A 1,153,433-nucleotide genomic window follows, 5' to 3' on the forward strand; every position below is an offset into this window, starting at 1 on the left:
TTTGCTATGGCAGAGTGAATGTGGGTGTGCCTGCATCCCGAGAGAGAAGAAACAAACATGTAAATCAAATACCTTTTGGGGGATGGGTATACCAAAATCTACAGGCATGCCTATTTTTACCTGGGTTGTGAGGAACAGAGGGGGGAGGTGTATATGCTCAGGGAAGAGGAAACTGGAATTGGAAGTGAGAGAGAACTGCCTTGTGGGTGGGGATTCTTGCTCCTTTGTTAGTGAATTTGTGTGTGAATATGTGCTTTTTGGAGAGTGGGACACATGCTGGGACAGAGCATGGGAAAACAAATCAGGAAAAAAGGAAGAAGGGGAAAGTGGTGGAAAGTGAAGCTTGGGTACTGGTTATGTCTGTAAGAACTGCCCATGGAAGAAGCACACTGGCCAGTGCGATCACGAGGTGCCCAAGGGACCAGGTATAAGGCATCATGCAAAAAAAAAAAGATATAAGTGTGTGTATGTATGTGTATATATGTGTATATGTATATATGTATGTGTATATATGTATATATATATCATATCAAATGAAGGGGGAAGTGCAGAGTGGAGACCCAAGGCCCAAGTGTCGGCCAATGGAGATCCCCTCATAGAGGGGTTTAGGAGAGGAGATGGGTTAATTAGGGTGTGAGGTAGTATCGATGAAGAACACAGCTTTCCCCCAGATCCTGGATGCTTCCTCCCCCCAACTACCATGATCCGAATTCTACCTTGCAGGGCTGGATATGACAGAGGCTGTACACTGGTACATATGAGGGTTGGAGGTACAGGGAATCCAGGGTGGATGATACCTTCAGGACCAAGGGTGTGAGGGACGATGCTGGGAGAGTGGAGGGTGAGTGGGTTGGAAAGGGGGAACTGATTACAAGGATCCACATGTGACCTCTTCCCTGGGAGAGGGACAGCAGAGAAGGGGGGAAGGGAGATTCCGGATAGGGCAAGATATGACAAAATAACGATGTATAAATTACCAAGGGCATATGAGGGAGGGGGGAATGGGGAGGGAGGGGGAGGGAAAAAGAGGACCTGATGCAAGGGGCTTAAGTGGAGAGCAAATTCCTTGAGAATGATTGGGGCAGGGAATGTATGGATGTGCTTTATACAATTGATGTATGTATATGTATGGATTGTGGTAAGAGTTGTATGAGTCCCTAATAAAATGTAAAAGAAGAAAAGAGAAAAAAAATGATTAGGGCAAAGACTGTACAGATGTGCTTTATACAATTGATGTATGTATATGTATGAACTGTGAAAAGAATTGTATCAGCCCCAATAAATTGTTAAAATAAATAAATTAATTAATTTAAAAAATAAATAAATAAAAATAAAACCAAAAAAAAAAAGAACTGCCCATGCAATCTGCTCTCTGCAAGCACCTCTAGAGGCCAGCAAGGTAAGACATTTGGCAGGTTGGGTAGCCCCAGGGGCTGGAAGAACAACTGCTGTGCTGGAGAGGAGAGGGACTCACCGAAGTGACATGCACAACTGGTCAATGATAAAAGGAAGTCTATCAGCAGGCAATTATGTGCTCCCACTTTAAGAAACGGGTGTATTAGCTATTAAATTGAATTTCTCAGTGCCACAAATTCAAGATAGTCCTCCTAGTGGACCTGCTAGTTTCTGAGGAGATATTCCTATAATCTGGCAGACATATTTCCTTGTCTCTTTGATTCTTGCTATGGCAAAATATTTTGCATACTGGCCATTTTGGATATTATGTTATGATCCCTCTGAAGAGTATTTAGTTTTATGTTTCATCAGAACTTTTTTTTAATAACAGAGAAAAAGGAGAGGGGTAACACTTTATTACTACAAGTTGGGGTAGAATTAATAGTCTTTATTTGACCGTGTGGCACCATCAGTGATCAGTTAACCACAAGTTCAGTGGTTCAAACCCATCAGTACTTCCTAGGCAGAACAATGAAGCTATTTGCTCCTCTAAAGATTAAAAGCCTCAAAAAATCATCATAGAGATGCTATGAATTAGAACTGATTTATGGGCAGGGAATTTGGTTAGGATTATTAGGCCTTCACTGAATTTAGAGTTTTGCCCACATAAATGAAAATTTATTTTTGTCACCTCTTTTGAAATGACTCTCCTGACATCAGTAAACAGAGCTCTACTTGAACCATTATCTATTGTCATAAAAATTCTACTTTTTGAAAACTAATTTGAAAGACAGCAATCTATACATTTAAATCCTCACAGTACACCATGAATATAACTAAACTTTATACTTAAAATATTTAAATTGATATGTAGTATAAATATCTCTAGACATAAAAGTTAAATATAGATGAGTGACTTTTAATCAATAAAAATACAATATATAACATGTAAAAATGCTAAAAGGATAAAATTCAACTTTAAATTTAATTTTTAAATTCTAAGTCCCAATAAAGTGATGTCAGGAAGGTTTTACTCCAAATAAGCAATATAGAGTTATATTTTAATTAATATTGCTAATAAATAAAATAGAAGTGATCTAATTAAAATTATATAAAATATATGAGTATAATATTTCAAAGGATTTGTTTTAACGGTGATACATTTGTTTATTTTTTTTAATTACCATGATTCAGTCTTTTAAAATTTTATATAGACATTATTTTCTTTGTTCTTGTTTTTGTTAGTTGCCATTGAGTACATTATGACTCATGGTGACCCCGTGTGTGTGAACTAGAACTACCCATAAAATTTTCAAGACAGTGACTTTACACAATTTCTTCCTAGGAACTTGTGAGTGGATTTAGAAAGCATATAACTCTTTCTACCCCTCTTTTGATCCATCAAAAATATTCTCTTAAATGCAGGTAATCCATCCCTGGATTATGAACAGGATTTGTACCTATCTGTGTCTTTGAAAATTTATAGGTCATTTGGAAGAGGTATATATTGTTTTTACTTAATCCACTTAACTGAAGGAAGCTTCTTAAATGATTTTCATTCATTTGAAAGCTACATGTACAGCAAGTGAAAAGTTTGGGGTGAATGGTTTAGTGCAAGTAGTGTCTGACTGAATGATTTCAAAAGTAAGCCAAGTTGACATAACATTATGGCAAAGGATCCAAGAGAGTGGCCTTCCATGATACTCTGAATGTGATTGGTTCTCTGGTACAACCCAAAATCAAACCCATTGCTGAAAAACTATTCTGATCCATAAAAACACTGTAGTAACCAAGGACTGTACCTCATTATGGCACTGATAGCCTTATTTGTCTCCCCTGGAGAAGATGGTTGGTTTGAACAACGAAACTTGTGCTTAACAGCCCAATGCTAATACCACAAATTTCTGTCAAAAATCCAGTCTCACATATCTAGTTCCTGAAAGGGCTTCATCCTACACATGTTCTGAGTTTTCTAGTCCAGTGATTCCAACCATAATTATCCCATTTCTGTTACCATGATGAAGCACACAACATTTGTAAGAACTAGTCTATTTCTATTTTGCGTTATAGGCCATGACAAAACCCATTTGAATCCCTATGTGTTAGTCTGGGTAGAGTAGAGAAAAAGATCCACAGAAACTCATTATGTATATGAGAGAGTTTTATATATAGGGTAAGTGGACATTCAGAAAGCATCACAACCCAGTCCAGTCCAAGCCCATAAGTTCGACATTAGCCCATATGTCTAACATGGAGCTACAATGTCCTCCTCCAAGCACAGCTCCTGCTTTCTCTTTATCCTTGTGGTCAGTAGTCCTAATGTAGTCTGTTTGGCTCTTCGACGAAAGGTTACTGCCCTGGAGTAGACTCCTCTCAAACAAGTTTCTCTTGGCCTGTTTCCTGTCTCCTGGGTCACTCTCGTCTTGGCTGTTCAGTGCCACTGGTATCTTGAAAACACTCTCAGCAGCCCACAGGCAGCTCCGTTGTTCCCACCTTTCTCTGTGGCTCAGCTGCACCTTAGGTGGCTCAGTAGCCGCCCTCCCCAGCAGATTTCTCAGCTACTGCAGAGTGCTCTTTTAGCTTCCTCTGGCCTCCCTCTGGTGGAGGGTGCTCTCTGTGGCACGCCAGAGCCCAGCCTGTTTTCCTGTGCTTTCTCTAACTCAGCACAACCCCTGAAGCTCCAGCTCTGCCCCACGCTTCCCTCACAGTGAGTGTGCAGCCACAGGAGTGTTTGCTGAAGCTGACTGCAGCCTGCAAAGCACTGGCAGCAGCCAGCTGAAAAGTCTGCCCACCTGTGTTAGTCTTGGTAGACTAGAGAAACAAAATCATAGATACTCATATGTGTATAGGAAAGAGCTTTATATAAAAGTAATTGTATATTAAGAAAATAGCCCAGTCCAGATCAAGTCCATAAATCTAATATTAGCCCAAAAGTCCAATACTAGTCTATAAATTCCACTTTAGACTCACACAGCCATGCAATCAAGCCGAATGCAGGAAGATCACAGTCCAGTGGGTGGAAAATCTTGTGGCTCCAGTGGTGGTGGAAGCATCTCAGCACTGACAGGGGTCTCCATGTGGCTCCTACACCTCCCAGGGTTCTGGCTGCATCAGCACAGCTCGATGTGCTTGTCTCGGGAATGTCTCTCAGGTTAGTAAGCATGTGTCTGGCCTCCAATGAGTTATTTATCTCCTTAGTGCCTCCAAATGAGGTCACCATGCTGCAACCTGATTGACAAGATAAACTCTACCCCTTTGTTCTTAAATCTCAACTAGACAATAGATTATGTAACCACCCTACTGAAGCCCATCTTTCTAGCCCTATTTGTATATTTCCTGTACTCTCTGTTAGAGGATTTAAAGTGGTACCTGGGTTCACCAATTCATTCAGGCAACAATTTATTTTCCTTCTCATGGGAACTTCTCCTTCAAGAGACCTTCCTTAAATTCATGCTGCACAAAATCAATTTTTATTTCTTGTGCAGTTTTTTGTTTAAATTAAGGGAACTACCCATTTTGCTCCACACACTTGCCTGGAGTATCTGATTAAAAATTTCTCAAAGCCTACACTACTGACTATGGAGTAAAGTTCTCCCCAGCCATGTCCACACTCTGTGATACAAAGTGCCAGCATTCCATGTTGGCTGGCCGCCAAACAGTTCTAACCCCTTTTCTGTTGCTCACATTTAAGCCATTGTCACAATTAACCCTGGTCACCCTGATCATCCCTTATGGTAATCTATAGCTTGTCCTTGCTGAGTTACCCCTTCCTGGTTAAGAAGCTGTTTTGCTTCCTCTGCTGAAACGCAAGTTCTTTCATCCTGGACTCGCTGCATGTTTCTAAAACAAAGTGACAGTTCTCCCTAAGTCAGTTAATGAAGATCTACCCCATCCTTGCCTCCTTCGTATATTGCCTCCCCCTTTCAAGTACTCCACCTCCCCCAATTTCTTCTTAAACCCCGACAGTCTACCTGTGCAGCTCCTTCAGCTCTGTAGGGGCACTAGCAAGGAAAGGACCCTCTCCCCCTTGGTCTCCTGCCTTCTGTCCCATGGAACATGAACATCCAGAGTGCCCCTGATCTAAGACTCTCCTCCAGTTTCCTCACCCAGTCCTTCCTCTACAGAATTGGCCCTCCTGATAATTTTGCAGGCTGCCCTTTCCCTGTCTGTGTTCCCTTCTCTGTCTCCATCTTCTGTAACTGAAAGCACTCCCCACCCAGGCTTTTTAAATGAAAAACCCCAGGTCTTAACATCCCTCACTGAGTCTGTTTTTCTATAGTTCCACCTCCAGGGGTGGAGGGCCCTGGACATTGACCACCGGTCTATTCTCATAAGCATAAAAGCCCACCAATTTATAAGGAATGTTCACTCATCTTGATCCCTTGGTCCCTCAAAATGCCTGTGCAGTCGATCGAGCTTTTGTTCTGCATTCTGTGCCTAACATCCAAAAAACTGCAAAATTTAAATGGCTCTGCTAGAGGTAAGTTTGCTTCTAAACCTGTCTCTATCCTCACCTTAACCACTCAAAACACTGAATAAGAAGGTCAGGGCTCTATCTTACTATGCCCCCAAGAGCCCATGGTCACTACAAATATAGGGAGCCAATCTGTGCCCTTTCTAGTAAATACTGAAGTAGAACTTTCTGTTCTTAAACAACTGTATAGACCCCTCTCTGACAACATTGTGAAGATTCAAGTAATCACTGGCCAAGTTAAATTCTGCTCTTTCTCTACCGCGAGGGCTGTTAGCAAGGACATCAAACTGCTTCTCACTCATATTTGTAGTTCCAGACAGCTCCTATTCCCTGTTATATCCAGACCTTCTGCAGAAGCTCCATGCTCTTGTCTCCTTCTGGGACCCATCTATAGTGAAATGCTTCATGCAGCCATGCAAATCTCCATCTAACCCTCTTTCCCTCCCTGTCTGGAAACCTAGGATTGATGATTACTGCCTGGTCCAGGACTCAAGAAAAGTCAATGCAGTGGTAAAGACCCTTCACCCATAGTGCCTAGCCCATATATCTTGTTGAGCTTTCTGCCTCTTGGTCGTATCTTTCTCACTGTATTAGCCCTCAGCGATGCCTTTTTCTCTTTACTGTTTGCCAGCCAACTCACTTTTGCCTTTGAGTGGACTGACCCCAAAACTAAGGTGACCTCCCAGTAAACCTGAGATCGACTCCCTCAGGACTTCAAAATGTTCCCTATCTTCTTTGGAGATATCCTCAGCATAGATTTAAAAACCTTTTGTTTCTGCATACCCCGTTCTGCAATATGTAGATAACTAGCTTTCTATTCACTAGTTCTTTGGCTAGCTGCCTGCAAGTTTGTTGTAGTTGCTACAGAAGAAATGGTAAAAATCTCAGGTAAGAAGGTCTACCTTTGCTGTCTTACAGGCTACCTTTCTTGGATAGAAATGCAAGACTGATGCAAGGTAAGCGTGAGCTAACCTTGACAAAACAGCCAATCTGCAAATCCTCCATGCACAGACAAAAACGTAGCTCAGGAAATTTCTAGGAGCAATAGGATATTGCAAATGATGAATCTCTGGGTTTGCAGATACTGCACAGCCCCTTTCTCAGGCCGCCCTGGGACAGAAGCACAGCAAAACGCATCTCAGTCAGTAAAGGGTCCCTGTCATGGCCATGACGCTTGCATTCCAGGATGTACGTATGCCGTTCCATCTGTTTGTGCAGGGGCATAATAAAGTGGCAGGAGGGGTCCATAACCACACATTGATTTCCAGGGAAACAGTAGGTTGCCTACCTGTCAAAGAGGCTTGACCCAGGGCCCTCTGGATGGCCTGCATGCCTCTGAGCATGTCAAGGAAGCTGGTAAGTTAACACTCATCCAAGCCTTATGTATAACAGATCGCCACACTGGTTAGTCCTTAATGCAAAGATGGGGAACCCAGTGGAAATCAAATGCCAGACTAACACAATCCTAAAGCCTGTTGCTAAATCACCTGCAGGTTGTCTTCACAGCCACACAATGTACCAACTCTGCGACACTACTTGCAAATGGCAACCCTGAGGCACCCCTGCATGACTGGGGGAAGCTGTTCAAAGTGGCCCTGTCCTTACAACCAGACTCAGCAGACCAGCCCCTGCTGCAGGTAGCTGCCACCTCTTTACAGATGGAAGCAGCTTTCTGGATGAGGGACAAAGAGAATCTGGAACTGCAATCACCACTCCAAACTCTATCAGTGTTTCCTCAAAAGTAAATGCCCCCCCACTCCCACCACTCACACAGTGCACATACATGCAGCAATTGGCAAGAAAAAGGGTCCTCTTGCTTCGGATGGAAAGCAATTTTAAAACAAAGGAGACATGCTGGCCCTCCTAGAAAATATTTGACAACCTGCTAAAGTAGTTGTCATCCATTGCAGAGGCCACAGCTCTTCCTGTCTGCCTACCAGCCCTGGCACCGCCAACCTCTCCCACTTATTCGGCAGAGAGACTTCAGCTAGCTCAGCAACTGCAGGTCCTCCGGGAAGAAGGAGCCGTGCTTCTGCTGAAAGTCATAGCCTGTCTGAGAGTAAAGCAATTCCAGAGCACGATGCACCTATGAGCTGCTCCTTGCTCCATCTCTTCAACATACTGTGCACCTCACCTCTGGCACTTAATTGTGCCAGAGACCCAAAGTGGGTGCCGTATGCCCAAGTAAATGCCTGGCAAGGTCCGGACACCTCTCAGGAAACCTACCTTTATGGAACAGGCATTGTGAACATTGGAAACCAAGCCACCAGCTCTTAGGTGCAAGTATTTCTGACTGTTTCTGGATACCTTCTCTGGACGCGCTGAAACCTTCCTCGCCAGAAACAAAAGAAACATAAACACTGCCTCAGTGATTACTAAATTTGTTTTAAATGAAAGGATCCATAGGTACGGACTCCCGCTGGCCTTGGGATCTGCGAGTGGGTCTGCGTTTTCCTTCCAGGTCTCTAAAAGTCGAACAGTCACTTAATATCAAGGGAAAGCTTCGCTGTGCCTTCGAACTCCGAGCTCTGGGCGATTGAAACACATGAATAGGACCATTAAATCCACACCAGCTCACATAATTCTAGAGATGGGGAGAAATGGCCAGAGCTCCTCCCCATTGCCCTTCTGCCGGCAGTGTGTACCCCCTATAAAAACAAACTCACCCCTTTTAAATAATGTCTGGGTAGCCATGACTCTGTTGCCTCAACTTATCAGCCACGCCCTCACTAAGGTAACTAACCAATCCCTACTTAGGCATCTCCAGTCTCGCCAGCAGGTGAACTCAAAGATGTGGCTTCAAGTCCAACCCAGACTCCTCCTTCCTGTCTCTGTCTACATCACAAAGTTGAAAAAGAAAGGATTGAAACCCGCTTGGCAGAGACCCTGCACCGCCAGTCGTCTTGACTACTCCGGCAGCCTTAAAGGTCACGGGCCAGCCTTCGCCCTCCACAAGATGGAAAGCAGTGTTGTCTGCTGACCCCTGGAAGCTAAAGCTCCAGCGAAAATAGGCTCCTTCCGCCCATTAAGTTTGCTCAATGTCTGCCACTTCGTGCCAGGCCAGGCCAGTGTTTCTTTACCTTAACCTTTTTTAAAACAGGACTTCACGTTCAAAAGCTCTCCTAGACAAAGGGCCAGCCTACTTGGATCCGAACAGATTTGTGTGCACTTTTTCAATAACGTTGCCAAAACCTCAAAATGCACTGCTGTCCCGTTTAGGCCCCGTGGACACTCCGGTTTAGCGTTTGCAACTTCACTAAAATCTCACTGCCATGAAAATGCAGGGTGGTGAACTTTTCCGGGGAGAAAACCCTTCAGTGTTATGCTTTTTGCTTATGTCCCCGAAACAGAAATGGTCACTTGGGCTGCAATGACTTAAAGGGTTTCTGTGTGCCTTTCTTGGAGTTGTTTAGACATAGGAACCTAAAAGGCGGTCCCAACGACACACAACTCCTCTCTGCCTAGGAAGAAAGGCCCTGTCCACCTGCTCCCCAGGAAGCTACAACCCATTTTGCTTCATTTCCCCAACCCTGCAGCAGCGTCCTAGTTTCCCAGAAAAACTGGGGCCTTCATTTCTAGAAGCCAGGATGGAGACTTAGAGTGTTGCTTACTATGCAACAACTGTTTGTAAGGTCCATTCGGCGCCCCCGGCCCATTGGTCCTATTGCGGAGCTGCAAGGCACTGTTTCCTCCCCATCTGCCCTTGCCCATCCCTCGACGTTGTGCCCCGGTTAAGCCATGGATCCCGCGCCCTGAAAAAATGTTGCCCCCACTCTTGGTGATAACCAACGTGCATTCTGTTGTCCTCAATTTGACTCACCCTCAGCCAGCAGCCAACTGTTGGCTGTGCTTACATACACGAGTCCCACAGTGTATAGAATGGGGAGTTGTAGCCCACCCCATTACTGATGTAATTCCCAAAAAATACTCCACCCCCCACTTTAAGGCTAGGAAATATTTGTGGGAATGCTTCATGTGTTACCACCTCAATTTACAATGTATCTGATTCTACATTTATGTTTGTGTATTTTAAGTTATTTGTGATAAGTCTCTTAGCAACTGTGCTCCCAAGTGCACTGGATTAGCTAGCACCACCAGGATCACCAAATGTATTGGACCCTCCCTTTTTCAGAATGAACCCATTTTGTGCTTGGTTCTCCACACATTGTCCAAATGTATGTCTCTAGTGGCCTTGACATGTTAAGCTTAACCCTCCCCACCCCCTCCGGGGCTGGTATATGAAAGTTAAAGTCACCCTGAATGCGGTACCTGTGCTTGTAGGCTTAGGTGGGGCTGGCACATCAGCACTTTGACAGCTGCATTGATAGAAGGAGATGCTAGTCTAACCCTGTCCCATCACGTTGATAGAGGAATTGGTACCTTGCAATACACCATTAACTTCCACCATAAGGAAGTTGGGTCTCTAGTTGAGGTAATCCTTCAAAATCATAAAGGCTTAGATTTATAGTTTCTCTCTCAGGGCTGGTTATGTGCTCCTCTAGGGGAGATTTGTTGCTTTTATGTTAACTGACATTAATTGAAAACTCTGCAAAAAAGAATTGAAAAACAAACTGATTAGACCAGTGCAAAAGAGAAAGGGAATTAAAAAAATCATGGTTCCATAGAATGTTCATTTGGAAACCTTACTAACCTCCCTGTTAGCCAGCATTTCCAGTTCCTTAGCTTTAATACTTTTAGCGTTGCTTCGAGGTCCGTGCCTCATAAACTGACTTGGATACTTTATCCAATATCCTATCCAAGTCCTCCGCCTCATGACCCTCTCAACACAGGGTAGCTCATTTGCTCAGGAATCTGAGTCCATGCTCTGACGCCCTCAGTAAAAGAAGTGGGGGATGTAGTAACCCAGCGTGGAGTAAGAATCTCCATTTTGTTTGAAACTGCCTTCAAGCCCTGCTAGCAGCTACTCAGTCCCCTCTTCCCCCTCTTCACACTGCCTGCTTTCCTGACAGACCTTGACTCACTGCACTTGTCTTCGATTCTGCCTGCCCAATTAGCAAAAAATGAAAAAGTTCCTGTTAGTCCTTGAATTCTTACCTGCACTGTGCTGCTCCTGCCAGCCCCCCTTTACCCTGCCAGCCCAATGAAAATGAAATTGCTTGAATATCCCTCTCCTTAAGTCAGCCCATGACTTTGAGCTATAAAAATCCTGTACTTTCTTTGTCCTGGGCCGAGACTGTTTTCAGGATGATAGACCTCTCTTGAACCAGCTGTTAATAAAGGCTTTAATTATTAATAAGTGCTGTGGATTGATCAGGAAAAAGCTAGTGAAAGCAAAGCATAGTTCTTTGCCCTCAGGCAAATAAAATGTATTGGGAAAATACACAAGAACTGACTCTATTTCAAGATGAGAGCTGCTGTTGAGATAGCCACAGTTCTTAGGTTCATCAAGAGAGCATCTATGAAGGACATTTGTGTCAGTTTGTGGAGAGGCAAGGAAGAGGCCATTATCAGGAGGAAGTAATATTTGAATTGAATCTTCAAACCATATGTAGATGCTATTGAGGAGACAAGAGTTGAAAAACCACTGGCCAATGTGGCGGCAGAAGTGAATATAGAGGACTCAAAGTTGATGACTTGTTTCAGAATTTACACTCCTATGTAATTTATTTTAGCTGAAAAGCATGTGGCAAATATTTTTAAAGGAAAGCAACTAAGAGTATAAAGGTTGCAAACTTGACCCTCTGAAGTAATGAACAGTGGGTGGTGAATTTGAAACAAGGATAAATCAAAATTTTAGTTTGATAAGAATGATGAATTGAAGCAATGTATGGATTCAAGTATGGTTGCCTATAAGATCACTATCCCACAACCTATTTACATACAATTTCATGTAAATTCTGCATCCAAGAAGAATTCGTATAGCCTAAACTCTCTTAATGAGAATACTTTTTATAAACTACACTTACTGGATTAAGCCTATATTCCTTGATAAAATCTCCCAGATTGTTTTTTGAAGTTAAGAAAACACATCAACCTTTGAAGAGGCAGCCCATCATTGATAAATAAATTTTCAAAATGAAGAAGTTTTTCTCTTCAAGTGTGTTAGCTTTTTTATCGATTTATATTTGGAAAAAAGTTCCAAATTCTTGAGCAAATGTTCAAGGTTAATTGAATTTTTTATAAATATGTGCTTTTCCCCCTTACATATATTACATAGTTGTTTAATCATATTGAAAATGTGATGAAAAACTGCTTTGAGTCCCTAAAAGTGCTTCCATTATTTGAAAAATGTTAGAAATAAAATAATCTTGTACTTTTATTAACTGTGTGATGGTTTAATAATTTCATGTTAATTTGAAGATATATAAAAGTGGTATTCAACCTACTAATTAGGCCACAGCCTGAGGGTGCCTCCTTGTGGGTATGGCCTTCTCATAAGGAGGCTCCTGGGACCACCCCTTCCCTCTGTCTGCTCTCACCTTCCTGCTGGCTGCACGGGATTGCTGCCAGAGTCCTGTGTTGTGACCACCGCCATTGGATGCACATAACTTGCGCCCATTGGCCTGTGATCTCCTGAAACTGTTAACGTGATTCTTCTAGTCTTTCTGGAAGAAATCGCAGAGCTGTAGTTTTACTAAAAGGCTCTTAACGGCTGCACCGTTGACTTTCAGTGCTGGAATCTAAAGGGCCTCTGGACTCGTATGGACTTATGGACTTGAGTTGGGCTGAGCTGGGATATTTTCTTGATATATAACTAATTCTTGATACAATGCTCTTTCTTACACATATTTATCTGTCACTGGATTTGTTTCTCTACTCAAACCAGCTTAAAATAGTCTCTATTTGATAATGAAAGAAAAAAAGTCAATGCGCTCTTTCTCACTGCTAAAATAAAGCGAGAGAGAAAAACAAGTAGCTGCTTTTCTTATTTTTAAAATGGTCTAAGTGCATTAAAGTTGATTCAAATAGTACATTACGCTTATAGTGCTTCAAATATCAGTAAATGTTACATCATTAAGAGCCTTTTAGTAAAATTACAACTGTGATTTCTTCCAGAAAGACTAGAATAATCACTTTAACAGTTTCAGTAAATGTATGATGGCTGCAAAATCTTGAAAGTATATTTCAACTTTAAAGAATGAATTTAGTGCCTGTGTGTGTACCATATATTTACTAAAGATAAAGAATTGCGAGCAGTTAGAACTGAAATATTTAAAAATTAATTATTTATTAATTCTTATTTAACCATTATTTACTTCACTCATCTTAGGATCCTTTCTGATACTTCTACACATTGCAAGTACCCTAAGAAGAAATTTAACAAAATAACAACCAATCATCCTTTAAAAAGATAATTTCCATAGTTTTCACGAACTTTAACGCATTTAAAATCTTTCTCTCCATAAGTACAATGATTAAAATAGAGTTAATTAAGAGTAGAAGTGTTCAAGTTCTTTAAGCATATTATTCTAAATTAGTATAACAACAGAATAAAAATGTTGTTTTAAAATATATATTGTCATTCTAGAGACCAAATTGAGAAGCACCCGCAGGCATGGCTGAGAAGAGGTGCTGTGGACCAATATAGTTTTCTAATCTTATGTTGTAAGCCTTAACTCCCTTACTAATCCCCACAATTGTGAGTCTTATCTGTGGGTTCTGTATGACCGATGAATTAGCAAACACAGAAGAGAAATTGTGAGTGCTTTGGGAGAGATGATCGGTGTCAGATTTGGTAAAAGTAATAAGAGGACGTAAGCATTTATGAGCTGTGCTTCTTAAAAAAATGTTAATGATGATTTTCCATCTAAATCCTTGAGAAGTTCCATAGGATTAGACACAAATTCCAAGCTATTCTTGCAAATGCAATGTGGAATCTTCATCAGGAAGGGTCTCAAACTCTCTTCATGTTCAGCAAACAAAGTTGTCATCTGCTTTGTTTCGGTTGTTAATGACCCTCCATCTAACCTTGTTGCCACCCTCTTTTTCATACAGAAGGGTTTATAGGATTACTTTTTCAGTACATAGATTACAAAACTATGATAGAAAAAGTATGGGCACAACCCGGGAATATACCTTGTATGAGTTTAAACCATGAAGTATTCCCTTAGCCTGTTCAAACTACTGCCTCTCGGTGTATGTACAGATTCTGTATGAACACAATTAAGTGTTCTGGAAATCCCTTTCTTTTCAATGTTATTCATAATTGATTGTGATCTACACAGTTGATGTCTTTGCATAGTCAATAATACATAGGTAGATCTTGCTAGTATTCTTTTCTTTTAGCCTCTATCCATCTGATATCAACAATATTCTTCTTTCAATTTTATCTTCTGAATTAGGCTTGAATCCCTGAGTTTCCTGTTGTTTGTTTATTGGTTTTTAAAGATCATCAGTAATTTTTTCCAGAATGTTGTTTGATCATATACAGGTTCTGTATGGTTATTTTTGCTGGACTGACACAGATATAGATCTCTTCCAGTCACGTGGCAAGGTAGCTCTCTCCCAAATTCTTGAGTACTGAGCAATGAGTACACCCTCTGTTGCATCTGATTGTTCATGGATCTCAGTTGGCATTCCTTCAATATCCGGAGACATTTTCTTTCTTTCTTTTTTTGTTAGAGTTGAAATTATTTGTCACAAAAGACTATTGTTCAGAAAGAGGGCATTCTGAGCAGAGACCCCAAACCTATCTGTACACATGTGAGTCAAGTAGGGTGAAATATAGCACTGATGAAACACTCAATATACCTCTGGTTCTTTGAGGCTCCCTCGTCCCCCATTATCATGACCCCAACCCTGCCTTTCACTGAGGATTAGGACCGAGCTTGTAAACAGATACAGATAAGAACTCAGAACACATGGAATCCAGGTCAAATAAACCCCTCAGTAACAGAAATGAGAGTTGTAGTACCAGGAGGATAGGGGAAAGGTGAGGAGTGGAGGGAGTACGAAACTGCAGGGGAAAGGAGACAGTGATCAATGTAAGATATGAAAATAATAATAATAATTTATAATTTATCAAAGGGTCATGAGGATGGGCGTGGGGGAGGGAGGGTAAAAATAGGAGTTGATACTAAAGGCTCAAACAGAATGTAGATGTTTAGAAAATAATGATAGCAACATATGTACAAATATGTCTGATACAAATGATACATAAATTGTTTTAAGAGCTGTAAAAATCCCAAACAAAATTATCTGTATTTTAAAAAAGACTCGAAGTCCATTTCAATTTTACTTTTCCTCCTCTTTTTTTTAGGCCACTCAAATTACTATTTAGATTTGAAGGATAAGGAATCTGGAGAACTTTTTTGTTTGCTTTTAAAGAAACATGGTATATATATATACACACATATATCACAACCCTCTCAAGAAATTAAATTAATAATTATTCTGTTAAAACCTACATTTTTCTTTTCTTTATATTAGTCCTTTTTTTCATCAATTCCTCCCATATAGATTAGACTTCTTTCAATATCTTTGGTTTCTAATCATATGCTACCTGCTGAAATGGCTGAGAATCAAACAGTTTGTTTTGTATGGTGGCTCTTTGTATTCTTTCCACATTATGTTGATGCTCTCTGAGTGCTGTAATATATTGCCCTAAACTTCTTCAATATTTCAACTTGATATTTTTTCTTTCAGTTCTTTACCTTGAGAACACCAAACACAGGTTTCCCTTTAAGTTTTCTAACTCCAAGTATATGCATATTTTATTATAGTAATTTACCTTGTATTCTCATTGCCTTTGAAAATTTCTGTTCTGTTCTTCTACTTCCATTCTGTTTAGCTATTGCAAGGTAAGAAGTAAATTTTCAGAGTCTCGTTTCTAGTTACCTTTTGCTGACTTCCCGTCTGATGCCATCTCCCAACTAGCCTAGTCCGTCATTCGGATCCACGTGTCCTTTCTCTTCTTGGGAATTTTTCTAGTTCAAGTAGAATATACTCAAGCTCTTACTTTAATCATAGATGTTCAGGTTTTCCTATTTTCAAGATGAACGTGCTCAAATCCTCTTCAAATTTTTATACCTGGAGTGGTAGAATATATAACTGTTTTATTTAAAATTGTTATTTTGGACTTTAGGATTATGTTTATGTTTATTTGTTTATTTCTCTTTCTGTTTTCTCCCCCTTTCTTCCTTTTGCTTCACTTTGCCCTGTAACCACCAAACCACTTTTAATGAGAAAATCATTTTTCTTAACCCTTTTCTTTTATAGTAGTGGTGTTATATAGTATTTGTTTTTATGAGCTTTACTAACTGATTAACTGTGCTGAGCTTAATGTCATCTGAGTTTATCCATGTCATGAGGTGTTTGCCGGTTTCATCATTGCTCTTTATGCATCAACAGCATCCCATTGAGTGCATGTACCAGTCCATATATCCATTTCCCCACAGATGGACATCAGGTTGTTTCCTTTTCTTTCGTTCTTTCCTATTTAAGATAGCTCTGCAATAAATATAGGTGTGTCTATATCTGTTCGTGTTTTATTTTCTTTCTTTGGGGTATATTCTGATCAGAGAGACTAATGGGCTATGCAGTATTTCTCTTTGTGATATTTTTTATGGAAGTGTTATACTATTGTCCTTAGTAGTTGTATAATTTTGCAATCCCTCTAGGAGTGTACGAGGGACTCAGCATCTAGAAATCATTTCCAATTCCTATCAGTGTCTGTATGAGAGGGTATTTCATCATTTGAGATGGAGTTCCTACACTAACAGATCAGGTCCACGATAGTAAGGAAGCAGAGTACTGTCCTATCCAGGGCCCTTTGTTATTAACACAATTAGACCAATCTGGTCTTCTTTCCCTATATTATATGATGGGTTCATAAGTCACTCTGACAGATTACTGGATATACTCTCCACCTACCCCACCCACCACTATACCCAAGACCCCTGCTCCTCCTTTCTCAATTAAACACACTGTCACATACACTAACAAGTACTAACACAACTCCTAAAATTCCCTTCTCCAATTTATGAAAGATATTTCATAAATATATTTAACCAGAAGGCCCCTTCTGAATAAAACCATCAATTAAATCATCTCTTATGTTTATAGCTCCTTTTCTTGCCAACCACCCAAATCTCTCACCGTTTCCTCATCTCCACATAATATTATTTCTAGCCCCTATCTGATCTTCTCCCTATAACTAAAAGAGTCAACACCCCCCCCTCTCTCTCTCTCACACACACACACACACACACACACACACACACCAGAACCCTATCCACGAACTACAACTGGACCACTATGCCTTGCAAACAACAGCCAACAGAAATTTTTAATATCAAGATAAACAAAAGTTAACAATTGAAGATTACTCAAACCCAATGGAATATACAGAAAAAGAACCTGGGAACTACCAGGAAGATAATATAAGAATAAGTACAGAACATTGCACAGAAATCATGCAAAATAGAAGAAAATGGAGCAACATATACCAAACTTTGAAAGACAATGATTACCAAGCAAAAATCCTATATCCAGCAAAGCTATCTATTAATTATAAAGAGGGGAAAAGTATACTCAATCAAGTAAATATTTTAAATGTTTGTGAAAACAAACCAGCACTACAGAAAACATTAGCCAAATCCCTGTAGTCAGAAAATAAAGAATTGTAGCACAAAAAATGAGGCCACCACAGTGTGTAACACCACCCCCAAGTCAACACACTGAAAACAGCACCTCAAACAATAATGATCGATAGGGGAAATGAAGATATAAATAAAATCCTCGCCTCCAATCAAAAAAGAAGAAAAGTACCAAACATCAATAAAACAATATGACAGCAACTAACTTACATTTAGAGCTAATAATACTGAATGTCAGTGAACTAAATGTGTCAATCAAAAGACAAAACATGGCAGCCTGGATAAGGTAACTAGATCCATCTATCTCCTGCATACAAGACACATACCACAAACTCACAGGCAATAATTTTAGGATATAAATAACAATGGAACACTATGTGTCCATACACAAAAGTGATGGAACGATGAAGCACATCATGGCATGGAGAGATATGGAAACCATTATGCTGAGTGAAATTGGTCAATCATAAAAGAGCAGATACAGTATGAGTATGAGTCCACTGCTATAGGCATGAATACCAGGATGGGAGCAGGTTCAGGCTTCAGACCATCCAGTCTGCTTGCCTGTTGGTCATGTTGTGTGTGTGTGTGTGTGTTAGAGAGAGAGTTTGTTTCCATTGTATTTTGTCATTGTTGGTAGCTTTCTTGGTGCTCTGCTATGTGTTTTTTCCATGTTTTTGGCGTATCAACCCCAAGAGAGGTGAATCTATAGAGACCATAACTAGAGTAAAGGCTCCTGTGGGGTTCCAAGGAGGAGTTTGAGGGTGAGTGTTAAGGAGGAGTTGATATCAAGTTCAACAAGGGAGAAAATGTTCTGAAAATGATTGTGGTAGTGATTGTACAATACTGCTTGATATACTTGCTATGCGGAGAGTTATGATGTCTCGATTAACTCCTAATAAATTTATTTTAAAAAAAGAAAGAAAATGAGTCCTCCACCCCACCCAGCTTTTTTTTTTAATTTCATATGGGATGTTGGGAAAATTGATAGTTAATGGCAATGAGTACAAGAAAGAAAAAAATTGTTCTAAAATTGACTATTGGAATGATTGTATAGCTGTTTTTAATATATTTGAACTATGAAATTGTATGTGAATTATAGGTCAATAAAATGGTTACAATATAATCAGGTGTCAATAGGTCCTTCATTTTATTTCTGGGTTCTTTATCCTGACCTACATATGTATGATTTTACCAGCACCAAGTAGTTTTGAATACCATGGCTATGTAATAGCTTTTGAAATCAGCGAATGAGATACTTCCTATTTTTGTTTTTGTTTTTTCAGAAGCGTGTTGCTTATCCTAGGTTTCTTTCCTTTCTATATAAAAGTGATTAGTTTGTTCCATTTCTTTGAAAAATGGTGCTGGATGTGGATAGATTCACATATTTATGTATTGCTTTAGGTATAGGATATGGCATGTGTGGAATAATCCAGATTGAAAAATTAGGTGCTGGATGGAGGTAGAGAAAATTTACATAATTGTGATTAGTTGATGGAGTAACTGAAGTTGGTTAAGTTTATGGGTTTAATTTAACTTTTGATAACTTCCAAATTTTCTAGATTCAAACTCACCATATTTCTGTTAATGGATGTTTTTGTTTGCACTCATTTTGAGTCATGTGATATCAATGAATGAAGGCTCTCAAAGCTTTCCTTTATCCACATCACTGAGGCTGACTCTACGTTGATGCAGCAGCACTCACCTAGACCTATTTTGATTGTCTTGCAACATGGGGGTCTCATCTTCCATAATTATATCAGATTATGTTCTAATGATCATCGTAAGATTATAATTGGCTAATTATTTTACAAGTAGACTGCAAGTCCTTCCCCCTAGTCTGTCTTAGTCTGGAAGTTTTTCTGAAACCTACCATGTGTGCACTTGCAGAATTTGTCCCCAGCATCACAGCAACCTGCAAGCCACCATAGTATGATAAACTGGCAGACAACTGGTGAATAAAAACACTTATGTATATATCTCCTTATACATGCACATATGGATAAATATATATATATATGTATACATACATGTGTATGCATACATATATGAAGTATATGAAAACAGATCAATAAACTCATTAAACAAAAAATGATCAGTCTCTACTGTGACCTTCCTTCATTTAATAATTTTAGGTACTCCTTCAGCTGTTTGCCATTTTGTAAATTCATTCTACCTCCATCCAACACTTCATTTATCAAGTTGGATTCCTCTGCAGATGCCTAGAAGAGTTTCAAGGAAAAGGGAGTTGTGGTACATTTGCTGCATCACAGTCCCTGGTTTTTCATATCTGTGTCCTGTGGGAGTGACTTCCCACACTGGTTCTGGACTATATTCTGTAATTTGCCTTAGGAAAATTAATGGTTACTAGATTTTCTCAAACAGTGGCTTCCAAAGGTAATTTTGAACATCCATTGTCTTTCTCAAAAACCTACTATTGCCATGAAGACATATGGAAGAAAAACAAAGTGTGCAAAAAGATTTTCATAAGCCAGTCAATAAGAGACAACTGAGCTAATCTAGCAGAGCCAGGCAGAATGTTTCAGAATAATTGCTAATGTGTGCCATAGCATACTAATTATTTTGATCTCCATGCTAAGAGGAAGTTCCAGGCACTATTGCTCCTTTTGGTTTTAAATGCCTGTAATGCTGTGCGTGCTGTGCTTTTTGACCCTCCTGACGTTCTCTGTAGCTGAAGTGTTTGGTTTATATCACAAGCAAACAAAACAGAACACTTTGTATGGAAAGGCAAAAGAAAACAGGATAAAGAAGACCAGAAAGAAACATAGACTTCTCTGAATATACCTCTAGAGTTTATTTTTGTTAAAAAATGACCAGAAATCAGCAAAATGTTAATGTAAGATTTATTCTGATCAGTTATTCTATGTGCATTTAGGGACACCATTTCATTTCAGAAGAAGTGAGTGACTCAGAGAAGTTAGGTTCAATGAGGATTATAAAGAAAAGAGGAGGGATGGATATAATAGATCAACCATTGTCTAATGTAAACATGATTAATTGAGCTCTGCCTACCTCTTTAATTAAAGTCAATGGGTATTAGTGCACAAGATGACTCACAATCCAACTAAATTTTTTAAAATTCAAATTCAGGATGCATAATGTCTAATAGGAAGTAAATAATTTGCACCTTCAAGTGATATAAAAATAGTTAATAGGATTAATTTTAGATATAAATCTCTTTAGTGAAGTGTCAATATGATTTTATGAGTAAGAAAATTACAAATTTAAAGTAACATGTCTGTTACTAATCTCTTTTTAACACTTTGGAATATGTAAATATTTCATAAATATACAGCTTAACTGTTTTTTAAAGAGAAATCCATTAAAATGTAAAACAACCTGGTAACTAGGTAAACTGATTAAAGTCCTATTTCAAGTTATAGTAAACAATATGATTGAATATTCCTGTGGACTAAAACATGCATGGCATGGGAACATTGTGAGATACTGATGGCCTAGTGACTAGAAGCAGAACATTGCCAGAGATGGTGCTATGAGATGAAGCCTGCAGGCTAGAAAGCACACAAAATACGAATGAGGAAGAGCCTCCTTCTCAAAATAAAGTCAACTGAAATAATCTAAATAAAGACTGTAGGAATAAAGTATTCAGTGTTTTCATTTGCTGTTATGCACAAATCAAAGTAAGAATAAATAGCTTCAAAAATCTTTGCATAATCAGAATTTGAAATGTTGGAGGTACAAATGTAAGAAAATCGGATATCATAAGAAATGAAATTGAAAGTATAAATATTGATGTTTTAGGTGTTAGTGAACTGAGATGGACTGATACTAGGCATTTTGAATGAGAAGGTCATATGAATTCCAATGTTGAGGATGACATAGATGCACTCATCTTCAAAAAATGGCATTTCCAGATCTATCTTTAAGTAAAATATTGACTGTGATAGGATTGTGTGCACCCATACTCAAGGAAATCCAATCAATATACTAGTGTTAAATTTTATGCACACATTATGCAAGTAATGCATATATTGAAAAATTCTACCATCTTCAGTCTGAATCTAATAAAAAAAGTTGATCAAAATTCATTGGTAATTATTAGCAATTGGAATGTTGCAAGACCACTTACTTATTAATAGCAAATGCCTTTCTTCAGCAACACAAAAGGACTTCTCCAGCTGGAATATACAAAAATAAAATAGCCTACATCTGGGGGAGAAGATTATGGACAAGCTCAATAATAGCAGCTAAAACCAGACAAGCAGCAGATTGTGGAAAAGACCAATAATTGCTCATATGTAAATTCAGGTTAAAGCTGAAGAAAATTAAAACAAGTCCAGGAGAGCAAAATGCAACCTTGAGTCTATCCCACCTGAATTTGGAGACAATGTCAAAGAAGATATTTGCTGAACTGAACACTAATGAGTGAAGACCACAAGAGCAGTGGGAGCATATCAAGAACATCATTCATGAAGAAAGCAAAAGGTCATTGAAAAGATAGGAAAGAAAGAAATAACAATAAGAATGGCAAAAGAGACCCGAACTAGTTCTCAACTATGGTATAACCAAAGCAAATGGAAGCAATGATCAAGTCAAGGAAATGGTCAGAAAATTTTCAATGGGCAGTGTGAGAAGAAAAAGTTAAAATATTATAAGGAAACTTTCTTAGCCCTAATGTTATAAAATCAAAAAGTAAAAGTACACTCATCACATCCTACACTGAAAGAACTCAAGAAAAAAATCAAGCCTTGATTTGCGATCATGAAACATTCTATAGACAAATATTGAACACTGCGGGAAGCATGGAACAGCGATGGAAAGACTACAGAGTAACTGTTTCTAAAAGAACTTGTTGACATTCCTCCATTTCAGGAGGCACCAGATGAGTAAGAACCAATGATCCTGAAGGAATAAGTTTAAGCTGCACTTAAGACATGAGCCAAAACCAAGGCTCTAGGGATTTATGAAATACCAGTGAAAATGTTTCAACCAACTGATGAGGCACTGGCAGCAATCCCTGGTCTATGCCAGGAAATTTGGAAGAGAACCTCTTGGCCAACTGACTACAAAAAAACCCCCTCATATTTGTTCCATTACAAAGATAGGCAACCTGAGAATGGTCAAATTATAGAACAATATCGCATGCAAGTAAAATTTTCCTGAAGATCATCCAACAGTTGTTATAATGGTGCAGATGACAGATGTGAAAGATTCCTGCCAGATTCAGAAGAGGAGACGGAACAAGGGAAATCATAACTGCTGTCAGATAGATCTTTGCTGAAAGCGGAGATTACCAGAAAGATGTTTACGTGTGTTCTATTGACTATGTTTAGGCATTAGACTCTGCGGATCCTAACGAGCTATGGATCACTTTGGGAAGAATAGGAATTTCAGGAAACTTCATTGAGTTCGTGTAGAACTTGTACATTAATCAAGAGGCAATTGTGGCATTAGAACAAGGACATACTACATATTATAAGATCAGCAAAGGTATGTGTCAGGTTTTCATCCATACTTACTCAAGCTATAAGCTGAGCAACTAATCAGAGAAGCTGGCTTTTATGAAGAAGAATGTGACATCAGGACTGGAGGAAGACTTATGATCAACTAGAAATATGCAGATGGCACAAACTTGCTTGCTGAACATGAGAATTTGAAGCACTTGCTGATTAAGATTATGGATGGCAGCCATCTGTATGTATTATAACTCATGTAAAGACCAAAAAACTTCACAATTGGACCATTAGATAACATCAGATAAATGGAGAAACGATAGAAGTTGTCAAGAGATTCATTTTGTTTGGATTCATAATCGATGCTCAGGGAAGCAGTAATCAAAAGCTCAAAGATGGGTTTCATTTGGGTGAGTCGGCTGCAGAAGACCTCGTTAGACTATTGGAAAGCAAGGCTATGACTTTGAGGACCCAGGTGTCCCGTCCCAGGGTCATGGATTCTTCAATTACCGGATAGACTTATGAAAGTTTAGCATTGAATAAAAAAGACTAAAGAGGAAATATGGTGCTGACAAAAAAAGAATGGAAAGTCCCATGGACTGCTCAAAAACAAAGAAAACTTCTTGGAAAAATTAGTGAAAATGCTCTATAGAGGCAAGGATGGTGAGAATTAGTCTAATATTCTTTGGACGTGTTGTCTGTAGAAATCAGTCCCTAGAGAAGAATATTATGCTTGGGAAAGATGTGGTGCAGGAAAAAGAGGAAGGAACTTTTATTGATTGGCATAGTGGCTGCATAATGGGCTCAAATATAAAAGCAATTGTGAGCATCTGAAGATGTCACCGGATGGTGTAGAATTTGTGTTGTTCATAGGGGTCACTCAGAGCCCATACTGATTGATGGCACCTAATAACAACAAAATGGAATAAAATCATAAGATAAAAACACTGCAATATATTTTTGTTATTTACATCCTAGATCAAACCTACAGACAACAAATCAATTCCAACTCACAGAACCCCTATAAGAAAAACTAGAACTGTACAGTTGTCTTACCAAGCACGTAAGCATGCAATTACGGGAGCATACAATTTCACCTTTCCCCTACAAAGCAACTGGCATGTTGAAGACACCAACCTTAGGGTTGATTAGCCTAATATGCAGCCCGCTATGTCAAGATGGCTCTTTATAATGGTAGGTTAAAGCATTGAAGTGCTCTACTATTCCAGTTTGGAATAACTACTGAAGCACTGGTAATTCCAGTTTCAGATAACAACAGTAACACGGTAGGTTGTGATGAAGCAAATGAGTTATGCAGTGATACCAGAGAAATTCATAAATTTTAAGTATGAAAATGGAAATACAAATGTAAGGTCCATCTAGTTAAATATATATTAATTATCAGATATAATTACATATATTATTATAATTTCACATTATATTCTTTATTTTTAAAAATATTTTTCTGGCTCTCTCCTCTGAAAAACTATGAAAAAGGGGTCCAATCTAGCATTTATTTCTACCCACAGTAACAAACTTATCATGTTTACTTCCTATTTTTTGCCTAAAAGAACTCAAAAGTACTCTCCGTGGGGAAAAAGAGTCTGGCAACAAATGTACAAAAGGATGAATAACAATTTTCTGCTAGTTTAAAAATCAAACTATCAAGACAGCTGGCATGTAAAATAAGAGAAGCTTAATTGAAGTGTTTAAGAAAAAATGATTAATGAGGAATGAAAAGAGCACTACAATGAGTAAAAATTATCAAACTTAACTAATGAATCCACAATGGTGATGAAAACATAAGAAAAATTTAATATTTTAATTTTCCTTTCCTTAAAGCAGCATACTAAATATATATAATTTTAAAGAGACATTTCTGGCAATTGCATCAAAATAAATGGAGGAATTACTGAATGGGAGTATAGCTACATAATAATAACTTGTTAATTAATAATTATTGACTGGTATATGCTAGTTTTTCCCCAAACAATTTTATTAGGACATCATAATCCAGACATCATACCATTCAATAGTTCAGTGATATCAAGAAATGTGGTACAATCACTACTATAATCAGTTTCAAAACCTTTTCTTTCTTCTTTTACTGCTTGATATTAGCTCCCCTTCCATACCCTCCAAGAACCCTTAATCTTGTTATTTTCTCTAGCTTTACCCATTCTGGGTTTCATATACCAAAAAAAACCCAGAAAAATATATAACAGAGAGACAAGAGGGCTACCAACACTAACAAAATAAAACAGAGATAAACCCCAGTTTCTTAAAAAAAACAAGAAACAGAAAATATTAATAACCATACAAAGCACAGTGTGTCAAAAGGGATATCAAATGATAAAGTTTTAAACATTTGAGTCAGATTTTTCATTTTAATCTACAATCTCCAGGTGCAGCAAATTAACTTTAAACCATAGTATTGTAAACTCTATAATGATCAATTTATAAAGATATACAATAAAAATTATTGATTCATAAAAACACCTGAAGACCTGCAACTAGTCATTCATTTATTGGATATTTGTGAAGAATATTAAATGTTTTATCAGGAAACTGTCATTTAAGTCACTCTATTTTACATGATATATAGAGAAAGGATTGTCAAATTTAAATACTATTTAATTTATGCATATTTTAAAATACTCTTGCCATTTAGTTACTATCGTATACAGAGAGATACGGAGCTCTTGACAGTGCAATTCTCCCTTTAAAAAGTATATGAGGGGGTACCCTAAAATAACCAGAATATTTTTTCAGAGCTATATATAATTTTTTTTAATACAACAACCTTTATCACCTTCCACTTAATACATTTGTGAAATCTGTGATTCCATTCTTGGAAACATTTTTAAAACTGATCTGTTTGGATGGCTGACAGCACCTCCCTTATTTTTTCTTCACTTCTACGTCTTCAAATCTCTATCCTTTCGTGTCCGTCTGCATTTGCAGAAACAAAAAGAAATTGCATGGAGTGAGGTCAGTGAGTCAGGTGTGTGGGACAAGAGAGGCATGCTGTATTTTTGTAAAAAACTGGCACACTGAGATGGCTGCATGACCAGATGTGTTGTCATGGTGACAAAGCCAGTCCCCTATCTGCCACAAATCAGGTCTTTTATGGTATACACTCTTATGTGATCTTTTCAGAACTTCTAAATAGAAAGCTTGATTAACAATCTGACATGGCAGAATGAACATCAAATGCAGTACAAGTCAACATTTTCGTCTGTTTGGGAAGTTGGTGGATGTCCTGAATGAGGTTTGTCATCAATCGAAATTTCACCTCTTTTGAAGTGAGAAAACCACTCATACACTTGAGTTTTTCCCATAGCGCTGTCCTCGTAAAGTTGTGTTCAACATCACAAGAGTCTGTTGCATTTTTCCGGGAATGAAACAAAATTTCATAGCCACACATGGTTCTCTTTAATCAGCCATCACAAAAAACAAGGTTTGAGCGAAACTGCTTTTACAAAAATAATCACTGCAAAGAGAAAGAACCTTCCCAGGAGATGTCAAAGTGTGCACTCAGAGTGAGTTGCTGGATGCTCATCTGGGGAAAAATGTGTACTACAAAGGCTCTGCTCTACCCAGAGCAAATTCTCATGTCATCAACGTCACTGTCCAAACTTAGAACAATTCTGTCTAAAAGGTCCCTTATGCATCATCCTACTTAATTCCAGCATCATACTCACAAACAGATATTATTCTGATTATGTTACTTTAATGTAACTTTTTCTGATATGCAATGATGGTATATGTGGCAGTTACATAAGCTGTCAACTGGTGAAGAGGTGGAGTCTAGCCTGCCAATCAGGTCATAACCAATGAGGCCTCTATGTGGCCTTGGCCTTCTCCAAAAGGACATTGGAACTCCAGTCTTCCTCCCTGGAGGTGGGACACAGTCTCTTCCTGTGAGACATTCCTGTTGACAAGCTACATGAGCTAAACTGATGGAATCAGAGCCCTGGAGCTGCAGGAGCCAAGCGCTGAGATGCTTCCACCACCACTGGATCCACAAGATTTTCTACCTACTGGCCTGTGACCTTCTTGCATTCAGCATCATTGCGTGGCTGCGTGAGTGTAAAGATGAAATTATAGACTGGTATTGAACATATGGGCTAAGATCATACTTATGGATTTGATCTGGACTGGCCTGGGTTGTTTTCTCAATATATGATTTCTCTTTTATATAAAGCTCTTTTCTATATACATGAGTGTCTATGAATGTGGTTCTCAAGTCTACCCAGATTGAATATGAAATGTTAATAATATTTTCTGGGATGAAGTAACAAAAATGCAATGTTATATGACATTTTAAATCAGAAGGATAATTAAATTACCATTTTGATTTTATAATATTCAAGCACCCCTATTTTTTAACCAGTGTCATTGTTAAAATACTTCATCAGGAAAGAATTACTTTTACTGTCATCCTCTTCCCATTGGCAGGACATCGTTCCAAATTAGATACGTCTGTAATTTCAAGCACTTAAAAGAAATATCTTTTTGTCTAAATAATTTCACTTCATATATTTGAAAAATGTATGTTATTTATATATTAATACTCCATTCCATTTCATGACTGAGTAAATTTACATTATTTAGCAAGGCAAACATTATTTATCCATTCTTAGATCATGAATTTGGGTTAGTTTCAGTTTGTGAATATTAAAAACTTAGTGGTTTTGTAAAGTATTGTAAAGTGTCTTTGTACAGAAAGAGGTTTAACTTCTTGAAAGTGCCTAATAATTTTCTAATTGGGTTTAAATGGTTTATTTATCTATTCTTTCTAAAATTTCATTTTATCTATCAGCATTATTAGAACCATTTTATTGCATTTTTATTTTTCCTTTTATTATTTTATTTTGTATTTTCTTTGTGACTCAATGGTATCTGGCCTTTTTATGCATTTATTGAAAACTCTTATTACTTTGTATTATGTATGTTCAAGCCTTTAGTTATGTTTTTCATACATAATTGTTTCTCTGTGAAATTGAATTATAGGATTTATCCCTTTTTTATTGAATTTCATTGTTATATAAATGTACTGCAAATATTTTCTCAAACAGTGTGTCTTTAGAATTCATTTTAATATCTTTGAAAACTAACTTTCTGATATTAATATAATTCAATTTACCAATTTTTAAAATATAGATAAGTATCTTGGTAAGGAAATATTTGCTGATTTCAAAGTTAACAAAAATATTCTTCCATGCTTTGCTTTAAATAATTTTAATTTCAGATTTTAGTTTTAGATTTGTGATCTATCTAAAAGGATGTGTGCCTGTGTGGTGGAAGGGAATGTCAGCATTTATTCTTTTTGATACTAATATTCAGTTATCCTGCATAATTTTAAAAAATGGCATCCCTGTTTAAATTGAAGTTCTCTGGAAATTTTGTCAAAGTTTAAAATGACCATATAAGCAAGAGTAAAATTTTAGAGGCTATTGTATGTCATTGATTCATTATGCCAATATGCAGTGTTTTAATTATATTGAATCTGAAAATCAGATATTAATCTCCAAAATCTCCAACTTTGCTCTGCTATTTGAAAATTTTCTTCGGTATCCTAGGCCTCTTGTATTGCTTTTTAAATTTTAGACTCTTTTAGAAATTACTATTATAAAATTGTGTATAAAAAAAGACAAAAACTATAGTGCTATTTTTCAATTTTAGTTCTTTGTTTAAATATGGTATTTTAATTTTTATTAACCTTTGGGACATTATTTTTATAATCATTATGTGATTACATGACCATTGTCTTCTAAGGATATAAAACGCATGAAAGCAATTCTCTTATTTTTATCATTATTATTACAAGTACTTTTTTTCCTTTATGTGCATCTAAGTTATATCTCATATAATCTTATATCCATTTTGTCCTGTTTTTAAATTCTCTGGTCCTTACTTCTCCATATTTTATATCCACAGTTAAGGTTAACTTTATGTATACAATTTTTCATTTCAGGTGTTATATTATTTTCATACTGTGTTACTAGTCCAGGTTGACTACAGAAACAAATCTGGGGACACTCACACATATGTAAGAGAGAGCTTTATATGAAAAAGTTATTGTATACAAAGAAAACAGCCCAGTCCAATCCAGATCAAGTCCATAAGTCTGATATTAGCCCGTAAATCCAATACTCATCCAAAAATCCTTTTTCAGACTCACCCAGTCACATGCGATGATGCAAAATGTTGGAAGATCACAGGCCAGTGGGTGCAACATTGTGTGGATCAAATGGCAGAGAAAGCATGTAGGGCTGGCAGGTTTCAGCCGAACAGGAAGATGGAGCAGGGAGCTAGTGCGCAGCCTGCCTCCAGGAAAAAGATAGGAAATACCGCTATGAGAAGGCCACACCCACAAGGCTGTTACCTGATTGACAGAGTAGACTTTACCCTTAGACCTATTTATCGAGTTGACATGAAATTATGTAACTACCACAGTTACGATGTCTCTACTGTAATCTCTGATCTGCTTTTTCATAATGTTAACATTTTAAAAAAATGTTTGAACAACAAAAAAGCTATGTCATTGCCTCCGTCTATGATTATATTCACTGATTTTTCTCTGGCCTTTTGGTTTATAATTTTCTGATTATTTTGCATAATCACTGTTGATATGCTATGATCATCATTGTCAATGCTATTGGTTTTAGTTTCTAGATGACTTTATTTTTCTTTTCAGAATGTTGATTATATCTTGTCAGGAAGTTCATTTACTTATAAATCATCTTGATTTATACATCATGCTTTATGCTTTGTAATGGGAGATCTAGTTGTAGTTCTTATTCTTGAGATAGAATACCTATCCACATGTAAGAAATCATCAATCAACAGGCTCAACAGACTATACAAAACACTAATAATGTTTTTCCATTTTAGCTACAGGGTCCCATTATGACATTTAGTTGGGTGACCTCTAAAATCTCAAATCAATTCCAAACTCCCCATTAATTGTGGTCTATCATTCTCAATGCAGTTTTATCTTGCACATGCTTTGTTTGGGAGTTGGCCAAGAGTTGAGGACATTGGGCCTCTATTCATTATACCCTCAACACAAGAACACTTTGTCCCAATAACCTGGAATTCTGTGATGCTCACCTTCCTGACAAGATCACTGGAGATAAAATGGGTGCATAAGCTAAAGTTGTGATGAAAACTGATCATGCTCAGTATTAAAGATATAACGTCTGGGGTTTTAAAGACTTGAAGAAAAATCAGTGACCATCTAGCTGGAAAGCAACAAAGGCCACATGGAAGAAGCACCCTAGCCTGTGTGATCATGAGGTGTCGACAGGATCAGGTATTAAGCATCAGAAAACCCCAAACAAAAAAATATATATCAATGTGAATGAGGGTGGGTAGAGTGGCAGCCCAAAGCCCATCTGTAGACAATTGAACATTCCTTTACAGAAGGATCACTCGAGACAGGATGAACCAACCAGGGTGCAGTATAGCACCAACAAAACATACAAGATTCCTCTAGTTCTTTAATGATTCCCCCATGACCACCACTATCATGGCCCAAGTTCTACCTTAGAAATCTGGCTAGATCAGAGCACGTACACTGGTACACATAAGAGCTTTTGTCATACAGAATCCAGGAAAGATAGCCCCCTTGAAATAAGTGTGAGTAGCAATATCATGAGGGTAGGGGGAAGGTGGAGAGAGTAAGGGGGAACTGATTACAATGATTGACATTTAAGCCCCCCACCCCACCCCCAACACCCAGGGTGAGGAACCAAGGTGAAAGAAGACAGCAGATGGTGTAAGATATGAAAATAACAATAATTTTTAACCTATCAAGAGTTCAAAAAAAATGAAGAGCTGATACCAAGGGCTCAAGTAGAAAGAACATGTTTTGTAAAGGATGTTGTCAACATATGTACAAATGTGCTTCACGCATGGATATAAAAATTGTTATAAGAGCTGTAAGAACCCCAATAAAATGAGGAAAAATCAATTAATTAATTAATTAATTAAAAATGCAATAGCCTCAGTGCCATTGAGCCAATGCTGACTCATAGCGACCCCCTGTGTGTTTCCTAAACTGTAACTATTTTTGGAAGTAGAAAGCCGTGTTTCTCGTTTCTCCCGAGAACCTGCTGGTGGTTTTGAGCTGGAGGCTGTCTGGATCACAGCCCAACATGCAACCACTATAACGTCAGGGCTGCATAATGTGCTTAGAGGAGGAAGCTAAAACGCAAGTCAACAGATTTCCTTAATAGTGACAATTTAATGTCTTTACCACTATGCTTTTTTCTCTAATTGAAATATACTGTGTAATGGAAAATTTGAAGACCTAGAAAAAAACTTTAAAGAAGGAGTCTTCTTCTTCCTTTCTTGATAATCACCCTTTTTTTAGAAGGGCCAGAATTATTCTCTTGATGAAACATTTCAAACTGATTACTTAGAGATTTATCATGACCTAAAAAGAACCAGAATGTACATGGTTTTCTGAAAACCCATGTATCTTGAGCTATCCTTGAGCTGTTTTTCATTTTCATAGAAAGCTAATAAGTAGGTAATATTTGGAAGCCTTAGTACAAATTATAGCTAAATGTTTAAGAGGAATCTACAACAAAGTTTTATTAATATGTACATATAAACAGAAAAATATATATTACAAATATAAACATTGAAGTATATTTAAACCGGGGAATGGTATGGTCAGTTTTTTAATTAGCCTGGCTATTTTTTCTGTGTACAATGTCTGTGGGAGATAGATGAGATTTTCTATGACTTCCATAAACAGTTACAGTCTCAGAAACCACCGGGAGCTTCTATCCTGCCCTATAGGATCATGATAAGTCAGTATTGACTCAATGACAATGCATTTGGGTTTTGAGTTATAATTTATGTACAGTTAGATGAATTCCCCAGATTAAAAGTTCCCCACATTACATAATTGTACCAACCAAATAAGAATAATGATCTTTACGGTGGTAATATAATGGAATGTTGCAATACTAGCAAAAAGGGTTACAATTAAAGTCCTCTAGAAAAATCCAAATGTTCCTCATGATGAATTACTCAAGAAAATGACAGCGTGGGCCACTGGACTTATTGGGCTATTTGGCCCACCAGCTGCACTGCAGCATAAAGATGGCGCTTTCTACTTTTGTAAAGATGTACAGTCCTGGTGCAATTGAAAGGTTGTGGCTCACTTCCTATATAAGGTATTGTGGAAATTGTGCTTGCTTCTTGCTGGGTCTTGATCTTACATCTGATTCTGGTTCTTTGGACTTGAAGCAAGGGTCTGCCATCTGACCTGTCATCTGACCGACTCACATAACTGAATTCACTTACCTCTCCAAACACAGGCCTGACGTGCTGATCTTGGATTCATCTGCCTCTCCAGCCTGTTGTGTTTCTGCCAATCTAAGGTTCATTAGACTTCAAAGGTACACATCTGAGCCAAGGACATGAAACTGGACAGGAATCTCCTGCCTCTACAACTATGTGAGTCATTTTCTTAATCTAAATTTCTCTCTCTCTCTGCAGAGATACATACATATATACCAACACATATATATTATAGACCACCGTATACAGAAGCTTCTATTTCTTTATGTAGAAGGAAAACTAGTTGTATATCTACATAGAGAGAGATGCAAAACTAGTTATGTGTTTATATGGAAACAAAACTATACATATAACTAGTGTGCAAATATATCTCTCTAAATATATCTAGTTTTGCTTCTCTACGGGACTCAGCGTTTAACACACATTTCTAAGAAAGATTTTCTTACAGTATTTTTGTATTACAGTGTTTTAAAATCATTTTATTGGGGACTTATACAACTCTAATCATAAAATATACATACATACATATATTGTGTCACTATTTACATCTTAAAGGACATGTTACATGAGTAGAGGCTGCAGTCTCTCTTCTCCATTACTCTTTTACTCGCACCCCTCTCTTTTTGTTCTTTTTAAATACTTTTATTGGGGGCTCTTACATATCTTATCACAATCCATATAGTCATCCACTGTGTCAAGCACATGTGTACATACGGTGCCATCATCATTTTCAAAGCATTCTCTTCCCACTTGAGCCCTTGATATCAGTTCCCCATTTCTTTCCCTTCCCTCCCCCGCCCTCCTTCCCTCACGAACTCTTGAGAAGTTGTAGATTTTTATTTTCATGTCTTCATTGTCCTCCATAACCTCTCACCCATTTTTCCATAGTTTATCCTGGTTTAGGTTGATCCTTGTGATTGTGTCCCCTTTCTCCCCACATCCTCCCCTAATCCTTCTAATACTTCTACTCTCCTTGTTGACCCTGAGGGGTTTATCTGTCCTGGATTCCCTGTGTTGCAGGTTCTTATCTGTAGCAGTATGCATGTTCTGATCGAATCCACTTTGTAAAGTAGAATTGAGGCCATAATAGTTGGGGGAAGGAAGCACCAAAGAACTTGAGGAATGTTGTGTGTTTCATCTGTGCTATACTGCACCCTGACTAGTTCATCTCTTCCCTATGATCCCTCTGTGAGGGGATGTCCAACTGTCTAAAGATGGACTTTGGGTCTCCACTTCAAGCCTCCCACCATTCACCTTCTATATGATTTTGTTCTGGGTCTTAGATGCCTGACACCTGATCCCATCGACACCTCATGATCATAGAGGCTGGTATGCTTCTTCCATGTGGGCTGTGTTGCTTCTCAGCTAGATGGTTGCTTGTTTATCTTCAAACCTTTAAGACCCCATATGCGGTATCTTTTGATAGCCAGCTTTCTTCTCCGCATTTTCTTATGCACCCATTTTGTCTTCAGTGATCGTGTGGGGAAGGTGAGCATCACAGAATGCCAGATTTTTGTTGTGTTGAGGGAGTACTCGAGGTGGACATTTTTTAATCTTGAGAATTTGATACAATAAAATTATCTCTAAGTTATAAATTCACTTTAAAAAGACCCATTCATCCCAATAATGTATAAATTAAAAATTATTTTGTAACTTCCTATGCCTGTCTCAGAACCCTGGTTGTGCAGTTAAGCTCCTTCAGCTGCTAATTGAAGGCCATGATACCAAGCTGCCAGGTGCTGTGTAGAAGAAAGACACGTTAGTTTATTTTAATAAAGATTTACAGCCTTAGAAATCCTATGGGACAATTTTATTCTGTTGTGTAAGGTCGATATGTGCTGGAATCCACTAGATGACAATGGGTCTTCGATTTTAGGCTCAATGCAGTGGTAGATAGCCTGTATCACTCTAATCCCAATGATGCATGTATTTGCAATGCTTCCACCCCCCCAATTTCTTGGATGTTTTATATTTGTATCATTAAACAGTATTTTATAAAGTATTAATTTCTTTTAAATATTTCCTATCAGATTTGTGTACCTGATATTTAATAATAATCCCTGGTGGTGCTGTCAGGTAAGCACTGCAAGCCACATGGTTGGTAGTTCAACCCTTGCTATTTATGCTATTTGCTATTTGATGAGGCTAGCTGCTCTCATAAGAATGCATAGCCTTCAGAACCCAATAGATGGTTGCCATGAGTCAAAAGCAACAGCACGACAGTGGGTCTTATTCTGTTGATTTATTACAAAACTATACTAGTATTTATTTTCCACTCAGCTCTCCATGAATAAGAGTTTTGTCAATCATCCAACTATTTAAGACAGGGTTCTTTAGAGAAAAATAACACAGGACACTGATGATTTTATATATATTTAGATAGATAGATAACATAAGAAATAAACACTTAATTAATATATAAAGCAGTAAAAATGGCTAAGTGCAACTCACTTCCATGAGACAGCTAATACACTGGCAGTCCTTCATGTCTTGAGGGCCGTCGGGTAGTCCTCTGTGGAGCAATTCAGGCTGTCTGGCCACAGGCAGCAAACATCGAGGCAGATCACCAATAGTCACCTAGATGACAGAGTTTGACAGCCCCAGCTCAAGAGATGTATAGTCCAGTAGCATGGCTAAGCAGGTCTTGAAGGAACCTCAAACTACAGGGACACAGTTCACGGGTTAGGTGTCCTACAGGTAGTGTAGCTTGCAAATTGAGACACAGAAGTTAAGGCAGCCAAACACTGATCTGATCATCAAAAAGCAGAAGGCAAGAAAGGCAAGGCTCGCTGAGCTATTTATCTCTCTGCCCTTCAATTAATCTCACATGTGTTCATTGGCCATGTTGGCACAATAAACCTACCTACCACACCAACATGAACAATAATACTTAAAAGTTTTTTTAAAATATTCCAACTAATACAAGTGTAAACATATTGATACTGCTCCTAAATTTCAAAACGATTAACTTCAGCATTATTAAACTATTTCCATATTTATTATTGTTATTACATATAGTTAATTGACAATTTCCAGTTTATTTATTTTTTTAATTTGATGGGTTCAACAAAATATCTCAAAACACACTTTTTAATTTATTCTTTTCTGATGATTTGCTTGTCTGAATTGTCCATTCATGTCTTTCAATTTTTAAAATTAGAATTTCAAAAAATTGATTTGGGAGCATTTTTTATATTTTATGCATACTAAGCCTTTATTGATTGTACATGCAACAATTATTTTCTCCAAGATTGTTTTAAGCGATGAAGTATGTACTGCTTATGAAAACTCCTTATGTATCTCACAATTAGCTAGATTTTATAACACTAGTATATATTTACCTTTGGATGACTCACCCACTGCCATTGAGTCAATGCTGACTCATAACGACCCCACTGTGGGTCTCCTACACTGTTACTGTTTCTGGGAATAGAACGTCCATTCTTTCTTCCACGGAGCATCTGGTTGTTTCCAACCTACAGACCACAAAGATCTCAATCCAATATGTAACTAATACAACAATAGGGCTCCCATTTGATATATATTTATTCTAGGAGATTAACAGCAGCGGTTATAGTAGCTGTTCATGCATCAATAGCCTACTCCATATGTTAAATAAATTAATGAGCTAAACCCAGAACCTGCATCTTCAAATGAGGATGAACAGTAAATACATTATGCTTACTATGTTAACATTAAAGTAGAACATACATAAAAGCATTTTGTAAATTATCATTTGTGCCCTTTTTGTAAGTGTCTTCTTGCCTTTTTATCAATTTCTCATTGAATTCTGCATATGCCAAATCTGAGAGATTTAATAAAAACACACAATTAGAGAGCTTCCAGAAACACTGGAGAGATAGATCCAAGTCTGCTTTGCTTCATGAATCCAATATGGTTACAGAACCAGTGTAAGGGGCATTACTTGTTTTTGGCTACCGAGCATCTTCCTCTGATTTGGTAACTTTCTTTGAAAGGACCGTTATTATTATCCTTCAGTCTACAGAATTCTGGCAGAATATGTTCCTATTTCCTTTCCAAGTAAGAGGAGGCTTTCAAGTGAATATCTTATAAATATAGACAAATAATACTTACAAATCAATGATATAATACCAACACCATTTTGCAGTTTCTGTGCAGAATTTCAGTAGCACTAATGGTGTAGTGGTTACAGGTTAGCTGCAAACTTCAAAGTCAGCAGTTACAAATGAGCATCTGCTCCACTGGAGAAAAGACATTAAAAGTCTCCAACTCTCAGAAGCAGTTCTATCCTGTCCTAGCGGGTCGCTATGAGTCGGCAGTGAGATTGATTTTCTTGGTTTGTTGCTTGTTGTGCTTTATAGTTGACAATTTTGTTTAAAGAATTAGGCCACTGTTTTGGAGCCCAAGTAGCGAGTTTTATTATGCTTAAACATATAATACAAACTATGTGACAGATAATCCTGTGATCCAAACATAACTTAAGCTATCCAAAAAATTTTCAAAACCTTTCTTATAAAAAAATCCAGTATATTGTAGCAGAATTGAGGAAGAAATAAACATGACATGATTGAATATACAGTGATAAGATTCCACAATACCACAATAAGCAAAAATAATAATAACCATCAAACTCATCCCCACTCCTAGCTAGCTGTTGTATATAGGACTTTCACTACTATAACTGTTTATGGGAGCAGACAATATTATCTTTGTTAAGTGGCAGGAATGGGGAGTTGGAACTACCAACATTGTGATAGCCACCCAACACCATAACCCACAGTGCCACCAGGCATCCTAGCGACACAGAATTTGACTCACACTACTTAACTCCCAAACTCACAATAGTTGACTTCTCAGTTCCTTATTTTATATGCATTAGTATAAAAAAGTAGATATTTCCATTGAACCTACAGAAGCAACTTCTATTATGTGCCTTTGTGAGAAAAGAAGGTAGATCATATTATTTTGGGCAGAATGTTCATATATATATATATATATATTTATGCATATTTTCATTATCACTGAGGAGAAAATACCACCTTAAAATCTTAGGATATTTAATTTTTTTTCAATTATTAAAAATTTGGTTTTCAGTTCAATATTCTGGTAATTACTCAACTACTTAGTTTACTTTATCTCTGTATTACATATATTTATAGTATGACAAATATGTATATATATCATAAACATGGTCATGCATTTACATAATATGTGATGAGATAAAATGCCATATGTCTCTATTTGTTTTAACCTGCTAGAAATTCAAAAAATTAATTCAGACCAAATATCATGAACTTTTCAGGTACAAATGTGTGATATAGATGATATTTCAAATCACAGCTCAATATTCTTCATTAACCACTTAACTTACCTTTGGTCATCATATTAATTATCTGAACTTTTGTACCCAGTGAAAGAAAATTGCAACTAACTTGCTTGGGTGATTCATAACTGTGATTGTTGGTCCCATGCCTTGCACTTGCTCCTGGTTTCAGTTAATAATGGCTTTTCTTTCTGTTTGTAGGTCAGAGAGACTTAAAACATCATTTTCTTTTATCTTCCCTGCTGAATAGTTTCCTACCACGCTTTACCCCTGTGTCGGTAATGTGAAAAACATCCGTCCTACCTAAATTACCATTCAAGTGTAATACCCTTTTTATTTAACCCTGAGTGCATGACTGCTCCCTTTAATCCTACTCAATCTACCCTGAACAGGGGAATATCTAAAGGAGAATTTATGGCCCCAAGTTTCAAACATTATTTCTCAGTGTACTTGGGAATGGTTTCAAAATTGATGTTCACTGAAAATTTAGATCAAAAATTGAGCATAGATAAAACCAAGGTCACGACTAGTCAGCTCACAATTATTTCTGTAAAAGCTTACCTAGATGGAGTAACCCTGCTGTGCCTTGAATCCCAAATGATGAATTAACACGAGGAGCTAAATCAAAATATTATGGATTTGGGGCCCATGATATGCCCCCAAATATTCAGGCATGACCTCACTAATGAAGCCACCAAAGTGAAGTGACAGATAGGTCAGATAGGGTTAAAGAGTGTCTAGAACAAATCACAGTTGGGCTCAGGTGAACATGCACAGAGTGAATGACAGATTCGAGCACTAATTTATGCATTTCAGAATAAAGTCAAACTATTTGCATGGGCTCTCTAGAAAAGCTCTGAGCAATTATACTCCTTGACACCAGAATACTTTTCCTTTCATGGATATCTGATTAGCCTTTACTATTCATTTTCCTCCCCAATATACAATTGTCAATACTTGCGATACAGATTTGATGTTTGGATTTTTTTTATGTTATCTGTGGGAGAAAAGAAGATATTTTCTCTTAACTGTGGGCTCGTATAAAAAGCTTAGTAAATAATCAGGGCCCAAATACTTTCTGTATAGAGTGTGTTGCTTGCATTTTCACAAAGTTAAGTTAATACCTCTACCTACCTATCCATTCATATCTCTTTATCTAACTCTAAGGCCCACATTTAACTATACCATATAATAATATAATATGTGTTTAAGGTTTCAAATAATAAGTTGTGGGAATAAGAGAAATTAGAATACTAGTATAGAACTGCTTTTTTAATTCCTGTGTTCTTTCACATTTTAAAATCATAATTGTAGGAAAATAACAATAATGTCATTCAAACTTACAACATTGGGTCAGTTTTCTTTGCCATTCCCCAGCTTTCTTAAATGTGTGTGTGCTTTTTTTTTTTTTGACTCATTGTGAAAATTCATCCTGCACCTATCTGTCTGTTCCGTGAACTGTGAAAAAATTATTTCTGACATTTTAAGCCAAGGTTTGAGATACGGATCAAGCAGGGGCAAGATATAGGCAAGTGTATAAGCACAGCGGTGAGAAGCTTGAGCAGCAGAACCAAAAGGAGCAAATGAGCACATCAAAAGCAGACTTACACTTATTGTGTTCTTTTGCATCAGATCTGTTCACATTAAATTGAGGGAGACTACAAAAGCAAATTACTAACAAGCCCAGTGTAAGAGTGACATTGTTGAAGTAAGCTTAATTACCAAATAGCATGTACTAAACATTTTCTGGATGTTGAGAAAATTATTTCTTTTTATAATTATGTTAACTCTCTCAGCCCACCCACTTGCCCCCTCAGTAGAAGTAAATGAGGCATTGGAAAGGCGGATTCCAATCTGTACATTGCAGAATTCTATAAATGAAGTGGTAAGCATAAAAACATCTTGAAATCTATAAACATTACTGCAAGTTATTTACACAAATTTCACTGCTTTTCTTTTCAACTGAAGAATAAATACAATTAGCCAATCCAATATGTTTTGATGAATTGGCCTTGCCTAAATATGAGAATCTAATCAAACTCGAAGACACCCAAGTATGCTGCAAATATTCAGGGACCCTTGCTGCCTACAGGAAACCTTCCAAACTCTCCACTCATCTCCTCAAGTAACTCTGGTGCACTTTTCACATCTATTATTCACATCCCTGCAGCTGTTTTAGATTTTACCACCCAGGTTTTCTAAGTTGCCCACTCCTGCCAGAAGATGCCAGAATAGCCAGCAATATTGTCCAATGACTCCAGCCGTATCTTGAATATCTGTGAACCCTCATGCTTACCTCACAGCTACCTTTTCATTAACACGCTCTTAACCATGCAGAGGGGGTTCTTACTGTTAGCTCTCTGGACGTCAGATTCTCCTCATGTAGAACCTAAGCACAACAGAACAAAATGATGCTTAGTCCTTATACCATTACCCAATGATCATTGTAGATTGGACTGTTGTGATTCATTTGCTTTTTTGTAGCTGAATTTTATAAATAGGCCACCAGGTTATTCTTCTTACTCTACCTTAGCCTGGAATTTCTACTGAAATCAGTTCAGGTCATAGCAATATACAAGCCTCCATTAACAGATGGGAGGTATCTGTATATGACATGCATCAGCCATAAATCAATCATAGGTCTCCTGCATGGAAGATAAGATTTCTATCACTGCTATTTCCTCATGCAGGTCTTTGCTTCTATCTGTACATACTCTAACATTAAACAAAAGTATGACTGAAGTATACTCAATTAATATGGCCTTTCTAGCCAAACACTGGCTCTGGCCATAGTCTCATTTTGGAGGTGGATGTAGACTTAGTAGGGAACCCTGGTTGCATAGTGATCACTGGGTAGACTGTGAACCATAAGGTCAGCAGTTTGAAACTACCAGCTGCTTCTCAGGAAAAAGACAGACTTCAGAACTCAGAAGAGTAGTTTTCCTCTGTCCTATAGGTTACTATCAGTAAATATAAACTCAGTGACAATGAGTTTGAATTTTTATCCTTAATAGATAAAACTTTACTAGAAGATTTGACTTAAGTCAATAGCCTTTGTTTTCCTTGGTGGTATGCTGAAAGAGAAAATCTCCAACTCAGTGGAAGTCACCTCTCTGTGTATGGGCCATCTCAAAAGCAGGGACAAGCAGAGAGAAATACCTGGAAGTAGAGCAGGCTTACGATCTCTCTCTCTCTCTCTCTCTCTCTCTCTCTCTCTCTCTCTCTCTCTCTCTCTCTCTCTCTCTCTCTCTCTTTCGGCAGAGAGGCCAAAACCAGATGCACCAAAGCAGAGACCAAAGCAAGGAAACCCATAAGACATAGTAGAACAGCAGATGATTATGATTCTGTGAGTCAGAGCAGCAGACAGACAGACAGACAGACTTCCTAGCCATGGAGGCAGAAAGCAAGGGACCAGTGCCTGGGAGGCTGAGCACAAAAGAAAGATACTTGGCTACTGTGATAGGTAGGTTTATTGTGCCAACCTGGTCAATAAACACATACAGAATTCATAAGATCACAGTTTAATTGAAAGGAAAAGAGATAAATGGCTCACTTTTCTGTCTCTTGTTCTCTGATGATGGGACCAGTGTGCAGCTGCCTTAGCCAGTTCTCTGCCTCAACTTACGAGCTACTCTACCTGTGGGACACCCAACCCATGGACTGTGTCACTATAGATTGAGGTGTCTTTGAGACCTGCTTCGCCGCACTGCTGGTGTATACATCATTTGACCTGGGGACTATTGGACCCTGTCTTCTGACTGACTGTTTGTGACCTGCCCTGCTGTTTGCTGCCCCTGGCCAGACTGCCTCTATTGCACTTCAGAAGTCTCAGCTGTCTGCTTCCTTAACTTGGACCCAGCAGCCCTCATGAGTTGAAGGACTGTTAGGATATTAACTGTCTCACAGAAGTAAGTTGAACTGAGCCCTCAGTACTGCTCTGTGGACTAATTAGCTGTCTATTTCTTCATGTTGTATATATCTATCCATATATGTATATATCTATCCATATATATATACACAATCATAAGTGTCCTGATTTTGTTTTTTGTTTCTCTAGAGAACACTAGCACAGCTACAGACTGGGTTAAGGTGTTGCTTGGGAACAATGACTATAAATTCATTTTACTGATCCTAATTTGTGGTAACCTGTAACTTCTCTATTTCTCTGAAAACCCCCATATTTTTGTGTGTTTTGTGTGGTCATTGCAATGAATTATTGAACTCAGCATAGAAAGAGAGCATCCTACTGCAAGAATAGTCGGTGTCAGAATAGGTGATGAAGTATTGAAGATGGAAGCATTTAGAACCCTCACTAGTGGTCAGAAAGCCAGGGGAGAGCAGATACGCCACTTCATTCTGCTTTTCATGGCGATACTTTAGGCTGGACTGGTTACTGTGTCTACTTTTATTTACTTGACTAATCCCTGTGACCAGATTTTCTCTCAGAAAACTTTCTACTCCTACTATATAAAACATCCCTGACACACAGCTATTTTTGGAATAGACTAAATATATGCTCTCTTTCCTTTAAGAAAATAACATTTTTTCTCTTCACTGTACTAAAAGTACAAGAACATCACTATGTAAACACTGTATGCAAGAAATGCTCTAGTGAATAAAAAGAAAACTGAATGAGTATCTGATACCTACACAAAACTATTGCTGAGAGGGATATGCTTTGATTTCAAGGGACATAAAATTTAGAAAACTAGCTACTATGCAATCCTCCAAAATGCAACAGAAAATAACCATTGTATATAAAGCTATTTGGAAAATATAGGTACCAGATATATTACCAGCTTAGGGACAAATGTTTGCTCCGCTAGCACTGAGATGACATTTAAGCACCAAATTTACTTTTGTGCTCCTATATTGCATTTGCTATAGTTTGGAACAATCTCCTACATGCCTTAAAATGCCCAAGTAATATTATATAAATAATTTACTAGGTAATGTCAAGATAGTGAAACTTTAGGACTACTGAAACCAAATGAGTAACAACACATTTTAGAAGAATTAAATCAGACAACCCTATATCATGGGATGTAATATCAGAAGAAACAAGTTGACAAACAAGGCAAGTACAGATACACATGATAACAACACTGAATTAGGGCTGGAAACACAGCACTGACCATGAGTTGAAAAATTAGAGAGAAATGAGAGCTAACATAGATATGGATGAGTCTGAAAATTTGAGCCTGAATAACCATAAGAATTATAAGGCAAATAAAGAAAATCAATGAAAATAAGATGTTTTGAAAAGTAAATGATGTACTCAAACTGTTATAGCCTAAAAGATGATACAGTAAAAAACAAAGCCAAAAAATTTTGAAGGAATTTCCATTTCATTAAAAATCATCTGCCAAATAAGGGGGGTATAGTAATGAGTTTTCAAGCTAAGCCTTAAAGACTCAGTATAAAAGCACCACATCCCTAAGGAGGCGTTATCTGGATGTGACCTGATTGATAGACCCCAACCCTACATTTTCATAAAAATTCAAGTTGACATAAAATCATCTAACTATAACAGCAATGATTAAAATATTATCTCAAAACTATAAACATTTTCATTGTAATGTAAATGATAAATTCACTGTGAAGGCAGTTTGTGTTGGATGAACAATTAAAACAAAACAACGAAGGGGAAATTTAGTACTTTTTATTCATTGGCATCAATTAAAATTAGATTTTGCACTTGGTTTATTTAGTAGTATAGATTTATTTTCATATTGATATGGTAAAATTTAGAAAACTTCAGTAGGCCAAGCTATTAAATTTTCTAGAGCATCAGCCAGTAATAGTCTTTTTGTATTAATTCAACTTATTTGATCATTATCTTCAGACTGAAAAGATTATTCAAGGATATATTTTCTTTAAACTTTTATCCCTTATTGTATGTTTCTTAGCTTCATACTGGTAAGAAATAAGTGAAAATAGTAAACTGATTTGCATGTAGTTTAAATATTCTATTTTAACACTAAAATGTATTGAAAACATTGCTTTGTATCAGAATATAAATATATATTTAAATATGATCATACATGAGTGTAAGAGTGAAGTATTTTTCTTTCATGAGAAAAATATTTTATGAGATTTATTTAAAAACCAAAAACGTGTATCTTTCAGAGAAGACCTTGTTCCTACAGACCCAAGCTCTGATTTTGCCTAATTCTATTGACTACATGGCTAAAAGTTACACAGCATTGTAGAGATTCATTTGAATCTTAATAAAATATGTGATTTCCAGTGATCATAATTTCTGATAATTGTTTTTGGATGATACTAATATTATCCTTAAAAATAACAAATGATATGCATTTATGCCATACAAAGATACATAAGTCTTAAATATTTTAAAGATTCACATCTTCATTGGAAACTGTACATAGGGAGGTTCTGAGTTGGAATCCACTCAGTGGAATTGGGTTTGGGGGATTTAGACCAACTGTTTGACATTCAATTCTAGTGATAACAGGAATTATGTCAACTAGACACTCCTAGGCAAGGGTAGGGGCAGGGCCCAACCTAATAATTGAGTTACCGTGCTTTGACACGTCCTTGGTGTCACAAGCCTGTTCATATAAAAGTGAGAGACACTGGAAACTCTCTCTGTGTCTTTGCCTTCCTGCTTACTGAGGCTCTGCTTGCCTCTAAGGGTGGTCCCACGTGGGCAACCCAACCCTGATATCCCTTGGCTCCCTGCCATGTCTTCAATAACTTTGAATCCACCAACCTTCGAGTCATGTGTCTCTACACCCATCAGCCAATGATCTTCCTGCATCCTGTGTCGCCTTTCTGCATCTGCCTACAGCTACATCAGTCTGAAGAGGGCCTCATCCAGCATCCGACTGATGGACTTGAGTTGAACTGTCCTGAGGTATCATTTTAATATAAATATCTTTCTTATACATATAGGAGTGTCACAGGATTTGTTTCTCTAGACAATGTGGCCTAACACAGTACTATAAAACTTGGCCAGCTTAGCATGTACCCTTTTTCTGACATCAAATCCCTAACAAGTATATCATTCCTCATATCTAGTGCATTCTCATGGTTTCTATTTTTGAATACTTTTGGAGGCAACAGACGGCTACACCTGTACTAGAGCTATTGTTTTCCACTCTCTTATGAAGACTAGATATCTTTTTCTCTAACTACTTAGTACAGACCGAAAGCAAGCGATCTGTTGAATAGATACTGCCAAAATCTACTAATTGCCTACTTGATTTAACAAATCTGAAGCTACAGCTTACGACTGGATTACTTATAGCAATCCCTTGTCAGAATATGTATTACCTTTTATTGTAGCTCCTATGTTGTCATATCCATAAAATGCCTATTAGACTTTATGTTTTCCCATCCCTGGCTATTCTTCACCTTAAAAATTTCAGGGAACTGTATTTCTCTTTCTACTCCTTAGGATAAAATCAGTCAATTTATTGTTAGTTAATCTATTGTCAGTTTTTGATGGCTTCGAGTGTTCTGTGAAGTACATTGACTAATACATAGTGATAGGTCATGACAAAACTGTGATAAAAAATAAAAATATTTAACCATGACCTTCCACATTTTAGGCAAAGATGCAAAATCATGATTCCCCGAAAAAAACACAATGCCCTGCCTTGTTTCCACCGATGTGGATTCATATGACTGAGCACCCAAAGTACTATGACCTTCAGAAATTAGATTTTAAAAGTGGAGAATCATCAGATATGTAAAATAAAGGGGTTTAATTAACATTTACTAAGATTTTTTAAAGAGTTCCAAAATTTAAGACATTTTATCAAAGTATACTTGAAGAATTCTTACAGGACCAGTCAGGCAAACATACCCATCAGTGGTCCAGCAGCAGTTATTAATGATGCAATCTGCTGTGAAAGCATAACTGGGGCTAAAAATGCAGCTAAAATTAATGAAACCCACAGCAAAGGAAACAGAGCAGCAAGACATGGCGCTATGTTTATAACCTATCAGCAGTTTTACCTCTAGGTATGTGAAAAAACAAACTAACACACATACTACCTACCAGATACCAAGATTGGAGGAATAGAGGTACACAGATCTCTATTACATTTTACATTTTCATTCTTGTACAATTTTGTTAGATTTATTTCCAGATGTAAGCTTGTTTTGTTGCGTTCATTTAAAGTGTGTTCCCTACTACGTTTTAACTGACAAACGCTGTTGTGGAGAAACCATATTGATTGTGGATGTTGACAGCGTGTTGGAACCTCCTGAACTCTCTTATTAATTCCAATAGTGTCTATGGAGTTGTTTATGCTTAGTGTTCCAACAGGTCATGCTGAAATCCTAAATCGATATACTAAATTGGTCCTCGACAGTGTTACATCTAATTTTTAATGAACTCAGAGTGAAAAGGTATTGGAAGCTTATATGATCGGCACAAGCTCAGCAGATTTTGACTTATTTTTATGTTTTTCAATTTCTTTCCAATTTTTTTCATGTCATAGGTGTTTAGTGAGCAAATGGTTCAAGTCTATTCTTGAAATGTTCTTGAAATTCAGGTGGAATATACTCAAGGTCATATTTTGATTCTTGTGCTCTTGTTTTAATTTTCTATAACATCAACCTGAACTTACATCTGAGCAGTGAATAGTCTTTCTACAGGAAGCCCATAGCCTTATTTGGGCAGACAATATTTAAGCTTTCCCATTGCCCCCCTTCCTGCAGATGGACTCACTTTGGTTCCTATGTAATTAATTTGAGGAAGACCACATGTATAGTCACCATCTATGTTGTTGAAGAAAGGTATTTGCAATGAAAAAGTGTTTGATCATTCACTTATATCCTGTTATCTCCAGCTATTTCTATCATTGACCTCATATTTTCCAACTACTGTCCTTTCCTTTTTATTTCCAATCTTAGAATTTCAATTGCCAATAATTATCACTGAATTTTAATTGTATGTTTAATCAATTTCAGACTGAAGGAGTTGGTAGAGATTTTCAATTTCTTTATTGTTTACTTTAGTTATTGGTACATAAATTAGAATCATTATTGTATTAAACTAATTTCATTGTATGCACATAGAGACAGTATTGTATTTTTAGATAGATCTTGAATTGTTTTAAACAGTTTTATTGACACCTCATCATATAGTATGCAATTCAATAGTTTAATCAATCAAGAAGAGTTTTGCAATCATTGCAAAATCAATTTTCAAACATTTTATTCTTCCTTGTACTCTTTGTTATTAGTGTAATTGTTATTATTATTTTAACTGTGGCATAAATATACACAACAAAATATTCTCCAATTCAACAATGTCTACAAATTCATTGTCATTGATTTTACTCTTCATTGTCATACAACCATTGTTGATAGCCTTTTCCAAATTATTCCACCACCATTTCCATAAACTCAATGCTACCTAAGGAATTAATTTCCTCCTTTACCCATGGTAAGATTTGGTCAACTTTGATATTTTTTTCTTCTTAAATAGTTTTCTTGAGATAAAATTCGCATATACTTCTATAATTAATTTGTGTTTTTTAAAAGTTGTATGTACATCATCACAATTAGTTCTAATGGTGCCACCTCCTCCCTTATTCATTGTTTGCTCCCCAATTCCTCTCATCTCCACACACCCCACTCACTATAAACCTTTGCATCAATTATTGTTTCTATGCATGCACTCCTTCTGTTTCATAAACTGGTAAACCTAATAGAAACAATAAAAACAAGACCAAATAGAAATAATACTAATTATATAAATATAAAAATAAAGTGTAAGAAAGAAAAGACCACTATCAATATTTTTCCAAAAGGCAGAAAAGAAATTTCTGTTGTGGAACAAGTGGGAAATATTTAAGGCTAGAGTAAATTCAGGTTGAGTCAAGAGGGAGGTCAACTTAATAAGTATAATATTATACTGTGATTCAATCCATAATAATCAAATTTACAATAATCTCTGTTAGGTAGCAAAGCTGTTAGCTTGTCCCTCACTGTAACCAGAGGGTATCTGCCAGAGACTTAATCTGACTAGATACTGCAGATGAATTTTAGGGTCTCATTTCCCTCCATAGCCATCTACAACTTTCACCTGCATAATATTTGGATTTTGTTATTGTCATCTTTAGATTATACAGGCTGATGTGTTTCTTCAATGAGGACTTATTGGATGCCTCACATAATTGGCTGCTTGTTTGAATTCAAGCCTTTAAGAGCCCAGACACTATTCCAATTGATAGACGATCACCATCTCCTTTCTTCATCACACTTTGCTGTAGTACCCATATCTTCAGCGATTTCTTCATGAAGGCACTTTTCAGGCACAGCCATGTTATGATAAATAGCTCTTCTTGGATTGGAGCTAGAGTTAAGTGGGAGCCCAGAATGCATCTGCTTGCCCATTATTTATAAACAACTCTGGTTTACTTTGGGGGTCAAAGTATGACAAAAATAAAACAAAACCACCACCAACAACAACAAATACAAACAAAAGAGAAAAACATTATCCATCATCCCTCTGGCATGTAAGGCGATTGCATTAATAACAATAATTTATCTAATGCTATAGAACTTAGGGCAATGTCTATATGATGTGTTTATGTGGGTTTAGTCCAACTGCAAGTTGCACTCCATAAATTATTTTGCTTTGTACATATTGATTTCTTATTAGATTGGCTTTATTAACATTGAACATGGGGGTGGGTACTAAGGGAAAATTTCCTGTAACATTTTTTACAAGGACAAATCTTTGTCTATCAGATTAATATCTGTCATTTGAATACAAGGGAAGCATTGGAAAACTAAATATATGGAGTTTCTGGGTTTCGTTTCATTGCACCACTGTGTTATGCTGTATTGACTAGAGAAACAAATCCAGAGATATTCCTATGTGTGTAAGAGAGAGCTTTATATTAAAGAGCAATTGTACATTAAGCAAACATCCCAACCCAGTCTAGATAACATCCATAAATCTGATATTAGTCCATATTTCCACAAATTCCTCTTTAGACTCATAAAACACATGCAATGATTTCAAATGCAGGAAAATCACGGGTGGTGGGTAAAAAGTCGTGTGGATCCGTGCTGGTGGGACCATTTCAGTGCTGGTTCCTCCAGGTCTTTGAATGCCTCCTCCACAGAAAGATGAAGCAGAGAGAAAGTCTTGCTAATCTCCAGAAAGAAAGAGAGGAAGATCCCAAAATCCTCATGAGAAGGCCATGCCCACAAGGAGGCTTCATCAGCCTTTTAATGATTGACAGGCTAGACTCCATCTCTAGATCTATTTATCAAATTGACATGAAATTATGTACCTACCACAGATACCCACTGAACCAGGGGTCCTACCAGCAGTTCCACAGTCTTGGAGAAACCCTCCTTTGCTTCTATTTCCACTAGGGAAATGTAGTGATATATCCAAGGGCTACAGGTAGGGCTCAATTCATTCTGTCTGGCTTCCATGTCCAGTCCTGGTGTGGCCCTTGGGAGGCCATATTTCCTGTAAGGCCAGCTTCTTAGGTCACTGTAGTGCTTAGGTAATGGCATAGTTCCTTGAAGTACTCGTTTTGATAATGAATGGGGTGACATACTTCTTGAATTTGTCTTTCGGCATGAAAAACTACATGATCATCTGACTATAGATGGCCAGTATAAGTCCACTGCAGTTCATTAATGCCTAGGATATTGAGCTTTATGTATTCCACATCATTTTTGATGACATTCTGCTTTCTTAGATTCATACCTCACTTATTTCATGGTCTAATCATTAATAGATGTTTTCAGCATTTTTCTTCTCATTTTTAAATGACCTAACAAACTATAAAAACCCATCAAAACATCATACGTGAAGAAATTAAAGGTCATTTAAAAGTCAAGAAAGAAAGAAAAGATCATATAGGATGTTAGGGGAAACTTCATCTTTGTTGTAGATTAGTGATAGGAAATGGAGGAAACGAAGAAATAAAGGAGCCGAACAGAATATTTTAAGGGGTAGCTCCAGTAGACAAAATAAAGTATTATAATGAAATGTACAAAGATCTGGAGTTAGAAAAACAAAAAGGAAGAATATGTTCAACATACATAAACCTGAAAGAAATAAGGGGAAAACTTCAAGGCTTGAGCTTTAATAGTGACAACATCTGTCATATGTACATAACACAACTTTGCCTACTGAATGTGAGGAGGACTTGAGGCACTTGCTGATTAAGATCAAAGATTGAAGTCTTCAGGATGAATCCTCATAATTGAACCAATAGCCAATTGATTGGTGGAGATAAATACTTTTATGTATTCCAAAGAAAGGTGACCCAACAGAATATGGGAATTATTGAATAATATCATTAATATCACATGCAATAAAAATTTTGTTAAACATCATTCAACAACAGTCACAGCAGTACATCAATGAAGAGCTACCCAAAATTCAAGCCAAATACAGAAGAGGACATGGAACAAGGTATATTATTACTAATGTAATAGAAATCTTGCCTTAAGGCAAAGAATATCAGAAAAATGTTCTATGTATTTTATTGACCGTGTAAAGACATTTGGCTGTGTGGATTACAAGAAACGGGGACAGCACAGGAAACAATCGGAATTCCAGATCACTTCATAGTGCTCATTTGGAACCTGCTCATTAACCAAAAGGCTATCCTCCAAACAGAAAAAGAGAATAACGCATGGTTTAAAATCAGGTAAGGTGAGTATCAGAGTTATATCCTTTCAGCATACTTATTCAATCTGTATGCTTAGCAGACACTATGAAGCTGGACTATATTAAGAACTCGGCAACAGGATTGGAGAAAGGTTTATTAACAACCTCTGATATGCAAATTACACAACCTTACATGGTGAAAGCAAGGGAAATTTGACAACCTTGAAGAAGATCAAAGGCTGCAGCTTTAATATAAATTGCAACTCAATGTAAAGAAAATAAAAATCCTCAAAATTGCATCAATGGTTAATACCATGACGAATGGAAAAAGATGGATGTGCTCAAGAATTTCATCTTGCTTAGACCCACAATCAATATCTATAGAAGCAACAGACAATAAATCAAGTAACATTGCATTGGATAAATCTGTTGCCCGACATATCTTTAAAATGATGATAAGCAAGGATGCCACTCTGAGGACCAAGGTGTGCTTGACCAAAGCCATGGTGCAATCAATTGCTTCAGAAGTCCAGACCCGGGTGAAAGGTATCATGGTTGGTAAAGTAGAGGGTGAGCAAAAAGAAGACCCTTGGCATGATGGAATAACATAGTGGATACAACAGTTGGCTCAAACTTCATAAGAATTATGAAGATATTGCTGGACAAGCCAGTGTTTAATTCTATGGTGAATGGAGTACCTATTAGTCAGAAAGAACTTGATAATACTCAACAACAATATGTTTTTTGTGTAAGCCTAATCCCCATGCTTCCAAAAGGGACCCGTAGAGCACAGAAAAAAATGAAATAAAACCTCATGGTTTATTTTTGCCAGACATGATTTTTCCCAGTTCACTGTCCTTCTCTCATCATTTAACTGGTATTCTATTTAGCACCAACCACTTCTCTGCAGTTTGTCATACCGTGGTGATTTGTGTGCTGCTAGCATGCTGGAAGCCAGATCCCGGTGGTGGGCAATTAAATTTGTTACTTCCTGGAGTCTTCTGACCCTTCCCTCCTGCCAGCCTCAGGGCAGCGACCAAAGCTTGGGCTTGCCAGTTAGCCTTCTGGCTAACGCGGGATTCATATGCAGCTTCTGCTTGCTCCTCTTGGGCGTTAAAAACTTTAAATGCCATGCTCACAAGATCACGGATACAGGTGTGAGGGCCATCCTCAGCCTTTTTTAGTTTCTTTTTAATGTCATGGGCTGACGGTCTTATGAAGTGGGTGGCTGACACGGTTGCTCCTGCCCGGGAGTTAGAATCTAGCCTAGTGTATTGGGTCAACGCTTCAGTCAAGTGGGTAAGATAAGCAGCTGGGTTTACACCTGGGTGCTGTGTGATTTCCTGCAGCTTATCAAAATGTACTGTCTTATGGGAAAGACCCTGCAAGCCTGCCAGCAAGCATTGTACTATGCTGTCCCTGTGAGCCCTGCCTTCCCATCCTGCGGGAGTGTCGATCTGGTGGGTCCAGCCTGGTTCCTCCGTTGGGACAGCCTGAGAGCCCACTGGCATGGTAGCATCACTCAAATGGACCTGATCTGAGTATTGTTGAGCGGATGTTAGGACATAATCCCGCTCATCTGGGGTAAAGGTAGAAACCAACACTACATTGATATCATGTCAAATGAGGTCATAAGGCAGAGTAAAGTATCAGAACTTTTTAATAAAGGTGGTAGGGTCCTATGAGAAACATCCAGTTGCTTCTATATCTTAGAGGGGTCCATCGGTGAGAACAGTGCATGGAGTCTAACCAGCCCCTTTTCCCATGCAAACTTGTGGAGGGAACAGATAAGGGTGTGGTGGGAACGGGTGTGGCTGGCAATGGGCAATAACAAAGGGATGGGTGACATTGATTGTGGGGTTTGGAAGGCTACAGACATTGCCTCAGAGGAGACTGAGTAAGGAGGGGGCCTAGAAGCAGGAAGCGAGAGAGACTCCAGGGTGCGCGAAGGGTCTGACTCCAGGGAAGGGACAAACGTTGGAGGTGCAGTCGCCTCGGTCTTTGGGAGTGGGAGTGCTAGGGATTGAGCCAAGAGCACTTGCACGGGTTGGTAAAAGGTGCAGAGAGAGGGGCAGGAGCGGAGGAAAAAGAAACCCTGAACATATGGGACCTCGGACCACTTGTGAGTTTGCCAGCAGGAATTCTCGAGATCTCAGAGGATACTGAAAGTGAAAGTGCCATTTTCTGGCCAGTGTGAGTCATTGTCCAATTGGTATTGAGGCCAAACTGGATTACAGAAAAAGACCAGGTCTTTAGGATGGGGTCAGTGGCCAAACCCAATTTGGAGAGATTTGCCAGCAAACACCCCAAAAGACTGTACTTATTGGACTTGGATTATTGGTTTCCCATTGCCCCTCAAATTGTGGAAGTACAGATACAGAAGTATGGCGTCCCCAAGTTCTCTATCCACACCTAGAGTGTCAGGGAGTGTCTGACAGAAAACAGAGACGCAGGAAGGGTCCTGAACTTTCAGAGCTGGGAAGGTTCCCTGGTGCAAATCTGCAACTTGGTCAGCAGACAGGGACCTGGGAACAGAGAGAGGCACAATGGAGGTCAAGGAAGGAATCCTGGCCTGTGGCTGATAAAATAGAGGGTTGGTCACAGGCCTTTGTTCAGGATAAGAAAAGGGAGAAATAGAAAATTTTAGATAAGGCACTGCAGAGCTGCCAACACAAAGCACAGGAACAAATAGAAAAGGCTCAGAAATGACTTCTGCAACCTAGTGCAGTCTGTAGGTGCATTGACTGCCAAACTCAGGACCAGCAGTCCTGTTAGCTGCAGGAACCCTAGGAAGTAAACACAGAGACAAAGGGCTGGGGGCCACATGGGAGGGGGACCACACTCACAGGCACTAGAAACTGTCCTTATGGTCACACCCCTTTTGGGGAAAGAGAGCTATTTCCAGCTCCTCTTAGTACTAATGGAAGTATAAACCCCCATGGTTCCCCTTTTGGGGACCCTATTTTCCCATATGAGTTTGCTGGTCTTCTGTGCCTGGAGTAGATCTGCCGCAGCCAGGGTGAGACAAGACACAGATACAAGACACAGACAGAGCAGACTACTAACCAGAGTCTTGGCGAGCCAGTACTTGATAACAGAGTTTAGGGAGGAGAGAATGTCTGGAATATGGGGCAATTAGCAGCTGGGGACTGGCCACTCTGAGAATTATTTGTAGACTTCTTGCGGCTTCCTTTTTACTCAGCACATCTGGTCTCACTTCCTGGTCCAGTTATCTTATCTTGCGCCTTTTGTTCTGGCTTGCTTTTGGTTTTGTGGGGGAGTTCAGCCCTTGCTTTTCCACTCCCACCCAGACACAGTCCATCAATTGTTCATATGTAAATTCAGGTTAAAGAAAATTAAAACATGTCTATTCATTAAGAGTAAGACTAAAGAAAGCTGAATTTTTGAAGAGTTCTTAAAGCAAAGCACATTTTATTACATTTCAAGTTATGTTTGCAAAAAAAGATATGCTTGTGTTTAATTTCATTTTATCTTTACTATAAAAATCCCATTAAAGCATGAAACACAAAAGAATATATTTATTTAAATGGAAACAGAAATTGTAAGAATATGCCTAATGATGCATAGGTTTCCTTTCTAAGCTTTTTATCTTTCCTAAGGATTCTGATGGAAAATCTGTGCTGAAGGAAATAAGTTAAAGGAAGAGTGGCAAGATAATACTAAGTATAAGGTTAATCTAAATTTTGTAAGGTATTCATTTATAGTCTAAATTAATTGTCTATCTTGTTATATTAATTATTTAATAATGTTGCCACCAAGTTGATATTTAGATGAAGGCTAAATAATGAACTTGATGAGTGTAACCAAAGAAAGTAAATAACGTACATTTGGGTTTTATTACTCTTTTCTTGGTAACCTTTTGATAATGCTAATTCTTAATAAAGAGATTAACTAATCAATTATTGTATACATCTTGTAGGTAACCATATAATTCTTGATTAGAGGCTGGCTATTGGAGAGGTTTATTTACTATTAAAAGATGGTCAATGTTCAAACTCTATATGGGGTAGTGTGTGAGTCTGGGTACTTTAGAGAAACAACTCCACAGAAACTCATATGTATAAGAGAGCCTTTTATTAAGGTTAAGTGCACATCAAGAAAACATCCCAACCCAGTGCTGCCCAAGCCCGCAAGTCCAATATTAACCCATTAACCCATATGTCTGACACCAATCCATAAAGTCCTCCTCTATCTCAGAAAACAGTGAATGTGTAAGCATCTCAATGCTGACTGGGATCTCCACATGGCTGCTCCAGCACCCAGGGCTGCATTGGGGTAGGTCCATGCGGCTTCTCCTTGGAGATGCCTTGCAGAAAGTGATCATTTCCAGCTGAAGTAGGGAACTGGCAAAGCAGCTGCACCCTGGTCCAACCATCACAAAGCAAGAGACCCAAGAACGAGAAAGGCGAGGCTCATGGAGCCATTTATCTTCTGCCCTTCAATTAACCCCATATGTGTTTATTGGGTAGATTGAATAGCATTGAAGGAAGAAAGCCAAGTTACATTGAAACCATTAGCCAAAAACCAGGGTCCAGCAATTGACAGAATACCAATTGAAATGTTTCATGTTAATGAATGCAGGAACCACTCACTAGTTTATGCCTGGACAACCAAATGGAAGGTATTTGTAATTGTACCCCTTAGGTGACTCAAAGGAATGTAGAAAGTACTCAATAATAACATTAATATTTCATTCAAATAAAGCTTTGCTGAAGGCCATTCAAGAACTGTTGTAGCAGTACATGCATAGGGAACTGCTGGAAATTTCTACTGGGTTCAGAGAAGGACATGGCATGAAGGATATCATCACTGATACCACATGAATCTTGGTTAAAAACAGAAATTATAATGATCAGAACTATGTTTACTTGTGTTTCATTGACTATGCAATGGCACTTGATTGTGTGGTTCATAAAAGCCGCAGCTATTATTGAGAATTCCAGAATAGTGGAGATAATAATAATGGGAATTCCAGAATCGTTCATTGTGCTCATGGAGAACATATACATGGACAGTAATTAAATTGAAAAAAAGGAAATACTCATGATTTAAGAACAGGAAAGATATGTTTCAGGCTTGTATTCTTATACCATACTTATTCTTGTATGCTGAGCAAATATTCCATAAATCAGACTATGTATTAGGCTAGAGAAAAAAATTCAGTCTTCCAACAGCTCTCAAGGCAAGTCTCTTCAAATGCAAATATCCAGAACCTTCCAGGCACTGGATAGGGCTTACCTTTTCTAAGCATTCTTTGAAGGCATTTTCTATACTCATTTAACAGAGAGGAACTAATAACTGAAGGCTGTGGGCTTACAAACTCCCTATTCATACTTCCCAATTTTCATTTCTATCACGCATTATATCAATAACAATATCTAGAAGAAATCAATATAATCCTAGTACAGCCAGATCCTATACACAATTCTTAAAATCATCAAATCCAATCTTTTCTTACTTAAACTATCCCATTCATATGCAATATGGCCAGGAACTGACTTTCTGTTAGCCATTTTTACTAAGCACCATGGCCTCAGAGAAGTTCAAGGGATGATTTTTCATCCCCTCCCCCCACCGAGCTCAAAATACAAATCTATCATATTCATTTTCACCATTTCAGTTAGGAATAACCAAAGACAACTTCTAGAAATCAAAAACTTCACTTCCCATGCCCTTTCTAAAAAGGAAGCTAATAAGCTGCAGAGCCGTATCTGACCTCCAGCAAGCCAAATAAGAAAAACTGTGATAAGACAAAGGTCAAAGGAACCTCCACTCTCCATCTTCATGATTTTTTTTCTCTAGTACCCTCCTCCTTAGGTACCATAATGTGTTATGTCGGGTTGACTAGAGAAAAAACCCAGAGACACTAATTTATGTGTAAGAAAAAGCTTCATATCAAGAAGTACTTAAATATCAAGACACTGCCCAGGTCCAGTCCAAGTCAAGTCCATAAGTCTGATAATAATCCAGAAGTCCTTCTGTAGACTCACACAACCACATGCAATGACACTGAGTGCAAAGTCACGTGGATCCAATGACAGTAGCAGGGCTCTGGCAGCAATCAGGGTCAGCCAGGAGGAAGATGAAGGCAGAGAGAGAAGGGGAGGTTCCCAGGGCCTTTCTTATGAGAAGGCCACACCCACAAAGAGACACCATGAGGCTATGACATGATTGATAGGTTGAATACCACCCCTACACTTTCGTATATCTTCAAGTTGACCTGAAATTGTGTAACTACCACAATTGAGGAATAATATAGCATCAAACTTGGATAAATGCCAATTTATTAACTGTGTTTTGTAGAAGACACATATTACGTAGTGAAAGAAAACAGGACTTTTGGCACTTTCTGACAAAGATCAGGAAATGCTGCATCAATATGGAACTGGATCGCAACCCAATGTAACCCCCCACATCCTCCCAAGTGGACCATGACAAAGGGAGAAAGAGGGAAGGTGTCCGGGATTTTATCTTGCCTGAACCCACAATCAGCATTCATGGAAGCAGCAGCCACAAAATCAAATGATACATTGCACTGAGAAAATGTGCTCTACAAGTCCTCTTGAAAGAGTTAAGAAGCAAATATGTCACTTGGAGTTCAAAGATGCACCTGATCCAAGTCATTGTGGTTTCAACTGCCAAATGTATATGTGGAAGATGGACAATGAGTAAGAAAGACAACAGAAGAATTGGTGCATTTGAATTATGAGCTGGCAAAGAATATTGAAAGTTCAATGCACTGCCAGAAGAACACATACATCTTTCTTAGAGAATGTGCAACCAGAGTGCTCTCAAAACAATGGTGTAACTCTGTGTCCCACATTTGGACATGTTTTCAGTAAAGGTCAGTCTCTGGAAAAGGGAGTGGGTGTTCTTTTAATGCAGATTTGTTCACTCTTCTTTTGTTTTTCAATTATCTTCATCAGCAGCCTAATTCAAATGAATCATGTGTGTTTTGCTTCCTTGTTTATCGCGCAGTTTCCATATACATGAGACTATTCAAAACAGCATGACTGGGGTTAGACACAAAATATGACTCAAATTGACTTTTTTTAGTTAACATTTTAAGAAGGGCTATTGCAGCAGACTTGCCCAATGAAACCGGTCATTTGATTTCTGGATTGCTGCTTCCATTAACCTTTAATCATGGAATATGTGACACAGAATCATTGACAAAGAAACTATTTTCTTAATTCATCATGATACTTCATATTGTACTATTTATGAAATTTTTTGCATTTGCATATAATCTTAACTTGTAGTTTTAATATTCAGCAGTGTTTCATAACTTATTCATTTTAGTAAACAAGGTTATGTCTAGCATACATTTTTTCAAAATGTTTAGAATTATATTAACTTTATTAGAGCAAAGACAAAAATAATATTCCTTCTTCCAAGGCTAGGTTTGAGATTCTTAGTTGGTATTTATTCTTGGGAACTGCCAGCGCAGTGAATTATTTAATATGACTCTTCTAACCAATGTCTCTAACTTTCATCAAATGATCTTCCCCAGCATTGGGTCTGCTAAGTAGGTAATGGGAAAATACTGATAGGATTAACTTGTGAGTAAATGCAAATAGAATTCCTGGATTGCCATCATGTTATGTATAAAATGAGTCTTCTGAAAAGCAGGAGTAGGGATTTCATTACCAGTAAGATCCAGAGGTGGGGATCACGTGCAGTGAATCTCCTGGGTCCAGAAGACAGCTACATCAGTGGAGCAGCAACAGAACCAGGAACCAGAGTATTGAACAGTGTTCAGTGGGGCAAGCAAAAATGAATGTTTTGTGCAGGAGGCTGATTTGTAGGGTGACGTGCCTCTGGGAACTTAATTCAGGGAGCTGGATTTACTAACCAACAGAGCTTAAACCAAATGCCTTTGAGTTTAGGTTTATAGAAGAGCGATATGCCCTTTGGACACGTATACGCACATTTGAGAGAACTTTGTAACGTGTCCTGATAAACCAATCCTGTGCATTTCTCACTGGTTTTACAATTGTTAATTTCATTAAGGAAACCTTTAAACATTAATTTTGTCTGTGAGTTCTGTGTAGTCATTGCAATATTAGAATCCTGAGGAATATATATAGAATAGTAATTAAGACGACATAGAGACATACTGAAAGTGAGGAATACTTGAAGCACTTGCCGATGAAGACCTAGGTTTGCAGCCTTCAATATGGATTATAACTCAATTTAAAGAAAACCAAAATCCTCACAAGTGGACCACTATGTAACATCATGGTAAATGGAGAAAGTGTTGAAGTTGTCAACGATTTTGTCTTGCTTGGATCCACAACCTTTTCTCCTGGACTCAGCAGTCAAGAGGCCAAGAGACTGCTGCAATGGGTAAATGTGGTCAGAGTGCTGAAAAGCAAGGATGTGACTTTGAGGACTAAAGTGTGCCTGACCAATGTCATGGTATTTTCAATTGCCTTATATGCATGTGAAAGTTTATCATTGAATAAAGATTGAAGAAGAATCGAAGCATTTGAATTATGGTGCTAGAGAAGAATATGAAAAGAAACATGAAACTGCTGAAAGGAAAAACCAATGTGTCTTGGAAGAAATACAGGCAGAGTGTCCCTTAGAAGCAAGGATTAGGAGACTTCATCGTGCGTTCTTTGGACAGCAGGAGAGATTGGTCACTGGGAAAGACATCATGTTAGGTAGGCTACAGGGGTAATGAAGAGATGGACTGACACTGTGGCTACAACAATTGGTGAAGGAGAGGAACAAATGGGAGGATGGGGCAGAAGAGCAAACATAAGGTTGCTATGGGTTGGAACAGACTCAGTGGTACCCAACAACAGCAACAAGGGACACACTGACTCCTGGTCTTAAGAAGTTGATCCTAATTCCAGTGCAACTCCTAGGTGTTAGCTGCAAAGTCATGGTTTATTATTCACATAGCCTCAGATTGCCCATTTAGAATATTTAGCTGATCTGTAAACTATGGAAATCACAGTTTGGTCCTCTTTATTCCTTTTCATCTGTTAATAACTTACATGCTGTATAAAAATATATCCTCAAATTCTGTTCCACTTAAAATAATTTATTTCTTAATTTTAATAAATAATTGTTTGGGGAGCTCTTACAGCTCTTATAACAATCCATAAATAAATGGTATCTAGCACATTTGTACATATGTTGCCATCATTCCAAAACATGTTCTTTCTACTTTCTACCTTGGTATCAGCACTAATTTTTTTCTCCTCTCTCCCTCCCCCACCATCTCACTCTCATGAAACTGTGAAATGTATGTTATTTTTATTCAGATTTCACACCATCTGGTGTCTTTCTTCACTTATATTTCTGTTGTTTGTCCCCCTGGTGGGTGGGGGTGGGGGCAGCAGTTGTATGTTGTAATCTGTTCCCCCTTTCTCGCCATACTGCCCCACCTTTCCCCTACCCTCATTGTCTCCCTACTCCCTTTATTGGTCCTAAGGGGTTTATCTGTCCTATATTCTGTGTGTTGAGAGCTCTCATTTGTGCCGGTGTACATGTTCTGGTCTAGCCACATTTGTAGAATAAAACTGGGTAATGACAGAGAGGGGGAGGAAGCATTAAATAGAGGAATGTTGTGTGTTTCGTCAGTGCTATACTGCACCCTCACTGACTCGTCCCTTCCTTGTGACTCTTCTGTGAGGGGATGTCCTAATGTCTACATGGACTTTCGTTCTCCATTCCTATCCCCCTCATTCACATCTAAATGTCTGTTTGCTTTGGGTTTTCTGATGCCTGATAACTGTTCTCATTGACACCTCATGAGCACATGGGTTAGTGTGCTTCTTCCATGTGTACTTTGTTGCTTCCCAGCTAGATGACTGCTTGTTTATCATTAGGCCTTTAAGGCCCCAGATGATGTATCTTATAATAGCCGGACACCATCAACTTTCTTCAACACATTACCTTATGCACCCATTTTGTCTTTAGCGACCTTGTTGGAAAGGTAAACATCACAGAATGCCAGGTTATTAGAACAGAGTGTTCTTTGTTGAGAGAGTAGTTGATTAGAGGTCCAATGTCCATCTGCTACCTTAATACTTAATATGTAAATATATGTGCATAGACTTATATCCCTATCATACTATATTAATATATTTACATATGTACATGCCTATGTTTACACTTTTATAAATGTCTTTTGCCTCCTAGATCTTTCATCTATTTTTTTTTAATTTCCTCCTGTCCCCCTGTGATGTTCAACCATCATTCTGCTCTCTGTGCTTTTTCTCAGCTACAGTGTACTGGATCAACCCCTAGCAGGCGTTCTATGCCCTTCTTATCATCAATTTTAGATCTCTTGTTGTTCCCCTGTTCCTGGACTTGTTGGCTCCCTGCTTCGTTTCCCCCACCTCCTCCTCCCCCATGTTTCCAAGAGTGGCCCATATTTCTCCCATCTTGCGGGTGGACTTGACATAGCGACTGCTTTCTAATGATTACGGTTAAGCAGAAGTGATATTGCACAGCTGAGGCCATAAAAAGGCACGGAGGCTACCATCTTGATTTGTCTGTTTTATTAGATCAATCACTTCAAGTAAAAGGAATAGACTGAGGTCTCGAGCCCCAAATCTTCAAACGGAAAGCTGTCAGCGAACCACATGTGCTGGCTTAGAAATATATCCGGCAGATTACAACTGTGCCTTGACAGACTGCAACCTGAGCATCAGCTAGAACTACTTTAGTAAACTCCGTCCAGATACTTAGCACTTTAACTCTGAGATAGTAAATAATTTCTGTTTTAAGGTGCATTCGGGGACATAAACTGCATGTACCAATAGGTAATTAATACATTGACATTCATGTTAATAAATACTTGCTGTGATTGTTCTGGCCAATACAATACATAGTCATTTATGACTTTTGTCTACATCCTCCTCTTCTCATGGTTTACCTTTAAATAACACAACATAGTATCATCTTATAGTTTATATGATGTGAAATACTATATAATCACCTTATTCTATGTATTAATAAGAAGCCTTGGTACAAAGGTAGTTAAAGCACTTAGCTAAAACAGAAAAAACCTGGCCATTTGGCCCCACTAACCATTCTGTAAGAAAAAGGTGTGGCAGTTTGCTTTCAAAATTTGACTTTATTAGGCAGTTGTACTCTGTGTTACAGGGTAACTTTTAGCAAGAATCTACTCAATGGCAACCATTTTGATTTTTATATATTATGTGATTTTAGTACATATTCTAGATTTCATTTAATATAAACTGCTTTTTGCACATTGACTTTTAGCGCGCTCATATTATTTATTCATGATTTTAATAAACTCACTATTCTATTTATCTAAGTTATCATTGTTAGTTTAAACCAAATTTAATAACTTTATATTCCATAAAAATTGACCCTAAAATTTAAGTTTGTGACAATAATTTTAGGGAAATTTAAGTTTATAGAGTTATGCCACTATCATCACAATCCAACTTTAGAATATTTCCATCATTGTCAAAAGATTCTTATGCCCTTTTGACTTTCTTTCTCATCCCATTTACACCCTTAGCCCCAGGAAACCCCAATTCTGCCATCAAAATTAGGAAGTGCAAATATTTGAACTGTTGATCTTTTCTAAAATGGCTTGCTATTCATGATCCTTTGCATTTCTTTACATATTTTAGGATCAACTTGCCAGGATCTGTAAAGAAAAAAAAAACACTTCTAGGAATTTTGATGGAGATTTTTTGAAATCTAGAGATCAAATTGGGTGACTTGCCATTTTACAAATATTAAACATTTCAGTACATGAATATAGAATATCTTTTCACTTATGTGGACATTCTTGAGTTTTCTTCAACAAGGCTGTGTAGGCTTTCATGTGCAAGTAGTGCACTTGTATAAAGTTATTTATAATTATTTCATTTTTAATATCATTGTAAAGATTATCTGATTTTATTTTTGGATTTTTCACTGCTAATATATAGAAATGAAATAAAAACTTGCATTTTATAAGCTGTGACATTACATATTTTTTGTTATCATTATATATGTAAAATTCATTTACATTAATTGCATTCAAAACATTGTGCAATCATTACCATTATTTATTTCTGAAACAGTTTCATAATCCTCAACAGAAAAAGCATACCCTCCAAGTACTCCTCTCCTCACAGACCCTGATAACCACCAATATATTTTGGCCTCTGTGCATTTGCCTATTCTAAGTATTTAATATAGTGGGATCATACAATATTTATCCTTTCATGTCTGGTTTATTTTACTTAGCATAACGTTTTACAAGATTCATTTATATTATAACATATATCAGGCTATCACTTCACTATATGGCTAAATATTATTCAATTATATACCCACACCTCATTTTGTTTATTCACTTCTGCTAATGGACGTTGGATTGTTTCTACCTTTCCAAAATTTTGAGTAGCGCTGCATTGTACATTAGCACAATCATTTTTCTCTCCTTGATGACCAAATAATTTACCCCATGGTCAAGGAGCAGCTGTCATTTTTGGTCTTTCAATAACAACTGGGACATCTTACATGGCTTGATTGCTTTCTGGAGTGAATTCATCAAATATTATAATTGCAGAATGTTTCATACATATTCTAACTTTGGTATGTTACATATTTCTGAAAGCTGTATGGATCTTTATTTTCCTCTCGCCCAGTTAAAGCTCTGCTTCCTCGTTTTCACTCTCAGTCATCTTATCAGTTGCCTTTGTACAAAAGGTTTCCTTAGCTATACTATCTGAAATGACCCACATCGTTTTCTATTCATACCCCTTATAAGATTTATCATGAATGAGACTACATTATGTAAATTACCTAACCTTTTGTGTGCCTGTTTTACATGGTGAGGATACATTTTCTTTGTAATTTAATCTATAAGTATTAGTCATGTTTTCCCAAAATAAGTTTTATATTAAAATTAAAGAGCAAGTTCTTCTTATTTTCTTACTAAAGTTGTCAAAAAACAAAGTAGATAATAATGTTAGCACCTTGACTAAGTGCAATATTTACTTATGTTACTTGAAAATTAAGAGAATTCTGAGTTATTTTACAAAACCCCAAATATACTGAACATAACAATATTGTAATTTTTTAATAATAACTGTGTCTTTGATAGTGCTATGTACTTTATATGTGACATCTTATTTAATCCTTGAGATGCCCCCATGAGGTTGCCACCAGCATTATCTTTATTTTATACTGAAGCCATAAAAGCAGAGAAAGGCTTAGCAAGTAGGCCATGGTTACAAAGCCTGGATTGATTCCAGAATCTGGTACAGCACTGTGATGTCTGAATCCGCTACCTTGAACTCTATGCTATAATAGTGCTGTGCCATCTAGTATTTGGAAAAATACTTCATTTGTGTGACATAAAATTCTCAGATATGTATAGACAGAAATATTAATAAATTATTGATTGTATTAATACCTGATTTATTCACCTAGAAATAAACCATATATATACATATTTCAAATAAACAGAAAGCTTTAAATTTCAGCTATGCAGAAAGTATATAAGACCCCAAAACAACTTTAATTTTTTCCCTAAAGTAGAATAATACTGGTGGGAAAAGTGACAATTGACTAATTTTTATTATTATAATTTTTACTTTTTTACTGCAATTTTCTTATATTAACATGAAAGGGTAGTTGTGGTACGTATATATATGTATGTGTATATATGCATATTTATTTTTCATCTATATCTTTTAAAAGTAAATTTATTTGTCCAGCTCACGTATTTTTTCACATTTTCTAAAAATTATCAGCTGCAGAAGATGAACTACATGCATGTGATATCTGTAATTTTATATATATTGTCAGTATCAATATTGCAGCCCAGAAATACTAATTAGGTGATAGGGAACATTATCAGTGACTCTAATACTGCCTCTTAACAAGCATAATTTTCATCCCATTTTAGGGTTAGTAGCCTTTTTGGGTGATACTTTTAAATCCTTGTGAAAATCTACATTGACCTTGAAAGCCTATTTGGTTTGTTCTCACAGAAAATCACTCTAAATTTTAGATAGCTTATAAACTATTTTTCATGTTAGTGTTATCATCTATTGACATATCTACAAAAGAGAATTACAGTGAAGGTTGGTTTAAAAATTCATATTTAACTACTTTATTTAACATATCTTTTTTCAGTTTTTTGAGCCCTGGTATAGCAATGCTTAAAACACACAGCTATTTGCCAAAAGATCAGAGATTTGAAGCCATCAGAGACTGCAGGAGAAGCAAGGGCAGCGTGCTTCTGCAAAGACCGCAGCCTTGAAGACCCTAGGAGGGCGTTTCAATTCTGCACTACTGTCTGTGAACTGGCGTCGAGCCACAGTAGTGCACTTGGTTCTGTTCAGTCTTTTTACTCTTCCCAGAAGTAGCAAATTCATTCGGAAGTAGTTTGATAGGAAGACAACACTTTAAAATTATATCTTTGAAAGTCAAAACCCCCCAAAATGAATAATTCAGTGAAACATTCACATGTCTTGAACTGAAGACATCTTGTTGTTTATATTTACTTGGCCTTAGTTAAGTCATCCTCTAACAAGCTTCAAAAAGATTCATAAAGGGAAGAAACACAGCTTATCTTATGCTCATGCCTAGCTCTGACTCTCATATACATAAGCAAACACACTTTTTCTGTTACTTTCTCTGTCTGGCTTTCGTTTTCTTTCTCCCGTTTCTTCCTCCTTCCCTCACTGTGTCTCTCCCTCACTCTTCTGCTTTTTTCCTTTCTTCCGCCCTTATTTTTTTAAGGATACGGCTTCCCATAAATGGAAGAAACTGATAATTTCTTTTTGATTATCTTAAGGTATCAAAAGGAAATTGTTAAACAGAGTGAAATAAAAATAACTTGTAGATAAAGTCCCATTACATTTGCACATTTTAAAAGTTTAATTTTAATTTGTTTTTAATACTATGGTAGGTTTTCAAAGCCTACTTTTCTCCTACATCCCAAGGGAAGAATCAAAATACAAAATTATTTTGAGTTTTTATATTCTCTCAATTGTCTTTCTCATGCCTATAATAACATTGTTTGAAAATACTCAAACTTTGCATAAATCCCATTTTCAGAAATAAAATAGGTTTTCCTTCCTAGTCTGTGTAACTCTGGAAACTTGTCCAGCACAGCTGATCCTACTGGTATTTAAAATCTGGTGGCATTCCAGCATCTTGGCAATATCATAACTATGCAAGTCACCATAGTATGACAAACTGACAGATAAATGGCACTCTAATTATTGATGACATTTTAACCTTTGTCTATACAAGGGCATTTTCAAGACAAGTAACCTCTCATCATGTCAGCTTCCATAAAGAAAAAACAAACAAATAAACAAACCAATTTCCAACTAAGGAGGTGGACAAAAGACCTGAACAGAGTTTTACAAGGGCAGAAATCAGAATGGCCAGTAAAAATATGAAAAAATATTCCTGATCATAAGTCACAAGGGAAAAGCAAATTAAAACAACTGTGAGATACCACCCAATACCCTCAAAAATAGCCCAATATAAAAAATCAAAAAGTAACAAATGTTAGAGGGGCTGTTGTGAGATAGGAACTCTCATCTACTGCTGGTGGGCCTGTAGGTATGTATAGCAACCACAGAAATCAATTTTACTATATCTCAAACAGATGGAAATTGAGCTACCATATGACCCAGCAATTCCCCTACTTGGCATATACCCCGAAGAGGCAAGAAACAAACCACGGCCAGACATTTGTACTTCAATATTTATTGTGGCACAGTTCACAATCATAAGGAGTTGGATACAACCCAAATTTCCATCAACAGATGAATGGATTAAAAAACTGTGGTACATACATATAATGGAGTACTACACATCCCTAAAAATCAGTGATGAATGCATGAAGCACATCACCACATGGCAAGAACTGGAGGAAATTACGCTAAGTGAAATAAGCCAAGCACAAAAGGACAAATGCAATATGAGTCTGCTGAGGTAAGCTTAAAAATTCAAAAGGGGATAGGGAAAAAGCTACTGTATACATATATTCCTGGGGTGGGGTCCAGGTAGTAGGTCAGGGGCCAGACTCAATCCAGGGATATATATGGCAGCCAACTAAAAAAAGGGGGGGGGGGGAAGAAATGGGTAGCAGGGGAACAGAGTACTAACCCAACCAAGGGGAGGGTATTGTTTCTATCTCCACAGGATAGCGAGAGAGGGACTAGACTTCAACCCGGTGCACCAAGATGTGAACGCAACATAGAGGCATGAAGCAGGGAACCTGTAGAGAGATCTGTGGGATCGGCTCCAATCCCAACTATGTGGGCACGCCCCCACCCCCAACACACACACAAAACCTCACAGAATTCACTTTAGAGGACAGCACTGAAGCCACAGTTCAGAGAGAGGGTGTGTCTGATCAGAGCACACAGGAGTAAATGAAGAAGGAAGGAAACAGAGTGGAACACAATCTGCCCCACCAAGCCCTGAGGACAATATTTCTGCTCAGAACAGGCAATGCACAAAGAGGACCATAGGGCTGGCCCCATCAGAAGACATGCCATTCCTCACAGACTCATAGTGTTTCAGGAACAATACTGTGGGCACAGTGTGGGAATTGTGCCTGATCTGACCCCACCACACTGGTGCAAAATGCTAAGGGTGTAACAGAGCAGCAAGGGGAGCAAAGCAATGAAGTCCCTGGGGAATACCAAAAATAGATTTTGGGGCCAGGGTGTGGCATCCCATCAGACTCAACCAGAAAACACGCCTAAAGATCCAAAAACAAACTTGGAAATATTTTTGGCTTTTATTTTTTGTTGTTGTTTTATTTTGCTCTGTCTTGCTTTTGTGATTATTATTGTCTCTGTAACTCTATCTAGATAAGATAGGTGGGATAAACAATCCAGAGAAGAAAACAATTGGACCGATGGTTCCAGGGAACACAGGAAAGGAGGAGATAGGGTAAAGGAAGTGGGTGTTAACAAACCCAGGGACAGGGAACAATAAGTGATCTAAAATCGGTGACAAGGAGGGTGTAGGAAGCCTAGTGGGAGTTGATCAAGGGAAATGTAACCAAGAGGAATTACAGAAACCCAAGTGAAGGCTGAACATGATAATGGGAAAAGAGGAAAGTAAAAGGCATGTACATATATAAATATATTTATATAAATATAGGAAAATAGATCTATTTATATTTATATGATAAGTATTAAGACAGCAGACGGACATTGGGCCTGTACCCAAGCACTCTCTCAATGCAAGATCACTTTGTTCTAATTATGTGACATTCTGTGATGCTTAGCTTCCTGACGTGATCACTGAAGACAAAACAGGTATATAAGCAAATGTGGTGAAGAAACCTGATGATTCCCAACTACCTAAAGATACAGCATCTGAGATCTTAAAGGCTTGAAGACAAACAAGTGGCCATCTTGATGAGAAGCAACAAAGTCCACATGGAAGATGCATACCAGCCTGTGTGATCAAAATCTGTTGATGGGATCAGGTATCAAGGCATTAAAGACCTAGAATAAAAAATCATATCATGTATATATATATCATATTAAATGAAGGGAGAAGTGCAGAGTGGAGACCCAAGGCCCAAGTGTTGGCCAATGGAGATCCCCTCATAGAGGGGTTTAGGAGAGGAGATGGGTTAATTAGGGTGTGAGGTAGTATCGATGAAGAACACAGCTTTCCCCCAGATCCTGGATGCTTCCTCCCCCCAACTACCATGATCCGAATTCTACCTTGCAGGCCTGGATAGGACAGAGGCTGTACACTGGTACATATGAGGGCTGGAGGTACAGGGAATCCAGGGTGGATGATACCTTCAGGACCAAGGGTGTGAGGGATGATGCTGGGAGAGTGGAGGGTGAGTGGGTTGGAAAGGGGGAACTGATTGCAAGGATCCACATGTGACCTCTTCCCTGGGAGAGGGACAGCAGAGAAGGGGGGAAGGGAGACTCCGGATAGGGCAAGATGTGACAAAATAACGATGTATAAATTACCAAGGGCACATGAGGGAGGGGGGAATGGGGAGGGAGGGGGGGGGAAAGAGGACCTGATGCAAGGGGCTTAAGTGGAGAGCAAATGCCTTGAGAATGATTGGGGCAGGGAATTATGGATGTGCTTTATACAATTGATGTATGTATATGTATGGATTGTGGTAAGAGTTGTTTGAGTCCCTAATAAAATGTAAAAGAAGAAAAGAGAAAAAAATGATTAGGGCAAAGACTGTACAGATGTGCTTTATACAATTGATGTATGTATATGTATGGATTGTGGTAAGAGTTGTTGAGTCCCTAATAAAATGTAAAAGAAGAAAAGAGAAAAAAAAATCATATCAATGTGAATGAGGTAGAGTGTGGAGTGGAGACCCAAAGCCCATCTGTAGGTAATTGGACATCCTCTTTTAGAAGGATCACAAGGAAGAGACAAACCAATAAGGGTTCAGCAGTATATCACTGATGAAACATACAAAACTTCTTTAGTTTTTAATGCTTCCTCTCCACCCACTATCAAGAACCCAATTCACCTTATAAATCTGGCTAGACTTGAGCATATACATGGGTACAGATATGAACTGGACACATAGGGAATCCAGGACAGATAAACCCCTCTGGACCAACAATGAGAGTAGCAATAACAGGAAGATAAAGGGGAAGGCAGTGGGAAAAGGAGAAACTGATCACAAATATCTACATATAATCTCCTCCCAGGAAGATGGACAACAGAAAAGTTGGTGAAGGGAGACATCGGTCAATGTAAGACATGAAAAAATAATAATAATTTATAAATTATCAAGGGTTCCTGAGGGAAAGATGGTGGGAGAGGGAGGGGAAAAATGAGGAGCTGATAGCAACAGCTAAAGTAGAAAGAAAATATTTTCAAAATGATAGTGACAGCACATGTAAAAATGAGTTTGACACAATGGATGTATGTATGGATTGTGATAAGAGCTGTATGAGCCCCCAATAAAATTACTTTTTAAAAAAAAAAAACAAAGGCTCATCACTTTCTAGTACCTTTTACATTTTGTGCCCATGTTTTACTTTTCCCAATAGATGTATAAGGGAGAGCAGAAATAATTTTCTATTTATCATTGAATCTCCCACAGGGTACAGTGAAAAATCTTGAACAGAGTATACGAACAATAATCATTTCTCTTTTTTAATTAATTAACTATATCCTGAGATAGATCATTCAAAATAAGAGAATTAAAACTAAGAGATGAAATTTACTTTGTGAATCCACAAATATAGTTGCAGCTGCAAGTGCATATGATTTCTACCAAATCTCTTTTATATGGTAAAAATATCCGATTCATGGATTTTCCAATTTCATAATTTTGTGGAGGCTTTAAATGTTTCAAAACAACTTCAAGAAAGGAAATCATAAAGTGATTGAATAAATGTATCTCTTTTAAGACAGTGTTTTTAAAATTTTATTTTCCTTTTACATTATCCTCTGAGAAAATAAATTACTAGTAAAATCAAATGGATATTCAGCTTTCTCTGTTTTGTGTGAATTGGATGATTCATTTACTAACTCCTGAAATAAACTTTAATTGAACATTATTTATCTTTTAAAATAAGATACTGTATATACTCGTGTATAAGCCAAGTTTTTCAGCACATGTTTTATGCTGAAAAAGTCCCTCTCGGCTTACACTTGAGTGAGGATCCCACTTCCCTGTTCTCCGGGGTGGGTGCGGGTGTTCTCCGGGCTCTCCCACTCATCTGCAGGTGCCTGCAGTCTCTGTGGGTGGTCGATGACTGCTGATATTACCGCTCTTCTTTTCTGCACGCGGGCAGCCTCTGAGTTGTCAGTGCAGCATTGACCATGAACCTGCCCGCTTCTGTGTGCTAGAACCTGGGGCACACCGCATCCTTGTCAGATGAAGGTCAGAGGTGGCCGCTCTTCTCAATGATGTAGCCTTTACAGTCTTACCCATGCTTGCTCAAGCCCCCTTGCTCCTCCCAAGCATTACCGGTATATCTCTGGTCTTGGTAATACAGTCCATTTATTTACAGTACTTATTCTGCTATATTTAATTTTTATTTTCTTATTAACCCCTATCTGGACCCAGTGTTGACTATGCTTGCATAGAACAACCCTTGGTAGGGCTCATAATATACATGCTGCCTTGTGTACACACTGTGTTAATCCATGTGTTGCATTAGCACTTCCCATACATATGTGGTAACGCTGCGTGTGCAGTAATGCAGTGCGTACACAACGCAGTGTGTATATTATGAGCCCAAACACAGGCTTCTCTATGCACAGTCATGCCATCGCATTCTGAAATATCATCAGCCTACATTAGGCCTCAACTATTCAATCTGCGTTGTGTACATGCGGTAAGCCAGTGTATGTAGTAATGCAGTGCATGCAGTAACAAAGCATGGATAGTATGAATTCTAACACAGGCTGCTCTATGCAAACATAGTCATGTCATCACATTCTGGAATATTATCATACCATACTCTCCAAACCTTGAATTACTGTCAGCTCCCTCCGTGATCCAGCATGTTTTGGGTCTCTTGTGTTGTCTTTTGAGTATGATTCTTTTGGGGGCTGTTTTCCGTGGTGAAGTCTGTCTGTCTTGCTGCATTTTATTGCCAATTGATTTTACTTGTTTAAATTTATGCTGGTAGTTAGTTGGATTCCAGCTTTTTTACTGTAAATTGACCTCTTTTAAGAACTATAACTAGGGTTTATTTTTGGAGTAGGTCGTACAGTATATTTTGAGAATCCAATCCCTATGGTATAGCATTCTTTTTCAAAGTCTTTTTTTTTTTAATCCTGTTAGAAATGGATCCCAATACTGTTAATCCTGGGCTAAAACAAAAACAGAGGTCATGCGAAGCTGGTTTCAAACTTAAGTTGTGTCAAAGCAGAAGAAAGCAGTAACAGTATTGCAAGTAGGGAATTTTGTGTTGAAAAACACGTTAGGGAATGGTGGAAAATGAAAGTTGACTTGGAAAAGACTCCAAAGGCAAAAAAAGCAGGATGTGATTTAATGACTTCATATGGGGATCTACAGACTGAATTGCATAAATGGGTTATGGAGTGTTGCCAAAATGGTAACACACATGGGAATTCGCTTATGTGACCTTGAAATGGCTAAAGCTGATGAATTAAAAGCACCAGACATTGAACATGTTGTTGCGTCAGTAGGATGGTGAACACACTTCATGAATAGGTTTGCCCTATGTTTGTGATAGCAAAGAACAAAGATTCCATAGAAGTTTCCAAAAGAGCTTGATGAAAAAGGTTGTCATTCCATTCATTCATCTTAAAACAAAGAAGAACCCATAACTATGATCTGGGAGATATTTGGAATATGAATGAAACACCTATGATAAGCAACAGAACTGTGGCAGGTTTGGGAGACAAAACTACTATTTTACTCAGAGCCACAAGAAATGAGAAAAAAATTCAGTCGCTCTGTTATGGTTGGCTAATGGAACTAAGCTGCGGTCTGTCATTACTTTTAAAAGAAAGACCTTGCCTAAAACGGTCAAATTCCCATCACGAATTACAATGCGTGCACATATTAAAGGCTGGGTGGATGAAGACTGAGCCCACATATCTGATGACATAAAACAATTGGCAAAGTCTTCTCAAGTTACTTTGGCTATCATTCCAGGTTGGCTTACATCTGTATTTCAGCCCCTAGATGTGTGTTTAAATAAACCTTTCAAAGACTGTTCGTGAAGATGTGGCATGAATGGATGTCATCTGGTCAAGTCCGACAGACAAAATTTGGAAATCTGATGAAGCCCGAGGTAGACTTGATAGCAAAGTGGGTTCATGATGCATGGGAAGAGATTCTAGAGGACATGGTACAATGTACCTCTAAGAAATGTACCATTAGTAATGCTGTGGACGGCAGTGAAGACAGTGCTTTGCAATGAGAACAGCAGCAGTGATGGCGATGACGGTGAACTCAGTGATGATGACAATGTCTATGCTGATAACCAGCTCAAAGTGAGAGTCTGTTTGGACAGACAAATGAGGAGGAGGAATTCAGTTTTGAAGGATTTTCAATCTTGTGTTTTAGGTTGGTTTCTGATTGAGCCAAGGTGTTCTAAAGTTATTGTTGATACCATATTGTTTTTGTGGACTTTCTTTTCCACTTACAGAGCTACTCATAGTTTACTGTTTTTCTTTGAAATAAATATTCAAAAATATTTAACCTACTGATTTCTCAATTAATGTAATTATCTTGGTGTCTATTTTTATTTTGAAATTTACCAGTAGTTGCTGCATTTCACACCCTAGGCTTATACTCGAGTCAATACATTTTCCCATTTTTGTTTTTTGGGGCTTTTTTTGTGGTGCTATGCCTTATATTTGGATCAGTTTATACTCCAGTATACATGGTAATTCAATCTTAAATTTAGTTAAAATTAGAAAATATATTTAAAATTCAGTCAATTTATGAGAGCTAGGAAAATAAACATAATACTGTCTATGCAATTTGACTGTTTTCACTTAGATTTTGCATTTCTTTGGAATTTGAAATTGGTAATAAAAATATGGATTAATGTCTGTCACTTTAAAATACAGAGGTTAATATCTTGCTAGACAAACAGCCTTGCATTGAAGAGATATCTTGTGCTCTTTTTAAGTGATGTCACATTGGTAAAAAAAAAAAAAAGTATTATATCTCCTAGAGGAGCCCCAGTGTCATAGTGGTTACACATTGTATTGCAATTGACAAAGTCCACCTTTCTAAACCATCAGCTTCTTAGAGAGAAAAAAGTGGGCTTTTCTACTCCAATCACAGTCTCAGAAACTCACAGCGGCATTTTTACCCTGTTCTTTAGCATCAGTATGAGTCAGCATAGACTGGGTGTCAGTGAGTGGTATCTCCTAATTTGACTAAAGTTTAAATTTCTTTATATGGATCTATAGAATAAGTATTTTGTCTCTTATTTCAAGATATAGTTAAAAACTCTATTTTGACTCATAATTAGGCCAAAAAAGAATAATTTTGACAAGTATTTTTCAACTTATAATATCTAGTTTGAACAGTAACTAATGATTACATCTGTGGGAAGAGATGATGAAGACACTCAATATCAGCAGCCCAAACCAGGCCAGGTACTGACTGTGGAATAGCCCATCCATTGCTCAGATACAAGTTCAGGTACAAGATGAAGACATTTTTAAAAGTCCACAAGAGTTAAAACATGACCTTGAGTCTATCCCACTTGAGTTTTAAGACTGTCTTGAGAACAAATTTGATGCATTGAACATTAATGACCGAAGACTTGTTGAGCTGTGGTTGGATATCACGACCATCATTTAAAAGGAAAACAAAAAGTCATTTAAAAACAAGAAAGAAAGAAAAGATGAAAGTATCAGAAGAGACTGAAACTTGCTTTTAATCGTAGAATAACTAAGGCAAATGGAAGAAATGTTGAAGTCAGAGTTGAAAAGAAAAGAAAATTTCAAAGGGCAGCTTGAGAAGATAATGTCAAAAATTACTTTTTTAAAAAGATGCAAATATCTAGTAGTAGAAAACCAAAAAGAATACTCTAACACACCTCAAATTGAAAGATATAAAGAAAAATTTAAAAACCTAAGTTGCAATGTTAAAATATTCTATGGGAAAAGTATTGAGCAATTGACTAATCATAAGAAGAAGATGGAAAGAATATACGCAGCCACTGTACCAAAAAGCACTGGTCAACATTCCATTATTTCAGGAGGTAGCATACAAGAAAGATCCAATAGAGCTGAAGGAAGAAATAAAGATTTCACTGAAAGGATTAGCCAAATACAAGGCTTCAGGAACTGATGGAATACTAATTGAAATATTTCAACAAGGTGATGAAGCATTGGAAGCACTTATTCAACTAAAACAAAAAATCTGAAAGACAGCGGTGTCACCAACTGACTGGAGGAGATCCATATTAGCACCCATTCAAAAGAAAAGTGACCAAATAGATTGCTCAAATTATAGGACAATACTGTCAATATCACATGCAATGTGTTAGTCCAAGTTGACTAGAGAAACATCCATAGAAACTCAGATGTATATAAGAAAGAGTTTTATATAAAGAGTAATTGCATATTAAGGAAACATCCCAGCCCCAGTCCATATCAAGTCAATAAGTCTGATAATAGCTGAGATAGTTAAAGTTTATTGTGCCAACCTGGCCAATGAAAGGCCAGAGGTTAATTGAAAGGTGGAGTGATAAGTGGCTCAGCGAGCCTCACCTTTCTAGTTCTTGGGTCTCTTTCTTCCTGATGGTGGAACCAGGGTATAGCTGCCTTAGCCAGTTCCCTGCTTTAGCTAGCAAGGCTCACTTCCTGCAAGACATCCCTGAGGGCCTACTGTCAGAGTACCTGCCTTAACACATCATCAAGGGTCAGGTAGGTGCAATTGCAATAAGTAAAGAATATAGTAGAGTCATAGCATGAGAGATAGACGTGAGAGAGAAATAATGGAGTCAGACATATTTCATGGTAGCAGTGCTCACCTCAGCCTCACTTGGTGGTGCAGGTGGAGGGAGAGAGATGAGAGAGAGAGAGAGAGAGAGAGAGAGAGAGAGAGAGAGAGAGAGAGAGAGAGAGAGAGATTGATTTAATGCTAACCAACCAAGGCTTTTAACATTCTCTGGAGACATGCAAGCCCAGAAGGCATAGTCACAGGAAGGGATTGTGCTATAGGTGATACAGTAATGGGAGGGGGGTGATCTAGGGCTATCTACGCAATAGGAAGAAGAGGGATTGAGGTACACATGTGGGAAGATGGGCAGATCATAGATAGAGTATGGCAGCCTAACTTTGGATATCACAAAGCCAGTTTGACCTGTTCCCTGGCTCAAATGACAGAGACCATTTTCAGTAGGGTGTGAACTCCACCTAGAGGAACCAAGCTAATGGTCACAAGCCTCAGGGAAAAGTAGCCCATTGTCCCTGGCAGCAGGGAGCAGGCCTACCCATGGTGGGAGGCAACAGCAATCTGGAAACTGATTGCCTCAAGGGAAGTAACTTTTACCATTAGCTGCAAGCAGTGTCCTAAATCTAACATGTTTGGGGGAGATGACTTGGGAGAAATATTTCTGTTTCTCACAGCCTACCCTGATGCAGCCTGGGTGTTGGAGTAGCCATGTGGAGACCTCTGCCAGCGCTGAGGTGCTTACACTCTCACAGATTCGGCTTTCCTCCTGCAGTTGGCGTCATTGGGTGTCTTTTGTGAGATGGAGGAGAGCTTTGTGGATTCGTGTCCGACATATAGGCTAATGTTGGACTTGTGAGCTTGAGCAGCACTGGGTTGGAATGTTTTCTTGATATGCACTTATTCTTTATATAAAACTCTCTCTTATACATGAGGTTCTGTGGATTTGTTTCTCTAATTTACCCAGATTAACACATTAACCATATGTCTGATACCAGTCTGCTAGAAGGACAAACTGATCTGTTTTAGAAGAACTATGGCCAAGAATGCTCCTTAGAGGTAACAATGGCAAGACTTCTCACAACTTTGGATTTGTCAGGAGAGACTAGTCCATGGAGAAAGACATCAGGCTTAGTGAAGCAGAGTGGCAGTAAAATGAGAGGAAGACCTGCAACCTAATGGATTTGTTAGGTAGCTTAGCCTCGGGAATTGGGAAGTCCACTTACGCATGCCCAGGAGAGCCAGCAAAAGACAAAAGCTGGATTTTCCCGCCGGTGGGCTTGGATGGGCGTTACACCTGGAGCAGCCCACCTGGGCCAGGTGATTGCAATTCAGCCAATGGGATCCACCTGGGGTCGTTCACCACACCTCCCCCGGAACCCTTGAAAAGGCAGGGACCAGAAGGGAGAGTGTCTCTTGGGTGCCTGGTCTCTTGGTCTTGTCTTGCTTGGGCGGTCTGGTGGTCTTTGTGGGAGGAGAGAGATCCTTGTGTGTCCCGGAGCAGTCTCTGCCATGCCGCATGGTCAAAGGAATCCTATGGGTGCTGCGTAAAACCTGATGCTTCTTTGAACTTTCATTAAATTCACTTGGATCACGAGCCCGTCTTCGGCATGAAATCTTTCTCACGTGGAGCCAAGGACCAAGGCTGAGATTTAGGCCGGAGAGAGAAACCTAACATAAGAGAGAGAAACCTAACATAAGAGAGAGAAACCTAACAGATTGACACAGTAGCTGTAATAATGTGCTCAGACACAGGAACAATTGTGAGGACAGTGCAGGAGCAGGCCATGCTTCCTTCCAATTTTCATAAAGTGACCAGAAGTTTGAACCCACTGAATGACAACTAACAGCAAACACATCACTCCAACTTTAAGAGACTTCAACACAAAGCAATACCAAAAAACACATGTGGCCTTAAAGTTTAATGGAAAAACCCCCCTGTCTTTTAATTTCCATTTTCCACAAAGTTTTGAAGCCTCTCTTTTTGTACTTTTCATATTCTCTATGGTTCGTGGAATCGGAGGAACAAGTTGGTTTATTCATATAATTAGGAAGTTGGTTCTTGCTATTAATGGGAGACTTCAGTTGTAATCCAAGTGTACCTTTGTACTATGTTTTTGCAATATTTTATTACATGGAATATTTTCTAGATACAGATCAAGAGAGTAAGATTGGTGATTAAATTTACATGCTTTATAACCGAGTATCACTAGTCCTATAATTTTTCCTCCACTATATATGTGTTTGGGCACCTAAGTTAACCTGTACTCATTTGGGAGGTGTTAATACGAGAGCATAAGTACCAGAAGGTGACACTAGTCACTGCCATTTTGAAGCTAATTATCATATTTTAAATATATTTATTTTATGAGTTGGTACCCCAAAAAACCTGGAATTTTTTTCAGATCTATGTATTTATTATTTTTAAAAAAATAACTTTATCACCTTCAGTATACTCTCTGTTAGATTTAATATATTTGTCAAATCTCTGATTCCATTCTTGGAAAAATTTTTCAAACTCATCTAGTTGGATGGCTGACAGAGCCTCCCTCATTTTTTTCTTCACTTCTTTTACACCATCAAATTAGAATGAGGTCAGATGAGTAAAGCGCATGGGGCAAGAAAGGCATACCATTTGGGGCCAAAAACTGGTGTACTGATATTTGTGTGTGAGCAGATACATTGTGGTATTGGCAAAATCAGTTCCCCATCTTTCACAAATCAGGCCTTTTTGTCACAGAGTGATATACAATCTTTTCAGAATCACTAAATATAAAGCTTGATTAACAGTTGGACCTGGTGGAATGCACTCCAAATGCACTATCCCCCTCACATAAAAAACAAAAAACAAATGAGCATCGTCTTGGTCTTTGATTTCACTTGAGCTTTGGGTGGACGGGTGGCAAGGCGATGATGGCATTTTCCACCGGCTTGATTGATGTTTGCTTTAGAGGATGTACGAATAGCAGTATGACTTGTCTGGGTTTCTTCAGAGCTGTTCTTTCTAGCATGTTTCCAGATGACTCTCTTTTTGCTGGTCAGTCAGAATCTGGGACATAATTTTTGCAGAGACCCTTCTCATTCCCAAATCTTCCATTAAAATTCACTGAACCCAGCTCCAAGACAGTCCAGATAACTTCCCCATCTCTTCAATGGTTCGTCGTCAGTCTTCAACCAAAACTGCATGGATTTTGTTGACATTTTCATTCCTTTAGGAAGTTGAAGGACAAACGAAATGTCATCAATCGACATTTCACCTTTTTTGAAATGAGAAAGCCACTCGTTTCTCATGCTTGTTTTTCCCAGAGCACTGTCCTTTTAAGTTGTATTCAGCATTACAACAGGTTCTGAAGCATTTTTCCTGATCAAGAAACAAAATTTCACAGCTGCCCACTTTTCTTTTAAATCTGCCATCACCAAAATTGAGGTTTGAGTGAAATGCTTTACGAAAAAATTCACTGTGACCACAGAGAATGTTCCCAGGTGATGCTACCGAGTGCACTAATTTAGAGTGAGTCGCTCAATGTTTGCATAGGTGAGGGTGGGGGTGGGGGCGGGTTGGGGAGAATGTGCATTACAGAAGTTCCACCTGAAGGAGCTTTATCTGATTTCCTTTATGTACTCCCTTGTAAAGCTATTTAACATTTTATAAATTGAGTAGTATAGACTAGATTGTGGGTCAGTAAAACTTTTTTTCTGTAAAAGACAGATTAAGTTTTTAATATTATACAATCTCTGTTTTAACTATTCAGTTGGATTTAGTACAATATACAAATAGATGGGCATGGCTGTATTCCAATAGTTAAAGCAGAGTACTGTAGATTTTAGTAATAAAGCCTTTGTCTGATGTGTCATTGATAAAGATGTTTTCCCAGTCTGTGGGCTCTCTCATTATTCTCTTGTTGAATTTTTTTGATATATACAAATGTTTTATCTTCATTATGTCCCACTTGTCAATGTGTGCCTCATCGCTATTTGTGTCCTTCCCTATTTCCGAAGTCTATGTATTCCCTGTGCCAAAATTCTCAGGTTTGTCCCAATTCCTGCATTGATGGCCCTAATAGTTTAGGGTTTTACCTCAAGGTCTGTGATCCACCTTGAGTTTATTCTTGTGCATGGAGTGAAGTAAGAGTCTTGCTTCATTTTACTGCAGGTAGATATCCATTTTCTCTAGCACCCCTAGTTGAAGAGGGCACCCGCTTTCCATTTCATATTTTTTGGTCCTTATTGATTATCAGTTTTCTCTATGCTGATGATTTTATTTCTGGGTTGTTGTTTTTTTTTTCAGTTCTTTTCCATTGGTCTGATTATCTATCATTATACCAATATCACACTGTTTTGACCACTGTGGCTGTATAATAGGTGCTAAAGTCAGGTAAAGCAAGCCCACCCAGTCTGACCTTATTCTTGAGGAATTCTCTGTTAATTCTGGACTTCTTTCCTGTCCATATGAAGTTGGTAATCAGTTTTTCCATTCTTTGAAGAAATATGATGGTATTTGTATTGGGCTAGCATTAAACTTATATAATGCCTTGGCCAGAACTGACATCTTTACTATATTTAGCATTTCTAACCACGAGCATGGGATATTCCATTTGTTTAAGCCGCTCTTGGTTCCTTGTAAAAGTGTTCTGTAGTTTTCCTCGTACAAATCTTTTTTTTTTTTAAGTCAGGTATATCCCTAGATATTTCCATTTGTGCTTGGCTATTGTGAAGAGTACTACTTTCTTGATCCCCTTTCTTTCTGTGGTCTTATCCGATGTCTACAGCAGTCTGATAGACTTCTGTTTGTTGATCTTGTATCCTGCTACTCTGCCACATTCTTCTAATGCTTCCGGTACTCCTGCTGTGGAACATTTGGGATTTTCTATATTATAAAATCATATCATCTGCAAATAATGATAGTTTCACCTCTTCCTTCCCTAGTGGTGAGCCTTTCAGGATCTATAAACTAAATCCCATCAGAGCACAAATGGAAAAATAAGTAAACTAGTTGGTGAGGGAGAGAAAAGACATATAGAGAAAAATGCCATTGCACCTTTAAGTTAGTTAGGGGCTTGAAAACCTGAAGCTGAGGAGATGGAGATGTGTGAGACTATGAAACCCTATAGGAAAAATCATACACAAATGCATTTTAGAAATAAAACTTAATTTACAAAATGAAAATTTATTCAATACATATCACATAACCTGTTGAACTATTATCCAGAAAAGTCCTGGTGTTTCTTTCATTTTAGAGTTCATAATCCTATGTTCTTTATATAAGATACAGAAGCTTCGTTTTATATAATTTAAAGAAAATTAATATATTTCATAGATGTGTGAGAATATGAAAAATATTAGCTGTATGCTCCATTCTAGAATGTGTTATAAAAATAACTTAAAGGTATATTTTAATATTTCCTTACTTAACATCATATCTCCTCTAAAGTCAATATGTGTTGGATTTGATTCAATCCCACTTGATTTGGTCTTGACACTATATCTCTCTTTAGCATCCAACCTTTTTCTCAGCTCCTCTGGTTGTTTTTATTTATTGTCCCTATTTCATATATTAGCATTCAATCATACTTTCTTGCTATAAAGTGATGGAAATAGTAATAGTGTCACAACCTGTCTAAATTCAGGGAGGGAGTAATAACCAAAATCAGGCCAAAGCATATTCCCATGAAATGGCGATAATGTCTACCTTCACTCTTCATACATTTAACCAATTATAACATTGGTTATCTTTATTAGGGCATTCTTTACTTCTGGGTTCAATAGTCCATTACAATGAACACTCAAACTTCTCAGACTATACTTAAAGTTAAGTGGCAGTTAAGTGACATATTAAGAAAACGAGGGAGTTCGTTGCCTCAACCTATGAGCTACACCACCTGTGAGCCAAGCCAACCCGTGGATCCTGTTGCCAGAGCTTGAGACTCCAAGACCTGCACGTGGAGGGGACTCATGGGCCTCACCTGAACATGAGGACCTCCCATTGCAGTCCTCCCATGCCCCCCCCCCCCCCCGCCCGTCTCCCAGCGGCTCGGCCCCTTGGAGGCAGCACTTGGCAGGCAGTTCAGGGCCCTTCCCCAGAGATCGCCATCTTTACCGCTGCTCTTCCAGCTCATATCACTGTCCCGTCACTTGGCTGACATAGCCGAGGCTCCAGTGGAGTTAGGGCGGAGGAGGCAGTTGGCCAACAAATGTAGACGTCCGGAATTATCCGAGCAGAGTACGGCACGCTCCCTAGCCGCTCTTGGAGCTAGGTGAGACCAACACGCTAAGTGGGGATGGCACAGACCACTATGCACCGGGCCCAACCTCTTCACCTCTTCTCGCCGCACCTGCCAGCGAGGGCAGAGCCACAAGGTGGAAGGAGCCTGACTCCTGAGAGGGCGGAGAGCAGAGCCACAGCAGGACTGCGTGACGGGATCAAGCTCCCAAGTGGAGACAGACTAGGGAGAAAGGCCTGGTGATCTCCTCCCAAAAGTGAGTCCTTAGCAGCCTTAAGGATCATAAGAGCGCTGTCCGACTTGGTTGCTCTTGAGAGCCTCTGAAGGTTAAGGATGCGGCCAAGAGCCAGGCAGGCAGGTGGCTTCCAGCAGCTGGGGTAAGAGAAGGAAAGCAATTCTCTCCCAGAGTCTCCCGCACCACGGCTCTGCCAACACCTCACTTCCTGTCGTCACACCCATGTCCGATCTCTGATCTTCCGGACGGTAAGCTAGCACCTGTGCCGTTACAGGCGGCTCCACCTGGGCTAATTTGTTGCGGCAGCAGCAGCAGGGAGCTAACAGCGCAATCATTTACACAGTCACGAGTTCACGGAACAAGGACTTGCTGTCAAAGGCCCTCCGTTAGTCCCACCCCACAGCAGCCCCACGCGCAGTTCAAGGGAACGCTGCCCAGACCACTACGCTCCACGAGACTTTCACCGGTGGGTTGGTGGAAGCAGATTGCCAGGACTGTCTGAAGCTCTGCTCAAACAGCAAGATGGGAGCCTCCGCTAACAGGTGGTGGCGGTGCTGGAGGCGCCTGGCCGGGAATCGGACCCACGTCTCCCGCAACATCCCTGAGCATCTGGTGCACGCCAAGCACGCAGGCACGTCCTGCTCTTCACCCTCTGCCGAGACGGATAAGATGTCCCGGCACCGAACTGATTTCTGGCGGCCCCCTTACAAGGAGTCCTGGTGGCATGGCGGTGCAAGTGCTGACTTTGCACTCCCAGGCCGGCGAAAGGTGCAGCGGTTTCCTCCGCAAAGATGGCAGCCTTGCAAGTCCCACAGGCCGCTCTCCTGTCAGGCCGGTTGGAGGAGTGGGAATTGACTCAGTAGCAGTGAGTGTGGTACATCTTTCAAATAATACATTTATTTTCTAACCAAAACCACCATCAAGTTGATGCCGGCTCATGATGAGCTGATAGGACGCTGTAAAACTGCCTGTGAATTTCTGAGAAGACAACTCTTCATGGGAGTAGAAAGCCTTGTCTTTCTGCGAAGAGTGGCTGGTGATTTCGAACTGCTGGCCTTGTGGACCGCAGTCTAATTCATAACCACTCCACCACCAGGGCTCCCAGCACCAAGACAGAGGAAGGAATGTAGGGAAGCAACAACATGCAAAGATCCGAGAGAGAACCCTGTGTGTCGTGAGTAAGGATGTGTTTAAAACCAATTAAGCTACATTGAATTAAAGGCCTACGAAGCTCCAGCCTGTTCCTATCTGGTCGGGTTGTGGGGCCAACGTGGTGAAATGAACCAGCAGAAATCTGGATTTTACCCCAAATCTTCTAAATCTTTCTGTGCTGCAATTAACTCAGATAGTTTTTCAAATGCCGCAGGCCAAACCAAACAGATCATAGCGCCTCTCTGCAAGCTCCGATTTAAAAAAAAAAAGAAAAAGGGGAAGACACCTCGGGGGACAGCTCTGTGCAGGTGTGTTCTGGCTGGCCTCCTGCCCAGAGTCTCCTCTTCGCTCCGGGGGACTCCACCCCAGCCCCGCTGCTCTCTCTGGGAAGGGAGGCTCCAGTAGGTTGAGCCTCCCGCTCCACCCAGCTGGCAGGGTCACACCACCCTCTTCCTTGCCCGGGCCTGGTGCACAGGAGGGGTCAGTAAGCACGACATCGCCCAGAGCTTCACCTCTCCTGGAAGGGGCAGGGACCGGACTTGGAGGCGGGCTCACCAGGTACGTCTGCAGTGCTAGGACAGATGGTTCCCAGGTGGCCCCATTGACCGGGTTCCATCCCAATGACTGCTCCATCATACGGGAGCTTTCCACCCTTCCTTGCTGTGGCGACACTGTCGCGGGTTAGATGTGGTTGAGTCCGTTCCAGCTCATAGGGACCGCCCAGTCCTGCGCCCTCCTCACAACTATTCTTATCAGCCACTGTGTTAACCCATCCTGCCCAAGGCCTTTCTCTTTTTCACTGTCCTGCTTTCCCAAGCTTGATGTCCTTCTCCAGGGGCTGATCTCTCTTGACGACATGACCAAATTACATGAGATAAAGTGTCACCCTCCTTACCGCTAAAAAAAAAAAAAGAAGAAAACTAGGTATAACTTACGATCATGATCAAGAGGCTAAAAAGACAAATATAAATCAGAGGGCATGTGGTCAGTCTCCCTTTAGTGCAGGATAGTTACTCAATGCCTCTTGGCCATGCAAGACCCTTCTCAGCTCCCTGAGGACAAAGTCCTTTTGGCTCTGCCATTTGTCATTACCTGCTGTAACACTGGGATCCTTTCAAGCCTCTTACCACTAATGCTTCTGCTGCATCCTCTCTGGCTACGCTATTGCACCCCATCTGTAGCTCTCACTTTCTTCAGGTTACAGCTCATGACCAAGTTGTCAGTGTTTGAGAAAATCCTTTGCTTCATCTCTGCTTTCCTCCTCGTGCTCTTTACTACATCCTTCTGCTTGAAAAACCTTTGTACAAACACAAACGTACACGAAACTCTCTATCAATTTTAATATGTTTCTTACCCCTCACTCTCAAGCAATCCCCATTCAGTAAACCACACAAATTCATTTACGCAGTAGGCCATAATAATTGCATTTGCATAGTTTATTTATTTGAATAGTTTTATCAGGCAATCCCTTAAAGTTACACATTAATCACAGAGCATGCTTCAGGGGAAGGGTAGACAAATAGACCTATTGTTTACAGTTTACCCAGACAATGTCAATCACTGTGGGCGTAAGTAAAACATCCTCTGAAGTAGAAATGAGGACAAAAGTAACTCCTTGGAGTTTTGGGGATGGGGTGAGGTGGGGTGAAATATCTCAAATTTTTATCTGGTTTGGTTTGGTTAAAGGACCAAGCCCAAAAGCCAAAAGAACAAAATTAATTTCATCACACTTGCCCATCACTGCCCTAGAACCATTCTTACCAAAGACACCAGTAATTTGGATGTTCTATGGGTAATGCTCAATCCTTAACCCTTTTGTCCTTATTCAGCTACTGCTTTCTCCATTTGTTTACTTGCTTGGCTGTCATTCTTTGATGGGGTTCCTCTTCATTATTGTCCTTTCCACCTTAAGCATCATGGAGGCATGTGTCTCTCCTTCTACTGCAGTGCACTTGGGCTGCACACTACAGGTTCTTCTCTACTCCTCATTCTTACAGTTTTTAAAATGCTCTGATGGTTATAACCGCCATCGATACACTGATTCCTCTAAAATTTGTCTATATGTCTGAATGATCTCTGAATAAAATTTCATAGGGTAATTGCTTTGCCAGCTGCTAAGTCAAAGTGATTCATATTCATAGTGAACCCATTACACCAAAAAGAAACACTGTCCAGTTCTACCCCATTCTTACAATTGTTATGTTTGAGGTCATTGTTACAGGCTCTGTATCAATTCTCTCTCTCTCTCTCTCTCTCTCTCTCTCTCTCTCTCTCTCTCTCTCTCTCTTTGGCTGATTTATTTTTCCTAAGTAGACTGTCCTCTTTTTCCAGCAATTGTTGCCTCTTTATAGCCTATCCAAAATGCATGAGATAAAATCTTACCATCCTTGAATCTAAGAAGCATTCTGGTTGTTCTTTAGAAAAGCAAAACAAAACAGATATTTGTTTATTCTACTGGCAATCTATGGCAAATCTAATATCCTTCTCCAGCATAATAATTCAAATGCACCATATTTTTGTCTTTTTACTCAATTTTCAGTATTAGCATGTATATAGATAATTAAAAATGATGGGTTAGATATGACAATGACAACAACAAAAATATTGGGGGGGGGTACGTGGAGGTGGGAGGGCATAAATGGGAACTGATATCAAGGAGTTCAATGTAAAAGAAAATGTTTTGAAAACGAATGTTGTAGCAAATGTACAATACTGCTTGAAGTGATGGACCTATGGAATGCTACAATATCTGTAAGAACCCCCAATAAAAGGATTACTTTTTAAAAATGCTATGGTCAGGTCAAGCCCACCTTCATCCATTCCTGGCTAGCCCAGGTTTCTACATACTGCCGTTTATGCCAACCCCCCCAACAGGAAGATGAAAAGAAGAAGGTCTACTTGTAGCAGCTAGGCAAGTGACAGGACTAAGATGTTGTGAAAAATGCTGACGCTCAGCGCAACAAACCTATCAAGTAAAGGGCTTGTTTTGCTTAGAGGTAGTTTACGAACAAGAGTCTTGCAAAATGAGTAGAATAAAGGAAACCTAGGCAGACACTGTCTCCACAACAATGGTGGCATTTCATAGGAGGACGCACAGCTTTCTTTCTTTGCTTTTATTTCATAAAGTTTTATAAAGAAAAGAGAAGAACGCATGTCTTCATGTGAAAAGCTTAAGAATTCAGGGAAAGTATGAATAAGTGACTTTTTTCCCCCCTCAGGATTAAGCTGGGGGTTAATGATGAATGATCATGAAGGCATTTCCAACATTTTTAATGGCATTAGAATTTTAACACATTAAAGAAGTCTGTGAAACAGATTTGCCCAGTGCACTGTGATGGCTGCTTTCATAGCATTGTTTGTAGATACAAAATAATTATATCTTTGATAAAGCCAACGTTTTCTTTGTTTACCGTGATGTTTCTTATTCTTTCAGCTGGGAGGATTTTTGTTCCTTTATGTTGACATGCAATTCATGCTGAAGGCTCTCCAAATGTTGACTTGCAGCAGTAAGTACTTAAAATAGTCTTTGATTTGAGCAAGAAAGGTTGTGCCACCTGCATATGCAGTTGTTAATTAGCCTTCCTCTTATCTCGATGCTGTGTTTTTAGTTTTCTTTAATATATTCTAGTTTCTCAGATTATTTTTTTAACTTCCAAAGTGAATAAGTGTGATGACAGACTGAAATCCTGATATACCCCATTCTTGATTTCACATCATTCAGTATCTCCTATTCTGTTCAAATTTTCTCTTGCTCTACATGTGTTACACATGAGCACAATTAAATGGTGTGGAACTTCCATTATTCCCAATATTTTCCACAAATTGATTGCAGTTGTGTCATAGTCAGTAATAGGTAAATCTCTTTCTCATATTAGCTACTTTAATCCAAGATCTATCTGACATTAACAATGATATCTTTCATTTTACATTCTCTTTTTCATTGAGCTAGGGTCTCTTTCAATTACAGTTCGTGTATTATTGCAAGTTTTAAAAATGATCTCCAACAGAATTTATTTGTGTGTCATATTGATGATAGTGTTCAATAGTTCCCATATGGTGTTGAATAATCTTTCTTTTATTTGGTCTGTTAGATAGCTATGTTGCAAATTTGTTCACATAGATAAGTGAGCAACTTCGTGATGCATTCATTTGCTGAAGCATTCCAATTGTTATTCTGTGAATTCTTATTACCCTGTTTTTCACCAAGCTTTCAGTACAGCTAAGTCATCTTCTTTCAATACTATAGATTGTGATGATATGTTACTTCCTGAAATAGTTGAATATCAACCAGTTATGTTTTATACAGTGATTTATGTATTCCTTCCTTTTTTGATGCTTACTACATCATTTCATTTTTGCTCATAGAATCCTTGAATAGTTAGACTCAAAGCTTGAATTTTTCTTCAGCTCTTTCCATTCTAGAAATGTCAAGTATTCTCTTTTGACTTTCCAGGCCAAAGTTTTGTACATTCCATTATCTTGCTTCAACTTTGTTAGCTGCCCTTTGAAATCTTTAGTTCACCCATTTCACGTTATTATTTTTTGCACTATTTGTAGCTACTCTGAATACTGAAGCAAGTTAAGAATCTCTTCTAGCATCTGTTTGGTCTTTTCTATTTATTTTCAATATTATTTTACTTTCCTATTTTTTTGTGTGTCCGTGAAGTTATCCCATACCTTTTCTAGTCTTTTGTCATTAATGTTAAATATGTCAGATCTGTTCTGGAAATAGTCTCTAAATTTAAGTTGTGTGTCCTTTAATTTGGATGTTTACTTTCATGGACTTTTTGTAATGTTTTATTTTTTCAGCATCAAATTGAATTTGAACATAGCAATTTATAATCTTTCTACAGTTGGCCCATGATCTTATTCTGACTTATAGTATCAAATGTATCCATTATTTTTAAAGTATTTTTAAAATATGGTCAAAGTGCTTAAGAATACAGCAATGGATTCTCTATATCTTGAGATTATTATTAACTAAAATAAGCATGTGAGAATTTGAGTATAATGTGTGGCTAGATTGAAATCTTGATAGAATTGGAACAATTTTAAAAAGAAATAGGACATGTGTATTAAATATATCCTTGGATTAGGTGATAGAGTCACTTAATCAGTCGATAAAATGAAAAATAACCTTCCACTTTTTAAATTAAAATATGAATTTGATAATTTAAATACTATATTCCCCTTTATCTAGAAGAATATTGCAAATAGATATTTCTTTCCAAATAGACAATAACTAGGGCAAAGACCCAAATTACTTAGGGAATAATAACAAACAAACACCTACTTCAGATTTTCTGTGTTAATAGAAGTAACCATCAAACTAAATACTCAAATCTAACTGACATTTTTATTGAAGCAAATATATTGAATACCATTTTATGAAATATGTGTTTGTTGTATGCAAAACTTCATCTCTAGTGATGCTAATTAAATGCATACTTTGTGTTTCTTGATCTAATAAGGTCTTCACAATAATATAATCCCATTACTACATGAAAAAAATATGTATTTTCAACTTTTAATTTCATATAACTTTATGTCACCAAAGTACTAATCAGCACCTGCTAATTAGCCTATGGCTATGGGAAATTGAACAGGAATTAATCTTTAAATTTTTAGTTTGGAAGTTTCAAGAATTAAGGTTCCAATTAAATTGAAAATACATTGCATTAAATAATTTCACGTGGGCTATATTTTACACTGCCGGTATGATTTAGCAAAGCAGTAACCAATATCTACGTCAGAATACCAAAGTGACAGACTCAGTGAGGGGAAAAGCATATGAATGATAAAGAGAAAAGTTCATTAAATTTGAAAGCACAAATCAAACTAACTTATCGACTCTGCAAAGGCATATTATACTAAACTATGGACAGCAATGAGAAGAATAAGAATTCCAAAGCACTTCATTGTGCTCAGGTGGAACTTGTATATGGAACAAGAGGTAGTGTTGTGAAGAGAACCAATAAATACTGTGTGGTTTGAAATCAGGAAAGGGATGCATACCATTCAATCGTATGCTCAGCAGATAAACATGAGGATGAAAAGGAATGGGGCATCAGAATTGGAGGAAGATTTATTAACAGCCTTGGCCATGCAGATGACCCAACTTCATTTGCTGAAGATGAAGGGGCAGTGAAGCACTTATATATGAGGATTAATGATGGCAGCCATTCTGTGTGAACCAATGCAAAGAAAACAAAAATACAACCGGATCAATAGGGAACATAACAATAAATGGAGAAACAATTAAATATGTCAAGTATTTTTATCTTGCCTTGATCTACAATTAGTTCTCTTAAAAGTAGAAAGTGGTAGTCAAGGAATCAAACAATGCATTGAATTGAGTAAATCTGCTGTACAAGACATCTTTAAAGTGATGAAGAGCAGACTGCCAGCCACAGGACTAAGGGGACCCCAACTCAAGCCATGCTCTTCTCATTCACCTCATATGAACTCAAAAGTTGGATATTGAATAAGGAAGACCCAAGCGGAATGGATATATTTGAATTATAGTGTTGACAAAGAGTATTATAAATACTAAGGGCTACCAGAATAATAAACAATCTTGTCTTGGAAGAAATACAGCCAGTATGCTCATTAGAAGTGTTAGGAGTATGTAGAAACTTCGACCTAACTATTTTGGATGTTTTATTAGGAATGACTAGTTCTGGGGTTGGGAGGGGACAAACAAAACACATCATGCTTGGTCAAGTAGATGATCAGTAAAAAAAAGAGAAAACTTTCTAGGATATGGATTACCGCAATGGCTTTAACAATGGACTCAAGAAAAACAGCAATTGTGAGAATGATGCAGGGCAAGGAAGGGTCTGTTGTGCACAGTCACTGTGAGTTGAACTGGCAGTAAGTGGGCAATCAATGTCCTGTATGCTATAAAAATACTATATATATATATATATATATATATATATATATATATATATAATATTCAGGAAAACCTGTGACTGACATTCTCAATGAACAATATTTTAAAATTTCCCTGACAAACAACCCCCACTGTTTGTGTAAATAATGCCCCAAAAGGATTGTTTCTGTACAAGGGAATAATTCAGGTGTTGTGATATTGAGTTAGCCTATAAGGGCCCAATATTCTTCTCTCAACAGTGTTTAAAAAATATTAACAGAAGATTTTTATGCTCCAGGGAGATGCTCAATAACACTCTCTACCATAAATTAACAAGGAGGACTCTAAAGAGAGCCAAAGGAAGATTAAAGAAAACATCCAGGAACGGGATTAGGGATTCCATTAAATCTTAGCTCAAATTTAAGAACAATTAGTTCTTTAATCATGGGCCTGCTTGATATTGACTCTCAGGATGGAAACACAGAAGATATGGGTGCTGGAGAAATTGGATGGTGCCTGCCTATAAGATAAAATAGCTTTTGAGATCTTAAAGATTTGTTTCCAAACAGCCATATAGTGAGATGTCAACTAAATCCGCATGGAAGAAGCACATGAAGATCAGTGACCAAAGGAATGTAAATTATATACTCTGAACCAGAGGTAGGAACAGTATCAGAGTCTAAAATTGTGAGAGGCTTGTTTACAGAGGCTGGAAGCCCAAGATACATTTCTGTTTATCTACACAGTACACAGGAAATAAGCCTCCGGTGATTTCCCTCTATTCATAACAGAAGGATGGGGAGAAACTGGTTACCAGAGTGAATTGGAGAGATGATTCTAGGAGATCAAAATGACAAGCCTGACTTGATGCATATTGGGCTTGACTTGGTTTTCAAGATTTTCTGTGGGTTTTTGTTTTGTTTTCATATTGGGTTTTATCGCAGGTGTATTATAACCCTCTTGAATTTTTGTTATATGTTTCCTGGTTTTTGGTACATGAAATCCAGAATTGATGAAACTATAGAGACAGCAAGTAGAATAACGGTTCCAGTGGGGTACAGCGAGGGAGGGGTGGGTAGTAGGGAGCTGATAATCACAGAGCAAGAAGAAAGAGAATGTTTTGAAACTGATTGTGGTAGCAATTGCACAATACTGCTTGATTTGCATGAACTATGGAATTATATGATATCTATATTAGTTCTCAGTAAAATGGTTTGGGGAAAAATATGTAGTTTTTTCTTTCTTTTAACCAGAGTAGAGATTAGGGAGGACAGTAAATTCCTTCAATATAGACTCGTTGAAAGAGTATCTATAAATTATTGCTAAGAAAATAGTGATTGGATGCTTTTCAGAGGTCAGAGTGAATATCCTTAAGTGTCCCTTCAGGAAACCTTGTAAAACAAGATTAAAGTAGAGCCTGAATCCATTGTGTGAATAAATGAAATCATTTGTTTGCATAGGCATTTCATGCAGTAATATGTAAAGATGAAATCAAAAGCAAATAATCCTGATGAGAAAATTCTCAAAGATGAGAATTTTTTTGTTTTGTTTTTTAAAACCTTTTATTAGGGACTCATACAACTCTTATCATAATCCATACATGTACATAAATCATTGTATAAAGCACATCTGTACATTCTTTTCCCTAATCATTTTCAAAGCATTTGCTCTTCACTTAAGCCCTTTGCATCAAGTCCTCTTTTTTCCCCTCCCTCCTCCCTCATGAGCCCTTGATAATTTATAAATTGTTATTTTGTCATATCTTGCCCTATCCGGCGTCTCCCTTCACTCTCTTTTCTGTTGTCCATGCCCCAGGGAGGAGGTCACATGTAGATCCTTGTAATCGGTTCCCCCTTTCCAACCCACTCACCATCTACCCTTCCAGTATAGCCCCTTACACTCCTTGTCCTGAAGGTGTCATCCACTCTGGATTCCCTGTGCCTCCAGCTCTTATCTGCACCAGTGTACATCCTCTGCTCTATCCAGACTTGCAAGGTAGAATTTAGATCATGATAGTGGGGGTGGGGTGGTGGTGGTGAGGAAGCATTTAGGAACTGGAGGAAAGCTGTATTCTTCATCGGTGCTACATTACACCCTGACTGACTCATCTCTTCCTCTAGACCCCTCTGTGAGGGGAAATCCAGTGGCCAACAAATGGGCTTTGGGACTCCACTCTGCACTTCTCCCTTCATTCACGATGGTAAGATTTTTTTTTTTTGATGATGCCTTATACCTGATCCCTTTGACACCTCATGATTGCACAGGCTGGTGTGCTTCTTCCATGTGGGCTTTGTTGCTTCTGAGCTAGATGGCCGCTTGTTCACCTTCAAGCCTTTAAGATCCCTGACACTATCTCTTTTGATAGCTGGGCACCATCAGCTTTCTTCGCTACATTTGCTTATGTACCCATTTGTCCTCAGCGATTGTATCATGGAGGTGTGCACACAATGATATGATTTTTTGTTCTTTGATGCCTGATAACCAATCCCTTCGGAACCACGTGATCACACAGGCTGGTGTGTTCTTCCATGTGGGCTTTGTTGCTTCTGAGCTAGATGGCCGCTTGTTTATCTTCAAGCCTTTAAGACCCCAGACACTATCTCTTTTGATAGCAGGGCACCATCAGCTTTCTTCACCACATTTGCTTGTTCACCCGCTTTGGCTTCAGTGGTTGTGTGAGGAGGGTGAGCAGCATAGAATGCCAATTTAATAGAAGAAAGTGTTCATGCATTGAGGGAGTGCTTGAGTAGAGGCCCAAGGTCCTTCTGCCACCTTAATACCAAACCTATAAATATAGGCACATAGATCTATTTCCCTATCCTCATATTTATATTTGCATGTACATGTCTTTGTCTAGACTTCTATAAGTGCCCTTTGCCTCCTAGCTCTTTCCTGTATTTCCCTGGACTTTCCTCCTGCTCCACCATCATGCTCTGTCCCCACCTGGGTTACAGCTATACCTCTTCGTTACGTTACCTTAGCCTTGATCATTCCCTACCAGGCCTGCCACTCCCATCTCACCACCAATTTGGATCCCATGTTCTTCCTTTGTCCCTGGGTTTGTTAACACCACTTCCTTACCCCCCACCTCCTCCTATCCCAAGTCCCCCCGGAGCTGTCGGTCCTGTTGTTTTTCCTCCAGATAGTTCATCCAGCCTATCTTATTTAGACAGACCTGTGGAGATAATAACATGCACAAAAACAAGACACAGGAAAACAAAGCAATAGTATACAACAAAACAACAACAACAAACCACTGACAGAAAAAAACAAAGCACATCAATAAAGAAAAGCTTGTAGTTAGTTCAAGGATCATTTGTTGGCCTTTAGGAGTGTTTTCCAGTCCAGTCTGTTGGGGCACCACGCCCTGGCCCCAAAGTCCACTTTCAGCATTCCCTGGGGACCTTGCCACTCCATTTTCTTGCTGTTCTGCTGCACTCCCCCAGTGCTTTGCCTTGGTGTGGTGGGATCAGGTGAGGCGCAATTCCCACACTGTGTCTCAGGTGCTGTGCCCCATAGTGCCATGGGTCAGTGACGGGCATCCAGTCTCATAGTGGGGCCAGCCATGTTGTCCTCTCTGTGGACTGACTGCTCTAATCAGAAACATCATCCTCATGGCCTGGTGGGCCAGGCTCTGCTCCACTCTCTCCTCCTCCCTCTTCCTCTGCTCCCGTGTGCTCTGATCAGATATGTCCCTCTCCCAGAGCTACAGAATCAATGTTGCCCTTTGAAACAAATTCTTCTGGGGGGAGGGGCAGGCATCCACTTAATCTTTGGTGCTGGGGCCAGCCTTCCAGACCTCTCCACTGGTTCCCTACTCCATGTCGGAATGTTGCATTCACACCTTGAGGAACTGGGTTGAAGTCTGGTCCCACTTTCCCTGTGGAGATATAAACAATGCCCTCCCTTTGGGTGGGTTTGTGCCCCATGCCCCCACTCCCCTTTTCTTCCTTATACTCATCCTTTATTTTCCTCCCCCCCCCCCTCCACCATTGTCTACCATGTGCATCCCTGGGCTCGATCTGCTCTCTGCCATACTACACAGTGCTCACCCCAAAAATGTTTGTATACAGTAGCTTTTTCCCTACGCCCCTTTTGCATTTTTTTTAATACTTACCTCAATGGGCTCATGTTGTACTTGTCCTTTTGTGCCTGACTTACCTCACTTAGCATGATTTCCTCCAGTTCTTCCCATGCCGCTATGTGCTTCACACGTTCATCACTGCTTTTTAGTGATGCGCAATACTCCATTGTATGTATATACCACAGTTTTTTAATCCAATTGTCAGTTGATGGAAATTTGGGTTGCTTCCAGCTCCTTGCAATTGTGAACTGTGCTGCAATGAGCATAGGAGCACAAATGTCTGGCCTTAGTTTGTTTCTTGCCTCTTCTGGGTATATGCCCAGTACGGGATTGCTGGGTCATATGGTAACTCTACTTCCATCTGTTTTAGATATTGCCAGATTGATTTCCATAGTGGCTGTACATATTTACAGGTCAACCAGTGAATGAGAGTTCCTGTCTCCCCACAGCCCCTGCAACACTTGTTGCTTTCTGATTTTTTGAATTGGGCTACATTTGAGGGTGTCAGGTGGCACCTCATTGTTGTTATAATTTGCATTTCTCTAATGACTAAAGATCGGGAACATTTTCTCATATGTTTGTTGGCCATTTGATTTCTGCCCCTGTGAAACTTCTGTTCAAGTCCTTTGCCCACCTCTCAAGTGGGCTATTAGTTTTTTTTCTTTTTCTTTTTGGAAGCTAGAAGAGTATTGTAGATTTTAGTAATGAGGCCTTTGTTTGATGTGTCATTGTTAAAGATGTTTTCCCAGTCTGTGGACTCTCTTACTACTCTCTTGGTGAATTCTTTAGATGTAGACAAGTGTTTTATCTTCAGTATATCCCATTTGTCGATTTGTGCCTCCTCTGTGTTTGTGTCCTTCCCTATTTCTGATAGCCTGTGTATTCCCTGCGCCAAAGTTCTCAAGTTGGTCCTAATTCCCTCATTGATGGCTCTAATAGTTTGGGGTTTAACTTCAAGGTCTGTGATCAAACCTTGAGTTTATTCTTGTGCATGGAGTGACATAAGGGTCTTCCCTCATTTTTCTGCAGGTAAATATTCATTTTTCCAGCACCACTTGTTAAAGTGGGCATCTGCTTCCCATTTGATATTTTTGAGGCCCTGAGAATTTTTAAAGTTCTTAAGTATAAAATACAGAGGGTATAATATTAGGTAAATTTTACTTAATCTCTTCTTGTTCCCTCTTAAGATTAATTTAAAAAAGAAATATTCCCCTTCAGTGCACTTTTTCTACTGATAAGCAACTGAAATTTCCATCTTGTACTATGTATTTTACAAAAGATATAGTTCCATATTATCGTACAGTCAATTATCCAAAAACATTGGAGAAGAAATGTCCCTTATGATAAATAATTGCCATTACCATGTGCAATAAATGGAAGTATTTCCATACATTTCTATTTTTAGGTGTGTTATTCTGGGTTGACTAGAGAAGCAAATTCATAGATACTTGTGTGTGTGCAAGAGAAAGTTTTATATGAAAGAGTAATTGTATATTAAGAAAGCATCCCATCCCAGTCCAAGTTAAGTTTACAAGTTTGATATTATCTCATATGTCCAATACCAGTTTATAAATTCCTCTTCAGACTCACACAGCATGTGCAATGCCACCAAATCCAGGAAGGTCACGGGTCAGTGGGTGGAAAGTCTTGTGGATCCAGTGACAGCAGAAGCATCTCAGTGCTAGCAGGGGTTTTTAAGTAGCTCCTCCAGCTCCAGAGCTCTTGTGTGGCTCCATGTGTCTTGTTACCAAGAGGAGTAAGCAGAGATTCTGTGTGTATCTGGCTTCCAGTGAGCTATTTATCTTCATGGCACCTCCAAATTAGGTCATTAAGGCTGTGATTGGATACCCCTTCCTCACACCCTACCTTCCCCTTACCCTACGGGTATTGCTACTATTATTATTTGTCCTGAAGGGTTTATCTGTTCTGGATTCTCTATGTTACCAGCTCTTATCTGTACCCATGTACATGCCCTAGTCTGGCCAAATTTGTAAAGTAGAACTGGGGTCATGATAGCGGGTGGGAGGAAGCATTAAGGAACTAGAGGAAAGTTGTATGTTTCATCAGTGCTATACTACACCCTGACTGGCTTGTCTCTTCCTTGCAATCCTTCTGTAAGGGGATGTCCAATTGTATACAGATAGGCTTTTGGTCTCCACTCTGCACTCCTCTTCATTCACACTGATATGATTTTTTTGTTCTGCGTCTTTGATGCGTGATACCTGATCTCATCACCACCTCATGATCACACAGGCTGATGTGCTTCTTCCATGTGAACTTTGTTGCTATTCAGCCAGATGTCTGCTTGTTTATCTTCAAGCCTTTAAGACCCTAGAGAAAGCAATGAGACCTATGATTCTGGAGGGACAAAGAAGCTGGGGATGCTGGGGAAAGGAAGTGGGTGTTAACAAGCACAGGTACAAGAGAAAAACAAGTGATCTAAAATCAATGGTGCGGAGGGTATAGGATGCCTGGTAGGGCTTGATCAAGGGCAATGTAACCAAGAGGAATTATTGAAATCTGAATAAAGATTGAAGGTGATAGTGGGACAAGAGGAAAGTACAAAGAAATAGAAGAAAGAACTAAGAGGCAAATGGGCATTTATAGAGATCTAAATACAGGCATGTACATATGCAAATATATTTTATTTAACTATAGGGAAATAGCTCTATGTCCATGTAATTTATATGTTAAGCAGTAAGGCAACAGATAGACATTGGGCCTCTGTTCAAGTACTCCCTCAACACAAGAACATTTATTCTACTAACCTAACATTCTGTGATGCTCACCTTCCGGACACGATCATTGAAGACAAAATGGGTGCATAAGCAAATGTGGTGAAGAAAGCTGACTATCTGGAGTATTTGGCTTATCTTAATCCTTATCTAAACTACTCCATTGATTAAAAAATATAGCATTAGGCCTTTGACTGCATCAAGCCAGAACCAGGCTGTCTGTCAGCCATTTTGACTTTCTGTCAGCCATTTTCACTAAGCAGAATGGTCTCTGAGACAAACTCAAGGGGAAATTTCTGTCCCTGAGCTCAAAATATATATTAACAACATTCATTTTTGCCATTTCAAACAGGAGTAACCAAGGACAGCAACCAAAGAAAATGATCAAACGTTTATCTTCCCATATTCTTTCCAGAAAACAACACAGTAAACCACATGGACATATCTGACCGCAGGCTAGCCAAAGAATAAGAACTATCATGAGGCAGATGTCAAATAAGTATCCATTGTCCATCTTTTATGACACCAGAGTATGTAATTACCACATCAAGTATAATAAGGAAGTCAACTAACAAATAATTGGAACACTGAAATAACGATCCTAAATTCAACAGGATGTTAAGGAACAACTTTTAGGGACACTTATAGAATTTCTATTTCTATAAACTTTTTTAAAAGTGACCCTACATGGTGAAAATCTAAGGGATTTTTTTTATGTGACCATTTATTAGGTTATTTTTCCCACACAATTTCAAAAAGAAATTCTAGAAATACACCCTTTAATGTTTCTCCAAAATCATTTATGTTTTTCCAGTGGACTGGTAGGATCAGAAAAAAATAAAAGCATATCTTAAAGAAACCCAAGTATGAGATCTATTCCGTGTATTGAACAAAGTGAGTTAGATTTTGAAGGGAACAATGACTTTAAAGAGGAAAGCTATTGGCAAGGCTTCATTTTTTTGCACAACTTGTTTTAAAATTGAACACCTTCAGCATATCATATTTTAATATGTTCTCTATACTGCAAGATTAGTTTGAGTAATAATCATGTAAATCAAATTCTAATATGAAATAGTTACAGAAAAATTTACATAGGGAAATATTTCATTCATTGAAATATGTATATGGTTTAACAAACTATTAAGCATACTGTAGTAAAAGGGTACAAAAATAATGTATTGATAGATATTAACTTTATTGATGCATTTTTACAATGGGAAGAAGATATTGGAGGTATTTTTTGAATATGAATTAAATGCTTGTTCTAGCTCTGAGAATGATTTAGACATAAAATGACAATAGAGGTAACTCAATTTTTATTTCTACTCATTTATAACCATGGTGTTTTTATAATTTAGTTCCCATTTAGTGTTTAAACATTGGAATACCTAATTATAGCTGGGTTTAAAATAATAAAGGAACTCTGTAGCTTTATTAGTTAATGTGCTTGGCTTCTAACTGAAAGATCAACAGTTTGGGCCAATCAGCTGCTCTTGTGGCTGAAGGATGGAACAGTTGGCTTCCATAAATATGCAGACAGAGAAACCCTGTGGTGCATGGAACAGATTCAATGACAGAGTAATTGGTTTGATTTGGCTTTGATTTGTGTATAAGAATGCTACCCAATGTGTTTTGGTCAATTCTGAACTAGTGCAAACTTACCCCTGAAACTGTTTTAGTGGGGTTTAACTGTCAACTTATCCTTAGAATTAACTTCTGAGTTGAATACTAAATATGTTTTAAAAAAATGATAGTTTGATAACTGCATAGATGTTACCTAATTACAACTCAACAGTAAACTTAGAAATTATATGAAGCATTGCAAAAATGAGGCATATTTTAAAAATATTATAACTGATACTTTTTAGACTTGTTTCTGCTCTTTAGCCATTTATTAGGTTATGGCAACATTTTTTGGCAGATGTCTTTTGATATTCGGGTCTGGGGTCTTAAAGGATTGCAGGTAAACAAGCAGCCATCTAGCTTAGAAGCAACAAAGCCCACCTTAAAGAAGCACACCAGCCTGTGTGACCACAACCTGTAGAAGAGACCAGGTATCAGGCATCAAAAAACAAAACAAAAATGATTTCATTGTGTGTTCACCTTCCCAAAATGATCACTGTGTGCATAAGGAAATGTGAAGAAAGTTGATTCAGACTTTCAATGACCCTACAGAACAACTTCCCTGGAGGATTCCTAGATGGTAACTGTGGGAGGGAAAAGCCTTTCTCCCAAGAGTACAGCAATGGGAAAAAAAATAGATAAAAATCATAACAAGAACCCTGCCCTCACATAAATTTTTGCTGTGCTTGTAGATGTTAATCAAGAGTAGTCTTCACATTTAGTGCTACATTTGATGTACAGTTTGATCTCAGCATTTCATCTTAATTATAAAAGGCATGGAAAATATAGACTTTTTCCCCTTGTTGCTGTTGTTTCAACTCATAGCAACCTTAGACATGGAAGAGCATCACACACTGTCTGGTCGTGTGCAATCCTCACAATTGTTCTCAGGTCCGGGCCTATTGTTGGAACAATGGGCTCAGATCCTTCTCACTATAAATATTTTAGGTGTTTCCCATCAGGCACTACGAAAGGCTTGAGATTACACCCTCTTTGAAAGTGAAACACTGCACAGTTTCGTAGGTGTTGGGGGAAAACATGAAGAGCCTTGGACAGAGACAAAGAGCTTTATTACCTTGGCTGTGCAGGCAGCTTCAGCTTCATGGTTACAAAGCCTATGGGTCAATGCATTGGCAGGTCAGCATGGGCGTTGTTCACTGGAGTTTTTATGCTACAACTGAGAAACCCCGAGTTTGGGAAACCACCAATTTTCTACAAATCTGCTCATAAATCTGCCCAACCTTTAATCTGGAGGAAGACACACTACTTACTGTATTGCTTGGTAAAGAAATACTTCCCTCCTCGAAGGAAGATCAGAATTGCTAAATGGTCAACTGTGAAAACAGCTGTTGAAGAAGTATAGAATTATTATCATTGCTGGCTTCATCCCGTTGATTCCAGCTCACAAGTCCACGTGTGCAGAGAAGAACTGGTTCAGAGGAGTTTCAAGGTTTTGATTGTGGGAAAGTGCAACACCAGCTCTGGCTTCCAAGCTGCCTCTAGGTGGATTTGAACCACCATATTTTGGGGTAATGGTCAAGTATTTATTAAAAAATATTTTAGAACAATATTTCAAGAGTTTTTACATATTTTAAAGGAGTTTTAGATGTTTAAAATATATCATAGAGTCTAATATCAATTGTAATTTTTAGCCACCACTGTTCCTTCTCCTTTCACTGAATTCATGTTTCCCATTATACTTCCAACAGCATATTCAGGTAATATATACTTTTATCTTTTATTCTTATCCTATTATAGACTGTGCTAGACTATGTAAGAAAATATATAATTATCTTATTTGTCAATATCCTTAAGGAATCCTTGAATATTCATTGCAATTATTAGCCCAATTTTTATAAATTTAAATTATATTATAAATTTTAGATAAATCATTAACAAATATGTAACCTTACTCAAATTGTATTTCTCAATAATATCCAGTTCCAAACATGCAAATATATCCATTAATGTATATTATATATTAATTGAATAAAGTCAGTCAGCAAAAATTGTGTTTATTTTAAAATTAAAACAAGTCCAAGAAAGCCAAAATAAATATTTTCATTTTAAGTACTAAATGTAATATGTTTATATAAATTTAAATACTAAATGTAATAATGTTTATATAAACAATTAGATGAGGATGTATTAACTTTGCCAGGTAAGTGCCACTCAAATATTTTAATTTATTTTGAGATACATGTCAATCCCTTGCACACGCATTCTCTCTCTCTCTCTCTCCCAAACACACACACACACACAAACACACACACACACCACTGCCTCTAGTAGATTCTGAGTCATAGAGACCCACAAAGTTTCCAAAGTTATAGTCTTTAGAAAAGCAGACTAACTCATCTGTCTCATCTTTGAATTGATAGCCCGATGTTAAGAGGTCGTCTAAAAGTTGCATGGTGATTAATATTAAATTTATATTTATTACTAATTGATTGCTAAAATTAAATAAGATCTTCCAGCTTTTTAAAATTAAACATCTTACAATCAACTGACATGTAAAACAAATTTTCTATGCAATCCTCCCTGTTCCCACTTAATGGGGATTGCATAAAAAATACTTTTAAAGATTAATCAAATGATAATGACATATTATTTTCATTTAAAAAATATGTATTCTTCTATACTCAGAATGGTTTTTATATATAAAAGTTGGAAAATGTTTTATTCTACTTAGCATTGTTAGACAATAATTCTTGATAATGATTTACAAAGGCAATCTTCATTGTCAAATTATTTATTCAAGTCATTCTTGGTTTATGTGAGATCCAAAATGTGCCTTTATTGTAAAATTTAAATAAAATGTTTATACCAATTTGGGCCTATGAAAACTATGGAGAAAACTAATTGACCAGGAGCACACATTATACTGAATTATTTGCTTTAAAGGGAGGAAAATATTTAACATTTAATAAAATGGTATTTGACCCTTGTAATTAATGTGTCGTGTCAAGCATGGATGTACTATATACTACATACATTTCAAAAGAATGTTTGTCAGGCTTTTTTGGTGAGGCTCCTTATATATTTAGTTCTTGGATGCATGCACTATATTTTTCAGATCTTTCATATCCATGGTTCTGTGTGTATTAGATATAAATATTTCTGTTATATATAGTAGTTTCATTAGCTTTTCCACCTGGAGTTGCTGAAGTACACATTTCTTGTTTTAATTCTTTCAGTTAGTCAATATAATTAGTTTGTGTTATTTCATGGGAATATGTTTAAATTAGGCATAGTTTCTAGTTCCATTCTTTGTTAGATGTTGTCCAGTTAGTTCCAACTCATCAAGGCTCTGTAAACTACAAAACAAAACACTACCTGTGAATATATTGATAGGCTCTTTAAAAACTCTTTGCTTTCCATTGAGTCCTATATTAGTATTACTGTATCTGCTTTCCTTTGATGCGGCCAGTGCCATTGGATCACCATGACTGTGTACCCATCAGCCTATGTTCCTCCTGCATTTGCTTCCTCACATGTGGCTGCTTGAGTCTGAAGAGGGATTTATGGACTGCTTCTTGATTCATGTACAGGCTCCACATGGGCAATATGAAGTGTTCTGAAACTCTCATTCTTCTCAAGGCAGTCCATAGTTTGCTATGATCCACGCTGTCAAGCGGCCTGATATAATCAATGAAGTTCAAGAAAACATCTTTCTGTTGTTCTCTACTTTCCACCACAGTCCATACAACCTCAGCAATGGTATTCCTTGTTTCACGCTCTCTTCTGAATCTGGCCTCTTCTGAATTTCTGGCAGCTTCCGGTCAAAGTACTGCTGCCACCGTCCTTGAATTATTTTTAGCAAACCTTTCATTGTTGCTCTATTATTTTCACATTTTGCTGGGTCACCTGTCTTTGAAATGGGTTCAAATATGGATCACTTGCAGACAGTTAATCAAGTAGTTGTCTTCCAGATTTCTTGGCATAGGTGAATGCATTCTTCCCGTGATTCATCAGCTTGTTGAAGCACTTCCGTGGGTATTCCATCAATTCACAAGGCCTTGTTTTCGGCTAATGCCTTCAGTACCGCATGTCTATGTCATTTCCATTGGTTCGTGATCACATCTTGCCTTTTGAAATACTTGAATTTCAACTACTATTTTTTGTGCAGAAGCTATGTGTTCTTTCCATCTTCTTTTGGTAATTCTTGCATCATTCAGCATGTTGCCCATAGAGTCTTTTAATATGGCCATTCAAGGCCAAGATTTTTTTTTCACAAATCTTTCGGGTTAAGATCTAGATCTAGGTTTCTGCACATTTCAGTATAAGAATTACTTTGTATTCTTGAGTGACCCTTTGAAAATGTCTGCTCAACTCTTTTACTTAATCACTTCTTCAACTTGCTTTAGCTACTCTGATTAAGAGCAAATTTCAGCCTCTTCTGACATCACCAGTTTTATTTCTCTCACCAAGGCCTTGTTTTCTAAATACTTTTCCTTCCTCTTTGTTGTCAATTTTTACATTCAAATACCAATAATTGTCACTGTATCTTGATTGCATATTATGATTTCAAACTGATAAAATGGGTACGTTTCTTAAATTTCTTTATCATCAGCTTTAAAGTCGCTGCATAAATTTGAATAAATGGGTACTGATTGGGTTTCCTTGAGAGTTGATAGATATAATCCTATGACAGACAGCACTGTACTTCAAGACAGATCTTGACATGTCCTTTTGACAACGCATGGGAAACCCTTCCTCTGGAGTTTGTCATTTCTAGCATAGTAAGCGACATGATTTTCTGATTCAAAATGATCCATGTGAGTCCATTTCAGCTCTCAAATGGATAGAATATTAAACTTCATACATTCTATTTCTCCCTGTTATGGTCCTGTACCCCTTTGCAATTATCAATCCAACTGTCTCTATAGATCAGTGGTCCTCAACCTTCCTCATGCCATGACCCTTTAATACAGTTCCTCCTGTTGTGGTGACCCCCAACCATAAATTTTTTTCATTGCTACTTCATAACTGTAATTTTGCTACTTTTATGAATTGTCATATACACATCTGATATGCAGGATATATTTTCATTGTTACAAATTTAACATAATTAAAGAAAAACAATATGTAATTATGTATTGTGAAATATTTATGTGTTTTCTGATCATCTTAAGTGAGCCCTGTGAAAGGGTTTTTCGGCCCCCAAAGGGGTCGCAACCCACAGGTTGAGAACCACTGTTATTGATTTATCTAGTCTGGATTTTACATATAGAAAATCATATAAAACACAGATAGGAATCAAGCAAACAAACAAGCAACAATGACTGAGCAAACATAGAAATTTCTCAATCCCAAAGAAAGCAGAGGAAACTAAGAAGTGAAGCAACTTTAGAATGGGTCAAAAGAGAGATCAAATGGTAAGGTATTAAATTTTACCTAACTCCTCTGCCTTAATCGACTTTTCATTGCTCTCTACCTGCCATGAAGGCTATCCACAACCCTTGACCGTGGTCTCAGGTAATTCTCCAGAGAATTCTTTGTGGTGACCCTGAAAATGGATTTTGGGATTCCACTGTCATACGTAGCCTTCTGCAAGCTAGTTTTTCACAATCTAACCTCTGATACCATTTCATCCTTCAGATTTACATTTTATTTACAATGCTTGGCTTACATAGGCTGGTATGCGTCTTCCATGTGGATTATTTGGTACTTCACTTAGATGGCTGCTTGTTTTAAACTAAGTCTTTTAGACTCCAGATGCTATTCTTTCTGTCAGTCGGGCACCACATGGTTTCTTCACCATACTTTGCTATATAACCCATATTTTCAATGATCTCTTTTTGAGCCTGACCATTGAAGCAGAGCCATGTCATAAGAACTAATTGTGCTTTGATTGGAGTTACAATTAACTGCAAGCCAAAACCCATTTGTGTATCTATGGTTTACATAGGTCTCTGGTTTAATTTAGAGATAATGCTATTATTATAAACCATTATCTAAGGCCCAAAGTAATTCTAGTGAGAGTTTTATTAATTTAGCCAGTTATACGGAGTTCAAAACACTGTTGAGAACAGGATATCATGTCGTGTAGTCCGGGTTCAGACAGCAACCAAGTGCATTGTTTACTACCACAGATTAAACTATTGAGTGACTGGAGATTATTTACACAAGCAACTCAGATTGGGGACAGGACAAAAGTTTTAATAGCATTTGTTTAAAAAGGCAGAACCATGGCAACTGGATTACTATGTCAGGAAAAAGACAATGGGGGCATTGAAATAGTAGCTATATGGTAGCTCTGTGTGACCATTCTTAGGGCATCCACAAAACAAGAGCTCTAAACCAAAAGACCAATGACCTCCAATTCCATGACCTTGGGATGGCAGACATTTGCTTCTTCTCACACTGAGACATATCAGCCTGAAGTCCAAGGGAGTATGTTGGTTTCTTCCATCCACTACAGGTGAAATAAACCATATTTTTGATAAATTACACTAAAGCATGTTTTTATTGTTTCGTCACAGCAAAGTACCTGATCCTTCTTTGAGGGCAGCTAAGATAGCCGATGCAATCTTCTTTGAGAAGCTTTATGCTATTATCCTATGGCCTAGCTCTTGTCCCTTCAGAATTCTCTATTGCTTCTCAAATGTAAACAACATTGAAAAAGAACACAACTTGAGTCCCCTGAGAATATCATAACTGCTGTTTTTATATGGTACAAATTGAAGACCTCAGAATTCTTTGGGGATGTTTGTAGATGTATATGTGGGATATGTTGAGACAAAGTAGCTCCGTATTTTAAAATTTTTCTTTAGAAAAGATTTCTATGATTTTATAGAAATACCTTTTGATTCTACTTTCTATAGTACATAAATTCTTTTTCTTTAAATCCATATAGAAGCATATTATATTTCTTTTCCAGTCATTTTCCTTCATAATCGATCTTGTTTGTTGTCCTTTTATTGTTTTTGTTTAAGAAATTATGCTCTTAATTATTTCTGTTTTTATCTATGTGTCTGTACTACACTGGAAAAATTATTCAGTTAGCCATTAGAGGAGCGTTAGAATGTGCCTTTCTCAGTTAAGCAGGAGAAAGGGCACTGGCCCCAGAGTGACTGATTGCAGCTGCCTTAGAAGTGATGTGATCACTCCCCCTCCTCTCTTATGCATCCTGCCAAAGCAAGTTACCTCTCTGGTCTTGGTTTCACCATAGTATGTTTGAGGAACAACCACATTTTTAACTGTACCCTACTGAGAGTGAGAAGGAAGAAGAAAGAGTTAAAGAATAAAGCCTCCAAAAAGACTGGCCAGTGGACACCTTCAAGATCAAATCTAGGAGAGTTTCACACCACCCTAACATTATCCTGTGGCTACCACTACCAATTGTTGCTGATTTCTTCAGGAGAGGGGCCGGCAATCATTGTTCCTGTGCGTTGTAGGGAGTAAAAGCAAAGCAATCTTTTAAGCGATTTCCTCCAAAGTAACCTCTCATGCTGTAGTCAGCTGCTCTCTGATCTGCACTGTACCCTGGCATCTTCGACAATTACCAGTTGGAGGCTTCAGTCCCCACCTTCTTCTCGGGGTATAATTTTTGTTGTTGTTAACCTTTCTTACATCGGATTTCCTTTCTTTTTTCTCTCAAAGTTGATATTGTGTACAAAAAAAAACCATTTCAAGTTACATCTTCTAAAACTAATAAGAAGCAACATTTTCTGAAATTTCTATTTCAAAAAGTAGATCCTAGAACACCATATGTGTATATTTACAGAGATATATACATACACACTCATACAAAGTAATAGCTACAGAGTAAGAACATTTTAGATAAATTTGAAGATGGACAAAATAGCAAATGAATGTATAATGTATAATGTATCTATTAAAGAGAGCACAATAACAAGGCCGTGAATAAAACAAACATACTTGTCATGAAAGTGACAGAGAAGCACAGGTAAGCAAAGCAAGGTGTATCGGACTGAATATTACATCAAAGTGAAGATCAACATTCTTTATGTCCATTTAGCCTATACATTAAAATGTGCAACTTTAATGTTTACATCATCATATAATGCAGGTTAATGTGAATTAACCTTCAGATTTTGCACACTTAATAATTCTATACTCTTACTAATATTGCAAGATACTTGATTGCTTACCTAGAAAACTCTGTTTCTAAAATAATACTTATTTTCATCTTGACTGATAGAACAGTGAGCTTTGTAAACATTATTGTTTTCATTTTAATGTTCTGTGTACAAGCTGATGCAAATAGTACAATAAGAACATAATTCAAACAAGGATAAATCAATTAATGTTTAATTTTTTCAGTCATTTGTTATATTCCTGTGGCAGACTCGAGAAGCAAAAATATTTCTGTGTTATGCTTTGGTGAAACTTTCAATACCCATCTAGTGTTCTACTTGGTAAATTGTTCCAGAGAATTCAAAATATTTGCCTGGTCTTCCTGATGAAAATTCCAACAATGAAATTTGTATAATAATGCTAAATTGACTTAAAAGAGTTACAGCATAAGTAATTATAGAAATTGTATTTCTTCAGCCATCTGCTCTATTTACAATATCATAGTTCAGCCTCTTCCCCAGTCTGTGCTTGACACTCTACACAGTGCTTAGAGTATGCATTGCATCTGAATTGTCACCTAATTAGAAAAATATTCCTAAAAAAAATAAGCCTGAGGTGGCTTTGTAGAATTAATTTCTTCTTTCTTTGAAGAGGTTGCTGCCTCTGGAGCTGAAATGATTCAATGACTTAGCTTATGTTTTGGGTGATGTTTGTGCGGAGGCTATTTTACTTTAGGGTTAGTGACTAAAGTGGGAGCCCTTTCAGCTTTAAACATGCATCAGACTAAATGTATTGAATAAACAATTTGAGCATAGAAATGTACCTGCAATCTAAAGAGTTACACTACCATTCAGAAACATTCCACCACAAAAAAAAATAGTCTCTGAATTACAGACTTAAATTTTTATAATCTTTGTGTGTGCTGCAACATCTGTACTTGAAGTGACTTTCCATCAAAGTTTTAAATTCTATCATTTTTAATTAGTTGAGAATCTTTTATTATTGATTTTTGTTGTTGTTGCTGTTTCGCTTATTTATTTTCTAGAGTGTGGAGGATCTTTTTTTCTGAAAGCACACTGAAAGTCAAAATTGCCTCTAGGAAAATAAATACATGCACTCTAAAAGTACAAAATAATATTTCAAACATCAACTTTTCTCTAATCTCTTCAGTGGAACAGATCTCCTAACACGTTGTACTAATGCAAAACAAACTCTCCCGGTGGGCGTTGGCTCTTAACATTATGGTGGGGAGCTGAGTTCTCCTAGAGGCTCTGTAGCTTAATTCAGTTTTATTTTTCCACATTCATCCCTTCATACCATCACCCTCTAACTTTCTGTAGATATTGAGGTGGCAAATTATTCATGGATCTTGCCTTTAAGAAATAAGAAGTACAAACTTGATGAATAAAAGTGTCGGATATAATTCTGTGTTGAGTTCTGGTTTCTTTCAAAGCAAAAACTGATCTTCAAATAATGATAAACTGAGGAACATTTTGAGCTCATTAGCACTCAAAATCATTGACATAGTTTATTGATTTTATTGAATATTTAAAAATATGTACATCAGCTTAAGGACAATCATCATGTATTAATATATTTTAAGAGTATGACACATGTGTATACATAGACTCTGTTGACATTAGTGAATACATAACCATATAACATTAACACATTATATCATTTAAGTAATATTTCGACTATGTGTTATATTTTTAATATATTTGATTATTCATATTACCCTGAACTCAAACATATGGTTTCTGGGAGCAAATTAAAATTTTATTTATTTTTGCCAACAACTGTTTTATATCTATAACTTTTACATTACGTTTATAAAATAATTTAGTTTTTGTACTGGCAATTAGCCTACAAATTTTGGACATTCCCCAGTGATAGTAAATGTTCTTATTGAAGATCTCAGGTCACACTTTTCCAGGTAAGAAAGATTCACAAATGACATCAACCTCATAATTATCTCACATTACTATGCAATCTGAAAGGACTGGAACCAGAATATGGGTTACATAATGAAACCCCTAATATAATACGTGGACATGGAGCTCCATGGACTTCCCAGTTGTTGAAAGATTTCACTGCACCTGGGAAGGTGACCCTTTGAAAGCTTCCTCAGAAAGTGTCTACTGGGACCCTTCCAAGCGATTATTTATGTAATGTTTCTCTGATCAAGTTGAAATCCTAAATACCGCTAGTGTAATACACTCACAGTTGAGCTCCATGATAGTCCTGGAAAACCATGAGGCTGGGAACCCAATGACTGCAATGATTTCTCCATAAATATCCTATCCGCTCAATTACAGCATGAGCATTAATATACAAAGTAGCTGTTGGTACTTAACAAGAAGCAGAAAGGATTCTAAAACAAATGCAGATTCATTTTTGAGACAAGCTCTTGATTAAAAAAAGACTATGTGGGCAGAGGCTTATTCTTCATAGCATGTAACTGTCTAGCTAGGGCTGATTGGATCCAATGTACATTGTGGCACAGTTCACAATTGCAAGGAGTTGGAAACAACCCAAATTCCCATCAAAAGATGAATGAAATAAAAAACTGTGGTACATACATACAATGGAGTACAATGCATCACTAAAACGCAGTGATGACCGCATAAAGCATACCGCTGCATGAGAATAACTGGAGGAAATTATGTTAAGTGAAGTAAGCCAGGCATAAAAGGACAAGTATAACATGAGTCCACTGAAGTAAGCTTTTATATATATATATATATATATATATATATATATATATATATATATATATATATAACAAAGAGGGATCAGAAAGGTAAGTGCAAAAGGGGCAAAGGGAAAAAGCTACTGTATTCAAACACTCCAGGGGTGGGGTCCAGGTAGTATGGCAGGGGCCAGACCAAATGCAGAGATAGATATGGTAGACAACTAAAAAAGGGGTGGAGGAAGGAAAGGGGAAAGAAAAAAAAAAGATATGTGATGGGGGAATAGGGCACTGACTCAGCAAAGGGGAGGGTATTGTTTGCGTCTTCACAGGGAAAGAGGGGTCAGATATAAAGCCAGTGCCAGACAAATACAGTGTGCCAGCAAGGAGTGGGGAGCCGGTTGAGGGATCTGAGGGCTCAGCCCCCATACCAGCTATGTGGACAACTGCCCCTCACCCCAGAAGAATTTACTTGAGAGGACGGCACTGAAGTTGTAGCTAGGGCATATTTGATCAGAGTAAATGGAAGCAAATGAAGGGGGAGGAAGAGAGAGTGGAGCACATCCTGGCCCATCAGGCCTGGAGGACAATATCCCAACTCTGAACAGCCAATGGACAGAGTGGACAATATGGCTGATCCCACTATGAGACAGACTGTCCCTTGATGCCCTAGGACCCTAAGGGGGACAACACTGGAGACTCAGTGTCGGGACTAGCCCAGACTGACCCTGTGACACTGAGGCAAACCACTAAAAGTGTGCGGCAGAGCAACCATGGGAGCAGAGCAGGGAGCCCCTGAGGGAGTACAAAGGACAGACCGTGGGACAAAGCATGGTGCCCCATGGGACCTGACTGAAGGACATGCCTACAGATCAAAACTCAGACCTTGATCTATTTACAGGTTTTTCTTTCTTTCTAGTTTTTTTCCTTTTAATTAATTTATTCTTATATGGGTAATTGGTTTCCTTTTTTGTTGTCATCGCTGTATTCTCACCCATTGTCTATCTTACTATGACTTAATATTTGGTGCATATTATTATCTCTGTAGATCTATCCAGATAAGATAGACTGGATGAAAAGTCGGGAGGAGAAAACAACCGGACCAATGGTTCCAGGGTACACGGGAGAGGGGGAGGAGTGGATAAGGAGGTGGTGCTGACCAACCCAGGGTCAGGGAAGCAACAAGTGATCCAAAATCAGTGGCCAGAAGGGTTTGAGAGGGCTGGTAGGGATTCAGCAAGGGCAAGGTAACCAAGAGAAATTACTGAAACCCAAATGAAGGCTGAACATGAGAGTGGAACAAGAGGAAAGTATAAGGAAATAGAGGAAAGAACTAGGTGACAAAGAGTATTTATAGGGCTCTAAAGACTGGTATATACATATGTAAACATATTTATATGAGAGTGTGGAGAAACAGATCTATGTGCATTTATTTATAGGTTTATTATTAAGGCAGCAGATGGATATTGGGCCTCCACTCATGCACTTACTCAATGCAAGAACACGTTGTTCTATTAAATAGGCATTTCAGGATGCACACCTTCTCGACACAATTGCTGAAGAAAAATGTGTCATAAGCAAATGTGGTGAAGAAAGCTGATGGTGCCTGGCTATCAAAAGATATAGTGTCTGGTGTCTTAAAGGCTTGAAGATAAATAAGCGGCCATCTAACTGAGAAGCATCAAAGCGCACATGGAAGAAGCACACCAGCCTGTCTGACCACAAGGTATACAAGGGACCAGTTGTCAGATATCAAAGAACTAAAAATCATATCAGTGGGTGATCACCTTCCTGATATGATCAATGAAGACAAACATGTGCATAATCAAATGTGGTGAAGAAAGCTGATGGTTCCTGGCTATCAAAAGATATACCTCTGGGGTCTTGGAGGCTCAAAGATAAACAAGCGGCCATCTAGTTCAGAAGCAGCAAAGCCCACATGGAAGAAACACACCAGTCTGTGTGACCACGAGCTGTCGAAGGGACCAGGTATTAAGCATCAAGGAACAAAAAAATCATATCATTGGTAATGTGTGAGTGCAGTGTGGAGTCTCAAAGCCCATTTGCAGCCAACCAGATATCCTCTTACTGAAGGCTTGTGGGGAGGAGATGAGCCTGTCCGGGTACAAGGTAGCAATGAAGAAACATATAACTTTTCTCTAGTTCTTAAATACTTTCTTCCTCTCTCCCCACTATCATGATCCCAATTCTACCTTACAAATCTGGCTAGACCAGAGGATGTATATTGGTACAGATAGCAACTGGAAACACAGGGAGTCCAGGACAGATTGTTCCTTCAGGACCAGTGGTGAGAGTGGCGATACCTGGAGGGTGGAGGGGACGTGGGATAGAAAGGGAGAACTGATTGCAAGAATCTACGAATAGCCTCCACCCTGGGGGATGGACAGAAGTGAAGAGGTCAGGGGGAGACGTCAGACAATGTAACATATGACAAAATAATAACAATTTATGAATTATGAAGAGTTCATGAGGTAGGCGGGAGTGGGGAGGGAGGGAAAAATGAGCAACCAATATTAAGGGCTCAAGTGGAAGGCAGACGTTTTGAGAATTATGATGGCAACAAATGTACATATGCACTTTACACAGTGGATGTATGTATGAATAGCAATATGAATTATATGAGCCCTGAATAAAATGATTTTTTTAAAAAGATCCTTTCAGTTACTTATAGTGTAGTATGGAATGAGGAGTAAGTCCTTCATTTAGACAACATTGGCTTTCTCTCTTCCTTTCCTTGCTGGCCTACAGAGAACCCCCAACCCTAGCCCACCCTGACTGGAGCAGGGTCAAAATGACACAAGTTGGAGTTAACTACCTCCCCCTTATTAAGAAGTAAGAAAAACATGTTCCCATTCGAATGTGTGTTAAACCTACTACCAAAAAGTTGATTCCAACTCAGGATAGGGTTGTCTAGACTATAAATATGTATAGAAGCAGACAGCTTCATCTTTTTCTTATAGACGTAAACTGCTAACCCTTTTGTTAGCAGCCCAAGTGTTATAAAAGACACAGTTGAAGGCATACAATAGAAAGGAGAGACACTTTTCTATTCTTTTCAGCTGTGGTACAGGTAGATTGAGTTTACAATCTACCAACATAGACCTGCTGGAAGTAAGAAGGGTCCTATTTGCGCCCATCACCCATGACATAAAGTATGCCAGGAAGGGTCAAATCTGCCCATACACCTTCCAAGGGGATACTGCTAATGATGAGACTCTTCTGGTTATATGCTATTTGAATATATAAGTAATAAAAGCTACTCTCCATGTGCTAAACTGTGTTTATGCTTTAATAAGAAAAAATTAATGTCTGGAGCAATCACTATTAGTTATTGATGTATTTTGCCTAATGACCAGCTGGGTACCTAGACATTGGATGCACCCTGAGAACACCACAGATTTGGAGTGTTTTCTTGAAGGTTTGGAAACAGGTGTTATCCTGCATGATAGGTGAGGGACTCTTAAATTCTTCCACCAAACATTTCTTATCTCATAGAGGCTAAGCCAGATTGGGAAAATCTGCTGTCACATACTAAGAAGCAAAATATATCACTCTAAGACTAAAGTGTCTCTGACCCATGTTTGTTCAATTATTTCTTATACAAAGTGTGTGGATAAGGGAGATCAAAGAAAAATTGATCATTTGAATGATGGGGCTGGCAAAGACTACTCAATATATCATAAACTGGAAAAATACCCGACAAATTTGTCTTAAAAGAAGGAAAGGCACAGTGCTCCTGAGAAATAAGTAAGGGTGGTGAGAATTCATCTTATCTGCGTGTGCTTTGGACACGTTATCAGGAGAGAGCAGTTTCCAGAAAGCATAGCATTTGGGAGTAGTAGAGGAGCAACAGAAAAGACAAAGAACCTTGACGAGATGGATTGACACACTAGCCAGAAGCATGGACCGACACAGAGCTATGATGGAGAGGATGGTGCTGGGCTTTGTTCTGTTGATTATAGAGTTGCTATGAGTCGGAATAGACTTGGTGCACCTAACAAAAATGATAACTCCCAAGAAAGACCTGTATGCTCCCATAAAGATTTACAGTATTGCAATCCCTAAGAAGCAGTTCATTCTTTATTAATATAGAAGTAACTCAATAAGCAGGGGGCTTGCTGTAACTTTCCTTTGAGCCTACACGACTTGTTACCTAGGGCACAATGCAGATTTTCCTACCTGACCACACAAAGTGGGGACTATCTAGACTACACTTTTTGTGTCGCTTTAGCCTTCCTGTTTATTTAGACAAATGATTGGACTAACTGAGGTGGGGTAAGTTGATGGGGAGCAATTTTCCCCAGACCTAAATATACTAGCAAGAGGAGGAATAGGAAAAAAGACATGATTGCAGGTCAGGTCTGAAAAACTGTCTCCTCACAGTGTGTCCCTGGACTCTGTGAGTTCTTCCAGAGAAGTACAGAAAGTACTGAGCAATAGGAGCCAACAAGTTAGAAATGAAGAGAGTGGGAATCCCTTAGATTTCAGCTGGTGAAGGAATTCAGGGAACCCTTGAATTGATAGCTAGCAGGGCAGAGTGGATGTGTTATGAGTACTTTTGCACTCTTATGTTGTCTGGAAGACTACATCCTTTAACTTGTAATATGTGACCTAGCTCTGGGTGGTTAAGGTTAAAATTGTTAGTAGATTGCAAGTGATTTTTATAGTTTGGTGTCCCCATTAATAACCATACCCTAAATTCTTCTTCTGTGATGTCATAAAGAGAGTTGTTCAGTGTTGACTACACACATGAGAGTTTTGTTCTATAGGAAAATGTACCAAATAAACCTCACTGCCACATATTTGATTCTGATTCATAACCATCCTATGTAGGATTTTCAAGACTGTAAATCTGTGTGTGTGTGTGTGTGTGTTTGTAAACATTTTCTTTCCCCTTGAACTCTTTGATACCAGGTCTATCCCTTCCTTACTCCATTCTACCCCACAGGAACCCTAATTATTGTTTACATATGTTGTTATTATTATTATTATTTGCTGTATTTTACACCATCCAAAGTGTCTTTTCTCCTGAAATTATGTTATTTGTTCCCCTGGAGTGAGGTTATACAGTCATCATTGGTATCAGTTTCCCCTTCCCCCAACCCTTACCCTCAGGGAATCATTACTCCCTTTACTGTCTCAGAAGGGTCATCTATCTTTGCTTTCTTGCATTGAATGCTCTTAATAGTACAGGTGAACACATGCAGGTTTCTCGAGATCAAGGTAAATCAGACCATAACAGCAAGGAGGGAAACATTAAAGAACTAGAAGACACTTACGTGTTTCATCAGTACTGTACCACTACCTAGATTTATCATCCCTTCCATGCAACCCTTCTATGAGGGACTTCACCATTATCTTGCAGGAGGGTGTTGGGTCTCCATTTTGTCCACACTCCTTCCCGTCTATTTGATTGCTTGTTTTTGAACCTATATCCCCTTGTCACCTGATAATCACACAGGTTGGTTTGCTTCTTCTAGGTGGGCTTTGTTACTTCCCTAATAGCTGGCTGCTTGTTTAACGTCAAGCTTTTAAGACCCCAGACGCTATATATTTTAATAGTAGGGCATAATGAACTTCACCACGTTTGCTTATGCACCCATTTTGTCTTCATCAATCATATCAGGAATGTGAATATCATACATTATCACATTACTAGAACAAATTGTTCTTGTACTTAAGTAAGATTTAAGTAGAGACCCAAAGTCCATCTGATTACTTATTAAGTTTACATATATATACATACATAGACAAATACTCAGGGAGACACTAGACCATTCCATCCCAGACTGCAGGAAAAGCAATGGGGATTTGTAAGAGACACGCCTTTTGGTTATAAATGCTGAGGTCTAAAATGCTATACGTGCTGTTAGGTATGCAGGTCCTGGGATGTGTAAAACTGAAAGAAAAGGGGATTGGACTAATGGATTAAAACAGGTCCTGCTCACTATTGAAAAGAGGTATACCCATCTTCTCGGGCTTAGAGTATCAGTTAGACTTGGAACTGTTTGTATGGTCTTTCTTTCTTATTTTTGATTATTTTCATTTCTTTTTCTTTTTTGGTGTCTATATGTGTTAGTCTGGGTAGACAGAGAAAAATTCATAGGCACTCACATATGTATAGGAAAGAGGATGTGCACTGGTAAAGATAGGAACAGGAAACAGAGGGAATACAGGATAGATGAATCCTTTAGGACCGGTGGTTAAAATAGTGATACTGGGAGGGTGGAGGGAAGATGGGGTAAAATGGGGGAACTGATTACAAGGATCTACACATAACTCCCTCCCTGGGGGATGGGCGACAGAAAAGTGGGTGAAGGGAGACATCGGACAGTGTAAGACATAACATAATAATAATAATTTATAATGTATCAAGGGTTCATGAGAGAGGGGGGTGGGGAGGGAGGGGGAAAATGAGGAGCTGATATCAAGGGCTCAAGTAGAAAGCAAATGTTTTGAGGATGATGAGGGCAACAAACGTACAAAAGTGCTTGACACAATGGATGGATGGATGGATTGTGATGAGTTTTATGAACTCTCAATAAATGATTAAAAATTATAAATGATTTTCGCAAGAAAAAAGAAAGTTCTTTATATACAAGAAAAATTGAATTTTGAGCAAACATCCCAGCCCAGTCCAGATTAAGTCCATAAATCCTGTATTAGCCCATATGTCCAATACCAACTATAAAGTCCTCTTCAGACTCACAAAATACATGCAGTGACGTTGAATGCAGGAAGATCACAGGCCAGTAGGTTGTAAGTCCTGTGGATACAGTGGCATTGTAAGCATCTCAGCACTGGCAGGAGTCTCGATGTGGTTCCTTCAGCTCAGAAACTGCTGGCTCAGGGTAGCTTCATGCGGCTTCTCCTCAGGAATGTTTCACAGTGAGTGAGCAGAGAGAGAGTGAGAGAGAGAGAGAGAGAGAGAGAGAGAGAGAGAGAGAGAGAGAGAGAGAGACTCCCCTGTCCAAGGAGGAAAACAGAAGTTCCCAGAATCCTCAGGAGAAGGCCATGCCCACACAGAGGCCTTATCGGCTATGACCTGATTGGTAGCCTAGACTCCAACCCCTTCACTCTGAATCCTCAAAAGGACACCAAATTATATAACTACCACACGATCTATATAAGACAGGCAGGATAGGCCATCCCAAGGAGACAGTAACTGGACCAATTGGAGGGGTAGTAGGGGTGGGCGGGGAGGTGGATGGTGGGGAAGAGGTGAGTCATGAGCCAACAATGGCAGGGACAGAGTAATAGCAAGGTTCCTAAAATTGAGGGTGAGGTGTGAGCAGCATTCTTTGTCATGGTCAGTCAATTGAAATGTTTACAAGAGGAATTACTGAGAGGAGAATGATGGGTAAACATAATGGTGGAGCTAGAGGAAAGAAAAAAAGAAAAAGAGCAAAGAAGTAAAAATCATATATGGAGGTATAAATATAGATATATATATATGTAAAGATATAGATATAGGACCATAAATCATTTTTTAAAAGATAATTGTATTGAGGGCTCTCACAACTCATAACAATCCACGCATCAATTGTATCAAGCATATTTGTTCATATGTTGCCCTCATTATTTTTTAAACATTTCCTTTTTTATTTGAGCCCTTGGCATCAACTTCTCCTTTTCCCCACCCCCCCCAACCCTCGTGGCCCCTTGATAAATTATAAATTATTATTATTTTTATATCTTACATCAACCGCTCTCTCAGCTTCACCATGGTTATTGTTGTTCCTCCTCCTGGTGTGGTGTGGTTATGTGTCAATCTTAGTGATCTCTACTCCTTCCCTATCTCCCCACCTTCCCCCTACCCTCCTGATATAGCTATTTGCATTTCTGTTCCTTAGGGGGTTATCTGTAAATCTTTACAGGAGCAAACAGTCTCATATTCTCCCATGGAGCAGCTATGGATTTGAACTGTCAACTTAAAGGCTAGAGGACTTAGGTGTAACCCAGAATGCACAAGAATATAGGATTGTACAGGAAAAGGTCAGCAGTCCTCTCCATTCTCCCTGGCATATCAAAGTTAATAGAATAATAATAAGCAGAAATATAAAAACAGACTTCTTGCCATGTAGTCGATGCTGATTTAAAGCAAACTACAGCACGGGGTAGAAGGGTCCTTGTGAGTTTCCAAGCCCTGTCATTTTCTCTCTGGAAGTGGCTGGTGGTTTTGTAAGATTCGGGAATGGAATGCAAGCTCACCTTGAGCGCACAGAAGAATTTTGACCAGTTGAGATGCAAACACGGCAAAAGGAGTTTATTTTTTTTCTAGCTCGAGCTAGGTCTTCCCTCCCTCCACTGCCCAGCGCAGCGGGGACCCAGTGTTCAAAAGGGGATCAACCTTGAGTTCTTTGTTCCCTGGGCTTTTATCGGGCCAGGTACTGGGGGAAGTCCAGTGTTGCGGTTCTTTAAATTTATTGGAGAAAACTTCTGGCATCAGCATTTTCCAGTGGTGGTTGGCGAGTAGTTCTGCACGTATTCTCTTGATTGGTCAATTGGGGTGGCGGTCGCTGCTCCCTACTGGTCAGTCTGGGACAGGTGATGCCTTCTCTGACAGAATTACCTCAGTGTCCAGGAATCTGAAATTAGAGCTTAAGTCTGCCGCAGACTTTGGTTTTATACAGCCTGTCATGGTGCTGGTGCTGGTGCTGGCAGTTGTAAACCAGGATCCCACATCTTCAGAACTACTGACCTTGTAGTTATCAGCCCAATGCATAATCACTATGCCAGATCAGCCCAATGCATAATCACTATGCCAGCCAAGCTCCCCCACTGAGAGAGAGATCAAGCTCAGCCTTTGTTTCCTAATGTAAACCAATTCTCTTTGGTAACAAAAGACCCTAGGTTTATAACTTTTGGAATGCAAATATGTTTCTAAAAGTGAAGATAAGATTAATATTGCCATGTTTCTGAAACAAGTCAAAATCTCTATGGTCTTGGATCTCATGTCCCTTGAAATGTAAATGGTTACCTCTGGGGAGGCGAATCTCTACAGTTCTCTTTCTAAATAGTCTTACTTTAACTTCCAAGACTTCTCTTTTAGTCTAGGCACTAAGTTTCAGCTAAAATTTACACAGAAAGTTCTAACTGTGCAGAAACATAAATTGTATTTGCTCTATGATGTTGTACTGAATTTCACATCGTAAATATCTTAATGGAACTGGGGTACATATTTTACCATTATATTCACAAGTATAGAAAACATTTGAGATAACAACATGGGAAAGAAAAAAGCATGATAACAAATAAATCTCAAAGCACACGTATTTTAGAATTAATTATAAAGTCATTTTAAAATTGTTTGGAAGGAGTTTCATAACTAAATCATAACGTGGTGCTTGGGTGGAAAGAGAATGTTTTGAAAATAATCATGGCAGTAGATGTACAAGTGTGCTTGATACAGTGGATGGATGCATGGATTGTGATAAGAGCTGTACGAGCCCCCAATGAAATGATTCAAAACAACAACAACAACAAAACAAATAAACTGTCATATGCTTTTGTTTCACTCACAGCATTGGAAACTCTTCTAAAATATAATACTGTTTTTGCCTTAAATATTTTATTTTTGTGCCCCACAGTCATAAAGGATCACACAGTCTCCCATTACTTTGTCTGAATTAGAGTTTTTGCTCTTTTGATATGATCATTTATAGATAAAATATCTTGTTGCTATAGGAAAGAATATCCCTAAGAAGCAATGTAACGTTAACGTACATCACTTTTGTGGGAGTATTAAGTATATTAAAATCATAACCTATATATCTTTGTATCACAAAATAATCTTTAGCTAAGACTATTGATATTACTTAACAAATAATTGGCCATTGACAAAATAGTTTTCTAAGACTTAAAGAATATCTTTTGAAAAATAAACTTTAAAAGTTTAAATAATGTCATGAAACAGAAAGAAAGGTGTTGGGGGGGGGGGATACTTGTTTTGCATAAAACCAATACATTTTTTTGTTTGTCTTTTACATTATCCTAACATTCTAATATATTGTTGTCCTCAGTCAACCTTCAGGCAATGGAATCTTCCCAATAAGATAATAATAAATTGCATTTTTATTCATCCAAGAAAAGTATTTGAATAACTTTCATAACAAGAGGCGATCATTTTTAAAACATATATGGTTTTAAGTCTGTTAGAGAATTTGAATGAAAATATAAACAAGAAAAAATTGAATCTCATACAATATTGCTCAGTACAAGTAACTAAACTTCAAATCGTACTATGTTATTGTATTTATATTATAGTTGATTTTAATTTGTTAAGGATTTCAGTCTGCACAACTTGCTGTTGCTGAATGTATGAATATCAGTATTCATGTATTCCTTGTGAGCGATGAACATTAACATACTGAGGAGTTAGCATCTCAATCCCCGAAATAGAATATTGCTGGAAATGTTAGTAAGCTAACTTGATTGTCTTTTTATGTTTTTAATGTGTTAGCTTGAATAGCTTCATAATGTCAATAGTCATTTAGAAAATGATGTTTGGAGAGAATGGTGATCACCCCTTCCATATCGGCATCTTCAGGCCAGACTTCTGCAGCCAAAGTGATGAAAACCTACGAGGCCATTAACCACAAATGTGAAGTCAATCTCCTCACATTTTTCCTCAGAGTTGGAATAACTCCACTAACCCGATTGGGCAAATAGTGACGAAGGCCAAAATAGAGGCAATGGTTCCCAAGAAAGAGTTGTAAAATATTGTGCAAACACTCCAGAGCAGAGGCCAAAGAAGAATCCCCAATGAACGTTTTGTGTGATGATATGAAAGTTTTATTCTTTTTGTTACTTGTAATGTTATCAAGAAATTCATTTTAACACAATCCTTTAGTATGCATATTGTTTATTATTTATTAAAAACTAAAGCCTTTGCTCCTATCAAGATGGATGTTTTTGTTTATTTTTACACAAGTACATTTTGATGGATTATTTGATACTGCAGGACATAAAGGATCTTCGATTCTTTTTCAGAATTGATCAGTATTTTACTTAATATGTCAGTATTTGTAAATGTTGCTCATGCATTTTGTCTGTTCACCATAAGCTCTGTTCAAATATCTGAAGAATCACTCACTGCCTTCAAGTGAATTCTGACTCACAGTGACCCTATAGGGGAGAGTCGATGTGCCCCTTTTCGATTTCTGTGACTATATATTTTTATCAAGATCACTTTATCGGTGGGTCTTATGGGTCTTTTAATAATTCCTACATCAATCGTATCAAGCATATTTGCATACATGTCGCCATCATCATTTTCTAAATATTTACTTTCTTTTTTCTCTTTTTAAAAATCATTTTATTAGGGGCTCATACAACTCTTATCACAATCATACATACATCAATTGTGTAAAGCACATTTGTGCATTCATTGCCCTCATAATTCTCAAAACATTTGCTCTCCACTTAAGCCCCTGGCATCAACACCTCATTTTCCCCCATCTCTCCCCGTTTCCCCTCTATCATGAACCCTTGACTCTTTGTAAATTATTATTTTGTCATACATTGCCCTGTCCGACGTCTCCCTTCACCCACTTTTCTGTTGTCTGTCCCCCAGGGAGGAGGTCACATGTAGATCTTTGTAATTGGTTCTCCCTTTCCAACCCACCCTCCCTCTATCCTTCCAGTATCGCCACTTATACCACTGGTCCTGAAGGGATCATCCGTCGGGATTCCCTGTGTTTCCAGTTCCTATCTATACCAGTGTACATCCTCTGGTCTAGCTAGACATGAAAGTTGTATGTTTCAATGTTGCTATATTGACTATATTGCACACTGACTGACTAGTCTCCTCCCCGAGACCCTTCTGCAAGGGGATGTCCAGTGGCCTACAAATGGGTTTTGGGTCTACACTCCGTAATCCCCCCCTCATTCACTGTGATAAGATTTTTTGTTCTGATGATGCCTGATACCTGATCCCTTCATCACCTCCTGGTCACACAGGCTGGTATGCTTTTACCTTGTAGGCTTTGCTGCTTCTGAGCTAGATGGCCACTTGTTTACCTTCAAGCCTTTAAGACCCCAGACACTATATATTTTGATAGCCGGGCACCATCAGCTTTCTTCACTACATTTGCTTATTCACCTACTTTGTCTTCACCGATTGTGTTGGGAAGGTAAGCATCATAGAATGCCAATTTAATAGAAGAAAGTATTCTTGTATTGAGGGAGTGCTTGAGTGGAGGCCCAATGTCCTTCTGCTACCTTAATACTATATGTACATAAATCTATTTCCTCATCCTCATATAAATATATTTGCATATGTACATGCCTTTATCTAGACCTCTATAAATGCTCTTTGCCTCCCAGCTCTTTCCTCTATTTCCTTTGACTTTCCTCCTGTCCCACTATCATGCTCAGTCCCCACCTGGGTTTCAGCAATTCCTCTTGGTTATATTACCCTTGATCAAGCCCTACCAGGCCTCCAACACCTTCCTCACCACCGATTTGGATCACTTGTTGTTCCCTTGTCCCTGGGTTTATTAACACCACTACCTCCCACGCCCCTGCCACCTCCCCCTCTCCCATGTCCTCCTGGGACTGTTGGTCCCATTGTTTTCTCCTCCAGATGGTTCATCCAGCCTATCTTATTTAGACAGACCTGTGGAGATAATAATATGCACAAAAACAAGACAGAGCAAAAGCGATCAACGATATTCAACAAAACCACAACAACAAAAAAAACCAATGACAGCAAAACAAAACACAAGAAAGAAAAGCTTGTAGTTAGTTCAAGGATTGTTTGTTGGCCTTTAGGAGTATTTTCCAGTCAAGTCTGTTTGGGCACCACACCCTGGCCCCAAAGTCCACCTTCAGCATTCCCTGGGGACCTCGCTGCTCCATTATCTTACTGTTCTGTTGCACCCCCTTATTTTTTTTTTTTGCCTTGGTTTGGCAGGATCAAATCAGGCACAATATCCACACTTTATGTCCAGTCTTCTCCATTCTAGGGATATCGGGAGGGCTATCTCATAGTGGGGCTGGCCAGATGGTCCTCTCTTGACTGGCTGCTATAATTGGGAACATCATCCTTACGGCCCGGTAGGCCAGGATGTGCTCCACTCGCTGCTCCTCCCCCTTCATCTGCTCACTTGTGCTCTGATCAGATATGTCCCTCTTCAGGAGCTGCAGATTCAATACCGTTCTTTGAAATAAATTCTTCCGGGAGGGAGGTCCAGGTGTCCCTGTAGTAGTTGGGATAGGGCCTGGCCCCTCAGACCTCTCCACTGGTTCCCTACTCCATGCTGGCATGTTGCATTCACACCTTGGAGCACTAGGTTGAAGTCTGGTCCCTTTTTCCCTGTGGAGGTAAAAAAATACCCTCCCCTTGGGTGGTTAGTACCCCGTGCCCCCACTACCCATTACTTTTATTATTTTTTTTTTCCTTTCTAGACCTCCTTTTTAGTTGTCTACCATGTGTATCCCTGTATTTGGTGTGGTCCCTGCCATATTACCTTGTCCTCACACCAGGAATGTTTGTATACAGTAGCTTTTTCCCTATTGCATTTGTTTAAGTTTACCTCAGCCGACTCATGTTGTACTTGTCCTTTTATGCTTGACTTATTTTGCTTAGCACGATTTCCTCCAGTTCTTCCCTTGCAGCGATGTGCTTCATACATTCATCACTGCTTTTCAGTGATGCGTAGTATTCCATTGTATGTATCTACCACAATTTTTTAATCCAGTCGTCAGTTGATGTAATTTTGTGTTTCCAAATCCTTGCAATTGTTACCTGGGCCGCAATGAACATTGGAGCCCAGCTATCTGGCCTTGATTTGTTTCCGGCTATATGTCCAGTAGGGGATTGATGAGTCGTATGGTAACTCAGTTTCCATCTGTTTTAGATATCGCCAGATCAATTTCCATAGTGACTGTTCATACTTATACAGTCCCACCAGCAGTGGATGAGAGTTCCTGTCTCCCCATAGCCCCTCCAACACTTGTTGCTTTCGGATTTTTTTATTTGGGTTATCTTTGAGGGGGTTAGGTGGTACCCCATTGTTGCTTTAATTTGTATTTCTCTTATGGCAAAAGACCGGGAACATTTTCTTATTTGTTTGTTGGCCATTCTGATTTCTGCCCCTGTGAATCTTCTGTTCAGGTCCTTTGTCCACCTCTCAAGTGGGCAATTCATTTTTTCTTTTTCTTTTTGGAAGCTAGCAGTGTATTGTAGATTTTAGTAATAAGGACTTTGTCTGATGTGTAATTGCTAAAGATCTTTTCACAGTCTGTACACTCTCAGTACTCTCTTAGTGAATTCTTTCGATGTACAAATGTGTTTTATCTTCAGTTTAGCCCATGTGTCAATTTGTGCCTCTTCTGTGTTTGTGTCCTTCCCTATTCCTGATAGCCTATGTATTCCCTGTGCCAAAGTTCTCAACTTGGTTCTAATTCTCTCATTGATGGCCCTAATGGTTTGGGGTATAACTTGAAGGTCTGTGATCCACCTTGAGTTTATTCTTGTGCATGGAGTGAGGTAAGGTTCTTGCTTCATTTTTCTGCAGGTAAATATCTATTTTTCCAGCACCACTTGTTATAGAGGGCATCTGCTTCCTATTGAATATTTTTGGGGCCCTTATCAAAGATCAGTTGTCTGTATGCTGATGATTTTATTTCTGTGTTTTCAGTTCTTTTCTATTTATCTGAGTTTCTGTCATTGTACCAATACCATGTGGTTTTGACAACTGTGGCTGTGTAGTATGTGCTAAAGTCAAGTAAAGCTTGCCCTCCCATTGTGTTCCTCTTCCTGAGGAGTTCTCTGCTAATTCTGGACTTTTTCCCTCTCCATATGAAGTTGGTAATCAGTTTTTCAATTTCTTTGAAGAAAGATGAGGGTTATTGTATCAGGATTGCATTACATTTATATAGGGCCTTTCACAGAACTGAAATTTTGACTATATTGAGCCGTTCAATCCATGAGGATGGGGCACTCTTCGATTTGTTGAGGTGGCCCTTGGTTTCTTGTAATAGTGTTCTGTAGTTTTCACTGTATAGATCTTTTGTTCTTTTTGTCAGGTATATCCCTAGATATTTCAATTTGTGTTTGGCTATTGTACAGGGTACCGCCTTTTTGATCTCCTCTTCTGTGGTCTTATCCGATGTGTATAACATTCTGATGGACTTCTGTTTGTTGGTCTTGTATCCTGCCACTCTGCCAAACTCCTCTATTGCTTCTAGTACTCCCCTTGTGGAACTTTTGGAATTTTCCATATATAAAATCATATCATCTGCAAATAATAATAGTTTGATATCTTGCTTCCCCAGGCAAATACCTTTGATGTCTTTTCTTTGCCTTATGATGCTAGCTAAAACCTCCAGCACGATATTAAATAAGAGTGGGCACCAGGGGCTTCCTTGTCTGGTCCCCTTTTTCAGTGGGATTGTGTTAGTCTTTTCTCCATTGACTACCACATTGACTATTGGTTTTTTATATATACCTTGTATTATCTTGAGATATTTTCCTTCCACTCCTATCTTCTTGAGTGTCTTAAACAGGAATTGCAGTTGGATATTGTCGAAGACTTTTTCTGCAGGTGTCCATATTATCATGTGGTTCTTATAGTTTTTCATGTCAATGTGATGAATAATACTAATGGTCTTTCATATCTTGAACCATCCCTGTATCCCTGGGATGAATCCCACTTGGTCATGATGAATTATTTCTTTTATTTACTTTTGTATTCTGTTGGCTAGTATTTTGTTAAGGGTTTATGCATCATGGTTCATTAAAGATATTGGTCTGTAGTTCTCAATTCTTGTGGGATCCTTGCCCATTTTGGGTATCACAGTTATACTGTCTTCTTAGAAGGAGTTCGGGAGTTTGCTCTCATTTTCTATGTTCCCAAAGAGTTTGTGTAGGATTGGTGTTAGTTCTTCCCTAAATGTTTCATAGAATTCTCCAGTGAAGCCTTCTGGTTCAGGATATTTTTTGTTGGTTATCCCATAATAACTTTGTCTGTTTCTTCTATTGTTATGGATCTGCTGAGATTCTTGACGTCCATCAAGGATATTCTAGGGAGGGATTGTTTTTCTGAGAATTTCTCCATGTCTTCCAAATTGTTGAAGTCATTGGATGGAGTACAATCCTTCGTAGTACTGTGTAATTATCCTTTTGATTTCATTAGGGTTTTCTTGTAATGTCCCTTCATTCATCCCTTATTCTGCTATTGAAATGTGTTCCCTCCTTTCTTTGGTTAGGTTTGCCAGTGGTTTGTCGATTCTGTTTATTCTTTAAAAGACGGACTTTTAGCAGCATTATTTTTTTCCATGGTTTTCCTATTTTCCCTTTCCTGAATCTCAGCTGTGATTTTTATTATTTCTCTTATTTTGCTTTTAGTAGTGTTGTCCTGCTGACTCCGCTCTAGTTGTAAATTTTGTGCAAAAATATCAAACATGAGTCTCTCTTCCTTTCTCAGGTGTGCATGTATTGTTATGAATCTTCCTCTGTTAGCTGCCTTGCTGTATCCCATAAGTTTTGGTATATCGTGTGCTCATTCTCAGTTTCTAGAAAGTTTCTAATTTCAATTATGATCTGTGCCTGTATGACCTCCTTTTGTAGTAGAGAGTTATTCATCCTCCAAATATTTGCTCTTCTTTTCTTTATCTCCCTTCTCTTGATTTCCAGCCTTATGACACAGTGGTCAGAGAGAGAGGTCTGTATGATATCAATGTGCCTAAATTTATGTACATTGACCTTCTGCCCCAGCATGTGGTCTACCTTCGGAAATGTGCCATGCGATCTTGAGAAGACTGTGGATCTTTTTTTTTGTAATTGGATTAAAGGCTTTGCATATATCAATCAGGTCAAATTGTCTAATTGTGGTGTTTAGATCTCTAGCCTCCTGTTGATTTTTTCCACCGTGATCTATCTTTCTCAGAGAGCGGTATATTCATTTCACCCCTATAATTATTGAGCCTGTGATTTCTTTTTTCATCTTTTGGAGTGTTTGGTTGACGTATTCAGTGGATCTCTCATTCAGGAAAAAAAAAATATATATATATATATTAAGTTAGTAGTTGTTTGTATAGCATTTAATTTAGCATTATATAGTGTCCCTCCTTATCTTTTTATGGTTTGCACTTTGAGGTCAATTTTATCTGAGATTAGGATTACAACCCCTGTTTTTTCTTGAATTGCTGTTTGCTTGGTATACCTTTCTCCAGCCTTGATTCTCTGCCTATTTTTTGTCTGTAATATTGATCTGGGACTCCTGTAGGCAGCAGATTGATAGGTTGTGTTTTATAAGCCAGTCTGCTAGTCACACTCTTTTAAAGCCTGAGTTCATGCCATTTATATTCAAGGTTATTATCTCCAACTGCAACTGTGATTTCATCTTATACCTTTTGTATTGGGTGTTTTCCTACTTTTCTTTCTCATCAGTGCGTTATACATGTATGTATGTGTATCATTCTAGACTGCCTTCCATCCTTAAACTAATGCTATCTTGGGATCTGTTTTCTCTTTGTTGCCCTCTGGGTGAGGTTGTTCTATGTGGCAGTCTCTTATTTATGCTTGAGTGTTGTTCTTCTGTCCATAGTGGGACAGCAAGGATCTTTTGGAGAGCTGGGTTTCTTCTAACATATTCTTTGAGTTTTTCCTTGTCTGGGAAGACTCTTACTTCTCCATCTATCTTGATCAAATATTTGGCTGGGTAGAGTATTCTTGGGTTTGCATTGTTTCCCTTCAATTTTTGGAATATGTTACTCTTCTCTCTCCTCTTCATATTTTCTGCTGGTATGTCTGAGCATATTCTTATTTGGGAAAATTTATATATGATTGCTTATTTTTCGCTAACTGCTCTCATGATTTTCTCCTTTTCCTCAAAGTTGGATAGTTTAACAATTATGTGTCTTTGTGACATCTTCTTGGGATTCAGTCTAGCTGGTGTTCTTTCGGCCTCCTGAATCTTTGCCTGGTTTTCTTCATTCATTAAGCTGTGGAAGTTTTCCTCCAAGAATTCTCTCAGTATTGTTGCAGATGACTTCTTTGTTGTGTCTTCTTCCAGTAAGCCACTAATTCTAATGTTCTTCCCCTTTATAGTATCAGACATAGCTCTTAGGTTTTCTTCATCTTCTCTGATGATCTTATTAGATTTTTGTTATTATTTGTTTAAGCCAGCTTGGCTGTCCGACAAGTCACTGATGCGGTTCTCTACTTCCTCCAGTCGATTCTCCAGGTCCGTGTTTCTGCTACTGGTTTTTGTTATCTTCTCCCTAAGATCCCGTTTTTCCCTTTGGTGTGTGGCCTTAATCTCCTCTATCATTTCATCCTTTTCCTGAATTGTTTCCCTCATATCCTGTATGACTCTAAGCAGCATTCTGAAAATTTATTTCCTTGGTAGCTCAGTATCTGCTTCTTCTATTCATGTTGTTATGTTCGGGTTCTGCCATTGCCTTTGTTTCTCTTGTTGTTTTTTTGTTTTGTTTTGTTTTTTTCATTGAGGTTGTTGGCATTCATGGCTGTTTGCATTGTGCTGTGTTAGTGGAGCCAGGTGCCATTTTCCATGGAGCCAAAGAGCACTGGGTCTCTTGAAGAGACTTGTAGGAATGTTTCTTAAAGTTCCCTACAGGTAATTTCACTATGGAATTAACCTACCACTTTATCCTCCGGTGGCTCCACTCTCAGGAAAGTGATCCAGAAGGCTGATGGGTTGCCTGCTTTGGTGTGGTGGAGGTTGGGCAGAAATTCTTGCAGTAACTTGGAACATTGATGAGTGTTGGTCAAGCTTCCTTAGGCCCCCAGGCACACAGGCAGGATCCCCGGTAAGAAGTTGGGCAGAGTATCCCATGTTGTGGGTCAGCAGGGTTTTCCTCAGCCTTGGGCTAGCTGTATTGGGTGGAGTTCACCTAGCTGGGTGTCACGCAGGCATAAATGTCCTAGGCGAAGGGGAGTGGTCTGGAGGTCAGCGGTTGAGTGTGAGAGAACAGGAAAGAGACAAAGAGGAGAAAAAGTATTAAAAAGTAAGCCCACTGAGACTGTGGGGCTTAAAAGAAAAGAGGGAAATAAAAGTAGCAATTCAGCTGAGTCCTGATCTTGTCCATGGAGCTGCAAGGGTTTAGTCCCTTCTGAGGCAGGTGGCGGTAACTGTGGCTGTGTTGAAATTAAGCCTGCTTACAGGCTCGAAATGGTCCCGGCTCCAACAGAGACAGTGGCAGGGCTAAGGTCAAGTCCTAGCTGGCCTCCACTGTGGTAAGCCAAAAGCCCCCAGCCCCTCAAAACTTTGTGGGCCTGCTTATCTTTATGATGGTCCTCCTGCAGTCTAGCAGTGTTGAATTTCCCTCTAAGCAACTCTCCTGGGCTGAATTCTGTGGATTCCCTCTGGTATGTGTTTCTCCGATGCCATGTTCCTGGAAGTCCCTTTATCATTTTTTCCTCTTGATATCATCCCACTGTTAGTGAGATTTTCTGTCATTTATGTTCAAGTGTGTCAAAAATCTTCTTGGAATGTTTTTGAAATTCAGGTGGAATACATTTGAAGTCTTATGTTGGTTCTCATGTACTCATTTACATTTTCTTTGACTTCAATCTGCACTTACATATAAGCAATTGTTGATCTGTTAGACAGTCAACTTCTTGCCTAGTTTTGGTTGGGTTAAAATTAAGCTGTTCCACTCCATTGTATCTTCCCTATGATGTAGTCAATTCCGTTCTTTTGCATTCTGTCGGTGAGTTCAATTGTATAATAACAGTTTTTTTTTTGGTGTGAAATAATTGGTCTTACACTATATTATCATGTAATATCCAGTTTTTTTTCTTTACCCATGCCCATTTTTACTACTATTTTACTCTTTGTTTTAATTTTTGAATTCTACCCCAGTAAATGTCCATGCATCTTAGTTGCTTCTTCATAATTTTCAGACTAAAAATCTTAGTAAAATTCTTAAATTTTCATCACTTGTTTTTGTCTTTGGTGCATACATTTGAATAATTGTTGTATTAACTGAACTTCCATGTAGGCATATAGATTGTCATACAACAGTTGTTCAAATATTGTTTTTGAAAATGAATGGAAGACCCTTTCTCTTGAATTTGTTATTTCCAACATAAAACATTTGATTGTCCTATTCACAATGGTCAGTATCAGTCCACTTCAGCTCACAAATGCCTAAGATACAGATTTTCACTTGGGCCATTTCATTTTTGATGGCTTTAAATTTCCTAGGTTAATACTTTGTGTATTTGGATTAATGGATTTCCTCTCTCTCTCTCTCTCTCTCCCTCCCCCTTCTCCCTCTCCCTCTCTCATCATGTCTTATAAGCAAATGAAAGTCCCATAAGGTTTGCTTCATTCATATTATGTGACCAACTCTTTGAGAATGCAGCTCTTCCCCCGTCATTTTTTATGTGTCTTGCAATCTCAGGAACTGTGGATCATCTGCCAGTACTATAACTGATATTGTTTTGTTGCTACTCATACAATTTTTGTTGGCTAATCTCTCAGAAGTGAACAGGTTATTCATTGTTCATTGCTCTTCTTAGTCAGGAACCTTTGCTAAAATTATATACCTTAGTTGACCTTGCCTGTATTTAAAATATTGGTGATGTAGTTTCCAGAACCACAGCAACATGCAAGTCCACATGATATGACAAACTGAAAGAGATAAGTGACAAACTGACAGGCAAAATGTTATATTTAATGTCGTTGAAATTCCTTAGATTTATCATTTTCCTAGAGCTATATATTTATATATTCTTTCTAATAATTAATAGATTTTACATTAATTTATTCTCATTTTGAACCATTTCCCATCAGAAAATACAGGTCCTAGAGTCTTTGCTCCATCCATGTCATTAAGGTTGACTCTACGTTTAGGAGATGGCTGCTCCCAATTGCACTTTGAGTGCCCTTCAACCTGAAGAGTTCAACTTCAAGCACTGTTTCTAACAATATTCCTCTGCTAATCATAGGGTTTTCTGTGCATAATGTCTCAATAATGGACTGTTAATTACTTATTCCTTCATATTCCCCTGTCTGGACACTCTACTGAAACCTGTTCCCCCTTGGAGATCCTGCTTGTATTTAAAATGTCAAGGGTTTGTTTCCAGTACAATACAAAACAGCTAATCAAATCAGTAAACAAACAGACAAAAGAATGGTGGAAAGAAATCATTTATCATATTTAGCTAATTCCGTTCTACCATATAACTATCCTCTACTTCCCCGGTTCTATATCTCCCAAGCAGTGACCTGTTTTAACATAGTAAATCTAACAAGAACCAATATTCTATCTTAAGATCAAAGTTTACTTTGAAGTTCTATAGTTGATAGAAGTAAAATATTCCATTAGGATGATCTTTGAAAGCCTCAGAAATCTATTGTTATTATTATTATTGCAATATTTTGTAAAAGCACACAGGAATTTAAAGTTTTTAAATACCCCATATTCATTAATAGTTCTCAATTTACCATGTCATGTACTTCATTTTCTCCTAAGCAGGCACATACGTCCCCAAAGCCATGCATATAACCAAATCTTCATTTCATACTTAAAGATTCTGCTGGTCAAGTGTCATACTTAATACTGTATGGCTTTATAAAGTATTTTATCCTATCCATTCTAGGAGGCCAATTCCATATTCTTCCCAATGTCTGGTGACTACTTCCAGCATACACTTAGGATATAAGTTTCTATCAGTAGGAAAAACAAACTAGTTGACTGCAATTGATGAAGAAGTATTACAGAAATTTGGTTTCATCACTGTTTCTTAGGGAAGCATAGTTGTCCATTGTTCATGTATACCAGAAGGTTTTTGTTTTGTTTTGTTTTTTTAAATTCAATCTTCTACTGATGGGAAATAAGCTGTTTCCAACTTCTTGCTATTGTGTAATATGCTGCAATGAACATGTGGGAGCATACATCTTTTCGTGATCTGTTTCTTATTTATTTGGAGTATATGCCAATATGGAGGGATCTGAAAGGCATTATGCTGAGTGAAGTTAATCACAAAAGTAAAAATATAGTATGAGTCCCTTTCTGTCATTTCCTCCTTTTTCTGTATTGTTTCCCTTATTTCCTTATGACTGCATGCAACATTCTGAAAATCTCTTCTGTGGCAGCTCAATATCTGTTTCTTCTGTGCATGTCATTTTGTTCGGGACATCTTCTGCCATTGTCTTTTACTTCTCCTGTGTTTTTCCTTGAGGTCATTGGGGCTGATGGCTGTTTGTGTTGCGTTGTTTTAGAGGAGCCAGGTGGAATTTTCCAGGGAGCCGAAGAGCACTTGTTCTCTCTGGGAGACTTGTAGGAATGCGCCTTCAAACTGCCTAAAGTTAATTTCATGATGGAATTAACCTACCAGTTTATCTTCCTGTGGCTTCCCTCTCATGTGAGTGCCCCAGAAGGCTGGTGGGTTGCCTGCTTTGGTGTTGCAGAGGTTGGGCAGAGGTTTCTGCAGTATCTTGGAATGTTGAGAAGTGTTGGCCAAGCTGCCTTAGGCCCCCGGGCACACAGACAGGAATTCCCTGGTAAGAAGTTGGGCAGAGTATCTCCTGTTGGGGATTGGCCGGTCTTTCTCCAGCCTTGGGCTAGCTGCACAGGGTGAAGCTCACCTAGCTGTGTGTGGCACGGGCATAAATACCATGGACTAAGAGGAGTGGTCTGGAGGTCATCAAAGGAGTGTGAGAGAACAGGAAAGAGACAAAGAGGAGAAAAAATATTAGAAGTAAGCTCTCTGAGAAAGTGCGGGGATATAGAGAAGAGATGGGTGGGGAAAGCAACAATGTAGCTGAGTCCTGATTCCCTCCCAAAGAGCTGCAAGGGTTTAGTTCCTGCCAGAGGAGGTTGTGGCAGCAAGTTGTGGGTCTGTGCCTACTCATCTTTATGATGCTCCTTTTGCATTCCTGTAGCATTGAATTTGCCTCTAAGCAACTCTCATGGGCTGAATTCTGTGGAGTCCCTCTGGTATTTGTCACTCTGTCGTCATTTTCCCCCCGAAGTCTAACCAACTATAAATCTTTATAGAAGCAGAATGCTCCAACTTTTTCCCTCAGAGAGGCTGGCTTATTAAATGGCTAACCTTGAGTTTAGCAGTCTGTATGGCAGGAGGACACTTTTTCTAAGATTAGTAATTCAAATCTAAATTAAACATGAACTGTTCCACAAAATAATCCGTACAATTTAGTCAAATAATATAAATACAAAAATCATATGGTATTTCCTAAACTTTATTAATGATCCTTCTTTGTGTTTAGATATATACTACACAGTTTTTAAACTTGTTATTTATGGGTAACTTTTACAAGAGTTAGCTCTACGTGTTTGTTTGTTTTTTTAAATTTTTCACCAGTATGGGAAAATTTGTGATTTAATGGGAATTTAGACAATATCTATAGCAACCCTCCCTGGATCTGACTTTATGAAAGATAATTTATAGCTCAGTAAATAAATCAGAGCAAAATGTAATAATTGTTATCTATATATGAAGGCAAACCAGAAAATATTGCTATAAAACCATAAAATCATTTATTAAACAAAAATATTAAAATTCACTGTTGTGTTCACTTGATATATCCTCCATCAAGATCTATAACTTCTGAAAGTATTTTCTTCCCTTTTTAAATTAGCTTTTTGTTCCCACTGGCTCTATTTCTATCTTTCACTGAATACCCACTACTTAGTGATCCATATTTTATGCAGCTAAGTTCCCTAGATCTGCCATAATTAGAATAAATATCCATTCCAAGATTTTATTAATCTCACACACTTGAACACTATTATGTAAAACTATACAAATTGCCATCATCATCAAATCTCTTGTACATGTTAAAATGTACAAGCAATAAGGAACAGAGATGAAAAATATTGTATATTAAAGTTGTGCTGTTTGTGAATATTGAATACACCCTGGCTTGCCACAAGAATGAAGAAATCATTCTCAGAAGAAATACAGCTAGAACATCACACAGAAGTAAGGATGTCAAAATTTTAGTTCATTTACTTTGAATATTTCATCAATAAAGGACAATTGCTTTATAACAGTGGTTGTCCAACTTCCTAATGCCGTGACCCTTTAATACAGTTCCTCATGTTGGGGTAACACTCCAACCATAAAATTATTTTTGTTGCTACTTTATAACTCTAAATTTGCTATTGTTATCAATTGGGTGACCCCTGTGAAAGGGTCATTCGACCCCCAAAGGGACCATGACCCACAGGTTGAGAACCACTGCTATATAAGGATATTCATCTTTTGTAAAGCAATGATAACTGAATCAAGGGAAACCACAGTGAGACTGATTGACGCAGTAGCAAGAACAATGGACTCCAACAATGGAACATGTAATATAATCGATGTTTCAATAAATGACAAGAAAACATCACATCATTTCATTAATTATCTGCTACATGCAGGTTAGGATCCCTGAGGCACATAGATTAAGTGCTGAATTGCTATCATAACTAATTTTCTTTCAAATTTACCCAATAATTTTTTTGGAACGAGATCTGTTGATTTCTGAAGATTTCAGCCTCTGCGATCGTATGGGACAGTTCTGCTCTGTCATATTAAGTTGTTATAGTTAAAAAATCAAGAATAATAGAGCAAACTTCTTTAGTGCACCTATGAGATATGCTAGTTATTAAGTTATTCAGATAAATAAAATAGTCCTATAGGCTATACATTTCAAAATAAACAGCATAACAAACACTTTCAGAGGTGAAACTGTATCACACTCAAAGTTAAATCCATGCCAGAGTTGATTCTCATTCATAGTGCCCAACACACACTCTCTCTCACTGCTTTGAGTCAATGCTGACTCATAGTGAACTCCTGTGGGTTTTCCAAACTTCAACTGTTTACTGGAGTGGAAAACACAGTCTTTTGCTGGCAAGGCAGTTGGTGGTTTAAAATTACCATTGCACTCCCAGGGATCCTTAGTGACCTACAGAGAAACTTAAAATAGAATTAAATAAAGATATTGTAAACAATCAGGAGGAAAATAATAAATATAAACTGTCAGAAAATCCCAGGAAAAGCTTTTGAGGAAAATGATGTTATCATCTATTTTAATTGTATGCAATTCTTTGCCTTCAATTTTTCTATGCAGTTTATATATAAATAATAATAATAAATGGGACAGAGGAAAATAATTTTCTACATAGTAGTAGCTTTAGCTTCTTGTTGTTTTTCTTTTATATTCATGAATGAATATGTTTTTATATAATTGAATTATATAAGGAGGTGAAATACTATTGAGTGCTTTTAGCTTCTCTCATATAGTATTAACAATTATAATATTGACTCAAATACATCTATATTTAATTAATGTATATGAATCACATTCTCCAATAATTGTAGCAATATGTGCTTAGGCGAATCATACATAATAGGTAATTATAACAATGTACTAAAATTTGTGCCACACATTTTTCTACATTAAAAATTGAATTCTTTAAATAATTATTATTCTCGATGCTATTGTCTTCCAGTAGTATATATACCTGCATTTTCCTAATTCTGTAATATTTGTGGCACTTTTTTTATTTGCACAAATGACAAAAGAGTCTTTGTGAAATGCTACTGGCAGAAACCACAACTGGAAATATCTCCCTGTATGAGCACACTATACTGAGCTCCCCTTGCTTGTGTTCTCACTCTCGCTTTCTTTTAAACACACACACACACACACACACACACACACACACACACACACACACACACCTTAATGGACTTTGCCCCAGGGAGATTGCTCCTGGAAGGAACTGCCAAAATTGCATCCTCATCCTTTGACTCAAATGTCTTGGAAAAATTGTAAACCCCACAGAGCTCCCAAGAAAAGTATCCATGGGGTTGGGCAATTTTCTTATTTTTAGTTTTCTTTTCCTTTGTTATATACTTTTAAAGATGAAAATCTGTTGTAGATTTTAAGTGCAAAGAGAAAGGACTTCAAAGGAAAGCAAAATACATGTGAAATGATAAATGTTATGTTTATATCTTCTTAGTGAGCTTCTTGAAAGTGCTTGCAGCTTTGAGGTAAAGAATATCGAGTACATAATATTCCCTGTGGAGTGGAAGTTGTGCGTAGAGAAATTTCATGCAGAGAAACTTAGAAAGCCTACATCACATGAAATGCTTTTCAGCAGGGAACACTCTCTCTGAACTTACAGATAGGTCAGAATAGCAAGAAATGTTTCTTTATTAATAATGACATAAGTTTAAATAACTTTCAGGTGATGTCTGTACAAAAACTATAAATTGAATCATAATCTAAAGTTTCAATTCAGTCTAGTAATCTTACTTAGAGAACTGAGCACAATTCTGATGTGATAAATCAAAGTGGAATGCAGAGTTGACACAGTTTCCTGATGAAATATTGAATTTTTCTCAGAGTACTCTTGTGTATAGATAGAGGAGGGGAAATGCATTTAATAAAAATCATTCGTGAAGTATGTGTTCCATTCCTACTTGTGAAGGAACCATTCTAGATGCTGGGAATATAAAACTGAAAAAGGCTTACCTAATACCTGCTCTGATTTAGCATGTTTTAAAATGTTCTTTTATTAATAAATCATTTTATTGGGGGATTTTATAACAATCCATACATCAATTGTATCAAACACATTTGTATCTATGTGCCCATCATCATTTTCAAAACTGGTTCTTTCTGCTTCAGCCCTTGGTATCAGCTCTTCTTTTCCTCTCCCTTTCCCACACTCTCACTCTCATGTGCCCTGATAAATTATACATTTTATTATTTTTGTATTTTATACCATCCGCTGTCTCCCTTCACCCACATTTCTGTTGTTTGTTCCCCTGGGGGGGGGGGCCGTTAATACGTTGATCACTGTAGTGAGTTCCCCTTTTCTCCCTCCACCTTCCCCCTACTCTTGTGGTATCACTACTCACATGATTGTTCCTGAGGGGATTATCTGTCCTGAGTTCTATGTCTATGTGTCCAGAGCTCTTATCTGTACCAGTATACATGCTCCGGTCTACCTGGATGTGTAAGGTAGAACTGGGGCATGATAGAGGTGGGGAGGAAGCATTAAAGAACTAGAGGAATGTTATGTGTTCATTGGTACTATGCTGCACTCTGTCTGCCTTTGTCTTTCCTTGTGTCCCTTCTGTGATGGAATGTCTAATTGTCTACAGAGGGGCTTTGGGTCTCCACTGTGACCCCATCATTTGCATCAGGATATTTGTTTTTTGGGGTCTTCTGATGCCTGATACCACAACCCTCTGCACCTAGTAATAACATAAGCTGATGTGCTTCTTTCATGTGGGCTTTATTGCTTTTGTACTAGAAGGCCACTTGTTTAACTTCAAGCCTTTAAGACCCCAGACACTGTATCTTTTAATATCCTGAAACCATCAGCTTTCTTCACCACATTTGCTTATGTAAACATTTTGACTTCAGCAATCATGTTGGGAAGATGAGCATCACAGAACGCTAGGTTATTATAACAAAGTGTTCTTGCATTGAGGGAGTACTTGAGTAGAGACCCAATGCCTGCTGGCTACCTTAATGCATAACATTTAAATATATGTACTTGGACCTATATCCCTATCATTATACATTAAAATATTTAAATATATGCATACCTATATTTATACCTCTATAAATGCCTTTTGCCTCCTAGTTCTTTCCTCGATTTCTTTTTACGTTCCTCCTGTCCAACTATCATATTGGACCTTCATTAGACTCTTAGCACTTTTTATGGCTATATTGAATTTATCAAATCCCATCACGCATTCTATGTCCTCTTCACCATCGATTTTAGATCTTTTATTGTTCCCTTGCCTCTGGGTTTGTTGGCTCCCCACTCCCTTTCTCTCAACTCCACTTCTCCCATGTTGCCCCCACCACACCCCCTGGTGCTATTGGACCTGTTGTTTTTTCCACAGGATTGTTTATCCTGCCAATCTTACATGCATAGACATGAGGAGGGAGAGAGAGACACACACACACACACACACAGAGAAAGAGAGACAGACAGAGAGAGAGAGAGAGAGAGAGAGGCCTATAAGTAGTTGCAGGCCTTTCTGCTGACCCTTCTGAATATTTTCAAATCAGATCTGGTGAAGTGTCACACCCTGTCCACCTATTCTGAAGTCTATTTTCAGGATTCCTCAGGGACTCCGTTGCTTCGCTCCCTTTGCTGCTCTGTAATGCTCCCTTTATGTTGTGCTCCAGTGTGTGTGTGTGGGGAGGGCAGGGGTCAGACTCTGCAAAATTCTCACACTTTGTCTCCAGTCCCCATAGCACAGTGGGTCAGGGAGGGGATTTCATGTCTCATGGAAGGGCTAGCCCCAAATTATCTCTGTGTATTGGATGCTTGGGATAGCATTAAATTCTTATATTGTCTTAGGCAGGACTGACATAGTTACTATATTAAGTCTTCCAGTCCACGAACATGGGATATTCTTCCATTTGTGGAGGTCACCCTTGGTTTCTTGTAATAGTGTCCTGCAGTTCTCCTTGCACAATTTTTTTTAATGTACATCCATAGATATTTCATTTGTGCTTGGCTATTGTGAAAGTACTATGCCTTTTTGCCTTTTTGATCTCCTCTTCCGTGGACTTGTCCAATGTATATAGCAGTGCAATAGATTTCTGTTTGTTAATCTTGTATCCTGCCCTCTGCCATATTCCTCGATTATTCCAGCACTTTTTGTATATCTTTTCCATATATAAAATCATATATGCAGATAAAAATAATTTTACTTCTTCTTCCCCCAGACGAATACCTTTGATGTCTTCCCTTTGCCTTATTTTTTTGGCTAGGACCTCCAGTGCAATGTGAAATAGAAGTGCAGACAAGGAGCATCATTGTCTGATACCCTTTTTCAATGGGATTGTTTTCATCTTTTCCCCATTGAATACCACATTGACTGTTGGCTTTTCATATATAGATTGTATTATATTGAGGAATTTTCCTTCTATTCCTATCTTCTTCAGTGTTTTTAAAAGAAATGGGTGTTAGATGTTACCCACTATGATTTTTACCCACTCATCCTGTAATTTTTTTAATACATTGGAGCATTTAATTGACAGATTTCACAGGTCTCTCATTGGGTACATAAATGTTTATTATGCTCACTGGTTCTTGTTCTACTGATCCCTTGAATATCATATAGTGCCCCTTCTTATCTCTTTTTATGGCTTGCACCTTGAGATCAATTTTGTCATTTTAGGATTTCAACTGCTGCTTTTTTAAAATTTCAATTTGCCTAGCCTATTATTGTCCAGCCTTTGAGTCTCAGTCTATTTCTGTCTGTAAAATTGAGATGTGTCTCTTTTAGGGAGCAGGTCATGGCTTGTGTTTCCTAAGCCAGTCCACTAGTCCCTGTTTTTAATAGGTGAGTTCAATCCAATGATATTCAGAGTTATAACATCAATCAGTGGACTCTGCAATGTCATCTCATAACTTTTGTTTGAGTGTTTTCCTACCTCCCTTCTCATCAGTGAATTTTTTGGGAATAAGTGTATGGTTCATTTTTGCCTTCTTTTCACCATTGAGCCAATGTTATCTTTGGGGTTGTTTTCAATATGTTGACCTCTTGGTCGAGTTGCCCTATGTGGTGGTCTCCTACTTGTACTTGGGGAGTGTTGTTCTTCTGACCACACTGGGTCAGCAAGGACTTTTTGTAGAGTTGGGTTTCTTTTAGCATATTCTTTGAGGTTTAGCATATTCTTTGTGTTTTGTCTTGTCCAAGAAGACTCTTACTTCTCGGTGTATCTTGATAAAATAATTTGGCTGCATACAGGATTCTTGGGTTCACTTTGTTTACTTTCAACTTTCAGGTGTTACTCCATTCTCTCATTTTTTTCATGGTGTCTGCTGATGATTCTTATCATATTCTTATTTGAGTACTTTTATAGATTGTTGCCTCTTTTTTGCTAGCTGCTCTCATGATTTTCTCCTTTTCCTCAAAGTTGGAGAGTTTAACCATTATATACCTTGGCAAATTCTTCCTTGGATTCGGTCTAGCACGTGTCCTCTCTGTTTCTTGGATGATTGCCTGATTCTCATTCATTTAGCTGGGGAATCCCCATGCTATTTTTCCTGTTGGCTTATTTGTTGTGTCTTGTTCTGGTAGTCCAATTATTCTAATGCTGCACCTCTTCATAGCATCCATCATTGTTCTCAGATTTTCTTCAGCTTCTTTGATGATCTTGTTTGACTGTGTTTCCCATTTGTTGAAGTCTGCCTGGTTATCCTCAAGGTCACTGATACAATTCTCAGCTTTTTCTAGTTTGTTGTCAAAGCCTGTTAATTTGCTACATTCTCCCTTAATGCTTGTATTTCCCTTTGGTGCAAGGTCTTTATCTCCTCTATCATTTTTCTGTAGTGCTTCCCTTATATTCTATATGGCACCAAGCAGCATTCTGATTTCATTCTCTGGTAGCTCAAATTCTGCTTGTTTTATGCACATCACTAAATTCAGTACTCCTCTGACAATGTGTTTTTCCCCATTTGTTGTTGTTGTTGTTGTTGAGGTTGCTGTGCATGGTTGCTGTATGTGCGTCATTTTGGAGGAGCTTGGTGCCATTTTCCAGGGAGTCAAAGCGCCCCGGGCTCTCTCCTTGTGAGGCTGGTAGGGATGCTTCTGCATGATACCTATAGCCAACTGTGTTGGGGTTTCAGGCAGCTTCTTTATCTCATGAGGGATTTACTTTCCTTAGACAGCCAGGATTCCCTATTTGGAGGGCAGGTCTTATGGCCCCCTCAGGGATCCAACATCAGGGCACTTTCAGGCAGTGAGTGTAGCTCTGCGTGTGGGGGTGCTTGACAAGAGTGTCAGAAACCCTGTTGCTATGGGAGGAGGTGACTGGAGAAGGCAGGGAAAGCCCCACTGATGCTGGTGGAGGTGCTGGGCTTCCATGCAAAAGACCTCTTTGTCACCGGTGGAGGTGCTGGGAAAAGCAGAAAGGCCAGCTGCCATGGGAGTGGCTGTCAGGCGAAAGGAGGAAAATCCCTGCAGGTTGGAAGTGGTGGAAGGTCACTTCCTAGACTGAAGAAGTACTCCAGGTTGTTGCAGGGGACTTTTCAGTTACCAGAATCCCCCTGCATCCTCCTGGACACCAGCTTAACTGATAGCCACGGAGCTCACGATATGGCCTGCTTACCTGGGCGCCATCTTGCCCAAACCCTTACTTAGTACATTCTTATGGAGAAGCTGATCATAAATATAAAAAGAGATACATAATACATTTTAGAAGAGTGATAAGTCTTATGAGAAAAAATATTATTGTTATTGGCTGCTATTGAATAGATTCTGGCTCTTGGTACACAATTACAAAATGTAGCCCAGTTCTACATTATCCTCACCATATGAGCATATTTTAGTCTATTGTTGTGGTTGTAGTGTGAATCCATTTTACTCTTATTGTCTCTCTAATTCACCAAACATGATATCCTTTTCTAACAATTGATCCTGCATTTGTGTCCAGATCAAATGAGCTAATGTTAATGTGGTAATTTACATGATTTTCCTTAGTTAACTCTATGAAGTAGATCTCTAGGTCTTTTTAGTGTAAACTCCACTGAAATCGGCCTATTTTTGGAGACCCTACTATATGCACAGCTTCCAGTATCATAACAACATTTAAGCCACCAACATATGGCAAACTGCTAGGCAATTGGTAGATGAAGAAAATAAGAGTAGTTAAGTACAAGAACGAATAGTAAGAATTTTTTTTTATTTAGACTCTATTGATTAATGTGCTGATAGTATCTGTGTGGAGTTAGACATGGAGCAAACTCTCATGTCACAGTCTTATGATACCTCCTTAAGAGTGTGGTCTTTTTATGACAGCCACTGAGAACTGCTCGCTCTCTCTTTGCTTTCCTGCTTGACTAAGTCCTGTGTCTAACATTTGAGCCTGGTGGGCCATGGTGTATGCTGAACCTGGAAGGTGTCAGCAGTCTGCCATATTCCTTATAACCTTGGATTCACATACCTGTGCACCCACCAGCCATGATGTCCAAGCATCCTGCTTCACCTTTCTGCTTAACCCACTGGCAGCTGTGAGCCTGAAAATATCTGCTAGTATCTGACCTGTGGATTTGAGTTTCACTGGGATGAGATGCTGTCTAGATATAAAAAGCTTTCTTTTTTTCGCTAGAAAGAACTGGTTTTGTTTCTCTAGAAAATTCAGCTTACCAGGGGTAGGGAACAAAACTTTGAATGGTAAGAAAGATATAAGCATGTGAAGATTTAGGAGAGGAGCATTTATGTGGCTAAAATAAGATATGTAAATATTCTGAGATTAGAACTAGTTTCAATATTTTGCAGGTGAAAACAAGTTTAGAATAGTTGAGCATTGCAAATCACAAAAAAGTAAAACATGAGATTAGAGTGACTTTGGCAGATATAAGCCAAACTGCTCAATATTCAATTGTTGTTTTCAGGTGCCATAGAGTCAGCTTTGACTCATTGTGACCTTGTGTACAAAAGAATGGAGCTCCACCAAGTCCCGCACCGTCCTCACCATCGTCAATTGTCTTTATGTTTGAGCTCATTGTGGCAGCCATTATATCAGTCTATGTCTTCAAAGACCTTCCTCGATTTAGCTGTCCCATCACTTTACCAAGTGTGATATTCTGCCACAGGGAAGGATCTTTCCTGACAACATGACCAAAGTACATGACATATGTCTTTTCATCCTTGCCTTTAAGGAACATTTTTGCTATAATTCTTACAAGACAGATTTGTTTGCAATTTGAGTAGTAATTGGTACTTTCAATATTTTTCAGCAGACCATAATTCAAATGCATCTATATTAATCCGATCTTCTTTATTCAATGTCCAATTTTCACAAACATTTGAGGTAAATGAAAATACCACGGCTTGGGTCAGGAGTACTTTTTCCTCAAAGTAACATTCTTCCTTTTCAACACTTTTGAAGAGGTTCTGTCTAGTATATTTACTAAGTGCACTGCTTTGTTTGATCTCCTGTCTGCTGCTTCCATGAGCATTGATTATGGATCCAAGCAAGATGAAATCCTTGACAACTTCAGTATTTTCTCAGTTTCTCATGATATTACCTATTGACCCAATTATCAAGATGTTTGTTTTCTTTATATTAAGTTGTAATTCACATTGAAGGTTGAAATCCCCAACCTTCATTTTCAAGTGCTTCAAGTCTTCACTTTCAACAAATAAGGTTCTGTCATCTGTATATTGAAGATAATTCATAAGCTTCTTCCACTCCTATACAGAATTCTTCAGATAATCCAGCTTCTCTGAAGATTTGCTCAGCACACAGCTTGAATAAATATAGTGAGAGGATACAATGTTGACACGCACCTTTCTGACACACACCTTTCCTGAATTAACACCTTGCATCATTCCCTTGTTCAATTCACATAATCGCCTCTTGAGTCATGTACAGATTCTGCACGTGTACAATTTATTGTTCTGGAATATTCTTTCTTTTCCATATTATCCATAGTTTGTTATGATTCTCAAAGTTGAGTGCTTTGCACATTCAATAAAACAAAGTGAACATCACAATACACAAATAAACATCTGTATGGTATTCAGACCAGATCCATCTGACATCAGCAGTGGTATCTCTTATTTCACGTCCTCTTCTGAATCAGCTCTGAAGCTCTGGCAGCTCCCTGCCAATGGGCTGCTGCAAGCATTGCTGGATGATCCTTCAACATTTTTTACTTGTATGCAATATCAATGATTTTGGTCTATAATTTGAATGTTCTGCAGGGTCACCTTTATTTGGAATGGTACAAATACGAAACTCTTCTAGTCAGTTGACCAAGTAACTATCTTCCAAAATTCCTGGCATAGACCAGGGAGTGCTTCCAGTGCTTCATAGGTATGTTGAAGCATTTCCATTTGTATTCCATCAATTTCTGGAGCCTTGTTTTTGGTTGATGCTTTAACTGCCCCTTGGAGTTCTTTCTGCATTTCTAGTGGTTCTTGCTCTGATACTATCTCTTGAAGTGGTTGGATGTAGACTAGCTCTTTTAGTGGCGGTGACGCTGAGTACTTTGTTCATTGTCTTTTGATGCTTCCTGCATGATTCAATATTTTACACAGAGACTCTTTGAACATTGCTCAGGAGACTTGAACTTTTTCCTTGAATTCTATCACTTTAAGATATGCTGCGTGTGTTATTCCTTTTTGGTTTTCTAACCTAGAGATAGGAAATCTAGCATGCACATTTCATTTTAATATTTCCTTTGTCTTCTTGATCTCCCCTTTGAAATTTTCTATTCATCACCTTGACTTCAGCATTTCTTCTATTTTCCTTAGCTCTCTACAAGAGCAAGATCCAGTCTCTTCTAACTTTCACTTGGATATTTTCTTTCTTCCCTCTCTTTTTAATAATCTTTTGTTTTCTTAGTAAAGGATGTTTTTGATGTCTGCATCATCAGGTCTTCTTTGATAGGTGTTAAATGTATCAATTCTTGATATGTTCTCAAAATTCAAGTGGGATACGTTCAATGTTTATTTTGGCTTTCATGGACTTGTTTTAATTTTCTTTAACTTCAACCTGAACTTACAGCTGCACAATTGATGGTTTTTTCCACAGTTAACCCTTTACCTGGTTTTAGCTGCTGATATTGAACTTATTAATTGTCTCTTCCCATAGATGTAGTCAGTTTGATATCTGTGAATTCCATATGGAAATTTTTTGGTGTATAGTTGCATTTTCTGCTTCTGGAAAAAAGAAAAGGTGCTTTCTATGAACAAGTTGTTGGTCCTGTAAAATTCTATCATGTGATCTCCAGTTTCATTTCTATCACTGCGGCCATATTTTCTAAATATTGCTCCTTCTTATTTGTTTCCAACTTTGCATTCCCATAGTTTGTTTTCAAATTTGCTTGTCATTAATTAACAATGCATCTTGATTGCATGGTTGATCGATTTTAGACTGAAGAGATTGGAAGAATTCTTCAGTTTTTACATCGTTAGCTCTTGTGTTGGTGAATACATTTGAATAATAGTAGCATTCCCTAGATTTCATCTTATTCAAACAGACATTATCTTATCAAAGACAGCATTCTACTTCCAGACAGATCTTGAAATGCCCTTTTGATGAGGAATGTAATGCATTTTCTTGTGATTGTGTTGTTTCTGACATAGTAAACCATATGATTTTTCTGATTCAAGGGGGCTTGTATCAGTCCATTTCAGTACACTAATCCCTCAAATATTGATTTGTATGCAATCCACTTTAATTTTTATGACTTTCATCTTTCTGTGATTCATACTTTGTACATTCCAAGTTCTGATTATTAATTGATGTTTGTAACTTGTTCTTCCTATTTTGAGTCATGCCCATCAACACCTGGAGAGTCTAATGGATTTATTCCCATAGATTTTACTCTCCATGTCTTATGGGAGACTGTACTTTGAGAATGCAACTCTTCTTCAGTCATAGTTTGAATGCCTTTCAACCTGCGGGGCTCATCACCTGGCACCACCTCTGACACTGTTCTAGTTCTGTTCTCTAGGTCTCAGTAACTGACAATGTTTTAATGCTATCCATAAGAATTTCAGTGGCTAATTCCTGAGATGCAGGCAGCCTATTCATTCTTCTGACACTTACTGTTCTTAGACTTGACGGTTCTGCTGAACCCTGTTCATTTACCCAATACAACGCATCTTTTGATTTCTTGCCGGCTGGCTTTGTGAGCATTGATTGTGGATCCTAGCAGGACAAACATCATTGATCACTCTATGGATAAGGTATAAAAGATACAGAATGAGTTGCCTCACTAAAAGAAGATGAGTAGAATGAGAAGATAAAAGAGCCCTGGACAAACTCATAGAAAGCACCTAAATTTAAGGTACAGATGAGGAAGTGAAGCCAGCAAAGAAATTCTTAATATGGGGAAGAGATGAGCCATGACTCAGAGAATCGAGCCCTGGTAAAGTTAATTCTCAAGTCCTTATGTCACTTACTCCTTAGAATTATGAACTTGCCCTGTGGACTTGATGCTTGATAGTCTTTCACTATGCTAATTTATGGAGATCCTCTCCTCCAGTCACCTCTTGGACATCAGCTATTCTGAGAGAAACTGATCCATACCATCTTTAGAGAGGCCACCATTTGTGGCTGAAATTCCTGACAGATTTACCCCAGGAACAGGGCCTAGGTTGAAACAGATTAATTGTGTGGTAAGTGACATTAAGAAATAATTTTCTCATAATCATTATTATGACTATAATAATTATAATCATTATTACTGAAACAAAACCAAGGGTAGATATAACAAATAAGAGTTGGGAACAGAATTGCAAACACTGAAAAACTAGCTCAATGAAGAAATCAAAAGTGACAGTTTAACAAAAACGATTTGAAGTTAAGTAGAATTAAATATCAAACATATTGAAATGCAGACTACATAAGATCTAAAACATCATGTACTGAAATATCATAGTTGTCAAATGTTATACCTCAGAAATTTCATATTTCATCAGGGAAAAATTGGGAGAATGAAAGAGAAATCATGAAAAATAATGGCAAAATGAATTTATATAAAAGCTAAGGAAGAAATGATGAGGAAATATAATATTTTGCAAAGACATATGGTGGACTATCACCCTGACATATCCTTTTGTAAGCCTCTGGTGAATTTGCCTCTGACCATAGATCAGGAATTTGAATGTGTTTGCTCTCATGGAAAACACATTTGGGGGTGGATGGCTGCAGGTTCAAAAATGTACAGAGACAGTAACTGGAGTGATGTCTACTTGCTGCCATGGCAGGGAAGATTGGAGGGAAGTGGGTAGCTGGTGACAATGACGTAAGAATAAAGAAAAGCTTCTAAATCCGATTATGGTGATGCATGTACAACTGCTCTATATGTGACTGAACTGTTGAATTATATGTTATATGAATTATATATGAATAAGACTATCTTTAGAAAAGGTAAAATGAAACAAAACAAAAAATGGTTCATTTTGGATGAACCTTGCTGGTGTTTGCAATGACAGTGACAAAAATTTCCGCATCAGAGCACCACACAGGCCACCACAGTACAACAGACTGACAGACAACATTCAGATGGCACTTAAGAAACTGTCAAGCATGCATATGGAACCTAATAAAATAAATAAAATGATAGAATATACCTTTACACAGGATAATGGTGGTTACCAAATTTGCCATCTTTTCAGAAAATAGCATATTTACATCAAAATTGGTTAATGGAAACTTCTTCAGTGTGTTTTACCTCTATGTAAATAAATGTCAAGAGGCAAGAGAGTCTGCTCAGAATGCCCATAAGTAAAGAGAGACATATAAAAACTAAGTCAAATAAGAAAATGCAGTCAAGCAAAAATACAAAAAATATGTTATATTTTAGAACGTGATCAAAATATAGAAAAATATTCAAGTTCATTGAAAGAAGAGAAGAACTATTCTTTAACTAGGCTAAAGAGGATTACTTGTACAGAAAAATACTTTATAATATTGGGTACCTCCAAAGTTTAATAAAACATTTATTAAAAAATAATCTAATGGTTATAGTGTGTGAGCACTAGAATATTAACCAGAGTGTAAGGGGTTCAAACCCTCCAGGCATTCTGTAGGATAAAGACGTGCTAGTATGGTTCTCTAAAGATTTCATGCCTTGAGGGCTCCATGGGTCAGTTCCACTCTTTCTTCTAGGGTCGCTCTGCGTGTGAATTGACACTGTGGCAGTGAGTAACTGTGCTGTGTTAAAAGTGAACTCAATGAAAGAGACTATTAATTGCTGCATTTTGTGCCATTTCATTTGCAATGAATTACCAAAGCCAGTTCAAGGCGGAAGACACTTTTTCCTTGAAAGCAGCTGGTCATGGAGAAGTATTGCTCCCTCAAGAACCATACAAGTCTCCCATTTGACAGCCAAGCAGGGAAGGTGAGAGCAAAATAAACAGCACGGCTAACGGGAGCTGTCACCGTGATGAATGCTGAGGAGCAGTAATTAATGTGGATTCTCTTACGGAGGCCCAGAGGTCTGAGTTGATGCCCACTGGCTTAGTGATAGGATGGCAAGGAAAATGACCAAAGAATGAAGAAGCCAAGGGAAATATTGCTTTTTTCTCCTCTTAATCATGAAACAAGAATACAAAGGCTCTGTGAATGCCTGACCCTTTTGCATTATTTTAGCTCTTGCAGGTTATTTAATTCTGAAGTCAGTGTATAATTAGATATTACCTATAGAATTTCTCCTTATCTTTATTAGCTTGATCACAAATAAAGTTATTCTTTTATTGTTTGACAAGAACTTATTGACCATCATTTTTAAATATTTTGGAAGATTATTTCTTTTCTTTATTATACTATATAGTTTTTTTCATACTTGAAAGTTGCCATTTCAAATTTACATTAAGCTATTTGTGTAAAATTCTGAAGAAAGATTGTCATGTTAAAAATGAATAAGAGGTTGTATCTGAGTAGGACTACTATTACATAAATATTTTTATCTCTATATCACCCAATGTCAAATCATAGAAATAGGCTTTACCATGCATATCAAGAAATTATTCAGGCCATGTATCTTCAGAACAATTTTTCCCCATGAAAAAAATTATAAATTCTCTATATTCAGGCACTAATTTATGTATTTAATTCTTGGCATTATATTGATTAATCATAGATGTACAGGTGTGTGTGATGCAGTTAGGGTACCAGTGTCCACAGACACAGATGGAGAACACTTTCTAGTGATATTTTACAGGCATTTTTTCTCAGCTTCTCAAAGCAGCAGTCTGTGTCTTCCTTCTAACGTCTGAGGCACCTGAAGGGCATTCTCAGCAATCACCTCTTTCAGAGCTTAGAACAGTGTCAGCAGAAAAGCACATTTATGATGAAGAGTCTTTGCAGTGTTGAGGCAACTGCCTATACACCGAGAGCAAGCAATGTTTTACTTGGAACTATAAGGCCCAGTTTTCCTAGTTCTAGTTTTTATGGGGGAATTCACATTATCTGTCCTTTCCAGCTTAACCTTCTTTTATTCTTAAGTTAATTCTCTGTAAAGACAGATTGCATGATTAGCTTTGAAGAACTGTTACATTCTTGGTTTCCCATTTTCAGTGTTGTTAATCTTTATCATTCTTTGGCCCAAAGTTCAATTTCAAAATTCTAGGAAGGAAAGAGTGCTTTGAAACAGAGGAGTAAGAAAGGGATGAGGCGTTTGAGCTTGCAGTCACAGATACGCAATGCCACCAGTCTAGACAGCCTCCTGCCAGCAGAGTCCAGGCTTTGAGCACCGGCTTGATCGGTAAATTACCCTTAGTGATTTAGCTTTAGCAAATCCCTATTGGGTTATTGCAAGTCTAAAGGAGAAAGCTGAGCCATAAACTCTTCAACAAAATTGCTCATTCCTTCGAGAGCTCTTTGCCCAGATCTCCTGGCCATGTACATATGTGTGGGCATTTGTTTAATGTAGATTTGCTATTTTTATCCTTTGTGTGTGAGAATACCTTGTTCCTTTCTTTTTACAGTTTTTAAATTTTATGTGGTAATTTTCCCGATATTTCTCATTAAACAAATATTGCCAAAGGGTAATAATATACACAACAACAAATGAACAAAGTCAACATTTTTTATGCTTAAATGTTATCTATATTTTCCAAAGGACTATGTTTTGTTTTTGCAACATTTAAATATTGTAGTAATGCTAATGCTATTTAAAAGGAATTTGGTATCTTTTAGACAGTCAAGTATAAAACACTCTTTGGATTGCATGCTATAATAATAGAAATTAACTTATCCTTTGAATTTTATCTACACGTATTTTTCATTGATTTTATGAATGTATTTTTTGTTTTAAATATATGATAGTGGAAAATGTACTTTTTTATGTGGTGTTCTCTTATTTGCATACTCTTGATGCAACACCCCGAAAAATAAGTGGATGTCTTTATGAAGAAGAAATTTAAATTTATTAACACAGTTTTTGCTGGAAGTTGCTGGACGTCTGAATTCAGGGAGTAGCTGAAGATGGAAGCCATTCCTTGTCAGTTGTCCCATTAGGTCGTTGGCATTCCTTACTGTTTGTCTTCCTCTGTGTGTGTCTCTGTTCATTCTGGTCTTTTATAATTCAGAAATAATTGAGTTTTGAATGCACTCTAACTTGATATGTCCCTATTAGCATAATAAAAAGCTGGTTCTTATTCACAGGTGCAGGCATTAGAATTCCAGTACATGTTTTAGGGGACACCAATTCATAACAGATTTGAAAATATTTTGATTTACTTGATAATCATTAAACTATGGATTATCATTTATTTTTCTTATATAATTATAATATGTTATTAAAAATCTACACATAGGTATGTACTTATGCCATATACTTTTTAAGTAGTGTTTAGAATTTTGTGTATATACATTTTTCTTACTTTTTTTATTCAGTATCTTTCCAAAGTATTTTTTCAAAAATCACTTCATAATTGCATTGATTATTATCTTGTCCTTTGTTTATCATGATCTCGTTTCATGAATTGACTTGTGTTGATATGCATCTAATTTGCTGGTTGGTGTAGATGCTTTTTCTATTATGGTAAGAAGATTGTTTTGTGCTTAACTTGCTAACAGGTTTTTTTAAGTTGGAAATTCATCCTGTGCTTCAACAGAATAAAACCTAATTTCCTGCTGTTTGGATATACTTATATAAGTGCTCTTTTGATTAATATCTTGAAAGAAAACACTTCTTTTTGTTTGGGGTAAAACCTACTTAACTCTATCCAGTCAGTGTATTATAAAAACTTATTTCATTATCTTTCTTCACCAAGGAAGTATTTTTCTGTACAGAGAAATGTATATTTCTCTATTATGTAAGTAAAATTAAGCTGCCTTCAAAAATAAATCGATGTTTCCACATCTATTTTTTCGAGTTTATGCAGTTTAGTGAGGAAGTGAAGGGCACGGTGGCGTTCTGTTCTGTTGATCCAGGGAGTCCCTGTGAGTCAGAGCTGGCTCTCAGTCACCTACCAACCCAGCAACATGCCATTTTGGAGCATGTCCTTCGCATGACTTCCTCCGTTGCCTTTTATACCGTTATTTCAACATTTTATTGTTATATGAGTGAAAATGTAGGGAGCACATAGTTTTCCCGTTCACTTATTCATGCACTTTGGTTTTGTGAGGCTGGTGGTCATTCCCACGATGTAAAAATATCCTCCTCACTTCTTTTCTCTATTTATGCTTTCCATTTGTCCTTTCCTATCCCTGACTGCCTTTTGAACTGTATCCCTGGGCAAATGCTATCCTTTTCATCTATAATGAATGATTATTAGAAGGAACGGATACATTTCTGGTGTAATCCTTCATTATATCGACTTGTTTATTGATCGACTGAAGGCTGAGCCTAGAGGTGAGTGGGACCAGTTCCAGAGTGACTGAGGTCTTGTGGTTTCACCACTCTCCATGAAACCAATATGCTACTTATGTATTTATTGATTATTATTTTTGAAAGTTTTGATCCACTTTCTCCACCAACTTCAAGGAAAATTATTGTGATTCCTTTCAGAGGAGTCTGTAGTGGTAACTGGGCAAGCTGCAGTTCAGCAGTTCACAACCTGTTGGCGGTGACCTCTTTAGGGGTCGAACAACCCTTTTACATAGCAATAGCAAAATTATAGTTATGAAGTAGCAACGAAAATAATGTTATGGTTGGGGGGTCACCACCACATAAGGAACTGTATTAAAGGGTTGCAGCATTAGGAAGATTGAGAACCACTGGCCTAGTTCTTCTGGTCTGCATTATGGAAACAGCAATTCGTGTGGTCTACTAGCACTTGGAAATGATTGCTTGCATATGTCTTTGATTTTCTGTATGCTTTGCACGGAATGAAAAAAATACCAATAATTGGATTTAGATGGCTACTCACAAGCTTTCATACCCCAGTCTGTACTTTCCCAAATTGGATCTAGAATATTATTTTTCTTGACTGTGTTATACCAACTGACCATTATGTCACTACGACTGTGCTTATAAGTTTCCACAGCCAGCAACTCCTCTCTTACAAAGTTTATGTGTGGCTAAGAAATTTAGATACCTTTGCCTCCTGTTGCTCTAGTATATAACCAAACACAACAACAACAACAACCAAAGTTGCTGTCATTAAATCCAATGCGACTCATGTCAACCCTATGAAGCAGAGCAGCACTGCCTTTATTGGTTTCTGAGGGTGGGACTCTTTATGGGCATAGAAACCTCACCTTTCCCAGCAGGGCAGCTGGTGGTTTTCAGCCGCTGACTTTGAGGTTAGTAGCCTGAAAGGTAACCACTAGGGCTCCTCATGGATCCATGTAGTGCATATACAAATAAGTATTTAGAAATATCATTTGCCAAACCTATATATGGTAATGGGTATAGCCCCTTCACATATGCATACATGTTTGTTTTACCAGAGTTTCTGTAGATTCAAGTTTGTTATTACTGATAATGCAGGATCATGTGTGTGATTTGATTTAGCTTCATTATCTGCATTGCTTTTCCACAATTGTGTTTTTATTTTCTTTCCAGTGATATTGTACGGATCACCCCTGTATTGTTTATTTCCACATTTTTCATCTAGATGAAAAAAATGTAACTATTATCTAGTTAATATTTACTTTCTCAATCTGTTCATGCCAGTAATAATCAAATGTTTTTTTGTTTGTATTCTATTTGTAAACTCTGCTCCTTTAAGTTATGAAAGAACATATGATTCAATATAGGTGAGTATTGAGTGACACCTGTGTTTCAAAAGAGAACTATATAGCATATTCATTCCCCTCCATAAGTGTTGCACTTTTGCAAATTTTATTCATATTTTCTTCGTAGTCTTAAAATTATTCAACAAATTAGGATTAATTTTTCAGGCACAACCACTCTTACAGGTACTGGGACCAGAACAGTGAACAAAACAAAGGTCCCTGCTCTTATGAATATTGTATTATATCAGAGACAGGTAACAAATACTATAAATGAATAAAACATGAAAAAGTTTAGAGAGTGTTAAGTATTGAGGAGGAAAAACTAAAGCAAAAAAAAGGCTATGAAATATCTGTATGATGGGAAAATGAGAGCTGCACTAGTAAGATTAAAGAGATAGATAAGAGAGTTCACTCACAAGTTAATTACTGATTAAAGACCTTGAAAAAATTATACAGTCAGCCAGGTAGGTATTGGAAAACAATATCACTTAAGGGAACATAAAGAGTAAGTACAGTCCCCGAGGTGTGAAGATAACTAGATTGATGAATAAAGGCTTAATAGCTGCAGTGGAGATGTCACAAGGTCAGGGAATACAGGATTTTATGAGTAAGTACCACCACTTGTCTGTCATTTTGTCAGACTGTGCTGGCCCAAGTGTTACTGGGATGCTGGAAGGCATGTCACTGATATTTCAAATACCAGGAGGGTCACCCAAAGTGAACAGGTTTCAGTGGAAATTACAGAATCAGTAAAGTCAAAAAGGAAGGACTCAGCTCCCTACTTCAGAAGAAAGAGCCACTGAAAACCTTATGTATAGCTCCCATAAACTGTCAGATACTCATGAATGGAAGTAGTACATTGTCAGAGACTGTGTTCAAGGACGGGCCCCTGAGGTTGAAGGGCTCTTGGAATATGCATGAGGAGGAGCTGATCTCATGGAGGGAAGTCCACCATGATGACATGAACCGATGAAAGCCTATAGAGTAGAGCCTTTGGGATCTTCACTTGCTGATGGGACATGACTCAATGTAAAGGAAAACAATGGCAAAACATGCTAATGATAGGAAGTTGGAATGCGTGAAGTATGAACTTAGGAAAATTGGAAGTGGTAAAATGAAATGGAACTCATAAAGATATCCTTGGCATTTGTTAGGTGAAATGAGCTGGAATTGGCCATTTTGATTGTGAAAATCATATGATTTATAATGCAGGAAATAACACAATTAAGAGAAATGGCATGGCACTAATATTCAAAAGAACACTGAAAAATCAATCATGAAGTACAACGCTGTCTAAGAGCGGATTGTCTCTATCTGCCTTCAAGAAATGCCAATGAATACAACTATCACTCAAATTTATGACAAACCATCAAAGCTAGTGAGGAAGAAATTGAAGACTTCTACCAATGACCGCAGTCAGAAATTGATCAAACATTCAGTGATGTTTTACTGTGTGGACTATAATAAACCACGAATAACCTTGAGAAATATGGGAATTCCAGAACACATAATTGTGCTCTTGAGGAACTTGTACATGAACCAAGGGCCAGTTGTGGGAACAGAACACGAAAATGCTGCATTGTTTAAAATCAGGAAAGGTGTGTGAGAGGGTTGTATTTTCTCACCATACCTGTTCAATCTGTGTGCTAAGCAAATCAGAGAAGTTAGATTAAATGAAGACGAATGTGGCATCAGGATAGAGGAAGGCTTATTGACAGATGATAGGTACAACCTCGCTTGCTAAAAGCGAGGAATAATTGAAGCACTTGCTGATGAAGATCAAAGGTTGTAGACTTCGGTATGTATTATAACCCCATGGAAAGAAGATCAGAAACCTCATAACTGGGCCAATAATAACATTATGCTAAATGGAGACAAGGTTGAAGTTGTCAAGGATTTTGTCTTACCAATGCTTATGGAAGCAATGATCAAGAAATCAAAAGATGTGTTGTGTTTTTAAAATATGCTACACAAGATCTCTCTAGAGTATTGAAAAGCAAGAATTTACTTTGAAGAGTAAGGTGTGACTGACTCAAGCCATGGTATTACCTATTGCCCCACATGCATGAAAAAGTTGGACATTGAGTAAGGAAAATGGAAGAAAAATTGGTGAATTTGAATTCCAGCATTATATTAGCCAATGTCCCACTAGTATTCATAGGATTTCTGTCACTAATCCCTTAGAAGTATTGCATTAATTTGGAAGCTTAGTTGAAGCCTGTCCACGCTGGGCAATTCTGCTGGGATTTGGACCATTGATGGCACAGCTAGAGTATCACAGTCGTCGGGAAGCCATGACTGCATGCAAGTGAATAAACGAGTGGTAGACAATCATTGTCATTGATCAATTATTTTAGAAAAATGGTACTTGATAGTTTGCTCATGATTTTCAAAATATTTACATAAAAATTTGCTTTGGTTTTACCTGTTTTGAAATTTCCAATACTGTAGTTAAACTCTCTCATCATTCTTAATTTAATCCACTTTATGTTTATTACTTTTTCTGAAACAGTATTTCAGATATATTTTGCATGCAAGAAGCATGCATTCAAAAGAATGTTTTTATGAATGCATCAATGTTGCCATTGTTTTTCTTCTGAGATAATTTACATTTGTTCTTTTCTAACTTATTGAAGTGTATTATTATTGAAAAGCTAACCAGTTTTTGTTTCATTTTCACTGTATTTACTAAGATTTTCACAATTATATGTTGTTTAACATCAAGAATATATTTTATAAAATAGAATTATTATGTGATTTTGAAGTTGTGTGAATACTTAAGTTAATGAGGCACAAGGCTTCTAGATATATTGTGTGGCCCATATGCTGAGGAGGTCTGGCTTCAAAATCCCGAGTGAGTGCTCAGCCAAGTCTTCTATGTTATCACTACCAACTCTGACAAGTCAGTTGCAGGAAGGTCAGTTCATCCATTAGAAGCTGCCTGGGCCACAGACTTTGAGGGCTAAATGGGATAAAGGCACCTGAGTCGTGTTGGAATTGGAGTTCCATGATTTCACATCAGACAGACATAAGAATGAGACTTGTCCATTCTCTGGAGCCTAAAGGGGTAGGGATTCAGAGTATAGGTTGGGGCTTCTGTTATTGATGATTCAGAGGATTGAAGACTGTGTCCATTATCCAGAAAGAGGTAGAACTAAGAACTCCATGTGGTGGAACTCAGACATCTCTTCCCCAGGTCGCAGGTATATTTCAGTTGGATGTTGTCCAAACATTTCATAAGGCCTGCCTGAACATTAATCTTTATGGATTTTTCTTCCTTTTTATTTCGTCATTCCTTTGTTTTGTTTTGCTTTTTAATTGTTGTTTTGAAATAATATATACTGTAATTTAAAAAATCAACTCAGAAACTCTCTTAAATGGGCCAAGTTTATACACTTATATATTTTATTATGTATAATTTTATATTATATTATATATTATATTAGGTATAATTTATACATGCTATCTTGCTATATTATATTATATCATGCTATATTATATTATATTATGTATAATTTATACATGCTATCTTGTTTTATGTTTTCTGCTTTTGTACTTTCTGTAGTTATACTCCCAGGAGACCCGATTGCATAGTGATTATCCATTGGACATCTAACTGCAAAGTGAGAAGTTCGAAACCACCAGCCTCTCCATGGGAAAAAGACCAGGATTTCTACTCCTGTGTTAGTGTTGAAGTCCACAGGTGCAGTTTTACCCTGTCCTCTGGTGTCACTTAGAGTCAAAACCAGCTCAATGGCAGTGAGTTTGTCCCTTTATTCGGGGGTTTTGGTGTATGCTTGTGTTTAACCTGAATGACTGTTTGCCTGGTGGTCTGTTGGAGCACAGGGTACAGTGTCTGATAAGCTTGGATTGCTAACTCCTAGGCTGGCAGTTCAAACTCAGTGGCTACTCCAATGGAGAGATTTCAGGCTCTCTGCTCCTGTAAATGTTTACAGCCTTAGAAATCATTTTTAGGATTGCTGTGTGTTAGAAATTATTTAATGCCAGTGAGTTTTAGTTTTGGTTATAATCTTATGCTTGTATCTTCTGATTTATCATTCAGCATGACTTATATTAAATAACATTGGTTTGTTAAGTGCTAGTGAATGCTAAAAATATCTTCAAATAATGTGAAATTAAATAAGTATTATTCTAGCCAAAGTTTTCAATATACTTACAGTGTACTATTGATATTCAAGACAAAGCTTTATTTCTTATAAGGCTTGTTCCTTTCCATCACTATCCAATTTTAAAAAACATTTTGTCTTTGGGATGCAAAATTTTGCTACTATGCAGTTCACCTTATTTCATAATTTTACTTGAGCTTTGTAGGTTTCTTCTTTCTCAGATGTGAATAGATCCCTCTGATTTGGGTCTAATGTTGGACGACTACTTCCAGTGGGGCTCAGGTCGTATCCTTTTTAGCTAGCAGTTCAATGTTATTAACTTTTCTACTAAATTACATTGGGGGTATGGAAAATGAATATGAAAAATGAAATAAACTCAACGCGTCTATCCTTCTTAACCAATACAGCGTCCTCAAAGTTAGCTATTACGGGCTGTTCCTCACTTAACAGTTGTTTAGTTTGAAAATTAAGCTAATGCTTTTTGTATGGTTGCATCTGGGGTAAATGCCTAGTAATATTATTACTTATTTTAAAATTATTTTTAGCTATTTAAAAATACTCTATGTTCTTATCTTGCCCTACTTCCTTTTTTGAGTCCGGTTTTGTAGTTTTATTGGCATATAATTTTCATCATATAGTCTAATAGTTAAATCATATTAAGAAGTGTGCAATCATCACCAGAATCAATTTCAGAACATTTTCTTCTTTCTCATACTAATTGTTGTTAACTCCCCATTTTCCCACAGCCTCCCCTGTCATCCCCTTTAGTAATTATTAATCTAGTTACTGTCTCTGTAGATTTACCTATCATGGATTTCACAGTCAGAAAATCATACCAAACAAGATACAACAAAAACACGAAAAGTCCAACAATGACAAATAAAACATAAAAATCTCAATAGAAACTAAAGTAGGAAATATTAAAAATGGAAACAACTTTAAGATGGGTCAAAAGGAAGGTCAAATGATAAAGTGCTATATTTTAACTTGACTGCTTCTGCCATAGTCGTCCTCACAACATGCTCTGCCTGGACTGTGGTGAGAGTGATATCCTGTGGGCTTCACCTATGTGGGGACTCTGCTACAGGATTTTGGGCTTCCACCATCATCCATGGCCTTTTGTAAACTGGATGTTCAGAATTAAGCTTTCGTACCACTCCCTCCTCCAGATTTGGATTGTATTTACAAACCTTGGATCACATAGGCTGGTGTGCTTTATCCATGTGGACTTAGTTGAAACATCACTTAGATGACTGCTGGTTTTAAGAAACGCCTTTAAGACCCCAGATGCTAGTAATTCTGAGTGCTGACTGTCATCTGAATCCTAAACCACACTTGGCTATATCATCAGTGACCTTTTCATGAGGGAAACCATTCAGGAGGGCTATACCATATGAACTAATTGTTCTTAGATTAGGGCTGTGATTAAGTTGTGAGCCCCAAATCCATTCATATGTCTATGGCATATACGGGTCTCGGGTTCACTGTAGACACATTATTATCATTTGATAATATGGAACTTTAACTCAGGGATCTTCTTTATATTTGTTTTATTCTTTTGTCTCACACAAACCATTTTCTCTCAATTTTATTATGAAAATCAGATACTTCCAAATGTTCAATATATGTTTCAATATATTTATTTCAAAATATAACTGTTGTGCATTGGTAACGTTAAAGTTCTTTGCTTGATGTTTTTGGATCATTACATAATAACCATTCTTTTTAGTTTTGTCATTTTCCTTGTTTATTCATTTGTGAATAATGAGAGCGAGAGATTCAGACTTGGTGTTTTCAGTAAACAGGTCAATGGGTTATATTCAGTTTGGAAGCACACTCCTGATTTAAGAAGCCTCTTTACAAATAGATTTTCTAGTATATTTACAGATTACTATTTTGTATATGGAACTCCTGGTGGATGTGGTTATGAGTTGGGATGTGACCTGCAAGATTGGCCATTCAAAACCACCAGTTGCCCCATCAGAGAAAGGTGGGTCTTTTTATGTCCATAAACACTTACGGTCTAGGTAACCCACAGGGCAGTTGTACCCTGTCCTATAGAGTTGCTATGAGTTGCCATCAACTTATGGCAGTGAAGGTGAGTGGCTTTGTATATGGATCTTCTCTCCTGCAGAGGAATATATTGTTTCCTCACTCCAAATGGTCACAATTGTATTTAATTCCTGAGTAATCTGAAGTGATCTGTAGTTCTGTTTCTCTGTTTTTGTTTTTAATTTTAAAAAGGTATATGGAAATTAAAAATCTAAGCTTTTGCTGTTAGTATAAGATATTGTGTTTCAACCCCATTTCAATGTGGCATTCCAAACAAGAAGCACACATCTTTAAATATAAGCTCCAATTTATTGCTGGAAATGGACTCCTTGATAATTTACCAGGATGCAATGATTCTGTTGCACCAACAAACAACTCAGTGTACACTATTGGAAAAAAAAGGAAGTAGAGGAAGCCGATGAATGTTGAATATCTAAAGGTCACAGAAATAAAAGGGAATTGTTCTAACAGAGTACTATTATTTCTTTCAAATCAAATATGCATCCATTTACTGTTTTCCTCAGAATGCCTATAAAGCCCCATGGGACTCAGAAACTCATAAAGACAATGTAGACTGAGTGAATTTTCCAGTAAGGTGACCATTTTTCTAGTAGTGTGGATTGTTGAAGGAATTATTTTACCCCCTTGTTCCCTAGTTTCAGAGGAGCCTTGGTTGGCAGTGGTTACACATTGGGCAGCCATCTGCAAGGTCAGCAGTATGACTCTACAGTGTCCGCGAGAGAAAGACAGGGTTTGTTATTCCTATGAAGAGTTATAGCCTCAGCGAGTCAATCGGACGGTTCTAATCTGCCCTGTACAGAGTTGTCAGTAAGGGCTTTTTTTTTAAGCGGTGGTGGTGGTCAGAGTGGGGGGAGTGTTGGTAGTTTCACTCTCAATAAAATGGAGTTGTTAAATTTCCTAAGCTTTTAAATTTAAGAAAAGTTTGAATATTAAATAACCTAATATTTGTAAAATGTTTAGAGGGATACTTTACAAATAACAATTTATGAGTGATTTGAACATTTGTTTAGTCTATATAAACAAATATCCATCATTCCTATATCAATGGCTTTGTTACTGAGATGATAAGAAACATTAAATCAGATTAGCCTTTTTTTCCCTACTGCTTTTTAAAAACAAACATGTCCAGGCACTTATTAAGACTTGATTTTAAGACTATGTATCTCAAAATTTATTTTGGCAGTTATCATTTTTAACGTGAAGATTTGGGGGATAAAGAAAAACTCTATGCATTTATACCTATATTTAGATTTACATAAATAATCCAGCTACTTATCTAATTATATACTTTTTTAAAGTGCCTGAAAAACTTAACCGTTGGTATTTTAGATCCCTTTTAAAATTAAAGTCTATAAAGCTACCATTGTAACGTTCAAATTCATTTTATATATTTATATTCTTTCCTTTTGCTATTCTTTGTAGTTATTATTCCAAGAAGAAAATTATATCAAGTGAAGCAAACAAAAAGGGGCTACCTGTAGAGAACTGTAAATAGAATGCAAAGAATCTAAAACTGTCCTGCTTAAATTTTCCCGTAAATATTCCAGAACGAGCTTTTCCAGCTGTCCATAATAGCAATCAAAAATCACTTGATAAAGTGATTATTTGTCACTCTATTTTTCAAACATTAACATAAAATATGTTTTGTTCCTCACTGACACCTAATTCCTTATATACCTAACTCTTTATTTTAATGTAGAAAATGTCTGTGTATGTGATACTACTTTTAACTCTTTAGAAAACAGCTTTAAAGTAACATTTCTTAAAACCAATATGGAGTAGCTGCCCTGCTTAATCTTCAAGCCTTCTCTAAAGCAAATGTTTCAAACTGATTTTTGGTTTATTTCTTCTTTCTCTTTTAAAAATCTATTGTTTTTAATAAAGTTAATAAAGCAGAATGGTTTCCCAATCAGCCATTTCTACACACATTTCTCCATGTCATGGGTTACAATCCTCAAAATATGCAGTGTGCTCCCTATTTCTACCTGTTTCTTCTTTTCTAATTCCCATCATGCCTTCCAAGCTTAGGGAAATGCTGACCTCTTGTCTTGGTTTATAGTTCCTTGCTTTGAGGAGCATTGTTCTCATTGTTCACTTTATGTTGCTGGTGCTGTTCGCTGCCGCTGAGATCAGATCTGACCCACATGGCTTCTGTGTAGAACAGAACGGAAAGTTGCACGGTCCCGTGCGATCCTCAGAATTATTCTTATGCCCGAGCCCACTGCTGCAGCCACGTTATCAGTCCGTCTCAGTGAGGGCCTTTTTCACTGCCCCTCCTCTTTACCAAGCAAGAAAAAACCTTCTTCAGGAACTGGTCTCTCCTGAATATAAGCCCAAAGCGTGTAAGCCCAAGTCTTGCCATCCTTGCCTCTAAGGAGCACTCTGGTTGTATTTCTTGCAAGACAGATTTGTTTGTCCTTTTGGCAGATCATGGCACTTTAACTGTTTTCACTTTGTCGACCTGCATTTTATATGACTGAAAGGTGGTCCTTGTAAGAAGAGCCAGCATTGTGGGGGTTTCAACATTCTTTTTCCGACCTTTAAGTTTGGTCTATTTTACAAATTTGAATTATGTTCCAATTGCTAACTCTCTGTCTGCCCTCCACCCCCAGTTTATCTAGTACTTTCTATCATAAACACCATGTGTCTTTCTTGGTTTAATCTGAGCTCTCTTTCATCTCTTTCAGTATCCAGGATCGCATAGAGCATTTTGTTTGTTTACCCCTTACTGAGTAGCTCCATTACCATATTTCCTTATGAAGATTTTATGAACCTTCTTTCAGGTCACTCCTTGAGCCATCTTATCTACTTTCTTCATGTGATTTGATATTATCTTTTCTAGCTGAGGCATGAAGGTGTTTATTTATTTATTATATGCTTGATTGTTATGTCCTGATTTTTTGTCTTATTGTGTTTTGACATTCCCTATGTACTTGAATATAAGCCGACCTGAATATCAATGGAGACACCTAATTTTACCTGAAAAACTGCATTAAAAATGTGCTGAAAAATGGCTTATACACGAGTATATATGGTATCTGGGCACACAGCGCTGGAGATCTTATATTTGTCTTCATCTAAAGGGGCAATGATACTGTGAGTAACATGTCTTTCTGGGTGTGTGACATAGCTGAAAGTAGGTTGTGCTGACACTGACCGCCATCCTGCAAGGAGTAGGTGCTAACATTCATTCATCCTGCAAGGGGGTATGGGAGCACATGCAATAAAACACTAGCTCTCCATGGGGTAGGCAGCGGAATGGAAGGCCTAGGGATCTGGAGATCTTGCCTACCACTGAGAGAATGGTAGATTGGCAAGTAAGGTTTCCAGTGTAACCTTGTGATGCTGGAAGGGTGGTGGAGTGGGGAATCTAATAGAGCATTACTGTGTGTTTGGGGCTGTGTGGGTGAATGGTGAGTCAGGGATGAGGGTCATCAAGTAGTCAGGACCACTAAAATCCATTACTTTGGATGACATATGTGGCCAGGTCATGAGAAAAAAAAATGTGCTGGTCAGTAGTTGAATGGGGAGAAAGTATTGGGTAAGTTTGGGGTTTGGTAGTTTTTATCACAAGAACTGTTCTCCCCCATATGTGATGGTTGGGGTTCAGGGTCACATAATTGGAGTCACTGATGCAGTTCCATACCACATGCCACTAGGCAAAGGGAGGTGTCCGGGTCACTGGAATGGTCCCATGCTGCTTAGATAAAAAAGTCATCCAATCAGGGATAGATATGATAATATGGGTAAGAAAACCACCTCTGTTGTCAATCAAAGGATGCGCAGGAGGGAAATAGAAAATAGGATTTGATGGGAGAGTCCTCAATAGCTGAGTTGCTCCAATAGTGGGTTCTTTCCTGTCATGATTGAGTGTGTGCCTTAGGTCATAGGGGGAAGTAATCTGAGAAATTTCCACTGACTGAAGTTTGGAATCAGGACCTGGCTGCCCTCATGTTTATTTGGAAGGGTGATATATTGCTTCATGCTTGTCACCCAATCTCATGGTCAAAGAGTTACCTGGGTACTGGGTCCTGACTCCCTCTCTACAGCATAGACATAATAATTCCTAACAGTGTCACCATCCTTTCTATGCTTTTCGTCCTAAAATCTATTTTACATTTTGTTCACCTTACAGCCTCCCAAGTAGGTCTACTTAGATTCTGTTTCTCTTGGGATGCTGTGATGTTGACTTGCTCTGCTCCTCGTCTGGCATGGGGACTGGTTCTAACTCAAGAAATTACAGTGAGCGGGGCAGCTGGCAGAGTTCTCTCACTCTTTCAGTTCCCCTTCAGGATATTCGTTCAAATTTTCATTCCAGTCAGCATTCAATTCAAATTATTTTTCTTTTCTTCTGATGTGCCTGGCTCCAGGATTGGCATAGCATCTATTTCTCTTGGTTTTTCTGCTCTTTGCAGTAGAACGGTGGAAGCACTGTCCGAGTGAAGCTTAGACTAAGTTACCATCTCAGCTTCTCCGCCATTTCTCTGACTATTAATAAAACTGCTCTTTAGAGTTTTCTTTCATTAGTTGTGTAAATCTTGTTAAATGCATATTGTGCTTCTATGATTATTTAAATGAGCTCTGTTCAGTTTAATTTAAAAATTAGAAATACATTCCAATATTAATTTTGTCTGTGGATTCAAATCTGTTCTAACTGTTCTGATGCATTTGCTTATTACTAACCTGCTGCTAAATGTGTGCTCAGTACAGGACAGTAAAGCATTTTGTGGAGGGAAAAACCAAGAGACTTTTTTTCCATTTTGTGTACATGATCATTTTGATTTTGATAAATTTAGGTATCACTTTCATTTTCCATATTCTTACTTTTGTCAACAAGGACCAGTTAGATCTCTTTAAAAGTAGACTGAGAGAATAAATTGATCACTAATCAGTCACATCAGCCAATCCAGGAGGTGCCAGTAGCAATAATGTACAAATGACTTTCCATCAATTGTACAACACAAAATTATCCCTCTTAAAATTGGAACTTTTTTAAAAAGGAAAATTTTGAGAAAAGCAACATGTTGCTATAGGAAGTTGTGATGAATGTGAGGAGGTATTCCAGAATATAATTGTTGGATTGAGCAGTATCTAGACCCAATAGACTACTTCCTGGATCCACACAATCTACCTTGTTGGAACTTCAGATTGATTAGATCCAGGGCAATTGACCTAGAATTAAATTAATTGAATAATAGACAAATTAGAGGATCAATATAACTGGAAATGATAACTTTTAGGAAATTCAACCTTGAAGTATTTGGCAAGCTCTTCATTGTTTAAAAAAAAGGAAGGAAAACTCTCAACAAGAACTCAGTAATTATCTGCTTAATGACAGCCACTGGGTTAACAACAGTAAAACAAACAAACAAATGAAACAAAAAACGTGTTCTCTACTCTCAAGGAGATTTCAAACTGACAGAGATGGATGTTGGAAGAAATACAGGGTGACAAGACAAAAATAAGCTCTAAAATTTAAGCTTTAATATCAATGAGCTAGAAAAACCAGTTCGTTTTGTTTGTGAGTTTGGTTGTTACCAGGATTTACTATTTTGATGATTTCTAGTGAGTGAGGTGAGGTAACTGATTTATGATGTCTAATACATTATGTTTACGTTTAAACCATCAATACCTACCATTCTGTCCTGTGCTATCAGTGTTTCTGGTGTTCCTAAGTGTCTTCAAATCCATTTAGACTGCTCGTGACCCACGGGGCAGAGAACACCTATTCTACGCTTTTCTAGGAGTAAATTGTCAAGTCTTTCTCCCGTGCATCTTGGCGGTGGGCTCAGCCTTCCATGCTTTCAGTTAGTAGCTGAATGCTGAATCACTGCGCCGCAGGGTCCTTGTCCTTTCACTAAATCAAAGCGCATCGTTGATCCTGCTCCTGAGTGTCCAGTTCAGGCTGGCAATATTTGGATACAAAGGATATAAAAAGCTGATGATATTGGCAATATTAAAAAGTCTTTTATGTTTAAATCTCCACGGTTTTTAATAAATGTTTTTACTTGCTCTTTCTTGAAGCCCCCTCAAATCCCCACCACCACCACCATCCCATTCCCATCTGCAGGCTGAAATGAAGGCCATAGTGATTTAGAAGAACCATAGAAAGAACACTATCCTGACTGGAAATCTCTCAGGCCCTTGTCCATCCGTAGTGCACCTGAAATCTCCCTGCTCTTTCCTTTTCCCCGGTGGCTGCTCTCTTTTGCATACAGTGATAGTAGACTTGTGCTACGAGTGCTAAGGGCTGTTCTGGAGTCAGGACAGTCATGGATTTCTGTGGAATAAACCTTAGCCTGAGATTCCTTCTATGCCCTCCACTTCTTAAACCTCAAGTGATTTGGAATATTTATAACAAACATATTTCAATGCATAAAATGACTGATCACCTTTAGATTGACTTTTGGATTTCTGATCAGATTCACTATGTTGGTAACTCTTAAGTTACACACATTTCTTTTCTACTTCTCATTGCCTGCAGGTTGTTTCAGTCACAAATATTGGTGAATATAATTTGAGATTTATTGTAAAATTTCATCATATAATTGCTATATTATATTCTTAAAACATTGCAATGTGGTTAGTGCCGTCTCATGATGATCCTGTGTAAAACTACAAACTACCACCCATTCTCATAGGAGTTTCTGTGTTTGAGCCCTTTATTGCAGCCACCATGTCAGTCCATCTCAGGAGTAGTCTCTTTCTCCTGACCCTCTACTTTACATGCATGAGGTTCATCTGTTAGGACTAGTTTCTCCAGATAATATGTCTAAAGTTAGCAAGACAAAGTGTTGCTATCGTCATTTCTAATTAGCGTCCTGACTTTACTTCTCCTGAGACATTTGCTGATTCTTCAAGCAGCCCATGGTATGTTCAATATTCACTGCCAACACTGAAATCCAAAAGCATCAGGTTTTCGTCTGTGTGTGCTCGTCGTGGCCTGGCTTTTTGTGTATCTGAAATGAGTGAAAATAGCACAGTTTGATTTAGGTATACCACACTCCTCAAAGTGGCATCTTTGTTTTTAAATCTTTGTGCTTAATGGTGTCTTTTGCAGCAGGTTTGACCAACACATCATTTGGTTTCCAAATTGTTGCTTCCATGATCACTGATTGATTTTCATTGCAGTAAATTGAAAGAAATGCTTGACCACTTTAGTAGCTTCTCAATGCATCATAATGTTGTTTATTGGTCCACTTGTGAGAATTTGAATTCTTTCTTGTTGTTGAGGTGTATTCTATACTGAAGAATGAGTTCCTTTTCTTTATTTGTAAATACTTCAATTTATTTCTGCAAGCAGTTTTGTCATCTGCCTATCATAGAGTATTTATATAGTCTTTTAACTCTAATGATCCATTTCTCCAACAGTTAAATTTCTCAGATAATTTTGTTAAGCATTCAAATGGGATAAATATTGCGAAAGGATACAACCCCGAAGCATGTGTTCCTGATTTTAAATTATACAATATTCCCCTGCCCTGTTTGGTCTGTGCAGTATCCCCATGGACACAATCAAGTGTACTGCAATTCCCAATTTTCACAATGTTATTCATTGTTTCTCGTGATCCATGTAGTTGAATGCCATTACATAATCAATAAAGCACAAGATAAACATTTCAGATAGATTTTGCTTTCAGCCAATATCCTTCTAACATCAACAATAATATCGCTCATTCCAGTTCCCCTCCTCTGAATCTGGTTTGCATTCCCTGCTGATGTAATGGCAAAGTCATAGGGATATTTTATTTGTTTGTGATAACATTTTCATATTGTTTAGTAATTTCCACCTTTTGTAAGATCACCTACAATGAACATAAACAGGGATCTTTTTCAGCCAGTTGGCTAGGTAGTGGCTTCCAAAAGTCTCGTCATAGACGAATGATTCTATTAGCTATTGTTGTTGTTGGTAGGTGCCGTTGAGGCATCTCTGACCATAATGAATCTGTACACAGCACAACAGAATGCCGCATGGCCCTGCGCTAGCCTCACAATTGTCCCTATGCCTCTGCCCATGGATACAGCCACTGCGGCAATCCGTGTCATCAAGGGCCTTTCTCTATTTTGCTGACCCTCCACTTTGCCAAGCATGATGTCCTTCTCTAGGGACTGGTCTCTCCTGAAAATATATCCAAAGTATGTAAGATGCAGTCTTGCCATCCTTGCCTTTTAGGGGCACTCCGGCTTTACTTATTCCAATGCAGGTCATTGTGTCCTTTTGGCAGTCCATGGTAATTTCAGCAATTCAAATGCATTCATTCTTCAGACTTCTTATTCAATGTCCAACTTTCACATGCATATCATGCAACGGAGGATACCATGGTTTGGGTTTGGTGTACCTTGATCCTCAAAATTACAGCCTCCTCCTCTGTATTCTAAAGAGGTCTTGTACAGCAGATTTATTTGCAATATATTTTTCAAGCTCTTGATTTCTGCTTCCATGAATATTGAATGTGGATCCAAGTAAGACAAATCCTTGACAACTTCAACCTTTTCCCTATTTATCATGATATTATCTATTGGGCCAGTTATAAAGATTTTAGTCTCCCTTACATTGAGTTGTAATCCAAACTAAAGCCTAGAGTCCTTGATCTTCATCAGTAAATGCTTCTGTCCCTCCTCACTTTCACCAACCAAGGTTTGTCATTTATATGCCATAGGTGGTTACGCTCTTCTTCACATAATCCAGTTTCTCTGAAGATTTGTTCATAGAAACTGAACAAGTATGGTGAGAGGATACAACCTTGATGCACACCTTTCCTGATTTAAAACCAGGCAATAGTCCTTTGTTCTCTTTGCACAATTTTCTTCTGATCCATGGACAAGTTCCCTATGTGCACAGTGAAATGTTTCAGAATTCCAATTCCTCCAACCTTATCCACAATTTATTATGCTCCCAATAATCTAATGCCTTTGCATAGCCAAAGAAACACAAATAAACACCTTTCGGGTATTCTCTGCTTTGAGCCAGGATTCATTTGACATCAGCAATGATATCCATGTCTTCTTATGAATGTCACCTGAACTTCTGGCAGATCCCTGTCAATGTACTGCTGCAACTGGTTTTGGATTATCTAAAGCAAAAATTTTCTTGTGTGTGATATGACATCATTCTATAGCTCGAGCATTCTATTGGCCACCTTTCTTTGAATGGGCGCAGAAATGGATCTCTCTCAGTCAGTTGTCTTCCAAATTTCCTGGCACAAGTGAGTGAGTGCTTTCAGTACTTTCTCAAACATTTCAGTGGGTTTGTTAGCAATTTCTGGTGCCTAGTTTTTGGCTGACACATTCACTGCAGTTTGAAATGCTTCCTTTAGCACTATTGGTTCTTGCTCATGTGCCACCTCCCGGAGTGGTGGCACTGTGAGCTAGTTCTTTTTGGTATAGTGATTCTGGGGATTCTTTCCACCTACTCTTGATCAATACTTGGCTCTGTCTTCTAGAGCGGTCCTTTGAAATGCTCGATTCAGCTCCTTGACTATATCCTTTCTTCCATTTGCTTTAGCTATGCAATCAGTAGCAAGTTTAAGAACCTCTTCTGATACCCACGTTCAGCTTTTCTTTATTTCCTGTCTTTTAAATGACCTTTTGCTTACTTTATGAATCATGGTCCTAATGTCCCCGCACAGCTCTTCTGGTCTTCGGTCTTAGTGTCATTCAATGTTGTTCATAAAGTCCTTAAATATTGCAACATGAATCTTGAAGTTTTCTCCAGTTCTTTTAAAAAAATCATTTTATTGGGGGCTTGTACAACTCTTATTGCAATCCATACATGCATTCATCGTGCCTAGCACATTTGTACATTTGTTACCGTGATCATTCTGAAAACATTTGCTTTCTACTTGGTATCAGCTACTCATTTTTCCCTCCCTGTCTGTTCACTCCTCCCTCATGAACCCTTGATGATTTAGAAATTATTATTACTTTGTCATATCTTACACTGTCCGATGTCTCTCTTCACCCACTTTTCTGTTGTCTGTCCCCAGGGAGGAGGTTATATTTATATCCCTGTAATAGGTTCCCCTTTCCCACCCCACCCTCTCTCCACTCTTCAGTTCTTTCCACTTGAAAATGCCAGACATGTTCTTCCTTTCTGGTTTTGTAACTTCAGAACTTTGTACATTTCATTATGATATATTAGCTTGTGAACCTCTTTTTGAGATCTTCTTTACAATTCTTCGTTTATCTTGCATTCATACTGTTTATTCAATGACAACTTTCATTTTCTTCTTATACCAATTTTGGCCCATTTTTCTTTCCTCTCCTCGGATTTAATGACATTTTATTTTTTCTTGTAAGATGTTTTTGATTTTTCCCTACAATTTTTATATTCTTTAGTCATTAGTGTTCAATGTGTCAAATCTGTTCTTGAGTTGGTCTCTTAATTCAGGTGGGATATATTCAAAGTGGTCCCTTAACTATCGAGTGCTTGGATTCCACTAGAAATAGTATGGGTTCTTAAGGAGTAGGTTTAGTCGACTAGCTCCAATAGCACCTGGCTCTTGTCAAGTACAACTGCTTGGTTCCTCAGTCTTTGCTTATGGATGTTTCTTGCCATGATGTTCCCATAGCTTGTTCTTTCACAAAGTTTAGATCCAGAATATATGTCTGTGCTGCAGACATATCTTTATCCACCAATAAACAAATACCTTTCTTTCTCTTTACACTGCCTCTACCTTACTTATATATAGTACCAAAATCTTATACTCAATTTATAAAACCTGTATACTGTCTAGATTTTCAAGTAAAATGCAAACCTTAAGAAAGCATTTTTCTATATATTGTTCCTATTATTTTCACAGCATCAAAATATTTTCAGACAACTAATACTTGATAAATTTTGATGGACAAATTAATGAATACATGATAAATGGATGAATACATAAATGTATAAATATATAAAAGAGTTTTATCCAATATTCTTTCTTCCTAAGATTGACATTTGTCTTATCATATAAGAAAGTCAATGATATATAATTTTCTTAAGTACTAAAGTGCTTTATATAAGAATTTCTATAGATTACTAAACCTTGTGCAAAAATTATAAATAATAACTGAAGGATTGAAGATTAGCATAGGAATTTAGGTATTTATTGATCAGTGCTGTCCATTTGCTTCAGCTCATAGTAACTATGCATACTAGAACAAACGACTGCCCAGAACTGCTCCATCCTCACAATTGTCATTATGTTTGAACCCATTGTTGCAGCCTCTGTGTCAATCCATCTCATTTTATCCAACTCCTTTTTTACTATCTACCTTAACCAGCATTATGTTCTTTTCCTGGGGTCTGATTTCTCACAATAAAATAATGAGATGTTATGGTAGTTACATAATCTAGTGTCAATTTGAGAACTAAGAGCGAAGGGGTTAAATCTAGTCTGTCAATCGGGTCATAGACAATGAGGTCTCTGCGTGGTGCGCATGGCCTTTTTCTGAGAATTCTAGGAACTCTGGGATTTCCTCCTTGCAGATGGGAAACAGTCTCTCTCCACTCACTCCTTTGAAGACACTCTACTGACAAGCTACATGGCGCTACGTCCTGGGAGCTGGAGAAGCCCTATAGAGAACCCTGCCAGTGCTGAGAAGCTTACAGTGCCACTGGGTCCACAAGACTTCCAACCTACTGACCTGTGATCTTCCTGCATTCAGTGTCATATCATGTGTTTCGTGAGTCTGAAGAGGATTTTATAGATTGGTATCAGACATATGAGCTAATATTGGACTTATGGACTTGATCTGGACTGGGCTGGGATGTTCTTAATATTCAATTGCTCTTGCATCTAAACCTCTTTCTCACTTACATACAAATGTCTATCACTTTTTTTTTTATCTAGTCTACCCAGACTAACACAGATATCTTGCCATATTGTCTTTTAAGGAGCTTCTTGATTATATTTCCCCCAACTCTGACCTGGTTGTTCTGGCAGTCAATGGTAATTTAAATGTTCTTTGCCAAAACTAAAAGCTAAATCTATCCACTATTCTGTGGTATTCCTTATTAATTATCCAGTTTTCATGAGCATATGAAGCCATTGGAAATAGCATGACGCTGGTGTGGTCTACTGTGTTAGGTACACAATCTGTTGTCAATTTGAGACTTAAGACTGAAGGAGTGAAGTTTGGCCTGTCAATCAGGTCGCAGCTTGATGACCTCATTTAGAGGCACCAAAGAGATAAATAACTCATTAGAGACGGAACTCATGCTCACTCCCTGTGAGACATTACTGATGACAACTCTGATGGGGCTATGCTGAATCAGCCAGAGCCCTGGGTGCTGAAGGAGTCACCTGGAGCCCCTATCAGCACCTCGGTGCTTCTACTGCTGCTGGATGCATAAGACTTTCCATCCACCAGCCTGTGATCTTCCTGCATTTAGCATTATTGCATAGCTGCATACGTTTATAGAGGAATTTGTGGACTAGTATTGGACATAGGGACTAAAATCAGACTTATGGACTTGATCTGGATTGGGCTGGGATGTTTTCTCAGTATTCAATTGCACTTTTATATAGAGCTCTTTCTTATATTCATATGAGTGTCTATGAATTTTTTCTGTAGTCTACCCAGACTAACACACATACCTTAGTTGTCATAGTGACATCTTTGTTCTTAACACTGTAAATATGTCTTGTGTAGCAACTTTACCCAATGCAGTAAGTCCTTTGACTTCTTGATGGCCTTTTCATGAATGTAGATCAGCAGTTCTCAACCTGTGGGTCACAACCGCTTTGGGAGTTGAATGACCCCTTCACAGGGGTTGCCTAAGACCGTTGGAAAACACATATTTCTTATGGTTTCAGCAACCGAGACACTGCTCCTCTGTCTCCAGGCAGGTCTTCCCACATGCAGATATGACCACATATGAGTACCCAGCATAATGACATCATTACTTCAACCACAGCACATACACCCCATACAAATACAGTTGCAAGTGATAGGGTTGGCACCATAATGTAGTTATGTGGACAAGTCACACATGTGTAGAGAACAGCTACTCTGTAGAGAGCATTCACTATGTAGAAGACAGCTGCTATGTTGAAATCAACTACTGTGTTGAAAGTAGCAGTATTGGATGTAAAACGACATTTCATAAATTATAATTACTGGGTAAATGTAAGATCATCAACTACTGATATATATATCATATATATGTATATATAATGAGACTTAATCAGAATGATGATCGGTCTTTTTATTTTCAGCGGTGCTTGATATGAATACCACCCCCTTGTGATAGTAGCAGGTATGCAAAAAAAAAAAAACAGCACAGAGAATGGCAAATAATAGAAAACTTTAATGAACTGTATTGACTGAACTATGCCATGTATCGTCTTTTGTATTTTTAAAGCTATTTTATATATTATTTTCATTAGCAAACCATGCCATGACAATGGATCATGTAGAAAAGAATATTAAGAAAAGAAAATATAGTATTTTTTTAAACATTCTATTAGGGGCTCATACAACTCATCACAATCCACACATATACCTACATCAATTTTATAAAGCACATCTGTACATTCTTTGCCCTAATCATTTTCAAAGCATTTGTTCTCCACTTAAGCCCTTTGCATCAGGTTCTCTTTTTCCCCCTCCCGTCCCACTCCCCCCTCCTTCATAAGCCCTTGATAATTTATAGATTATTATTTTGTCATATCTTGCCCTATCCATTGTCTCTCTTCACCCACTTCTCTGTTGTCTGTCCCCCAGGGAGGAAGTCACATGTAGATCCTTGTAATTGGTTCCCCCTTTCCAACCCACTCACCCTCTACTATCCCAGTATCGCCCCTCACACGCCTGTTCCTGAAGGTATCATCCATCCTGGATTCCCTGTGCCTCCAGCTCCAGTGTACAACCTCTGTTCTTTCCAGTCTTGCAAGGTAGAATTCGGATCATGGTATTTGGGGGTGGGGGTGGGGGGAGGAAGCATCCAGGATCTGGGAGAAAGCTATATTCTTCATCGGTACTACATCGCACCCTGACTGACTCATCTCCTCCCCTAGACCCTTCTGTGAGGGGATCTCCAGTGGCCGACAAATGGGCTTTGGGTCTCCAGTCTGTGCTTCCCCCTTCCTTCACTATGGTAAGATTTTTTTTTTTTTCTGATAATGCCGTATACCTGATCCCTTTGGCACCTCGTGATCGCACAGGCTGGTGTGCTTCTTCCATGTGGGCTTTGTTGCTTCTGAGCTAGATTGCCACTTGTTCACCTTCAAGCCTTTAAGACCCCAGACACTATCTCTTTCGGTAGCCGGGCACCATCAGCTTTCTTCACCACATTTACTTGTTCACCCGCTTTGGCTTCAGCAGTTGTGTCGGGAGGGTGAGCATTGTAGAGTGCCAATTTAATATAAGAAAGTATTCGTGCATTGAGGGAGTGCTTGAGTAGAGGCCCAAGGTCCTTCTGCCACCTTAATACTAAACTTATAAATATAGACACATAGATCTGAAAGTGGACTTTGGGTCCAGGGCATGGTTCCCCAACGGACTGTACTGGAAAACACTCCTAAGGGCCAACAAATGATCCTTGAACTAACTATAAGCTTTTCTTTCTTGAAGTGTTTTGTTTAGTTCTTTGTCAGTGGTTTGTTGTTGTTGTTTAGTTGTCTGGTTGTATACTGTTGCTTTGTTTTCCTCTGTCTAGTTTTCGTGAATGTTATTACCTCCACAGGTCTGTCTAAATAAGACAGGCTGGATGAACTATCTGGAGGAAAAACAATGGGACTGACAGTTCTGGGGGGATTTGGGATAGGGGGAGGTGGGGGAGGTAAGGAAGAGTTGTTAACAAACCCAGGGACAAGGGAACAACATGGGACCCAAATTGGTGGTGAGGGGGGAGTGGCAGGCCTGGTAGGGAATGATTAAGGGTAAGGTTGCGTAGAAAAGAGGTATAGCTGTAACCCAGGTGGTGACGGAGCATGGTAGTGGGGCAGGAGGAAAGTCAAGGGAGATGGAGGAAAGAGCTAGGAGTCAAAGGGAATTTATAGAGGTCTAGACAAAGACATGTTCACACAAATATATATATGAGGATGGGAAAATACAGTATTTTTTACAGTATGGTTTTACCTCAATTATTACAGCAGGAATTGAGAAACTGCAATGTGTTATTTTTTGTGAAGTCTATCAGCCAAATCTATGAAGCTGAACAAACTAAAACACCATTTTGATAGCAAGCATCTGAGCTTTGCCAGCAAGGATACCAACTATTTTAGAAACAAAGCTGATGGACTCAAAGCTAGACTTGACACTGGTGGCAAGTACCACAAACAAAATGTAGCAGTTGTTGAAGTTTCATATTTGGTGGCACTCCGAATCACCAAAACTATGAAACCTCGCACCATTGCTGAAGATTTGCTGTTGCCAGCAGCCAAAGACATTGTTAGAGTTATGATTGGAGAATTTGTTATGAAATTGAGTGCAAATGTCTTACCTAATGACACTGTCTAAGGAAGAATAGATGGCATGTCTGCTGATATTCTTGATCAGGTAATCCAGGAAATTAAATCTGCTCCACTTCCAATAATTAGCATCCAGCTTGATGACTCTACAGATGTTGCAAACTGTTCACAGTTACTGGCTTACATGAGGTATTTTAATGATGGCAACTTTAAAGATGAGTTTCTTTTTTGCAAACCTCTTGAAGTGACAACTATTGCATGTGATATATTTGACACAGTTGGTTCATTTTTGAAAGAGCATAAGATATCTTGGGAAAAGGTTTGCAGTGTTTGCACAGATGGTGCTCCAGCTATGCTAGGATGTCTATCTGGATTTCAACGTTTGGTACTGAATGAGTCATCAAAAGTCATCGGAACTCTCTGTAAGATTCATCAGCAAATATTAGCAATGAAGATGTTGCCACAAGAGTTACAAGAAGTAATGAAAAACGTCATAAGTTCTATCAATTTTTTAAGGTGAGCATTTTAAACAGTTGACTGTTTTAGCAACTGTGAAACAAATTGGATGCACCGAATAATACTCTGCTATTTCACACTGAAGTGAAATGATTGTAAAAAGGAAAAGTTTTAAAATGTGTTTTTGAACTTTTAGATGAACTCAAGACATTGTTTAATCAGAAAGCAAGACCACAGTTCAAAACATTTTTCAGCAATAAGTGAACTGCAGAAAATAGCTAACAAAGTTGCCATCTTTGCCATCTTGAATGAGTTAAATTTATTACTGCAAGGACAAAATCCAACATGCATCCATTTGTCTGAAAAGATCAGATCATTCCAAATGAAACTTCAGCTTTGGCAAAAAAAAAAAAAGGATGAAAATAAAATTTACATGTTGCTTACCTTATCTGATTTCTTTGAGGAATATGACATTGAACCAGACAAAAGTATTACCATAATTCCTGTGAAAGAACACTTGCACATGCTTGAAGATGAAATTTCCTCTTAATTTCCAAATCTACCTGAATACCATTTGCACTTGCCAGAAGCCCATTCACAGTCAGAGTTGAAGATGTTCCTGAGACAGCACAAGAGGAGTTCATGGAACTTATTAACAGTGATGCAGTGAGAACTGATTTCGCTACAATGTCACTTACAAAATTCTGGGTCAAGTGTTTGCAGTCATATCCTGTTCTGTCTGAGACCATGTTGTGCCTTCTTCCATATCCAACAACATATCTTTGTGAAACAGGGTTTTCCAACTTGTTGGCTATCAAGTCTAAATACAGAATTAGACTTGTTGTGGAAGATGATCTTCATTGTGCTCTTGCAGAGACTTCCCTGAGAATTTCTGATATGCTGAAAGAAGCTATCTCAACCTTCGCACTGACGTTGGCTTTGTACCCATACTTTGGCAAAATATAGCAATGTAGTTTACTCTTGTTATAGTAAGACTATTACCCATGCTACACATGCTTCAAGACAAAATTTCATTTATTTATAATTAGAAAAAGATATTTCACAATAGATAATTACATATTGTTTTTGTGATTAATCACTATGCCTTAATTATGTTCAATTTGTAACAGTGAAAATACATCCTGCATATCAGATATTTACATTATAATTCATAACAGTAACAAAATTGCAGCTATGAAATAGCAATGAAAATAATTTTATGGTTGGGGGTCACCACAACATGAGGAACTGTATGAAGGGTCGTGACTTTAGGAAGGTTGAGAACCACTGATGTACATGGAATCCTTGAGAAGTTCAAACTTCATTTATCATAATGTTGTCTATTGGTCTAGTTATGGCGATTTTGTCTTCTTTACATTCAGTTGTAATCCACACTTCATCACTAAGTATTTCAAGTCCTCTTTGCATTCAGCAAGGAAAATTGTTTAATCTATTTTGCATATTATGAATGAACCTCAGACCAGTATATATTGTGATTTAGCTATACTCTGAGAATGGTTCGGCTATTTTAATAACCAATACATCAAAATGTCATTAATTTTTATTATATTCAAAATATGAGTCATTTACACGATGGGGAAAGCTCTAGTAGCCATTGATTTTACAGAAACATAGCACCTGGTGTGTGTCTAAAACAAATTTGGACCAGTTATTTCAACAGATCTCTTAGTTGTAAAATATGGCAGTCTATGTATAGATAAGGTTTATTCCAACAGAATGATAAGTGCTAAATTTTCAAAATCTCCTATTAAATTAGATTTAAAGGCAATTTAAAACTATGTGAAGTTGTTGAGGCAGTTTCTATAAGGGAATATAGTATTGTGGTCCATACCTTGAAAATGGTAATATTTTAAAATATTTTACGTTTAATAATATATGTTTCATTTCTAACCTTAGCAAGTTTATGAAGTAGTAAAGTAATCTATTGTATCTTAATTTCAAGCTATAGTAATCATCACTCTTGTATAGTTTGCTGGTATAAAATAGCAGGTAATTAAGCAAGTTTACTTTGTTATTCTCTTTCAGCAATGAATACTTGAAAATTATCAAGTTCCACAAAATTTCAATCTGATTATAGAATGAACTCTATGTGTATATGTGTAGTATATTCACATGCTGAATATAGCTTTCATGTCTAACTAAAAGTAAAACATTTCTATGAAATCTTTCTTAAGTAGAAATCAAGGGAAGTAAAGAAGCAATTACTATTAGTCTATATGAGAAAATATTTGGAGCATCCCTAGACCCTCAAAATAAACTACCCAATCATAGCAAACAACACATAGAAGCCGCATGACACTAACATATAGTGTTCATGGGAAAGTCAAAAATGTTAGCAGCTTCGTACTGAGATGCTGAATGTAGGACTCAGGAGGGAAGCTTGGCAATGCCACTCTCGCTGCTTAGCTGCTGGGGTGTTTGCTGCCTCTTTAAGGACTTTCTGGGGAGAAACATCCCGAGCACTAGTTCAGCTTTTCCCTCATTTCTAAAGAGCAAAAATAGCCTCATGATTTATTTTAGTTAGAGAAAACAGGTACTGCTAAATCACCTTTAGATTAACTTGTTAGCAAAAATAGAATCAGCTGTAGGTTTTTCTTTATAGTGAAGTAACATAAAGCATGCTTTCTAAAAGCATGTGATTCTTGTGTGTGTGTGTTTCTATACGTGTATGTACCTTACATTAAATAGTTGTTGCAACATATTGGTTCCTTAAGGAAGCCTTGTGGAGAAGTGGTAATGGGCGAGGTTGCCTCCTGGCACTGAGGTGTCAGCAGAGGAGGATCTGGTAATCTGCTAGCAGAAGATCAGAGCCTAGCAAGGCCTGTGCTTCACTGTGAGTCCTGCCAGCTTGATGACATGCACCAGCTATAACACTGATCTGATCTCTTCCAAATTATCCTATAATTATATAGAGAGAATTGTGATAATAAGCTCTTTTTTGGGTAATCACTAGACCTCAAAATCTAGCATTCTATATATCAAGCAGGCTCTTTCTGAAACTATTGAATATTATTGTTATATTGTCAATATTGTGAAGCAGCTACAATTATTTCTACTTGCAAGCTAACAATTTCTCACATATCAGTTTCTGAGATTCTGTTAGAAGACAGGAGGCTGTAGTGAAGGACAAAGGGTAAGTGCATACTTAAACCAATGACTGCAGGAAGAGTATTCTCATTTTACTGAGCTGTATCTCAAGTCCAACTTTCATAAGAAATTTGTCAAAAGGCCAGGCACACCTTGAACACACTAAAGATTCTGGTAATGGGAAAATATCCTGAATTTAGGGAATTGAAATAGTGTATAATTGGCAGGAAGCCTGCCTAACTTTGTCTTGAGGGAAAAAAATATTACTAAACCGAGAACAAACTGACCTCTGCTCTGGAATAAGACACTGTTTTTTGTCTTCCAAACTGCTATAACAATATCCTTGGAAAAACAGTCAGGATCCAAAATACCTTTGTTCACAAGATGGACAGAAGTGCTAGATATCTTAAAAGCTTCTCTCTCAACTATTGCAAGGTGGCATTGAATTCACCTATGTATTCAGGTGATTTGGACTGGTTGTGTCAATCTGTTATGAGTGCAGTGATATGGTGTTCTAGTAGCTACATTATTCCATGTCTGAAAATACCTCATTTCTTGTTCATATGTCTGCAAGTCAATTGTTGCTTTTTAAATGATCTAGGTTGGGTTTGCCTGGATCATTCTGCTGCATGCCATGAATCAATTGAACTCCCTCTAGGGTGGTAAAGATTGACATTAAATGTCTCAGTAAAGATACCCAACTAAAGTAATAGCAGTCACCAGGAAAATGTTGGTTTCTTAGCCGATGAACAATAGAACAGCTAAATCACGAATGCACACTTAGATATTTTGCTCATATCATGTTTGCTTTCATGCTATTACCCAACAAGTCACATGGCCAAGTCCAGAGTAAGGTGCTCAGGAATGTATGCTCAGTCCCCAAAGGAAATAAGAGTTGGAATAATAGTTGTTAACTAATACTCCATTCAATTCTAAATTTTCAAGTTTAGTTAATATAATTTCACTTTTAATTTGCTACATATGACAAAAATATGGTTTTAGTGCTGTTGAATTTGCTACCATTCATAGCGATCAGATGTCTAGTAGAACGAAACACTTCCTGGTCCTGTACCAGTCTCACAATTGTTATGTTTGAGCCCATCATTACAGCCACGATGTCAGTCCGTCTCCTTGACTAGCTTCCTCATTTGTGCGACCCCCTAGACTTTACTGGAATGATGCATTTTTCCATGACTAGTCTTTCTTGGTAATATGTCTAAAGCACATGAGACAAACTCTCACTGCTTGATTCTAAGGAGAATTCTGACTGTCTTTTCTCCAAGATATTTTGGTTTTCTGGCAGTCCCTGACACTTGCAATCTTCTTTACCAATATCACAATTCCACGGTATCAGTCATTCTCTACTTTTCCTTATTCCTTATTCAGTAACATGTTGAGTGCCTTCCAACTTCAAAGGGTTTATCTTTTATCACCATATCAGACAAGGTAGGCATTGCTGTTATTTGTAAATTGTTTAATTTTTCAGCAGTAGACTGATTCTTCCTTCCTTCTAGTCTGTCCTGTGACAGAGAACTCTGCTGAAATGTGTTGGGGGATTCTGCTAGTGTATGAAACACTGGTGACTGACTCTCAGCATCACAGCAATGACTGTACGGCAAAATGACTGAAGAGTGTGGAAGATTCCAATAGAAAGTTATAAAAAGATGAAGGTTGACACCGTTTGCTGATCCCCTGACTTAAGAGCCATGAAGTTGTGAATAATTTTATAAGAGAGCAGTGTAATCATATTTTAGTGCCTACCCAATTAAAAAGATATGTATTCTAGAAGCAATAAATAAAATATAATTGTTTGAAAGACATCACATAGATATGTTTACATGTAGAACTGGTGAAATGTAATATGAATACTAGATTTAATAGACTAAATTATATTAATTATTTTTCACTTTAAAAATATTTCTATATATTTTATATGATATTAAAATATTGCCAGGGATCTTATATTTAGTCCTCACATTTTCAGTGAGGTGGGACTCCAGCATTTGAATTTTTTCCCTGCTCACATTGGTAAGTAGTGTCACGCCTGGACTAAAGCACTCTTCAGAAATAAAAAGATAAATTATCATTAGAAATATAGCAGCACTTGCTAATTTTAGCCTTTATCTTGCATGAAAGCCCCACATTCAACTCCATGGCCAGTCTCTGAGTTGTTGATTGAGGACCAGTCCTTCTTTTAAAAATAAGTTATTATTAAAATACGTTAGAGTTTCATGCTCCTTTTACAAAGATTTATTAGCATTTCATATGTTTAATGACTTTAGGAGCATTTTACCTTCATTTTCACTCTCTACTAAATGTATTTATTTATTTAAATGTGGTACTGAAGCTCTAGTTCATAATTTAAATCTAATAGAAATGCTTCGTAGAAAAAGGTTATGTGGAAATGTGAAGTTCAGAACAGTGGAAGCGATTGGATTTTAAGCTCCAACTAATGTCAGTTGCCTTGAGCTTACCCTTCGTTCTGCAAGATCCTAAAATCCCTAATGTCCCTTCATGTGTAAGTATATTGGACTTCAAACATCGTTTTGGCTTCAATACATCAGAAAATAGCCATGTGCAGTGTAGTTTTGAGCCACAGGACCATTACACGTTGGCAGCACCATGACCTGCCCACTTATCCGTGCACGTGGAATTAAAGTTGTGTTACAGATCTAGGTTCTCCTAATTAAGAATGAAAACAGAACATGACACTATTTGCCAAGTAAACATCCAATGTCCTTGAAATGGTTTTTTTGAATTATTTTATTGGGGACTCGTACAGTTCTTATCACAATCCATGTATGCATCCATTGTGTCAAGCACATTTGTACATTTGTTGCCATCATCATTCTCAAAACATTTGTCTTCTACTTGAGCCCTTAATACCATCTCATTTCCCCCCTCCCTACCCACTCCTGTCTCCCTCATGAACCCTTCATAATTCATAAATTATTATTATTTTGTCATATATTACACTGCCCAACGTCTCACTTCACCCATTTTTCTGTTGTCCATCCCCTAGGGAGGAGGTTATATCCTTGTAATCAGTTCCACCTTTCTACCCCACCTTCCCTCCATCCTCCAGGTATCACCTCTCACTACTGGTCCTGAAGGCGTCATCTGACCTGGATTCCCTGTATTTCCAGTTCCTGTCTCTACCAATGTACATCATCTGTTCTAGCCAGATTTGTAAGATTGAATTGGGATAATGATAGTGGAGGGAGGAAGCTTTTTAGATCAAGAATAATGTTGTATGCTTCATCATTGCTACCACCCTGACTGGCTCATCTCTTCCCCGCAATCCTTCAGGAAGGGGGTGTCCAGTTGCCTACAGATGGGTTTTGGGGCTCCACTTTGCACTCACCCTCATTTAACTATATAATTTTTTTTTCTTTGATGTCTGATACCTGGTCCCTTATACAGCTCGTAATCACAGAGGCTGGTGTGCTTCTTCCATGTAGGCTTTGATACTTCTGAGATGGATGGCTGCTTGTTTTTCTACAAGCCTTTATCTTTTGAAAGCCAGCCACTATCCGGTTTCTTCACCACATTTGCTTATGCACCCATTTGTCTTCAGTGATCGTTTTGGGAAGGTGTGCATCATGGAATGCCAATAGAACAAAGTGTTCTTACATTGAGTAAGTACTTCAGTGGAGGTCCAATGTCCATCTGCTGTCTTAATACTAAACCTATAAATATATGTACGTAGCTCTATTTCCCCACCATCCTACAGAAATGTATTTGCATATGTGCATACCTGTATTTAGACCTCTATAAATGCCCTTTGCGCCTAGTTCTTTCCTGTACTTCCTTTTCCTTTCCTCCTGTTCTACTATCATGCTCACCCTTCATTTGGGTTTCAGTAATTTCTCTCAGTTACATTGCCCTTGCTGAATCCCTACCAGACCTCTCACACCCTCCATGCCACCAATTTTGGATCACTTGTTGCTCCCCTATCCCTGGGTTGGTCAGCACCATCTCCTTTCTCCCACCTCCCCCTCTCCCATGTCCCGCCCCCCTGCCCCCGGATCCATGGGTCCCATTGTTTTCTCTTCCAGACTGTTCATCCAGTCTATCTTATCTGGATAGATCTGTAGAGATAATAATATGCACCCCCCCCCAAAAAAAAGGCATAGCAAGACAAAGCGACAAAAGAGAACACAAGATGACAACAAAAAAGAAAAACAATGACTCATAAAATAATGAATTGATTAAAAGGAAAAAAATTAAGAAAGAAAGAAAACCCTGTAACTACATCCAGGTCTGATTTTTGACCTCTGGGCATGCCCTGCAGTCAAGTCTGATAGGGGTGCCACTCTCTGGCCTGAGTCCATCCTTTGCACTCCCTTGGGAGCTCCCTGCTCTGCTCTTCCCGTTGCTCTGTCACAGGCCTTCTAGTGTTTTGCCTCAGGGTCCTAGGGTCAATCTGGGCCATTCCCGACACTGAGTCCCCAGTGTCGTCTCCTGTAGGGCCCTGGGTCAGCGAGGGACGTTGTGCCTCATAGTGGGATCAACCTTATGGTCTACTCAGTGCATTGTCTGCTTGGAGCGGCGATATCGTCCTCCAGGCCTGATGGACCTGGATGTGCTCCACTCTCTCTTCCTCCCCCTTAATTTGCTCCCTTGTGCTCTGATCAGACATGTCCCTCTTCCCTAGCTGTAGCTTCAATGCCATCCTCTAAAGTAAATTATTCTGGGGGTAGGGGCAGTTGTCTAAGTAGTTGGTATGGGGACCAAACCTTCAGGCCGCTCCACTGATGCCCATCTCCAGCCAGGCACTCTGCATTTGCGTCCCAGAACACTGGATTTAAGTCTGGTTCCTCTTTCTCTGTGGAGACACAAACAATACCCTCCCCTTGTGTGGGTCAGTGCCCTATTCCCCTGTCACACATCTCTCCCCCATCCTTTCCTCCCATCCCCCTTTTTTAACTTGACCCCTTGGATTTGGTCTGACCCCTGATGTACTACCACCTCACCCCTGGAGTGTTTGTATACAGTAGCTTTTTCCCTGTGCCCCTTTTGCATTTTTCTTTTTCTTTTCTTTCTGTCTTTCCTTCTTTCTCTCTTAATAAACTACCTCAGTGGACTCATGTTGCACTTCTCCTTTTGAGCGTGGCTTACTTCACTTAGCAAAATTTCCTCCAGTTCTTCCCATGTGGTGATGTGCTTCATGCGTTCATCACTGCTTTTTAGTGATGCATAGCACTCCATTGTACGTATATACCACAGTTTTTTAATCCATTCATCCTTGCGATTGTGAGCTGTGCCGCAATGAACATTGGAGCACAGATGTCTGGCCTTGGTTTGTTTCTTCGCTCTTCTGGGTATATGCCCAGTAGGGGGAGTGCTTGGTCGTATGGTAGCTCAGTTTCCATGTTTTAGAAATCACCAAATCAATTTCTGCTTTAAATGTTTTATAATCTGTCCAGGTCTCTTACTCCACATTATTTTTGGTCAGTAGAAATACGCCAGACTTTTCTTTCTGTTTGTATTGCTTTTTAAAGTGCTCCATTGTGTTTAAAGATGTTTCATTAAGTTTTATTACACTCATTAGGCTGAAAGAATAAAAAGTGGCACTTTGCAAACAAACAAGACTTCAATGGAAGAGGAAGAAAGAAAGAAAAAAACACCTATTATTACTTTCTATGAAAGATTTTTTTGTATTTTTTATCTTTGTTTTCTTTGAATATTAAAGGAGAATTTTAAATAGAAATATTCAGTCCATAACATAGTTTGTGAAAATGTTTCTTTATTCAATTTGTTCAAGTGCATTTATATTTGGGATGTTGCCACAAGCAAATGATTTGCACTCTTTCCCACGTCTTTTTCTTTTTGGTTAGCCATTGGAATATTTAAAGAACAATTTTCAATAATTTTCTATTGCTTTGAACATGACAGTCTCCCAAACCATCAAAATGTATAATTTTCTGAATTTTCATATAGCAGAGTGAAACCATATTTAACTTCTAATCCTATGATTTGGTTCAATGCCTCTTTTTTGAAGATTTTTATATATCTGCTTGAGATCAAAGTACCATGTCATATTAACAAAAAAAATTTTTGGTCTCTCTATCTAGGAATGACCGTAAAGCTAATAATACTTATGAGATACTATTAATTCAACACTTAATAGGAATACCTTCCTAGATAAGATCCAAACTATGAATTCACAGCCATGGAGTAGATCCTTACACACATGGATCTCCACAGCAGAGTAGAACCAGCTTTGTGGGTCTCCAAGGTTGTACATCTTGAAGGGAGCAGAAAACGTCACCTTTCCCGGGGAATAGCAGTGATTTTCAAATGCAGACCTTACCAATCCCACGACACCACCAGAGTTGCTGTGATAAATAAAATTCTACAGATACATGAGCTTATTCTCTGGAAGATACCACAAGAGATCAGAATTTTTGTCAATGAATATTTCTAAAAGTCCAATTAATTTGGACAATGGTAGTAACTAAACTGCAAGTAATTCGACAATAATAAGGTGCCATTTTTAAATTTGGGATTATACAAGAATCCAGGAATTTTCAGGGCTGGTTCTTGCTTTGTTCCATAACTTACTACATAAATATTTGGTTTGAATCAAATAATAATTGGTAAATTAATGAAATAAATATGAAGAAATCACAGATTGTTGATTCTTGGTCTTTGTTTGAGCTTTTCATCAATGCAGTAAAACATGTAAACTCATAAGAAATTTATTTTCTAATCACTGAAGGTGCAAAGCCAAACAAAGAGTCTCTTCTATAAAAACTGACCAGCTCTTATAGCATGTATGTATGGCTTAAGTAAAATATTTCTTTTTAGTGGAAGAATAGCTATAACATAGTCAATCTCTTGTGGTAACAACTAATCTGCCAGGTGCAACTTAAGTTTCATAAAATATTAATTGAATTTTTTACATATTTTGAATTCTTCTGTTACCAACTAAGCATAGCAATGTACATACATACAGGATGATTGGGCTCCAGCTCATAGTGAATTGAGACCATCTCTGGGGAAACTATTCTTGCAATCATGTTTTTCTTTCTTCACTATGTCATTTCTAACATAATCACTCTATTATTTCTAGAAATTATTTAAATAATTATGGCAGACATTTTTATAATAGCTTCTTAGTGGTTAAGTCTATTTATATTAACCCATCTGAGTGGGATCAGTCCTCCTGAGAAAAAATAAGGTTAGGAAAATGAATCAGGGAAGAGAGATACCAAATTTATTATACAAGCAGGATTATTCCCAGAGAACACTTTAGTGCAAATGTCTGCCTTATTTTCTGGGGTTATCTTCCATTCTAGCAGGTTATCAAGTAGAAGGTGTTTTACATTGATGGCATCATATCATAAAATTATTTCATATTTATACTAATTAAATCAAATATATATTTTCTGATGTAATACAATGGCTTTATAATAAGTGCTACTTAACCATATGTGCACTTCCAAACGTTTTATCTCCCTGTGAAAATTAGTCAACCTTAGTATTTCTCTAAACATTTTCTTTGAATTAGTAATATTGCCACTACATCATCTGAAGTAAATTATAATTTTGGAATAACTGCATGCATAAGTTCACAAAATCTCATATTAAATATTGCAATGAAGCTACTGTAGTCCACCCAAATCATGGAGAGAGCACCTGGCTAACTTAGACCAAGACGGTCCAGTTCATTCTGAGAGAACCCTAAGTAGTCTCAGGCAGATTTGAATGGCCTCAATTTGGAGTGTCTCTAGGAGTAACACAAACAAACATAAAAGATAAATACTGCTTCTAGGGGTTGAGTCCATGCATGTATGAGTTCATGCCACACTACACGCATTTAAATATGTCTCTGATACATGCCTGATTTGCAGACAAGTTCTCTCAGCAATAGTCTCCATCTATATAGCGATAGGATATAGGTCTATGCACATATATTTAGAGGTTAAAAATTAAGGTAGCAAGAACAGTTTGTTCTTATAACCTGTCATTCTGTGATGCTGATCTTCCTGACATGATCAATGAAGTCAAAATGGGTGTATAAGCTAATGTGGTGAAGAAAACCAATATATATTAGAAGATAGAATGTCTTGGGTCTTAAAGGCTCAAGTTTAAAAAGTGACTATGTAGCAGGGAAGCAACAAATCCATATGGAAGAAGCACACCAACCCATGTGATCCTGAGGTGTCAACAGGTTCAGGTATCAGGCATCAGAAGACCCAAAACAAACAATCATATCGATGCAAACAAGTGGGGTCAGAAGTGGAGCCATCTATAGACAATTGGATATCTCCTCACAGAAAAGTCCCCAAAGAGGGACTAGTCAGCCAGGTGTACATGGTAGAGCACTGACAAAACACACAACAGTCCTCTAGTTTTTTAATGCTTCCTCTCCACCACTACCATGAACCCTGTTCTACCTTACAAATCTGGGTAAAGCAGAACACGTACACTGCTACAGATTTTGACACATGGAACCCAGGACAGATGAATCCCTCAGGTCCAATAATGAGAGTAATTATAGCATGAGGGTGGGGGAAGGTTGGAGGAAAAGTGAAGATGGGGGAACTGATCACAATGATTGAAGTAAAACCCCCACCCCACCTCCTGGGGATGGACAAGAGAAATGTGGGTGAAAGGAGACAGTGGACCATGTAAAATATGAAAATAAAAAATAACACATATTTTCAAGGGTTGATGAGGGTGAGAGGGATAAAAGGAAAGCTGATACCACGGGCTCAAGAAAGAAAATGTTTTTGAAATGATGATAACAACATATGCACAAATGTACTCGATAAAATTGATGTGTGGATTGTTATAAGAGCTGTAAGAGCTCAGTAAAATGATTTATTGATTTTTTTAAGTGAAAACTGGTTTCTAAGCAGATTTTCTGGGGTGCTTAAATTGAAGGCAGAGAGGACAGGGTAAAAATAGCATGCCACCCATTTTCCCAAAGGAAATCATGATTGACTTTCTCAAAGGTGACAGGACAACTGCAAGGATTTATGATGAATAAGTTTAAGAACATGAAAAACTGTATTGGTGAGAAAAACTCCAAGAAAATTGTGACTAATAATTTTATTACTCCTCAGCCGTTGAGGGTAATAAAAATTTTCCGTTGAAAAATTCATTGGAAAGCCTTACTTCATCCACCTTAGAATCCTGATCTTGAGAATACTTTTTGTTCCTGATAGCTTGAGACTATTTCAAAGGAGCATTATTTTAGATCCTTGCAGATTCCAAAATCTTATTTTTGCAAGCGATAGATCCAAGTTCACAGCAATCTTCAGGGAAGAGTTAGGGAGCTGGAAACATCGCCTTCTGAAATATGCAGACCTATATGGAGGGTTTGTTGAGAAATAATCGCTTTTTATTTAATAAATGTGTCTATGATGTTGTAGCAATGCTGTACTATGAGCCCTTATATCTCCTACTTCTAAGATCCAAGTGGTTTGACAGTCTAGTGAAATCTGCAAAAATTCAGTACTTTCTAGCAAGAGCTCTCCTTTTGAGAATATGTTATTACTATAAAACCAGAGTTTTTCAGTCCAAATCTTTGGTCCAAAAAATGTTTATTGATCCTGGTCCTTGTTAGAAGCAAGACACAATTGTTTTACTAGCAGCATATCCAAATTTTGTCACAATGTAATATACTTTTTCTTACTTTAAATATTTAGTAAATTTTAAATAGGTAGATGTGAAACTAAAATAAATATCTCCAGTTTCCATCTTAGATTACATTGGGTCCTATTTTTACATTCTCAACCTTTTTTAATCTTCCATGAATTATTTCAAAATGGTAGGATATATCTCAAAAACCATTCCCAACTATAAATGTTTAAAATAATTGAATCTTTAAAGGAGATCAGCTATACAGGGAGTTTTTGTAGTTTGTAGGAAATTCTCATTTATCTCTAAATTCCTTTTTTTCATGAACTTTTAAAAGTTCCTCATATTTCCTTTTACCATCAATACATAGAATTTATATATGTATAATATGCACATTTTAATACTATGTATAAATTCTAATATATATATGTGTGTGTGTGTGTGTGTATAAATTTGACATAGGCAATTTTCTATGCCCTTCCAATTTACCAGGAATTGACACAGTGGCTGCAATAAATTAGTTCAAACATACGAATCATGAGGATGTAACAGGAGAAGGCAGTATTTCCTTCTGTTGTTCACAGAGTCATTATGAGTTGGAACCTCATGGAAGGCACTGAACAATAACATCTATACAAGTAGCAAAATTAATTAAACATAACAAACACATAATCTTGTCTAGTTATTTATCTTTCATACAAATAAGCAAAATGCATTCTTTGGGTAGGACTAAGGTATAAGAACAATCTAATGGCCACACTTTCAAAATATTTAAGACAGAATTAAAGTGAGTTATGTACTGCAAGTTTATGATGATAGATCATACTTACTTACAGGTTGTCATAGTGTATTTTTGGTAAGTATGGCTGTTTGTTAGTCTGGAAAGACTAGAGAAACAAATTCATAGAGACTTACATGTGTATAGGAAAGAGCTTTATATACAAAAGCAGTTGAATATTGAGAAAACATCCAAGCCCAATCCAGATCAAGTCCATAACTCTCACATTAGCCCATATGTTCAATACCATTCTATAAAGTCCTCTTCAGACTCACGAAACACATGCAAGGACGCCGAATGCAGGAAGATCACAGGACAGTGGGTGCAAAATCTTGTGGATCCATTGGTGGTAGAAGCATCTCAGTGCTGGCAGGGGTCTCCACGTGGCTTCTCCAGCACCCAGTGGTGTATCAGGGTAGGTCCAGGTCCATGTGGCTTCTGCACAGGGATGTCTCAGAGGGAGCCAGCTTTATCAGTAGAATGTCTCCAAGGGAGTGAGCAGAGAGAGAGAAGTCTTTCATCTCTAAGGTGGAAGAACCAGATTTCCCAGAACTTTCATAAAAAAGCCATGCCTTTATAGAGGCCACTCTGGCTCTGATCCAATTGACAGACTAGACTGCACCACTTCACTCTCAAGTCTAAATTTGACACCAGATTATGTCACTATCACAGGCTGGATAGAAGCAAGAAATACTACTTATTTCTCCATAGAAAAGGGGGTCCAAAATATGTGTGAGAAAAGAGAACTGTAAGATAATGGAATTTTTCTACGAACCTTTTGAAACTAACTCTGGATCCTTGTTGGCATAATAGTTTTGTGTCAGGTAGTGATCCACAAGGGTAGCAGTTCGAAACCACTAGCCTCTCAGCAGGAAGAAAACGGGGCTTTTAAGTTCCACAAACACTTATAGTCGTGGAAAATCACAGGGACTGTTCTACCCTGTCCTATCCAGTCACTCTGAGTCAGCAACCACTCAATGCCAGTGAGTTTCGAGGGAATGCTGATTGGGTTTTATGTCAGCTTGAGGGGGCCAAGGTTGTTCTAAATATCGTCCAACGTAGTGTGGTACGCTCCATGATGTGCTCTTCTGTGAAGCAGTCAAGCAGTTTCGGGAACAATAGGACAGATTTGTTGTTGTTGTTAGGTACCATCAAATGGGTTCCAATTGCTATGTTGTGCATGGCGATTCTATGCACAACAGAAGAAAACACTGCATACCTGTTCTATCCTCATAATTGTTCCTATGCTTGAGCCCATTGTTGCAGCCAATATATCAATCAATTTCTTCGAGAGCCTTCCTCTTTTTCACTCAGCCTTTATGTTAGCAAGCATGATACCTTCTCCTGGGACCAGTCTCCCCTACGAACATGACTAAGTAGGTAAGACCAAGTCTCACTATACTTTCCTCTAGAAGAGTGGTTCTCAACCTTCCTAATGTCGTGACCCTTTCATACAGTTCCTCAAGTTGTGGTGACCCCCAACCATAACATTATTTTTTTTTGCTATTCCATCACCGTAATTTTGCTACTGTTTTGAATCGTAATGTAAATCTCTGATATGCAGGATATATTTTCATTGTTACAAATTGAACATCATTAAAGTGTAGTGACTAATCACAAAAACAAAATGCAATTATATATTGTGAAATATTTATTTCTAATTATAAATAAAGGAAATTTTGTCTTGAAGCATTGGTGTAGCATGGGAAACAGTCTTCAAGTTGGGTGCTTCGTTTGTAGGTGTATCTGCATGTGGGTGGATCCACCTAGAGATAGAAAGAGGTGTTTTCCGTTGGTCTTAGAGGACCCCTGTGAAAGGGTCATATAACTCCCAAAGGGGTCATGACCCACAGGTTGAGAACTGGTGATCTAGAAGCAATCTGGTCTTATTTTTCCAAAGGTTTCTTTGTCCATAGGCACTATATGATATTTTGAATATTCTTTGCCATCAATTCTTTCTCTGTCTTGCTTGTTCAATGTCCAATTTTCACATACATATGAGACAATTAAAAGCAAAATTTCTTGTGTCAGGTGTGCCTTAATCCTCAAAGTAGCTTTGCTTTTCAATACTCTGAAGAGGTCTTGTACAGCGTCCAATGCAATGAGTCTTTTAATCTTTTGACTGCTGTTTCTATAAGCCTTGTTTGTAGATTTTAGCAAGTTGAAATTCTTGACAACTTAAATCTTTTCTTTTGTGAGAGTTGCGAGGATTTTGATCTTTTTAACACTGAGTTGTAATCCATACTGAAGGCTGCAAATCTTGATCTTTATTGGGAAGTGATTCAGGTCCTCCTTACTTTCAGCAAGCAAGGTTGGGTCATCTGCACATCACAGGTTGTTAGCAAACCTCCAATCCTACTCTCCCGTTCTTTCCCATGTAATCTGCCTCTCTGATGATTTGTTCAGCATACATGTTGAATAAGAGTGACGAGAGGATACAATCATGTGGCACAAGTTTCCTGATATTACACCGTGTTGTATTCTCTTGTTCTGTTCAAGCAGCTACTCTTGATTCATGTACAAATTCCTCATGAGCACAATGAAGTCTTATGGGATTCCAATTCTTGTCAGGATTATCCAATTTGTTAGGATCCACAGAGTCAAATAGTTAATGAAAAATACATAAACATATTTCTTCTGTTTTCTGCTTTGAGCCATGATCTATCTGACATTAGCAATACCTCTTGTTCCATACCCTCTTCTGAATCCTGTCTGAACCTCTGTACTGCTCTATGATTCTCAGAAACATTTTACTTGCATGGGATATCAATGATCTAGTGTTGTGTCATCTTTCTTTAAAATGGAGTTAATATGGATTTTTTTTTCTGTCAGTTTATGAATAACTATATTCCAAATTTCCTGGCATAGGCCAGTGAGTGTTGCTAGTGCTTCCTCCAATTTTTTTTAACATTTCCATCTGTATTCCATCAATTCTTGGAGCTTTGTTTTCAGTTAATGCTTTCAGTGCACTTTGAACTTCTTCAAAACCATTGGTTCTTGTTCCTATGCTACCACCTGAAGTCATGGAATGTCAGTAGTTCTTTTTGCTCCGGAAGTGCATATTCTTTGCATCTTCTTTTGATGCTTTTTGCATCTTTCAATATTTTGCTCTTAGAAACTTTGAAAAAATACTGCAACTTGAGGCCTGATTTTTTCTTCAGTTCTTTCAGTTTAAGATATGCTAAGCATATTCTTAATTTTGTTTTAGCTTCTGATATTGAGTTCCTCCATTGTCTCTACAGATGTAGTTAAACTGGTTTCTGAGCATTCCTTTTGGAGAATTCTAGGTGTATAATTGCCATTTGGTTGTTAAAAAAGGTATTTGTTATGAACAAGTAGTTCACCTTGCAAAATGTTCTCATGTGTTCTCTCTATCACCCACACAATATTATCCAACCTTAGATTCTTCTTCTTTTTTCCCACTGTTTGCATTGCAATCCCCCATAATTATCAAAGCATCTTCTTTGCATGACTGCTCAATTTGTGACTGAAGAGGGTGGTACAATTCTTGAGTTTCATCAAAGTTTTGGTGAATAGATTTGAATAATAATTATATCGATTTGATTTCATTGAAGGTAGATACATAGCATTCTATTACAGACAGAACTGTACTTCAAGGTAAATCTTGAAAGTTCCTTTCTGACAATGAAAGCAATGCCACAACTCTTGACCGTGCCATTTCAGGCATATGGTTTTCTAACTTAAAGTGGCCAATCCCAGTCCATTTTAGCTTATTATCATCTAGCATGTCAATCTTTATGCATTCTATTTGATTTTGAGTACTTCCAATTTTCCTAATTAAATAACATCTTATATTCCAAGTTTGTAATATTAGTGAGTTTTGCAGCTGTTTCTTCTTATGATTGGTTGAGCCCCATTAGCAAATGATGATCCGGAAGGCTCTACCCCACAGGCTTTACTTCATTCGTGTCACCATGGTCAATTCTTCTTTGAGAAATCAGCTGCTTCTCAGTCACAATTCCAGTGCCTTCCGGCCTGAAAAGCCAGTCATCTGGCACTATTTTTGACAAAGTTCTACTTCTACTCATCGGCCCTTCAGGATCTGACAATGTTTTGAAACTGTACATAAAGTTTCACAGGTTACTTCCTCCAATGTGAGCAGCCAATTCCTTCTTTGTAGTCTGTTCTCGGTCTGTAAGCTCTGATGGAGCCTGTTCACTCTGAAGATGCCACTGGAATTACAAATGCTCTTCACATAGCTGCCAGCTTCCCACACCACACAAGTCACCACAGTGTGACACACTGACAGACAATCAGTGTTGTGTAAGGTGTACCACCTCCTTAATTTGGCCAGAGTCATTTTGGGGTTTTAGTTTGTTGAAACCATTTAATTGGGGGCTCTTATCACCAATCCATATATACATCCACTGTGTCAAGCACATTTGTACATATGTTGCCATCATCATTTTCAAAACATTTTCTTCCTACTTGAACCCTTGGTAGCAACTCATTTCCCCCCTCTGCCACCCTCCATCCCTCAATTAACCCTTGATAATTTATAGATTATTATTTTTTTATGTCTTAAAGAGTCTTGGTGCAGCTAAATGAGATTTCTGTTTGTTTTGGTTTTGTGGTGGACTAATCTTATTATCAATTGACAAAGTGTAGAAACTAGCTGACTTCTATGGCTGGATCTGTATCCTACATCCAATTTGTTGTCATTCAGTTCAATCTCCTGCAGATTCCAGGGGTCATCAGTGGGCTTTCAATCTTCGACTCGTTTGGTGGCCCTCAGATTCATTCAGCCTGGGGTCTTCCTGCTTTATCTTGCTGCTTTCTGCTAGCCAACTCGTACATATGCAGGAGTCAGGAGAACACTCCAGTTTACACCTACCTGTTGCACTTGAACCAGCCTGGACTTACCCACTTCCACCCTGTGTGATCCTTTCTGTGAAATGGATCCTTATAGGCACACACACACTTTTCACTGATTTTGCTTCTCCAGAAAGCCCAGCCTAACATCCCCTACCCCGCATATATATAGAAAGGCTGGATAGAATCTATAACTATACTTGTCCAAACTTCAATATAGTCAAGATAGATATCATTTTGAATATCAAGCATAATAGCTAGACAACCGTCAAAATGATTGTCATCAGTTGTCACAGTTCAGCTTAATGGAGCCAAACGGTCCTGCACAATTCAAGAAGACAGAAAATGGGCTCAGGAGACTCAACTCCATACTTGGGCCCAATCTCAGGAGAAAGGAGAAAAGGGAGAAGAGGCTTGATTTTATTCAGCTGTGGGTTTTTGTAGCTCTTGAGGCATGAAAGCCTCTTGTTATCCACACACATCAAACAAATGGGCAAGACACGAATCTTAAATACCCCACTTTCTCAAGGGGAATACTTCAAAGGGAGCCCCAAGCATGCATGAGACAAGAAATGCAAATGCTCCTTAAGATAAGTGAACCCGAAGCAAGTGCTCATATGGTAAGCATAGGTGAAGTCAGGCAGTCTGTAGGAGATAGCTTTATGTGAGCATGTATGTGGTTAGATAGGCTGTGGAGAAACAACCTTCTTGAAATATTGAGGCGCTTTCTCATCCTTCAGACTGCGGAGGGTGCCTCAAGTCGGGGGCGTGGGGGGTGGGGATCAGTTGTCAAACCCTGTTGTCATGATTGCTGGAAGCAGGCAACATATACTTCTTCAAAGTCTTCAGTTTCCCATAATTGGTAGAAAGGACATCAGAGAAAAAAGGCATGTCACAAATTGGAGAATGATTCTGAATTAATGTTAAATGAAACAATAATAACAAAACATTTCTAAGACTTATAATAGCTTTTAATAAGTGTATGGGCAAATATTACATATTGGATAGAACAACAAAAATGTGTATTTAATTCATGTCTAAGAATGTGGCGAATACTGGTCTTGAACTATCATTTTGAAATCATATCCATAGCAAACTGCTGTTATTTTTAATGAACTAGAGGCAAATTACTATGTGGATTTAAAGACCATATTCAAACATCTCTTGACATAATTTCATGTGTGAAATACCATAAAAATTATTCCAAAGAGATTTATTAACCTTTCAATTGTCCACTATATCAAATTATCAGTTGTTTTCAGAAGAAAAGAAAAAGCGCCACTGTTTTCTTGGCTTGAGACAGATGTTCACTCAGGCTGTCAGCTAGAACAGAAATAATAAGAAATCAAGTTTGACTGTGAAAATCCACTTTCAGCTTGGTTAGGGTATCCTTTACTTCATGTGTAAGTCAGAGGTTTCATTTGACTTTTGAAATGTCATAAAAATATTAATTTCAAGGAAATGCAACTCCTTGGTGTTTATCAAACAACCCAGTTCTCAGGCATGACTGTTTCCTCAGTAGTCCCTAACTACTCCCTGCAATGTTATTAAAAATCCAATCATCTATACAGTGATCATATCAAAATGCTCTATATAATGTCATTTAAAAAATGTATGCTTCTCTTGTATTCATTCTTCATTTAAATTAAAAATAACAACTAATAGCACCAAGAGTCTGATATAAATTTCACTGACAACAAATTGAAAATATGTGTGGTTTCCAATTTTATACACATATACATACAGATACACATTATTCACAATATTCAGGCAAATTAGACTTCATATATGTTCAGGCATATCTGAGGTTGGAGACCAAATTTTCATAGCTGTTTCATATGACTGGGAATCCACTAGTCTGTGGTAATATCCTGGCCAATAGTCCTACCCCACATCCTCGGTGCCCATGACTCAGTGAGTACAGGATCAGACTTCATCAGCGTGCTTCCATAGAGCACCAGGTCCACCCTGTGGCAGGGCGCTCTCAGCCCCTCGGGTAGTACTATCCTCCTGAAGGCAGCTTCTCAGTAGTCCCAGTGTGATGCATTCACAGAGGGAGCTGTTTTGGAATCAGGTAGGAACCAGTCAGATGCTCAACTTGTCAAATGTCACCAGAGGGGTTCCACCGCATAGTGACCCCGTGTACAATGGAACTGAACAGTCCCCAGTGCTGCGCTGCCCTTACAGTGGGGTTATGTTTGAGTCACTGTGTCCAGGGTCGACATCATTTTATGAGCCGCTACATTATCGAGCATGACTAAGAATCCTTGTCATCTGCCTTAATTTCCTCGTTCAAGCATCACTATCATTAACAGAATTAGCATCTTTAAGTGGATGTGTACTAGGACATGGCGCCACTTTGAAAATAAAGAACAAAGATTTTATATTCTTCTCCCAAACTTAGATGAATTGAACAAGTGAGAAGGAGAGGGAGGATAGACAGAAATTAGATGGGAAGATATTAACATAAATAAGGGAGGAAGGAGGCAGGGAAGGAACAGAAAAAAATCCAGGAACTGAATGATATGCAGGTGAATGTTGTGAAAGCTTCTCAATATACTGAAAATGGTGGCATCAAAACTGGTATGTGAGCTTAGAACAAGCTTACAAAAGAGAGAGCAAGAAAGAGAACCAGTTTTAAATGAATTGAAATAAGATAGGTGCAATGTAAAAGCAGAATTTAATGCTAGAAAATAATAAAACTTATCAACTCTAGTTAAATAAGAACATTTCCATACATGAAACATAATCATAGTTCTCTCTGCAGTAAAAACCAACATAATTTTGTAAGTGAATATCAATTTTAAAAAATTAAATTTACAATTATATTATACTTATAACTTGGGAGTAGAACAGGTGGTAGGGGTATTTTAAAAAATATGTATTTTCTATAATAATAGGAAATCATTTTATAGAAAAGTGGTACCATGATTATAAACTTGCAAACTAATACTGGCTAGCAAAGTTGCAACATAATACATTGTTTTAGGCAGTGTTTTCTAAAGAAACAAAACCAGGACACTTAATAGATACGGATAGGTTTATATAGCAAGAAGTAATATAACAGCTACTTAGTCCACACAGTAGGAGGGAGGACTGAGTTCAACTCACTTTGGTGGAAGAATTAATATACTGAAGGTCCTTCAATTCATGCAGGCTACTGGTCCAAGGTCAAGGAAGCAGGCAGAGATGTCTGCTCCCAGGCAAGTCAAGCAGGTTGAGGTAGCAATAGCGGAAGCAGTCCTGATGGGTCTTCAAGAAGCATGGGGAAGGAGGTCTTAGATGAACCTGAAGCTCTAGCCATGCACACACAACAAGGCCACATGATCCAAAGGTTGACTTGGCCCACTATTGTGTAGAACATGATTGAGCAAAGAACTAGGTCAGGTATCAGATCACTCGTCTGATCATCAGGGAGAAAGGGTAATTTCCCAGAATCCTCATGAGAAAGCAACACCAACAAGGATGCATCATGAGGCTGTGACCTGATTGACAGGCTAGACTCCACCCAATACTTATCTATCAAGTTGACATGCAATTATGTAACTACCACATACATCTAGAGAAGGATAGAGCAGAGGAGTATTTAAGCTTGCCTCTCAGGGTCAGAGTTCTACTCCATTTATTAATTTTGTATCTAAATAAAATGAATAGTGCTTAAAATTTATCATGAAAGAGGATGAGAAAAGGAGATATGCATTCTAAGCAGCTGAAATCTATATGTACCACACAGGAACCCCATATATTCTGTAAAATCAAACATCATCCTAACAAGTTAATAGTTTATTACTATGAATTTCTTGTGAAATAAGTCTCTTTTAATAATTTCATATGTGAAAATAGAATTCTTCCCATTTGATATAAACTGACATATAATTTAGTGGTCATTTCTGAACAAATCAATATCAAATACAAATTAGAGCAATTAGAAAAATCAGTGACTTAGAGAAAGAGAATCTAGACCAAAAAGCACTATAGACACATAATTTTATATTAGTGAAAACCATATAGCATTGCAATTGATTTGAACTATGTGTGGATACGTTTTCTCAAGGGTAGTTTTCAAGCCAGATTTTAAATTAAATAACATTATTTCAACAATTTCAAAATAATTTAGCTGTCCTAAAAATCCATGTAATAACTTATTTTTCACTGTACAGTAATATCTAAGTGTATTTCACATTTAGCTTAATTCAAGGCGACATTTAAATAAATATATATTTGTTCTGCATTAGTGTATTGAGGGTGATGCCATTCAAGCAAAAAACATTTCTGGTTTGTTTAATAAACTGATTTTGAATTTTGATTTATGTCTTCATCTAAGTAAGCACTTATTCTTGTTGTTTAGTGCTGCCCAACCAGTTGCAGTTTACAGAATGGACCATTGCCTAGTGCCATCCCGTCCACACCGTGGCTGTGTCAATCCATCTCATTGAAGGGCTTCCTCTTTTTCAGTGACCCCTTACTTTACCATGCATTATGTCCTTTCCTCATCACATATGCAAGGTTGTGAGACAAAGTCTCACCAGTCTAACTTCTACAGAGCATTCTGGCTATCCTACACTCAGGGGAGATTCAGTTGTTCTTCTGGTAGTCCATGAGACTTTCAATATTCTTCAGCAGTACCGTAATTAAACCATCTCAACTCATTTGCAGTCTACCTTATTCATTGCACAGCTTCCACATGCGTAGCAGTGATTTAAAATATGATTTAGCTCAGACACATCTTAGTCCTCAATGTTAAGATTTTGTTCTTTGATACTTTAAAGTACAGTGAATTTGCCCAATATAATATGGTCATTTGATTTCTTAATTACTGCTTCCATTTATCGTTATGTAGTTTGTCGGTCCAGTAGTTAGTATTTTGCTTCTCTTTATATTGAATCCAAACTGAAGACTGCAATTATTTATTTATTACCAGAAAATACCAGTACTTCAATGTCCATCACTTAAGCAAGCAAGTTTGTGTCTTCTGTCTATCAAAGGTTTTTAATGGGTCTTATTCCAATCCTGGTGCCAATTTCATCATATAGTCTAAATTCTTGTATTATTTGCTCAACATGCATATTGAATAACTATAGTGAAAGGATATAACTCTGACACCCACATTTCCTGATGTTTTGCCATGCTGTATTCTACTGTTTTGTTTGCACAATTGTCTCTTGGTCTATAGGTAGGTACCACATGAGCACAATCATTTGTTCTGGAATTTCTATTCTTAGAATAGATTTTTGTGCCTCACGCACCTAAATGCCTTTACATAGTCAATAAATAATAAGTAAACAACTTTCATCTAAGAAAATTCTTAGATTTCAACCGAGATACATGTGATGTCAAGAATGATATACCCTACCCATGTCCTCTTGACAGGCTTGATTTTCTGTCAGCTCCCTTTCAAAATACCAATGCAAATATTTTAATGATGTTCTGCAAAAATTCTACTTGCATTTGATATTGATCATTTGATAATTCCCACATTAAATTTGAACACTTTGTTTTTGAATCGACACAAAGATGGATTCCTTCCAGTGAGTTGGCTAGGTAGCTATCTTATAATTTTCTGGATACAGACTAGGAAGTTCTTCCAATTCTTTATCTGCTTGTTGAAACATTGCGATTACTACTATTCCACCCTTTCCTGGGACCTTGTGTTTCATTCATGCCTTCAGTAGAGCTTGCCTTCTCCCTCCGTATAAAGGGTTCTTGATTGTAGGCTACATCTGGAAATGGTTGAATATTGACTTTTTTTAATCCAATAACTTTGCATTCCTTTCACCTTCTCCTGATGGTTCCTGAATCATTCCATATTTTTTCCTGATGAGCCTTTAATATTTTATATTCAGGCTTGAGTGTTTTTCTTCTGTGATTTCATCTTGATATATTGCTCAGTGTGCTATTCCCTTTGGCTTTTTAACTCCTAGACTGTACACATATCATTGTAAAACTTTTCTTTGTCTTCTCAACCTGCCCTTTGAAATGTTCTGCTCACATGTTTTACTTCATCAAATCTTCCGTTTGCTTTGGCTATTCTACAATCAAGTCATTCTCAGCTTCTTCTCTATTCTGTTATTTTCTTTCTGTTCTGTACCTTAACTTAACTTAGCATAACCTTTTATTTTAAAAGAATTCATTGGCACATAATCCACACATCATACAATAGTTCAATCATATCAAGAAGAGTTGCACAAATATTACCATATTCCATTTTAGAACACTTTCTTCTGCCTTGTGCTTATATTTATTAACATCCCACTTCCCCTCAACATTCCCTGCCATGTCCCCAAGAAATTATTAGTCCTTTAATATCTCTTTATATGTACACTGGATTTCATATATAGGATAGCACAAATAAATAGAAAGATAGATAAATAATAAATAAACAACAAGAAAATTAACAATAATAACAAAGTAATATGGAAATTCTTTAATTGGAAAAAGTAGAAGATATTTAAAACTAGAAAAAAATTAAAAATGGGGATCAAATAATATGGTGTTAAATTTTAACCTAACTATCCCTGTGATAATCCTCTATACAATCCACTGCTCATGATAGCAATCACATTCCTGGTCTGTGGTTAGAGGGGATTCACCAGAGGCTGAATCCTAGTGTGTCCTCCCCCCTTTTTTTTATAACTGATATAACTTTTAAATGGGTCAAAAAGAGACCAAATGATAAGTTATTGCATTTTACCGTAACCATATCTGCCATAATCAACATTAAAATCTTTTCTGTCTGATAATAAGACTATTCACATACTTCTACTTTGGTCAGGGGATTTGTCCGAGGCCTAATGTGTGTGTGGAGCCTGCAAATGGATTTTGAGCTTCTGCTGTTGTCCCTACCCTCCTTAAAACCAGGTGTTCCCAATTTAATCTCTGCCACCACTCCCTTTTTCAGATTGGTATCACATTAATTACTATATTTGGATCACACAGGCTAGTGTGCTTCTTTCTTGTGGGTTTAGTTGATCTCTCCTTAAATGCCTGCTCCCTTAGTTGGCTGATTATTTGAGAACAAGCCTTTAAGACACAGGTGCAATTCTTTCTGATAGCCAGGTACCGTCTTGTTTATTCAGCACCCATATCTATAATGATCTCCTTATGAAAGTGAGTGTTTATGCTCCTGATGTCTTCCACCAACTTATCAGGTCTATTTTTATAAGTGTTCTATGTATCAAATCTGCTTGGGAAGTATGAAAATAGAGTGCTTGTAATCCCACTTACCTTCAGCCATTAAAATTGGATACTTAAATGAGTTTGGGCCACTCCTGAAAAAGAAGGCTTTGAAAAGATAAATCCCACCCAGTGTCTTGGGTGCTCAAGACATTTGAAGGTGAAGAGACTTGCCTAGGGGTCTGTTGAAGGAAAAAGGAGCTCAATTTATTTTTGAATTTTGAACTAGTGGATTTTGTCAGAAGATGGACACAAATCTGGAACCATGAAGAAAGCTCCTCTCTAGGAATCAATGTTAAAGGGAGCCTGTGGGTCGTTTGAAATGCTTGCTCGGTGACCACCTGGATCCACTTGTTGAAGGGAAAGTGGGAGAAATGCATCAATTAAAGATAGATTGGGTCTGGCCACTGACACCCATGGACCTGATTCACTGGGACTAGAGGAGAAGACAAGAGTGGGTTGACTGGTCTGAAGTTCATGACCTAGCACAAGGGCGCAACAGTTGTTGAGAATTTGTGATGGGGCTCATGGTCAAAAGGCAAGGCAGCCAATGGAAACCCTGGTGATGCTAAGTGAGTCAGTCCACACTGAGGTGACAAGAACCTGACCAGATGAAGAGAAGATATTTGAGCCTGTGAACTGGTGCATGTTGCTCCAATATTATGGATGGACTGTCCTAATCTGACTTTGCTTGCATATGCAGACTCACAAGGTTCCAACATGAATGAAGTTTCTTCACATCAAAGAATATTAATTTATCCTCAGAACACTGGGATGATGTAAGTGGACAGTACAGACATTAGATAACCAAGATTGAGAGAGCAAAGGCATGAAGTGGCTGGCTTACAAACACTCATAGGTAGGGAAATGCATCCATAGGATTATAGGATTATGGCATAGGCATTCACTTAATTGAAATTGTTGAGAATAGAATATTTTTGTTCTGTTCACTTGTAGACTATTACGTTTAAAAGAGGCTGGCACAGTTTGCATCGCTTGTATTTTAGTTTTATCCTGTTAGGTACAGATATGATTTTCTTATTGCTTGTAAATTATATATGGCTAAAGACTTGACAAGGGGTGGTCAGTGGTAGATACATAATCTGGTGCCAACATGAGACTATAAAGAATGAATGGGATGGAGTTTAACCTGTCAGTCAGGTCACTGCTGGATTACCTCATTTGGAGGCACGATGGAGATAAATAGCCTGCTGGAGGCAGGATACATGCTTACTGCCGGCGAGACATTCCTGTTGATAGGCCACATGGAGCTATGCTTGAGCCCTGGAGATGGAGGAGCCATGTGGAGGAGACCCACACTAGCACTGAGTTATTTACCCACTGGACCCAGAGACTTTCCACTCATCGACTTGTGATTTTCCTGAGAAACAAATACATAAGACACTCATATATGTATAAGAAAGATCATTTTATACAAGAGCAATTAAATATTGAGAAAACATCCCTGTCCAGTCCAAATCAAGTCCAAAAGTCTGATATTAGCCCAAATTCCCAATACCAATCTATAAATTCCTCTTCAGACTCAAGCAACACATGCAAGGATGCTGAATGCAGGAAGATCACAGGCCAGTGGGTGGAAAGGAAAGTCTTGTGGATCCTGTGACACTTGAGAGATCTCAGTGCTGGCAGGGGTCTCCAAGTGGCTCCTTCAGCTCCAAGGTTCTAGTGTAGCTCTATGTGTCTTGTCAGCAAGCATATCTCAGAGGGAGTGAGCATATGTCCCGCTTCCAAATGAAGTTATCAAGCTGTGACCTGATTGAGAGGCCAAACTCCACCCCTTTACTCTTAAGTCACAAATTGATCACAGATTGTGTAACTACCACACCAGACTAACACAATGTTCTATGTATCAAATCTGCTCATGAGACATTTTCTAATTCAGGTGGCATGCGTTGAAGATTTTATTCAAATTCATGGAGAGTTGGTTCATTTTTATTCAACCTTAACATGAACTTACATGTGATTATCTGGTGATGCTCACATGTCCCTCTTTGTGTTGCTAAAAAAAAAGGTACTTGCAATGAAGAAATGGTCGGTCTTGCAAAATTCTTTCATGCTTTTCTCAGTTTCATTGATCTAACTGAGGCCAAGGTTTCCAACTACAGACCTTTCCTCTTTGTTTCCAACTTTCAAATTTAGATCACTAATAATTATCAACACATTGTGTTTGCTTTTGGTCAATTATAAACTGAAGAACTTGGTAGAATGTTTTAGTGATTGATTTGTAAATTTGAATAATAGTTATATTAATTGTATTTCCTGTCAGATGATAGATATTATTCTGTTACAGACACCATAATACTTCATGCGAGACCTTGAAATTCTCTTTTTGACCATGAATGGAACTCAATTTCTCTTAAATTTGTTATGCTTGGCTTAGGAAGCCTTATGTTGTCTCTCTCAAAATGGCCAACGTAAATCCATTTCAGCTCACTAATGTCAGGATATAGATCTTTATGAATCACATTTTATTTTTGATGACTTCCAATGTTCCTAGATTCATACAATACACATTCAACTTTATGATTATTGAGTTGCTTGAACTGTTTCCTCTTATTATGCATCAGTAAATGACGGTCTGCAAGGCATTTCTTTATCCACGTTTTTAGGCATGATGAGGAACCAGGAATTTCTTAGTCATTTTCTGAGTGTTTTCCAACCTGAGATGGTCATTTCACAGCACTATCTCAAACCATGCTCCACTAGCATTCACACAGTTTTCAGCGGCTAATTTCTTAGAGTTGGTCTGTCTATTCATTCTTTCCAAACTCTTCTTAGTTTGGAAACTACACTGAAATCTATCCAACACGATGAACAACTGATATTTGAAATACTGGTATAATAGTTTCCAGTATTTGGTGACAGTATGGTAACAGTAGACAGGAGGAAGACTCAGTTCAATTAATCTGATCATGTAGGAAACAATGTTTGGAGCTATTGATTTTCCCTAATTTAATTTAATTTTTATTATACTCATATTTTAATGTTTTGAAATACTTTTCTGTCTTAGGTAATGTATGTTATCTTTATTGGACTTTGAAAACTGGGTTTTACAATTAGCAGTCAATTTTCTTTAGATAAAACAAACACTCATAGTGATGTCCACTCAAGTTCTCTATCTACAGAGTCTCCCCAGTCCATATGAAAAAAAAAATCTCTGGCTGGATATATTGACTTTTATTCTTTCCTTATCTATGGCTTTTCTCAAATAGTCATTTCAGAGTTAATTACTACTGGATAACCCAGTGTTATCCAGGTATGTTGAAAACGCCAATGACTATAGTTAGTACACTATTTTGCATGCTGTTTCACATATTCCCTGATGAATAACTATATGTTCTCCAAAAATGTTCAGTGCCCCTCATAGCTAATCCCTCTTCCAGAACCCTAGGTAACACCACGTTTCTACAGGTAAAATTTTAATCTGGCCTACAGAAGGCTTCCACGACGTTGTTCCATTGGTCCTGTTATATCAGGAGTTGTAGCACTGATTTTAGCAAGATCTACATGTCACACAAATGATTCCTTGGATATTTTAGGTTACCAGTTGGCCATGAATTGAAAGGATAGAAGTTTGAAACCATCAACCTTTTCACTGGAGAAAGAGGAGGCTTCCTACTTGTGTTAGAATGGGTACATCAGAGAAACAAATTCATAGACACATATATAAAATAGAAATAGCTTTATATAAACAATAATTTTATTCAGAAAACATCCCAAGCCAGTCCAGATCAAGTCCATAAGTCTGATATTAGTCTGATACCAATATATACATTCCTTTTCAGACTCACGCAACACATGCAATGATGCCGAATGAAGGAAGACCAGTGGGTAGAAAGTCTTATGGAACCCGTAGCACTGTAAGCCTCTCAGCACTAGAAGGGGTCTCCACGTGACTCCTCCAGCTCAGGGCACTAGAGTAACTCTTTGTGTCTTGTCATCTGCAATGTCTCCCAGGGAGTGAGTCTGTGCTCACCTCCACTGAGCTATATATCTCCTTAGTGTCTCCAAGTAGGGTCATCAATCTATGACCTGACTGACGGGCTAAACTCCACTTCTTCACTCTTAATCCTCTCAAATTAGCATCAGATTACATAACTACCACACTACTCCTATAAAGAGTTACAGAAACACAAAGGTGCATTTCTAGCCTGTCCTATGGGGTTGCTATTAGAAATCTACTCAGTGGCAGTGAGTGTGAGTTTAGATACATATGCCATAAGACTGAAACATATTTAATATCACTCAAGTATCAATAAAATAAGTTTTAAACATGATAGATGAAATTCAAGAGCTTCACATAGTATTTGTTACTTATACTACTATTCCTCCTGCCTTTTTATATAAATACTGAAATTCTTAGTTCAAGACTATTTAGTTAACTAAATAAACCGGAAACATTGCTCATTTGAGTGAGCATGAAGAAAGGTTTGGAATTTTAAACATTGTCATAGCTCTTCAAATCCTGGGATAAGCATTGGACTATTAACCCAAAATTCAACAGTTCAAATCCCAAATGAAGTGATGAATGCCTTAGCTGGGGACCCAGATAAGGAAGGTGCTTTGATTTTCCACTCTCCCTTTTGCTTTTCCTTGAGTAAGTGACTAGCAATGTTGTTTATTTGGTAGCCACATCTTCCCAAAGAAACCATGAGCTCAGAGATGGCTGACCTCACACTGACCTCTGGAGGTAAACCTGGCTGGTCTAAGACTCTTCCACACCCTTATTAGTGATTGATTGAGGAGGAGCTACTTAACTATGTGTAGAGAATGTGTTACAGTTGTACCAAGTTGTTTACTTAGTCAACTCATTTGGTGTTTTACATGACATGGTATAATCACAACTCCAAGGTCTACTGCTTCTGGCTATGAGCTGCCTTATCCTCAACTCCATTGGACTGAACATGTGTTTTCATTTATATGTCTGTATTTTAAGATGAAAATAATTCAGGAAAATGAAAACTCATAATGTGATAACAGTTGCGAATACACTTTTTCCTAGTGAGAGATTCAGGAATGACTTACTGTAGGCATTTTTAGGTAGAATTATGAGGATGAAATTTCTTTAATTTTTATAATTGTCAGAGGATAGGCTAACATAGTAAAGGGTGATTTAATTTGCTTTAATTATTTTACTAATCATCGGAGGATAGGCTGCCACACTAAGATGTGCTTTATGGGTAGGGGGTGGGTTATAGGAAAATGGAGTCAAAGTACTCGATTAATATTTCCCTAACATTCCTACTGCATTATAATTTCTAATAACTGAACCAGAAAATGGACTTATTATTTGAAACAGTTGTGTTTGTTCTAATTCCTTATACCTTTTATAATTCTAATATTGGTATGGCATGGCAATGGGATTTCCAAGTATTAAAATATGATTTTAGTAGTTCAAAGTATTATACTTATGATAATTATGCTTTCTATGAGGGTAAATACAGATGGATACAAAAATAACCTATCAGCAGGTTGCCATAGCACACTTAGTCTGAAAGGAAAAAAGTATGTTTAAGTGCATTAATATTAGGGTCAAGGACACGGGTTACAGTATAGCTTTATTTACTTGTTTCATGTCTTTCTCTGTGGATGTTATGAGGATTAAATAAGATAATTCCGGGAGTGTTTGAACATCTTCTGTTTTATAATATGTTCTCAATAATTAGCATCTCTTTGTTTGACTAAGATTTAGGATGTGTTTGTTTTAAGAGTATCATAAAATAGAAACTGAACACTCAGCATATTCTCATAAACAATTTTATATATTCAGGTATGCTCTAGTGCACCCACAAAAATGTACATATCCTGTTTTGAAAAGGCATAGTTCAGTATGCTTCCTACAGAGTTCACTGTCCACATCCATTAGCAGGACATGCTGCAGTAGATACCAAGGCTTGGAAACAATCCTCTTCTGCAGGACCATCTGGCAATACGTAATGCCTCTGGAGTCTAGACATTGATCCTGTCCTCTGTACTCTAATTGGACACACACTCTCTTGACTCTGTGTAAAGGTTCATCAATCCTTACTTTCCACACCTTTCAAAATGTCAACTAATTCCTTTGGTCCTGGGAAGCCCTGTTTTTCTCACCTACTGGGTTGCTTTTTCCCCTTAGTTCAGGGAAGTCGCTTGTTCTCCAAGTGAAGCAATTACCCAGTCTTCTGAAAGCAAGAAGTGGAGGTCATGTAGGTAGTATTGTTGGGCTCTGAACTGTTCCTGGAATCAATCTTTTCTTTCCTTATAGGACAACACAGGTGCAGAGAAGTTATCCCATCTCCCATCCCTTGCCTGTGGAAGCCTAGAAAAGCAACAGCTTCACCTCAGTCTGCCTGTGGCACCTTCCCTCGACTGTTGAGATGGTTGATCGGAGCCCAACCTCACGAGTCTCATCACTTTAGCAACTGGTTGATTAGCCATCCCACTGGTGTCCTCTCAAGAATATGTTTTCTTAAGTTTGATCATAAACATTTCCAAGTCTTTAAGTTCAGGTTTCTTTTTGCTTAATATTGCATTGAATTTGTATGTGCCCTTTTGCCTTTTACTACACACAGTAAGAGAAACCAAACTACATTCCATGAAAAGCATTCTGATATAATTCAACCAAATTGTTCATTATTTTATGACAAGACATACCTTTCCTCTAGACTCTAATAACTTGTTTGACATTATTATATCTTAACAGAAGCTCATTTAAACACTATCTTTTGAGCAAAATTTTATCCATGACAACAAAAATTTCCTCAAAGCTCTTCTCATTTCTTTCTGATTCCTCATGAGTCACCCTTAATATCAACAATTCTTCCAGCTGTTTCTTCAGGAAATATAGACTGATCATCAAGTATCTCAAAATTACTCTAGCTTCTCCTGATTACCAAATTCAAAACCCCTTTAGCCTCATTAAGCATGGGCTATGCCAGCACCTCATTTTGTAACATCAAATTCTCACTTAGTTTCCTACAACTGATATAGCAAAAATAAGCAAAGTGTGTGGCTGTAATTACAAAAATGAATATTCTCACACTCCTATAAGACAGATATAAGAATTCAAGTGTGAGCAAAAACTGTGCCTTTTCTCATTCAGGTGTAGGAGAAGAGCTTTAGTTGTCTCAGTTAGCTTGGAGCAGGTCTGGGCATTTATTACTCCTTGACTTGTACACTGATCATCGTGTAAATAGTCATCTTCTTAAAAAAAGCATAACTCAGAGGATTAGAATAAGAATCCACCCTAATTCAATTTAACTTCATTGATTATAACATCTGCAAAGAAAAACTTTATTTCTACAAGTATTTTAACATATTCTTGGGAGGTACTCGGTTTAATTTATACCAAGAAGTATTTTGAGTTGCAAATGTATTTTGTTTCAATCAAAATACCAACTAAAATAAACAGCTATGTTTGTCATATAATTTTAAAATTTTTAAATATTACATATTAGATTACAATTATCTTAAATTTATTCCATTTACAATCTCTAGAAATTCTTTACAAAGTACCTGATATTTTGAATTTGCTATAGAGACAAGATCACCTATCTACAAAGTGAAATTTAGTTCTACTTATTTGTTTCATTATTTCAACCAATATCAATTTCCATTTAATTTACCCTAACTCTATTTTCTCTCATTCCAATTAGGACTCCTTTGAAGTTCCCTGGCCACTGAAAGATAGCCCCAGGTTTTACCCTCTAGTATATAGCCCATAGTGATTCATATGTCGATGCTGCCGGCTGTGAAACACCAGCGTTCCATTAGCTTGAAGTAGGTGATTTATTTAGCATGCTTGCAAGACACTTTGAGCATTTAATAGCCTGGCAAATATGTGGAAATAGGCTAATGTTACTCTCCACACCCTGAACCTTTTAAACATTTTAGATGCAGTGTTCAGAGAGAACATCCTAACATCATATTTCAAGCTTTATATGAAGTGCTGGTATGAGAAGATCACAGAGAGGGTATAAGAATAATTATCTATTGTCTATTTTTAGAGTCTTTACTATCTTTGGTCTCTGAGTGTTTATATATAAATTAATTCATGCTTGCCAATAGATTGTCATCATTTTGATAGAATAATATTCAGCTTGGCTTAAATTATAACAACCAATATGTGCCAGATAAACATGGGTAACCTACTTTCTGGGACTTCTCTCTATAGCCATGTTTTTTGGTAATTGAAATTTTAAAATCACTGAAATTATGAAACACAGAACTAGTAAGTCAATAAATTACATGTATTTCCATATCTTTTCAAGATGGGATATGTGCTTAATTAAGAATCTGTAGTTTTTATATCACTTGTGCAGACAGAGATACATATATTAATGATGCCTCTGGAAAAGTAAATTCAGCTGTTGTGGAACCAAATTATTTCTTTTGAAAATCTGAAGTCAGCAGCCTATGCTGCTTCTCAGGGTTGGCAGGACACATGTCAGGCCATTGATAATTTCTAGAGTTGGCAGGACATGACAGCTGTGGGACCAGGCCACCAAGACGAAATGAAACTCTCAACAGTGTCTACTTTCATATCAAGTAGGCCACATCCATAAGGTGATATTATCAGCGCTATGACCTGAATAACACCTTCACTCACAGCAAACCCTTTAGGGGGTTGATTATCTTACACTAGATGATGTTACGCGGGAGGCTGCAACTTCCAAACTGCTGGGAATTATGATCCAGCCAAGTTGACATAAAACCTAAGTACCACAGTCATGTGTGCCCTAATTGTAATCACATGTGTATTTATAAGAGAGATATGAAGATAGATTATGACACTGAGAACTCAATATGAAAGCAAAGGCAGTCTTTAATGATATAGCCACAGTCAGCAGCAACTTGTGGTGGTTAGGTGTCATTTTTTCCTACCCATAGTGATCCTAGGCACAAAAGAAAAAGCACTGCCCAGCCATGGACCATCACAAGAAACAATTGTTATGCTTGATCCCATTGTTGTAGCCTCTGTGTCAACCAAAATGCCTAAGGGCCTTTCTCTTTTTCACTGACCCTCCACTTTATCCAGCATCATATCTTTCTCCAGGGACATATCTCTCCTGACAACATGCCCAATATATGTAAGACAAGGTCTGTCCTTGCCTCCAAGAAACACCGTGCCCTACTTCTTTCCAGACAGATCAGTTAGTATAGTCTTTCAAGCAGTCCAAAAATGCTTTCACCATTCTTCTCCAGCATCACAATTCACATGCATCAATTCTTCTTCAGTCCTCTGTACTTAATGTCCACCTTTCACACACATATGAGGCAATTGAAAATATCATGACTTGGGTCGGGTACACCACAATTCTCAAAATCACATCCTTGTTTTCAATATTAACAACAGAGCTTGTATAGGAGATTTACCCAATACAATATGGTTTTTGATCTCTTGACTGCTGTCTTAATGACCATTGATTTGTTGAATTAACAAGCCAAAATCCTTGACAATTTCAATCTTTACTCCATTTATAATGATCTTATCTAGTGGCCTAGTTGTGAGGACTTTGGTCTTCTTCACATTGAATTGTAATCCATTCTGACAGCTACAATCATTGATCTTCATCAGGTGTTTCAAGTCATCCTCACTTTCAGCAAGCAAGGTTGTATCATCTGCATCTTGCAGGTGTTAACGGACCTTCCTTCAGTGCTGTTTCAGAATTCCTTTCATTGATTTTCATTCCAGTTCCTCTGATGATTGACTCAGCAGACAGATTGAATAAATATGTTGAGAGAATATAACCCTGGGGCACACCTTTCCTAATCTAAAATCATGTAGTAATCCTTTGTCCTGTTTCCTTAACTGCCTCTTGATCCATGTACAAGATCCAAAGGAACACAATTCTTCTCAAGGCTATCCTTTGTTTTAATTCACAATGATTATGTCTTGGCATAATCATTAAAACAGAAGCAAACATCTCTTAGGCAGATAGGCAGGGATGGGGTGTCCATTGACGCATGCCCAGGAGAGCCAAGCATAGAACAAAGGCCTAGGTTTTCCCGCCAGTGGACAGGGGTGGGCACTAATCCTGGATCGGCCCACCTGGGCCAGGTGAATTCAATCCAGCCAATGGGGTCGATCTGGGGTCGTCCACCACGCCTCCCCCTGGAATCCTTGAAAAGGCAGGAGCCAGCGGGAGAGAAGAAGAAACTGGAGGAAATGGGGAGAAGAACTGGGGAGAGAACTTGAGAAACAACTTGAGATAGTCTTTTTTGGGAAGACAACTTGGGAGAGAGATCTTTGCGTGACCCTGAGCAGTCTCTGCCAGGCTGCATGGTCGAAAGGAATCCTATGGGTGCCGCGAAAAACCTGAAGCTTCTTTTAAATCTCATTAAATTCAGTTGGATCATGAGCCAGGCTTCAGCGTGAATTCTTTCTCGTGAGGAGCCAAGGACCAAGGTGTAACTCTAGCCCAGAGAGAGAGATCTTACACATCTTTCTGGAATTCCTTGTTTTCAGCCAAGATCCATCAGACATCAGCAATGATATCCTTTGTTCCATGTTCTTTTCTGAATCCTGCTTGAACCTCTGGCAGCTCCTTGTACTGATGCAACTGTTTTGGGATGATCTTCAGCAAAATTTTACTTGCCTGTGATATCAGTGATTTTGTCCTGTGATTTGGGGATTCAGTTTTCTTTGGAATGGCTATAAATATGGATCTCTTCCAGTCAGTTAGCCTATTAGCTGTCTTTCAAAGTTCCCGGCATAGAGGAATCAGTTCCTCATTAGTTTATTGAAACATTTCAATTGGTATTCCATCATTCTTGGAGCCTTGATTTTGGCTAATACTTTCAGAGAAGCTTCAACTTCTTCCTACAGCACCTTTGTTTCTTTTTTCATCGGCTACCTCCTAAAATGATGAAATATTGACTAATTCATTTTGGTAAAGTTACACTGTAATCTTTATATCTTCTTTTGATGCTCCCTGCACTGTTCAATACATATAACCTTTTAAGATTGTAACTCAAGGATTTAATTTTCTCCTGCATTCTTTCAGTTTAAAATATGCTGAGCTTGTTCTTATTTTTTGGTTTTAAAATGTTAGACCTTTGCACATTTCATTATATATATTTTTTACCTTATGTTCTAGTCAATTTTTTGACTTCAATATTTTTTCCATTTGCTAAAGTTACTCTATAATTGAGGAAGTTCCAGATTCTCTTCTGACATCCAATTTGTTCTCTGTCACTATCGTCTTTCTTATGATTTTTTGCTTTCTTTATAAATGATGGTCTTGCAAGCCAGAGATCTGGAGAACGCCGGAGATATGGAACAGGCTGGAGATCTGGTGCTGAAATCTTGCCTTCATTTGGCTGTGGATACCAAGCTAAGTCAATTTATGAGGCCATCCTCAGCCTATGGCAGCAAAATACTCAATCCGCTTGCCTTCACATCCCCTTCCAACCTCAAACATCAAATATACAACCAATGTGACCCCTAACAACAACAGCAAAATTATGTACAAACTGTTTATAATTTCTCTGTACTGATACTCAAAATAATGAATAAAATACCAGTTATAAATAAATAATAATTAAATGAAATTAAATAGAAAACATATTTTATAATCAACATTAAAAAATTAAAAATTATAAAATAAATGATGGTTTTGATGTCCTCCCACAGCTCATCAGGTCTTCTGTCATTACTGTTGAGTCCAGCAAATCTGTTCTTGAGATGTTCTCAAAATAAGGTCAAGGTCATATTGTGGCTCTTGTGGGCTTGTTTTAATTTCCTTTAAATTTTACAAATGAGCAATTGATGGTCTGTGCCATAGTAATCTCCAAAGTAAGTGTAGATGCTGATATTGAGCTTCTCCATCATCTTTTCCTACAGATGTCATCACTTTGTTTCCATGTCTTCCATCTGGAGAAGTTCATCTGCATAGTTACTTTAAGGGTTGTTGAAAAATGAATTTACTATAAACAAGTCTATGTTTATACAAAATTCTATCATGGAATCTCAAGTTTTGTTTCTATCACTAAGGCCATATTTTCCAACTACTGTTCCTTCCACTTTGTTTTTAGGTTTTGCATTCCAATCACCAGTAATTATCAATGCATTGTTATTTCGTGTGTGATGAATTTCTGACAACACTTTGGTAGATTTCTTCAATTTGTTTATTTTTAGTTTTTGTGATTCTCCATAAATTTGCATAATAATTGTATTGAATGGATTTCCTTGAAGACAATTAGATATATTTCTATCACAGGGAGCATTATATTTAAAAATTTATTTTGAAATGCCCTTTTTGATGATGACTTCAATGGCATTCCTCTTGATTATGTCAACCCCAGTAGAGTGAATCACATGAGTTTTTGATTAAAAATGGTCAATACCAGTCCATTTCAGTTCACTAATATCTAAGATACTGATATTTATGTGTTCCATTTTACTTTTCATGACTTCCAATTTTCCTCGATTCATACTACGTACATTTCAAGTTCCTGTGATTAGATTTTTCAAGTCACCGTGAAACGAACTTCATCAGCCACAGAAGATCCCCTCACACAGGCATCATAGCAGACAAGTCACCCTGGTTGACTCAACTTTGAGAAGGCAGCTCTTCCTCAGTCACATGTAAAGGCCTCCTGAGTCAGGGGGCTCATTCTCTGCCACCATTTCTGACAATGTTTCATTTCCAGTCACATAGCACTTGTTTTCTGATAATTGTTCAAAGCTATGCATAATGCTTTCAGCTGATTGTTTCTTCATAGTCTGTTCTTAGTCTGAAAGCTCTGACACCTCTTCCCTGTGGGTGACCCTGTTGCCAGTTGATAAAGCAATTACAAAACTTCCAGCATCAAGCAAGACACCAGCCACCACAGTATGACAAATTGACAGACAGCAGGAAGGAGAACCTGGAAAAGCAACAAATGAATGATCTCCTCCGGATGTCTTTCTAACACCCTGATTTCAGCTCAGGGATAGAGTTAAAATTTAGCACTTAATTGATAAATGAAATATCGCTGGTCTGAAGCCACCGCACACCATAGAATGACTGGATGCTGATGTGCAGCTTCCTAGATGATTGCGGAATTGCACAGTTGAATTTTCTAGGCTAGCATCTTCACTGGAGAAGCTTGCCAATCCTGATAGCAAGTCTAAAGTATGTAAGATAAAGTCTACTCTCTTGTTTTTAAGAACATTCTGGATGTTCCTCCAAGATAGACTGTTGTTCTGGCAGTCCATGATGTTTCTAAGATTGTTCTCCAACACCATAATTCAAATATATTGATTTACTGATATTCTTAATGTGTTCTTCAGACTTCACAGGCATATCAGGCAATTGAATATACCATTGTTCTCTCTCTCTCTCTTTCTCTCTCTCTCTCTCACCATTGTTGCTATTGTTGCTGGGTGCCATCTAGTCAGTTATGACTCAGTGACACCAGGCACAACAGAATGAAACACTGTTTGAGTCCATGCTTGCAGTTGTGTCCATTCGTCTTGTCCAGTGCCTTCCTTCTTCCTTGCCTCTCCACCTTACGGAGTAAGACATCCTTTTCCAGGAACTGCTCCTTCATGATAGTGTATCCAGAGTGTGAATGGCAATGCCCTTCCATTCTCACTTCTCAGAGATATTCTGGCTGTACTTCTTCCAAGACAAATTAATTTGTTCTTTTGGCATTTCATGGCACTTTGGATTTTCTTCACCAGCATCATAATTCCAATGAACCAGTTCATCAGTCTTCTTTATTTGATGTCCAACACTCACATGCATATGAAATAATTGATAATGCCATGGGTTAGATAAGGTTCATCTTAGTCCTCAAATTGAGATCCTTGCTTTTTAACCATTTAAAGATATCTTATGCTTCAGATTAATGAAATGCAATTCATCATTTGATCTTTTGATTATTGCTTAAATGAGTATGGATTATGGATCCAAGAAATACAAAATCCTTTACAACTTTAATCTTTTGTCTTAATTATGATCTTCTCTATTGGGACAGGTAGGAGGGTTTTGGTCTTCTTTATTTTTATCTGTAATCGATTCTGAAGGCTGCAATTGTTCATCTTCATTAGCAAATGCTTTTTGTCCTCAGTTTCAGCAGGCAAGATTGTATCTTCTTTACATCACAGGTTGCTAGTAAGCTTTCTCAAATTCTGGTGCTATATAGTTGTTCATGTAGTCCAGCTTCTCTGGTGATTGACTCAGCAGACAGATTGAATAAATATGGTGAGAGGATACAACCAAGATGTGCATCTTCCCTGATTTTTAACCATGAAGTGTTCTCTAGTTCTATTCTCATAACTGCCTCTTGATCCATCTAGAGGTTCTGCATGAGCACAATGAAGAGTTCCCAACTCCCATCCTGTCCAAGCCTGTTTAAAGTTGGTTATGATCCACAGAGCCTAATGAGTTAATGTCTTTGCATAGTCAATAAAACACAAGTAGACATCTTTCTTGTCCTCTCTGTTGGATTTCTCCTTTTCATTTTCATGTTCCTCTTTTACATTCAAGATCCATCAGACTTCAATGATATTTCTTGATCTAAGTTCTCTTCTGAATCTAACCTGAACCTGTGGCAACTCCCTGCCAATGTACTGCTGTGCTAAAGGCATTAACCAAAAAGAAGCTCCAGGAATTGACAAAGTACCAATTAAAATATATCAACAATTTAATGAAGCACTGGAAGCACTCACTCATCTATGCCAGGAAATCAGAAGACAACTACCTGGCCAACTATGCAATATATCTATATGTTTACCCATTTAAAAGAAAGGTGACCCAAAAGAAATTACCATTACAGTGGTGCAGATAAATATTGTCATGAGGTAATTATGAGATAATGGCAATAATGGTTCTTATTAAAAAGAACAATAGGAAAAACAAAAACTCAAGAACAATATATTCTGGTGGGCCAGTTGGGAGACTAGAACACTTTGATATTGCCTGTGAGGCTTACGAGTGATACAAGCACTGGAGGAAAGGGTCTGGATTTCTATTTTTAAAAACAAGAAGAAAGAAGACCCCTCCAAAATACTGCATTAACCAGCAACCTCATTCCTACACATGCATCTTAGAGAAATATGTATGCAGATTTTCATTGCAGCATTATTCACAGTGGCAAAAGGATGGAAACAATCTACTGTACATTTACATAAGGAAGTTCTTATGTAAACCAATTGTGATCCATAAGCACATACATACAAGCATATATACAATTTAGGAGAAGCCAATATGACATCATTGAGGTACAGGATGACAATGGGAAATTGAAGAATAAAGGGCATCTTTGGTTACTGCTATATCATAATGGTGCAATGATATTAATAAAAAATAATTTATGAATACATACATAGGTAAATATGTATTATAAAAATGTTAAGGTGATGTAGGAAGTACACCTATGTAGATAGATAGGTATGATTGTGGAAAATTTTGCCTAAATATTTGTTAAGGTTGCATGCATATCATATGTATAGCAGGGTACATAGGGATCATAGGTATAGAAACTACTTAGATATTGGAATTGAGCTTCCGGATTTGAAAACTAAGGATACATTCTTGGTGGGTAGCTAGGTCAATTGACAAAACATGGGTCATAAAGGTAATGTTCTACATCTTGGTGAGTCGCACCCAGGGTCTTGAGTGCTTAAAATCCATGAAGAAGCTATTGGTTTCCTCCCAGTTGGAACAAAGGAAATTGAAGAAAATTTAAGACTTAAGGAAGCAGTTAGATCAAAGCACTAATGGCCTATATTAATCATAAACTCTTCTAACTTGAGGTCAGAACCAGATGTTACCAGGTTACCACCATCACCCACACTGACCATGACCACAGTAATTCCAGTTATAATGGGTACACATGTGGAATCACCACAACAAAACAAATTTACTGGTCTAAAAGAGATTGTAGGAACATTAGAATAGTCCTAAAATAATCTTTTCAGTCAAAATTCAAGGGACTCTCAAAGACCTGTTAAGTAATAGATGGGCCTATACGATAAACAGGAGCCCTGGTGGCATAGTGGTTGCGTGTTGAGTACATAAGTGTTGAGTACATAATTGTGGCGAAGAAACCAGATGGTCCCTGGCTATTAAAATATATAGTGTCTGGGGCCTTAAAAGCTTGAGGTGAAACAAATGGTCATTCATCAGAAACAACAAGCCCACATGGAAGAAGCACAGCAACCTGTGCAATCATGAGGTGTCATTGGGACCAGGTAACAGGCATCAGAAGATTCTTAACAACCAGCAAAACAAGCAAAACCATATGGTTGAGAACAAAGGAGCTCATAGCAGAGACCCAAAGCCCATCTGTAGACAATGGAAAATCCCCCACAGAGGGGTCACAGGAAGGGATGTGTCAACCAGAGTGCAATAAAACACAGATGAAATACACAATATTCCTCTGGTTATTTGAGGCTTCCGCACCACCCACCACCAGGACACCACTGATGTCTCTCACTTCAGACTAGACCAGAGCACATATAAAAATGTAGATAAGAAATAAGAGCTCACAACACACATAACCAGAAGCAGGAATGGGAATAGTGATACCAAATGAGTAGGGAGAAGGGTGGGGAGGAGGGGGATTAGGGGGAACCGATCATAATGATTGGCACATACACCCCTTCAGGGGGAAGAAGAATGGAAACAATTGAGGAAAGGAGATAGTGGTCTATATGAGATATGAAAATAATAATAATTTACAATCTATCAAGAGGTCATGAGGGTGGGGATGGAAGGGGTAAAAAAGAGGAGCTGATATCAAGGGCTCAATAGAAAGTAATTGTCTAGAAAAGGATGATAGCAACATATGTACAAATATGACTGATACCATGGATGTCTGGATTCTAATAAGAATTGTAAGAGTCTTTAATAAAATGATAAAAAACAACAATAACCCACAAACCCCCAAACAAAAAATGTGATTGAATAGCTTGCTAATAATGTAAATAAAATACATGGTATGCTTATGGGGTGGTACTATGCACATAAAGAACATGGGACATTAATGAGGGGATTGCTAATTTTTGTTATTCTAGTTTTAAAAGGAACCATGGTCAGGGTGTGAAGAGAGTGGGAAGGCATAGGGGTAAGGAAATCCCATTCCTATCAAGAAAGCGAACCAATAACTGAATGCAGCCCTGACATCGCTGTGATGGCCCTTCTCAGTCCAGAGACAGAGAGGTCTGACACCAGAGAAACAGTGGCAGCAGAGGCGGCAGGGCATGGGCTTCCTGGGCCAGGATCAGGAGGACTGTGTACCTTTGACCCGGAGGATTGCTGGAGGATTGGTTTACTCCTGAGTATTTAACAGGGGAATTAGAATTGATGACTCATGGAACTTTTGCTGAGCACACCTTCAAGCCTAGTGGCAAAGTGGGCAATTATCAGCGAAGTAAAAAGAGCTTTGTAACCCTCATCTGAACAATGCATTGGACCAGGCCAAGGGACTTTGTAGCTGAGCAGTTTGAAAGGAAGGTGTCTTCACTGAAGAACAGAACAGTGAACATTCATCATCCTGAATTATAGCCAGTTACTTCCCTAATAAACCTCAGACTCATCAGTGTTGTCTTTGATTTTGTATGGCCACTGGGGTGAGCTATACTACCCAGCAGAGAAGTAGAGAGTGTGTGGGAAGGAACATGAGGGTCTCAATTGAAAAAAAAAAAAAAAGCTTAAAGGGTAGAGGCATGTTTGACTTCCATTTCAGAAAGATAGGCCTTCCTCTCCGTTAGCAGCTACAATGTCAGAAAACTGCACAGGGGCAGTTTTATCACCTTTTTAAGGGTGGCTGTGAGCCCTTATCACTAGATGGCAGCAGCCAAGTTAGTCATATGAATGGAATTTGGCTGCTGAATTTTAGACTCCTCCTTTGTGATGATAAAGGAAACCAGATATAGCCACCAAGTGATTTTTACAATGTACAAATGTACACAGTACATAGTTTTATTCATTTTATTTCTTTTACTTAATTTTAAAATGGGAGCTCTTATTTCAATTGGATCAAGCATAATTCTACAAATGCTACCACCATGTGTTTCAATGCATTTTCTTTCTTCTTGAATTCTTTGATATCAGCTCTCCTTTATCCCTTCCCTCCCTGACCCCTATTAATATATTTATTATTATTATTTGCCATATCTTAAATCATCTCACCTGAAATTCTGCTATTCATTCCCCTTGAATGGGGTTGTACAGTATTCATTGATATCAGCTCCTTGTTCCCCCCAGCCCCCTAGACGCCTCTTCCCATACCCTCATGGAATCATTACTCCTATTACTATCTGAAGGGTTATCTATACTGGCTTTCATGCATGGAACACTCTTAATTATACCAATAATTATGCACAGGTCTAAGCAGATTAAACAAAAACCATTAATAGTAAGGGGAGGAAATGCTTAGCATTTTGTCCATTTTCAAAGTTACTTAAAGTATAATGCTTAAGACTACAAGTCTGGAACCATAGCTGCTGCTTTTGTTGTCAGGGGATATCCTGTCGATTCTGACTCAGGTAAAAGGACCAAGCACTGCAGCCCTTTGCCATCCTCACAATTGGTCTTCTGTTTGAGCCTATTTTTGCAGCCAATCTGTCAATCCATCTCGTCAAGGTCCCTCTTTTTCACTGCCCCTCTACATTACCAAGCATGGCGTCCTTCTCCAGGGACTGCTAGCTCATGAAAACATGAGCCCCACTGTCTCAATTTAAGTCGTATTTCCAAAAATGGGCAATAAGGCCCTCTGGGTTGGTGGGTGGTGGGGGCTGGAAAGATTAAGAGGGACTTTAACAACAGGTATCTATATTTTATTGTGAATTATGGGCTAAGTATAAAAGTTTATAATTACTAGCAGGGCATTAATTTTTGTTTTGTTTTTAATGGGGGGGGGCGCTGAATAATTTGGGAAACATGCAGTTAGCATTCAGGTCCTACTAAAGCACTGGGCTACTAAGCAGGAGCTCACCAGGCTGAGGCCACCAGCCACTGCCTTCTTAAGGGAAATCAGATTTGAATATGTGCTCTTGTACCGATTTCAGCCTAGACTATCCAACAGGGCCGTTCTACTCTGTCCTATCGGACACTATCTATTAGAATCTACTCAATGGCACAAAACAACATTATTAACCAGTTATGTGGATTTGTTAATTTATTTCACCTATCTGTGTTTCAGTTTATTTGGTTTGTAAGCTGGTAATAAAAACGGATTTCACTTGACTGCAGAGAGTTGAAATTAATAGACCACTTAAACATTGTCAAGCATTTACTGCTGTAAAACTGTCTGCTAATAAATAAACAAGGAAATATTTCAGTAACCTTGTATCAATTGAGGGACAAACTATATTTTTAAATTATCAGACTAGTCATTTTAAGCAGTTTTATCACTTAAAACACATACACAATTATTTTGGGAAACTAAAGAAAAATAACAACTGCTACCATAATACTCTTTTTACTGGGAGCAATAGGTACCCTATTTTCAAAAATTAAAATAAATAAATACATAAAAGGGGAAATAGGCTGAGCAGGACATGCATCCTTCCAAATGGTACGGGAATATTACAGATTAATTGTGATCCCTCTTTTGTTAACATTGAAGCAGGCACATTTTGGTTGTTTGAATCTCTCCTACTTTGAAAGATTACAATGAAAGTGTAAATAGTATAGTGTTCTTTTATACTGAACTATTTTGCTAACTTTTGTTCCTTCTTTAATGGAGACATCTAAATAGACAGTAGAATCCACTATGTGTTGTTTTTATTGATTATCTTTTTCAACATTATCTTTTCTATACATTTTATGAATGCTTCTCTCTAATCCCTATTTTCAAAAAGACTAACATAAATGGTTAAGCATACAATTTATTTTATAAAGTGAGCTTACCAAATGAATCGTTAACCCAGTCTTCTTTCTTTTCCATCTGACCCATCATTCCTCATGCAACAATACACATTATGTTTTTAGCAATTGCTCTTTGGGCAAATTGAATTGGGGCTTTTTTACTGCAAATGCCAAATATATCTGATTGTGTACAGGAACATTTGCCAATGGAAAGTAGCATTAATTTTTAAATCTTTCTGACAACTGAGTAAATCATTGTGTTCAGCAGTGTTTAAAATAAATGTTTACTCATCTAGAATAAAACTCTTTGGATAGAAAGTGGGAATTGAACATCCACTTAATGCGAAACACATAAATTTATAGTTAACTGGACATGAATTTGTATACCCAAATTATACGTTGTTCACTTTTTCTGAAATATTCTCTTCTGCCATCCAATTTTACTAAGTTTTAACTCATATTTCAAGGCTCAGTTAGCACATCTCATAACATCAGTATTTCCCAACAACCCTCCTATAGAAAGAGCCCTTGTCTATACATATTATTTGAATCATTGTGAATATAAATCATGTAAACTTTAGAGCTAGAGGAGAACTGAAAGCACAACTCGATCAGGCACAGAGTGTTAAATGGGCCCAAGTCACAGAGAGTGGCCTGGCTTCCCATGATGATAATGCCGACTAACAGAATACGTGGGAGTGCAAATCAGAATCCTCACTGTTAGTTATCTAGTCAATCCAGTAGGATTTAGCTTGTATATTTTCATGGGTCCGTAGACATTGGTAAAACGTCGCCCAAGAGGTTAAGGTGCTGTTGAATGTCCATTACTTGGGGTTGTCACATGTACTTCACCTTGATTTTAACCAGAATTCAGAGATAATTTCACTTGTTTGTGTTACATGGATTTTAGTTGAAAGAAAATATTGTTCAATTAAGCAAAACAAACTAAAAATGCTACATTTAAACTTTGTTCTTTTTGGCATTTTTTTTGCATTGCATTTACTCTCCTTTACCTCTTCATGTATCCAGTCATTTATTTATCTAACCCAAATCAAGCTCACTGCTATCAAGTAGATTCTAACTCATGGGGACTGAATCAGACAGAATAGAATTGCTTCCTTGAGTTTTCAGAGACTCTCTGCTGTCTCTTACGGAAGTCTGGCTGGGAGGTTAAAACCGCTGGTGCCTTGTTAGCAGCCCAACCTGCAGCACTCGTCACCACGCTCACTGTTTTACCAAATCTATTCCAACTCCCAGGCTCCTCACAGGGTGTGCTGAAACTGCGTTGGCGGTTCCTGAGACTTACGGGACTGTAATTATCTACATCTGTAGAAAACCTTATTTTTACTAGTAGGGCTTCCTTTTATGTTTATAAAACACACAAATGAATGAGTAAAATCATGAATATTCCCTGTTAAAGGATTTTGATTTTATTGTCCTTAAAAAAGGTGACAATGCCTTATTTAATCTCCAACAGCTTATTATCTAGTGCTATGAATAAACTGTGTATTTCATATAATGTCTAATATTAGTATTGATGAAAACAATGAAATCACAGAAGCATATACAGGTTTTAGAATTATATATGTGTTAACAGTTTGAAAATGGACATCGATACTAATTTTTAAAAGTAACATAATTTAACAAACCAAATTCTATAAACCAAAGTGTAATGAAAAGATTAGAAAGACTAATGAGAAAGAAGCAAGGCATGGTCCAATTTTGTAGGATTAGCTACTAACGACTTTCTGACTAGCAATAGAACACTGTCTAATGTAGTTGAAGAAGACGATCTCCATTGTTAAGGCACACAAGTTAATACTGAGAAGAGCTGCTTCCTCAATATATACTCAACCCTAATGATGTCATAAAATAATATGTTTAGAGCCTTCCTTTGCTGCTGGGTTATGATTCAAAATGAGAATAAACAACTGCAAATATCCATTACTAATTAGAGCATGGAATGTGTGAATTATAGACCTGGGAAAATTGGAAGTTGCCAAAAATGAAAGAAACTCATGAAAGTAGATACGCTAGTCATTAGTGAGCTAAGTGGATTGGTTTTTGGTCATGTTTAACCTAACATGTAGCAGTTCATAGAAAACTATACTGAGCATGACAAATTCAAGAGGAATGGCTCTGTAGTCAATGAAAATAAATAGTTCCATTTTGAAGCACAATGCATCTATGATAGGATAATATCTATGTGCTTAAAATGAAGACAAGTTAATAATATTAGTATTCAAATGTATGCACCAACCAAGTAATTGATTAAGAAATTGACAAATTCTATCACCTTCATTAGTCTGAAATTGAGCAAACTTGCTATCAGCATGCATTGGAAATTATTGGTAATTGGAATAAAAAAGGTTAAAATCAAGAATAAGGATGAGGATTAGAAAATATGATCTTGGTTATAGAAATAAAACTGCGGATGACATGACAGAATTTGGCAAGATCGATGGCCACAGCATACATGCATGCCTACACAGTGACTATCCACGAGGACCTTGCCAGCTGCAGAGAGCGGGTGTTAAGTATGTCTTGTGGGAGAAACAATGGAGAAGCAATAGCACCAGTCAGAAAAAGGACAGAGGACAATAATAGAACACACTAACAGTAGGTAATATTCTAAACGGAGCATCATACATAAATAAAGCAAAAGTATTTAAAGAGACAGGACAGAGAGACAAGACCAAAGTAGATATCAGATGCTGAACCTTACTCTTGGCCGTGGAGCATCTAATGCAAAATGAATAAACAATGAAGCAAAAGAGCTGATCAGTAAATGGCACAGAGTAGCTGATGGAGAGATAGCGTGAGGACATGTGTTATGATCTGTAGATAGAAAACCAAAGGGTAGAAAACACACAGCACATCTCAAGTTGAAAGAAACGAGAAACTCAAGCCTCAGCAAAAAAGCCTGGAGGAGTCTGTGAAAAATATTGAATGATGTCCTCACTCAACTCTCTACCATTAATGTAATTCTGACTCCCAGTGGAATTATAACACACAGTAACACTACCCTTGCAGGTTTCTAAGTCGTAAATCTTTACAAAAATAGAAAGCTTCATCTTTCCCCCATGAAGTGGTGGATGGTTTGAAAATACTGATCTCATGGTTAACAGCCCAATGCAGAGAGCACCAGAAGACAGACTGCACGGCATCAAACACTGTGGGGACCAGTCATGGTACTGCATGATCAAGGACTGATGCAGGTAATGCCCCAAACAGAACTCCTGGAATTGTTGGAATGACAATTGAAATGTTTCAATTTGCTAATGTAACACTGCGAGTGATTACTCTTCAATACAAGTCATTTGGAAGCTAACAAATCTGAAGAGATGTATATTTGTGTCCGCACAAAGGAAGGTGAACCAGTAGAATGTGTAAATTATCAAACAACATAATATACAAGTAAAATATTTTCTGAATACAATTTAGGAACCATTCCAGCAATTCATTGACTGGGAAATACCAAAAATTCATGCCAGATTCAGAAGAGGACGGGGATAAAAGTTGTTACTGCTGATGGATCTTGACTGCAAACAGAGATGACCAGAAAGATGTTTACTTGTGTTTTAATGACATGTCAACTCACATTGTGGATTTCACTTGTGAATCATAACAAATAATGGGTAACACTGAGAAGAATAGGGGTCCCAAAGAGCCTGTAGCTATAGATGTAATTGTTCAAACGGAATATTGAATCCTGCCACAATTCAGGTGTACAAGTATATGAGGAACGAGCTACAGGATTAGGACTCGAAACATGCATACTTATGAAGAATATGCTGATCCGACTTCATGGAATTTTCACTTCATCATGCCAAATGCAATAAAATAGCTTTCTTCTACTTCGTTGAATGCCGTTGTCACTGATCTAAATTTGAAACTGTTTCTGAGTAAAGGGTGTCCATTTTCATTTAGCATTGATTCCTGAGAGAATGACCCCGACACACATTCCTCCTTTTCCCCTCTTACTGGACAGAACTTGAACTGCAACTTGTCACAGATAGGCCGAGGCCCGCAATACACATGGTGTCAGTGCCAGCCAAGCATCAGGAGTTCTGGCAGTGAATGGGGGCATGAATATTGGATGCCTGACAGTCTCAGCCACCGTGCCAGTGTTTTCCATTATTGTAGCACCAGAATCTAGAATTTTGACAAGCACATGGTTGGTGCTCAGTATATATTTGCAAGGTAGTCTTTTTCAATGATCCCATTTCACTCAAAACTCACTGCTGGAAAGGTGATGCCGACTCTAAGCCACGCCTGTAGGCCAGAGCAGAAATGCCCCTATGGGTTTCTGAGCCTGGGGCTCTTCAAAGGAGTAGAAAGCCTCATTTTTCTTTCAAAGGGTTGCTGTTGGTTTCAAATCATTTATCTTGTCGTTAGCCGCCTAATGCATAACCCATTGCACCATCAGTGCTCCTGAGCCCACGGACTCAGCTCATTCTCTGGTGAAGGGTCCAGCTACTGAGTCTTTTCCATTCCACACTCGTGAACCCACAGTTATTGTCTCGGCAACGTCCTCTGACTCCTTTGTGGTTGCTGTTTTTGTTAGGTGTAGTAAAGTTGATTCCTGATGATAGCAAACCTGTTGTAGTGGTTGCACATCGGGCTGTCATCAGCATAGCCTGCAGTTTGAAACCACCAGCAGCTCCGAAGGAGAAAGACTGGAGCTTCTACTCTTGTTAACAGTTAAATTCTCAGAAGCCCACAGTGGGGTCACGGTCAGTCAGCACTGACTCGATGGTAGTGGGTTTGGCTCAGCTTTGATATGTACAACAAAACGAAACACTGTCCAATTTATTCCATCCTCACAATTTTTTTTTCCGGTTTGGGTATATTGTCTCACCCACTCTAACAACCCACCGCATTGAAGGTCTTTCTCCCTGTCACTGACTCCCTCCAGAATGCTGCGCTCTAGGAGCTGGTGCTTCCGAGAAACTCGGCCAGTGCAGGGAGACGAGCGCTCCCTGCGCTCGCTGCCCAGGGGAAGAAGTCTGGCTGTGCGTCCTCTTAGATACATCTGCTCATTCTTTGGGAAGTTCCTTGTACAGCCAACCTTCTTCACGAACACCATAATCCAAATGCAGTCACCGATGACGACTTAGTTATACTAATGCAATTAATCTTATTGATGAGGGAAGACATGTTTTTAGACATGCATTCATCACAAGACTTCTATATTACTTGAGTTTGAACACAGCTTGGTGACAGGATTGTCAGGTCAGGAACCACTGAGGAAAGAACCCTATTTTCTTACGCTTTTTCCTTGATTTTATGAAATCTGAGGTATAAAATCATAGACCTCTTAGTCCTAGGACCTTTTGCCTTCAACATGGCATTGGGGTTTGGGTGAGCATAGGAGATGTTCTGTGCTTGTTCATCTTGGGGTAGAGGATGAGGGAGGTGGATCCCACCATATACCATACTATATAGAGTGACTGCTAACCTCTATGTAAGTAAATAAAGCTTGTGGACTGCTTAATATCATTTAAATAGAAAATTTACAAAGTGCTATGGATCTATTTTTATTGCAAATCACGGCAGTACAGCTTTGTTAAAAATTAAATGTATGGCTTAAATAGTGAGTGAAAAATTAAACTATTTATATATATCATATTTTAAATAAACAACATCAGATCAATGTCAGATAAGATTTTATTGACCACATCAATAAACATTTAAAAGTATATATATGTATTTCCAAAGGTAAGTAAATAATTCCAAATTCCTTGGCCCATAATAGGAAAAAACAGGCAAGTAGTACATCTGTGGAATTTAATTTTCAAAAATATAAATTGTAATTTGTGAAGCTTTGTTACATTAGTAGAAACATCTCACAGGCTTCTAGTAAAAGTCACTTCTGATAAAAAAAAATGTTAACTCACTTACTGTTGTTTTGGTGTTATAACTTTCTTCCCCCATTGTAACTTTAATTCCTTTGTTGTTGTTGTTGCTAAGTGTCTTACAGTTGTTTCTGACCCGCAATGACCTTATGTAAAATAGAAAAAAACATTGCCTAGTTATATGCCATCTTTGCAATCAGTGCTATTTGGATGATTTGTTGAAGTTGCTAAGGAATTCATCTCACTAACCTCTTCCTAGTCACTGGCCTTTATGGTACCAACCATGGGCACTGGTCCCTCCTGTTAATAAATCCAAAGTCTTTTGATCTGCTCGTATAGAGATCATTCTGTTGTAATCTCTTCCAAGACTGGTGTGCTCATTTTTGATAGTCTGTGATATATTTAATAATCTTCACCAATACCATATTTTTGAGGCGTCAGTTTTCTCCAGTCATCCTTATTCATGGTGTAGATTTCACACACATGCAAGACAATTAAACATGTCATGGGTTAGGAACACTTGAGGCTTTGCAATGACACCATTGCTTTTTTAAAATAAAGAGGTCTTTTGTAAACGATTTAATCAAGTTGACACATCCTTTTTCCCCCTGATTGCTGTTTCCGTAAGTATTGATTGCAACTCCAAATAAAAGGAACTTCTAGACAGCTTCAATCCTTCTCTGTCGTGGGTTCAAACAATTATATATGAAACTAGCCTGTGCAAAGCACATAAACACCAACATTAGTACAACGAGGAGCCATTTTGTATAGAGCAAAATGAGCTTATATGCAAAAAGAATAATTATATTTTCAGTTTTAACAGTAGCTTAATGTAACTGATGGTAATTATGACTACTTAGTACCCTGGTGTAAGAACTTTTGAAAACGTTATAAGTTGAATTATAGGAAAACAAGTTTAGGTATAAAGTTTGCATTTCTCAAAAATAGTCTTATACAACACTCATTAGTCCTTACTGAGTGATTGACTAAATGAAGTATTTCTGTGATTTTTAAATGATAAATTTTTACTCATTACTATAAAACCACATTAAAGTAGTTAGCTATTCAATTGGAGAATGCATTAGAGAAAAAGTAATGCATAGAACACACTACTCTTTGTATTAGTTAGAATGTAGGCTGAATAAATACAGAAATTCAATTGCTGAAAAACAAGATGGACTATTTTCACTCTCATGCAAATATGCAGAACAGGAACTAGGAATATTTTCAGACTAGTCATTTTTGGAATAACAGGGGCTTTTCCATTCACGATTCATGATATCCAAGGGTCTTTATTTATGATTATTCACAGACAAGGAAAAGAGTGAGAAGTTAATAACAAGCCAAGTTCATTTAAAACATGTTAAATGGGACTTGCCAATGTCATATTCATGGAAATATTTTTAAAAATTTATTTATGTCACCATATTTACCTAAAAGTGAACCCAGGAGTTTGTACCTAGGCAACAATGATTTGGAAGGGACAGACAGGATTCCATCAAGTATTTGTGTGTGGTCGCAATAGTGCTTTTAAGAGTGTATTAATTAAGGTTTACAGTGCTGCCTACAATTGCTTTGTACTTATACAATTTCTAATAACACGCTGACGATCCTCTCAATGGGAGCCCTAGGGATGCCAAGCAAGCAGTTCAAAGCCACCAGCTCCTCTCCAGGAGAAAGGGGAAGCTTTCTGTCTCCACAGCTCCTGTCTCCGAAACTGACAGGGCAGCTCCACTCTGTCCTGTGGAGAAGGAACTGTCTCCCTGGCAGGCAGGTTGGGGTGCTTTGAGTCCTGGCACATTGTGAGGTTTAAAAAAAAATAGAGTAGATTTAGATTGACAGGGAATTCTGAATAGGACAGATCATTTCTATTTGCTCTGGACTCAGCTTTCCTTCTATTATGCTATATTAACATTTTGCATCTATCATAATTAATGAATGATTGATATAATATTAATAATTAACATCATGTCAATAAAACCCGATATACAGTCTATTAGTGGCCACCTAATATTATTTGCTTATTGATAGTGTAGGAAATAATTAACTTCTTATTAATAATATTGTATCCCTGCTATCCCAGTTGAAAGGACCTAAAAATGACACACTATAGAAACAGGCACACCAAGCACCCGTCTTGTTATATAATATCTTACTTCAATTAAAGAAACCAGAACTTTCTTTAGAAAGGGCTGATGCTGCGAATAGTTGGGAAAATGTACACTGCACACTGGAGCATCTTGTAGTGGCAGAATGTAAGAACGTGCTTAAGAAAATGAAATGGAATTAAAAACTTGACGACAATGAGATACAGGAAACAGCTAATTATTATTCATTATTAAAGTAGGACAAACTTTGAGCACAAAATAAGTAATGCACTGAATCTTAACCAAAAGTGTAAAGTTATTATGATTCCACATCTTTATAAATGGAGTACTGAATAAAAATATGAGATAAAAACCAGAGCATCTATGAATAATATTTCAATTTCTGATTTTTCAAAAGAATACAGAGCATAATTCCTTAATCCTTAAGTGTAATTCCTTAATACTTAAATGTGGGCATCAATTCTTTTCTTTCAAAAATCAGAGTGTGGAAATGCGAAGCAGATTAAGTTTACAGTGGAAAAACCTTGTGAGTCCATCAGCCAGGTGATCAAGATAAACTTACATGCTGACAGTATTTACCCTTGTTGTGATGCTAGTGAAGTAGCATTCTGTGGTCTCCTGTGAGCACCAAGATTCAATCTAATCATGAAATAGCATGCATCCTATTGTGGTTGAATGAAATATTATATAAAAATCAAGTTGAATAATAGAGCACTTCAGACTGACTATATTATCCCTGAATTTCTTCCTGCTTGCTCTCACTTACAGAGAGATATTGTTGAATTCTCTAAGAGCAATAGTAGATTGATACATTTATGTCATTAGGTTATTTTACATCATATTTTTGCCTTGTTTGTTCTGTGTAAACACTTTAAGATTAGTTAATTGACTTGGAGAATTGATTCATTTTTAATTATATAATACCTCCTTCATTTTCCCTGATAATTTTCCTTTTTTTCCTGCCAAATTTATATTACTTGATAATTTATATTACCTGATAATAAAATATAACTACTCATTTTCTTTTGATTTTGATGTTAGAATGACGTGGATAACATTCACATCCCTTTACTTTCAAACTGTCTGAAATTTTATACTGAGAGTGGAGTTCTTCTAATTTTAAAGTTTGATTCCACTTGTTCGTTTGCTTTAATATGGTCTCCTAATCTCTGGTGATTTATTAGTGTACTTAAAATGTTTACAATTAAGTTGCTTGCCAATGGATTTGAAGTACATCTATCATGTTTGTATTTGTTTTCTGTTCCTTGCATTGTCTTTTGTTTCTGTTTTACTCGCTTTCTGTTTCTACCTTTATTCATTTGCTTAAATATTTTATAATTTCATATTTCCTTTCAGCATATACATTTTATGCAAAATTATTTTATTGGTGCTTATTGATTTTGTAATACATAGTTTTGATTAATTTAGGTCCACCTGTAAAAGTCACTTTACTGCTTCATGTTAGTGCAGACCATTTATTAGGATTTTTCCAAAATCTTCATTCCAATTTCTTATAGCATTGCTGTCCTTTATTTAATTTATGCACCTGCTATAACCCACCATCATTTCATTACAATTAATAGTTTAAATAATCAACCTTTAAATCAATTGAAAATGAAAGTTCACTGCCATCAAGTTGAATTCATTTCATAGCAAATCTAGAGAACAGAGTAATACTTCCTTGGTGGTTTCTGAGACTGTCACTCTGTGAAAATAGAAATCTTCTACTTTCTTTCACAGAGCAGCTGGTAGTTTCAAACTGTTGACTTTTTGGTCAGCAACCCAATGCATAAACCAGTAGGCCACATGGGTTTCTAGCTTCCTAAGGACAGGAAAAAGAAAGAACTGAGAGAGAGGGGGAAGATGGCCGACAGGGACACCCGCATACTCTGAGAGCTCCTCCAAACAAAGCGGGATTGGCGACCAGGTAGCTGAATAGTAAGAGTCTGGTGAGTGAAATATCCCCCTGGGACAGCACCCCAGTCCTACCTCACGTATTTGTCCGGAGCAGGGGTCTAGGTCAATGAGGACCGGACTAGTGGGACATCTCTGGCCACTAAGCTGACGTGAGCTCACTGGCGACCGGCTTAGGCTCCATCCCCAAACGGACGCCAGCCCAGAGCCACTTGCCTGCCCTGCCTACTCCAGCGGCCCACTCCCCACTCCCCATACGCGGATCTCCACTGGGAGAGAAGCTTTCCTCTCCCGCAGTTCCCCTCTCCCCGCAGGGCAGCGATCTGCCCTCGGGCCCACGTCCCTCCCTCCATTCATCCAAGCTCAGGGGAGCGGACCCGCGGGTTGTCTGGCGACCCCCACGGGGGACCATCCACCCGCACCGCTGCCGCGGACCTCTCCACCTGCCCTCCGTGCGCTGGCCTCCCACCCCCGCCCGCCCCCGCCAGCCCCTGGCAGCCTAGCGCCAGCTCCACTCCTGGCCGGGACCCTGCGCTGAGCACTTCCCGCCAACAGGAGCCATAGCCCAACCCGCGCCTGTCCCGGACCCTGAGCTTCCGCGGAGCGCCGCGCCCCGCGCTGCTGAGTCTGCCCACCAAGGGCCCCCCCCCTGCGCAAGGCACAAGAGTAGGTGCCCTCCCCAGGGTGCTGCAGGGACCCCGGCGGCCGCGACTCTGAGCCTGAGCAGAGGAAGGGTGCCATTGCCCCCTGCGGTTTCGCGCCAAGCCTCCTTTGCCGGCGCCATTACCCCCTGCGGTTTCGCGCCAAAAGGGCGGAGAGCGAACACCATTGTTCCCTGCAGTGTCCAGCCCGGGCAGATCAAACACTCCACCTGCAGTCTAGGCTTTGCAGTCCCTGAGGAGCCCTCAGTGAGCTCCAGCCAGCTCTCACCACCTGGGGCCCTGTTGGGTCCCCAGTGCCAGCCCTAAGCCTGCCGCAGCCCGCCCCAGCCACCCCAGGAGACGGCACAGTGGCCTGAGCCTCCACACAATAAGGTTACTCCTGTCTCCCAGAAGCATGGGGCCTATTAAAGGATCAAGGAAAAATCAACAGACCACATCACTCCCAACAAAAAAATCAGAAAAACGAGGCACTTTAACAGACCTAACGTCACTCATAGAAGAAACAGATATAGATCAGCCACAAAAGGAAATCTTCAGAACTCTGCTTGCAGTAATACAGGAGCTAAGAGAAGAAAACCAAAATAAGGATGCAACGATAGAAGGGATGAAATGCACAATAGAGGGGATGAAGTCCACAATAGAGGGGATGAATACTATCCACCAAAAGGAACTGCAGAAACTAACAGAGGAGGTAGCAGAGGCCACACAAAAGGTCACAGAAGCTATATCTAGGCTTGAGGAGGCTGAGAACCGTATCAGTGAACTCGAGGACGCTCAAAACAAACGAAGCAAGCGAGAAAAACAATCAGATAGGAAAATTAAAGAAACAGAAGACAGCCTGAGATCAATGACAGATGCTATGAAGAGGAAAAATATTCGAATAATTGGTCTACCGGAACACAACATAACACACAAATCGACCGCCAAGATAGCAAAGGAATTCCTGGAAGAAAATTTCCCCAACCTAACAAAGGAGAATCCGACTCTCATACAGGAAGCAGAGAGGACGCCGGCTAAGCTAAACACCAAGAAGAACACGCCAAGGCATATAATTGTAAAATTATCCAATTTAGAGGAAAAAGAGAAAATTCTACGAGCATCAAGAGAAAGGAAGACAGTCACATACAAAGGAGCGCAGGTAAGGGTATGCTCAGACTTATCAGCTGAAACCATGAAGAGGAGGAGAGAATGGAGCAGCATCTTCCAAATTCTGAAAGATAAAAATGCCTCCCCCAGAATCCTATACCCTGCCAAGTTATCCATTAAGATAGAGGGTAAGATAAGGGTCTTCCAGGACAAGGAAGAACTCAAAAAATATACTGCAAGTCACCCGACCCTGCAGAACATACTGGCTGACTCACTATGGCCAGAAGATCAAGCTCCAACTAGAACCTCCAGGAGACCACCATATATCCCATCTCCATCTAGAAGCCAACATGCCAGCAACACGTACCAGGACAACACGGTCTCAGATGGAAAAGAGGACAGGATAGAAACCCTCCACTCAAACGCAGTACACTGATATGAAGGAAGATAGGCAAAGACCCAAAACACAAAACAGAATATGGCAACCATGAAGCCAGAGATTGTAATAATCACTTTGAATACAAATGGGCTCAATTCATATGTTAAAAGAAAGAGGCTGGAGGATTGGATTAGAAAACATAACCCATCAATCTGCTGCCTGCAAGAGACACACCTTAAGCAAGCAGACAAGCATATGCTGAGAATAAAGGGCTGGCAGAAAGTTTACCAAGCAAATGGTAACTCCAAGAAGGCAGGAGTGGCTATCTTAATCTCCGACAAAATGGATCTCAAGATCCAAAACATAAAAAGAGACAAAGAGGGACATTACATAATGCTCAAAGGCTCAGTAAACCAGGAAGCAATAAGCATACTGAATATTTACGCACCTAATAATGGTGCGGCAAATTTCGTCAAACAAACTATTAAAAAAATGACAGAAGAAATCACGGAAACAACAATAATAGTGGGGGACTTCAACACTCCACTATCAGAGAAAGACAGGTCACAGGGAAAGAAGCTCAGCAAAGAGGCCAGAGAGCTAAACAATGTAATTAGGCAACAGGGCCTGATAGACATCTATAGAGCCTTTCATCCCAAAGCAAAAGGTTTCACATTCTTCTCCAATCCACACGGATCTTTCTCAAGAATAGATCACATGCTGGGGCACAAGGCCAGCCTGAGTAAATTCAAACACATAGATATTATCCAGACGTCTTTCTCAGACCACCATGCCATAAAGCTGGAGATTAATAGAAGGGCACCCAGAAAAGCAAGGGCCACCAATTGGAGAATAAACAACGATCTCCTGCGACATGAATGGGTTAAGGTCCAGATCAGAGAGGATATCAGGAAATTTCTAGAAACTAATGAGAACGAGCATACAACATATCAAAACTTATGGGACACTGCAAAGGCAGTTATCAGAGGTAGCTTGATATCACTGAATGCATACATGAAAAAAGAAGAAAGGCGTATGACAGATATGTTAACACAAAACCTCCAACAACTAGAACAGAGTCAACAGAACTACCCCTCCAATAGCAAGAGAAAAGAAATAATAAAAATCAGGGCGGAGTTAAACCAGTGGGAAGACAAAAGAACAATGCAAAGGATTAACGCAACTAGAAGCTGGTTTTATGAACGAATTAATAAAATTGACACTCCCCTGGCAAAGCTTACCAAAGATAGAAAGGAACAATCATCAATAGCCAGGATGAGGGATGAATCGGGGGCAATAACAACAGACCCCAATGAGATAAAAAGGATAATCACAAAGTACTATGAAGGTTTGTATTCTAATGAATTCAGAAACCTGGAAGACATGGATAAATATTTAGAAAAACAATCTATCCCTAGATTATCTGAGACAGAGATCAAGAACCTCAACAAACCCATAGCGAAGGAAGAAATAGAGAGTGTCATCAAAAACCTACCAAGGAAAAAGGCCCCAGGGCCAGATGGCTACACAGCAGAATTTTACCAAACATTCAGGGAAGAGCTGACACCGATCCTCCACAAAGTATTCCATAACATAGAAAAGAACGGCAAGCTCCCAAACTCATTTTACGAAGCCAGCATTACTTTGATACCCAAACAGGGAAAAGACCCCACAAGCGTAGAGAATTATAGACCAATATCTCTAATGAACATAGATGCAAAAATCCTTAACAAAATATTGGCCAATAGAATACAAAGGAACATCAAGCATATCATTCACCACGACCAAGTAGGATTCATCCCAGTGATGCAGGGATGGTTTAACATCCGAAAATCCATCAATATCATTCACCACATCGAGAAGAAAAAGGATAAAAACCATATGATAATATCCATAGATGCAGAAAAAGCATTTGACAACATCCAGCATCCATTCCTAATCAAAACACTCATGAAGATAGGATTGGAAGGTAAGTTCCTCAAGCTCATACAAGCTATCTATGAAAGACCAACAGCCAACATCATAGTCAATGGAGAAAAGACAAGAACAATACCACTGAAAAAGGGTACAAGACAAGGATGCCCCCTGTCCCCTCTTCTATTCAATATCGTTTTGGAGGTTCTGGCTAACAACATAAGACAGCGGAAGGACATCAAAGGGATCCAGTTGGGAGAAGAGGAGGTGAAACTATCGTTATTTGCAGATGACATGATCCTATACATTGAAGACCCCCAAAACTCCACAGTTGGAATACTTACAGCAATAGAGGAATACGGAAGAGTAGCAGGATACAAGATCAATAAACAGAAGTCGGTAGGGTTTCTATACACATCGGACAGGGCCATGGAAGAGGCGATTAAGAGGGAAGTACCCTTCACAGTAGCCAAGAACAAACTGAAATACCTAGGAATATACTTAACAAAAAATACTAAAGACCTATATAAGCATAATTATAAAACCCTATTACAGGAAACCAAAAGTGACCTTCACAAATGGATGAAGCTCCCCTGCTCATGGTTAGGTAGGCTGAACATAGTAAAGATGACAGTTCTTCCTAAAGCACTCTACAAGTTCAATGCTATACCAATCCAATTACCATCAACCTTCTTCAAAGAATTGGAAAAACTGACCACCAACTTCATATGGAGAGGGAAGAAACCCAGAATTAGCAGAGAACTCCTCAAGAAGAAGGACACAATTGGAGGACTCGCCCTACCTGATTTTAATGCCTACTACACAGCTACAGTGGTCAAAACAGCATGGTACTGGCACAATGATAGACACTCAGACCAGTGGAAAAGAATAGAAAGCCCAGGAGTAAAATCATCAGCATATAGACAACTGATCTTCGACAAGGGCCCCAAAAACGTCAAGTGGGAAGCAGATGCCCTCTTTAATAAGTGGTGCTGGAAACAATGGATATCCACATGTAGAAAGTTGAAACAAGACGTCTACCTCACCCCATGCACAAGAATACACTCAAGGTGGATCACAGATCTAGAAGTCAAACCCCAAACCATCAGGACCATTAAGGAAGGAATTGGGACTAATCTCAGAGCACTGGCCCAGGGAGCACATAGGCTCACTGCAACAGGGAAGGGGACACACACAGGTGATCTGGAAATCGACAAATGGGATCTAATAAGAATAAAACACCTGTGCACCTCGAAAGACTTTGCCAAGAGGGTGACAAGGCAACCCACAGACTGGGAGAAGATTTTTAGTAATGACACGTCAGACAAAGGGCTCATTACTAAAATCTACAACACCATCATGACCTGCAAAAAGAGGAAAACAGTTAACCCCCTAAGGAAGTGGGCAAAAGAAATGAGAAGAACTTTCACTAGAGAGGAGATCAATATGGCCAATAAATATATGAGAAAGTGCTCGAAGTCCCTTGCCATAAGAGAAATGCAAATCAAAACAACCATGAGATACCACCTAACACCCCTGAGGCTAGCCCAGATCAGTAAATCAGAGAGCAACAAGTGTTGGAGGGGCTGTGGTGAAATAGGAACCCTCCTCCACTGCTGGTGGTCGTGCAGATTTGTACAGACACTGTGGAAAGCAATCTGGCGATACCTAAAGAAAATGGAAATCGATCTACCTTACGACCCAGCCATCCCTCTACTGGGCATATACCCGGTTGAAGCAGCAAATAAAACACGACCAGTCATATGCGCTCCAATGTTTATTGCGGCACAATTCACAATAGCAAAGACTTGGAAACAGCCTAAGTTTCCATCGATAGACGAGTGGATTAGCAAACTTTGGCACATACACACAATGGAGTATTATGCAGCATTGAAAAGCACCGATGAGCACATGAAACACGTTATTTCATGGGAAGAGCTGGAAGGAATTATGCTAAGCGAGGTAAGCCAGTCCCAAAGGGACAGGTACAACATGAGTCCCCTGAGGTAAGTACAATCAGCATGACAGAAATGGGGCATTAATCCACCCAAGGGGAGGGTATTGTTTATATCTCCACAGGGAAAGTGGGACCAGACTTCAACCCAGTGTCGCAAGGTGTGAATGCATTATCCCGGCGTGGAGGACGGAACCGGTGGAGAGGTCTGGGAGGCAGGCCCCAGCACCATAAATTAAGTGGATTCCTGCCCCTCCCCCGAAAAGAACTTGTTCCAAAGGACGACATTGACCCTGCAGCTATGGGAGATGGTCATATTTGACCAGAGCACACGGGAGCAGATGAAGGGGCAGGAGGAGAGAGTGGAGCACAGCCTGGCCCACCAGGCCGTGATGATGATGTTCCTGAGTAGAGCAGCCAGTCCACAGAGAGAACAACATGGCTGGCCCTACTATGAGACATGATGCCCCTCAGTGACTAAGGGCGATACAGGGGACAGCACCGGAGACACAGTGTGGGAATTGCACCTGACCTGATCCCACCACACCGAGGCAATGCACTGGGGGAGTGCAGCGGAACAGCAAGGGAATGGAGTGGCAAGGTCCCCAGGGAATGCTGAAAGTGGACTTTGGGGCCAGGGCGTGGTGCCCCAACAGACTGGACTGGAAAACGCTCCTAAGGGCCAGCAAAGATCCCTGAACTAACTACAAGCTTTTCTCTTGTGAACTGTTTTGTTCTGTTCTTTTTCAGTGGTTTGTCTTGGTTGTTTTGTTGTCCGGTTATATACTGTTGCTTTGTGTTCCTCTGTCTAGTTTTCGTGCATGTTAGTGACTCCACAGGTCTGTCTGAATAGGACAGGCTGGATGAACTATCGGGAGGAAAAACAACGGGACCGACAGTTCCGGGGGGACTTGGGGTGGGGGGTAGGGGGGGTAAGGAAGTGGTGTTAACAAACCCAGGGACAAGGGAAAAACATGGGACCCCAAAGGGTAGAGAAGGGGGAGTGGCAGGCCTGGTGGGAAATGATCAAGGGTAAGGTTGATTAGAGAAGAGGTATACTCTAGCCCAGGTGGCAATGAAGCATGGTAGTAGGGCAGGAGGAAGGTCAAGGGAGATGGAGGAAAGAGCTAGGAGTCAAAGGGCATTCATGGAGGTCTAGACAAAGACATGTACATGCAAATATATATAGGAGGTTGGGGAAATAGATCTTTGTGTCTATATTTATAGATCAAGTATTAAGGTGGCGGAAGGACCTTGGGCCTCTACTCAAACACTCCCTCTATGCATGAATACCTTCTTTTATTAAATAGGAACTCTATGATGCTCACTCTCCCGACACAACAGCTGGAGCCTACATGGGTGAACAAGTAAATGTGGTGAAGAAAGCTGATGGTGCCCGGCTATCAAAAGAGATAGTGACTGGGGTCTTAAAGGCTTGAAGGTAAACAAGCGGCCATCTAGCTCAGAAGCAACAAAGTCCACATGGAAGAACACACCAGCCTGTGTGATCGAGTGGTCCCAAAGGGATCAGTTACCAGGCATCAAAGAACAAAAAATCATATCATTGACTGCACACCTCCATGATAGGATCGCTGAAGACAAATGGGTGCATAAGCAAATGTGGTGAAGAAAGCTGATGGTGCCCGGCTATCAAAAGAGATAGTGTCTGGGGTCTTAAAGGCTTGAAGGTGAACAAGCGGCCATCTCGCTCAGAAACAAATAAGCCCACATGGAAGAAGCACACCGGCCAGTGCGATCACGAGGTGCCCAAGGGACCAGATATAAGGCATCATGCAAAAAAAAAAAATATGTGTGTGTATGTATGTGTATTTATGTGTATATGTATATATGTATGTGTATATATATATTATATTAAATGAAGGGGGAAGTGCAGAGTGGAGACCCAAGGCCCAAGTGTCAGCCAATGGAGATCCCCTCATAGAGGGGCTTAGGAGAGGAGATGGGTTAATTAGGGTGTGAGGTAGTATCGATGAAGAACACAGCTTTCCCCCAGATCCTGGATGCTTCCTCCCCCCAACTACCATGATCCGAATTCTACCTTGCAGGGCTGGATAGGACAGAGGCTGTACACTGGTACATAGGAGGGTTGGAGATACAGGGAATCCAGGGTGGATGATACCTCCAGGACCAAGGGAGTGAGGGACGATGCTGGGAGAGTGGAGGGTGAGTGGGTTGGAAAGGGGAAACTGATTACAAGGAGCCACATGTGACCTCTTCCCTGGGAGAGGGACAGCAGAGAAGGGGGGAAGGGAGACCCCGAATAGGGCAAGATATGACAAAATAACGAGTTATAAATTACCAAGGGCATATGTGGGAGGGGGGAAAAGGGAGGGAGGGGGGGAAAAAAAGGAGGACCTGATGCAAGGGGCTTAGGTGAAGAGCAAATGCCTTGAGAGTGATTGGGACAGGGAGTGTATGGGTGTGCTTTGTACAATTGATGTATGTATATGTATGGATTGTGGTAAGAGTTGTTGGAGTCCCTAATAAAATGTAAAAGAAAAAAAAAAAAAAAAGAAAATGATTAGGGCAAAATATGTACAGATGTGCTTTATACAATTGATGTATGTCTATGTATGGATTGTGATAAGTGTTGTATGAGCCCCTAATAAAATGTTTAAAAAAAAAAAAAAAAAAAAAAAAAAAAGAAAGAACTGACATTTATTTAAACTCATTTTCTTCAACACTCATACTTTTTTGCTTAGTTCCAAGACCTATATCTTACCATTTTCATTGCTGAATGTATTTTAAATTTTGTGGTGTATGTTTGTAAACATTTGGTTCATTTGGCAATGCATTTTCTCAACTATTTTTATGTGAGAAAACATTTTTTCTCTTTTAATGTAAAGAATAATTTAAATATAAAATAGCTCTTTTTCTACAAATTGAATATTTTACTTTTGTCTTTTGTGAATTTTGTTGTTTCTATTTAGAAAATCAAAAAGCAAACTAACTTCCATGAAGTCAATCCCAACTCATTGAAATCTATAGGACTTACTCAATGTGAAATGGGGGTGGGGTGGGGCATGCAGTGGAGACCCAATGCCCATCTGTAGATAATTGGGCATCCCCTTACAGAGGGTCACAGGGAAGAGATGAGTCAGTCAGGGTGAAGTATAGCACCGATTAAACACACAACTTTCCTCTAGCTCTTTAGTGTTTCCTTCGCCCCACCATCATGACCTCAATTCTACCTTACAAATCGGATTAGACCAGAGCATGCACACTGCTACAGATAGGAGCCTGCAACACAGGGAATCCAGGATAGATAAACTCCTCAAGGACAACGAGAGTAGAGATACCAGAATTAGGTTAGGGTGGGGGGAGAAAGGTGAAATCAATCACAGGGATCGACCTAGAACCTCCTTCCAGGGGACAGATAATAGAAAAGTGGGTGAAGGGGGACGGAGGATGATGTAAGATATGGAAATAATAATTGATAACTTCTCAAGGGTTCCTGAGAGAGGGAGGGGGAAAATGGGGAGCTGATATCAGGGTCTCAAGCGGGAAGAGAACGCCTTGAAAATGGTGATGGCGGCACATGATGAGTAGAAAGCCTGATTTTTCCTCTGAGAAGACAGATGTAATTCTGGTCCGTTTCCCCTCTCATTTAAGGTGTTTATTTTGTTTGGCACCCCGCAAGATCATTGATGTTCTGTCATTTGAAAACAATTAAAACTTAAAAAAAAAAACAAAGCAAAAGCAAACCCATTGTCACCAGCACATTCTTATTCATGTTGTTGACGTATTGAGTTGTTGTCATTGCATCACCTGTGCTACATAAAACCTTTGCACACCAGAGTGAAACACTTCCTGGTTTTACACTCTACTCACCATTGTCATGATATTCGAGTCCGTTGTAGGAACGGTGCCAATTTACCTTGTCAAGGGGCTTTCTCTCTTTTACTTCCCCTCTATTTGACCAAGTATAATGACAACTTTTCCATGGACTTGTCTCTCCTGGTAATATGTCAGAAAGTACATGAGAAGCCTAAAATCCTCACCTCAAGACACATTCTGGGTATACTTCTTCTCAGACAGATTTGTTTGTTCTTTTGGCAATCAATGATAGTTTCAATATTCTTCTTCTTATTATTATTTATCACTTTATTGGGGGCTTATACAACTCTTATCACCATCCATCCATCCATCGTGTCAAGCACATTTGTACATTTGTTGCCATCATCATTTTCAAAGCATTTTCTTTCTACTTGAATCCTTGCTATAAGCTCCTCATTTCCCCCCTCCCTCCACCATCCTGCCTTCCTCATGAATAGTTGAAAATTTATAAATTATTATTATTTTTCATGTCTTACGCTGACCGATGCCTCCCTTCACCCACTTTTCTGTTTTCCATCTCCCTGGGAGGGGGTTATATGTAGATCATTGTGATCAGTTCCCCATATCTCCCCACTCCTTCCCCTTAACCTCCTGGTATCCTAGCTCTCAATATCAGTTCTGAGGGCTTCATCTGTTCTGGATTCCCTGTGTTTCCAGCTCTTATCTATACCCATGTGCATGCTCTGGTCTAGCTAGATTTGTTAGGTAGAATTGGGGTTATGATAGTGGGGAGAGGAAGCACTGAAAACTAGAGGAAAGTTGGATCTTTCAATAGTACTATACTGCACCCTGACAGGCGTGTCGCTTCCTTGTGACCCTTCTGTAAGCGGCTGTCCAATTGTCTACAGATGGGCTTTGGGACTCCCCTCTGCTTTCCCCCTCATTCACAATGATATGATTTTTTCAATATTCTTCTTTTACCAGCATCATTTGTATAAATGCATAAATTCTTCTTTGGTTTTCCTTACACAGTATTTAATTTTCACATGCATATGAGGCATTTGAAAATCCAATCATTTGAATCAAGCACACCTAAGTCCTCAAAGTAACACCCTCACTTTCAACTTGCTAATGACATCATATGCAGTAGATTTCCCCAATGTAATGTGACTCTTGATCTCTTGATTGCTGTTTCCATGAGAATTGGTTGTAGATTCAAGAAAAATGATATCCTAGACAACTACAATCTTTTCTCCTTTTATGGTGTTAACTATCCAGTTGTTAGTATTTTCGTTTTCCTTACAGTAAGTTGTAATTCATGTTGTAGACTGCAATCCTTGATATTCATCAGCAAGTGCTTCAAGTCTTCTTCACTTTCAGTAAGGTCCAATTCTGATGCTTCCTTCTTCACACAAGCCAGCTTCTCTGACTATTTGCTCAGCATACGGATTAAATAAGAATGGTGACAAGAGACAACCCCGACACACAGCCCTCTTGATTCTGAAACATGCAGTATTCCCTTGTTCTGTTTGAACTATTCTCGATGCACATACTAGTTCCACATAAGCACAATGAAGTATTCTGGAATTCCAATCCTTTTTCAAGGCTATTCATAGTTGTTTAAGATCCACACAGTCAAATGCCTTTGTATAGCCAATAAAATGTATGTAAACATTGCTCTGGTATTCTCTGTTTTAACAAGATATTTAAAAATGATATACCTTTGTTCCACATGCTCTTCTAAACCCAGCCCGAATCTCTGGCAGCTTCCTTTTAATGAACTTCTGCAACAATTGTTCATTAATCTTCAGCAAAATTTTACTTGCATCTAATATTATTGATATTGCTCTATATTTTGTGCATTCTGTTGGGTCATTTGTCATCAGAATGGGTACAAATATGGATCCCTTCCATTTAGTTGGTCAGTTAACTATCTTCCAAATTTCTTGGCATAGATGGGTAAGTGCCTCGGTGCTTGAAATATTTCAATTAGTATTCCATAAATTCTTGGAGCCTAGATTTTGGTTAATCCGTTTAGTGACATTTGGACTTATTCCTTCAGTATCATTGGTTTAGGTTCATAGTCAACCACTGAGTAGGGTTTCATATTGGCCAGTTCTCTTGAATACAGTGATTCGGTGTGTCTTTCCATCTTTCTTTGATGCTTCCTGTCTTATTCAATATTTTTCCCATAGAATTTTTCATTATTGCAACTAAGCCTTTGATTTTTAAAAATGCTTTCAAGTTATGATATGGTGAGCACATTCATCCTTTTGGGTTTTCTAACTCTAGATCTTTGCACATTTTATTAAAATCTTTACTTTGTCTTAATTTGCCTTTAAAATTTTCGGAACAACTCTTTGACTTCATTTCTTTTATTTACCTTTGCTGCTCTATTATTACTAGTAAGTTACAGTCTCTTCTGGCATCCCCTTCGATCTTTTCTTTCTTGTCCATCTTTCTAATGACCTTTAGCGTTCTTCATGTATGATGTGCTTGATGTCCTCCCACAGCTAATCATGTCTTTGATCTTAAAATTTGGGTGGGATGCACTCAAGGTGCCATTTGGTTCTTGTGGAGTTGTTTCAATGTTCTTCAGTTTCTACCTGATGTGTTCCACAGTGGAACTCTGACCTTGTTTTAGTTGCTGATATTTAGTTTCTCAATTGGTTCTTCCCACAGTCAATTTGATTTATGTGTATTCTACATGAAGAAGTCTATGTATATTGTAGTCATTTGTATTGTTGAAAAATGGAATTTATGATAAAGAAGTTATTGATCTTGAAAACCCTATCATACTATTTCCACTTTTGTTTTTGTTATCAAGGTCATATTTTCCAACGACTATTTCTACCTTTTGGTTTTGAGCTTGCCCATTCTAATCACCAATAATTATAATGCAACTTGATTTCATGTTATATCAATTTAAGACTGAAGATGCTAGCAAGATTGTTCAGTTTCTTCATAACTAGATTTAGTGGCTTGCACATAAATTTGAATAACAGTTGTATTTACTGGATTCCTTAGATGCAGACACAGTTAGTCCTATCACAAACAAGATTGTACTTCTAGATAGATCTTGAATTGTTCTTTTCGATGATGAATTTTGACACTATTCTTCTTGAACTTGTCATTAGCATACAATATGAGTGTCTCGTTCGGAATGGGCAATACCTATCCATTTTAGGTCCCTAATGCCTGGTATATTGATCTTTATGTGTTTCATTTTGTTTTTGATGACTTCCAATTTTCTTAGGTTCAGAATTCTTACATACCAAATTCCAATTATTGAGATATTTGAAGATGCTTCTTCTCATTTGGAGAAATTCCACATCAACAAATTAAGGTCCTGGAGACTCTTCTCTATTCACATCATTGTGATTCTACTCTGAGAAGGCAGCTCTTCCTCAGTCACATTTTGAGCATCTTCCCATCCAGTGGGCTCATCCTCTGGCAATATATTTGACAATATTCAAAATGCATGCTCCTATCCTGGGAGCATTTTGACTGCACTTCTTTTACGACATGTGTTTGCTCTTCTGGCAGTCCATGGTATTTTCAATATTCTCCACCAGGACCATAACTTAAATGCATTGATTCTTGGTCTCTTCTCCTTAATCAATGTCAAATTTATGCATGCATGTGAGACAATTGAAAAAACTATGGGTCAGGCATGTCTTGTTACCAATAAAGTCCCTAGTTTAAAAAATTATTTGAAAAAGCCCCTTTTCTTGTATACTGTTAAAAATAACATTAACCGACCACAATATCATTAGCTTTTTTCTTCCTTTCCACAAAATATTTCACTTTAGTCTTTTCTGGATTTCAACAGAAGCCATATGTAATTCTTATTTTTTTGGCAGTCTTTTAAAAGATTAAAAAATGTTTGCTTTCAAGACTTTCTGTCTTTGGTGTCTAAAAGAGATTTTATGTGATATAAAATTAACAAAAACCATGACCAACAACAAAACAATCCTAGAGCCATCAGGTAAATTCTACTTCATTTCAACTCTAAACGATATACGGTAGTAGAAATTTTCATAGAATTTCTGAGGCTGCATCAAAGGGATGCTTTTGAGAATGTCAAAAGAGCAGACTGTGTTTTTTTCTATGATCATGATCAGGTAGAACTGAACGGATGGCCTCTGACTCACACATACAACTCTGTTCATGGATATGAACTTCCACATCTTTCTCCCATAAAACAATTGGTGGGTTGGAACCATAGACCTTTCTGTTAGCAGCCAAACTTTAATCAGTGTGCCACCTAGGTCTTGAACTGATGAACTTAGGTATAATCTATCAAGAGAACTTGTTGAGCTTTCTGAGGGCTAGCTGGTTCCTTTGAGATCTAGCCAGGCATTCATTGATTCTTCCATGTCATCATTATTTCAATTAATCCCTCCACTCGCTGGCACCGCACCCCCCCCCCCCTCCGCCCCAGGGAAATAGCTATTTGTCTGTTGAGTTTGAATATTGCTTACAAGGGCCACACAGAGCTCACAGACCATACTCATAATGATATGGTATCAGGAAAGGTACAGGGTGCAACTCAAGTTCAGAATCATCTTGAAATGAACAGTCTATAAATTAGCATTAGGAGCATGTAGGCAAGATTGAAAAGCCTTCCCAGAGGTGAAGAATGACTACTTTCATTCTTCATCATGGCCAGTTCCGTTAGCTCTTCTAGGCCATGAAAACAGGCCAGTCCCTAAGCTTTGCAAAAAGGTGTATCCTCCTTTTAGCCATGCACATTTCTCTGTCTTCAGTTCCCCTGATGCTGACCTCTACTCTGCTAACTGGCTCCATTCATAGTCGATATAGCCCTCATAGCATGATTTTCTGCCACCATTTCTGACTGCTATTGGGCTTCTCCTAGACCTCTAATTATCTGCACGGTTCCAGCCCTTCACTTTATTACATCTGTTTCAGCGAGTTCCGAGCCTTCTCACAATGAACTTCTCTCAATGAGCCCTGGTGGTGTAGTGGATTCGACGTTGGGCTGCTACTGCAAGGTCAGGAGTCTGAAACCATCAGCCACGCCACAGGAGAAAATGGAGGCTTTCTGCATGCATACAGACTTACAGTCTTGGAAACCCAGAGTCAGTTCTACCCTGTCCTATCGGGTCACCATGGGAAGGCATGAAGGCAATGGCGGTGAGTAAGCACCTTCTCTTTCTACGTGTTTTCTCCCTTATCTCTAAAACTCTCCTCAGCGTTTACTGCTTCTTTAGGGAATCTCTTTGTCAATTTTAAGACAGAACCTTCCCAGTAGGACAAGAAAACAATCAGTCCCTGCAAATCACCTAATCCTATGGGGTGCTGTTTCAAGCCTCTATTTGCATAGTAAATAAGTCAATCACGGGGGAAACTTCATTCCAGGACCAAACAAAAAAGGATCAAGCCATCCCATGTTTTATAGCTTTCCCAGGAATTATGATTACACTTGATGAATCCCTGAAAACAAATTCTGAGGAAAAAACAACCTGAAATTCCTCTTCTGACACAGTCCCCTAGTTGTTTCTTCAAAGAAGTAGGGCAAAAGTGAATAATTTGGGAGTTACTAGCACAGTTCATAGGACGGTTCATGCCACTTAAAATGAAGGATTATTGCATAAATGAATAAGTGATTAATTGAAAGATGATAGAAATTGATTACTTAAACAACAAAAGTATTGTGCAATAATCAGCGGAGTAATCAAGGGCTTGATATTTGATATTAGGCTAAAATTAATTATAAATAAATCAATAAATTTTTTAATAAAGAAAATATGCTAGAATTTTTTTTACTATTAGATGAAAGTAATACACTATTTTAGAATTTTTAACTAAACATATTGTATTAAATTTTGTGCCACAATATTTCTAGAAAAATTTTCCCAAATGATATTGAGATAAATTTGACAAGACACCTGGTGTGTGTTCCTTTTTTCTATTTTTATTTGTTTCCCTTCTATTCTAATATAATGTAGTCCTTGAAGTGTTGTGAGACATACATTGGGCTCCTAAATGCTAGGTCAGCAGCTCAAAAGCACCAGCTGCCCTATGGACAGATAAGACTGTCTGCTCCTGTTAAGAGTTACAGTCTGGGAAAACAACATGAACTCATTTATTCCTACGGATTTGCTCTGAGTCCAAATTGACTCAATATCAGTGAAATTGGGTTTTTTTTTAGTCTATCAGTGAACAATACTTGTAGTAACAAAAATAATGAAGCAAAAGTTGGATACACTAGTTCAATGTTCTTCTTCAACCTATTTCTATTATCTCATATATTTTAAATCCAAACAGTCCTAGAAAGTATTTGTGATTAGTACATACAAGCTAGATTTTTTAAGTTCCAAGACAAAAATAATGATTACATATAAAGCCAGATGATGAAGTTTTAATTAGAGAGAAGACTTTATTAAGTTGTTAGTGAAATTTAATTTAAAAGCCTGTCCTGTAAAATTATTTTTCTGGTGACAGAATAGTAAAACACGTTTTTACATAGAATCCATTATGAACTCTAAATGTATTCTATAAATTATCTGTATATTTTAAGTATAGGGCCAAATAAACATAAACATATAACATACTAAACTGCTAAGTTCTTCAAATCAAGAGATCACAGTAGAGTTTTGTTACCTATAAGGGAGAGAACATTTTACACACTTTCAACATTTCTCCATAAGTAAAATACTTTTGAAGTGTTTTAATTTTTCTCACACATATTTCACAGTAATAAACTTCTTCCTTTTACTCACTTGAGCAGATTAATTTTCATTCCTGTTAATATTTGTAAAGATTTTTACAAATAGATTTCTCCCTTTTCTGAAGGTATGCAGTAACTAACCATCATGTACATTTTAGAGTCTGGAAGTCCTGAAAGTTATTTGAAATGGCTAAACTTTACTTCTAAAAAATCAAGATGTGCTATTATATTTTATAAAATTTTGATGCGTCTTTCCTGTTTTTTAACCTTGAATGTCTCAAATTTGAGTTCTATGAAAATAATTAATATCCACCGCTTGCTTTAAAATACTTCTATTATAATTTTCAATAATTAAAACAACTATTATGGTGATTGTACTTTTCTACATTAAACGCTCATATTAAAATATTAAAGCCATTAATTTTATTGTATGAAACGCAAATAAATAAATTTATTGAAATCGATATTTTGTTCCATTATTTGTCAATTGATGTATTAAGGTATCGCTAAGGGAGCAGCACCTAGATTGGTATTTGAACAATAAGCTTCTATCATCCATTTTAAATGTTCAAAGAAGGAGCAGTGTTTCAGGTGAGTGATGCCTGAGAAATGGAAATAGCCCTGTGCTGCTGATATAACCAGTGAGTGATGTTTAAGTGATTGGAGATCATGATTAAATATGAAGGGGCGGTAGCACTCATTTTACAGAGTTTGCCATTATCTGTGTTGATTTATACTTCATTGCAATTGAAGAATGTACCAGGTTTTTACCAAAAAATCACCTCTACAAACGTTTCTATAGAATCTTGAAATTCAGGACCACTTCATACAACATTCATTCACGGAAGCACCATTTCGTGTGAGTTGCAATTCATAGCGTGAACTAGAACCCTCAATTTATGTTCAATCATTTACTGTGTATATTAAGGTCTTAAGAATAATTAGAATATGTGTGGTATCTGCATTCTAGAATACTATAGAAGCTTGTAAAGCATTTATATTTTAAAATACTATGGATACAATGCAATAGATGTAATTATTTTTTAAATGAAGTATGATGAAAATAAAAACAATCTCATTAGGATTTTGACCTTGGGGCAATGGAGGTGCAAAGTAGGGAGAACAGTACATTTTACTAAGGGGAAGATAAAAACTGAATTCAAATGTGACATCATTCTTGAAGGAAAATTAATTCTTTAAAAGTCAATCAAGGACAAGCGAGGAAAGGGTCCTCCACCCAAATGGCAATCTGAAGGTCAAAGGACTTTTCCACATTCAAGTCACAGAAAGCAGTTTCACATTTCCATGTTATAACTGGGGGGATAGGGAGCTACAACTGTAGTCGCCATAGTTTGACCTGGAGCACACACTCACGCCCTGCTTCTCGGGACAAAAAGGCAAGGCTGTCTGCTCCAAGAAAGATGGACAGTCTCGGGAACGCAAAGGGGCTGTGCTACTCTGTCCTGCATGATCGCTCAGTTGAATTGACTCAACGGCAGTGGCTGGGTTACACCTTGAGGTGAAATCAATGCAGTGCAAAAACTTACAGGCAGTTCCAATTTATAATGGCGTGCTATTCGAAAGACTCCACCCTATGTCTGTGATCAATCAAGTGTCAAATACTCTCTCATTTATTTATTTTTAAGGTTTTCATTGTTACTGCATTTTATTATCAGTACCATTATAAATTGATATTGGGGGATTTGTAACATCTGCAAGTGACATCTAAGTATAATAACATCACAGATTGCACACTGCAACATTGTATGTAGTACATATTAATAATGTTTCTCTCCCTATAAGTTGTTTCAAATGGATATTTTCTAAGGAATACATTTTATGTTTGTGCACAAAGAAGAAAAAAAGCAATATGTATAGTAAAGGAAATAAAAGGCAGAGTGTCATTTAAGGGCCACGCAGGGAAACACTTGGTCTGGTCTATTTTAAAATGGAGTTTCATATTTTAACAATTAAAAAAATGAACAAAGAGGAGAAAATGGATTGTCCTGCATTTATTTAAATCTAGGTAGAGAGGACTGCCAGCCATTTCAGCACTTTCATTTTATTGTTGAGAGTGACCACTGCATATTCGTTTAACTGCTGTAAGCAGATTTGACATTTCCAGGATACCAACTCAGGTAATACTATGATACTTGTCAAAATACTTCAAGCAGTAATGTATGTTCCTGAAGAGAATATGTTCTTAATAAATTTTTATTTAAAGAATTTTAAACTTTATTGAATTATTGAATTCACGATAAATTTAAAGACCTGAACTAGGTATATCAAAAGGCCAAGTGAAATACCCTGTTTTACTCTAAATAAAAGTTTGACAGTTAAGTTATATTTATTAAAATTTTCAAATTTATAAAAAATTATGAGCAGTTATGTTTTATGTAGGCCATGTCAGATAAAATGGAAACACATAGATTGTATTTCCTCATACAAAATAAAGAAATCTTTGGTAAACACAGATTGTGTTGATTTAGATAATTTTTAGTCCATTGCTTAGAGGATGTGACATAACATATGATGAGATAGGATAAATAGAAGCACGGAGATAATATATTGATTTATATCTTTAAATTTGTATAACATTTTGGAGTTTGTTTAGTAAGGCTACTTACACAGAATTCATGCTGTCTTTGCCAAACAGCTGGAGGAAGGGGTTCCTATGAGCCTGTACCTTCAGGGCGGAACTAGACACGGAGATGCAAAGAACTCACTCAGTGTTACCAAGAGAACTGGGGATTAAATAGTGCTATTCTAAGCCAGGCACAAGTAGTCCAAGCATAAACGCTTAGGTATGCTCTTAACTTTAGTATTAGAAACATTTCCATCATAAGCCATTGCAGTCAGTGTGCAATAAGTAAATTAACATTGCTGACAATTCCTTTAAGTACTAGAGAACTGCTGTTCAGAGCAGGAAGTGTAGACTGTATGTTGCTTAAGAGATGTGTGGGTTCTGAGAACCTTTGGACATCTGAGCTTCCGCTGCTCAGACATTGGTAGAAAGGGGACTGGTAGCAACTGTGAGGGCTAAATTAAAAAAGTGTATATATTTGATAGACCTGATCACTGCCTAAGATTGATTTTAGAGGATAAAATGATAGTTTAATTAAAATGTTTTCAGGTAATGCGCAGGTATGTGTTTCATCATCCTGGTTGATTTATACTTCAATTTTTGAAGTGGTCCCTATTCCACCAATGGTGTAATGAAAAAGAGGACAGATTTATTCCAGAAAAATCTGTACTAAAATCTTGATCTTTCAGTTTGACAAAACCACTCTGAGCCTTGTTTTTGTTGGGTTATTTTTTCACCTAGAAAATGGAGTTGACAGCCCAAAATTTACTCTGGCAAGTTATGAATGATTAGAATTAATGAAAAAGATGGCAGGTAAGACACCGAAAGATAATGAATGCTTAACAACTGTGTGTATTTACTCACGAAAACCTACAACAGCAGAAAGTAAAGTTTGGAAGAAAAATCCACTTTAAATGTATCTAGCACTTTAGAGTACAAAGTAAGACATTCAGCTACCCAGATACTAGGTAGCAGAGCAATATTTTGCATGTGGTAGTTATCCAGTAACTGTCTGTTTTCTGAAAAGTCTGCTTGTCCTTATACTGCTTTGCAATCAAAACAAATATTTCAGAGTCCAAGACGACTATGCAATCGTTTAGTCACCTGTCTGATTCTTCCCAGCCATGTCATTATTTCCTGCCTCCGTCCTCTGAAAAATTCCTTCACAACCTCAACAGGAAAGCCAGTCTGGGCAACACATTTGCTTAAATGACAAGGAAATATTTATAAAATATTCAGACAATAGTTGTGTGATAAATATTACAAACACACTTTACAGATACATTTATATATCTAAACAAAAATACAATTTAAATTCATAGAAAAAGTACTAATTATACATCTAATATTATACCCCGATAATATGAGATCTCAATGTCACCTTCAAATGAAAAATTGGAACTGAAGTCAGTTTTATATTTAAATAGTTTGCTCCTCAAAATATCTTTCAACAATAGTGTCTCAGAAAGAAAAATAAATATGCCTATTCACATTTGAATTTAATTCTTTGAGCATGTATTTTACTCCAATGCATTACAATTTGTGGATTCTCAAAATGTTATTTTGTTGACATGGGCAAAATGCAAGAATAACTAAGTTTTTAGTGCTTGAAGTGAAAATGATTTCTCAGAGTGTGCTGATTATTGGTTATCAGGATGCAGAATAAAGAGTGACATGACAAGGTGCTAAGGAAATTAAGGGTTTGCTTCTTCATGATATGCTTATAAGCTCACAGATTTTTCAGTATGTCTGCTGGAGTGTTCTGAATTTGATTTGTGAAATAGTTTGCCTGACTATTTAAATGATGATGCTGTCACTAGAAATGACTTATAAACCAATGCCATTATACTTTTAATGAAACAAATAAAAACCAAAACTGAATATTGAGCATTCTCCCTAATTGGGATTTCAATATAGATTGTTGAAAGGGACCTTCCACTGTTCCCATTAAGAAAAGAAAAGAATCTTAGTGAAAAATCACCATGGTTTTAGAAACTATATCAAAATAGAACTTATTTCATGGGGTAGGGGTAAGGAATCCCACAGCACTTCTTTTTAATAACTGTTCAGCTACAAAAATTTTATTGGTATCATTTTATGTTCCCTCTAGAGGATATAATGCACAAAAGCATTGCCACGGAACATATAAAATTACAAATGAAATTTATTGTAAAAAGTAGAAGGTCTTCTAGACTGGTGTCAGTATTTATTTCATTCATAAACCCAAACTGCAGTATAATATATTCATTGTCAGAAAGTTCATGTGTGTAAATTGCCATCCAATGCTATTGACTGATATAAGACATATATTGAAAAGACAATTTAAATGTACTCTTCCAAACATAAACTGTTCCACAAAAGCACTGTAGAAACTCATCCGAGGTTTGGGGTTGTGCTTGACATTTATGGTTAACTACATAATTTGGTAGTGTCATAATCCACTGTGTTTGGCAATTTGGCATTAAACGCCTTCAAAGCAGACTGAATTCTTACTACCTCACTAGTAGACAGCTTGAGTCTATGACGAAGCAAGCAAGAGAAAAGATCTAGAAGACGCTGACCAGGTGGCGAGAGTTTATTTACACGGTCTCTTATCTCTAAGAGTTGCAAAAGTGCGGAGTCCTGGGATCCCTGAGTATAGGGGTAATCCAGCTGCAAAATCAAGTCTCGAATTGCTTCAGGGTCAAAGTGCATGCTGTAGCCAAACACCTGAATGTTATTGATTTTCATATAGCCCAGGTTCCGAGAAGGATCAATAAATTCCAAAGGTTCATAGTAAATGCTCTCATTGCCATTTGGACCATTTGACTTGATGCGACTCCTCAGGTAGATGTGCACTGTCTCAAAAAACGTCTTCCACTTGTTCCCCAGAGTCAGTGTCCAGTTATAGCACTGCAGAGGGAGGTCCAGTTTAGTCCGCTCCCAGTCCGGAAAGCTGTTTTCATTCACAGGCATAAACCAGCTCTCAGAATGGCTGCCTCCGAAGGGGTTGACGTACACCGCTAACACTGGCTCCAAGGTGCTGTTCTTGGTTAAGCAGATTTGTAAAGAGAGACCTAAGATCATGTGGACCAGACTCGACTTGTACTTGTTACTCTTCAAGGTGAGGAGCATCCGCTTGCGCCAAGAGGGGTCAAACCAGCTATTGAGACGCATATCGTTGCTAATAAAAATGGCATGGACTTCTATCCTCCTGTCTGTTTTCTGCAACAGGTATTTCATCTCCAAGTCTTGGAGATCAGTCTCAAAGCCAATGTAGTGATCTGTGGACTCTGCTACTTCAGGCTTGCAGAGACCTTGGCTCAACATGTAGCCGGTGTTGCAAGAGCCGCATCGAGTACGGTTATCTGGCGCGCAGGTCAGGCAAGCTGAGGCATCGCCCACGGTGCAGGGCAGGAAGGAGGTGCAGACCACCTGGTCATTGGGACACGTGCAGGAGTGTGTCTCTTCTGAAAAGCTGCCCAGGAGGCCGTTCTCATTGCAGTAGAGAAATGATTGGATGCGAGAGAGCCAGTAGGTTGAGGTTCTAGAAATGCAAAACAAAACAAATTCATATAAATACAAAGACATCTTTTTGTTTTTGTTTTGTTTTTTGGTACAGTAATAAAGTAAACCTTAGAGCTGAAAGCTGCACTATCATTTCTTCAGATTCTCCGCAGTTAGCTATCAAGAGAGCTAAAAGATTGATATGGTTTATAAGGGAAAAATCATATAATATCGTTCAGCAGCATGCAATACAAGATGCAAATACCATGTTTGATTCAAACTAGAATACAGACCTTCTGAACAATTTCTGCAGAAATTAGAGTTCTATTTGGAAATTGACTGTGAATATATTTGAGTCAGTTATTGTTTTGACATGATTATATTAACCGTAAAAAATAAATGTAGTTTTTCCATGGAATATTCAGGATAGAACTAGAGACTATAAACAATGATTATTTATTCAGTAAGAATCATTCCCATGAAGCACTTCTAGAGCAGGTAACCTGAACAGAAATGAAAAGAGAAAGACAAATGAGCAACTCTAAATTCTAGGGTTTTAGCAACATTGCAAAATAAATAACATCTGAGGGGAAAAATATTAAAACACTTCTGATTTTATTCTCCCCGGCTACTCCAGAAATAATTAAAATAGTCTCGTTAAAGCCAACTGCACGTTAAGTTGAAAAGACCCAAGTACATTATGTTAACGTGTTTGCTTTGCATTATTAGCACGTTTCTTATTTACTCCCAGAAATTGAGCTCATCTTGATGCAATTGGAACTTCTTCCTTTCCCTATTTTCTCTTTTTATTCTTTTGCTTTTAGTTTTTGTTGATGTTGTGTTTTTTAATACTATCTAATATTAAAGTTACAAAATATAAGTGTAAGTACTAGGTCATGGGAAAAGTTGCATATTCTCTTTAGGGCTCAGGTTTGCAAAATTGTAAAGGAAAGGATGGAGATGTGAAGCAAAGTGCAGTTATAGGCAAGGAAACCGTTCTGCATGACTCTGTAATGGTGACCACATGACATTTTGCATTTGTCAAATCTCTGGCACTGTACAACACAAGAATACATCTTCATGTCAAGTATGCACTTAGTTAACTATAATGTCTCACAACTGGGAAATGTACCATACTGTGGCCAGATGTTAATAAATAGAACAAAAAAAACAATGGGTATGGGCGAGTGGAGGTATATCTAAACTGGTTTTTGTTTTTAACAAAAGTAATATCTCCCATATTGTGTTTTTGTTAGAGGTAAATGATATGAAAACTATGTATCCAGAATATTTCATAATATCTGATTTGTACTCCACATGACAACCATTGTTATAGAGTTAGTTCTGATTCACAGGCACCCTACATAGTGTTTCCAAGAATCTGAATCTCTATGGGAGCAGACAGCTTCATCTTTCTCCCAAGGAGTGGCTGGTGGATTTGAACTGAGACCTTCTAGACAGAAGAACAATACTGATTTATTACACTGTCTGCCATCTGCCCTGAGGCATACATTAAGAGGAAAATGTGATTCTTATACAGTCTTGATGTTCTTGATTTGAGACTGATGAAAAACATAGTTAAACTTTTAGACTTTCTACACCATTGTAGTTTTGAAATATTTAGGCGAAACTGTATATGTTAGATTGTTAATATAATTCAGGTATTAAAATTGTACAGTTAGTAAAAACATGATTAGTATATTTAGAACTACATGTGAGTTATTTATATGCAAAATGTATATAATCAGAATATTGGGTTTATCTTAATGCCATTGTAAATTCTCATGTTTTTTGTTTAAAAAAATAAATGTATATTTTACCTCTTATTACAATTTTAGTTGATTGAAGTTTTGTGTGTGTATGGGGGGGGGCGATTCTGAGTTCTGTTACCCTGGGGGGATAGCCTGGGTGCAACAACTATGAGTAAGCTTTACCTGCGTAACTGTTTACATTTTCTAAGAACTTGGTGCAGACTCTGAGTGAGAAGGAGACTCCTTGCTGGAGACAAAAATAAGTCCATCAGTTCAAAATATGCAGGCAAGTGTGTGAAGGGAGACGCTGGACAGTGTAAGATAAGATAAAATAATAATTTGTAAGTTATTAAGAGTTCATGAGGGAGGCAGGAGCAGGGAGGGAGAGGGAGGAATAAAGGAAAATGAGCTGATTCTAGCAGAAGGAGAATTTTGAGAATGACGAGGGCAACGAATGTCTAAGGGTGCTTTACTCAATTGATGTATGTATGGATTATGATAAGAGTTGTATGAGCCCCAATAAAATGATTAAAAACAAAAAAATTTAAAAATATGCAGGCATACAAAAATGTTTGTTAATCATATTAGAATGTTTGTTAGTTATATGAGAATATTTGCTAGTCCAAGGATGTTTGCTAATCATGCATCATGAAAACATCTTGTGCCTGAAGTCACGGTTCCCTATTACTCTCCCTGCATTTGAACCTGGTAAACTTTCTTCTTTGGCTTGAAAATTGGTGAGTGGAGAAGCTTCATAGGGTCTTCTCTCTCTTGTATCCCTCACCTCTCCCTCATGACTCGATTCTGAGTCTTGAGTAGTTCCTCCACCTGTCTCAGGCAGCTCCTAGCTGGTTGGAGTGCTACAAATGATGGGCACCCTCCAACATGATGTCACAAGTTACCCCGACATGATACCAATAGTTTTATATTATGCTGACTTCCTATTTCACCCAGCAGTTTTAACATATAATTCATATACATCTCATACAATCCATCAGTTCAATCATATTAAGAAGGTACAATTATTACCATAATCAGTTTAAGAACATACTCTTCAATCTTGTAATCATAATTATTAGATCTCCATATCCCCTCCCCGCAAACTTTCTCTGCCACATTTCCAACGTACTAGTAATTCAGTTACTGTCTCTATAGATTTACATATCCTGGATTCCAAATACAGAAAAATGGTAGAAAACAAGCAAAAACTAAAAAACTAACAGGAAGATCACAGTAAAACAGATAAAAACTGCAATCAAAGAGAAGGCAGAAAATACTGAAAACTAAAACAAATGTAAATGGATCCTAAAGAAAATCAAATGCTTGGGTTCTAAATTCTAACCTAACTGCATCTGCATTCTAATGTATTCTTCATGCTAGCAAGGCTGTTCCCATCCCTGGCCCATGAGCAAAAGTTAGAACTGGAACTAGCTATTTTTTTCCCTTTTGTTTTATTTTCTGTTTTTGTTTGTTTGTTTTTCCTATGTCTATCTATATAACATAGGCAAGGCAAACAATCCTGAGGAGAAAACAATAGGACTGGCAGTTCGGGGGAGCGGGGCATGGGAGAGGAGGGGAAGTGGGAAGCCACCAAATCAGGGATAAGGGAACAACAAAGAACTAAAGTTGATGGCAAGGAGGGTGTATAATGCCTGGAGGGGTTTAATCAAGTACAGGGTTTCTAGAGGAATTACTGAGAGCTGATAGGAGGGTGAGCATGATAGCAGGCAAAAGCTATTTATAGAGGTATAGCTATGGGCATGTATATATGTACATATGCTAATTTCTAATGAAAAGGATAGAGGCCAATGTACATATATTTATATGTTAATTATTAAAATAGCAGACAGACTTTAGACCTCTACTCAAGGCCTCCCTGAACACAAGAACACTTTGTTCTAATAACTGGGTACTCTTTGATACTCACCTTCCCAACACAATCACTGAAGACAAAATGGGTGCACAGGCAAATGTGAATAGAGCAGATGGTGTCCAACTATCAAAAGATATAATGTCTGGGGTCTTGAAAGCTTGAGGTTAGACAAGGAGCCATTTAGCAGGGAAGCAAATAAGCCCACATGGAAGAAGCATACCAGCTTGTGTGATTATGAGGATCAGGTATCAAAAGATCCAAACAACTATACTGATGTGAACGAGGAGGTTTGGAATGGATACCCACAGCCCCACACAGAAGGAAACAAAACGTTCTTGTACTTTATTGAGTTGTAAAGAAGTGTCAAGAAGGGTTGATTCAGCCAAGGTGCAGTATAACACCAATGAACCCCATCAATCCTCTAGTTCCTGAATACTCCCCCCCCCACCCCCCTACTCCTATGACCCAGTTCTAGTCCACAAACCTGGTGAATTTGGAGAACACACATTGGTACAGATAAGAGCTTTCACCACATAGAATTCAGGACAGATAAACCCCTCAAGAGCAGTAGTAGGAGTAGCAATATCATGAGGGGAAGAAAATGGTCGAGGAGGGGGAAGGGGAAAATGAGGAAACTCGTCACAAGGATGGCTACATATTCCCCAAAAAGGGAACAAGTAACAGAAATGTGGGTAAAGAAAGACAACAGGCAGTATAAGAAATGAAACAATAATAACAGTATATAGTTGATCAAGGATTCATGAGGGTGGAAGGATGAGGGAGGGAAAGGAAAAAAGAGGAGCTTATACCAAGGGCTCAAGTAGAAAATGTTTTGGAAGTGATGATGGCAACATATGTACAAATATGCTTGATACAATTGATGTATTGAATGTTATGAGAGCTGTAAGAGCCCCCAATAAAATGATTTTTTAAAAAAAGGCATTCCCTCCTATTCTTACTTCCTCACATTTTTTTTCTGTTTACTATTTGCTTTCAGGGTTTTTGGGGGGAGGGGTGGGGGTGGTGTCTCTGCTCATCCTCCTGCTATAGGGGAGGGAAGAGGACCCAAGATTAAATATAAATAATAGAGTTACATTTATCAAGTCTTAAGTGAAGTCAAATCATTCTAAAAAAAGAAAACCATCAGGACAGAACCATATTGGTGCCCAAGGATTCATATAAACACAGCCACATATATAGGACATGAAGAACAAAGGAAATGCACAAAATTATGAATGGCAGCTGAGTAAGTCATCACAATTTCAGATAAGACTACAGAATGAAGAAAAGGGATCATATTGGGACTTTTGCACTACTTCAGATTAGGAAAATTTATAAGATCTGTTAAGGTTCTCTGACCAAGTCTTTCAAGGTAGGACTCATCCCTGTACTACCCTGTTGCTGTACCAGCCTGTTGTGATTGTGAAGAGCTATGCCCAACTTATAGCTCACCACGCACAACTGAAGGAAATGCCATCCTGCCTCGCACTCCCTCACAAGCACTCCAGCCACTGGGTCAATACAGTTTGCCGAGGGTCTTACTCTTTGTCGCTGCCCCTCTAGTTGAGCAAGCATATTGTCCTTTCCTAGCCACTGATCTCTCCTGATAACATGCCCAAAGTGGGTGAAAGGACATCTCAAAATCCCCATCTCACGAAGAATTCTGGCTGTACTTCTTCACAGGTGTATTTGTTACTTCTTTTGGAAGCCTGTGCGCAGTTTCAGTATGCTTCACCAGCCACCAAACTTCACATGCATGGATTATTTTCTGTTCTTCCTTCTTCAGGGTCCAATGTTCATATGAATATGAGGCCATTGAAAATACCATGACTTGAATCAAGCTTACCTTAGACCTTAAAGTATATCCTTGCTCTGCAACACTTTAAAGATTGATATTTTAGGCACTGGTGAGTGAAATAGATTGGTATTGGCTATTTTGAATCAGGCAGTCATATGGTTTACTATGACAGGATTTCTACACCAGCAGACCAATTTTCAAGGGCACAGCCAAGCAAGTCCTGAGGGCTAGCCTTTCTCTGGGCTGCCTAATGGAGGATGAGGCATCCACTCTGAAACACACTTTATCCAAAGGCATAGCTTTTTACATTGCTCATCAGTAATGTTCAGAAAAAAGTCAATGGAGGCTGAATATTTTTGAAGACTCAAAAATGAATTTCAGACTCTCACTTAAATCACGGGCTTCCCAAAACGTAGTCCTCAAATTTTAAGCTTTAAAACACTCTTCAGCACATTTTTTAAACGTTACTGAGGTTAGTTTATTGTGCCAACATGGCCGATAAACACATGTGGGGTTAGTTGAAGGGAATAGAGATAACTGGCTTGGTGAGCCTCGCCTTTCAAGGTTCTTAGGTCTCTTGCTTTCTGATGGTCGGAATAGGGTGCAGCTGCCTTAGCCAGTTCCCTACTTCAGCCGGCAAGGCTCACTTCCTGCAAGACATCACAAGGAGAAGCCGCATGGACCTACCCTTATGCAGCCCTGGGTGCTGGACCAGCCATGTGGAGACCTCTGCCAGCGCTGAGATGCTTTCATGTTCACTGATCCAAGTTTCCTCCTGCAGTCGGTGACATAATGTGTGTTTTGTGACATGGAGGAGGACTTTGTGGATTGGTGTCAGACATATGGGTCAATGTTGGACTTGTGCGCTTGGGCAGCACTGGGTTGGGATGTTATCTTGATGTGCATTTAACCATTATATAAAACTCTCTCTTATACATGATTTCCTGTGGATTTGTTTCTCTAAAGTACCCAGACTAATACAGTTACTTTTCCCTATGTCCCTGCATAAATGATCTCCTTTAACATCTCTAATAACATTGATTTTGATTTATAAGATTAGTCTCCACTTAAAAATGTATATTCTGCATGATTGTTTATACTTGTCTTTTTATTACATATAATATCCAGATTGCTAGAACCCTGTTTTTGCTTGGAATTCCATATCCAGTACCTCATAGAGTTCCCAGGAGATAATAAGCCTTCAATATTTGTTGAATATTTTTTAAAAAGCATAAGAAGAGTAAAGTACATGGATAAATCTAATAAAAATCCCCAGTAACTGCATTTGTAAGGCACAATTTAAAGCTCTAACCCAGTGTTTCTCAAAGTGGGTGATACTGCCCACCCCCCGGGGGCGGGGGCTGTTGCTGAAACCGTCCAGGGGGGCTGTGAAAGCATTTATCTATGGACCCTATGATAAATGTGTAACCTACTATGGAAGATCTAGCTCAAAAATATCAGGAAGAACAATACTAAATTGTAATATGACTCAGTAAAGTACAAGAGCCTTCGGTTTCCAGCTTTCTTAAATTCAACTGTTTTCTGTAAACACAGAAGAATGAACAAAATTAAGCCCACTTCCTTTTTACTTCTCACATGGAGAAACACGGTCTATAAACGTACCAAACAACCACTGCCACTGAGTAGATGCCAACTCACGGGGTCCTATGCAGGCGGAAGCCAGCCTCAAACCCTAGCATATTTAGGTCATGTCTAGATTGCTTAAAGGTACGTTTTCCAGAAATCCCCAGGGAAATGCCATGCTCTTTGGCACCCCATGAGCTACTCATCTGTAGATGAGTCTCTATCTCTTCCCCTTCTTTTCCCCCCTCATTCTTCCACCAGGAATATATATATATATGATATAGAAATATCATTTGTGTATATATATATATATATATATATATACACAAATGATATTTCTATATCTTTTTAAACAACATTAATAATTATTTCTTTATTCAGTCACAGAATAGGAATTCATATTGCTCACCTGTAGTAACCATCATATTCCATTCCATTCATTCCTTGTTCTTAATTTTTTTCTTCCTGCTCGTCTCTCTTTCTTTCTATTTTTAGGTCTATTTGTGTGTGTGTGTGTGTGTGTGTGTGTGTTTGTGTGTGTGTGCGTGCGTGCGTGTGTGTGTTCTGGACTGAAATTATATTTTCTTCCCTGAAACCAGAGCATAATTCTCCGAGCCAACTCATCTTTCACTGTAAGCTCTAATCATATTTCCAAATCATGAGAACAAAACAAAAAATGAAATAGTAGACCTACGGCTAAAGGAAGCGCTCACAAAACTAGGGCACTATAAAAAGATCACGGGGACATTCTGGAAAAGCAATGGCCTTTTCCAGCTTTCCGTCTTTTTCAATCCTTTTCACAGCCGCAGATGCAGCACTGGAGGAATGCGTCTCGGCAATGCGGTCTCAGCTCGTCATGAAGGATATTGATAGTTGGGCACACTTCACTGTCAAAGCTCAGTTACCCTGGGACAGAGCAGCCAGCATGCAGTTCTCTCCCTCGCTGCTTCCTGTCCTTTCTCCCCTACTATTTACCTTTCACCTGTTTTACTGTACTTCAAAAGGAAGGACTAGTTTTTCAAAGAAGAAGAAATTCAATAAACTGTCTTTTGTTCACTCCTTGCAAAAGCTCTCTGAGAGCAACCATTGAGAATATAGCAGGTTTCAGGATTGTGTAAGAGATTTTTCCTGTACCTAAATGATCACTCGAATTTCTTATAGATAAAATTTAGCACCTCCACTTTACTTTACTTTATTATGTTAAAATTTATCTTGAAGATATATGTCTTAGAATTCAAAATTACTTTGACGTTGTATAGGTCAGACACCAAGCAGGTTTGACTCTTTTCTTATTTCTAAAAATAGCTCTGGGAAATCTGGAGAATACAAAGAACCCATTTGTTTTCTTAAATAACTCAGCAACTCTTAAATAAACGGAAATGAGTAGTGGCTGCGCAGGCTCCATCCAGGTAGCAAGCTTCAGAGAAGGTGGAATCAATCATATGTATTCGTTACTTCCTATATACGTAACAGCTTTCAGCCGTGCATCTACATGAAGGGCTAAATGACTTATAAGGGCCCCTGGAGCTCAGAGCTCTTGCTTTGGGGTCTTCTGCGGAGCCCTGGTGGCACAGTGGGCATGAATTAGGCTCCTAATCACAAAGGCAGCCGTTAAAATCGACCAACTACCCCAAGGAAGAAAGATGAGGTTTTCAATTCCGCAGTCTCAAAAGCCCACAGGAGCAGTTCTGCCCTGTCCTATATGGTCACAAGGAATCATAATTGACTTCAAAGCAGGGAGATTACGGAAGGCAGAGAAGCCTTGGTGGCGCAAGTCACACTGGGATTTCTAACCAAAAGGTCAGGGGTTCAAACCCACCAGCAGCTTCGAGAAAGAAAGTTGAGCGTATCTACTCCTGAGAAGATTTCTAGCCTTGGGAATCCTGTATAGATTCTCTTGGTGTAGGAATCTATCCAATGGCAGTATGGAAAGAGTGGTGAGAACATCAGTGCACCAGAGAGGGTGGTAAGTTGCTGGCACAACAAAAAGACTTGTGGTGTCAGGACCTCTCCTAAACCTTGCCTTGTGCTACTTGTATCACATCTGGTTATACTAAATGAGTAATAATAAGTTATGTGAATCATTTTAATGTGTTAGTACACTTAGGAGAAGCAGTGAGAGGCAGAAGAGTGAGAGTAGGTTGTGTTTGCCTCTGTGGCAGAATCTGGAAAGGCAACATTCTAACTTTTACAGGCTGAAACTCTGGGTAGTTATGGACCGAGAGAGGACATGCTGATGTTAACCAAGCATGTGGCATTATTCCTGACATTTATATAGTACCTCTTTGAGATATATATATTAAAGGAAAGAAGAAAGGGAGAGCAAATAAACATAAATAAATGAAAGGGCTGAAGAAGGAATAACAAAAGAAAGTCAGGGAGGACTGGCTCTTTAAAAAGCAATTAACATTCAGTAAATTAAATTATACGGACCTCTACTGCCCCAGAGCCTCAACTGCCCCTGAGACCTGAACAAGATGGTGCCTGCCTACCATCACCGAATATTTTGATTAAAAATAATTTAGAGGAATCCCTATCAAGGGAAGGAGAAAAGCAGAAAAAAGTTTCAAGTGCTCATGAAATTTAACCATAGAGACTAGATGAATTCCTGATTCTACTACCTCAAGATAATTTTTACACCTTAAACGTTAAGACAAAAATATTTATAGCTATGTCAACTCAGTGCACAGTATTCTCACGCTATCATCAGTCACCACAGGAATGTACATCATATAATCAGAAGTTGAAGGTGGCTATGATATCTGGCCCTACGTTGTGAGAATTTGGTTTTCAGAAGGCTGTGGGCGACAGTGGGAGCCTAAGATACATCTCTGGAACCTTCATAGGAAATAAGACTCTGATGATCTCCCTCTCCACAATTCAGAGATGGGAGGAAAGTGGTTATTAAATAGAGTGCATGGGAGAACTACCATATATACTTGAGTATAAACTGACCCGAATATCAGTTTAGGTACCTAGTTTTACCACCAAAAAATGCATTAAAAATGTGCTGAAAAACTCAACTTATACACGAGTATATATGGTAAATATAAAAGATCAAAGGGATAAACGTGACTTGAACTGGCAAGACCTTGTCAGTTGGCACCCCCTCTGATGCACACTGCACATTTTCTGCATTGTGTTTGTCTGATTTGTGTTCACATTATGGTTTATCTCAGCAGTGTGATGTCATTGGGGGGTCACGCTCTTGAGTTTGTGTTATATGAGGAGTAACACCCCCCCCATACACTCACACAATGGAACATTTTTTCCCAAAGCTATATCATGAAATACTTATACAAAACAAATTCATCACTATCAAAGTATTCTTCATTACACTTAATGCATTTGTCAAATCTGTGATGCCATTTTTGGAAACGTTTTTCAAACTCATTGTTTGGATAGGTGACAGCACCTCCCTCATGTTTTATCAACCTCTTCTATGTCGCCCAATTTCTCTCCTTTCATGTCCCGCTGCATTCACAGAAACAAAAAGTTTTCACAGAGCAAGGTCAGGTGAGTAAAGCGCATGAGGCAAGAGAGGCATGCTGCATTTTTTGCCAAAAACTGGTGCCCGGAGATGGCTGCTGAGCAGGTGCATGCCATGGTGCCTAAACCAGCCTTTGTCTGCCATTTTGTCACACACTGTTATGCAATCTTTTCCGAACCTCTAAAGAGAAAACTTGATTAACCTGGTAGAACAAATTCCAAATGAACCATGAGTCAACAGTTTTTGTCTTTTCAGGAAGTGATGGATGTCCAGAAGGGAGTTTGCCATCAATTACCAATACACCTCTTTTGAAATGAGAAAACCACTTATACACTTCAGTTTTTACTTTAACACTGTCCTTGAAAGCTGTGTTCAACCTCACAACAGTTTCTGTGGCATTTTTCCAGAGCAGGAAACAAAATTTCACAGGCTCATACTATTCTCTTAAATTGGCCATCACAAAAAAACAAAACAAAACAACAAAAATGAGGTTTGAGCAAAAATGCTTTAATGGAAAAATTCTCGTGACCAGAAAAAGCTCACTTCTCAAGTGAGGCCACTGAGTGCACTAACTCAGTTTCTCGATGCGCGCCTAGTGGCGAGATGTGCATTATAAAAGCTCAGTCATGCCCAGAGCTATTCTGCAGTTTTCAGACCACCCTCTCATCAGCTTTTCTGTTTTTTGGTAGATGAAGCCCAGAATTTATGAACCTATCAACTCTATAGAGACAGCATGTAGAATAAGTTTTTTTGGAGGGAAGGGCATACTGTGTTAGTATTGGCGGGAAAATAAATGGGAGAGGATGTCAAGGAGTCCAGGAAGGAATAGAATGTTTGGAAACTAATCGTGCTAGCAATTGTAATTGTACACTACTGTTTGATGCGATTGAACTATTGAATTATGTGATATTGTATTAACCCCCAATTAAAAATAATTCTTTTAAAAACTAAAGCCTTCAAAACAAACAAGAGCCTCACTTAATTTGTGAAGAAGTCTTTCTGGAGCATCAGGCTCTATTAACGAACCATTCAACTGGAGGAAATGGAAACAATCCAAAAAATTAGACAGGAGACAGTCATTTTTTGTTAACAGGAAGTATAATCATTTAAGAAAGAGTGGGAATGATTGCACAATTTGAAAAACATAATGCCACTGAATTCTACATGTAGATATGGCTGAATTGGTGCATGATCATAAAGATGTCATAGATCAATGTAAGGAATATGGGAATTTATTATCTAACAGCAAACACGTTTACCATTTGGAAACAATTCTTTAAAAGGTTTTAGGGTATAGAAGTATTCTAAAAATGGTATTACAGTGGGAGTATCTGACCTACTGCAACTTCCTAAGTGAGAAAGAAAATCACTATCATCCAATGAGTTGGCAGTGAAGTGTTACCATTGAGCTACCAAGGCTCCTTTCATATATGGTGGCTGCTCATCATGAAACATCAATGCGATCCATATCTCTTAAAATACTGCTGTTGCTAATAGCAGTTATCTTTCCCACCAGCCTTGAATGATATTGAGTATAAGTGACCCAGATTCTTGGCTCCACCCTAAACATTCTGAGAATTTTGTGAAAGAAGACCCAGAAATCTCACTTTAAAATCTCCATCCCCAGAGGATAGTCATATGCACAGACAAAGTCTGTAGGGATATAAATGAGAAATCTGAAAGTTATTAGATGTCATTAAAGACCAGTTGGTGGCACTGCTGGGTAAGCGTTGGGAAGGTAACTGCCACGTCCTTGGTTAAAACCCACCAATTTCTCCCTGAATCCCATGAAGATGTACAAAGTCTCAGAAACTACATAGGTGTAGGAACTGACTCAATGGCAGTGGGTTTGGGAGTTTTATTTTTATTAATTTGAAGTGTCAGTTAACCATTAGTATGAAAGAAAATGTCCAGAATACAAATATAGCCATAGAAGATTTTGAGTTTGGGGTTTTTTTGGGGGGATTTAAAGATTATGTATAATTTTAAATATTGCATTAGGAATTTTGGCACTATAATAAACCAATCCTAAAGCCTAACTTAATAAGAACAGTGTACCATGTTCCACTAATACCAATTAAGTATTGAGTGACTATTTCTCATGAGAAATGCAAGCCAGTTTGTACTAATATTTTCATTTCTTTAAAGCAGCTTGTACTAGATAACCCCATTTTGAGCTATAACGCACACACACACACACACACACACACACGTAAAAACGTCACAGGCTCAAAAGCACCGATTTACTCAGTTACTGCTCTACTACCCATTAGCAAGACTCCTCAAACTCAGAGAAATAAATTAATTTATTTAAAAATGCACATCGATTGAAAGTTCTATTCTATAGAATCATGAGCCAAGCTCTTCAGTGGATCAAGCTCTGGTGGTGGGGAGGAGTTTATTGTCATGATGTAATGAACAAAGAACACATAACTCTTTTCATTTTTATTGACATTTTAGGATCTTTAGAGAAGGTACCCGATACGGCTTATGAAGCACTTTTTATGAGTTGGGCTATGATCCCTGAAGTTGGCAGCTTGAGATCATCAGCCATTCCTTGGGAGAAAGACAGGGCTTTCAAATCCCCTAAAGAATTATAATCTCAGAAACTCACCCAGGGAAGTTCTACCTACTCCTACCGGGTCGCTATGGGTCCAATGGACTCAACGTCAGTGTGTGTGTGTGATCTTAGGAGTTCATTTGTCAAATCTCAGTCTTTCCCCAGTACTTACTCTTTCTTATACCTCTGCTTCAATTACCACAGCTGTAGAATGGGAATAAAATATTATTATAAAAATTAGAATCCGACAGCAAGTAAAGCATGAAAGGATTGCGGAAACACTTGAAAACCAGTTAAGAAGTGTAAAGTTTTATTTCTCTTATTTTAGTTACCTCCTAGTATTACCTTATAAAGTAATGCCGGTGTGAGCAATTATTTTATCACAGCTGCTTACGCATCTTAAATCTAGAACATGGCTCGTAAAATGTGTGGATTGAAAGCATAAGTTATTGTTATCTCAGCATGTCACCATTATCAAAATAGAGTTACTGATAACCTGATTTATAAGAAAAAACTCACTGCTATCGAGTAATTCCTCTGCGGGTGTCTGAGACTCTAACGCTCCCAGGAGCGGCTGGTGATTTCAATCTGCTGACCTCGTGGATGGCGACCCAATGCCCGACCACTGCGCTACCAGTGTTCCTAAAACTACCGAGAGGGCATGTGTGGCTTCGTTGAGGCTGTTTGGAAACCCTCAAAAAGTGCCAAAATTCAGAGTGTCGCTGTGTCATCTGCATGTTTCATATTCATAACAGTGTGTGCTGAGGTCTTTGAACATATATTGACACAAAAGCAGTAACATTCTCTAACAGGTAAATCGCCGTTGAGCACTAATAATCTCATTTCAAAAGTCTCTTATTCCAGCCTCCTAATCCTTTACTGCTCTGTAGATCTGTGTAATGTGGGTTCAAATTTTAAAATTTAAGCAATGTGATTTCAGTATCTCTTAGAAGTTAAATATTACTCTTTTAGGTAAGCCATTTCATTTCAGCCTTCATTGATTCCTCTGTCTCAGATTCTAATGCTTTAAACTAAATCTAAATTTAGGATTAAACAACTGAAGCCATTTAAACAACCATAAGCTGATTATTAGTTCCATCTCAGATAAAACCAAAATAATAGTCTGTCTTGCTCCCTCCTCCAGCTCTGTTTCTCTGGCCATTCGGCCTTGCTGCTGCCTGGGGCTGCTGCTGGCACTCCTGACCCAGAGCACTTTCACTCTGGGAACGGGCTTGTGTTTTGAGGGGAAAAAATCTTATTCAAAGGTCGTTCTATGTTTCTCATGGAAATGTATGAATGTACACACACATGCTCACACACTCACACACACACACACACACACACACACACATATATTTTGACTTGTGAACCTGAGTTTGAGTGTCCACCACACTTTTTGTCCGTGAGGCAAACAATGCATAGAGAGGCACGTGTGCTAGAGATATTCTTTCTTATTTTAAAGATAGGAAGGTCACCTTAATGAGGTGCATCAGGGCCACAGTACATTCCTGAGCACTGTTTCATTTAATCTTCATTTTTCTCATTATTCTTTGATGTAGCAATATATTGACCTAAATTTATAAATAGAAAATGCATAATTAAAAGCTCAAATAACTCAAGGTTTCCTAATGTCAAATGCCTAGTAAATGACAGAGCTAAAAGCTTAGTCCTGATTCATATGACTACAAAATCAAATCTTCTAATCATGTCTTAATTCAAATAATGTGTTAGAAGATTTAATGGAGGGGTATGAACAGAGAAAATGGTTTACTTTTGGAAGAGCTTCCAAAACTTTATTATCCTCATCTGTGCAATATTTGGTGCTACAGTTCAGTAAAAATAACTTATCTTTTTCAACTTAAAACTTAAGTATGCAAAGAAATAGATCAGCATTTAGGGTGAGAAACCTGTGACACACTCAATAAAACAAGCTATTTTTTGACAGGTCAAGAGAAGATATTACCCCAAATCAGAAATAATTCCCCAATTACAGTCAATATTAAGTTTTTTTCTAACAATACCAAAAATTTAAATATACTGTCAATTAAATCACATAACATATTGATGTAAAGAGCTTACAAATGATTTATATTACAACCCTCAGTTGTTATATGGTCAGTGTAGTTGGGACTGTGAGCATGAAAAGCAATTCTTTTGCACATATGTGTGTTAGGACTCTCTCTGTGTTTTCATAATAGCCTGATTTGAAACATCAGAACAGCTATTATGTCACGAGTAGCATATCATCCGTATCTCTCATTACAGTGTGTATGCCATTTTATCTGAATGCATTGCTTACATTGCTTACTAATGCCTTCATTATATCCTTCTAAACTTTTGTTGTTTTTCTATGTATTATGGATCCTTAAATAACCTAATTGTAGTTTCACATAAAATATTATTTTCAAAGATGCCATTTCATTTCACCCCTTGCAAATTAATTTATGATAATCCTTACTATTTCAAATTAAATATAAATTAAAATGAATTGAGTAATTAATGACTGAGATAAAGAGGAATTTAGAAGAGTAATGGCTTAAACTACAAGTATCTTTTATTTTAAAACTATTTAAGAAAAATATTTTGTGGAGTTTCATGCTTGAGGATAGCAGGGAGTTCTGCATGTCGGGGCCAGGCTCTCTGGATGGGAACACTCAGTGTGGACGCCACATGCGCTCGTACCCTTTATTTGGCTAACACAAGACCGACAAATGTTTCCATGGTCACCTCTGGGATACAAGAAAATCATTGAAAATGTCATTGAGATATAAAAATGCCTGAGGTGCTTCCATAGATTTTTGTTCCTCTGAATTCTCTGCAATCAGGTGGCAAATATGTTTCCCCCAAAATATATGTTGTAAATCTCAGGCCCTTTGCATAAGGATTTTTTTTTTTTAGGTACAGTGTACTTTATTGATGGTGCATAACAAGGTCGGGCTCTCTAAACCCCTCCCCTTCCTTCAGGGGGTTCCGATGTTATATTCTCAGTATGTTAAGGGATTGAATTGGGGGCAAAGACTCCCCAGCAACTGAGAGCCTCTCTTCCTCTAGTGCTGTTGCTGGGGCTGCTGGTCCAGGGGGGCTCTTACTCCTTGGAGGCCATGTGGACCATGAGGTCCACCACCCTGTTGCTGTAGCCAAATTCATTGTCATAACAGGAAATGAGCTTGACAAAGTGGTCATTGAGGGCAATGCCAGCCCCAGCATCAAAGGTGGAAGAGTGGGTGTCACTGTTGAAGTCACAGGAGACCACCTGGTCCTCGGTGTAGCCCAGGATGCCCTTTAGGGGACCATCGGACGCCTGCTTCACCACCTTCTTGATGTCATCGTACTTGGCAGCTTTCTCCAGACGGCAGGTGAGATCCACGACAGACACATTGGGGGTGGGGACACGGAAGGCCATGCCAGTCAGTTTCCCATTCAGCTCCGGGATAACCTTGCCCACAGCCTTGGCAGCGCTAGTAGATGCAGGGATGATGTTCTGGGCAGCCCCACGGCCATCGCGCCAGAGTTTCCCAGAGGGGCCGTCCACGGTCTTTTGGGTGGCAGTGATGGCATGGACTGTGGTCATGAGTCCTTCCACGATGCCAAAATTGTCATGGATGACCTTGGCCAGGGGGGCTAAGCAGTTGGTGGTGCAGGAGGCATTGCTGACAATCTTGAGGGAGTTGTCATACTTCTCGTGGTTCACGCCCATCACAAACATGGGGGCATCGGCAGAAGGGGCAGAGATGATCACCCTCTTGGCACCGCCCTTCAGGTGAGCCCCGGCCTTCTCCATGGTGGTGAAGACACCGGTGGACTCCACGACATACTCGGCACCGGCCTCGCCCCACTTGATGTTGGCGGGATCTCGCTCCTGGAAGATGGAGATGGCCTTCCCATTGACAACAAGCTTCCCATTCTCAGCCTTGACGGTGCCCTTGAACTTGCCGTGGGTGGAATCATACTGGAACATGTAGACCATGTAGTTCAGATCAATGAAGGGGTCATTGATGGCAACAATGTCCACTTTGCCAGACAGGAAAGCAGCCCTGGTGACCAGGCGCCCAATGCGGCCGAATCCGTTCACTCCGACCTTCACCATCGGGTCTCGGGGATGCGGCTGGGACTGCACGGGAACGGGAGAGGCGGCTGTCTGTTGCACGAGGAGGAGCAGAGTTGCATAAGGATTTAACTTCATTTGGGAATGGGTTGTTCTTCGAAAGTTAAAGACACTTATCAGTGCAGAGGATTGTAAACTAATCACCTTTGAGATATTAAAGAAAAGATTGGGCACAGATGAGGGGAGATAGATGCCATGCCGCATTAACTCATCAAGCAATGGAGGAACAGAAGTTAGAGAGAGAAAGAGAGATTGGCAGAAAGAAACTTGTCTAAAGTTGGTGTCCTGGATTTAAATTTCTAGTCTTTGAAACTGAGATAATATAAATTTACATTTTCTAAAATCTCCCAAATAAATCATATAGCTACCTTGATATATATGAAATAATGTGTGTCAAGAAAATTAAATTATTTCCATAATATCTGTTTTTCCTTTCAAATATCTCTTACAACTGTAAGTCACATAAATTTAGAGAATACAATGTGGTCAAAATTGAAAAAAATTAAACTTTATCATTTACATTCTTTAATTTTAATTTATGTCTAAGACTGGTAGTTGGGCCTTATATTTTAAAAATTAAATGAAATATGTTTGCCCAGATATAACTATGAAAGCCTTTATGCTTGGAACTGTCAATGTGCTTACCTTTGTATAATATGCATCTCTCTAAACTGAATGCCTCTGAACTTAGCACTTTCTCCTCCCTTTATGCAACCACTACCATTGTCATCTATGGTAGAGATCAATTCATTGTTATGTACTTAAATCTGGTTTATGCAGGCTAATGTGTATTTGTTTATTTTACTCACCTTGTATACTGTTAAGCTAAATTGAAAAAGAAAGCATTCCTAATTCTATGACTTCCCAATAACTATTCTGATTCACTTTTTACATTTTTATTACCTGATACTGCCTGTCTTATGGTTCTGAGTAGCACATCCACTTTCTTAAGCATGTCCCTGTTAACTTTTCACACATAAACTCAATTTCTACTGTATTCAGTTTTCTTTTTTTTTAACCATTTTATTGGGGGCTCGTACAACTCTTATCACAATCCATACATCCATCCATCCATTATGTCAAGCACATTTGTACATTTGTTGCCCTCATCATGAATATATCTTTTTTCCCCAAGCACATTTGTACATCTATTGCCCTCATCATTTTCAAAACATTGGCTTTCTACATGAGCCCTTGGTATAAGCTCCTCAATTTTTTCCCTCCCTCCCCGCATCCCCTTCCTTTCAGGATGTACTCGAGTGGACAACCAATGTGCATCTGCTACCTTAATAGTAAACTTATAAATATATGCACATAAATATATTTCCCCATCCTCATCTATAAATATATTTACATATGTACATGCTTGTATTTAGGCCTCTATGAATGCCCTTTGCCTCCTAGTTCTTTCCTCTATTTCCTTTGACTTTCCTCTTATACCACTATCATGCTCAAGACTTCATTTGGCTTTCAGTAATTCCTCTTGAATATGTTGCCCTTGATTAAGCCCTCCCAGGCCTCCTACACCCTCCTCACCACAAGTTTGGGTCACTTGTTGTTCCCTTATGCCTGGGTTCATTACCACCACTTCTTTTCCCCCACCTCTCCCTCTCCTATGTCAACCCCCTGGGAACCATCAGTCCTGTTATTTTCTCCTCCAGATTGTTTACCCTCTCTATCTTATCTAGATAGACCTGTGAAACAATAATATTCAGAAAAATAAGACACCACAAGACAAAGCAATGAAAGAAAACAACAGGTTTTCTTGTTTTTTAATTACGTCATCTTTCTCATCTGCTTAACTAGTTCCTATTCATACTGAGCCATTGTTGCTGTAAATGGTCCTTCAAAGCACTATAATTCCAATGATTTAATTCTTGTATATATGACATGATATATTATCTTACTCATAATTAGACCACTAATTGCAATTTTATTATGTATTCTTATCTTATAATGTATACTAAAATTTAACAATTATGAAACTATAATTATCAAAATGTTACTCCTTCTTATTAGAATATAAGCACCTCAGAAATAAAACAAAATGCTATTATTTCATTTGAATTGCTAAAGATTCCTAAAATGCCCTCTCATCTAACTCCTTCTAAAAAAATCGATATATAAAAATTGAATTATGCATTTTTGTGAAGAAATGAAAAACAATAGTGTGAATCCTCTTAAAATTTCCATAACCAAAAAAATAAGGCAATTCTGGCAATACTGTTAACTAAGTTATGACTATACTTATGAGCTTAAAAACAAAACAAAACAAAAAAATGGCTCAAACTATTGAACTTGAAACTGAAGAAAAAAGGAACATTAATTGGTCCTGGTAGTCTAGTGGTTAAGCCTTAGGATTGGTAAACCCAACATCAGCAGTTCAAAACCACTACCTCCACAAGAACGACAGGGTTTGCCACTCCTATGAGTTAGCATTGGATGTATGGCAGTGAGTTTTTTTGTTTGCTTTGTTTTTATGAAAGAGTATGTGGGTATACCAGATCAAGAGGTTTTGATGACTTTACAGGGCATGTAAGAGAAAACAATGACCAAGACTGAAGTGAAGCAAGAGGTTGGTATTGCAGCTCAAATACACAAGTAGGAGGATAGGCATTACAGTCTTAATGAAAGAGTCAGGTTCTTTAAAGTTTTCTGCAAAGAGAAAGAGAAAATGAGAGTATATACCCTAATCTACTATTTAATGGTTGGAAAATATATAAATCTAAACTAAATATTCATAAAAACAAAAACAATTGTTTATTTTAAAATTGTCCAAAGGGATCTGATGGAAATATTAGACATACATATTATTTAGAGGATAAATAATCTGTGAAAAGAGTGAAACAATGTTTCTTTTTGTAGATGAGCTCACCACTGCACATAAAAAACAAACAAAACACGTGGAATACCAAAATATCAAAAGTAACCGAAAGCCAACGCCAAGCCCACGGCCATCAAGTTGATTCTGACAAACAGCGAAAAGGCACCGAATTTTTCATTTAAAATTTTTAGGAGCCAGAGCCTCATCTTTCTCTTAGGAAGGGGCTGGTAAATTTGAACTGAAGACCTTGAGGTTAGTAGCCATTACCTAAGCCACCGTGCCACGAGGACTCCAAGATCAACTAAAAACCAGAATCAGAACCTCATCATCTATAGAAGGTGCAACTATATGATAGCTAAAGTAAATAAGATGGAACATATTACATGATTGTGAGATATAGAAAGGTACAAGAGATGATATAAAGATTTTTTTAATTGAAAGAAATAACATTAATAAAATGATGGTAACTATAGCTCAAGAGTCAAAGGTGAGTAAAATTACAGGCTGGCAAAGCTGTGCAGTAAACTGATGCTTATTATTTCAGTAGAATTCCTAAAGATCACCAAACTGGCCTGTCATCTAGCCCCTTCCAAGAAAATTGAATTATGCACTTATTTTGTGAAAAAAATGAAAAACAATAGTGTGAATCCTCTTAAATTATCCACAATCAAAAAATATAAGGTAATTCTGGCAATAATGTTAACTAAGTTATGACTATACTTACGAACTTGCAAAGCAAAGGAAAATATGGCTCAAACTATAGAGTTTGCAACTGAAGAAAAATGGAACATGAATTGGTCCTGGAGGCCCAGTGGTTAACCTCAACATCAGCAGCTCAAAACCACTGGCTCCATAAGGATGACAGGGTTTTCCACGAGAAGATATCAATGAGGGCAATGAATGTACAATGAAGGCAATGAATGTACAATGAGGGCAATTAATGTAAAGATGTGCTTTACACAATTGGTGGATGTATGGATTGTGATAAGGGTTGTATAAGCCGCTCATAAGGTGATTAAAATTAATTAATTATTTTTTAAAAAGAAACATGTGAAAGAACAACAAAATTTCTAAGGTAAAAAAAAAGAAATAGAATATATTATAGGATGACATTTTTGTGTTTCTTTCATAAATAACTCACAATCAATATGGGTATGAGTTTTTTTAAATCACAACTCTCCTGTTCCTAAAATTTTATGATAAAGGATTTTAAGTGATATGTTTCCATGAACAAGAACAACAACAACAAAAAGAACATATGTTGCAGGTAGACAACGAAAATGGAAATATTAGTGATAAAAAAGTGAAATAATATTAGAAGAACTTCCAACTATCTAATTGACATTTCAGTGGTAGAGATTACAGAAAATGGGTAAGGGTTAATATTAAAAATACTCATTTGGTGTTATGCGGTTTTAAGTGTTATGGTTCATAGTGACTGCACAATAGAAAGACACACTGTCCTGTCTCGCACCATCCTTACCATTGTGATTGTGTTCAAATTCATTGTTCAACTTATGTGTGAATCCATGTTGTTGAGGGTCGTCCTCTGTTTCACAGTTCGATTTCCTCTGTTACCAAGCTCGATGTCCTTTTCCAGGGATTGGTCTTTGCTAAGAACATGTCCAAAAATGAGATGACACCTCACCATTGTTAATTTTAAGGAACATTCTGGCTGTACTTATAAGACAGATTCCTTAGTTCTTCTGGAAGTCTACAGTATTTTCAATATTCTTTACAAACACCATAATTCAAGTGCATCATTTATTCTGTGGAATTCCTCATCATTCACCATAGAAATTTCACAGGTATAGGAGGCTATGGAAAAAACCATGGCTTGCCAGAAGAACAAATCAATGTGTCTTGAAAGACGTACAAGAAGAATGTTACTTAGAAGTGAGGATGGTGAAATATCATGACATATACTTTGGACGTGTTATCAGGAGAGATAATCTCCTATAAAAGGATATTATGCTTGTTCAGAGACAAAGAGAAAGACTTTGAACGATATGTATTCAGATATTGGCAACAGCAATAGACTCAAGTGTAACAACAATTGTGACGATGGAGCAGAACTAGGCAGTGTTTTGTTCTGTTGTCCAAGAATTGCCATTGGTTGGAACCAACTTGATGGCAGCAAACACCAATACCAACAAACTGCAAGAGAAGAGATGTCCACTTGTGGAAGTCATCCACTTCTGGTACTCTGTTAAAGAAGCAGAAGATACTACATGCATCGTTTAAAAAGAGCAGTCCATTGAACATCAACGCAACCTAAGAATGAAATTTTTCAAAACAATGAAAACTATAATGATGAGAAAATGTGCATAAATATCTATATTAGGCAATACAGGATTCAAAGCAAGGAATATTACCAGATATAAGAAGAAAAAAATCCTATTTTCAATGAAAATGTATTTCAGGAAGGCTAGATATACTTATTGATAGGACCCTTCTCACCATACTCTTCCATGTTGTAATGTCTAGCCTCTCTATAGAGGCCATAACCCCATTTTGGAGAGACTTGTATGTTATGCTCATGAGACAGGATTAAATAGGGTCTATTTTGAGTCTCCATCTTACTGGAGGTTGTGATTCAAGCCACCACCCTAGCTTCCCTCAGTGCCATGGTCTACAGAAGGTCAAAACCACATCTGCCGCAAAGCCCTCTGTGTGAAGTTCCCTATAGAGCTGAGCACGCAGAGTAAACGAGGGCTGACTCACTGGTGATGAACAGCAATCACACACCTGTTAGCACAATGAAAGACTGCTGGCCCAGGATCACATGAGTTTTGCTCTGTATGTGCAAGCAAGGCTTAATTTCCCTCTGGGATGCTTCCTTTTCTCCCTCTGGCTATTGCATTGACTCGCCTCTGCCTAACCTCCAGTACTTGGGATTTGAGTTGCAGCTTAGTACCTGAACTAGTCACCAGTTTTCATAGCCTTATGGAGGAGAAGAATCACCAAAAAAAACTTCTGAATTTCAGATTTGGGATTTGCCATTCTCGACAACTATGTTCTTAATCATATGTGAGGTGTTTCAGGAAACTGCACAATGTTGGGATATGAGGGGTGGTGGTAAAACATTTCACATTGAAGACAACTTTACTATCCATCTTTTGGGGTCTAGTCATGTTAATCTTTCTAAAAGAAATTATTTTTACAATAGCCAAATAATTCTGTGTAATACCACTAAGAAAATAATTTCAATAACACAAAGAAAAATAAAATCCTGAAAGAACTATGTGGCAAAATAAAAATTATACAAAATATTTGCAGATTCTAACACTAATCTTAATGCTGGGAGATGAATTATTCAAAAGTGAGTAAAGATATGTAAGTTTTGAGAAACACTATTATCCATCATGCATCATAGGCTGCTACTAGAAAAAAACAGCAGAAAAATGTACAAGTGTACTACAGCATGTGTGCACATAAAATATTTGCCAAGGCAGATGAAATGCTGAGCTGCATTTGTATAAAGTAAGTCTCTGTAGGCTTTAAATTATTTAAGCCTACATAGTATATTTTGGATCCAATGGAACTGAAGCAGGTATCCAGGTATCAACAATTGAAGATTTATCTGAAAATCTTATATATTTCATAACTAATAATCACCACTCATAAATAATCCATAGTTCATAAAACACTAAATTATAAAATATTAAAAATGAATGCTAATAGATAATGAGATTCAGAAACAATTAAATTTTAGTCTGCTATATCAATGAAATTTTATTACATAACTTTGTGGGGAATTAACAGATTTAAAAACTTATTTTAGAAAAGAAAAATGGTTTAAAATTGATGACACCACAGAAATAGCATTTCTTATATCTCATCTCCCTAGATGCTTTAAACTAGTCTTCTTTGTTAGAGTGGCAACCACTTTTTGATTTACAATGTTTTGATTTGCTGAGGGTCATGTCCTCCAACTCATCTGCTTCTATCAGCATGCATTAGCTAAGTGAATGGATCTAGGCTCAGTATTTGAAAATTGAATAAAAATGCATATTCATAATGCTTAAATTGATATATTCAGGCTAAATCTAGTCCCTGTCATCATGACTAATAGAGACAGTATTTATATTTGGTATTGAATATCCAAAACAGAACTCTCCTTTCCAGTCACCTAAGCATGATCCCCTATTTCTTATCTCAGTGTAAACACTCACAGGCTTCTTCCACTTTAAGTGGTTAAAATCGGAACCTTAATCTAGCTTTTTTTCTTACATCTTTGAAATGTGACCAAATTGGGAAAAGCATGATCAATTAGGAGGTCACTTAATAGTGCAGGTGTTAGATAAAAGCTTGTTTGAATTAGGGCGGTAGTTTTGAATTTAAGATTGACAGAAAGGAGTAATCGGGGTGGGGGTGAGGTATGAGCTTTTTATCCATAAGCCAGAATTCAATGCCTTCACTGTGACTTCATTCCCAGAATCATGTTGACAAAATTTTGAAAAAGAGCCAGTTATACGCTCTATTTCAATGGCAGTATTTGCATTTGCATGCAAATGTCAAGAAGTATCTCAAATGATAAATTATAAGGCATTATAAATTATGTTCCACCTCCACATATCCAAAAGTAATTAGATTCCTAAATATCAAACAAATAATTTCTAAAAAAAATTTATCACTTTTTCCATTGGTCAATAAAAAGAAAATTCCTTGTTATGTATTAATTTATTACTTCTGTGATGTTTTCTACTATTACATATTCAGAAATATTGAAGTCCTGTCTTGTGGCACTTCTTTATGAAATCAATAAAATGTTAAGTGACAAACACATTTATCTACATGTATTTTTTCAGATAGAAAGTAAAATACTAGGCTCTTTGTTTTTATACGGAATGACCCTGAACTTGCTATATATAATCCTAATGATGATGCGATAGCAATGAGCCTCTTTCTTCACATAAAAATTGTGATCGTTTAATCCTATCTTCGCTTTTTCACACTCTTAACTGAATTATCAAAATTAAGTAAAATGATAAGCTACTGTTGTGTTTACCCTTTCACGTTGGCACACGCACAGTGGAGGGAAATGCTGCTGGGGCCTGTACCATACGCAGGATCAATTGTTGTAGATCAATAGGTTTTGAACTCGTTTTTCCACCTTTCCCAAATTTACTTTTGGGAAAGTAAATTTTGGGGAAAGCTGGGCCCCCAACAGTTAAATGGGTCATTAAGAGTGACCTTGCAATAATGGAAAATAATAAAGACAGATAGACAGTGGGACACAGGGGCTTCTTGCCCCTGTCAGGACCAAGAGAGGGAACGTATTTTCCGATGGGTATACATATTTGTGGAGCTTACAAATATTTCAAAAGACATACACGTAATTCAGCAAACAGGTATCATAGTGAATATGTAATATGAAAAGAGAGTGGCATAATAAACAGAAAATGAAGTAAATCATCATTTTGATCTACTGCTAGTTGACCTCAGACCCCCGAGTCCTCCCCAGGGGAGCAATCTGTCATCAGCATCAGCAAGAGAGGTCAGAAGAGGGTCTGCTACATTTTACTGTGTGTTGGGCTACAGAACCTGATAACCCTCATTTACAGATAACCTTCACGTGTAGTGAATAGCCAGATGCAGGAATGATTCATCTCTTATGGGAGCGACTTTATGACAGTTCCTTTATGGAGGGTTATTGGAGGGACTGGGTTCAGTCATGAGAACAAGGATTAAGATTTATTTATATCTAATTAACCATGAGGCCTTCCCCCACCAGCCTCAGGTTCCCAGATCCATAATTAGGAGTACAGAGGATTTAGCTGCATTACATTCTCACCCAGTCCCTCAGGTGAGCGCATACGCAGTATGACTTTTTCTCAAACCGTGTGAGTCTCGAAGGTCTGTTTCCAGCATTGCAGCCACTGTCGAGCCCCACTGTCTGAGGAGCTGTGACGGTGCTCGGAATGGGACCTGGGTTTCCTGCACCTAAGGCAAGATGCAACCCGAGGGTTGGACAACTTTTCACCACCCTAATAGAGCAACTTTACCCTTGCCAATTATTACCTTAGCCGCTACTTAATCTCTAAGCCTTTAAATCACCCTTTCCTCCCTCCCCCCTGTCCATTTTCCACACAATCCTTGTAAAGATATTCTTCAACCTACAAAAGTGCCGTGGTTCCATTTGGCTTAAGGTAATAATAGAATGCAGGCATGGCATGTGCGGTCCTTTATGATCAGTTCAATTCCTCTCCTTCTACGAATAATTCCTTACTGTTGCCCAAGCATACTTTATTCCACCATTCCTAGCACCAGACTAATTAGATAGCTGAGATATTTTCCGAGTCTATGTGGTTTTTTCCCTCTTAAAATGGTCTCATACATATTATTGGTGACACCTGATAATCCCAAGTTCAGTGAACATGGTATCTGGGATTTTCCTTTGTTATATTACTTAATTTTTTCAAAATATGAGTTAATCTCCCTGATTATAAGGAAAAGTACTAAGGAATTCCAGTCTCCATTTTTTTCCCTGAACACTGGGAATTAATCATGATCTTATTAGCCAGACAGAACCAGCTAAAGGGGGGAAGCAGGTGACCATGAAAGGATTCATGAAACCAAAGGGCAGTGAAAACACATGTGCCCAAATCCTCCCCTGCCCAAAGACAGGTAAGGCACAGAGAAGATGCATGGTTTTACCAAAGGAGGGAATACTGACCGCGTGTGGGTAAGGATGTTCCCACTTTGCCCACAATGACTGAATTGACCTTTGGTTTTGAGACCAGGGGTAAAGGACACAACATGGATTCTTGGATCCAGGAGTACACAAACCTAAAAGGGGAGTGAAACTTCAGAAATCCAAGCACTCATGGAAAGTCCACCATCAGTAAGATTAAAAGTCTGACTATTCAGCCTCTGCAGTCCTTGCAAGTAGCAGAGGCCCCTTAAATGGTCCAAGCTGAAGAAACATATTTGTTTCATTTAAATAGGTTTTTGCTGCCTCTGCTCTGAATGGTTGTGCTCCAGTGAATTCTAGGGAGGAAGCTTGCCACTTTCAGTAGCATCCTGGTAACATCCTCCTTCTATGTGCTGGCAGTGCTCTGTGCAAAGCATAATGCATTATAATTTTCTGTTTCTCCTTTCCTTTTTTTCCAAAAACAGGGGGATTTAAAGACAAGAGGTATATCTTATACAGTACTTACCATAGACTAACTATCAAAGTATGTAGAGATAGCTATAGATGACAAAGACATAGACACAGACATAGATGCCATAAATGATATAGAAAAGTGAAATCATGGGTTTGGGGGCTGTTGTTGTTGTTATTGCTCTTTTTGTAGCCATAAGAAAATATAATATCTTGAAAAGCAGTAAATAATTAGTAGGAATCAACAATAGGTATATTAGGTAAACAATATCAGTGTTAGGTATAATAACAATTGTTGAAGATGACATAGGACTGGTCAGTGTTTACTTCTAGCTACTTTTATGTTTATAGGGTCATTGTGAATCAGAGCATACCTAACAATGACCAGGTAGATTACTTATGTCCATTGTTGTGGATTGATTTGTGTCCCCCAGATCTCTGTGTTATAAATACTGACCTCTATGACTCTGGTTATAATTCCATTAGGACCAGATTGTTTTTGCTACATAAAGGAACGTGACTAGTGCAGGGTATGAGTAAATCTTTTACAATGTAAGAGGAACACATTAAGTAAGTAAAGATGAGGACTACAGAGATTAAGCCTTACACCAAGAAGCTGAAAGCAAGGACTTTCCTCCAGAGCCCACAGAAGAACGACAGCTCCGAGAGTTGGAGCTGTGCCTTCGGCCTCCTGGCAACCCGTACTGCAGGAAAATAAAATCTGTGTTTGTGCGAGCCATCACCTCTACCCTTTGTGCGTGGCAGCACAAGGAAGCTAAGATACCTCAAATCATTTTTACAACTGAAGATAAAATAAAACTTACATTTTTTAGGCTATGAATAGCCATGCTAAAATAGCAGCTTTTCAATATTTTTATTGAATTTCATGTGAGTGATCAGTGTGGTAGTGCTCATGAACACTTTCCAAGCGGTTGTTTGCATCCTAAATCATTATTATATAAATGAAATACCTCTGAAGTCCTTTAGAAGAAGAAAATAAGGGGGTGTTTTCTTATTTAGAAATTAAAACAAGAGCGATGCCAATTAATGACATTAACAAATTAAAAATATATATATAAATAAAGAGAATAGAGACATAACTGAGTGGGAAACCACATAATAATATTTAATATTGTTTATTTAGCATCATCCCAGACTGATGTTGCCCTGATACAATTATTACATGAGAACAGGTTTTTTGTTTGTTTTATGATAAGTTTATATTCGTGATAACCAGGAACATATCTAGACATGAAAATGTAATGTTATTTGGAATGAAAGGCAGTCAATTAAAACACTTACAGTTCTAATTCCATGATCAATATGTAATCACATGATAATAAGTAGATTTATCATATAACTCTTCTATAAGTACATTCTAACTGACCAAACTGTTTAAAACTGCACCTGCTTTGACAAGCTAATGGTCTGTCATTCTGGACTATAGATTAGTTTTCAAGATTTGGTTGACTGTATTCTAATTCTAAACTGGTGATCGTTAATATCCAATCAACCAACCAACTCCTATCTCTAGTCTCTTCAGACTCATAGTGACCCTCTATAGACTTTCCAAGACTGCACATCCGTAGAGGAACTGACAGCCTCATCATTCTCCCAGGGAGCTGACCTTGCAGGTAGCAACCCAACGCTTACTCTATTCAAAGCTGGGGCATCTTTAATATGTTTTCATAAATGGTAATCTTGGAACTTCATAGTTGTCAGAAACTGAATTGTCAGATTAAAAAAATTCTCAAAAGTTACACCTCAAGGCAAAGGTATTACATCAAGATCAACTAGTGCTGTAAATTAAGTCTTGTAATGAGAATCATAAATGTAATTAGTGATTCTGCCACAAATACATGAGAAATGGATAGGCATCTCTGGACTATGGAGCTGTTGCTTTGCATAGGAACAAATATTGTAGTGTGTTCGCTGTGGATGTGTGCATTTGTGCATTTCTTCTGTGCCATCTTTACTAGTGCAAATTTTTGTACAAGCATTTTAGGAACAAAATTCACAGCTGTACAAGTTAACTCATTTAGTATACTAGGCAAACCAACCGCTGGCCTCATTTCACATGTCTTATGTTTTGCTTAGTTTTGTTTCCATCAGGAGGAAAGGGCAGTATTTTCTTCTGTTTTTTTAAACGTGTAGAAATAAAGAGTCAGAATGTGCCGAATGACTGTTCAAAGGTAGAAATAATCCAGTCTGTCTAGTGTACTTTGGTCTTATTATTCTCCAGACGAGACAACTGAAAATGATGAATGAGCTTCAATGACCTTCCCACATCCATTCAGAAAACAGATAGCAGTGCCAACACTGTGATCCTTAGATCCTCGGTCAGACTTCCATAATGCAGAGCGTCCCTTCTCTTCTGCTCACACAGAGTTCCATTAGACACAATATCATCTCGATGCTATCGGCAGTGACACAAGGAAAATGGGCCTTTAAAATGGACTGCTCTCCCTTCCGTGCAGGATAAGCACAGTACAAATGGGAGCCTCTTATCAGTTGGCAGAAAGATTGAGAGAATCGCGTGTCTCTTCAAAGGCTCAATAGATTCCACCTGCTGTAGGGAGGGAGTTGGTTAGTGTATTCCTTAATGCTGTCAGTAGAAGTTTAACTTTTGAATAGTGCTACACTGCTAATTGGAAGATTAGGAGTTGGAACCCACTCGCTTGCTCTATTGGAGAGAGACCTGGCTATCATCGGCTCCTGTCAATATTATAACCCAGAAAACTGTAATATCTTCTACTCTGTCACATAGTGTTGTAGTTGCTATGAATGGAAATAGAGTACATGATGTGTATAACCAGGGGCCATTAAATATTTTAATACACTAGTTCTTGCAGCTGGGGAAAATGAGGCTTTCTACTCATACAAAAAGTATAAAGTAACATTCTCAGGAAACCCACAGGGGCAGTCTGCCCTGCCCTAGGACTGTTATGAGTCAGAATGGATTCTGCGGCAGTGAGTGAAACCTTACAAAGAAAATTCTGTGAATTAAGTGTTATCATTATTTCCATTTATGTGTGAAGACAAAGGTATGAAGGATTGTGCTGATAACACCCTCAGTAGGTCTACAGCTCTGCCTATTGAAACAAAGCCGAGTCCAGCCTCTTACTCCACTCTCTTGTTTATGTTTTTGACTGGCCCAAGAAAAACCCATGGAGGAAAATACTGAGAAAAAATGTTTTCAATATGATTATAATTTCAGACTATATTTTAAGGTGACAGATATTTGAACTTTTTTAGGAAGATAAGCTTTTTGGAGGAAAAATTTAAGCTATTATAGTGTCCATGGATGAAGCAACACAAAGTAAAATAAGGACATAATTCACTCTGGCATCTTAACATCATAATGGTATTTGATAATCTTGCTATAGTTCACCCAAGGCATTTTACCAAATCCCATGTATCAAGTATTATGCTAAGATCAGGAGACACAGAGAATCATATGGAATTAATTAGATTCTGAGTGAGCAAAGATCAGATAGTTTCTGTTTGAAAGAAAGATTGCAATATACTTTTATCATCTAGGAATGCGTGTGCGGAGGTGGGTAGAGGTGGTGTGTATACCTAGGCACAGGGCTAAGGACTAAATACAGTTTACGTTTGATTCCAGAGATTAAATTATTATTATACCAACGTTTTAATTATGTTTCCTTATTCTTTCATGAGAGCAAAAACAACTACTCAACATAGTGTCACTAACTAGCATACACAGTTTTCCTTAAAAGCTTGAGAATCAATGAAGGAAATTACATTGGACTTGATACAATAAATATATTTTTCTTTAAGTTTAGTAGTGTGTTAAAAATGATTTGTATTGTATTTTTTAAATTTTATGTCACCTTAAATACATTAAGTAAGATTGATATTGTCAACTGTCATTCAGATGATTTCTATTCATAGCAATTTAGTGGAGCAGAGTAGAAATTCCTTTTAAGTATTTTTCCCACCTATAATCTGACTGTGCTAAAAAATGTGAGAGCAACATTAATATTATTATTAGGTGATAATTATAGGCACTTATTTATATGATGTATAAAGGAAGGCTGAAGCAGTAAATGAAAAATACCCACCTGTAATGATATTTAAAATTAATGCTATGCATGGATGAAATCTCCATGAATTCCCTCTGGTTATCGATCCGGGGTGTGAACAGCCTTGCTGTCACACAGAAACATTGTAAAGTAATCACCACAATGACGGTATGTTCCTATTAACATCTTATCTTTTGATCTTCTGTTTGACCCATTTGATAGAGGTTTCAGTTTTTAATATTTTATTCTTTCTTTTCAATTGGGATTTATCTCTGTTTGTTTTGTTATTGTTGGGTTTTGTTGTTGTTGCCTGCTTCCTGCTTATGACATATTAATTCTGTGTATGAAATCCAGGATAGGTAAACCTATAGAGATTAAATGGATTAATAATTACCTATGGTCATGGGAGGAGAGTGTGGAGCAAACTGGGGAACTAACAACAATGAGTACAAGAGAGAAAAAATGCTCTAAATTTGATTGTGGTGATGATTGCACAATTCTTAATGTGGTTGAACTATTAGAGTGTGTGATATGTGAATTATATGCAAATAACTATTTAAATAAATAATTGTTGTTATGTATTGCATTATGCTCCTTCCAAAATAATGTATTTAAAGTCCTAACTTCCGTCACGTGGCTTTATTTGTAAATAAGGTCTTTGGAGATGCTATTAATTAACATCTGATCATATCGGAGTAGGCCAAAACTAAAAGGACACAGAGAAATAGAAGGTCTCAATCTGTGGACCACAAGAATTAATGGAAACAACATGAAAAGAAAAATAAATAGAAGGAATGACTAAAGAGAGAGACAGAGGAAGGAAGACATATTTTATGTTTTTAGATTTTTATTAGTCAAGTTTTGTTTCATGTGGTAGAAAGCAAAACACGGCAAATGAGAGTGTCTGACACTCATCCAACTTTTGAAATGAAGATGTCACTTTATCTTGCCCTAAACAGTGCATCAGAATTTTCTAGAAATGCAGAGAGGTGAAAGAAAAGCGATGCATAATATATTTAGTTTTATGTAGAATATTGCAATAAATAGCACACAGTTAGAAACTTTAAAAATGAAAGTAGTCAGAATAGGAGTGGCATCGATGGCTTTCAGCGGCTAATATTTTAGAAGTAGATAGTCAAGCTTTTCTTCGGAGATGCCTCGAGATGGATCCAAACTTACCTGAATTACTGGAAGATTCAGAAAAAGAAAAAGATGGTTGCTAACTGAAAATTTGGAAGTTGGGACATTCAATCCCATTTCCAAGAAAATCAGTCATTGGAAAAAAAATTATAGAGTACAGCTCTACTATGATACATATGGGATTGCCATCAGTTGAAATAAACTTGGTGGTAACTTATTAAAAATTGAATTAAAAAAACAACTCTTGGACCTTGTATACAATAAAATATACATAGAGATGAACAGTCTGAAGCAAAAAATTCTGCCAATTAGCCAAGTAAACTGGTGATTTTTACTTGAATAAGAATGAAAAATATTTATTTTAAAACAATATATCAATAAAAGTAACACCAACTTGAGAATGAAGGTATTCAAGTATTAGTGGATACATATAGAAGTTTCACAGCTTGTTTAAAATAAAACTTAAGGCATATATATATATATACATATATATATATATATATATTCTTAAGACTAAAAAATTAGGAATGGATTTTTAACCTCAGCTAACCATAGCTCCCAAATTCTGAAAACAATACAAAATTAAAATAGAAAATATGTGCCTTTTTTGTACATGAGTACATGCATATTCTAATTTTGATAGAATTAAAACTCGCTGCCCTAGATTCAATGCTACTTATAGCCTCCCTTTTGGACAGCGTGGGACAGTTCTGCTGGGTTTCTGAGACTGTAAACCTTTACAGAAGTAGACACACACACACACACACACACACACACACACACACACACACACACACCTGGCCTCTTCCTGTGGCCTGAGTGGTTTCCAGCCTGTCCGGTTAGCAGCCCGAGTGGAAGCACTATGACCTCAGCGTGCCCGGAAGAGTTGCACTGGAACGCTAATACAATTACTGAGCCTTTTTGATACATCCGGATTACGAATTCCTTGATACCAAATAAGCCAAAGAACCTCTTACATATTTCCCAAAGATTTTCGGCTTTTGCACCCAAAAGTTTGGTAAGTCAATTTTGAATATTGTTTTAGTTGTCTGTTTTTTTTATAGCAGAAATAGGATAGGTGATAGCTTTAACTAGAAGAACGGCATTTTCGCAAGCGTAGGAGGCTAAAGGTTTGAATTCAGAGTGCCAGCTGGGGCAGGTTGTCTCTCTCCATCAGTCCTCCAGGAAGTTCCTTGACTCTTGAATTTCTGCTGATGTTCATGAGCCTAATGATCTCTCTTCCCTCATGTCTGTTTCTTTCCCTGTCTTCACTTCATTCACATCTCTAAAGTGATTCATGTAAAGCACATTTAACACAAACCCTTTCTCATAAACACAATAAAGTCAGCAAATCCCCAAACAGTATTAAAGCCCACTTCAGGCATTCTAAACCCAGCAAGTCCATTCTAACTCACGATACATCTTTATTGGAACAAACATCATGAACTTTCTCAGAATTGTTAGGAGCTTTGTTCTGCTGACCAACACAACTGAGGTTCCCATGAGCACAGCCCCGAAATAGACAGATAAACACTCACTCGCTCACTCACTCACTCACTCACTCACTCACTCACTCACTCACTCAATCACTGCCTTGGAGTTGATTCTGACCCTTGGGACTGGGTAGAACAGTCCTTGTGGGTTTCTGTGACTGTAACTCTTTGGGGAGTATTGAGCCTCACCTTGCTCCTACAGAGCAGCCAGTGGTTTCAACATTCTGAGCTTGCAGTGAGCAGACCAGCATGAATCAGAGCCACAGAGGTGGGGTGAGTCAGCACATATTTGGGCTAGTATAAAATTCAGTCCATCAGAGTGAAACAAAAGTTAGGAAATAGGATTCAATGAATGCGGCGCTGTGAGTCAGAGCGCATGCGATGGCGGTGAGCTGTCTTGTTTGTGCTTCTATCATCCAGTGGATGTAGAGCTTTTCTCTTTTTTCCATTTTCCTAACAGCATTTGCAATTTTACCAAAAAAAATGCTATATTTGTTTCTTCTCGGTTTAATCTTACAGATTGTTCCTGTAAATGACTCAAAGTAAATCACCTTCTATTTCTCTAAATCAAATGCACCGTACACCATACATCAATGCCTTAAGCTCTTCTGGTTAGAATTATGTTGAAACAATACATTCCCTAGGAATTAGATCAAACCTCAACTTTCAATCAGTGTTCAAAGCATTGGTCATTATATTGAAAGAGGATTACGTGCCATTTTTTTCTTCATAAAAACTGTAGTGACTAATTTATAAATATTTTGCTGTTTATTTTATCATCTCTGAGCAATTATGCAAAGTAGCTTCGATTATATTATCTTTATCTTGAAAGACTTTAGGTTAAAATAATACAGAGTGAGATTAACAGAGTGTGCCCATGAGTTGAAAGTTCTAAAAGAAACTCCAGACCATTTAAAAATATATAGAAACAAAATAAACCAAATTTCTCTGACAATATTTTGCAAATTAATGAGATTTTAGTTTTAAACCAAGCAAATATTTTACTTTTAAGGGAAAATCTTTTAGTACGTTTGTACACATTAACCCTTTAGTGCAGCCAGAGGTTCTCAACCTGTGTGGTGCGACCACTTTGGGGGTCAAACGACCCCTTTATAGGGGTCACCCAATTCATAACAGGAACAATATTACAGTTTGAAGTAGCAATAAACCATAGCAAATGTTATGGTTTGGGAGGGGGTCACCACAACCGGAGGAGCTGTATTAAAGGGACACGGCATGAGGAAGGTGGAGAACCACTGCTTTAGTGAATGCCAATCTAAACTCGCTGGTGCGGAACCATTCCAAAGCACAGCGACCCTCCACAGAGTTTACAAGACTGCAAATCCTTCTGGAAGCAAACAGCTTCATCTCGTCCGTAGAGAAGCTTGTGGTTCGCTGCCCCATGACAAACCTACAGCGTACCCAGGGTTGCTTATTAGCCCACTTTAGAAAATAAGCCTCCAAAACAATCAAGTCATGTCAGAATTAAGTAGAGGAACTTTCTCATTCATAAATGATAGAACAACCATTTCTTCATTAATTAGTAGCAAGAATAAATCAGGGTGCATATCTTTGTTATATGGGTAATATGATGAAACATGGCTGCTTTAGAATAAAAAGGGGGTACACACACAAAATGGAATCTCATTTTCAAAGCTATGTATTTAACTTATTTTTCAAAACAACTGTATCACCTTCAAAGTACTCTCCATTGCACTTAATACATTGCCAAATCTGTGATTTCATTCTCGGAAACATTTTCCAAACTCCTCTGCTTGACTGGCTGACAGCACACCTCTAGTTTTTTTCTTCTTCTTAGTTCTACTTCTACCTTTTCTACTTTGTCAAGTCAGTGTCCTTTCATGTCCCTCTTCATTTACGGAAACAAAAAGGAGTCACACGGAGTGAGGTTGGGTGAGTAAGGCACATGTGGCAAGAGAGGCATGCTGTGTTTTGCCAAAAACTGGTGCCCTGAGATGGCTGCTGAGGGGGTGCAATGTCATGGTGGCAAAACCAGTCACCCTTCTGCCACACATCAGGCATTTTTTGTCATATACTGTTAAACACAATCATTTCAGAACCTCAGAATAGAAAGCTTGATTAACAGTCTGACCTGGTGGAATAAACTCCAAATGTACTACCAGTCGACATTTTTGTCCATTTGGGAAGTTGACAGATGTCCAGAACAAGAGTTGTCATCAATTGACAATTTGTTCTCTTAAATTGGCCCTCACAAAAAAACAAGGTTTGAGTGAAACTGCTTTTAGGAACAAAATCACCGTGACCAGAGAGAACCTTCCCAGTGAATGCCACTGGGTGCACTGACTCAGAGTGAGTTGCTACCTGCTGGCCTAACTGGAAAATGAATACTATGAACGATCTGCCTAGAGGAGCTTTTTGCTGTTTTATCTAGGCCCTGATGTGGTGACTTAAACGCTATGTGATTTGGAATATTCTTTTTTCTTTTAGTTTCTCATGTATAAAATGAGCAGCTGTGCTAAGCTATCTTTATGACTTTCAAGGTTTACCATCCTATATTTTACCCAAAGGTTATAAGTCTAGCTTTTTGTTTGTTTATTTTTTTTAACATGAACCCATATGTACTGCTATTAAGTAGATTCCCACTTATCCAACTTACAGCCACCATATAGTGCAAAGTCAGGGACCTTAATGTTGAAGTGAGTTGCTAACCTGGTCAGCAGTTTGAAACCACAAACTGCTCAGAAAAAAAAAGATGAGGCTTTCTATTCCTGTAAAGATTTATTGTCTTGGAAACCCACAGTGGCAGGTCTACTCTGTGCTTTAGGGACACCATGAAGCAGCATGAATTCAATGGCAGTTTGTATTTGGTAGAGAGCAAAGTACAACTGCTCCCTTGAGTTTTTATTTTTTAATCATTTTATTGGGGGTTCTTGCAACTCTTATCACAATCCATACATACACCCATTGTGTCAATACCATTTGTACATATGTTGTCATCATAATTTCCTAACTTCTTGCTACTTGAGCCTTTTGTATTAGCTCACTTATCCCCTCCCTTCCTCATGTACACTTAATAACTTACAAATTATTATTTTTTCATGACTTTAACTGATGCTGTCTCCATTCTCCCACCCTTCTATTGTTCATTCCCCTGGGGTTGGTTATATGTCAATCATTTGGTAAGGAAACCTAATGGTGCCCGGCTATAAAATGATATAGCATTTTGGGTCTTAAAGGTTTTAAGATAAACAAGCAGCCATCTAGCTGAGAAGCAACAAATCCCACATGGAAGAGGCATGGCAGCCTGTGTGACCATCAGGTGTCAATGGGAACAGGTATCAGGCATCAAAGACCCAGAACAAAATATCATATGGTTTTGAATGAGAGAGAGGGTGGAGTGGAGACCCAAAGCCCATTGTGGACAGTTGGGCATCCCCTCACAGAAGGCTCACAGGGAGAAGATCAGCCGGTCAGGGTTCAATATAGTACCGATGAAATATTCAACTTTCCTCTAGTTCTTTAATGCTTCCCCTACCCCCACTATCATGACTCCAAATTCAACCTCACAAATGGGGCTACACTAGAGCATGTACACTGGCACAGATAAGAGCTCACAACACAGGGGATCCAGGACAGATAGAGCCCTCAGGGCCAATAATGAGAGTAGTGAAAGCTCCATTGAGGTTCAAAGTCTGTAAATTATTTCGAAGGATACACAAGTTCACTCTTCTCCACCGAAATGCCTAGTGTTTTCACATTAACACCACTCATATAATATTCATGAAAATCCAGTACTTATTAACTAGTTAATACACCCAAAATCCAAATCAATGATATAGAAATCCAAAAGTTTCTGCCCCATAGGACAGCGTAGAGAAGTCCCTTTGGGTTTCTGAAGCTGTAAATCGTTATAGGAATAGACTGTCTCATCTTTCTCCTGAGTAGTGGCAGACACACTTGAAATTGTGACCTTGTGGTTCAGCAACTGAACCCATAGCCCACTTTGCTGTCTGCTTTCCACAATTAGGTTATAGTAGGACTTTTTCTTTAAATCTTGTAAGGCCTTTATAAATGAATAAAATAAATCTTTTCTCCATGTTCTCTATTTTTTAACATATGGACAAGAAGAACCCTGGGGCATAGTGGGGAAAACCAAAAGGTTGGAGGTTCAAATCCCCAAGAGCACCTCAAAAGAAAGATATGGCAGTCTGCTTCTGTAAAGACGCACAGCCTTGAAAAGCAGGAGGGCACTTTCTACTCTGCTAGAGTTAGCACAGAGTCCACAGCAGTGGTACTGTTTCATGTGGACAAGAGGAACTATTTCAGTCACGTAAAGCTGATATAACAGAAATACCACATGTAGATAACTTTAAAAACCAGGAATTTATTATCTCATCGCTTAGGAGGTTGGAAAAGCAAATTAAGGGTGTTGGCTCTGGGGGAAAACTTTCTCTTTTATCTGTAGGGAAAAAGGGCTGTGGCTCTGTTCGCTATCTGTCCAACCTGCATTCCTTAGAGAACTCCATGTGTTGTGAAATAAAAGTTGTTGCAGTTCGCATCCCAAAGAAACTCTCCTTACATTGGATCAGGACTGTGGCCGAGTGGGGGTTCCTCATTCTGGCTTTAATTCTCTTACCACTGATTGGATTATTGCATCAAATCATGTCTTGGGGTGATTACATAACTTCCACATGGAGTCACTACAGATTTTCCAGGAAAGAATATTGGATTCTGGGGGCCATTGTTGTCCACTGAGTCTTAGATAAAGATGATGGAAAGCTTTATTTTACTTATCAAAAATATAAATAATTTAAGCAAGTGTTAAAGATAAGAATTTAGAAATTCATTCCCCTGTCCTATCTCCCTCAACTCTATTGCTCTTTTGTAGCAAGGAACAGGAAGATGCCTGCTGATGATTCATCCTAAAATAATAGCACAAAAGTCCCTGGGTTCCACCAGTGGTCCAATACTTTGCGATTGACTGTGAAGTATCCATTTAAGTCCACTTAGAGGCTCCTCTGAGAAAGACCGGGCAATATGGATTGGATAAATTGAGAAATGAGAACCCTAGGGAGCCCAGTGTTTTTGTGACAAACATGGGGACACCATGGGTTGGAACTGACATCATTGTCATAGGTGGTGGTAGAATCGATCCTTCCTCATGGTAACGCCTTATGTATCAGAGTACAATTGTGTTTTAAAGGATTTTCTATGGCTGATTGTTCTTTTTTGTTTTTGTTTTTGATCATCAATGCTTTCGTCGGATACAGAGCTACGTGAATGCAAACCTCTAAATGTGGGGATAACCGCTGAGCATATTAACTCTTTCACCACACGGAGACTTCTTAGACAAGAAAGAGGGGATCTTTGATGATGGCTATGGGAAAAATGGCAATAGAACATTCCTTTCCAGAGATTTGCAGGACTCTTTATTATCTGTTTATTTCAGAATAGTTTATTTAATGACTCTGAAGACCAATGAGTATGGTATATAAAATTGATTCCATGAAAATGTTCTTTAATGTGTTTTAGGTGCTTTCTTTGAAATAACATCACTAGGCATATGAAATTTCAGTAAATGCTTCTATCTCTCTGAGAAAGAAAGCAACTATATTACCTTAAAACTTGGCAGCTATTTTTGGGGGGTTGGGGAGTTGGTATGCTTCTTTCCTTTGCTAATTCATTCCCTATACAGAAAGCCTAGTCATTTCATAAAACTGTTTATGTTTCTTATATAGTGTAAAAGCAAATAAAAAGGAAGTTGCTTCCAAACAGTGTGTGTCATACTGATCTGAGTTGGTAATTTGTAGCTGGGTGATGTGATGCTAGAGTGGATTCTGGCAGCCTTAAATTTCTCCTCTGAATAATTGTCATGTTGCTCCTAAAAAAATTCTAATTGAAAGTATCTGCCTTTCACAAATGTAGTTAAAAGCTACCATTAATAGCTGAAAATTGATTGAAGTAGACAAAATCTGTTTTGAGAACGACGACTCTAACAAATAACGTGTGATTCTGGCAAGTGGGAATACACACATTTCAGCGATGCTGTGGCATGTCACACACACAAGAAAATTAGCTCTTGAAATGGTATGTCAACATTAATTTTCATAGTGTTGTAATATCTCTAATCATAACCAATGGGGTTAGACAAAAACACCTGCTGTCCTTTCTGTTATTTGTTTGATAAATTGCATTCAAAGTAGCATGACTGCTATATAACAGGACAGCCACCCTGGGCTAAAGTGTCCTCAGGTTTCTTGCAATGTCAGTGGTTGGTAGAAACAAATTTCTAAAAGGACTAAGCACAATGTCAAGTCAACAGATACGTATTACTTTTCTTAAGAGATTTTTTTGACTCAAAATAATCAAATGAGTTAAATATGAATTTTATTTATGGAATAGTTACCTGAGAATAAATTGAAGAGTATGTTAAAGTTACAAAATAGTTCACATATGAAGTGCTGAAACTTTTCTCCTTCTGTCTAATGAATCTGAGTAGCCGCTGCTTCTTGAAAGTACCCTGGTGGCAAGGTGGATAAAGCACTTGGCTGCTACCCATCGCCATGAAGATCACTGCGACTCACAGAATAGATCAGAACAGATCCACAGGACTTCCCATGCTGTAAATGCATTTGGAAGCTGAACGGCCACATCCTTCTTCCCAGAAGGACAAGTGAGCTTGGACTGACAAGCATTAGATTAGCCTCTGAGCACTTTAAGCATTGCACCAGCTGGACAACTCCATGGGGATTACAGATTACCACTATCACTGTGAAAATCAAATCAACTGAGCGGCAACAACAATTTTCTCATAATTTCTGTGCACAAAGATTTATTCCAATTTCTGCACATTCCTGTAAAAATTATGCTCTCAGTAACTCTAAAAACTCTTTGCCATACAGTCTATTCTGACTCATATAATGACGCTATATAGCTCTGGGGGTTTCTAAGACTGTAAATATTTACAGAGTAGAAGGTCTCACCTTTTAGGAACCCCATAATTTCCCCAGTGATTAAAGTTTTAACATATTTTACTTGTTATGTCAAAGTATATTTAATAAAAAAGGAACAATTATCACTATTTTTAATATTGGATGCCTATTTTGGGAAACATCCTACAAGATCTCTATTAATACTTTTGAAGAACATAGAAATAAAATATGTATATTGCTTTCCAATCCAATATTGCCATGTTACAGCTAACTAGCTCCATGTTATTTGTAAATTAAACTAAGATTTTACAGTTGTGGCATCATTTTAAACTGGTATCTATATTGAATAACTTTCACAATCTATATTGCTTCTATGAAAGCTAAAATATGTACTTTAAAATAGCTACACTTTATGAAACAAAAGGCACAAACTCACTACCATCTAGTCAATGCTGACTCTGGTATTCTATAGGACAGGGGAGAACTGCCCTGCGTGTTTCCAAGATGGTGACTCTTTATGGGATAGAAACCCTGTCTTCCTCCTGCACACTTAAGGAGGACTCACTCAATCCTCCTTGGTATAAATATAGTTTTAGATACTGTTAAGACCTAATGGCTATCCTTTATGAAGCTACATTGAAGATTTATTAATTAAAATATTTCCCTGTAAAAAATTCAAACATCCACAACAGTAGAATTCCAACTGAGCATCAATGTATTAATTTTCCAGTCTGCTCCACAACCACCACTGTATTGTTGGACATGCCTTTTTTCTCCAATCGATTTTTTTCCCCTTTTTGTGAAACATGAGATCGTTTAAATCCTAGATCCCATTTTATTTTACATTTTAAAATTCTGCATATTCAAAAATTATGATGATATTCAGTAACAATTATAATTGCTATTTATTTTATACAAATAAGAATAACTAATTGATGGTGACTAATATGTAGGTCCTAGTGGCATAGTGGTTAACCATCAAAGTACTTGCTAACCTAAATGTTGACATTTCAAATCTATCAGTCACTCCATATAATAAATATGTTTCCATCTACCTCAGTAACTATCACATTCATAGAAACCATGTGGGACATTTCTACATCAACCTACACAGTTGCTATGAATAAAAATTTCTTCCATGGCAAGCACCCCCTGCCCAATATCCTAGCTATCGTTAAGTTTCCCTGATCTTTATTAAAATTTATGATCAAAATTATTGATATTTATTTGATTAGATAGATGTGTTTATACTTCATGTCTCATTGAGTCTCCCTTTCATTTCTGCTATGCCATTGATTTTTGAAGAAATGAGGATATTTCTGTAAAATGTGCCACTTCTCACAATTGACAGGTAATACTGTAGACCTTGTAATGCCATTTGCTCGCTCCCTTGTGCCTAATTAATTTTCTATAGAAAGTTGCTTATGCTGCAGGTATGGTCAGATTCAGGTGCATTTGGTGGGAGGGAAAGGTACCAAGAAACATAAATCATATATATATATGGTGCTAAATCTTTATTTTTCTGTGGTTAAAATAATATTCCCAGTGGCAAAAATGGTTTTTGTTCAACTACTAATGTAAAAGTTGCTGGTTTGAACCAACCCGACTGCACTACAGAAAGAAGGGATTTAAATCTATCTCCATAAAGATGACAGCCAATAAAATCCTGAAGATCAATTCTACTATAAAGCACATGGAGCTGTCATGAGTAATTATGTATGTGTTTATACATACATACATACATATATATATATATATTAGTATATATATTTGTTTTTTATATATCCAGAAGAAAAAAGCAAACAAAGTCGATTGCCAGATCCCAGAGCAATTCAATGTCCAAGGCATATCTTTAGGAGTATAGAGAGCCTCATCTTTCTCTTACAGAGTATCTGTTAGATTTGAACAGATTAACTTTAATCCATAGTACTAGGGTGTGAGAGGACTGTATCACTGTCTCTTTATTTTATATTAGTATAAAGAATATCACATATTTTATGATATATTTATACATTACATATTCTATAATAGATATGGTATATGATATACAATAATATATTTATGTTATACAATAATAAATAATATAATGTAATGATACATTATTTTGGTAGCACTAATTTTATTAGTAATAACAATGATATATTATTCTAGAATTTAATATATGTTACAATAATATTTCTAATATATTAAAATTTTAATATTATATATGCAAGATTAGTTACTCTTCCCTTATCAAGATATATCTTGGATCACTGAATCAGAATCAGCATCATGGAAATATTTGTTCATTTTTCACATATATACATATGTTCATTTTTCATATATATACACATGTTTGTCAAAAGTATACACGCATATCCTCAGTTGTACAAACATGTACACACACAGAGTCACATACACACAAATATGTATGTCAACTCCTGTAAAAACTCTAGTGAGTTCAAAATGCAATAAATAGACACTCCTGATTTCAAGACAACTTTTGTGATTGCCTAAAATGTTTTATAAAGTGTCCTTGTGGCTTGGTGGTTACATGTTGGGCTCTGAGCCGCAGGATTCACAGTTTGAAACCACTAGCCTATCCTAGCCAGAAAGGCGGAACTTTCTGCTTCCTTACCCACTTACAATCTTGGAAAGTTACAGTGGTAGGTCTACCCTGTCCTGAAGGGTTGATGTGTTTGCATTGACTCCATGGCCCTGAGGGAATTATAATTCAAATAGTGGTAAAACAAAAGAATGCATAGACTACCAACTTAAACTGGTAACAAATATTGAGGTTTCCTTTAATTTTACACCTAACATAATTACCTTTGTGTATAAACTAGAATATTGACTAAGTCATTGGGGCTTACATTTGAACTTTTAATAGGTATTTTGATGAAGATCTAATTGTAGCATTCAAGCTCTGGTTGTGCAGTGGCTATACTTTAGGTGGTTAACTACAAGATCACCTGTCAGAAACCACCAGTTGCTCCATGGGAGACAGACAAACCTTCCTACATAGTTACAGTCTCAGAAACTCACAGGGCATAGTTCTACCCTGCCCTGCTATTAGGTGCCATGGATTTGACTCCGCCCCGTAGAGGGCCTAAGCCCTACAAAAGGAACACTCCACAGCCCTGCACCACCCTCACAATTGTCCCTGTGCCTGGGAATCAATTGATGCAGCCACCGTGTCCATCCGTCTCATGGAGGGCCTTTCTCGTTTTAATCACCCTTTCACTTGGTCAAATATGATGTCCTTCTCCAGGGCCGGGTCTTCCCTGATAATATGTTCAAAGTATGTAAGAGCTTCATCATGCCACCCTTGCTTCCCAGGAGCACTCTGATCTTACATTTCCTAATACATATCGGTTTGTCTTTTTTAATAGTCATGGTTCTTTCAATATCCTTCTCCAGCACAATTCAAATCAATCAATTCTTCTATAGTCTTCCGTATTCAATGTCCAGCTTTCACACACAGATGAGGCAATGAAAACTGCCAGGCCCTGAGTGAGGCATGCATTAGGAGTAGGTACAGACTCAGTGGCATTGAGCATGCCTGAATTGTACCGTGTTGTTGTTAGTTAGCATACAGATGATTTCAACTGAAGGTGGCCCCATGTGTATGCAGAACTGCTTTTAAAGGTTGTGATCTTTCAAAAATAGATCAACAGTTTTGTCTTCCAATGTGCCTCTGAAGGTTTAAACCAGCAGTTCTCAACCTGTGGGTCGCAACCCCTTTGGGGGTCGAATGATCCTTTCACAGGAGTCACCTAAGACCATTGGAAAACACATATTTCCGATGGTCTTAGGAACAGAGACACCGCTCCTCTATCCGTCTCCAGGCGGGTCTGACCACATGCAGCAGATACACCCACATACGAGTACCCGGTGTGAAGACTGTTACCCATGCTACATCATACCTCAAGACAAAATTTCATTTATTTGTAATTGGAAATAAATATTTCACAATATATAATTCCATATTGTTTTTGTGATGTATCACTATGCTTTAATGGTGTTCAATTTGTAACAATGAAAATACATCTTGCATATCAGATATTTCCAATATGATTCATAACAGTAGCAAGATTACAGTTATGAAGTTGCAATGAAAATAATGTTGTGGTTGGGGATCACCACAGCATGGGGAACTGTATGAAAGGGTTGCAGCATTAGGAAGTTTGAGAACTGCTGGATTAAATTATCAATCTTTCCACTAATGATCAAGTGTTTAACAATGCGCATCACTTAAATGATTCCACAATAGTACTATTTGTGTTGTTAGGTGGCACCAATTCATAGATCCCGATTCATAGAAACTCCATGTACCATCGAACAAAACACTGCCTAGTTCTGTGACATCGGCACATGTTCCTACACTAAGGCCAGTGTTCTGGCAACTGCTTCAAACCTATCTTGATGCGGTTCTTCCTCCTTTGCACTGACTCTCTCCCAAGCAGGACGTCCTTCTCCACGAACTGGTCCCTCCTGAGAATGTGTACCAGAGTCTCCCTAGCCTTGCTTTGAGGGGGCTTTCGGGCTTCTCCTCTCCTAAAACAGAGCTGTTTAATCTTCTGGTAGTCCCTGGTATAGTCAAACTCCATAGGATTGCCATCATTCAAGTACATGGAGTCCCACATTCACATGCAAATGAGGTGACTGGGAATTCCGCAAATGAGGTGACTTGCAACTTAGTCTTAAAAATGACAACCATGTATTTCAGTATTTTGAAATAGTTCTTTTTCAGCAGATTTCACAAATATAATACATTGTTTGGTTCCTTACTGCTATTTCCTAAAAGGTTGATTGTGGATCCAAGTAAAATGAAATCCTGGCAACTTCAATCTTTTCTGCATTTATCTTGATATTGTCTATTGACCAGTTGCGATGATTTTTGTTTGCTGATGTGCTGAATATTCAGTAATTTATAATTTATATATAATATAAAATAGCTTTTTAAAACTTTTTATTGCCATTAATTCCACGTATACAGAGCAATTATATATTATATATACTATTTAATATATAAAATGCTATTATATTTTAATAGCAAATATTGCTGTTTTAGAGCTTTATTACAGAATGTTACTGAATAAAATGATGTGAAGTACAGTAAAAGAGGAAGTGGTCACAATTACAATGTGTTTGAATTTGTTAGTGTCTTATGAATATTTTGGAAGATTTAAATATTTCAACTTTTTATTCTTGTTTAATTAAGGTGGGAGTTTATATTTCATTTCAGGTATTGTAATTTAGGTGGGGGGTTGACATTTGCATTTCAGGTGGTCAATTGTGTATTCCACAGTCTGAACTCTACGTCAAATCCTCAAAGGGTTTACTTCTCCCATGTTCCTTGATTTCCCTTCTACCTCCTGTGGATTGCCAGCCCCCACTACACTCAAGTCGACCTGTTAAACAGCTAGCTCATTGCATGAATACCCAGGAACTAAATTCACTACATCAAAGATATTGTCAGCTATGCATAATTCAGATGGGAACTCTCAGCGGGCATGTCAGTGCCGCCATGTGCTATGATCACTTGGACTCAGAAAGCAGCGCTCTGGTTTCTTTTAGCTTTTTGCAATTAGCATTGAGTTTATTTGTTACTGATAACAAGTAAACATAGTAACAGTTGAGAGGATTTTCAGGCAGAATGGCTTAGTAAGTAGGTATCTTATTATTGCTTCTATCTTATTATTGCATCTGTCTCTATTTTTCGTTCAAGCTCCAAGAAGAGAGTCATTATATCCATTTGTCAATTCACACACATACACAGGAGAAGCTCTTAACCACTTATATTTATATATATGCTTTATTTATAAGTTATATTTCAGAAAATATAAAGATTAATAAAAAACGAATGCTACTGCCTTTTAACAACATAGCATTTTAGTCTCCATTCAATCTTATCTTTCCTCTGATTTCTGGCTAAAAAAGTAACCTTTTTTTTTTCATTTCAGTCAAGTTACAATAAAGTAATAAAATTTAATAATAAAATTATACTGTCTTATGAAAAAGAACTAGAAAATACGTTGTTGTATGAGTAGTTACTTTTGTGCTATGGAGTTAATTTCAACTAAAATGACTAACTACAGGACAAAATGTAGGAAAACATCGTCCTGCTTCAAGATTGTTTGGGTGTAGGCTGTACACTGGTACATATGAGGGTTGGAGGTACAGGGAATCCAGGGTGGATGATACCTTCAGGACCAAGGGTGTGAGGGACGATGCTGGGAGAGTGGAGGGTGAGTGGGTTGGAAAGGGTGAACTGATTACAAGGATCCACATGTGACCTCTTCCCTGGGAGAGGGACAGCAGAGAAGGGGGGAAGGGAGACTCCGGATAGGGCAAGATATGACAAAATAACGAGGTATAAATTACCAAGGGCATATGAGGGAGGGGGGAATGGGGAGGGATTGGGGGGAAAAAAAGAGGACCTGATGCAAGGGGCTTAAGTGGAGAGCAAATGCCTTGAGAATGATTGGGGCAGGGAATGTATGGATGTGCTTTATACAATTGATGTATGTATATGTATGGATTGTGGTAAGAGTTGTTTGAGTCCCTAATAAAATGTAAAAGAAGAAAAGAGAAAAAAATGATTAGGGCAAAGACTGTACAGATGTGCTTTATACAATTGATGTATGTATATGTATGAACTGTGAAAAGAATTGTATGAGCCCCAATAAATTGTTAAAAAAAAGATATGAAAATAATAATTTATAATTTATCAAGGGGTCATGAGGGTGGTGGGGGAGGGTGGGAAAAAAAGGAGCTGATACTAAGGGCTCAATAGAAATCAAATGTTTAGAAAATAATGATGGCAACATATGTGCAGATATGCTTGATACAGTTGATGTATGCATTGTTGTAAGAGCTGTAAGAGCCCCCACTAAGATGATCTTTTAATAAAAAAAGAAGAAGAAGAAAAGAAAAAGATTGTTTGGGTGCAAAGACGATGAGTACGCTATGGGTGTGTAACTATGGGTGTGTAACTTTCCATGTTCTGGAAAGTTGGCACAAACACTGAATAAGTAGATTCCTTGCTGCAGACAGCAAGACTTCCTATGGTAAAAATGTGCTCTCATCTGAGATGTTTGTTAAGTATACAAGAAAGTTTATTAGTTAGAGGAGAACTTTTGTTGATTATGAATCAAGAAAACACCTTGAGACTGAAGTCATTGTGACCAAGAATTGCCCCTGCTTTTGATTTTTTGTAAATGTTCTCCTTTGGAGAAGTCTGAAAGGATCTCCTCTAGCTTGAGTTCCTCTCCCCCTGTGTGACAGAATCTCCTGTCCTGGGTAGTTATTCTCTGTGTCTCAGGGAGCCCCGGCTGGCTGCAGTGCTATAAAAGAATAGCACTGTCCCATGGGGTTCTAAGACTGTACTCTTTACCAGACTGGAATAGGTATGGCAGTTTGTTGACATAAAGATGTACAGCCTTACACACCTATAGGTTCCATTCAGCTCACTGAGTCATTGTGAGTCAGAATTGACTCTGGAGAGCCATGGGTTTTATTTTGAGTTTGATTTGCATGGTAGCAAATCTCCAATACTCTTCTGTGTAGCTGGCTAAAATGTCAATCCTTCATTTTACAGCTTCCGGTTGAACTATTGAACCACAAAGATTTCTTAATTTGTTATATGCATGATCACACTTTAAAATATGGCATATAAATAAATGAAAATACTTTGTAGATTCACCTAAGGGACAAGTGAAGGTTGGTTATAACTAGTTTGTTTATAGTGGCACATTAAATATTAGAGATGAAAAATTCCTTAAAACTGATTTTTGAGAACAAAAGATTGAACTCTTAAATATAGAATTAGAAATAAACCAATGCTCACAGATAATAAACCTCTTGGTCTCTAGACAAAAATTATATTACATTAAATTATGACATGTCCTATAAAAAGAAATTAAATGAGTAAATATGCGCTATCATTTAATATAATATATCATGTTGTCAATCTGGGCAAACATCTCAAGAAAGAAATTATATGTAATTCTTAAGTGGATCAGAAAAATTTTCCAAACAGTAAAAATCTTTATAGTTTGAAAGACAACCTCCTACTTCATGTTGCACACAATGTACCGAAGCTGTATCTTCTTTTGTCGCTAGATTGATACTAGTAAAATCATTACCAAGAATGCTGGAAACATGTCTTTCATCACTTGAGAGTGCGAAGAGAATGATAATGGGAACATATTATGGATGGAACAAAAAACAACTTAAAAAATAACAGTAGTATAGAACAAAGCACACCACAAATCTCATAATTCAGAGGAAAAACACCCCCTGAAGGAGTCTGAAAACAAAGACCATGTCTGGTTTTAGGAATCAAAATTGGATGAATATTAACTGCTATTTAGAGTAAAATTTCACAGAAGATGCTGTTGAGTCTATGTCTTCATATACACTTACAATTGTATATTTACATAAATAATGGCTAAAATTTTTATTACTTCATGGACCACTATGTTGAACTGAAAAAATGTACACACAAAATAAAATATTTTACTGATGGAAAACTTGTATAATCATAAATATGACATTTTAAACAGCAAGTATTTATTGAGGTCTAATTATATGCTTAAATCACGTAGGATTATAGTCAGTGGAGGAAAGTTAGAGAGACAGAATTACAAAATAAAGAAATTCTCTTCGTTAATTTTAAGTGCCTATTACACTGGAAATACATGAACATTTGTGATAATTATATGATGTAAAATAAAAAGTAAATTATAGGTTGTGCTAATAAGTGTAACGCAAGTTTTGAAAAATGACAACCATGTGAGCTAAAATAGCCAAAAAGAAATGCAGCATGAATCAAAGCATCGCAAGTGGATTTCATTAACAAGGGAAAGTGCGAGCATCTACTACAGGAGCAGGGTGATGCAGAGTGATATGATCCGTAATATAGTAAGCCATAGAGCTACAACATTCGCGATTCAGTTGTGTTTTTAATATCTTGTGGTTTCTTTTGTACCAAAAAGCCTCATCTTCAACCTAAACTCAACAAAGGTAAGTTTGATTTCCCTCTGACATTCAAATTGGAAGCGTTATCTTGGGAGAATCCACCCATCTTGGGTGCTGAAACGCCCAGCGTGCATGGGGCTGCACGGCTGTGGGTCCCTGACATTGAGGAGGGTGTGTGAGTGCGAAAAGAGGCAGTTCATGAGGTCAAGGCACCCACTGCCTGATGGCGACTACTGGTTTTCACGTTCCAGAGGGAGGAATGGTGACTTTTGTACCACTTAATAGAATGGTTGCTGCTTCCTTCAAGTGCTGGGCTCTTCATCCTGAGTTTCTCCTCGCTGTAGTGAAAATCCATTGAATAGAGAGCATGCGTCTGAGCCAACACACATTGACCCTGAGAAATTGGGTTGGGGTGGGGGAACCCATTTGAATATGCTCACAACATGTATTAGGAATAAAGTCCTCTGCTGTGAACCTAGGAGTCTCAGCTCTTCTTCAGCATCTGTGCAATCCAACAGGTTAATATACTTCCCGGGAAGCAGCGTGATGGCTCCAAACTTGAACATTGTGTGATACTTCCTCCTATGCAGATAATTATTAAACTCTATTATTTTAAAATCCCTTATCCATAGGCACAAACTTGTCTAATCTATTAATTTGAATATAATAGGCATAGTTTTTAAAAATTTAAAATAATAAGTATTCATGTAACCAAGAAGGAAGGAAAAAGGAAAATCAAAATCAGATTTAAATCTCCACCACCGTGTCCAATATGATATTGAAGACCTTCAAAATACGATCTTATGTATTGTCTTAAATTTGAATTTTAGTATACTTATCTAGACACATCTCACTGATAGCTAAGTATGGTTACCTATACATTTATGTTTAACTCATTTCCCTGATTTAGATATCTTTCTTTCACTGTGATTAGTTACATCTTACCATTATTTTCATAAATAAACCAGACACCAAAAAGCAAGTCTATCACCTTTGAGTCAATTAGAACTATCTCATATGTTCAGCCCTGAAATAATTTAAAGAATCTAAAATGACTATGTGTATGTTGTGCCTGACCAAACTTCAGACTTTGCTCAGCCAAATCCCTGAACCTGGGCTGTGCATTGCACCCAGATTCTAAGCTGTCAGTTTTGACACAAGAGGGAGAGTCCAGAAAGAAGGGGCATTTAAGAAGAGTAGGCATGCCACTGTGGCCCACAAAATTCTTGCCACCCATGCTACTGGCAACATAAGTGTATTCATAATAGCAACAAGGCATGATTCTGTAATATAATGTCAGCACATCATTACTATTACTATACTGTTTTAATGTATCTGGAAGTGATTATTTCTTTAGTATAGAAAGGTATACTATATAATATGTAATAAGACAAACATTTGACCGAATGGTTTTATATAAAAACCATCGAGGATAAATTTTTTTTAAAAGCACTGCTACCAGGGCTCCAGCTCATGCATGCACAGATTTGGTCCAAATAAAAACACATTAAACACATCTAGTGATTGCTTTCTCAGTAATAAGTGTGTCTCAGTCTTGTTGGAGAGCCTACAGAAAAAAGATCTGATCAAAACAGTCGCTTCAGGGGGATCTGCTGGGTTGGTTACACTCAAAACAAAGTGGTAAGCTCAGAAGATGATGGTGGCTATTTTCAGGGATCCAAGAGTGGCAAAATTTATGGATTTTTTTCAAACCTCATGTGACAATCCCAGGGATTTATCATAAAGGATTGCACTCGTGAGAAAAATGGCCAACAAAATTTTTCCAAGGATTTTTTTCCACCACAACAATGTACCTTTCATATCCTATCCACACTGTAGAACTGATCTTGCCCCTTCAGATCCATTAAATTCCCAAAGTTCAAAAATAACAGTGTTTAAGAACTCTGATGTGAATCCATCTGTGGTGCAGAAATGATCACTTTGAAGTGGCATAAATAAAAAAGCACAGAATTCCTTGAGAAAGACTAACTACCACCCCCTCACTCACTGCCTTCAAGTCTATTCTTGGTCATAGCCACCATCTAGATGGCGTCTAGGGCTAGTATCGCGCGACAGGAGCAGGAAGCCTCAATTTTCTCACACAGAACACTTGCTTGACTTGAACTACCCATCTCACAGGCCAGTGCTTATCTGACAGTACCCCTGGGGCTCTACAGAGAAAGGCTAGAGGGATGAAAGCACCATCTTCAGAAGTCTACAGGTTTATGGGGATGGTATTTTGAGGACCGATAGCTCCACCTTTTTAAGTTGAGTTGAATAAATTTTTCTATGACATTTACCAATTTTTTGTTTACCCTTATACCTACCTTCTCTGAATTATGTATACAGTTGACGTAAAGCTACATTTAACTGGATTCTTTTCTAATCTAGGGATTGCATTTATGACATAATTCTATTGTTCGTTACTGGAGAAAGGTGTAAATAAGTGGTTCATAAAGAAGAACAATAAACGCAAAGGAGTACTTTTCCCATGAAAGTGATGATAAACTCAGCTACACTGAACCTTTTAGGAAAGATAAACAGTGCTTCTATTTAACCAAAATCTTTACAAATATAGGAATCAAATTCTTAGCAGCTGTGAGGAAAGATATGCCATAGATTACTGTGAAGGTGACTAAGAAAATTAATTAGATCAGTATTCACAAAGTACCATGAGTCAGAGAATCATAGAAATTGGAGCAGACAGGAGATGACCTCGTTCAACACCTTCACTGGGCAGAGGAGGAAGCAGAAACCAGTTTAGTCAGGAGAAGTTCTCAAGGTCACACAGGTAATTAGTAACAGAACAAGGCATAGAACTTAAGTAGTCAAACTCCCAATTTAGGATCTTTTCCACTGAATAAAGGTCATGATATCCCAAAATGTAAAATAAATAAATGAAAAAGTTGTTTCATTTATTCCATTCTAGTTTCATTAATACATTTTGAGGCTCTCAAGGACAAAATTTAGAATAGGTTGTTCAATAGTATTGTGTTAATTATGGTATTTTAGCATTTATGTAAATTATAAATACATATATTCATGTTCACTCACTCACACATTAATACATATTACACACACAGAATTCATTTGATTATATTAAGACATTTACTATATTTCCAAAAATGAATCAAACACTGAACTCATAATGGGATGGCATGGCAGAAGCTGCAACTTGTTAATATTCATTGGTCTTTTCTTTGCATAGTGACAATCATTTTAGCTGAACACACACACACTTGGCCACATGACACAGCCATGACTTATCTGGCAGTTCATGTGAAATAATGTTTTTATCAAAGACAGTTATACATGCACAATGTTTAAAAAACAGGAAAAAATAGGCCTTCTCTGGATTACTAATTATAGCAGTTCTTACAACCTCTATAAGCATGGTCCTAATGATCCATATGCAGAAACACTGAGTTTTAAAAACACAGCTTTATTTTGTACTTTCAATTTGCTCAACTTGATTTTAGAGAGTTGGCTGCTAGATAACTCAATTTTGTACATCACCCTCCACTCTAGCCTGCTATTATTGCCTCACCTCTGTATTTCCCCAACACCCTGTCATAGGACTTATGACTGTGTTATAACTGTTTATTTACTCATCTCTACTTTCCAGTGGATTTTGAGGTCATTGAGGGCAGAATTGCTTAGTGTTGTGTTTTGTAATTCCTAGGGCTTAGCTCAAGGGTGATTTTCAGCGTCAATGCACGTGCTATTTCCTTTTCCCCATCTATATAGCCAGTTCCTAATGGTTCATCATAACTTAGCAAAATTCTTAGCTTTCAATTATCATGCAAGTCTTATCATATTCCAACTGCTTCTACCCTAGATATTTCTAGTACTTTGCATATTTGATTATTATTTTCTGTCTGTCTTCCTTCCAACAGTCTAGATTCCGAGGGACGTTGACAGCACAATGGTTAAGCGCTCAACTACTAGTTTAAAGGTTGAGACTCTGAACCAACAAAGTGCTTTGAAATAAAAATCTACTCCTATAAAGACAATCAAAATCACACCATTGCCAATAAGTAATGCACAACCAAATAGAGTTTCTGAAACTATACATTTTTATTGTGCCAGACAGTTCCCACAAAGCTGTCACTAAGATTGAACCATAGACTTTCTGGTTAGCAACCCGACTTAAAACCCAGAGCACGATCAGGTCACCTTCCTGTAACCATTCCAGCCTAAGAAGCACTAAGGACAGTTTTCTCTGTCCCATGGGGTCTTCATATGTCAGATTGGACTCAAGGTCCCACAACAACAGCTAATCAGTAGAATACCAGTGATATAAATTGAAGGGAAACTGAGTGAAGCAAACTTGAAGGTGGTGTTGTTTCTGTCTTCGTGGAGTATACAGACAGGTTAAATTAATAACATTTAGCAAATAAAATTGAATGGATCATTAACAAGAGTGTACAACTATTAAACTCAAAATACTAAATTTAATCAGAAACAGTGTTCATTTAATCTGTTAAAATATGAGTCACACACTGAATCTCAGTCCTGAATATAATATAAATTAAAGTTGCAAATGTGAATAAATGAGCAACTTACAATATGATGATACTTTTCTTATAAGCTAAATTTGTTAAACTTTGTAGCCTTTGTTATGATTTTGTTTGTTGCTTTAATTGGTAATAATATATTTGAACAATATCGTCTAAGTTTTGTCCTCGAAATCCTCAAATTGGAATAATGTAAATGATACTTAGCTGGCTAAAGAATTCCACTTTTAAAATTATATATTCATCAATCATTTAGTTAGAAATGTCAAGACTATTTAAATGTTAAGAATACAAGAATATTTTCAGTAAAATACATAAATTGCAGCATAGTGTGGCTTTTACAAAATTTTAGAAAATATCAGTATTTTTCCAAGGAATTTAATCTAGTGTCAATTTCCCCAAGATGCACATATTTTTTAACTTGTCTTCTTTCCATTTACAAGTCGCAACCCTCCAGTATTCTAGACATTAAATGATATTTTGTTTCTCCAAAGTTTTTGACCTCTTCCCTTTCTTCTTATCCCTGAGATCCCTTTAGACAATTGAGGGCAAAAGTCTGTTTCAGTCTTCTCTTCCTGCAGACAAACAATAACATATCTAATGCCAAAATAGCACTTGTGTTCCTGACCTTAGTTAGACCTGTGTTTTCCCAATTTAAAGATTTAGAGTGAAAGAAAATATTAATAATATATCATACTTTGAATTAATTTGAGTAGCTGAACTTTAATGTATCACAAGTCTCTGGGGGGAAAATCACATATCTCCAACATAAATCTTAAAATATTCCCTATTCTCATTTGTTGATATAGCTAAATCATGTAAACACTCCCCCACCTCAGAATGACAATTGATTGGCACATTCTCTAAAACAAATGAAAAATGATATTTGGGCACTTGAAATAAAATGTAATATTATACATAAGCATCTTTTGAGTCATCTATTAAAAAGTTGCTTTCTGACAATTCTGGACTGAGCACTGTTCAGACTGACAAAATGAGTGATGTCCTTAGCTCTCTGGATCTCACATTCTGATGGGGAGGAAGACAATAGAAACAGAACCTTGGATGACATGTGTAACATATCAGATGGTGTGAATCTCATAAGGAAAAACAGAATAAGGGAAATTGATAATGCCAGCCTGAGAGGGGGATGAGGGAGGGCAAGCCATTTCATGAAGCTAGGCAAGAAAAACTTCACTGTAAAGGTGGCATTGGGTTCATAATCTCAACACAGGAAGGGGTATGAGTTCAGGTTGTTATGTTGGGAATTCATCAGGAAATAATTTTGGAAGCATATCCAGATATCAGTTCCACTTCTGCTACCATGTGGAATTCTATGAGTTGAGAATAGCAAGTCTGAAGTCCTGGAAGAGGACCTGATGGACGTGTGTCAGTTACTTCAAGAAGGCCGGTGTTACTGTAGGCAAGCAAATGAGAGATTGCCAAGTAAACAGACCACAAATGTGGTGGGGAATCTCTGTCAGTTGGGAACTTGTAGACCTCTGATAATTCAATGATTTGATGATTTTAAATGAGGAGTGGTAAAATCTGCCAGATATATAAGGCTCATTCATTATGACATTGAGAAGACAATAATAATGGGAAGACAGAAGACATTATATGACTATTGCTAAAATCCAGGTAAAAGTTCATGGTGTCTTTTACTAGGGTTACCATGAATTTAAGAAGTGGGTGAGGGTAAAGCCTAGAGATTGCTCCTTATTTCTTGACTGACTATTGCAGTATGTGAAAGAACAAGCTGACACTTTGGGTCTTAATAAATAGAGCCCACAGTATTGTAAGGGCATTACAATGATTCTTCACGAGACTGTTATGGTTTCATGACCCTATGCATTTGTCAAGGTCTATAGGCTTGCATGGAGGACTGCTGGTCACACCGTGGCTGTGCAATCAGCTTCTAAGTGCAAGACACCACCAGACCTTCAAGGGAGAGAAAGGCAAGGCTTTCTAGTCTCCTGAAGAGTCTCAACAACCGACAGGTGCAATTTGACCCTGCTTTATAGGGCAGGTCCGATGGCAGAGAGTTTGTTTTCAATTTTAATAGGAATGTAGAACACAAAAGTGAATCCAAATGTAATCTAGGAACCTAAGTTGAGATTAATATAACCACATTTACTCAGCAGTTGTAACAAACATAGTGAAGCTGCTAATACAGGGAGGCACTGTGACAGAATTGACTTGATGGTAAAGGGGTTTTCTGGATGTACAGGAAGAAGAAAGGACATTTCAGCTCTCTGAGAGTTTTCTACACTCCCAAACTGCTCTAAACTATAAATCTATTTTAAAAAGAAGAAAATAAAATAGCTAGAATATGACATTGGGATCACAGTTCCCACTACCAAATATTATTTCAGACAAAAACCAATCCAAATATTTAGGGGTTAGCTCAATTTTTCAAAACCAGCTCTTGTTAATCATTAAAAAAGTAAGCTGCAGTAAAATTTAAAGAACTTCCTAATTAGGAAGATGCACATAAGCTGTAGGTTAAAGAGACATTTTAATATAGCTACGCGTGAGGACTAAGTGGCAGTGAGTTTGATGATTAGCAAAGGAATCTTGAGTCATGCAAACAGCAATATGCTCCATTCCTAACAGAAAGGATAGCAATTCACATTCAACCAAAACCAGTTTGGAAGACAGTCGTGGGGATCTGTTTTCAAAATATCATCACAGCCTTGAACACACTACAGTGCAGTTCTACATTTGAGAGTCGAGATAAAATCCATTTAAATCTTGTTTCCAACTACAAGCGCTTCAAACATCTTTTCTGAGTCCAAGTATTTATCAAAATGAATCAATCTATTTAAATGAATGAATTTAAAGTATCATCGGGGGCAGGTTGGAAAAAAAAGGGGAAAAAATTAAAAAAATAAAGTATCATCAATGGTATGACAAAAGTATAATCTACAAAAGAAAATTTTTTAAAATTTCTGAAATAGTTTATGAATGTTGTTTCAGAAGAATAAGTATTTTGAGAATCCTGATTTGATTGGATAAATCTGCTATCTATACAGAACAGTCAGAATATTCATAGAATTTTCTGGAGGATTAGAGTTATATGTTTCTCAATTTCTGTCAAAACATAAATAAATAAACTTTGGTTTCAATGTTGCTTGGAATCTCATTTACACAAACACACTATGTGTATCCTGTAAGTAGGGATCAAGAATAGGGACAGAAGTGTCAGGAGGCTGAAAACAAATTGTCCTCTTCCAGTCTATTCATTCTTACAGATCACTTCTACTCCGTTAAACCAAGTCCACAATTTATCCTACTCCACCGGTAATGAAAAACCAACATATTTTTCAAAGTGAAACAGTGATTTCATTGTCTACCGGATAAAAAGTACAGGAAGAGACATATTTTGGTCATCTGCATGCAAATAAGCTTTGAACTATAATTTTAGTGTGTAGTGATGTATTATTTACTAGTTCTGGAAATATTTATAATTCATGCAGTAAAAAATCACAGCATTATGTTCTTTTAAATGCCATTAACAAAGAACAGGTGCAGCTTCTGAGCATGAAGGACAATAAGCAATCTGAGTTGAAAGCAGCTTGCCTGTAAGAAGAATGAGAATGCTATTGACATGCCGCAGACTTTTACACTGTAGATGATGTTAGCAAACAAAAGGTTGCTTTTAACTGCCTAGTTAGCAGCCTTTTTTATTCCACTAGCATTTTTCTCCCCAAACCCACAGAGAATTTATAGAAAAACAGTTGCATTAATTCCATATTCTGTAATGAATACCACAGAGAATGCTATTTGCACCGAGTACTTCCGAAATCAAGATAGAACTGAAGTAAATAATGTTGGTAAGCATGAGACTAAGACAGCCAGCCCTAATTTTAACACAACGTGGCAAACAAATACCTATTCTTTAGAGAAAAATACTTTAAGAAATGTATCTATTTTGGAGGTATGAATTTATCTCCTTAGTTTCTGAATATATATTGCAACGTGGCTGTGTTTAAAAATAGGAGTTTGCCAGGCAAGGAAAAATGGTGCAGAAGCGAAGTTTATCATCAGGAAAGAATGCTGGAGGCATGCCCACGTACACACACACACACATCTCACTTTAGATGGGTTCATCTCTCTAGTTTGCAGGTTTTTCCGGACAAATAAGAATGTTGAGTCAGGTATTTGAGAAGTCTGATCGTCTACATGGCTTCCTCATGCGTTCTCATGAACTAAGCTTCCTTCAACCCCTGCCTTTGCTGCCGCTTGCCTGCCTGCAGACCTTTCCTTCCTGGAGAGTTTGTCCCTGGAGCAACTGTTTTACTTGTTGCTTGTTTCTTTTACCCAATTGAAGTCTTCCAGCAAGCAATCTCTTTTTGCTCCGTAGGCAATACTGTTAGATCAATAACTCGTGTTAGAGAATAAACCTTTTTAACTGCTTTTGCTAAATGTAAACATTATCGGAATCATCTCAAAGGGCAAATATCCTGCTGTCTGCGGTGTTGTCAAATGAGCTTTGCCCGCTAACCTCGAGATCAGTGTTCAAACACACCAGCCACGCCATGAAAGGAAGGTGAGGCTATCTACACTCATAAAGGTTTACAGAACCAGAAACCGTACACAGGGAAACCGTGAGCCAGAGCGGACCCAGTGTCAGTGGATCTGCATTTGTTTGTTCGTTCAGTGAAAGTTCGGAACAAGTCAGAGAAAGGGCACCACTGCCTAGTGCCAACAGGATTTCTCTCCCTATTGATTGGACATTTCGTATATTCTAGATTCAGTTCTAGGAGTCCTCAGTAGGAGCTTATGCACTGGGCTACTAGCCTCAAGGTAGGTGGTTCTAATCAACCTGGGAGAAGATTAAGCTTTCTGCTCTGTGAAGTTTCCCAACCTTGGAATCCCACAAGAGCAGTTCTATTCTTTCTTGTAGGATCCTGATTAATCAAAATTGACTTGACAGAAATGCTGTTTTATTTTGCAGAATTTTGTTCTGAGACCATGGTATGCATCATTTAACTTTCTTAACATTAATAGTTAGTGAGGCACAGATATATCCCCCTCCTCTGCATTTTGCAGGTGTTAAAAGGAAGCAGCTGTTCAAACAGGAATTCTGTTAGTTAAAATTGCAGCCCCATTTAGCCATGTGGCAAATTCTTGTCAACAAACTTAAAGTAGAAGAGTTAACTACTAGCCTGGAACCTTGAGAGGCAAGCTCTGTTCCTGCACACTGCTGCGTCTTTGACTGGTGCTCAGATTGAGCTTGGTAGCCGGGCCGTGAAAGTGCAAAGCCTCCATTTAACTAGAGCCCTGAATGAGTACTTCCAGCAGGATTCAAGTGGTAATTTACACCAGTATAACTTCACACCCAATTCCCTACAAATCTGGAGCCCTTTTTAGTAAAGGAATACAGCCGTCGTGTTTGTTCATGATCTAATTCGAGTATTTATTACCATTAGCACGATGCCTACATGAGATAAACGTCTTGTTATGCAGTTCAGTCTGATTCACAGAGATTCGCTGTGTCACACAGCAGTGTGTGCTTTTGGTTTCAACAGAAGCAGAGCACCAGGCCCTTTTCCAAAAATTTCCATGCTCCAGAAATTCTATTTTCTCCAGGAACATTTGTACCCCTTGTATTATGTGTTTGTATACTTAAAAATAGAACAATATCTCTGTCTGCATATCCAGATAGTACATGTGACTATACTATATATAATGATATTATATAAATATCTCTCTATATTTTATATCCATATATTTATTCATCCATAACTTCTCTATCTCTAGCACTATCTATATTTATATGCTTTATATGTGATATACAAACTGAACTGATGTGTTATAATTAAATCAAAACTCTACCAACAGGGCATAAAAGACAAACTGGACTCACAAAAGACTTAAAATTAAGACATATAACAAAATAAAACCTAAAAGATAATTATATTTGGTGGGTTATGAATAGTTTATTGTTGTTGTTCGGTGTCAGAATCTGTTCAGTAACCGTGTACAACATAACAAAGCGCTGCCTGGTGCTGCATCATCCTCCCGACAGTTGTTAGGGTTAAGCCCATGGTCACAGCCATGGTATCCGTGCATCTCCAAAGTCTTACCTCTCTTGAGCAACCCTGATACATTACCAAGTATGATGTCCTTCTCAAAGGGCTGGTCTCTCCTGAGATCATGTACAAGTCTCTACATCTTGACTCTAAGGGGCATTATAGCTGTCCTTCTTCCAAGACATGTTTCTTTGTTCTTTGGCAGCCCATGGAACTTTCAATATTCTGCAGCTTCAGCAGAACCATAGTCCAAATGCACAGATTTTTCTTTTGGCAATGGATGATTTATTTGATCTCTTCATGACTGTTTCCATGAGGACTCATTGTGGATTCAGAAAATATAAAACCATTGACAATTTTGATCCTTTCTACATTTATCACAATGCTCCGTACTGGTCCAATTGTAATCTCTCTCTCTCTTTCTCTCTCTCTCTCCTCTCTCTCTCTCTCTCTCTCTCTCTCTCTCTCTCTCTCTCTCTCTCTCTCTCTCTCTCTCTCTCTCTCTTTCTCTCTCTCATAATCCACACTGAAGGCCAGAATCCATGATTTTCATCAGTAAGTGCTGCAAATTCTACTCAATTTCAATTAGCAAGGCTGTATATCACTGCTTGTTTATAAACCTTCCTCTAATCCTGAAGCCACATTCTTCTTCATGTAATCTAGTTTCTCTGATGTTCAGTGTATAAATTAAATAATGTGATGATATGATATATATCCCTATTGCATGCCTTTCCTGATTTTAAACCATGTAGTTTTCCATTGTTATATTCATATAACTGCCTCTCTATTCATGGACATGTTCCAAAGAAGCACAATGAAATGTTCTGGAATTCCCAATTTTCTCAAGTTTATCCATAGTTTTCAATGGAAAACAGAGTTGCATTTCTTGTCAAAGTCAAGAAAATGCAGGGAGGCATCTTTCTGGTGTACTCTGCCTGAGTCTTTATCCATCGGCCATCAGGAATGATACCTCCAATTCCTGGTTCTCCTGAATAAGACAGAACTTCTGGCAGCTCACTGTCAATGGACTGCTACAACCGTTGTTGGATGATCTTCAGCAAAATTTTGCTGGTGTGACATTAATGACATTGTTCTATAATTTGTGCATTCTGTTGAGGCACATTTCTTTGGAACGGGTATAAATATGGGTCTCATACAGGCAGGGGTCCAAGTACCTGTCTTCTTGATCTCCTGGCATGGAAGAGTGTTTGTGATCCTTTTTCCGTTTGCTGAATCATTTCAAGTGGTATTCCATCACTTCCTGTAGTTTTATTTTTGACTGTAGCTTTCTGTGCAACTTGAACGTCTTCCTGTAGTACCATTTGTTTTTGCTTCTATGCTATCTCCTGAAATGGGTGAATGGCAGGCTGTTCAGCTTAGTATAGAGATTGTATTTTACTCCCACCTTCTTTTGATGTTTCTTTTATCATTCTATAATTTTCCCATCAAGCCTTTCAAGGCTGCAACACAAGACTTTAATTTTTACGTTAGTTCTTTCCATTTCGGATATGCTGAGCATGTTGTTACTTTTTCGTTTTCTAACTCTATGATTACGCACATTTCACTATAGTACTTTATGTTGTCTTTTTGAGTTGCCCTTTGAAATTGTCCGTTCAGGTCTTCGGCTTCATCTTTTCTTCCCTTTGTCTTAGCTCCTTTATGATTAAGAGCAAGCTTCAGTCTCTTCTGACATAAATTTTGATCTTTTCTTTGTTTTTCATCTTTTCGATAACTTTTTGCTTTTTTCGTGAAGGATTGTCTTGATGTCAACTCGTCCGTCTTCAGGCCTTACTGCCACTGCATCAACCATGTTCTTCAGCTATTCTTGATATTCAGATGGGAAATATTCAAGGTTGTAGTTGGCTTTCATGGACTTTTGATTTTAATATTTTTCAGTTTCAACCTGAACTTACATGTGAACAATTGCTGGTCTGGTCCACAAGTGGCCCTCCCCTAGTTTTAACTACTGTTCTTCAACTTCTCCATCATCTCTTCCCAAAGATACAATCAACCTGATTTCTGTGTTTTCAATCCGGAGAAGCCCATGTGTGTAGTTGCTGTTTGTATTGTTGAAAAAAGGCATATCCTATGAAGAAGTCATTGTTCTTGTAACATTCTGTCATGTGATTGCCAATTCCAATTCTATCACTACAAGCGTATTCTCCAATTATGGTTCCTTCCTATTTGTTTCCAATTTTTGCATTCAAATAAGCAACAATTTGCAAGACATCTCGATGGCATGTTTGATCAATTTCAGACTGGTGATGTTGGGAGAATTTTCCAATTCTGCATCACTAGCTTTAATGGTTGGTGTGTAAATTTGAGAAATAGTTTTATTATTTTATTGTTGTATTATGTTGTATTAATTGCATTATGATCGGATTTCCTTGTACTTTGACAGATATTGTCCTACAATGAACAGCATTAGACTTCAAGATATATCTTGAATTTTCCATTATAATTATGAATGCAACATCAATTCTTTTGCCTATCATTCCTGGCATAGTAAACCATATTGTTTTCTGATTCAAAATAATTAATACCAGTCCATTTCAGCTCACTAACACCCACTATATCAATCTTTATGTGTTTTATTTTATTGTTGATAACTTCCTAGGTTCCTAGATCCAGATTCGTACCTTTCAAATTCCCGTTATTAATTGTTGCTTTCAGGTATTTCTTCTCATTTTGAATCATTGCCCACCAGCAAATGGCTGTTCCAAACACTCTACTCTTGCAAGAGGTACCTCATTCACATTATTATGCTTGACTCTACTTTGGGATGGCGGATTTTCCTCAATCACATTTCCTGCCGTGAATTCATTTCAATGAGCAGACAGAACTCACAGAAGTAACTCATAATTGTGGGGTTGTTAACAGGTTATACTTTTGGTGAGAATAGGTCAGAATACACTTGTTCAATCAAGTAGTCTCTTTTCTGCCTTGCAAGCAGGCAAGCTTCTCTTATGCTCTCAGCCTCTTGGCCTGGCATCTGCCCAATTAAGGCAGGATTACAAGATTCTTTTAGAACTACCTACGTAAATACTCAAAAGGCATGTCAGGTCACCCTATGGCTCATTCAACTTACCTCCTCCACCTAAGTGCCAGGAGCCAGCCCACTCCATAATAGAGCCTCCTGCTGCACATCCTCCGTTTGACCTGTTCTGTGGGCTCAGAAGTGCACTACTTGATCTCATGTTCTGGCTACTTGTTCTCCTGTGGCTGCTCCTCCACCATTAGAGTTGCCTCTAGGCTCTTAGTGTCCAAAGGGCATTCTTCACTCCTCATTTTCCCAGAATGGCACCAATCACAATTAACTCTCTTAATAATCACTCAAAACGGACACGGACACACTTAGGTAATTGAAAGTTAACGATAAATAAGAAGCAAAATATTAACTTGAGTTTTGTTAACCTGAACAGAGTTATCGATAAGCTCATAATTCCTAGATATTTATTTCTCCATGACTGCTTGCGAGGTAAAGGAACTATGATTTGAGATTATAGGCTTTCATTTTCAAGCTTTGGCTTCTTGGGAACTCTGCATCTTACCACGCCTTGAACACCGGAAAGGATTTTTATGGTTCCTTTCTTCACTTGTCAGTGAACACTAATAACACTTGTAACTATGAGAATTATCCAATTCAAAGTAGAAAAATAATTCTTCACAATGCTTGGGACAACAAAATCAATGAATTAAAAACTGTTAGGAATGAAAACAATTATTTTCTCTTTCTCATGTTTCTTCTAAATGAAACTGCTACAAAGAGAAACTTCTCTTTTCCAGGAAGTATGGCAAACTTTTATAATAAAATACTGATCAAACTAATACATGATCCTTACCAGCTGTCTATGGAAATTAAACAAAGTGCTATCTGCTCTCCATGGTCTGAGTGTGGACAGCCTTAGACTCCAGGGTGAAGCAAACCAAGTGTGCTAAACTATGTACTTCAACTTTATACCGGAAAGAGAGAAAAGTATTTTTCCTAAGGATTTTCAATCTGGGTGGTAACAAAAATAGATGACCTGATTTTAAGCGACTCATAATATATATGATAGTATATATATTTAACTCATGACTGTAAACAGAGATGTTTAATTTAAATATCATTGACAAATTACATACATGAATAATGATAGTGAGGCATTTTTTGGATAACTGGTCCAGGAGGCTGGAATGAGTCTTTAGGAAAGGAGAGCAATTTTCTGGAGGATTCTGTGAACAAGCCAAACCTTGTAAGGGAAACATACATCCTTTGCTTCAGGTTTAATGGCCCAGATCAACTTGTTTAATAAACATCAAATCTGGGGAAGATTTGACGTCTAGAGTAATCAATGTATAGACTTCAATTAACATTACAAGTGACTGCAGTGCCTATCTCATAAGACATGGTCCTTGCTTGAAGTTAAAGCTTTCAAAAATACCAATCTGTGATCTCTTGACTGAAGCCCCATGAAGAAGTAGAACATTTACCATTACAAATGAGTGTTTCTGTTGCTATTAGATGTCATAAAGTCAGCTATTCATAGTGATAACATGAGCCCCATACTGAAAGACTGCCCGGTTATGACCGATAACTGAGACAACATATGTGAAAAAGTAATCCTCCTTTGAGTTTTTCAGACACGTTTACTGAGTAGCTTAAAACCAGGATGCATATGGGAATTGCTTTTTTCAGAGATGCAGTCTTTGCTATCCTGCTTTGCTGTAACAGAGACAAGTGAGTGACTTTGTTGAACAGGAACCATCTTTTCACACTTTAAAACAAAAACTCACTGCCATCAACTTAATTCCAATTCATAGTGGCCCTTTGGGGGCAGGGTCGAACTGCCACTGTGTTTCCAAGACTGTGTATCATTACAGGAGCAGGAAGGCTCCTCGTACCACTGCAAACTGGCAGGGAGGTTTGGACTACTGACCATGTATAAAGTTAGTAGTTCAACTCCTAACCTACCACACCAGAAGGACAGCCTCTAGACTCTAGGGAAAGGCTTTCTCTGTGTTAGCTCTTGAGAAAGGACCTTGTCTCTCTGAGCTTCTGCTCCTGGGTGATTTTCCTGCGGCATGGTATATCTCTTCCACCATCTCTGCTTCCCACCTTGTTTGTTTGATCATTTTATACCTCAATAGAGATTCACTTGAGACACAACCTTTGCTAATCTTGCTTTCTTAACAAAGAGAACCCATTCCAAAATGGGATTATAACCATAGACATCAAATTAGGATTTACAACACATAGATTTAGGAGCATAATTTAATCTATAACAAATGTTATAATTATTCCTAATTTTAACGGAGAAGAGATAATGCTACAATAATAGATTCAAATGGTATACATTTTGTTAAAATATCTCCAGAAAACACTTATGAAAATAGGAATGAGAATTTTCTGCTTTTGCTTATGCTCAGATGCTTTTCCATTTGTAAATAGAATTTAGAATTAATTAGTTTTACTATTGCTTTTAATGAATTTTGATACTCTGTTTATTAAAATGATAAATTATTCTTGCATTTGACTCTAATTTTAGATTGTACAAGTCATAAGAGTACACATCTATCTATGTCATCTCATGCTTTTTGAAGGATACAATTATAAACTATAAAGAAATGAATAACACTCTACTTCAGTTTATACTCTTCCTAATGTGAAAATATGAGTTTGTTTTTTGTAATTTCTTATAATTTCAAATTATAAGTGAGACGTGAGGACAGAGAACTATATACTACTACACATTAATGTTAAAATATATTATCTATAGTCTATTTAATAAGATAAAATACATGAATTATTATATTAGTTTCTGGTGCAACAATTTTTTATCAGTATTATAAGTTTTTAGTCATCGTCTGGGTGGACTAGAGAAAAAATTCCATAGAGTATAAGAAAGAGATTTATATACAAGAGCAATTGAATATTGAGAAAACATCCCAGTCCAGTCCACATCAAGTCCATAAGTCCGATATTAGCCCATATGTCTGATACCAATAACGTGCTCTTCAGATTCACAAAATACATGCAATGACACCAAATGTAGGAAAACCACAGCCCAGTGTATGGGAAGTCTTGTGGATCCAGAGGTGTTATAAGCATCTCAGCGCTGGCAGGGGCCACCACATGGCTTCTCCAGACCCTAGGGTTCTGGCTGCATTAGGGTAGGTCCATGTGACTTCTCCTCAGGGATGTCTCACAGGGAGTGAGCAGAGAGAGTGTGTGTCTCCCACCTCCAGGGAGGAAATACAGGAGTTTTCAGAATTCTCAGGAGAAGGCCATGCCCACACAGAGGTCTCATTGGCTATGACCAAATTGACAGACTAGATTTCACCCCTATACTCTTAGTCCGCTCAAGTCCCAAATTGATGCCAGATTATGTAACTACTGCATGTTTATTTTGTATTTTTGTGTTCTAAGGAATTTCTTAACATTAAGTCTAGAAATAATGAGATAATTCGGATTATAGTGGACCTCCTTATTGATTGCATAACAATTCCCTGTTTATTGACACTTTAGTATTTAAAAATATAACCACCACAATATATTACAATGCACTGTTCTTAAGACATAAGTGTGTCCAAAAAATTCACAATCTTGATATTTCCAGTGTTCTACAGCTTTCATTTTATAAAATAGAGGCACACTGCCAATATAACTCACTTTTGTTTCAAAAATTGACTAATTCAGCATTATATTCAGAGGTTCAACAAGCATTGCTTACCGAAGTAAATATCTTGATGATCCAAGTGTATTCAGTCAACGCAACCTATGAATTTATTTCATATCAGATGAGATCTCTCTTTTCTATCCTATGGAAAATTCACTAGTTGCAGTCTAAACACATAGGACAATACATGTATAGAATTTTTTTTTGCCTTCCCTCCGTGTATAATCCAATTCGCCAATTCAGTTCCTCAATATGTATCTGCTGAAATCAATAAAATTATAATTAGCATGAAATTAAAGTTTCAAATTATTGAGATATTTCTCTATTTAGTCATCTAATTTGTTTATCTTCTAATATTATGTATTTTGTACATAATCCACAAAAAACACAGTGATTTTAGGGACATGATTCTTCTCATATCTGGTTTTATTAACAAGTAAATTTGAAAGAGATTTATTTAAAATACTAGTCAAAGACCATTTAGGACTAGAATAATAATATAAAAATGGAATATTGGAGAACTATAGTCACCAGTTATGTAGTACACACTACATTATTAGATATATATTCAATTTTTAAGTCCAGCAGTTCATTACACTGACTATAATAAAGTGCACATATAAGGATGCTTCAAAAATACATGAAAAAATTTCATTTTACTATTATTTTATTTTACACAAAAGCTGAAAAACCCATGTGTAAAATATAAAATATGACAATACTCAGTAAATGAGGATGTGGAAATAGATCTATGTGCACACATGTTTAGATTTAGTGTTAAAGTAGCAGATGGTCATTGGGCCTCCACTCAATTACTCCCTCAAAGCAAGAGTACTTTATTCTATTAAACTGGCTCACCTTCTCAACACAATCGCTGAAGACAAAGTGGGTGCATAAGTAAATGTGGTGGAGAAAGCTGATAGTGCCTGGCTATCAAAAGATATAGTGTCTTAAAGGCTTGAAGGTGACTAAGTGGCCATCTAGCTCAGAAGCAACAAAGTCCACATGGAAGAAGCACACCAGCATGTGTGACCACTAGGTGTCAAAAGGATCAGGTATCAGGCATCAAAGAACAAAAGATCATATCATTGTGTGCTCACCTCCCTGAAATGATCAATGAAGAAGAATGGGTGCATAAACAAAATGTGGCAAAGAAAGCTGATGGTGCTCCGCTATCTAGCATCTGGAGTGTTAAAGGCTTGAAGGTAAATAACCGGACATCTAGTCCAGAAGCAACAAAGCCCACATGGAAGAAGCACACAATCAGGTATCAGGCATCATCACAACAAAAAATCATATCATTGTGAATGAGGGGGAGTGCAGCGTGGAGACCCAAAGTCAATCTGTAGGCAACTGGACACCCCCTTTATAGAAGGGTCACCGGGAGGAGACAAGCCAGTCAAGGTGCAGTGTAGTAACCCGGTCCCCACTATCATGATCCCACTTCTACCTTGCAAGCCTGGGTAGATGAGAGGATGTACACTGGTACATATAGGAACTGGAAAAACAGCGAATCCAGGGCAGATGATCCCTTCAGGACCAGTGGTGAGAGTGGTGGTACTGGGATGGTGGAGGGGTGGGAGGTGGAAAGGGGGAGCCAATTACAAGGATCTACATATAACCTCCTCACTGGGGGATGGACAACAGAAAATTGGGTGAAGGGAGGTGTCGGACAGTGCAAGATAGGGCAAAATAATAATTTATAAATTATCCATGGTTCACGAGGGAGAGAAGAACGGGTAGGGAGGGGAAAATGAGGAGCTGATGCCAGGGGCTTAAATGGAGAGCGAATATTTTGAGAATGATGAGAGCAATGAAAGTACAAATGTGCTTTACACAATTTATGTATGTATGGAGTGTGCTGAGTTGTATGAGTCCCTAATAAAATGATTAATAAATAAATAAACCAGCAATGAGCTGGGACAAAAAAGGTTCTCAAAATGGGTGAATATTATTTTCCCAACTTGCAGGTAATTAAGACGCTATGGTGGTACGATGCGTCAAGCAGGAGGCGACTAAACAAACGGCAGGGGTTTGAGCACATTGCTCTGTGCTCCTCAGGAGGAAGGTGAGTCAGTCTGCTTCCATGGAGAGTTACAGTCTCTGAAGCCCTGTGCTGCACTTCTCCACTGGGATCAAGTACAACACAAGAATCAGAGGCAATTTGAAGGCAGTAGGATTTGCTTAGTTTTGTATAGTGGTAAATAAACTGAGATAAAGGTTTACCTTTATGTGTCTTGCCCCACCATCATAGAAGGGGTTTTGGTACTTTAGTTATAGAGTAGGCTTTTGATGGATCAATTGGTATTATGCTTTATGATGTTGAATTAAGAAATTATGTGATTTTAGGATCACTGGATATACAATGATTTACAAAATAAATGTTCATTTTACATAAAAAAGAATAATCACAAGAACATAGCTTGAATTCAAGAATTTTAAAGCAAATACATCTGTTTTGATCTTTAGGCTACATCTTTGAGGTGAGTTTGGAGAGAAAGCAGGAATACATTGTGAGAGATTTTTGTTGTTGTTTTGTTTTTTAAAGCAGTGCAATTTTGCAGATGGGAAAATTGTGAGTAAGGATGCCACATAGTCAGGTGTTTATTTTTGGAAAAAGTATTCTTCTTGCTATGTAAAGGACACCTTAAAGATATCTTATGCTGGAGACCGGTATACATGTCAGAATTGGGCTGGTAGGTTTTTCTTCTTTCGCGCGTGAACTCTGAACTTGAATATAGAGACAGAGGTCAGGGGAAGGATGTAGAGTGCGGGGCAGTAGAATGAGCAGCACAAGACTATCAGAAGAAAGTGAGATCCTCCTGGTTAAATGGGAAGGGAATTCCAAGAAATCAAAGAAGCAATTTTTTCTTAAATGAAAACTTCCAGTTTGGCGAGGACTAATGAGTCCTTAAATCTGGTAACTTGCTGGCTGTGGTTTTAAAATGGAAATGGTGGAGTGTAACTGCTACAATGTTTACAAGACTGGATGAGAAGTGCTGAAAGGAGTTTGTTACTCTTAAGAAGAAGGCCAAAAGAGAGTGACTAGCTTAATTTTGTAAAATATGAATCATCTTTAAAACAAAAACAAACGCACTGTCATAAAGTCTGTGACCCTAGAGGGTATAGTAATCCTGCCTCTGCATTCCCAGAGACTGTAACCCTTTTTTTTAATTTAATCATTTTATTGGGGGCTCATACAACTCTTATCACAATGCACACATCTATCCATTATGTCAGGCACATTTGTACATTTGTTGTCATCATCATTCTCAAAACATTTGCTTTCTGCTTGAGCCCTTGGTATCATCTCCTCGTTTGATCCCTCTCTCTCTGCTCCTCCATCCTTCATGAACCCTTGATAATTTATAATTTATTATTATTTTGTCATTTCTTCCACTGTCCAATGTCTCCCTTCACCAACTTTTCTGTTGTTTTCCCCCAGGGAGGAGGTTATATGTAGATCCTTGTAATCAGTTCCCCTTTTCCACCACCACCCCTCCACCCTCCAGGTATCACCACTCTCAGCACTGGTCCTGAAGGGATTATCTGTCCTGGATTCCTTGTGTTTCTGGTTCCTATCTGTACCAATGGACATCCTCTGGTCTAGCCAAATTTGTAAGGTAGAATTGGAATCATGATAGAGTGGGGAGTGCGAGGAAGCATTTAGGAACTAGAGGAAAGTTGTAAGTTTCATCATTGCTACACTGCACCCAGAATGGCTTGCCTCCTCTCATGACCCTTCTGTAAGGAGATTTCCAGTTGCCTACAGATGCATCTTGGGTCCCCAATCTGCACTCTTCCTCATTTAAAATGATTTATTTTTTTTGTTCTTTGATGCCTGATACTGATACCTTCTACACCCCGTGATCACACAGGCTGGTGTGCTTCTTCCTTGTGGGCTTTGTTGCTTCTGAGCTAGATGTTCGCTTGTGTACCCTCAAGCCTTTAAGACCCCAGATGCTATATCTTTTTATGGCTGGGCACCATCAGCCACTTTGCTTATGCTCCTATTTTTCATCAGCAATCATGTTGGGAAAGGTGAGCATCATGGAATTCCAGTTTAATAGAAAAAAGTATTCTTGAATTGAGGGAGTACTTGCAGGGAGGCCCAATATCCAACTACTACCTTAAGACTAAACCTATAAATATATGTGCATAGATCTATTGCACCATGCTCATATATAAATTTATTTACATATGTACATGACTGCATTTAGACCTCTATAAATGCCCTTTGCCTCCTAGGTCTTTTATTTTCTTCCTTTCCCACTACTACAAAATGTGGTGTATTACATTTCCGCATGGGATAAAATGAATGCAGTCAATAGATTATATCATGGGGAAATACCTTTTTTACCCTTGAATGTTATGCTTTCATTCATTCAAGGTTAAATAATAATATTTTTCTCATGATACAATCTTTTGATTTTCATTCATCTATTCTATCCCATGCTGAAATAGAATATGAACACTTTAAAGTATTTTGTCTCTAAATCATAAATCTGATCTAGATTTTCATTGTGTCCGCTCATAAAATATCATCTCTGAGTCCGGTAGTCTAGTGGTTACATGTTGGGTTGATGATCACCAAGTTAACCGTACAAAAGCACCAGCTGCTCAGAGAAAGAGAGAGAGAGAGAGAGAGAGAGAGAGAGAGAGAGAGAGAGAGAGAGAGAGGAAGCGTTCTACTCTCATCAAAAGTTAGCTTCTCCCGGGTTTCAGTCATCCAAAAGAAAGAAAAATTAGTCCTAGAAACATTTCTAGTTTTTCTTGTAGAGTCACTCTGAGTCACAAATGACTTGATGTCGGTGAGTTTTGAGTGATAGTTTTCAAAATCACACTGATTAGGTTTTAATCTTTTTATACCATTGATATTTTTAATGTGAAGTGATTCCTAAGTAATTTTCTCATAGTAACCTGCATCAAAATAAAAGATGGGTAGAGAAACTTGAAAAAATTGTAAATGCTTGCAAGGGTCACTGTGAGAAAATAAGAGACAATACTTGTTGTCTACTTACTGAACATATGGCATACCCCTATAAAATATGTCACCTGTGTTACATACCCTTCTCATACTTACAGAGTCAGTATTACATCGGTTATAAATACATCAAGACTGCCCACTTTATTATGTTTTAAGATTACAAAATGAGTAAAATGCAAGCCTTACCTCAGAGGGGTTCCCTATCTATTTTAAAAGAGATATATTTTAGCAGATAAATAAAATTAAAATGTGTAAAAGCCTTTCGAAGGAATGTAGAGGATAAAAAGAGCATTTTTAATTTTTGTTGGAGATAAGGCATAAAACTGTTCAGGAAATAAAGTAATATTTAAACTAACGCCTAAAAGTAAGTGTTTAACGTTAGCCATCCTATAAGCCAAGGAAATAGGATGAAGACATTATGCAATCGCTCAGCTCTATGCAATATGAGTGAGTTTTGCTTGCTGGTTTTATATCACCATACAAATCACTCGTTTTAATATTTTACTGCTTCTTTCACTAATATTCAAATCCATCTTGAATTTTATTTTTCAAATTTCCCTGGATTGTACCACCACGAAAACATAGATTATTATGCAGATAAGACAATATAAAATCTTTACCCATATATGAGGTTATAATCAGTATCATATGTATTGCCAGTCCTTTTAAATGATTTCAAAATTTTATAAAATAAACAGGGATGCTGTTCACTTAACTAGGCTGAATTAAAAAGTGCTAGACTGTACTCTTTATGACAATAATTGTATCATTAATTATGGATCACATCTTAAATCTAAAATGAACTTTAAATTAAATATAATTTTAATTTGATTTATAAAAAACAGAAATCCCAAGGATTCACATCTGTAACATTTTCACCAGATCAAAACAAACCTTTTTATAAATTAAATGCTGAAACTAAAGTGAAAGAATATGTTTCCAAACTTGTCAAGAGGAAGTGAACTGTATTAGAAACCACAAACCCTTCGACATTGAGCAAGTCACACGATTGAAGCCTAACAAATTAGCATTCCAAGGCGTCCCTTGTCAGAAATGCTGGCGCCCTCTTCACTCATGCACTACAACGCTATTCATACCAGCAGCCCAATACGTTAGAATTTGCCAAGTTTCACAGGTGCCTCCAGCAGAAACTGTCCCTATAGCCTGCCACTCCTCCCTTTAAAACACTCATCTCCATTCACAGGGAGAACAACTTGCTAACAGAGAGGCTTTAAAGAAACTCTGTGAAGCCAATTTAATTTGGAACTTGATCAGTTGTACCTCTCTTATCAACAGGTGCAGAATGACACACTGACTCTCTTATAAGAGTCATTGAAAGGATTCTTTTGCTTCAGTATTTTAATGCCATGTTTCTTTAAATGAGGCCTGAAATTCGTGGGTCTCACAGTTTTAATGTGTCCACTCTTCCACACTGCATAATTCATTTCGCTAATGAAAAGATCAAATGCAAATAAATTGGTTGGGGTGTGTATGTGTGTTTGTTTATTGTTTTTAAAAACATTTTGTCATTTTAGGGGGAGAATCCCAGCTCTTCATTTACATATATTTATCATTTATTGTGAATATTAGTACTGATGATAATGCTATCCCAGTGATTAAAAACCACACCTTCTTGATTGATTTACAAATGTGCAGCGACAGAGTTGCCTGCAGCTCAGTCTGGAGGAAAGTGCACTGCTGGAGATGGATTCTGGACTCTCATCATCATATACTAGCTCTGTGTGACTTTGTATTTTGGAAAATGAATTAATATTTTGATCTTCATGGGTCCTTTGTGAATAACAGAATTATAAAGCCTGTATGCTACCGCTCAAATGGTCATTCAATGTGAGATACAAATAGTATGATAATTTGAGGAAAATGTGAAGGGAAGAATAAGTATGAAATGTAAATGTAATGAATGAGTATATAAAGCAACTATAAAAATATCTTATCTCTGATGAAAATATGAATTTGGCAAGCTTGGATTTGGCGAAGATTTCCTTCTAATTCAAAAGCACTGACAACAAAATAATACATTTTACAAATTCGACTTCATGAAAATGATACATCTGGTATCATAGGGACACCATTTACAAAACAAAATGATAAGCCACACAAGAGACCATATTTGAAGTTCATCTATTTGAAAAAAGTACTTTTATCAAAATACATAAGAAAGGACTAAAGCTTAAATAGTAAGAATACACACAGATTTGATAATGGTATACAAATGACCAATAAGTATCTGAAATAATGCTCAACATCATTAGGTATGGGAAAAGGAAATATGAATAACATTCCAATCAGAGATTGCATAGATGCTGAGAAAGTAGATGTGCCTATTAACATCTGCTTAAACTTCAAGTTGATAGTTGGAATATATCATCTTTACATACATGCCTCTGGGGGAGGATGGAGATAGACTTGTAGTATTTCGTGTGATTTAGTGTGTGTGTGTGTGTGTGTGTGTGTTTGCTTTTACAGAAGAAATTATCTGGACTGCTGTGACCTTCAATGCTAATCTTGTTCTTGTAATAGTGCTAAGAGGATTGCTTTTCAGAAATAATTTCATGCTTAAGAAAAAGGTAATTTCCAAAACTCACTGCCATCAAATCAATGCTGACACATAGCCACCCCCTGTGGGTCTCGGAGAATATTAACTGTTTACAGGAGTAGAACGCTCATTCTTTCTCCAGCAGAGCTGCTGGTGGTTTCAAACTGTGGACCATGCGACCATTACGCCACAATTTAAAATTACAAAATTGATGTATTCTTGAGACAATTTAAAACCATTTCATTTTTTTAGGATTATTACTTTTTATTTTTAAAAAATTACCTGGTGAGATCCGAGATAAATAAAAAGACTAAAAATACACCTAGAGAATTGTTATGATAAAAGATAGCCTAATAGATTTTAAAATCTTCGTTTGATTTCTGAGTAAAAAATAAAACAAGGGAAAAGAAGGAGGATGCCACTTTCCTTTCTGTAACATAGACAATGTTTTTTTTTTTTTATTCTCAGTTAAACATGGTTCCAAATTGGTGAAAATGCCGAAGGAGCCTGCATCAGCAGGTAGTGGCAGAAGACAAAAGACTGGGCTGACTACTCAGGTTATCACTATCAGTACCTTTTGCTATTGGAACACAGCATGGGTCACAGCCCCAAGCCACCTCCTCTACCTCATTTCCATTGGGTTCAGCTTATTTGAGCCATAAGAGAAGTTAAGAGAGAAGCAGTCAGACTAATAAACTGTGATGTTCCCAATTCCTAGATGAAAAAAGCAAGCTGAGTCCCTTATGAAGCAACTGGAAAACAAAGTCTCCCAGCTAATCATAAGAAAACAAACAAAAAGCAACTCACTTCCATAGGGCTGATGCTGACTCATAGCAAGAAACCAGCTAAGCCTTTGTCCAAGAGAGATTGAGGGAGAAGCTAATTTTTCTTGGTTGTTTACCCATGCTGAACAGAAGTCTCTCTCTGTGTGTGTGTGTGTGTGTGTGTGTGTGTAAATAACAGTAAAATGGCAGAAGGGTGGTGTTCCAACAAGTGATATCCGTAACACTAAACATTTTATCTGACCTAATGTATGGATGCAATAGGGTTGATTATAAAAAATATCTAATGGAAAGCATTTCATGCCATTGACCAATCAAAATACAGTCAATACATCAGAAGGGACATTAACTACTGTGCCAAGTTTGTGTTCTATTTGTGGCTGAATATTTGTACTAAGAAATACCTTGATTATATTTACATCTGCTTAAACTTCAAGTTGATAGTTGGGATATATCTCTTTATTCAGTTCTAAGTGCACTGAAACAATTGGCAGCTCTACTCTGTGGAGGTGAGTTGTATTGCTGGTGAAACAGAAGGGTGATTCGTTGATTTGTCATCTTTTTCTTTTCTTTAAATCATTTTCCTGGGGGCTCTTACAGTTCTTATATGATTCCATACATCAATTATAGTGAGCATATTTATACATATTTGTCCATCATTATTTCCAAAACATTTTCTACTGGAGCCCTCTTTTTCACCCAACCCACCTTACCCTCCCACCCATGTGTATCTTTGATCAATTATCTATTGTTATTAGAATTATGCATCTAACACTGTCCACTGTCTTCCTTCACCCACATTTCTATTATTTGTGTATTTCTCAAAGTGTACAACACCGGACCCTGGGATGTATTAGATAGATCCAGAGGAGGTGCAAAATTAGGTACTTAAACTTTATCCTGGGTTAAGGGTCCAAAGTTTTTCATTGTCACGAGGCACTGAATTGTCTTTTTTTTAAGGCAGCTAAGTAAGTTTGAGAAACTGTTTTAAACAAGTAGGTTATCTGAAGTCTTTACTTTCTTAGAAATCCCAATGTCACATAGTCACATTCTAAAATTAACCACAGAAAATCATATGTAAGTTATTAGTCTCAGAGTCTCAAAAGTTGACACAAAAAACATGATGAAAAGTAAGCTTTCAGAGACCTAGTGTTCATTAATACAGTCATTTTAATAACAAAAATATTTTTAAACATCCACTATTTATTATATATGATTCTTTAATAGATGATAGGCAAATATAAAATAATTAAGTACAAGTTTCTACAAAAAGCTTACTGACATGGCATCAATTCCAGCATAAAAACATATAAACTAGTTTAATTTTCATAACAATTTTATGTGGAAAGCACCTTTTTTCACAAATTCTAGTTAGGAATATGATGGGGAAAAGAAGGGAAATTCCATGCTTCTCAACAGTGTAGCCAGACGACTTCCATACCAATCTATTTCTCTGGAGTACATTTTAATACTTGGTGATATTAGTATACTATTGTAATTCCTCTTCAAACATTACTGATTACCTTGGTCTACTTTAATTATCCTTGTAAATGTAGACTACTAACTTCTATAATATTAATTTTTCAGATAATTGATATCTTTATAAGATTTTTTCATTCACAAATATGATTATACTTTTCATTTTTAAAAAAATATTTATTTTAATAATCTGAGTCTTTTAAAATTTTGTCTTTTTAAATATATACTTTGATGTGCACATGAATAAAGTCTCTTAATTATATTTCGTTACTAGTTTTTGCTCATCTATTAGTAGACTACTTCAATTAATTAATTAATTAATTAGTAATTTTGCCATTCACCTCCACCCATCATTCTGTGGGATCTTCAAAGCAAAATAAGCATTGTTGTCTACTACTAATATACATTTATTTTGGATATTAATATCTTTATTTTCCTAATTTTAATATCTTTTTAATTGACAGTGTCATAAAAAGATTATATCATAACAAACAATTGTAGTAACCATATACCATTTATTATTATTATCCTATGAGTCTGCAGATTTAATAACTAATGTTTTCAGAAGAAATATTTGGACATTATTATATCTAAGGCAGTGCATAATTAACAGTATGTGTTTGGTTTATTGCTAAAGATAATTTTACTTAGCATAAATTCTTTTATTTTACATTTTATTAGGGGCTCATACAACTCTTATCACAATCCATACATATACATACATCAATTGTATAAAGCACATCCGTACATTCTTTGCCCTGATCATTTTCAAAGCTTCAGCCCTTTGCATCAGGTCCTCTTTTTTTCCCCCACCCTCTCGGCTCCCCTCTCCCTCATGAGCCCTTGATAATTTATAGATTGTTATTTTGTCATATCTTGCCCTATCCGGAGTCTCCCTTCCCCCCCTTTTCTGCTGTCCATCTCCCAGGGAGAAGGTCACCTGTGGATCCTTGTAATCAGTTCCCCCTTTCCAACCCACTCACCCTCCACTCTCCCAGCATTGCCCCTCACACCCCTGGTCCTGAAGGTATCATCCACCCTGGATTCCCTGTGCCTCCAGCTCCCATATGCACCAGTGTACAACCTCTGCCCTATCCAGTCCTGCAAGGTAGAATTTGGATCATGGTAGTTGGCGGGAGGAAGCTTCCAGGATCTGGGGGAAAGCTGTGTTCTTCATCGGTACTACCTCGCACCCTGACTGACCCATCTCCTCTCCTAAACCCCTCTATGAGGGGATCTCCAGTGGCCGACAAATGGGCCTTGAGTCTCCACTCTGCACTTCCCCCTTCATTCACTATGGTATATAAATATATATATATATATATATTTGCATGATATATATATATATTTGCATGATACCTTCTACCTGCTCCCTTTGGCAACTTGTGATCGCACAGGCTCGTGTGCTTCTTCCCTGTGGGCTTTATTGCTTCTGAGCTAGATGGCCACTTGTTCACCTTCAAGCCTTTAAGACCCCAGACACAAATATCAGCATCATTTGTCAAAGCAATGGAAAAACTGACTACCAACTTCATATGGAAAGGGAAGAAGTCCAGAATCTGAAAAGAACTCTTCAAGAAGAAGAATAAAGTGGCTTTACTACCTGACCAGAGTGCTTGCAGTACCTCACCCGGGTGGTCAAAACAGCATGGTACTGGTATAATGTTAGATACATAGACCAATATATAGGAACAGAAAATCCAGAAATAAAATTAGCAGCATACAGACAGCTGATCTTCAAAAAGACTCCGCCGAAACATCAAATGGGAAGTGGATGCCATGTTTAACAAATGGTGCTGGATAAATTGAATAGCTACCTGCAGAAAAATAAAGCAAGATCCTTTACTCATACCATATGCTAGACTAAATTCAAGGTGGACCAGAGACCTGAGGTTTAAAACCCCAATTCAAGATCACCAATGAGAGAATTTGGACAAACCTAAGAACCTTGACGCAGGCAATATATGGGCTTTCAGAAATGACAAATGGTATAAAAACAAAGGAATTTAAAATAGACAATTGGACATGCTAAAGATAAAACACTTGTGTATATTGAAAGACTTCATGAAGAGAGTAATAGGAGAGTCCACAGACTGGAAAGAGACATCTATTAGTGACATACCAGACAACGGGCTTATTATTAAAATCTACAGAACAATGCAAGCCTCCAATTAGAGAAAAAATGAATTGCCCTCTGAAGAGGTGAGCAAAATACCTGAATTGAAGATTCACGAGGGAGGAAACCTGAATGCCCAATAAACATATAAGAAAATGTTCCTGATAACTAGCCATCCAGAAGATTCAGATACAAAATAAAAACAAACTGTAATTAAAACCTAACACCATCAAAGGTAGTCCATTTCAAAAAATCAGACAGCAACAAATGCTGGAGGGGGTATGGTGAGATAGGAACTCTCATGACTGCAGTAGTCTTCTGCTATATACAGCCACTGTGGAACGTGATTAGGCAATACCTAAAAAAGATGGAAATCGAGTTACCCTGCGACCCAGCAATCTCTCCAGGCATGTACCCAGAAGAAATAAGAAAGAGACCACAACCAGAAATCTGTGCTTCATTCTTCATCGTGGAGCAGTTCCCAATAGCAAAGAATTGGAAAAAGCCTAAATTTCCATCAATAGATGGATGGTTTAAAAACAACAGTAACAACAACACTCTGGTATATACACACAATGGAGCATTATGTATCTGTTAACAGCAAAAGTGAAAAGAGCATCTCATCTCATGGAAATAGTTGGAGGATATTATGCTGAGTGAAGTTAGGTAAGCACAAAAGGGCAAGTACAACCTGAGTCCATTGAGGTGAACTTAAACAGCAGAAGGGGCATAGAGAAAAATGCACATAACATACAGTCCCCGGGCTAAGGTTCAGATGCTTTGAATGAGTCAGACCAAACAACATGACGCATATGGCATAAAATATATAAAAAGAAGAAATAAAACAGATGAAGACAGCACCTATGCTGAGCGAAATCTTGCCCACCCCCTTCTTGTCTGCCTTTAAGGCCCACAGAGGGATATGGGGAGTAAAAAGATGGGAAAATGACCCAGGGCACTCATCCACTCCTGGATAGGGTATTGTTTATGATTGCACCGGAAAGGGAGAGAGAGTGTGGTAATTCTGGAGTGCACATTCTGGTCCACCAAGCCTGGAGGGCGATGTTTCTACATGGAGTAGCTCATTTCCAGGGCTGGAGACATGACTTCCCTTCCCTAAATGATAGCGCTGCAGAGGACAGCACTGAAGACGTGGTGCAGGGACAGCAGCAGGTCTGACCCACCCAAACGGGAACAGACTAAGAGGGGTGAGCAATGGGAGCAAAGCCTTGACACCCCTGAAGAATCCCGATTGCTGACTTCTGACTGGGGTACAACATCTTAACTGGTGGAGGATTACTCATAAGGAGTCACGCTGAAAGTCAAAAGGTGGAATGGGGTCCTGGGGAGAGGGTGTAGTAGACCACTCCATTCCTGATGTCGGGAAGAGCAATGGAGATTTCTAGGAGACGTGCCTTTCGACCACAGACGTGGAGTGCTGAAAGAACAGGGGTGTCCTGGCATATGGAACTCCGAGAGAAACGTGGGCTGCACAGATGGGTTACAGCAAGTCCTTCCCTCCACGTAACTACGAGATACTCATCTACTCTGGGTCGGGATAGCAACTAGATACGAAGTGATTTATGTGGCCTGTCTTTTTAAATTAATTTTCTATCTTTAAATTTTTTCATCTTCTTTTGTTTGGGTTTTTTTTTTTTGGTGTGTGTATGTGTATGTGCGTGTGTGTGTATCTACTTAAGATAGGCAGGATAAGCAAGAACAAGGCGACTGTGATGGGACCAATGATTATTGGGGGGGCTGGGAGGGGATGACGTGGGGGGAGGGAAGTGGTAAGCCAACAATGACAGGAACACGGGAGAACCAAGGGCACTAAAATAAATGGTGAAGAGGGTGAAACATTCCTGGGTGTGTTTGATCAAATAAAACGTATCCAAGGGGAATTACTGAGAGGTGAACGATGGGTAATCATGATGGGGGGACAGATGGAAAGAAAAAAGAAAAAGAGGAAGGAAGAAGAAAGAAAAAATTGTATGTATAGGCTTAAATATAGATATGTACATATTTAAATACAGGTGTGTTTGTCCAAATATGTACGTATATATATACACACATACATACATGTATATGTATATATATACATACAAGCGTGCACACACACAAAACAAGGATGCAGATGGACTGTGGGGCTCTACGGAAAGCTTACCTCAATAATGCAGCATAGTACAAAACTCACCTTCCTGGCAGGACTGCTGAAGACAAAATGCGTGCAAAAGGAAATGTGGTGAAGAAAGCTGATGGTGACTGACTATTGAAAAATATAATGTCAAAAAACCAAGATATGGTGTCTGGGGTCTTGTAGCTAAACAAGCAGCCATCTGGCAGGGAAGCAACCAAGCTCACATGGAGAAAGAAGTCCACTGCCTGTGTGATTATGAGGTGTTGACGGGAAAAGGTATCAGAAGTTCAAAAACAAGCAAACATCAGTTTGAAGGGGAGTGATTGTAGCAGAGACCCAAAACCCACCTGTAAGCCAACTGGGCGGTTCCTCACAGAAAGGCTATATGGAAGGGATGTTAAGTCCAGGGTACGGCATAGCACTGATGACACACACAACTATCCTCTAGGTCTTTAATGTTTCCTCCCCTAACTATTACGGTTCTTGTTTAACCTAATAATCTTGTTAGAAATGAGAATGTTAATGTGTGTAAGTAAGATCATTTGATGCATGAAAGCTGAGATCAATAGCCTCTCAGAAGCACTAATGGGAGTAATGATCCCTGGGGGCACAGAGAGAGCAGTGGGGGAGGGGTGGGGTGGCTGATAGCAATGGTGACTGTACAATTCAACTAACTGGAGGGGAGCAAATAACTGAATTGTTGGTGCACAGATACATTGGATGGTGTAAGACATGGAAAACAATAATAATAATAATAATATATGACACAGCAATAAGAGCTCCTGCAGGGTAGGGTGGTGGGGGGAAGGGATATAGGGGAGCTGTTCTCAAGGAGTTAAAGAAGAAAGAAAATGGTGGCAGCAATTATACAATTATGCTTGATCTAGCTGATCCATGAATTGTAACATCTATAAAAGCTCCCAATAAAATGATTAAGGAAAAAAAGACAGGAAAGAACGATGAATTTGGATGCCAGATTAGGTTCTGAAATTTGCTCTTGATCATATTCAAAGTGTCACAAGTGAAGTAAAAGAGTCAAGCAGAAAAATTCAAAGGGTAGCTAGAGAAGACATAGTATTACAATGAAATCTATAAAGAACTAGAATTAGAAAAACAAAAAAAGGATGAACATGCTCAGCATATCTTAAACTGAAAGAACCAAAGAAAAAACTCAAATACAGCATTATAATACTTAACACTACGAAGGTAAAATATGGAATGAGCAGGAAGCATCAAATCTCCAAATGGAAGAAGCTCTCCAGCCTATGTGATTCAAGGATTGTAAATAATAAGATCCAAGCCCAAAGTTGGGAATGATATCAGAGGATTTCACATTTTTTGGATATGTTATGAGAAGATACCAGTCCCTTAAGAAAGCACATCTGTTCAAATGGAAGGGGGGTAGGGGAAACATAAAGACCCTCAATGATGTATTGATGCACATGGCCAAGCATAACAGCCATTGTGAGGATGGTCCAGGACCAGGCAGTGTTGTCCCTGTTGTATGGGGTTGCTGTGAGCACGGATAGCTGAACTGCACCCAACCAGTATACATTGAGCTTTTCTAATATACAAGATTGCATTCTTTATTTATGGTAATTGCTTTCATTCTAATACATAAATTCAGTTTTGGCTAAAATATAATAGTTATATATATATATATATATACATAAACATATACATATGTATACACACATACATTTATGAATGTACACATGCAATCACCCAAACAATCTATTTTAGTTTCAGATTCTTCCACTTTATAAATGCATGCTAAGGCTACATAAATTTAAATCTTTACAAGTTTCTGAGAATTAAATGTTTAGTAGGATCTTTGGTTGGGGTTTCTTGCCTAACAATTTTGGTAAATATGATAAGCACTGTGTTATCGAGTGAAAATTATAGTTCAGTAGCCAGATCACCTCAGTTAGATCCTGGTTCTATAAGCACTGGGAGACTAATACTGTAGAAATTGTCTAGGTTAGCTGAACTCCCCTTTTCTTATTTGTAAACTGAAAACAGGATAATGCTCTACCTGAAGATATTGCAGGAAAGCAAGTAAATCACTTAGACTTGTGTGACGCATGGTTGATGCTTAATAAATAATAAAGCTAACCAAACAGCTCTAATTGAAAGGTCAAGTGTAGGCATGACTCCCTTTATCATTTATGACTGGGGTTCTGCAATTGGGGATATGGCTGGAATTGCTTGAAAATTTCGTCTCTCTGCTACTTCACTGAATATTTTACTTGCATGGAACAAATTGTAAATCAATCAACTCTATCCTGCAGTATATGTTTAAAAATGATTCCATAAAAAATGATTCCATATTCCCAACTGTGGATTGCATGATTCCATAATTTCAAAAAATGTGTTTTCATTTCAATGAGAATTTTGATGACAATATGAAGCAAAATAATCATGTTTCAATCACAACCATGCATTGTACTACTGTTTTACTATTAAGATATATATATATATATATATATATTATATATATTATATATGTTTATCATATGTGAGTTGAGTATAAGTTGTATAATACTGAGAACAGATATTTGTGTGTGCGTGTGTGTTTGTATATAGATATGCAGCTCTTAAAATTGGTCGCCTCCTGCATTGTTTTCATAGCTAACTTTGCTACTCATGTGAACCAATTTTATTCAGCTCAATAAAAGATATTGCTTCATACTTGATCTTTCTTGCTTCCTTTGAGAAATCTCCATGAAGTCTTCCTGCTGGGTGTAAGCAAACAACCACAACATTCTGGCCTTCCTTTCCCCCTGTGTTCTTTTGTCACATCAATGTTCTTTTGTGCGATTCTATTTGTTGCTCTCTGAAGTGCATCTAGATTGTGAGACAGGGATTTTGATTTCAACTGGCACTGATTTTTGAAATTTAATCACTCACTTTTAGCTTCTACTCTCAGCCTCAAATGAAGTGCTTCAAGATTCCCCTTTCTTCACTTTTAGGAGGTTTGAGGTGGTGTATCTTGGTAATATTTGGTTTTCCCTTGTTAATTCATAAAGCCATTTGCATTCAGACAATAGTGTCTTAGTTTAATTCCCAGGAAAAATAAACCTGGATTTTAAGTCACATGCATCTTAAAGGGCACATTTTTATATACATATAAACTGTAGTATATGAGGAAACCGTAAGATGCATAGAACTTAGGTTTATTTCTCTTCTGGATTAGAATCATAAAACATTCTATAAAGTTTTCTGATTGAATACTGCATACAAAGTGTTAACAAATTTAGTATTGGGCTAAATTGATCATTTAATGATCAAATTATATTCTACCCACACCAAGATGACATAAATTATGTTTGGTTAGAAAAAGAGCAATATTAATTAAGATCCATCTGATTTTTTTAAATCATTTATTGGTGTTCTTACAGCCCTTATCACAATCCATATATCCATCTATTGTGTCAATTACATTTGTACATTTGTTGTCCTCATCATTCTCAAAACATTTTCTTTCTTCTTGAGCCCTTGGTATCAGTTCATTTTCCCCACACCTGCACTCTCCCTCCCTCATGAGCCCTTGGTAATTTATAAATTATTATTTTTATGTCTTACACCTACCACTGTCTCCCTTCACTCACTTTTCTGTTGCCCATCCCCTGGGAGGGGTTTATATGTAGATCATTGACATTGATTCCTCCTTTGCCCCCCTATCTTCCCTTTACCCTCGGGTATCGCTACTCTCATTATTGGTCCTGAGGGGTTTATCTGTCCTCGATTCCTGTGTTGCCAGCTCTTATCTGTACCAGTGTATGTGTTCAGGTCAAGCTGGATATGTATGGTAGAGCTGGAGTCATGATAGTGGAGGCGGGGCGTGAGGAGAGGAAGCAGTGAAGAAGTAGAGGAAAGTTATATGTTTCATCGATGCTGTACTGCATCCTGATGGGAACTTCTCTTCCTTGTGACCCTTTTGTAAGGGAATGTCCCATTGTCTACAGATGGGCTTTGAGTCTCTACTCCACTCATCCAAATTGAAAATATTTTTTGTTCTGGGTCTTTGATGCCTGATAACTAATCCCACTGATCCCTCATGATCACGCAGGCTGGTGCTCTTTATTCACTGATGTTTTACCTTTAGTTAAACATCAAGTATATTGCAGTGGGTGGAGCAACTATATTACAATTGAGTATAATTCTATAAAATATAAAACAAAATAAAAAGTCATGAGACAAGATCCACCATGTAAATTATTTGGGGTGTTAGCTAGAAATTAGAATTTATGTTCTGAAAATCCTTGCTTAAACAAAGCCAGCCAGCAGGAAATTATAGTCTATTGAATATGCATATATGCATTAGAGTTTCAAGAAGAAATTGCAGTAATCAATAGTTTCTAACTTTACCTTCATAAAAATATGTATATTATGCATTTGTTTTAGAAAATAATTAATAGCTTACAAGAAGCAAGTCGTTTTGTGGAACACAATGGAGGATTATCAGTTTTCAAACATTAACTCTGATAATATGCACTTTGGTTACTGCTTGTGGATGAACCTGTGTTCAGAGTCAAATAAGGACCTGCTGCTGATTGTTTACACTAATTGACGCTCACTGGGAATAATGCTGGGAACAACGAGCTTCTGAATACTAGGGGTTATAGTTATGAGTTCAAGATTTCCAAGAATGACAGCCTGCTTTTACTTCAGGTAAGTTAGCATAATATTAAGTATACTAGTAGAATTCTTTGTGTGTTGCCTGCTTTCAGATGTGATTGATTTGGTCAGCAGCTCTATTGTTATGAGAATAGGGACAAAAGTATTGAAAGTGTCACTCTTAATGTTCCTTAGTAGATTGTTCTTAAAATTAGCTGAAATTAAGCAGGAAGGAAAATGGTAAGCACTGGAATGCAATTTGCATACTTAACCATCTTTTGCTGGAAGTCAACTCTGACTCATGGCAGCCCCATGTGCCTCAAAGTCAAACTGTGCTCCGTAGCGTTTGTAGCAGCTATGATCTTTGGGAAATTGATCACTAGGCCCTTTTTTTTGTTTGAGTTGCCTCTAGGTACACATGAACTTTCAACATTTTTGTGAGCAGTCAAGTATAGTAATTGTTTATAATACCCTAGTTTCTATGTTCAAAAAGAGAGCGAAGTACATCATGAAGAAAAGAGAAATAAAATGTATTACATGGAAATATTTATAATATAGTAGGAGATAGATAAGAGGAAAACCTATTATATGGTAAATACATACTCTGCACTGTTTGATGGCTCTTCGTATTATTCTCACACGGGAGAGCAACAACTTTCAAAGAGGTTAAGACAGCAATGTGGGAGTTTACTTGGAATGCAGGTGACAAGTCATTTTCCATTTTGTTCACACTTAAACACTGTATATGCCCTTAAATTCATAAAAATGCCCAAAGAATCAAGGTTCTTTGGCTCTCTTAATATCATTTTAAAAAATTACTACTTATAAACTAGTGCTTCTGTTAGATTCTGGCTGGATCTATCTCTGTTATAAATTGTAAATTGCACCCAAAAAAAATAGTCCAAGTTCTTTGATTGTTCTGCATGATTTTACAGACACTGTCCTATAATCTCACAGATTTTTTTCTTTCTCTTTTCTTTCCCTTCATTCATTTCTTGTATCTCTGGCTAAAATACAATTCCAATAGGTATAAAGGAGAAATTGATTCAATATAACCTAGTAACAACAGGAAAAATCCCTCTAATTGGAAAATGTTTTGGATAGTGGATCATCTATTTGGCAGGCCAAGTATGTTTTATACATAAATATAAGTTAAATAAATAAGAATATATTTAACTGACAAATATAAATGACTAACAAGCACAGGAACAATGACCAAGATTATTAATTACTACTAAAATACAAATCAAAACCACAATGGAATATCACTTCATCCCAATCAAGGAGGCTTTGATTTAAAAACTGAAGGGAGAAAAAGATATTAGTGATGATGTGGTAAGATCTGAACCTTCATCTATTGTTTGTGAGATTGTAAAATTGTATAGTTTCTGTGAAAAACAGGTTGATGTATCCAAAAAATTTTTAACATGGTATTAGCACATGATCATAAAATTCCACTAGTAGGTGTGTGTGCATGTGTGTGTGTGTTTAAGGAAAATGATTGAAAATAGACTCAAACAGATATATGTATAGAATGGAAAGAACCTGAATGACTATCAATTGATATAGATGAATGAATAAACAATATGTGGCACTTGCATGTAATAGCGACAAAGAGAAAGGGAATTCTGACGCACAATTCTTCAGGGAAGAACTTTGACAGCATCACACCGAGCGCAATAGTTCAGTCACTAAAGGGCAGATATTCTATGATATCAGTAGTGTAAAGTATCTAGAATAAGAAAAATTACAACACTGAAGTCTATTAGTGGTGACTAAGGACATGGAGAGGGGAGGAGTAATTGCTTAGGGGACACAGAACTGTGAAATAAATGTTTGAAACACATAGTCATGGCAGTTTTACAGCATGTCAAATGTAGTTAATGTGATTAAATTGTGCATGTAAAATGTTGAAAAGCCGTATGTGTGTGTGTGTGTATATATATATATATTTTGAGTATGAAGCACATGAAAATACATTTTGTGCAAAAATGATATGGTGGGAACTATAATACAGATTTTCATTGGAAATGGAATAAAAATAAAATAGTATATACACATCTTCTTATTCCTGGGTTCATTATAATTACTGTATCTTTTAAATTCATCAATAGCTGGAAATATCTATATTTAATGTATTATACTTACTGCTTCATTATTACTAAGTATATATCTGATGTGTTATTATTAATTGGTTGCATCTCGAAAAACAATAAAACACATTTTTAAACATAGACATATAGCATAAATATATATTATTTTTCTCTATGGTGTTGTATAATATTGCATTCAGCAAAGCACCTTGTTTTAAGATAAAATGCCATTTTAATTAAATCACAGAATATTAAAAGATTTGGTTCATTCAATAAATTCCATTTATTAGTTTGAATGCAAGCTTGTCTGCAGTAACAAATGTCAAATGATACTATTTTAGACAAGACAGAAGTTAAAAAGAAATGTCTTTTACAAAAAATTATAAACTTAAACAGCAAGGGCTGATATCGTGGCTCTGAGGACTGGTTCTTCCCTTCCTTAGTTTTCTCTGACTTCTCATCCCAGGCATCGCATCTGTCTTTAAGTGAGTGGCAAGAAGAGAACAGAGGCATATATTGTCTTCTTTTAAAAATCCAATTCTGAATTTTATAATGGTTATGAGTTGAGCCACTTAACTGCAAGGTCCACAGTCTAAAACCAACTGTTCTGAGGGAGACAGATAGGACTTTCAACTCTTGGACAGAGTTACATCTTGGAAACTCACAAGGGTAGCTCTTCCTGTCCTGCCGGGTTGCTGTGAGTCTCAATGACTCAACGGCCATGCGTTTTTGTTTTTGGTTTATAGCCCTTTGGACAAAATTAGCCATGTATCCGAACCAGCTTCAAGGGGAGCCTGAGAGGTGAGGTACAGCTGTGTGCTCAGCCAAAACCAGGAGTTGCATTAGTACGGAAAAGAAGTAAAGTAAACAGAAAATAATATCTCTCTTAGTTCCAAAATAATATAATTGGGTTACTGGACCTTTTGGTGAAAATTAAGTTGGTCAAGATAATCTGTCTCAGAGTAGATCTCAGAGCTCATGCAGGAAGCTCAAATACTATCTGGGAAATCCAACTATTTTTTTTTACAAAAATATGAACATTTTTGTTTTCAAATGTGTTGAGATTTTCACTGATAGCGCCCCAACCGATGATGGTTGACGTGTTGGAGACAGCACAGATCTAGGCAGTGGCCCAAACAGCTAAGCAGACAGGCAAATGTTCGCTCTGTTGCTGAAGAACAACATCAACAAAGATCCAGTTTAAGACATTTATGTATAAAAAATTTTTATGAATTAATTTATGGAGTTTCAATTGTAGGTACATATCTATATATCAACATGGGATCTATATAAAGCCCTCCTCCAACACCCTTAACTTTATCATGCTTATCTTAAAGCAGAACACTTTTGCAATCGTTCCCAGTAATTTCACATAAAATAATTTTATTTGAAAAATGATGCACTAACATATTCTTTTGAGTGTGTGTTTGGCAGTTATGTTTTAAAATGAGTTATATGTACTTGCCAGTTCAAAAATAATTTCTGTATTTTATGTCAATAATCAAATTCTAGCACTCAAGCCAAAATATAAAATTTAGAAAACATTTCTGTCACTATGAGAATTATAGTTTTCAATATTTAAAAGACTATACTTAGTAATTTAATGATGATACTAATGGATGCAATTTTTGTGGTTGTGTAATGAAATATGCCAATGCTTGGAAGATGTTCATAACTAATTGGATCATTTCCTGAATGGCCAGCACATGTTTTTTTATGAATGGGTAAAAGATCTGATCAAAGTACAAAATAGATCAAATATTTAATGGGACAGATTTCCAACTCACAATCATATGATTTTATATTCCATATTATAACTTTAGTTTAAGCAGCTACCACATTTTGAAAGGATGTGTAACTAGCTACATTCATAGATAAATGGATAGATAGATAGATATAATATCTAGAAATATATAAGTGGGCATATCACAAAACTTACTATCCCCAAATGGGGAGCTCTTAAAGATATTATAACAATCCATAATTCAATTTGGTCAAGCAAAATCATAAAATTGCTTTCATCATCATTTTCAAAACATTTTCATTCTTCTTGAAGTCTTTGATATCAGCGCCCTTCTACCCCTCCCTAACCAGCCTTGCCTCCCAGGAACCCTTATTATTATTGTTTTAATATATTTTTAAACACTTTAAAAATAATTCTCTTGGTATATGATTCACCTATCACAAAATGTAATAGTTCCGTCATGTAAAGAAGCATTGTGAAACCATCACCAAGATCAGTCTTGGAACATTTTCTTCATTCTTGTGCTTATCATTATTATCTCACCATTACCTCCTTGGAGGAACCAATAATCCAATTACTGTCTTTATAGATTTACCTATTCAGGATTTCATACGCAGAAAATTGTTTTAAAAATAAACTTAGAATAATAAAGAGGGAAACAGATAAAAGCCATCAATCAAAGAGAAAGCAGAATATATTAAAAACCAGAACAAATTTAAAATGGATCAAAAAGCAGATCAAATGACAAAGTGCCAACTGTTTACCCACCTGCTCCTGCGACAGTCCACCACCTGTCCCGACGCATTCCATGTGACAGCCCGCAAGGCCAGCCATACCCCTCGTCTGCGGTCAGAGGGGATTTACCAGAGGTTTCAGCCACATGGATTTCCCCTGCACTTTTTTTAAAACTAAGACAGCTTTGAAATGGGTCAAAAGGGAGTTTGAATGATAAGATACTACATTTCAAACTAATATGTGTGTCATAACCAATCCCCAAATTCTCTCTGTCTGATAGCATTACCATTTACCTCTTAAAATAGACTCATAGAGGAAATAGACTCATAGACTTAAAATAGACTCATAGACTCACGTATTCAAGATGTGGGGAAAGGGGGAAGATCTTTCAGTTGTTGCCACGCAAAATTGTGACCCTTCCATCAGAATGATAAGGAGATTTTATTAGAAATTCAAGTCAAGATGGTGGGTAAGGGACATGTATGTCTCAGAGAAGGCAGTTACATTTCCGTTGGTAAAGAAAAAGGGAGGGGCAACTTCTCATTGATAAAATAAAAACACAATACACTTAGCAATACTTTCATAAAACCCAAGAGGAAAATATGCCCGTACACTTTTGACTTTAGTTTCTAGGAAGCCCTGGGTGACTCAGTCCATCTACTACAGACTAATGGGACTTCAGATGCTGGGGTTTTAAGATGCGCAGCAACCTTCATAAGCCACACCAAAAGGCCTCCATGTGGAAACCCCCTCTATACTTTACTTCAAACTCACCTGTAGCCCTTAGAATTAAGGCTAAAACTCCTATTGGGGCAGGGAATGTGTGGATGTGCTTTATACAATTGATGTATGTATATGTATGGATTGTGATAAGTGTTGTATGAGCCCCTAATAAAATGGAAAAAAAGAAAAGGAATAAAAAGAAAATGATTAGGGCAAAGAATGTACAGATGTGCTTTATACAATTGATGTATGTATATGTTTGGGTTGTGATAAGAGTTGTAAGAGCCCCTAGTAAAATGTTTGAAAAAAAAAACAAAACTCCTAGTGTGAGAAGAAGCAGATGACTTCCAGTCCCATAGGTTATGCCCTTTGGATTTCAGTTCTGATCTCTTGCCTTGAAACTGACAGCGAATGGTGGCTCAGAAACACCATATATTCTATTTTAATGTCCTCTTTGCTTCCTCATGACATGTATTAATCTAAAAGGGTGGCTCTGCCATTGTGAATGAATGTTGTAGAAATGTTTGCCTTATCACCACTCCCATTGCTTGTATAAATAGTGTCCAGTAATTTATGGGTTTAATCTGCACAAATTAACAATTCATGTATTGTGGCTCAGATTTGGCCTGCATTCGTATACTTTCCTTTTTTCAACAGGGTTTAAAATTCTATAGCATTCGCTCAAATTAATGGCACTATTAATGCATGTGGTTACACGTGGGGCTGCTAACCACAAGGTCAGCCATTAGAAAAATGAGGCTTTCTATTCATGTAGAGCTTTAAAGTCTAAGATTTTTAAAAAAAGATTTCCTTAATATACTTCAGTGCAAACTACAAAAGACAAAAAATGAATACAAAAACTGATTTACGTCAATTAAACTCTATTCTCTTAAGCCAGATATTAAGATCTGCAAATTTAAACTTAAATGTTGTGTATATTTCCATGTAATGGCCTTAATATTATTACTTTTTTGTACCAATAAATACATAGTTTAAAATTTTATGTTTTCATTTTAGTTATATATATGTATACACAGTGAAACATATTTATAGGTAATATATTATTCTATATTACATACACAAAATCATATTAGGGTTTCTCAATCATTTCAAATAATATGAAGATTTTCTGAGATCACAATATTTGAGATGTGCAGGTCAAGTTAAACGCAACACAAGATTTGTGCAAGACAATTGACTACTAAGATACACGAAAGTGACACTGAAAGTGTATAATGTGGTAGAATATTGTGTGCATGAGCCATTTCGATATGACATTTCATATTAGCAAAGCTGAAACCATTGACCGCTCAAGTTTTCATCCCTTTTCTTAAAGACAAAGGGTAACAAGTTCAGGATAAAGATGTGAAAATTAAAACAAAAGTGTTCCTCGAAAATTTGTATAGCTATTTTTATTCTTATTTTCAGTATCAATAATTTGAGAGGGCATTGTTGAATGCAGTAAGTCAATGTTGTCTCCTAGAAGCAGGCTGTTGATTTCAAACTAGTGAGCTTGCTCTTTGTAGCCCAGTGAGTGAGAAACCTTATCTGCAAACATCCACCGATCCGAAAGACTCATTTAAGCACTCTCTCCTTTGAATAACTACATACATGTATGAGCTAGAACTCCTGTAACAATATATGCTCCTATAGTTTTCTGTCAAGAATATGTTTTATTAACACAGGATAAGAAATATGATTCCTATTCACATTCATTGAATGCATGAAATTGCATTCAAAATCCTCTGGTAGTGACTTAAAAGTCGTCCTATCTCTCTATTAATTCTGTGTAATTAGGAAATTGCAATTTATTACTGCAAATTTACATTCTATTGATATGCTGAAATATAGGATATTTTTCCAATATATAACTATATTTGCCTTACATTGATTCTTTCACTGTTTTAGATTTACTTCTTTATTGACTTATGCAATTAATTACTTAGGCTTAGCAACAATCTGTGTTTTCTTGTTTTGGTCCCAGTGCTCTAGCCAAATATATATATATATATATATATATATATATATATATATATATATATTTTTTTTTTTTTTTCCCCAAGAAAGCTTTATCTACCTTGGGCAATAGTATTGTAGTTATCTAGGTACTCAAGTATATAGGCCTTTTCAAATTATATGCTGAAATATTTAAAATACTTAAACATGAATACTATATGAAAAAAAATGTGTGGAGGTCACATCTGACTTTCTCTGGCTACAAAAGAGAGAAAAAAAGAATCCATCCCCACAAAGCCCAAGGCCAACTGGCACAGGAAGCGGTTAAACATACCTCGATCCATCGGATGCTCAATTTTTCGGGAGTGTTTGACAGCTCATTGCTGTGGCCACTAGAACTCACAGACAACATTCTCATTTATGGGGGCTTATTAGGGAAGCTGACAGGTTGCCAAAAGCCAGAATCAGGAAGCATTTGAGATGCAGTCATTTTTCCATACCAGCCAGCAGTCAAGTCTTTATCTCTGGTCCTCAGCATTTCAGCCACTTGGTTTCTTGGCTTAGGACTTACATTTGGGCCAGGAAACCCACCACTACTCTACAGAAAGCCTCATGATCTCTAGTCACAGCACTGTGGCTCCTCTCCTCAGAGGCTCGGGAATTAACATGACATAGTCTCTGTTGTCTCTGTACTTTAGGCAGGAATCTCAAAAGAACCTACTTTACTGATGGCCTTTGTTTCTTGATAATGCCAGGAATTATCTCTTCCTGCCTCTGGTATGCTCTCTCTTATAGCAAGGGCAATAGGAAAACTGACCAAACCCCTAGTCAGAGTCCTCTACAGTGTATTCGCATGGTTCTACCCAATCATTTGGTAGGAGTTATAGAGAAATAGATAGAAGTGCTTAAGGAATGAAGGTTACTTCACCGCACTATATCAGACATTGACGGTCTGTTTTTATTTCTATGAAAAGAATGTCTATTGACACAAGTTTAAAAAATGTACTTCCATTTATTCTGCCTTTAACATTCAAAAGAATCCTGAATCTGTTTCCATAAAAATGACAAGCTATAAAATATTCTATGTCATTTTACTATGCCACATGTGGTCACCGTGAGTGGAAACAATAGTACCAACCATAGGACAAATAAAAATAGATTGTGTTGTTGTCAGCCTTTATTTCCCCTTGAAATTTTTCTTTTTATTGTAATTAAAGAAAACCAACTAAAATAATCTAAGAGGAAATTATTAGTAGGATATTAAGAAGTCCTGGTGTCACTCAGCCAAGCTAAGCACTCCACTGCTAGAGTAAAGAATGGCCCACCCTCAGGCTCTCTGAGAGGAGGATCTCATGATCTGCTCCTTAGAAATGGTATGCTAGGAAACCACATGAGCAAGGCTGACTTTTTGTGTGGGGTTGGTATGAGTAGAAAATTGACTCCATTGACTTTTACAATGATATAAACAAAACATTATATCATAGATTTGAAGTTTAAAAAATTGAAGGAAAATATGTATTTTATAATTCATTGAAAAGATAAGGCGGAAGGCACTATTAAAAACAAACAAACAAAATAATGCATGAGAAGTTGTAAGGAAACCCAAGAGATCCAAATCACTTCTTAAGCAAATAAGAAAGGTTCATCGATATGTTTCAATGGTTAAAGGAGGAAGACTTTAATAAGCAAAGACAGAAATGTTATGCAATGGTTCTGGGGGACTAATGCAAATAAGGATCTGAATGTTACCACAATCCTTTCCCCTGGATTTTCCCACAGGCCGGCTTTACTGGTACCCCTCATAGATGGGGCTGAACTCTTGTTCAATGTCAAAGGCCCAGTGAGCAAACCTTCCCACGTCACATCTCAAGATCTTACTGATAGAGATGACCTCTGTTGACCCAGGTTCCTCTGAAAACTAATTTGGAAGATAATTCTTATTTTCTAAAATGAGGTCTTGTCCATTTTGTAATAATTAACTATACGTTATATGAGAGGCCTTCAAAAATTTGTGGGAAAATGGATTTTTCACACAATGATTTTAAAACCAACGCATATATTTGGCCATAAAAATCCAACCAAACAAACCCAAATCGTGGCCCGATGCAAGGGTTCCAGACTGTAAATGTCAGTAGGAGCAAATAGCCTCAGCTTCCCCCAGTAATGGCTGGTGCGTTGGAACTGCTCCCTCTGGTTAGCAGCCCAACAGCTCACCCACAGCACACCAGCACTCTTATTTGGTCGCTGACTCCCTGACACCGAGTCAATTCCAAACCATAGCAACCTAAGCGACCTCGTGGTGCAGTGCCTGAGGCTGTGAGTCTTCGTGAGAGCAGAAAGCCTCCTCATTTCTCTCTTCAACAACCGGTGGATTCAAACTGCTCACCTGGTGGTTAGTAACCATTGCATAACTACTACATCACCTGGCTTTCTTTATTTCAATGATCAGGGAATGGGAATCCACTCACTTAAGGGAGAAACAACACAGAGCCTAAAGCATGACATGCATCATTAAAATATTGAAGGAGAAACATTTTGCATAATGTAATAACTCCTTGTGATTGCATACCTGTAGAAGTCGAAACACATGCACTAAGAAAAACATTAAAATGTTGATCAACTATTTATTGAGAACTTGTTATCTCTAAATTTGAGGCTTTCGCAGAAACCTCAATCCATAACAGAACATTCCATTTCTCTACAAGCGCTGCCTGATTACGTCTCTCAGAGCTCTTCAGAGGGCCAAGCCTTTCGACAGTCATAGTTCTGCCCAGCATTCCCAGACTCCCCTGCAACTCTCCCCTCCCAGACAGAATTCATTGATTCAAATGCGCTTTCTTCAAGTGTTCATTTTTGTTGTTCTCCTTTTACTGTGGACCAAAACATAATTTTTAATTGTACTAGAATTAGAGAGTTCAGGATTGGAAAGAAGAGAAAAACAGGGAAAATGTATGACTTCTTGAGAGTTATCAATTCTATATTTGGTAGCAATTTTAAATGACTTTTGATTGAAAGTGAATTTGATATGCCTCATTGCTTTGTTATTGATATGGCTACTTTTTAAAAGTCAGTGTTATCCAAAAAAGAAGGTTAATCATCTAAGATCACAAAGTAGAAGGTGACTACATCATTACATAGCTGCCAAATCACTGAGAATGATAGAATAAGATGACACATACCATTATCCAGCCAGCTTCATTCTCACCTCATTGCCTCAGCAACGGCTACATCAGACTAGTCATCAGTGCGCAAAACAGTCATATAGTAGATTTTTATTATTTATCTATTTTCGAATGGTCATATAAAAACCAAAACACTAAGATTGATAGATTTATTGATCAGTATCTGCAAGTTATTGCTTCCAGGATATAGACAGATACTAAGACTGGTGGATGCTAAGACTGGTGATATGAAATGGCACTGTTTATGCCTAGAACTCACGTTCAGCCATGTGTGCACTTTTAATCATGTATATTATCTACCTATTTACCCTTTAAAACATGGCTTTGACTACTTGATTTTTAATTTTTTAAATAGTTTTCTCTCCAAGGTTGGTTGAACATACAGATGCAGAGCCTGTAATTATGGAAGTCTAACTGCACACACAGAGATGATGAATCTTTCTGGTTCAAATTGTCATTTGTCCATTAGATGAACCCCCAATGCAGACATACATAGATACAGATGCACATATATGACTCGAGCGGTGCTTACAATAAGTAAAGGAGGAAGAGGTTTTGCTTAGGGAACATTGAATTTATGCTAATTGCAGTGAAATAATTTGGAAAAAAAGGTATCACTCATTGCTGTACAACAGGAAGAGTATAAACAGTGACACTGAATTATACACATATAAGTTGTTGGGCTATGTAAATTTTTGCTGCAATTTAAAAACTTACATGAATAACAATGAGTATAAGGAAGAAGAAAGTGCATTAGAATCGATCGTGGTGATGACAGTAAAACTCTTCTTGATAGGACTGGACTCGGAATTGTGTGCTCTGGGGATGAATAAAGCTGCTAAGAGCAAATGCATAATTATACATACATAAGCATATGTAGGGAAACATATATAGGGATATAGTAGAATATTTGTTGTTATTCATTATCACTTAATGAATATTCACAGTTAAAGTTTCAAAAGGATTAAAACAACCTTGTTGAGAATCATATTCTGCATGTCATTGAAATAAGTGCATTATTCTGTCTTTAACATACAATATAGTTATAATTAAAATACATAAACACAATACTTTAAACGACTTAGATGCTTATTTTAAAGAATGTATATTTATTAATTTCTAGCATGACTTAGCATAGTTTGTGATAAAGGAAGCAAAGCTTTACCTCTGTATGTATTGAATTTTACTCCAAAAATTTTTTTCTGAAGTATATCTTTTTAAATATCCATTTGATAACACCTTGATAAATATTTTCACTACTGGAGTAAATCACTTATTACAAACTAAGTAGTAAGATCTTCAACTTACCAGTGCAATAGAGTTAATTACTTAATATGGTCCTTCTCACAATAGTGCTCCACTCCAAGATACATTGTAAATCCTACCTTAAGTATTAGATTATAGTGTGTGTTAAAACAAGTACTTGTTTTAAGCTCTTCCCTTAGCAGGGAAACTGTCACCTTCCTGTTTAATTGAGAAAAACAGAGGCTGAGGTCATGGGCCTGGCTGAAAGTAGGCCTGTCCACCTGCATGTGCACTAGTGCTCAGTTAGTCCTCTCGCTGTCTTTTGTCATCACTGGGTAAAGCAAACCCCCAGCAAAGCCCCACACGTGGTCATGCCACCATCTTTGTAGCCTCCCCGCTGACTGAGCATGTGAAGGAAACAAATGTTGAATTGAATACCAATCAAATGCAGTTACAGACTTTAAAGACTGCTGGCCCATGATCTGGATAGCCTTGCCTTTCCCTGATCTCTTTTTTTGTGTGTGTGACTTAAGCCTGTACCCTATTACCTAAAATATTTGCCAGTTTCCTTAATACTAATTTGGTGTGAATGAGGAAGTTCCCCCAAAGGGGTTCAGAACTTCACATTTGGGACTTGTCAGATTTCATTACCAGGGGACTCATTTTCTCAATAGTTTACGAGTTCTGGGAAATGTTACAGCTGATGGAGGACCCTAGGAGAGGAGGAACAAAACTGAGGAGAAGAGCAGAAGTCCACACGAGAGATAAAGGAGCGGCTTAGTATTTCGAAAAGGGTTAGACATTTCCACATCTTTAATCTCCAGCTCATTGAGACCAGTCTTTCCTTGATCTGTCTCAAAGAAATTCTTCTTGCACACATTGTTTTTCTTGAATCAATTATTGAGAGTTGTTGGAAAAATGAAAATTAGCACTATAGTAATTAAAAACAAGTTACCGTAATTGTTGGCATATAATTCACATACCATAAAATTCAATGGTTTAAATGTGTTAAAAAGAATTGTACACGCATTACCATAGTCAACTTTAGAACATTTTCTTCATTCTTCTATTATTATTATCACCCCACTTCTCCCCAACCTTCGCTACCCAAACTCTACAGAGATACTAATCTAGTTATTATCACTATGAGTAACCTATCATGGATTTCATATAAAAAATCATACAAATGTCCCCAAGAATGGTGACAAAATAAAACACAGAAAAACATAAATACAAAAGAAAGTGGAATTTAATAAGGAATAGAAAAACATTAAAATAGGTCAAAATGGAATACAAATGATACTATGTTAAATTTTTAATGTAAATATATCTGCTTTAATTCACTTTCCAACGCACTCTGTCTTAGAGCAAGACTACTCACATCCTACTCAATCATCTGAGAAAGTTCAATGAAGGCTGACTCTTACCGGGGACTAAACATATGAATTTTGGATTTTTACTTCAGCAACCAGGTACTCAAATTTAAGCTGTAATACAATTCCCTCCTCTGAACTTGGTTTCTATCATTTACAAACCTTGGATCATACTGGTTGGTGTGGAATTAACTGACACCTCACTTGGATAGCTACTTCAGACACATCTTTAAGCTCTCAGAGACTATTCTTTCTGATCGTCACGGACAATCTGATTTCTTCACAATATTTTGCTATGGCACACATATCTTCAGAGATCACTTCAACATTATCATTTTTTCTTACATAGTAACTTTTAATTTATTGACAATTCCAATTTTAATGGAAATTAATTTGGGTGATTTTTAAATTATTATATTCTAAATACTTAGTCTAAATGATTCGAATACATTATTTTTTTACAGTTGGAAAAACTATAGTACTGTTATAAATAACATATGTGCTGTCAAAAAGTAATTCCAAAAGTACAATGAGTGTGTTTTGAGTGATCTTTAATCATGCTATCTCTACCCCTTATCTCATTTTGTGACCTAAGATGAGATTTGGAAAAATACTTCTTTTTGAGTGTTTTAATGGAGGTTGCATGTGAGCATGAACAATGCTCGATCCTTCTCTGCCAAGTTCACGTCCTTAGTTAACACTGCCCTTACGAAAGTTATACTCACATATATACTTTTTATCTAATGAAACATTGATTATGGGGAATGAATGAATGATTAATGTGAAACATCAAAAACATAAAGGGGAACCTCCTCAAAAAATGTGGAAAAGTACTGCTGGGCAGAGCTTTTGTAGTACACACTTTTCCCATTAGGTGACCAGTAAGCACTTTCTCTGGTTAGTGCACCCAGTGGCGTTGCCTGGGAAGGTTCTCTCTGGTAACTGTGAATTTTTGGTAAAAGCAGTTTCCCTTGAACCACATTTTTTGTGATGGCTGATTTAGGAGAACAGCATGCAGCTGTGAAATGTTTCCTTCTTGTTAAAAATGCTGCATAAACTGTTGTGATGTTGAAGACAACTTACAGTGACAGCACTAAGGGGGGAACTAAAATGTAAGAGCGGGTTTCTCTTTTCAAGCAAGTTGAAATGTCATACTTCATTGTAGATATCAGCCAACTTCCTAAAAAATGAAATGTTGACAAATGTTGAGAAAATGTGTGCACTTGTGCTTGAAAATTAATGATAGACCACTGAAGAGGTGGAGAAGTTATCAGGATTCTTGGAGCTGGGTTCAGCAAATTTTAACTAAATTTTGGAAATGAGAGTTATCACTGTGAAATTTGTGGCTTATTTTTCTGACTGACCAGGAAAAAGAACGTCCCTTGGAAACATGCCATGCTTGAAAGAACAGCTCTGAGCGACCCAGACATTTTTCCCACAGTCATTACTGAAGACAAGACATGGTGCTATTCTTAAGACCCCAAATGTTTTTGAGAATGATTAGAGTAGTGAACATACAGGTGTGTTTTATACAGTTGATGTCCATATGGATTGTGATAACAGTTGTATGAGCCCCCAATAAAATGACGAAAACAAAACAGAAAAACCCGAAAAGCAAACATCAATCAAGCCATGGAAGACATCATTGTTGCCTTGCCCGCAAAAGCTCATCAAGTGAAATCAAAGATCAAGATGACATTCATTTGTTTTTTTGCTGTGAATGAGATAGTGCAATTGGAGTTTGTTTCACCTGGTCAGACTGTTATTCAACTTTCTATTAAGAGGTTCTGAAAGGATTGCACAGCAGTGTGCAACAAAAAATGGAAATTAATTTGCATGTGGCAGATGCGGTACTGGTTTTGCCACAACAAGGCACCTGCTCCTGCAGCCATCTCAGAGCACCAGCTTTTGGGGAAAAAAACAACAGCATGCTTCTCCTGCCCCACACACCTTATTCACTTGACCAAACTACATGCACCTTCTCTTTGTTTCCATGAATGAAGAGGAACATGAAAGGACAGCAATTTTATGACATAGAAGCAGTGAAGAAAAATAATGAGGGATGAGTTTGAAAAATGTTTCAAAGAATGGTATCGCAGATTTGACAAATATATTCGGTGTACTGGAGAGTACTTTGAAGGTGATAAGGTATTTTTGTAAAATAAATAAATACAAAAGTTTGAAAAAAAATTCCCGTTTGTTTGAGTACCCCTCCTACACTTGAACCTTGAGATTCAGCAACAAATTTAGTGTAAAATTTAGCCCCATAAATTTGGAAGAGCTCCATGAGCTAGAAAAGAGTTATATCAAATCATGTCAAAAAAATCAGAACATAATACTTTTACATTTCAATTTCATAAGACCCAATTAATAGTAAAACATTAATTGTGCAAATGCTTTTGTCAGATATATCCAATTGCATATATTTGATAGTTCTTCAGTGGAACAACATAAATAATAAAATATATTTTAATTTTTCAGATTCCAGAACATTATGTTTTGAGACATCTTTAATTGCATGGCATGGTTTTGTTTTTTTTTTTGTAGCAGAAAACTACAGTTCATTATGGGTGTGGTATGCAGGTGATCATTATTTAAGGTAAAGAATACACTTTCCCGTGATTTCAGCTCATAATATTCTTAATAAAAATTATATTTCAGTATACAATTTAAAATATATATATACTCACAGGTCATTTTGTGGTTATAAAAGACTGGAACCATGTGTTACTAGCAAAGGTATTATTACTCAGATAATATATTCACATAAATTTTCTGGACACATTGATCAAAAGCTAGTGGTAGGATGAATCTTTCATACCCCACCCATGTACAACAGCAAACTTTCAATATATTATCAAACATTTCATTTTTTTTATATGTGAAAAATATCAGAACCACAATGTTATTTCCAGTTTTAGTCATTAAAACAAAGTAGTTAAGTTTTCAAAGTAGTTTTTAACTTATGATTGAGTTTTGAGCATGATTTTTATATATTTTTCTCGCAGCGTTGATGATCTATTTTACATTTTTACCTCCAGCTTATAATTATTTATTCATGTATCTTCTAGGATATATTATAACCCCCTGGCTTCGTTGGTATGTTCTGTTTCCCTTCCCACTGCTTAAATATAGTCTCAAATTCTGCCTATATAATTCTCCTGGTATTATCTTTCAGAACTCATGATTTCATGTGAACCAGTGATTGCCACCCACTTGCACAAATCTTCCCTGAGCTTCAGATGTCTGTGTTCATCTCCTGCTGAACTTGCTAACAAGCTCCTTAAAACAAATAGCTACAAATTCGCAGTAATCAATTTGCCTCTCAAGGCAGCTCAAGTCTTTCCTCTCAATTTTGGTTTTATTTTTACTACCATCTACTTCTTAATGGTACAGCTGTTTTAATCACACATAAGAAGAATAAAATTAAGTATGACCAGTAGTAGATGACCATTCCCCTTAGCCATAATTCACTATTAGGGATTATCAATGGAATCATGAGTAGAAGCATACAGCTGTACCATTTGGGTAGAGGGAAAAATGATTAATAAACTTATAATCTGATAATGTAATATTAATGCTGCTTCCCAGATGTAAATGTCTTCTCATTGAAACGTTTCTCTTGTTTGTAGGCTGTTCTTGTGTCATTGGGTGAGATTTAATCAGTCCCAAATCACTACAACCACATGTGCAACATAATGGAACTGCCTCTCCTCACAACTGTTATGTTTAAGTCCATTTTGCAGCTGCAATCTCACCCATCTCATTGAGATTTTTCTTATTTTTCTCTGCCCTTTTTTTGTTACCAAGCAGGATGTCCTTGTCCTGATAACATATCCAAAGAACGTGGCACCGAGTCTCACCATCCTTGCACCCAAAGGGCATTTTTATTTAACTTTGCCCAAGACAGATTTTTTTGGGTTTGGCTGGCAATCCACAGCACTTCCAATTTTCTTCACCAGAATTATAATTCAAATGCATCGGTTATTCTTTGGGACTCTTTCTCAAGTTACAACTTTCACGTGACAATAAGCAACTAAAGATGCCATGCCTGGGGTCAGGCGTGCTGTAGTTCTCAAAGTGATATCACTTGCTCTTCAATAATTAAAGCGAACATGTGAAGCAGATTTGCTAATTGGAAAGTCTTTTGATCTCTTGACTGTGTTTCCTTAGCATTGATTGTGGATCCAAGAAAGATGAAATCCTGAACAACCTCAATCTTTTCACATTTATTATGATGTGACCTACTGTCCCACTGTGAGGATTGGTGTTGTTGAGTTGGAACTCATTTTGAAGGCTACAATCCTTGCTCTTCAGCAAGTGTTTCAAATCCTCCTCAGTTTCAGCAAGCAGGAGTGTGTCTTCTGTTGATGCTGGCTTTATCAAGTCTCCTCCAATCCAGAGGCTGAGTTCTTATTCACATAATTCAGTTTCTCTGATGATTTGCTCAGCATACAGATTGAATGAGTCCAGTGAAAGAATACAAACCTGATGCCCACCTTTTCTGATTTTCAGACATTCATTATATGAATGACACCCTCTTGCTCCATGGACAGGTTCTCCATGAAGAGATTGAAGTGTTCTAGGTGCTGCTGCCCAGTCCCCGATCTAAAGTTCACAGGGAAGGAAGCTAACTGTGGCAGCCAGAGCCAGAAGCTAAAAATGTCACCAAATCACAGCAAATCGACTTGTCTCTACTGAAATACAGTCAGGAATTTAGATATGGCTTTCCTGGGGAGATTACGTACATTAGAACTGCACAGGTCTAATAGTACATATGCAAGGACATCTTTCAGTCACATTCTCTCTCCAGTAGAGTAAAAGACGACCCCAAAGAAACTGAGCTTGTGTTTGGTTTGTAACTTCTACGAAAGTGGAGTTTTAAAGATGGCCTCTAAGAAAAAGGTGTGGCTTAGTTCACATCATCTCCTGTCATCAAGCTTTAATCCTGTCAGCATAGAAAATGCCCTTCACTTCACAACCTTTTGGCTAAGATCAAGTGCGTAATAGAAAATGTCCTCCAAAATGGGACTATAAATAGAGAGTTTAGAGGTACATATCCCATAAGGAATTATGGCTATAAGTGCTATACTAACTGAGTGTAATACATGCAATCTCCATGCCTTGTTATCAAGGTGGTTGTACTATACAACAAAGCAAACATTCTAGTGTGTGTGTGTGTGTGTGTGTGTGTGTGTGTGTGTGTGTGTGTGTAGTCCCTTCTCTATATAGAGAGCTGCAATGAGTCAGCATCCACTCAAGGGCAGTGAGGTCTTTGTTTTGGTATCTTTGCTAACCTCCTCCACACACTGTTTGAGTTCCGATAATGGCTTTGTCTTCCTTGGTGTAGTATAAGAAAGACAGCCTCCTAACTACTCATAGTGACCTTTGTCCTTGTTTTCCTCAATAAAACATTAACATGGTGTGTGGTTCTCTTTATCTGAATCACCCCAATTCCATATTTCCAGTATTATTTTCTATCGCTTTGATGTTTGACTTCCTACAGATAGCATTTTCTAAATTTGTCCCTCTGTTTTAATTTGTTAGTGGACTTTAATAATCCTTGATCTGTGTATCAATATTTCCCCCAAATACAGAAATTCTTGAAAGTAGTCATTGTTTCAATTGTGTTTATCATAACCCAGGCTTCAAAACAGTTTCTTGGATCATAGTAAATATGGTTAATTTTAGGTAAAAATGAAATTAGTAAAAATTACTTGATTCATCTTTGTAGTGAATGGGTGTATGTTGTAAATTTGTTTTCCTTAAATTTGTCCTACACATAATGTACTCAGGAGGCAGATAAATGCTTTTAGTGTAATTGTCTCTTTCTTTGTTCTGAGTTTAATAGTATGAGTACATAATTGAATTGCCATTGGAAGCTCAGCACAAAACTGTTAAAGACACATGGGAGAAAGTAAAAGGAAATCATACTTGAGTATTTTCATGTCACTTGTGAGCGATATTTCAATGTATCAGTTCAACTGCACCTTCACCTAAAGAATAGAACTTACTGTTCCTATTTCGTTGTTGTTGCTGCTGTTAGGCACCATACAATCAGGTACAACTAATCTTAACCTCTCTGTCAACAGAACAAAATGCTGCCGGGCCCTGGGCCGCCTTCACAGTCATTGCTACCTTTGAGAACTAGTTCCTTCTGAGAACACGCCCCTCATCATTAGCCAAAACCTCACAATCCTTGCTTCAAATGAGTCTATTGGCTATATTTTTTTCCATAACATGTCTCTGTTCTCTGGAAGGCCCTGGTACAGCAGATCTTCTGTGGTCTTCCTAACATACTGTCCAGCTCCGCATAAAAATGAAACTATTAAAAATACCATGACCTGGGTCAGGTACATATTAGTCAACAAAATGACACTTCTTCTTTTGCAGCAAATTGTTCATCCATCGATTTCCCTCACTTTATGATGACAGGGCTCTGAATAAGGCCTTTTAGTCATGTAACACGTGCTTCACGGAAAATTTGCTGAATTCCACACACAATGCTTTTAAAAAATATATCAAACTAATATCAAGGGAAACAATACACACACCATTTTTCAAAGGGCCAACAATACAAGAAGCAATTAATTATAGGTCATAAGTAAAAAGCAAGTTGACTATAGGACAACACAGGTTTATGTACTATGTAGCTTGAGATATTCAGAAGAAATGACAGAAAATCATTGGGAGTAGTTGATATATAGAGAAAATAGAATGGAAAGCAAAACAAAAGGGAGAATATATGTAATGCTGAAAAGAGCAAAATATTGACACACAGCAACACATGAAAAAAAGAAAGCATAATAAAATAGGTTGGGCATATATTCTTCTATAGACCTATTTTTATGGAGCCAGAGTGCTCCGTAGAAGACAGGGTGGCTGAACTTCATCTCATGTATTTTGGACATGATATTAGCAGATGACTATCTCTGGAAGAGGCTACCATGCCTGGTCCAGTAGGTAAGTGTAAAGAAGCCCCACAGTGTGATGGGCTGACTCAGTGGCTGCAGCAATGGGCCAAATATAAGGGCACTTTTGAATATGAGGCAGGCCTGGGCAGTGTTTCTTTCTGTTGCACACAGGGTAACTATATGTCAGGACCCAGGCCATAGCGCCTTCACAATAACAAAATATGAAATCCATACAGAAGAGATTTTATAGAATGGTTTCTGGGATAATAGCACTTGGAAGGGTAAGAGAAAAGGATAAAAGAAGAAAAAATACAAGAAACGTACAAGAAACATGAAGTCATTGGATATATACAATTTTTTATACATAAAGATAACATTGAATTAATAGTACTTCAAGAGTGATGAAGTCAGAGGGCTAAATACACCACTTTCCTATCCCAAAAAAAAGCCATTTAAGTGGGAAATTTATAAGTAAAAATCAATCATTTAAACTCTCTCTAATTTCACCCGAGGGCATATACTAAATGGGAAAATATTTAATCTTGAAAATAAACTAAATGTTAATAAGAATACAAAGTCTTTGATTATGAATTATGATGTGACGCTTGCCTTCCTCCCTTCCCTACTCCAGCTTATAGAAACAATTCTCATTTTACTACCCTGGACATGGGTAGCTAGGTCACATGGTTTCCCCTGCTTCTTAGTTCCAAGTTTAGGACTGGAGACCCAGTCTGGTTTATCTTTCTCTGTGTCGTCTATGCTTATTTTCTGACAAGCTCGCTAGTCCTCTGCCCTGTCCTCACTTACCAGCTCTCCTCCAGGTATAGCTGTCCTTAGATACCAAGACCTCAAATGCCACTCTAACTCAATAAATAATAAACATGAGGTGGGGCAAACCAGGAAACTAGAGGCTACATTCCATCCTCCAGCACCCACTGTAGAAGGTCAAACCAGGAGCGCTAACTAACTCCATTGCCTATGCAATGTCCGGGAGTCATTCTTAACACTTGTGTTTGATGTGATTGGCATTACATAGAACAAAGTATTTTTTTAATTCCATGAATAATTGCTGTAAACAATGGAGCTACTCAAAAACAAAAACAAAAAAAAAACATGGGTCTTCATAGTCCCACATACCAGCAGTATTTATGAGAGGGAACAGAGAAACTGACACTTAAACACTGGAAACAGAATAGAGCAGTCCACTCGATGAGGTCGCAGTCAACCCTGGGTTCAGGAATGGCATCTGAAAGTGCTATGCTTACTCAAATGAAATTTTGATAAAAGAGGGATGGATTTTAAAGCATCCTTTGTGTTATGTAGAGCTTCATTAACAAATGGGTAATTGTTACCATTGTTGCTGGAGGCATAAGTACTCCTCTTGAATAAAACAACGTCTTAACAATAACTTACTGTGACCCAGGGCAAACTTTTCAGGGCATGAGACTTAAAGGTAAAACCACACATTCTGGATGCCTGCTGCTTACCAAAGCTGCAGTCTCTAGCTGCTAGCAGAAAGGAAGAGAGGCAAATGGGGAGTTCCTTTTAAAATGAGATGAAATGATAAGCTCCGTGAACTCTGATTATAGCCCCCAAATCTCTCTCTCTCTCACACACACACACACACGCACACACACACACATTTTAACAAGTAGTAGGGCTTGCTTAGGCGCCCTGGTGGCTTAGTGGTTACACATTGAGTTATTAACTTCAGTTTTGATAGTTCACATTCACCTGTTGCTCTGAGGGGGTAAAAAGATGAAGCTTTCTTCTCCCTAGAGTGTCAGTCTCAAAAGCCTACAGGGACAGTTCTAGCCTGCCCTATAGAGTCTTTGCAGGCCACCAATGACTCAGTGGCAGTGAGGGAGAGAGAAACCTTATTTGTAACATTGGGACAATCAAAGGGGTATACTTACACACAGTGAATGCCCCTATCTAGGCAATATTAAATATCTAAACAGCAACAACAACATAAACTGAATAGAAGACGCACAGCAATGGGCAGTGCAGAGGAAACACACTCAACAATAAACAGGTGGCCATACAAGTAACGGCAGCTGTATCCGTCTCCAAGAGAGATGGATAGTCAGCAAGCAGACGTGCTGCATTATATCACATACAGTGCAAGGGAGAAACAATCCAAACATCTTTCAAATTCTAAGCAAGGAAAGTCATATATCTATATGAAAGAATAACATTTAGCAATAAAAAAATGAATTTCTGAAACTTAGATGAAACTTGAAGATATTGGAAGTGAAAGAAGCTAGTCTAGTCACAAGCGACCACATGTTGTGTGAATCTTGTTGTCTATCTAGAAGAGACAACTTTGTAGGTGTAAAATATGGATTGTTTTTGCCTTTAGTTGAGTGTGGAAGATGAGAAATGACTGGTAACGGGTAGTGTATTTTCTTTTAGAGCTAGTGACTAATGTACTAAACCTTTACTGTTGGAATTGGTCAAATAAATCTATGAAAATACCAAATGCAGATGAAATATAAAAACATTAAGAAATGCTCATGAACCATTTTAAAATAAAGTTTTTAAAAAGGTATTATGATTTCAGTGCACTTTTTTCGTTAATTAAAGGAAAAAGCCAAAAGTTAAACTTTTAATCACAGAGATACTAATGCAAATATTTGTTGTCTTATGTGGATCTATTGCAATTTTAAATTCATCGCAAATAAATAATTATAAGTTAATTACAATGGCCAATCTGTTACATTTTAAAGTAAAAACTTAAAAATGTTACTTCAAAAATCAGTTGTAAATATTTTCATTGTAACCCAAGCTTCACATTAATGATAGAAACAATTTTCAGAGAGCTTAAAGAAAGTTGTTCATGGTTTGGTAAACATAAGAGAAGGAAAATAAATCTTGGATTTTTTTCTGTTTAGAAAATTACATATTTATAAACTTCGCTTTATGACCCTCACTTCTTCCTATGCTTATGATAGAAATCTGGGGTCCTAGATTATTTTGGAACAATTATTATAGAAATGCCATGCGGAATGTTAGAATAGTTTCTTGATAATGAAAAAATGCAACAAAAAAGGTGTTAGCGTATGTGGTTCCCCATAGTAATATGACTTTGAATAATAGCTCAATTGTATTATTTTCAGACTTTCAAGTTAGGTCTACTAAAAACACCATTGTGCTATGCTTATTACCATGGCTGCATTAAAGAACCCACCAGTTCATTGTCAAATCCATAGCCTCATCTTTTCTGATCCCACCAATGCTTACCTTTGTCTTGGTAAGCTGATGAGGGGTTGCTTATGGCATCTCTTGCTGAGACTAAAGAGCTTGTGCACAATCTTCTGAGCCTTCAGGACAAGTTGCTTCATGCTGCTCTCCAGTTGCTCATAACGGCGCTGAAAATTGGAATCCATTGTCCACAAATGCATTATCGCAGAGGTGTTGAGGAAATAATTCATGGGTAGCCTTTTCATAAAGAACTTGAATTCATCTGAAAAATGTTAAAATTCAACAATTTAATTGTGAATCAATTAATTATTCCCCTTTACCCAAGCACATGTAATATTTAACTTAATAATAAATACAAAATTATATTTTAGGGTAGCAAATTAATAGAAATATATACTTTTCATGCTTAAGACATCTTATGTGTACAATCAAGCATCCAGGGTAGAAGAAAATTAAAATCACTTGTGCTAATGTAAGCAATTTGGGGAAAATATTTTAGTACAATTAAATTCACCCTTGTTCTCCTGTAGAAGACATCTAAATGAATGCCAGTATATACTTTTAAATTTCCCCCATGTATTTTAACCTGTAATTTAATCTGTTTGATGTTAGCATTAATAATGCTGAAACTTTTAAATAACTGATAAGCCAGTTAAGGAATATAAATGATAGTATAGTATAATGAAAAAGAATCTAAAATGTATACTTTTATCCAAATAAAAATTATAATTTGCCTTCCTTTCCAACTCTTTCTTTATAAATTACTATTTTGCATTGGAATTTAGAGTATATATTTGTACTGCTTTCAATGCTTGCTTAAACTATTTATATCTTTAGGGATATCATGTTGCATCAATTTCCATTTAATATGCTAATGAGATTCCTCTACCTATACACAAACATACATACACAGAATCATATGAACATCACCAACACTTCAAAATTTGGAAAGGATTTTCAAGGATTAACAAATATCAATGAAAACTTTAATACAAATTAATTTTAATATCTGGTATGCAAATAAAAAACTATTATAAACTTCAGTATTTCTGTGACTTAATTTCCTCTTCTGTAAATGATATTATTCTGTATATAATATAACACAATAAAATATAATTTGTGTTAAAATCATATGATGTCATCAGAGTGGCACTCAGACACCACACATACATTTTGGAGCCATTAATTTATATTTATTTATACATTAAGCATATTTCAAAATTAATTAAGTCTACTTCAAAATTTAGGACCAAAATATTTTAATAAAATATTTAAAAACAAAACATTTAAATAATTTAGAGTAAATTACATTAATGTGTATTGGAGTTTCTAGTTATTACTAGAACCAATAAATATAGAGCACTTAATATTCTCTGGATATGAAGAGTACCTACAAAATTGACCAGAATAAGAAGGAGAAATAAGACCAAAGATAATAAGGTTTATTTTATTTTTATCAAAAAAATGGGAAAATATTTTAGGTTACATATCCACTTCATAAGCTTCAAACATATTTTTAAGTAAGCAGCCTATAAATAATACATGGATTTTAAAATTGCAATTTGATAGTATCCTACATTCTATTTTGTCCCATATGTCTCTTTTGAGAACTTTTCTCCTTGGAATAAAGTTTCTGAGGCATGAACACTGGAAAGAATCCCTTGGATTATACACACAGCAAATGTCCTACTATGAAAACTGAGAATTCCTTTAACTGTCATCCTGCATTAGAGCACTTTTGATAAGCCTTGATTGTTGTCTGAGTATGCATATTTATTTATTTCTAAAATACTGTGGAAAACTTGCTGAATCTGTAAACCTTATTGAAGTTAAAGAACATTTTAAAATGGAGCGTATTTACTTAAGTACTTGTATGCTATATATATATATATATATACATCTATAGTAGTAGTGAAATTGAAGTAAAGACTGTCAGTATGTACTTTCTCAGAAATAGTTTTAACATGACATTTGAATAATTGCTTCATTATGAAGTCATTAAAAGTCACTACTGACAGTTGTCCAAAACATTTATTGAACACCTGTTGTGCAGAAAGCATACAGATGTTTCAGTCTATGACAACAGTATGAAAAAAATCTCTCATTGAAAAATGACTAGCTAATCTCATGCAATGTTTTCAAAAGCTAAATAACAACTTTATGATTTGAAATCTGTTTTACTTAGAAGTTAACAGAATCAACAGATATATTCCTATGGATCGATTTTAATTTACTTTTGGCCTTTGGTAAAATTCATATATGTATATATAATATAAATAAAATAAAAATGACAAATCCAGAAATATTACACATAAAATGATTTGTATAATTCCAAAGAGAAACTATACAAGGTAAGTTCAAAAAGGCAATAAAAAACCCACATGATTTTTAATCCTGCTTTTCCCCCACAAATATGTTTTAAAGACCCCTTATATTAATTCAAACTCTGAATCGAGCCACTGTCACTGAGTTGATTCTGACTCACAGTGACCTTCTATCAGGTTTCTGAGACTGTAAATCTTAGTGGACTTGGACAGACTCAGACTTCTCACCTCCAGCCCAAAGTGTTTTGTAATACTTTTCAGAACTATGCAAGAAACATTTTTTCTTTCGAAATATAAACAAACAATGACTAACTGTATTTTTTAGATGAATATATTTCAGAGGAAAGCAAATCAGCATGTTAAAATCACGGAGGCAAAATGAATGTAGAGTCTAGGTTGTTCAAATCAAACCAAAGTCATTGCAGCTGAGTTGATCCTGGGTCATAAACACCCTGTGGCAACACTACAGGGCAGAGTAGAACTGAACGTGTGGGTTTCCCAGGTTTCCGCACTGCCAGTTGGCAGAGGGCCTACGGCTGATACATTAGGAGTGCTAAACTTTTAGGGATGCATTCTGAGCCCACTGTGCCACTAGACTTATTAGATAGATATTAAATGGAATATAACTATTCATTAAATGTGTATCAATTGGGTATGTTGCTCTGCATTGTTGGGAAAATAAAATAGCAACAAACAGTAACGATGATATTAAACATTGTCTATTTAGAAAGTAATTTATAGTCAGAAATAGTTTAACAAAATAAATTTATCTGAAACAAAAGATCATCCAGAAGGAAATGTATGGCGTTAATAAATTATGGAGAGGCAAAGAGAATTAGGTTAGGTGACAACTATCAGATAAATAATAGATGCCTTGCTAGACAAATTATTGACTGCGATAAGCCAGATAACTCTCCGGACTACAATTATTTCTCCATGAAAATCTATTTTACTTTACCACTCAAACTAGTCTTCCTTCTCTTGTTCATTTGGTTTGCTGGGTTTGTTTTTGCTATTATTTATCATTTTCCCTCATAGAATCTGTAGTTAACACTTGGTGTCTAATCAGCTAAATTTGAAACCAGTGATCCCAAATTCTCTGTGTCCCTGTCCCCTCAAACAGACGTGTTCTCATTCGGGCCGGTGTTTTTAAAGTGCTTCAAATATTAGCTTAATTAACCATTCCAATAATTCCTCAGGTACTGTTGGAGACATTCTGTATGCAGAATGACTGGAATCCTTAATCACATAAATACATTATCACCAAAACATGTTTTATTAACCTTTTGTATCTTCATATTGATTTCATCTGTTACTTGTGTTAGGCTACTTTCTTTATTATTCTTCAAAGATGAGTGAAATAGATGAGGGTGAGAACCTGAAAATGTCTAGGTCTGAAAGGACCACATATATAAACATATGATCCCGACTAGCAGCTCTCCTTATATTGAGAGGCATTACAAATATTGACAAGTATAATTGTTTATAGATTTTAAATATGACTGACTGGTATTGAATTATTTAAGGAATGTTTTAAAATATGTTGTAAAGCTTCCTGCATATTCTATTATTAAGAACATATGAATTACTTTTGAAAAATATAGAAAATGAACCAAAATGGCAACTAGTTTATATGTGAATGAGAGATCCACAAAATGAATAGAAAACAAAAGCCCTGGTCAATGTAAAACAGATATATAGGGGGAAGGCATGGGCAAAGGGTGGGTGGGAAATGGTACTTTGCTATTTCTCTAAATACATATATATATATATATATATACATTAATTAGAATGACACCTACAAAAATAGAGTGAATAATTATAAAACACAACAATATATGATTTAGCAATAAAAATTCGTCTTATATTTCAGGCATTTGAAAAAATGGAATTATTTAATTAATTTCTAAAGGTAAACCTAAAAGTCTAATGATTCACTGTTTAAATCATTTTCGGAATTAAATGTTTCATTGGAACAAATATAAATTTCTCATTAAATTAATCGTTATTTGGATTATACGGTTTATTATTATTAAGTGCTGATATTAAAATAGCAAAGTATAAGTTTATTGTATTAAATATGCAAAGAACATGAAAACAGAGCATCTTCAAAAAGAAAGAAAAATTAGCACATGAACATGTGTTTTATAAATATAAGAAGAAATCCTGAAATCCTCATTTTAATGTAAAGGTTGACCATTGAAGATTTTATGATATAATGAGTATGATTGCTTTCAAATAATAACATTTGGTGAAGTTTGTGAAGAGAGATTTTTCTGAAATAAATACATACAAATAACACCATTGTACTACAAACTTCTTAAAGTATATCTAAAGGACAATTTGAAAGATTGCTGTCAGTTATAATTTTTCCACCTTCTACAACAAATCACAGATACAACTTCAAGTGGACACATCCCAATGAAAATCTATTCAGAGCCATGTGCATCGAGTTTGTACTGAAATAGACAGGATACTCTATAATGCAACATAAAGTAAATAGCAAGTTGGTACAGTAATGTGTGAACTCTCTACTTTTATGAGGTCACAAAGTAATATCTACACAAAAGCATATAACAGAAACAAATCTTAATTCTTTAATAGCTTTCTGAAGGACAGAAACATCTATTCCTTGTTTACTCTTTATGAAACATACATTATGCTTGAATAACTTAAAGCAAGTATGATAATATGTCCCTCACTACACTTTCCTACTTATTAATTCGCTTCAAAAGGTTTAAAATTCTCTTAAGCAGAATTTTATTTCTAATTATAGAGGCTGGTAATGCCAAGGATTTACTTGTCTTGTTTTCTTATAGGTACAGAGTAGGCTACCTTTGTAAATTGATAATTAATTGTATTTTGAACCTAGAGGAAATTTTCCACTAAATAGTAATGATCATCATCATAGTGTAACATCCATACAGTGTTCATTGAAAGTAACCAGTTTAGGTGAGATTGCTGGTACAATCGCATAGCATATTGCCAGTCTTCCACGTACTACCTTTCCTTTTTTATTTCTCATTTCATTTCAAAACACTTCTCATCTCGCTTTGTTTATTTGTTTCTTTTCAAAACTCTTTTACTGAGAGTTAATAGAAATAGCATATCATTCCATAGTTCAACCATATCAAGCACTATTGTAAAATTGCTACCAGTCAGTTTCCAAACATACTTCTCCTTCCTGAGCTCCTTGACATGAGCTCCCTTTTACATACTCCCACCCCGGCACCCTGCCTCACCACCAGTGTATCCCCTATAGACCCTTATTCTATTTGCTGTACTAATAGGTTCATCAATCCTGAGTTTCATACACTGGAAAACAGAGAAACATAACGAAAATTCAAGAGGGTAACCACCAATGACACAATGCACCTGAGATAAACTGTAAAATGAACAAACAAAAGACAAAAAATTATAGAAAATCTTGAAAACCTGATCAGGCCTAACTTGCACCAAAGTCAGGAATCAATTGACAAGGTTTTAACTATTCAGTTCAGGTGTATCCTTTTGATCATCTACGGTCGTCTCTCCAGTGCACTGTAGTATTGATTATGTATAGAGGGAAATAACTGGAAGCTTATTTCCTAAATATATCTTACAAATGTATCTCATGCTGCTCTGTCATCTGCAGCCCTCTTCAACCTGGATTATCACAATGCAGGCTCTGATACTAATCTCTCCTTCAATTTTAGATGATATGATTTACAATCCTTTGGTGACTGATGATGGTGTGCTTCTTCCATAAGGACTTAGTTGATATCTCACTTAGATGGTTGCTTGTTTGGAGAAAAGCCTTTAATATGCCAGACACTATTTTATCTGATAGCTGGGCATCATCAAATTTCTTCACCATGCTTTGCCATAGCACATGTATCTTTGGTGTTCCCTTCCTGGCAGCGAGTATCGAGTAGGGCCATTATGTAAGGACTAATTATTGTTAAATTGAAGCTAGGATTTAGTGCCAACCCAGAACCCATTGCTGGATCTATGGTTTTGATTTTTTTAAAATATGCTTTTGGCTCCCTTTCAAAAGCTTCTTGCTAATTTATGTTATTAAGTTTTATCAATTATCTCCATGGGGAATAATAACCTTCTATTAAAATTGTCTTTGATAGCCACTGGTATTAATTTTTAAAGCCCTGTTGAGAGAAGGATATTGGGCCAATATTAGCTAATTCCATATCACAGTACCTGAATTATTCACTTGTATAGAATCAATCATTTTGTGGCTGAATGCTATTTACACCAACAATGGGGGCAAATTTCAAGAGAAATTTTACAATAATAATCATGGAGAATATCAGTCACAGGTTTTTCAGAATAATCTATATCTTAATACAGCATATCCGACATTTGTGAGGCAAGACCAGGCTTGTCCACTTAGGAAGAGATCAACAATCGTGCGACAGCTGTGGATTTTCCTTCTTCAGTCCTCAGGTTACAAGTGTGTCCAAGGTAGAATCAAGTTCATCCAGTGGATTTTCCACATTGATTCTTAATGGTACAACCTCTGGAGCATGCCACATGCCTTGAAGATCCAGGATTCAACGCACAGCATTCTGTGGCCCTTGGCCTGGTCCCCAGGATGCACTCAGAACCCTGGGTCAATGTGGCTCATTAAGTGCATACCAGCAGGGATACTTCCCACTTAGGGTCTCCTATATCATTTTCAGCAATTCGTCCGCCACATGTGGAGGTCAGTCCTTTCACTTTTCCTACCTCATCCCTCTGAAAGGACTGTCTACCTCTCTCAGGGGACCTCTCATAGCTCAGTATGGCAGCCACTCAGTAGACTAGCTCCCTTTTCCCTCCCATGACAATTTGACCCCAGTGGCCAATGGCCAAGTGGCCTTCAAGATACACACCTGGGAGGATGGTGTATGGTGCATTGGCACCACTCAGGGTCTCTATCAGACTGTCTGGCCACCCTGGCCAGCTGACTGGATGCCCTGCAAGCCTAAGCTTGTGCCCATAGGCTGCTTGTTCCTTCAGGAGGGGACTCATACTGTATTTGTCTTTTTGTGATTAACTTCACTCAGCAAAATGCTTTCCAGATCCCTCCATATTGGCATATACCCCCAATAAATAAGAAACAGATCACGAAAAGATGTATGCTCCCACATGTTCATTGCAGCACATTTCACAATAGCAGAAGTTGGAAACAGCTTAACTCCCATCAGTAGATGATTGGATTTAAAAAAAACCCTCTGATATATATGCACAATGGACAACTATGCTTCCCTTAGAAACAGTGATGAAACCAAGTTTCTATAATACATCTTCATCAATTGCAGTCAACTAGTTTGTTTTTCCTATGAGCAAAATAACCTGGACTGCTATCAGTACTGGTAGAAACTCGTATTCTAAGTGTTTGCTGTAAGTAGTCACCAGACAGTGGGAAGAATATGGAAATGGCCTCCTAGAATGGCTAGGATAAAATACATTATAAATCCATACAGTTTTAAGGATGGCACTTGACCAGCAGAATCTTCAAATATGATTATGAAATGAAGATTTTGTTGTAGGCATGGCTTTGGGGACTTATGTACCTGCTTAGGAAGCAATGAAGTACGTGAAACAGGGTAAATTGAGACTTATTCATGAATATGGGATATTTAAAAGCTTCAAATTCCTGTGTGCTTTTACAAAATATTGTAGTAATAATAATAATAATAGATGTCAAGGCTTTCAAAGGCCATACTAATGGAATATTTTACTTCTATCAACTATAGAACTTCAAAGCAAACATTATTCTTAAGATAGAATATGGATTCTTGTCTGATTTCCTATGTCATAACAGGGCACTAGTTGGGAGATATGGAACCTGGGAAGTAGAAGATAGCTATTTGGCAGAATGGAATTAGTTAAATATGATAAAGCATGGATCTATGATTTCTTTCCACCATTCTTTTGTCAGTTTGTTTACTGGTTTGACTAGCTGTTTGGTATTGTACTGGAAACAAGCCCTTGGCATTTTAAATACAAGCAGGATCTCCAAATGTGAACAGGTTTCAGTGGAGTTTCCAGACTGGGATTATGTAAGAATAAGAAGATAACAGTCCATTATTGAGACATTATGCACATAAAACCCTATGAGTAACAGAGGAATATTGTCAGAAATAGTGCTTGAAGGTGAACTCTTCAGGCTGAAGGGCACTCAAAGTGCTATTGGGAGCAGCCTCCTCCTAAATGTAGAGTCAACCTTAATGACATGGATGGAGCAAAGACTCTGGGACCTGTATTTTCTGATGGAGAATGGCTCAAAATGTGAATAAATGAATGTAAACTCTATTAACAATCAGAAAGAATATATAGATATATAGCTCTAGGAAAATGATAAATCTAAGGAATTTCAAAGTCATTAAAAACAATATTTTGTCTGTCAGTTTGTCACTTATCTTTTTCAGTTTGTCATATCACGAGGACTTGCATGTTGCTGTGATACTGGAAACTGCATCACAACTATTTTAAATATAGGCAAGGTCAACTAAGGTATATAATTTTAGCAAAGGTTCCTAACTAAGAAGAGGCAATAAACAATGAATAATCTGTTCAACTTTGAGAGATTAGCCAATGAAAATTTTATGAGTAGCAGCAAAATATTGTCAGTTATAGTACTGGAAGATGAGCCACAGCCCCTGAGATTGGAAGGCACATAAAATATGAGTGGGAAGAGCTGAATTCTCAAAGAGTTGGTCACATAATATGAATGAACTAAATCTTGTGGGACTTTCATTTGCTTATAAGACGTGATGAGAGAGGGAGAAGGAGAAAGAGAGAGAAGGAGAGAGGGAGAGAGAGGAAATCCATTAATCTAAACAGTAAATATACAAAGTATCAACATCGGAAAATTGGAAGCCATCAGAAATGAAATGGCCCAAGTGAAAATCTGTATCTTAGGAATTTGTGAACTGAAGTGGACGGATATTGCCCATTGTGAACAGGACAGTCAAATTGTTTATGTTGGCAATGACAAATTCAAGAGAAAAGGTTCTCCATTCATTTTCAAAAACAGTATTTGAACACCTGTGGTATGACAATCTATGTGCCTACATGGGAGTTCAGCTAATACAACAATTATTTAAATGTACGCACCCAAAACAAAAATAATTGATGAAAAGTTAAGAATATTACTAAGATTTTTAGTCTGGAAAATTATGAAGAAGCAATTAAGATGCATGGACATTTATTGGGGTGGAATTCAAAAGTTAAAACAAAGAATATGATAGTAGCAAGAAAATTGGCCTGGGTAACAGAAACAAATTGGATATTACATGATAGTCTATTGTAAGACAAATTATTTCATCATGGTACATAATTTTACACCAAAATAAACTGTTACTCTACAATTGAACTCACTGACAGAATGCAAAAGAATGGAATGGACTACATCCAAGGGAAGATACAATGGCGTGGAGCAGCCCAATTTTTACCCAACCAAAACAAGGCCAGAAGATGACTGTCTAACAGATCAACAATTGCTTATATGTAAGAACAGATTGGAGTCAAAGTCAATTTAAATGAGTCCAGGAGAACCAAAATAAGACTTCAAACATATGCCACCTGAATTTCAAGAAAATTCCAAGATTTTTGACACACTGAACATTAATGACAGAAAACCTCACTAACAGTGGGATGACAAGAGGAAAAAAATGATAAAGGGACTTCCAGGAAGATGGCAATGGAGTATCACATACCAGAGGGAATCCGAAGAATTCAGCACAGGAGAGTTGCTTAGAGGGAAATTTAACACTGCTGGAACACAGGAAGACCATCACAAAGATAAGTAAATACTGGCCCATGCTTTTGAGGGGCTGGGGGCTTTTGGCTTACCATAGTGGAGGCCGGCTAGGGATTGACTTTAGCCCAGACATTGTCTCTGCCAGAGCTGGGACAATTTGGAGTCTGTAAACAGGCTTAATCTCAACACAGTTTGCCGCCCCAACCTCAGGGCAGAGACTACAACCTTGCTGTTCCACAGGCAGTGATTGGGACTCAGCTGCATTGTTACTTTTGTTTCCCTCTCTTCTGTATATCCCCACACAGTCTCAGTGGGCTTACTTTTTACTTTTTTTTTTCTCTTTGTCTCTTTCCTGTTCTCTGACACTCCACTGCTGACCTCAAGGCCACTACCCTTACATAGAGCATGTATGCCTGCGTCACACCCAGCAAGGTGAACTCCACCCTGTCCCACTAGCCCAAGGTTGGGGAAAACCCTGTTTACCTCCACCAGGGGATACTCTATTCAACTTTATACCAGGGAATTTCTGTCTGTGTGCCTGGGTGCCTAAGACAGCTTGGCCAACACTCATCAACATTCCAAGCTGCTGCAGGAACCTCTGCCCAACCTCTGAACCACCAAAGCAGGCAACCCACCAGGCTTCTGGGGTACTCCCTTGAGAGGGAAGCCACAGGAGGATAAAATGGTAGGTTAATGCCATAGTGAAATTAGCTATACACAGTTTGAAGAAGCATTCTTAAAAGTCCCCCAGAGAGAGCCAGTGCTCTTTGACTACCTGGAAAATGGCACTTGGCTCCTCTAAAACAACGCAGCGCAAACAGCCATCAACCCCAGTGACCCCAATGAAAGCATAGGAGAAACAAAATACAATGGTGGAAGATTCCCGAACATAACAATATGAATAGAAGAAGCAGACATTGAGCTACCACAGAAAGAAATTTTCAGAATGCTGCTTGGAATCCTCCAGGATATGATGGAAACAATTCAGGAAAAGAATGAAATGATGGAGGAGATCAAAGCCATACACCAAAGGGAAATACAGGAGTTTAGGGAGGAGATAACAAAAACCAGTAGCAGAAACACGGACCTCGAGAATAGACAGGAGGAAGCAGAGAACCGTATCAAGGACTTGGAGGACAGCTAAGCAGGCTTAAACAAATGGGAACAAAAATCTAAAAAGGTCACCAGAGAAGCTGAAGAAAGCCTAAGAGTTATATCTGATTCTATGAAGGCGAAAAAACATTAGAATTAGTGGCTTACCAGAGGAAGACACAACAAAGACGTCATTGGCAATAGTGAGAGAATTCTTGGAGGAAAACTCCCCCAGTGTAATGAATTAAAACCAGGCAACCATTCAAGACGCCAAAAGAACACCAGCGAGAGTGAATTCCAAGAAGTCACAAAGGCACATAATTGTTAAACTATTCAACTTTGAGGAAAAGGAGAAAATCATGAGAGCATTTAGCGAAAAATAAGCAATCACATACAAAATTTCTCAAATAAGAATATGCTCAGACATATCAGCAGAAACTATGAAGAGGAGAGAGAAGAGTAACATATTCCAAAAATGGAAGGAAACCACGCAAACCCAAGAATATTCTACCCAGCCAAATATTTGATCAAGATAGATGGAGAAGTAAGAGTCTTCCCAGATAAGGAAAAAAATCAAAGAATACGTTAGAAGAAACACAGCCCTTAAAAGATCCTTGCTGTCCCAGTTTGGACAGAAGAACAACACTGAAGCACAAATAAGAGACTGCCACATAGAACAACCTCACCCAGAGGGCAACAAAGAGAAAACAGATCCCAAGGTAGCATTGGCTTAAGGATGAAAAACAGCCTAGAATGGCACACACACACACACACACACACACACACACACACACTGACATGCACAACACACTGATGAGAAAGAAAAGTAGGAAAACATCCAACACAAAAGGTATAAAATGAAATTACAGAGTCTGCAGTTGGAGATAATAACCTTGGATATAAATGGCTTGAACTCAGGTTTTAAAAGATTGAGACTAGCAGACTGGCTTAGAAAACACAACCTATCAATCTGCTGCCTACAGGAGTCCCAGCTCAATGCTACAGACAGAAAATAGTCTGAGAATCAAGGCTGGATAAAGGTATACCAAGCAAACAGCAATTCAAAAAAAAAAAAAAAAAAGCAGGGGTTGCAATCCTATTCTTGGATAAAATTGACCTCAAAGTGCAAACCATAAAAAGATAAGGAGGGACACCATATAATGCTAAATTAAATGGTTTACAAAGTACTACTAAGCCTTGCAAACATATATTGCCCGAATGAGAGATCCACTGAATACGTCAACCAAACACTCCAAAAGATGAAAAAAAAAATCACAGTCTCAACAATTATAGTGAGTGAAATCAATACACCGCTCTCTGAGAAAGACAGATCACAGGAAATAAAACCTCCACAAGGAGGCTAGAGATCTAAACACCACAATAAGACAATTTGACCTGATGGATATATACAGAGCCTTTAATCCAATTTAAAAAAACACACAGTCTTCTCAAGATCACGTGGCACATATTCGAAGGTAGACCACATACTGGGGCAGAAGGTGAATCTACATAAATTTAAGCACATTAATATCATACAGACCTCTCCCTCTGACCACTGTGGCATAAGGCTGGTAATCAAGAGAAGGAAGACAAAGAAAACAAGAGCAAATAATTGGAGGATGAATAATACTCTACTGCAAAAGGAGGGCATACAGGCACAGATCAGAACTGAAATTAGAAACTTTCTAGAAACTGAGAATGAGCACATGCCATACCAAAACTTATGGGACACAGCAAGGCAGTTATCAGAGGAAGTTTCATAGCAATACATGCACACCTGAGAAAGGAAGGGAGACTCCAGATTGATACGCCTGCACAGAATTTACAACAACTAGAGTGGAGTCAGCAGGACAACACTACTAATAGCAAAAGAAGAGAAATAATAAAAATCAGGGCTGAGATTCAGGAAAGGGAAAATAAGAAAACCTTGAAAAAAATTAATGCTGCTAAAATTCTGTCTTTGAAAGAATGAACAGAATCGACAGACCACTGGCAAACCTAACCAAAGAAAGGAGGGAACACATTTCAATAGCAAGAATAAGGGATGAAATGGGGGACTTTACAACAGACCCTAATGAAATCAAAAGAATAATTACACAATCCTATGAAGGATTGTACTCCATGCAATGAATTCAACAATCTGGAAGACATGGACAAATTCTCGGAAAAAACAATCCCTCCCTAGACTATCCTTGATGGACGTCAAGAATCTGAACAGACCCATAGCAATAGAACAAACTGAAAAGGTTATCATGGGATTACCAACAAAAAATCTTTTGGACCAGATGGCTACACTGGAGAATTCTTCCAAGCATTTAGGGAAGAACTAACATAAATCCTACACAAACACTTCCAGATCATAGGAAAAGATGGCAAACTCCCGAACAAAGGCACTATATAAATTCAGTGCAATCCCAATACAATTACCCTTATCTTTTTTCAAAGAAATGGAAAAACTGATTACCAACTTCACATGGAGAGTGAAGATGTGCAGAATTAGCAGAGAGCTCCTCAAGAAGAAGGACACCGTGGGAGGGCTTGCATTACCTGACTTTGGCACATACTATACAGCCACAGTTGTCAAAACTGCATGGTATTGGTACAATGACAGATACTCAGACCAATGGAAAAGAACTGATAACCCAGGCATAAAATCATCAGTATACAGACAACTGATCTTTGATTATGGCCCCCAAAATATCCAATGGGAAGCAGGTGACCTCTTTAACAAATGGTGCTGGAAAAAAAAACAGATATTTCCCTGCAGAAAAATGAAGCAAGACCCTTATCTCATTCCATGCACAAGAATAAATTCAAGGTAGATCACAGACCTTGAAGTTAAACCTCAAACTATTACAGCCATCAAAGAGGGAATTAGGACCAACTTGAGAACTTTGGCACAGGGAATACACAGGCTATCAGAAATAGGGAAGGACACAAACATAGAGGAGGCACAAATTGACAAATGTGATATACCGAAGATAAAACACCTGTGTACATAGAAAGAATTCACCAAGAGAGTAATAAGAGTCCATGGATTGGGAAAACGTCTTTAGCAATGACACATCAGACAAAAGCCTTATTACTAAAATTTACAATACACTGCTAGTTTCTAAATAGAAAAAAAAAAACTAATTGCCCACTGAGGAGGTGTGCAAAGCACCTGAACAGAGGTTTCACAGAAGCACAAATCCAAATGGCTAAGAAACATATGAGAAAATGTTCCCGATCTTTAGCCATAAGAGAAATGCAAAGAAAAACAACAATGAAGTACCACCTAATACCCTCAAAGATAGCCCAATTCAAAAAATCAACTGTTGGAGGGGTTGTGAGGAGACAGGAGCTCTCATCCACTGCTGGTGAACCTGTAAGTATGTACAACCACTATGGAAATTGATCTGGCAATATCTAAAACAGATGGAAATTGAGTTACCATACTACCCAGCACTCCCCCTACTGGGCATATACCCTGAAGAGGCAAGAAACAAACCACGGCCAGATGTCTGTGCTCCAATGTTCATTGCGGCACAGTTCACAATTGCAAGGAGTTAGAGACAACCCAAATTTCCATCAACTGACAATTGGAATAAAAAGCTGTGGTATATACATACAATGGAGTAATACACATTGCTAAAAAAGGAGTGATGAACGTATGAAGCACATCACTGCATGGGAAGAACTGGAGGAAATCCAGTTAAGCAACGTAAGTCAAACACAAAAGGACAAGTGTAACATGAGTCTGCTGAGGTAAGTTATAAAAAAAAATGCAATAGGGGCATAAGGAAAAAGCTACTATATACAAACATTCCTGGTGTGAGGACCATGTAATATGGCAGGGACCAGACCAAGTATAGGGATACATATGGTAGACAACTAAAAAGGAGGTCTAGAAAGGAAAAAAAACCATAATTAAAGTAGTGGGTAGTGGGGGCACGGGGTATTAATCCACCCAAGGGGAGGGTACTTTTTTTTATCTCCACAGGGAAAAAGGAACCATACTTCAACCCAGTGCTCCAAGATGTGAATGCAACATGCCGGCGTGGAGTAGGGAAACCCGTGGAAAGGTCTTTGGGGCCGGCTCTAATCACAACTACTATGTAAACACTTGCCCCTCTCCCCAAAAGAATTTATTTCAAAGGATGGGATTGAATCTGCAGCTCCTGAAGAGGGACATATCTGATCAGAGCACAAGGGAGCAGATGAAGAGGGATGAACAGAGTGGAGCACATCCTGGCCCATCAGGCTGTGAGGACGATGTTCCCAATTAGAGCAGCCAGTCCACTGAGAGAACCACCTGGCCAGCCCCACTATGAGATAGCCCTACTGAAAATCCTAAAGGGGAGAAGACTGGAGACATAGTGTGGGAATTGCACCTGATCTGATCCCGCCAAACCGAGGCAAAAAAATAAAAGGGGGGGTGCAACAGAACAGTAAGATAATGGAGCAGCAAGGTCCCCAGGGAATGCTGAAGGTGGACTTTGGGTTCGGGGTGTGGTGCCTCAACAGACTTGACTGGAAAATACTCCTAAAGGCCAACAAACAATCCTTGGACTAACTACAAGCTTTTCTTTCTTGTGTTTTGTTTTGTTGTCATTGGTTTGTTTTTGTTGTGGTTTTGTTGAATATTGTTGCTTGCTTTTGCTCTGTCTTGTTTTTGTGCATATGATTATCTCCACAGGTCTGTCTAAATAAGATAGGCTGGATGAACAATCTGGAGGAGAAAACAACGGGACCAACAGTCCCGGGGGGACATGGGAGAGGGGGAAGTGGCAGGGGGGTGGGAGGTAGTGTTGTTAACAAACCCAGGGACAAGGGAACATCAAGTGATCCAAATCGGTGTTGAGGAAGGTGTTGGAGGCCTGGTAGGGCTTGATCAAGGGTAATATAACCAAGAGGAATTGCTGAAACCCAGGAGGGGACTGAGCATGATAGTGGGACAGGAGGAAAGTCAAAGGAAATAGAGGAAAGAGCTGGGAGGCAAAGAGCATTTATAGAGGTCTAGATAAAGGCATGTACATATGCAAATATATGTATATATGAGGATGGGGAAATAGATCTATAGGTTTAGTAGTAAGTTAGCAGAAGGACATTGGGCCTCCACTCAAGTACTCTCTCAATGTGTACATAAGTAAGTGTTATGAAGAAGGCTGATGGTGCCCAGCTATTGAGAGATATAGCATCTGGGTATTAATGGCTTGAAAGTAAACAAGTGGCTATCTAGCCCAGAAGCAAGAAAGCCCACATGGAAGCAACACACCAACATGTGTGATCATTAAAAGTCAAGGGGACTAAGTTTCATGCACCAATGGCGAGGGGGAAAAATCATATCATCGTGAATGAAAGAGGCACGTGATGGGGACCCAATGCCCTTCTGTAGACAACTGGACATCCCTTGCAGAGGGGTAGTGGAAAGGAGATGAGTCACTCAGAGTTCAGTGTAGCAATAATGAAACTCACAACCATCCTGTGGTTCTTAAATGCTTCATCCCCCCAACTATCAGTATCCTAATTCTACCTTGCAAACCTGCTTAGTTCAGAGGATGTACAGTGGTACTCATGGGAACTGGAGACACAGGGAACCCATGACAGATGAGCCCCTCAAGACCAGTGGGGAGAGGGACAATACCGAGAGGGAAGGAGTGATAGAAAGGGGGAACCTATCGCAAGGATCTACATATAACCTCCTCTCTGTGGGATGGGCAACAGAAAAGTGGGTGAAGGGAGATGCTGGGCAGTGTAAGATAAGATAAAATAATAATTTTTAAATTATTAAGGGTTCATGAGGGGTGGGGAGTGGCGAGGGAGGGGAAAATGAGGAGCTGATGCCAGGGGCTTAGGTGGAGAGAAAATGTTTTGAAAATTATGAGGACAATGAATGTACAAATGTTTGTACACAATTGATGTATGTATGGATTGTGATAAGAGCTGTATAAGCCCCCCAAAATTATTTTAAAAAGAACATTAAACATGAAGGAAGCAAAGGGTCATTAAAAAGATAGGAAATAATGAAAGACAAAAGTGGATGTTGAAACTTGCTTTTGCTCATAAAGTAGCTAGAGTACATGGAAGAAAAAATGAAGTGAAAGAGTTCAGCAGGACATTAAAAAAGTTAGCTTGAGAAGATAAATTAAAATAATAAAATAAAATGTGTAAAGATCTAGAGTTAGAAACCCAAAAAGGAAGAACACACTCAGATGATCTTAAACAGAAAGAAGTAAAGAAAAACTTCAAGTCTCAGTTTGAGAGATTCTATGAACAAAATATTGAATAATGCAGGAGGCATCAAAAGAAGGTGGAACGAACACAGAGTCCCTCTAGAACAAACAACTAGTTGCTATTTCACCATTTCAAGGTGTAGCCCATGAATAAGAAGCAATGATGCTAAAGGAAGACATGCAAGTGGCACTGAGAGCATTACAATAAAACGGATCCAGGAATTGATGGAATGCCAATTGAAATGTTTCAACAAGTTCATGAAGATATATAAACATTCACTAATGTATGCCAAGATTTTGAAGACAGCTTCCTGGGCAAATAACTGTCAGAGGTTCATAGTTGTACTAATTCTAGACAAGATGATGTTGCAGAAGGTGGAAATGATAAAACAATGTCATTAATATCATATGCAAGTAAAATTTTATTGATGATTATTTGACAACAGTTGTATCAGTACATTTACAGGGAGCTGCCAGAAATTCAAGCCCTGTTCAGAAGAGAATATTGAATAAAGAGTGTTATTGTTGATGCCACATATTCTTGGCAAACAACAACAAACCAAGGAAACCAGAAGATGTTTACCTGTGTATATTGATTCCAACTGTATACTGCACAAATAATCTGAGAAACTGGGCTACATGAAGAAGGTAGTATCAAGATTAGAGGAAGGCTTATTAACCACCTGAAGCAATATGCAGATGAGATAACCATGTTTTCTTAGAGATGGGAGGTTTTGAAACACTTGATGAAAACCAAGATTTCAGTGTTCAGTGTAGTTTCCATTCATTGTAATGAAAACCCAAATCCTCACATAGAGAAAACCCAAAGTTGTATGGAATTTCATTTTACTGAAATCCCTGGAAATAGCAATCACATAGTTTTACATTGTTCAAATGTGCTACCAGAGACTTCTTAAAGATGCTAAGGAAGGAATAGTTTAATTTGAGAGCTATAGTTTGCTACCTTATTTTCAATAGGCTCACATGCCCCTAAAAGATGAGTAAAGAAGAAGGAAGCTGAGGAATAATTGATTCATTTGAATTAATGTGCTGGTGAATTCTACTGAGGGCACTGTGCTGATAGAGTGGGGTATGCTGTGGTTGCTAATTGCAACATCAGGACCCTATTTTTATCACCCTGCAGCCTCTTCATCCTTCAAATCCACTAGTCAATCCTCAGGAGAAATAAGAGGTTTACTTCTGTAAAGATTTACAACCTCAGAAACCCAAAGGTGACCATTCTACATTGCCCAGAGAGTCAATATGAGTAAGCATCTGCATGATGGCACTGCGTTGGAGGAGTGTATACAAAGACTTTAAGATGTGACTAATTTCCCAACAGATTGTAAAGAATCAACAAATTGCTTACTGGACAAAAGAATACTAAATGAATTTGTGGAAAAAAAAAACAACAACCAGCATCATTGATTCCGCCTCATAGTAGGACCAGTGGGACCCTATTTATCCCAAGGTTACTTTTCTATAGCTGTTTTAAGAATTAGAATAGAAGCACATTGAGTCCTTAATCTACTAAAATGTGATAAATTAGGAAGAGCAAAGAGGAATATTTCCTTTCTACTTAAAATAATAAGAAGAAGAACAGAAAAACTAAAAAACAAAACAAAATCAAACTAAGACACACACCCAAAGTACTGATGATTGCTTTTCATGTTCTGGACAATTGAATGATTTTAGGATCCATCCAAACCTTGAACATTGTAAACGTACTCGCATTTCATCTCCTCCTTTGACTGTATTTTATCACAGAGAAGCTCTAATTAAGACTGCTCTTTCAGATGGAGTATCTTTAATGTGGACTGGCTTCTTATATTGAGTTTAGAGATTCTTACCTGATAAAAAGGTTTTCTCTGTCAAAGTAAACAGAGCATTCTGGAAGCAGTTTCTTTCATGTGGCTGTCATGAGTGTTAACCATATGGGTGTTATTGGTGAGTTTAATTTTTCTGTCTCAGATAACCTTTCCAGAGTCTTAGATCATTTCACTCTACTGTTTTATTTATTTTATTGTGATAATCTTGTTAATAACAATATATGGAAAACATATGGCAAGCTATTATAGAAAATATCCAAGAGGTGACCCATTTCCTAGCTGTTCAATAGGAATTCTAATAAATGGACTACTAATAATGGAGGAGCCTGAAAATTGGGTGAAATTTCTGAAAGCATCTTTGCATATGCCCTCTAAAATGAAGATTATGTAACTATACTTTCTGCTCCCCTTTAAAAGATGTACAGCCCTTGAGAGTTCATCAAATGAAATCTCCGGTGACAGTCTGGATAGTGATGATCTCAGTGAACTGTACAGAGGTCAGATGTGCCAGCTGCAGAATCACACACTCCTTTATGTCCTCAAGGAATCGCTCCTGCCATGTGACTTGTGGATTATTCTGGACATGGCCTCTGAGCCAGAATCTCCAGCTGATTCTACGACCTAGCCAATGTCTTTAGATAAATGCACTTTTCTGCTGTAGTCAGATTCTACCACTAGCAAGACTACTGACTGACACAGCTAATTGAGACCTCCAGGATAATTATAGTCTACAGATCAACAAAGGTTTAACAAATATTTATTGAATGTCTATTTTGTGCCAATAAATGTGCTAGTTAAAACTATAATAATAATAATTATAACTCTAGTAATAATAATACTTTCTTTAGGTTCTATGTGTAGACTAAGTGAGATAATTGCTTTAAAGTTTAATGTAATGCATTTAACACAATTAGCAATAAATAATGTGACCTATTATTCTTTTAATACTTTATTCAGTGTTGCTTTGTGTACTGTGATGTGCGTTTTACTTGGATTGCTACATTTAATTCTGAGAATAATTTCTTGAACATTATTGCAATTCAAATATTATGGATGCTATTTTGCAAGGTTCAGGAAATTATTCAAACAGCCTGACTCTCAATTAGAGTCCTGAAAATCCACATGTCCTACCTTAAGAAACATCTACGGTAGAGCACTAGCAGAGAAAGAAAGCCATTCTCTTTGTATTGAAGAGGTGCGTTTGCTTGGCAGCTCTTCACAGACATCATCACATCTGATCCCATAACTGCGCTGGTGCTGATTTTACTGGGAGGTGGTTTGAAATTAATTTGAATTGATGGGGTCATTGCACAGAAAACAAGAGAAAAACAATAAACTAAAAAAAAATTAAGGGGGAAGAAATTGTGTATGTCTCTAAGCACCACAACAATGCTGCATTTTTCGTCATACTTTCACTTCCTCATCCTAACAAGCAAATTGCACACAATAGAAATATATATATTTCTTACATGACTCAAGTAACTGACAACAACCAGAAAGAATGGGGTGAACTTGAATGCAAACGTATACTGAGGAACTCATTTGGAGGGTTAGAATTTCAGTTTTGTCATATAATATTTGAACCCACAGGTGACCCATAAGGAAAAAGGAAGTTGATATACAAATGTTTGCTTTAGTTCTATGAATTAAAAATCATGATGAAAACATGGAATTCAGGTTGAAAAGAACACTGAAAGTGAATTAATTGGCTTACTTTTATTAACTGGCTTGCTTTCCTTAAGTGTTTATATATTTCGGGGAAGATAATGAGGAGTGCTCTTATTTGAGTCCTCTATTTTAGTATACTACTTTATATTTAATTAAAACAAAAAAAGGCTTTCTTTTTATTTCTCTCTAATTTTTCCTATTGCCTAAGATGGTCAGGAAATGAAATTATTTGAATTAAAACAATATAGGATGATTATAATTGTTTGTGCTTACTCCACTTAAGCCGTATTATGTCAACTGGTGGTAGGTACTCTTTGTTATGATTAGGTGTCTACAAGTGTGCTCTTCCGCATAGTAAGCAACCTTACGCACAGCAGGACGAACACTGCCTGGTACTGGACCACCTTCACAGTTGTTGTTTGAGGCCATTGTTGGAGCACCTGGGTCAATCCATCTTGTTGACGATCGTCCTCTTCTTTGTTGACACTCTACTAATAAATGTCCTTTTCCAGTGAGTGCTTTCTCCTTATCTGTCCTAAATATTTCAGATGAAGTCTTGTCCTACTTTATTCTAAGGAACAGCTTGGTTGCAAATACTTCAAATCAGATTTCTTTTCTTTTTTTTTCTTTCTTCTTTTTCCTCCCTGAAGCACGTATTAAATTTCACTGTCAAAGTTTCTAGCATCATGATAACACACAAGCCGTTTTGCTATGACAAACTGACAGATGAATGGTGGGTATACGTTGGGAGTTGTGCTAACATGTTTACTAGAAACATGGCACCATTTACCAGTCTGAAACCGATACTCTGTCCTAAAATGCTCTTCTATGGATAGACCATGTTAGTGTTTGCCTGTAGGAGATTCTCATGTGAGATGTGACACATGAAAATGAAATACAAGTCATTATTAGAAAGTGTTGGTATCAGACATATGACTGTCAAATATCGTCCACCATCAAACACAGTGACACCAGATGCCTTCCACAGGTGAGCAGCTTCCATAGAAACCACTGCTTATGCAGGCACCGCAAATTCCAAGTACTGGTCCAGAAACTCCCACGCACGCGGGAATATCCTTAGACCTCTCAACTCACACCTCATAGAATCAAAAGGCCAAGAGCTTCATGAATCTCTCAGAGCTCAGGAATTTCCAACCATATTAGTGACTTATGACTCAGCGAGTTCTGGATGTTAATATATGAGCGGGTACCGTCCCCCACCCCCCCAAAAAACAAAACACCCAGAAAACAGCTCCGCTGGTAGGAGCTTTCAAAGTGTGCATTTCTCGAACAGCTCACTGAGATAATGCACCCAGGGGAGTGGCCTGGGGTGGCCCTGGGTGGTTCTTTCTGGTCACAGTTAGTTTTTTTCCACAAAAGCAGCTTGCCTTGACGTACTTTTTTGTGATCGCTGATTTAAATGAACTGTGTGTGACTGTGGAATTTTGTTTCCCTCTCGGGAAAATGCCGCAGAAACTGTTGTGATGTTGAACACAGCTTATAAGGACAGCGCTATGGGAAAAACTCAGGAGTACGAGACATTTTCGTTTGAAAAAAGAAATGTCGACTGATAACAAACCTCATTCTGGACATCCGTCAACCTCCTAACGAATGAAAATGTCCACAAAACCCTTGCACTTGTGCTTGAAGACCCATGACAGACCATTGAAGAGATGGTGAAGTTATCGGTTCAACGAATTTAAACAGAAGATTTGGAAATTAGAGAGGTTGCTTCGAACTCTGTGCCTTGGTTTCTGACTGACCAGGAAAAAGAACAAGTCCTACCTTGTCGTGCTTTGTAAGGACAGCTCTGAAGCGACCAAGATGCACATTCTCGGTGACGAGACAAGGTGCTATTCTTAAGATTTCGAAAATAAATGTCAGTCAAGCCAATGTAAGGTTCCATTGTCACCTTGACCCCCAAAAGCTCAAGTGAAATCAAAGATTAAGAAGATGGTCATGTGTTTATCTTGATGTGAGGATAGTGCTTTGGGAGTTTGTTCCACCAGTTTAGACTATTAATCAAGATTTCTATTTAGAGCTTCTTTAAAGATTGTATGACTATGTGAGACAATAGAAGGCCTGTTTTTTTGGCAGACGGGGTGGGTGGCAAAAATGCGCCATATTTGGCAAAACCAGCATGTCTCTATGCACCTTACTCGCCTGACCTCACTCCAGTGTGACATTTTTTTGTTGTTGGTTTGAAGAGGGACATGAAAGGACAGTGATTTGATGACATAGAAGAGGTGAAGGAAAAAAAAAAAACAAGGGAGGTGCTATTGGCCATCCAAATAGATAAATTTGAAAAAAAATGTTTCCAAGAATGGAATCATAGATTTGCCAAATGCACTAAATGTAATGGAGAGTACTTTGAAAGCATTACAGTTATTTTGTAAAAAATATATAAATAAATATTTAGCCTGAGAAAAAAATCAATTTGGGAATCAATTGCTGTATAAGAGCTAGTGTTAGTGGGTCCTTGCTGGAGTGGGAGAAAATTGCGGAACAAAACTCAAAATCATTAAATAAACAGGATTACTGGTGTTTAGAGACTAGTGGTACCCCTAAGCACATGGCCCTTAGTCACCCTTAATGTCTGGAAAGGAACCCATTCCATGGCGCAATTTTCAACCCAACTCTGGATGGCTCCCTGTAGAAGGAACAATAAGCGTAGGCAATAACAATAACAACTAGAATAAAAGCATTTGAGTTCAAAAGGGCAGATGAAGTACATAGGGTTAAGGAAGGGTAAATGGAAGCAGATAACACAAGGAGGGAGGGGATAATCTTAGTACAGTGTTGGGACTGCAATCAATGAAACAAAGGTATAAGAATTGCTGAAAGTAAAACGGACCTGATTTGTAAACCATCAAATTCACAATTAAAAGTTATATAAAGATTTAACAAATATTGTTAAAGGCTTTATTTTCTGTGTATTCTCCTATGAAGACAGCAGGTGAGAGCTGCCGCTCATTTCTCACTCCACCAATTCTTCCTTTAGCATTCCTAAGAAACCCTGGATTTACTGGGGAAAAAGTGTTTCTAAATGTAAAGGAATGTGCAGATATCCAAATCCTATGTGGCAACATTCTGCCTGATTAGACACATGCAGAAATCTGTGGCAGGACTTCTGGTCAAGGTTTGCTTTTTAGATGATGGGATGGGCCCTGGTTCCTTCTCAGAGTAGACGCAGGGCAGCCCTTTGTAACCATGAGAGAAGAGTCTCACAGACATGAACATACTTTCATCTTCAACTCCTGAAACCCTTGAAATAGCACCTTCACTACCACCTCATGTCTCTTAGACTCTCATAGTTAAAAGCGGCAAAGAAAGAATTAGGATCAGAAATTATTAAAGCAAGGAGTCTCAAATTTATCTCTAGAGTTCTTTTAAGTTCATATAAATAATTCAGATCCCCAAAATTTTTATTCATGTAAGATATTATAAATAAGCACTTATCAATTAACTTTAAATCACAATTAGAAACCCTTCAAATATAACATTTATTGAACAAAAAGTATAATATCCCTATAAATATATAAATTCAGTTAAAGGATGGCATTTTTCACATATTTACAAACCTAGCCAATACCTGACTTAAAAAAATATAAGGATTCTCTAAACTTCTTCTGAATTCATCACTTTTAACAAATTATCATGGCGAAGGCAGTCCTTCCATGGATGGCAGCCATATCTTCCTGGATCCTTACCCTGCTAACGTCTTTGGGCTTCAGAGATGCACCACTGATCCTGCCTCTCCAAAACCTTCGGAGTGGCTTAAATTCTAGCAGGATCAGTGATACAGTCTTAGACTTTGTGCCAAGGTCAGATCTCTCCACTCATACGGTGGACAGGCTGGAAAAGTACATTGTGGTACCTGTCATGGGTCACAAAAATTCCAGTTATGGGAACCTTGAGGTATTTTTTTAAAGCCAAGAAAGAGACCTCATGGTTCCTCAGTTACAGCGATAGCTGGAAGTACATGTGGCATGCATATCTAGGCCACCTATACAGGCCTATCTTGTTAGGGATGGAGGGGGTCCCTGTTTGAGTCACTACTCTAAGTTTCTTAGTGGAAGGCATGTATAGGAGAGTTCTCTGTGCCCAACATGAGAAGCTAAAGGAAGCCAGCCTGTCCTATGACTATCCCTTTTTGAGTGTCTCAATTATGAAGCATCACAGAATGCAAGCAATTTTCCATCTCTTCCCAACCACCTTTGTGCTATAAGGTTCTGTCAATCCATTGTATGCAGTCTGTTTCTTTTTATAAGTAATAAAAGTTACTTTTCACTTGCTAATGCATGTTCAGGCAATGATCAAAAGGACATGGCATTAATGAAATAACACATTAGTCATTCATTCACTTCCCTCCCACCTTATGGCATCTTGACTATTGAAAAATCAGGGACAATTTCTGAATCCCTTGCAGTCCGGCTGACTTATTACCAGTCTTGTTTAAAATGGAATGGAAGTGGACAATGGCTTATGACAACTCACTGTTGCTCCAAGAGATCTGCATTGTGAACTGCTTGTGCTAGCTTAGGTAGCACTTAGGTTTTCCTGACTACATTTGAGAATTTTTACTATAACGATAATATCAATAATATAAAGAGCACAGTTTATTTTTCTTTGCAATGCATTCTACAATTTACACTCTACAATAATTTATATCAATTACTATACTCATTGGTCTTCTAATGTAAATAAGAGTAGCTCAGTATGGTGAAATGATTTTTTTAACATATGGCTCTTCTTTCATGTCTTTGTAACTCCCACCAAAAGATTTGGTGGGCTCATGCAAATAGAGTATAGATGAAACAAATAGCGGGATCAGTTGCGTGCCATTGCTCTGGGCATGTGAGATCCATCTCAGAATCGGGAAGAGGTATTTCTGTGAGGGCTAAGAAAGAAGAACCACCAAGAAAGCATCTGTAAATCCTTGCTTAAAGTGGCAGAGGCCTCACAGGTGCAGAGGGGAACATATGGAGCCGGAGACAGAGCAGCCGAGCAGTCCACCTGCTGTAGCCATGAGGAAGGAGGCAGCACTGCAAACAAACCTCTTGGACCTCAGAAATAGCGGCCAAGGTGCCTGTGCCTGGGGGGCTAAGGATCAGAGAGACCTTGGTTGAGTGGGAAGAGGAGCAGCTGTGTACAAAAGATGGTATCCTGTCTAAATTTTTTGATCCTGAGTTGTAGAAACCTGCTTACTTCTCCAGTAAACCCTTAATCATGAGTAGTGTCCATGAGTTATATATAGCTATGGAAAAGGATAATCGAATCCAGCAGAAAATTGGGGTGATTGCTGTTGGAAGAACAGTTGTTTGATGGCAGAATAGGTTCAAAAGAGATGAGGTTGTAGTTACATCGCACCTCTGCCTTATGGAAATATTCTTGGGCTGGTGTGGAATTGGATTCTCTTCCCTATTGCGGCCAGGGCAGGTCAGATGTAGCGCCTATGCCATCTTCACCCTGCGTCTTGTTGTCTTCCTTTGATAGCTGAGGAAAATTAAGTTCCAAGTGGTAACTTGTTTCCTCTAAATCACATTATAAATACCTTCCTGGTCATTAAAATATGAATTATTTCCACCCTGCAACAGCAATTGCATTTTGTAGGTCATATCAGAGGGATACATAGAATAGATTTAAGGATTAAGAATTTCATTCGTGTGTGCATGTACATATGTGTATACATGTATGTATGTATAATGATCATTTTCATTACCCAGACAATTTCTGATCAATAATATCTCTGCATACATTGAATTATTGATTACAGTGTTAGCATTGTTGAATCTCAGCGAGCTGCAAATTAATATGAAAGTTCCACAATTACTTTTGGCAAATAAGAGAATTCACTAATACTGAATATGTACTTAAAAATAAACCATGTATGTCTATATATATAAAACACATACAAACTATGTATGAGAATATATACATGAATATGCACATGTATCTTCTTAGAAAAAATGGCTGTGTATAAATAAAGTATGTGTATATATAGATATGTGTGTATATATGTATACCCTCTGCCATATATATATATAAATACTTAGTATGTATATAACAATAGAAGCTGTAAAATTAGATATTAAGTAGCAGATACATATATACTAAATATAAATTGATGTACATATAATCTAGATTAACTAATGTGATAAGAATATAATAGCAAACAGGAACAATATCATTATGAAGCAATGTCACATTTTATTTGCTTATCAAGAGCAGATGGTTTTCTCCTTATTTGGCAAGGAAACAAAGAGGCTCCATTTTCAAATCTTCTAAACATTTTCAAATCTTCTAAACATAATAACCAAGGAGAAAATCAAATAAATACATGTTATATTTAATCTCGTTTGCGTCTTTCAACAAGCTTGCATTTCTCATAATTGATATCCACACTGTGATAGTTGTACTTTTTCCTTCTTTCCTGAACCATGTTGCCAGATTCCAACACTGAAGCAACCTGTTTATTTTATCGGTAGCAGTGCTGAGCTGCTCTGACCATAGCTCGGGAAATCACCTCTGCTATTCTTAGTGGAAAACTCTGAGAGGCAGTCATAAAAGATATAAATGATGCCATATGACCTGGGAGCCTGATGCTTTTGTGGAGTTCTGGTATGGTGGATAAGAAAAGTGGCCTAATAATAAAATCATGGCAATATTACTTCTTTTCCACAACAATATTTCCAATAGTAATCTAAGCAATAAAAGTAATAGCAGGTCGAACACCACTGGCAATATTAAATTGAAATAGCAAATTGAAAAGGTAGTAAAATTGCTATAAGAGGGATTGATCTACAATAGAACCAATATTTCAAGCTCCAAAACAAATGTTCGATAAAATGATGCTTCATATTGTGCAAGCATTATGGTAGTGATTTACTAAAGATATATTACTCAAAATGCCTACCATCTTTTAGCTGCTGGGGCAAAACAGAAAGAATTAAATGAAAAAACATTTATTTTTATGTTCCAATGAATTTTAGTGGTTCACAATGCATTCCTTAACTCATCCTAAAACACTATTCTCTCAGTTTCAAGGAATACTTATCTTTACATGAACTTAAGCAACTATTATGTTTAGACAGAAATGCTGTGGCTAGCGTGTACAAAGAAATATCATAAATCTAATTGTTGAAGAAGGTGTAGAAGTGATTATATATGTATTACAAATAAGCTGTAGTTTTCCTTATTGTATATTATTGTGCTTGTCCAGGTAGACTAGAAAACAAATCCATAGAAACTATACACTAGAAATTGAAATTGAGAAAATGTCCTAGCCCAGTCCAGATCAAGTCCATAATTAGTCCATATGTCTTATACCAATCTATAAAGTCCTCTTCAGACTCATGAAATCCATGCAATGATACCAATTGCAGGAGGACCATAGGTCAGTGGGTAGAAAGTTGTTGGGTCCAGTGGCGTTGTAAACATCTCAGCACTAGCACGGGTCACTACATGGCTTCTCTATGTCTATGGTTCTGGCTGCATCAGGGTAGGTCCGTGTGACTTCTCCTCAGGGATTTCTCACAGGGAGTCAGCCTGGTGTCTTCTCAGTAGAGCATCTCCAAGGGAGTGAGCTGAGAGAAAGAAGTCTTCTGCCTCCAAGGAGGAAAAACAGGATTTTCCAGAATTCTCAGGAGAAGACTATGCTCACACAGAGGCTTCACTGGCTATGATCTGATTGACAGTCTGGACTCCACCCCTACACTCTCAATCCACAAACTGACAAACGGTTTTATAACGACCACAAATTATAAACATAAAAGGGCATCTATTTATCTATGTCTATCTACCTCCACTCATCCATCCATTAATTTATCTATACTCCCCATATTGCCTTTATCCTTAATATGTCATAATTATTGTAACTTCTACATTTGTAAGAAGGCTTTGAAATACAAAGAAAGCTAATGTAATACTTGAACTTTTCTGGCTGCTAGTCTGCACTTCTTCCTGCTCCTATCTCCCCCAAAAGACATGACTCAAATGTCCCATCTCTGTAGCAAAGCGAAAGCCAGAATCTCCAAAAGGTAGGGTTTGTCTGTAAATTAAATATAGATGTGAAAACCCTGCTTCACACGTCTTTAACTAAAAGAAGAGTTGTTTGCCTCTCACAGCAATCCCCGTGGTGTGTGGGAACAGAGGGACTCCAGTCAACGCGGCATTCATGAAGGGTAGGAATGAGACACAATCGTCTCCTTGTAGCAGTCCTGACATCCTGCCTGGCCTGCAGTGTGAGGGCTCCTAACCTCACTGATGCTCCTTGCTTCGGCCCTGGTTTTACTTTCAGGGAGGCTATTTCTTTTAATTGTCTCTTGTGACAGAATACCAGTAAATACACCCACAGTTCTTTTTAGAAATACTTCTCAGATCTGCTATGTTGCTCACTGTTTTGACTGTACCCTTCTTTTAGATTTAGAGGACTGCAGACTTTAAGGCTCTCCAGATAGTAGAGAATGGCCACGCGTTATTCTGATCTTTTCTTAAATATATGCTCCTTGGGTTTCTCATTCTTACACTTTGATGTTTGGGGACAAACAGCAATTTGATATTCTAACTCTGAGGCCCCGCATTTTCAGACTTTGTCCTTTTAAAGTAGGAAACAAAGTCTGTTCTTATCTTTCAAGCTGAGCAAGCAGAGCTGATCGTTAATCAGGACCCACCAGGAAGGTTTATTAAGACTTTCCCCAAGAGCTGCAGGTTCCAGAATACTACATTGCAAGCAAATGCAGATAAAAGAGTTACCAAAGGGTTATTTGATCTGACACATTTCCTTGATATGCAACAATTAACAGCTAGGCTAAATGATCTATTTTGTTGTTCTTCTGGAAGCACCTCCTTTTATGTACTACTGTTCAATTTCTATGATGGTCAGACAAGAAAAAGCTACGTGGTGATGTGAAACCCAGACATAAAATAATCTATGTGATCTTTAAAATGATTTGAGGACTCAATGTAAAACGATTTCTTTGAAAAAAAATCCCTGCTTCTGAAATAGTTAATTTTAATAAGACTATTAAAACTTCTTGTTCAAATAGCTGATAAAAAGAAAACAAATAGTAAGTTTGTGTACTAAAATTAGAAATCTCCTGTTTGAAATATTAAAATCAAAAGAGTTCTGAAGACTGAACTTGATTTTATTACAAATTAGGCAATCAATTATGTCATCTGACCTAAACAGGTTTTTTTTTTTGAAAAATCTGCACCTCAAGCAACATGAGGCTATTATATTGCCCTAGACCATATTTCTATCATATTGCCATTCTAAAATCAGAAATGTTTTATAATTTGAAGTATGCTTGTCCCAATAATTTTACATGTAATAGTACAGGTCTGTAATCATTAAATCATGCAGAAAATGTGTGATGCATAATTTTGTAGCATTTTGTCAGCTTGATGATATATGTGTGCAGGTTGGGGTAGAGTCCAACCTATTTACCAGGTTATAGCCTGATGATGCCTGTTGGGAGATGCAACCTTCTTGTAAGTGAGAAACGGGAAACATCTCTCTCGCACTTTCACCCATTCAGCTTCTTGCATGCTTGGTGCTGCCCGTGCCTCTGGGGGAAGCTGATGTTTCTTACCTTCCCTGGGAGCCATGGGTTCCCTGGCATGTTGCTGATACATCTGCCTGCAGCCTCGTCAGTCTGAGAAAGTCTCTGGCTAGCATCAGACTCAGGACCTGAATTGGGCTTTCTGGGTCACATTCTTCATGTAAAGTGCTTTCACACATATATGTAGCTGTCACTGGTTCTGTTTCTCTAGAAAATTCAGCCTAACATAATTCTTTACATTTTTATTATATTTGCATTGTAAATTATAATTTTCAATATATTAATTTTATTTGGTCTATATGAATTTTATTATTAATTTTGTAACCAATTTTGTTTTAAAGACACTTATCCAATGATTAGCTTTTCTCTAATAAACTAAAAACAAATTCTAAGGCCACATTTTCAACCCATCCAGCTATTTCAATACGTAATTAAAAAAACGTTCAATCATCATTATAGTACGCTCAGTGGAATAAAGTAGATGCACACGGTCTAGTGTGCAGTGTCAGCGTGAACAACACACGGATCTGCTAACTGCCTGGCAAGCAGTTGGAAGCCGCCAACCCCTCCATGGGAGCACATTGAGGCGATGTCCTCCCATAAAGAGTAATCTTGCAAATCCAAAGGAGACATTCTGTTACGTACTATAGGTTTACTATGTCTCAGAATTGATTTGATGAGAGTGAGTTTGGAAGCTTTTTTGAAAGAAAAGTAGAGAAACATATCTAAAGTGAAAGGGATAGATCAATATAAAAAATCTGAACATTGGTTTTGTATCCTCAATGCTAGATAGTGAAAGTTAGCAACACCTCCAAATACTGTCAGTATGGATTACAACTCAATGTAAAGAAGACCACCGTTCTCACATCTGGACCAACAGGTAACTTCATGATAAGTGGAGAAGAGGCTGAAGTTGTCAAGGTTTTTGTCTTTCTAGGACCCACAATAGTGTTCAGGAAGGAACATTCAAGAGTTCACAGTGATGTATTGGATTAGGTCAACCAGCTGCACAAGACCGCTTTGGAGTATTGAAGAGGAAGCACATCACTCTGAGGGCTGAAGAGTGCCTGACCTGAGCGAGGGCATTCTCTATGGCATCATCCACATGCGAAAGTGGGACACGGAATAAGAAAGGCCATAGAAAAGCTCAGGCATTTGAATTGTGCTGCTTGTGAATATGGAAATGACCATGGGCGCTTAAAAGACAAGCCAATCTGTATTGGAAGAAGTAAGGCTAAAATGCTCCTTAGAGACAAGGATGGCAAGACTTCACCTAACATACTTTGAACTTAATGTCAGGAGCGAGCAATCCGTGGAGAAGGATACCGTGTTTGGTAAAGTGGAAGGGTGGCGACAACGAGGAAGGTCATCTATTAGATTGACATGGTGGCTACATCAATGGGCTCAGGCACAGCAACGATTGTGGTGATGGCTCAGTTGCACTCTGCTGTGCATACGGCTGCTGTGGGTCAGAGCTGATGGCACCTAACAGCAACAGTAAACAACAGAGTGGCTATCATTGTTTGGGGAGCCCAGTGATATAAATTGAATTACATATTTGTCAAAACCTCTGTGTATAAGTTACATAAGGTTTTCTATAGGCAAGCACTGTAGGGATGAAATAAAACTACTTTAAAAAAAGGAATATTGATGACAATGAATGGATTATGCGATTAATAATACATAAATAATAAAAACAGCAAGGAAAACAGTAAAACTATTAGGGAGGTAATAAATTTAGATTCAGTAGGTTGTTCTAGGGACAAAATTACTTGAAATGTTTCCAGGAAATAAATTTGGTTACCAACTTTGAGGGAATAACAGTATACATGGAACTGAGAAGATATCAGTGGAATTAGATCATGCCCACTTTTCTCAGTTCTTTTATCACAATGTCAGCATAATTTTTAAAATGTCTCAGCAAACTCTTCCCTTCATAACTTTGATAACTAGATTTGCCAGGTGTGACACTAGCAGGAGGCATATAATGTGTTTAAGCTTGAAAATGAGGCAATTAGGTTTCAAAGTTCTGATTTGCTACATTTTAATTTCAGAACTATGCAAAGAACTGATTTAGCTAGTAGCTTTCTGGAGAAAACTCATACGCTCGCACCTGTTTATTTTATTAAAACAGAAACACCTTGGCAGGGGTGAGAGGAGAGCATCGGTCACAGAAGCCGTGACAACTTGGTCCCTCTGCTCTTAGTATTGATTATCTTTCTTGACAAGCACACAGGAAGTTAATTACTGGTACACCATGAACACCTTGGCAAAATAATAAAGAAAACATAATTATATTGAGGATTCCCTGAAACTGCTTGTGAACCTAAATGCGATAGTCCCAGATCGCTTTGCATAGCGATGGCAACCCAGGTCTTAGCATTCCTTCTTGTTGACACTCCTCAGCCCAGTCCCTGTCCCCTGACGAAAAGCAATAATTATGAATGCTCTATTTCTTGGCTTTAAATGATTTTAAATGATCTTAAATTTTCACCCATCTCATTAAAAATTCTCTAAGGAATCTCTCAATTGAACAAGATATAATTTGCTTATATATAAAGCCAATCATCTTTCTGGTAAAATGGGTCTGTTGGGAGAAACCCTTGGAAAAAACATATCCAATGCTGGTGTGTGAACTTGTTAATACTTTTCCTCCCTTTTCTATTATATGATAGAAATCCTGGTGGCACAGTGGATTAAGTGTTGGGCTGTTCACCAATCGAAGGGCTGGCAGGTCAAAACCACCAGCTTCTCGTCAGAAGAAAAACGTGGCAATGTACTTCCACAAAGATCTACAGCTTGAGAAATTCTATGGAGCAGCTCTGTTCTGTCCAATAGGGTCACTATGAATCCAAATCTAGTTTACAGTAAGGCATTTTTAAATGCATTTTGAGAAAGTGGGTAAATCAATAGATGATAGCACTATTTAGATTTCCTCTCTATCTATCACCAAGACTTTTTGTGCTTTTGAGAAATCAATCTTGTTTTAATGAAAGACATATGTGTGAGTAACTGTTCTGTTTTTTGAAATGGAATATCTTTGAGTTTATTGTATCCATCATTATTAATCTTATGCTGGATGTGAACTAAAATTATTTGGATCAGAGTTAAGTGTTGCATTCAGTTCCTGTGAACTGATGGGCTTAGCTAAAAGCAAGGCTCCAGAAATCGACAGAAAAGCAATTGAAATGGTTCAACAAAGTAATGAAGTAATAGATACACTCACTTGTTTATGCCAAGAAATTGGAAAACAGCTAGCTAGCCAGTCAATGAGGAGAGAATCATATTTGTGTCCCTTGCAAAGAAAGGTGGCCTAAATGAATGTGGAAACTATCAATATCATTGGCATAACATAATTAAATTTTGCTGAATATCACTCAATAATAGTTGTGGGAATACCTTGACAGGGAGCTGTCAGAAATTCAAGCTGGATTCAGATGGGTCTATGGAACAAGGGATATGATTGCTGATGTCAGATGGATGCTATATAAAAGCAGAGAATAGCAAAAAATGTGTACTTTATTTTTATTGACTATTCAAAGGCATTTGATTGTGTGGATCATAACAAACTATGTCTAACACTGAAAATAATGAGATTTCTGGAATACTTCATTGCTCTTCTGAGAGAAATGTGTACATGGGGCAACAGGTAGTCATTTGCATAGAACATGCATATGCAGCATGGACAAAATATCACTTCATAAATTATTTGGCCTACTACCCATTTTCAGAAAAAAAGTTTAATCAGTGTTCTCCACCCCCACCCCACAATGGTCTGCCATTAAAAACCTCAGTATGTAGACCATCATCCAGGGAAAAGTGTCGATTTTGTATTTGAAGCCCCTGCCCCACCCCAGGTCATCTCAGGGAATGCTATCCACCACTGAGAAACAGAGGTTTAAAAGCAGAAGGGTGTGCATTAGGATTGTATCTTTTCATCATACTTCTTCAAATTGCATGCTGCACAAATAATCTGATCATCTAAAGTACATGCAGAAGAACTTGACATCAAGATTGAACGAAGGCTTAACAACCTGTGATATGCAGATGACAAGCTTTTTTGTTAAAAGTCTGAAGAGGACTTGAAGGATTTTCTGATGAAGATCTAGTACTGAAGACTTCAGTAAATCAAGGTAAAGAAAACAAAATCTTCACTAACGAACCATGAGACATCATAATGAAACATTAATAAAATATTGACATTCCCAAGAATTTCATTTTGCTTGCATGTAGAATCATAGCTCATGGAATCAGCGATCAATAAACTAAATGATGCATTGCATTGTACATATGGACCTCTGTAAAGTGTTGAAGAACAAAGATGTCTTTATAGTGTTAAAGAACATTAAGGACTTTGACGACTGAAGTATGCTTGACCCAAGTCATATCTTGGGATTTAATTGCATCATACATTGTATAAGTTCTATAAGTTGGATGATAAAAATGAACATCAAAGAATGTCAGTTTCTGAATTATGGTGTTGTCTAAGAATATTGAAGGTATACGGACAGCGAGGAGAACAAACTAATCCATCTTGAAAGGAACACAGCCAGAATTCTCCTTGAGGTGAAGAAGCCAAGATTGTATCTCACATAATTTGGACATTTACTAGGAGAGACCATTTTCTGGAAAATTCTATCATATTTAGTAAAGCAGAAAGTCAGTGAAAAAGAGGGTCATCAAGAAGATGGATTGACACAGTCTGAAACAGTGATCTCAACCATAGTAATGATTGTGAGGATGGTTTGGGACTGAATTTTGTTTCCTTCTCTTATACATAGGGTTGCCATGAGGAAAACCAATATACAGTCTCTAACAGAAATAACAGCACCTCAGAGCTAATACTAATATGTATATTCTTTTGCAATACCCTAGACTTTATCCTTGAGTGGTGTAAAGAGAATCATGGTAGAGTGTTCCTCACCCCCCCTTTATTTATAAATAAACAAACAGAAGTGCTTACAAAGGGGAGAGTGGCAACTGTCCCTCTCATGTGAAAGAGTTTTTTTGGAAATAAAGTGCTTAAATCTTAACTTTGATTCGTTGTTTTGTAAACACAATCTCATCAGAAGTCAGCCCCAAGGTCTTATCTTTCACAGTCCAGAGATCCCTCCTTGAACTACGCCTCCCAACTCTCATCCCTCCTTGAACTGCACATTCTTAAGGAGATAGCTTCCCAGTTTTTCTGGCACTATGTAGTATAACATATGAGCTAGTTAGTCTGTAGCCATCAGGCTCCCTTGGAAAGATAAAATACATTTCATTATCCTTTCAGATGAGAACAAGTAGCTCTAGCATTAGGAAAACAAACGGGATAGATCAAATTATTCTTGTATCACTAAGAAATCCAGTGAAACTGTAAATTCTCGTAAGTACTATAGCACTCAACCAAAAGGATTTGTGATGTCTAAATGAATTAATAAATGAAATTCCTCAGTTAGTGTTACTTATAATTAGCTTTTTAAATTACTAACACTGAGAAAACTAACACCAAGTGTTTCTTCAATAAATTTAGAAGTTAGAAAATAGCTATGCTGTTTAAATAGAAGATAAATATTATAAAATGTGGTTTAGTGCTAAGTCCTTTCTTCTAAGCCTTTTAATAATAATAAATAAATTCACTGTCATCACATTGATTTCAACTCATAGTAACCATTTCTAGTGCTTCGGAGGTTGTAAATCTTCACAGGGGCAGAGTGCCTCATCTTCCTCTCACAGAGCTGCCGATGTTGAGTTTGAATGACTGACCTTCCAATTAGAAGTCTAATGTTTGCCTAAGAGTTCCACCAGGGCTCAAGTCCACGATCTCAAAATGGTGAAGTAGGCACTTTCAAGGTCCCACTTTTCCATAGCAATATCAAAAACAAAACAAATGTGGTTGAATCAATGTTGTCAGATAGTAAAAGATTTACACAAACTAGAGAATGGAACACTTAAGGAACAGGGTGGACAAAAGCTCAGACTTGCAGGGCAGCCAGTCTGCTGTCCAGAGTGGCCAGGCAGACTGAGAGAGAGCTCTCTGGTGTCAATCAACCATACAGCCTCCTCCTAGGTATGCATCTTGAAGGTCACTTTGATGGAGGGTTCCTTATGTCTGCTGGGATCAAGCTGTCAAGGGTGGGGGAGGGGGTGTTAACTACTTAACAGCTGTCATGCAGAGTTAAGAGTAGGTCCACTCCACTCACTCCAGACAGGTAGAGGAATGAAGGTTGGTGATAGAAAAGTCAGGAGAGGGGAAAGGGATCACACACTTCTGGGAGAACACAAGTGCCTGTCTGTTGGGAGAAAATAATTTGGCTCACTATCCTTCTTTCAACTCTGTTTGAAAAATTACTTCCAGGGGCTAATCAATGAGAACAATAGCAGAAGATATTTATACTCTTGGGAGAAGATCTATAAGACTCTATGAATAATCATAAAGGAGGTCTCTAAGGGAGCCAAAGGCAGACTTCAAAAAAAGGCATAGATCCAGGAATGAGTTTTGGGCCCCCACTTAATTTTACATTCAATGTAAGAACAATTTGTTCTTACATCATGAGCCTGCTCTATACTAATCCTAAGGAAGAAAACACAGAAGATATAGGTGTGATAGCAAAGTGTGGTGAAGGAATTTTATGGTGTCCAGTTATCAATGAAATAGTATCTGGGATCATAAAGGCTGTTTGCCAAACAAGCAATCATGAAACTGTGATTTCAACTAAGTCCATGTAGAAGAAGCACAGCAGCATCAGTGACAAAGGACTGCAAATTATATATCAAAAAAGGAAATCGTATCAGACACCAAATTAGGAGATTCCGGTTTGCAGAAGGTTATGCATAAGAGCATGAGCCCAAGATACATTTGTGAGATCTTTATAGGAAGCAAGCCTCCAGTGGTTTCCCCTACACATAATAGAGGGATAGAAATGAACTGGTTCCAAAACAGAGTACGGTGGAGAAGGGACTATAGGACTCATAGTAGGTCAAAACAATAAACCTGACTTCAACAGTTAAAGTCTGGTCCGTTGGGCCTGATCTGGTTTTCAGTGTCCTTGTGTTTGTCCTTTTCTTTTTCCCTACTCTTTGTTCATGTTGGGATTTAGCGCTGATGCATTTTGTCATTGGGGTTAGCTCTCTTTAATTTTTGTTGCATGTTTTTCTGTATATGAGATTCAGGATTTGTGCATCCATAGAGACTGCAAGTCGAATAAGGGTTCCTGGCATGTACGGTTGTGGGAAGGGGGAGGGGAAGGCAAAGGGGAGCTACTATCAAGGAGTTTAAGGAGAAAGAGAGGGTTTTGAAACTGACTGTGGTAGCAATTGTGCAATCCTGCTTGATGTGACTGAACTATGGAATATGATATCTGTATTACCTCCCCATAGAAAAGATTTTGGGGAAAAAAAGACAACTTAAGCATGTCTCTGATGTTCAAGGTAATTTCTGTCAGAATATTAGCTGCGCACATGCTAAAGAAACAGAAATGTTAGTGACAAGGCTAGTCACAGCTAGCATTCTTTGAATATATTAATTTGGGAAGGTTAATAATGAGATTGATAATTACCATCCCCAGCGATCAAAATTTGACAAATCCAGTGAAAAGAGAGAGGGGGGATTATTTTAGAGCTTCTAAATTATAATATTCAAAAGTCTCCTCTTCACTTTAAAAAATCACATCGCACAAGTAGAAAGGAGAATGTGGCCTAAGAAAGAATATTAATGACAATATCTATGCCTGAGGCTACCTAAAGATTGGACTTGCCAGACAATGGGTTTAATATAACTGTTTTACATATATTCAAACAGCTCAAGAAACCCAAGGCAAAGAAATAAAAGCAATGAGAAAAATGATGTGTAGAGAAATGAAAATATCAACAAAATAGCCAAACAGAAATTTGAAGCTGAAAACTACAACAGGTGATTTTTTTCCCCTAGAAGGGAGCAAAAGCATTGTTGGGCAAGCAAATTAAAATATCAGCAATCATACAGAGAGGACCATTGAAAGCATTGAGTTAGACAGCAAAAAGAAAAACAAAAGAATTAAGGAAAGTGGATGTATGAGAACCTGTGGAGTAACAATATGAATTCTGTGGAATTTGATCAAATGGACTGACATGCGCTGTAAAGGTTGCATGCAGTGCTATGAATATTTGAATAAATAATAAGGGTATTTTCCAAATTGGACAAAACTGCCATATATGTACATATAGTTTATATTGTGTTTCTATATACTTAGAATGAGGAAGCCAAAAATTAAAACTCACACAATTCTATTTATAATAATATTTAAAGTACTTTATCTACTAATACATTTAATCAAGGAGATGAAGAACTTACTGTGAAAATTACAGAAGTATGCTGAAGGAAATTAAATAATACCTAATTAAATGAAAAGGCATTTGTGTTCATGGATTGAAGTAATTAATAGTGTTACAATGTCATTATGGCCAACAGTAATCTATAGATTCTATAAAACTTGTATACACATTTTGACAGCTTTTTTTCCTCCAGAAATGGGAAGGTTGATCTTCAACTGATTACAAAAGAGGATTCTTAGAGTTGTAAGTAACCAAAATAGCCTTCAAAAAGAAAAACAAAGTTGGAGACTTATTTGTTCCAGACTTCAAATTTTATTAAAAATCTACAATAATTTAATGATACAGTACTGACATAGGAAATAAATACCAAACAGTGAAATAAATTTGAAAGTCCATTCTTCAGTCCATATATCGATGACCAACTCATTGTGGATAAGTGGGTCAAGTCCTTCAAGTGGTCTCTTCAATAACAGTCTCTTTAATAAATGATGCTCTGAATGGATCTCTACATATGCAAAATATTAAAATTAACCAGACTCCATAGTTTCTGATGACACATAGTCACGTGTTTGCTCCTGAAGTTTAGAGATCATGTTTCTGCTTATTGCTTCAAAAGGATTTTTGTTGTTGTTGTTTTCAGAAGTTTGTCTTTGGAAAATCTTAATCTCTTTTTCTTTGTGTTTCCCAAGTTTGGGCTTCCATTTTGAACCTGTGAAGTTCTATCTTTTGGAAAATTTAGGAAACTTTCAGTCAGAATTGCCTTCCATAATTTTCATCCTTCCTTCTTTCACTTACCCTGGTGGAACTGTGGGTCTTTTATTACAGTGTCACAGATCTCTGAAGCTGTTTTATTTGCCTGCTCGCCAGTGTATTCCCTTTCTGTTAAAAAGTGTGGGTAATTTTTTATTATTTTATCTTCCAATAAGGAATGACATTTTCAATCTCCTCCGGTGCATGTGAAAGCTAGGCAATAAATTAGAAAACAATTGATGCATTTGAAAATGGTGAAGCACATTTTGTTAGTCTGGATAGACTAGAGAAACACATTCATAGATGCTCATATGAGTATAGGAAAGGGCTTTATATCCAAGATCAGTTGAATATTGAGAAAACATCCCAGTCCATTTCAAGTCCATAATCCCAATATTAGCCCATCTCTGATACCAATCTATATATTCCTCTTCAGACTCACGAAACATATGCAGTAATGGAGAATGCAGGATGATCACCGGCCAGTGTGTGAGCAGTCTTGTGGATCCAGTGGCATTGTAAGCATCTCAGGATTATCAGGGCTCTCCACATGGCTTCTCCATCTGCCAGGGCAGGGTGGTTTCATGTGGATTCTGGTCAGAAATATCTCGCAGGGAGTGAGTATGTGTCCCACCTCAAGTGAGCTATTTATCTCCTAGTGCCTCCAAAGAGGTCATCAAGCTACCACCTGATTGACAGGCTAAACTTCACCCCTTTACTCTTAAAATGACAACAAATTATGTAACTACCACAGATACTGAAAGTACCATGGAATACCAGAAGAACAAACCAATTTTTTTAGAGGAAGTGTAGCTAGAATGCTTCTTATAAGTCAGGATGGTGAGACTTCCTCTCACATACTTAGGGTGTGTGTTCAAGAGACATTCACTGGGAGAGGATAGAGGAACCTCCTCGATGACATGGGAGATGTAATGACATGTTGGATCCTACAGGGGATTCCTAACACAAGATCGTGCAGGACTGGGCAGTGCTTTATTTGATTGTACATAGGGTCAGTATGTATCAAAGTCAACTCCAAGAAATCTAATAGCAACAACTATCTTATAGTTTTCTTTCATTAAAAATATAATTTAATTGGGGGCTTGTACAACTCTTATCACAATCCATACATACATCTATCATGTCAGTCACTTTTGTACATTTATTTTCCTCATTATTCTCAAAACATTTGCTTTCTACTTGAGCCCTTGGTATCATCTCCTCATTTTCCCCCTTCACTTCCTGCTTCCTCCTCCCCCCATGAACCCTTGATAGCTTATAAATTATTATTATTTTGTCATATCTTACATGGTTCGATGTCTCCCTTCACCCACTTCTCCACTGTCCATCCCTCAGGGAGGAGTTATAAATTGATCCTTGTAATCTGTTACTCCTTTCTCCCTCACCTTCCCTTAACCCTCCTGGTATCGCCACTCTCAGCACTGGTCATTGAGAGGTTCATCTGTCCTGGATTCCCTGTTTCCAGTTCCTATATGTACCAGTGTAGATCCTCCGGTTCAGCCAGATTTATAAGGTAGAAATTGGGATCATGATAGTGGGGGGTAGGAAACATTCAAGAACTAGAAGAAAATTTTATGTTTCATCACTTGTACACTGCACCTGTCAGTCAGCTGGCTCGTGTTCTAACAATGCGACTGTCTGAGATTCACACCTTCCTGGCATGATCTCTGAAGACAATTGGTGCACAAGCAAATGTGGTGAAGAAAGCTGATGGTGCCTGGCTATCAAAAGAAATAGCATCTGGAATCTTAAAGGCTTGAAGATAAACAGGTGGCCATCTAGCTGAGAAACAACGAAGCCCACATGGAAGAAGCACACCAGCCTATCATTACATGGTCACTGAGGACAAAGCAGATGCATAAGCAAATGTGGTAAAGAAAGCTGATGGTGCCCGGTATCAGAAGATATAGAGTCTGGGGTCTTAGAGGCTTGAAGATAAACCAATGGCCATCTGACTTAGAAACAACAATGCCCACAGGGAAGAAGCACACCAGTCTGTGAGATCATGAGGTATAGAAGGGGTCAGGTATCAGGCATCAAAGACCAAAATATACATAGCACTGTGAATAAGGGGGATTGTGGAATGGGGACCCAGGGACCATCTGTGGTCAATTGGACATACCCTAGTTTTCTTTCTTACCTATATTGTGTTGAGCAAGGTTTGTTTTAGCTATTATATTTTTCTAGTCGATGATTTCAATTTAGCCTCCTTTCATAGGTTTTATTTCTTTTGTTGAAGAAATATTTTTATTAATAAAAGTTAGTAAAATATTAAATACAAAAATACTCAAAAGGATCATCATTTCTCACAGGAGTTTTATGATAGTTGCTTCAAAAGCCTTATAGATAAACCTAACATCTCAGTGTTGGATGTACCGATGGTGATTTCTTTTTAAAGTTGTTATTATCCTAGCTATTTGCAGGGCAAGCTGATTCAAGAGAAAAACTGAACGTTTTGGGTGTTATGTTAGACAACAGCGAGTCTTATTTAAATTTAACAGGTACCCTGTAACACTAGCATAACAAGGAAAAAGGATACCACCTTGTTAATACCAAACTCACTGCCACTGAATCAGTGCTGACATGTAGTGACTCTGTAGAAGAGAGTGGAACTGCTCCCGTGGGTTTCCGTGGCTGCAAGTCTTTACAGGAGTAGAATGCCTCATCTTTCTCCCACAGAGTAGCTGGTGGTTTCTGACTGCTGACTCTTCAGCTATCAACCAGATTTGTGACCAGTATGTCACTGTGGTTCCTACTGCACTAATGCAAGGCAGAAACAAACTACTAGGCTGCTCATTGGTCCTCTTATGGACTATGACGAAGAAGAAACCCATAATGGGCTTCGACAGCCATTTTCTCACTGAGTGTCTGCATGTGTAACGTTACATGGCAGGCGAGGATGGAACTCGGCACGACTGCCTACACACTGATACTGCAGGCATTTGGCCTCGTTAACCTCCTGATGGCAGAAGTCCTGCCTTGCCACTTGGCTTCCTCCGATGCCACACGGAGGAAGGGAATGGCTGTCACCAAACTCGAGTGGAAGTCTAAGCCTTTAATCGGACGTTTATGACATGATGATGGTGGAAAATTGGATTAATCCCATTATAGCCTGTCATCCTGCTGGACCTTTGCTGAAAGACCTTGGGTCGGGTTGCCTGTAATGTTTGGGTATGGTATGGTAGCTTGTTATGATTTAATTATTACATATATACTTGCTGTTCTTCTTAAAGTATTTTACCTGATAGGCTTTTTTGGAGGCCTTTCCTATCTGTTCCCGTTTGTTATCAGACACCCCTGCATGCAGTCTGTGTAATATAAAACCAAGAATAAAACAAAACCAATCAAAAACTGAAACGTAAAAGCAAATACACTGCCATGTTCTTCATATCCTGCAGTCCCGATTCAATCTGCCTTTCTCTCCACCTTTTAGAAGCATCATTATTTTTAATATTTAATGTCCATGCCTTTTATATTAACTCAGTGGGAGAAAAAGGTAATAGTATCACTAAACACTTTAGCATTACTCTTCATTTATTATTGCCAGTGTACTTTAAAAAACAATAAACAGACTCTCTAAGAAATTACCTTATTTATATATTTTACATTGCCCAGAATTTAGTGGAGCTGGCATAAGAATCAATTTAGCTAATTCTAAGAGTTTCTAAATACAGGGCTTCTGAAGGCACAAAATAATAAGACAGACACCACTGTTACCTTGTACTTTGTACTATCTTCAATCTTATCTGCCAGCACTAAGGTACTAGCTTTATATACTGGATTTACATAATGACGTATGTAAAATTATAATGATAAAACCTAAATAATTGAACAAAAGTGTTATTGGGAAAATATATAAAGATAATTGAGTTACCCAATCAGGAACTTATGATGGTTATAACATAAATACCTGGTGAATAAGACAAGGAACAGCATTTAAAAGCACATTAAAAAGTCTGATTATTTTACCAGCACCTAATCAAGGACAGTATTAATGGAAGATCTTTATGCCCCTTGGAGATGATCAATAAGACTCTATCCTATAAATCAACAAGGAGGTCTCTAAAGGAAACCAAAGGCAGATTTTAAAAATAAATTTAAAAGATCCAGGAATGGGTTTCTGTTTGCACTAAATGCTATGTCCAATTTAGGAACAATTAGATCCCACTCATGGCCCTTTTCAGTACTTGTTCTCAGGAAGGGAACACAGAAGATATGGGTGCTATAGCGAAGGGCGTGGGAGAAATTAGATGGTGCCCACCTATCAGATAAAATAGAAGATCGCTTCTTAAAAGCTTGTTTCCAAGCAAGCAGTCATCTAAATGAGATGTAAACTAAGTCCACAAGGAAGAAGCTCTCCAACATCAGTCACTGAAGGATTGTAAATCACATAATCCAAAGCTGAAGGAGGGAGAAATATCAGAGCCCAGACTGTGTGATTCTGGTTTTCAGTAGCCTATGGATGACAGCGGGACCCCCAGATATGTGGGCCTCTAGTGATTGCCCTCTATGCAAAACAGAGGTATGGAAGAAACTGAGTACCAAACAGAGAGCATTGGAGAAGTTACGGTAGGAGATCAAAATGATAAACTTGACTTGAACAGTGAAAACATTCTAAGTTGATCTCCAGCCAAGTCACACACTTTCAGCCCGATCTGGATTTCAATATTTTCAGTATTTTTATTCTTTGTTTTTGTGTTTCATATTAGTGTTTATTTCAGATGTATTTTTGTCATTAGAGGCAACCCTCTTGAACTTTTTTTATGCTTTTCTGTGTTTCAGTATATGCGACAACAAGTCCATTAATGGGTCCTGGGGGCTCCAATGGAAGCTGAGCAATCAACGAGTTCAGAAAGGACGCAAATGTTGGGAAACTGACTGTGTTAGCAATGTACAACACTGCTTGATGTGATTGAAATACGGAATGATACGATATTTTTATTAGCTGCCGTTATAATGATTTGGGGGAAAATATGTAAGTATTTCAAATGCATCTGCAGAATATCTACTCTTCTCGGCCATAGGCACAGAAATATGTCAGGAGTTCAAAATACTAGTATGTAGTCCACATCTCTCCAATGAGTGGATAACTAATTCTTGAAGCCACTGGCTAAAAGTTTGGCACTACGTTTTTACATGAAATTTCATAGCATTCAATCATTTACATGAATCATATTTACCTCAGATGTATTCTGTAGTGCCTCCTAGCTCCATGATTAAATTAAGCAAGCAAAATTGGCTTGTTTGTTTTTTAATTTTTTTTTATTTTAACAATTTATTGGGGCTGATACAATTCTTTTCACAGTTCATACATATACATACATCAATTGTATAAAGCACATTTGTACAGTCTTTGCCCTAATCATTTTTTTCTCTTTTCTTCTTTTACATTTTATTAGGGACTCCAACAACTCTTACCACAATCCATACATATACATAAATCAATTGTATAAAGCACATCCATACATTCCCTGCCCCAATCATTCTCAAGGCATTTGCTCTCCACTTAAGCCCCTTGCATCAGGTCCTCTTTCCCCCCCCCTCCCTCCCCATTCCCCCCTCCCTCATATGCCCTTGGTAATTTATACCTCGTTATTTTGTCATATCTTGCCCTATCCGGAGTCTCCCTTCCCCCCTTCTCTGCTGTCCCTCTCCCAGGGAAGAGGTCACATGTGGATCCTTGTAATCAGTTCCCCCTTTCCAACCCACTCACCCTCCACTCTCCCAGCATCGTCCCTCACACCCTTGGTCCTGAAGGTATCATCCACCCTGGATTCCCTGTACCTCCAACCCTCATATGTACCAGTGTACAGCCTCTGTCCTATCCAGCCCTGCAAGGTAGAATTCAGATCATGGTAGTTGGGGGGAGGAAGCATCCAGGATCTGGGGGAAAGCTGTGTTCTTCATCGATACTACCTCACACCCTAATTAACCCATCTCCTCTCCTAAACCCCTCTATGAGGGGATCTCCATTGGCCGACACTTGGGCCTTGGGTCTCCACTCTGCACTTCCCCCTTCATTTAATATGATATATATATACATATATACACATACATATATACATATACACATATATACACATACATACACACACTTATATCTTTTTTTTTTTTTGCATGATGCCTTATACCTGGTCCCTTGGGCACCTCATGATCGCACTGGCCAGTGTGCTTCTTCCATGTGGGCTGATTTGCTTCTGAGCTAGATGGCCGCTTGTTCACCTTCAAGCCTTTAAGACCCCAGACACTATCTCTTTTGATAGCCGGGCACCATCAGCTTTCTTCACCACATTTGCTTATGCACCCATTTGTCTTCAGCGATCCTATCATGGAGGTGTGCAGTCAATGATATGATTTTTTGTTCTTTGATGCCTGGTAACTGATCCCTTTGGGACCACTCGATCACACAGGCTGGTGTGTTCTTCCATGTGGACTTTGTTGCTTCTGAGCTAGATGGCCGCTTGTTTATCTTCAAGCCTTTAAGACCCTAGTCACTATCTCTTTTGATAGCCGGGCACCATCAGCTTTCTTCACCACATTTACTTGTTCACCCACTTTGGCTTCAGCCGTTGTGTCGGGAGAGTGAGCATCATAGAGTTCCAATTTAATAAAAGAAGGTATTCATGCATTGAGGGAGTGTTTGAGTAGAGGACCAAGGTCCTTCCGCCACCTTAATACTTGACCTATAAATATAGACACATAGATCTATTTCCCCATCCTCCTATATATATTTGCATGTACATGTCTTTGTCTAGACCTCCATGAATGCCCTTTGACTCCTAGCTCTTTCCTCCATCTCCCTTGACCTTCCTCCTGCCCTACTACCATGCTTCATCGCCACCTGGGCTAGAGTATACCTCTTCTCTAAGCAACCTTACCCTTGATCATTTCCCACCAGGCCTGCCACTCCCCCTTCTCTACCATTTGGGGTCCCATGTTTTTCCCTTATCCCTGGGTTTGTTAACACCACTTCCTTACTCCCCCTACCCCCCACCCCAATTCCCCCCGGAACTGTCGGTCCCGTTGTTTTTCATCCAGATAGTTCATCCAGCCTGTCCTAGTCAGACAGACCTGTGGAGTCACTAACATGCACGAAAACTAGACAGAGGAAAACAAAGCAACAGTATACAACCAGACAACAAAACAACCAAAGCAAACCACTGAAAAAGAACAGAACAAAACAGTTCACAAGAGAAAAGCTTGTAGTTAGTTCAGGGATCGTTTGCTGGCCCTTAGGAGCGTTTTCCAGTCCAGTCTGTTGGGGCACCACGCCCTGGCCCCAAAGTCCACTTTCAGCATTCCCTGGGGACCTTGCCACTCCATTCCCTTGCTGTTCCGCTGCATTCCCCCAGTGATTTGCCTCGGTGTGGTGGGATCAGGTCAGGTGCAATTCCCACACTGTGTCTCCGGTGCTGTCCCCTGTATCGCCCTTAGTCACTGAGGGGCATCATGTCTCATAGTAGGGCCAGCCATGTTGTTCTCTCTGTGGACTGGCTGCTCTACTCAGGAACATCATCATCACGTCCTGGTGGGCCAGGCTGTGCTCCACTCTCTCCTCCTGCCCCTTCATCTGCTCCCGTGTGCTCTGATCAAATATGTCCATCTCCCATAGCTGCAGAGTCAATGTCGTCCTTTGGAACAAATTCTTTTCGGGGGAGGGGCAGGAATCCACTTAATTTATATTCCTGTACAATGTGTCCCATTATATTAATAGTAGTGTTTTCATAATTTCAGTGGGAAAATAATTTTGTCTCATTTAGGTCTGTTTTTGGATTTGGTATGCAATTAGTTTTGTTGGGTAGAAAGTAAGGTAAATTTTTTTAAAAACCACAATATTACCTTTAAAAATGAAAATCCTCACTTTTAGAGTTTTTTAGTTCCAGAGACTTGAGATTTTTGTACATTTTGAAGTATTGTTGGTTTAATAAAGAAGTCACATGACATGTGAAATTTATGTCAAGACTATAAAATGGAATTAGGGTTTTTACTGTAGACAAAAGCCTTTCATAAACAGAGAGTTTTAGAAGGAAGGTAGAAAGCAAACACATGGGATTGCAACTAAATTACTGAAAAATTGTTAATTTGAACAAGAACAATTACCAAAAAATCCTGATATTTGCAATTTCTGAATGACAACTTCATTCAATTAAAATCTTACTACATATTGTATAGATTACATAATATAAAGATTGCTTGTCAAATATAGGATCAATGTTTAAGAATAAACAGATATCATTTTGAAATAAGAATGTAAAATAAAATTGCAAGATCTCGGATAAAATTATGCAGATGATACCAGTTTCCAAATTTTGCTGCATTGTGCTGTTGTTTTAATAACCCTCAAGTGGAGATTAATTCATCGTGAATTCAAGTGTGCACAGTAGAACTGCTTCATAGGATCATGGATTGGAGTCTTCAGCATGGGTTACAATTCAACGTAAATTATAACAACATCCTCACAACTGGGTCAATAGGTAACATCATGATAACTGGAGAGAAAAGACTGAAGTTGTTGAAGAATTTGTCTTGTTTGGATCCACTGTCAACGCTCATGGAAGCAGCAGTCAAGAGATTTGAACATGTGTTATTGCATTAAGTCCAGTCTGCTGCAAAAAACCTCTTTAGAGTATTGAAGGTCAAAGATTTACTTTGAGGACTACAGTGTGTCTGACCAGCCATTACCTCAGATGCATGTAAAAGTTGCCATTGAATAAGGAAGACTGAAGGAGAATTGGTGCATTCGGATTGTGATGCTGGAGAAGAATATTCAAAGCACCGTGAATTACTGAAAGAACGAACAGGTCTGTGTTGGAAGGACTTATGAGCTGCTTGTTCTTTAGAGGCAAGGATGACAAGAATCCCTCTAACATATTTCGGACATGTTGTCAGGAGAGACCGTTCCTTGGAGAAGGACATCGTGCTTGGTCAAGTGAAGGGGCAGGAAGGAGGGACAGTCCCTCAATGATTGGACTGATACAGTGACTGCACCACTGAGTTCCGGTGTAAGAATAATTGTGAGATTGGCACAGGACTGTGCAGTGTATTATTCAGTTGTGTGTAGGGTCAATATGTGTCAGACGACTTAATGCCATGTAACAGCAACAACAACTCAACAACACAAAAACAGCCTCCTTTGATTCCTTCACACCATTTTAACCACCAGCTTGGAAAGCTTTGCCCTCGGGCACAGTGTTTTAGAGAGTGGATTTTGGGCCACTCCTTTGGTCAGTCTAGGGAGAAGCTGTGGAATCCTTAGGGACTTACCCAGATGTGTGAGATGTGGAAATGTAGACACTAGGGTAAATGGTCAGGCATCATGCTTACACTGTCCGGGTCAGAAAGCCCTAAACCAATCTTGCAAAGTTGTCTGTCTAATAAAATGTATGCGTCCAATTCTTGGATCCTTTCTAGCTTCTGTAGCCCCTCTTGTAATTGTGATGCATAGATCTGCCATCAATCATGCTTTTGTGAAAATTTCTTTTGCTCTCTCATGTTTTTTAAAAGATTCTGGATGTCTTAAAATCCTGAATGCCATAATGAACTCATGATAATTATGTCCCTCAGCTAAATGATGTGTTTTGTCTTTATCTTGTCTTTTCCTGTTTAATACTTAAACTTTTCCAACTTATATCATTCATGAGATGTGGGGTCTCTTTTGTACACTAAAACGGATTCTGTTGTTGAAGGAAAAAATTGGGGTCCTGCTTACTGTGACTCAGATTCTTGGGAACAAAAGCCATGCTGTGATCATCAGCTAAACAAAAAGTCAAACCCAGAATTAATCCTATAGCCTGTGTTTTCTTGCACACTAATATAAGTATGTCCACCATGGTTGTTCCCACTTCCGTAGTCCTGCCTTGCAACAGGGGTGAATTGCACTGCTATGCTAACTTGCTTCTTTCTCTATCACATAGAACGAACTGCAGGAGTGTAACTCAGTAATTTAACTGGCTTCTGTGCTTTAGAAATGCTAATACATTTCCCTCATCCAGATGCCTCTCTTTGTCCTGTTCAACTGTTCAATGCTTAATAAAAGGGTCTTCAAAGAACATACCTGAATCTGTTGCCTTTTGCCACTAAAAGAGTTATGATCGTGTTCTGTAGATGAAATCTAAGAATGTGAACTCTTAAACATGTCCTTATTTCATATCCAATCACAAACGTACAAGAAACAGTTTAAAGCAAGTTTTGTCTCAGTGCTTGAGAATGAAGGCTTAACTTCAGATTGCTCAACTGCATTTTAAACTGAATTTAAAAGGAAGATAAACCTTAAACTGTCATGCTTCAAGTTTGATTTCAAAAGACAGTTTTAGAATGAATGTCTTTAACGCATTTTTAAAATAATGTAAATGCTGCTGGTTAGTGCATGAAATCACTATGAATGACATAGTGAAATAAGGAACATTAAAATAATACTCTTCAAACACACTTGAATTGTTCAAAGGAAACTGTTTTCTCTCTGAATCAGCAAGTGTCAGTATGCTCCAGGTTGAATCCGTGTGCCAGGGGTTGGACCTGCTGGTGGAGATTTGCAGTTCACATCAGCAGAAGGAAGTCTTGTTCGTGGCAGTGAAGGTGGACTCTACAGAGCACTGTGAACACTGCTGGAGGTTTTGTAGCACACTCATGGATGAGGAGTAAAGTGCCCGACAAGAAAAGCAAACGTAAACCACGGGGAGAAAGTTAAGTAACTATCCAGCTATGGAACCCAGGATCAACAACGAGACTGGGTTTTGGGAAAGTAGAAGAAAGGTTGTTACAACAGCAGAAACCCAGTAGCTTAAATGCCTATTATAATAATTATGGATTACATTTATTTTGTTGAATATAGTAGTTTCAACTTTTTACTTGGTGAATTTTTGGACCCCTTAAATGTGTGCCCTATGCTGAAGCAAATTCTATTTTAATTCTACTAATTCATTGATTGCACAATTTCATATTTGCATAAAATATGAATAACTCCTGGATAGTTCAATGCTTCCATTTTAATGTACTTGAAATTTAAATTATTTTAAAACCATAATACTCTTTTACTTGGTAGGCCTTTTTGAGCTGATCTATGAATAGCGTGGGTGACTTAAACCTCCTATGAAGGAAACAATCAATATGGACAGGAAAATTGGGATGGCTTTTTATATTGTCCAAATAAATTAATAACATACATATTATATAGTTATTTTCTTTCTTACAAAATAAAAAACATTTAGCTGCCATGCCAGAGACCATATAGTACTCGAATATCCATTTGTATTAGTAATGGTGGGAGGGCAGAGTTCAATCAATTGCGGAAGACTAGCCCACGAATGATCTCTTCTGCTCTTTTTATAACTGTCTTTGTAACTTGACTACTTCAAGTCCTGTGCTCTTTGGAGGAGGGGAGGAGGGCGTGAGTGAGGTGGATCAACCTCCTCTGTCTACATAGATACAAGATGGAATAGCATCTCAGAATAAATCTAGGTGTCCTTATTTTTGAGATTTGGTGATTTTGATTATTCATGAAATGTTGAAGAATACCTGTAAATATTTTGAAGAAGGGTCCCTTGGTGGTGCCAACACACAGGATGCTAACTAAAAGAGTGGAGGACAGACAGGGCAATCTACAACTGAAAGACCAATTACTGAAAACAGTATGTCATTTTTTTTCAAGCTCACATGGGATCTCTTTACATGACAATAGGCAGAAAAGTGAGATTTGACTGGTTGTTCTTAAAAAAGTACAAAAGGATGCTTGTTAAGGGACAAGAGGTAATATGTCAGGCCTAGCAGGGATTTCTGAAATTCATCATTTAGAGAGAGACGCAAGCTGTTGCGAAGAGTGTTATGAGCGCTGAGACAGCACTTTCACTCACGTCTGAGTTACCAAGTTTGTTTTAGAGCCCCGCATTTATGGAGTTTCAGTGTTATTTAGTATTTCGTGATTGTGGTGAGGTAAAAAAGTCCCTGTTATACACACACACACACACACACACACACACACACACACACATTACCTTATGGGGAAAAAAGTATTTGCAGGTGTGATTAAATTAAGGATTTTGAGATAAAGAGATTATCCTGGAATATCCTGATGGGCCCTAAATGGCATCTCAAGTGTGCTTGAAATGTTGAGGATAGTGTTGTTTAGAGTTGTTGCTGACATTCATGCGGAGACCCGTGTGGACAATTTGGAACAGCTGCAGAGATTTTTCAAGGCTGTGCCTCTTTGGAAACGGATCACTTCCACGGTCGCTGTGTGGGCTTGAAGTGCTAGCCTTGCCGCTAGCTGCCTGTGTCTAATCACTCTGCCACCTAGGATCCAAGAGGGAGATTACATACACAGAAAAGAGGAGACGATGTGACCACAGTACAGCGATTGAAGTGATGGTACCACATGTCAAAGAATGGTAGCTACTACTGGAAGATGGAAGAGGCAAGGGCGGGTATCTGCCCTCTATTTGAAGGGGCACAGAGTGGCAGTAGAACATCGTCTCCCCTCGCACACTGATTTCTACCGTCATTGCAGTGGTCAGACACTGAGACCGAGGAGACAATACACCAATGTGGTTTTGAGTCATCAAGGCGATGTTAATTGATTATAGCAGTGATCACTAGTGAGTGATCTGCATACATGTTCAAATATAGTCTAAAACATTCAGATCTAAGCATCTGTAACATTATAAATTATTTTAGAGTAGGATCACTCTTCATACAGGGCAGCACCACGAGACTACCATATGTTGGTAACTGTGCATTGTTTTTCCTAACAAAAACCGTAGTAAATGAAGCAATCATACTATTTTCTTTTAGCAAAAAATGTGTTGCTGTTGTTTTCTTAAGTACTATTGTTAAAATGATCGAATTGGGATGGGCTACTTAAGCACCTGTTTTTAAGGAGAATGCTATTGAGATAATTCAACTAAGGCCTAGGAGACACTAATGAAATTCACCAATTTAGGATAAACGCTTTCAGTATGGATTTTTGATAAGAAAACATCTGCTCACCTAGAAGTAGTAGTAGCTAAAGTCTGAAGGCCGTGAGATTTGTCTGTTCTGGAAGATATGATAAGTAAGGAACAGATGGCTAGCATAAATAATTCAAAATAGCGCTCCAGTCACTTCCTTGGGTGAAAACAATATGTGAACTATGTTTACAAGGTTACTTAGAACTTTAGGCATAGACTATTTCTATTTCCTTTTCATCCTTAAGATGATTAAAAACAAAAGCTGCTATTGTCTCACTGTTAGTTCTTTCTCAATTCTTTAAAACCAACTGAGCCAAGAACACATACATCACATAACAGCATAGTATGTGTATCATATATGAAATCACAATTGAAATTTTTAGGCCTCCAATATATATTTCATACAGGGAACATGAATGTTAATTTATCTCACATACCGATTCAGTTATATCCAGAGACAAATATGTTTGGCAGAAATAATATGCATAGAACTAAAAGTAAGTCTTGCATAGCATGCTATGTGCACCTCTTCCCCTACATACCTTACCTCATTTCATTTTACAAGTAATATTTTCAGGTCATTCCTTAAGTGAAGAAACTACAATCTAGCCCAGTAATTTTCTAGCCCTCATACGCTATAGCAAAGTTTTCACGTATCCTAATTAAATAAACTATTTTTTATTCCTCCTCCTGGAAAACATTTTGCAAATGGCAAATTTCTATCCTTTCCTTCATTAATGCCCCTATGCAAATATACAGCATTCCTTTAGATAGATACATATCCAGCTACTTATATATGAATGTTTATTCATAACCCTGAAAGCATATGATTCATAAATCTCTTCTTTTTCTCCCCTACATCTTTGGTTTGGAAATATATCTATAGAGTTTTCTAATCAAGTAATAATCTTTATTGGACTATGCTTGTTATAAGCACTTTATTTCTACTTGCTTATTCCCTATCTCAAGTGTCTGGTTACCCATCACTGATACTCTTGTGCTTGGCATGTCTTCATGGTTCTAAATATTTAATATTACGAAAATATTGGCAGATGCATGGAAGATTTAGGAAGTCAAAGTTTTGGTGCCCTGAATTCCATTAGGGCTCTGATATCTAATCTGACGAATCTCCTGTATGATTCTTGAAACCAATATGTATATATGTTATCCTCTCTATTTCTGGATAGCAGATGTTGCCCTTATTCATTAAGATTATGTCAACCCTAACCTCCGCATTGCAGGTATGTTTACTTCACAAGTAAAGTTCCTTCCATCAAGCTCCTTAATAGCCCACTCATTTACCAATGACACTCTTTCTTCTGCTGCTTGCAATGATCCTTATGTCTATCACCAGTTTAGATTTTTTAGAGACTATAAATCAGATGGTCAAATTCTTTGCCAACCACCAATAGCTGCTCTGCCATTGTGAAATTCAGAGTTTTTCAGAGTTTGTAATGGTTTTGATGTGCCGTTGGAATTGCAATATAAATTTTGCTCCCTTTTGTGTCATATACATTTCTTATTGCAAAAATATTTCAAAGTTCATTTGCTGTTTCAAAGAGAGCAGTTTTGATAACAGTTTCCTGATCCAATAATCCAACAGATGTTGAGACATTAAAAAGAAGTCAGAAATGAAGAACCAGGAATCTCAGTATTTTTGGTGGTCGTTGTTTCATGTTCCCAGAGTGATTTCATCAGTGTGAATACTTGAATTATTTGTGTCTGTTCTAAAAATGATTAAACTTCAACAATTTTTTTACAAAAGAAAACACCACCTCATATTTCAGAATCAATATCTGATTCTGTTCTATGTAGAAACCACTTAGACTCATTAGAAAACAAACGGTCATTCCAGGAATAGATCGTAAGCAATCTTTTAGAGACTGCCCTAGGCAAACTTAACCTTGTAATTTCTCATTCAAACAAACAAAAGCAATAACTAGCCCTAAATAAATCTATATTCACAAAAAAGAAAATTCGGGACTAGATATTACCAATAGGGATATCTTTGTCCCTATTTTATATCTATATTTCATTGTACTTGGAGGGCCAGTGCAGTGGAGAAGAATCTTGGGATTTGCCTTTACCACAAATGTCTCCTGACTTCATCTGTTTGAAAAGTATTATTAGTGCCAAGGTTAAAATCCATCTCGCCTATTACAATCAGTACTGTTTATCTCACTATTACAAATAGCCTTTGCAATAATTTCCTCCAGTAGAAATCTCTTAATTTTGCCTGTGCTGATTTCCTCTTCCCCTATTTTGATAGTGGGGCAATGGTTTTCCAAGGCGACCTGACTCCTCTCAGTTTGCGTGTTTGGAGTTTGGATCTGAAGAGAAAAAACACCTGGCATGGAACCAGTAAAAACGAACATTCCAACTGGTCTTCTCCATCATTGGTCATAATCATTATTGAAGATTTATGCACCTATTTAACACCAGATGAATAAGGATCAACCTATATAGTTTCTAAAATATTGGAGATGATACTCCCTATATTTAGAGTAAGCAGATATCTTTTATTTGGGGGTTTGGTTCATCTTCACGGAAGCTGGATAAACTACCTAAGATGAAAACCATCACATAAGAAATCAGAAGCTATAATAAAGTGAAAATATCCTAATATTTGCAGTTTTTTCTTCGGCAAAATGCATGTTCTCTTAAAATAAAAAGTTAATTATATCTCTTGCTTTCAAACTTCTATATTTAAAATAAAACATACGAAAAAACATTCAAATGACTTATTTTTATCATGTAATAATTTCCTGATGCAACAATAAGCTTCTCTAATACTATCCCTCTTTTTATAGTCATATACTCATTACACTTTGCATAATACGCTTCCGCAAAGATCCCGGCCTAGAAAACCCAGTGGGCAGCTCTTGGCTGTTACAGGGGTCCCTGTGAGGGAATTCTGACCCAACAGCACTGGCAGCGAGGCCCTGTAATCCTGCCGAGGCTGCATGCACAGTCGTCGTCCTGAAAAATGCTCACTTGTTTTAGACATAAATCAAGTGCTCACTTCTGTAGGAAAGCTCTCCTTTCTTGCTTATGACCACACTCAGTCTTTTTCCTTTCAGGTATCAATATCCACCATAGTTCATTTATGTTGGAATCATATGTTAAAATATCTTTACACAGACAGAACATGAATTAATCAAGGCACAGCCTTAATCATTTTATAATCCTATGGCTACTGAGTGAAAGGTTACTCAATAAACATCTCATATTATGATGTCTGCAAATTTCGCCTGATGCCCTGTGTCTGATTCCAAACATCATTCAGCACAGCAGGGATGACTAGAGTTTCAATGAATTTAGAGTGTGAAGTGAAAGGGAAATTACAACACATAAATTTAGCAATTATAAATTCACATTGTACTTATCAGGGTAAACATAGTCCACAAATGGGGGAATGAATATTGACTTGCCTCCTCAGGTATGTGGACTTTAACAAAATGCTTAGTATTATAATAAATCTTAACTAATTGGGTATGTTTGCTAAGATTGCCTTAGACCACACATTCGAGAAGTCTCTAGTCTTGTCTCATTTAGCTGACAGGAAAAAGGGTGAGACAGAGAAGGAGGAGGAGGAGGAAGGAGGAGGTCACGGAGGTGAAAGAGGAAGAGGAAGAAGAAGAAAAGGGGGAGGAAGATGGAAGGGAAGAATGGATGGAAGAAGGGAGGAAGGAAGGAAGGGCAATTAAATACGAGAGGTATTTTATCCAGCAAACAGTATCACATGCTGAACAAATGAGCAGGCCCACTACACTTCTGCTTAAAGTTATTAAAACAGCTTTAAGTTTTATAACTCACCTTCAAATGGTATTTATTATTCTAGAAAATGTGCTGTTTTATTTTATCTTCACTGAGTTCTGGAACATTTTAGCAGTCAAATTTATATATCAATTTTTCTAGCCAAATTATTATGCTTCATAGTTTTACTGATATGAGATAAGACATGTTACACATTATAGCACTTTAAATGTTATTGAATTCACTAAAGAAAAATATGCTTATTTAATATTGGTTTGTCTTAAATGTGTGCATGATTCTATAATGAGCAGGAGGTGGAATTCATAAGAAAAGAGAACAAAGAGCATTTTCAAAGGACACAATTACAAGTGCAGCTCACTTTAAAAATCTATTTCTTACAAACCCAACCAACTAGATTCCTCTACAAGCCTTCACCCTCTTGGGAAGGGTTTTCACATCCTAGAATGCTATTAGTAAAGCTGGTTTATAATTCAAAAATGCTGAGAATTTCAAGCATTGTCTTAAAGATTGTTGAACAGATGTAAATTCTCCTAGGAGACTTCTTTGATAATAAATACCTTGTATTTCATCTGAGAACTTAAACATTATAACTCTGCATTTTACCAGAATGGAAGAATGGAAAAAATATCAGAGAGAAAACTAAAGGCATGCTGTCGACCGCTGCTACCTAGTTTTTTGTCCTTCTCTTTGCTTGCTTTCTTATTTCATTATTGGGAATATATTTCAAACTGAAACAATGGTAAACATTTTCACAGAATTAAGAATACTCCCTCCAAAATAGCATAAATATTGCAGATTAGCATGAATAATATGCACAGGGTTGAAGAATATTTAAATGTAATTGCTAATGATATTATATGATGCCAATCCTTTTTTAACAATTCAAGAGGTAAAATGGTTGGAGGTAGTGACATAATTCAGATTGGGAATTAGTTTGAAACAAAAATCGAACTAACACAAACAAAATGATTCGGAATGGAAGGCAGATGAATGAAGCCCTAAGGGAGATTCCCTCCAGGCCTAGGTGTCATGAAACAGTTCCTAGACTGGTAACGAGAAACTAAGTGTGTGCCATTTTTGTGCAGAGGAGGATATAGTGGGAGGCTCTGTAAAACAAAATTTAAGAGGAAAATTAAAAATGAACATTGAGCAGGGCAATGTTGAAATGTGAAATCATGCAGTAGAAAAAATGATAGTAACAAGATAGAGGCTAGCAGAAAGGAGTCTATAGAATGAAATTATCTCACTTCAAACACTATAAAGATGAAATGAAAGATACACTAAATTTCTTATTTGTAACACTGGATGTCAGAATTGACATGATAAAGCCCAAATTTTATATATTGGTCGCATTTAAGAAAAATGCTATCTAAAAAGTCACTGCCTGAAGGGAGTGTGAGTAACTTGATCACCAGAGGAAGTTCACCCATCCATGGGCAGATTGCTGTACAAGAAGCATTACAGTAATTAATGGGGAGGACAGACTTCCATTTCTAATATATTTTTTCACATTTGCAAAATAACCTAGGATGCCATCGTTCACACAGCCTCAGTATTTCAATGCACTAATTTATATAATCTAAAATGTCAATTATTAGAGATTCACTGAGAGATTCACTAAGTACCCTCCTTAAAAAAAAGAATTATCACGATGATAAAAATTTTTTAAAAATCAGCCATGTCACATTAAGCAGGGATTGAGTCAAGCCAGTGTTTTTGTTCCTTGAACACTGAAAGCACTTGGATTGAATAGATGGATGCTTTCTTTTATAAGAAGGGTGATGCATTTGATCTCAGTTTTCCTTATCTCTGTCACGCCGCTCCCGACGGGAGAATGAACTTGCTCACCCTTTAGATGTGTGTACAGCCACAAACATGCTTGAAAATGATGTGCGCTACTCCTGAGAATAAGCCGTAGCACCAGTAGAAATCTCATGAAGGTTTCTTTCCCACCCCTGTCAACAATGGAAATGTCCCTTCTCTGGAAGAGAATCCCCTTGCCAAACAAACAAGACAAGACAAAACAAAACAAAAAACACTGCCATTAAGTAAATTCTAAGCTGTAAACACCTAATAGGATAGAGTAGAACGTGGTGAAGAGTTTTCTGATATCCAATATTTAAAGCAGTGGTTCTCCACCTTCCTAATGCCATGACCCTTTAATGCAGTTCCTCATGTTGTGGTGACCACCCAACCTAAAATTATTTTCATTGCTACTTCATAACTGTACTTTTGCTAGTTATGAATCGGGCGACCCCTGTGAAAGAGTCGTTTGACCCACAAAGGGGTCGCAACCCACAATTTGAGAAATGCTGATTTAAAGGATTAAAGATTCTCATCTTTCTCCCTGGGAAAGACTACAGATTTGAACACCAGACTGTACAGTCAGTGGTTCAATATATATCCCAATGCCAACAGAGATAAGAAAATAAAAATGGTATGCCAACCATACTTCTAAATATATTTAAAGTCAGACTTAAAGTCAAGAAAAGTATAAATTGGGACCTATGTTCTACATCCGTTCTTTCTTTCAAAGCATCATGCATTTTGCTTTCTGACAAATTCTGCATGCAAACCCAGCACTAAACTTACTAACACCACTATTAATACCTGTATTGTGAGTTTCAGACATCTCAAAATTATAAGAAAGAAAAAAGGTTAAGATAGTTTTAAAGATTTTCTTTCTTGTAGGAATATTTTTTTTTGCAAATTAGATAATTACCTAGCATAAAATAAAAAAAATGACGAACAATTTTAGTCTAACATGATATCCTGATATATTTGCTGGAAGGTGGACAAGTCTAATAGAGTGCTCAGAATAATGCTATGCATACGTCCATATCCTGGCAAGTAGGTGTTACTTCAGTTAAGATAGCGCTATGTTCTTTGACTTTATAGCCTATACACAGTAACATAGAGTCAATGGAACATTGACTTCTGTACATGAAAAATAAAGACTAAAAGAACAAAACAAACAACTAAAAATAAAATGGAATTCTTTTCAAATGCCAAATTCCAAGACAACTGAACTGTAGTTTATTCCCAGAGCCCTTCAATTTATCCTATTTTGTTAAAAAAACATTTGAAAACAAGATACATAAACAAGAAAACACTGCCAAGGATTATGGCGATACCGGGAGGGTGGAGGGAAGGTGGGGTGGAGAGGGGGAATAGATTACAAGGAATGGACAACAGAAAAGTCGGAGAGTGTAATATATGCCAAAATGGTGATCATTTATAAATTATCAAGGGGTCATGGTGGTGGGGAGTGGGGAAGTAGGGGGAAAATGAGTAGCTGATGCCAAGGTTTCAAGTAGAAAGCAAGTATTTTGAGAATGATGATGGCAACAAATGTATACATGTGCTTGACATAATGAATGGATGTATGGATTGTGATAAGAGTTTTATGAAGCCCTCCAAAATCATTTAAAAAGAAAAGGAAAAATCATAAAATTAATTTTAGTTTATGATAGAATCTATATAAATAGAGCGCAGGTATGTAATAATGGATCAGATGAAGTTCAAAATGTTAAAAAATGCAGCATTCAGCTAAAATATACACAAGGATTCAAATATTCGTAAAATATTTTATTGTCTTTTAATTAATCTTTTCTATGAACTTTTGAATATATATGGGGTAAGTTCTCTATATATATCATATATACTGAAATATATATTATATACCAGATTACAAAGTTTATATAAAATATTTAACAGTTTCTACTCAGATTCTGTTATGTACGTACAGTGTAACAAAATAATTAGAGTTAAAGAAATTTCAGCCTGCATCATGTCCAAAAAAAGACATCATTATTTGATTGCATGTAATGCTAACTAAACCACATTTCACACTGTGTAAAATAAAACATAATAACAAAAATGGGGCATTAACTTTAAAAGAAAAAAAAAGCACGAGGGTATAAAGAGTTGAAGAATACTGTATGACAGAGATATTATAATATTCTGTGCAACTTCAGGTAGAAGGCTTAAAACTTTGGGCAGAAATTAAAATTGCATTATTTCAGCCGAATGCAATGTTATTTCAATTTTTGGAAAATTGACATATAAGCAACAATTTGATTATAAACTAATGACTAATCTTCTAATTAGATCTGTTCAAACTCACTCTTGTTTTGTGATGTAGCTTCCCAAGAGCAAAATGCGTAGTTAAATAAGTAACACCCAGGTGTGTGAGGTGGAGGGTAGCATTTCAGCTTCAGGAGTCCACACTGACTTTATGTTCAGTGATGTTCTGGGTGCTATCTTGCATAGACAGAGTGACAAATTTGGTCAATCGTCCTAGGATGACACTTGTTCAGAGTTCACACCACATAGCTACCTGACAACCTGATATAACACCACACATTTGTTTTCCTGCCAATTACCTTCCAGTTCTTTCCATGAACACTTTGTCAATTCCTTAAAGGAAGAACTGACTTTTGCCAACAGGAGCGTTATTTCTTCTTCAAGGCCCGCTGTTAAAGATCATAGTAGCAAGATACCGAAAATTAAATGGGACTGTCAGTGACAGGCCATTTAGTCCCATGGCAGGTAGGATGCACTTGCTATCCCGGTGTCACTATAGAGAATGAAAGCAGTTGAAGGTGCGTGGGTCCAAGTCAAAGAAAAGATGCCTTTCACAGACAGATTTAATGATTGCTGCAAGGCATCTTTTCATGCCTCACAGACTTTGTTTACTGACATATATAAATTCTTGACTTATAATCATAATAATGAATAAATTTTAAATAAATATTTTAGAAAAGTCAGGAATATAGATAGGGTATTGCTAGAAGTAGTGCTTCAGTCTATGTTACCATTTTAAAAAATAATGTAAAACTTCACTGTTAAGTAGACAATATATATTAATAGCACCTGAAGGTATATTATGTGGAGGTTGATTCACTCTAAATATAACCAGATAATCAAATTAAAAAGATTATATATATATATATATATATAGTAGTTAGTTCAAGGATCATTTGTTGGCCTTTAGGAGTGTTTTCCAGTCCAGTCTGGTCTGTTGGGGCACCACGCCCTGGCCCTAAAATCCACCTTCACCATTCCCTGGGGACTTGCTGCTCCATTCCTTTGCTTTTACCTTGACTTTGTACCCATTTTTCATGCTAAACCATAAAAATCTATATGTATTCACCCAAAACTTTATGTTAAATTATGCACACTACTGTCCTCATGTATTAATGAGGCAATGAAGAAAGCAGTTCATGTAAAACAGATCAATGTTAATACTGCACCTATATAAATAGCTCACACATCTATGTTAGAAGAGTGATAATATTATTAGAGAAAAGATGACATTTTTCAGAAAATGAATGGATAGAACTATTTGTCATTATAAGAGGAGAGTACTAAAATTTAAATTACTATATTTCAATAGTTAAAATACAAACTATAGAGTATAATATAGTAGAAGATTTTAACGAAGTGTGTATGACCAATATGAGGTTATTGTAGAAGATATTTTAATGTGTTCATACTGATAACCTTTTTGTGGTTTCTACAAATATATGATAAACACACAGTAACTCTTATCAAAATCACCGAAGTAGAAGCATAAATGGCACATAGTCTAGAAAACATCATATATATGATAGTCAGTAGGGGAAAAAAGTCATCATGCATATATAATAGCCAGTAGGAAAACAATTACATTACAGTATTATATATAAGCTTCTCTTTTTCATAAACTTCTCTATATGAGAAAGTAAGCAAAACAATAATTAAGTATGCCTTTGTATTTATGTTGTTGAATAAAAGCCTCGAATAATTTGTTTACAAGTAAACTGGGCATTTGATTGAACTAATCCTATATCATGGCATGTAATAAATATAGAGTATGTCAGGTTTAAAAGCAAATAAACATTTATAATGACAGATTATATGTAAATTTTATATAGTAAATTATAGCATTAAAATCGCAGTTATAAATAAATCATAATAAAATATTTAAACTTGGGAAAGAATAATTTTATTTCTGTTCTAGTACATCTATATATTCTATCATCTTTTGTGAAAGCACAATGTAAACAGTTATTCATGATTTTATTCTGAATTTAGTAACATAAAATTTAAAATGCATCATAAACTGTCTATGCAAAAAATTACAACAAAACTGAAGCACTTATCTTTTGGAATAAGTTCATTGAAAAGATTGCTTGTGTTACAGCTACTGTGATATTTGATTTGATATTGAATAAATATATCAAACTAAATTCATTAACAATGTCCAGCTATGTTTATATTTTTGCTGTCTTGTACATCAGTCCACAAATATCATGCTAATACTGTGTCTCTAGTCTATATACCACACAGAACTAACTTTGTGAAATGATACAAAGAAATAAGATTCTTTCTGCTCTCATCATATCTTAAAGTTTTTTCTGATAGTTGAGATGATGGTTTGTTTTAGCCATGAAAATGTATCTTGCCAACTGGAACAGGTAGAATAACTTGACAGAAAGCCTGTTGGGATCTAAATTAGGATCTGCAATATAAAACACCTGCATGGCACTCGATAGCCATCTTATTTCAGATGATGTGGAAATATTAAATTAGGTTCAGAATAAAGTTGGCAAAGGCAAAGGTGATATTCCTAATATATTAAGTAATGGAATAGCCACGACTGGTGAATCAGAGTAGAAACCTGATCAAGCAAAACAGGCAGCAGCATAAGCCAAATTATCTTTGCCATATCAATCTGAAAGTTAAATCTCATTCATAGGAAGGGTTGTGGTATTGTTAGGTTCCAGCTTCTGGCCAGAAGGGGTGGTACACAGGTGGGAGTTACACCTGGATTGGCTAATATAAGTCAGGAGAATTTGATTCAGCCAATGGGGTCAACCAGTATCATCGACCACGCCTCCCAACGGGGCCCCTGAAAAGGCCAGAAGTTCTCTCTCTGGCTCTCTCCCAAGACTGATGATGCATAACTCAGCATGCCCTGACTACACAACCCAATGCCTTTGTGCTGCATCTCACCAACCACGCTTCAGATTCTGTTTGGCTTATGTTCCATTTACTGTAAAACCTCAAACTGTTTGTAATTTTAATAAAACTCACTTGAATCCTTGCTACACTGTACCCTGACTGCCTCATCTCCTCCCTGAACCCATCTATAAAAGGATGCCCAGTTGTCTACACATGGGCTTTGGGTCCTCAATCTGCACTCCCCCTCATTCAAAATGATATGATTTTTTTGTTCTTTGATGCCTGATACCTAATCCCTTTGATACCTTGTGATCACGCAGGCTGCTGTGCTTCTACCATGTGGGCTTTGTTGCTTCCAAGCTAGATAGCCGCTTGTTTACCTTCAAGCCTTTAAGACCTCAGATGCTATAGCTTTTGATAGCTGGGCACCATCAGCTTTCTTCACTGCATTTGCTTACATGCCCATTTGTCTCAAGAAGGTGAGCATATGGAATGCCAGTTTAATAGAAGAAAGAGTTCTTGCATTGAGGGAGTACTTGAGTGGAGGCCCAATGTCCATCTGCTACCTTAATATTAAACCTATAAATATATGTACATAGATCTATTTCCACATCATCATATATAAATATGTTTGCATATCTTTGCTCTAGTTCTTAAATGCTTCTTCCCCCCACATCCCATCATGATCATAATTTTCCTTTATAAATCTAGCTAGACCAGAGGATGTACCCTGGTACAGATAGGAACTGGAAACACAGGGAATCCAGGACAGATGATCCCTTCAGTTCCAGTGGGAAGAGTGGCACTATAGGGAGGGTTGAGGGAAGGTGGGGTAGAAAGGGGGAAGTGATTACAAGGATCTACATATAACATCCTCTCTGGGGGACAGACAACAGAAAAGTAGGTGAAGGCAGACGTAGGACAGTGTCAAATATGACAAAGTAATAATAATTCATAAATTATCAAGGGTTCATGAGGAATGGGGGAGTGGGGAGTGAAGGAGAAAAATGAGGAGCTGATACCAAGGGCTCAAGTAGAAAGCAAATGTTTTGAGAATGATGAGGGCAACAAATGTACCAGTGTGCTTTACACAATAGATGGATGTATGGATTGTGTTAAGAATTGTATGAGCCCAATAAAATGATTAAATAAAAAAACTCTCTTGGATCACAAACCAGGCTTCGGTGTGAATTATTTGTCACGCGAAGCCAAGGACCAAGGTATAGCTCTCCCCTGAGAGAGAGATCTAGCAGTTTAGGTTGTTGATAGTTGGCAGTGAAAGGAATGTAACTGCTAAAGACCGTGTGTACAACAGAATGAAACAGTGCCGGGTGCAGAGCTTTCCTCACCTTTTTCACGTTTGGGTCCACTGGGCGAATTGAGTAGCTGCAGTAACGGTGTCAGTGCATGTCTTTGAGGGATTTCATCTTTCTCACGTACCCTCTACTGTAATTCGCATGCTGTGCGTTTCCAAGAGTGGGTCTCTCTTAATAACATGCCCCAAATATATATGTGAGACTAAATCAAGTCATCCTTGATTCCAAGGAGCATTTCTGTTCTATTGCCTCCAAAAAGGACTCCTTTCTTCTGCTGGCCACACATGGGCTTTTCTGTATGCTTCAGCAACAACAAACTTCAAATGCACCAATTCTTCCTCTGTTTCCTTTTTCATTGTCCATCTTCCACGTGTATATGAGATGACTGACAATTCTATTGCTTGAATCCCCTGCATTTTAGTATTCAAAATGATGTATTTGCTCTTCAACACTTTAAAGTGGGCTTGTGCAGCAGATTTGCCTAATGGAGCACATTGTTTTATTTCTCCACTGTGGCTTCCATTCGCATTGATTATGGAACCAAGTAAAACAAAGTCCCTGATGTGGTAGTTACATACGCCGGTGTCAACTGGAGGATTCAGAGTGAAGGGGTGGAGTCTAGCCTGTCCATCAGGTCGCAGCTTGATGACCTCATTTGGAGGCACTAAAGAGATAAATAGCTTACCGGAGGCAAGGCGCATGCTCACTCCCTGTGAGACATCCCTGTGGAGCAGACATATGGAGAGAGGCTGATGGAATCAGACCTCTGGAGCCAGTGAAGCCACGTGGAGACCCCTGCCAGCACTGAGATGCTTATATTGGCACTGGATCCAGCCACAAGACTTCACACTCACTGGCCTATGATCTTCTTGCATTCGGCATCATTACATGTGTTTCATGAGTCTGAAGAGGACTTTATAGATTGGTATCGGACATATGGGCCAATATCAGATGTATGGACTTGATCTGGGCTAGGCTGGGGTGATTTCTCAACATTCAACTGCTCTTGTCCATAAAACTCTTTCGTATAAACATCTGAGTGTCTCTGGATTTGTTTCTCTCGTCTGCCTGGACTAACACACTTACATTTGCAATCTTTTCTCCATTTATCATGATGTTGTACATTGGTGCATTTGCGAGGCTTTTGGTTTCCTTTCAATTTAGCTGTAATTCATAATGAAGGTCGCAGTCTTTGATTCATACCAGTTCGTGTTTCAAGTTCTCTGGCATTCAGCAAGCCAGGTTTGTCATCTGTACATCGCAAGTTGCTAATGACCTTTCCTCCAATCCAAATGCTTCATTCTTCTTCACATAGTCTTGATTTTAGAATTATTTGCTCATCATGCAGCTTGAAGAAGTACGGATTAAATGATACAACTCTGACACATATCCAATTTTAAACCATGAAATACCCCCCCCCCTTCTGTTTGTATGACTGCCTCCTGCTTATGTGCAGGTTCTGCAGGAGCACAATGAAGTGTTATGGAATTCCCATTTTACACAAGTAAAGATCAATCAAGATCCATCTAGGCAACAGTGATATACCTCATCCTAAGCCCTTGTCTGTACCTCACTTGCATTTCTTGTATCTCTCTGCTGATGTCTACCTGCAACTATATTGGCATTATCAGCAGCAGCAATTTACTTGCATGTGATATTAACAATATCATACTATAATTTTCACATTTTGTTAGGTTGTCTTTCTTTTGATTGGACATAAATATAGATTTCTTCCAATTGAATGGCAAGCTATCTATCTTCCAATTTTTTAACAGAGATTAGCGAGTGCTTCCAGCATGACATCAGTTTGTTGTAACATGTTAATTAGTATTCTGTCAATTCATGGAACCTTGGGTTTTTTAAAAATAATTTTTGAGTGCATATTGGATGCTTTCCTTGAGTACAATTAGTTCTTAATCATATGCTACTTCTTGGAATGGTTAAATGCCAAGCAATCGTTTTGTTGCAATGGTATGGTTCTATATATTCTTTTTATCTTTTGATGTAGGAAACATAGTATAGTGAATGAGAAGATTATCATAATTAAGAATATATTGGTATTGTGCAAAATAATATTTAAAAGTATGAAAGAATATTTTATTTAATATTATTTTCCAGTTACAAATTATGTTAAAAGTGTTGCATTATATACACAAATGCATGTTTGTCAATACAACTTTTGATGGCACAACCTTTGTAACTGAAAGAGGAATGGACTTAGAAAACCTACTACTACAAATCCAGTACTTTAGATGTTAACACTAATTACACCTCAACATAGAAGATTACCTTATCTGGACCAATAAGTAATATCATGAAAAATAGAGAAAATATCGAAGCGATCAAAGTGTTCATTTTATTTAGATCCACAATCAATGGCCATAAAATCTGCAGTCAAGATTTCAAATAGAATATTATATTTGACAAATTTGCTGAAAATGACTCTTTGAAATTATTTAAAAATAAAGATCTAACTTTGAGGACTAAGCTGTCCTTACTCCAAGTAATGGTTTTTTTAATTGCCTCCAAACTGAAGAGTTAATGACTTTGAATTACAGTGTTAGCCAACACTGTTGTATACACAATAGCCTATCAGAAACATGATCACTTCCCCAGGCCTCCACTTCTTATTTTACATGTAGCAAGTAACAGTAATGGAATAGAAAGAATTATATATATATATACCTATATATATATATATAGCTTGGGTTTGTGTAAAACAATGGAGACGGGTGCTATTCACAGAGAGAATACTGATGACTTCATCAATCTGTCTTGAGAGAAATACAGCCAGACAGACTTGTCAAATCAAAGATGGTGGGATTTCATCCCATGCACTTGGACAGTAAGAAGACTCAACGTGATACAGGGGCAGAGTGGCTGCAACAGTGGGTTTGGGCACAATGACACTTGTGAGGAAGGAGGTATGGCATCCAGCATCAGCATCATTGACCACAGTGCTCATTTATATGGTTTTGAGCTTTGGTTGAAATTATAGGTAAATTGCTCTGAATGTGTCAAAGTTCCTTAATGACATATACCTCCTTTTCCTGATAATTTACAAGACAGTAACCATTCAGAGAGCAAGGGTTAACCTTTTTATTGTTATTAGTTTGTTTGCTTATATGATATAGATGATTATGTTTTCTGTAACTTGTATTTGCAAAAACAATTTTTACTAGTATTTTGGCTAACTCCACATATCTGAATGTTCCTTTCTTCTAGGCACATGATAAAATGACATCCACTTTTCAATAACTTTTTAAGTTAGATTTGGGCATAATGCGTGATTGAAGATCATTTATATTGATTCCTGTATAAAGAGTAAGAGCAGATGTTTTGACAAGTGAACACGTCCTTCCCGTTGCCTCCATAAGAAACACCCTCCAGCTGGTGACGTTTTCTTTCGCCCGAGTTCTGGAGTTAGAAAGATGAAGGGCACAGAGTCCTGCCATCCCGTGACGAGGATGCAGTACGGATCCAGTATCTTCACCTGAGATTCGGGGAGACTGACAGCAAACCTGTCAAGACCGTGCTTACTTATACACCCAGCGGAGCTGGAAGCAGAAAGGAAGGGCGATGGTGAATAAAAGCAAACTCTAAAGTCGTGGCACTGACTCACCCATTTCAAGGACACTTTTTCAAAGACTCAAATGAGAATGATCCACATTAAACGTGCAGAAAATAACTGGTAAAACCTGCTTGTGATAATTGGGGAAGATGATCATGTATCAAATACATACAGAGTGCCAGTGAAGTGGTGGGAAATAAACGATTATGTGACTGTCCACTGTTTCCAGCAATGTATGACAAGGTATGATTACCTGTTACTACAGTGACACATTGCTGCGGATTGTAGCTGTTCTGTTATGCCGAGTGCCCATGAGGAGAGGTAAAAAGAACCCAGAGCCAACTCCCAGTGACCAAATGGTTTGAGAAAAAGAAATGCTAATGTCAGAATCCTAAGGGAATTTGGGATTGTGCAGGTAGCAGACCTCTTATCTACACCTACACCTCCTGTCTAATGCATAATTTCAAGCATAAAAAGAGATTCATAAGGCCGTTTGTGATGACAAAAGAATAGCAGGATTAAGCTTAGTCCTTGATGAATTAAATTAGTATTTTACTAGCCCACCTGCCTGCCTGAGGCTCACTGTTTAGCTATAGAGACACCTTAGAGCTCTCACAAGTACTGCTTATATGGCTATTTTTTAAATTATTAATCATTTTATTGAGGGGCTCTTACAAATAATTTTTCAATCATTTTAATACAGCTCTTATTGTAACATTCCATACATAAATTGTATCAGACATACTTATACATATATTGCCATCAGCATTTTCTTTTTCTTTAAATCTTTTTTTATTAGGGGCTCCTACAGCCCTTACTACAATCCATAGATAAATCCATTGTGTGAAGCACATTTGTACATTTGTGGCCATCATTTTCAAAAGATTTTCTTTCTACTTGAGCCCTTGGTATTGGCTCCTCATTTTCCCCTCTTTCCTCAACCACCCTCCTTTATGAACCCTTGATAATTTATAAATTATTATTTTTTCATATCTTACACTGTCCAGTGTCTCCCTTCACCCACTTTCCTATTATCCCCTTCCCTGGGAGGGGGTTTATGTCGATCATTGTGATCAGTTCCTCCTTTCTCCCCCCCCAACTTCCCCTTCCCCTCTCCTTATCGGTACTCTCATTATAGTTCCTGAGAGGTTTATCTGTCCTGGATTCCCTGTTTCCAGCTTCTATCTGTACCCAAGTCCATGCTCTGGTCTAGCCAGATTTGTAAGGCAGAATTTGGGTCATGATAGTGCAGGGCAAGGAGGAACCATTACAGAACTAGATAGAGGTTGTAGGTTTCGTCAGTGCTGAACTGCACCCTGACTCTTCTCATCCTTGTGACCCTTCTGTAAGGGATGTTCAATTGTCTACAGATGGTCTCCACTCCACACTCCTCCTCATTCCCATTGATATGATTTTTTGTGGGGCTTTTACAAATCTTACAACAATACATCATTCAGTTGTATTAAGCATACGTGTACATGTGTTGCCATCAACGTTTCCAAAACATTTTCTTCCTACCTAAGCCCTTAGTATCAGCTCCTCTTCCCCCCCTCTTCTACCCTCCCACCCTCATGAATCCTTGATCAGTTATATATTATTATTGTTATTTCGTGCCTTACACTGTCTGGTGTCTTTTTCACCAACATTTCTGTTATCCGTCCCCCTGGGCTCTGGGCTATATAGTCAACCTTGGGATAGTTTCCCCCTTTTTAAAGGCTCACAAAAATAAGACTCACTGCATTCTGTTTCTGAATCATAATAAATTAAAATGTAAGCGGAATTCATCCTGTGAGTTTCTGATACTGTAATTCTTTAAAGAATTAGAAAACGTCATCATTCTTCAGAGAAGCAGCTGGTAGTTTAGAACCTTGCAAGTAGCAGTTCAATGTGTACATGTGTAAACAACTATACCGCTGAGGCTCAGGTTAAATGCTAGATGCCAAAAAACAATGAAGTAAAGTCTCCCTGTGGTCAAGCCAAGATGTAAAAGAAGTACAGTCTGCAGAAGAAATCTTTACACCGATTTCTGTTATACAAAATGGGCCTGAAAAATATTTCTCCATGACAAAAGTATATTAGCAAAATTGTTTGAAAGCATTTAGAGTTAGCCTTACCTAAAGTTTCCCAGACAAAGGATTTTTTGTTTTTATAAGCAATTTCAGATAAATGTGGTCCTAGTATCAAGATAGGTTTCACAAATTCCTGGAATATCAGGGTAAAACGGTTTAAACACACATTAGTGATGATATGATCCTACCTGAATGCTGTGATTATGATTTAAAATCTCTGTAATTAGTTTCAGAAATCATTAATTGTGAGTCATTAATCAATTATTTAATAAGAAGCCCATTCCCTCCCTCTAAATCACCCTTCTTGGCACCTCAATCAAAATCTAAATAGTAAATGACTTTCTTAGCATTATTAGCATTTCTTTCTTCCCTGAGCTATATCTATCTTTGTTAGAAGTGTGTTTTTGTTGAAGGCATCATTTCTCACTCCATGAGGTTGACATCTTTCTGCTTTCAGGTGCTTCTTTCTCCCCTCTCCCCCCACACTTTCCTGAATAGATACAATTAATCTTATTTCTGAGAATGAGTGGTCTGGTTGTTTGTTTGTTTTTCCAACACAAGCTTAGAAAATGAATGGTTACATTCAAAATAATAATAATAAATAGAGAAGGCATGACTCAGGTCTGATAGAATGAAATAATTTCTTTTTAACTCTCAATATTTAAATTATTAAAATAAAAGACTTGGGTACAATTAAAACCCATCTTGTAGCAAGTATTAAATTCTAGTGTGTGGATTCCTTGGTATTTCATAACATCACTGACTAGATTAATATATTTTAGGGAGTTTATCTAAGAAAAAAATACAAGAAAATCTTAGCATTCAAATGTCAGAGGGTAGAAAAAAATAAAAGATAAAAAGCTGAAAATGCATATATACCACTAAAACTAACAAATACACAAAATAATAACTCCCTCTAGGCCCTCTAGGTGTGCTGCTGCTGAATGGAAATGATTGGATGTAAAGAGTTAAGATGACAAGTAGATGTTTGACTTGTACTGCTAAAGGAGCTATGATTCTAGGTTAAAAAGCCTGCAAAGTTTAAGATTTAGGACCACCTACATCTCATAGTCAGTAAAGATGAATAATGGAACAGAATGAATTACTCATCTATTGGAGTTTGCATTCATAAAAAAAATCAAAAGAGAAGAGAAATACTCCCAGAAACAAAACTGAAGAATGAAATCACAAATCTGTTTGCGCAATGATTAAACATTCTTATGCCGACCAAAGGTTGTTAGTTCAAATCCACCAATGTCTCTATGAGGAGATATCTGGGAACCAGCTCCCATAGATTAAAGTTGAAGACACCCTATTACTGTTGTTGTTAGGTACCGTCTACTGAATTCCAGTGCATAGCAATCCCAGGTACATCAACTGCTAAGCATATACAGATGTGCTTTATACAATTGATGTATGTATGGATTGTGATAAGAGTTGTATGAGCACCTAATAAAATGTTAAAAAAAGATAAGAAACTACAATTTAATTGATGTCTGTCTACACACTGGGAGAGGGAGACATGTAATAGAACCCATAAGCAGTACTTAATAAACTAAAGAGGAAGAAAAAAAATTGCTATCATAATACAAACATAGTTTTGTGGGTTTTTTTTTGTTTGTTTGTTCGTTTGTTTTTGTCACTGAGGCTTTACCTAGATTGTCTTGAATGATATACCATTTTGAACTGGCCAATTAGTGAAGGATATATATTGACTCCCTAATAAAATTTCTAGAATTAAAGTTCAATTGCCTAAGACAATATTCAACAACACAAAGATATAACCAAAAGGCATATTTTTTGTAGTTATTTTTTATAAATCTTTTTAGTGGGGCTCATACAACTCTTATCACAATCCATACGTACATCAGTTGAGTAAAGCACCCTTATACATTCGTTGCCCTCATCATTCTCAAAATTTGTCTTCCACTTGGGTTCCTGGAATCAGCTCGGTTTCCTTTTTTCCCTCCCCCTCACTTCCTGCTTCCCCCTTACCTCTGAACCCTTAATAGTTTATAAATAATTATTTTACCTTATCTTACACTGCCCGGCGTCTCCCCTCACCCACCTTCCCATTTCCCATCTCCCAGAGAAGAGGTTACACATAGATCCACAAGATCGGTTTTCCCCCAAAGACATATTTTTATCTTGCATAATCCAATAAACTTTTGTGATTGTAAGATAACTCTTTAGTGAGCTTATGACAATGCTTTCCTTTCAAATCCTAGAAGAAAAGTAAATGTTTCTCTTTAGCTTTTGTAGAAAAATAAGGATTCATCTCCATGTTTCCCTCAAAATACTCTTACAAAATACTTTCTTTCGTCTTATTAATGCAAAGTTTCAAGTCTCCCAAACTGATGTATTTAACCATGGGAGCAGTCTCCTTAGATCAGTTCCTACAAACACAATACCCTGTAGTTTAAGTGTGAAGCTTGGCAATGGGAATGCCTCAAAGAAACCCTAGGCTATGTTTCTATCATGGGATGAGAAGGTACATTGAACAGCAACCATTAGACTGTATTAAAATACTGTGTCATGTAGAGTACTATTTTAGTTACAATTGAAATGTTTCATTTATATATACTTATTTTTCATTTTTCCCTGTAAATTAAGGATGATGCATCAGCTAGAGAAGAAACTATTTTTGAGAGAATTAAAAATTGTTTACCTACTCTTTCAGAAAAAAAAATCAATATCCCCTGACCAAAAAAAAAAGTTGTACTCTAGTCTATAATCCTGGATAAATGTAGATATTTGCATTTCTGTCCTCTCATCCCCCTTCCGGGTCATCCCAGCACCCATTTCAAATATCTCTCACTTTTGGAAAAATTGGTCTACATATTTATGTGGAAATAGAGCATTAATTTTTTTTAATATTTTTTAGAAAATGGAGAGGGGGTGTCACAAATGATCTCAGAGTTCACAAGGCATAGGTCGGCCGTGGCTTTCTACTCCGTCCGTCTTCACCCTGTTCTGACACCGACTCCCTCAGCTTCTCTGCTGGGCTTAATGAGTTGTTTCAGTGGCCACAAGACCTCACATGCAATGCTCATGATTACGAGGGTTATTGGCAAACCTAACAGGTAACATAATATTAAGTAGGCAGTTCTTTGGATCACAACACCTCTTCTCTGATCCTTGGTTCTCAAATTTGATTCCTAGACATCTGCTCCCTTGTATGAGCCAAGGCACCCACCACTCTTCCTCATGGTGACAGTGCAACTGGGCTTCGTGCCGTGACTTTTGGTGCCTCTGTTGCCTCATCATTTTAGGGAGGGAACTCTCATGCATTTCAATGATAATTCTTTTTTAATGTCCACCAGGTTCTCCCCGCCCCCCCGCCTCACTCTCTCTCTCTCAGCTTGAGTTGGCTTAATTTTATGCTCAGTGGCCTAGCAAAACTTTCCAATCCTGGAGTGAGAGTCCTCGAACCGAGTTAATATGTTTCCACTCATTTACCGAGTAGGGGTTACAAATGCTATGGATAGAATAGATGTGTTAAAGCAATTTCACTTCATCACAATTGTAAATCAAATACATCTATGTCCTTTATAATACTATTACACTCAAGCATTGTAACTTAACAGTTTGTGAAATGTATCGATTTTCAGATGAATGATCAAATGGAGAATATTTTCTAAAAGTATTATTTCAAGAATTCTTGTTCTCAAAGAGCCTCCAGCTGCAATTCTTAGATCACCAAGTAAATATCCTTCCATTCACCAAGACATGAGCCTAATAATGATAAGTGATGATAGGCTATAAAATGCATCCGATTAAGTGATAACTTTTTCAAATAAAAATGTCTTATTTTAAATCTTCTACATTATTTTAGTTTTATATATGCCAAAATCTCTATTTATATCTTAAAAACTGGTATTGCAAGCATATAATCATATTTCATAGTTATAACTTAAATAATTAAGCATCTCATTCATCCAGGAAAAGTTAAAAATAACATAGTAATGTATGTGGGGGAAATAAAACATGTATTACCAATTATTTCCTGCTCCTACGTTATTTCTGGTAATTTTGGTAAATCTTTGCTTAATTAAAAAATGGCATTAGTAGTAATCATGTAATTATATCCGTAAAACTGAAAGGGCTTATATTTTTTAATAAAATAAGATTATTTGATCCATCAATTTGTTGAGGTTCTCATTAACTGGCAACAACATTGGTTATTTGTATCAAAGTATTGTAATTTTTTTTAATTGTGCTGCTGCTTGGGGAGAGGATCCGGCAGCCCAGCGGGTTAAGAGTGGGTTAAGCCTAACTGAAAGGGTGCAGTTCAAACACACCAGCCACTCCAAGGCAGGAAGATGAGGTGGTCGACTTCCTCACTGATTTGAAGCTCAGAAGCCCTGTGGCATAGTTCCACTCCGCCCTATTATAAGCCAGAACCAACTCTATAGCAGTGGGGTTGGGTTTTCTGTTTTCTATTATGAAAGTGTTCATGAGTTTTCTTTTTCTGCTTTTAGACTGTCCTGTGTGGAGCCCTGCAGGTGTTGTGGGCCACACATAGATCTGTGCTATCATAAAGATCTACAATCCTGGAGACATTTGCATGCATGCTATGAATAGCAATTTATTGGGTGGCAGTGGGGTTTTTTTTTGCTACATATTTATAATATATTTTTCCCCTTCACTTAAATCAGTGTTACAGTTAATCCATTATGGTATTATGTTAAGAGCATGCATTTTTATTTAACAATATAAAAGTTGGGAAGGAATAAGCAAACTCACTGCCAGGAGTTGCATCTAATTCCTTAGGAGCCTGTAGACAGAACAGAACTACCCCTGTGGGGTTTTGAGACTATCTCTGTCTCTGGGAGGAGAGTCTCATCTTTTGCCCACGGAGTGGTGGTGGGAGCAGACTGTTGACTTCAGCCCAACACATAATCACCGCACCACTTGGCTACTTTAGGGAAGGATAGATACGTTTAAATAGCATTTTAACTGCAGGTATTTTTTTTTCTGGCTGCAAAATATTAAAACATAAATGGATTCTATTTTGAAATTATTTCAAACTCTCCTTTACTAATTTCTTTTGTGCATTTTGTAACAGGTGTATTCCACAAGTCTTGTCTATCATAGGACAAATAAATCAAATGTAAATATAAAAATTAGTAATTCTACCCTACTGTGATCCATTGATTAATTTATATTTTGTGAAAACAGAAAACACAGAAAAGAAATATATTGACAAAAAGTTATCCTTACTTAATAGAATTTATAATAACTTATTTTTCATTTGTATGCGGTGACACTTTTGCATTCAGTATTGCTGCTGTATGCATTTAGATACTGTTTGTGTTATTTATTGTTAAGGAAGAATGTCCTATATTCAAGGGAATAATGACTTTTTGAACAAAATAATTTCTTAGTTTCAAAAAAATTTTTAATAAGTCAGGGTTTTGCTATTATTATTATTTTTAAACACCAACAGTTAAATTGAATTAAACACATGAATGCAGCCAAAAATATCATTCTATCTCCACCTATTTTGTTCCAAGTCCAAGTAGATTTAGATTTCTGGCATATAGATAAAAATTATCACATTACTCTCTACTGTACATCAAATTTAGGAACTCCTATCAGAAACCTTTAAGAAGGACACGTATACATGGCGCGTCTGTTTTGTCAGTCTGACATAAATAAAATAAGCTAGTGTTTTACCCTTCATTCAAAATACTGAGAATTAAGGTAACTGACAGCCATAAGCCAGTTCTACAATAAAAAGGAGACAGGCCATGCTTGTGGAAAACTTTTAAGCCTCCAAATGCAATCATTTCAATCTACAGTAAATATGAAAACATACTCTGCTTTTTCTGTCCTAGAGATGTTACAATGCATTATGTGTTTGGACTGCTAACTCAAGGAGAAGCATTCCAACACTTAAATCTCTCTACTGCTCTAAGTATGTACAGTCTCCTCTGCCCAAGAGGTCACTGTGGGTTAGCCTGAATGCAATGACAACATGTCAGAGGAGCAGTGTCTTCAGGGGACAGCTGACTAGTCGGGATCTGTGCCTTCAGAAGGAAACTGCACTGGCAAGGTCAGCATGAATGAGAGATATCTGCAGCCAGATCAAGTACCGCTCTTGCCCAAACATTCAAAGATGCTGAGGATGCCTCCAGACCAGACAATGCTGTGTGTTGTTGTGTTTTAGATAGGGCCGTTATGATTCAAGACTGACTCAAAGGCTCCTAGCAACAATCCTAGATTCTCAGCCATTATCTCCGCCTTGAATTAATAGGTTGCCCCCAGAAAAACAGCTGTGGAAACATAATGTTAATTCTTCATTCCCTCTAGGGTTCTTCACATGTTCCTGTTTCATTTAAAGTCTCTCCCCCTGGTGGATGTTTATTTCCTAAGCATGGAAAATATGGGATAAACTTCATTACACTTTCAAAATGTTTTGACCTACATCTTTAGCATAGCACAACTTAGAATTCAGTTAATTAGGTGTGTTAGAAAAATCTTGCTTAGGTTTACTGAGTTTAAATTTTCTACATTGCCAGATGGTCCAACCACTAAATATGTGGCTCGATTTTTCTTTTTACCAACCACACTCTGACTGGATAAATGACAGTGCCCAGCAAACCGAGATTTGTCAATGTGCTACAAAACAAAAAGCCACTAAAATTACAAATTTCCCAAATCCCCAGCAGAATCTTCTACCAAGAATTATTGTCAATTTGCATTTTGTTACTTCCATGCTTTATGTATCTTTTAAAAATCATATATATTATGTATACACATCTATGCATACACATTTCTGTGTGTACATTTGTGTGCTATGTCAGTTATATGTATCTTATATACATATATAGCTAAAAGCAGCATACACCAGAAAGATGTCCGCTTGTGTTTTATTGACAATACAAAGGCATTTTGGACTGTGAGCACCACAACAAATAGTGGACAACCTTGAGAAGAATGGGAATTCCAGAACACTTCATTGTGCATGTTTGGGACTTGTGCATGCATTAAGAGGCAGTGGTGCAAACAGAGCAAAGAAATGCTGCATGGTTTAAAATCAGGAAAGGTTTTTGTCAGGATTGGATCCTCTCACCATACTTGTTCAAACTGCATGCCGAGCAAATCACCAGAGAAGCTGGATTATATGAAGAAAGGTGTGGCACCAAGTTTGGAGAAAGACTTATTAACCATCTGCAGTGTGCAGATGACACAACTTTGCTTGCTGAAAGTGAGGAGAAATTGAAAGCACTTTGTGTCAGCCTGGGTACTTTAGAGAAACAAATCCACAGAAACTCACATGTATAAGAGAGATTTTTATATAAAGTGTAAGTGCACATCAAGAAAACATCCAAACCCAGTGCTTCCCAAGCCCACATGTCCAACATTAGCCCATATGTCTGACACCAATCCACAAAGTTCTCCTCCATCTCACAAAACACACACGATGATGCCAACTGCAGGAGGAAAGTCGAATCAGTAATGTGTGTAAGCATCTCAGCACTGGCAGGGGTCTCCACATGGTTGCTCCAGCACCCAGGGCTGCATAGAGGTTGGTCCATGCAGCTTCTCCTTGGGGGTGTCTTGCAGGAGGTGAGCCTTGCCAGCTGAAGAGGGAAATGGCTAAAGCAGCTGCACTGTGGTCTGACCATCAGAAAGCAAGAGACCCGAGAACTAGAAAGGTGAAGCTCATGGAGCCATTATCTCTCAGTCCTTCAATTAAGCTCACATGTGTTTATTGGCCTGGTGGCACAATAAACTTTATCTCACACTTGCTGATGAATATCAAGCCGTCAGTATGGATTACAATTCAATAAAAGGATATCAAAATCCTCACAACTGGACCAATAGGTAACATCATAATAAATGGAGAAAATTTTGAAGTTGTCAAGACTTTTGACTTCCTTGAATACACAATCAATGTTTATGGAAGCAGCAGCAGTCAAGAGATCAAAAGACACTTTGTGCTAGATAAATCTGCTGCAGAAGACCTCTTTAGAGTATTGAAGACCAAAGATTTTCACTTTGAGGAAGAAAGTGCACCTGATCCAAACCATGGTATTCTCCATTGCATCGTTTGCATGTGAAAGTTGGACATTGATTAAAGACTACCATAGAAGAATTGAGGCATTGCAATTTCGGTGCTAGAGAAGAATATTGAAAGTCCATGAACTGCTAAAAGGATCAACTGATAAATATTGGAAGAAATAAGGCCAGAGTGCACCTTTGAGGCAAGGATGGCAAGACTTCATCTTACAATTTTTTTAATATATTGCCAGGAGAGACCAGTTCTTGGAAAGGACATCATGTTTGGTAAAATGGAGGCTGGCTGAAAAGAAGAAGGACCTCTGTGAGATGGACTGACACAGTGGCTGCATCAGTGGTGCCAGGCCTAGAAACAACTGTGAGGATGGCGCAGGGGCATGCAGTGCTCACTCCTGCTGCGTATAAGGCCACTATGGGCTGGAGCCTACTGGATGGCACCTAACAGCAACAGCACGTGTGTGTGTGTGTGTGTGTGTGTGTTCACAATGAATATATAGTCACAATGAACATATATCCTTGTAACTGTTAATCACATGTTTCTGCTACTTAATTCATCCTTCCTGGCAACAAAATCCCAGATGTTCTTTCAGTTGATATTTTTCTTGCAAAAATAAAACAACAACCTATTTAAGAAGGTTCCCCAAATTTGGAATTAGGATTCATTGATAGAACCAATTAATCATACATTGTGATATTGGCTTGTTTAAGTTGAGGCTGAGAAAATTACAAAATTTTGATATTTGTCTAAAATACAACATACCATCATATTTTTAAATAGCAGATGATTCTTTATGAACAGCACATATCAGATGATTTAATATTAACAGTTAATACATAATTTCTGATAATTAAATTGTGAAATATCTAACAGAAGAGCCTATGAATAAAATTTCATGAGATTTTCTAACAATGTCAAAGTGATAGAGCTTCTGATCCTAGACATGCTTTCCCAATTTAGATATATATAAATTTAGTGATATATATATATATATATATATATATATATATATATATATAAATTACTAAAATTGAAATCTATTATTTACTATCATTGAAGGATCCTTGATTGAACAGCAATCAAAGCATTGGCTGCTAATTTAAATGTATGGTTTGGATTCACCAAGCCAAGAAAGGATAAAGATGTGGAAGCATTTGAAACCATATGCGTTCTACTCAGTCTATAAAATTGCTATCATTTGGATCAACTTAATGTCAATAGATTTGTTCTGGGTATTTTGATCAAAATATATCTTAACAAACTCTAAATCTATTATCTCTTATTAAATTCAATTATTTACGTTTATTTACTTTTAGCCTATAATTTGGTGATTCTACCCATCAAAATTATGATGATTTATTAAAATATAAATGGTAACTTATGAAAAAGCATATAGTACCATATACTATGTCCATTTTTAAATGTGTTTAGGTAAGTTAGTCCCTAGAAGAATCATACTATGATTTCTTTGTAGCTAAAATCTTTTACCGATGTGAAAATTAGACATATATAACCCTTTTGATTCAAGATTACATGAGTAAATTCTATCCAATCTAGAGACTTTTATTATTCTTTGATGATGAGTCTGATTTTACATGTACACATGAATGCACATATATAAATATCAACATGTATACATGTATATGCCTGTCATATTTTTATCTTAAGTTCAAAGTTTTATCAAATTCAGTCTCTTACGGTTTTTGTAATTAATCAGAAACACTACTGATAACACAGCAGTGGTCATACCAATTCAGAAATACCCAACAGCAAAAACCACTGAGCAGTGTTAGATTGAAATATATCTAATGTGATTATAAAATCAGTTGTGATTAACAATCTTGACACTACTCATTGTAAATAACACAGGCAAAAATATCTTTCTGCATTTTCTCTCACAAGTGACACTCAAGGACCGTTAGAAAAATCCAGAATATTTCAGAGGTCTCAGATGGTCTTAAACGGTGCTTGTATTGAAAAAGCACAATCTTTTTTCTTTTATATAAATGACTAATATAAATGCTCAAAAGTGGCCCATATTCTAATGCCTTAAGCACCCCAAAATACACAATGCAGCATATATGCACAGAGGAAAGTGCTGAATAACCAGTAATAAAAAAATGTGAAGGCTGATTTAAAATGTAAATGATGCATTGGAAAACATTGCTTATTTGTTTCCCCACAAAGGTAAAACAGTTTTTCCAATACAAGTCAAAACTTAAATGTCTTACCTGAATCTTCAAAGTCACTGTTATAAGCTTTCCAAGTTTCCGTTATTCGAAGAAGATTTTCTTCCATGGCTTGAATATCCATGGAGGGGCAGTTGCACTCTGGAAACCGGGGCCCACAGTGACACCAGCAGTCATTGTCCTTGCAGATAAACTCTCCTTCAGAGTTGCAAGCAATGTAGCTTAAAGCTGCTTGTACAAAACGCTCCTGTAGATAGTCTGGAAGGAGTACCTGAAGCCCTTAGAGAGCAAAGAAAGGGAGCAATTAGTTTATCTTTCAAGAAAAAACGTTACATACTTATTAACCATAATAAAATGGTTAATTTTAATAATATTTAAACATGAACATGTGCATATTTTTAAATTATCATTAGAAAACCATCTAAGTTTGAAAACAATTGCAAATCTATTTTTAAGTATATGCTGACTCTATGGACTATATGCATTATATAAAGTTACTATGTCTTAAGATGACTATTAAAATGAAAAGAAAATACAGTATTAAAATGATATTTGGAGAGTTTGCATTTCAGCATTTCAAAGTATGTCCAAAAAATAAAAGGGAAAGAAGTGGCTCCTACGGACTCAGTTTTGAATCATAGCGAACATCTGGGTCACACCCCAGGTTGCTCCTTGTGGATTCCCAGGCTGTAATCTTTATGGGAGCAAAAAGCTTGATTTTCTCACACACATCAAGTCAATTTGATGACAGAGTCACACTGCTCACCCTGAAAATTCCACTTAAAGTAAATTCAATTTTCAAATTTTTGACAACGTATTTTCCCAAATAAAAATTAAACTTTTCAATTATTATTTGTGAAATCAGCTAAAGAAAAAAAATATTTAGGAAGGTATACAAGTTTCTTTGCAAGAATCTTACAAATTAAACTATATATCCCATTCTTTCCCCCAAAAGTCCCCAAAATATTGTTAGCCAGCATAGATGGAGTTTTATTAATATTTCATTTCAAGTAAAATATAAATATTTATCAAATCTTTCATTTGACAGAGAATAACTACTTATTATGCAAGATATAAAGTAAACAAAAGCGTATTTCTTGTTCTTACGGTACTTGCACGATGTATACATAGCCTCCCCCCCACAAAAAAACCCAACAAACCCAAATCAAACTGCCAGGGCATCAGTGCTGACTTATAGTGACCCACTCTGGATTTCAGTGACTGTTTGTAACTGTTCATAGGAGTAGAAGGTCCAGTCTTTCTCTTGAGGAACTGTTGGTGGTTTTGAACTGCCGACCAGGCAGATTGCAGCCCAATGCTTAACCACTACACAGGCAGGGCTGTGTGTGTGTGTGTGTGTGTGTGTGTGTGTGTGTGTGTGTGTGTGTGTGTGTGTGTTTGAAATTAAAGAAGTAATATTGTTAACTATACTTAATAACTTGCACGGTATGCAAAATTCTCAAAGTATATGGCTGAGCTGAGATGAAAAATAGAGCATTGAACACTGTTTGACACAGAGAAAATTTTCAACTTAAAAAACTGTTCATACAAAAATCATAGATTAATAAAATTACACACAAATAAAGTGTTGGATATGTTGGAAAACTAGTGACTAGTAGTATTGTTTCTAGGTGTGTAGGCTAAATGCATGCAATTGTTGAGATGGTTAGAAAAGAAATAATTTTACAAATAAGATACATGAGCCCTAGTGTTGTAGTGTTTACATGTTGGAAACTTAAACACAAATTCAGCAGTTCGAAACCACCAGCTTCTCTGAGTAGAAAGACAAGCTTTCTACTCCTGTAAAGAGCTAGAGTCTTAGAAACGCACAAAGGAAATTCTACCTTGTCCTGTAGGGTCATCCTGGGCAACAATTAGCTTGAGGGCAGTGAGTTTGAACAAGGTTTTAGAAAACAGCCAAACTCACAGGTCTCAGGAGGGAGGACCTCATGGCCATCACAAAAAAGAGAGACCGCACAGAGAATGCCCTTGGGTCCCTGTGATGAAGCCGCCTGCATCCAGAGTCTGAGAGCTGTAACACTGGAGAGCTGCCACATGAAAGCATGGTCACACAGGAGGCGGCTGTGGCAAAGACGGCATGGCACGCACAGCAGCAACACAGGCAGCAGAGACACAGGACCTGCACCGAGTCCCCTGTCCCTGGGCTAGACGGCAAGTACCTCCAGGGTTCCAAGTGGAGGGACACATTTCTGCACTTGTTTGCAAACTAAAGAGCTGTAACACTTGCCAAAGCAAGGCAGAAACCAGAACGCAGCAGAGGTCTGTCTGTGGACTCACACAAGAACTGTCCTGATGGAAGAATGGCATCCTGAGTCATTACTGTTACTTCTCAGTTAACCTCACAGTGATGAAAACATTGGAGTAATGTGATTGGATGTCCTATATTTGTTAATTATATGAAAATAAGTTACCAAAATTAAAAAATGATGGCTTTAATGTATGCATGAGTATTAAGACAAAATCATAGAAATCTTTATTAAACAAACAAAACCAATGAGAAACTATTGTTTCTCTACTATCTTCCTACTAGGTCTACATCTTTATGATGGCGGTATTTTCCTATCACTAAATCACCCCACAGAATTTTATACTCTTTGATTAACATCATTTTAAAGTGGCAGTTTGGGTTTCTTGGAGTTTTAAAAACAAAAAGGACTATGAAGGGGCATAATCAGGGATCTAGGGGAGAAAAGGTAAGTTTTCCCAATGACATTCTCATATGCCCTACCCTGCCACTTGACCAGCAGGAGCAAGCTCGTTATCATGGCAGGAAGACTCCTGCAGTGCAACCTTCCTGATCTTTTTCTAGCAACTGGTGTTTTCAACTTTCTTAAAATTTCTTTATAATTAGCCCCAATGATCATCCTGTGTGGTCAAGAAAACATATCAAGGTTACACCTTTGAAATCCTAAAAGACAAAACAAAACACTGAGCTGGTCTTCCTGCTTTGAGTATAACTGATCAAGCAGCTATCCCTTTGGAAGCCACTGTTTTGAATTGGACATTGCTGTCTCTGTCAAGTTTGTACATTCAAGACTTATCAGTCAATACAATTCATTTCAAAGACTTATCTTCATTAGCTTTGATCTTGCTAAAAGGACTGATGGAAAGATTAGCTCTTTGCGCTGGAGGATCTGCATGAAATGATTTTGGTAACTATCAAGCCAAAACCTTTCTGAAGCTAGAATGCTAGCTCAGGTTTAACACATGGACCAAAGATAGATCCGAATTCCTCAATCTTCTCAATCAAGTCTTGATGGGATTCACCTGTGAGTCATTGTGAACAGGATTCCCTGGAATACCATCCTGCTGTGTATAAAAGGATTCCTCTGAGGAGCAGGATTTATCTCATTACCAGCCATAGCCAGTAGTGGAGCATATCATCTGGGTTGGAGATACCTGTCCAATGAGCTTCCTGGATACAGAAGACAGCTTTAACATCAGAGGAGCATCAGGAGAACCAGGAGCCAGAGCATGGAACTGAGTGATGGACTGCCCCACCCATGAAGCAGGTGCATCTCAATGTGTTTATTTGTTCAGGTGGCTGGCTTGCAGAGCAGGGTGCGATGGATCAGGGGAGTTGGGCTTACTGACTCACAGAAGTGGAGCTAACTGCCTTTGGACTGAAGCTTACTGGAGTGAGGTGTCTCTGGTCAGCTCATTCAGGGAGCTGGCTATGCTGACCCACAGAATTTGAGCTGAATGTCAATAAGGTGGTTAGAATTAAAGACATATTTGCAAGAAGGAAATTATTAGAGGCTGCAACAAACAGTGGACCTAATTTTTTCCTTCAGGATTTTTCCAGATAAACAGGAAGTGTTGAAGTTTCTAACAAGCTATGGTGTAGATATGCAAGGAGGAAAATACAAACAAACAAGAAAATAAATACAATAAGCCCGCAACAACTAAAACAACTAACTACACTTTGCCTTCACAAGTTCTGAAAGCTGATTTCACAATTTTTTTCAAAATACCCTCACTTCCTAATACAGCCAAAGGAAAACAGGCAGTGAGGAAAGATAACATCATCATGAATTAAATTATCCCACACTGCACCTAGAATTCATTAAACAAACTGAGCATATAAAAAACTAATAAAATACATAATAATTCAGCCACTGGTTGTTCAGATATAACCACTGCCTTTGAATTGACTCGTAGTGACCTTATAGGACAGAATAGAACTACCCCATTGGGATTCCAGTACTGTAAATCTTGACAGGACTAGGCAGCCTTATCTTTTTTTCAATCAAAGTTCTCTGTGCTTAATTGGCTTGTTGGTTTGGATTGCTACATTTTTGGTTAGCATGCCAGCACATAACCCACTAGGGCTCCTTTATTAAGATACAGAGGTTATCAAACTGTTAGCATACATTAATTTCAAAGATATGATAAAAAAATTAAGCGAAACATTGCATTGAACTGGAAAATTTTTTTAAAACTTCAAAATGGATAATCTACAAATATAAAAAACAAATTGTTAATACATGTTGACATATTTTCGGTTGCTTCAGAGAATTCATGAACATTTTTCATTATGTGTCTTTAAATTTCACTTCCCCACTAACTAGTAGACTAGACTCAGATAGAGTGATAATTAGTAAATTGAAGTGTTAAAAAATATTAACACTGGAAAATGAAAAGACAACAGGATGTAAAGATATAAGTAAAGAGGGAAAAGTTGAAAATGCATTTCATAAGGACTTCAGAATAAGAATAATGAATTTATGAAATTGATGAGAAACATCCAGAAAATTATTGAGCAATTTTAATGAAATGCAAAAAAGGTTGTAGCAAGAAAACAATATTCAATTGTAATACTTAAGTGACTGACTAGACCACTTCACAGCTATTTTGCTTACCAACACCTATTTTTATGACCTTTTAATGTGCTCATTTTATTTTTAGTGAATTCTAGGTGCAGTGTAGGTTTAATTTCTAAAATAATTTGTTGGGGAAACTAAGCACTCCTCTGAATACCACATGGTTGTCAACTAATTTTTCCCCACTATATAAAAATATACTTAATGTAGAAAACTGATATATTAATGTTAATTTAAAAAATGTTTATTTAAATAAAAGTATTGAATCACATTTGTAGGTGCTAAATAGATTATAAAGTGATTAGGCATGTAATTTAATCTTCTAAAAGTCGTGCATAAAGAACTAAAGTTCTTCTTTAACATTCTATGTGTGTATGAGAATAAAAGAAGTCTTGCTTCCTTAATGGGTTAGATTTTGGCTGCCGATCACTGGGACTTGTTTCAAACACACCGGAGCCACAAGGACCCAAGCTGATGAAGCTGTCTGCTCTAGCAGCTTTGAAAACCCCGGCAGTTCTGCCCTGTCCTTTAGGATTGCTATGGACTGACTGCAGTGGGTCTTAGGTTATGCGTATGTATGTCCTCCTTAAAGCCAGACTTTCATTCTACTCCCCTTACATATTTTATAGTTTTTAAAATAAAACATATTTTATTCATACCTTTCCTTCATCATAGATAGTATGTGCAAAAATAAATAAATTGACATATTTATATATAAGATGCTTCAAAAATTTCATTAAAAAGTTTCAATATTTTTACTTCGTATTTCCATGAACTTTGGAAAATCCTTTAGTATTTCTCCTAATGTATATAAATTTAAGGATATAAATAATATAAACTCTAAGGAAATGAAATTTATATAAAGCTTAAAAGTAAATTATATTTGAATTTAAATATTAGTATTTTGCGAATAAACCACCTAAATAATTAAATTTTTATTATGTACATTGACAAATTACTTTTAAAGACAAAAGTAATCTGTTTATTGAAAACATATGGGTTTTTTGAATATCTTGCTTTTTTAATCTCTAATTAGTTTCTACCTCTCTTTTTTGTTAGGACACTTGGGAAAGCATGGATTATTTTCCTATTTTTTGTTTGCATATCTGCAAACACTGAGGAATTATGTTCCAATAAGTTGATACATGGAAATGAAAATAGTTTTATTAAGAATATTACTAAATTTTGCACAATGACCCAGCATTCATAATATTAAATCATTTATCAAATAAATACCCTGTGTCTTATTAAGTTTACTGAAATAAAACACTAAGAATTGTCTTATTTGAAAACAATGTGTTTGTCTTAAGACTTATTCACGTTCTCAGTTTCTGGGGATTTCTTCCTCTCCCCATGGCCCTTCATCCCTGCCTCCAACGCACGAACAAGGATCAGTACGCAGTTGTGTTAGGTGACGTGCAGAACCTCTGCTGCACTTCTACTTAGAGGTACCTTGTTTGACATGCCACATGCAGAGCACATGTGAACAAACAAGCGTTAATTTCAAAGCAGAACCAAACAAATTCCAATGGAAAAGAGTTGTTTCCAACACGTGGAAACCTTATACATGGTTGACAGGATATGCGTTTTTAGAGGGGCCGTTAACTTCGTCTTTTTCCACCGAGCAGCTGGAGGCTTCTCTGCCAACTTTCCAGTTAACACCCCAGGGTTAAAACAGATGCGACACGTAAGCCACGACTCCACTACGAATCCTTCACTTCCCACATACTTGTTTGCAATATTGCTATAGTGTTGGTTATACCTCTTAACTACATTTTTGTCAAGAATTTGAAATTATGTTTATGGCTCATCAATTTTTAAATTAAAAAATCTACTTATAATCTACTTGACAAATGTAGGTTTCAGAGCAAAATAAGCAGCTAAATCAGCTTTACTTCCTGCTAGAAAACACTTAATTTCATTTATTTTACATCCAAACTCAGATATTCTTTGCTTCACTTTTCTGAATGTTGATTTTCATGTAGAGAGGTGAACACCATGGAGTCCTCTCAAGGGGCTCTTCATGTTGTCATTCCCAATGCTTCTTAACAATGCCCTCTTTGCTTTCCTCGGACACAAATCTAGTTCAGCATCAACTACCCATTCCTTTCTCCCACTACTCAACACAAGTAGTGAGCCGGAAAATCAAATTTTTACTGGAAGAGTGTTGTGATTTCAGCCAGCCCCTCTTTATTGCATGCACACACATACATGTGAAGTTAGATGCACACATACATGGGTTTACATAGAAGTTTGTGTTGCTATACTTTGTTTTGTTATTAACCACAATTGAAGTATTAGATTCTGAGATTTGTCCTATTTTGGAATCTATATATGGAATACATAGATATAGAATTCTATACAGAATATATACACACACATTATACATATATACTATACATACATATATAAACTCCTGATGAATGCCTGGGAATCTAAGTACATAAAATTAGATAGATGATATATAGATATATAGATATATATATAGATAGATAGATCATTCTCAAGTAGGACAACCCCTGCTTCTAAAACTTCATACTGTGATTTAAAAAAACAGAATTACAAAAATAATTCCTATATGCTTATATGTATGCATACATGCATCTGTCTATCTTCCTGTCAACCAACTAAGCAACGAATCAATTCTCTAGCTACCTAACTGTAAAAGACAATATCTTGTGTGGACCAGTTATCTTACAATATCACTACCACATATGTCGACCTCAACTTCTTAATGCTTCCAAGGTAATGTGTTATGGTGATATTTATTCAGAATCGGTGAATAGTTTGCATAGTTTCAAAAAATAAAGAATTGCTAGGAAGGTAGATCTTATGTCAACTTGACGCAGCAGTGTAAAGGTGAGCTCGAATCTCTCATTCAGGACACAGCCTGATTATACCTCCAGGAGACTGTGACTTTTTTTGTGAAAGTTGCTTAGAGAACTTTTCTTTCTCCTGTACCTTTTTGACTTCCTGCTTGTTTGCATTCTGCATCTGGAGGTTGACCAGGTGGCCCGCTGTCCCTGGGAGTTGGTGCACTGTCATGGGCTCTTAGACCTAAGATGCTTGCATCTCTGCACCTATTTGCCTGTGATCACCCGGTTTCGGCTCCACTATGTGGCTTCATTGGTGGACAGTGGTGTGAGTCTGGATGGGGCACTGAGACTTGATTTGGACTGGGCTGGGACACTTCCTGGATGTGTCTATTTCTTTATATGAAGTTCTTTCTTGCAGACATATGTGTGTACTAGGTTTTGTTTCTCTAGAAAATGCAACATAACACAAATATTATAACAGGTGAAGAGCCAAGATGCTTCGAGATGATGGCTGAACTGTATGTGTAGATAAGAGTGAAGGAAGAGTCGATACAAAAGTTGAAGATCTTAAAATTCATTGTAAAAAACAATGCTTTTCTTCAGATAAAAATAAAATTGCAATCGACAATTGAAAGTCCATACGTAGAAAGTAGGAAAAGGGTGAGATAAAGGTGCAAGCTTCTGAATTAGTCAAAATTTAGAGAAGTGTAAATTATACAACTAGAAATGATAATTATGTAAAGGAGTGTGTTTTCATTTATTTTTCAAATGTATTATTAATTTGGAGTCAATACCTATATTATACCATTCCATAGTTCAATCACATCAAGCAGTGTTGTACAACTGCTACCACAATCAGTTTCCAAACACTCTTTTTTGATCTGACTGCAAGGCATCTTCTCCCTTTTAGCCTCCCGCCCACCACCAGTCAGCAATACTGCAGCCCCTTCCCGATACTCTTATTCTCCTTGCTGTTCCTCTACAATGTGAGAGTGGTTTCTTCCAAGAATTTTTGTTCTTTTAATATCAGCCTGAAAACTTAAAATAATTCTTCCCACACAGTGACCATTAGGAAATCTTCAAATAAGTGAATTTTGATAATAGAACAATTGAAATCCAAATGTGTGCACAATATTTTTTCTTTTTAATCAAAGTTAATGTTCTGATGTATAGGTGATGCATGCATATAAAAAAGAATAAACCAGAAAATGGCAAGACATTTTGGTAGACCAAATTTCCACTTAAATTGTAGAAATCTCTTTGAGTAATGGCAAATTTATTGTTGATGCATTGAATACTCTTTGAAGTGTTTAACTCTATAAAGTAATTCATTCATACTTTTATATCATTCAAAGTACATGACAGTCATGGAATATTTAGGATACATCAAAGTAACCCAATGTAAACATTGTTCCAAATTTAAAAGTTAAGATCAAATAGAATATTTTTAAATTTTTATTTGTCTATAGAAAAAAATAATCTAAATGAAACTAACTTATATTGTTTAAAAATATAGACTGGGCAAGAACTACTCAAAATTTCTCTATAATCAAACTACTACTATAATTTTCAAGTTTAATAATAAGAATATAAGTTTTGTTAAAATATTCCCAAGTTTTTTCTACTTATCAGAAGGTATATAAAGCCTTGGTTATCATATTTTCTAATTGTGTCATCAGTTCATATTGCAATTTCCATTAATATGATCACTAATTTTACAAAAACCTATTAAACAAAAAGCAACGCTCAGGCAGACCCATGGCACAACTGCTGATTGAAACAATGGCTACTATATTTAAGTTAAGTATTATTGAAATATTTTTATCAACCTATATCATTTACAGAAGAGTAAATTTTCATTTTTGTAGGTCATCTATAATATTTTAAAACGTAAAAACTAGGACATGATCTTTTATAGGAATTATCACAACCCAGCAATGTACATTCTGATTATTTATATACCTTTAAAATCTTAAAAAATTAACCATGATTGGATAAATGTAAGGTAATGAAATTTTATCAACATACCTTGCAATTGAATCTTATTCTCGGGACTCTGAACCAGAACAGAACTGACAGAATCTAGGTTGTCATAATTACTGCAGCCAAGAGGGCCAGTCCGTGTTTCAGTTACCTGAGGAACAAAATATAAATTTTATTATGTAAATGCACTCGAATCAATGTAGTTTTCATACACTAATAAACATTTGGCAGTGAACATCATGGAACCCTGAGAGCTGAGAAACATCAGCCATGCATACTGTAGCACAGGGAAGAGCCCTGTGCTCTTTGTGTTTTCCATCTCATTCTCTTCCTACCAGCCAAGGGAAAATCTTCAGGGAAAATAACGGAAACCTTCTTTGGTCAAAGTGTTACTCAGAGAAAGTCACAGCTTCTACCTCAGATAGAGCAAGGACATGCTCCTTAAGGTATGGAGCAAGGCGGGACTGATAGACAAAGTTTTTGTTTACTTTCGTCAAGGTAACAGAGTTATTTATTTTCCAGGCTCCTCTGGCTGAAATTTTTTTTTTTCGCTTCTTAGACATCCACAAATTCTACTTCTTTACAGTGGCATCAAAGTCTGATTTTTAAAAAAAGTTATTTTGCTTCTTCCCAGCAGGCAGGTTATTTCACTAGGTAGTTACACATGTTTGATTCTATGCCTCTGGTTATCTTTTAAAAAAATCTTTTTATTGGGGCTCATACAACTCATCACAACCCACACATGCATCAATTGTGTAAAGCACACTTATACATTTGTTGCCCTCATCATTCTCAAAACTCTCATTTTCCGCTTGGCCTCCCGGAATCAGCTCCTCATGTCCCTCCCTCCTGCTCCCCACCTGGTTATCTTTACACCTGATTCACTTGATTTAAAAAGCTTCATTTTTTCCTCTTTGATTAATGTATGTTACCTGTCCTCAAGGTAATCTCCTGAACAAAGACCCAAACAAAGTATCTCTCGATGACTTCTACCTGCTCCATTTTGCTTTTTTCTATACACATATGTGTGCAATACACAAGGATAGCCACTTAGTTGTATTATTTCATATTAAAGTGATATTTTGTTCCCTCTCCTTGAGTGTCTGGGGTACATAATAGCAGGGGATAAGGAGGCTAAGGTTGGACATTTTTCTTGTGGGTGATTAACAATGAAAACAGAATATTTAAAGTCACAGCAGTCTATCTGTTATATTTATGTTTTTTTTAATATTCTCTTCACGGCAAACACAATGATCTTTACAAAATACAATTTAGATCATGTAACCCCATTGATTTTTATCCCTACAATGGTTTTCATTTCAGCCAGGATAAAAACAGAGTCATGTTTAAGACTAAAAAGACACCTTAATATCCAGCCCACAATTATTATCTCAAAAAATGTAAAATGTCACTAATCAGTCCACTATTAAAATGTAAATGCACAATGATCCATTTAGTAGTATTGTTTTTAAAACTTTCCACACCCAACCTCATAATCAAGGTTATAAGACCATAATACTTTTTCTGATCCCAGAGATGCGATGATGTTTTTATCTTTAGACAGAGATGAAGTAACTGAATTTTAGATCATCTCAGTTCAAACTTGCCTTTGAATGAGACTCTAAACAAATTTTGCTTGAGATTACATTTATGAGAAGATAAAACGCAGCATAGTAGCAATGTTCCGCATAGTGACTAAATTTTAAGTGATGGTACCCAAAACAAGCAGCTCACTGACATGTTGTTCTTATTAACTTCTGTCCAGTTGGTTCCTCCTCATACGTACAAGAGCACGAAACACCACCCAGTTCTACACGAGCCTCACAATTGGCATGTTTGACCCACTACTGCAGTCACTATGTCAATCCATCTCCTCTAGGACATTATCCTTTGTCACTGCCTCTCCACTTTACCAAGCACGAAGCCCTTCTCCAGGAACTGGTCTCTCCTGACAACATGTGCAAAGAATGTGAGAGGGAGTCTTTCCATCCTTGTTTCTAAGGAGAACTCTGGTCTGCTTCTTCCAAGAGATTTTGGTTTGTCTTATTAGAAGTCCATGGAACTTTCCCTATTGTTTGCCAGCACCACAGTTCAAATGCATCAATTCTTCTTTGGTTGTCCTATTCAGCATCCAACTTTCATAAACATATAAGACAAATGAAATAGTGTGGCTGGATTCAGCATATCTTAGTCCTCGATGAAACATCTTTAGTTTTCAATAATTTAAAGAAGGTTTGTGAAAAAAAAGAGAGAGAGAGAAAGAGAGTGACCTTGTGCAGTGGATTTACCCATGTGGTGTGTGGTTTAGAATAGAGACATCAATAACAACAAGAAAGAAACCAGGTTAAAAAATATAGTGCATCTGCCTGCTGTAGAGGAAAATAAAGCAATATACAAGGGAGAAGTATGAATATATAAGAAAACATCTGGCACTGTCAGGTAAACACTGAATTTATAATCTCAAAATGCATTCAAATCCACCAATTGCTCTCCAGTAAAAAGATGAAATCATGCATCCCTATAAAAATGTAAAGTCTCAGAAAGCCAGGTTCGGATTGCTATGAGACAGACTTGACTCAGTGGTGGTGGAAAATAGACCTCATTTGTAAAAGAGTATGTCTTTTGTAGCCTAGGGGCTTCATTTTAGGGTTCAATGTTCTTTTCTGAAGATTTATGAGTCACACAAATCACTACAAAAATAATTTCAACATTTAAGAAAAGACTTTTCCAATTCAATGTTGTAGAATGGGAAATCCATATGTAATGGTTGAAACCCTTGACAATTTTTATCATTATTTTCATCCAGGAAAAATGCAACGCCTGTAACTAACTATTTTCTTTAAGTTTTTGCATGATTTTCCCACAAGACCTCACAAATTCTATTATTTGAGGGTCCATTTCAAATGGCCTTATTCCACAAACAAAATTAAAAAAATCAACAAAAAGCTTCCTATCCTTTAACTGTATACAATACATTTAAATGTTTGATAAAACTATAAATGAGAAGATCTTAAACACATTTTGCTCATATTGTATTATCAATGTTTTGGAAAATCTTCAAAATGTTTCTAGAGAGCTGATATTTATCTGTTATAAATGCAGAGTAAAAGATATGTTGTTCTAACAATTTTCCTCATAAGTTTGTGGATTTTAGGATCTTTCTGTTTAGTAAAAATATTTGTTGATATATAATAATCCATATATCTAATTAATTAGATACCAGATTATATAAACATACATATTTCAGGACTGGAATAAACTTGACCCAAAGGATGATATTTTCAATCCCCTCATATGCAGGTGAGAGCAGCACCATGAATAAGAAAGATGAGAGATGAATTGATGTATTTGAATTATGATGTTTACAAAACTATTGAATGTACTGTAGCGATTCAGAGGAACTAGTAGATCTGTATTTGAGGAAATACCGCCCGAATTCTTTCTTAGAAGCCAAGATGGTGGAACTTTGTCTCAAGTGCTTGGCCATGTTCTCAGCAGGGACCTCTCCCTGGAGAAGGAACTCATATTGTGTGAAGTAGAGTCAACAACAACAACAACGGGGAATCCTCTCAAGAATGCTTTTACACAGAGGCTACGACCCAACCACGGTGAAGGTGGCAAGTGACTGGGTAGTATTGGATTCTGTTGTAACTGTGCTCTCTATGAGTTAGAAGTGATTCAAGGGCACACGGGCCTGTGCCATCATGAGTTGTCGATGGAATCAGGTAACAGGCACCAGAAGACCCAAAACACACCGAAAAAACATATTGTTGAGAAAGAGGGGAGATATAAGCAGAGACCCAAAATTCATTGGTAGACAATAGCACAGCCCCTGACAGAAGAGTCCCAAGGAAGGGTTTCATCAAGCAGGGTGCAGTAAAGCGCGGATGAAACACACAATATGCCTCTGGTTATTTAAGGCTTCCTCACCCCCCACTATCGTGACCCCAGTCCTGCCATTCAGTCCTGCTAGACCAGAGCATGTACACCAGTACACATAAGAGCTCACGGCACACGGAATTGAGGTCAGATAACGCCTCAGGAACAGAAATGGGAGTCGCGAGGTTAAGAAGGGTAGGAGGAACGGGAAAGCTGTCACAAGGATCGATGCATAACCACACACTCCTTCCTCTAGGGCTACAAACAGCAGAAATCAATGCAGAAGCGGGATAGTGGTTGGTGTAAGATATGAAAATAATAATAATTTATAATTTATCAAGTGGTCATGAGGGTGGGAGGGGTGGGAGGAGGGTAAAAAGAGGAGCTGATACCAAGGGCTCAAATAAAAAGTAAATGTCTAAAAAAATGATGATGGCCACCTATGTACAAATGTGCTTGATGCAATTGATGTATGGAATATCCTAAGAGCTGTATGAGACCCAACAAAATGATTTTTTTAAAAAGAAAAACAAAGACACTTAGCAACATAACAATAACAATATGTTCTAATGATAATTTACTCCAGATTTCTTTTGGTTGTTAGATTTAAAGTGCTTGAAAAAAACATTAATAATGTGTGATTATTTAACTAAAACTTTAATATTCAAATCCAAACCCTTAAGCTGTGGAGAAATAAAAGTCTAGTTAGAAATATTATTTTAAAATGAATTTTAGATATATTAGAAACAGTATTTTCCAAAGTTAGAAACATTTTTGAGGCAGTAAATATAATTAGGAAATAAAAGGCCAAAAGATCATTTAATATCTATGTCCTTTATATTGCCAAAAATTGTTTATATTTTATGGAAAAAATACATTTAGGAACTTGTTTACATTATCTCTTTACTTTTTTAACTGTAAAATCTATTCACATTCATAGATAATACATAGAAGATTATAGGTATTCCACAATTGTAAACAAGTTCATGCATACTCAGTGAACTTGAGTTAATTACAACTCTTAATTACCTTGTAGGACTTAATAATACTGACCCATAAGCTTTCCAAAAATGTAAATCTTTATAGAGGCAGTCTGCCACATCTTCCTCCCATGAAGCGGCTAATGGATTTAAGTCACTATTTTTTCACTTATTTTTAATTAAAGGTGAGCACTTAACCACTGGGTCACTAGCGGGTCTTAATTGATTGGTAAATATTTTATTTTTAGTTGGAAATCTTCATTACAAAAATTACTTTAGTTAATTTATGTAACTCTTTTGAGAAACGCTTGGAAAAAATGCAACAGTACCATAAATAAAATTTTAGAGCCATCAAGAATATTAGAAGGCATCTAGTCTCGCTACCTAATTATATAGATGATGTAACTGGAGCCCCGGGAGGTAATCAAGCTACCTTGGTGTCATGTAAGAAAAATAAAAACTGAAACAAAAAAACTGGAACTTTTGTCTTATAAATCAAATACCCATTTCAGGCATATTATACTGACTTCCCCAAGCTCTATCGTTAACAATATTTTGAAACTTTGCTTGGCTCTATCAATCTAATTCACTTTTGCTGTCTCTCTTGAAGAAAAGTTATAATAAAGCACAACTTAATTGATGTGGGTTCATGTGCAAGTCAATTAGAATTGTGTAGTGTCTTGGGTCATTCTTATGAACAATAAATATTGTTATGAATGTGCTGGTTAATATAAGTTTGATAGAGTGCCAAATGAATATGATTTTATTCTAAGTGTTAATTTATTTATGCTTTGAAATATAACTGTCTGAATATGCTTATATTCTTATTCTACTCCAGAATTTTAAAAAGCTAAATACATGTGTTGATCAGTTTCTATTATGTCATAAAACACAATTCTTTCTTCTATTAACATGATATGGAGGTCTTTTAAAATTTACACATTGGTAGACCTATCATTTTTAATCGAGTCATATGCATACTAAATACGGATGACTGGAGAAGAATTGATGTATTTGAATTATGGTGTTGGCGAAGAATATTGAAAGAGATAGAGCTGCAGTGTTGCTTGGATGTAACAATGAGGAGAGTTTCTCTCAATACCTTTGGAAATGTTATCTGTAAAACTAGTGTCTGAAAAGCACATGGCGCTCTGTAAAGTAGAGGGGCATTAAAAGAGAGAGAGAGAGAGAGAGAGAGAGAGAGAGAGAGAGAGACTTCCAACAAGACAGATTGGCACATGGGTATAACAGTGGGCTCAAATACAATAAAAATTGGGAGGATGGTCCGGAATCTGGAAGTGTTTCCTTTTTTTTCCTCTAGGGGTGCTTTGAGTCAGAACTGACAGCCACACTCAACAACCATATACCTATCAAACTAACATGAAGCTCTAGAAAGATTGATTTAGCACACACACACACAACCTATATTTAGTATATAAGGTATATAAATATCCACTATCAATATGTTCTATAGTTCTTTTTTCAAGTGTACATATACATACAAGAAGATTCCAAAGTTTGTGACAAAATGGAAATGAAGGATAATAGTATTTTCCACAAACTTTCTTTTATCCCCTCATATGATAGTGCCTTGTGACAGTTTTCATTTCTCTCAACTGTATTGAATTTTATAATTTAAGGGTTTTTTTGTTATTCACTACCTCTTATTTCACTATTTTTCTATATATCATGAGTCTAAGTCAATTTGAATGTATCATTAGACTTTATTGCATTATTCTTGAATGTCATTTTACAGTAGCAAAAATTTAAGAACATTATTAGTTGCAAAAAAAGCTTTAAAAATAATCTTGTGCTGGAAAACACACTTCACTAGCAAATACTTCCTCAATTTATAAAATTAGTAAATTTTATGTAGAAAGTGAACATATTACCGATTGAAATATATGAGATTATATCCATGTAAAGTTTTCTTGTATCTCCACATATAGTAACATTTAGTGAACTACACGCAATCAATATAGTGCTATGAAGTATACTTCGCCTTGCCAATTTTCTCTTGAACATGCTCCAACCAATTAATGGCAGTTAAAAATAGTAAATGATGTATAATCAATACTCTAAGAGTCTCAAATCTTTATACAACAACATAAAAAGAAATCAATGCAAATTCAATGGAAATTAACTATATCATTGTCGATTAATTATCAATGGAAATGACTTTATGTCATTAACTATTTCCCCTAATCCAAGTACCCATAACTTCAGTAAAGGACGTCTTTTAATATATTAGAATCAATCATCTAAAGATCCCATTTAAGAGAATACCTACTTAGAGGTTATACTTTAGGAGATTTAACTTTTGGAAAATGAAGACAAATATGTGATTCAAGAACAATGCTAAGTAATAGCGAATCAACTCACCACCACATAGTCAATGCTCACTCAGAGTGCCCATATTCAACAAGGTCGAATTGCCACCTGTAAGTTTCTAAGACATCAACAGTTTATGCAGGCTGAAAACCAGGATTTACTCCTGCAAAGCTGCTCTTGGTTTCTAAATGCTGTTCAATGCGTAGACACTGCCACTAGAGCACCCAGGAGGACCCTGTATTAAATAATACACATGCACTTACATGTCCCTCTTTGGGGAATGATTACGTGCTGGGCTGTAACTGAAGAGTTGGCCATTGGAAACCGCTAGCAGTTCCAGGGGAGGACACCTATGACTGTCTATTCTATACTGACTCAGAGTCACCCTGTAGGGCCGAGAGGCACTGCTTCATATTGGCCAGTTCTTATATATATATATATTAGCATGTAGATATTAGCCATCACTATTTTCCAAAATTCTTTAGAATGTTGTAAATCTTTACAGAAGCAGATTGCCTTTTTTTTCCTTCTCCTGTGAATAGGTTGGTAAGTTTTCAAACTGACTGTTCAGTCTGGCAGCTAATCGTGTGTAACCACTGCAGCAAAAGGCCTCTTCGTGAGGGGTCCTTATGAGATAGAATCAACTTAAGTCATCCAGGAACAACAAAAACATACCTATAAAAATTCACAACAGATCAATACAAATGTGGATTATAAAATGCAATAAAATGAGAAACAAAGCAGTTCCAACATGTATTTCCACAAGGAAAACTATTAAGGATTGAGGAGAGTCACACGCAAAATAATGCACACATTTTAGTTGCATGTTAAACAGAAGAGCAAATGCTTCAGTTCGGTTTCACTTACCTTTCACCATAAGTCCATATATGACTGTGATGATTGGCCTATTTTTTATACCTCAAAAATTGTCAGTCATCAAAATAAAACATTTACACACGAACAGTGAACACATGTAAAGTTGCAGAGAGAATCTGTGAGATTGTGTTTCAGAGCAGAGGCTAAACTACAAAATTATACGCAGGGCTAAAACAGAATTTTCTGTCTCTTAAAATATCTATTTAGTTTTAAATGGAATAAGGTAACTGGACAAAGTCTGTCAATTAGAATTAGTCCTCGTTTGTGCTTAAACACTGCTACCATAAGATGTAATTGTGTCACACTCTATCCTGGAGAAGCCAAGAATATAAACTCACTCCTACAGTTGCTATTTTGATTCATATTTTAAAATGCCATCAAAATCACGGCAATCACAGGAATGATTTACAAAAACAACTTTAATTAGGTTCCTAACATGAACATACATCTAGGAAACTGAAACTTCTTCTATTATCTATATTTGTACCCTCACCACATACTGCTGTATAAATGATGACCATGTGTTTTATTCAGTGAGGAATCAAGGGAGATTAGATTATCATGATGCCACAACGGTTTTGGAGATTTCTGATACTTTCCATTTTAATCATAAAAAATAATAAAACCTCATGGTCCCAGGGAAATTACAAACAGGAGAAACAGATTGTCACCTGGTCTGGCCATGTATACTCGTTGCATTTTGTAAAGAGTTATTAGGTGACCACTACAATTGTCACTGCCACTGTTTAGGTTTGAATGCCACATCTTCTTGAACAAAAAAAATACAGAATTTTATGGAACTCAGGTGCCAGAGGTTCTTTATTGTTTGAGACAAAAAATAAACATTATTCAGAGCTGTATATAGTAGGTTCATTTTAGAAATGAAAGCAAACCAAAGAAGCAAATCATTACATGGTTTCATTTTCTTTACTCTTCTTCCTAAAATTCCAGTGTGTTTTTTTTTTTTTTGGTTACTGAAGTGACTAAAATGAAATCAAAATTTAAAATACCAATAAAAATAGGAAATATTTCCCTAACCAACTTCAGGATGCAAATATTAGTTTCTTGATAGTTCATCACATAAAGGATTAGTATTTTATTACCATTTTAACACTCAATAATCCCAAGTAAACAAAAATACAAAACTTTACATAAAAATGTAAACAATATAACAGCCATTCACCACCAACAACAGAGTGAGGTTTTTCTTAAACAACAACAGAAAAATGAGATTTTCAAAAAGCCTCAGTAAATTTCTTCAGCCTAGATTACCTCTTTGAGATGCTGATCCCTAATTGCATGGACTGCTTCCTGTGTGTTTATTGTTTTTCAAAATGCTTTAATTCCTTCTAGACCAATGCCAAACTCTTGCTCTACTTCAATGTGCCCCCACTCTTTTTTTGATGAAATAAATAAGAAAGGAGTCAGACTGAACATACCAGAATGTTCTCACTCACTAAGAGAAGCCCCACTAAAACCACAAGCTCAGTCTCTTGCCAAGATTAATGGGCAAAAGGATACATGACAGAGCCTCGTCCATAAGAAGCCCAGGGCTGTACTCCTAATTTATTTCAACAGTAGATTTCTAAATACCCCAATCTGCCCAATCCTTAATCATCAGGAGTCTCAGACAAGCAGTGAACTAAGAGCTGATGTTCCACATGATATAAAAATCTTTATTGCTGAATTGTCTATTTTGCTGCCTAGACAGAACACTGAAAATGTGCAAATGCCAATATGTGGTGCTAGGGGGAAAGCACCTTTTACCACCGAAGAGGACGACAGCAGCAGAACCAAGGATGTCACCAGTCCATCACAGCCAGCAGTGCACACAGAGCTCACCAGGAGACAATCTGTCACTGTTCAAATGCCAGCCCATGCTTTCTATACAAAATGATGTGCCATAATGGAGATACTCAAGCAGAAGCCATATCAGAAATAGACTTATTTTGTGTCTATTGTTTGATAAAATGATTTTATTATTATTTATAACACTTTTAATTCTTTATCTTACGGTGTCATTTCCATTAAACTATTTTTATCCAAAATATTACATCACCCAATTGAATATTCTATATTTAGTATTACTAATCTGAAATATTTATTAAGCTGTTCTTACAGCTTTATGCTAAAAGTAATAGGAGTTCATTATAGCCTTTTGACATTTCAGCAGTAAGGTATATATCAGAATTCTTAAGCATATCCGAAGCGTCTGACGTCAGTTATCTTTTTGATAGTAGGACAACTAACGCCTGTGCACAGACTAGCTCAATCCTCCTACTGAGGCTGTCATATACTTCTATTTGTCACCCAATTAAACAAGTGCCTGAGAGACCTGAGAAGCACAGCACACAAGAAATTCCACAGACTTGGAAGGGTAGAAAGGCAGAGTGGATTTCTTGTTTAAAATGGTCATTATAAAGAGAATTCTGCTTCCATCTTGTTTTTAAAAATGAAATAAATTGGCTATGCTCACAAAATAAACAAAAACGTTAAGCTAAAGTTCTTTAGCAAAGGATTGCCACTAAATTCTAGAGTAAACTGAATACACACACACACACAAGTAAGTAAAACAGCATTGCTATCAGGATTTCAGCTCATATTGCACAGGTTTATTTCAAACACAATGTCTGCATCAGTAAGTTCTCTCAGCAGTATGCTTGTCTTAGTCTCATTAAGAAAATTGAAAACTACATTGGTTAAAAAAGAAGAAGAAGAAGAAGAACAAAACTACATTGGTGAGAAAAAGTCCAGGAAAATTGCCCTGAAGAATTTTTTTTTCTGACATGTCAATATACTTGGCCATTTTTTAAGGACCACCTAATGACCTACCTCCCTCTACTCTACATCCCTGATCTTGCACCTTCTGTCTTTTTGCTTATGAGGCATGGGGTTATCTAAGTCAGCGTCAACTTGAAGGCACCTCACTATAATGACAGATCCACACTTGCTTTCTTGCTTTCTCCAGACATTTTTATAACTACCTTGAAGTAATTTCACAATCAATAAACTGGTGCCAAAAGTGTTTTTATTTTATTTATTCTTAGTGGTCTTTGGGTCAGCTTCTGATTGCCCACAAGAGGCTGACTTTGCTCTCAGGCGCTAATCTAGGCAATGGGCTCAAGAATGATCTACCCAGGAGTAAAGTTTCTGACACATCAATACTAAAAGCATAAGGGAAAAACAAGAAGTTCAAGCACATAAACAAATTTCAATATTTTTTGGGTTATTGACTGAATTTATGTGCTTCTGCACAAGGAGCAGAAATATGCAAACACTCAAATATCATGGCAGACTTGAAAGCTTGGCAAAGGATATGATTAAAGGCAGAAATGAATAATTTAATTAGAAAACAAATTCACATAACCTCATTATAAATGCTGTGAACACGACTTCCCAAAAACCAGCCAAAGCAGTTGGCCAGACACCCTGCAGTCCCCACACGCCCAAACAGGCTCTCTCACACATGGAAGCCTTTCCCAATGCTTGTCTTCTGCCTGGTTTTCTCTCCATGTTGCCATCCTGCAGTGCATCTTTAAAAAACAAGTTACTATTTTTCTGATCACCCTTTAAAACTCCTATAAATATGTATCAATCAGTGTTCTTATTGTAAATTGAATTGTGCCATACTCTATTTCTCTGATTAGATATCTGTCCCATCAGGCTAAAGAATTTGAAAATGTACAAATGTGCTTCACACAAGGGATATATGTATGCACTGTGATAAGAGTTGAATAAGCCCCCCACAAAATGATTTAAAAAAATGTCCAGGATGAAAGTTAAGTCATTTTCATTTATGTAGGACTAGCACAAACTATATGAGATACTAAATAAATACATACTAAATAAACAAATTAATTGTGTAGGCCTAAATTAAAGCACTGAACAAGTTAAAGGATCTTATGTATATATTTTACTTTCATTTCAAAATTTAATAATTCAACTTAGAAATTGTTTTCTAATGTGATTAAATAAATTTCTTTTATTCATAGGGCTTTTTATCAGAAAAAAAGGAGATTTTGGGGGAATTAATATGATGGTAACAGTTCTTAAGCATAGTAATAGTATCTTGATTGTGTGGGGAAATGCTCTTATTCTGAGACAGAGTGAATTATCTTTGGATAAACTATCAGGATGTCAGTAACTTAACAGGTCAGCCAAAATACGAGTAGATGTACATATTCAGAGAAAAGGCACCAATACAAAATAATTAGTAATCTATGTGAAAATATATGGGTATCTTATGGTACTAATCTTTTTTAAAAAAGCACTTGATTGGGGCTCTTACAACTCTTATCACAATCCATACACACATCAATTGTGTAAAGCACACTTATCATATATAAGTAATTAAATAAAATTTAAAATAACAATGATGTGCTTCACATTTTAAAGGCAGAAAATTATTTTTATCTTAATAAGCACCACAGAAAATATTACTCATATTATCCATTTTAAAAAGTTGAAAGCAATTGACAATTATCTTCTTTTTAGATGATAACTTTCTATGGCCATAATTTGATTTTAGAAGTTTAGCTCAGACCAAAGGTAAAGTTGTTTGAGAGTTTGAACTACATGTCTCTAGCCATTTAAGTTATGTGACGGTAAGAGTACATTTTTCATACACCTAACTAAAATAGGCTCTAACCTTTTCCACTTACATAAGTCACAAATGACTAATGCTATATATTTTAAAGTTGACAGATTCATTATACTTCTCAGAGAAACTTCTACACTTAAAAGAAAATATCCAACCATCTTTAAGACGACACAATTTTCCAATTGTGAGTCAGAAAGTTGCTAATATTGGACTTCAGTTTAAAAGTAAAGAAAATACAATTTAGGTCAAATCAGAGTTCTGTCTAAGCTAGAGAGAAAATGGATAAAGGGCAAAGTATCAAGTTAGTGCACCATTTTAGGGAATGCATGTTAGTAAGTTGACTTATTTTAAAATGCACATTAGACTTAAAAGTAAATTAATGTAACCTTCTATGATCCAGCTAGAATAAAAGACAGCAGGTTGAAATATATCAACTATGCCCAGCACATTATCTAGGGAGTTTTGATAAGTTAAACTTACTTTCTGCTTAAGAGTTCGTCTTATGATGCAGACAATATCCATTATCAAGGTACATAAAATAAGTCAATATTATATATTACTTTAAAATAGTTATAAAATTTAGGTTATTCTTCCTTAATTATCTTGTCAAAAGTATTCATATTTTAAGGTGCAGATATAAACTGATGATTATTTAGAATAATGAAAAAGAGATGTCTTCTCTTTGAATTTCTGTCAATTATACGTTATATTTTATTTTATTCTTTTAAATATTTTATCAGGAGCTCTTACGGTTCATAATATCCCATAGTTCAATGATTGCATAACTCCACTCAATGGGATTGAAGAACAGAATTGTATGTGAATGGATATACTGGATTGTGTAAGACATGGAAAAAAAAACCCCAAAAAGCTATTTTAAGGGAAAAATGGAAAACAATATTGGGAGAAAAAAGATTCCTAGGGGGCCTGGTGGGGGACCGAGGGGACAAATGGGAGATGCTATCAAGGAGTTCAAGAAAAAAGAGAATGTTTTGGAACTGATTGTGGTAGCAATTGTACCGTACTGCTTGAGGTGGTTGAAACACAAGTTGTATTTTAAATGTCAGTTTTATCCATTTATTGAAATGGTTCTGAATCTTTCTTTACTTACCTTTCTATTCTCTATCAATCATTACCTTTCTAGTGTCTATCTATCATTACTCAACTTAATGATCGATAGGCTGAAGAGGAAAGGGTCGTGAGCATTGTCTCACTCAATTCTAGAAAATTATTGTTTGTAGGACAATACTTATTATAGGAAACTGGAAACTGTCCAAGTGTTCATAAGTTCTGTTGCATGGTTTAAAAATGTATGCAGAGGTTTCATTTTGGCACGGGAAAATCATTAAGAAGCTATGTTATAGGAATTGTTTCAATGAGGTTCCTATCAGGAATACAGAAAAAAAATATGGAAATCAGAGTTATGATAAGACTTATAAAAGTTCAGGGGGGAAATTCTATTATTTTTCAGTGTAATGTTTCCATGAACTTTTTGAAGACCTCTTGTATTTGCACAACTCACTGAGTAAGATTAGGTATATAAAATAAAAGGAAGGGAAAATAATATGCAAAACATTAATTCCTATGCATCTAAAATGTGAAATTATTGTAATAAACCCTGGAAGGAAGGCTCCGTTGCAGTTCATTAATATGGCCCTTCTAGCCGTGATTCTTTATGTGATATATTAGAATTCGGTGGCTGTGTCTCATTTTGGAGGCTGACTGTAGTGGAGGGTGTAAAGCATATCACCCTTTGTTGCCTCGGGGGAATCTTTAGAACTACTTTAGTAGAGTATGACTTAAGATGCCAACCTCTGTTTTCCTTGGGGGCGGGGGCGGGGGGCGGGGAGACAAACCAAACCTTCATTAGCGCCATTCTTTTCAGTATATAAAAACAAAAAAACTACCAGGAGAGCAAAGAAAATGTTCAGCACATTGGAAGAGCACATCCAAGATGTGACCAGATGCAATCGAGACTGTGGCATGGAGACTCAAGAGCAGCCCCTCGCCTACAGGATGCCTCCTCCACATCTGACCTAGACTATAGGACCCCAGGCCTGCGGGGCGAAGCAACCGAGGGCTGCTTTCCTGGACCACGCAGGACCACGTGGCTGAGCGGATGAAGATCACTGAGGCACGTGGCTGCTCGCTGAGGAGAGGTCGTCCTGTGGACTAAGAACCTCATACTTACTGGTGACTTATTGTAATTTGTGATAATTATTAACTTCTCTCTAACACACTCCTTTAATTGTAAGTATCGTGTATGATTTTGTGTGGCTGTTGCAATGAACGGTCTACCCCAGCATTGAAGCAGAGTGCCACGCGAGCACTGGCTGCTCTCAGAATAGGGTAAAGAAGGTGGTGGGCTGTCTCACCTCTGCCTCATGGCAATAAACTAGCCAGAGAAGGTAAGATGTAGCCAGTCGCCTTAATGATAATTTTTGAAAACATACTTTTAAGTTTACTGAAAATATTAGAGACAAGCTTGTGCTTGAAAGTGGAAATACAAAGAGCCCCTAATTTGTGAAGAATTTTGGTTAAGGATGGTTTTTATTTTGATGTGGCTTATTGTTAATAATATGTATTGCATCCAATGTTGGCACACATGCTTTCCTCATGTTATCATTCAAAGACATATAAAGATCAGCTTTATAAAGATACTAATAAATAGCAATAATAATGACACCTTTATTATATAGCAATAATAAAGGTACGAATAAATAGCAATAATAATGACACCTGAAAAAATTAGTTTATCTCTTAGCTCAAAACCAGCTTACCACTAAGGGACAGAAGCCTATTGAGTTGAAGATGATCTATGTAAGGATGGATTCAGGAGTGGTCAACGTAGAATTGATGGTTGATAAAATATGCAACATATATTAAAAACATGTTCTTTTTTGAGTAAATAGTATTGTTGTTAGGTGCCTTTGGCAGTCCGATTTTATGTCAGCTTAAACACATATGTGAAAATGTGTGGATATAACTTAACCTAAATATCAGGTCACATTCTGATGATGCCTCTTTGAGGATGGGGCCTCCTGATAAAAGAAAATGAGAATCCCCCACCTCTGGCCCATAGGCCTCTCTATTTTCTGGGACCCAGTATCTGCCTCGAGGGGCAACCCCAAGTGGGATGCTGAGCCTAGGAACCATTCGCTGAGCTGTCAGTCCCCTGCCATATTCCCACCAGCATTACATCCAGGAGACTCTGCACCCAATGGCCTGTCATCTCCCTGAACCCAACTTAATCATCCCGTACCTTTAGCCTTCAGATACTGGAGTCTGAAGAGGGCTCTGGCTAGCATCACACCCATGGACTTGAGTTACACTGGGCTGGGATGCTGTCTTGGTATAAAATCACTTCTTGACATTATTTATAAAGTTATTCCTTAGACATAATGAGTGTTTCTCTCGACAACCTCGCCTAACACAGTGTCATTAATTTCTTTCAACCTCATGTGGCAGTGTTGTTGTTAAGTGCTCCCTATAGTCTTCTCCATACTAACCCTACGCATAAGAGAATGAAACACTGCGCAGTCTGCGCCCTCCTCACAAGAGTCTTATGACTGAAACTATTGACACAGAGGCCGTCCTCCTTTTAGCCCCTCCCTCCACTGGACCAAACAGGATGTCCTTCTCCAGGGACTATTCTCTACTGACAATCTGTCCAAAATATATAAGGTGAAATCATGCTGTCCCTGCCTCGAAGTTCTGCTCAGGCCTCACATCTTCCAACACAGATTCATCTGGCTTTTAGCAGTCTGTGGTGTTTTCAATCTTCTTCTCTAGCCCCACAATTCAAACGAACTGACTCTGCATTAGTCTGTTTAGTCAATGCCCAGTTTCTACGTCCATTTGATGCAATAGAGAACACGAGGCACTCCTCAAGCCCCAAAGAAACATCTTGCTCTTCGATGAGCTAAAAAGACCTTCTTCAGCAGATTAAACCAATGTAATATGTCTTGATCTCTTGACTGCTGTATCCATGAGCATGGATTGTGGATCCAAAGAAGATGAAAACCTTGACAATTTCAACCTTTCCTCAATGTATTATATGATGTTACTTACTGGTCCAAATGTGAGGGTTCAGGTCTTCCTTACATTGAACTGTAATCCATACTGAAGGCCCCAAGCGTGATCTTCATAAGTAAATGTTTCCATTCCTCCTCATTTCCATCAAGCGAGGTTGTATTATTTGCATACATAGGTGTTAATACGCCTCCAATCCAGATGTCCCACTCTTCTTCATATCATCCGGTGTCTCTGATCATGTACTCACATATAGATTGAACAAGTATGGTGAGAGAATACAAAACTAGCACACACCTTTCCTGTTTCTAACCCAAGCAGGACTCCTTGTTCTGTTCGCCCAACTGCCTCGTGATCCATGTCCAAGTTCAGAATAAGCACAATAAAGTGTTCTGGAAAACCCATTCAATTCAAGGTTATTCACAATTTATTATGGTCCACACAGCTGACTGCTAGTCAATGAAAAACTAGTAAACACATTTCTGGTATCCTCTGCTTTAAGCCAAGATCCATCTTATATCAGCAATGATATTCCTTGTTCCACTTCCTCTTCTGAGTCCAGCTTGAACTTCTGGCAACTTCCTATCAATGTGCTGCTGTAACCATTTATGGATGATCTTAAGGAAAATCTTACTTGTGTGTGATATAAATAGTTTTGTTTTATAGTTCAAACACTTTGTTCGGTCACTTTTCTTTGGAATAGGCATAAATATGGATTTTTTTCCAGTCAGTGACCAAGAAGCTCTCTTCAAATTTTGTGGCGTAGATGAGCGAGTGCTGTCAGTGCTTCATCAGCTTGTTGAAATGTTTCAATCGGCATTCTATCAGTTCCTGGAGCCTTGTTTTTGGTAAATTCATTCAGTGCTGTTTGAACTTCCTACTTCAGCACCATTGGTCCTTGTGCATTCACCACCTGGTTCAAACATTAGAATGGTCCTGAAATGGTGGAAGGTCCAGTCGTTCTTTTTGGTACAGTGATTATTTTGGTATCGTGTTTTCTTTCCATCTTCTCTTGATGCTTCCTGAGTCATCTAATATTTTGTCCATAGAATTTTTTCAGATTGCGACTGGAGGTATGATTTTTGTCTTGAGTTCTCTCCGGTTCTGAAGTGCTGAACATGTTCTCCTAATTTTAGGATGTACACATTTCATTGTAATACTTGGCTTTGTCTTCATGAGCTACCATTTGGGATGGTCTGTTCAGCTCTTTGACTTAATCTGTTTTCCATTTCTTTAAGCGTCTCTATGATTAATAACGAGTTTCAGAGTCCCTTCTGACACACACGTTCATATTTTCTTTCTTCCCTGTCTTTTTACTGGTCTTTTTCTGTCTTCATGAATGACGGTCTTCATTTCTTCATTCTGTCATCAGTGTTCAATTGGGCTAATCTGTTCTTGAGATATTCTCGATATTCAGGTGAGTTAGACTCAGGCCGTGGTCTCTAGCGTTCCATGTACTTTTAAGGTTTTTCTGCAGCCTATGCTGAAATTACGTAAAGGAATTGATGGCCTGTTCCACATTCAGCTCCTGCTCTTGTCTGAGCTGCTGATACTGAGCTTCTGTATCATGTCTTCGCACAGATGTTATCAACCCAATTTTTGTGGATTCTACTTGCTTTTATTTCATTTTGGATGACTTCCAATTTTCATAGATTCATACTTCACACATTCCAAGTTTTGATCATTAGCAGATTTTTACAGCGCTTCCCCCTTGCCTGTGTCATGCCCCATTCGCAAATAAAGATCCTGACGGCACCACTTCCACGAGCTTCACCTGATTCACTTCACCATGTTTGATTGATTCCACTCTGAGAAATCAGCAATTCCTCAGTCACAGTTCAAGTGCCCTCAGACTTAGGGACCCATTCTCAGGCAATATCTGTGACAGTGTTCTGTTTCCTTTTCCTAGGCTTCAATCTCCCACATTGCTTTGAAGCAATGCATATGCTTTTTAGTGGCTTCTTGGGAACTTAGCTTAAACCTGTTCACGTAGGGTGATCCTGTTTTGTTGTGGAATGCCAGTGACGTAGTTCCCAGCATCTCAACAAGCTACCACAGTAGAACAAACTGACAGACAACTGATGGTTTCAAATGTTAGTGGGGTCATATTTACATAGATCCTGAGAAGTTTAAATTTGAAAAAATGCATGTAGTACATTTATATCCTTTCACCTTATTTATTCAATCTGTATGTTGAGAAAAAATTCTGAGAAGTTGCATAAGATCAGGCATTTTTGTCAAAAGCCAAGAAGACTTACAGAATATGCCAGTGAATATGGAAGACTACAGCCTTCACAATGGATATCACTGGAATATGAGGAAAAAAACAAATCCTCACAAATAGATTGATAGACAACATCATAGTAAATGATGAAGACATTGGCCTTGTAAAGGACTCCATCTGCTTGGAGCAACATTCTACAAACATGGAACAAGTACTCAAGAAATTAAACAACATGTTACATAGTTTGAAGTCATAGGCCTTGATGCACGCTGACAAAGAGCTTTCAAAGGGTTATATTCATCACTTTGCCAACAGCAGAGCGTGCAAGCACCCTTTTCATCAAAATCAACAAGAGGTACGCTGATGTTAAAAACTTTACATATTTTATAAAATGATAACTGGCTACTTTCCCAATTCTCACAACTTTATTGAGAGTCTGCCAAGCCTTGAGCATTGCTATGCTTCAAGAAACACAAATAACCCTCAGCCTTCAAGCACTCTAATGTGTAAAAAGTGACATAAAAAAAACATTTTATTAGGGGCTCATACATACATCACTTGTGTCAAGCACATTCATACATATGTTGCCATAATCATTCTCAAACACCTAGTTTCTACTTGAGCCCTTGGTATCAGCTCCTCATTTTTTGCCTCCCTCCCCAGCCCCCTTTTCCCCCCTGAACCCTTGGTAATTTATAAATTATGGTTATTTTGTCATATCTTACACCTTCCAATGTCTCCATTTCTCTGCTGTCTATCCTCCAGGGAGGAGGTTAAATGTAGACCTTGTAGTTTGGTTATATGTAGACCTTCTTTATCCCTCACCGTCCCTCCACCCTCCCGATATCACCACTCTCACCACTGGTCCTGAGGGGTTCATCTGTCCTGGATTCCCTATATTTCCAGTTCCTATCTGTGCCAGTGTACATCCTATGGTCCAGCCAGATAGTAAGGTAGAATTGGTATCATGATAGTGGGGTGGGAGGAAGCATTCAAGAACTAGAGGAAAATTGTATATGTCATCATTGCTACGCTGCACCCTGACTGGCTCATCTCCTCCCCACAGCCTTTCTGCAAGAGGATGTCCAATTTCCCACAGATGGGCCCTGGGTCCCCACTCCACACTCCCCTTCCCCTCATTCAGAGTGCTATGATTCACAATGCTATGATTTTTTTTTAAGTTAACTATATTTAAAAAAAAAGAAAAAGCAAGGATGTCAATTTGCCGGCTTGGGGGAATCTGACCAAAGCCATGATATTTTTAATTCCCTCATATACATTCAAAAGTTGAACAACAGTTTTAAAAATAGAAACATTGTTTTGCATTTGAATATTCAGTATGTAATAAACTCCCAGAGAAGAAGCAAATATGTCTTAGAGGAAGAATACCAGAATGCTCCTTTAAAAATAAGGAATGTAAGACTTCATCTCAATTTTATCAAAGTTTCACGAAAGATCAATCACTAGAAGAGCTTATCACACTTAGTAAAGCAGCGGATCAGAAAAAGAGAATCCAACCCTCAACAGGATGTATTGACACAATAGCTCCAAATGACTCAAACATCAGCCCTTATGAGGCTAGCATAGGTCCCTGCAATGTTTCACTCTGTTAGACATCATGATGCTCAGAGTTCTAGCTAACTAGATGTTAACAAAGAACATAAATCACATGATTTTCCATAAACTTGCATATATTTAAGTCGCTAAAATATTTCTTTTGAAGACAAGACTTTATGAGCCCTCACATTATCCCAAAGATAAAATGTCATCCAAAATCTCTCTCTACCATCTATCTATCTATCAATCAATTGATCGATGTATCTATCTATCTAAACATCTATCACTATATTTTTTTTCTTGAGTAGGAAGAGACTGGAGATTCATACTTTTACAAACATCCTTTAATTAAAAAAGAAAAATACACGTTATAATAACAATTTAGGTAAAACTAAAGTTGGTTATCAATTCATAGAAATGTAAAATGTTTTGATGCCTGAGAAATACCTTAGTAATCTACTAACTAATTTTCATAATGGTTACATGTACATAGTTGACAGCAGAAATCCCAGTCTCTATGTCAAGTGCAGGGAGATTGCATTAGTTCTTATACATATGTTATTATAATAATAGCTTAGTTCTAATAACCTCTCTTCCCCATACCTTCTTTGGTTCTTTAAATTATGCTCAAATTTCTTTGGAGAAGGAAAGGGTGCCTAAATTATACTTACTCACTTCCCAATGTTTTTCCTTCTTATTCTGGATTACCGCCAGTTACTGAGTCAACTTCAACTTGTAGTTATAATTATAGATATAATCAACAAAATTCATATTTATATGGCACTTCATATGCCAGACACTGTTCTAAGCACTTTAAATTTATTAACTATTTTTATCTTTATGACAACCCAATACCCAGAGTGCTATTTTTATGACCTTTTGTAGGCAATGAATCTGATACATAGAGAAGTTAATTCATCTGTACAAGATGAAAAATGATGGATATTGGAATTTGAACACTAACTCAGGTGCATGTGGCTTCAGAATCACATTCTAGAATATTCTGTTCTGTTGTCTCTTTTCAACATTCTGCAAGTTGTGGAAACTGATATTATACACAAATCTTTGGGAAGAAGGAAGTAGAGGACCATTTCTATTATTTTGTTTAATTAATTCAACTTTGAACTTTTTAATCAAGTACTTGTCTGCTGAATAATTAAATTGAATGTATTGAAATCATGTTATGTCTAATGTTAGATTATCATCTTTAGACGCTTAGGTTAATGCATTTAAGGACAATGTGGGTGTGGTAAATGTGAATTGTTTTTCTTTCATTGACTTTAATATGATTTTTAACAACGGTGATATTTAGATGACTTTATGTCAACTAGACACTCCTGGTTAGGGGTGGAATTAAACCTGAGGCTGTGTTCTTGAGGATGTGACTTTCTGTAAGGAGGACACCTCTGTCTCTTCTCCTTCCTGTCCTGCTGGCTGGGGTCCTGCCAATGAGCATGAGAGTTGCTGGAGTCCTGCCATATTTCCACTAACCTTGGGTCTACAGAACTCTGCACCCAAAAGCCTTGACCTTCCTGCTTTCTTCATTATTGCCTGTGAATGCATGCATCTGAAGAAAGAATTATGGACTAGTGTTGGACTTGCCAACTTGAGTTGGACTGCACTGGGATGTTTTCTTGATATTTCTTCCATTCTTTTTAAAAATTATTTCTTGATATTCAGCTATTTCTTATGCATATGAGTAGCCCTGTATTTGTTTCTCTAGTCAACCCAGCCTAACACAACAATATATTTATATATTTTTATGTTTTAATCATGAAAAACTATAGTTTATAATGCATGCTTCTATATCCCATTCTTAGCACTTTTGTATGTTACTTCCCAGAGCTCATACAAAATGTAAGAAATGTAAAAGTTCCTATGAACTGTCTTTTCTATATTCAGACACTGATGATTAATAAAAAGATAACTTAGAAAAAATAGAATTTTGATTAATTCAAGAAATGAGAGAATACAAGTCAATCTACAAAAGGGTTGTCAGATAAATTGTAAAACTCTTTCAGTAAAAAGTTGATTTGTACATGGTTTAAGAAGATAGTTTATTCCTCCCAAGGAGATTTATTACTAGAATTGACATTTCAAAAATTCAACAGAATAAGCAGATCTATTTGAAATAGCATCATGCAATATGTTCTATAAGTAGTAGTGTAGGTGATCCAAAAACTAGTGAGATTCTCTAAATTGCTTTACACATGATTTCCTGTATTAGCTTTGCTGTGAACTTGGTACTTTGGAAAGAAGGAGCAAAATATACAGAATTATTATACAAAGAACAAATGCTTGTTTGTAGTAAAGTAAATTATATCCAAAGGATTGTGGTCAGCTCTTTTCCTATTTGTCAAAAGCGCTGTAAGGTCTTCCCTGCTGAGGAGGAGGCATCCAGGATGAACTACAAACCCGGTGGGAATTCCTGGGAAAGCTCAGAGCTGTTTCAGCATCCGTGCTATCGCTGCAACCGCTTACCTAATTTTAGCAATATGAAACTCTGGTAATGCTGCAGTGTCTGGTTGCCATACCATCATCAATTCTGCTCATGCTGAGTTAGGTTCATTTAATTTCAATTAGTAGTTATTGAGTTCCTATCTTGTACCAAATTCTGAGTGCAGAGAGATCAGAAGACACATAAGCCACTACTTGGAATATATAGGTACACACAAACTGTCTTTCATAATAGCAAACACTTTATAGCACTTTCATGTGTTAGATATTGTTCTAAGAGTTTGTCATATATTAACTGATTTGATAAACATTACAAATCTATATCAGCCCAGGCTGGATGAAGAATTTAAGGCAAGAAACTGAGTTTTTTAATCAGTTCAAATAGCATAGCTAATAACTGGTGGAACTAGGATTTCTATATACCGGTAGCTATTTTAGTCTAAGATCCATGTTGCTAACTATTAGAATGAACAGTTAAGTGAGGGGAAAGCACATTAATAGACACATTTTTTGAATAAAGGAAAGATACCAAATTTTAAAGATAACTTTAAAATCCTAGTACAATGTAAGTAGTATGAAATTCTCCCAATTATTATTAGTGAACAGGGTATAGAATTCTGCTATGTGATAAGTACATTTTAACCAGGAAATCAGTCTACTTAAGTTCTGTTATTTTTCTAAATATTATAAATAAAACTAAAATTTCATGTGACATGTCATGCAAATTACAAGTTTTATCTAAGTGCCTGACAAAAGGTGTAGGTTTTCTATACATTCATTATGAGTGTAATTTGTACACAGGATGATCTTGCTGGTTTGATTTTGTGCTGCCCTCTTTGTATTAGGCAGGTTTCTATAGAGGAATGAAACCAGGACACGTGATTAGATAGATGGTAGATAGATAGATAGATAGATAGATAGATAGATAGATAGATAGATAGATAGATAGATAGATAGATGATAGATAGATTTACACAGTAAGATGGAATATAACAGCGAATTAGTCCGCACAGCAGTACAGAGGGTTAAGTTCAACTCACTTCCATGGAACAGCTAATATTTTGGAAGTCCTGCAACTCCTGTGAGAAGCAGTGTCCAAGGTCAAGGTAGCAGACAGCTGAGTCCTCCCAAAGGCAAGACAAGCAGCATCTGCCCACAGGCAGCAAGCAACAGGTTGGACCACCTACATTCAGTAGCTCAGGAGCTTAGCTAGGCAGGCCCAGGTGGGATAGCGAATGCAAGCATGGCAAGGAGACAGGATCCACCAGCGTCTTGTTCCAGCAATATACACACCAGCAACGTGATGAAGCACGTCTCAAAGGAACCTCACTCTCCAGCAACACTATCCATGGGTTGGCCTGACTCACAGTTAGTGCAGTTCACAGGCTGAGGCAGAGAACTAGCTACAATAACAGCACACATGCTCCAGCTCACACAGATCACCAGAGAGCAAGAGGGAGGGACATGAGTCTTGGAAGTCATTTATTTATTTGCCCTCCAATCAAACTATGACCTAATTAAGGCCACATTTTCTTATTGACCAGGTTGGCAAATAAACCTAATGACCATACTCTTTTTATTCTTTCTTTTGGCATTCATATTTTACTGATGTTTTAAATATAAGAAATTGATGTTTTACTGATGATTCTCCAAGTGTGTCTAGATGTTTCCCTGTAGTGCAATGAATGACTTAATTTGTTTCTGGAGCTCTCCAATTGGTGATGTGAGTTCTAGCCTCTATGCTTATAGTTATGATCCCATTTTGGAGTGCTTTGTCTGTTAGGTTAATGAAGCAGGATTGACGTGATTTTAAGAGCAACATCTTGAGACCTCAACTTACTAAAAGGGAATGACTCATGTAAATACCTTCGTTTATGTGGTGGTATGTCTGGATAATTAGCTGTCACCATCGTCTTAAACAAAGTTTAAACACCATATCTGTGTTTAAACAAAAAAAAAATCCTATTTAAAGTTGTTCTCTTAAAAGGCAAATCACCAGCTTCCTACTTGATCAAGAAAAGCAGAACCTGAAGGCTGATTGAGACAAGATCTATCCTGCCTGGCATACATAGTGATGCCTAACATCCTCACTCTGACCTTCTAGAGCACATCAATGCCCTGGGGACAGCAGATACCATCATTGTGATACCCTTTTCCAATTGAACACTTGCAGAAGATTAATGTTTGTGCTAAATAAACTGACAAATAGCAATCTGCTGCCAGTCACCACCTTAAAGATTCTGGGCCCAGGACTTGGTGAGTTATCTTGGTGACATGAATCCTGGCATACTCCTTTCCTTGGCCAACCAAGTAAGATCCCATGCCTTCCTCCCTCTTTATAGCTGATGTGCCTCTCCCTCTTTACAGCTGATGTGCCTGTCTTTAACGTCTCTGAACAAAACTACTACAAAGCTTGTTCACTTGCTCTGGATTCTGCCTCTGGCTTCTCTCCATCTGACCTTCAATTCTGAGGACTTGAACTGGCAGCTTATTGCGTGACCTGGTTCATCATCTACCTCAGTCATGTGAGACAAAAGCCTGTCATTTGGCCTGTTGATTTTGCATTAGGAGAATTATCCAGGTTGACATCTAAATTGAATTTGGGACTATCCTGCTTCCACAATTGTGCAAGTCATTTCCTCGACAGTTTGTGTGCTCTATAAAATGTTTCATGGCATTAAGGAGCCCTAGAATGTGAAAAAAATACTAGCAGAGGACCAGTATTTTATATAGGAAATGATGGAATGTATGCCATTTTGCTAAATTTGGACATTTGGTACATATCAAACTCCACTTCAGATGGATAAGTCTTGCCTATTCGTTAGAAAAGAAATTATTCACCGATACTCTAGTATCAAGACCTAGAAAAAACATTTCTAACCATGTGGTCGAATGTCTTCAAGACGGTAAAGCTTAAAGATTGTTAAAAATAGCTGACTCTGAGCATAATGGTTTCCCTGAAACAAGCAGTAGTAATGATTTTTTGATCCTCATAGGTCCCCTCCAAACATAATATCTCTTTTTGAAGAATTCAGGAACCATAATTATAAAGCTAATAAATATTATCAAAGTTATTTCTTCTGTTAACCCATATGCCTGTCGATCTGTATTTTATACCTGCCTCGAGCAAATCTTACTTTTAATATATGTGCTAAAGTTAATGGATACAGAAATCAGAATTCTATCACAGTAAATATACATATTTTAAAATAAATATTTTGTGAAAAATCTATCCCTTTCTCTTGTCTGCATTATGAACTCTCCCTCTTTTGCTCAGTGGAATAGAATCTGAAAGGCCCTAAATATGTGCCTCCACACCTTTTCTTTCCACTGTACAAATTCATTCCCGTGGACAGCAGCACCACAGGCCAGAGTAAAAAGGCTTCACTACTTTTTTGAGGCTATAAATCTTACTAGAGAAGGCAACCTAAGCATTAATTTGCCAAGAGCCTGGTGGCTTGGACCAATGACTATCGTTAGCAGACCAAGGTTTAACCCACTGGGAAGCCACTGCTTTAAATGAACCTGTGAGGTATGGTAGTAGATGATTGAGAATAAATTACAAAGATTATGTTTGTGAAAATTATGAAATAATGTTAAAATCTACATAATTATTTTATGTCTTACTTTGAGTTGTTAGAATTACTAGTCCAATATAGCAGTTACTAAAGTTTTTATACTCATCATTGAGTATAAATTGTAAGATCACCTCTTCATATTCTATTTCTTCTTTACAGTCTTTCCTCTTATTTCTCCCACTTTAGTGATATTTAAATTTTTGTGCATTTTAAATAAAACAGGAAACAACTGTGGGAGGGTGAACTAATATATATATATATAAAATGTTTGAAAAAATATATTTTTGTATATGCTTATTTATCTTTGCTACAAATACACCATGGACATAGTGGAGCACAGAGTGGATAAAGTTGTGGAAGCACTGTAGACATAACCCACATTAAGAGAGTAAGCAATTGGGCTGGGGTCAATGATGGTCATCTTAGGTTATAGCAAAGTAAATTGGCATAACATATTTCACAAATAAATTTCTACATTCTGATTTTTTGAGACTAGGGTGTTAAAATCTCATCAAATGTGCAAGTATTGTTCTTTCCAAGTGTGAAGAAAAGAAGAGTGATTAAAATTTAAAGATATATTAAAACAATTAATCCAATGGAATAATGGATAAGTATAAATGTCAGTATCCATAACCCCGAGAACAGAATAAATAGGTAATGCCCAGATCCAAACAACTGTTCTATAAGGGGAGGGGGTGTTACTTTAGAAAGTCCTAGATAGAATCAAAGAAAAAATATGTACAAAACTCAAAATCACTAAAAACAGACCAGGGGTGTGTTGGTCAGATGGACTTGTGCTACCCACAGAACTATGGCATATTATCACCCCGAAGATCTGGAACAAAAACCATCCCAGGTTAGAACAATTAACCAATTCAGTTCAAAAGGGCGTCATTAGCCCAGGGCCATGGTTATGATCGGCGTTTGGTGTCCTGCGGGAGCTCATCAGGGATTCTGGCATTACTGTTAAATGTGCCATGTCTGTTCTTGAGATGTTCTCAAAACTGAGGTGGAACAGAGTCAAGGTCCTGGTTTGGCTCTCAGACACTTGTTTTAATTTTTGTTCCATTTTATCTTGAATTTACATATGGGAGGAAATCACAAATACCATTCATGAAGCAAACAAAGGAATATTAAAAAAAACAGGAAAGAAAAAAGAGAAAAGTGGATGTGATAAAAAAACTCTTAAATTTGCTTTCAATTGGAGAGTAGCTAAAGCAAATAGACATAAAGGATGAAGTCAAAGAGCTAAATAGGAAATTTCAGAGGACTGCTCTGGAAGACAAAGACGAATATAATTAAATGTGCGAACACATAGAATTAGAAAACTCAAAAGGATGAAAGAACAGAATCAGCAGATCTTAAACTGAAAGAACACAAGAGAAAAAAAATCAAGGCTCCAGTTGCAATATTGAGATATACTATGGGCAAAATACATTTTAGAATCATTTTATTAGGGGCTCATACAACTCCTATCACAATCCATACATACATCAATTGTGTAAAGCACATTTGTACATTCATTGCCCTCATCATTCTCAAAACATTTGCTCTCCACCCAAGCCCCTGCCAACAGGTCCTAATTTTTTCTCCTCTCTCCCCACTCCCCTCTCACTCATGAACCTTGGATAATTTATAAATTATTCTGTCTTATCTTGTTTTATCCCATGTTTCCTTTCCCCCACTTTTCTGTTGTATGTCCCCCAGGGAAGAGATCACATGTAGATCCTTGAAATCTGTTCCACCTTTCCACCCCACCCTCTCTATGCACTCCCAGTATCGCCACTCACACCGCTGGTCTTGAAGGGATCATCCACCCTGGATTCCCTGTGCTTCCAATTACCATCTGTACCAGTGTACATCCTCTGGTCTAGCCAGACTTGCAAGGTAGGATTCGGATCAAGACAGTGGGGGCGGGGTGGGTGGGTGGGATAGAGGAAGCATTTAGGAACTAGAGGAAAGTTGTGTTTTTCATCATTGCTAAATCGCACCCTGACTGGCTCATCTCCTCCCCAAGACCCTTATGTAAGGGATGTCCAGTGGCCTACAAATGGGCTTTGGGTCTCCACTCCGCACTCCCCCACTCATTCACTATGGTAAGATATTTTGTTCTGATGATGCCTGATACCTGATTCCTTGACACCTTGTGATCGCACAGGCTGGTGTGCTTTTCCATGTGGGCTTTGTTGTTTCTGAGCTAGATGGCTGCTTGTTTACTTTCAAGCCTTTAAGACCCCAGACACTATCTCTTTTGATAGCCAGGCACCATCAGCTTTTTTCGCCACATTTGCTTATGCACCCATTTGTCTTCAGCTGTCATATCAGGAGGTGAGCACACAATGATAAGATTTTTTTGTTCTTTGATGTCTGATAACTGATCCCTTCAGCACCTCGTGGTCACACAGGCTGTTGTGCTTTTTCCATGTGGGCTTTATTGCTTCTGAGCCAGATGGAAGCTTGTTTACCTTCAAGTCTTTAAGAACCCAGATGCTATATCTTTTGATAGCTGGGCACCATCAGCTTTCTTCAGCACATTTAGTTGTCCACCCTCTTTGCCCTCAAAGGTTGTGTCGGGAAGGTGAGCATCATAGAATTATGGGCAAAATATTGAATGATGCAGAAAACATCAAGAGAAGATGGAAAGAATCCAGAATACAAATGAACCAAAAATACTTAGTCTACACTCCACCATTTTAGGATGCAGCATATGAGCACACAACAATGGTGCTGAAGGGGAAAGTTCAAACTGCATGGAAAGCATTAGCCAAAAACAAGTCTACAGGAATTGATGGGAAGTCAATTGAAATATTTCAACAAGCTTATGGGGTAGTTACATAATCTCATGTTACCGTGAGGATATTAAGAGTGAATGGGGTTGCGTCTAGCATGTCAATTAGGTCACAGCCGATGATGCCTCCTTGTGGGCATGGCTTTCTCATAAGGATTCTGGGAAATTCCTTGACCTTGATTCTGCTATCAGGAGAGGTGGGCCGCTTTCTCTCTCTGCTTCACCCTCCTGTTGCTGAGTCACTCAGAGAGTTGGCGGAGCCACATGGAGTCCTGCAGCAGCACTGGGATGCCTCCACCAGCACTGGATCCATGAGATCCTCTGGCCTGTGATCTTCTCATGTGCTACATGAGTCTGAAGAGAAATGTATGGACCAGTATTGGACTTATGGGTTAATTTGGGATAAAAAAATGGTAGAGGGAAGGGGGAAGACATGGGGAGAGAGGCGGGCAGGGGCGCCCCGATTGCAATAAATGGCACATAACAGCACACTCCTAGTCAGGGGGAAGAACAACAGAAACCAGAGGGGGCCATGAGGGTTGGGAGTTAGGGGGAAAGGAGGAGCTGATCCCAAGAGCTCAATGGAAAGTTACTGTCTAGAAAAGAGCAATGGAATATATGTACGAATATGTTGGATACAATTGATGTATGGCTTGTAATAAGAGTTGTAAAAGCACCCAAAAAATGATATTTAAAAAAATGACTTATGGACTAGATCTGGATTGGGCTAGGAGTGTTCTCAATATACAATTGCTCTTACATATAAAGCTCTTTCTTACACACATATGAGTGTAGCTGGATTTGTTTCTCTAAACAACCTGACCTAACACACATTGGAAGCATTAACTCCTCTATACCAGGAAATTTGGAAGACAGCTACTTGGCCAACTTTCTGGAAGAAATCCCTATATACCTATTCCAAATAAAGGTGACCCAAAAGAATACTTACAATATAGAACAATATCATTGATATTACATGCAAGTAAATTTTTTCTGACAATCATTCAAAAACATTATAGCAATACATTGACAGGGTGCAGCCAGAAGTCAGGCCAGAGTCACAAGAGGACATGAAACAAGAGATGTCATTGCTGGTATCAGATGGATCTTGACTCAAAGCAAAGAACACCAAACAGATGTTTGTTTGTGTTTCATTGGTTATGCGAAGGCATTCAACTGTGTGGGTCATAGCAAACTATAGATAACCTTGAGAATGGGAATTCCAGAATATTTCATTGTGCTCATGCAGAACCTGTTGATGGATTAAGAAGCAATTGTGGGAACAGAACAAGGGAGTCCTGTATTATTTAGAATCCAAATATGTGTGTGTAAGGGTTATATCTTCTTACCATACTTATCCAAACTGTAATTAGAGAAAGTCATCAGAAAAGCTGGATTATATGAAGAAGAATGTGGCATCAGGATTGGAGGAAGGCTTTTTAACAACTTGCACTTCGAAGATAACACATATTTCTCACTGAAATTGAAGAGGAGTTGAGGCATTTTCTGAGGAAGATCGAGGATGGCAGTCTTCAGGATGGATTACAACTCAATGGAGAAAAAAGCACGATCCTCACAAACAGACCAATATGTAACATCACAATGATTGACAATTGAAGTTATTGAGAATTTTGTCTTGCCTGGAGCCACAATAAATACTCATGAGAGTAGAGATCAAGAGATAAAATGATGAGTTGCATTAGGTGAATCTGCTGCATCAGACCTCTTTAGAGTATTGAAAAGCAAGCATGTTACTTTGAGGACTATAGTGAATCTGACACAAGCCAGAGGTGTTTTCAATTACCTCCTACGCATATGAAAGTTTGGCATTGAATAAAGGAGACTGAAGAAGTATTACTATATTTGAATTATGGTGCTGGGCAAATACTGAAAATCTCACGGTTTATAAAATTGACAAACCAAACGGTCTTGGAAGAAGTACTGCCAGAGTGCTCCTTAGAGGCAAGGAAGGAGATGCTTAATTTTAGACACTTTGGATAAATTGCCAGGAGACACCACTCCCTGGAGAAGGACATCAGGTTTGGTAAAGGAGTGTGAGGAAGATCCTCAATGAGATGCATTGACACAGTGGGTGCAACAATGGGCTCAGGAACAGGAACAATTGTGAGGATGGTGCAGGACTGGACCGTGTGTGTTCTGTTGTTCATAAGATCACTGTGGGTGGATACCGACCCGATGGAATATAACAATAATCCCAACTTATCAGAGGCATAGGAAAGGAGGAATAGAAACAGGAAATACTGGTCGGAAGTGGAATATGGACTATTACATTGAGGGACTGCAATGGATGACTTGAAGCAGGAGGTGAATGAACTGATGAATACAAAACTAACGATCTACTCTTCAAGCCTCCGCCCAAGTCACAAGAAAAATTTTAAAAGGTTATAATGAAACAAGGAAATTTTGTCTAATATGATTCAAGTTCATGTTTTACTTTTCACCATGTTCACATAGAAAAGTGTATATATTGTAAGGGTACAACTCAGTTCCGTTTCATAACCTGAAAATATAATGAGAATCCAGATTAAGGAACAGAACATAAAGTGCTCCAGAACTCTGTACTCTTTCATCAATAATATCCCCAAAGTACAATCAGCATCATTATTTCTAATAGAATGATTTATTTTTCTTTATGTTATACTTTCTATGACTTGAATAATGCTGTATATTTTGTTTGGCTTATAGCTCATATCTTTCCATATTGTATTTATTAAATCTATGGACTGCATCCATACTCTTTTCCGTAGTTCTAGATCATTCATTTATAAACCTGTATAATATACTCTTATGCAAATGTATGAGAGGACTTCAGAATATTCACAGAAAAAGGTAATTAAAAGATAATGGAAATGTTACACAAACTTCAAACCTTCCTTGAAATATAATATTTATCCAAACCAAGGTTGGAAAATTTAAAGAGTTTCTACCTTGAGGATTTCATGAATATTACAATACAAATATTGTGCTTTGTACTCACTGAAAAAATATATCCCATTATGTTGGATATACACATAAATATGGAGGTTATTAATCAGAGAGAACTTGTGTATTAAATAGATAGTAACTATTGAATCAACCCCAACGTACAGCCTTGGAAACCTTTTGCACAGCAGAACAAAACTGTGTCTAGTGCTGCAGCATGTTCAACATCACTGGCACATCCAAGTCCATGCATCCAAAACATAAAACACATCATTTGTATATCAAAGGAAAATAATGTATGCAATTAATTTAACTATACATTTTATCTAGTTGACATATCATTTAAAATTTAGAACAGAGACATGGTTGGAAACAGGCTTAGAAAGTATTATCAGTGTCTTCTTGGGAAGATTCTTCTAATAATATGGACAATAGTTCATGTTCATGTCAGTGTCAATATATCAATGTCAACATATAATAACTAGATATTAAGTTTACAGAACATAGCTCATTGTGAGATAAATTTGTATACTCATCTCAAAATACTGGGTTCTCCATTTTATTTAAAAATGTACATTAAGGAAGTCATTTCGCCTATCTAAACAAAATATGAAGGAAAAAGTCCGAATTCCAAAATATTTTATTTAGAGACTGGTTTATAGATAGTTTATTATCCCCTTCCTCGATATATAAGTCCCCAGCTGGTAATGTAAAGGTTTGTTTGTTTGAACTAACCAACCATTCTACCATTCTATGACAATTAGATGTGTCCGTCTGTTTCCATAAAGATGATAGCCGTAGAAATTCTGAGGGACATGTCTACTCTGTTCCATAAGTCAGCACCCATTCAAGAGCTTTAAGTTTTTAGTTTTTCCTCATTGTGTTGGCAGAACTGAACCTATGGTAACGAAATCAGAAACTAAGAAGATGAATTTACGTTCTTTTAATTCTTTCAGAGATGCTATCAGGGGAAAACACGCATACATATATATGATTATTTGTGCCAACTTGAATAGGTTATCACACCTACTTCTTTGATAAACACTGCTCTCGGTGTAGCTATGGAGGTTTTTTTTTTTTGTTTAAATGAAGCACATTTACAATCATGTCACTCAAAATAAAGCAGACAACCCTCAATGATACGGATGGGCCTGTTGAGATATTTTGAAAACCTATGAGTAAGACTTTAGGTTTCTAAGAGGAAAATTTTAGCATCAATATTGTAATAAAAATATCCTGCCAGTTTTGAGTCTGCAGATTTGGGACTTATAACTGTTAACTGGCTTAGGAATTTTTGTCTTGTCAATTACCAAATCATGTGACCAAATCACATGATCACATGAACCAATTCCTTACAAAATCTCTCTCTATATATTTCTCTTTCTCTTTCCTCCTCCTCCCCCTTCTCCCTCTCCCTCTATCTCCTCTTTCTTCCTCTCCCTGTTTCTTTCTAAAACTTAAAAATTTTTATTTTATAACAGTCTTATTGGTACTTAATCCAGATATCACACAACTCAGTAGTACAATAAAACCAAGAAGAGTCAGACAGCCATTAACACAATCAAGTTTAGAACATGTTCTGCCCCAGCCTCCCATAGTTAAATAATTTGTGAAATGAATTGTGTGATCACCATTAGTTCTCGTGTTCCCTTCCCCCTCCTAAATGCATCACACGCTTCTGCAGAAAGTGTTGTGATGTTGGACACAGCTCACAAGGACAGTGCTGCAGGAAAAGCTTATGGGCATGACTGTTTTCTCATTTCAAAAGAGGTGCAATGTCAATTGATGACAAGCCTCGCTCTTGATATCCATCAACTTCAAGAACAGATAAAAATGTCATTCCACCAAATCAGACAGTTAATCAAGCTTTCTATTTAGAGGTTCTGAAAAGATTGCATAACAGGGTACGAAGAAAAAGGCCTGATTTGTGCCAGACAGGGGACTGGTTTTGCCACCACAACAATGCACCTGCTCAGGCAGCCATCTCAGTGTGCCAACTTGGAGCAAAGAACAGCATGTCTCTCTTGCACCATGCACCTGACTCAAGTGACCTCACACTGTGACTTTGTTTCGTGAAGGAAGAGGGACATGAAAGGACAGTAACTGACAACAGAGATGGATTTGAAAAATGTTTGCAAAACTGGAATTGCAGATTGGACACATGTATTAAGCATAATGGAGATAATTTTGAAGGTGATCAGGTTGTTTTGTAAAGAGATTAAATGCATAACTGAAAAATTTCCCATTTTTTGTAGGAGTACCCCTCATATATGTATGTACCCAGTTGCTTCTGGGACTTCTAGTATATGTGAATTTACAGTGGTAGAATGTTAAGGACACATTTTCTTAATTTGCTTTTTTTATTCTTAATTGGATCTAAAATCAAAGTAAGTTTAAAGGGCAGTAAGGTTTTATTTATAGTAATAATGTGGGCACTGGTAGTCTATGGCTTATTTAACAATTGAGATATGCAAAATAAGACATTTGTATGGGCATATTTGTTGATTATCATAGATTTTGATATCTGAGAATATTTTTTCAAACTGACATGTATAATGACATTTGCCTCTACTTTGGGCTGGACAGAGTGGATAATGAAAACAATGAGCTCAGGGATACAAATATCTACCTTCAGTGATAACTGAATAACTGTAAAGTTTTGAAGATCATCCTGAAAGATAACCATGTTCTCTGGGCAGAAAATTGAAATTGTTGAAGCCAAATTCAGTGTCATCTTACTAGCAGTTCAACTACAAGACACAACATTTCCAAGCTTGCAGGATGTCTCATGTTAAAAAGAAGTCATCAGTTGAGAAAAACACAGAATCCTGAAAATTACAATGGGGTCTGTGTGCAGATCTTGATGATGTTCAGGACATTGAGTCCATAAGAATTTCTGACTTTTGCCAGTAGAAGCAAATATAATTTTAGTAGAAGCTAATATAATATAATTTTAGTAGTAAATTATAGTGGCTTTCCCAGAGGTAGTTCTTTGTAAAACACTGCTGATTCTCCTCAGGAACTGGACGCACCGCTTTGGCTTTGCTTTTTGTTTCTACTCCTTTAACACCAATCAAGTTCCAGGAGGTTCTGAACAATCATAAGTTTGAACTGTGAGTAGTGGCACTCTAAAAGAAACAGATTATTACAAACAGACACTAAGCCTGTTTATGCATATAAAAAGAGTGGTCCAAAAGCAGTCGTACATTTCTAGAGGAAGTGCAAGGGTTAATGCCCCCGTTGAGAAACGGGCTTTATGTGGTAGTGGTTTTCTGCACCTGTTCCATTCATCTATTTGGCCTGTTCAGACACAGTTCATTTTAAGAAAATCAAAGTGAATTAACCTAAATTTACCTAGTAAGTGTGAAACTGAACTGTTAGTCCAGATTTTGTTTCCCTGCTTGAGGGAATTAGCAGTCCTCTGATACATGATATAATGCTGTAGATTTGCCAATTGTCATTGGTTTCTCAATATCTATTTTTCATGAAAATCAGAAGCTATTTTCTTTCTTTTTCCAATGCTGGAAACCTATCTTCCTCGTCCTACCTCAAGGTATATTAACTCTCTAAAACAATGTCATAATTTAGTAAGTGGAGTCCTTAACCAACTATTGGAAGTGATTGCACTTGTTCCATTATATTGATGGTAAAATTCTGAGTGGATCTAGTAAGAAAAAATAGCAACCACTGTACAGTCATGGGCACTTTATTAATGTCGTAGGGGAGAAATAAATCCAGCAAAATTGATAAGTCTAAACCTCAGTAAAATTTGTGGAACTTCAGTGATGTGAATTGTGTCAAGAGATCTTTTCTAAGGAAAAAAGATTAATTTGCTGCATTTGGTCCTTTCTACAAGTGAAGAGGAGATACAAAGTTTAGTGAGTTTCTTTGCATTTGGGAGAGAATGCATTTCTTATTTTGAGGTACTTTTCTGATCCATTTACTACATAACCTGCAAAGTCGCTGCAAAGCACCCCAGTGGTTGGGCAAGCTGTGCTGCCACGTGAGCCATATAAACCCACAATCAGTGGTGCTCAAACAGTCCATGGAATGTGAAGACGCTTTTGAGCTATTGTCAGGGCCTTACAGCAAATCATAATATAGTTCCCTGTGATCTGGGATGAATAAAACGTTGTATCCCTTAAGAAAAAAACTGGTTTCTTTTGAAAAACATCTTTTGGTTTACATGTCACCATGGGAAGCTGAATGTGACCTGAATCACATTTCTAGAAGTAGCTATTTTTGCCCAATCCACCTATAAAGGTGGGTATGCATAACCACATTTTATCATCAAATGGAGGTAGTGTGTAGGGGGTCAGTCTGGAAAATATATTGAAGGCAAAATGGAACTGCATGAGGAAGTAGTCCAAATGCCTGTGATCTAAACTCCTGTCACATTACTTTGTCTATCTTTCAGCCTACAGCTGTGAACTAATGGAGGATTCCTTACGATCAAGTCATTGAGGAAGATAAAAACAGGACTGGTCTGTAGGTCATACCATATGAAATACGGATATCATCTGAAAGTAGATATTAGTAGAAATACCAGTACTTTCTGAGAAATCCAGGAAGAACACTGGTGAAAATAAATTATTCCAGGAGACATATTTAGAGTAGTTCAACAAGACATTCTATTTTCTTTTAAAGCCAAATGGTCAACTTCTCTAAAAGTATGTTGGCTGTTCCCAATGGTTTCAACTGGGCTTAAGATTTTGGGAATAACATAAATGGGCAATTATAAGGAATTCTGAGAAAAAGTTTGTGAGTAGATATCTCTAAATATATTTTAAAGCGATGATATTTGTATAGCATGCAAATGTGTACCCTATGATGACTTCATTAGAGGAAGATGTTAATAAATTGATATGTTTACTTTTTGTGTATTTTCCAGTTAACATCTTCCTCCCCAGCCACTCCTTCATTGCCCAATGAGCTCATGAACACATGGTGTCATGCCTCTTTGGGTGAAGAGAAAGGTTAGCACTAAGCCACTGATATAGTTAAAGTTTATTGTGCCAACCTGGCTGATAACACATGTGGGGTTAATTGACGGGCTCAGGGATAAATGGTTCTGTGAGCCTTGCCTTTCCAGTTATCAGGTCTCTTTCTTTGGGTTTGTTGGACCAGGGTGCAGCCAGTTTTCTGCTTCAGCTGACAAGGCTCACTTCCTGCATGACGTCCCTGAGGAAAAGTCACATGGACCTACCCAGATGCAGCCCTGGGTGCTGGAGACCCCTGCCAGTGCTGAGATGCTTACACGTTCACTGATTCGACTTTCCTCCTGCAGTCGGTGTCATTGTGTGTGTTTTGTGTGATGGAGGAGGACTTTGTGGATTGGTGTTGGACATATGGGTTAATGTTGGACTTGTGGGCTTGAGCAGCACTGGGTTGGGATGTTCTCTTGATGTGCACTTAACTTTTTTATAAAACTCTCTTATACATGTGAGTTTCTGTGGTTTTGTTTCTCTAATATACCCAGACGTACACAACCACATTGACTTGTCAAGATTGATATGGCCAAGACTCATGACTGCTTAGTTCTCAATCAATCAGCAGCTAAGACGAACACTGAGGATCCTCCAGTACACCATTTCCCAGGGTGATCAGTCAGATATTCACTGACAGGTCACTTACATGGAGCCTCTTCAATAATATGAGATCACAGTTAGCTCGTAGTGAAATGGAGGATTATTCTGGATACAGATGCTACTTCCCTGCTTGTAACACTTGTATTAAAACTATAACAAGGATTTTTTATAAAACATCATGTCCATCATCATGGTATCTCACACACAATCGCCTTGGGTCAAGAAACCCACTTCATGGAAAATACGGTGTGATTTTTAAACCATATTCATAGATTTCTCTAGTTTTACCATGTTCTCCATCATCTTATTGGAGTAGTTTATAAAACAGGAGGGAGGCCTTTTGAAGGTTCAATTATAGGACGTACTTATTGGTAATGCCATGCAGGATAATTTTCCAGGAGAATTTAAATCAGTGTTAAATATATGATTCTATTTCTCCAATAACTCATTTAAGGATTCAGGAATAATAGAATAAATTGAGTGACATCATTCTTCCTAGTATCACTATCATTCCTAGTAACCACTAGTACTTTTTGGCTTCCAATTCTTAAAATATTATGCTTTATTGATCTAGAGGTCTTAATTCTAAAGGAGTGAGTGTTTTACTTTGATGTTTTTGTCTATTTATTTGTTTTATAATGAAACATAGTAATGATTAATTTGAAGGTGAGAGCAAGACTGTCACCCACGTATTTTGTGTTCCTTATGACTCAGAATCAGTAGAATAGGTGGGAGTCACACTACTGCTGGGTGTGATTACCAAGGTGAAATTGGTCTGTCATTATTACATGATGGAAGTAAGGAAGAGTATGTCTAGAATACAGAGTATTCCTTAGGGCATCTTTTAGGGCATCTATTATTCCCAGTTAATAAAGGTAATGGAAATCTGTAATAACACAATTCAGATAGGAATACTAATGGCCCAGATATTTTAAAAATAACATTTTTGATTCAACCACCAGGCAAAGAATCACTATGGTCTAAGGTACATGCTGAGAAAAAGGAACTTTTAAATGTAGAGCATAAGTAGGCATTGTAAATACTAATTGGTGACCAACTATACAAAGAAAGATTAATTGTTGCTAGTATATTTTCTTTAAAATATGTTTCAGCATAAATGGATAATATGTCATGTTTGCTTCAATCTATTTTAATAATATAATATAATATATAATATATTAATAATATAATATAAACAAGCAAATTGCTATTCTTTTCTCCTATGGAGATATTAGTGGATTCAAATCCCAACCTTATACTTTTGAATTCTATTACACATTTTTCCCCAACTCAATTCAGTTCCTTCTAATCTGGTAGCTGTACACTATCTAGTTTTAGTGGTTTATGGGTCATGGAAACCGAGGCTCATGTGGCCCATTCATCCATTTCACTATTATTCCCTTTTGTCTTAACAAACATTTCTTTACTTAAGAGAATCATATAGCTGTACCATAGATGGCTAATCATAAGCTTTTAAGATCTCAAGTGTTATAAAATTAGGATTTCAAATATTGTCTTTTTGGACTAAATTATTCCATTTGATATCAGTGTCCCCCAAAATTATATCCAAGAGCTCCCAGGCTAAATGACCTATTTACTCATGGTGTTTGATAATGGCTAAGACATTTTCATAACTTTGCCTATTTATGTTTTGATATATTCATGGATATATTAACAGTAAACACTTAAGGGGAAACATGCTCTATAAAATATTTTATATATATTTGTGAGTACGAGCACACTTATTTATTTATTTTTTTGTTTGTTTTAAACGTTTTATTAGGGGCTCATACAACTCTTATCACAGTCCATACATATACATACATCAATTGTATAAAGCACATCTGTACATTCTTTGCCCTAATCATTTTCTTTTCTTTCTTTCTTTTGTTTTTCCTTTTCTTTTTTTATATTTTATTAGGGACTCATACAACTCTTATCACAATCCATACATATACATACATCAATTGTATAAAGCATATCCATACATTCCCCGCCCCAATCATTCTCTAAGCATTTGCTCTCCACTTAAGCCCTTTGCATCAGGTCCTCTTTTTTTCCTCCCTCCCTTCGCGCTCCCCCTTCCCTCGTGTGCCCTTTGTAATTTATACATCATTAGTTTGTCATATCTTGCTCTATCCGAAGTCTCCCTTCCCCCCCTTCTCTGCCGTCCCTCTCCCAGGGAGGAGGTCACATGTGGATCCCTGTAATCAGTTCCCCCTTTCCAACCCACTCACCCTACACTCACCCAGCATCGCCCCTCACACCCTTGGTCCTGAAGGTATCATTCACCCTGGATTCCCTGTGTCTCCAGCCCTCATATGTACCAGTGTACAACCTCTGCCCTATCCAGCCCTGCAAGGTAGAATTCGGATCATGGTAGTTGGGGGGAGGAAGCCTCCAGGATCTGGGGGAAAGCTGAGCACACTTATTTTTGTTTCAATATTCTTGCACAGTTTGATAAAATAAGCCATCTTCATTGTTGGTGCAGAGCCTGAAATTTAGATTTTCTGTTGATTTTCCACAGATAGCTTAATAAATATTTCCTGTCAACTCATATATCATGCATGCACCTATGAGTGTCTACCCCAAAAACCCTGGGATTGAATTGATCTGGGTGGAGATTATCCCCTCATATACTCAAAACATAAATATTGGTATTCACATAGGAAAGTATGCACAATGGCTCGCATAAGCGGTAATGGTAACATGGAGTTAGGCCAGGGGATGGGGCACAGAAAATCTCAAAGATATGCATGTCCCAATGTTTTTAGACAATTTGGAAAACTTTTCTTTTGTCTCTCTGCCCATATCTTAAAGAATGATCAGTTTAGCACATGACATATGAGAATCCATACAAAGTAGCGAAACAGACGAAACTCTAATGAGTGTTATTACTTGACATACATTTTAGTCTTTGAGAAATAGAAAGTTTAAGTTAAATGGTAGATAAATTAAGTTCAATAATTTAGTGATTCAAAATATGGCTGATGAATGTCCTGTTCTAGATTCCTGTTGAAAGTAAACCAACTCAGAGTTCTAATAGTTAGACTGGGCCTCTGACATCTTCATTGAGTTTACCTCCAGTGGCTAAAGAAAGAGTAAAGTTGTCCCAATATTTGTGTAATTTAGACATTCAATGAATATGGAAGTTTGAAAGAGAATTGATGGACTTGGTGATGGTGTTGGTGAAGAATATTGACTATCCCATGGTCTACTCAATGAATGAAAATCTGTCTTGAAAGAAGTACAGCAGAAAACTCTTAAAACATAAGGCTGATGAAACTGTTTCAACTTTAGACATGCTTTCAGGATGAAGCAGCCTCTGGGGAAGGAAATAATGCTTGGCAAATAGAAGGTCTACAATAAAGAGGATTACCCGCAATAATGGGGATTGTTGTGGAGGGGGTAGCATTGGGCTCAAACCTAACAGTGTGAGTTATAGATGAGCAGTAGTTTGCGCTGTTTTACATAAGGTCATTATAAATTGGAATAAGACTATGGCATGTAACAAAATGATAATATAATATTGATAAGATAGCTACAGTGTCAAAAAGAATAATAGTAGCGCTAGAAAACACACACACACATAGTCCACAACAACAAAAACACCAACAAACCATACACATTATTTTTGCCTGTTTTAAGGCACAGTAATTTGAGATGGACACTTTTTGTTACAAACATTTTCATTAATATTTTTCCTGGGATTATAATGTGCTAGTGAAATAAACTGGGTTACTTAGATTAGATTTAAATTATGTGAATTGTGTCAACATTTGAATATCTAGAGGTGCTGACAACATTCAAGCTAAATGGAAAGTGGTCTGGGAACTATTGAAGGAGCCCTGCTGGCCTACTGGTTATGCTCTGGTCTGCAATCTGAAAAGCCAGCTGTTGAAACATCCAGCCTCTTTGCAGGATAAAGATGAGGCTTTCTAAGCCTGTACCGTGTTATGGTCTCAGAAACTTACAGGGGAACTTCTATTCTGTCCTACAGACTCTCTACGAGGCAGCATGGAGTTGATGGCAGTAAGTTATGGGTGTGATTAGAAGAGAGAGGCATTTCCCATTGGTAAATATTCCCTTAATTGGTCTTCTGTTGAAGTAACTCTGCAGCCCACCCTCTTTCGTTGAACGTTCTCCCATGATTTACTTTACATCGTTACCCAAAGAACTTGCCTGAGTGGTGACACTAGAGGAAGGGATTGTGCCTCTGAAACACCGCTTGGTTGTTCCATCAGAGAAAGGGCAGTATCTTTTATTTCATGTGTGAGCATCCAGGATCTGGCTTTTACCTCTACAGAAAAGTTCTAGTTATCTTAGTTTTGAGAGAAACGTTTGGGAACCTGCTGTGATGAACTTCTACATGCTGTCCTACAACCCATGTTGGATTTGAAATAAGGCTTTTATTATTATCTCTGCGATTCCACAATTCCTTCTCAATAGGCTATAAAGTCTCCAGAAGAATATAAAACTGTCTACATAGGAAATGTTAGAAAAATTGTGAATATGAAAATCCAAAGTGACTCAAGGTCAACAGGATGATTATATGACCATATCTTTAAAACAAGCTAATGTATTGTGTTTTGAACAAATACATATGCAATTATTATGGGCTAGAGAGAAATAGGAACAGTGTCTTTGTGCAAGGACTACCAATTCTAGTTAGGATGTGGCTATTTCACAAGATACTGCCCCACTTTCATCGTTTCATTGAAAACAAGACAGATAAAATAATTTCAGTTTCCTTTTTCAATCTATTAGTGAGCAGCTCATGTTGTAATCACATAAAATTCAGAACATGATTCTAGGAGAAACTGTGCACAAGTTGGCTTTCACTGTGGCAGACAGGAAGTAGTAAGCTAATGTACCACTGATAGAGTAAGCTGAAAGGAGTCAAATTATTGGTGCTGTTTGGTGTGACATAATACTAGTTTTGCATTTGCTATCAAGCTCATTCCAACTATTGTCAACTTACAATCCTCACTGACGAAGTCTTTAGAAACAGATGATCAGACCTTTATTCCCAAATATCCAGAAATGACTAAGTAGTTAAAAAATTAGGAATGAATTTTAAAATGAAAAAGTAAGCATGTTAGTTAGCATAGCATAAAGGTGTACGATAGGACGGCGAGTACAATATGTTCCTACTAGAATCCCAGTTTACGCATGGACACGTGTATTCCAAAGAAAACCCAAGTATGGCTCTGTGCTCAAGGAGTGGAGGTATAAAAGGTTGCTAGTGAGACATTTGTTTACTAATTAAGGTACTTATATATATATAATGTCAACTGAAAGACAATTGTGTGGAGAAACAAGTCCAGTGACATCCACCTATATATAAAAATAGCTTTATATATAAGGTTCAGAGGTTCAAGGTTCAGAGGTTGATAATCTGGGTGAAGGAGGAGAAAAACGGGCTAATACCAAGGGCTCAGGTAGAAAGAAAATGCTTTGGAAACGACAATGGCAACCAATGTACTAATGTGCTTGATACAATTGAGGTATGGATTGTAAGAAGAGGTGTAAGAGCCCATACAAAAAAAATGATTCGTTAAAATAAATAAATATTATTAACTGATAAAAATCTACTACGGGTCAGACATTGTTTGTGCAAAGTCTGAATCTGGAAAAATTGGAAGTCATCAAACATGGAAAAGGATGCAAGAAAGCAATGCCCTCAGCATTCGGGAGCTGAAATAGCCTGTTATTTGCTATTTTAAAACAGAACTTCATATGTTTTGTACTAGACAAGGTATGACAAAATGAAGGAATGCTGTTGCATTCATGTCAGAAAAAACATTTAAAAGTCAATCCTGGAATACAATCCTGTGTAATAGGACTGTATCTGTACAAGTTCAAGGAATTCCAATAAATATTATGAATATGTATGTTCCAAACACAGCAGTTAATGTTGAAGAAGAAATTGAAGAAATTGAAGAATTCTACCAACTCCTACAGTCAGAAATTGATCAAATATGTCATCAAGATGTAGTGATAATAATTGGAAGTTGTAAAATATGGTCTTGGTGATAAAACAAAGTTGAATGTCTCATTATAGAATTCTGCAAACACAACACTCGTTCATAGTAAATACATTTTAAACAACATAAATGGCACAGAAAGCGGCATATCCAGATGTAACACACATAAATGAAATGAACATCTGGGGGAAGAGAAGACGCAGAAGCTCAGTATCAGCAGCTTCTGTGAGGTCAGGAGCTAACTGTGGAGCAGACCATCAATTGCTCAGCTCCAAACTCAGGTTAATGCTGAAGAAAATTAAAACAAGTTCACAAGCGCCAGAAGACATTGTGCAATCATAGAGTCTATTGTAGCTGAGAATCTCAATAGCAGAATAGAATCTCCCAATATTGCAACTGGAGGCGTGACTTTGTTTCCTTCTTGTGGGTTAAGGTATGCTGAGCGGGCTCGTTCTGCCTTTCTAACTCTAGGTGTTTGCACAGTTCATTATAATACTTTACTCTTTTTCGTCAACCTTCCCTTTGAAACTTTGCTTTCCAGCTTTTGACTCCATCATTTCTTTCGTGTGGCTTAACTCCTCTATGATCATGAGCAAGTTTCAGAGTCTTTCTGACCTACACTTTGATCTTTTCTTTATTTCCTGATTTTGCTTCATTATGTATGATATTCTTGATGTTATCCTACAGCTCATCATGTCTCTGCCATTAGTGTTCAATGCAGCAAATCAGTTATCCAGGTAGTCTTGATTTTCAGGTAGAAGAGACTCCTATTTTGCTTCTCTTAGACTTGTTTTAATTTTCTTCAGCTTTGATCTGAACTTAAATATGAGTAACTGATGGTCTGTTCCACAGTCAGTCCCCAGCCTGGTTTTAGCTGCCGACAGTGAGCTTCTTCACTGTTTCTTTCCACAGTCAATTTGATTTCCGCGTACTCTGTCTGGAGAAGTCCACGTGTATAGTCACCTTTTGGGTTGTTGAAAAAAGATATTTCCAATGAAATGGTCAGTCTTACGAAATTCTGTGATATGATCCCCAGCTCCTCTCATCCCCTAGGTCATGTTTTCCAACCACTGTTTATTTCTCTTTGTTTCCAACTTTTGCATTTTCATAGCAGTCATTATCAACGCATTCTGATTTCAGTTTTGATAAATAGCAGATTGAATACGTTGGTAGAATTGGCATATGTTTAAATAATGGTTGAAATGATTGGATTTCCTTGAAAGTAGATAGATATAATACTATCCCAGACAGCACTGTATTTCAAACCAGGGTTGCAAACATGCGTTTTGACAACAAATGCACTGCCATTCCTCTTGATTGTGCATTTCAAGCACAGTACACCAGGGGATGTTCTCATTCAAAGTGGACAATACCATTTCATTTGTGTTCTATTTCATTTTTTTTCAACTTCTAATTTTCATAGATTCATACTTCCTACATGTGTTTCAATTATTAATTGGTGTTTGCAGCTATTAATTCTCAGTTAGAACCTCACCCCATCAGCAAATGTAATTCCCAGAGGCTTTACTCCAACTGTTTATTCCATTCATATAATTAAAGTTGATGGCACTTGGAGAAGACAGTTCTTGCTCAGTCATATTTTGAGTGCCTTTAGACTTAAGACTCATCTTCTGGAATTCCCTCTGATGGTGCTCTGATTCTTTTCAGGAGGTTTTCAGTGTCTGACCACGTTTGGATTTTTATCATAGATTTTCAGTGGCAATTTCCTCAGAAGTGGAAAGCCTATTCCTTCTTTGTGGTCTGTTTCTAGTCTGGAAGCGCTGGTGCAACCTGTTCACTTTGGGTGACCCTGCTGGCATCTGAAAGACCAATGACACCGCTGTACATAGACAAAGAGGCAGTCAATAGGTGATAAAATAGGGATGCTATGATATTCAAAAAAAGAAAGTTGAGTTAATAGGGTTGTAGCCTTTTGTCATATTTAAGTAATAGGAATGTGGATCACATTATGCACGGAGTTGAACTACATGAAGATGAATGAAGCATCCCCATTGGAGGGTGACTCGCTCATCAACAACCTGGGATCTGCTGATGGTATCAGGTTGGGTGCTGTATGTGAAGGGAACTTGAACCTTTACTGGTGACAGTTAGAGAATACCACTTTCAGTATGAATTATAATTTTATACAAAGCAAACAAGTTTCCTCACAACTAGATCTGTAAGCAACTATAGGGTAAAAAGAGAACATATTATGTTGTCAAACATTTTATCTTACTTGGTTCTACAATTAAAGGGCATGTATGTACCAGTCAAAAGAAAAGGGAAACTGCTTTTGGTAAATTGGGTGTAAAATGTCTCTTCAAATGGATCAAACATGTCACTTGGAGGATTTTCAATAGTGTGAGAAAGCTGGATAAGGAACTCTAAAAATAATTCATGCATTTGAGTTATAGTTTAGTAAAGAATGTTGGATGTATCCTACACTGCCAGAAGAATAAACAAATATCTTGGAAGAAATAGAGCCAGAATGCTACTTAGAAGCAAAGTTGACCAGACTATCTGTCACACACTTTGGGTATGCTATCGGGGGGCCGAATCCCTAGAGAAGATGCCACACTTGTAAAAGTGATGGGTCGGTGCATAAAGGGAGAACCTAAATAACACGGATTGGCACCGTGGCTGCACCAGTGGCCTCCAGCATAGCATTTCTTATAAGGATTCTGCAGAGCCAACTACAGAATCAGGCAAGGAAGATATGCAATTATGTCTACCATATGTTAATAAAAACTCGCTGCCCCCGCTGTTTCTGACTCATAGTGACCCTATATGTCTATTATATGTTATATTATATGTTATATTAGATGATAATACCTTTCTTTCTAAAACCCCCTCATTGTATCTAAAGACACATTACAGCACACAAGAAACAGTGTCTTTGCAAAAACAATTGCAGAAATTGACAATCACATGAGCTTGAAAACGGGAAACAAAACTCATGTAAGTACCTAACTGGTGAAAATTGCAATTACATATATGTAGTGGAATTGCCTAAGCTATGCCTGAGATCCTGGTTCAGAAACACACACACACACACACACACAGCTCACACAAAACACACAAAAATGGGTTTTATTTTAAGCCACTGACTCATGATAATGCTGTTGCACAGTAATTGGCAATTGATATATTGCTTCCCCCTATGTCCTCTGTGGACTCCAAGTAATTCCACAGCTTAACGATGCTTTGTTCTTTTCTATTGAAATTTCCCAGTTTTAGTTTGTTAGGTAGTTTTGATACATGTTTTATTTTACTATTCCTTTTTCATTCATGTTTACTCTGATATTAATTTTAGCCAATGAGCTTTGAACATTAAATCTCAAATATTTCAGTTTTATCTCAGTGAGTATAATTAGCATATTCTAATATTGTTATGTCTATTTAAAATATTAAATACAGTTTTAACAGGCATATTAATGTCAATGTCTACAAATTCTAATATTGTATCAATTCTAAGTTCATTTTGATAGGTGGAATATACTCATTATGAATTATATTGTACTGCTGGTTGCTTGCTATTTTTGACTGCTTATGGCACATCATAAACTTAATCTTGTTCTGTGTTGAAAATGTTTGTGGCTATAGGGACACTCGTGTACTTTGTTGTGGGGTGCAATCACAACTGACAGGATCGATATTCTACTTTTGGTTGTGCTTTCATAATTTCTTTAAAGTGTCCAGATAAATGCCCTATCTTGGACTAATTATTCCCCACTTCTGAAGCAACATCAAATAACATCTTCTAAAGTATCTGTCTAATAAGATTTTTTATTCTGCTTGATGTGGACATGATTTTTGACTCTGGGTTAGTTCTGTTAGCTAGTCCAGTAGAATTTTTAAAAACTCCCTCATGTGTATGAGTATGTACTGATTAGTTCTCAGCTAAATTCCTACTCAGCTAATGACCTGCTGTGACTCCCTCCATAGCACTCTCCTCTATCCTTCTGTTAGCCTTCTAGATTTCACCTAACTTTCATCTCAGCCTCCTTCATCGTTGAAGTCTCCTTGACACGGCATAAATTCTTTCTTACTGCACTGCTTCTTGGAAACTGTATACTGGAAGAATCAGAGTTCACCTTAGTCATTTACTATCTCTTGGAGATCACTATCATTCATAGCTTGCTGTTGTATTTTAAAACCAAAATTAAAACATATAGTTCATTAGGCTTTACATTTTCCAGGTGTACCACCCACAACAATGACTGTATACTGTAGAATGTGTCATTAAAATCTACACCTTTGTGGCACATGCATCTCTCATGAGAGAAAAGAAGTATATAAAAATACCTCCTACATTGTGACATGATTGTTACATGGATTTTCTTACTTGGTATCAGTGAAATATTCTATTGTATAATTCTAGTTGGTGCTCAACAAAGGAAGTCAATAGCCATATAACAAACACTTACAACAATCTTGTCTTCTACTAGGAAACACAATTTGATTTAAGTTAATGCTTACATTATTAAAATTGATTTCCTAAAAAGTCTATTTTTCATTAGCAACCTCCAGCTAAATATTTCTAGCAACATCTTACATTACTTTTAAATTAACTAAAACATCTATATTGTGTTGGCTATATTTTGATCTATACAGAATAAATTGTATTTATATATTTCATTACTCAACATAGCATAAGCTCTACATGTCAGAAGAAGATTAACTATAATTGTATAATTTGCATTGTTCAAAGTATTTTTCCCAACCATAGCTACTAACAATATTGAAGTGGTGTTTGCTGAGATTTTGCAGTAATGTTTGTTTAACCTTTAAGATAGAAATTATTACATATCACTTCTTATTCTCTCTATACATCTCAAACCAAAAACATTTGGGGGGGTAATCATTTTTAGCATTGTGAAAATAATATTGAAGTAGAACGTGCTTACTGACACAATAACACACATAAGTTTAGTCTCACAAAGCAATACAATGCTAAATGTAATGACTTCTTTTTTAAATCAAGTATGAAATGGTATATTTGAAATACGCAAAATTCTCTGATTTTCAGTTTGGTTTTATTAACTTAATCAAAGACCACACTGTGCTGACTCTTTGCTCTGTGGATTTTGCAATGGCATTTGGCCAAACACAATAACATGTTGACCTGACCTATCTGAGAAATATGTGTTTTCGATTGCTTTGAGATTATGGTTTCCTTATTTCTTGGGAGAAAATAAAGCTCCAATATTCTTCCATATTTTCAAATCTCAGAAAATCAACATTAGTATAACGAAATGCAAAAGATTTTAAGTGAGTGTGTGGAGTTAATCCACTAATTCTAGATTATGGGTTTTCTTGATTCCCAGAACGCTAACTAAGCATTTATACTTTTTAATTTGATCTTAAAATGTTCAGAGAACACAAAATTCTCCCTAAACTAGGACTTCTTAGTGATTTTTATGTCAGGGACAACTTTGAAACCAAAAAATCCTTCAAAAGATAATCTTTTTAAATGCATAGTTAAAATTGCATTATAATTATATTTTTTTATTAAAACAATCTTATTTAAGCACACTTTTGAAAGAGTCTATTCACCTCATGTTAAAGTTGTATAATTCAGTGTATTTCAATTTACACTTGTCCATGAAAAATACTGGACCAGCTAAGAAGCGAAAACAAACAAACAAAGATATATATAGGGATACGATTGGAAGCTGAGCATGTAAACCAAAAGTAATGGCAATGTTAAAATAATGTTATAAACATACAGTTTAAACCACTGAGGTGTGCACTATAGAGAAATGCATTTTAGAAGTTGGAACAAAATAAAGCAATCATGTTAGAGGAAACACCTTCATACCTTTATGGCAGTGGATGCAATTTGAATGTGGTGAAGTCTCCGGAGGGTGCTGTCCCTGTCGATGAAGTAGGACGCAGCCAGCTGGTGCAGCGTTTCCAGAGTGACCGAGGAGCTATTGCTGCTGGACTCGCTTCCTTCCGACCGTTTGCTCAGCTTCCGCTTGTCCACAAAAATTGTGAGCGACTCCTCTCCTGCAGCAACAATATTTCAAATTATGCTATTTTCCACTTACAAGAAAATTTTAATTATCTTCAGGTAGAAATGCCTGGATTAGGGTCACAGTGAAAAGGGGGAGGATACGCTTTGAATGTTTTTCTGCTCACATATGTTTTCTCAATTGCCTACAAAAGGCCTGAGATAGCTATCTTGTGAACCTCGAATAGCTAGTTTGATTTAGCCAGCTTTCAATGATGTCCTCATATAGTTTAGCTTTCATACAGTGGGATTCATAATATGAAGCTACACTTATTTATCATATTTAATTTTTCCCCGTGAAGACACTATAGGAAAATGAGAACATGACACAGCATATTATTATTATTATTAGCAGTATTTAACTGTACCTTAAGATGAAAAGTGTATGGCTCTATATGTATACCTTGCATCTTAAAGATATATAAAAAATAAATCCAGTTTTTATAGTGTATAATAAACTTAAGAGAGTAGACAATAGTACATTAATGAAGACTTGTAGAGTCTGATTAACATACACATGTTTTTAATAGGGCTGGGTGTGACAGCATACTGAGAAGGATTCTTATCCGAAGTTCACACATCGGAGCTGCTTGTGATAGTAAGTGAGGATGCTCCACTTATGCAAAGCAGTTTTGATTGAGTTGTCAGCACTGGGAAAGAGTGAAATCTGAGTTTCTCTCTGGCTTCTCCTCTGTCTGATTCTCATAAATCATTTCATAATCCTGTATTACTAGATAAAATTGTATTTGACAATAGAAGCATGCAGATACAATTAACTAAACATTTAAAAATATTTCTATCTTATAACTTCTTAGATTTCCTTTTTATATGCAAATAAGCAAGGTTTGTTTAGGTTTTATTTGCAGGTGCTACCCAATACAGGTTCTTTTACATAAACTGAAAAGGTAATTTTAAAAATCCAGATTTTTCTATTGAAAAACCAGCTGAAAATGAAATTAATGACCAAGCAAAAACATTTAACATTATTCATTTTCTCTATTAGTAAAAATTCAGATGTTCCCAATATACTCATCGTTTGTTAAAACATAGTCAATAGAGAAGATCATGGGGGACACTAACCTCCAAGGAAAATGGCAAAGGATTCCCAAAGGCAAATCTTAAACATATAAAAAACTAAGCTATGATTTTCAATATTCAAATGCCGACAAATATGCCATTGTAACTTCAGTTGCATATGGACCCGACATCCTCAGACTTCCACAGCCTTGGATGTTCGACAAGCACATAAGTGTCACACTTGACGCTTGTTCTGGTTCTTTGGGGAGCCCATCTGTTCCAGTGGCGTTGTGCCCACCTACAAGCTGAGAAGCCAGCTTTAGAAAAGGCCAAATGTGATTTTCTCATAGAAATAGTGCACATCTGGTTTACACCTTAGGCATAGTGCTAACTTAAAAATAAAATAAGACATTTCTATGGCTATTCCAAATATTCAATTGTAAATAAATGTCACATATTTCTTCAAGTTATCAGTTCTACTGATGCATTTGTAAAGTGTCAACAACTATTATTTCCTAAAATCATATGCGCAGCTTGTATTTGGATCACAACATGTATACTGTGAGTCAAGCCAATTAACTAAGATTACTAAAGGAAAAACTTTGTAAGAATGAGAGCGAGCGGTTCAAATTATCAGCAGTGTTAGGGAACGTGCTTGGTCAACATCTTTGTAGAGGGTGTGCCTGAATGTGAAAAGAGATTACACAATTGACATTCAATGAAAACAAAACGAATAAACAAAAACTGCCCAATAGTCATTTACTCACAGGAGAACCCTGTGTGAAAATTTGTGTGTATACAACTTAAAATGGTTAATAAAGCTGAGAAACTCACACATATTCCAAATTGTGAGCGAGCACACAAAAACAAACCAACATACAAAATCAGTAAGATAACCTCAGAAATCCGAGTTTTCATGTATGTTCTACGAATAACCTCTGTCTTGAATGCAGAGCATCTCTTCTGAGAGGTAATAAAAAATACTGGATGTTTAAGTCAAATTAAACATGAACTCTGGACTACAAAAAAATAATAAAGTTCAGGAAGTTATAGAAAAGTGCCCAAAGAGGGAGACACTGCTAGTTTTCAGTAAATTAGGCAACAGTGAATGCCTAGGATTCAGTGGATAATGTTAGAGTTCTCTGGTGGTTTGATTAAGCACTCATGGGCTAAATGCAAAGTCAGCAATTTGAATCCACAACCGCTTCCATGGGGTATTCGCATCATTAAAAGAGAAAAAGTTAAAGCAATAGGAGTAACTCACTGCCATGGAGTCAATTCCAACTCATTAAGACCCTATAGGACAGGGTAGAACTGACCCTATTGTTGACTGGGACTACGTATTTAAGGAAATAGAAAGCCTCATCTTTCTACCAGGATTGGGTTGGCGGATTTGAACTGCAGAACTTGTAGTTAGCAGTCCAATACATAACCCATTCCAGCACCGAGAATCCTCTTTGAAGATAATATGACTATATGTTTGAAAAATATTAGAAAATCAATATGCAAACTGGTGCAGACAGTAATAGAACATAGTAAACTAACTAACAGAATAATAAAAACCTTATTGAATCAGTGGATTAAAAGCATTATATACAAATATCAGCTAATTAAAATTATGATTGGAATAATCCATTTAAAATAGCAAGGTGAACTCAAAATCTCTACACAGAAATATAAACCATTACTAAAAGTCATAAAATGGATACTAAACATTGGAATGATATAGTTTTTGAACAGGTATATTCTACATTTAAATTTTTAAGTTATAAATTTATTTAATTCAATTAATTTAATTTAATTCAATTTCAATTATATTGGCATATTTTCTGTTATTTTTCTAAAATTAGGTTTGAGAATGATACATTTTGTATGCAAACCCAATCACATGGAAAGCACCAGACATGTACAAAGGCGCAAACAACTATGCATTGTTACATATGAACGCATATTTGAATCCTGCACAATCGAAGTATATTGTTATAAAACCAGAACTATACTAGTGTGGTAGTGTCTTTCTTGTTGTCATGATGATCGAAAATATGCATTTGTATTTTAAATACTAGTAGACTCATCCATGGCCAAAACATTTTAACAGAGCTTCCCAGTGAAGAAGGGAATAGGGAGGGGGGCTGTGGTCTTCACTTCTGAGAGATTAGCCACTGAAAAGCTTGTGAATATATTTGGAATATTATCTAATATAATGCCAGAAGGTGAGCTCCTCAACTTGGAAGTCATTCAAAGCATTATTTGGGAAGTTCTGCCTCTTCAGTTTAGTCAGCCTTATTACTAACTGGAATATGGGATGTATGAAGTAGGAAATGAGTAAAATTGGAAGTCATCAAAAATAAAATGAAACACATACAAATTGATATGCGAGCCATTAGTGAGCTGAGCTAGACTGATAGAAGCTATTTTGAAACAGAAAATCAAATTGTTTACTAGGCCTGGAGTGACAAATCCATGATGAATGGTGGCACATTCACAGCCAAAAAAATCATTAAGAACAATGCTTTCTGTAATAGGATAATATCTATATGCCTACAAGGAAGATATGTTAATAAAACTATTATTCCAATTTATGAATAAAAACTAAAGCTGGTGAGGAAGACAATAAAAATTTTAACAACTTCTTTAGTCTGAAATCTATCAAATATACAATAAAGATGCTTTGGTAGCTAATGGCGAATGGAATGAAAAAGCGTGCAACCAAGAGGAAGGATCGTTAGTTGGAAAAGATGGCCTAAGTGATGGAAATGAAGCCAGAGATCCCAGGGTAAGATTTGTTAAGTCCTTCATGCTTTTACTGAGCATTCCTTTCAAGAACATATATGACAGCAACTGCCCATGTAGACCCCCCCTATAAAACACACAATAACCACATTGATGACATCTGTGGTAGGAGACAATGAAAAGGCATAATATCATTAGCCAAAGCAAGATCAGGGGCCAACTGTCAATCAGAGCATCAATTGCTCAGATATAAGTTAATATTCAAGCTGAAGAAAATTAAAACATGTCCACAAGAGCTGGAATAAGATCTTTTTATATATCCCACTTGAATTTAGAGAACATCTCAAGAACAGACCTGATCCAATAAACACTACTGGCAGAAGCACTGACAAATCACGAGATGACATCTTGCGAGAAAGGCATGAAAGAAAGAAAAGACCAAAGTGAATCTCAGGAAAGAATCTTAGCCTTGTTCTTAAACGTACAATAGCTAAAGAAAACGAAGGAAATGATGAAGTAAAAGAACTGAGCAGAAAGTTTCAAAGGGCAGAGAGAGAAGCTGAAGTAAAGCATACAAGTTGAGGAAATTTACAAAAACTTACAATTTGGAAGTCTAGTTGGAAACATATACAAAATGTATCTCAAGCTGAAAGAAATGAAGGAATAAATTCAAGACTTAATTTGAAATATTAATGGATACTATGAGCAGGATATTTAATAATAAAACATCATTTTAAAAAGATAAAGAAATGGACAAATAATTACCTGGCCAACTGACTGATATGGAAGAAATCCATATCTGTGCTCATTACAAAAATAAAAAAAAGTGTTGCTACAAAAAGCAGGTATCATTGAAGAAAATCAATAACATCACATGCAAGAAAAATGTGTTGAAAATAATTATTAAGTGGCTTAACGCACACTAAAGAGGAGCTGCTGAAACTCGAGCTGGATTCAGAAGAGACCATGAACTAGATCTGTCATTTCTGACAGCAGATGGATCTTGACTGAGAGATGAGAAAACCAGACAATATGCATTTGCATTTAATGAGTACACAAAGCCATTTGACTATTAATCTTAACACATTACATATAGCATTGTGAACATTCAATTATGCTCATGACAAATCAGAGACTGAGTGACATTCATACAAAACTAACATGGACTAGTTTATAGTTTAAATTCAGAAAAGGAGTGAGTCAGGGTTGTATATTTTCATTATACTTATTCTATGTGCTGAGAAAATAATCTGAGAAGTTGGATAATATAAAGAAGAACAGGGCATGAGAATTGGAAAAGGTTAATTAACAATCTGTGATATGCAGATGAACCGACTTTGCTTGCTAAAAGTGAGGAGGACTTGAGGATATTGCTGACGACGATCAGCCTACCGCTTCTCCTTGGATTGTAATTCATTGTAAAGGAAGCCAACATCCTCACAGCAGGACCAATCAACAAGATTGTTATAAAGGAAGAAAAGATTGACGTTGTTAAGGATTTCATTTTACATGTATCTACAATCAACATGGATGGAAGCAAGAATCAAATGCTTAAAATTCATGTGAAAGCTACCGGATAATGAGTATAGACATAAGCAAACTTAGCCCCACCTCACCTGAAAGAGAATTGATCCTGAAGAATAAATAGTTAACTTTATATTAGCAGGCAAGCTTAAAATGTCCAGGCCCCTCAATGACATTTTAAAATCTGCCTACTGAGTATTTTGTAATTGAGACCATGACAAAAAAGAGAAACCCCAAGAAAAAGAAAAGAAAGGACAAAAGGTAAGCTTCAATGACAAAGGCCCTACAGAGAGCAGACTACCTCATAGGCTGGCACCAACCCACACTAAGGACTGTCACGCTTACAGGAAGCCCAGCCACTGGAAAAGCGAGTGTCCCAGTAAGCCAGTGTTTCCCAGGATGAGCAAAACCACCACTCTAGGGTGCTAGACCCATGAGTAAGGGAGGGAAAGGTGTGTTAAAAGAGATACCTACACCTTATCAGGGTCGTGGGTTATAGTAGTAACGTTTATAATTGACAGAGCAGGCACTGATTGCTTTTTTTTTTCTCTGCAAAGGGGGCATTAACATGGATGGAAGCATGCATATTTAGGAACCCATAAACGAAGAATATTAAAAGTGCAATGAGCTACCAGAAGAACAAACAAATCATTCTTGGAGTACGTACAGTTGTAAGGCCTCTTAGAAATCAGAATGCCCAGGCTTCATCTCCCATATTTGGACATGTTAGGAGAATTGGTCCATGGTAAAGACTATCAGACTTGGTAATGCAGCAGGGCAAGGGAAAAGAGTAGACCCTGGAAGAGATGGGATGATGCAAGGGCTGCAAAGATGGAGTCAGACAGAACAACTGCACGGATGGCTGAGGACCCGACTAGGTTTCCTTCTATTATATTGTTCAATTACAGGGAGAGTATGGCTCAGGACCAACTGGATGGCCAATAACAGTAACAACAAATAATACAACAATAATAACAGTGTTGTAAAATGTGTACAATTAAGTTTGATGGATGAATAGATGATTGTCACAGCATAAAACTTCAAAAATATTATATGGAAATTTAATGCTTGATAAAAATGATATACTAATTTAATGTAGAATCATGAACTTCAAAAAATGAAATGTTGATATGTGATCATACATTTGGAAAATAAAGAATATTATTTAATTCCAGGACAAATTCCATATGTATCAATGTAACATTAAATTAACTTAAATTAGACCACATGAAATCATTATTTTTTTTTCTGGCATCAAACAGCATCCGTAAGAACAACTTTTTCTTGGATTAATATGCTAAGAAGAGATATTTGCAAGCTATAGGATGCACAAAAGCCTAAAATTATAATATCCCAAGAGTGTATAAAATCCCAGGAAAAGTCCCAGTCAATGTAGAAAAATAGATAAAATATAACAGATTTTACATAAGCTACAATTATAATTGCCTTTATACACTTAAGATATCTTATTAAAGAGTGAGGTAAGCAAACTAAAATTGTATTTGTATAACTCTGTGATGTGCAGAAAAAGTTTGACCTTTTTGTTCTAGGGACTTGGGAGATGTGCTATATATGAATCCTTGGTTAAGAAATGGAGCTTACACCTTCCCGACAAAGCCACTGAAGACAAAGTGGGTTAATAAGCAAATGCGGTGAAAACACCAGCCTGTGTGATCATGAGGTGCCAAAGGGATCAGTTATCAGGCATCAAAGAACAAAAGAATCATATCATTGGGTGCATACCTCCACGATATGATCACTAAGGATAAATGAGTGCATAAGCAAATATGGTAAAGAAAGCTTATAGTGCCTGGCTATCAAAAGATATAGCATCTGGGGTTGTAAAGGCTTGAAGATAAACAAGCGGCCATCTAGCTCAGAAGCAACAAATCCCACATGGAAGAAGCACACCAGCCTGTGCAATTACGAGATGTCTAAGGGATCAGGTATAAGGCATCATCAGAACAAAAAAAATCTTACCATAGTGAATGTGAGGGTGGGGGGAGTGCAGAGTGGAGACCCAAAGCCCATTTGTAGCCCACTGGAGAGCCCCTTGCAGAGGGGTCTAGGGGAGGAGACGAGCCAGTCAGGGTGCGTTGTATCAAAGATGAAAAATACAACTTTCCTCTAGTTCCTAAATGCTCCCCCTCCTGCCACCGCCCACTATCATGAGCCGAATTCTACATCGCAAGTCTGGTTAGACCAGAGGATGTATACTGGTACAGATAGCAACTGGAAACACAGGGAATCCAGGGTGGATGATACCTTCAGGACCAGGGGTGTCAGTGGTCATACTGGGAGGGTAGTAGGAGAATGGGTTGGAAAGAGGGAACCGATTACAAGGATCTACATGTGACCTCCCTTGGGGACATACAACAGAAAAGGGGATGAAGGGAGATGTCATACAGGACAAGATATGACAAAATAATAATTTATAAATTATCAAGGGCTCATGAAGGAAGGGGGAATGGGGAGGGGGGGGGAAATGAGGACCTGATGCCAAGGGCTTAAGTGGAGAGCAAGTGTTTTGAGAATAATGAGGGCAATGAATGTACAGGTGTGCTTTACACAATTGATGCATGCATGGATTGTGATAAGAGTTGTATGAGCACCTAATAAAATGATTTTAAAAAATGATGATCTGAATCATAAAAAAAGAAATAAATGGGGCCTGATGCTGACAGAAGCTCAGGTGGTATGGTATAAACTCATAGTTTGCCAACTTGATTGATCATTGGAATCAAATGGCGATCTGGTGAAACTTCAGATCCCTGAGATCCTCCCCCTAGAATTGTTTATGCATCAAGTAACAAATGTAGTCCAGAACTCTGTAGTGTCTACAGATCTCCATGTGATTTCACTGACCAGCCAAGTTTGGTAACGTCAGATGTAGTCGACCAGGGCCATCTGGTGAGATCAATGGAGTCTCTGAGCCCAAGTCCCAGTGGAAATGTCTGATTAGTCTTTCCTTACTTTTGTTTATATGAATTTGGAGGTGTCCTGGTGATATATTGGGCTCTGCTATTAACCTCAAAAGCAGAAGTTCCAACCCATCTACTGCTCTGCAGGAGAAATATGAGGCTGTATCCTCCAGCAAAAATTAAAGTCTAAAAAATCCCAAAGGGCAGTTAAATTCTACATTTTGGGGTTGCTATGGGTCTGAGTCAACCCAATGCGAGTGAGAAAAGGATATGCTCTCTATGAAATTGGGGAATTAATCCAAAAAACTATACAACCTAAAGAATAGTGGTGCTGTGGAAAATGAATAGACCCCTGGTGTTACAGTGGTTACATGTTGAGCTATAGTTGTGTAGTTGGGAGTTCAAAACCACCAGCAGCTCCACAGGAAAAAAAACCGGTCTGTTTTTCCTAAACAATTAGAGTCTCAGTAACTCACGGGGCGTCACTATGAGCCAGCCTTGGCTTAGTGGCTGTGATTGGTTAGTGAAAATATTGAAGGGACCATGGATTGACAAAAGAACAAACAGAAAGAACCATGGAAGACAGAATAGATGCCTAGGATGTACTAACATTTAAACACTTATGCACATCAAAACCCTTCAGTAAGAGAGTAAAACAAGAGCCCACAGATTGGTTCAAAACAAAGAAAAAGTTAAGCAATGACACAATGGGTCTAATGACCAAAGTATACAGTACTCTATAATAATAACAAATGACCCAATAAGAAAGTGAGCAAAAGATGAAAACAGGCAGGTTACCAAAAATGACACCTGAAAATATGCTAAAGATCACCACCCAGCCAGAAGAAGCAAATTAAAACAATGAAGAGATATAATCTGGTACCCATAATGTTAGCCCAACTAAAACAAACAAACAGGAAAAAAAATACTGCTGAAGATGTGGACCAATTGGAAATCTTATATACTTTTGGTGGACTTGTAATCATGGCAATCCACTATGGAAAACAATATGATGCTACCTAAAATAACTGGGAATGGAAATCCCATATGATCCAGTGACACCATTTGGGCATTTACTCCAAAGAAGTAAGAGACAGAACACACACACACACACACACACTATATATATATATATATTCTTCATTTTTATTTTATCACAGTTCATACTAGCAAGAAGCTGGAAACATCCCAAACGCCCATCAGTAGAAAAATAGATAAATTATGACACACGCACACACTCACACACACAACGGAATAGTATGCATCCCTAAAAACAGTGATGAAAGTCTGAAACACTTCAGGACATGAATGGAATTGGAAAGTATTATGCTGAGTGAATTAGCCAATGCGAAAGGACAAATCGTGTGAATCCACAAGTACGAGGAGAAACATCAAGATGAAGGCAGGGTTTTGCTCTCATCACGTAAACTTGGACTCTAGTCTCTCAAACACAGTAGTAGAGATCCTGCCTGGTGTCCATATGTCACCCCATTATATAAGCCACACTCATCAACCAGTCAAATTGTGCCCATAGTGGCTTTACAGGACAGGTAAACTGTCCCAGTGAGTTTCCAAGACTGTAACTCTTCATGGGAGTAAAAGGCCCCATCTTTCCCTCAAGGAACTGGCTGGTGGTTTCTGACCTTGAACTTACGAGCCTGATGCATAATTGCTAAGATACCAGGGCTCTCCCCGACTATGTGGACATCTTAAAAACCACTTTGAGAGAGGAGACCTCACCTCAGCTGCGGGTCACTCCTTCAAAAAGGAAGATAAGGGAGAAGACCATTCATTACATTGTAATGAGGTCACCCCAAATCGATAGACAGTCCTGTAAGAGTGATTAGAGAACCTTGACTCAAGTCAAGAAGAGAGGAGAGCACTTAAACTTCTGATAAATTGCTGCTGATACTCCACAATGATACATCATGTGGTGAAGATATTGACAATATGTACTAATATTTGACTCATCAGGGATTTTAATCAAATAATCTATCCCAAAACACCATGACTAAAATATTTTTCAATTTTCATTTGGAATATAGTGTTCAGAACATATATTCATTTTGTTTTTTTTCAATTATTTGCATTCAACACAAGTGCCTATCAGTAGAAATAGATAAAAAAGGGTACAATAGTGTGTAGTCTTAAATATAACATTTAGAATGATTTATACTTGCTGATAGGATAAAAGCAAAGTGGAAAAATTTGGATCACATATGGTGTTTTTTCAAATAAGATATGGAAAAATACAAAATGCAAACAATGAAAGGCAGACAATAGAAAGAATAAACCAAAGAAATTTACATCATTGTAAAAACCTTTAAAGAATGTGGGATGAGAAGGAAGAGGGTAAGGGGTGCCGCTTTGTAAGTAAGAATTCTCAGACTGTATCTTGCATCTAGAGTTTTTATATGCTGAGTAGTATTGTGTAAAATAAGCACTAGAGACAAATAAACAAAGACATTTATTTGCTATAGAAAAAAAACATGTTATTATAGAACACATGCATCTCTAAAAATTCTAAAGAGAGCTCAATATTCCTAATGCATTTCTCCTTTGTAAAAATCACCATTTTAAATGACTTTAAAACATGGTTTTAGAACAAATATTTTCTTTGGAATGTATTGAAAATCCCAAGGAAGTACAAGAAACCCAATGAACAATGTTGTATCCTTAAGTGTTTGTAGTATTTTTATATATAGCATATAGGTAGAATTTAATATGATGTGCATTGTACTACTGTTCCTAATTTAGGAAATATCTGACAATTTTAATTCAAGAAAAAAATAGCATGCATGGTTACTTTTCTATTTCTAAAGCCTACTAATTTATAATAAAGTTTTGTTGATTATTGAATCCGTGACATTTATATTATAGCTATAAAAAACGTTGGTCATTCAGAAAATACATCTAAAATTTTAAAATAAAATCTCCAAGTTCAAACTTATGCATCCGCCATGTCATTGTAGAGCCTTATGTTTGGAAGCTAGCTTAACATTGTGTTTTTCTTTATATTTCTTTTTTCTTTTTTACCTTTCTCTATGAATTCACAGTATTTCATTTGCACAATTCAATGAAAATTATTATAACAATCCTGTCGCATAATGACCACCATGGCTTAATGCCAAATTTTCCATTCTCCTAAAAAAACTGTGCATTTCCTAACCAAAGATTTTCCTACCTATACCAGTGGTGTTCAACTGCTCATAACCAGTAATATTACACCTGTAATATCCAACTACTGGTAACCAGTAACACTACATCCCTAGTATCCAACTACTGGTTACCAGTAACACTACACTTGTAGTGTCCAACTACTGGTAACCAGTAACACTTACACCCCTAGTATCCAATAGTGGTCACCAGTAACACTACACCCGTAGTATCCAACTACTGGAACCAGTAACACTACACCCGTAGGGCCCAACTACTGGTAACCAGTAACAAACTTATACATCTTTGTCAATTATAGGTATTTCATGTAAGTGAAATAACACAATATTTATATATATTTTAACATTTTTATTAGGGACTCATACAACTCATCAAAATCCATACATACATCAATTGTATAAAGCACATCTGTACATTCTTTTTTCTGACCACTTTCACAGCATTTGCTCTCCACTTAAGCCCTTTGCATCAAGTCCTCTTTTTCCCCCCTCCCTCCCTGCTCCCCCTCCCTCGTGATACCTTGATAATTTATAAATTAGCATTTTGTCATATCTTGCCCTGTCTGACCCTTCACCCACTTTTCTGTTGTCCATCCCCCAGGGAGGAGGTCACATGTACATCCTTGTAATCGGTTCCCTCTTTCCAACCCACTCACTCTCTACCCTCCCAGTATCGCCCCTCACACCCCTGGTCCTGGAGGTATCATCCGCCCTGGATTCCCTGTGCCTCCAGTTCCTATCTGCACCAGTGTACATCCTCTGCTCTATCCAGTCTTGCAAGGTAGATTTCGGATCATGGTAGATGGGGGTGGGGGGCAGGGGAAGGAAACATTTAGGAACTGGAGAAAAGCTGCATTCTTCATCGGTGCTACATCACACCCTGACTGACTCATCTCCTCCCCTAGACCCCTCTGTGAGGGACTCTCCAGTGGCGGACGAATGGGCTTTGAGTCTCCACTCGGTACTTCCCCCTTCATTCACTATGGTAAGATTTTCTTTTTCTTGATGATGCCTCATACCTGATCCCTTTGACCCCTCGCGATGTCACAGGCGGGTGTGCTTCTTCCATGTGGGCTTTGTTGCTTCTGAGCTAGATGGCCGCTTGTTCACCTTCAAGCTTTTAAGACCCCAGACACTATCTCTTTTGATAGCCAGGCACCATCAGCTTTCTTCGCCACATTTGCTTATGCACCCGTCTCTCCTTGACGATTGTATCATGGAGGTTTGCAAACAATGATGTGATTTTTTTGTTCTTTGATGCCTGTTAACTGATCCCTTCGGAGCCATGTGATCACACAGGCTGGTCTTTTCTTCCATTTGGGCTTTTTTGCTTCTGAGCTAGATGGCCGCTTGTTTATCTTCAAGCCTTTAAGACCCCAGACGCTATCTCTTTTGATAGCCAGGCACCATCAGCTTTCTTCACCACGTTTGCTTGTTCACCCGCTTTGGCTTCAGGGGTTGTGTTGGGATGGTGAGCATCATAGAATGCCAATTTAATAGAAGAAAGTATTCATGCATTGAGGGAGTGCTTGAGTAGAGGCCCAAGGTCCTTCTGCCACCTTAATACTAAACCTATAAATATAGGCACATAGATCTACTTCCATATGCATATGTACATGTCTTTGTCTAGACCTCTATAAATTCCCTTTGCCCCCCTAGCTCTTTCCTCTATTTCCCCTGACTTTCCTCCTGCTCGCTATCATGCTCCATCCCCACCTGGGTTACAGCTATACTTCTTCATTATGTTACCTTACCCTTGATCATTCCCTACCAGGCCTGTCACTCCCACCTCACCACCAATTTGGATCCCATGTTGTTCCCTTGTCCCTGGGTTTGTTAACACCACTTCCTACTCCCCACCTCCCCCTAATCTAAGTCCCCCCAGAACTGTTGGTTCCGTTGATTTTCCTCCAGATAGTTCATCCAGCCTATCTTATTTAGACAGAATTGTGGAGATAATAACATGCACAGAAACAAGACAGAGGAAAACAAAGCAACAGTATATAACAAAACAACAACTAACCACTGACAAAGAACAAAATAACACACATCAAGAAGGAAAAGCTTGTAGTTAGTTCAAGGATCATTTGTTGGCCTTTAGGAATGTTTTCCAGTCCAGTCTGTTGGGGCAGCATGCTCTGGCCATTGAAATCTAATACTTTTTTCTTTCACTAATATATTAAAGTCAGAACATTGGTTTGATCAATATTTACTGAACACTAATTTTGCCTTCTTAAGGCATATAAATACACCTATTTGAATATGAGAGTAGAGTCAACTTCACTACACTTCCTTTCATAGTAATCGATTTTCCTATGCCAGGATGTGTTCAAACATTCATCATCAGGAATAAGAGAAGCTTTCATTCTGTGTTTAATGGATGAGGAAAATATATTTGACTTTGTTTATTAAAGTGCCCATATTTGTTTCTATGTGATAGATAAATATGTTTCCCTAATTTTACCCTGAAAAATAGATATATTTGCAGGCAACCAGGAATCCCCTGCAAAATGTAGCTTTTATTATATGTTTACTATTAGTCCTGCTATTTATATTCAAATTGCATTGGCTCAAAGATTTATGGAAGTTATATTATATAACCATGGAAAATAAAACAGGATTTTGGTAACAAGTATGTGTGAAGACAAACCCCAATAGTCCAGATTCCCTCTATTTGAACATTATGGGACTTTGGCTAAGTTCCACAGATTCTGAGCACTCCCACTTCTGAAACAGAAACACTATATTTTTTCTCCAATGTTTGGGAAGATTAAGCAATATGATTTTTATATAGTATATGGCTAAGCATATATCATGTTTATGATAAATGCTGGTTTTCTCTCTTTTTCTCTTTTCAACAAGCTTTAATCAATTAGGAGGTTTTTGATGTTTCTAAGCTAGGAGTCACAGGTCATGAATTTCACCAGAAGAGTTGGACTTTGAGTCCTGATCACCTACTTGGGTTTGCACTGGACTGCAAGCCACAAGGTCAGCAGTTTCAAGCATGAGCTTCCCCGGGGAGAAAATGGAAGCTGCCTGCTTTCATGCAGATTCACCCTCAGAAACCCAATGGAGCAGTTTGACTCTCACTGTAGGGTGATGAGTTGGATTCAACCCCATAAGAATATGTTTTGGGGCTTTAATGGAATTTTTAATCATGATGCATGGAATTATTAATGATAGCAGCATGCTATCCTAAGTCATAATGAAATAGAGAAAACAATTTATAAATTGGTCATAATTCATTTCTACAGTGGAACATTAATCCTAGTACACAAAGGTTTTCCTCTCAATGAAACTTGAAAAGAATTAAATATATTTTAACATTTAATTTACCATAATGGGTTTTCCTTTAATTTTCTTTTTGCTTTTTATCTAGTGAATCATTTGTTTTAAACCCTTACTGACAATAAACAGGATAATTGTTTGATGTTGCCTGGCTAACTATTGCTCAATGTCTGGTTTTATAAATCATGGATTATTAAACATATACTAGATTTGGAAAGGGCCACTAAAGTTATATGGAGAAGATGCCAATTTTGAGATGTTTTCCCTCTAAATTCTGCACGACTTCCAGACTTGATAATATTCATGGTCTTCACATGCTTTGGGGTTTTTATAACTAAAGAAAAAAAAACATATTCTCAAATTTTATTGTAAATAATTCTCAAGTAAACAATAATGAAAGTATATCAAAATTCTATGAAAATGGAAGTATTCAGAATTCAGATTTGAAAACTGAGATGGTATTATTCAATCGACTTTAAAAAATCTGTGTTCAAGTGTCATTTTTATTCATATTTTTAAACCAGCTGTAGCTCATAAACGTGGCATGAGTTCTAAGGGCAGTCCCACATTCTATAAAAACTGAGAGTGATTTTGAAAATGATTCCACATTATGACTCTGTTAAATGTGAAAAGGATTAATGACTATGATATAAAAAGATGTGGTAATTTCACATAGAATTCATGCAGCTGTGTCTTTTACAATTAAAACACCGTGGTGGTTTATGAACATTAAATGCACACATTGAAGAAAGCTTTCATAGAGAATGAGAAAGAGTGGCAATTCAAAAAGTCATTATTTTAATGCAATTCCATGACTGGATCAAAGAATCTTGGTCGCATACTGGTTAAACTCTGGGCTCATCATCCAGAGTGGCAGTTTGAACCACTCATCACATGGGAAGAGAAAGATGTCAGATCTGCTTCTAAAAATAGTGTAGTCACTATCAATCAGAACCCACTTATTGGCACACACAGCACCATCATGATTGGAATTTAGGATTAGATACCTACGATGTGCTATGACTCAAATTATGTATTTATTTTCATGATATTAGAGTTATCTATTAAAGTCAATGTGTGTCATGGTTAGTTTTAGGTGTCAGGTTAACAGTCAGATAATAAGACACTCATCTCCTATACCTCAGATTAGAGGTCTGGTAATCTAGACAAAGAAGCCCTGGAAAACTGTGTGGAGCACAGTTACATTCTGACATATACAGAGCTCCCATGAGTCAGATGAAACCCTTTTTCAGCTGTTTTGCTATTGTCAATGAATTCTGTAGATGGGGTTAGCACCTACAATCAGTTGAATTGAAGTATAAAATGTTGTCCTCAATAATGCGAGTGGGCCATATTCCATAACTGTTAAAGCCTTTAAAAATATAACCTGAGGTTTTCAAGAGAAGTTATTCTGCCTCAAGTTCAGTGTTAACACCTGCAGTTTTTGACCAATTTCCTGTTACAAATTTCAGACATGTCAGCCATCATTACTTCATGAGCCAATTCCTTAGAACAAATCCTCTATTGGTTCTGTTTCTCTGTAGAAGCCCAATTGACACAATGAAAAAGACTAATGTGAGATTGTTCTACTACTCACTGATCATTTGAATGTTCTAAATTCACCTTATTACTGTTAAAGTTATTAAGAGAAAACACACATACACACAAAATGGGAAGGAGAATGAATAAAATGACTGGTTATTAAAGCAATAATGATAATGTGGTACATTGTATAATTCTTTGCGATGGCTTATGGATGTACTCGTTGGGGATAAAAACTCACATATGCAACTATGGATTTATTATGAAACACAAGTTATCTTTATCTTGTTATTGGTGAGTAGAAAGCTGTGATCAATAGAATATGAATGAACTAGATATGTGCCTGAAACCAGTGTAAGTTTTTAAAGATATTATTAAGTTCTACCCGTGCTCTTGTTCCCACCTATCAGAAGAATAGGTTGTTGGACAGAAAGTCTTCTCCTTTCACTGAATTCGCAAATTGAGAAGAAGCACGTATCAGAATAGCAGGCCCTCCCAGCTACTACATAGTGATGTTAGCCAGGGAAAAAAATTATAATGCATTGAATTTTGAGAACCCTTTACTATTTTTTAATTGTAATAAAGGTGACTTATGGGTGATTGCCATAAAATTGATTGCAACTCATGTTGTGCTATTGACTCAGAGTGATTTTATGCAGAGTGGAACAAAACACTGCTTTGTCTGAGTCTGATGCAGCTACTGTGCTAATCCAGCTTGCTGAGCATCTTCTTTTCATTGACATCTACTGTAAGAAGCATGATGTCCTTTTCCAGGACGTGGTCCTCTAATAACATTTCAGAAGTATGTGAGACTTCTGGAAGGCATGGCCCCTTCCATATTGTTTGTCAGCGCGGTAATGCAAGTGCACCAATTCCCCTGGAGCCTTCCTTATCCACCGACTAGCATTCCCATTCAGAGGAGTTGACTGAAATACAGTGGCTCCGGTCAAATGTACCATACTTCCCACAGTGATACCTTTGTTCTTTAACAGTTCAGATAGGTCCTATTCAATAAATTTGCCCTTGATAATGCATTCTTTGATTTTATTTTAAACTACTGTTTCTATGAGCATGAACTTCATATCCAAATAAAAGTAAATCCCTAAGAACTTTAATATATATGCAATTTTTTTCCATTTTCAATGATATAGTTCAGTGGAATAGCTATGAAGAGTCTTTTGTTCCTGATTGAGTTGCAATCCACACTGGAGTCTGCAGTATTTTATCTTCATTAGCAAGTGCTTCAAGTCCTCCTCCCTTTCAGAAGCTAATTGTCAGCTTTTCCTGTCACATGTCCTTGATACGCCTTCCTCCCTTCCTGGTGCTGCTTCCCAATTCATATAGTCCACGTGCCGGGGCACTTTACTCAACACTCAAAGTGAATACGCATTATAAAGGGATGTAAGACTGACCCACACATTTCCTGATATTAAACCAAGCAGTATTCGCTTCACTGTTAAGTGATATCTAGTCAGGTCAGCTTTATAGGGAGTCTACGTACAACAAAATAAAGCTGTGCCAACCCACCACATTGCCATTCTCATGCTGATTGTTACAGTGAGTCCCTTGTTGCAGTGACTGGAGTCATAATCCAACTTCTTGTCTTCTTAAGCGTCTTCCTCTTTTCACCGATTCTCTGCTGTACCAAGTACAATGCCCTTTTTCAGGGATTGAAAATGTCTCTTGTCAACATGTCCCAATTGCATGAGAAAACTCATAGTGATATTTTATTTATTTGTGTTATTACCACCAGACTTGAATTAGTCTCCTGACTTAAAATGCATACACTACATGCAGGGGGAAAATGTGTCTCTGACCAGGCAGCTATTTTCTGCTCATTTCTCTTCCTAATGCGTTGCTGCAAGCTTATTGAATTAAAGCAGCTACTTGGAAAAGATTTCTCAGAGAATACCCATTTCAAACATGACTTTAATGCAGCTGTTCAAAAGATTTACTTTTGACGCAACTTGTTAACATAAAAAAATGTTACCTTTTGGAGATGACAGGCCACGCTATTCTTCCCGTTACTGTCTCACAATCAGTGGTCATTGATGTCCTTTGGAAGCTAGATTTCAGTTTGCCTCATCTTTATGAAATTCTCCCGCCCATGCCCATTATGCCTTAGTTTAGCACATTAAATGCTACCCATCCTGATGGTACCTATCTCCCCTCAAATAGAGTTTTTTGTATGAGCTTATGTTGGGGGGCTGCTTTAGAAACAGATGTGGCTATAACAATAACACCAAACAACCAAATAACAACAATAACCTCCCCCCAAAAATAATTAAAGAGGTATCTACCAAATTAACGATATAAAACAATTAGAAATTGGGACACTCTTAAAATCAATTAGCAGCAGTAGGGAATCATAGAAAGAAATTAGCTAGTTATATATAGTTTTGACAAATATACACACATAGGAAGATAAACCACATACTCAAATATATGTATGTTTTCGAAAACACTTAGAAAGAAATCAATTGATCTCAAAATAACTAGCAGTTACTACCAGAAAAAGAATTAAATATATATGTGTGTATATATATATTTATATATATACATACACATAATTACCTAGAACACCAAATGGCACAAAAGGAACTGAAAATAAATAGCTCCAAGTTTGGTGGCATTGAGCCTATGCCAAGAGAAATATAATTAAGTTGCTTTTAATTGTGAAGCTATTGACAAACGATACTATAATGAGAATTCATTTTATGTATCCTTACAAACTGCTATTATCTTTGTAAGACTGATTCTCAGAAGTGAAATTTCCAGAGCAGTTAAGTGCACTGTAAATTTATATAGATACTTTAAACAGTGTTGTTCAAATTTAATGTGCAAATAAATCACCTAAAGACCTTCTTACAATTTAGATTCTGATACATTCATCTGGGATGGAATCTGCAAGCTCCAAGGTGAAGCTGGTTTGGCTGGTCCATGGGGTACACCCTAGGAATGAAGCTCCACACTACAATGACATGTAACGATCAAGGCAAATGTCTGCATTTATCAATGATCCTGACTGGTCCCTAAGGAAAGGACTTGGATCTTTGCACTCTAACTATATATGTGGAGCTCTGTATGTCAAACACACAGACTAATGATTTATATTCCATGTGAATGTGCTATATAAGCTATCAGACAATACTGTAAAATTTCTGCCATTTTACAACTTGACATTTATCATTTGCCTTTGTTGCCAGGGAACACGATGATTAAGAACACTGACATAACAATCTTTACTTTAAAAAAATCCATTTATATTTATGTAATTTATTTAAAGTAATTGTAGTACATAATTGACTTGGGAATTGAGAGGTTGGAGATGGAGAGACATTGCAGAGGCAGAATTTAGCCAGGAATGTGAAGTTGAGAAAGATTTTATTAAGGCAGGAAAAGAACTCCCAGGAGGGAAGGAGAGGAAAGAAAGGGATGGACAGGCCATCTTGAGCCCCCACACAGGTTCCAAGACACAATGAGTTAGGTCAGGGAAATCTCGCCTGGCAGTGAGGCAGTAGGACATCTATAGGGCTTGAGCCAAGGATGTATGTGCTGATAAAGGGAAGGAGGCCTTCTGGTGCTGCAGTTGCAGGGTCTGAGTCAGGATGGGCTCTGTGAGTAAATCCTCCTGGAACCTGAGGGAAAATGCTGTACTGACCCAGCCTGCAGAGATAAGCTCCTTGGAATGCTGGAGGCAGGGACTGCACAGTCCAGCTCTGACCTTGAGAGGCGGGGGGAAGGGGCCACACACTCCAGCAGGCTATCTTTCACGAGAGCTGGGGGAAGTGGCTGCATGGTCCGGACCGGGCCCAAACAGGAATCATTCAATTATACAGAAATATTGCTTTCATGTCAGCTATATAAACGAAGAAATATGACTAAAACAGATTATCCAGATAGATAAATATATGGATATATAGATGAAGTAATATAATTTATAATTAGTAGAAATATATTTATTTTGGAATTATAATATGATAGTTCTTATTCTTCTCAGTACTATTTATTTAATAAATCCCTTGTGTTTGATGTTATCAAAAATATTATTTTATTTTAGTTCTATTTCTTAAAACAGAATATCTATTCTCATCATGAAACATAGTTCCAGGAATTTTGAATGTTCAAGTGAGTATTCATATTCTATTAAGAAATAAATCACACATATTTAAAGAAGTTTTACTTTCTTAATTATGCAAAGTTAAACCAAAATAAAAGTAATTTGTTTGTCCTAAGAAAAGACCAAGTGAAAATGAGAAAGGCAGCTGTTAATCGATTTTCAAGGAAGGTGGTAGATGGCATAGATTTATATACTATCTGTAGATACTTTATACAGAACATAATTCACACAAAGAGTGAGAATTGATTATTTCTCAAATTAAGTGAGGATATTCACGATTCCTTGTACTTATAATAATGCAAGAAAATGAAAAAAATACAATGAAACAAATTGATATTCTATCCAAATTTTGTGCCCTTGCCCGACTTCTGATTTATTTTTCTGAAAGAGCTATATACAGAGGAACAATCAAATAAACCAAACTAACAAACACAATGTATTTTAATGCCTTCAAGCTAAATGAGCTTTGCAAGGATTGAAATGTATATAACGGGTGATAATAGAGACAGAATTTATTTTTAAGAGAAATGAGTATTCTAATACATTAACAGGTTCTGGATATCACTCATCAATTGTGACTTAAAAAAACAAAAACTCATTCTATATTAATAGATGTGTATTACATATATATGATGTAAGGCATAAAATAAATATTTTCATTGAGAAACATGGCAACAAAGAGATACAGTCTCATATAAACACCTTCAGAAAATGTTTTAAGAAGACATACAAATGGAAAACAGTAGGTATATCTGTTGAAATTTAATTATAACTTTTTAAGTCTTTGTTCATCTAAGAACCCTTGTCAAGTGATTTATTTTCTGTTCCTCAGAATGAAAACCATGTTTGAGTTAAGTTGTTATGAGTTAATGAATATTAATGTTATTTACTTGTAAAATAATTTTGGTACAAGTTTTACAGAATATTTTTCTCTTTACTCTTCTGAATAGGTAGGCAATTTATTTCAACACCCCTCATTGTCCATCCACTCCTAACTTGTCCATGGAGTTTCAGTGAGAAGGATATGGGAAAGGGATGGGCATGATTCAATCTGTATCCTACTCCACTTTTGAATTTGCTTGTCCTGAGAGAGCCCATATGTTCATCTGTTTGTCACCGTAGGAAGCTGTTAAGTAGAGACCTGCTTCTTTCCAGTGATATTCCTAGATAGTCTGTACAATTCCAGTGCACCTTTCAAGTTGCTGTCAATATTTTTATATAGTTTTTATAATGCTTGTCGTGAATACTGTGTTCATCTTCCTCCTTGCATGTTCTTTATCTTCTTAGTTCTTTGTTCAATGGAGTCAGAAGCAAGATTTGATACTCTACAGTATAAACCCTTTTCCACAATAAACCAATAGTTTAAAATTATATTTTCTATTCAGTCAATTTTCCTCTATTCAGTAACCACATATACTTTTTTAGTGTTCATCATATACTGTATTATAATGAAATATATTCCAAAACCAGCAATGAAATACATTCCATAGCTAAAAATCAATATACCTAGGAGTACAATCTTGTTCATGATTGATTCTTCAAATTGAGTGGCTTATTCTAGATATTTAGACAGTGATGGAGTTTATTTTCCAAAGTAGAAGCTAGCCAAACTGTTATATTGATAGTCTAGAATCTATAAAGTGAAATAAATGGAGAAAATGATATATATTGAAAAGTTTTTTAATATAATTTACTTTCAAGATAGGTAGATAATTCAATCTCTGACTTTATCTATCATAAAATATCCTATTAAAGATTTTAAGTATGCTATCCAAAGTTTTATGTCAGAGCCAATAGTATGATGTACTCAATAACTATTGGAGGGAAAAGTTGTTCTTTATTTGCTTTTTATCAATGTAGCTCTGTGAGTGGATGTTTTATAGTCAAATTTTTTGTAAATGTGTTAATTTAATAAGAAATCTAGTTATTTAGAAAACATATTACAAATTTACTTTTTTTTCTTAACTTATATTCACTGATATCTTCCATGTGCTTTTATTACGGCATTGCTTGGTCCTAGTCAATTAAGCTAGAGAGAATCAGTTCAAGTTAAATACCATAAGATTCAAAGAAAAACAAATAGCTGAATATAATTTCACATTCAGTCAGGTGAAGTACTAAGCTGAAAGTATACACTCAGCTCAACAAAGAAGCTTTATTGTAATTACAGCAGCGGTAATTTAAAATTTGCCTGAAATCATCTTTGGTGCATATTTTAATTATAACTAGTTCATATCCTGAAGCTACTTAAACAATTCCATGCAATTTAGCTGAATTATTAACATTGCCAAATAGATTCCTAAATAAAAATATAAGTAACCTTCCAAGAGAAAAAAAAGAGACGGTAAATGCAAGGACGATTCAGAGATGAGAAAGTGAGTGAGAGTGGAAATCAGACGTAACTCTTAGATAGGAAGCAAATCTCTGTATAGGCCTCTAGGAGAACAGGTATCAACTGTTCATTTGTGTGCAGACATGTAGCTCCCTTTGATGAAATGATAGAACCAGGTTTTAAGTGGTAACAGTAAAGCTATTTTGAAACTCCATATTGGCACCATTGGAATAATGAACACAAAGTAGAAATTCAACCCTAGAAATTGTTTGAACCATTCTTTATAAGGAAACACAACAACAAGAAAAACTCAAGTGTTGTCGAATCAATTCTGAGTCACAAGGGCTATTTTCTGAGACAGTAACTCATTGCAGGAAACAAAGCCTCCTCTCTCTCCCGCAGAGCTGCTGGTGGTTTACAAAGGATGACCTACCTAGTGGTTGATGCCCAGCTCTGGACCACGAGGCCACCAGGGCTCCAGCAAGCACAATATAGAGACCGTGATGAATCTCGGGTACAGTGTGGTGACTACAATATCAAGCTAGTAAAATGTTACATAAAAAAATCTGGAGAAACTTTGTTACTAAGTATCAAAATGGCATCAGTACTTTTAATGCTCATTAGTATTGATATAATTATAGTGAACCCTAATAAATACTTCCAAACTACTGGCCTTTTTAGAGAAGATTTTACAGAAAAATCTAATTTTCACCTTTGCTTCACATTTTATGGTATTAATAATTAAATTAATAAGGCAAATAAACACAGCTTTCATAGTTCTCTCAATTACTGTGATAGTTCCTTTTATCCTTATCTATATTACTATAATAGCAAGAGTACTTTTAAAAAGTTGCATATGTAAATGATATGTATATCATGCCAATGGCATTGTCCTACATGAACCATCCTTATTTCATGATGCTAACACATAGGTGATAAATCACTCTTTTATACTGTTAAGAAAAATACAATTATTCATATAAGTTACTGAAATATTTTTAAACTTTCATAGATTGTTAAAAAGGTTAAGGGTTTAAAATGAAGCTAATCTCATCTCTTGGCCACAGTAGTTTACTTCATGTTGATTACTTCATTAATACAGGGAATGGAGGAGTATTGCCTGCTCAGTCTCTAGAATTTCCTGCTCTCCTGGCCCAGGTATGCTCTCCCTAAATAACCCCTTGAAGTTACCTAAAAAGTTTAAATGGCAAAAAATCTCAGGAACCTACTCATTTCCCAGCTTCTACCACATTTGTTTACAATGTTTTTGTTTTCTTCCTGATTCTCCCTATTTCTGATTTTTTTCTGGGATATTGACTTGTTTCAGTTTTCCTATTTGTATCTCTTTTCCAAATTTGCCTCAATTATTTTCTATTTATGTCATAAATTTTTGATATCAAGTGAATTAACTTGAGCCTCTGAGTAAAGGGTCATTTCACTTGTTTGTTTATTTATTATTTTTAAATATTGAATTGCTTTATTGGAGGTTCTTAATAGTAGTATAACAATCCACAAATCAGTTATATCAAGCAAACTTGTACATATGTTAGTATCATAATTTTCAAAACATTATCTTTCTACTTAATCCCTAAAATATCAGCTTCTCTTTTTTCCATTGAATCCTCTCCTTCACATCAATATAATTATTTGGTTTTGGTCTTCTGATACCTGATCCCATCAACACCTTGTGATCACATAGGCTGGTGTGCTTCTTCCATGTGGGCTTTGTTGCTTCCTTGCTAGATGGGCCCTTGTTTAACTTCAAACCTTTAAGGTCCCAGAGGCAATATATTTTAAAGCTGGGCAACATCAGCTGTCTTCACCACATTTGCTTATCCCATTTTGTCTTCAACAATCACGAGTATCACACAGTGCCGGGTTATTAGAACAAAGTGTTCGAGTGTTGGAGGAAGACTTAAGTAGAGGCCCAAAGTCCATCTGCTACCTCAATACTTTGACATAAATCCATGTACTTAGACCAATAACCCTATATTTATATATTAATATATTTACATGTACACATATCTATGTTTATACCTCTCTCTATAGCTTGTGCCTCCTAGTTCTTACCTCTATTTCCTATCACTTTTCTCCTGCCCCACTATAATGGTCACCCCTTTCAACTCTCAGTAATTCCTCTTGGCTACATTACAATTAAGCAACCATCACTGGGCACTCTGCACCCTCCTCACTGTTGATTTTAGATTCCTTGCTGTTCCCCTGTCCCTGAGTTTTTTGGCTCCCAGTTCCCTTCGCAAAAACTTCTCTTCTCCCATGCCCCACACCCCTAAAATTATGGGCTCTATTGCCTTTTCCTCGGATCCTTTATCCTGCTGATCTTATATAGATAGAAATATATATTTTTAAAAGGTTGGGGAGGGGGTTGTAGAGACCTATAAATAGTTCCCAGTCTATCTGCTGACTTTTGTGACTATCCCCCAACCTGTACTGGTGAGGTACCAAGTACTACTCCCCGACTCAGAAGTCTATTTTGGGGATTCTTTAGGGACCTCATGACTTTGCTAATTTAACAAAGTTGAGAATTTACTGAGCATGAATTACTATTGCAATCACTGGAGTGAAGGCGTAAAACACAGGCAAAGTTCTTGTTTTCAAGAAATTATGCCTAAGTGACTGATAATAATGAAACATTAGACAAAATAACTTCACATCACAATAAAGATATGAAATATTCCAAATATGATCATACAATGATAGAGAGTAATGGGGATTATTTGGGACTATTGCTGATAGGATGAGGAAGGAGAAGTCTAAGAAAGTAATATTTTCATTTTTAAAAGTGTGAAAGCTACTGGGGTTGAAAAATAAAGAATGAAAATGAGAGATAACATAAGGTCTGAATGTACGCTAGGGTAAGGTCATTTCTGGAAGGCTATATAAAACAGTGAAATGTTTGGGTTCTATTTGGAGTGGCCCATTCGAGGGTTGGATTAAAAAAGAGAGTGGTATTATCTGACGTAAATTTGTTAAAACATTCCAAGTGAAGGATAGACTGGAGTAATTGAAGTGGGGGAAATAAAATGAATAAAATGGTGATTTAGTTCAGGGAATTTGGTGTAGTCCCAAGAAAAAAATTATTTGGGATATATTCTGAAAGAATATGCTCATATGTTTTATCTACAGGCAGGAATGACTGAAAAAGGAACGTGCCCTTCTTCTAAGACCAGGAACATGAAGAACAGCTGGTCTTTCATGTGCCACCTCCCACTCTTCACTCGACTCAGGGTGCCCTAATTTGGGCTTTGGTAAATGTACAGAGAGACTGACAGTGAAGCAGGGATTCACCTTGATTGTTTTTGTGACTTTTCCACCTAATATTATTAAAAGCTCTTTACTACTTTATAAAAACAAACAAAAAATCAAATGTCATCAAGTCGATTCACATTAAAAGTGATCCTGTAGGATGATCATAAGTGCCCCATATTATTTCCAAGTCTATACTTCCTTACAAAAGCAAACTGCCACTGACCTTTTAGTTAGCAACTGAGCTTGTGAACCCCTTGACTACCAGGGTTTCTTGTTCTTAATTGTAGAGTAGTGGACTATCTAGCTCTAATTGTAATGGTTATATTTGTTTTTAATCCACACCTAAAATTAATTGCATAGAATTATATTTTAAATATTAAGAAAAAGACGTCCTTTGTCCCTTACACAAATAGCTCCTCAAGCATAATTCACTTATATTCAAATTGATGAATCCTATACCGCCCACCATAGTAGACATCATTACTACTTTAATTTTATAAATCCAAAGTTAATTAAGGAATAGCATGACTGACCTCTCTGCTCTCACATTATGCATCACAGTGTACACTTATTTATCACTCTTCAGAATGCAAACCCAGAGCAATCAGAAACACAACAGTGGAATGGAGAATGTGCATGTGGAACTTTGCTGTTCACCCGAGGAGCTCAGTCCTACTCTCCATGTCCAGAATCAATGACTGAACTGTTATCTCTTATAAGCTGTTGTTTTTTTCATTTGAACACAATGAAAAAGCTCAACTATAAAATATGTATATTATTAGACTATACATTGCTCTTAAGGACAAGGGTACATGATATTCACCTACCTCATGGTAGTGAATAAGGTGTTTAATAGTTACTCAGGAAATGCCTTGATATATGAATAGAAAGGCCATTTCAACTGCTGCTATTTCAATGAATCTACACTTTTATTTTGATATACAGTTTGATATACAAATACACATAAGGATAATTGGTTTAAAGGGTCATACCTCCCAAAGTAGCAGATAGCAAGAAATGTGTCCCATATTTCTTGATAAGGTTTTCTGTGATTTGCTGAAGGGTAGGTCGACGTCCCAAAAGTCTTATGTTGCGGAAGAATTCAGGGGCCAGTGGTAGAGGGGAGCCAAGGAAGTTTCTTCTCTCGACTGCAAGATTATTTACTTTCCAGCGACCAAACTCCCTGAAAGACAAATTTATTTTCATTGATAAGTGTATAATCTCCAAATGATCTGACTTGAAAATATTACTAGTTAGATTAACTGGGTACACTGCTTTACAATGATTTCTGCTCCTGGTAATTTGTCCTGTATTATATAAAAGAGGGGAATCCTTTATAATTTATTTAATTAGACCTGGGTTTTATGAGAGAGGGGCACCCTTTATAATTTATTTCATTAGAGTTAATAGTCTCACCCAACTCACATAATGGAAAATTGAGTCCTTCATATTGAACAGTTTTTACTGACTATTCACTAAAAGAAAATTAGCCATAAAAGGACTTTGATATGCATAGAATATAAACGTATAATGGCTCAAAACAAGGAGAAAATAATGGTAATATTCTGTCCTTTTCTAAAGGGAAAAATTTTAACTAATTAATTTCAGTTTTATCTAAGTATTCTGCCTCTCTATTCACTTTAGAAGATAAACTTATGAAACCTCAGAGATACAATGTAGATGTGAAGAACTTCAAAGATGTATCATATGGAAAAATATATTTTCACAGTGAAACTTGGAGTAACATGAACAGTGTACTTCAAGAAATATAAGGCAATCCTCCTGACAGGGCACTGAGTAAATATTTTGCACACATGGTGCACACTTGGTGACAAAATACAATCCATTTTTTGGAAACAAATTATGAAATTCTATTATTTGGAAACAAGTCATGAAATCCTATTTTTGAAAACAAATGTTGTCATCAGATTCAGTAAGGAAGCATGGAAAAAGTTTGGCCTCACCAGGAAGTGACTTCGTACTCCCTTATTGTGAAACCCATCTTGCCTCCTGTCCTAATTGGTCCAATTAATGAAAGTTTGACTAATACTGATTTCACAATTGTTCACAATCTTTAGCTTCTATTTAGAATCTTCAGGCAACAACACCACAAAGTTTCAGGTGAGAAAGAAATGTGATCAGCATAAATCATCAAACAATAACTTGCAGGTAAACTTTTACTAAAGATAATTTAACCATGGTTGCAGAAGTATATTGACAAGGAGTTATCAGAAAATTTAAGCAGGATTCACACCAGGACATGGGACATCATTGGCAAAGATATCATTGCTAGCATCAGATGGATAATGACTCACACAGAGACTACCAGAAAGACGTTTACTTGTGTCTTATTAACTATGCAAATACATCTGACTGTGTGGATCATAACAAACTATGGAGGACTTTGAGAAGAATGGAAATACTCTATTGCAGTCTTGTGTAAGCTGTACACGCACCAAGAGACAGTTATGGAATGGAGCAAGCTAATATTGCAGGGTTTAACATCAGGAAGAGTGTGTGCCAAGGCAGTATCCTTTGATTATTCTTATCCAATCTGCATGCTGAGTAGATAATATGAGAAACTAGAATATGTGAAGAAAACGTGGTATCCAGATTGGAGGAAGACTCATTAACAACCAGTGGTATGCAGATGACACAACATTGTTTGCCCATAGGGAAAAAAAAAAGACTTGAAGCACTTGCTGATGAAGATCAATGACTGCTTCCTTCAGGAGGGAAGAAAACTCAAAATCCTCGCTACAAGACAAATAGATGACATCGTGTACATGGACAAAAGATTGAAATTGTCAGGGTTTGCATCTTGCTTGGATCCAGAATCAATGTTCATGGAAGCAGCAGTCAAGAAATCAATGCATTACGTTAGGCAAATCTGCTACACAGATTTGTGATGGTCAAAATTAAGGTGTGCCTGACCAAAACTTTGTATTTTCAATCACCTCTTATGCATATGTTAAGTTAGCCATTGAATACGGAAGACAAAAGAAGGATTAATACATTTGAATAATTGGTGGCAAATAATTTTGAAAATACCATCAATTTCCCGAAGAATAAACAAATCAGTCTTGGAAGAAGTATAAGCAGAATACTGCTTGGAAGAGGGAAGGCTTTGGTTCACATAAGTCAGACACATCATCAGGAGACACCAGTCCCTGGAGAAGAATGTCATGCGTGGTAAAGCGGAAGGACAGTGAAAAAGAGGAAGACTCTGCAAAAGATGGATTGAAACAGTGACTACACCTGGCGTGGGCATGGGTAACTGCTACATTGAAACTCACTTGAGAACACATAAAATAACAACAACAATATGTGTTGTTGAAGAAAACAGAAAACTGTTGTAGTTATACAAAATGTTGGGAGTTGCTAAGTAAATCAGATTTTAAATAATCAAGAAAATTGGTCCAATGGTGATAGAATACCCCAATGGCGGGATTTCATGTGCAGTATAAACTAAATCCCTGCTTTGTTTTATGACTAAGAGAAAGTACGAATTAGAGGAGCGCAACTCTAGATTTCTTTATTTTATTTTTACAATTTGGAAATAGACGATTAGAAAAGTGGGACCTCTTTTGGCCTTACGCATTTACAACATTCCTTATTTTGCACTTAATTGTTGCAAGGAACACATATTGCATGAAAGATACAACAAATTTATTATGTCATATTTGTCATCAATTTATAACATTTATCAATTTATAAAGTTGCAGAACCAACTTTCCCTTGAAAATTCTTATATACTACTTGATAATAATCTTCTATTACTAAAGATCTTACTAGATGTCATCAATAAAGATAATTATAAGAGAATTTCTGACCTCAAGTTTTCAAAGTTTATATTGGGGTTGACAAAATGTGAATATTTATATTGCAATTAAAGGACTTTAAAATTTATATGTGAAAAACTATAAGTATAAAAAAGTGCAAGTTCTCTAACAATCCTTCAGCAGTTCATTATGATTATTTGGCATTAATTCTCCTGTTCTAACTCAGTTTCTATGTATTTTCTCTTTGCTTAGATCAGTGGTTCTCAACCTTCCTGATATCGCGACCCTTTAAACAGTTCATGTTGTGGTGACCCCAAGCATAAAATCATTTTCATTGCTATTTTATAGCTGTAATTTTGCTACTATTATGAATCATAATGTAAATAGTTGATATGCAGGCTGTATTTTCACTGTTACAAATTGAACATAATTAAAGCATAGTGATTAATCACAAAACAAAATGTAATTATGAATTGTGAAATATTTATGTGGTTTCCGATGGTCTTAGGCGACCCTGTGAAAGGGTCGTTTGACTCCAAAGGTGTTGCGACCCACAGTTTGAGAACTACTGCCTTAGATTCATACACTTTGTTAGAACTTCCTCAGACCATAAACAATTTTCCAGGTACTTTCTGTGAACTACTAATCAGTTCTGTTTGTTTTTTGTTTAATCTTCATAATACTAAAAATAAAGTTTATTTCCTAGAGTCACTATGAGTCCAAATGGATTTGATAACAATGAGTTTTGAGTTTATTCACCTTCTAACATTTCAGTTAGGCAGAATATACTATTATTGCACCTTATTGATTGCTCTTTTCTTTAATGAAGTAACAAAAAGGAACACGCAAACCCTGGGGACATCACCAAGCTAAAATGAAAGAGTAGCTAACTAAATTGACAAATGAACCCAGTGGCATTAGTAATGATAGAAAAATATTTGCTTAAATTCAATACTTGTAGCTAAACATATTTTCTATATTATAAATATATATAAATAATTCATGAAAGCATTACACTTTATTTTGTGTATATCCAAGTCCAGTAGTTTATGTTGTAAAAATAAATACTGAAAAAATAATAATAAATACTGTATTGATATCTAAGAAATATTTTACTCAAGACTCTTGATTTATAACTTAATCATGTATGACTTCTGTTATAATCTTTATACATTTTTGGCAAAAACCTATCAAGGAAGTACTAAAATCACCCTGACTCGTGGTGATAAGAATACTTTAAGGAAATTAATTTTGTGAGTTTGCATATATTTGGGATGGATGTAAATAATAAATATCTCTTTAAGATCAGTGTGATCATGTATCTCTCTTGATCAGCATGCTTGAGCCTCTTTGGTCAGACTGGTTGATTGGTATGTAATGTTCATGAACATTCATGATTGATAACAGATTTCTCTCATTCCACCCCTATGGCTTACAAGATGAAAAAAAAATGTATGAAATAGAAATACAATTCCCTGTTACACTACCTAGATTATGGGTTGTTATTCAGTTTGTTGTTTATTTGCTAGCAATAAAGTCTAATGCATGATGATTTAGTATTTCAATTTTTGTTACCTTGGTAAGCCAATAAGGAAATGGGCATTTTAAGAGTATCTCCCCCCTTTGTTCCTTTGTTTTCCTTTTTGATTATTATTAATTGAGAATTTATATATATATATATATATATATATATATATATATATATATATATATATATACCATATCATTCATATATCATTCCATAGTTCAAACATGTCCATTTGAGACCACAATCAATTTTCAATAATTGCATATCCACACAGACTCCTTGACATCACCTCCTCTTACCCCCATCGCCACCAATGCACCCCCCACCCTGAATCTGTGTTCTTTTCATGAGACTGAGGATCCAGGAGGACCATGCTGTAAGAACTTATGCTTCTCAAGTTGGAGGTAGGATCTATTGTGAGCACCAAACCCATTCCTGCATCTATGATTTTTGTTGTTCTTGATATTTATTTTACATGGGTGCTAACACAAATGTCATGTTATTGCATCGTTCAATCACATGAAGCAGAATTTTATCATCACTTCCATAATCAGTTTCCAAACATATGATTTCTTCCTGGGTTACCTCAGTTGTGCCTGGACTGTGTATCCATTGCAATGAGAGAGAAGAAAGCCATGGAGCGCTGTGCTCAACGAAGGCCGTTGGGTCTGATTGTCATAATGAGAACAGTTCACTAACGGCATCTCAGGGTTTCATCCAGATTCTTTATATTTTTATTAAATAAGAACATTAATGTGTCAAACTAAATGCTGCATTCTACTGGCAGCCTTTAGGACAACATAAGCATCCGCCTATCATACCCTTTGGGAGACTTAAGATGAAATGGGTACCCTCATCAGAACTGAATGTAACTCAGCCCCTTCAGTGCAGCCACTTTTTCGGTGAAGCACACAAATGAGCTATGAACATTTCAGCCAGGACATTACTTTGAAAATGTGTTTGTTGGCCCTAAGAGCCTCTATTAGTTGATTAGTTGTGTTTGTCTGCTAAAAATATCTGACTTCCAAGCATTTTATACTATATATGTATCCATCTAACGTTTAATTTTGTACATTACCTAATGCCATTTTACCGCTACCTACATCATTAAAAGGATGAAAAACAAAAAGGGCATTATCAAATTCCATCTAAACAGTGGCCATATCATTGTCTCTTTACCACTGTCCTCTCTTATGATCACTCCGTATCTATAAAGAATAAATAAATTCACTCAATGCATTTGAAATACATTAACTGCTAAAATTCTTTAAAATTGCACATGTATTTGATTCCCTCAAAATATCGAATCTGCTACTGTTGAAACTTGAAGTTTCGGATTCAAGACACAGAGAACGCTTTATGAAAAATAATAAAATTACAAAATCAGACGACACTTTTGTGAAAAGATGACTTATGTCCAGCTACTCATTTACACTAAATAATTTGCTTGCCAATGTCTCTAACAACTATTATTACATCATTTCCATATTATTACATTTATTGGTATATAATTTTAATCCTATCCAACAGAAAATTAAAATGAAATATATTAGCCAAGTTCTAATGCACTGTGAACAAAATGCAACATGAAAGCCATAGCCTGACTTGCCAATCACTATTAGTAATAATCTTCAAATTACATCTGTAAAATTATACTAATCTTAAGAAATTCCACTAATAATCAATAGTAGTTTCCCTTAATTCCTCTATGTTAAATGTAAAATTGGCTCTTTTATCACTGTTTCTGCATAGCTTCCATGTCTCACAAATGATGCTGTTTTCCATTTGGCACGTAAAAGGGAACATTCCTAATGGCTTGGATGACTGCAGTTACGAAGCCCGGGTTTTTAAAGCAGCTGCAGGCTAAGCAATTGGCAAAGAACCAAAGGACAGAGGATCCTTTCCCTTTTGCCTCTCTGCCCTTTAACACCCCCATATTCTTTATTTGCTCTTGTTGTTTTCACTGATGTTCTGAACAGTAGTGAAAAATGTTTAATCATGGAAAATATTATTCGATGAAGTTTGGCTGAATAAAACTATACAAATAAAACAATGAAAGGAAAACACAAAGCAAAATATTTACAGGCAGGATTTCTGAGGAACACCAAATAATGCTGACAGTAATTTGAGTGAATTGTCAAGCTCAGGGGAGACTAGAGGAGACAATGCCTGACGATCCCAGTAAAGCACTAGGGACTAAACTTACTAGAGCCTCTTGATTGTATCACTGAAAGAACAAGATAGCTCTAGGTTATAGAGAATTTTAAATAATAATCTGCTTCGGGTCTGGTGATATGTTTCTAATTCTAAAAATATGTTTAATGGTTGGGGCCATGCAGTTACTGAGAATAATTTAAATTTGTTACTGGTACTCTCTGAAGTTTAATAATTAGTTTTGTACAATCAATAAGGAAAGAATACCACAGAATTCACTGATTAAAATCAGTGCCATTATTCTCACTTAATATGCGTGAAACTGTATTATATACCCTCTCAGAGCTATAGATGATAATAAAAGAATCAAAGCACAAAGCCCACTGTCAGAGTCAATCGTGACTCATGGTGACTCTGCAGGGTTTCTGAGGCAGACAGCCTCTTCTTCTGCAGAGCAGCTCATGGGTTTACGCAATCAGTCTCCTGGTTAGCAGCCAACACTTATAACTAACCCACCAGGTCTCTGGTATAAATATATAACTTGCTTAGCTATCTTTTTTTTATATGTCGTACTTAGCTATCTTTATAGTAAACCAGTTAAAGCAGATATAAGAGAACTTTTAAGAAGAAAAGTACCCCTGCTATCAGTTAAAGACTTTCTCTGTTGAAGAACAAGAGCCACACAAGCTTCTCTATGTACATGTGAAACTTAATTTAACATGGTTAGCAATTATTAAATAATGCATTATACTTTTTTCCTTGGTTATAGTATTATAGTTCTACATATTATAACTCCTTGATCAATGTAGATGAGTCAAAAGCATAAGCATAAGTGAACTAAAATAAAGTTCTACTAGGATTTTCTCTGAAAGATGCAATTACCATATGAACACCTTTATCTTTATAATAATAATAGAAATTCTTTATTTCTGTTGGAAAGTGAAAACTTCTTACAAATCATGCATGCACTTAAATAGTTTAGGAAAGTGATCATTGTTTTTTTGTTTGTTTGTTTATTTCAAGTGGGAGAAGGGATTTGGGGTAGAGTCAAACCTCTCCTTCCTCTCCTCATCACTTAATAACTTTATAAATTCTGGCCAGTACTTAACCTCACCGAGTAAGTCCTCCTAACCTATAAGTCTAGTTTAATAATACTGGGTTTAGAATTCTTGGAAAAGATAAATTCTAGGAAGATCTATTAGAATAATATGAGGAATTTTACTTAACTGAATAGTAAATTTTGCTTTGTCTGTATTAAAACTCAGAGATTACATGACCCATTCTGAGTCTCTGTGTAATCAAATGTGTGAAGCTATCAAGTCAACAGCTACATTAAAATAAACACAGAGTAAAATGAGGAATGCGGTTTCTGTCTAGTGAACATACACCCTGCCTATAAGTCACAGACTTTCAAGCTCCATGAGGGATTCATTTTTTAATTATCCTATTTAATTGCTCAAGTGAAAGAGGAATGTCAGGACTTAGCCATTGTTTTAAAGTGAAAATCAATGAGTCTCTAGTTAGTAACCTACTACCCCTAGTCTCCCAAACGTAGATTTGAGTGCTGCTGATTGTATTGCACTTGTCTCAGTACCAGTAAGTGTAGCGTGGGGTGTTGGAGGCACCATTGTTTTAGGTACTTTGTGTATAAGTGTGTGCTGGCGATGGAGATTACTCCTCTTTTTTAACAAAGACCTTTATTTCTCATACCTGTGTCAGCCACAAGGATGGGAAAGGAAATTTATTTGCATAAACTTAGTTCCCATTTCAGCAGGGTACAGAAACTACGTAATATATACTTTCATGAGATTTCTTCCCAAGACTTGAAAGGTAATGTTTTTATTCAAAAATGAACAATTAATATAATGATGACATTTAGTAGACCAAATATGTTTATCATAATTGAAATGTTCATGGTTTCTTTTACTTCAGCATTGATTGGAAATGATAAACCATGAAGTAGTATTTAGAGACCATCAACTTTCGCAAAAGGAGTTGCTCGCCTAGCCAGATTCAAGATGGGAAGTTTATCAGGACATTCTTACAGGACTTGTTTGATATGAGTATTCTAGGCAAACATTTAGGGAAAGAACAAATCGATGACTTGGTTGCCTTTTATTTATAAAACAATTTTAGGCACCACAGAAAAACTTATTTAGTAAATTATTTTGTATTCTAACACAATATTTAATCAGTTTTAATATATTAAAATAAACTATTATAATTTTTTATTTTAAGATAATGGTAGTTCTCACAAAATTGTAAAAATATTGCAAAGAGATCTGTAATATTCTATACTTCATTTCCCGCCATTGGAAATGATTATTTTTCTTCAAAATGTACACTCATTTTTTCAAAATAAATTTTTATCAATAATCTATAGGCATATGCCTTTGCACCTCTATGATGTCATTGCCATCACGTCAATGCTGATTCAAAGCATCAGGTTTCTGAGACTGTAACTGTTTGCAGGAGTAGAAAGAAAACCCAGTCTTTATCCCACTGTGCTGCTACTGGTTTGAACTGCTGACCATGTGGATTGCAGCCTAATGCATAACCCTACCCCAGGGTTCCCAAACGTCTATGCTAGTTCTCTCCAGGAGGACACACTCCAGAGTGTCCAAAGGGCCACTCTCATGTTAATTGTGGAAGCTATGACAGCTGCAGCTCAGCTGTCACCATAATTCCACCCAGGGGCTGCAAGAAGGCCCAGGCTGAAGGGCCTGCACACAGTGCCTTGACCGGAGGGCTGCAACTGGATCCCGGACTGTAGGCCAGTCTGCCAGGCTTGGAATCCGAGCCCCAGCTGGCGTGGGTGGCAGTGCACATTAATGCCACCGTCCTTCTGACACCCGTCCAAGCAAGGCACTCCAACTAATAACAGAACGCATCGCCAAAAGGATCCTTTCTGCTGTACTTCGGCGTCTACAGTTCCCTTCCTTTCTTCTTTCCAAAGGAGTTCTGGAAAGGAGGCCTAGCGTTCCAGTGGGTTATATTGTTGAGCTGCTAAAGATAAGGTCAGAGATTGAAACCCACTATCATTTCATAGGAGGAATGAGAGACTGCGTGCTCTCATAAAAAGGAAACGTCTCTGGAAATGCCAGGATTGGGAGTTTCCTTGCTGCTGTGTGTTCTTGAAGGAAGCCAGGTGGTGCTTTCAAGTTGGAGTTCACTCCAATCCCAAAGGAAGGCGGCCCAATAAAAAGAGGGGAATGTCTACACACATCACTAATATCAGATGCAATTAATGGTTGCTCTAGAGAATCATAAAATGGTGGCAAGAGTAGATTGGCAGCGAGGTGCCAGAAACAAGCGAGATTCAGAAGAGGATATGGAAGAGGGGCGATCATTGCTCTTCTCAAATAGATGTTGATTTCCAAAAGAGTCTGTCCTTGTTATCTGTTGACTGTGCAAAGATGTGGTCATTGTGTATCTTCACAGACAATGGATAGAATGGGGAAGATAGGAATTATGGAATGCTTACTTTTGCTCGTGCTAAACCTGGTCATAGACCAAGAGTCATTTGCTCAAGCAAACAAAATGGGAGAGTTGATGATTTTCCATCAGGAAAGGCATACATCCCATTGTTCCCTTTCACTACAATCCAGTCATTAGCTGAGAAAGCACTCTGCTTGAGAAGCTTGGCTATGTGACAAATGCAGCACTGGAATCGGAGGACAGGTCCACTCTTGTTAGGCGGTCCACTCTTGTTAGGGAGATGACATACCCTTGGTTGCTGGAAGCAAATAGGAATTGCAGCCCCAGTCATTTATTCCATTTACTTCATTCTGAAAATATATGTATGTATATCTAAGTATTCTAGCAAGTGACCTTTTTCTGGGTTGAGAATGAGTATCGAAAGAACTAGGTCAATTGTAAGTAAAGTCAGAAGTCCAGATGGCGCTGAGTTCACCCAAATAAAGCTCATTCTTATTATTCAGTTACTCATGAGATATATGTGAAAACATAACAAATTGGAAAATGACCAGTAATTTGTCCCATCAGTGGAAGATCACTCATTTCTCCAAATTACAGACTTGGACACAATAGTATCTTCAAATCCCTCCCAAACTTAGAACCACTCACTAATAAGAAAAAATAGCAATTAAAAGAAAGATCAAAGATAATTTTGGTTTTCCAAGTACTATTAATTTAAATAATCATTCATATAACTAACAAGTTATATTTTAATGAAGTAAAAACACTATATATGAAACAAAACAATCCCTTATATTTTTTAAAAATGGAAACCAGAAAAGAAGAAAATTTCTATCCTGATACAGTTCTGACACTCACTTGTTTTATGACCTTAGTTATGATGCGTAGTTTCTTAATTTTCCATGGTAAAAATTCTAGCACTTGGACTAAAAATAATTCAATTTTTTTTCCAGATTTCCTATCTAATACACCTCTATAGAAGAACTTTACACATGCACAGTTCTCAAAATTAAAAATATCTCTAGTGTTTTCTAAGGGCTTACAAGTAGTTTATATCATAATAATATCTATGTACTTGCAACAATAAGATGTATTTTGATCTTTTGTTTTTAAATAGCCATCATATACACTTTAAAATTAATAATCACAATAAATTATAACTACATTTATTCTGTCAATGAAAACCATAATAAACCTGTACAGTATTTATAATTAGCTTTATTTATAGATCATGAAACTAAAACATAGTCAAATTAAGTTATTTGCCCTCTCAAAAACAATATGCACTATGCAATATAAATAATATATAAACCACAATAAAGCACGTGTGTACTTATAATTTTGTAATACTATAAAAGCCAAAATTGAAGTAGGTGAGATTATTTTAATAATGTATTTTATTTTGCTAAACATATCTAAATTTATCCCATGAAATCATTTTAATAAAGTATCAATAAGATATTTAGCAATATATTCAGTTAGTGTACAATATTGTAGAGCATCATTCAATAGTGTAGGTGGGTTTTGAGTCAAGACAGTATAAATTCAGAATTTGTAGGATTAATAAGTATATATCCAAATTTAAAACTTTTAATGCTTCTTTAGATTTATATGTAATTTTAAAAATATGCTTTATGGAGAAATTCATACTTCAAGAGAAATACATATTACCATGTGTGCAAAAGAGCTTTAGAAGCCAGTGGAAGCTGAAAAACCCATTTTCAAGGTCCCCATGTGAATGAGCCTCCAGTAATTCTCTCTGAACATAGTGGAGGGATGTGAGTAACCTTGTTTTCGGACAGAAAGCATTGTAAAATGGACTATGGCAGATGGAGTCAGGTTACCATATATTACTGGATTTCCTTTTTGACCCATTGCTTTTGTGTTTAATATGCCTTCTTTTGGAATTAGTTTTTTCTGTGTTTTGTCTAGTCATTAGTTGTTTGTTCGATTGGTGTCATTTGATTCCTGTTTGTATTACATATGATTATTAATTTATGAAGCTCAGGACAGGTAGATCTATATAAAGAGTAACTGGATTGATTATTGTCCTGGGGCCTGGCGGCGGGGGGAGGGAGGGAGGGGGAGGAAATTAGGAGCCAAGAACAATGAGCATAAGAATCAAGTGTTCTGAAATTGAATGTGGTGCTGATTGCCCAAGTCTTCTTAATATAATTGAATGATTAAATTGTATGATATATGAAGTATGCTCAAATAAAAATAGTTATAGAAAGAAATTTAAAAAGACTTTCTATTAATCCATATGTACCTTTAAAAATCAAACCAAATCCACTACTGTGAAGTCAATTTCAACTCATGGTGATCCTGTAGGACAAAGTAGAAACCCCACCACCCCACCACTCCCCTTGTTAAGTTTTCCAAACCTGCACATCTTTCTTGAGGTTTTATACTTGCTGAGTGGTTGGTCAGTTTAAACTGCTGACCTTTCCATAGCAATAAACATGGACCAACTGTCACAGCATTCCAGGGGCCCCTGTAAGCGCTCTGTATCTGTACATTTCATTTTTCAGAACAGTTCATTGCGATGTGAATTAGATCAATGAATTGTGAACAAAGCTGGGAGTGAGCTTGGCACTGTTAGCTAGGTCTTGGTATTCTGTTAAACATAACCAATTTCACAGAACATCAACACCAGACAAAGCTACTCTGTAAGGGTGATGGACCAAACTAAAACAGGATTTTCAGTAATCATGTCTGAAACACTGACAAAAAATATTAACCAAAAAAAACCCCCAAATGATGAAACTTCTCTTTGTCTAAATGAATATAATGGATACTGATTATTTATCAACCACAGTTTTATACTCACACCTTTTATCTTGATTTATAAATTAAAGTTAACATATCTACTTATACGCTTAATTGTTGATTCTTAAGAGAACCTAATTGAGATCCAAGTTCCCGCTTCTTAGAATCTTCCAACAAATCAGTCATAATAAATCCAAATCATACAATAACCTATTTGCAATATCCCCCTTTGCTAATGCCCTCCTTCCTTTCCCCAGGAGCCCTGGAAGCACAGTGATCACCTTATTAGACTAGTAACCACAAGGTCAAGAGTTTGAAACTACCAGCTACACTGTGGGAGAGCAAATGAGGCTTTGGGCTCCCATAACAATTTAGAGCTTTGAACACGTGCAAGGGAAAGTCTGTCCTATGGGGTGTGTATGAGTCACAATTGATTTGAGGAAGAGTTTTTCACCATGGATATTTTTCCATCATTGTTACAGCTAGTCAATCAATCCACCTTCTTCGGGGTGGGAAGGTAAGGACAATTATACTGTTTAAGTCATTACATATGTCTGCAGATTGTATCATGTGTGCGTAATTGCTGCTGCTGTCAAGGACTATCAAGTCAATTCTCCCTTCCAGTCACGCTTATAGGACAGAGTAGAACTGCCCTCAGGGTTCCCAAGGCTGTAATTTTTACAGAAGCAAATTGTCATTCTTTCTCACACAACACCGGGAGTGGGTTAGAAGGGTGGGCTTCTCCACCAACAGCTAAAATCTTTTGTAAATAATTAACCCAAAAACTAAGGTCACTGCCATCAAATTTATTCAATTGTATGGCGAATTTAGTGACCTCAGAGAACAGAGTAGACATGCCCTGTGTGGGTCTCTGAGATCTGCATGGTGAAGGGAGTAGAGTAGACTGGGAAGATTCATCTTCCTCCCAGGGATGATGGCTTCAAACCGCCTTCTTGGAAGGCAGCAGTGGGGGGAGTGACCTCCATACCATCAGCTCTCACGATTACAGGTTAGAACGTCAATACACAGTCTGCTTTGTAAGTGGATTTTTAAAACTCAGGGTGGTTTGACATGAGGATTAATTATATATATTCTCCTCTTCCTTTGAGATGAGCAAAAGTGATGTCCACACATTAACATTGTAACCAATGACTATTATCACCACAAATAGGCTCGCAAGACTTTTTTATATATATACAAACTTGTATCTAAGTGATACATAATGCTCATTATAATAATATTATCTAACAGAATGTTTTTAGGAATATTATAGAATCTGAAAAAATGAGTATTTTAAAATTATAATTTCATATACCAATAATTCCCTCTTCTGCATTTTCAATGGTAATGTTGTTTTTTAAAGAAACTTATTGAATTAAAAATAACTAGGATTTATTGATAGCTCTTCACAAATATTTAAGAAGTTCTTGATACAGGTATTCATCAAATAATCCATGTAAACAGAAAAATAATTCAACACAAATTTGTGTTCTTTAATAAAATAATAAAAATGTATAGTTACAGTTTGATTAGTTTTCTTGTAATTGCTGATAAAATCCATATGTCTCATGTATAAACAGAGGGATTTTTTTCTAGCTCATGGATTAATTTGTTTTCCTTCAAAATATGCATTGAATTCTGGACTCTTTACCAATGGATGGTTTTCTATTTTAAAATAAGACTTTCTTTTGTTATAATAATGTGGTCACACCTATGTCGGATGGATTTTACTAATCACTTCTGAAATATATATATATATATATATACATATATATATATACAAATACAAATGCATATATAATAAGAACAAATAGACACACAGAGAGAAGACAGATAGCAAAGTGTATAGCCACATGTGGATATAGAAATGACCTGTAAGGACCTCTTTTTGGATCCACTCGATGATTTTGAGCTTCTAGCCTTTTGCAGTCTGAGAAATTTCTGATATTTAAAGTCATCCCCTCATTGATAGGTAATTAAAAAGTCATTCACAACAGCACTAGGTAATTAAAGTACTGTTGGAAAGTACATTATATGCTCAGATATGAAGGGAAATGAATTTGATTATGCAGATATTGGGACATGAGTGAGTATGAAGATGGAAATCTGCTCAGTAAAATGGATGGCACAAGTCAATGACTGAAGTGGAAAGATAGATTACTATTAAAAATACTCCACACAGCTTGTGAGAGGACAGGGTTTGGCCATGGTATCATCAGTAGAGGAATTACAGATAGTTCAACGTCTTACCTGCTGGGGATAAATGGGTTTCATTCAGTGGATGAAGAGAAAGTATTAACAGTACATCAGCAGGACGGTGAGATGACCATAGTGATGTGAAAAGAAAGGTATGGTGTTGGCAATGGGATACGAAAGGGTGCTTTGAATTTCAATAAACCTTTTGTAGGTCGCTGAAACATCGAGTTGTGATAAGAGTGGAGAGACTGGAAGCGAAAGGAGCGAAGACATGATTCAGAGTGTGTATGGAGGTATACATGTGTATGGTTTTAATATTACTTTAAAAAGTATCTCGGGAAATCACCAAAGCCAGTGCCATGGAAACAATTCCTATGCATATTAGCCCCGTTTTGGATTTCCAGGATTATGATTCTTTAAAGAAGCAGACAGTCCGTCTATTTTCTCTGGACTGTCTGCTGAGTTTGAACCGCAGATCTTGGAGTTAGCAGCTCGCACCTAACGTACAGTAGCAGCAGAGCTCCAGGTGTCCATTGCCCAGTGGAAGCCACAGTTAATGCATGCTCCCCCATGCGTGCAGAAAAGGAAACAAACTCTCCTGGCCACCAAATGATGAGACACGAGATTAGCATAAATTGACTTCGCTTAATTGTTTAACTTAAGGCTTCCCCTTTTTAGGCATGAAATTACTATCTTAGATTAAATCATCATAAATCTCTTTAAAACTTTAAATGTATACTAAAAAACAACAAGGGAATTAATCATTTAAATCAAACTATCCATAAAACAATGTAAAATAAATATTTCATTTTTTTCAGTGTATTTTTTAAAAGGTGAAAGCAAGTCTATATTAGCTGAAATATAACCTTGAACATAAAAATCTTTCAGGAATAAATCTTATGCACTGAAAATTAATAATCAAAGACCAGATAAATTGTTGGATTACATCAAGGGCATCATCTATGAAAAAAGTAAAACAAAAAAAAGTAATCTAAAACACAAGAAGGAATAGACGACCATGAATATCAGAAACTTTTCTTGATTGTATAGTAGCTAGAGCAGCTAGAGCAGATGATGAAGTAAAACAGCTGAAAAGAAGATTTCAAAGCATGACTGGAAAGATTAAATACAGTATTATATGAAATGTGTAGAGGCATGGAGTTAAAAAAACTATTGTGTTGGCAATTCTCAAGTTAAAAGAACTGAAGAAAACTTCAAGCCTCAAGTTGAAATATTAAAGGATTCAACAGGCAAAATATTGAAATATATGAGAGCATAAAATGAATGGAATACAGTGTCGTTATGCACAAATAAAGAAAAAACGCTTAGTCGACATTCAACAATTTCAAGAAATAGAATTTGAATAAGAGTAAATCGTACTGAAGGAAGAAGTCCAAGTTTCACTGAAAACATTAGCACACACACACATCACCACCACGACCAATAACAACAGCAGGAATAGACTGAAAAACAGCTGAGATGTCTCAGTAAACAGATGGAATGCTGGACAAACTCACTCACGCACACCCACACAAACACACACACAAATTGAAAATGAGATAGTTGGTCAATTATGCTTAAAATGTCCATTTTTGTACTTATTCCCATAAAAGATGATCCAAGGGAATATGGAATTTATCAAATAACATCCTTAATATCACAAAAAGTAAAACATTTTTGTGGCATATAATTAAAAAGTGAGCGCCTCAATACATCAACAGAGAACTGACAGAAATTAAAGCCAGATTTAGACGAGGGTATGGAATGAGGGATATTATGACTAGCTTTGGGTGGATTTGGGCTGGAAGCAGAGAATGCTAGAAAGTTGCATAACTGAGCTTCATTGAATGTGCAAAGGAATGTTAGTGTGCAGAACGTCAAAAATTATGGATACTATTTGGAAGAATGGGAATTTCAGCACACTTAATTGCATTCATGTGAGATCTACACATAATCTATACAGTCATTCAAAAAAGCAAGGGAATAGCGTGTGGCTCAAAATCATGATCATTACAAATCTTGAATGTACTTTTTAGACTATTCAATCTCTATGCTTAACAAACAATCCAAGAAATGGGGCGAGATGAGGATCAGCGTCAGTCACAGAGGCATCCTCAAGCTGCCGATGACCCAGCTTTCAGCAAGGGAGACAATGCACTTACCGAAGAAGATCAAAGAACAGATCCTTGAACATAGATTAAACCGCAACATAAAGAGAATGAAACATATCACAATTGGACCAATAAGCATCATCATGATAAATGGAGAAAATATTCACACTATCAAGAATTTTATTTATGCATTTACTTTTTTATTTCTTCAGGCCCACAATCAGTGCCAATGGGTGTGATAAAAAAGAAATTAAACTAGATATTTTTATTTGGAAAATCTACTGCAAAAGACGTAAAATGTTTAAATGAAACAATGTCATTTCAAAGAATAAGGTGTATCTCATGCAAGCCTTGCTAAAATCATGCAAAAATTGAACAATAAATAAGAAAAAACAAGGAATAATTGATGCACTGAAGTGTGGTATTGGAAAACAATCCTGAAGAACTGCAATCAGAATGCTTCTTAAATGTGGGGATTGGGAGGGTTTGTCTCACATTCTTCATTTATTAAGTTGGACCAAAGTATTATTAAGATGGACCAAAGTAGGAGGTCATGTTTGGCAAACTAGAGAGTCAGAGTCAGCATAAAAGACAAACGACTTCCACAAGATTCATTAACATGCAGTCAGTAACAATGGGCTGAAACACAGCAGCGATTATGAACAACCAACTGTGTTTTCTTTTTTTTTTTTCACATGGTGTCCCTATTTGTTGGAAACTACTAGTCAACCCCTAACAACAGTACCAACGTCATACGTGGTCTGCGGAAACTTCTGTTACACTTACAAAGGTGAGGAATAGAAGAAAACATGTGTGATCTTTTCTCTTCCAGGTAATAAGATAGTTGTTATTATAAGGCCAAAACTGAAAGTGGAGAAAAGGGTCCTCCTTTGAGTAAAATGACTGAGCCCTTGACCTAGCTTTAAGAGTCAAATGTACAACATAATAACTTCAGATATCTGTTCCCTTTGATGGAGCTCACCTATTGAGCACAGATATTCAAGATTCAATATACAACCAGCTACAGGTAGACACAAGCAGGAAAGTAAAGAATGTAAGGCTGAATACATGGAGTACATAAATATTGCATTTCAAGTGTAGATGAAATATTTTTTAGGCATGAAGTCCATAAAGTATTTATTAGGATGTTTGAAATAAAGGATACTATTGTAAAGTATTTATATCACCTCAAGCCATATGATGGCTCAAATTTTATATTCTTAGTTAACAGTAAACATTACAAGTCACAGAAATAAGTTTCCCTTAAACAAACTGTTTTTCTGAAATGATTTCCCTGAAAACAATTAAATGAATGTGTAGTCCTAAGACAATAACTGAAAGCCAGCAAATCATTTCCACTGAGTCCATTCTCACCCATAGTAATCCATTAGAAAAGCACAGCTGTTCAATATGGTTTCCAAGACTGTAAATCATATGGGAACAGATAGCCTCATGTCTATCCTGTGAACAGCTTAGGGGTTTAAACAAATGACATCACGGTTTGCAGTCCAATCCAGAGCCCTCTGCACCTTAGCCATGATTTCATTAACTTTTACGGAATGTAAACTATTTTATGTTTTGTTTAGTATATTATGCAAAACAGAAAGGAGGACCATATATGATCTTCTCTGCCTTCCTTATTGTCATGAAGCAGAGGTCAGACATGCCTCCACCTTTCATGTTTCCGTGGACCTTGGATCCACAAACCTCTGCCCCCACGAGCCTGTAATCTTGCTTCGCTTGGTGACATCATCAACCTGCAGCTATGAGTCTGCAGAGGAACTTATGGGCTAGTATTAGACTTACAATCTTGAGTTGTAATGGCCTGGGATGCTTTCTTGCTATAAATCTTTGTCTTACACATAGAGCGCCTCTGGATTTGTTTCTCGAGGCCACCCAGCCCAACACAGGTGTCCTTTACAGGGTCACAATGAATAAGTACTTACTTGACGGAAGATAATTTATACATTTAGTGTTTTGAAAGCACCTATTTATTAAAAGCACTTTTCAATTGTTACTTAAAATGGAAATAATGTTTCATATAAATGTAGGAAGAGAAATCTGGTTGCCCCACAGTTGATAAAGGTAGATGTTATGTTGTCATGCATTCACATAAACAAGTTTTTGAATAGTATCCATGATCCATTCTGAGAATTAGACCATCATGTGATTGGGATGTGACATCAACATCATGTCACAGTCTGGTCCTGCCTTTCCATAGCAGTGACCAGCAATATTCTGGGAAGATTTGCTTTTGTGCTTAGACTTCAATTCACATCATTTCTCGATATCTGATATAGTGCAAGATCACCTTTTCCTTTTCATCAAACTTTTATATTTCAGTAGAGCTGATCCTGTAACAATGTGGAGCTTTGGCCTTAGTTTTTAAGGGAGCTGATTTTCAGTTATTTTATGTCATTCCAAAATCATAAAAAAAACATTAATTGATTTTCCACCAAAGTTGCTTACTTTTCTGCTTTACTTCTATTTCTTCTTTGCCTCTAATTGCTTCTATCACTATCATGGTTCTTGCTACTTTTGGAATGATAATGCATGTCAAAAAATATTTTTAATCATTTTATTGGGTCTCATACAACTCTTATCACAATCCACACATACATCAATTGTGTAAAGCACCCTTATACATTTGTTGCCCTCATCATTCTCCAAACTTGCTTTCCGCTTGGATTCCTGGGATCAGCTCCTCATTTTCCTTTTCCCCCTCCCACCCCCAAGGAAAAATAAAAATAAAGCAACAACACTCAAGAGATATTTAATACATAACATTGCATGATGCTACCTATGAGTTTAAGAATACACTGTTATCCATCAAACTTTATAAATAAAAAGTAAAGCAAAATACCTAGGCTATCCAATAGCATTTCAATAATAAAGACATATATTATAGGTTATATGAGGGTAAGTAAAATGTAATATTATTAGGATTCTGTTCATATACATGAGTTTATTCAAAACAAAACATGCTTAACAGGGGATGGCTATATAGAAACTCTCTCAGTAATATGTTTTCCCAGTCTTTAAGGTGCCTTCAATAATGGTGAGGCTTATGACTCCTGGGTAAGAGTCAGGTGAAATCCAGCCTATCACTTGGGCTGCATCCTGATGACACCTCCTTGATGCATTGATGTATAAGAGAGAGAGAGAGAGAGAGAGAGAGAGAGAGAGAGAGAGAGAGAGAGAGAGAGAGAGAGCAAAGTCACATCCTCTTTGGTCCTTCCCCCTCATCGGAAGCTGGACTTGATCTGTTACATCACCTGCCAGCCCAGGAGCTATCAGTAGATTACCGTTAGTGCATTTATGTGCCTGACATAGAACCTCTGAGCGCACTAGTCTGTGCCACCTGCTGTCTCTGCTTTGCTATCCTGTTTAGGTCATCAAGTCTGCCTTGAACCGGACTGGGCTTAACCATTTCAAAGACTGTGCAAGCTATTTCTTGTGTGAATGTATTGCTGTCTACAATGCATAGAAGTGTCTCTAGAGAACCCATCCTAACATATCGCTATCAAGAGCGGTTCCAGAGAAACAAAATCATACTGATACATTTTGTAAGTTAGTTCTCAGCTCCATTGAATTCTAAAAGCATTGAGAACTCCACCTCTGTAAGTATGGGTGCCTGTCACTATTAGCAAAGAGGGTACTGTCAATCTGTGGTAGGACTTGTCAACAATAATAACCAATAGATGAAGTGCTTGTGCAAAGAGAGGTTCTGAGTGATCCCATGTTTGATACCTTTCTCTAATTTAGTCAGCATAGGAAGTATAAGGACGCTGGTTGGTTGCTCCTACTTACAATTAACAAACGATAAAGGAAAGAGATGAATCAATAGCTTTGGAAGTCAGGTTCAAATGCTGCATAAATGACTTAAAACTTGTACATGTGCTACGAAAGAACACCTTCTCTATTCTTGTAACAGAATGCATATTGCTGAAAACCAACCCCGGCGTCTAATCATATGAATAGGTGAATCACAATACCAGCTTAATTCTCAACTTACAAAGGGGTCTGCTATTAAATTGAGAGCACTGATTGGAAAGAAATGGGATCTCGAAACTTTGGTTTGGGACACACAGGCTGATAATCCAGAAGATGGAGACACTGAGTCCGGGATTCCATTGAACAACTCTAGCCCCCAGCACCAACCCCACATGTGAAGAAAGTATCAAGTCTCAGGAAAATCATTACCCATCCCCCCGCCGCCCACCGCCCCCCGCCCCCCACACAGCCCACACGTGAGGAGATGAGCCCAATCATGCACGCTGCGATGTCCTTGGTGCTGTCTCTGCAGCATTGTTTGAAACACATGCTTTGCAGGATAATGCTTTGGGGTCCCAGGAAACTAGACTTAAATCAAAGACAGCTCCTAAAAGAGAAGCCCAGATGGTGTGATATCCTCCTAAAGAGCTGCGAGAGTTTTCTAATATGTATAGACAGACATCTGGAGAAAATGTGTGGAAATGGTTATTATGGTTATGGATCCTAAGGTAAGGAAAATAAACTTGGACCAGTCTCAGTTTAGTCCCACTAAGTACTGATTATTCATTCATTATTTCGGCTAGAGAGGTTCAGAAAATATCTTATAATTTGACTTAGAGAATGTCTCATGAACCAACATAGTACCCCACATAGCATCACCTCAGATCAAGGTTCTAACTTCACAGCAAATGAAGTACAAAAATGGACCCATTTCATCGAATTTTCTGGTCTTACCCTACTCCCAATCATCATCTGGAAGCAGTTAGCTGGATAGAATGATGTAATGGCTTTCTAAAGACACAATTATGGTATCTAACGACACAATTATTAAGACACCTTTCATGGTTGGGCAATATTCTCCAGGAGGCTGTATATGTGCTAAACCAGTATCCAGTAGACAGGTCTGTTTCTACAATAGCCAGGATTCACAGATCCAGGTGCCAATTGTGTGGAAATACTCCCAGTGACTCATTCATCACATTTTGGTTTCCTGTTCCTGCAACCCTTTTCTCTTCTGGTCTTTGTTCCAAAGGGTGGAATGCTTCCAACTGGAAACACAGCACTGACCCTATTGAACTAATAGAAATGCTTCCTGGCCATTTTGGACTTCTCATGCCTCAGGATCTACAGGCAAAGAAGGTTACCACTGTATTGACTATAGTGATGGATTCTGATTACCAAGGAAAATTGGATTAATATTACATAATGGTGGTAAAGAATATATCTGGGATCCAGGAAATACAATTGGTCCTCAATTAGTGTGATGCCTTGTCATTAAGGTGAATGTTAATTTACAGCAGTCCAATTCTGACATGAATTCTAATAGTCCAGATTTTCTGAGAATGAAAGTTTGTCTCATTCTACCAGGTGAAAAACTATGAATAGCCAAGGTACTCCCTCACAGTCAAAGGGATAGGAAATCGTAGTGGAAGAAGGTAATTCTACATGCCAGCTGCAATGCCATGGCCAGCTGCAAAAATGAGGACTGTAATTGATATGAGTAATTCCTCTTTATATGTGTACACCAAATATTTATGTTTTACACAATTATAAAACATGAAATGAAAAAAATGAAATATAAAATGAAAATGGAGTTAGCACATTTTCAGTTGTACACATAATAAGTGTATCATGTTAGATGCAATTCTGATTTTATAATTGTCTTTTTAGTGATTATGAATGGTTAAAGAGTTATGTACAGTTAGCAAGATGACAAGGTGGGGTCTACAATGGTTAGGGATTACAGCAACTAGGGATTATGTAAGGGAGCGATAGAGACTAATCTAGCAATTGGATTGCAGACGGGTGACACCTCCTTTGTGTCATAAACCACTGTGAATAAGAGAGAGGTAGAGACTGAGCAGAGTCACATTCCCTTTGGCCTTTTAGCTTTGGGGGAGCTGAACCTTGCTTCTTGTTTCTTAATCTCTTGATGCATTGCCTGCTTATCTCAGGAGCCATCAGCAGACGACCAGTGTCAGATTCACTTGATTAAATTTGAACCTCTGCATCCATGAGTCTGTGTCCCAGACGGTCTTTGCTGCATCATCTGGCCCCTTCCTGTTTGTCAACTTTCATGAGTCAAGAGAAGCCTGACGTGAACTGGTCTGGACTTACTTATTTTGAAAACTGTATAAACCATTTCATGATGTAAATATATCTCTATTTACAACACATTAAGCATAACTGATTTTCCTTCTCTAGAGAACCCAATCTAAGACAAGTTCCAATCAATTTCCAATTGTTCTGTCAAGAGGAAGGTAGGGTAATCAATGCAGAAGGTTACTATTTTGGAGAATTCCAACATGATTATTTGAAGAGTTTCTTGAAAGGCACCCTCACAGCCTTAGTGCAGGGATGTGTTCAGGAAATGGAAAACTACATTGGTAAGAAATAGGCCAGGAAAGGTGCACCGAAGGATCTTCATGTTATGTCCTGACAGGGCAGCTGCTGGTTCTTTGAGGGTAGTAAAGTATGCGCTATGAGAATTTCACTGGAAAGCTTTACCCATTCTCACTCCAGCTTGTTTCAGTCCTTTCACACTTCCTTTTGTTTCCTGAACTCAAAGCACTTTTATTTATTTTTTTTTTCCTTTTGGAATTTCTTTTTTTTTTTTAATTTTAACAATTTATTGGGGCTCATACAATTCTTTTCACAGTTCATATATATACATACATCAATTGTATAAAGCACATCTGTACAGTTTTGCCCTAATCATTTTTTTCTCTTTTCTTCTTTTACATTTTATTAGGGACTCATACAACTCTTACCACAATCCATACATATACATACATCAATTGTATAAAGCACATCCATACATTCCCTGCCCCAATCATTCTCAAGGCATTTGCTCTCCACTTAAGCCCCTTGCATCAGGTCCTCTTTTTTTTCCCCTCCTCCCTCCCCATTCCCCCTCCCTCATATGCCCTTGGTAATTTATACATGGTTGTTTTGTCATATCTTGCCCTATCCGGAGTCTCCCTTCCCCCCTTCTCTGCTGTCCCTCTCCCAGGGAAGAGGTCACATGTGGATCCTTGTAATCAGTTCCCCCTTTCCAACCCACTCACCCTCCACTCTCCCAGCATCGTCCCTCACACCCTTGGTCCTGAAGGTATCATCCACCCTGGATTCCCTGTACCTCCAACCCTCATATGCACCAGTGTACAGCCTCTGTCCTATCCAGCCCTGCAAGGTAGAATTCAGATCATGGTAGTTGGGGGGAGGAAGCATCCAGGATCCGGGGGAAAGCTGTGTTCTTCATCGATACTACCTCACACCCTAATTAACCCATCTCCTCTCCTAAACCCCTCTATGAGGGGATCTCCAATGGTCGACACTTGGGCCTTGGGTCTCCACTCTGCACTTCCCCCTTCATTTAATATGATATATATATACATATATATACATACATATATACATATACATATATACACATACATACACACACTTATATCTTTTTTTTTTTTTTGCATGATGCCTTATACCTGGTCCCTTGGGCACCTCATGATCGCACTGGCCGGTGTGCTTCTTCCATGTGGGCTTATTTGCTTCTGAGCTAGATGGCCGCCTGTTCACCCCCAAGCCTTTAAGACCCCAGACACTATCTCTTTTGATAGCCGGGCCCCATCAGCTTTCTTCACCACATTTGCTTATGCACCCATTTGTCTTCAGCGATCCTATCATGGAGGTGTGCAGTCAATGATATGATTTTTTGTTCTTTGATGCCTGGTAACTGATCCCTTTGGGACCACTCGCTCACTCAGGCTGGTGTGTTCTTCCATGTGGACTTTGTTGCTTCTGAGCTAGATGGCCGCTTGTTTATCTTCAAGCCTTTAAGACCCCAGTCACTATCTCTTTTGATAGCCGGGCACCATCAGCTTTCTTCACCACATTTACTTGTTCACCCGCTTTGGCTCCAGCCGTTGTGTCGGGAGAGTGAACATCATAGAGTTCCAATTTAATAAAAGAAGGTATTCATGCATTGAGGGAGTGTTTGAGTAGAGGCCCAAGGTCCTTCCGCCACCTTAATACTTGACCTATAAATATAGACACATAGATCTATTTCCCCATCCTCCTATATATATTTGCATGTACATGTCTTTGTCTAGACCTCCATGAATGCCCTTTGACTCCTAGCTCTTTCCTCCATCTCCCTTGACTTTCCTCCTGCCCTACTACCATGCTTCTATATTTGACAAGCAATCTTTATATTATGTAATCTATACAATATGTAGTAAGATTTTAATTGAATGAAGTTGTCATTCAGAAATTGCAAATATCAGGATTTTTTGGTAATTGTTTTTGTTCATATTAACAATTTTTCACTAATTTAGTTGCAATCCCATGTGTTTGCTTTCTACCTTCCTTCTAAAACTCTCTGTTTATGAAAGGCTTTTGTCTATAGTAAAAACACTAATTCCATTTTTGAGTCTTGACATAAATTTCACGTCATGTGACTTCTTTATTAAACCAACAATACTTCAAAATGTACAAAAATCTCAAGTCTCTGGAACTAAAAAACTCTAAAAGTGAGGATTTTCATTTTTAAAGGTAATATTGTGGTTTTTAAAAAAATTTTACCTTACTTTCTACCCAACAAAACTAATTGCATACCAAATCCAAAAACAGACCTAAATGAGACAAAATTTTTTTCCCACTGAAATTATGAAAACACTACTATTAATATAATGGGACACATTGTACAGGAATATAAATTAAGTGGATTCCTGCCCCTCCCCCGAAAAGAATTTGTTCCAAAGGACGACATTGACTCTGCAGCTATGGGAGATGGACATATTTGATCAGAGCACACGGGAGCAGATGAAGGGGCAGGAGGAGAGAGTGGAGCACAGCCTGGCCCACCAGGACGTGATGATGATATTCCTGAGTAGAGCAGCCAGTCCACAGAGAGAACAACATGGCTGGCCCTACTATGAGACATGATGCCCCTCAGTGACTAAGGGCGATACAGGGGACAGCACCGGAGACACAGTGTGGGAATTGCACCTGACCTGATCCCACCACACCGAGGCAAATCACTGCAGTGTGTTGCTCTGACCCTTCCTGGGCGCCCTAACGAGCTCTGCACTTGCTGTGGGCGTCACTTCACAGGGCGGTTGGAGATCCCCCAATGAACTCCAATTTTACAATGTATATGCGCTATGCCATAATATGTCTCACAACTCAATCCGTTGGTATCCAAGAGGCATGAGATACATATGTTGCTTGAGAGAAACTTGTGTTTGCTATGTACCATTCTCCTGGTGTGATCAGGATTGCTGAACTCTGTTATAATATTATGTGACCATGGACATAACTGCAGTCAGACAATGCTAGCAGGAATATTTTGCAGACTAAACCCAAATCAAATAGTTCCCAGTGCCCACAATTTGATTCTAACCCTACATAGAGTTTCCAAGGCTGCATATGTTTATGGGATGAAATAAAATCAACTGGCTTATGGATTTGAACTGCCGATCTTGAAGTTAGGAGTGCACTGCTTTCCTGACACTGCCTCAGGATTCCTTTTCATACATATGAATTTGCAAACATCTCAAGAAATGGTAGTACTTACAAAGAAACACCACACTTTCCTTCCAACCTGGTTATTATAGTACTATGATGATCATTGTTTCTGTAATTCAAATTATTTTTCTTTTATGGAACTAAATATGCTTTTCAAAGTGTAAGTTTTACTTATCAATAATGGTAATTACTGCTTAATGCTTAAAAATGTTAAAATGCTTCTAAATTTACAAATAGTTTCCCATCCCCCATTTCATATTTGTGTTTTGAAATAGCAAAAAATAATAGATAAAAAGATATATAAAAATACTTTCTAATTAAAGTAGGATATTTAACTATCTCTACTATGAAACTAATTAAATATTCTGCATTAAAATATGTCAAAACTGCAAAGAGAGTTAAGAATTTTTCATAAACATATCTTGAATTTAGAATACAGAAAATTTCTATTGAATTACAAACTTATGGGTAAATGTGGTAGCTACATAATCTGGTGTCAATATGAGGATCAATAGTGTAAGGGTGGAGTCTAGTCTGTCAAACCGGAGATAGTTAATAAAACCTTTGTGTGGGCATGGCCTTTTCCTAAGAATTCTGAGAACTATTAGTTTTCCTCCTTTGAGACACCCTCTCTCTCTGTGGACTCCCTGGAAGACCTTGCAGCTGACAAGACACATGGAACTACATTAGTGCCCAGAGCTGTAGAAGCCACATGGACCTACCCTGATGCAGCCTTGGGTGCTGGAGAAGCCACGTGGAGACCCCTGCCAGCACTGAGATGCTTTTCCCATCACTGGACCCAGAAGACTCCTATCCCACTGGCCTGTGATCTTCCTGATTCCGGCATCATTGCATGTGTTTCATGAGTCAAAAGAGGACATTACAGATTGGTATCAGACATATGGGTTAATATCGGACTTGTGGGCTTGGACTGGACTGGGTTGGGATGCTTTCTTAATGTACAATTACCCTTTTATATAAAATTATTTCTTATACACATATGCATGTTTATGAATTTATTTCTCTAGGCTACCCAGACTGACACAGTAAATGTAAAGGCAATGACATTGTATGAAAAACATTTAATTCTCAAACAATAAAACAGAACAAAATTTCATCTATGCTATAGCCTACAATTCTGAGGAGAAACTGGATTTAAACAGTTTTAAGATCCTTATGTTTCTCAAAAGGAAATATGGGTAAAAGTTAAACTGTATTACCGTATGTGTTAAAAAGTTATTATAAGATGTCAGCTAAAACTTAGAATAATAACTTGTAAAATTATGAAATGAAGTGAGTGAAAAACAAAGCGAGGAAGCATATGTAAAACAAACTACTGAAAATCAAATGTATAAATGATTGTGACTATAAATGTTAAATATTTCACTTCAATAAAATAAATATACATTCACTGAGCAAACAGTCAATCAAAAATTTTCAATAAAAGGATCAGAGGCAAGAGAGCATCCTGGGAACATACTCCGCCCAATCCAGGGAAACACACACTTTAGAATTTTGGAACACAAAGTCTTAAATGAGAGGATGAAGAAGAATACTCAACACTATTGATAAAGCAAACAGAATGACAACAGTGAATGAGAAGAGAGAGGGAGATGGGCCTTAGGATGCATCCAACTATCCTGAGATCGAGAGACGCACACACGGACGAGGAGAAGCCAACTTAATTGAATTCCTACTGGGACAAAGATAAAGAGTAGAGAGATGCTGAATGAAACATTGTGAGCGGAATAGGAGCTGGGTCAGAGAGGGGATAGTACCGTGGAGGAGATAAGAAAAGCGGTGGCAGTGGAGAGCTCAGAACAAGGAAGAAGCCAATGGTCGATAGGGCAGTAAATCATTCACTAGCAGTCATTTGGGATGAGGCTCATGCAGAGAGGAAAGCCAACGGGAAGATGGTTGGTGATGCTTGACACTAAATGGGGCATCACTCAGCAGCCCCAGCTTTGTGACCTCGCCACTGATTGGCACGGAACAGAAACAGGATGTCTGCGTCTGCACCTGCTCAGAAGTGTACTAACCCAGACCATAAATGTAACTAGAGAAGTGCTCTTTTCTCCTGGCTTCCCCAATGTGCCTTCCTGGTGAAGGAGGTGTTTACCAGTCCCTCCTGGTGAAGAAGGGTAAGGGAGGGGGCTACCAGTCCCTCGCCTCCATCCCCACTATAGAAAATCTATGTATACCTCTCTGGCACCATACCCCACAATTCCCCTGGACCACCAGCAACCACCCAATGAACCCAATCCCAAACTGAGCCTTATGTCTGCAATACTCAAGTGGTTGATAAGGCATCACCAAAAGATCTCCAGATTAGCATTCTTGGCCACTGCAATCTAAAGTGCACACATGTGTGGACAATGTGCCAGGCTTTTGTCCAAGTCACAGGTACAAACTCCCTCAAAGCACAAAGTAGGTAGCCTGAATGCAAACATCTGTTACCGCTAATTTCAGCTGCTATTCTCAAGGAGCAAACCTATACCCACACTTCTTCAGGGACAGGTAAGGAGCATGCCTACATTGCCTGCCTGGATATGTCTTCCGAAGTGTCTTACAAAACACAGCAAAAAATTAGAGTGTAGCAAATCAACACATGATCAACAAATAATTACAACCTGAAAATGTTTAAAATCAATTAAAGCCCTGGGGGATGGACAACAGAAAAGGGGGTAAAGCGAGATATCAGACAGTGTAAGATATGACAAAATAATAATAATTTATAAATTATTAAGGGTTCAAGAGGGAGAGGGGAGCAGGGATGGAGGGGATAATGAGGAGCTGATACCAAGGGCTCAAGTAAAAAGAAAATGTTTTGCGAATGATGATGGCAACAAAAGTACAATTGTGCTTGACACAATGGATAGATGTATGGATTGTGATAACAGTTGTATGAGCCCCAGTAAAATGATTTTTTAAAAATCAATAAAAGAAAAATGACAAGGTGGTATAAATAAGTGTCCGAAATAAATTATCTGGTAATCTAGAGAAAAAAAATGGGTAATAAAATTACCTGATAAAGAATTAAAAATATATATAATTACATTCTCAGCAAAGATATTAATTCTGAATCACGTGGAAAGCCTAATCTCTCTCTGTCAGAATAGCTGGTTGAATCTTTACTTGCTAACCTCAGAGTTAGTGAGTTAGCAGTACAATGAATAACCCAAATGACCCACTATGCCACCAACACACATACATTTTACTGAATTCTTCTCCACAGGCCTTCCAAGAGCTCAAGAAAACCAGATTGCTCCCCTGAATGACTTAAAAAAAAGAGTAATCACAGACAATATCAGAGAAGAATTCAGTAAAATAATACATTAGCTAAAGGAAAAAAATAAATTGAAAATGAGAAAACACTTGGAAATCTAGAAGATTAACACTAAGTTTCAGAGACAGAATCACAAAAAGCAAAATCAAATGAACTGAAGCAAATAGTAGATGCTTGAATTAGAAGACAAATAACTTGAAACCAATTTATCTGAGGGGAAAAATGAATAAATAGAATGAAGCAATGCTATGAATTATATGGAACAGGGACAAGAGGAATAATTTATGTGTCATCAGAATTCCAGAATATGAGAGGTCAAAAACAAAGAAATAACAATAAAAACAAAAACATAGAGATTTGCTTGTAGATTTCCTAGTAAAATGTTCCCAGAATAAGATGAAACACAAAGATATTCATCCACAAGAAACTCAATGAACCCCATCTAGAATATATCTCAAAAAGTCACTAAAAATGTCACTAAAATATGTCATAACCAAGATTTTCAAAGCCAGAGATAAAGAAGCAATCATGGAAGCCCATGGTGAAAACGATTTCTTACAAAGAGTAGCTAATGAGATGGAGTTCTGGTTTCATGGAAGAAATAATGCTGACAAGAAGGCAATGGTATAATATATCTAAAACATTGAAAAAATACCAAGTAAGAACTATACAAGCAACAGGACTTCTCCCAAATAGGAAGGCACAACTAGAATATTTTCTGATAAGAAATTGCAAACACAAACCAAACTTACAGAAAGTTCTACAGGATGTCCTTCTGCTATTAAACTATGTCAGATAACAAAGTGAGATTTAGACAGACAGAATATCATCTATAAATAACCCCAGAAAGAGTATTATTTAAAATAAAGTGAATTAACAAGACTGAAAATAGAAAGAACTTTGACCAACATCCTAATTCAAATGCATCAATTTTTCTGTTGTCTTCCTTATTCATTGCCCACCTCTCACGTGCATTGGAGGCTATTGAACAGATCCTAGCTTGATTCAAGTATGATTCAGTGCTCAGAGTGAGAACTTTGCTCTTTAACACTTCAAATAGATATTTTATAGCAGATTTGTCAAACATATGGATTGTTCAATTCCTCGACTGTTGCTTCCAAGAGTGTTGATTGTGGATTCAAGAAAAATTAAATACTTGACAACTTTAAACCTCTCGATTTATCATGATGATATCTATTAGTCCAAGATTTTTGCTTTGTACACATAAATTTTAATCCATAATGAAATCTGAATTATTTGATCATCATCTGTATTACTGTCTGGATCACAAAATAAGATTGTCAGAAATAATATGTGTTGTAGTATATAGTAATTTTAACATAAACATGACCTGTCAAACAAGACAGTATTACATCATTAGTATGCATACTTTTTTCTGGTATTTTTAATGATAAAATATATTAGTCTGAACCTTAAAATAATTGAAGTACCATTCTGAAAATTACTTTCTGTCCAAAATCCCATTTTGGAAACAAATGTTACACAAAATGCACAGCACCTCATTTATATTCGATTATTAAGTGGAATCCTTAAGAGCCAAGAGACTCAGTTATGCCTAATTTTAAACAAAATGATGTGTTGGTCAAATCTCGTTTTCCTAGCTTTCTCATTTTGTTTCAGTGTCTTGGGTCTTCCTTTATTTCCTCGCCTTTTGTAGGGCATTATATGTACCATCATGGACAGGCATTAATTGAAAAGTGCAAAGGCCCCACCTTCTCACTCCTAAAAGCTCGGATTGCTCTGCTTTCTTTCAGATCAAAGAATATGTAGCCTGTTTGGCTTTCCTCTACAGGTTACAGAATGCACAAGACGAGACTGATATATTATCCTAGGACACACAGCAAAACGGCTACTTAATTTTCAGCACAGACCATACATTTGAAGTCACTAAACAATCAATGAATAGTTTCCAGGTTAAAGCAGCGTGTTTAATCCTGGTAGAAGATGTCCTAACCACTGTTAATTTCCCTTACATCTCAATATTCACTTGTTAAATCAATTTTTAAGTCCAGAGGTGTTTTTTTTATATTTCAATACAATACCCCAAGTATTTTCCATTATCTTTTACATTTTCCTTAATTCTAATGAAAGGCCTAGTAATCTACTTCCTTTAAAAAGCTGTCAGTAACACTCCATAAATCACCGTTCTGTTCTGATGCCCATCAGGATTCTCTTTCGTCAGGATGTGTTGGACAGCCACTAAGTTATGGTCTGAATCAGAATTCAAGCAAAGGAGTCATGGACTAAAACAGCAAATGGAAAATCTCACACACTACTTTCACAAATTCCAGGAATTTGAAGAAGCAGATCATTTGTTTTAATGTGACTTATCAGGGAAGGCTTCATGGAAGACATAGTATTTTAAATGTTGCCTTGAGACTGACAGGAGTGTTCAGATGTGAGAAATGTGAGCGAAGACTCAAGGCTGAGAGAAAGGCCTGAGAGCTGACCTGGATAAATGAAAGTGGAGAGAATGTTGATGGAATGAAGATTAATGCTAGGTTACTGAAATGTGGAATATGAAGAGGTACAAAATAAAAATTAAAAAACACTGTGCTTGAAAGCAACTGTTAAGAAAGAATTTAGTTTATTACCAAAAAGATAAAATAGAAATACTGTTTGTTTTGAGGATTCAAAGAATAATATTACAATCTGTTTAGTTTTGAGTATTGTCTGTGAGTTCTGCGTGGCCACTGCAACAGATTATTGAACTCAGCATTGACGTGGAGGGCTGTGGGAAGTATGGCTGGCAATACAATGTGGTAAACCGGTATGTAGTAGAGTTTAATTATGAGCTCCAGGATTGTAGAAAGCAGGTGACAATGATAGCCCCCATCCATTTGCAGAGTCCAAGTACACGCGTCCCAATCTCGGTCCAGCTTCTACTTCCTTCCTCGAACATTGATGCACTAATCTTCTGCCAATCATGCTTCTTTGATAATTACCTTTACACCCCCCATTGTCCATTTTATAGTTTCCAAATCTCTGCAAACATTTGGATTCCACTATCCCACATGTTCATGGTCTCTCTGATCCAGATGATGGGTTTTTGTCCTGTTGAAACTTAATAAACACTCTCTTTAAATTATATTTGGGATTTGGCATCAATTTTGCATCCTAAAGCAGATGAAACAAGTGAAGAGGCCTTTCCCACAGACCAAAAGAATCAGTGAATTCCGAACACTATTCATATGGACGGTGACACTAGAAAAACTGCACACGTGCCAACAGGCAGGTTGGTCACATTTTTCAGAAGAAAAAAAATTAAACTTGAATATTGCTCATTAGCTAAATATTTAAATTAATAAATTGGATATCTAAATTAAATTCTAAGAAAAACTTGGTTGAATGTTAGCCATATTTCAAAGATCATATTTAAATGAAAATACTTAGTAATGAAAGCATTTTTATGTTTAAGTATTTAACCACATTTGCAGTGATGCCAAAGCTTAACAGAAAATGATGATCTTTTATAAGTTGTTTTATTTTAAAGTTGAATTAACAATGACTACTTATTTAAAAATGAACTATAATTCAGAAATACTAAATTATAGTTCACAATGAACTTGTGAATATACAAGAAATTTAAGGAGAAAAAATAAATCTTGGAATAGTATCAAAGCATAAAGAGAAAAATATAGGCTTTCTCACAATAAATTTATAACTTCCTTATAGGATTTTAAAGAAAATACAAAACTTACATTTTTATTCTTAATTATTTCCTAAATATATATTATCTGGGAGTGTTGAAATGAATCAAGCTGCTTTTCCTACGTGTTCAGAGTACCTTATTTATGGATCTGTTTATGTTATATTTTTTCATTTCTAAAGTAGGAAATGAAATCGACCTAAAATATATTTTCAATATTATTTTCAGGCTTTCTTCTGAAAAGGTTCTTCCTAAAGTAATGAGCGTTCTAAAACATGATAGAGACAAAGATTTTGAAAAAAGAGTGAGATAAAATGTCTTAAATTAAAGCCCTGAAATACTTCCCTCAAATCTTAAATTAAATCTCATTTTGTATCATCAGATAACAGCAGATAGCTATGGATATGGGTGCTATTTTCTGGGAAAGGTCACGTCACATGTGATGGCTACGTCTTTCATAGTCTACAACACTTCATTGGAAACCTTTGCCAAGCTGTGTTATAATAATCTATTCTGAGAGCATGCTGCTTACTGCTGACACAGGATTTTCATTCTATTTGATATAAGTTTAACATGTGATAATTAACAATATTCTTCAAATATTTTAGCTCTTGTTAATTTAAAGTGTTTAGAAATAAAAAGAAGAAATGATACTTTATATAGTTTGTAGATAAGGAAAGAGAGACTTGAGAAATTATCTGACTTCTAACCATATTTTGTGAGTGATAAGGCTCAGATTTGATCTATTTCTTTAAATTCAAATCCATGCTTAGCATATGAACCCATCAATTTCATGTATTTATTAAGAAACTACTATGTACATAGAAACATAATAGTAAGACAGGTACAGTCTCTGATGTCATGCAGTTCACATCCTAACTGTCCACTCGCTCACTGCCATGGTGCGAGTCAATCCCAAATCACAGCTAGCCTAAAGGACAGACAGAACTGCCCTTTGTGTTTCTATGACTGTGACCATAGGAGCAGCAGCAGAACTAGGAGGCAGAGCATGGAAGAGAAACATGGACTTCCCCACCCACAGAGCAATCTAAGCTGGGAGTTTTGGGGAAGAAGGCTGGTTTTCAGAGTGGGGAGCATTGGGGCACTTAACAGAGGAAGGTGGATTTGCTGATCCACTGATGTGGAACTGCGTGCCTTTGGGCTGAGGATCATTGGAGTGGGGCATCTCTAGGCACTTACTTCAGGGAATAGGGCTTGTTGACCCACAAACTTAAGCTGAATGTTTCAGGTTGAGGCTTAGAACAGAGTGGAATTATGGGTATTTATTAGCAGACTTGACAGAAATTTATAATATGTCTTGATATATGAGTCAACTGAACATTTCTCATTAGCATTACACATTGCTAATTTGCTTAATAAACACTTCAATTATGAATTTTACTCTGAGTTTTTTGATGGATGTGAAGTAGTCTACTTTTTGAACTAGTAGGAGAGGGCCATTGCCTTCCACAGTTGAGGCAAAGCCCATGGAAAGGTTCCCCATGGTTGAAGCAAGGCCCCATCTGAATGTGGTGACAGCTTCATTCAAGCTGCCAGTGTACTGGATGGTCTGATTTTTGCCTGAGATAAAGTAGACAGTCCTCCTCTATTTCCCTGGGAAATGGCTGAAGCATACTATCCTGTAAGACATCAGCTCTACTCCCTGTTCCTGGTGTCATCTTCCCCTTGAGCTTGTGATAAAATTCCTTAGGCTGTTTCTTACATAAACAAGCACACTGCAGTTGCTGGGGAGTCTTCACCCTCATCAGGGGAAAAGTCTCCACAGGGCATCAGCTTTCTGTCTTGTGTCTTGTCTTTTGCATTTCTTCCCCACCATCCTCCCACCAGAGCTCAGTGAGCTGCACAGCTTGCAACATTCTGTGCAGCCACTGCCAAAGATATTAGAAACCGGAGCGATAAAAGAGGCATGAGACAGATCTTAATTAAGATATTAATTCAGACAGTGTAATTGTGGATTCCTGTGACCTTTTGGTCAGCAGCCCAAAGTGAAACCACTACCCGAACAGGACTGGATTTTAGTGTGTAGTGTGGAATTCATTAAGGGGATGGCACACGATAGGGTGTGTTTGGTTCTGTTGTACATTATAAGTTGGAACTGATTTTACAACAACTAAAAACATCCTGCAGCAGCAACCTCCTTGGGAACACAAATGAGGGATACTGATGTAGACTGTGGAAAACAGTCAAGCTTCTGGGAGAAACAAACGCTGTATAGACAGAACATGCTCCTTTCCCAAACAAATATATGCAGTGTAATCACTGAAACCTGTGAATGTGTTCAATAACAAGATGGCAGAGAATTACGATTGCCGTTCAAATGGAGTTTGCTAACCAATTTTCTTTAAACTAGGGACATTTGTCGGGATTATCCAGATGGAATCAATATATATAAAGGATCCTTAAAAGTAAAGGTAGAAGTCAAACAGAGAAAAAGCAATTGAACTGTAAAAAAAAAAATGTCTGACATAGGCATTTCTGGATTTAAAATAGAGATACAGGACATACATCAGTGACACAGTAACTTTTAGAAAGTTGAAATGGGAAGGAATTATATTCTCACCTACGAAAGGTCAACAGTATTCCTGTCAGCTTGATGTTGATCCAATAAGACTACTTTTGGTCTTGTGACATTACAAACTTTAAGGTAATACATTTCTATTGTTTTCAGTCAGTGAACTTTGTGATAATTTGCTATATTTTCAATAGAATACTAAAAGAAATGTATGAACTAATACATTAAATATATACATGAGAATTATTAAAAATAGGAAAAAAAATCCTATTAGTAAGAAATGCATACACAAAAACAAGAAATGAGAGTATATTAGTTTTCAACTTTGTGCTATTTTTATTATTGATATAAGTTAGAATATAAAACAAAATATATTTGGAAAAATAGACTGGAACATAAAAAAGCAAGATGTGGAAGAAAGGTATTTTTATTTTTAAAAAGACAAGGAAGACAGTTCCTGCAGACTTGTAACCCAGACAGATGGACTTCTTCACAATTTCACTGTAGATGAATTTATAAGGTACATGACGAGGTACCCCTCCAAAATACCGAAAAAGTCCCAGAGAATGGACCTTTTGTTATCCGAATTTTTCCCGCTAGGTGAGCACAGAGCAGCTCTGAGTTAGTCAACCCGTGGCATCGCCTGCGAAGGTTACCTCTGTCACTGTGAAGGTTTTTGTAAAAGCAATTCCCCGCAAACCTCCCTTTTTGCGATGGTCGATTGAAGAGAACAGCATGAGGCTGTGACATTTTGTTTCCTGCTTGGCAAAAATGCCGTCGAAAGTTTTGTGATGTTGAACACAGCTTGCAATGACAGCGCTATTGGGGAAAAAACGTCAAGTGTATGAGTGGTTTTCTCATTCCAAAAAAGGCGAAATGTCCATTGATGACAAGGCTCATTCTAAATGTCCCAAACGGATGAAAATGGCAAAAAACATTGTGAACTTGTGCTCGAAGACCAACAGCAGGCCACTGAAGAGATGGGAAAGTTATCTGGACATTTTGGTGCTCAGTTCCATGAATTTTAATGGAAGACTTGGGAATGAAAAGGGTCGCTGAGAAATGTGTGCCTCGAGTTCCAATTGACCAAGAAAACGAACATCGAGTGGAAACATGCCGTGCTTTGCAAAAACAGCTCCCAAGCAACTTTCCCAGGTGATTACTGGGCATGCGCCCCGTGCTATTCCCATGACCCTCGAGGAAACGTCAATCAAGACAGTGGACCTCGCTATCATCACCTCGTCCCCAAAAGCTCATCAAGTGAAATCAAAGATCAAGACGATGGTTTGATATGAGTGGGATAATGCATATGGAGCTCCATCGCGTCAGACTATTCATCAAGAATATGGACATTAAGCTTAATATAAGGATGATATGTGAACAAATATTTTTGAAGAACAATGGAATAATATTGAAAAAAGATGAAGTGATGGAACATGAAAACTAAGTCATATAAAAAGGAAAGAGAAGAGAAGAAAGAAAATATATGTATAAGACTTCAGTGGACATTTTATGAAAAATTTTAAAAGAACCATAGAAAGTGCGAACTGCTAGATGATTATTTTCACAGACCAAATAAAGGATAATAAATCACAGAAGAAACAAAACAGGGAAATCAGTATGACAGTCAATAAAGTATTTTTATCTGTCAGATTCAGCAACTGTAACCATAAGGTAAGGAGGACTGAATTATAGAAACATATACTGAGATGAAATTGGGAAGATGGTGGTGCTAATATAAGGAAATGCAAAATAAAGAGTGCATTTCTGAATACAATGTATTCAACTTTTAATATGCTAAGCTTGAAGTGCATGGGGGGGGCATTCCAGAAGAAGTGAGCTCACTACCAAATAATCTAGAGTTTTATTCTAGTACACAAGCAAAGTTTAAGGTTTAGCAGCATTCTTTAGAATTATCAGCAAGGAAATTAAGTTTCAATGATGTGAGCTCTATGATTAACTACGAAGAGATGTCTGTTGTATAGTTGTTAGGTTTCATAGGAACAATGTGGATGTGCGACCATTCTTGCTCAGATTCTTTACTGAAGTGCATCCACAGGTGTTTCTCTTGTAGAGTCACCAAATGTTTTCAAGCTACCAACCTTTCTTGTATCACCAAGTTCCTTAAAGAAAGAAGGTAACCAATAACAAAATAAGAAAAATTTCACTTAAAGTATAGGCAGATAAAAAGGACAGACAAGAAAACGATAAGGTGTTCACATTAAAATTAAAAATAATAAAAATTTTGAAATAAAAATATTAACCTTGGTCAAATACAACAAAGCAGAATAACAATTCTAAACATATAAACTTTGTGCCTAGTTTGAAGTATGATAGATATTTTAACTCAATCTTAGTGGTAGGCAGTATTAGTTGCTAAAAAAATTATCCCTTTATATCCTGCCACACACAGACACCATTTCCATATCTCCATAGTACAGTAGTGAGTGTGGCTGTATAATTCAACTCTAACTAATGAATGAGAATAGAATTGACCTGTGCTGCATTCAGGTTTAAACAGCCAAATCTCATGCAGGGATCACCAGGCTACATCATTGTCTATTTCTGTTAAAGGCATCCTCAAGATTACTCAGTGAGGATCGGAAAGAGAAAGCCATGGGGCAAGAAGGTCGAGACATTGAAAAAGAGGTGAGAATTATCGTTCCAGGAGAAAGCACTGAATTGGATTCTGTGGCAGTGGATGCAGATTAATATATGCATACAAAGGCTTTGTGGAATCGGTATTGAGAAATCAAAACAAAACAACAACAAAAACACTGTAAGTCTAGATCAAACAGGGCAAAACAAATATAACAACAACAAAAATCAGGTAGTTTGTTTTTTATAATAATATCACCTTAACACAGATATTCTAAAATTGCAATTATTATCCCATTTTAGATATGAGAAGACTAAATAAAATAACAAGAGCCTATAACTATTTGAGCCTTAAAATAACACATGGGGCCTAATATAGGCTGCAGAAGCCAAGATGTGTCCACAAGAGTAACTCTACCTATTGTTCCTTGTTGATATGGACACAGAAATGCATTTGGGAAAATTTTTTTAAGAAAACTGAGAGTCAAGAATGAGTAAACCACAGAAAGTGAATTTACTCCAGAATGCATAAAAACAAAATAAAACAATGTACTGCCTTCAAGTTGATTTCATAGTGGCCATATAGGACCCAGTAGAACTGACCCTGTGGGTTTCTTTATGGGAGTGGGAAGCCTCTTCTTTCTCCTAGAGCATGACTAGTGGTGTTAAACTGCTAAACTTACACTTAAGAGCCCAATGTGTAACCACTGCACCACCAGACCCCTGAGAAGTGAGCCTAAATCGAATCCAAATATTTCTTCTATCCTGAGATTAAGAAACCTTCAGCATATCCAAAAGGAGGATTGCATAATGTCTATTGACCAATAATCATTACATGGCTTTTGTTTTGCCCTATTCTCAATGATAGCTTTCATTATGGCTATCCTGCCTCCTAGCCAGAGAATTTATCTCTTTGGTTAATCGGCTGTCCTACCATATGGAGTGAATCCAGACCTCACAGAAAGAATTCTGTTATATTAGTAATTATGGATGGAATGTTAACTTATTTCCTTTGGGATGTGTTCACTACATACAACAATAAAAGCAAATATACATTTTACCCTGTTTCCCCAAAAGTAAGACATCCCCTGAAAATAAGACCTACTTACAGTTTTGCCTCTTGCTGAAAATATAAGGCACCCCCCAAAATAAGACCCCCCGGAAAATAAGGTCCCCGGAAGCTAACGTAAATCTGGACTGTAGCGGCAGGGGTGACCGTGCAATTCACTGTTGGCCGCAGCACAGCCAGAGCAGACAGGAAGTGCGAGGTCTCTTTTAATAAAACAATAAACAATAAATGTGTACCGTATTCTTCTTCATAGAAAAGTAAGACATCCCCTGAACTTAAGACCTAGCGCATCTTTGGGAGCAAAAATTAATAAAGGACACTGTCTTATTTTCAGGGAAGCAGGGTGTATATATAGAATGTTCACCAATTCTGTTTCTTCTTTGTCTTTAACACAAAACCAAATTATATTCCCAGTCTCTCATAAAAACCAGTGTGTCTTTATGGTTGCTCAGTTCTAGTCAAAAGACACATGAAGTGATGAGAACTCTTTCCAAGGCAGGTCCCTTACATCTTGTCATCATTGTTCCTCATGCTCTTACTAATCACCAAATGGACTCTATTTCATTTGAAGATGACAGAGAGGTCAGAAAACTTGGCCTCTAAATGAGGTGTTTAGAGATTCATAGTTCCCGCCTCCACACACTAGACATATGAATATTAGTTGTTACATGAATATCTCAGAAACAGTTTAGTCACTGAAATGGCATTTTATTCATCACAGCAGGGAATATTCACTCATCAGAGGCATTTTACTAATCCTATGAGGCAACTGCAATTATTAACTCTTTCAGAGATGAGAAGATTCTGAGAATAAAAGTTACTTCTCCAAAGTTGCAACTTTAAGATTGGGCTCAGGTTCTGTCGTCTGTTTCTTAATTGTTATTGTATGAGACAATACTTTTGGGTTTCACTGAAGTCGCTGATAACTCGGACAGAATGATTTCAAGTTGTCCCTGGAGTAAGCGGGGGTTTTAGACAGAGGATACAGTAACCGAAAATATACACTAAACGGATGTTTTTCAAAAATCCTGACAGCCTCAAAGCTTTATCACTGATGATCTGCTGCTCATAAACCAAAAAGAAACAAAGAAAATTCACAGCTATCAACTCAATTATAACTCATAAAAATGGCATTGGACAGTGTAGAACTGCCCCTGTGGGGTCTGAGACTGTAAAACTTTATGGAAGCAGAAAGCCACGCCATTCCTTGACTGGGTAGCTGGTGGTCTCAGCAGTCCAATGTGTAACCCACAATGCCCCTGGGTTTCCTTTCCACTGCTCACGGTCTGCCAAATACAAAGCCTATTGTATTTCTAGACACAAATGATCAATTTAATACTCACCTCTCAAAGAATTGCTGAGCTTACACCAAATGGAATTTGAATTCGCCAAGTTAAGCATTTCTTTATATCCATGGGCGAGTATGAAGAAATTCTGTTGTAATGGTTTTTGTCATGGTTTGAGTGTTTTGTTATGCTAATGTGTGCCTAAAATGCACCACCTTTCAGAAAGCCATTGTTCTCAGCCGCAGCACTTCTAAGTTCTTCCCAAAGAGGAAGGACCTTTAGATGTCAATAAACATTGGGTTTCAACAATTCATAGGTAGTTAAAACATTGCTCTGAGCCCAGACATCCCCAGGGACAGTTGTTTCAACTTTTGATTAACCTCCTTTAACTTCCACTGGCTTCACACCTTACCCATCGATGGCCTTTCCTCCAAGGTCATGATGGAAATGGCAAGCATTAGGGAGAAAGTATGTGACAGTCCCTTGTCTGTAATAGCTCCCGTGCGCTATTCGTCCTGCCTGCACACCCTTTACTTTCTGCACTGTGATGGGACACAAGTCCTCGATTCACCTTCTTGCCCTTTGCTGTATTAGTGATTCTTTTTCTCTTGAATTTTCAGTTTTGCTCTTTTTCAATTTCTCTAACACATTAAAGAACTCCAGATCTCATGAAAGTCACATTAAGAATAATGACACTGAACCACTGCTCTTTCCCAAATATTACATGTTCCACTTTCATACAGCCATACTAGTACCCATGGTGTCAATCTTGCCTGAAATTCCAGTAACTTAGTCCTGCTTGTTTAATCCCAATACTTGTTCATGTTTTGACCTTGAATCTTTTGAGACAACAATCTTACTGATCCCAGTGTGCAGAATTAATCACCCTGTTTGGGGCTACAAGGACCCCTGGGAACATCGTGAGTTAAGTTTTGAGTTGCTAATTGCAAAGTCTGAAGCCAAAGCCATCAGCTGCTCCTCAAGAGATAGAGGAGGCTGTTTTCTCTCATAAAGATTTACAGCCTGAGAAACACAAAAGGGTGTTTCTACTCTGTATACATTGGGTCACTGCTAGTCAAAACTGACTCCGTGACATTGAGTTTGGAGCTTGAGGTTACGTGTTCTTGCACTACATTATTCATATCACTCTTTATGTTACTTCTGTTTGCAAATTGTTTGTTATGTGCTAGTGCCCCTCCTGGACTGAAGGTATATAGTTCCTGTATAAGCACTATTTGTACTAAGCATGTAGTTCACTGACATGTTCAAGTTTAGTATATATTTGAATGAACGAAGAAATTAAACGTGATTAACTTTAGAAACTATATATATATACTGCTCCTGCTTCTTCATCTTAGCAAAAAGCTAGACAGGGTAACAATGATGAAACATATAACTTTACTCTAGTTCTTAAATACTTCCTCCCCCCACTATCATGATCCCAATACTACCTTGCAAATCTGGCTAGACCAGAGGGTGTACATTGGTACAGATAGCAATTGGAAACACAGGGAATCCAGGACAGATGACTCCTCCAGAATCAATGATGAGAGCGGCGATGCCTGGAGGATAGAGAGAATGTGGGGTAGAAAGGGGGAACTGATTACAAGAATCTATGTATAGCCTCCTCCCTGGGGGAGAGACAGCAGAGAAGAAGGCAGGGGGAGACATCAGACAGTGTAATATATGACAAAATAATAATAATATATGGATGATGAAGGGTTCACGAGGTGGGGGGGGTGGAGAGGGAGGGGGAAAGTGAGCAGCAGATATTAAGGGCTCAAGTAGAAGGCAAATGTTTTGAGAATGATGATGGCACCAAATGTACCTATGTTCTTGACACAATGGATGTATGTATGGATTGTGATAAGAATTGTATGAGCCCCCAATAAAATGATTTTTAAAAATAGAGGTAAAATTGGGATTTTTGTAAATAGATAACTAAACTGCTACTACAATTTTAAATAAATTTATTTGAATAGAAAAAAAAGTTAGACAAGAGGACAAAATTGCAACTCAATATTTGAATGCTAGTCAAATTATCCACACATGTTGAGTTATATAATCAATAACTTGCTTTCTCTCTCTTTCCAGGAGTTACCTTTTATGCTTCATCTTTTATTTTCACTTCATCTAATATTTTCAATACTTTTGCATATTTAACAAGAATGCCATTTTACTGGTGTCTTGCTTTCATTTCTGGAAAGATCTTAATTCAGACTCACCATTGGACTGTTTTCCAACTTACTTTTATTTGCTTAGAGGACAGAAGGAAAATAGTTCATCTCCTTTTTTCCCTAGTAACTTAAAGCAAAACTAATCTCACTGCCAGTGAGTTGATTCTGGCACAGCCCTGGGGTGCAGTGAGTTACACATTGGGCTACAAACAGCAAGGTCAGCAGTCAGACCACCAGATGCTCATAGAGAGAAAGACGAGGCTTTTAAAGCCTGTAAAAGTTACAGTCCCAGGAATCCACAGTGGCAGTTCTACGCTGCCCTAGAGCTTCACTATGACTCCCTAATCCTTTGTTGTTGTTGTTGTTAGGAGCATTGAGAAGGTTCCAACTCGTAGCAGCTCTATGTGCAATATAAGGAACGCTCACAATCAGTGTCCTGTCTGAGATCATTGTTGCAGCTACCTTGTTAATCCATCTCACCAAGGATCTTTCTATTGTCTTTGGCCCTCCACTTTGCCAAACATGGTGTCCTTTTCCAGGCATTGGTCTCTCGTGATAACATGTCCAAAGTAGGAGAGATAAAGTCTCACCATTCTTCCTTCTAAAATGCATTTTGCCGTATTTAATCCAAGATAGATTCGTTCATTCTTTTGGCAGTCAATATTTTGGTGCTTTCACTATTCTTCACCAGCACCACAATTCAAATGTAGATTCTTCTTCAGGCTTTGGCATTCAGTGACCAACTTTCACATGCATATGAAGCCACTGAAAATATTATAACCTGGGTAGGGCACACACTAACTAGCAAAGCGATATCCTTACTTTCCAACACTTTAAAGGGCCCTTGTGCATCCTTTAGGTTCTTACTGGTGTGTTAAGTGCTTACTAATCGGCATCAACTACCTATGGAAAGCCATCCTCCAATGTTAGGACATCGATGCCCTTATGGGCTCCAATGTCCTTTTATGTCTAGTGATAAATGTGAGATTAGTGACTATCTGTTATTACACTGGGCACCCATTTTCATACACTTGTTTAAAAGAGAAAAATATTAAATAAGGATTTAATCTTCTGCATTGAACCAAGTAATTTGCAAAATATAAAACTAGATCATGTCCCTGAGTTTCTCTCCCCTAAAATTGCTAGATCAGATAGTAAGTCATGTTTCCTACTGACTGATTTACTCTGTCATTCAAGTAATTAGGTAGACAATTTTAATGACTCTTACTGTTACATAAGTTAAAGGTTTATAACAGAACAGCAAGAAGATATAAACATTCTTCCAATAATAACAGCTAAATTGTTTCTTTTGTTTGTTTGCTTGTTCTGTGGCTCTGTTCTTGCCTTTCCATCTTAATGTATCAAGTTGTCCAATCACAAAAAGGAAGAAAAGAAAAGAGAAAGGCTTCATGACAATCCTTGTACGAGACTTCCTCAAATATAGCAACCAAGCCCCACCCTTTGAGGCCTAAGTCTAGTCCATCATCTTCACGTCATTTTCAGGAGGCTCGAAACAACATTCCCTCTTTTCCTGGGTATCTAATTTTTCGCTGGCATATCTTCCTCCCTCTAGCAGCCCCATAGAGTCTGAAAAGTGTTACCACCACCATGTGCATTCTGGTGACCTAGCTGCCACTGGCTTATTTACACAATTTTCACTTTGCTGCTCGCCCAATAGAGAGTGATAGTGCTAGGTTATATTTACTGCTTGATACTTTGTATCTATCACTTAGTCACATATGTAGAACTCTTGAAAATAAACTAATAACCAAAGAACAAAGGTATTTAACAATAAAAATATGGTAAAAATGATTTAGAGAAATAGAAATCCCATGGATTATGATTTAAATATTGTTTCTTTGTGATGTCTTCATTTAGTTACATATTTTATTAACAGATTTAAAGTTGACTTTCATAATAAATAATCTATTAAGATAAAAGAAAAACATGTTAAAAATAAATTATTTTAATTTATTTCTGCTGTATTGAGACCATACCAGAGTACTTAGTTAGACAAAGCAACCCTACCATCTAGTGGTCAAAATATTGAAGAATAGAGTTGGATCAGCTGTCAAGGAAGAATAAATCAATGCTAACATTGGTCATATAGACTCAATGTGCAATAAAACCATCAGAAGAGGAAAAAATCACTACCACAATATGATCAAAATATAATTGCGTTTTCAATGAGGTGAAAAAGTAAACCTCTCAAAAAAGTATCTATTTATATTTCTGGCTTTAACATCAACCATGTACAGATAAGATATATAATTTAGCTAAGTAGAAATTAGACACTTGTAGACTTTCATAAGCTTACACAATGGTAGACCATGTGTATTAAGCATCATTTAAATATTAACTAAAGCAAGTCTCTTTTGATTAAAACTCAATAAAACTTGTCCAACTGGTTTTGCACATGGAATGACTAAATATATTAGAATATTATTTACTTACTATCACTGTTCATAAATTTGTACTTCATTGTCTTTGCCTTGGGAACAAAATACAAAGATTTCCTTTAATGGACTTTTATTACAAAATAATTTTAATGTATGTTTTCAACTAAAGTCACCATAAGTAACCAATTTGGGGATTAGGTGTTGTTGAGTTAATTCTGCTGTATGTTGACCCATGTGGCGGAGTGGAACTGACCCCAGGCTTTCTACATTGCAACCTTCATGCGAGCAGAACACCCGCTCGTTCTCCAATGGAGACTCTACGTTACTGCAACCTAGGTGAGAAGTCTGAGCCGACCCCTGTGCCACTCTTCCAATTCTTTGCTTGAGGAGTGCGGTGTATTTGAACTTTGTTTTTATATTGATATTATTATCCAACTGTGTGAATAAAATAATAACACATTCTTTAATATTTAGTAGCTAGCATATAAGTATGTACTTCACAGGAATAAGGATGATTCACAAGAGATTTTTACTCATTTGCATTATGACTGCTTATTTAACTGTTCAGTGTGGTTGAATATTATAACTTGTGTCAATGAGATTACACAAGAAAGCAAGACAAACATGACAAGCATGGCAGAATCATGAGACAGCTGCATAATTACTGCAAATGAAAAGCCTTCAGTTACATGTAAAAAGAACATCGGGGACAATCACTCTGCAGCTCACAGCGTGACTGCACAAGCCTGCTGAGTAATACAGTCTTAGTCACATTGAAAGAAATAGCTACATTGTATAACCTGAATGCAAAAAAAAAAATAATAAGTGTTTTTAAAAGAAGCCAAATATAACCTGGAAGAACATACTTCTAAAATTATAGATAGGAACGCTACATAAACAAAGATCAAAATTAAATGATGATTTCATGACGATTCACAGAGAAAAATAATTGGAACTTCTTTCATTCTGGTGTCAAAGAGCAAAAATTGCTAAATCTAGTCAAATTGCATTCTTGATTATAATAGTAACATGATTTGATGAGCAGCAGGAAGAAAGGGATCCTTTTATAAGACCTACAGTGATGGAATTTATATATCTCAAAAGGAAGGGCAGAATGGGAACTAGGATTTTAAAAGATATCCACAATATAAATAAAGAAAAAAAGTAATATGGTAGCAGTCCAGTAGACCATATTATAATTTTGGAGGTTGAGATCCTATATGTCCATCTTAACAAGAAAAAAATTCAAACTCACTGCCATGTAGTTAATTCTAACTCATAGTTACCCTACAATTCAGGGTAGAACTGTCCCTGTGGATTTGGGAGATGGTAACTTCTTATGGGAGTAGAGAGCCTCTTCTTCCCTCTGAACTGCTGGTGGTTTTCAAATGATCATCCTGGAGTTAGCAGCCCAACGTCTAACCACTCTGCCCCCAGAACTCCTCTCTCTCTGATACATACTAATTAAATTATACCAGGGGGTACCCAAAAAGGAACTGGACTTTTTTTTCAAAATTACGTATTTCTTTTTTTTTCAACAACCTTATCACCTTCAAAGTACTGTCCATTACACTTAATATATTTGTCAAATCTGCGATTCCATTCTTAGAAACACTTTTGAAACTCATCTGTCTGGATGGCTGACACCGAGGCCCTGCCTCACTTTTTCCTTTGCCTCTTCTACGCTGTCAGATCGCTGTCCTTTCATGTCCCTCTTCATTCGTGGGAGCACAGGCAGGCCAGGTGAGTAAGACCGTGGGCACTCTTCCATGGTGTTTTCTGCCCAAAACTGGTGCACTGAGATGGCTGCATGAACAGGAGCATTGGTGTGGTGTCAAAACCAGTCCCCTTTCTGCCACAAATAAGACCTTTATTGTCACATACTGTTATGCTATCTTTTCAGAACTTCTTGATAGAAAGCTTGATTAACAGTCTGACTTGGTGGAATGAACTCCAAATGCACTACCCCCATCTAATCAAAAAAATAAATGAGCATCATTTTTGGAGTTCCCCATCATATAAGAGACCCAGTAACTTTACGTTGGGTCACAGAACACAGCCACTTTCCCCTGAAAGTTCACAAACACTATTAGCAATAGTTATAAAAATGATATATTGGGGAAAATAGTCCAGCATATCATATCCATTGTCATTTGGTAAATTCTGACTCATAACAACTGTATAAAAGAGAATTGGCCTGGTCCGCAGACTTTTCTAGGCTATACATCTTATGGAAGCAGAGTAGCATATCTTTCCCTGTGGGGTGAATGGTGGCTTCAAACTACTGACCTTCTGGGCAGCTGAGCAGTTAACCACCATGCCACCAGGGAAGTCTTAACTTTTGAGAAATCACTGAAAAATTAAGCAGCTCATTTTATTTTCACAATATGGTGAAAATTATTGCTATGAAATATTTGCCAAAATTTGAAATAATTTATCTTGAATTACTTTGGGAAAAAAAGGTTAGATTCATTAACAATAATGTTTGTTGAAAGCAATTATGGACTAGTATTTTAAAACTATTATTTATAATATTATAAAAACATGTAAATATGCAATAAAATATGTGGTCAGGGTAAAAGAAAAAAGCCAGGTTCATAGCTATGTAAAAATTTCAGTATATTGTAATCAGTAAGGTCCTCAAGAAGGAATAAGACTCAGGAACAAGTAGAGCTGAATAAACACAAATATAATACACTGTTTTGATGACAAAAAGTAAATTGCATACATTAATAAATGTATTCCCTTATGCATGTGCTTTAAAAATAAAATGTTTCAGTAAGGTCTATACCACCAGAACAGATGCAAGAATGCTACTAGCATTCAGCAATGATATTTTAACAATTGACACCTAAGAGGGGGTGTATATCAAATGCTAACTTGAACTAAAGTCATCCTAAAATTATGTATTGTGTAGGGAAAGAGACTAGCAGTTTTCTGAGAACATTTTTTCCCTTTTGTTACAACTTCTTTTGAAAAAAGAGAGTAGGGTGTGGAGAATCATTCAAATAAATGATTTTTCCTTAATTGGAGATGACTCACAAAACTATAATAAAGAAAGATTTAACTAGATCTGTATTATAACTGCCTACTCTACTGGTAAATTGACTAACAGCATGATCTAACCAAAGCAAATGAACTGAGGAATAATGGAGGTGAGAGAAGGTAACAAAATGTTAAGAAGAAAGATATCTTAACCTTTAGAGCTAGGGGAAAAGACAGGAATTAGATCATGAAAATTTTCCAGTGAGGAGGTTAATGTCCAGTCTATGTAGTTTATAAATCAGAATTATAATGTGAGGGTCTATGATAAAGGATAAAAAGAGTATTTATCATTAACTGACACAGTTTGCTTGAGTTATAAGATCAAAAATCGAAGAAGCGATCTCATTGGATTCATGGCACTTCCTGTGTCACAGAGTAGAACTGCTCAATGGGGCCTCTGGGCTACAGCTTACATATAAGAAGTTCACCTTTCTCCTGAGAAGTATGGGATAAGTGTGAACCACTTACCTTTAGCTGATCACAGACACTTCTCAGTATACCCAAACAGTAATGTACATATCTATTCAAAAGTCAGCATTGTAATAAGCCTCTATAACTTACAGACTCCCATAAGAATTAAGTGGATATCATTACCTACCTCCAAACAGATCTTACGTGTGTGTGATTTCATCATGCATATCAAAATCCTAATGTAGAAATTATCATTTTCATATATTCAGGGATATTATATCCACTTAGATAAATGGGCAAAATATTGAGCTATATAGAAAGCATCAAAGGAGATATAAAGAATACACAGAGTCACCATATCAAAAGACTTGATTAATGTTCAATTATTTCAAGAGGTAGCATATGATCAACAATTGATATTGAAGGAGGAAGTTCAAGCTGCACTGAAGACTCTGGAGAAAAACCTGGCTCGAGGAATTTACTAAAATCCAACTGAAATGTCTCAACAAGTTGATGCAACACTGGAAGCATTCACTCATCTATGACAAGAAACTTGGAAGGCAACTATCTGGACAACCGACTAGAAGAAATCCATATTTTTCACTTATCCCAAAGAAAGGTGATTCAACACAATGTGAAAACTATCAAAAAATAATATTAACATCACACGAGTAAAATGTTACTGACGATATTACAAAAAATGTTTATAGCAGTGCATCAACTGGGAGCTGCCAGGGAAATTCAAATTGGATACAGAGGACAATGTGAATTTAAGAATTTCATGGCTGAAACCAGAGGATCTTGACTGTAAGCAAAGAATTGATTATAAAAACAGTCAACAGCGTGGATCATAAAAACTATGGACAACATTGTTGTGCTAGGATGAGCTGTCTCAAGAAACAAAACCATTGATGTACAGATAAGTTTAAAGAAAGAGCTTTATATCAAGAAGCCATCCAGCTCAGGTCAACTTTAGTCTTTGGGGCCATTGCTAGAAGGAGTCCTCTTCAGAGCTGCAGCCCAATGACAGCAAAGATGGATGCTGGAAGATCATCGGTCAGAGGATGCAGAGTCTCATGAATCTACGATCTGTAGAAACATGGCAGGGCACCGACAGCTTTCAGAGGCAGGCAGTACACATGGAGCCACCCCTGGAGGCAGGAATCGAATCCTAGCAAGCAGGAGGGCAGAGGGAGAGAAAGAAAGGGGAGGGATTCTAGTGTGTCTTTGATAAAAAGGATATACCTCCCAAGAGTTACAACACACTGTCACTTGATTGACAGCTAGGACTCCATCCCTACAGAAGTACAAGTTTACATGAAATCTGGCTGCCATAACTGTGAAGAATGGGAATCCATAACACTACATCGTCTTCATGTGGAACCAGTGCACACACCAGGAGGCATTCATTTGAACATCACAAGGGAATACTACATGTTTTAAAATCAGGAAAGGTGAGTGTCCGGGTTGTTTCCTTTCACCATACTTATTTAGCCTATGTCCTGAACAAATCATCTGAGAAGCAAGACGACATGAATAACAGAGCACCAAGAGTGGGAGAAGACTTACTAACAGTCTATGATATACAGATGATACAATCTTGCTTTCTGAAAGTCAAAATAATTTTTATTTTATTTGTTGATAAGAATAAAGACTGTAGTCTTTAGTATGGATTGAAAATCAATGTAATTAAAACAAAAAGCTTTACAGTTGGATCAATAGTACACATGATGATAAATGGGGAAAATTTTGAATTTGTCAAGAAGCTGGTTTTAATTGGATCCACAATCAATGCTTATGAAAACATCAATCAAGAAAGCAAATGATGTATTGCACAAACCATGCATTTTCTTTTTTTTTTGATCACCCACAAACCATGCATTTTCAATAATCACATATGTATAATATAAGCTGGACAATTAATAAGAAAGACTGGAGAATAATTGATCCATTTTAATAACAATATTGGTAAAGAGTACTGATTATGCCTGAACATACCATAGCCTACTAGAATAATAAACAAATCTTTCTTGGAAGTAGTCAGAATGCTTCTTAAGAGTGGTGAATGGTAAGATTTTGAATACTTTAGACATGTTATCAGGAGAGACCACTCCCTGGGTTTACATGATTGATAAAGTAGAGGGTCAGTGAAAAGGGGGTATCTCAATAAGATAAATGGTGACAACAGTGGCTACAAACTGGGCTCAAACATAAAAGTTGTATCATGTACAGGAAAATGCAGTGTTTTGTTCTGTTGTATATACAATAAATACACATCCAAGCCCACCTGATAATACTTCATAATAACACAGCAATTTTGTTACTAAATTTTATATATATATGAATTAAGTAAGAAAAATTGAGGAACTTTGTAAGAACATCAAAGTAGTTATTATAAAATATACAAGCAAAACAGACTCTCCTTTGATCAAATAATAAACAATCCCATGAACTATCTAGGATATATGTCAATACCAGAGGTAAAACATCTTAACTCAGTTATGGAACTTATTATTTTCTAGAATTCATAAACTTAAACCTAATTTGGTACAACAATATCATAAGGAATTCTTTTTCTTATATTAAGTGTTTGAGTGCTCAGTGTGTGGCTGAATTTATTAAATACACAAAGACACACACAAAGACACACACACTCTTTCTGGGCTTTCTTGGCACACTCTCAGTCTATCTGCAGTCAGAGTTGGTCGTGTAATAGATTTATGTTAATTACTTATGAGTGGAAATGATGTTTATGCTTTCATACCTGGCCTGTGAAAATCTGCCATCTGACATCCTCATGATTTCTTCCTCTGCCAGATTGTTCAAATGAAGATAAACGTGGGCAGAAATGGAAATCATATAAGGAAGACCAAACAAAGTGCACAGCATTCAATTATGTGTGATGGCTTCATTTTGTCAACTTAGCTCAGTCAAGATACTCGGTGCTTTGGCATTTATATCTGGTGATCCTCCCTTTGGGACTTAAAGCTGAATAAACTTCATGACTGCATCTCTCTGAGCAACCAAGCAATTGTTAGAAGATTAAGGTAAAGCGCACTAAAGGGAAGTTTCCTCAGTGTTGTGACCTACTCCTATATGTATGTAGTTATTATGGAAAATGTATTTGGTTTTTGCTTATTTGGATCCTACGACTGGATCATATCTACAGTACATTAGACTTGAATCAACAGTCATCATGTTGCCTGCTGACCTAGCGAGTCAACAGAAGCTCTCATCTGACCTGCTGACCTTGAATTTATCTGTCTCTGTATCCCCCGACATGGTCTTCCTGGTTTGTCTACCTGCCTCCTCTTTTGCTTCCTGGTTCAACAGCTACACAAGTTCCTAAAAGTCTCCAGCTTAACATTTGACCCACAGAGTTGAACAGGACTAAACTTACCTGTTTCTACAACTGTGAGCCATGTTCCTCAGAGATCTCCCTGGTTTTGTGTCTCAATCTCACACATTTGGTACTGAGTGGTTATAGAGGAACAAAATCATAAGGATTAATAGTCTAAATTAATTCCCGAGTCTAATTAATCCTCAAGGCACTAATATTTAAAAACTTCCTGTGGGGGAAACATGAGTTCAATTTCCCATAATGGAGAGTCTGGTCTACATAGTATTTTCTTTGAGAGTCTGGTCTACATAGTGTTTTCTTTCTAAAATATATTTTTCTTATTCTAACCGTAATTTATTGATCCCTGGTCTTCCTCTGAGGTGAGCATGGTTACCACAATGCACAGCAGTTAAAGAAGGAATCAGAATATCCTTTTTTTAAAAAACTTACTTCATCGGCTACTAGAAGTAAAATAGATGTGACACAACATATTCACTAAAGGGATAACTCTAGGTCTTCCTTGAATTGCCTAAGCAGAGTGCCAAGGCCTCTCAATGAAACCCCAGACATAGTTATTAGACTCAAACTCCTTAAATTAAGGAAACACTGGATCCCTTTGAGGAAGGACTCTCTTATATCCACCAAAAGTTTATACTCAGTTTTTTTCCAACCTTCCTCAAATGGGTTTATGACCTTTAACAAGAGAGCCTGTTCATTAGGGCAAAAGCAATTAGCACACTTTTCAAGGAGAGCTGGACACTGGCTCTAGTCTGCATGGACATTTACTCCAGGAAAACCCAACCTTTTGAAAGCACATCTCTCAGAACAGAGAGGTATGAAGGTCAAGTCATTAATGGAGACTTAGCTCAAGTTCATCTCATAGTGAGTTCACTGGTTCCCTGAACCCATCTTGTAGCAATTTCCCAAGTTCCAGAATGTGTATGAGGAATAAACATAGCAACTGGTATAATGTGTGGAAAAAGGATTATTGTGGTAGGAAAATCCAAGTGGAAGCCAGTAGACGTGTCTCTGCCTGGTAAACTAGGAAAGGAAAATAACATTACATTCCTGTAACGATTCACAGAGATGGCTGTCCATTCTAATCCTCTGCCCTTGTTCCAAAAGTCATTTGTGATTGTTCCATTTGCCTTTGCTGAAGCTCGCCACAGGAAAGAGTTGCCTCGCTCATTACTGTCAGCTACCGTCTGACATAATGCCGCCAGGTAGACACTACCTGGAGTCACAGGCATCATTCTAGTGCTTTTTCTCCTTTACCATTGTTCAAATTTCCTTTCTGGCAATCTTTAAATAGCTAGAACTCAAGTCATATTTTTACATATGTCAATGCAAGCCATTATTTTCATTTTGCTTGAATTAGACTGCAAAACTTTTTCTAATGGCAATTCATGACAATTAATTTGCTGATTTTTTTCTTAAAATATACTCTCCTAATAAAAATAGATGAGGAACACAGTGGAATATATATGACTTAATCCAGTGAGATATTTTAAGACTATCTTAAATCGGTTTAGAGTTTAGAATTGAAATAATCTTGTTATTCATTTTTGTTCAGGATTTAGACATGTACTTATGCATCCAATTTTTATTACATTTTATTAGGGGCTCATACAACTCTTATCACAATCCATACATATACATACATCAATTGTATAAAGCACATCCGTACATTCTTTGCCCTAATCATTTTCAAAGCATTTGCTTTCCACTTAAGCCCTTTGCATCAGGTCCTCTTTTTTTTCCCTGCCTCCCCGCTTCCCCCTCCCTCATGAGCCCTTGATAATTTATAGATTGTTATTTTGTCATATCTTGCCCTATCTGGAGTCTCCCTTCCCCCCCTTCTCTGCCTTCCATCTCCCAGGGAGAAGGTCACATGTGGATCCTTGTAATCAGTTCGCCCTTTCCAACCCACTCACTCTCTTCTCTCCCAGTATTGCCCCTCACACCCCTGGTCCTGAAGGTTTCATCCACCCTGGATTCCCTGTGCCTCCAGCTCCCATATGCACCAGTGTACAACCTCTGCCCTATCCAGACCTGCAAGGTAGAATTCAGATCATGGTAGTTGGGGGGAGGGAGCATTCAGGATCTGGGGGAAAACTGTGTTCTTCATCAGTACTACATTGCACCCTGACTGACCCATCTCCTCTCCTAAACCCCTCTATGAGGGGATCTCCAGTGGCCGACAAATTGGCTTTGGGTCTCCACTCTGCACTTCCCCCTTCATTCACTATGGTATATATATATATATATATATTTGCATGAATGCTTCCAATTTTTAAAGAAACATGTATTTCACAGGTTCTTTGCATATATAAAATTCACAAAAGTCAGGATATTAGAAAAACACTGTTGTATCTTTAATGAACTTCTAATGTAATTATTGGCAGTAATGATACTATTACCAGATCTTAATATCCATCCTTTGAATGCTCTCTATAAGTTTAATCCCATGTTACCTGATTTGCATAATCAGATTGTTTTCTAATTAGATTTGTTAATAACAATTAGGAATTAGTTTCTCCTGATAGATCACATGTCTAATGTGAGTGAGATGAAGACTAGTTATTTTCACAAGGTTATTCTCCTGAAGCTAACGTGATCGATTCATGAAGTTAATTATGACTGTATTGAGAAGGAGACCTGCTGTGTTGGTGTCCTAGGCTATGACCTTTCTAAGAATGGACTGCCAACTCTTATATTCTCTAGAACCCCTGGTGGGTCTCAAATAATTGTACTTCAGTTAACAGAAAGACAATGTGATAGAACGAAGATAAAGATAAAAGTAATAGAATGAATATGCCAGGAGCTCATCTTAGTAGAGAAGCTTGTGCTGTTACCCTTGTTAGGTCAAGTTCATTCCAATTTATAGAAGCACTATGTACAACAGAACCAAACACTGATCCGCCCTGCACCATCCTCACAATTGTTGTTCCAACCATTATGCCCATCTTTCTTGCTATGAGTATTCCTCTTTTAAGCAGATTTTCTACTTTACCAGACATAATGGCCTTCCTCAAGAATTGGTTTCTACTGAAAACAGGTCCAAAGTAAATGAGATGAAGGTTTGCTATCCTCCCTTACAAGGAGCATTCTATTTGTATTTGTTTCAAGAAAGTGTTATTTGATCTTCTGGAATTCCACAGTGTCTTCAATATTCTTTATAATATCATAATTTGAATGCATTAACTCTTCTACTTCTTTATTTATTACCCAGTTTTCAATGTATATGAGATGATTGGAAATGATGATAACCATATTCTAAAGTAGTAAAATGTTTTATAAAATATGTGCAAGATTTAGAGTGATTTTAATGTTATATCATCAAAATCATCCCCAATGCAACAGTTACTATCCAAATTTAAACACTTCCTGTAAAAGGGGGTTCAATTTCCCATAATAGTGTCAAATCCATCTGTGTGATCTCTCAAATCTATTCCTATTCCGGCTAACTGCAACTAATTGATCCCAGGTCTGTCCTCTGAGAAAAGGGAATTAATTTACTTAGTGATTTCTTTTGAACTAGTGACCATTCAGTCAATCCCAAGTCATCATGACTCCATATCTTACAGAATAAAGCTTCTGGATCAGATTTTCTTGACTATAATTTTTTGAAGCAGAAAAAATGGCCCCTTTTTAAAATTATATCATAAGGTAGGTTTGAACCTCCGACCTCTGTGCTTTCAGTATATCGCAAACCTTTTTTTGAGATGCAGGAATTGAGAGCCTTTCTGATATTTACAAAACAAGTAAGTTCTGGTAATCAATTCCGATGCATAGCTACCCCATGTGCACCCAGTAGAGCTGCGTTGTATGGAACTTTCAAGGCTGAGCCTTTGGGAACAGTTGTTGCTTCGATGTGGCTCTTCTAGCCAAAGTCTCTTACTCCCTCCCACTGAGGAGCAGTTCTTACATGGGTCTGGGTAATAAGGTGGAGGAAGATTGTAATAGGGATAACTTGGGATTAAATGTAAACAGGATAATCGGAATTCCACCCTGCTGGGTATAAAATAAGTCCTCTGAGAATCAGGAGATGGAATCTCACTCCCAATAAGAACCAACAGTGAAGTTCATTCTCTGGACCTTAGATCCCTACACAGGGAACCTACTGAATCCAGAATAGAACTATAACTTCCGAGGAATCACAGCAGAACCAGAAGGCAGAGCATGAAATAGAATCATGGACTCCCTAACCTACAGAACAAGTAGAGCAGGCTGCTGGCGTACAGAGTGAGGTACCTCTGAATACTTTATTGGGGAAGCTGGAGCTAAGTACCTTTGGGTTGAGGCTTACTGGAGAGGGTGCTTTGAGTCTTTAATTCAGGGAGCTATATTTGCTGACCCCCAAAGCTTGACTTGAATGCCTTTGAATTGATGCCCACAGTGGAGTGACATGCCCTTTGGACATTTATTAGCAGCCTTGAAAGGACTCTAACAAGCCTGGATGAACAACTGTGTCTGGCACATTTGTCACTTGCATTGTAACCTGTTAACATCTCTAATAATCCCTTTAATGATGCTATTATTAGACAAACATTACAACCAATATATAGAAGTAAATCATAGTGTCTGAGTGAGAACATGCAGAGCCTATCAAAAGCAGACCACAAAGCATTTCTTTCATGTGCCCTCTGTGCAGGCTCGAACTGCCAATTTGGGGTTATTAGTCAAGCTGAGATGTGGTCGGTTAATGTAGCTTTTAAGCCATCATTCCTTATGTGATGTATTATAATTCTGATCTCTATGCCTGTGGATATAATGCTATTCAGGAGGGAGTTGTATGCTATACTAACGGACAAGATAAAAGTGGGGTTCAGTTGTGACATTAGTAGAGGGTGTGAATCAAGTCACACCCTTTCTTTCCTGGGAGTATGTCTGCTAAAGACGAAGACCACATCTTCATTTTAGCTAATTTACTGTGTGGAAGAGCCATCTCAGACACCGTGATAAAAACCTGAGATCATAAGAAGAGTATGTTCCAGGTCTCTGTCTGAAGTGGCACAGGCTAAGGCAAGAAGCACCAGAGACTGTGGCAAGAGAAGCATTGCTGAGCCGATGAGGGGGTGAGACAGAAAGAAAGGTGGGTTTCCAGATCCAGGAGGACAGAGGCCAAGGCACCACATGGCTGGGAGGGTGAGGAGCAGAGAGAGACCTAATTTCCCAATGAGGAGAGGTACTTCTGTGAACCAATGTTTGAATCCTCACTATATATTGATACCAATTTTTGTTAACCTGTTAACTCCCCTAATTAGCCCCCTTAATCATGAGTATTCTCTGTGAGTTGTGTTTGGCTATTGCAAGGATTTGTTTTAATCATTTTATTGGGGGCTTTTACAACTCTTATCATAATCCATACATCCATCCTTTGTGTCAAGCACATTTGTACATATGTTGCCATCATCATTCACAAAACATTTGCTCTCCACTTGAGCCTGTGGCATCAGATCCTCATTTTTCCCCCTCCCTTCCCGCTCCACCCTTCCCCATGAACACTTTATAATTTATAAATTATTATTATTTTGTCATATCTTACATCATCCGATGTCTCCCTTCACCCACTTCTCTACTGTTCATCCCCAAGGGAGGAGGTTATAGACCTTGTAATTTGTTCCCCCTTTCTACCCCACCATCCCTCCACCCTCCCGATATCGCCACTCTCACCACGGGTCCTGAGGGGTTCATCTGTCCTGGATTCCCTGTATTTCCAGTTCGTATCTATACACATGTACATCCTCTGGACCAGCCAGATTTGTAAATAGAATTGGGATCATGAGAGTGGGGATTTATAGAACACAGCACAGATGTAGAGTGGTGTAGGAGGGACTGGTCATGATGGAAGAGTTAAAGAAGAATGGGCCATGTAGGCATATCTGACCCCTGTTTCTTGGAAATAGACAAGTCTGAGGAGGTCAGATATGGCTCCCATGTAGTTTATTCCACAAACACTTAATCATCTATGGATTCCAAGGGTATTGATCAATCTATATAATGACCCCGGAGTCCTGGTGGCACAGTTTGGCTGGTAACCACATGGTTGACAGTTTGAAAGCACCAGCGCCCTTTGGGAGAATGACGAGGCTTTATACTACCATAAGGAGTCCTGGAACTGCACCAAGGAAGTTCTTCTCTGTCCCCTGGAGTCACTATGACTAGGAATTTAATCAATAGTAGTGAATGTTTGGGATTTGTTTTGTTGTTGTTGTTTATTTCTTTGTTTAATTTTATAAAGACTCCAAGCTCTGGTGACACTGCTGTCAGGTAAATATTGACCTGATAGCCACAGGTCAGTCATTCAAGGTAACCAATGATGCCTCAGGAGAAAAACAAAGCTGTCTGCTCCCCAAAGATATGAGTCACAGGGACCCAGCTAGCATCACTATGGACCACGGGGAACCAGTTAGTGTCACTATGGACCACGGGGACCCAACTAGCATCACTACGGACCACTGGGACCCAGCTAGTGTCACTATGGACCACGGGGACCCAGCTAGCATCACGACAGACCATGATCGACTAAGTGGCAATGGATGTGGTTTTCCAGTGTGTAATGTTTTTTGGTTTTCGTTTCTAGTGATGGGTTCTTAATTTTTGATGTAGTGTATGATAGATTTACAGAACTCTCATTAATCACCATAGTATTGTAAGGGTGCACCACTGCCCCCACCACACACACACTTTCCCTACCCTCTGCATATCTAAGGAGGTCCAGGTCTTTATTTGAAATTAGTAACACTTTCTGATTGAAGAAAAAGAAAAACAACAACAACAAATCAAATAATACCAGGTTAAACCCAGGGAAGGTGACTCTATTGCTCGGTGACGTCGTGGAACCGCCTGATTTTGTCCTGTGTTCTTCCCTCCCACACCACACCCTTTAAACCTTGCTTTTAAAAGTTTCTGTCCACAGACAATATTTCTTTGGGTTTCTTTTATCACAACTGAATATAGTTAGGACATTTTCAAATTTTCTGTAAATATTCATGGATGAAAATGGAGAACTCAATCTGGGAAATACAATGCACTTCTCAAATTTGGAAATGTGTATGAAATCACACTGCCAGAATTCAAAGAATATTTTATGTCTTTACACCTAACTATAAATTTGAATTGAAATTTCAGCTTATTTCTAAATAAAAGTCAAGATATTCTACAAATACTTTTTATCTGAGGAAGGTCTTCGTTATCCTGTGTCCTTAACCTTGTCTAGTTCACCTGTCATGTGCTTTGATGGTTGAATGCTTTATCTTTGATATTTGATTAAAAACAAACAAACAAAAAGCACTGCAAGGATAGCAGAACCCGAATCCCTCTTCCCCCTCATTTACAGCATCTGGTTGTAAACACCTTTTTGGAGATCCCTGGAAGAACAAGGACAATGTAATAATGCTACAGTAAACATATTTCAAATCATTATCAGTAGGGAGTAAGGCTCCCAATCTGTTAGAATCTGGACATAGTTTCTATTAAGGGAAGTAGTCTAAATTCTATTTCTCATCATGAAAGTGAAATGATTACAATAACTGACTATTAGGATGTTTTTCAAAAAACAGCATATACTTTTTCCATAATTATTCTACCTATTCCTTAAATTTTAGCAACTGCTGTGGTTCAAAAAATACAACAGTTCCCTAGAACACTAGATATGCAATGCTGTCCTTTGGGTAAAATCCTTAATATGCAGATCTATGTGGTGAATTAAGTATGCTTCAGATAAGGTTAAATGAAGGATTGGATATTTACTTTATCTGAGAAATGAAATAGTTGCTTAATATGTGAAATGCAGGCACTTCAAAGCCACTCAATGGCTCTAGAAGAGAATGGATGTGATGATCTGCTCTGTGTAAACTAGAGAGGATTATGGGAGCGTTCTACTCCATCACAGATAGGGTCATGTGAGTTGTAATCAGCTAAGATATATACAAAAGTGACAAAATGCATTTCTAGTGACATTGCTAATTTAGGAAAAGCATGTACTGTGTTTTTCTTACAAAGTGGACAGTTTAAAGGAGGACCACTTCCTGAAAATGAGTAAATTAAAGCTGATACAGACCAAAAAAAATATAAAAATTTTAGAAAACATGTCTTAGTACCATATCATCAAAGGATACCATCAATAATTGATTAATTTACTTTAAAATGTAATGAAGCTCACAGAATCCATTACTTGCAATTCAAATAACACCATCAGAAATCTTGGAAGGAGCAAAGGGATCCAATGACTAATCAATCTCCATTGATCCACACTTAATGTTGGAGACAGGGTAGGGACAGAAGCACAAGCTGTATAACGCAAGGAAGGCAGCCCTGGCTCCGGCCCTGCCCCTGCCCCTGCCCCAACCACCACCATGGAGAAAAGGGAATTATTTGAAATATTTTAGTAACCTCCACTTTCCTAGGCTGTGGGAATTTGTTAACTTTTATTGCATTGGGATTTGCACATAACCTTGGACACTATCACAGACTAAATTCAGAGTTTGAAAATCATATATATTTTATTATGTTATTACATTAATATCTACTGCCGGTTATGCTTCCACATTAAATAGGCTCTGCCAACTGATAAAAAGAGGTATTTTCCTAGATTTTGTTGCTTTTCTTCTGTTTTTGTACTGATAGTTCCAAGTAGAATAACAATTTCATCATGTTATACACCCTTAGTTCAGCATTGCAAAGATAAACTCTGAGAAACTTGAGTTAATGTTTAAGAAAATGATTGTAAAAGCTGAATCTGACATTTTGGTGATTTAAACAATTTATGTAGCATCCAGGGAATCAACTCAAACCTCTCAGAATACAGTAGGAGCAAACTTCATTTTTTTTTGTTTCAGTGCATGTGTAAGTGTAATATGACTTGACTCAATTAGAAATATGAGTAGACTATAAAAGGTTATCTGCAGAAGCAACATATTTTTCCAACATTTTATTGGCACAAAATTTACATATCACACAATTGAATATTTCAATTGTTAAATCATGTCAAAGGGAATTGTACACTCAGCACCACATCCATCTTGGAGCATTCCCCAACCCCCACAGTTAAATCACCTTTAAAATGTGTTGTGCAATCAATCACAATCAGTTCTAAGGTTCCTTCCTGGCCTCCCACCTTCATTATGTAATCCTGAAATCCCTGTTCCCCTATAACCCATCCCCCACTCCTGAATTCCCTATAACCCATGGTATCCGTTATTATCATTGTACCTCCACTCCTCCTGTGCTTGACAGCTGGGAAACCCAACAGTAAACAATGACAAATAAACTGTACTAAGGTGGTAAGGATAAAACCTTAATAGTATAAAGACAAAAATACAAACAATGTGGATGCTTGCACCCAGACAGACTCAGGCTGTGTTTCTGGTGAGGTCAACTGGACAAGTATCAAGTTTGATCCAGCATATTCAAGAATTCAATAATCTCTGCTCCATAGTAAGAGTGCTCAGGACTTTTGCCTTTGGCCAGATTGGATCTACCAACAGCTCTGTTTGGCTGAATACTCTGCAGGTGAATTTTGAGCTCCCTCTGTCCTCCATAGCTTTCTACAAATTGGATATTTATAATTTTAGCTCTGATGCTTTTCTCTTCACAATATTCATGCTTTAGAGTTGATCGCACATGCTAATCACACATGCTGATGTGCTTCTACTGTGTGAACTTAGTTGACTCCTCACTTAGATGGCTGCTTGTTTGAATTCAAGCCTTTAAGATCTCAGACGCTATTTTGATCAATTGCCGGGCACCATCTACTCTCTGTGCCACACTTTGCTGTAGCACCCTTACCTTCGATGATCATTTCATGAAAGTGAATTTCAAACCAGGCCACAATGCAAGAACCAATATTTCTTAAGTTGAAACTAGGATTCAGTGTGAGCCACAAATCATTCCTGGAGCAACATATTATTTGATTTGATTTTAATTGCAGTAAAAATTACTAAGGGAGACCTGGTGGTTTAGTGGTTACACATTGGGCTGCGAGCCACATGGTTGGCAGTTTGAAAACACCAGCAGCTCTGCTGCAGGAAGACTGGACTTTTACTCCTGTAAACATTCATAGTATCAGAAAGTTCAGGTAGTGGCTATGAGTCAGCAATTACTCAAAGGCAATAAGAGTGAGAAAGATTACTAAGGGATTAAAAGTCCTTTATACCTTGAATATTTAGATACATTTAAATTTTATATGTGTCTGAATACAGTAGGTTGAAGTTACAAATGCTAAGAAGGCGAATTAGTAGTTGTTATTAAGTGCTCTCCACTGGGTTCCATCTAATGCACAGCCCAGTGAACAACAGAACAAAACACTGTCCAGTTCCATGAAATACTTGCAAGTTTTCTTATGTTTGAGCCCTGTGGTAGATATAGAATCTGGTGTCCATTCGAGGATTAAGGGCTCGAGTCTAGTCTGTCAATCAGGAGATAATCAATGAGGCCTCTGTGTGGGCATGGCCTGCTGAGGATTTTGGGAAATCCTCTGTTTCCTCCTTGGAGGCAGGAGACACTCTTTCTCTCTGCTCACTCCCTTCGAGACATTTCTGACTAGAAGCTACATGAATCTACCCTGATGGCAGTCAGAGCCTCAGAGGTGAAAGAACCAAATGGAGATCCCTGCCAGTGCTGAGATGCTTACACCACTGGATCCACAAGACTTCCCACCCACTGGCCTGTGATCTTCCTGCATTTGATGTCATTACATGTGTTTCGTGAGTCCGAAGTGGACTTTATAGATTGGCATTGGACATACGGGCTAATATAGGACTATGGACTTCATCTGGACTAGGTTGGGTTGTTTTTGCAATATTCTCAATATTCAATTGCTCTTGTATATATAACTCTTTCCTATATACATATGGATGTCTATGGATTTGTTTCTGTACTCTACCCAGACTAACATAAGCCCATTGTTGCAGCCACTTTGTCAATCCATTTTTTCTCAGGATTTTTTCTTCTTCTTCATCATTCTTTCTCTCAGCAAGCACAATGTCCTTTTCCAGAGAGTAGTTTCTCCACACCACACATCCAATGAACTTGAGAAGAAATCTTGTCTTCCTTGCTTCTAAGGAGCAGTCTTGCTGTACTTCTTCCAAGACAGATTGGTTTTGTCAGTCCATGTTACTTTCAATATTTTCCACTAAAACCATAATGCAAAGCATCTATACTTCTTCAGTCTTTTTATTCAATATTCAATTTTCTGCATATGAGGCAATTGAAAATAGCAAGACTTAGCTCAGGCATATCTTAGTCCCTAAAGTAACACCCTAGAGGGTTCATATAAGTCAGGGTAGAATCGATGGCAGTGAGTTTAATTAGTTATTAGTTTCTGTCAATTCATATTCATGGTTTCTCGATATATCAGACTATAATTTCTCTTTAAAGTTTTCAAGTGTGTGACCTCACAGAAACAGATCATTAGATTTTTCTTCCAGAAGACCCTGGGTGGGTTGAACAGTTTACACTGCACAAGAACTCCTCAATGGGAAGCTGAATCCTACTTACTCTTTAATCTTTAAATGTGTGGACAAAAAAATAAAGTATTTGTGTCAGTATTTCTACTGATTTTTAAAATAAGTGCAATATTTTATTAACAAATATCCGTGGAGTTGGGTATGTGGAGATAACAAAAGGCATGTCAAAATAATTTATTATAATTTTTTAAAAATTTTAAATCATACTTAGATTTACCTATTATTACTTATAGTTTATTTGCACTGATATTGTTTCTTTCTTCTCAGTTTGGTCTGCGGACCCTGTATTATCCTACAGGTACTCTCCAGAACCTCTATGGAAATAATGACATTTCAGACATTTCTAATTAAAAGTTGGCAGTGAAATTTAGCTAAGAGGAGCTTCATTGCCTTCTACCTTTTATCAAAAAATGGATAAAACAAAATTAGCACTATATTTTCATCAATTGCAGGGAAAATGGTTCATATGCATAAGTTAAGTTTTGATAGCTGATTAAAATTAATGAATTAGTCTGTATAAACAGTTATATATTAGTAAGTTCATTTCACTGTTTTTATTTTGTGATGAAATATTTCAATTTTTGAATGAATTAAAAAAAAATCTTTCTCCGGTCTTCAGTGTAGAACTAGGCAGAATGAGTATTTGAAAGAATGTTCAGCAACAAGCCAATTTGCTTCACTCTTTTTGGACATTGACCTTTCAAGAACTTCACGAAAATAGTTAATCTGCTTTGTTCCTGCTGCTCTCAAAGCCTCACAGGACACTCTGTGAAGTAGCAGCTGCAGGGCAGATAGCTTTAAAACTTCATTAAAGTAGAGAAGATCTTTGGAAAAAGAACATAATCCTAGAATGAAAAACCAAAAGCAAATGCTTCACTTTTTGCCTGGTAGAAACTCTGATAACACTGAGGACTCTCACCCTTCTCTCAATGATATTTGTACAAGTTACTGTAGAATCATCTCTCAATTCACTGTGCTGCTGATCTATGAAAACATAGCAGGTGGCTCAGAAATAAACTCTTAAATAAGTTTTTTTTCTAAGTCAGGCAAATAAACGAACACTGGCAGTAGTAAATAAAAATCTGTGAAGAGTAACTCCTCATTTATTGCCAACAAAATTGGAAATATGCCATTTTAATGACGTATTTTGCCTTGAGTCATTAATCCAGAGTTAAATATTCATATTGATGCTGTCTTCCAAGTAGAAAAATCAAAATTTCATTTCCCTCCTATCAGTTTTCAATATTTTTAAAACATAAAATTAAACAAACGTCTCTAAATTTGTAATTAAATATTTGCTCTAGGAAAGGAGAAGGCTCCCTTTTAGAAGATGCCTCCTGTCTGATGCTGGAACACATCAATTGTATTTCATCCTCCATTTCCAATGGTGCAGGTGTGTCTCTCTCATTGATTGGCAGTCAGTCAAATCAGAATCAGATCTGCCTCACTGACAAACCCTGTTGTTTCACATTAGGCTTCCATTGCTTTACCAAGAGGCGTTTGCATCTTAATCTTAAACTGCTACACAGAACCCCCCTGCCACACCACCTTGAAATTAATATGATTGTTTTTCTTAGTCTTGACTCCTCTCTGGGGTTTCCCTTCAGCCATGGCGAGCCCTGGAACCTCCTCAGCTGTCGCTCCACAGAAGAGGTACCAGGTCAGCACTGAAGGAGCACACAAGCAACACCGGGAGTGGAAGAAGTTTATAACAATCCTTTGAGATTTCTACAGGCATGACTAATTACCTGCTACTGAGTTTTAAAATAAGTAATTAAATATATGTGTTTTTATAGCGGATCTACAAACTGTACATAAAAATTATTCCATATAATAATTCTTTATAATGTTTAGGAACACAAATCAAAAATTAACTTAAAGGAAAAAATTCAAACCTTTTCATATAAGAAAAAAAATTTAAATCCTTCAATCTACTATGGAAGTTCTAGGTGACCCCTGGGTCATGTAGTTCCTGATAACAAATGGGTAGGCAATTAATTGACTAGAAAAGTAATCAATGACTGGAAGAGTAGAGGAGAGTTCCAAAGAGAACCTTATGAAGCCAGTGGAGGGCTGTTGGACAAGATCTCCCTTCCCAGAAGCAAAACTTTGAGGATCCTGCCCCAGTACAGATTCATTCATTCATTCACTGCTTTTAGTCTAGCTCAAAGTGTACTCTTATTTTGTATTGTCTCTAAATATATTAATTACATGTGCTTGGAAGACTCAATAGGAGAGAATCTAATGGTTCTGGAATTATTATTTTAATAAATACTCCATTTTTTCTAATATATCAGTTTGATCAATAAAAACTAAGTCTACTACAGCATACCTTCACTGGGCCATAGTGCTACAAGGGACAACACTGGAAACACAATGCAGGAATTGTGCCTGATCTCACCCCAGCACTCTGGGGAGAAACACAAAGGGAGTCCAACAGAGCAGCAAAGGGAGCAAAACAATTAATTCCCGAGGAATCCCAAAAATAGACTTCAGGGGTAGGGCTTAGCACTTCATCAGACTCAATCAGAAAATGTTCATAAATGTCAACAGACAGACCGGGAACTATTTATAGGCTTTTCTTTTCTTTGCTTGTTTGTTTTTTCATGTCTATTTATATAAGACAGGCAGGATAAACATTCAGAGGAGAAAACAATGGGAACGAAGGTTTGTGGGGGAGGGGGAGGAGAGGAGAAGGCAGAAGAAAGGAAGGAAGGTGTCAACAAACCCAGGGACAAGGGATCAATAAGTGATCTAAAATCAACGACGAGGAGGGTGTAGAATGCCTGCTGGGATCTGATAGGTAGGTTTATTGTGCCAACCTGGCTAATAGGAACATGTGCGATTAATAAGATTGCAGTTTCATTGGAGGGAAAAGAAATGAATGGCTTGGCAAGGCCCGCTCCTCCCTCTTTTTTTTTTGGATGATTGGTCCAGTGGATGGCTGCTTTGGCTAGTTTTACATCAACTTGTGAGCTATACTGCCTGTGGGATCGTGTCACTAGAGTTTGAGGTTCCTTCAAGACCTGCTTCACCATGCTGCTGGAGTGTACATCACTTGAGCTTGAGGCTGATGGATCTGTCATCTTGAATTGCTTGAGTTCAATATTCCATCTAGGCCTGCTCCTCCAAGCTCCTGAGCTGCTGACTGTTGGTGACCTGCCCTGCTGTTTACTGCCTGTGGGCAGACTGCCTGCATTGCCCAAGGGAAGACCCAGTTGTCTGCTTTCTTGACCTTGGATCTAGCAGCCAAGAAGTGAGTTGAATTGAGCCCTCTGTACTGCTGTGTGTACTAATTAGCTGTTATATTCCTTTGTGCTGTATAATCTATAAGTGCCCTGGTTTTGTTTCTCTAGAGAACCTCGCCTAATACAATTGGTACCTGGAGTGGTTCTAGAGAAACAAGGCCACAAATATAGGCTTCTAAATTGGGCTCTCCAACCTGTTTAGGCTTAACAGTACTGATAATGCTGTCTCTACCCCTAAAGGCATGGATAAGGCTGCCACTCTTACTAGAGTGGGTGGTGTTAATCCATGGTGTAAGTCACACAACTAATATCCGCAATATCACCACCAATTGATGAAGTTCTGGGGAGAGGAGAGGGTCTGGGTGATCCTGTGTTTGATATTTTCCAGCAGTTTTGTAGGATGAGAAGTCTAGGGAAGCTGGTTGACTAGTCATCTTTACAATAGAAAATGTGATCAAAGAAAGAGATAACCTCAGAACCTCAGAAGCATGTCTCAATTGCCGAATAACAGACCTAAAAGCTTCTGCATATTCCACAGAGGAGAGTCTTCTCTCCTCTCATAATAGAGCTGAGGTTTCCAAAAACCAAATCCAGTTTCATCATACAAGTAGCTGAATTACAGCGTCAGATGAGTTGCTGATCTAGAATAGTGTCTGATATTAAAGTAAGGGCATTAATCAGAAAAAAATTGGGACCCTAAAACATGCAATGGGAACATATGGGCAGATGATCCAGAAGAGGAATACATTGAGCCCCTAGAGTCAATTGAGCCACCCCAGTCAATATATCCACCACTCCCACTCAAGGGGATCAATCCACTATCAGTAAAACAACTCACACTTGAGCAGATTAACCAAACTGCTCAAACTGAAATGCCAGGTGCAGCTCCATCAATAGCATTTCCTGGAGGAGATGCCTTACAATATATTGCTGAGAGTCCCCAAGAAACACCCCAACCACCCATTATTTCCTCTAGACCTGTAACTAGAATTAAATTTCAGAAAGTGCCTAAAAGTGAGGTTGAGATGATTACTGAGGAAGAAGTGTGCTATAGGTGAGTTTTCTAATGTGTATAAGCAGAAGCCTGGGGAATATCCCTGGGAATGGTTACTAAGGATGTTGGACAGTGGTAAAAAGAATGTAACATTAGACTAGTCTGTGTTTCTTGATGTGGGGTCCCTAAACACATATTCTTCCTTCAATGTCTCAGCAAAGAGGTTAAGAGGGGATTTAATTGCTTATTTGGTTGGTTCATTGAAGCTTGGGCTGCCAGATGGCCTGGATTAGACCAACTTGAGATGCCTAAGATACTTTGGTACACTGGAGAAGGCATCCAAAAGCTTAGGGAAATTGGCATGTTGGAATAGATCTATCAGAATAATCCTATAGTCCCAAAGAGGGAGTGCCCATGGACCTACCTTTCACCACAACCATAAGGAACAAGTTTGTGAAGTGGACCCCAGCATCTCTGAAAACTCCTGTGATTTCTATTTTATGTATACCAGGAATAATAGTGGGAACTGACATACGTGAACTGCATTTGCCTACAATGGGACTGACTGGTCCCCGTGGTAGCAGAGGGCAGGTGTCAGCACTGAATCAATAGAGACAGGGTGGGCGTGGTTATCATAATGGACAGTGAGGTTTCCGTAGTAATCAAACCAACCTGTCTCATGTGGACTTATGGCATTGGCTACTTAGCCATGGTTTCCCTAGGAGTGAAACACATGGAAAACCTACTAAATAATTACATGATCTATACAAGCAGAGGAATGCTAGATCAGGTCCACAGCAGACTAGAGAGTCATGACCACTCAATCAATCCCCAGACCTGAGCCAGTTACAGACCCACAACCCCTTGAATAAAGGGGAGATCGGGTCCCTTAGAAGAAAGACTCTGCTATATCACTGTAGGTCTTTACTGTTAGTCTTTCTTCTAGCCTTCCCAAAAGGGCCTGTGGCCATTCATAAGAGTGACTGTTCATTGAGGGAAAGGGAATAATCAAACTTTTGGGGGATTATTGGACACTGGCTCTGAACTGACACTAATTCCAGGAGGTCCAAGATGTTTCAAAGGCCCACTAGTCAGAACTGGGGCTTATGGAGGTCAAATGATAGATGAAGTTTTAGTTCAGTTACGCCTCACCATGGGTCCAGCAGACTCCTGAACCCATCCTGTTATTCTTTTCCCAGTTCCAGAATGCATCATTAGGATACACATACTTAGTAACTGGAAGAAACACCATTTTGAATTCCTGAAATGTGGAATAAGAGCTATTATGATAAGACGGTCAAGTGGACACCATTAGAACTCCCATTGGCGAGGCAGTAAACTAAAAGCAATCCTGGAGGGATTGCAGAGATCCATGTCACCATCAAAGACTTGAAAGATGCAGGGGTTGTGATTCCTACTACATCCCATTTAACTCACCTATTTGGCCTGTAAAAAGAAACAAACAAAAATAGATGTATCTGGAGGACCGTGGATTTTCGTAAACTTAACCAGGTGGTAACTCCAATTGCAGCTGCTTTTCCAAATGTGATTTCATTGCTTGAGCAATTTAATACTTTTTCCTGGTGCTTTGTAAGCAGCTATTGATCTGGCCAATGCCTTCTTCTCAATACCAGTCTCAAAGGACCACCAGAAGCAGTTTGCCTTCACCTGGCAGAGAAAACAATACACTTTGAAAACTTGGTCCCACAGGGACATCAACTCTTCCACCATGTGCCATAATTTAGTCCAAAGGGACCTTGATTGCCTGTCTCTTCTGAAAAAATTCGCACGAGTCCATTATATCAATGGCATTATGTTGAATGGACCCACTAAGTAGGATGTATCAAGGAATCTTGATTCATTGGTTTGACATATGCATGCAAAAGGTTTGGAAATCAAACCAGTGAACACTCAGGCACCCTTTACCTTAGTAAAATTTCTAGGAGTCGAGGAGTGTGGGGCATGTCGAGACATTTCTACTAAATTGAACAATAACCTAGTGTATCTGGTCACCCAAAAAATTAAACAGGAAGCATAATGCCTAGTGGGCCTCTTTGGATTTTGGAGGCAATATATCCCTCATTTGGGTGTTCTACTTCAAGCTGTTTATTAAATGACATCAAGGACCACCAATATTGAGTGCAACCCAGAACAAGAAAAGGCTCTGCATCAGGTTCAGGCTGCCATGCAAGCTTCTTTGTCACTAGGACAATCTGATCCAGATGACCCAATGGTGCTGGAGGTGTCAGTCATAGAGATGCAGTGTGGAGTCTTTGGTAGGCCACTATTGGTGAATCACACTTAGACTCTTGGGATTTGGGAGTAAATTCCTGGCATCCTCTGCAGACTATACTCCTCTTTTGAAAAACAGTTGTTGGCCTGTTATTGGGCATTAGTGGAGACTGAATGTTTCACCATGGTCCTCCAAGTCACCATGAGGCCTGAACTACTCATCATGAACTAGGGATTGTCTGACCCACAGAGTCATAAAGTTGGATGTGCACAGCAACAGTCCATTGTTAAATGGAAGTGGTCTATGCAAGATTGGACTAGAGCAGGACCTAGAGGTACAAATAAGCTACATGAAGTAGTTGCCCAAGTGCCCAGGGTCCCCACTCCTGTCTCAGTACCTTCTTTCTCCCAGTCTGCACCTATGACCTCCTGAGAAGTTCTTTATGATAAGTTAACTAAAGAACAGAAAATGCATGCTTGGTTTATGGATGGCTCTGCACGGTATGTGGGGGCCACTCGTAAGTGGACAGTAGTAGTACTACCACCCCTTTCTGGGATCTCCCTGAAGGACAGTGGTGAAGGGAAATCCTCCCAATGGACAGACTTTTGAGCAGTGTACCTGGCTGTTCCATTTGCCTGGAAGGAGAAATGGCCAAATGTGAGATTGTATACTAATTCATGCACTGTGGTTAATGGCTTGGCTGGATGGTCACAGAATTGGGAGATATATGATTGGAAAATTGGTGACAAGGAGGTATGGGGAATATGTATTTGGACAGAACTCTCTGAATGGGCCAAGAAAGTAAAGGTAATTGTATCTCACGTGAACACTCACCAAAGGATTACCTCTGAAAAGGAGGACTTTAATAATCAAGTGGATAAGATGACACGCACTGTAGAGACTGGTTCTCCTCTTTCCTCTGCCACCCTGTTATCGCCCAATGGGCACATGACCAAAGTGGACATGGTGGCATGGATGGAAGTTATGCATGGGCCCAGCAACATGGACTTTCACTCCCCAAGGCCGACTGGGCCACTGGCACTGCTGAGTGCCCCATTTGCCAGCAGCAGAAGCCAAAATTGAGTCCAAGATATCGGCCCATTCCTCAGGAAGATCAACTGGTAACCTGGTGGTAAGTTGTTCACATAGGACCATTTCCATCATGGAGGGGGCAGCATTTTGTTCTTATTGGAATAGACACTCTGGATATGAATTCGCCTTCCCTTCGTGGAATGTTTCTGCCAAAACTACCATCCATGGGCTGACAGAATGAATATCCACCAGCATGGCATCCTACATAACATTGCTTCAGATCAAGGAACTCACTTCACAGTATATGAAGTGCGGCAATGGACCCGTGTCCATGGAATACAATGGTTGCATCATGTTCCTCATCATCCTGAAGCAGCTGGCTTGATAGGAATGGCCTCCTAAAGACACAACTATTGTGTCACAATTATTTGCAGGGCTGGAGCAACGTTCTCCAGGAAGTTGTATACGCTCTCAACCTGTGGCCAATATATGTATGTAGTTTAGCATTGTCCTGTGTCCTGTTTTGCCTGTGCAACACTTATGAGCTCAGCTGAGAAAAAGAGTGCCATCGAGGGATGGCTACAAGCAGAGAGGAGAAAGAAGGATGGAGGATGGAGGCAATTCCTGTAGACATTGGGCTGGTGTAGAGTGGATTCTCTTTCCCTTTTTGTAGATGAAGATTAGAATGGTGACCCCCAACCATGAAATGATTTTTGTTGCTACTTCGTAACTGTAATTTTGCTACTGTTATGAATTGGGCGACCCCTGTGAAAAGGTCATTCAACCCCCAAAGGGGTCGTGGCCCACAGGTAGAGAATGGCTGCCCTGCAGAGTTGGGCTCCAGCAAATACAAGACACAATCTGAGCTCTATGCATGTGCAGTGCAGAAGATCAACTGCTATCACAGGCTACAGAGAAGTCAGCAGCCATTGTAATCTATCATTTGGTTTTCTCATTAGTTAGTTGTAAAGAAGTATTCCTATTCTGTTTTATGTTTACCCATGGACGAGACTTGTGTATGGTTTGCAGACAGTTTACACACATAGTGAAACTTATTAGGAGAGATTAAGTATCATATTTGGTTCACATGAAATATCTAATCTCCTTTATATCCTATGGTAGCCTATAATATTTTATACTATTTATGCACCTATCTTAATTAATTTGCAACGGATCCTTGACATGCCTTTTTCTTTAAAGGCATGGTTCCTGGAAAAAAACCACCCTAAAGAACAATGTTTTGTTGAATGTATAACAAATGCTGTCCAGTTCTTAATTACAGAAAACAAATATTATTAATATTATTAAACAGCACAAACCGAGAAAAGAATAAATACTTATGAAATGAGGGCAATAAACAAGGCCAATTCATCCTGCAGTAAAATATATATAGCTGCTGATACATCAAGGTCAGATGTGATCTGTGAATGACGAGCATATGTGTTCGCTGGGAAGAATTACCATGCTCAATATGGAAGACGTGCCTGAGAACCTGGCATTGGAAGACGCTTTTATTTTGAGGTGGTGGTAGAGATGAAACTAAGACAGGAAAGCTAGCAAAGGGAAAGAGTTGAAAGAAAATCGAACAAATACACCCAAGCAAATACACAGATATTAACACATGAATATACGGGGCATTATTGGACAACAATATTAAGATGTTTATGTTTCTGCATTGCACTAAATTCCTATATTTCTGTGGCAAAATGACAGAAAATCTGAAGTTTCAAGTGACAAGATTTTATTATCTTCTTGTTCTGTGGGTTACAGAGAGTCTGAGTTTCACGAGGCTTCAGTTTGTATGTCAGTAAGGTTCTGTTCGTCTGAGAGATTCCAGAGGGGCCTGAATTTTACTGCATCTTTATTATAGAATATATTTCGTAGTAATGACAACAAATAATCACCTTTTTTGTTTTGTTATTTGTCATTCCTCTGTTAAAAGCTCTATGCAGAGTTTATCACATAGAGTTTTAGTGCAGACTTTACGCAGTTGCTGTCATGTAAATATGACAGATGAAAGAAGGCATTTAGAATAATTAAGCCTGAGAAAGAATGGCATTTTTTTCATTTCTTTAAGCATCATTAAAATTCTACATGGAAACATATGTTATAGAATCTATCAAATAAATTATCAAGGGTATATATTAGAAATTATTTTGATTCGACATCTGAATTAGGCAGTTATTTCCCCTTGACTCCTTCTTTTAAATCCATAGTAACCCTTTTGAAAAGGAATGTTAGTACCTGAAATTGTCTTCTCCCTGATTTTCAAATCACTCGACACTCACTTCCATTAAATGGATTACAACATATACAATTTCTAAGTAGGGTTGTGCTCCTTAGAAGCTGGGATGGCGAGATTTCGTCTCACGTACTGTGGACATGTTATCAGGAGAGACGAATGGCAGGAAAAGGTAAAATGAAAAAGAGGAGGATCCTCGACCAGATGGATTGACATAGTGGCTGTGACAGTGTATACTGAACTCGTGTATAGTAACAATTGTGCGGAGGGTACAAGAACTAGGCAGGGTTTGGTTCTGTTGTACATAGGGCCACTTTAAGCTTAGCAACACTAGCAACAACATTTTACAGCAATAAATATAGTCCCCATCCTTTGACTGTAACTGCTTTCACTGCCAAGGAGCAAGATCAGGTTAAGACCTACTAATGGCGCCATCCCTCTAGTTCTCTTTATTTTGGCCTCAACTCTTCTATACAGAAAGATTCTTCTGATTACTCCACCTGCATAATGAAGGTTTATTTCCTCATTTAAGATAACTGAATTAGCATCTCTAATTCCATCTGCAGTCTCATTTCACTTTTATCACATGACCTAAGGTATTAGGAAGTGGACATCTTTGGAGATCTTTATTCTGCCTAATGTGTGCACTGTTGGGGTTTCCTTTGCAAAGGATGTTCTATAAAGATACTGAATTTTTAACCACCTAGGACCTTAGCTTCTCACATTCAAAGGCTCTTCACTCTGCACCCATTTGCACCTTTTCAAACAGTATGTGTTTGTATGCCCCCGAGTCCACTGGACTCATACAGAATTTGTGTGACTGAGTAGGACTACCCATATGAATTTTTTAAAACATTTTTGTTCTTGTTGAGAACACACAGAAAAAATACATTTATGCCCAGCCCTTTCTGGTTGTACAGAAAGTCTAGAATCCATGAAATTTGAAATTATATTCTACATTTGCAACAAATTCTTCTTTCTAATCTTTGATCAAAATATTATGTAACAGTAGCTGAACTATTTTTGCTGACTCATGCATTCTATATTTCATCCTATTCCAAACTTCCCCTTTTCAGATGGTCTAGGCAAATAGAGACCAACTGCAGTGTCTTGGAAGACTGCTTGTAAGGCCTCAGGATTAGAAGGTAGAAGTGAAGGACTCTACACATTAACTGGGGCATCCCAATAAACCATGATCCTAAACCTCCAAACTCAGGAACCAAATCCCATAACGTGAACCCAGAAACCTCAGCAGCTACATTTTTTTGGTCATTGTTTTAAATACATATATCACAAAATGTTTGCCAATTCACATTTTACACATATACAATTAATTGACAATTGCAACATTTGATTAGGCAACACTTCCTTTAATAAACACAAATTTTTATTACAACTACCCTCCATTCCTTCACCTTACTCCCATTTCTAGTAACTAGTAATAAACTTTAACAAACAAACAACCACAACAACAAACTCACTGCCAGCGGGTCCAGGCTGACTCACAGTGACCCTGGTGGGCTTCCAAGACTGTCGCTCTGTATGGGAGTAGATAACCCAGTTTTTCTACCTAGAATTTTCTGGTGGTTTCAAATTTCAAACTGCTGACATAACCATTATGCAACCAAGGTAATAAACTTGGGCCTCAACTAATTTGTCTTTTAAAAAATCTTTTCTATAAGTTAAATCTTACAATATTTATCCTAATGTGATTTTCTTATTTCACAAAACACAATGTCTACAAGCTCCATTCATATTGTAGGCTGTATTCAGACTTTGTTCTTCTATTTATTCATCCTTCTACTGAATGTATTCCACTGTATGTGTGACTATATTTTTATCCATATTTTGTTTATCTATTGATGGGCATTTAATGTCTTTACACCTTTTGCCTATTGGGAATATTATGGCATTCAATGCACTGTACACATCTCTGTGAATCTCTGCATTCAAGAGTTTTGATATATACCTAGGAGAGGAATGATTGAGTTCTATGCCAGCTTTGTTGAAGTGCTGTTTGGAATTTTGTGTGCAGCTCTTTACTTCAATTATTCTATTTGCTTTAGATATGCTGTATTCAAGAGCACGTTTCAGAGTCTCTTGTAACAGCACTTCGGTCTTTTCCTCTTTTCATATCTTTTAAATGACCTTTACCTTTCTTCATGTATGGTGCTGTTGATGTCATCTTCATAGTTCACCGGTCATTATTGTTCAATGTGTCAAAATTATTATGGAAATAGACACTAAATTCAAGAAAGATATACTCAACATCTTTTTCGGTTCTCCTAGACTTGTTTTAATTTCCCTCAACTTCAAATTGAACTTGTTTATGAATAATCTGTCCCACAGGTGACCCTGATCTGGCTAATAAAATTGAGGTTTCCCATCCCTAAGCTCACCCCATCCCCATTCTGTAGTCAACTAATTCCTGCGTATTCCATCCAGTAAGGTCCACCTGGATAGCCACCTGCTATGTTGTGAGGGGGGAAAAAAAAGGATTTGAAATGAAGAAATTGTTAGTTCAGCAAAATTCTATCATATGATCTCCAGCATCATTTCTATGACCAAGATCATAGATTCCAACTATTGATATTTTTATTGCTTCTAAATTTCACACTCCAGTCACAAATAATTATCATTACATCTTGAACATATGTTTGAGACTAATTCAGATTGCTGAAGAAATATGTTAACTTGTGCTTTATTAAAGTCATTGACTGAAAAATTAAGATGACTTGAATTTGAGGAGGTAAACATTTAAATGGAATATTACAGATGAGATGAATAAAAAAATCCTGCTTTGTACAGTGGAAAGATGTTATCTAAACTCGCTAAACCTAGTTTGAATATTAATTCTGCTGCTAATAATTATTAAAAATTAACTTTTGAACATCACTTAACTTCTTCAAATTTCAAATTACTCAACTGTAAAAGGTAATTATCACAAGGTAAATATGACATAAGATAAAATACTTAATTGACTGCATCAAATATAGTGTTTGTTTTAAAATTATTTCTACTTTCACTGTTATCAATGCATTACTACTCCCTACTACGGTTAGGAGTGTTCTCGTCCTCCTCCTCATGTTCTTCCTTTTATTATTATAATGATATTAACATTAACAATGTCAATGATAATACTTCTCCCTCCTACTTTTCTTCTTACTTTTATCATTATATTTAATATTCAACTTATTAGATGTGAAAAAGTCAAGAAAACAGAAGAAATTAATACGAGAAAGCACTACAGTTGATAAAATGGTTGCATGTGTCCTTTAAGTTCCCTATGCATCCAAGAGATAACACAATGAAATTATTTCCACTCCAATTAAATGAGAAGCATCACCCTAAGATTTCAAATGGAAGGCATAGTTTTGGTACAATTTTCCAAACTATAGGCTATTCCCTGAGATTTGTTTATAAATTAATATTACCTAATGTGGTAGTTACATAATCTGTTGTCAATTTGAGAGGATTAAGAGTAAAGGGGTGGAGTTTAACCTGTCAATCAGGTCGCAGCCTGATGACCTCATTTGGAGACACTGAGGAGATAAATAGCTCTCTGGAGGCAGGACACACACACACTCTCTGCAAGACATTGCAGCTGACAAGACATATGGAGCTATGCTAGATCCCTGAGCTGAAGAAGCCATGTGGAGACCCTTGCCAACTGTGAGATGCTTACAATGCCACTGGATCCATAAGACTTTGAACCCACTGGCCTGTGATCTTCCTTCATTCAGCATCATTGCATGCGTTTCATGAGTCTGAAGAGGACTTTATAGATTGGTATCAGACATATGGGCTAATATAGGACTTATGGACTTGATCTGGACTGGGCTGGGATGTTTTCTCAATATTTAACTGCTATTATTTATAAAGGTCTCTCTTACACACATATAATTGTCTGTGGATTTGTTTCTCTAGTCAACCCAGACGAACACACCTAGTATATTGTCCCTCCAGGTATTTTATAGCAATTATTTGATCAATATCAAAGAACAAATTATACACAGTACACTATATAATTGGTATATATTTTTCTCATGCTCAAATATAGATATAATAAACATCTGTGAAAAACTGAATGAAAAATATATGGGAAAACACACTGTAACAAGATAAATTAAAGTATAATTTAATCTTACTTGCAAACAAGATTTAGCCACTGCTGAAAATGAGAGAACTCTTCTCTTAAAAATAGCACGAGATGGTAATTATTTTTTTGGTAGAAAGATCTATATGATTCCATATGAAAGTCTGTTTTCTGTGCATTTAATAATTTTCCTGATAATTGGGCTTTTTCATATGCTCAGTTTGAGCTGAGCAAAACTGACACAAAAGCAAGATAATACATTCTCCAATGTCCATATTTATAAAATCCCTAATTTGATAAGTACCTAGGTAGTGTGGCACTAAAGAGGTTATGTCAAAAACACTGTTGTTAAATTATGTTCTACAGGACCATCTTAAAATTTTGAGTGCAAAATATCACTGAAAGTAGCAAAGATTTGATTGTCTACTACTATATCCAATTCATTTGTGCATATTTTTATCAATACACTTTAAATCCATTAGTAAGTAGTGAATATAATTATTATAATGTACTTAGATAACTCATTTCCAGATGCTAATGACCCATTAATCTTAAAATTATGATGAGAATCAGATCACAAAGGAAAGAATATGCACAAAATGAAATGTTCACAAGTAATCAATCACATAGCTATGAAGTAGTAGGAAAGTTTAATATAATAAGTAATATATAGCTCAACAATGATAGTAATGGACATAGTAGTGAATTATTGCTAGTCATAGGAGAAAGTTCAAATATTTGACAAATTAGCATTATTTTAACCTATATGTCATCAGTACCTTCAAAGTAGAAATTACAAAAAAACTATTATCACAGAATGAAAATGATCGCTAATACAAAATGGAAGCAGTGAACACTGCAGGTGCTATATACTTGTCTTTTATTTAATTGTATTGGGTGTACATTACATACATTGTCATGATAATGGCCACAAATGACTAATGATCTTCTCAATTTTGGCATGGTTTTCAGATAATTTCACTAATTCCATTAACCCACACAATATGTTAGCCAGGATCTTTGTTCATTTTGAAATAACACTCAATGTCAGATCCACTTCAAAAGTTGTAATATTGGGACTCCCGGGTGTGACAGGGACCTCAACAAGGCTGATGTGTCTCTCTGCCTTTCTCTGAACTGGTCTGCCCTTAAGCCATTCTTGTAAGAGAGATCTAGATTTTCTGTGATAAATTTATTCCAGAATCCAAAATTAAGTTCACTTTTACTTTAAAAATCCTAAATATGTCAAGTTACCCATGAATGAAGTAAATTCTCACAACTCAGAATGGAAATAAAACACAAAATTGGAGTCAGAAAAATACGATTTAAAAAACAAATCACCTGAACAAAGCAAGGTGGTGGGGGCAAAAGCGAACAAACAAACAAACAAAGCTAAACCAAACCAACTACATGAAGCAGAAATCCTACTTCTATTGAGTCAATTCAGAATGAAAGCAATTATGAGTGTAATCATAGATTGATTCTCTTTCCTAGTCCCTTCTTCCTATTAGTATTTTAATTCCTCTTCATTTGTAAAACTTCCCTAGGTAGCTCAAAGAGTTAAATGATTGGCTACTAATGTGGAGGTTGGCATGGCATCCACACAGACATGTTAGGTGATGGGACAAACTTGTTATTGAAAATCCGATGGAAAAAAAAGAAAATCCGATGGTGCACACTTCTACCCTCACACATATGGTGTCACCATGGATACAGAAACTCAGGGCAGAATCAACTCTATGGCAACTGATTTCTGTCTAGTATAATATTGTGGAGTGACTTCTACAAGTCCTTCTAATGGGCAATCCTTTTCCCCTCCAAATTTGCAGTTGACATCAGAATGAGCAGAGAGCTTTTGTGATTTTTAAACTTCCAAATTGTTTCACTCATGACCCCATGTCTACATAAGTATCAGGTAAGATAATACAGGGAATGGTGATATTACAGAGTATCAGATATTAGAACCATTCAATAGTTGAGAAAAATGTCTCTCTTCTATTAGGTCTATGATCTTAATTCACACATCGGGGAGAATAACCGTCAGCTGTATAGAAATGCTTCCATATAGTTAGTCTTGTTTTTGTTTTTCTCAGCGCTGCCAGAAGGACTGCTGAATCAGCAGAGCAGCTCTGTAAGCCTCTGAGAGAAGAAAGATGAGGAGATCTCACCTAAAGACTTACAGCCTTCCTAGTTTTTCATATTTTCTGTTTCTTTCTGATTGAGGTTTTTATCTCTTTTTCTTTCTTCTTGTTAGTTTTTTTAGTTTTAAATTGCTTTTTTTAATTAAAAATATGAAATCCAGGATCTCAATGCTCCTAGTCAACGGTGCCTCAAAGTGACCTCGTGTGCATTTCCAAGACGGTAGCTGTGTGCTGATCCATCACAGCCCAACACATGACCAGTGCACTCAAGGACTCCAGGAACTTTAGGGTACATAAACCTAGGGACACAGTAATGGATTAATAATCCCTGAGGGCATGGCTCGGGAGGTAGGGGTCAGAGGGGGAGCTGAGAGCAATGAGTACCAGAATGAAGAAAATGCTGTGATGCCAATTGTGATGGTTGCACAATTACTCTTGATGTAATGGAAATGTCTAATTATATGGTATGTGAATTATATACCAATAAAACTGTTGAAAAAATTTAAATAAAGTTATCAAAACAAAACCAAGGACCGAAATGAGTCTGAATCAACTTGATGACATTGAGTTTGTTTGGGAGGAAATGGAAATACTGGGGGAGTAAGTGGAGGGGTGAATGGCTCCGAGGGGTTTGGAAAAACCACTGCTTTAGTTAAGTGCTGGTAGGATGCTGACAAAGTAATAATAATAATAGTATAAAATGATATGCAACCCTATTCAAATGCAAGAAGAGAGCTATAATAGAAACATACTGGGAGCATCCCAAAACTGTGATCATGAGTGAAAACCGCATTGATATCCTGTGTTCTGCTGCGGTTTTCGTTGATTACACACAACAAATCCTAAAACATTTTTCCTCTTCAAATAATAATATGCTTTACTTTTAGAACCTGATAGCGTAGTGGTTGCGTGTTGGGCTGCTAAGCGCAGAGTTGGCAGTTGGAAACTCTCAGCAACTCCGTGGGCAAGGACTGGGCCTTTTCCTTCCTTAAAGGAAGCTCGCAGTGGCTCTTCTGCTCTGTCCTTGAGCGTGTCTGTGAGACGGGATCAGCTCGACAGCAATACGTCGTTCTTGTTTGTTTACCGCCAGCCATATTAACCATCAACCTCAAAGCAACTCTCACCGTTTGAAAGCATAGGGGTTCCCATGCTTATTCATAGCCAAATCAATGCATTACATTTCAAGATGTAACAGATGTTGGAACTGAAATGAAAATTTTAACAAATCTCTCTAACCTCAGGGCTACTTGTTACAAGCTGCTTGTCTGTCTGGATACTCACCTCCTATGTCCCCTGTTAAAACTGGCACACTCCCCTTCATTCTTCTGGGTTCACTTTAGGTTTCAGGTTCTCCGATGACCATTTATAGGGAGCCCTGGTGGCCTTAGCGGGTTACAAGTTGGGCTGCCAGCCATAAGGTCATCGGTTTGAATTCAGCCGCACCACAGGAAGCAGGAGACTTCAGCGACCATCACGACGACGCACATCCCTTGAAACCCCATGAGGGCCACGTGAGCTCTGTCCTGTGGCGCTGCTGAGTCACGACGGACTCAACAGCTGTGCAGTGGATGAGCAGTCATTGCTGAAAGCCCAAAGCTCAAGACTTCTCCACACACCTACAACTTAGTCCAACTTGTTTACCACTTAGTCAGACTGCTTATCACAGAGTGCTTTGATTTTCAATTGGTTTGGAAATCTTTCCCCAAAGAACATAAATACTTTGAGGTTAGAAACTGCCTCTGTTTTTAGTCTTCTCAGTAATTAGCATACAGAAGACTCATAATCAATATTAATGACTCATTAAATATTTAAAAACAATCTATTAACCAGGGTTGCATAGGGAAGAAAGGAAGAAAATATTTATTTTCAGCCCTTCTTCACAGTTTGTTAGTGAAAATTGTTATGATGATAGATACTATTGAAGTGCTTGCTACGTAGCCAAACTACAAATATTATAGATTTAATCTGCGCAATTAAATTTAAATTATCATGTAAATTTTTCATTTGTATTTGAAGATTTCAAAAGCTTGGTTGGCACTTTAGATAGGATCTTAAATCCAGACTATCTGATGTTGTCTCTTAACCACTATGTAATATTCCTTTGACGTCCTACCTGCTTAGTATTTCCATCTAGTTCATTATTCAAATGTAATTATAGAATGCCCATTCTGAACATGCAACCGAATCTAAAATTACAAGTTTGCCCATGTCATGTGGACATGGTGAGGAGAAATAAATAAATGACAGAGAAGGTATGACATGATCCTGAAAATAGGGTCCAGTTTTGGAAACATCTGCACTGTAATTGTTAAGGTGGCTGCAGTTAATGCTACACTTTCAAACAACAAAATATTATACGCAGAAAATTAACATCCCAAGGGTGGATGAAAATAATTTCCCACATGGTGTGATTCTCTCCCAATTTGTATTTTCGTATTTCATAGGACTCTTAGATGTGCATCTTTTTAAAGCTCTTTGAGCAAATTCTAATGAGAGTTGAATATTAAATTCATTATTTTACAAAGTATGAAAATCTGCTTATAGAAGTACATTAAAGTAGTCTTTGCATTAGCATACATTTAATTTAAAAATGTAATTAACGCAGAGAGGGCACTTTCTTCTCAGGCATTTTAAGCCTCTGCATTACACAAATTTAAGCTTTTTACAAGCTTATATAAGAAGCTCTGGTGACATGCTCGTTAAACATTTGGCTACTAACCAAAGGTCAGTGGTTCAACTCCACCAGCCCCACCACTGGGACAATGAGAAGGCAGTCTGCTTCTGGAAGTACTTACAGCCTTGGAAACCTATGGGGAAGTTGGATTCTGCCCACAATGGTGGCCATGAGTCGAATGGACTTGAAAATAGTAGGGTTTCTTTTTTACATTACAAAACTTGACCACCCACGTATTCTCAAATTTACAACCCACCCATTCTTCTGTCTCCATGAAAAAGAAGCAAAATACCAACCAATATCAACAGATAGGGGAAAATGCCTTCAGATAAAATTGAATGATAACTTGCCATTAAAAGTACGATTGAAATTTGTTCATATCTATTTGTGTCCTATTTTTTGTTGCTATTTTTAGATCCATCGAGTTGGTTCCTAACCATAGTTATCCTAAGCATAACAGAATAACTGCCCAGTTCTAAGTCATGAGATGAACAAATTGTCACTTGTCTGCCTTTTAATTTTATTGTCAGCCTGGGCAACAATAGGCTCCAATAAACACTTGCATAAGAACAGGGGAGCACATGTTTGTCCAAAATTGACTATTTCTGGAAATTGACAAAGTAAGGATAAATTTTCATAGTACTTCAAGATTCTTTCAATTTATCTCCTTATTTATTTCCCAAGTGACCTTAAGTTCTATTGAAGCTTTGTGTGTATGAACTGTAAGAAATAGCTTAATTTATTTCTGATTGCTTATTGATTTCCAGTTACCAATACAACGAATTTCCTGTTGGTATAGTGGTTATGCATTGGGTTGTGATCACATGGTCAGTTCAAAACCAGCAGCATCTCCATGGGATGAAGACTGGGCTTTCTACTCCCACAGACAGATACAGGTTTAGAAGCCCACAGAGGATCGCTATGAATCACATTGACTCAATGCCAGTGAGTATAGAGTATAAAACAACTAATATAAATTGGGGATGTGTCCCCTTTGTTTTTTATTGCATAAGGCAAAGTAGTCAAATGATATAGGGAGTGAAAAATAAGTTCAAGCATTGAACTCTTTTCATAAAAGATCCCAATGCAATCATACATTAGAATAACGGTGTGTTGACAAATAATTTAGTTGATGGTTGCCTAAAGCAGGAGACACAAGTGGATATCCAGAGATTGGAGAATGAACTGGTCTACAGGTCTATTTCCATGAACTCTTTACTGCCTTCTTTGCCATGAGACAAGAACTGGGATGAGCAAGGAATGCCAATGAAGCTGATAAAAGAGTGTGGGGGTGTGATGGAACAGAACTTCAATTGTTTTAAAATGGAATCCAGATGAGCTAGACATACTGAGACTGAAGGACACCCAAATCTATTTCTCTGAGAAAAATCTTCAAACCAAAACCAAACTTTTTCTATGAATGCATCATTAAGCTGTAGTAAAGAATGTTCACCATGGGCATTGTTCTTAAATAAGTATCCATATAACATCATATTGACAGCAATAAAATAAAGCATATATTAATGTTTTGCAGTGGTGATTCTAAGTCGATGTTGGTGAAACAATATTGGCAGGTATTAGAAGTTATTAGATACAGAAATTTGTAGATATTAGAAGTTCCTGAATCCAGACTCAATCTGTGCATAGTGTATTTCCTGTCTCAGTCTCCGTTGCTGTACAGGGAATCCTGAGAGCCTTCGTCCTAATTGTTCCACAGATAAATATTTTTCAGTGAACCAAGTATCTCTAATTGCTCTATGTTTTTAGGATTGATCTAACTGACCCTGGCAACATACTAAAATGAAAATAGAGAAAACTCATTGTCATCAAGTCGATTTCCACCCATAGCAATATCACTGGGCGGAGTAGACCTGGTCCTTTGACGTTCTGAGCCTTTAAGTTTTCACAGGATTCCATAGTTTTCTCTTGCTCCTGCTGAGAAGCTAGTGAGTTTCAACCACAGACCTTTCAGTTAGCAGTTCAATCCATAGACCGCTATGTCACCAAGACTCTTGACAATATACTAAGGATGATAAAGTATCTGAAATAATGTATTTTTAGTTAGAACAACACAGGCATGCTACCTGCTCATAGATCAATATTTAGCCTCTGAACACAAATCCTACAGGATTTGTCTATTTCTGTCTGACCAAGAGTAACAGTCAAACCACATTGGAGTTCACTTCTCCTTATCCACCTAACACACTTATTTAGAGTGAACAACATTTCAGTCCTAGTTTAGCACTCCTTCACACTAACCTTAGAAGATGAAAGGCTTATTTTACAACAGGTCACAATGTGTCCATCAAAGGTAAAAACATCTTACTGCTTTTTTCTGTGGTATGCATTGCATAGCAATTAAACAAATTGTGAAGTATTCATATGTTCTTATCATAAAACAGCTGGGTTATCTAAATTTTATTTTTCTACTATGTGGCATTGTAGTAATCACCTACTCTGGTGTCAATTTAAGGATTAAGAGTGTAGGGGTGGAGTCTTGGCTGTCAATCTGGAGACAGCCAATGAGAATTCTGTGTGGGCACATTCTTCTCCTGAGAATTCTGGAAAATCTGGGACTTCCTCTCTGGAGGTGGAAGACACTTCTCTCTCTCTCTCTGACAAACCCTGGGAGACAGAGTAGCTGACAAGACATGTGGACCCACGCTGATGCAGAGACCCCTGTCAAGGCTGAGATGCTTCCAACGCCACTGGATCCAATGATTTCTACCTACTGGCCTGTGATCTATATTCAGTGTCATTGCATGTGTTTCATGAGTCTGAAGAGGACTTGACAGATTTGTTTTGGACAGATGGGCTAATATCGGATTTTTGGACTTGATCTGAACTGGGCTGGGATGTTTTCTCAATGTTCAATTGCTCTTGTATATAAATATCTTTCTTACACGCGTAAGTGTGTCCATGACTTGTTTCTCTAGTTCACCCGGACTGACACGGGCATTAAATAGGCCAGTTCAACTACAATCTTAGATGGTAAGAAACAGGTTTTGGACAGGGGCCAACCAAGCCCAGTCAGTTGATAATGACTTTCATCTTGGTCTGGGTTTTAGCATGTTCAAATTTATCCATTTTTTTAATTGCACAAGAAAATAGTATTCTTTCCTATTGTTCTCATAAGCAAGTTAATTTTATCTATTTTTATACATAATCTGCTTTGTTTTATTATTATTGGGAATATGCACTTCAGAAAAGAGAATTTCAAAAAAATTGTGGGAAAATAGAAGAGATAAAATTTCAAAACTATAAATTTTATTTTCCAGCATAAGTTCAATAAAGGTCGAGATATGCTTTAAATGATGATAGTAGCCATTTAGCCCATTCTTAAAAATCTGAGAATCCTGGGAATTTAGCCAAATTAATGTAGTTAATTATTATTATTATTAATGAGTAATGACAATGGATGGCATTTAAATATTTTCTTAAGCTTAATAAACAAAGATAATAATCCATGGGAATGAGTTAAGTGCTATCACTCGGTACATCTTGCTCAGAGTTGATTTTCTCTTAGAAGGTGTGATAGTGGGACAGTCCAAAGACAAGCTGCGTTAGGCAGGTCTAGTTCTGGTGTGCTGCAATTAGATTGTTATTCCGAAAAGAAGGAAAATGCAAGGAAATGGCAGAGGCCAGGCTTAGTATGAGAGTTTGCTTTAGAAGCCAGAAGATTAAGTGAAGTAGGAAGAGGAAAAAATAGCAAAAATAGAGCAGCACTCTTAATTATAGCATTGTGTCCATCAATCATTAAACCTTTACACAGATAGAATTATTAATTATACTAAACATCCCATAGAGCGTCTTAGATACAGAACAGCAACTATATTCTAAATGCAACTTGTTCAGTGAAATGTGTATTTCTTACTTATGTAAATATTGGTAAGCTGGACTCACAGAAAGTCTACTGAAAATTACAAGAAACTGGCAAAAGACCAACTTGTGTTCTGTACTGCCTTATTTCTGTTAACGGGAAAGCTATTATTACTGACGCCAGAGCTTCGGTAGCAAACAAGGACAATAAGTGTAAATCAAGCACTAGAATGGTACAGTTAAAGGATGAGAACCATCTAGGTCCCTATAAACTTGCCTATGCCGAGAAGGCACAGCTATGTTCAGAGAGAGAGTAAAATGAACTACCAGGTGTTCAAACTATGTTGAAGTTGAGTTTTCTCTGGAACATTAATGTATTTTGGTCGATTCCATGAAGTTGGAGCCAACTCAGAGAAATGTTATGCACAACAGAGAGACTGTCTAATTTTGTATCATTCTCTCAACCTGTTGTAGTCATAGAATTGTCAGTTTGAAGATTAAACGTGTAGGGGTGGAGTCTAGCCTGTCAATCAATGAGGCTTCTATATGGGCACAGCCGTCCCCTAAGGATACATGGGAATTCCGGTATTTTCCTCTTTGGAGGTGTGAGATTCTCTATTCACACCAGGGAGACATAGCAGCTGAAAAGACACATGGAGCCACCCTGATGGTGCCCTGGGTACTGGAGAAGCCATGCAGACATGCCTGCCAGTGCTGAGATGTTTCCAGTGTTACTGGATTCAAAGATTTTTCTACCCACTGGCCTGTGATCTTCTACATTCAGCATCACTGCATGTGGTTCATCAGTCTGAAGAGGACTTTATGGATTGGTATTGGACATATGGGCTAATGTCGGGCTTTATTTAGACTGGGCTGGGATGTTTGCTCAATGTTCAATTGCTCTTGTATATATCTCTCTCTTATACACATATGCATGTCCATGGATTTTTCTCTAGTCTACCCAGACTAACACACAACCAATGCTATGTTTAAGTCTATTGTTGCCGCCACTGGATCATCACATCTCACTGGAGGTGTGTGTCTTTTTTGCTGGCTCTCTACCAAGCACACATTCCTTTTACAGGGTTGTTATGGCAGTTTCTCCTGATCACATGTCCAACGTATGTGAGTCAAAATCTCACTATCTTCACTTCCAGGGAGCATGCTGATTTTAATTTCCTCCAAGACATTCTTGTTTGTTTCAGGCAGTCTATGATCCATTTAATATTATTTTCCAACACTGTGATTCAAAGATATTAATTCTTTTCAACCATTGGGCAACTTCACATTATATGAGGGGATTGATGCCTTGAGTTAAGTACACCTTAGTCCTGTAAGTGATTTTTTGTTTGTTTGTTTGCCTTTAAAGTTTTTGCAAAGTTATTCAAAGTAGATTTTGCCAATGCAATACATTGGACTTGATTATTGTTTCTATTGAACACTTCAATAGCTTCTCCATGTATTCTGATATTACTTATTGATCTACCTATAAGTATTTTTGTTTTCTTTATTTTGAGGTATAATCTATATTTCTTGAATTAAATATGACATAGTGTACTACTGATTGGGCTGGTAACTGCAAGGTCAGTAGTTCAAAACTACCAGCCACTAACAGAAGGAAATTCATATCCTTAGGAACCCATAGGTCACAGTTATACTCTTGTGAGGAGGGTGCTGTGATGGGCATGTACTGGGCAGGGTTTTGTTCTGTTGTGCATGAGATTGCTAAGAGTCAGAACTGATCTGATGCAACCTAACAGCAGCAACAAAAGATTCATAGCCTTTGAAACTGAGGGAAAAGTTTAAGTTGCCCTACACAGTTTTATTCTATCACACTGGGTTGCTATAAGTAGAAATCAATCTGACAGCAGTGGGTTTGGGTTTGGAATTGAAATAAATTACTTGTTTTTCTTTACAGTTTTGAGTATACGTGAACATTCAGATCCAAAATCTCAAGTCACAGGGTGACGTGAGATCCCAGTGACTATGTGCCAACACTCACCATGTTCCTTAAAATCCGTCGGAGGTGTTTCTTTAGCCAGAAACAGACACGTGGAGGCTTGCTCCCTTGCATATTTAGCGTGTTCTACATGCTCTTTCAAATGTCCAAATAGATTTTAAAAATGCTATTTAGTGAATGCAGATTTTCTTATTTTAGACATTCTTCATTCTGTTAGATTTTTTCCCTTTTTCTGTTGTTTTGTTTTTAAGTCCATTACTCGTTAACTTTCAGATTAACAATTCAAAAAATGACACCAGTAAGAGCAAGTTATTTGCTTATCCTTTGAACTGTTTGGGGTTTCAAAAGTTTCATGGAAAAGTGGAGTCAAAAGATAAAAGAATTTTTAATTATTGAAGTCCCTTAATTTTACCAATGAATGCTCTCAATAATTATGAATAATAAGTTTATGCTTAGAAGAAATTCTGACAAGACAAAATTTAGAGAAGAGACATTTTAATAATATAAATGTACTATTTGCAAAAATCTTCATATAATAGACAACAATAAAATATACTATCAAACTAAAAAAATGTGCAAATTTGCAAGAAAATTCTGCTGTTTGCTTTATCAAATTAGCACTATCAACTTTTTCATTCTGTTACTTTTCTTATTACAAAAAATAAGAAATAAAGTATTGTGAAATAAAAAAGCTCTTAAAAAACCTTTTGTTATTAAGCAATAGAATATAGTCAATAATAAATATTTTATTTTGCCATATCACATGATTATTTGCTAGGTTGTTAACCAAAAATTTATAAGTATGATATTTGTGTATTATATATTTGTGTACACATATATGCATCCATACATACTATAATACATAAAAGTCTGTTTGGTGAGATAATTTAGAGCATTTATATAATTTCTTTCATTTTATCTGAAGAAAATAATTTTTAGAACTTCATTGGAATCTTTCATCAGGACTAGTAAAACTTTATCTTCTTGAGTGTTACTGCTTCACTACAGAAAGCTTAGCATTATATAATAGTATTTTTGAAAAACAAATGTAGAAGGGTAAATAAGGAAGCCTACAGGACAGAGGAGAATCCCCTGTTTAACTTTCCAAGGCTGTACATCTTTTTTTTCCTGATGTCTTTTATTTTTATTTATTATTATTATTTATTTTTAAACCATTTTATTGGGGGCTCATACAATTCTTATCACAATCCATACACACATAGTGTCAAGCACATTGGTACATTTGCTGCCATCATCATTCTCAAAAACATTTGATTTCTACTTGCGTCCTCGGTATCAGATCCTCATTTTTTCCCCTCCCTCCCCGTTACCCACTCCCTCATGAACCCTTGATAATTTATCAATTATTATTATTTTGTCGTATCTTACACTGTCAGATGTCTCCCTTCACCCACTTTTCTGTTGTCCACTCCCTAGGGAGGTGGTTATATGTAGATACTTGTACTCTGTTCCCTCTCTCCACCCCACCCTCCCTCCACCCTTCCAGTATCGCCACCACTCTCGGCACTGGTCTCGAAGGGATCATCTGTCCTGGATTCCCTGTGTTTCCAGTTCCGATCTGTACCAGTGTACATCCTCTGGTCTAGCCAGATTTGTAAAATAGATAGAATTAGGAGAGAGAGGGTGGGGGGGAGGCATTCAAGAACTAGAGGAAAGTTGCATGTTTCATTGTTGCTACCCTGCACCCTGACTGGCTCATCTCCTAAGGCTGTATATAGGCTTTGTGAGGCAGACAGCCCTGTTTCTCTGGCAGAGTGGCTGGTGTGTTCAAGCTGCTCTCTGAGAAATATTCTAATCCAAAGAAATGTTTTCCATAAAGCATCCAGAATGCCTCTTTGGAAACAAATAACCAAACAAACAACCAAAAAGTAGTTATCTGTTTCTTGCACTGACAATGATCAATGATTACATTCAATGATTTAAACATTTATATTAAAGCTTTTACTCTAAAACTCAAAACGCATCCTTTATCTTCCCTATTCACAGTAAAAGGAAATTTAGTAGTATTTTTAAAGACAAAATGAACATTTTTGCAATGTCACCAATCATTTTATTCTAATGTGTTCTGTTACCTTGTTTTCTCCTGATCTCTTTCCTTTCAATCCACTCCTACCTCATCCCACCAGAATAAATACCCCTTCATTAAATTATGGAAATACATAAAGTTTTCAAGGTTTTCTGTAAATGGTTGTTTGCCATATATCACTTATATTTTTTGCTCTCTTTTATACATAGTATACACAGTTCGCCCCAGAGAACATGCTTTGCTTTAAATCCACTGCACAGTTTATGTATTGCTTGGCTTTTTATAATAAAATGACTTAGTCAAATAAAGAAATTCGGCCATGTAAGAACAAAAATTGCCCATAATTACCAATAGAAAATTCACAAAATAAAAGGTTTAAAGGTAACTTTCTCAGTAATATTCCTCAGTATAACAAAAAACAGGGGGATAATAGTTTAATCGAAAAATTCATTACTAATTCTACTCTGATTAGTTAAGTAAAATAGAGTCTTTTTTCTCCTTTGAGATGATGACGGAAATATGTCAGGTATATCGTTTCACATTAAATGATACAGTTTGATTTGATTAAATTTTTACTCTGACTGGTATAGTTAAATACAAATTATTTGCTTTTAAGTAGCTATGCTTAAAATATTAATATTAACAAAATAATTGCTAATGATCTCCCAGTAAGTTTAAGGAACCTATGCAGGGCCACTTGCCAGCCTTGCCAGGTTAATGATTGCTTTTGCTTTAAAAATTCATGTTGGGAGCCCGAGATTCGTTTGTGGAACTACATAGGAACCCAGCCTCCAGGGCAGTCTCCCGATGTAAAATGGAGGGATGGAGGGTGGTGGTCTCTAAACAGAGTGTGTGGGAGAGAGGAGTCCAGAAGATAAAGGCATCAATGTGATCTGAGCGGTTAAAAGTTTATAAGTAGATCTGCCCCCCTTGTGATGTAGGCTGGACATGGTTTGGTTTCCAGAAATGTCCATATTGTTGGTATGGATCATTTGATTTATTCATAGTAGAGTGTATTTGAGAGGTGGTAGGTCAACAGGGCCACCCTCTTGAAGCAGTGTTATATGCTATTCCGTTTTGCAGTATTGATGAAACCCAGGATTGATGAACCTAAAGGGATAGAAAGTAGAACAAGTGCTTCTGGGAAGGGGGTACAGTGTGGGGGGGGGGTGTTAAAGGGGAGACAATGCCAAGGAGTCCATGTAGAAAAAGAATGGTTGGAAACTGATTGAAGTAGCATTTGTATAATTCTACTGATGTGATTGAAATATGGAATGATGTTATATGCATTAAATCCCAACTCATTAAAAAATTCTGTCTTGGGATATATCTGGTAGGAGTATCTCTTGATTGACAGCTAGATAGCTAGATAACTAGATAGATAGATAGATAGATACATAGATAGATAGATAGATGATAGACATAATTTTTATAGAACTAACTCACTTTTAGCAGTAGACATTACCACATCATACAACAGAAAGCAGTTTAAAACCTCCAGCTGCTCGGAGGGACTTTCTAATCCCATAAAGTGCTACAGTCTCAGAAAATGACAGGGAGGATCTATTCTGTTTTATAAAGTTGCTGTGAGTCAGCTTCAACCTGATGGCAGCAAGTATGTAATCACCATAGATTTAAATATGACACTGGATATTTAAATGAGTATATACACAGACATATATTCACAATATAGAATTACGTATTTAGTTATGTGGTTACCGATCATCCTAGAAAAGCTCATTGGGTGGTAATCACAATACATGGGCCAGCAAGGATGACTTCTATTCAATCTTAAATTTTCATAAACAAAAGCTTATTTTTATATCCTACTTATAAATTGAACTAAAAGTAAATATGAACAATTGTTACATTATTTACCTCTAGAACTTGACAACATGGGTATGTATATTTGTTAATGAATTTGTGCTGAATTCCTCATCCTTTTCTTAAAATTCTGGGTCTGATAGATCATTAACTGCCATACAGTCAGTTCTATCTCATAGCAATCCTTTATCACAGTCAAACTGTCTCATTGGGCTTTCAGTAGCATAAATATTTATGGAAGTAAGAGAAATCTAATATTGACATTTTCTGCCTACAACCTGATGAGGAGAGTTTGAGTTTTGCAGAAGATGACACCAAATAATAGATCTTTCATGCAGACTCCTTGGGTATACTTTGAAAAGGCAGATGGACACTGAGATAGTTAAGTTTATTGTGCCAGCCTGGCTGATAAACACATGTGGGGTTAATTGAAGGGCAGAGAGATAAATGGCTTTGCTAGCCTTGCCTTTCTAGTTCTCTTGTCTCTTGTTCTCTCATGGTCGGACCAGTGTGCAGCTGCCTTAGCTAGTCCCTGCTTCAGCTGGCAAGGCTCACTTCCTGTAAGACATCCCTGAGGAGAAGCCACATGGACCTACCCCAATTCCGCCCTGGGTGTTGGAGCAGCCATGTGGAGACCCCTGCCAGTGCAGAGATGCTTACACATTCACTGATTCGGCTTTCCTCCTGCAATCAGCATCATTGTGTGTGTTTTGTGAGATGGAGGAGCATTTTGTGGATCAGTGTCGGACATATGGGCTAATGTTGTACTTATGGCCTTGGGTAGCACTGGGTTGAGATGTTTTCTTGATGTGCCGTTACCCTTTATATAAAACTCTGTCTTATACATATGAGTTTCTGTGGATTTGTTGTACCCAGACGAACACAATTGTTATGATGGAAAATTATTTTAAAATTGGAGGCTACAACAACACACACAATGGGACCAAAATTATTTTGGAAAAAAGTGGAATTAAAAGATAATGGAATTTTCCCACAAACTTTTTGAAGCTACATCCTATGAGAAATAATAGTCATGATGTAAATCTATACATGCACACCCATGTTCACCATGAAGCAGCAGAAAATGGGAACATTAAATGCTCATCAGTGGAAGAATGGATAAACTATGCTTCCCACACAGAATGGGAAGGAGGTCAGATCCTGCATATAAATGGCAAATCAACCACAAACGAAAATGATAGCAGTGGAGCCAGGTGGCTACAAATGAGGCCTCACAGTATAGATAACTTACTTTATACTAGGCCTTACATATCCAGTAATGAATGCAAAATCTAAAAAACACATTGAAGGTAGTGGAGCAAAAGACACCGTGCCAATTGGGGTCACCAGGTTCTATTTCCGCGGAGCAAGGAACACGCTGGTCAAGAACCTTCACCCAAATGAAACACCACGCTGCGCAACATCATCAGGGCAATGGTTTGATCGAAAATCGAGGTGGGCAATGAAATATTTGTTACCTAAAGTGGAGGGAGATGAAGGCACTGGAAACTGGCTTATGCATCTTCAGGTGTGTGTGCTTACTCTGAACATGAAGGTGGGGAGGGGATTGGTTGATGCCTACATGTCTCAAGAGGATCTGGAGAATAGAAACGAAAGAAATACAGTTCTTCCTTATATAATCTGAAATAATACTTTCTCTTGCTGGATGCCATGAAGCCAGGAGCAGGGTGATTTTTCAGAAAGAAACTGTGACTATACCCTTGTATCCATATGTCGGAATTCCTAAAGAACTGATGGGATCAACTGTGTCTTCTCATCATCTGGCAAAATTAGAGTTCACTGTGAATAATGTAGCAGAGCCCACTGGTCGAGATAGTCACTAGTGATGTATCTATGTGACCCATCCAGTACGAATGGGAGCGATTGAAAGAGAAGTGCTTCCTGGCCTTGCAACCAACCATGCGGATGGCACGATAGCACATTATGTGATTTAGTTATTTTAAGAAAACTAAACTACATATACCACATATTTGATGCACAGATATCAAAGGAACCCCTTCCAAAGCTACTACGCCTTTCCAGCAGTTCCTAGAGCCTCAGGTTTTGCAAACGTATACCTGAAATTATCTACTTTTGGTGTTTTTAGGTCTCTAACCTACCACCAGGACTGGTGCATATTGAAAGCACTGACTCGGGGTTTCTGGTCAAGGCTGTCTAGAAACCATAAGAGCAGCAGCTCGAAGCTCAACTCTGCGCATGTGCTGCAAATTGCACCAACGTTTAGGAAAGACAAATCAGCGTGGCTGTTTATGATTCATCAAACTCAACACTGACTTCACGTCCTGGAACCCTCCCAAGCAAGCCCCTCCTCCCCACTCCATTGACATGGATGTGGCCATAGTTTTCCCGAATGCCTGCTACATAGCACGTAACTGTATATGTAGAGAACATAAAATAAAGAATAAGATGAATAACTTATAATTAATTCTCGAGTCTATCTAAAATTGAACTTCAAATTTTCAGAAAGCATTACAAATGGATTCTTACCTTAGCTTTCATTGTTTGAGGATTATGAAAATTATAGCTTTCTCTAAGGATCGTATTTTGCATGTGTAACAGAAATATTAAATAGATTACAGTTGTAAATGGTCAAAAGGCAATGGCATTCATATTAGAAACAGGGGACATGGATTTTCACCTAGCCCCTATTTCAGAAACAAGACAGTGTGTAAAGCACAGCAGCTATAAAAGAAAAATTAATGGTAGTTCATTTACAGTACTTGAAATTGAGAGAAATAAAAAAGTAAGTAAAGAGACCATTTTAAATTAATGTGGGAAATGTTATGTATCTACACAATATTAAAGATGCATTTTTAAAAAGGCATAACAAATTTGCTAGAAGAATTAAAGCAAGTGACAAAATGCTTGAAATATATTAATTCAATAGTAGGAAAGATACAGAAAATATTTTAAGAATGGAGAACAATGTGTGAAAATCTTTTAAAGCATGAGGCAAAATGTTCAGAGGGTAAAGAACATCTCCATTTGACTCAAGCCTAGAATTCATAGTTGAATGACAGAGACAACAAGAAACTGACATAGGTGGCCAAGGAGGCAACAAAGCCCCCATGGATGTGTCGATGGGAAAAGGTATCCAAAGTTCAAAAACAAGCAAACAAACTGACATGAAGTAACGAGGCAAGGTGGAGATCCAAAGCCCATCTGTAAGACAGTTGGACAGTCCATCACAGAAGGGCCATGCAGAAGGGAGGATATAGCCAGGGTGCAGGACAGCACTGATGAAACATGGAACTATTCTCTAGTTCTTTGATCTCCCCTCCTCCTAGTCCTATGCCCCTAGCTTTACCTCACTAATCTTGCAAGCCTGTATAGATACGTGGGTACAACCAAGATCTTTGATGCATGAAATTCAAGATAAATTATCCGTTCAGAAACAGTAAAGGGATTACTGACTACCTGAGGGTATGGGAAGAGAGCGGGGGAAGGAGACAGGCGGAACAGATGTCTATGATGACTGGATAACCCCACTTGAAGGAAACGAGCATCAGAATTTAAGAAGAATGGATACATGGGTCATCTAAGTTAAGACAAATAATAATATTTAATATAAAATATACTGAGGGTTCGGGGGTGTGGTAGGGTGGGGGAAGGGATGGACTTAGGGGAGCTGATATCAAGAAGTTCAAGAAAATAAAATGTATGTTTCATTGTTCCTACATTACACTCTGACTGGCTCGTCTCCTCCCTGCAACCCTTCCGTAAGGGGATGTTTAGTTGTCTATAGATGGGCTTTGGGTCTCCAATCTGCACTCCCCCTCATTTACAATGATATGATTTTTGGTTCTTTGATTCCTGATACCTGATCCCTTCAACACCTGGTGGTCACACAGGCTGGTGTGTTTCTTCCATGCGGCTTTGTTGCTTATGTGCTAGATGGCCACTTGTTTACCTTCAAGCCTTTAAGACGCTAGATGCTATAGCTTTGGATAGCCGGGCACCATCAGTTTTCTTCACATTTGCTTATGCACCCATTTGTCCTCAACAGTGTAGCTACAATCAAACATACAACTTTCCTCTAGTTCCTAAATGCTTCCTCACCCCCCACCCTTAACTATCATGATCCCAATTCTACCCTACGAATCCAATCTGGCTAGAACAGAGGGTGCATATTGGTACAGATAGGAACTGGAAACATGGAATCCAGGAGAGATGATTCCTTCAGGACCAGTGTTGAGAGTGGCAACACCGGGAGGGTGGAGGCAAGGTGAAGTAGAAAGGGGAAACTGATGATAAGGATCTATATGCAACCTCCTCCCTGGGGGATGGACAACAGAAAAGTGGGTGAAGAGAGACATCTGACAGTGTAAGATATGACAAAATAATTTAAAATTTTAAATTATCAAGGGTTCATGATGGAGGGGGAAGCATGAAGGGATGGGGAAATGAGGGCTCAAATAGAAAGAAAATATTTTGAGAATGATGATGGCAACAAATGTACAAATGTGCTTGACATACAATGGATGGATGTATGGATTGTGATAACAGTTGTTTGAGCCCCCAATAAAATGATTTTTTTAAAGAAAAATTTTTGAAAATTGTGAGGACAGTAAATGTAGAGTTATGCATGATCTAATGGAACTATGGATTGTAATAATATCTGTAAGGGCTCCTAAAATTGTTTTTAAAAATGCCTCAAAATGGAGCATATACATTATACCTCAATAAAATTGCTAATTTTTAAAGGGAATTGGCATAGAGAGTACAGTAAACAGAGCCTCTGCCTCAGACTGAGGGTACAGAGTCAGCACAGACTTTCTGTTAGAGAATGCCGTTAGATCAAGTAGTATGTAGGTGAGACATTGCCAACACAATTCCAACAGGTGGGATCCTGGAGTTGGAATGTTATGTCATGGGGCAAATTAGAAAGGATATATAAAGTTAAGATCAGATGTAAGGAATGTTCAGAACTAAAACCAATAGGTCTCTGAATACATTTGATGTTAATGTTATGCAAAGATCTAAGCATTTACAAACCACCATTGATATGTATTTTGAAATATTAGTATAACTTTTTATTTCTGAAATCTTGTTCTAACATGAATATTAGCCAGATTAGGAAGAGTTCCTAGAAAATGGAAGTGAATGGTCTGGAGGAATGTTTGCCATTTTTCACTTCTCCCACAGGTGCCCCATGGGCTTGGGCATAGAAGAGATGATAGAGGGGGGGTATCAGTAATTTCTGATTTCTGGCATGAGTCTAGTCAGACAGACCCTAGGTGAACAATCAAGAGGGAAGTACATCAGGTGAATCAGGATTCAATATGTTCGAGGTGGTGGGAGCTCCTCGTTTGCATCCATTGAGGTCTGGTCAGTAGCCATGCTGACTGTCCATACTCATGGTGATTCCGGGGCTACTACAGGGTTCTCAATGGCTGACTTTATAGAAGATATCCAGGATTTTCTTCTGAAGTGTCTCTGTGTGGAACTGAAACTCCAACATTTCACTTAGAAGTCCAATGTATTAATTTTTTACCATTCATAAAATATAGTAAGTTACAATCCAAGATTGTGTTTGGTAGCAATATTAGCCATGGAAATGGGTTTTGTGAGGAATGCTTTAGAGATGAAGGCAGATTTACACAAAGCAAAAACCTTAAAATGATCAATATTTAAAGAAAAAAAAAGATGAATGGAAATCAAGCCAAGAGTTCTCAACCAAATAAAAAGAAATATAATAAATGAATGTACTATTAAAAAGGACAAGATAATAGATAATTTTCAAGAAGATAAAATGATGGAAACTATTGAAAATACACTAAATCAAATCAATTAATGCCCCCCCAAGTACCTGATTTCATTTAGATAATAAAAGGCTAGTTTTGACTTTAACCAAAGTTTAGGAAAGAAGTGCAAGCACAAACTATACTCTAAATTTAGGAGTAATGGGAGGTGAAAAAGAATGATGAATTCTAATTTTACAATAAATGTGATGGTAAAGCAGTCTAAGGAAGACCTCTGCTTCTACTTACATTGTTAATTTACTCAACATTCAAAACCTGCTTACTGAGCACCCGTAGGTGCTGAATCCTCGGTGTTCTTTATGAAGGTGATCTCGTGATGTGCAACACCTGCTTCAAGGTGTATGCACTGCACTCCTTGTAGGGTTAGAGAGGAATTCAGGAAACTGACATATATTGGGAATAAGAGAAAGGGGTAATCCATGGGCCAAGCGTTGGAAGAAATAGGACTAAAACACAAAAGACAGCGTTGGAGAGCAGTGATATTATCCTCTTCTGAATCTTTTGAAAGTAGTAAGTATAAAGTAGGCTAGAAGCAATTTATGAATAATCGGTAACAACCCATTTGCCTATTTCCTTCTGCTCATGATTCTAAATCCAATTTCTAGCATACTGGGCACTCAATATATGTTGTCTAAATGTGTGAGTTCATATTTATGTTTGATAATTTCTATTTTGATCCCCAAATAAAGCAATATACGATGCCTGTGTTTGCTGAGCTTATAAACATTACTATTGGTGAGTAAACATTCATGCACACATATTTATTTAAAATTGAGATATTTAATCTAGGAGTGGAGGAACAAGTCAATTCACATATCATCACTTATTCTGTTTTTGTTCCTAGTCCTGTTGAGATAATATAAGTAAGAAATTGTTTTTCATGTCAAAGGAAGTAGTAGCTTAAATAACCCACTGGGTTGCCAGCAAGTAATTAAGCTGCCTCTTTAGTTAGGAGTGAAAGGAGACGCGCAGGCAATGTAGCTCACTCTGTTGTTGTCAAGCACTTCTGACTTGAATACATCTCATAGAGCCCTTACGCCTGACAGAACAAAACATTTCCCAGTCCTGATAATCCTCAAATTCGCTGCTAGGTTTGAGCCTGTTGTATTCATCGTGTTGTTCAAACTCAAGGAGCCTCTCTTTCTTGTTTTTGATTGACAATTTAAAAAGTATGATGTATTTCTCCAGTGATTGGTCCCTCCCTGTGAGATGTTTAAAGTAGCAAGAACAGTCCTAGATTTGCTCTGAAGGAACATTCTGGCTAGCCTTCCTTCAGGACACAATCATTCCTTCTTCTGTTAGTCCATGGTTTATTCAATATTCCCCGCAAATAAAATGCATCCATTATTCCCCAATCTTCCTTTTTCACTCACCAGCTTTTGAATGCGTTCCAATGGGTGCCTAAGAGGATTAGGTAATGAATGACAATAAAATGTGCAAGGCCCTGAAGTTGGAAGACTAAAAGGCAAGAACACAATTGGCATATTTTTAACTGAAAGAGAAAATTCAAATTGATTGCTGCAAAAAGCAGGAAAAGAAAAAGTACACAGAGACACTACTGAAAAGAATTAGTCCATGTTCAATGATTTCAGGAAATAGGCTCTACTAACGGATCTCTGGAACTAAAAAAGGAGGGTGAGCTGAACTGAAGGCATTTATAAGAAACAAGGCTCTGGGGATTAACGGATTTTATATCAAGGAGTCTGGATCACAACTACCTGGGTAAGGGAAGAGTTCATATTTGTGCCAATTCTTTAGAAAGGTGAGGAACAGAATGCAGAAGTTATGAAGCAATTTCATGAATATCACACACTAGCAAATTTTTGTTGAACTTGATTCAAAAGTGGCTGCAGATACTCAGTTGAAGCAGAATACAGAGGAGGACATGGCACAAAGAATATCAGTGCTGATATTAAATAGGTCTTGGATAAAAGCAGAGGACTCCAGATGTTTACAAGATGTTTATCTGTGTTTTCATTAATTATCTAAAGTCAATTAAATGTGTGAATAATAAATTAGAAAATGAGTGTACCAGAATACATAATTGAGTTCATATGATATCTGTAGAGGGAATAGAGGTAAAAATCTGAACAGAATGTAGAAATACTTAATTTTTTTAATTGGAAAAGGTGTGCAGGGGACTGTATTCTACTATATTTATGCAATCTATAAGCTGAACAAATAATCTGAGAAGCTAACTATATGAAGAAGAATGTGGCGCCAGGATTGCAGGAACACTCATTAGTAACCTGAAATATGCAAATAGCACAACTTAGTATGTTTACGGTGAAAATACCATGAAATATTTGCTGCTTGTTATGCACTGAATTATGTCCCCCTAAAACATGTGTCCTTGGTGAGAGCATAAGTCTCAGTGTTATAGAATTATCCTCCATTTTTTGAGATCTGATTTATTTATCTTATGTCTTAACCTGTTTGATATTAATGAGGCAGAATTAGCAGCAGCTTTGTATATGAGGCAGGCTACAATCTACTGTATTAAATCATATGTGATACCTTGAGTCAATATTATTTGAAAAATAAGAGATTAAAACAAGTATCAGAAGCAAGAGGGACCAACTATCAAGAAAGCAGAATCAAGGGCAGAGAAAGTCATATGGACCTCAGATTCTTGCACATCAAAGCTTTTATTCAAGGGCAGGTCTCAGGGAACTCTTCAAAGTACACATACTATTTATCTTTTTGGTAGATGCTCTCTAACATTATAATTTTAAAAAACATGTATATACCTCAATGTTCCCATGCCTCTTTTAGCACCTGGGGGTAAGTTAGTTTAATAAATATTTATTTTATATAATTAGGAAATGAACCAATATTATCAGAGTTAAATTTGGTTAATTGAATTTCATAGAATTATATAAGCAAGATTTAAGCGTGCAAATTTGAAAAAGAGGACCAATTTGAAGAATATGGTTTAAAAGTACATCAAAATAGAACCAATAGGAATTGGCAACTGAATAAATATACCAGTAAGTAGTTGAGAGAGAGAAAAAGAAAATGTGATGAATTTAGGCTTGTACAGTCAGCTCCAAGTATTATGGCACGACTCTCGTGTGTTGAACACTCCCAGGCACTAGTGTTCCAAAGATGAAGAAGTCATCATCCTTGTCCTTGGGATATAACACCATAAATATAGTTAAGAAAATAGGATTTTTATTAGGGGACATCCATAATAGCATGTTATATCAGCATATAAAAGGGAAGATAGGAAGGTCCTAAGGAATTCAGGGAAAGCATGTATTATTTCAACTTCTCACCACCACCACCCCCCACCACCAAATCACTGCTCATTGCTGTGGAGTTTATTTTAACACAACAGGGCAGAGTAGAACTCCAAGATGGGATTTCCAAAGCCATGAATCTTTACTTATCCACATACCCACATTCTTCTCCCACCGAATGTCTAGTTCATTCAAACTTTTAGCCTTTTGGTTAGCCGTGGAACATTTGAGTTACTGTGTTGCCGAGTCTCCTATTATATAGTATGTATATATATATTCTATAATTATATATATATATATATATATATATATATATATATATATATATATATATATATTATTCAGGACTGTTGTCAAACATTCAATTCACACAACCACATGCTACAGAGAACTGCTCTATGAGATTTATTTGGTTATAATCTTTACAAAAGAAAATTTCCAGGTCTTTTTTGCATATCCCAGGGTACTAGGACTAGGTGAAATTTCAAGTGATGAGAACTAATCAGGAAGCAAAAGATTTAAAGAGGTTTCAGGCAGAATAAATCAGAAAGTAAATGTATGGGTGTTCAGAAAAAAATCCAACCTATTTGTCATAGAAAGGATTCTAAAAGGATCCTCAAGGCCATTCAATCCCTCCAACTCCTAACTTGGATCATCTATCCCATTGTGTACAAGAGAACTGTAAACATAATTGTATATCATTATCAACAGGAGTCTTAATGTTGTACTGGATTAACATTGGGAAAATTCAGAAATTGGAACCCGTAAGTGGTTCCATGGGAGAAAGCTGAAGCTTTCTGCGCCAATGAAAGTTTTAGAAAACAGAAGTCTCAGAGAGAACAGGAAGATTCTATAGGGTAGCCAAGAGTCAGAAGTCACACAAAGGCATTGAGTTTCAGTTTTGGATCATTATCAAGATTAGATAATTAGATTAGTTTCTTAATCTAATCAAACTAATCTAATTAGATTTGATTAGATTATTAATCAATCCCCCTTAGTCAATTAAGCAAAATGCTGCTTCCCTTAGCCCACTTGGGAAGCTTAACAGGTTCTGAGTCATCCTGGAGGACGAGAGGGTGAAGGTAAGACAAAGCCAACAGACAGAGACAATCATACGGAGTGGAAGTATGAGGGGCTTAAAAGCAACAGGTCCTCATCAATATTTAAAAAGAGAATACAGACCTTGGTTCTATAATCACAAGGAAAATAATTCTGCTGAAAAAATCCCATGAACTTGAAAGGGGACCAGTCAACCTGGTGATAACTGAGCAGAGGGTAACGTTCAGCCATGCTTAAGTGCAAGACCCATTGCTTTGTGTGTTGCCACTAAGCAGGCTGTGACTCATAGGAAGAGTTCTGAATGAGTAACCTAAGGGGATACAGCCTCGCCCTGTGCCATCTTCATGGTCAATATTATATCTCAAAGCCATTGCTGTCGTTATTGTTTTAATTCATGCCACTGACGATTTCCTTTATTTCTACTGATCTATTTGAAAAGAAAATGCATTATGTCCTTTGTACCAATTGGCCATTCCTGATGACTTGTGCAGTTACCCAAAGTTTTCACCATTCTTATTTCTAAGGAATATTCTATACTTAATCATACATAATACATTTTTATTTTGCTAACGTTGTGGTATGTTGTTATAGAGCGATGCGAACCTAACGCAGGATTATAGAAAATGAAAAGGCAAGAGATGGAAGAGTTAGATCGGAGTTTCATTAAGATATCTTTAAATAAGTTTAGACAATAATATGTGAATTATAAGAGATCCTCTGAGTTATTGTAAGAAAGAGCATAACTGATCATATTACATTTGTTTGGACGCCTCTGGCAACTGTTTGGGGGCTAGATAAGAAGAGTTAATCCTTGATTATATAAGAGCCAACTAATTAATGTCAATAGATGAGGACAGTCTTGATTAGACAGGCAGTAATAAAAATGGAGGCACATGAGTTCAGTAAACAAAATTGAAGGTAAAATTAATGTGTGTGGAGATTGCTTGAATATAGAGGATGAAGACTACAAAGTCATCAGGAATGACTCCTGAATTTTTACTTCAAATATCCAAGTACATGGTGTTCTATAATCTTAAGAAAGAATCCAGATATGGATTGGTGAATGGGATATCACAGTAAATTATTTTAAAAGATAGTACTGTTGTTGACCATAGAAAAAATTATGAAAAAAAAGTGTCCTGATTTGGATGTACAATTTAACAGGAGATATAATTCTCATCCTTATTCTAAGAAAGTAGCATTTCTGATACAATGTTCAAGCAATTTTAAGACAAACTTTTAGTGAGATTCCAACTGCTTCTGGTAAATGACTGCTCCTCCCACTTCGCTGTCAGTTCAGAATCCTAGGACCTAGGTGGTATTTTTTTTCCTGTCTTAATTTTGTATGCTCAGCTCATGACTTTTTTCCTGATAGATGTCTCTAGCAAGCATAAATCTGAACACTTGTTACACAATTCTTCTTTACCTCAAGTTTCAAATAAAATTAAGATTTATGTCTCTACCTAACTCTTCTGAACATCTGGTTTTATACAGTAATGAAAACGAATCTGCTGAGTAACAAGTTCAGTATCATCTTCATTTCATGAACTGGAATGGACTATGAGAGTGATTGGAAATCGGGATGGAGACAGGAATGTGACAATCAAAATATTAGGAACCAAAGAGAGATAGAATATTCCTTCTGAGGTAATATGATCAAATCTAATGGCTACTGCCTGTGACTGTTATGATGCTAAATTATAGTAAGTCTAGTAAGTTATTATTCTAGTAGAGATCTGGTAGCTGTAAGACATCTGGAGTAATCATAAACAAAGTATGATATAGTGTAGTGAAATTATAAAACAAAAATATAATAATGCTTTCAAAATTATCCTTGCAAGTACTTTTATAATACAAATTAAATTCAAAATGAAAGCGAGTTTTAAAAACTAATTTGGGAAGTGAAGAATTATTTTGTCTTTGTATGTAGAAATGGAAAGGCTGAGGCTCAATGGACAGAGAACAATCAAATTGACCTTGATACCGGTTAACCAACAGAACATTCACTTTAGTACAATCAGAGGGAATATTGAAAAATGGGGTTGTTTATATATTTCAACAAAATAAAATTTGCCTGTGGGATATTAATTAACTAAAATATCCAAACTGTGAAATAAAATTAGTTCTGATTTTTCCAGTTATCATCTTAAGCACATAACAATTTTTCAAGAAATTCTGAAACAAAAAGACACCTCTCTGACTTCTGAGAATGAAGTAACCCCACGTGACGATGACCTCTTTGAAAGAGATTTTGAAAAATCTGTGAAGAGCCTGTGTATTCATCCCCCCATTCATTCATCCATCCATTCACTCATTCTTTCATTTATTCTCCCACTCACTTAAGCATTGATTACATTGTCATCTGTGTCTTCACTTTACTGGGAGCTAGAGGTTTGATAGCTGTATGATGTGCTGACAGACACAAGGTGTAGAGTTCACTAATCTTACATGTTTTCCAAGGGAAACAGATCTAAAAGAATATTTTAAATATTGTAAAACTAAAATTCTAAAAAAAATATCATAACTTCCACACAAGGAACTGAGAGAGACAGAGGGCCCAATGTCTTGAGCCAAATATCTGTGCATTGGACCTGCTAAAATTTGGAGAGATCAATGATAACTTCTTTGGATAAAAAACAAAACAGGAGTTGACCTGTAAAAGGAATCTATGTGCAAAAGGATGCCCTGCGTGGTATTTGCACTCAACTACTCATCTCAAGTTTGATTTTGGGGTTCACTCAAAGACACCTTGGGCGAAAGGCCACATGATCCCCTCACAAAAAGTCATCCATTGAAAACTCGATGGAGCACAGTTCTATTGGACACCTGCGTCACCATGAGTCATAGCCCCTTCGTCACTCAACAATGCTGAGTGTTAAGCTACTTTTGGAGTCCCAATACTTGGCTGCTTGAACGACCTAAAGAGAAAGTGTTGCATTCCCATGAAAGGTTATATGTAATGGCTCTTGGGAAGAAAGGACCATGGCTACTCTGTCTACATCAAGTAGGCACACTCAAAAATAGCTCTCTGGATAAGCTGCAGGTAGATAGGAAAGAACCAGAAAATAACAGGAGATTTTTAAGCTTTGGGTCTTTTGCGTAAAGTCAACTTTACTTATAGAAATATTGAATATTTATACTACTGTTAAAGAGGACCTGTCTTGCACTTAGACAAATGATAACTGTGCTATAAAGTTTTCAAAGCTATCAATATGTGCAGAGGCAGGCTGCCACATCTTTTTCCTACATAACAGTAACTGCTAGGTTCCAACCACTGACCATTCTGTTAACAGCTGAGTGCTTAAACATTGTGGCTCCAGGGTTGTGAGTGATGAATCTACTGAGATTTAAACACTTTTTTTTTGCTGCAATGGGGCCTCCAGTATTATAGGGACATCTCCATAGCATATTATACAATTAATGATAACATTATTATTATGCTCGAAATAGCCATGACCAACTAAGTGATAATATTAGGAATACCATGTGAAATAAGTTTACTCAATGTTCAAACTTTAATTTGTAAGATCAAAATTAATATGCTTATACATTATTAACTTAAAGAAAGTATAAATCCATACCAAATTCACTGTAATTCAGTCAATTCTGACTCTCATATTGACTCTATCTATTAGAAGGATGGAACTTCTCTTGTGATTCAATGAGACTGTAAATCTATACAGGAGCAAAAAGCGTCATCTTTCTCCCTTAAAGGAGTATACAGGTTTGTAATGCAGGTAGTGACTGAGGCTAAAAGAAGTCAATTAAGACATTTCTACTAAGATGTTAAAGTTTCAACAATGTCAACAGTCGTGTGTAATTAATATCAGATGTACATAATCTGAGGGGCTAATAACAAAGCTGTACAAAGAAGTAAAGATTTGTTGCCAAAAAGAAGATTTGCTTTTGAAAATACTTTCAAGTCAACCATGCTAACTTACAAAAAGCAAAACAAACAAGCAAAAATATATAAAAGTGTGTGTTCAGTGGAATTTGCTGTATCTATAGACCTTTCTACTTACAGAAAGTTTCTGAAAGGGAGATATGAATTTAGAGCCTCATGATATGTCTCTGCCTCCTGGCAGAGCATGGAAACTAGCCATGGGCCTTCACAGCTACTCTGAATTTTATAGCAAGGATAAGTTTGGAGCTCAATATATTTGCCTGGGTACTTTAGAAAAACAAATCCAGAGAAATTCATGTATAAGAGAGAGTTTTATATAAAGATTAAGTGCACATCAGGAAAACATCACAACCCACTGCTGCCTACGCCCACAAGTACAACATTAACCCACATTTCTGACACCAATCCACAAAGTCCTCCACCATCTCACAAAACACACGCAATAACGCTGACTGCAGGAGAGAAGCTGAATCAGTGAACATGTAAGCATCTCAGCACTGGCAGGGGTCTCCACATGGCTGCTGCAGCACCCAGGGCTGCATCAGGGTAGGTCCATGTGGCTTCTCCTCGGGGAGGAAGTGAGCCTTGCCAACTGAAGCAGGGAACTGGCTAAGGCAACTGCATCCTGGTCTGACCATCAGAAAGCAAGAGATCTGAGAACTAGAAATGTGAGACTCACTGAGCCATTTATCTCTCCACCCTTCAATTAAACCCACATGTGTTTATCAGGCAGGTTGGCACAATAAACTAACTACCTCTCACACTTTGTGTGCTCATGCTGACTGCCCCAGAACCTCTACATCCTTAAGTGTAATCACATGGATGAACATGGCAATATGCACTAGTGTCTCTCCCAGGACCCCATGTGGATTTCTGAAATCCTGAAAACTGGAGTTAAGGCAGAAACTTCAGGAGGTATTAGTTCTTCATTATTCCAGAACTAGAGTATGGCATAGTGATTTACTTATTTAATACTCAGAATGAATAAATGAGTTATTGTAGTCCCTTGGGACATACCAGAAGTCCTGTCCCAACAGACATTTTGGAATCACTGAATCTAAAAGTTTGAAAGCAACCTCAGAAGTTAGATGATGCAGCATCTTTCACTCATGCATTTACTACATCTTTCACCACACCCTCCACTAAATCTCAAAACAAGCTGCTAGTCCCACTGATGGAGAATGGTGATGCTACAACCTGTGTGGAGATCTCTGTGTCGAAAAGTTCTTCTTTATGTTGTCAGGGTATCCCTTGATCCAGAAAGTGATTACCAACTGATTGGCTAGAAGCACAGGACAGATCTGTCATGCTTAGCCTGCAGTTATATTTAGGTCCAGAAAACATTGACTGTCATGAGATCAAGATCTGTACCGGATATAAAACACACAAGAAAGACCCTCTTGAACAAAAAGTGAGTACAAGCATCTATGTCAATGGACTTTCTCTTCAACTGTAATCATTGACTGTTAAATCCCTAAATGAGAAAAAAAGTGTGTGTGTGAACCAGTGTGGTTGCCACAAAATACAGTCATCAGCCCTGTATTTGCTAATTGTTTTCTGAGGCAGCTTGAGTTTCTGAAACATGAATTATGATGAAACAAACTGTTTTAAAGAACAGATGCTTTTCCATGCCATTTAAAGTACTCTAGACATAGATTTACTTCCAAATTATTTTTTCACTGTAGCAAGTACAAATTATTAGAAAACATCAACTAATATTGTACAAGATAAAGTAAAACATAACAAACTCCATTGTAAATAGTAATGAACAGAGTAAAATATTAGAAAATAAATTTCAGGACTTCATTCAAAAATAATATATTATGACTCACATTCATTATTATTGAGTCAATTCTTACTGATAATCATCCTAGAAAACCGAGTAGCATGCCCCTGTGGGGTTCCAAGACTGTAAATCTTCTTGAAGCAAAAAGCCTCATTATCCTCTCAAAAAAGGGCCAATAGATTTGAACCTCTGGCCTTGTGGTTTACAGCCCAACATGTAACACACTGTGCCATCAGAGTTCTTTATATCAACTAAGAAGTGCATAGAAAACATAGAAGTAGATGCAATATTAGAAAACTTTTTAATAATTCAAAATATTGGCATATCTGAGAATAAAAATTAAATAATTTCCTTGAACATTTAAAGGGGATAAGGCAAAATTTAACACTAGTATTTGGTTCAAAATTGAATACAATAGAAATAGACTGATAATGTCCTACAATGGGGCAGATAGATAGATAATAGATTCCTGCTCCCAAATATGCCTTGTCGGTGCTGATGAATACTACAAACTGGCACATAGAAGTACTATGTAATCACCAAGAACATAAAAATACTATGTGATCATTAAGATTCTGAGTCAGCTTGTCTGCATGAGGATTTTCAATAGTTTACCAGATAAAACCTAGCAATCCTCTCTGATGAGATCTCGGAGAGGAGACCTATTTCAGGGGAAACATTAAAGTGATGTCAAGATGTGTCTCATCATTTATCAACTTGGCTAAAATTTGACCTTACTTTTCATGGCTCAGAGCGACCTGCACACTTACGAGATGATGAAGGAGCAATGTTTCATCTCGCCGCATGATTTGCAATGGCAAAATACTGAAAACACTTGTGTTTCCACCACTGGATTTCACTTGCTTTGGGCTGATCTTGACTCCTAGCAATGGCATACACTGAGTAGGATTGGGTGTGTTCCATAGGATTTTAGGGATCTACTCTGACAGTTGTTAATTATTTGGTCTCTTTTCTGAGGAGCATCATGCTGGATTTGAAGTGCTAAATGCATAGTAGCCTATCATCTAACCATTTCTGCCATTTTTGTTGTTTAGACTGTATATGTATCAATATATACACGGGTGGCCTTGTTACACAGCCTGTTTTATTTTTCCACGCAGACTTTTTGCACTTGCGTTTGCAAAGCCCAATGTGAAAAGGCAGTCTTCCAGACAAGTGGCTACTTGTCCCTGCTTTCCCCCTCTCTGGAGTCTTTACAGTTTGGAACAAACCATAGTAGTCCCTCCCCTCCCACTCACTTCCTAATTCCTTAATGGATCTCAATATCATCAGGGTGAAATAAATACTTCTACACTAATTGACTACCAACCCTCCCAAAGGGCTGGTTGAAAGGAAATTGGTTATGTAGGTTTGGGGATAAAAATTCTGAAAAATGGTTGGAGGAAGAATTCAGTAGGTGGCCTTATGTTGAGGTGAGTAGTAGCACAGTTCAGAGTCCACCTACGTCAGCGCATCTGACCAGAAGGGACTGGCTAGAGGAAGGTTCCACTTCACATTCTTCTTGCATTTTAAACATGTATGGAAATTCTCCATCTCCACATGGACTTCACATGAGCCAGTGTGCATTGTTTATATGCTTTATGCAGTTTACTTATTTTTCTAGGGAATAAATGTAATTTTCCAAGGACTAACAGGCATTCAGTCTTTGAATGGAAGAACATGATGTCCATAGATGGACCACGTATAAGGATTGGTTTTCTATTTCCAGTGGCTGCTTGTCAAGGGTGTGAGGGGCGATGCTGGGAGAGTGGAGGGTGAGTGGGTGGGAAAGGGGGAACTGATTACAAGGATCCACATGTGACCTCCTCCCTGGGAGATGGACAGCAGAGAAGGGGGAAGGGGAGACTGCAGATAGGGCAAGATATGACAAAATAACAATGCATAAATTACCAAGAGCACATGAGGGAGGGGAGAGCGGGGATGGAGGGGGGGGGAGGAAGAGGACCTGATGCAAAGGGCTTAAGTGGAGAGCAAATGCTTTGAGAATGATTGGGGCAGGGAATGTGCAGATGTGCTTTATACAATTGATGTATGTATATGTATGGATTGTGATAAGAGTTGTATGAGCCCCAATAAAAAGATTTATTAATAAAAAAGAGAAAAGAAAAAATATCTGGAGCAAGAATAAAAACTAAAGCTTATATACTGTGTATCTACAAAATGAACACAAACTTAGGTAAAATAAGTTAGATTATTTTATCTTGACAAAAAATAATGTAACAGTTTAAAAGGTCAGGTTTGATTTAGAAATCTCAGATTTCTCAAAATTTTATGCTGAACTGACACAGGTGTAAAAAGCCAGAGAAAGAGTACCTCTTCCCACTTCTGCAGGATGTACTACAATGGAGTCAACTGTATATTATACACACACACACACACACACACACACACATTTTTAAAAGTCTGATGTCTTCATCAAAAGATCTCCTATTCCAAGGAAAAAAGATAAGTGGTAGAAAATGTTAATACAGAAAAATATAAAGGATGCCTGCTGGCAAGGGAAAATGAGAAATAATTGCTTTTATCTGCATAAATGCTTGAATGTAATACAAGAAAATAAATAAGCTACCTAATAACCTCTTCAAAGTTTAATTCATTTCCTTATCCTTTAAATAGTGTTTCCTGAATAGTGAAGTAAATTTAAGAAGGCATGTTCTGTTTGTTGCAACATAGATATGTGAACTTCTTTATAATGACAACAGGATGATTCTGAAGAGGCAAGTTGACTGTTACAGCATCAGGAGCAGAAGACTGTTACAGCATCAGGAGCAGAAGATCCATTTTTGCAAGCTCAGGGAAAGGAACGCAAAGAGGAATGTAATGGTATCTGAGGAGTTGCGACCCTGCCTGCCGGTAGGACAAAGTGCCATTGGATAGTATGTGTTATACAAAGTATTCATCAACTCTTAGAGCTGACTTGTAGCCAAAGAATATTTGTTGTTCATCTAAATGCATTGTTCATGTACTGCGGAATGGTATGATTCTGGATTTGCTCCTAATAAGAGGGTTTGGAAAAATAAATAAATAATAGTGACTTAAATAATGAAAACTATATATCTAAAAAGTAAAATACAAACTTTAAAATGTGTTCGCATTTCCTTGCCAAAATGATCAATTCAAAAATCTAAATTAACAAATCAATGTGTTTCCCTGGAGTCCATTTCAATTCCTCCTAACCCTAAATGACAGAATGAATGCCCCCAGGATGTTCTGAATTGGTAAATCTTTACAGAAGCAGACTGCCACATCTTCTTCTCTAGAGCTGCTGTTAGATTAAAAGCCCAGCACTTAACCTTTGAACCACAGACTCTTTTCATTCAGAAAGACTGTGTAAAATATAAGAAAGTATGAAACATTTCCAGTTTGAGAGCATAAAGATATATAACTATGTTAGTGATTCTCTTTCAATTTCTCTAATAAAATGTTTACTTTACTTTTATGGCATCCTTAGTATTAATTGTATAAGTTCTCTATCATAAGTAAAACAGGATTTCATCAGGCACAATGTTTATTTTAAGCTTTTCTAATGGCAAATATATATTTTCAACTTAATCAAAAATGGCATTTATTAAAAGTGTTTGCGCAGCCAATTGTTGTAATCATTGTGAATGTGCTGTACATCTATAAAATGTTGAATCAGCAAAAGTTGTGGGATATGTGCATTTACATGAAAAGTGTAGTGGCTGAGGCTACTTATGCACAACCAAAACCTTATGGTATTTGTCGGCTATAGGTAACTTATATGGATGGCCCTTATAGCCTTAATTTCTTATGTGCGCTGTTACATGCTGTCGCTATCGTATCATTTGGAAAGGCATTCTGAACTAATGGAGAGGAATCAGCGGGATTGGAGGCCACAGAGGGAGCGAATCAACCCTTTGTTTCCTTGCTGACATCTTTAAGACCCTCCCTTAGTACAGACTGCAGACCTAGAAACAGGCTCTGTGTTCCTTGGGCATGTAGAGAGCAGGTCAATGAAAGGAGTCCTGGGCATCCTACGTAACCAGTTACCTTTGCATGTTCTGAGGCTCTTCCCTTCAGTCATTGTTTTGATTAGCTAATGTCTAGCAATAGCATCATATCGAGAATATGCAGCACACACAAAGGAATGCACAGTTGGCAGATCCCACATTACTCAGAATTAGCAGCAGGAAAGACTAAATTAGGGCTGCACCACGAAAACAATTTCACCATTTTTCTCTCTGCCCATCCATCTGTTGCTGATTTTCTTGCATATCTCTTCGTGACTCAGTATTTTAAGGGTGCGAGACACTGCATTATAAACTCTGTTCCTATCATTCTCAAAACAATCTGTCAAACTTTTATACATGGTTTTATATATGAAGAAGCAGAGTTGAAATATTCACAACTCTATTTTGTGCTAGAATATAAATATGAAGTTTGGAATTATAGCTAATTTCTTCAACATGATTTCTCCCTTATAAAACAGTCATAATATTCATCTATAAGGGGATATAATTTTGTTGAACTTTTGACATAAAATAGCATATAACATGTATCAGTATTCACTGATTCAAATAAGGTATATTACAAAATTATTTTCTTGTTTAAAAGGTTAAACTTTGCTTGTGTTACAATTTGTTTTCTCTTTATTAACCAGGAGATAAGAAGAAAGACAGAATAAGAATATAAGCAGACACTAGCGCAATGCTTTTCAACATTATTTTCTAGAATTATGAAATTATTCTATATATGTATTAGCATGTCAAGATGTAATTTTAAAAATTTAATTAGTTTGAAAGAGCCATATGTGAATGGCAGCAGCGGTATTTCCACAAAATAGATCTGAAGTGCATGTCTTAGCACTGGTATGTAAGCTCTGGAATTGAGTGACTCTGTACTCAAACTCTAACTCGGCCCGCTTTTTTTATCTCTTCTCAAAGCACCGTAGTAACAAACGTGAATTCTAACAGACACACACCTGCATCTACCGCCCACAGTCCATCATCCTGACAGTAATTAGCAGGAAGTTCAAGCAAACAAATGTATTGAAACATATAGTTTTCCCAATATTCTCCAAAATATTTTCCAGAATATTCTCCAAAATATTTTCAGGATTTTAAAATAAAATCAAATTCCTTACTTTGGCTATCAAGCCCCTATGTGTTTGGGTCACAAGCTCCCTTTCCAACCTCAAGTCCTAGGTGGCTTCGAACTCTGGAAACCATCAAGCTCTCGAACCTTCACACCAGTTTTTCTATCTGCCTAAAAATACTTCACATAAAAATTTCAATAAACAAAATGAATGGATATTTGCTATTTCTATACATTCAAATCCCTGCAGCTGAGATGGTGATTACATAGTTTCATAGTTAAAAGCATGGATTCTGGCATTAGAATAATGAAGTTCAAATCCATATTCCTTCTTAAATAATCAGGAAGATCTGATGGAACAATAAATGCTTAAGCACTTCGAATCCAACCAAGTGCATGGCAGTTGGATCCACCCAGACACAGCATGAGAAAAATAATTGGTGATTTGTTCCCTTAAAGTTTATCAAAAACCAAACCAAACTCTCTGCCATCACGTCAAGTCTAGAGAACATTACATGGCAGCTCTATTACTCATTCTACGTTTCTGTAAATTAAAAATCAACTTCAGGGTGCCCAGAAGAAAAACACAATGATAACAACGACAACAAGTACCAAATGAGATCTTTGGGACAAATGGGGATATGAACTAAAAAATGACTAAATAAAATAACTAATGTAATTTAAATCCCTGCTGTTTTTGGTTGTCTTCAATTTGACTCCTACTTACAGAGCATGAGACTGTACCAGCTTTTGTGTCGTCCTCACAATCACAAACACAGTTGAGTCTATTACCACCGTTATTGCATGCATCCATCTCACTGACAGTGTTTTCAACCTTGTTAGCCCTTCACCTCATGGTTTTCTCCTTTCGTGTTGGTTCCTCCTGATAAAATTCCCAACGAAACCAAGTGAGACACTATTCTGTTGAAATATATAGGATTTCTATTGAATAATTTGCAGGAGATCTTCAGTTCATCTTCCTAAGAGTGACATCTGGTCTTTGAAATATGGCTAGCATAGAACCTAGAGTCACAGCAACATTTTTATCAGCACAGTTATGCAAACAGGTGGAACAGTGATGGAATAGAAGTCCTTAGGCTACATCTAATACATGGAAATTCAATGTAAGTATTTATTATTATTACTCAATAGTTCTTTTACCCTATGCCTCCTCGTTGCTTGCCTCCTTCTTTCTCAGTAGAAAGTTAGTGGTATACTTAATAAAAAGTAACATACTCATAGAAGGTAGTCCCTATTCCAGTCCAAGTGAGGTCAGTCAGCCATAGTAATTCCTTTCCTCGCAAACGCGTGATTGCATTCTGCCCAAGACATCTAATTGAACAGTTTCCTGAAAGCTCTCTAGGAAAAAAATTCATTAAAGATATTGGAGGTATAGATGGCTCATATTTCTCTTATTCTGCCTACTTGTGTTGGTGGAGTGATGTGAACACATGATGTTTGGAGCTGCAGAAGCCACCTTGCAACATGAGCACACTGGGAGACATTCTCAACAGTGTTTCTGACTCTCTTATCACACTGATTTGTTTTTTAATCTAACTCTTCATGATTGCTTGCATGGAATCTAGAGATAGTGTTTCCCTCAATAGCAGATGTGTTTCCTACAGCCGAGTTTGTTAGCAGAATTTTTAAGACTGGGACATTTCTAAGAATGTCGCTACTTAACTGACTCTGCCAACTTACCATAACATCGGAGCTGCTCCACACAGCCACAGTAGAAATAGAGAAAATGAAAAACAGTGCAAATATGAAACATATACTGCTTGCTGTACAGTGCTTAATAATGGCCCTTTTATTAAAGAGACTCATCTCTTTTACCAGCATCTACACAACTGTGACAGGTGAACTGCTTGTTTTACAAGCAGAGCAGAATCTCAAACCCTGCACAGTTCCTGACAAAATCAAGTTTAATTATAAACTTTTTACTTGCCAAAAATAGTAGAGTAACAGACAGGAAATTCTCATTGATCTATTATAATAAACCTGGAAAGCCTACTTCCAGATGTCCTGTTATATGAAGAAAAATTAAACCACTTTTATTACACTATCCAGCTGATATTTGCATTCTATTAACCAGGGAAGTCAATCTTTGGGTCATTTAGCAAATAAAATGCTTTGAACCTTATAAAGTATGCTTCATTCCTTTTACAAAACCAAGGAGAGATTGGAGTGACTGGAATATAATAAAGGGGCTGGGATGCATAGTGGAAGAAAAACTTCTTCATGAAGAATTTTTTGTTATAAATTGATTTTTTATTTCATTTAATTTTGAAAAAGCATTGCTAGGACTTAAGTGTGATGTGGTATTTTTTATCTATTGTGATCATTCAACAAAAAACCCAACTCACACTGAATGAAGAAAGCAGAACAATATGAAGAAACATGTAAGTTGCTCCATAAGTATTAGAGGAAACAGTTCAAACTTCACTGAAGGCATTAATGAAAAAGAACACACTGGGAGTTAACACATTCCATTGAAATATTCAACAAACTCATGCATCAATGAAAGTACTCAGTGGATTATGCTTAAAAATTTGGGAAATAATTACCTGGATAACTAACTATAAGATTCACATTTGTGACCCAGCAGAGTGTGGGAAAAATAAAACAATACCATTCAGATCACATGTAGTTAAAGTTTTGGCAAAGACAACTGAAAAATACATGTGGAAGTATGTTAACAGTATGTGGTCACAAATCCAAGCTAGATTCATAAAAGGATGTGGAATGAGAGATGCCATTGCTGACATGAGATGGATCTTGGCTGAAAAGAGAATTCCAGAAAGCTATCTACCGGCGTTTTATTGACTATGCAAAGGCATCTGGCCATGTGGATCATAACAAACTTTGGAAAACCCTAGGAAGAATGGGAATTTCACAACACTTCATATGCTTATGCTGAACCTACACATGTATCAAAAGCAGTTTTGGGAACTATAAAATGCTATGAAAAGTCTTAAACTCAGGAAAGGGGTGCAACAGAGTTGGGTCCTATAATCATACTTAGTAATTCTGTATACAGAACAAAGAATCCAAGAAACATTACTATGTGAAGTTGTATGTGACTGAAGGATTGAAGAAATGGGATGACACACTTGCTAAAGTAGAGGACTTGTCATATAGCCTAATGAAGATCTCCAGCCTGCAGTATCAATTACAGCTCATTATAAATAAACAAAACAAAAATCCTCACAAATGGAACAATAGACAATATCAATGGTAATCTGAGAAAAGAGTGACATTGTCAAGGATTTGATTTTACAATCAATACTCAATAAATCAAATGATGTGTTGTATTGGACAAATTTGCGGCTCAAGACCTCTTTGATGATATTATAAGGAGCAAAAATGTCACTTTGAGAGCTGAAGTGCACCTGACTATGATGTTTTCAATCTCATTTATATGTGAAAGTGGGACAATGAATTAGGACAGTGGCTGAAGAATCAATGCATTTTAATTTAAATTTGTGGTTGGCGAAGAACATTGAAGGTACCATGAGTTGTCCGAAGAACAAACATGCATCTTGGAGGAAATCGAACCAGATGCTCCTTAGAAGTGAGAATGGCAAGACTTCATCTCATTTTCATTGGATATGTGACCAAAAGGAGTCAGTCTCTGATACACAACCTTGTGCTGGGGGAAGTAGAGGGCCAGTGAGAGAGAGGAAGGTCGTCCCGGAGGTGTGTTCACAGGCATGTCAGTGATGGTTCAAACATATCAGCTCGGGTAACAGTGCAGGACTGGTCAAGCGTTACGCTATCGGTCATAGGGCCCCAGGAAGCTGGACAGACTCCAGGACACCTAACAGGAACACAGTTTAGGAGAGGATTGGAGATTTTATGGTGACAAACTGTAAACAGGCTGTCTGGTTTACCGATATTAGTGCTAAATTATAATAGAGAATAAGTGACTTGCTTACTGACACAATACTGATGAAAAGTCTAGGCTTTTTCATTTACACCATTCTACCCCTCTTAAGTGATGCATTTTATTCCTCTCCATTTATTACAAACTGATTAAGTTTTGAAGATAAATCCAGTTAGCCAATGGTTTTATAAATGAGGGGGAAAAAGAGACTCAAAAAATCTGATAACCTATTTGGTACCATGGTGACTGAGTCAGGGCAAGATAAAAAGTTTCAATACATTTCTCTGTGTCAGATTTCTGAAGTTGTGTGTGTGTGTGTGTTTTCTTTCTTTCTTTTACAAATCATTTTATTGGGGACTCTTATAGCTCTTATCACAATCCATACATACATATTGTGTCTAGCACAGTTGTTCATATGTTGTCATCATCATTTTTGAGACCTTGGTATTAGCTAATTTATCCCCCTAGCTCCCTCAAGAATCCTTGATAATTTATAATTGTCATTATTTTCATATCTTACACTGACAGGTGTCTCCCTTCTCCCATTTTTCTGTTGTCTGTCCCCTGGGAGGGGGTATATGTAGACCATTGTGATTTGTTCACCCTTCCTCCCCTACCTTCCCCTTATCCTCCTAGTATCGCTTCTCTCATTATTAGCCCTGAGGGGTTTAACCATCCTGAATTTCTTGTGCTGTGAGCTCTTATCTGTATCAGTGTACATGCTCTAGTCTAGCTGGATTTGTAAGGTAGAATTGGGGTCATGATAGTCGGGGGGGGGGGACAGTGAGGAAGCATTAAAGAGCTAGAAGAAAGTTGGATGTTTCACCTGCGCTATACTGTACCCTATACTGGCTAGTCTTTTCCTTGTGACCCTTCTATAAGGGGATATCCAATTGTCTACACATAGGCTTTGGGTCTCCCCTCCACCCTCCCCCTCATTCAAATCAATGTGCTTTTTTGTTCTGGATCTTTGATGCCTGACACCTGATCCCACTGACATCTCATGATCACACAGACTGATGTGGTTCTTCCATGTGGGCTTTGTTGTTTCTCGGCTAAAAGGCCTTGTGTTTAACTTCAAGTCTTTAAGACCCCAGATGCTACATCTTTTGATAGTCGAGCACCATCAGCTTTCTTCACATTTTCTTGTGTACCCATTTGGCTTCAGTGATCTTGCTGGAGGGTGAGCATCACAGAATGCTTCCATTATTCGAACAAAGTTTTCTTGTGTTGAGGGAGTACTTGAGTACTCCCAATGTCTGTCTGCTGCCTTAACGCTTGACATATAACTATGTGTACATAGATCCATTTTTCTATCATCAGATATAAATATATTTACATATGTACATGCCTGTATTTAGACCTCTATAAATGTCCTTTAAGTGTTGGTATAAATTTTCAGTTGGAGTGAAAAAATGTCTCTGTGAGCTCTTCATCTATCAAAAATATCCAAAAGGCATTGGTGAAATACAGAAAGATCACAGTTTCTATCGAGGTGCAGCATTCCGTGTCCATAAATCCAGAACTATTTATAATTATGAACCAAGCCAGCAGTGAGTTTAGGAGCAGAAGTCCCATTTTTAAAAAATAGCTAGTTTTTAATTTGGAATTAATACATAAATCATATCATTCCATACTTCAATCATATCAAATATTATTATATAATTGTGATCACAGTTTTCAAACATCTATTTTTTCCTGGACTCATTAATATTGTCTCCCTTTATTATCTCATTATATTTATTATTATGTTTATTTCTCATTAATGTTTTAAAAGACAATAAAGTTAAAGAAAATGTACACTGATATTAATGTCTTAATTCATTTTTAGATATGGACATCTTAACTGTACTAGGCAGTGTTATTATTTTAATGAGTCATAAATATATACGCAAATGCCCTTCAATTTTCTTTCAGCCAGCCATCTTTCTGAAAATTATTTTAAAATATTCATAAACTTCTACCAGAGATTCATTAAATATCAAATAAAAATGATGTAAATGAATGGCAATGATTAGCAATTTTTTTTCATTACATCCATTGGCTAATTCTCACTTATGTTATAACCCAATTTCATTCAAAGCACACTGATATCTTGCAGGTCCTAGGTATATAGGTCAGTACTTATTTCCAAGACTATTTCAATATCCTTTTCAGACAGATAATTTGTAGAAATTAAGTTCTTCATATTTTACATGAAAATTTCTATATTAGAAAGTTTTATATTAAGCTTGAATTCTCTGCATAAAATTTAAGGTATATAACTTTCTGGACAAACACTCAAATAATTACATAGCAACAAAATTATAAGTACTCATAAAAACATATATATGTATTTTAATATATATTTCATTATGAATTTATTCCTTGCACAATGCATGCATGAAAATACATTACTCTTTGTATATTATCTATTTTATTTTAAATTATTTTATAATATAATATTTTACTAATTCTGGGAATCCAAAATGTGCATTACAATGAATCTTCTATTTCTACTTGCTCTTTTCAAAGACTTGAAATATGAGGAGGGAACAAAACAAATAATAACTACTGATATGCAAATTAACATTTCTGAAGAGACTTAAGTTTATTATTATTCTCTAAACTTTTCCTAATTCTTTCATAATTAGAAATCCAATCATGTCTTTCTTAGACTGAAAAACAAGACAGAACAAAAAGAAACACTGGAATTTTAATTTTCAAATGCTTTCAAATATCAAGAATTTCTTTTCACTGTACATCTCCTCTCCCAATAGGAACTGTCACAGAATGGGCCAAAGCACACCCCAAGTGGGTCTTTCCAAGGTAAAAGATCCGAACAGGTGTGCCTAATAGTGGGCCTTGAGGACTCCACCCGCAGGAGCCACAACCCATCCAGAGAAAGCACGTGCGGCTGCTGTTTCAATGCACTGCGGTCTTGTCGTCCCCCATACTACAGTCCCTGAAGCACTGTCACCATTTCAGTCTGGCAAATATATCAAGGTAATCATTTCAGGAGTGGGGAAGTCTCTATAACCTCAGAAAATCTACATTTAATGAAAATTTTAAAAATCTGCTCTACATTTTCTCCTTTTTGTTCATTATTATTTTACAGATTGCTTGAGCAAAATGTTTAGTAATGTTGCTGGGCAGCATCCAGTTATTCCTGTCTCATTCCAAGCGAGATCATATTTTCATGGAGGTAATTAGCTATATGTTCATTTTCTCCTCCTATTTCTGACTTTTCTTCTTTCCCTATCGCCCCGTATATATAGAAACCAATTGTTGTACCTTAGATGGCTATTTGCAAGCTTTTAGACATAGGGCACAGCAAAAGGAAGTAATAGATAGAAGAGCTACATATTAGAGCATCTCATAGGATATCCTAATGAAACCATGGAATATCTGTGATATCTAATGAAATCATGACCCCAAATTTCCAAACCAGGAAACCAAATACAAGGAGATATTTGATTATACATAAAGTCTTGGTAGCTATTCTTGTTGCTTTTGTTTTTGATGGAAATATGTCTATGATTCTGAATTTGCTAATTCAAATTTTATATGGGTAGTGCAATTTTAATTGTAGATATAGAATACTAGTTGTTATTGTTGCTTCTGTCCTTGACATTAATTAAGGACAAGAAGTTTATTCCTTTCAAAGTATAAAATAAATTTGTAAAAAATATTATTTGCACATTGCAAATATTAAAATTACTTGTTGACAGAATTGAGTTGAATTCTGAGAAGCATTTTATATGGTATGTTAACACTAGAAAATATCAAGATATCTCTTTTCTTAAATATATGACAAAATCCCTAAATGGTTAAATTATGTATGAGAAAAGAATCTGTGGATAATACTGTCCATCTACAGTGAAACAAGTAAAATGGCAGCACTGAGCTAACACACTTTTATAGGGAAATGTATTTCTTCTGCTTCATACTGGGAAGTTTCTGGGCAGAAGGTCACTTACTCTTCGCTTTAAAGTGATGGTTCTCAATCTTCCTAAAGCTGGCGCCCTTTAATGCACTTCCTCATGTTGTGGTGACTCCAGCCATAAAATTATTTTCATTGCTACTCCATAACTGTAATTTTGCTGCTATTATGAATCATAATGTAAATATCTGATCTGCAGGATGTATTTTCATTGTTACAACTTGAACATAATTAAAGCATAGTGATTAATCACAAAACAATATGTAATTATATATTGTGAAATATTTATATATTTATGATGGTCCTAGGCTACCCCTTTTAAAAGGTTGTTCGACACCCAAGAGGATTGCGACCCACATGTTGTGAACTGCTGCTTTAAAGTAATGCATTGGCCATTCTAAAACTTTCCCTTACTGGTATGCCAACCTCGAATATTCTAGTAAATTAAATTCTTGGTTCTCATTAACTCCATCATACAACTCTTTGTGGAGAACTCTGGAGTGTTCATATCCCTAACTACTTTATGGGGATGTATGGATTAAGAGCTCTTCAAAAACCTGCATAGTATTTTAAGAGCACCTTTTTTTGTGTGTGGAAAGATGGAAATTTGTTATCACTCTACATTATTTTATTGATGGGAAAATTTTATTCAAGTTTCTCTTGTATTTCTTTACAAGTATTTTCTCTATTTCTGAGAATTTTATCAGGATAGGATCATATATGTAAACATCAAAACTTTAATGCAAACCTGCTCTTTTCAGTTAAATATGAAAAAAAATTAAGACAATATCATTTTTGCAAACCTTAGGGTATAAATGGATTACAAATCTCCTTTAGGAAATTCAATTTAAAAAAAAATAAAATTGTTTAAGCTGTAAAATTGCTAATTCTTATAATTATAGGTAGTTACTCCTTTTTCTTGCTAATTTAATGAAATCTAGTGAAATATTTCTAGATCAAAATGTGGAGTATATATTAAAATATATAACATTGTAAAATTTCATTTCAAAGGGCTCATTCTACTACAATAATGGAACTGTTTTATAAATAAAAGCATACAAAGTAGCTGTAATGATCTTCTAGGCCGCTCTGTAATCTTTTTGCTATAACTCCCTTATTTTGTTTGCACCTTGTTTATTTAGCTGTGGCCAGTATAACCTTACAATTAATTGTGAAGTCTCTGAAGGTGCCTTGGCAGCTCTTGCCTGTGTGGTCAGGTCATGAGGACCCTGTGTCAACTGCACAGCATTGCTTGAGGGAGCATTCCTTGGTAAAATCATTCCTATTTTTTAAAGTGAAACATATTTGGACAATCTATTTTTATGTTTAAAATGCTTTACAAGCAATAATAATACAGTAATGAAAATGTTCTTTTAATGATAGCATGAGGAGTCAGTGTTAACATGGAGAGAGATTTCTAATAGTTATATCCTCATCTATTCTGATCACTGGTATTAATTAATTTCAGAACACAATTACTGTATATTTATCTGGTATGGATGTGACATTAAATTAAAATGGTAATTAGTTTATTTGATAGTTGAAACAAGAATTAGAGTACATTTAAAAGCTAATAATAATTAAACCTCATTTATGACATTTAATAAGGATTAAAGTAGATTGCTAAATATAATTTCTGAAAATCTATATAAACGTAAAATAATGGAGAAAACTTGGCTCGAAAACCGTGATGGGCCAAAGATCTGGAATTTTTCAGTTACTCATAGAAGATCATATGACAAACTAATGGAAGTTTATTTAAATCTAGCCAGCATTAATAGAATTAGACGGCACTTGTAATCACCTGAACCCTACACTGTCACAATGAATTTGAAACATTGTTTTATTTGGGATATTGACCGTTAGGTAAGGCAAAGAAAAGTAGAGGTCATCATAAGGAGGTTAATTATGAGGGAGGATATATCCCTTTAACTGTATAAGAATTGCTGGAGGATATATAAATGTTTAGGTTGAGTTGGCTTCTAGGTAGCTAAACTCGACTAACATTTTTACTCCTTTTAGGGGCCATCCAGTTGGCTGACTCACAGAGACCCTATGCAGGAGATAACACAACACTACATGGTCCTGAGCCACCCTCGGCCTTCCCTATGCCCAAGCCCATCCATGTCAATCCATCTCATTGAGAGCCCTGCTTTCACTTGACTAAATGTGACGTCCTCCAGGATTGGTCTCTCCTACACAGAGCTACAATATGTGAGACCAAGTCTTGACATCCTTGCCTCTAAAAAGCATTCCAATACAGATCACTTTGTCTTTTTAGCCGTCCATGGCACTTTCAATATTCTTCAGCATCACAATTCAAATGTTTCCATTTTTCCTCCATTAATGCCAAACTTTCATATGCATATAAGGCAGTGGTTCTCAACCTTCCTAATGCCACAGCCCTTTAATGCAGTTCCTCATGTTGTGGGGACCCCCAACCATAAAAGTATTTTTGTTGCTACTTCAGAACTGTAAGTTTGCTACTGTTGTGAATTGTAATGTAAATATCTGATATGCAGGATGTATTAGGCGACCCCTGTGAAAGGTTGTTCGACCCCCAAAGGGGTCACTACCCACAGATGTAAGACAATAAAGAATACCATGGCTTGGGTCAGGCACACCTTAGTCCTCAAAGCAATAGTCTTGCTCTTCAGTACTCTAAAGATCTTGTGCATCAGATTTATCTAAGCCATATTATCTTTTGATCTCCTGACTGCTCTTTTCACGGATATTCATTGTGGATCTAAGAAAGATAAAGTCCTTGGCAACTCCAATCAGTTTAGTGCTATATTTATTTGCATGACCATGATTTGATATGTTAAAATATTAGACAATCCTCACAGAAAATGATATATGAATAAAAAGATATCTGTAGTGATCACACACCAGCATCCATTCTCTGTATGTCTCCATGTATTCTCTCACACAAAGCCTTATTTTTTAATTAAATAATTTTTGGGGGAATTTGTACAACTCTTATGACAATCTACACATAAATCCATTGTGGCAACCAATCCTGTACACTTGTTTCCCTCATCATTCTCAAAACATTTGCTTTCCACTTGAGGCCCTGGTGTCTGCTCCTGATTTTTTCCCCTCCATCCCCACTCCCCACTCCCCCATGAACCCTTGATATTTTATAAATGATTATTATTTTGTCATATCTTACAACATCTGAAATCCCCCTGGCTTCCACCCACTTCTCTACTGTCCATCCCCCAGGAAGGAAGTTATGTGTAGATCCTTAAAATCTGTTCTCCCATTTTCTCAACCTTCCTGGTATGACCATGTTCACCACTGGTCCTGAGGAGTTCATCTGTCCTGGATTCCCTGTGTTTCCAGTTTCTATCTGTACCAGCGTACATCCTCTGGTTCAGCCAGATTTGTAATGTAGAATTGGGATCATGATAGTGGGCTGGGTGGCGGGGGGGTGGGGTAGGAAGGGGAGGGAGGAGGCATTTAAGAACTAGAGGAAAGTTGTATGTTTCATCATTGCTACACTGCACCCTGACTGGCCCTTCCTTCTTCCCCATGACCCCTCTGTAGGAGGATGTCCAGTTGCCTACAGGTGGCTTTGGGTCTCCACTCTGCACTCCACTTCATTCACAATGATATTATATTTTTGTTCTTTGATGCTAGATACCTTATCTCTCAGGCACCCCATGATCATGCCAGCTAGTGTGCCTTTCTGTGTGGGCTTTTTTGCTTCTGAGCTAGATGGCTGCCTATTCATCTTCAAGCCTTTAAGACCCCAGACACTATATCTTTTGATAGCCAGGCACCATCAGCCTTCTTCACCACATTTGCTTTTGTACCCTAATCCTAATTTTGATCAGATGTTCAACCTTACACACCAGGACTTATAAATTTCAAAAACAACAACAACAAAATATTATTAGTTGTGATAGATTTATTGTGCCAACTAGGCCAATAGGAAAATGTGGGTGGAGTATGGTTAGATTGCAGCTTGATGGGAATGGGACCAAAATAAATTAAGATAGCCAGCATCCCATATTTCTCCTGCTCTCTGGTGATTGGACCAATATGCTGCTGCTTTTGCTAGTTCTCAGTCTCTACCTGTGTGGTACAGCACCTGTGGGCCAAATCAACCCACAAATCTTGTCACTAGAGCTTGAGACTCCTTTCAGACCTGTTCCCTTACTACTAACTATTGCTGACCCATCCTGATGTCTACTGCCTTTGGGCAAACTCTACCTGTCTTGCCTGAAGGAAGACTCCATGATTTGCTTCCTTAACCTTACACCCAGCAACCCACATGAATTGAAGGACTTCCAGTATATTAACTCTTCTATGAAACTGAGCCTGCTACACTTCTGTGTAGACTAATTACCTGTTATATTCCTTCTAGCTGTTTAATTTTATCCTCTTATATATATGTAATCATAAGTGCCCTGGTTTTGTTTCTTTAGAGAACCCTGCCTAACACACTAGTCTTTCAACTCCAAAAATAAATCTGATGAATTGAAGTCCTTCTGTCCACCTTGCAAATAATTGGTTTAGAAACCAATGCTTAAGCTAATAGACAACATGTTCCCACGACTCCTATAAAAGTAAATGCATAATTTGACCCAACAATATTGAAGTGAATAAGGTGATTCATGAGTAAGCAAAGGTATTTTTCTTTCTTCATTTTCTTTTTACTTATGTAGGGAGAAGAGAGCATAAACTTCAGGCACGTCACTTGGCATAATTAACAATTCCTTTATTTTTTTGAAGAATTAATAAAGTCTCAGTAAATGATAAAAAACTATTGCTAAATGTTAAGTAAGTCAAGTGCTCTCTAATTTTTGCACCACGAAGATTATTGTTGGCCTTGTTAAGAACAAAATGGTTTGTTGAGATAAACATTTAATCGTTGTAAATGCCCAAGAAAATATCTTTGCAGTTTACTGTACAAAATATCTGAGGAATTCATGGTACTTAGACAAAGATACAATAGCAGCAATAGTAGCATGTCTGTACCCCTTTGGGATGAAAATAATTATTAATACAGAAGAGGGAGAGGAAAGTAACTTTGTGAATGTTATGAGAATTAAGAGGACAATTGGAAAAGGTGGACTTGGGGAAAGTCTATTCTAATTGTGTGTGTGTGTGTGTGTGTGTGTGCTTTCCCACATGGGATAAACTGGCCATCATATGATAAAAATAATATAAATAGGGAGACTTTGGGGACATGGGTGAGAGGAGGCATTGAACTCTAGATTTGAAGGAACTCTTGATTTGGCAGATTAAAGGTAAACTACTTGAAATTGAAATTATGAGGCAATTACAGCAAGTGATAATGACAATATTAAAGAAATTATTATAGTGTGGATTATTGGGTAGGTAGAACCGTGATATTGGTCATTGGATTGATTAGAATGAAAGAGATGTCAAAGAATTGAGAGATTTGTGTACTAGAAGAATTATGTATATGAAATTGTAAATCAAATGAAAAAGGAAAAAATGTGGCAGCATCATTGTGAAGGAGCAACTAAAATCTTTTAGGAATAATGACAGTGGCCTAGGAAACCGGATTGTGATCATGTAAATTTCTAATCTGAAGAACGTTTCCGTAGGAAGGCGGAAGGAGCATGAAGGCCATCCAGCCCACGAGTGGTCCAAGGGTGTTATAATAGAGGCCTGGGCTCTGTCAAAGAGAAAGCCTCGCGTGGATGAGGGCCACAAGGAAAGCAGTGCATTCAGGGCAGAACCAGCTCACTGCTGCAAGAGAAAAATGGCATTCCAAGATGAGGAGTGGATCAGAATGATGTAGAATGATTTTGACATTGAGTTCCAGCATCCCAGTGAAGGAAGCTTTCGTACTTAGAGATAGGAGATAGTGCTCTGTGTTCTGTAGCAATGAATGCAAACAGAGAAAAGAGACACTGAAAGTAATCCATAGAAAGAATTTTCCAAGGCTAAGTCATGGTAACGCTGTAACCATTGTTCAGGAAAGACTAGGTGTGCAGGATCATAGACGTGCCACCTTCAAGCAGGGGTCACTGTAAAAAACGTTTCAGGGCAGAAGGAACTTCATGGTACTGTGAATGGTTGTTGATGAATTGGTGGAGAAGCATCAGCAATGTTTGGTCTCCCTCTTCTCTAGATCATCAATTGCTCATCAAACCCTATTTCTCTCCTGCTTTGCAATACGTGGACGCAAAGAAAAGGCTGTTGTATACAGAGAATGTTTTCTGAATAGAAGGGCTCATGGATTATTCACTTCTAACATGTCATTGTTTCTCAGGGGGTTACCTCATAGTATGAACCAGATAAAATAGGCATTGAATTCCATTTTCTGATATGTAAATTCTTCATATCTTTAGCATTTGGATTCAAAAAGTAAAGAGTGCTTGTAATATAGCAAGTGATTTTAATAGCATATTCTACATTATTATAGATATCTAGACTTATCAATCAACAAACCAAGCAAAAAAATCTGTCATATATAACAATAGAGTTTTAAATGGCTCTTTCAAAACAGTTTCTTGAAAAGATCTGATTAAAATATTTAGAAATGGATAGTCTTTTTAGGGCATGTGTGATATAAAGTGTTTTCTTTAGTCACTTTTTGCCTAGAAACTAGGGTTTACTTTGGTTATATATAGAGAGAGAAAATTATTGAGTTCTAACTGAATAATGAAGTAAATTGATTCAACTAATGTGAAGCACAAATTGTTAGTTTATGTTAGAGATAAAAAAACACGTATCTCATTTCTCATAACATAAAAGACAGTCATCTTTATTAATTTAAATTCAATGTCTAATGTGAGAAAGATAGTTTTAATTAATTTTCAAAAGTATTCATCTTCACTCCCACATAATTTTACTGGAAATGTTAATGTGTGCATAATGCTAATCTTCAACACATTACCATTTTACTTATTCAGTGCAGCAGATGTATGAAGCTAAAAAGAAAAAGAAATAACTTTATCAAACACCTTAAACTACAATTAAGGTTTTTCCTGGAGATTTTTAAAAATATTTTGGTGCCAGATGATTGATATTCCCTTTAAAATGGGCTTAAATTGTGATCCAAAAATGTTTTCATACTATACACATAATAGTATAGTAATAAAAGTCAATAAATGTTGCTACAGTCCTGATAATTACAATTATATAGAAAATAATAGTAACAGTATCACATAAAATTATTAATTTCCTTCCTGTGAACCCAAAGACTAAGCTTTATATCTGCATATATTACCACACTTTATCCTGATGACACTGAAATAGGCAATATTAATATGTCTAATTTGTTGATGGGAAAACAAACAAACAAACAAAACTACTCTTAAGAAAAGGGAAGTAACTAACCTAAGAACCTAGTACTAGTTACTATAAGGTCAATTCTGACTGGCAAAGCCAGGTGTGTCGGAATAGAACTGTGCCATAGGGTTCATGGTGACTGATTTCACAGAAGTAGGCTGTCAAACCTTTCCAAAGAGAGTGCTCCTGGGTGGACTGACTGACAGTGTGTCTGACTGTGCTCATTCTAGGTTGACAGAGCTTGTTAGCCATTTGCACTACTCAGAAACTGAATTTAACAAAGAAACTCAACTAAAATGTCATGTAATTGGGAGTTGTTTCTCTCTTAACCATGTTAGTCTTTATTGCAGTCTATTGTATCTGCAAGAGTTTTGTGAAAAGGTCATTTTCAAAAATTCTTCTCAATATAAAATAACTTTAAAAGAAAATGACAATACCCCCAACTTCTCATTGTTCCCCTTTCTTTTTCAGTTTCACATTTTCTGTATTACCTTTGGTGAAATTCTATCAGGGATGCTAAGTTCAGCCTAGATACGATGAGTAAGAGAGCCTTTTGTGGGAAGGAGAAATAATGCAACAGCACATATTTATTAGCATGCAATTTTTACTCTTTTAGAATTCAGCAGCAAAATTTTCAGATATCTCAATATAATTTTCCTAACATACAAATACAGAATTTCTGATACAGGAGACATAATCATAAGTCATTGTCATCAGTCAATCCTAAGTAATATCAGCCCTATAAGAGCTACTAAGGCCTTTACAGGAATCAGACAGCTTCATCTTTCTCCAGTGAAGCAGCTAGTGGGTATGACCCTTGGATCCTGCAGTTAGAACTCCAATGTTTACCTGATAGCTCCACCAGGGATTCACAAGGAAACCACATATATGATACATATAGGAGCAATACATAAAAACAGGTGGATACTGATAGTAGATCAGTAAAGATAAATAGATAGATAATAGATAAATAGACACAGATAAGTAGGTATAGAAATAGAGAAAGAGATGCTTAATGGGAGAATGGAAAATATTCAAAATATTCATTTTGAATTACTTTTCTTATGTGTAGCTGCCATTCAGAACTATTATATATAAGAGAATGTTAAAAACCTTGAGTGCATGTCTACTCTGAAAATGGTCACCCACTGGATGCTGGTCACGTGGTCACTCAAGCAGCCACTGGGCGATGGTTCCTGAAGCTGGCACTAGTTGATGTTATGGCAACATGAATGTTACGGCAAGCTTGGTGCCCTCATGCACGAATTCGGTTTTAAACAAAGCTACTTTCATGTACCTACATTCCCTAAAGCTAAGCTAAGGGAATTAAAAATAAGCTGAAAATAAGTAATTTATGCATTTTATTTTAAAATTTGCCTTGGCACTAAAACTATTTTGCCTTAGAAATAACTAAATGGCAAGTCTTTCTTTTTAAATCAAGCTTAACGCATACAAAATATTTAACATCAATTTTGTTGTATTTTGAATTTATTAGTTGGATAAGTGAAGTATTATAGGTAAATTGCTCATAATAATTAATTTAGTGCTTCATTCAAGAGAAAATACATGATTTTTAAGTGTCTAGTTTTCTTTATGTAACATTTTATAATACTTTAAAATATTTCTCTCTGTCTTTACTTACTATGATTTAGTCTCCTTACTATGGAGTGTTTAATGAGTCCTCAAAAGAAAATATAATTTCCTTTTTTAATAAAAATGGAATTATTAAACAGAGTAGTACAATTAAAATGTCATCATTTCCAATAACTCTGATTTCAGCTAGTAATGGTTTCATTGCACTGTTCTTCAAATTACTTTTCCATAAAGAATATGCATGTGCATATGCCAAAAAGAGAAAATTCTCTAAAAGTACATTAATGTCAATTATGAATTTATCATACTCCAAAAATGCAATCAGCATAGGCCAAGTTGTAATAGGAGGAACCCTGTCTTCCTTTCAAGACAATAGTTAAAGATATGATGTTTTATACTGTAGGGAAATATTGTAAGTCTACGTTATAGAAATGAAAATCACAAAGCAAAATGTAAAGAAGTATAATTGGCTGTCCTTATTTTCATTATCAAATAGTATGTATTGTCTTAGTTGTTATGTACCATTTTTCATATAAGCTATAATTATTGAAGTACAACTTTTATACAAAGAATCATATCATATACTTAAAAGTATATTCCAAGGACCCTCTCCAATCGAGTCTACTTCAATTCTGAGAGAGTGTGCTTCAAAGAGTAGAATTCACCCAGATAAAAAACAACCCACAGCCACAGAGTCAGTGCCTACGCATAGTGCCTATAGGAGAGGCTAGAACTTCCCTGGTGGGTTTCCAAGATGGTCATTCTTTCCCAGAGTAGAAGGCCCCATCTTTCTCCCAGAACCTTGATTAGGAATGGGAGTAGTTGTGCCTTCAAATAGAGTGCATGGAAAGTAGATTATTGCAGAGACAATTACATTAAAATTTAATATATTATTTATTTTCCCTTCGAACCATTTTTAATTTGTTGTAATTTAAATTATCTTCTGTTTTCTTTTAGATTGAGGGTTTTCTGTGTTTTATTATTATTGTTATTGATGTTCTTCTGTGTGATTTTCTTTCTATGAAATCCAGGACAGTTAATCCATAGAGACAATAACTTGATCATTACTCTCTTTGGGTTAAGGCAGGGGAAGCTAGGGGTTATTGGGAGTTAATCATAATGGGTATAAGAATGGGGAAAAAGACTCTAAAATTGATTATGGTTACAATTGTATTCCTCTTTCATTATTTTTAAACCACTGAATTGTGCAGTAGGTTAATAATATGCCAATTCATCTGTTTTACAAAGTAGTGAATAGGCTCTTACAGAATCTAAACATTTTTCTGATAAAAATATATATTGAATATTATTTGCAATTATTTATGCTTCTCGTATGATTTTGACTAATATTATTACCTGTTGCTATGATTGAAGGTTAATCAAAAGTACATTTGAATTACTCATTTAAATATATGATTTTACTGGATGATAACTAAGAACGAAGTTTGTTTTTATAAATCAAATTGCTTAATTTAAAGAAAAGCATGTATTGGATAGTTGTTACTTGTCATGCATTAATGGCTGAAAATAGCTAAGTAACATCAGTAACAGCAGGACAAACTAGAATTTTAACAGAGAGAAAAAAATTATTTCCCATTTAATTGAAGAGAATGTCTTCTATGGTAAATGTTAAAAGATTAAATGGACTATTTTATATGTCTATTTTTAGCACATTTGACACCAATTTACCTGTTTCTTTCTTCCCTGTACTTTTTCCTCCTTAAATCAGACTTAACCCATGAGACCATGTAAGGGTATCAATTAATGAAAAATTGTAGAAAATCAGCGTCAACTCTCACTATATGTTTCTGAATTTGCCACTGTTTTATGTGTTTTCAAAATTGTAATCAAATATGTCTCATACACTAAGTACGGAGCTACACATAAAATGATAAATGTGAGGTCTTTAGGTCTAACTCAAGACCATCTATGAAGTCTAGATTCTATCCTACTATGCTATTGACCTTCATCTGTGAAACACACGATGCTGGAGATTTATTTCTTTCCTGTTGGATGCAGCATTTAGGCTAAAAAGGAAACTGGCACATATTCCGTGTAAGCTTTTCTCTAAGAAGGGCCCATTGAACACTTACACCAAATACCTCTGGAGTACTGAATTATGGACTAAGAATCAGATTATCTATTGCATTTAATAAAGTATAAAATCAGGACCTTCAGGTCCAGAATCTCCACTATTATAAACAAGTAACTACTACATTAACTGGAATTTGAGAACATCCTTTTCATAAAAGGATTTTAGGATATTGATTCATCTTTCATTTGCCTCAAAATTTTCACTCATTGAGTTCATAATCCTATTTTTAAATAACCATAAGTGATCCAATATTTCTTAAAAAATAGCCTGACTGATTAGAGTCATTTAGATAAAATAGAATTTTCTCCAATCATAAAATATACATTTCAGGAGATTATATAAAAATATATTAACAATATCATGTGTATTGAGCAATGAAGACAGCACTTAAATTTTTAATTTTAACTTCACTACAGTTAGGAAGTAGGTTATAATTATAAAAATTATAACAATACTCTCAGTTTGCCATATTGTAGTGGCTTAAATGTTTCTATGATGTCAGAAACGATGCCACTGGTATTACAAATACCAGACAAACTACTCAGGATGGGCACATTTCAGCAGAGCTTCTAGGTAAACACACACCAAGGCCTTGAAATGTTTTGGATAAATAGTTAATGAATACTATGATCAAATAATATTGTCTAAGACTTGGACTGACTGACTTTAAGCATACCATTGGAGGAAGGACATCCTGTTTGATAAAGTGAAGTGCCATCAAAGGCAAGGTTTGGACAAGGGCTGTAACTGTGAGCACAGACACATCAACCATCAGGAAGACGACTCGGGACTCTGGTGCATTGTAGCCTGGTTTTCCTAAAGCCACGATGAGGCAGAGCTGACACAATGGCATTGAGCAACAACAGGTGAGGAGACGGAAATGTTAGGAGAGCGAGAATGTTATTTCCCTCTGTCTGCTGGGTCTCTGCTACCAATCCTTCAGACTTTTATTTATCTGAAAAAATACTCCTCTTAATAAACTGAAGGATTCTTGGTCCATTTCTGACCACTGGCTCTCCTCTATTAGACCTCTTCCCTCACAGCAGAAAGAGTTGGTTTGTCTATTCCCGGGCAGGTCACATGGTTAATATCGTTTCTTAGTAGTTCCCTCTGAAGGTTATGATTTTTGTGTGAACAGGATTGGTCTTATATTATTTACTGTTTCCTTGGGCTCTTAAAAGAAAAAAAATACTTTCTAAATATATGTTTAGAATTCATGTGCATTTTTGTTTGAAAATATTTGAGATTACAATAATTCTGAAACCACCTACAATTTTGCTAGAATGTGTGACTTAAGATGATTTTAATATTGAAAATAAACACTCCCATAGAAAACAAATATCTACTCCCTAAAACAAGCAAACAACAAGTAATAATAACCCAAGGATGGAAAGAAAGAATAATAAGCCCTCTCCAAAAAAGTATGATTCTTTTTTGTTTTAAAAGTTACTAAAATCCCTGGCTAAATATATAGAAAATCTTCCCAGGGGAGCTAATTTGTGATCCTCTGTGTCTTTTCATCAAGTTACACTGGCTTTAAGCTAAAAATGAAAGTAACACTACTTGGGCATGAAATTGAAGTATATCATTAGATAGTACAAAAAAAATAGCTCTCGTTTAGGATTTCCCAGGGGGTTTAGAAAAAATTAATGGGTATGTGGTACTCCTCTGAGCACAACTTGTATCCTGGTACAAATAGGTACAAGTGGAAAATATAAAGAAGCGCATGCACTTGGCTACTTAAAAATTCATTTAACAGAAACTAGGAAAGAGCCTGTATTCCACTTAATTTGGTCTGTTGTCTGTAATATTAATGTCATGTCAACTCCATGGGTGTGTGAATAAACTCTGCTCCACAGGATTTTCTGTGGCTGATTTTTGGAAGTGGATCTCCAATTGTCTTTTCAAAGGCACTGCTGAGTGGACTCTGATCACAATACTTAGGTTAGCATGGTGGTTCCCAACCTGTGGGTCATGACCCCTTTGAGGGTGGAATGACCCTTTCACAGGGTGGCATAAGTCCATTGGAAAACCCATGCATATTTCACGATATATAATTACATATTGTTTTGTGATTAATCACTATGCTTTATGTTTAATTATGTTCAATTTATACATCCTGCATATCAGACATTTACATTAAGATTCATAACAGCAGCAAAATTACAGTTATGAAGTAGCAATGAAAATAATCTTATGGTTGGGGGGTCACCACAACATGAGTAACTGTATTAAAGGGTCACGGCTTTAGGAAGGTTAAGAACCACTAAATTAGCAGCTGAAGTCATTAATAGTTTGCAACACCAAGAATCTCCCCATCTCCTGGTCTATCCACCTAATTCAAAATTTACTCTCTTAGAATTTCTGGAATCATAAATTGACAACCATAATAAAGATTATTCTCTGCTAGGCCTGTAAATCATCTTTTTTCATCTACATTCTGCTTCTTTTGCCTTACAGATGGCCATATTGGGGTTCAAAGATAAGTAGAGAGAAACAATTCATATAGCCTACTGACAGTAGCTAGATGACCCCCAATATGCTGCTTATGATACCATGCTACCATATCTGCTTCTAAGCTTTCTTCAATATGCCTTCTTTGACTCATTGAACAACAACATCCTGGGCCTGACAAACCCGCAAAGGTAAAACACAACAAAAATTAAGACATCTCAAATCCATGTGCATATTTGTTTGAAAATATTTGATGTGACCAAAAATTGAGAGCTAAAATGAAGTTTCTCTCTCTTTGAGTTTACAGTAGACTTCAGATTCCATCAGGCACTGCAGATTCCTACATCTTTGCATCTGGAGGAAGAGATCCTAGAGCAGCAGTTTTCAACCTGTGAGTCACGACCCTTTGGGGGGAGGCCAAATGACCCTTTCCCAGGGGTCGCCTAAGGCCATCAGAAACCACATATTTCCGATGGTCTTAGAAACTGAGACACTGCCCCTCTATCCATCTCCGGGTGGGTCTGCCCACATGCAGCTAAGCCCACATACGAATACCGGCTTGAAGAGTATTACCGTGCTGCACCATGCTTCAAGACAAGAGTTCATTGATTTGTCATTAGAAATAATTATTTCACAATATATAATTACATATTGCTTTGTGATTAATCAGTATGCTTTAATGATGTTCAATTTCACATCCTGCATATCAGATAATTACATTACAATTCATAACAGTAGCAAAATTACAGTTATGAAGTAGCAATGAAAACAATTTTATGGTTGGGGTCGCCACAACATGAAGAACTGTATTAAAGGGTCACGGCATTAGGAAGGTTGAGAATCATTCTCCTAGAGACTAGATATTCTTTCATGAAACTGAGTCAAAAACAATAGGTCATATAAATGGAACTCAAAGTACAAATAAGGCTTAAAATGTTACTTTGAAAGAGTACATGGGACTCTAATGAATATCTTAGGTTTTCCAAAAAAAAAAAAAAAAAAAGGATCGAGGTTCTATTTCCTAGTTAATGTACTAAAGAGAGTAACACTGAGTGCTTTGTATGACGCACAACTGTCACCATGGACAGGAAACTGAATTCAATGAAAACTCTAGTTACTGGGGGACAACAACAGAAAAGTGGGTGAAGGGAGACATCAGGCAGTGTAAGACATGACACAATAATAATGATTTATAAATTATGAAGAGTTCATGAGGGAGGGGGGAGCAGGGAGGAAAGGGGGAAAATGAGGAGCTGATACCAAGGGCTTAAGTGGAGGGCAAATGTTTTGAGAATGATGAGGGCAACAAATGTACACATGTGCTTTATACAATTTATGTATGGATGGATTGTGATAAGATTTGTATAAGCCCTAAATTTTAAAAAAAGTAAATTCTAGTTATTTAATAACTGTGTAGTCAAGGAGTTAACAATCACTTTGATATCATGGGTGCTTGTTTTTCCCCTCAATACTCATCAATCAGTTTGTGCATGAACACATCAGTTAATACTACATATTCCGAAAATGGTGAAGGAATATTTTCTAGTGTTTGTTCAGCAGCAAATATATATCATTTCAATGGAACGCTGATTTTATTTGGTTGTCTAGCCCATCTAACTCAGCCCAAGTAATGCAGAGAAGACAGATCATACCCATAGCTCAATAGATGACTCTAAGTAATCTAAACCATTCAAGTGTTTGGGGAAGTGTTTTTCTTTTGTTTTCAGTCAAGGAATTCATAATTCTTTGTCAGTACTATTGCTTCAAGAGTCCAGATTTTAGCCGGGCAGAACTTGGAATTCCCTAGAAACTCATTTGTTCAGCATTCAGAGCATGTTCTCTATTGAGATAATCCAGCCTTTAAAAATATATTATATTTCATGGATCAAGGCAAATGTTGTCTCTCTTGCTACAAATCTTTCTGCCCCAGTTGCTCCTTTTGAGCATCTTCTGGCCCGGAGGGAAGCCTGTCTGAAGGCATTTCGGCACGTTTCTGTGGAGCACAGAGTAGAGAAAGACCCAGGGGGAAACAAAACTAAACTAAGCTAAACCTGGGCACTAGCTGTATCCTGGAGCCGGTCTACTTTTCTGTTTGCTCTGTTGATAGTAAGCTTTTCTACTTAACATGGATTTTCCAAAGTGTAGACAGTTCCTCAATGACACAGTTGTTCCCATGATTGGCTGCTTTCCAGCAGGGCAGGGGTTCTTACTCACCCCACCCCACCCCACCCCTTTCTTCAGAAGAAAGATCCGCACCTTTGCTCTGCTTCCATAAAGAGTGTAACCTGGGAAGCTTCTACAGCAGTTCTGCTCTGTCTCATGGGGTTTCTGTAAGTTAGAATCTGTTCGATGACAGTGAGTTTATGGGCTCTCAGAGAGCAGTCTCAGCACCAGCAAGGACTTTACAGGAATGAAAATCTGGGCCTCATTCCAGATCTATGGAGAAGTGATGTCTATGGATTGATGTGTGATGAGCATGGTTTCTAGCACCTTCTTAAACATATCAAAGAATGAAAAATATTAATATGAATTAGGATTTTTCTTAATTATACCCAGATATACCATAATTAATTTAAAGGCCTAATATTTCCTTCAAATTAAACGCACATGTTGTATATATATACATACCTATATATAAAACAGATAACATTGCCCAAGACAGGGGTCCTCAAACTTTTTAAAAGGGGGCCCAGTTTACTGTCCCTCAGACCTCTTGGAGGGCTGGACTATAGTTTTAAAAAAAAAAAAACTATGAACAAATCCTATGCAGACTGCACATATCTTATTTTAAAGTAAAAAAAACAAGTGGAGCAAAAACACCTGGGGGGCTGGATAAATGTCCTCCATGGGCCACATGTGGCCCGTGGGCCAGACTTTGAAGACGCCTGGTCCAAGACAACATTATATATATATATTTTTAATTTTCTTTTATAAAAATTTTTGTTTGTAATGCAGGCCTATAAGTTATCAATTTGGTGTTCTTCCACACCACCAATATTTTAAAAACACTCATTTTCTATTTTAATAATATTCTCTTTTGTTTACCCCACCATTTAGGTTCCCATTCAACAATTTCTACACAAAATAATCAGTAATATTGGTTACACTTTTTTTTCTCACTGTGTGAGCATTCTCATTATTTCCTTTCTGATTGTTCCATTTCTTATATCCAAATTACCATGCCCTAGTACATCCCGATCATTATTTTTAAATAATTGCTACCCACAGAGGATATTCTTTATTTTTGAGTTAATATGTTTTTTCAGCTTAAAGGCTGACTCAAGGGTAAGTTTCCGGAGCATCTCAGGGAATATCTCTTGGTAATAGTCTCAGGGAGTTTTCCAGTCTCAATCTGTTCAGCTTTGTTTTTCTTTCCTTTTTCTAGAAATTTCAGATTCTGCTCCACATTTTTTGATCATTCTATCTGGATTTATGTATTATTGCTTCATATTTTTATCTTCTATGAACAAGAAGTAATAAACATGTACTATAATCACAATATTCTATAGGTAGATTTTTGTTCCTTCAAAAAGATACATTCAGATCTTAACCCTCCTATGTGTAAATATGACCGTACATGGAAAGTCTGCTGCAGATATAATTAGTTAAGACAACATGAGGCAATTGTGGGCCTCACTCCTTAGTGGTGTGCTTATTGCAAGAAAAAACAAGACAGAGATATATGCACAATGATATAATGGCTATGTCTAGGTCATATAGAGGTCAATTATGGTGTCATAAGAAAAGCAATCTTGGGAGTCCTAAAGGCTGGAGAAAGTAAGAAAGAATCTTTTTCCAGAACCCTTACAAAGAGTTTAATATTGCCCAAACTCTGAATTTTAAGCTTAATTCAGAACCCAGTGGAAAAGTTTCCATTTTAAACCACCTACTTTGAATTACTTAATTATGGAATATCTAGGAAGCTGGTAGATCATTTAGTTATAGTGGGCAAGATTCCTAGTATAGTATGTATAACCAAAACCTTTAATTAATAGTTAAAAAGTCATTATCACAACCATCATGAGAAAAATAAAGGCACATTTTAAATACGAAAATGAATCTATATGAGATGTTGTAAAGGTTCTGGATCTCAATAAAGATAACAATAAAGATTAATATATATGATAATATTTAGTTGCTTTTCTCATTCAAAAAATAGCTTAAGTTAAAGACATTAAAGCAACATGTGTTTATTTTTAAGTAAGACTAAACAGCTGACTCCAACTTCGTTTGTGAAATTTTAAGACATTTTCAAAGTTATAATTATACATGAAATTCATATCTATGAACTGGTATGAGATAGTTAAGGTTTACTGTGCCAACCTGCCTGATAAACACATGTGAGATTAATTGAAGGGCGAAGAGATTAATGGCTCAGTGAGCCTCGCCTTTCTAGTCTCTTGCTTTCTGATGGTCGGACGAGGGTGCAGCTGCCTTAGCCAGTTCCCTGCTCCAGCTAGCAAGGCTCACTTCCTGCCAGACACCCCTGAGGAGAAGCCACATGGACCTACCCAGATGCAGGCCTGGGTGCTGGAGCAGCCATGTGAAGACCCCAGCCAGCGCTGACATGATTACACGCTCAGTGATTCACCTTTCCTCTTGCAGTCAGCATCATTTGCATGTGTTTTGTAAGCCAGAGGAGGACTTTGTAAATTGGTGTCGGACAAATGGATTAATGTTGGATTTATGGGTTTGGACAGTACTGGATTGGGATGCTTTCTTACTGTACACTTACTTTTCTTACTGTGCACTTACCCTTTATATAAAACTCTCTATTATACATAAGAGTTTCTGAGGCTTTGTTTCCCTAGTTTACCCAGACTAACACATGGCAGATATTTAGACGAATGGATATTCAATTTTTAATGGTCTTTTATATCTCCTTCTTACAGTAAACTAAAATCAATTACATCATTTTATTATTTAATAGCAATTCTCAATTTTATAATCCAATTTTTTTAAAACCTCTGGCTCTACATTAGAATAACATCTCTTTGAAAACTACTCCAGAGGGAGATCTTTTCTCCTTAAAACCACCCATCCTATTCACAGAAAAGCTGGAAAAATGTCCTAGGTTCATATACTGATGGTGAACTTATTGAAAACATAGTCAAACCATATACTCAATATAATATATATGTATTTCAATATCAAAGTTTCATGATTCTATAAAATAGGCCAAATGAAAAATATGAACTCTATCCATTTTTTGAAGCACTATATTTTCAAGGTAGCAAGATGAACTTTTCTGCCATAACATTTTAAAAGTGTGTTTATAAGGGAGAGATACACAGGAAGGGGAAGTCATGTGGTAGACAGTAGACAATAGGGTGAACAGTTGAGTAACGCACACTATGAGAGCAAATGGGCAAACACGAGAGAGACAGGGGCAGACACTCAGAGGCTGCTTATAAGAGTAACAGGAGCAAAGGCAAGTAGTTACATGTGCAGTCCTGCAATAGTGGAGATCTATGAACACATGCTTGGGCTTTTACCTAATAGGTAGGAGAGAGAGAACAGGATTCTATCAATGAATATATATATATATATATTGACAGAACATTTCTGTATATGTGTTTATTACTTTTGCAAATATACTCATGCATGCTAGGGAACATATAACATATAAGTAATGAAACCTGCTTAGACATAACCATGCACTTTGAGATCTTGGAATATACGAAGGCCAATTGTTCATAAAGGCATTGTTCTGCATCGTAAATCAACAAGTTGCAGCTGGGGTCTTAAAAGCTCATGAGCCGCCATCAGAGTAGCAAACATCACTCTCAGTAGCCCTGAAACTAGCTGAACTAGTGGGGTCTGACTACCACCATCTCCTGCGCTGAAAAGATCACATTGGAAAACACCGGCTGTAGTAGGAGAAAAACGTAGAACAGAACATAGACCAACAGTAGAGTCCGGCTTACTGGGTAGACACAAAGTGGCTCAGACCTTTCACTTCTAGAAAAGAACGCAGCCACGTTTGAATAATCGATGATTTAAGATAAAGTCAGCATTTGCACACAGGAAAATTTCAGAGAGTCAGGAGAAAAAGGATACATGGAAAAAGGAAACACAGGGAGGAATTGGGATAAGATATATTTTTTAAAAAGATGCTTGCATTTAGTTATTTTTAATACTAGTTATTTCTTTATGATTAAGACATATTTCACATTGTCCCATAGAACAAAATATTCTCAATCAAGATATTATACATTCAAAATATATTTGAAACCTGTTTAATATTGTATTGACATTAAAAAACTGGATCCTAAAGCAGCCAGATGAATATCCTAATAAACTAATTTTGCATTCGGTTATGACACTGACTTTAATGGGAAAGATGAATTAATTGTGTGTTCAGTTAACCCATGAATTTCTGATGCAATAATCACATGTTCTAAAGGCAAGTCCACGGAAACTGCACAGCACTACTTCTGATTCCAATTGTCTGAGATTGCATATAGAATGAATGAAACTAATTTCCCTGAAAAAACCTTGTGAAGAGGAGGCAACATCATGTTGCCTACAGTAAAATAAATACTTAGAAGTGCATTTATTCCCTTTTTGACCTAGCACAAAACATGACCTGCTTAGTTACCATGGCCACAGAATATGAATGATTCAATGTCTGCACGGAAAAGTAATCAACATAGCAGTGAATCAACATATGAATAAGAATGCACTTTCTACAGGTCTCTGAGAACGAAAGGGAGATGCTCTGGATGAATCCAGAAGTATGGAACACTGCGCATTGTGGACATTTTAGGGTTTGCTTTTCTCAAGGTAACTAGATACATGATGCTAATTTTCTTTTATTTAATTGTTCTCATCATAACCTATAATTATTGTGGAATCACTTCTTGGTACTTTTTGGTAACAATATATTTTCCTAAGCCAAAGTAGGAATAGTTAGGAAACGTCCTTGGCTAAAGAAGCAAGGTATATTTTTTTAAAGCGTTCTTGAGATAATGTACTTACATTATCTAATTTAAAACTCCAGAATGTCCTGTGAGATCATGACAATTACTCTATGTAATTTTATAGATGACTAAACATCAGGGGATAAAGCATGCAAATTTTTACTTAACCCTAGAATAATGACCTCCAAGTCTATGCTCTTTAATTTAAACTATTGTTTATTTGTGACTATGACTTGTAAACTAAAATAATAATTCTAATGCAAAACATTTTAGCCCATTGAAAATCAAAATACCAATTTTATACTGTAGTACAATTGTACCCATTTGAAAAGTTATTACCAAAGGAAGGAGACTGAATCTGCTAAAGAAATCTTATAAGCCAAGGCTGAAATTCAATAAAATGATGTACCGCACTTCTAGAATAATTTGTTCTAATGGACAAATGGATCTATTATCATTAGGTTTCTTTTAAAAATATATTGCATACCCCCACAACTTTATAAAGCAATACATTTTTATTATCATGCTTGTTTCTATTTGCTTAGAGAATTATGATTACCAAAAAACTAATATTTTCATAGCAACGGAGACAAAAATATAGCTAAATGTGAAGTACATAACATTTACTAAAAGTCGTTAATAATCATACCACTTTACATTCAGAAAGCACTTTATAGTTTTCAAGGCTCTTTTCTTAGGCATTATGTCATTTAGCCCTTCTAAAGCCTGCAAGAATGCCAGGGAAGATATATTATAAGCCTGATTTTACAGGTGAGCAAATTAACTCTTAGAAAGATTAAGTATCTTCCCTAATAATACATGTAGTTTTATGGCGGCATGTATATGTTATTAAATACAAGTTTCTTTCTGGATTTCTGGTATTGTTTTGCAGCAACACTTTTATTGCATAATATAGCATTTTATATATTATGGCTCTTTTTCCAAAATAGTTCTAATCTAGAAATCATAACTAAAAGGTAGCCTTGAAGTATACTGCCATTTTTTTTGCCGGGGTTAATTGTGAGAAATTCAGATTCTATAAATTGTTTATACAGAATTCCAAATACAAAAACAAATGAATCCAGAAAGCAGAAACTGTTCTTCCATTTATTAAGTGAATAGAAAGCACATCCACATCCTGCATTGCTAGTTCTTGATTGTTAGGATGAGTAACAGTACATTTCTTCATTCGTAATGATAAGAAATATTTTCAAAGAGCCATGGAAATGTCACATTTTGGGTCAGGAACAATGATGAGCATTTGGACGCTAATGATGCTGTGCAGTTGCAGAGAACGCTGCCTGGTGCTTACCATGTAAATTAGTGCAGCATCGTATTAGCAAGCAAGACACAGTCAGGAGAAATGAACTCAAATGGGAGGAACAGAATTGGCAGATACAATATTCGGAAATAAAGCAAAAATGTGCAATAATATTGCTTTACACTTCAGCTTAAGCTCTCTGGATTCCAAAGCTGGATTTGGGGATTTCATTTGCAATCATCTTTTGTCATGCAAGACATGGTGCAGTAACTTGCAAAAAGGACAGGCATGTAACAAAATTAATCCAAATATTTTCAGGTAATAAGACTCAAGATTATTCAGTCCGATCGACGTGCCCTTTTCATCCACCTACTTAGACTGGGATTGGCTGCACAGAACACACAGGTCGGGCCACTTTATTTTCTCCATTTCTTTAGTTAGATAATTGCAGCCTGATTCCCAAATTATTTTATATTAGAAAGAGTCAGGGCTCTCTTCAGACGAACTAGATTAGTCCTGACCTGGATTTTAGGAAGTCCATATTACAGATCAATATCATGTAAAGCTGCAAAAATAAAAGCAGAGAAATAGTTTCAGGGTAATAATTTTTTATTCTATTGCTAATTATTCATAATGGTAGATCTGGCCACTTTGATCTTACTAAGAAATCAGCAAAGAACAATATGAAAAGTTTCACAATAAGACATTTATCATCATCCTACTCAGGGCTATGAACCATGTTTTATGAGCATTGACACAAATCACATTACAGTGGTGCTTCTGATGAATCCAAGCAATCGGGCTACGTCGTCTGACAGATCAGATTTCAATCTCAAGGGATGTAAAACAGAATGCATTTTAGTTTGGCTTTCCCCTTTTTATTTTCAAGAACTTGATGCCGCTTTAGATGAATGGGGACACAGAAAGCCCTGCTCCGACATCTAGGCAGGTATTTAGAACAGGCAAGCATTCTCCCAGAAGAGAGTTCTATTATCAGAAGCCGGGAGATTCTTCAAAAACATTTTTGATATTGTTGTAAAATTTTGGGAAGGAAAAAAAGGAAATGTGTCCCATGTGAACTCATAAATCTAAAATAACTGATTCCAGCAGATGTTTAACTACTGTTCAAATATAAAACATTTAGATATTTTCTAAAGTCCAGATGACTGAAATCACCGCACTGCATTCACTGCCAATTACAAAATTACTACCACGATCAATTTCCAAAGTTTTAACTGTTCAAGTCAGATTTACTCCTTTGATCTCCTATACCCATCTCAGGGAAGGTCGCTATTTAGTAACCACGTTTCTCTCATCCCTTTATTGTTGGAGGAGAGAGTTCTCTGGGGACATCTTTCTATACAGTTCTGCAGATGAATGCTGCCCCCTCCCCCCCTCCCCCCCGCAGTCAGTCTTAGCCTTCTGTACACTGGCTTCTAGCCATTTAGGCTCTGATACTGTCCTTCCACTGACTGCAGATTATGTGGTTTCCCATCCTTTGGTGACTGATGATGGTGTGCTTCTATCATGTGGACTTGTTTGACATTTCACTTATATGGCTGCTTGTTTGGGAAGAAGCAATTAAGGCCCCAGATGCTGTTTGATCAGCTAGCTGGGCACCATCAGTGTTCTTCGCCACATTTTGCTTGAGCACTCATGTCTACTGTGTTTCTTCCTGAGGGCAGGTATAGAAAAGCGCCAGGATGTAAGAACTAATTGATCTTTAAACTGGAGCAAGGATTTAGTGTGAGCCAAAAACCCATTTCTGGATCTATGGAGTTTGGATTTTTTTTTCTTTTCCTTTTAATTAGTTATTACTTAGAGCTTAATATATATGTCATATCATTCCATAGTTCAATCTCATCTAACATAATTTCATGATTGCTTCCATAATCAGTTTCCCAGCATACCTTTGCTTCCTGGTGTCCTTGATATTGTCTCCCTTTTACTACTCCCACCCTCCTAAACTCTCCTTGTACTCTGCCCCCCACCCGCAGGCACCAGCATCACTCATACCCTTGTTCCATTTGCTGTCCCTATAGACACATCAATCCTAGCTTTCATTTACCAAAAAAACAGAAATAACAAGTAACACAACTTTCATAGGGTGACCACCAGTGACACTGCACCTCTGAGATACACCCTAATATGAACAAGCATAAACAAAATCAAGCAGAATGTCAGTCTTCCGTTTGCCTAAATGATACGTGTCTTAATACAGCATACAGGGTGTCGCTGAAGCAGGACTTTGATTGTTGCCTACCCACAGTTCACCGCTTACAGTAAAGCTGTCTTCTACTTCCTCAGACACCATGTATTTTCTCACTTAATTATAGAAAATCTGATTTAATGCAGAAAAAAGGAAAAGTGTTCAATTCAAAGTCTAAGACTTCACATGAGCATAATCGAGATTCTTCCTTGGTCACATTTAGAATCCACATTACAATTGATCTTAAAAAATCTATTTTGCTTTAAGATATTAGCAATGTTTCTTGATCTGAATTCTCTGATCATCATAAAAGCAAGTATATTTGCAGCAGTTAAGCAATTTTCAGAGGAACATTACACACTAGTTGAATATGCCCAGGTAAACAGGGGAAACACCACACATGAGGAGATGTAATCTTCCCGTTTAGACATCAGAATACTTCTAATTTCCCATCTTGTATAGTATATTATCTAACCTATCTGTGGTATTTCTATTATCAAAAATAATTTAAATATCCATATGGTTACTTGATTATATTAACACTGCAAACTCTTCAAAGCGTTTAAACTTGAAGAAGCTGTTGTCAACTAATTCTTTGTCAAATCCAGGTAGAAAAAGTGGTAACTAAAGAGGCTAAATAAATATATTAATACATTTATGCCCATAAAGAATTTAATCCCTAAATGATATAAAGGTTGGAAGTTATAAAGGAATTTATGAACTTCATGAATTTCACTTCTTAAAAAGGGTAATGTTATTAAGCCAGACCTTTAACTTTTACTCAAAACAAACACTGCAAGCTAAACTAAAGAAAGTATGCAACAAATATCCATCAGAATCTGTTCATAACAACAGAGCAGACCTCACATCACTATCTGGTATACTTTAATAGGATTAGAAATTATTACTTTTAGAAATGTCCAAACTAAATGTTTATTTACAAGGATTAATTTAGCCCTTTAAATAGGATTGCCCCCTGTAAGATATGTGTGTTTTTTTTCTGCCTATGTTTTTTAATTTATAGGAATCATGCTGCCACAGTACTAAGATCACTCAGTAGCTAACCTGAAGATTGGTGGTTTGAACTCACCAGTAGCTACGGAGGACGAATGGTAGCAGTCTCCCGTCTGGAAAGATTTACAGTCTTAGAGACCCTATGACGCAGCTCTACTCTATCTTATAGGTTAAGTATGAATTGGAATAGATATGATAACAATGGGTTTTATGAGGTTTGTAATTTTTTAAAATGTGTTGTCTGTTAAAAATCTAGTTAAGCTTTCTTTACAAGTACACTGTATGTTCATTTAAAATGTTCTTTATTTAACTTTGAATAACATTTAACAAATTGTGCTGTTATTATTTCAGTTCAAAACTTTAAAAATAAGAGAGTTAAACTAGTCTTTATGTCATCTTTAAGGAAACTTTGGAAGTGTGAAGTTATGATTAGAAAACATAAGTATTACAGTTCTGGCTAGATCAGAGCATGGACACTGGTACAGAGAAGAGCGGGAAACAGAGAATCCAGGACAGCTACACCTCTCAGGACCAATGATGAGAGCAGTGATACCAGGAAGGTAAGGGGAAGGTGGGGAAAAAAGGGGGAACTGATCACACTGATCTACATATGGCTCCCTCCCAGTGGGATGGTGAACAGAAAAGTGGGTGAAGGGAGACCTCGGTCAGTATAAGACATGAAAAAATAATAATTTATAAATTATCAAGGGTTCATGAGGGAAGGAGGCTGGGGGAAGGAGAGGAAAATGAGGAGCTGATATGAAGGGCTCAAGTAGAAAGAAAATGTTTTGAGAATGATGATGGCAACAAGTGTACAAATGTGCTTGACAGATTGGATGGATGGGTGGATTGTGATAAGAGCTGTATGCGCCCCAATAATATAATTTTTAAAGGGAAAGAAAAAATAAGTATAACTCATGAATTTTAAGTACATGGATCAGTTATGCTTGCTTACTTTTACCTTTTTTGCTTTATTTTTCAGAATAATATATTTAAAAGTCATTCACTCTTACATATACCACCATCAGTTTTCTTACTGATCATAATCTTGTCCTCCAAAAGTTATTTGACAGTGTCTGAAGATATTTTGGTACCAAATAGTCTTGTTAAACTATCAGACTCTCCAAGATAATTATATAGAACAGAATGGCCCAGTGCCCTTACTACAGAGGGCCAGAGGAACAATTTAGCTTAAACCTTTCAATCTAAAAGAAAAAGGAGGCTTTAACCCTCCAGGCAGCATTTGGCAAGGCCCAGAGAAATGCTTGTTTGAAACAGAAATATGTCCAGGGAGCTTTGCTATTGATATCGGATGTGCAGACGGTGAGGATGCCACCCAAAACTCACAATGCCGAGTATAACGCTCGCAGCAAAAACGTATGGAGTTAGAACTACCCAAACTCAAGTCATATTGAAGTTCAAAAATTCTGTCTTAAATGGAAAAAAAAGCCTTAATTTATTCTATTTCAAGCAAAATAAATATTAATAAGATGAATTTAATTTTAAAATGTTTACTACTAAATAGTTCTCTGAATTTTTGGTTAGTTATTTAAGTTCCTTTATTCTTATCTAATAGCTAAATATATTTTACGTGTTTAAATTTTTTAAATCCTTAAAGTAAAATAAAAAATCTGATAATTCTTTAGCAAAAGAGGTTGCGAGCTATTCCTGTTAATTATATTCTAGAGAAAATGTAGGTGAATATTTCACTTTAGATAATAGCTTTTTCCAGAGTAATGTGAAAGTGGACTATGTGACAGACTGGAGAAGTGAAGAGGGAAAAATATTTCCACAGTGGCCTAAAAAAAAATGGAAACTCTACATTTCCAAGAATGCTCCCATCTCTGGGGTATACATCAATGAGTGAAAGAGTGTAAGAGGGGTAGGCAGGAGCTGAATTACATAAAGTTTGATGTTCAAGCTATTATAAACTATTAGAATAGCTTAATCAGAAATATGTCAAGAACTCATGACTGTGTGTATTTTCTTTCAGGAGGTATAAATTGGAATGCTGTCAGCATATAAAAGAAAAAAAGATGGGATTTTAATTGAACGAAACTGCTCCGTAAATGCATAAGGATATAAAAAGAGGGGGAAATCAGAGCTTCAAGACCTTTGTAGTTTGAGAGGTCTAGTGAGAATTAGGAGTTATAAAATGCTACCCAGTACATTTTAGCAGGGAAAGCAATAGAATATGTTGTGATAAAAAACAAGTGAATAGATTATATTAACAAAATGCCCAAAATCTCTCCACAATTGCAGTATATAGCCAAATAAATATATGTACATAGGTCAATACCTCTATTTTTATGCATTACTGTATTCAAATATGTACACACTTATGCTTATATCTCTAGCCATAGCTTTGCTTCCTGGATTGATCCGATTTCCTTTTGCCTTACTCCTGCCCCACCATCATGTTTTACCTACGCTCACCTCTTAGTACTTCCTCTCAGCTAGACTGCTGTTGCTCCAACACCCCCAGGAACTCTACATCCTTCTTGTTGTTTGTTTTAATACCCTAGTTGTTCCCCTGACTATCGTGTTGTTTGCTCACCACACCATTCCCCAAGACCCTCCGGACTGTAGGCCCCTTTGCTTTCTCGCAGAGCTTGCTTCCCATTGCTGTCTTATGTAAGTAGGCAAACCAACAATGACATAGACCAGACAATAAGAAAACAAAAGAGTGAAAAACAAAAGAAAAACAAACAAAAACAGTGAGAAAGGATGTACTTTGGAACTCAGCTCATACTCTCCCTCCATACAGGAACACGTTGTTCTAACAAACTAGCATTTTGTGATGCTCACACACCACCCTTCCCACCCTGGCACAATTGCTGAAGACAAAATGGGGGCATAAGCAAATGTGGTGAAGAAAGTGATGGTGCCCGGCTATTGTCTGGGGTCTTAAAGGTTGGATGTTAAACAAGCAGCATTCCAGCAGTGTAGCAACAAGTCCACATGGAAGAAGGACACCAGCCAGTGCGATCATGAGATGACATCAGGACCTGGGAACAGGCATCAGAAGATCCACACGAAGGAAACAGAGATAGGTTGTTGATAATGAGGTGGTGCAGAGCAGAAAGCCAAAGAACATAAAGAATTCAAACAACTGCAAGTAAAATGGGTTAAAAATGTTTGTATATAATTTACAAAAGAGGAAAAAAGACATTCAAATATATAAGCAATACAAAGGAAAAGAAATATTTTCTCCACTAGATGGATAATATTATATTAAAAAGTAATACTATCCACTTCTTAATGCATTTATAGCTCCTAAAAGCCTTTTTGGAAAATCTAATATTATATTTCTTGGAATTTAGCATATAAATACAAATTAATCTGAGAAAAAGGATGTAGTTGGATGCTTGTGTTAATGTTGTTCAAAAATATTTTATAAGATGCCTATTCAAGGAACTGAAAGACTAAAGTATTTTATTTACAGATGCAATGTCATGCAACTATTTTAAATACAGAATTACAAACTAGATTCAGAAGAGGACGTGGAAAGACAGATGACATTGCTGACATACGATGAACCTTGGATGAACAGAGAGAATGCCAGAAAGAGGTTTACCTGTGACATTGACTATGCAAATGTCCGGTGTGTGTCGATCATAAAATATTGTGGATAAAAATGAAAAGAATGAGACTTGCAGAACACTCATTTGTGAAAGAAACATTAGTCTGTCTGCTCCTATAAAGATTTTCACTCTCCAAAACACTAAGAAGCAGTTCAACTCTTTTTCATAGTCATTACGAGTCAGAATCAACTTGATGGCCGTGGATTTGGGTTTCGTTATGGTTTAAAATTGAGTTCCTGAAGAAATTGTACAGAGACCAAAAGTCAGTTTTCCAGCATGGTTTGAAATTAGAAAAGCATGCATGCTGGCCATTCTTCTTGAATCTGCACGCTGAGAAAACAATGTGAAAGGTGAATTACATGAAGAAAATGTGACATCATGATTGGAGGAAGATGCGTTCATAACCTGCCCCACGCAGCTGATACAAACTTGCTAAAAGTGAAGACACGTGAAGCACCATTAAAGATCAATCCAGGTTATACCTGAAACAAAACTTCATAAAACTGGACCATAATAAATGGAGAAGAGATTGAATTGCCAAGGGTTCCCTTTCACTGGGATTACAGTAAATATCTGTGGAAGAAGCAGCCAGAAAAATAAAATGTCCTATTGCGTTAGACAAATCTGATGCAAAAGAGTATTTAAAGTGTGAACAAGCAAAGATCACTATGAAAACCTTAAACTGATCCAAGTCACATGGTATTTTTAATTGTCTCATACACAAAGGAAAGCTACACAATGAAAAAGGAAGGCCAAAGGAATATTGATGTATTTGAGTTAGAGTGTTGTCAAACATGAAATATGCAGACTACAAGAAGTAAGAAGAACTGTGTCTTCAAAGAAGTATAGCCGGGATGCTCCTTAGAAGGGAAGATGATTAAGAATCTTTCCCCAAATAGTTTACTTGTCATCATGATGTGCCGGTTTCCAGAGATCAATATTGTGTTTGATGAAATAGAATGTCACGCAAAATGGAAAAGCACAGTCTGGATCGACACAATGGCTGAAACAATGGGCCCAAATATAGACTGGCCTGTTAGGAATGATTCATAACCAAGTGGATGACTAACAACAATAAATATTGATACAACCTTTAGTACATGTATTAGGAAATGGCTACACCATCAATGTAATTGATAAGGAAAAAATGGCCATCTTAGATTGTGCTTTGACAAAGTCAACTTATATATAATACCTTCTTAAAACCCATTTTAAAAAGACAGAAAAAGTACATTAACAGAAGTTATATATACAGGATATACATTGGTAATATCCATTTTTTAACATTTTTTTTAAATAAGGGAAACCTATACAATGATTACACATTGCTTATAGTCAGTATTTTAAAATAGTATTTTTGTTTTTAAACAATGATATGTTTAATAATTTGTTTCTTAAGACTGCAAAATATTCCTCTGCCTTCCCAACTTAGATAAATTATAATAGGATATTAAATTGTTCTGTACCGAATGGTACTGAGCCTACTCAAATAGTAAGCCTAATCTGGTGTAATTTCATTACTTTCATAATTAATATGCTTTAAGATTGATTGAATACCTGTATTTGTCTCCGGTGTCAAAAATTACATTTAACTTCTAATAACAATCTATAAATTAAATGATTTCAATATGATACAGGCTTATTTCCTCTCATGCCAAATTTAAGTACAAAATAGAACATTCAGGCTTGGTTTGGCAACTCTAGAGTCACCAGATACATAGAAGCCTTCTGTCTTTTAATGCTAACATTCTTATTGTATGGCTTCCATTTCAAGGGCATTAGATAATCACAAGATGTAAGGTCCAGCCTTACAACCAATATTGTCCTGAAGAGCAGTCATGCTGTTGAAGAAACATAATAAGACAGACAAAGCATGCAGGCTGATCACCTTTCCTGAAGCCAAGATCGAGAGAGAGCAAATGTATTCTCCAACAGGCTGATATAGTCCTGGGGCTAGCATTCCCTGGTAAGCACGTAAGTACCAAGGTGAGCATTCGCAGGAGTTAAGATGGCACCTTGGCCTTGGATACCCTTGAGCTGGCTCAGCCTTGGATGTCCCTGAGTTCTCCCCAGAAGGAACAATCTGTGATTTGTGTCTAAAGGGAGTTGGTTGCACTTTGAGAGGAGCAGACAGTAGAGTCTGATTGTTTGTAATGACCGTGTGTATAGGAAGCAGCAATGTGCTTGTAAGCATCATAGAGGCAGCATCAGCACGTGGGGGAGGGTTAGGGAGGGGGATGCTGTGGGGATGTTTTTAACCTGGAGAATGTCACCGGGATTCATCACCATCCCACATATGTGCAGGCCTTCCGCTACCAGAACCGGCCTCCTAGAATCTTAATTACGAGATTAGAGAATTTGGTCGCATACATTATCTTCCCAGTCCTCAATTCCCCACACACACAAAAATTGTAACAGTTGGACAAAGATTTGAGGAAAATGAGAAGGAGAAAGGAAGAGACATTTCTACACGAGTCATTGTCTTCTTTTAAGTGCTGGCAGTTGACGGAGTGAGTTATCTGTTGGGCTGCTAATCAGAGTCAACAGTATGAACCCATAAGCCACACCTTGGTAGGAAAATGAGGCTTTTTGCTCCCATATTTGCAGACCCAAAACCCCAAAGGCAAGTTCTTTTCCTTCCTTTTGGGTTATTATAAATCAGAATTGACTCAACAAGTGAGTGTTTTGTTTGTTTGTTTTGGTATAGTAATCAATATCCACTTTATCTCTTTCCATTTGCCAACAGGCAGGGATGTATAATCACATAGGTGGACACACTGTTATTAAGGAAAAGGGAAGAATGAGTATTGGCTTGAGAGCTATTAGACTCCGCTCTGATGGGACAGAGGATGGTACCCAGAGGCAGTCAAATCTATTCCACAAGGGGGCCCTCTAATGGCATTCATCGCCAATCATATCTCTAATAAGGAAGGCCAAGTACAAGGTAAAATTGTTCTGATTTTTTCATTTATTTGAATTTATTTCATTATTTTAAGTAAACTCATTCCTTATTTTAAGTATTGTTTGAAAGTGAATGTTATGCGACTGACTGTTAATTTTTAAGTCTATAATTTTTCAATTATATAAATTGATGATTAATATATAATTCAATCAAGAATGACAAAACAAAATAAAAAGACAAAAAAGTACAAATATGCACTTAACAGTAAAATTACTGAATGATTCTACCTATTAAACCTTTTACTTTTAATGGTTATTCAACAAATAATTATGAGTATAAAATACTGGGAATCTAAATGTAATAGCATTTAGTGTCAGAATACATATTTAAAGAATGTTCCCTTTTACCTATGTTATCTATGCTTATTTTGCAAGTCTTAATCTATTGTAATTCAGCTACAATCAAAATGTTACTAAACATAAGCCCAATTTTAGTCTTCCTCAAATGCACTTTAAGTTGCCTTTTATAGCACATGGTATATTTCAAATGTTTGATTAAGCAATGATAAACTCAATACACAAACCCATTAGGTTGTCTCAGGAACTATAGAACCTCTTCAAAGATTTATTTCATTGAATGTTTTCTTTCATTTCCGCCACATCCATATTAGTTACATATTCATAAAGCTAGGGCACAGTTCTTAGCCTGTAGCTAATGTGTATACATTACTTTCTTTGTATTTTTAAATTGCTAACTTTTCAATCCGTTACCTGATCAATAAATGTCCACTATATGCTGATACTGCAGAATACTCCTGCTTTCACCTTGCCCAGAAACTCCATGAGAGAAGACATTTTCACTTATTCCAAACACCTAGGAGAGTACTTGGCACTTATGCGTGCTCAAGAAATAGCCATGCAACTGAATTGATGAGGTAAATTTCAAAAAACAAAAAGAGACCAAAACTCAGTACAGCCAAGCAAAGCAAAAGGCTTCTGTAACAAAGTGGAGGCCCAGAGATCAGACCTATAACATTGTTAAATATTTAAATTAAACTTTAAAATTTAAATTTAAACATTGTTAAATTGTAAAATATTGCAATTATGTTTACATGCAATCCAAAAAATGCTGTTGTTTTTTCATCATTCTCCAAAAAAGATAACTGCAGCTTAAACATTTTCCAGGTTTTGATCATCTAATACCAGAATAGGAGTCTTTAGCCACAGTAATAACTTGTACTTGTGATCAGGATACCTCAATAAGTAGAGACAATTGTCTGTAGTTATCAAAAACACTCACTGCCATCTAGTCAATTCCAAGTCATAGGAACCTTATAGGACAGAGTAGAACTGGTCTTTTAGATTTCTGAGACATTAAAGATTTACAGAAGTAGACAGCCTCATGTTTTGCCTACAGAGAAGCTAGTGGGCTTGAACTGCTAACCTTGTAATTAGAAGTGTGATGTGTAACCCTCTATGCCACCAGAGTCCCAGAGTTATACCTAAATTAGAGGTAGTTAGATGTAGGGGATGAAGTATCAGGGGTATATGATATACTTACTTTACAAACTAAAATTTGTTTTGTGATGCAGCCCATTTTCTTTTGTTAAGAAACTAACACGTTTTCAATAACCTTAAATAAAATTGAAAAATAAAAACATTTTCCGGAAACATAGTAAAATTTTATTAAAATGAAATCACAAAATCATTTAAAATAATGTACTATTAAAATTAAATATTAAATATCATCTATTTTGGTATAAAAGAATGGCCTATGCCATTATGCTCAATTCTTCTTAGAAAATACCACGTTCCAAAATAAATTGTGTGTTTGTGCTTCTGTAAGTGTGTATTAAGGGCTCTTGCTCTGACTATATTTGATTAGCAGGTGACTCTGCCTGTTAATATTTAAATAACTCAATCCAACAATATATAGAGATTTAAATATCAACATTACTTCTTGTTATTAGGTATGTTGACTATGATTCATAGCAACTTTAAGTATAACAGCAAAAAGCTCCTAATAATGAAATAATGAGTGCATTAGTAAATAAATAATAAAACAAAGTAAAATGAAATGTATTTACTCTTAGTGAGAATTCAATAATTCTCAGAATGTTATTTGTCAAAGTTTAATTATCTTACTTTTTAAAATAATATATCGGCCTTTCTGTAAAATAGTTTTGATGTTACAAGATAGACCTTTTTTTAAATGAGTAAAGAAATCTGAATTAGCAAGTAGTACAAACACATGGAATATTCAAAAATGGTAATTTGGTCTATTATAGGTATGGTCTTCATTTTATTAGATTGTAAGAAAAATATGATACAGTGGATGATAAGGTAAGTAGGACAAATTAAAAAGTAAGGGCTATTCCTTATAATAATCTAGAAAGCTTGTCAACTTCCAGAGTGCAAGACGATGGAACTTGCTTCTGATTCGCTGCAATATAGCCAGATAACAAATTATATAAATATACAAGAGGTGCATTCTATTAATTAAAAAAATTAGTTATTAAGGAAGGTGAATATGGGAGAAAATGGAACTGCAGTAAGTCCCTCCATTGTGTGTCAATCTCCTAGGGTGAATGTATTTAATTCCTGAAAATGTTCAGCAAAGTGACTCACCAGATTAATTCTCATTTTTCTTCATCTAGCAAGGCCTACCATGCTGTTGACCACCTAAATAAAAATCTCTATTTCAATATGATTCTTAACCTGGAAATTTCATTTTGCCTGTGCCTATTGTATCCCCTTCAGCCGCCCCCCCCAATAAAAGAGTCTCTGAAATGGACATCTCCCATTGAGAATAACCATTCAGTGCCTACTTGACTTTCAACATTCACTTTGCATCACATAATTGTAAAACACTATTAATTATGTAATGTGCTTCAATAAAAGAAATATATGTGCATTTTTATAAGTTCCTTAACAGAATGTGAATTTGAAGTAGGACTTCAAGAGAAACTAATAAATCAGTCTTGTTGGTAATGAAATTGTTTACTGTAAAATGATATATCTTTTAAATAGTGCATGTGTTATTAAGAAATAATCTGAAAAGAATATCAAAAATATATTGGTAATAGCACAATACCATGTAATCTTTCATAACTTTAAATTTAACACATTCTCACATTATATTTAAAACTCTTTTTCCTTGTATCTTTAAATTTGGTCTTCCCTAAAGTTTTTCATTCTCTCTGCGTATACTCATAAATATCTGCACCCGTTCTAAATATTGGCATCTACACCTCATTATAAAACAACCTCAAAATGAGTAAAGGTAGGCAATTAAAAATGGTTAAAATATTTTTATATATACTTAATTCTATACTTAAATATGTGTTTATTTTTGACATGAACATGAGCAAAGTAGAAATGCCAAATAGCAACACAAAGTAGGTTTTAGTCAGAGAATCCTGTGCATTTTTTGTCAGGAGCCAATTTGAAGGGGGTTGTAGAAGGTACAGAAAAGAAAACCCAAGATTAATTCAATGTATAAGTAGAAACTTTAAAAGCTCATTGACAAAAAGGAATTATAAGAAAATGGAATTTTTCTATAAATTTGTTGAAGCCATCTCTTTCTTTCAAAAAGAGGCAAGGCCCAGTGTAGGCTCCCAAAAATCATTTTACTGCCTTCTACACATCACATAGTGTTGTGCTGTTATAATTTGTGAACCACAAATCAGATACAGGTTAGTCTCTTTGTTACCCTTCATATTCTGTGACTTCACAAACAGTTTTAACTACAAAGAAAAAGAGTACTCTTTTTTTCTAAGATAAAATCTTATTAATTATTTTGACATACAAAATATTTATTCTAAGTGCTAAGTCCTTTAAATTAAAAATTATTACAGAATACATTTAGCTTGTCTACAAAACAGAAAAACCAAAAAAAATCAATATCCATCTTTAGTTAAATTTCAAAAAGGAAACCCTCTAATTACAAGAGCTCATTTATAATCAAAAGGAAAATTGTAAGAAAAAATATGCTTGCCAGCCTCAGAAACACTGGGGAACAATTCTCCCACCCATGGGGCCTCCATGAGAAAGAATGAACTCTACTACAACTCCTGACAAAAATACACTGAAACAAATCTAAAACTGTTGGGCCATAGTAAAATATTATCGATAACATTATATTCAAAATGTGTTTATACCAAGTTGTGATATCTGATGCTTAGTGAACATAAACTGAGAACCCGAAAACCTTATCTTCCCCACCCTAGGTTCTAGCTTTTCTCAAGAGATATCACTTCACAGTGACACTTTTGGAAAAATGCAATAACACAGAAAATGACAAATGTCACAGAGGAGAGATCGATGGAGCTCAGGATTATGCTACCATTATGGAAATCAATATATGACTTCCTTAGACAAATGCAAATCCAAGTAAGTTATGATCCAGAAATTTCTTTACTGGGTATATACCCTAATTATAGCATGAACATACATATGTGCGACTATGTGTATTGCAGCAATTTCCATAATAGCAAAACCAGGGGACAACCAAAAGCTCCAACTATAGAGGATGGATAAATAAACTCTGCTACATTCATACTATGGAAATTTATGCATCTATGAAAAACATTGATAACTCTCTTAAACACCAGGGGTAAAAAATGGGTAAAACTAGAGAATAATATGTTTAGCAGACTCAGTCATTCTTACAAAGATAGTTAATGTCGCCACCAAAATAAGGAAGAGCAAAGTAGGAGAATGTAGTCTCTGCAAGGATGAGGAAGAAAGCAGGGACAAGGAAGGAACAGGGAGAGGAGAGGGGTTGCAGAGACAAAAGCAAGTATGGGTTTTGACAGGGTAATTAAATAATAATTTTTTTAATTTCCATAAGGGAAAAAAAAGAAAACATCCACATTCCTTACCCTCCAGATCTAAATGCTGGTCTGAGTAGCTAAAAAGGGCGGAAAACTAAAGCTGAAGTAGACTTGGAGTCTTTGGTGACAAATGAGTTCATTGTCAAACAGAATATTTTTCACCGTAAGGTTTCTCCATTTTAAAGGAACACAACACACACACATTAAGTATGTAGGTAGGTAAATTATAAATAAATGATAGCTAATGTGGTAGATATATATAATCATTTGTCAATTTGAGGATTGAGTATAGGGGCGAGTCTAGCTTGTCAATCAGATCATAGCCAATGAGGCCTCTGTGTGGGCATGGCTTTCTCCTGAGATTTCTGGGAGGCGGGAGACATTTCTCTCTCTGCCACTCCCTGGAAGACATTTGCAGCTGACATGACACATGGAATTACTCTAGTGCCCTGAGCCAGACAAGTCACATGGACCTGATGCAAGGAGACCTCTGAAGTCTGAGAAGCCACGTAGAGACCCCTGCCAGCGCGGAAATGCTTAAATACCACTGGATTCAAAGACTTTTTACCCACTGGCCAGTGATCATCCTGCATTTGGCATCATTGCATGTATTTCCTGAGTCTGAAGAGGACTTTATTGATTGGTATCGGAAACATGGGCTAGAGAGGTAGTTTATTGTGCCAACCTGGCCGATAAACATTTGTGGGGTTAACTGAAGGGTCGGAGGGATAAATGGCTCAGTGAGCCTCACCTTTTGAGTTCTCTGGTCTCTTGCTTTCTTATTGTCGGACCAGGGTGCAACTGCCTTAGCCAGTTCCCTGCTTCAGCTGGCAAGGCTCACTTCCTGCAAGACATCCCTGAAGAGAAGCCACATGGACCTACCCTGATGCATCACTGGGTGATGGAGCAGCCATGTGGAGACCCCTGCCAGTGCTGAGATGTTTACACATTCACTGACTTGGCTTTCCTCCTGTATTTGACATCATTACATCTGTTTTGTGAGATGGAGGAGGATTTTGTGGATTGGTGCTGGACATAAGGGTTAATGTTGGACTTGTGGGCTTGGGCAGCACTGGGTTGGGATGTTTTCTTGATGCTCCCTTAACCTTTATATAAAACTCTCTCTTGTACATCAGTGTCTGTGGATTTGTTTCTCTAAAGTACCCAGACCAACTAAGCTAGTATCAGACTTATGGACTTGGACTGGACTGGGTTGGAATGCTTTCTCAATGTTCAATTCCTCTTGTATATAAAACTCTTTCTCATACATATGTGTGTTTATTAATTTGTTTCTCTAACTTCCCAGACTAACACAGATAGATAGATAGATGGGTAGATAGATTTATAAATTAAGAAGAGAACAATAGACAATGAAAATTTATGCAGAAATATTGGTACATGAGTTAATGCCAGCTAGATGAAGAAAAAAATTACATTAGACAAAAATATGTACAAGTCACTACAGAAACACCATTTGAAAATATTCTTCCTTTAGAAATTATTTCTTTAGAGAGGTTATACAAATATCAGCTGTGTTGGTATAGTATGTTTGCAAGCTAATCCAATTGGGTACCAAAGCAGATTTTTAAAATAATGCTGTATGTGAACTTGAAGTAAGATTTCATAGGCAAACAGATGGTTTTGCAGGTGGCCTTGAACCGATTCAAGAAGGAGCATGTGTTAGTGTCTTGAAGCAACAGTGGACACAGTACTTCTGAGAAATCTTCACTCTATCCAGCTGACATCTTCTGCCACATCAGGTCACTATAAGTCCCCACTGTCCCAAATGCCCCACTTACTGAACTACCTTTCTGTTACCGTTACTGATTATTATGAAGTGGTGAACAAGATATGTGCTCAAAAAGTTAGAGATTATTTGAGTTTGAGGAGATGCAATGATTAATTTCGATGGAAAAAAAATATTTGGTTCTGGAAGGATATTCAGCTTGATCAAATTCCCCAGCTTTGTTGTGAGAGCAGGGTAAAATTAAACAGGTAGGAATTACTCAGTCTTTAGCCCCATGTTCACTGGACCATGCCTTTCACATTTTATAAATATAATCATAATCTCAGCATCAGGTCATTTCTGATTAAAGTATGTGTTAATGTCCACATAACTTCTGTAAAGCACTACATTTTTGACAAAATTTCTGGTTAGAAAAATGGAAACTTCAATCCTCTGATTATAGAATTCATTATCAAACCATCAATCTTATCATAAATCTTAATTAACAACAAAAAAGGAAAACATCACATATCCGATCAGTTATGCAGTAACTCTAGCTGCTTCATTCAACGCTCCAGTAAAGACAGTGGAGAATTTGTAGATTGCTGAGCTTCAATGAGGATGGTAGCAAAAGATGATGTCTCCACGGGGATTTACACACTCACACCATGTAAAAGTTTCTATTTCAGTGACCAGAGAGATCGCAACAACCTTGTTGGGGAATGCCCTTGAGCCCAGAATGTTAGTTTTTGGCCCTATGACTTAACAAATTCAATAGTTAGTGTTTCTCGCTTACTATGAAAGAATGACACAAATAACATCTTGGTGCTAGCTCTTCTCTGACAACTGCCTAAACCTTTGACCTAACACTAAGTACAATCAGACTCAAATTGCTCCTGTTGCAATCCAATAAGTTGCTAATTGCTAGAGTCTGCATACTTATTCCCCAAATTGAAGTCCTCTTTCTTATCACAAATGTCTCCTTTTACTAATTTTATTTTTAAATTGAGAGTTAATGTATACTCATATATCATACCATTCCATAGTTCAATCACTCTGAGCAGTATTGTACAATTGTTACCACAACCCATTTCTAAACATCATTTTCTTTCCTGGACTCCTTGACATCCTCTTCCTTGTACCCACCCCACCACCACACTGCACACACCACTCCAACACTTATTCTACTTACAGTAACTATAGGTTCATTGAACCTGGGTTTCAGAAACAAAAAAAGCTATAACACAAAAACAGAAAAACACATATAACACAATTCAAGAGGGTGCCCCCCCATGACATGACACATCCGAGATAAACCCTAACATGAACAAACAAACAAACAAACAAACAAAAACAGAAAATTTTGAAAACCATATCAGGACCTCCATGCATCCGAGAGGGGATTAACTGACAAGGCTTTAACAGTTAAAATCAAGCATGTCCCTTTGATCTTCTTTACCCATCTCTCTAATGCACCTATTTAGTAACAATTTTCCTCCTATCTCTCTATTTTAAATAGAGGGAGATCACTGGAGGGTTACTTCCTTTGTAGCTCTGACAAATGTATCTTGGGTTCCCACTGTCATCATACCCTTCTTCTGCAAACCAGATTCTCATAATTTAGCTTCTAATAATCATTCCTTCGATTTTGGATTATATGATTTAAAATACTTCAGTAAGTGATAATGGTGTGCTTGTTCCACATGCACTTAATTGACATCTCATTTAGATGGCTGCCTCCTTTTAAGTACTTTCTGAAATTGAAAAGTTAGAATAATAAGTGAACTATTTATAATACTATTATATACATGATATATAAATGAACATATAAATAAGATTGTCTATGGAACCCTGGTGCTTTAGTGGTTACATGTTTAACTGAGATCCACCTGGTCAGCAGTTCAAAACTACCAACAGCTCTGTGGAAGAAAGACTGGGTTTTTTACTCCCTTAAACAGTTACAGTCTCAGACACCCACAGAGGGTCACTGTGAGTCAGCATTGACTTTATGGTTGTGAATGATGAGTTTAGAAGAGGGTACATCAAAAATATTTTGTGTTTTTTATTGCTATTTCTATTATAATATACAACCAGACTACTAGAAAAACCACATATTTGTAGTAGTTTCCTTAGTACATGTTTGACAGAGTAATTCTTGAAGATGAAATATTACTGAAAATCAATGTACTTACTTTATTTAGTCTTATGTAGAAACCTACCCTCCTGTATAAGAAAAAATAAATATAGATATAAAAGAAAGAAATGTCATTTGACATGACAGAGAAGGTGAGCAAGAGATGTTTATAGAAACTAATTGACATGAATCTCAGCACCATTTCTTGGATTCTGTGTCATGTGAACTTTTAAATAAATATCACTCTGTTTGATTTAAGTTATGCTCAAAATACAGAACATGGTCTAATAATCTAGTCTTTTTGAGGCTGGAAATCATAGGCTCATCTTCTGCAATCTTTGTAAAATTTTTTTCTTGAAAAGTGTTCATATTCTCCATGGATCAACCAATGAAAAGGTTTTGTATCCCCTTCATTATTTTTATTGATTGTCTGCACTATTTGATGTTTACTTACACGGATTTGAAACCACAAGCTGCTCCACAGGAGAAAGATAATGCTCTCTGCTCCCAGAAAGAGTTACTCTCTCAGAAACCCACCAAGGCAGTTCGGCCCTGACCTATATGATCACCATGAGTCAGAATTGACTCAATGGCATTGAGTTTGGTTTGGGGAGTTTACATGGGATAGGAGTAGCCCTCGTGAGACTGTGGGCTATGCACTGAGCTGTGAACCTCAAAGTTAGTGGTTCAAACTAATTAGGTATCCTCAAATTCAGGCCATCTTCTAGAGATTTAAGAGGGGGTATCCCCCTAAAAACAAAGGAAAAAGCTCCACTGGGCCAAGCTTTCATAGTATGTATTTTTCTTTCTAGGCAAGCATTAAGCAACTTGCTTTGAGTGAGTGCACCCACTGATGTCACTTTGAAAGGTTCTCTCTGGTCAATGTGAATTTTTTTGTAAAAGCTATTTCACTGGAACCTCGTTTTTCTGTGATAGCCAGTTTAAGAGAACAGCATGCAGCTGTGAAATGTTCTATCCTAAAGGGCAAAAACGATACAGAAACTGTTGTGATATTGAACCCAGCTTAGAAGGACAGCACTATGTGAAAAACTCAAGTGTATGAGAGGTTTTATCATTTCATAAAAGATGAAGTGACGTTCTGGACATCTGTCAACTTCCCAAATGGAAGAAAATGTCGACTCAGTGCATTGGGGATTCATTACACCTAGTCAGGATGTTAATCAAGCTTTCTATTTAGAGATTCTGAAAATATATTGTAACACTGTGTGGCAAAAAAGAGGCCCAATTTGTGGTAGACAGGGCACTGTTTTGCCACCATGACAATGCACCTGTTCATGCTCCCATCTCAGTGAGCCATTTTTTTTTTTTTTTTGGAGCAAAATACAGCTTGCCTCCCTTGCCCTATCTATATACCTTACTCACCTGACCTCATTCCATGCACCTTCTTTTTGTTTCCTTGAATGAAGAGGGACATAAAAGGCAGTGATCTGACAATGTAGAAGAGGTGATGATAAACAGGGGGGGTTCTGTCAGCCATCCAAACAGATGAGTTTGAAAAAATTGTTCCCAAGAATGAAATTACAGATTTGACAAATGTATTTAGGGTAATGGAGAGTACCTTTGAAGGTGATATGGTTATTTTACAAAAAATAAAAAATTAATATATAGCTTTGAAAATTTTCACTCTTTTTAGGGGTATCGTAGTCTAGAAAACCCTATAAAGAGCTGCAATGGATTGGAATCCAGTTGATTACTGTGGGTTTGTGTTTGTTTGTTTAATTTAGATGTTCCTAATAAGGCCACGTAGAAAATATTACAAGTAGAAAATATCAAGAAACAGAAACATGATTCATACCATATCACTGAGTATTATGCCAACATTCTGATGTATAGATATATTTATTCAGGTTTAAAAGAATTTTTGTCATGTGTTTGAAATAGACTTGTTTGTCACTAAAGACACCAAATCCATTTCAAATTTATTTTCCTTCTTTTTGGTTAAGTGTCTCAGACCAATATTTAGTCTAAGGTTTAAGGAATCTAGAAGGGAAATTTATTTTTTTATTTTAATTTTGGTATTTAAAGAAACACACAGTATGAAGTTGCACATTCCATCTAAACAGCTAAAATCAATACAATATTTCATTAAATCCCCCATAAATGGGGTTTCCTTTCCCCTTCATAACTTCCTCCAATGCTATAAATATTGCTTAAATAATCTTAAAATATATTTGAAATCCAGTCATTTCAGCAGTATTCTATTGTGCTCATTTCTCTTTATATTATGCCATGGGAGCCCCACTGGCATAATGGCTTCCATGTTGGGAGGTGAACCGCAAGATCAATATTGCAAACCCTCCAGCGGCTCCAAGCAGAAAGAGAAAGTGCTCAAAGTTGTACTGTCATGGAAACTGAAAGGATCAGTTCTGCCCTGTCCTGTAGAATCACTCAGAATCATAAACTCATTATTTCAAATGCAATTAGCTTTATGGTTTTCAGTCTCTTGTCATTAGTAAGTCCACTAAAAACTCTGCATTTTCATTGATTCATATTCTTCATATGTTTGAACAAGTGTGGTTTGTTTTGAATGGTTGCAGTTTTCAAACTTTAACAATTTATCAAAGTCTTTGATCAATATTTCTGAATATATTTTTACAACTCCTACTATATGTCAGGCACTGAGCTGGGCTCATAGTAAAACTAAACAGAATTGGGACGGCCATACAGTCCTGGGACACATTTTCTAATGAGCAGAACAGTGAAAGCAATGAAAATGGATAGTATGATTATTAATACCCAAAGCAGAAGGTCAGTAGATCATAACTGGGGGCCCATATTAAGCAGTTAGTTTAATTACTAATTTTATGATTATGGTGAAAAAACACAATATACACAGATATTGACTTACATTAGCTACATTTTTAATATATTATATACATTTTACATAACTTATTATTTGCTATTTTAAAACTTAAGGAGCAAGTGTAATGTGTGAATTATTAGTACTTTCAGATTGTACATAATATTTTTCAAGTGATTAGGTCAGGAAATGTCAAGAATCAATGGAATTCATGGTAGCAATCATTAAAATGCTTTCTATTCATAAGAATTATAAGAAATATTTTCAGTGTCAACAATTTTAATATTCAATTTGTTTATCATTTTACATACATGATTATTTTCTTATCAAAAATGACTTTTTAGAATATTTATTAAATGACATTAAAAACTAATTTAAAATTTAAATATTTTTAAATGATGTGAACATTTTAAGACTTATGTGCTTTTGATATTTCAAGTACGTAATCTAAAAAACACAAAAATAAATAACTAAAATCATAGCATAAAAACTAATTTTAGGGAAATATATATTTTAATGCCAGAATTGATCTTAAATCATCTGTTTTTATATTCCTATATATATGATTTAATAGCACATCAAAGTTTTGAACACATCTAGTTATGAATTTGTGTGTGTGTGTGAATCTAATGAATGTAAAATGTATTAATATATACCTAATTTTTCCCCTTGTTCTGGATTTTACATACAGAGTTATAGAGATAATTTTCAATTTTCATGAATGGGAAACAATTAAAATTCTAAACATCTGGTTTTGTAATATATTCAGTTTTTTTAATTATGACATACACATGTGTATCTATCATTAATCTGTCAGTTTGTTGTACTATGGTGGTTTGCACAATGCTCTAATGTTGAAAGCTATACCATAGGTATTTTTAATATCAGTAGGATAATCCATACTCAATATATTTCAGCAGAGTTAAAAGGACTGACACTCAAGAAGAAAGGAGAAGCTATTTAATTCTGAGGAATTAGCCCCTGTAAATCTTATGAATAATAGCAGAGCTCTGTCTGATACAGTGCCATAGAGTTGTTCCCTCAGGTTGGAAGACATTCAAAATAAGACTTGGAAAGAGTTGCCTCCACAAAGTAGATGAGGCAGTTAGGTTATTGTGCCAACCTGGCTTTTTATTGTGCCAACCTGGCTGATAAACACATGTGGGGTTAACTGAAGGGCAGAGAAATAAATGGTTCAGTGAGCCTTGCCTTTCTAGTTCTCAGTTCTTATGCTTTCTGATGGTCAGACCAGGGTGCAGCTGCCTTAGACAGTTTCCTGCTTCAGCTTGCAAGGTTCACTTCCTGCAAGACATCCCCAAGGAGAGGCTGCATGGACCTACCCTGTTGCATCCTGGGGTACTGGAGCAGCTGTGTGGAGACCCCTGCCAACCTTGAGATGCTTACACATTCACTGACTCGGCTTTTCTCCTGCAGCTGGCATCATTGCATGTGTTTTGTGAGATGGAGATGGATTTTGTGGATCAGTGTTGGACATATGGCTAATGTTGGACTTGTGGGTTTGGGCAGCACTGGGTTGGGATGTTTTCTTGATGTGCACGTACCTTTTATATAAAGTTCTCTCTTATACATGAGTTTCTGTGGATTTGCTTCTCTAAAGTATGCAGACTAACACATCATGTCTGTAAATTTTTGCTCAAAATCATTCAACAATGGTTGCAGCAGTACATTAACAGGGAGCTGCTGGAGGCTCAGGCTGGATTCAGAAGAGGATGTGGAACAAGGGATGTCATTGCTGATATCAGATGAATGTTGGCTCAAAGCAAAGACTACCAGAAAGGTATTTACTTACCTTTTATTGACTATGCAAAAGAATTCAACAGTAGGGATCATAGTAAACAATGGAGAATTCTGAGAAGAATGGTCATGCCAGAACACTTCTTTGTGTTTATGGGGAACTTCTACATGGATCTACTGTTCTGTAATCGTACAAACAGAACAAGAGAATACTGTGGTTTAATAGCCAGAAAGGTGTGAATCAGGACTGTATCCTCTCACCATACTTGTTCAATCTATATGCTGACCAAAAAATCAGAGAAGCTGGATTATATAAAGAAGAATGGGGAAAGGCTTATTGACACCCTTTGATATGCTGAGGACACAATCTTGTTTGCTGAAAATGAAGAGGACTTGAAGCACTTGCTGATGAAAATCAATGATTGTAGACTCCAGTACATATTGCAACTCAATGTAAAGAAGACCAAAGTCCTCACAACTGGACTGATAGCTAACATCATGATGAATAGAAAACAGATTGAAGTTGTCAAGATTTTTGTCTTCTTTGGATCCACAATCAATGCTTGTGGAAGCAGAAGTCAAGAGATTTAAAGATATGTTGCATTGGATGAATCAGCTGCATGAGACTTCTTTAGAGTCCTGAAAAGCAAGGATGTTACTTTGAGTAGTATGGTGTGCCTGACCCAAGCCATGTTATTTTCAATTGTCCCATATGCATGTGGAAGTTGGACTTTGAATATGGAAGAATGAAGAAGAATTGATGCTTTTGATTTGTGGTACTGGAGAATATTGAAAGTACCATCGACTGCTAGAAGGGCAAACTGTACAGCCAAAATCCTCCGTAGAAGCAAGGATGGCTAAACTTTTTTGTGTGTGCTTTGAACATGCTGTCCGAAGAGACCAATCCCAGGATATTACACTTGGTAAAGTGGAGGGGCATTGAAAGAGAGGAAGGTCCTCGGGGGGATGGATTAACACAGTAGCTATAACAATGGGCCCAAGCACAGAATCAAGGGTGAGGATGGTGTAGAACTGGGCAGTGTTTCATTCTGTTGCACATCGGGTCACTTTGTGTTGGAACCCACTTTTTGGCACCTACTAGCAACAACAAATGTTGGAATAACAATTTTAATAGGAGTGATATCACATCCACCACCACCATTTCAAAGTCTACCTTGAAGTACAATGTTATATTTGATATATAATATCAATATATCTAAAGAAAGATAAATTAATAAACTGTTATTCAAATTTATGCACCAACTGCTAACGCAACAACCATGGAAGCAAATGTGTTGCTTTTGGTAATTCTGCTACAAAATATTAAATGGAGTACTATGAACAAAAAACCAAGAGCAGTACAAACTTGAGACCAACATACAAGATTATGGCTCACAAAACTAACACACTGAAAACATAATCCCAAACACCAAAATACACACATATATGCATACATACATACTTACATAAATATATACGTACAGGAAGAACAAAGAAACTATTCACAACACACTCAAGCACAACATAAAATGACAGGAAAGTGCTAAAGATAAAAGATTTAGCTTTGAAGACAAACTTTAATAATCTTCCAATATGCTTGTGAAAGCTAGCAATGAATAAGGAATTCGCAAAAAAAACCAACAAACTCTGACACATTTGTTTTATGTCATTTGAAATACCATGTACTGCCAGAATAATACACCCATTTTGGAGGAAATATAGGTAGAAAATTCCTTAGAAATGAGGATCGTGAAACTTTGTCCCAAACACTAGAATACTCCTGGTAGGGCATGGTCAAGGGTAATGTAACAAAGAGGTATTGCTGAAACCAAGGTGGGGATGGGGCATGATAGAGGAAAGTCAAGGGAAATAGAACAAAGAGCTGGGAGGCAAAGGATATTTATAGAGGTCTAGAAGACATGTACATATGCAAATATATTTATATATGAGGATGGGGAAATAGATCTATGTGCCTATATTTATAGGTTTAGTATTAAGGTAACAGAAGGACATTGAGCCTCCACTCAAGTACTCTCTCAATGCAAGAATACGATCTTCTATGAACTTGGAATTCTATGATGCTCACCTTCCCAACACAACTGCTGAAGACAAAGCAAGTGAATAAGCAAATATGTTGAAGAAAGCTGATGTGCCCAGCTATCAAGAGATATAGCATCTGGGGTCTTAAAGGATTGAAGATAAACAGGCAGCCATCTAGCTCAGAAGCAACAAAGTCCACATGGAAGAACACACCAGCCTGTGTGATCACGAGGTGCCAAAGGATTCAGTTACCAGGCATCAAAGAACAAAAAATCGTATCATTGTGTGCTCACCTCCATGATACAATGGGTATCATATGGGTACATAAGCAAATGTGGAGAAAAAGCAGATTTGCCCGGCTATCAAAAGAGATAATGTGTGCGGTCTTAAAGGCTTGAAGGTAAACAAGTGGCCATCTAGCTCAGAAGCAACAAAGCCAACATGGAAGAAGCATATCAGCCTGTGTGATCATGAGGTGTCGAAGAGATCAGGTATAAGGCATCATCAGAACAAAAAAATCTAACCAGGGTGAATGAAGGGGGAAGTGCAGAGTGGAGACCCAAAGCCCATTTGTCAGCCACTGGAGATCTTCTTGCAGAGAGGTCTTGGGGAGGAGACAAGCCAGGCAAGGTGTGATGTAGCACCGATGAAAAAGACAACTTTCCCCCTGTTTCTAAATGCTCCCTCCCCCTATCACTATCATGATCCGAATTCTACCTTGCAAGTCTGGCTAGACCAGAGGATGTACACTGCTACAGATAAGAACTGGAAACACAGGGAATCCATAGCGGATGATCCCTTCAGGATCAGGGGTGTGACTGGCAATACTGGGAGGGTAGAGTGAGAGTAGGTTGGAAAGAGGGAACAGATTACAAGGATCTACATGTGACCTCCTCCCTGGGGACAGACAACAGAAAAGTAGGTGAAGGGAGATGTCAGATAGGTCAAGATATGACAAAATAATAATTTATAAATGTTCAAGGGCTCAAGAGGGAGCAGAGAGTGGGGAGGGAGGAGGGAAATGAGCACCTGATGCCAGGGGCTTAAGTGGAGAGGAAATGTTTTGAGAATGATGAGGGCAATGAATGTATGGATGTGCTTTACACAGTTGATGTATGTGTGGATTGTGATAAGAGTTGTCTGAGCCCCTAATAAAATGATTTAAAAATAAATAAATAAAAGCCAAAAATAAAAAGCCCTCAGGAAGTAGTGATACCAGGAGGGTAAAGGGGAAGGTCAGAGGAGAGAGGAGGAACTGATCACAATGATCTACATATAACCCCTTCCCAAGGGTTACGGACAATAGAAAAGTAGGTGAAAGGAGACATCAATCAGTGTAAGACATGAAAAAATTATAATTTATAAATTATTAAGGGTTCATGAGGGAAGCAGGGTGGGCAGGGGGGAGGGAAAAATGAGGAGCTGATATCAAGGGCTCAAGTAGAAAGAAATTGTTTTGAAAATGATGATGGCAACAAAGGTACAAATGTGCTTGACACAATGGATGGATGGATGGATTGTGATAAGAGCTGTATGAGCCCCAATAAAATGATTTTTAAAAATTAAAATAAAAAGAAGTGAGGATGGTGAGACTTTGTCCCAAATACTTTGGAATGTTGTAAGGAGACACCAGTCCCTAAAGAAAAATATCATGCTGGATAAAATAGAGCTTCAATGAAAAGAGGAAGCTTCTAAAAAAGAGAGAAGTTTCAACATTACACTCATATATAACAATTATGATGATGGTGCAGAACAGGGAAATGTTTTATTTTGTTGTACCCCGGGTCTCTAAGAGTTAAAATAAATTCAATAACAAATGACAACAAAATATACATATTAAAAATAAGAATTGCAATTTCAATATGCTTCATAAGTATAATTAACTGATATTGTGTTCATACTGTGCCAAAATATTCAAAGTTATAATGAGCTCCAAATTAGGTATAATTAGTGAATGAAGTTAAATAGATAATTTGACTTCTTCAATAGGTATAATAATATTACAGATTTAACACACATTTAACACTGACACCCTGTGCCACAGAGTCAATTCTGACTCAAAGAGACTTTAAGAAATAGATGGGAACTCCTCCATTGTGTTTCCAAGACTGTAAATATTTTTAAATTGTTTTATTGGGGCTCGTACAACTCTTATCACAATTAAAACATACATCCTTTATGTCAAACATATTTGTACATTTGTTGCCATCATCATTCTCAAAACATTTTCTTTCTATTTGAGTCCTTGGCATGGGCTCCTCATTTTTACCCCCTCCCATTCCCACCCACCCACCCTCATGAACCCTTGATAATTTATAATTTTATTTTTCATGTCTTACTGACTGATGTCTCCTTTCACCCACTTTTCTGTTGTCCGTGCCCCTGGGAGGTGGTTATATGTAGATCATTGTGATCTGTTCCCCCTTTCTACCCCACCTTACCTTTACCCTCCTAGTATCACTACTCTCATTATTGATCCTGAGAGGTTTATCTGTCCTGGATTCCCTGTGTTTCCATCTGTTATCTCCACCTGTGTACATTCTCTGGTCTAGCCAATTTGTAAGATAGAATTGGAGAGTGGGCAGGGAGCATTAAAGAACTAGAGAAGCAGTTCTCAGCCTGTGGGTCATGACCTCTTTGGGGGTCAAACAACCCTTTCACAGGGGTCACCTCATTCATAAGAGTAGCAAAATTACAGCAACTAAAATGTTATGGTTGGGGGTCACCACAAAATGCGGAACTGTATTAAAGGGTTATGGCTTTCAGAAGGTTGAGAACCACTGAACTAGAGGAAGGTTGCATGTTTCCTTGGTGCTGTACTGCACCCTGACGGGCTCATTTCCTCCTTGTGACCCTTATGTAAAGGCATGTCGAATTGTCTACAGATGGGCTTTGCATCTCCACTCCGCACTATCAAGACTGTAAATTTTTAAGGAAGCATACAACCTCTTTGTGCTACAATTTCAACCTCACATCTTGCAGTTAGCAACTCCAAATGTATCCAATAGGACCACTAGGCATCCATATTAGATGTATCTAATTTTTAAATAGCATAAAATATGTAATTTTATTAAAAGACAAGTACCATTGTCATTAAAGTGGAAATGACACTATTTTAAAGAACAGAATAGTTAAAACATTCTAAGGTTTCTGTGAAACTAAAATAAATAGTTAAAAGGCATTCATGTATACATTTTCCAAGATTCATTGAAAACTCAATAGTTTTCCTTAAACTGAATCTTTAACTACAAACGTGATTAAAATTATTTCCAAGTAAAAGAGAAGTCACTATGATTAAAGATACTAACTCAAGATCAAAAGTCCCAAACCTTAGCAAGCAAGCATAAATTATAAAGCATTTAAATCTAAGACTTGTTTAACAAAAACCCAAAATAACTATTTTGCACATTATAAAGAAAACGTGTCATAGTGGTATTAGAAGGGTTATAGAAGACATCTCGTTGGTAATATAGTATCTGGGTTTGATTCCATAGAATAACATTCTCTTACTCTGTCAACCTGGGCAAATTGTTGAACGGCATTGAGCTGTGTGCCCATATCTAAAAAACAAAGGAGCTACTGTTTTTGAGAGAATTAAATGGAGTCGAGTGTGAAATACTTGGCACAGTGCCCAAAGTCTGGATCACACATACTACTTTCACTACTGCTTTAGTTATTGATTGATTGATTTTCCTTATATTTCCCTCATTTTTTCATATTTTACAGTTAATTGTATTCTTTATCTTTTTAGAGATATTCAATGAAATGCTTGTCCAGCACATATTTCTAGAAAAGTTTCATCTTTTTGAGTATGTCTCACCAAGTTGAGCCAGAAATCTTAAGTTTTGGCCCAGCTCTTAAACAGTGAACACATTAGGATGGATGATTGAAATTCTCTGAAATTTGTTCCCTAATTCTTATAATGGAAAGTATCATGAGTGGTTCCATAGCTAAGGTATAATTTGATAACTTAATAAATAAATGTATAAAGTGTTTATAATTTGCCAGCCACATTTACTAATGAGTAATGTGTTACTCATGCTTGGGTACACTTACTTCTTTTAGAATCTGATAAGTTGGTTTACACATAAAAATGGGTGACAAATTTTGTATATATGGATACTCTAGAATTAGGAGGTACAGAGCATTCTATTGAACTATGAAAACTTAGAAAAGACTAGAAATATACATGAAATTATTTAAGCCTTCAAAAAGAATAAGTGCAACAGTCAACAAAAATGACATTCTAGGGAACCATCAAAGGAGACTGACATAAGCAGGACAAATGCCACAAATTCATTATAAACTTTCTCTGATGTGATAAGTAATTGGGAACATATGAAGCACCAAAGCACCTCCAAGATTTTTAGAATATGTGTTAATTTTGAACAAACAATCCATAATCAGGCTTTCAATGCATAGTTTCCTGCTATCAGAGATAGGTGCAAATTTCTAGAGATGAGGTGGAGGGTGTGTGTGAATTAAAAAATTAATGACATTCCAAACAAAAAAAATAGTTTTGAGTCATTTGTGTTAAGCACTTATTTTAGGTTTTCAATATTTAATTAAATAAAATAACTTCTCCACATTACTATCTTCTTTTGACATACACTGTTTGCAAACTCCAGTAACTTTTATATAAGAATCTAAAATGTGTTTTTACTAATATTTAAAATTATTTCTATATACCAAGAACAATCTTTGAGGAGCTAGATGTTTTGTTTTGACTTGGTTTGGGTGTGTACATTTGTTTCTGCCTCGGGTAGAGAGCAGACTTCAATCATCTCAGCCAGTTGAGGAGAGGGGAGGAATTTTGTGAACCACCAAAACTCCACATTGCTTTTAAAGAGTCAGTTCTATTTCCTTTTAGAAAGGGTTTTGAAATATTTATGAGAATAAGTAAAAAGAGTTTTCTACCAAATCATATAACCTATTATTAACAAAACATATCAAACTGAGTTTTTGCTTCTTGATTATCCTTCCACTTTAATTAGACACTTTGGGAGGTAATGTTTCCATCACTCTGATCCCTCCCTAATCAATTATCTGCTCTTTGATTAACTCCATGTCAAAGCGATAGTTTTGGCATCCCTGAGGGGTTCAAATAGTAATTTTTTAAATGTCCTTTGAATTTAGAAAAACATAAAGAATTCCAAAGTGGAAGATGGAATAGGATTTTCCAAGAAAAAAAATCCTAGGATCTTCTGAGCTGATCTCTCTGCCTCTGCATTCATCCTTGACAGTTTTCCAGCCTTCCTTAAAATGCGCGATCCACTGAAAAGCTGTTGGTTTATGTTGGGGAAATTCTACAAAACTTGTTAGCGAGCTTAAATAATTTAGGAAGCTGCCCACTTGAATTTTGTTTTAAAAAATGTTATTAACCTTGATTCAAAATCATTTTTCATGTCACACAATGAATCCTAATCCTTTTTTGGAAGTCACTGTATGGAGATTTATATTGTTAAGAGAACTTTCCTACATTCATCTACTAACCAGAAACCGGCTGAAACATGTATTTTTTGGAATAAAGCTGAGGTTCTCATGCATTTAAATGGACTGAATAATTCCTTTTCAAAATTATGTTTCCAAAATTGTAGGTAGGCAAACATTTGGAGTGGTTGAATCACTGTATATGGGACTGAAAGACACCAATATTGCACAACATCATCTGCAAAGACCATGTTCTACATCCCACTTGGGTTCTAAGAGCCATCAGCTGTTGTCAGTCCCCATTTGGAGAAAAGAAACATAAATAAATTGGTAAATCTATAGAGACAGTGGCTGAATTGATAGTTTCTTGGGTAGATGGCAAGAGAAGATGGACTGAAACAGGAAGCTAATGGCAGTGAACACAAGGACTAAAATAATGTTCTAAGATTAATTGTGGTGATGATTGTGCAGCTCTTCTTAATATGATTGAACTAGTGAATTGCACGATATATGAATTGCATGCTGCTAAAATTTAATTTGGAAATAAAGATATTGAAGGTTCATGGGAACAACTATTCCCGTGGGGAACAAAAGGCTCACAAAACAAAAGTTTCTTGACACAGACCAGGAGAACTAGATCCTGCCCAGGCAAAACTCCCAATTGCTCTGAAATAAGTCATATTAGAATGTACTGGGTAGAGTGGAAGAAAAAAATTGGAACTCAAAGTCACAAAAGAAACCAGGCTTATTAGTCTAATGGCGACAAGTGGAATCCTTAGCTTATTGCAAGCAATCTCACTGCAGGTGTGGAACTGAACTCCTGCACTTAATCTTCAGGGAAACAACAATTCAAGGGATAATCAATCATTTGGAATCAAAAGTGAATAATTTGCCCATGGACAAAGTTCAGGAGGGTTCCTAAGACTGAAAAATGAAAATAGGAAACAAATGTCATGTGTATGAATTATTGAATTAAAAAATTGATGAATTGTTAATAGAAAACTTTCAAGCAATTCACAACAAGTTAAAACAAGTTAATAAATAAAAAATAGACAGAGACTTAGAAGGAGAATATAGAGAGACAATAACTTCAAGTGTTGGTAATTTTGCTTATTAGATGTGTCTATGATTTTGTAGCAATAGCAAACAATAAAACTTAGTTTCTGATTTTTCTTGCAAAAAAAGTTATCCTGCATTTTTTTTTACTGTGGGAAAATAGATATTCTTTGTAAGGCAGTCCAGACCACTATATAGATTTTAATTCTATTTAATTTTCAACATAAACTTCCAGAAATAAAAATATTTTTAAATGCATTCATATAACAGTATATATTTTTTAAAATAAAGATGGTGGTAAAAAATAAGAAAAATATAAATAAAGATGGTGACACAGAAGTACATATGGGTCAATCACTCTTGCCATGCTAGAAGCTATTGGGCCTTAAATTACTTGGCAATTTGACTAAAAAGAAAATAACCTCCCATTTCTCCAGCCTCGCCTGCCATGAAAGGCAGGATTGGGTCATGATAGCTGGGGGTGAGGGAGACTTGAGGCACAGAGGGATATTGTGTGTTTCATCAGTGCTATACTTCAACCTGGTTGACTTATCCCTTCCTTGTGACCCTTCTGTGAGTGGATGACCCATTGTCTACAGATTGGTTTGAGGTCTCTGCTCTGAACTCCTTTCTTTCTCAACAATGTATTTTTTTGTTTGCTTGTTTTGGGTCTTCTGATGCCTGTTATCTGATCTCGTCAATATCTCATGTTCACTCAGGCTGGTGTGCTTCTTCTACGTAGGCTTGTTGCTTCTCTACTAGATGGTTGCTTGCTTAACTTCAAGCCTTTAAGACCCCAGACACTATGTATTTTGATATCCTTGCACCACAGCGTTCTTCACCACATTTGCTTGTGCACCCATTATGTCTTCAATGATCGTCCCATGAGGGTGTGCATCACAGAATGCCAAGTTGATAGAACAAAGGGTTCTTGCCTTGAGGAAGAGCTTGAGCAGAGGCCCAAAGTCCATCTGCTTCTTCAATGTGTTGCCATATAAACATATAAGCCTATGCCAATATGTCTATTTTAATAAATTAATATATTTACATAAGTGCACACTTATGTTTGTACCTCTATATATAGCTTTGTTTCCTAGATATTTCCTGTTTCCTTTCACCTTCCTTCTTTCCCACGATTGCACTTGCCTTTCTTCTGCCTCTTAGTAATTCCTTTCAGCTAGACTGCTGTGTTTCCAATACCCCTAAGATCTCTACGTTCTCCTCATTGTTGATTTTTATATTATTATTAAAAGATCATTTCATTGGGGTCTCTTACAACACATATAAAAATCCATATATCAATTGTATCGAGCATATGTGTACATGTTGCCACTATTCTTTTCTAGACATTTACTTCTATTGAGTCCTTGGTATCTGTTTTCTTTTTTCCCTTTCTCTCCTGATGACTCCGTAATAAATTATAAATTATTATTATTTTCATATCATACACAGACCACTCGCTCATTCTCCCATGATTTTTGTTGTTCATCCCCATGGTGGGAGTGTATGTGGTTATGTGTCTATCATTGTGATTGAGTCCCCCTTTCCTCCCCTCCTCTCCCCACCTTCCCCTACCCTTCACGTATTCCTATTCCCATTCCTGTTCTTGGATTCTGTGTGTCATGAGCTCTAATCTCTTATGTGTCCATGCTCCAGTCTAGCTCACAGTGAAAGACAGCACTGGTGTCATGATAGTGGAGGGTGAGGAAGCCTCAAAGAACCAGAGGAACCTTATGTGTTTCATCAGTGCTTTATTTATTGTTGATTTTAATTCCCTACTTGTTCCCAATCTATGATGTTATTTGCTAATTGCTCCCTTCTCTGCCTCCTCTTTCCCTTAAGACCATCCAAAGCCTTTGGTCTCATTGCTTTCTCCTCGGACTTGCTTCCCATGCCTATCTTCTATAGGTAGGCAAACCATAAGTGGGAGTAGCAATACCGTGAGGGAAGAGGGAGAGTGGGGAGAGGAGGAGTAAAAAACCATAGGGAAAGGGAGACAGCAGTTGGTATAAGGTATGAAAATAATAATAATTTATAATTTTTCAAGGTGTCACAAGGAGGGGATGTGGGGAGAGAGAGTAAAAAGAGGAGCTGATATCAAGGGATCAAATAGACTGTAAATGCTTAGGGAAGAATGATGACAACATATGTACAAATATGCTTGATACAATTGATGTATGGATTGTTATGAGTTGTAAGAGCCCCCAATAAAATAATCTTTTTTTAAAATAAAAGCATTGCTAATCCTTTCCATTTAATTTTTGCTTATACTATATAGTATCCTAATGTATTCAATGTGTCATAATTAAAGTTTTAAAAGAATAAATGGTTACAAAGATTAAATGGCAAAAATGAAATGGCATTTGATATTTTCTTATTTACATATGAATTTATCAAACTTTGGACTGTATACATTCCTTTCAAGTCCTTTATCCTCTAAGTAATGCACACTCACCTCCCAACACTGGTAATAGAAAAAGATTATTGATATTTTATTACTGTTATTATAGCATGTATTCTATATTATTTGTTATTTTATAAGGAATTTAAAAATTCATATTATTTTAGACCAATTTTGAATAATTTCAAGTAAAGTTAATACATTCATCTACTCACAACTGGTACTTTTATAAGTTTTATATTATTTTTTAAAAATCATTTTACTGGGGGCTTGTACAACTCTTATCACAATCCATATATACATCAATTGTGTCAAGAACATTTGTACATTTGTTGCCATCATCATTCTCAAAACATTTGCTTTCTGCTTGAGCCCTTGGTATTAGATACTCATTTTTTTCACTCTCCCTCCCTGCTACCGGTTTTACATTCTTGATTACTAAATATATTTCACTTTTTAGTTGGTGAAATTTTGCATGCAGTTTTTCTGTTTATATTGTTGTTTTTTGTTGTTGTTGCTGGTGGTGCTCGTTTAAGAAGGTGTATTTTTTTTTATCTAGTTGCTCCAACTTATTACGGAGCCACTTGTAAACAATGACATGCCCTTTCCAGGAAAAATAACTTATCCATGTGTGCAAGTTTTGTCTCTTAACCTCTATATTAACATTACTTAACTGCTTTGGGAATGTTTAAAATGCTGAATCCAAAATAAAAGTACTGAATCATTGCTGCTTTTCTTTCCATTTCATTCTGTATCTCTTCAGAAGTATCAATTCTCAAAAAATAACATTTTTCAGTCAGGAAAATATTTGAGATCAACATTGTTAGTAATACCTTATTAGAGGGATATGTAGATATTCATTTATCTTTTAAACGCAGATGATAAAGGTACCCCTAGTAGTTTAGCATAATATCCCTCATCCAGATCACTGGAGAATTATCGGACAGAAGCTTAGATCTAGAAAGTCTGCCCATTAATACACTTTCCTGCAGTAAAGTGAGAAGGGAGTAGAATATAGCAAGCACCCTAAATGTATCCCTTTTGCAAATCCAGCATCTTTTTAGAGCTTCAAAATTAGATAAAGTGAATGAATTCAATGCCTCTAAACAATACCCCAAATGACAAATAATTAATTTCATTCATCTCAAGGATTTCACCTTTAGAAAGGATGTTCCTTTCACAATCAGAAAGAACTTTGAGAGCTATGTCAATAAAAAACCAAAGAAGTATGTAAGATGATGTTTCCTCTTTAAAACAGAATGCCATGGGGCATGAGGTGAGCCGGGGAGAGAGGGGGGGACTTGATAAAAGGGAAGATGGATGAGATGAGGTAGCATTTCAAGGAAGCTAAAAGTGCAACAATAAAATAAAACTTAGATTGAAGGCAGAACACAAAAGGAACTGACACTTCAAATAACTGAGCCAGGACATGGGGAACACATTGAGAAAGTGCCGAAGACAGTAAAAGATAATGGCAGACAGAGAATAAGATGATTGTGAATTAGAAGTGTTAAGAAATTTATTTTGATAGAAAATAATTAAAGGCTTAGAAAAAGGAACACTTAGATGAATTGAAATGAGAGCGACTGCTTCAGTCTAAACTGATTCAACAATTTCCAGGCAAGGCTCTGAAAGCCCAAGAGACAAATGCTGGCAAACCCCAGAATGAAAATGACACACCTCTTGATAATGAATGAACGATGCTTTCACATGTTCAATCACATCCAACGACCAATTCATTTCAACAACTGAGAAACTGACAGCAGGCTAAAATTAAGAAAGTGAGTGCTGAATTGCTCATTTAACAAAAAAGTCAGATAATTTTACTTCAGTGACGGCAATCCCTACTTCAGTGACTCAGCAGGCACATTTTTAACAAGGAAATAGCACATATTTTGACAAAGCCTTTCCATTTATCCCTTGTACTGGAAGCATTTAACTTTATACCAAATAAAGTAGACCAGATACTGTGAAGAGAGGCCTGGGCAATGTGTGATGCTGTACAACGACTTGGTTGGCAAAGCCTTTGCTTGACCTCAGAGAACTCCACTTGTTAGAATGATTTCTAAATCAATAACCATTAGACCCAAATGATGTTGATTTGTGCTTTTGTGAAAGGTAAATGGCTCACACAAAATCACTGCAATGAAATCTCCCTCTCAGACGGTATGCCTTTCAACAGGAAGCCAATGAATCTGACCGTCATGAAAAGCCAATAAATAATGAAAAGCCAGCACTTTATTTTTAATCAGCAAAATTTTAAATGCATTGGCATATAAAATGTCAGTGTTGCAAGTAACTTCTCCAATTATATATTGATATGTATAACATGCTTCTTAAAAAATGTAGATGCCCACAATTTTTCAATATTACAATATAATCTGAAGGTTGTAAAAGTTTATATTCACCCTTTAATTTGGAAATATATAATTACATTTTATATCTAAGACCAAAGGTTAATTTTCAAGATTATTTTTCAGAGAAGCTAAAAGATGTCCAATCTCATTTTATATCCCCATACTTATCATAAAAAAGAAAAGGTGCAACTGACAAACTTAAGTATATACTTTAATTCATGCATTTCACTTCATATTGTATAGTTTTTGATCACCTATCTTCTCATTCCTTATAGTATAGACTTATTAAATTGCATGTGTTTATTAAATATGGTGGCTATAAAGAATATAATAAAAGGACAATTTTATATTATAACTTTTAGAGGGAATTAAAAATATATATTTAATTATGTAAAACATATTTGTAAAATAGTATCAGAAACAAATACACTAAAAGTTAAATTTGGTTGTCTCTGAGTGATGGCATTGCAGAACTAGTATGATGTAATTATATGTACCAAATTCTGCTAAAAATAATTTATTTGCTCATAAATTTTATTAATTCACAAGTTCATATAATATGAATCACTAGATAAGTTTTAAAAGAGAGACCTGCATTTTGGGAATATAATTTTGAATTATGAATTAACATAGTAGTATTATTTTGGTACTAAATAATTATTTGGGGAATTACTATAAGAATTTAAATTATTTCTGAATATAAAACAGCTAATATACTAGAATGTAATATGTCATCATATGTACACATGATGTTTCTGCCTTTCCACTGTCTCTCTTACCTTTAATCTTGAGCTAGGCATTTGCCCACATTCTGTCTAACTTTAGAATGTTATATCCTTGAAGTCAAAATCTATTTTTCTAATATCTAAGATAAAATTACCAGATGAGCTATGAAAATACTCCTATCCATAAATTAATATGGATATGGGGCATAAAACATGGTTCTAAATTCTCAGTTCATTTAAAATTGTGTTCTCTATTCTTCAAGATTACATGTATGTATATATGAAGAAATAAATGATATAAGAAAAAGCAATTTTGAACGGTCTTTCAAGCAAGAACCATCCTTTATGATAAAATAGTTGAATTAGTCCACATAAGTAAAATAATTGAGTTATTTTAAATATACAAGAAAATTGCTTCTAAAAATTCTAATTATAAATTACTGCTGAAGGTAATAATCATTCTTCAATTATTGTTTTCAAAAACTGCTTGAAAAATAATTCACAATATATATATGTATTCATAATAAGCATTACTTCAGTAAGCTTTTAAAAATTAGAATCAATTATAAATTATTATACTGAATAATATTAATGAGTTAGAATCATAGGGAACCATTCATATTATTCTATCTTGAAAAGCAATATCCTAGATTTCTTTTTTATTCTTCCTGTTTTTAAAATTAATGTGAGCAATATATTCGCATGGAGCAACTCTTACAGCTTCAAGGATTTCCTAATGTTTTTAATGCCTGAAATTTTAACGCAAGTCTATAAAAGAAAGCAGTGTTTTAAAAATTGATCCCTTCTACTCCAAATTTTCAGAAAGCAATTATGGAAAGCACATGGGATTTCCAAGAGATTGACACTCACAAATGGCAGAACTGCTCAACTAAAAATGTAATTGCAGAAATAAAATTAAAACTTACATTAACATTTAGACTATATCACTAAAGTTTCCTGCAAGACCTGTTTTAATTTCGGTATCTATATAGGAAACTTGAATTAAAAGTGTAACAGACATGCCAATGTCCCTTCAGCATTATTTTTTAAAAACATGAAAATGAATCTTTGTTATAATTATTTCAAATAATTGAAATTTATATTGATTATGTTTACTGGGTTCCTGCTAAATTTTAATTTAATTCAATTCCTGCTATAATTTAATTCCATTTTAATTGAATGAGTAATTAAAAGTATCAATGGATATTGAGGAGAAATCCCTTGACCTTTGTCCAAGTGTTACAGCTTGCTTTGGGCTTATTCATATTCTGACTCTGTATATCGATCAAGAGGCATTCTTTGAAAAAGAACTGGGCAACTGTGTGGTTTAAATTTGGGGAATCTGTATTAGGTTTGTTTCCTTTCCTTATATATATTTAATCTGTATGATGAACATGTACTTTGTGAAGTTGGGCTACATGTAGGGGAACACAGCATCAGGGCTAAAGGAGAGATTCATTAACAGACGGCGATAGGCAGATGACAAGCTCTGCCTACGGACTATGAAGAAAAGTTGGAGTTGAACTAACTAGGATAGTCGGAGACTATAGCCTTCAGTGTGTATTAAACTTAAATGTAATGGAAAACAACCCGCACCTGGACCACTATGCAGTGTCATGAAAAATGGAGAAAATATTGAAGTTGTCAAGAAATTCACTCTTCTTGTATCAGCCATCAACAGCCATGAAAGCAGCATTCAAGAAACAAATTACATTGGACTTTAAAGATTTCTGAAATGTTCCTGGCCCCAGACAAGGTCTCTTCAACTGTGTGAAAGTTGGCAATCATAAAAAGAAAAGACATCATATATTTGAATCATAGCCCTGGCAAAGAATAAAGAGTGCACATGGACTGCAAGAACAAAGACATGCAACCGGAAGGATCCTCAGATGTGTCCATGAATCAGAACCTATTAGATCAAATTTAATAATAATGACCACCACCACACAGCCACTGGAAACAATGGTTCCATTTCTCCATCTATAACAATTTCTGTTCAGATATCTCTTTATGCTTATTTTTTAAGATCAGGCTAATCATTCCTTATTATTCTTCAAAATTGTAAATTAATATAAAACACTGAATATTATCATGTGGTCATTTCAACTTCACATTTGAGAATTTCATTTCCCTATTGTCTTTCCCACTGTGCAGGGATGTTCCTCATGGGCCTTTTCTTTATGTTATTCCGTGATGACCTGTTCATCATCACAGGACACTTTCAAGAGCCTAAATTGAGTAGGCAGCGGTGGCGGTGGTGTGCTATACTTTGGGCTGCTAACCACCAGGTCAGAGGTTGAAAACCACCAGCTGCTCTAAGCGAAATGGTGAGGCTTCCTCTGCCTGTAGAGATTACCATCTTGGAAACCCACGGTAGCAAGTTAATTCTGGAGTAGAATTGATCTGATGGCAATGAGAAGTTACTAGCACATCAGGACACATACAAAGATTGGTTGAATGAGTATTTTGAATGAGCAGAATTTGACATCCAGGCTCTTACTTTATTTTCATATACAAATTCCTCACCTAGCAACATGTTTCTCCCTTTTCCCCTAAGGCGTGTTCATTACCTGGCTTAAAACAATTTTCCCCGAAGTAGCTGTATATAGATCATTTTTAAAATTATGGATAGCATTGTGAAGAACAGGAATTCTAGAACATCTCATCGTGCTGATGTAGAACATGCACACAAACAAAGAAGCAGTTGCTTGAGGGGAGGGAGCATGGTTTAAAATCGTGAAGAGCTTGCCATACATCTTCAGTCTGTAAACTGAGAAAATAATCTGAGAAGTGAGATTATATGGAGAAAAATGTGGTGTCAGTTCTTGAGGGAGCTTTATTAACAACCACCCACTTACAAATAACATAAAGCTGCTATTGAAAGTAAAGATAATTTGGACCCTTTTCACGAAGAAGGCGCCATAGGCGAAGAAGGAAGCTCCGGCCCCTCCCAAAACGGAAGCCAAAGCAAAGGCTTGAAAAGCCAGGAAGGTCATGCTGAAAGGCGTCCACAGCCACACACAAAAAAAGAAGATCCGCATGTCACCCACCTTCTGGCGGCCCAAGACCTTAAGACTCAGAAGGCAGCTCAAATACCCTTGGAAGAGCGCCCCCAGGAGAAATGAGCTGACCATTATGGCATCATCAAGTTCCCCTTGACCACAGAGTCTGCTGTGAAGAAGATTGAAGATACCAACACACTTGTGTTCATTGTGGACGTCAAGGCCAACAAACACCAGACCAAACAGGCTATGAAGAAGCTCTATGACATTGACATAGCCAAGGTCAAGACCTTGATCAGGCCTGACGGGGAGAAGAAGGCTTATGTTCAACTGGCTCCTGACTATGACGCTTTAGATGTTGCCAACAAAATTGGAATCATCTAAAGTGAGCCCAGCTGGCTAATGCTAAATATAAACTTTATATATATAAAAGATAATTTGTAGTGGTTACTGATGAGGTTCAAAACTAGTCTTCACGATGGATTAGTCTTCAACAAAAAGGAAGGAAAAATCCTCTCAACCATAATAAGAAGCATCATGGAAAGGAGAAATTATTGAAATTTGAAACATTTAATTTAATTGGATCCAGAATCAAAGCTTATAGAAGAATTGATCATGAATCAATGGGTAAATACTTGGCAAATACCATTTTTAAGGTGTTAAAAAGCAAATATTTCACACTAAGGATGTTGTTGTACTTAACCAAGTCATTGTATTTTGAAATGCCTAATGTATATGTGAGGCTGAATCATGATTAAGAAAGACCAATGAAGAACTGAATCATTTGAATTATGGTGATCCCAAGATGTGCTAGTCTGGGTAGACTAGAGAAACAAATTCATGGGCACACATATGTGTATAAGGAAGAGATTTATATATAAGAGCAATTGTACCTTAAGAAAACATACCAGCCCAGTCCAGTCCAAGGCCATAAATCTGATACTAGCCCACATGTCTGATACCAATCTATAAAGTCCTCTTCAGACTCAGAAACACATGCAATGAAGCCAAACACAGGACGATCATAGGCCGGTGGGTAGAAAGTCTTTGGATCCAGTGGCGTTGTAAGCACCTCAGCGCTGGCAGTGGTCTCTCTTCTTGTCAGCTGCAATGTCTCCCAGGGAGTGAAGTAGTGAAAGGGAGGTGTCTCCCACCTCCAAGGAGGAAGAACCAGACTTCCCAGAATTCTCGTGAAAAGGTCATGCACACAGAGAAGCCTCAATGGCTATGATCTGGTTGACAAGCTAGAGTCCACCCCTACATGCTTAGTCCTTAAATTGACAATTAAATAGCTACCACACAAGGAATATTTAATATACCATGCCAAAGAATATTTAAGAACCAACAGCTCTAGCTTGGAAGAAGTACAACCAGAATGTTCCTTATATGAATGGGGAGCAAATCTTGTCACATTCTTTGAGGACATGTTACCAGGAAACAAGTTTTAGAGTAGAACATTGTGTTTGGTAAAATAGAGAGAAGAAAAGGGACAGACCCTCAGTGAGATGGTTGACTAAGTGCTCGCAACAATAGACTCAAATATAACAATTGTTAAGGATGGTATTATTCATAACATGACTATGAGTTGGAATCAACTGATAGCACTTCTCAACAGCAAAACAAAATCACTTCAGTTGTGAGAAGTGTTTCTGATAAAAGCATATTTAAAGTGCAACATGTCTATAGTCATCTTCCGCTATAGTACATCTCCAAGCTTTTACTGAGTAATTGAAATGGCGAGTTGATTAGAATCAAGAAAGGAGAGTAAGGAAGCCAGGAAGTGAAGAGGAGAGGAGAAGAAACATATTCACAACGGGACATAATTAAATATCTACTATATGATATTTTCAGGGAGTTAAATCAGCAAACAACGAAAAAAAGAAAAGTAAAGTAACAGTAGTCGAATACCGCCCATAGGAAAAGAAAGATGAAACCAAACGACTTAAAAACTATAAAACCATTAGGCCTCTGTCCCGCAGTTGGATGTTTGCTCTGACCGTATGATCCAAAGTTTCACATGCTACTTTACATTTCATCGACACTGAAGGAATATATACATTTCTGTTGAAAACAATTTCATAGCAATAGAGAAACATATTTACACCTCAAGGAAACGTTCCAGTAGTGATTATGTATATATTTTTCAAAGTGTTATTCTCATTCTCACATCTTCAAATTATTTCCAGGTCCTCTCATCATCTGACCCAAATTATGTCAGTCAGTATCTCTGCTTTTCACTCTTTCTCAAATCCCAGTCTTGAGATTATATAAATACCTGCAGTCTACCTACTGCCTTGTTGTTACCTCAAAGTATAAATATACCTAAAACACAAATTCTCAAGACATTGCGTATATTTCATCTTCACTATTTCTTTTAATAAGCCAGAACCACACTAGTCTAATTCCTTCCTTTCCTTCCTCCAAAATAAAGGGTGTCAATTCTACTTCTGAAAGAGCTCTTATCTCTGATGCTTTCTTCACATTGCTTTGTCACTGCCTTAAAGCAACATGTTGGTAGTTCCTTTCTCAATTTTTATGATAAAAATCGGTTTCCCTGAATTAAGACCCTCTTTTTAGAATTTTAATCCTTTACAGATAAATTGTTTTGAAGTACAGCTTAAAGCATTTTATTAGATCCCTGATGTACTAGTATAAATGTGAAATCAAAGGTCATAAAGATGCAAAACCATAGGAAACTATTCAGAATAATAAATGGAAACATTTTAAATTCTTACAGTTTATCTTGAATAACTGAGCTTAAATAACTGAAAGCTAAAATTCTGAACAGCCCATTTGAAGGAGCCTTTGAATGGCTGTAAAATCTAATATCCATTTGTAAAATCTTCATGTAGATTAAGCCTTTGTTGAATTTCTCTTGATAATTAACCAAGAATGTAGATAATCTTGCCCTCAGGAAGAGTGCTTTGGAAAGTGGATTACCTACACCCTTCTCCAAGCAGCACAGAAAGAGGAAGTCTCTCCTAGGGGTTCTGCACCACCAGTCTTGCCTTGACAGCCTGGCCTGAAGTCCCTAGACCAATCTTGTAAGTCCTCCTTATAACAAAATGCAATGTCCAATTGTGGCTCTGTTTCAGCTTTTTTGGTCTCATGAATAATTTGATGAATTGATCTCCCATCAATCACAACTTTGTGATTTTCTTTGTTCCTTTCTTTATTTAACTAGCATCTTGACTGAAGATCCTCAGTCAGTCAAGACTTCATGGAGAACATGCAAAGTCTCCCTCAAGCAATAAGAAATGGAGTAAGAGAGCTTCTGGGAAGCAGTAACCTAGAAACAGCCACTGGACATACTCTGTACATCTAAGATATCAGAAAGAAAGAACATGTGGAGGGGAAACCAAGAGCTCTGAATCTCGGAGGAATGAGTGTTTGAGTGAGCTAAATGCACTGATGGGGAGATTGGAGTGTGGAGTCTAAATGCGAACATTGAACAGATCTGCAAATTCACAGCTGGCTACTAACATGTGCATGCTCAGCTCAACAATCAGAAGCAGGAACCCAGTATCCTCCACTATCCCACAAGAACCAATGAGCTCAACTCACAGTGCAGAGCAATCTCCAGTGGCCCAGTGGCCAAGTCAAGACTGGTGCGCTACCTTCAAGCTTCCAACACACCCAGGCGAGTGAAGACGTGAACGTCACCCAATCTAGTGCACTCTGCAGCTGATTGTGCCCCTCCCTTCAAAACACTGAGGCTTTGAGATCAGTAAGAAGGACAAGGGGACCAGGCAGGACTATCAAATAGCACAAGAGGTTAACAAAAGGGATACTGGGTAAACTTGCCCCCCGGCCCAGAACTCCCGGTGACCAGAAAGGATGCTAGCTCACACAGTCATGCACCAGGAGGAAACTGATCATGTTATCACCAAACCAGTTCTAGAAATCAGCTCCTACAGAAGCTTGTGTCACCTGGAAGGTTTGGGGGGAAAAGGATGTGAAGAATGGGTGAAACTTTTTCTCTGTCCGCCTCCCACCTTATTTCTCTGGTTTTAATAAACTGCCAGGACAACTGTGGGCCCCATCCTAATAGCCATATGCCTAATAGGCATAATGTCCACAGATGTCAGCAGTAGGACTGGACTCTGTATTTTATTTTTGTTTGTTTGTTTTCTTGGGGCTATCTTCTTTTGTTATATTTATAAGCCACTACAATTCTTCACCTCTTAGACATATAAAAAATTCTTCAGCAACACAATATTCATTATTCTTTCAGCACATAGAGAACATTCTTCAGAATATATCACATGTTAGGACACAAAGCCACCCTTAATAATGTTTTAAAATATTGAGATATTACAAACCATTTCCTCAGACAAAAGTGCAATTAAATTAAAAATATCAAGGGATATTTCTATCCATGATAGAAATATCAAGGGGGATAGTGGAGTTAGTAAATGTACTTAAATTAATGAACAGCTTGATTGGAACGAGTGGGTAACTGGAGAAATTGAAATTATATTTAGTAATTCTTTGAAATAAATAAGAATAAAAATAAAACATACAAATACCTTAGGGACAGAGCAAAAACAGCACCTACAGGGAAAATTATGATAAACACACACATCAAAGAAAAAGAAATACCAAATATCCAAAAATTTTAGCTCAGCATCTTCAACAATTCAAGCAAGAGCAGTAATTTGAACCTTCAGCTAAGAGAACATGAAATAATGACGAGAGCAGAAATAAATGACTAATAAACAGAAAAACAAAAGAAAGTATCAACAAGACAAGAAGTCCGTTCTTTGAAAGAACTAGCAAATTTGTAAATTTTAACAAAGGAAAATAAGGATAAATGCAAATATCATGAATAAGGAACCAAATTTGTGACATCACCACATACCCAACTGAAAATTTAAAATATGATAACACATGCTACAAAGTACTCACCTCCAACAAATTTGAAAACTTAGAAGGAATGGACACATTTCTAAAAATAAATTACCTACCAAAACTAACAAAGACTGATTTAAAAAGCCTCAACAGATCCATAACAAAATAAAATAAAGAGAGAGATCAGGAAATTAAGAAGCTCCCAACAACAAAAATAAATGTGCAGGACGAGATGGCTTTGCTGAGGGAATTCTAACAAACTTTCTGAGAGGTGTTGGCACCAAGTCTACTGAAAGTATTAATAATATATAAGACAAAAAACATATGAATTAATTCTATGATGTATAACTCTGATAGCAAAAGCAGGCAGATATTACTAGACGAGAAATTATAGACCAATAATCACTTGCGAACATAGTTGCAATAAATCCCAACCAAATCCTAGCCAAAGGAATACAAAATGAACAAAAATATCATTATTTGGGATTCATATCCAGCATGCAAGAACGGTTCAACATTAGAAAAACAACCTATATAATGAAAATCATACAATAAAATAAAGAGAAAAAACTATATGATCATATCAATTGATGCCAAGGTGGCATTTCACAAAATCCAACATACATTCCTGATAAAATACTTAACAAATAGCAGTCTAAGGGGAATTTCTCAAAAAACAAAAGTCATCCTCTTGTTCAATGGGAAGCATTCCCCTGTGAGTAAACAGACAGGAATCCATGTTATTACCACTCTTATTAACTATTGTGTTGGAAGTCTTAGCCAAAACTATTAGACAACAAAAAGGCACTCATAGACCCTCCAATGCATGGGGAAGTATGATTCTCTCTGTTTACAGATGGCGTGAGTCTACATGGAGATAATCCAAAAACCAGGGAGGAAAGTAGTTGGAAATACTTGGAAAGTACAAGATCAACATACAAAAATCAATCCAACTGCTTTATCCAAATGAAGAGGGTTCAGAAAATGAAATAAACAATAAAACATTTACAACGGCTGCAAAGAAAGTGAAATACCAAGGAATAAAACTAACCAGACATACAAAGATTTGTACAAAAAAACCCTACAAAATATTACTGGAAGAGACCTGCAAATGGGAGAAGATACTATGATCATGGATAAAATCTCCATAAAACCAACTCACTGACAACTCAGTGACCTTACAGGACCAGGTCAGATCACCTTTGGGGCTTCCAAGATTGGAACTCTTTATGGGAGTAGAAAGCCTCATCTCTCTCCTGCAGAGCAGCTAGTGGTTTCAATCTACTAACCTTGTGATTAGCAGCCCAATGCCACTGTGCCACCTGGGCTGCTAAGAAGACTTAAGCATATGAATATGTCAATACTATCCAAAGCAATCTATAAATTTGCTACTCCCATATAAATCCCAGTCTTATTCTTTAAAGAGTGGACAAACTAACCGTTCACTTTAAATGATTAGGGAAGAGATCCAGGAGAAACAAAGAGCTGCCGTAGAAGGAAAACAAAGTATGAGTACTCTTATCCCATTGCCTCAAAACCTACTACACAGTCACAATAATCAAAATCGTCTGGTACTGGTACAGCAAGTGATACGTGGACGAATGGAACAGAAGAGAGAACCCATAAATAAACCAATTCACCTACACACAACTGATTTTAGACAAGGGCAAAGACACACTAAATGGAGAGGCAATAATGACTTCAACAAATGCTGCTGTCAAAGCATTATTTACATTTGTAAAAGAACGAGAAAAGATTCACACATCACCCTGTTTCGGGTTCAGATAAAAGAAAACCACGACAAGGTACAATTAGAATCATGTGAAGTCTTTATTGTCAGGCTAGTTGGGACTGCAATGGAAAATGTTCAAAAGAAACTTTCTCACCAGGCTGCCATGTCTCTCTTCCCTGGCCAAGCCTCTTTGATATTATTCAGGGAGGGTAGAGTACAAAAAGAAGAAAAAGCAAGTTAAAATGCATATATCACTAAGTGGTATTGGCAGAATAAAACAAAATTATATTTAGGTAAAGTTTCAGGCGACTTGTTTCATGATCCCATTCCTGGATTTCCTCTGTAGCTTGCCCTCCTAGCAGGGCTGGGGAATGAACATGTCTGTCCCAGAGAGAAAGACTGACAGCATGTCTTGATAGGGAGAGAGGGGAAATGGAAACCAGAAATGCTCTGAGGGTACTTAGAGACCTGCATTCCCTTGTGATATTAAACAGATTAGCTCAGACCATGCAGACTGTCCTAAGCACGGGTCAGAAGTTGCCCTCAAGGAAAAGTGTTCTTGTGACAGTTCTGCTTAAATTTGGTGATCATGAGCTTGTCTATTTCACACCCCATATACAAAAATGAACTCAAAATGGATCAAATAATTAAATGTAAATTCTAGAACTGTGAAGACACCAATGGGGAAAAAAAGAGCACCAACTTCGAGGCCTTTGTACATGGCAAAAACACACAAAAACACACGCAGCAGTAGTTGGGTCAGTCAGGGTGCGAGGTAGTACCGATGAAGAACACAGCTTTCCCTCAGATCCTGGATGCTTCCTCCCTCCAACTACCATGATCCGAATTCCACCTTGCAGGACTGGATAGGGCAGAGGTTGTACACTGGTACATATGAGGGCTGGAGGCACAGGGAATCCAGGGTGGATGATACCTTCAGGACCAAGGGAGTGAGGGGCGATGCTGGGAGAGTGGAGGGTGAGTGGGTTGGAAATGAGGAACTGATTACAAGGATCCACATGTGACCTCCTCCCTGGGAGATGGACGGCAGAGAAGGGGGGAAGGGAGACTCCGGATAGTGCAAGATATGACAAAAATAACACTGTATAAATTACCAAGGGCACATGAGGAAGGGGGGAGCGGGGCGGGAGGGCAAAAAAAAAGAGGACCTGATGCAAAGGGCTTCAGTGGAGAGCAAATTCTTTGAGAATGATTGGGGCAGGGAATGTGCGGATGTGCTTTATACAATTTATGCATGTATATGTATGGATTGTGATAAGAGTTGTATGAGCCCCTAATAAAATGTAAACAAAGAAGAAGAAGAAAAAGTAAGACTTCGAAAGACTTTATCCAAAGAGTGAAAACAGAGCTACAGACTGGAAAGGGCAAGGGATGGCAAGAATATGCTAGACAAGGGACCATCTCTAAAATGTATTTTAAAAACACTTCAACACCTCAACAAGAAGAAAAAATATAATTCAATGAAAAACCAGGTAGAAGATGTGAACAGTTTACAAGAAGACTTCCTGGTGGCTAGGAATCACAGGAAGAAATACTTATGATCATTAGTCTTTCAAGAAATGCAAATCAAATCAAGCATGAGATAACTCCTCACTCCAGCATTGATTGCAAATTTCAACAGAACATAAAATAAATGCTGGAGAAAATGAGAAAATATTGAAACCCTCAAATACTATTTATGGGAGTGTAGAACAGTACAAATACTGTGAAAATCGGCATGGTGCTGCTTCAGAACCATTTGGGGTAGAAATGTGATTCAGAACTATGAGGCATCAATCCCTCTACTACTTACCAACCTTCAATAATAAGGAACAAGCATGAACATAGGTATGCACACCAATGTTCATTGTAGCCCTATTCACAATAGCTAGAAAATGGAAACACATAAATGCTCATCAGCGGAAGAATAAATAAATAAATGATGGTACAAACACACAATAGAATACTGTGAATTATCAAAGAATTATGATGGAATTGTCAAACATCTCAAGACATAGATGAATTTGGAAGACATTATGCTGAGTGAAGTTAATCACAAAAGGGCAAATACAAGAACAGTGTTATAAAAATCATGATAAAGGTTTTCATATTAAAAGTAACAGGTTTTGCTGGTTACTAAAAAGGTGTTAACTTGCATGAAGGAGAAGAAAAGATACAACAGAGAAAGGAGCACAAAAGTGGTGGGGGGAGAAGGTGGAGGAGGAAGAGAAAAGATAAGCCATTTGGAAATTTAACAACTTCTGTAATTACTTGAAAGCAATAATGATGATATGACAAGTAAACCTCCATCTAATTCACAATAACAATTTTAAAATGAAAAATGGATCAACCACAGTCAAACGATGTTTTTAAAAAAAGAACAAAAGGAAGGAAAACAATAAAATGCCAGATGAGAAAGCATTCTAGGCCAAGAGTTTTACAAGAAATAGACGGAGGTCTTGGGAAAAAAGAAAGTTTTATGTGATTCTAGAAAAGTTTGAGAGGCCAAGGTGGCTGGAGTTCAGTAAGTGAGAGTGAATCATGAGAGAGGTGATGAAGGAACAGATAATTTCATCCCATTTTATAGGTTTCAAAATTTAGTAGGCTTACTGCCTCTTTTTTAGGAAAAAAAATTACTCAGTGACCACGCCCACGCCCTTGGAAATTAAAAGCTTTTGTACTATAGCCCATAATCCAAGATATATGTAGGTATCTATTTTGCAGTCCCATTTCTTCTCCCCCATAGGGGGAAGTATATCCTACTTTGAGAAAAAAAACCTTTCTACATTAAAATGATTTGCTTTTTTATTGTAAGGGAGAGGAGAAAACTTTGGAGACATTGAAACAACTGAATGGACTAATTGTCCTTATATACTAATAGAATCATTCTGGATTGCAAGCCAAAAAAACATTGAACATAGGCCAAGTAGGGAAACAGCAAAAACAATATAAAAGCATTATTGAACTAATTTGGATGTTAAATAATTGTCACCAAAGTAGTGTATCTACATATATTGTATAAAATATAATGTCACATTTTAAAATTTTCTTTTCAAAATTTGGTTCTGTTTTCTTTAGAGTTTATTAACTTTGTATTACAAAAATTCTATTTATTGATGTCTTCATATAGATTAGTTGTATGAGTATCATATGACATCACACAATTTATATTGCAATAAATGTCCGTGGAGGGCCATGTCTCACTTCCTAAGACTTCCCTATTGCACTAGGCGGGGTTCAGATAAGCCTCCATGTCCATTCCTTTTTACCTATTTTGACACCAACTGTTCCCACCCACACCCCTCTCATCTAAGCTGGGATCAGTAATTGATTGGAACGGTCACATAGAACGCAGAGGCAATACTCACAATTAAAGGGGTTTATTGATAGAGGAATTAATAGGTTGCTGTAAATTAAGATCAACTAACAGTAAGAATACAATCCTTGGTCTCCTGAGCCAATAGTGAAGTCTTTCTCCAGTTCTCGAATTTGCCGCCATGTATTTTCTTGGCTTTTGACTCCATAGCCAGGAAGCCAGCCTGCATGACACTCTGTCTCACAGTTCTGTAGGCACCCCTCGTCTGGAGGTGGCCCCTCTGAGTCTCCAGGCCTCTCTGATGCATCTACTCCCAGGGGCCCGTGCCACTTCAGAGACAGAGGTTGAATAAATTCCTCCAACCACATCCGGTTTCCCTTTCTTCTTCTGCTTCGAAGACGATGCAGCATTACAGCCAGGAGGATGGTTAGGAAAACTGGCCAATCCGCTCCACTAGTGGTGCACACATCGTGTTTGCATAATCCCACCCAGTCAAAGACGAGTAGAAGAGCCATATTAAGAAATTTCACATACCATTGGCAGCATGAACATCAGGTAGCATGGAGGTAATGTTTCTGTGAAGGAGCGTCTAGATGGGTTTCTTCAAATTATCAACAAGGTGCCAATTAAAAATTAAAAGTCACATGAAGACACAAATGACCGTATGAAATATATTTGTAGAGTCCTGTTTGATATACATTCCTCAGTTCCAGTTTCCTCGGACACTGCTTTCCAGAAAGATAAACTTACCTGTATTAAAGAATATGAACATTTTAAATGCCATCATCCAAACCCGTGATTCTTAACTTCAATTTTGATGATCCTTCTCCACAATATCACTCTGAAAATTAACTTGGAGATAGTTCACGGAAGATTTCAATATTAAATTTGCTGGCAAAGTAAAACTATTGTAATCACATTGTCAAAAGCGAGTTTTAACAATCCTGTAAATACAATCATTATCTTTATTTTTACACAATGATACTAATGACTAGAAAGGTTAAGTGAGTTGTCCAAAGTGAGAAGTTTCAGAATTGGCAAGACAATAATTCATGCCGGCGTAGAAGGTGACTCAGGGGGCCGCTTGTTCTAAAGCACCAGCCGCTCCATGGGAGAAGACGAAGCTTTTACTCCTGGAAAGACTGACAGATCCGAAACCCACAGTGCCATTCCAGTCTCTCCTAGAGTTGGGTCACTGAGAGTTGGACAGTGGGTTTTGGAAGTCAAACTTAAGTGCTGTGCTATTTAGCTGCTGTCACGCTGTCAAAAACAAAGCAAAACCACCTTCCAAACCAAACCCAAGCCGTCTGTCAATGCAGAACCATATGGACTCTATAGGTCAGGGAACAATTGTCCCTGTGAGTTTCCAAGGGTGTAATTCTGTTCAGGAGTAGAAAAGAAAGCCCCATCTCCTTCCTCTCAAGTGGCTGTTGGTTTAGAACTGCACACCTTATGGTTAGCAACCCACCAGAGAACCCTATGTCACCACGGCTCTTTAAAATACAGGTTAACCCTCCCAAAAAAGAAAGAGAAGAAGAAGAAGAAGAAGAAGGGGAGACAACTGGATTTGTTAATTAAATAAATGATGCATTAAAGGCTATGAGTGAGAGGATAAAATACCAAATGTATTAATCTCTGTAAACATTTTCTTTAAATACATACTTTCCACAATTTTCATTTGATAATGTTAACTTGTATTTTAAGCTATTGTATTGAAAATATTATTGTAAATTTTAGCGCAATCATCTGTATTTTTATAGTAAAAAGTCATTTAAAAGTTCATAGTAAAAGAACAAAAGCTATTATAATTTGGAACTTCACTCCTAAGGGCAGATAACTGGTACAGTAGTAGCAGATAGGCACAAATTACAGAGGTTGATAGAGGTTAATAAATATTTTAGCAAGATTGTGAACAAATTGAAGTCTAAATTGCTAAAATCCTTTAAAGGGCCACCCAACAATATAATACATTGTGGTTTCTATAGACAGTAGACACCATGTAACCACGATATGCATTGACTTTCATGAAATAAAACCTGAGACCTGCTGTCGAGAATAGGAAGGAGACTCATTTTAACCTTGGTTCCTTTTAGCACTCCGCCTCTTTAAAAGTTTGCCTGGGAAATTCTGTGAAGCATTTGTACAGCCCTACAGGTGCCTACAAAATGCCCAGGGGGGTTCAAATCTGTGAGTTTTGCTCTTCACTAACCATTGCCCCAGCAATGAAAGAGAGACAGAGATAGACAAAGAGAGGATCAATGCTTCAGTTTCCAACTAAAAAGAGAAGACCATTGCAAAACCTATTGTCAGATTACTACTTAGTGTTGGTAATAAAGTAGGATTCCAGGGGCAAACAAGATAGAATCTCAGTTATCAGAATGGAGGGATTAATTTCAAGTTGGACTAGCAAGTATTGTGGAGAAGGGATAGATTGGTTCTCTAATGTTGAGCTATCAACATTTAAACTCTTGTGAAGAGATGTCAGATTTAAGCAGTGGCCTAAGCTTGTCGACAAAGTTCACGGTACCAGACGTCATGAAAGAGGAGGAATAAAGTCCTCTTTCATGACATCTGGTACCAGTATTATGAGTGTGGATTTCATTCATCTAAACTTTGCAGTTTCAACCATTATCAGGGAAATCTTTCCATTTTTAAAGACATTTAGAAATTATCAAAGGCAAAATTAGTGATAGGCTATCATACAGTCTTCTTAATTTGGAATGTTCAAGTACTGATAAAAAGACAAACTTTTATTCTATGAAGCAAAGAATTAAATTGCCATGACTCTAACAGAAAATCTGTGAAATATAACAATTCAACATCATTCTATAACTTATAAGAAATCAAATTAATGATGCTATAAACTATTCGGATATGTTTATGCTGGTCAAATCATTGCATGATATTTCTTTGTTCTCATAAAGTTTATTACTCAGTAATATAATGTTTCATAGAACTATATGATAATGTGATAATTTCTGCACTATCTCAGAGAATAAAGAATTTATAACAAAGTATATATTATTCCTGTACCTAAAATGCTAAGTGAGAGCCCCAGAACATTATTATTTTAAATGACAATAATTTTAATGGAAATTCTAATGAAATTAAAGTAAAATGATGATCATTTACTTAATGAGTTTTTAAAGTGTTGGTATTTTTAAACAATATTTATTTTATTTTCTAATCATTTTATTAGGGGCTCATACAACTCTTATCACAATCCATACATACATCAATTGTGTAAAGCACATTTGTACATTCATTGGCCCCATCATTCTCAAAACATTTGCTCTCCACTTAAGACCCTGGCATCAGGTCCTCATTTTTTCCCGTCTCTCCCTGCTCCCCGCTCCCTCATGAACCCTTAATAATTTATAAATTATTAATTTGTCATATCTTGCCCTGTCCAATTTCTCTCTTCACCCACTTTTCTGTTGTCTGTCCACCAGTGAGGAGGTCACATGTAGATCCTTGAAATCAGTTTCCCCTTTCCAACCCACCCTCTGTTTACCTTCCCAGTATTGCCACTCACACTGCTGGTCTAGAAGGGATCATCTGTCCTGGATTCCCTGTGTTTCCAGTTCCTATCTGTACCAGTGTACATCCTCTGGTCTAGCCAGACTTGCAAGGTAGAATTGGGATCATGATAGTGGGGTAGGGGAGAGTGTTAGTGTTTGTTTGGTTTTTTTTTCCTTTTAAACACAGAAATTGCACTCCACTAAATTATTTTATATGATTAAAAGGGAATATTTTATTTTATAAAATGACTGCTTCTTATTTAAATTGAAAATGCTTTAGTAAATTACCAAACTGAAAAAAAGACAAGGCTTTTTCCTCTATTGAAAACAATCTCAGGGGAAAATTAATACATGCATCCTCATAAACTTTACAAGCAAAGCACAGCTTTTTTCAAGAATTTCCCACTCCATAACAGTATTTGTTTTCTTTTCCTGCCAGATAAATGCAAATTAAAAGAATATGAATCTGCAATAATGTGCATTTTCTTATGAAACATCATTCAAAAGCTTATCTGCATTGCTGAAAGAACTGAAAGAAAAGAAAAACTAATTTTCTCATTAACCCATGAGCCCGAAGGGACATTCATTTTCAGTATGAAATAAGAGCCAAGGAACACGATTATGAAGCTTTACTGAAGATAAAGCGGCTCTGGTGGTATGGCTATAATGAGACATTTAGTGGGGGAAGGGATAGGCTGCTAGTCACAAACTCAAGTGTTCAAACCCACCAGTTACTCCATAGGAGAAAATTAATCTATCAGCTGCCTAAATGATTTCCAGTCTCAGAAACCAAAAGAATCAACTTTTATCTGTCCTACAGTGTCTCTATGTAGTGGAATAGTTTTCATGGCAGTAGGTTTTGCTTTTGTTTTCTGTTGTTGATTTGGCTACAAATCACATAGTAACAATATACATTTATAAATACAAACATATGAATAGGAAGAAAGATCGCTGTAAATATTCAAAATTGCATATTCACAAAAATTGTTAAATCCTAAGCAATTTCTATAGAGCCGCAAGCCTTATTTTTTGCTTATCTTTACACAGGCATCAAATTGCACCTAAATACACATAGCTTTCATGCTTAAAATCTGAAATCACATAGTATTAAAGACAACACAAACTTGTACTGAAAATTTTAAATGTGTGATTTAGAGGCACATTTATTATAATACCAGAATAAGAAACTTGAGGACCCAGTGCAGCTGACAGTCTATTGATTCCAATATTCTGTTCAACTTGTCACTCATTCAGCACTGATGATATTCAAAAGCCATTTCACATAAACAAACAGTGAGAACCATTTATTTTAATTTATAAAACTTTGACATATAACCCATCTTCCAGGGCAGAAGGAATACATATTTTCAGGGCTAGCCAGCCCTTTTTTGCTACCGGTTATAAACTTGTGCTTTTGTTTACAATTCTATGATGATTTTTAAAAGGAGCTTTGGAAGTGATTAAAGTATCTGTTTCTACAGAACTGAAAGAGGGCACAGCATGGTTAGACTCTGAGCCAGTTGATGCGCCCGTGTGAAGTTATGGAGGAAGTGCACTGTCTCCTTGGACTATGACATTTTTATGACATGTACTGTGTAGGACGCTCTCCCTTTCCTCTCTCTCTCATGCTGGACTGCTCCTGTGTCTCGTGTCTGAGGCTACCAGACCATATGGCCTACTGGCCTTGGGAGCTAGGAGGACCCTGCCATGTTCCTGTAGACTTTGAATCCACTCAACCCTGCATCTACTGCCCTGGGATCTTCCAGCTTCCGGTTTCATCTTCCTGTTAATTCTGCCTGCAGCTGCAGAAGTCTGGAATTCCTCCAGCGAGAACCTGGCCCATGGACTTGAGTTGGATTGGGCTGGGACACTTCCTTGATATAAAGTTCTTTCTTAATCATGTATCAATGTTATTGATAGAAAACTCAGTCTGACACGAGAAATAAATCTATATTTGCAACTATTAACTGAAGTTTATTCTAATCCATTTGTGAACATTTAAATAATGTTCATGAGAAAAAAGACAAACAGTGTGTTGATCTCATTTTTTCACTCACCTTCCAGAATCTTAAACTTCACCAAAGGTTTACAGATAGTTACAACTTCCTATGTTTAGACTTGTAGAAAAGAAAGTATTGCTTATCTTAAAAATTAATATAGTGCAGAAATACAAACTTTTTGTTTTTAATTTTTTTAAATGCCAAAGACTCATACATGATCAGTATAAAACATAGATTAATAAGAAAATCAAACTCCATTAACAGGAGGAAAAACACAAAAATGTTTTTAAAGATATGTTCTCTTGTGGACTGGATAAATCCTAGTGAGTTGAGAGGCTCGGATTATGTTTCAAATTAGAATAAGGAAAGAGAGAACATATTCTGTCACTATCTCTGTCTGTATCATCATCTTCTCTTCATTAGATTACTAGAACTTTCATAGCAGTAATATTTTTCTACTGTTATTTGCTCTCCAATTAAATTCCTTCCCAGTGCCAAGACTGACCTTTCAAAAAGTAAATCAAATCAACCCACCGTTCTATGATTATAAACCTTCAATTTTATGATCATTAATTTATAATAATAGCCCAGTTTTGACCTTCAAAAGTCCTGTTACCTAGTTCCCATGTTTCTCACCTCATCTAAAAGTACATTTATGCTCTTCCTTCGACTCCTAGAAAAGCCATGATCCTTCTGCCATGAGCTCTACTGTAATAAACCCCTGTCAGAAATGTTCATCTTGGGGGATTTGTGGTGTAGCGATATTGTTTGGTATGAATCTTCCATAGACAACCTTTTACAATTCCCACCCGATTACTGATTAGGAATATGCAAATCAGGTGTATAAGCTCAACTCCTTGCCATTGAACTGATTCCACAGCATAATGACCCTATACGGGACTCTGACTCGGGGGTTGGTTAGTTTTGCCATTCCTCTGACCTCGGGACTCAGTGGATCTTTAATATTTTCTGATCCTGATTTGCGGCAACCTGTTTACTTCCCTAAGAAACTCCCATAACAGTGACTATTGTCTGTGACTTCCGTGGGCTCCTTGCAATGGGTTGCCTAGAAGGCGAGTGTCATGGGAAGAACAGATGGTGTTGGAATACGATAAAGAAGGCTGCAGGTTGGAGAGGCATCTGACAAGCTCCTTGGGATTAGTGCACAGTTTAACTTTCTTTCTCCCCTGTATAGCTAGAGTCTAACTTGTCTCCACACCCACTTTTTCACTCAGGCTTGTTTTCAGATCTCAGTTTCAGAAATACATTTTCAGAGATGACACGTTCCTCAATATTATCCGTCTCACTTCACTTTTCGTAATGCATCATCATGATTCTTCTCATGTATTTCTCTTACAGCAATTGTCACAATATGAAATGTGCCTAAACTATCTATCTATAGTATAGATCTATCTATCTACCATCTATCTATCTATATCCACTCATGGGCTTCTGATCTTCAATGATTCTAAATAGTACATAGTCTTCATTTTTCTAATTGCATGCTTACATATTTTTACGTTTCTTTTTATCTGTTTGCTATACATATATTTTGAATGCGTGGTGACACTGATGTTTAGGCTTTGGTCAGTGGTTCAAATCTATCAGCCACTCCCTGGTTGACAAAAATAAGGCTGCCTGTTGCCTTAAAGATTTACAGACTAAGAAATCATAAAAAGTGTTGTTGCAAGCATATTTAATGATTATGTTTTATGTCATGTTTTTGCCACTTAAAAAAGTTGAGAGAGGAAAACTAATGCTGCAAAAATGTTATGCCATAGATGCACGTCTACAGTTTGCGAAGTTGCATGACTTAGGTGTTCATCTGCCACAATGCTTGATCCAGCACAAAGTTTGCACATAACTTCATCCTTGCTTTCTGTGACCTAGAAGCTAGTTACTTCGCTTATATGATGGGGACCCAAAGCCCATCTGTAGACAGCTGGACATCCCCTCCAAAGGGGTAGTGGGGAGGAGATGAGTCACTCAGGGTTCAGTGTAGCAACAATGAAACTAAAAACCTTCCTCTATTAAATGAAGGGGGAAGTGCAGAGTGGAGACCCAAGGCCCAAGTGTCGGCCAATGGAGATCCCCTCATAGAGGGGTTTAGGAGAATAGATGGGTTAATTAGGGTGCGAGGTAGTACCGATGAAGAACACAGCTTTCCCCCAGATCCTGGATGCTTCCTCCCCCCAACCACCATGATCTGAATTCTAGCTTGCAGGGCTGGATAGGACAGAGGCTGTACACTGGTACATATGAGGTCTGGAGGCACAGGGAATCCAGGGTGGATGATACCTTCAGGACCAAGGGTGTGAGGGGCGATGCTGGGAGAGTGGAGGGTGAGTGGGTTGGAAAGGGGGAACTGATTACAAGGATCCACATGTGACCTCTTCCCTGGGAGAGGGACAGCAGAGAAGGGGGGAAGGGAGACTCCGGATAGGGCAAGATATGACAAAATAACGATGTATAAATTACCAAGGGCACATGAGGGAGGGGGTTAAAGGGAGGGAGGGGAAAAAAAAAGAGAACCTGATGCAAGGGGCTTAAGTGCAGAGCAAAGGCCTTGAGAATGATTGGGGCAGGGAATGTATGGATGTGCTTTATACAATTGATGTATGTATATGTATGGATTGTAATAAGAGTTCTGAGTCCCTAATAAAATGTAAAAAAAGAAAAGAGGAGAAAAAAATGATTAGGGCAAAGATTGTACAGATGTGCTTTATACAATTGATGTATGTATATGTATGAACTGTGATAAGAATTGTATGAGCCCCAATAAATTGTTAAAAAAAAGATATGACAAAATAATAATTTATAAATTATCAAGGGTTCATGAGGGAGGGGACAGGGGAGAGGTAGGTGGCAAATGAGTAGCTGATGCCAGGGGCTTAAGTGGAGAGCATATATTTTGAGAATGATGAGGGAAATGAATGTACAAATGTGCTCTATACAATGAAGGGATTATGGATTGTTATGAGTTGTATGAACCCCCAATAAAATGATTTAAAAAAAACAAACAAAAAATAAAACCTTCCTCTAGTTCCTGAACGCTTCCTCCCCTCCCAAGTATCATGACCCCAATTCTACCTTGCGGACCTGGTTAGACCAGAGGACGTACAGTGGTGCAGTAGGGATCTGGAAACACAGGGAATCTAGGACAAACGAACCCCTCAACACCAGCGGTGGGAGGAGCGACACCAGGAGGGAAGGGGGTGTAGAAGGGGAGAACCGATCACGGAGATCTATGTGTAACCTCCTCTCTGGGAGATGGGCAATGGGGAGGCAGGTGAGAGGAGTGTAAGATAAGATATAATAATTATTTATAAACTATCAAGGGACCAGAGGTGGGATCAGGGAGGAAGGGGGACGGGGGAAAAAAAGGGAAACCGAGCTGATTCCAGGAACCCAAGTGAAAGGTGAATTATGAGAATGACGAGTGCAACGAATGTATAAGGGTGCTTTGCTCAATTGATGTATGTACAGACTGTGATAAGAGCCTTATGAGCCCCAATAAAAAGATTTTTTAAAAAGAGAAAACAAAACAAACAAAAAAGAACCTTCAAAATTGGAGGGAGAAGGGGGAGAAAGGGGATACTGAACGCCCGCCGTGATCTATGTAGAGAAGTGTGGGTGAAGGGAGACAGCAGATGGTGAAAGATATAATAAAAATTTATAATTTGTCAAGGGTTCATGAAGGTAGGAGGATATGAAAGGGAGGGAAAAAAGAGGAACTGATACCAAATGTTCAAGGAGAAAGAAAAGTTTTGAAAATGATGACAATATATGTACAAATGTGCTTGATAAAGATGATGTATGGAGTATTAGAAGAGTTGTAAGAGTCATCAATAAAATGATCTATAAAAAGCAAAAAAATAAAAATACTACCACTGCTTTTAAGAAAAAGTTTCAATAGGGACTCCAATAGGCCCATGGTGACAAAGAAACAAAACTACACATACTGTTATTAAAACATAGGCCCTCATTTGTTCTTGTTCCTGTGTAGTTGTTTATTAACTTATTCTTTGTTAATTTTTTGAATGAAATTTTCTAACATTCTTGAGATATATGGAGGTCCCCAAAGAGCTGTTTTCTCTTTGGGTTATACTAATAAGTATTTAAAGTACAAGATACTAAATTTCAATTTTTAAAGTACCTGTTTAAATATTAATTTATGATAGAAAGATTAATGTATTTAATGAAACTATAAACAGCATCGTATGAGGAAATTACCATTGAAATAATAGATGCCCTGAGATTTGACATAAAAGAGATTATTAATTCCATAATTTAGAGCAACATTTATAAAGTGGCATCGTGGTTATGCATTGGTCGGCTAACCACACGGCTGTCAGCTGGAAACCACCAGCCCTGTCTGTGGAGAAAGAGGAGGCTTTCTACCCCCGTGAAGAATTACAATCTCAGAATCCACAGGGCCAGTTCTTTCCAGTCCTATTAATCACTAATTCCCTGCCATTGAGTCATGCCAACTCATGGAGACCTTAAGAACAGGGCGCAACTGTCCCTGTCAGCTCTGGGATTGTCACCCTTTATGCGAGTAGGAAACTCCGTAGCGAGACTGGTGGGTTCAAAATGCGATTAGCAGCCCAAGCAGTAACCACTAAGTCACCAGAGCAGCTACCTGTGTCACAAGTTAGCATCCACTTGATGGGAGTGACTTTGATTTGGGTTTTGTAATTGGCAACAATGAATGTTAGGAAATATCTGTCAGTGTTTGCAAGGTTTACTCAAGTCGGTGCGTTTGTGTTGCATTGGCTGATCGATTACTGCCTTTGCCTGTTTTATAAAAGGACATTCTCTACTTTCCATGGATCCTGTTGAGATATCAGACTTCTAGTGTTCCATCAGAGTATGCTTCTGCTTTAGGTAGAATTTGCCAAACCCTTAAAGGCACTTGATGTTCTACTGAGGAAACCGCTTAGCTGCTAACAAAACTCATTCGCCCTTCAAAGGAAGGACACAGTGGGCCGCTTCCCTGAAGAAGCACAGCCTTAGGAACTCTGGGCCACCTCTGTGTTATCCTGTAAGACCACTGAGTCCGTCAGAAATAAAATCAAATACTGAATTTCTTATTTTGTTTTTATTTCTAAAGTGTCTTTATTATTTGCACACCATAAAATATTCGCAACTTAATTTTTCATAATATGAGCCCTCAACAGAACTTTCCCATATGAATAATCAATAAAAAAGGACAAATATTTTATGTCTCTGCCATCAATAGATAGTTGTTTTGTCTTACTCAGATACATTCCTGAAGATTCTATAAACTTCGAATCAGAGTACATGGTCTTTCATAAGAAGCTGTCTCAGAGGCCTATAGAACAGATTGATTCAGATATTCAACCTTGACATTTATTTAAGGTATCTGAGGAGGCATGACTAAGACAACTTTGAGCCCTTATCTGTGAACTATGTCAGGATGTTCAGAATTTTACTTCTCCCCCAATTAAGAAGCAGATAGCCTCTGAGAAAGCTAATCTGACATTGTAGAATTAAAATAAATAAATAGGACTGCAGGAACTAATGCGAGACTTTTTCTTAATGCTTACTTGTTTAGAATTATGTTTTAATATTCAATTTTCTGCACACAAAATACAGACATTACAGAATGTTCCTTAAGCGATCAAACCCATAACTGTTCCTGTAAGATAAAATGAAATGCTTAAAATTATATCTGGTTCTCACAGCTGACCCAGAATTAAGAAATTCAGCAATATATGTACTTGTATAAATTTGATAAAAATTTACCTTCTTTCTAAAAGTTAATTGAGAAAAGCAATTGTAAAGTTAGGACTTAAGATGAATATTTCCTTTGAGAGATTTGTTGTTCAGAAATCAAAGGTTGGCTTTACTAATGGAGCCATTTTCTACAAGATCATCTTAAAAGCACCCTGATACTTATTTTCCAAAGCACAAACCTCATAGGTAGAAAGGGGGGTCTTTTCCTGACAAGATAAAAGCTACGAAATGTCTTGTATATGGTGATATAGTTTCAGCTGTTAAAACTCAAATTCAAAATTTATTACAAAAAAATCACAGAGAAATTTGTGACTTTAATGATTGCTCAATACTTCATGGTTGTTCACTTGCAAAGCAAATATATGAATGTCTGTTTGGAAAATTAACATCTGTGCTGTACCTATTTAACAAATCAGATCCTAGCAAGACTAAAGGATAGCCTTTATGAATGAGGAATAATCTCTTATTATGAGCTTTATAATCCTAGAGGGGTAACGAGAGAAAAAGACTACAGGAACTAGTGCAAACAACTCTATTGTTATATCTATATCTATATCTACATCTACATCTATATCTATCTATACAGATATTACTGAGTCTCTTCAGTTGAAAATATGGTACTGTACAAGCACAATTTTCTGGGTTATCCGGTTACATGGAAACTGTGTGCTTAGTAGAATGCTTAATTTTATTAAAACTATACAATTTATTAAAACTATACTTGACAACTGATAGTAACACAAATTATTCTTATCTATGAACTTGAAGAAAGATTTGCCAGGTGAAGACATACTTGATTTTATATTCTTACATGACTCAAGCCAGTTGTGCATCTATTTATAAATTCAAGTCAGAATTAACTAGACAGCAACTCATAACTGCGAAATAGGATTTAAGTCATTTCGGATCAAGTTGGATGTTGTGTGACTCCATCAAATATTGTGCATCCTCTAGCTCTATCTTATTACCTTCCTATTTGTAGATGAACTGTATTAGGATGATGGCTGTAGCCCGTTTCTCTGCCATCAAGTCAATTCTGACTGAATCAAGGCTATGTATGTTGTTTAAAATTATGTTGTGAAAAAGATTAAATTGCTGACTTCATAATAAATGCCTAAATATCATGAAGGAATTAAAACATGCACAAGTTCATTTTTCATTCTGTTTACTCTATTTCCACTTTTCAGTTTCTTGATTCCTGGGTATAGCTCATTGAGAATCTATGGCTGTGACATTGACTGCAACTCACAGTAGTCCTATACAACAGAGTAAAACTACCCCATACGGTTTCCATAAGGTTTGTAATCTGGACAGGAAAAGACTGTCATGCCTTTCTCCTCCAAAGCAGTTGGGGGTTTTGAACCACTGACCTTTTGACTAGTGGTTAAATACTTGACAATTGAGCCAATGAGGAATGGACGCTGGAAAAAGACATGCAATTGCTCTCCTCTAATTCTTATTTTATATATTTATTATGTAGATAAATGTGTATTTATTTGGCTGTGTTAAAATATGAATGATAGAATACTTATCAATGCAGCCATTTTACCTGTATGATTCAATGTAAGAACTGCATCAATCCCTCTGTGTAACCATATCTATTGTCATGTTTTCCATCCTCATAAACGGAAACTAGCTGCTAGCTAAGCAACGCTTCCTCTTTCCTTTCCCTCCCCCACTGCTGACCACTGTTAAACTCTGGTCCCTTCCTGTTCCAATTGTTTCACATTAATGACATCAGACATAGTTGTCTTTTTTGGTGGCCTTATTTTATTCAGCATAATAAAATTAATGTTGTGGCATGTAACCAAGCCTCTTTTTAATTGTAGAAAGGAGGAAGATAATAAATTGAGGAGAGATATATATGGAAAACAAGGTGAAGTTGCAAAAATAAAAGTGGACCAGACACAGAAAGTAACTACAAAAAGCCAAATTCACTGCCATTGAATCAATTCGGACTCCTAGGGACTCTGTCAATAGTACATACATGGATGCTTTGAGATAGTGATGCCACCACTGTAAATTTTTTCATAGGCAAATTACTTCTTAATAGAGTGGGGTTCTTTTTTTTTTCTTAACTATCAACACATATCCAGAGAGTCTCATAGTAACTAAAGAATACATAATGTTCTCCTTTTCTGTATTTATTAGTACCATCATTTTATAATTTAATTTAAATGATGTATTAATATTTGCATTTGTAGTCCAAATAAATAGCATTATACATCATATATGGCCTTTGTCTGTGAGGATATTTAAATACATACATGAGGGGAGAATTAAAGACTATGGAGAGTGGATCTGTTATTTTTTTTTTCAGCAAAACATATTGACTAGGCATAGCCATATCAGTTCAGTCAGACAGAGAAGTTCCACAGACAATGTTCACTCCCACTGAGTCCACAGCAACTCATAGAGACCCTACATGACAGACGAAAACTGCTCCACAGGATTTCCAAGGTTGTAAACTTTTAAGGGAGCAAGTTGACCCATCTTTCTCTTGTAGAGCGGATGGATGGACTTGGGCCACAGACCGTTCAATTAGCAGCCCAGTGCTTACCCACTGCACCACAAATACGCTTTCCATAGAAGATAGTGCTAGTTATCTGATTTAAGACGTTACTCTCAGGAAGAGAAATGTAACCATAGGATTCTTCTACCCTAAAGCAGATGATACATTAAAATTTGCATGAAAAATAATAAATTGATAAATAATTTATAGTATAAGTTACTTCAAAAGGTTATAAAACTTTCTATTACTGTTAAAAATAATGTAGTTATAAAGACTAGATAACGTAATTCTATTTAAAATACAAAATATTCAAATATATCTAACTTTAAAATGTACATTTTCCAGGTGAGTGTCTAAGCTGCTTTTATCATTTATACTTTGTGTCTACTAGACTAAAGGAAATTCTGTCCTAAGCATAATCTGAGGCCTATTTTTAAAAATAAATATAAAAATAGATGTGCTTACATAACATGTAGGCACAATACATGCTTACTTACAATGGGAGGTAAAATTCAAACAAACACACACATCATCATCATCTGTCGCTCAGGGAAAAGCCGTATTAATTGCCAAAGCAACGATATTACTCGGGATTGTTTTCTTTTGTTTCTACTCATCTTAAAAGTTGAAGTTTTGCAATAGTGACCTTCACCGAAAACACGTGATCAATTTAAAAGTCCAAGAAGAGAGATAAAAGAAAATGACACTGGTGATAGAGAGATAGAAGGAAACAACGCTGGCAATTTGGGCAATTTTATTTGGAAGAGACTACAGAGATAATGATAATGAAAATTTTAGAGAGCTTGTCAAGACAGAATTAAATATAGAAAAGTAATCTAATAAATCATCTGTTTGAATGCCAAAAAAACATGTAATTGCTATTTTGTCTTCAGTAAATTACTGTGTGAAGTAAGACCTGTTCATTTTCTCATTTTAAGAGCAGCAAACATGAATCCACTATTTAACTAAAATTATTACTTATAAATTCAAAATACCTTTTTAATTCAGTAATGGGATTATTTACAACTGATTTTCATAGTTGACCCTTCAGAGAGTGGATTGTAATTCTACAAACATTATTTAATAATTCTGTTTTTTCTTGATGAATTTCCCAATGTCTGCTGAAGGATATCATAAGCATGAACCCATCAGCATATTATGACTATGAATTTGAATTGAATCTTCAGAGTTAGAGTTCAATATACTGCTGAATCTCAAAATTAAAATTGTTGAAAAGTGGTTACAAACTTTATGTTGATCTATGCAGTAGCACATAGGAATCTAAGATATTCTTACTTATTATTTTAAAAGAAGAATTTTCAAAAAGCACTGGAAAAAGAAAAAACAATGTAGATATAGAAATATTTTGTTTTATTGCATATCCCATTGTTATGATATGTCCCATTTTGTTTTAGGGAAGAGAATCATTGAACTTTTGGTTCAATGAAGCTATACAGAGCATCTATAACATTTCTTTCTGTTTTGTAATGAAGTTAATGGGATCTGAGAAGTTAAGTTACAAACCTGAGGTGAAACAATAGCAAAAATATAATACGACCTTTTCAGCCTTGCTTTTAATTGAGGGGGCCTGTCTTTAAGTTTTACTAACTTATAATTAATATGCCACATAATTTAATCATTCAATCATATTAAAAAGAGTTGTGCACTCATCACCAGAAGTAATTTCAGAACAGTTTCTTCTCATATGCATTGTTGTTCGCTCCCCATCCAACCCCCTCCCGCACAGACAGCCCTGCCATTCCCCTAGGTAACTATTAATCCAGTGACTGCCTCTATATATTTACCTATCGTGGATTCTGTGTACAGAAAATCATACAAAACACAGGGCAACAACAGCAACAAAATCAGTGACAACACCGAAACAAAACAGGAAAACCTCAAAGGGAAAGAAAGCAGAAAGTACTAAAATCTGAAACAACTTTAAAATATTAAGGTGTTACATTTTGAGTTGAGCTTTGACTTTGAAATCAAGTATATTGAATGTGCAGCTTATGCCTTAGGTGGGTGAATCACTGGCCTGCCTAGAATTATAAAATGAATAGAAATACAGATATAAATATATAGATATATTATAAGGATGGTCAGGTTTGTCTTTTAGAAATGTATAGTTCACTGATGTTTTTGTGACTATCTTAGGTATGCTGAGAGATAGGCAAGGATATTAAGGAGAAATTCAAGGCTGCCTAGTTTATGTTTTTATCATTAATCTGTAAAATGGGAATCTGTAAAACGTTTGAAGGATTAAATGAAACAATCTCTGAAAACATCAATTACACAGTAAAAATACAATATTAGTTCCATTCTCTTCCTTTCTTAGTCATATGTAGAGTCAATAGACAAACACTTCTGAATTTTATAATCATCCTTCCTATTTTGCATCTGTTCTATTATAATTACTCAAAAATATAATGTTAAGGCTCAAAGGAACCCCAGCACTACAAAAATTAACCACTGAATTGCGAGCTGAAAGGTTGGTAGTTCAAATCCAACTAAGGGCTTCATTGGAGAATGAACTAAAGACAGGGTCGCCTCAAGTCTGCAGCGTGGAAAACCTGGCAGGTGGTTCTTCTCTGCCACATGAGGTCACTAAGAATCTAAGTAGATGTGAAGTCAACCAAGAACAATAAAACTCAAAGAGATACTACACTTCATATTTTTAAAATGTTGTTTATAACTATTGTTGAAATAATTTTGGTAAATCCTCACAGTTCCATTGTTGGCTGCTTAGAAGTGGCCTACCAAATAAATCCATGGTTCACACCAGTGTCTTAAACGATCATTATTATTTCATCTGATTTCCAGAATTGCATATGCTCACTGCTGACAATTGGGAGCATCATGACATTGTTAATGAAACATTTAGATGCATTTCCTTAGAGGCTTTTGTTAGGCATGGTACACAAGGGAGAATCAACAAGCTCATGGAAAATGGAACAAAAAGAGTCTGTCATTTTCCCACACACATTTTGGAGAACCCTCATACTTTTAAAGAGATAGATAATATCAAAGTAATTTGAGTTCCCTTTCAGATATTGAAAGGTTTTTTAGAATTTTTATTTAGCTTTATATTTGATTTTCATATGCATTAATTCCCTGAATTAAGAACATACAATTTAAGGACAGGATTCGTCCTTTAATTGGATACACGTTTGTCCTCACATTGCAATGGTTGAACTAAGCCCCACTCACAACACATTCAGCATGATGCCCTTCACTTGCTGCCCGTACCGCTTTTAAATCGTGGAGAGTTTACTCAAGAAAGGTCAAATAAAAAGCAGCGTGCATCTGTTTTCACATATCTACAAACTTACCTAAAGATAGTTAGGAACACATCTCATTCATTATAAACCAGGGACGCTCGGTATACACAAAGGGCTCAAACAAGTTTATGGAAAAATGAAGGCTTAATCGATTGTTTCCACATGATTTTTGAACAGCTATATATATGTACATTTGCATGTATAAAAGGGGATTATCAAGTCAGTGTTAACTCATAGTGACTCTAGAGAGCAAAGGAGAACTGTCCATAGGATCTCTGAGGCTGTAAATGTTTATACAGACTAGCTCCCTACCCTCCCTCCCAGTAGAGCAGCCGATAGATTTAAACCGAAGGCTTTTCCATGAGTGTCCAACACTGACCCGCCCTCCCTTGCCCGCCAGCCTCCTTTTTGTATTTAAGAAGGTTTAACAAGTTATTGAGAATGAGTTAAATTTTGTTGACCATTTGGAAGTAAGAACTAATTAATTTGAGAACTATTGTCTTGCAAATCTAAATTGATGACATATTCACTAACTTTTAATGTTGTAGAACATAGATTCCACATTAAAAATTCATATAGTGATGGGGGTGGGGGATGGGGGGTAAAGGGAGCTGATGTCAGGGGTCCAAGAAGACAAAGGATGTTTGGGAACTGATTGTGGGAGCAAAATACAATAGTGCCTGAACGTGATGAACTAGGGAATGATGAACTAGGGGATGATATATTTACTCACAATTAATAATGCATTTTAAAATGCATGCAGTTTGTACATATTGCCTATATAATACTAGTATATTAACTGCACAGACTATGAAATTGAATATTATAGGTCTTCGTTGTGCTCCCCTCATACTCCATTCTTGTACCTTCTCTATAGAAATAATTGCTAGCCTATTTTTTTAATAGTCAATGATGTGCTTTACTTTAGGTTTTAGTTAAGATGCAACTAACTCAATGTAAGTTTGAATTACCTGTTTGGTGAACTTTGTCTAAAAACATTATGCTGTGTATATATTGGTATGTGCATGTGCCCCCTTTGTTTGTTTTATTTTTATTTAAGAGATTGGATTCATTCTATTCAAGAGATACCCCTGAGGCTGCAGAGAACTATAAGCATGTTAATGGTCATATACCTGAGTGCTCAGCTTTTCTTTTTTTTAATGCTTAATGGCTTATGCTTCGCAAAATCCCTCTGTATCCCCTGATTGTGCTGATGTTGTTCTCTGTTAACTCCTATTTCTGTCACTCCTTTTTAGATTCTTATTCCATAAACATATATTATTACCTGTGATGTGAAGAAGGAATTCTATACTGATACCCAAAATTTGGCACTATTTATTCAAAATACATCCTGTCCCAAACTACCCATTAAACTCTGTAATACAATGAGGTATCTATATATTTTGTAATTTCCCCCTAAACTACCTAGTTTCATTGCTGTATTAAAAATATAAACAAATAAGGAAACATCATCAGACAGAAATGTTTGCAATTGTTTCCTTTTCTCACCTAAAGTTTGAGCATATTTAAAAATAGTGGCAGAGAAGCCAGTTCAGTTATGTTATTATAATATACCCACATATTATTAAGAAACATATTTTAATCATCACTTTCCCCATCATTCACTAATATATGGATAGCCAAAAAGTTTATTCTGTGTTTATGTCACCATATATTGTGATTTAATCTGTTCGTAGGTGTGAAATGGTTTTAATGGGAATAAAAATCACCAAACTGTGACCTCAAATATGTATTAATTGCTCAATAAATCTGTCTTCCAGGTAGTGCAGCAGAATACTCGTTTGAATCAAGGAGGACAAGACTGTTGTACTTGTTTTGGACATGTTGTCAGGAGAGACCAATTCCGACAAAGGGCATCGTACTTGCTAAAGTGGAGGATCAGTGAGAAAGCAGAAATCCAACAAAGAGATGGATTGACATAATCACTACAACCATGGGCTCAGACATAGCATTCATGAAGATGGGAGAAGACCTGGCAGTCTTTCATTGTTTTACCTAAAGCCATTATATGTAGGAATGTCTTGGAATATATATATATATATTCTCAAACCATTTTTAGGAGCTAATCCAGACAGTATACCATTCCATAGTTCAATCATATCAAGTAGTGTTGTACAATTGTTACCAAAATACTTTCAAAACATTTTCTTCTCATTTGAACTTCTTGATATGTGCTCCTCCTTAGCACACTCCTCCCCCTCAACCGTGCCGTACCCCAGGAGTCGCTATTCTAGTCATTGCCTCTATAAATGTATATATCATGGGTTTCATATTGCACAAAACGTAGAAAAACACACAACAGAGAGTGAAGTGGGTTTTTGACAATGACAAAATACAACAGAAACAAATGCCAATATCAAAAAACAAAAGAGAATATTTTAAAACCAAAAAAAGCCCAAAATGTTTCAGAAAGGAAATCAAGTGACAAGATTTTAACTGTTCGAGACAGATTTATCATTTTAATCTACTATAGTTGACTCTCCAACACTCTGATAGCCAGGCTATTCCCATCTCTCAATTTGGGTTAGAGGGAAATCACTGGAGACTTATTCCCTGTGTAGATCCTGCAAATGCATTTTGGGCTTCCACTGTCACCCACAGCCTTCAGCACATCAGAATCTCATCATTTAAGCTCTGATACTATTCCCTACTTTGGATTTAGATTATATCATTAAAATCCTTGGATCATGGATATTGGTGTGCTTCTTCCATGTGGGCTTAGTTGATGTCTCAATTAGATGGTTGCTTGTGTGGAAGCAAGTCTTTTAAGATCCCAGGTGCAATTCTACCTTATAACTGAGCATCATTGAATCATCTAATTTCTTCATCACACTCTGTTATGCCTTTATGCAGCAGGACTGAGCAAGGCCACATCATAAGAACTAATTATTCTTAGTTTGGAACTAAAATGAAGTGCGACCCCAAATTCCTGAATCTAGGGTTTTGGTTTTTTTATATACCTCTGGTTTACCTTAGAGACATCCTTATTAATTTATGTAAGGGAATCTTATTAATCATCTCCCTGGAGTATAAGGATCGTCTGTTTATAGTGTCAATGGTAGTAATTTTAAGACGCACTTGAAGAGATGTAGTCTAATATCACAATATCTGGATATCCACGTGAACATAATAAATCCGTATAGGAGTGAACGTTATTTGCACAAACAGTGGGAGTTGGTAGGCAGGCCACTCTTACAATCACATTCCCTGACAATGTCAGACAGAAGTCTGCCAGAGTAATGCATGTCTTAATGCAGCAGGTAGGGCATTGAAGTAGAAAGTAAATGTTAATCTCCCTGATAACAGGTCAATACTCTTGGAAGAGCTGTCTTCTGTTTCCTCACAGACCATGTGGTTTCAGCCGTAAATCCTCAGGTTACAGGCATTTTTGAGGCAGCGTTTACTTTACCTCGTGGTGTTTCCACATCGCGTCTTTATGGTATGGTCTCTGGGGCGTGCTGTACACCTTGAAGATCCAAGGTTCAATGTCCCAGTGCCCCAATGTCCCGGGTACATGGCCTTGGTCACCAGGGGGTGCACAGAAACTCGGGACAATATGCCTTATTAATAGCATATTAGCAGGCATTCTCCTCTCTTAGAGTTCTTAAAAAAATTGTTAGTCAACCCCCCCCACCAAAACAAACAAACAAATTCGGAAATGAGTCCTACCCCTTTTTCTACCAACAGACATGCATTTGTCATCCCCAGATATGTATGCTTCCTTTCCCCACTCCTGACTTGTCTTTCCCATTAGTGTCCCTCATCACACCATAGGAATGCCTGCTAGTCTGGGGTCACCTCCTAATACCTTTCCATGGCAGTCAATAAGCAGTCATTCTCCCCTCCAGCTGCTGTGAAGACCCCTCCACCAGAGTGGCCTGCAAGGTACGCACACACACAGGATGGTGTGTGGTTCATGGGCACCAGTTAGACTCTCTACCCAGCGGCCAGGCCACCCTGTTATAAAAGACAACAGCATCTAAGTTTGAGTAACTACAAGTGAGTGCCTTTTCCAGAGTTGCTATAACTTATTAAAAGGATGCATAGATCCATAGTAGAGGAAACCATCTATTTCCCGGTGGTCATACAGCTGGGGGGCGCGTTCAGACAATAATAATTGCCAGCACAAGACTCAAATTTATTAAAGCCGAGGTGCACTCCTAGCTTACGCTTCACAGCAGACAGAATTTCTCAAGGAATAGCACATTTTTTTAAAAATAGAGAACACTTTCAAATTCTTGATTGCTATGTTCATTGGGTAACTAAAAAAAATGTGGCTTAAGCTCCAACATTTAGTATATTACTAAGTATAGTTAATGCTAGTATTCTCTTTCTAAATTATGGAATTAAGTGATTAATCCAGAAAATAATTGACTTCTCATCTTAATGTATATTCAGAAGCAAAATCTGAACTATTTTGAATACACATTTTTGGAAACACAAATGCATGCCTCATTATTTCACTATAATGGACCTTTTGAAAGCATAGCCTTTTTAAAATCCTGTCTATGTCTCTAACAATGTTCATTTGTCATGATCTAGCTAGTCTTTATTTATGGTGAAATGAAAAATATGCTGCTGGCAAAGAAGATAAAATAAAGAATGACAACTGAAAGAGAGTGACCTAATTATTTTAGTAGGGTTAATAGGTTTTACATTCTTAAGGAATGCATTCAGAAAACTATGTCAATGTAGTACATGAAATAACTTATAGGTAGTTATGGCAAACACTGGCATCATTTGACTTGTCATTTTGCATATCAAATATTCATTTCAATTAGAAAGCAAGTGCTTACATTAAGAAGATATTAATTTCCCTCTAAGTGTCTTAATTAATAAAAATAGTGAATGTTAAGGCAAATAAATTTAATTTTTAAAATTAGCATTTAAAAGATAACCAAACCAAATTTTAAAAGTCAAGCAGCTATTATAATTCCTGTAATTTAGAATTTCCATTGTTTCAAAATAATGATTAATTTGTGCAGAAAATAGGAGTGAATATATTGCACAGAATGAGAGATAGAAAATGATAGGCAAATGTAGGTGACAGAGAGGATAAATAGATATGGTAGAAATAGTTATAAGAAATTCCTTGAAACATATTGAAACCCTATCTAGACAGATAATATGTTACTTTACTAGAATATGGAAACATAGATTATACCATTTGTTCATATAATTAAACAGGGAAAGTATCATATCATTATTAGGTTGTGATTATTATTTTTAAAAGGTTTCATAATAAGTATAATCTGTCTAAGAAAACAAGCACCATAAGCCTAGTCCATTCTTAATACACTTACTCTCATGCTAGCTTATTGAAACCACCAAGGTTAAGACATCGCAAGGACAAGGCGCACAGGGCAAATGAAAGTCTCCAGGCCTTGGGAGATCGAACAGGAGATAGAAGACATGCAAGCAAACCAAACCTCAAAGCATTTTTTTCTTTCATTACCTTTCAGTACTGCAATCAAAATAATGCCTCTTTCATTCAGTCTGGCCCTCTAATAACATGTCAAGTCCTGTTTACAACTTACATCAGAATGAGCGATAAGTCAAACCACAATAATCACACATAAGACAACAACTCAAACCTCCTGATGGAGATGCCAATAGATCATGGAGAGATGTTCTGACATCAATTTCTTTGACAGACTGTTAAAAATCTCTTGCAGAATGTCAGACTATGAGACATTTTCTCAGGCCTCAAGTAGCAGAACGTCATTTGTGACTAACTGCTCTATAAACCAACCAGCGCAGAGAAAAATGAATGAACCCAGAATCAAAAGACTGTGACTTTTTTACAGCCTCTCAGAGACAAAACATTTGCTATTTCTTTTTTAAAAAACTCCTTTTAGGTTTGTAACTGTCCTCGCTGTGTGAACCACAAGGTGTCTTATTAAAACTGGAACAATGATTGTCTGATGTGCCATGGAACTTGTTCAATTTCATTTGCAAATTTTCAATACTGATAGATTTATAAATTTCACAAGCTACTGTCGAAAAGACAACATAGAGACCTGAAGCACAGTGCCCTCTGGTGCACATATGACATAAAATAAAATATTTACATGATCATATCTACTAAAAACGGGCACATGAAAAATGTAAAACAAAGTTTTTTTCTACATTAATTTTAAGCCAATCTCTAGGGATTGCAAGTCTATATTACTCTCTCACTAAGGAACAACCTGAGCTGACAATTGTACTTAAAGCAATCGTTATGCCTTGATCAAGTCAACCCAATGCACCCAGGTAACCACTTGTAGAATCCTCTATTAAATGGATTCTTTGGGTTTTGGGGAATTAGACAGTCTATTGAATTTATTACAGGGTTTTTTGGTAGAACTTATTCAGATTTCAAGTCTAGAAGAGGAACAAAAGTCAAAGGTCATATATCTTAATCATCTCCTTGATTCTGCTACTAGATCCTGTAGATCTGCTTTCTCTTGATAGTCCACTGCTGCTTCCCAAGGTTTCCATGCATTTACTGTTCAGATTCTAAAGAGTATGTAGTGACTCAACTTCTCAGTGGCGAACAAAGGAAATCAGTCCCATTAACAATAATGTACCATGGTAAAAGGCAAAAGCAAGTAAGGTGAATTCCTATAAAAATGCGCTATTTGAAATGAGAAGCTCATGTCATTGAAGCTTTGGGTTACAATGAAAACTAAGATTCTGCTTCAAGATTAATTGGCATTGATTGTAAGGCAGTTAATAATTAAGATTTGGGGGAGATTAGGCAAAATTGATAGCCATCGTTTGATTTTTTGTATATTATGCTAAATCAACAAGAAGTGTTTTTAAATAACAAGATAATATTACTGTGGTACATGATAAATAATAAGCATTCTGACAAAAATACTTTCCCATCTGAAACTTTTCCTTAAAGGAGCTTCTCATTTGTACACGACCGTCAAGGATGATATCTCCGTAATTGCTTTCCCTTTGCTTCATACCTGTAGATCTTGTATCTGGTGCTAAATCCCTGCCGGCTTCTGTCCACAAACTCTGTGTATTCCTGTGAGCGATGGAAGGGTCCCTTATCAGAGAGGAGCCAGTCGAAGGGGCTTGTGGCATGCTGATCCGAAACAGCAGCAACTGCTAAAGCCCAGCAATGAAGACTCAGTGCCATCCACTCCCATAGAGCCATCAGAGAGAACAATTCAGCACCAGCTCTGCTCCGCCATATCATGCTTCCACTGGGGGTTTAAGGCCTTCATTCTCTTAGCTTTCCCTCAACACCTAGACAGAATACAGAGGCGATTAGTTAGCCCCCACAAGATTCCCTCTTAGCCTCAAAGGTGCTGAGGTGGCTAAGTATACATATACATGAATCCATTTACATATGTTTAAATTATTGATTGATACTATCATTTCAAACTAAGTGATAGCAAATGTTCAGTAAGTCAAAATAACTTTTTTCTAAGTTGCCTGTCTTTAATTTTGTGCATCTTTATTTTTAATTAATGAAAAAGGAAGTCAACTACGCATATCAAAATTTTCTGACTTGTCATACAGTAAATCATTAAAAGTCTATGGAACAAGATTTTACAAGTTTCTACTCACATTCTTTATACTACTAAATGTTTTATAAAATTAGATATTTTTAATATATAGTTTGAGTAGATTTAAGTGTTTCATAGATTATGTTATGGATTGTATTGCAAAAGTATATTGAATGGCTTAGTTTATGGTTATTCAAAACTATTTTAAAATAAATTAGATATATTTGGGTCATTATATCCACAATACATATAAAATAGTAATGAAAGCGGGTCTAACAATAAATAAATATACAATTATAAGTAAATACCTGACTTTCATTACCTTAGCTTATTTCTATATAGATAAATAAATGCTTTTGTCCATTTGTATTTACATATATTTTTCCATTATCCCTTTACAAACAAGCTAAAGCTTCCCTGATTATTTACCCAGTATCATAATCAATATAACTTCTAGAACCTTAAAAATATTTAAATATACACCTTTATCATATTTATTAGTTATATAGTAATAGATAAAAATTTAATATATACATGTAAATGAAGACAATATCAATTCTTCATAAATGGGAAATGCAACACATAATTTTTACAAGAATCCAGAATTATGGTAACAAAAAGTTCATTCCTGTGTGACTTGCTATAAATAACTTTATACAAAGTATTTTTTGCAATGTCTATGTAAAATATTCTACACATACTTGAATTCTATTTTATTTTCTATCTTCATCATTGTTTTCCAAATGATATTATTCATAGTTTATACAACTGTACTGTAAATAAAGTATAACTAGTAGGAGATTATGTTCAGATAATTTCTCACAAAGAAGAAAACATATAGTATTAAAATATTTTACTTACAGTCGTTACCATTTTCTCTGGTGTTTGGGTAAGTAACCTGGCGTGATTAATTTGCTTCCTATTTACAATCCTATAATTCATCATTTAATCCTACACTATTTACATATAATATACAGCAATAATTTTTCAACCAAAAAGTATTTCACAACAATGAGACAATATGAATGAACTATCATGTCCAGGCTTACCCACTTCCCAATTATGAGAACTCATACCATTTACATGATCTCAAAAACTCACTCTTAAAAAGGTGTTTTTGATCCAGAGTAACCCTTTAAGCATACTATATGTGTTACCTATGAACATACTACATATATGAAGTGAGAGGATAGAGAGAGGAAGAAGAATATGAGGACATAGAGAGGGAGAAGGAACTGGGACAAAATAGAAACAACTGTCAAATATAAATGTATGATAATTTAAACCTTACTATTTTGACTTTTCTGTAAATTTCATAATTTTCCAAATTAAAGAAATGTTTGAATTAATTTGGAGAAAATATTTTATTTTCAAAGAATTATTTTTAGTTATTAATTAGGAAGGATGAAATGCCTTATTGGTTTGCATATAAAAGGAGCCTGGTGGGGTAGTGGGTTAGCGATTCAAAACCACCAGCCGACAATCTGCTATAAAAAATGAGGTTTTCTACTCCAGTAAAGTTTTAGTCTCAGAAATCTCACAGGGGCAGTTCTATCTATTATCTGTTTATCTATCTTCTATCAATCTATCATCAGTCTACCTATCTAATGTATCTAAGTTCTAAGGAAAACTTACTCGTCAAAAGCCATGAACCCATTTTCCAAATTTCTCATCTTGAGCAACTATAATAAAGTTCTATGAAATAAATCCTTAATATTAATGACTAGTGTTTGGGATTTGTAAACTTAAAAAGAGAAGTCTTCTACAATGCCCTACATGGTTTCAAGTTTATTTTACCCAAGTAGTTTAGCTTTTGTCCCTTGTTCTTGAGAGATCACCTCTAAAGACTTAGAAATGTCTAGATGTCCCTGATGAGGCCTCTAGCACAAGCTTGTGCGTTTATGTGAAAAAGTGGTTTTAAGTGGCGGTGACTATTGAAGCCAGAGAGACACACCTTTTGATATCAGTTGATCTCAAGGAAGTGGTTCAATGAATCATGCTTACGTAATGTTGTCATTGTAACCTGTCACCAGAGTCAGTCCTATCGCAAACCAATGACAACAAATGAAATACTGCCTGGTCCTGCACCAGGCTCACTTTGCTTATGCAATGAGGATCCCCAAAAGGGTCTTGATATGGAAAACCTAGGGGATTTCTGGCTGGTACAAGACATGACTATATGTTAGCAAAATGGATCCTTTAGGAAGGTGTGGAAGTTCAGTGTTGAAAATTCTCTCTGACCTCTTCATTTGTGGTAAGCACATTAGAGTGGTACATATGGTACTTCATTGAGTTCTGTAAGTCGTTCTAGCAAATTATTGATTGGGTGTCATTAATTCAGGAAAAAGCGGGGAGGAATCGAGGAACCTACAAACTGTAAGGCTAGTATACTAAAGGGGCAGAGGAATTCCATGAATTCTGAGCCAAAGATTAGAAATAAGAAAGTTCTGGAAGCCATGGAGCTTATGCTTGGCCTTTGAAAGCCTAGCGGAGAACCGCCACTGCATAGACAAGAAGCCTGCAGGGAGGGGTTGTGGAGACTCCCCTGGGTATTGCTGGAGCCTGTGCTAGTGGAGGGACTTAAAAGTTGGGAAGACTGTATCTTTTCATTGGAGAGTTCTGTGCTGACTCTGAGGAGTCCTGGTGACCTAGTGGGTTACATGTTGGACTGTTTGAACCACAAGGTCAACAGTTCAAAACAACCAGCAAATCCTTGAGATAAAGATGAGGCATAGTCTCAGAAATTTACAGGGACAGTTACACTTTGTCCTGTATGGTCACTACTAGTTGGAATTGACTCAATGGCAGTGAGAGTAGAGCTTGGTTTGGCTCAAGCTCCTGATGGCCATACTCAGAGTAAGAAGTATTATTTTACACCTGGTATAAAAATATATGGTTATAGAACCAACGGTCTTTCTTGATTTCCTTAGAAAAAAGAAGTAGGAAAAGGAAGCATCAGAAAAGTAGAATACTTTAAAACAACCCCATTTCCTAAATTTATGATATTCTTGAAAATTATAACGTTTCTAAATAATTTAAAATAGTATATATTATTCTATTAAGTTATAAATCTTTATAACATTTACATTCAAAGCATTTATCACAAGGTATAACTTTGTACTTAAATAAACATACATTTTATATTATAGAAATCTTATAATGGAGTAGTTATGTGTTGGACTGAGATCCTCATGGTCAACAGTTCAAAGCCATCAGCTATTCCACAGGATAAAAACTGGGCTTTCTACTCCCATGAACAGTTACTGTCTCAGAAACCCACAAGGGGTCACTATGAGTCAGTATGAATCATATTGACTCGATGGCAGTAAATATAATTGTTTTAGTATTATGAAACAAATATATAATATGTATTTCATATTGCATGTTGAAATTTGTGTTGATGCAGAAATAAACATTTATTAAATTCATCAGTGAGTGGATAGATAGATAAATGGGATATGCTTTAAAACATTTTAACTATAAATTTGAATAGACTTTCCTCACAATTTCTACTTCTTATATTCGTATTTGGTAGAGTTACTGAAATGTAAAATTTAAAAAAAGAATGGATATATATATTTGATTACCTACAATGTGCCAAGTACCGTGATATGATCTGAGATGTTTGAAATAATTTTTAAAATGTGATTTATACCCTCATGAGGAGTTTACAATCAAATGAGGAAACATGGCAGGTCATTCTTCTTTGTAGCTAAGGCTGGGGTCAAAACAAAACACCTCAAAATTCTCCACATTAACAAAAGTAATTATTCTTTTTTTCTCTCTCTGTTTTCTTTATCTCAGTAAACATTTCTATCCATATGATTAATTTTGGCCAAATCCTATCATCGTTTACCTTCTACGCCTCACTTATTGTAAATATCCAATCAATGACCAATTTACATGTTTTCTTCTTTCTGAGAATGGAATTTATCACCATTTTTTCATCCCCACTCTTGTTCAATATCAACATCACTGTCTTTATCGCCTCTGACCTAGATTACTATAAAGTTTTATAATTGATATTCCTAATATATGTCTCTCTTCAATCTGTTGTTCTTTTTAGGGTTCTTTTACTAAAAAGGTAAATCTAAATATATTATACCTTTACCCTTCTTTGTCCTTAGGATACTTTCTGAACCCTTAAAATGACTCGTGACTTGACCCTATTCTTTCTTAACGCTGTATCTAAACATCCATAATTTTGATTCTCAAATTTAGCTCTTTTACCTCAGGATCTTTTCTGTCTGAATAATTTCCACTTTTCGTCTACATGTGCTCAGTCCTGACCCAACTGTCAAACTTATTCTAGATACTTCCTCTAGAAATAATCCTTCTTTGAGCTTTTCAGGTTTGCTTGGTGATCATACTTCACTCTTGTCCTTGCTCCTGATAGGTGATGCTGAGTTGTCTACTTCTAGGGAGTCTCTGAACAAATCACGTCCGGTCCTGCACTATCTTCGCAGTGATTCTATGCTTGAGAGCATTGTTATAATCATGGTGTCATCTGTCTCATTGAGAGATCTCCTTGTTTTCAGTGTTCCTCTGCCTGTCAAAAGAGGATTTCCTTCTTAGGAATTGGTTCCTCTTAATACAATGTCCAATGTACACCATGCTCCATTTTCAGAATCACTTTGTTTGTACTTCTTCCAACTCAGATTTATTTCTCCTTCTGGTAGTGCACAGTATAGTTAATACTCTTTGCCAAAACTCTAATTCAAATGCATCTATTTCTCAATCTTCTTTACACATTCTGTAATTTTCTGATGCATATGAGATATTTAAAAATGACACGTTTGGATCAGATATGCTTTAGTGTTCAAAATGACACCTTTGATTTTTGAGACTTTAAAGAGATCTTCTTGTAACAGATTTGCCTAATTCAGCCTCACATCTGACTTCCTGACGGCTGCTCCTATGATCACCGGTTGTGCACTCAGGTGATAATGTAAGCCTTGACAACTTCAAGCTTTTCTCCTGCTGTTTTTAGTGGTTCCGTTGTGAGGATTTTTGTTTTCTTTGTGTTCAGACGTAAACCATATTGACGACTGTGTTCTTTGGGTTTCCATCAGGGTTAGAGGAAGCCTATTCTAACCATCCATGAAATGTCCGTGATGCAACCTTGCCTGCTGAAAGTAAAGAGAGCTTGAAGCGGTGAGCTTGTTAGCAGGCGCTCCCTTGGATTTCTGTCTGTGGCTCCGACTCAGCTTCAGGCTGTAGGTAGTGGCATGCTCACCCCCAGGTCTCTGAGGAGATCCATTACCCTCTTTTCTATTGCCCTGAGTGGTGGGTGGGGGTGGGTAAGATTCTTCTGGAAGAAGTGTCCCCTTAAAGGGACAGGAGCCTTGGCTGGTGTCCTACCTAGTCTGAGAACCTGTGTGGGGCCTAGTGGGGGTCGCTGTATTTACAGAGGCGAAACATTCGTCAGGGACATGGGTGAGTAGGTGCGCAGACCATGGGGCGGAGCACAAAGGTGACATTTGGAAAGTTCTTCATTTGGTCACAATTCAGTGTTTGATGGCACTAGCCTGAAAAAAATGTTATTGGACCAAGAAAAATTCCTTGAATCTTCAAAAAAAAAAAGAGAGAGAGCTTGAAGCTCCTATTGAGAGAAGTTAAAGCAAGCAAGGTTGGACCATTTCCATTTCTTAGGTGGTTAAACAAGGCTTCCTCCAACCCTGATGTCCAGGTTTGTCTTCATATAGTCCAGGTTCTCAGAATATTGCTCATCAAATAGGTAAAATAAATCAAATATGGTGGAAGGATATAGCTAGAGCATGACTTCCCTGCGTTTAAACCACAAGCATCCCTCTGTTCTGTTCAATTTCCCCTCTGATAATATGTATACAGTCAGTCTATTTGCCTGAGACAATCCTCCCAATTGGACTTAATTTTGAGAGGACTATAATTGCTGCTATAGTAATGACAACTGAAACCAGTTACCAGAATTATTCAAAATTACTTAATAAGTATTGGTTGAGCAATTAATAAGCAGTGATGAAGTAAGTACTAAAGTGAGGTTTAATTAATATCTGCAGGGAAAGATGAAAAAATTCCTTCTGGGTAAATTGAAGATAAGAGAACAATTTTCAAAGAAGTTTTCATTGAGTTTTGCCTTAGAAGATGATACAATTTTGATTCTTGAATTGAAAAATGGAGTTCTGAGGCAATGGCTTTCATGTACAACTTGCATACATAAATGATATATCCAAGTTGTATATAGACAAAACAGTTTTAACATACTAAAGTATAACCCAAGAGGATATCATTGCATCATTAATGGTAGCTTTAAACTAATAATAACAAATTGTATGAACATTCACATCATGGTAGGAAACTAAGTTTTTTTTAACTAATGTTTCATTTCTTATATATTCTAAAGCTAGACCCATTGATGACTTAATAGGTAAAATCAAACATAAACCTTATTTTTACTGAGAAACATAGTGTATGGCTTAATATATTATAATTACTCTTGAATTTAAATAGGAATAACACAGAAAGTGAAATGGCTCTCCCTTCTCTCTCTCTGGAAGATCATATATTAGAAATCCTTCTAACTGAAGCCTCTGTGCTCCGCATCCCACAATATTGTAGAGGAAAAAATTGTTTTGCTATTCTAATTTTCTTCAAAGGAGAATGACCCGTTAGGATGTTCTTATAGCTCATGTGCTTTACTAATTTTTACCTTTTTTATTATTCTCAGCAAACAAATGCCAAACTCGCTGATATTGCGTTGATTCTGACCCATTGCAACCCAATACGACAGAATAGAACTTCCCCTTTGTGTTTTCTTTACTGAAAGTCTTTGTGAGAGCAGAAAGCCTCATCTTTCTCCCATAGAGCATCTGGCGGATCCAAACTGCTGACCCGGCAGTTAGCAATCAAAGTTATAACCCACTGCACTACCAGGGTTCAGCAAGAGTATGACAATTATTACACAAAGTGAAGACACATAAAATGAAACATAAACATTCAATGTCTTGAAGGCAAATGCAAAACCATACTCTCCTGGTTGCACTATACTACAACTTAATTAGGATCCAAAATTACTGATCCAGAGCCATTTGTTAGGATTTTTGCTATCACATTTTATTTATTCCATTTACTTTTAAATAGAATGGAAAATACATAGAAATAGAAAGCATAATAAAAATTGAAATAATATGTTTATCTCAAGCCATTGTGAACAAGTATCCGAGTTGCTACATATTATGTTTAATGAATAGTGTTTTGCATAATTGTTTATTAGAAATGAATGATCATTTAAATAAACTTGGTGTCCCTTAATTTAATAATTTTGAAATTTGGGCTTAAATATCAGAAAAGTAAATATTCTCAGATTACAATTATTTTGCTTGTTTAGACTGTGTAATCATGGTCAGACTAATTTAATTTACCTGTCTCATATAATAACTGAATTTATTTTATAATAACACTAAGTAAAAGTGCCAGTGGCACAATGGGCTAAGCATTGGGCTGCTAATTACAAATCAGCAGTTCAAAGCCACCACTCGCTTCTGCAGAACAAGACCAGGCTTTCCAATCTGCAAAGCATTAGTCTTGAAATCTGGAGGGGCAGTTCTAGCCTGTCCTATAGAGAGGCTATGACCCTGATTCTGAATCCACTTCATGACAGTGAGTATTCGATATTTAGGAAAATTATAGAATTAATCCTGAAGGCTTTGCTTACTCAGTCTCTATTATAAATTCATTATAATAGTACAAAAACAAGACAACTATATCAGAGCCAATGCCTCACAACTGGAGACATAATGCCATTTCCATGAAAGGAGATATCTTATAATATGTAACCATAAATTTTAAATTGAGGTCATTTTATTGTATTTGCAAATATACCTAATTTGACAATGAATATGAGAGCCATTTCAAAGAAGTATTATTTTAATGAACAAAGTGTTAAAACTCAGGACTATGGCACAGAAAGTGTTTTATAATTCCATTTTACAAGACAGATCTTGTATCCAATGAAGATAATGTTAGCAGGATTGTTTCTCTAAAACGTCAGAGGAACTCAGGAATTAAATTTAGTGAGAAGATGCAACTCAAAGCATATATATCAAATATGTAGTACAGTTTGTACTGTATTATATAAAACAATGTATAAATTTCTACTTACATTTATATATTAATTTTTATTTTAAAATTATTTTTGATATATAATCAAATTAATAAGAATGATAATTATCTTATTCAATTATTCATATTAGCTAAATGTTATTACTTCTTAGGTAAATATTGATAAGTGTCTATAATTCTAAACTCGGATAATCTGAAATCGTTCTTCCTTGCATCTTCCAGCACCAGTGTCTGAGGCTGTCCAGCCAATTCCAACTCACTGGTACCCGCTGTGTCACGTAGAAGTGGATCACCAGAACATTCTTCTCAGGCAGCTCTATGCAGACTTGAACCTTCAGCTTTTTAGCTAGAAGCTGAGTGTTTTAAGTGCACTACCCAGAGATTCCTTCCTTTATAACCAGACATTGTTTATTTAAGGATAATAAATTTACAAGAGGCTATGAGAATAGACGTCAGTAATTATCATTTAAAAATGTCATCAAACTCATCCAATATAAAATCACATATTTTAAATAATGTGCATCATTTTCTATATATAACATGCAGGATTTTGCCCCTCACTTAGATATAGTTCTATAAAATGTAGGGTCTTGCCACTGTATACCCAATCACTACAAACTGTTTTAGTTTTGTCTGTTTCTGTTGACATAAACAGTAATAACAAGTTTATAAGGGGAGAAAGTCATTTTGACTGCTAATTATTTGGTTATAAATGATAAACAGATTTACCTTGGGATTTTAACAAAAATTTGTTTTCTCTGATGGCTAATGGTTAGGCACTGGGTTGCTTACTACAACGTTTATAGTTCAAACCCACCAGTTGCCCCAGGGGAGAAAGATGAGGTTATCAGCCCCCATAGAGTCACATCTTGGAAACCCTATCTAGGGTGTTACTATGAGTTGGAATTATCTAAAAATAATAGGCTTTGTTTTGTTTTGTTTGTCAGTTTAAAAATTCTTTCAATTTCTCTAAATTAAAAGTTAAATGAAACGTTTTTAAAAACTGAAAAATCATTATAATCCCTAAGGTGAAAATTACTATTAAACTCCAGGCATCAGAGAAACCTGAAATTATATAATCAAGGACTACATAATCAAATGGAATACACTCTTGTTTTAAATAGCAATTATTTTTTTTAATTTTAAAGACAAATGCCCTGATGGGTTAATAGTTACTCTAGTTCCTTTTGAACATGGTACATTATAATAATTTTAAAATTTTATGGATAGACTGAATAGGTTTCCATTCATGAATGTTCTAAAATTTCACAGTAATTTACTATTATCCACTCTAAAATCTTGTTCACATGACCAGATTATAAATGTCTTGCATGTAGCTACTTTTTAAATAAAATAATTCCTCTGCTCCCTTTATTTCACACACTAACTTGCATATAACATTTTTTAATGTGCATTGAATTTAATTCCTTCCTCAGCCCTCTTTTGTCTAACTCTATGGTGGTTTCATATATTCTTACTTTAGAAGGAAGTGTCATTATATTTAATTTGTTAGTTAAATCATTATTGTGCTTTTTTTCTATCTAAAGTTTTAAATCACATTGTATAAGTTAAGGCTAGTCTTAGAAATACATTCGGTTAGTCAGGTAAACCTATACGCCAGAAAGCTCTTCTCATTATTTATTTTAGCTGATTAGACAATATAGTTCCTCTGAATTACAGCTTTAAGTGTTTTCCATCTTAATGAGGGTTCCTCTGCAGAGTATATACTGAGAGGGGCACTAATCTCCTCTTGATCCTGCCAATACAATCTTGTCCAACCGATAAAGAGGAAGCTAATGTTGCTATCTAATGGTCGGACTGATTAGAGGGGATGAAGAAAAGAAGGTAAATTCTGTTTCTTAAATTTGGTCAGCATTTAGGGGAAATTATTCTTAAAATCCGCAGTATATTTAGACCTCTATAACTGTCCTTGGCCTCCCGGCTCTTTCCTCTATGTGCATATGTTTATATATGAGGATGGGGAAATAGATTTATGTGCATATATTTATAGGTTTAGTATTATGGTAGCAGATGGACATTGGGTCTCCACTCAAGTACTCTCTCAATGTAAGAATATATTGTTCTATTAAACTGGCATTCCATGATGCTCACCTTCCTGACATGATCACTAAAGAAGACAAAGCGGATACATAAGCAACTGTGGTGAAGAAAACTGATGGTGCCCGGTGATCAAAAGATATAGCATCTGGGGTTTTAAAGGCTTGAAGGTAAACAACATGTCATCTAGCGCACCGGCCTGTGTGATCAAAGGGATGAGGTATCCGGCATCAAAGAACAAAAAAATCATGTCATTGTGTGCTCACCCCCCGCCTCCCGCCCCCCTGATAGAATAACTGAAGACCAATGGATGCATAAGCAAATGTGGTGAAGAAAGCTGATAGTGCCCGTCTATCAAAACATATAGTCTGGCATCTCAAAGACCTGAAAGTAAACAAGCGACCATCTAGCTCAGAAACAACAAAGCCTACATGGAAGAAGCACACCAGCCTGTGTGATCACAAGGTGTCAAAGGGATGAGGTATCAGGCATCAAAGAACAAAAAATCATATCATTGTGAATGAGGGGGAATGCGGAGTGGGGACCCAAATCCCATCTGTGGGCAACTGGAAATCCCCTTTTAGAAAGGGTGCAGGGAGGAGACGAGCCAGTCAGGGTGCAGGGTAGCAATGATGAAACATACAACTTTCCTCTAGTTCCTAAATGCTTCCTCCCCACCCACTATCATGATCCTAATTCGACCTTCCAAATCTGGCTAGACCAGAGGATGTACACTGGTACAGATAGGAACTGGAAACACAGGTAATCCAGAATGGATGATCCCTCCAGGACCAGTGGTGAAAGTGGTGATACTGGAAGGGTGGGCTAGAGAGCGGGAACCGATTCTAAGGATCTACATATAACCTCATCCCTGGGGGATGGACAACAGAAAAGTGGGTGAAGGGAGACCTTGGACAGTGTAAGATATGATGAAATAATGATTTCTAAATGACCAAGGGTTCATGAGGGAGGGGTGTGGGTGGGGGGGTAATATGAGGAGCTGATGCCGGGGGTTTATGTGGAGAGCAAATGTTTTGAGAATGATGACCATAATGAATGTACAGATGTGCTTTATACAACTGATGTACATATTGATTGTGATAAGAGTTGTATGAGCCCCCAATAAAATGATTGTTTTAAGTCCACAGTATAAGTGTCACCTAGTTTATCTGATAAATATATAATCATGATGCTTCAAATTAAGTGATTGCATTAGGCTGGGTTCACTAGTGCAATGCTTCTTGGGTCAGTATACGGGGTCGTGAACTGAAACTAGGGGTCTTGAACTGTTTGCCGGTGGTACAAGTCTTTGAACATGCTATGGGTAATGAATCCAAGGTGCTTCTCGTAGTACTTACTTGTGATGCAAATTTCATGGGTGAAAATAATTGTGAGTAGAAAAAGTCTAAGAAGTCTTGCCTATAGAGAGAATGTTTTATCTCCAAAAAGTGGCTCACACAATTGTAGACGCAGTCAAGTCCAAGCATAGGCATGTTCCAAGTCTGTCAGTCAGTGGTTAGGCTGGAGACTTTCCTGACTCACATAACTGCAAGGAACTGGTGTACATGATGGAGGATTACCAAACCTTAACTTCCAAACCTCTGAAAATACAGACCCTGACAAGTTGACCCAAACTTAATAAATTCTGTAATTATATAAGAAAATATCATGGCAGGATCCAGATTTTACCTAATTTAAAATATAAGGAAAGTGGTTAGAGTCCAAAGAAGAAAGTTCAAATGTAGCAAGTTTAGAATAGTTATGTAGAAAAATCTAAGTTTAAAGTGAAATATAAGAAATGTCTAGAAAACAATTATCAACTTTTACTACCAAAATAGTGCAACAGAGCACAGTTTTTAATGAAGAGTAAGAACCTATGTAGGGAGAAGTTAAAATAAATGGTTTTAGACATCTGAACATAAGATCATTACTTTAACTAATAATGTGATTCTACTTTGTCTGGTGTAGTTTGATAATAAAAAACATTCTAGTTTTCCAGGAGAATAAAAACATTCTTGTCATTAGAATACTTTGTCACATAAATCACAATTTTAAGAGAATTAGAAGAATCCAGTTAATTCACAGCCTTTAATTCAGTGCAGAGTATGTGCAAAGCCCTGCAAATGTGGTGATAACTAGAGTTTCGCCTCATCCTTTATAAACAATGTCTTCTGTTACAATTTCACAAAGTTTTTAAAATGTTATATTTTATAAATTCACTAGCTGAGAACTAAAAATATAACATTGACTCGTTCAACAAAGGCATTTATATGGCTGTACATAAGACTTACTAATATATTGTAAGAGCAAAATTCAAATAGTTTTTATATAGTGAATAATAATCAAGAGGAATGCATTTTTTAAAATCGCATTCAATGGAAATATTACATTTAAGGAAGTTTCAGGAAATGCTCAGGAAAATTATTAATAAACTATGGAAATTTTCTCAATATTTAAATAATAGAAAATATTTTCAACTGTCTAAAGTAAGCATCTGTTAACCTATAGAGTCTAGATTTTTGTATTCTTTGCACAGTTCCTTTATAAGCCCATCTCTTTCCTCTTTGCTTTTACTATAAATGATCAGGAGAAACCACATGCTCCATCTAAGATTTTGCTTAGAACTCTCATCAGCCCAGAAATCCCATTTCAGTACTTTGGTAGTTCTTTGCTCCACCAAATAACAGAACATAATTCAGACAAGTTCTTTGCCACCACATCAAAACATGATGTTACTTCCATTGTCCAATCACATGCTCATAGTTTTATTTTAAAACCTCCTTGAAAATCTGGTAGATTTTCTTTTAAAATCTATTAGAAACACATTTAAGGTGCACATCTAACAACATCCTGTAGTCGGCATCATATATTTTCTCTGACACAATGGAAAATTTCTCTAGTCTTCATTTAATTCTCAACACTCACTAGAAATGTCTTTGACGTGCCTAAGTCTACCAACAGTCCCTTCAAGGAAATCTGGGCTTTACTATCAGGTACCTGTGTTTTAATGGGTTTTCTAGAGAAATAAAAACACTGACACTATACATATATACAATGAACGTTATATCAGGAAAAAAATTCATATTAAGAAAGTCTCCCAGAGCAGTCCAACTCAAGTCCATAAGTCGCATGCTAGCCAGAGGCTCTCAGACACAGGAAACTGGTGGTGCATGAAGCAGGCTGGTAAATGAAAAGTCATATGAGTTCAAAGTTGGCAAGAAAATGGTAGAGTGTCAACAGCTCACAAGGTCAGCAGGCTACATGGGCTGCCAACTCCAAGGCCGATACACAATTTGGCAAAGCAGGAAGGTGAAGAGGGGCAAGAAGGGTAGTCCCCTCTATCTCTCTTACAAAACAGCCACACACTCGAGAAAGCATCATCAGTCTATGACTTTATTGTTAGATTGAGCTCCAGAAGTACCTCCACACAGGTGCCATCATGTTGACACAAAAACTAACCAATCCCTGCACCAGAAACCTTTTCCATCCTCTACCCAGTACCCTTCAGGTAGCAGCTGAAGCAAATGGAAACAGGTACTCTAACACCAAAATGCAATAAAATGCAATTTTAAAAATTCATAAAGCCAACATTACAATTGTTCATATGTAAGTTCAGGGTGTAGCTGAGGAAATTAAAACAAGTCCACAAGAGCCAAAATATGACATTGAGTCTCTCCCATGTGAATCTTGAGGACATCTGAAGAACAGAGTGGTTGTGTTAAACAATAATGACAGAAGACCCAATGAGCTGTGGGAGGACATTGAGACATCATTCATGAGGAAAGCAAAGGGTCATTAAAAGTGGATGTCAGAATATACTCTTAAACTTGCTCTTAATATACTAACTAAGGAAAAGGGCAAATTCAAAGAAATTTTGAAGCCAAAGAGCTAAACAGAAAATTTCAAAGAGAAGTTCAAGACAAAGTTAAATATCATAATGATATATGCAAAGATCTGGAGTTAGAAAACTAAAAAGAACATGCTCAATGTATCTTTAACTGAAGACATTCAAGAAAAAGTTGTAAGTTACAATACTGAAAGATTTTAGGAGCAAACATTGAATGATACAAGGAAGCATCAGAAGATGGGAAGCTACACAGTCACTGTACCAAAAAGAACTAGTCAACATTCCACCATTTCAAAAGGGAGCATAGGAGCAAGAACCAATGGTAGGAAAGGAAGAAATCTAGGTTGCAAACATCATCCAACAAGGGGTAGAGTACATTGATTAGGAACTGCCAGAGGTTCACATCAGATTCAGGAGACAGGAAACAAAAGACACCATTGCTGATGTAAGATGAATCATGACTGGAAGCAGAGAAAAACAGAGAATTTACTTGTATTTCATTGCCTGTGCTAAGGCATTCAACTGTGTGGATGATAACAAACTATGGAGAGCCCTGAGAAGAATGGGACTTCCAAAGCACCTAATTGTGTTCATGCAGAAACTGTACATGGAGCAAGAGGCAGTCCTATGAAGAGAACAAAGGGGATATTGCATGGTTTATAATCAGAAAGGTGCACATCAGGGATGCATCCTTTCGCCATAATTATTTAGTCCCTGTGCTGAACAAATAATCAGAGAAACTGGCTAATCTGAAGAGGAATGAGGTGTCAGGATTAGACAGAGGAGGGCTTCTTAACAACCGGCCTTAACGGACAACAACACCTCACTTGCTGAAAGTGGGGAGAACTTGAACCACTTGCTGCAGACTAAGGATTTCAGCTTTCAGTGTGAATTACAACTCAATGTAAAAAAGACCAAAATCTCCACAATTGGACAAGTAGGTAACATCATGAAAAACAGGAAAATCTGAAGTTGTCAAGGTTTTTATCTTGCTTGGATCAACAAGCAACGCTCATGGAAGCAGCAGTCAAGAGGTCAAACAGTTCATTGCATTAGGTCTTGCTGCATATGGCCTTTTGAAAATTTTGAAAAGCAAGGATGTTACTTTGAGGATTAACATATGCCTGGGCCCAAACCATGATATTTTAATAGCTTTATATGTCTTGGAAAGTTGGACAATGAATAAAGAAGACTGAAGAAAAATGGATGCGTTTGAGTTCTGGTGCTGGGGAAGAATGTAAGTACTGGACTCCAAAAGAACAAGCAATTCTGTCTTGGGAATACTGTCAGAAAACTACTTGGAGGCAAACGTCAGGCTTGTGCCCTGTCCCTGGGGTGTGCTATCAGGAGAGACCGATCCCTTGAGAAGGACATCAGGCTTGGTAAAATGGAGGGGCAGTGAAAAGAGGCAGGCCATGCGTGAGATGGATTAGCACCACACCAATGGGCTCAAAGCGAAGAACAATGGTGAAGATGGCAAAGAACACGGCAGTGTTTCCTCCTGTCGTACCTAAGGGCATTATGAATCAGCACTGCCTGCCTGACACCTGATAGCAACTCCGTTTCCAATTTCAAAACTACCCCACATTGTAATAATTTGTTCACCCAGTTCTACTCAGCTGTCTTGTGCTGCAATAGCAAAAGTAAGACAAGTGGGTACTGTAATAAGCACATTTGCTGTCCCGCAGTTTAGAAGACTAGATGGCTGAATTCGGGGTTTGAGCTATGTCCCACAATTTAACACCATAATTCGAAGGCCAGGCCTATTTTTTTCATAGAATAGTTCATCTTTCAATGCCTAACCTTGGTACTATATTCCAGTGTGTTTAACTAAGCAATCTTCTAAGTATAAGAAATTATTTTCACCACTATTCTCAATGTAAAATTATAGAAATACTTAAGTTTCAAAGAACACACGTGTAAATATATTATCGGTAGTTAAATTTCTAAAGTAGTCCAAGCTGTCTTCTGGTTTAAAAAGTTATAAAAGTCTTACGGTACTAAATTTCAAAATAAAGGCAAAGTAAAAAGTAATCTATATTCTTTTAGAATATATAAATATACAAAAGACCTGCCAAATGTTGAAGACAAGTGTAAGAATTACTTGGAACGCTATGTTCAAATGTTCAGGTGATAATTGAAAGTTCAGTTTGAAATTCACAACTGATATTTGGGAGCGAGCTCTAGTAGTCCATGTCCCTTACAAGTTACAACCCTGAGGGTCCTATGGGACACTGTTACTTTGTCCAGTAGAGCAGTTGTGAATGTTGATAAACACCACAGGGGATATTTGTATGCCTGATATTCATAGATTATTTAATATTATCCAGAGCCAACATATCATATTTGAAAAATCAAAAAGTGTTTCCTTTTAGTGAATCTGAAAGTATAGTGACTATAGGACACAAAGGGACTGTCCCATAAGGCTTCTGGGGCTATAGGGAAGCAGACAGACACATTTTTGCCCAGGAATCAGCCAATGGCTTCAAACCATCAAACTTTCAATTTGGTAGTAAATGCTTTTTAAAGAAAAAGTCAATAATTATCCAGCTCAAACCAATAAGCTGTCATCTTCACCTTAGATCCAGCCCACTGCTATAGATCCAATTCGTACTCCCAACGCTAAAGATACAGTGGATCTGTTCAATGGGATTTTCAAGATTATAAATCATGACGAAAGCAGACAGTCTCGTCTTTCTCCAGAGGAGCGACTTGGAACTGAAGCGCCCAACTTGCCTGCTATGCAGCCCAGTGCTTAGCCTCTGACAATACTGGGCTTCTTGGAGAGCGCCGAAATTCTGCATCTAAAACTTGTGCAGCAAATATTATCACTTTTGTGATAAAAGAAGCACGTGGGACTAATTTTACCTTTTATTTACTTTATTTAAGGTTATTGATGATAAATAAGTATTTTTATAGGTCATCACAAAGGTTTATATGGGTTTCTGATTCTTCCGGTCAGTGAAAATTTAACTGAGAAGCAACAAAGCCCACATGGAAGAAGCACACCAGCCTGTGTGATCATGAGGTGTCGATGGGATCAGGTGTCAGGCATCTAAGACTCAGAGCAAAATCATACCCAAGGTGAATTGGGGGTGGGGAGTCACGGAGTGGAGACTCAATGACCATCTGTAAACAATTGGACATCCCCTCAGAGGGGTTACAAGGAAGAGACAAGCCAATCAGTGTACAGTATAGCACTGATGAAACACACAACTTTCCTCAAGTTCTGTAATGCTTCCTGCCCCCATTATGATGACCTCAATTCTACCTTACAAATCAGATTACACCAGAACATGCACACTGCTACAGATATGAAATCCAGGATAGATTAAACCCCTCGGGGCCAACAAGTAGAGTAAAGATACTAGGAAGATAAGGGGAAGGTCGGGGAAGAAAGGGGGAACCAATCACAAGGATCAACTAGAAACCCCTCCAGGGAGATGAATAACAGAAAAGTGTGAGAAGGGTGATGGAGGATGATGTAAGATATGTAAATAATAATCCATAACTTCTCAAGGGTTTGTAAGGGAGGGTGGGTGCGGGAGAGAGGGAGGGAGAAGAAATTGGGAGCTGATACCAGGGGCTCAAGTGGGAAGAGAATGCTTTGAAAATGATGATGGTGGCATATGTGCAAATGTGCTTGACACATTAGATGAATGTATGGATTGTGATAAGAGATGTAAGAGCCCCTAATAAAAGTATTAAAAAGGAAAGAAAACCGAGTTATTAAATAACAGCTGTCAAGAATCGACTTAATGGCTTCAGCAGTCTTTCATATACACTCTAGCCTATCTTCACCCATTTAATGTGTTGGTTTGTTCTTTAACTTTGTTGAAAGAAGTGTTTAAAACTCTGCATCTTGTGGGTGCATAAATGATTCAAGTGAACACCCAATAGTGGTCACAGAAGTGAGACTAGTCCCTGTAGTGATAAGTGTACTTGGGAGTAAAAAAGAGAAAGACCTTCCATTAGATGGGTTGTTACAATTGCTCAAACATAACAATGATTGTGTAGATTGTGAAATATGGCCAGTGTTTCATCCTATGGTCCATCCCACATGACCACACTTCCCAATAAGAAGTGATAGTTGAGAAGGAGACACAAATGCTCAGAGTTCTTGTTCTCCATAGTCAACATTAATATGTAATTACTCTCTGTCTCTTAAAGTGAAAATGTAAAGATATTCATGCACACAAGAAATAAATATTCTATTCTTGATCTAAAATGTCTCAAATATTTCACAAATGTGTGTGTTTTGGACGAGAGGAGACTTTTTAATATATAAATTAGCTCTAACTCCCCTCAAAGGTAAGGAAGCTGTGTAAAACAATTATTTCAGTCAAAATAATGTTTGGAATTAATTTTAAAAAACTATATAGTGCCTCTGACGTTATTCTTCAGAATTTCCATTCGCTATGAAATTTAAGTTTTAGTTCACTGAGATTACTAGATTTATTTTTCTTAGGATACACTGGAAAAAATAAAGAGTTGTTGTTGACTAATTTACAAATGGTAGGCTAAAATTAATTCCATAAGTAGAAAAATATAGATAGTGTATACCTGAAAAATTCACATTTCAGCATACTTTATTATTCAAGTAAAATTTTTAAATTAAAATCAATAAACTCTCCATAAAGCTCCATTTTCAATGAAATTGGTTTTGCTTATTTTAAGAAACAAGACATATGGTTTCTAGGGGTTCTTTGTCATTGCTATATGATACATGATAATTCATTTTTCTTCTATGTTATTAAACTTTAGAATATTTGAGGATATTATGTATTATTACATAATATCATCTTGAAAATATTGTTATCATATTTATGAAGTATATCACAAATGTATCATTATCAATTAATGGTCTTAAACCAGCAAATTCACTGCTATGGAGTCTATTCTGACTCATAGTGAGCCTCTAGGACAGTGGTTTTTCAAGTTTATAAATCTTTACAGGAGTAGAAAGCCTTCTCTTTCTCCCAGCGAGAGTCTGGTGGTTTAGAATTGCTAACCTTGCTGCTCAAAGTGTAATCCACTAAGCCGCCAGGCCTTGAACAAATAATGAAAAGTTGCATTACAATGAGTTCAAGTAGAGACATTATATTTAAAAAATTTTAGTCACCAAGGCTTGCCCTATGTATTAATATGCTCAGTATTATGTAAGAAAAGGATGAAAAGCATGCATTAATTATCTTATGATAGTATTTAGTATAATGTTTCTGCATGATTTATTCAACATTTAATGCCTTATACCTTAAATTTTGTATCGTTTATTAATATTTAAGAGGTGTTCACTACTGTAAAAGACTGCTTCTCTAATTTACCATCTCTTTCTCTCCTACATACTCCTGTGTGTCCACATATATACTGACCCTTCAAATTATCAGCAATTTTAGTATAATAAAGAAATTAAAGTCACTTTAAGATATTATTTATCCCAGGAACTTCTGGATGAAAAAATTTTTTTCTCATATTTACTGTAGCTATCACTAAAAAGGCTGTTGTAAACAGTAATCATTACATATTCAATATAAAATTTTGTAAAATGTAATTTTATACAACTTGCATACATAAATGTATTTTTAAAATATTATGCCTGAAGGAACTCTGGGTTTTAATTTAAACTCTGTCCTTTGCTTAGGTTTAACCTGTTTTCCTGAAGGGCTTCAACTGATGGTCATCATCCAAAAGGTTCTAAAGAAAATAGTTTGATGAGAGTGTTTAATGAATCTATGAAGAAGCAGTGTGTTTATATACTGGCCAGAACTTGACAATGAGAAATCTAAAATACGTGCTTACTCAATTTTGGTCCTCCCAAGGCTAGATTGTTTTTTAATAGTGCAATATTTTAGAGATAGCTTTTAAAATTAACAAAATACGAGAGTCCAGAAAAGTTAATGAAAAACAGCTCAATCCTGATGAGGTTGGCTGATACTCACAGAAATCAGAGCAAATAAGTCTATCTCCAAGTCTTCTTTAGCAATTAATCTATAATGGAATTTAAATGAAACACACCATTATGGGGGAATAATTCTTATGTAGTAGAGAACCACACAATACATATGTGTCTACTGTTCACATATTTATTAATTTAATCAATAAATGCATATTTTATAGATTTAACTTGTAATAACCATTAAATGGTAGCTTCTTTATTATCTGCTAAATGTAATTTGTTATTTTATAGGTGCTCATGAATGAAGTAGAGTTTAAACATTAAGAAAAATAATTTAAAAATATTTCAAAATAAAAATAGACCAAACTATGGGTGAATATACCTTTTGGCTCTAATCCTAATAAATTAAAAATTTTGAACAGTTTATATTCTACTTTATTTAAAACAATGACTATAAAAGGGTATTATAATTTTCCACATTTCATTTTATAATATCTTGGATAAAAAAATTTTAAAAATTGGAACTATTCATTTCATGATTTAATATTTAACATTTAGTAAATCAATCAGTTCACTGAAAATATGCCATTAGTTAAACATTTCAATCTTGGGAGAAAGAAAATTTGTTTCGTAATCATAATTGGGTTTATTATAATCATCAGAGCATCAACTAATTCCTGATTAGTTATTTTAAATAAGAAATTGAGAAATATTCCATACTTGTTTTCATGAACACTTTACATTACTATACATTAGGTATAGAAGAGTGAATTCATGGTTTCTGAAGTAATTATTTATGAAGATTAAAGGTTTGAAAGTGAATAGCTGGATATAAACTTGATACTTTATCAAATATGCCTCGAAATGATAGTAATAAAATCTTTAAAATATCCCCTATGGGGTTATGTGATGACAAGCATGAAGTTATTACAGTGATGATTCCATTCCTTTAGGAGGAAGAAACAAAATATCACAAAGACACACACACACACACACACACACACACACCCAAACTGAGCCAGAACGTCCAGGTTTCTGATAAGTAGAAAGGCCATTAGTGTTTATGATTAAACTTCGACTTATGAGCTCCTCTTCTCCTTTTTGAGGATGAACACACACTTTTCACTTCTATGAAACTAAATCATTCATTACTAAACAATTTTCAACATTTTTTCCCTTTGTACTCCTTAAGAGTTTATGAATTATAAAAGTACATTTGCAAGTGCCTACCCGAAATGATCCAAGTAGTTGTTAAATTAAAGTTCTAGCACTGAATGTCAAAGGTCATTCCAATTATTGCTTCAAAATTGAAGATGTGTTTATAAAATAATTCGCTAATCAACATTTTGTCATTCTCAAGTTTCTCCAATTTAAATGTTGTTACATCAGAATATTTTGATCTTGTTTTCATTTAAGAATGGCGATCATCAGGTTTATAATGTAAAATTTCTAAGAAATCAGATTTCTCTTTCAATAAGTGGCACTGAGAAGTCCATTGAACCAACTGCTTTTACAAAAATGAGTATTCTCCCAGAGCTACAGTGTAGTCAAGGTGAATGTAACATCAATAGAGATTGATGTGACTCAGAGGGTATATCATTGCAGATTTGTTTTAACTGTACAATATGAAAACTAAAGAGAGAATATAGATGAAATTCTTTTGACCCATGACAGCATAAATGAAGAATATTTTAAATTAATATTCTTTATAAAAAGTTGAGTTGACATTAGTTCTTAAATAGAAATATTCCTTTATCAAAAAAGTTAAATTAAAAAATTAGAGCTAAATGGTTCCACAGTCAGTTTGTATAGTCCTCAACAACTTTTTGAGGTAGATACAGCTATCCCTATTTGAGAGATAAAGGAGATAAATATTGATAGAGAAATCTGCTATGGGTATCCCTACTTGAAAGATGAGGAAAATAAACATGGGTAAAGAAATCTGATTATGGTCGCAACAAGCGAACTAGGTAGAACTAGAATGGAATCCAGGAAGGAACCACCACAGGTTCATTAGCACTCTCTGTTTCCCAATAACACCCTACCAGGAGTTTAGAAAGAAAAACATGAATACTCTTAGAAGAGATCTCATCAATCATAAGGTAAATATCAATGAAGCTTGGGCTTATTATTGTTATTTTTAATAAAAAGTAAATTTCTGCTAAACTTATCATAAATTGGTGTCATAGCCTTGTTTGTGTCTGAACTCTTAATATGTAATTTTTCAAATTACTAAGACCTTCAGTCTCATTCTAGATAGTGTTGGCTTGTTTTAGGTAATATTAAAACATTCTAAAGGGGAAATCTGTGAAAGTGAAACAAAAATTGATTAAGGAGGATCAAATTTTTAAATTCCCCTAGCTGTGTCCTCTACACTTTAAAGTGAAACACAACAAAGACACTATTCTGAAAAGAATTCATCGAGGAGCAATGCTAACGGCATATTCATTATGGGATTCCAGTGGATTTTTTCCAAGTTAGGTTCAAGTTATTTTGCTGAACTCTACCAATAATTTTGCCAAAGAAAATTAAGATGAACAGTAGTTTACATAAAAAATGTGTTTTTTCATTATCTTGAATTTCTTAAAAAAATATTCCAGAAGGAAAGAATCACCTATGATCTGATAAAATTAATATAAATAAAGTAAATCACTTTATGGTACTTTATTTTATTTGAAAACATTATTATTAAAATGATGTCATTTTCAAATAAATATTACCCCATAATTGACACATATACCCTAAGCACGTTTACAGTCATAAAAGTCCAAATAATATAATGCAAAACAATTGAACTGGAATTCACTAATGATATGCTTTCTCTAATACAGTAAAAGGAGCTTTGTAATTTTATGACCAAAAGTTGAAATAATATTCTTATTTCTTTAAGATTTTATCACGAAGTCCTTGATTAGGGATCCACATCAAGAAATACAAAAAGCACTATATTTCCAGAGGATATCATGATGGATACACTTTCTCAGAGAAGAGAAAATGTTAGAAACAAATTACATAGTTTTAAGACATATGTCTTTCTTGTATCCTTTTTTTTTCTTTTGGCATCCCTGTATGGAAACTTCAGGCTTCTTCAACATTTAAACAAAACCATCACCAAATAATATCAATAATAATGAAAAATGTATTAAAGCATACATTTTTAAATCATTTTAATGGAATGATTTATTAAATTTCATAGCAAGAGAACTAAGTTTGAACATAATAAGACAATAATTTTCCAAACTCATTTTGACTTATTGTTGTTTGCATTTTTCCAAATGACCTCTGGAAACCCTTATATACTGGGGTCATGCATGAGGCTTGCTTTGGGCAAGCTGTTGCTTTTTCATCCCCTTTGACAACCAAAGCCGCCCCTACCTTCTTCACCCACCACCAACCCACGATTAAGAAGGAGGAAATATTCACAAGCATCTTTCTCAAGTAATCAAAATCACCTGGGTAGTACCAGAGGCCCTTAACAGTTCTCTACTTGCCCTTTATATTTTAAGGTCTGTGACCTTAACAAGAAGTGTTTTAAGGTATGTTGGCAACTGCCACCTTCCATACTTCATTAGGGTTATACATACCTTGCTCTAACTCTACTCTTTCTTTCATCTAAGTTCAAATGATAATTTTTGTTAACCACTGTTAAACATTTATATAATTGATGTTAAACCTTCAAGTGAATTGAAATGGATTTATGAATGTGAATATGAAGTTGCACCTTGTGTCACTGCCATCTAACAGTACATATACTCCATTGCTTGAAACAGGGAAAATCATCACAAGATGGGTCAAACACAGGACATATATATGATTATCAATGAAATACAGACATTACGAGTGCTAGATCTTCAGTCCTTACCTGATAAACTGCATGATGACAAACAAAAGTAAATAGCAGCAAGGAAAAGTCCCCCAAATCTGAATGGTAGGTCCTGGGAGCTTGTGTGACAGTTTTGTTTTTGTTTGTTTTCTTTTTTTAGCCTCTAGCGCTTTCTTCCTTGCTTACATACATTTGACTGGTTACAATGCAAGGTTAAGGTTAAAGTTAAGGGTGTTAAGGTTAATTTGCAACCCCAATCGCCACTTCTTTTCCAATAGCCTGCTGGCTTTCCCAACGGATGGAAACATGCACTTTTACCTTCAGAGATACCCAGTGTTTCCTGTCCTGATTCCTGCTAGAGGGGGTCCCTGTTCTCAGCAGATGGCCATGTTCTGGACCCCCTACTGCAAATTTAAATGCTCCCCGATTCAACTCTGAGACAGTAGAATAGCCATCAGAGACAAGCTCTCTGCCACTGCTCAGCTGCAGAACAGCAAAAAACAGCTGTCAAGAAGCACCACCCCCTCCTGGGTGAACACCGAAAGAGAGCTACCAGTACCAGATCCCAGATCCTCCTGTGTCCCATCTCGACCATCAGTAAAAGAGAGAGTGGGAGAGAGAGTGGGGGAGAGAGAGGGAGGGAGGGAGGGAGGGAGGGAGGGAGGGAGGGAGAGAGAGAGAGAGAGAGAGAGAGAGAGAGAGAGAGAGAGAGAGAGAGAGAGAGAGAGAAAGAGAAGAGAGAAGAGAGAAGAGAGAAGAGAGAAGAGAGAAGAGAGAAGAGAAATATAGAAATAAAAGCCTAACTTTCCCAGTGGTTGTAGCATGTGCTAAACTGCTAAACGTCCTCTGGTTCTCAGTCCTTGCTTTTCACTTCAACAGTTCGTTTGTCCTAAGTTAGAGCTCCAGTTGAAATCTCACTCTTCGCCACCATAACGCCCTCTTGATTTGGGGAGAGGGCGGGGGGGCGTGGGGGACAGGGGGTGGGTGGATGGGAAGGAAGTGATGGTAAGCATTACTTTTTAACAGGGAACTTGAGAATTCTTAACAGCAATTCTAAGCCTCACTAAGCAGTCCAAGATAGGTTGTTTTTTTTTCGAGTTTTGAGTTTTCTAAAGCAGACACCCTGAATCTCCATAAGACTGGTGAATATAGTCTTATGCCGAGCTCGGTGTACATCTACAGACGACACAGAAGGATATTCTAGAGACCTCCAGTCTGTCCCCACGCACAGAAAGGAGGTTGTGCTCAAGTTGGGTCTGAAGAAGCCTGTCAATGGAGCCGGATGGAAACCCTGTGGCGTGCCCAGAGCCGGAGCTGCAAAAGCCCACGCCAGCCGCCAGCTCGCCGCAGGGGCCAGGCGCCGAGCCTGCGCGGGCGGTCAGTCCGGGAGCGTCGTCGTCCCGCGTGGGGCAGCCCCCCCGCCACCACCCAGTCCAAAGCCAGGCAAGCGGGCCCCGGGTCCCCCAGCGCTCCCCAACCCGGGCTTCGGCGGCCAGGAGCGGCGGAGGAAGCCCCAGACAGCGGTCTCCTGTTGATTGCCTCCTGGTGAAGCCGTCCCAGGCTGCGGGAGCCTAGCTCATAACATGCCCTTTCCACAAGAGCGCGTGTCAGGTTAGGGGACAGCAAAGCACACTTACCTAAAGCACCTGTCTGTGCCTTATTGGAGGAGCTTCGGAAGAAAAATCTGACTACACGGAAAGTTTTGTCTGTTTGTTTTTTCCCTTCTTCTTCTTTTCCTCCCTCCCTCCAGCCCTACGCAGCAGCAGCAGCAGTCTTCCAGAGCTGTTGGAATTGGTGAATTGGACTAAATCCTCCTTTCTTCCATTGAGATCAGGGACGCTGACTGGCAACAGCTTGTCAGGCAGGAGGACCGGACTGGGAGAGCCATCAGGTAGAAACTAGTGGCGGGTGAGGGACGGCGAGTGGGGCGGAGGGCAGTCTCAGCCCAGTTCGCTCCGTGGGCGCCAAGGGGGAAAAACCCTTGAATCCTGAGACTGGGGGATGGGTGACGCTGCAGCTGGAGGACTTTCACGTCTGGAAGCTAAAGAGGCTTTTGAATTTAAATAAATAAATATTTCTTTTTAACTGAGGCTGTTGCAGCAGCCATTAATGGTGGCAGGAATAGTTCTTTAAGATCTACGTTATATTTTCATCTAGAGCAAGAAAGACTAGCTTGGTCAATAGGTTTTCTAAGCCAATAAAGGTGTAGAAAGAAAGCCAGCAACTTGCTCCTAATTGAGGAGGGTGGGGGCTGGTAGGGTTGGGCAAGTTCACAGAGAAAAGCCCCAAACCTTCAATAGGCATTAATAGTATATGCAGATTTGACGTTTAATAAATACTGTGCCCTTGCCAATATGTGAAGTAAAAGCAAAGATTTAAATGTTTCTCAACACACCTCTATTGAAAGGGAAGGGAATAATCATAACCTGCACTGAAGCCCATAAAAATGTTCATAAAGGCAAAAACTGATTATATTAACATACTTATTAAAAACTAAGGGTGGGGGGTATGTGCAAGTATGAGGAAAGAGGCAATTAAAATTTTCATGTAAAGCCTGTTGTTGAATTTCAATTTATAACAGCTAAGCTGATCAGTGATATCTTCTGATAGCTCCCTGTCTTGGAACGGGAACACTTCATGTCCAGTTAACAATTTGTAGGCTGAATTCATACATTCTGCAGCATACTCTGAAACACAACGCCTACATTAAAATTGCAATACTCGCAACATTGTTTTCATGTGTGAGTTGGGAGATTGTAAGAAAACTGATGCACTCAAAATCCACACTCTTCATTTCGGTGCTTAGTATGCTGCTAAATCCATAAATGCACTTTACAGAAGTCCTCTTTAGTCATGTAATTGCTTACAACGTACCTTCTGAAGATCAGGGAGACTAGGGAACTTTCCCATCCCCTGCAATGGTCAGAAGGCTTATTTAAAGTTCTTAGATAAACATAAGAAATTTGACCTTTCAAATAACCCCAAGGATGCGTGTATGAGTGTGCCTGCAGGGCAATGCTTCAAATAACCTACAACATAAGTGAGCATGAATATGAAGAAATGAAGAAAATAAAAGACAGTGGTCCAACTCATGAGATTGGTCTTAGTAGCATGATTAGAACTAACATTAATCAGCAGATATGATCACATAGATTTTTGAGTTCTCAAAGTAACAGGAAGGCAAAGCTGAGGAACTTCTTTTTAGACAACAAGCTGAATAAAATTACTACTAGCAAAACGTTTTAGTAACATATAAAGAGAAGAACTTACCAGGAGAAATTTCAGGAAGCAAGATGACTGGTAAAAAAAAATACATCCAGGATTCACATATATTCCATTATCTTCCAGATGAAGGTAAGGAAGTGAGCTGCAGGGTGATGGAACTTTGACATAATCAGCAGTTCCTAGTATCATGTAACCAAGCAGAAATCTTGTTACATGGAGAGACACCGTCCCCAAAGAAAGGAAAAAAATATGAAAGAGGTGGGTTTCTTTCTTTTGTTTTGCCTTGTTTTGCTTTGCTTTGGGGGGAGGGATTAATTGTGGTACTCCTTAAGCAGAGAAAGTATTAAAAAAAATTACAGACTGTAGATCCCCATACAATGAGGAAAGACAGACGCTGCGAAACCCCAGAGCACAAGAGGTGGACTACGATAAATCTGAAGGGAGAAGTGGAGGGATGTGCGGGAGACAATGAGATAAGGAGAGAACTCGCAAGCGAAGCTGTAGGCATCCTGATAGATAGAGCAGCAGGAATGATTTAGGTAGCTGGGGAGGATCCAATGAGAATCCAAGAGGGGACCGCTTCAGAAACCCTGCTCTGCTCTTCCCACTTTCAGTCCTTTAAGAGTTTCCTGCGTCGGGAACATGGTTCTGGGGGTGAAGAGTATTCCGTTAGTGCATTTCCCTAGGGGCTCCGGTGACACCTCGCACCCGAGGCATTGACTGAGACGTAGTAAGAAAACCCAACAGAACCAACTCCCCCAAATAGCCCCCTGTGACCGGTCACATAAGGATGACCAAACCACCTAGGGTGAGGGTGGGGGTGGGGATGTGCAAGGGTTGCGAAGAGAGGAGGCCGAGTCGCTGGGAGCTTTCCGGGTCGCGGTGAAACGGTAGCTGGGCAGGGGGCAGGGAGCAGGGGGCCCGGACCGTGCTCAGATGCAGCGGCGCCGGCGGCCCTCCGGGCTCCTGCTTCCTCCCTCGGTGGCTTGTGCTGCGGGCGATGCCAGCCGGTCGACTAGCTTCCTGCCGTAACCTGGGCTCCGATCTCCGATCTCCGATCGATCGCCTGGCTTTGGAAGCTAGAGCTTTCACGGGTCTGAGGACTTTCTCTGCGGGCGCAGGCGGGAGGCTGCCGGACACCGGTCTCCTGTTTCCCGCACCCCTCCCCAGGGAAAGTGTGCTGGTTCTGCCTGTGCTGCGGAATGCTTTACCTGACCCTTTCCTATTCCGATCCCACACAAAGGATCGCCTGATCGATCCGGTAAGACGAGCTTTATTCCTTTTCCCTTTGCCCTCCACAGCCCAGCCACTTCTCCAAACCCCAAATTCAATCTCTCTCTCTCTCTCTCTCTCTCTCTCTCTCTCTCTCTCTCTCTCTCTCTCTCTCTCTCTCTCTCTCCCCTCTTTCATTTACTCATTTCAGGAACTTTCCCCCTTTCCTCTTTGAATCCTACTTCCCCAAGGAATTGCTTGTGCGACTGAGAGGCTTGCTAATTCTGTTTGTGATGATTTTATTTGGACTGTGAAGTGAAGTCTGCCCCCCCCCCCGCCCCCTTAATCCCCTAAACTGGCTGCCCCTGTTGGGAAGATGCCTGGCCTGCTCCCCCAGGTGCCCTCCCCAGGCCGGGCTGCGAGAAGAAGAGCGCAGTGGGAGTCTTTGCCCTCTGCTCTCTTCCTCCGGACTCCGCCGCCGCTTAAGAATCATCCTTCTCGCGATCTCTATTTCCGAAATAGGAAAGTAGAGTGGAAATTGATTTCTTGCAGAGACTGAGGCGCCGAAAGATACCGGGAATAAACATTTGCCCTGGATAAAAATGTTCTTGGTAAGTAATCTGATTTTCTGCGGTTGAAAAGGAAACACATAGCTTCTTGTGTCCCATCCCCCACGCCATTCATTTATTTGCTCTCTGTATGTAAATCACGAGCTGGGTCCGTGGAAATTTTCTTTTCCTTCTTCCTAGGAGAGTAGGAGCCTATAAGGGTACATTTGCAAAGGGTTTGAAGCAGACAGTTCCCCATTCAAAACCCAAACACTAGTAAAAATAATGCCTGCTTACTTCGGAATCGGTATGTAAAGGTCTCAGGCTTCCAGTTAACCCCCCTGCTTGTCTGAAAAATAAGGCACATAGACTTGGATAGTAATTCTATTTCTATGTTGTTAGTATTCCTTTGCCATGTTCTAAAATGGAACATCCTTTCACTTGGAGAAATGAGAATGCAATTTTTCACATTTGCCAGTTAATTTAAAGTTATAGAAACCACCTACTAATATGCATTTTAATCCAAATTCTTATGCAGGATGTGAGTGAGTAGTGCTCAGGATCGCTATTTGTGGTGGTGATACCTGTAAATTCATAAACTCCTGAAACATTCCATGAGTCTATAGCACCCCCAGCCTGTAGATGTCCATTCTGTGAACATCAGGTGCAGGAGTGTGTGAAGTCAAAAAACTCTTGCATTTGCTTTCATTCTATGACGCTGATAAGAAGAAGAACAAATCTCGCAAATTGCACAGGCTTGGTTTCCAGTGTAAACTATTTTAGAAGTGGAAAACAGAAGAAAATGACTTGCTTTAAGAGAAATTACTGCAATTTTGAATTATGTAATACGGTCTAGAGGTAAAGTATCCTTTTAATTTTTTGCTCTTATTGTTATCAATCTGTCAACTAGAAGAAGCACTTTTGCCCCAAGTTGAAACAGTAAAATCCCTGTTAATTGGCATAACATATATTCCTAATGTAAACTTTATACCTTCCATGTCATCTAACAGATCTGATATGAAATGCCCATGACATGCAAAGACTACATTCTAGATGATAATGTTTTAGTAAACATGAGCATGAAATCTCAGGAGGGAGCCAAGTGGCACACAACAGTAGCAGCACAAAGCAGGCTGGTGTTCAAGTACCCATTGTCTTTGTGGTGATCAAAGTTAGAAAGACAAAATAACTCTACAAGTACTTGCTGGTATCACTTTTTCTTTCTCTCCTTAGGCTGCATTCCAACTTGATGCACTAAAGAAGTTTTCTTTGAGCCCACTCGTGTCATCCAGAGTGTGATTTCTGTGCATGTCTCTGTGTTCTCCAGAGGCTCACGGGCGCTGCTAGGGGAATGTGAGTGCTGCTAGACCAAATGAGCCGGTGAAGCTCCTGAATTACAGTCCTATAGGTGTGCCCTGAACAATGTTACTATAAAAGAAATACACTTACAGTTTTCATTTAAGATTTCAGTGAATTGCCAAAACCTGTTTACCTAATTTATTATTCAAGGAAATGCAACTGTTTAAGGACCCAAACTGACAAACGTGGAAACCTATATCATTAAAATGCTTATTTGTATGAAGCAAATTTGAGACAGCTGTTCTTAAATATTAGGGAAAAATAAAAAGAACAGGAAGAGAAAATAATAGTTTCATAACATATGCTTCCTGAACTTTAATTTTTTACAGATTTAAATGTTTATTGAACAGATTAAGCTTTTAAACAATAGATTCCATTTTATTGCATTTATTAAATATAATACTATGTTAGCTCTATCCTATATTTTCTAGTTGACTTACTTTCAATACAAATCTAATGTGAGTTGAGCCACCTCTCAAAGGTTATCTACTTTGCTCCTCTATGTAGAAGACATCTTCTCCTGGACAGCAGCTACGAACACCTACATCTGGGCCCTTGAGCACGCTTCGTACTGGCAGCGCGATCCGTCTGCTCGCCGGCTTCCTAGGTGGATTCTCATTGCTATGATTATACTGGAACCACCTAGCATACACTTGATGATCATCCCACTGCACATTTTAATCAAAAGTAATACTCAAGGTACATTGTACTAGACAATTATTATGCAACTTGTTTATTAAGCAAAATGTCCCCCTGCGTCCGATAATTTTAACTTTGAACCTACTTTCTAACAAAAATGGACTTGCTCTAAAGTCAGTACATTCAGACTCATCTTTGCATATGCTATATATGTTTATAACATATATGCATATCTTATATATAACATACATAACAACCTTCAACAAAATAAATACTTATTTTGGTCTCTTAGTTATATTGATTTTTTGTTTATTTATCTCTGTGTTTGTTTTTAGAGTTTTTCCTTTGAAACTATTTAAAGTTTCTTAATTACCTATGTTTTCAGGAATCTTCACATCTCATTCTCCAAGTTCAATAAAGTATTGGGTATAGGTGGAGGGTAGGGGAGAGAAATAAAACAAATAAACAACCTTGGTCTGTTTTTAAATGTTGCTCTTCGAAGGACCAATAAAGAGCCTGAGTGGCATTGGTCAGTAAATGTTGATGGCTAAAAGCAAGGTGGAAAGTTCAAACCCATCCATTGCTCTGCAAAAGAAAGATGAGGCCATTGGCTCCTCTAAAGACTTACAAAGGCTCAAAAATCTTGGGGTTCCCCCCACTATCATGGCCCCAATTCTACCTTACAAATCCAGCTAGACAAGAACATGTACACTGGTACAGATAAGAGCTGGAAACACAGGGAATCCAGGAGAGATAAAGGCCTCAGGACCAATAATGAGAGTAGTGATACCAGGAGGGGATGGGAAATGTGGGTGGAGAAAGGGGAAACAGATCACAGTAATCTACATATAAATCCCTCCCAGGGGCACAGCCAAAAGAAAAATGGGTGAAGGGAGACAGCAGTCAGTGTTAAGACATGAAAAAAAATAATAACTTATAAATTATGAGGAGTTTATGAGGGAGGCTGGGTGCTGGAAGGGAAAATGAGCTGATACAAAGGGCTAAAGTAGAGGCAAGCATTTTGAAAAAGATGATGGCAACATAGGTAAAAATGTGCTTGACACCACAATGGATGGATGGATGGATGGATTGTGATAAGAGCTGTACCAGCCCCCCAAAAAATGATTAAAAAAGAAACCTGAGTGTTGATATGAGTTAGAATCAACATGGCAGCACTGGGTTTGCTTTGTTGTTTTTCGGTTTCCTTTGTGGTTACTGCTAATGAGCCTTGGTGGCACTGCAGGATAAATATTGAGGGGCTAACCACAGGTTCAGCAGTTCAAACCCAACATCCAGTGCAAGGAAGAAAGATGAGGCTGTTTGCTCCCACAAAGATGTATAGGCTCAAAAGCCCTACATAAGGTCACTATTTTGATGGTTGTGGATTTGGGTTTTATTTTTGCCTATAATTTAGTCTAACTCCCTCATTATGATGAAGAAATTTAGATCCATGAACTAGTTGTCTAAGAAACTTTAATCTTTAACTGTTGTTTTCCTGACTGTCCAACTAACACTCTTCCTAAACCAATTATTTTACTATACTTCTCACTTCTAAGTGAAGTGTTGGTTTGGATAGAGAATAAATTATGTGAAGGAAAAATAAATCACAGCCTTCATTGAGTAGTAGAGTAAACCAGCCTCTAGCAACCACAGGGTCCATAGGCACAATTGTATGGTGATAATATATAAAGATTATAATTAAGTCATAGAAGATAGTAGAGATAGGAGAAAGGATATAATAAAGGAGTCAGACACATTTCACGGTAGCATGCTCACCTTAGCCCCTCTTGGTGGTCCATGTGGGGGTAAGAGAAGACAGATAGTCTTCACTGTCTTGGGACATTTATAGGTAGCCATAAGACATGCATAAGCAGCAGTTACATATGTCACAGATGGGTGATAATCACAGTAAGTCCCTGAGCTCGTAGGTGAGGAAAACTAATACCTGCATTGGGGGAAGGCATGAGGGGGGGAGGGTGGTGCCACAGTGGGAGGAGATAACAAGAATGCCTGCTTCTGTCTATAGGGACAGAAGCTCACTTTAAAGTAGCATAGCTGTTAGGGAAAAACCTGTGGGAATGACATTTAAAGCAGGATGTACTTGCACTTTGTCTCTAACTCACTTTTTAGTTAGAGTTGACCTTCCTATGGTGGAGTACTTGCTTTCCAGCTTCCCCTTGTTTTAAATAAGGGAATATAGACCTAGTCAGATTTCCTTCAGTGTTAGTTCCCCACGATTGAGAATACCTTTCATTGAACTAAGATTTATTCCCTTCATAATTCATTCTCTCTTTGGATCCCATCATGATTGAGGACCATTAATTTTGTTTTTTTGTAAGGCTACTCCCCCCACACCCACTTTTCAAAAAAAGACCCATGTCCTCATTATTCTGTTTGTCCATGCATTGGCTCATTCCCCAGATTATGCCCTACCTTCCTATGCAATCCAACAGTCCACGTAATTCCAACTGCCTGGAATATAATACACCTTTATATCACGTCTCTGTGTTACTTTATTTTCGACAAATACAGAAAATAGAATTGTTCTAAGAGAAAATTTGTAACTCAAACTGTGCTTAATTAGATATTGAGGTAAGTCTAAAACCACACACATGTGAACACACCTACTGTTAAAGGCATGCAGAGACTTGGACAAGGTACTGTGTTAGGAATACTGTGCAGGAAAAAAATGTCATATTAAATTTTTCTTAAATGGGAGAAATGCAAAGAACTTCAGGCTTTAGGATTGTAAGGTTTCCTGTAGCAGTTGAAGCAACGTTACTCTTCATTCTGTCTCATATATTATTTGAATTTATATGTAAGCTATATTTTGGAAATGGAAAATAAATCTTAAAAGAAAAACATATTTTCCCATTATCATTATTTCAAATGAATCCTTCGTTAATAGAAACGAGTTTAGAATTAAATCGAAATGATCTTGCTAATGTCTAAGTTATACAATATAAACTTAATAATTTGCACTAATATGAAGTATTTTAAAATATGCAAGAGAAGTAAAGTGTGACAAAGAATTTACTTAAGTTATGTTATGGGTTGAAAATAAAATCGTTACTTCTTCAAATACACACGTGTAAATGTCTATAGTTTTCTGATATTGTTGAATAAAATAATTAGACACATAAACTTCTTGCTTTTGATTTGTTGGGGGGGGGTGTCTACTATAGGACTGTATATTTATGTAGATTATTTTATTTCCTTACAGCAGCCAGGCAATGTGAATACAATCAATTTATATCTGAAGTATCAATCAAAGATAGCTTAAATAATTTGACAAGGATAAAAATCTTTGTAGATGACCTGGAATTTGATATCAATCTGTATAATTCTAAAGTCTGCAATAGATTCTCATTATAAATTGTTATCGCATACAAGTATCAGGGGTCTATAGGAATTTTCAGACATTTTGCTAGGTAGCATTCACATGGCTGTAGCTGTTCTTGTGTGATTAGTAATAAATATTCACAGCTCCATTTCTAAGCACATGCTCTCAAGTATCAGTTCCATGAAGAAGAAACTGTTAATGTTTTGTTTTTGTTTTTCTTTCCCCTCCTATAGCTAGTCTCAACTCCTTTCACTTAGACTCTCACCCCAAGGAAAGCATTCTGCAGAAAGAAGAAGCTCTACAAGTATTTATTTAGTAGATACATTTAAACATCTGGCCAGAATTATTTCCTTAACATTCTTACCAAAGTTCTATACATTTACTTTTTACCTAGCATTTTAAAATATCATTATTAAATTGCATAATTTCTCAATATATTTTGACTTGGGGTACCTATGTCCAACGCATGTCCAAAATGATGACACTTACCACTGTACTTGATTTTATATTTGTACTAAATCCCTAACTACCCAATTTATCTGTGTAATTCTCTCACCAGTTCTTAAAGTAGAGCAGTGCACAAATTTGAACATGAGATAGGAGAAATCCAAGGCTGGGTGGAAACACTGTTATTCATTACTGGACAAAACTATGAACACCATTATAATGCAATACATTACAATACTAGCTTGTTTTAAGAGGAATACGATACAAATATGTAGTTATTTATTATAAATGACTTAATTTATCAACAAATTAGCTTGAAAGTGTAACTTCAATAATTGTTAACTTTTTAAAGCAAAATATACTTAGAGGAGAATTATCTAGTTCTAATAGAATAAAATGAACTGCAATGCAATCAATTTGATATTTTAATATTTAAAGTTCTCAGAAAACTAGATAAAATGGTTATCTAGGTTATTTTTTATTACTAAAATCTAGCACTTTTGTGTCTGAAATATATTTATTGTCACAATAGGTTTATAGATTTTTGCATATAAATTAATATATACATATTCATTTGTGTGATTTGTATAGTAATTTACAAACATGAATCTAAGAAGAATTATATATAAACATATAATTTTTATACAATATTTTCTTATATCTGGGTTGCCATGACCTTTTGAGGTATTAGGAAAAATAATGGTCCCAAAATAGCCAAGTCTGAATTCCTAGAACACATGAGATTATATTATCATAGATGTTAAAAGGAACTATTAATTTGTGATAATTTAAGAGTCTTAAGAAGAGATTTTATTGGATTGGCCAGTAGACCAATATGATTTCAAAAATCCTTATAATAGGAGAGCAAACAGGTGAAAGAGCTGTGACAGCAAAATTACTATTCAGAGTGATGTGGTCACAGCCAAGGCTAGTAGTAAGTAGAATAGTCAGGGATAAAACTCTTCCTTAGAGTTTCCAGGAGGAACACAGCTCGCTGACCTAGTTTGGATTTCCAACTTCCAGAATTGCAAAAAAATACATTTCTGTTGTTGCTGTCATTGTTATTGAGTGTTGAGGAGTCGACAGAACAAAACCCTGGCCAGCCCTGCAATGCCCTTACAATTGTCCTTCTGTTTGAGTGCCTGTCGCCGACAGTATGCCACTCCACCCTGTGCCTGCATTTCCTCTTTTGTACTGCTCAACTTTGACACGCGTGATCTCTCTCCCCAGAAATGTGTCTCGCCTGATGAAACGCCTGTGACAGTCTGGGTGGACTAGAGAAGCAAACCCATGGACGCACATATGAGGGTGGTGTGTAACTTTGAGTACTAATGTGTTGATTACTCTTCTTTGTAGGAAAATGATATAATACTATCCCAGGCAGAACTGTGCTTCAAGATTGATCTTAAAATGTCCTTTTTTATTATGAATCTGACCCCATTCCTCTCGAATCTGTCTTTCCCAGCATAGTAAATCAAATGATTTTCTGATTCAAAATGGCCAATAATGGTCCATTACATCTCAATAACACATAGAATCAATCATTATGTGTTCCATTTAAATTCTAATTTTCCTAGTTTCATGTCTAGTTTGAACTCCACTTCTGATTATTGATCATTGTTTTTAGCTTTTCTTCTCACTTTGTGTCATTGTGTCCCATCAGCAAAGGAAGTTACTGAAGGTTCTCCTGTGCTGCTATGGTTGACTACTTTGAGAAAGCAGCTCTTTTTCCATTATATTTTGAATCTCTTTTGACCTGAGGATCTCCTCCTTGGGCACTAACTCTCACAATGTTCTGCTGGTATGCAGGAGGCTTTCAGGATGGGACAAGTTTTCCATACGATCTATAAGGTTTTCAGGGGGTAATTCCTCTGAAGTACAGAGCCTAATACTTCTTCTTAGTCTGTTCTTAGTCTCACACCCCTAGTGAAACCTATTCACTTTGGATGACCCTGCCAATATCTGAAGTATCAGCGATATGGCTTCCAGTATCGCAGCAATACACAAGCCATCACAATATGGCAAACTGACAGGTATATCTTGTTATTAGACACGTCTAAAAAATGAAGTTTGCCTGATTAAAATTCATTATAATAGCAACAGATAATTAAAACAGTATGTCATTCAAAAATAAAGCAAAAAGAGCATGTGCTTTCTTCTCTAGGAATTTTATGATTTAGTCGAAAATTCTTTCTCATGGCCATCTATCCCTCCAGCTACTACATAAACCTTTAATGATGAGTCTTTAAATCTACTGGAAAACTAGCTATTGAACACCCTATAGGGGGCAGTTCTATTTTAACACTTATGAGGTACCATTAGTTGGTTCCTACTCAACAGCAACTGATTCTAGTTAGCCAAGATCAAGATGATATTTCCCATAATATCATCCAAGAAAGAATTGGAATCAGAATGGAAAAAAATTTAAAGTAATGAACAAGCAGAGACACACATACACACGATACATCATATTTGCCTAACTTGCTTCTTTTAAAATATACTACTTACAAAGGTGCCTCACACGCTAATGCCAACGCATACAGGTCAGGAAAATAAATATTGATTTAAGTGGGAGAAATGCATAAGAGTCTTTAATTTGTAGATTATGTGAAAAGTACTAACCTTGGTAGGAAGGAAAAAGACAAAGAACAAAATGATTAAATGCAAAAGTGAGTGGAAATTAGCAAAATATGATACAAATAATTTGAGATCTAAAATGAGACCACAGGAGAATGATTGACAAGGAGTGGGAAGAGTTTTATTTTCATGGAAGAAATTTATATGAAGCAATGCGATCTTTTTCTCTTTGTACTTGTACAGTGCTGTAATCAAGAAAAAGAGCCGAACATTTACTTAATTAAAATGCATCATTAATTTTAGTGTCTCATGAACTCCGCAGGCCTTTCACCCCGATAATGAAAATAAAGAGAAATGAAGCTATTTGATTGACAATCCTTTGGTATCTCTAAATTTGTCTAATGCTTGTATTTTCTATTCTGAAAAAATAGCTCTCCTGTAAGAGGATGAAAAACAATCTTTCACATTGATCATGGAGTTTTGCTCTGAGGAAAAAATATGAATTTACAGACAAAAGCAATTTAAAAAGGCTATATGAAGTGAATTCCTTTCATATTTATGGAAGGAGAGCTAGTCAAAAATCAATTCAAAAATATTTATTGAGTACTTATTTTACAATCTTTTATTGATAGTATTAGATGTAGGAAGGTAGGTTCTAAATGTTACAGGGATATAAAAATAAGTAAGTTACAATATTTTTTGTGCAAGTAGGAGGAAAAGGGGTGTGTGCTGATGAATACAATATTTATTTTTCACTGCCTTCTACACTTAGTAGAAAGAATAACATATTTATTGAGTGTCATCTAAGGAACAAGCACTTCCTAGGATAATGGGCTTCATAAGAAAATGAAGATCGAGGTGCTTAGAATTTTACAAAATCAACACAAGCTAAATTATAAAAATAATAATAATAAACTTAGATCTGAATAATTGGTGCTATCTTTAGTTTAAGCATAAGATCTCTTCAGCAATATATACTTCATTCTTTTATGTTAATTAAAAGGTTGTGTAAACACATAAATTTACACTTGTGTTTAGTTGTTGACATCAGAAGTTTCTTTAGAGTTTAAATAGTACAATCAGTATTTTAGTTAATATATGTTAAATTTTTATATAACAAAATCAAAGTTCAGTTTTTCAACAAAATGTAATTCTGTGCTAAATCACAATTCAGTAGAGTTTATAGGATTTGATTTATAATAACTCAAGGACTCTATCTTTTTATCTCTTGATCACCATTTCACTGAGTTTTTGATCCATAGGAAGATAAGTAGAGAAAGAGAGGGAGAGAGCTATCATATGCTGACTCTGCTCATGGTGACGTGGTATACAATGAAACTCAGTGTTACTACGTCGTGTCTGCGTCACTCTCACAACTGCTAGTATAGTTGAGAATATCAGTGTGATTTCTATGACACTATAGCTCACCAATAGCTGTCCTTGCCCTTGCTGGTATGCGTCACTAAACATACTGATCTCCTCCAGAAACGGATTCCTCTGTGTGTCCAAAGCAAGATACCTGGGCATGGTTGTGTGGTGATCCCTACGTTCTTTCTGACTCATCTGCAGAAGTACGCCACCGGGCCTTTCTTTCTAATATTTCTCAGTCTGGAACCTCTGCTGAGTCCTTTCCATCAGGGCTGACTCTGCTGGTATTTGAAATAGTATTGGTATAGCTTCTAGCACCACGGCAACATGCAGTATAACCAGCTAATAGATGTGTGGTGAACAAATTCTTGAAATGGCATCTAGTCATCTGGTGATTGGAGGAAAGATAATGTGAAGGGTAGCCTGGAGTACTTCATGTACCAGATCTAGAAGTGACCCACACCATCGTAATTCACATTTCAAAGTGAAGAAGGCATTATCATGGCAACATGTAACATTTAATGACAAGGAAAGTTGTAAGATACAGGTTAGCTTTTTGCCTAGGACAAATTGGAGAATATGGCTAGCAATATCTGCTGAACTAAGCACTTGCATAGATGCCCTGAACTGCAGACTCTGTATTCGGAGTAGGCCATGCATTCTTCAGCTTTGCTTGTCGCAAGAAACCCCACATAGCAGTTTGAAAGGTTTTCACTTGTTAGTAACGGGAAGCATTCAAATCCTCATTAATGTCTACTCTGGAGTCCTGAATATATTTGTTAAATAATGAATTTTTATTGAAGGAATGTATGCCCATGGTTTAAGGTGGTCATGTGCCCAAATTTGGTGTGAAAGTAAAAAATTACCCAGTTTACCCAAGTTGTCAGATAGAAGTGATTCAAGTAGGTCTTCTTTTTAGAAAGAGAAAATAAAAGGTGTTGAGTTAAATATATGAAAATCCCAGCATCAAGCCAACCATGTTTTCCAAATCACAAAGAAACTACAGTTTGTATATTAGAACTATAGTCGAGCTGCCCCATATGATGTTTGAACATATTTATCTTTACAAAAGTAGATGGTCAAATCTTTATCTCACTGAATGGCTGGTGGGTTCAAAATGAAATATTTTTATTAGCAGCTAACTCCTTTATATCATGTTTTCAATAAAGCCCCAAACCAAACTCTCTGCCATTGAGTCAATGATGACGTATGGCAAACTTTTAAGATGAGGTTGAGACTATAACTTTTTACACGAGTCGAAAGCCCCGTCTTTTTCCTGCAGAGCTGCTGGTAGTTTTGAAATTCTCACCTTGTGGTAAGCAGTCCAATGTGTAAACACTTAAGATTAAAAAGAAAAAAGAACATGTCAGCCAAGAATTCAGTATCCAGTGAAATTATTTTTCAATGGAGATCAAGGAATCAGGACTTTCTCATACAGTAAAAACAGTAATTTTGTTATCAATAGACTTGCTCTGCAAGAAATGTTACGGAAAGTTCTTCAAAAGGAAGGAAACTGATATAGGTCAGAACCTCAGCTCTACATAAAGAAAGAAAGAAAATTAGAGAATAATTAAGGGAAGATTAAATGGAAACCTTTTTTCCCCTCATTTTTAATGGACCTACTAGCTAAATAGCTCTTCAGAATAGTACTAGCAATAATGTATGAGGTGAACACAGTTTAGGATAAGTGATATTAATGATAAGATTGTTTTAAGGGACATTAGGAGGAGCTCAGAATAAATAAATATATAAATAACATGGAGTAGAGACCCTAGAAATAGACTCACACCAGGATATTGATCTGATCCTTGACCAGAGAGCAAAGAATATTCAAACGGAGAAAGTCACTCTATCCACTTTTCAACAAATGGTTCTAGAACAATTGTATATTCTAAATCACAAAGAAAAAGAAAACAAGAAATGATTTTATAACTGATCTTACACCTTTCAAAATTGACTTGAATGAATCATAGCCCTAAGTGTAAACTCTCTAATTCCGTTAGAGCTCATTGGTGTAGACACTATGTCAATCATTTTCCTTGCATTCTTGCTCTCTTTTGCTGACTTTTTACTTTGCCAAGTATGATATCCTTTGCCAGGGAATGGTATCTCCTGAAAATATGTCCGAAGTGTGTGCTGTGGAATCTGCCATCCACACTCCCAAATGGGGATTGCAGCTATCTTTCTCCAAATACCAATTTGCTTATTCTTCAGGCATTCAGTGGCACATCCAGGATTCTTTATCAACAGGAATGATTGGATCCAACTGATTTGCACGTGTTCAATAGAACTGATAGCTGTTTGTTGAGCTTAGCAAACTCATTGTTAAAATGGCACGTGTAATCTGGGTTATCTCAATGCGGAAACCACAAATTTATATTCCTTACACTGTTTTAAGGTTCATCCATGCAACAGAGTATTCTAAGCACCCACAATACTGTCCATGCTCTAAACAGGTACAAAAAATTAGGTGGAACTATGTTTGTACTATTTTTATTCTTTCCATAAAACGTTATACTTCTGATAGAATGCTACATTTTCATTCCCTTGTGTTTGTTAACTCAGCAAACAAACCCCTAAGAGAAAAAGTACCAAATAGAAAGTGAAAGGCTGTCATTTGTTTCAACTTCGTGTTATGCCCCTAATTCCCATGAGATAGTGTGGGTTAATTATGCGATTCCTAAAAGTATTCAAAGAACTGAAAATATTGACTTCCGGGAAGATGGTGACGGAGTGACACAGACCACAGGGACTCCGCAGAATCCAGCCCAGAAGAGTTGCTCAGAGGGAAATTCAACGCCACTGGATCGCAGGAGGCGCATCATAAAGATAAGCAGGCACAGATCCACGGGGTTTTGAGGGCCTGGGGGCTTTTGGCTTACCTCAGTGGAAGCTGGCTGGGGCTCGACCCTAGACCAGCCTCTGGATCTGCCCAAGCCGGGACCATTTGGAGCCTGTAGCAGGGCTTGGTCTCAGCACAGCCACAGTTTTCCCCTATCTGCCTCAGAGCAGGGACAGGACCCTTGGGGCTCCACTGGCAGGGATCGGGGTTCAGCTACATTGTTGCTTCTGTTTGCGTCTCTGCTCTATATTCCCACACAGCCTTGGAGGGCTGCGCAGGGACTTTTTCAAGGCACAGCCACAGCTTGCCACGACGCGTGGTCTGAGCAGGGACTAAACCCAAACCCCCACAGCTCCACAGGCAGGGATCAAGGTTCAGCTACACTGTGGCGTCTGTTAACATCTCTGCTCTCTGTCCCCCCACTTCTCTGGGGGCTGCACAACAGCTCTCTTGCGACTCTCCTTGAGGCTCATCTGCAGACTACCGCTGGGGCTTGGGGCAGGGAGTAAGCCTTTGCAGGTCCACAGGCTGGGAGTGGGACTCAGCTACATAGTTCCCTTTGCTTCCCTCACACGTCCCTATACCCCTGCACAGTGTGGTCTCACTTTTTAATTTTTCTCCCCCTCTTATTACTAACCTGCTCTCTCACACTCCATTGCGGACTTACGGGGCACTCCCATTGCACTAGGGCATTTGCGCCTGAGCCAAACCCAGGTAGGTGAGCTCCACCCTGCATAGATAGCCCAAGGCTGGGGAAAGGCCTGCTTGCTCTCCAGGGGATACCCCTTGGACTTCTCACCAGGGAGTTCCTGCCTGTGTACCTGGGGACATAAGGCAGCTCAGCCAACACTTATCAATATTCAAACCAATAGCAGGAACTTCAGCCCAGCCTCTGCAACACTGAGGCAGGCAGTCAACCTGCGATCTGGGGCACTCCCCTGATAGGGAAGCCACAGGAAGATAAAGTGGTAGGTTAATCCAGTAGCAAAATCAGCTGTAGGCAGTTCGAAGAAGCATTCCTATAAGTCTTCTGGAGAGAGACTAGAAAATGGCACCTGGTCCCTCAAAAACAACTCAACACAAACAGCCATCACCCCCAACGACCTCAACGAAAAAAACAGGAGAAAAAAAAGACAAAGGCAGAAGATGTCCTGAACATAGCAACATACATAGAAGAAGCAGACATTGAGATACCATACAAAAAAACTCTCAGAATGCTGCTTGGAGTCATGCAGGATATGAGGGAAACAATACAGAAAAAGCATGAAATGATAGAGGAGATAAAAGCCATACACCAAAGGGAAATACAGGAGCTTAGGGATGAAATAACAAAAAACAATAGTAGAATCATGTTCCTTGAGAATCAACTGGAGGAATCAGAGAACCGCATCAGTGTCTTGGAGGACAGCCAAGCAGGCTTAAAAAAAATGTGAACAAAAATCTAATAAGAGCATCAGGGAAGCCGAAGAAAACCTAAGAGCTATGTCTGATGCTATGAAGCGGAACAACATTAGAATTATTGGCCTACCGGAGGAAGACACAACAAAGAAGTCATCTGCAACAATAGCGAGAGAATTCTTGAAGGAAAACTTCCCCAGCCTAATGTATGAAAACAAAGCAACCATCCAGGAGGCTGAAAGAACACGAGCACGACGGGACCCCAAGAAGAAATCACCAAGGCACATAATAGTTAAACTATCCAACTTTGAGGAAAAGGAGAAAATCATGAGAGTAGCTAGGGAAAAACAAGAAATCACATACAAAGGTTTCCACATAAGGATATGCTCAGACCTATCAGCAGAAACTATGAAAAAAAGGAGAGAGTGGAGTAACATATTCCAAAAATTGAAGGAAAACAATGCAAATCCAAGAATACTCTACCCAGCCAAATTATCGATCAAGATCGATGGAGAAGTAAAAGTCTTCCCAGACAAGGAAAAACTTAAAAAATACGTTACAACAAACCCAGCCTTACAAAAGATCCTCACCGACTCAGTATGGGCAGAAGAACAACACTCACCAAGCACAAATAAGAGGCCAACACATAGAACAACCTCACCCAGAGCATAACAAAGAGAAAACAGACCCCAAGATAACAATGGATTAAGGATGGAAAGAAGTCAAGAATGATACACACACAAAACACACACTAATGAGAAAGGAAAGTAGGAAAACTCAACACAATAGGTATAAAATGGCATCACAGAGTCCGCACATGGAGATAATAACCCTGAAAATCAATGGCTTGAACTCAGGCATTAAAAGACTGAGACTAGCAGAATGGCTTAGAAAACACAACCCATCAATTTGCTGCCTACAGGAGACACATCTCAAGGCTACAGACAAAAATAGGCTGAGAATCAAAGGCTGGAGAAGGACCTACCAAGCAAACAGCAATACAAAAAAAGCAGGGGTTGCAATCCTTATCTCAGATAAAATTGACTTCAAAGAGCAAACCATAAAAAGGGATAAGGAGGGACACTATATAATGCTCAAGGGAATCATGGACAATGAACCACTAAGCATTGTAAACATATATTCCCCGAATGAGAGAGCAGCTCAATATGTCAACCAAACACTCCAAAAGATTAAGAAAGAAATCACAGACTCGACAATTATAGTGGGCGACTTCAACACACCACTCACTGAGAAAGATAGATCACAGGGAAAGAAACTCAACAAGGAGACTAGAGAGCTAAACTCCACAATTAGACAATTTGACCTAATAGATATTTACAGAACTTTTCATCCAAATATAAAAAATTTCACATTCTTTTCAAGTCCCCATGGCACATATTCGAAGATAGACCACATGCTGGGGCATAAGGCAAATCTACATTAATGTAAGCACATTGAAATAATACAGAACTTTCTCTCTGACCACTGTGCCATAAGACTGGAAATCAACAAAAGGAAGACAAAGAAAATAAGAGTAAGTAATTGGAGGATGAATAACTCTCTACTGCAAAAGGAGTACATATTGGTGCAGATCAGAGACAAAATCTGGAAATTTCTAGAAACCAAAGAAAATGAGCACACGACGTACCAAAACTTATGGGACACAGCAAAGGCAGTCATCAGAGGAAGGTTCATAGCAATACAAGCACACCTAAGAAAGGAAGAGAGACTCATGATGGATACGCTGACACAAAATTTACAAAAACTAGAGCAGAGCCAGCAGGACAACCCTATTAATAGCAAAAGACAAGAAATTATAAAAATCAGGGCTGAGATTCAGGAGAGGGAAAATAAAGAAACTATGGAAAAAATTAATATCGCTAAAAGTTGGTTCTTTGAAAGGATAAACAGGATCGATAGACCATTGGCAAACCTAACCAAAGAAAGGAGGGAACAAATCTCAATAGGAAGAATAAGGGATGAAAGAGGGGTCATTACAACAGATCCTAATGAAATAAAAAAGATAGTTACACAGTACTATGAAGGATTGTACTCCAATGAATTCAACAATTTGGAAGACATGGACAAATTTCTGGAAAAACAATCCCTCCCTAGACTATCCTCGGCAGACATCAAGAATCTCAACAGACTCATAGCAATAGAAGAAATAGAAAAGGTTATCAAGGGATTACCAACAAAAAAATCCCCTGGACCAGATGGCTACACTGGAGAATTCTATCAAGCATTCAGGGAAGAACTAATACCAATCCTACACAAACTTTTCCAGAACATAGAAAAAGATGGCAAACTCCCAAACTCCTTCTATGAAGCTAGTATAACTCTGATACCCAAACCGGACAAGGATCCCACAAGAATCGAGAACTACAGACCAATATCCCTAATGAACATTGATGCAAAAGTCCCTAACAAAATACTAGCCAACAGAATACAAAAGTATATAAAACAAATAATTCATCATGACCAAGTGGGATTCATACCAGGGATGCAGGGATGGTTCAACATACGAAAGACCATTAATATTATTCGTCACATTGACATGAAAAAGTATAAGAATCACATGATAATATCAATAGATGCAGAAAAAGCATTTGACAACATCCAACACCAATTCCTGTTTAAGACACTAGCGAAGATAGGAATGGAAGGAAAGTTCCTCAAGACAATACAAGCTATATATGAAAAACCAACAGCCAAAGTCATAGTCAATGGAGAAAAGACTAACACAATCCCACTGAAAAAGGGGACCAGACAAGGATGCCCCTTGCCCCCACTCGTATTTAATATCGTGCTGGAGGTTTTAGCTAACAGCATAAGGCAAAGAAGTGACATCAAAGGTATTCGTCTGGGGAAGGAAGAGGCGAAACTATCGTTATTTGCAGATGATATGATTCTATATATGGAAAATCCCAAAAGTTCCACAAGGGGAGTACTGGAAGCAATAGAGGAGTTTGGCAGAGTGGCAGGATACAAGATCAACAAACAGAAGTCCATCGGACTGTTATACACATCAGATAAGACCGCAGAAGAAGAGATCAAAAAGGTGGTACCCTTCACAATAGCCAAACACAAACTGAAATATCTAGGGATACACCTGACTGAAAAGACAAAAGATCTATATAGGGAAAACTATAGAACACTATTACAAGAAACCAAGAGCAACCTTAACAAATGGAAGAATATTCCATGCTCTTGGATTGGGAGACTTAATATAGTTAAGATGACAGTTCTGCCAAAAGCACTATATAAGTTTAATGCCATCCCGATACAATTACCATCATCTTTCTTCAAAGAAATGGAAAAACTGATTACCAACTGTGTATGGAGAGGGAAGAAGCCCAGAGTTCGCAGAGAACTCCTCAAGAAGAAGGACACCGTGGGAGGGCTTGCTTTACCTGACTTTGGCACATACTATGCAGCCACAGTTCTCAAAACTGACATATACTCAGACGAATGAAAAAGAACTGAAAACCCAGAAATAAAAGCATCAGCATACACGCAGCTGATTTTTGAAAAGGGCCCCCAAAATATCAAATGGGAAGCCGATGCCCTCTTTAACAAGTGGTGCTGGAAAAAAATGGATATCAACATGCAGAAAAATGAAGCAAGACCCTTATCTCACTCCATGCACAAGAAAGGGAATTGGGACCAACTTGAGAACTTTGGCGCAGGGAATACACAGGCTATCAGAAATAGGGAAGGACACAAACACAGAGGAGGCACAAATTGACAAATGGGATATACTGAAGATAAAGCACTGTGTACATTGAAAGAATTCACCAAGAGAGTAATAAGAGAGTCCACAGACTGGGAAAACATCTTTAGCAATGACACATCAGACAAAGGCCTTATTACTAAATCTACAATACTCTGCTAGCTTCCAAAAAGAAAAAAACCAATAGCCCACTTGAAAGGTGGGCAAAGGACTTGAACAGAAATTTTACAGGGACAGAAATCCGAATGGCCAACAAACATATGAGAAAATGTTCCCGATCTTTAGCTATAAGAGAAATGCAAATTAAAACAACAATGAGGTACCACCTGACACCCTCAAAGGTAGCCCAATTCAAAAAATCAGAAAGCAACAAGTGTTGGAGGGGCTGTGGGGAGACAGGAACTCTCATCCACTGCTGGTGGGATTGTTAGTATGTACAGCCACTATGGAAATCTGGCGATACCTAAAACAGATGGAAATAGAGTTACCATATGACCCAGCAATCCCCCTACTGTGCATACACCCAGAAGAGGCAAGAAACAAACCAAGAGCAGACATCTGTGCTCCAATGTTCATTGCAGCACAGTTCACAATTACAAGGAGTTGGAAGCAACCCAAATTTCCATCAACCGACGATTGGATTAAAAAACTGTGGTATATACATACAATGGAGTACTACGCATCACTAAAAAGCAGTGATGAACGTATGAGGCACATAACGGCATGGGAAGAATTGGAGGAAATCATGCTAAGCAAAGTAAGTCAGGCACAAAAGGATAAGTACAACATGAGCCAGCTGAGGTAAGAATTAAAAAAAATTTTAAAGCAAAAGTGGCATAGGGGAAAAAGCTACTGTATACAAACATTTTTGTGGTGAAGACTGTGTAGTATGGCAGAGACCAGACCAAAGCCAGGGATGCACATGGTAGACAATGGTGGAGGAGGGAGGGAAAGGAAAACAAAAGGATGAATATAAGGAAGAAAAGGGGAGCGGGGGCATGGGGCACTAATCACCCAAGGGGAGGGTATTGTTTATATCTCCACAGGGAAAGTGGGACCAGACTTCAACCCAGTGCCGCAAGATGTGAATGCAATATCCCGGCATGGAGTAGGGAACCAGTGGAGAGGTCTGGGAGGCTGGCCCCAGCACTATAAATTAACTGGATTCCTGCCCCTCCCCTGAAAATAATTTGTTCCAAAGGATGACATAGATCCTGCAGCTCCGGGAGATGGACATATCTGATCAGAGCACATGGAAGCAGATGAAGGGGCAGGAGGAGAGAGTAGAACACAGCCTGGCCTACCAGGCAGTGAGGATGATGCTCCTGAGTAGAGCAGCCAGTCCACAGAGAGAACAACATGGCTGGCCCCACGATTAGAAATGATGCCCCTCAGTGGCTAAGGGCGATACAGGGGACAGCACCGGAGACACAGTGTGGGAATTGTACCTGACCTCTTCCCACCACCCCAAGGCAAAGCACTGGGGGAGTGCAGCGGAACAGCAAGGGAATGGAGTGGCAAGGTCCCCAGGGAATGCTGAAAGTGGACTTTGGGGCCAGGGTGTGGTGCCCCAATAGACTGGACTGGAAAACACTCCTAAGGGCCAGCAAACGATCCCTGAACTAACTACAAGCTTTTCTTTTGTGAAGTGTTTTGTTTTGTTCTTTGTGAGTGATTTGTTTTTGTTGCTTTGTTGTCTGGTTGTATACTGTTGTTTTGTTTTCTTCTGTCTTGTTTTCATTCATGTTAGTGTCTCCACAGGTCTGTCTGAATAGGACAGGCTGGATGAACTATCTGGAGGAAAAACAAGGTGACAGACAGTTCTGGGGGGATTTGGGTGGGGGTGGGGTAAGGGGGTAAGGAAGTGGTGTCAACAAACACAGGGACAAGGGAACAACATGGGGCCCAAAATGGTAGAGAGCGGGGAGTGGCAGGCCTGGTGGGGAATTATCAAGGGTAAGGTTGAGTAGAGAAGAGGTAGCCCAGGTGATGACAGAGCATGGTTGTAGGGCAGGAGGAAAGTCAAGGGAGATGGAGGAAAGAGCTAGGAGTCAAAGGGCATTTATGGAGGTCTGGACAAAGACATGTACATGCAAATATATATATGAGGATGGGGAAATAGATATATGTGTCTATATCTATAGGTTAAGTATTAAGGGGATGGAAGGACCTTGGGCCTCTACTCAAGCACTCCCTCAATGCATGAATACTTTCTTTTATTAAATTGGAACTCTATGATGCTCACTCTCTCGACACAACTGCTGAAGCCAAAGTGGGTGAACAAGTACATGTGGTGAAGAAAGCTGATGGTGCCCAGCTATCAAAAGAGATAGTGACTGGGGTTTTAAAGGCTTGAAGATAAACAAGCGGCCATCTAGCTCAGAAGCAACAAAGCCCACATGGAAGAACACACCAGCCTTTGTGATTGAGTGGTCCAGAAGAGATCAGTTATCAGGCATCAAAGAACAAAAAATCATATCATTGACTGCACACCTCCATGATAGGATCGCTAAAGACAAATGGGTGCATAAGCAAATGTGGCGAAGAAAGCTGATGGTGCCCGGCTATCAAAAGAGATAGTGACTGGGGTCTTAAAGGCTCGAAGGTGAGCAAGCGGCCATCTAGCTCAGAAGCAAATAAGCCCACATGGAAGAAGCACACCAGCCAGTGCGATCACGAGGTGTCAAAGGGACCAGGTATGAGGCATCATGCAAAAAAAATTTTTTAAAAAATGTATATATATATATATATCATATTGAATGAAGGGGGAAGTGCTGAGTGGAGACCCAAGGCCCAAGTGTTGGTCACTGGAGATCCCCTCATAGAGGGGTTTAGGAGAGGAGATGGGTCAGTCAGGGTGCGGTGTAGTACCGATGAAGAACACAGCTTTCCCCCAGATCCTGGATGCTTCCTCCCCACAACTACCATGATCCGAATTCTACCTTGCAGGGCTGGATAGGGCAGAGATTGTACACTGGTGCATATGGGGGCTGGAGGCACAGGGAATCCAGGGTGGATGATACCTTCAGGACCAAGGGTGTGAGGGGCGATGCTGGGAGAGTGTAGGGTGAGTGGTTTGGAAAGGGGGAACTGATTACAAGGATCCACATGTGACCTCCTCCCTGGGAGATGGATGGCAGAGAAGGGGGGAAGGGAGACTCCGGATAGGGCAAGATATGACAAAATAACAATGTATAAATTACCAAGGGCACATGAGGGAGAGGGGAGCAGGGAGGGAGGGGGAAAAAAAGAGGACCTGATGCAAAGGGCTTCAGTGGAGAGCACATTCTTTGAGAATGATTGGGGCAGGGAATGTGCAGATGTGCTTTATACAATTGATGTCTGTATAGGTATGGATGGTGGTAAGAGTTGTATGAGCCCCTAATAAAATGTAAAAAAATAAAAGAAGGGGAAAAAAAAGAAAATGATTAGGGCAAAGAATGTACAGATGTGCTTTATGCAATTGATGTATGTATATGTATGGATTGTGATAAGAGTTGTATGAGCCCCTAATAATATGTTTAAAAGGAAAAAAACTGAAACTATTGTCAGAACCATTGCTGTATGTTCAGCAGAAGCAGAAATAAGGTTTTCAAAGACAAGAACGATATGTTCAGAGAATATAAGTCGCCTGTTTCTAAGATACCAAACACAATGACTATTGTCTAGTTGGCCTACTTTTAAAGGAGTGGAAGCCTGTTCCTACAGTGAAAAGATGGTTAAAGATACATAACACCACTGATGATGGGTGGATGAAAGCAAAGAAAGAATATGGCAAGCGAATCAATAAAGAAGCAACATGGAAATATCTTAAATAACAATTTAATTGTTGTTTGCCAGGTATTGTTTAATATTTTAAAACTATTTCTTATAATGTCATTTTGTGTAGATCATCTACAGTTCTTATTTATTAAATATATCAAATAATAAACTACCCTTTTTGGCCAGCAAACTGGATATTAAATTATTTGGATCCCAACTCTGACCAGCACCATTATCTACCTGAATGGATTCTTCCTTTCCTTCCCTATTCATTGTTGTTTTCACCTGAGTATAAAGTGACTGAAAATATGGCTAATCAATAGTAATACCTCATTCTCTTTCCTTGAAATAGTGTCTTTTCTTGCTTCTAGGATAAAATAATCACTTGGGTCTGCCTTTTATATCTCTTATATTGCTTCTCTATTTATTTTTTCCAGTTTATTCTCATAGACTTGAAGTTTCCCAAGATTGCATCTCTACTCCTTTGTGAAAGATGTACACTCATTATTTTTAAGGATTTCTTTCAGTATTGAGACTTTCAATATCATGTGTGCTGACTATGCCCAAATGCTGAATCACCAAAAACTGAAAATATAAATCCTCAGCTCAAAATGTGTCATGGTGCCCCAAGAGACACCTTAAAACGAATTCAAATCTATTGCTCTCTAGTCCATTTTGACTCAGAGAAAATCCATAGAGAGCTACCAAGAAGGGAGCTGATTGCTTCTTTTTTCCCCACCAACTTGCTTATGTGTTTGAACCAGCAACCTTGTGATTTCCAGCCCAATTATTATCCCATAGTGTCACAAGGAATTATCCACTGTCCCCTATTTAGAACATTCGTCCATCCTGGTCTTTTGTACGACATTCCCTGTCATTTTTTTCCACCCCAGACCATCATAGTCAGAGGAAATGCTTTCTCACATTTGTTCACTTCTAATATTAGGGCTTCTTGGGTAAAAGCAGCTGTTTATGGCTTTTTTTCTGAAAGACTGAGCACATGCGTATAATACAAGTTTGAAAAAATAACATTTTATTGAGCTATTTTAAGGAAAAGTTATAATCTTCTAGTGGCAAACATACTTATTTACAAATATGTATACATATCAAAATATAAATGTTTAATATATTCATAAGGCTGTATATATTACACATGAATAGTAATAGGTTCTAATACATTTTAATGACTTCATAATTGACAGGATGTTTATATAAACAACCTCTTGATAAATATTTTAAGTAATCAATTCTAATATATAAATGTTGTTATTAACTGCCAGTAAGTTGGTTTTTTACTCATGGAGGCCCCATGTGAAAATAGTCCATTAGGAGTTTCTTCCACAAGTTATTAGGTAGATTTAAATAAATAACCTTTGTTTAATAGCCATTCACAAAATGTTTGAGCTCTCAGGCTCCTTAATATATAAATAGGTTGTTTCTATGCAGTAGTGCAGTGTATGATCAATTATTGTATTAAAGTGCATCTTTATCTCTAAAATAATATTTGAACATGTTTATCTACTCATTAGAATAGACTCATAGTTTGCTCTCTTTCTCTCATACCAGAGACAACAATGATCATAAACACTATTATCCAAAGATAGTGCTCATGAGGCAAATTATGGACTATGTCCAATACATTATGATATTGAACCATGAATGGAAGACTCACAATATTAAAAAAGACAAAAACAAAACCCTCAAGAATATATAAGAATGATATGCAAAAAGAGTTGTGATTAATTCTTTCTGAGATATTTCTGTTGTTATTGTTGTTAGTTATCCTTGAGCTGATTTCAACCCATTGTGACCCTGCATAACAGAGTGAAACACTGCAAAGTCCTGCACCATGCTCATAATTGTTCCTAAGACTGACCCATTGTTGCGGCGACTATATCAAGCCATATCGTTGAAAGTCATCCTCTCCTTCATTGCACCTCCATTTTAGCAAACATGATATCCTTCTTGAGGGACAGATTTTTCCTGAAACATGTCCAATTTATGTAAGATGAAGTCTTGTCATCCTTGCCTCTAAGGAGCACTCTGGCTGTACTTCTTCTAAGACAGATTGATTTGTCCTTTTAACAGCCCATAGTACATTTTCTACTAACTAAAATAATCAATAGATTAACTTTTACATGCCAATAGACTCTAATTCTCTTTATGTACTCTTCTGTAGATAATTTCATACAACATATAATTAGAATAATACTGCCATTACCACACTGCAGGATCACGCCGGCTCTGAGACCCACACATCTGGGTCACCCATGATCTCTCTGCTCCTCTGCCAAGCCATCCTGGACCTGCAGCTCTCCCAAGGGTCCATCTGAGACCTGTAACCCCATCAGCAATTCAGCCAGTCATGCAGTTTCCCCCACTAGGCTGCACCCAGACTCGGACTCGCAACTCCTCCACAAGTGCAGCCTGACTCCATGACCAACCCACCCACTGGGAGGTCCTTGACCCTGAAACTAATCCACAGGCTCACCCTGGCCCCGCGGCTTCCAAGCCAGGCTGCCCCATGTCTCAGAGCATCTATAATGGGCCACCTCTGAAACTGGGGCTACAAAGCCAGGCCTCCCTGGACCAACACTGTGGTCTGCTGACCCCTTCCAGATTCAACCCACTGTCCAAAGCCTCCTTTTGCCACACTCCACCAAACCATTACAGCTCTTCACCCAATCGGCTTCACAACCCCACCCTCTCAGCCCACAACTGTTCAGCCAGCATCCCCTGAATGGGCAATCTAACTGGCCCTCAAAAGAATGGAGTCTCAGTAGGCTAGGTTCAGAGGGTAACCCCAGTTGTTAAAGTGATAGCCATACCCTACACCCCCCATGTATTTGGCTACCAGCAGCCTGCAGAAGCATTCCTACCAGCCTCCAAAAGAGAGTCTAGGGCTCCATGACTCCCCGGAAAATGGCGCCAAACTCCTCTAAAATGACATGCAGACAGCAACCAGGCACAACAGCCTCAACAGAAAACTAGGAGGAAAAAATGCAATGTTAGATGAAGTCCTGAACCATGTGATGTGGATATTAGAAACAGAAGTTTATTTACCACAGAAAGGAATCTTCAGAATGCTGCTTAGAGTCATACAGGATATGAAATGATATAGTGGCCATGCACCAAAGGAAATACAAGAGTTAAGGAATGAGGTAACAAAAGCAAATAACAAGTTAACAAACTAAAAGAAGCAAAGAACTGTACAAGTGACCTCAAGGATGACCAGGTAGACTTCAACAAATTGAAAAGACAGTCAAGCAAGATAACCAGAGAAACTGAAGAAAACCTGAGAACAGTGTCTGATTCTATGGATAAGAACAGCATTCAAATAATTGGATTACCAGAACAAGACACACTGAAAAAAGTCAATGGCAAAAATAGTGAGGGAATTCCTAGAGGAAAACTTCCCCTGTTAATGAATGAGAATCAGGCACCCATTCAGGAAGCAGAGATGACACCTGCTAGAATGAATCCCAGGAAAAATTCACCAAGACATATAGTTAAACTAACCAACTTAGGAGAAAATCATAAGAGCAGCAAGGAAAAGAAGGCAGTCATCTATAAAGGAACCCAAATACGTATATGCTCAGACCTATCAGCAGACACCAGGAAGAAGAGGAACGGGTAGAATAACATCTTCTAAAAGTAGAAAGAGAACAATGCTAACTCAAGAATATGCTACCCAACCAAATTATCTATCAAGATAGATGGAGAAGTAAGAGTCTTCCTGGACAAGAAAAAACTAAAAATATATGTTAAAAGAAACCTACCTCTACAAAAACTTCTTGCCGGCCCCTTGTGGACAGGATAGCAACATTCACTGAGCACAAATAGGTGACTATCATATAGAGCAACTCCACCACCCAGAGGTCAACATATTGAAAATAGCCCCAAAATAACATTGGCTCAACAGTGAAAAGAAGGCAAAAATGAAACACACACAGCACACTGATAAGAAGGGAGGTAGGAAAACACCCAACACAAAAGACACGTGATGATACCAGAGTGCACTGTGGAATGTAATGACTCTGAATATTGATGATCTGAACTCACCCATTAAAAGACAAGACTAGCACACTAGTTTGAAAAACACAACCCAACCATCTGCTGTCTACAAGAGAAATTTCTCAATCTCTCAGGGAAAAATAGGCTAAGAATCAAAGGCTGGCAAAAAATATATCAAACAAATGACAATTCAAAGAAAACTGGGGTTGCAATCTAAATCTCTGACAATATAGATCTCAAGGTACAAGCCAGAACAAGAGAACAAGGGGAACAATAGATCAGTAGACCAAGAACCAGTGAGCACAATAAACATATATGTGCCCAATGAGAGACTTGCAAAATTCATCAATCAAAGGCTCTAAAAGATGAAAAAGAAATCACAGGTTCAACAATCACAGTAGGTTACTTTAATACACTGCATTCCAAGATAGATAGCAGGAAACGAAACTTAAGAAGGAAACTACAGAAATAGGCAACTTGGACTGATAGACATTTCAGAGCACTCTACTCCAAAAAAGTCACATTCTTCTCAAGTCCACAGGACACACACTTGAAAATAGACCACATGCTGGGACACAAGTCAAGGCTGTGTAAATTCAAGCAGATAGAGGTCACCTAGACTTCCCTTTTGGACAACTACACCATATACATAAAAATCAACAAAAGGATGATTAAGAAAATGAGGGCAAACAATTTGAGGATGAATAACACCCTACTACAAAAGGATTGGCTACTGGCCCAGATCAGAGACAAAATTAGGAAGTTTTTAGAAACCAATATGGATATGATGCATCAAAAGCTTTAGGACACAGAAAAAATAGTTATCAGAGGAAATTTGGTAGCCATTAAATGAAGAGGAGCTTATGATTGATACGCTGGCATAAAACCTCCAGCAACTAAAGCAGAGTTGAAGGAAAATCCTACCAATAGCAATTTTAAAAAAACAAAACAATAAAAATCAGAACAGATGTAAATGAATGTGAAAACAAGAAAATAATGCAAACTCTTAATTCAGTAAAAAGCTGTTTCTTTGATAGGATTACTAGAATCGAAAGGCCTTTGGCAAATCTAACCAAGGAAAAGAAAGAACAAATATCAATAGCCAAGATGAGGGGTGAAACGGGAAATTACAATTTACCCTAATGAAATTAAAAAGCTAATTACATTGTACTCCAAAGGCCTATTCTCCAAGAAATCGAACAATTTAGAAGTCTTGGACAAATACTTGGAAAATCAATCCCTCCCTAGACTATCCCATATGGACTTCAAGAACTTCAATAAACTTACAGAAATAGAATAGATATGATTATCAATTGATTACCAACAAACAGGTCAACAAATAAAAGTGTATCAGATTTGTATATACATCAGACGAGACCAAGGAAGAAGAGATAGCCAAGCACAAATGGAAGTATCTAGGGATATATCTAGCCAAAAAAAAATCAAAACCCCAAAATATGTAAGAGGAAAACTACAGAAAACTTGTATAAGAAACCAGTGTGACCTCCATAAATGGCAGAAATTCCCATGCTCATGGATCAGAAGACTTAATAGAGCAAAGATGTCAGTGCCTATCCAAGGCACTATGTAAGTTTAACACTAGCCTGATACCAATGCCAACATCTTTCTTCAAAGAATTGGAAAAACTAACTACCAACTTCATATGGGGAGGGAAGAAGCCCAGAATTAGCAGAGAACTCCTTAAAAAGAAGGACAAAGCCCTAATAAAATATAAAAAAAAAAAAGAAAAGAAGAGAGAGAAAAAAGAAAATGATTAGGGAAAAGAATGTACAGATGTGCTTTATACAATTGATGTATGTATATGTATGGACTGTGATAAGAGTTGTATGAGCCCCTAATAAATTGTTTTTAAAAAAAAAGAAGGACAAAGTCGGAGGGTTTGCTTTAACTAATTTTAACACCGTTTATACAGTCACAGTAGTCAAAACACTGTGGTACTGGTATAATGACAGATACTTAGAACAATGGAAAAGAAATAAAATCATCAGCATACAGGCAATTGATCTTTGATAAGGACCCCCAAAATATCAAACCTGAAGTGGATGCCCTCTTTAACAGCTGGCACCAGAAAAAATGGATATCTGCCAGAAGAAAAATAAAGAAAAACCCTTAACTCACTCCATGCACTAGAATAAATTCAAGCTGCTCACAGACCTCCAGATAAGAACTCAAACTATTAGGGCCATCAATAAGGGAGTTGGAACAACTTTAGGGCAGGTAATACATAGGCTATTGGAAATAGGGAAGGACATAAACACAGAGGAAGCACAAATTGACAAGTGGGATATACTGAAGATAAAACACCTGTGTACATTGGAAGACTTCACCAAGAAAGGAATAAGAGAGCCTACAAATTGGGAAAACATCTTTAGCAATGACAAATCAAGTGAAAATCGTATTACTAAATCTACAATACTCTGCTAGTCTACAATAGGAAAAAGAAAATGGTTCATTGAGGAGGTGGGCAAAAGAGATGGGCCAAAGTTTCACAAGGGTGGAAATCTGAATGGCCAATAATCATATGCACAAATGTTCCAATCATTAGCCCCAAGGGAAATGTAAATTAAAACAACTATACGATATATCTGACACCCTCAATGATAGCCCAGTTTAAGAAAGCAAACAAGTGTTGGAGGGGTGTTGTGTGATACACTGCTGGGGTCCTATGTACAATAGAACCCTGGTACTCAACCGCATCAGTACTTGATATAATCGAATTTTGACCTGAAATATCGAGAGCATTTTGCATCGAAGCTTGAACAAAGCATCTGAATTCAACCTAATGCATGTGATTTTTCTAAACAAAAGCAGTTTATGTTTATGTTACTCAGATTTAGTTGGCGCCGTTAGTACGCGTTGTTTAAACCTTTTTATGTCTGTGTTCCAAGCATTTTGCTTTAATTTTCTTAGTCTTTGTGTCTTTTTTGTACTGTTTTGAGATAAAAAAATGGGTCCTAAAAAAGAGATTTTTTTTTAAAGAACCAACATGATAAGGAACTGGTTAACCGTGTTATCAATATTGCTGATGATAGTTTATCAAACCCTTTTAGAAAACAATTAAGGAAATGCCAACAGCAGACATTAGACAGATTTTTTTTTTTTTTAGAGAAAGATAGCCATGTCTGAGTGAAGAAAAAAAAAAGACAAAGAGGCAGCTGAGGGTCATACTGTGGGAAAGAGTCTTCCAAGCTACACCAGGACTGCTAAGAGAAAATGTGACAGGCCCATGAGTGCGAAAAGAAGCCAAGATTGGAACCAACTGTGCCGCCCAGCATACAAGAAGGGTCAACTCGGGGGATGCAGCAATAGAAAGAAACCCATTCTCTTCCCAAATCCTGCCTCCCAGACAAGCACTCTTTACAAACAATGGCTCTCTTACCATACCTCCTCTCCCCACCTGTGTCACAGATCCAGATCCTCATCCATCACAAGGTATGGGCCATTCTGTTGGTGTTAAAAACTTTTTTTAATGTTGTGTTTCTTATTTAAATTATATTATGTAACTCTGAGCTTATTTACTTTTGCTTATTATTATGAAATGTTTTGTATAAAAAGGCAAGGTTAGGGTAAAAACTTGGTTGTCGAGGACAGATCAATCCATTTTCAACGATTTCTTTTGGGAAAAATTGATTCAGAACTCAACTGCAACACATATTATGTGCCTTCTAGAATGTATTAGTGCCAAGGTCTGGGGTTCTACTGTACAGCCATCATGGAAATTGATTTGGCGATACCTGAAACAAGTGGAAATCTAGCTACCATATGACCCAGCAATCTCCCTTCTGGGAAGATACCCAGAAGAAGTAAGAAACAGACCACAAACAGACATCTGAGCTCTAATGTTCATTCCAGTGCAGTTCACAATTGTAAAGAGTTGGAAACAACCCAAATTTTCTTTTATGGGAGAATGGATTAAGAAATCTGGTATATACATACAAGAGAGTACTACACATTTCTGAAAAGCACTGATGAACACATGAAGCACATCATCTCAAGGGAAGACTTGGAGAAAATTATGCTAAGTGAAGTAAGCCAAGCACAAAAGGACAAGTACAACATGAGTCCACTGAGGTAAGCTTAAAAAGTATAATGGGCATAGGGGGAAAAGCTACTAAATGAATACATTCCCAGAGTGAGAGCCAGGCATTCTGGCAGGAGTCGGACCCAACCCAGGGATGCCTATGACAGCCAACTAACATGAAGAGGAAGGAAAGAATAAACGGTGATGGTAGTAGGGGAACAGGACACTAACCCACCCACATGGAAGGTATTGTTTATGACTCCACAGGAGTAGGAGTGAGGGACCAGGTCTCTATGGTGCACCAAGTCTTGAGACCAACATATCAGTAAGGAGCAGCAAACTAACAGAGAGGACTGCTACTTGGACCCCCTCCGCGTTACAGAGGACAGCACTGAAGACAGCGCCCAGGGAGAGTGGTGGGTCTGCCCAGACCACACGGGAGCAAACTAAGAGGGAGAGAGGAGCCAGTGGACTGCACCCTGACCACAAGCCTCAAGGGTGACATTACTGCTCAGAGCAGCCCCTACACAGAGAGGACCACAGGGCCAGCCCCGCCGCAAGACATGGCACCCCCTCACTGACCCACAGCACTACCAGGAAAAGCCTAGGAAACATAGTGCAGAATTGTGCCTGGTCTGACCTCCCCCAGATGAGAGCGAAATACTAAGGGAGTACAGCAGAGCAGCAACAGGCGCAAAGCAACCAGCACCCTGAGGAATTCCAAAAACAGACTTCTGACTCAGGGGAGCAGGACTTGACACTTCCTCAGACCCAATCAGAAAACATTCATAAGGGTCAGCAGAAAGACTTGGAGATATATATAAGATTTGCAGGATAAACAATTCTGAGGAGAAAACAATGGACCGACAGTTCTGGAGGAACATGGGAGAGGAAGAAGTGGGAAACAAGGAGAAGGGAGCCAACAAATCCAAGGACAAGGAAACAACAAGAGATCTAAAATCAATGCCAAGGAGGGAGTAAAATGCCTGATGGGGTTGGAATGAGCGCAATGTAGTTGGAAGGAATTTTGAGAGCCAAATGAAGGTCAAAAAAGATAGTGGAACAGGAGGAAAGTAAACGGAAAGAGAGGAAATAACTAAGAGGCAAAAGACATTTACAGAGGTATAAATACAGCCATGTGTAAATGCAAATATATTAATATATAATGATAGGGACATAGGCCTGTGCACATATAATTATATGTTATATATATATTAAGGTAGCAGATCGACTTTGGGTCTCTACTCGAGACCTCCCTCAATGCGAGAACACTTTGTTCTAATAATCTGTCATTCTGTGATGCTTACCTTCCTGAGATGATTGCTGTAGACAAAATGGGTGCATACACAATTGTGAAGACCATTGATAGTGCCTGGCTATTAAAAGATACAGTGTCTGGGGTCTTGAAGGCTTGAAGTTAAGCAAGCATCCATCTATTAAGGAAGCAACAAAGCCCACATGGAAAAAGCACACCAGCCTGTGTGATCATGAGGTATTGATGACATGATCAGTCATCAGAAAACACAAAATAATCGTATCATTGTGAACGAGGGGGGTTGGTGTGGAGACAGAAAGCCCATCAGTAGATAATTGGAGATCCCTTCACAGAAGAGTCACAATGAAGGAACGAATCAGCCAGGGTGCAGTATAGCACTAACGAAACGCACAACATCCCTCTTGTTCTTGAATGCTTCCCTCCATACACACTAACATGACCCCTGTTCTACCTTACAATTCTGTCTAGACTGGAGCATGTACATTGGTACAGATGAGATCTCTCAACACACGATATCCAGGACAGATAAACCCCTCAAGAAGAGTAATGGGAATAGCAATGCCATGAGGCTAGCTATACCATGATATACCATGATTATTAATGGGAATAGCAATACCATGATTGCAATAATAGACATCTAACACCCCTCTCTCCCTGAGAGGGATAAACAAAAGAATTGTGGGTGAAGGGAGATGGTATAAGATATGAAAATAGTAATTTATAATTTATTAAGTGTTCATGAGGATGAGAGAGTGCGGGAAGGAGGGAACAAAGAGGAGCCGATATCAAGGGCTCAAGTAGAAAGAAAATATTTTGAAAATAATGACAGAAACATATGCATAAATGTGCTTGATATAGTTGATATATGGATTGATATAAGAGCTGTAAGAGCCCCCATTAAAGTTATATGTATATACAATAATTCTGAAGTAGATATTAGTTAAGATATTGGTGGCCAAGCATCTGAAATCCTCTACAGTTAAGGAATTCCCCCACTAGATGAAAATGTGTGCAAGTCAGAAAAGCTAAAAATGTGCTTTCCCAGATCAGGTATATGCCGCAGGTCAGATCATCTATGCACGGGTCTAGCTATTTTGTTCTGTAACTAGGAACCCAAGTATTCACCAACAGTAAGGTGTTGACTTTTGCGTTTATATCAGGGGAGCAGAAGTTTCTTCTTTCCAATTACAAGCAAAGCTGAAGCCCCTGTAGTGACAGAAGCAGTATCCAAATGTATAACAGGTGTATGAAGCACGGGGCAGGTGGTCAGTTTCCTTACCACATTGTGAGGTGATTTTTGCTTTGATTTTGAACATCTTGCTGTTTTTGCTGTTGAAATTTTTGGAGCTTAGTTCTAGTAACCTATCAGAGAATCATAGTAGTAACTATCTTCCCAATAACGGTTCTCTTCTCTTTAAATATTCTACAGTTGCTACCCGTGCCTGTTTATGGAACATCTATTTGCATGTGACTGTAACAGGCAGACTACCAGTCCAGAAAGGTGCAACAATTGACTATGTATTATCTCCTAGTGGATGAATGTCACAGAGTATAGCATATCAATAAACACAAAATCAAACTCACCATTATTTTCCACAAACCAATATTTTTCCAATATTACATTTTTAAATGAATGATATCACCATATATCCTACTGTGACAGTCATGAAGATTCTTTGCTCTTAAAATGATGTCCAGGATTCTTAAATTAATTAAGTTCCTCAGTTTGGCTTGTAAACCACATGATCCGTTTCCAAAAGAATTATAAAACTTCAGGATTTACTAAATTCAAGACACAAATTTCATTCATTCTCTTGTACCTGGTATCTTCGTTTATGCTACATATTTTTACATGACCTTTTATTTTCTCTGCCTGGAATAAGGTTTGTTTTCATGGTATAGCTCGTTGATACTTAGTCATAGGTCATAGTGCAGATCAAGTACTACTTCTCTGATAGGCCATTGTTATGCCTAATACTGTACCTACATAAATAAGTTTGCTGTTCAAATTGTATATAGCAGTCTCTCACTAAATAGTTATGGTTTGTGTAGATGAATTCTTTGGGTCGATGTTAACCAGTATTGGAGCTAGCTGCCCTTAGATATTGATACTCTAATATTAAAGAACAGTGTGTCATGTTAAGAAGCATTGGGGCGGACATCAAAAAGTTAGTCTAAAAATGTCTATCTTTTAGTTGCATTTTCCTAGGAACTATCAGCTTATTTACTTTTTAATAAAAACGTTTTTTAATAAAAATTTAATTCTTTCAAATATTTATAAATATTGAGAAGAAAAAGAACATCAAGGAACCATAGTACTACTGCTGTCCTAAAAAGACTGTGTAATACAGTTAGCACCATCAAATACCCCAGGGCTCTCAAATGATAGGATACAGGTCCATTCTTAAGTTTCTGTCTCAAAATTGGCATTGTGGATTTCACCGACACACAAAGGCAAATGGTCAGGAGGAGTGGTAATTAAGAAAACTGTTTCTCTGTATATGCCCAGATGTTTAACAGGGTAGAATGTCACACATCAAAGGAGAGCCACTTATTGGTGGGTTGCATAATACTTTGAGCTGCATGAATGGAAACATGTCTCCTTAATATGGTCAGAGTCAATATAGAACAATAAGACAATGTAGCAGAGTATAGGCTCTGATCTGAATCTGCTTGTGTAAAGTATATAGGTGGGAAAGCTCTGTCACTGGCAGGATCAAACACCCAGAAACGAGTCTTGCCCTTGACCGTGGGCTGTGGTCGCTGTTTATGCAACTCTGCCACCTGCACCAGCTTCTGTTCTAGGATATCAGCTTAAAAGTTAAGTTTAGCCCAAGATTTATTTAGCCTTTGAATTGAATAATTAACATGATAACGTCTGAGTAACTTACTCTCCTGTTACTAAACGATTTTCTATATCATCTCTTAACGATATTGAGCTTGATGTAGTCATATTTTCTCTCACCCACTTTTATAATTTCCCCTCCTTCATCTTACTATTTTCTATCAAGATTTAGCCACTTGCTGAGGGGGAGGGATTATGAAAAGAGGAGCTGATACCAAGTGTTCAAATAGACTGTAAATGTTTAGAAAATAAAGATGGCAACATACGTACAATTATACTTGATACAATTGGTGTATGGATTGTTATAAGAGCAGTAAGAGACTCAATACAACGATCTTAAAAAAGAAGAAGAGACCAGTGTCTGATGAAGATATCAGATTAATAAAGTTGGGTGGGGCAGTGAAAGAAAGGAAGGGCCTGGACAAGATGGACTGGCATCGTGGCTGCCAAAAGGGGCTCAAGCGTAGAAATAGTTGTGTGGATGGAACAGGACCTGGCAGCTTTGTATGTCGGGCTGCTATGAATCAAAGGCAGAACTAACTCAATGGCACCTAACAACAAAGCAGGGAGTAATTTGATTTGAAAATAGGCCCGGCCTACATTCTAGGGGTGGAGATATAAAGGGCATCATGGGGGGGAGGGTGTATCTTGAGATCCACCTTAGAAATGATATTCACAACCAATGTAAAATTAATTAATAAACGAACAAGTACTGAATCTTGAAAAAAGGAAAAAGGTCCAGCCACTCGACTTTAGGTTTTCCCTGCTGGGCTGCTGCTGTAGTAAATGTCTCCTTTATTTTCCTTCCCATTAATATATATCCCTGATGCAACAACGCGAAGTAGCATGAAATTTCAATGTCTCTCCGATCTGATCTTCAAAGAAAGATTCCATTATTTGTTTTCTTCAGAAATAGACATTTTGAATGTAAAAACTATATGTCTTCGTATCGGCCTTGGGATATGAAGATTTCATCAGCATTTGTCTAAAGAGATATGTAGTTTTCCCAGGGGACCTCAGGTTCTTTAGAAATTTATAAGGATTTCTAGATTTTCTCCAAGCTCTAAATGTTTAAAGGTAAATTCTTCCACGTGTCACCAGTGGGAGTATTGCAAAGTTGGCAGATAGAAGAAAATAACAATGTTTGTCAAGTGTATTTTTATTTAAGTTTATCTCTCAGGTATTATTACTAGAGTGTTATTACTTTAAATGAATGTGTCTCCATTTTTTGGTACGTAAAATTGAATGCCTCTGTAATCATGAACAGAAAATCCTTCATAACCTAAATGTTCACATGAACATGACAAAATTGCAAAACTACCTTAATAATTTATCTCACAATGTTTTACATGTAAAACTTTAAACTAATAGTGCAAAGTAATATTTTCTGTTATATACCAGCCATAATTTTAATCTCCAAAGGAAGCAAAATAAAAATGATTTTCCTTTATAGATCCTGAGTAAACTACCTTTGAAATACATATCTTATATGAAGAACAAAGTCATGTCCTTCTTATATGTATTCATCAAAATTACTCAATGATCATAAGTAATGTATTTTGCAACAAATAGAGCAAAAAGCACAGCCTTATTTGTTATAGTATTATATATATTATTTTTACCAAATTGAAATTATATCTTATTCCTATATTTATAAAATTAATTCTGTGCTTTTCAATATAATGTAATTTAATATATCCTTCATAAGTAATTGAAAAATATAAAGATGTATGTCCACAGAGAAACCAGACCACACTGTGTAATAATATAATTTGAATAAACAGTGGCTCCATGACTATTAGTTTGATATTGAACTTTTAAAATAAATTTAAATAGTTTCAAATGAATACCTATATACAATAATTTTATGTATTTTGGATTGTTTAATGCAACATTAAAATTGCTGCATTATTTTAAATACTTTCAGATGATGGTGAACTTTGACAAATATTTTAACAGAAAGCAAAAGAAACAATATATACTGTAATTTATAAGAGTGACAGTAATGCTGGACATTCAATAGTTTGTCATACTCCTGCATTAATCATGAGAGAGACACGGTGGGGCAGTTAAACACCCAGGACTCTGCAGGACATGTGTCCATTTTCATCCATAAAGATTACAGCCTTGCAAACCTGAGAGGTCTACTTCATTCGTCAGTGTCACTGTGCATAAAAATTAAGTAGATGACAATGGGTTTTGGGTTTATTAATCAGAAGCTCCAACAAGTTTTCCTGTTAGTCCAATGGAAGTGGACTTGATATAGGAAATCAGGTCATCTATGGCTGCCTTGGGCAGATGAAAAGGAGGAGGCAAAAGAGGAACCTCTGGAGGAAGGCAAACAGTAGAGTAAATCGGCAGCGAAGCAAACAGTGTCGCTATTGAGACACTGGCCTCTTGGCTAAAATAATGAGCAGTGGAGACTTCCAATCCTAAATTTTTTAAAAAAGACCAACAAAGAAATAAAACACTATATGTCAACTAGATTGAACAGACATTGGTCAAATCAATGACCCCCAAACATCAGACTATATCTGCTTTCAAAGTTGCAAGGGTGGTTCTCCATGGTAAGCCACATATGTGGGAGAAAGCAAGCCTTGATAAATTAACATGGACTGAAATCCTAAGAATGTCTTATGACCACATAGAGGAAAGAAAGTGTTTCTAGTGACAGACCTGTACATTAGAATTTTAGTAGGATGTTCATAAGACAATTAGCTATACATTATATATCTTCCTCCTATTCCTACCCTTTATTTTTCTTCTAGTGTTTGAGGTAAATAAGGACCAGTGTATGTTTTTGTGACCATTTGCAAGCTTTTAAGATCCCACCACTACACGATGCTGGTAGAACAGAAATACTAAACAAGTCATTAGGACTATTTTCTGAAATGTCCCATAAAATCATCACCCAAAATCTACAAACCAAGAAACTCAAACCCAAGGGTAATTTGTTCTATGTAAGTAATACCTGCAGCTACTTTCTTTCATAATCATTCTATTTATCACATGTTTCTTTCAGTTAAAATGTTTATTAGTTGTAAAAGTTATCGACAGCAATTAAAACAATTATTTGGACTACAATTTGAAGCTATGGAATGTGTGGCTAATTATCTCCGAACCAACTTCCTTGTTGCTATGAATCCATAACTGAATTGTGCCTAGTTACCATAACTAAACATTTTTTTATCATAAAAGGAAGATGGTCATGATAGTGGGGGGAAGGGGAGGGGATGAAGCATGAAAGAACTAGAGGAAAGTTGTATGTTTCATCGGCGCTATACTGCACCCTGACTGACTCACCTCTTCTTTGTGACCTCTTCTCTATGCTGTTGTCCAATTTTCTACAGATGGGCTTTGGGTCTCCACTTCACACTCCGCATCATTGACAATGATATGACTTTTTGTTCTGGATTTTTGATGCCTGATACCTGATCCTATCAAAACATCGTGATCACAGAGGCTGGTGTGCTTCTTCCATATGGGCTTAGTTAATTCTCAGTTAGATGGCTGCTTGTTTATCTTCAAGCCTTTAAGATCAGACCCCAGACATTATATGTTTTGATAACCAGGCACCATCAGCTTTCTTCACCACATTTGTGCACCCATTTTGTCTCCAGTGATCGTGTCAGGGAAAGTGATCATCATAGAATGCCGGATTATTAGAACAAAGTGTTCTTGTGTTGAGGGAGTACTTCTACCTTACAAATCCAGCTAGACTAGAGCATGTACATGGGTACAGATAAGAGCTGGAAACACAGGGAATCCAGGACAGGTAAACCTCTCAGGACAAATAATACGGATTGAGTTACCAGGAGGGTAAGGGGAAGATGTGGGGAGAAAGGGAGAACTGATCACAATGATCTACATATAACCCGTTCCTAAGTGGACAGAAACAGAAAAGTGTGTGAAGGGAAACAGCGGTCAGTGTAAGACATGGGGGAATATTTGTAAATTCTCAAGGGTTCATGAGGGAGGGAGGGTATCGGAGGGAGAAAATGAGGAGTTGATATCAAGGGCTCAAACAGAAAGAAAATGTTTTGAAAATGTTGATGGCAACATATGTAGAAATGTGCTTGACACAATGAATGGATGTATGGATTGTGATAAGAACTGTAAGAGCCCCCAATAAAAAGTGTTTTTTTTTAAAGAAAACAATAAAAAAAAACCTCAATACAACCCTATAGGACAGAGTAAAACCTCAATACAACCCTATAGGACAGAGTAAAACTGCTCCTGTTGGGGGCTGGGCAGAAAAGAATTTCAAATACTTATGGCTGTCAGCCTGTCTGGTCAGGCTTGGTGGTGCTATCTGCTAAACACTGGATTACTAACCAGAGCTCAATCCTACAGCTTTTCTTGGGAAAAATATGAGACTATCTGTTCCCAAAAATATCTGCAGCCTCTCTCTCACTGGCATCGAGTCATGGAAACACTAATGGGCAGCAGGGTGTAATTGCCCTTGAGGGTTTCTGAAAATGTAACTCTTTATGGCAGTAAAAAGTTCTGTCTTTCTCACTGAGAGCAGCTGATGGTTTAGAACTGCTGACTTTGAGTAATACATCCAAGTCTGTATAAAAACACCTCAGAAAACCCATACTGGAATTGATTTGATTAGTGCTTGAGTAGACTTTCTAAAGCCATGAAGATATAGAATGAATCCCTGAAACGACTCCCCTGGATCACCTTTAAACATTGAACTAAAAATATACGTTATAATCTTTAAAAATCCAAACACTAGCTTAGCTTAACAAGTAAAAATTGTCTTTCATGATCACTGTGTTCTTTTAAGAAATATGTGCATGGGACCAAGTTGATAGCAGCAACAGGAATGATTAGACAGGTGCACTGTGGCAGTGACTTTGTATTAGTGGAAGGGACACTCAACAAAGTGAGTAGGAATGGTTACACAACCAGGAGAAGGTAATCAAGGTTTCTAAATGTCACACGAACCTAGTGACAATTTGAGTTACTAGAATGTGTTTTAAATAAATTATTTTAACTCGTTTTACTTTGTAACTTTCTTGGGATAAAATGTCTCTGATTACAGATATAGAAAGATAGGTACTTTCATTTGAATTTGCCAAAACTTAGTATCATTTTTCTAATGCTGTAATTTTTTATACTATTCTGTTTTGAGTATCAAATTTACAAACTGAAGAGAATGATTGAATATTAAGTAAGAAATGTACAGACTTAAAATATATTTTGTATGACAATAAATCTAATTAAGTATGCATTTAGTCAATTAAAGTACATGGGAAATATAAGCTAAAAATAATGCATCATCTCATGTAGAACTCTGCAGTATCTTACTCTTGCTTAGGCACTCCAAACCTAGCGCATTAAACAGCACCAGTAAAGGCTTGGTCAGCTAGCCAAACTATCCATTCTTACACTATATGGATCTGAATGGTTTTATCTAATTATTGCAGCCCTTATTTTATGCTTAACTACATATGAATGGTTTCTTCCATTTTAGAATTCATTGAATAATGAATTTCTTACAGTATCATAGCATCCTATTGTCTGAGTATAGTTAAAAATCAATTTTAACATTATTTATTTACATTAGATTACAAGTTAACCATATATTTCAAATAATTTTGACAGATTGATTTACCTGTGTAGCTACCACCGCAATAAGTAGGAAACCACATCATTGCAGATTTTACTCTGTGCTTCCCCATAGATATCTGACCACATCCCAACCCATTCAGTGGGAAACTGTTGATAGGCTTTAAATCATTAGAGATTAGATGTCTTTTAAAAACTTAAACATTTTCATAGAGTTGGTGTTCTTCAGTCTGGCTTCTTTTGTCAGTACAATGCCACAGAGAAGTACTCATGTTGTTGCGGCTATCACAACTTTACCAGTTCTTATAAATAAGAAGCAAATTAAACCCAGTGATTTTGAGACCTTGACTCAGAAGTCCTCCAGGACAGAGCCTTTTCACTTGGTTCACATGCATGTGAAAAACTGCACGATGGCTAAGGAAACCTGCGGAACAATTGACGCACTTAGGCGTTGGTGAAGAAAATTGCCAGTTCAAAGGACTGCCACAAGAACAAACAAGTCCATTTGGAACAAGCACAACCAGGATACTCCTTCAGAGCAAAGAGGATCAGATTTGCCGGACATGCTTTTGAAGTTATCAGAAGAGACCAATGCCATAGAAAAACACATCACACTCAACAAAGTAGCTAGATCCTAAGACACTTCACATTAGGCAAATCTGTTGCACAAGTGCAATTTAGAGTACTGAAAAACAAAGGTGTGTCCTTACGGACTAAGGTGCACCTGCCCCATCATGTTATTTTCAATTGGCTCATATTCATGTGCAAGTTGGACATTGAATAAAGAAGACGAAGAAAAATTATGCATCTGAATTGAGGTGCTGGAGAAGAATAAGGAAAGTACCATGAGCTGTGAAAAGGACACACCTGTCTGTCTTGTAAGAACTACAGTCAGGGCACTCCTTAGAGGCAAAAATGGCAAGACGTTGTCTTCAGCACTTTGGCCAAGCTGTCAGGAAAGACTAGTTCCTGAGGAAGAACATCATGGTCGATAAAGTAGAGGGGTGATGAAGGAGATGAAGGCATGCGAGGAGATATGTTGACTTTGTGGGTTTAACGTACTCAGGACACAGGTATAGGAACAATTGTGAGGACAGCATGTGGAGGAGCAGGCAGTGATTCGTTCTCTTGTGCAGAAGGCCCCATGAGTCCAAACTGACTCAATGGCACCTAACAACAACAACAACAAATATATATGTATATATACATTATAAAATAGTGTCTAAATAAAACTTTACTTAACATAAAATTGCATTTAAAATCAATAGCTGAAATCAATAAAATTAGCATTTGATTATTTTAAAAGAGCAAACATATTGGCAAACATCTAGCTGGAAAGAAAATGAAAAAAACAAGATGCAGATATCAAAAACCAGAAATGAACAAATATATTCCAATTCGCCTTACATGTTTGGAGGACAATAAAAGAGTGCCATGAACAATTGTTTGCCAGCATTGTTGTTCATGTCATGGAGTTGATTCTGATTCACAGTGACTGGGTATTATAGAACATTTGAGATAGTATGAGATTATCTAGATGAAATGAGCAGATTGCTAGAAAAGAAATACTTGATCATAACGAACCCTTAGTAAGTGAATATATTTAATCAGTTATCAGTTCTCTGTAGCTCCTTCCCCTTGCCCCTGCACCAACCCCCCTGAAAAAAAAAACAGGTCCTGAACAATATTGGGAATTTATACATAATATTTTCAGAAAATGGGGAATCCAATTCTTCAAAACTTTCCCAAAAAATTTAAAGAAAAGGAGCCCTTAATTCCACATTCTATGAGGGTATATACCACATCCTCAGGGATGTCTTGCAGGAAGTCAGCCTTGCCAGCTGAAGCAGGGAACTGGCTAAGGCAGCTGCACCCTGGTTCGACCATTAGAGAGCAAGAGACTCAAGAACTAAAAAAACGAAGCTCACCAAGCCATTCATCCCTCTGCCCTTCAATTAACTCCACATATGTTTATCAGCCAGGTTGGCACAATAAACAAACTCAGAAATATATAAACTCACAGTAATTTATGGAAATAGTAAGTATAAATCCATGAACTGTTCACACAACTCCTTTCAATAGTAACATAATGCATAACTTTTGTACAGTATGATAACTAGTAAATGACATTGGTAGAGCTGTTAGCTAAATAACATACACTACTTAGATTTCACCTGTTTTTACAAGTATTCATTTTGCACATGCATTTTTAGCTTAAAGCATCCTGACTTCAATCCCTACCCTCAGTTAATTTCCTCCAGAGTCACCTCCGCAGCTGAGTTTAAGTGATTTTGACACTGTTGACAGCCTCTTCCTTCTCCCAAGCCTTCCTTTCTAAGCTTGTGAGCCACTCTCCCTCTTCTTTGGTACCTCCTTCTCACTTGTTTTCTAAGTTTCTCCTCTTTCACTATCTGTCCTTAAATGTCAAGATCCCTGCAAATAATAGCTTCTTTCTATGCATCTTTTGTTCTACTTATATACCTGGCACAGAAAAGAAGTTCAATACTTTTACTTTTTCTTTTTTTCACTTTTGAACAACATTACTCTGATATGTGTGTGTGTGTGTATAAATATATATATGTATATATATATATATATATATAACTAAAGACAAGTTTTTAATAGATTTTTGAAGACACTAGCAATTAATTATCATAAGATTAAAATGCAATTCAAAATTATAACTGAAAGGACTCATGCAGTCTGAAAGATATTTTTCCTACTATAATTCATTTAATTCTGAGTTTCTTTACATGGAAACTTGATTATACAGTGGTCTGAAATGGTTTGAATTCTCTCAACATCACTGAATTTTTAAGGTTCTTGTTAATCTGATTAAGTAAAGGCTCTGGTTTCTAAGCATCATCTATCTGAATTCTGTCTTATTTAATTTATGGTACAAAGGACAAAAGTCTAGATAACAGAAGAAGGCAAACAGAAAACAAGGGATTAGAATCTGAGATAGAGAGACAAAATGCCATTTTTATGAATAGTTCAGAGTGGGAATCGTTTACTAATTTGAAAATGAAGGTTCTGCATTTTAAATATATTGAAAACCACCATATATCATTATGGATGTTCTTAGAGTAAGTACTGCATATACTATTACATATTTCATCTAATATTGTTGTTAAGTGAAACACAAAATTCAGAAACAAGACAATTGCTGATTGCCATCAGTTGACCTTCACTCATGGGGACACAGTATGGCTCAGACGAGAGGTGATGCACACCACACGTTGAAAGTATATGAATTTTCTGAAGTAGATATTCAGGTCTTTCTTTGGGGAAGCCTGTGGCTGCATTTGAACCACAGATCTTATTTTTTAGTGGTGAGTGCATAATCAATTGTGTCCCACATCAAATCGCAAATTCAGAAATAAATTATAATAATTACTGAAATGAACATAGTTATCCCTATGAAATATATTATATATGCCAAATTACTGGGCTATTGGAAAAAGGTCTTCTTGTGCTTAAAATATACAATGTTTAAATAGTTTCTTTTTCAATCTGGTTTTTGCCACTCAGACACAAAAAGAAACTATGTTATGTGGCCATTTAAAAAGAATTAACTTCTTCACATCAAAATTGATATATTTGTTTATTCTACATAGTGGAGAACAATGAAATATATTAAGAATATTAAAAATAAAACCATACATAAAAACGGAATAAAAGCATTATAATCTTTACTATAAGGTTAAAATTGAACAGTGAAAGTAAGCACATGACATGAATAAATTATATTTTATGACAATAGTGTACATTCTATGAATTTTGCAAAATACACAACCCATTGTGCTTGATTTCTTATGCTTTCTAGGTACATTATATGAGCATATACATTATTTCCATGAAACAATGAAACACCATATACCAAAAATTCATTAAGCCATGAGCAGGATCAATTTAATGGCATTAAAAAAAAGGATTATCTAGGTTGGATGGGTTAGTGATAGATAGATGATTGATAGATGATAGATAGATATATAATGATAGAGCTTTAAAGATGTAGAGGCTTAGCTATATAAGGAGGCTTCAAAATATTGTGGAAGCTGGAATTAAAACATAGGCGAATTTTCCCTTCAACTTTTTGAAAGCCTCTCATATATAGATTTCTTCTTCATCTTCTTCCTGGTCCTGGTCTTTGTTTCTCTCCCCTCCTCCTCTTCTGCATCCTTCTCTTTCTTGCTTACTTTGTGTGTGTGCGTGTGTGTTCTTTTGGGCAAACTCTGAACTCACTCTATGTGGTTTCCCCAAATATTGAAATGATGGAAAATCTCTGGCAATTTCTTAGCCACATACCCTCTATTCCTAGATTGACAGGTATCTTTATGGGAAAGAAGACATTGGGGTCACCTCTCCTTGGCTCTTATTTTTGTGGATGCTATCCTTATAATGTTCTATCTTGTCATCTCTCTGATGATCAGAAGCGGATTATTCCTTTAAAAAAATATACTTAGTTGAAGGTAGATCTGTTACCTTAGCAAGTTCAAGGCCTGTTGCTGAATACAATTGTCGTTAGTTGCCATCCATTTGGCTCTGACTTATAGTGACTTCATGTAACAGACAGAAATAGTGTACAGCCTTGAGTCATTGCATCTGCCAACATTACAAAGACACTGGTTGCCACTGAAATATTCTGATTCATGGCAAACACGTGTGTAAGAGGGAAAATGTGCTCCAGAGGGTTTTCAACGAGCTGTTTCTCACAAATAGATAAGCAGATCTGTTTTACCTCAAGGGCCTTCAGGTGGACTCAAACCTCCACGGTTAGTAGCCAAACACTTAGCACCATCCAAGGACACCACCAGTACGAAATCAGATAACAATATCTGTGATTCATGTGGTCTTCGTTGGCTACTGCTGGGAAGTATCGAAGCAGACCTCTAGTCTTAATGTGTCTTACTTGGAAAGTTCTGCAGAAACCTGCCCTATATTGGTAGCTCTGACAGCACTTCAAATACCAGTGATAATGTTCCAATAAGTACCAAATAAGGCAACATAAAAGCCAAAACTTGAAGATGGTCAGTAGTGAACTAGGATCAATGAAGTTCAATGCTATATAATTTTACACCATTTATTTTCCAATTGTCCTATTAAAAGACTTCATATCCCTTGAGGTCTTTTTTCCCTTTTTGGTTTACTTTTTTAATGATAAAGAACATTACTGTAAATATTTCTAGGATAGACACTATTGTATATGGACAAACATTTCTTTAGTATATGAAGGTTAATCTCTGGAAACCTGTCTTATTCTATCCTTCAGAAAAGGTTTATCCAGCCACGTTTGGTAGCCATCGTGTGCCTTGGCCCTGATATCATGTTAGGCCTCAAAGTGGATGCTTCAAGTTCAGAAACCACACATGACCGTTCCAAACTTCAAAGTCTTCTAGAGCTATTCAATATTGCAGAGAAAACCAGACTCTCTGGATTCCTGCTGTAATTAGGTGCTTAGTTTAATTGCACCAGCTTTTCTCTGTTTAAAGAATTTTCGATTGATTGAAATAAAAAAAAAACAGGAGATGCTATGAAATCATTCTGTAATGAGTCAATAAAGGCATGGTGTGAACACTAAAAAAAAAAAAAAAAAGAATTTTCTTCCAGTTCCTCGGGAACTATGCTTTGAAGTGCTAATGTGTACTTTCGTTGTCCGTTCTTGGCTGTTTCCAATCCCTAAGCAATGCTCCTTGCTACTGCAGACATAACCTTGGTTGCCCAGGAGCCAGTTCCTGTTTGTTTTTGGTAGTTCTTGTACACTTTTCCCATTTTTGCTATGTTGTCAAAGTTTATATCCAGCACAGGTCTGGCTATCACAGAGTGGGAGCATGTCTTAGGTTTTTTGTTTTATCGTGATAGCCAACTGCTTTACAATTTATGTAACACCATTGATTTAAAAATATCTCAGATGCTTGTATAAATGATTATTACTTGCAATGTGTTTCTGTCAATATTGAATGTATAGACTTTAGACAAACGTGAGATTAGTTCACACAGCTGGCAAATTGCAGAACCATGTCTCTAATCTTATAGAATTCATCCTTGCCTCTTCATAAGTGCTGCTTCCAAGATCATTCTCACAGTCAAATATAATCTTAAAAATGTAATCTATCCTGGAGAGATCAATAAAATCAATTTGATGCCTAAGGATGGTTGGCTTAATGGATAATTCACTGTAGAAATTAGAGGAGGAAAAATTTCAATATCATGTTATTTCACTCTTTAAAGCCTTTCCAATCCAAGATAATAAAATATCTCAGCACTTTAATTATTTAATGAATTGGTTAAAATTATATCCGTTGTAACATTTGAATCACTTACAGATTTAATCTACCTAGTTATACTCTATGAAATGAGATGAGTGAACTAAATTTCTAATTCTGTCTTACCATTGTTAGATGACAGCATGTGTGGAACTAGTATTGTTTTTCTTCATCCAGAGTGCTTGGTGTCACAGCCTCTATATTTTCACAGCCATCCTGAGTGTTTGGGGATTCAAAAGTTTGTGGGAAACTACATTTCTTTACATTCCATTTTTCCATGAACTTATTGAAGCCCCACTATTATATGAGGATTAATGGACTAATAAGGGTAAATTGGTTATAATTGATAATCTACTTCAAAGCTGTTCTAATTAAGGCAAAGTCGACCTTTTCCCCTTTCAATTATATGGATTAGGATAAGAGTTGTATGAGCCCCAATAAAATGATTTTTTAATTAATAAATTATAAAATTATGTATCCTCTAACATTTAACTGTTGTTATCTACTTCAAGAATAAAACCCAGAATTCTAAACATGGAGCACTTAAGAGGGAAGATTAAGACATTAAGGACACATCCTCCACTCCCCCATCGCTCCAGAATGCTTTCTGTGTGTCTGTTACTATTAAAGCCTTGGTGTGTTCAGCAGACACAGTAGAGAGTGAGAAACTCCCACGGCTCTTCTACCAACTCTCACTGTTAATTATACACTGTCAGTGGCATACTAGGAAGCTTAGGAGGTTTCCTGGCTACACAGGTACAAAAGGATGATTGGGAAGGCGAGTGAGCAATGCTACTCAGTAAAGTCCAGTGATGAGGACATTGTGATTGACTGTGTGTGAGGTCACTTTTAAATTGAGCAGAATCAAGACTGACAGAAAACTGGGATTTTTAGCAATCAGTAAGTCACGTTTTGTCACATGCACAAGAATCAGAATACATTTTCTGAAACATATAGCAAAAGAAAAAAGTGTACAAAAATTGAGAGGCAGTGTGGGGACAAGACAAATTTTTAAAACATTTAAAATATACTCTTTAAATTAAAATTTTTTAATTTTTATAATGTTGAGAAGTTAAATATATTTATATTAACCAACAGAAAGATTTTCAAGGATGTTTCTAAAAATATAAAAGTGAAAATCCTTATATTAAATAGAGTAATATATATGAAACTTCAACTGTTTTTGCACAAATTACCAACAACAAGAAAGTAGAGAAAAGCCAATAGCAAACTATAGCTCCGTATTTAAGATCAATATATGTTACTTTGTTGTTTTAAATAACAGAACATTATTTTAGACTTGAGAAGTTCTCTATTTGTTCACATAGGCATTCAGAGATGCATACATTTGAAATATCATTTTGCTTATATGAAATAGGAAAAAAGATTTCTAATTATTTAACCCCCTTAATGGTACGCTTACAGGTGAACACAATATAAATAAAACTAAAATCCTTACAACTCGACCAACAGGTAACAACATAATAAAAGAACAAAAGATTGACGTTGTCAAGGGTTTTATCTTGCTTGAATCCATAATTAATGCTCATGAAAGCAGCAGTCAAGAGAGCAAACCAGGCAGTGCATTGATAAATTTGCTGCACAAGACCTCTCTCAAAAGTATTGGAAAGTAAGGCTGTGACTCTAAGGACTAACGTTCACCTGACTCGAGCCATGGTATTTTTTGATCCCTTCAGAGAGTTGTATAGTGAATAAGGAAGACTGAAGAAAACTCAATTCATTTAAATTATGGTGCTGGAGAAGAATATTAAAAGTACCAAGAAGTGCAAAAAAAAAAACCAAAAAACTAAACAAACAGACAAAAGCCCCAAACCAAACAAATCTGGCTTGGAAGAACTAGAACATGAATGCTCCTTAGGGGCAGGATGTGGAAACTTCTCTTGTACTCTGGCTCTGTCAAGAGAGATCAGTACCTGGAGAAGGACATCGTTCTTGATAAAGTAGAGGGGCAACTGAAAAGAAGGTCCTTAGCAAGATAAAGTGACAATGAATTCAAACACAAGAACAATATTGAGAATGGTGCAGGATCTGGGGATATTTTGTTGGCTGTGTACAGTGTTGCTCTTCATTAGAACCGAGACAACAGTTTATGACAATCACAACCTGAATTCAGTTTTGGTTTGTCAGACAAATTCTGATATTCCTCATAATTTAAACTCAAAACTCACTGCCATGAGAACAACTCGGACTCCTAGCAACCCGATAGGACAGGGAAGAACGGCTCCTCTGAATTTCTGAGACTGGAGTAGAAAACTTCGCTTTCTACAGTGGAGAGACTGGGGGTTTCAAACCAGTGACCTTGATATTGGCAGCCCGATGCGTACCTATTGTGCAAAAGTGCTCCATCATAACTGAAACTGTAAGGTCTCTCTCTCTGGGTTCTACAGCTTCCAGTTCTTCCTCACAGTGGAGGAGCCTCAGATTCCCCCACAGGAACCGTGGGAGCAGACGAATACTCTTGTGAGCCACTGGATGGACTAAGGATGATATTTCATCGCCACCCCAGGACAGATGAGGGCTGCACGGATGAGTCTACCTCAAACCCCTCACTGCCTTTAGGCCAGTGAATACCTTTCCTCCGTTCCTGTGTTTACAATGACCAAAGTCTGTGACACTAACCTAACTTCAAGGGCACTGCCACCTTGCAATCTTACCCCTATCTCACTTAAGCTGTTCACCTGTTGTTTGTTTGTTTTCCAGTTACAAAGGTCTATAAACTAAGTGTGCCAGCTCCAGCATCACCGCCTCCAAACCCACCTCAACCTTATCTATCCTGGGCTCTTAATGGACAACCCCTTCTAACAGAGTAGGAAGGGTATGAACCCCAAACCCCACTAGGCCCCTTTGCCAGCAGGAAGCAGCTAGAGATGTCGTCGTCCAGTACCCCAAAGATTTGGGTCCATATCTCTTCAGGGGGGAATGTTAGGTAGCTAGCATCAGGGATGGGAAAGTCCATTAAGGCATGCCCAGGAGAGCCGGCATAGGACAAAGCTGGATTTTCCCGCCGGTGGGCTCGGATGGCGTTACACCTGGAGCAGCCCACCTGGGCCAGGTGATTGCAATTCAGCCAATGGGATCGACCTGGGGTCGTTTACCACGCCTCCCCCGGGAACCCTTGAAAAGCCAGGGGCTTGTCTGGTCATCTTCATGGGTCGAGAGAAATCCTTGCGTGACCTGGGGCAGTCGCTGCCAGGCCACATGGTCAAAGGAATCCTATGGGTGCCGCATAAAACCTGAAACTTATTTTAACTCTCTCTGGGACTAGATTTCAGCCTCGGTCCTTGGCTCCGCGTGAGAAAGATTTCATGCCGAAGCCGGGCTCGTGATCCAAGTGAATTTAATGAGAGTTAAAAGAAACTTCAGGTTTTATGCGGCACCCATAGGATTCCTCTGACCATGCGGCCTGGCAGAGACTGCTCCAGGTTACGCAAGAATCTCTCTCCTCCCACGAAGACGACCAGACCACCCAAGCAAGACCCTCTCCCTCTCGGTTCCTACCTTCTTAAGGGTTCCCCAGGGGAGGCGTGGTGAACGACCCCAGGTTGATCCCATTGGCTGAATTGCAATCACCTGGCCCAGGTGGGCTGCTCCAGGTGTAACGCCCACCTGAGCCCACCGGCGGGAAAATCCAGCTTTGTCCTTTGCCGGCTCTCCTGGGCATGTCTTAATGGACTTTCCCATCCCTGATGCTAGCTACTTAACAAAACTACTCTTAATGATATCAAAGACATGCATTCCCCTTCAAAGGCAACAAAGAGAAACAATCCCAAGTCTTATATCCATCACACTTTTATAGCATCTCTTTGTTCAGATGCTAATACAATAGAGAGTAGACTGAAGCCCATGCTTTCAAGAATTTCAATTTCTAGTAAATGAGAGAGGAATAAAAACTGTCAGTTGAACTACAATGTAAAAATAAAAGCAAAGATAAGAATAAATGCAAGTCCTTGGGTGACCTCGGTAAAGAAAACCATGAAATAATATAAAATAACAATGCAGAATAACAATCGATGCTCCAAGGACCATAAGTGAGTACAAAGTGCTAAACAGTAAGCATCAGCACCCAGATTAAAAAAAAACAAAACTACAGATTAATGTTATTGTCTATTAGGTGCCATGTAATCAGTTCCAATTCATAGCAATCTCACATGCAGCTCCAAAGGACGCCCGACTCTCCGAGGTGGCTTCCAGCTCACTGTCACTCCGCTGGACCCAGTTCATGGGCACAGAAACCGATCCCTCTGCTTCACACTCTCCTCTGCTTGTCACATGGTCACAGTGCTCACACTCCTTGGAGCCTCCCTCTGCTGTCCCACCCACTCCACACAGGTGGTTCTACTATTTTGGTGGTTGTTTGGTTTTATGTTACTTAGCCAGAAATGGCTTGTTTTATACCCAATTGTCTAACAAAACCATCCAATTCCCTTGTTAGAGTCCTTTATATCTCCTTTGCATTATCTCACCCAGTCATTTGAGGTCATTTACAAAGACTGGATTAAAAAGCAACACACACACACACACACACACACACACACACACACACACACACACAAAGCAACACCAGTGAAGCTAAGATACGTGTACCTGCAGAAAGATTTATATGAAGGAAATTGCTCATACCATTGTATATCTGATCAGATTCTAGGTGTGTTGGTCAGAAGTCAGGATCAAGGCCTTTCTTGGCTGACAGAACTGGAGATCAGCAGGCTGCTGGCAATTGTCAGGATCAGCAGGCAATATAACAGGTAGCTAGATCAATTACAAATACCTGGTGGCCAGATGATGAGCCGGATGCAGGGCCCAGCACCAGCAAAAGGCAAGGAAGCTTTGTCATAGGGTCCACTTACATTGGAAACAGGCACATCTCGGAACATTACATCATTTTAGATCTCATCAGGGAGGATTACTCACTCTTAACTGCCAAACCACTGAAAATTCTGGCCCAACCAAAGTAGCATGCCTTAACTAGCAGAGTCGCTTAATGGTATGCTGTTTAACTTCCACAGTTTTGTTTTCTAGCTTCCTTACTTTTATGAACGGCTAATTTCTCCCCATAATGATCAGGAAATAAATTTTGTATTATTTATATCACTTACAAATGATTGGACCTGCTTTGTGATGTAACAATTGCTCTATCAGGGAAGCGATCTCTGCGCATTGGTTCAAAGGGTCCTTTTTACCTACCTTGCCACCAATCAGTGGCTCCGTGGCTGTGGGTTGTTAATTCCACTATCACAAAAGCTGGGATAGGAGAGCCAATCGGTGTGCATTGATCTCCAAGGAAATACTAACAGCTCGTTCCTTCACCACACCTTCATCTGGCTGAATTCAGTGACAGATAAAGTCCCAAATTTCCAAAACAGCTTATTTAAATATTTGGAGAATGATTATGGTTATCCTAAAATTATATTTTAAAAATTTCCTGAGTCAACTACACCTATTGTCATTCCACCGTGTTTTCAGCGGTGGATATTTCCCCCAGAAGGTTGCCAGACCTTTCCTTCTAGGTGCCTCTGGGTTACTTGGAATGGAAAACCTTCAGGTAAGTAGCAAAACTTATTACCAATTTATAAGTCTCTGAGTTGCCGAGGACTTCCTACTCTCCATCCTGAATAATTCCACAATTCTTCTGAAAGTTCTAGGAGTCCGGGTGGCATAAAGGGCCTCACATTGAATTGTTAACCACATGAGCGGTTGGCAATTCTCCAGCCTCTCCTAGGGGAAAGATGAGCCTGTTTGCTCCCATAAAGATGTAAAGTCTCAAAAGCTAAAAGCGCAATTCTACGTTGCCTTCCAGGGTTGGAATTGACTTTCTGGCACTAATTTCAGAGATGAAATTTTATGAGTTCTGTGAGCCATACTAACACCAGACCTTCTCTTTAGCTCTTTGAAGCCAAATCTATGTGTCTGCACAATTCTCTCATGCTAAGTTTCCCTTTTCTTTTTCAGTCGAGTTTCACGAGCATGTACCTGTTGTTGAGAGGATTTGCCTCCTCTGTCTTTCAGGCAATCCCTTAACAGACAGCCACGGACAGACACAACAGTGTGGGCATAAAAGCAGTCTGCAGGCCACATTCTTTGCTGACCCCTGGTTTGGGGCACAGCCTGGCTTGCCGTGCAGCTACATTTCAGAATTCTGAGACTATGATTCCCCGATGTTTGCCTGATGCTTGGCTTGATGTGCACAGAGGGGGAGGCTGTTGCCACCATCTTGTCTCCAGTAAACTAATATTTTAAGAATCATGTTTTTGAAAGGAAGAAGAGAAATGTAATGATAATCAAATAGAAAGAAATTATTTCAAGTTATAATGAGATTAATTTCATGTTTGTTTAATATTGTTACATCCTTTATCTTTTATAAAGAATTTTCTGAAAGTATTTCATATTTTACTTACAGTGCTATTATAAGTTGAAATTGATTGATCTGGACAGTGTTAGATTGGATTTTTGGTTTGACGACTTTTGCAAAGTCTTATGGTAGTGTGTAGTTTTTCTTATGTTACCAATAGGAGATTGGTGCATTGGAATGCTGAAGTCACCTGCCCAGGGACACACAGCTGGTAGTTGAGGAAACAGATGCAGTGCAGGCAGTTGAGTCCCACAGACATGGAGATGAACCATCAGAGCTGCCGTGGATAAGCGTAGAAAAAGACATTCAGATCCCAAAAATCCTTGAGGTAGATTAGAGAACCAGGAGTTGATGTTGGGTTTCAGTTTGCTGTGAGAGTTATTGCCTGAAATAGAAAAAGTGATACCTCTCTTTAGGAAATTTTCTTTATCAAGAAAGTGGGATAAAGAAGATAACTGTTAAAATAATTGACAAAGAAACTATTTATAAAATTAAATATCACATTCTGTTATTTTAGTTGGTGATGGCAACAAATTTTTTTAAAACATTTTATTAGGGGCTCATACAACTCTTATCAACATCCATACATATACATACATCAATTGTATAAAGCACATCTGTACATTCTTTGCCCTAATCATTTTTTTCCTTTTCTTTTTTTACATTTTATTAGGGGCTCATACAACTCTTATCACAATCCATATATATAAATACATCAATTGTATAAAGCACATCCGCACATTCCCTGCCCCAATCATTCTCAAAGCATTTGCCCCCCACTTAAGCCCTTTGCATCAGGTCCTCTTTTTTTTGTCCCCTCCCTCCCCGCTCCCCCCTCCCTCATGTGCCCTTGGTAATTTATACATTGTTATTTTGTCATATCTTGCCCTATCCGGAGTCTCCCTTCCCCCATTCTCTGCTGTCCATCTCCCAGGGAGGAGGTCACATGTGGATCCTTGTAATCAGTTCCCCATTTCCAACCCACTTGCCCTCCACTCTCCCAGCATCGCCCCTCACACCTCTGGTCCTGAAGGTATCGTCCACCTTGGATTCCCTGTGGATGGCAACAAATTTTAAACTACTTAATAGACATGAAACAAAAACTGGCTACCTTTCATGCGTGCTTTAATATATTAATAATTTTTATCAGAAAAATAGTACCTAAGATAAAATCATCTAAATGGAATTAAGTGATTTATATAAAATCACATAGATATATAAAAGTTTATAGTTTTCATACTGGCAGCAAAAATTTGAATAAAAGAATTTGGAAAACAGAATAATATGATGACATATTTAATCACCTACAATTAGTTATGTATCTTTTGGATGATGAGTGTAAATACTTTTAAACTTAAATTCACTGCCATTGAGTTAATTGCAATGCAGAGTGACTCTTAGGACAGAGTAGAAGTGCCCTTATCCGTTTCTAAGACTTTCAATCTTTATGGAAGTAGAAAGCTCATCTTTCTCCTGCAGAACAGCTAACCTTTCCATTAGGAGCACACAGCATAACCCACTCCACCATCATGACTCCATATTCTTGAAAAGAATCAGACTCTTTACAGTAAAGAGATGTGTAGTGTTCTTAGAAAAATGTCATCTCCCGGTGTATATCTGAAACAATCGTATAATGTTTTATTAAGAATTATAAACACTCATGATGGAAAGTGTATGATAAATGATGTTGTCATTAAATGCCATGAAGCAGTTTCCAACTCACAGTGGCCCTGCATGCAACAACTGAAGGAAGCGCTTCCCAGTCCTGCACCATCTCAGAATCATTGCCATGATGCAACCTCTTACTAAAACAAGTGTCAATCCATCTCATTCAGGGTCTTCCTTTTTTCACTGACACCCTATTTTACCAAGCTTTATTTCCAATGTTTGTGACGCAAAATCTGCCACCCTTACTTCGCATGATCATTTTTCTTATACTTCCAGTGCGGATTTATTTGTTCTTCTGGCCGTCTTTGGTGTGTTTTGTGGGAACCCGAAAAGTTATTCCCGAGGCTGTCCCCCCATAATATATGCCAAACCTAAGGTGCTGCCTGCTAACACATGATCAAGGACTATCCACCTGGAGATCAACAGTTTAAAGATTATCTGCCTTAGGGTTATCAGCCATCTAGAGTAATCAGGTCCTAGAGTCTGTCCTACCAAAAGTAGAGCCCATTAATCTCTGATAAGGATAATGGATTGTCCCCTGAAGGAGAGCCAAAAGATACCTAAATTCAAGCTAACTCAAGGCTGACTAAGTTTAAGCTGCCTCTAGACTCTACATTACATGTATACCTTCCTGCTATATATATGTCTCTAGTGCCTTCCCTTCCTATTGCATGTATACCCTTAGCTCTCCCCCTTCCTGTAGCGTGTATGCCTACTGTACAACCCCTTTCTGTTATGCAAGTGTTTACCTGTAATTAGGGGGCCTAGCATACCCCTAGAGTATATCTAAGCCTTGGTTGGAAAGACATTCTCTCTCTCTGCGTGGATCTAGCTGCTAAGATCATGGCCGTCCCGGAGGTGAGCACTTGTATGCTTTATCTTGTCTGATGTCTCTTTAATTTAACCTCTTAATTACACAACAATGCTTTAGATTCATTTGATTGTGGGGCTGGTACCCCACAGAGTTCAATATTCTTTTCCAATACAATAATTTATTTTTTAAATGTATTTATTTATGTTTCAATACCATAATTTCAAAGTATCAATACTTCTTTGATTATTTTAAACTCATTTTCCAGATTTCACATATAAATTAGACAATTGAAAATACTATTTCAATGGGTCAAGCATGCTTTAGTGTTCAAAGTGACATTTTTACCTTTTAACATGTTAGGGAGATCTTTTGCAACAAATGTGCCCAATGCGATGCATACATCGAGGATGTACATACCATACTATACCAACTCAGGAGGGGGTTGAGTGGGAAGCAAGTCTTAAATAGTATGGCCTATATTGACTAATATTTTAGTTTTCCTTTAATTTTATTATTATCTAATCCTCCACCCTAGGGAGGACATAGAGGGACATCAAACTGAAATCAAACACACTGCCATCAAGTCAATATTTACTCACAGTGACCCTCTAGGACAGGGTAGAACTACCCTCTGAGTTTCTGAGACTGCAGATGTTTATGCAGCAGAACTCCCCATTGTTCTCCTCTGGAGCTGATGACCTTTCAGATTGCAGCCCGATGCGTAACACTGACATCGGAGATTTTCGTAGATAGGCACAGGACAGATCGAATCCTTTGGGGAATGAGGTGTACACATGTGTCACATTGAATCTGGGGTTTGTGCATTGCACTGAAAGCCACCAGGATGGGTTGACATTTTTTCTTGGGTGGTAGGATCAGCACCCAATTTCTAGCAGCTGACAATGACCCCTCGGGTCTTCACACGCTAGGTCCCTACGAGTCAGTACTCAAGTTTTTCGTGTTCACTTCTGTGTCAGGAAGTTTTGTGGTGTGATTTTGGCTCTTATTTTGACTCATTGTTTTCCCCACACATTCCCCAGCCTGATTAAGGAAAACACTTGGAATTTCTTTTGAAACATGCTATCGTACTTGAACATCCTCCGCCCTCACCTGTATTCTTCTGTACGAATCAGCTTCTATTCCTTCGAATTATGAACTCTGAGTGACATCTACTATTTCGCCCAGTCTTGCTTATATGTCTGTCCTGACATTTCTCAAATATATCTTCTCATTTCCATCAAAACTGTCACTATCCTCATCATCATCTCTCACCTGGACTTCTCACTGTCTTTGTAACTTGAATCTTTCTACATCTAACTTAGCCTCATTCAAAGCCATTCTAACAGCCCTCAAGAACTTAATTATGTTAGGAACACAATCATGATATCATCCTTATTAAATCTTTTAATAATTTCAGTTAATCTATAAAGTATTGTATAAAAATATCTAAACACGATCACAATTAATATTAGCCTACCTTTCCCCTCCAGAGCACACAGCCTTATATCGGGTCTGTAATTTTCATGTTACTTATAACCCCTCTTCTACTATGTTTTACAACTTTACTATAATTGGGGATTGATTAGATGACATCAAACAATAAAATATAAATATATGAGTGGCTTCATGAAGTTCATTGGCATTTTCATTATCTGTTAGATTTAGTTCCATTTGTCGTGAAAGGTTTAAGTCCTCTCACATATACATCTATAGATATAGCTAGATAGACCCAGTATACCTACAAATCATTATGACCCTCACTTATTATCTGACATTTGGCATGGTAACATCCCCAGATAAACAGTAGCTAGAACAGAGAATGCACTGAGGGGGGTCAGAAGATTAAAAGAGGGAAAAGTTTCAGGCCATTGCTTCCCTGTGAGGACTTACACAGTTCTGTGCAGGGAGCATGTTATTCAGATTTGCACACAGTAAGTGCTTCCCACTTCAAAGTTTTAAAATTCAGATACCAATTCAGTATCATATCAATTGCTAAAATACAACTAATTATAAGTTTTTAGATTCCTATGTCCCTTTGCTTATTTTCCCCCATTAATTTTTACAGATGTGTCCCTTCTCGCACTGTGATGGAACCTAAGATTTTACTTTATAATTGAAAATAAATGGATTTGTATCACTGTAGAGTTACATTTGTGCTCTTACACTGTTGTCTGGAGACAATTTTATAAAGATTTATAAAACACTTAAACATCTTGTTTTAAATATAGAACTTACAGTTTCATTTCAACAGTCCATTTTAAAGCGTATTTCCTCAGGGTCATGCTGTAACTATGAGTTTCTGACTGGCTATTAAAATTGCACCCCCACCTCAGATGCAGCAACGTAGTTGGAGCAAGTGTGGAAATAATCTCTGACCACGTAATTGCTTGCTGTTTTACATGAAATTGTCTGATTCCAAGGACTCCATCTGACCATTAGCTTGCCTTGATTTCACCCTGCAGCGCAGAGAGCTGTTGGCGTCCAGAGTGTTGGCATCTACGCTCCGAGGTGTGATGGATTCGTGCCTCTATTTAGAGTAACCTAAGGCTCTGAGTGCCGCATGCGAATGAGTTCTCTGAGGAGGGTTTGTGGGTATTTACCCTTTGTTAGCACAAGGCGAGCTCACGGCTGCTCAGCTCTCTCTGAAGCCATTGAAGCGCAGAGCCACGTAGAGAGATGATCACCGGTGGTCTTTACGAAGGGAAACGGAGAGACGTGAACACAGGCAGCAACCACCTTTGTGTCTCTCTCTGCACCCCGAGATATGAGCAACCTGGACAGGTACAAGGGCAGAATTCCGATTTGAGTTTCAAATGTGAACTTTACAATTGCCAATCTGGTCTGTCTAAATTTAGCGTCTTTTCTGGTTCCGCATTCTCCTTTGATTGGTTGCATGTCGGCCAAAAAATGGCCCTGGCAATCTTGGTGATACTACCTGGGATTCTGAGGTGGTGAGGGGGTTCAGCACTGCTCAACATGCACGCACCGTTAGCTGTTTCAATCAATCTGCTACACTCCCTCACATACTGATCGTAGGTGACTAGTTTTTCATTCTTTGTGGAAAAATGAGTGAAAATAGCCTCATTTGATCTCCTTTTCTCCTGTATCTTATGATTATTTTGATACCTAAGAAACTGACAAGTAAACAAATGGATTATTGCAAATGTTATAGCAGTACTCCTGTGCCTGTTAATAGCGTGAATTTTACAATAATGCATATTTTATACTAGCACACACTGGGGAGATCACAGAAATTTGAAGTACAAGTGAGCTTAACTTTGTATAAATATATCTTTATTAGGCCAAAGTGCCACTATCAAATTATAGTTTAAACAATAGAAAGACAAGAACTGATGGTAACTGTGAGCTGTGCAGCATAGAACAGAAAAAATATACAATGTAATAACCTTAGGGAAATATTTGGTAAACCACTTTAAAATGACGGACTGCAATAAAACATGAAATCTTACCTTTGTGTCGAAGTAATAAATACACGGAGAAAAGATAAATGGAAGTGTTCATCTGCTACTATTGACTTCGATAAAGTTTGATTGTCCCTTGGGCAACTTTTCTATTGTATCTGAATAAAAAAACAGATGAAAAAAGATTATTCATGGTTAGACTTAGTTATAAATAACCCAAACACAATACTTAGGGTTGTGTCACTCCTTAGTTGGGCTGCCTGGCTATTGCTTCCTCACAATGTTTGTTCGCCTTCAGGTAGGTAATTTTGAATCTAGTGAATCCTATTCCCAGGATAATTTATGCCTAAAGGTAAATTCATATCTGCTCGAACTGAGGCTGTCTTGTGATGAAGACTGACACTGTCCTTTGACTCCAGTGTTCTTTTTATTGTTTTAAGTTCTGAAAATGAATTCTAATTGGCTCTTCCCACACATTTACTACCAATTTTAATTAGTATCTTTTTCTTACAAGAATGCTTGTATAATTGTGAAGGAAAGCTTAGTGGATTTTCATTGTGCAATTAAAACTTCAGAGGACCTAAACTATGTGACTTTATAATGTTTAAAACAAATGATTGACGCATAGCAGCAAAAACACGTTTCCAAGCTAACTGTATAATTTCCGGTTATTTCTTGGCCATATTTCATTATATTCAGGATTAGTTGATGCTTTTCGCTTTTCTGAATTATGTGATAAGCTTCTCGCGACTTATGAAAATACCAGTCATATTCATGGAGAGAGGAAGTATCCAGGATTCATTATTGACCTCACTTGCTGCTATTCTGGCAGCTTTGGAGCTATATCAGCTCCCCTTCCCCCGAGCATGCCTGTCTTCATCGCAGTACACTGGGTCTCAGACATGTGTCTTTGAAATCTTGCTAATTAGCCCATACAATGCATTCTGCTATTTGAACACCTTGTCCTCGAAGCAAGTCTTGGAACAGGCTAGCGGCTTTCTCTTCGGAAGCCTTTCTGACACTTTTAAGGACTCTTAGAGTGAAATGTTTTCTTGCATACATTTTTACCTCGAGCTCTTAATAATCATTCACCTGGTCCCTTAAAACTCTGTGTAAGATTGATTCCAAACTAGGTTTCTAATTCTTTTCCTTATTCTATATGTATATATTACTCTTTTGTATTTTTTTTCTATCATGGGGTGGAGCATATTTCCATATTTGTTACATCTGTTTTGGCTTTGTCACCAATTTAGAGTGTGGCATTTGTGAAAATATGTCAGTGCTAAGTGTAGACTTCAATTAAGGGGGTACATTTTATCTGAGATTATGGGATATAGTACAAAAGTGTCTCATTGCCAGAGGGTCACTGAGTAATTATTTTTCTAGAAAGTGAGAAGTAGGCCAAATAAGTTTGGAAACATATGCTCTATTGAATATCTTTTATGTTGGAGCATAAAAATCTTGTGAAGGAGAGCTCATTCCTCTTAGTCAAGGACTCCCTAGATCAGGTAGACTCTTGCTGATTTGAAAACATCTTATAGAAACTAGTCCAGATCAGTAGAACCATCTACCCATCTTGTAGCACCCTTCAGGTGCACAGTTGGCATTCCAATTCACAGTGACCCTGTAGTATAGGCTAGAACCATTCCTTATGGTTTCTAAGACTGTACATCTTCATGGTAGCAAACAGACTCATCTTTCTCCCATCTAACTGAGGGTGATTTTGATCTGCTGACCTCATGGTTAGCAAACCAAACTAAGCCCATTGAGCCAACAGGGTCTACAAAGTGAGCTCAGAAAAGGATAGAATACCAGTCAACCCGTAGTCTTATAAACACTAATAAATGACTCTTGTCTAAAGTCTGTGAGTTTTAGGGTGCTTTATTCTGCAATAAAAGGGCCCTGGTGGTGGTAGTGTTAAGTGTTTGGCAGCTAACTGAAAGATTGGGTTGTTTTTTAACCTGTCAGCTACCCCTTGGGATAAAGGTGTGATGCATAGCTACACAGATCAGTAAACATTTACAACCGTGGAAATCCTACTGGGCAGAAGCCTTAGTGATGCCTGTCCAGCAGGCATTGTACTACTGCTCCAAGGAGCTATTTTCCCCCATGAAGATCTATAGCCCCAGAAACCACATCCAGGGTCAGGATGTGGTGAACATGACTGCTAACAGTGGGCTTGGTTTAGGTTTACTTGCTCTGGGGATTTTTAATATGAGATTGCTTTGAATGGGAACTCACTCCTTGGAAATGGCTTTGTGGTTTAACAGTTTTCAACGGATGAAGCCTCTGACAGCTCTCTGGAAATGGTTGCCTTCATGCCGCTCTGGCACCAAGGAAACCGCTAGCACAGTTGCTGACCATCCGTCTTACTATTGAAGAATATAAACCCATTTTGCCAGTGAATGGTCAGATGTTTTTCTAACCCTTTCCCTTTCCTCAGGTCATATCATTGTGTCCAGGAGTACAGAAGAGAGTCATAATCAAGTGATGTCACTGACCCCCCTCTTGTGTGTCACTTTGGCACACTGTGGTGGCTTGCATGTCGCCGTGACGCTGTGAGCTAGGGCAATGGTCGTTCAAATACCAGAGGTTTACCCATTGTGAGCAGGTTTCAGCAGCTTTTCCAGACAAAGAACAGATTATGAAGAATTCATAGGCTGTCCATTTCTGAGGACTCACAAACTAAAAACCCGACGAATAGCATCAAACCATTGTCGGATACTGAAAACCTCATGCATAGCAGCAGAGCATCGTCAGATAGTGCCAGATGAGCCCATCAGCTTGGAAGGTACTCAACATATGATTGAAAAAGAAAGAGGTACATACCCAAAGAAGATCCATCCCTAATGGCATGATTGGACCTTTGGACCTTCATTTGCAGATGGGGCCACGACTCAGAAGTGAGATGGAACAACTGCAAACATCTATTAATAAGTGGAGCATGAAAGGTATGAAGAAAGAAGCTAGGTAAATTAAATAGAACACAAACTTTAATATCCTAGGCATTAGTGAGCTGCAATGGACTGATTTTGGCCAATTTGAATGAGGATATTATGTAGTTCACGATGCTAGGAATGACATGTTCAAGAGAAGTGGCTTTGTGTTTATCATCACAAAGGACATTTCAAGATCTAGCTTGAAGTACAATGCTCTCTGTGATAGGGTAGCATCTGGCCACATACCAGGAAATCCATTCAATAAAACTATTATTAAATTTATTCACCAATCAAGAAATTTGGTGGTAAACAAATTGAAGGATTTTCCCAATTCTTTCCCACCCAGAGGCACCTCAGAAGGCAGGCCTGGCGATCTGCTTCCAAAAGGTAACATTTAAAAACGATGAAAAATAATTCTGCTATACAAACATGGGATTACCATGAGATAGGCACGATTCTATGACACACAACAACAGCTTGAGAGACTTACAGCAGTTATTTCTCTAATATTTTTGCCCGCTTTATAAGATTGAGTGTAAACATTATTTTAGTCCCCACTTCTCAGAAGACCCAGGTATAGCTTCAGGCAGTTCTCAACACCTTCCTCTATCTGGTTTCTGGCTTTTATCCCCCTCACTAAGGAAGTAGGATGAAGGTAGATCTTTGACAGTTAATAACATCTGAGTTTTTTTGTTTGTTTGTTTTGCAGTGTGTGTGTGTTTGTGTTACAACAGAAAGTCATGTGAAATTCCCTTGCTCTCCAATAGATGCGAGGAACTGAAAATGAGAAAGAAAAAAAAATAAAAGATTACCTTCCTTTTAGGGGAGAGAAAAAAATTATGAAGTAATGAAGAGCAAACCCAAAATCATATATCAAAATTTTCCTGCATTCAGAATAAAGTACAGTTTAATCTTAATTACTCATTTAAAAATGATCAGAGAAACTTTAAAAAGTTCTATTTAGGAGTGAGTATGGTTCCTAAAATCTGCAAGTAATCTGGGGTTTAGAAATTATAACTTCACTGTCAACACTCACAATGGAGAAGTAGTTAGCCTAAACAGGCCAATCAGGTAGTGACAGCACCATGGGCCAATTTCTCATGTTTAAACCTAGAATGTTTGTGAATATATTACAAAATAATAAGTTACTACTATTAGAGTCATATTGTCCCCTCCTATGCTGGCATATTTTATTTGTAGAAACCTTTGCCATTAATTCTTGTTCTAAGCATTGGAATTTGTTTAGTTATGGTCTCACCTTTAATTTTATTCTAGATAAAGAAGCTAACTTGCCTTCAGTTTTTAATATGCATACAACACACACACAGATAATATTATTTAGATCCTCTATCCTTATGAGGATGATTTGCTTAGCAATATTTTTATTGTATGTAATGTAATCCTCAAACCAAGAGAAACCAAGCTGTGAATGTAGTAATCAATCTACCAACCAATCAACAAAACAAAAAAAGCTATTTCAACATGAGGCAAACTCTTCCTTCAATCGCTTTATATTAAATTTACTATTATTTATAAATATGGCATTCATTTGAGGGTATTGTTTAACTCGTTTATCAGATATTAGCTGATCCCTCACAAAATCAGCATACAATAGGGCCCTGAGATGGAGATATTCTTGTAGCCCTCCTTTGAGAGAAAATTTTCTGAGGCTCAAGTAACCAAGGAAAATGCATCTCTAATTTCCTTTGAACTTGATTTTTCTTCTTTATTATTCATTAAAGGGGCTGCCATTTGACTCTGTTTTTCTTGCTCATAAACTATCAATGAGTGCTCCCTCTGTGTGAAGTCACATCCGTGTGGGTAGTCCGTCTCGACACCCCACCCAAACTTGGCAATTTACATCATCCCTCTGACCCTTCTTTCTCAGCCATGGGTCAGAGGAACTACTAGTTAATATTCTTCATTGTCAAATCTGTAAGAGATGGTCTCTGTTTGTTAGCTCTCTCCACTCGTAATTCATTCTTCCCTCTACCATTCTATTTTCCTCTCTATTCCATGGCTGGCCTGTTTTCTTCCTTTCCTTTCATGGCCCCAAACCAAAACTTTACTGCCAGAAAGCCAACAGTTAAGTTTTGTTATATATTAAAAAAAACTACAAATATCATATAACTTGATTTTTTTGTACTTTGTAACTGTCATTGACCACTCTTGTTCATAGTAGCACCTAATTTATTCCATTTAGTGACCATTATTTATCAATTGCTTTATCCAACGTATAGTTTTTTCTACTATTACTTTTCTGTAATACTGATATTTTCCAGAGTTGTTCCTTCATCACAGCATTTTAAATAATTTTAAGGGTATTTTAAGGTGGATGTTTCACCGCTCAGTATCATTCTCCAGGTATTCTCTCCTTCCCTCTATGGCACAGCGTCCCAAGGCTGTTAACCTTTGTGAGGGCGCTGCGGAAGGAGCCCTGGGATGTGGAGGTGTCTTTGTTAAGCTGAAACCCACAAGGCCAGCTCCATGCTCCAGGGTAGAGATGAGGCTCCTGATTAACATACAGAGTTTCTGGGGCAGTTTGATCTGTCCTACAGGTTTACTATGAGTAAGAAATTGAGAGTTTTTTGTCTGGTGAAAGGTAAGAGTAAAATAAAATTGTAGTATTTATGAAATCTCTAAGCATCTATTTTTTTTTACATTTTATTAGGGGCTCATATAACTCTTATCACAATCGATACATATACATACATCAATTGTATAAAGCACATCCGTACATTCTCTGCCCTAATCAATTTCAAAGCATTTGCTCTCCACTTAAGCCCTTTGCATCAGGTCCTCTTTTTATCCCCCTCCCTCCCCGCTCCACCCTCCCTCATGAGCCCTTGATAATTTATAGATTGTTATTTTGTTATATCTTGCCTTATCCAGACTCCACCCCCCCTTCTCTGCTGTCCATCTCCCAGGGAGGAGGTTACATGCTGATCCTTGTTATCAGTTCACCGTTTCCAATCCACTCACCTTCTACTCTCCCAGTATTGCCCCTCACACCCCTGGTCCTGAAGGTTTCATCCACCCTGGATTCCCTGTGCCTCCAGCCCCCATATGTACCAGTGTACAACCTCTGCCCTATCCAGTCCTGCAAGGTAGAATTCGGATCATGGTAGTTGGCGGGAGGAAGCATCCAGTATCTGGGGAAAAGCTGTGTTCTTCATCGGTACTACATCGCACCCTGACTGACCCATCTCCTCTCCTAAACCTCTTTGTGGGGGGTATCTCCAGTGGCCGACACTTGGGCTTTGGGTCTCCACTCTGTACTTCCCGCTTCGTTCACTATGGTATATATATACAACAATCTCCTAAACAAAATGTTTGCAGGTTTTCTTATGTGCATCCTATTAATGACATCCAAATATGTTCTAATTATATATGTTTGCCACTTTTACTTTCTATTATAGAAAGTTAAAAATCAATATCCACAAAAGCTTAACCTAACATGTAGTTACTGCACAGTGTCAACGTACAATATATTTTACTCTCAAGATATTAACAGGATTTCTATAAATTTCACTAGATAAATCTGATAGTGCTCAGGTCATGGCAGAAGAAGTTATATCTCCTCTAACAGATCTAAATATTTCCATGTATTTTCAACATTAGTCTAACTCTTAATTTAATATATGATCAGGTTGTTATGAGCTGACCTAAAAATGTTAATGTTGGGTAGTATAGTACAGTGTTGTTGCATTGAAATCGACCCAATGGCAATTGTCTGGTTGGTTATATCAATTCCTATGTCTCTTCTTCAATGACATTAGCGATGTTAAAACTTTACTCAAACTATGGTATCCAAATAAATTACATATACATCTATATGAAATTGAAGATACATTAAAGAGCAGACATGTTGTGGGTTTTAATTAATAGCATTATGATATTAACCTTATTAACCTTGATTACCTTAGGAAGAAACATTTCTGAAAGTATCTTGAACCTGAAATGTTTGGGCATTCATTCAACCCTTACTTTTAACTGATAGAAGTCTTTTATAAAATTGAAACTATTTCTTTGTTGTATAATGTAGATAACCACTGACTATTATTATGCCATTGCTTTCACTACATATGTTTTATAATATTATTTACAAGTTTTATGCAGTCTCTTGACAAGAAAGCCAGCTCTAAAATATTGTGCAAAGTCACTACCTAATAAACAATGCTTAGGATAGAATTATGTGCTCAATATTTTTACATATCCATCTGTGTATCTACATTACTGATTGGGTAAATGTATCAATGGGGGACATATTTCAGAAATGAAACAAGGTTTCTGACTAAATTAAAGTTTGAGGATCTTATTTAAAATGTTTCTTTATTAATGTAATCAACAAATGCATTCTTTTACTTTAATTTTGGTGTTAAAATTCACAGGTTTCTTGGAGAACCTTGAACTATTCTGATTATGCTTCCATAGGCATTATGCTAAAGCAATATTTATCAGACAAAATGAATTAATTGCAGGGGAAATAATTTAGATTGCATTAGATCTGATTGAACAATCTAAGAAGATATTTTTAAATTGAATAAAATTTATAAAATGATTTTTTAGTGAGACAATTTTAAAAGAAACTATTTTAGACTATGCCTGCTTAAGAATTAAAGCTATTTTCAGTTGTGAATGGTGATGAGCTGAAATGTTGATTGCTAGCCAAGTAACAGGTTAAGTCCTTAAGGAGCACAGCTGAGTCAGTGGTGAAGTAGTAAGCATAATAACACTGAATGCTTTTAATCTTCAAAACATTTTATAAACATTATCTAATTAATCCTCATCTCTATCCCAGAAGACAGATGAATATCATCCTCATTTTACTGATGTGAGAACAAAGGACACATGCAAATGCTAAGTCCAGTAGCAGAGCAGGAAATCCAGGTCTCAGAAACTGATGACTTCTTTTTGTTTGACTACATTTCGCATTTATATCTCCGACCATGATTTGAGTTGACCTTTGGAGATCAGAGGAGCCTGGGTAGCATCGTGGGGGACAAGGTGGGCTGATTCCGTTGGAAAACAACAGGAGAAGCAGGAGGCGTTTTGCTCCCATAAAAGTGCTGTCAGCCACATAAGATGGCTTTGAGATGGAATGGACTTGGTGGCAGTGAGTTGGTATTTTTCTGTTTATTTGCTTTTCTTTTTGGAGCCCATATAAAAGATTCCCAACGAATGTTGTCTGACGCATGACGACCTCATGTGTGTCGAAGCCTTCCTAGGATTCCCATTGTCGGATTTTACAGAAGCAGAATGTTTGATGGCGCTGTTGCTGGGCAGCCTCAAATCAGCGCGCTGTGCTCACTGTTTGCGTACAAGCCCGTAACTGAATTGTTTTGGGCATTTATTCAACCCTTGTTCTTGTGCAGGTACCGTCATAACATCGGTCAGAGATCCACTCACGCTTTCTTACGGCCTAAAAATGGAAATATATATGTATGGACTTCAAAAAGTTCATGGGGAATGTGTACTAAGGCAGGCCCCTCTGGGAACGAAGGCCCTCCTGTGAGGATGTTCTCGCGGCTGGGAAATGGGAAAAGAGTGGCCACTGTGGAAGAGTAAAATCCGACGCCAGGATGAGCACCGGGACGGCAGTGGACTACGGTTGTCCTTGCAGCATCCCGACCTGCCGTCGCCAGCTGCTTCTTATCCCTACCATCATGCTTTCCAACTACTGGACCTTCTGTTTTGCGCTCAACTTTTGCTTCCCAATCACCGGTAACGACCCATGTGTCTTCATCGTATTAGGTTTCTGCAGCAACACGGAAAGAAGCCAAGCGGCAGAAGCACCTTTGCAATCCAAGTGACTTTCATGAGAGAAAGGGAAGGGTCAGGAATTACCACTATTTCTGGAAAGCGCATCTGGCCAGGTGAGGACCTCGTGGGAATTCGGGACTGAAAAGGAAAAACCGCGTGCAAAGATGTCAGAACGGGAGTGGGAAACTGCCTGCGGAATCAAGCGCAGGAAATCCCCAGAGGCCAAGTGTGTGGCCCCAAGAGGGCCCACGGGCACGTCTGAGAACCCCCTCCATGTGCAGCGAGCTCCTGAACAAGAGAGAGGAGTGGAAAGGGGACAGCGTCCTGCCCAGGGCCAGCTTCGATCCCCACTGGCTGGAGAGGTGCTCTCGAGGTTTTTGAGGTTGACTGGCTGATGTCATGTGGCTGGTGCCTAGCATTGTGTGTGGGCCTGTGTTTCCCTTTATCTGGGCCGGAACGACTTGTGTCTGAGCATGCCCCGTTCCGGATTTTCCACAGGCATCTAATTAGTGCGCTTGATTTCTTCCCAACCCCTTTTTTGTGGCCCTGCCAGCCGATTTCCACGAGGGCTGGCATTCTCGAAGACAGCCCCCTCCCTCCCCATCCTAATCTAGCGACCTGTCAATGGTGCATTTGAAAATTTTCATACTGTCCCAAGTTGACAGAATTCTTCACTTTCCTCGTCAATTTTAGTGGTTAGTGTGTAAATTTGAATAATATTTGTATTATCTAGTCTCCTTGTAGGCCTATCTATACGGCTCTGTTACACACAGCACTGTCGTTCAAGATAGATTTGACGTGTGTTTTTACAATGAGCACAATGCTGCTCCTCTTGGTTTTGTCATTTCTGGCGTAGTAAATTATATGTCTGATGCACAAAAGCCAATATCAATCCATTTCAGCTCACTGAAGCCTGAGATATTGATCTTTATGCATTTTATTTCATTTTTATTGCCTGTGTTAGGTTTGGGGGATGGCTTCCCACGGTCCTTGCTTCTCGATGGGGAAAGAATTCATGCGGCAGAAGCACTTTGGTAAATCCGAGTAACTCTTAGGCGGGAAAGGGAGTTTCAGGTATTACAGTCTCAGACAGTTCAGGGGAACAGGAAAAACGATGTGGAAAATAGCCCGAAAGTGGAGGCCACGCAAAAGAGGAGTCCCAGAGAAGCCAGTGTGATCCCTGAGAGGGCGCTCTTGTGGAGTGGGAGAGAACCTGCCCTGCCACCTGCAAGGGAGCAACTGAAAGAAAGAGGCCTGCCCTCAGTCTGCTATTTACCCCGCCCCGCCCCGCCCATGCCCACTTGGGCATGGTTGAGGGTATTGGTCCATCTTAGTGCCTAGTGTGCCCAGGTTGACCTTCACCTGTGTCTAGGTGACCTTGGTCTGCGCATGCCCAGTTCTGAATTGTCCCCATAGGTATCTAATGTGTACCTGATTTCTTTCAATGCCCTTTATTGTGGCATGGCCAGCTACTTTTTGTTGAACGTAGACATTTGGTGGAGACAACCCCTTTCTCCCTAATCTTTCTACCTTGCACTTAACAATTTTCTTACATACGTACTTTGCACATTTCCTGTTCCAAATCTTAGATGTTTGCTGTTGTCTCCTTTTATTTTGAGTCATGCCTGAACAGCAAGTGAAGGTCCTAGAAGGGTTGCTTTACCATAGAGTTGCTATGGGCTCTATTTTGAAGACACAGCTCAGTCATAATTTGAGTGCCTTCCCAGTCGAAGGGGCTCACCATTCATAAAGTTTTCAGTCGTTCAGGAGTAGTCAGCCCATCCTTTCTTCCTGGTCTGCTCATAGTCTGCAAGCGTGACAGCAATCCGTTCTCAATGGGTGATAGTGCTGCTATTGGAACTGCAGCTAGTACCGCTTGAAGCATCACGTGTAAGTCACCACAATAGAACAACCTTACAGAGCATTTGGGCACGGAGAGGTTAGGAATTACAACACACAAAATAGAAAAATAATTATATCAAGTGTCCGGATGAAGCGTAATCACACAACATTAAGAATAATGGTCTATCCAAGTTGGCAGAATTCAGTTTGGGGGGACACAATTAAATCCATGGCAACTAGTGAAATTAGCAATAACCACACTAAATCCTATAGTAGTTCATGCAACATTTACAAAGCACAAATAGAATGCCTATTTGGGCTAAAATCATTGAGGAAGTTCAAATAAAGTCACAGAGACCAGGTAATATAATCTTCACTCAAGAGTAGACACTATGAAAGAGCAACATCTTTCATAGTAATGCATTTTGAAAATCTAATTAAAAAATACATTTGATCTTTTAAAATAAGTAACACCATGTTTAGTATAAATCCATGTTTATCTTTATTGTTCTATTCTGTCATGTTTGTTTCAACATTGTTAGAAAATTATTGTAGTTTTGAGAACTACTAACAACAGTGATAAATATGCATATTAAAATTCTGGAAAAAATTTATCTGCTATTTTTCTTTGAAATGCTAAGATTGATTAGGCATTTTAATATATACTTATTAAATTACATACATCTGAACTTTCAATAGGAACACAAATCCTTCATTGAAATTATTCTGGAAGCTAATTTAATTTTTTCTGTAATGTAATAATCTCTAGTCATTCCTCAGGTATTTATAACATTATTTCAGAATGGTAGCACAGAAAATGTTTAAGCTTGTTATGCAAAGAACAGAAAGTTATTCTTTTATCTAGTTCACATTCTTGTGACTATATCTAAATTCCTACTGTGGATTATTTCAACTTAAAAATAAATAAGGTTAGAAAATATGAATAATAAATTTAATATTTAAGCAGAAGAGAAGGTAGAGAAAATAGCAATAAAATACACAACAGTTTTACCATTTTGACCCCTACAAAAAAGGAATAAATATATAATGAAACAAAAGTAAGATAAAACAAATATAAATAGAGAGGAGTGGAAAATAATTATAAAAATGCACTGTTTTGGAGTTCCTAGGCTTTCAGCCCTGAAACAATTTGATGAACCATTTCAAATGATATTCTGTGAATTCCAAGAGTTTTGTTTTTAACTTAACTTCAGTGGAGCTTGGATTTTGTTCTTTATTACCATTAGTTCTTCCTCTTAGGTTACCTCTTAAAAGGGTTGATAAATCTAGTGTTACCATTAATATTCTTTCACCAGGTGTCACTGATTGAATTGTGTGCACACACCCCAAAATATGTCAACACAGAAAGGCCACTATTCCCAAGATTGTGTGATTTTCCTTCATTATCTTAACCTGATGTAATTTTGTTCCATCATATAGGTTGTAAATGTTAACCTCGATATGTTAATATCTCAATTCTCTGTAACTGTGTTGTATTGTGGTAAATTCTATATAGTGTTGGAAATTTGGTCACAGGTATTTCAAATACCAGCAGGCTCACTCATGGCGAACAGGTTTCAGCCTTGTTTTCAGACTAAGAACAGAGGAGGAAGAAAGAGGAGGTTGCTTCATAAACTGTATCAGCCCACTGACAAGAAGCTTCCAGAAATTCTCTCTTGAATTCAGAAGAGAACATGGAATAAGGTTGTAATGCTGCCATGAGATAGATATTAGCTAAAAATAGAGAATAGCAGAAAGATGTTTGTGTTTTTTTAATACCCAAAGGCATTCAGCTGTTTGGAATATAACAAATTACCAATATGACTGAAAAATGTGAATTCAAGAACATTGAATTGTACTCATGTTAAGCCTGTACAAAGACAGGCAGTTTTCCAGCAGAACAAAGGCTTCCTGCCTAGGTTACCATCAGGAAAGGCGTGTGACCCTCACCGCACTTATGCAATCTCTAAATTGAGTAAGTAATCCAAGAAATCAGAATCGAAGAGTGTGCTTCAGAACTGATTGGAAGAATTCATTAACAACCTTTGACGATGACATGCTTTTCTTTGTGAAAGCCAGAAAGACTTGTAGTATGTACTGATGAAGAATAACAAATACAGTCTTTGGGATATATGACAAGTCAATGTGAAAACAGTCTTTACAACTGGACCAAAAGACTACATCATGATAAACAAAAAATGTTTGAAGTTGTTAAGGATTTCCTTTCACTTAACCCACAATCAGTACTCATGGAAGCAAATAAATAAATCAAATAATGATTTCACTGAACAAATATATCGCACCATGGCGTGGGTGAGGCACACCTTAATTCTCAAAGAACATCCTCGCTTCAGTACTCCAAAGCAATGGTTCTCAATCTTCCTCATGGTGCGACCTTTAATACAGTTCCTCATGTTGTGGGGAGCCCTTCAACCATAAGATTATTTTCATTGCTACTTCATAACTGTAATGTTGCTACTGTTATGGATTGGGAAATCCCTGGCAAAGGGTCATCAACTCCCAAAGGGGTCACAGATCACAGGTTGAGAATCATTAGAGAGAACTAGTGCAGCAATCTACTCAATGCAATGCAGCATTTGACCCCGTAACTGCTGTTTCCTGAGCACTGATTGTGGACTCAAACAAGAAAAAAAGCCTTGACGATTTTGATCTTTTCTGCATTTATCGTGATGTTAGGTATTGGTCTAGTCGTGAGGATTTTGGTCTTCTTTAGGTTGAATTGTAATCCACGCTGAAGCCTTTAGTCCTTGATCTTCTTTAGCAATTGCTTCAAGTCCTCACTCACAGCAGGCAAGCTGTGTCATCTATATATTGAAGATAATTAATAAAATCTCCTCCAATCCTGGTCAGCTTCTTTGATTATTTTCTCAGCATAGATCAAATAACTGTGGCGAAAGGATACAGCGCTATGCACACCTTTCCTTATTTTAAATCCTGTAGGATGATCTTGCTCTGTTCACACAACACCCCTTGCTCATGTACAATTTCCACATGAGTACAGTGAAGTACAGTGAGTGTTCTGAATTCCTATTATTTTCCAGGCTATCCAATTTTTGTTATGATCCACAAAATGGAAAGCCTTGGCATAGTGAATGAAACACATCTAAACATCTTTCTGGTATTCTCTGCTCTCAGGGAAGATCCATCTGCTATCAGCAATGAAATTATTTATTCCATAACCTATTATGAATCTAGCATGAACATCTGTTCACTGACTGGAAGCCCCCTATCAATATGTTACTTCAACCAGAGTAGCAACATTTTGCTTTCATGTAATATCAATGATATTGTTCTGGTGTTTGAGTATTCTGATGGGTCATCTTTTTTGAATGGGTATAAGTACTGCATATAGAATCTTTCAACACTGCAACTCAATTCGAATATTTTCTTGAACTCTTTCTATTTAATATATGTTGAATTCCTAAATCTAAGTGTTTGTGTATTTCATTATAATTTAATTTGTCTTGTTGAACTACCCTTTGAAATTTTCTTTTCAGCCCCCGGATGTCATCATTCCTTCCATTTTCCCAGCTACTCCGTGATGTAGAGCAAGTTTCAGAGTCTCCTTTGACATCTACTTTGATATTTTCTTTCTTTTCTGCCTTTGTAAAGACCTTTTTCTTTCTTCACATAGGCTATTCTTGATGTCATCCCAGAGCACATTAAGGCTTTGCTCATTAGTAGTCGATGTGCCAAAACTGTTCTTGAAATTTTTTCAAAATTCAGTTGGGATATACTGTAAGTCATATATTGGCTATCATAGATCAGTTTTCTTTTCTCCCCCTTGAACCGGTTCTTACATACCAGTAATTGACGGTCTGTTCCACAGTCATCTTCTGGCCTTGTTTTATCTTCAGACATTGAGTTTCTCCTTTGTCTTTTCCCACATATGTAGTCAAATTCATTTTTGTTTATTATATCTGGAAGATTCCACATATATTGTCACCTTTTGTGTTGTGGAAAAAGGTATATGTGATGAAGAAGTAGTTACACTTGCAAAATTCTATAAAGCAGATCATCTGCCCATCACAGGTCACGAATAAGCCTTCCTCTAGACCTGATACTACATTCCTTTTCATATAATCCAGTTTCTCTTATTATTTGCTCAGCATACAGATTGAACAAGTATCCTGAGAGGATAGAACCCTGACACATACTGTTCCTGATGATAAACTATATGTTATTCCTGAGTTCAGTTCACGGAGCTGCCACTGATTCATGAACACAATAAACTGCCCTGGAATTCCCATTAAAAAAATTCCATAAAGCAATCTCCAGCTTTGTTTCTTCCATTTTGTTTCCAAGTTTTATCTACCAATGTCAATAATTATGAACGCATCTTGATTATATGTTTGATCAATTTCAGACTGAAGACATTGGTAAAATTATTTAATTTCTGCATCATTAGTTTTAATCATCATTGCATAGAGTTGAAGAATATTTGTATGGGTTAGATTTCTTTGTATACAGATAGATATTATCCTTTCATAGACAGACAGCATTGTACGTCACGATAGATCTTGACGTGTCCTTTCTTATGATGAATTGGACACCAATTCACTTGAATCTGTCCTTCCAGTATAGTAAACCATATGACTGCCTGATTCAAAATAGCCAGGGCCAGGTCATTTCAACTCATCAATGTGTGGGATATCTATTTTTATGTGTCCCATTTTAGTTTTAATTACTTTCAATTTTCCCAGATTCATTTCTGTACTTCGAAGTGAGAGTTATTCATAGATATTTGCAATCATTTCTTTTCATTTTGAGTAGTGCACATCAGTACACAAAGGGCCCAGAGACTTTACTTTATTCACGTCATAGGGGTTGACTCGACTTTGAGGCTGCTCTTCCTCGGACCGGATGGGCTCATCTTCTGGCACTCTATTTGGCAATATTCGATTGCTGTTTGTGAGATTTTCAATCGATGACAATGTTTCGCTGCTATTAAAAGACTTTCATTGGCTAATTTCTCCAAAGTGGATAGCCTGTTTCTTCTTCAGAGTCTGTTCTTAGGCTGGAAAGCGGTTGTTCGAGTGACCCTGCTGCTATTAGAATACCCGTGACATAGCTTCCAGCGTCACAGCAGCACGTTAGCTACTTGGAACCCTGGAACCAACCTGGAACACTGTACACCTGTAGCACTGTTACGAAGTCACACCACTTATTTAAAAATGCACAAGAAGGAAGCAAATAGAAGGGAGGAAAACCTCATTGTCAAGAATGAAGAAATGGGGCAAAAAGTATCTTTTGGATGCAAGGTATTTTTGCTGAGAGCCTCTTAGACAAGAGGATGAACTCCATGTCAAGACAGATAGAGATATCCAAGGAACACCAGATCCACAGATGTTGACAGGTTACTTTCCTCCAGAGCCAACAGAGAGAAACCTTCTCTTAGAGCTGACAACCTGAATTTGAATTTCTATGTTAGCCTTAACATTTGTGTCTTTTTTTCCCTTTTATGATGCTGAATTTTGACATATACATGAGTAAAATCATGTCTCAATACAAACCTACGTTACTTAGGTTCAGCCCAATAGTTATTAGCACATATTTTCATGCACTCTCTATTGTGTTTCGATGTACATTTTAGCTTCAAGATTTTGTCTAGCCATCAAAGCATCCAACCTAAAGTCCCTATCTAGGCTTAACCTCTGTGACTAAGGCCCTCAGATATCAATTGTTCTAAACGTGACCTTTGTGTCCAAGTATTTTTATTGTTTCAGTGTATTTGCCCTTTATTTTTCTGATCTTTATCTTGATTAAAAGGAAAGTATATCATTTATCTTCCCTAAGGCCCATACTCCACACTTTAAAAAAAAAAGGACTATTTTCCTAGGGGTTGACCATAGCAATGCTCCCACCTCTGATTTGTATTTTGAGAAGGACATCAAGCTTGGTAAAGTGGAGAATAAACAAAAAAGAGGAAGATTCTCAAAAGATGGATTGACACACTACCTGGAACAGTGGGATGAACGTATAGCAATGATCATGACTATGGAGCCGGTCTAGACGTTATTTTATTCTTTGTACATAGTTTGCTATGAGTCAGAACTAATTTGAAGAGAGCTGCTCTTCTTTTCATAGGAGTTTTGCCTATATGTCTCTTATACAAAAACTATGCCCATAGCTTATATGAGCATTTGGTTGGGATATTTTACTTTTAAAAAATTTCAAGCTTGTCATCAAAAGTATCTGACTTTAGGTAGTAAAAGCATTTGTTGCTTTGGGTTAGTAGTGACATAAATATCCACAATAATAATTTTTTCAATAGTAATTGGCAAATTTCTCTTTAGTTAAGATTGTGTTCCAAATGTACAGCTTGTTCTTGAAAAGACTGACAGTGGGAAGAGTGGGGGAAGCTTTTAATAGTATTATATTTATTCTCACTATTTCTGTCCATATTTTATCCTTCATTTATACTGGTGTCTCTTTATCTTACCATGCTTCAAACAAAGCATGGCTGCATTTATTCTTCATCTTCCTATGGTGAATACCAATGAGTGACTTTGTACAAATTTGTTCCAACCTCTATTTGGAAGAAGTTGCCCTGAGTAAAGTAGGGTTGGGACCACCCCACTTATTGGCCCATGAGATCATCAGTACCAGCTATGCCACACACCTCACCAAAGAGAAGGAGTTCTGGCCATCACATTAGGGCTGAATTAATTAAAAGTTTGACCAAATATACCAGGCTAATTTTCAGGTTGATAATTTTGTATGGCTTGTGAATGTTATATATACTTAAATAGCACTTGGCATAAAACAGGTTCTCCACCCTTGCTTTAGAGTTAGAAATATGAATAACAGTTTGGTTTTCACATGTTTAATGTTAGAAAAAGCAGGGAGGAGATGAGCCAGTCAGGGTGCAGTGCAGCAATGATGAAACATACAACTTTCCTCTAGTTCTTAAATGCTTCCTCCCCCCACTATCATGGACCCAATTCTACCTTACAAATCTGACTAGGCTGGAGGATATACACTAGTACAGATAGGAACTGGAAACACAGGGAATCCAGGGTGGATGACCCCTTCAGGACCAGTGGTGAGAGTGGTGATACCGGAAGGGAGGAGGAAAGGTGGGGTAGAAAGGGGAACTGATGACAAGGATCCACATATAACCTCCACCCTGGGGGTTGGACAACAGAAAAATGGGTGAAGGGAGATGTCGGAGAGTGTAAGACATGACAAAATAATAATAATTTATAAATGATCAAGGGTTCATGAGGGAGGGGGGAGAGTGAAGGGAGGGGAAAAAGTGAGGAGCTGATACCAAGGGCTCAAGTAGAAAGCAAATGTTTTCAGAATGATGAGGGCAACAAATGTATAAATGTGCTTGACACAATGGATGTATGTATAGATTGTGATAAGAGTTGTATAAGCCCCCAATAAATAATTTTTAAGTGGATGAAAGGTGGTATGATTTGGGAACATGATGATTATTGGATGGTCATTTCAGGGTATATTCAGCTTCTTGAGCATTAAGATGGAGGTATGATGGTTTCCTAAACACAGACTCTTTGATTATACCCTCCCAGTCCCTCGAATGCAGGTATAATTTGAATTTAAGTGTAGCACTTATTAGATATTTCCCCTGAATGTTTATGACAGTTACTTGTGAACATCTATATCAGGCCTTACATCTGTAGTCATTGAAACAATTTTATAATAACTTATTTATCTATATTGCTTTTTTGGTGTGCTAAAATGTGACCATTCACTGTCTTAAGCTTCACTATAGAAGCTCTGATGGTGTAATGAGTTGGGCTGTTAATGGAAATGTCCACAATGCAAACCCACTGGCCACTCCTTTAGAAAAAGATGAGGCTTTCTTCTCCCATAAAGGCTTACTATGTTGAAAAACCACAGAAGCAGTTCTACTCTGTCCTATAGCATCATTATGAGTTAGAATCACCTCAATAATAGTGTGTTTGAATTTTGTTTCTGAGTTGAATTGTATCTCTGATACATAATTTTGTATGTATTGATAGCAAGGTACTATGCCAAATGCATTATAAATTGATCTAGGTTTTAATATATTTCCTTATCTCAACTTCCTCTAAAATATATGTTAGCATGATTTTCCCCCCAGTACCATTCTAGCATGCATCCATTTATCCACCCATCCATTTATTTGCCATCTTCCATACGGAGAAAACCCAACTTCACTTGCTGAAAGCCAAGAGGACTTGATGCACTTATTGATGGAGAGCAAAAATTGTAGCCTGTAATATGGATTTAAACTCTAGGCAAAGAAAACTAGAATCATTATACCTGGACTAATAAAAACTATAATGATCAATGGAGAGCAGATTGAAGTTGTGAAATATTTCATTTTACTCCATCCACGGTCAATGCATATGGAAGCAGCAGTCATGAAATCAAATGCATTGCATTGAGCAAATCTGCTGTACAACGCATTAACAAGCAAGGATGCCAGTTTTAGAAATAATGTGTGCCTGTCTCAAGCCATGGTATTTTCAATTACTTGATAGGTGTCTGATAACTGGAGAATAAAAAAGGAAACCTGATGAAACATTGCTGCATTTGAATTATGGTATTGGTGAAGCACATTGAAAGTAGTACGGCTGCTAGAAGAACAAACAAATTTATCTCAGAGGAAGTCCAGTCGAAATGTTCTAGAAGTACGAATGGTGATGCTTCATCTTGGACACATTAGGAGAGACGATTTCCTGGGAAAGGACACAATGCTTGGCAAAGCAGAGGATGAGCAAAAAGAGAAAGATGGTCGATGAGGATGGACACGGTGACTGGAGCAATGTGAGGGAATGGTGCAGGCCTAGGCGGTGCTCCACTGTGAGTTAGAACCAACGTGAAGACACCTAACAACAACAGCAACAACAACAACAAGTTTTCATTTAACGCTGTAAGACAACTTAGTTTTTTAGTTGATATAATAAAAACATAAGCGTGCAAGAAAATAAATCATTGAAAACCAGAATTTATATTGCTCTTTCTGTAGAATGAGAGATGTCTTTAAATATACATGCTTAATTTTTGAACTTTATAACTTTTTATACTTTGATTTTTCCAACAGTTGCAGAGCACCATTTCTCGTAAATTATTCATTTGATGCAATTCTATACACCTGTGTAAAAAGCCTCCAGCACCTCACTCAAGACTGAGTGTCGTGAAAACATGATGATTTCTGATCAAGAAGCCCTGGTAATATACACGAAGGTAACTATGTTACTGATATCAGTCCATGATCTCTGTAAGACACGGTTTAATTTGAGAAACATGTAATAGTAATGGAACATTGAGTGAAACAATAATAGTGAGGTTCAGAATGTATCTTAGTTATTTAGAATTGCTACAGCAGAAATGCCCCATGTGAGTGGCTTGAGAAAAGTAAATTTATTTTGTCACCGTTCAGGTAGCTAAAAGTTCAGTTTTGGGTGTCAGTTCTGAGGAAAGTATTTCTCTCAGTCAGCCCTGCAGCCAGTCCCTTATCCTTCCTACCCTTCTCTCTCTGAAGCTATTCCTGTGCCTTTCGGTCGTCTCTCCCCTCCTCTCTTGTTTGCTTGTATCATCTTTTCCATATCTCAAAAGTTTGTTAAAACATTTCCTACATAAATGTTTTCTTATTAACATAAAGAAGAAAACCATTGACATACAGGAGCATAATCATAAGTACCAGGATTAGGAGTTGCATGTATATTTTTCTTGGGATACTAGTCAGTTCAAGTCTTCCACCCCGCCTCCCCAATCAAGTTCTTGTCACATACAAAACACACTCACTTCACCACTCTTTCCAAAACTTTTAAATCCACTGTGAGTCCCAAATCTCATTTTTGGAATGATCTAAATAAAATATTTGGGAGATTTTAGCGTATTTAATTCTGGGTCAAAATTTCTCTTTGTCTGTAAACCTGTGAGATATAGACTATAATTGATCTGTTTCTGAAGTACAGCCTCCACCTTTTGTCTGTCGTTTGCTGTGCTGTGTAAGTGTGTGTTTTTCTGTAAAGCTGGAGCCCGTGTCACTGCTATTTCAAATGCAATCATATTCATCCAAAATGATCAGGTTTCAGTGAAACTTCTACACTAAGAACAGAAGGCATTGGCTGCCCACTTGGCAGGATGTAGCCACTGGCGGTGTTTTGTTCTGTTTAGGTCACTATGAGTTGGTACCAACTTGATTGCACATAACAACAGCAATAATAAGATTATTTCTTAAAGCCACAGAAATCCTGCATAGGCTCCCTAGGAGTCACACTCAACTCAATGTCAGATGGCAACAATAAAAGCCTAGGTTTCTGGTAGGAGACTGTCAGAATAATTATTATAAACATCACAAGAGATTCAGCTGAGTTCAGAAAGCTATGAGGAAAGCCTCCATTGTCTTATAAAATACATGTGACATAGCAAATAATATTATTAGAAAGTGGACATTAAATGCGCTGATGGTAAAGTCTTAAAAACAAATTATAAACGTGTGATTGTGCTTTAAGCTAACTTGTGAAATGTCCTTTTTGACAAGGAATATAATGTCATGCCTCTTGATTACATACATCATTGCCAGCATAGTAAGATTTTCTCACCATAAGATTTTCTGATTGGCTTGTCCTTTTAGCAGTCCATAGTATCTTTAATATTCTTCACCAGTATCACAATATTTGAATTGTGCATCAATTTTTCTTCTGCCTTCCTTATTCAGTGTCCAACTTTCACGTTCACTTGGTGTTACTGGCACCACTATGACTTGGGGCGGGCCATACTTCTCAATGTAACACCATTGTAACTTCTCAATGTAACTTAGTCCTCATTGTAACACCATTGCCTTTCCATGATCTAAAGAGTTCAGAGGTCTTGTGCAGCAGATTTGCCTATGTAATATCTCTTTTGTGCTCTTTATTTCTGCTCCCGTGATCATTGATTATTGATCCAAGTAAGATGAAATCCTTAATAATTTCAGTCTTTTCACCATTTACCATGATGTTACTGGCCCAGGTGTGAGTATTTTGGTCTCTTTAAATTGAATTATAACTCATGCTAAAGGCTTCCGTCTTTGATCTTCATCACTTTCAGCAAGAAAGGTTGTGTTATCTGCATATTGTAGGTTGTTAATAACCTTTCCTCATTGCTGTTACTACATTCTTCTTCATAGAATCCAACTTCTCTGATGACATTCTCAGCATACAGATTGAACAATTATGTGAGAGGACACACCTTGATGCACACCTTTTCTGATGTTAAACCCTGCAGTATCCCCTTGTTCTGTTCACACACTGCCTCTTGATGTACGTATGAATTCTGCATGAGCACAATGAAATTTTCTGGGATTACCATTCTTCTCAAGGCTGTCCATATTTTGTTACAGTGCACACAGCCAAAAGCAGTCACATAGCCAATAAAAAACACAACTAAACCTCTTTCTGGTGTTCTCTGCTTTCAGCCAAAATCCATCTCACATCAGCAGTGATATCGCTTGTTCCATGTTCTCCCTTGAATTCATCCTGAAACTCTAGCAGTTTCCTGTCACTATACAGCTTCACATTTGTTATATGATCATCAGAAAAAATTTACTTGTATAATATCAATGAAACTTTTCTGAAAATTCAGCATTCCGTTGAGTCACCTTTCTTTGGAATGGGCACAAATCTCTTCCAGTCATTTGGTCCAGTACCTGTTTTCCAGAAAACCTGACACAGAAGAGAAAGTGCTCCCAATGCTTTATCAGCATGTTTACTCATTTCAGGTGCTGTTCCATCCATCCCTGTACCCTTGTTTGGGGCTAATGCTTTCAGTGTAGCTCTAACTTCTTCCTTCAGGACCATTGGTTTGTGCTCATAGGCTACCTCCTGAAGTGGTGGAATGTTGACTAGTTATTTAGAGTGCAGTAACTCTTTCCATCTTCTTTTCAGATTTCCTTGTCATTTACTGTTTTCAAAATTACACTTCGAGATTAGAATTTTTCTTGAGTTCTCTCAATAAAAAATTTACTGACTGTGTTCTTCAATTTTGGTCTTCTAACTCTAGGTCTTTGCACATCGTATCACAATATTTTAATTTGTCTTCTTGAACTGGCCTTTGAAAATTTCTGTTCAGCTCCTTGATTTGATCATGTCTTCCTTTTGTGTTAGCTACTCTGATTCAGAGCAAGCTTCAGAGTGTCTTTGACATTCACTTTGATCTTTTCTTTCTTTCCTGTCTTTTTAATGACATGCTGCTCTCCTTGTAAATGCCATTCTTGATATTCTCCCCTAGTTCATTAGGTCTTCTGTTATTAGTGTTCAATTCAATAAGTTTGTTCTGGATATGGCCTGAAAATTCAGGTGCGAGAGACTCGAAGCCATATTTTGGCTCTTGCAGACTTGGTTTCATTTCTTTAGGTACAACCTGAATTTACACATGAGCAATTATAATTTTACTCTGTAGCAATTACAATTAGACACTTTTAAAGTCTTCAAACTTCTACCCACTGCTCAACTTCAAATCTGCTTCTACATTTGAGCATATTTTGGAGCGGCACTCTCCTTGTGCAACACATTTTGCCGTGGGTTTCTAGGGCTACTCTAAAGGAAGGACCATGAGTGGGTGATCTCCACAGACATAGATGTATTTTCTAAGATTTTTGGAGGCAAGAAGTCTATGGTGGGAGTACCAACCCTAGGAGATGGGTTTCTTTCCACCAGCTCTAGAAAAGTATCCTTGTCCCTTCTAAGCTCCTGTTCTGGGAGAATTTCATGGAGGTTGGTGTTTCTCTTCCCTCATTCCTACTTGTCTCACTTGTGTGTTCATTATCTTTCACATCCCAAAAGATAGTTATTTGAAACACACCTTATATTTTCGCTGTTTCATTCACATAACCTACAAACCCATTCCAAGAGTGCATGGTAACTGTAGACATCCTCCCACGACTTGTATAGGAGTTGGGATTTAGAACATATTTTTCAAGGGACATAATTAATCCCAAACATTGTGCAATTATAAGGTCATAGAATACATGGACACAACTACAGTTACATTTGTAAGATAAATGCATAACTATAATCACATATATTTTTAAAGACAGGAACTGAGGGTTTATTTGAATAAAATGCATTTAATGGTAATAAGTAAATAATGACCATCCCCTGAAGAATGTTATGATTATATGGAATTTTAATGCTTTGGGTACCTTAAATATTGAATATGGAGCAATCTTACAATGAATATCCTAGAGCACTGCCTCTGAGAGATAGAGTGCCTTCAGTTTCCATTCCCTGAGAGAGCCTAAACATATGCAGATGTGGGCTATAGGAAAAAAATTCTGCCAGAGCTGAGCAAGAGAAATCCCCTCATTTAAATGGGGTTGGAGGATGCCCGGCTGGCACAATGGCAAAGTCTTCCATGTTGCTTATAGTTGCTTATGTAGATAGCAGTAGTTGTAATCTGCTGCACTGAATACTACTGCTGAAAATAAAAACAGATGATTCCCCCACACCCCACCCACCCCCAAGATTGCAGTGTTACCCGTGTTTGGGAAATACGCCTTGTATTTTTCCATCATTCTGAGATAAATAAACCAAACCAAAGAATGATAATGTCCAGATCCCTGGCACGTGCAGATTACATTAAGAGTGGGGAAATATGAGCATCCTTCCATGAACAATTAGCCTTCCTAAAGCATGCTATCCACCTAAATACACCCCAAGCTGTACTAGGAAAATTGACTAGGGTTATTAATATTTGGATTACCAGTAGTTTATTATCTATTAAGAAAGAAAAACAAAATTATTATCACTACTATTTTTATATCTAATTATAATTAAGAGATGCAATCTTAGTTTGTACTTCCTTTTATCCTTTGCATGTAGAGGGAATCCATGTGTAAACAATAAGCCATCACTATATAAATGCTATTAATCTCAGGGGATTCAGAAAAACATAACATTGGTGAGAAATAAGCATAAAGCGATGCTCACAGGTGGGGATAATGGGTAGCTAGTCTTTGATTTGAGGTTTTAGAGAACTATGACTCACCAAGAAATTGATTTGTTGAAATACCAGTTTAGTTGACAATGTTTCCTTAACATAAAGTTAGTGGAACCTTAATAACACGTTAAAATGAAATAGACACGTAAAGCCCCGATTTCCAAAATTCACCATGTTGACTCCAAAGTTCATTCATTTTATTGAGAAAGAGAAAAAATACAGTCCACAAAATAGTAAATGCAACAAATGTATCCTATACCATTGTGATTTGCTAAAGTATTTGGTGAAGATAAAACCAAAATTATTTCTAATTAAGCAAGATAATTCAGTGTTAACACCTGGGGTTGTAAGTGACTAAAATTAGATTGTTATAAACTGTTCAGGGAGCATGACTTCTGTCCTCAAGATTATACTGGAGTGGTTCTGAGGAGTTGCCAATGCCAAGCTGGTGATCACAAAGGGAAAGATTTTGTTGTGTCACAAATGGCTCAGGGGACTCTTCTCTGGAGACTGAGACCTGCAGGGCAGCATTTTAGGAAGGGAAGTGGATCCATGGGTCTGTTGGGGAGAATTGACCAGCTGGAAACAAGTGGAATGGAGGAAGGGCAGTGAAGGTGGGGGAGAGGTGAAGTGCTGAAAGTTTCTGTGGTTTTTTTTCACATGCCACAGGTTTCTTTGTGTCCTGAACAGTGCTTTGTCCCTGCCTCAATGGGAGTTATGTTTTATTTTAAAAAGCAAAACGAATATTCTTTGAATAATACATAAAAATAGCTCATTATAAATTAGGTGCAAAATTGTGTGTTGCAATTATGAGATTAGCTATGTGGAAAAAACGTGCTGGACATTTTCCTATGTTACTGTGATAGTAAGAAATGTGGATGGGATTATTAATGAATGCAAATGGGTTTTAACTGGTCTCTGAGCAATAGATTATTTACAATTTCCCAATGATCACATTCAAATATCCTGGAATTCTCATTATGCATAAAGTTTTCTATAATTTGTTATCATCCGTAGAGTAATGCCTTTGCAAAGTCAATAAAACAAAAGCAAACATCTCTCTGGTGTTCTCTGCTTTTGTGAGGAAACTAGATTCAGGGGTGTGGGGTTGTCCCTCCCATGCCTGAGAAGGTCCCACCATAGAGGCGGTTCAATGGAACTCAGGCAACCTATGCGGTTGGAAAGAAATCATTGACCACCCGTGAGAAACCTACACTGAGCATGCGGGGACTCGGACGCCACAGGCCCAGGTAAAACCAATACCTTGGGCACACTCACCTTAGGTACATCGCACAGCCCTGAACTCAGAAAATGGAGTCAAGGGATACCTTTAGCTACGCCTCCCCTGCCAAATAAATAAATAAAGACTCCAACTGCAGGAAGGTGGGTTCTGCTTTCTCTTTGCTCTGGTCTTGAGGCAGGTCAGAGGACAGAGGTCCGGGTGGGTGTAAGGATTTTGGGGGCATGGAACAGAACCAAAGATCCAATTGGCAAAGTTTAGAAGCAGGCTTTATTGGGAGACTTGCGGGCAGATTCAGCAACTCAGGGAATTGAGCCTTTGAAACAGCGCCTTGGGGAATTTAGGCTGCATTTTTATACCCCTGCTGGCAGGCACAGTTGGGAAGGGTCCAAGCTGGAGTGGATCTGTGCACACAGGTGCTTCAGAAGGGAGAAGGTCTTTGACCTTATCTATATCTCAAGGACGGGTAGAGTGGAGTGTACTTATCTTCAGAAAACATTCGGGCTCCAGGATGAGCCAGTTCCAGGAATTCGAAGGTTGAGCAGGAGAGGGGGAGATCAGTGAGAGAGGGAGGTCAGTGAGAGGGAGGTCTATGAGAGGTGAATTCTGAGAGCCAAGCTAAAGGCACTGGATTCAAAATGGAGTCCCTTTTGCCAAGCCCAGGCAGTGGGGACCTGCACCACCAAGGTATGCCCCCTCAGGGACCGATGGGGGCCTAGTGAGCACTGACATTTGCTTGGGCTCTTGCTCATTTGCTGTCTTGGTCTCTCGACCTCTTGGTCCCGAGGGATTCCCAAGTTCCACATGTGTGGGTGTTTCCCATGTGGTATTTTGAGCCCGGTTGTGCACCCCAGCGTGGCTTCTGCACAGCTTGGCACTCTTTCCAGAGATAGTTCGTACCCTTTTGAGACAGTAAAACCTGAAACTTTCCTGTTCCTTCATAAGAACTCACTTGGATTACAAAACATGCTTCAGCAAGAATTCTTTTGCTTCAGCAAGAATGCTTTCAACGTGTGAAAGGAAAAACTGAGGTATAACCTACCTCAGAAATCTATCACTTTCAGGCAATATCCATTATATCAGGCATGACTGTCTGGCAATTTATTTTTATAAGCCATTTTATCGGGGGCTCTTACAGCTCTAACAATAATCCGTACATCAATTGTATCAAGCACATTTTTACTTGCTGCAAACACATGTTGCCATCATGATTTTCAAAATGTTTTCTTTCTACTTGAGCTCTTAGTATCAGCTCCTCTTTGTTCCCTCCTGCCCCCGCCCTCCCACCCTCATTAACCCTTGATAAATTATTATTATGCTCATATCTTACACCATGCACTGCCTCCCTTCACCCATCTCTCTGTTGTTCGTCCCCATTGGGGGTGGGGATTATACATCGATCATTATGATCGATTCCCCCTTTCTCTCCCTTCTGCCCCCATTTTCCCTCTACCCTTGCTACTCCCATTACTGTTCCTGAGGGGTTTATCCGTCCTGGATTCTGTGTGTTGAAAGATCTTATCTTTACCAGCGTACATGCTCCAGTATAGCCAGATTTGTAAGGTAGAACTGGGGTCATGATGGTGGTGGGGAGGACACATGGAAGAACTGGAGGAATGTTATGTGTTTCATTGGTGCGGTACTGCACCCTGGTTGGCTCGTCCCTTCCTTGTGATCCTTCTTTGGGAGGATGTCCGATTGTCTACAGGTGGACGTTGGTTCTCCATTCCAACCCCCCTTGTTCCCATCAATATGGTTGTTTGTTTTCTATCTTCCGATGCTGGCTATCTGATCCTGTCCACACCCCATGATCACATAGGTTGGTGTGCTCCATCCATATGAGCTTCCATGTTGTTTCCCTGTTAATTGGAGAGTTGTTTAACTTCAAGCTTTTAAGACCCTAGACATTATATCTTGTGCTAGCCAGGCATCATCAGCTTTCTTCACCGCATTTGCTTATGCACCCATTTTGTCTTTAGCAATCTCATGTCAGGAAGGTGAGCATCACAGAATACCAGGTTATTAGAACAAAGTCTTCTTGCTTTAAGGGAGTACTTGAGTAGAGGGCCAATGTCTGTCTGTTACCTTAATACTGAACATATAAATATATGTACGTAGACCTATATCCCTATCAATATATATTAATGTATTTACATATGTACATGGCTATATTTATACCTCTATAAATGTATTTTGCCTCCTAGTTCTTTCCTCTATTTCCTTGTACTTGCCTCCTGTCCCTCTATCATATTCTACATTCATTCAGCTCTCAGTAATTCCTCTCGGCGACATTACATTAAACTTGATCCAGCCCCACCCTGCATTCTATACCCTCCTGTACATCACTTTTAGATCTCTTGCTGTACCCTTGTGCCTGGGTTTATTGGCTGACACCTTCCTTTCCTCTACCACCGTACTTCCTATATTTCTCCCTCCCTAACCATCTGTTCCGTTGTTTTCTCCACTGGGTTGTAAACAACTCTACCTATCTTATATAGATAGACATAAAAAAAGTCTATAATTAATTTCATGTCTGTCTGGTGACCCTCAGAATACTTTCTGATTAGGTCTGATGAGGTGTCAAGTCCTGTCTGACAATTTCTTGTAGCTGCATTCCTGCATCAGGCTTTCCTTTTAAAATCCCCAAGAACAATTTATTTGAGTGTGATATTTATTATATTGTTTTTTAAAATTTAACCTTTGAATGTATCATCTTTCTTTGGAAGCATCAGGATTCTGTTTGTTGCATATGCCTATCTTTTCCACATACCTTTCCATCTCCCTTGTTTAGCCAAATATCTGTCTTCCAAATATTCTGGCATAAATTAATGACTCTTTCTGACATTGGATCTATTTATGAAATAGTTTAATTAGCATTTTAGTAATTCCTAAAGCATTGTTTCCTGCCACTAAATTCAGTAAAAATTGGACTTTTCCCTTCAACACCATAGGTTGACAATCATCTGCCACCTCCTGTAATGGGTGAATATTTACCCATCGCTTTTGGTAAAAGGACTCTATGTCTTTTTTCTATATTCTGCTTTATAATAGTTTCATTGGCATGTACTTCACATATCATACAACTTAATCTTCCTTTCAATTAAGAAGAATTGTGCAATCCTCATCACAAGCAATTTCAGAACATTTTCTTCTCCTGCTCATTGTTATTATCTCTCAATTTCCTCCATCTCATCTACCATGCCCCTAGGTAATTATTAATCCTATTATTGTCTATAGATTTTCTTATCCTGGATTTCATATACGTAACATCATAGAAATAAAAATAGGATAAAAAATCCAACAATGATTAAACAAAACAAAAAAAACATAATTGAAAGGAAAGCATAAAATATTAAAAGCTGAAACAATTTTAAAATGGGTCAAAGGGAGATCAAATAGTAAAATATTACATTTTAAGCTACATACAGTTACCATCATCCGCTTTACAGTGCTCTCCGTTTGATAGCAGTGCTGTTCCCGTCTCTGGACCATGATAGAGGAGATTTACTGGAGATTCCATCCAAGTGGAGCCTGCGAATGGATTTTCAGTTTCCACCATCATCCATAGCACTCTGCAACCTGGTGCTCACCATTTAAACTCCAATGCCATTCTGTCCCTCAGACTTGGGTTTTATTACTTACAATCCTTGGACCACATAGGCTGGTGTGCTACTTCCATGTGGACTTGCTCACTTTAGAGACATTATCATTTTTATGTTAGATAACATTATAAACCACACCTGGTGGCATTAGGCAATTATATTGATAGTATCATTAATTTAGCCAAAAATAAAGAATTTAAAATACTTTTGACAAAAGGAAATGGTCTAGTATAGGTAATTAGAAAAATAAATTGGAAGAATACACTCAGTATATTTTAAATTCAAAGACCTAAAGAAAAAAAATCAAGCTTCAATTTGCAATACTGAAGAATTTTATGGGCAAAATATTGAATGACCCAGGAAACATCAAAAGATGATGAAGAGAATATAGAGAATCACTGTACCAAAAAAACGGGTCGACATTCCATCATTTCAGGAGACAGCAAATGAGCAAGAATAAATGGTGCTGAAGGAAAAGTTCCAGAGTCACTGAAAGCATTAGCCAAAAACACGGCTCTAAGAATTAATGTTTCAATTGAAATGTTTCAACAAACTGATGAAGCACTGGAAGCCCTCACTTGTCTATGGCAGGAAATTAGGACGACAGTGACATGACCAACTGACTGGAAGAGACTCAATGACATGACCAACTGATGGGAAGAGACTCACATTTGTACCCATTCCAAAGAGAAATGACCCAACAGAATGCTGAAACCATAGAATAATATCATTGATATTACACAGATGTAAAATTTGTTCTGAAAATGATTCCATAGTGGTTACAGCAGTATATTGACAGGGAGCTGCAAGAGGTTCAGGCTGGATTCAGAAGAGGACTTGGGACAAGTGATAGTATCACTGATGTCAGATAGAGCTTGGATGAAAACAGAGTATACCAGAAAGATGTTTATTTTGTGTTTTATTGACGATACCAAGTCATTGAAAGGTAGACCATAACAAATTATGGATAGCTTTGAGAAGAATTGGAATCCCAGAATACTGCTCATGCAGAACTTGTATGTACATGGATAATGAGGCAATTATGTGAACAAAACAAGGGAACACTGCATAGTTGAAAACAATAAACATATAAAAAATGCATTAGTGAGAATTGGGGGGGGGGATTGGAGTGGAGACCCAAAGCCCATCTGTGGATAATGGAACATCCCCATAGAGGGGATGAGTCAGCCAGGGTGCAGTAGAGCATGGATGGATCACACAATATACTTCGGATCCCTTGAGGCCTCCTCACTCCCCACTATCATGACCCCAGTGCTGCTTCTGACACTGGACTAGACGGGAGCATGTACATAGGTATAGACAAGAGATAAAACTCATGAAACATGGAACTGGAATGGGAATAGGAATTGTGATACCGAAAGGGTAGGGGGAAGGGGAGTACAGGTGAGAGGTGGGGTAGGGGAAACCAATTGCAATGAATGGCATATAACCACACATTCCCATCCAGGGGGAAGAACTTCAGAAACCAGAAGGGAAGGGAGACAGAGGTCAGTGTGAGATTTGAAAATAATAATAATCTATAATCTACCAAGGAGCCACGAGGGTGGGAGTGGGATGTGAAGGAGGAGCTGTTCCTCAGGGCTCAATGGATTATAGAAAAGAGCAATAGCAATATCTGTACAAATATGTTGGATACAATTGCTATATGGATTGTAACAAGAGTTGTAAGAGTCCCAGTAAAATGATTTTTTAAAAATTCAGAAAAGGTATATGTCAGGGTTGTATCCTAATATTATAATGATTGAATATTTGTGCTGAGCAAATAATCAGAGAAGCTGGATTGTATGAAGAACAATGTAGTATCAGAATTGGATCAAGGTTTACTAACAACCTGCAATATGCAAATAACATAAGCTTTCTTTCTCAAAGTGAGGAGGTCTTGAAGAACTTGCTGATGAAAATCAGGGATTGCAGCCTTTAATATGGATTACAACTCAATGTGAGGAAGACCAAATATCATCACAGGTACACCAATAGTTAAAACATCAGGATAATTTGGGAAAAGATTAAAGTTGTCAAGGAATGTCTCTTGCTTGGGTCCACAGTCAATGTTCATGGAAGCAGCAATCAATAGATCAATAGACCACTTTAGATTATTGAAAAGCAGGCATCTCACTTTAAAAACTAAGGTACTTCTCACCCAATTCATGGCATTTTCAATGGCCTCATATCCCTGTGAAAGCTGCACTTGTAATAGGCAGAGCCATCACCCTCCCTGCCCTGGAATCAGTCCTGACTCAGAGCCACGCCTGCAGGGTTTAGGAGACTGTAACTGTTTACCTGAGGAGAAAGCCCAATCCTTCTCAAGTTGAGATGCTGGTGGTTTTGAACTGCTTACCATACAGATGAAGGCCAATGCAGAACCATTCTACTACCAAACAAAAATTGATGTGATTGAATTGTAGTCCTGGTGAAGGATACTTAAAAAACCATGGACTGCCAGAACACAAACAGATTGGTCTTGAAAGAAGTATAGGAAGATTGCTCCTTAGAGGCAATAATCCTGAAACTTCATATTGCATACTTTACACATATGGTGGGGTGAGACCGGTCCCTGAAGAAGGTCATTGTGCTCGGTAAAGTAGAGCACAGGGGAAACAGAGGAGTACCCTCCAGTGGCTGCAACAATAGGATGGAGCCTAGGAACAATCCTGAGCATGACTCAGTGTTTTTCCGTCTGCTGTGCATAGGGTGGCTAAGAGTTGGAAATGACTCGATCACAGGTAACAACAGCAGACAACAGGCCAGCATCAGACTGCAGTGCATGAATTGTATTTCTTGTTTTTTTAATATGCTAGTCAGTTTTACTAGATAAAGATACTGCAATTTTCATACACTTCAATGATTTTTCAATATTCTGCCACTGTTTGGCTTTGCAGCACAGCAATTCATACACTGTACTGTACAAAAATTACCAGCAAACAAAAATACAGTGAAGACAGGATCCCAGTACACAGCACGAAGAAAGGAAAGGGGGCAGAAGTGTGTGGGGCTGCCAGCCATTCCTGTGCTGAAGCAGGGAAGATAGAAAAATCTTAGATATGGAGCTACTAAACCTGGTCTCATATTCAAGAGCAAGGTTTTGAAGTTTCTGAGTTGTGTAATTAAGTTCTTAACTAAATGATTTCCTTCTGGAATATACTTGTACTCTTGTTAAGATTTACGCATAGACACGCTGGTCACAGCAAGGGATAAAATGGCCTCATCATTTCACCAACTATTCTCTACTGGAAAAGACGAGTTTTCCCCTGTTGCCTTTTGTTGCAGATGTCAGTATTAATGAGTTTAGTGCATGTGGGTCCTAAGTTTCTCTTGGTTTGCATTTGGGGGATTAGTTAAGGTAAAAGGAAAAATTCCCCATTTGTCCACATTGCATTCTTTGTTTCCAACATTAATAGGCAGAAGCAATAACACTTAAAACAAAATATTCAGCTGAAGATTTTTTTTAACTCAAAGGACCTGAATTCAGGTGGGAATGACTTTTTAAGTTCGTTTTATTGTAGACAGTTTAAGGTATGATCATTTCTCAGTCGTAATTTTCTAAGTCTAGACTTATAAATTAACAATATGAATCCTGTTGTGGAACTGGGAAATAAAACCCATCTCAATTTAAGTGATAAACAAAAGATGCTTTTCACATAAAAGAAATGATCAAATGATCACAAAATGATCAAGTTCTAAAATAAAAAAAAATTTTTAAAAGAACAAGAATGCGAACACGATGAGTAATGCACCACTGCCAGGACTGCCAACAGTGGAGCTTCAGCGACGCTGTCCTGCGAAGCAGTCTTCCGTCTGTCTGTTCCTCTTGCAGAGCCAGGTTTCTGCACCAGGCCACTTCTTGGAGGAGGTCACGCATGATTCCACCGCCCGCAGCTCCACGGGGACCACCAAGACCCTGCCATTGCGCCCAGTACCCTGGCCGGCATCCCCATCACCGCTGGTTTCTTCTTCTCTGGCAGCCCTTGCCTGTTTTCTTCCACATTTAAACGTACTTTCTCTCGAAGCAATCGGTTTGCAATTAACGTTCTCTGAGCTGGTTGAGAGTCCTCAAAAACCACAAAACCAAAATTTGGAAGCTTTGTCCCCATATCCGTGGTATTTCACTCGTGGAGCGCCGCGGTGTCACCGTGCAGGCCTTGTGCTTAGCAGTCCGCAGAACTGCTCCGCCACCAGGGCTCCAGCAGCCCCGGTATTGATGCGAAGTTCCACACGGTTTCCAAAACTCATAGGGAATTCTATCAAACAAAAGACTGAAGAGAGGAAAAGTGTACATCATTTCCGGTCTGTCCGCTGACCTTTATGACTCTCTCCTCACTGCTCCTGGGGGAATCCGCCAACTGCCCCTCCTAGTCTGAAGTCTATTTGGGGGGCTCTTTAGGGCTTTGCTCCCGTTGCTGATCTGTTCTGCTCCCTTCTTGGTTCGCCCCTGCGGTGGGTTCAGACCAGACTAACTCCCCGCCGTGTGTCCCCACTATTGTCCTCTGTCACCATACGCTCCATTAAGGGGACCACACGTCTGGAGCTGTTGTCGGCCCACAGTCCTCTCTGTGCCTCAGCAGCTCCCGGCAGGGACGTCTTTGACCTCCGCTGTGCGCGCTGTGCCCATATGGGGTCTAGACTGTCACTTTCGCTCTTTCCTTCTTGGCCCGTTTCTGAGTGGGCGTGGTAGGCCGACCCTCTCCTCAACCTGTAGGCTTAGTGCCGTTCGCCGTGGCACTTATTTCTAGGAAGGATGTCAGTTTGGCTTTGATTTGGGGCCGGCCCTGGAGCCCAATTTTTCCAGGCATTTCTCACCATGGTTACATTCCCCTCCATGTTATGTGCGCTGTGGTGCGGTCAGCATGCGCACTACCAGTTCTGCGAAGACATAACCAGTACTCTCCCCCAGGTGGACTAATGCTCCCCTCATGCCACCATCGCCTCCCCCTCCTTGACCCTTCCTTTCCCCCCTTTGCCCCTTCTTTGTGTTGAAACAACATGGGTAGAGAGTCATAAAGGTCAACAGACAGACTGGAATTATGTATGCTTTTTCTCTTTTTCTTTTCAATCTTTTGTTTTCTTTTGTTTGGTCTATATAATTTTTGGTTTGCCTACTTATATAAGATAGGCATGGGAAGCAAGCTTGAGGAGAATGCATTGGGACTGATGGGCCTGGAAGAACTTGTGGGGAGGCGAGGGTGGGGAAAGAGAGCAGTGAGTAAACAACACCACAGATAGGGGAAAAACTAGGGAATTTAAATCAATATAAGAAGGTTGTAGAGTTCCTTGAGGTGTTGAAGCAACAGCAATCTAGCAAGGTAGCTCAATTACTAAGAGGCAGAAATAGGGAAAGCATGAGGGCAGGGCGGGGCAGGAGGAAGATAAAAGGAAACAAAGGAACAATCTAGGAAGCAAAGCTATGAATAGAGGAAAAAGCATAGGTGTGTCCTTAAGTAAATACTTTAATTTATAAAAATACAGGTATTGGCCTATGTAAAGATATATATATGGCAATACACTGAAGTAGTAGATGGACTTTGGTCCTCAGCTCATACCCTCCCCCAATCTAAGAACATTCTGTTCTAATAAACTGGCATTCTGTGATGCACACCTTCCTGGTACAATCACTGAAGACAAAATAGGTGCATAAGCAAATGTGGTGAACAAATCAGATGGTGCCCAGCTGTCAAGAGATATAGTGTCTGGGTCTTAAAGGTTTGAAGTAAAACAAGCAGCCACCCAGCGGAGGAGCAACAAGCCCATATGGAAAAAGCACACCAGTCTCTGCAATCATGAGGTGTCCTTGGGACTGGGTAACAGGCATCAGAATATCCATAACAAAGAAACAAAAACATATTGTTGAGACTGAGGGGGGTTGGAGCAGAGATCCAAAGCCCACCTGCAGACAATGAGACATCCTTTCGCAGAAGGGTCGCAAGGAAGGGACGAGTCAACCAACCATAATAAAGCACTGATGAATACACAATACATCTCTGGTTCCTTGAAGCTTCCTCATCGCCCACTATCATGACCCCAGTGCTGCCTTACACTTCAGGCTAGACCAGAGTATGTACACAGGTACAGATAAGAGATAAGAGCTCACTACACATGAAATCCAGGAACAGAAATGGGAACAGCGATACCAGAATGGTAGGGGGAAGGTGGGAAGCAGAGGGGAGGAAGGGGGAACCAATCACAATGATAGCCACATTACCATACACACACACCCTCCAGGGGGATGAACAACAGAAAACATTGGGGAAGGGAGACAGTTGGTTGGTGTAAGATAGGAAAATAATTATAATTTATAATTTATCAAGGGACCACAAGGATGGGGGGAGGGAGGGAAAAAAGAAGAGCTGATACCAAAGGCTCAATAGAAAGTAAATGTCAAGAAAAGAATGATGGCAACATGTGTACAAATATGCTTGATACAATTAATGTATGGATTGTTATAAGAGTCGTAAGAGCCCCCAATAAAATAATTTTTTAATTAAAAAATGAATTATTTCTCTTCATTTGCATCTATATCATGTGGAAAGTTTCCAACAAAAAAGTTACTACTGTCTGAATAGGGAATTATTCTGTTTGTCAGATTCATTCTGTTTGATATTTCCTCTTCTGGTCTTGGTCCTCTAAGAGGAAAGCCAAGTCGCTCCTGAGGTCATTGTTAACACACACCAGGTGGCTGAGTCAGCACTTCCTGTTTAGCTTCAGCTCTTGGCTTTGTTCATTCTTGTGGCAGAGAAACAACTTCTCCAGGAGGAGGAGAAACAGAATTTTCTAATTCTTCTACGTTTTCCACCTCCACTTGTGGTTTCAGTTCTTTCGTATTTTTTTTTTTTTTCAGATTCTGGCTCCGGTTTAGGGTCATGAGAGGCTTCTTCTAAAAGTTCCTCTATGCCACCAGTCACCGTGTGAGCTTCATAGTGACCACTGTTGGTGCTTTCCTGGACGGTTCAGGAGATGGTTGGCTTTCTTCTTATCCCTCTTCTACGTCACCGGCTAACTCTACATCAAGGCCTGGTTCAGAATCGCCAAACACATCCTCATAATAACAGAATATATCATTGTGAATGTAAAACTTCCTTGGAATAGAATCTTCAGGAACCAGGATAAATGTTTGAATAAACTTCCTGTCCAGCTGTCTACTGTTAGTAAACCCATGACCTGGACAGCTACTTTATCACTCAAGGTTTCATGAGTTCAGAGATAGTAAGTTGTGACCACACTTTGACCACAAACAGCTTCTTGGGGCTTTCCACTAGCATCTACTCTACCATGAACATAGGAAGAATTTCTGCAGTGAAACTGTGAAAATGTTCTGGAGCTGTATTCAGCAAAGTATAGTATTGCTTCAAAAACTCCTTCCCTGTAAGCAGTAGACTTGGTTTCTCCATAACCATTTCTTTGCTGATCAAAATCAATCTCTTTGCTGTTTACAAACCCACCCTATTACAGGGAGGCTTTTAATAGAGCAACCACAAATTGTCATTTCATACCAATTAAATTCTTAAGCTACTAGATATTATGTACAAGAATAATGGGGTTGGTTATAGGGCAAAACGTTCAATAACACTCATTCAAAAAAGTAGATGCATGCTTACCAGACGAACACATGTCATAAAACAGCAAGGAGAGCATCGAATAATAAATATATGGTATTCCTTGTCCACCATTCATTGGCACCTTCAAAGCATGAGATGCAAGCAAAGTCTAAAATATGACAATTCCTTAACAATGGGATAGCAGAAATCTATTCTTCTACTAAAGTGGTTTAGCCTTAAGTCCCAGGGAGTCTGTCAGTTCTGTAAATCTGCTATGCTTCTTGCCTAATTTACTACTTTCTCACAGGGAACACTTCAATGTTGCAGTAGAGGTTTGAACATTTTCTTCATTTCTTTCAGCCGAGGAAACACAAAGTATATTTTTTTCTGTTAATTTTTTTTAACTGCAGATGTTTTCACATTTTATTATAGTAGTTTACTGAATTTTCTTGGGCTTCACCTTGAACATTTCTGTTTAGCTCTTATACTTCATCATTTTTTCTACTTATTTAGAGACTGTATGTCCTAGAATAAGTTTTAAAGACTCTTCTGACAGCTATTTTGGTCTTTATTCTTTCTTTGTATTGTGTGTGTGTTTGCGTGTTTCAATTACTGCTTTGTTTATGGTATCCTTGATGTCAACTCACAAAATATTTAATGCATTAGTGTTCAATGCAACAAACCATTATTTTTAATGGTTTCTAAATTTAAGTGGAATATTTTCCTTCTCCTGGTCTTGTTTTAATATCCTTTGGTTTCAACTTCAACTTGTAAAAAAAATGAATTGTTTCTTTTGTAGTTGGTCTCTGGACTTGTCCTGAAAATATCAAGCTTTTCCATTGTCTCTTTGCATAGATATAACCAATTTGATATCCATATATTCTTTTTGACAAGGTACATGTGTAGAGTCACCATTTATGATGCTATAAAGATGAATAAGTTGTTGATCTCACAAAAATTCTCTTATACTTCTCTAGCATCATTTCTAACATCAATGGCATGCTTTCTAACTACTCCTCCAGACTACTTATTCTTCCGTTTATCACTTCCACAAAGCCCATATGTGGTAGTTATATAATTGTTTGTCAATTTGAGAGGACTATGAGTGAAGGGGTGGAGGCTAGCCTGTCTATCATGTCATAGCCAATGAGACCTCTATGTGGGCATAGTCTTCTCTTGAGGATTCTGGGAACTACTGTATTCTTCCTGGGAGGTGGGAGACACTCTCTCAATTCATTCCCTGGGAGACGACATTGCAGCTGACAAGACACATGGAACTATGCTAGTGCCCTGAGCTGGAGGAAGCCACGTGAAGACTCCTGCCAGTGCTGAGATGCTTATAATGTCACTGGATCCACAAAACTTCGCACCCACTGGCCTGTGATCACCCTGTGTTCTGCATCGGATCACATGTGTTTCATGAGTCTGAAGAGGATTTTATAGGTCAGTATTGAACATATGAACTAATATCAGATTTCTGGACTTGATCTGGCCTGGGCTGGGATGCTTTCTTAATGTAAAATTATTCTTTATATAAAGCTCTCTCTTATACACATATGAGTGTCTATGAATTTGTTTCTCTAGTCAACCCAGACTAACAAACCATAAAATTGTCTTATTAAAAAATGGCCAATAATAGACTATCTCAGCTTATTAGAGAATAAGATATCATTTTTATGTGTCCCGTTTATTTTTAATGAGTTCTAATCTTATTACCATGTACTTTATACATTCCACAATCTGATTAATAATGGATATGTGTAGCTGCTGCTTCCCATTGGAGATTTACCACATTAGCAAATGAAGAACAGTTCTTCCCAAGTCAGACATATTTTGAATTCTGTTTGACCTGTGGGGATCATCTTCTAGCACTATGTCAGAAAAGGTAGTACTGCTATGCATGATGTTTTCATTAGCTAGTTTTCCTATTCCGTCTCAGTCTGAAAGCTCCACTGGAGCTTGTCTGCCATAGGTGACTCACTAGTATTTAAAAGACTGGTAGCATTACTTCCAGCATCAGAGCAACAGGCAAGCCCTCAAAGTAGGACAAACTGTAAGATGAATACATATATAAAATATATTCCTCTAAAGCATATTAAAATTTCTTTTTTATTATATAAACTGGACTATGAAGCATGTATTATTTCTATTCTTCTGTTTGGGGGGTCATATGATAATTTTGGAATTCTTTCAAAAATGTATCTATGCACTTGACAGTACATTTATGCTACATAATATGGATATGCCGCACTTACTTTTCGTTTCTATAATTGACTTGAATTCTTTCAGAGTTCTGAAGTTACAAGACGCTGTGAGTTTTCTTGCACAAGGATCTCTGTACATATATGCATGAGTTTCTCTAATGTGTACATCTAATATCGGTATTGCCAAGATGCTTCATATATTAATCTTCACGTTTTAATATTTTAACAAAATGGTAAATACATTTCCAAAGTGTCTTTCATAAATTTACAGTCTTCATAGATATTACTATTACTTGAAATATATAATATTGTTTTTTTAAATGTCAGTAAAAAGATAAAAATGAAGTAACTATATGCATAAGGGAAATTTAAGAGTTTGTAGAAAATTGAATGAAAAGATAATTAGTTTTTCCACAAACTCTTTAAAGTCCCCTCATACAAATACTTGTATGTACACACACATACACGTATCCATCTACTGGTGAGTTAGTGAGTGCTGACATTTCTCTGATAATATCAAACATGTTTTCTTCAGTATCGTAGATATTCCTGCATTCCTTCCCCCTGAAATATTTTTGTATTATCTTTATTGGCTTAATAGAAGACATTTAGTAAGATTAATTCATTTAAAAGAAAACATTTCTCAATATAAATATTTTCCAGACACCATTAATACATTATAGATACCTGATATTACTTGGTACTTATCTTCTTATTCCCATGATATTTTTAATATAGAATGTGCTTAGTTTAATGAGTTATATAAGGATGTTTCATATATATATGCATAAATGAATGACTATGACAAAATTATCTATCCTAAGATGAGAAAACGGTCTACTATAGTTCTTTCTAAAACACTTAAAATATTTCCTTTCAGCAGATGGACATTGGACCTCTACTCAATTACTTACTCAATGCAAGAACACTTTGTTTTATTGAAATGACATTCTATTATGCACACCTTCCCGACATGATCACCGCAGACAAATGTGTGCATAAACAAATGTGGTAAAGAAAGTTGATGGTGTCCGGCTACCAAAAGATATAGCATCTGGGGTCTTAAAGGCTTGCAGGTAAACAAGCAGCTATCTATCTAAGAAACAACAAAGCCACATGGAAGGAGCACAACAACCTTTGTGACCACAAGGTGTAGAAGGGACCAGGTATCAGACACAAAAAACAAAAAATTCTATCAGTAGGTGCCCACCTTCCCGATATGATCACTGAAGACAAATGTGTGCATAAGCAAATGTAGTGAAAAAAGCTGATGGTGCCCAGGTATCAAAAGATATAGCATCTGGGGTCTTAAAAGCTTGAAGATAAACAAGGGGCCATCTAAGCTCAGAAGCAATAAAACCCACATGGAAGAAGCACACCAGCCTGTGTGACCAAGAGGTGTTGAAGGGATCAGGTATAAGTCATCAAAGAGAAAAAAATCATATCATTGTAAATGAGGGTGAGTACCGAGTGGAGACCCAAAGCCCATATGTAGCAAATGGACATCCCCTTACTGAAGGATAGTGGGGAGGAGACCAGCCAGTCAGGGTGCAGTGTAGCAAAGATGAAACATGAAACTTTCCTCTAGTTAAATGCTTCCTCCTCACCCACTATCATGATCCCAATTCTACCTTACAAACCTAGCTAAACAAGTGGATGTACACTGGTACAGATAGGAACTGGAAACAGGAAATCCAGGACAGATCCCTTCAGGACAAGTGGTGAGAGTGGCGATAACTGGAAGATGGAGGGAAGGCGGGATAGAAAGGGGAAACCGATTACAAGGATCTACATATAACCTCCTCCCTGGGGGATGGACAACAGAAAAGTGGGTGAAGAGAGACATCAGAAAGTGTAAGATATGACAAAATAACAGTAATTTTTAAATTATCAAGGGTACGTGAGGGAGGAGGTAGTGAGGAGGAAGGGGGGAAATGAGGAGCTGATATTAAGAGATCAAGTAGAAAGCAAATGTTTTGAGAATGATGATGGCAACAAATGTACAAATGTTCTTGACACAACGGATGGATGTATGGATTGTGATAAGAACTGTATGAGTCCCCAATTAAATGATTTAAAGTAAAAAAATAAACAAACAAATAAATCAAAAGGAAAGAAATATTGCCTTTCACATTTGAGTCATTATACTATCTGAAATTTATATTTATAAATGTGAGGTAGGCATCTACATTCATTGCTTTCTCTAGGAATGTCTAATTGATGAATAAACATATAAAACATATTCCTCTGAAGCATATTTGTTTTTATTATATAAGCTGGATTATGTTTATTTTTAAAAGCACCTCATCCATAAGTGTTAGTTTATTAGATCCTTTTCCTCGGTTCTCAGCGCAGAAAGAATTCTCAAGGCAGATGCTTGATAGAAAGTGAAAGTAAGTTTTTATGAGTTAAAGCAACAATTTCAGTACATTCTCACAGACAAGAATGTCAGTCTTGCGGGTGGGGACAGGGTGGAAAAGACCGTATGTTTCTGTGTCTTCACCTTTGTTACCCTCCCTCCCTGACTGGAACCACTGCGAATGCGTGGCTGTGTGTGTTGGTGGACTCTTAGTGGATGTGCTCACGTGTGCATGTGACATCACTACCCCCTACCTTGCATGTTCTCCCTGGAGCCTCCTTAGGTAATTCTCTTTCCCTTATGGACCTGGCAAGCTATCCTTGCTGACTGGTGGGCCTTCGGGGTACAACCCCTTTTCTAAGCTTCCTGCCCATCACAAGGAAGTGTCTTGGCACCACTCTCAAGATACTTCATGTGTTAGTGCCTGTTTTTACATTGTCCACTGTATTAGTCTGGAACGACTAGAGAAACAAATTCATAGACACTCACATGTGTATCAGAAAGAGCTTTATATACAAAAACAGTTGAATGTTGAGAAAACATCCATCCCAGCCCAGTCCAGATCAAGTCCATAAGTCTGATATTAGCTCATATGTCTGATACCAATGTATAAAGTCTTCTTCGGACTCACACAACACATGCAATGACGCCGAATACAGGAAGGTCACAGGCCAGTGGGTGGAAAGTCTTGTGAATTCAGTGGCACTATAAGCATCGCAGCACTGGCCGGGGACTCCATGTGGCTTCTCCAGCTCCCAGGGTTCTGGTTGCATCATGGTAGGTCCATGTGGCTTCCCCTCAGGGATAACTCACAGGGAGTGAGGCAAGGGAGTGTCTCCAGTCTCCAAAAGTGAAATACAGGAGTTCCCCAGCATCCTCAGGAGAAGCCATGTCCACACAGAGGTCTCATTGGCTATATCCTGATGAACAGGCTGACTCCACCGCTACTCTCTTAATCTTCAAATTGATACCAGAATACCTAACTACCACATCTGTCATTTGTATCTAGGCCTGCAAATTTTATTCAATTTAGCAAAAGACAAATAAAACATTTTATATACTATCTTCCCACTCATTGTTCATTATAATGTATTACCTATGATATTGAAATTAGTTCTACCATTTGCATTATTTTATATTATTCTAAAAGGACATAAGAAGTGATGTTATTGGATATTTTTATTAGTTAAAATATTTTCTTTGTATAACTTGAGCATATAACTTGATATTTTATTATCTAAATTAAGTTTTAAAATGTTACGTTTACTTGACTCCTTTTCTAAATGTGGGATTTTGTTGTTGTTGTTGTTTAGTTTCTGCTACATTCAAATTATCTTAAATTAGGTTATGATTCTTTTTTATTTTACATTTTATTAGGGGCTCATACAACTCTTATCACAATCCATACATATACATACATCAATTGTGTAAAGCACATCCATACATTCCTTTCCCTAATCATTTTCAAAGCATTTGCTCTCCATTTAAGCTCTTTGCATCAGATCCTCTTTTTTTTTCTTTTTTCCCCTCCCTCCCAGCTCCCCACTCCCTCATGAGCCCTTGATAATTTATAAATTTTTATTTTGTCATATCTTGCCCTATCCAGAGTCTCCCTTTCCCCCCCTTCTCTGCAGTCCATCTCCCAGGGAAGAGGTCACATGTGGATCCTTGTAATCAGTTCCCCCTTTCCAACCTACTCACCCTCCAGTCTCCCAGCCTCGCCCCTCACACCCCTGGTCCTGAAGGTATCATCCACCCTGGATTCCCTGTGCCTCCAGCTCCCATATGCACCAGTGTACATATGTTATGATTCTTGTTGGAAAAGTCCTTCCAAAAATTATTGAAAAATAATCTTTTATAAGGAAGAGATAACTTTTAAGATTGTTACAGCTATTGGAAAACCATTATTTTATAAAGTTCTAACTTTACATTTATTAAAGTTTTCTACAACTTAACCCCTCCAAAATTAATCTAATAAACAATAGGCAAACTATTGAACAGAAATTACGTGCAATTTTCTGCTCTTCTGGAAGGTATCCGTGGCTCTGAAATAAAACCGATCGTTCTTAAAGAATATTATTCAGATAATGGTGACTTCGTGTGTTTGAAAACATATTTAAAACTCTCAAATAATTTTTAAATAGTTGTGAAGGACAGGATTGGCTTTTCTGTGTCAAAAGTTTGCTGACCCCTCGCCTAGAGAAATGGGTATCACATTTACAAAAAGAAGCTATTTCACCTTTGAAGGACAATGATTTTAAAAATGGAAAACTGATGATAGGGTTGTAGAGACTGCAAACCTGAAGAAAATGTGAACTTGGACAGCCCCTGTGGAAAACAGTTTGGTGCTTCCTCACACATGTGAGGACATAGAACACAGAACTGTTATAAGACACAGCAATCCCACTTTTAGCTGCACACTCAGAAGGGAAGGCAGGGAATCTGTAATCAGATGTTCTTTGCAGCACTCTTCACGATAGCCAAAGATGTCACAAGCAAAATGCCCTTCAACAGATGAACGATACAAACAATGGCACACTACTCCACCTTATAGAGAAATCAAATCCTGAGGGGGAAAGTTGTTCGCTCCTTAGGCAAATGGAAGAGACCACCACATTCCATGGTGCGGGGCCCGTAGGAGAACGCTGAAGGCTCAGCCATGGGAACTGCTGAAGCAATGGCTGGTCTGTCTCTACACACGCTTGCCTCCTGTTCCCTGACTAAAGCTGCAGACGGCAGCAGTCTGCAAACTAATCAGTTGCTCCATATTCTCAGCCTCATCCTCCCCTCCCATCTGTGAATCCTGAACTGATGTGTTAATGCTACCTTGTAAACCTTCACATTGTGAATGGTCCCTTTGTTGAATCCTGTCACTTGCAGCAGGCAACATGTAGGGAATGTAGTTAAACCTGCCTCTAAGAAAGTCTGAGGCGCTGGAGAATCTAGGCTTTTTCACCCCGCAACCTTACCTCCCCACAAGCTCTGTGCTACAACTTTGGCTGTTTTATATCTTTTTCTTATCTACCAGGTTTTTTTTTGGTAGATTGTGCCCTCTTGAACCCCTTTGTAATGTGAAATAAAAGCTAAACTGAATATTATTTTACATAGCTATGTTGTACCTCAAAATTATGTAAGTTAAAATATCCTGAGGATAATAAATCAGTAGCAAAAGGCTAATTTACTTTGATTTCAATTGTATCAAATAAATGAATATACACAGAAAAAGCAAAAAATATTCTGAGCAACCCATACTTTAGTGCCTCAAATGTTAAACTTGTTTATGTATATATTGGACCTGCTAATTCCAAAGAAGGCACCAGCTTTTCGCTATCAGCTCTAGTTTTTGTTATCAAAACATATGCCAAAATCTTTACTCTGCTTGCCCATTAAAAAATAGGATATTTTTATGTGTGTTAGCTAGCCTGATACAGGAGAAGTGTGTGCTGGCTTTACCTAGTTTGTCTTGTACTAAATAATTAGGCCAGGTTGTAATTCACAGGTGTAATTTGATTGAAATATATATATGAACAAAACAAATCACATGGACTTGGACTAGTCCTCAAGTAGCACTTCATCTTGATTAGGAACTGAGTAGTAGCAGTCCCACTAGTTATTTTTAAAAGGGCACAGAAATAAAGACACTGTACAATAAATAATGAACTTGGATGATGTAGTGGGTGATGTACTTGACTTCTCACCATAAGGTCAACTGTTTGAACCCACCGCCATTCTGCAAAAAATAAGATGACGCTTTCTGCTCCCAGAAAGACTTACAACCTCATAAACTCACTGAATGACCACTCTGACATCTAGGGTCACTATGAGCAATAAACAATGGATTGGTATGAATTCAGTACAATAAATAGAGGTTCAAATGTTCTCAAATCCCAAATGGGCCTCTTAGAGATCAAACTCCTTTATTAAAATTAAAATGGTGCAGTCTTGTTATAAGACGACAAAATTTCTCTACCTGTGCGCAGAAACTCTTAAAAGAAAAATTAGGTTTTTTTCTTTAAAAAAAGCTTGGCGTCAACTGCAACTCTGAAATAAGAATTGTCCATTGATTTCTATATATTAAAAAGTGATCTCTATAATTTGAAGAAGAAAAATTATATCTTAAAATCTTTATATACATCACAATGAAGTCATATTTTTGACACTCTAAGTTGCCCTCACACTTTTCATATATGTGCCTTTTAAATTTTGTTTTTTTATTTTCCACACTTTCCAGGTTGGCTTTGATGTATCTAACTTGTAGTCTTGTATATACGAGACAGCTTCCCCCGTGAAAAGAAAAGGCCACTGCCATATGATCAATTCTAACTCATATTGACTTGATAGCACCGAAAAACCTGCCCCTGTGAGTCACCAAGCCTTCAACTCTTTTACTGGCTGCAGAGTTACTGGTGGCTTTGACCTGCTGACCTAAAGCGGTGCAGCTCAGGGCGTAACCAACTAGCCAAAGTAGGTCTACATACAGCTTCCCCTGGACTTCTCTCAAGACCTAACCCTTCAAAAAATTTTACACCTTTTTAAGATCTTATCCTATCATGTGTGGATTGGAAACCTCATATTTATAACTATAATGATAAATGAACAAATTAGTATAAATCAGTAGCTGTAAATACAGTGGGGCACCATATTTAAGAAGTTAGAGCTGATGCAGTCTATGCAACACAAACTTCTAGATCAGCACCTAAATCAGAAAGCCCTAGTAACAGGCCTAAAAACAAGACACCAAGAGAAACAGATTGTAGTGGGTGGACTTTATTACCAATTGTGGGTTTGAGGAAGAGTTCAAAGGGGAATGATAGAATTTTTGTTTAGGAGGAATTGAGTTTATAATAGTAGGCACTTAGTTGAAAAAGGATAAATGCAATAAATGTCATTGATATATACATGGAAAAATTATTGAGATGGTGCATGTTGTTGAGTTAAAGCTTATTGTGCCAATAAATGCATGTGGGGTTAACTGAAGGGCGGAGAGATAAATGCCTCAGTGAGCCTCGCCTTTCCAGTTCTCGGGTCTCTTGCTTTCTAATGGTTGGACCAGGGTACAGCTGCGTTAGCCAGTTCCTTGCTTCACCTGTCAAGGCTCACTTCCTACAAGACATCCCTGAAGAGAAGCTACATGGACCTACCCCAATGCAGCCCTGGATGCTGGAGCAGCCGTGTGAACACCCCTGCCAGCGCTGAGATGTTTACACTCTCACTTATTTGGCTTGCCTCCTGCAATCGGCGTCATAGTGTGTGTTATGTGAGATGGAGGAGGACTTTGTGGATTGGTGTGGGACTAATAGGTTAATGTTGGGCTTATGGGCTTGTGCAGCACTGGGTTGAGATGTGTTCTTGATGCACCCTCAACCTTTATATAAAACTCTCTCTTATACATGAGTTTCTGTGGATTTATTTCTCTAAAGGACCGAGACTAACACAGTTGTGTTTCACCAAAATAAATATATTTATAGTTATCCTCCATAGGTATATAGCAATATAGAATGTGATTTTAAAACAAAACAGCAACATATATATGGATTATCTCTAAAATAGGAGTGACAGAATTCTTCACACATTGATTTTTCTCATGGGATTATTTATAACATGGCAATTTAACACTATTCTCCTTGGTTTGTACCTTGGATGTTTTTTGCCTTGAATGTGTGTCCTTGCTTCTCTTTGCCCTGCTGGTTATCACAGCTTGATTGAATTCGAGCCCACCAGGAACCACAACTTTGCTACTCATTTAATTAAGAATATGTAAATGAGCCTTCTCCCTTTACTTGGATACAGATAGAGCCTGCTTGCTGCCCTTGCTAAGCATCATCTTCCAATTAAGTACAGACCTCTGCATTCTCTCTCTTTTGTTGTTGTTGTTGTTGCAGATATGGTATTTTAAAAAACACTGATTTAGTGATGTTTTGGGCTACAGAAAAGTAATTTGAGCAGGTACTTTTTAAATCATTTCCCTTTTGTATGGCTCTCTTTTCCTTTGAATTTCTGTTTATACAGTACTTAATCTAACACATTGTGAGCAAATCAAATAACTAACATCTTTTAACTTTTTCTATAGAAATTTCAGACTTGCAGTCCCTCAATGCAAGAATTCCTTATTCTACTAAACTGGCATTCCATGATGCTCACCTTCCTGACACCTTCCTGAAGACAAAGCGGGTGAATAAGCAAATGTGGTGAAGAAAGCTGATGGAGCCTGGCTGTCAAAAGATATAACATCTAGGGTCTTAAAGACTTAAAGGTAAACAAGTGGCCAACTAGCTCAGAAGCAACAAAGCCCACATGGAAGAAGCACATCAGCTTGTGTGATCACGAGGTATTGAAGGGATCAGGTATCAGGCATCATCAGGACAAAAATATATATCTTTGTGAATGAGGGGGAGTACGGAGTGAGGACCCAAAGCCCATCTGTAGGCAACTGGACATCCCCGTATGGAAGGGTAGCGGGAAGGAGACCAGCCAGCCAGGGTGCAGGGTGCAGTGTGCAGTGTAGCAGCGATGAAACATACAACTTTCATCTAGTTCTTTAATGCTCCCTCTCCCCGCCACCCTCACCCCCCATCATGATCCCAATTCTACTTTACAAATCTGGCTAGACCAGAGGATGTACACTGGTACAGATAGGAACCAGAAACACAGGGAATCCAGGACAGATGATCCCTTCAGGACCACTGGTGAGAGTGGTGATACCGGGAGGGTGGAGGGAAAGTGGGGTTGAAAGTGGGAACTGATGACAAGGATGTACATATAACCTCCTCCCTGGAGGATGGACAACAGAAAAGTGGGTGAAGGGAGATGTCAGACAATGTAAGATATGACAAAATAATGATTTATAAATTATCAAGAATTCATGAGGGATGGAGGAGCTGGGAGGGAGGAGGGAAAATTAGGAGCTGATGCCAGGGGCTTAAATGGAGAACAAATGTTTTGAGAATGATGAGGGTAATGAATGTACAAGTGTGCTTTATACATTTGATGCATGTATTGATTTTGATAAGAGTTGTATGAGTCCCCAATAATATGATTTTTAAAAAAGGAAAAAAAAATTTCAAGCTTACTTCCTAATACCAAATCATACATTCTATACATGGTAGACAGTGTCAATTTTTTTTACTGTTGAGTGCATCTTTTTATGAATTAATGATACAAAATAAATTATTTATATCACTAAAATATAATAATGTCTAAATGTTAGTAAGTAGGTATAACTTTTTATTACTAATATGAAATATTTAACTCTTCAATAAACATATTAAAAACTATAAACCTAATACTATTCAGATATTCTTATGAAGAACAACTTGTAAGGTTGTACAGTCACAAGGAAAACCTTTAGAGATTATTGAGCCCAAAATTGAGTAATTTAATATCTTTCTTGATAGAGACTACTATAAAATAAGTTTGGTGAATCTGAGGATTTTTGTTTTTATGGGTGTATTGTATTGTTTTTACTCTGTAGTTTTGAACTTTAAAACAAATGAAAAATCTCAGACACAAATAGTTCAGGAGATTTTTTTGTCATATTATTATATTATAGTATATTATATGAGCAACTACTGTGATTTAAAATTTGCATCAAAAAGTATTAAATGAAAAGAGACTAATTTTTGACAATGCGTGTTGAACATTTGCTAAGTAACAAATTAGAAACCATTTCTAATTAAAAAAATGCTAGTTGTTGCTGGGTTTAGCTGATGTCCCGTTGACTCTGACTCATAGCAGCTCTGTGTAAAGCAGGATGAAACACCGCCCGGTCCTGTGTGATCCGCACAGTTACTGCATGTGAGCCCGTTGTTGCAGCTCCTACGTTGATCCTTCTTGTTGAGGGCTTTCCTTTTTTCACTTCCCCTCTACTTTACCAAGCATAATATACATGAGTGGAGTCTCACTATCCTTGCCTCTAAGGTGGATTCTCATTGTACTTCTTCCAAGATAGACTAATTTGGTATTTTGAAAAGTCATGCTACTGTCAATATTTTTTGCCAGCACCGTAGTGTTGATTCTTCTTCAGTATTCTTTATACAATGTCCAACTCTCCCAAGCATGTGGCGTGATTGAATACACCACATCTTGGGTAAAGCACAGCTTAAGCCTCGAAGTAACATCTTTACCTTTTAACCTTTTAAAGAGGTCTTTGAGCAGCTTTACCCAGTGCAGTCATGTTGTTGAATCTCTTGACAGTTACTTCCATGAGCACTATTATTGGTTCAAGAAAGATAAAATCCTTGACAACTTCAATCTTTCTCCATTTATCATGATGCTACCTATTTGTTCAGTTGTAAGGACTTTTTATTTTTTTTATACTGAGTTGTAATTCATATTGAAGATTATAATCCTTGATCTTCATCAGCAAGTTTAAGTCCTTTTCCTTTTCAAAAGCAAGGTGTGTCATCTTTATATTGCAGATTATTAACAAGCCTTCATCCAATCCTGATACCCCACCCATCTTCATATAATTCAGCTTCTCTTATTTGCTCTGCATGTAGTTTGAATAAGTAGGGTGATAAGACGCAAACTGATGCACACCACTCCTACTTTTAAACAATACAGTATTCCCTTGTTCAGTTCACACACATGCCTCATGATCCACTGTTCACCTGTCAGTTTGTACTACTATACTGTAGGAGGCTGGTCCAGGTGTTTCTTGGTGGGTGACTAATTAGTCCCCTGTGCCTCTGTTTACCTAGTGGCTAAAAGCATTGCAAAGTAACTCTGTTCTTTATGACCTTGCAGCTGAAAGCAGTGTGAGATAACTCAGTTCTTTAAGACCTCTTTTAGATTCTTTTGAACCCTGCATGTCCTTGTGCTTATCTTAGAATATAGTGGTTATTATTCAAGTGTTTAGAAAGTGTGCCTAGTTAAGTAACACCTGCATAGATAAGAGGTTCAGAATGTTTTTCAAAGCAAATTCTTTGATGTTTATTCTGTAACCATTCCCTTGTGTAAGAAGAGTATAAAAACCAAGCTTTGAATATACTCGGTACTGCAGTCCATCAGATTGAAGTCCTCCCAATCCCATGCTTTGAACAGAACTCTTTCTTTTCCTTTCATCCACACGCCTCATTTCGGCCCAGCTTGTTACAGGATAGCTGGTCTAATCACCCGCACTATATTGCTTTTGGATTTCTGTGCTGCTGGAAAAACTAATGGTAAAATATTTAGCTTTTAGGTCTGAGATTTCTGCCCCTGACCACTTCCCCAATATCTTGGGAAACATTAATTTTTTAATTAATAAAGATGCTCATGGAATTTAGCGTCTTTTGTTCCAGAGGGTTATTGAGTTGATTTGGACTGAAAAAAGAAAGCTGTTTTACCAGATAACATTTGCAAATCTCTTTAGTAGAGTAACTTGCAGGGATCATAAAACTTTCTTAACAGGGGGCTCGTTCACTGTCCCTCAGACCCGTTGGAGGGCCGGATCATGTTTTTTTTTAAAAAAACCAAAAAACTATGAACAAATTCCTATGCACACTGCACATACCTTATTTTGAATTTAAAAACAGTTTGCATGCCTTTATCTCCCCCCAATTTTATATATCAATTGTCTAAATTGCTTGTTTCCATAAAGTCAGTAATCTGCATTACAGTTGAAACCTTTGTGCATTTGCATCCATTAGCCAAGTCCAGTTCAAAGCGATTTATCAAAATAGAGTAATTTATACCAACTGAGAGTATCGAGCATTTCTCTTCCTTCCTCAGGTTCTCTTCAACCAGTTGTTAGCTGTGTTACTCTGGCTTCTAGAGAAAAAAGTCCAGGGACACTCATGTATGTGTAAGAGAGAGCTTTGTGTCACAGAGCAACTGCATACTGAGAAAACATCCCCGCCCCAGCCAGAGCAAGTCCATAAGTCCAAAGTTAGCCCTAATGTCCAATACTAGTCAATAAATATTGTTCAAATTCATACAGCACCAGGGCTCTAAATCAGTGGCTCTCAACCTTCCTGATGCCGTGACCCTTAATACAGATACTCATGTAATGGTTACCCCAAACCATAAAATTATTGTCGTTGCTACTTCAGAAGTGTAATTTTGCTACTGTTATGAATCACAATGTAAATATCTGATATTTAGGCTTTATTTTCATTGTCACAAATTGAACATAATTAAAGTATAGTGATTAAACACAAAAATAATATGTAATTATATATTGTGAAATATTTATTTCTAATGACAAATAAATGAAATTTTGTCTTGAAGCATGGTGTCGCATGGGTAACAATCTTCAAGCAGACCCACCTGGAGATGGCGTCTCGATTCCCATGACCATTGGAAATATGTGTTTTCCGATGGTCTTAGGTGACCCCTGTGAAAGGTAGTGAACCACAGGTTGAGAATGGCTGCTTTAACATAAGGGAACTCTGCCCACTTCCCCATCTCTTTGAAGAACATTCTATCTGAATCAGGGTCGGAAGGGAAAGTGACATTCTTCAACCAGGATTCCCCATCACCAAGAATGTACTGAGGCCAGATGGTGTTGCAGAAAGATATTAGCTTCATGTCTGCTGGTCAAATATATGCCAATTAGACAGGATACAATGTAATACCAATCCCTTGGGGAAAGAGCCTTCATTGACCTTCAGAAACATTACAAGGCCTGGTACCCCGGGGTCCTAACTTGAAGGCCCAGGATACACCACACCTAAGACATCATGAAATTTGAGCACCCAAACAGGTGTCCCTGTTGGAGGGGTGGGCTGGGGGACCCATCTCTACTGGTGGATTGGGCCCTGACCGTTTTGTAGACAGCAAACAAGACATAGGCCATCAGCTCAGATGACCTCACAGAGCCGACAGAGGGAATTACTGGCATGAGGAATTCACCAAGCCCCCTAAAGGCAGGACCACTGCTTGGAGTGGCCTTACCATTGCCTTCAAAGGCGACCGCTGGCTTGTGAGTGGCCTTTTTCACAACCTTTGAAGGGGCTGAGAGTCCTGCCTATTGGCTGAGTTTACATTCAGTCACTCTAGGGAAAGTGGCATCTTGGCTGGACACAGACCATCACAGCAGAACTGGACCAGGAACGCAACTGGCCTGGAGGCCAGAGGCCAAAGGCAGGAGGCAGTTGTGCTTAAAAGCCTTTCAAAACAGCAGGGTTTGCAGTGCCTTCAGTGGCCTTGCTTTCAAATGCCTTTTGCCAAAACAAGCTAGCAGAAAGCCCAGGCAAACACCAAAACAGGACCAAGTTACTTGTTTGTGAACAGGAGAAAACAGTTGGGGGTCATCGTGGGAAAGCCCAATCCAAAAAAACCGTGGGAACTAGGAGGGGCCAACCCTCCTGGGAACTGGGTGGGGCCAGTCACTAAGTCCCTGCCCCCCATCCCCCCACGTGGTTGGAGCAGGGGACACAATCTTGGTGAGGTCAGTAGAAGACCATGTGCCCAGTTTCCCTGCAACAAAGTGGCAGACACCGGGAGGCACCATCTTGGTGAGGTCCATGCAGTCACATTGTGTTAGTCCGGGTAGACTAGATAAACAAATTCATAGAGACTCATATGTGTATAAGAGAATTTTATATAAAGAGTAATTGTACATGAAGAAAGCATCCCAATCCCGTGAAGTCCAAGCCCATAAGACCAATACTGGCCCATATGTCCCATAGCAATCTATAAAGTCCTCTTCAGACTCACGAAACACATGCAATGAAGCCAAATTCAGGATGATCACAGGCAGTAGGTAGAAAGTCTGTGGATCTAGTGGTGTTGTAAGCATCTCAGCACTGGCAGGGGTCTCCATGTGGCTTCTCCAGTTCCCAGGATATGGTTGCATGAGGGTAGGTCCATGTGGCTTCTTCTCAGGAATTTCTTGCGGGGAGTCAGCCTTGTTAGTAAGGAGTCTCCAAGGGAGTGAGTCAGGAGAGAGAGAGAGAGAGAGAGATCCATTAACTAGAGCATGAAATATAAAAAGTATAAACCTAGGAAAACTGGAAGCCATCAAAATGAAATAGCTCTAGTGAAAATCTATATCTTAGACATTTCTGAGCTGAAGTGCCAGCCAAAAATCCACTCATACATCTATGGTTAATGTATGTCTTTGGTTCACCTTAGAGACATCATCATCGTTTTGTGATAGAGAACATTATCAATTGGCTGCTGGGGCATCACTTTCACTGTCAATGCTGACTCATAGTGACCCTATAGGGCAGGGTAGAATTTCCCTTGGATGCATCTAAGCAGGAGTATCTGGGCCCATCAGAGAAATCCTCTTTCTGGACTGAAAATTAAAAGGCGTTAGTGAGGTTCAGGTGCTCATTGTGGTAACCACCTGCATCCATTTAGTGACACTGGGTTGGGGGGGTACAGAAGTGAAGAGACAGGTTAATCTGTACATGTTTAATTGGCACCTGTTGACGTGGTTCCCGGAGGCTAAAGAGAAGAGGAAGTAAGTACTAACTGGACTAAAGTTTAGAGAGTGTGTGGATATTGAATCTATGGGCATGGCATAGTGTGAGGGGCCAGGTGGTCTGAAGTGTAGGAGGGATATTTGTACACTCAAGCTTGAAGCTGATACACATTAACCTATTGTGGATACCCAGGACTGAGATGACCAAAACCCAAATGAAGGAAGCAAAAAGATGCTTGACTGTGTGAGATGATGCACATTGCTACTTTTGATGGCCTCCGGCAGAATGAACTTTGCTTATTATACCTTAAACTGGTGGATGGCCAACCAGAAATGAAGACTCATCACAACAATCTTGAGACTCCGCAGTACTGGATTGTTAGGATAGGCTATGTAGCAATTGGATATCTAAAATGGGAGAAGATAAAAGCATGATGTGGCTGGTTTAAAGTTCTTATGGGGGTGTTCAACAAAAAAAAAGGAGGTGGGGGTAGGGGAGTAGAGGGAATTAATCCTTTAGCATGAAAAGGACAATGGCTCAAAGATCCAGGAGATGGCCTGCATGAGGTGTCAATTATTTAATGTGACTCTTCTAGTCAATTTCCCTAACTCCCAACAAATGACCATTTCCTGTGTAGGTGTAGGCAGAGGGCAAGTGTGTTCACTTTAGCTATTATTTACATTTGATGGAAGGTTCTAGGCCAGAGATCAGCAAACTTTTGAGACAGAAGAACCAATACTGTCCCTCACTACAATTTAAATATATTTATTCATTTAATAATCTTATTGGGGGCTCATACAGCTCTTTTCAAAATATACACATACATGCATTGTGTTAAGCATATTTGTACCTTTGTAACCATCATCATTTTCAACACATTTTCTTTCTACATGAGCCCTTGGTATCAGCTCCTCATTTTCCCCCTCCCTCCCCCATCCTTCCTTCCATATGAACCCTTAATAATTTATAAATTATTCTTTCATATCTTGTACTGACTGATGTTTCCCTTCACCCATTTTTCTGTTGTTCATCCCCCAGAGAGGAGGTTATATGTAGATCATTGTGATCAGTTTACCCTTTCTTCCTCCATCTTCCCCTTCCCCTCCTGGTATTGCTACTTTCATTATTGGTCCTGAGGGCTTTTATTTCTAGCTCTTATTTGTAGCAGTATACATCCCCTCATCTAGCCAGATTGGTAAAGTAAAATTAGGATCATGATAGTTTGGGAGAGGAAGTATTAGAGAAGTATAGGAAAGTTGTATGTCTCATGGATCCTATACTGCACACTGATTGGCTTGTCTTTTCCTTTTGACCCTTCTATAAGGGGGTACCCAATTGTCTACAGATGGGCATTGGGTCTCCACTCTGCACTCCCCCTTATTCACATTGATATGATTTTTTGTGCTAGGTCTTTGATGCCTGATACCTGATTCCATCAACACCTCATGATCACCCAGGTTGGTGTGCTTCTTCCATTTGGACTTTTTTTGTTTCTCAGCTAGATGGCCGCTTGCTTGCTTTCAAGCCTTAAGACCCCAGACACTAATTATTTTAATTTCCCGGCACCATCCACATTCTTCACCACATTTGCTTGTGCACCCATTCTGTCTTAAGTAATCACATTAGGAAGGTGAGTATCTCAGAATGCATCTCCCCTAGGGTTCTGCTAATCCCTCACCAGGTCCAGTGAGATGGTGTCTTCCACACCTTCCTGTGCCCAAGATCTAAGACCCACAGCATGTAGTAGTTTCCCCAGAATTCTGTCTAAAGTTGATCATAACCCTGGGATCACTTAGAATCAATCAGAACTAGCTTTAGGGGCTTACACTGGAGGTTTCCTCTCTGCAACCTTCCCCGCTCCTGCATTTTCAGGTTTGCATCTCCTCTCCCTGTCGGAACAGAGTGACTGGAACAGAGTGACTGCATCGGTCATCCCCTTTCCCCCTCTGCTCAGCTCCCTGCCAGCCAGTGTGGGTAACAGCACAATTTGACACTAATTTGCTGCAATTGGAAAGTCCCTAGGATATTTATCCATGGTAGATCATAGATCCCTGGAGCACAGCCTGTGGAGCTGTGCAGGAGGGAGCTGGTGATGGGAATGGGGGGAGGGGGCGATGCAAGAGGGCAATTCATACGCATTGAGCCCCAACCCCACTTGGTTAATCTGGTTCCCCTTCTCTGGGGAAGATTGTAGCACAACCCTGATACCCCCAGCCCCAGGGCATCCTACAAGCCGATTATTAAAAAAATAATAATAATAAAAATTAGAAAACACTTTCAATCAACGGCTGGGTTCCTTTGTGTGATTTTTAATGTAAGCCACCAAACCTGGTCAACTAACCTAGCTTTAACATAAAACAGGAAAATCCAACAGGAGCTGCAATCCAAGCCCGAAACTGGTCCTACCAGCTTGTGACAGAGGAAGAGTCTTTGAAAGGCTGTTAATTGTGGCTGAACTAGTTCGCCTCCAGTGTGCAGCTCCACATCTTGTGGTGACTACACCAGCCTGTACCTGGATCTTTGCATACACCTTCAGCCTTCCCTGGACCAGCATCCTGGTCTGCCAACAACTCCCAACTTCAATCCACCCTTTAATCCAGGCCTCCCTCCACACTTTCCACCAAACAGCTGTGGCTCCTCCCATGATCAGTCTGCAACCATCAGGCCAGTATCCTCGGAGAGGGCCAGCCAACACATTCTCAAAACAACAGAATAGGCTAGGGTGAGAGGGCAACCTCAGAGAGACTAATCCATAGCCCCACCTCTCTGGACAGTTGCTTTGAGGCAGCCTGCAGAAACATTATTACCAACCTCCAAAAAGTAAATGTAGAATAAAGATGTCAGTCCTGCCAAAGACACTGTATAAGTGTAACATTATCCCAATGCAAATACAACATCTTTCCTCAAAAATTGGAAAAACTTACTTCCAACTGCAGATGGAGAGGGTGGAAGCCCAGATGTAGCAGAGAGCTTTGTTCTTGAGAAGGACAAAGTAGGAGGGCTTGCTTTCCTTGCCTTGAGCACCTATTATGCAGCCATAGTGGTCAAAACAGCATGGTTCTTGTATATTGACAGATATGTAGACTAACGGAAAATAACTGAAAATCCTGAAGTGAAATTGTTAGATATCTGTGCTCCAATGTTCGTTGTGACGCAGTTCACAATTGCAAAGAGTTGGAAACAACCTAAATTTCCACCAATGGATGGATGGATTTAAAAACTTTGAAACGCACATGCAATGGAGTACTGCACATCCCTACAAAGCAGTAACAAATGCGAGAAACACATCGTCGCATGGGAAGAGTGAGGGGGCATTTTGCTCTGCAGTAAGCAAAGCACAAAAGACAAGTACATGAATCCACTGAGGTAAGCTTAAAATGCACCAGGGTCACAGGGGTAAAGTCACTAAATGCATAAATTCCTGGGGAAAGGCCCAAGCACTCTGTCAGACTCAACCCAGGGATGCATATGGCAGCCAACTAAAAAGGAGGGACAAAGAACAAAAAAGAGGACGTGAATAGTCGGGGAGCAGTGTAATGACCCATCTAAGGGGAAGGTATTTATTATGTCTCCACAGTAAAGGGAAAGAGGGACCTCACCTCAACCTGGTACACCAAGCTTTCAGGGCAATATACCAGCATGAAACATGTAACTAACATAGGTCTGTGGGGCCTGCCCCAACCCCAGCTCTGTCAACCCCTGCCCAAAAGATTGCACTGCAGAGGACAGTGCTGAGGATATAGCCTGAGGAGAGTGGTGGGTCTGGCCAGACCACATGGAAAAAAAGAGAGAGAGACTGCACTGCATCCTGGCAAACCAACTTCTGAGCTCTGAGGACGACACTCCTGCTCAGAGCAGCCAAGGCACAGAGTTGACCAGAGGGCCGGCCCCACCATGAACATGGTCCCCTCACTGAGTCACAGTGCTGTAGAGAACAGCACTGAAGACACAGTGTGAGAAATGTGCCAGGCTGACCCCCACCACTGCCCCACCCCACCCCACCCACACACACTGGGACAAAACACTAAGGGAGTACAACAGAGCAGCAAGGGGAGCAAAGCAATGGAGTCCCTGAGGAATCCAGAAAATAGACTTCAGACTAGGAGGGCAGGGCTAGACACCTCATCAGAATGGATCAGAAACATACATAAGGGTCAGCAGATAGACCTGGAACCATTCAGCCCCACCCAACTTTCTTTTTGTTCTTTTGTTTTTCTTCCATGTCATCTATGTAAGATAGGCAAGATAATCCAGAGGAGAAAATAATGGGGGATGGACAGCAGAAAAATGGGTGAAGGGAGATGTCGGACAGTGTAAGATATGACAAATATGACATAATAATAATTTATAAATTATCAAGGGTTCAGGAGGGAAAGGGGAGTGGGGAGGGAGGATAAAAATGAGCTGATACCAAGGGCTCAAGTAGAAAGCAAATGTTTTGAGAGTGATGAGGGAAACAAATGTACAAATGTGCTTGACATACAGTAGATATATGTATGGATTGTGATAAGAGTTGTATGAGCCCCCGATAAAATGATTTAAAACAAAACAAAAAAACCTCTCTTACATTTGATTTCTAAATTTTCCTTTTCTGCTACTTCTCTTTCTACTTTTGAAAGCAAGAGAGCTTCCTGGCATTGTTTAATAGCCTCAATTTTACTTTTAGAATTAACTTCCTCTAATGCATTATCACCTTTACGCTTTCAGAGGCTGCAGTCCCCGAGGACATAGAGAATCTGGCCATGAGGTTTTGTTTAGAAATTGGAGACCTTAGCAAATCAGTCCCTGCTTCTTCAGTTATTTTCTAGTTTCATCACCTAATTCATACTCATTCAAAGAGAGTTTAGCTTGTTTTCTAGATTTAGATAGCTCACACAAAACTTCTCTCCAGACTGATAATCTTTTTCTTCTTCCTGCTGATGTTCTAAAACCATCTGAACTTGAACCCACAGAGACCGTGTCTCCACAGAGACATTCTCCCAATGTCTGTGTGCTTTCTTTAAGTTTGTAATGACTTCCTCCCAAGGGCCTAGATCTAAAGTTCCTTCCTCTGGGAACCATGGGTTATACTTTTTTTATTACTTATAGAAAACCTTGCATCTTTCTGTTTGTTACTTTTATGCCCTGTTTTTTCAGTAGGTGGATGACCATAATACCATAAGTTTCAGGTCTACTTTTACTTGACCCATTGTCCTCTTTAAAATATTTATTCTACCTTCAAGTTTGAAGGTGAACAAGCGGCCATCTAGCTCAGAAGCAAAAAAGCCCACATGGAAGAAGCACACCAGCCAGTGCAATCACGAGGTGCCAAAGGGACCAGATATAAGGCATCATGCAAAAAAAATAGATATATGTACGTATATGTATATATATATATGTGTGTGTGTGTGTATACCATATATATATATATATATATATATATACCATACTGAATGAAGGGAGAAGTGCAGAGTGGAAACCCAAGGCCCAAGTGTCGGCTACTGGAGATCCCTCATAGAGGGGTTTAGGAGAGGAGATGGGTCAGTCAGGGTGCGAGGTAGTACCGAGGAAGAATACAGCTTTCCCCCAGATCCTAGATGCTTCCTCCCCCCAACTACCATGATCTGAATTCTACCTTGCAGGACTGGATAGGGCAGAGGTTGTACACTGGTGCATATGGGGGCTGGAAGCACAGGGAATCCAGGGTGGGCGATACCTTCAGGACCAGGGGTGCGAGGGATGATGCTGGGAGAGTGGAGGGTGAGTGAGTTGGAAAGGGGGAACTGATTACAAGTATCCACATGTAACCTCCTCCCTGGGAGATGGACGGCAGAGAAGGTGGGGAAGGGAGACTCCAGATAGGGCAAGATATGACAAAATAAAAATTTATAAATTATCAAGGGCTTATGAGGGAGGGGGGAGGGGGGAGGGGGGAGCGGGGAGGGAGGGGAAAAAAAGAGGACCTGATGCAGAGGGCTTAAGTGGAAAGCAAATGCTTTGAGAGTGATTAGGGCAAAGAATGTACGGATGTGCTTTATAAAATTGATGTATGTATATGTATGGATTGTGATAAGAGTTGTATGAGCCCCTAATAAAATGTTTTTAAAAAATTATTCTATTATGATTACTATTTCTAATACTTATCTACCAATGAGCCAACTGGATCCTTACTTCCAACAATTTCCCCAATTCATTCCACCTCTGATGGAGTTCCACAACTGTTGCATGGGTGACTTCTCCAGGAGACCTTCTCTTGGCCCTGTTCGCAGCTCCAGCTTGTGGGGTACCAGCCTGCACAATCAAATGGGTTCAAAAGGCAGTTGTATAATTGAGAGATAAAATTAAAGGGACATCAGACATGCAAATGCTCACCTCCAGGACAGCCATGATCTCAGCAGCCTGGTTCATGCAGAGAGCGCAAATATATTTCGAACCAAGGCTTATATACACTTAGGGGAATGCAAGCCCCCCTAATTACAGGTTACCACATACATAACAGGAAGGGGTTGTACAATAGGCATACATGAAACTGGAGGGTATGAGCTAGGGGTGTGCATGCAATAGGAAAGTGAGGCACTGAGGATATACATGTGATAAGATGGGCAGACTCTAGATTCAAGATGAAGGCCTAACCTTGGTCCTCCCTGAGTTGACTTGATCTTGTCCTTGGACTTTCCCTGAGGGGAAAAATCCACTATCTTTATCAGAAGGGAGTGGGCCCTACTTAGAGTGGGATAGACTATAGGGTCTGATTGCTCTAAATGGCTGATAACACTGAGGGAGATAACCTTTAAGCAGTTGACCTCCAAGTGTATGGTCATTGACCATGTGTCAGCAAGCAGCACCTAAGGTTTGGCATATAATATGGGGGACAACCTGGGGAATAAACTTTCTGTTTCCCACACAAAACAAACAATCCTGTTGATGCAAATGAGGGGGAATCAAGTGGAGACCCAAAGCAACCTGTAGACAATTGGACACCCCTCATAGAATGGTCATAAGGAAGAGAGAAATCAGTCACTATACAATATGGCACTGACAAAACATACAGCATCCATCTAGTTATTTAATGCATCCTTCTGCTCCTCGCCCCCCAGCACTATCATGATCCTAGTACTACCTTACAATTCTGGTTAGACTGGAGCAGGTACACTGGTACAGATAAGAGCTCTCAATACACTGAATCTAGTTCCCCTACCCCTGACTGGGACGAACAACAGGAATGTGGGCCAAGGGAGACAGAGAATAGTGTAAGATATGAACATAATAATATATATTTTTTAATTTATTAAGGGTTCACAAGGGTTAAGAAGTTGTTTGAGGGAGGGAACCAAGAGGAACTGATACCAAGGCCTCAAGTAGAAAGAAAATGTTTTGAAAATTGTAATGGCAACATAAGTTCAAATGTGCTTGATACAATTGATACATGGATTGTTATAAGAATTGTAAAAGTCAATAAAATGATTTTGTAAAAAAATGAAGTTACAAACCAAAAGAATGAAGTAACTGTGATTGTACTCATATACATATACACATACACATATATACCTATGCACATATATATGTCCACTGCAGGAACAATTCCTCATTTAATATATCTCTTCTTGCTTATGTCTCTAGCTCCCACCAACTGATCTTTTCAAGCCAGGGCATGTTAGGCTTCACTTGTGAGCAATTGTGAACAGGATTCCCCAAAAGGCCATGCCCTTATTTATAAAATGAGCCCTCTGTGCTGCAGGAGCCGGGATCCTATACGCAGGAAGATCTGGGAGCGGAGTGGTGGTCCTCTGGAACTGAGATCGCTGCACAGTGAAGCGGCAGGTGCCAGAACACAGCTATGACAGCAGAGCAGCAGGAGCAGAAACAGAAGCCAAAATGTGAAGCACAGGGGTGGAGTTGATAGCCCACAGAGCAAGTGAAATGGAATTCTTTGGGGCAGAAGGTTAAATTGCAGTGTGGGGCCTTTGGACATTTAATTGGGGGAGCTGAGTTTGCTGACTCATGGAGCTTGAGCTGAATGCCTCTGAGTTGGTGTTTACAGTAGAGCAGTGTGACAGCTTTGGGCTTTTATGAGTAGATCTGAACGCATTTTGTAACAGGTCCTGGAAAATATATGCATCCTGAGCATTTCTTATTTGCATGACAAATTGTAAACTCTATAGTAAATCCTTTTAATCATGAATTTTGTATGTGAGGTCTGTGTAGCCATTGCAATGGATACATGAACCTAAATATATAAAAGTAGAGATAATAATTAAGACAACTCAGTGTCTAAACACACGTGCCTTTTAATACATTTTTGTGATTGCTATATAAAAATCAATTCTAATTCTCCATACCATTTATACATTCCAAAAGTGAAATTAATAAAATGATTACTTTCACAATATCAAAATTAGTAAAATATTTAGGAATGTGTTTAACAAATTTACAAAATTTTATAAGGAATTTCTTATTAAAACCAATTATCAATTTAGTTTTGTGTTAGGCAGGTTTCTCTAGATAAACAAAACCAGGACACACACACACACACACACACACATACACACACACACACACACACACTCACACACACACTCACACACACACACATACATACACACACACTCACACACACACTCACACACACACACATATACACACACACATACACACACACACATACACACATATACACACACACACAGGTTTATACAGCGAGAAGGAATGTAATAGCTAAGTAGTCCACACAGCAGTACAGAGGACTCAGTTCAACTCACTTTCACGAAGTTCTTCAACATAGGTAGGTTGCTGGGTCCAAGGTCAAGGAAGCAAACAGCAGCGTCCTTCCTTGCTGTGTACCAGGCAAGCAGACTCTGCCTACAGGCATCAAAGTACTGATTGGTAAACAATAGTCAGTAGCTGGGGAGCTTAGCAAAGTAGACCTGGATGGGGTATTGAACTCCAGAAATGCAAGGGACCATCAGCCTGAAACTCCAGCGATGTACACACCAGCAAGATGTCAAAGCAGGGCTCAAAGAAGCTTCATGCTGTAGTGACGCAATCCACGACCCACGTGACTTAGTCCGCGGGTAGTGTAACACACTGATTGAGGCCGAGAACTAGCTAAAGCAGCAGCATGCTCCTCTGGTCATCAGAGAGGAAGAATGACAGGGGTGGGCCTTGCAGAGCTATTTATTCTTTGCCCTCCAATCAAACTGTGACCTGATTAATCCCACATGTTCTTATTGGCCAGGTTGGCACAATAAGCCTAACTATAACTGTTAGGTTTCTCTCTCCGGCCTAAATCTCAGCCTCGGTCCTTGGCTCCACATGAGAAAGATTTCATGCCGAAGCCGGGCTCATGGTCCAAGTGAATTTAATGAGAGTTCAAAGAAGCATCAGGTTTTACGCGGCACCCATAGGATTCCTTTGACCATGTGGCCTGGCAGAGACTGCTCCAGGACACACAAGGATCTCTCCCCTCTCAAGAAGATGACCAGACCACTCAAGCAAGACAAGACCAAGAGACCAAGAACCCAAGAGACCCTCTCCCTTCAGTTCCCTGCCTTTTAAGGGTTCCTGGGGGAGGTGTGAACGACCCCAGGTTGATCCCATTGGCTGAATTGCAATCACCCGGCCCAGGTGGGCTGCTCCAGGTATAACGCCCATCCAAGCCCACCTGCGGGAAAATCCAGCTTTTGTCCTTTGCTGGCTCTCCTGGGCATGCGTAAATGGACTTCCCAATTCCCTAGGCTAAGCTACCTAACATAACAAGCTTAAAGAGTAGAAAACCTTTGACTCAAGAATTGTATTCTCAAGATCTAATCAATTGGTTCAATTTGCCAATAGGAAATGGAAATATTACTTTAATGAGAACAGCTTTTAAAGAGAGGGTAGGAATATTTTCACAACTTGAAAATTGTATTTTTTCATAAGTAGAAACTATTGAATTGCTGTACTTTTGTCTCATCTCAACAACATAAATAAAACTTAATATAAAAGAAGGTCAAAAAAAGAAAATATGAGGATTTCTGGGAAAATGACATCTAACTACAAAAAAATAAAATTCAATTCTTATACATTGAAAGCTACAAAACATTTTTACAATAAAACGAACTACTGCTGTTCAATCCAAGGAAGCAGAGTACTAATACAAACAGAAATTTTAAACTCTATGGGGCAGTTCTACTCTGTATTATAGAGTCACTTAATACAAAGAGTCAGAAGAAACACCATGACAATGTGTACAACCTGATAGAGATGTAACAATAAATAGCTATCTAGAAGGATGAGAAGGAGATATGGAAGTTCCAAGATTAGATACTCATTGTCAATAATATATCTCCATCTGAATTCACTCAGGGAAAGACACCCAGAGGATTCTCAAAGCTCCCTAGATAATACACTTGTCTTCTTTGACTTTTAACTCATAGAATGTTTAGAAACTTCAAATAGTGTCCTTATTATTTTGTTTTAGGGAAAATAGTTATTGATTAAACTGTAAATGATTCAATGAGTAAAATCAAATTTAGGTTCTTGTTAAGTTTATTCCACTACAGGTATATTTTCCTAGATAATATGGATTTGTGAAGTAAGTTCAAGTATTACTAACAAGAACAAAAATAAAAAACCCCAAACCCTCATGTGGGCACATGAGGGAGGGGGGAAAGTGGATGGAGGGGAAAAAAAAAAAAAGAGGACCTGATGCAAAGGGCTTAAGTGGAGAGCAAATGCTTTGAGAATGATTGGGGCAGGGAATGTATGGATGTGCTTTATACAATTGATGTATGTATATGTATGGATTGTGATAAGAGTTGTATGAGTCCCTAATAAAATGTAAAAAAAGAAAAGAGGAGAAAAAAAATGATTAGGGCAAAGAATGTACATATGTGCTTTATACAATTGATGTATGTATATGTATGAACTGTGATAAGAGTTGTATGATCCCCTAATAAATTGTTAAAAAAAAGAAAAACAAAAACCCCAAACCCCAGTAATTTTTTAGTTTTAACTGTAATGTTAGAAATTAAAATTCATTTTAATTGTAATTTTATTACAGTTTTAGTTTTAACTCTATTTGTTAAAACTTTATTAATTTTAACTCTAATTTTAGAAATATGCTTTTTAACATAAAACAAATATTTTTTCAGGTTAAATTCATCATAATATAAAGAACATTACATTAATTACTAATTTGTTTGATAAAATGATTTGATTGCCTTGAAATACAGTAAAGGTCTGCTCTTTTTATTAGCCCACATCGTATGTTTTCTAACTCAGTAAAAATGCCCATCATAAGGTGTGGAACTGACAGAGTGAACTGCAAAGCATTTCTAAGAGAAGCTTCATGTTTCAAAGTTGTATCCTACATCAGAAGTTTGATTTGAGTCTCAGCGTCTAGAGGCTTAGCCAAGAGGCACTTGGATCAAAGCTTAGCTCCCTGAACCATGGCAAAAAGGGAATGGCTAATCATGTTTACCATAAATGGGAAAAATTCTGATAGCATATTTCAAGATGATGAATATGAAATATCTACATGAACATACTGAGAAAAGAAATATTTTCATACATTTTTAAATGAAGTTGCCTTAGTACAATACTTCAATGCTACTTGGAAATAAAGTGTAAGTGTGACTTGGGTTTTATAAGTTCATCTACATTAACCAAAATATAAAATGGTTGTTTCTGAGCAGATGAAACTTAACAGAATTTCCTTTTTTGAAAAAGCTAGTGAGAGAAAAAATAGAAGAAGAAAAAGCTAATGAGAATGTTTATTCTTAGGAAAATTTCAATTAAATCATTTTAAGGAACACCTATAGTGATAAAGTGTTTAATTTAATAGAGTATATCCTTTCTTCATTTAATTGACAATAAGTATCATGCTTAAATTTATATAGTTCTTAATCACAATTGAAATAGCTTTTTAGAGAATGCTACCATGTCTTGGAAGCAAGTGAAGTAACTAGTTGATTTCTATTGATTAATTCACTTTGGACTTATTTCATATATTAAAGCATTGAAAATATATTTGTACTTTAATCTGTGCTGAATGTTGATTCTACCATTATGTTCAAATTTGCCTAATATCACCAAATATATATAAATATGTAATACTGATATGTATAAAAGTCACAATTCAGTCACTGAAGACTTAAGTAGAAGTTATACAATATGTTTATATGTTCAAAAGTTACTTGCTGACCTCACTGTGCTGCAGAGAACAAATCAACACATATAAAATAGGCCAGCATTATAATAAAGAGTCTTATGACATAACATTACCCTTAGTTTTCTTATGTTTTATTTTCTTTTAACATGGTCGCTAAGTTGAATTACTTGGAAAATCTTCAATATCTTTTTTTCCTTCATAGTCTGTTTTGTTTGACTGTTGCTTGCTTTAATGCCTATTTTTATTTACCTGCATATGACATTTTTTTCCTTCTTAGGTAAGTTTATGGAGGAATGATTTAGCCAGTGCTTAATTCCCGCACCTCTGAGATTGCGCAGACCCTCTTCAGACACTGAGACATGAATGAATTCGGGAACAGTTTACACCAACCCTAATCTCTTCTCATCATCTCATTGCCACAGTTGTTCAAACAATGAGCATCTCTAGGACATTGACATTTAATATGTACATTCCTCCAATATGATTCTTTAATTTTGTAATTTTAAGCTAAAAACTAAATTTGTAAAGGTTAATTTTATTAAAGCAATGCACTAGCTTTTTGGTTGTTTTTTTTTTAAGGTATATATTGCAAAACTCCCCATTTGGAGCAATATCTATAAGCGTTTTTTTAACCTACTTGTTTGGCATCAAATAGACATAAACTCTATTTAGGGAAACTAATTGGAGCCTTGGTGCAGTGAGGTAATTGTTGGACTTCTCAGTACACAGTCAATGCAAGGCTAAGCTCCTGAGCCGCTCCGAGAGAGATGTTCTTTCCTACAGATTTACACAGCTACAGGGATCACTAGAGGATCATTCTGATTGTGATGAAACGGATGGCAGTAGGAGTGGGAACTACTGACAGGTTCACTCACTCAGTGTCATTGAGTTGATGCCACTCACAGCCACCCCTAACAGGAAGGTAGAACTGACCCCTACGTTTCTGAGACAGGAACTGTGTACAGGAGCCCTGTCTTTCTCATGCATAGTAGCTGGTGGTTTCGAACAGCCAACTTTTCAGATCACAGCCCAACACATAACTACTATGCCACTACGGCTTAGGCTTACAAAAATACAAGTACAATATGGTTTTGTGTGAGGTAAATGCAGTTTGGATGTCTTTCAAAAATATTATTGTGCCAGAAAAACATGAGTAAAAAATTGTTTAAAATATTTTTGAAGGGAGGGTGGGGTGCAAACGGGGAACAGATTTCAGGTCTCTACATATAACCTCCTCCCTGGGGGATGGACAACAGAAAAGTGGGTGAAGGGAGATGTCAGACAGTGTAAGATATGACAAAATAATAATATTTTATAAATTATCAAGGGTTTATGAGGGAGGGAGGAAGGGGGAGAGAGGGGAAAAAATGAGGAGCTGATACCAAGGGCTCAAGGGGAAAGCAAAAGTTTTGAGAAAGATGATGGCAAAAAATGTATAAATGTGCTGGACACAATGGATGTATGCATAGATTGTGATAAGAGTTGTATAAGTCCCCAATAAAATTATTTTTTTAATTGAAGGTTTTTAAGTATACAAATTTAACACAAAGGACATTTTTGTAATTTTATATAGCATAAATTTGGCATACTCTAAAAATACTTCTCTAAATTCACTTTCTATTTCTCACTTTGCCTTATTTTTATTCACTGGTAAAGGGCAGCTTAGCTTTACAGCACCTGTCAGAATTGAGGGTGATATGTTTCTCTCCTACATTTGGATAGCAGTGCATGGAACAGTTGGTAGGTGATATCAGTGCATTGTGTAGTCAGTCATCCTTTTGCCCAGAAATTTACTAAATCCTTCCTATGGCATCCTTCATCATTCCATCCACTGGCCTGATACTGAAAGTCTATAGCACTAAAATGGTATAGCTCAGTTTCTGAATCAGGCATTAGCCCAAATGGAACTAACATAATATAGAGAGTTGAAGGTGTCTAAGGAATGAATTCTGCAGATATTCTCATTATTTATTTGACTGTTAGATTTATTTTCAAAATGTATGAGTTCTACACATTTGTTACTGTGTGCTGCTGTGTTAAAGGTGCATGTTAGGTGTGAGTAAGAGAGGTATAATGGAGGTATAATAATTTAGAGCCAAATTTCTAGGCTGTTTGCAACTGGAGATTGCATTGCACATCTCTCTTTAGTTTGGTTATATACTTGAATCTTAATCGATATGCGCAAGTATAAAGTAATATATTTGGAATTTACATTTTTAGGTGAAATTTGGATCATCTGATACAAATATCACATTAGGCTTTGTAACAAAATATTCTAATGAATATAATTATATACACTGAGTTCAATATTTAAAATATTAGAACCAATGTATGAGCAAATATATATGGAAAGAGAATAAAAGTACAAAACCACCCCCTGGGTCATCTATGGATGTACAATTTCCCCTCACCCTAATTCTCTGAAGAATACCTTTCTTATCTTTCCCTTACTTTTAGATTACTTCCTACATAGATCTCCTTGCTATTTGTCATTGTGAGATGCATGTGCAATACACCTAACCTCACAATCTTTTCTATGCATCAATTTTTTGTTGCAAACTCCTTGTCAGTCTTCTCTTGGAGAAGTTTTCTCTTTCTTCTTGGGCTCAACTTTACAAACATGATTTCCTTTCCCAGGAACTGGAAACCAGTCCAAAGCACATGGGACAAATTCCTATATTCTAAATTACATTCAGATTTTACTTCTTTCAAGACAAATGTGTTCCTTATCTTGGCAAAGCATTAATATACTTTTCCAACACCATATTTCAAACATCAGTCTTCCTTATTCATTGATCATCGATCATATGGATGCACAGTGATTAAAAATGTCATGGATTAGATTAGGTGCAACCAAAATGACATTTTAATCTTTAAACCTTTGAAATAGGTCTTTTATCATATTTGATCAACACACGCGCCAGTTGATTTCTCAGCTGCTTTTTCCACGTGCATTTATTGTGGGTCCAAGTACAATGGGATATTTGATGACTTCAATCCTTCCTTTGAGTTTCAAGACATTGCTTTCTGGTCGATTTATGGAGATTTTTGTTTTCTCTGAGTTGCAGTGTAATTCATACTGAAGGCTATGATCTTTTATATTTTTCAGTAAGTTCTGCAAGTCGCCTGTACTTTAAGCAAGCAAGTTTGCAGCACCTGCATTTAACAGGTTGTTAACCAGTCTCCCTCCAACCCTAATGTCACATTGTCCTTCGTATAGTCGATCTTCTTGAATTATTTATTCCGTTTACAGATTTAATGGATATAACAAAACAATACCATCTTAACATATATATTTATTGATTTTAAATCACCCAGTGTTCTTTTGTTCCAGGCAAATGATTTTCTCTTGGCATAATCTCGTGAGCATAACCCTGCATCCTGGAATTCCCATGATCTGCAATGCTATCCATAGTTTGTAAGGACTTACACAGTTGAATGACTTTGCATAGTTAACAACATTCAAATAAGCTTGTTTCCGACACCCTCTGTTTCAGCCCACAATTATCTTCAGAATTTAGCTTGAATTTCTGGCAGTTCCCTGCTGATATACTGCTGCAACTGTTTTTGATTTTTCTTCTGTAAAAGTTTACTTGCATTTAATATTAATGGCATTGTTCAATCGTTTGTGTAATCTATCTTTTAATGGAAAATTGACTGAAAGAGTTGCATATTTTTGTCTCATCCTAGGTTCTTTAATTCTAAGGGAATATTTTGGGTCCTTTAATCTGCCACAAGTATGTTTAAGGTAAAATCAAGTTCACTTAGAGAAGAATTGTCCTTGTGAATTTTCAAGACTGTAATTATCTAGAAGAGTAGAAAGCCCTGTCTTTCTCTCACTACCAGAAATGAAATCCCCTTCTTTGAGATAGACATACCACCAACTTCTCTGGTCAAACATTTCCATTTTTGTCTTAATCCCTCAAACTATGTCAACAAGGCTCTATAGACCGGCCCTATGACAGAGTAGAAGTGCCTTTGGTGGCATAGTGCTACACATCCGCCTGTTAACCACAAGGCTATCTACTCCTGTAAACAGTTAGTCTTGGAACATGAGTGTAGGAGGAACTAAATTGGGGGTGCCTGTGGGATGATGCTACTTGACAGGACCGATTTAGACTTCTCCCTCTCCCAGTTAAATGAAAATATGACCCCAGATGAAGTGAGTCTCATCTTGTGAACAGGTTTTTAAGGTGGACCAATAAGGGAGTGATAAATAGTTCTTAGGTATTAAAGAGACATGGCACTACGCTGTCTCATTTGGTTTTATAGCTCCATGTCTTTGCATATCTCAATATAAGACTTTTCTTGACCTTCTCATGTTACCCTGTGAAACCTTCTGTTCTGATAGTTTAAGTCATCATTTCTTGCATTTGCTCAGGACCACGCGGAAGCCACTCTTCTGACATCAATCTTGTTCTCCTGTTCTGATTTGTTCTCGGTAACTTTTTCCTTCCTTTGAGCACTGCAGGGACACAATGACCAGCGAGGATTTCCCCGGTGAGGATAGCTTTGGTGCAAAGTCTATTAGTAAACTGAGAGTGCATAACTGCTTGTATTTTCCAGGAACTTGGCACAAATGCTGTGTTACAAGGTGGTTCCTTGCTGGAGACAAAAATAACTCCATCAGCCAAAAATGTGCTTGCCTAAGAACCAGGTAATCATATGAGAATGGTTGTTAGTCATATAAAAATGTCAGTACAAGAATGCTTGTTAATTATGAATCATGAAAATATTTTGAGCCTGAAGTCACGGTGTCCTAAAATCCCTGCATTTGAGTGTTTGTAAACTTTCTGCTTCGGAGTGCAAATCAAAACTGGAGTTCAGAGAGGTTCCGGAGGGTCTTCTCCATCCTGAGTCTGTCTCCCTGTCTCTCATGGCTTTCTCTTGTGTCTTGAGTATTTCCATGTGTCTCAGGTAGCTCCCATCTGGCTGGAGTGCTACACATGGTGACCCTGATGTGATACCAACAATGTACGAGTGTCCTCAGCAGGTCTTCCATTTAAAGTATTCAAGGCATCAGATCTATTCTTCAGATGGTCTCTAAATTCAAGTTTGATATACTAAATGTCACATGATGACTCCTGTAGACTTTCTTCAGCTTCAACTTGAACTTGTACAACCAAAATTAACTCTCTACGATTGAGTCTATTCCAACTCATAGCAGCCCTAGGGGACAGGCAAATCTACCCCGTTGGGCTTCCCAAACTAATCTTTACAGTAGTATACATATTCACCTGTAGTAGTAGCTACTGGGTTGTGGTTCACAGCTCAGTGCATAGCACATTGTACCACAAGAGATCCTTCGAATTTGTAGACACAATTAATGGTTTATTATGCAGTTGTCAGCTGGCCTCATTATGCTTGATGCTATTAAGCTTCTCAATGATCTCATTTCTACTTATGCAATATATATAATTATCATTTATTCAATCAGAGAGGTCTACCATATGCCTGCCATGAATATTGTTGAAAAACTATTCGTAATGGAAAAGTTTATGATCTCACATGCTTCTTAAGCATTGTTTCTATCATCATGGTTATATCTTAAAACAACTTTTGCATTATAACAGTCACAACTTTTGTGCCCACCTTTTGTATGCTAGTTACTCTTAATTTTCTGTACTCTATACATCATAATTGCAGGTTTGATCAATTTCAGATCACTGAAGTTGAGTAAAATCTTTAGGTCTTTTGTCTTTGCAATTGCTTAAATGTATTCTTTAACAAAGATGTTACCCTGGGAGCTTTCATACCAGTGTCTTCTAGTCTTTGAAGTCTTAGATTAGGTATTATTTCCTCATACTATTGATAATATGTGCCCCTGGCAGTGATTTTCGTTTTTATAGAAATGGTCACGTTCTGAAACAATGGTAAGCTATTTGTTCATCATTGTTAGATCACACATTGAAGTAAGCTCACAAGCTGAAGTAAGATCACAAATTGAAGTAGATCACAAGCTGTAAGAATTGAGCCTTTTGTTCGATCCTGATCATTTATCTCTCTGTCACCAAGAATATCATACCCTTTTGTTTTCATAAGATACCACAAAAGTGATGATAATGCAAAGATATTTGCCCTCTGTTCCATATTTATGACAGTGGGTATGTTATGCCTATTGTGTGAATCCATTTATATTAGTGTTTCCCTTGTTTTCATTGGTCCACTATTTTAAACTTGATGTTATTTTCTAGCATTGGTAGTGTTAGTAATAAGTTAGTATTGTGAAAATATCTAGTAAAGAAATGCAATTAATTTTCTCTTCTTTCTGCTCCTTTCAGAGTATATTTCATTTAAGTTAGAAATAGAGACATAATTTTTGATTCTTATGTTTTCAGTAGTTGGCAATGTCTTTTGTACAAGCCAAGTATTTAACATATCTTAGTTCCATAAATAAATATTTAAGAATTATTAATCTACTCTACAGATTAATAAAAAATTCATTCTAAAAAATGAATAAAAATGTATGGAAAATGTGCACTCTCCGCAATGTAAAAATATCTTACGATTAGAAAGAACTATAAAACATTTAGTCATCATGTCAATATTGTTTTTTAATTTGGTAATATCCAATATGGTCAAGAATATGTGAAAAATGGTCTTGTTGATATAATTTTAAAGTTCTCACTTATTCTTTCTAGCTTAATAGTAAACTGGTCTGAATCAGGTAGGAGAAAGAGAGAGACAATGAAGGAGTGTCTAGCATAAAGAAAATTGAAGGCACTTATTTTATCAATTTATCCATAACTTCCCAGCACAAAGGAAGATGGTGAATAGAAAAGACACATGTCGTTATCAATAGCTGTAAAGAAGAGAAGGAGTCAGTGAGAGAGTGTGGGGTAAAGATGGATATTCACCCCACGACGCAGATAAAGGCAGAGCAAGAATTGTGGGGGTAAGGCATTAATGTCACTTTTAAGGCAAATCATATTACGAATAGCCAGTCATAGCAGAAGATCTGCTAGAAAGTCAGGCAATGATGGAAAATATACCATTAGTTGGGTAAAAACTTGAATTTCTGTCCTAGAGTGATCTTAGATTAGCTGGGGACCTTTAAGGGTTCCAAACTGAATTTTGTTTTTTCATTTGTTTCATTCAAACCTTTTTTTCTAACTTTGGCCCGGATAATTCTCCTCATCTGAAAACTTGGTGAGAACTGAGAGGAGCAGGTTTGATCTCTCCAGTCCTTGTTCTGGAAACAACTCTTCATAAATCTTGTTAAAGCAAGATATCTTGCTTGCTAAAAGAAGTCTCCCACTAAAGAAGTTAGATCACCAAATACTTGTACTAAGTAGCTATGTTTTCAAATTGATTTTGGCCATATGATCTAGGGAAGGCCAATGGAATGTTTGGGGAATGTACATGGTGTTACTTACACATAACAGAATAAAAATAGAAGGGAAACAAAGCTAAACAGAACTACACAAGTTGACTTTCAAAGATGTCAAGAGTATATAATTAAATGGCAAAAGAAGTTGGTTGAATATCATGGTATATGAAATGCTTTTCCCTTGAAAACTGTACATGAAGTGTGTGTTGTTGATTTTGCTTTTGTTGCTCAGAAACTGATTTTTAAAAATAACTCACGATGGTTGTATATAACTTTAAAATTTTTATTAAGGGCTTAATACTTATGAAAAATCAAGTATTTCATTTTATTGATAAATTATTACTTACTCTCATTCATTCACTACCTAATCAATATAGTAAATTCTAATTTTTTGTACCTTATATCTGTTCTTTTACTTATTTGTCTTATGTTTATGGGCTTAATATTTTTGAAAAATAAGTATCTCATGCTCATTGTATATTGTTTTTGCCTCCTATTATACATTCTCTCGTTCTGTGGGATCATTCTCTCAGTAGGAGAAAGGACGTATAAGAGAACATAGAGAAAAATAGCCCTGTTTTCTTCCTTTAAAAAAAAATTCAAAAGTCTCGGCTATTTTAAAGGAAAAAAAATCAGAGAAGATTACTGAGAGGCAACAAAAAGAGAAACACTGAAACTTTTATCCCCTTTAATTCCCTCTCTCTGACCCCAGCCCAGGATAAACGGTTTCTCTGTTAATAAGAGATGCGTGTGCACTGACTTGCATATGTCCTCACCTGCCACACTCGGAGCTGTGACAACCCAAGAAACAAACAACAGCGTGCTCCGAAAAAAATTGTGAGAAAAGAATAGACTTAGAACCTTCTTTCTTCTTTCTCAGGGCGAACTTTGTAGTGTTTTAAGAATAGCGCCAAGAGCAACGCTATCCAGTGGTCTTGGAATGTGAACTATATTTGTAATTTTAACTTTTTTTAAAGTAACCATAATTAAAAATGTAAAACGACAGTGGTGACATTAATTTTATATATTGAATTCTGCATAACCAAGTATGATTATTGCAATATGTGGCCAATCTAATAATTACAAATGAACTAGTATAGAGCACTTTAAGAAAAATTAAACCATCTAAATCTGTTGCGTGTTTACTGTTACAGCGCAGCGCAATGCTAATTAAGTTCGTGTCACGTGTTCCATGGCGGCATGGGGCGAGCGGCTCCCGATCAGTACAGCCTTGCTCCAGGAAGCAGCAGAGCATGCCCGCACCCAACAAGGCTGAGCATACACGGTGGCACTCACACTTTTAACAGTGTCGGCAAGTCGAAGGAAAAGAAACAGCCGATCTAAGGAACGCCGTGGTTTATAAGAAGAAGTAATAGTGGATGCACCTTGCTAGAACTTTGACACTGGCTAACCGCAGGAATTTAGATTCAATTCTGAAGGAGGAATTGATTACAGCTAAGGTAAGATATTCTTTGTAACTTTAGATTTACACAGTATACGTGGAATGGGCTAGACGCCCTGGTGGCATAGTGATTGCGCATCGGGCTACGATCCTCAAACCCAGGAGTTCAAAAGCACCAGCAGCTCCGCCAGACGTAGTCTGGGTCCTCTACTCCTATGAACAGTCATTGTCTCGGAAACTCGCTGGGCAGTTGCATCCTGTTCTACACGGTCAGTGTAAGTGGTCATCAACGTGATGGCAGTGACTATCGGTTGACCTAGGAAGAGAGGACTTTCGTTTTTACGTGTAAATGTAGAACATTTCATAATGGTGGGATACCATTGTTTTGTATTATTTTGTAAGAAAATGTATTTCTTATTATGTTTCTTACTGATAACAACTGAGAAAGATTTTTACTTTCTGTTTCAGACTTCGGTGAGGATTTTAAGAAAAATGCCAAGCAGACATTTCATTTATGCATTTCTCTTTAAATGACCAAGCACTAGCAGAATATTGACTTTATAAAATACATATTATATTCTTCAGATACCTTTGAAGTTTTTGGTAACTTTAAAGTAGAATATATATTCATAGCCTATATATTTTTCTTCAGTAATTAATGTCAGTAAAGATAATGGGTTAGCCAAAAACTTCAAGTTACTTCTCCTTGAAAAATAAAGAAAGAAAAGCATTTTGAATTATGAATAAATTGAAATTTAGTATTTATATATATCCACTGCCATGCAAAGCTTTCTTAAAATAACAAAACTCATCTAGAGCTCCCCCAACATACAAATAAAAAAGTAATTCATTTACAAATAGCTAATGATATAAAACTCATCTTTCATCTTCATCTGGATAAAGAAATAATTCATCTGGGAACTCCTGCCTTTCTTAATATTGCTCTAGGCATATAAATATTATCAAAAGAGTATTGCTAGCTTTTCTTTGAATTTTAAAATATTGATATGCCACTTAACTCATAAAAGTGAGGCACTATAATTTATCGGGTCATTTATCTGAGAAGTGAGGGTTTACACCCCCCCCAAAAAAATAAATTTGAGAGGAAAGACCATAAAGATGAGAATTAATGAGACAAGATTGTACTTCCTCAATCACACAGTAGCTAGACCAGGGGATGAAGAAGGATACCCCAGAAATTCAAGACTGAAGGAAGTTGGTATTCACTGCTAACCGCCGGGCTGCAAGTGGAAAGAAAAGGAAAACTACAAATATATACACACACACATACATACATACTTGTTTAAATAGACATATATAGATTTGCTCTTCATATCTAATTTATTAGGAGACGAAATACCAGACATAGCCAGAAACCCTTGTTATTTAGGCTGCTTAAGTTCCTTTTTCCACCTTTCTAGTTGGTTATGATGCCTGTATATGTATGGATTGTGATAAGAGTTGTATGAGCCCCTAATAAAATGTTTTTAAAAAAAGAACAAATAAATTAAAAATAGAACAAGAGCTCCTTTGTGATGATGTTTACCTATATCCCCAAATAAAAAACACCCTATCCAACCCACAAGTGTAAATGTGCACACACACTTGGAAAAGTTTCTTCCACTGCTAAGGCTTGTAGGTTTATGTGGTTGATTATAGGAAGGAAATTAAGTTTTAGAAATATATCCCTAAATATTAGTCATGGTATTTTTCTCCTCACTACAATATAATAATTATATTTAGCCACCCATTCTGTAATAAAACTAATAAATATAAGTTAAAACAGAGCATGTGATGATATTTTAGAAATAGAAAGTCATTGTCTTTAGCCCATGCAAAAGCTTGTCTATCATTTGTTCATAATAATATGACTTCATCGCATCTCTCCTATTTTCAACAACCATAGATTCCTCAGAGAGCCAATGTAGTCTGCATATTATACCTTCTCCCTTAAAAATCACAGTGTTTGAAGATTCAGTTTGTCTAAAGCAGTTTGAACCACAAACTTGCCTCATTTTAAATTGTTATTACTTGAATCATGGAGAGTACAAGACTATAGGAATATCATATAATTGAGGAAATAAATTAAAAACCTATTTAAGAACACCTGTTTTTGTAATGTTTAAGACATGATTAACACTTCGCAGTTTTTAATTTATTTATATCAATGCCTTGAATTAATTTTCACATGATTTTACAAAATATACATTAGAATTACCTTTCATTGATAAAGAAAAGTGAGTTATATAAATATTAAATGTCATACTACAGCTATTATTAATGAGAGACTATGACTTCAGTACCCATAAGTTTTCAACAATACCAAAAATAGCATACAGGAATTTGTAGTGCTCAATACCCGTATATCAATATATATGGATGCTAAGCAAGAATGAGAAAATAAATTTATTTTCTTAGATGCTTTTCTTCCAGTATCCCTTCTCTCATAATCCTTAATAAAAACAGAGGAGAGTGAATCCAGATATCTATGACACTGATTTATCAGTTTAATGAATTAAATTTTTAACTGAAAATAATATAAATCATTATTCCATATATGAAGCTCAATTATAATTTTGAATGTTTGATGCCATTGTGGCAATATCTTCCATTTTCTTCCTTTTCCACTTTTGATTTCGAAACAATGCTGGATCAACACAAGAAAAGTGAAAAAAAGTAGTCTTGTAGCATTTTGCCAAGTTTCCTCAAATGACAATATCATGTTCTTGTTGTCAGGTGCCATGATGCAGTCAATTCGTTCTCAGAGCAACACGAGGTACAACACAACCTCGTCCTGCTCAAGCCTCACACTCTTTGCTACATTTGAGCCCAGTGTTGCAACCACTGTGTCAATCCATCTTCTTGAGACTCTTCCCCCACCCCTTTTGCGGGGGCTGCTCTGTTTTACCAAGCATGATGTCCTTTCCCAGGACTGCGTCTTCTGGTACCATGACCGAAGCACATAAGCCAAAGCTCCTCATTCTTGCTTCTAAGGATCGTTCCGGCTACGCTTCTTCCAAGATATATTTGTATGTTCCTCTGGTAGCACAAGCATTTCTGAGCACCATAATTCAAATGCATCGCTTGGTTTTTGTTAATCATCCTTCTTTATTGTCCATCTTTCACATTGGTATGAGGTGATGGAACATACCCTGACTTGGCTCAGGTGCACCTTCATTTTCAAAGTGACTTCTTTGCCTATAAAGAGGTTTTCTTTGCTTCAAATTTGCCAAGTCAGTTGTGAAGGTCAGTGCGTGGGCTGTTGCCCATTGGGGAACTAACAAGCTCCAAATGTGTGTGGATTGTGAAGATCTTGCTTACACATAAGGACAAAGCAGCAGAGGTAAGCCAACTTTTATTAAAGCGAAAAGTCATTTCAAAAGAAATGGTGCGGGTCCCTCTTTGAAGGTGAGAAGATCACCTTAAGCATACATTAGATATACTTTGCTCTGGAAGCAAAACGTCCCCCCCTCACTCCACTGCACACCCCAATTCAGAAGGAACGTTGTGTAGGATAGCACTCCTAGCTTTTATATGGCACTTTCAAATGGGATGAGGTGGTGTAGTAGTTACACATTGGGCTGTGGTCCACAAGGTTGGCAGTTTGAATCCACCAGCAGCTCCTGGGGAGAAAGACAGGGCTTTCTACTCCCATGAATGGCTACAGTCTCTGAAACCCACAAGGGGTCACTATGAGCCAGCATTGACTGGATGGCTGTGAATTTGATTTGGTTTTCAAATGAGAGGGGTTTGCTGCTTTTCAGATTGGCAAGCAACTTTCTAATTAGATACTGAGCCCATCTGTGGATCTCATATATTGTTTCTTTCAGTTTTATGAGCTGTTCTTTTTGGTCAGCATATTTCAGAATGCTTCAGCATTAGCTCCAAGTAGAGTCCTGCCTCAGGATTTTCACTGCAGACTGGTTTTAAGGTTTAGGTATTTGCCAAGTCAGTCTTCAGAGAGTCCTTTGTTCACAACTTGTTTCACAGGGTCCTTTGGTCCTTTGCTTAGCACTCAGGGCAGAAGGCCTATTCTGACTGTCAATCAGGTCTTCGTTCCCACATTACGTTATCTATTAGACCCTTTAGAGAGGATTTTTCTTTTTGTTACCATGAGATATAATCCCACTGAAAATTGTAGGCTTTCATCTTCATCAGTACTTCCAGTTCTCTTGACTTCTAGCAAACAAGATCGTGTCAATCTGCATATCACAAATTGTGAATGAAACTTCCTCCAAACCTGATGTCATGACATTCACCTTGATAGATTATTTTCTGAGTACACACACTGACTATGCATGAGGATAGGATAAAAAACTGATCCACAGGTTTCCAGATTAAATCTACTAGATATACTCTCCACCACTTGTTTGTCAGTTTGTGGTACCACGGCAGGTTGCTAGGATACTGGCATCTATGCCTCTGGTATTTCAAATGCCAGCACAGTCACTCAAAATAACTAGGTTTCATTAAAGCACATTAAGACTAAGAACACATTTTGAAGAACGAATTGGTGGCCTACTTAAGAGAAACTATCCATTGAAAATCTTATGCATAGCATGGAAACATTGCTAGATAATCAAAGCCTAATGAATAGAAAGCAGAACTTTTGCAAAGACAGTGCCAGAGGATGGGCCCCTCTGGTCAGAAGATCCTGGAAACGGGGCTGATGAGGAGCTGCTTTCTCAAAGTAGAGTCAACCATGGTGATGGAAACAGAGCAAGGTGGATCCTCATTTCCTGTTGGGGCACAACTCAACGTAAGAGGAAACATCAGCAGAGCTTTACCAATAAACAGAACATGGAATGTATAAATACAAATCTAAGAAAGCGGAGTCTTCAAAAATGAAATGGAATGTGCAATGATAGCTATCCTATGTCTTGGTGAGCTGAAACGGACTGGTATTGGCCGTTTTGAATCGGAATACCATATGATTGACTCTGCTGGGATACAGCAGAGTAGTACTACTCTTGAGTAATACAATCAAGGGTAATGGCATAGCGTTCGTTATCCGAAAGAGCATTTCAAGGTCCACCTTGCAATACCATGCTGTCTGCGATAGGGTTATATCTATCTGTCTTCATGGAAATCCAATTGTGTTAGTCTGGGTAGACTAGAGAAACAATTTCCTGGACACTCACATGTGTATAAGAAAGAGCTTTATATACAAAAGCAATTGAATATTGAGGAAATATCCCAGCTCAGTCGAGATCAAGTCCATAAGCCCGATATTAACCCATATGTCCGATGACAATCTATAAAATCCTCTTCAGACTCATGAAATACATGCAATGACACTGAATGCAGGGAGATCACAGGCCAGTGGGTTGGAAGTCTTACAGATCCAGTGGTGAAGTAAGCATCTCAGCACTGGCAGGGCTCTCCAGGTGGCTTTTCTGGTTGCAGAGGTCTGGTTACATTAGGGTAGGTTCATGTGGCTTCTTCAGCTCAGGGCACGAGAGTAGTTCCATGTGTTTTCTCAGCTGACATGTCTCCCAGGATGTGAGCAGAGAGAGAGAAGTGTCTCCCATTTCCAAGGAGGATACCCAGGAATTCCCAGAATCTTCAGAAGATGGCCCTGCCTGCATAGAGTTCTCATTGGCTATGATTCAATTGACAGACTCCACTTCACCCCTTCACTCTTAATCCTATCAAGCCCCAAATTGACATCAGATTATGTAACTACTACACCAATCAATAAAATTATTATTTAAATGTATGCACCAGTCAGGAAAACGAGTAATGAAGAAATTACCAAATACTATCAAGTCTTCAGTTGCAAATTGATCAAAATGCAAACATGATGAATTTATAGCTATTTCAGATTAAAATAAAAGGGGAAGAAAGAGTAGTTGGAACACATGGTCTTGGTGATAGAAATGAATTTGGAGACCACATGGTAGAATTTTTCAAGACTAACAACTTGTTTATAGAAAATAGAATTTTGCAACAACATAAAAGACCATTATATACACGCATTTCTTGAGTGCAATACACAGAAATAAAATTGACTATAATTTTATTTATACTGGCATCTATGAGGGCAGGGACTTACTCTGGGACAGATTATCACTGCTCATATGGAAGTTCGGGGTTGGAGCTAAAGAAAACTAAAACAAGTCCACAGGTCCAAATGCGACCTGGAGTCTATCCCATGCCATTTCAAGAACAGATTTGACACACTGAACAGCGATCGCAGATGACAACCTGATGAGCTCTGAGAGGACCTCAATAGCTTTGTTCATGACAAAGCAAAAGGTTGTTAAATAGAGGAAATGACCAAAGTGGATATCAGAAAATACTCTTGGACTTGCACATATTGCAGAGTATCTAAGGCAAATGGAAGCAATGATGGCATCAAATAGCTGAATAGAAATTTTCCAAGGGCAGTTCCAGAAGACAACGTAAAGATAATGAAATGTGCAAAACCCTAGAGCAGCGGTTCTCAACCTTCCTGAGAGTTCCTCATGTGGTTGTGCCCCTCAACCATAAAATTATTTTCATTGCTACTTCAAAACTATAATTTTACTACTCTTATGACTTGGGCGACCCCTGTGAAAGGGTCGTTTGACCCCCTAAGGGGTCACGACCCACAGGTTGAGAACCATTGTTCCATAGATATAAAAGGGAAGAACACACCCAACACATCTCAAACTTAAGGAACGTCAGGAAAGATATTGAACGCTTGAGCTCCAATATTGAAAAATTCTATGGGCAAAATATTGAATGATGTAGGAAGCATTAAAAGAAGATGGAAAGAATAGAGTCACTAGGCCAAAAAAGAATTAGTCAACATCCTACCATTTCAGGAGGTATCATATGAGCCAGGACCAATGGTATTGACGGAAGAAGCTCAAGCTGCACTGAGAGCAGTGGCCCCAAACAAGGCTCCCAGAATTGATGGGATAGCAATTGAAAGGTTTCAAAAAGCTTATGAGGCATGGGAAGAACTCCCTTTTATGCTAAGAAATTTGGAAGACAGTCCGACATCTGACTGAAAGAAACCCACATTTGTACCCCCTCCAAAGAAAAGTGTTACAACAGAATGCTGAAATTATAGAACAATATAATTGATATCACATTCAAATAAAATGTTGCTAAAGATCATCCAATCATGGTTGTAGTAGGACATCGATAGGGTGCTGCCGGAGGTTTAGATTGGATTAAGAAGATTTGGAACAAGGGATGTCATTGCTGATGTCAGATGGATCTTGGCTAAAAGCCCACAATATCAGAAAGATGTTTATTTGTGTTTTGTTGACTTTCCACAGTTTTTTATGATCCACACATTCGATTGTGTGGATCATAACAAATTGTAGATAGCTTTGAAAATAATGGAAATTCCAGAACACTACATCGTGCTCATTCAAAACTTGTACATGGATCAAGAAGCAGCTGAGCAAACGCCAAAAGGGAATACTAGGAGACGTTAAATCAGGAAAGGTATGTGTTAGGGCTGCGTCTGCTCACCATACATATTCAATCTGGGGGTGGGGCAAACAACCACATAAGCTGTATTATATGAAGAATATTGTGGTGCTAAGATTGGAGAAAGGCTTATTAACAATCTTTGATATTCAGACGACAACCTTGCTTGCTAAAAATGAAGAGGACTTGTGGTACTTGCTGATGAAAACCAAGGATTGTAGCTTTCAGTGTAGATTACAGCTCAATGTAAAGAACACAAAATTCCTCACAACAAGCTCAATTATTAACACCATGATATAAGGAGAAAAGATTGATGTCATCAATGATTTGATTTGCTTTGATACACAATCAATGCTCAAGGAAGCAGCAGCCCCTTAACTCTTTTGATCATGATCTCTTGGTCAAAGCACACGTTGCATTATTTAAATCTGATGTGCAAGACCCCTTAGAGTATTGAAAAGCAAAGCTATCATTTTGAGGAATAAGGTGTGCTTGATTCATGCAATTTTATTTTCAATTGCCTCATATACATGCAAAAGTTGAACAGTGAATAAGGAAGACCAAAGAAGAATAGAGGCATTTGAATTATGGTGTTGGCAATAAATATTGATAGTACTGTGGATGGCTATAAAGACAAACAAATCTCTCTTGAAAGAAAAGTGCTCATAGTGCTCCTTAGGGGCAAGCATGACGAGACTTTGTCTTAAATACTTTGGAAATGTTGTCAGGAAAGACAAGTACCTGGAGAAGGACATCATTCTTGGTAAAATACATGGCCAGTGAAAAAGAGGAAGGCTCTAAACAGAGGGATTGATCCAGTGATTGTAACAATGCTCTCAAACATTAGAACGCAGGATGGCTGTGGTAGTTCCAGAATCTGTTGTGAATTTGAGAATTGAGTGAAGCGGTGGAGTTTAGCCTGTCAATCAGGTCACAGCTTAATGACTTCATTTGGAGGTGCTAAGGAGATAATAGCTTTCTGGAGGCAAGACACATACTCCCTGGGAGACATTGCAGCTGACAAGACACATGGAACTACTCTAGTGTCCTGAGCAGGAGAAGCCACGTGAAGACCCCTGCCAGTGCTGAGATGCTTATACCACCACTGGATCTCCACTCACTGGCCTGTGATCTTCCTGCATTCAGCAACATTGCACGAGCTGCATGAACCTGAAGAGGAATTTATAGATTTTTGGACATATGGGCTAATATCGGACTTATGGACTTGATCTGGACTAGGCTGGGATGTTTCCTCAATATTCAATTGCTCTTGTATATAAAGTTCTTTCTTATAAACATATGAGTGTCTATGAATTTGTTTCTCCTGTCTACCCAGGCTAACCCAATGGCATAGGACCAAGCAGTGCTTTTGCCTATTGTACATAGGGTTCTATGAGTTGCAACCAACTAGATAGTACCTAACAACAACAACACATGTGCCATCCTTCACAAACATCTATGAAATAAATAGCACTATAGCAATAATTTTCTTAAAGAATCAAGATATAGAAATTTTAAGTAATTTGCCTAAGATCTTAGAAGTACAAGTTCAGGCATTTTCTAAAAAAGTATTATGTCCCAGCAATGTGTCAAAATCTAAATTTCAAAATGGTGAGAGCAGTGTGTTTCATGACACATACTTTTTATTCATGTCAATTTTGAAACGTTTCATATTAAGGAGTGGAATCTATGCTTATTCCTTAAACTCTGAATGGATTGAGCACTATAAAAAACTTACCCTAATACCTTCCAACAAGGTCATAAAGGACCGAGCATCATCTGTTTCTTGCTGGAACATTTTTACTGAATGCCTGTGGCACCACAAAAGCAATCTTGAGGATGCTCTTCTGGATAAAATCACATCCAAATTATGTATTAAAGTCCTGGACTCTGCACTGCAGATTTCTTCTTTAGAAGTAGCATTTTACTACTTAACCTTAATGAATTTCTATCAGATTTGAGTGGGTCCTAAACCTAATCACTTCTGAATAATAAAAAGCACCAGATATGCAAAGAAACACAGAAGAAAAACAGAAAACAGATATCATATGAGAACTTGTCTAGGAGAAAAAGAATACAAATAGTGTCAGCAGACACCAGTAACTAGGAGATGAAACCGAAGGAAGACACATATCCGAGATCTTGATTTAGATTTTTAATTTCCAAAAGTATTAAAATGAATTTGTGTTTTTTGAAATAACCCACTTGTAGTATTTTTGTTACTTTGAGGACTGATATGTGCTTGACTCAGTAGAACAGCAGCAGAAAACTATAAGCGGTTTGGGGGCTGGCCATATCTGGCCTCTGCTGGATCCCTTATTGCAACAAGGTAGTGGTTGGAGATGCTTTCACACTCCATCCTCTTCTACCCAATTCTGACACCAAGCATCCCTCCTGTACGTCTATGCTGGGTTCAATAATTCAATACAAAGGCCACATGGAACTCACAGACAATACTCGGATTAAAGTGCTTTATTAGAGAAGTTAATAGGCTACCTACCACAAATCCAAATCATTAAATAGTAAGAATATAGTTATTGGTCTACAGCAACACTTTTCCTCAGCCAGCATCCAAGCCTCTCAAGTTCCCAGACTCTCCACCATGTGGTCCTTTGACTTCCATCTCGGTGGGCCAAGAAGCCAGCCCATCTGTTGCTCTACCTAGCCATCACATAGCCTCAGATGAGGCAGAGAAGGTACCCCATCATCTCAGCACTCCTCCTCGGAGTCTCCCTGCCACAGTCTAAGGGTATCTGATCTGTGTGGACTCTGCCACTTCAGACAGGGACCTTGGACATGCTTTTCTGAGTTTTCTGGGATTTCACTCTGTGTAGTAGATGGCTATTATATATTGAGGAATGGTTATGATGCAAGTGGGGTTTTTTTGGGCTTTTTTTCTATTTTTTATTAGACTATACACCCCAAGGAAAACAAGGGATTGTGTCCTGAGTCCCACCTACGCATTCAGGAGTATTAAAGATTTCCTGAAGGAAAAGAAGTGCTTGACCTAGCTCACATCCTCTCCTAAAGTCAGAATTTAACCCTGCCTTAATCCTTCCAAAATGAGAACTCCCTCCCAAGTGAGCTCAGAGCGACAGGTATAGAATTCAGAATTACAATATATCACGTAAGGAATTATGGCAATATGTGTTGTATTAATTTATTACATTTCACAAAGAAGTTATGCTATTAAAATTAAAGCCCCAAATAACTGACAGAGGGAGACATTGTAGAGAAACATGATATGACATGAAGTACAGTGTTGTGTATAGGCTGCTAACTGTAATTGTATGAGAGAATACAAGTCAGAATTGCCCACCTGAGTGCTTCCCCAATTCCTGATTTACAGATACAGTGAGAAATATTAGATAGAGTGCTTTTTTCATCCGCTAACTTTAATTTTGACATTAAATTTTAACTTCTAATTGGGGATTTCTAGAGTAGCAAGTCTAAAAATGCAACACTCTCCATGGTCTACTATTCCCTGATCTTGGCACATCCTTCCATTCCACTTTACCATTTACTGCCATCTGAAATGCCATATAGTTTATTTACTATAGTTTAATGCTTATTTCTACAAAGATGAATCTCTTCTTTGTTGTAAATAATAGCTTCTGGATTTTTTTAGACTATTAAATCCCTAATGGTTATAAGTACATCTGGAAATTAGTGGTCACTGGCTGTTTTAGGCAGGATTCCCTAGAAAAACCAAAAATAAAACCAGGACACAATGATTTTAGATAGATAGATAGACAGGTAGATATAGATAGATTTACACACCACGAAGGAATATAAAAGCTAATTAGTCCACACAGCAGTAAAGAGGGCTCAGTTCAACTCACTTCTGTGGAACAGTTGATATACTGGAAATCCTTCAACTCACAATGGCTTCTGGGTCCAGTAAGGGGAGCAGACAGCTGAGTCTTCCTTCCGGCAATGCAGGCAGTCTGGCCATTGGCAACAAACAGCAGGGGTGGGAGGTCACCAACAGTCAGCAGCTCAGGAGCTTAGCATAGCCGGCCCCCATGGGATATCAAATTCAAGCAATGCAAGACGACAGGATTTGCCAGCCTCAAGCTCAAGTGATGTATGTACCAGCAGTGTGGTGAAGCAGGTCTCGAAGGAACCTCAAGCTTATGTGGCATGATCCATGAGTTGGGTGTCCCACAAGTAGTGCAGCTCACAAGTAGAGCTAGAGAACTAGCTAAAGCAGCTGCACTTTGGTCCAACCACCAGAAAGAAAGAGAGAGTGGTGAGTCGTGCCAAGCCATTTATTTCTCTGCCCTCCAATCAAACTGTGACTTCATTAAAGCCACATGTTTCTATTAACCAGGTTGATACTGACTAATGATTTATTGAATGAATGATGGAATGTGATTATAAAGGAGGGAAGAGGTAGGGGGGAGAATAAATACACTGAATAAAAGACAAAATGACTAGTCATGACAATATTAAGGAAACTGTGGTGTACATGCAAATGTATTTAGCAGTCTCCAAGTATATGAGGACTGTATTCACTGAAATTGAGGTTGGATTGTGGCAAAATCATTCAGCATGATGATGGTCAAGATTATATTCCATCATTAATAGGAAGTCAAGTTTGATATGCATCCTCCAAGCCTATCGTACATCATTCATATCATTCGAACATTGCTTTTAGCTATTTCACTTTGTTCTTAAAGAGAGGTTAGAAAGTTCTTAATATTATAGACATCCATTTTCGTGAGAACTAAAACTGAAACACAAAAAAATTAGCTCATGATGGTCAAGGATGATGTGGCAGTTACATAATCTGGTGTTAACTAGCGGAGGAGTGGAGGCTAGCCTGTCAATCAGGTTGCAGCTTGATAACCTCATCTGAATGTGCAAAGGAGATAAGTAGCTTGCTGGAGGTGAGACACACACACTCTCCCTGAAAGACGTTTTTGTTGACAAACCAGATGGAGCTACACTGATGCAGCCAGAGCCTTGGAACTGGAGGAGCCATGTGGAGACCCACACCAGAGCTAAGATGCTTCCACAGCCACTGGATCCACAAGACTTTCTACCCACTGGCCTGTGATCTTCCTGCACTCAGAATCATAGCATGCGTTGCATGAGTCTGAAGAGAAATTTATAGGCTGGTATTGGACATGTGGGCTAATATCAGACTTTTGGACTTGATCTGAACTGGGCAGGGGTGTTTTCTCAATATTCAATTACTCTTTTATATAAAGCTCTTTCTTAGACTCATATGAGTGTCTCTGAATTTGTTTTTCTAGTCAACCCAGACTAACACATTATGGTACCTTGGTAGGGGGGTATTAGAGAAACCAATCATGATGCAGAGTGAATGCTTGCTTGGCTTCTGCCTCATGGTAGTTTTTCTTCTTCAACTAGCCAGAGGTAAGATATGGCCATGCAGTTTACTGGGTTGTTCACTAGCAAGAATATGGGGAGTTAAAATTTTGATTCTTTTATTTGGTTTTTATCTTTGGTTATTCCTATTTGTAATAGTAAAAATGATTTTGGTAAATGTGAATCTTGAGCTTGGGTAGCAAGATCACGATTTTGAACTTCTCTGAGACTATATTGCTTTGAGAAAATGGCTGACAGAAGGTCAAAATGGCTGACAGAAAGCCTGGGTCTGGATTTATGCTGTCAGAACCCTGATCCATATTTTGTATCAGTTGAATATTTAGATATGAATTATGATCAATTAGATAAGGATTGAATTTGACTATTTTAACTATTGAGTTTAGGATCTGATTCTACTTTCTTTATACCAATTTCTTTTGCTTATTGTTAAAGATATACATGATTATTGGGAACTATGAAAATAGAGAGGTTGTATGTCCACTAGTATTTAGCCATTAAAATTGGAACTTTAAATGAGTTTAGAACACACCTGCAGAGAAGATTTTGGGTGGGGCTTAACCCAGTATCTTGATTGCTCAGGACATTCAAAGGTGAAGAACCTTGCCTGGGGGGCTGTTAACAAATTGAAGGGAAAAACGGGAACTCAGTTTTTGAGTTTTGAACTAGTAGTGTTTTTCAGAAGCTGGAAAAAATCTGGAACCATGAAGAAATCTCCTCTTCAGGACTAACACAGGTGAAATCAGTGGTTTTTCCTAGTGTGATGTTTAGGTTCTGTGCCAAGTAGGTTAACAAGAATTTGTAGTGTTTGGCACTTCAGGCCTGGTACTTCTCTGTGATATGACCTAAAACACTGTAACAAACAGTTATAAGATTAAAGTTGAGTGCAAATGAAGGGAAGCTTCTTTGGGGGCATGGCTTATTGTCCTTTAAGGATGGTATGGAGAGAGTCTTTACTTGTTGCTAGTCTGGATCATGCAACTGGCTTATCAACTATAAGATTTTAAAAAAATTGTTTTAATTTCTAAAAAAGACTATAGCTTATTTGTACTTGAGTCAATGGCCTACCATAAGCCTGCCAATCCTGGAAGCCTTGAGAGCTTGTTACCTTACTTGCTGACCTGGTGTCTATCTGCCTCTGTATCCAATAACCTTGCACTTCATGCTTTGTCCACTACATTGATGACATCATGCTGATTGGACCTATTAAAGAGCTATCAATGGCTTTAGATTTATTGGTAAATATTTAGAAGTATGAAATTAAACTGACAAAAATTCATGTGCCTTTCTCCTCTGTAAAATTTCTAGAGGTTCAGTGGTATGGGCATTTTGAGCTATCCCTATTGAAGTGACGAATACATTATTGTATTGAACCCACTCCACAATTAAAAAATAGACACAATGGCTGGTGAGTTTCTTTAAATTTTAGAGGTAAGAAATCTCCCATTTGGGTATGATATTCTAGTCTATTTACCAAGTAACTAAAAAGCAAAACAAACAGAGAAACAACAACAAAAAAAACAACCCTGCTTGTTTTGATGGAGCCCAGAGAACAGTAAGTTGTGAAACAGGTTCAGGCTGCCATAAAAGTTCCTCTTCCACTTGAGCTAGATGATCCTGCAGATCCAATTGTGCTTGAAGTGTCAGTGACAGTTTAAAAACGCTTTTACATTCAGCCGCTCACTTTTTGAGAAACAGCTTTTGGCTTGTTATTCTGCCTTAGTAGAGAAAGAAAGGTACACCAGGAGGCACCAAATTGTCATGAAATCAGAGCTACCCATCAACTCTGTATTGTCTATCATATAGACTCATAAATTTGGCCACAGCCCTCTGTCATTAAATGGAATTGCAACATCAAACAAAAGCAGGACCTGGAGGTACAAGTAGGCTGCATGGAGATGTGGTCTAAATGCCTATGATCCAAATGACAGGATCTCGACTCCTGTCACAGTACCATGCTTCTTCCCATTTGTACTTATGGCCTATTGGAGAATTCTGTATGATCAGTTGACTGAGGAAAAGAAAATGTGTGCTTCTTGTACAGATGATTCTGTATGATATGACAGCACCACTTAAAAGTGGACAGTCTCAGAAATACGGTCCTTCTGGGAACTCCCTAAAGAATACTGGTGAAGGATAATATTTCTAATAGTCATAAGTTTGAACACTACATGTGATTGTTCACTTTGCCAGGAAGGGGAAATGGCCGGATGTGTAACTATATATTGATTCATTGGCTGTGTTAGACAGGGTTCTCTGGAGAGACAAAACCAGATTGCTAGTATAGATAGATAGATAGATAGATAGATAGATAGATAGATAGATAGATCACAAGAAGTGTACTATTAAATTATATACAGATAGATATAGAGAATACAAGAAATGAACTGTTAAATTATAAAGCTGTACAAATGGCTCAGTGCAACTCACTCCCCTGAGAGAGTTGTAAGACACTGGCAGTCCTTTAAGTCTTGAGGGCTGCCAGTTAGTCCTCTGTAGAGAGAGCTAGGCTATCTCAGCACAGGCAGCAAACAGCAAGGCAAGTCACCAACAGTCAGCCAGGTCACCAACCGTCAGTCCCCAGCTCCAGAGATGTACATTCCAGTCATGTGATCTTAAAGGGACCTCAACTTACAACAACACAGTTCACCAGCTAGGCGTCCCACAGGTAGTGTAAGCTGTAAATTGAGGCACAGGACAAGTAAGGCAGCCGCACACTGGTCTGTTGATCAAAGAGTGAGAGACAAAAAAGGCGAGGCTTACCAAGCCATTTATCTCTCCACCCTTCAATTAATCCCACCTGTGTTTATCGGCCAGTCTGGCACAGTAAACTATCTCATTGGCTGTGGCCAATGGTTTGGCTGAATGGTCAAGGATTTGGAATGGGTATGATCAGAAAATTGATTAAATTATTTCTAATATACCAAATCTTAACAAAAGTGAAGATATTTTGGAGCTTTGGGACTGTCCATAGAAGCAAAAGCTGTGAAGCTTTAAAATTATATATATATGAAAGTTTATTATCAAGGATATGTCTCATACAATTGAAGAACTTGCAAGTTCCAAGCCTATGATCCAAATGCCTCACATAACTGCAGAAGTCTGATAAACTAAAGGCAGGCAGGTCAGGAGAAAGTCTTCAGACCACAGAGATAAATCCGAGATCATTAGTTAACACGGCCGACTGTTTACAACTTCCAGAATTGACAGGCAATACACTAGGCAACTGGCTCAAGTCTAAGGGACTGGAGGTCAATGATCTAGATATACAATCCAGACCCAGCCCAGAGCAAGCACGTTTCTAAAGCATTTGCTCATTTTGGAAGTGGGCCATATCATCGAGGAGATCTTGTGATGAGGGACACTGAGTCTTAACTGTGAAACCACTGAGACCATGGCCCAGCAAACTTGACACAAAAACTTTAAAATCTCCAAGGTTTAACTATGCTTTAGTCCCCCTTCGCTGTCCATGAAAGTGGTCTTTAGATAACAGAGTGTATCTATATTTCATTTATTTATCTAAAACTTGTCAAATAATTTTCACATAAATATGTACATTTTTTAATGTTGTAAAATAATTTTATCTTTTCATCAATAGGAAGTACCTGTTTTCTTCTTCCTCATAAATCCTGCACACTGCCCAGGAAATTAGAATATAAGATAAATGCCAAAAGAAAGAGCTGTTAAAAAAATGTCAAACATGAATATTTAATTTTCTTCCATCATATTCTCACTTTTCTTTTTATCGCATTGAATTATAAATGTTGAAGAGATTTTGGGCATGATCGTTTTACATATACCAAAAATAAACTTCATAAAACTATATAATTTTAGTTACTTTTAACATGGAATGTTAGACTATGTTCTCCAGCAAAGCAAAACCAGTGGCATTGTACATATATAGAAAGAGGTTTATATTAAGAAATGGTCCACACTGCTCTAGAAGTGGATAAGTAGAGTGCAGGACTGGTTCATGGTCATATGTAAGCTGAAGGCTTTCCCTGACTCCTGTAGATGGAGGAGATGGTGAACAGAAAGCAGGATAATAAAGCAGCTTGGTGGGTGCTTAGCTTAATGGATCCAAGACTGGAAATGTTTTCAGGCTGGGTTGTCTAGGGAAACAAAACCAGTGACACTAATATATGTATAAGAACTTTATATCAAGATGTAATTTTATATAGAATAGGCATCCTAGCCCAGTCCAAATCAAGTGCTTGGCTCAGATGCTAGCACAGCCTTCTTCATAATCAGGTGGCTGAAAGTCAGTGACGCAGAAAGGTAAATCTCGAAGCAGGGAGATCACAGGCTAGTGGGTACAGAGTTCTGTGGCCCCAAAGTTAGTGAAAACATGACGAGGTATTGACAGCTCTCCAGGCAGGCAGCCCATATGGGGCTCCCCATGGAAGCAGACAAGGAGTCCCAGCAAGGAGGAAGAAGAAGGGCAAGAGCGAAGAGAAGTTTTATCTTCCTTACATCTAGGCCACTCTCTGAAGGAGGCATCATCAGATTGGGACCTGACTGTCAATTCATACCAAGAGTAGGCCACACCCTCAGTGAAACCTTCCTCAATCAAATCACAGCTGGGACCAGATGAAAAACATGTATTCTCCCTCCAACTGCTTGACTACTTTATAAAAAATCCCCTCATGGATTTTGTTAGATCATATGGTGAGTCCTTGCCCACCAAATTGACATAAAAATCTTTTCCACACTAGAAGGAAATAAATTAATTTAATACCACTAGTATTTATTGGTCTTCAATTTTCAATATTAAGATGAAGTAAAATCAAATATATATAGAATATTTACTATAGAGTACACTAAAATACAGTCATAGCTAGGATCCATCCCATATTCCAGAGTATTAGTGATTTTCCCCCAATGTGTTCAATGTTGGATTTGTATCTTGAACTGCATTTTGACTGTTGCTCTATATCTCAGACAAAAGTAAGGCTTTGGGAACTGATGGAACACCCAGTAAAGTGTTACGGCAAGCTGAAGAAGCACTGGAAGTTCTTACTCCTCTGTGCCAATAAATTTGGACGACGGCTACTTGCCCAACTGAATGGGAGAGATCTATATTTGTACCCATTCCATCGATAGGTTAACAAACAGAATGCTCTAACTCTGGAACAATGTTATTGATATTTTGTTAAAAATCATCAACAACTGTTGAAGCAGTACATTGAAAAGGAACTACCAGAAGTTCAGGCCTGATTCAGAAGAGTACCAGGAGCAAAGGATATCGGTGCTGATGTCAGATGGATCTTGGCTCAAAGCAGAGAATATCAGAAAGATGTTTACCTATGTTTCATTAACTATGCAAGGCATTCGACTGTGTGGACCATAATAAACTGTGGATAAACTTTAGAATAATGGGAATTTCAGAACACTTCATTGTGCACATTTGGAACTTTTACATGAATCAAGAGGCAGTGTGGAAACAGAACACGGGAATACTGCATGGTTTAAAATCAGGAAAAGTTTGCATCAGGGTTTTAAACCATCATCATAATTTTTATTTTTTTAATAATTTTATTGGGGGTTCTTACAGCTTTAATCATAATCCATCCATCCATTGTGTCAAGCGCATTTGTACATACATTGCTGCCATCATTTTCAATACATTTTCTTTCTACTTGAGCCCTTGGTATCAGCTAATTCCCCTTTCCCCCTCCCTCCCTCATGATCCCTTGATAACTTATAAAATGTTATATTTTTTCCTGTGTTACACTGACCACTGTCTACCTGCACCCACTTTTCTGTTGTCCATTCCCCTGGCAGGGGATTATATGTTGATCATTGTGATTGATTCCCCCTTTCTTCCCTTTCCCCTCCTGGTATCGCTACTCTCATTATTGGGAGAAGTTTATCTGTTCTAGATTCCCTGTGTTGCGAGCTCTTATCTGTACCAGTGTACATGCTCTGATCTAGCCAGATTAGTAAGGTAGAATTGGGGTCATGGTAGTGGGGGAGGAAGCATTAAAGAACTAGTAAAGTTGTGTGTTTCATTGGTGCTACCATAAATTTTCAATCTATATGCTGTGCAAATCATCAGAGAGGTTGACTTATATGAAGAATGACATGTCATGAATATTAGAGGAAGACTAATAACCCACAGTATGCAAAACACACAATCTTGCTTCCTGAAAGTGATAAGGAATTGAGGTGCCTGCTGTTGGAGATCAAGAATTGTAACCTTCAGTATGGATTACAACTCAATGTAATGAAGACAAAAATCTTCACAACTGGACCAATAGGTACCATCGTGGTAAATGGAGAAAAGGTTGAAGTTGTCAAGGATTTTGTCTTAGATTAACAATCAATGCTCATGGAAGTAGCAGTCAAGAGGCTACAACACATATTGGATTGGACGATTCTGCTGTCAAGATCTATTTAGAATACTGAAAAGTGAGGATATTACTTTGAAGACTAGGGTGTGCTTGACTCAAGTTATTGTATTCTCCATTGCCTCATATGCATGTGAAAGTTGGATATTAAATAAGGAAGACCTAAGAACAATTGATGCATTTCAATTATGGTGCTGGAGAAGAATATTGAAAGCGAGTATTCTCTCAGTGGAATGCTTAAAGGACAAACCTATCTGTGTTGCAAGATGTAAGGTTAACATGCTGTTTAGAGGCAAGGATGGCAAACGTTGTCTTATATCCTTTGGGGATCAGTCCTGGAGAGGGGCAAAATGCTTGGTAAAGTGGAGGGATAGCAAAGGAGAAGGCCCTCAAGGAGATGAGTTGACACAACCGGTGCATCAGTGGACTGAGGCACAGGAACAATTGTGAGACTGGCAAAGGGCTTTGCAGTGTTTCATTCTGTTGTGCATAGTGTAACTATGGGTCAGAACCAAGTTGCTGGCATCTAACAACAATGACAACAACTATACCCTAGGTGATGTTGTTGTCTGAACAGAATATATTATAATTCTTATGAAAATGTATTCTCTCTTTTGGGTGAGCATAGTGTGACCTTGTGTGTAATAAAAACCAATAACTAACTTCCTGATCTCAAATTTAATGTTGCTCAAAAGCTGTCAGTATGAAATCATTGGTGCCACTTGAACACAGTGTTCTTAATATCAGTATATATTTAGATCAATTGCACAAGTTTGTAGGTCATCTGTCCAATCTATTTAATTTTTTATGTATGTTTGACAAATATGCAATAATCTAGCCCAACATTTTATTCACATTGACATTATTGAATCAGGTACATATAGTCTACTCTGTAAGCAAGATTATTTCTGTAAAACAGCCCAAACCTCTTAACTAAAAATAAAAGTGATATTTAAATACCACTGTGTCAGTCTAATATATGAATAAACATTTCCTTTAAATACTGTTATGATGTTTATAAGTTTATATGTACATAAAATACTCTTATGATGTTTATAAGTACAACATAAAGAACAAAGGGTCAAGGCAACTCAAAGATCAGAATTCAAATTCAGGGAAAATAGAATGAAAAGCTTTCCAGAAAAGAATCTATTTGTTGGAAAATTTACTCCTTAAACACACTACAAAAATTTCTAGATATTTTCTTACTAGACATCTTAGAATTTGGAAATATTGACACAATTAATATTCAAATTTACCCAACCAAAATAAGGCAAGTGATTAATAAATTAAAGAATTCTATTGACTTATCTTGTGCAAAATTTTCAAATGTGTAAGAAAGATACATTATTAATTATTGTTAATTGGAATGTGAAAGTTGAAAAAAAAGAGAAAGGATCAGTAGATGGAAAATAGGGCTTTGAAGATACAAAAGAAAATAGAAATAGCATAACAGAATTTTGCAAGACTAAGAACTCCTTCATTTAAAATCCATTTTTGTCAACAACATGATCAGCAGTTACACATGTGGTCTTTGCCAGGTGGAATGCACATGAACTAAAATGAGTCTATCAGTGGGAGGGAATGGTGGAGATGTTCAGTCTCATCAGCCAAAACAAAGCCAAGTGTTGATGGTTAACAGATCACTAGTTGTTCATATACTATGTTCAGTTTGAAGCTGAAAAAATTTAAGTCTATAAGAACCAAAATATGACCTTTAATATATTTTATTTGATTTTAGAGAACATCTTTGGAAGAAATTTGTGGCTTTGACCCTGACAGGGACTTGAGAAGCTGTGGGAAACATCAAGAATATAATACATGAAGAAAAAACAAATGGTTATTAAAAATACAGGGGGGAAAGGGATAGACCACAGTACATATCAGAAGAGACTCTGGAACTTATTCTTGAATGCAAAGTAACTAAAATGAGTGGAATAAATGATGAAGCAAAGGAGCTGAAGAGAAATTTTCAAAGAGCAGTTCAAGGAGATAAAGCAGCATATTACTGAAAACTATGCAATGACTTCGATTTAGAGAACCAAAAACCAGAACATGTTCAGTGTGATTCAAGTTGAGAGTTGAAGAGAAAATATTATTACCGATTTGCAAAATTGAATGATTCCATTGGCAAAATATTATGTGATGTAAGAAGCACAAACAGAAGATGGGAAGAACACAAGAAGCCATTGTCCTAAAAAAGAAGTTCACTGTCCAGCCATTCAAGAAGTATCATTGAAAAGTAATGGTTCTGAAGGAAAAAGTGCAAGCTGAACTTTAGGCATTAGAGAAAAACTAGGATCAAGGAATTGATGGATATCAATTGAAATTGCTTCATCAACCAACTGATGAAGAACTTGAAACATTCACTAGTCTAGGTAAAAAATATGGAAGACAGCCAACTAATTGTAAGAAATTCATATTTGTGCCTGTTCTAAAGAATCGTGATACTACAGAATGGAAAAAGAATTGAACAATGCCATAAATTTCATATGCAAGTAAAACTTTTTTGTAATTAAAAAATTGTTGCAGGTGCATTGACAAAGAGCTGCCAGAAAAGGGTCATTATTTCTGATAATATCTAAATATTAAGTTGGATGGATATTAAGTTGGATGGATTTGGACCTGTAAACTGAGAATACTAGAAATATTTACTTGTGTTTTATTGACTATGCAAAGGCATTCGACTGTGTGGGTCCTAACGAACTATGAGTAACATTGACAAGAATTGGAATTCCAGAACATTTCATTGTACTTCTATGGCAACTGTACATGGACCAAAAAGGAGTTATTCAAACAAAAAAGACGTCTTCTGTGGATTGTTATTAGAAAAAGTATACATCAGTGTGTCTCTTTTTATCATATTTATTCAATCTGTATGCTGAGCATATAATCCAAGAGACTGGACTATATGAAGAACTTGATTGAAAGAAATCTCATTAACTACCTGCCATATGTAGGTCAAGCCGCCTCATTGCTGAAAGTGAGGAGGACTTGAAGTACTTGCTGATGGAAATCAAAGGCCGCAGCCTTCAGTATGGTTTACAACTCAAAACAAAAATCTTCACAGTCGGACCGAATCTGAACATTTTGATAAATGGAGAAAGGATCAAAGTTATCAAGGACTTCATTTTGTTTGGATTAATTATAAATGTTCATAGACGTTTCAGTCCAAAATGCAAAGGATACGTTTTGCAAATCTGTTGTATAAGACCTCTTTAAAGAGTTGAAGAGCAAGCTGTACCTTGGATGACTAAAGTGTGCCTTCTTAAGTCATGGCATTTTCAGTCTCCACATTTGTGTGTGAAAGCCTGACAATAAATAAGGAAGACCATAGAATAATCGATGTATTTAAATTTGGGGTGGTGACTAATATGACATTACTTTGGACCACCAGAAAAACAAACATCTGCCTTAGAAGTACAGCCAGAATGTTCCTTTGTCTCATATAGTTTGGACATGTTTTCTGTAGAAACCACTACAGTCCCTGGAAAAGTAGATTATGTTTGGTAAAATAAAAAGGTCAAAGAAAAAGAGGAACTCCTTCAATGAGATAAATTGATGCAGTAGGATCCACAGTCGGATCTAATACACCAATGATTGTGAGGAAGGGGCAGGAGTGATCATAATAAGAATTTTCATGTGTAAATATGTTTTATTCTAAAATGATTATTATTAATCTTTAATTTATACATAAATGGAGCTGTTCCTTGGACAATTAGAGACATCTGCAAAAAAGTTGCTATGGATGAAAATGCTTTACTTATATCTATTTTAAGTTGCAGGAGAATTGGTGTTAAGGTAGGATGAAATGACATCCTTTTAAGATGATAACTTGCCCTATAATATTTATATTTGCATTTTAAGGGAGTATTAATCGTGTGTTTAAGTTAAGCATCATTAATCATATATTTCTAACTGTTGAATATGAAAGACATATGACCTTTATTTAAAATAGTTACTAGTATATTCATGTATGTATTCCTTTCCAATTGCTTTATAACAAATTTGCCATGAATTTGGTAGCTTTCAATGAACATTTAATTATGTTAGTTTCTGTAAGTAGAAATCTGAAATGGGTCATCTCAGGTTAACATCAAGGTGTTGGCAGGGCTGTGCTATTTTCTGCAGGACCTAGGACGTAGATTTATCCAGAAAATCTTAACAAATACTATTTCTAAATACACTTATTTATTTGGTGTACATGTATATGTTTTAAACTTTTCACTGTGAATTTGTTTAAAGTTTACAGAGGAGTTCATCACACCCACAGTCAACAATTGACAACACATTTGATTTCATCTCTTGTTGCAAACTACTCAAATTAACATCGGATTATACTTCCTTCCTGTAATTCCTGTTTCCATTTCTCCTTTGCTTTCCCTCCTGAACTTGGTTCTTGGATAAATGTTTCCCATTTCAGTTTCAAATGACTATTTTAAACTGTATTGTTTCACTGGTGTTATTGTTCCCATTATAGACCTGCTTAATGTTGGCTTGAAAAGTGAACCATCGGAACTGTCAACTCCTCTGGAAGAGATACTATTGGAAGGTTGTATGTAACGTAGGAGAAAATGTGATGGAAAACGCAAATCACAAGAATTATCTATGTGTTACACAAGGTTCTCTAGAGAAACAAAACTAGGACACTGATGATTTATGTGAGCTAAATATCATTATCTCACATTTAAAATAGTATACTAAAGAAAACCATGACAAAGGAAGTGTAAATTTTTAAAAATATGACATAAAACCAGGAAACACTTAATTCTACTGTACATAAGGCCAACCCGAGCTTGGAGTCCACTCAGCGGTAACTATTTATGTCTATCTGTATATTGAACTTTTTCTTCCTTAAAATTAATTGGAGTTAATAATTTGGCATATACCATCCTACTTATTTGCATACTCCTTAGACATGTATAAAAATAAATGATATAAATATATCCACACATATTGTTATTTATATTTGCTATTTAAATTAAAAATATGGGAAGACACCTTGTGTTTGTTCCCTTTGATAGTCTAAAGTGCCTGTGTTTGGATTAAGAGTACCTGACTTGCATTAGGTACTCAATAAAATTTTATGATTCAATTAATACTATTTATTTGATTATACTTTTAAAATTTACCTATCAAGTTGATACGACTTGTAATATATGAATAGAGCAAGAATAATATGCACATTATTTTATGGACTTATGTGGAATTCCATGAGTCAAAATTTATATATATATATTAAATCATTTTATTTGGGGCTCATACAATTTATCATAATCCATAAATACATCTATTGTGTCAAGCACATTTGTACATTTGTTGCCATCATCATTCTGAAAACATTTGCCTTCTACTTGAGCCTTTGATATCAGCTCCTCATTTTTGCTCCTCGCTCTCCGCTCCCCCCTCCCTCATGAACCCTTGAGAATTTATAAATTATTATTATTTTGTAATGATTTACACTGTCTGACATCTCTCTTCATTCACTTTTCTGTTGTCCATCCCCCAGGGAGGAAGCTATATGTAGATCTTTGTCATCTGTTCCCCCTTCCTACCCCACCTTTTCCCCACCCTCCGGGCATCACCACTCCCAGCACTGGTCCTGAAGGGACCATCCGTCCTGGATTCTCTGTGTTTCCAGTTCCTATCTGTACCAGTGTACATCCTTTGGTCTAGCTGGATTTGTAAGGTAGAATTGGGATTATGATAGCGGGCGGGAGGAAGAATTTAAGAACTAGAGGAAAGTTGTATGTTTCATCTTTGCTACACTGCACCCTGACTGGCTCATCTCCTCCCTGTTACCCTTCAATAAGGGGTGTCCAGTTGCCTACAGATGGGATTTGGGACCCCGATCTGTACTCCCTGTCATTCACAATGATATGGTTTTTCGTTCTTTGATGCCTCATACCTGATCCCTTTGACACCTCGTGATCACACAGGCTGGTGTGCTTCCATGTGGGCTTTGTTGCCTAACTCATGGCATACATATTCTCAGGGATGACAAAAATCTTAAATAAACGGACACACATAAAAATTAATTTAGTGCGGATAAATACTAAGGGGAAAATTCATCTTTATCTGTTATAGGTCAATAGAAGATGATTAGAGAAAGTGTATCTTGGAAGTTGATATTTGATTGTCTGGTTCATGAAGTTGGTAATGCTCATCAGGAGAAAAATTGTGGAAAGATAAAACAGCAAAACAAGATGTGAACAGAGATTAATTTAGAAGAAAATGTCACCCTGACTCCTCTAATGTCCAAATGAAAGAATAAAGGTGTTGGAGAAATGGGAAATTGAATGAAAGAAAGGAGCAGAAGGCTGGTTAAGCACTCACCTTTACAGAGTTTTGTAAAGTATATTACAAAATTTTATTTTGTAAAACCATTAGAAAACCAAAAATAAACTGGCATGGAGATCATCTAGTGTGTTAGACAGGGTTCTCTAGAGAAACAAAACTACAACACTTATGTGTGTATATGTATATATTGTATATATAAATACATATATACACATATATGGTTTATACAGTGAGAAGTACAGAGGATTCAGTTCAACTCACATTCATGGAACAGTAAATATCCTGGAAGTCCTTCAATTCAGGTGGCCTGCTGGATCCAAGGTCAAGGAAGCAGAAGGCAGAGTCCTCCTTCAAGCAAGGCAGGCAGAGTCTGCCCAGATGCTGCAAACTGTAGGGTGTGACATCAACAGTCAGTAGCTTGGGAACTTAGTGAAGCAGGTCCAGACCAGATATCAAAATTAAGCAATGCAATGTAACAGGATCCACCAGTCACAAACTCAGGTTATGTACATACTAGCAGCGTGGAGAGGCAGGTCTCGAAGGAGCCTCAAGCTTTAGTGACACGATCCGTGGGTTGTCTTGGCCCTCAGGTAGTGTAGCACATAGGTTGAGGTAGAGAACTAGCTGAAGGAGCAGTTCCCTGGTCCGATTACCAGAGAGCAAGAGAGACGGGGGTAGGCCTTGAAGAGCCATTTATCTCTTTGCCCTCCATTCAAACTGTGACCTGATTAATCCCTCATGTTCCTATTGATAGATTGGCACAATAAACCTAACTATCACATCTGATTTTTTAAATTTATTTACTAATAATGATTTAGATTTTCTGGGCAGTTTGAATTGTTGGGGGAACAGAATGGAAGGATGAGGGCTCATAATAAGACTGGAATTTAAAATTTCCACAAATTCAATTTGTTTTCAAGCTCAATGGCTTGAATCATAGTGCTCTTGACATTCATGTGCATGGAGGTTGTTCAAATAATGTGATTGTTCTTTAAGATAGATTTATAGACGTAAATAACTGGTGCTTTTGAATTTAAAATGTTTGCCATTTTCATGGTTTTAATATACCATATGTTTACAATTCATTATTTATAGTTTTTTTCATTTCTTTGTATGCATATTTTGCTTAACACCAGATTTGCCAAAACCCCTATATTTGCGGTACAACAAACTTTCCCAACTTGCGAACAATAAGACATTTTTGAAAAATGAAATGTTAAAATTAAGTGCATGTTGCAATACTTTGAACCTTTAAAAACATTAAAATGTATACATTAACTCTCCAGGGTTTTCTATTTTGTCGTTAAGAAAATAATGCTCAAGTGTTAAATTAAGTAGTTAGTCATGCACATAAACATAAGAGAGAGCATTCAGGCAAGTCTATCTAAAGAAAGTAATCAGATGCTGCCTCTGCTAAATCTGAAGTACAATCAGAAGAGAACACGACTTTAATCTTCCCTGCTGCATAAATAGCAGTATGAAATTAGCACACAGGGAGCACAGACGTCACTAAAGTAAGTCTCAAAGAGCTCTAAACACTTCACAGAGAGTTGGAATTTTATTCTAATTACTTTTCCAATGAGCAACATTACTGATAATATTTAACCTTGCAGATCACAACAGAAATTGTATTCACATAACAGTGTCCTGTAAGTATCTGTATTTACACAACTATTTTCCTTCTGAATAAGTAGATTTACTACCATCAATTTGCTTGAGCTTTAAATAATTTTAAATGTAAAACAAGAATTCCGGTTTCTGGAACTTGGCCATAGTTTATTTAGTCTCTTGTTAGGACTAGCCTACTAAAATTAATTTGAAAGAATAAAGAAATAGTATATTTGTGAGGAATATTGTCAACAGAAAGGCTATCTGACTGGCAATGCAGCATTAGGCAAATATGTGGGCTATCTTTCTTAATCATTGAATTCTTTACTCTTACAGACTTTAAAAGCCATTTAAAGAATGTAAGTTTAAAAATGAACAGAGCTCCATCTTTTAGCAAATTAAACATATTTGTGAACTAAATCTTGCCTCAGATTTCCTCATTAAAATCCCTTGTAGATAATGGAGATTTCATGGTAGAATTTTCAGGACTTATTCATTGTAAACACCTTTTTTCTATAACATAAATGATGACTATGTATGTAGACCTCACCAGATGTAATATGTATGAATAAAATTGACTAGGTCTATGGACAGATATATTGAAGAAGCTCAATATCATCAATTATAAAAAGACTTGGGTTGACCATGAAGCATAATCAATTACTTATTTATAAGTTCAAGTTGATCTTAAGTATAACCCACTTCAACTTAGAGACTATATTAAAAGTAATTTGACACATTGAACACTAATGAACAAAGACCTGATGAATTATAGTATGAGACAAAAAATCATATGCAAAAATTTTTTAAGTTATTAAAAAATTAGGGGGGAAAAGTCCAAAATGAATATCAGAAGAGATTACGAAGTTTGCTCTCCAATGTTGATTTTAGGCACCATCTAGTCAGTTCTGACTGACAGCGACCTTTTGCACAACAAATTAAACATGTCCAGGTCCTGCACCATCCTTACAATTGTTCTTTACATTTTAACTTAGTGTTGAAGCCACCATGTAAATCTCTCTTTTCGATGTGCTTCCTCTTTTTCTCTGCCCCTCAACCAAGCATGATGTCACGTTTCAGTAGCGTTCTCACCGACTGTCCTTTTTCTATGTAGAGTAGCTGAAACAAAGAGAAGTGGTCAATGAAAAGTTGAGCTGAAGGTCCACCTAGACAAGATAGGCTGGACAAATAATGAGAGAAGAAAACAACAGGACCAACGGTCCTGGAGGGACATGAGAGCATGGGAGGTAGGGGAAGGGAGGAGGTGTCGCCCAATACAGGGACAAGGGAACAGCGAGTGGTTCAAAACCAAAGGAGGGAGGGGAGGGGAGGACTGGTAGGGAGTGACCAAGAGCAAGGTAACTGAGAGGAATTAGTGAAACCAGAATGAATGCTAAACATGGTAAAGGGATGGGAGGAAAGCGAAAGGAAATAGAGGAAAGGAGTAGGAGGCAAAGTGCATACAGAGAAGCCTAATTACAGACATGTACGTATATAAATATATTAATGATTATGGGGGCAATAGGCTTATATGCATATATTTATAGGTTCAGTAGTAGGGTAGCAGATGGACATTGGGCCTCCTCATGCATAATCCCCCAATACAATAGCACCTCACCCTGATAAACAGTCATTGCTGGATACCCACCTTCCCGACATGATCACTGAAGACAGACGTGTGTGTAAGCAAATGTGGTGAAGAAAGATGATGGTGCCTGGCTATCAAAAAGACATAGCATCTACGCTCTTCAAGGCTTGAAGACAAACAAGCGGCCATCTAGCTCAGAAGCAACAAAGCCCACAGAGAAGAAGCACACGGCCTAAGCGAATACAAGGTGTTGAATGGACCATGTAGCAGATACAAAGGAACAAAAACAATCATTGTGTGATCACCTTCCTCACATAATCGCTGAAGACGAAAGTGTGCATAAGCAAGTGTGGTGAAGAAGGCTGATGGTGCCCGGCTACTGAGAGATATAGCGTCTGGGGACTTAAAGGCTTGAAAGCAAACAAGCGGCCATCTAGCCCAGAAGCAACCAAACCCACACGGAAGCAGCACACCAACACAGGAGATCGTGAAGGGCAGAGGAGACCAGGTCTCCAACAACAAAGGTGGGGTGGTGGTGAGAATCACATCACCGTGAAAGAGGGAGAGTGCGTGATGGGGACCCAATGCCCATCTGGAGACAGCTGGACACCCCTTCCAGAGGGGTAGTGTGGAGGAGATGGGCCACTCAAGGTTCAGTGTAACAACAATGAAACTAAAAACCTTCCTGTAGTTCCTGAACGCTTCCTCCCCTCCCAATCATCATGACCCCAATTCTACCTTACCTTGCGGACCTGGTTATACCAGAGGATGTACAGCGGTGCAGTGGGGATCTGGAGGCACAGGGAATCTAGGACAGATGAACCCCTCAACACCAGCGGTGGGAGAGGCGACACCAGGAGGGAAGGGGGTGTAGAAAGGGAGAACCGATCTCAGAGATCTATGTGTAACCTCCTCTCTGGGAGATGGGCAATGGGGAGGCGGGGGAGGGGAGACACCGGGGAGTGTAAGATAAGATATAATAATTATTTATAAACTATCAAGGGACCAGGGGTGGGATCGGGGAGGGAGGGGGATGGGGGAAAAAAAGGGAAACCGAGCTGATTCCAGGAACCCATGTGGAAGGTGAATTATGAGAATGACGAGTGCAACGAATGTATAAGGGTGCTTTGCTCAATTGATGTATGTACAGACTGTGATAAGAGCCTTATGAGCCCCAATAAAAATATTTTAAAAAAAGTTGAGCTGAACATTTCAAGGGGTTGCTCAAGAAGACAAAAACAAATATTATGATATATACAAAAAATTGGAGATAGAAAATAAAAGAACACATTTCAGCATTTCTCAAGCTGAAAGGACAAAAGAAAAAAGTCATACCTTGAGTTGCTATTCTACAGGCAAACATTGAATGGTGTAGGAAGAATCAAGAGACGATGGGTTACTGTACTAATGATAACTAGTTTACATTCAACAATTCCAAGAGGCAGCGTATGACCAAGAATTAATAGGATTGAAGAAAGGCATCCAATCTACACTAAGGTTATAGGAAGTTTCTAGGTATTGACAGTTGACTAGCTGATAGATTGCAAACTGATACAGCACTAGAGGCAAACCCTTATGTTAAGAAATTTGGAAGCCAGCATTCTTGCCAACTGATTTTAAGAGATTCATAGCTGTGTCTATTCCAAAGAAAGATAACCCAACAGAATGGGTCAATTAATAATCAAACGATATCATTAGTGTAACATGCAGTTAAAATCTTGCTGAAGGTAATTAAAAAAAAGGATTGCAGCCATACTTCTGCAAGTCGCTGCCAGAACTTAAACTGGACTCAGAAGAGGAGGTGGCATTATGGATATCACTGTTGTGGATGCATCTTGATTGGATGTTTATCCGTGTAGGTATTATAAATGATATTGTTCTTTTAATATTTTTTTGGTATTATCATCCTTAATATACAAGGATCCAACTAATTTCTGTATGTTGGTCTTATAGCCTGCTATGCAGCCATATTTTTCAATTAGCTTGAGCAATTGTTAATTGAATCTTTGAGTTTTTTTCCTATATATAAGATTATGGTATCAGCAATAAATAGATTTTTATCTCTGCTGTGGTATGTACAGAGCTTTAATATCTTTTTAATGCATTTTGGCTCTAGCTCACACTTTCAGGACAATATTAAATGAAAGTGGCAGTAAAGGACAACTTCCTCTAGTTTCTACTGGGAGACAGAATATTTTCAATTTCAATAATGCAGGCTATGGTTTCCACATAGAGGGTTTTTAGTATATTGAGAAATTTCCTTTCTATACCTATTTTATTAACTGTTTTGAACAGGAATTGATGTTGAATTTTATAAAATGCCTTTTGTCCATGGATTGCTTTAATCATTTTGTTCTTCTGTATTTTATGTGGTGAATTAAGTTGATTTTTTTTCTAAAATTAAACCATCTTTACATATTTGGCATGAATTCCACTGATTGTGATATCTTATTTTTTGGCTACTTTGTTGAATTTCATTGGCAAGGGTTTTATTGATGATCTTGGCATCTAGCTTATATAAATTAATATTAAATCGTCTAAAATAGTTGATAGAATTCTCATTTTTCCATTGTTTTTAAAATTTATTATCCACTTATTTCTGACCAAATCTTTATTATTTAGTTTCTGTTCATACCTACTGGCTTGTTTTGCTGCACTTTTTATGAATGCTGTAATTGATGTGTTAAAGTGCTTATTTCCATTTTTATCCCTTATTGATGTGTGTAGTTATTACCCAAAATAATTTATAAATTTAATGCAATTCCAATAAAGTGCCCCCTAAGGTTTGTTTGTTTTTTCCCGTGAACTGAAGGCCTTGATAAGTTGTATTTTCGATCTCATTTATTTCAAGGGATCTCTTGATTCTGTTCTTTATTCAGTTACCCAGTGGTTCATAAAGTGTTGTTCAAGTTTCATGTATCTGATGTTTTGGGTTGATAATTTTATAGTTTATTTCTAATTTTATAGCATTATAATCTGAAAGCAATAGTTGTATTGTCTCAATGTTTTTAAATTTATTGATGCTTGTTTTATGACTTAAAATATGATATATTCTAGAATAGTTACCTTGGGCACTAGAGAAGAAAGTGAAATTAATTTCTGTTGGATGAAGATATATATACGAGATTGGGTTGATTGATTGTGTTAGTTACTTCTTTGTATATTTCTTGATTTTCTTTCTAGTTGAACAATCTGGCCAGAGAAATGGGACTTATACAAGGAAAACTATAAAACATTCCTTCAAGAAACTAAACGAAACTTACACAACTGGAACAGGCGCCATGTTCTGAATGGGAACACTAACCATGGTGAAAATGTCATGATTCCCAAAATAATTTAGAAATTCAATGTAATTCTTCCTGGTAGTGTAACGATGATAGAGCCGACAACTAATGGATTAGAAGTGAGAACTTAGAAATACAGCCAAGTACCTAAAGACACCTAATCTTTGATAAAGGACTAAAACACATTAAATGGAAATGAGATAGCTTTTTTAAGAAAAGTGCTGGAAAACAGGATCTAAACCTGCAAAAGAATGAAGCAGGACCCACATCTCACATCATATCAAGAATGAACTCAAGATGGATCAAAATCCCCACACAATTAGATAGACCATCAAAAAATATTGACAAACTTAAGGGCCTTAATACAAGTCATAACCACACTACTGAATATAATGAAAAATATCCACACTATACAAGACAAAATAAACAACTGAAAATATGACATTTAAGCACATCAAAAGACACAATAGAAGATGCACAGATTGGGAAAAATATCCAATAATAATACATCAGATAATTTCCAAATATATGGAAAATGATATCTTAATAAAATAATCCCCCCAAAATCCAATAAAAAACATGGGAACAATGTATGAATAAACAATGTACCAAAGACACATCCAGGAGGCCAACCATTATATGGAGAAATGTTCAAGTTAATTAGAAATAAGAGAAATAAAAATTAAAACACCAATGGAATAGTATCTCACACTACACTGACACTTTTAACAAAATTCATTAACACAGAAAATAAAAATGCTGCAAAGGATGTGGAGACGTTGGAATACTGATGGGTGGACCTGTAGAATTATACAACATTATGGAAATAGGTATGGCACTTCCTTAAACAAATGCAAATGCAAGTACATTATGATCCAGCAATCTCTTTAGTGAGTATGTATCCTAAGAAATAAAGAATAAAACATATGCACACCTATGTTTATTGCAGAAATTTACATAATAGGAAAAACTTGGAAACAACCCCAAACTCCTATTATAGAAGAATGGATAAACAACTCTTGGTATATTCATACAATAGAATATTATGTATGAATAAAAAATCACAGCTCTCTTAGACACTTTAAGACACAAACAAAACTAGACAACCTTATATGTAGCAATCTTACAAAGATAAATATTTAATAACACCATTATTAAAAAGAAAGAAATAAAAAAACCATGATTTATACATTAAAAGACAAGACTTTGAAGACTATTCTATCCCTTATCCCTGAAACCTAAATAGTGGTCTGAGAGGCAAAAAAAAAAGGATACGGAGAACTGAAATGGACTTGGAATCATTAGTGACAAACACGTTCATCACCACCACCCAACCCCATCCCCCCTCAAAGAAAGAAGTGTGTTTTATTTTTATTTTATTGACAAGGCAAAATCATTTTATTGCTTGGATCATAGCCCGTGCTAGTTCTCCTTGCAAAGAATGGATATTCCAGAACACTTAGTTATGCACATACAGGCATGTGCATAGACCAAAAGATATTCACTTAAAAAGAACACGGGAAAGGTTACCATCAGAATTGTATCCTTTCACTATAGCCATTTAATTTGTAAGTAAATTATCCAAGAATTTGGACTATGTGAAGAAGATCATGGTATCAATGGAGGAAGGCTTATTAAAAAACAGCAATATTTAGATGAAACAACTTTGCTTTTAGAAAGTGAAGAGACTTGAAGTATGTTCTGAAGAAGATCAAAGAATATAGACTTCAGTATGATTTATATCTTAATATAAACGAAGAACAAAAGTACTCAAAACCTGACCAGCAGAAAACATCACACTAAACAGAGACTAGACGGATGCTGTCAAGGATATCAGTTGGATCCACAGCCCATGCCTAAGCAAGTAGTAGTAAAGACATAATTGACAAATTTCACTGGGCAACCTTGTTGTATAAGTGTTCTTTAAAGTGCTAAAGAGCATGCATGTTGCTTTGAGAATGATGGTATTCCTAACTTAAGCCATGCTGTTTTTCAATTGTCTCATATGCATGAGAAATCTGGATAATGAGTAAGAAAGATAGGATAATAATTAACAAATTTGAATTAATGGTGTTTGTGAAGAATGTTGAATATATTATGGATTGTCACTATGAGAAAAAAATGATAGACGGCAGTGAATTGTGTGGTATTTTTATTTTTGGTGTGACCAGAAGAATAAACATAGCGACATGAAAGGAAAATAACTAGAATCCAGGGGGCGGGACTTCTCACAGAACATCTCTCATATCCTTGTAGAAGGATAATACGGTTAACAAGAAGGAAGGTTAGCAAAAAGATGTAAGACCCTGTTGGATGGATTGACACAGTGACCACAATGATGAGCCCTAACATAGTAAAGATTTGAGAAGGAAACAGAACTGGGAAGTGCTTTATTCTGCTGCATGAAAGTTTACATTAGATTGGAGTTATCTTACTGGAATCTGTGATCGTTGTTTTTTGTGTCAATCTGACTGAGTCAGGATTTTCTTCAGTTCCACAATTAAGACCCAGTAATACCCCATGACAGTACTTTCCTGACAGGGTGGCCTGCTTCCAATATAAATGCATTGTGGGAAAGTTTTTTATATTTGGATCCTACATCTAGCTCATGAACTTCTGGTTGTTGGACTCAAATGAACTCACATTGCCTGTCAATCCTGGGAGTCATCAACAAGTTTCCATCTGACCTGTCGACCTTGCATTGATTAGTCATCTGCAATTAAAACCTGATCTGCTGAAAAAGGATTGCTTCAACTCTGCAGCCAGAAACCTGTTGTCTGACCTGCTAACCTTAGGTTTATCATGCCCTGCAGGTACCCAAGTTAGGAGAAGTTTCCAAGTTGACATCTGCCTCACAAACTTGGCTCCTGAAGGTCTTTATAATTGTGAGAGGCTATTATTTTATATAATCCTTTGACATATATGCAGGGAGAAAGATAGGGCTTTCTGCTCCCATGAACAGTATTAGCCTCAGAAACTCACAGGGACAGTTCTACTCTGTCCTATAGGATCACTGTGACTCAATGGCAATGGGTTTAGCGTTTGAGTCTTTGCATGCATGCGTAAGCTTCACTGCCTTTGCTTTTCTAGAGAACCCACATAAGACAGAAACTAACAAACAACAGCATCAAAAGGATTCATGCTGGCATTCAGTTGGGATTCACTGTTTGGTAAGGTTTAGATGAATAACAAATAAATAGAAACTATTCTTAAGGTTGTAGGTACACAAACTCAGCTTTGTCAGTATATTCCAATTTGAAATAGGCATTTGAACATAATACTAGCACACACGTACACACAAATTTACAAAAGTATCTATAATAAAATGAATATAAAATTGCCCATTGACTAAGAGCTGTACAATTCTGATGAGTGCAATATTGATACATAATTAAGATTTTCAGCAAAGTGAAATGATAAGTCAGGAGCCTGTCTGATTTTTTTAATTGAGTATATGAACCTAGACAATATGTAAAGTGTTCATTCATGTCATAGGAATACTAATTAAAGTCTAAACTGTGGGTCTTAACCTCTGGGTCACGACCTGTTTGGGGATTGAATGACCCTTTCACAGGGGTCACCCAATTCGTAACAGTAGCAAGATTGCAGTTATGAAGTAGCAACAAAAAATAATTTTATGGTTCGGGGGAGCAGGGGGGTCACCAATACATGAGGAACTGTATTAAAGGGTTGCAGCATTAGGAAGGTTGAGAACCACTGCTTTAGACTATCCTGTCATTTCATACAATGTAATATTCAGATTTAACAACCAAAATACCAAAAATAACTCTTTTTCCTTATTTTTCTATTTTATTCCTATTCAGAAATGATTATTGTACATTGGGATAAATTTCCATTGTTTCTAGCATAGTACTAAATTCTGTTAACATCTTCTTTCTACAGACTGAAATTTGTAGGTTTGACCACATGAAAATCTCACTGTCCCCAACCCCTTCCATAAATACAATACCAATGGAAGAACTATTTTAACCTGCATTATTTCTAAGTGTTTGGCTCAATTACCAACCAAAACTTAGGTTAGTTCAACAGAGGGTCTAAACTTCATAAAGGATGGGAACGGTTTGTTCTAATTCCCCAGGTAATGCCACAGTACAGCCAGAGGGCTCCTAAGAGGCAAGGTTGGGGAGATATTGTCTTACATGCTTTGAACATACTTTGAACAGACAAGTCCCTGGAGAAGAACATCATCTTTGCAAGGGCAGTGAGCAATAGTCAGAAGCTCAAGGAGAGGAAGTGATACAATCAGAAGTTCAAGGAGAGGAAGTGATACAGTCAGAAGCCGAAGGAGAGGAAGTGATACAGTCAGAAACCCAAGGAGAGGAAGTGATACAGTCTGAAGCGGAAGGAGAGGAAGTGATACAGTCTGAAGCGGAAGGAGAGGAAGTGATGCAGTGGCTACAACCCTAGTTGGAAGCATAGGAACAGTTTTCAAATGGCTCAGGAACTAGCAAGGTTTCCTTCTGTTATGCATGATGCTGCTACAGGTGGAGCCTACTTGATGGCACTGAGCAACACCCCCTAACTTGGAACATTTTAAACCATGAAAGATTATGCTTGAAAAGTAGTGCTCATACCCTGACCTACTATGCTAACATAAAGCAAATGTCAGCCATCGAGAAGAGGTGGCTTTTTAAAGAGCACAGCTTTTGCAGCTTTATCATTGACGATTCTAAGTATTGGAAGGATCGTGACCTCAATAGGCACTATGTCTTGGGGGGAGTAATGCTGCAAATAAATTCAGCTGAGGCAAGATGACTAATGACCTAAGCTGTATGAACCAGTCTTTATGTATAATTAAATCCATGCTGAATACTAGGCCTCATATTTCTAAATAGATCTTCTGTTTAAGAAATATTTTGTTATATATTAATTTACATCAGTTCCATTTAAAAATCTGATGAATTACATCAAGTAATATTAATAAAACAATAATGCACACTAATAATTATATCATGTGATTATCATACTTCATTTATGTTAGTTTTATAAATAAGAAACCAATATGTTACTTGTCTGAACCAGTATATCTAAATTAACACAATATCACCACATGTGCCTTAATTTTAAGTCCATGTGAAACAGGTCAAAATGCAATCTTTAATTAAAACAAAAATATAGTTATACTTTTATTTAAAGTAGACTCAGTGTAATAGGCATCTAAAACAATCCTATTTACTATTATTATTCTGTCAATGATCTCAATTTCATTAATAAATCAATTATTCAATTAATAAAATTATTACAATTTTGTTCCCCATAATTCCAAAGCCAAAAAGGAGTACTCTTGCCAACCTGGAAAATGTCTAGGTTTCTATCCCATGTTAGCAGTCTTTCACACAGGAGAGTTCAAAAGGTGACTCAAACTCTGAGAAGGGATGTCATCACAACGTGATCTCAAATAAAAGTTATGTTAGAGAAAAGTAAATCTGTGACGTTTACTCACTATTGAAGTTTCAGAGATACTTCAACAAGCACTGCATTTTTTTATTTTACAAGAACCACATTCAAGTGATGATACATTTTAAAAAGCATTAGGTTTTGCATATAGATATGTTTTTGCATTTCGAAAGCTTCTTTATAAGTCTATCATAAACAACATAATATCTAAGCATTGTCAGAGAGGATTATCTCTATGAAAATGCGGTTACGTTTGAATATGTACCTATAATAAAATCATGTTATGTTACTTCATTTCAATGACTGATTGTGATATGGAATTTAATTTTAATAAGCTATTGATTTGATTAAATTTTGAGGAATATTGTATGTGAAGTGTAAAGAGTTTAAAATAGGATTGTTGCTAATTCAATTTGGAAACATCATCAATAATCATGCAACTGAACCTAATTAAGTCAAGGAACTTAGAAAAGGTAATATTTCAGAGACTTAATGGAAGGACCAGAACTAAAAACTCTTCATTGACTAGTGATATGTAAATTATTCTCAATTTACAATTCAAAGTCTCATATCTTTTCAAAGAAAAAAGCTGTCCTCATTGATCTTTATAAGCAAATGTGCTGTGCTTTTTAGTTAGTGTTTTGTTCTACTTATGTTCTGCTATTTGTGTTCACTTATGCTGCAGCAATGTCAACTGAAATTGTTCACAGTGACATCAAAGTGTCTTTGAAAACCTGTTTCTTCTTTTCTCTTTAATGTTGTGGGTAGGCTTTAGCTGGGTCAAATGGGATATTAAAGGCCATGACAGGGACATTTCATTATATTCCTGTAGGAAGAGAAATCATGAAAAGGTTGTAGTGAGAGGGTAAAATAATTTAATGTGGAAAATAAATTTTAAATGAAGAATGAGGAAAAGTCAAAGCAGCACAAACCTTGAGGATCTGCTGTTGTCTACGGGAAACGTGACACTGGCTAAGACTAATAGAAGGTCCTAAGTGGCACACCTATTGGATAAATGCTCACCTATCTGAAAAAATGGCGCTTTTTACCCATCAGAATGAAGTTCAAATGGACTCAATAGTAACTGAGTTGGCTAGTTGTCCTTAGTAGAAAGGTAGTAGTAGGTATGATGGGAAATAGGTTGTGGTACACAATTTTAATTATATGCTGATAGATTAGATGTTAGGTGTATGAGAAGCATGGCATAATAATGTTTCCAAATTTGGAGTCGATACAACTGGGTGAAGATTTTTTATCAATTTCAGGAAATTCTGGGGTGCGTCAGACATAGAGAATAAATGGAGTCTTATGATAACCATATGATATCAAATATATTCATGCAATATCCTAGCATGTCAATAGTAAAGCCAAATATACTCTTCCAAATGTAAGATCTATTAAGAAATTGAACTCTGAGAATGATCTGGAAAGTTAGACCTGACATTTTAAAATATTGAAATGATATAATTTTAAAAATACTTATTATTTATAAAAATGCCAATTTCTAGAAGAAGGCATAATAATGTGCAGAATCTCAATTTCCCACAAAAATTGCAAATTTTTACAATCCCACTATTAAAATCTCATCTCAGTTTCTAAACATAGCAAGTATGTACCTGCGGTAGAACTTTTGAACAGCCTTAGACTTGAATTTGAAATGTGCTTTCCATAGGTCGTTGTTAAAATGCTGCCTCCTCTGAGATGCTCTCTTCAAACATCAATGATAAAAGATACATGAGCCCATTGCTGTCTTTCCTTTGGTTTGCTTTAGTTCTCCTTAAAACCTTAACACCAGTGGATATATTTGATCAATCTATTTATTTTCCCTCTTCCTTATTAGAATATAAACTCTATTTCAGCGTGCTTTATACTACTCCAACACTAGATATTAAATGAGTACTTGGCAGATACTACTTATTAGCAAATATTGTTGAATATATTCTAATTAATCACAGTGATAATAGTGACAAACTCAAACCAGTCTTTACAAGCATAGTTAAGTCACAATATTTTTATATCACCCATGTTTTAATAAAGTGTTCTTACTAAAATAATATATATTATGCCATAGTTGTGCAGCAATAAACTTTGAAATTATTAAAAATCAGGTTTATCATTAAAATAAACAGCAAAAATAAAAATAGACTTAGCAAAATGCAAAACAGGAATCCAATTTTATGATAAGAAACAAATACATCTTCATTCACATATAATGATGACTCATGTAAAGTTATTTGAGAATCTTCTTTCTTATCTATCTAAGCTATTTTTATTTTAATTTAGCCATTTGCATACTCAAATACAATTGTATATTTTCTTTTTTTGCTACTAAAGCTTTTAGCTTCTTTTTTCATTTTCATTTGCATCAAAACTGAATTGGAAATAGTTATTCATATGTTTTTATACCACTGATACAAATCACATTCTATGTATTGCAATGAAAAAAATAATTATCAAGGGAAAAAAAAGCTTCCATAAAAATAAAATATATATTTTAGGATATATTACTGTCACTATAATATATTTTCCATTTTGGATAGAAAATTATATCACTATGTGTCCAGAAAATCCTTTATTATTAAATTGTTATTATTAATTGCTTATTATAAAATAAAACTTTTCTTTAGCTATCTCCTATTATAATTATTTGGAAGCATCAAGTCTATATATGAAATTAAAATTAATTCTTACATAGGATCTTAGTTTTAGAAAATAGAATTAAAAAACTAGCATGGAATAGCGAATATATCCAATGTCATTTGCAACTTTCCCATTAAACCTTTTGGATGCTCAAAAAGTTATTGTTGTGTATGTTTCTGTAACATTATATGTTTACCAAAATGTATGTGGTATGAGAATGAGTACTGCCTTATGTGAGCTACCAATGATAATGGCCTATTTCTAAGCCAAATGAAAGTATTTATTGAAGTTATTTTGTTCCTGTTCATTATGACATCAACTCCAGTAAATTATTTTCTAACATTCTTATAAATGCTTTTGAAATTTTAAACTAAATAAAAATACTTTTTTGGATTAAGAATCTCACGTGGTGATTTCTGTTTTAAAGAATGACTCACGCGTCTCAGTTATTACATGTTTTTGTGTGTCGCTTGCAGCACATAGACAGGAGGAAGCCTAAAGTGGATGGCTGTCACACTGGGCCACATTACACTTTTGAAGAGTGCATTTCAGGACAAATTCAGATAGGTGGAAGCATTTTAAAACTTTCATGCACTGAAATTCTGATGAGTTTTGAAACATCCAAATAATTATATTTGGTAGGTTAATTGTTTCCTTTAAGGATATTATTATGAAATGAAAAGGAAAAGAAAAATCAAACCAACAAACCAGGAGTAAGTGTGCTGAGTCAGTGTTTTATTTAAAGAAATAATTTATTTTAAAAGCTACTATGATACCTTAAAAAAGTATTTTGAAATATTTAATGTTTGTTATAAAGTTATATTTCAAGTATATGTCTAATTTCTCAACTTCTTGGGTCCTTTTGACCCAAGTCTTTCATATAGTGTATGGAATAGCTGTGTCTTAGGTCAAGGTCCTTCATCCAAATTAAACAGTATATACTGCAGATTGAATTCAAAGGTCTAATTTGCTTATGTGTCCATGTTGGAATCGCAAGTTTTTATGCATTCTAGCATGTCACATATAATACTTATAAGTATGCAGTCAGCTATTACCTTATAGTTGATGATTCAAAACCACCCAAATGCCATGGACAAAGAGACTTGAAAAATGGCTTCAGTGAAGGTTAGAGCTTAGAAATCCCTGTGGAAGAGTTCTACTTGGTAAAGCCTGGGATCAGTATGAATCAGAATCCACTCGATGGCAACATGGTTTTAAATGAAATAATTTTACTCATTGTTGCCATTTTAAAGTTAAAACAACCATTTCTAAAGCATCCTAAATTTTCTGATAAGCAGTAACAAGCTTTGTAGAGTAGAGACTATGAATTCATACAGGCAATATGGAAACAAGCTAAAGTTGTTTTTATAATAATTCAGGTAAAATGATACAAATTTCTAAACTAGCAGTTTAAGCTACCAGTTCAATTAGAAACAGGAAATGATCTGATTCTAGAGATAATTGTCCTTTTTAGAAGATGCACTTTTAATGCCTGGGTAGCCAATGAAGTGAACACAACATACAAAGCAAATATTGTTTGTATAGAAAATCAGCTGACACATTATTTGCAGTTTGAAAAATCATGTAACCCACAGTACCTCCTATGACACTCTACTTTTCTGTTGGGTTTGATAATCAGTTAAAATGACCAAAGAAAGCCCATGGACAATACTCATAATTTGGGGATTTAGTAGGAAGTTAACAGTCCAGCACGAGTCAGGAAGAGACTTCAAGCAGGACTTCTGTTCAAAGCGCCTTTACTCAGCTATGCCATCAAGCACATGTCTCTCTGGTTATGTCTCATCCATGTGGACAGTGGCTTCTGTCCTGCCCAGGCAAGTTTTACAAGGGTCCTTCTGTACAAAGCATTGTACAAAGCATCCTCCTGCCAGAATTTACTGAGTTTTACTCTTTCTGTTTGCCCAGACACCCTTCATGCACCCACTTGGTCCACCTCTACTTCTCGGCATAGGGGTTTTACATGTGCGCCTTTACTCCTGGCTCTTCTGTTCTGCTGGGTTTAGATTCATATTTTTTACTTGTGAAATGGCTCATTGTATACTCAAAAGAATGATGCAACTGACCGAATTTCCAGTTGAAAGGTCTCTATAGTTTTTCAACCTGCTCTCAGCCAGTCCCACCATTGGTCTGTCAGTTTATCTTATTGTGGTGCCTTGTGCCTTGTATTTCAAATAGCCACAATGTCATTCAAGGTGAACAGGGTTAAGCAGAGTTTACAGACTGAAAAGAGACTGCGAAGAGCGGTTAGCCATTTTATGGAGATTAGTCACTGAAAGCCTTATGAATAAAAGTAGAACATCGTCAGGTATATCGCAGGAATGTTAACACCTAGGTTGGAAAGCACACACTGTACAACTGAGGAAGAGCTACTTTGTCTCTTCCTCTTGGTTGAACTAAATAACAGTGATAGATTAAAAGCTTTGGGGACTTCATTGGCTGCTAAGGCAAAAAATCAAACTGAGAGGAAAGACTTGCAAACATTCATTAATAATCAGAGCATGGAATGTAAAAATTATGAATCTAGGAAAATTATGTTATCAAAATATGAAATATATAAAATTTAATATCCTAGGAATTAATGAGGTGAAATGTACTGAGATTGGACATTTTGAATTAGATAACTATGGGTTTCTATGCAATCGATGACAAACTAAATAAAAATAGCATCCCACACATCATCAAAAAGAACATATCAAGATCTACCTTGAAGTACAATGCTATTGGTTATAGGATAGAATCTGTACATCTATAAACATCAAAACCAAACTTAACTTCACTGAGTTGATGCCAATTCATAGAGATATCACAGGACAGGATAGAATTGTCCTGTGAGTTTCTGAGATAGCAACTGTTTATGAAAGTAAAAAGCCCAGTCTTTCTCCTGTAGAGCAGCTGGTGGTTTTGAACTACTGACCTTTCAGATCATAGTCCAAGGTATAACCACTATGCAACTAGGGTTTCTGTACATCTACAAGGAAGTACAATTAATACAAATGTTAACCAAATTTAATTACCAAATATTAAAGATATGAATGAAGAAATAGAAGAATTCTATCAAGGTCTTCAGTCTGAAATTGATCAAACATACAATCAAGATGTATTAATAATTATTGGTGATGATAATTCAGAAGTTGTGATTAACAGGAAGTAACAGTAGTTGGAATGAATGGCATTGGTGATAGAAATGAAGCTTGAAATTATGCTATAGGATTTTTCTTCACCTCAAATGCTTTTTTTTCAACAGAACAAATAGTAACTGTACACATAGATTTGCCAGAAGGGATATACAGGGGTCATATTGATTATATCTGTTGGAAGGCACAATTGTTAAGTTAAATATGAACAGCCAAAACAAAGCCAGGGCTGAATGTGCAACAAACCATCAACTGATTATATGTAAATTCAAGTTAACATTTTAGAAAATTAAATCCACTCTGTAATAATTAGGTTTTATATCAACTTGGGTGGGCCAAGATTCTCCCTTGCTATAGTCAACCAGTGTGGTCAACTCCAAGATGGAATATTTTATAAAATAGCCAAGAAGTTGTGGGGAAAATAGACTTCTTTAATCTAGTCACAGCCTTTTGCTTCTGTAGAGAATCCAGCCTAGCACAAAGTCCATGAGAGACAATATATTATCTTGAATTTATCTCACTTGAATTTATTTAAATATTTAAAAAATTTAGTTCAGGGGCTCTTTCAAACCTTATAACAATCCATTATTCAATTGATTTAAACACGCTTGCACATATGTTGCCATCAACATTTCTGAAACATTTTCTTTATACTTAAGCCCTTGATATCAGCTCATCTTTTCCCCCTCCTTCCCCCACCAAACTTCATGAATCCTTGATCAATTATATATTATTATTATTATCTTTATTTTGCATCTTACACTGTTTGTTGTCTCCCTTACCCTACATTTTTGTTATTTGTCCCCTTCAGGGAGAGGAGGGGCTATATATCATACCTTGTGATAGGTTCCCCCTTTGCCCCCCACACCACCCTCACCCCTCTCCCATACTTGAATTTAATGAACATCTCAAGAACAGATTAAACACATTGTACTCTAATGACAGAAAGCCTGTGGAACAGCATCAAGAACATCTTGTGCAGCAGAGTATTCTTGGGTTACCATTATTCTCCTTCAACTTTTGTTGGAGTATGCTGCTCTATTCTCTCCTCTTCTTCGTGGTTTCTGTTGATATCTGAGCATATTCTTATCTGATTATACTTATAGATCACAGCATTTTTTTTCCTCTAGCTGCTCTTATGATTTTTTTCTTTTTCCTTAAAGTTGGATGATTCTTCAAAGTTGGAATATGCCTTGGGGTGCTCTTCTTGGGTTTCAGTCTAATTGCTGCCCTCTGCTTCCAGGATGATGGATTCTACTTTATTAAATTGGAGAAAGTTTTCTTCCAGGAATTCATTCACTATTTTGGCTATTGTTTTCTTCGTTATGTCTTGCTTGGGTATCACAATTATTTGTTCCTCTTCATAGCATCGTTCATTGTTCTCAGGTTTTCTTGAGCTTCTTTGATTATTTTGTTTGATTTTGGTTCTCATTTGTGGAATTCCACTTGGCTATCTTCAAGGTTGCTGATGCGATACTCTAACTCTTCCAGCCTGTTGGGAAGATCTTTTACCATTTCTTTGCTTCTGCTGTCTCATCCCTTAACCCTTGTATTTCTTTTTGGTAAGTGGACTCTATCCTTTCTATTATGCCATCCTTTTTCTGTATTGATTTCTGTATGTCTCTAAGAATCATTCTGGATATTTCTTTCTATGGCAATTCCGAGTTTGCTTCTTTGTATGTTGCTTGGTTCAGGTTTTCCTTAGACATTGCATTTTGTTTCTTTTGCTTTCTTGTAGTCACTGTTGATGTGGGTTGTTGTAAAATTATGCTTGATCTAACTGAATTATGGATTGTTATAATATTGGTAAGAGCTCCCAATAAAATGATTAGTTAAAAAAAAACCAACAACACCTAAAATATCACCATGCATGAAAAATCAAAAGATCATTGAAAAGAAAGAAGGAATATATTGAAGTAAATCTCTGAACAAACTCTGAAACTTGCTCTTGATTTGAAAGTAGCTATAGCAAATGGAAGAAATGATGAAGAAAAACAGCAGAATAAAAAATGTCAATGATCAGTTCAAGAAAATAAAGCAAAATATTATAATGAAATATGCAAAGGCATGATGTTAGAAAGCCCAAAAGAAAGAACTTGCTCCATATATATCAAGCTGAAAGGAAAATTCAATCTTCAAATTACAATAATGAAATATTCTATAGGCAAAACATTTAACAAGGCAGGAAGCATCAAAAGATAATAGGAAAAAATATGCAGAATCACTTTACCAAAAAGAACTGATAAATATCCTACCATTCGAGGAGATAGTATATGATAAAGAATTGGTGGTACTGAAAGAAGTCTGAAGCTTCACAAAGTGCATTAGTGAAATTCAAGGTTTTCAATTGAAATGTTTCAACAAGCTGATGAAGCATTGGAAGCACTCACTCACCATTAGCAAGACATTTGAAAGACATTTACTTGTATGTGTGACTATTCCAAAGAAAGGTGGTCCAATGTGGACTTTATTGAACTATACCTGTTTGACTGCAGTCTTAGTGATCAACAGGTCAAAACTACAAGTGGCTCAGTGGAATAAAGACTGGGGTTTCTATTTCCACAAGCCCTTACAGTCTCAGAAACCCACATGGATTTAGCCTTGACATGAAGTCAGTGAGTTATTATTATTTTTATTATCAGTAATATTGTATGCATGTAACATTTTGTTGAATATAGTTTTTAAAATTGTAGTAGTACATTGACTGAGAACTGCCAGAAGTTAAGCCAGATTCAGAAGAGAATGTGGCACTAAGGATGTCATTGTTCAGGTCAAACAAATCTTGCCTGAAGGCAGAGAATACCTGAACAATGTTTGCTTGTGGTTGTTTGGCATGCAAAGGCATTTATTTGACTGTATGGCTCTTAACAAATTATAGGATCAAAAGAAGGCTTATTAGCAACCTGTAATATGCAGATGACCCAACCTAGTTTGATAAAGCGAAGGAGGACTTAAAGTACTTGCTGATGAAGATCAAGGAATATAGCTTTTATTATGGATTACAACTAATTGTAAAGAAAACCCAAATCTTTACAACCTTGCCAATAGCTACCATTATAATAAATGCAGAAAAGGCTGATTGAAATTGTTAATGTTTTCATTTTTATTGATTTCAGAATCAATGTTCATGGAGTCAGTAGTCATAATATCAAAGATGTATTATAATGGTCAAATTTACTGTACAACTTCTTTACATTTTTCATGGTTAAGAATGTCACTTTGAGGTTCAAAGTAAGCTTGACCCAAGCCATTGTATTTTCAGTAGGTTCATATATATGTGAAATTTGAGCAATTAATAAATTAATTTTGAGAAGAACTGAGGCATTTGATTTATGATTTTGTCAAAAAATATTGAAAGTGGCTGGGCTTCCAGAAGAACAAACAAATTTCTCTTAGAAGAAATATAGTCAGAAAGCTCCTAAGAAGCAAGGCTAGACATAATTCTTCTTACATATTTGAACATTTCATCATGAGAGGCTACTTTCTAAAAAAGCACAACATGAGGTTGTATTCTCCCCCCAAAAAAACAAGCAAACAGAAAAAAGCTCCTCTGGGTAGAGCTATCTTAGTACATATTTTTCTCACTAGGTGAACATCAAGTAACTCACTCTTAGTTATGCATCTAGTGGAGTGGTCTGGGGAGGTTTTCTCTGGTCGTAGTGGATTTTTTCATAAAAGCACTTTTGCTTGAACCTCGTTTTTGGTGATGGGAAATTTAAGAGAGCAGCATGCGGCTATGAAATTTTGTATCCTGCTCAGGAAAAATGTGGCAGAATCTGTTGTGATGATGAACACTGCTTACAAGGACAGCAGAAGGCAAAAAACTCAATCGTGTGAGTGGTTTTCTCATTTCAAAAAAGGTGAAATGCAGATTGATGTCAAACCTCATTTCATTCATTAGTTGTCTACCTGAACGGATAAAAATGTTGACTCATTGTGCCTTTAGAGTTCGTTCCATCAGGTCAGAATGTTAGTAAAGCTTTCTATTTAGAGGTTCTGGAAAGATAGTGTGATGGTGTGTGACAAAAAAGGACTGATTTGTAGTACCCAGGGGATTGTTCTGTCACCACGACAAAGCACCTGCTCATGCAGCCATCTCAGTGAGCCAGTTTTTGGCATAAACCACATGCCTCTTGCCCCGTGTACCTGATTCACCTGACCTCACTCCATGGGACTTTAAAAATTCTTCTGTGAATGCAGAGGGACATGAAAGGACAGTGATCTGATGGCGTAGGAGAGGTGAAGAAAAAAATGAGGGAGGGGCTGTCAGCCATCCAAACAGATGAGTTTGAAACCTGTTTCCAAGAATGGCATCTGAGTTGCAAATGTATTAAGTGTAATAGGGTGTACTGAAAAGGTGATAAGGTTGTTTTGTAAAAAATTTAAATACATAGCTTTGAAAAAAAATCTATTTGGGGGGAGGTACCCCCTCATATGCTTGGTGCAGTGTGTTGGAGAAATAGAGAAAGACCTTCAAGGAGATGGACTGACAAAATATCAACTTATTTTGCTGAGCCCAATAATGGGCTCTGAGATAACAATAACTATAAGGCTAGAACTGAACTGGGCAGTATTTCATATTGGGTCAAGATTCTTAGTAGTTTAGAGTTTGAGCTCTAGCATAATGTGATCAACTCCACAAAAAGCTGAACTATATAAAATGGAAAAGGCTAGATCTATGGTCACATGTTGCTGATAGACATTGTAAGAAAGAGAAGTACTGAAAGGGTCTCAAAGTTAAGTTGTTGTTGTCAGGTGCCATCAAGCCCATTCCAACCCATAGCACTCCATGCGCAATGGAATGAAACATTGCCCGATCTCGGGCATCCTCACAATTGTTCCTGGACCTTAGCCCCTTGTCCCAGCCGCTGTGCCAATCCAGCTCTTCAAAGCCTTTCCTCTTGTTCACGGCCCCTCCACTTTACCAAGTGTGATACTCTTCTTTAGGGACTAGTCTCTCCTGACAACATTTTCAAATTGTATAAGATGAAGTCTTGCCATCCTTGCTTCTGAAGAGGACTCTGTACTTCTTTCAAAACAGATATGTTTCTCTTTGTAGCAGTCTGTGGGATTTTCAATATTTTTCCATAACACCATAATTCAAATGTGTTCCTCATCTGGTGTTCCTTATTTAATGCGCAACTTTCACATGCATATGAAGCCATCGAAAATACCAGGGTTTTGGCTAGGTGCACCTATTCCCCAAAGTCTCGTCCTAGCTTTTCAATATACTAACGGGGCCTTGTGCAGGAGACTTACCTAATGAAATGTGTTTTGCGATCTTCAAAAAATATTAACCTGATCTTCAAAGCACTTCAGTATTTCAATAATTTGGCTATCCAAATATATATAACATAAATTTATCAAATATATATGAACATATACTAATATGTGTTTGTAATCATATATACACATATGTGTTTGTGTGTATGTATGCATGTATATATACATTTGTGTGTGTGTGTGTGTGATCAACTCCAAAAATCTAAAGTATATAAACCGTAAAGGCAAAAGCTATAGTAACATGTACCTGATGGAAATTTTAAGAAAGAGAAGCACTGATGAAACGGTTTCAAGAGACATGTTGTTGTTGTTAGGTGCCATTGAGCCCTTTCCACCCAAAGCAACCCATATGTAAATATGTATATTTCTTTTTCTTTGTTGAAACTATTCCCTTTTTTGGTTCATCACGTTAAATTTAGTTTAACCTATTCAGATGGTTATTTGGGGTAATGTTTCCACCTATGAATTTTATTTTTATTTCTATATAATTTCTAACATGTTGCCTTCTATACTAATGTTCTTGTCAGTTTTTGTCAAGCCATTTCTGATTCAGAGTGACCTTGTGTACAAGAGAATGAAACATTGCGTGGTCGTCCACTTTCCTCACAATCGTTATTCATTTAGAGCCTTTCAGTCTAGCCGCTGTGTTTATCCACCTTGTCAAGGGACCTCGCTCTATTTCACCAAGAATGGTGCTCATATTAATAGTCACATTTATACATTCTCAATGAGTCATAGCACCATTTAAGAAATTGTGAATAATTATAACATTCAATTGTGCTCATGGGGAACTTATACATAGACAAGAGAGTGTTGTATAGATAAGAATAGGAAAACACTGCAAATTTTCAATTTGGAGGACTAAAGAAGCAATGATGCATTCTTTCACATTACCTCTTCTGTTTATATACTGAGCAAATAATCCTAGAATCTAGGCTAAATGAAAATGAATATAGCATTTGAATTGGAAAAGACTCAGTAAGGGCTTGGAATATGAAAATTATATAACACTATTTGGTCAGCATGAAGATGACTTGAATTGCTTACTAATGAAGGTCAAAGATTGTTACCTCTGAATGTAAAGAAAATGAAAAATCTTACTACTTGGGCAATAAAGATATCATAGTAAGTATTAAGAAATTCAAGTTGTCAAAAATTTCTTTCTACTTGCATTAAAAATCAATGTTTATGGAAGCAAATCAAGAAATCAAATAACATATTGTATTGAGAACATCTGAAGTTCATTTTCAACATCCGGGCTCAGGTGACTAAGGTGATGACTCAGGTGTTATTGGACAAACCCAGTAGTTTCAAGGCCCCCCATGCCTCTGAAAGCTGTGAAAAGAAGATCCAAGAAGAACCGACTCATTTGAATTGCAGTGTTAGAGAAGAACACTGAGTATTTCAAGCACTTCCAGAAGAATGAACTTCTCAGTCTTTGAGGAAATGTAGCTATAAAACTCCATAAAAGTCAGGATAGTCAGACATTGTTTTGATTACCCGAAAGAAATCCAGAGGGCCACTCATTTCAGGAAGACAGCATGCTCATAAAGTAGAAGACCATCAAGAAGAGTGAGACCTTTAATGAGATCAATTGGCATAGAGACTACAAGAAGTGATCAAACAAATTAATGACTGCAAGGGTGGTGTAGTATGGGACAGCATTTTAATTTACGTTTATAATGTCACTATAGAGCATATCTGGTGTATTAGGTAGGGTTCTCTGGTGAAGCAAAATTCACTGATGTTTGTATGTGTTGTACATAGTTTTATATCAGAAAATGGCATACATGATTGTAGAAATAGATAAGTCCAGGCTGATTCAAGTCAGTTTTCTCCTGAATCATGCAAATTGATGAATAACAAGCAGGATAATGAAGCAAAGACACATGGGTTACAGGTTGGTGGATGCAGAGGTCCAAAGTTGGCCAAATGAATCCACAATCTATAGCCTGGATATAACTCTTGGTATCAGCAGGCAACACAACAGGAAATCATGGAACCAGATGCAAGATCCAGCTCAGGTAGAAGGTGAAGGGCCAACGATGATTCAACATTGCTCTGCCTCTATCTTATAAAAAAGGGTATGACATCAAGAAAGTGTCATCAGGCACCTACCTAATTGATAGGTTGACTCCACCCCTATTCTGGAGTGTGTAATGGATGTAATCCCTATCCTTCATAGGGATAAAATGTGCTTTACATTTTCATATCTTTAAAAATCAAAAGAGATATGTTTGAAAAAATAAAGTAAAAATTTAAGAAAAAAAGGATACAATTGAAAGAAAATTTAAAATGCAATAGGCATGCTATCTCAGTTAAGAGGAGCCCATGGAGATAAGTAGATTGCATGTACTACTTGGATGATATTCTGGAAGAGAAAGATGATATTAGTTAAAAACTAAGAAAAATTGAAAAAAATGCACAATTTGGTTAATATGGTATAAAAATCAGTTTATTATTAGTGATAAACATTAATGTAAGGTATTACTAATAAAGAAAATTGGTTGTGCTTATTTGTATCGTGTTTGACACTATTCTGTATTCAAAATCTCTGCACATAAAGAAATATTTATTACTAATTCACTTTGAAAAACAAAGAATAAAAAATTTGAAAGATATATAAAACAGAAAAACTACATACTAGGGACTTAAGACTGAACAAGAACATAGATCTAGGAGACTTAAAGCAGTAAGAGGTAGAAAAAATAAATATAAAAGAAAGATAAAAATTCTAATAAATATATATTTCTTCAGAGAATAATAGAAATGCAGCATTAAAAAAGCAGACAGACTATTTATTGCAGCCTCCATGGAGGCAGTGAAAGCACTCACAGTGCAACACAAGGAAATGGATGATGTTTGTGCACGCGTGTACACAGCTCTCTCTCACACAGGAACTTAACACACAGCAGAGTTCCTTTCCAAAGGTATTTTACTGAACAATCTGCTAGAGAAAATGCTTAAATATTAATAAAATAAAGAACTATAAATCATGTCAAGAACACAAATCATAAGATTTAGAAAACAAGCATGGTAAATAATAATAAATCCAAACATTTGCAACTCATAATGAATCTGGAGGAAGATAAATATAAAAGCTTATAAACAGTTGAAGAGGGAAACCAGCACAAAATATAAACAGATGAGAATTAAAATTGTGTAGAAGAGGGCTAGGAGAATCCAAACAATAGTCGAGGAAGATTTATTTTAACTATTCGACTTCTGATGTCTAGATGTTACCCACCAAACGTGGAGTCTGCTGCCAGACGTGGCAGAAGCAGATGAAGACACATCAAGGTCAAGAGCCCGATGTGTGACTTCATTCAAACCATTTCCAAGCGAAAACAGAGAGGGGAATTCCCTCAGATTCTGTCTGCGATCAGGTGCTTCCTGAATTTCTTTAGGATAAAGATTGCAACCAAATTATGTTATTTATATACAAACTCATCTGATTACTATCTTTCAATAAGGAATACTGAGGAGCGGGTTCTTAGCATGTATCATTCAAATGTACTCAAAATATGGAAATGGGCAGTGTATGTGCATGCATACATGTATGCATCATTACACACATGTATGCATACAACACAATTCTTTCCCAAAGGTATTTCCAAGGGAAGTAATTATCAATGTGTTCACTCTTCCCCAGATTCACGAGCTCGGATTTATGTCATTACTTTAAGGGAAACAGTTTGGAGCCACTCAGTGCTCTATGGGAGAAAGATTAGGTTTTCTTCTTCAGTAAAGATTTACAATGTGGGACAACCACAAGGTGTCCTACTCTATCGTACAGTGTGGTTACAGAATCAATTCTACGTCAGGGAGTTTTCAGATTGGCAACTTTGAATGATGATGATCTCTGGCAAGAGAAAATTTCCTGAGGATTATTTCTCAAAACAAAACAAAGCAAACAGTTTCATTTCTTAAGTGACTGGGAGAAATATTTGGGAAATCATTTTTCTATAGAGTGCCATGTATCACAAACACCAACAATGATACACTTGGGAGATAAATTGTTTAATTGATTAAAAAGAACTTCTAAAATGGTGCCATAAGAAACTCCAATATTCTCCAGCAATAAGAGGTAAAGATTTCTAAATCAATTATGTGAAAATAAGTAATTAATGAAAGAATTGCTCCATCCAAGGGAGGTATCACTTAAATCCACATGGAGGAAGCACACCAAACTGCGTGATCCAAAGATTGAACCAAATATGTAATCCAAATCTGAAGGAGGGAATGGCATTAGAGCTTAAATTGTGAACACCTAGTTTGCAGGGCCGTAGATGTAAATCCAAAATCCATTTGCAGTGTCAACACATGGATCCATTTGTAGGGTGAAGGCAGGGATTAAGTGAATTCCTTCCAATCATAGTCGAGGGAGTGCAGAGTTCTGTTTTAGAGAGAGCGCATCGTAAAGTCCATCAGGGCAGGCATATTTAAATCTAAACGTGATATCTCATTATTTGATCTCTCTTTTGACACAGTCTCAAAGCAGTTTCACATTTTAAAGCAGTTTGGGGGAAAAAAAGTGAAGGGGAAACGCACATGGACCAAACCCTGATGAGCCCTCTGACCACCCACTAGGAGTGTGAGTAGTCTTGCTAGCACGCAGAACGTATAGAAGAGTGGATTTTTGCAGCTGTAGGTAGGTTAAAATGACCATTTGATCTCCCTTGTGATCCATTTTAATTTGTTCTAGTTCTTAATACTTTCTGTTTTCTTTTTGATTGAGGCTTATATCTGTTTTACTTTGTTATACTTGTTAGTTTCTTAATATTTTTGGATATAAAATACAGGATAGTATTTCGACAGTAGCCAGCTGGATGGTTGTTTCAGGGGATGGCAGGGAGGAAATGGGGAGCTAATAACTGTGAGTAGAAGAATGAAGAAAATGTTTTACAACTGACTGTGGTGATGATTGTACAACTCTTCTTGATGTGATCATAGTATTTCATTAAATAATATGTGAATTATAGGCCAATAAAACTGTCGAAAAATGAATGGCAACATTTAGAGGAACAAATGACAGTTTTCTTTGTTTAGATAGAATGTGGGTTACGAACATTGACCCCTGCAGAGTTGAAACATTGTGAATAACTTTTGATTTTCCCCAAAGAGAACTACTAACAGCTTACTGTGCACTGGAAGTCTTACCAAGAACATAAAGAGTTGCTCAAAAATCTATATGATATATCTAATATATATTATATTACTTCAATAAAGTAAGGGAAAGAAAAGAAAACTTTATTAAGAAAGTCATAAGAGAAAGTTCATATACAATTAAATCTATATTTATCAGCACTTTGAGTTTTCGCAATCTATTCAAGATAAATTGTCTTTATTGTTGAGTAGGCTGAGGAGGAATTGGTCTTGCTGTCTCAGGTGATAAAAGAAGAAATAGTGGAGGTGATAGAAAAAGTGTCAGGAGAGGTAGACACACTCAATATAATTTTATGAAAATATGAGGGGAATTCAAAAAGTTTATGGAAAATGGAATTAAAAGTCTAAAAATTAAAATATAAATTTGGTTTTGCAACATAAACTCTATACACCTCAAGGCATTTTTGTCAGCGATTATATCAACCATTTAATCCATCTCTAAGGAACTGAGGGTCCTGGTAATTTAACTTTTGTCAATGCAGTCTCTTTTTACATTATTAACTAAAGAAAAATGGGTAGCCTTTAAAGATTTTTTTTTTAATTAGAAAACAAAAAGAACTCAGAAGGAGCCAAATCAGCACTGTAAGATGGGTGTCTAATGATTTCCTACTTAAACTCTCACAAAATGGCCCTGATTGATGAGAGGAATGAATGGGAAAGTTGTCATGATAGAGGACTCTGGTGAAGCTATACCAGGTATTTTTTGTGCTAAAGTTTCAGCGAACTTTCTCAAAACATTATAAAAAAAAAACAGATCTTTTGGGTGTTCTTTGGTTCACCAGAAATTCAGCACACAAAAGAAAGAAATCATAGGAATGGTGTTAATTCAAGCAAAATGACCTGAGCAACACCCCCTAAAAAAACAAAGCTACCCTGTTTCCATGATCTTTGCATTTGACTGGTGCATTTTTGCTTGATTGACTCATGTCCATTTCTTGGTAGTCAGTGCTTTGGTTATGTTTTGTCATCAGGATCATGCCGGTAAGTCATGTTTTCTGTTACAAATATTCCAAGAAATGCCTCAGTATCTTGAGTCTTTGTGTTTAAAATTGCTCTTTGAAACATCTGCTCTTGTGTGTAGGTATTAGGGGTGGACAGTTTTAGTGCCCATAAAGCAGACCTTTTGTTCAACTGTGTTTTTCATGTAGAGTGGAGTAAGCTGAACCAACTGAGCTTTTTCTGGTGCTTATTGTTTCTGTGACTAATTGTCCTCTTCAATTAGGGAATTGTGATAGGTTTTATGTCAACTTGTGTCGACTAGGGTTCTCCCCTGATATGATCTAACAGAGTGGCTAACTCCATGAGACTGTCTATGAAGCAGCCAAGCTGTTTGGGGTAGAAAGCTGTGGTTAGGTGTAGGTGCCCTCTGGTTAGTTACAACTCATCAAAATCATTTGTACAGGAGAATGACACATGACCCAGTCCTGTGCCATCCTCACAATTGTGCTTATATTTGAACCCATTGATGCAGCCATCATTTCAATGGTCTTCCACTTCTTCACTGTATCTGTACATTTTCAAGCTTCATGTCCTTTTCCAGGGACTGACCTTTCCTGACATGTCCGAAGTACATGAAATGAGATCTCAACATCACCGATTTCCCAATAGGCTGATAGATCCTTCAAAACTGCATAAACATACAGCAAACATTTTACATAGTCAGTGGATTATATCATAAGTGGATAGCATAATGGACAAGCGATGAAATAACTCATCATCTTAACCTAGTGCTAGATGAACTTGAAATACCTGAGCCCTCCCCAGCAGAACAATCCATGGTTCAAATAAGAAGGAGACATCAAAAGAGGGCTTGCTACATTTCACAGTGGGTTGGGCTATAGAACCTGCTTGCTCTTATCTACAGATAATCTTCAGACATGACACAGTGAACAGGCAGATACAGGCATGATTCATCTTTTATGGTAGCTCTTTTATGACTCCTCCTTAGTGGAGGCTATTAATGGGGGAGGGGCACATTTTCGGCTTGGAGTGTATGTATTTGAAAACATTTCTATCTCAGAACAATGGAGATCTTTCTCAAAATAGGTCTAATTTTTCATGGCTGTGATTGTGAGTTCAGAAATAAGGCTAAATAGACTCATCCAAGTCCTCAGTTCACCACAATTATATGGACCTAACAAATAATAGATATTCTTGAGAGGCATGGTATGGTGGTTCCACAATTTTATTCCAACTTGATAAAAGAATGAAGAAGTAGAGTCTAGCTTGTCGATCAAATGACAGCCTGATCCCCATCCCCATTGTTGGTGTAGCATTCTACTGAGAATTTTGGGAGCATCCTCCCTGGAGGTGGGACACACACTCTCTCTCTGTTTCACCTTTTTGTTGACAAGCCACATGGAGCCATGCTGATGGCAACCAGAGCCCTGGAGATGCTCCACTGATACTAGATCCACAACACTTTCCACCCGCAGTCCTGTGATCTTCTTGCATTTGGCATCAATGCATGTATTGTGTGAGTCTGAAGAGGAATTTATAGACTGGTATCAGATGTATGGGTTAGTGTTGGATATATGGACTAATATCGGATTTGTGGACTTGATCTGGATTGGGCTGGGATGTTTTCTTATACACATACTCTTTGATATAAAAGCCTCTCTTATATACATGAGTGTCTCTAGATTTATTTCTCTAGTCTACCTGTACTAACACACATGGGATTCCAAAAATACTGCATGTGCTCATGAAGAACCTGTATATGGCTCAAGAGGCAGTCATGTGAACAGGACAAGGAGATACTGCATGTTCTAAAAATCAGGAAAGATTTGCATCTGGGCTGCATCCTATCAGTATACTTATTCTATCTGTATGCTGAGTAAATAATCAGAGAAGCTGGCTTATATGAATGCAGCATCAGGATTAGAGAAAGTCTTAATAACAACCTCCAATACTCAGATGACACAAACTTACTTGGTAAATGTGATTAGGACTTGAAACACTGGCTGATGAAGATTAAGGATTGTAGTCTTCAGTATGGATTACAACTCACTATCAAGAAAACTAAAATCCTCACAACTGAACCAATAGCTTAGCTCATGAATGGAGAAAGATTGAAGGTTTGAGGACTTTGTCTTGCTCGGATCCACAATCAATGCTCTTGCAAGCAGAAGTTGAGAGATCAAAGAACACTTTTTTTTTTTTCCGTAAATGTGCTGTCTAAGACTTGTTTACATTGTTGAAGAGCAAGGATGTTACTTTGAGGACTAAATTGGGACTGGCCCAAGTCATGGTATTTTCAATTCATTCACATGCATGTGAAAGTTGGACAGTGAATAAGAGAGACCAATGAAGAGATGATACATTGGAATTATGATGCTGGAGAAGGATATTGAAGATATCATGGACTTCCAAGAGAACCAACAAATCTGTTTTGGAAGAAGTGCAGCCGGAATGCTTGGAGAAGTACACCATGCTTTGGTAAAGTGGAGGGACAGAGAAAAACAGAAAGACTTTCAGCATGGTGGATTGCTAGAGTGATAGCATTGATGGGTCATACAGAAAACACTAGTGAAGATGGCAGTGGACCAGAGAGTGTTTCATTCTGTTGTCTACAGGGTCTCTCTTAGTAGGAACCAACTTGACAGCACCAACAACTTCCACAGGACTGCATGTACCTGAATTCTCCATTGAGCCCATTCATCTCTGCCTTAAATCCTGGTGTTCCCTTCCTTTCCTGACTAAAATGTATTCTCTCTGACATCCCCCACCCCCTGACACAATAAGGCATGCTTTTCTTCATTAGAAATCTATTCAGGAAAATATCCTTTCACCTCAATGATTTTCTTAATTGTGTCTGACTACTCATCTGCTGCCCCTTGGTTGGCAGGAGCTGCTTCAGTTGTTTTCTAGACATTTTAAAATTCTAAGTTATTTGAAAATCTTTCAAACCATCATTTGCTAGTATTAAATTTATCAGCTTTAGATCTTTTATCTTCTATTTAATATAACAGTATATTGGTATGTCTTAATTATAGCAAGTCTGCAGCCACAGCCAAAAGCTACTTACTATTCAATGCTGCATTAAGACATGTATTATTCTGGCAAGCCTATGTCTAAAATTGTCAGTGAATGTTATTCTAAATTTTTCCGGACCACCAGCTCCCATTGTTTATGAAAATAGCATCAAGTCATGTATTTTTTTTCTCCACACAGTGAATAATCCAGGTATTAGGACGTGTAGTTAGCCTACATTTGTTCAATTTTCCTTTCTCAACACAGTTTTTAATTTAATACTGTCAGCTAATTAATGACACTATAAACAGGAGGCACTTATGTTCCAGGAAGATAGTCAATAAAGTTATCTACCATAAAGGTTCAAGGGGTCTCTTAGATGAACCAGAAGTAGATTAAAAAACAAAGCATCTATTGAGGAATAGATTTTGGTTAACACTTTAACCCTATCTCCATTCTAAGAATAATTAGTTCTTATGACATGACTCTGCTTGATACTTGCCCTCATGAGGGAAGCACAGAAGAAATGGGTGCTATAGCAAAGTGTGAGGAAAAAAATTAGATGGTACCAAGCTATCAGAAAGAACAGTGTCTGGGGTCTTAAAGGCTTGCGTCCAAACAAGCAGCTGTCTAAGTGAGATGTCAACTAAGCCCAAGTGAAAGAAGCATACCAACATTCGTTATCCAAGGATTTTAAATGATTTAATCCAAATGCAAAGAAGGGATTAGTATCAGAGCTTAACTAATGAGATTCTGGTGTGTAGAAGGCTATGGGTGACAGTGGAAGCCCAAATAGATTTGCAGGATCTGCACAGGAAATTAGCCTCCCATGATTTCTCTCTGGCCATAATTGAGGACAGGAATGACCTGGTATCAGACAAAGAGTTTTGGAGAGAAGATCATTGTAGACTAAAATAATATACCTGATTTGAATGGTTAAAACCTTGGCACTTTACCTTTTAATACACTTTGTGCTTGATCTCATTTTATTTACTTTTAAACATTTTATTGGGGTTTTGTTCAACTCCTATCGCAATGTGTCAATTCATCCATTGTGTCTAACACATGTGTACATTTGTTGCCATCATCACTTTCAAAACATTTTCTTTCTACTTGAGCCCTTGGTATCAGCTTCTCATTTTTTTCCTCTCTCCCCCACCCTCCCTCCTTCATGAACTCTTGAAAATTTATAAACTATTATTATTTTCTGCGTGTCTTATATTGCCAAATGCCTCCCTTTACCCACTTTTCTGTTGTCCATCGCCCTGGGAAGGAGTTATAGGTAGATCATTGAGATCAGTTCCCTCTGTCTTCCCCCCACATTCCCTTACCCTCCTGAATCGCTACTCCCAATGTTCGTCCTGAGGGGTTTGTTTGTCTTGGAATCCCTGTGTTTCCAGTTCTTATCGGTACATGTGTACATGCTCTGGTCTAGCCAGATTTGTTAAGTAGAATTGGGATCATGATAGTGGCGGGGAGGAAGCATTAAAGAACTAGAGGAAAGTTGTGTGTTCCATCGAAGCTATACTGCACACTGACTGGCTTGTCTCCTCTCCGAGACCTTTATGCCAGGGGATGTCCAATTACTGAACTTTGGGTGTCTACTCCATCTTCCCCCTCATTAACAATGATATGATTTTTGTTCTGGGTGTTCAATGCCTGATATCTGATCCTATCAACCCCTCATGATCACACAGGCTGGTGTGCTTCTTTCATGTGGGCTTTGTTGCTTCTCTTTTAATGGACACTTGCTTATCTTTAAACCTTTAAGACCCCAGATGCTATATCTTTTGATAGCTGGGCACCATCACATTTGCTTATGCACCCACTTTGTCTTCAGGGATCGTGTCAGGAAGGTGAGCATCGTGGAATGCCTGGTTAATAGAACAAAGTATCTGCATTGAGGGAGTACTTGAGTAGAGGCCCAATGTCCATCTGCTACCTTAATTCTAAACCTATAGTTATTCACATAGATCTATTTCCCCATTATCATAGAAAAATATACTTACATATGATATGTACTTGCCTGTATTGATCTCTATAAATGCCCTTTGTCTCCTAGTTTTTCCTCTATTTCTTACTTTCCTCTTGTCCCATTATCACGTTTAGCCTTCATTTGGGTTTCAGTAATTCCTCTTGGTTATATTCCCCTTGATCAAGTCCTACGAAGCCTCCTATACCCTCCTCAACATTGATTTTAGCTCACTTGTTCCCTTGTTCCTTGGTTTGTTAACACCCACTTCCTTTCCCCCACCACCCCCTCTCCCATGCACCCCCAGAACCATTGGTCGGTTGTTTTGTCCTCCAGATTGTTTATCCTGCCTATCTTATCTAGACAGACATGCAGAGACAATAATATGCAAAAACAACAACAACAAGGCAAAGCAAAGCAACAAAAGAAAACAAAACATCAACAACAAATCAAAGACAAATAAAAGAAAAGCCTATAAATAGTTCAAGGTCTGTTTTTTGAACTTTAGGAGTGTTTTCTGGTGAAGTTTGATGGGGTGTCACGTCCCTGGTCTATTTTTGGTATTCCCCTGGCACTTCATTACTCAGCTTCCCTTGCTGTTCTGTTGCATGCACTTGGTATTTTGCCTCAGTGTGATGTGGTCAGATAGGGCACGATTCCCACACTGTGTCTCCAGTACTGCCTTCTGTAGCACTATGGGTCAGTGAGGGACAGCATGTTTCATGGTGTGGCCAGTCCGATGGTTCTCTCTGTACATTGGCTGCTCTGACCAGGAATATGGTCCTCAGGGCTTGGTGGGCCAAGATGCGCTCCACTCTCGCTCTCTCCCCCTTCATTTGCTCCTGCGTGCTGTCATCAGACATGTCCCTCTCTCTAAGCTGTAGCGTCAGTGCTGTCCTCAAAGGGGAGTAGGGGAGGCAGGTGTCCACATAGTTGGGATTGGGTCTGGCCCCTCAGATCTCTCTATTGGTTCCCTGCTTCATGCTTGGAGTCTGGTCCCTCTTTCCTGTGGGAATATAAACAATACCCTTCTATTGGGTGGGTTAGTGCCCTGTTCCCCTGCTCTTTTCTGTTCTTTTTTTTAATATTGAAATTTATCTCTGTTGCCTTTTGTCATCAGTGGTAGCATTCTAGACTCCCTGATATGTGTTTTTATTTCTCTTTCTCTCTATAAAGTTTCCCTCTACAAATAATTGCCACTATATGCACCGTGTGTGTGGCAGTTACGTAATCTGATGCCAATTTTAGACTATTGAGAGTAAATGGGTGGAATTTAGCCTGTCAATCAGGCCATTGCTTGATGAGCTTACTTGGAGGCGCTAAGGAGATAAATAGCTTACTGGAGATGGGGCACACACACTCTCTGCTTTGTATTCCTGATGACAAGATACATGGAGCTAGGCTGGAGCCCTGGAGCTGGAGGAGCCACATGAAGACCCACACTTGCACTAAGATGCTCCCACCTCCACTGGATCCACAAAACTTTCCACCCACTGGCCTGCTATCTTCCTGCATTTGGCATCATTGCATGTGTTGCGTGAGTCAGAAGAGGAAAATATAAACTAGTATCAGATATATGGGCTTATATAGAATTTATGGACTTGATTTGGACTGGGCTGGAATGTTTTCTTAATACACAATTACCCTTTTATATAAAGCTGTTTCTTAAATACATATGAATGTTTCTGCATATGTTTCTCTAGTCAACCCAGACTACCACAGGGTGGAGCTTACATGACAAAACTTCATTCAGTTAACTTTCTTGATCTGATTCAGAGATCATTTTATGAGAATAGTCTATACTAAAGACACTTTAAAAAAAATAAATAAGGCAACTATATAACTTTTAACTGGTAATAGTAGTGGGTGAATACAAGAGAGTGAGCTGTGTGCTTACGGGGAAAAAGGAAATTATTTTTTAAAGAGATTTTGAAAGGCTCCAGCATATCTCTGTAAGTCAATAAACATGCATGATTTCCTATGTTGTTGTTATTGTTGTTGTTGTTGTTGGATGCCATCAGGTTGTTCTGACTGACACATGAAGGTATCATGCACAATAGAATGAAACCCAGCTGGTCTTGCACCCCCCACATTTGTTCCTGTGCTTGAGCCCATTGTTGCAGCCCACTGTATCAAGCTCTTTCCTTGAGGGACTTGTCCTTGGCTGGTCCTCAACATTACCAAACATGATGTGCTTCTCCAGGGTCTGGCCTCTCTGGGCAACATGTCTAAAGAATGTAAGACAAAGTCCTGCATCCTTTCCTCTAAAGAGGACTCGGGTCTTGCTTCTTCCATGACAGATTAGCAGTCTGTGATGATTACAATATTCTTCCCCAGCACCACAATTCAAATGCATTAATTCTTCTTTGGTCTTCTTTACTCAACTAACTTTCACATGCATACGAGGCAAATGAAAATACCATGGCTTGGGTCGGCTGCACCTAATTTGTCTAAGTAACATCCTTGCTTTTCAATACTCTAAAGAAGTCTTGTGCAGCAGATATACCCGATGCAATGCCTCACTAGATCTTTTGACTGCTCTTTCCATATGCATTGATTGCGGATCCTAACAAGACAAAATGATTGACAACTTCATACTTTACGCAGTATAACATTATGTTACCTATTTGTCCAGTTCTGAGGACTTAGCTCATCTTTACGATGAGTTGTAATCATTTTTGAAGGCTGCGTCCTTGACCTTCATCAGCAGGTGCTTCAAGTTCTCACTTTTGGCCAGCAAAGTGTGTCATCTGCACATCACAGGTATTAATAAAGCTTCCTTCAATTCTGATGCCATGTTCTACACGTAGACCAGGCTCTCTATTTGCTCAGTAAACAAATTGAACAAATATAGCAAGTGGATAAAACACCCTGATTTTCTTCAGAATAGGTACAAATGTGGATCTCTTCCTGTCAATTGGCCAAACAATTGTCTTCCAAATGTTACGGCATAGATAAGTGAATATTTTCAGTGCCTCATCAGCTTGATTAAATATTTCAATCGGTATTCTTGAAGCCTTGTTTTTGTCTAATGTTTTAAGTGCAGCCTGAACATCTTCCTTCAGAGCCATCGGCTCATGCTCATATATTGCCTCTTGAAATGATGGAATGTTGACTGGTTATTTTGGGGATTACTGTAACTGTGTATTCATTCCATCTTCTCTTGAGACTGCCTGTATCATTTAGTATTTTAGAGTCTTTCAAGATTTCAACTTGATACTTGAATTGCTTCTTCAGTTCTTTCTGTTTCAAATGTGCTGAGCATGTTCTTACTTTTGGTTTTTTTAATTCCAGGTATTTGCACATTTCCTCATAATATTTGGCTTTTCTTCTCAGAGATCCCTTTGAACCTGTCTATTCAGCTCTTTGATTTCATCATTTCTTCCTTTTGCTTTATGTATGACTTTATGATGATCAGAAACTTCAGTCTTTTCTGACATCCACTTTGATCTTTTTCCCCCTGTCTTTTTAATGCCCTTTTGCTTTCTTCATGAATGACGCTCTTGATGTCCTTCCATAGCTCATCAGGTCTTTTGTCAGAGTGTTCAGTCCCATAAATCTCTTCTTGAGATGTTTTCAAAATTTAGGAGGGACAGACTCAAGGACACATTTTGGTTCTTGTGGGTTTGTTTTAACTGTCTTCAGTATTATCCTCAACTTACACATGAGCAATTGATGGTCTGTTCCACTGTCAACCCCTGGCCTGGTTTTAGGTGTTGATATCAAGATTGTCCATAGTCTCTTCCCACAGATATAATCAATTTGATTTCTATGTATTCCATCTGGAGAAGTTCATGTACATAGACACTTTTTGTGTTGTTAAAATAGGGTATTTGCAATGAAAAATTCATTGGTTTTGCAAAGTTCTATCCTGAGATCTCCAGTTTCATTTCTGTCACTAAGTCTATTTTTGTCAACTACAGTTTCTACTTCTTTGTTTCCAACTTTTATATTCCAATTACCAATAATTAACAATGCATCTTGATGGCATGTTTGATCAATTTTGGACTGAAGATATTGATAGGAATCTTCAATTTATTCATCACTAGCTTTTGTGATTGGTGCATAAATTTGAATAATAGTTGTAGTGATTGGATTTCCCTGAAGGTAGATAAATATACTCTTATCACAGACAGGACTGTAGTTCATAATTGATGTTACAATGTCCTTTTAAACAATAAATGCCATGTTATTCCTCTTGATTGATTTATTTGAAAAATAGTAAATCATATGACCAGATTCAAAGTGGCAAATACCAATGCAGCCCACGATTGCTTAGGATATTAATCTTTCTGGGTTGTATTTCAGTTTCTACACTTCCAATTTTCCTAGATTCATACTTCACACATTCCAAGTTCTGATCATTAGCAGATTTTTGCAGCTGTTTCTCTTTACTTTGTGGCATTCCCCAAGGGGCCCATTCTCTGACACTCTCTCTGACAATGCTGTTTCAAAGCCATGCATAGATCTTTCAGTGGTTCCTTCCTCTGAAGTGGGAAGCCAATCCTTTTTGCTGCCTGTTCTCAGTCTGGATGCTCTGCTGAGACCAGTTCACTTTGGGTGACCCTGTTGGCATTTTAAATACTAGTGACAAGGCTTCCAGCACCACAGCAACACACAAGCCACCACTGTATGACAAACTGACAGAGAACTGGTGGTAGGGTTTATACATACCTAAAACAGATAAAGAAAGTCTTACTCTCTCCCCTTGACTTTCAATAGGATATCTGTACAAGAAAAAGCTTAGTATAAGACATAGATATACATTTCATGTGAACTTTTAAAAGTAGACTCTAACACAAACACAGAGTCCTATGCAATGAAAACATTGGAAGCTTTCTTGGATTTAAAATTTTTAAAAATCTGTCTAATAATGAGCTAATCACTAAACTTACTAAACAGACTTGAGTGGTCACACATAGCAAACAATGCAGTCTTTGTAGAGTTAGTTCAAGAAAATCACTAAACAAACAAATAATATCTATAAGCATCAACACCAACAGGGACAAGAACAAAAATCTTAGGGAGAATGACAGTTTTCATCTTTGATACAAATATTTAAAAAAATAAAAAGTAGGGGTTCATAATTCAGCATTATATTGAGCAAAATTATATTGCAACACATAAAGAAGGAAAATATGCTAGACATCCCCAGAGTGGAAATGTAGGGTCCATACCCTGGGATGGGTAAAGGTATTCCATATAAATGTCTCTAAAAATCCAGATGGTGGAGTTATTAGACAAAGGTCTTAATTTAGTTATTGTTATGTCCAATGAACTGAAAATAATGTAATGTCTTATGAATTAAAGGAAAGGATTATAATAATATGAAATTGATAAAAATTATAAAACTGAACTAGAAAATTTGAATATCAAAATCAAAATAACTAAAGTGAAAAGTTTGTTAGGCAGACTCAACCTAATATTTAAATAGGCAACAGATAAAGTGAATGGCTTTGAAAACTGGCCAATAGATTATAATTTATGGAGCTGAGAGGACAAATAATGAATAAAACATGAACAGAGTTGTAGAGATATATGTGAGACCATAATTTTAATAATACGAATCACAAAAGTTGAAGACATAGAGAAACATATAAAGGAAATTTGAAGAACTAAGGTCCATTAATTTCCCAAATTTGATTAAAAAAATTAATCTCAGATCCAAGATGCAAGATGAAGAGATCTATGCTTAGACCAAGAATAGTCAAACTGATAAAAACCAAAAACAATCAAACCAAAAATCTTACTGCCATTAAGTCAGTGTTGATTCATAGGAACCCTTTAGGACAGTGTAGAACTACCCCTGTGAGTTTCAAAGATTTTAAGGCAGTGGTTCTCAACCTTCCTAATGCCACAACCCTTTAATACAGTTCCTCATGTTGTGGTGACCCCCAATCATAAAATTATTTTCATTGCTACTTCATAACTGTAAGTTTGCTACTGTTATGAATCATAATGTAAATATCTGCTACACAGTCTGTATTTTCATTGTTACCAATTGAACATCATTAAATCATAGTCATTAATCACAAAACAATATGTAATTATATATTGAGAAATATTTATTTCTAATTACAAATAAATGGAATTTTGTCTTGAAGCATGGTGTAGTATGGGTAGCAGTCTTAAAATTACAACAGTAAACTACATTGCTACATTCTGTGACAGTATGCATAAATAGCCAGTGTCAGTGCGAAGGTTGAGATAGCTTCTTTCTCACCAGACCAGAAATTCTCTGAATAGTCTTTGCAAGAGTCCAATGAAGATCATCCTCTACAATAAGTCTACTTCTGTATTTAGACTTGACAACCAACAAGCTGGAAAACCCTGTTTCACAAAGATATGTTGTTGGAAATGGAAGAAGGCACAACACAGTCTCAGACAGAACAGAATATGACTGTAAACACTTTATCCAGAATTTTTGCAACTGGCATTGTAGAAAAATCAGTTCTCATTGCATCGCTGTTAATAAATTCAATGAGTTCTTGTGCTGTCTCAGGTATATACTCAATTTTGATTGTGAATGGGCTCTGGTAAGTGCAAATGGGTATCAGGTAGATTTGGAAGCATGTGCAAGTGTTTTTTCATAGAAATTATCATCATGATCCCTTTGTCTGGTTCAATGCCATGTTCCTGAAAGAAAGCAGGCAACATGAAACTTTTATTTTCATTCATGTCTTTTTTGACAAAGGTGAATTTCACTTAGAATGATCGGATCTTTTTAGACAAATCAAGGCATGTTGTATTTGGTCCTTGCAGTGATAAATTTAAATCATTCAAGATGGCAAAGATGGCAATCGAGTAAGCTCTTTTCTGAAGTTCATTTTTATTGCTGAAAAGTGCTTTGAACTGAAATCTTGCTTTCTGATTAAAAAACATTTTGAGTTCATCATGAAGCTCAAAAACATGCTTTAAAACTTTTCCTCTCAGCAACCATCTCACTTCAGTGTGAAATAGCAGAGCATTATTTGGCACATCCAACTCGTTGCACAGTTGCAAACATAGTCGACTGTTTAAAGTTCTTGCCTCTACAAAATTGGCAGAACTTATGATGCTTTTCATTACTCCTTGTAACTCTTGTGGCAGTGTCTTCATTGCTAATATTTGCCAATGAATCATACAGTGAATTCCGATGTCTTTTGGTGACTCATTCAGTACCAAACGTTGAAATCCAGAACGACATCCTAGCATAGCTGGAGAACCATCTGTGCAAACACCAAAAACCTTTTCCCAAGAGATCTTACGCTCTCTCAGAAATGAACCAACTGTGTCAAACACATCACGTGCAGTAGTTGTCATTTCAAGAGGTTTGCAAAAAAGAAACTCAGCTTTAAAGTCGCCATCATTAATATACCTCATTTAAACCAGTAACTGTGAACAGTTTGGACCGTCTTTAGATTCATCAAGTTGGATACTAAATATTGGAAGTGGAGCAGATTTAATCTCCTGGATTATCTGAACAAGAATATCAGCACATATGTCATCTATTTTTCTGAGGACAGTGTCTTTAGATAAGAAAATTGAATTCAATTTCACAACACATTCGTCTTCGAACAATGTCTTTGGCCAGTGGCAACAGTAAATCCTCAGCAATGGTGTGAGGTTTCATAGCTCTGGAGATTCTGAGTGCCACCAAATACGAAGCTTCAACAGCTGCTACGTTTTGTTTGTGGTACTTGCCATCAGTGTCAAGTCTGACTTTCTTGAAGCCATCAGCTTTGCTCCTAAAATAGTTGGTATCCTTGCTGGCAAAGCTCAGATGCTTGCTATCAAAATGGTGTTTTAGTTTGTTCAATTTCATAGATTTGGTTTAAAGAACTTCACAACAAATAACACATTGTAGTTTCTCAATTCTGCTCTAATTATTAAGGTAAAACAATACTGTAAAAAATCCTCACTGTATTTTCTTTTCTTAATGTTCTCTACACAATCCATTTGTCCTGGGATGGTTTGCTAATGAAAATAACATATAACAATAGCTTTAACAATACAAAAGATGATACATGGCATAGTTCAGTCAATACAGTTCATTAAAGTTTCCTATGATTACCATTCTCTGTGTTGGTTTTTTTTTCTTTCATACCTTTTATTATCACAAGGGGGCAGTATTCACATCCACCACAGCTGAATATGAAAAGACCAATCAGCATCCTGATTAAGTTCTTATGCTATATATATTGCTATAGTTGGTGATTTTACAGTATATGATTTTACATTTACCCAGTAATTATAATTCATGAAGTGTCATTTTGCCTCCAATACTGCTGCTTTCAGCACAGTAACTGCTTTTAAGAGAGTAGCTGCTATCTACACAGTAGCTGCTTTCTACACATATGTGACTGGTCTGATTACGTACATTATGGTGCCAACCCTGTCACATACGCCTGTATTTGTACAGTGTATGTGATGGGGTTGGTGCAATGATGTCATCCAGTCAGGTACTCATGCATGGGCATATCTGCATGTGGGAGGACCCTCCTGGAGACAGATAGAGGAATCAGTGTCTTGGTTGCTAAGACCATTGGAAATATGTGTTTCTGATGGTCCTATGTGACCCCTGACAATGGGCCCTTCGATCCCAAAGGGCTCATGACACACAGGTTGAGAACTGCTGCTTTAATGAACAGGAAAGCCTCGTTTGTCTCCCTCTGGGTGGCTGGTGGTTTTGACCTGCTGAGTTTGTAGATTGAAGCCCCACAGGTAACCACTTTGCCACTGGGGCTCGAAGCAGTTAAAGTCAAGTGCAAAAAGATAATCTTGAAATCAGCAAGATAAAGATGACTAATCAAAAGTGAGATCTTAAATTCAATTAACAACTGATTTTCCATCAGAAACTATAGCCAGAAGTGCCAAGAGACAGCTTGGTGATCTATGCAAAACACTAAAGTAAATCTATAAAAGGAAAACTAAGACATTCTTCTGATTAGAAAAAAAGCAACAAGAGTAATTAATTGCAAATGAATCTCACAGTTATTATTAAAATGTACCTTTCCTAGTAAAATAAATGAAATAAAAAATATATTCACAAAGAAATAGAACATTGATAAAGTAGTTATTTGTCATGCAAATGCAAAGAACAATTATTATGTTATCTGAAATTTTTAAAAGATGTTTTGCAAAGAATAAGAGAAATCTGTTGTACATTGTTTTGAAAGTGTACAGTGGTTCAGCTACAATAAAATGGTTTAGCAGTTCTACAAAGATCTAAATCTCAAATTACCATATCAAACTTTAATTTCCATTTGTGGATTGTTGCTAATTTCATAGAAAAAAATGTCCAGTCATGTGCCAGCTTCCTGAGCATTGGTACATTTGAATTTATTGTAAATCTTTACTGGACTGGAAAGTTTCATTTTTCTCCTGCAGAACGTCTGGCTCCATCTATGGCATTTTAGGCTGTCAATCTTTACGGGAGCAGACGGCCTCATCTTTCTCCCATGAACGCACTGGCCTTGTAGTCAATAGTCCAATGCTTACCTCACAGCTCCATCAGAGGTCCTCTCTGTTGCCCTTATCAAGGCCCTAGTCTTTGCAACATGTAAAATCACTTTTAGTTCATCACATGGCTCCAAAATTCTTATATCAACTTCAAATCTAAATTCCAACTTTGAGCAAAATTATTCATCTGTGAATTTAAAAGACAATATATGTTTCCAATGTATAATTATGGAACAGATAAGATAGATATTTACCTTAAAATGGGAGAAATTGGAGTACAAGAAAAAATAATATGCACTGTTAAGCTTAATTCTCTAAAAAGAAAAACTATGTATAGAGAGACAGAGAGACTAATGTATTTATATCAGCATTTATATAAAGAAAATGTATCACGCATTTGGGACAGCCTTTAACCTGATGCCTACTCTTAACGCGCATATCTTTGGTAGCTGATGAAATGAAAATTGGCAGGAAGACAACAGAGTGGTGGCTGCAGAGGCCAACAAATCCATCATCAATAGGTCAGGCTTGTGACTGAAGAGTTGAATGGATCCAAGACAGGTCAGATAGCAAGACACTGATGGCTCCTAGGATCATGCGGTGATCTGGCAGGACATTGGCTCAAGTCCAAAAATGGCATGTCAATGAATCATTTGTAGACTCCTGACTCGGCAAGCGTGCAAGCAAGCTTTATCCCAAGATCAGCTTCTATAGGAAGTAAACCACACACCCCAGGAATATTCCTTTCAATGACATTTGGGCTGTGACCTGAGAAAGGGAATTGCACTCAACTTTAGTTTACAATTGAAAACAGCAATTGTAAATTACTAACAGCAGTTCCTACTATGGAGTTGGCTATTGCATTAAGTTAAATTACATCACATCACGGGCCTCAATTGCAAAACCATTGAGAATCTTGGCCCAGCCAAGCTGATATAAAACTTAACTACCAAGCTGATGTAAAACTTAACTATCCCAAGAAACAGGAAAAGAATACAACAGAACAAGTTACATGATTTCCCAAGGCCATGAAAGCAGTAATCCTATTCTTTTGTCTCCAGGTCTTGACCATGATCTCTGGATTGTGAGGCTTCACTTCCACCCCTCAGGCCCCTGGGGACAGAAATTCTGCTGGCATGGGTTTAGGGCATGCATCCTCCTATCTATCTAAGTAAACTTTCCCCAGCCCACTGGCAGTCCAAGAACTTCTGAAGTTTTAATCACAACCCATTTTTACATAGATGTGAAATACGTGATGTGAGACAGATTTGTGTATCAAAGATAATGTATAAAATAAATTGAACATAAAACTGAGCTGCAAAAGCACAATTAAGAGGAACAATCCTTATTAGTGTAAAATTGCACATGTGATACCTTGGGACATGCGACAATAATTTGAGTGAATTTAATTTTGAGCTGTAAAAGATTGATTCAGAAATCTTCACCATTTGATACGTTCAAAGTATATTTAATATAAATATGAAAAATAAGTCTTGCCTTCTACAAACAATGTTTTTAAAACCCCACCCTGCCATCAAGTCAATTCCAACCCACTGTGACTCTATAGTACGAAGTAGAACTACCCCTGTATGTTTCTGAGGTTCTAAATCCTTAAGGAAATAGTCTCATCTTTCTTCCCTGTAGAAGCTGGTTGGTTTAAGCAATGGACTTTGTGGTTAGTGCAAAACACTGGCAAAATACAGTAGGCCTTATTATTAACATATTTTAAAATGAATATTAAATTTTGCAAGAGATTTGAGTTAAACAGCTAAAATTAACACATTTGAGAGTCTATTTGACCCACTACCCTAAATATATAAAATGTCAAATTTTACTGTAGATATAATTCAATTTTTTAAATGTGTATTTTCTTTGGATAGTAATTCACTTTAGAAAATGACCTCAAAGGCTTAAATAACTAAACACAGTTCATTTTCAGACATGAATAATTTATAACTTTTCATTGACTGGAGAAAGTTCATTAAATCCTATTGATCCTATGTTATAATTGTACATGGAATAATTAATACATGAAGTTCAATTATCAACTATTAAACAAAGATCATTGACATGCAGTTCACGATTGAGAGAATACTCTAATACATAATATGGCGGTTAGTAATGAAAATGGGGAGGTGATGGAGAACAAACTCTAATTAGAGATTGTCCAATAATGCAAAGTAAAGAATTCAATGAATGATGGATTTTATTTATTTATTATTATTAGTAGTAGTTCAGTCTCATGCCAAGTTGACTTTTGCCAAGTTTGTACTAATTAATACGAAACTAAGTATTATTTTGGAATCAGTTTCACAAATCAATTGAAGAAATAGAAGCAGAGACCTGGTGACAGTTTATTCTAATGGCAGCCATGTACAGGGACATATAGAGTAACTAGCATGTTGTGAGAAATATTTATATTCTTTGTATCTGTTTCAGCTTTTAAATACACATGTTTTCAAGATAAAGAGAAATTTTAAGGTAAAGCATTTCCTTTGTATAAAAAAGAGTGTGTAGTTTATTCTGATAAAGAGAATTAAATCAAATAAAGCATAACATGCAGCATTTTTCTATATATTTACATATTGTAACTGAAAATTCTTGATGTAAAGCTGCAAGGTTGTATTTATCTTTATGCTATCATGAGAAAATATCTTCAACAAACTAAGAAATCAGTAACAAATGAAAAGAAGAAAATGGTACTGGATAATGACTAAATGAATGAAGGGCATGTGAATGAGATATTTGAGCTTAAATTAATGCATTGTAATATGTTGAGATATCCAACATTGTTTATCTGAGAATATTTATATCTTGGCATATAAATTGAACGGAATGATAATTCATAGAATAAAATTTCAAACCTCGGATAACAGCAGCAGAAATAAGGAGAACATTTATTGAATAGCTTCAATGGACCAGTTACTTCTCGAATGCCCTAGTGTACTAACACATATAATTCTACATATGAATCAAGATAAAAATAACAACAATATAATTTGGATTTATGTTATAAGTAAACATGTAGATTCTTTATATACACATCATGATTTGTGTTTACCTCTTACAATTTTAGGATAAGTTAATCAATTTACCAAATAAATATTTATTTTAAACCAAAAGGATAAACTATAAATACTTTTCTTTATTTCTAAAAATCAGTAGTTACATTTAACTATGGGTGTATAACAGAGTTTTTCTAAGTAAGCAATTTTCTAAACACTCCGTACTTAGTCCTACAGTTGTAAGGACAGCTTAGAAGAATTCAGAGCAACTTATCTTACTTTGTGGAATTTTTTTCAACTTGAATATAACTTTTAAATCTTTGCTTAATATATCATTTTTCCAGCATCCTCTTCTAAAAGGACAGAATTGACATTCTATTGTACAAGACATGCGTTAAAGTTCTTTTGTGATTATGTGAATAAACATAAACTCAATAAGTATAAAACTTGTTCAAGACTTTGCTTTTGAATTTTCAGAATATTTTTCAACTCTATCCTACTTACACTTGAAAAAGGAAACATAAGTTATACCATTTTTCTCTGCTTAGAGAGTGAATATGTAATAGCATAAAATTAGAATAAAAAGACAGGAATTTATACTGGACAAAATGACTTTATAGAAAAATACTGTATGATTGGTATTTCCAATTGTATTAAGTGTAATTGAGAATACTTTTAAGATGATACGGCTGTTTGGTAAAAAACAATTTAAATACATAGCTTTGAAAAAAATTCCAGTTTTTTGGGAGTGCCCCCTCACAGATGAGCAATTAAGGGTCTGTTCCAAAGTCAACCCCTGGCCTGGTTTTAAATACAGCTATTGAGCTTCTCCATAGTGTCTTCCCACAGATGCAGTCACTTTTATTCCACTACATTCAGTACGGAGAAGTCCATGTATATAACCACTGTTTGTGTGCTTGTCAAAGGTATTTGTTATGAACAGGTTGTTGTTCTTAAATAGTTCTATCATGAGAGCTTCAATTTCACTTCTGTCACTAAATCTATATTTTCCACATATTTCCTTCTCTTTCTTTCCAACTTTGGCATTCTAATCACCAATAATTAGCAATGAATTTTGATGGCATGTTTGTTGAGAATTCTTTAATTTCTTCATCACTAGTTTTATTGGTTGGTGCAAAAATTTGAGTGATAGTTAATAAGGTGGATAGATATAATTCCCTTACGGCCTGCTTTCTACTTCAGAGTAGACCTTGGAATATGCTTTCTGACAGTGAATACAATGATATTCCTCTTGATTGTGTCACTTCCTGCATAGTGAATCATATAATTTTCTGATTCAAAATGTCCAATAAGTCCATTTCAGCTCACCAATGGCTAGGATATTGACTTTTATTCATTCCATTTCATTTTTTGACAATTTCCAATTCCTAGTTTGATACTTTTTACAAGTTCAGATGGTTAGATTTTTGCAACTATTTCTTCTTACCTTGAGTTTTTCCACATCTGGACAGGAATACCCTGAAGGCTGTACTCCATCACACCATCGCACCACCTCGGTCACCTTTGAGAAACGAGCTCCTCCTCGGGTGCATTTCAGGTGTCCAAGGTTCGCCTCCTCAGCCACTCACTATGTCTCACAATTTCTGAATGATATATGTAATATTTTCAGCTCCCACTTCCTCTCAATTAGGTGACTGTATCCCTCTCCAAAGTCTATACTTACTCTGGAATGTCTTCTAGAAAATTTCATTTTGGGCAACCCTGCTGACATTTGAAATACCAGTAACATAGATTCCAACAGCACAGCAACACACAGCCATCACAGCATGACAAAGGGACACACGAGGGGTGATTGTAAGTATATAACATGAATATGTCCTATAATTGAATTAGGTGAATACAAGAAGTAACAGTAAATTTGACTGGTATTAATGATTTAAATTAATCCAGAGACAATTTGAAATGTCTTTTTATGTATGCATGTATGAATTTACATACCAATATACTATGAATGATAAAAATATTGCTATAAAATATTACAATGTGAAATTATCACATGACATATCCACAGTCAAGGTCTATATTCTCCTAAAGGCAATGCTTCCATATGTTTGGCCCCTCTATGAAGGAGCCTCTAGGTGTAATGGTTATGCATTTGCCTGCAATCCACAAGGTCTGCAGTTGGAAACCAGCAGGCTCAGAAATTCACAGGGGGAAGTTTTACCCTGACTTATAGGATCCATATGAGTCCACATCGACTTGATGGCAGTAAGTTTGTTTTTGAGTTTAACCTTTCTATGGGACATTTTTTTATCAAGCCAAGTCATACTTGGTATGCTGAGGAACAAAGAGAAAATAAGTACAAGTGAAGGGAAAGGGTTTACTTTGATTGATCAAGGAAAGAGTCAGCTGGAACTAGAGTTGTCAAGGCAAGTCTTTGAACAAATGGTACTTACAGTTTTACGTATGTACACCAGGCAGTAAATTGAGGGGATTCTGTTTACAAAACACATTTTCCAGGAATGGCCATGAATATACATTGAGAAAGGATGACAATTTTTTGCACAAAGAAGGGCTTGTGGGCATCTCACTTTTAGATGTTGTCCAAGTATGTGGTGATATTTTTGTGGCAACTGTATGTTATACCTGAAATTTTTACCCAAGTTCAGTAGGCCCTCTCTGGATATAAGAGATATGAAATCGCTTTGGGTGGATATTTTCCCTGGAGGAAAAGGCTCAAAAGAACCAGATTATCGGGAGGGAGTCCTCGGGTTAACTATACAATGAAAGAGTTCATTTTAGTTACAATACAAACTAAAGGCGGGCATTATTTGTACATGATTATGTTAAAAGGGGAAGAGATGTCAAACCATAAACCATTAGAAAGAAAAGAGCAAAATCTGCTACTAAAAGACCATAGTTACCTGTCTACTGACACCAGTCCTCTGAGTGATGTCTCCTGAGTAGGCACTTGAAGTCTCACATTTGTTCAACCTTGAAGCAGTTTGCATTTGGGGGGGGGGGGTCTCAAATATATTGAATAATGCAGGGAGCGTCAAAAAGGAATAGACAATCACTGTACCAAAAAGAAATGATCAATGCTTAAAATTTCAAGAAGTAGCACATGATCAAGAACTGATGCAATTGAAGCAATTACCTAAAACAAGGCCTTAAGAATTGACAGAATATTGAAACATTTCATAAGCTGATTCAGTGCTGGAAGACTCACTAGACTACACCAAAATGACCACTTGACTAGCACTGCAATCATATTTATTTGTATATATTAAAAGATGGCCAAGAGAATATAAGTATTATTCATATCATCTACAATTCAAATTTTGCTGAAGATATTCCAAAAATGATTATAGTAGTTCATTGAAAGGGAGCTGCCAGAAGTCAGGTTAGATTCAGAAGTGGACTCAATAAGAAAATGTATTGCTGATAACAGACAGGTCTTGACTGAGCAGAAAATACTTGTGTATCATAATTTGACATGTGCATCATAAGAGACTGCGGATAGCACTGAGAAGACTGGGAATTCCAGAAGTCTTTACTGCGCTCCTGTGGAACCTGTGCACACAACAAGAGGCAGTCTTATTAACTGAACAAAAATATTCCATGAGTTAAAATCAAGAAAGGTGCTTGCCAGGGTTGCATCCTTTCATCATACTTATGCAAGCAATATGCTGAGAAAATGATCTGAGAAAGTAGGGTGGAGGAAGAAGAGTGCGATGCAGGAGGAAGGTGTATTAACAACTGTCTATATGAAGATGACAAAATCCTGCTTATTGGAAATGAAACATTTGCTGATGAAGACCAAAGGCTACAGCCTTCAGTAGGAATTGCAATTCAATGTAAACAGGAAAACCTTGATACCTGGATTGACAGACAGCATCATGATTAATGAAGAAAGCTCGAAGTAATCAAATTTTACTTTGATCCTCAATCAACATTCATAAAAGCAGCATATAAGAAACCAAATGATATATTATATTGAGCAATTCAGACACATAGAACTCTTTAAAGTGTTAAGAGCAAAGAATCACTTTAATGACTACGGTGCTTCTGACTCAACCCATGCACAGTGAGTATTTTCAATAGCCTCATATACACATGAAAGTTGGAAATGAATAAGCAAGACTGCAAAGAATTGATGCATTTGAGTTAGGTTATTGGTCAATGATATCGATGGTACTGTGGACTGTCGGAAGAACAAACATATCTTTGTTGGAGGAAGTACAGTCTGAATTCTCATTAGAAAATTTCTACTTAGCTCTTTCATGCCATCGTTTGCTTTAGTCAATCTGTGTTCAAGTGCGACTTTCAGAATCCCTTCTCATGCCAACTGTAATCTTATTTCTTCCTTGTCTAATAACTTTTGTTGTTTTCATGTATGATGCACTTGCTCTCCTCCCACACTCACCAGTTCTTCTGTCATTAATCTTGAGTTTCTCAAATGTGTTCTGGATGCATCCTCAAAAATTCATGTTGAATATAGTCAAGATTGTATTTTAGGTCACATGGATGTTAATTTTTTTCAATTTTCACTTGAACTTGCAGATGAGCAATTGATTGTCAGCTTGGCAGTTGCCTCTTGGCCTCCTGTAGGCTGCTAATAAAAGCGCTCGCTGGTTATTGCTGGATGTGGAGACTGTATCAGGTTCATGAACCTCGAGGTCTTTGGACTTGAATTAACAGCCACTACATTGCCGGCTGACCTTGGAAATGACCTACCCTGTGCCCTCTGAACTGTGGGCCTTGGATTCATTCGATTTTACAACCACGGGCCTGTCCTACTGAGCTTATCTTCATCCACAGCTTCCTTAATCAGTTTGGGTCTTACTGCTTCCTCCTTGGCTCTCTGCTTCATCTTCCTGCCTTTCAGTTCATGTTCCTGCTTCCTGGTTCACCAGCAGCTCCAGGCAAGTGTGTCAGGACAAGCTTCCAGCATAGCATTTGATCCATGGACTTCAATTGGACTGGATTAACCTCTTCTAAAGTTGTGTGGCTCATTTTGTTTTTCACTATAAGGGTGTGTGTATCACTGGTTCTATTTCTTTTGAAAAGCCATCCTAACACTCCCTCTCAATTGAAGACCACTGGAAAAAATGCATAGAGGTTATGGAATGACCCATATAAGTTCATGATCGGAACCATGTTTCAGATAAACCCAGAACTCATAGATTCCTTTAGCCTTTATCTTGGAACTATTCTTGCTTCCTATTGTAAACTTAGTTTTGTGTTCTGAGCCAATTTTCTGTTTTTTATCTTTTCTAAACAGCCTTGGGGAAAAAAATTTTTTTTAATGTAAGACCTTTCTGAAAACAGTTCTGAAAGAGGTACTTTTTTTTTTTTAATGGCTTTTGCCCTATGCATGGATTTACCACTAATTGGATGCCAAATGGCTGGTAGCCCTCAAATGGGTAGTTGCCTTAGTCCTGGAAAAGAGGAAATGGAAACAAATAAGTGATTGACTTCCTGCAGAAAAGGTGTAACATTCGAATACACGCTTTAATGAGAAGAAAGGAAAAGCAACCTTTAAAACAGAAGTTTATTGAATTTCTGCACCTAAACACCATCTAATAAGGAATCATCCTTTTAGATCCATTATTCTCTCTTCCCCAAGAGGCAACCCTGCATAGAATGTACCACTTAAAATCTTGATTTTTGGTTTGTTTTGACTAATGTGAGACAATGGCATGAAATCTGTAGGTAGAAAGGGCCCCATGTTATAAACATGAATCACCCCAGTTCTACTGCGTAGCTCTTGGTCTGTCCGTGATCATCTTCCTTCACAGCCTCGTCTCTTGGTCAATGGTTCCTTGTCTACCACTTAGTTCTACTCTTAAGACATTCTTTTAAACACTTGATCTCATGGCATCCCTTTTCCTTCAGTCTTAAAGAGATAACTGCTACTATTTTCCCCCTTTTGGATACCCTCATCTAAACAGCTCTGATACAAAACACTTTATTTAACTTGTCCTCAATTAAACTCTTTGAATTTGTTTTAAATTTCTGTTTGAAATTTGGCTGTGTTTTAGGCTAGAGGAGAATTCAAATCTCAAATAGAATTTAAGGAGAACATTTATTAAGTCTTAAACAGGAAAAACCCGAGATGAAAACAAAGATCTACCATCTGGATGAGAGAAACCATTAGGACATGCTCATAATGGCATCCAAGGGTTTGCTGAGATTCACCGATCTTTAAAAGAGCATGAGAGGAAAAAGGAAATTGTCACAAAAGCATGATTGAATCAGATCGGTACATCACAAACACCCATGGGCCTATAGAAGTGAAATGATACCAGTTTCACACAGGTACATGTTGTTAGACAGAACTTTTAAGATTGGTCCAGGATTTTCAGACCAAGGCAGTCGGGGCAAGGCAGTCTACTCAACAGACCCCAATATAGAAATTTCCATCAAGGACACCAAGATAAGCTCCTACGGGACACTGCCCCTTCCTGGGGCTGCTGAGGGTACGGCTGCTTACATCTTAATCACATCTTTAATTCAGTGCAGTCAATCCACGCGGGACTCTGCAAATGGACTTTTGTCTTTCCCTGTTATCCATAGTTTTCTGTGAACCTGTGCTCAGAATTTAAGCTTGAATACAATGATAGGGCCTCTAAGAGGCAGAACCTGGGCGAGGCACCGTCCAGTATGGCTGAGGAGCGCGATTCTCTTCCAGGGGTCTGTGAGGGAAAGGATAACCTGAATTTACTTTAAGGCAAAGTCCTCTTGACTAAGTCTTGAATATGTTTTTTTTACTATATTCCCTCTTTTTAATATATTTAGTGCTTATCTTCTCAGAGAAAATGACATGTTATTGTTTAACATATAATGTTATTTCATAATATTTCAAAAATATTTATATTTTTAAATATAAGCACCACTTGATGCTGCAAACTTCTCTCTTTTGTTAATTTCATCAGGAAATGCTGGATCTGTGTTATCACCAACATCAGTTCATTCTGTGGATGGGATTCTCATTTTCAAATTCTTTGAACATTGAATAAATTTCTTTCTTGGGGTGCACACGGAAATGAATTTTATATCGTACAATGTACAACACTGTCATATCCCTTGAAGGCAGCAGCTCGGGGTTTATAGTCAGTAGATTTCAGGTTAGAAATATGAAAAGCCTTTAGAGTCATCTTAGACAACATTTGGTCTTCATGTAGAAGGTGTATTTTTAGATCTCAGATCATAACTCAGAGATGAGCTAAATTCTGCTTTTAAAATCCCAGTAGTAAATTGAGCACACTAAACTTTCTATGACACCTCTGATTTTTATGTCAACATTATCTATAAAGTATGGTCTTTGATGGGACTGATAACTCTATTTGAGTTTAAATTATAAAGCGTTTGGTTTGAGGAAGGCTGCAGTTTACAGAGAGAGATCTAACTCCATTTCGACTCTTGATACAAATTCAACTTCTATTGGAGTTCTTTCCGACCATTAATCTGCAAAGCACAGCTGCTTTGCCCTCAAGCAGCGTGTGTTTCAAAGTGATTTACAGCTTTGGTGGCCAGGCCAGGGAGGGCCTGTGCTTTCAAGGAGCTCACTTACTTGATAGATGCGCAGTTGGGCTAATGGAATAGCGCCCTGCCAGCAATGGCCCACGTAGCCAGTTTGTTTACACTCTGAAAGGTGTCAGTTATTTGCAATCAAAACATAAACGCTATTAAAATGGATACATATGTTTATGATCTATGTTAGAGCTTAGATTTTTAAAATCCATATGGAAATAATATTTAATACTTTTCACAGTGCTGTCTTTGGACTGGAGGATACCTGGAGGCTTAATGGGTTGCATGTGGGGCTCCCCAAGCCACTCAGGAGGCATAAAGGGGAGGCCTTTGACTCCCATATAGACTTAGATTCTCAGAAAGCCACAGTGGCAGTCCGACTTTAGCCTATAGCCTTTGAAGAAGCTGGGATCACCTTGATGAGAGTGAGTAAGCAGCATCTAGGAGAGAAGGTGCTGGCCATTTGTCTGCACCTCGCTTCCCAGCCCCCGCCCCATCAGCCATAACAGTCATGGTCCCTTTGCCCACCGTATGTGGGTGTGTTTTAAAAATAACAAAAGATATTGGAAACCTGTTAAAAAAGAAAAGAAGTATCTTTAGACTCTGAAAATAAACTACTAACAGAAAATTTAAACCACAATAAGAAAAATGGAAACAACTTAAAAAACTCGGTATTTGAAATTACAATAAATTATCTAGGTTTAATGCTTGATGTCATTATTTCAATGAGACTCGGAATATATAGATTATGATTTAATATTCCCATGGCTTCCAGCACAGAAAATATTTGATAACAACAGGAAAAAAGAGCTAAAAAGTAAATTCACTAACATCCGTGCAAATAGCCTGGTCAAATGTAGGCATGGAGACTCAGGATGGTCCTTTGCTCTCTCCGTTGAGGTGTAGCAGCTGGAGGTTTGGGGATGGTTCAGTCTTGGGATGGCTCTTCAGCGCTTTCTCAAAACTGAAACCATGGAGGCAATTCTGACTCTTAGTGACCCTGGAGGACAGAGTAGAACTCTCCCATGGGTTTCTTCTCAGACTGTAATTCTTTTTATTTTATTTTATTTTATTGGGGTCTCTTACAACTCTTATCACAGTCCATACATATATCGGTTTTGTCAAACACATGTTTACATGTGTTGTCATCATCATTTTCAAAACATTTTCTTTCTACTTGAGCCCTGGCATCGGCTCCTCGTTTCTCCCTCCCCCTTCTTTCCTCCCTCCCTCCCCCATCACCCCTTGATAATTTATAATTTCCCACCCCAATTCTTTACTGGAGTAGAAAGTCTCATCCTTTTTCCATGAATCAGCTGACAGGTTTGAGTCGCCAACCTTGCAGTTTATAGCCCAACATGTAGCCCCTACACCCCCAGGAAGCCCTTCCCTTTTTAAACCGGCAAAGCCACTCAGATGCAAATGTAACAGAGTCCACATCTTCTTATATTCTGACTGGTAAACAAGTAGAGTGGGAGAAATGGATCAACAAGTCGATGGCTCCTGGTCTTAAAGGAGTAGTAATCTAATACTACTACACATAGCACAAATAATACCCTGAGCTAAATAACAATGTAATAGAGGGGATATTGCATAACAAACTTTCATTCATAGACTTCTAAAAAGTGGTTATAGTAAGTATATTCCTAATGAATACTTCACACATTTATATTAGAGCTGGAACAAGAAGTATACACTTTCCCCTTGTGTGTTTTTGTTGATACCATATAAATTATTTTAGAAAAGTCCTAAGGATATGGAGATTAAGATGTCCCACGTGGTGTGCTTCTCCACATTGCTATACTGTTCCTTTACCCCTCCTGTCAACTCCTCCTCCTCCCCTTAGCCCTATATTCCTTCATGCCCAAGGGTTCGTTTTGCCACATCTCACAGAACTCCTGGAGTGTTAAGTAAATTGCTCATGAAGTGTTGGGTGCTAGTCAATCCCCAAACCAAAGTTAAGATGTCCATCGGGAGGATCTTCCACACTCACAGGCGGTGGAAGCTGGTGAAATCAAGTCAGGTGTGAAGCTGCAACTCAGATCTCATGAACTGGAAGCCAGACAGAAAGACACAAGCCAGATACAGGGTCCAGAGCAGATGGGAAAAGATCAGCCAGTCAAAGCAGATTTCCTTGCTTCAACTCATTTTTTGTAAGGAAAGCGAGGTCACCAAAAGAGAGGCTTTGATGGAGAAATGGGTTTTGCTGAATGCAGACCATGCTCAAAGGAAGGAAGCAAAGAGTGGTGACTTGAGAAACAAAGTCTAGTGAGGCAGAGATTCAAAATACAGCCCACCTAATCCTGCCACTAGCCTAACAAAGAAACCTCCCTAAACATGGGATTGTAACCATAGACACAGAGGTGAGAGTTTATAATGCACCACTGAAGGGACTATGGCTAGAAAAGCCTATGAAGAATTTACTATATATCAGTACTGCTCTATAGATTTTTATTTTGCTTTGTTGAAAACAAATGAAAGGAATTTACAAATTCAAGCTTGATCTAAATAATTTCACATTTTGTTCTATGCATAAATAGAAAATTCAAATTTATAGTAAAACAAAATCCCATTCATTTGAGTCACTGAACAATGTTCATACATAATTTTGAATATTTGTATTCATAAACAGAATGTCAAATATTAGGTGTGGAATTTAAAAAAAACCTGGAGGATTTCAGACATTTTGCTTCCAGGTCAGAGTTGTGTTAAACATAGTAACTACTTGAACTTGTACAATCACCCTTAACTCTCATTGAAATATAAAATTAATCAATTAAATTGAATATAAGCTTGTTTTTTCCTGGCTAACTAAATGTACTATTATAAATTGAGCATGTGTGTGTGTCACTGGTAGTGTAGCGGCAGGAATTCAAATCCACATCTGCTGTGCAGGGAAAAGGAAGTTTTCTGCTCCCATAAAGGTTTTCAGCATTGGCAACACAAAGATGCAGTTCTGCTCTGCCCTAGGAGTCAGGTTTAGCAAATAGCGGCTTTAAAAAACATTATTTAGTGCATGTATAAAGAAAAAGAGAGAAGCAGCAACTGAGAGAGAGAGATATTCCTATGAAAATGATGAAAATGAGACAAGGTGATTACAAAATGATGAAACCAATCTGATTTTGGCTAGTTTCCCAAGCTGCATGCGATACCAGTGAAAGAGAGAGTTCCTGGCAGAGAGGGGGCTGCAGTTTGCCTTGTGCTCATTATTTCAATGTAATAGTTGCATGTAAAGTACATTAAATGTGTTTCATAAAAATCCCTGTTCACTTATAAAACAGTTAGTGTATTTTTTAAGAATTACAAACAAAAGCTCATCTATTAATAGTCTAAAATCTCATTCAAATGTTTTTAACTATGAACACTAATTATACTAAATGCTCTTTAAATGACTATTTATTAATAGCAGATATACATCGTAAAGAGTATATTTATAAAATTTAAGATTGCTATGTTATGTTTAACACTGTGAAACTATTTACTTTATAAAGGATTTATAAACATCCCCACAACACACTATTTAAACCAAAGCTTTATACTCTATAAAGTGATTTATGTATTGTTATATTCTCATTGCAACAACTTTGGTGACTCTTTGTAACAAAAGTTACATTTTAGATGATTTTAACATTGAGCTGTTGAAGGTCTCACAGACCATTCTAATACCTATTTCTGTGCCCCTGATCTTTCATTCCACAGGTAATTAAACATATACAGTGTTACAATTGTTTTGTGTCTACCTGACTGGTGGCCAGCATTCTCAGTGGTTTGGTCACATCTATTAACCTCCGTTGATGTGATCTAACACAATATAACTACATTTATAATGGAATCTGCTAGGAGCAGCACTCAATTTTGGAAGACAAGGGTGGAATGTAAGTAACACCCTTACTCAGATCACAGTCCTCATCTTAGCAATCAAAAGGGAAGCTCTTGTGGGTGTGCTCTGCTTCCAGCAGAAGTGGATTTCGCTGACATGCTTGCTTGCTTTTTGCTTGGTCTGTATCACACATCTCACTGCTCCCTGACCTCCAGTTATTTGGACACGGGCCAGCAGCATGCCTTAGTTCCTATCTATCCAGGAGCCTGCCATTTTGCCTGAGAGTGGTGCGGCACTTCCACATGCAAGCTCTATTTTGAAGGTTGCACCATTACGTTTTCTAGTGGGCTATCTAAGGAATTTGAGGAAAATAGAAACAAGAATGAATCTGAGATTTTTGTTTTAATCTGGAAAATAGAAGTTCACAATAAATTACATGAACAAAATTGTAAGAGGAACCACTTTATGGAAGAGTATCAAGAACTCAGTTTTGTCTTTGTTGCATGAGACGTTGGTGGTTGAATATATTAATCTGAAATTCATAGAATGAGTTCACATAGATATTAATCAGCCAGTAGATGCTATTTTAAACTTTGATATGGACCAAGAAATTTTTTTTTAAGTATTGAGTTAGGGTTGCTTTTATTTATTATGTTTTAATGCCTCTTTTTCATTAGTTTTAAAATTTCCTTATATTCTGATTGTAAGCATTGCTACATTGCATGCTATATGTGCTTGCTTTGGGTAGAAGTACATTGAATGTCTTACAATATATAAAAGAGACACAAAACAAATCAAATCAATGTAAATTAGCCCAAAGTAGCTTTCCTGCACTTAAAAAGAACAACCTCACTCACTATTTGACCCCTAATTAGTGAATTATATTAATATTTGCCATCTTCCTTCCAAATGTTTGATATACATTTTGTTTTTCCTCTTATAGGAAATAATGGAGCTATAAACTATCTCTAATAATTTTGCTCTGTTTAAAGATTATTTCTAATGACTGTGTAATAGTCCATTGTATTTAATAATTAGCAACATAAGTGGCTTTTTCTATATATTCTTTTTTTCTCTATGTTGTAAATATTGTAGTTATGATCAATTTAAAGATTAAGTTTTCATCTTAATTTTATATTTCATAATAATATTTTATAGAAATTTAATCATAATTTTTACCTTCTCAGTGACTAACAAAACTAATGATAGCATAAGTTTAATGGCATTCTTAATAGGTAGTGATAATTCATAAAGAAAAGTGAACATTCTAGCATATGTTAATAATAAAGGTACAAGAAACCAGTACTTTTGGTTTGTTGTAATGAAATGATATATTGAATGTAGAAGAATAGTCTCTTTTCATTCAAGTAAGGCAATTGAAGACGACTAGACCAGCACCTTCCCTGCTGCAGGGAGATAGAGTGTCTGTGTAAATTAGTCGACCTACTTCTTAGAAATACACGAGGAAAACTGCTTAGTTATGTGTCACCAAAGATAGGGAAAGTGCTGCTTAGACAGTTCTTTATCTTCCTATATTATGGCAAGAAAAGTTCTCAGACTGCTCAAAACTTATTCACAAGACATGTATTTTGAAGGTCTAACTCTCAAAACACAAAATTTTCAGCTTTAACTTACCAAAGACTCTTCTATCTCCAGTGAACAATTTCTAACTTAACCAGAAGGGATAGAATGACATCGCTGACAAGAACTCACAAAAATTAGTTTCACTCAAAGGGGCTGTTTTGAATGGACTTCAGACACACACGGAGGCCAGCTGGATGCTGAAAGGAGACTGAGAGTCCACTGCCCCAGTTACTTCACACCTTTTCCTTCTTAGAGCCTACCATTTTCTGCATAATTTTGTTCAGGTGTGTGGAACATGTTTGTTTGTTTGTTTTGTTCGACTAGATGCTAGTTGCTGTTAGATTCTTGAATTAAAAAAAAAGAAGTTAAAGTACCTCACCAAAAACAAACACTGCTATTGAATCAATTCTGACCCATAGCAACTGTATAACAGGGTAGAACTCCCCAGGTGGGTTTTTGAGACTATAACTCTGTGGGAGTAGAAAGCCTCATTTTTCTCCTGTGTAAGTATCCAGTCTGTAAAAAGTCTATTAAATTTGTTAGCTTATCTAGGATTTTTTAAAATTCTGTTTCATAGGTTAGATCTGTTTTAATAAGTTGACGTTTTCTCATTAAGCTGTGGGATGCTTTGATACGACTTGCTGGGTGGGCAATAGATTATTTCTTCTTTTTTAATCATTTTATTGGGGGCGCTTGCAGCTCTTATTACAATCCACACACACATCCATTGTGTCAAGCACATTTGTACATCTGTTGCCATCATTTTCAAAATGCTTTTTTTCTACTTGAGCCCTTTCTATTAGTTATTTTTCCCCTCTTCCCCACCTACCCTCAATCTTGAACCCTTGATAATCTACAAATTATTTTTTTTCATGTTTTTACACCGACCACTGTCTCCCTTCACCCACTCTCTGTTGTTCATCCCCCTGAGAGAGGATTATATATGGATCATTGTGACCAGTTCGCCCTTTCTCCTCTCTCACATTCCCCTTCCCCTCTTGAAAATGGATAACTTCTAAAAGCATGTATCTCTTCTAAAAGTTAACTATGTAAAAGGAGATTGGAATTTACTTGAAGCTATGAGTACCATTGAATAGGAACAAATGCACATTTTTACTAATATTTAATTAAAAATAGAAATATGCTCTTCAAACTATAGCCTAGGATGCTAATTCAATATAAATACAAGTAAAGAGGACTACCAAATTAATACATTTAAGATACAATTAATTTAAATGCTTATAAAATCGTAGTATTTTTCCATGAGAAAATAAAAACTATGTTAGATATTATTTATTAGAGGGCTTCAAACTTTGTGGGAAAATGGAACTGAAGTATAAGATTTTTTTCATGAACTTTTGGAAACCCCCTAGTCTCAGTTTTCCCTTACTAGTAGATCTCATTTTAAAATAATATAATCCAGTTAAAAATGAGAAAATTTCAAATTTATATATGAATTGAAGTAACCTGCTTTCAGAATAGCCAAACTAAGTGTGAAAATAGGAAAATACCAAAATAAGTACAATTGTCAAATCAACCAAGATGGGTTCACAGACCAGCTTTGCTACTCATCCCTTCATCACTAACACACACACACACACACACATGCACACACATACACACTGCCATAGAATCCATTTCGACTTATCACAACTCTATAAAACAAAGTACAAACTTTTCCATAGGAGTTTGAGACTGTAAAACTTTATAGGAGCAGACAAACTTGTCTTTCTCCTATGGAAAACATGTTAAATTTGAACTGCTGACTTCTAGCCCACTGGACCTCGTGTGGTCCTCAAATAATTTATTAATAATAGTAAACTCTAATCACTGCTTCAGAGAACTATATAAGGGCCATAATTTCTGTGGGAAAAGAAATAATCATGGGGTTTCATGATTTACTTTAAAGAATGTTATCCCCTATCCCTCCACCTTTACCCCACTATAGACCTATCCCAATTGAAGAGGCAAATTTTCAATAAGAAAAAGACACTTGAGAATTTAGTGATAATGCTGTTAAAATAAAAGCAAAAGATAGTTAAAATGAAAGGGCACAAACATCCTACAAAAATGGAGAAAATATCAAGAATTTATGTTTCTGCATACATCCCTTACCTGAGCAGGTCACGGTTTCATCATCTATAAATTAGTAACATTTGTCTTAACTATACACTGCCCTCCACCCGTCTCTCTCAAGTGATTTCAGGAATATTTCAAGGGTCTTTATGATATAAATATCCAGTGATCATGAGCTGATCCAGGGATAATGTAGGTATAGAATAAAGATCAGGGAAGCATACTGAAGCACAGTGTCCTCTTCAGTTACGAGGCCATGCTGGGACTTATGTAAGGTGCTCTGAGCCCACTGCAAATGCAAGTTCTTAGCAGAGCACTCAACTATCGTTTAAGTCTTATAGATGGCAAGCTTGTTTCCTTTAAATGCTTTAGAATTATTTTTTCAGTTATCCAACCATTGGGATCTTAGCCCCTAAGAAGGTCAATAATTTCAAATTAGACATGAGAAAGCAAGCTAGGTAGGTATGAGTGAGGAAAGGAGATCTCATAAATCAACTTCATAAGCATTTCTCAAGCCTGACCTTCTTCTTCTTACTGCCAATAGTTCAATTTGAGGCTTCATTATCGCTTTTTATGAACTTATAAAATGAACTCTTAACATCTTGCCTCCGGTCTTCTTACTTTGTAATATGTTCTTGACTCCACTTTAAAAATTATTCTTCACAAATGCATAGATGTTTATGACAATTCTGTCCATAATTTTTTTAGAAAATATATTATTGTGTTATGCCAGGTTACTTAGAGAAGCCAATCCAATGACACTCATACATGTATCAGAAACAGCTTTATACCAACAAGCAATCATATAAAAAAGGCATCCCAGCCCAGGCCACCTCAAGTCCACAAACGAGGAAGCTCTTCAGACTCGTGGAGCTGCGGGTTGAAAATGCAAACAAGTGAAGTGCCTCGATGACCTGTCCCTCATCACCTCTCCGATCTCAGCCCTTACTTATGCCCAATTATTGACATGCTGAGTTCTTCCGTCCTTCAAAGCTTCTTTTTTTATCATTTTATTGGAGGCTCGGACAATTCTTGTCACAATCCATCCATACATCCATTGTCTCAAGCACATATGTACATTTGTTGCCATCATCATTCTCAAAACATTTGCCTTCTACTTGAGCCCTTAATATCGGCTCCTCCTTTCCCCCCTCCCTCTCCACTCCCCTCTTCCTCATGAACCTTTCATAATTTATAAATTATTACTTTGTCATATGTTACACTCTCTGACATCTCCCCTCCCTCTTCTTGGCTGTCCATCTCCCCAGGAAGGAGGCTATATGTAGATTCTGGTAATTGGTTCCCCCTTTTCACCCCACATTCCCTCCACCCTCCAGACATCGCCACTCTCACAACTGGTCCTGAAGGGGTCATCTGTCCTGGATTCCCTGTGTTTCCAATTGCTACCTGTTCTAATATACATGCTCTGGTCTAGCCAGAATTGTAAGGTAGAATTGGGATATAGGTGTTGTGGAGAAGAACCATTTAAGAACTAGAGAAAAGTTAAATGTTTCATCATTGCTAACCTGCACCCTGACTGGCTCATCTCCTCCCCACAACCCTTCAGTAAGGGGTGTCCAGTTGCCTAGCAATGGGCTTTGAGTCTCCATTCTGCATTCACCCTTATTTATAATGATATGTTTTTTTTTGTTCTTTGATACCTGATCCCTTCGACAGCTCGTGGTCACACAGGCTGGTGTGCTTCTACCATATGGGCTTTGTTGCTTCTGAGCTAGATGACCACATGTTTATCTTCCAGGCTTTAAGACACCAGATGCTATATCTTTTTTAAGCAGGGCACCATCTTCTTTCTTCCCCACATTTGATTATGCACACGTTTGTCTTCAGTGATCATATTGGGAAGGTGGACACCAATTGATATGATTTATTGTTCTTTGATGTCTGATAACTGGTCCCTTCAGCTTTCATCACCACATTTGCTTATGCACACATTTTTCTTCAGCAATTGTGTCGGGAAAGTGTGCATCATGGAGTGCCAATTTAATAGAACAATGTATTCTTGCATTGAGTAAGTACTTGAGTGAAGGCCAAATGTCCATCTGCTGTCTTAATATTAAACCTATAAATATATGCATGTATATCTCTTTCTCCACCCTCCTTATATAAATATATTTACATATGTACATGCCAGTATTGAGACCTCTATAAATACCCTTTGTCACCTAGTTCTTTCCTCTATTTCCTTTTACTTTCCTCTTGTTCCACTATCATGCTCAGCCTTCATCTGGGTTTCAGTAATTTCTCTCAGCTACATTGCCCTTGCTGAATCCCTACTAGGCCTCTTGCACCCTCCTTGCCACTGATTTTGGATCACTTGTTGCTCCCCTGTCTCTTGGTTGGTCAGGACCACCTCCTTACCCCCACCTCTCGCTCTCCCATGTCCCCCCAGAACCAATGGTTGTGCTATTTTCTCCTCCAGACCATTCTTCCAGCCTATCATATCTAGCTAGATCTGTAGAGAGATAATAATATGCACAAAAAATCAAGCCATGGCAAGACAGGCGACAAATGAGAACACAGAGGTGACTACAAAAAGGAAAACAGATGACCCATAAAAGAATAAATTAATTAAAAGACAAAAAAAGTTTTTAAAAGAAAGAAATGCCTGTAAATAGATCAGGATCTGGTTTTTGATCTCTAGGCATGTCCATCAGTCAGCCTGATGGGGTTCCATACTCTGGCCCTAGTGTCTGTCCTTTGTACTCCCTCATGGGCTCCCTGCTCTGCTCCCATGGTTGCTCTGCCACACGCCTTTAGTGGTTTGTCTAGGTGTCACGTGGTCAGTCCTGACACTGAGTCTCCAGTGTTGTCCCCCTTAGGGCCCCGGGCCAGCAAAGAATGGCATTTCTCATAGTGGGATCAGCCATATTATCCACTCTGTGCATTGGTTGTTCAGAGCGGGATATCAACCTCCAGGCCTGGTCGGCCAGGATGTGCTCACCTCTCTCTTCCTCCCCCTTAATTTGCTCCCGTGTGCTCTGATCAGACATGTCCCTCTCCCCTAGCTGCAGCTTCAGTGCCATCCTCTAAGTAAATTATTTTGGGAGGAGAGGGGGTTGTCCATGTAGCTGGTATGGGAGCCGAGCCCTAAAGCCCTTCCACTGGCTCCCCACTTCTTGCCGGCATGCTGCATTCGTCTGGCACTAGCTTTAAGTCTGGTCCCTCTTTGTCTGTGGTGACACAACAATACCCTCCCCTTGGGTGGGTAAGTGCCCTATTCCCCCGCCACACAACATTTTTTCCCCTTTCCTCCCTCCCCCCACCCCTTTTTAGTTGTACCCTTGGATTTAGTCTGGCCCCTGTCATAGTACTTAGACTTTACCCCTATAGTGTTTGTATACAGCAGCTTTATCCCTGTGTCCCCTTTGCATGTACTTTTCTGTTATTTCCATATATATATATATATATAAACTTACCTCAGCAGACTCATGCCATACATGTCCTTTGGTACTTGGCTTACTTCACTTGGCATGATTTCCTCCAGTTCTTCCCATGCGGTGATATGTTTCATACATTCATCACTGCTTTTCAGCAATGCATAGAATGCAGTTGCATGTATCTAACACAATTTTTTAATCTATTCATCCTTTGATGAAAATTTGTGTTGCTTCCAACTCCTTGCGATGGTGAACTGTGCTGTAATGCACATTGGAGCACACATGTCTGGCCATGGTTTGTTTCTTGCTTTTTCTGGGTATATTCCCAGTAGGTAGATTGCTGGGTTGTATGGTAGCTCAATTTCCATCTGTTTGAGAAATCGCCAGATCGCTTTCCATAGTGGCTGTACATACCTACAGGTCCACCAGCAGTGGATGAGAGTTCCTGTCTCCCCACAGCCCCTCCAACACTTGCTGTGTTCTGATATTTTGAATTGGGCTATCGTTGAGGGTATTAGGTGCTATCTCATAGTTGTTTTGATTTGCATTTCTCTTATTTTCTACAAAATACTGTAGATTTTAGCAATAAGGCCTTCGATGTGTCATTGCTAAAGATGTTTTCCCAAACGATGGACTCTCTTATTACTCTCTTGGTGAATTCTTTCAATGTATAAAGGTATCTCATCTTCATTAAATCCCACTTGTCTATTTGTGACTCCTCTGTATTTGTATCCCTCCGTATTTCTGATAGCCTATGTATTCCCTGTGCCAAGGTTCTCAAGTTTGTCACAATTCCCTCATTAATTGCCCTAATTGTTTGGGGGTTTTATCTAAAGGTCTGTGATCCACCTTCAGTTTATTCTTATGCATGGAGTGAGGTAAGGGTCTTGCTTCATTTTTCTGCAGGTAGATATCCACTTTTTCCAGCACCATTTATTGAAGATGGCATCTGCTTTCCATTTAATATTTTTGGGCCCTTATCAAAGATCAGTTGCCTGTATGCTGGTGTTTTTATTTCTGGGTCTTCAACTCTTTTTCATTGGTCTGAATATCTGTTGTTATACCAGTACTACACTGTTTTGACTATAGTGGCCATATAATACGTGCTAAAGTCAGGTGGAGGAAGCCCTCCCACTTTGTCCTTCTTCTTGAGGAGTTCTCTGCTAATTCTGGGCTTCTTCCCCCTCCATGTGCAGTTGGTAATCTGTTTTTCCAATTCTCTGAAGAAGGGTGGTGGTGTTCATATTGGGATAACATTGAACTTATATAGTGCCTTGGGAAGAACTGACATCTTTACTATATTGAGTCTACCAATCCAGGAGCATGGGATAGTCTTCCATTTGTTGAGGTCACTCTGAATTTCCTGTAGTAGTGTTTTATTATTTTCCTCATACAAATCTTTCATTTTTTTTTAAGTCAGGTATATCCTTAGGTATTTCAATTTGTGCTTGGCTATTGTAAAGGCTTCTACCTTTTTAGTAGTCTCTTCTGTGATCTTATCTGAGGTGTAAAGCAGTCCAATAGACTTCTGTTTGTTGATTTTGTATCCTGCCACTCTGCCATATTTCTCTAGTGCTTCCAACACTCCACTTGTGGATTTTAAGGGGTCTTCGATATGTAGAATCATATCATCTGCAAATAATGATAATTTCGCCTCACCCTTCCCCAGATGAAATACCTTTAATACCTTTAATATCTTTTTTTTTGTCCTATGTTGTTATTTAGGACCTCCAGTATGATGTTAAATAGGAGTTGGTACAAGGGGCATCCTTGTCTGATCCCCTTTTTCACTGAAATTGTTTTCATCTTTTTTTCCATTAACTACCGCATTGGCTGTTAGTTTTTCATATATTTCTTGTATAATATTGAGGAATTTTCCTTCTATTCCCATCTTCTTAAATGTCTTAAACAGGAATGCGTGGTGGATGTTGTCGAATGCTTTTTCTGCATCTATAGATATTATCATGTGGTTCTTATCATTTTTCCTGCCAATGTGGGGAATAATACTGATGGTCTTTCATATGTTGAACCATCCCTGCATCCTTGTATCAATCCCACTTCATCACGGTGAATTATTTTTTAATATGCTTTCGTATTCTATTGTTCAGTATTTTGTTAAGGATTTTTGAATCAATGTTCATTAGGGATATTGGTCTATAGTTCTCGATTCTTGTTCCTTCCTTTTTTTGGTTAGGTTTGACAGAGGTCTATCAATTCTGTTAATTCTTCAAAGAACTATCTTTTAGTGGCATGAATTTTTCTATAGTTTTCTTGTTTCCCCTCTCCTGTATCTCGGTTCTGATTTTTATTATATCTATCCTCTTGTTAGTCATAGGATTGGTCTGTTGACTCTGCTCTAATTGGTGTAATTTTGGGGCCAGCATATCATCCATAAGTCTCTCTTATTTTTTATTGTGTGCATTTATTACTGTCAGTCTTCCTCTGGAAAATGCCTTTGCTGTATCCCACAGGTTTTGGTATGTCACATTTTTATTCTCATTGGTTTCTAGAAACTTCCTGATTTCATCTCTTATCGGGGTCAATACCCACTCCTTTTGCAATAGGAAATTGTTCATCCTCCAATTGTTTGCCCTTGTTTTCTTCAACATCGTTCTGTTAATTTCAAGCCTTATGGCACAGTGATCGGAGAGAGATGTCTATACAACCTCTATGTGTTTGAATTTACTCAAGTTCAACTTGTGTCCAAGCATGTGGTCTATTTTTGAATATGTGCCATGTGAGCTTGAAAAGAATGTGAGTTTCTTTACATGTGGGTGAAATGCTCTGAAAATATCTATGAAATCAAGTCATCCAATTGTGCTATTTAGATTTGTAGCCTCCTTGTTGAGTTTCTTTCCCAATGATCTGCCTTTTCAGTGAGTTGTGTATTAAAGTCACCAACTATAATTGTTGAGCCTGTGATCTCTTTTTTCATCTTTTGGAGTGTATAATTTACCAATTTTGCAGGTCTCTCATTAGGTGTATTTATGTACATTATCCTCACTGGTTCTTGGTCTACTGTTCCCTTGAGCATTATGGAGTACTCCTCCTTGTCTCTTGTTATGGTCTGTGTCTTGAGGTCAATTTTGTCAGATATTAAGATTGCTACACTTGCTTGTATTTCATTGCCATTTGCTTGGTATATTTTTTCCAGCCTTTAATCTCAATCTGTTTTTGTCTGCAAGCTTGAGATGAGTCTCCCAGAGGCAGCAGAATGATGGACTATGTGTCCTGAGTCAGTATGTTAGCCTCTGTCTTTTAATGCCTGAGTTCAGGCCATTGATATTCAGTGTTATTATATCTATAGGTGGACTCTTTGATGTCATCTTGTACCTTTTGTGTTGGATATTTTCATATCTATCTTATACGCTTGTGTTGTGTGAGTGGTTTATGTTTGCCTTCTTTCCACTATTGAGCTGATGCCATGCTGGGGCTGTTTCCTCTTTGCTGCCCTATGGTTGGAGTTGTTCTATGTAATGGTCTCTTATTCTCCCTTGGTGAGTGTTGATTTTCTGCCAATACTGGGTCATCAAGGATCTTTTGTAGGACTGCTGGGTTTCTTTTGATGACTTCTTTGAGGTTGTCCTTGTCTGGGAAGACTCTTACTTCTCCATCTATCTTAATAGATAATTTGGCTGGGTATAGTATTCTTGGGTTTGCATTGTTGTCCTTCAGTTTTTGGAATATGTTACTCCCTTCCCTCCTATTCTTAATCGTTTCTGCTGATAGGTCTGAACATACTGGGATATCTTTCATAGCATCAGATATAGCTCCCCAGTTTTCTTCACCTTCTTTGATTGTCTAATTTACTGCTTTTCCCGTTTGTTGAGGTCTGCTTTGTTATCTTCTAGGTAACTGATGCTATTCTCTGCCTCCTCACATCTCTTGGCAGGGTCTGCCAATTTGAAACTGGATTTTGTTATTTCATCCCTTAACTCTTGTATTTCCATTTGGTGTGTCCCCTTTATCTCCTCTGTCATTTCATCTTTCTCTGCATTGTTTCACTCCTATCCTTTATGACTCCAAGCAGCATTCTGAAAATTTCTTTTCATGGCAGGTCAATATCTGCTGATTCTATGCCCATCGTTATGTTCGTGACTTCTTCTGGCATTGTCTTCTGTTTCACCTGATTTTTTTTGAAGCTGTTAGAACTGGTTGCAGTTTACATGTTGTTTTATAGGAGCCTGGAGCCATCTTCCTGAGTTCAAGAGCCCTGGGCTCTCTCTTTGGGGATTCTTATGAATACTTCTATGAAGTACCTGCTGATAGTTGTACTGAGGTGTCAGACCATCACTATATCTTCCTGTAGTCGCACTCTTATCCTAGCCATCCAGCATTCCATTATTTGGAATGTGTGTGGGATATTCCTCTCATATGACGCTGGTCAGGTATTTGTGGGTTCACAAGGACGTTGCTTCCCTGGCCGATCTCTAAGTATGTTTTACAGTTCTTGGGGCACCTCAGACGGCCTGTGGTGTTTTCTTCTGCAACTGGATTGCTGAGGAGGGCGTGTGGGTATACCCTCCTTGGTGTACAGCTCTATGGCTGACAGGGGAATTACCATAAACAGATAAATCGCCTTGGAGATTGGGTGGATGTTCCTGCAGTAATGTGGAACCCCATCAGTGGTGGTCACGTGTATCCTCCAGCCACTTGTAGGGCATCATGGTTTAGGCTGTAGATGCCCCCACTGTTTGCAGAGGAGAGCACCCCGCTGCTTGGTGTATGGAAGAGGACCGGCGTGGTTTCCCCAGCTACTTGCAAATCCAATAAATGCAGGTTGGAGTTCCCCCACTTGGTCATTCAGAGTTTCTCTAGGCAGAGGGGAGAGACCTGGAGTTTGCTAGTGGCTTGTGACAGGAAAGAAATGGAAAGGAGAGGAAAAATAGAGAAGGAAGAAGATGGAATGGAAAGGAAAATGTGAGAAAGAAGGCAAATAGTGGAGCAACAATGGCAAGCAAACTACTACCCACTCACACACACACAACTAATATGCACATAGTAAACAAAAGTGAACACGGTGAAAAAAGAAACAAAAAAGAAAGAAAGAAAAGAAGGAAAAAGGAGAACTGAATCTTCTGAGTCTGTGGTAGGAAAGAGAGAAGAGGTAGGAGAAGACTAAAGAATAAAAAGTGAAGGGACATAAAGAAAGAAAGAACAAGAAGAAAAAAAGGAAAATGAAGGAGAGAGAATTAAAAAAACAGATAAAGAGATAGCTGACCCATGCTGTGCTGTGTTTAGCACTGTCTTAGGAAGCAGGCTGCTCGTGGGTGGGCAGAGTTTCCCTAGGTGGATGATAGGGGTCTTGGATCCAGCAGTGGCATGTGAAAGGAAAGAGAGGGAGAAGAGGGAAACATACAAGCAGAGGGAGAAGCTGAGAGAACAAAGAAAGAGAGGGGAAAGAAAGAAAAAGAGAAAGAAGGGGAAAAACTCATCTGTGTTTACTAAGATTGCCTGTGATTTTAAAGAAGGACGAGAGAGAGAAGGAGGAAATAAAGAATAAAGAGATAGCTGATCCCTGATTGTTTTAATGTGGGGCCACAAGGGTCTAGACCCTTCCCCATCATGGCAGATTGGTGTGCCCTTTTAATGCAGGACCAAATGGTGCTGAGCAGAATTGCCCTAATTGATGAGATTGCCTTAGAGGTCTGATGGAGGTTTCCTCAGCATTGCAGCGTGGTGTAGATAGCTGTCACAACTGCCTTGTGTGGTGTACAGCACTCCTCCGGTTGGGAGTCTAGAGTTCCCCCTGCTCGTTGGGTTGATTTGCCCTAGGTGGAGGGTAGTGACCTGGAAGCCAGTAGTGGTGTATGATAGGAAAGAGTGGGAGAGAAGAGGAGAAGGAGAGAAAAAAGAAAGAAAGAAAGAAAAAAAAAGAGGGAAAAAGAAGAAAGAAAAAAAGACCAACACAAACCTGAACTCGGTGAGACTGACTGCAGTGGGAAAGACAGATAGGCGAGTAAATAAAAAATGAAGAAATAGAGTGGTATGTAAGGAGATAACTGAGACTTGATCACCTGTCAGTGAGGCTGGAGGAGTTTCAACTCATCCTCAAGGTAGCTGGGTAGTGTACCGATTGGATGTAGGGTTCCACAGATACAGTGTGGGATTACTTTCACAGGCAAGATTGCACCCATGGCCAGGCGTCACTTCCTACCAAGGTACTGAGTGTTGGAATTCACTGTATACCTGCTTGTGCTGTATGTAGCACTGCAGCAGTGGCGGTGGGCGGGGTGTTCCCACAGCCCCATCTAGAGTCCCAGGACAGGCAGGACCTCTGCAGCTGTGTGTAGAATCCCTTAGAGGGAAGGTGGGCCTATTGTCCTATCTAGACTGCTGGTGCCCTACCAGATCAGAGGCTTTTATTTTTAATTTTTTATCCCCTTGGTCAGCTAGAATAGAATCAAATTGAATTGTCTCCCTTACTCTCTAGGCTGTAGTTCAGTGCTCAGTTAGAATCTAAGACTTGTTTCAGTGGATCTTTATTATTCAAAAAGCCTCCAGGCCCTTTAGCTGAGTTTTGGAATTCCTTAGGGGGCTTCTTCTTATGCTGATTTATGTTAAAGAACCCTCCCCCACCATGTGCTCCTTGGAGCTGAGAGACAAGACTGGGGCTTGAGTTTTTAACCAATAATATATATTTTGCTCTTTTTTATATTATGCTTGTGATGTGCTCTGATTTGGGGGCTGTCATGCTGACCCTCAGAGGGGGATATCCAGCTTATCAGGGGGGGTTGTTTCCTTCTTAGCCAATTGTAACTAAATTCGCTTCTGTACTCTATCTGCCTGTTTTCTCCCATACTGCGATCTGCCTCACGTAAAAATCTGCTTTTTCTTCTACTCCAAATTATGGCTACCTGCTACCCCACTCCCCAGGCTGTGAGCTCAAGGCAGTCAACATCACGGAGTGCTATGGCATGGGGTTCTTGTGTATGGGATTCTGTTACCTTTAGGGCGTCAGCCTGGAGAAATTGATGCTCCCAGCAAGGGCGCAATGAGCTCGTCAGCTGTAGGCTGCGGTCCCAGCTCGCCAAACCTAGAGTGCCTTGGAGCGTTCTTGGTTTGCTTTGTGAGTGGAAATTTCACACAAAAAGGGTGTTCAGGAGAGACCCAAGTACCCTAGTTCTAATTTCAGGACCCCACGTCCCTGTTTCCTTCACCTTACCTCCCAATTTTCTGATCTGGCAGCAGGAGTTCTGGATGGGTGAGTTCTAGAGTTCTATCTTGTTGCCATCCCCCCCCCCCCCAGTCTCTTCAAAGCTTTTTTATGTGGTGTTTCTTCTGTCTTCTCTTCCAGAGTTAATACCTAATCATCTTTCAGATTATCATTAAGTATTACTGACTTAAAGAGATATTTACATATCATGCAAATTAAATCTGATTGCTCTTCTTGTTCTCTAACAATATTCTCTAGCAGTATTCAGAGCATTAACCCTGTATTTATTATTTTATAAGCTTTTTTTTTATTTACTCAGTAGGATATAGGCTGCAAGAAGATGGATAAACATTGAATTCATAAAATCTAAACTGCAATAGTATGTAGTCAGTAAAATTTTGAAATCAATGAACAAATGAAGAAAAATGTACACATAAATGCAAATAATTTATTGATTTTCGCTTTCTCCATTTTATTCCCACAAAAGTCCATTTTTGATGTATTGTTAAAGAAGTCATATAAAACTTGGAGACATAGTTAAAGAAATCCTGCAATTTAGATTAAATGTGTGTTACTTTTTAATGGAAAATTAAGAAAACAAAAAGATTTTACAATTTCTCCAGGATCCTTAAGATTAAATTGAACCCTGGAAACTAAGCCATTCATTTTGAATATCATGCTATATGTCCTTTGACCAGATCTACAATCCTCTAACATAGTTTCAGGGCTATCTCATGCATGAAGCCCACCATTATTATATGGATTCAAATCCACAGGGTTAAAGATTATTTTTTAAATGCTTTGGGCATATTTCACCATTGAGGGAAGATTTTTGAGCACAAATGTTTTATAATTATTGCTATTGAATATTTACCAAGTAGGCAAACCAATCATTTGAAGAGGTGGCTGTTGTTGTTGTTAAGTATGATCAAGTCCGTTCCAACACATAGGCACCCTATGTAACAAAACTCTGTCTGCTTCTGCAACCACCTCTCCGTGTTCCTATGTCTGCCCCACTGTAGCAGCCCCTGGGTCAGTCCATCTCACTCAGGGCCTTCCTCTTTTTCACTTCCTCTCCCCTTCACCAAGCATGATGTCCTTCTCTAGGAACTTGTCTCTCCTAACCATATGTCCAAAATATATAAGATGAAGTCTTGATATCCTTGCCCCAAATTCAATTAAACAAACATTTATATAGATTTTATATGTAAAATGGATTTATTGTAATAAATAAAACTAAACTGAAGAACAATTATTTAGGCACTGAATTAGAGCAAAATGAGGAAAATAAGTTTCTAAACAGATTTACAATATAAAGTTTCAGACTCAACCTGATCCCTCAAGAAAGTCTTCAGGGTAAATTACACTCAGCATTACATTCTATTTAGGGAAAATAAGAACTGAACTTTTAGAATCCCCAATTAGCCGTTGCTTGGTGGCAGTCACTATGGAGCCAAGAAAGTTTGTACTGAAATTCACTAATATTTCTCTCTTTTTCTACCAAGGCAGTCAATACTCAAACACCAATCATGTGAAGAAGGTTACAGGGCCAACTCAGAGACAGATGGAGTAATTATGAGCTCAGAGAGTTATTGGATGAACATCTATGAATGGAGTACTCTTTATAAATGCACTAATAAAAATGATAACGTCCTGATTTTTTCTCTAGAAATATTACTGATAATTATATGGTAAAGATTGATATGTGATGGTATTGATGGGAAAATGAATTGGGAAAGCTTTTTTTAAACATTGCATTTGGGGGAAAATTAACCTACGTAAGGGTATATAGTTAAAATGTCCTCTATAATCAAAGTTCTTTGATATTATAGTGTATCGTCTATAATTATGATCTATAATCCTTAATTAAGGTACCTACAGTCCAAATTTTGTCAGGGAAATTCCTGTGTATATTGTAATGTAGATTAATCTAACCAATTTTAAGAAAATCAAATAAAGACAGCTAATATAGGGAAATCTGGGTTGGAACTTTTAACAAGAACACTTAAAATCTTCTCTGACACATCATTTAAATTAACTACTATAGAATGATTATCGTTGTGCTTTATGCTGATGATTTTTAGACATTTTTCTAGTTATAAGAAAAGTTGATTCAAATTACTATAAAATATGTCTTTAGAGAAAAATATTTATTTTAGTAGCTTTATTATAAATATCATGATTATGGCTTTTGTAAATGTACAACATGAAAGCAATCTCAAACAGCAGAACATGATTGTCATTCCCTTTAGATGAACTCTATCTATCACATTTTGTCAAAGACCACAAATCATTTATTTATTCAACAAGTATTTACTAATTGCTGTTTTAGGCAATGTAATAGGCTATAGAAATATAGAGACTACTAAAAACATATTTTCTTTCATGAAGTCTATAGCTTTTTGATGATCATGATTCTGCTTTTAACTTAGCACTGCTCTGAAGCATGTGATGAACTGCTGGGAGGTATCAGTTTTAGATGAAATCATTTGCTGAACTACTTACAAAAAGTCCCCCTTAAGTTCTCTGCAAATATATTCAAGTAGCTTTTAAATGAAAAATTTCTGCTAAAGCAAATTGTGACATCTTCAAATAGAAATAAGTTATCTTAATGAAAATCTTTTAAAAAAATATTTCTTGCATTAACATCCAAAATTTCGATCACAATTGTCAATGTGTCCAATCGGTGTATACATTTATCAATAACAATAATGAAGGAGTTTTAAACTAAAGTTTTATAATACTGTGAGAGAATATGAAGAATTGCAAAAGACAATATATGAAGACATGATATGAAAAAATACCAATTTACTGTACAATTTGTTTTAAACATATGACATAGAGCCCTTATAACACTAATTAGAAAATATAGACACATTAAAATAAACAAACACAAAATAAATAATTATAATCTCACTATCCAGACATACATAAAGTTATAATTCTAATGAAGGACTTTATTTGAAAAGTTTTTCAAAGTATATACTCATATATCATTATAAAAATATGTTTGTATATATTGCCACAAAGTCATGGAAACATTTATTAAGTGAAAATATTAAAAATGTGAAGTGACTGTTTCATTATATATCTTTCTTCTAGGTCTACACACTTCTGAAAGTGGTTTTACCCTCTCTCAAACCCTTCCCTAAAGAAAGAATTCTGCACTCCGCAGTTTACAGCAAATGGCAGTTTGGGCATCCTGAGGAACTCAAATTGTGTCGCTCTTTTTCTCCCTCATAGGCTTCACTTTAGGAACAAGAAGTTTTCTGAAGTGTCAGGATTACTTCTTTGGAATTGCTCCCCTGGAAAAAAATACCTAAAATAAAGGAACAAAAAGTCCAAGCCCCCTTAATTTTTGGAATGGAAATCTCTACCGTGAATTTTATTGCCCCAGCAGATCCCCTCCACTTTTTTTTTAATTGAAGCTTTGTTTTTCGGTCTGTTTCTTTGTTTTCTGAAGGCACTGTAATGAAGATAAGACAAGTATATTATTAAGATAACTTGTCTGCAAGCATCGACTGATCACAGAGATGTGCTTAAACATATTTTATTCAGAATGAATCTGCACATGTATGAACTGGAATCTCAGTTCAAAATTATCAATATTATTTATGTTGTATTGTATTGTTAGGTGGCTTCAAATTGACATCTACTCATAGCATGCCAACGTCACAGAGTAGACTGGCCTCAGTATTTCAGTTGTAAATTCAGGAAAGCTGATCTCTTAGTTTCTCTCTCAGGGCCTTTGTGTTGGTTTTGCACACTCATCTATTGGCTATCAGTCCACTGTGCAGCTGTTGATCTACCAGACGTCTTCACTAAATTATACAATTACCAAAATTTGTTATAATGAAAATTTCACTTAGCAGTTTAATGTAAAAACACATTTTGTATTTCAATGATGTGAAATCGCCTCATATGTGTCTTCTATTTCAGTTCCACTCCTACTAATGACTGGGTGTAACCCTGTGAATGAGTTGTAGAGGACTCTAACCCAAGGATTGGCCAGTTTTGTTATTCCTCTGGATATAAAGTGAGTTACTTTGTAACTCGAACTGAGAATCTTATGATCATGGAGAAATAAGAGTAAAGAGTAGAATGTGTCTGGGATCTCTGCATAGAAGAGGAGCCATGGTAGGAATATGAAACTGAGCAGCCGTTGACCCAGTCCATGAAAGAATAGAATTGGGTCTGGCTTGGAGAGTAAGGTACTTGTGGGCACTTAGCACTAAAAGCTTTCTACTCCCATAAAGAGTTACAGGCTCAGAAAACCCGCTGGGGCAGTTCTACGCTGTCCTAAAGGGTGCTGTAACTTGGAATCAATGGCAGTGAGTTTGGACTTTTTGGAAAGGGCTTTCATAACACTAGTTCACAGAGGGCAAAGGTCAACCATCCATATCCATGGGAGGCTCAGAGCCAGAGCAAGCGAAGCCTGCTGACATGGTTGAGAAGAGGCATTGCAGACAAAATAACTGTATTCTTAATATTTCCTGATCCCGATGTATTGTAACCTGATAACTTCCACAGCAAGCCCTCATAATCCCAAGTATTTGCTATGAGTTCTGGGCGGCCATTGAATTACTGATCCCAGTAAGAAGGTGGTGTCCTGGAGAGATGGTTGGTATTAGAAAAAAGAAAGCTAGTGTGTCTTTTGGGATGTAGCCTTGGGTTGGTGAGGACTTGGACTCTCCTTTTCCCTACCAAAGTCTGAATGGGTCAAATATGGCTTTTACATGCCAGTTCTTCATGCATCTACTAGAATAATCTTACACAATCATCCCAAAGGCAACTTACTATTTTGAGTTAATAAATCATAAATTTTTAATAACAATTACTCCAACTGAATTCATAGGATTAGTATAAATTCAGGTTATACTACATATTTCCAAACTTTTCCCTGGAAAATTCATTCTAATGAATACACCTCTCAGTGCGATGTAATAATCACATTCTTTATTTCTGAGATTAGTTTTGATCTTAACTATTTTTAATGCATATCTGCTTTTTTTAAACTATTGCTTGGGCTACTCATTTGCTTCTAATTAATTTTTAAGGAGCTCTGGTTACACATTGGTTAAGCACTGGAATGCTAACCCACTAGACTATCTGTGGGAGAAAAATTTGGTGGTTGGCTTCTATAAAGCTGACAATTCTGAAACCCTGTAGAGCAAATCTACTCTGCCTTATGGAATCACCTTGAGTTTGCTTTTGATTTGTAAGAGATTTTATTCACAGAAGTGTTGACTCTTTGAAATATATTTTAAATACTTAATTTTAATATTAAAATAAAATAAGTCTATTTTATTTATGATTCTTAATGCATTTGATCAACTTATTTAATTGAAAATATAGTTAAGATTATGAATTCTATATACGTTAGTTCTTTCTTTGTGATTCTTGGAATGTCACCTAAAGCATTTTAGGAATTTTTAAGTTTATATCATTTTACTCTTTGTTTTTTGTATAATTAGACAGTTGAATCTTTTTATTTGAAAATTTTACTCTTTACTAAAAAGATAATTTATTTATTCAGCATCATACTTTGTTGAGAATTATAAATTTCTAGTTTTTTAACATACAATAAATAATTTTCCTTCATTATACCCTGATATAGTTAAAGTTTATTGTGCCAACCTGGCTGATAAACACATATGTGGTTAATTGAAGGGCAGAGAGATAAATGGGTCAGTGAGCCTCGCCTTTCTAGTGCTTGGGTCTCTTGCTTTCTGATGTTCAGACCAGGGTGCAGCTCCCTTAGCCAGTTCCTTGTTTCTGCTGGCAAGACTCACTTCCTGTAAGACATCCCTGAGGAGAAGCCACATGGACCTACCTCGATGCAGCCGTGGGTGCTGGAGCAGCCATTTGGAGACCTCTGCCAACACTGATATGTTTACAGATTCACTGATTTGGCTTTCCTCCTGCAGTCGACATCATTGCATGTGTTTTGTGAGATGGAGGAGGACTTTGTGGATTGGTGACAGACATATGGGCTAATGTTGAACTTGTGGGCTTGGGCAGCACTGGGTTGGGATGTTTCCTTGATACGCACTTACCCTTTATATAAAACTCTGTCTTATACATATGAGTTTCTGTGGATTTTTTTCTCTAATGTACCCAGACTAACGCATACCCCTTATGTTTTCATATATATATATGTACTTACTCATTTTTTTGTAATTTGTATTATAAAATAATGCAAATGATTTATGTTTTCTAATACAATAAAATAAATAATCAAGGTAGTTTTTGCACATATTTTAAAAATGTAATATTTTATAAAATGTACCCCATATATAAATTATATATATTCTAGATTTATATAGCTGGAATTATACATATGATACATATATTTACTTTTATAGATGTGTTTCGGAATTTTTCATCAAGTGCCATGAATCTCTTTGTAGAGCTTCATGGGATTAAATTAAATTTCCAGAATACAAAAATTGACTTCATTAATATTTTGGTTATTCTTTATTTTAGTAACATGACATAAACGTTCATTTAGTAAAGGTATCATACTTTAAGCATCAATAGAGTATTGGAGTTTTAGATTTCTATTAAGCACTTTGCACTTAATGATTGAAAAAATATTCTATTCTGTTTTTAACTGTACTTTCTATGTATATAAACATTTTTAAAAGTTTATTCTTATATATTATTTTATTTTTATAAATTTTATATTTCTGAGTAGCTGTTTATATATGTTTTGTTTATTTTGGCACTTTATATAAAATAATCCCATGAGGTATAAATTTTGTCTTTTTCTATCACTATGTATCTTATTTTGCTTAAGTATTTTATTGCATGTTCAAAAATTATAAATAGTTAAATATTAATAAAGTTAACAGGTTAACCATCTTCCTGACTTAAGGAAAATGTCTTTATCATTTACTATTAATTATAATGCTTCCTGTTACCTTTAGCTAGCATTGTTATATAATTTCATATATAAATAAATTAATTATCTTAATCCTAAACTATAAATACTCTAATTGGAATGCCAATATAAATGATTAGATATCACTTAGTTTTTCCATTTGGTAAAAATAAGCATCCATGGAGCACATATATGCAAGGCATATTTATTTACCCATGCTTTTAATCATTTTAAAATACAATTTCATCATTATGACTATAAGTAGATAAATATGAACTTTAAATATATACAAATTGGGATTTGAATTCAGATAAAATTAAAAAGTACAGCCTGAATGCTTCTAGGAAACAAGGATGGGCAGATTATCTTATGTATTTTTTGCATATTGAATCATGAGGGACCAATCCCTGGAACAGAGCATTATGCTTGATAAATTAGAGGGTCAGTGAAAAATATTCCCCTCTACTTATGAATGAACATAGTCACTGCACTTCATAACCAATGTGTTAAAGATTTCATTCAGAGTCCATGCTATGAAAGTCCTATAGGAAATTCCAGTAACTAGTGACACTCTAAATATGAGGGGGGTACCCCCTAAATTTTTTTCCAAAGTTATGTATTCAATTTTTTTTGTTTTACAAAACGACCTAATTACCTTCAATGGTCTCTCCATTGCACTTAATAATACTTTCGTCAAATCTGCGATTCCATTCTTGGAAACATTTTTCAAACACATCTGTTTGGATGGCTGACAGCACCTCCCTCATTTTATCTTCGCCTCTTCTATGCATTTTTCTCAACAAAAGAGATGGGAAATGGGGTTGGGCCACCTCTGCAGGTGCATAGGACTTTAAAAACCTAACATTTCAGATATTCTGATGAGTACTCCCATCTGAGGCATCTGAGTTCTACTTATTCTCTACTGTGTTTCCACACTTTATGAATAAGATTCACCGAGAATGAGAATTGAACCTTCACTAAAATTCATCATCTGCAACGTTTTAACCTATCCACTTCCTAAGAAATGTGTCTTTTAGTTTCAGGTAGAAAGCCCATTGGTTATTGTATTGTTAGGTGCCCTCAAAGGACTTCACACTCTTGGCTAGCAGATGTAAAGCACTGTCCAGCCCCGTGCCCTCCTCACAATTGTTATACTTAAGTCCTTTGTTGAAGGGACAATGTCAGTCCTCTTCCTGGAGGGGCTTCTTATTTATTTATTTTTTCACTGACACTAAATACTCTTTGCTAGGGTTTGGTCCCTCATGCTAATGTGTGCAAAGTGCACAACAGAGGCCTAGATTCCTAGGAGAAATTTGACTGTACTTCTTCCAAAACAGATTTGTTCATTTATCTAGGAGTCCATAGTATATTCAGTGTTCTTTGGCAACACTTTAATTAAAATGCATTGATTCTTTTCTGTTTGTTTCTTATTCATTGTCCAGCTTTAATATATATATGAGGTGATTAAAATGCATTACTTGAACCAGGTGCACCTTAGTCCTCAGAGTGCTATCTTTGCTCTCTAACACTATAAAGAGATCTTTGTAAGTTTAATTGATAGAAATTTGCCTTCAGATTCAAGTATGGTCTTAAAAATATTATAAAGTAGAAAAACCCCAGAGAATTGTGTATTTGGTCTATAAAATTGATCTAGTAAAATTGCAATAGGGAAATAGTTGTTATCTATCTCTAAAGTTTTGAAATGAATGACAGAATATTACCACTTTGCGCAAGCTAAATATGTATGAATTTAATTCTTTTGTTGTTATTGATCTCCTATAATTAGCAACAATTTAAACTCAGTGGGAAAAAGTTTTTTAATGAAGTGTAGGTATTTTTCTTTCCTTATACACTGTGTTTGGAAAATTACAGTGCATCTCCTGGATTTAAGGTAGAAATAGAGCCCTTGTTACTCCCAATACAACCATTTCTTTTTCCTGATGGATCTGTATAAGAAGGTAACATCCACACACAGACACGTGGCTTTTGGCAAAGACCCTAAAAACAGTGAATGGGAAGCAGATTCCCTTAAACAGTGTTGGAAAAGCTGGTTCTCCATGTGCAGAAGAATGAAACAAGATCCATATCTCACTCCATGCACAAAAACCTACCCAAAGTGATTCAAAGCCCTAAATGCAAGGCCCAGAGTTATCAGGATCCATGGGGAAATTGGTACAAAGCGACGATCCCTAGTGCAGGGAATACATGGCTATTAGAATTAACAAATGAAACACATCGACAGACTGTATTAAAATAGCAAAAAGATAGCCTCGGAAAAGATATTTAGTAATAACATTACAAAAATGTACAGCATTTTACAAGATTACAAGAAAAAAATGAACAGCGCTCTGAAAAGGCAGGCAAAAGACCTGAACAGATAATTCAGAAAGGATGGTGCTTGAATAACACATGAGGAAATGCTCCCAGTCATTAGCCTTCTGAAAATGCAAATCAAAATAACCGTGGGATACCACCTAACACCCATTACTGTAGGTCAGTTTAGAGAAACTCAGAACAACAAATGTTGGAGAGGATGAGTCAGATAGGAACTCATCCTCTGCTGGTGCAGTTGTAAATGTGTACAGCCACTGTGGAAGGTTATATGGTGAGACCTAAAACATGGCTATTTAACTAGCATATGACCCAGCCACGGGTCATCAAGCTTGCAGGCCACTCAGTCTTCTCGCTGGAGACCAGACAGCCAGGTAAAGAGGGGGACCAGTGTCCATAAACCACACACCATCTGCTCCAGGCAAGTGTACAGTAGGTCATTTGGCAGGAAGGTACCACATGAAAGCTGGGATCAATTGGATGGGGAAGTTGTGTGTAGGGGGAGTGGGGATGCTGTCTGGAGAGTTTAGATCTGAGGTGAGGTCCCTGGAGAGGAAGGCAGCCCTGTAAGAGCGCTGAGGTTTGCTGTTGGGAGGGGCAATGTGAAAGTGGGGAGAGGGAATGGTCAACTTTGGGGAACATAGGTGCATGGTTACTGAGGGGAGGGGAGGATTACTGACCTCTAGGTGGGGGAGGGGAGACTGAGGATGCTCTTGGGAATCTTAGTGGGGGAGGGTCTTTAGCAGCATGCAGTAAGTGGGCAGAACTAACCTAGGGCATCTGGGGGTATCCCAGAAATCCAGGCCAGGTGCTGTAGAACACTGAACACTGAATCCTGGATTTCTGAGGCACAAGGCCTGCTCCAGCAGCTGCCATGGTGAGACCCCACATGGAACCCCTGTGGGTGAACTCTACCGCAGACACCCTGTAACCTGAGGACATAAGCTGGAAAACACATGGTGTCTGCAGAAGCAGAAGACGCTGTACCGAGTGGTGTGCTGTGGGATGGCAGACAAGCAAGATCTTGCTACATCAATACCCTATGTGCTGTGTTAAGATACGCATTATTCCGGCAATACTGTGACAGCCATTCTGTGATGTTTCGCTTATACTTGTGCATATTAGGTGTCTCAGAGCTGTGCCGCTATTAGGGTCACCCTCTTGAAGCTGTGCTATTTGTTTTTCTGTTTTTCAGTAAAAGAAACTGAGGGATATGAGCCTATGGGCAAAGAAAGCATAACAAGGGTTTCGGAGTGGAAGGGGGATAAAGAGGGGTGGAGGAGAAAGGAAATGATGCCAAGAAACCATTGAAGGAAAAGTATGTTTGGAGACTGATTATGGAACCAATTACACAATAATGTTTGACAATATTGAACTGTGGAATGATATGACATATGTATTAATTCCCTAGTTGCAGCAAATTAAAAACTAAAAACAATCATAGATCCAAGAATGAGTTGTGGGCTTACACTAAAGCCTAGGTCCAACTTAAGAGTAATCAGTTCTTGCACCATGGCCCTGCTTGCTACTCACATTCATGAAATGATCACTGGAAATAAGGGGGCAAAAAAAAAAGAGGACCTGATGCAAAGGGCTTAAGTGGTGAGCAAATGCTTTGAAAATGATTAGGGCAAAGAATGTATGGATGTGCTTTATACAATTGATGTATGTATATGTATGGATTGTGATAAGAGTTGTATGAGCCCCTAATAAAATGTAAAAAAAATGAAAATAAGGGAATTATAGCAAAGTGTAGCAAAGAAAGCAGATGGCACCTGACTATGAAATAATGTCTGGGGTCTTAAAAGGCTAGTATTCAAGCAAGCAGTCATCTAAGCTAAGAATCAACTAAGTTCACACAGAAGAAATACACCTGCTTGTGTGATCCAAAAATGACAATTAAAAATTCAACTATGGTGAAGAGAAAATTATCAGAGCTAAAATTATCAGAGCTAAAATTATGAACATCCAATTTGTAGAAGGCTATAGGGGTTCATGGGAGCCCAAAACTCATCTGCAGAGTAATCAGATTGAGCCGCTGGCAAGTGTCTCAAACAGGCTCATTATCAGGCATAGACCTTTGTAATCTTGATTATTCTGGATCGAACTCAATACATGGCTGTTGACCTCCCCATAGACACATTTTAAATTTGTATTGGATGCAAGTATCTTTTAGTTGTTCCATGACAGAAATTTCTTCCCTGGCTTTTTGAGTGTTGATTGGGGGGGAGGGAGGGGCAGGTGTCTTCTCCTTCTTGTGCATTATTTGTGTTTTTGTCTTTATACTAATATGATCGCATACTTACCACCTTAGTGTGATTTGTTTTACATTGTTTCTGTTGGGGTCCCAGCTGTGGAGCACAGGAGAACTAGCTATATAATGATAAAAACGGAGACAAGATGCATTAGGGAATTCAGTGATGAGGACTCGGTGATAGGGAGGGAAAGGGGATTTCAGGCGTAAATAATGAAGGTAGGAGAGGGGAGGGAGCCCTAGAACTGATCGTGAATGCACAACTCAGTTTAAAGGTGATTTAACCACATTGGGGGACAGAGGGGAACCCTCTAAGATAGATATGGTTGTAATTGTAAAACTCCCTTTGATATGATTGAACTATTCAATTGTATGCTATGTAAATTATATGCCAATAAAACTGTTGGGAGAAAAAAAAGAAGGTGGAGAAATTGACTGATTGGATTATGTGATTCAGCTATAAATGATTATTTACTGGGTTAACCGTGACTGCTTTTCTACTGGGTAGGAACACTGGTGGCATAATGGATGACAAGTTTGGCTGCTGACTTCAAAGTCAGCAGCTTGAAACCACCAATGATCATAGTCTCTGAGGGAGAACAACAAGATTTTCTATCCTTCTAAAACGTTGCTGTCTCAGACACTCACAAGGGCAGTTCTATCCTGTTTGAGAGAGTCACCATGAGTCAGGATCAAATCAGTAGCAGTGAGTGGATTCTAATGGGCATGACACGAACCATCGCAAAACAGGAAAAAGGAATCTCACTACAAGCACAAAAGAAGAGCCAGGAGTGGAGCACATCCTTCGAACCCTGAGAGTTGAATCTCTGTGATCCAGGACACAATTTAATACGAGAGGAGCTAAACAGCAGGAGACTCAGAAGGCAGATTATGAGACAGAGCAATGAGCAAGCTCACTCCCAGCCCACTGAACAAGTAGAATTGTGTGTTTGAAGGGCATTCATGGAGGTCTAGACAAAGACATGTACATGCAAATATATATAGGAGGTTGGGGAAATAGATCTTCGTGTCGATATTTATAGGTCAAGTATTAAGGTGGCGGAAGGACCTTGGGCCTCTACTCAAACACTCCCTCTATGCATGAATACCTTCTTTTATTAAATTGGAACTCTGATGCACACTCTCCCGACACAACGGCTGGAGCCAAAGTGGGTGAACAAGTAAATGTGGTGAAGAAAGCTGATGGTGCCCGGCTATCAAAAGAGATAGTGACTGGGGTCTTAAAGGCTTGAAGATAAACAAGCGGCCATCTAGCTCAGAAGCAACAAAGTCCACATGGAAGAACACACCAGCCTGTGTGATCGAGTGGTCCCAAAGGGATCAGTTACCAGGCATCAAAGAACAAAAAATCATATAATTGACTGCACACCTCCATGATAGGATCGCTGAAGACAAATGGGTGCACAAGCAAATGTGGTGAAGAAAGCTGATGGTGCCCGGCTATCAAAAGAGATAGTGTCTGGGGTCTTAAAGGCTTGAAGGTGAACAAGCGGCCATCTCGCTCAGAAACAAATAAGCCCACATGGAAGAAGCACACCGGCCAGTGCGATCACGAGATGCCCAAGGGACCAGATATAAGGCATCATGCAAAAAAAAAAAAGATATAAGTGTGTGTATGTATGTGTATATATGTGTATATGTATATATGTATGTGTATATATATATTATATTAAATGAAGGGGGAAGTGCAGAGTGGAGACCCAAGGCCCAAGTGTCGGCCAATGGAGATCCCCTCATAGAGGGGCTTAGGAGAGGAGATGGGTTAATTAGGGTGTGAGGTAGTATCGATGAAGAACACAGCTTTCCCCCAGATCCTGGATGCTTCCTCCCCCCAACTACCATGATCCGAATTTTACCTTGCAGGGCTGGATAGGACAGAGGCTGTACACTGGTACATATGAGGGTTGGAGGTACAGGGAATCCAGGGTGGATGATACCTTCAGGACCAAGGGTGTGAGGGACGATGCTGGGAGAGTGGAGGGTGAGTGGGTTGGAAAGGGGGAACTGATTACAAGGAGCCACATGTGACCTCTTCCCTGGGAGAGGGACAGCAGAGAAGGGGGGAAGGGAGACCCCGAATAGGGCAAGATATGACAAAATAACGAGGTATAAATTACCAAGGGCATATGAGGGAGGGGGGAAAGGGGAGGGGGGGGGGAAAAAGAGGACCTGATGCAAGGGGCTTAAGTGGAGAGCAAATGCCTTGAGAATGATTGGGGCAGGGAATGTATGGATGTGCTTTATACAATTGATGTATGTATATGTATGGATTGTGGTAAGAGTTGTTGGAGTCCCTAATAAAATGTAAAAGAAGAAAAAAAAAAAGAATTGTGTGTTTGGGGGCAGGGAGCTGGATTGTGGAATGTGGTTCCCCTGGACACTTAATAGGGGGAGCTGGAGTTGATTGTCTTCTGGTTGAGACTGACAATGGAGTGGTGTGCCTTTTGACTACTTATTGTTTTCTCTACAAGTTTTGTAACACTCTCAGAGCAAAGCACAGACCAGGACCATTAGCTAAGATTCAGAGAAAGAACTGAGAGAATTGCGGAGAAGAGGCTATCCTGGCTGAACAGTGGTATCGTGGGCATTTCTCACCTGAATTGTAACCTGACAAGTTCTCAAGTTTTATAGTCGGCAGAGGAATATGAAGTCAGACCTATTTCTATGAACATGCATGTTCTTCCCACACTCATGACTATCCCTATGCATGACCAAGAAAGTAATTCATCTTCTCTTATCTAAACTCATGTAAGTGTATCTCATGCACAGACTACAAATCAGATAGAGTTAAACCCAGAGGCAGTATAGGAGCTTTCCTCAAGCCAGTTTAAACTCATTATAGCTTCATCAGTGGCTAATATTTCTGAAGCAGATCAGCAGGAGTTTCATCTCAGACCCTGATGAGTGAATGGAACCGGAGAACTTTCTGTTACCCAATGGGAATGTCAATTACTGTACCATCCAGGAGGTAAGAGATATTACATAAAAGAAAATCCATATTACAAGGAAGCACTGTTCAGCAAGGGGTAAAATTTCTTTACATAAAAAAGTAGAATTGTTTGAGTCCTATCAACTTAGTAGCTAGCCACTAAGCAGAACACATTGAGAATTAAAGGGTGGGGAAAGCAAAGTGCAGTGTTGCAGTGGAGGGCTTGGAGGGCTCAGGTGGAAGAAGACACCATGTACCGAGACTTCCCACTAGTGAAAAAATGAGGTTAAATAGTGTAAATGTGACATGAAGTCAACCAAGTTTTTTCTTTCCTTTTTCTGTCTAGTTGATACATTTGAAGAACACTCCAATATGTTTATCTTGAGGTGCAAACAGAGTGAACTAGTGGTAAAGGAAATAATAATTTATAGAGAAATATCCCTGAGGAATTTAGATGTTATAGAGGCCCCAAGGGAAAACTACCTTAAATTTTCCCTAAGAAGGATGCTACTGTGCTGTCTTGCTCCGTTCCAAGCATTGCTTAGTTTATCTAGAGGTCTGTTAGTGGAACTCTTTCTAACTTTGCTTTCAGCAGTAGAGCAATATTTTCAGATTTCTTTTTATGTCAATGTACAGCTGCAACTAGTGTTGGATGAGCTTCAACAAAATTTTATTTGCATGTAATAGGAATAATATTGTTCTTTAATTTGAGCACTCCATTGGGTCATCTTTCTTGGAATGAGTACAAATATGGATCTCTTCCAGTCAATTGGCCAGGTAGCTGTCTCCCAAATTTCCGGTACAGATGAATTAGTGCTTACAAGTAGAGCTTTGTCAGCTTGTTAAAATGTTTCACTTGGTATTCCATCAATTCTTGGAGCTTTGTTTTTGGCCAATGCCTTCAGTACAGCTTGAACTTTCCCCTTTAGTACTATTAGGTTTTGATCATATGCCAACTCTGGAAATGATCGAATGTTCTTTTGAATACAGTGACTCTGTGTGTTCTATTTTCCTTTATGCTTCCTGCATTGTTCAATATTTTCCCTACATAATCTTTCGAAATTGCAACTTGGGGCTTGAATTTTTTCTTGAATTCTTTCTGTTTAAGATATATTGAACATGTCTGGTTTCTGGGTAACTCCAAGCCTTTACACATTTCATTAGAATATTTACTTTCTCTTTTCAAGATTCCCTTTGAAAAAAACATTTTTTGTCCAGTTTATTTAATTCACGATTTCTATTTGCCTGGACTACGAGGTGATCAAAAGCAAGTTTCAGGTCTTTTATACCATTCATTTTGACCTCTACTTTCTTTCTCATCTTTTTTAATGACTTTTGCTTTCTGAATGTTCAATGTTCTCAATTTCATCTCAAAGCTCAGCGTGTTTTCTATTTTCAGTATTTAATGTGCTGACTCTCTTCTTGAAATGATCTCAAAGTTCAGGTGGGATATACTCAAGATCGTTTTAAACTGTCCTGAGCTTACTTATGAGAAATTGGTGGTATGCTCCACTTTCAGCCCCTGGCCTGATTTAGCTGCTCATATTGAGCTTTTCCTTAATCTCTTCCCAGAGAAGTGGTCAATTCGATTTATGTATTTTCTATTTGTCGAAGTCAATGTGCACCATCTCCATTTGTATTGTAGAAAAGAGAGGTTTGCTATGAACAAGTCATTAGTCTTGCAAAATTACATCCTGCGATCTCCAGCTCCAACTCTAACACCAATACCACAGTTTCCAATTATTGCTACTTTCTTTTTGTTTCCAACTTTTGCACCCCAATTGCCAATACTTATCAATGAATCTTTATTGCAATACATCTTGCTTGCAAATTTATTCTGAACCAGGAGCAATTTTTTTTTGGTACAGCAAAACTCACCCCTGCAATGTCTTGCACCATCCTCACAGTTGTTGCTATGCTTGAGACTATTGTTTCAGGCACTGTGCGAATCCATCTCCTTGAAGGTCTGCCTCTCTTTGCTGACTCTGCTTTATCAATCAACTGGCTTGACAAGCTGTGAGATGACATCAAGACCATCATACACAAAGAAAACAAAGGTAATTTAAAAGAAAAAAAAGTCAACGCATTCAGAAAAGATTCTGAATATTGCTCCTGAATGTAGAGCAGTGAAAGCAAATGGAAGAAGTGATGAATTAAAGAAGATAACACAAAATTTCAAAGGATGACTAGAGATTAAAGTGTGACAGTTAAATGTGAGACCTAGAGGTAGAGAGCCAAGAAGAAAGAACAAAGGGCAACCTCAATATCTCTCAAGCCGAAAGTTCAAGTCTTGAGATACAATAATGAAGAATTCTATGAGTAAAATATTCAACAATGTAGAACACATCAAATGTAGATGGGAGGAATACCCAGAGTCACTGTACCAAAAAAGACTAGGTGATAGACAACTATTTCAAGTGTAAGCATATGATAAAGAACTCATGGTATCAAAGGAAGCAGTCCAAGCTGTACTGAAGATATTAGTCAAGAACAAGGCTCTGGGAAATGATTGGATACCAATGAAATTTTTCTGCAAGCTGACAGGGCTCACTGTCCTGTGCTAAGATATTTGGAATATAGCTACCTGCTCAATGGACTTGAAGAGATCTATATTTGTACACATTCCAAAGAAAGAATACTTAATGAAAAGCAGAAATTAACAAACTATATAATTAATATGACACAAAGCTAAAAGCTTGCTGAAGACAGTTCAGCAATTGCAGCAGTACACGGGCAAGAGTTTGCCAAATAGTCAAACTGAATTAAGAAGAGAATGTGACACAAGGACTATCATTGCTGATTTCAGATGGATCTTGGCTGAAAACAGAGAATACCAGAAAGATGTTTGCTTTTGTTTTATTGAGTATACACAGACATTTGACTATATGCAGTATAATAAATCATGCATAACATCGAGTAGAATGAGAATTCCAGCAAAATTCATCGTGCTCATGCTAAACCTGCAAACTGACCCAGAAGTAATCCGTCAAAGAGAAGAAAGGAACACATTGTGATTTAAAATGAGAAACGTGTGCTTCGAGCTCACGTCTTTTCACCATACCTATTCAATCTATATGCTTAGTGTATAATATGAGAAATTGAACTATATGAAAAATATAGCACCAGTATTTGAAGTCTTATTAACAATCTGTGATGCATGTAACACAATCTTGCATGCTGAAAGCCAGGAGAATCTGACATAATTGCTGATGAAGACCAAGGACTGTAGCCTTCAGTCCGGATTACAAATCAATGTAAAGAAAGCCACATAATGACAACTGGACGGATAGAGAAAAGGTTGAAAAAGTCAAGAATATCATTTTGCTTGGATCTACAATCAATGTTCATGGATACAGCAGTAAAGAAAGAATGCAATGTGTTGCACTGGGCAAATCTGATGCACATATCTTCTTTAGAGTATTGAAGAGCAAGGATGTCACTTTGGAGATTAAGATGCACCTGACCTAGGCAATGGCATTTTGATCTCTTCATATATGAGAAAGCAGGACAATGAATAACAAAGCCCATAGGAGAATTGATGTCCTTAATGATGGGACTACTGAAGGACATCAAAATTATCATGTACTGTCAGAGAACAAACAAGTCTGCTTGGAAACAATAGAGTCAAAATGGTCCTTGAAATGGAGGATGGCAAGACCATGTTGGATAGATTGTCAGTATGTTCCCTAGGAGAAGAGCATCATGATTGATAACGTAGACAGTAGAGAGTCAGCAAAAAGAGGAAGACCTTTGTGAAGATGGATTAACACAGTGCTTGAAAAAAAATAGTCTCCAACATAACAACAGCTGTGAGGATGGTGCAACACATTGCAGGTACTAATTCTGCGGTACAATAGATTGATCCTGACGCCAACTGCTACAACAACAGAGGGATGTTATATAATACCATCCCCCAAAATCCGAACTCAGTCTTATTTTCTACCTGATTTAAAACAAACAAAAACAATGAAAAACCAAGAAACATTATTGGCTACCAGTGAATAGTTTACTTTCCAGTATATGTTTTTTAAAAATATAAGCTTTTATTTCTCTATTGGCTTGCCCATCGTCATTTTTCCTTCAGTATTTTTATTTAAATATAATCTCATAATAAAAATTTTAGTGTGGAATTTTGGAAAACCATTTGTTCAAGGTACCAAGGTGTCTTAACAATAGTCATGTCTGTGTCTACAAAATGTTTTGTGACTCCAAACACATCACTATATTTCTCAGAATTTGGTTTCCTAATATCTAAACTACATTAGTATCTATTGTATCTTCTTTAAATATAGCTGATTGTTATGGATAGTCGGTTATTTGTTTAATATTGGTTCCTAGACAAAACTCCCTGTTAGATATACCCATTAGGGAAATTAAACAAGATCATGGATTGGGGAAAACAAAACAAAAACCCTCATGAATTAATCGAAATACAGAAATGGAAATAATGTCTTCAGATCTTGGGAAGACTACTCTCTCACTAGATGAAAGCATAGCCTTGCAAATAATCCATTTCTTTAATATTCTGGAAACTTCATCCTTAAATGAAAGTCATATAAATTGTGAAAATCATTTATTTTGATATACCCAGGTTTTGCAAACTATGATTAAACATGGTAGTTTGTAACAAAAGTTTCTGCTCTGGCAAATGTCCTCTCCGAAAAGATCAACAGCAGCTGTACACATAATTTTGGACCCTGGCTTCCAGAGAAAAACAGCTTCAATTATTAGTAAATCTCTCCTTCTGTGTAATAATCACTCCATCTTTATTTATTTTTTAATCCTTGGCTGAATAAATTGGCTCTATCTGTATTTGTTTTCTTCCTGCCAAAGCATAGCTTACTTGAAATGGTGCAGTTAGTAATGACAAAATAGAAACAGACTTTGAAAGATTAAAGGGCCTCTTATAGAATCAAGTCAAACCAGAAATTTTAGACCTGTAATATGTTCCAGAAGAACTGAATGGTCATATATTTAGTTTCTTTGTGTTCATGATAAAACAATTTTTTTCCCAAAAGTATCTGAGGGTCACTTATTTAACTTGTTCATTTGTTTGTATGTCATTGCTTATTTTAAAAATTGAGTGCATAAGTATGTTAAAAAAGAGTACTTATTGTATCAACAATAAAAAGTTTATATTATATTATAATTGAATATGTTTTAAAATGAGGCTTATGCTCTAAATCTCAGAATCTTCTCAGGTAGGAAAAGACTCAAAATATGACAGAAGAAGAATAGCCTCCTTAAAGTAAAACTAATCTTTAATGACATGGATGGAGTCAAATCAGGATGTTCATTCTGTGCATGTTTTTCTAATTATCTGTCTCTGCTTTCTTATCTATAAACAGAAAACTCAGAAAACATAAATGATAATTCAGTTCCAGTGTACATTTATAAATAAATGAGGTAAAATGATCCATGATCCCGTTCCGTAGATGGGCATATTTACACTGAACAGATCTTAGTATTTCTTCGTGAGATGGTTGTTTAGGAATATATTATTTTATCTTCTGGTCATTAGACTATCATTTTCTAATTTCTATCCTTTGTTCTTTGGATGTCTCAAAGATACAGGTCCCAAAATATCAGTATGTATCCCAGATACTTCATACATGGAGTTCTGTTGAAAATCTAGAACATAGACATTCAATTTATGTGAGTAGAAGACACAGGCTCATCAGTGAAGTCAATCAATCACTGTCCGAAAGGAAGCAGACAATAAAGTGCAATTTGTCATAGCTGGAATATATTTTAAGTAGAAATTTTAATGCACTGGAGATGTAGTCAATTATTAAATATGACCCTTCTAGCCACAATCCATTTTATAATACATTGTAATTTTTAGCCTCTATGCCTGTGGGTAAAATTCCATATTGTAGGGAGTTCTCTGTCACTGGATTAAGATGGGATATATCTGAGGGAGACTTGTTCTTCTTAGAAGATGTTGATTAAGTCACTACCTATTGTTTCCTTGAGGGCATAATCGACTGAAAGGCAAAAACCACCCCTCTGTATGTGAGGCATTTCAGAAACAAAAACACAGAAATCCCCAAACTATCAGGAAAAACAGTCATCACATGTGCTCCTTTGAGGACTCTCGCTTGTGGAGTCCTAGAGCAGAGGCAGCAGAGGCTGTGGTATGGAGAGAATGGGACAGATCTAGATCAGAGGCCAAGACAGAGACCATAAGACCGAGAAGAGGAGCGGCTGGGAGACTGAGACTGTGAGACAGAGCAGCAGGTGGGTTTCCCAGTCCTTGACAGCAGAGACCTCCAAACTGGATGGCTGACAAAAGGAGGACCAAAGAAAATGAGGCTTTGCTGCTGATTGAGAAGAGATGCTGCTGTGGAACAATGACTGTATCCTTATTGTTCATTGATCCAAATTTGAGGTAACCTATTAACATCCCTAATTAACCCCTTTAATCATAAGGGCTGTCCCTAATTAACCCCCTTAATCATGGCTGTTGTCTGTAAGTGGTGTGGGTCTGCTGTAAGAATTATCAAACCCAGAAGAGAACCAGTGTGCCACAGGAGGAATGGCAGGTGTCAGATAGGTGAAGAAAGATGGAGGGGAGAGGCAAGTCGGACCTCTGCCGTCAGGCAATAGGGAAACTAGAAGAGGCTAGATATTACCCCTCCATCCCATTTACTCCACATTTGGGGCCATTCAAGGAGAGTCAAGATTCTTATGATAGCTTTTAGGACACAAACTCCTCGGAATGTTTACATATACTGAAGTCAACCTGATGTACTACTTAATATCTGAAATGCTTGCCATAACACGTTGTCAAGGATTTGATAACCATTTAGGCATGTTTACCTCCTTCTTTGTCATTATGTGATACTGAAGTTGCTTGTGTCTTGCATTGTTGGGATGCTAGAAGCTGTATTCACAGTATTCCAAGGACCACCAAGGTAATGAATAGTAGATAAGTTTCCGTAGAGCTTCAGACTAAGAAAGACAGGTACAAGTTATGATCATCTACTTTTAAATAAATTTTCTCGTGAAAAGGTTTATAAATGTTTATAGAACACTGTCTAATATAGTGCCAGACAGTGAGCCCCTCAGGAGAGCAATCACTCAAAAAATGACAGTGTAAAGGGTGGGCCTTTAAGTAAAGTTTACATTAATGTGGTGCATTGTGTAAACTTTTCTGCTCTTTCATTTGCTGATGTGCCCAGCTCAAAATGAGAACTAAAAATCAGTAAATAGCCCTTAAAATAATGTGTTTTGTAAAAATTATGACCATAGTAAAATTGTAAAAAAAATAAAGTTAATAATGATCTATGTCCTAGGCATAAGGGTTCCAGGATGTAAGTGGAACCTGGTATGACAAATGGAGAAAGATTGAAGTTTTCAATCATTTCATTGTACTTGGAACCATTATCAACATACATGGACGCAGCAGTCAATAAAACATCACACGGAGCAGACGTGCTGCACTAGACCTCTTTAAAGCTTTGAAGAGCAAACACGCGCTTTGAAGACTAAGGTGCTCTTGCCCCAATCCATGGTATTATCAGTCTCTTTATATGCGTGTGAAAAATGGACAATGAGTAAGGAAAGCTGAAGAATTGATGCACTTGAATTATGATATTGGTGAAGAGTAGTTAAAGTACCACAGACTAGAAACAAACAAATCTCTCTCGGAAAAAGCAGAACCAGAATGTTCCTTTGAAATGAGGATGGTGAGACTTCGTATCATTATACACCGGACCTGCGATAAGGAGAAATCAATCCCTGCAGAAGGACATCATGCTTGTTCAAAAGGAAGGTCAGCTGAAAGGAGCCAGTTTACCAATGAGATCGGCTGAAAACCTGGCTGCAGCCATGGGTCAAATAGACCAGGAGTTGTGAGGAGGATGCAAGACAGGCAGTGTTGGGTGCTGTGGAACTGGGGTTGCTATCTGATTCAATAACACCTAACAACAACGGTATCTTGCTTGGTATGACAAATTGAAGTGGAATGACATCACATTAATTTTTAAAAACAATAATTTGAGACCTAGTCTGCTATGCAATGCTGTCTATGATAGGAAAATATCCAAATGTTTGCCAGGAAGATGAGTTGATAGGACTACTATTCAAATTTATGCATTAAATACTGACAATGGTGAAGAAATGAAAATTTTTACTAACTTCCATAGACTAAAGTGATCAAACCTGCAAGAAAGATGTATTTATACTGTGATTACATATAAAAATGGAAACAAAAAAAATCAACAGACAGAAAGCATATTCTTAGCAATAGAAATAACGCAAGAGGTCCTAGGTTAGAATGCGGCAAGACCTATTCACTGGAAATATTGAGTCATTCCAGGAAGTAACCTATGATCAAGAACTAATGATAATAAAAATAAATTTGTTTTAATGAAGACATAAAGGACCCAGAATCTGATGGAATGCCAATTGTAGTGCCTCAACAAGGTGATGCTGAAAACACACCTTTTTCTATGCTAATAAAATTTGAAGATAGATACCTGACCAACCAATTGGAAGAGACTCATATTTGTGGCTAATCCACAAAAAGGTAGCCCTACAGGTTTATTGGAAAATATCATTAGCAGCACACATAAGTAAAATTTTACTGAAGATAATTCAAAATTATTTGTAGGAATTTGTCTACAGGGAAATTTAAATTTATTTTACAAGAGAATTTAGAGCATGACTATCACTGCGGATGACATATGGACCTTGGCCGAAAGCAGAGATTTCAAGAATGATGACTGCCTATGTCATATTTGACAATGAAAATGCATTTAACAGTGGGTAATAATAAATTATGAATAACATTACAAAGAATGATGATTCTAGAACACTTAATTGTGCTCATGCAGAGACTGTAGATAGGCCAACAAGCAGTAACAAAAATCATAAAGTAATACTAGGTATTTTAATATCAGGAGCGGTGTGTGATTATGATTTCTCACCATATTTATTCAATCTCTATGCTTAGCAAATACTCCAAGAAGTTCAAATATATAAATAAAAAATTCACATCAAGATCTGAGGAAGTGTGACTCAAAGCCCACCTGTAAGTTAATTCGACCGTATTTCACAGAAGGGCCACATGGAAGGGATGATATATCCAGGGTGCAGTGTAGCACTGATGAACACACCTGTCTTCTAGCTCTTTAATATTCCTTCCCCTTATTATTATGGTCCTAGTTTCACCTCTTTAATCCTGTGAGACCTGTGTATGTTCATTTGTATAATTAAGGTCGTTTGATGCATGAAATCCAAGATAGATAAACCCTTCAGAAATAGAAATTGAATAATGATTTCCTTAGGGTATGGGAAGATGGGGGAGAAGGAGGGAACGACAGCAATGATGGCTATAGAACCCCACTCTAGTGGTTCAAATAATAGAAGTGCAGGTAAACAGATGCAACTGAAGAACACCATATATTCTTATGTATATTGGTTCCAGTGGGTAGGGTGGGAAGGGAGTCGATAAAGGGGAGCAGATTTCATTTATACGTATGTGTATTTTGGAGGTGGAGGGGGAAAATTGTGTGGTTTTTTTTTATGGTTGAAACAGAAGATAGTTGATACGAAAGCTAAGTCTAGGAGTTATAAGCTTTCCAGTCTTTCATCATTGTTAGGCATCTACATTTCTTTCTTAGTTTCTTCGACTGTGCATAGAAGCTCAAAAGGTCATGGATGGCTCATTATGTCTCTCAATATACAAACATTGCTGTAAGAATAAAAGAAACTCGTATGTATTAAATTTATCAGTGAGCTCGGGCAGCGGTGGGCAGAGCGGCAGTGCCAGGCAATCCCGCTTCGAGAAGGAGTCCTGCAAGCTCCCTCCCCACAGCCAAAGATGCCCAAGAGGCAGGTCAGCTCCGCGAAGGGGCGGTGAAGGAGGAGCCCAGGAGTAGATCAGCGAGATTGTCAGTGAAACTTGCGCCTGCAAAAGTGGAGAAGCCCAGGAAGGCACCAGGAAAGGCTAGATCTTTGGACAAAAAGTGCAAGCAAAAGGCAAAAGCGGAGCAAAGGGAAAACAGGCTGAAGTAGCTAACCAAGAAGCTAAAGAAGATTTACCTGCTGAGAAAGGAGAAAGGAAACGTGAGGAGAGTGCGGCCTCTGATGGAGCAGGAGGAAAAGAAGCCCAGTCTGATGAATGCTTGTCATGTCTCATCAGTGGGCCCTGTTGCCTCCCTTCTTGTACAATCCAGAGGTATCTTTTATCAACTATTTTGTAAATGCAAGTTTTTTAGTAACTCTAGAAACATTTTTAAGAAGAAGGAAATCCCAATTCATCCCATTTTTGTGTGTAAATGATTTTTTTTAAGATGTGAAATCATTTACTGTTGTTGATTTTTTTAGTACAACCCGAAAATAGTGGGATGTTAAATTGTGGGAAGATTTGACTGTTGTGTTGTCAACATAACATTCCATGGGATGGGGGAAGTTTTTGTATCCCTAATACAAAACATACTTAATGGCAATTTGGAGTCACTGTCATGCATTTGTATGACTTGAACATTTAAAATTTTGTTTCCACATTGTTCTCTTAATAGAACTGTGTTTGAAATCATTCTGCCATCATGGCTCTCTTCAGAACTGCGCATTCTGTAACAGCTTTGGTCGTGGCAGTCCAGTGTTCCTGATCACTTTGTTATGTGCTGTGAAGGGTTGAACAGTTGAGGGTGTAGTGTGTGACATTGAATTGTGAGTTAGTGGGACTTAATATGTATGTTTATCAGCATTTGAATGTAATGGTACTTGATAATATATTTTTAAAAATTTGCCTCTAAATTTAAAGTTGGAAAATCACTGGAATTTATAAACAAATTTTATCTACATGCCATTTTAGGATTTGGGTACATGCATTAAGGATTGTGTACAAATTGTTCATGATGTACCTATACTGATCTCAAAACAACCAATAAAATGCCACTTACAAAAGAAAAAAATTATCAGTAAAACAGATTTTTTTTAAATTTCACCCAAGAAATAAACATTGGAAAATATCTTTTTGGTGAAGTATAGGTGTGTTTTTGTTTTTATTCCGTGATTATATATTAAGGGCATTAACTTTAAAATCTGTTAGAAAATTAAATATTCAGAATTACTCTTCCTGTACACAATTGTTATCGGTTTTTTTCTTGAGAAATAACCTTGCACTGTTTTTTAATTCTTTTTTTAATAAATCATTTTATTGGGGCTCATACAACTCTTATCATAATCCATCAATTGAGTAAAGCACTCTTATACATTCATTGCCCTGTCATTCTCAAAATTCGCCTTCCACTTGGGTTCCTGGAATCAGCTCATTTTCTGTTTTTCCCCTCCCGCCCCCTCCTCTTCCCCCATGAACCCTTAATAGTTTATAAATTATTATTTTATCTTATCTTACACTGCCTGGCATCTCCCCTCACTCACCTTCCCATTGCCCATGCCCCAGAGAGGAGTTTACACGTAGATCCCCGAGATTGGTTCTCCCTTTCTACACCCCCTTCCCTCCTGGTGTCGCCACTCTCACCACTGGTCCTGAGGGGTTCATCCGTTCTAGATTCCTTGTGTTAATAAAAGTATTTTAATAGCCACTGAGATCAAGATGAATAAGATTTTCTAATCTAGAATTATTAAAATAAGATTCTATGAATTTTCACACAGTTAGGTAAGCCATATATATATGAGCTATAACTTAAAGTCCACAATTAAAGTAATGATTTTCCTATAATTTAGGTAATTCATCTTGGAATGGTTGTAAGTTCATCACACATCTTCTCACAAATGATTTTATTACTATCAATAATAACAAAAGCTACTCATTTTCATGTATAGAGCCGTTTCATTCAAAGCACTTCAGGCAGTTACTAGGGAACCTTACATTGTGTCATAATGTAATCCTCACATTACTACATAATTTATCTAGAGGAAAAACATTCATTATATTATCTTAAAAACAAGTTCAAATATCAAAGAAAAATATCTTAAAACAACTGATTGAAACCTGATACCTTAATATGTGTCTTACTTACTGCTCATAAATTCTATAGTTGTTAGCGAGTTTTTGTGTGACTTATACATGTTTTTCAGTTACTCAAATTTCTCAAATTTCATTTATGTATTTACTTAAATTCTATTACAAATTAAGAGATCCCTGTTCTTTAAAAATGATAATTTATAGAAAATTTCTAAGTAATGTGTGGCTGGCATTTTGCAGCAGAGAAAAGTGGGATGGTTATTGAATAGTACTGATCATAAAGGGGGATGATTTAGTTATCTCTCATAGACTCAAGGTTTAAGTAAAATCATAAATTAAAGACCAACCTAATTTACTAAATGCTATTTGTACTGCATTTCTCATTAAATAATAAATATTGAATAAAATACTAAAGAAAAGTGTTCTGTCCTGCACAAAACTCTACTTTTCAACTAAATTCCAAAGTTCATTGCAATGGCCACATAGAACTCATGAACAATGCTCACAATTGTAGGTTTATTGTAGAAATTAACAGGTTACAATTTAGGCAGAAATACTAAGGATAGTGTTGCTCAGTCAGTATGTATTTCAAAGTTCTTTTAGGGCTGTGAATAAAGGTCCAAATGGCGTGGCACTCCAGTGTAAGCTTTAACGCTGCGGTTCTCAACTTGTGGGTCGCGACCCTTTCACAGGGTTCGCCTGAAAACATTGGAAAATACATATTTTCCACAAATGAGTACCCTGGCGTGAAGACTGTTACCCATGCTACACCATGCTTCAAGACAAAATTTCATTTATTTGTAATTAGAAATAAATATTTCACAATATATAATTACATACTATTTTTGTGATTAATCACTATGCTTTAATGATGTTCAACTTGTAACAATGAAAACACATCCTGCATATCAGATATTTACATTACGATTCATAACAGCAAAATCACAGTTTTGAAGTAGCAACGAACATAATGTTATGGTTGGGGTCCCCTCACCATGAGGAACTGTGTTAAAGGGTCGGGCGTTAGGAAGGTGGAGAACCACTGACCTAACCCAACGATTTTGAGCACCAGCTTCCAGATTCAGTAAACCCAGCTTCTCCAATTACAAGCCCAGAGGCACCCAATTCCACAAGCCGTGCTCGGGCCCACAGGTGCTCAGCTTTATTTGCTGGGAATTCCACCGCTCATTCTCATGCTCTGGCTCTTGGTCCTGCCGCTGCTTCTCGGCCATCCCTCTGAAGTCAACGCTATCTTCTGGAGGAAGGAAGCTCAATGCTCAGAGATCTCCACCTCCACAGGACATACTCCACTCTTAGCTTTAGCTGGTAGTGAGATCAGCTGTCTGGCTTCTCAGAGGGTTTTGTGTTTATGCAACAGAATGGCAATCACAATGAATCCTGTTAACCAGCATTCACAACTAAATCCCATCCGCACCTTCCTGCACCTTTCCATAGCCTGATCCATCAGGAAAAAATCTTTGGTGGAAGTTACAGAGACGATGGCCAGATGAGCCACATTAAAAAATTTTCTGGCTCCCAAGTCTCTGGGATATGCAATTAGGCAAAACTCTGAGTGGAGTGCAATCTCTTAATATAACGATTCTTCCCATGTCTCTGTAACTCTCACAATATGATTGGGGAGGACTATGAAAATAGGGAATGTGTAACATTAATAGAGGAGACTGGTTAAATTTCCTTACCATACAACCAGCCCTCACCCCTCCCATTTCCCACCAACCCCACCCTCACTCCACCTCCAGCTATAATTTGCCCTATCTTTGAAGTGGGAGCAGAAAGAGAAAATCTAGGCCCATGGGAAGAGTGTATGCCAGATTTCTGTCTGAAATGATAGAGGCCTAAACCACAGGCTCAAGAGATGTGGCACAAACTCACAAGTGCACCATGGAGAATACTGAGCACCCTCTCTTTGTCTAGCCTGCGATTATGAATCTGTGAAACAGTGTCAGGTGGCCTGACTTTCTGGTGCAGACTGACAAGAAGTCAAGGGACTAGAGAGAGATTTGGCTGGACTGCGGAGGGATGTTGGTATGGAACAATAACTATATTTTTACTACTTACTGATCCTGACTTGTGGTAATCTATCAACTTCCCTAATAAGCCCCCATAATGGTGAGTAGTTTCCAGGAATTTTGTGATGCTATTGCAATGAAGTATCAATTCCAGTAAGAAGCAGAGTGTCGTGGGAAGAACGGCTAGTGTTGGAATAGGTGAAGCCGAACGGAGTTTAGAGGCATGTCTGACCCCCTCTCTCCTGCCCCTGCCCTCTTCACACCCACCCCTCCGCACCCTGGCAGTAGGAAGCAAGAAGAGGTCGTATATTGGAGGCTGCCCCGCGCTCTTTCCTGCAGGAGCCTTTGCTCTCGGTGTTTTCCCTTTCAAGATAATTATTCTGAGATGATCATAAGGGCTTCTATTTTTGCTACTCAAGCTTCAATTTAAATACTACTTTTTTGTATAAATAGGCCTGTATTAATCACCTTTTTAAGAGTGTCTGCCCTCTTTTCAAATCAGTATCTGGCAAACCAATCACCATTCTTTTACCATCTTCCTAGAATGCAAAAACATGTTAATGAATTTATTTGGTTAGTGTTCATGGTTTGTCTTCTCTAGGAGAAAGGATCTATTTTTACTAAATGCAGAGTCCCCAATATCTACAATCCAGGCAGGTATATGGACCCCAAATACCTGTTTAGGAAGAAATACATGAACAGCTAGGATCACAGATATGATTGTCAGAAGTATATATAATGAGCAAACAAATTTGCAACTAAATAGTTTGTTTTAATTCATTCTGGATAATATTTGAGGATGAAGATTCAAATATTCATGAAACTGTGATTATAATTTAATTCACAAAAAATAATTGGGCAACATACTTAAGGAGAGCTTATGGAATGATCAACAGTTTTTTGTCATGTAATTACAAGATATTTTTAATTATTGCTTTCATTCTTATCATAATACCTTACATTTTATTCAATGTCAACAATTTTGATAATCTTAACAGGTTTTAATAGAGAGAACATTTACAACATTAAAGTAATTACAATTGTAATCTTCATTACACTGGAATTTGTTACATTTAAAAATTAAAATTACATTAAAAATAAATTATTATAGAGCTAACAATCTATAGGTAGATGATTTACAGAGCGTATATAAAACTAGACCACTTGATTTATTTTATTATCAAAACCTTAATCAGATTTTCATTACAGGATAAACTACTCTAGAAAAAGAACTCCATGAACACTTTAAAGCGACAGGCCCTTGAGGTGTCACGGTTATGCATTATGGTAAGATCCACAAGATCAGCCTTTTGAAATTACCAGCTGCTCCATGCGAGAAAGATGAGGCTTTAGACTACTGTAAATGGTTACAGTCTTTGAAATCCACCAGGGGCTCACTATGAATAGGCATCAATTTTGATGCATAGTGACCATGTAAGGGTAGGGTACAGCTGATCTTGTGGGTCTCTGAGACTGTACTTCTTTTTTTTTGTACATGTAGTATTGCTTTAATTGTTTTTCATTTTTTAAATCATTTTTTGGGGACTCATACAATTCTTATCACAATCCATACATCCATCCATTGTGTCAAGCACATTTGTGTATTTGTTGCAATCATCATTCTCAAAACATTTGCCTTCTACTTGAGCCCTTAATATTGGCTCCTAAAATTTCCCGATCCCTCCTCACTCTCCCCTCCCTCATGAACCCTTCAGCATATGGGTCTTAAAGGCTTGCAGATAAACAAGCGGCCATCTATCTGAGAAGCATCAAAACCCACATGGAAGAAGCACACCAGCCCGTGTGACCACGAGGTGTAGAAGGGACCAGTTATCAGACATCAAAGAACAAAAAACATATCAGTGGGTGCCCACCTTCTCGATATGATCACTGAAGACAAACGTGTGCATAAGCAAATGTGGTGAAGAAAGCTGATGGTGTCCGATAGTGTCTTGGGTGTCAAAGGCTTGAAGGTAAACAAGTGGCCCTCAAGCTCAGAAGCAACAAAGCCCACATGGAAGAACACATCAGCCTATGTGACCACGAGCTGTCGAAGGGATCAGGTATCAAGCATCAAAGAGACTGTAATTCTTGAAAGGAGTAAAGAGCCTCCTTTTTCTAACATGGAGCAAATGGTGGCTTCGAACTGTTGACCTAACTGTTAGCAGCCCAACTCCTAACCAACAGGGCTCTGGGAAATTTAATATGAGGATGATCCAAAAGATTCATGGAAAATGGGGAAATATTGACTCAATGGCAGTGGATTTGAGTTTTTTTAAGTTTCATATTAAATATACCAAACTTAAGGAGAACTGACAAAGTACAGTTTTTTCACTTTTTCATGTCTTTTTTCAGCTTCCAAGGGCGTTGTCGACCTCTACACGCATGTTAAGCAGCCTCGCAGAGCAGTGGTGAGTTGCTCAACTCTTCTAACATTCTTGTTGCTCAGTGGAAGCAAGATGTGGACAAGATTAAAGGCTGGAGAACCCTATGGGGGAGAACTAATTCATACCGAGGAAATTAGCTGGGTTTGGGACATTTGATCATTTCTTTTTTACATTTATTCTGGAGTACTACTTCTTTATAGATTGACTTGGAAATAGGACCCTCCCAGTATGTCTCCTTAGTTGTTTACATTTGTGGTCATAAAGACAGCTGTATTTTGTATGAGAAGTTTATAGTCTGCTACCTTGCTGAATTCTCTCATTATTTACTTAAAGGTTTCGATTTCGAAAGATTTTCATGAATATAGCAAGGCCATCTGCAAAACAAGCAAACAAACAAAAAGTCTTAATTTCTTGTTTCATATTTTATACTTTCAGTTGTTTTCTCATGTCTAACTATTATTGGCAATAACAGAATAATGGATTTAATATTAATAAAAATATTAGTGGAAATATTGGAAATTCTTACTTCATTCTGGCTCTACTGAGACTAGAACTGAAAAAAATAATATACCTTGAGAAACGTCCTTTTTAAATAGGTCTTGAGGCAGTTAAAAATCAGCTACCCTCAATTACGTAACTTAACTTTATTACTATGCATTATATGCAAGGTAAAACTTCTCCCAGGAAAAGATATAAGTAAATTGAAGGCAGAAATGAAAACTCAAGACATCATTCTGCCACAATACTTTCCCCACAGTTTTGAGGACCATCACTACAATTTTTATAGCATACGTTACATATTCTGGTGTGATTTTATTTTGGTATCATTTTCATTTCAACATTAAGATTTTAGTAAACTGCAAAAATGAATTAAAGTTCTTCAACTATATTTCTGTTCTAAGTGTATAAATGAAAAATAATATAGAAATAATATATTTGAAAAAATATTTTGTCCCTTGTGGGAAAAAAATAAAATAAGAAAGGTTTTCAAAAAGTTCATTGAAAAAATATATTATGAGGGGAAAAAACTATTTAAGGTTTTTAAAAGTTTTTTTGCATAAAAATTAACTCATACTAAATTGTTATAACTATCCGAACAGTCAGTATCTGCTTAGGGTCACTAGCAAGGAAGGATAAGGCACCAGGTGAAAAGGGCAGCTCAAGAAAGAAAGTAAAATATTATAAATGAAATATGAAAAGAAATTCAGAGAAAGAATATCATGAATTGAAAGTACTAAGAAAAAACACAAGTCTCAAATTGCCATATTGAAAGATTGTGTTGATAAAATAGTAATTATTCTGGAAACATCAGAAGAATATGGAAGGAATACATGGAGTATCCAAAAGTAGTAATTGACAGTCATTCTTTCTTTTCCTCTTTTTGTTTTAAATAATTTTATTGGGGACTCATACAACTTATCACAATGCATACATACATCCTTGTGTCAAGCACATTTGTACATTTGTTGCCCTCATCATTCTCAAAACATTTTCTTTCAACTTGAATCATTGGTATTAGCTCCTCATTTTCCCCTCCTTCCTTTAAACCCCCCGCCCCCACGAACCCTTGATAATTTATAAATTATTATTTTGCCATGTCTTATACAGTTCGACGTCTCCCTGCACCCACTTTTTGGTTGTCTGTCCCCCCCAAGGAAGGGGTTATATGTAGATCCTTGTAATCGGTTCCCTCTTTCCACCCAACTTTCCCTTCACCCTCCTGGTATCTCCAATCTCACCACTGGGATCATGATAGTGGAGGTGGGGTTGGGGGAGGAAGCATTAAAGAACTAGAGGAAAGTTGTATTTTTCATCATTGCTACACTGCCCTGACTGGCTTGTCCTCCCCCCACAACTCTTCTGTAAGGGATATCCAGTTGCTTACAGAAGGGTATTGGGTCCCCACTCCACACACACCCTCATTCACAATGATATGATTTTTTGTTCTTTGATGACTGATACCTGATCCCATCGAAACCTCATGATTGCATAGGCTGGTGAGCTTTTTTCATGTGGGCTTTGTTGCTTTTCAGCTAGATGGCCACTTGTTTATCTTCAAGCCTTTAAGACCCCATACACTATATCCTTTGATAGCTGGGCACCATCAGTCTTCTTCACCATATGCACCCATTTTGTCCCCAGGGATGGTGTTGAGAAGATGATCATTATAGAATGTGTTTAATAGAACATAGTGTTCTTGCATTGAGAGAGTACTTGAACAGAGGCCCAATGTCCAGATGCTACCTTAATACAAAACCTATAAATATATGCACATAGATCTATTTCCCCACCATCATACATAAATATATTTACATATTACATGCCTGTATTTACACCTCTATAAATGCCCTTTGACTCCTAGCTCTTTCCTCTATTTCCTTTTACTTTCCTCTTGTCCCACTGTCATGCTCAGCCTTCATTTGGATTTCAGTAATTCCTCTCTGTTATATTGCCCTTGATCATGTCCTACCAGACCTCCTACACCCTCCTCACCACTGATTTTGGATCACATGTTGTTCATTTGTTCCTGGTTTTGATAACACCAGTTCTTTTCCCCCACTTCTCCCTCTCCCATGCCCTCAGAACTGTTGGTCCCATTGTTTTGTCCTCCAGATTTATTTATCCTGCCTATCTTATCTAGATAGACCTGCAGAGATAACAGTATGCACAAAAACAAGACAGAACAAAACAAAGCAACAAAAGGAAACAAAACAACAACAACAAACCAATGACAAAAAAAATAAAGCCTGTAAATAGTTCAAGATCTGTTTGTTGGTCTTTAGGAGTGTTTTTTGGTTGAGTCTGTGGGGTGCCACGCCCTGGCCCCAAAGTCTATTTTTGATATTCCTTTGAGACCTTTTGCTCTGCTTCCCTTGCTGTTCTGTTACACACCCTTAGTGTTTTGCCTCTGTATTGTGGGGTCAGATCGGGAGCCGTTCCCACACTAGTGTTGCCCCCCTAGAGTCATGGGTCAGTGAGGGATGTTGTTTCTTATAGTGGGGCCGGTCATACGGTCCTCTATACATTAGCTGCTCTGAGCAGGGATATCATCCTCAAAACTTGGTGGTCCAGGATGTCCTCCACACTCTCTTCCTTCCCCTTCATTTGCTCCCATGTGCTCTGATCACACATGTTCCTTTTCCTGAGCGGTAGCTTCATTGCTGTCCTCTGAAGTAAATTTTTCTGGGGGGAGGGGCACTTGTCCATGTAGTTGGGATTGGAGCTGGCCCCTGTGACTTCTCCACTGGTTTCTGCTTCATGGCGGTATGTTCCATTCTCATCTTGGAGCACCGGGTTGAAGACTGGTCCCTCTTTCCCTGTGGAGATATAAATAATACCCTCCCCTTGGGTGGGTTAGTGCCCTGTTCCTCTGCTAACCATTTCTTTTTATTTCCATGTCCCCCTTCCTTTTAGTTGGCTACTATATGTATCCCTGGATTTGGTCTGGTCCCTGCCATCCTATCTGCACCCCACCCTGAGAATATTTGTATACAGTATCTTTTTCCCTATGCCCCTTTTCCATTTTTATTTGTTAAGTTTACCTCAGTGGACTCATGTTGTACTTGTCCTTTTGCATTTGCCTTACTTCACTTAGCATAATTTCTTCCAGTTCTTCCATGCAGCGATGTGCTTCATGTGTTCACCACTGCTTTTTAGCAATGCGTAGTACTCCATTGTATGTATGTACCACAGTTTTTAATCCATTCATCTTTTGATGGAAATTTGTATTGTTTCCAACTCCTTGCAATTTTGAACTGTGCTGCATGAACATTGGAGCACAGGCCATCCACTCTTTCAAGGAATAGTACATGATCAAAATCCAGTTGTGCAAGCTGCACTTAAAGCATTTGCCAAACATAAGTCATCAGAAAGTGATGGAATGCTAATCAAAATGTTTCAACAAGCTAACGAAGCACTTGAAACACACCCCTATATGCCAAAAATGTTGGAAGTAGACTACATGGCCAGTTGACTGGAAGAGATCCATATTTGTGTGCGTTTCAAAGAAAGGTGAGAAGACAGAAAGCTCAAATTGCACAACAATATAATTGATATGTAATGGTAGTATAATTTTAACTAATCAGTCAACAAGATCATTCAACATCCAAGATCATCACTCAAGGGTTGTAGCAGTATCTTGACAGGGACCTGCCAGTGGTTCAAGGCAGGTTCAGAAGAAGACATGGAACAAGCAGAGAATAACAGAAATGTGTTTACTTGTGCTTTATTGACTATGCAAAGGCATTCGACTATTGCTCATAACAAATTATGGATAAGCTTTTGAAGAATGCGAGTTCCATAACATTCATTGTGAACCTGTACACGGATCAAGAGGTAGTTGTGTGAAAGAAAAGGGACGTATGCATACTTTAAAATGAGGATAGGTGTGCATCAGGGTTGAATCCTCTTACCATATTTATTCAATATTTATGCTGATTAAATAATAAGAAATGCTAGACTATATGAAGAAGGTAGTATCATAAATGGAGTAAAGCTGGTTAAAAATCTATGATATGCAACTGCTATAATGAAATGAGGAGGGCTTGATGCATTTGCTTAGGAAGAACAAGTTTTACAACTTTCAATATGGATTACAACTTAAGGTATATAAAACCCAAATCCTCCCAACTGGGTCAATAGGTAGCATCATGATAAATAGAGAAAATGTTGAAGTTGTCATGGATTTTGTGTTGTTTGGATCAACAATCAATGCTCATGGAAGCAACAATCAATAATACATTGTATAACAACAATAATATATTGTGTAAATCTGCTACACAAGACCTCTTTAAAGTTTTTAAAGAAAGGAAATTACTTAGGACAAAGGTGTGCCTAAATCATGCCATGGCATTTTCAATAACCTCGTATTTATTTGAAAATGAGACATTGAATAAGAAAGACTAAAGAATAGCTAATTCATTGGAATTATGGTGCTGGTGAAGAATATTGAAAGTATCATAGACTGCCAAAAGAATAAACAAATCTGTTTTGGAAGAAGTACAATTTGAATTCTTAATGCTCCTTCTATCCAAGGATGTTGAGACTTTGTCTCACATACATTGGACATGTCATCAGAAGGGATCAGACACTGGGAAAGGATATCATAATCCATAAAGTAGAGGAGCAGAGAAAAATAGGAAGGTCTTTGACAAGAAGGTTTGCCTCAGTGGCTGCAATAATGGACTCCGGCATAGGAACAGTTTTGAGATGGTGTAGGACTAGACCATGCTTCATTTTGACATATGTAGGGTCACTATGATTTGGCAACTAGATGATACCTAACAAAAAGAACATCTATTTAGATAGACATTACACAGTAGTTTCACATGCCATATCAACTCATGTGACTAAAATGGGATCCATAGTTCATTTCTGAATCTGTGGGATTTATATTCATTCTTAGGAAAATATATCAGAAGTTAGCATTTCCATTTGAAAATATTTCTTAATATACATTATTGTTCTTAATAATTTTGTTGAAAAATAATTATTGCTTTTGTCTTAATAAATTACATTAGATTAAAATTATTATAACTGTTATGTTTAACTAGATTATTTGTTTGCCAAGATTACATAATTTATCATAAAATTATGTTCTATGGATTATTTTCTGCTACTTTCATGAAATTTAAAGGCTAAAATTCACCGATGAATTATTATATATTCATTTAGGAATTAATGATACTATTTTATATTTTAAATATATTTACAAACATATCTCACCTTATTGTGCTTCAGTTTACCCTGTTTCTAAGATGTTGCATTTTTTTTTTTCAGAGATTGAAGGTTCATGGCAACCTTGCTTTGAGCAAGTCTATCTCCTTGAGGATCTTACTCTTTCTCTTAATCCTCTATTAATCATAATGTCTATCTCCTAGGCAAATAAGACAAAGACTCACCCTCTTAATTTCTGAACATTATTCTGACTACTTCTTCTAAGACACAATTGTTCATACTCTGGAAGTCTAGGGTCTATTCAATATTCTTCTCCGAGGCTGTAATACTAGCATGTTTCTGTTGTTGTGAAGTGCTGTCAAGTTGGCTCAAAATCATCACGACCATATGTACAATAGAAGCAAGTACTGCCTGGTCCTGTTCCATCCTCAGAATTGCTTTCTTTAAGCTCATTGTTGCAGTCACTGTGTCATTCCATCTCATTGAGGGTCTTCCTCCTTTTTGCTGTCCTTCAACTTTATCAAGAATGAGGTCCTTTTTCAGGGCTGGTCTCTCCAGATAGCATATCCAAAGTACATGAGATGAACTCTTGCTTCTAAGGAGTGTTTTGATTGTTTCTCTTCCATGATAAACAAGGTCCTTCGGAGCCCACACTGGTTTTGATATTCTTTGTTGGCACCATCATTTAAATGCATCTTAATCTTCTTCTGACTTACAACTTCAATGTTAAAGTTCCACGTCTGTATGAGATGATTGAAAATACTATGGCATAGGTCAGGAACATCTTGATCCTCAAAGAAAAATCCTTATTCTTCAGCACTTTAAAGAGACCTTGAACAGCAGATTTATTCAATACAATGCATCCTTTGATTACTTGACTGTTGATTTCCATGGGCATTGGTTGTGGATCCAAGCAAGATGAAAATTTTAACCTCAAACTTTTCTCTGTTTATTCTCATGTCCAGTTTGAGGAGTTAGTTCTCTTTATATTGAGTTGTAATCCATATGGAAGGCTGTGATCTTTGATTTTCATCAGCAAATGTTTTAAGACCTATGCACTTTCAACAAGCAAAGTTGTTTCATTTGCATATTGCACACTGTTAATAAGACTTCATCTAATCCAGGTGGTGTATTCTTGCTAATATAAGCCAGTTCCTCTGATTATTTGCTCAGTATACAGATTGAATAAGTATGATGAGAAGATGAAACCATGATACACCTTTCTTGAGGTATTCCTTTGTTCTGTTTGAATGATTGCCTCTTGGTGCATGCACAGATCCTCATAAGCAGCACAATGGGATATTATGGAATCCCCACTCTTCTCAATACTATCCATAGTTTGTTATGATTCACACAGTTAAATAACTCTGCTAGTATTTAAAATACCAGTGGCATAACGTCGAACATCACAGCCAGGTGGAAAGTACCACAGTATGGCAAACTAAAATACAAGTGATGGAATAATGGCAGAGGGAGCAGCATCTGACTTCCCCTATCTACACAAGTGGGAAAGGGTATCAAAGGCCACATCAGCTAAAATGGATTCCTAAGGCAGAAGACAGGCAAGCTGACACCCTCCAGCCTTTATCACCAATTCTAACACACTCATCCCTCTCACAGCATTCTCTAATTTTCAACTGAATAAGATAACTCATTATAATGGCACAGACCTCACAGACTATACTCACATTTATGGGCTTCATTTTTAAAGTTAATAGGTTAAAATTCAAGGTCAGAAACGCTCAAGTCAGTTATTTGATCCACAAAACCTCTTCCCAGTCGGGCCTAGAGGGAAGCTTCTCTCTGATCAGGGCCTCTTACTTCCAAGGCCTTTGGTTCTCCCCTACTTCAGCAATATTACAAAGCTATTTCAATACCAATATATACTACTTTCACCATAAACTTCAGCCTGTAGCTACTCTGACCTAGCTTCATGGGTTACAAACCTACCCTTTTGATTAATCTTCAGAGATACTCCATTTTTCAAATGAGACTCCTGCCTGAAAACAATCAGCTTTCCTGGCTGCATGATCCAGGAATCCCGTTCCTTTGCCTTGTGCTCTGGCTATGCCGTTTCCTTTCCTTTGTTGCTTCTCTAGTTCCACCTGGAGCTAGAAGGTGTACTGTACCGGGATTCTGGGACTGAAAGGACTGACTCCACTCCCAGCTCCTAGCTCTTGAGCATAGTGAAATTCCTCTCCTGCTTCTGATAAAGTGATTCTAAACCTAGAAGAATGGCAAAAATGATCAATCCCCGTGATGTATTTCCAAGGTTTTATAATTTCAATAAAGATGATTAAGAATGGAATCATATAATCCTATCAGTATCCCTGATAATCTTCTCTTACCCAGGCTCATCAGGAAAAGGTTGTTTGATGGAAGTCACAAAGGCTATGGCTAGAAGAGCCATATGAAATAATTCAGTGTCATAAAAATACCATAATCCAAATAAATCAATTCTTCTTTGGTCCCTAAACTCGTTATCTAGCTTTCATAGTCGTATGCGATCAGGCACACCTAGTCCTCAATGTGACTTCTTTGCTCTTTTACATTTTTAAGTCTATTGACTTGGGCAATTAAAAATGCTGTTTCACATCTTGACTGCTACTTCCATAAGCATGGATTACATTCAAGCAAAATGAAATCTTTGACAGGGTCAATATTTATCATCATGTGGTTTATTGGCCTAGTTTGTTTTGTTTACATTGAGGTGCAATCCATACCTAAGATGGTAGTCTTTAATATTTATCTATTGCTATCTTATATTCTTTACTACCAGAAAGTAAGCTTGGGTCGTTTGCATATATTAAGCTGTTAATGAGTCTTATTCAAAGCCTAATGCTTCCTTCTTCTTCAGATAGTACAAGTCCTCAGATTATTTGTTTGGCATAGAGATTGAACATGTATGATGAAAGATTAGAACCCTAACACACCACTTTCCTTATCTTAAGCTATGGAACATCACTTTTTTTGGTTTGAATGCCTTAAGTTCTGTACAAGTTCTTCATGAACACTATTAAGTATTCTGGAATTCCCATTCCTTGTGAAGTTATCCATATTTTATTTATTTTTATTGATGAAGAGTCAAATGTCTTTGCATAATTAAGACAATATGCATAGCACCTTTCTGGCATTATCTGTTACAGTCATGAGTTGTCTGGAATTGTAGTGCAGCTTGATGCTCTCTTCTAGCATAGTATTTGTACCACCACAAAATGACAACTTTATGATAGGACTGGGTAAGAAAAGATGGGGAAAGATCCTGATAGATTATGATTCATTTTACAGTAGTTTTTAGAAGGACTAATTGTGCTTGTAAAAACTTGGAATTCTAAGATGGAGATTGATGAATTTAGCCATCCTGCTGGCACTGTTGTATAAACATTGAACTGCTCTACTTCAAGGTCAGCGATTCTGACCCATTAGCCCCTCCATAAGAAGCTCTAGTGGTGTAGTGGTGAAGCACTGGGCTGCAGTCCAAGTGGTCAGCAGTTTGAAAGCACCAGCTGCACCGCAGGAGAAAGGCTGGGTTTCTATGCCATAGCAGTGACAGTGTTAGAAACTCGCAGAGCATCACTGGGCATCAGCTTTGACTCTGTGGCAGCGAGTTTGGGGCTTTTTGACCCAGAAGAGGAAGATGAGGCTATTTAATCCTGTAAAATTTATAGCCTCAGAAATCCTATGTAAACTGGAAATCAACTCTAGGGTGGTGAGTTTGGATTTAGGTTTTGACTGGTTATAAAATGCTCACATTGGTAACATGTGTGCCATTTCCCTTCTTTTGCTTTGCCAGCACTGGTGTGTACAGGAAGAGTCCTCTAAAAGGGTCGGCAACCTTTTGAGACATCAGAACTGATCTAGACCCTCACATTGTAAATATCAATCCAGAATGATAAATATATTTTTTACAAACAAATTAAATCACCATCATTTGAATAATATCCTTTAATTTTTTTTCAATTTTACTTCACAGCCACTTATATGTACTTACCAAAAAGAGCTGCAAATGATCTGTGAGCTTCAGTTTGCTGATCCTTGCTCTAGAGTGATATTTGAACTACAAATTTGCGACTCCCTTCCTCCCCAACCACATAAGCCACTTCTGTACGGTTTTATTAGTCTGTCAGACAGCACTGTGAATTCCAGATGATAGACTATGGGGGAGAATACTGAGGAGGGACATGATGGTTGACATGAAAGATGATGGAGTGATACAGCATTTGAGTAAAGAAAAACATGCGAGAGAACTTTAACTGCCAGTTAATTGAGAGCAGCTTTGTGCTGATCCATCTAAAAGAAATTAGTTTGCAGGCACAAACAAATCCAGGGATACATATGGTAATCAACTACAAAGGCGGGGTTGGGGAAGGGAAAAAAAGGCATGGGTAGCAGGAGAACAGGGCGCTAACCCCTCCAAGGGGAGGGTGTTGTTTATAGCTACACAGGGAAAGGGGGGCAGACTTCAACCGGTGCTCCACAACCTGAATGCAACATACCAGCATAAAGCAGGGAACCAACAGAGAGGTCTAACGGGCAGGCCCCAATCCAACTATGAGGACAGCCATTATTCCCCACAGAAGAATTTACTTCAGAGGACAGCACTGACAGCTCAGGGAGAGGGACATATCTGAGCAGAGCACACAGGAGCAAATGAAGAGGGAGGAAGTGAGAGCGGGGCACAGCTGGGCCCATGAAGCTCTGAAGAGACAACATTCCTGCTCAGAGCAGTCAATGCACAGAGAGGACTATAGGGCCAGCCCCACCATGAGACACGACATCCCTCCCTGACCCATAGTGCTACCGGGGCAACATTGGAGACACAGTGTAGGAATTGCACCTGATCTGACTCCACCACACAGAAGGGGAAATACTAAGTGCATGCATCAGAAAAGCAAGGGGAATAGAGCAACGAAGTTCCCAGGGAATACCAAAAATAGACGTTGAGGCCAGGATGTTGAACCCCATCAGACTTGACCAGAAAACACTCCTAAAGGTCAACAAACAGATCTTGAACTATTTACAGGCTCTTCTTTTTAATGTAATTTGTTTGTTGTTGTTTTATTTTCTTTTGTGTTTTGTTTTGCTCTATCTTATTTTTATGTGCATATTATTATCTCTGCAGGTCTATCTAGATAAGATAGGAGGGACAAACAACCAGGAGGAGAAAACAATGGTTCTGGGGAAACATGGGAGAGGGGCAGGCTGTGGAAAGGAAATGGGTATTAACAAACTCCGGGACAAGGGAAAACATTGATAAAAAATCGATGGTAAGGGGGTATAAGAGGCCTGTTAGGGCTTGATCAAGGACAATGTAACCAAGAGGAATTACTGAAACCCAAATGAAGGATGAACATGATAGTGGGACACGAGATAAGTGAAAGAAAATAGAGGAAAGAATTAGGAGGCAAAGGACATTTATAGAGGTCTAAATATAGGCATATACATATGTAAATATATTTATATATGACTATGTGAATATATTTATAGGTTTAGTATTAAGGTAGCAGATGGCCATTGGGCCTCTACTCAAGCATTCCCTCAATGCAAGAACACTTTGTTCTATGAAACTGGCATACCATGATGCTCACCTTCCCAACATTACTGCTGAAGACAAAATGGGTGCATAAGTAAATGTGGTGAAAAATACTGGTGGTGTCCAGCTATCAAAATATATAGCATATGGGGTCTTAAAAGGTTGATGATAAACAAGTGGCCATCTAGCTGAGAAGCAACAAAGTCCACATGGAAGAAGCACACCAGCCTGTGTTATTATGAGGTGTTATAGGATCAGGTAGCAGCCATGAAAAAACAAAAAGTCATATAATTGTGATTGAGGAGTAATGCAAAGTGAAGACTCAAAGCCCATCTGAATACAACTGGACACCCCCTTTTGGAAGGGTCGCTTGGAGGAGACAAACCAGTCAGGATGCAGTATAGCACTGATGAAACATACAACTTTCCTCTAGTTCTTTAATGCTTCCTCTCCCTCTGCCCCCTCCCCGCTCCAACTATCATAATCCCAATTCTACCTTACAAATCTGACTGGACCAGAGCATGTACGTGGGTACAGAGAAGAGCTGGAAACATAGGGAATCCAGGACAGATAATCCCCTGAAGACCAATAATGAGAGTAGAGATACCAGGAGGTTAAGGGGAAGGTTGGGGAGAAGAGGGGAACCAATCACAATGATCTACATAGAACTCCCTCCCTGGCATCAGACACAGAAAAGTGGGTGAAGGGAACATCAGACAGTGTAAGACATGAAAAAAATAATCATAATTTATAAATTATCAAGGGTTCATGGGAAAAGGAGGATGAGGGAGGGAGGGGAAAATGAGGAACAGATACCAAGGGCTCAAGTAGAAAGAAAATATTTTGAGAATGATGATGAAAACAAATGTATAAATGTACTTGACACAATGGATGTATATATAGATTGTCAAAGAGTTGTATGACCCCTAATAAATGATTTTAAAAATAAAAACCCAATGCTATCCTTCATTCCATAGTCTCCTCTGAATCTAGATTGATTTTGTGGCAGTCACCTGATGACATACTTGTGCAACAATTTTTAAATTATTTTCAGCAAAATTTTACTTTCATATGATTGTCATGATATTGCTCTATAATGTCTGTATTAAGTTGGTCACTTTTCCTTGGAATTGAAAAATATGTTAATTTTCGATCTATTAGTCTGCTGATGCTCATACAAATTTTTGGGGATAGAAAAGTGAATTTCATGTATTGGTTGTGTTGTCTCCTATACTCTTGTTTGTTACTAATGCCTTTAGTGAAGTTTTGACTTCTTCCTTGAATACAATTTTTCTTTACCATATACTCTTCGCTGAAATGCTGGAACATTAACCAATTCTTTTTGATAGTGACTCTGTGTTTTAGTTCTATCTTTTTTTTGTACTACTACATCATTCAATATGTTACCAATCTCAAAACCAAATTCACTGTGATGGTTTGATTCTGGTTCATAGCAACTCAGTAGGACAGAGTAGAACTGCCCTTACAGTTTTCTGAGACTGTAAATCTTTACAGGAATCGAAAGTCTCACCTTTTTCCTAAGGAGCAGTTGGTGATTTCAAACTGCTGGCCTTGCAGTTAGCAACCCAACTCCCAACCCACTATGCCACTTGGCCTCCAGGAGTCCTTGTCCCCATAGCCCTTCAGTATTGTAACTTTACTTCTTTCAGTTTAATGCTGATCATCTTCTTCTTCAATTCTGTCTCCAAGATTTTGTGCGTTTCAATATGCCTTATTTTGTCTTCTCCAGCCACTCCTTGAAGTTTTCTATTTAACTTTTACAGCATTATTTCTACCATTTACTTTAGCTACTCTATGATTAAGAGCAAGCTTCTGAGTCTGTTCTGATATCTAATTTTATATTTTCTTTCTTTCCTATACCATTAGTGATCTTTTTTCTTTCTTTATGTTTGCAATTTTTATGACCTCCGACAATATGTCTGGTCTTTAGTCATTAGTCTTCAGCATGTGATATCTACTATTGAGATGGTCTCTAAATTTAGGTAATATATGATTAAGGTCATATTTTGATTTGTGAATTTATTTTCTTCAGTTTCAATTTGAACTTGCATATAAATGATAGGTGGTCTATCCAAAGTTGTCCCCTGGTCTTGGTTTAATGATGCTATTGAATATCTCCATTGGCTCTTTCCAAAGATTCAGCTAGTTTGATTCCTTCATATTCTGTCCAATGAAGCCCACACATGGTTGTCATTGGCAGCACAAATTCTGTTTTGTGTTGAATATCTCAGACTGATGCTACTTAAATACATAAAATGCATCACCATTATTGAAACGAAATAGGGTTCCTAAGACTTTTGGGGTGAAGTCTGTATATTGCACCTGGAACAATATTATTTCTATAAAACACCCTCATTTTCCTGAAGTAAACAGTTTAAACGTCCAACTTATGAATTATTGATGCAATAATTTGCTTTCATATGTTCCATATATGAGCGGAAACCTCACCAAAAGAAAAACCAGATTTTTTCAAAGTTTTGCATTTAAATTTGTTTTACAAAACAATCTCACCACCTTCAAAGTGCTTGCCATTACACTTAATAAATTTATCAAATCTGTGACTTCATTCTTGGAAACATTTTTCAAATGTACCTGTGTGGGTGGCTGTTAGCATCTCCCCTCATTTGTTTCTTCATCTCTTTTACATAGTAAAATTGCTGTCCTTCATGTCCCTCTTCATTTGCAGAAACAAAAAGAAGTCTCATGGAACAAACTCAGGTGAGTATGGTGTGTGGGGCAAGAGAGGCATGCTGTTGGGTTTAAGTTATTGACCTTTCAATTAGTACTCAAATGCACATGACTGCACAACACGTAAAAGAAAAAAAATGGCATTGCACAATTTTGAAAACATCATACTAGGAGAGACTGAGGAGTTGGGAAAAGTGCACTCTGTTTTATTTGGAAGTAAATACAGTATAATGCTTCCTTTTATTTAATATAAAAATTCAGCATTGAAGTTCAACCAGACTCAATGTGTCAAATAGATGGGTGTCACTCACCTATGCTAGGAAGAATTGAAAAGTTGACATGCAATAAAGATGAATCCATGTCTAAAATACATAATCATTTAAAATAGAACTTATTCATTTTGGGGAAAGAAGTCTTCTTTGAATCTTTGTAATCCAAAATTTCATTTGGGATTCTGACAGTTATTTAAATCTTTAGAGGTAGTTCCCAACTTCTAACGATGTTCCATTCCAAAGACTATATCATCAGTCATTTCGATTGTAAGTCAAATACCTTATTTAAAAATACTTACTATTATTAACTTTTTTTGGTATGTCTAGATATCTAGTCTTCTTTTGTCTTTGGAGAATGGAAAACTACATGCTAACTTATAGATATATTTTATTTCATACACAAATATATTTAAAATTCACAAATGATTCCCTGATCATGAGGAAACTTTGGACAATGTTGGTACTTGGTCAGTTGTGCTAATAATAATATCTGTGGAAAGTTTCGTGATCCTCTGGATTTTCCCTGAGAATGAAAATGGCACTTTTAGTCACTCACCTAGTAAGCACTATCTATATGTTCCTCTAATTTTTTATTTGTATATTCATTGTAACACTCACTGCTTCTCAAATTTGCCTATGAAGTTGTGCTAAATTAAGAGTGTTTGGGTTCATGTGTTTAAGCAATTGAAGGCCCAATTTAGAAAAAAAATCATTAGTCCTTAATCTTTTTGAGATGTTATAGTTAAGAGGTTAAACATATTGAAGAGGTAGAGGTTAGATTGTGGATGAAATAAACTCTAGGTGAATGAAAATAGGGGGGAAATGAAGGCAGAAAGACTAAATTCATTAGCTGAAGGGATGATAATGGCTAGTTTTTTGTATACAGGAAAGTTTAGGAGATATGGGGGTTTGTATCATGACCACTGTGATAAAGTAAGCATCTCAATAAAGCAAGTCATCTTAACTTTTAGTTTTCTAGTTAGTATTAAAGGTATATTTTAAATATGCTATAGTTTTCAATGCATAATAGAATTATGAAAATATTTAAAATAGTACGATAATTATAAAAATCATGCCATAGAGATGTAAAGTGAGCACATGTTGAAAAATGACAGCAATAGACTTGCTGGACATAGCATTGTCATTAACTTTCAAGTTTTTAATCATTCAATATGTACTAATTAAATTAGAGTAAAACACAATAAAACAAGGTATGGCTGTTCTAGTTTGACAGCTGCATATGTCATACACAGGAGAGATAAACTTTCCTAAAAAAAGATAAGCATTGTGCATTTGATTGTCAATGCCAGTAGTGACATATCTCTCCTCATACTCAGAATCTTACTTTCTTTTTCAACAGAACAAGACTGTGGCACCATGGAAGGGGCAGAAAGCCAGTCATAGAACAGAACTGATTTCAGTCTATAGTTCTTCCTACCTGAGTTAACAAACCCATCTATGTAATTTAATTGCATATCTCTCAGTAGTAAAACAGGGTCCATTTTTACCTTTCTAAGTCATTACAAATATTGAGTATAATTGTTGAATATGTGCCTAGTAATAACAGTCCATATATTACTATTTTCCTTATAAAATACATGCCTTTGGAATGACATACTTATAGCTTTTTGCAAGGCATAGTCATATACAAATAAAAAATATATATCAATGGGCTGAATTGCATTGTTTTGTTTTTTTTTAGTACTCTCATACATCACTTATTGTCACGGTTAGGTGCCAAAGATCAGATCACTAATCATCTGTTAGTTTGAATTAATATTATGGCTGTCAGGTTGCTGTGATATTGAACTATGCCATTGTGTAGCAAATACCAGTACTGTCACTCATGGTGAACAACTTTTACTGAACCTTCCAAACTAAGACAGACAAGAAAGAAGGGACAGACCACAGCTAAAAATGAGCCACTGACAACCTTATGAAGATTAGTAAAAAAATATTGTCTGAAATAATACGGGAGATGACGACGTCAGGTTGAGACACACAATACACAACTGAGTGTGGACAAGCTCCCTCTTCAGAGTAGAGTTGAACTAATGGACTTTATGCCGTAAAGCTTCAGAACCTACATTTGCTGGTCTGGAATGACTTAAAATGAGTAGAAGCAGCTGCAAATATCCATTCGTAATCTAAATGTGGAGTATACAAGTATGAACTTAAGAACTGGGAAGTCATCAATAATTAGGAACATATAAAGATCAATATCCTGGGTTATTCAAGTGAACTGATATTAATTGGCATGTACCATTTTTAATTAGACAATAACATTGCTTAGTATGCCCAAAAATGAATTGAAGAGGATTGGCATCACATTCATCATTAAAAAAAAGCATTTGAAGTACGATATTGTCAGTAATTCAATATATATATATGTCTACAAGGAAGGCTAATTAATATGACTATTATTCAAATTCACACTCCTATTACTACAAAGATTTAAAAATTGAAGAATACTATTAATAGCTTCAGCATGAAATAGATCAAATGTATTGATATTTACTGGTAATTGAAATGCAAAAGTTGGAAACAAAGTGGAAGGATTGCCAGTTGGCCAATATGGTACAAGTGATAGCAATTACACTTGAGATTACATGATGGAGTTTTGGAACACCATCAGTTTATTGATTGCTTATACCATTTTTTAGAAACATGAACAGTAACTCTACTTGTCAACCTCACTGGATGGAATACAAAGGAATCACACCAACTACAAATTTGCAAAGAGATGTTGTGGAAGCTTTAATCATCAGGCAATATCATCAGAGCCAGCCATTGATTGCTCATATACACACAAATTCAGGTTGAAGCTGGAGAAAATGAAAACATGTCAACAGGTGCTAATATACAGCCTTATACTAAATGAATCCATAGATAATCTCAAAGCTAGATTAGACACATTGAACCCTAAGGATCATCAGATGCACTTTCGGATGCTATCAAGAATATCATACATGAAGAAAGCAAATCATAACTAAAAAGATAAGGAAGATAAAACAAAAACAAATTGGATGTCAGAAGAAACCCAGAAAATTTGATTTATGAAACATAGTGAAGCTAATGCAATTAGAAAAATGATGATGTTAAAGGAAAAGGTAAGTCAGAAAATCCAAAAGGCAGCTCAAAGTGAGAATATAAAAATATCGTAACTACATTCGCATAGACATGTTGTTAGAAAACCAGAGAAGGAACAAGGTATGGAGTTCTCAATCTGAAAGAACTGAAGGAAAAAGCCAAGGCTCCAGTTGCAAAGTGCTATGACCAAAGTATTGAATCTTGCAGAAAACATCAATAGAAGACAGAAAGAATACAGTCATTGTACCAAAAAGTTAATCACTTCATATTCTAACATTTCAAGAAGTAGCATATAGTTAAAAACCATTGGCATTAGAAGAAGTATAAACTGCACTGAAGAAGTATAAGGAATTAGCAAAATCAAGATTCCAAGAATTGCTGAAATACTACTTGAAATGATTCAACAAACTGATGCATTACTAGAGACACAGACTGATCTATATAAAAATTTAGAAGACAGTCCCCTGGCCAATCAAACGAAAGATAACCATATTTATGCCCATTCTAAAAAGCAACTTGACAAAATGCAGAAAATTCTAGACAATATCATTAATACCATCTGTGGTTAAAATTTTACTGTAGATGATGTTTTAATGTTTTCAGGAGTACAGAGAGAAATTTTCCTGTAGAAAACTTTTGAATGATTGCAGGAGTACACCAGCAGGGGAATATCAGAAATTCAAGATAAATTTGGATGAGGAAGTGAAATGAGGTATGTCATTGCTGCTGTTATATGGATATTATCTAAAATTAGAGAATGTAGGAAAGGGATTCATTTGTGTTTTTTATTGACTATCCAAAAGCATTTAAGGGTATAGATCATAAAAATCATGGATAACATTGTGAATAACTATGTAATTACCAAACCCTTCATTGAGCTCAGAGGTGCCGTTATGCAGACCAACATTTAAGCAGAACAATGGCAACTGAAAGATTTACAAGAAAAAAAATATGGGTAACAAGGCTACATCTTCTCAATATACTTATTAAATATGTGTCCAGAGCAGATAATCCAAGGACTTGGGTTTTATGAATAAAACACCTCTTCAGGACTGGAGGAGAGTTCCCTAACAACCAGCTATCGGCATACTCAAATTGTTGCCATGCTTGAGTTGATTGTGGTAGCCACTGTGCCAGTGTGTCTCACCAAGGACCTTCCCCTTATTCACTGTCCTACATCCCCCAAAATGCTGTTCTCTTCCAGCAAGTGATTGCTCCTGACAACATATCTAAAAGTTATGAAGTCTCTCACTCCTTGCTTTAAAGAACATTCTGGCTGCACTGCTTCCAAAGATTTGTTATTTTTTCTTTTGGTAGTCCATAGTACTTTCAATATTCTTCACTTAACACCATGATTCCAATTCATGGATCCTTCTTTGATGTTTCTTATTCAATGTCCACATTCCACATGCATAAGCGGCAGTTGAAAAAGCAGACTCCTCCTTGACTTGATTGTCTCATCAGCATGGCTATCCCTCTGGTAGGAATGGCTGTTACTTTGGGGGCATACGTTGATTTCTTGATTGCTGCTTCCATGAAGACTGATTGTGGATCCAAGGAAGATAAATCCTTGATAACTTCAATCTTTTCTCCAGATTTTTGTTACCTTTAAATGAATTACGTTTAAGTCTACACTGAAGGCTATGTCACTGATTTTTTGTTGTGTTGTACGTAGTGTCAGTATGGCTTGGAACTGACTCCGTGGCTTCTAATAATTCAAGCATTCATTCATATGTTTTTATCTGTCTGAATATCTTCTTTGTTGATGTGTCTATTCAATTAGTTGGCCCATTTAAAATTTATTTTATTTTATTTTCAGAGACCACAGCAATGGGATAAGTGTCATTTGCTTCTTCATTTGGTGAAATTTTAGCTGTACATAGATATAATTTTTGAGGCTCTACTAATTTTTTAGTTTTTTCATATATACATTTTCTATATTATCTACAGCATCTAACTCATACTATATTAGCAAGTCACTTAAAAATATTATGCTATCATCCTATGGTTTGGAATATTTTGTCTGAGAACATGCATTGTTTAATAATTAGAAGTGACTCAATGACGATGAGGTTAGTTTTTTGGGATATATTTTATTGCACTTACTATCAATTTTTTACAAATGAGATAAGATATAGTTTTCTTTCTTCTTCTCAATGACAGTGAGTTTAGTTTTTTTGGGATATATTTTATTGCACTTACTATTAATCTTTTACAAGTGAGATAAGATATAGTTTTCTTTATTCTTCCTTAAAATTATTTGAGGCTTTAGATACAGGCATTTAAGTTCTTCTTGAGCAGTTGATTAAGCTGTTTTCCAACCATATCCCTTGTAAACATCTAATATTCCTGAGCTGCTATGTACCCATCGATGAGCTGGAATTAAAAAATTCAGAACAGATTCTATGAATGATGAAGGACTGAACTTAAATATGTGTATACTTAACTGATTTTCTTACCCTTTTTCCAAAGAACAATGTGAAATCTATATTTTTAAAATTTATTTAGAGGATTCTTAATGCTAAATGTCTAGTTCTAATTTCAAATTATCACTAAAAATACTAAACACATAAGTAATTTATCTATTTCCTAGTCCATGAATTTATTTTATAATTTTTAATTCAAATTACTGTTTCATTTTTTAGAAGATATAATTGAAGAAAAACATAATACTTTGATATGTCTGAGAAATTAATAATTTGTGTGATTAGTCTATATCCATGCAGAAGAATAAATGAATAATTTTAAAGTTAATCAATCAATCCACCCAAAGCATTAATATAATAATGCTGTATAGTCACACCTGCTACTGATGATCTCCTGAAAAAGAAAATTCATTTAATTTAAAAAAAGAAAATTTCTTTTTCACATAAATTATCAATGATATGTAGTTAGAAACACTTTGTAATTTTATATAATATTATGCTAAAATTTCTTTGATCATTTATGATTAAATAAGATTAAGTCACTTGATATTTTAATTCAAACATGGTGCATGCTTATTGTTAGGGAACATTTTTCTAAATGCACTTACCAAATAAAGCATAGAAAATTCATGATAATAATTACTTAAAAACTGTTAAATTTTTTCTCTAAAAAATATTTTCCTTACTTGATTTCCACATACAAAAGAATGAAAGTGTGTCCTATTTCACATCGTGTACAAAAATTAACTTACAATAGACCAAGGATTTAAGGGCTAGTATGATATAGCTCATAGAATAAATATAGGTTTAAATCTTTATTATCTTAAATTAGGTTTCTTAAATGTGTCACCTAACAAGTAATCTAAAAAATATAGACAAATTGAATTGGAGCACAAATTAAAAATATTTTCTTCAAGGAATACCATCAAAAAAGAGGAAAGAAAACCCATAGAATGCAAAAGTGATTTTAAATCATATATCTGATAATACCCTAATATTCAAATTGTACATAGAACTCTTATGACTAATTAATAAAAATACCAGAATTTTAAAGTGGTCAAAATACTTGTAGGGGTATTTCTCTGTGTTAGTCTGGGTAGACTAGAGAAACAAATACAGAAACACTCTTATGTGTGTAAAAGAAAACTTTATACATTAAGAAAAAATCCCAGCCCAGTCCAGATCAAGTCCATAAATCAATCCAATATTAGCCCATATGTCCGATGCCAATCTGTAACTTCCTCTTCTGATTCATGCAAAACATGCAATGACACTGAATGCAGGAAGATCTCAGGCCAGTGTCTTGTGAATCCAGTGGCAGTGGAAGCATCTCAGCACTGGTAGGGGTCTCCAGGTGACTCCTTCAGCTCCAGGGCTCTAGCACAGCTCCATGTGTCTTGTCAGCAGGGAAACAAAGCAGAGAGTGTCAGTGTATCTGGCCTCCAGTGAGCTATTTATCTCCGTGGTACCTCCAAATGAGGTCAGCAAGCTGAAACTTGATTCACAGGCTAGACTGCACCCCTTTGCAAGTTGACCGAGATTATGTAACTGCCACATTCTCCAAAGAAGAAATGAATTACTCATGAATCACACAGGGAGAGAGAGAGAGAGAAAAATATCTCCACATCATTAGGAATTAGAAAAACTCAACAAACAAACAACCAAAAAATCCCCTATATTGTGAAAGAGACTAACTTATATTTACTATAATAGTGTAGTGGTTATGTCTTGGGCTGCGATCCCACCCATCTGATTCTCATGGTCTGCTTTTCAAAACCATCATCAGCTCTGTGGGAGAAAGACTGGGTTTCCTACTCCCATAAACAGTCCTAGTCTGGGAACCGAGGGGTCATTGTGAGTCATTGACTGGATGGCAGGGAGCTTGGCAGCAAGAATGGTGCCAGGAGTCTCGGTAGTGCTGTGAGTTAGGAATTAGATTGCCCTCTGGAAGATAGCGGGTCAAACTCACCAGTTTTTCCTTGGGAGAAATAGAAGACTTTTTCCCCCAGAAAGACTTACAGCCTTGGAAACCCTAATAAGGCCCAACAAGTAGAAACCAACTCATTGGCAGTGGATTTAGTGCTTTCAGGATGACTTGTTTCACCCTTCATGTCCCAGTGGTGAATGCGAGCTTTTTAACAGAAATTTTGCTGGTTTGAACCCATGAGCTGTGGAGAACTATGCAGCCATCTGCTGCTTTATAGATTTACAGCCCTGGAGACATGATGTGATAGTTTTACTCCATTCCATGTGGTCACTGTAAGTCAGAATCCACTCAGTGGGAAGGGGTTTTATAGTGTAGCTAGATTCTAAAAGACGAATAAAAATGAGCCCAGGTTTAAGACAATTTGGAATACTAGTAAGCTGATGCTGAGAGTAAAATAGTGCAGACATTCTGAAAAACAATTTGACAATCCCTCTAAAAGTTATACATAGAACTACCACTTGCACCAGCAGTTCTTTTCCTAGACTACAAAAGCCTACAACCGCACCAACTCTTCAAGTCACTTTCGACTCATAGTGACACTGTGTGGAAAATATTCAAGGAGACTGACAATATATGTTTATGCAAAATGTATATATGAATCATTGTGGCTGCAATAGTTATAATAGTCAGAGTAAAACATCTCAAATATTCACCAGATAATAAAAGGATAGACCCTATTTTGATTGTTGTATAATAAAATATTATTTAGTAATAAAAATAATGAATTACTGATAGACATTGTAACATAGAAAGACATTAAAAACATTATGCAAAGAAAAAGAAGTGCATAATGAGTCTATTTACATGAAAATCCAGAAGAGGCAAATCTGTAGAGACAAAAAATAAACTTGTATTTCCCAAGGATTAGGTGTTTCTTTTTAATATAATGAAAATATTCTGGAAGTAGTATTGATGGATGAATAAATACATTTATATGTCATTATAAAATATGTTTACTTCTGAAGAATAAATTCTATGATGAAAATATTTTAGTTATACTTTATGAAAGGATCATATCCCAGATGTAACAAGAAATAATAAAGAGATTTTTAATGTTTTGGCAGGGAAATTTATGCTTCAGGGAAGTAGGGAAGTGTCATGGCTTTGAAAAGAATGGAAAAAATATTTACAAATTTTAACCCCAGAAGTGCTAAACTATAAACAGAGTAAGAACTTAAATAAGTGAATCTAAGAGCAAGTATTTCAGAAAATGCTCATCAGGGAAAATAGGTAAGGAAGACATTGGGAATAAGTTGGAAGAGACAAATATGTAGTATTTCTGTTATGAGGGTTTTTTTTTAGTAAATAGTTTGTCATGATAAGCAAGCTACATATATGTATCTCCATTTAATAGATCATGCTTGGCTGTGACAATCCAAATATGCATAAGCAATTCAATTAATTATATTAGGTGAAATACAGAAAATCAAACTTATTGACAAGAGAAAATTGACTAGGACAATTCAAGAAAAATATATAAAGCATTTGAGACTACAACAAAATATTACATATCTGAGGAAATAAAAAGATATTGACAGAAAATAGGCAGTGATGGACCAGCAACAGAAGAATATGAACTTGTCATAAAATATTTTAAGTCAAATTTGACAGATTATATTCCTTGTATCTCATACTTTTCTAGAAACTTGTCAGTTTTTTAAAGTAAGAAGTGAAAACTATGCTTCTCCCTTTGAAATTTGACGAACTGTTGTGATGGCTTCCACAGCTAGAACATAGCACGCCTGACTCCATGTGACATCATGTAAATCTCTACTTGGCTTTCCCTTGGGGAAGATAACCTTTGAAAAGCAAGCATTGTTTTTTAAGTCATCCCCACTCAGATGAAGTAGTCTTTTCTCTCAGGTGGTAGCCTGAGTCAGCCATCTTTGAAGAGAGCATCATGATTCTTGATTTTTTTATGGACTGGTGCATTATGAAACAGAGTAGAAGATTCTCTTCATGTCTACCTATAACTGCAGATTTAAAGAAAAAGGAATGTTGTCAGTACAGACCTCCAAATTTGAGTTAGCTTATTATGTACTAATAGAGAACTAGAGGAGCGACTTGATGGAAAGGGGGGGAAATAACACCATAGTAACCAGAAAAAAGATGAAGAAAATGTACAGGGACAACCAGGAAGATGTCATTAAAAGCATAGCAAGTGCTAGGAACCAGTTAAAACAGCAAAATCCTTCACCCTGAGTGATTCTCACTCCCCATGTTGCAGAGTAGGACTGGGCTCGAAGGGGTTTTCATGGATGTTTCCAATTGGAAAGATCACTGAGTCTTTTTTCAGCTGTGCCTCTGTTTGAATTTAAAGCACCAACCTAATGAGCAGTAGGAGATGCTTAACATTTACACTACCCAAACCAAGGTCACTGCTGGGGAGTCATGGTGACTCAGCACATCACTACAGGGTAGAAAAAGCCAGTTCCATAGGTTTATGAGGGTCTTCATGGGAGAGGACAGTTTCCTATGTGTTTCATGGAGCAGTTAGTGGATCCCACTGCCAACCTTTCCAACTGCCAACATTTGAACTCTTAACCATCTGCAACATCAGAATTCCAGCAAGGGACACTGGAGATAGCAATGGGAGAAGACGTGGAAATGAGAGTGAGACATGTAATATAATAAAAAGTAGTACAGAACAAGTGGGACTATAAGGAAAGCAAAATGACAACATATGTACGAATGAAATGCATGTAAAGTTGAAACAATGTGTGGAGCAAAATACATTTATACGTTATGTACTAAGATAATTGATCAAGAACAATCAACATGTAGACATAACATTACTAGATTTTATAGATAAAAATAAATCTTCAGTTGTTTAGATATAGGGATAAACTCATTGCAAGTAAAAGAAAATTAAGTTACAACCATATTTTAACTTCAATAAATTTTACAGATAGGAAAATATATCCAAGAAATTAAAGAATATGATACCAGCACTTAGAAAAAAAATTCAGTTACTTTGTCATAGACATAATTTTAAACCCATAAAGTTTAAGTACTTCCTTTTGATCTTTCTAGGGTACAAGATTCAAATGACTGAAGAAAATTTCACAAAAGGATTTGAGGTACATATGAAATACATTTAACTAACCCTAATTAAAAATTGGAATAGTACTGATAGACAAAACTTAGATATTTCAACTATACCAGATAAAATAAGAAGTTCTGTGTTGGTGTGTAAACAATTCACATTGTACAGAATCCAACATCTTTTTATTCCATAATTTACATAAGAATACACGGGGGTATGCCCCCTAAACCAAATGTTTTCTTAAAAGCTCTGTATTTAATTTTTTTAAAAAAACAAAACAACCCTATCACCTTCAAAGTACTCTCCATTACACTTACTACATTTGTTAATCTGAGATTCCATTCTTGGAAAGATATTACAAACTCTGTTTGAATGGCTGACACCACCTCCCTCGTTTTTTTCATCACCTCTTCAATGATATTTCTGTCCTTTCATGCCCATCTTCATTCATGGAAATGAAAAGTAGTCACACAGAGCAAGGTCAGGTGAGTAAGGTGCATGGGGCAAGAGAGGCTTGCTGGTTCTTCCCCAAAATGAGTCCACTGAGATGGCTGTGTGAGCAGGGACATTGTTGTGGTGTCCAAGCTAGTGCCCTATCAGCCACAAATCGGGCCTTTCTTGGGAGCAAACTTTTCCAATTTTTTCAGAACCTCTAAATAGAAAGTTTGATTAACAGTCTGACAAATGCAAATCCATTATCAGTCAACAATTCGTCCATGTGGGAAGTTGATGGACATCCAGAATGAGGTTTGAAAAAAGAAACCCTCTCCTACACTTGAGTTGTTCCCATAGCACTGTCCTTGTAATTTGTGTTCAACCTCACAGCAGTTTCAGTGGCATTTTTCCCAAGCAGGAAACAAAATTTCACAACTACATGCTGTTCTCATAAATGGTCTATCCCCCCAAAAAACAAGGTTCAAGCAAAACTGCTTTTATGAAAAAATTCCCTGAGACCCAAGAGAACCTTCCCAGGAGACACCACTGGAAACTCAAAGTGAGTTGCTGGATGCTCAGGTAGCCGGGGAAAATGCTTACTGTGAAAGTTCTGCCCAGCAGTCTTTTCCACTCTATGGGGGTATCCCTTTGTGTAACCCCCCCTTCCTTGGAGTTAATTTCAATGCAGAGATACCCTACAAGGCTTCTGGGGCTCTAATTCTTCACAGGAGCAGATAGTTTATCTCTGTCCCTAAGAAACACTTGTGAGTTTGAACTGGTGACAATTTGATTTGCAGATCAGTGCTGAGTCACCAGAGTTGAGAATTTCAAGAAGGGCTAATTAGAAAAATCTTGATCCCCACTCTTCTCCCCTTGTTATGTTGTTTCTAATTTATTTAGAGGAAAAGCTCCATAGGTTTGGCAGAGCTGCTTATTGCCTTAGAGCCTGTTGTTGGTAGATTTGTTGGTATTTATTTCTGTTGTGACTTGATACAGCAAGTTGGGGGTTTATGCAGGTAGTATCCTCAGGTAGCATCGGAATAGCAACCATCTGCTTGCCTGCCACAGTCATTACCAAATAGTAGATGAGTGGTGGAGGCAGAGAGATGATCTGGCAATATGTGATGATGTGGCTAATACTTTGTCTTCATACACTTCTGTATGGATTTTCCCACTCTAACACTTCTGGCTTCTAAGATTTTCTATAAACTATACGATTCATGAGAGGGACATCTAGGTGAGAAAAAAATACCTTATCTTCTGAGTATGCCCAAGTCAATTGCCTCTGAGTAAATTTGGGAGTTGGACCACCTCCGATGTATTTTCTCATCTCCATAATTCTGTGGCCGTTGTAGGGTGGCCAATTGTAACCCTTCTAAAAGAGAAGACAGTAAGAAGAATGGATGGGATGTCATACAGCCTTGAGAGCAAGTATCAATCATACGCAACAGGGCAAAGGTTAGTGTGACTCTAATTGAATTGACCAGCACAAGATATCCTGTAAGGTCCCCAACTAGAGTTTCCCCAGTCCTGGGTGAAAGGTATAGTTCTGCCTTCTCAAAAACTCAGAGGAGTCAGGGAATGGAGCAAAGTAAATGTGGGAGCAGGTGTATGAATACTGCTCTATAGATGTTCAATTCCAGACTCACGCCAATTGTTCAATAGGTGCCTGGGCATAGTTTCTCATGTGGACAGAGATGGATAATATTTTTGAAAATGTATAGCATTCAGAAGTCCAACCCATCTGAAAAGGGTGGTTATTTATAGCATGGCACAATTTATATTTGAAACGGTCATGTCAGCTTTCTAAAGGGCATGGTGTATGCCACCAATTAGCAAGCAAATACAGGCAAATGGTCATCAAGTACAAAGCAATGTCAAGAACAGTATCTATTGAGACAAACGTTCAGAAAGAAAAGCCAAGAGATATAGTTTTCTCTAATTGTTCATAATAACTGAGGGATGAGGGAGGTAATTTTTATGAGGGAAATGTCCCATAGGAAATTAGAAACACTACATATAAACTGTAGGAGTTATACACAGCATGGTTGGCACAACATCATTTCCTCTCTTAGTATACAAACCCTTGGGATTTCAGATGGTGTTTTGAAAGTGTTTGTTCCTTGGAATTTTCTCCAACTTTCTAATGGATTTGTAGGATGATAACTACATAGGGAATAAAACTAAAAAACAAAAAACAAACCCACTGCCATCAAGTTGATTATGACTCATAGCATCCCTTTAGGTTGCGGAGACATCTCACAGGAGCTCACAGGTTCCTCTTCCTCCCATGAAGCACCTGATGGGTTTGAACTGCTGACCTTGTAGTTAGCATTCCAAAAGCCAACAAGTAATGTCACCAAAGCCCCTTTGCAAGACTGTAGAGAGGTGCATGCAATATATGAATATGCACAATGGTTTATATATATATCATTATATACATATATGTTTCTATATGCATATACATATAGAAATATGCAGAGCCTCTCAAAGACAAAAAGATAGAAGACAGAATCACACAGATTGTTAACACCTTGTTGCTGCAAATATATTTTTCGACAACGTCACCATATGATGGAACTTGTCACTCACCATATGCTACTTTTTAATGGACAGAGTTCTTAATTTTAATAAAATCCTTTTAGTTTCTTTCTCCTTTTCATTAGTGTATTTTTGTGCCCTTATAAATCGAGAAGTTAAGCATACTTCAGTGAAAATATAATATAACAAAATAAAGCATATAGTTTACATAATTTGGAGGAGATTGAGAATGGAAAGAAAATGGTTAAAATGAATTTTATTGTTGTTTACAATAGTAATCTAATAGATACTACATGGAAAATGGGAGTAGACGGTATATAGATCAATAGAAGGTATATAAATTGATAGCTGTAAGAGTAATAATTAATTACTCCACAAATAATTAGAGTTCTATATGCTATGCAAAAAAATAGTCAGTAATGACTCAATAGCAGTATTGTCAGTTGTGTGTGTGTGTGCATGCACATATGTATGCCCACGTGTGCATGAGTACATATAAAGATCAAGAACAACAAGTGACATGCTTCTGTGTCAGTAGGTACCCTCAAATCAGTTACGATTCACAGGGAACCTCTATAGCAGAATGAAATGCCACCCCGTCCTGCATCATGTCGACCGTCCTTGCTGTTTATGTCAATTGTTACAGCCACGAAGTCACCTGCGGATCTTCCCCTTCTTCACTGAACCTCCCTTTGACCCAACATTATATCCTACATCAGGAATCAGTTCCTCTGGCAACATGTCTAATATATAGGAGAAAGCTTCACCACCCTCCCTTCTAAGGAGCATTGCAGAGTACTTCTCCACTGATTGCACGTCTACTGAGTTAGTGAAGTGATTCTGCATATTCCTTCCATCTTTTTTTAATGCTTCCTACTTTGCTCACTAGCCCATAGAAGCCTTCCCAACACCAAACAACCCCAAATTTAAACTTTCTTCTTTAGTTCTTTCAGCTTGAAAAGTGAGAAGCAAGTTCTTGTTTTTGAATTTTCTAACACCAAGTACCTAAACCTTTCATTGAAATACTTCACTTTGTCTTTTGGAAACACCTTTGAACTCTTCAGTTTAATTATTTTACTGTACAATCTGTTCCATTTTATTTAAGTCTCTAAATTCAATAGCAGATTTCAAATCTTCTTTTGGAAGCCATTGGTATAATTTTCTTCTTGTAATTTTAATGACTTTTGATTTTTTTCAAAATGATGTTCTGCTTTGTTGGTTTTTCATTGGTTACTGCACTTTGAACTTTTAAAACAGGATATATAATATGTTTTTCTCACCCATTATGAGAAACCAAGGAACCATTTCAGCCCAAGAACTCCATCTCTTCTAAGAAAAGATCTTATACTATTTTTTTCAAAGTCCATTCTCTGGAATTTTCTCTTTAAAATTTGAACAGTTTTATTGAAATATAATTCACATATCTTAAAATTAAATGGTTTGATATATCAAACCAAGCTGTGCAATCATTCCTATTATTGTTAACTGCAATTAAGTCTGTTTGCAATCAAGACCCCAAATGAAACCATGCACAACAGAACAAAACATTGCCCACTTGTGCACCATCCTCACAATTGTTCCCATGCTTTAGCCCATTGTTGCAGCACTGTGTCGATCTATCTCTTTAAGGGCCTCCCTATTTTGACTACTTCACCAAACATGATGTCCTTCCCCAGGAAGTGTTCACTTGGTACCATGTGTCAACTATGTTCAAGGAAGTCTCACCTTTCTTGCCTCTAAGGAAAACTCGGGTAGTACTTCTTCCAAGTACTACCTGTCCCTTTTGCAGTCCGTGATACTTTCATTATTATTTTCCAGCACCACAATTCAAATGAATCTGTTCTTTGGTCTTCCTTCTTCAGTGCCCAGCTTTCAAATGCATTGAGATCATTGAAGATACTATGGCTGGAGCCAGGTGTATCTCAGTCTTCAAAGTAACATCCTTCCTTTTCAATGCACTAAAGAAATTTTGCATATGCTATCTACCTAAGGCAATGCATTGGTTAGTCTTTTGATGGCTGCTTTGATAAGAATTGATAGCGCATCCAAGAAAGTCACAATGCTTGATCATTTCAATCTTTTCTTCATTTATCATGATGCTACCTATTGGTCTAGTTTTGAGAAGTTGGGTCTTCTTTACATTGAGTTGTAATCAATAAGGAAGGATGCAATCCTTGAACTTCATCAGGAAGTAATTCAATCCTCCTCAGCAAGAAAAGTTGTGTCACCTGCATATCACAGATTGTTAATAAGCTTTCTTCCAATCGTGATACCACATTCTTCTTCAGATAATCAGGTTTCTCTGATGATTTGCTCCACATTTTTTCAAGACTGTCCATAGTTTGTTATGATCCAAACAGTTTAATGCCTTGCTGTAGTCAATAAAGTAAGTAAAAATTTGTCAATAAAACAAGTAAAGTGTGGTTTTGATTTTTTGTTTGTTTCTTTTGTTTTTTACAGGAGCCGACTTATTGATTTCTTTAATTTTTTTAGATATTTTTATTGGGGTTCTTACATCTTTTATCACAATCCATACATTCATCCAGTGTGTCAAGCTCATTTGCACATATGCCGCCATCATCATTTTCAAAGCATTTTCTTCCCACGTGAGCCCTGATATCAGCTCCCCATTTCTTCTCCCTTCTTCCTCCACCTGCCCTCCCTCACAAACCCTTGATAAGTTATAGATTATTTTTTCCCTATCTTACATTGTCGTCCATCACCTTTCGCCCACTTTTCTGTTATTCGTCCCCCTGGGATAGGGTTCTAGTTGATCCTTGTGATTGATTCCCCAGTTCTACCCCCATCTTCCCCTAATCCTCCTGATATCTCTACTCTCCTTGTAGGTGCTGAGGGATTTATATATCCTGGATTTCCTGTGTTGCAGGTTCTTGTCTGTAGCAGTGTGCATGCTCTGGTCTAATCTGATTTATAAGGTAGAATTGAGGTCATGAGAGTGGGGGGAAGGAAGCAGTGTGTTTCATTGGTGCTATACTGCACCCTGATTGGCTCATCTTTTCCCTGTGACTCCTCGGTGAGGGGTTGCATATGGGCATTGGGCCTCATCTCCAGTACTACCTCATTGTAAGAACACTTTGTTCTAACAGCACAGCATTCTGTATTGCTCACCTTCCCAACAAGATCACAGAAGACAAAGCGGGCACATAAGCAAATGTGGTGAAGAAAGCTGATGGTGCCTGGCTATCAAAAGATATAGTATCTGGGGTCTTAAGGCTTGAAGATAAAAAAGCGGCCATCTAGCTCAGAAGCAACAAAGCCCACATGGAAGAAGCACACCAGCCTGTGTGATCATGAGGTGTTTATGGGATCAGGTATCTAAGATCCAGAACAAAACCATACTTCAGGTGATTGGAGGGTGGGGGGGGGGCGGAGTGCATGGAGTGGAGACCCAATGCTCATCTGTAGACAATTGTGGTTTGGTTTTAAGAAGGTGTCAGGGATCTTTTGGTATATGACTTAGAGATTATGGGAAACAGCTTCAGGAGTTCATTAGTCTTCCATAACCCTAGAAAGTCTGGAGTCCATGGGTATTTCATAATTCTGTTCCTCAATTTCCTTGTTTTGATCAGGAATATTTGACTCCAATGTTCAGTAATGGTGGATAGGCACAGACCAGCTTTTCTGGTGTCAAAGCAAAAGAAGCAGCTGTTCATGGAGGCAATTAGCAATATATTCCATATTGTCCTCCTACTATTGATTCAATTCTTCCTCTGTGATTCCATGTGCGTAAAAATAATTGTTTTACATTTTAAGCCCTGCTGCAAGCTTTTAAGACATCATTCACTGCTTAATTAATCTAATATGGAGCATACATACTGGAAATATTATTAGGGCATAATACTTGCATGTCTACTGATATCTTAGAACATTTAATAGTAATAGCAAATTATATATAAATACTAAACTGAATGTTATGTGACTTTATAAATGAATGAAAGATCACTATTAATGAATTAAATTAAATTAAATGTCATCTCCCTCAAATTACATGTTATAAATCCTAATCCCCTCTTACCAAAGGTTATGACTCCATTTAGGAATGGGTTTGTTGTAACTGTTGCTATGTTAGGAAGTCATACCCCTGTGTGGTGTATGTTAAGCCATTTACCTTTGAGATTGTGTTTATAAAGAAACAAGAAAAGATGGAGGAAGATAGATGCTGCTCATGAAGATTAATAAGAGCCAGAAATAAAAACAGAAGGGACATGGGCCTTCACCTAGATTCTGACCCATGGATTTGGGACTTGTTGGCCTTCTCAGTTTCAAGAGTCATGTACTTGAAATTATTTAGAATTTAGAAATTAGAAATTATTTATATATGTGATGCCTTGACTTTGTGCCTCTAGATAGCTCAACTGAAGCCATCAGCTTGAAAATCAAGCTTTTTCCTATATCTGGGCCCATGACATCAGATTTCTAGCTTCCTAAACTGTGAGAAAATAAATTTCTTTTTCGTAAAGTCATTCACTTGTGGTATTACTATCTATTATAATATTAGTAGGTAATTAAGACAATCTCGAAAATTTATATAGGAAATATCTTTGGGTAAAAATTAATGGAGCAAGTAGATTAATAGGTTAGAGTATTTATCTACTACAAATTTAAAAAATAGATTTCTAGTTATAAATTCCTCGTGAGATGAAATGCATAAACTAAAATGGATTGATATAGTCAGAGTTAAACTAGGTTTTGTTGTACTGTATCTGTTCAAGATGATTTCATGTAGTAAAACTACATTTTATGGTACTAAAGTAATATAGCTTCATATTGAATGATAAAATAATGACATACTCCTCATTTCATGGGCTATATTTCTATAATTGTAATTAATCTCACTGGAATGTTTTAAATCTGTCTAGTTCTTCTTCATTCTAAGTTATTTTAGAAGTACTTATCTAACTTTACTTACCCAACAATGTTTTTGTCACTGTTTCCAATAATTTTCCTGCTACTTTACAGATTACAGTAAATTTTACCTCGTTTACCTTCCCTATGTGTTACAAACAACATTATGTCAAATCTAAGGCTATTTTCTATGCAGACATATTTTCAAATTTGTATAAACAATCAAGCAAACAAAAAAACTCCGTTCCTTTGCATGTCATAGACAGATCAACATATTTTTCCACTAATATCAATTGACCATACCTCTTCTACTGCATTTGTGAATTATATCAGAATCACTGGTCATTATTAAATAAAGTCATTGAATGTTTTGACTATAAATTTAAAAAATCCTCATCCTATTTAATTATGCAACCAAATTTGCCAATAGATTTGTTTGTGTGGTGTGTGTGATTTCCCAAATAAATTACTTGATTGTTTAAAAAAATCCCTAGATATGCAGTTTAGAGTTGAAGTGGAGATTACAATGCATCACAGATAAAATTACCTTTTAAATGTTAAGCACATAAAATAAGTTATAAAACTTCTAATATAAGAATGAGGTAGTTAGTTTATTGTGCTAACCTGGCTGATAAACATATGTAAGGTTAATTGAAGGGAGGAAGGATAAATGACTCAGTGAGCCTCGCCTTTCTAGTTTGTGGGTCTCTTGCTTTGTGATGGTTGGACGAGGGTACAGCTGCCTTAGCCAGTTCCCTCCTCATTTCCTGCAAGACATCCCCAAGGATAAGCCACATGGACCTACATCCATGTAGCGCTAGGTGATGGAGCAGCTGTGTGGAGACCCCTGCCAGTGCTGAGATGCTTACACATTCACTGACTAAGCTTTCCTCCTGCAGTTGGTGTCATTGTGTCTGCTTTGTGAGATGGAGGAGGACTTTGTGGATTGGAGTTGGACATATGGGTTAATGGGTTAATGTTAGACTTGTGGGCTTTGGCAGCACTGGGTTGGGATGTTTTCTTGGTGTGCACTTATCCTTGATATAAAACTCTCTCTTATACAGGAGCTTCTGTGGATTTGTTTCTCTAATGTACCCAGACTAACACAAGGAATAGTATTTATTCTGATGTCGTTAAGAATGTATTGTTTTTATCCAGACTTTATTGTGTAATTTATTATATAATTTCCCATGTACATTTTGAAAATGTAAAAATTATTCCATCTTACTAAAATAATTGTTGGAAAACTAAAGAGAGGGATAAGCGATGGATGACAACATGATCTTGAACAACAGTCATGATAAAAGTTAGCATCCCTTCTATCAAAGAGTGCCAGATTTCAAAATGATCTAATTTATATCCATAATTGTGAAGTCCATGTAGTTTGTTTCAGCAATTCTATTTGCAGCATTTTACACCTACGGGTCTTTTATTCATACACAGTAGGGCTCCGGTGCAAACTGAGGTTTTACAAGTCTGCATAGTCAAACCCGAGTGACATCACCATCAAGGTAGAACAAAAGTTTATTCTCGGGAGGTATGTATAAATTATCACAGCTGGCACACTTGATGTGCAAAAGGAATACTACTTCGCGACTGGCTCTTGAATTCATTGGCATTACGGTATAAATGAGCAAAAATAATAAATGGATGAAATGTAGAGGAATGAGGATGATGATATAAGTCATTATTTAGAACATATCTTAAGTAGCTATCTATATTCCTACCTTAAGCTTATGGATGTTAAACAAAGAAAAATCCTCATCAGGAAAAAATAAACTTGGCAAAGTAAAGATATAAAGATCCAGGTGAAGTGGCATGATTTTGTTAGTTCATCATTATTACATTCTGTCAGTATATCTCAAAATATTCAATGATTGCTTACAGAAATTAAAACAATCCTAAATAGTTTTCCCTCTGAGAATATACCACTGATGAACACCTGGAATCTGCAAGGATTTAAAGCAAATTTACTGAAACTTGTAAGAAGCAAAAAAACCCAAAACAACTCAGTATGAAAAATAACACCTAATAGTTTTGTTTTTAATATCTTTTGGGAAATTTTATATGCTGTTGTCTGGTTCCCTAGAGATGGTTCCAACTGAAGAAAGCATCACCCATCCGTCAGCATCCTCACAATTGCTCTAATGTTTATGCCCATTGTTGTAGCCACTGTGTCTATCCATTAGGACAATGGTCTTCCTCTTTTTCAATGCCCCTCTACTTTCCCAAGTAAGATGTACTTCTCTAGGGATTGATTTCTCCTGATAACATATTCAAAGTACATGGGACAAAGTCTTAGTGTCTTTGCCACTAAGGAGCATTTTGACTTTACTTATTCAAAAACAGATTTGTTCGTTCTTTTGGAAGTCCATGATCCCTTCAGTATTCTTCACCAGCACCCTAATCTAAACATATTGATTCCCATTTTCTTCTTTCTTACTCAATGCCCAATTATCACATCCATATGAAGCAAATAAAATTTCTGTCAAGTTAGGCACACCTTAGTTTTCAAAAGAGCATCATTGATTTTTCATTACTTTAAAGAAGTCTGTGGAGCATGTTTATCCAGTGAAATGCATCATTTAATCTCCTGATGGCTTCTTCCATGAACATTGATTGTGGATCCAACCAAGACAAAAATCTGAACAACTTCAGTCTTTTTTCCAATTATCATATGTCACCTATTGGTCCAGTTGTGGGAATTTTCTTCTTTTTTTACAGTGAGTTGCAGCCCATACTGAAGGCTGCAGTCCTTGATCTTCATCGGCAAGTGCTTCAAGTCTTCCTCACTGTCAGTAAGCAAGGTTGTGTCACCTGCATATCACAAGTTGGTAATAAAATTTACTCCAATCTGATGCCATGTTGTGCTTCATATAATCCAGTTTCCCTGATCATCTACTCAACATACAAGTTGAATAAGTCTGGTGAGAAGACACAACCTTGATGCCTACCTTTCCTCTTTTTAGCCATGTGGGATCCCATTGCTCTGTTTGCACAACTGCCTGTTGATTCATGTGCAAATTCCAGAGGAGCTCAGTGAAGTATTCTGTAACTGCCATTCTTCTCAAGACTATGTGTCCATAGTGTGTTATGATCCCGGCATTTAGATGCCATGACACACTCAATAAAATGAGTAAACATTTATCACGTCTCCTCTGCTTTCAACCAAGGTCCCTCTGACAACAGCAGTGATATCCCTTGTTCCCCATCCTTAGCTAAATCAGCCTGACCCTCTGGCAACTCCATGATGATGCAGTGCTGTGACTGCTGTTGGGTGATATTCAGCAAAATTTTACTTGTATGTAATTTTAAGAATATTATTTTTTAGTTTGCGCCTTCTATTGGCTCACCTTTTCTTGGACTGGGTACAAATATAGTTCTCTTACAGTCAGTTGGCCAAATAGCTGTCTACCAAATTTTCTGGCATAGACTAATGAATACTTCCACAGCTGCATCAGCTTCGGGTAATGCTTCACGTAGTATTCCATCAATTCCTAGGGGTTTTTTTTAAGGCTAATTCTTTTAAGATTTTTAGCTTTAGATATTTTTCTGTACAATTTTAGATTTTTTTTTTCTGTGCCACTGGTTTTTGCTCATGTTCTACCTCCTAAAAAGGTTGAATTTTGATGAGTACTTTTTGGTACAGTGACTCTTTAGATTCTTTCCATCTTCTTTTGATGATTCCTGTATCATTCAATATTTTGCCCATGAAACTTTTAAATATTGCAGCTGGAGACTTGAATTTTTCTTCAGTTCTTCCAGCTGAAGATATGCTGAGTACATCCTTCTTTTTTGGTTTTCTAATTCTACAGTTTTGCACATTTAATTGTAATATTTTTCTGTGTCATCTAGAGATGCCCTTTAGAAGTTCTGTTCAGCTCTTTGATGTCACTATCACTTCCAATTGTCTTACTCCTCTACAATGAAAAGCAATCTTCATATATGATGTTCTCCCATAGCTCATAAGGTTTTCAGTCATTAGTGTTCAATGCAGTATCTATTTTTGAGAGGATCTAAAAATGCAGGTGGATAGACCCCATGTCCTCATTTGTATCTTGTGGACTTATTTTCATTTTTTTCCAGTTTTAACCTGAATTTACATATGAGCAATTGATGGCTGGGTTTAGCTGCTAATGTTGAGCTTCGGTCTTGTATCTTATCATAAATGCAGTCAGTTTGATTTCTGTGTATTCCATATGGGGAAATCCATATGTATAGGCTTCATTTATGTTATTGGTAAAAGATATTTAGCATAAACAAGTCATTAGTCTTACAAAATTCAATTACATGACTTGTACCTTCATTTTTAACATCAAGACCATATTTCCAGCTACTGATCCATCCTCTTTTTTCCAACTTTTGCATTCTACTCACTATTAATTACATCTTGATTACATGTTGGTTCAATATCAGATTGAAAATTATGGTAAAATTCTTCCATTGTTTCATCATTAGTTTTAGTGGTTATTTTCTAAAATTGAATAATATTTTATTGATTGTATTTCTCTGAATAAATATAGATGTAATCCTATCACAAATAGCTAAGATAGATTGTGAATGTTGTGTTTGACAATAAATGTAATGCCATTCCTCTCAAATATTTCATTCCCAGCATAGTAAAAACATGATTTTCTGATACAAAATGCTGAATACCAGTCGACTTCAGCTCACTAATGCCCAGGATCCTGATCTTTATGTATTCCATTTCATTGTTTACAACTTCCAATTTTATTAGATTCATGCTTCATGCGTTCTGATGTTTGAACTCTTCTCATTTGAGTTGTGCCCATTCAGTAATCAACGTTTACGGAGGTGCACTTTCACAGACATCGTTTCCGTCGTGTCATCTTCCTCACTCGGGTTTTGAATGTTTTCTGACCTAGCAGACTCAGCTCCAGCATAATCCCTCACAAATCTCTCTTTGTATTTATTGGGTTTTCAGTAACTGACAATGATTTAATGCTGTCCATGGGGTTTTCAATATGAAAGGCTGTAGGTCCCTTTGGGGAAGACTACAAGAAAGAAGAACAGTGTAAACCTTCACTGATGTAGCAGGGTCCTCCTTCAAAGGGACCCGGCCTCGCCTCCTTCAATGGGTTGTGGGTTTGTAAACTGGCTCAGAAATGGGAATTGATTGAGTGGTTGTGACACTCTATTCTGCAGTCACTTGATCTGGCATTCTCCCGCCCTCATAGATCATGTAAATATTTAGTAGGTTTCCCATATATTTCACTCCTAGGTACACTATGGCTAAGTAGCCAATGCGATAGCCCACACGAAACAGGTTGCTTTGATGACTACTGAAATCTTGCTGTCTATTACGATAACGATATCCACCCTGTCTCTGCTGATTCGGGGCCTATAATTTTTCACATATGATCCAAGAGTTCTGTCATATCAATAAGACTTGTACAATCTTTATTACAATCAATTTTGGAACATTTTCTTCTTTTCTGTATTCATTGTTATTAGCTCTTCCAGTTTCCACCACCCTTCCCTGCTGTTCTCCCAAGACATAATTAATCCAGTTACCATCTCTATAGATTGATCCATCCTGAATTTTCTATGAAGGAAAAGATACAAAAATAAAAAGCAGCAACAATAACAAAGTAAAACAGACAGTAATGTCAATCAAAAAGAAAGAAAATATTAAAAGCTACAATAAATTTGAAATGGGTCCTAAAGAATATAAAATGAAAAGGTGTTAAATCTTAATCTAACTACTTCTGCTGAAATCCCCTTTCCAATGCACTCTAACTGATAGCCAGGCTGTTCACACTCCTGGTTTATGGTCAGAGGGGATTCACTCATGGTTAAATTCACCCGGATTTCCCTTTCACCCTTTTTAAAACTCAAATAACTTCAAAATGGGCACAAAGGGACCCATTTAAATAAAAAAGGGATAAGATATTTCATTTTAACTTAACTACCAGTGTCATGATCAACTATACAATGCTTTCTATCTGACGACAAGGCGACTCACATCCCTTGACTGTGGTCAGAGGGGATTTCCCTGAGGCTTAAATTGTGTGTGGACCCAGCAAATGGATTCTGCGGTTCCATTGGCATCCATAGCCTTCTACAAACCAGTTTACAATTTAAACTCTCACACTATTCCCTTCTACAGATTTGAATTATATTATTTACAATGCTTAGATCACACAGTTCCTCCATGTGGACTTAGTGCATGCCTCACTTAAAGGCTAGTTTGAAGAGAGGCATTTAAGGCCCCAGACACTATCCTTTCTAATAGTGGAGCACCGTCTAGTTTCTTCACCACATTTACTATGGCACCCGTCATTTTCATTGATCTCTGCTTAACGGTGAGCATCAAGCAGGGCCATGTCATAAAAATTAATTGTTTTTAGATTGGAGCTAGAATACATTGTGATCTTAAAATCCATTCATATATCTGTGATTTGTTTATCTCGGGTTCACCTCAGAGACATCATTGTCATTTTATATTAGAGAATATTATTAACTATCTTCCTGCGGAAGAAGGTGATTCTACTGATAATGCCATTAATTTAGCCAATGGCATAAAATTTAAATCAAAATTTGGATATGGAATTATTTTTTAGTTAAAATACTTTTGTTATCATTTTGCAACATGCCCTTAAATCAATTCTAAATAATGGATGCTACCTTTTATATACAGAACTAAAAGCATCCTGGTTCCATACCAATTCTTTGATCTTTAACATGTTTAGGAACATGTGGAGGTCACTGTGTTAATACATCTCATTGAGGGTTTTCTTGGTTCTTGCTAATGCTTTACTGCATTCAGACATGATATACTTTGCTAGATAATGAATTTTTCTGAAACTTAGTCTAAAACAAGAAGGAGGAAATCTCGCCATGCTTGTTTTTCATTAGCAATCTGGTTGCATAAGAGTAATTTATTTTTTGTTCTATGAGTCCATGTAATATTCTATATTCTATTTTATACACCTTAGATGAGTTTTTGGGGACTTGAAGAAATTTGAAAATAATATTAGCAAGGGGATTTTTAGCTTGTGATATACAAGTCAAGAAAAAGAACAGAGTTTGCTTTGTTTTTGTTTTTTAAATAATTTTATTGAGGCTCGCATAATTGTTATCACAATCCACACATACATTTTTGTTTTATCCCTATCCTATATACAGACTCACATTTGTCCATTTGCATTGGCAACATGACATATGTAATTAAGTAACACAATTTCGTACCTAGAGCAGTGGCGGTGTTGTCAGTTATGTATGGGACTGCTTAACCACAAAATCAGCAGATCAAAAGGAGAAAGACGAGGCTGTTTACTCCCTTAAAGAGTTATAGTCTTGCAGTTCTACCATTTTACAGGGTCACTATGACTCAGAATTGACTCAATGGCAGCGAGATTTTTGGTTTATGCTTCATTAATATTGGTATGTTTTTAAATTCCCAGTCATGTCTGTGTAAAAGCTTAATGTTAAATATGAAAATCTATTCAAATTATGCAGTAATTCATTAATTAAATATTTTGTTCATTTTCTTTCTGCTTGTGAAGAAAATATTCTAAAAATATTTTAAAATAAACTCTTGGAGAGGGGGAAGATGGCCGACAGGGACACCCGCATACTCTGAGAGCTCCTCCAAACAAAGCGGGATTGGCGACCAGGTAGCTGAATAGTAAGAGTCTGGTGAGTGAAATATCCCCCTGGGACAGCACCCCAGTCCTACCCCACGTATTTGTCCGGAGCAGGGGTCTAGGTGAAAGAGGACCGGACTAGTGGGACATCTCTGGCCACTAAGCTGCCGTGAGCTCACTGGCGACCGGCTTAGGCTCCATCCCCAAACCCGACGCCAGGCCAGAGCCGCTTGCCTGCCCTGCCTACTCCAGCGGCCCACTCCCCACTCCCTATCGCGGATCCCCACTGGGAGAGAAGCTTTCCTCTCCCGCAGTTCCCCTCTCCCCACAGGGCAGCGATCTGCCCTCGGGCCCACGTCCCTCCCTCCATTCATCCAAGCTCAGGGGAGCGGACCCGCGGGTTGTCTGGCGACCCCCACGGGGGACCATCCACCCGCACCGCTGCCGCGGACCTCTCCACCTGCCCTCCGTGCGCTGGCCTCCCAACCCCGCCCGCCCCCGCCAGCCCCTGGCAGCCTAGCGCCAGCTCCACTCCTGGCGGAGATCCTGCGCTGAGCACTTCCCGCCAACAGGAGCCATAGCCCAACCCGCGCCTGTCCCGGACCCTGAGATTCCGCGGAGCGCCGCGCCCCGCGCTGCTGAGTCTGCCCACCAAGGGCGCCCCCCTGCGCAAGGCACAAGAGTAGGTGCCCTCCGCAGGGTGCTGCGGGGACCCTGGCGGCCGTGACTCTGAGCCTGAGCAGAGGAAGGGCGCCATTGCCCCCTGCGGTTTCGCGCCAAAAGGGCGGAGAGCGAACACCATTGTTCCCCGCAGTGTCCCGCAGCTGCCTGCGCAGCTATCCAAGGGGCCTCCCCGCGCCCGCTCACAGCCCGGGCAGATCAAACACTCCACCTGCAGTGGAGCCTGGGTCTCGGCTTTGCAGTCCCTGAGGAGCCGTCAGTGAGCTCCAGCCAGCTCTCACCACCTGGGGCCCTGTTGGGTCCCCAGTGCCAGCCCTAAGCCTGCCGCAGCCCACCCCAGCCACCCCAGGAGACGGCACAGTGGCCTGAGCCTCCACACAATAAGGTTACTCCTGTCTCCCAGAAGCATGGGGCCTATTAAAGGATCAAGGAAAAATCAACAGACCACATCACTCCCAACAAAAAAATCAGAAAAACGAGGCACTTTAACAGACCTAACGTCACTCATAGAAGAAACAGATATAGATCAGCCACAAAAGGAAATCTTCAGAACTCTGCTTGCAGTAATACAGGAGCTAAGAGAAGCAAACCAAAATAAGGATGCAACGATAGAAGGGATGAAATGCACAATAGAGGGGATGAAGTCCACAATAGAGGGGATGAATACTATCCACCAAAAGGAACTGCAGAAACTAACAGAGGAGGTAGCAGAGGCCACACAAAAGGTCACAGAAGCTATATCTAGGCTTGAGGAGGCTGAGAACCGTATCAGTGAACTCGAGGACGCTCAAACCAAACGAAGCAAGCGAGAAAAACAATCAGATAGGAAAATTAAAGAAACAGAAGACAGCCTGAGATCAATGACAGATGCTATGAAGAGGAATAATATTCGAATAATCGGTCTACCGGAACACAACATAACACACAAATCGACCGCCAAGATAGCAAAGGAATTCCTGGAAGAAAATTTCCCCAACCTAACAAAGGAGAATCCGACTCTCATACAGGAAGCAGAGAGGACGCCGGCTAAGCTAAACACCAAGAAGAACACGCCAAGGCATATAATTGTAAAATTGTCCAACTTAGAGGAAAAAGAGAAAATTCTACGAGCATCAAGAGAAAGGAAGACAGTCACATACAAAGGAGCGCAGGTAAGGGTATGCTCAGACTTATCAGCTGAAACCATGAAGAGGAGGAGAGAATGGAGCAGCATCTTCCAAATTCTGAAAGATAAAAATGCCTCCCCCAGAATCCTATACCCTGCCAAGTTATCCATTAAGATAGAGGGTAAGATAAGGGTCTTCCAGGACAAGGAAGAACTCAAAAAATATACTGCAAGTCACCCGACCCTGCAGAACATACTGGCTGACTCACTATGGCCAGAAGATCAAGCTCCAACTAGAACCTCCAGGAGACCACCATATAGCCCATCTCCATCTAGAAGCCAACATGCCAGCAACACGTACCAGGACAACACGGTCTCAGATGGAAAAGAGGACAGGATAGAAACCCTCCACTCAAACGCAGTACACTGATATGAAGGAAGATAGGCAAAGACCCAAAACACAAAACAGAATATGGCAACCATGAAGCCAGAGATTGTAATAATCACTTTGAATACAAATGGGCTCAATTCATATGTTAAAAGAAAGAGGCTGGAGGATTGGATTAGAAAACATAACCCATCAATCTGCTGCCTGCAAGAGACACACCTTAAGCAAGCAGACAAGCATATGCTGAGAATAAAGGGCTGGAAGAAAGTTTACCAAGCAAATGGTAACTCCAGGAAGGCAGGAGTGGCTATCTTAATCTCCGACAAAATGGATCTCAAGATCCAAAACATAAAAAGAGACAAAGAGGGACATTACATAATGCTCAAAGGCTCAGTAAACCAGGAAGCAATAAGCATACTGAATATTTACGCACCTAATAATGGTGCGGCAAATTTCGTCAAACAAACTATTAAAAAAATGACAGAAGAAATCACGGAAACAACAATAATAGTGGGGGACTTCAACACTCCACTATCAGAGAAAGACAGGTCACAGGGAAAGAAGCTCAGCAAAGAGGCCAGAGAGCTAAACAATGTAATTAGGCAACAGGGCCTGATAGACATCTATAGAGCCTTTCATCCAAAAGCAAAAGGTTTCACATTCTTCTCCAATCCACACGGATCTTTCTCAAGAATAGATCACATGCTGGGGCACAAGGCCAGCCTGAGTAAATTCAAACACATAGATATTATCCAGACGTCTTTCTCAGACCACCATGCCATAAAGCTGGAGATTAATAGGAGGGCACCCAGAAAAGCAAGGGTCACCAATTGGAGAATAAACAACGATCTCCTGCGACATGAATGGGTTAAGGTCCAGATCAGAGAGGATATCAGGAAATTTCTAGAAACTAATGAGAACGAGCATACAACATATCAAAACTTATGGGACACTGCAAAGGCAGTTATCAGAGGTAGCTTGATATCACTGAATTCATACATGAAAAAAGAAGAAAGGCGTATGACAGATATGTTAACACAAAACCTCCAACAACTAGAACAGAGTCAACAGAACTACCCCTCCAATAGCAAGAGAAAAGAAATAATAAAAATCAGGGCGGAGTTAAACCAGTGGGAAGACAAAAGAACAATGCAAAGGATTAACGCAACTAGAAGCTGGTTTTATGAACGAATTAATAAAATTGACACTCCCCTGGCAAAGCTTACCAAAGATAGAAAGGAACAATCATCAATAGCCAGGATAAGAGATGAATCGGGGGCAATAACAACAGACCCCAATGAGATAAAAAGGATAATCACAAAGTACTATGAAGGTTTGTATTCTAATGAATTCAGAAACCTGGAAGACACGGATAAATATTTAGAAAAACAATCTATCCCTAGATTATCTGAGACAGAGATCAAGAACCTCAACAAACCCATAGCGAAGGAAGAAATAGAGAGTGTCATCAAAAACCTACCAAGGAAAAAGGCCCCAGGGCCAGATGGCTACACAGCAGAATTTTACCAAACATTCAGGGAAGAGCTGACACCGATCCTCCACAAAGTATTCCATAACATAGAAAAGAACGGCAAGCTCCCAAACTCATTTTACGAAGCCAGCATTACTTTGATACCCAAACAGGGAAAAGACCCCACAAGTGTAGAGAATTATAGACCAATATCTCTAATGAACATAGATGCAAAAATCCTTAACAAAATATTGGCCAATAGAATACAAAGGAACATCAAACATATCATTCACCACGACCAAGTAGGATTCATCCCAGCGATGCAGGGATGGTTTAACATCCGAAAATCCATCAATATCATACACCACATCGAGAAGAAAAAGGATAAAAACCATATGATAATATCCATAGATGCAGAAAAAGCATTTGACAACATCCAGCATCCATTCCTAATCAAAACACTCATGAAGATAGGATTGGAAGGTAAGTTCCTCAAGCTCATACAAGCTATCTATGAAAGACCAACAGCCAACATCATAGTCAATGGAGAAAAGACAAGAACAATACCACTGAAAAAGGGTACAAGACAAGGATGCCCCCTGTCCCCTCTTCTATTCAATATCGTTTTGGAGGTTCTGGCTAACAACATAAGACAGCGGAAGGACATCAAAGGGATCCAGTTGGGAGAGGAGGAGGTGAAACTATCGTTATTTGCAGATGACATGATCCTATACATTGAAGACCCCCAAAACTCCACAGTTGGAATACTTACAGCAATAGAGGAATACGGAAGAGTAGCAGGATACAAGATCAATAAACAGAAGTCGGTAGGGTTTCTATACACATCGGATAGGGCCATGGAAGAGGCGATTAAGAGGGAAATACCCTTCACAGTAGCCAAGAACAAACTGAAATACCTAGGAATATACTTAACAAAAAATACTAAAGACCTATATAAGCATAATTATAAAACCCTATTACAGGAAACCAAAAGTGACCTTCACAAATGGATGAAGCTCCCCTGCTCATGGTTAGGTAGGCTGAACATAGTAAAGATGACAGTTCTTCCTAAAGCACTCTACAAGTTCAATGCTATACCAATCCAATTACCATCAACCTTCTTCAAAGAATTGGAAAAACTGACCACCAACTTCATATGGAGAGGGAAGAAACCCAGAATTAGCAGAGAACTCCTCAAGAAGAAGGACACAATTCGAGGACTCGCCCTACCTGATTTTAATGCCTACTACACAGCTACAGTGGTCAAAACAGCATGGTACTGGCACAATGATAGACACTCAAACCAGTGGAAAAGAATAGAAAGCCCAGGAGTAAAATCATCAGCATATAGACAACTGATCTTCGACAAGGGTCCCAAAAACGTCAAGTGGGAAGCAGATGCCCTCTTTAATAAGTGGTGCTGGAAACAATGGATATCCACATGTAGAAAGTTGAAACAAGACGTCTACCTCACCCCATGCACAAGAATACACTCAAGGTGGATCACAGATCTAGAAGTCAAACCCCAAACCATCAGGACCATTAAGGAGGGAATCGGGACTAATCTCAGAGCACTGGCCCAGGGAGCACATAGGCTCACTGCAACAGGGAAGGGGACACACACAGGTGATCTGGAAATCGACAAATGGGATCTAATAAGAATAAAACACCTGTGCACCTCGAAAGACTTTGCCAAGAGGGTGACAAGGCAACCCACAGACTGGGAGAAGATTTTTAGTAATGACACGTCAGACAAAAGGCTCATTACTAAAATCTACAACACCATCATGACCTGCAAAAAGAGGAAAACAGTTAACCCCCTAAGGAAGTGGGCAAAAGAAATGAGAAGAACTTTCACTAGAGAGGAGATCAATATGGCCAATAAATATATGAGAAAGTGCTCGAAGTCCCTTGCCATAATAGAAATGCAAATCAAAACAACCATGAGATACCACCTAACACCCCTCAGGCTAGCCCAGATCAGTAAATCAGAGAGCAACAAGTGTTGGAGGGGCTGTGGTGAAATAGGAACCCTCCTCCACTGCTGGTGGTCGTGCAGATTTGTACAGACACTGTGGAAAGCAATCTGGCGATACCTAAAGAAAATGGAAATTGATCTACCTTACGACCCAGCCATCCCTCTACTGGGCATATACCCGGTTGAAGCAGCAAATAAAACACGACCAGTCATATGCGCTCCAATGTTTATTGCGGCACAATTCACAATAGCAAAGACTTGGAAACAGCCTAAGTTTCCATCGATAGACGAGTGGATTAGCAAACTTTGGCACATACACACAATGGAGTATTATGCAGCACTAAAAAGCACCGATGAGCACATGAAACACGTTATTTCATGGGAAGAGCTGGAAGGAATTATGTTAAGCGAGGTAAGCCAGACCCAAAGGGACAGGTACAACATGAGTCCCCTGAGGTAAGTACAATCAGCATGACAGAAATGGGGCATTAATCCACCCAAGGGGAGGGTATGGTTTATATCTCCACAGGGAAAGTGGGACCAGACTTCAACCCAGTGTCGCAAGGTGTGAATGCAATATCCCGGCGTGGAGGACGGAACCGGTGGAGAGGTCTGGGAGGCTGGCCCCAGCACCATAAATTAAGTGGATTCCTGCCCCTCCCCCGAAAAGAACTTGTTCCAAAGGACGACATTGACCCTGCAGCTATGGGAGATGGACATATTTGATCAGAGCACACAGGAGCAGATGAAGGGGCAGGAGGAGAGAGTGGAGCACAGCCTGGCCCACCAGGCCGTGATGATGATGTTCCTGAGTAGAGCAGCCAGTCCACAGAGAGAACAACATGGCTGGCCCTACTATGAGACATGATGCCCCTCAGTGACTAAGGGCGATACAGGGGACAGCACCGGAGACACAGTGTGGGAATTGCACCTGACCTGATCCCACCACACCGAGGCAAATCACTGGGGGAGTGCAGCGGAACAGCAAGGGAATGGAGTGGCAAGGTCCCCAGGGAATGCTGAAAGTGGACTTTGGGGCCAGGGCGTGGTGCCCCAACAGACTGGACTGGAAAACGCTCCTAAGGGCCAGCAAAGATCCCTGAACTAACTACAAGCTTTTCTCTTGTGAACTGTTTTGTTCTGTTCTTTTTCAGTGGTTTTTTTTGGTTGTTTTGTTGTCTGGTTGTATACTGTTGCTTTGTGTTCCTCTGTCTAGTTTTCGTGCATGTTAGTGACTCCACAGGTCTGTCTGAATAGGACAGGCTGGATGAACTATCTGGATGAAAAACAACGGGACCGACAGTTCCGGGGGGACTTGGGGTGGGGGGTAGGGGGGGTAAGGAAGTGGTGTTAACAAACCCAGGGACAAGGGAAAAACATGGGACCCCAAAGGGTAGAGAAGGGGGAGTGGCAGGCCTGATGGGAAATGATCAAGGGTAAGGTTGCTTAGAGAAGAGGTATACTCTAGCCCAGGTGGCGATGAAGCATGGTAGTAGGGCAGGAGGAAGGTCAAGGGAGATGGAGGAAAGAGCTAGGAGTCAAAGGGCATTCATGGAGGTCTAGACAAAGATATGTACATGCAAATATATATAGGAGGTTGGGGAAATAGATCTTTGTGTCGATATTTATAGGTCAAGTATTAAGGTGGCGGAAGGACCTTGGGCCTCTACTCAAACACTCCCTCTATGCATGAATACCTTCTTTTATTAAATTGGAATTCTATGATGCTCACTCTCCCGACACAACGGCTGGAGCCAAAGTGGGTGAACAAGTAAATGTGGTGAAGAAAGCTGATGGTGCCCGGCTATCAAAAGAGATAGTGACTGGGGTCTTAAAGGCTTGAAGATAAACAAGCGGCCATCTAGCTCAAAGGCAACAAAGTCCACATGGAAGAACACACCAGCCTGTGTGGTCGAGTGGTCCCAAAGGGATCAGTTACCAGGCATCAAAGAACAAAAATTCATATAATTGACTGCACACCTCCATGATAGGATCGCTGAAGACAAATGGGTGCACAAGCAAATGTGGTGAAGAAAGCTGATGGTGCCCGGCTATCAAAAGAGATAGTGTCTGGGGTCTTAAAGGCTTGAAGGTGAACAAGCGGCCATCTCGCTCAGAAACAAATAAGCCCACATGGAAGAAGCACACCGGCCAATGCGATCACGAGATGCCCAAGGGACCAGATATAAGGCATCATGCAAAAAAAAAAAAAGATATAAGTGTGTGTATGTATGTGTATATATGTGTATATGTATATATGTATGTGTATATATATATTATATTAAATGAAGGGGGAAGTGCAGAGTGGAGACCCAAGGCCCAAGTGTCGGCCAATGGAGATCCCCTCATAGAGGGGCTTAGGAGAGGAGATGGGTTAATTAGGGTGTGAGGTAGTATCGATGAAGAACACAGCTTTCCCCCAGATCCTGGATGCTTCCTCCCCCCAACTACCATGATCCGAATTTTACCTTGCAGGGCTGGATAGGACAGAGGCTGTACACTGGTACATATGAGGGTTGGAGGTACAGGGAATCCAGGGTGGATGATACCTTCAGGACCAAGGGCGTGAGGGACGATGCTGGGAGAGTGGAGGGTGAGTGGGTTGGAAAGGGGGAACTGATTACAAGGAGCCACATGTGACCTCTTCCCTGGGAGAGGGACAGCAGAGAAGGGGGGAAGGGAGACCCCGAATAGGGCAAGATATGACAAAATAACGAGGTATAAATTACCAAGGGCATATGAGGGAGGGGGGAAAGGGGAGGGAGGGGGGGAAAAAAAGAGGACCTGATGCAAGGGGCTTAAGTGGAGAGCAAATGCCTTGAGAATGATTGGGGCAGGGAATGTATGGATGTGCTTTATACAATTGATGTATGTATATGTATGGATTGTGGTAAGAGTTGTTGGAGTCCCTAATAAAATGTAAAAGAAGAAAAGAGAAAAAAATGATTAGGGCAAAGACTGTACAGATGTGCTTTATACAATTGATGTATGTATATGTATGAACTGTGAAAAGAATTGTATCAGCCCCAATAAATTGTTAAAAAAATAAATAATAAACTCTTTATCTGATCTCTACATGATCTTCAAATTACCACTGTATATACTTTTATCTAAATTCAGAGTTCAAAAAATTTCAAAGATGGGTGTGAGGAAAAGAAGGAAATTAAATATATACATTTACAATCACTTTAAGAGCAAATAGTGTACTTCGTCTAAAAGGATTCATATCCTATATCTACTCCCTGCCAGCAATGTAATCAGGGTAATGATGTTAACCTTTCCTGGTGTGATTCTATGTGGGCACTAAAATAGCTTGTGGAAAAATGAAATTAAAAGGTTAACAGACCAATAGGTAGGTAGGTAGGTAGATAGATGGATGGATGGATGGATGGATGGATGGATGGATGGATGGATAGATAGATAGATAGATAGATAGATAGATAGATAGATAGATGATAGATATCTCAAACCAAGATAGATACAGATTTGAGGGGAGATCATGGGGGCTACATCTTACCTCCACTAGCTTCCCTAGTGGGAAGAGGAATTCAACTGCACATTTGCTCAAGGATAACAGAGGTAGAATTTAAGGGGTTGGATTGGCACAGTGACTGTAACAATGTCCTCACACATAACAAAAATTGTGAGGATTGCACAGTATCTATTATGGTTAAATTTTATGTCCATATGATGGTACCTGTGTGGAGGTATAGAGACACTGTGAGTAGACAATGACTTAATTGTTAGTTTGTTTGTTTTGGGGAGGGGGAGGTTTTGGTGTAGAGGTAGGGGTAGAATGTAACCTATCAATCAGGTCACATCCTCACGATACCTCCTTGGGATTATGGCCTTTCTAGAAGAAATTTTCTGTAAGAGATGTGTCCCACTTGTGCCCCCTTTTTCACCCTGCTTGCCTTGATTGTAGGTCTAACCCTGGTTGGCAGTCACTGAGGCCTGCTGACCCCAGGATCGGTGGCACCCTATCATGTTCCTTTGGACCATCAGTCCACTACATTTTGCTCCCAATTGCCTGTGATCTCTTGGTTTTCTACTTTGCCTTCATGCTTTATCCACCAGAAGCTGCATTCACCTGAAGAGGGATTTGGTTAACATCAGACTGATGGACTTAAGTCAGACTGGACTGGACTTATTTCTGTTTTGTTTGCTGTTTCCACTTTATTGGGAGCTCTTACAGATATTATAACAACCCATAGTTCAATTAGATCAAGCATGATTGTATGGTTGGTGCCACAATCATTTTCAAAACATTTTCTTTCTTCTTGCCCTCTGATAAAACCACCCCTTTATCCTCCCCTCCACACCCTCACTTGCTGTTGTACTCAATATTATTATTTTTATTGCTATTTCTTCTTTTGGCCAATTCTTACACCACCCAATGTATCCAGTCACCCCCCATTCAATTATTCATTCCCCTCAAGTGGGGTTACATAGTCATCATTGTTATCAGTTCTCCCTCCTTTACCTATTTTTCTGTACCCTCAGGAAATCATTACTCCCATTACTATTTCTGAAGGGTTTGTCTATGTCTGATTTCAAGGATCAAATGCTCTTGATTTCATGCATCAAATGCTTTTAATTTCATGAACATACTCAGGTATAGCAGAATTAATGAGGTAAAACTTAGACCATGATAGTAGGGGAAGGAAATATTAAATAATTAAAGGATAGTTATGTGTTTCTACAGTGCTGTACTTCACCCTGGATATATAATCACTTGCTTCCATGTGGCTCTCTTGTAAGGGTCTGTCTAATTATCTTGCAGGTGGTGTTGGTTCCCCACTTTGTCTATGCTCCCTCATGTCAATTTGGTTCCTTGCCTATTCCTCTCAACACCTCATGATCACACAGGCTGGTATGCTTCTTACATGTGCATTTTGTTGCTTTCCTGCTGGTTGGCTGCTTGTTTAACTTCGATCCTTAAAGACCACAGATGCCATATCTTTTAATAAACAGGCACCGTCAGCTCTCTTCACCACTTTTGTTTATGCAATCATTTTGTCTTCAGCAATCGTGTCAGAAAGGTGAGCATCATACATTGCCACATTATTAGAACAAACTGTTCTTGTACTGAGGTAAGATTTAAGTAGAGACCCAAAGTCCATCTGCTTCCTTGTTATATTTACATATATAGAGACAAATACACCTATATTTATATATTTACATATATACATAGCTATATTTTTACTGATAGATAACATTTTTACTTTCTTATTCATTGCTATTTTTCTTCTTTTCCTACCTCCTGCCGACTGTCACGTTTACACATTGCTCACCTCTCAGTAACTCCTCTCAGATACCTTTCTATTGTTCAACAGGACCAGGAACACTACTTCCTCCTCACCATCACTTTGGCTTTCACATGCCCTGCCCCCTTCTACCCCGTCCCCCATACACCTTCTATCCCATTGTGATCTCCTTGGGATTCTTTAATCTGCCTATCTTATATTGATAGATACCAAAAGAGAAGAGGGAAAAAAAAGAGAAAAAAGCAGCAACAATAAAAGCCCATGCAAGGAGTTTTAAGTGTAACTGTTGTCCTGAGCCCCCTGAGTAGATAAGTATTCCTCTTTTAAATATCGAGCAGGCCCTGATCAAATCCATTCGCCTGCCCATTCCCCTTTTCTTCTGAGGCTCCATCTCCCAGGACTGGCTTACCTCACAGCACTTTACACCCTTGTAGTGCTCAGTCTTCCCGTCTGAGGCGTGCGTCTTCTGCAAGACCCCTTGCTCATCCAAGCTAGAGTGGTCTAGTGTGCCCCCACCACCCTCCCACGTTATTACTTTAACTTTCAGTGTGGGCCCCTTGTGAATAGTTCCCAACCAGTTTAGATGAGGTGCCAAGCGCTGTTCCCGAGTCAGATGTCTGCTATCAAGCTTCCTCAGGGGCTTCATGTCCTTGCCACCATTGCTGTTCTGTTGCACTCCCCACTTGATTTGCCCCCATGTGGGCTGGTCACCGGCCACATTCCCTAAACTGTACCTTAAATGTTGTCTTCCACAGCACTGTCATCTAGGGAGGGGATGTCATGTGTGGAGCTGATTTCTTTTATAAAATTCTTTCTTAATATAAAGTCTTCTTATTCATAGCTGAATGTCATTGATTTTGTTTCTCTACAAAACTCAACCTAATAAAGGAGCAGATAGTGAGTGTTTTATTCAATAACCATAAAGTCCCTGAGTGGGAACTAATTTAATGGTACCTATCAAAAACAACAGTTTTTTAACAGTGTCCATTATTCTGAAATCTGTATGCAGATCGAATCCAATTCCAATAAAATTATCAGTGACTGTGTGTTTATATTTGTATATGTGTGTGCATGTGTGTGTGAAAATACTAAATCTGTAATTTTATGAAAATAGAAATGACCAGTAAGAGCCAAGACAAGTGTAAAGAAGAGAACTAAATATTAAGGATTTATTCTAACAAATGACAATAAAATTAATTATTTTGAACCTGAAGTTTTTAACACAATGCTATATTGGTGAGTTGATGGTCAAATATAGCAGTGTAATAAAAGAGTCCTACAGATCAACTCACAAATAATCATTTGATTTTTAACCAGTTAGCATTTGTAATACAATGAAGAAAGAATTATAATTTCAAAAGAATAGTGCTGGCTAAATTGGCCGTAGATATGGAGCAAACAATTACCCTAATTTCTATCATAATACATATGCAAAACAATTCTGGTTGTATACTATTATATATCATAATTAAGATTTGAGAAGAACAACACAGCATTATATCATTATGACAACATAGTAAGCAAATACTTGAAGGAACAGATACATAATTAAATACAGAATATAAATGAATATTGTTATTTTAATATTTTAAAGTATAGCAACAGTGTTTTTAATGGAATGCATTAAGATTGATATCTAGGCATAAGTGAGCTGAAATTGACTGATATTGGCAATTTTGTATCAGAAAATCATATGACTTACTATGTCAGAATAACAAGTTCAAGAAGAATGGTGTAGTAGTTATTGATTGTCAGAAAGGACTTTGCTAAATCCAGCATGCAGTATAATGCTTTCTGGGAGCAGATTATATCTATCATCCTTCAAGAAATTCCAACCAATGCAACTATTATTCAAATTTATGCACCAACCACAAAAGCAAGTGATGAAGAACTTGAAGAATTCTACTAATGACTTTAGTCAGAATTGGATCAAACATGCTACCAAGATGCATTGACAGTTATTGGTGATTGGAATGCAAAAGTTGGAAACCAAGGGGAAGGAATAGTAGTTGAAAATTATAGACTTGGTGTTCAAAATGAAGCTGGAGATCACATGATAAAATTTTGAAAAACCAATGATTAGCTTATAGCAAATATCGTCTTTCAACAACAACAAAAAGGCGAGCCTACACTTGGACTTCCCCAGATAAAATTCAGAGAAATCAAATTGACTACATCTGCAGGAAACCGCAAAGAAAATGCTCACTATCAGCAGCCAGTGGGCCCACTGTGGAACAGTCCATCAATTGCTCATATGAAAGTGAAGGACAAAGCTGAAAAATATTAAATTCACAAGAGCAAAAAAAAAAAAAGACCTTGAGTTGATGCCACCTGGATTCCAAGAACATCTCAAGAACAGATTTGATGCATTGATTACTAATGACAGAAGACCTGAGGAGTTGTAGGAGTACATCACGAAGAAAGCAAATCATCACTAAAAAGACAGGAAAGAAATAAAAGGTCAATGTGGATGCTAAAAGCGTCTCTGAAACTTCTTGCAGAACAGCTAAAGCAAATGGAAGAAAGGATGAACCAGAAGAGCTGAGTAGAAAATTTCAAAGTGCAGTCCGAGAAGACAAACGAATTATGCAAGTATGTAGAATTAGAAAACCAAAAGAGGAGAAAGAATACATTCATCAGATCAGAAACTGAAAGAACTCAAGAAAAAAATCCAAGCCTTGAATTGCAATCTTGAAACATATAATATTGGATGATGCAGGAAGCAGAGAAATTTGAAAGAATACACAGTCACTGTACCAAAAACAATTAGTGGGCATTTCACCATTTCAGGAAGTGCTCATTTTGCATATGAGCAAAACCCAATGGTGCTAAAGGAAGAAGTTCTTGCTGCACTGAAAGCATTAGCTAAAAACCAGGCTCCGGGAATTGACATATTACCCACTGAAATGTTTCAGAAACCCGAGGAAGCACTGGAAGCACTCACTCATCTATGCCAGGAAATTTGAAAGACAGTTACCTGGAAAAGATCCATCTTTCTACACATATCAAAGAAAGGTTACTCAGCAGAGTGCTCTCGATCCTTGATAAATCCGCATGCTAAGCAAATCATCAGAGAAATAGGATTATATGAAGAAGAGTGCGATGTCAGGTTTAGAGGAAGTCTTATTAACCACGTGCTATATGCGAATGACATGATTTTCTTAGTGACCACAAGGAGGACTTCAAGCACTCCTCATAAAGATAATGCGGTGCAGCCTTCAGTATAGATTACAACTCAGTGTAAGGAAGAGCAAAGGCCTCCCAACTGGACAAATAGGTAACATCAGAAAAAATGAAGAAAAGCTTGAAGATATCAAGATATTTGTCTCACTTGGATCCACAATCAATGCTCATGGAAGCAGGAGTCAAGAGAGCAAAATGCGTATTGCCTTAGGTAAATCAGCTGCAGGAGACCTCCTCAAAGAAGAGCACAGATGTTGCTTTGAAGACTAAGGCACTCCAGACAGAAGCCATGGTATTCTCCATTGTGTCATATGCTTGGGACAGTTGGACACGGAATAAGGAAGACTGTACAAGAATTGGGGCATTTGAGTTCTGGTGCTGGAGACGAACACTGAATGTGTCATGGACTGTTAAAGGGACAAGCTGAGCAGAGTTGGAAGGCAAGCATGCTCCTTAAAGGCAAGGCTGGCAAAGGTCCGTCTAAAATACTTCAGACATATTGTTGGGAGGCCAGCCCCTGTAAAAGTCATTAGGTTTGAGCAACCGGAAGGGAGGTGGACAGAGGAATGCCCTCCATGAGATGGATTGGCACTGTGGCCGCATCAGTGCACTCAAGAGTGGGAACAATTGTGAGGCTCTCACAGGACCTTGCAGTGCTTCATTCTGCTGTACATACGACTCGATGGTACTTAGGTCATGTGCAGCAGTTGAGTTTTGGGTTATAGAGCTGGCTATATTTCAAGAAACAAAAGTGCCAAGAATATGTCTGATTTTGCTTTCCTTTTCTTTAACTTTACCTACATTTGCATACCTGATGCTATTTTCAATGAAGTAAAATTTCTTTCAATTTTGAGTCCGATTTTAGTTTTTAGCTTGTTTACTCTTTGAAACACCTGCAATTTCCAGATGGCTTTTTTGTTCCATCATATCTTCTCACGTTATTTTTAGCTTTTTGACTCGTTCTTGTAGATCTTGAAGAATTTCTCAAGTGTGCTCTTAGCATGTTATTAAAATTTTCATACACTATACTCTTTGCTGTCTATTACTTTTACTGTACATTTGTGTCTAGTTTAATTTTAATCTCATCTAGATTTTTCCCATAGTCTGTTGCATAGAGATGACATCTTTTCCTACTTAACTGACAATTTTTATGACAAATAGAACAAAATGATTATATCAAAACTTAAATTCTTAGAATATACAACTACTTTCATCGTTTTATAAAAATTTACTTAGGCATGACATCTATATTAGTCTCTGGATGGTGCACAAGGTTTTCGCTTGTCTGGAAAATGAAAGGTTGGTGGTTCGACTGTAACCAGGAACTCAGCAAAAGAATGACCTAGAGAGCTACTCCTGTAAGATTTCAGACCCGGGAATCCTTGTGGCCTACGCCTCCACCACAACGCCCCGGGAGAACGTTAGAACGAATCACGTGGGAGATGACCATTGGAACAACGGATCAACCTCACAGCAGCAAGGTGGGTTTTGGGTTTTAAAAACCAAGCAAAAGTTTATATAGTCTCCCTAATTAAGCCTGTTTCTGACTGATGGTGTCTCTAAAATGATGCGGAAAAAATGATAAGAGAACGATGACCCGTTCCAATAAGTATCCTGTTGTCTATAGAACTTTCTCATCCAGACTTTAACAAAAAAGATGACGGTGATTAGTCTCTCAAGATTCTTAATGAGCATCAAATGTTCTTTCTTTTAATTCATAACCAAGGAATTATTTGTCTCTTTGTTTTAAATTTTGTTTCATTCACACTGGAAAATATGGAGTAATTTTATTCCTATAGTATTTTTATACCTATAGAATTGGATATCTAATAATCACTATTAATTTTTCAAGAATTGTTTCCCTTATCCAAAACTATGTAAAAATCTTCCTTATTTTATAATATTTTCTCAATATTTATGGGTATTAGGTACATTATATTTTTAGAGGAAAATTAATTTCAAACATTGTATTAGAACTTGTGTAATAGTTCTTCCCTTAGAAATGAGCTCAATTCTCCCACATTTAGTTCAATTTTTCAGACTTTAACTATTACCTGTGTGCAGAAAAAAATCAAATAAGATAGAAATTGATAAATATAAACTGCAAGTGTTTTATAATTTAGCATGGGAATAGAGTTCCAAAGATATGTGTTACATGTAGTGTGACATTAAGGAGCAAGAAAAATATTATAAAATCTGGCATTTGCCACTGTCTACATGGTCTTAGTTTACTGACTTGCTATATTGCCATGGCATAACTAAATGGCATGGAGCATTTCATAGGAGGACAGATACTTCCCTCACGCGCCATAATGGTAACCCGTTGTTAAAATGATAGGGGGTCGGGGGAAAGCAATGGATGTTAGCGGAATATCTAAACACATTTATGCTTCAAGGAATGGCAATGCTTAGAAAGTCCTATAGCTATATCAAATGATCTTTAAAATAAAAGAGTTGAGTTCAAGGCACAAATAATGAGCTGGATAACCTTAAGTAAACTGATCGGTGGTGGTCCAAAGCCAGCTACAATTGGGGAGTTGTTTGGCTTCAGAGCATCACCTCTTCTCACCTGCATTTCTAAAACTGTTGTCTTCTGGTGTTATCTCCTTCATCTCAGGCCTCAGAGACAGTAGGATGTGAAAATTGGACATTCTCTTGTAACTAACTCATCCCAAACTTGCTATTGCCCACTTCTTAATTGTGCCAAATCATGAGGAAACTATAATACATAAATTTCTTATAAATCTTTATAGATGGAGAATTGTTGGAATTGTAGGGGGGAAAGTCCTTCAAATGTGTATATTTAACAGTTAGTTTTCCTGGTCACTCATGCAGAGAGAACTATTCCCAATACATATTTCTAGAGTTTCATTTTTCTCTGAAGAATGCAAAAAGTAACCATATTGTCTTCAGATTTATGGTAGGAAGAGCTTCCATAATATGTTATGCTGAAGAAACTAGCAATTTCCATGTCTCAATTCTCTGCTTCACTGAGAGTTTACTTTGCATAATCAAAAGCTTACAAAGTTTAATTTTTCTAGGGAGCATCATATGCATGCTATACACAATTAAGAGAAAACAACTAAATTTCTCGGTTGTAAAATGGCAATAGGATTATTTGTTGTTTTTTTCTGCCATGTAGTTAATATTCAATTCATAGAAATTCTGTGCAAAAATGGATTCAGACCACTGTTATCAATGAGATTTTACCTTTTCAATTTCTAGAAGGAGATCACCACACCTTGCTCTTAGTCTGTCTTAATGTGAAAGCTGTACTGAAACCTGTTCCATACAGCAGTACCCATGCATCCACAAAAAGGTGGTTGCTGTGCTTCAGGAGCTGTGGTCCAATGAGTTGCTCTTAAATGGCCTTTCTAGACGTTGTTTTCTAATTACCACAAAATGATTGGATAGAACTATGCAAATTATGTAACAAGTGGAAAGTTTGGTCAGTTTTGGGTCCTGGTGGAAGGGTGATGTCTTGCATCGTATAAGGAGTTCACTTTTATAAAACAAGAAGTCAATGGGGGAATTTCGTTATCAAGGAGAATCTGAAGTGAAGCAGGTCCTTTACATCATAAACCTTTAGTTCCTGTGCGGAGAACCTAGTACTCAGAAGAGACATCTGTAACATTAAAGATAGTGAGAAGTTGGGACAATCAAGGCAGAGCTGGAAAGTAGCAGCGGCAGCAGTATAAGGGGTGGGAATCAGAGATCCTTGTGAGGCTACCACAGTCGTGTGTCAGCCCACAGTGAGAAAGCCCTGATCGCCTTTGGACACAAAGCTCACTGCTAGCGTGGTTTTCCTCTGGGAAATTAGGAACAGTGAATCACTGGGGTTGGTGTCATCAAGTGTGTACCTCATGACGTTACCCCTTCCTGGGCTTGGGGCAATCAGATGCCCTTTCTGGCTCTATTTCGAGTCTGGGTCTCATGAAACGGCAAACAACCATGTGAGAAAGTTTGTCCCTACTATAAAAGGTGATTGCACTTTGCTATCTGCAGTATCTGGGGTTCCTCTGCCCAACTTATTTCTATCTTCTTAGTTCATTTTACATTTCAGATGGTTTTTCCTGCAGCACGCTGTGAAAAATTAATGACCAGGATTAAAATAAACCACTACTTACAAAATGAAGGAAAACAAAATCACTGAAGTTGTTGGAGCAAACAGAGTAGTATTTTTGTTATTGTTCGTTCAGTTTTAATTTTGTTTTCCATATACCAAAATGTCTTAAGGCAGATTAAAGCCAAATAAAATTATGGATACAGATTCATTTGCAATGAAATGTATATGGTTATATTATCCAAGGCAATTCATAAAGCACCAGTATGCTTCTTCTAGGCTGATAGAATATACTGTCTTGTCCAGTCTGCTAAGATAAAGTTTTATATAAAGTATAATCAAGGCAGAGACAATTCATTGCCTCTACAATATTCTATGAGTTAGGAGCAGGTCATCAATTTTCCTGGCTCTGAGGAGATTATACAAATACAAGACCCCCTAGGGCCTCTGCCACACCATATATGTTGTCAAAAATGTCCCAAAAATGTACAATATAAAGTCCTTATCATCAAAATTATAGAATATACATTTATCACTATACTCATTTACCTATTTAACTCTTATGGAAGTTAAACTAAGTAATTTCCTGTGCTAAAGTATGTTTAATTTGGTATATATAAATAGATGGAAAATATTTTAATATTTTTGATCATCTTAAACTCCATATTATAATCATAAAAATATAGTATATTATATTTTTAACTTTTGAAACAAGATTTATAGGAGATTTCACAAACAACATAAGCATTTAATATATGAGTCTGGCCCCTCCCTCAAAATATATGTGATAATTAGGTTTTATATCACCTTGGGTGTCCCAGAATTCTATGCTATGGGCTAATATAATGTGGCCAACTCCTTGAGGGGATCTTCTGTAAAGCAGGCACTCAGGAAGAAGAATCTCCCTAATCTGGAATGTCCTATTCTTGGTATTAATTGACAGTGAAGCCCTGGTGGCATGGAGGTTAGGCACTGAGCTGAATCCACGAGGTTGGCAGTTGCTCCACCAGAGAAAGATGGGCCTTTCTACTCCCAGCTGACAGTTACAGTCTCAGAAACTCACAGGGGCAGTTCTATGCTGTCCTATAGGGTCACTATAAGTCAGAATTGATTCAATAGCGGTGAGTCTTTGTTTGTTTGCTTGTTTTAATGGAAGCTATTTCACTTCTAAGGCTGAAAGCGGATCCTGCATCTGGTTGGTCAATTTATGAGCCTGACGATCCCAGGAGGAGTCAGACCTTGCGTTCATTCAGCTCAGCTTCCTCCAGCCTGTGGTCATCCTGCTTCATCTTGCTTCCTGTTCTTCAGCCCTGTAACTACAGGAGTAAGAAGCCTTCCGTTTCATCTGGCCTGGATTATACTCTGGCCTGGATTATATTATGCATAGAAATCTCTCTATGTTTATATACAAGGTTCACTGGTTTTGTCGCTGTCAGATTAACATGCCATGTTAATTGGAATAAAAAAGTATAGCAATTTTGTAGTAGCATTGGCTAATCAGAAATAATGTCCTTAAAGATAACTAAGTTATTTGATATAAAATGACATAAATCTGACCAAATGAAAAAAAGCATGGGACGCTTGATATCTTCACTCTATTTATAGTCTTCATATGAGGTGAAAAATGTAATTTTCCAAGAAGTCCTAAAGAAACTTATAGATTATATCAACTATTTCAAATAATAATTAAGTCTAGTCCTTCTTATGGGGTTTTGAGAGCAATTTTCCCCTTGTCCCCCCTACCCATATTCTCAGCCCTTAAACTCATGCTATATATTTGGTTGATACATAAAAGAAAAGATTTCTTGAGACATCTAGTAATGAGACTTAATGGGACAACTCCCACATAATCAAGAGCACTCACTCCCAATTGAATCTTACTTTGTCCAGCAAATGGAAATCATCTTGTAGATTGCAGCCACCCACAAACAGACTCGTTAAAGAAAATATAAAATATTTATCACAGGGGCAACAGTTTAAAAACGCCAACAGGTGCATGCACACATACACATTTTAAAACAAATAAAACACCCAATCATCTGTTAGTTTGTCATACTTCAGTAGTTTGTGTGTTGGAAACTGGACCACCAGGATTCCCAGTAGCATGGTGAACAGATTTTACTGGAGCATCCAGACTAAGGCATAGCTGGAATATTAGCCATGTGAAAGAAAGTTTATGAACAGCAGTGGAATATTGTTGGATACAGCATTAGAAAATGAACTCCTCAGGTTGGAAGCCAAACCAGTTAACAATGTAAAAGACTAGTTGCCTTAAAGTAAAGTAGACCTTAATGACATATGAGGCAGTACCCCAAAGAAACAATTGTTTTTTCAAAGCTATGTATTTGTGGTAGTTACATAATCTGATATTAATTTGAGGATTAAGAATGAAGGGATGGAGTCTAGTCTGTCAATCACTGTGTAGCCAATGAGGCCCATGTGTGAGCAAGGCCTTTCCCTGAGAATTCTGGTAACTCTTGGAGTTCCTCCTTGAAGGCGGGAGACAGTCTTATTACTGACAAAGCTCACTCCCTTGGTGACTCTCTCTCTGCTCACTTCCTTGGAGGCTTTATTGACAAGGCTGACTCCCTGCAAGACATCCCTGACGAGAATCCGCGTGGACCTCCCTGATGTAGTCAGAACCCTGAACCTGGAGAAGCCACTTGGAGACCCCTGCCAGTGCTGAGATGCTGATAATGCCACTGGATCTACAAGACTTCCCACCCACTGGCCGGTGAGCTTCCTGCCATTGCATGTATTTAGTGAGTCTGAACAGGACTTTGTAGATTGGTGTCAGACATATGGGCTAATATTAGACTTATGGACTTGATCTGGACAGGGCTATGATGTTTTCTCAATAACCTATTGCTCTTGTATATAAACCTCTTTCTCATACACAGGCATTTTTATTTATTTCTCTAGTATACCTGGACTAACACAGTATTTGAATTTTTTTACAAAACAACTTTAATACCTTCTAAGTACTCTCCATTACATTTAATACATTTGTAAAATCTGCTATTTCATTTTGGAAACATTTTTCAAACTCATGTTTGGATAGCTGACAGCATCTGCCTCATTTTTTTCTTCACCTCTTCTAACTCATCAAATCACTTTCCTTTGATGTCCCTCTTCATTCACGGAAACAAAAAGATGTTGCAGGGAGTGAGGTCAGGTGAATAAGATGCATGGGACAAGAAAGGCATGCTATTTTTGCTTCTCAGCTAGAAGGCTACTTCAAGCCTTCAGGACATAATCAAGATTTAATGGCCTGGAAGGAAGAATTTGAAACAGCACTAAGGACAATAGCAAAAACCAAGGCTCTCTGAATTGGCAGAATACCTCTTGAAATATTTCAACAAACTAATGCAGAGTTGGAAGCACTCACTAGTCTAAGCCAAGAAATTTGGAAGAGAACAAACAACCTAACCAACTGAAAAGATCCATTCTTGTGCCCATTAATTAAATGTTATGTAACATGTTGCAGAAAATTATCTAACAATATGAATAATATCACATGAAAGTACAATTTTGCTGAAGATCATTCAACAAAGGTTGAAGCAAAGCATCTGCAGTGAGCTGTCAGAAATTCAAGCTGGTCTCAGACCATGGAACTCGGAATATAATTGCTGACATTTGGAGATCTTAGAGGAAAATGAAGAATACCAAAAGTATATTTATTTGTGTTTAATTATTATGCAAAGGCAAGTGACTTTGTAGATCATAATAATAAACAATGGATAACATTGAGAACTGGTATTCCAGAACACTTCATCAAGCTTATGTGGAAACTCTAAATACACTAAACAACAGTTCCAACAGAATGAGGAAATAACACATTGTTTAAAATCAGGAGAGGTGTGCATCAGTGTTGAACACTTTTACCATAATTATTCAATCTGTTTGCTGAGCAAAGAGTCCGAGAAGCTGGAACACATGAAAGAAATGTGGCATTGGGATTGAGGAATGCTCATTAACAACCTGTATATGCAGATGATAAAATCCTGCTGCTTGAAGTAAAGAGGACATGAAGAACTTACAGTAAAACAAAGAAAACAGCTTTCATTATGAATTACAACTGCTTGTAAAGAAAACAAAAATCCTCACCATCGGACCAGTAGACAGCTTCATGACGAACAGAGAAAATACTGAAGTTGTAAAGGATTTCATTTTGATCCGACATCAATGTTCATCAAAGCACCAGTCAAGCATTCATAACTAAAGCATTACTTGCTTGTTAGTCTGCTTTATATCTTGTTTGATTCAGACAGGAGAGAGATGGACTTCTCTGAGCCATGTAGGTTTTTTATTCTGTTATACTATCTATAGGATTAGGTATTAATAGTTACTATTACTTATATTCCCCTTTCAATCTAAAACTACATAAAGAAATCTTGTTTAAATTTCTAATATTTTTTCAAAAAAATAATATAACTTCTGTTAAGTTGGGTCCTGTACTTTTTGTTCCCTATCTTATTGTATAAACCTTTACTTTTTGTTATAGTAAACATGTATTTATATAATATATGTCATTTATATTTTAAAAATATAAATTGATAGCTAAATTGAAATATTGGGATTGAAAATTATTTTTTTCCAAGAGAATATTACCTTTCTTTACTTGATTGCTTTTATGTAAGAAATGATAAATACTAGTTCATGGTTTTATTAAAGGATTATTACCAGAATATAAAATGTTAGCTAAGTTCTTTTGATAAAACCTACATTTTGAATATTGTAGAAAATTGGCTAAAATTGCTAACTCTGATGAAGATTTTAATTTTAAACATAAAAATTGAAATTATGATCTTTAGAGTAACGGGAAGAAACTCTGGTGTTGCAATGGCTAAGTGCTAGGCTGTTAATCACATGATTAATGATTTAGACCTAACAAGTGCTCCACTGCAGAAAGATGTGACTATACACTTCAGTAGGTTTTTCTGGCAGTTCAACTCTCTTATGCAGTTTCACTGTGAGTTGAAATTGAGAAAGCAACAGGTATAAGAGAACAGTGGGATGTAAATCCAAAACCCATGAAAAGAAGCTCATTTTCTTTACAGTATTTGATTAAGTGGCATACTTGAACATAGAATGGTTTTTCAGATGTTTTGTATTTTCATAATTAAAAATGTAATATAAGTTGAGTTTTAAAAGGACTTCAAATTTCAAAATGAATCTAATAGTAACATATTTACAATAGCAATTGAGATTTGCTTAGCCTTATCTCTGAGCATTATAAATAGGCTTCCTTAGACACTGATGCATTGGAGTTTTGTTTTTTCTTATTTTTCTTTTCTTTTTTCCTTTAATTACTCATAAGATGTCCACATTTATTGAGTTGTGAATGTATGAACACAAATTAATCTCCTGGCTTTGTAAAAATGAGTGTATAGTAAAATGTTTAAGTTAACCCCTTAAACAATTACTGAAGGCAGGTGAGACTCCCAATAATTTATAAAATAAACTCACAAACCTGGTATAAATGTTATGAATAAACCATAACTTTTTGTTAGAAAATAATAATTGACTGTATGTGAGGAAAACATTATTTAAAAATAATTTTGTTGGGTGTTATATGCTACAAAAATGTTTCAAATTAAAATTCAAATACAAAAGTTGGTATAATCTAAGAAAGTGTATGTGTCATATTAAAATATAGTGGTAGTTTAAGATTTGTGCTGAGTGAATGTTTTTGCATGCACACTGGTAAGGATTCCGAATGTAAAAAGAAAATTTTATCCAAATTTACATTTTATTAATCAGTCGTAATAGGCAAATGAAATAGATATGTTTCACTATATTTTATATGAAATCACACAAGTGCCAATCATTTTCATCTAGTATTTTCTTCATTTCTGATATTTCAACTAAATCTTAACTATACATTTGTGTAAGTTTATTTATACCAAAGTTTTCATTGAAAACATATATCCAATCATAAAATTCATCTTCAAATATATTCTTTAACCATCTTCTGATCTAGTATAATTCAAAGATATCTATTCATTTACAAAGTATGCTGAAGTTATAATTATATTCTTTTTGAAATTTATTTTTGGAAGAGAAACAGAGAAAGCATTCTAAATAAACATTATTTGATTTTTTTAATTTCAACTTTCAAAACTATATCTTTGACTAACAAAAAAGAAGAAAAATATTCAAATGTCTTATTTGTATAGTTTATTGTAAGTAGCTATTATCTACATCTTTTAAATTAATAACAACTGAAAAGACTCTGGTAACAGGATGATTTCAAGCTCCCCGTTTGTTTCTGAAAGTTCAGAGTAAAACTACCACCTGCTAGTTGGAGAAAGATGTGGCAGTGGGCTTCCAGAAGGATGACAGGCCTGGAAACCTAGTGGGGCAATTCTACTCTGTTCATAGTGTCAACGTGATTCAGAACCAACTCAGTGGCAAGGAGTTTGGTGTTGGAACAATAAAAATTACATCAAATACAAAAGGATTTGAAACCATATTATATAAACAAAAAGAATGCTGTAATTTATTTCAACAGTAACAACTGGAAAATGCAAATAATATTTAATTTAGGATGATTTGATCATACTCCAAAACAGGAAGTGAAATTAAAATATAATCTTGCATGGGACTTTGTGTTTGAATCTTCACATTCTCTACCTACCTTGATTATTTCATTGATATTACCATAGTTTGATTTTAAATTAAACACATTTTCAATGTTTTCTTCTTAGAGTCAACAAATAAATAACAATAGCATGGGTCACTGTATTTTTTTCTCTAAAAAGGTAATTTTAATTGCAAATTGAGTGAAGGCTTGGTTTTTCATTCATAACTAATACACATCTTGTCTCGTATACTTTGATTATAGTCCCGACAATCTAACACCTGTCATTCTCATTCCACTTCCTCTCTGTGTTTCCTATTTCCATCCCACTTTCTTTCTTAACTCCTCCTGCCTTTTGAACTTTGTCCTTTGGGAAATGCTCCCCTTTTGATCTTAAATGATTGTCCTCAAGAATATATACCTAGCTGGTACTCTGGTTCCCCTTCAAACGCACTGCCATCAAGTTGGTTCCACATACTTTTGGGGTTTCCGCCTGCTTTTACTGTGGTTTTGAATTTTGTTTCAAATGTTTTTCTCACACTGTTTTTATCTTTGATGTGATCATAACCACAGATCACAAACAGAGATTCCTCTCATATGATCTCTATCATATCCCTATGAGACCTGATCTTTTGACGTGGTCCCTATCATAGAGGTCAATAGTGGTAGATGTGCACCCTGATCTCAAGGTTGTGAGATTGAGGTTTTTGTAACAGCAGAAATATCATTTAAATTAATTATATACACATGCCATTGCACAAAAAATCTAAATGGGGAAATTTATGTAACTAGGTGAACATAATATACAAGGGGGGGTTCAAAACCCTTCATAGAATGATATAATCAAAAGATTATAGGACTTTTCCATGAATGTTTTGAAGCCTCCCGGTATGCTTCTGAATATAAGGTGACTCCAACCCTGAACACACAATTAATGCAGTGACTTTACTCTGAATTAGAGTGGCATAAGCAATTAAGAATGGATCTACTGATGAGAGGTGTTTCCACATCCACTCTCCATTCTCAGGGTACAATTTTTGAGTAAAGGTATTTTAGGTTTGTTCCATTATGCTAACTAGATATATTTTTATTAAGAGAAGAATGACATGGGTTGATAAATGAATTAAAGTTTTGGAATAATAGAATCTAAGCTTTCATTCAGGTTCAAGCTGAACACATGTACTCACACAAGTTTACTGAACTATTCTTGTTTAAATTAGAGAAAAATAGTGTGGATTGTCTGGATTCTCATAGATCTTTCCAAATCACAATCAGCTTTACTATTCTTTTATTCAAAACTATTCTAGTCCCAAACAACTAGGGCCATCAGTGAGGGAATTAAGACAAACCTGAGAACCATGGCACAGGGAATAGGCTATCAGAAATAGGGAAGGATACAAATACAAAGGAGTCACAAATAGACAATTGGGATATACTGAAGATAAGTCACCTGTGTGCATCGAAAGAATTCATCAAGAGAGTAATAAGAGAGCCCAAAGATTGGGAAACATCTTTAGTAATTAAACATCAGACAAAGGCCTTATTACTAAAATCTCCAATACTTTGCAAGCTTACAATAAGAAAAAAACTAACTGCCTACTGAGAAGGTGGGCAAAGGACCCAAACAGAAGTTTCACGGGGGCAGAAATCCGAATGGTGAATAAACATGTGAGAAAACGTTCCCGACCATTAGCCATAAGAGAAATGCAAATCGAAACAACTATGAGATACCACCTGACACCCTCAAAGATAGCCCAATTCAAAAAATCAGAAAGCAACAAGTGTTGGAGGGGCTGTGGTGAGATAGGAACTCATCTACGGCTGGGGACCTGTGGGTATGTACAGCCACTATAGAAATTGATTTGACAATATCTAAAACCGATGGAAATTGAGCTACCATAAAACCCAGCAATCCCTCTACTGGGCATATACCCAGAAGAGGCAAGAAACACACCATGGCCAGATATTTGTGCTCCAATGTTCATTGCGGCACAGTTCACAATCACAAGGAGTTGGAAACAACCCAAATTTCCATCAACAGATGACTGGATTAAAAACCTGTGGTACATTCATACAATGGAGTACTATGCATCACTGAAAAACGGTGATGAACGCATGAAGCATATCGTGGTCTGGGAAGAACTGGAGGAAATTGTGCTAAGCTAAGTAAGCCAAGCACAAAAGGACAAGTACAACAAGAGTACGCTGAGGTAAATTTATATATATAACAGAAAAGAAGAATGCATAAGGAGTACAGGGAAAAAGCTACTGTCTACAAAGACTCCAGGGGTGAAGTAGAGGTAGCATGGCAGGGGGCAGACCAAATCCAGGGGTACATATGGTAGCCAACTGAAAAGGACAGAGGGGAAGGAAAGGGGAAAAAATAAACAAGTGGTGTGTGGTGGGGAAATAGGACACTGACCCACCCAAGGGGAGAGTATTATTTGTGTCTCCACAGTGAAAGAGGGACCACTTAAATCCGATGTTCCGGGATGTGAATGCAGTGTGAAGGCATGGGGAGGGGAGCCAGTGGAGGGGCCTGAGGGCTCGGCCCCCATACCAGCTTTGTGGACAACTGCCCCTCCCACCATAAGAATTTAGTTTAGAGGAAGGTACTGAAGCTGCAGGTAGGGGAGAGGGAGCAAATGAATGGGGAGGAAGAGAGAGTGGAGCACATCCTGGCCCACCAGGCCTGTAAGACAATATCCCCACTAACAATAGACAATGCACAGAGTGGACCATAAGGCAGATCTCACTATGAGACACGATATGTCTTCCTGACCCATGGCCCTACAGGGGACAACACTGGAGACTCAGTGACAGGATTGGCCTGGACTGACCCCGCGTCACTGAGGCAAAACACTAGAGGTGTGTGGCAGAGCAACCAGGGGAGCAGAGGAGGGAGTTCCCGAGGGAGTACTAAGGAGAGACTCTGGGCCAGAAAGTGTCACCCCATCGGAGTGACTGAAGGACACTCCTAGAGGGAAAAATCAGACCTTGATCTATTTACAGGTTTTTATCTTTTTAAATTTTTTTCTTTTTTTAAAAATGTATTCTTTTATGGGTCATTGGTTTTCTTCTTTGTTGTCATCCTTGTGTTCTCTTTTGTCACTTTGTCTTGCTATGCCTTGCTTTTGGGGAACGTATTATTATCTCTACAGATCTATCTAGATAAAATAGGCTGGATGAATAGTCTGGAGGAGAAAACAATGGGACCTATGGTTCTGGGGGGACATGGAAGAGGGTGAGGTGGGGGTAAGGAGGTAGTGTTGACCAACCCAGGGACAAGGGAACAACAAATGATCCAAAATTAGTTGGTGTGAGAGGCCTGGTTAGGAATTCAGCAAGGGCAATATAACTGAGAGAAATTACTGAAAACCAAATGAAGGCTGAGTATGATAGTAGGACAAGAGAAAAGCAAAAGAAAATACAGGAAAGAAATAGGAGACAAAGGGTATTTACAGAGGTCTAAGTAGAGGCATGTGCACATGTAAATATATTTATATAGGATGGTGGTGAAATAGATCTACGTGCATATATTTATAGGTTTAGTATTAAGCACCAGATGGACATTGGACCTTCCCTCAAGAACTTACTCTATGCAAGAACACTTGATTCTATTAAATTGGCATTCCATGATGCACACCTTCCCAACACAATCGTTGAAGACAAAAGTGTGCACAAGCAAGTGAGTTGGAGAAAGCTGATGGTGCCTAGCTATCAAAAGATATAGCATCTGGGGTCTTAAAGGCTTGCAAGTAAACAAGCAGCTCTCTAGCTCAGGAGCAACAAAGCCCACATGGACAAAGAAAACCAGCCTGTGTGACTACGAGGTGTCAAAGGGATCAGGTATCAGGCATCATAAAACAAAAGATCATATCATTGTAAATGAGAGTGAGTGCAGAATGGAGACCAAAAGCCATCTGTAGGCAACTGGACATCCCCTTACTGAAGGTTCCAGGGAGGAGACAAGCCAGTCAGGGTGCATGGTAGCAACAATGAAACATACAACTTTCCTCTAGTTCTTAAAAGTTTTCTCCCCTTCCCCCCCCACCTCACTATCATGATCCCAATTCTACCTTACAGATCTGGCTAGACAAGAGGATGTACATTGGTACAGATATCAAGTGGACACACAGGAAATCCAGGACAGATAACAATTTCAGGGTCAGTGGTGAGAGTGGCAATACCTGGAGGGTGGAGGGAAGGTGGGGTAGATAGGGGGAACCTATTACAAGGATATACATATAGCCTCCTCCCTGGGGGAGGGACAACAGAAAAGTGGGTGAATGGAGACTTCAGACAGTGTAAGATATGACAAAATAATAATTTATAAATTAGGAAAGCTTCATGAGGGAGGGGGAGCGAGGAGGAAGAGGGGGAAAATGAGGAGCTGATACCAAGGGCTCAAGTAGCAAGCAAATGTCTTGAGAATGATTATGTCAACAAATGTACTTGACACAATGGATGTATGTATGGATTGTGATAAGAATTGTGTGAGTCCCCAATTTCTGATCAAATAATCTTGCAAAGGCAAGAACCTAGCCCCAATTCTACAGTAAAAGCAAAGGTGAAATGATTATGTTTCTGTGCAATTATCATGCTGAGGATGTTTACAAGTAGTTTTCTCATTTCCGGAGCTCACCCTTGTTCTGTCTGTGCCCCAAACTTCACATATTGTCCTCGAGGTTCAAAATGTCCAGCCAGAATCTGTAAGCCATCCATCATGGCTGTCCATAAAGAGTTCCGTTGCCTCTGCACAATATTTCATCTAGTGTGAAACGTTGACAAGTTCCTTCAGGAAGTGTTGTCATATTTCCTTTCTCCATGAAAACTTATATTAAATTGTCCTTTTTATCTCTTAGATATAATAGCCACTCCCATAGAAGATACATTGAATTTCATATCAGAATGTAAATGTTTCTTATAAAAATTTTTAATATTTTATTTAAAAACTGATCATTTGTTTTTGCATATCATTATCATGTTCATCCTGCAGTAGTTTTTCTCTTTCAGCCTCCTTTTAAATCTTCATAGTTGTCCACAGTGAATGTAGAGAGAGTCAACTGGCACCTATAGCTTCCTAGGGGGAGAGGGATCAAGTTTCTTTCTAGCTCTTTTGCCAAAATTTGGTCTCTGTCCTTCCTCCCAATGTGCTTTCAAGTAAAGCACACCAAGCTGAAGAAGTTGCTCTAAGCCAGGAGAGCTGTCAGGCGCCATCCAGTGAGGATTCCTCTGGTCCTCTGGGGATTTGTTTATATAACACGCTTCCACTATTGTCCTTCCTGGATGCTGCCCAACAGTTCAGAGAAACAAAATAATGCATTCTTACTGAACACTTGTTACATTAACAGCCTAAACTGTTCACCCAATTTTGACTATTTTACAATATTTTCTATTTAGGGTGAGTCTGTGTTTTAAAAGTTCCCCTGTAGTTCTATATTTCTTTGAATAAAGAAAATACCCTCAGGCAATCAACTACATTTCCATAATTATCCGAATGAAGCCGTGTTTCCTGATGCTTTCTATCACAAAATCAGTTCTTGAATATTTGCTGCCTTCAAATGAGAATCCAATTTTCATAGCTATAGGGCAATCCAGAGAAAATAATGAATATTACAGGAATTGGCCAAATTTTAAATTGGATGTGAAACTCCATAATTTTGTAGATTTCCCACTGCTCTTTAGTGGGAAATCCCGGTTCACATGTAATGTCAAAATAATTAAAAACAAACTAAAATTTGGGATCCTGTCCACTGTAACAAATTGGAATAATGCCAATGTTTTGGATATTTCTTTAATGTTGTTTGACATATGCTAATTTTATGTTTCTATTCAACATTGTGTTTTGTCATAGCATTATCTTTCAACCATTTAGGTTAAATTTAAGCTACAGGGAAGAACTCCCTGTGGTGTAGTAGGTTGTGAGGTGGTCTGATAACAGCAAGGTCGTAAGTTCAAACTTACCACATGTTTCTCAGGAGAAAGATGAGGTTTTCTAGCCCTGTATGGATTCATAGCCTCTGCTACACACAGGGACAGTTCCACTGTCTCCTACAGGCTCAGAATTGCTTCACTGGCAGTAAGTTTTTCAACAGCAAGACATAGTCAAAACCACAAGATGGGCACTCAAGGTGGGCAGGTATCACATGTCCTGATAAGTTCCGAGAGAATGATATATATCATATTGTGTATTCAGAAAGTCCTCAGGTAGTTCAGAGAAGGCACAGGGGAATGACATTTTCAACATATAAATTTTCAACGTTTTGTAAACATTACTGATAGCAAGCATTTGGCAAAAGTCAGGAAATATCATTGATTAGAATCCTTCCCAACCTGAAAAGTACTTGAAAGTCCTCTAGGTTCTGGTAAGTGTGGAGGATTCAGAGTTCCTAGAATCTGCAATTTGGCAAAACTTCATTAAGCGGCAGTCAGTGGTGGTAGAAGACATTTTTTTTTTTATCAAACACCGAGTCATTTAAATCTCAACAGGTGTTATCTGCTCATGTGGCCTTCCTAGGAATAACATATTTCATGAAACAAACCAGTTACCATACAATCCACTACAACTCAAGGCAACTCTATGTTAAGTAAAATAGACGTGTGCGCCGTAGTGTTTAATTATCTTTTCAAGAGAAAAATCTCAGGTCCTCTCAAACCTATTGACCTTTTAATTAGCAGAGTGTATTAATCTTCTGTACCTCCTCCCTTAATCAAAGGTCTTAAGTCTTCAGTGAGACTCAAACACATTGAAACAGAAATGTTTGCATTTCCTTTTAAAAACAATTATAGCTTTAAACAGTTTCCGAAAAGAAGAAAAATATGAGAAGTTGAATAATGCTGGATGCTGTTGAAGAATAACAGCATTGCAAATTTTGCATTCGTGATAAACACAAAAGGATGCTCACTCTAGTAAGTATGACTATCATGGTATTATTGTGAATGACAGTGAAAATGTAACCTTTTACTTTTTTCTGTCTATTTTTCTGTACAGCTGGAATATTAGTCTGAAAATTAGACAACTGAATAAAAAGGAAAGAAATTTTGACTTGGAGTCCAATTTCCAAGTTAAAATCCGCTTCCCAGCTTTGGTCAAATTCTGCTATTTTCACGTGAGCATTTTAGACCTGGTCTTTTGTCTCTGATATGTGTATAATTGTAAGTAGCTCATTAAGACTGTTATAAAAATTTGCAAAGATGATGAACAATAGTTCATATTTAGCTATTGTCCAGATGCCTACAAAGATGGAGGTGTAGAAAGAGAATACAGAACCTGAAAACTATGTGTATTCATTTTCTAATGTTGCTATAACAAAATAATAAAATCTCTGTGGCTTGAAGCAAAACACATTATTTTATAGTTCTAGAGTGAAGAAGTTTGAAAATTGATCTCACACAAAAAATGAAGCTATATAATTTTCTACAATTTTTAAATTGACTATTTCCTCCTCTTTCTCGTATAGATGGTAATATCATGGCTTGTGACCTCTTTTCTCCATCTTTAAAACCAGAAACATTGGTTTCAGTTCTTCTTACATTATCATCTCTTGGACTTTATTTTATTTTCTTTTTCCACTTTTAAGAACTCTGTTCAGGACCAGTGGTGAGTTTGGCGATACCGAGAGAGTGGAGCGAAGGTGGGGTAGAAAGGGGGGACCAATTACAAGAATCTATATAACCTTCTCTCTGGGGGATGGACAACAGAAAAGTGGGTGAAGGGAGATGTTGGGAAGTGTAAGATATGACAAAATAATAATAATTTATAAATTATCAAGGGTTCATGAGAGAGGGGGAAGCAGGAGAGAGGGGAAAGTGAGGAGCTGACACAAGGGCTCAAGTAGAAAGCAAATGTTTTGAGAATTATGAGGGCAACCAATGTACAAGTGTGCTGGACACAATGGATGTATGCATGGATTGTGAGAAGTGTTGTATGAGCCCCAAATAAATGATTTTTTAAAAAAGAAAGAAAGAACCCTGTTACCAAATAGGACTCATCCAGCTAATTCAAGATCATCTTGCTAATTGTAGATCAGCAGATGAGTGATGTTAATTTTATCTGCAACCTTAACTTTTCTTTAATAGTCATACCTCTGAGGTTTAGGAAATTAATATACTTGGGAACTCATGATTCTGCACAACTTCCTACCTAATGAAAAAATAATTGATGGTGCATTTGAATACAAGCCCACACTAGATCTTAGCCAAAAGGCTGAAAAGCAATAAATACAAGCCCAAACACTCATTCGGACTTATGCGCCCAATAAAAGTCATCCTAAAATGATTGATTGTGAGGGATAGAGAATTTTAAAATAACATAGTCAATGGTCACTTTATCTAAACACTTGAAGGAAACTATTTCCGAGGGGGAAAAAAAACAATGAAATAAATAATCTCATGGAATAATTCAACATAGCATTACTTTTAAAAAGTAGTTGGATAGGTATTTAAAATTAATTATATTAAGGATTTCAGATAAATATATGAGAACATAAATATGTTTTCATTAAAATAGACATTATATTAGCAAAACAAATAAGTGAAACTTAAAAAAACACAGAAATTTACAAGCACAAGTAGATATGAAAAAATCCAAGGAATTTTGGAAAAATCATGAAAATTGATGTTTTAAAGGAAAATAAATCAGTACACATAGTCAAATAAAAGTAGTGGTTTGGAAAATAATCCATTGCCATGAATTCAATTCCAATTCGTAGAAAACATATTGTTGTTAGGTTCCCCCTGGTAAGTTTTGACTCATGGTAACTCTATAATCAATGAAACAGAATACTGCCTGCAATAAGCCATCCTCAATAATTAATATAGTTTAGTTTAGTGTTGAAGTCATTGTTCTCATCCATCTTCTCAAGAGTCATTGGCTTTTTTGCTGACCTTCCACTTTTTCAAACATGCTCTGTCGCCCGATCCCCAAAGCGTCCCCATCCCCGGGATAGGTCTCACTTGCTAACATATCCAAAGTGCTGGAGGTGAAAACTTGTCCTCCTGGCTTCTAAGAAGCATTCTGGTTATCCTTCTTGCAAGACACAGTTTTGTTTTTCAGGTTGTCCTTGATACTTTCCACTCTTTACCAACACCTTAATACAAATACATCAAGTCCACTGTGTTCATCCTTATTCATTGTGCACTTGACCTGCATATGAGAAATTGGCGATGGCTTATGTCAGATAATAGCATAGCGTTGTTTGATGCTATGGAGTCGGCTTCAGCTCATAGCAATGCTGGGTACAACGGAACCACACACTGCTCGGTCCCGTGCCATCCCGCTCTTGCTCTTACGTCGTCGTCACTGTGTCAATCACTTTCATTTAGGGTCTTCCTCTTCATAACATGTCCAAATGTGAGCTAATGTCTCATCATCTTTGCCTCTAAGGCGCATGCTGGCTGTACTTCTGGAAGATAGATTTGTTCATTCTTTTGGCAATCCATTCTACTTTCAATATTCTTCCCCAACAACATAACTCAGATGCAATTATTCTTCCTCATTCTTCATTATTCAATGTCCAACTTTCACATGCATATAAGGCAATTGAAAGTATCATGACTTGGGTCAGGTACACTAATGCTTAAATGAACATCCTTGCTTTTCAACACATTAAAGAGATCTTGTGCAATAGATTTACCTAGGGCAATGTATTATTTGATCTCTTCACTGCTGCTACCATGAACACTAATTGTGGGTCCAAGCAAGAGAAGCTCCTTGACAATTTCAATATTTTCTCCATCTATCATGATGTTACCTATTGATCCAGTTGCGATGATTGTAGTCTTCTGGACACGTAACAAACTGACAGATAAGTAGAGGAAACAATAACATGATTCCTTAATATTACATATGATATCTTTTCTCTTTAGCCCATTAGAGAGAAATTGTGTAGAACATGTGCTCAAAGAATGTGCCATTTATTTCTTGTGTGTTGTTTCTATGACTATTGATTTTGAATCTAAAATGTAACAGTTGTAACCTTTTAATGTTTTTTTTTCATTTATTGGCTGTTGTGCAGTTGAGATGATTTTGGTCTTCTTTATATTGAGTTGTAATCCATACTGAAGGCTATATTCTTTATCTCCATTAGTAAGTGCTTCAAGTCTCCTTTCCTTCCAGCAAGCAAAGTTATAACATTTATATATGAATGGTTGTGATGAGCATTCCTCATAGCCTGTTTCTATGTTCTTCTTCATAAAATCCGAATTCCTGATTATTTGCTCAGCATATGACAAAATTTATTGGTTTAAACATTGACTCTTAATTGACTCTTGATCTATGTATACATTTTCTCATAACATAATAATTTTTGGAATTTTTTGAATTTGTAGTCCTGCATAAAAATTGTAATGATTCACAGGCCAAATATCTTTATATATTCAAAAACACAAATATTCATCTTTCTGGTATTCTCTACTTTCAGTCAGAATCCATTTGACATCAGCTATTGTGTTGTTTCACGGCCTCTTTTTTTTAAACATTTTATTAGGGACTCATACAACTCTTATCACAATCCATACCTATACATATATCAATTATATAAAGCACATCTTTGCCCTAATCATTTTCAAATCATTTGCTCTCCACTTAAGCCCTTTGCATCAATTCCTCTTTTTTCCCTTCCCTCCCCATTCCCCCCTCCCTCATGAGCCCTTGATGATTTATAAATTATTATTTTGTCATATATTGTCCTACCCGGCATCTTTTGATGCAGTTCCTTGTTGGTATTGTAGATTTATCAGTTATATGTGACAAAATGACAACAGTAAAATGATGAGTGATTACTGCCAACCAAATAATTACATGCAAAAAAAGGCCATTATGTATAAATGTTTCAGAACCTTATTTCAGATGCTTATAACTTTAATTTCTGTCAATAAACTTTTCGCAGGTATACTAAAATGGGAAATCCTTCATAATGCATAGTTAAACTTATTTAACTTAAACTTTTATGATAACTGCAATATCCGTGAACACTATTGTATACAATTTTATTTTATTGCCCTGAACGCTATACTGAAGGCATATGCTGTTGCTGGGAGGTGCTGTTGAGTTTGTTCTGATTAAGAACAACGCTATACTCAACAAAATGAACTTTGTCTTGTACATCCTTGCAATCATTGCAAGGCATGAGGCTATTGTTGAAGCCATTGTGTTGATTCATCTCCTTGATGATCTCCCTCTATTTATTAACTTCTCATAAGCATGATGTCCTTTCCAAGAGACTGGTTTAATCAGATAACATATCCAAAATATATAAGACCAATTTTTACTAGTATTGCTTCTAGGTTGCATTCTGGCTCCACTTCTTTTTTCTTTGTTTTTGTAAATATTAGTTTTATTGGTATGTCTTACACATTCCAATATATCCATTCACATACAATTCTGTTGCTCACTCCCATCAGGTAGAGTCATGCAATCAGCAGTGCTGTCAGCTCCCCTTTCCCTCCCCACCCCTTCCCATTCCTGCACCCTTAGGGAACCATCACTCCTGTCACTGTGGGTGTATCTATCTTGACTTTCATGTACTGAGCCATCTTAAATATACAAGTGAATATATGCAAATCTAATGTGATTAATGAGGTAAAACTCACAGAAACCTTACTAGTAAGTAGAGGAAATATTAAAGAACTAGAAGACATGGTTATGGTTCATTAGTGCTATTCAACACCCTGTCTTTATTATCCAATTCCCTGCTGCCCTTCTGAGAGGGACTGTCCAATTATCTACCTTGCAGGTGGATTTTAGATCTCCGTGGGATCTGTATCCTTTTAAATTGAGTTAGTTGCCTAATTCTGAACTTCTGATACCTGATCCCATCGATACCTCAGGATCACACAGGCTGGTGTGCTTCTTCCATGTGGGCTTTGTTGCTTTCCTGCTAGATGGCCACTTATTTAAGTCCAAGCCTTTAAGACTGCAGATGTCATATATTTTGATAGCTTGGCACCATCAACTGTCTTCACCACATTTCCTTTTACACCCGTTTTATCCTCAGCAATCCTATCTGGAAGGTGATTGCCACATTATTAGCACAAACCATTCTTGTACTGAGGCAAGATTTCAATGGAAGCACAAAGTCCACCTGCTTCCTTATTACATATGCAAATGCGTGTGTATCCATATATAGGGGTACCTTCCAAAACAGATCCCCCCAAAAGCTATATATTTAATTTTAAAAACAAAACAACCTTATCACCTTCAAAGTACCTTCCATTACACTTAATACATTTGTCAAATCTGCAATTCCATTCTTAGAAACATTCTTGAAATTCTGTTTGGATGACAGATGGTACTTCTGTCATTTTTTCTTCACCTCTTGTACATCGTCACATCACTGTCCTTTCATTTGCCTCTTCATTGCAGGAAGCAAAAAAGAAGTCACCCAGCGCAAGGTCAGGTGAGTAAGGTGCATAGGGCAAGAGAAGCATGCTCGGTTTTGTTGTTGTTGTTTTTTGCCAAAAACTGGCACACTGAGATGGCTGCGTGAGCAGGGGCGTTGTCATGGTGGCAAAAAACCAGTCTGTTGCCTGTCACAAATCAGGCCCTTTTTGTCATACACTGTTATGCAATCTTTTCAGAACCTCTAAATAGAAATTTTGATTAACATTCTGACCTGGTGGAACCAACTCCAAATGCACTACAAGTCAACATTTCCATCCATTTGAGAAGTTTACCGATATGCAGAACAAGGTTTGTCATCCATCAACACTTCACCACTTTTGAAATGAGAAAACCACTTGAGTTTTCCCAAAGCACTGCCCTTGTAAGCTGTGTTCAACATCACAAGAGCTTCTGCAGCACTTTTCCGGAGCAGGAAGCAAAAGCTCATAGCTGCATGCTCTTCTCATAACCGGTAGCTGCTTCTCCGGAGTATTCACCCTTCTTTACCTTTTTTCACTAGGACGTGGCTGGCTTTCTCTGAAAAAAGAAAAAAGTCTGTCTAATGTGGTATACTGTTGGCATTTCCTTAATTGCTTTCTAAAAAAGTTTACTAAATTATTATCAACAATATCAATAACATAGATAACCAGTTCCTTATCCTTATCATTATGATTTTTTTCAAAAACTCTTTCTTAGGACCCATGTTTTTAAATCTAAAAACAGTACAAAAGCCACAAAAACTAATAAGATTATAGCAAAATATTTGTAACACAGCCGCAAAAAAGTTTAAACAGCACATACTTACCACACCAACTAATGCTAAATGACCAAAACAGGAACTGCTTTTGTTTACAAAAATCACATGCTTCAGATAGAATTCTGATGTTGAGTTAGTCTGGATAGACTAGGAAAAAAAATTCATAGACACTCATATTTTATGAGAGAATTTTATATAAAGCGAGAGTGTACATTAAGAACACATCCCAACTCAGTGCTGTACGAGCCCAAAAGTCCATTAACCACTATGTCCAACACCAATCTACAAAGTCCTCCTCCATCTCATAAAACACACGACATGATGCCGACTGCAGGAGGAAAGCTGAGTCATTGAGCGTATAAGCATCCCAGAGCTGGCAGGAGTCTCCATCCTGCTTCGCCAGCACCTATGGCTGCATCAGGGTAGGTCCGTGTGGCTTCATCTCAGGGATATCCACTTCATTGACAGAGTTGTTGACATATATTTTAATAATTTCAATTACTGCTCTTAGTCCTGAAGTGTTCTCTCCCTACCTCACTCCCATCTTCCCTCTCCATTTTCCATTCTTTCTTTTAGTGCCCCTTCTTGTTTTAAGAAATGGAAAGTTTAAGGAAGGGCATCTACTTTGGCCAAATAGATAGAACAGGTGTTAATGACAATACGCCAACCTAAATACAGCCTTTATTTTCTTGAAAATTAAATTTATGAAAGAAATACAGTACAATCCAAGCAGTATAGTATATGCATGCCAACACTAAATTGATGGCAAAAAAAGCACTGTCATCAAGTCGATGGCAGATCTTAGTGACCATGAGACAGGGGAACCCTGTCCATGCGGGTTTGTGAGACTAACTGTGATGGAAGTAGAAAATCCGTGTTTCTCCCGCAAATTGCAGCCCGTATAACCGCTATGCTGTCAGGGCTCCAAACCAGAAGGCAGGAGCCAGGGATCCAATCAACTGGGTTGTGCATGAAGGTAAGGACTTAGTTAAGAGGATATTTGCCCCAAAGTTTGAAATGAATTTTGGTTTTCAAAGCTCAGCCGGAAGAGCAGATATCACACGCCACTCCCCCCCAAGAGATTTTTCAGAAAAGTTGAGATATTTAAAAGGAATATTTATTAAATTGGGTTTTAAATTTCTAAATATTAGTACACTCATCAATTAAGAATTCATACCACATGCCCCCCTAGCTCCCTGTCAGAACTGTAGGAAAAGCGCTTAATTTAATTTGGCACTTAGTGTAGTGGACAAAAAAATTAATGATTCTTGAAAAATATGAATCAAAACCAAGCCTCATGTGGACTTGCATAATGAATTCACACTACTCCAGGAAAATAATTCATTTAAAAATAGAACAATACTGATAATTGTCATTTTTACATCTCTATTTATTTTATTTGGGCAAAGGCAAGGTTCTTGGAACAGAGACAGACTTTTAATTACTCACAGAACATTTTTAATTGGTTGGCATGTCTCAATCACTCACTAGAAGATACGGTGAGAGCCAGATGCTTCTTGCACATAAAGGTGGTTTGTAGCAGAGAAAAGGATTCACACAATTATGGATTTTAGAACTATAGAATGATTATAAAAGATGCTCATCCTGTCATCCTAAGGGCAAGGAAAGACCTGGTGTTTCTAATGTAAAGGAATTTGTTCATGGTTTCCTGTTCCCTAGGTCTATTACCATTCAAAATATAAATAAAAGACTTATTTGTAAATCTGGCTTTCTTTAAAAAAAGTTGCTAGCAAATATTGTTCCAAGAGCTGAAACATTAATGGAACATTTACCAATAATAATTCCTAAAGTTGTCCAATATATGCAAAATGAAAATATTTTATAAACTAATTTAACTTCAGCTCAGGTCTCAGATAATTCTGATATAATAATTTACAAAAATATATCAGATTAAAAAGTAATAAAATATGCAAGGAAACACTACCATGAACCAGAATTTGAAGAAATACCAGATAGCAAAATCAGAGACAACTTTCTTCAAGGGGATTCAAAGTTACAAATTTAAAACAATAATTTATTTATATATACCATTTAAAAAAAAGTAACTTAACTATCTGTGCTAGAAGAAGAACTGCATTTGGTGGTTAATGGACAGTATCCAGGATAATATATCAGATGTAACTCAAGGACAAGTTATGAGAGGTACTGCAGTAGGAATGAATGGCAGAGCACTCGGTTAAGGCAATGAAAAGTATTTCAATAAAAAAGTAAAACCATCCAAACAAGCTGTGGTGGTTCCATAATCCATCAATGTGTGAAGGGGTGGTATCTAGCTGTCAATTAGGTAGTAGCCAATAATGACTCTGTATGGGCATGGCCTTCTTCTGAGGTTTCTGGGAACTCCTGTCTTCCTCTCTGGAGGGGGAACACACACTCTCTTCCTGCAAGACATTCCTATTGACAAGCCACATGAAGCTATGCTGACACAGCCAGAGCCCGGGAGCTGGAGGAGTCACGTGAAGACCTACGCCAGTGCTGAGATGCTTCCATCACCACTGGATCCACAAGTCTTTCCACCACTGGCCTGCAATCTTCCTGCATTCAGCCTCATTGCATGGCTGGGTGAGTGTAAAGAGGAATTTATGGACCAGTATCAACATATGGGGTAGTATCAAACTTATGGACTTGATCTGGACTGGGCTGGGATGATTTCTTAATATACAATTGCTCTTTGATATAAAGTTCTCTCTTACAAATGTATAAGTGTCTCTGGATTTATTTCTCTAGTCAACCCAGACTAACACGCAATGAGAAATGAGTATATTGTACTCCACTTTTCATTAAAAATGAATTAAATTAAAATTTTGTCTTATCATGAGATTGCTTATTAAAAAAGAACTAAGAAAATTATAAGATTGCAAATCTTTAAAAAATATTTCATAACTCTACTCTGTATGACAAATCCCTTTGTTATATTTCTAGATTCTGTAGCAGAAAACAACAAAAATAATTCTACCTATTATTTCTAATTATAACAATGATATTATCTTTAAGCCAAAAAAAAAAAAACCAACCAAAAAACGAATCCATTGCCATTTAGTTGGTTCTGATTCTTAGTGACATTATAGGATAGAGTATAGCTGGCTTTCTGGGTTTCCAAGTCTGTAAATCTTTTAGGGAATATCTCATCTTTCTCCATCAGAGCTGCTGGTGGTTCTGAACTGCTCACCTTGCAGTTAGTAATCCAATACATAACCCACTAGACTACCATGTCTCCTTTAACATAATATTTATGCTTGCAGTCTGTTTAATGACGTCTACCTTTTTTGGGTTGCTGTTGACTATCTTCTCTCTCTCTCTTTTTTTAAAAATCATTTTATTGCAGGCTCATAGAACTCTTATCACAATCCATGCGTATATCCATGTGTCAAGCACATTTATACATTTGTTGCCATCATCATTCGTGAAACATTTGCTTTCTACTTTAGCCCTTGGTACCAGCTTTTCATTTCCCCCCCTTCTTTACCATCCCTCTCCCTCATGAACCCTTGATAATTTATAAATTATTATTATTTTTTCATGTCTTTCACTGGTCGATGTCTCCCTTCACCCACTTTTCTGTTGCCTGTCCCCCATGGAGTGGGTTATCTATAGATAAATGTGATCAGTTCTCCCTTTCTACCCCACCTTCCCTCCACCCTCCTTGTATCACCACTCTCATCACTAGTCCGAGTGGTCCATCTGTCCTGGATTCCCTGTGTTTCCAGCTCTCATCTCTACTAGTGTAAATCCTCTGTTCTAGCCGGGTTTGTAAGGTAGGATTGGGATCATGATAGGGGGAGGAGGGAAACATAAAAGAACTAGAGGAAAGTTGTATGTTTCATCTTTGCTACACTGCACCCTGAACGGCTCATCTCCTCTTTGCGACCCTTCTCTAAGGAGATATACAGTTGCCTAGAGATGGGCTTTGGGTCTCCACTCTACACTCCCCCTCATTCACAAAGATTTTTGTTCTTTGATGCCTGATTTGATGCTATCAATACCTCGTGATCACACAGGTTGGTGTGCTTCCTCCATGTGGGCTTTGTTGCTTCTCAGCTAGATGGATGCTTGTTTATCTTCAGGCCTTTAAGACCCCGGGCAGTATATCTTTTGATACCCAGGCACTATCTGCTTTCTTCACCACATTTGCTTATGCAACCGCTTAGTCTTCAGCAATTGTGTCAGGAAGATGAGCATCATGGAATGCCAGTTTAATAGAACAAGATGCTCTTGCATTGAGGGAGTACTTGAGTGGAGGCCCAATGTCCATCTGCTACCTTAGTACTAAGCCTATAAATATATGCACACAGATCTTCCATTGTCCCTGGGTTTGTTAATACCACTTCCTTTCCCCCACCTCCTCCTCTTCCATGCCCGCCTGAACCGTGAGTCCCGTTGTTTTGTCCTCCAGATAGACCTGCAGAGATAATAATATGCACAGAACAAGACAGAACAAAACAAAGCCACAAAAGGAAACAAAACAACAACAAGAACAAAAGTGACACCCCCCCCCCCAAAAAAAAGAAAAGCCTGTAAATAGTGCAAGGTCTGTTTGTTGACCTTTAGGAGTGTTTTCTGGTTGAGTCTGATGGGGTGCCATGCCCTGGCCCCAAAGTCTATTTTTAGTATTCCCTGGGGACTTTGTTGCTCTGATTCCCTTGCTGTTCTGTTGCATACCCTTAGTGGTTTGCCTTGGTGTGGTGGAGTCAGATCGGGAGTGATACCTGCTCTGTGTCTCCAGTGTGCCCTGTAGGACTATGGGTAACGATGTCTACCTTTGTGACTTATCTATATTTTAAAATTCTGTAGCTTTTGTAAATTTTAATAAAATTAGAGATATTTGAACTCAGAATTTATAGTCATTTTTTCATGTAAAAAATAAAACTTCTCAGTAAATAATTAAAACAATTCACTAAAGCTCTCTATATAGATATGTATTAAATCAAAATCTAAAAATGAAAACTTTTAATAGTTAACCTATGTTTTTCATTCGCAATAATGTTTTCAGTATGTCCCCCTTTCTCTGTTCAGTAGATTCTGACTGGGTAAAGTGGGAGATATCTAGCTTTACTTTCAGCCGCCTTACTGTTCCTGCTGAGCTACAGGAAATACAGAGAAATGAAAATAATGCAAACCACTTGACATAATAAATAGTCTTTAACATTCTGATCTGCAGAGGCATAAATCAAACAAATGAAATGATTATCTTTTTGTTCCAACAGAGAAAAATACAAAACAAGTCAAAACCGTACATCCCAAAGAATAACAGCGTCAAACTTTAGTAAAAGGGGGAAAAAAAGAATGAAAGAATTGGATGCAATTACATCGCATTTTGTATTTCTGAGTATCAAATTGATGACCTTTTCCTAAGAGAAAACTCGAAGATGTTGTTATTCTTGGTGCCATCAAGTCCGTTCTAGCACAGAGCAACCCTCTGTAAAACTGGTTGAAACACAGCCCAATGATGGGTGATCCTTTCACTTGTTATTATTTCTGAGCCCATTGAAGAAGCCAGTGAGTCAATCCACCCCTTTGAGAGTCTTCTGTTTGCTAACTCTCTACCAAGCTTGCTGTCCTTGTCCAGGGACTGTTAACTCCTGATTACATATTCAAATATGTGATACAAGGTCTCCTTATCCAGAGCATCCAGAATTACTTCTGCTGAAACAGATTTGTTTGTTCTTCTGACAATTTATGATACTAATAATGCCAAAATGTATCAATTATTTGCAATATTATTTCTTGATTCATTGTACAACTTTAACATGTATATTAGGTGATTGGGAAATACTTGTGTTGGATCAGGTAAACCTGAATCTTCAAAGTGACATTTTTGATATGTATTGATTTAAAAGGGTTTTGTTTGACATATTTGTCCAATACATAAAATAATTTTATTTTTAATAACTGTATTCATGAGCATTGATTGTGGACCCAAGCTTTCTTTTTTTTCCTTTCCATTTAGCATGAGCCCTGGTGGTGTGCTGGAAACTCTTTGGGCTGTGATTCACATGGTTGACATTTGGAAACAGCTCTGAGGGAGAAAAACTGGGCTTTGAACTCATAAAAAGTTACAGTTTCAGGAATTTACAAAGTGAGTTTGTGTGTGTCTATTTCAGGAGGAGGGTCACTATGAGTCAGAATTCACTTGATAGCATTGATTTTAGTTTGGTGTATTGGTACAATTATGAAGATTTATATTTTCATTATATTCAATTATAATCTTTACTGAAGGTTGTATTTTTTAACTTTCATAGTTGAGTGCTTCAAGTTCTACTGAGAACATTATAAATAATCCCCATCTGGCATATGATAATTCTACCAATAGTATCATTAATTTAGCTAATGTTACAGAATTTCAGATATTCTTAAAAAAAGGAAAGTACACATGTATAGCAAAGCTTTTTTAGAACAAAATTCATGGATTCTAGATCTGTACAAGTCAAAAGCTCAAACATACAGGTGGATGCATTTATTCTTGGATTTCTACTCTTTTCTATTGCTCTGTGCACCAATCGTTGTACAAGTACCAGATTGGCTGGATAACTGTGTTTGTGTCTAAAGATTTGAGGTCCGGCAGAGAAAGCCTTCTATATTGTTCATTTTTGAAAAGGAACGATTTGCTTTTCTGGAGTCTCTTCCCACTCCAAATTTTTACATTTCTTAAAAGGATACGGTTTTGATTAGGTTCAGACTTGCATTGTATTTATAGATTGCTTGGGGAGCTTTGATATCTTCACAATATTGTCGTCATGCACATGGACGTTACATAGTCTTCCATTTGTGGATGTCTCTTGGTTTCTTGTAACAGTGTTCTGTAGTTTTATTTCTACAGGTCCTTTGGTTTTTATGTTTATTTCTACGAGTTTAGTCATTTTTGTGAAAATAGTAAATTTATTGTTTTCTTAATGTTCTTTTCAGAACTCTATTTGTTGGCATACAGGAATCCAATTGAGTTTTGCTCATCAGTCTTGAATCCTGCTATTTTGCGAAGTCCCTCAATTCTTTCTAAGAATCTTTCTGTGGATCTTTGGGATTTTATGCGTAGACAATCATATCAACTGCAAATAGTGAAGCTTTCACTCTTCTTTTGCCCAGTTTTATTCCTTGGGTCTCTGCTGTCTAATGGTTATGACACAGGCTTCCAGCATGGTGTTGAATAGGGGTGGTGGTAGGGGTCATCCTTTTCTGACTCCCTTCTCAGGGGAATACTTCTAGTTTTTCCCATCCTGCCCTTGACTACTTGCCTATATAGTTTATGCTGAGTCCTTGAACTTAGCAGTTTTCCTTTGTAGGTTCATGTTCTTTACTGTTTAGCTGCCTTCAGAATTCCATCATTTTCTTTGAAATTGGAAAATAAATATGAATTGATGATTTTCTTCTAGTGCCTCTCCTCTTTGTAGTTCTTTCAACTTTTGAGTAGTTGTTTTGGATTTTTTCTCCTTTGTGATATTAGGGAAATTTATTCTATGACTTCTTGTACTATATTCTCTACATAACTTTTATTTGTTTATTGTCTTGATAGTGACACACATCATTCTTCAGGTTAGTTTGCCTTTTTTGTTGATTGTTTCCTCAGTTGTATATAACTGAGAGCTTTGTTTTGTTTTTGTTGTTTTTTAACCTGGGAGCTGTGCGTATTTACTGGGGATGTGGTTCCAATGAAAGAGAAAGTTAGACATCATCAATAAAAATGAATAACAATGTTAAAATGCATCCAAAAATAAAAAAGAGAAAGAAAAAGTAATAAAGCTGGGTAGGGATTCTTTCTCCATTGCCTATGATAATATGTGCATGAATCTATTGCTTGGAGGAAGGGATGCACACTGGAAATAAAAGCAAGAAAAAGAGGGGGAAATGACCAAAAATGTTGTTTGTCGGTGAAGATGTCTACATCAAGCTGCCCGTGCAGTTTGCTATCCACACTGGGCTCCCAGAGACCAGCAAGGCAAGAGCTTTGGATGACTGGGTTGGATTAGGGGCTGGGAAAGATTGGCTTCAACAGTGGAGGAGGAATGCGCAGTAGCAGGAACGGCTATTGGTCAATGATGACAGACAGGGCGCCCGTCCCAGGCAGCAGGAATTGCTGATCTCCAACATAAAGATAAAATATGCCATGTACTTATCTTATAACTTGCTTTTTCGGCTTCCAGAGAGCACAAATCTTCTCTTTGGTTGAGATCTGTCTAGCAGTGGCTGAGGAGATTCTCCCATGCTTGTTACTGACAGCTATATTCCCCAAACTCACACTTTCTTTTGTATATAATTTGAGAAGTATTGATGTCAGTTCTTCTACGAATGTGGGAAGGATGTACCTTGTCATAGATTTTACTTATTGGGTGAGTTTAATTATCTCTTTATTTGTGTGTGTGTGAGAGAGATTGATCTCAAAATATTCTACTTCAGTTGAGTTATATGAGTTTGGTAATATATTTCTACAATTTTTTTGTTCTGAATTTGTTGGGGTACAGTTCTTCATAGTACTCACAACTAGGCCGATAGGTTACATCATGCTAAAGGGAGAAAAGATTGAAGTTGCCAAGGATTGTTTCCTTGATTGACTCCACAATCAGTGCTCATGGAAAGAGCAGCGAAGAGATGAAAAGACGTGCTGCATTAGATAACTGTGCTGCACAAGACCTACCTAGAGTACTGAAAAACAAGGACCTTACTTTGAAAACAGGTGTGCCTGACCCAAGTCCTGGTGTTCTCAATGGCCTCATGTGAAAGCTGGACATTAAAAAAGAAGACCAAAGGAGAATGGATGCATTTGAATAATTTTTATAATATTTTAATAATAACCTGGAGAAGAATATTGAAAGTATCAATAAAAGGGCAAACTGATCTATCTTGGAAGAAAAACAGCCAAAGTGGTCCTTAGGGGCCAGGATGTCAAGAGTTCATCTTACATACTTTGGACATACTGTCAGGAGAGACCAGTCCCTGGAGAAGGCCATAATGCTTGCTAGAGTGGAGGGCCAATGAAAAAAGAGGAAGGTCTTCAACAAGATGGATTGACTCAGTAACTGTAACAATTGTCTCTGGCGTAGGAACAGTTTTAAGGATGGGCAAGACCATGCAGTGTTTCATTCTATTGTGCAGAAGGTCAATCTGGCTATGAACCTATTTGATGCCCCTTAACAACAGCAATCATGTGTGGCAAATGGGATGCCGTCTTTGAAATTCTTCATGTTTAATATTTTATGTCCCACTATGATAAGAACTACCTGGGATTTTGAAAGCTTATGAGTTGTCAACTGAAATACTTCCATTAGTTTGTATCCTTCTAGAGCAAAAGATAAAGCATGAAGCCCACCTACGAAAGGTGGAACGTGACAATAGATTTAATTGTCTCCATAAACCACTGCTTCATCAACCTGGAGACCACAAAATCTAGCTGGCGTCTGGTTACAACACCGAACATCTGATCAGGAACTTAATATATGAATCCTGACAGAATGGGAGAAAAATGGTGGCCTATCACGTTTAATCCTTAAAAAAATAAATACTAGATGTGGAACTGGAAGCATCAGTGATTATTGGCCTGAATTCTTCTCCAAACTTGAATCAAAATATACCTTGATGTCTTTAAATCAAGTGACATTTCCTTAGGACTGTCATCTTGTGCTCGTTTTAAAGATAATCTAAGTGAGGACAACTCGCAACCGCTGTCTAACTGCATGGAAGAGAAATGTAGGTCATCAGGGAGCATAGGTCAACATAGACGAAACAACTAGAAAAGAAAAATGAGAATGTAGTCTGTGAAGAATATACCTGATTTCACGAGTATTATACCTAGAAACTCTGGCATGGGAAATGGTTTTACTGTGTATATTTTCATCAAAAGCAAGCAAAATATTAATATCAAAGAAGAAAAGCATTAACATTTCAAATTTATTTAAATGTTTAGTGATTGTCCATATCTTTCACAATTCTAAGAAGTTATCCCCGTTACCACATTTTTAAAAGAAAAAGATAAAGGTTGATAAATATAAGAAAAAATGTGGTTTTTAATATATGAAAGGTAAAACATAACAATATTCTTCAAAAAAAATGCCCACAGACTGAATTTATTTAAAAGAGAGCAAGAATGATCAACTAAATTTAATAGAAATATTATAATTGTGTGGTAAAATATTTAATATCATGAAATATTGTTAAAGCCTGGTCAAAAAACAAATACAATACATATATGTTAGTTTAAAAATGCACAAAATATTTTACTTTTTACTGGCCTTCCAGAGAAGACAATGATAAATAGTAGATATATAAACACCACAATATGAGGGCAGTATAAAATGTCCCTCCAAAAAAGAGAGGACAGCAATAGTCTTCAATACTTGAAAGAAAGTAATTTGATGAGTTCTTTTTATTATTATTTTTTTTTCTTTTCAATGATTCATGGATGAGAAGTCAACTGAAAGTGTGAAGAAATCTGTTTGGAGATCCCAAAGGAGTAATCTTGAGAGATTGAAGAGCACAGGGCAATCATTGGGCTTATTACGGAACAGTTTTAAGAAAATTGAAATTTACATTTGTGAGAACGGTTGTGCCAAAGAGTTATGTTCCATCAGGACAACAATCCCCAGCTAATGTTTAGAGCGCAGCACGAATTTTTCTTTGGAAAGCTTTATCGCATCTACCCTATAGCCCTGGTCTTGCCCTTTCAGACTTCTTTTTGTTCTTAAAATTCAAAACACATTTAATAGGAACACAATTTATGCCCTTCAAGAATGCTAAACTGTTGTTTATTCATGATGTAAGTCTGAAAGTCAGAATTCTTCAGCATTAGAGATGTGTAAACACCACCTTTAAGTGTATTGCTCTATATAAAAAGGTATATCTATAAAATATAGCTTCACATGATAATATTTTTGTTTTATAATTATTATATTAATTTTCACTCATACATTTTGACTCATGCTGGTTTAACCATTAACTGAAAATGGCTAAACACAGTTACTATGTCTATAAAAATGAATATTATACAATTTAAAAAATACATGAACAAATGTGTCAAGCAAGAACCTAGTTTCATGGATCTCAAAAATATTATGGAATGTAATAAATCAGTTGCAAAATAAATAGTAGAATGTAGCGTGCTAGAATATACACATATTGGTCAGGAGAAATATGGCAATCACACAATCCAAAATCAGAATAAGAAATATGATGAAAAGAGTGGGAAGAAATAAAGAATATGTATAGAGTATATTTCAGTTATTTTGAAAGGTGAGTGTCTGTTTTTATAGTCTGTGTGTGTGCATACATATATGTACCTATATGTAAGTGTGTGTAGCTATCTACCTCTCAACATATATATATATTTAATTAGGAAAATAAAAGATCACAACACAAAACATGCAAAATTATACGTAATTATAAAATGGAAGTTTAAAAATACATTTATTTCTTTATATAATAACAGTATTTTGTTTATTTTTTGTAAAATTTATCGAAGTAAGCATTCCACTCCATTATGAAAAATACTAAGAATGTAATTTGTTTCACCAAGGTATTAAAAAGTGCTAAAAATAGGTTGGGGGGTTGGTAGTGTATTGTATGGAAGATAGGGGCATTAAATACAGGAACAAACAGTTCTAGAAGACATAATAGTTCCTAAGGGGGTCACTGTGCTAAAACATGGCAAGAAACCTGCCATAAAGCTGACCAACAAAATATTGTGCTGTGAGTTACTCAGTTTTATGTTTCCAAGGGAATATTATAAAACAATTCTTGAGTTGCAGTGGAAAGTAATAGTTAAAATGTGGAGTATGGAATCAGTGTTTTAGTGTGAATTGTGGCTCAACCAGTGTTTGTTTTATTATTTTACTTAATTGATACTATTGAGCTTTGCATTTCTTAACTATAAAATGGAGCTAATTAAATTCTTAAATCAAAGGATTATTAAAAAGTTTTTATGAAAGAATAAACTGAAAATCTTTGTGCATTACAAAACAAAGTAATTTGCTAAAGATGTATAATCTTATTTTTATTATCAAGCATCTATTGATGTGATTTTTAACATACTTATCTGAAGATATTTCTCATATTTTGTACTTCAAGCTTAAATATAAATTTTACTTTTATCAATTAGGCATTTTATGTGAAACATAGTATTTATTAATGTGGTTGCCCAGACTTGCAAACACTCATTGGTATTCAATTGTATTGTGGTAATAGTCAAATGTCCTGTCTATTGACGAGAGCAGAAAAAAATCAAGAGCAAAAATGTAAGAACAGCCGTCACATTAAATAAAATATGTGCTAGGCTTCTGAGGACCCGCGCCTTGAAAGTAATGCTCTCAAACGGCGTAGTATTTAATTAGGAAAGCAGAGCTCATCTCTATAATTTTAGGTTACCTGTTACTAGCAGACTTGTTTTACTCCTTTTATAGTCCTCATTATAAGAATTTCCACTATAGTGGGGGCGATGATAATGTGATAGTTAGGGTGTCTGTGCCAGCATGGCTCCCATAGGAATATGTGGGTGGAGATTTTCCCGTCAATCAGGCCACAGCTTGATTTGAGAGCAACTGTGATAAAAGGCTCTCTATAGGCCATCCTGCCTCTCTCTGCCTCATCTTCCTGCTGATGAGCCACTTGGAGCCATGCTGATGGCAGCCAGAGGCCTGGAGATGCATCCACCACCCTTGGACCCACTAGCCAGGGCTCTTCCTGCATTCTGTATCACTGTGAGTCTGAAGAGGGATTTATGGCTAGTGTGACTAATATCAGACTTCGGGAGTAGTATATGGACTTGACCAGGATATTCGCTTGATAATTACTTATTGATCTAAAGCTCTCTCTTGCACATAAATGAGTGTCACTGGATTTGTTTCTCTAGTCAACCCAGCCTAACACGTTACGGTAACTTGGGAATGGGTGCTAGAGAACAAATGAAGATAGGGAGCAGATGCTTGCCTAACCTCTGTTTATGGTAGTTTTTCTTCGTCTTTGCCCCTCCAGAAGTCATTTAGGCCACAATGTTTACTCAATTGTTTTCTAGAAATATGACAAGATCACATTTTGATTATTTTATTTGGTTGTTGTCTGGTTATGAAATGGAGTAAATGAATGTGATAAATGGAAATTTTGAGTTTAGTGGGGAAAAAGGGGCCCTTGAACCTTAATCTGGCACAGAACATTCTGCCTAGTCACAATTGCTGACAGAAGGCCTCGCCCTGGCTTGAGGCAATGCAGCCAGAAGCCTAAGGCCATATTTCATATGAGTGGGATAGTTTAGATAAGGATTGAATTTTACTTTTAAGAATGTGTTTAGCATCTGGCTATACTAAGACGATACTGATTTCTTCTGTTATTGTTATTGATATAATGTTTGGTAGAAATGTTTAATAGGAAGTATAAAATAGCGTGTGTAAGGTAATTGTCTTTATCCATTAATTTGAATCTTTAAATGTATTAGGTCAAGCCTGCCAAGAAGACTATGAAAAGAAAAGCTCCACACAGTGCTTTGGGTGCTTAGGCCATTTTCATTTCAGGAGACATGCCTAGGGTTTCTTGGAGAAGAAAAAAGGAACCCTCTGGCATTTTGAATTTTCAACTAATGGTTTGGGCATGAACCTGGAAAAAATTTGAGCCATAAACACCTCTCTAGGACTGAATGCTAAAGGGAGTCCGTGGGCATCCCGAAACGCTTGCTAGGTGACCACCTGGAGCCACTTGTTGAGTGGAAGTGGGAGAAATGCAGCAATAAAGAGACAGGTTGAGTCTGGCCACTGACTTCTGTGGACCTGGTTCGCAGGGACTAGAGGAGAAGACAGGAGTGCGTGCACTGGTTTGAAGTTTAAAGAGTTGTGTGGAACCCAAGGCTCTGGCATGACTTACCCCATGGGGGCTAGGATTGTTGAGAATTTGTAACGGGACGGGGCCCATGGTCAAAAGGCCAGATGGCCAATGGGCACCCTGGTGAGGCTAAGCGAGGTGGCCCACATTGAGTTGACCAGAACCCAACTAGATGAAGATAATATATTTGAGCCTGTGAACTGGTGCTTAGTGTTGCTAACCTTATGCATGGCCTGTCCTGATTTGGCTTTGCTAATAGATGAGGACTTACGTGGCTCCAACTGGAATGAAGGTTCTTCACATCAGTGAACATGCTTGTCTCATCAGAGCACTCGGTTGATATAAGGGAGCAGTTTAGAAATTGGATACCCAAAGAGAGCAAGGATGTTACTTTGAGGACTAAGGTGAGCTTGACTCAAGCCATGGTATTCTCCTTTGCATCATATACACATGAAAGTTGGACCTTGAATAGCAAAGACCATAGAAGATTTGACAAAGAATACTGAAAGCACCATCAACTGCTAAAAGGACAGACCCATCTGTACTGGAAGCAGTGCTCTCTAAAGGCAAGATTGGCAAGACTTGCCTTACATACTTTGTACATGGTGACAGGAGAGACCAGTCCCTGGAAAAGGATATCTTGCTTTGTAAAGTGGAAGGGTGGCAAAAAAGAGGAATACTCTCAAAGAGATGGCCTGACACAGAGGGTCCTTGAGTGGGCTCAGGCATAGAACAATTGGAGGATGGTGCAGGACTGTGCAGTGCTCATTCTGTGTGCACAGGGTTGCTATGGGTCGGAGTGGACATGATGGCACATAACAACAATAGTACAACTGTTCATAAATATTTAAGAAAGATTTTTCTAGTAAATAAGAGTGAAGTGATAAAAACAGACAATGTAAAAAAATCAGGCAATGTAATCATTATTTAGATAAATAACATTGTTATTTAGATAACACAGTTGCTGTTAGGTGGCTTCAAGTCATGTAGCATCCCTAAATACACCAGAGTGAACCAGAGTCACCCCCATGATTTTTCTTCTGTTTGAACCCATTGTTGCATCTACTGTGTCAAGTCATCGCAGTGAGGGCCGTCCTTTTTTTTTTTTTTCTGTTCCTCTACTTTTCTGAGCATGATATCCTGATTCCAAGACTGGTCTCTCTTGACAACACGTCCAAAGTGAGTAAGATGAATTCCATCCTACCCATTAAGGAACACTCTGGCTGTACTTCTTCTAAGACATATTTGTTTGCTCTTTTGTCAGTCCTTTCAATATTCCTCTACAGCACTGAAATGCTAATACATTGTTTCTACATAGGTCTTCCTTAGTCAATGTCCAACTTTCACATGCATATAAAGAAGTTGAAAATACTATGGCCTGGGTCAGGTGCACTTTATTCCTCAAATTAACATCCTTTCTTTCAACATTTTAAAGAGATATTGTACAGCAGATTTACCCGATACAAGGCACTGTTTGATCCCTTGACTGGTAATTCCATAAGCATGGATAGTGTGTCCGAGCCATATGAAATTCTTCACAACTTCATCTACTCTCCACTTATCATGATGTGACCTAGTCTATGTCCAAGTACAAAATTCATAGTCTTATTGACTGTGATAGATTTTGTGTCAACTTGGGCGATCCAGGATTCTTCTATGATGATTTTACACAATACAGTCAACTCCATGATGGAATGAATATTCTATGAAGAAGGCAAGCACTTGTGTGAAGTGTGTTGTTGTTGTTAGCTGCCCTCGAGTTGATTCTAACTCATAGCAACCCTATGCACAGAGAACAGAGTTCTGCCTGTCCTGCACCATCCTCACCACGTTCCCCATGTTTGGACCCATTATTCTAGTCACTGTGTCAATCAGCTCACTGAAGGCTGTCCTCTTTTTTGTTGTCCCTCCACTCTACCACACAGGAATACTTTCTCTTGATCCTTGACTCTGGGAGCATTATGGCTGTACATCTTCCAAAATAGATTTGTTTGTTTTCTAGTGAGTCCATGGCATTTTTAATATTCTTGCCACACTATATAGTTCAAATGCCTTGATTTCTCTTTAATCTTCCTTATTCAATTCCCAACTTTCACATGCATATGAAGTTATTGAAAATACTGTGGTTTGGGTGAGATGCATTTTATTCCTCAAATTAACATCTTTGATTTTTAATATTTCTAAAAAGGTCTTTTGAAGCAGATTTACCTAATGCCATACGTCATTTGATGTCTTGCCTACTGATTTCATGAGCACTGACTGTGGATACAAACAAGATGAAATCCTTGACAACTTCAAATTTTATTCTGTTTATCATTATGTTACTTATTGGTCCAGTTGTGTAGATTTGGGATTTATTTACATTGAGTTATAATCCACACCGAAGGTTACAATCTATGCTCTTCTTCAGCAATTGCTTCAAGTCCGCTTCACTTTCAGCAACCAAGGTTGTGTCATCTGCTTACCACAGGTTGTTAGTAAGCCTTCCTCTAATCCTGATGCCACATTTTCTGTATAAAATTCAGTTTCGATTATTATTTGCAGCATATAAATTGAGTAAGTGTAGGAAAAGGTAAAGCCATGACATACAGTTTCTTGATTTTAAATCTTGCAATATTTGCTTGTTCTCTTCACACAACTGCCTCTTGATTGATCTACAAATTCTCATGAGCATCATTATGACTTCTGTATCCTTATGCATAGTGTGCATGATCCACAGAGTCAAATAACTTTGCATACGCAATGAAACACAAGAAACTCCTTTTATGGCACCCTCTGCTTTCAGCCAAGATTCATCCGATATCCGCATTGGTATTCCTTGTTCCATGTCCTCTTCTGAATTTGATCGGATGCTTTGCCAGACCCCTGTCATTAACTGCTACAACTGTCATTTGGTAATCTTCAGCAAAAATTTACTTGCATGGGATATCAATGACATTGTTCTATAATTAGAACATTCTGTTTGGTCGTTTTTCTGTGGATGGTTCAGCAAATGGATCTCTTTCTGTCGGTTGGTAACCAAGCTATCTTCTAAATTTCTGAGCATGATGAGTGAGTGTCTCCAGTGTTTATTAATTTATTGAAATATTTCCATTGAAATTCCTATTGAATTTAACTCCTCGAACCTTGTTTTTGACAAATACTTTCAGTGCAGCTTGAACTTCTTCCTTCGGTATCAGAATAGAACTCCTTAGTCTGGCCACAGCCATGATAACATGGAGGGAGGTTTCATTCAAGGTGTGAGACACTCTCAGTGTAAATTGACAGTGAGTGGAAGCCAGTTGATTTTTCATTGATTTATGTTTATTTGACATCACCAGACATTTCTTACTGACTTAGTCTGGAAGCTTGGATTAATCCTGGCCACCATGAATGACACATATGGTATATGAAATGCCATGCATAGCATCTGGCACCACAAAAACATGTAAGTCACCACACTAGGACAAACTGATACATATATCCAATATAAGGTTTTATTGAAGTGTTAAAAATTATATGATTTGTTATTAGAAGCTTTTTCTATGAACTTTACATTGATTAATTAAAAAATAATCATGTAATAAAATTTTATTTACATGTCTTAAGAAATTCTAGTGATATAACTTCCAAAAATATTTTAAATTAGGAGAAAGCTATTTAAATATATTTTGAGTAATAACATGCATGATAATATAGCTGCATATGATTACATAGAACCAAAAGGTAAAAATAAAGTTTTAAAAGAGGTTTAAAAAAAGGAGAATTTTTTTCTTCTTTTGAGTTAACAAAATAAAACTTAAATAGATTAAGTAGTTTAATAGATTTCCTCCATTACAGTTTATTCTTTAAAGTAATAAAGGTAAAAATACATCTACTTCATCAGGTGGTGAATTCAGTGAGATAGGTAAAAATAGATTAAATTCATCAGAACTACTGACTTTTTATGAAATCACATTTAATTGTCTACACTTCAGAAAATTGTGATATTGAACAGAGAGATAAATGAAGCTGGACTTAAATAATAATTTAATCATCCTTTGATAAATTGCAAATCTCTCCTTTTGTGTGCCCTTTAGTTATAAGTTGTATGTTTGTATAATGGCCTGGGAACTGAATGAGACCTAATTGACTGAAAATTGCATCATCATAATTGCTTTTCAAAAATGAGCATAATGTACATTATTGTTCTTGACTCACATTACATAAATGTTCAAATCTTGTCACAATGGTTTCAAAGGAAGGATTTTCATCTTTTTAATTTTCCCCTAAAAATTTGCTTCTAGTTGCATGTGAATGAGCTTAAAACCCGTGAAATTTATGCTCATAAGTTTATGTATTCATTTGTGGAGCATTTCATAATGCCAGAGCGCGCAGAAGGTTATAATTCATTCTGTGGTTTATACTGACTTCATAAAGTATAAGAGCACAGTAAAATCATGATGGATAGTAAAATCCAAAGGCAACAAGTTCACAAACAACAGTTTAGCATCTGATTTACAAGCTAAAAAGGACATACCGGTAATTCAGTAATATTTTGAACCATCACTTTCAAATCTTGCATAATAAAAATTATGAGTTTTATTCTATCTATTGTTAATTGTTTTATTGAATTTATTTGTTTTAAATATTAAATACTGATAACAAATAAATATTTAAGCTTAATATAAAAATATAAAGTTGATATATTATTTTGTAAAATTCCATCTTTTCTACCTAATCACACATCTAATAACTAATTCATCACAGAGCTAACAGATTTTCTATTGATCTATACATGGATTATTAATCTGTACTAATGAATATTTTAGTGTCTTTTTATTATACTGGCAAAGTAAATTTATATTTCTCTTATGTCTTTTAAAGCTTTGTAATGATATTTATGCAGGTGGTCCTCAATAAAACAGAAGTGAGTTAATTCCTCTTCTGAAATACAATTATTTTGAAGAGCCAAATACCACTGCAACAATTATTAATATTTTTATTTGCATTATGTTGCTATAATTATTATTTGTACAGCTTAGATGACATCAACATCAGTAATAGTGACTTTAAGATTAATTGAGTAATTAAATAGCATTTTTCTTAGTGCTTTTGAAGTGTTATCTCACGTATATACTATCATTATGCTTATTTTACAGCTCAGTAACTTAAAATGTATAATAGATAAATTTGTCTTCATCAAATCTTTGGTTATACTGATATGCTATTGATGTCAGAAGTGAGTGGAATAAATTCAATACTTTTTTAAATTGTGTAGGGCTTTTTTGTTTGATTATTTTTCATTTATATAAAAGTGTTTGGCTTATCCGAATCCTAAATGTGTGTGTACATTAGTACATACATATGTGCCAAATTTAACCACTATTTGTCTTCATTATTCTGTTATTATCCTTATTGGAGGAGAAAACGAGGCTATCTCTACCTGTAAAGATTTACAATGATCCTGCTGAGTCATTATGAGTTGGAATTGATTCAATGGCTGACTAACCAATACAGAGATGGTGCTGTATCTGCCATCCTTTGACTCCTTTATTGTCATGAGGCAGGAGTTTACCATGCTTCCCATGTGCAGTTTTATTTTTTCCTTATGACACCAATGTTTCCTGCCACAACCTTCTACATCTATGCTAGAATGTATAGTGTGGTCTATTGCAATGGCCACAAAATTCACAGAAAGAACTCACAATTATGGGTGTGTGTTAGAAAAATTAACAGGTTGCCACAAATTCATAGCAGTAATCATAAGAGATATGTCCATCGGTCCACATCAGCATTCTCATCCAGCACCAGCAGTTTCAGTTACGATGTGGTACCTTGGCTTCTGTCTCCATGGGCTCAGATGCCAGGCTGACTGCTTCTCTGCTCTGTCTCATGGTTTCCTTGTGACTGCTTCTGGAACCTCTGTTCTCAGCCTTTCCCATTTCAGACAGAGACCTCAAAACTTGCTTCACTGCTATTAGTCCTGGGCAGTTTTCTCTGCTTCCAGGGTGACCCATCCCTGAAGGAATGGCTTTGAGGTATGGCTGTTGTCTTTATAAAATTATATCCTGAGATGGATGAAAGAGGGGACATTACAACAGATCCTAATGAACTCAAAAGGATAATTACACAGTACTAAAAAGGACTGTACTCCAACGAATTCAACAACTTGGAGACATAGACAAATTCTTGGAAAAGCAATCCCTTCCTAGACTATCCCCAATGGATGTCAAGACTCTCAACAGACCCATAGCAATAGAAGAAATAAACAAGGTTCTCAAGGGATTACCTACAAAAAATCCTCTGGACCAGATGACTTCACTGGAGAATTCTACCAAGCATTCAGGGAAAAACTGACACCAATCCTACAAAAACCCTTCCAGAACATGCAAAAAGACAGTAACATCCCAACTCCTTCTATGAAGCTAGTATAACTCTGATCGTGACACCAGGCAGGGATCCCACAAGACTTGAGAACTACAGACCAATATCCCTAATGAACATCCATGCAAAAGTCCTTAATAGAATACTGGCCAATAGAATACAGACGTATATAAAACAAACAAATTCACCATGGCCAAGTGGGATTCATACCAGGGATGCAGGGATGGTGCAACATACGAAAGACCATTATTATTATTATTCAGCAATTTGACACGAAAAACTGTAAGAACCACATGAAAATCTTGATAGATGCAGAAAAAGCATTCGACAACATCCAAAACCAATTCCTGTTTCAGACAATCAAAAAGATAGGAATAGAAAGAAAATTCCTCAAGGTAATACATGCTATATGTGAAAAACCAACAACCAACATGGTAATGAAATGGAGAAAAGATTAAAACAATCCTACTGAAAAAGAGGACCAGACAAGGATGTCCCTTGCCCCCATTCTATTTAGCATCATACTGATGGTCTTAGCTAACAGCATAAGGAAAACAAAGGACATCTAAAGTAGTCAGCTGGAGAAGGAAGAGGTGAAGCTGTAGTTATTCACATATGATATAATTTTATGTATGGTAAATCCAAAAATCTACACAAGGGGAATACTGGAAGCAATAGAGAAATATGGCAGAGTAGCAGGATACAAGATCAACAAACAGAAGTCTATCAGACTGCTATATACATTGGACAAAACAACAGTAGAGGAGATCAAACAAATGGTACCCTTCACAATTGCCAAGCACAAACTTAAATATCTCGGGACATACCTCACTGGAAAAAAAATTTTTATGAGGAAAATTACAGAACACTATTACAAGAAAACAAGAGTGACCTCAACAAATGGAAGAATATCCCATGCTCATGGATTGGAAGACTCAATATAGTAAACTTGTCAGTTCTACGCAAGGCACTATATAAGTTTTATGCATTCCCAATGCAATTACTCTCATCTTTCTTCAAAGAATTGGGGGAAAAAAACTGATTATCAACTTCACATGGAGAGGGAAGAAGTCCAGAATTAGGAGAGAACTCCTCAAGAAGAAGGACACAGTGGGAGGGCTTGCTTTACCTGACTTTAGCACATTCTATACAGACATAGTTGTCAAAACCTCATGGCATTGGTATAATGACAGATACTCAGACTAAGGGGAAAGAACTGAAAACCCTGAAATAAAATCATCAGCATACAGACAACTGATCTTTGATAAGCCCCTCCAAAAAATATCCATTGGGAAGCAGATGGCCCATTCAACAAGTAGTGCTTAAAAAAATGGATATCTACCTGCAGAAAAATGAAGCAAGACCCTTATCTCACTCTATGCACAAGAATAAATTCAAAGGTGGATCACAGACCTTGAGGTAAAACCCCAAATTATTAGGGTCATCAATGAGACAATTGAGACAAATTTGAAAATTTTGGCCCAGGGAATCCACAGGCTATCAGACACAGGGAAGGACACATTTACAGATAAGTCACAAATTGAAAAATGGGATATAATGTAAATAAAACACCTGTGTACATCGGAAGATTTCACTAAAGAGTAATAAGAAAGCCAACAAACTAGAAAAATATCTTTAGCAAGAACACATCAGACAAAGGCCTTATTACTAAAATCTACAATACTCCTCTAGCTTCCCAAAAGGAAAAAAAAAAAAAACACGAATTGCTCACAGAGGTGGTGGGCAATGAATCTGAACAGAAGTTTCACAAGGGCATACATCAGAATGGCCAATAAACATATGAAAAAATGTTCCAGATCCCTAACCATAGAGAAATACAATGAAAGCAACAATGAGATACCACCTAATACCCTCAAAGATAGCCCAATTAAAAAATCAGAAAGTAATAAGTGTTGGAGGGGCTGTGGTGAGATAGGAACCCATCCACTGCTGGTGGACCTGTAGGTATGTAGACCCACTACAGAAATGAATTTGATGATATCTAAAACATATGGAAGTTGAGCTACCATAAACAAATCACGGCCAGACATCTGTGCTCCAATGTTTGCTGAGACACAGTTTACAATTGCAAGGAGTTGTAAGCAACACAAATTTCCATCAACTGATAAATGGATTAAAAAAACTGTGGTACATACATACAATGGAGTACTGCACATTACTAAAAAAGCAGTGATGAATGGATTAAACACATCGCTGCATGCGAAAACTGGAGGAAATTATGCTTACTAAAGTAAGCCAATCATAAAAGGAGAAGTACAACACGAATCTACTGAGGTAGGCTTAAAAATGCAAAAGGGGCATAGGGAAAAAGCTACCATATACAAATATTCCTGGGGTGAGGTCCAGGTAGCATAGCAAGGGCAAGACCAAATCCAGGGATACATATGTTGGCAAATAAAAAGGGGGAGAGTTGGGAGACATGGGTAGCGGGGGCACAGGACGCTAACCCATCCAAGGGGAGGGTATTGTTTATATCTCCACAGGGAAGGAGGGACCAGACTTCAACCCAGTGCTCCAAAACATGAATGTAACATACTGGCATTAAGTAGGGAATGAATAGAGAGGTATGAGAGGTCGACTCCAATCCCAACAACTAGGATAGCCCGCTATCCCCACTGAAGAATTCACTTCAGAGGACAGCACTGATGCCACAGCTCAGGTAGAGGAACATGTCTGATCAGAGCATACAGAAGTAAATGAAGAGAGAGGAAGAGAGGGTGGAACCAAACCATGAAGACTATATTCTCTCTCAGAGCAGCCAAAGCACAGAGAGGATCATAGGGCTGGCCCCACTATGAGACACAACATCCCTCACTGATCCATAGCCCTACAGGGTACAACACTGAAGACACAGTGCGGGTATTGTACCTGATCTGTCCCCACCACACTAAAATGACACACTAAAGATGTGCAACACAACAGCAAATGAAACAGATCAACAAAATCCCCAGGGAGTACCAAAAATAGACCATGTGGCCATGGCATGACACCCCATCAGACTCAACCAGAAAACACTCCTAAAGGTTAACAAACAGACCTTGAACTGTTTACAGACTTTTCTTTTTTTTTTCTCTGTCTTTGGTTTGTTGTTGTTTTCTTTTGTAGCTTTGTTTTGCTCTGTCTTGTTTTAAGGGGGGCATTTTTATTATCTCTGCAGGTCTATCTAGGTAAGATAGGTGGGATAAACAATCTGGAGGAGAAAACAACGGGATCAATGGTACTGGGAGGACATGGGAGAGAGGGGAAAGGAAGTGGGTGTTAATAACCCCAGGGACAAGGGAAAAACAAGTGATCCAAAATCAGTGGAAAGGAGGGCTTGATCAAGGTCAGTGTAACTGAGAGGAATTACTGAAACTCAACTGAAGGCTGAACATGATATTGGGACAAGGGGAAAGTAAAAGGAAACAGAGGAAAGAACTAGGAGCCAAAGGGCATTTACACAGGTCTAAATATAGGCTTGTATATATGTAAATATATTGATATATGACAATGGGGAAATAGATCTATGCATATATTTATAGGTTTGGTAATAAGGTAGCAATGGACATTGGGCCTCTACTCAAGTACTTCCTCAACACAAGAACACTTTGTTCTAACAATCCAGCATTCCATGATGCTCACCTTCCCAACATGATTGCTGAAGACAAAGCGGGTACATAAGCAAATGTGGTAAAGAAAACTGATGGTGCCTAGCAAGCAAAAGATACAGCATCTAGTGCCTTAAAGGCTTGAAGATAGACGAGAAGCCATCTAGCTGTGAAGCAACAAAACCCACATGGAAGAAGCACACCAGCCTGTGTTATCATGAGGTGTCAATAGGATCACTTATCAGGCATCAGAAAACAAAAAATCATATCATTGTGAATGAGGGGGAGTGTGGACAGGGGGCCCAAAGCCCATCTGTAGACAACGGGACAACCCCTTACAGAAGGGTGGTGGGGAGGAAATGAGCCCATTATGGTGCAATGTAGCAATGATAAAACATACAACTTGCCTCCAGTTCTTTAATGCTTCCTCCCCACTACTATCATGATCCCAATTCTACCATACAAATCCAACTAGACCAGAGTATGTACACTGGTTCAAATAAGAGGCAGAAACACAGGTAATCCAGGACAGATAATCCCCTCAGGATCAATAATGAGAGTAGCAATACCAGGAGGGTAAGGGAAAGATGCAGGGGGTGGGGAGAATAGGGGGATAGAGGTGGAGGAACCTATCCCAATGATCTACATATACCTCATTCTCTGAGAGATGGATGGACAACAGAAAAGTGGGTGAAGAAGACATTGGACAGTGTAAGACATGGAAATAATAATAATAATTTATCAACTATGAAGGGTTCCTGAGGGAGGGATGGTGAGGGAGGAAGGGGAAAAAACGAGGAGCTGATACCAAGGGCTCAAGTAGAAAGTAAATGTTTTGAGAATGATGATGGCAACAAATCTACAAATGTGCATGTATGCATACATGGCATGTGATAAGAGTAGTACAAGCTCCCATAAAATGATTTTTTTAAAGAATACATCCTGAAGGAAACAAAGTGTGGTGTCTTGGTTCATAACCTCTATTTTTTCTTCATTCTTTTCTTTTTAAAATTTATTTTATTGGGAGCTCGTATAATTCTTATCACAATCCATACATACATCCATTGTGTCAAGAACACATGTGAATTTGTTGCCATCATCATCCTCAAAACATTTGCCTTCTGCTTGAGCCCTTAATATATGCTGCTCATTTTCTCCCTTATTTTGTCATATATTACACTGTCCGACGTCTCCCCCCGCCTTCTTCTCTGCTGTTCCTCCACCAGGGAGGAGGCCATACGTAGATTCTTGCAATTAGTTCCCCCTTTCTACCCCACATTCTCTCCACCCTCCAGGCATCACCACTCTCACCACTGGTTCTGGAAGAGTCACCTGTCTTGGATTCCCTGTGTTTCCAGTTGCTATCTGTGCTTTTGTACATCCTCTGAACTAGCCAGATTTGTAAGGTAGAATTGGGATCATGATAGTGGGGGGTGGGAGGGGGAAGTATTTAAGAACTAGAGGAAAGTTGTATGCTTCATCGTTGCTACCCTGAACCCTGCCTGGTTTATCTCCTCCCCACAACCCTTCAGTAAAGGGTGTCAGGTTGGCTACCATTGGGCTTTGAGTCTCCACTCTGCACATTTTCAATGATATGATTTTTTTGTTCCTTGATGCTTGATACCTGATCCCTTCAGCAGCTCGTGGCCACACAGGCTGGTGTGCTTCTTCCATGTGGGCTTTGATACTTCTGAGCTAGATGACCACTTATTTATCTTTGAGCCTCTAAGACCCCAGATGCTATATCTTTTGATAGCTGGGCACCATCAATTTTCTTCACCACATCTGCTTATGCACACGTTTGTCTTCACTGATCGTATCAGGGAGGTGGGCACCCATTGAAATGATTTTTTAGTTTTTGATGTCTGATAACTGGTCCCTTTCATACATCATGGCCAGCCAAGCTGGTGTGCTTCTTCCATGTGGGCTTTGATGCTTCTTAGCTAGACGGCTTCTTGTTTATCTTCAAGTCTTTAAAACCCCAGACGCTATATCTTTTGTTAGCCCAGCAATGAGGATTCTGTTCCTTTTACCCTTTGCTTTCTTCTTTTCTGAGACTCTGCCTGCCTTCTTGGGATCTGCCAAACCTGGGATCTGCCATCGCCCAGTGATATTTGCACTCACCTTGGATCCAGGCAACTCTGCATCCACCAGCCTATGATGTCCCTGTTTTTTGTTTCACCTTTCTGGGTCATTTTCCTGTAGCTATTTAATCTGAAGAGAATCTTGGCTAGTATCTAACCCAATGTCTGTTGTACTGGATACTTTCTTGATATAAAATTCCTTTTTTATAAAAAACTTCTTTCTTATACATTTGAGTATCACTGGCTGTGTTCAGCTGGACCATAGCCCAAACACGGTGAACATTGCAACAAATCATCACGCTCTGCAGAAAAGTTGAGTGTTGTAAGAGGAATGATGGTTGTCAGAATATGGCAAAGTAGGTGGAGAGTGGAGACATATCTGACCTGCCTCTTCCACCTCCTTAGTGTATACAGAGGTAGTGGATGGTCCTCACAAGCTCAGATTTTACCGTCCTTATCTAGTGAGTCTGTCAAGTTGACTGTGAAGTTCCTTTTGTTTTTGTTTTGTTTCTGCACTGTACACTATTAGGCTAGATAGTTTCTTTGCCAAGGACTTAGATCAGGATATTCCAGATACATTTTGTACATCCTGCCCATACTGGAATTACATAATTTTTCCAAAATTATCAGACAAAAAATGGCATTCAGAAGCTAAATTCATACACTAGGATATTTAATGCACTGAATTATTAATTGTTTCTCAGCCCTTTCATTGGCTGAGCATTTTTTATAAGATATAGCATGATTTAATGCTACTGAAAATCTCATTTCAAATTTAAGACAAGAAGACTTGCTTAAAATTTTCTAGCTTACTTTATCGTTATTCCCTTGTATTTCAAGTTCTCCCCTATAATAAGACTGGAAATTATATGGGGACATTAAATATGTATTTATAATACCTCTAAAGAATCAATCAATTAAAAAAGAATCACTCAATAGTTTTAAAGTAATAATATCAAAACTGATTATTAAGACAAGTTTTAAGAATTGGGGTTTTAAAATTGCATTAAGGTATATTCTAATATGTATATAAAATATATCACTGTTCATAAAGGTTATATGAAATATTATGAAGAATGCTTATGGCACTGATGGGAAATATATCAATATTTATTGATAATTTTCCAATTTAAAATAAAGAATAGTTTATAAGAAATTAGCCATAAACTGCTAATATAAGGCAATATAGACTTCAAAAATATTTTCCCATGAATAAAAAGAAATAATCCTTAGTGACAAGTGAAGGAAGATATTGTGATCCAAGAATGCCTCCCTTATACTCTGTTTCTTACCAAAGAATAGACAATACAAAGTGATTTGTAAATTCTCATGGTTAGGAAATTTCACTTCTTTTATATGCGGTCATGTTGCCTTGAACTTGTAGTGACCATGTCTACACCAGGAGGAAACACAGTCTGCCTCCACTGTCTTGTCCCATCACAATTGTTCTCTTTAAGGCCATTGCTGCAGCCACTGTGTCAAGCCATCTCATCAAGGCCTTGCTCTTTCGCACTGCCTTCTAACTTTACCAAAAATTAGGTCCCTTTCTAAAGACAGGCCTCTCGTGATTACATGATCAAAGAAGGCGAATGCTTCTAGGGAGAATTCTGGCTGTACATCTTCCAAGACAGGCTTATCTGTTCTTTGGCAGCCCCTGGTACATTCAGTTTTTCTGCCAACATCATCATTCATAACACATCACCATAATGCATCAGCTCTTCTGTGGTCTTTCTTGTCCAATATCCGACTTTCATACACCTATGAGGTGACAGAAAACACCACGGTTTGGCTTCAAGTATACCTTAGTCCTCAAAGTAATACTCCTGCTTTTTAACACTTCAAAGAGATCTTATATAGCAAGTTTATCCAATACACTGTGTCATATAATTTCTTGATTGCTTCCATGAGTACTTATTGTGGATCCACACAAGACACAATTTTTGACAACTTCAATTGTTTTTCTGTTTATCATGATGTTACCTACTGGGTCAATTGTGGGGATTTTTGTTTTCTTTACATTGACCGAAGTCCATCTTGATGGCTGCAAAACTTGATCATCATCAGTAAGTGCTTCAAGTAGTCTTCCTCACTTGCAAGAAGTAAAGTTGTGTCCTCTGAGTATCAGCTTGATAACAAGCCTTCCTCAAATCTGGATACAGGTACTGAATTCTTCTTCATGTAGTCCAACTTCTCACCATGCAGACTGGATAAGTATAGTGAAATGATACAACTTTGAAACATGCTTTCCTTTATTTTAAACAATGTAATGACCACTTGAATGTCTGCTACTTGCTTCTGCAGGAGCACAATGAGGTACTCTGGAATTTCCATTATTCTCATTGCTATCCATAGCTGGTTAAAGGCTATTCATAATGGACTTTTATCCACACAGTTGATGCCTTTGCATAATCAATAAAAACAAATAAATTTTTGTTATATACCTTGGTTTTAATGTATTTAGAACTTTCACTTTTTTCTGATATTTTCCTGCTTGTATTTTGCAAAAAAGGTCACAGCAGGATAAAAGTTTCTAATGTAGGAAATATTTATACTTCTAGTTTTCTCTGAAGTGATTTCTACTGCTATGATAATGCAATGCAAGTTTTGGAGACAAAATTTCTAAAGCCAAATTTTCAGAATTAACATCTCATTTCTAGTATTTCCTGATTATGTGGATTTGTACGAGTGTATCTTTCATTTTTCGCTTCATAATCTGTACAATGATATTATCAAAAATAATTGAGTTCTTATGGGAATTGAATGGGCTGAGACATGTAAAGTGCAAATAGAAATTCATTATTCTTAGGCTCACACAAAGTAATCAATCAATAAAAGCTATTGTTATCATTGTTACCACTGTTGAAGTAGGAAAATAGCTGGAAGAAGAGAGTGGAGTACAACCTTGCCCACCAGGCCTTGAGGACAATGTTCCCAATTAGAGAAGCCAGTCCACAGAGAGGACCACAAGGCAGGCCCTACCATGAGACATGATGTCCCTCACTGATCCATACCCCTACAGGGGCCAACACTGGAGATACAGTGTGTGAATTGTGCCCTATCTGATCCCGCCACACCAAGGCAAAACACTAAGGGGGTGCAATGAAAAAGCAAGGGAACCGAGCGGTGAGGTCCCCAGGGAATGCTGAAGGTGGACTTTTGGGACAGGGTGTGGTGCCCCAACAAACTGGACTGGGAAACACACCTAAAGGCCAACAAAGATTCCTTGAACTAACTACAAGCTTATCTTGTTGTGTTTTTCCCCCATTGGTTTGTTGTTGCTTTGTTTTATATTGTTGCTTGTTTTTGCTCTGTCTGGTTTTTGTGCATGTTTTTATCTCCGCAGGTCTATCTAAATAAGATAGGCTTGATGAACAATCTGGAAGAGAAAACAACGGGACTGACAGCTCTGGGGGGACATGGGATAGGGGGAGGTTGGGGAAAGGTAATGGTGCTAACAAACCCAGGGACAAGGGAACAACAGGTGATCCAAATCGGTGGTGAGGAGGGTGTAGGAGGCCTGGTAGGGCGTGATCAAGGGTAATGTAACCAAGAGGAATTACTGAAACCCAATTGAAGACAGAGAATGGTAGTGGGATAAGAGTAAAGTAAAAGGAATAGAGGAAAGAGCTAGGAGGGAAAGGACATTTATAGAGGTCTAAGTAAACGCATGCACATATGCAAATATATTTAGATATAGGGATGGAGAAATAGATCTATGTGCATATATCTATAGGTTTTGTATTAAGGTAGCAGAAGGACACTGACCCTCCACTCAAGTACTCCCTCAATCCAAGAATACTTTCTTCTATTAAATCAGCATTCTATGATGCTCACTTTCCCTACACAACTGCTGAAGACAAAGAAGGTGAATAAGTAAATGTGGCGAAGAAAGCTGATGGTGCCTGGCTATAAAAAGATATAGCATCTGGGGTCTTAAAGGCTTGAAGGTAAACAAGTGGCCATCTAGCTGAGAAGCAGCAAAGCCCAAGCACACCAACTTGTGCCATCATGAGGTGTCAAAGGGATCAGGGATCGGGCATCACCAGAATAAAAAATCACATCATAGTGAATGAGAAGGGGTGTGGGGAGTGGAGAACCAAATTTGTAGGCTACTAGACATCCCCTTACAGAAGTGTCTCTGGGAGGAGACGAGCCAGGCAGGGTGCAGGGTAGCAACGATGACACATACAACTTTCCTCTAGTTCTTAAATGCTTCCTCCTCCTCCACTATCATGACCTAAATTCTACCTTACAAATCTGGCTAGACCAGAGGATGTACACTGGTACAGATAGGAATTGGAAACACTGGGAATCCAGGGTGGATGATCTCTTCAGGACCAGTGGTGCGAGTGGCGATACTGGAAAGTTGGAGGGAGGGTGGGTTGGAAAAGGGGAGCTGATTACAAGGATCTACATGTGATCTCCTCCCTGGGGGACCGACAACAGAAGAGTAGGTTAGGGGAGATGCTGGATAGGGCAAGGTATGACAAAATAATAATTTATAAATTTTCAAGTGTTCATGAGGGAGAGAGGATCAGGGAAGGAGAGGAAAAATGAGGAGTCTGATGCCAGGGGCTTAGGTGGAAAGCAAATGTTTTGAGACACATGAAGGCAATGAATGTACAAATGTGCTTTACACAATTGATGTATCTATGGCTTGTGATAAGAATTGTATGAGCCCCTAATAAAATTATTTAAAAAAAAGAAGTGTTAGAACAAAAATAAAAAGGGGAAGAATTCTACTTTAATATTATTTAGGTAATTTGGTTTATTCCCTCCCCGACCTATGTATTTCAAATGTCTACAAAAACACTATTCAGAACTCCTTTATGAATTATTTGTTTGAAAGAGGTTAATGAAAATTGTAGTAAAATTTTTGTAAGCATCTTGATGATAATAGGAGTAGGAGTTTCCTTCTAGTTTCATATACACCCATGAATAAACACACTTATGAATAAGTTACACTATAAATAGACCATGAATAAATTACACAAATACACCTATGAATAAATAGACTTTGTTCTCAAAACCAATGGCTTTCTCAAAGTCTTGTATCATAATAGTGCACTCCTTTGTGACAGAAAGCATGATAGGAAGGTCTTCTGGGAGTGTTATTTCTCCTATTACCATTCTTAGAGGATTTCCTACTTTACTATTTGCTTATTGTATTTGATTTTTTTCTTTACTTATTTTATATAGGTAGGAAACATTTATCTCATAAAGCCAGGATTCATTCTCAGATACAAAAATTCTGAAAATAAAGAGACAAGTCAATCAGAACTTACATAATATAACATGTTCAAATAGAGGTATGTAAAACAAATGAAAACTAACTAAATAAAACTATTTATCTAAACTTTCTGAGGTATATAATAATATGATTTTTCTCTTCTCTCCTTGTTCTTGTTTGTTTGTTTTTCAACAGTCACTAGGATTTGAAAATGAATTGACAGTGAGTTTTTTAAGAACTCAAAAATATTTTAAAAACAAAAGAATAGCTTTGTATGTATTAATTAAACCTAATAAAATAAAATTAATGGAAATTAATTTCCACAGTAGAAGCCACAACATGTATATTTTATGCAGAAAAAATGCTACTTGAAAATATAATTTTAAAGGGCAAAAATTAAAAAATAATTCAATACTTTGCAAATATACCCTTTAAGACAACAATGAAGAAAAGGATATTTATCAGTACAGCTAAGAGACAAAATACACTATAAACTGAAAATTTCAATGTGATGAATTACTAATACATTAGAGTAGTTTTAAAAGGGTTAATAAACAAAGCCTCTAAAATATTCCAATAACTGAAATTTTTTAGAGGAAAAAAAGGAAGATATTTGAAAATAGGTAATAGGTTCTTCTCCCCAGGCGTTAATTTTCACATCATTGGAAGACATGCCAGTGTGACTTACTACACAGGGAAGAAGTCTGCTGGGTTACTTTGCACAATGATAGTCCCTAGTTGGTGGACTGCTCCATAGATGAATGGGAAATAAGACTGCACTTGGCAATCTGACTCTCAACCACAGGGATATCATTGCCTTAATGCTGTTGGGCAAGCAACTGTCCATTAGCCAGCCAGTAAACCACTAGGAAACTGACAAGCCAATACTAATAGACACAAAAGTGTCAGTGAGAAAAATTAAGTTAGCTGAGATTGGTCAGTAAGTAAAAGCAAGCTAGCACTGGTCAAAGGAAACATTTTAATAATTATTATTATTTATTATCAGACTACTTTTAATAACCACATCATTTTTATTTATTTGCCTTCCCATTCACCCGTTATTATGTCCACTTTCTAATTAGTGATTGGTGAGCTCAGAAACTTGAAGGTGTTTCATAGACACAGGAATATAAGAAGAACTCATCTATCAAAAATAAAAGCAACATTTCAACAAAGTGTTTGGCAAAAGTTAAAAGAGTTGAGAAGAAGATTAAAGTGACATTAAAAATGAAGAAGAGATTAGATTAGAAAATCATGAAAACATGATTACATATTGAGGATATTTATTTTAAAAATAAACAATCAATGTGAAGAATTGATTACTTTGATATTGACAACCTGAAGTATGTTGCAAGAAACAGCTCCAATCTAAGGATAATAATGTTTATTTTTTAACAAATGCTGTGGGTATGATTGAGAAAGCTATTCTAAGCTAAAAGGTGTCAACTTATATTCTCACATCATTTACTAAAATAAATTCCAGATGGAGTAAAAGTAAAGCAAAACAAGAAACTTAAATTTAAATGGATACTTAGCAAACCTGAGGTTTGGGTAGGATTTTCAACTTTAGAAGACATGGATGTATTCACAAGACAAAAATAGACATGCTATCCTCTAAATATTTAAACCTATTCAGTTTCAAAGTGGAAGTAGAGGAAATTTATAAGTAAACAACTTTTTAACAACTAAAATATGGAAAAGAAGTGATTGCCTAACAAATAATACAAAGGGGAAATATCAAATGAAGAGTCCAAATCTCCAATTAATAAGTAGATATTAATAAATTATTCACAAAGGCAATATATAAATAATCAAAACTGATCATAATACAGATTCATAATAAAAATGAAGAGTATTTGAATTAAACAAATATTTTTAAATATATTAAGTAATGCAAGAAAATTTTCACTACATATTTGTCAGTTTGTCATATTGTGGTGGCACAAGATCTCTTTCAAGTGTTGAAAAGTAAGGATGATACTTTGAAAATTAAGATGTTCCTGACCCAAGCCTGGATATTTAAAAAATTTATTATTTTGTTTAATTCAATATATCCAAATGGTATCTCAACCTATAAGCAAATTGAAATTTTTATCATATATGAGGGACTTCAAGAGGTTTAAGGAAAATTTAAATTATTTTTAGACTCTCTTTTAAAAAATAATTTTGTTAAAGGCTCTTACAACATTCCATACATCAATTGTGTCAAGTATATTTGTACATTCATTGCCATCATCATTTCCCAAACATTTTCCACCTTAGTTCTTGGTATAAGCTCCTCTTTTTCCCCTTCCCTCCCTCCGACCTTTGTGAATGCTCGATCAATTATATATTGTTATTATTTCATATCCTACACTGTTGTCTCCCTTCATCCATGTTTCTGTTGTTGGTCCCCTTTGAGTGTGTGTGTGTGTGTGTGTGTGTGTGTGCTATATATCCAACCTTGTGTTGGGTTCTGCTTTTTTGCCCCCTTCCCACTCCCAGAGCCTCCCCCTCCCCTAATGATATTGTTTACTCCCACTACTGTTCTTGAGGGGTTTGCCTTTCCTGAATTCCATGTGTTGAGAGCTCTTATCTGTACCAATGTGTGCTCTCTGGTCTAGCCAGATGTGTAAGGTAGAACTAGGTCATGGTAGTGGGAGGGAGGAAGCATTCAGAAACTAGAGGAGTGATGTGTGCTTCATCAGTGCCATTCTGCACCTTGTTTGAATCATCCCTTCCTTATAACCCCTCTGTGAAGGGATTTGGGTCTCCACTCCAAACCACCTCCTTCACATCAATATAGTTATTTGTTTTGGGCCAGGGTATTTTTCAATAGCATTGTATGTATGTAAAAGTTGGGCTTTGAGTAATAACAAAGAAGAAAACCAGTTGCATTTGAACTACGGTGCTGACAAAGAATGTTGAAAGCATCATAGGCAGCCAAAAGAGCAAACAAATATGTTTTAAAAGAAATTATAACCATAATGCTCATTAGAATCAAAATGGTTCTGAGCTAGATGGCTGCTTGTCCTTCAAGTCTTTAGGAACTCAGACAGTATATCTTTTGAGAGCCGAACACCATCAGCCTTCTTCACCACATTTGCTTATGCACATGCTTTGTCTTCAGCGATCCTGTTGGGAAGGGGCATGATGGAATGCCAGTTTAGTAGAACAAAGTGTTATTACATTTAGGGAGTACTTGAGTTCAAAAGCAGCAAAGCCACATGGAAGAAGCACATCTTCACAAGGTGTTTAAGGGATCAGGTATCAGGCATCAAAAATCAAAAAAATCATATCATTATGAATGAGGGGCAGTTGTAGACAAGTGGACATCCCCTTACAAAAGGGTCATGGGGAGGAGACAAGCCAGTCAGGGTGCAGTGTAGCAATGATGAAACATACAACTTTCCTCTAGTTCTTAAATGCTTTTCCTCCTGTCCAAACTATCATGATCCCAATTATACCTTACTAATCTGGTTAGACCAGAGGAGGCACAATGGTACAGAAAGGAACTGGAAACACAAGGAATACAGCACAGATGATCCCTTCAGAACCAGTGGTGAGAGTGGCCATACCGGGAAGGTTGAGGGAGGGTGGGGTAGAAAGGAGAAACCAATTACAGGGAGCTAAGTATAACTTCCTCCCTGGAAGATGTACAACAGAAAAGTAGGTGAAGGGAGATGTCAGACAGTATAAGACATGACAAAATAATAATAATTCTAAATTATCAAGGGTTCATGAGGGGAGGAGATGGAGGGAGGGGAAAATAAGGAGCTGTTACCAAGGGCACAAGTAGAAAGGAAATGTTTTGAGAATGACGATGGCAACAAATGTACAAATGTGCTTGACACAATGGATGGATTGTATTGAGTTGTACAAGCGCCAATAAAATGATATTAAAAAATGAACCACGAATGGTGAGACTTCCTCTCACACATTTTGTTCATGTGGTAAGGAAAGACCAGTTTCAGGAGTACGTATGTTTGGTAAAGTATAGGGACTGAGAAAAAAGAGGGAGACCCTCAATTAGGTGGATTAACACGGTGGCTTCCATAATGGGCTCGAGGCACAGTCGTAAGGATGGCACAGGACTGGGCTGCACTAAGGTCACTGTGACTTGGAACTGATTCCATGACAACGAAAGCAATAACAACAACAATAAAAGTTGCATTTGAGTGCCCACTGTATGAGGTTGGGTATAATCATTCATTTTTGTAACTCTAGAAGAGATGAATGAGCAACTATGAAGCCCCTAAAATATTTTTAAAATATGAGATTAATAAAAAAATTATTTCAACTAACTGGACAGTATAAGCACACTAAAGTTGCTATGAAAAAAAGAAGTTTGCTATATATTTCATACAAAATTTCAGAAATCAGGAACATTTATAGGCCCTAAATCAAGGAACCTTTTACTGAGAGATTTGGATGAATTTAATCAGGAATAAAAATGAGATTTAAATAGTGGTGAAGCAAAGGTATTCTAAGAGGAATGGATAGTACTAGCCAAGAATACAATAAAGAAGGGTTAAGATGCTATTACCCAAATGTAATGAGAATTACAAAACAGAAAACCAAATATGAGTTGCTGATTACTGAGTGTTTTATGAAGTCAGTCTAGATCATGTGAACTGTGCTTTAAATAATGGATAGTAGTTAACATTTTCAAATAAAAACCGACTATCTCCAATTCAATTTTAACTCATAGTGTCAGTATAGGATGGATTAAATTTGTTCCATAGGTCTTTTGTGGTTATAAATCTCAATAAAAGACAACTGTCCCATCTTTCTCTCATGAATTGGCTGGTGGGATTCATCCACCAATCTTGTAGTAAGTCACTGAGCATTTAACCATTGCACCACCTAGCACCTTCCTTTTCATGAAGTGTGTCTATGTGAGTGTGATATATTAGAAATATAGTCACATCAGTACACCAGATGGATTTGATGGGAAAAGACTGGGTCAGATATGGATCAGAAAGCTCACATAGTGTAATAAAATCAGTGGAAATAAATACTGACTCTAATTCATTTACAGTACTGCCCCCTTTTCAGAAAAAAAAAGTTATTTAGTGCCCCCTGGCACTTGAAAACTTCTACTACAATCCATGATACCGGGTAAAGTACAGGTCTCTGCTTGGGTAGCCCCATGGATTGTTTCAATATTCCCTGAGAACAGTCTTGCCCACTCTCTGAAACATTGATTTAGGGGTTAAATGAAAAGGCAAAACACAAGAAAAACACTGAAATAAAAGAGCTGAAAAATTTTTTCGATTTTACCAGAACTAAGGGGAAAGGAGGAACAGATCATAAAAATCCAATCACCTAAATCATTTGTGGGAAACTATTCTAAAGTAATTACTTTGTAAGCTGAATGAAAAACTGATATTAAAGGTGGAAAAATGTTTGTAGAATTTAACAATCAAAGGAAACATAAAAATATTGAAATTCTTTTTAAAGTATGGGTATTTGAAGACTCTAGAAGAAGGTTAAAGATATGCAAGCTTAAAATCCAGGAGATCAAACTTAGGGAGTCATCTGAAATGTGTCATTATTTATTCACTTTCCTAAACACAAGCAATTCAAATGGGAAATTTAACTTATTATTAATTTAACTCTGCAGTGAGTAAAGAAAGTTTATATAGCATTAATTTTGAGAATGGTCAAAACGCTATGATTGTTAGAGGAAGATAGCAGAATATTTCCACTCATATTCTTTCATAAAAAATTTCTTGTTATAATTTATAGATTTTCTAATCTTAAGTAATTTACTTTTAATTTAGCTAAATTCTATCTCATTTATATTGATACACATAGAAACAGTAATACTTATTATGGCATAACAAGGGGAAATCAGGAAGTAAAGATACAAGTGAGCACATGTAGCGATTGCTCCTTGAAACCAACTATAGTATTTTTATGGTCTAAACCAGTGAAGCGTGTGTCAGCATCCCAGAGAAACTAGAAAGATACGGAAGGTGTAGCTGAAAAAATAAAGATATCTACACTCCATCCTGGATTATTGGCTATAGTACAAAAGTTTTTCATTCAGGAGTATTGAATGCTTATATTTCCTAAAAATGGAACAGTAGCTAAATGAATTTGGGAACCCATGAAATGGTGAACATGTTTCAGCAAAACATCCAGACTAAGATATACGAGGCAGAAATACCTGGGAAACTACTTCTGAAGAACTTGGCCAGTGAAACTCGTAAGAAGAGCAGAAGAACGCTACCTGATAGAGTGCTGGAAGACAAGTCCCTTAGGTGACAAGGTATTCAGAATGAAGCTGGGGAAGAGCTACCTCCACCGAGTATCAAACCAAAATGCAGCCCCCACCCCACACCACCCCCCGCAGCCAATCTATTCATTCTGACTCTGACATTCTATGTGTTTTTGAAACAGAGATTCTCTTGGAAGCATATGGTTTCACCATTTTACTGTGTAGTGGCTGGTGAGTCTGAGTTCAAATCACTAACTTTGCATCTAGCAGGCCAAAGCTTACCTGATAGCATCAACAGAACTTGTCTACAAAGTATAAACTAAAGAAAACATCACTTATATCGAGTTGAAATCAACTCATAGTGTAGTGTACCTAATGAGTAGGATGGAATAGAGTTTCAAGAGCCTTTATTGACTAATATTGAACAACTTAAATGAGAAGAAACACTTATAAACAATCATTAACTGTTGAAACACATAGAGAACTCCCAAAAGTGTGAATCTAGGAACATTAGGAGGTTGCTAAAAATAATGGAAATGAAAAATCATGGGTCCATGACATTCCATAGTCACCCTCTGCAAGAAAAGATCCCAAAATTTTCTGAGGGAGTTCTGAACCTGCCCAGTATAATAAAAGTCTTCACCAGATAAAGTCTTGGGATTCAGAGAGAGGAATCTTGTACAAGAAGCCCCCAAAATGCTACAGATCTCACTTGCTCCAACATATTTTTTTCCTGAAACTCTTACCAAGATCTCTGGTTCTTGGCATTGGGAAAGAGGAAGATATAAGCTGACCCTCTCCCCACACCAGCCTGGATCCCAAGACTAAATCTAATCACACAAGGCTAATGATAATCTTCCCTCCATAATCTGGAAGGGTTCTAGCCTAGGTTGGTGGAGGATAAATCCAACTTCAAACTTCTATCCTTATGGTTAGCAGCCCAACCAATAATCACTATTCCAGGCTCCATGAGACAATCAGTGTAAAAATATCTGAAGTCCATTAACTTCTTGCCATCTTGGGCTTAAGAAACAGAGCCCATATATCACATCCCTGTAAGAGGAATGATATAAATTGCTCTTAGAGCTGGCTCTGACATTAAACTCCAAGGAAAATGAACTCTTAAAGGCAGGTACAACTTCTTGGACATTTTATTTTTCCCCTTTTAGTGACAACTGGTTTGTGAGTAATCTGTACCTGGCACTTGCAAAGTCCAGCTATTAAACAGGGTCCTTGACAGGAAAAAGTAACCAATATTTTTTGTTATCGTATTCTGTCTGGAAAAGGTATTGCCACATGACTCAGCCACCCTTGAACCTGAAACACCTACAACTAAGACACAGATAATATTATTCATTCTAATGCTACCTAACCAACAAAAGAGACATTTATGAGACAAACAAAGGCATGTTTCTAAAACAATAGGCAATTTCAGTGCACACAGAAAACAAGAAAAGGTTGCAACAATATGTATGCTGTGCATTGATATAGAACCAGGAGATTTTCCAGGAAAAAAAGTCTAAAGATCTTCCCATGAGGGAATACAGAAGAATGATGTTCAGCTACCTTAAAGCGATGGAGTGCAAATGCTTCAGAGCTACAGGATGAACAGATGAGAAGACAGGACATTTTAAGAAAGCATAACAAAAACAATCTGACAAAGCAAAAAACAAAACAAAACAATCTGACAAAACAATTCAACAACTGTAGAGAAACCTAATTGCAAAAAATAGATGGTGAAGAAGAGGAAAGATGGATATCAGGTAAGTAGCTCATGCCTGAAGCTTCATGGAGATCAGTGAGTGGTGTGATTTCGAGACAGAATAGGGGTTTTGAGGCTGTAGGTAAACCCTTGTGACAGCCCAATGTACTTCTCTGAACCAGAAGCTCACCTCAACCCCATCGCCAGCTCTCCCTGCTAGAATCCTGAGTACCCAGGCCCACCAGCTGCCTCTTTTGCTACAATTAACGTGGCGCCCCGCCTCAACACTTCTCACACACCTGCCAGTCAGCAACCACTCCCCCTGCATCCCAGAGGTTCCTGCTCTGCCCAGATGCTCCAGGCCTGCCAGGCATCTGGTACAAGTGCAGTAGACTATCATGCAGCTGCAATTTGGGGACACAAAACACTGCATTCATCCCTCTGCCTTTTCCATGTGCAATCCTCCCTGCCCTCTGTGCTCCAAACAGTGGAGCCGCACGCTAACAGAAGTAGCTGGGCCCTCCTTCCCACCCGCCTTCCTGTTCCAAAGTGTGTCTAGCCAGGAACAGACCACCCAACCAACACCTGTCCTATCCCCATCCTCAATACATGCCCCTATGACCGGACAACAATTTCCTTCAGACTTCAGCGTGCACAGCCACAAACCATCCCTACGGAGGCCTGAGGGTGATTGGCACACAAAGCATAAGCTAAGGTGAGAAGGAAAGGAGACCCCAGCAGGACAGAGGTGAAACACACCCCCTCAAGGCAGTTGGCTGTAGACAACCTGCAGAAGCACCAACACAAACCTCCCAAAGAGAAAGCCCAGAGCTCTGTGACTCCTGGAAAAATGATACCTAGTTCCGATGAATCCACAAGAAAGCAGTAAGCTTCAACAAAAAAGAGGAACAAAATCCAATGTCAGAGAACAACCTGCACGTAAAAGCAGTCATAAAAAAGGCAGGTGTTGCTCTCCCACAGAAAAAAATCTTCAGAATACTGCTTAGAGTCATACAGGATATAAGGGAAGCAATCCAGAAGATGGATGAAATGATAGAGGGGATAAAGTCCATGCACTAAAGGGAAATGCAAGAGCAAAGGGGCAAGGTTAAAAAAAAAAAAAACTAATAGAAAATCCACGGACATCACATCTGATTGGAGTAGGCAGAGAACCAAACCAGTTACCTAGAGGACATCTAAGAAGATAATAATAAACATGAAAAAAGCCAAATAAGTCCATCAGAGAAGCTGAAGAAAACCTCAAAACTCTGTCTGATGCTATGCAGAGGAACAACATCAAAATAATTGGAAAAATGGAGGACAAACACAACAAAGAAATCAATGGTCAAAAATAGTGATGAAATTCTTGGAGGAAAACTTTCCAATTTTAGTAAATAAAAACCAGGCAACCACCCAGGAGGCCAAAAGAACACTAGCTAGCTTAACCCAATAAGTCACCAAGACATAAGTGTTAAAGTATCCAACTCTGAAGAAAAGGAGAAAATTATGAGAGCAGCTAAGGAAAAACAGTCACATATAGAGGCAAGCATGAATCAACAAAAGGAAGAGGAGGAAAACAAGGGCAAACAAATGGAGGATGAAAAATTCTCTAATGCAAAAGAAGTAGTTAGTGGCCCAGATCAAAGAAGAAATTGGGAAATTTCTAGAAACCAATAAGAATGCGAACATTATGTAGCAAAACTTAAGGGACACAGCAAAGGCAGCGATCAGAGGAAGTTTAATAGTAATACAGGCACACATGAAAAAGGAAGAGAGACTTATGACGGATATGCTTGTAAAAAATTTACAGTAACTAGAGCAGAGTCAACAGGGAAACCCTACTAATAGAAAAAGAAATAATAAAAATTAGGACTGAGATTCAGGAAAGGGAATATAAAAAAACTATGAAAAAATTATTGCTACTACAATTTTTTCTTTGAATGGCTAAACATAAATGACAGACCACTGACAAACCTAACCAAAAAAAGGAAGGAACAAAATTCAATAGCAAATATGATGGATGAAACAAGGGACATTAGAATGAAACTTAATAACATCAAAAGGATAATTACACTGTACTTCAAAGGACTGTACTCCAGGAAATTCAGCAACATGGATGAGATGGACAAATTCTTGGAAAAAAAAATCCCTCCCTAGAATATCCCCAATGGATGTCAAGAATTTCAACAGACCCATAGCAATAGAAGAAACAGAGAGTTAATCAAGGGATTAACTACAAAAAAATACCCTGGACCAGATGGTTTCCCTGAAGAATTCTACAAAGCATTCAGGGAAGAACTGACACCAATCCTACAAAAACTCTTCCAGAACATACAAAAAGACAGCAAATTCCCAACTCCTTCCATGAAGCTAGTATAACTCTGATAGTGAAACCAGGCAGGGATCCCATAAGACTTGAGAGCTACAGACCAATATCCCTAATGAACATCCATGCAAAAATCCTTAACAAAATACTGGCCAAAAGAATATAAAAGTATATAAAACCAATAATTCACCATGACCAAGTGGGATTCATACCAGGGATGCAGGGATGATGCAATATATGAAAGACATTAATATCATTTGGCACATTGACAAATGTGAACCACATGAAAACATCGATAGATACAGAAAAAGCATTCAGCAATATCCCAAAGCAATTCCCTTTAAGGCATTCAAGAAGATAGGAATGGAAGGAAAATTCCTCAATATAATACAAGCTATATATGAAAAGTCAACAGCCAATGTGGTCGTCAATGGAGAAAATATAAAAAACAATCCCTCTAGTAAAGAGGACTAGGCAAGGATGCCCCTTGTCCCCACTCCTATTTAGCATTGTATTGGAAGCCCTAGCTAACAATATAAGGCCAATAAAAGACATCAACGGTATTCATCTGGGGAAGTAAGAGTTGAAACTATAATTACACACAGATGATATGATTTTATATACGCAAAATCCCAAAAGCTCCACAAAGGAAGTGCTGGAAGACATTGTTTAATTGATCTTGTATATAAATTTCTTTTTTATACACATAGGCGTGTTTATGATTTTATTTCTCTAGTCTACCCAGACTAACTCATCTTTGTTCTATATTCTGCTTTTTAATATTTTCATTGGCATATACTTCACATATCTTACAACTTAATCTTCCATTCAACTGGGAAGTGTGCAATCCTCACCACAAGCAATTTCAGAACATTTTCTTCTCTTGCTCATTGTTATTAGCACTCCATTTCCTCCATCTCATCTACCATGCCCCTAAGTAATTATTAATCCAGTTATTGTCTATGAAACAAATTCATAAACATGCATATGCATATAAGGGAGAGGTTTATGTACAAAATGAATTGAACATTGAGAAAACATCACAACCCAGTCCAGTCCAAGGGCATAAGCCTGATATTAGCCCATATGTCCAACAACAATCTATAAAGTCCTCTTCAGACTCACAAAACACATGCAATGAAGCCAAATGCAGTACGATCACAAGCCAGTGGGTAGAAAGTCTTTAGGTCCAGTGGCATTGTAAGTATCTCCGTGCCAGCAGGTGTCTCTCTAGCTTCGGAGATTTGATTGCATCCATGTGGCTTGTCTTGTGCAATGTCTCCTAGGGAGTAGTAGAGAGAGAGGTGTCTTCTGCCACCAAGGAGGAAGCACCAGATTTCCCAGAAATCTCATGGGAATGCCATGCCCACAGAAGTCTCATAGGCTATCTCCAGATTGACAGCCTAGACACCACCCCTACACTCTTAATCCTTAAAGTGACACCAGATTAGCTGTCTACCACAGCGATAGAGGAATATGGCAGAATGGCAAGATATAAGATCAATGGAAAAAAAGTCTATTAGACTGCTTTGTACATTGGAGAAGACCACCAAAAAGGGCATCAAAAATATAGTACCCTTCGCAAAAACCAAACACAAGTTGAAATATCTGGGGATATACCTTACTTTAAAAAAATCTGTAAGAGAAAAACTATAGAACACTATTAAAAGAAACCAAGTGTGACCTCAAACAATGGAAGAATATCCCTTGCTCCTTGATCAGAACACTCAATAGAATAAAGGCGTCAGTTCTGCCCAA

At 37.4% G+C, this 1,153,433-nt stretch overlaps 2 protein-coding genes and 1 pseudogene across 3 annotated transcripts; all 3 read right to left on the reverse strand.

Moving 5' to 3' along the window:
- Nucleotides 1-249,527: 249,527 nt before the first annotated feature.
- BRINP3 (BMP/retinoic acid inducible neural specific 3) lies at nt 249,528-742,582 on the reverse strand. 2 transcript variants are annotated; one of them, XM_075540509.1, is made up of 7 exons: nt 742,347-742,582; nt 526,045-526,235; nt 498,938-499,128; nt 449,342-449,447; nt 439,696-439,932; nt 359,355-359,577; nt 249,528-250,644 (listed from the first exon to the last, which is right to left on the reverse strand). In XM_075540509.1, the coding sequence occupies exons 1-7, from the start codon at nt 742,580-742,582 to the stop codon at nt 249,528-249,530; spliced, it is 2,301 nt and encodes a 766-aa protein (XP_075396624.1). The 2 variants fall into 2 exon arrangements, with proteins under 2 accessions (XP_075396624.1, XP_075396625.1); XM_075540510.1 differs by lacking the exon at nt 526,045-526,235 and having other exon boundaries at nt 742,347-742,467.
- LOC142423274 (glyceraldehyde-3-phosphate dehydrogenase-like) lies at nt 266,731-267,762 on the reverse strand. The gene has a single exon (XM_075528512.1). It carries the CDS (start codon nt 267,745-267,747, stop codon nt 266,746-266,748), a length of 1,002 nt encoding a protein of 333 aa, XP_075384627.1. The 5' UTR covers nt 267,748-267,762; the 3' UTR covers nt 266,731-266,745.
- A 119,915-nt stretch (nt 742,583-862,497) lies between the features above and the next one.
- Nucleotides 862,498-866,123, reverse strand: LOC142437282 (ras GTPase-activating protein-binding protein 2-like; annotated as a pseudogene).
- Nucleotides 866,124-1,153,433: the final 287,310 nt, after the last annotated feature.

The sequence above is a fragment of the Tenrec ecaudatus genome, chromosome 1 (genome assembly GCF_050624435.1).
Source record: "Tenrec ecaudatus isolate mTenEca1 chromosome 1, mTenEca1.hap1, whole genome shotgun sequence".
NCBI classification, from domain to species: Eukaryota; Metazoa; Chordata; class Mammalia; order Afrosoricida; family Tenrecidae; genus Tenrec; species Tenrec ecaudatus.

Bases quoted from the DNA above. Each gene is read 5' to 3' on its own strand.
- BRINP3 (XM_075540509.1), bottom strand. From the start codon at position 742,582: ATGATATGGCGGAGCAGAGCTGGTGCTGAATTGTTCTCTCTGATGGCT. The intron at 499,129-526,044 runs GTATGACCCTTT...TTGTTGCTGCAG, and splicing joins GCTATCTGCTACTTTGGGAG to GAGAGGAGTCGCTCACAATT. The intron at 439,933-449,341 runs GTATGTTGATAA...TTGCTCTCTAAG, and splicing joins GAATAAGATTCAATTGCAAG to GGCTTCAGGTACTCCTTCCA.
- LOC142423274 (XM_075528512.1), bottom strand. From the start codon at position 267,747: ATGGTGAAGGTCGGAGTGAACGGATTCGGCCGCATTGGGCGCCTGGTC.